This window comes from Ambystoma mexicanum, chromosome 4q (genome assembly GCF_040938575.1).
Source record: "Ambystoma mexicanum isolate Mex_15411 chromosome 4q, UKY_AmexF1_1, whole genome shotgun sequence".
Lineage (NCBI taxonomy): Eukaryota > Metazoa > Chordata > Amphibia > Caudata > Ambystomatidae > Ambystoma > Ambystoma mexicanum.
In genome coordinates this window covers 649,423,628-650,456,522 of record NC_090928.1, presented here as the reverse complement: position 1 = coordinate 650,456,522, position 1,032,895 = coordinate 649,423,628, and the positions used below count along the sequence as shown (strand labels likewise).

At 46.2% G+C, this 1,032,895-nt stretch overlaps 1 protein-coding gene across 2 annotated transcripts; it reads left to right on the top strand.

The window, feature by feature from the left end:
* The first annotated feature begins 63,605 nt into the window (after nucleotides 1–63,605).
* Nucleotides 63,606–1,027,253, top strand: COMMD1 (copper metabolism domain containing 1). Of its 2 annotated transcripts, XM_069608219.1 has the most exons (4): nucleotides 63,614–63,825; nucleotides 350,707–350,988; nucleotides 861,139–861,218; nucleotides 1,027,005–1,027,253. In XM_069608219.1, the coding sequence occupies exons 1-4, from the start codon at nucleotides 63,622–63,624 to the stop codon at nucleotides 1,027,045–1,027,047; spliced, it is 609 nt and encodes a 202-aa protein (XP_069464320.1). In that variant the 5' UTR covers nucleotides 63,614–63,621; the 3' UTR covers nucleotides 1,027,048–1,027,253. The 2 variants fall into 2 exon arrangements, with proteins under 2 accessions (XP_069464321.1, XP_069464320.1); XM_069608220.1 differs by lacking the exon at nucleotides 861,139–861,218 and having other exon boundaries at nucleotides 63,606–63,825.
* The last annotated feature ends 5,642 nt before the right edge of the window (nucleotides 1,027,254–1,032,895 follow it).

Below are 1,032,895 nucleotides of genomic sequence, written 5' to 3'. Positions count from 1 at the left end.
CAGAGAAAATGGAGAGATGCAACCGCTGACAGTTCAGAAGGATATGATGAGGAAGATTGGGGGAGTCAATCATCAAAAGAAGAGGTGGAGATTATATCCTCATAAGAAGAGGAAAGTAATGGAGCTTCCAAGGAAAAGAAAATGAAAGACAAGGAAGAAGAAGCCAGGGATGAGTTTGACCTGGACACCTTGATACATCCACGTTCCTCAAAATGGGAACCGCCGCCTAAGATAGCGGCAAACATAAAGAAAAGACTTAGAACGTCGCTGGCAAAAGAAGACAGAAATAAACAGAGTGCCCAAGACCACAGACCCCAGATATTGCGACAACATGGTCACATTCATGGGGAGGTATGTTACGTTAAAGACATTAAAAAAGGTCTAGACAGGTCCTGGCACTCATGCCAGGACAAAATGCTAGACGTGATTCGGCCCCTTAAAAAAATCATGGAAATGGCAGATGAAGCAAAAGAAAATAATTAGGCTATAGACCCAGATATACTGTCTGGTTGGGCTCAGAGAGCAAAATGTTTACTGAGCAATGCTAATAGTCCTATCATGGCAGAAAGAAGGAGATCAATCCTGGTTAAGATTGATCCCCAGCTCAGCGAGCTGGCCACATCAGAGGTGGCAGCGACCACCAAAGGGAAACTCTTCGGAGATGTATTTATAAAAGAACTAATAACATTTGCAAATGCATTTGCGTCGACTGATAAAGCCCGGGCTTCCTTAAAGAGGGTATTCGGCAGACATGTTTTTGGCAAGGAGGGAAGAGGCAGGGGCCGCTCCGCCAGCCGCTTCGCAAACAACAGGTTCCACGCCGACAGATACCATTGGAAGCAAGAGAAAAGGAAACCAAAATGGCTTTTCCCTTTGAGAGGAAGAGCGCGAAGTTGGAGTCACGCAGATAACCAACATCAATCTAAAGCAGGTGAGAATGAATGCACAAGCGCAGATAACACAGAATCAAACTCCTACCATAGGGGGGAGAGTAGCAAAGTTTGTAGAAAAATGGCAAATGATTTCTACAGATGCTTTGGTGTTAGACACCATACAGGGTTTTCACATAGATTGGCAAAGTTCGCCATTGGCAAGAGAAATGGCCAATGGCACTAGTGCTCAGCACAGCAGATAAAGAGTTACTAGATGCAGAACTAGGAGAACTAGCACTGAAAGACGCTATAAGGCAGGCAACAGATATGAGGGACAGCTTTATAAGCAACATGTTCCTAGTGAGAGGCCATCACAAGACGAGACCAATAATAAATCTAAGAGAACTAAACACCTTTATAATATACTGTCAAGCCTGCCAGATTGGCTTCAACTGCTTCTTTGCGTTCTCCTTCCAGGAGAATGAGTGCTTTACTTTCCAAACAGCACTTTGCACATCGAACGGCTGCCAGACCGTTCTATTCCTGTTACAGACTCTCTGGGAGATTCCCATGGAGACAGGCGTTAGGTGCTGGGACGCCACTCCCAATGTTAGGCTTTGATTCCCAAGACTTGCACGTTACGTGAGTCGTATCACACGTCTGGGGGCGTGGTTGTTCCCACATAAGCACCGCGGTGATGGGAACCTGGTGCTTCTGATTAGTGTATTACCATTGAAGCTCTGGTTGCTCCACGCCAGTCTCGCAACTTGTTTCAGTTTGCTATATCCTACTCCTAAGAGGGAATATGGCTGTTCCATCTGGCATTTGGCTCATCTCTTAGGCTGAGTCTCATTAGCTGCCGGCTTTGCAGCGCGTCTCGCGCCTGTGATTTCCAGCTCAGCTGTTACTTCAGCCGCTGCACGACACACACAGTTGTTTCAGCGTTCTTCTATCGGCCGCCTGTCTTCTGTGGCTGCCTTCTATCCGCCTGTATTCAGCTGTGCTGTTTCCTGCTGCTTTACGAACTTCAAGGGCATTTTCAGCCGCACGGCTGTAGCGGTTGCTCCTAACACCTCTACAGTTCACGCTACACGGCTACTACACCTGCTGTTACTGCATCCCATCAAGTGCACACTTACGGTATGGCTTTTCTATCTGTGTACGTGCTGGGAGCACGCTCATTGCAGTATTAATTACTAGTTACACTGCATCACTTGCTGCTTTCCACTCCTTACTGGGATACTTCCTTGATTATACCACTTAGGATTAATTGGTGTTGCTAGTATTTGGAACTCACTTCTTAATTATCTATATTACCCTGCACTGGACTGATATACGCTTTGCAGATATTTAGTGCACCAGCCCTACACTAGTGCGTCCCTCATGCCCTCCGGGTTCTAGTCCCTAACTAACCTTGCTTCCTGACTCGTTTCCCTGGATTCATCCGGTTCATCGAGGTCCAGTCCTTCCATGCTAAGGTAGGAGATTCCTAAAATTGGTTGTTCACAGAAAGGTTGGGTGTTAACTGGTTAGAGTTCATTACTAAATCCATTCCTCTTCCTTTAGGAGAAGATTCAATCCAGTAAGAACCTGCAGCACTACAACACTGGCTTTCCCCGTAATAGGGAATGCCACGCCCTTTCCAGTGATTCGCTGCACTAGCGTTAGGTTCCTCTCAGCTAGTGGGGTTGATCATTAAGAAGGTCTTACTACTTCAAAGGATCTTCATTCACAACAGGGCACCACAACTCAAACCTGGACGTATTGCATTCCCGGGAAGCCTTTGTTATCTTTTCATTGTATCTGGTTGTATTCTGTGTGCCCATATATAGACATTTCAAGATGGAGGGCATACACCTCCTGAGAGACATAGTACAACAAGGGGATTGGCTAGCAAGGCTAGCTCTCAAAGATGCTTACCTGACCATACGTATGGCAGTAGTACAATGAACATGTCTGACATTTCGGTGGCAATGTCAAATTTGGGAGTTCACTTGCCTAACCTATGGGCTAGCATTGGCACCATGGTGTTTCACGAGGGTGATGAAACCAGTAGTGACATTCCTCACGGAAAGAGGAGTCAGACTGATCATTTATCTGGACGCCATTTGTATAATGTGCCAGGACAAATTGCTGATCATGGAACAGGTGGAAGTCTCTTTAGACCTCCAGCAACTAGGGTTTATAATAAACTGGGAGAAATCAAGCCTACAGGCGGAACAGAACATGACATTTCTGGGCTTCAGGTTAGACACAGTGCGGGAACGTTAAATCTCCCTCTGAACATGGCCTGCGTTCAACAGCTATCTGATTAATCTTGCTGAGAGTTCATCCGGAAGTGACTCACCTGGGGCTAGATGACTGCGATGTGATATACTGATGTGCCTTATATCCAACAGTTCACTCCTCCTGTAAATGTCTTTTTTCGTCCATGTGTACCGTGACCTATTGATGTGATGATCACACATTGCACCTTGTAGTGTGTACTTGCTGTAAACCTCTGCCTATAAAAATAAAATTAATAAAAATATATATATCCCTCTGAACAAAGTAAACTATATCAAGAAAGAGATAAGGAGCTAAGGAGCAGATTAGCATCAGAGACAATATCTCTGAGAGAGCTAGCGAGGCTAGTGGGACGCCTGGCATCATCAATTCAGGCGATCATCCCGGGTCCATTACACTACAGGGCCCTTCTGAGATTAAAAATCCAATGCCTATAAGGGCGCATCCCAAGAGCAAAGGATACCCCTCTCTATAGAAGCAAAGGAGGAACTAGAATGGTGGTTACACCACATGGATGCCTGGAATGGAACGGCAATATTTGGCTCATCCCCGGAACTAGTGATAGAATCCGATGCCAGCAGGTGGCGATGGGAAGGCAGATGTAGAGATCTGTCTACATAGGGCAGATGGTCAGAAGAATAATTGAATCTTCACATAAACTGCCTAGAGCTCCTAGCAGGATCCTATGCGGTGAAATGTTAGACACATGAGAGAGCACAATGCTGTGTGCTCCTCAAGATGGACAACGTGTCAGCAGTCCGATATATAAACTGACTAGAAGGCACAAAGCCAAGAATGTTAGCGGTGCTAGCAAAATAATTTTACCACCTTTGCCTGCACAGAGGGCTATCAGTGACGGCAGAATATTTACCTGGCTATCAGAACGAGGTAGCAGACTGGAACTCCAGATTCTTCAGGGATGTCAGTGATTGGAACTCCAGATTCCTGAGGGACGCCCCCATTTGGAAGCTGGACGGAGTCTTCCAGACACTGATGGAGAGATGGGGTCTATTCAGGACAGACCTCTTTGCATCGAGATTGAACAGGCAAATTTCTTGTTTCTTTAGTTGGAGACCAGACCCGGAGGTGGAAGAGATAGACGCATTCCTGCAAAAGTGGGGTCCAAGCAAGGAATATGCCTTTCCTCCATTCGCGATCATAGCGAGGACTCTGGCACAGGTGAGGAGACAGCGAGTATCCATGGTACTGATTACACCAGATTGGAGGGGTCTCAAATGGTTCCTGGACCTGCCAGAGATGGCATACGACAACCCAACAGCATTACCAAGGTTAGACCTAATAGTGAGGGACCCGACAGGGCGGGGGGGAGAGTTAACCTTTGGGGAGGACAGACAGGCAGCCTCAACTACATTGCGTGGGCAATTTCAGGGGATCCTGGGCTAGGCCAGGATTATCCGACGAGGCTGAACAGATTATCGAAGAAGCCTGGGCACCTGGGACCACGAAGGCATACAGAACAAGTTTCTAGCAAAGTTAGCAGCACAGGGCAAAGCATACAGGACGATCAACACAGCCCAATCAGATATTTCTGCGACTCATCCGAGAATCAAATAATATGCAGACTTTTGAAAGGGGTTAGAATAATTAGACCACCAAGACAAAAATATGATAAGGTATGGGACGTAAAGTCCTGAGAATGTTCATATCATGGGCAGATAATGACGAACTGACAAGGAAGGCGTTATCAGCCAAATTGGCTATGCTTTTAAGTTTATTGTCATGCAAGAGAGTATCAGACGTCAGAGCACCTGAGATCAATAGGAAAACCTTATCCCCTCAGGGAATGACGGTTGATATCGTAAAAAGGACAAAAACCTGGTTGAGATCAATATCTTATCAAACATTCCCATATCAACCTAAACTATGTCCAATGAGATGCATTTCAACCTATGAATCCATGACTAGGGAAATGAGACCACCTGGGGGTGAATCAGTTATTTATAGCCATAAGGAAAGCTTTCGGGGCAGTAGCGTCAGCCATGCTAGCTAGATGGATTAGGTGGGTTATGGCCCGAGCGGGAGTAGCTACAGATTGGTATGGAGCACACACAGTGAGAGGAGCATTTCAAGCAGGGACCAGACTGGAAGACATCGTGAAGGCAGCAGACTGGTCAAAAGAATCAACGTTGAAAACATTTTATTTCAAACCATTGGAAAAGGTGGCAATGTTGGTGGTAAGTAAGCTTTGAACAAGCATAATACAAGCCTCCATGTCTTGACATAGAATTCAGATTTTCCATACATACGTTACAGAAAGTCATAATTCTATTAAAGACACAGAGGCAAAGGATTATCATGTCCAGTAATCAATGTCATAAATTGTTAATGAGATGTCTTCTGTGATGATAATAATGTTACAATGATATGTTGTCAAAATAAATATGGGATGGTTTTTAATCATGTCGATTACCGACCCTTGCTTGGGACAGAAGTCTGAAATATGATTTGTGTTTCAGGTTCTATGGCGGATAACAAAACACTAGGATCATGATGTCATGCTAAGGGAACAGTTTAAAGCGTCGACCGGTTGGGATGCTACAGTTTACAAGAGACCAGACAAAGAAAGTGAAGGAATCAAAATGATGGACTGGATTTTTGGGGATGGGCTATGGTGATTGGTAGTTAAAATCACATGTTTGAAGTCCAATAACAGATGAACTACAAAAGACTATTAACTGTTGGGACTTGTAGTTTTTTCGCTTTGTAAGTTATTGTTATTGTGTTTTGATGATGCTGCTCCAACAGTATAGTTGTGAGAAAGTATAATCCTTTGCCTCCGTGTCTTTAATAGAATTATGACTTTCTTTAACGTTTGTATGGAAAATCTGAATTATATCTGACAACAAAGATCGAAAAACTACAACTTGGAGATAGAGTCTTTTGTAGTCTCTTATTATTGGTCTCTTAACTGACCATGTGAACAAAAAACAACCAATCAGTCCAGTCCATAACCATGACCACACTGAACATCCTCCTCCACTTCTTCTTTCTTTGCTGGTTGGCAGCGATTAAGTACAATTTTCGTTACTTCCTATTGTGTCACTATACTTTAAATGTTATGTTTATTTAGTGTTTTACACACGTGCACGTGCACGCAGCATAGAGGCATGGCAAAGCATATCCGCATCTGGTGGGGCAGGAGAGTTGCGGTCGAAACGGGGCTGGTGCGCCGGCGACCGCAACAATACAGTGAGCCCCACAGAGGGCAACACGGTCTCGGAAGAAGGAGCGCGATGGGACTGCGTAGTTCCAGTGCTTCTGTCACGGAGTTCCCCCCTTCTCACCTGAGACCGATCCTTGCTGGACTCCGTGGGCGGTGTCTTCTTGCAGAGAGACCTGGACTTGAATAAGGCTGAGTGAGTCTCTTCGGACTCCAGCGTGCATTTAAGATTCCGGGATGCAGCAATCCGGGGATCCAGGAAACGAAGAAGATGTGCTAATGGCGCACGAGTCCAGGAAGCAAGAGGAAAAGGGAAAGGGGCAAGGAATGGAAGTAGAAAAGCTAGGAACCAGGAAAGCAATACTGCGAACTATGGAGCACACGTCTGATTCCTACTTGGCAATAGCATTGAGACGCGCAGAGCCGCGGGGATGCGGTCTATTAGTAGAATACGTTATGTCCAACGTATAGACCGAGGAAGGCGTGTCACGCTGGACAGCCATGTTGGGAGTGTCAGGGAATGCAAGGCCTGTTGCGATAAGGACCAGGAAGACCAAAAGGGGCATGTCCTGTGGGTCATGACAGCATGCCTCCTCCGAAAACCTTTCCTCCAGGTTTGCCTGGGTGTATGAGGTGTTATCTTCTGAGCAGTAGAGGGGTATTCAGATTAGAAAGTGGTTCCCAAGTTCTTTCACTGGGGGGATATCCTTTCCATTCAACCAGATATTGAAGCTGACCCCGTTTATTCCTGGAGTCGCATATCCGGGACACTTCATATTCCAGTTGATTGTCCACCACCACAGGAGTGGGTCTGCAGGATTTCCGGGAGGATTGAATGTAAGGTTTTAATATGGAGGTGTGAAAAACTGGGTGAATCTTTTTCCAGGATTCTGGTAACTTGAGCCGGTATGAGACTGGGTTTATAATTTCCTTGATGGAAAACGGACCATAATACCGGGGGGGCCAATTTGTTTGGCCGTAGATGTCGGGGTAGTAATTTCGAGGACAACCAGACTTGATCTCCAACTGAATAATAAGGCCGGGGTCTCCTTTTGGAATCCCCATATCTTTTGGTCTGTGTTCTGGCCTTCTCTAAGTGCTCTTTGGTCTCCTTATGTATGTTGATGAGTGTTTCAATCCAGGAGTCGACAGTAGGTACCGGTGTGGGTTGTGGAAGAACAGGGGGCGGAACTGATGGATGGAATCCTTGGCTGCAATAAAAGGGACTGGTCTTAACTGCTGAATGATCGGAATTGTTATAGGCGAATTCAGCCACGGGTATCATGAGCGACCAGTCATCCTGAACCTTAGTAGCAAAACATTGAAGATATTGTTCCAGAGTCTGATTAGCACGTTCTGTGGCCCCGTTGGTTTAAGGGTGATAACCTGATGAAAGAGCGCATTGGATTCCTAATATTTGACAGAGGTGTTTCCAGAATTGTGAGACGTATTGAGGTCCTCGATCAGAAATTATCTTGGAAGGAAGTCCATGAAGGCGGAATATGTGCTCCAGGAAGATTCCAGCCAGTTCAGATGAGGATGGTGGCTTATTGAGGGGTGTGAATTGAGCCATATGAGTGAACAAGTCAATGGTGATGTCAATAATACTCCGTACAAGGGAAGAGAATTTGACACTCTCTCCCGAACCACAGAAGCCGAATGAAGTCGACCCTCCACCCGTGGTTGGCACAGGCACCTGATAGAATAAACAGGACACCACGTGGCAGCCAATGAGGGGAAGAGAAGTTAGGAAGAGGTTGTGGATAGGGTGGGGAAAATTAGGGACACCGGTAAGAGGATTAGGAAAACCTATGTTGGATAGGACAAGGGAAGCAACGGGAAAAAACCCTACCTACTTTCCTCTGAACACTTTACACCTGTATCCAGCATACCATACACAGAATATAGACCTGAGCTTTGAAACACCTTAATGCGTGGATCTAACATAGTCTTAGACCTGTCCCTACGACCTCATAAACACAGAGACATAGATGATACTCTGCACATGTCATACTTGGGAGAAAATCCCACAATGAATTCAACAAACACATGGCCCGTGGGCTTACAGAAAACAATGAATATGAACACATAACATGAAACGTGGAACGTATTTGCAGCAACATAAATAACAAATAACATATGCCCCTTATGATTTTAGAATGTGATTTGTTGTTATACAATGCAGTAATGGCTGTTCCACCCGCATTGATCAATGAACCTTGCGAGCAAACAAACTTCTAGCACTGGATTTTCAAGGCGGCAGGATACTAGAAACAAGGACAAACTAATTTATGTCCGAGTGTTAAGCGCACCGTTTCCACACACAGCAAATAACACCCATAAGAGCGTGATTCTGCCAGCCGCCACTCGCCCTGTACTTAACTCAAGTCCGGGAGACCCGCAAGCCTTCCCGGACGTAGCAGTCTTCAGCTTCTAAAATGGGTTCCGCAGCCGCCTGTAGTCCGTGTTCCCGTAGAGAGTTTTCACATGCTGCTGCCGGTGTCGTAGCTTCGCCTGCTCCTGCTTCGATACACAAAATAAGCCACACCTGCCGTGGCACTGTAACTCCTTATAAACGTTTGTTAATCCTTACCAGCTGTGTCAACGGCCGCACGACCGCAACTACAATTCTGCCTAAAACATGCTGGGAAATGTAGTTAGAGTTGAACTCGTGAATTCCACAGACCTCTATCGCCTTTTGCACACTCCTTTCTTGCACCAGCCCTTTTTCCTGACATTACCTCCCCTCTCACAGCCCTTCCTCAAACCAGCCTTGGACATGTGGCGCAAGTGAAATTGTTTCACCAACATAGGAGCATGCACTGCTCCTGCTGGCTCCCAAGAACAATCCTCCGGTCCATAGCCTTTCCATTGAATTAAATACCACATCTTCTGGCCCCGTCTCTTGACATCCAAAATTCGTTTCACTTCATATTCCACCTGTCCTTCTTTCATGATTGCTGCTGGTCGTTTAGTTGTCATCCCAGGAGCTGCGGGTTTAAGAAGAGATACATGGAATACTGGGTGTATCGCTAGATTCTTAGGCAAACGTAATTTCATAGCAGTTTCAGAAATACATTGAATAATGGTATAAGGCCCAATGAACCTAGGCATACATTTTCGTGATCCTATCATGGAGAGGTTTCGAGTTGAGAGCCACACTCTATTTCCCACTTGATATTTAGGACTTTCCTGTCTATGCTTATCAGCTTGTGTTTTATACATTATTTTGGCATGTTCCAAATTGGTTCGTGCTTTTTGTCTGACTTCCAAAAGCAACTGTTTGCGCTCCTGCAATGCTGGTATACTTTCTATTTCGGGCAAATGTTCAGGTAACATATTCTGCTCCTGACCATACAGGCACTCATTAGGAGCCATTCCCAAAGAACTGTGAAAGGTGTTATTGTATGTGAATTCTGCTAACCAAAGAGCTTGCACCCAGGATCCTCTTCCATCCCCCAAATACCCTCACAAATATTGCTCAAGTGTTTGATTAATTCTTTCCGTTTGACCATCTGTTTCAGGGTGATATCTGGTGGATAGAGCACAGTTGATTCCTAATAGTCGACAAAAAGCATGCCAAAACCTGGAAGTAAACTGAGAACCTCTGTCTGAAACAATGCTTTTAGGTAGACCATATAATCTCACTGTAACGCTCACCTGATTCCCACGGAGGCGCAGGGCTGGCTTCGAGTGCTGATGCTTCTTCAATGGTGAAGCGCAGGACTCTGAAGATGGACAGGAAGGGCCCTCAACTCTGGCTTCTCCGGCTCGCAGGAATATTCCCCTGTGCGTGAAAAGGGAGTATTACCTACTGACTGAGTTATGCTCAAGCCTCTCACTCTCTTCCAACCCTCCACGATACCCTTCCACGATTCCCCATGAAGTCTCACCTTAGAGTCTGAAAGGACGAGCTCTCCATCCTGCTTCTGACGCAGGGGCGTGTTGAACCCAGTTACTTCACTGGATTGAGGTTGGATGGGAGTTCAGGTAAGCTTGATTATAGGGGCTGTAAAAGTTCTGTTGCAAGTTCAAAAGTTCAAGCTTTAAATAATAATGTTCATTGTCTTTTTTCAGGTGATGAATGAAGATTCCTTTGGAGACGTCTTGCAACAAAGCGCTAATGTTGATGTCTTTTTCCCATAGGGGCCGGGGTTCGGAATGCTGGAGATATGGCGCCGACCCGAAGTGAAACGTGCAGTTCCAGTAAAGATCTGGTAAGTCCTAGATGAGCGCTCAGGTAATGTTTTTGCATTCGCTCATCTAATGTCTTTGTCTTTTTTCCCCATAGGGGCCGGGGTCCGGAAAATGCTTGGAAGCAGCAAGACCCGAAATGAAATGGGAATGACCCAACAGGTAAGTCTTAGAAGGAAACTGAGCTTTTCCTATTCCCTTCCTTCTCTCACCTCTTATTCTTGTCTTTTTCTCTAGGCTCTGGGAAGTGGCTGTGTATCCGGATGATCGCTGCTGAAGATGGAGGAACCCAGGAAAGGTGAGTGAAATGCAGCGCTGCAGCGATTGTAACGAAATGCTTTTAAAAATTATGTCTTCCCTTTCAGGATCATCGGTGATGTCTCCGTGGTGCAGATTAGTTGGTAGGTCTCTTGTCTCCCTTTGCAGGTGACCCAGGATGCTGACAGGCGTGGCTGAAGTCCAGATGCAGGAGCTGACACGGTGAGCGTCCAGCTGCGAGGAGCAGAACAACGCGAAGCGTGAGTTGCTGATCGGGTGTGGTTTAAATAGCTTTGGAAGAGATTCCAAGTGTGTATCCTTCCTCCGATCAGGTATGTATCCTTCCCCGACCACACCTGGGTGGAAAGTAGTCCCACAGGTAAAGTAGTTCCTATTCAGAGGGCCTGGATGTGGCAGCATGGTCTGCATCAGGTAAGTGCACATTAAGCCTGGCAGCTAAGGCGCCAGGACAGAGGTCCAACATGAGCCTGGCGCCTAAGGCGCCAGGACTGCGTCCAAAGGGCCCCAGCTTGGGCCCGCTGGCACTCCCCCGGGGGAAATGATGCCTGCCTCTGGGGTTGCTGGGTCGGACCTGGCTCCTTGGAGGTAGGCATCATGACACTCACTATGTGTTGTAGAAATAACTTAGCCAATTGGCCTGCTCCCGGTATTCCAACACACGGCACAAAATGTGCCTGTTTTGACAAGAAATCCACTTCAAGTGATGGAATAATTTTGTTCGCATCCAGACAATTTCCTAGAGAAAAATGCCACCGGATGCAAAACTCCTTTCTTTTGGGAAAGAATAGCTCCTATGGCCACATTGCTGGCATCTGTCTCCACCTGAAAGACCCTCTCCGTGTTTGGATGTCTTAGTACTGGAGCAGTGGTAAAGGCTATCTTCAATTCGTGAAACGCTTTTTCTGCTTCAGTACTCCAATGAAATTTCACTGCCTTTTTGAGTAATTGTGTAATAGGGGTAGCAATGTTTGAGAAATTACTAATAAACCTCCTATAAAAATTAGCAAAACCCAGAAAAGACTGAATATCTTTTATGCATTATGGAGATGGCCAATCCCTGACGGCCTGCACTTTTTTAGGATCCATCACAATTCCTGTTGCTGTCAGAATGAAGACCAAAAACTCCACCTGTGTCACATGGAAGGCACACTTCTCTAGCTTAACACATAGTTGATAAGCTTGCAACCTGTGCAACACAGCTTTCACATGCTGCACATGCTGTTCTGGAGACTCAGAATAAATCAAAATGTTGTCTATGTACACAATAACAAAAACATCAAGAAAGTCATGCAATACCTCTTGCATAAAAAACTGAAAAGCCGCTGGGGCATTACATAGACCAAAAGGCATAACCAAATATTCAAATAACCCAAACTTTGTCCGGAAAGCTGTTTTCCACTCATCACCTTCTTTCACCCTTATCAGATGATAAGCTCCTCTCAAGTCCAACTTAGTATACATCTTGGCTGTCCTTACTTGATCTAAAAGGACTGCAATCAGAGGCAATGGGAACCTGTTCTTAATTGTCACCTTATTTAATGCACAGTAATCTGTGCAAGTTCGTAAAGTGCCTTCTTTTTTTGGAACAAAAAACAATGGTGAGGAGACCGGGGACGTAGAGTGTCTTATAAACCCCTTAGCCAACATCGCATCCAAATAGTCATGTAAATACTTATTTTCTTTTTCAGTAAGAGCGTAAATCCTGCTGCAAGGTAATTTTGCTCCTTCCTCAAGATCAATCACGCAATCATATGGTCTATGAGGTGGTAGCTGCTCTGCTACCCTTTTGTCAAATACCTGGACAAATTCTTGATACTGTGACGGAATCTCTCCACTCATGGCCCCCACCACCTGATTGTCCAATCCTTTCTCTACCATAAATTAGACAGGTCATACTTCTGGTACCATATGTTCCTGACAACTTTCCTCCTCAAACCACAAGACTTGTCTTACCCAATCAATCCGAGGGTATGTAGCACCAACCATTGCATACCCAAAATCAATCCGAACTGTAGGGCTGCAATTAAATCAAACGTGATTTCCTCCTTATGCCCAGATGTACAAATCATCTCCATGACTTGTGTCTGTTTCCGGATGGGCCCTGATATTAGTGGTGAACCATCCACAGATTGCACTCCCTCCATCTTTTGTTTATCAACCAAGGGTAATCCCAACCTTTCAGCAAATGAAAAATCCTCAAAATTGCCTGTAGCCCCAGAATCTACCATGGCCATCACTTCTTGTTTAGTACACGCAAAATATAATGTTACCAGAATGTATAAATGAGAAGTTTTACTTCCCATCGTATTTGCCACCAATCTTGGGAACCTGACTTCATTCGGGCCTGACACCTGTGTTCCCCTTAAGGTCGGCCCAACTCTTTTCCCGACTCCTTAGTACTCTTTTCTCCACCCACCTTCTTTTGCGGGGTGTTGGGACAGGAACGTATAAAGCAGGGGTGCACAACTGATTTTGACAGAGGGCCGAAAGTACCTTACATAAGGGCTATAGTGGGCCGAAAAGTAAAAGTGGGCGGGGCGGTAGGCGGGACATGTCAGGAGGCTTTTTCAACCCCCAATTTGTATTAAACACATGGAAAAAGATATGTTTTTGAGGGGTAACGATTTTTATTGCATTTCAAACTTACATTTTGTACTACACATTTTCCATTGCTATCATTTATTTCGATTTAGTTATTGTATATCTTCTGTTTAATTAAATTATATATATTTTATTGACCCTTGATTGGACATTCCGTTATTTTGGACTGCTATAGTTTGCTGTTTGGGTTACCCAAGAGGAGTATGGCCTTCGTTGAGTCAGGTTTCCTCAAAAAAGCAAAGGATGTACATCTCCTAACTGTGCCTGTTTTAGCTTTATTATTGAGTTTACTCTTGGAGTGCAACACTATTTCCCTTGGCTCCCATCCCCAACCAAACACTATGCCCCATGGCCCTCTCACCCCCAACCAAACACTATGCCCCATGGCCCTCTCACCCCCAACCAAACACTATGCCCCATGGGCCCCTCACCCCCAACCTAACACTATGCCCCATGGCTCCCACCCCAACCAAACACTATGCCCCATGGTCCCCACCCCCAACCAAACACTATGCCCCCTGTCCCTCACCCCCAAGCAAACACTATGCCCCCTGTCCCTCACCCCCAACCAAACACTATGCCCCATGGCCCCCTCACCCCAACCAAACACTATGCCCCATGGCCCCTTCACCCCTAACCCCCAACCAAACACTATGCCCCATGGCTCCCACCTCCAACCAAACACTATGTCCCCTGTCCCTCACCCCCCAAGCAAACACTATGCCCCCTGTCTCTCACCGCCAACCAAACACTATGCCCCATGGCCCCCTCACCCCCAACCAAACACTATGCCTCATGGCCCCCTCACCCCCTAACCCCCAACCAAACACTATGCCCCATGGCTCCCACCTCCAACCAAACACTATGCCCCCTGTCCCTCACCCCCAAGCAAACACTATGCCCCCTGTCTCTCACCACCAACCAAACACTATGCCCCATGACCCCCTCACCCCCAACCAAACACTATGCCCCATGGCTCCCAACCAAACACTATGCCCCATGGCCCCCACCCCCAACCAAACACTATGCCCCCTGTCCCTCACCCCCCAAGCAAACACTATGCCCCCTGTCCCTCACCCCCCAACCAAACACTATGCCCCATGGCCCCCTCATCCCCTAACCCCCAACCAAACACTATGCCCCATGGCTCCCACCTCCAACCAAACACTATGCCCCCTGTCCCTCACCCCCAAGCAAACACTATGCCCCCTGTCCCTCACCCCCAACCAAACACTATGCCCCATGGCCCCCTCACCCCCAACCAAACACTATGCCCCATGGCCCCCTCACCCCCTTAACCCCCAACCAAACACTATGCCCCATGGCTCCCACCTCCAACCAAACACTATGCCCCCTGTCCCTCACCCCCCAAGCAAACACTATGCCCCCGTCTCTCACCGCCAACCAAACACTATGCCCCATGGCCCCCTCACCCCCAACCAAACACTATGCCCCATGGCTCCCACCCCCAAACAAACACTATGCCCCATGGCCCCCTAACCCCCAACCAAACACTATGCCCCATGGCTCCCACCCCCAACCAAACACTATGCCCCATGGCTCCCTCACCGCCAACCAAACACTATGCCCCATGGCCCCCTCACCCCCAAACACTATGCCCCATGGCTCCCAACCCCAAACAAACACTATGGCTCATGACCCCCTCACCCCCAACCATACACTATGCCCCAAACACACTCAAACATGCACCCATACAGACCCGAACCCCCCACCCCCAACTCAGCACACACACAAACATGCACCCATACAGACCCGAACCCCCCACCCCCCAACTCAGCACACACACAAACATGCACCCATACAGACCCGAACCCCCCATCCCCCAACTCAGCACACACACAAACATGCACCCATACAGACCCGAACCCCCACCCCCCAACTCAGCACACACACAAACATGCAACCATACAGACCCGAACCCCCCACCCCCCCAACTCAGCACACACACAAACATGCACTCATACAGACCCGAACCCCCCAACTCAGCACACACACAAACATGCACCCATACAGACCCGAACCCCCCACCCCCAACTCAGCACACACACAAACATGCACCCATACAGACCCGAACCCCCCACCCCCCGAACTCAGCACACACACAAACATGCACCCATACAGACCCGAACCTCACACCCCCCAAATCAGCACACACAAACATGCACCCATACAGACCCGAACCCCCCACCCCTCAAATCAGCACACACACAAACATGCACGCAAACAGACCCGAACCCTCCACCCCCCCAACTCCAAACCCCCACCCCAACTCAGCACACACACACTCAAGCATGCACCCATACAGACCCGAACCCCCCACCCCCCCAACTCAGCACACACACAAACATGCACCCATACAGACCTGAACCCCCCACCCCCCCAAATCAGCAAACTCTCAAACAAGCACCCATACAGACCCGAACCCCCACCCCCCAACTCAGCACACACACAAACATGCACCCATACAGACCTGAACCCTCCACCCCCCAACTCCAAACCCCCACCCCCAACTCAGCACACACACACTCAAGCATGCACCCATACAGACCCGAACCCCCCACGCCCCCAACTCAGCACACACACAAACATGCACCCATACAGACCCGAACCCCCCTCCCTCCCAAATCAGCAAACTCTCAAACAAGCACCCATACAGACCCGAACCCCCACCCCCCAAATCAGCACACAAAAAACATTCAAATCAAAACATTCATACACATCCGACACACATCCGACACCCCCCACCCCCGCATCTCAACATACACACAAAATACATTCAAATACAAACATTCACACCCCCCCACATCTCAACATACACACAAAATACATTCATATACAAACATTCATACACATCCGACACACACCCCCACCCCGCATCCCAACATACACTCAAAATACATTCAAACACAAACATTCATACACATCCGACACACCCCCCACCCCCGCATCTCAACATACACACAAAATACATTCAAATACAAACATTCATACACATCCGACACACCCCCCCACCCCCGCATCTCAACATACACACAAAATACATTCAAATACAAACATTCAGACACATCCGACACCCCCCCCACCCCCGCATATCAACATACACACAAAATACATTCAAATACAAACATTCATACACATCCGACACATCCCCGCATCTCAAAATACACACAAAATACATTCAAACACAAACATTCATACACATCCGACACACCCCCCCACCCCCGCATCTCAACATACACACAAAATACATTCAAACACAAACATTCATACACATCCGACACCCCCCCCACCCCCGCATCCCAACATACACTCAAAATACATTCAAACACAAACATTCATACACATCCGACACACCCCCCCACCCCCGCATCTCAACATACACACAAAATACATTCAAATACAAATATTCATACACATCCGACACACCCCCCCACCCCCGCATCTCAACATACACACAAAATACATTCAAATACAAACATTCAGACACATCCGACACACCCCCCCACCCCTGCATCTCAACATACACACAAAATACATTCAAATACAAACATTCATACACATCCGAAACACCCCCCCACCCCCGCATCTCAACATACACACAAAATACATTCAAACACAAACATTCATACACATCCGACACACCCCCCACCCCCGCATCTCAACATACACACAAAATACATTCAAACACAAACATTCATACACATCCGACACACCCCCCACCCCCGCATCCCAACATACACTCAAAATACATTCAAACACAAACATTCATACACATCCGACACACCCCCCACCCCCGCATCGCAACATACACACAAAATACATTCAAATACAAACATTCATACACATCCGACACACCCCCCCACCCCCGCATCCCAACATACACTCAAAATACATTCAAACACAAACATTCATACACATCTGACACCCCCCCACCCCCGCATCTCAACATACACACAAAATACATTCAAATACAAACATTCATACACATCCGACACACCCCCCCACCCTGCATCTCAACATACACACAAAATACATTCAAATACAAACATTCAGACACATCCGACACACCCCCCACCCCGCATCTCAACATACACACAAAATACATTCAAATACAAACATTCATACACATCCGACACACCCCCCCACCCCCGCATCTCAACATACACACAAAATACATTCAAACACAAACATTCATACACATCCGACACACCCCCCACCCCCGCATCTCAACATACACACAAAATACATTCAAACACAAACATTCATACACACCCCCCCAACATACACACACAAACATAAAGCAAAGCAAACCCGACACACAAACAGACCACTTACCGGAGACGTGCTGGAAGGCAGGCAGGTAAGCTGGAAGTCGCTGGAATCGCACTACGGCTGGCATGGTCCAAGGCTGAAATGCCTTCCGGCATCAAGCCTTATGGACCACGCCAGCCGTAGTGCTGGCCCTCCATTGGTGCAGCACACACGCATTACGTGGCTCGTAGGAGCGACGTGATGTGTGTGTGTGCTGAGCCAATGAGGGCCAGTGTTTTCACCGGCCCGGAAGTCAACAAAGACTTTCCTAATGGAGGGCGGCCGCGCGGGCCGCCCTCCATTAGGAAAGTCTTTGTGCCTCGCGGGCCGGTCAAAAGGGCATGGCGGGCCGCAACTGGCCCGCGGGCCATATGTTGTGCACCCATGGTATAAAGTGTCCCGCCTGCCCACAATAAAGACACAATTTATTCATTTTACGTTGTTCCTTTTCTAAGGCTGATAATGGTCCTCTAATACCGCCAATTTGCATAGGTTCCGCTTCACTCAGTTTTCCTCCTCTACCTCTATCCAGCCTCGCAAATGGTAATACTTCCGGTCTTTTCTTATCCCCTTTTCGCTCATTCATCCTATGATCCAATCGTAATGCCAAGTCAATCATTGCCGTACAAGTACTTGGTTGCGGCTCTACTTGAGCAATAGCATCCTTGAGTTCTTTGCGTAACCCCTGGTAAAATAACACTGTTTGTTTAGCCACTGGCCACTCTGTTTCGATTACCAGCCTATTAAATTGTGTGACATAAGTGACCAAATCCCTTGTTCCTTGCTTCAATCCCAACAACTCTTTGTCCTGTGCTAAGGACACTTCTCTTCTATCAAATAGTCTGCCAAATTCTGCCAAAAAACCATCCCAATTATATAGCAATGGATCATCCTTTTGTACCAAAGGCACGGCCCAAGCCGCTGCATCTCCAGTTAAATAGGAGATTAAAAAAAAGCTGTTCTCGCCTGTATACTCTCAAAAGCTGTGGGTTTACACAAAAAATGTAATCTGCATTGCGTGAGGAACGTCATGTATTTGCGAGGATCTCCCGCAAACCGCTCCGGCGCTGCTAGAGGAACACTGCTCGGAGGTTTCACAATGATTGTTGGATTTTGACTTGTGGACGCTCCCTGAGTTCTGTTGCCTTCCAAAGCAATTCCCTGAGCTACCAAACTCTGAACTTGTGTTTTTAGATTATCTGACTCTTGTCTGGCATGTGCCAACTCCAACTGAATATCCTGAAGAGCCTTTAGCACATCGGATAAAGGCGGAGGTGTCGCGTCCATTTGGCTTGGGTGGTTGTAAGTATCCCAACATGGGGGTGGGTTATTATGTCAATAATACTCCGTACAAGGGAAGAGAATTCGACACTCTCTCCCGAACCACAGAAGCCGAATGAAGTCGACCCTCCACCCGTGGTTGGCACAGGCACCTGATAGAATAAACAGGACACCACGTGGCAGCCAATGGGGGGAAGAGGAGTTAGGAAGAGGTTGTGGATAGGGTGGGGAAAATTAGGAACACCGGTAAGAGGATTAGGAAAACCTATGTTGGATAGGACAAGGGAAGCAACGGGAAAAAACCTTACCTACTTTCCTCTGAACACTTTACACCTGTATCCAGCATACCATGCACAGAATATAGACCTGAGCTTTGAAACACCTTAATACGTGCATCTAACATAGTTTTAGACCTGTCCCTATGACCTCATAAGCACAGACATAGATGATACTCTGCACATGTCATACTTGGGATAAAATCCCACAATGAATTCAACAAACACATAGCCCGTGGGCTTACAGAAAACAATGAATATGAACACATAACATGAAACATGGAACGTATTTGCAGCAACATAAATAACAAATAACATATGCCCCTTATGATTTTAGAATGTGATTTGTTGTTATACAATGCAGTAATGGCTGTTCTACCCGCATTGATCAATGAACCTTGCGAGCAAACAAACTTCTAGCACTGGATTTTCAAGGCGGCAGGATACTAGAAACAAGGACAAACTAATTTATGTCCGAGCGGTAAGCGCGCCGTTTCCACACACAGCAAATAACACCCATAAGAGCGTGATTCTGCCAGCCGCCACTCGCCCTGTATTTAACTCAAGTCCGGGAGACCCACAAGCCTTCCCGGACGTAGCAGTCTTCAGCTTCTAAAATGGGTTCCGCAGCCACCTGTAGTCCGTGTTCCCGTAGAGAGTTTTCACATGCTGCTGCCGGTGTCGTAGCTTCGCCTGCTCCTGCTTCGATACACAAAATAAGCCACACCTGCCGTGGCTCTGTAACTCCTTATAAACGTTTGTTAATCCTTACCAGCTGTGTCAACGGCCGCACGACCGCAACTACAATTCTCCCTAAAGCATGCTGGGAAATGTAGTTAGAGTTGAACTCGTGAATTTCACAGACCTCTATTGCCTTTTGCACACTCCTTTCTTGCACCAGCCCTTTTTTCTGACAGGTGACCATGATGGTGGTATACCCTCTGGAAGGCGGTAATTCCACAATGAAGTCTGTAGCGATAAATTCCCATGGCCTTGTTGACAGTGCGGGTTGTATCAGAAGACCCGCCAGCCTCTTGTTGTCATGTTTATTCTGACTACAGATTGCACAGGCTCGGACGTATAGTTTTACGTCAGTCTTCATTTTATGCCACCAAAATTGTCTTTGTATGAGGTAGAGGATGTTGGTGATGCCACGATGTCCGGAGTGAAGGGTATCATGACAGAGGTTTATTATTCTTTGCTGTAATTTTTGTGTAGGAATGAGCAGAGCGTTGTCCTTGAACAAATATCCTTCCTTGACTCTCAGGTTCCATTGATTCTTTCTTGAAATATTCTTCCAGAGTTCAGAGGATTGGGTTTGTACTCAGATTTCTTCCAGGAGGTTGACTGCTTGGGCTACAAAAATCGTGTGGGGAAACATCTTAGGATAGGCCTTATCTTCGGTAGTTTCGTAGTCAGGCCGTCGAGATAAGGCGTCAGCAATCAAGTTTTGTGATCCAGGAACATGAGTGATGTGGAACTGGTACTGGGCAAAGAAGAAGGCCCAATGAGCCTGGCGACTGTTCCGACACTCTAATGACTATAGAATTTGAAGATTCCGGTGGTCCGTGCGGACCTGGACTGGATATCTTGCTCCCAGGAGTAGATGTCGCCACTCAGTGAAGGCTTGGCCGATGGCTACATGTTCTTTTTCCAGGACGGAGTAGTGTGTCTCACTGGGAGTCAGGGTTTGTGAAAGGTAAGCAATGGGGTGTTCTAGTTTATCCTCAAATTCTTGCTTCAACACCGCTCCAATGTCGTAGTTAGAGGCATCCGTTTCCACAAGGAATGGTCGATCAATATCGGGTTGGGCCAGAATGGGAGCTTGAGTAAATCTTGTCTTCAAGAGTTGGAATGCCTTATCTTGCGGAATAGACCAGACAAAGGGGGTGTCTTTCTTCACGAGAGCAACAATCGGTTGAACAATCTCAGAGAAGGTGGGTATAAACCTCTGGTAGAAATTGGCAAGCCCCAGGAAGGATTGAACTTATTTTACGGATGTTGGAGCAGGCCAGGATAATATAGACTTTACCTTTGAAGGGTCCATGCCAATTCCCTCTGGAGTAAGGATAAATCCTAGGTAATGAACAGAAGCAACGTGAAACAGACATTTCTCGGGTTTGGCCAAGAGTTTATGTTCACGGAGTTGTTGTAGTACTGCCTTTACGTGTTCTTCATGCTTTAGAAGGTCCTTGGAGTAGATCAAAATGTCATCCAGGTAGACGATGACGAAGAGGAATAGCATGTCTGAGAACACCCTGTCCATAAAACGTTGAAAGACTGCTGGGGCATTAGCTAATCCAAAGGGCATGACCAGATATTCAAAATGACCAAAGGGTGTTCTGAATGCTGTTTTCCATTTGTCTCCTTCCCGGATACGAATCAAATGATAGGCACCCCGGAGGTCCAGTTTTGTGAAAATCACAGCGCCTCTGACCGCTTCCAGGATATCCGAGATTAAGGGCAAAGGGTACCGGTCCTTGAGGGTGCATTGATTTAATCCACGATAGTCGAGGCAGGGTCTGAGTTCCTTAGTGTCCTTCTTAGGAACAAAGAACAATGAAGCTCCGGCTGGAGATTTTGAAGGTCTTATGGTGCCATTCTCAAGGTTGGTATCCAAGTATTCTCGGAGGGACTTTTTCTCAGGTTCGGAAAGATGAATATCCTGCCAAAAGGAGTCAACGCTGAGGGATCCGTGTCTATGGCGCAGTCTTCAGGCCTTTGAGGGGGGTAGGCCCGGACTATGGCAGTTGAAAACACATCAACAAATCCCTGATAGGCCTTAGGAACCTCCAGGATATTGGAAACCATGAGAGGTGCTTGATGGTCTATTGGTGGTTCTTTGGAGGGGATCAAGGAGGGATCCAGGATTAGACAGTGGGACATACAAAACTCTGAGCCGAGGAATAGTGATCCTGCTGTCCAAATGATATACGGATTGTGTTTCTGTAACCAGGGCATGCCCAGTACCATAGGGTAATGAGCTGACTTAATAATGTCGAATCAAATCCGCTCTTGGTGGTGGTTAATTGAAAGCTGGATCTCTTTGGTCTGCAGGCTTATGGGCCCCGAAGTGAGGGGTCTTCCATCGATCGCTTCCACCGGCTGCATGATGCTTCCTGTTTCATATGGGATGTGGTGACTAAAATCCCAATCTTGATCAATGAATATTCCCATAGCCCCGCAGTACACCAAGGCCAAAACAGGATAGGTCTTATTCCCTGAGGTTGATAGGAAGGCCCGTAGTATCACTAGATTGTTTTGTCCAGGAGAGTTCAAGGATGGAATTGATGTGGAGCAAACATCTCTCTCGCGAAGCCCTGCTCCATCTAGGATCGGGTGTTGGTGTTTCCCGAATGCCAAGGAGGGGCCAGAGGGCATTCCATAACCAAGTGTTTGTCTGAAGCACAATACATGTACAACCCCGTATTAATCCTACTCATCGTTTCTTGCGGGGATATTGGTCCACGGAAGGCTCCTATCTGCATGGGTTCCGGTTCGGTGACTGATCCAGGGTTTGTCAGATTTGGAGGTACTCTCAAAGGACACCTTCGGAGGGTTTCCCCTAGATTTTTTCTTCTCTGCCTTCCTCTCCTGGATGTGAAAGTCTATTTGCATGGCAAGGTCCATAAGAGCCTGGAATGAGTTCTGTCGGGTCACTCTGGCTAACTCATCTTTAATCTCCTCATTTAGTTCTCTCCTGAAAAGGTTAAAACCTGCCTCCGGAGACCAATCAGCTTCCTTGACCAATTGCTTGAAGCGGGTTACATACGTGAGCACATCCTGGGATCCCTGCTGAAAGTCTAAGAGGCGTTCCTGGGCACTAAAGACCTGCTCAGGGCGATCAAACATGGTCTTTAGGGCCCGTATGAAACCATCTTAGTCATCTAGGAGAGCGTCGCCGGAGTTAACTAGGGGTGTAGCGAAGGGCGATAGAAAGAGCACACTCGCCGGTTTACGGAGAAGCCAATTTTTTTTGGAGGTAAAAAGAAAGATTACATCATCTATTGGGGGCGGGGGAGGACAAGTGGCCCTGGCACAGGGCTACCAAAATACACAAAAAAAGAGAAAGAGGATCCAAACTGGAACCCTCCCGTCCCCTGCACACCGTGATTGTGCGTCACACTGACGCCTTAGTATTCATTCATAAACATAATAATTGCAATTTACATTAAATAATTTCAAATGCAAAGGCAGCTTGAACTGAAGTGGGAATGATGCAGACAGATATCAACATGTAAAAGTACATGAATTATTTATTTCCAAACGCAGCGGCCAGAGAAGGTACAATTCGTTGTGTGCGGCTGACGCGTTTCAAGAAATTATATTCTCTTCTTCATGAGCCAAAAAGATTATGCACAGGAACTGGATACAGGCAATGTAGAAAAAGGAGAAAAAAAACGAATTACAATCCAGGTAATGTAATCTTAAATCAATACCATATTATAGATATAGAACCTCATCATCAAGATTACAGAATTAGTGGTCACAGAAGTCATAGATGGAATTAGAAACTTTCCAAAATGTCAAGTTTGAGTGTCTAAATTTACATAACAGAGTTCAATTACATCCAAAGCCACGATCTACTAAAATGGAGGAAGGCCAGTAAAGAATGAATGATTAGTGTAATTTAACTAGAAAAAGTGCATAGTAATGAGTAAGCTCACCACAAATCGAGGTCCTGTGTGCTAATGTGCGCAGGTGGGCCCCTTTGCTTAGGCAGTGGAAATTTCGAATTGATAGTTAATTCTGAAAAGAATATGAACAAAATCTAGAGTGAGCCGCAGAGCCCGAAGGAAAGGCTACCAGAATAAATCGTCTAAATGACTAGCACTCGCCACCCTTCAAGCGGGTATCTTGAAACTGATAGTTGAGATTAGGTCCAGAAAGAGCCACTGACGGTATCCAGCCGTGAGGCAGAGATTCATGGAGAGCAGGCGTCTGGATCTAAAAATAATCCAAGCGCGCGTAGTGTTAGCTACAGAAAATGTGGCTCAAACAGAGCACGGATAAAAGGTGACAGAGTACAGGAATGGCAAGATTAGAGCAATCCGACTTACAGTCAAGTGACATGCACAGCCCAGCCACTGAAACACAAGCTGGAGGGATAGGTAGAATGTGGATCGCGACGTTCCGCTGTCGGAGCGCGTGTGGTCCTGCATGGAGACAGTTGCTAGGCGCTGGACGCTTCTCGTCAAGGGAGAGACCCTCGAGTGAATCGTCAGCTATGTATCAAGTCCGTCGTGTGTAAACAGCGACGACGGACTAATGGAAGATCAGGAAGTGGGGAGATGACTGAAAGAAATATGTGTAAGGCGGCGGCCATCTTAGAATAGGTATTGTACGGATGTACAATGAGTCACGAACGATGTAATAACTAAAGAGATGCACGGTTCGAATCAAATAAGCAAAGAGGAGAGCGAAACCTGGCCATCAGGAAAACTCTACTGGTGACTATAAGAATACATATTGTCAATGACAAAAATAAACATCAAGTTTGTAAATGAGGAAATGGTGATTTCCACAGAAAATTGTGATTCAACATTGGCCTTCTGGATTCTAGTATGGTGGCTTTGAATTTACATAAAGTAAAAAGCAGAGATGTATGCCAGATATATAAATGCGGATATGTTAATTTCCATGGGATATGGTGATTCATAGACAATTGACATGTAATCAAGTGGTGGCATAGTATGGTATGTCCTCCATGTGCAAATGAGGATAGACAAGTAAGTTACATAAAAAACCGATTGATTGGAGAGGTAAGGTTAAGGATGTTATTACCATGTCAGAGAAAACATTTCAGAGAAAATTCATCATTAAGACCTTTGGGAATTAATGTGCTCAGTGTATGTATCCAGTACTTCTCTCTTCGCAAGAGTATTGATGAGTAATCGCCACCCCTGTAGGGTTTTTTTACAACCTCAAGCACTTGAAATTTCAACTGAGCTACAGTGTGGTTGTTTTCCATGAAGTGTCTAGAGATGGGTGATCTGGTATTCTTACACCTAATGTTGGATTTATGTTCTGTGAGGCGCTCTTTAACAGATCTTGTAGTTTGCCCAACATACAGTTTGCCACAAGGGCATATAATCGCATAGATTACACCTGTGGACATACAGGTAGCGAAGTGCCGTAATTTAATCTTTTTGCCTGTGCAAGGGTGAACGATGTTGTCACCTTTCGTTACATTATTACAATGTTGGCAACAGAGGCAGGGGAAAGTGCCCATTTTCTTGGTTTGTAAAACCAGCTGTTTGTCCTTGGGTGGTATTTCTGCTCTCACTAATCTGTCCCTGAGATTCCTCCCCCGCTTGAAGGCAATCATAGGTGCTTTGGGGAACAGTTCTTTGAGTGTCAAATCATTATGTAGAATGTTCCAGTGTTTCCTGATTGTTTTGCCTATTTGAAAACTCTGTCTGGAAAATTTGGTAATGTGGAGCAATGGTATTTCCTTGGATTTTGTCTTGGGTACGAGAAGTTGTTCTTTGGTAATAAGTTCAGATCTTTCTTTGGCTGCCTCTAAGATGGAGTCTGGATAGCCACGGGCTTCAAATTTCTCAAAGAGTTTACAGCTTTCTGTGTCCAAGCCAGCCGGATCTGAAACTATCCGTTTTAATCTGAGGATTTGGCTGTATGGCAGGCTGTTCAACATTGATTTCAGATGATGGCTTGTAAAATGTAACAAATTGTTTGCATCTGTGGGTTTGTGGTAAACAGTTGTGCAGATCCGGTTTTCTTTAATTTCCAGATCAACGTCAAGGAAGTGCAGATGTGGTGAACCTATTTCCATGGTGAACTTGATGCTATTGTGAATGGTGTTCATGTAGTTGAAAAAAGAATCCAATTCCTCCCGTGTCCCGCACCAGATCCCGAAAATGTCGTTGATGTACCGTTTCCACATCAAGATCTTAAATAACCACTCAGGGTGGTCCAGGACATGCTGGTGTTCAAATCTATACATGAATGTATTGGCGTAAACTGGGGCCATGGAGGAGCCCATTGAAGTACCGGTAGTTTGTAAAAAGAATTTGCCCTGGAACCTAAAATAACTGTTGTAAAGTATAATCTCCAAAAATTTCAAAATCAAAGTATTGTTCCCTGTGCTGTTAGAACTGTTGGAAATTAGCCATTGGACCGCACGTATACCTTCATCATGGGGAATGGATGTGTATAAGCTACACACATCCGTGGTGAAGATAATACAATCAGCACTCAGAGCTGTAATATCATTGATACAATTAAGGAAATCAGTAGTGTCTCTTAGGTAAGTAGGGGTGTCTTGGACAATTGTTTGGAGAGATTTATCGACATAGATAGCAAGTGGGTCGAAGATAATGTCTGATCCAGCTACTATGGGCCTCAGAGGCGGACTGGTAGGGTTTTTGTGGATCTTAGGAAGCCCGTAGAACACGGGAGTGATGGGATGTTGATTAAGTAGAAATTCTCCAGTTTTGATGTCTATCCATTGGTTATCTAATGCTTCTTCGATGGTCTTGGTGATCAGTGTTTTAATCTTGTGGATGGGGTCTCCAACTAGAGGTGTAGCCCAGGTTAAAGCATTTCCGGAAAGGTGAGAGATTATGAACCCCACCTTAGCCCTGGGAGTGGAAAAGTAATAGGGCTTAAATGTAAAGTGAACCAAACATGAGTTCAGGAATCCACGAAGGGTTTTTGCCGACCCATCGTATTTGTCAACAATGCCGCCCAGTAACACACTTTCTTTTGCGGCTGAATCACGGGATAAAACTAATTGCTTGAGAGCAGCGTTTTCCGCCTTTAAATTCTGCACCTTGGTGGTTAATTCTTGCATACCTCGCATCAGGTCCTGGACGGCCGCTTCCATGTCGACTTCGAGTGCGGTCGGTAGGCGTCTCAAACTGTCACGGAGTTCCCCCCTTCTCACCTGAGACCGATCCTTGCTGGACTCCGTGGGCGTGTGTTTTCTTGCAGAGAGACCTGGACTTGAATAAGGCTGAGTGAGTCTCTTCCGACTCCAGCGTGCGTTTAAGATTCCGGGATGCAGCAATCCGGGGATCCGGGAAACGAAGAAGATGTGCTAATGGCGCACGAGTCCAGGAAGCAAGAGGAAAAGGGAAAGGGGCAAGGAATGGAAGTAGAAAAGCTAGGAACCAGGAAAGCAATACTGCGAACTACGGAGCACACGTCTGATCGCTACTTGGCAATAGCATTGAGATGCGTGGAGCCGCGGGGGTGCGGTCTATTAGTAGAATATGTTACGTCCAACGTATAGACCGCGGAAGGCGTGTCACGCTGGACGGCCATGTTGGGACTGTCAGGGAATGCAAGGCCTGTTGCGATAAGGACCAGGAAGACCAAAAGGGGCGCGTCCTGTGGGTCATGACAGCTTCCTTCATTCCGGCGACCGTAGCAAACGAGAAGGTGTTAGAGATTATCACTCCTGCAATATTATTTATTCATTACACGGGCCACGGTAGCGGCCGTGTAGTTTTGGTCAAGTTGCTAAACTCATAGGAAGAGCACTTTTTCGGCACCTTATAACTTTGCTCCCTGTGGAGGAATCCTCAGCAAACTTTGCAAAAAAATTACATGGCCAGCTCTGAATTATTTTGGCAAGTTGGGCGAGGTTTTGTGCGGGGTGTGGGGGGAGTTATATGGGTGGTCCCACATTTTTTTCCCCCCATAGACTGAATGGGGAAAAACTTTGCGCACGGCTACAGCACGAACGGCTGGATGGATTTTCACCAAATATGCGGCAGGAGCGGGGGCTTGGGCCAGAAAGTGTGCTTTTGTGTGTTTGGTTGCAATCAGACTAGTATTTGTTTTGCAAAACACTGAAATGTACGTCCCAAAAAATGTGTGATATCTGGGTCCACTCTGCGGACCTATTTCCCTGTTCATTCCGCAGACCAATGTCTCATAGGTCTGTGGACGCAGTGCTGTCGGCGAACAGTGGTCACGGCCGGTGGTTGGCCGAAGGGAAAACGTGCTGTGCGTCAACATTTTTGGGAAACGCTGCCATGGTGTATCGGAGGACAGTGTTGCGGTGTGTGTGGTAAGGGTCTACACTACGGTGTGCATGGTTGCAGGGCTGTCACAAGATGTGGTGAGGCCCGAGACAAAACATTTGGTGAGGCCCCCTTACAATATTTTGCACTGGGCCAGCAGCGGCCCCTACGCAAACAGGAGAATTGAGAAATCTCTCCTTGAGTTTGTGTGCAGGATCACAAATATGGTTTATTACTACAACTGCAAATCAACTACAGCAAAGTTAGATTTCTCTAATGAAGAAAGGTTTATGGCAGACTAACCTTTGTATCATATGCATAAATATATATAGGATGGCATGTACTCTCCAGTCCACCACCTCCAACTCTCTGAGGGTCAGTCACTTTTCCAAGCAAAGATTTGGGGGCATATCTCTTTTTCGGCTGAGGTCTCCCTCTGGAACAGCCTACCTGCCTTTCTGAAACTTGAGCAGAACCATCTCCAGTTTCGCAAGCAACTCAAGACCTTTCTCTTTGCTTCTGCCTTCTCTCTTCCTCTCCCTTGCTGATCACCTGCCTGATCCATGCACTGCTTACCCTCTGAATTCGTGCCAGGTCCCTGCCTGTCCAGTTACAATCCCACACTGCCTCTTTGCTCCCCTGCAATTGTGCTCTGTATCTGTAACCCTACAGTCCCCTCTCTTACACTTATCTCCACCCATTGGCTGCACTTATGAGTACCCGCACTTGCCACCTGTTGACTGCATTCTTGTTTCTCCTTTGTTCCTGCACTTCTCCATCCTACCCCACCCTTTGCACTTCTCCCCTCCCCCTTCCCTGCTCTTGCACGATCTGAATGACACAACACCTAGTAAGATCTGTGTTTTGCCCTCCTTTTTTGTTTCCCTCTCCTTGCCTTGTCGCACTTAGTACACTTGTGTGTACAGACGAGTTATAAATGCCATGTCATATCATTAAGGAGCACCCTGCCCGTATGTGCGCATTAAAACACACATCATACACAGTGATGAATGTTGTACAGTGGAGGCTGGTACATTTCTGAATTTGAGGCTAAAATGTTTGTGCCAATTATGCAGGATCAACAGAGCACAGTAAGGGAGACCTAAACAAACAAAGGTTGCTTGGGGGGTAGTGTTCACTGCCAAGAAAAGTGTTTGAAACATTGGGTTACAATTATGCATTTGACAGCACTTTCTTTGCAAAATTGGGTAGAAATCCATACGGTTTGCAATCGGTTTTGTATGGAAGCACATGGAAAATCCCTATAGTCTCAAATCACACACCGTGCAAAATAAAATTCCAATACATTTCATGCCACCCTTCCACACAACATACGCTAGTATAAAAATATATTCATGCTTGTTGTTCTCATGTATGTCCATGCAGGCTGCATCAATATGTGCCATTATTACCATGTACGGCCTCCCAGCCAGTAAAAATGCCATGCCACAGAAAGTATATCCAGGCTGACTGTGCACCATTAGTATTATTACTGGCTAGATTGGCCTAAATTCAATGTGGACTAATTTAGCCAATTAGTATGTTTGCTTTAACCTTGATGCATAGTCCTGTGCATAACAGGACTTCAGCTAAAGACACGCAGGGTGCTTTTAAATCGAGTGGCCAAAGGTTGACCTGATCAAGACGTTTTTATTACACCAGTTCCGTGTTTACAACTGCAATGAAATCATTAACTCTCAGAAGACTCCTTTGAGAAAACACTTGCAGGCACATTGAGGGCAAAGTTTGATGGTAAGGCTTGTTTAAAGCTAGATTAGAGTTCCAATGAGGAAGCGTTTTGGGTGGGGAGGGCAGGAACTGGGTGGGAATTGCCATATGGATTAGCATGGCCATGAGAAGTCAATGTGTGGGCAAATAACTAACCAACATCTACAAGCTTTGTGTCCCTCCTCATATGCCATTTCTTCCTATCTGTACTCAATGCTGCCATTGCGACGGATCTTCCCAGATCCAGGATCTGGCAAAGAATTACTCACCAGATCTCAGATACAGCTCCACAATCTGGGAAATCTATGTGCACTATATGTTTATTATAGAATGCTGTGGTGTGTTTGTTCTTTAAACCGTGTTGGGCAGGGATTTGAACCATGTTTGCTAGGTTCCAAATTGAGATACTTCCCCACAAGACTACTTGAGGGTCTGAGCGGTTGCCCTGTGAAACCACTTGTCAATGTTGCACTGTACTGGAAATATTTATGTGCATTTTTTAGGTTTAAAAGGGGTGCAGATTTTGAACTTTGCTGATGATAAATCCTCTGAGGGGAAGAGGCAAATGTTCATGGGGGACTAAAATACCTGCCCTACACCCTCCGAATCCTTCCGTCGCTGGACCCTCTTTCACTGCAGTAGGAGGATGCCTCAGAAAAAAAAGTCTATTTCCACCTCTGTCTGTTCGCTAAACCAATAGTTTTGGCTTATTGGTGGCACACCGAATAACCCAAACAAAAAGAATGCTGTGCAGTGGCGCAACACCATTGAGCAGATCGTTAAGGAGCGGCATCAGTTTCAAACATGCAGAACACAAAAACCCATCCATGCGATATCAACAGACTCACTTTGATAAAACCAAAGTCTCAGCTTTTAGATAGCCCACCTCTCCACAGATTAGCATAGCATTATGAAAGTAATCAGACTCTGAATTGGGGTGAAAGGTATGACTAGTGGCCAAAGGGGAAGGTGAGTTAGCTATTCAGCTTCCTAGCTGGGCCCAGGGAATTGGGAGGGAAAGGGGAGCAGGGCTGGCTGAAGATGTGTCATGGCTGGTGGGGGCCCATTTCTTTTTGATGTTTGGGGTACCCCTTGCCTTACTGATTGGAAAAATTGTCCAAGGCACCTGTGCAGTGCTTAAATCAATAATGAAGTCAAAATAATGCAGCATGGTGGTTAAAAGCTGCAGATTATCAGTAGGTTTCTGTGTCATAAGACTGCCAATATGGGGGGAACTACTTGGGGGGCCATTTCAACTATTAAAGCTGAAAGGGCCAGATGCCATCCCCCACTTAGGTGGTCTCTCTAAAGTTGATTAATATTCACTGTACCTGTATTTAAAATTGCGCTGTGAAACTAGGCCTTTTTCTCACCTTTTAGGATTCTCATACTTAGGTGGTCTCTCTAAAGTTGTTTAATATGCACTGTACCTGTGTTGAAAATTGCGCTGTGAAACTAGGCCTTTTTCTCCCCTTTTAGGATTCTCATGGTGGTCTCTCTAAAGTTGTTTAATATGCACTGTACCTGTATTTAAAATTGCGCTGTGAAACTAGGCCTTTATCTCCCCTTTTAGGATTCTCATACTTAGGTGGTCTCTCTAAAGTTGTTTAATATGCACTGTACCTGTGTTGAAAATTGCGCTGTGAAAATAGGCCTTTTTCTCCCCTTTTAGGATTCTCAGACTTAGGTGGCCTCCCCCCGGTTATTTTTGAGCATTGGTGCTCTTTAACCCTGAGGGTCTGTCTTCCAGGGCTACTCGATTGCCGCCTGCTCTCTCTTCTGTGTCTTCCCCTTCTCTCCCACCTTGCCTCTCCTCTCCCTACTCTATGGTGCTCTCTATCTCTCCTATCTTCTCTAATTGCTTCTCTATTGACTATCCTGCTCTCCTCACTAAATTTGGTAGGAAAAAGTTTAAAAAGGACATCCTGGTCTCCAATCCAGGCCTCCCTATCGCTGACACCTACACCAGTGCCGCCTCCAAGGAAACTCTCACCGACATCCTCTTTGTCATGCCTTCACCTGACCTATGGACCCTTCATATGGCCTCTGTGCTCGCTCCTTTTTCCTCTTCTCCCATTAATGGTGGCACCCGTTGGGATGTCCTCTTGGCCTCCTTCCACTCCTCCAAGGTCATCATTAATGTTTACTCTAATGGTACCGTCCTAGTCCAAGGCCCTCAGGCCAACCTTCACCTCTCTGATAGACGCTTCCCATGCCTCATCAACTTCCTTTCTTCTCCTGCTGTCCCCCCTTCCCTTTCCTCGTCTACCTTGCCTTCTTCCTCCCGCTCTGCCCCCTCTCGGGCTCCTTCTACACCTCCGCAGGGCATACCTCTGATCTGTACCCCTCCCCGGAAGTCCTTCAAGGATGGCAACCTTCTCCACATTGCCACTCTCAACTCTCGTTCTGCTGTCAAACGTTCCTCTGACATCTGCCACCTTCTCGAAGCTTTTGACCTCGATGTCCTTGGTCTCACTGAGACCTGGTTCACGACCAGCTCAGTCACCAGCTTTGACTTGCTTCTACCTGACGGCTACAAGATCCTCTCTGTGCCCAGGCCCAACCGTGCTGGTGGGGGTGTTGCCCTTATCTGCCCTGAGTGGATTCCTGCCTCTGTCACTCCTACACAGACCTACTCCTCTTTTGAATGCCTTGTCTGCCGGCTCTCTCTCTCCTACCCATTCCCTTACCGTGGCTACTATCTATCGACCACCTGGTCAGATTTCCACCTTCCTCTCCGAGTGGGCGGAACTCTCCTCCTCTCTCTTGGTCTTAACCACCAACTCCTCCTTCTTGGAGACTTCAACATCCACTTGGATGCCTCCTGTCCCCCCTCAGGACACTTTTGTGACCTCTGTGACTCTCTTTCACTAACCATTCTCCACTCCGGCCCGACTCATTCTGCAGGGCACACTCTTGATGCTCTGATCTCCTCTAACCTTCCCCTCTCTGTCCCCCTCTCTATTCCTCTCTCCTGGAGTGATCACTTTCTCCTATCCTCCCACCTCACCCTCCCTACCCCTCAGGCTAAGCCACCTTCATCACTGCCACCCACCTTCGCGGTCATCCGTCCCATGAAGCGCGTGTCTGTTGAGGCTTTCGCCGCCACCTTCTCACCCCCTCCTCCCCCTTTGGCTGACTCCCACCCTGACACAGCCCTCTCCATGCTACACTCTGCTATATATGATACTCTTGATATCCTTGCCCCTGTCATGAGAATCCGCCTGAAGCCCAACGCCAAGTGTAACTCCTGGTATGACTCCGATCTCGTCGCCCTGAAACGCAAGTGCAGGATCGCCAAGAGAAAATGGCATGCTTCATGTTCATCCTCTGACAAACTGGCCTGCCGCCTGCTGCAACGGCAGTACCGGCTCTCCGCCCTCACCAAGAAGAGAGCCCATATCCAAGCCCGGATCTCTGCAGCATCTAACAACTCGGGTGGACTCTTTAAAATCTGCAAGGAACTGGCCAACCCTGCTGCAGTCTCTACCTCTCCTGTCCCCTCCCAGGCCCTCTGCATGGCACTGGCTTCTCACTTCACTTCCAAGACTCTGGACATCCTGTCCTCACTCTCCTCCTGTCAACTCCCTCCCTCTATCCCCTGCTCTTCCTCTGGCCCCTCTGCTGCCAGCCCCCCTCCCTCCCTCTCTTCCTTTCCCCTTTTTTCTGCAGATGAGGTTTCTCCACAAGTCCGATCTATGAAAGTCTCGTCAAAACAAGTTCACCCTTGTTCCCCCAAAACTATCAAGGACCACATCGACTCCCTGGCTCCTGCCCTGGCTGATTTCTGTAATCACTCTTTTGCCACTGGAGTCTTCCCATCCCCTCTGAACCACTCCCTTGTGCACCCTCTTCTTAAGAAACCCTCTGCTGACCCCTCCTGCCCGGCTAACTATCGACCAATCTCCATCACTCCCTTCCTGGGCAAGCTCCTGGAGAAACTGGCCATCTCCCATCTCAATCTCCACACCAAATCTGTTGGTTGTCTTCATGACCATCAGTCTGGCTTCAGGGCTGCCAGAAGCACGGAAACTGCTCTCCTGAACATCCGTGAAGACCTTCTCTCCAACCATGACTCCAACACCCAGTGTGTCCTTATCTTGCTTGATCTCTCTTCTGCCTTTGACACTGTCAACCACGCCATCCTGCTCAACCGTCTCCGTGATAACCTGGGTATCACTGGACAGGCTCTGGCGTGGCTGACTTCTTTCCTCTCCGACCGACCCTCCCAGGTCCAACTTGGGTCCTTCCTCTCCGATATCTTTCTCTCTAACTGTGGCGTCCCCTAGGGTTCAAACCTCTCTCCTTGGCTGTTTAACCAATACCTGGCACTTGCCCACCGCATCGCCGCTCTCTGCACCAATTTTCAGTGCTATGTGGATGATACCCTGCTCATCTTCAGGCTACCCTCGGCCTCCTCCTCTCCTTCCCTCATCTCTGACTGTCTGTCTGCTATCCAGAAGTGGTGTGCCGCCAACGACCTATGCCAGTAATACCGAGATTCTACTCATCGGCACCCCCTCTCCCTCCTTCCCTTCAGCTCTCTGGCCGGCCTCCCTTGGCCCTCTTCCTGCTCCCACCGGCAAGGCTAAAAAACTCGGGGTCATCTTAGACTCAACACTCTCCTTCTCTCCTCACATCTCCGACGTCTCCAAGAAGTCACACTACCAGCTGCACCTCCTCAGAGGTATTCTTCCTCTCCTCTCCTTCCCCCAGAAGCTCATCGTCTCCAGAGCTCTGGTTCTCTCTAAGCTGGACTATTGCAACAGCCTCTATCTTAATCTGCCTGCCTCTACTCTCCGCCCTCTGCAACTTATCCAAAACAGGACTGCGAGACTTGTCCTTGGGCTCAAGCCCAGGGATTGTATCTCTCCAGGACTGACATTTCTGCACTGGCTGCCAGTGGCTGCAAGGATTAAGTTCAAAACTCTCTGCATTATCCACAAGGCCTTCTGGGGCCTGGGACCGCATTACCTTCAACTCTCTCTTCCTAAATACCTTCCTTCTTGGGCTCTTCGCTCATCTGCCTCCAACTCCCTCAGGGTCAGCCGCTTCTCCAAGCAACGAGTTGGTGGTTGATCTCTCTCCTCGGCTGGGGCCTCCCTCTGGAACAGCCTTCCTGCCTCCCTGAAACTTGAGGAGAACCATCTCCGGTTCCGGAAGAACCTCAAAACGTTCCTCTTTGCTTCTCCTTTCTCTGCCTCTGATATTCCCTGCCGATTCGGCACTGGTTATCTGGCCACCCTTGCTGATATTGGGGCCAGGTCCTGCCATTTGCTCTCTTGCCCTGCCTCCCTGGCAACCCCCTGCCCTTGGGGACTGATTTTGTATCCCATCAGTCCCTTACCAGCACTTATGTCTGCTCTTACCTTGCACTTGCCACCTTCAGGCCGTTATTTATCGTATTTATTCTTCTTTCCCATGTACTGCCCTTTTCCCCTTTCCCTTCCCCTGGCACTTCTTCCCTTTCTCCCTACCCTCGCACTTGCGCAATCTGAATGACACCTGGCCTAGTAGGATCGTTGTCTGTCTCCCATTGTCTTACCCTCCCTCGCCTTGTTGCACCTTGAAACACTTGTGTATAGGCGCATTATAAATGCCATATCATCTCATATCAGTGGGGAGACCGACAACGCAATGGGTTTATTGGCCCCACTCACTATCCACTTTCAAAACTGTCATCCAGCCTCTGCCAGGTTGACCAACAGAGCCGTGGCCAGACGGAACAGGACACAAACGTTAAACGGTGCCTGGGCTGAGCTGTTAACAAAGGCCCTGCAATTACTAACATAAAACATTTCAACGTTAGCACCTGCATTCATATGCATACCTTTTAGATAATTGAAATCGTGATGTGGGGTTAGCACTTGCATGCCAGGGGAGGGATTAGAAGGGAAGTGGTGACATGAGACATCTCATTCTCACAGCAGTCCTTAAGCTTGACGTTTCAGAAATGAAAGCGAGAGTTAACTGCTTGTAATATTAAAGCTTCACCAGGATAGTCTAATTCCAAAGTGGAAAGATGTTAGATGCCCCCACACAAGTAAGTTTGCCCTCCCCACCCTGACAGCCTCTGAAGTTAGCGCCTCTACCAACATTTTAAGTGTTAGTCCCCCCCTGACATTTTAGCCTAGGTGCACCTCTGATGCCAGGAACCCACCCCTTAATGAAATGGCCCCCAGGGCGGCTACATTTAGGCGTGGGGCTGAACACACACTCACATAAAACACTTTCACCCATGCATTCATCCAAAAGTTACACAACTCCTTACATGCATGCATACATAAAACCAAAGACAGCATTGACACAAACATAAACGCCAACATGCACGCATGTATTCATACGCATATACATATATATATATATATATATACACATTTAATTTAAAATAAAAACACACTGACCTTACCTCCATCCACCCTTCAAAAGCACCCGGGCAGCCACGGCACTCCGACACGCAGACATGCTGCCTGACAGGAGAGAACTCCTCCCTTTTCATTCAGCATGTCCACGTTGTCAGCTGAATAACGGGAGGCAGCAGAGCTCACTTCTGAGCCCTGATGCCTCCCATTATTTTGCTGTTTGTTGCAGAGCCAAACGGCTTTGCAAAAAACAGCAAAATCATTGCAGGGGCAGCACAGTCCCCCATGTGAATAAAAGGACATGGGTGGTCTGTGCTGCCTTCTGCTTAGGAGAGGGTGCAGCGAGGCCCCCAGCAAGCGCGAGGCCCAGGGCAGTTTGCCCCCCCTGCTCCCTCCTCGTGACGGACCTGCATGGTTGGGCCTTTTGTACGTAGCAGTGTGCGTATACTCAAAATAGTCATATGTAGAACCGCTCCCCAGTCCTATTTCCCTGTTCGCAGCGCGGGCAAAAGTTTGCTTGAGCTGCAGTGTGTAGTGACGGCATGCGTGAACAGTGTTCCATGCCGGCGGCATGTTGTATCGGAAGACAATGCAGCGGCGAAAGGATTTTAAAATCATAGTGTAAGGCATCTGGTGGTGGGAAGAAGGGATGGAAAGGATGCGTGAGTGAGGAACTTCACAGGATATTTATCAATATACAATAAGACGGTGTAGCGCCCAGACCCCCCCTTGGTTTGCCACGAAAAAGCAATGGTGGCAAGAGGAAGGGATGGTCTAGGGCCAGATACGCCCATGATAGCTCAGAAGACTCCTCTGAAGTAGACTGCATTAGCAGAGAAGAAACAGGGGATAGGAGCTCACAAGAGTCAGAAGACTCGTCATTGAGTGATGCCAAAAGGCACAGGAGCAAGAGGGGCAAGCCCGAGGAGCCCCAGGTTGATGAATTCGACCTGGATGCCTTGGTGCACCCAAGGTCATCGGAGTGGGACCCACCAGAGATCATTACCGCCTATTTAAAAAGAAGACTCAGGGTCCGCCTGAGTCAGGAAGCAATGAGTAAAATGAGGGTGGAATGCCTCAGGCCCAGAGTCCTGGATGGGGAGCCGAGACACCCGAAAATCAATGAGTGCATGCTGACTTTCATGGGAAGGTACGGCCAGGACATCAAAAAAGGTATTGATCACTCCTGGAGGTCATGCCAGGACAAACTCCTAGACGAGGTGGGGCCTATCACAAAAATATGGTAACTGGCAGAAGAAGCCAAACAGAAAAAAGAGGCGATCGATCCCGAGGTCCTCTCAGGCTGGGCTCAAAGGGCTATATGCTGGGCAATGCAAATAGCTCCATACGGCAGTCCATTCTGATGAAGATAGATGCCAAGTTGGGAGAATTGGCGCTGTCAAAAACAGCGGCTCCGGCCAAGGGCAAACTATTTGGTGGGACGTTCATCAAGGACATGGCAAGGTTTGCCAGCACATATGCCACACTCGATAAATCACAGGCCTCCCTGAAAAGATCTTTGGGAGAAAGATTTTTGACAAGGCTGGCAGAGGCAAGGGCCATTCGGCCAGCTGGTACCCCTACTGCAGGTCCTCCGGACACAGGGCTCACTGGAGAGAACAAGAAGACTGGCGAGCAAACCCCTTCTTCCCATCGAGGGGAAGTGTTACACATCGCGGCAAGTGGTCGTTATGGGCACGGAACCGCTTGTGTGGCGCCCTGATTCCGAGCATCTCCAAGATGGAAGCTAGAGTACCTTTCCGACCCGCTGGCAGCGGTCTAGTAGTTGCACGCTCTCTTGACGTGTGGCCGACCGGTCACGTGATCCTTTATCCGGAACCGAAGCGACCAGTGCTTCGCGTCGCTTCTGTCTTTGACGCTCCGTGAGTTCGTTTCTGTATCCTTCCTCTTCATGCACACATTTCTCTCTACCTTTAGCGGTTCCTACTTACCCTGCTGCTTTCTCTCATCAGATCCTCTGCTCTGCATTCGCTGGTTTCTTTTTCAACCGGCTTCGCCAACCCATCTTGTTTGTCTTCTATTCCGGCCAGACCCACCTCTGAGTAAGTACCCTTTCTCTAGGATTCCCTTTGAGATTGGCCAGGCTCTCATCTCCTATTATCCTTCCAGGCTTCCCCGAAGCTGTCCTTTGCAGTCAGATTCCAGATCCAAACTTTCCATTAGTCCTATTCGGGTGAGAGAGATCTCTTTGAAACTCTTTTCTTTTCCATTCTACAGACCCTCCTCTAACCTCATTCCTATCTCTTCACCTCTCATTCCTGCAGACAAAGTGTCTGGTGTGATTCCCGGGGGTTCCTGCCGTAGATGTCCATCTTTCATTGTATCCTGATCTGCACGAGCTGGGATTCGTCCAGGGTTTTCTTCCCATTGAGGGTTTCCCTGGGAGTCCTGCCCGCTCTCCTGGGTTACTTTACCCTGGGTTGAGTGGCCAGGGCTGTCTCTGGGAAATTTTCACAGCTGCTTTATCTTTCCAGTTGGAGTCATCGATTGCCAAGGTGAGCTGTTGTAAAGCTTTCACTTTATTTAGTTCTGCAGCTCACTCATATTTACACAAGTTCCCTAACAGAAATAACAGTAAGCGACGCCAGAAAAAGGAATATTGGCAATCGAGATTTCAAATGGAACAACAAATGCAGCAGCTAATGACGGCCATGCAGGCCATGTCATTAGAGGTACAATCCTTGAAACAGGACAATGCTCAGTTACGACATCACGTGGCCAGAGCTTTTTCAGACACTCCCCCGTCGTCCTTACATTCCATTATGTATGACGGTGATCCCTATAGACTAAAAGAATTCCTTGACAGTTGTACCGTTCAATTCACATTTAAACCTCGCTTCTTCCCTACAGATAAGGATAAGGTAGGCTATGTCATTTCCCCCCTCTCTGGTCCTGCGTTAGCCTGGGCGACTCCTTTAGTCACCTCCAACAATGTTATACTCGATTCTTACTCCGCTTTCACTAATAGTCTCAAATCCATGTTTGGAAGAAAGGAGATTTCGGTTGCCACTCAAGAGAGACTTCTCGATTTAAAGCAAGGAAACAAGGAATTACTTTGGTATATCACTCAATTTAAACAACTGTCCTCTGAACTAGGCTGGCCAGATGAAGGTCTCCTTACTCTTTTTCGGAGAGGTCTCACAGATGAATTAAAGGACGAGGTCTCTAAAGTCACTCGTCCCGCTAATCTAGCAGATATGATCACATTAACCATGCAGATTGATTACCGAATGCATGAAAGGACATGCGAAAGGAAAAAAGGAAAAGGTACACGTCCACAGTGGGATTTTTCCACAACCCCTCAGAAATCTCCGTCTCCTACTGAAGAACCCATGCAAGTTGGGACCATTCGAGGACCAATCTCAGCCACTGAAAGAGATAGGAGAAGATCTTTGAAATTATGTATGTACTGTGGATCCTCCAATCATGTTTTGAAAGACTGTCACTTAGTTCCTCCTCGTCGCTCTCCTATTCCCAAGTCGGGAAACTTCAAAGCCTTACCGTTGAGGGAAGACCGGTAAGTGCCCAGTATCATTCTTCCCCGTATCAGACCAGTATGTCTCTTGACAACTCTCTAAACAACCAGGCCATGGTGGTAGTTTCTCTTTCCATCCTACTACCAGAAAATGTCATCCCTGGTATTCCGGCCTTAATAGACTGCGGTGCAGCTGGGAATTTTGTGGATGTGGAGTGGGCAAAATTACACGGTATCTCTCTGGTAACAAAGACGTTGGTTACTCCTATTCAAGGAGTAGATGGTACCCCTCTGAGTTCAGGTCCCATTAAGGACCAAACCATTCCGCTCACTTGTAAAATATCTAGCCATAAAGAAACCCTGGTTTTTGACGTAATCAGAACTGCCCATTATCCAATTATCCTGGGGCTCCCTTGGCTGAGATTGCATAACCCCTTCATAAACTGGACCGCGGGAACTCTTTTTCTAGGGTCAGAATATTGCGTCCGTCATTGTCTTTCTCAAGAATCTGTGGGGATTCGCATACCTGCAGATGAAACTCTCAAACCGACAGTATCTTCCATCAGCCAACTGGAGATTCCTGACTGTCATAAGCATTACCGATCAGTGTTTGAAAACCCTGAATTTCCTAATCTCCCTCCTCATCGAAGAGATGACTGTCACATAAACCTGCTTCCCGACCAGCCCATTCCCTTTGGCCGCATGTACGTCCTGTCGCAAAAGGAAAAAACGGCATTAAAAGAATACCTTCAAACTCATTTACGGAATGGTCTAATTTCTGAGTCAGTGTCTCCTGCAGGAGCTTCATTATTCTTTATTCCCAAAAAAGACTCTGATGAGCTCCGTCCCTGTATAGATTATCGGGGACTCAACAAGATAACCACAACTGACAAATATCCCATGCCTCTCATCACGGATATTGTGGAAGCTGTTCGAGGGGCTTCTTGGTATACCAAGTTGGACCTTCGTGGTGCTTACCATCTTATTCGTATTGCTCCAGGAGACGAATGGAAGACCGCTTTTCGGACTCCTTTTGGACATTATGAATATCATGTGATGCCATTTGGCTTAGTTAATGCGCCTGCGATATTTCAGAGGTTCATGGATCATCTATTTGCCGACATATTGTTCCGATTTGCCATCATCTATCTCGACGATATCCTTGTTTACTCCAACAACCAAGAGGAACATATCCATCATGTTAATATAGTATTAGAACGCCTGCAGTCCAACCATCTCTATTGCAAAGCATCCAAGTGTGAATTCCATCAGAAACAAGTTACCTACCTAGGATTTGTCCTATCTTCCCTGGGCATTTCCATGGACCCCAAAAAGATATCCGCAGTTGTGGATTGGCCTGTTCCTACGGGAATAAAGGACATACAGAGGTTTTTGGGGTTCGCCAATTTCTATCGTAAATTTATTCCTTCCTTCTCAGAAATCATACTCCCCTTGACTCGACTTCTCAAGAAAGGGGTGTCATTTGTCTGGAATGATTCAGCTCAAAAGGCCTTTGACAGTTTGAAGAAAATGTTTACCTCCTCCACAGTTTTGATCAACCCTGACCAATCCAAACAATTCATTGTTGAGACAGACGCTTCACAGAATGCGTTGGGTGCTGTGTTATTACAGGCATCTGAACAAGGTGAAGAAAGACCGGTGGCATACTTATCCAAGACATTTAATCCTGCTGAGATAAATTATTCTGTACTCGAGAAGGAACTGATGGCTATCAAACGCGCCTTTGAGGAATGGAGACATTTGCTGTTGGGCTCACCCTTTCCTGTCTTGGTGCGTACTGATCATCAAAATCTCAAGGTTCTCCAAAATGCGTATACCACTAATAGCAGACAAGCACGTTGGGCTTATTTCTTCTTACCCTTTCGGATAGAATTTGTTTACTGGCCTGGCAGACAGAATCTAAGAGCAGATGCTTTATCCCGTAAAGATTCTCCAACTTCATCGTTTAGCCCGGAAAAGATGTTTCCCAATGCTCGATTTATTGCTGTACTCACTGACTTCCTGCAAGAGGTACGAACAGCCACCACTCTTAATAAAACTCTTTGTGAAGACCTGGCATCTACTTATCTTCTCTCCAAGGAAAAGGAATACTACTTTCATGGTACTCAAGTGTTGATTCCCGTTCCTTCTTTACAACTGGAGGTGTTAAAGATTTGCCATGACTCACGAGCTGCAGGACATAGGGGTGTACTTCCCACATTGGAACTTATCCAACGGCATTTCTGGTGGCCTTCCATGAGATCGGATGTCTGGGATTATGTAGCCGCCTGTAACATCTGTGCTCTTGCTAAGTCCCCTCGTTCACCACAATTAGGGTTATTAGCTAGAATGCCCATACCAGACCGACCTTGGCAAATCATTTCCACTGATTTCATTTCTGACTTACCACCATCATCGAATATGACTACTATCATGGTAACTATCGATTATTTCACCAAGTTAGCACACTTTACCCCTCTGCGAAGATTACCAAATGCTCCTTCCATGGCCAACATTTTTCTCTCTGAAGTATTTTCTCGCCATGGTCTACCGGATACCATAGTGTCGGACAGAGGTCCTCAGTACACCTCCCTCTTTTGGCAGCAGATCTGTCGCATTCTGGGGATCAAACGTGCCCTCTCTTCTGGATATCATCCGCAGACGAACGGGCAAACTGAGCGTTTGAACCAAACCCTCGAGGGATACCTACGGTGCTTTATTTCTGCAGCTCAAGATAATTGGGTGGAACTGCTTCCTTTAGCAGAATTTGCATACAACAATTCTTTGCATTCTGCTCTCCAGTCCACTCCTTTCTTCTGTACTTATGGTTATCACCCTTCCTTTGCTCCGAGTGTTTCTCCCTCCGATTCCAACTGTCCGGGGGTGGATTCTCTGATTGCAGATATCCATGAGGGGCAGAGACTGGCCAAGCAGTCGTTACAGAAAGCTCAGGATCGAGCAAAGAAATATGCTGATCGTCATCGTAGAGAATTTAAGGAACTGACCATCGGGGATTCGGTCTGGCTTGCTTCCAGGTTTCTTCCTCGTCATTTGGTCCCATCTAAGCTATCTCCTAGATATTTCGGTCCTTTTCTGGTTCTCTCCAAAATTGGAGCGGCTGCTGTCCGACTTGCCTTACCTGCTTCCTGGTCTCGGATTCACCCGGTTTTCCATCTGTCTCAGATTAAGCCAGTGGTGCGGGATCGTTTTCATCGCAATCATGATTCCCTGCCTCCTCCGATTCTCACTGACAGTGGTCCTGAATTTGAAGTAGCTGCAATTTGTGACTCACGATACCATCGTGGTCGATTGCAGTTTCTAATTGACTGGAAAGGTTATTCTCCTGCAGAAAGAACGTGGGAGCCAGCTTCTGGTGTTCATGCACAACGACTTGTGCGGCGTTTTTTCCTGCTTCATCCGGGCAAACCAGGTGCGCCCTCCCGGAGGAGAGGGCATACTGTTACACATCGCGGCAAGTGGTCGTTATGGGCACGGAACCGCTTGTGCGGCGCCCTGATTCCGAGCATCTCCAAGATGGAAGCTAGAGTACCTTTCCGACCCGCTGGCAGCGGTCTAGTAGTTGCACGCTCTCTTGACGTGCGGCCGACCGGTCACGTGATCCTTTATCCGTAACCGAAGCGACCAGTGCTTCGCGTCGCTTCTGTCTTTGACGCTCCGTGAGTTCGTTTCTGTATCCTTCCTCTTCATGCACACATTTCTCTCTACCTTTAGCGGTTCCTACTTACCCTGCTGCTTTCTCTCATCAGATCCTCTGCTCTGCATTCGCTGGTTTCTTTTTCAACCGGCTTCGCCAACCCATCTTGTTTGTCTTATATTCCGGCCAGACCCACCTCTGAGTAAGTACCCTTTCTCTAGGATTCCCTTTGAGATTGGCCAGGCTCTCATCTCCTATTATCCTTCCAGGCTTCCCCGAAGCTGTCCTTTGCAGTCAGATTCCAGATCCAAACTTTCCATTAGTCCTATTCGGGTGAGAGAGATCTCTTTGAAACTCTTTTCTTTTCCATTCTACAGACCCTCCTCTAACCTGATTCCTATCTCTTCACCTCTCATTCCTGCAGACAAAGTGTCTGGTGTGATTCCCGGGGGTTCCTGCCGTAGACATCCATCTTTCATCGTATCCTGATCTGCACGAGCTGGGATTCGTCCAGGGTTTTCTTCCCATTGAGGGTTTCCCTGGGAGTCCTGCCCGCTCTCCTGGGTTACTTTACCCTGGGTTGAGTGGCCAGGGCTGTCTCTGGGAAATTTTCACAGCTGCTTTATCTTTCCAGTTGGAGTCATCGATTGCCAAGGTGAGCTGTTGTAAAGCTTTCACTTTATTTAGTTCTGCAGCTCACTCATATTTACACGAGTTCCCTAACAGAAATAACAGGAAGGGGCAGGGGCAGAGCCTGGAGAGGTAGCTGCAGACAACAGCAACAAAACAATGCAGGTGAGAGAAGGGGCGAGCAGTGGCGCTAAATGCAGAGATCCCTCCGGTTTGTGGGAGTTTGAGAGTGGCATTGCATATGCAAAGATAGTTAGGCTTTTCCTGGGACTTCTGGGTTTTACAGACAGATCAGGGTTTTCTCTGAGAATTCTGGCAGGAACCAGTGCAAGGGTTCCCTCCGAGGACAATCAAATTCAGCAGAGCGGACGAGGCATTGCTAGACAGCGAGATAGAACAGCTGAGACTAAAAAAGGCCATCAGTCCGTCAGTTGGAAACCAGCGAGGTTTTGTAAGCAACATGTTTTTAGTGAAGGGCAGACGCAAGGTCAGGCCAGTGATCAACCTCAGAGAACTGAATTCTTTCTTGGTGTACAGACACTTCAAGATGGAGGGAATTCATCTACTGAGGGACATATTACAGAAGGGAGATTGGTTGGCTCGAATGAATCGCAGAGATTCTTACCTGACGGTGCTTATACACCAGAGTCAGCATCGGCTACTGCAGTTCATCTGGACAGGCCAGAAATTGGAGTTCAGCTGTCTCCCATTCGGACTGGCCTCATCCCCATGGTGTTTTACCAAAGTGATGAAGCCTGTAGTGGGACACCGCAGAGGGCAGGGGGACAGACTGTTTATTTACCTGGATCATATTTGCATCATGTGCCAGGACAGGGAACAAATATGAGAACAAGTCAAGATGACGACGGACTGTCAAGGAGTTCCCCCCCTTCTCACCTGGGTCCGGTGTTTGCCGGTGTCTTCGATTGCTGCCTTCTTGCGAACGCTCCTGGTCTTGAACAGCGCTGCTCGAGTCTCGTCTGGTTCCAGGTTGCGTTTAGTTCCGGGATCGCGGAGTCCAGGAATCCGGGAGACTGGAAAGGCTAGAAATGCTCAGAACCAGGAAGGGGGAAAGGGACAGAATAGCACTGGGAACAATACCGCGAGCTACGAACACATGTCTGGGCTACTCTGCAATAGCATTGAGACGCGCGGAGCCGTGGAAGGCGTGGTCTATAAATAGATCACGCCGCATTCAGCGCATGGAGCGAGCAAGGGCTACAGCTCTGGACGGCCATGTTGGAAGTAGTACGGAATGTAAGCCCCGTTGAGACAAGGACCAGGAGGTCCAAAAGGGGTGTGATCTGAAGTTCATGACAGCATGCCTCCTCCGAAGGCCTTTCCCCTCCAGGTTTGCCCGGGTGTATTAGGTGAAATCTTCTGAGCAACCGAGGAGCCTTGATATTTGAAATAGGTTCCCAGGTCCTTTCGCTAGGAGGATATCCTTTCCACTCCACTAGGTATTGAAGATGGCCCCGATTATACCTGGAGTCACAAATCCGGGACACCTCATATTCCAGTTGGTTGTCAACCAGTAGAGGAGGTGGTCTACTGGATTTTCGAGAGGATTGGATGTAGGGTTTCAATAGGGATGTGTGAAAAAGTGGATGAATTATTTTCCAGGAGTCAGGTAGCTTGATTCGATATGAGACAGGTTTGATAATCTCCTTGAAGGGAAATGGACCATAGTAGCGGGGAGCCAGCTTGTTTGGTCGTATGTGTCGAGGAAGTAGTTTTGATGACAACCACACTCGGTCACCGACCGTATAGGAAGGACCTGGTCTTCTCTTGGAATCCGCATGCCTCTTGGTCTGTAATCTGGCTTTCTCTAAGTGTTCTTTAGCCTCCCGCTGAATGTTGATAAGAGTTTCGATCCAGGAGTCAACAGTAGGTACTGGTGTAGGGTAAGGAAGAACCGAGGGTAAGACCGATGGATGGAACCCCTGGCTACAATAAAAGGGGCTGGTCTGTAGCGCTGAGTGTTCGGAGTTGTTGTAAGCGAATTCCGCAACGGGTATCAGGAGAGACCAGTCATCCTGGACCTTGGTCGCGAAACATCGGAGATATTGTTCCAGGGTCTGATTTGCACGTTCTGTTGGTTTGGGGGTGATATCCTGAAGAGAGGGAACGTTGGATTCCTAGTACCCGACAGAGGTGTTTCCAGAATTGTGAAATGTATTGGGGACCCCGGTCAGATATGATCTTGGAAGGAAGCCCATGTAGTCAGAATATGTGTTCCAGAAATATTCCAGCTAGCTCTGAAGAGGAGGGTAGTTTCATCAGTGGCGTACAATGGGCCATATGGGTAAACAAATCGATGGTGACGAGGATGGTAGTATATCCTCGGGAAGGTGGTAACTCCACTATGAAGTCTGAAGCGATGATTTCCCATGGTTTAGAGGGTAGAGTGGGCTGCAGAAGAAGACCCGCCGGTCTTTTGTTATCATGTTTATTTTGGGCACAGGTTATACAAGCCTGGATGTATTGCTGCATGCCAGACTTCATTTTAGGCCACCAGAACTGTCTCTGTATAAGGCAGAGGGTGTTGGTGATACTTCGGTGCCCGGAATGGAGTGAGTCATGACAAAGGTTTATTATTTTTTGCTGTAACTTCCGTGTAGGAATAAGTAGTGCATTGTCCTTGAATAAGTAGCCTTCCTTGGCTCTTAATTTCCAGAGATTTCATGTTGAAATGTCCTTCCATAATTCCGAGGATTGAGTTTGCGATCGGACTTCTTCCAGGAGATCAACTGCTTGGGCTACGAAGATCGTGGGAGAGAACATTTTAGGAAATGCCTTATCTTCAGTGGTCACGTAGTCAGGACGGCGAGACAAGGCGTCAACGATCAGGTTCTGTGATCCAGGGACATGGGTAATGTGGAACTGATACTGGGCAAAAAGGTAGGCCCAACGTGCCTGACGACTGTTCCTGCACTCCAGTGACTGTAGAATCTGAAGGTTACGATGATCAGGACTTGGACAGGATGTCTGGCTCCCAGAAGTAGGTGTCGCCATTCAGTGAAGGCTTGGCGAATGGCTAAGAGTTCCTTTTCTAGGACGGAGTAGTGCGTTTCACTAGGAGTTAAGGTTCTTGACAGATAAGCAACGGGGTGTTCCAAATCGTCCTCCATCTTCTGCTTCAACACTGCTCCTATAGCGTAATTAGAGGCATCCGTTTCCACTAAAAAGGGTTGACTTGTATTGGGTTGAGCCAAAATGGGAGCTTGTGTGAACTCAGTCTTTAAACGCTGGAATGCAGTTTCTTGTAATGTTGACCAGACAAATGGGGTGTCCTTCTTTAGCCACTATGGGTTGTACAATCTCGGAAATGGTGGCTATGAACTTCCGGTAGAAATTGGCTAGTCCTAGGAAGGATTGGATTTGTTTCACGGACGTGGGAGTAGGCCAGGCGAGAATGGCCTTTACTTTTGAAGGGTCCATGTCAATTCCCTCTGGACTAAGGATAAATCCCAGATAGTGCACAGAGGTAACGTGAAACAAACATTTTTCAGGCTTGGCTAAGAGGTGATGTTCCCGGAGTCTTTGTAGAACTGCCTTAACATGTCCTTCATGCTTCAGAGGGTCTTTGGAAAAAATCAATATGTCGTCCAGATAGACAATGACGAAGAGAAACAACATATCAGAGAACACCCTATTCATAAAACGTTGGAATACTGCTGGGGCATTGGCTAGTCCAAAGGGCATGACCAGGTACTCGTAGTGGCCAAAGGGTGTTCTAAAGGCGGTCTTCCACTCGTCTCCTTCCTGGATACGGATCAAATGGTAGGCACCGCTGAGATCCAATTTGGTGAATATTACGTCTCCTCTCACAGATTCCAGGATATCCGAGATCAGGGGCAGCGGGTACCGATCCTTGAGGGTGCATTGATTTAAGCCTCTATGGTCGAGGCAAGGTCTGAGTTCCTTGGTATCCTTCTTGGGAACGAAGAACAATAAAGCACCCGCTGGAGATTTCAAGGGTCGTATGGTGCCGTTTTCAAGATTAGTGTCTAGGTATTCCCGAAGGGCCTTTTTTTCTGGTTCAGAAAGAATGAACATTCTGCCGAAAGGAATTACATCTGAGGGATCCGTATCTATGGCACAGTCTTCGGGACTGTGAGCGGGTAAGGCCTGGACTATGGCAGTAGAAAATACATCAGCCTATCCCTGATAGGCCTCTGGAACTTCTATGATATTGGAAACCATGAGTGGTGTTTCTTGGTCTCTTGGTAGTTCTTTAGGAGTTACCGAGGAGGGATCCAGGGATAGACAGTGGGACATACTGTCCTGGCTGGAAGATTCTGCTAACTCCAATTCCTCCCCACTCTCCTCACCTGATTCAAAATCCTCTGGTTGCAGTTGCCTGTGAGAGCGGTAGTCCTTCTCCTTTTTGTGTAGAACGTATCTGTCTCGAGAGGAAGCCACAGTGAGCGCTAAAGTATAGCAAACCTGGGGCCCCCTTCCCGAGACCAGACAGTGCGAAGGGAAAAAGCCTGTTCAGCGGCTTGAGAGGATCCGGAGCAAGCAGTTATAGTGGAATTCTTGAGGCCGGTAGCTGATGGGAGCAGGCGAAGCCGGACATCCAAAGTAGAAAAGGACCCGGAGAGAAAGAGAGCCACCGGAAAGGGTACCAGCGGAGAAAACTACTCCGGAGCAACAGGAACCAGGGCGGCTGGATGACAGCGCAGCCAAAGGTAAGGCAGAGAAGGCGGGCGCGGAAGATAGCGCACCGTAAGAGGAAACCAGCAGGAAGGTAAGGAGAAAGCGGGAAGAAGAGGCGAGGCGAGGAAAGAGAGAGAGAGGGAAAGGTAGTCCGATGGCGGCGGACCAAAGGTACAGAGAAGTGACCGTGGCGGTCGAGGCTGGAAAAAACTAGCGTGTAAACCCAAAGAAGCGAGCTAGTGCAGTAAAGGGGGTTGCAACGCGGCGATCGCTGGGAGAGGAGGAAAGAAATACTTCCCAGCGGCGCCATGTTGGAAAACCACTAGACCGTAGGGTGCGTAAAGGAGAAATCACGTAGCGGAACCTCCGCTCGCCCTTCCAGCGCGTAACCGCCAACGCGGATATAAACGCCAAACAGGACGGCGAATGACAGTATGCCCCCTCCTAGAGCGTAGGACCCCCAGCTTAAAGGGGAAGCGGGCATGAAACTGAGCCAACAACTGAGGGGCATGAATGTTGGAAGCCAGTTCCCACGAGTCCTCCGACCTAGGGTAACCCTTCCAGGACACCAAATACTCCAACCTACCATGGTAGTGGCGGGAGTCACGTAAAGTGGAGACCTCATACTCCATAGAAGAATCCACCAGAGTAAAAGGCTGGTCGGGAACAGCTCTCTGGTGGACGTCCGGAATGAAAGGTTTGAGAAGCGAGGCATGGAAGACAGGATGAATGCGGCTGAGGTAAGAAGGTAGTTTAAGTCGAAAGGTAACAGGATTTATCTTGGAAAAAATGGGAAAAGGACCCAAAAAGCGAGGAGAGAGTTTAGAAGGGTGAACCCATCGCGGCAGGAATCTGGTGGACAGCCAGACCTTGTCCCTTCCTTCCATTCAGGGCAAGGCCTACGATGTTTGTCCGCTTGGGTTTTGTTGTATTGACGGCTCTTCTCCAAGCACCTTCTGGCAGTGACGTGTGCATCAGAAACCGACTGCAGAACCTCTTCAGCCGTCGGGGAATTGGTGGGCGACGGAATGTAGGGAAGAAAAGATCTTGGGTGTACCCCATAGGTACAAAAGAAAGGAGAGAGTCCAATGGCTGTATGAAATGAGTTATTATAAGTAAACTCCGCCGTAGGAAGCAAAGAAACCCAATTGTCCTGAAGACGATTGCTGTAGCATCTAAGGTACTGTTCCAGTGTGGCGTTAAGGCGCTCAGTTTGACCGTTAGTCTGTGGGTGGAAACCAGACGACAGGGCACGTTCCATACCAAGGCGAGAACAAAGAGCCTTCCAAAACTTCAAAACAAATTGGCTGCCATGATCAGAGATGATCTTGTCAGGGAGACCATGAAGACGGAAAATATCCTGGGCGAAAACCTCAGCCATCTCAGTTTGCGGTAGGAAGACCAGGCAATGGGGAAAAATGAGCCAGTTTGGTCATGGTGTCAACTGTAACCATAATACATGTGCAGGAGTTGGAAACAGGATGTTCTACGATGAAATCGGTAGAAATCAGACCCCAAGGGCGAGAGGGTACCTCAGGTTGGGTGAGAAGACCCAAAGGTTTGCCAGTTATGGACTTAGTCATGGCACAAACCGGGCAACTGAGTATGTATTCCTCTACATCCTTCTTGAGTTCTGGCCAAAAAAAAGAACGAGTGATAGATTCTGTGGTATTAAACTTCCCACGATGGCCTGCAGTGAGTGAATCATGACACCAATTTATGATCTTGAGACGTAGTGGACCAGGAGGTATGTATAACCGATGGTTGAGGTATAGCAAACCCTCCTTCTTGGTGTAGGATGTCTCTCCTCTGGGTAGCGGAACAGTACCTTCTGAAGCAACACCAGCTCGAACCTCTTCCAAAAAGGTTTTGGCAACCGTTAGGATCCTATTCCTGTGGAACATCGGCTCTGGGGTATGTCTTTTCTCCTCACATTTGGGACCCTTCCGAGAGAGTGCATCCACAAGCGTATTATTGGTACCAGGCAAGTAAGTAATTTGCAGATCATATTGGGCAAAGAAATATGCCCAGCGAGCCTGCCTGGAGTTGACACACTCCATATTCTGAAGGACCTTGAGATTCTTATGGTCTGTTTGTCATGATCTCTGCTTCCTAAAGGTCAGGGTTTTCCCAACTCCCCTGGAAGCAGATCCATAACCCAGGTTCCGAGTGCCAACCAGTCCCAATTGGGACCTTTTGGACCCAGTCCTGGCGCCAGTGGCACCAGGCTCATAAATATGCCCAGTCCCAGCGCTGGAAGCGCCGGGCTCATAATGCTTGGGTGGACTTACCTGCAGCAGACCATGCTGCTTACTTGCCTGCCAGTTGAGTCTCTGATCCTCTTCTGTTTGGAACTACTTTTCCTGTTGGGTGGGGCAGGAGCCACTCCCTAGATTCAGAACACTGGAACTCTTCTGGAAAGCAGGAACTCTTTTCTTACCTAGGCGTGGCTGTGGAAGGAGACACCTAAGCACTACAGGAGGCTATTTAAACCACACCCGATGGATGAATCTTGCTTTGCGTTATTCTGCATCCTCAGCAGCAGAACGCTCATCGTGTCTTCTGCATCTGATCCTGGGCCTAAGGAAAAAGGCTTACCATCCTGAATCCAGTCTTCAGCAACACCTATAAAGACAAGAAAGAACAGGTTAGCATTACGGTCTTCAGTGACAGCTCTTCACTTACCTGGTCCATCGGCTGTCACCAACGCCTCGTGCTGCATTCCGGCATCTGAAAGACAAAGGCTTACCTACTCTTCGTGCGCTCCGGAGGTCTTCACACTGCATTCCGGCATCTGAAAGACAAAAGCTTACCAACTCTTCGCACGCTCCGGAGGCCTTCGGCGCTGCATCCCGCATCTGAAAGACAAAACAAGGTGCGTTTAAAGACATTGGGAAACTTTAATACTCACGTGCCATTACTCCTTTCCACATCTAACCCAGTGGGTATTCCGGCACCCTGCAGCCGCCCCGAACTTGTACCTGCAAAATAAAAAGACAGTTAGAGCGCATCGTGAAGCAGGCAACAAGCGCTTACTTACGTGCTTCCAGGCGCTTCTATTCATCACACGGGCTCCATCTTCAACTCACTTCAGCCCGCCATCCGCCATCGCCGGAACCCTGCAAAACAAGAGACATCATTACTAAAGACTTTAAAGACATTAGAATTACTCGAAACTTACCGTTCGTGCAGTAAACGACGGACAGCGGTCCTCTGAAGTCAAGAGGCCTGCTCCCCTTATCCAGTGAAGAAACTGGTTACAGCACCCTGCCTCGAGGCAGATGGAGAGCACGGCGTTCACTTACCTAAGGTGAGAGCGTTAACCTTTGGGGTTCTACAGGAGAAGAGAAAGGGAAGAAGAGAGAGACATTCAATAACCCAGTTCATTAATCGCACATTTTCTATCTGCAGACATCTTACCCTTCGAGCCAGACATACAGTGCACAGAGGTCCAGCCCAAAGAGCCAGCCGTGGGTTACACATCACCTTTGAAGATACGGTATACGCCCAGTCAAGACCGGCGCCTCTACGGGAATCAGGTGAGCGTTACACTGTTCTGATGATAACGGTCTGCCTGGCTCCCATCAGTAGATGTCGCCAAGTCTCACATGCTTGTTTAATAGCCAGCAATTCTTTTTCCAGTACGGAGTAGTTGAGTTGGCTGGGAGTCAACGTCTTAGAGAGGTAGCAAATGGGGTGCTCCCGTTCCTCGAACACTTGTAGCAGAACAGCTCCAATGGCCATGGCCGAGGCGTCGGTCTCGACGATGAACTGTCTGCTCTGGTCAGGATGGCGCAGAATTGGAGCAGTACAAAAGAGGTTCTTGAGATTGTGAAAACTCTGTTCTGCTTCGGAAGTCCAGCGAAAGGGATTGTTGACCTTCTTGAGTAAAGAAGTAATAGGGAGGACTGCTTCAGAGAAGTTTGGGATGAATGAGCGATAGAAATTAGAGAGCCCAAGAAACCTTTGGACTTCTTTGATCGATGTCGGGGAAGGCCAGTCCAGAATAGCTGCTACCTTGCTGGGATCCATGGAGATACCTCTTTCAGAAAGGTGATACCCTAGATAGGGCACTGAAGTAGCAGCAAAAACACACTTCTCTGGTTTGACAAGAAGTTGGTTGCCTTTAAGCCTTTCCAGAACTTGTTGGACATGGGTTTTGTGATCCTCTAGATTGCCGGAATATATCAGGATGTCGTCCAGGTATATGATCATGGAGACAGACAATAAGTCTGAAAACATCCGATCCATAAACCGTTGAAAAACAGCAGGAGTATTCACCAAACCAAAGGGCATGACTTGGTACTCAAATAAGCCGAAAGGAGTGCGAAAAGCGGTCTTCCATTCATCTCCTTTGGCGATGCGTAACAAATGATATGCATTTCTGAGGTCTAGTTTGGTGAACCATCGTGCACCTTGAACAGCTTCAATGATCTCATGTATTAATGGCATAGGATATCGATCCCGGATGGTAACCTTGTTGAGGCCTCGGTAATCGATACAAGGGCGCAAGTCAGTAGAGTCCCTCTTCTTGACAAAGAACAAAGAAGCTCCGGCAGGAGACTTGGAAGGTTGAATGAGCCCATTCTGAACATTGGCATGAAGATGATGACTTAGAACCTTTCCTTCGGCTTGAGTTAAAGAGAACATCCTACAGAAGGGAACCAAAGCATTTGGTTCTAAGTCTATGGTACAATCATCTGGCCTATGTGGAGGTAAGGTCGCTGGCTTTCTTTCGACAAACACCTCCAAGTAAGGGGAACAGTACAGAGGTAGAGCATGAACCCCAGCCAGTTGTTTGGTAGACCCTGTAACAATCTGAGGAATACCGTCGTCAGAAAAACAGTTGAGCTTGCAGTAGGAGGAACAAAATTGTAGTTGATTGTCCACCCAATTGACATGAGGGTTATGCTTTCTGAGCCATGTGATGCCAAGAATAACCGGAAAATGGGCAGCTCGAATAATGTCAAACCGGATTGTCTCGGAATGTTGAAATATGGTAACCGATAGGTCCTCGGTGGTGTGAGTAATGGGTCCTGAAGAGAGAGGAGAACTGTCGCCCCCTTCTACCTTTTGATCTTCTTTGCGAGGCAGGGTGCGGAGACCCATTCTTTTGGTCCAGATGATGTCGACAAAGTTCCCGGCGGCCCCGCAGTCCAGAAGTGCGAGGCACTCTGCCGTTGACCTTTATAATAACAAGTAGAACCATAAGCCTGGAATCCTCAGGGATGTAAGGAGCCGAAATAGAGAGAGAAACATAGGGACTGGTGGATGAATCAGAAGTCCCTCGGAACCAGGTCCCTACTGGCGCCGAGGGAAACCGTTTCCCTGACGTTTCTGAGGAAGTTCAGTACATTCCTTGAGGAGATGTTTATCCGACCCACAGTAGGCACATAGACCTTTCTCCTTCCTTCTTCTTCTTTCAGCCGCGGAAAGAGGTCCTCTAGTAGATCCAATCTGCATGGGTTCGTCTGAAGTATGGGAAGGAGAGGAGGAGATTCTTATGATCTGTTCTGATGATAACGGTCTGCCTTGCTCCCATCAGTAGATGTCGCCAAGTCTCACATGCTTGTTTAATAGCTAGCAATTCTTTTTCCAGTACGGAGTAGTTGAGTTGGCTGGGAGTCAACGTCTTAGAGAGGTAGCAAATGGGGTGCTCCCGTTCCTCGAACACTTGTAGCAGAACAGCTCCAATGGCCATGGCCGAGGCGTCGGTCTCGACGATGAAATGTCTGCTCTGGTCAGGATGGCGCAGAATGGGAGCAGTACAAAAGAGGTTCTTGAGATTGTGAAAACTCTGTTCTGTTGAGTTGGCTGGGAGTCAACGTCTTAGAGAGGTAGCAAATGGGGTGCTACCGTTCCTCGAACACTTGTAGCAGAACAGCTCCAATGGCCATGGCCGAGGCGTCGGTCTCAACGATGAACTGTCTGCTCTGGTCAGGATGGCGCAGAATGGGAGCAGTACAAAAGAGGTTCTTGAGATTGTGAAAACTCTGTTCTGCTTCGGAAGTCCAGCGAAAGGGATTGTTGACCTTCTTGAGTAAAGAAGTAATAGGGAGGACTGCTTCAGAGAAGTTTGGGATGAATGAGCGATAGAAATTAGAAAGCCCAAGAAACCTTTGGACTTCTTTGATCGATGTCGGGGAAGGCCAGTCCAGAATAGCTGCTACCTTGCTGGGATCCATGGAGATACCTCTTTCAGAAAGGTGATACCCTAGATAGGGCACTGAAGTAGCAGCAAAAACACACTTCTCTGGTTTGACAAGAAGTTGGTTGCCTTTAAGCCTTTCCAGAACTTGTTGGACATGGGTTTTGTGATCCTCTAGATGGCCGGAATATATCAGGATGTCGTCCAGGTATATGATCATGGAGACAGACAATAAGTCTGAAAACATCCGATCCATAAACCGTTGAAAATCAGCAGGAGCATTCACCAAACCAAAGGGCATGACTTGGTACTCAAATAAGCCGAAAGGAGTGCGAAAAGCGGTCTTCCATTTATCTCCTTTGGCGATGCGTAACAAATGATATGCATTTCTGAGGTCTAGTTTGGTGAACCATCGTGCACCTTGAACAGCTTTAATGATCTCATGTATTAATGGCATAGGATATCGATCCCAGATGGTAACCTTGTTGAGGCCTCGGTAATCGATACAAGGGCGCAAGTCAGTAGAGTCCCTCTTCTTGACAAAGAACAAAGAAGCTCCGGCAGGAGACTTGGAAGGTTGAATGAGCCCATTCTGAACATTGGCATGAAGATGATGACTTAGAACCTTTCCTTCGGCTTGAGTTAAAGAGAACATCCTACAGAAGGGAACCAAAGCATTTGGTTCTAAGTCTATGGTACAATCATCTGGCCTATGGGGAGGTAAGGTTGCTGGCTTTCTTTCGATGAACACCTCCAAGTAAGGGGAACAGTACAGAGGTAGAGCATGAACCCCAGCCAGTTGTTTGGTAGACGCTGTAACAATCTGAGGAATACCGTCGTCAGAAAAACAGTTGAGCTTGCAGTAGGAGGAACAAAATTGTAGTTGATTGTCCGCCCAATTGACATGAGGGTTATGCTTTCTGAGCCATGTGATGCCAAGAATAACTGGAAAATGGGCAGCTCGAATAATGTCAAACCGGATTGTCTCGGAATGTTGAAATATGGTAACCGATAGGTCCTCGGTGGTGTGAGTAATGGGTCCTGAAGAGAGAGGAGAACCGTCGCCCCCTTGTACCTTTTGATCTTCTTTGCGAGGCAGGGTGCGGAGACCCATTCTTTTGGTCCAGATGATGTCGACAAAGTTCCCGGCGACCCCGCAGTCCAGAAGTGCGAGGCACTCTGCCGTTGACCTTTATAATAACAGGTAGAACCATAAGCCTGGAATCCTCAGGGATGTAAGGAGCCGAAATAGAGAGAGAAACATAGGGACTGGTGGATGAATCAGAAGTCCCTCGGAACCAGGTCCCTACTGGCGCCGAGGGAAACCGTTTCCCTGACGTTTCTGAGGAAGTTCAGTACATTCCTTGAGGAGATGTTGATCCGACCCACAGTAGGCACATAGACCTTTCTCCTTCCTTCTTCTTCTTTCAGCCGCGGAAAGACGTCCTCTAGTAGATCCAATCTGCATGGGTTCGTCTGAAGTATGGGAAGGAGAGGAGGAGACGGTGGAGGATGAGGTGGAATCAGAAAAATGAACAGTTGTTCGTTGTTTTCGGCATTCTGACCGTCGCTCCTGCAGTCTATATTCAATCTGTAAGGCTGCGGAAAGCAGATCCGGAAAAGAAGGCGGCCTGGATGCTCTGGCGAGTTCTTCCTTAATCTCCTCCTTGAGGCCTCGCCGGAATATGGCAAATTGTGCCTGTTCAGACCACCCAGCACCCGAAGCCAATTTGATGAACTCTGAAATGTACGATAGAACATCCGATGACCCTTGTCGGATATCGAACAGGTCCTCGCAGGCGGTGTAAGTCAGTTCGGGCCTCTCAAAGGTTTGCTTCAACAGGGTCTGAAAACCAGCAAAATCATGTAAGATGGGATTAGCCCCGGTAACCAGCGGAGTAACCCATGCCAGGGCATTGCGGGTCATGTTCGATATCATGAACCCGATCTTTGTCTGGTCGGTGGCAAACAGCCGGGGCCTGAAAGTAAAATATATTAAGCAGGCCTCCAAAAACTCTTTGACTTTTTTAGGAGCTCCATCGAACTTTCCTGCCGAAAGAGACATGACAGGAAGTTCTGGGGATTGTGGTTCGCGGGGCAGTAATCATCTGTTTCAAGACCACATTCTCAGCCTTAACAGTTTGTAACTCTTGGGACATTCCCTGAATGGCCTTCCATAGTTCTTGTATCTGCTCTTCTGCCAACATTTCTTCTGAATGGCGTTGCAATCTGTCCTGGCTGGAAGATTCTGCTAACTCCCGTTCCTCCCCACTCTCCTCACCTGATTCAAAATCCTCTGGTTGCAGTTGCCTGTGAGAGCGGTAGTCCTTCTCCTTTTTGTGTAGAACGTATCTGTCTCGAGAGGAAGCCACAGTGAGCGCTAAAGTATAGCAAACCTGGGGCCCCCTTCCCGAGACCAGACAGTGCGAAGGCAAAAAGCCTGTTCAGGCAGAAAAAACCCTCCGAGGAGTGCAGCGGCTTGAGAGGATCCGGAGCAAGCAGTTATAGTGGAATTTTTGAGGCCGGTAGCTGATGGGAGCAGGCGAAGCCGGACATCCAAAGTAGAGAAGGACCCAGAGAGAAAGAGAGCCACCGGAAAGGGTACCAGCGGAGAAAACTACTCCGGAGCAACAGGAACCAGGGCGGCTGGATGACAGCGCAGCCAAAGGTAAGGCAGAGAAGGCGGGCGCGGAAGACAGCGCACCGTAAGGGGAAACCAGCAGGAAGGTAAGGAGAAAGCGGGAAGAAGAGGCGAGGCGAGGAAAGGGAGAGAGAGGGAAAGGTAGTCCGATGGAGGCGGACCAAAGGTACAGAGAAGTGACCGTGGTGGTCGAGGCTGGAAAAAACTAGCGTGTAAACCCAAAGAAGCGAGCTAGCGCAGTAAAGGGGGTTGCAACGCGGCGATCGCTGGGAGAGGAGGAAAGAAATACTTCCCAGCGGCGCCATGTTGGAAAACCACTAGACCGTAGGGTGCATAAAGGAGAAATCACGTAGCAGAACCTCTGCTCGCCCTTCCAGCGCGTAACCGCCAACGCGGATATAAACGCCAAACAGGACGGCGAATGACACATACAGAACTCTGAGCCCAGGAATAATGATCCTGCTGTCCAATTGATATACAGATTGTGCTTTTGTAACCAGGGCATACCCAAAACCATGGGGTAATGGGCTGACTTAATGATGTCGAATGTAATCCGCTCTTGATGATGGTTTATGGAAAGTTGGATCTCTTTAGTCTGCAGGTTTATGGGTTCTGAAGAGAGGGGTCTTCCGTCAATTGCTTCCACCGGCTGCATGGTGTTTCGTGTCTCGTACGGAATATGATGACTAACAACCCAGTCTTGATCAATGAAAATTCCCATAGCTCCGCAGTCCACCAAGGCCAGAATGGGATAGGTCTTGTCTTTGGAGGGCGACAGGAAGGCCTGTAGTATTACCAAACTGTTTTGTCCAGGAGAGTTCAAGGATAGAATTGATGTGGAGCAAACATCTCTCTCCCGAATCTCTGCTCCATTTAAGATCAGGAGCTGGCGTTTCCTGAACGCCGAGGAGGTGCCAGAGGACATTCCCTGACCAAATGTTTGTCTGAAGCACAATACATACACAAACCCGTATAGATCTTTCTCAATCTTTCTTGAGGTGATATGGGTCCACGAAAGGCTCCAATTTGCATGGGTTCAGGTTCTGGCTGTGCTCTCAAAGGACGTCTTGGGTGGTTTTCCCTTGGATTTCTTCCTTTCAGCCTTCCTTTCCTGGATGCGAAAGTCTATTTGCAAGGCCAGGTCCATTAGTGCTTGGAATTAATTTTGTCTAGCCACCCTGGCCAGTTCATCCTTGATCTCATTGTTTAGGCTTCTCCTGAACAGGGTAAAACTAGCCTCAGAGGACCAGTCTGCTTCCTTAGCCAATTGTTTAAATTGGTCACATAAGTGAGCATATCTTGGGAGCCCTGTTGAAAGTCCAGCAAGCGTTCTTGGGCAGTACAGACATGCTCTGGACGGTCTCGTTTTTAGGTTCGATCGGGTGGCGTCTCAAACTGTCAAGGAGTTCCCCCCCTTCTCACCTGGGTCCGGTGTTTTCCGGTGTCTTCGATCGCTGCCTTCTTGCGAACGCTCCTGGTCTTGAACAGCGCTGCTCGAGTCTCGTCTGGTTCCAGGTTGCGTTTAGTTCCGGGATCGCGGAGTCCAGGAATCCGGGAGACTGGAAAGGCTAGAAATGCTCGGAACCAGGAAGGGGGAAAGGGACAGGAGTGGGTAATAGCACTGGGACAAAGGGAACAATACTGCGAGCTATGAACACACGTCTGGGCTACTCTGTAATAGCATTGAGACGCGCGGAGCAGCGGAAGGCGTGGTCTATAAATAGATTACGCCGAATTCAGCGCATGGAGCGAGCAAGGGCTACAGCTCTGGACCAGCTCTGGACGGCCATCTTGGAAGTAGTACGGAATGTAAGTCCCGTTGAGAGAAGGACCAGGAGGTCCACAAGGGGCATGATCTGAAGTTCATGACACGGACTTGCTACAGCAACTAGGTTTACAGAACTAGTCCCTTCCCAGTCGATGGAATTTCTGGTGTTCATTCTGGAAATGGAACAGGGCACACCCAGCTTACCGTTAGAGAAGGTGAACTCTATCAAAAGAGACATAAAGAGCATGATGACAAGAGGGAGGATTTCCTTGAGGGGGATAGCCAGGCTGGTAGGATGACTGCAATCATCGATTCAAACCATATTCAAGCCATATTCAAGCCATATTCCCAGGACCGCTCCATTACCGAGCATTACAATGTCTGAAGATAGAACATATCAGACAGGGACTGTTGTACGAGTAGGACGTCCCGATCTCGCAGGAAGCGTGGACAGAATTAGAGTCGTGGTACCAACACATGGAGGCTTGTGATAGAGTCCGACACTAGCCGATTGGGCTGGGGAGCACGCTGCGGCGGGATGTCTACCGGGGGAAGGTGGTCAGAAGAGGAGCTAGCCCTCCACATGAATTGTCTCGAACTGTCAGCGGGTTCTTTTGCGGTCCGATGCTGGATGCAGGAAGGTGCAAGATGCGCCATCCTCCAGAAAATGGACAATGTCTCTGCAGTCAGGTACATCAATCGGCTGGGGGTGGGGGCAAGATCCAAGTTGCTAGCAGAATTAGCCAAGGATTTATGGCATTTATACCTTCAGAGGAAAGTCATCGTAATAGCAGAGCACCTACCGGGTGCACAGAACCAGGTAGCGGACTGGAATTCGAGATACCTGAAGGACTCCAGTGATTGGCAGCTAGAGGAGTCCGTTTTCCAGGAGATTATAAAACGGAAAGGGCCATTCCAGACACACCTGTTTGCATCGAGACTCAACAGGAAGCTGGCCAGGTTTTACATCTGGTGACCAGACCCAGAAGCTTGGCCGACGGATGCCTTTCTCCAGCTTTGGGGACCAGCAACGGAGTACGCATTCCCACCATTTGCTATGATAGCACAGACGCTGGCTTAGGTCAGGAGACAGGGAACGAGAATAGTATTGGTGACACCAGATTGGAGAGGTCAGGCTTGGTTCCCAGACCTACTGGAAATGTCTTAGGACGCTCCTATCCTCCTGCCGCTCAGAGAGGACATGGTACTGGGACCGGCAGCGGAGTATCACCCACTCATCCAGACAGGGAAGTTGAGCCTGATAGCCTGGGCGATTTCAGGAGATCCTGGGTGAAGCTGGACCTTTCTGGAGAAGCTCAGGAGTCTTGGGCACCAGGGACCGGGAAGGTTTACAGGATCACATGGCGCAAGTGGAGTAGTTGGTGCATGGAGAAGGAAATTCATCCCGCTCTAACAGATTTAATTCATGTTGTGAACTTCTTAGTAATCAAGAGGCGCAAACCAAAGCGTACAGAACCATTTACACATATCGGTCGGCGATCTCGTCAGGACACGAATATGATATGATATGGCATTTATAACATGCCTATACACAAGTGTTTCAAGGCGCAACGAGGCAAAGGAGGGAGAACAGAAGGAAGACGGAGACAGCGATTTTACTAGGCCAGGTGACATTGAGATCGCACAAATACAGGGGGGGGAAGGGGAGAAGTGCAGGTGTATACCCATGGGGGAACATCCCTTGATTCGTAGATTATTGAAGGGAGTTAGGTGCATGAGACCACCAGCACCGAAATATTCACAGCTGTGTGACGTGAGCATTGTGTTAAAGATGTTTGAGGCATGGCTGGATAACGTAGAATTATCCAGGAAAGCGCTCTGGGCGAAACTGACCACTCTTCTGTGCCTCATTTCATGCAAGAGAGTCTCAGAAGTCAGAGTATTGGAGGTAGATAGGAAATCATACGGGGGTCACATTTTACATAGGAAAAAGGACAAAAACAGGTAACAGGACAGTAGATTATGCAGCCTTTCCAGAGAATCCTAAATTATGTCCTATCAGGCGCTTGAAGGCTTACGAGACCATGGCAGAACAGTTGAGACCCCCGGGAGAATCCCAGCTTTTGATAGGGATGAGGAAACCTTTTAGAGTTGTAGTTTCAGCTACACTGGCTAGATGGATAAAATGGTGTATGGATCAAGTGGGCATTGATGTGAAACAATTTGGCGCTCACTTGACCAGGGGAGCGATAGCATCCACAGCTTTTAAGATGGGAGCACGCCTGGAAGATATCTTGAAGGCGGCAGATTGGTCGAATGAGTCGACTTTTAAAAACTTTTATTTTAAGACAATAGATCAGATGGCTAGGTTGGTGGCATAGTTGAGACATGACTGAAAATATGTTGTTAATCATGTAATGTTTTCATCAGTGCATATGTCTGTGGTAATGTTAGCGATTGCCCACCTGTCCTGGAATGGTTACTTCATTGTTGTTATACTATGTTTTAACAGGTACAGAGTCGAAGTCGGAGGGCACATGAAGAATGATCAATGGAGATAAGAGAGTTAAGGTGTTTACCGGTTGGGACGAAAGTTCAGTTATCAACCAGCTTCAGAAAGAGGAAGTTACGAGGATGAAGCGGATGCTTAAATTGGACTGTTGGAATCACATGTTACCATTAAACCAATAGAATCAAATGTCAAAGTTACTTCATGATCATGGATATTGTAGTTCATTGACAGTTTGGTTCATATGTTTTAATTTGTTGGCTACTCGAGAAGTAAAGAGTTGAGTTTAGCATAATCCTTTGCCTCTGAGTCTTTAATAGAATCATGACTTTCTGTAACGAATGTGTTGAAAATCAGTATTCTTTTTCTGATCATTCCATGTGTTTTAATCAGTATGACGTGGCTCTTCCTGCGTACCTGTAGCCTTGTCTATTACTTATGTTTTATAAACTTACTGATGTATCTGAGTCAGGAATGACATGGAGCAGGAACCAGGCTGATTCAGGTAAGTATAAAAGGAACAGGCTTTATTCTTCTTAGTTACATAGGTATCGTCAATGAAAGGTAAGAGAGTAAGTAACAAGCCTCTGCCCTTGTTCCCAGTCTGTCTCCAAGTCCCAACCAACACTCTGTGGAATCCCCAGGCCTCCCACACTCCAAGTTCCACCTCACCATTCCATGAGGCCCCTGCATACACACAGCCAGTCACCACCATCATACCAGGATACCACACTTACTTATTTTGTAATCTAATTTGTGACCTTCTGTTTCTCTCTCTGAGAGCTATGGCACTAGATGTGTAATGACTACTGTTATCTCTGTTAAAGGTTTGAATAAAACTTTTTGAACCAAAACCCTTGAGCTGCCTGGTGTCTGCAGTCACCTGCTTTAGCCCCCTCGCTCAAGCAGGGGCTCTAGGAATCCCCTCCTGGTTTCCTCATACTTTCGCCCTCAGGCATGGTATAGTACTCCCAGCAGTGCCCAACCGGTGCCTTTCGGAGCCCAGCAAAGGCCCCTTGTCAAGAGTACAGGAACATTTTACTTAGGATTTGTGGTTGAGGGAGGTATTATGCCACCAGGAGGGAGGGGCGGGGCACTGGGAAGGAAGGTTCCGATCTGGAGGATGGGGCTCAAGTGTATGATCTGGGACAATTAAGATGCTCATGGAGGTAATGCAGACCTTCCAACTCGCATGCTTTTGGCGGGTGTCTCACCCGCCATGGAATTCATTCACTTACCTGCCAAACACCTAACCAATCAAAATAATTCAATGGGCTCTCAACCGACAAAATGTATATCTACTGTTTCACCCGCCCTGGGCACAGAAAAGGTTGAGAGCTATGGGTAGTGGGAAGGAGGAGGCGTTACACCTCCTTAGGAGAAGTGGCGTGCATAAAAGAAGAAGCTTCGGAAGGAAGATTCGGGTATCAGAGGCAGGGCGCTCATCAAGTCATTACTGTGACGAGGAAGACTAGCAGTGATGAAGATGACCATAGTCGGTATGTAATCCGATCTTGGCTTTCTTAAACGGACTCAGCTATTTTTGAACAGTACCGTTTATTGTGAAATGCAAAGAGGTTGCCCTGTGGGATATTGTTTAATAACGTTCTCCTACGAATAGTTAAAAGGTAAATCACGTTTTCAAATATATTGTTTTATTTTACCATTACCGTAAACTCCACAACACTTGAATCTTGCTTTTCTAGCCGGTTACGGTGTAAAATCAAGCAGAGCAGCGCTTGTGTGGTTATCACGTGACTCCCCAGTCACATGATTGCACATTCGACTGTCAGTAACACCATGGCTGAGCTGGAGAGCGCCAAGTCTCTGAGCGCACTACTGAACGGTATCGCCCAATGCACCTACTACAGGAACCCAGACATCACCGAGGAGCTGCTTAAACGGGAGCTCTACCCCGATCTGCCCGACCACGAGTTTCGCACCCTGGTGGAGAGAATGCGAGGCCTGCTCAAGGTAAATCAGCCCACTGTACTACATTTTCAAACTTTGTGGGTGGCACTCCCAACTCTGGGATAAGCTGACATGGGCAGTCCTTTTGATGGAGAAAGTTTATAGTATTACGACTACCTCATTGAGAGGCAGCTATTCCCTTGCACGTTATTTATTTATTTATTTACTTACACTTCATTAAATTGGGGACAAATAAATGAACCGTGTCCGTTTTTGTTTTGGGATTGAACGCATTTTGCTTTTAACAAGGACTGCACACGATCGACAGAATACAAAGAAATGCAAGTCTGTGCACGTCTAGTTCCATTTACACGATGGGACCACCACTTAAGGTCTTTGGGATTTTAACCTACTCTACAATGTATACACTTGACCACATATCTTCCGAGCTCCAGTTGGTGCATATATTCGTTTTAGCTTTAAAGAACCACAATAATAAAATCTTCTAGCTTTTGCTTGCAAAGAACAAATATCACATAGCAAACCAATCTGACCATATTTATTTTATTGTGCAATTGGAAGGTGCTCATACAGCAAGACATTGGGTTTCAAAGCACCCACAGAGCAAAGGGAGGGAACATGAGACAAAGTGCATCAGCTGTGCGAAAAACCTGCTATTCTGCAGGGTAGTAGCCAAGAAAAACATTAACGCAGGCACCTGGTACTCTTGCTTAATCACATGACCGCATAATCAAAAAGTCTAGGCGGGAAAAGGATGCTGTTCTTTCCATTTCGTACTCCTAAAGCTGCCTGAAGACCATGCAAATGGCAGTGGTGTGTGGTATAAATCAACATAACAGAATATTTAAGGTGTGAGCAATGTCTGCCCGTGCCTCTATTAGTAAGAACTAAGAGCTGCTGCTTGAGTCCCAGAAACGTTGGCTATGCTGAATGCCAAATATCATTGCACACATTTTGGTTGTTTCTGTAAGTGGCCTAGCCAACACATGTTTCGACCCTCACGGTCCTTTTCAAGAATTGATGAAAAATCAGAAACAAGTTGCTTGGTAGTAACTCAAAGAGCAGCGCGTGACTTACAGAAGTAACCAAAATGTATAACATAACATAACCCTGTATAATCAATTTAGTAGACTACAATACACTAGAGGAGAAAATCCCTATCCTCTATCACAACCAGCCCGACACACCCGACTGTTGAAGGGCTGGTACCAGTGGAGGCCTAACACTGTGACCATCTGGTCAGCCCAAATCTCAGGCATGGAGGCATGGAAGCTCCAGCCAACTACCCTGCCGAGCAGAATGAGCTAAAGGCGCAAGAAGGGGAGTCCTCACTGAGAGCACAAACTCTATTCCCAACGAGGGACTTAAACCCTCTCCCCTCACACTGCCAGCACATCTTCTGCACAGACCATTTGTGCCCGATACGTGGCTATAATCCAGCCCCTTGCCAATAGTTTACCCCTGCTGTATCCTTTGAGCTGTTGGGTTCCTATCCGTGGTCATCTGGCACAGTGGAACTAATGCTAGTTTAGTTGTAAAGGTGCACTCATTTAAATAATAAGGTAACTAATTTGTTAAAACATATAAAGAGTAAGCTATTTTTCTAAGGTGCTCCTTGTTTGAATTGTGCTACCAGACCAGAAACATTTAACAGAAGAGGATGGTGCCTCAAAGCAGTTGGGGCACTAGACATGGACACAGCATCAACAACTCAAAGAGTTGTAACGTAATTCAAGAACGTTTCCACACTTAATAACTTTAAAGTGTTTTTCAGGAAAAAATGTATTCATAAATTAAAATTGTATACGATACAATCTCAATTTGAAAAGTTCTCTCATCTATACAACAGAATTCCTCATTTAGTCTGATCACAAAGGTTTTCAACAAAGTGCAGAGAACAACGTACAATAAGCAGTCATTTCCATTAGGTTTTCACAATAAAAATTCACAATTATTATTATTATTAAACAGTATCCTGATAATTAGATAAGGAACTGCTTCCTAAATAGGTCTTAAATGTAGCTTCCTGTCTTCTACTAAGCGTTTCGGGGTTGTGCCCTTTGAAGGCGAGCGTCCCCAGATAGCACGATCCTCCCCACAATGAGAGACAATAATGGACTCTCCCAAGATGGGAATAAGGCTAAAACAAAGTGCGGGTGAGCTTAATGGGAGTTTATATAAGTCAGAATAGGGCATGCAAAGGACTCTGCAAACTCCGAGAGCGCTCTGTCTGACAATAGCAAAGACAGGCTTATATATTTACAAAATGCGTCATAAGAACCTACACACTATAGGGGGCACAAGTTCGTGGGGATTGGGTGGCGACGACTAACTATAGGTGCAGCTGTGATGTGGTTTGCCGTGGTTGGTGGACGTCACTGGTTACCCACATGGGCCGGGCTGGGGCGGTCAACTGGGCTCATCCGGGCGGTGTTGTTGTGCCAGCCGTGACCAGTGTCAGTGATGAACGTCTTTCTTGGCTTTCTGCACTAAGGCCACGCACACCGCATTCATTCAATATTGCAATATTATCTTCCCCGGTAAATCTTCCAATAGGTTATTCTACAGGTTAATGCAACACAGGAGGAATGCACCTAGAGTGGGGTCTTTTGGGGTTACATCAATACATGGTTACCATCGTCCCGTTGACCGGGTATCATAGGTCACGAGGTTCGGTCTCAGGGCAAGGGACAAGCTGTCCAAGTTTTCATGTCCTGTTAGAAGTCATTATGAATGTGTTCCTACAGTGTTGCTATAATATTGGGTGTCCTAATTTTACAGGGGCCATTAACCTGGGGTGAGCTGGTGGGTCGTGGAGCCTAAGAAAGGGCGCCTTCGGGCCTGCGTTTATGGCCGGGGTTTACTGCTGGGTTGTAAATAATTCAGGTGGCTGGCCGCGGCCCTGGGAGCTGCGGGGGAACATAAATGTTTGAAGCGGCTCCAGCCGAATTGGGGGAGGTGAAGCAGAGCAGCACAGGCCTCTGCTTTCCGTCTGGCAGGTTTCAGTGGGGAGGAAGGGGGAATGGCCTTGGATATGCCCACAATGGTATTTTCCTCGTGCGTTGCAGATTTATGTGGAAGAGGCATAAACATTCATATAATGTACAATACTCATTGAGTCTTTTCAAAGCTTATGTTTTCTACATTGTTAGTGCCTTTTACATGGCCATTTCAAATGCGTTACCTATATGTTAAGTATTTAACAACCACAAAATTTTGTTACATTTCTATACATGCGCGGTAAGCGAGGTAGTAGTAAGGTTGGTGGAGCACGCAGGAACAACTGGCCAATGAGACTGATGGCAGTGACGCATGGTGAGCTTGGGCATACATATTGTGCATTTTCATGCACCATTTACATGAGCTCCCAATGGGGTTGAATTCGTCTTCCTTTGCACTCTAGCAGCATTAGTTCAGTTATGGCATGGGACCTTGGGGTGCATTCTTCTCGGCGAAACATATAACATGAAAACCCGGGACACTTTTACCATTTGCGCATAGCTACGGGGATGTGGGTACTTCAACCAGAATGCCATATAAACACACATTCTGCCATCTTCATGGAGGTTACATGTTTTAGTCAAAAAGGTCATGGAGAGAAAGGTTTCATCACAGGTAGTTTGCTCATTAGTATTTGGGGGCTCTGCTTTTGTCGGGGGACCATTTTACAGTTCTTTTCCACCCCGGCCCTGCTGGCCGGGTCATACTGAGAATAGTGATACACTGCAGAAGGTGAATGTTACAGTGTTTGCATCTAGCACTAGCTCATGTCCGTCTGTTCGTGGGAACGGGCTCTCAGCAGATCTGCCAGGGAGCTGCGGCCGCAGGGACACATGAGACTCTCCAAGGGTGGGGGCCGCGCTGCGGTGCACAGGGCCCATGCCATTTTGATTTCACAAAATGGTTTCCAGGGCCTAGTTTAATACAACATGTTTGGTCAATGTCTTCAGCCAGTGGTCCACCCGCCACCTGGGCCCTGGTGGCAGGGGGATCCCCCGACGAGCCATGGACTTCACAAGGGGGAGAGGCTGCAGGGGCGGAGGGTCTCTTGGACCAATCCTCCCATACACCTTCTTCGGGTATTGATCAGGATATTCTTTCTGAAATGTTAAATAGGAGTAGTAAGTGTGGTTCAATCAATAGAACTGATGTTCAGTAAAACTCCAAATAGAACATTTAAGGGATAATAATTTGGATTACTGTACTAACCTGAATTGGAACTCATGTGGGGACCTATAGTTTCTTAAAAATCAACTCAAACCGAATATTGGTTCTTGAAATAAGAATGAATATGAAACTTGGATGCACAGATCAGCTACAGATCAATTTTTTCTGTCAGAAACTAAATTGTGTTCCCAAGCGTTTTAGTCTGTTGCGGGACAAGTCGCTTATGAGGCGCTTGGTCCCGCAAGCATACCAAAATGTGACAGGGAAACAAAAGAATTTCTAGAATAACATTATTGACTCATCCACTCAGTGGATGTTGATTTATGTCCCCCAGTGAACACTGGCTAGCTCAGGATTACTGGAGGACTTGATTCAGTAGAATTCTGGTGGTTAAAAATATAGACAATCTACGGTCAGATATCAGGGGATTCTAATAATCTAGTTCGTTTTAAGGCCACAGAACTTGCATTTTGCATACCTTTCGTTGGTCGTTTCACTGCCGAAACGCCCTGTTGGGTGGGAAGATTATTGAGGTCAACTCCACTTCTTGTACATAACTGGCTTATGAAAGCCATACAGGGATTGAGATATAACTCTCTGACGCCTCCCCATTCACGGAACTCCAGCTGCAGCTATTACCGCCGTTCTGCAGATTTAATTGCATTATTTTGATACAATCTAATATTTTGGATCTCGGGGGCGCCCTCTCCAAGATGGCCGCCTGGCATCTTTGGGCACCTCTCCACCGTGCCTGGACCCTCCCAGTCTGCAGGCGCTCCCCATTGGCTACCCTCGCCTTCTGACGGGCCAATAGCCACCGGGAGGCGTAAGCCAGCCTTCTGCACTAAGGCCTGCACGAAGGCTGATTTCCTGTCCCAGCCTGTGCTCTTCTCCTTCAACACCACCACGGAGGAGTAGAAGTCTCCCACAACACTGCAGGAGAAGTGCACTGCCCAGGAGTGAAGCCAGAGCTTCCTCCTACATCTAGGTAGGCCTGTGGGCATGTTCTACCTTTGCTGAGGATTCACCAATAATCACCTTGTGAAGTGCTACTGAATGTGCTCTGACGCCTCCCCATTCACGGAATTCCAGCTATTACTATCGTTCTGCAGATTTAATTGCATTATTTTAATACAATCCAATATTTTGGATCTCGTGGACGCCCTCTCCAAGATGGCCACCCGGCATCTTTAGGCACCTCTCCACCGTGCCTGGACCCTCCCCGTCTGCTGGCTCTCCCCATTGGCTACCCTCGCCTTCTTACGGGCTAATAGCAAACCGGGAGGCGTAAGCTGGCCTTCCGCACTAAGGCCTGCAGGAAGGCTGATTTCCTGTCCCAGACTGTCCAAGCCTTCCCAGCCGTCAGCCAGAAATCCTGCTCTGCTCATGACCTTCGAGGACCATACGTTTGACTCCATCTATAAGGTAATTTGTTGCTCATAATAAGAGCACATTAACTGTTCCATTGCTACGAGCATCATCAGCCGCGTCCTAAAGTTTATAAACCTTAATGGTTGCCGGTGCTTTATGCAGTATCTAATTTTAGTGTGTGCTTCTTTGACATTGTTTGTTTGTATGAGGCTAACACTGTCGCAAACGATATATGCATGATGGTTATATGTGGCACATAACCGATCCAGCGGTTTTGCCTTTAAGTGCTCCCACATTTTGTGCTCCCGCCCTATTCTGTATTTCGTGTGCAATCTGTATTTGCCTCCATATCCTTGTGTCAGCACCCACAACATGCCTAGCCATTGTCGATGCTCTCATGTTAACACCACCTTTGCCATCTCTGTGTTGTCACCTAACGCAATCCCCCAACTCCAGGCTTTGCGTGACATGCAGAGAAATCTCTGTGAAAGCTGTTACTGTATGCTTGTACCACTTCCTTAACCTCTGCCTTTGGGAGCCTTGTGCCCTACTATATGTACAAATCCATCTTACTATTGCATATCCCAGCTTGCATTACATGATGAACAACCCACGGCCTGTGATTTATTCCCTGTGATTGATTTTGTGTGACGAATTTTGTTCCCTAAATTTCCTCATGGAGGAACTACGTTGTGTTATAACTGATTAATGATTGGGATTTTGACATGATCATGGCTGAACTGACTGGACAATGTTGTGTTGATCATATGATTGAATCTTGCCTTTGATACTACTACTGCATATTCTAGCTCGTACTAGCTATAGGGTTTTCACTAAGTTATTAAGCTAACGTGATCTATCTCTAGTGAATTACCTTCATTGAACCCTAGCTTATCAAAGTTTGTATATGCCTACTAGTCATTCCTGTGCAGGCGGTTAGAAATGCTGTGGACTCTAGATTTATCATGCCTCCTGCCTAGCATATTTTGGCCCTTCCTGCACCCCAACTATTGGCCCACACTACACATCAGATCCTACGTCCTGCTCTCTTTGTTGGCCCTGACATGATTTGCACACCTTGCACCACTTCGGCACAGCATTATCGCCCACTTTCACCAGCCACCCACTCATCATACGTGCATGATCTAAAAACCCTTGCCAACATGACTGCTCCTAACCCCTATCTGAATGCCCCAGCCCTTTGGCTACAACACTTTACATCCAAACCTACCCCCAATTAACCCTGTACTACCTACCTCAGAAACCTGAGACTTGGCTCAAGACACTGTCATACAACTCTTAATCAGTCTCTTATTATAGACAGTGAAGTCCCCTTACCCACTCTTCCCCCTATCCATCTACACCAGAAATCTGAGACTAGGCACGGGCCCCCATCTGACCTATACATGTGTACCTTCTCATGCTAACAGCCCAATATGCACACACCAAGCCTCCATCCGATCTCCTACCAACCAGTTTATATATACTCACCTTAGCCAACCTTGTCCTACGTATGCTAGAAACCAGAGACTAGCATCCAGATTCCACCATGTGTCGTACCAACATTACCATTATCCTAACATCAAACTTCAGTGCCGACCAACAACTCCACAACCACTCACAACTTAACCAATGCGCCGGCATCCAACAAAAACCTACCACCTCATTTGACCACTAGCCACATCAATGCCAAAGACAAGAAGCTCATAGGTGCGCTTATTAATGCTCGATCTCTCCCTGCACATGCCCTTGATATAGCGGATTTGATTACATCAAAAAACGTAGACTTCCTGGCTATCACTGAAACCTGGTTGCATGCAGCAGCTGGCCCATCACTATCGAAGTGACAGGGACACTAATCAAACAAAGGGTGGAGGATTAGCCTTTATCTGTTCGCTTGAACTCAGGGCGATTCCTAACAGCCAGATACCATCTGCTGAACTACTTTCCATTAAACTACCCATCTCCCCCAACCAAACTGCTACAGTGCACCTCATCTATAGGCCCCAGGTCCTATTTCCACATTTATCTATCATCTATCCTTGCTTCTAATACCAAGCCTAACTCGGAAATCCTTCTACTTGGGGACTTTAATCTAGGATACCAAGATGTGAACGATCTTAAAGCCTCAGACCTAAATACTCTAACAGACTTTGGCCTTACACAACAAGTCAATGAGCCCAGACACATCAAAGGTCGTACCCTCGACTGGGTTGCTGACCTGAATTGTACTCTCAACCTCATCGCAGTGACTCCCTGCCTCTGGTCCGACCATCATAAAATAATCTTTGCAATTAATTTCAATCCCCAAACATCCAAACCCAATCTTGCCCCTTCATCCAAACCCATAACAAGAAGGATATCACGACGGAGAAACGTATCCCCATTATTCTTTTACTCAATACATTGTACACCACTTGCTTAAACCCCACAGTCCTAGTGGATATATGTAATCGGGCCATGCTAAAAGCTCTCAACATCAATGCACCGTTAAAACTGCGTAAACAAAAACCTCGTCTTCATCTCAATACCTGGTTCACTCCACAACTCGGAGACCTACATAAAGAAAGGCTGAGTCTCATTGGAAAAATATACTGTCTTTAATTAACAAAAACAACCTAACCATTGCCTCCTCCACCTAATAAAGTTGCTCTTCTTGCAGCCAAAAAAGACGTTCAAAACAAACATATCCTGCAGGCACAATCGAACACTAAGGAACCCTTCAAGATCCTAAAGGAATTAGTCACCTGTAGCCCCACTGGACACCTGCATCCCTGACACTGCCTGGTGTACCAACATCCAGAAGGCACTTCTAGATAAAATCGCCACACTTCAAACTAAAATTAATGCTAAAAGAAGTAACCTCTCTGACTCTGCTCTGAACTCACCATCGTTCAAACTCCCCACTCCAAAGCCTGCCTTTAAACCATTCAGCTTCTCACCACTTACTACTGGGGAAGTTGAAAATATCAAGAAGCTCAAGCCCTCAAACTGTCAAGGTGATTCATGTCCTGCTACTATTATCAAGGAGGCAGTTTATGACCTTGCACCCTTTATTACCACCTTCATAAATGCCTCTTTCAGATCTGGTATTGTCCCGGACAACCTCAAGGATGCCTGAGTGATTCTGCTACTCAAAAGACCCACTATAGACCCAAGCAACCCCTCTAACTATAGGCCCATTACTACTGTGCCATACTTATTAAAGATTCTGGACCGCGCTGCCTACCTACGAATTCAGGACTATCTTGAATCGAACCAACTACTGGGTCTCCATCAATCAGGCTTCTGTCCCAGACATGGTACAGAAACTGCCCTGATAGACTTAAAAACACAAATTGAGGACCTAAAGGACAAGGGCAAGTTGGCACTCCTCCTTCTCCTTGATCTTTCAGCAGCTTTTGATTTGGTAGATCATAAAAGTCTTTGTCACCACCTTAAAACTGCTGCCCATTTCTCTGACACAGCCTCATCATGGATCAGCTCCTTACTGGCTAACAGAATCATGAGGGTTCCCCCCCCCCTCCATCAGCCTCTGCTGAACCAGTACCTGTCCCTGTGGAGTCCCACAAGGGTCCTGTGTCTCCCCCACATTATACAATGTGTTTACAAAGCCACTCTTTGATATACTTGACTATCTGGGCGTCTCCTACACCAATTATGCTGACGACACCCAGATACTCCTCCCCATCACAGGTGACTATGTCTCTGACGCTAAAGCACTCACTGAAGTCTACTCAGTCATCCAGGCCTGGATGGCACATCATGGGCTCTGCCTTAATGATGAAAAAACGGAGTTGCTTGTCCTCGGCTCGCACCACAAACTGACTAAACTAGACCCCGCCTACAACTCATTTACTATCGATGGAAACATCATTAGTGTCCAACAAAGCAAAAACACTTGGGTATTTACATTGACTCAACACTATCTTTCACCAGACAAACTAATGCGGTAGCGTCTGCTGCTGCCTACACATGCAAACTCATCACAGCCTGCAGACTTTTCCTGACGACCGAGAACTGCATCATCTTCGCCAGAACTCTAATCATGGCTAAAATTGACTACTGTAATGTCCTATATTTAGGGACCAGCCAAAGAAACATTGGCAAGTTACAAGTTACCCAGAACAATGCCATCAGGGCTGCTCTCAACTTCCCTAGGAGATCTCACATTTCTGATACTAGACGCAACCTACATTGGCTCCCCGTCGTGTATAGAATATCTCTCAAAACACTAGCCTTAGCCTACAAGGCCCAGAACAATCTGGCACCCGCTAAAATCGCTTCACGCCGCGTCACTCTGCCAACAGACCCCTGAGGTCAGCCCTTGTCCACAAACTGTCTATACCTAGCTTCAAGCTTCAGACTGCCGGGGGAGCTAGCTTCCCAGTCCTCGCGGCCAAACTCTGCAACACAATACCTACCACACTCAGAACAGAACCGACCTTCCACTCCTTTAAGAACAAAATCAAACTCTGGCTCTTTGAGCTTGATGCGTCTACCTCATCCATCTAACATACTTGCCTGATATTTCCTCAGGCGTTACCTGAGGCCTGCCCTAATGTCTACAGTAGCCTTGTAATGATGCACTTGTATGTAACATGTATTCTGCCTTAAGTTATTCACTTTGTTAAGATTGTGTCGCCCTATGGGAAACTCGCTAACCTGTATGTAACCATGACCTTGCAAACTATGCGCCCAGATGCCCCAGGGCAAAGTGCGCAATACAAATAAAATAAATACAAATAACTCGGTCCGTAAATCTTCCCACAAAAAATATGGAATGACATGTGTCACTGGTACGTAGTCCCGGTATACTAGCACTATTATTACTATTCTAGGCTCCCCTTACCTCGAGATGTATCTGAACGCTCTAGAGTCCTTTTCTTTGACTCGCGGAAGTTCCTATTTCAGCTGTCACTGGTGTTACAGCTAACCGGGTGTTAGAGCTAACCGGCTCACGCTGAAGGCAAGCTGTAAATAGATAAATTTAACTGTCTCAAAAGCGAGTCAAAACGCTTGTGTTCAAGTATTCAATTCCATCTGCTTGTCACTCATTCAGTCTCATAAGGGAAAGGCACTAATGCCCTACTGTCTGGCATTGCCTTTGCTGGAGGGGGCAGTGGGAGAGCAGCACCCTGTGACAAATCAAACGTATTCATACCTTCTCCCCAAAGGGGAGCCACCCCCTTTGAGGCAAGGGATGTGAGCCCGCTCTGCAAGACCCTCGCTAGGGATCTGGGGAAGTGGGACCTCGCTAGGAGTGACTACCCCTTAGGGGGCAATGACTCTAATTCCCACAAGGAACTCTGTAGACCATATCTGCATGTAGAGGACTGCCTTCCATAAAGAACATCTCTTTAAGAAGAGATCTGTATATAACTGGGACCGGTCGATCACAAGAGGAGAGCGAGTACGGTGCACAGGGGAATCCCCCTGACATAATCACACCTTGGAGAAGCCGACCAGGAAAAAGCCACAGAAACCGTGACAGTTCGAAAAGCAAAGAACCCCAGCTCAACATGCCTGAGGCGAAGCAGATAACGGGGAAGTCATTGTGAGAACTGAGAGAGAAAACCTTTCTGACCTGTTGACATGACCATCCCGTGGTGGGCCAGACGCCCGCCTGGCAATGCCGAGACCATTGCAGCAGGCAGCGCTGACGGCTCCCACCCGCCAGCGTCCTTGGACCACATCAGCCGTCAGACGAGAGAAACCCAAAACTGAAAAGCAAGCATGTGAAGTAGGTTACCCGAGCGAGTTCACAGCATCACCCTGGACAAACAAAGGTACAGGGGTGAACAGGAGAGACTAGAGGCCGCTGGGACACTCTCTTGTAAGGAGATGAACGTGTGAAAAGCCTGAGGTCGACATTCAAACATTAAACCTGAATAATTCGATAAGTGAGGAAGCGCTTGACAAACAAGGCTGAGTGGGAAACAGGAAAGGTGGAAACGAATACCATGGGAAGAGGGGAAGCAACCACAGGAGCTCAGTGTTGAAGAGTGGAGTAGACCCGCCATATACAAGTGTAATGGGTATTATGATTTGAAACTCATCAAGTGAATTATATAACAAGAAAACAAAACCAGTAGAGAGAACCTAGGAGAGGGGATTCCTAACACAGATAAAATCGTAAAAAACATTAGAAAGGTTGTAGATCAAGAACGTGAGAAGACAGAAAGCAAATAAAGACTGTGAGACAGTAACTTCAGGAAAATCGCTATAAACATAACATTATAAGAGTAAGACTGATGAATTGTTCAGATGAGCTACAAGAGCTCATAAAGGAAACTCCAAGAGAGTGTCAGAGAAGATCAGCATAAGCAACGTATTCCTAAAACATAAGACATTTTGTTTATTGACAATATAAGAAGCCAAGTGAAAGCCCTGAGAGAAAGCCGACAGCCTAGAAGGCGTAAAGGGAAATTACCTGGAAATGAGACATTCTTTTGACTGACTTGAGTTGTTTCTATGAGTGGCAGGGTGTCATGTGCCGTGGACCTCTGGTTTTAAGAGTCAACAGGTGATATAGCCCCCGTCCTTATGGGAAACTGAGACCTCTTTCCATAGATGAAAATGAGAGACTTCTCCCAAGAGCGCAGCCTGCAGGATGGAAAGAAAAATACCTGACAGGCTAGGAGCTTGAATGGAAAGGCAGAAGCGACAGCAAAGCTGTAAGGAAGGAAGAACAAATACAGACAATAAATATGACTTCTGGAAATTCCTTCTAGTTTCCACCACTACCACCCTGCTCTTACCTGTTGCCCTGTTAACTGGGAGGGAAAACCTATTTGCTGTGATGCAAGCAGACAAGGATGACTAAGGTGCAGTAGATGCCAAAACAGGAGAGTGCAGGAGATGAAGGGTTCCTCTAATGGGTAGTTCCGATGGGAGACCCTGACCCGGACGGCACGAGGGCGTAACTAAGGGGATATGCACAGTAATCAAAATCCAGGAATGAAGAAGAATCCCTGAAGCAGAAGCAGTTCCAATGGAAAAGAGGAGAACCAATAGTATGAGGTGGTGATGCAGAAAAGCGTCCCAAAGCAATCCGTGAGAGATGAGCGATTCCAAATTCAAAAAACAAAAAGCAACCTCATCAGATTGCAGCATAGTGTCCCGGAGGAGGAGGTGATGTGTTGCAGAGTAGCTTCCCAGGAGTAGAAGAGAGGTAAGATAGGGCAGAGGAAGCAGGTAAGTAGGGGTGAAGGGGATGCAGCTGAAAGCACAATGGACGAGTTAGCTGATGACAGCAGGCACTTGCTGAGGGAAAAAAGGGGCTGATGCAATCGACATTTGAGGGCAAGGCAAAGAGTTACCGGTAGTCAAGTAGCCAAGTATCGGAGGGCTGTGTAAGCAATCCGAGGGTAGCCGAACGTAGGAAACAGAGGAGGGTTGAAGCAAAGCTGATTCCAAAGTGACGTAGCCAGAAGTCGATGTTGGAAACCAAGAATACCAGGATAAAAGGAGCAACTGCACCATGTAAAGAAAACAACAGTTTAGGAGCATCGCTGTTCCCCACGGAGGCAGCTAAATGCTGATTTCGGGTGAAGCGTGGAAAGCACAGCACAGCGCATTGCGTTCCACCCACCACACTATGGCTGATGGGGAAATGCAGTTTAATGCCTGTGCCACAGCAGTCTCCAATTCCTTGTGTACCGCACACGGGTGATGTCAGGAGGATCCTGAGGCACGACACAGGGTTGCGTAGAGTTAGGTTAGGACTGAGGACATTTACTTTGGACTTCCTGACGGCAGACAAGCACCTTTTAGTTACTTTAGTAAGGCAGGAGGGAACGCCCCCCCCCAACTAGCAATAGAGCCCTTTTCTTTCTAATTTCAATATAAGAAAGTCAACATGTCTAGAGTGTGTCTGACTCCTTCTAACCTGCTACAACACCCACCCCATGCCAACCTTTCCTGGTCCCCCACCCTAGAGTATTGCAGGACCCAGAGCGCTGCAACACACCTCCATTTGTGCAGGGTAGGTGCCAGTGGTCAAGACAGCTATGGAGGCCCCGGCAGCCCAGCAATCTTAACGGGGCAAGAGTATGAGGACGGGCTGCCTGCAACATTAAACGTACTGTCCTTACTTGAGCAGGATACAAGCTGTCTCCCTTGCAGCCGATCCCACTATCGGTCCTAGAACACCTCCTGAGGACTCCCTGCTCAGCACCTTACCCTAGGTCACTGTGTTCTGCACCCGTGTAGAAAGGGAAACCTGTGTGTTGCATCAACTCTGCAGGGTGTTTAATGCCACTGTTCATGGTGCGTCTTACTCGCCCTCCCCTCCAGGGTTTGATCTGCAGAACCCCCTGCTCAGAGGGGAAGGCCATACTTACCAATGTAATGGTCTGTTGAGAGTTTGAGACAGACAAATAACAGGAAGCAGAGGGGGAGTTCCATCCTCTTAACCCAGCCCAAAGCTATACAAATCGAGGGATGTAAAGAAGCTTCTTGTTAGCAGAGGTCTGTTTTGGGGCTGGCACTCCTCACTTGTATAGGACTGGGACGAGGAAGATAAGGACCCCAGAGTAATGAAGATTACCGGTAAGTAATCAGGACGTTACAGGGGCAGCTTACCTGCTTAAAGTCAAACGTGCTGCATTCCCCCCACACTCACACAGTGCAGATCTAAAGGTCTGGGAGTGGACTTGGTCATATTTGTTAAAAAGTGCGGTTTTTAACAGTTTCCAGAATGTAAGGTAAGATTGTTCGTCTTTGATGCATAGGGGGAGGGAGTTCCAGAGAGTAGGTGCAGTGACAGTAAAGCTGGATCCTCCTCCTCGTTTCTTGTTGAATCTGGGTGTGAGGAGGGAGGTTGTGGAGGAAGAGCCAGCCCTCCAGATAAGGGGCATAATGGGCCTTTTTACGCATTTAATTCTTGCCAGTACGCCACATTTCACTTTTAAATACGTACCGTTTACGCAGGATTGTCACTGTAATTCTTTATTTTAAAAATTCCTCTTTCTGCCAGTAGATAGCACTGCAGTGTGAACCAATAGTTTATGCACACACAAGCTTTGTGAGAAAACTCCCGGAATTGGTTTGGACTTGGTGGGCTGCGTAGAAATAAGCAACATTTTCTTACTCGCCCCTAAGTACCCAACCCCCTTTTATTGTGGACTTGTCAGCATTTGTCAAGGAATACATGGTGATCTGAACTTTAAGCATTACAAACAGTCATTATCTATAATCAACTCACTCTAACTTTTTGTTTGTGTTAACCAGTAGCGGCAAGATCATCTACCGAGGCCCTCGCCCATTCACTCCCAATTGAAATGACACATTTTTTAAATTTAATTTTTGTGCCAGCAGACAAAGGATCTAGGAGCCGAAGCACTCTGATCTGCTACTCTCCTGTACAGGACACACTGCAGTGCTGACAGTCATCTGTGTGCTGATCCTCTGCCATTTATGCAAATTATTAAACCTGTTTGTCAGAGCAATTTTGAAACCTCAATTTGTACTAGCCGGCAGTGGTCTGAAAATGGGGGGGGTGGATGCAAGGGTGTGTAAGAAAAGTATAGGTAATAAAAAGCAAGTGTGCGAGCGTGCACAGGTGTTCAGATGTGAGGCTACGTGAGACCTAGCACAAGTGTGATAATGAGCAAGTGTGTGTGAGTGCGCAGGCATGTAAAGGATGTGAAAGTGCAAGGATACAGGCAAGTGAAGGTGCAAGAGGGAGCAGGGAGGAGCGCTGGTGTGGATGAGAGCGGGTGAAAGAGAGGGCAATTCGCTCCAAGGGTGGAACTGAAGATTGACTTGAATTGTTGTGCAGAATGGGCAGTACCCTGCACCTAGGACAGCAGATTATGGGGCCACCATGGCAGCAAATGTCTGACCGGGGCCTGAAGAGAGGCTTAGAGAAAGGGGCAGCAAGCATGTTCTTAGTGAGGCAAATAACGGCACTACTGGGCTCGCACAGCACAAGTTTTCTTAAAGTAAGTAGAATGTGCTGCCCATATGCAGCACAGCCAGCACAAGTGTTCACACAGTGGGATGGGCAAGGTTGGTGGTATATACAAAGTCCTTTCACTAGGGTGTCCTTTATAGTGTCAGTAATGGCATAATTGGGCTCAGGCAGCACTGGTGTTCCTGCATTGGGAAATACTGGCCTTACTTGGCAATGGCATCCTCTTTGTTCTTACAGTGCATAATGCACTGTGCATATATTTATACCAAGTTCGAACACTGGCCAAACTGTGCTCCAGAAGAAGTCAGAGTTCAGTGGATGGCCAGACACTCGGCGCCATGGAGTTAACGGTAGATGCCTGAACTCCCTGTATCCCCTTAGTTAGGCTCCCTCACTGGAGGTGTACGTTCCCCAGTTTCTGTACAAGAGGTAATTTAAAGGAATGGTTCACCCAAAAAATTTTATTTCAAAATTAGATGGGCAACATAAAAAAAAAACGATTGGTGTTTTTTTTTCGAAGTCCCTATGTAAAATTTTGAGCAATTCAAGCTCAAAGATAGCACATGGGCGCATCCATTTTGTGAAATGGATGCCCGCCGCTGTGCTCGCTTTGGCTTTTGCGGCACTAATGAAGGAAAAGCCAGCCAGCTGTAGTAAACAAAAGCTACCACTGGGTGGCTTTTCCTTCATTGGTGCTGTACGCGGAGGACTGGGACCGGAGAATACAGGCAGAAAAGCTGCAGCTGCATCTCGGTAAGTGCTATTTTTTTAATAAAAATAAACACTAGCTGCGTTTTTTTTCCTACGTTTTCCGGGCTGGAGGAGCCCGGAAAACCTAGAAATAAAACCGCAGCTTTAAAAACGTTGTATTTATGTTTGCGGTAGCTATTGAAGCGACCGCAAACATAAATACAACGTTATTGTGTTTGAAAACGCTGTGTTTTTTCTTTCTAAGTTTCTCATGCTCCTCCGGCTCGGAGGAGCCTGAGAAACTCGGAAAGAAAAACCGCAGCGTTTTCAAACACAACCGCGTTGTGTTTCTGTCTGCCGTGGCTATCACTTTGGGTCTCCGGTGCTCCCCCCATGGGAGGTCTGGGTGATGCTCCAGGTGGTTAATGGTAGCAGTGTCCGCTATGTAGTTGCCTGTGATGTGGAGCCAGTGGAGATTATTTTTCGTCAGCAGACACCAGGCCCAGTGACCGTAGCACATCATGGTTTATTGATATATTTTACTAAACCTAAGGCTGTTTTAATGCTGGAAGACAGTGATGCTTTAGTTTCCAATTTCTATTTACCATTATAATGAAAATCGACGCAAATCCTGTTTTATCTGTTGGACACTTCTTTTAAACGTTGTCACATAGCTACTAGACATGTTTGGAAATGGTGCGTCAAATGCCCGTGAGGCAACACACGTCTCCCTCGTATACCCTCTGTGCTCCTAGCAGGGGTCATGAAATGGAGGGGTGAGGGGAAACCTCCACACACAGGGAAGCATTGGAGCGGTCGTCCCCTGAGGCCCTGTGGACTAGTGACATTTAGCACTGGCAGAGCTGTAAAACGCACTAGACAATGGCGAACAAACGAGTGCTCCGTTATGTTCCATCATTAATTTACCTCAACCGTTGCTAAAGGATTGAACCCTGCTGCCCCCCCCATCTAAACCCACACGCCAAGAATCATTTGGGTCGAGTCATTGGGAGGTGGGTTTGGGACAAGGCCTGGAGAGCTTCAGGGGAGCGGACTCTCTCGCAGGTGGCGGCCAACTACCTTCTCACTCGGCTATACCAACTCTTACATGAAATAAATAGACGAGACCACCAATAAAACATAACAACGTCCTGAAATATACATTAAATCAGGAGCCCCAACTCTGCTTCGATAGCTTCGACTGCCTCGGGAGTGCTTCTGAGCTCTTTTTCATACATTTCAGATGCTTCAATTGCTTGAGAGATTAAACAAATTAAATTATTCATTATTAGCATAAACAATAAATTGTGTCTCTGCAAAAAGAATATTGGTCACGCTTTAAAAACGACTGAATATTTTTTTCCTTCAGAACTTTCATGTTTTTCAGTTGCTTGATGCATATTTCAACTTATGAATCATACGCCTCCTTCAGCAGTGCAGCAACGTTACACAAATGTTAATGCCAAGCACTTTCAATAGAAACACGGCCATGGGTCGGATTGTGTAGTTTATAAATGTTGATCTACTACCATCTAGCGGCCGTGCGGGTAAACGAACCTTAAAATTCCTTGAATTTACTGGGACGCTTTAGGTATGTTTGGAAACTAAGTGAATCAGCTTTACGGAATATATATTTAAAAAGGTTAATAGAGCAACGTAGAAAAAGGATGTAGAATCGTGCTGTGAATAGCTAAAGTTTTGTTTATTAGTGTTGTAGCGCGCGTTTGCACGCATCCAGAGCAGAGGTGAAAGTGGGCTTAGGCTTACTTTTGGGGAAATCCTCTATCGGCCCTTTACTTTGTGACCCGGAGCACCCGTTCCAGGCCGTCAGACAAGGGCGCTTTTTAGTTGGGGCTATTGGATGTCGCTTGCGAAACTATCGCATTAGAGTACAGATGGGGAGGAATGACAACCATTTTAGATTCCTGGGTGAGTGAAAACCGATGATTCTATTTTGAGCCATTTAAGTGAATGGACCCGTGAGAGTGAGGGGACTGTTAACAATGCTTATTTGTCCTGGATACTTTATTCAATTATGAAAGAGCAACTGAAATGTGCATCTTTATGATATGTTCAGTTCTCTGACGTCACTTCCCAATGCGTGTGTCGGAGTCCCACACTTTCTATTTTTAAAGACTCGCGTCCTGGCCGTTGCGCCCCATGCATGGCTTGTGACTGGGCATGCCAGGCAAAGGGCAAGGTGCAGCATCCCCTTGTGAATAAGGGATGAGGTGTCAACATGTCGGGCACACCCAACAAATGTACATTTGGTGTAGGGGGCCACTACCGTCCACAAGCGCATGTGCACGCACCGGTTTCTTTTCTGGGAATTAGCCTTAGTGCAACATCTATTGATTTTCTATATTTGCGGGCAGGGGCAAACTGGGAAATAGCTTCTTTAATCAGGCCTGTTTATTTTAGCTTATAGCACATTCTCTTTTAGTTACACAAGTAAAATACTCCATATTTAAAGAACAAAAAGGGCTGCAATTCTAATCAGCTGATGCACTGTCTCTCTTTCGAAAAGGTTCAAGGTAAGGAGAGTTAAAGCCATACATTTTTGTTAATGAATAAACGTACTTATTTTTGATAGAGATGCAATAATCGTGATCGTTTAGTTTAATACATGTTTGTACTTTATTTAAGTTATCGGTATAAAGTAAACCATATACTGCCAAATCTCTAGTAAAATGAAATGGTCCATTTGGGTAGAAGAGAGGAAGTCATTGGAAAGCTTGGCTGAGAAGCAGGACAGGGTGATTGGCATCACGCAGTAGCGTTCTGAAAGTATATGGACCAGGCTAACCCCTTAGAAAACGGGACGAGTAATGGAAAGGGATTGCAATGATGCGTGGACGACTAAAGAAGTAGTATATTCTCCTTCAGAAGGCAGTATAATATATTTTTTCATATAGCACGTTAGTCTAAAGCGCTTTACATAGAACATATTTACATATATTACTATTATTACTCAATCGAAATTGTTACTAATTTATCGACCTCGGAAGGATGAAAGGCTGAGTCGACCTTGCCAGAATTTGAACCTGCAGATCAAACACAGATCACAGCAACGAGCGTTAACTCGCTGAGCCATCTTCCACGGTACTTCAGTACATATTGTTTCACAGATGGAGGTGTTAAGGGGGGGTTAAAGGATATAGAGAAAAGAGCACCGTAACGAGGGATGGTGGCATGAAATGACAATTCCAAGATGCTCTGTTAAATAATCTAACCACATTGCACTAATTGGGGAGTGGGAGGGGGGGGGACACCCGTGGCAACTGCTCACCAATTAAGGTAAAAGACCAGTGCCCAAAGCCCCCCCCCCCCTTTTTTTGTTTGGCTTCCTGTGTCATTCCCGTAAGACATTACCCCGAGAATTTTCATTGCATGGCTTTTTTTTATCACCGTGAAAATATTTCTCGCAGGAACGCAGTTTTTCTTTCCCATGGAAAGATGAAAACGCCAAGAAATTTAAAAACCCTTTCTAATGCCACCCCCCAACCGCCCCGGTGCACCTTGCCTCCTTTGTTTTTTTGTCATTCCCACATTCAATTGAAGTCAAACTGCCCCTCTCCATCGTGTGTTATTTTTCCCACTTTCTTTCCGTGACTCACTTCTAATTCTGCATTGTGTCAGCAGAAAGACGAAAACGATAGGACCGGGAAAGTCCTCTCTAGTCCTTCCCAAAGTACTCACCGAATGCACCATTTTCCTCCTACCCACATCTCCTCTAGTGTGAAATCTTCTCTTTCCCGCCGCTAAATAGAATTTTGAGCAAATTTATTTTTTGCCTTTCCACAGGTTAATCGCAGAAATGGCTCGCATAGGACAAAAAAATGGCACATGTTTCGCTTCTGAAAAGCCTCAGTGCAGCAATGCCCCATGGGACATGTTTAAATGTTATTTTGGACCAGGGCTGCCGCTGTTCAGTCTTATTAAAAAAATAAAAATAAATGCTGGAATGATTTACACCAATGCACCAAAATGCAAATCTGAACCACTTTGTGCCCAACTTATTTCGCATTTGGCGCACATCTTTCCCAACAGTTTTTGCTGTGCGCCCGTCTAAGGCGTGCACCTCATCCCTATGGCACAATGAACCGACTCGGTCCAAAAAACATTTTCTTTTCAATTCTTATTTTAAAAAACTTTTGTTTATTTGGCAAACAAAATAGAGTACAAAAGGTTACAGTGATAATTCAAGTTAGGCAGAAAGACACCAACACAATGCATTACAACAGGGACAAATCGTGAGGTGTCTGAGATACACACATTGCACTGCTCACTGCAGTAGTGTAGTTAGTGGGTATACTTCGTGACTTTTATTATTCATCAGAGGGTAGGCTGGCCAGATAGTTTTGAAACTCCGACGAGGCATTAATGGGATGGGATGTGGGGGGGGGGCTAGGAGTCCAAGTACATCTCCTCACAGTTTTGGGCCCAGGTTAGTGCTATCATCCAGGCATGGGTGGGGTGACATGTTTCCATTTCAAAAGTATACATCTCTTGGCAATCATACAACCTGTATTTACAAATGAGCAAAGTCTCTCCTTCGGGAGATTGTCCCTCATACCAAATAAGACTCCCACGGGTGGGCGCTCCAGGGGAACGTCCACAACATCGGAGAGAGTTTTCAATACCGAGTCCCAGAATGTTCCCACTTGGGGGACGCCGGACCAAAACATATGCAAGTGATTGACAGGGCTACAGCGGCATCTAGGACAACCGTGCTCCACACCCTGAGAAATCCTGCTGATTTGTTGGGGGGTATAATAGTTTGTTCAACAATTTATATTGAATACATCTGAATATAAAATTCAAGGAGACCTGTTTAGTGTGTACCCACATGCGTTTCCACTGGGCGTCGGACAAAGCCATTCCCCAATTTGTCAGAGCAGCTAGTGCGTATCCCCTGTGTCGAGGAGGATTGTTTATTCACAAGCATTTTGTATAGGGTTGACAGTTTGACGACTGCCACTAGAATTGGCAATGTATGTCAATTCTTCAGTCTCCACGGGCTCTGTTAAGTAACATGGCCACTGCACGTATCCTGTAATATTGCAAAAGTTCCATGTTCCCGCCACCATGTCAGTGGGGCGATTAATTTCCCATCTGAGAACAGATCAGCCACGTCCCTATAGCTGAGGCGCTCCCGTTGTGTCGCAAGTGCGGCATCCCAGGTGGGGCCTAAACCGGAGAACCTCCACAGTGGAAGCCATTTATAGTATGGGTGTATTTCAGCATTTGTCGAGAAGATGTGATGCCATGCTAGCACAGTGGAGGACACCGGGGCGAACAGGCAATCGTCTTTATATTTACGGTCCATAACCAGCATCTTGAGGTCTGATCGACCCGCTGCTAGGCACTCTAGTTTAACACGAGCAGGTTGTAGCTTTTCCTCATACCAGCACTGGGCATATTGGGCCTGTGCAGCTATCTAGTGTAACTCGAGGTCTAGGGCCATGAAGCCTCCTTTATCATATGGGGGAGTCATATCTACCCACTCTCTCTTAACTGCTCCCACATGCCGTAGGAATTGTGCGCAAAGCTTGTGGAGTTTAGAGAAGAAGGATTAAACAAAGGTAGCAGGCGCCCCTCTCTCGGAAGAACAAGGCATGATAACCTGTTCAGTGGTTGTTAACCACATTGAGAGTTCGCAGCCATCTGCTTTTTGCTCACTGTACCTTTCACAGATGGGAAATATCCATTTACATATCAGTCTTTGTCCCGCCCACATGGGCAGTCCAGCACCGAAATGCTATGGCAATTCCTCTCTGAACAAGAGTACCAACAGCAACACCATATACGTGTTTCAGCCTTGTTGGTATCATCAGTGAGGTGAAGCTGAGCCTCTCTAAGCACAGTGAGCAGGGAGTCCACGTCTGGTTGCCCCCAGGTAATCTAGGGTGACCAACCCCAAGTTCCTTCAAAGAATTAAACAAAGGTAGCATGTGCCCCTCTCTCCTTGGAGAAGAAGGGCCTTCCAGGTCAAATTGAGACGTTGGCAAATATATATAGGAGTCTGGTTATTATGACCATCTTTATTAGGGACAATGTACGTGCCATAGTAAGTGGGAGAGCTCTCCATCTGGCCAGCCTGTCCATCACATGGTCCTCCGTTGACCCATAATTGTCTTTCAAGAGGGTGGATCTCGCACTGGAGACCCTTACTCTGAGATATTTAATCCTGCTGGAGGAGCAACGGAGGGGATACCCACCCCACGGTTGCTTTGTGCCACTGGTTAGTGGAAACATCTGATTTAGAATAGTTAATCATGAAACTGGAGAAACACCACAACTGAATTATGTCTTGGAGGATTGGGTCCAGATTTGTCTGGGGCTCCCTTACGTACTGTAAGACATCGTCTGCGTAAAGTGACATTATTTCGGGAGATCGGCAAAGGCAGTTTACCTGGTGTCCGTGACGGGTACGGATCATATCTGCCTTTTGTTCAATGACCAAGGCAAAAAGAATTCAGGAGAGTGGGCAACCCTGCTGGGTGCCCCTATCAAGCTCCAAGGGTTCAGATTTGCAGCAGTTCACTAAGACTCTGGCTTTAGGAGATGTGTATAACAGCTTAATATAGCAGACCATTTCTGGGCAGATACCCATCATTTCATGCACCACCCAAGTCAAACGCTTTCTGGGCGTTGTGTCTCTGCTACAGCATCAGCCACCGGATCTATTCATGCCATCACATCGAATAGGCGTCTAATGTTCATCGAAGTTGATCTGCCCGGGACAAAGCCCCCTTGGTCACTGTGGACCATGTGGGGCATCAATGGGAGGAGTCTATTTGCGAGAGGCTTGGTGTACATTTTGGTGTCGACATTCATGAGGCAGAGGGGCCTATAGGAGCTACATTCGTCATTAGGTTTGAGCAGGATTGTAATGGTGGCCTTACATAGGGAGGTGGGCAGAATGTAGTGGGAAGTGCCTCCACCCATACCTCGAGGAGGCGAGGAAGAAGCAGGGACACATGTTCTTGGTAGCATTCGGCTGTGTCATGCATCCTTCAGCCCATATCCCACATTTGTGCAATCTCCCCTTACCAGCTGTGCCTCAGGCTTTGCACCCCACAACACAGCAGATGATCACGTGGCCCACCTGCAGCATCGGAGATACGGAGCAGCGTTGTCAGGCTCACGGGCACCATTCCTTCATGCCTGGCGGCTTCCGTGGCGGTGGTGGCTTCCCTTGGCAGGTAGGCGGGGACTCGCCGTCCCGGTGCACAGAGAGAACGGCAGGCACAGGACCCGATCACGTGACAAGACTTCATGGACTGCAACCCGTTATGCATTCTCGTCACGTGATACACGTAACAAGATCACGTGAGTGCTCAAACCAGAAATAAAACAGCAGCTCTCCCGGTGAACATTGCTTCTCAGCTGTTTTACTGGCGAGTGGCGTTTCCTGCATTTCGGATAACAAATCTTGGCTTTTTTGAATCTCGGACCGTATCTTTGGACTGCCTCGCCTACTCCTTCTGCTAATTTCTGACCAAGTGTTTACCTGGCTTGACCTCGGATTGTTGCATGGACTGTTTTTGTTGGATTTTCTTATGGCACTTTGGATACCTTTGGATATTTTCTGACCTTCACCCTTTTGCTTCCAGAGCCACGTGATTCTAGTAGCTTTGGTTCATTGACTCTCTCATCCCTGCTTACAGGTGCTGCTGGTGGGCTAACTGGTTGTTCTTATACTGTTTCATCTTTCTTACATACCAGTCCCCATAAGGAACAGAATTACACTCTGATACCCGTCCCTCCTTCAGTTCCATCCTCTGCTATTCCAACTGGTAGGTGATTGTGTTTTCATTGTCACCAAGTACTGTAGGATGTATTATTGTCCCATTCCCTTAACCTGCACATTCTTTTGCAGCAGCCACTCGGAGGACTCTGTGTTGCTGTTCCATCCTCCACCTGTGGCTCTAATCCTCAAACAGCGAGTGGATTCTATTCTTTGCTGTTTGTTGCTTAGGGACGGAGGTCCATTTACTCCATGCTACAATCAAGTCATAACAGGCTGCAAGTCAATCTGGACCTGGGGTCTTGCCCCTGGGTAAGCTGGAAACCACTTTGAGGATTTCTTCCATGAACAGGGGGGCCTCAAGGCTCTTCCTGGCCTTGGTGTTCAGTCACGACAAGGGTATCCCTTCAAGCAGGGAGTGTATAGCCTGTCCACTGTGTTGTTGATCAGATGCATAAAGTGAACTATTGAATTCAGAGAACACTTAAAAGTCCCATGGTCTGACCATTAGGGATTCCCCAGTGCGTCATTAATACAGTCCACCTGGGTACGCCGACCCTCTGATTTTACAGTCTGGCTAGTGTTCTGCCCGGCCTCTCCCCTTCCCTGTATTTCCTGGCTGTGGACGCGGGAAGTAGCGCACCTCAGGAAATTGCTCAAGTTCACAACGAATCTGCGCCAGCACCTGTGGATTTGAGTGGTTGGCGTATTTCTGCCTCAGGGACTTGAGCTTGGTTTTGGATCGCTGGAGGTCACTCCTAATGGTTTTTAGTACCCCGCCTTCTCTAGATATTGTCATTCCACGGATGTAGACTTTAAAGGCTTCCCATCGTACACTGGCAGAGGTGGCGCCCTCCACATTACACGTGAAGTATGTCTCAATATCCGATCGGATCTCTGCCTTGAATACTATGTCTCTGAGTGCTTCTGATTTGAAACGCCAAGCATTACTCAACCCAGTGAGTCTGTTCGTGTTTAGGGTCATTACCACTGGTGAGTGGTCAGAAAGAGTACAGGGTAGTATTACGACGTCTCCTATCGGCACATCAGCAAGCTGGAAGCTAGGAACATGTCAATACGTGAGGAGCTATCGTGCAGAAATGAATAAAAAGCGTATTGTCGCTCGAGTAGGTGTAGTAGGTGCCATGTATCGCCCAGTGGCGGGTATTTCCTGTGGGTCAGGAGCTGCAAGGCTGCACGTGACTTAGATCTGTGGGCCATACCAGACCTGTCTGTGGTTTGATCAAAGATCAGATTCATGACCCCCCACCCCATTAGATGTTCAGCAGACCTCCCATTACACATTCCGCCTTTATAAGTGAAGATATTTCCACCTTTGTACTCTGCTGCCAATTCATTTTCCTGTTTTCCTCCCCTATTCACCCAAAGGACACAACACGCACTTGAACGTTTAAAGAGACCTTTTGTTAGTGTAGATCTCAACCCCCTCCCATTTACCCTCACTGCCCTCCCCCAACGTGCAGTGTAAAACCCTTCTCCGCCCCCCACCCACCCCAACAGGACCCCAAAAACCAAACCTGACCTAACATTGTTTAAGCAGCTGCTGTGGGGCTAACTGCTGCCGCTTTGGCCCGAACCACAACACACTTTTAGGATCACACTTTTGAATATATAGGTGGTAGCGGTAGGTTAATCTTCAGGTGCTATGTACTCATCTGAGAGTTACAGGTTGCTGAAACAAATATATAGTAAGTGCACTCAGACTGGTAGTTGATCATTCTCCTTGGCTTCCCTATGGTCCGTGTTAGGTATCTGGGCCTCTATAAACTTCACTGTCTCATCTGGCACCTTTTAAAGAAGTATAATTTACTGTGGAACTGAAACTTTAGGCGGGCCGGAAATAGCATTGTGTACTTTGTCATGGGTCCGCAATAATCTCCACTGAATTGGCGCCTCTCATGCTTCACTGGTCGTGAAAAGTCAAGGAAAATACATATTGTCTGGGAGCCTAGGCATAGTTCCTTTCCCCCAATGGCTAGGCACAAAAGATGATCTCGGTTGCGGAAATTTAGGATTTCCGCGATGATGGAACAAGTAAAGTCTCCTGGTTTTGGTTTGGGGGCTAGGGCCCGGTGGGCATGCTCCACCGCGAAAAAGGGTGAGAGCACTGGTGCCTAAAGTAGATCCTTGAGAAGGTTTTCCACAGCCTGCTCCATGCCCGCAGACAGCGCGTCTTCAGGGTCCCCCACAATACGACTGTTGTTACTCCTGGAGCGCGATTCAAGGTCGTCACACTTGTTTCATTCTATTTTCATTTCCTTTGCCAGTGACGTTACTGTATTTTGAAGCCCCTGAATGGCATCCTCTGTCACACCAATTCTTGTCTCTGCTTCAGTAATGCGTACGGATTCTTTCGCCAGCTGTGAAAGCATGGATGTCACATTGGCAGTGATATCCTCCCAGTTTTTCATGGACAGCAGCAAATCCTTTAGCCATGGCTTCCATCATGTGAGTGAGGTCCGTAGGCGGTGGCAAAATGGGTTGGATCTGATCCGAGTGGGAGTTGTTTGAGGGACCGGGGCATTTGCGGGAAGCAACTGTGACAAATTTGTACATGGACCTTTATTTTTTTCCCACTACCGGTACCTTTAGTTATGGTGGATTGATAGGTGGATTACCCACTAAGGGAGGCACAAAGGACACAGTGTGTTATCTCAGCTTGATCTAGCGCCCCAATATCGTCTCAGTTGTTGTACGGTGCTGCTCGCAGTAAGTAGATAGCCCAAACAGGCTGTGTAGCAGTCTGGGGGGGTTCAAGGCCCAGCAGTAGTTTGAAGCAATTGGCCTGCACAGGTTGATGGTTGCGGGCACAGGGGTGATGCCTGGAGGTGTTTTAGACCCTCCTAAAGCACGACAGGCTCCACAGCTATCCGGCAGGGCTAGTGAGTGGGCTTGGGAGCCCTGGGATCACAGGCCTGGTCCTGGGGGCACACCTCGCCAGTGGACGTGTTCTCAGAAGCAGGAGGTCAGACCGCAGCCGAAGCCAGAGGAGAGGCAGCAGGTGGATCACAGGGTACCGCCCACCATTCCACACGTTGAGTGGGGTCTAGTCTAATGCAGCGATTGTGCCGGGATGGTGAGGGGCCCCAGGCCTGACCAGGCAAGCCCAGCGCTCAGTTTGTACAAGCGACGGGCCGTCATCAGCAGGGGGCCCAATGTGTGTTATAGAATTGCGGGAGGGGCACACACCAGCTCGGGGGGGATTCACTCATCGCTGCATGGCCCCGGCGAGTTGATGTGGATGCCTCAGCCGGCCCAGACTAGGTCTTCACCCTCTGCCGCCAGAGCACGGGTATATGAGCATACCCGCCTCCGCCACCCCAGTCATCGTCACAGACTGTGCTGTCTGTAGAGTCGCAGTCTGAGCACCCGCTGCTCCCTGAGGCTTCGTGCTGAATTGGTGTGCGTGTCTTCACGCCAGGTCTGCTTCAGGCTGGGGCACAGCTGTCCTGCAGGGTCCTTCAGAGGCGGGTGTGTGGTACCCCTCTGCCACCACCGCAGATCTTCCAGGCGAAGAAGCGCGTCGCTAGATCCCCGGATTCGGCTGTTACTGGAGGCGATCATTCCCCTCAGTTAGGGGTCCCAGCACACAGGATTTCAGGGCGAAAGGTTCAATATTGCTGCTAGCGCTTGTCGGGCCGAAACGCAGAGCTCTGTCTCTAAGCAGCCATTTTAATGGCTGCTCAGCAGCGCCCCCTCTCCCTTGCTCTTCTTTTCAATTCTTATTAACTTTTAAGTTGTTGGACAGAATTGCCATCCATTTTCTAACTTGAGGAGGCCCATGCCATGCAGTTTCTATTTTGGAAAATAGCTGCATAAGTCCAAAAGAACCAAAAGTTTTTAGCAGTAGAATGTTCACAAAATTGAATGGTTCATAAGGTGAAACTTAACTATAGGGCTGTAATTGCTGCCCTATACAATATACATTTATTTAAACTGTTATTTCAGTATGAATTATTATTGTATGAAGAAAAACATATTCCTTTAGTCGTGGCTTGATAACTGTTAGATTTAGTAACTGCTGCTCTAGTTAATCTGATCTGGTTTGTATTTTGACATTGCTTCATTTTTTAAATTGTATTCTGGTTTATGGCAGGGGTAAGTTGCAAGCTACTACCCAGGCATAAGTCATTCACCCCCCTCTATTGCACTTATGCACACAGCATACTATTTGTCACTCGCCAAGAAGGAATTATCAGTTGCCAGTTGCTCGTTGCAAGTGCACATTGTATCGTCATGTGTGGTGGTATTACTACAAACTGTCATGGTTGTGATATTATAAATCGCCATGGATAAGTTTTTGGGTTTGCAATATCAATATGTAAGAATGACTTAAAAAAAATAAAATAAAGCAGGTCGGTTAATGGGGCAAAGAAGATGGTAACTTTGCCAAGGTGTAGGGGGAGCATACCAGTCTGGGTTGTACTGGCTATAGTAAAATTTGACCAACCCCACCCATTCGCTCTGCACAAGTTGGGGTCTGGCTCTGTGATATTAATATATACTATTTCGGGAGATTGACAATTTTGTGATTTTTCAAAAGTAGGAAATTATGACACAATAAAACATGCACAAAGCCATAGTAGACCCCCCCCACGTGCATGTCAGCTACAGACCCGTGCAACGCCGGGTGGTACCTCTAGTTGCTTCATAAACGCAGAAGTTTTCTTAGTTGTCAGGAGGGCCAGTTTTGTAGAACAATTCTACCTGTATATGGAATCAGAGCTCCAGTCCAGATATTGAAGTGCTGGTATTTTACTTCTTACTTTTTGAAGTTGGGAATAAAATGTTTTTATAGAGTAAAAATGCAATGGGGCGAGTACAAATGTATTTTAACATTAAAACATGTTTTTTTAATTCTAATCCATTCTGTATTGCAACTAGTAATACATCCACGTTAAAATATGCATTTTCACCCTGAAGTTCCTTTTACCAGCAAGCAGGAACAATTACTTTCTTTCTAACACTGATTCAAATATGTGTAGCTGCGTGGATGGGAGAAGTGGGACAGTTTCTGTGTGTCAGTTGTTTCCTATTTTTGTTGGGACTATTTGTTTTTTGGCATATTTTCTTTTTGTTCGGGTTCAATAGTCACTGACACACCTCTGTAGAATTGTATGGAATGATGATCTGCCTCTGCATTCTCGAGGTTGTGGGGAAGAAGAGCAGATTTTGAGAGGCTAATCTGTCAGTGATTTGGAGTATAAGGCTCAGGCATCAGTCTAGGATTATTAAACTGACTGGCGCATTGTCCACCTTAAGAGGGCTGTGACAAATCAAGTGTATTCATCCCTTCTCCCCAATGTGGAGCCACTACCTTTGAGGCTATGTAGGTGAACCTGCTCTGCAACACCCTCCCTAGGGGTCTGGGCAAGTGGACTTCTCTGCAAGTAACTCCCCCTTAGGGAACAACGACTCTCCTTCCCACATGGAACTCCCTCGCAAGCTACCTTATCGTCATACATGGGACTGCCTTCAGGGAAAATCTACTTTCCCTTTGTTTAGCTCCAGGCAATGCTGGATTAACCATGACACTTAAAGAAAAAGGGAATATCCCTTTAAGAATGGATTTGTGCGTAACCGGGACAAGTGGAACAGAAGAAAGTAGAGAGAGCCATACGCAAGGGAAGCCCTCTGACGTAGCTACGCCTTGGAGGGCCGGAGCAGACTGGAGCCGCAGGGCCCACAGCAATTGAAGAAGCAAAAGAACGCCAGATTGATATGCCAGAGAACGGGCGACTCGAACAGCAGAAGAGCTGCTGAAAGAGCAGAGAGCAGAGGACCGTCTGACGTTGTGATGTGACCATGGAAGCACTGTGGTGGGCCTGGGGCCCATCTAATGACGCCGACACCCGTAAGAATTATGAGATTTGAAACCTCCCACCAGAGAACCCTCACATAGCGCAGCAAACAATGGATGCACCAAGAGTGGATTGGTTGGGAAGTCCGGAGCACAGCGAGGACCAATCAGAGCGACGACCAATCGAAAGGAAGAGACCGAAACGAGCACCAAAGCCCGATACGCAAATCATGGCGAACAAAGGTACTGTGGTGGAACAAAGCAGAGGGAGGCCATCCGGGGAGCATATCTTAAATAACGGTACTTGGGGAGAATTGTGATACGGATGTTGGGACACTGAGAAAGTATAAAGAGATGTATCTCAAGAATCCAAGGAAAGAGAATAACAATTCAAAGCTTGAGACTTTGAGAAGGCCTAAACAGGGGAAGTCCATAATGAAAGTGTGTGAGAAGCAATATGAACCAAGGCTATATGTGATACCCAGGGCTCAGAGAAGGAGTCTAGCAAAGAGATCACAGGAGTGGTGGTGTCTCAACAATAATAATAATAAATGAAAGTCCAAAAGGATCAACTAGAAAGCGAGTGAGATGGTGAATGGAAGTACTGCAAGAGACTATCTTAAGAAACCCATTAAGACAACTGTTGAGAATACAGATAAGCAGTACCCAAGCAGAAAAACGGGACCTGTGAGTAGTTGGCAGGAGCTAGAAGAGCTCATAACTCAGACATTGAGAACTGGAAGAGACCATCATAATGCAGTTGCTTCTAAAGGATGACCTTGTTTTAAGTTGATGTGTATGGGAACTAGGTGAACCCTGAAGGAAAGCCTTGAGACCGATGGGCGAAGGGAAGCAGCCAAGAAAGAAACTGTATTTTGGCAAACCTTATTTATTTAATGTGATTCAGTTATACAGAGAAAAACTTTTCGCATAACAAATTACAATAAAAGAAATCTAAAACCGAACTAAAACAAAATTTACATAAAATTGATATTCATATGCTCCAATAGAATTCCTACATACATTCCATCACTAGCGTCTAACAATGATCCTTATGAACAACTCTATTCGAATGACCCAACCGTCTCTTGGTTAGATCACCGGATGTTTAAACCACCTTTACAGAATTCATTGGCTACATCTCGTTCACAATGTAATTAGTTAATTAATTTGACCAATTAAACTTGCTTACTTAGATTACACATCTCAATTGGGGTATTAACACTCCTACCATAAACAAAACCGCTTGAAAGATGTTCACATCCAAGACTGAGTCCCCGTGAGGTCACTTCATTGGTACACCATCATATTTCAGCCATAGACCATACTCTGAATAAACACATATGCAGACTCATATTTTGCGTATTGTAACAAAAGGAGGATTCTTTAATCGACTCCAAAAGGTGTATGAATCTGCCATAATGTTTCATGTAGATGTTTCCCGTAATTGGGCATTCAGTTAATATATGCTTGGCAGATTCGCTGACTGCTCTATTCATACATATTCTACATGAACGTTCGCCCTTAGGGATCTGGCGCTCAACACCAACTACAGCCAGTACTGGCAAATGGTCAATACTAATCAATAGTATAAATCTCCTGAAGTTGACCGATGGGCATAGGTTCAAGTATTTTTGTGACCTCTTTAACGTGTACAAACGTTCTGAATAAATGTATAGCTTTTCAACTGTCAACATGAACACAATTGTCATGCCAATCCCAATGGTCTATTCTTTTCCCCAGAGTATATTTCATGTTGGCGAACTCATCGCCCCATTTAGGGGTCCAGCCAATGTCCCCAAACAATGTGTCCATGCTTTCGCTAAACAGAGAATACACTCTTTCTTTTCGAATATCCTCTCCCATACTATCTAGGAGCAAATTTACTGGGAAATTAAGGGTTTTTACATACAATTCTGCCCTCTTCTTCAAAACCAATGATTTTAATGAGAGGAGACCCAACTCCAACCTTAAGATGGCTATACGGACACACTCGGGGAGCCCCAATAACTTCCTCCAAAACTTTCCTTCAATAGTTTGGAGATACTTCAAGTCCATACCTGTGAGGGCTTCCAACGCATAGATTACCGTAGGAACCACACACTGTAAGTTGACGTGCCCCCCCCATATGGAGTACCCACTCTGTTTACAGGTGAATTGATGTATTAGTGCAGTTTACTGTGCTGCTTTACCAATACATGACTGTATACCATAGGGATACTCCCCTTTCACTTCAAGCTCCGCCCCCAGATATTTGTATGATGGAGTATAGAATATCTCGAGGGCCCTAACGTACATACGTGGGCGAGCTATCTTTCTGCCAGTGTACAGCATCAGTAGGGTTTTGTCACGGTTAATAACCAAACCATTCATATCAGCATATAGCCAAAGCGCTTTGGTGGATCTCTGTAGAGCACTATAAGTGTGGTCTAATATGACTAGATTGTCTGCGTATGCTAATATAGGGCAGTGTGTGAAGCCAATTTTCAGAGGACAATTATGGACCACCTGAATTGATTGTGTGATGTCGGACACAAACAGGTTGTAGAGCAGGGGGGCAGTAACACATTCCTGCTTTACTCCCCTATTTTGTTTAACTGCTATGGTCATAGTGCCCAGTGTGTCGCGTTTGAGACAACCCGTGGTGTTACTATGTAGGAGCTTCAGATGGTGCAGTATGCCTGCAGGACAACCCAATTTCTGGAGTTTGAGCCAAAGCCGATCTCTAGACACCACATCAAATGCTGCTTTAAAATCTATATAAAGGGCATACAAAGGTGGATTATTTGATCGTAAAGCTCTGCTACTAAGGGTGTCCATGACTAATCGATTGTGCGATGTGGAATATCCTACTATAAAGCTGCTCTGAAATCTGTCTAAAATCCCTTCTTTATCAACCCAAATTTGGAGTAATGTGGCAAATAGTTTTGATGTGCAGTCAAGCATAGAGAGTAATCTATAACTTCTCTGGTCGGTTTTAATACCTCTTTTAAAGACTGGTACAAGAATAGCCGTCTGCCAGGAGCTAGGAATTAGTCCATCCACTAGCACCTTGAAAAATAGTATTTTTAGCACACCGGCCCAGACGTGAGGGTTCCTTTTGAGCACAACATTGGCTAGCCCATTGGGACTGGGTGCCCTTGATGATTTTAGGCTCATTATTTTAATTTGCAATTCTTCCACAGTTACCTCAAAAGGTGGCCTAGTAGGTTTAGTGCTCCTCTCACTCATCGCCTCCAGGCTATCAGGAGCATTCCGTTTCCTGATAAATATGTTCCAGTCATGTGCACTAATGGGGTTGATTAAAGGATGTTTTCTACTACCCTTGGCGTCACCCAGAAGTGCCCATATAATGCAGGTGTTCCGCTTGCATAATATTTTAACCATGCGCTGCCATAATTCATCTCTCCTAGAACCTTTGCAAAATTTTAACAAGGCCTGATGAGTATTTTTCAATTTTCTAGAGGCCGGATGAAAGGTTGCAAGAGATTTACAAGACGTCTTGACTTTACGGATATCGCGTCTCAATTTCAGTTTGGCGTCTCTTAGGTTTGTCAAAAGACCCACCTTTCTCAGACTCTTAGTATCAAACTGACTTTAGATGTTGCATGCACACAAGAGAAGAGATCCATCTCTCAATTTCCTCAACCGGCATTGCCTCAAATAAATGGACTATTATCACTCAAATATGAGGCAGCCCGCCCAGCATTAAAGATATTCTTTTCGGACCAGATTATTCGGGTTACTGAGTGGTTAACTATCATATTACCCATGTCCACAACCTCCTGAGTATCTTCCTGGGTGCCAGAGTTCATAATCAGCACCTCGTGTTCACTCCACACATTATGACATATCCTCATATCCTTGATCAGAGCAGCTACTTCACAACTAATAAAGATGTAGTCTTAGGGTACTGTGGGCCGAACCACATTTCCAAGTACATTTACCAGGACAATCGCTACTGGTTCGCCCGTTCACAATTTCTAGTTCCCAATTGTCGAAGAAATTTAACCAGCATTTCCCCTCAGGATCCTCGGTCCTGTGCTCCATGATGCTCCCAGGTTGTAATAGTGGATTAGAAGCAGTACCCCTGCCTCCCTTGATATGGCAGTTGAAATCACCAGCAACAATAATAAAATTACTTTTAGAATCGTATATCCATTGGCTCAGCAAGCAATGCAGTGCCTCTTGAAGGGGTTCTCTCAGAGGTTTACCTCCGGGGAATTGTACAGATTTACCAACAATAATTTTTTCCAGAGTTCATTGACTAGAATCGCCACTTCTACCGCATTGATGTCCTCCAAGGACGTAGGGATCTTAAAAGATTTCAATGTGAGGGACACCCCAATTATCAACCCTCCTAAAGGCCTCCCTGTATGTCTTTCCTGGGCAATGTTTGATGGATAGTATACCCATTCATTATGATGGCAGAGATTAGCCACGTTTTCTGTAAAAAGAAAATGTATGGTTAGCAATCAGCAGTAAGGATCCATCTTTAGACAATAAATGGTTAAAACCACAAGTGTTCCACGATAGCAAAGAACAATCCCAGTGTTTTTGAACCACTATAGGTAAAGATTCAGCCAACCATTTTAGCATGTTTTGTATGTCAGTCATTTGTACATTATTTTCCTACTGGGAGATCGGGCTTATTGGCCTTTTTATTTCTCCCCCGTTTGTCCGTTACTCTTAGTTTGAAGTCTTCCTGTTCAGGATCGTCATCAATTTCAACATCAACTTGCAGCAAGCTCTTCCTATATTTACGGATCAGTTGGGCTGTGGCCAGAACTTTGCAACGTAATGCCGTAACATTAGGATTAGTAACTCTTAGAGGTTCAACAAGGGCGAAATCTTCCAACAATAGCACATGTAACTGAGGAATAGAGTGTAGTTTTGCAAGAAATGCCGATCTGGCCAGACATTTGCATCTCTATTTCTGGTTTAAATTCTTAATGATACAAATCTTACTTTCCACTGGGCTCCTATTGATAGCCATTTTTACGACTTCCTCCGCAGAAAGGCTTCTTTCCCGTACCCGAGACTTCACCTTCCTGCAAGGCATAGAAAAGCTATTCTCTCTATGTCCCATACTCTGGGAAAGCACTGTATCTTGGTGATCACTGCTTGTAATAGAGATCTCTTTGGCTTTTTCTGGAATAATCCAGCTAGTCAGAGTACCCGCAACTTTGAGCTGATGCTTCTTTCCTCGAACTGCCCTCTTGCGTGCTTTCTTGGTTTTCTTTACTGGTATAGCAGTGTCTGTTAGGGGAGAAGCCACCTCACAGGGCAAATTTCTTGCAGCTGCCCTTCTTGCCAACCACCACTGTTTCCTAGAAAAAAAGGTTGTTGAATTTTCAATATTATCTTGATTAGTTTCTTTATTAGACAGTGGGTCAGGTATTTCAGGTGGCGTATTACTCATCTCTTCTCATTCATTTTCAGCAGTTAGATCCGGTAGATTCATGTGTGGCGTTGTATTCACATGAATACGGCACATGATTTCAGTAATATCTTCATCGTGAATTGTAGTGATGCCATCATAGACTGCAATTCTGCAATTGCCGTTGAATTAATGAGGGAGGCTTCTATTGATCCCGAGTCCAAACCTTTGTTATTAAGTTTAGTGGTAGAGTCAGACAGACTAGGTTTTGGATGGAGGATATTTGCTTGATTTGGACTTCCTGACGACAGACCAGCACCTAGTTTGGATAGGTAGGCAACACCGCTATAGCAATGGGGCAAGATAGATATTTTCTTTATTATTGTGAATAAACCTGGTAAAAATTTCAAGTCTCTGTTTGACTCCTTCTTCCGACCCACCACAGGGCGCTAGACCTACATGGGGAAAGCAAAGAGATGGGTTTGGAGGGGAGTAATGCCATATTTACCAAAGCTGGATTTATTGGGGCATGGCTTACCTTTAACGTGCAAGGTGTTGTGCCCTACTTAGGAGCCATAGGCACATCACGGTGAGTTGAGCCTCTTAATTGGAGATCTATGGCCCAGCTGAGCACTGGCTAAATGCAGAGTGCACGGAGTCTTACATTCCCCTCTCTGCCAAAGGTAGCCAGTTTAGGATCTCGTTGTTGGGCTGGCATGATCGTATTTCTTTTGACCGAGTCAATAGTTAAACATAATTTTTTTGAACCCCTTGGGGGGGGGGAGGGGGTCTAGCCAGCACTTATGGAGGGAGGCTAAGAAGAAGGTTATTGGGTATTCTATCCTTTGAGTGTTGACCATTTTTAGGGGTATTTTCTATGATCGTTCATGTGACATTGTGTACAGACAGACATTGACTGCAGTGAGTTTTTCAAATATGTAATGTAAGACACATTGGGGGTCATTACAAGGTTGGAGGTAGCCATGCTGCTAACAGAACCATGGCTATCCCCTTACCGCATACCGGGTCCGGGTTCCTCGAATGAGGAATTACCGGCCATTCAAACCTTGGAGGACCCGGTAATTCCTCATTCAAGGAACCTGGACCCGGTACCTCCCCATTCCCATTTGAGCCCCCAGAGGGCTCAATGGGAATGGGGAGCATGCTAATAACGGGCCCGTTATTAGCATCCTGGTCCTTTAGCGGCTCCCACTAAGGACGCCTGGTAAAACCAGCCACCCTTAGCGGGACCCGCTAAAGGACCTCGTAATGCGGCGGTATGGGGTTAACGGCACCGGCACCTTTACCGGCAACGTTGACCCCTTATCGCCAAGGTTGTAATGACCCCCCATTGACTTCAGGTCACTCAAAGAAATTCTTTTTTATTTCTTTAAAACACTTTAACTCAAATGTTATACTGTTTCCTCAACCAGGAAATCCCTTCCTGTGGAAACTTCAGCTGGAAAGCCAATCCTTGGTAGTGGCCTTTTCTTTTTTTTCCTTCTTTTTTTTCTCGTGTGAGTCCAGTGTGGGACCCATCCCTATACAGCATTTGCATTGCATCCAACAATAACCGGCTCTTGCTAAGGCAGAAATTCCTTGTCTACTTGTGTTTAAGTGTTGTGTTTGGAAAACCATTTACTTTTCTTTACCAAAAATATGAATTTTAGCATAAACGGGATTATAATCCTGGTTAGGCCTGTTTCTTCCACATGTATTGTAAGGGATGGAGACTGACTCTTTCTCTTATTAACATGCAAGTTAAATGTGTGGAATTTAGATTGTATTTTCACCTGGAAGTGTTTTATGTTTGGAGCAAAGAATTTTGCAACGTTAGTCTGATTTTGTTTTTTTGAATTATTTGTTTTTATCTAGAAGTGGATGCCCAGTTGGCAGTAGATGGCATTTAACCAAATTATTGTTGGGAATATTTTGATGTTGTGGGGTAGACTTTTATTCTGTGGAATGAGGAGCCAAATAGGTTAGGAATATACGATTATTTATAAATCAGTTTGCTTCAGACCGCTCTGTATGGATTTAGTTTAATTATAACCATGTTTAATAGGCATTATAATAATATGTCAAAGGTAATGCTCTGTGCTAGGTTTTGAAAGGAATCCATTTTTAGGAAGTGAGTTGGGGCTCAGATAAAGTAGAAGGAAGCGACTTCAAAATAAGAAAGGGATCCAAGATGTTGAAGTCATCGGGGGAAGTCCGAGGCAGAGGAGGTGCATAGAATATAGCAGGGGCCAGGGCAGAAAGGCTGGCATGCGGCCAGGGAATTGATTGTACTATGGAAGGGACCAAGTGACTCGTAGGGGTGAACACCACAGGCAAGTGTGTGAACAAAGAATCGGGGGCTCCATCTGCTGGTTACATTGGACTTGTAAAGAACATTCCAAATGAAGGCTAAGAAGTAGGTTGCATTTGGTTGGGATGTTTGGAGGTTGGGGGGGAGGGGCGTCTTACTCCCAAAACCGTGTCTGTCTTTGTGTGCTTAATCTGCAACTCTCAATAGGTAGGCACACCCATAATATTATTTTATGCCGTCTTTTATGTGTGTAGCGCCTCCTGCTATGTTATGGCGCCATGTTGTATGAGCTATAACACAGATTTATCCCAAAGGATACATTGGGGGAGGTAGTAGTTCGTGTAGGTTTTAATATAGAATCTTCTGAATGAAGGGGCGGGGGGACGTTTCTGCTTGTGAAAGCAGGTGCTCATTGTTGAATCCGATGTGGAGTGTGGTCAATTCCCACATCATGGCCCTGGTAACGAGTGATTCCCCGGATACCCCAGCTGCAAAACCAATATTTTCAAGTGGTATCTCTGTTTTCTGATTAATTGTAATGTTTCAGCAAGTTCCTCTATAGGTGGCAGTGATGTACACTGCAGCAGAACTGCTGAGTGATGTGTTCTCAAGCAGTTCAACTTAAAACTGCACACTTGCCTTAGTTTGGAGCTCCTTCAAAGGCTCCTAATATAAAATGGTGTGGGGTTATGTTTAACCACTCCTAACAAAACTTGCTGCTGTATTCTGGTGGGGTTGCCCTATGTAGAAATTTGCACTTACCACTAGCTATTGCCTAGTGATAATTGTCTCTTGGTGAGTAAGAAATGGTGTGCTGTTTGCATGCGTAGAATTGAGGTTGAAAGTGACTGTAATGGCTGGCTAGTAGCTTTCAACTTGAAATCTTTACCCCTGTGCTAGGCAACACAATCTGAAAGTGATCTGCATTTGGAGCAGTATGGTGTGTTTACTGTTGCTTATTTTCGGTGGGTAGTTTTTCAAAGCCTTCTCTGTGGTGGGAATTTAACAGAAGCCAGCGTTATTTGTTGCATTGATGTGAGACTGTTATCACAGTGCTTCATCCATGTTAATGCCTTTATCTGAGCAGCTGTTGGGCGTGTTGAATAAGGTGCTACCTTACCTCTGTCTCAACATTCAGTTTGAGTGTGCAGCGGCTGCCCCAGAGAGGCTTGGCACTCACACTTTGGTGTCAGTAGTTGAGGGCTACATGTGTGAGCATTGGAGCTTGTGCTTGCAGATGTTTGCTCATTCAAATGGGCAACTAAGAGGGTAAACGCTTGTGTTCTCCCAGTTTTGTTGTAACTAAACTAACAGAAAGCAATTGTCCCTACTGTTCCGTAAACGGGGAACGACATCTTCTATTTTCAGAAAATAGTCTGAACAGGATGTTTGTTTGTAAAAACACATTATTTTAATGAATCCGTTTTTGAAAATGAGTTTACATATAGATGAACAACATACATGGAAAACAGACAGCAAAAATAAATGGGCCTCACAAAATTCAAACCAGCCCAAGAGATAACAGGAACCCCATCCTAAATAAACACACTCCTCAATCACACATCAATCATAAACCCATTAACAGATATCCGAAGAGTTCAATGACTATGTTCTCAAACACTAGGCAGTTGAACAACGAGCTTGAATGGCCGAAATCACGTAAAATGGCTTCAACTTATCATATTCCCATCTTTTGGCCAAAACAATGATCTTCTACAACATCCAACGGGTTTCGATGTATATGCCTTGATGCCTGTGGGTTTGGCGTCCTCTACAAATACAAAATTAAATAAATGAATGATTTATCACATCTTCAAACGCAATTGAAATCGCAAAAGTGAATAAATAACTCTGTCCCCATTCAAAATATTTAATTACAAATCAATGAAATGAAGCAAAAAAATATTAATATGCTTTCAATTTGAAACAAGGAAAAGTTTAATTAACTACTAATTAATCTCCTATTATGTTTTCAAATTGTGAGTCGAATTGCTCCGCCATTGATGCTTCTTATTTTGCTCCTACCCCTCGACAATGTCCACAATCCCCAATTTTAGCATGTAAGGTGGACCCAGAAATGACAAACAAAAGCTTGGTTAACTTAACATTAGCTGCCATGCATACTTCACTTCAAACATTAATCAAACTATTTGATGTATGGACAAACAAGTCCACTGAACATACTCAAAAATTAGACAAAATCCTGGAATGGCAGGAGCATGCCCCCACCCTATTTTCAAAATATGCTAATGCAAAGAAAGTATGTGAATCAAGTGATACACTTGTAGTATAGAAAGCTTCTTTAGGTACACAAACTTCTGGCCCATTGCAAACTTTGGTGAGTCATCTCACTGAGCACAGTATACCATCCAAATCTTGTGCATACACAGCCGTTCCATACATTGAAGGCATAATTCATAGTGCCGCGGTTCGTCCAAGTGCTTTTGCACAAGGTCTAGCCACTACTCAGTCTGACTCTGGCATCTCATCAACTACCAATGCTCCCTATGAAATATTTACAGATAAAGCGCAGACAGGTGCTGGCAAGGGGGTCACTCCTAAGAGGGCGGAGTCAAAAATAATAAAAACAAAAAAAACGAAAAACCAAATCACTATCAATCAAGATCACACATCCAAAACTAAAAATTTTATTCGTCAGATTCACTTGCCGAAAAAAAATACCTTAATTGCTTCCTCAGCAGTATCAAAAAAATATCAACAATTGGCCTTGTTGCGCACCTCGACTATCTCCTTGACTAAAAATCTCAAAAGTGCGCCTATTGTGCCGCCTTATGCCCCATTGGATGCTCTGGTGACTGCAATTAATGACCCTAAATCATCAAATTTCACTCCACCTAATGAAAGAGATATCACCTTGAATCCCTCATCTTCTAAAGTCAGTAGCTCTTCCTCAGAGCTCCATCGTTTGGAACTTAGACGGGCTGTTGATGCCTATATGTCAGATCAGGGCTTTCGCAAACATGAGTCCTCTCCTGTAACTCAATTAATGCAGACTAAACCGGCAATGCCCGAGGTTGAACAAGATCGTCAACCTGTGAGTAACCCTTTGTCTGTATCTACCGAGCCCAAGGCATCTCCCATCAAGCATTGTTCTGAAACTAACTTTTTGCCCATGCCCTCATCTGATAAGTCTGGGAAATCACTTTTGGCTGCAATTGTTCCTGAACTATTTAGCCTACTTAAAGCCACCATTGCCAAGGATCTTCAACCGCCATCTAGTGTAGCTCTAACTAGTGATAAAAAACTTCTCGCAAGTCACTCGGTTTCTTTGGCTCCCAATAATAAATTCATCACTACTCAACTTACTCCAAAACGTTTAGCTAACTTCTGTCTAGTGTTGAAATGTCGTCCGTTGCCATATAAGCAGTTTCTTTTGAACAGAAACTCTATTTTGAATATCTTCGCTGACATAGCGGCACTTGAGGATATCAGCTCGGACGACTTAACATTGGTAGATTTCTTTGACAACTCGAACTTACATATTGTGAGACTTTGGATGCAATCTCGTGTAATCCAAAACGCAATATGGTTAGCAAGAAAGGACTTGTTTGACCTTGGTTTTGAAGTACACTCTGAATCTAACTCAAATCCGCAGGTTGCCCATCAACAACATTTTTTTAGTCAGTCAAAACATGCTACATATGAAAGCCATTCGTATGGGCCTAAAGAATCCAGAGCTTTTATAGGTTCTGAACACCAGCAGTAACTAGACCAAGCTCTGACAACAAGTGAATTCACACTTTTAAGTTGGAACTCCAGGGGCTTTTCTCATCTTTTGAATAATGATCTGAGTTCACTAAGCAAATACAATCTGATTATGTTACAGGAAACTTGGCTAACTAGCATGCCAATTTGGGACGCACATGATGTTTTAATTAATACTGCTAGCAAGAGTTCTTGTGGCAGACCTTATGGTGGTCTTTTAACAGCCATTCAAGCGAACATTAATACCAGTCTCACTTTCTGGTCTTCACCTAATCCCTTTATGCAAATGTCACGGTTAAAATTGGATGCTACCTCGTTTGCCATTATTAATGTATATTGGAATCCGGCAGGGATAACGGACGAACGCTTTTTGGAAATGTTGAGCGATATGATCAATCTGGTCTATATGGACAACACAGTACACAAAATTTTGATTGCTGGTGACTTAAATCTAGATTGTATAGGTGGGAAAACCTTAAACTCCCAAATTCGAATTAAGAAATGGTTACAATTTGTAAAATATCACAATCTCTATAGACTCAATGGTGCGTTCAAATCCGATATCCCTCCAGGTTCAACATGGCATAGAGGGAAGTCTTCCACCATCATAGATTATATGTACATGAATCTCAGCTGTTTCTCTGATGTAATAGACTTTGAAATTGTACAATCTGACGTGAGTGACCATAATCAACTGACGGCCAAACTTCTGTTCAATGGTGTCCCAAACTTGCAGAGAGATAAATATCAACATTCTCAATTGATCACCAATAATGCAGGTAATAAAGTAAGATGGACGGACAAAGCTTTAGCCCGCTTTTACACACATTTGAATCATGAAGGTAACAAAATTCAACTGAATGTAGCAAACTCTAACATCTGCTATTCTGACATGATTCAAGCCTTTCGACCTCCTCTGGCGAGCACTGTATCTAAACCTAAGACTCGACTTCCCTCTCTTCATAACTTCAACTCTGAAGTCAGAGATCAAAAGATATTATTCAGACTTCAAAAAAGAGAAGCTATGAAATTACCTCATAGTATTCGTTTCAGTCAGTTATTAAAAATCAAAACCAGTTATAGAAACTGGATTAAATCCAGGCGTGCCACATTATACCATCTTGACAGCCAACTGTTATTGGCTACTATTCAAAGCCTGAATATTGCTAATACCTGGTCCCTGCTCAATCAAGCCACAAATGGGCCTCAGGCTATAATACAGGCCAACGAAGTTACTGAGGCGGACTGGATTTCCCATTTCTCTATTTTATATAGTATTCCAAAGGGGGGTTCCGCACCATCATCCGATAAGCTCACGACGAAGTTTCATCTAAATTTTGATTTGGATGATATTCGCCTGTTTATCAAGAAGTCCAGTCGCTCTGGTGCATGCGGCCCTGATGGTTTATCTAACAGAATGTTCAAAGACCATCCAGACATCTGGTCCAAAATACTATTTCAAATATTTTCTACCATTATTAATACGCAAACGCTCCCCCCGTCTTGGACTCACTCAATAATCATTCCCATTTTCAAGAAAGGGAACAGGAAAGACCCTACATGTTACAGACCCATAGCATTATTGGACGCTCCCGGTAAGATCTTCTCACGTATAATTTTAAGAGAGTTTCAAAAATGGACTATGCAGGCTGGACTTAATGATCCTTTTCAAGCAGGCTTTGTGGCACAAGTAGGCACTATTCCTAATATTTTCACTCTAAATACACTTCTTTCTGAGCATACTGTCCGGAAACAGATTTTATTTTTAGCCTTTGTTGACTTTAAAGTCGCTTTTGACTCTGTCGACAGATCTCTTTTATTCTCAAAATTAATTAAATACAATTGCCCCTCTTCGCTGACATCACTAATAGTTCTCCTAAAAACAAATACTACCTTGCAGGTCAGACTTGCTTTGGGGGGCGATCTGTCGGCTAAATTCAAAACAGACAGAGGATTGAAACAGGGGTGCATTTTGGCCGCCTCTATATTTAATTTTTTTATTTTTGATTTGGGCACTGCTCTAAAACAGATAAGTAGTGACTCTCCGAGTATGGGTTTGACCAAAATCCAATATCTTCTGTATGCAGACGATTTGATTCTCATCTCAAAAACTCAAAGTGGTTTACAAAATCTCTTAAATAGTCTGGAATTGTATGTGGATGCAAACCACCTAAATATAAACATGAATAAAACACAAATAATGGTTTGCAAATGGCACACGGGAGTAAAAGTCAAACCTTTCACATGGAAATTGCATAATTTGGCCCTTGTCAAGGTTCCCACATATAAATATTTGGGGACTTTGATTATTGACACTCCTGCAAACCCCAGTCAAGATTTGGAAACTAAGGGCAAACGTCAGACTTTAGTTGCCCAGGCTAAATTGTTAATGGGCAAATTTGGCAAATTCACAACAAAACATGTAGTAACTTTCTATGTGCAGAAAGTCCTTCCAATCTTAACTTACGGGTCAGAGGCCCAGGCCCCCAAAAAAGAAATTTGGTGGGATAGATTGGAAGCATCTTTCTGGAAGCAAGTACTACATGTTCCGGCAAGCACTCCGCTGCCGTTGATTAGGTTTGAACTGGGCTCTCTTTCTATTTTTTCGTATGTTACTTGGAAATACTGTGCATTTCTTCGAAAATGTCTTCTCTCTCTTGATCGCCCAGATATCTTGGGTCAGGTGGCTGTCCATCTATTAAGCAGAGATCGATTGTTCTCCCAACAATGGTGTAAGTTAACTCTAAATGTATTAGCTGATGCATCAATCTCGCTGGAGCTTCTATTATCAAATGAAGGCAGCGCAAAAAAAAAAATTCAACAGCATGATTGGTGTACTACCCAAAATAAATGCGTAACTTACAAAGATTTCAAACGGAATTTATTTGGTCACAAGCGTCACAGTGTCATGGCTGATTATTTGGTCAAATTTCCATGCTCTAAAATACGTCAAAAGCTGCTTCGCTTTCGTCTGAATTTGTGGCCAACTCGAGATGTTCTGTCTCGTAGAAATGTAATCCCGAAGGCTGATAATTACTGCCGATTTTGCAAAGTTTTAGACCAAAAAGAGACTTTGGAACATTGTATAGTGTACTGCTCTCAACTGGCGGCCACTCGTAAGATATATTTTAAAAACTATCTGGAAGACCAAAATAGGTATATACACAAAGATCTGTGGCAATTCATCTTCTCATCACCTAAGCTAGTCATAAAGATAGCCACCATACAATTTCTGGATGCTGTATTTCCTAATGATCACAATAAGCTGTAGTCAAATCCTATTGAACATCAAAAAGAATACCAACTGAGTAGCCCAGACTGTTAAATTCATTTACTGAAATTGTTGTTTTTGTACAAGTTTACTGGTAAATAATCATGAAATGCAATTTGCTTTGTTTTCTCTTGTATGTGGAAAATTTGAAAGGTTGATTGTATTAACCAAACAAATATTAAAAAAAAAATTAACTAGAACCGTCCTTGAAGATCATTGGTTAAGCAGTGTGGTGGTGAGCCCTAAAGTGAGTGCAAGCAGGACAACAAGAACTCTACAAACAAGGAAACCTCTGTGCTCCACAGAGTGAGCATCACCCTTTCATTGCTAAAAACAAACCCATTCAAAAGCAATATATTACCTGAAAAGCATTAAAGGCATATACGAACTGCCGAAATGTGAACATGTGAATCTGGAAACAGGAAAATGTGTATTAGTTAAAAACGGGATCTTTACAGCGTCTGAGACAGCCCATAATGGAGAACTGCTTACCAACGCTGCGGCTTCCCTGCAATTCAGTGTAGACCTTGGGACACTCCACAGATTAACCACGGCACGGTGTTGCACTTAAACTCAGGGTACCTAAAGGCAGACCAAAAGTATGAAAATGCTGGCTGCTCTGGCCAACAACGTGATGCCGCCAAATGGATTAGAATGTGGAAATTGCAAACACTAGCCTCCGAGATTGGCTTCGAGGAGTATACTCCTTGGGACACGCATACTGTAACCCAGCGTAACAGCTGCATCCGGGTGTCGCTACTGCGCCATCCGTGCTCTGTTGGTAATCCATAATCGTGCTGTAGTGCACAGAACCCTTGGTTTTCCCGCTGTGGTGTAACTGATGACAGAGGCCAAGGTACGTTTAGTAGATTGGTCAGTCAAATTCCTTTTCCCTAGGAACAGCCACTAGAACGGCAACATCTGAAGCCTGGAGTCCCAGAGGATCATGGCACCCTGCCATGACCTGCGGTTGTGAAGACTAGACGGACACTAAACGGTCTAGCATTTCAAGTATCCACAGAAAGATCTGGGAAAGTGTTTACGTTTGCACCGTGCTTAAGTGTGGTGTGGAGCGAAATGTACCCTTCCCCCTCCCTTGTATACAGACTGGTTAATCAAAATTGTCGCATGTAGAAAGACAACCCTGGCCAGTGCCGCATAATCGGGCACCCATGCAGCTAGGAGGCAAAGTGGAATATTCCGTGGGCCCAGGGTGACATGACACACACAACTATCTAAGGCCTGCCATAAGCAGCAGTGCAACACAAGGGGAGGAAGTCCTGGCACCCATTCGCCTGCTGCCTGTTACACACAAACACTTACCAGGAGGAAAACGCACCAGGATGCTAAAGCACCTAAGGGGACAAGCCCAAGAACAGGAAGAGCAGGAGGAAAGAACAACGGGAGAGAAGGGAGGCCACACCAAGGTGTGAATGGCCGTCGGCGCCAGCCGGCCTGAGGCGCAACAAACCCACAGAATCGTGCATAGCCTCAGGCTATGTGTGGGGAATAAAAGGAAGCAACTAGGAGAGGGAATCCAGTCCTTCATGGTACTCCGAACAGGGCACCATCAGTCATCCCGCGAACGCGGGAGACTTTTCTTTTCCCAATCCCACCCACCCAGAAGGAAGAAGGGGAGAAGAAAGGGGAAAACAGGGCAACAAACGTAGCCCACAAAGTCGTGGGAAGAAGATGGCGGCACGGGCCAGGTCGATGCCCCCTGGACCATGTGCCCAAAAGATAACATTGTTCATCCATGTGTGATTTTGATAAATACTTTTACCAAAATATGATTTATGATTGTATATTGTGCAATAAAAAGCACAGCCTTTTATTGCCAACACCAATACAATGCCTCAGTCGTCATTGTATAACACAAAGCAAGGGTGAGCGGGCAGTTGGCTCTGGGCTCCACAGATAAAGTGAAGTAGGCTGAGGAGGTTCAACTCTCATGGGTCTAGTTTGAACTGGTTGTTCCCGGTCACCCTTGCCCTGTGCTGCACAAAAGTAGATGACTTATTACTGTGCATTACACGAGACACCTCTTAACGCTGACCTTGCCGAACAGTGTTACTTAGAAATGGTGCCACCTGTTGTTAAAGCATAAAAAAAATTTAAAAAAATCATTTATGGAAATGCCGGTAGCCGTCAATGAAACTAACTGCGAGACATGTCTTCTTTAGTTGGTATTTATTTCCTTATGTAGCTCATAACTAGGGCGTGTTTACAGCTGTCTTCGCACTTGTCTAGCACCCTCATCCACACTTATTTTGGTCTTCTGGGATGCCCCGGGAGAATGGCGTGAATGCTCCATAGGCACGGGAAATTCCCTGTCCATTTCAAAACTGTCTCTCGCTCTCCCACATTCCAGCTAGAACTCCCTGTGCTTCTAGAATGTCACATGTGAAATGTCACATAGCTATAACTTGAGGGGTGTGGATAGAGTATGACTTCACACGGATATGCACTCGCTAACAGATTTGCTTCTATCATCATAAATCATTTGGTTATGCACTTGTTTATGTATTATACTATCCCGAAATCTTTTCTGACTACCTTGGTTTTCCTTGCTCTTCCCAGCCAGGGAGGGCAAACCCTATTATTTGGTTTCTTCCCTCTCAGGAATTCAAATGGAGAAATGTCAATAGTAGTATGGGCCGCAAATCTTAGCCACTACCATTTCCTCGACGGCTTCCTTCCAATCACTGCCTGTAGATATGGTTCCCTGATAACTCTCTTGATCCTTTCGACCATTCCATTTGTTTCTTTTTCTTTTTTTAACATCCATAACAGTTTATTGGACAATCATGTACACACATGTATTCATTCAACACAGCCCAAACCGTATCCATTGTGATAAAGATGCCTTCCCGAAGGTTTATCTTGCAAAGTTTTCAAGAGGTGGCCATAAAAGGAAGAGGTTTAAAAGGTTCTCAAAGCATCTTCTTTGCAGGAGGTGAAACAAAACATCCCCACAGTGACTGCAAGCCATACACTTGTGAAGTACTGGCCTCCCTTGACTTTTCCCCTCCAACTTGGCAAAGAGATTTCACCTCGATTTTACCACTTGGGAGACCATGGTCTTGGGCCCCACTATTTTGGTCTGTTTTCAAGATCAGCAGCACGTTTGTGAAATCGAGCCCGGTCGGTAGAAAGTGTTCTGTAAACATAAAATCCACCAGCAGCAGCAGCAATAACCACGAACAGATAATAATATTTGTTTCTTGATGGTACTCTGAGCTAGTTCTATGCTCAATTCTGTTCCCCTTAAGAAACGATTCCTTGTCTATTATTATTATTAGGGTAGGATACCCTTCACATTCCAATATCTCCTCTAGAAACTCTTTTACATTATTTAGTAAAAAATGTTCTGGACCCACTTAACTTTCACCAACCTAGACAACATGTCTATGAAAACCATAATAAAGTTTGACACCAACATCTGATCGGTCCCACAATATCCAACCCTACTCTTTCCGACTGTATCCTGGGTATCGTCATGATTGTCATGGGACTGGTCCTTGTACTGAAACTTTTCTCATTGATTTCACACGTAGCACAGTGCCTGATAACTCTCTCGATTTGAATATGCATTTTGGGCCACCAGAAATCTTGCCTGATGCTCTGCTTTGTTTTGAACATCCTGTGATGAGCCCTGCCCCGTGGAGTGAGCACGGCCACCTCACCAGCGATCTTGGTTGACTCCATCTGATTAAGCGACTTATTGGTATGGTGTGCTGATTGCCAGAGGTCTGGATGCAATCTAATGAGGTGACCGCTGTAAGCATATGGCTATATGAAACGATTGTGGCGCTGGTCTTCTGGTTCTGCTCTGAGGTGTAGGGGACCAAGTGTCCATGCACAAATCCCTGTGCTTAAAAGGACGGTCTCCCCGAATAACTGTGCTCTCCAAATGCCACTGTCTGCTCATCGCACCATCAACCTTTTAAGCTGTTGCAGCAGGGCAGGGGCTCAGTACTTGCTACTTGGCCTCAGAGCCCCTGGACAACAGGGTGGGAGAACGATCCTTGCTGCGGCGTCTGGACCTAGTTTTTTAGGTTCCAGATGCATCGCAGTTGGGTTGCAGCTTCTGCTCCGGCCACACTTATATTTGTCTCCCATATGCCAGGATGTTTTGTGGTGCACTACGCTACTCCATGATCTGTGGTGGTATGATTTGTTGTTCCAAGGGTTAATGGGATCTAGTTACTCAGGCTTCCTCATGACTGTGGGATTTTTGCAAAACACAAGAGGTGAAGGCTGGAAGGTTTGGAATTAATCCTAACCTCTGGCATTGCTCTAGACAACCCTCCAGACCATAGAAGGGGGAAAAACCATATGCAAATCAGTTCTGGTCCCACCCCAAAGGGGGCAGTCCAGTCTGAACTGCTAGGTCACATCCCTTCTGCATGAGACCACACGCATCCCCAGACATGTTTCGGCCTCATTGGGCGTCATCAGTGAGGAGTAGCTTGGGTCTCTAGGCCCAGCAGGCCCGGGAACCACGTCTGCGCATACCCATCCCACCAGGGGTGACTTATGCAAAACACAAGCTGTGATGGCTTCTGTCTCTCGTAGTCCACCCACTGTGATGCCTCTTTTCTCATGCAGTGGTATCTGCCATCTTGGGAGTTTTCGGAGCTGGAAGCAAGAAAAGTGCCTCAATCTTTGTTTTGACTCGTTCTAGAGGGCCAGTTTCCAGCTGTCTTCCCACTTGTCTAGCACCCTCATCCACACTTATTTTTGCCTTCTGGGATGCCCCAGGAGAATGGCGTGAATGCTCCATAGGCACTGGAGATTCCCTGTTAGCCATCCATCACAGATGTTGCCAGTCACGCACTCTTGGCACATGTTTTTGAACATTGAAAGCAGTTTCTTAAATGCTGTGATCTCGTCTCCAAACCCTGGTACAGATTCCTTGAGTTGGACATAGTATCGTTGTCACTAGATGGAGTAACTTATTGAGCGTTACCTCTATATTACAATATTGCAGTACTGGCATTAAAGTTGAGGCTACATGATCCTATTGAAAGAAAATGTGAATGCTGTTTCCTTTGTTATGCTTTTACCCAGTCCACAAAAGTAAAACAAATGAGTCAAGCAACTGTTTTGGCCACATCCGAACAGTCATGCCAAATATGGTGAAGTTTTATGGGCGTTTCAAGTAAACGGGATGTTTAAAAATAAGTGGTTTGCACTGCGACGTTCATAGATTCCCCAGAAAAGACCCTTTGAGCATGTCTGTCTCCAAATGATCTAAATTGATTTTTTTTAACATGTAATTTTTATTGAAATCTCGATTAACATGAGGTACAGCTGATGTGCATAATGAGGCATTGAAATACGTCATGACATAGAAACTTAATTTTTTAAACTTGTAACTGTGTACCTTGTTCTCTTAAACAACTAGTCCACCTGGGAATACAAGTTAGGAATTAAGAGAATAAAACCAAAAAGAAGGGAAAAAAAACACTACGCCAAGTACATCATGCCCCAATCAAGTACATCATGTCAATCATCACGGATTTAGACGGTATTTCTAGCATCTTGGCTGGAAAAACATCTGTTCTTTATCTGCCGCGTAGTCCAAAAACGGGCCCCATATGCGTGAGAACTTAGGCATTTTCCCCTCAACCGTGGCTGTGAGCTTTTCCATCCCTAGTAATTCCCAAACTTTTACCCACCAATACGCAATGTGCGGTCCCTCAACATCTTTCCAGAAATGCGCCCGTGTGAGTTGGGCTGCCTATAGCAATTGTGAGACCAATTCCGCTATGGGAACAGACATCGGGAAGGATCCGTCCTCTGGAACGTCGCCCAGCAGCAAGACTCGTGGGTCCATAAGTAAGGCACCAGTGACCTCTTTAATCTTCGATCTTATCTCCAACCAAAAGGATTATATAATTGGGCAGTGCCACCATAAATGGGCTAGTTCGCCTAGTCCCCCACACCCATGCCAGCATGTATCTGGGTAATCAGGATTCATTGCATGCAGCTGATGTGGGGATAAGTAGCAACAAAAACAAAGTTTAAGGGCCCCTTCTTTCACAGTGGTACAGTGGGCAATCTTCTGGGCTCTAAACCATATCCTCTGCCAGGATTCCCTGGAAATCTCTACCCCCAATTCCCTCTCCCACACCATTGTTTCTCTTCCCGTGAAGTGTTTTTTAGGAGACGGTAGCAGGGGCTTATTCTATGAACTGTGAGTTCTATTCCTGTCGGTGTTCTGGAGGCTGCATGTCTTACGGCCGGATTGGTCAACCAGTGGTGAAGCTGTATATATCTAAAACGTTCAGTTTCCGGGAGTTAAAATTTCTCTTAACGTTGTTCAAAGGTTAGGGGTTCGCAGTCTGCATATAAGTCACACAGCCTTAGGGGTTTGTCCGATGACCACAAACCCACGTTGCGCACAGGCTTTCTCCCAGCATCGTAGTGTTGTTAGTGTGGGGGGCAGTATTGAGTCTTGTTGTTTGCACGTTTCCCTTGGGAGGAATGGAAGGTAATTCAGGGGGAAATAGGTTGCTGCCTGCTTGATGTCATGCCACTGGGAGGGAGGGGTTCACTTGTTCCCGTTCAGCTCAGCATTACAGCTTCTTGGGCTGCTCGGTAATATTGAGGGGTTGAGGGATGCCCCAGGCCACCCTGCATTTTCCTTCGCATGAGGAGCTTACCAGGGAGTCTGGGTTTTTCACTTTGCCATGTAAATTGGCCTATTGCCTTTTGTAGCTCAAGAAGATCTTGTTCCGGGATCATTACTGGGAGGGTGTGAAAAGTATCTAGAAGCCTTGGGAGGAGCGACATTTTGAGTGTACTGACACGTCCCAGCCATGATATCTCTTGTGAGACCCACTTCTGGAGTCAGCCCTTGGCTTCCTTCAGGAGATCGGGAATAATAGCCCTCAGTAGCCCTGCATATGGTGGAGTCAGATGTATTCCCAGGTAGGGGATATCTGTATTCCCCCAGCGGTAGGGGGATGTTCTCTGAAGGGTTGCCAGAGGTGGGCGATTCCGAACGGCCCATGCCTATTGATTTTGTAGGGTTCACCGCAAACCCGGAGACCGCTGTAAATTGGGTCATTAAGTCCATGAGGGTGGGGAGCGAGGGGAGTGCGTTGTTTAGTAAGCAAAGCACATCATCCGCGTATAAAGCGATTTTATGGCAATGCCCACCAAATTCAAAGCCTTGGATGTTTGGGTGAAGGCGAATCTGCTGCGCCAATGGTTCCATTGCCAACGTGAATACTAATGGAGATAGGGGGCAGCCCTGTCTGGTTCCCTTACCTAGGGCTATATGAGAAGACCATTGAGAGTTGACCCGCACCTGGCTTGATGGGATTTGAAAGTTTGAAACGATCAGCCTGGAGAATCTCTGGCCAAAGCCGAATACCTTTAGGACTAGTTTCAGGTAGTCCCACGACATGCTGTCAAAGGCTCTATGAGCATCTAGGGATAAGAGCGAGAGGTTACCAGGGATCCTAGGGGCTAGAGCTATCAGGTAAATTGCATGACGGATGTTATTATGTGCTGAGAGATTTTGAATGAAACATGTCTGATCTTTGTCTATTAATGTTCGGAGGACCTCTCCAAGACGACAAGCTATAATTTTACTATACATTTTCGCATCTGTATTGAGCAGATGAATAGGGCGATAGGACGTGCATTCAGTGCGGTCTTTTCCCGGTTTCAGAATCCATGTAGTGGCCGATTCTGCCATAAACCGTGTAACCCACCCTGCATCCCAGGAGGAATTAAAAAGTTTTGTGAGGTGAAGTATCGGTTCTACACTGAAGATTTTTTTTAATGTATTCGTAAAGCCATCAGGACCTGGGGCTTTCCTGAGAGGGGAGGGATCTAATAGCGAATTCAAGTTCCTGGGCGGATATGGGTTCCTCCAGAGGATCATGGAAGGTTTGCGGTACCTGTGGCAAATGTGCGTTGAGTATTAACTCTTGGGTGGCTTGTGGATCAGTGATGTGGGGGGGCAGCGTGTTGCCTGGAAAAACGCAACATTTCAGAGTTTACCCTTCCGAGTAGACACATCCGCCATTGCCGTCTCGCAGGCTTTCTATACAATTTTCGTTTTGACTTTTTGTTTTAGCTTTGCCGCTATTAGTTTGTTAGGTGTGTTCCCTCTCGTATAGAAGTGTTGCTTAGTAAGCAACATAGAATATGCTGCTCGTCCCATGTGGTGTACTTCTAACGCTTTCCTCGCTACCCGCAAGTCTCTGAGGGAGCGCTGTGATCCCTTTCCCTTTATGTATCGCCTCATGCCTGTGCATTTCTCCCTCTAACTGGGATTGTAGCTGCTTCCTGACCATCCCCTTGCTGCAGCTTGATCGATAATATGGCTCCTAGACTGTCTTTCCCGACTGTCTTTCCCGCGTCCCATACTATGCTGTATCCCACTTCGCTGGTGTCATTCTCGCTGAAGTATAGCTTTATGGCATCCGAGATGTGGGATCGGGTTAGGGTCTTCCAGCAAAAACTGGTTTAGCAGCCAGGGTGGCCTGGAGGGGGGGCGTTGCTCGCATGGGGATAATGTAAGCATTACTGGAGCATGATCTGACCATGCTTTTGGGAGGATCTCGATAGCGATTGTCAGAGGTATGAGGGAGTCAGATATATAAAAAAAATGTCTAGTCTAGAAAACCCCTGCTGAAAAAAAAGGTTTAGTCCCGCTCCTCTCGGGGGGAAAAATTGCCATGTCTGAGTGAGTTCTTTCTTGCGTAGTAACGTAGTGAGCGATATAACATTTTTCTTGTCATTGGCGGTTGTGGTTAATGTTTTATCAACTAGGGGAATAACCACAGAGTTAAAGTCCCCCAAACCCCCAGAATCAGTGCTCCTTCTGCATGCCCTTCTAGTGTCTTGGATAAAGAGGCAAAGAATAATTCCTGCTGGGAGTTTGGTGCATGAAATGAAATCAGGGTCACCTTGCGCCCAAACAGCATTGCTACCACCAAGATAAATCTCCCCTCCCCATCCCGCAATACCCTCAGCATTTTTAGAGTGGTGGCCCTGCGCACCAGAATGGCGACACCACGTTTCTTCAGGCTGCGGGAGGCACAGAATTTTATGGGCTAAAGTCTGTTATTCAGGCGGAATTCATCCGTGGGCTGGAGGTGGGTCTCTTGGAGAAACAAGAGCGAGGAATCAAGAATAGCCATTTCGCGGAACAATGCGTTACACTTCAGGGAGGAACTTAAGCCTTGAACATTTAAGGTGAGGGACTTGGGTCGTCATTCTGAGGTCGCTCAGGCTTTTGTAACATGCTAAAACGGCTTGTCCCTTCGAAGGAAGGGACATCTCTGGGTTTCCCCGTTCCCACCTTCCCAAGTTCAGGTGCTTTGCTGGCATTTTGGTGGGGAGCGAAATGGCCATATGGCAGGGAGGGCAATATGGAGACTTTCCGTGGGGCCCAGAAGCCAATCAGTACCCAGAGAGTGACAAGTTGCGTACGAGTCCATCGAGTAGGCATTGAGGCGAAATGCATATGAAGCTTGATAAAATTAAAACAAAAAGAAAAACGCATGAAGAAAATTATAGGAGAGCCTCCTAGGGCCCTCACGTTCTTAACCAACATTGACAAACCGTCAACAGTAGTGGACGGAATCGGCCCAGGGTGCCTGAGCGTTGCCGTATCTCGTGCCCTCCGCCTCCTGCAATAATGCATTTGCTGCCCAAGCAGTCGGCGCAGAGATTTCTTCCCAATTGGTATGCTTTGCGTTGCAGCTTTTAGTTTGTTGATGTCCAGATCATTGCCGCCTCGGAGAGTTTGCTTTGTCTTCCATAGTATTAAAGTTTAGAGGTGACCCGGATCACCAGGATTTGCTGAGATTTCTGCAGATTCTGTGGTTTCCGTTTCCTGACGTGGGGTAGGATCGCCAGGGATTTGCTGGGATTCAGCGGGTTCCATGGTTTCAGTTTCCTGACGGGGGTGCGACCCAGTCGCTGCCAACCTTTGGGCTTCCTCCTTTTGTCCTTTGGTGTAGGGTCCAGGTCTGCGGTATCCAGGTCACCCCCTCCAGAAATGGCAGCGTTGATGGTTTCAAGCATAAGCTCCTTCGCTTCCTCCTCTGAAGTGATGGTGTAGTGTTGGTTGTGGAGATCGAAAACCTGCTTACACGGGAACCCCCGTCGGTAGCAAATCTTTTTAGCTTGTAGCCATGCTGTTACCCTCTGCAAGTGCCTGTGGCTTCCAAGGGTGTATGGGGAAAGATCTTGGAATAATTTTAGGGTTGCCCCTCGGAACTGCACTGGTTCTGTTTTTCTAGCTGCTGCCATAATTTCTTCCTTCTGGTGGAAGAAGTGCACATGGGAAAGGACATCTGGAAGTAGGTTACGCGTCTGTTGGGCAGAAGAGTAGACGTGGTGGGTCCTGTCCAGGACCATTTCATCTGAGGCAGAGAGGCCCAACGGAGACCTGAACAGTGCGCTTACATAGTCCGGCAGTTCCTGATCCAAGATGTCAAGGGACCTCTCGTAGGCGAACATTATTCCTTCTCGATCTATTTTCAAGGTCAGCCTGTTTCGCCCAGATGTATTCTAGATGCTCTTCGATGATACCCACTCTCTTAGTGAGCTCTGCACAGTCCTGCGTTTGCTTGCATGTTATGTTTTCCAGGTCATTGACTCTGGTTTCAAGGCCCACAAGATGTATATTCAGGTCAGCAATCAAGCAGGCAAGGGAGTTTCTGGAGGTTTTGATCTCCTGTTTTATTTCTTGGGTGATGTACTGCTTAAGGATCTTTAGCATCTCTTCAAGGTCGCTTTTGGAGGTGCCAAGTCTGGAGCCATTGGTGCCACTGAAGCCGGGTGCATTTCAGCCTATACTGCCTGCATTTGTGTGTCTGTGGCTGCTCGTTGTGTTAGGAAGGCTGTAATTCCGTTTGATTTCCCCCGCCCCGCTGTTTTAGGCATTGCCAGGGGTCTGTGCGTGGATTTCCCAGAGAGCTAACAGCGTTTCTTCGTGGTGCAGAGGGACAGGCAGGAAACGCCTGCCGTACAGTTATGAGGAGAGTGGGTTTTCCACGTGGAGGGGCTTCTTTCCGTCCTAGGCTGCTGGGGATGGCTGCGGGCCGCTGTGGTGATGTTTTGCGGTCACCTTCTTATAATGTCACTTCGGCTCCCTGTGCCTTGCCGTTGAGGCCACAAGATTCCATGGGCTAGGGGGCCACCCTCACCCCCACTTCAACTTGGCTAGACAACTCGAACTTTAATTGCTTTAATTCACGTTCTTGCGTGCTGCATAAAGCACACAGATTGCTCAGCAGTGTGGATAGCCCATTTCCTCCTTTGTGGAGCCTTTGAGGTCTAAGCAGCAAGAAGTGGGTGTTTAAGAACTCAATTTTCCACCCCAGTGGCCTTCCAGTTATGATCGTGGTGCCTCCTCCGCTGCATGTGGTGTGGATCCCGCGTCAGTTATGATATCGAGCAGGCAGTGGGTGGGATGCAAGGGAGAGATAGATCCCTAGCTCGTCAGCGGGCTGGTGCTCGTTATTTCATTCTCTCCCTCCCCATTGTTATGGAGTCCCCCGTGCCTCGGGGAACTGTCACGCACTCATACGGCCATCCACACGCACACAGCATAGGAAGACACGGGACGCGCTGTTGGTCTGTACGCGTCCCGGCGCGAACTGCCGCACGGGCGCGGTTTATTACAACTGCGCATGCGTGACCGGGAACGAGGCCCACGCATGCGCGATAGTGGCGCTGGGACGTCACATCCCTTTCTTTTTTTAACAACAGAACAAAACAAAACTTTGGAGTATGGAACCCTTATAGTAGAACAGAACAGTAACAAGACTATGATAAACCGGTGACCCCAAGGGTAATTCACCCCTCGCTCAGTCCCCTGAGTCCATGACATAGTCTTTCAGATGAGCTGGAGGTCTCCGGCTCCCGCGCACAGGATATCTCGATGTGACCGTAGGCACACGCCGGTCCGCCTCTGGTGTGGGTCCGGGATCCGATGAGGGGACGCCATCATGGGCCTCCGCTGTTCCTTCCTGGCTCGAAGGGTCATTCACGACTTGAGGTTCCGCCGGGACATCCACTTTCTTGAAAAAAGATCGATTTCGGGTAACGGTACCCCGTTCACTGGCTGCGGTCACCATCGTGCCCTTCACGTGAGTCACTGTCCATGGGCGTGGTTCAAATGGTAGGGACAACTTTCCTTCCGGATGTCTATTCTTGACTAATACGGAGTCTCCAATTCTCGTTTCCTTTTCCTGTAGTCCTCTGCGTTCACTCTCCTTCTGGTTGCGCACCGCTCGGTCTTCACGAACTTTATCGTTGTCTATGACCCCCGGCCTCCTGTCCTCCAGTTCTGGTAACATCCCCTTCGGGCACCGCCCGAAGAGCGCCTCAGCTGGGGCAACCCCTGTGGATTGATGGGGGGTTGAGCGATACACTCGAAGGAACTCCACCACTCTTTGGACAAGGTCCTCACCCCTGCTGGCCGGGATCCGCGTTACCTTGTTGAGCGTTCTCATCATCCTTTCGGCTTCGCCATTGGCTCGCGGCCATAGCGGGGAGACTCTTCGGTGTTTTATCCCCCTTTCTCGTAGATAATGCGCAAACTGGCTGCCAGTGAACGGTGGCCCATTGTCTGAGCAGATGATCTCCGGGAATCCATGCGCTGCGAACATTTTGTCCAACGCCGCTGTGGTGAACTCAGTCGCCGTCGACTCAACCACCTCTACTTCCGGGTACCGTGACCATTGGTCGACGGCCACCAAAAAGTACCGTCCCCGACCTGTCGAACCAAAGTCCACATGGACCGTACCCCACGGCTTCTCACTGCGCTCCATCGAGCTAATGGGTGGCGCTTTGTCACCCGGAGTCGCCGCCTGGCAGGCCAGACACCTCTTCACAAAGCTTTCAACTCTCCCCTCCAGATCGGGAAACCAGACTTTTGGCCTTAACCTGGCTTTCGTCTTGACGACACCCTGGTGTCCAATGTGCGCCAGCTCCAGCACTCGCATCCTTGGCATCCTCGGGATGACGATCTGCTGCCCCCTGAGAAGCAGTCCATCCTCGGAAATCGATAACTCATCTCTCACCCTCCAGAGCGCTTGCAAGTCCTTCTGTGCTTCCTCCTGGCGCCTTGAGTTGTTCCGTAACACTTCTCTCCAGTCCCCGCTCCTCACTGCTGCCTTGATGATGCGGAAGACTTCATCATTGGAGGACTCCGTCGCTACGGAGAGCCTCGAGAGTGCCATGGGAAGTGCACCTTCTACCACTTGACATAACAGACCCTTACAGTGCACTTCACCGTTTTCCACTTCTGCGTTCTCTTTGTTAGGGTGACGCGACAAATAGTCTGCGGGGTTGTTGGTCCCAGGCCTATATACAAGCTTCACCCCATATTCCATTAAGGCTAGCATCCACCTTTCGATTCGGGGCGGCGGCTTCGATGATGCACCCGCCAGTATCGGCAGCAAAGGCTTGTGGTCGGTGACCACCACAACTGGCTTGCCCAAAATGTACAGGCGGAAGTGCCGACAGCCCCATAGGATGGCCAGTGCTTCCCTCTCTATCTGTGAGTATCTCATCTCTGTACTAGAAAGTGCTTTGCTGGCATAGGCAATGGCTCTCATCTCGCCGCGCTCATCCGGTTGCAGCAACACCGCACCTACACCCACGGGGCTGGCATCTACTACCACTTCTGACTCCACGGCCGGGTTGAAGTACGCCATGGTGTCTGTATCTGACAAAGCATTCTTGAGGGCCTGAAACGCCTCTTGTTCCCGGGATTCCCATTTCCACACCGCGTCATTTCTCGTCAGAGCCCTGAGAGGCTCCGCCATCAACGCTAGTCCCCTGATGAAACGCCCACAATAAGTCACCATTCCCAAGAAGCTCCTTACCTCCGTGGGGAATTGTGGTGCCGCTGCCTCCTTTATGTCTCTGACCTTTGCCGGGTCTGGTGACACTCCTGCAGCCTGAAAGATGAAGCCGAAGAACCCTATCCGGTCTTTAAAAAATTCGCATTTTTGGCGATGTAAAGTGAGACCCAGTTCTTTCAACCTCCTTAGAGTACCTTACAACCTTCGCAGGTGTTCCGCCTCCGAGTCCGCAAACACCAAAATGTCATCACTCATGTTTATAACGCCACGAAGCCCGGCCAGTGCCCCCCTTATAGTGTCTGAAAGACTTCAGCCGCCGACGAGATGCCAAAACCCAGGCACTTAAATTGGTAGAGGCCTTCGTGTGTTGTGAAGGTTGTAATAAATCTGGAGTCCGGGTGAAGTTCCAATTGGTGATAGCCGGCGCGTAGATCCAGCTTTGAGAACACACGTGCCCCTTGGAGTTCCCCCACAATGTCATCCAGTGTTGGCGTTAAATGTCTCTCCCTCTTAATCGCGGCATTGGGGAGGCGCATATCAACACAGATCCTTACCGCTCCTGGCTGCTTAGGTTTAGGCGCGACCACTATAGGCGACACCCAGGGTGTGGGTCCCTCCACCCTTTCAATAATATCCATGCTGATGAGCGACCTCAGTTCTTCCTCAACCTTCTCCCTGAGATGAAACGGGATCCTCCTATGCTTGAGGGCAACTGGTCTGATGGTGTCGTCGATGTGTAGCCTTATCGGGGGCGCCTTCAACTTCCCGACCCCTTCAAAGATGTCCGCATACTTGTCAAGTAAGCTCACAATGTCCACTTGGTACACCTCCCATGCAAAATGCACCAAATCGAGGGCTTCAGACGCGGCACAGCTGAGCAACGAATGGGGACTCACGTCTGTGACAAAGAATCGCGCTCTGATAATTCTGTCTCCCTTTGCGACTGGCGTGACGAACACCCCTTTGATAGGTAGTGGGGCATCCCCTCCAAAGGTGAATATCTTTGCTGCCGAACTGTCCAGTGGGGAAGGACCTGGTAACTTCTGATAATGGTCCTCGGCCAACAAACATACTGAGGCGCCCGTATCAATCAGGACCTGTGTCGGCACACCTTGAATGTCCACCATGCATTTGGGCTGTCTCTTCTTCCTAGCCCCAGAGGCCAGGTTTGAGATGAAGAACACCTCTTCTTCGTCCTCCTCCTCTTCGGCCAACTGCAGCCGCTGTATTTCTTGTTCAAGTGCCGCAATGCTCCTTTGTCTTCTGGGCCCACTGCTACTACTTCGTGCTGGGCCTCTCGGCACTGGAATGGGAGCTGGAGCACGACACATCCGGACGTAGTGCCCTGGCTTGCTGCACCGGCCGCACGACCTCGACACGGCTGGGCATTCTTCTGCATGGGGTAGGTCGTACCCGCAAGATGGACACATCGACCCCGACACGGGAGAATGACAAGTCTCTTGCCTTGTTTGTCCCCACTTGTCCTTCATTCCGGGTCGTTTACTCCAATTTTGATGGGGGGCCAGACACATCAAACTATTGCATTGGTAGCAGAGACCCTTGTTGTGGCCTGACCGTACCTGCCACAGGTCCTTCCTCCCCATCGCTTTCCGCCATGATTTCAGGTCGCACAGGCACCTCCTGGTGTAATAGAGGCCGCAAACCTTACTTGGAGCTCTCTTGGGTTGTTGAAGCTGCTGCCAGACGGTTGCCCACTGTGTCTCGTCTTGGGTTCCTTTCCTGGAGGCGTCAGTGTTCCAGAGGAAAAGAGAAAAAGTCGTCCCCGGGTTCTGGGGGACAACCAAAGGTCCAAAAATTGAATGTAGCAACTGTACAGCGGCGCACGAGCACCTATCCAGGCCGCTACCGCTGCACATGCATCACGGGATCATTCGCGTCGGGTCCGTGTCTCGCTACGACACGTAGCACTGCCGATTTCTCTCTCTCGCTTGCAGTGCGCACGTGCAAAACGTTGCCGTGGCAATCGTTCCCCTCGTCACCAGTTGTTATGGAGTCCCCCGTGCCTCGGGGAACTGTCTCGCACTCATACGGCCATCCACACGCACACAGCATAGGAAGACACGGGACGTGCTGTTGGTCTGTACGCGTCCCGGCGCGAACTGCCGCACGGGCGCAGTTTATTACAACTGCGCATGCGTGGCCGGGAACGAGGCCCACGCATGCGCGATAGTGGCGCTGGAACGTCACACCCATCACAGCCTGCCTCTGCTGCAATTCCCTCTGACAGGAGCCAGGGCCGTAAGGTCTATGCGTTGTGAGTAAGGTAGCGGGGGGCACCGAGTCCGTCACCCCCACGCCGTTCTGCCTCCCGCCCCTGCTCCTCACCTTCGGTGTTCCACACAGCCACTGCCGGGTCACTGGGCGCCCGCTGATAATCCGCTAAGAGCCGCCGCGTGGTAGCCCTTCCGCCACACAGATCTTCACCGGTATCGGGGGGGGGGGTGGGTCGCAGTGTAAATGGCCGCAGAGACCCGATCGTGGGGGTGTTCTACACTGCAGGCATGCCCGTCCGCCCCTCTCAAGAGATCGCCGTCTAATCTTCGCTGGCGCGCGCCGCCATTTTGCTGGTGGAGATGCAGGTGGTGCTCCGCAGTTAATGCTGCTGCGATTCCACGCGCCGGAGCTGCTCCATGTTCCAGGATATCAGGAGCTGTTAAAACAGCAAGTAACACGTGTCTTGGGTTGCTGGTATCTATCGGTTCGGGCGCCCTGTGTCAGAGCTCACAGCAAACAACAACGCATGGCGTGCTGCTTAGCCACGCTCCCCTGCATTGATTTTTAAGATGTTCAACAAATACACTTAGCCTTTCCCTGGGATTGGCGCATTCCTCATGAATGTTCTTTAAAGTTTGGACTTCAGCAATATGGGAAATACACGTGAGAAAATTAGCCATGGGCGATACGCCCAGAAGAACTATAGACCTAATGACATCACATGCACAATTATCCAGGAGACTATGCAGATGCTCATACCATGTGCTCTGAACACCCATGAGTGTTATGCATTTACATTAGGGATTTGATTTGCATACATATAAACTATACATTAAGTTTAGAATGCATGGATCACACGCTTGGAACATGCATACACACACATATATGCTGAGAACACACAGAGGAGAATACATACCACACGCACAAAACATGGATTTGCACAAGCAATACACAAGTTCAGACTCCATCTAAGCACATAGGAGATGCATGGAATATGCATACTGTCACAGATGATTCAATGAATACTCTAGTCTCAGACAATTGAAGGGTTTTTATTGAGTAACTCTAGGTGCCATCGCTCATCTAAAAAGCACTAACCCTCCTTAGCCCAGGTGTCCCTTTCCCCCACGTTAGTAAATGCGGCCTTTACTATGTGGGATAATCTAAAGGCTAATGCCTTATCTACCTTAACTCCCTCTGGGACTTCTAGACTCTTCCCTACACTACCAAGGCGGTTGGTTGACTATTAAAGGATTATAGGGTGTGTCTTTCACACACTCTGCTTGATTTGGTCTATACCCACCTTCACTCCTACTCCCTGCATTTTCTTTCTCTGTCCCTACGATGCCTCTTGCTCCTTCTAGGTCTTGCCTCCATCCTGTTGCTGTTACTACTCCCTCCTCCATACTACTGCAACCCCACTGCACGCACCATCTTCTCAGACACCCCTCTGTCACTCCCTCTTCAAATCTCACTTGCTAGTTTTTCTTGCATACTCGCAGCGCAGTACCACTTGGACTCAGCAACCAATACCTCGCCTGCTCTACAAGTCGCGTCCACGTTCTTCTCAACCATCCTTCCTGCTGCTGGTTTCTTGGTCTGCCACGGCTTCCTCCTCTGACCTCACTTGATCAGGCCACAACTTCTTATTTCCTGAGTGTTCTTTAATCCCACTTATGTGGTTGGTCATCTGGCCTGAGCCAATTTCACCCAGTCTTCCCCACCTGGGAAGGATTCGAATTACAGAGGGTTTTAAAGACCGGGTTAAGCCCAGCTCAGCGTAGGGCCATTGTACTGCAACAAGTAGAGTTTGTGTTTGTGGATCGTGGCTTTGCTCTCCCTAAGGTAAGTTCAGTTCTCTGTGGCTCTGTTTTAAGTACCCAGTCGTCTAGAGCGGACGCAGTGGTTTCGCAAACGTACGTGCTGAGACTGGGGGTTTGTGCGCTGCTACTCAAGCACCCGTGTAAGAGCTCTGGCCCCGTGTTAGGTTATGACGTCGCGTGGGCATGGATCGCTTATGGCTTGGGGTTTGGGGCCAGCGCATAGGCGCTCCAGCTCTTTTTGCAGGTTCTCCCTCCCCGACTGGTGTCTGGTTTGCATGTGGCGGAGTTGTGTTGGTGTTCTCCTGTCGTGCCTTATGGTTTCTGTAGCATGTCTGGAAAAGAAAGGAAAGAAATTGGTTAGCACTTTTGCTAGGAGGTATGGAGTGATGCAAATTAGTACTGCACACTGGCACTTGTGGAGGGGACAGGAATTGGGACCCTGTCGACTGCCACCGTCTCTCTTTGGGGTCGTACTGGCTGGATTCCTCCATGCTAGGCATCTCACCCCGGGCTGAGATGGGTTTCCATCCCTTCTTGACAAGATCATATATCGCCAATACGCAATATGCACAAATGTAAGTTCACACAGTCTGCAATCACGAAAACGGGCACACAAATGCCCCGAATTAACATAAATACATTGTGTATTCTCGCGACAAGCATAGGCACATACACACTCTCGGGGATATACACATGCAACCACACCATCGTTATGGTTCCCTTCCCTAATAAGAAGCAAGACGTATTTTATCTATGGTTAATGCCTTCTACCGGGAAAGAGTAATGAGCTTGGTGAATGTGCTTAACGGGCTGCCACCATAAAATAGTGGGAAGCTGTTCATTAATGCGACTATAAACTGTAGTCAAAGAAGATGCCTTTCCACTTCTCTTCACTAGGGGGCAGTAACAGACTGTGTTTGGGAACAGTGGCCACTCATACCGTTTTACCTGTAAAGGGAAACACTGTGTGCTCCAGAAAGCTAATGGTTCTCTACCTCTTTTGTTTGTCTCGTAAAAACCCGAATGTTGATGGTTCCTTTACGGTCATGATGCCCTTAAACTGACGGTTGTGATTCGTTAAGCACAGATACTTTGCGCCTTTTTTTCTTGTAAAAGCCACGCGCAGTGTTAAACAAAAGTGTATATAAAGAAAAATACATTATTCTAAGATGGCAGCGGGCCCAGGGCATATTGAATGTGTCTCTGAAAATACTTCATTGCATCCCCTGTGAATATGTTTGGAAATACCCGCGCCCCCGCACCTCCAACTGTTAAACTATCATTATCTGGGTCCTTGCTGTTCTCTGGGGAAAATGTAAGACGAAACATTTTTAAAGTGTACATTTTTTATTATTAATTGTTTTGTTTATAAAAACCTTTACAAAACGAAAAATTGACATGAAGACAACATTATGAAGACTGAAAACGTATTCCTTTATAACAACGTAACACCCACATTTGCACATAATTAATCACAAATACATAAAATTGCATAACATCAGTGCTCAAGCTTTACAGAACTCGCAAGTATCACAACTCGAAAGGAATTTCTACCTAAATGATGTTACCAAGGTACTTTTATGCCGATTTTCCAATATGTACAATCACTATTTTATAAAATCTACATACAATGAATTAAAAAAACCTCTCTAAAAGGCCAGTCTAGAGTGGTGAGTCTAATTATCCGACTTTAAAAACCTTCTTTAGAAATGCCAGTCCTCTTAACTTTAATGAAAGAGAGTTTCCATGTAGGATGTTCAACTAAAGCAAGTATTTCGGGACCCATTCAGTATTGGAAACGTATCGGCTGAAATATTCAATTCTCTGGGTCTGGAATGCTGGACACACAAGCAATAAGTGCGAGAGTGATTCAATTTCGCTCTCATTCTCGCAGTGCCTGCAAACCCCTTTTTCACCCTACCTGATCGGTCACCAATAGATACAATTTCATTTGTGCCCATGACATTAATTCGGAAGCGCATGAAATTGTTCCTCAGAACTTTACAGGGATAGCGTTTCAAATAGAATTCCATTATACCTGGTTCTTTTTGCAGAGATGCAACTTGATTATATAGATGAAAACTCGGGGCTTTGTGCAAGGCGTTACCCCAATCTTGGCTTTTAATGATTTTCACCTTTATAGGGTTAGTTAATGCAAAGATTAAGGAGGATCAATATTTTTTCATTGTGGAGATCCTTCATTAACATCTTCACCCAACAAATAATATAAATTGCCCTCTGAATTGACATGGCATGTCCCCAGTAAATTTAATCTCTTCCATCTGTTTAACGACTGGATACCCAGATCATATCTTATAACCGCCAAAGGAACGCACTTCGGCAAGTAGAAGAGAATTGAACGCCAAATCAAACATTCCATTTGCTTTAGTTCGGGAAATATCCATTATGGAAATAACTCCAAACCGTAACATAGTCTAGGGATAGCCTTCATTTTTATAAAACTTCAAGCACAGAACAATAGAAAATGTACTGTATTTTCTGTCCACTTGCCTCATTTGAATAGCTAGTTTAGCAGCTTTTTCTTTTAAACAGTTGTGATAGAAAGCTTTTGTTGGCCTAGCTATTATGGGGAAGCCTAAATACTGCATGTTTGATTTAACTTGAAGTATGTTATTATTCCACATCTATGCAAATTTGTTCTTTCTTCGACCCACCTCTTGTTGATTTTAATATCACAGTTTACAAGGGATTAATCATTAATTTATGTGCTGACATATAGCGTCCAAAAGCATCAATCAGTCTTTGCAAGCCTGTCGGCGTACAGTCCACAAGGACGGAGTCGTCCGCATAGACTGCCCAGACAATTTTGAGGCTACCGATTTTAGGAGCAATAAAAGATGCATCCTTTAATGACTTACCCCCATCAGCCATATACAGGTTCAATAGAGTAGGGGCCAGGATGCAACTTTGACGGAAACCGATATGAGTCCTGATATTTCTTGTCAGAAGACCTTCAGAGTTCAGTCTAACCTGCATTTGAGACTCTCTGTGAAGATGAATCGCTATACTTAATAGATCATTTGGCATTCCAAACCTCTCTAGTTTCCTCCACAGTGTATGCCTGTTGACCAAATTGAAAGCTTTGGATAAATCCATTGATGCTACATACACTGGAGGAGACAAGGACTGCCATTCTGGCCTCTGTAGACAACTTAAGAAAAGACCCCCACAATTGGTTCCCATTTGACGTCTAAAGTCCATTTGTCTGTAATCTTGTATATTATTTTCAGTGCACCAGGCGTCTATATGTTCTAAGACAATGGCCGCAAAAATCTTGGAGTCAACACTCATAATGGATATGGGCCTATAATTAAAGGGTGACAGTAATTAAATATGATGTTCTCCAAGATAAAGGGGTGGATTTGGACACCACAACGTCAGAAAATAGTATATGTAAAACTTTTGCCCAAAGATGGGGGGGGTTCTATTTTAACAGCACATTAGTTAAGTGGTTAGGGCCACCCGCTTTCGATGGCTTTGCTTTGATGATAATCCTCTCAATAGATTTTACTGAGAAGTCGAGAACCCACTCCGAAAGGGCGGACTCGCATCCTATCTTCCATGTCACTGTTCCATGTCACTGTTAGAGATATTGTGGGAGTGAGTCATCCAAACCTGTTAGGATTTCTGGTTGGTCAGCAGCATCTGTTGGTCCACCTCAGTTTGATTAATATGTTCGGTAAGGAAAGACAGACACAAGTGATCACAGTTCAAAGGTGTTTATGCTAGTTGGAAAAATGCCTAATCTAAACCTAAATTTAAGATGGGATCCAGCTATGACCATCAAATAATAAGGCAGTCCTAGTGGCGTCTGGTCAAATAAAAGGGCCTATACTAAGTAAAACCTATTGGCAGTAAGTATGATAAATACAAAAGGAAGAGTGTGGGATAATGATCACAAGAAAGCAGCAGTGTGCACAAATAAGTTAGGATATGGTAGCCCGCAGTCTCCCTTCACCATGTTTTCAGCAGGGACAAGATGGGATTCCGGAGCACAGCACACGCTCGAACTTACCCAGCACAAGACAAAAATTCCGCTCTCAGCTTTCAGGGCCTTCAGTGGTTAAGTCTCTTTTCTACATAAGTCTCTTGCCTTCGATGACCTATTGTATCCAGAATAATGAACAAAAAGTTAATTTTCGCATGTGTGCTGGGTGATGACTTTTCAACCCTGGGTCCCCCTCTTCTGGGCTCAGACCCTTCTTAAATATCAGCCTCCCTCCGTCGGGTTCATCTCTTCTGTAACATTCACAAATCTTAATGTCTTTATAAACAGTACACTATGGACATCCCTCTGCTGGGTTCACGCTTGTCGTATACACTGTTAATTGGGAATTCTGGCTTCGCCCCATTCTATAAGCATCCCTCCATCAGGATCACTCTTGGCAATTCTTTACCAATTACACAATTCCTTCTACTTTCTTACGATGCAGGATTCACTTCCCTTAGCTTTACAATCATCTGACGGCCAAAGACATTCAACGGTAGAGAGGATTTTACTAGACCCCTGGATGACCACTTTGACCACTTTGACCACTTTCTTGCACCTTTCCCAAGGCCTTCTGGTAACGGTAGTTTCAACAATAGGGTAAGTACCCAGAGTTTCCAGAATGAGCACCTATATGGTGCCTGGCTCCTCTGTAGCTGGTTTTCCCTTCTTGTATTAACAGTTCTTTGTACTTTCTTAAATTAGCCATTTGCTATTTTTGTTCAACACAGTTCGGTTTCTTATTGGCTCTCCCCTCGACACACCAGCTGTGATGAACGGCTTGGCATTTCTTGTCTCTGGAGTCAAGGACGGTACCACAGTGGCAAGCGTCTCTTTCCCGGCTTGGTTATCAGCGGAGTAGGGCCCTGTGTACCGTTGACATGTGCTGCAACACACGTCGGCTATTGTTTGTGGTCTTACAATTCCTTCCACTGAGGTTGTGCAGGCCACTATTGGTAAGGGCAAGTTGTCATCTCTCCTTGTTCCCCTTTCGGTTGTGACTGCCTTTCTCCGCCTGGGTTAGCTCTCTCTTTGTGCGGTCTACCTTGCTAGTATTGTGCTCCACCTTTTATCCCTGTGGGGAAGTGGAAGGGCCGTCGGGTGTGCATGATTCTGGTCAATTGCCTAACTTTGCCTGACCCTTGTATTGGGACATGTCAGGTAAACGGCTCTGGTGTTTGTCCGTCGTCTTTCGTGGTAGGCAAAAATGTTTGTGTCGGAAAAGGGGAGGGGGGAGCTAGAGTGATTTGAGTATCCTACGTGGTAGGATGGAGAGAAGGTGTTATAAGAAGGGGATACTGTGTCTCACCCGTCGGAGTCCCATTTCCACTCCCAGAGGACACCCCCTATCCAGGTGATTCTTCCTCACTTGTCTTCCTCCAGGAACTGGATCGAATAGGGATAGCTGTGTCCTGGCCACCTGGATTACAGATCCCCGGGGACTAGTCAGGGAGACACCTTCAGGTTTCTCACAGTTCCCAGAAACCTCTGGGATTATTAGCATTAATAGATGCCAGCATCGTCTCACTGTCCCTTTTGGAATATATTGACTGTGGAACTTTAACCATTTCCTATAATATTGCCTAAATCTGCGTATGTGTTCCTCCGCAATTCCTCGATTTGTCGTGGTCTTTTATTTTATTAATCAAACCGCTTTTTGTCTTTCACCTGGTGATCATGGGTATGCCTGCATTTGTTTGCCCAGTTGTTCTTCCGATAAGATTGCTTGCTATACGTTAAATTCAACATAACTAACTTCACATATGCTGATATTTGAGATGTGGAGTAGTTAAACATCTTCTCTTCCAGGGATGAAGTCTCAAAGTCAATCAGTATAGGAGTTTAAGGTCCTAACTGCATTCCAAGTGAAGCGATTCCCCCTAACATTCACATACAAACAGGAGAATGCAGAAACAATCTTTTTCCCTTTTTAAATGGTAAATAAAATTTCATACTCAACCATGCATGATCGCTGAACTTATTTGCCAGTATTTCAAATTTCGATATTCGATCAAACAGGTATTTGGTAACAAAGATATAATCAGTAACAGACTCTGCTCTTCTTGCAGACCAAGTGGGGGTGTTATGTACAAACCCCAACTCTCAGTGAAGCTTAACCACTTGGCATCATGATGCTTTTTCTTATTCTGCAATAGGATATTTGGGTCACTCAATAGGTGTTCATGGTCTTAGGTATAGTCTAAAATACATTCAGCATTGAAGTCCCCGGCTACTACAGTTTCGCCTCCCGGGCATTTTAAAACCCACTCATCTATAATACAATTAAGAGATTCAAGAGTCTGAATCAAATTGTCCTGTGGGTTCCAATACACATTGATCAAGAGTATGTGCAAGATGTTCACTACATTTTCTTCAACCAACGCAGTTACCAAAATGACCTCATGGACTCTCCACTCTCCATACTTTAGAAATCCTCTTCGATTTCATAAGGTGATTGCCAAACGTCACTTTGGTCGACCCTTGGGCCCCTGTAACGCTCCTGGGCTAGTTATCTCATAACCATCAAAGATAAGTGGACTAACCGCTGTAGGGGAGGATAGGTCAATAGGACCCCCCTCCCACTGCATCTCCCACCCTGGTGAAGACTCATGACTCGTCGGCAGCCCAACGGCCCCCGGGCCCAGGCGGCTGCAGACCGACACGTGAGGCTGCACCACCACGTTATGTGGCAGAGCACAGAGGCCATCTTATACTAAGCCAACTCCATTTTGCTAGAAACGTTCAGATCTAATCCAGGCAGAACCAACGTGCACACTGAAAGCTGCAGCTTGACCCCCACTCGGCCGCGCTCACAGAGACCCACACTTCCCCCCACCCCCCGCCGCATGGCAGATCCGCTGAGGACTTGTTCTCACGAGCCACCAGACACGAACAAACAACAAAATAAAACACTGTAGCTGTTAACCTTCCGCACTACATCATTGCCCCAGCCATGAACGGGAACATTGGGAAGTAACTGAAACCAGCCCAAAACCTGCATGCCCTGACCCTGTACCAAGCCTCCAGCGTTCGACTGTGTGGCGCCCTACACCCCTGCCTACAGCGAAAACTCTTGTAATGTGTAGAAACCATTTATGTAATCTATGTCGTGTTGACTAACGTTCGCTGCTAACGTGAAGAAAAATGGGTAAAGAGTAATATGCAACCGATATTGTTTATAACGTGAAGATGTACGAAGACTGGCTAACTGATGACAATATGCAATAACATGCATTGCTGTCATGATCTCTGCTTCCAAAAGGTCAGGGTTTTCCCAACTCCCTTGGAAGCAGATCCATAACCCAGGTTCCGAGGGCCAACCAGTCCCAATTGGGACCTTTTGGACCCAGTCCTGGCGCCAGTGGCTCATAATGCTTGGGTGGACTTACCTGCAGCAGACCATGCTGCTTACTTGCCTGCCAGTTGAGCCTCTGATCCTCTTCTGTTTGGAACTACTTTTCCTGTTGGGTGGGGCAGGAGCCACTCCCTAGGTTCAGAACACTGGAACTCTTCTGGAAAGCAGGAACTCTTTTCTTACATAGGCGTGGCTGTGGAAGGAGACACCTAAGCACTACAGGAGGCTATTTAAACCACACCCGATGGATGAATCTTGCTTTGCGTTATTCTGCATCCTCTGCAGCAGAACGCTCATCGTGTCTTCTGCATCTGATCCTGGGCCTAAGGAAAAAGGCTTACCATCCTGAATCCAGTCTTCAGCAACACCTATAAAGACAAGAAAGAACAGGTTAGCATTACGGTCTTCAGTGACAGCGCTTCACTTACCTGGTCCATCGGCTGTCACCAACGCCTCGCGCTGCATTCCGGCATCTGAAAGACAAAGGCTTACCTACTCTTCGTGCGCTCCGGAGGTCTTCGCACTGCATTCCGGCATCTGAAAGACAAAAGCTTACCAACTCTTCGCACGCTCCGGAGGCCTTTGGCGCTGCATCCCGCATCTGAAAGACAAAACAAGGTGCGTTTAAAGACATTGGGGAACTTTAATACTCACGTGCCATTACTCCTTTCCACATCTAACCCAGTGGGTATTCCGGCACCCTGCAGCCGCTCCGAACTTGTACCTGCAAAATAAAAAGACAGTTAGAGCGCATCGTGAAGCAGGCAACAAGCGCTTACTTACGTGCTTCCAGGCGCTTCTATTCATCACACAGGCTCCATCTTTAACTCACTTCAGCCCATCACCCGCCATCGCCGGAACCCTGCCAAAACAAGAGACATCATTACTAAAGACTTTTAAAGACATTAGAATTACTCGAAACTTACCGTTCGTGCAGTAAACGACGGACAGCAGTCCTCTGAAGTCAAGAGGCCTGCTCCCCTTATCCAGTGAAGAAACTGGTTACAGCACCCTGCCCCAAGGTAGATGGAGAGCACGGCGTTCACTTACCTAAGACATCTTACCCTTCTAGTCAGACATACAGTGCACAGAGGTCCAGCCCAAAGAGCCAGCCGTGTGTTACACATCACCTTTGAAGATACGGTATACGCCCAGTCAAGAACGGCGCCTCTACGGGAATCAGGTGAGCGTTACAATTGCCCTCTTTACACATACACCTGCCTAACACTACCTCATGTTCGTATGTCAACTGTAGATGTGAATTGTTGTGCTAAGGGGTATGGCCCCCAGTTAGTATCCCTTCTAAAGCAAATGCATACAAATCATCTTAGAGACCCCATGTGCTGTTATTCGCCCCTCACCCAAGGGACAATACTCCGCCTTGTGCAGGATGCCGCGCACAGAGCTGCAAGGCCATCTCCCCCTCCTCCCGGCCAGGCCCTCCAGAGATAGCTGGTGTTCAAACAGCACAGCCTCGCCTCCCCTCCCGACCCTGCTGGACCCATTTCAAGCATCCGCCTCCCCCATGTCAGAGGCCGCCACAGCCTGACTCCATGATTTACGAGCTACCTGGTCCTAAATCCCACCGTCTCTCAGGCACTAGTCACATGCCCCCCACGGGCCAGTGGTATCTCTGCCGACCCCAAGTTAATGGCCTTCAAAAGGGGGGCGCCCACCCTTGTACCAACAGATCATAATGCCATCCCTCGCCAAATCTACCAAGGCAGGGTGATCGAGTAACCCCTCCCATGCCCCTGACTATGCACATGGGACTAGATTGTTTGAACCAAAGGGGTCCTCACAACTGATCTATGGGATGCTTCAGATTGCATATCATTGTTCCTGTCTGCGTATTGATCTAAGGTCAGTGCTTATCAGAATTACAAACCAACGGAAGCATGAAGTGTGACGAATGGGTGTGAATGTGTGGCCAAAAGGGCAAATGTCAGTTTAGTTACCAATCATCGCTACAAGGCATGTCCGGCCCGGCACTCCACCCCGATGAGCCCAGCTGACCTTCCAACCCCACGTGGCGCAGCACCAACGTCAGCCAATCCTGGAGGAGCAACTTTCTACTGTGTATACCCGCTAGACATCACCACCCAATCCCCACGATTATGTGTCCCCTATAGCTTGTGTCACCCATGACGTGTTCTGTAAATAAGTAGGCCTGTCTTTGCTAGTGTCAGACAGAGCGCTCTTGGACTTTGCAGAGTCCTTTGCATGCCCTATATTGATCTATATAAAGCCCTTTTGATCTCACCCGCACTTGGTCCTGGTCTCATTCCCCTCCTGGGGTGTGTCCTTTATTGCCTCTCACTAAGGGGGGTGCGTGTTTGGGGACGCTTGCATTCACCGCCCAGGTCTCTTGCAGAAAGATTATATAGTAAACTTGCAAAGCATCATCGGACAATAAGTGTGAAAACCCACGGCCGTTCCAAGAAATAAAGGTGAGGCTTGTGTCACCCCTAAAGATGCTGGCTCATATTCTTTAACTCTTTAAATCCCTTAATAATAAAGCAAGCCAGCACCAATTAGGTTTGTCAGGAACAGAAATGCCTCTGTCCCAATTGGTCACACTTGTCTGCTTATCGATGGATTCTTTTAGTGTCTACATTTTAGCACTCCCACTCATTTGATGGCACCAGCTTTCTGCTAAGTCATCGGTGGTTAAATCATAGCCATATCTCTGCAAATTAGCAGTTACTTTAATGAGTGTGGCACAAACTAATGGTGATGGAATGACAAGCCTCAGGTAATCGTAAGTGAGGGATATGATATGATAGTTTATTTATATAGCACCTATACACAATGTTTTTCAAAGCGCTTCAAGGCAAGGGAGGGAACAAGGGAAAATGCATTGAATGAAGTCAACAAGTTTGATATCGTTTGACAAGATGAGACGTAGGGCCGGAATCTCCTCAAAAAGAGCTAATATGCCCGATCCATTCAAGGAATCCGGTCCCCCTTCGTCAAACATATAGTTTAAAATAGGGCTCAGATCACTTGAAAAGACTGGATCTCTTAGTTTAATGGAGGGCTCCCAGACTTCTGCCGAATTTTGCTGCCCCTTTCTAAGTTCCCATACAGAAATGTTATTAAGTGGTTTTCCTAGCCGGGAGGCATCTATCAATGTGACTTCTTCTCGCAAGTCTACTTGCGATGCCTGATTATCCCATATGTTAGTGTTAGAAATATTACGCTTTTGGTCCCTCTCAATCGCCTTCTTATCCAGCCTAGTTTGGAACATCCATTAGAGATAATATTTTTGACCGGATTTCTGACTTCAATTTCAATTAGGGATTGGGCCTTTGCTATTTCGTTTTGGGGCCCCATGGTTCAGGCTCTGTATATGTGAGCCAATATTCGTTGTAACCGACTCTTCCCTTTGGGTGACCTCCACTACTGGAGTTCTTGGCTGACCCCATCCCCCACTCTTTACTCATAAGCTGAGGAGGCCTGTCTAGAGAATTTATTTGGCTCCCCTTGCTCAGCAGGTCTGTCTTCTAGACTTGCATTATTCAACTGTCTGTGCGCAGGCGAGGAACATTTATAAATGTTGTAGATTGGTTTGCCTAGACCACCATCTTTTTTATAGTTGTAAAGTATCTTTTTTTGGGGGGGTTATTTTAGAGAATCAAATAATCTCTTATTAGCTTCTTCATAGTCATATTGCACAGATGTTAAATCAATAGTGTCTGTCGGTTTGCATGGGTGGGAGCCTTTCCCCCTGATGCCACAACCGTCGCTATGTAGCTCGCTGCCCTCCACTGGAGGCTCCCCATTCTGGTCCCGCCCAACTTGCTGGTCAATGGGTTCAATACAATCCTGAAGGTCTTGCAAAGCTACATTGCGCATATATTTGCAAGAGGTTTTTGAGTATTCTAACCACATACAGGACAGAGCCCTTCCACGGTGAGTCCGTTAACCCCACTGATCTCTGAACCGCCCTTAATACATTCTCCAAACCCTCCTTTAATATTACTCCCTGGCTTTGGCTTGCTGAGATTAGAGTGGAAGAGATATCAGTCAGGTGCTGGGTCTGTATTTTTAGTTCACTTAAAGAATAACTTGCATGTTTAGGATTGCTTCTACAAGGGTCTGAGTTCTGTCCTTGCTCTTATCGCGGTGGGCAGTGTGATCTTGTATATTTATTACCTCCTCCTCGACATCTCTCTTATCCGTGAGGTGTTGCGTTAAGGCAAGCAGTGTAATCTCACTGATTAAAAAAGATAGGTGAGGTGTCGATGGGGGAATGTTTCAAAGCGCGACCATTAGCCGATGCACTCTTCTCCAGGACTTGATTTTAAACATCATGGGGAGTTGAGTCGGACTGCTCCACATTTAGGGATTGTGAGTGATTCTGCATCTCTTGTGCCAGTGACAGTTTGTCGTCCTCCTTGCTGCTTTGTACTGAGGCACTGCCCCCCCTCCACACACTCTAGCAGCAGCGGGAAAGCCGTAGCCCTAGACAGGCTGTCTCTCCTATTACTAAACACCAGAGGTGCTGTTAGAATACCTCATCTGTTATACACGACAATTTCCAATCCCACACTTATCTGGTTTACGCCAGTAATCCTCGATATAATTGAACCCAAAAGCCCAAACACCACAACCTGATTTCAAATGTTTGACCCAGGGCTTAACCGCTGCCTGCTGGGGAAGCTCAACGTAATGACTTTCCAGGTTGTTTTGTCCAGGTGAACTCTGCAGAATCGCGGTAACAAACCTCCACAAGTGATTCTGGAGCCCACCCATGATGGTCGGGACCACAATCTGGGGGCGCCCAATCAATAAATCTAACAAAAGAACTGAGCTCCCCACCGAACGGTGACACACATCCTCCCTTCAACCGAGCAGCACCCAAGGGAGAATAAATCAGTCAGACAAGCAATCGCTGTGTACAAGCGGTTCCCATTTAGTCTCCATGAAAATAAAGCAATAAGATAATAAAGCAATAAGATCCCCCGCCCAACTTTCCTCCGCTATACCCAACGCTGCGCTACCAACTTCTTGCAGTGCTTGACACATGCTCGTGAGGAACTTTAAGGGTGCCATGGTATCACACTGACACAAAAGTTCCAATTTGAAAAACCTTCATTAAAGTATCAATGGGGTTGAAGAAACTCTTATAGCTAGGACAGGAGTAGTCTCGACCATCAAACAATAAGTAAAACAGTCCTAGTTGAGTCGGTCAAATAAAAATGGCCTATGCTACCAAAGTGTATAAAGGAGATATGTAGGTAAAGGAAAATCCGTATTCAAATATAAAGAATAAATGCGGCTAAATCAGCTCTCCTTCCCTCGTCAGACAGCACGGAGTAAGGCGGTCCCCGTAGGCAGGATGACTCGCTCTGGTTTTTAACACAGTTCAAAACGTGGATTGAGGCCAACCTGGCTTTCCACGTTAAAGTCTTGCTTTTCAGCCTCTCAAACAAAGTGAAACAAAATGTTCACATTGGTCCCCCTCTGTCGGGCTGAGACCTCAAATGTTCATGTTGGTCCCCATCTGTCGTGCTCAGACTTTTCACAACAAATGTTCACGTTACTTGCAGGGGACTCCCTTCCCCAAAGGTATTACTTCGGGTCGCCCTCAGTCAGGCTCAGACCGCTTTCGGATGTCAAAGACTTTCGAGTGTGCGTGGCTTTCTCTACAGACCTCCGCAGGACCACTTCGACTCAAAATTCAACTTTCAGCTTTTTCTTCTCCACAGTTTTCGTAGTTCTTAACGCTGCGAAAACTGAGGTCATTTTCTTTCCTACCTCCTAATATTTCTTCCTCTAGTTAACCTTCTTTTATATCCTTTCCTCCGGCTCAGTTACCCATTTCATCAGTGGCTCGTAACTTAGGCCTTTTCTTTGTCTCAGATCTTTCTTTTCTGCATCACATCTCATTATCTGCTTGTTCCTGTCGATTTCATCTGTCTAACATCTGCATAGCTCGTTCTTTTATGACCTTTAAAGCCACAAAGTTATTGCTGTCTGCTCTAATCTTTTCACAGCTTTTTTATTGTTCCTCTACACTCTCTGGACTTTCTATATCTCGTTTAGACCCATTGAAATCAGTTTTTAATGCCTCTATTCCTACTCTTTGTTTGCTTGTCCCTCGTGATTCTATTTCTGTTTCTTTGGCTAAACTTGGATGGCTTTCTTTTCATCACTGTCTAAAATTAATGTTTTTATGTTTAGTCTTTAAAGCTCTTGATGGTCTTGCCCCCCCATTATCTCTCTTTGCTTGTTTCCTTTTATCTTCCTTCTCGGTCACTTCACTCAGTGTCGCATCTTATAGTTCCTCATACTCCCTGTGCTCAATCGCGTTTCCGTTCTTTCTCTCTCTCCTAGCACCTCTAAATTGGAACTTACTCCCACTTTCTCTTTGCTCTATCACTGTTTATTCATCTTTTTGGGTTTCGGTCCTACCTTTTGTCATCTGATTAATGAGGGTTTTTCAATTGTTATCCTACTTTGTGTTTTAAGCATCAATTTCATTATTCGTACTGTTTTTTTTCTTATGTTCAGCGCTTTGGCTTAAGGCGCTATATAAAACCAAAATAAATAGAAAATACCCCTAGGAACTGGATCCAAAAGCGATGGCTGCGTCCTGGCCACCTGGAGGACCAGTACCTGAGGGCTAGCGGGTGAGACACCCTCTAGTTTCTCATAGGAACTCACCCCGCAAACCTGCACCCAGCTAACAGCCACCAGCACTTTCCCAAGCACTCCCGCAATACATTCCCACCAAATGCGTACAGCCACCCAGTTTTATGCAGGTCAGTGTAGGGGGCGGCGGGGTTAGATTATTCTCCTTGAATTTCAGTCAAAATCTACAAATAAGAATACATTGTTTAGATGTAATGACCCAAATATGTACTATATAATCTTTTCAGTGTCCCAACATTGTATAATAGCGCATCCCAAGATTATCTTTGGCTTCTTCGGTGTCAATTACCTCCGGTCAAACAGAAAGATTCCAAACAGCCAACAGCACTCTCCCAAGCACTCCTGCAATGCAATTTATGTATTCCCATATTCATAACCAATAGTTGGGAGGCTGGTGAATATTTTTAAAGGAGGAATGTGAACATTTCCCCCAAGAGCAACCAAGCTTAGCAAAGGAGCCCTGCCAAACCAAGATGGGCACATGTGGTGTCAACCCCCCCACCCCCCTGAGGACATTTTTTGAATGATTTATAACGGTGCATCATGCAGCACACTGTTTGTGAATATTTGGGTAAAAAGCCATGCACACAGCGATTGGTTTTGTCGGCTAACTCGTGAAAAAATTTCGAGAGTGCACAGGAGCATTTCACCAACGCATTTTCATGATGATTTTGCCCACAATATATGCCAGTATAAAAACCTTTCATACTGGCTGTGCCTACACATTTCTATGCTGGCTGTACCACCATCAGTTGGTGTTTCTGAGTATTAGGCAGGTGGTCAGTTTCGTCAGTCCCACCCTATCAGGATCTCTAGGAAATCTCTAGGAAATTCACATTGTCTGTGTCTAATGAAGAGGTAGGGTAACAACTCTGGTTGTAGCCCATCTCCTGTTAACTTCAATTTTATTTTACAGATGCAGTGCCCCTCCTTATTCAGCTGGCCTGGTGGGTGGGGGGGTCCTGGGGGCTCCCATGGAAACGGACTCTGATCTGGGATAAGGGAGATGCACGACCTTCACCAGGGACGGCAATCGCGGGCTAGGTTCCTAATTGCTGCATACCATCTGATTGACATGGACCGCTGCATTCTATACTTTGCAGGAACCTCAGGAGAACGAAAAATCCTCTCAAAATCAATGAGCAACACAGCAGTGATTTCTTGATGTCGGATTGTGCTGCAGCCCTGATTGAAACGGGGCTTGCTGCTTACCATGCTAGGATGGAATCGTGGCGAAGAACTTACCTCTTGGGGATAATGGCCCGTGCCTCTGTTAGAGCCCAACCACGATGCAGTGGCCTCCCACCCCCGAAGCCTCCCTCCCCTAAATGTTTCCAGTCGCCTATTTTGGATGACTGGAATTCACAAATCAGTTTAATACTTAACTCGTGATCACCCATAACCTAGATTAAGACCCGCTTTCAATTTCCTGAACCAACATTAAAAACTGTCTAGCGTTTCTGAATAGCTGCTGTGCCCTGCAGAGCTCTATAGAAGTCCACTCTTGGCGCTAGAGAAAAACCCATTTGAAGCCCAGCCGAGCTTTGGACTGCTGACTACACGCATGTGAGACCAGAGCCCATCTCTATGTGCTAGGCTCTAATGGCCATGTGCTAGTGGGAAATGATGATGAAAGAATAATGGAGTGCGCTAGAGGTCAATGGTGGACTGTCTTCTGGTTACCATTTCTTTACTTTGCTGTGTGCGTGTTTTGACCTAGAGGATAATACCTTGATTAATATATCCTCTACTTAGCAGCACCTGGACCCTGTCAAACGTTGTGATTGTGAAAGAAATTATGTTCCCACTCGAACTGATAGCAATGCAATGTTGGTGCCAAGGTCTGTTTCATTTCCACATCTTTAGGAATTGTATTGCATTTGATTATATAGCGCTCTTTTGCCATTTGTATGGCCTCAATGCGCTTTGTGGTTGGAACGCCCTTGGTGACCGTAGTCAATTAGCTAGAAAATTCGAAAAGGTTAAGATTGGGAGATGCTTGTGTGCATTTTCGCCGGTCTAGGGCTTGGGTGGCTTGCTAGGCTCACCTAAGCAGCCCAAAAAGAGGTCAGGCATGTGGGTGGGCACTGTTGGTGGTTTGCGATAGGGTGCTATTGTTGGGAGAGTCGATGTGTGGCCAGCTATACCGAATTTCTTTCATTGCTAGTCGTTGTATGCTAGCTAGTGGCCGAGATTTTGAGGTATGTCTGGTGTTTCAGTGTGGACGGCTATATGTGTTGCTAGACCGGAAAGCATAGCCATAGCTGAATTCTATGGTGCATAGATGGTTGGCCCGTGCCTGCAGCCTAGGTCCTCAGGTGTGGTATAAGGTATATGTACCGTAGTCTTCGAGGTTATACGTATGTAGTCTTTGGAGTTGTTCGGCTGGAACGATCTTTGTCCAGTGTGGACGTCGTGGTCTCTTTGTTCATGGTCTCTCTAGTGCAGTGGTCTTCAAACTTTTTTGGCCTGGGCCCCCCCTGACCAAAATCTGGGCAGGCCGCCCATCCTGCTCCCACCACAGTCCCTGGCCTCCCTCCACACCGTTCCCAACACAGACCGAGGGCCAGTGGGAGCTGGTGAATTTTTTAAGCGCAGGGGCATAAATATTTCCCACAAAAATGCCATAGCGACCAAGCGCACAGAGGGAGCCGGAACCAATCAGTGGAGGTTCGTGGGCGGGTTTCCGCCCATGAATCTTTAAAAAATAATGGATTAAAATGTTGCATTTTAGAGCATACAGTTTGCAGTTGGCGCTGCGGGCTAAGGGGGAAAGCATGGTATTTTTGCCTGGACATCTATGATAGATATCCAGTAAAATAAATACCAACCCTGTCCCCTGGGATCCACAGTGCCTCAGAAGGAGAGCTGATTTTGGCAGGTGGGTAGGGGGATTGTGCAACAAAGGCATTTTTAAAATGCCTTTAAGGCATAAAATAAGTAGTGTCGCGTAGCAATTTGCTATGCAATTCTGTAGTTTTGCTAATCAAATGAACACTTGTGTAGCAAAGTTAGCTATTTAAGTTGCCCTCTTCAATGCACAGCTCGCCCTGCATTCCTCTCTTGCCGTCGGTGCCCTCTTCACCCTCTTTTCTCTGTTCACTTCAAGTGCTAATGGAGGGAAAGTCCGCAGTAATCCTCGCCTCCATTCAGTGCCAAATGCATGTGTAGGATTGCAAGATTTTTTTCCCCAAGTTGTTGCAAACCAGAAGTAATCAGGATGATACTTTTATTAAGATTTTTATACCCTGTCTGGCAAAGACAAGTATGTGTCAACTTTATATCTTATAAAAAAAGAGTCCTGCATTTCCATTCCTAAAATGTAAGTTGTTACATAATACATAATTACAGTATTGAGACTGTAAAATCTTGCATCAATCCATGCTTTACAGTAAAATTTAGGTTGGTGTATCTGAATTTCAGAGTGTCCACTATTTTTTTGTTGGTGAAGATGCATCATGTTATGTATCATGTTGACTAGTGAACTTTTGAAAATGTACATTATCATATGATCAAACCTAGACCTGTAACCTGCGGTTGCATACATCTTGCAACTGGTGCTGAACCCATGATCGAACCCATATTTCTTGAAATTCTATATTATCACCCTGTTGCTTTACACCAGGTACCCTGAAAGTGAGATGACCACAAACTACAATATTCCACCTAGTTTGGCCAGTTCTCTGCATGCTATGCAATCCACTCAGTCACTCTCTTTCCTATAACGTAATAAATACACACAGCGAACTAAATGCCTACGCAAAGTAGTGATCAATAGATCCATCCAGTCTGTAGACCTACAGATCTACTGCAATACCAAACACTGTAGTTGGCCTCTAGAGCTCGCTTTGCTTTATGATTGTATTATATATTACCACCTGCAGGAGACAGCTGGCCAAACAGTTTTCTGAGCCTTTTTTTTATCATATCAATTTGTGTCCATTCATGCAGCTAAGCTTTTACAGACACTCATCTATGGCTTGCAAAGTCGTTTCACCCACTCAGTTGAGTAGATTTTATGAAGGGCGAGTAGCATTAACAAGCGCTGTTTGAAACTTTTATTTAACATCTACTTTGTTTGCAGTAAATGTCAAATAAAAGTTTCACTGTGCATGGATGGACTCTGGGTGGCAGCAGTGTGCCAAACATAAAGTGGGTGTGTAGTGACATGCACCATTTTACAGAAATGGCATTATACATTTGTTGTCCTCTGTTGCTATGGGTTGAGTGCATTTCTCTTAGTTTGAATAGGTAAACTAAGTTACCCGACCTGCAGGTCTAGCTGAAGATTAAAGAATTTGCAAGGCCTGACTCCTCTCACAAATGCCTTATTTCAGCGGTAAGCAAAACTGCTGTATTGTTGCTCTTTTCATGTCTTAGGTACAAATAATATACAGTCACGCACACAGACACGCACACAGACACGCACACAGACACGCACACAGACACGCACACAGACACGCACACAGACACGCACACAGACACGCACACAGACACGCACACAGACACGCACACAGACACAACTCCATCATTCACACTAGCATACAGACATGCAGTGCCCCAGCCAGCATTTATAATGAGCTATGCAAGGCCAGCGTTGCATGGCTCAGTGAGCATGTGCAGCTGGGGAACTGAACTGTCAAAGGGAAACACTGTCTCCCTTTGACAGTTCAGCCAACCCATGTGCACTCCCTCAGCTGGAAAAAGCAGCTGAGGCAGTGTTCAGTGTTTCACTGGGCTGGCTCCTCGGCTGCTCCATAATGGATTTGGGGGGGGGCACTCAGTGGATGCCCCCTGCCCCATTATGGATGAGACGCCAGGCTCAGACTGGCTTATAGGGCGATGCCCGTACCAAAAATGCTCGTGTAGGCCAGTCAAAATGGCCCACTTTTTTGGCCAATGTGGGCCAGTTTGATGAGTTACTTCACTATGCATCTAGTAGTTTTGACCATTGTTACTATTTAAATATTCTTTAAATATCATAATTTGCCTACATTTTAACAAAGAAACACCCCTTTGGGTACTATTCAAACAATCTGTGACTAAAGTAATGAATATCCATTTGCCACTGCGAGCCACTTTTTCATTGGTGCCTGAGACCGTTTTATGGTCCAGTCTGGCCATGTGAGCTGCCCCTGCCCATTTCCTCAAAACTAAAAAAAGTTTGAAGACCTCTCCTCTAGTGTGATGGTCTGAGTAGATGGTGGGCGTGGGTTAGTTTGTTTCCGTGTGTTTCAGCGAGGGCTGCTGGCTTCCCTGACCTATTTTTCTCATTATTCGTGGTCTCTCTAGTGCTAAGGCCTGGGGGCGGTGGGCGCACGTGAGTTATTGCATTGTGCCTCAACGAAATGTTGCTGGCTTCACTGGTGTATTTGTCGAGTAGGAGTGTTGTTGTACATGGGGTGACTGTCATGTGGGCCGCTGCGAAAGCTGCCGACCACCTCTGTTGTACTTGGTCTAAGGGGATGTTGGGTTCGATAGTGTAGTTATGACGAACGATGGTTCAGGGGGAAATTGGGAAGAGCCATGATTTTTACGGCCTTTCTGAGTTTCAGATGTTTTTCAGTGTTGCAAATGTGTAGGGTTATGGAGTTCCAGATGCTTGCTGTTTTCAGGTTCAAGGGTATGGGCGGAGGGGTGGGTGTTTGTTGTGTTGTACCTCAGCGACGGCTGCTGGCATCCCTGGTGTATTTGTTAGGTAATGGATGTTGGTGTGAATGGGGCGACGGTATGTCGGGTGAGCTGCTGTGAGCTCTGCCGGCCTCTGTGTTGTAATTGATGTAAGGGTGTCATGTCCTCATTGGCTGACCTGACTGGTTCGGCAGAGTGGATTCAGGGGGGGTATTATGGGAAGAGCCAGAATTTTAGGGCCTTTCTGAATTTCAGATGCTTTTCAGTGTTGCAAATGTGTAGGGGTAGGGAGTTCCAGATTGGCGCTTGGACGTAGAAAGAGGATCTGGCCAGCCTCGAGGAGTTGCGAGTTGGGACCACTTGGCGAAATGCTTTGGGAGATCTGAGATTCCTTGAGGGCTGGTATGGCATGATTTTGTCTCGAAGGAAATCCGGTCCGGTGTTGTGGACGGCTCGGTGGGTGATGCACATGGCTTTAAAAGTAGCGCGTCGACCAATCGGGAGCCAGTGGAGGTCTTTTAGGGTGGAGCTGATGTGTTCTCTGGTGGGTAGCTTTATGAGCAGGCGTGCTGCCTCGTTTTGGATTCTTTGGAGTTTCCTTAGTTGAGATGCTGGAGCACCTATGTAGAGGCTGTTTGTGTAATCTATGCAGGACAGTGGAATGGTAGGGGGGGGTGGTGGGTGGTTGGTGGTTGTCGTGAGTGGCCTGGAACGCCGGCCTGCAGAAGTTAATTGCTGAGTGATCAGTCCATGGTAGGGATTGGGGGGGCTGGGTAGCTAGATTTATGGTGCTGAAAATCGCATTGCGGGTGTGACCTCGTGTGGGTAGGTGTGGAGATGTATTATGTCAGGTTGAGCGATTCTAGATTGTCTGTGAGTGATCGAGTCATAGGGTTTGAGGGTGAGTCGAACCATATGTTGAAATCCCCTGAAACGGTAAGCGTAGGATTACGGATGATGTCTGTGGCTAGTGCTTCACCAAGTGTGTCTGCAAAATTTCTGTTGTAGCCGGGGGGGTCTGTAGATGAGTAGGAAACTGTGGGAGGTGGAGGGTGAGAGTTGCAGTTTTACCAAGAGCGATTTGTAGTCTGTGGTGTTGGTGGCGTTGTCCCTGATTACTAGCTGGAGTTGGTCTTTGTGTAATATTGAGCCCCTTCCGGCAGGACCGTGATGACCCGGTAATTGCCCATTCGCGGGCGCGGGAAAACAAGACACTGGCGGTGGCCGCACCTGTATTACAGGCACGGCTACCGTCGATATCATAATGAGACCCAGTGTTAGATTTGAGAGTCCTGTATAGTCGGAGAGAGGACTAGGCTTCCCAATTCAGTAGGTTTACACAGTATAGAAGTAATTTCACGGTTCTAGTTAAATGTGGCAAGGCCAATATTCACAGTTCCATCTCAGTGCGACGCAGGCTAATTTTCACAGTTCTAGTTCAGTGTGGGAAGGCTAAATTCACGCTTCTATCTAGTTGTTAAACTGGTTCGCATTAACAGCCTAGCGTGCTGTGTCCTTAGGGCAGGTAGAGTGGCAGGTTTTTCCGGAGTACAGTGATTGCTCTACTCCCCACTCAGGCCATACCTACCTGATGGTCGCTGCTGGTTGACTGCTGGCCGCTGGTCCCCTGCTGACACCTGCAGACACAGTTTGGAGCCACCAATGTAGAAGCGGCTATGTCTTGGGGCATTAGCCGCAGGGGCTGCACAGCCAGAGGGCTGCCCTGGGAGGTGTCGGGGAAGCGGGAGGAGGGTCAGGAGATGAGGAAATGGGTCCAGAAGGGTCGGGGAACATGGAGTGCAATCAGGTGGGGGGATTACTTAAAAACAAATACAAACGGCCCAAATAGATCCCAGGGGCCTTTCCACTCACCTGCATAGGCTGGAAAAAAGTGACAGACTGCTTCAAATTACACATAGCCCTTGTTCCGTCTTTAACTCTTCATATCCATAAAAGCATTGCCAACTCAGTTATACGTTGAATTAGACCTCTGCGTGATGCAATTATGGTCATCTGCATCCATGCCAGGTTCCTGAGACCGATTTCTCCTGATTTCTAATGAAGGAATCGGCCCCAGCAACAGCTTGGAGGAGGCAGGCTGGTTTAGGTATTTGTTAAGAAGTAACGTGCGTATTGTATCTACAGGAAAATGGAACACCTTCTTAAATGTTGTACTGGGACTGAAGGTAGCTACGAGCTTATTTTGCTTCGCGAAAGGTGGCATGCAGGGCTTACTATCGTTACTTCAGTGCAATGTTCCGGCCTTAGGTCCACAAATGGCTTCATTTGAAACATAATTAAATGTAGAGCTTGGCATGTTATTGCTAGTCCTGTCAGTATTTGCAGCTCCTAGGTAACTGTCTTTACTTGCTAGTCTTTCTTCTATTTCGGTGGCAGTGGCCTGCTATTCTGGTAACCACAGTTGGTGGGATTGTGGGGTGGTGATGATCAGATAGATATTATTTCATTTCCATTGGAATTAGTTTTAATAATAAAATTCAAGTGTTGGTACACTCAGATTAAAATGGAAAAAAACGGATTCCAAGATGGCCGCCGGCACTGAGTAGACGTGCCGACGGCGTTCCCCGGAACCGACTGTTGGAAAGTGCCCACCGCCCCACTAACGGACCATGGTTTTGTCCGGGAAAATGTCTTGAGACGTGGAGAGCGGGAGAGAAGCTGCCCGGCTTCACAGAGCGGCCTGGATCAGGTCTCAAGAGCGGCGCAGCCGGGGAGAGAGCCGCAGCTATGTGCACGGCCAAAGGGAGCGGAACGGCACGGCTGGAGGAGTACGCGGCGGTGGAGGACAGCACCGGGAGTAATCGGGAGGTGCAAAGATAGAAGCCGCCCAAGGAGGAAGAGCCGTGGGGGAATTTGGAGGCGGCTTGCGGGGGAGAGAGAACCTGCAGATGTAGTTCGGCGGTCAGCCCCTCCCCCACCGCCGCTGCCGACGCAGTGCCAAGCAGACTTGCTCCGGGAGAAGCCGCTGTGGAGAGCGGGTGAGCCTGCGGATGCGGCCTGTTGATCTGTCCCCCCCCCTCCCGAGGGTGATGCCGGGAGCAGAGCTCCCGGAAAGGCCCCAACGAGGTGGAGCTGCACAGAGGAGAGAGGAGACACCTCAGAAGGAGAGGTACGGCGGGGATCTAGAGGAGGCCAGAGGGCAGGCAGCTGTGCAGTTGAGAGCCCTGCCGTGAGTGGACACCCTACAACCCCAGAGCAGGGGAAGGGAGGCGGCAAGGTGAAGAGCAGGGGGGTGGAGGAGACACCAACACACCAACGGCGTCAGGAAGAAGCTGAAGGACAGAGGGATTGGTCTGGGCGGCAGTGGAGGCCTGCACTTGGCTGGAGCCCCTTTCATACGGGGAAACTGCGATCACTGCGCCGGCTGCAGGAGAGGTAGAGAGACGCACGGAGTGGCACGGGGACGGGACGCAGGCCTCTGAGAAGGGCGTCATTGTGACAGTCTTGGTGCTGGGTCTGGCAGTCCTGCCCCGGCCCCCCGCCCCCAAACGAAGTGGAGAACATTTCAGCGTGAGTCTGATAGAAGACTGGGTGCTCCCCCTGTTGTTTATGGTGGTGCAGAGTGAGAGTTAGTGGGCGTCGCCTGGGAGGGAGGCTGCCCTGGTACGACCTGGGAGGCCCCTGACGAGGACTAGAGAAGTAGTAGTTGGCAATCCACAGCTTCCCCCCCCCCCCCCCCCCTCTTTGCTGTTTTCCGGTGGTCTACTTCTCAAAAGTGGTTCTTTGAGGCAAGAATCCTCGACCCCCGGCGGCAACAAATCACAGCTTTTCCACAGCCGAGAGGAGGTTCTGTGGGACGAAGATGGGTCACGGATAGACTTCCGAGTGAACTATTTAGGCGCAAAGGACGGGGAAGGGAGCAGTATAACCACGAAAGCCAAAGGAAAAGGGGGGAAGGTGGCTCAGGCTTCAGGTGACACGTCGGGCACACTCCCTGCAATCTGGCCTGTGCATACATCAAAGGAGGGACATGGGACTTTTCAAGAGAGCTTTGGGGAGGACTCTGCCCAAAGAGCCTTGGAGGAACAAACTGTTATGTCCAGACAGGAATTTCTGGGGGAGCTGCACGCATTACATTCTAATCTGGCCAAAACATTTCAAGATCAATTTCAATTGATGCGCGCAGATCTGACTGAAGCTCTGGGGGAGATAAGACAGGAGATGCGGCAATGGGGGAGAGGACGGATACGCTGGAAAGGGGCCTTCAAGAAGTAGACGAAGAAACAACAGCTAATAGCGAAGCCATTGGGAGGCTGGATGTGGCAACACGAAATCTCGAAAATTCAAATGTAAGTCTTGGAAAATAGATTCCGAAGGATCAATATCGGAGTGAAAATGCTGCCGGAGTCGGTACTAGACAAGGACCTGAAGGCGGTGCTCCAAGGCATTTTCGCGGAAATCCTGAACGAAGGGAGCCCCGAGAAGATTGAGTTGGATCGGGTGCATAGAACCGGGCGGATGACCAAAAGCCAGACGGCGAGGCCTAGAGACGTACTAGCTTCATTTACTAGCTACGCCCAAAAGGAGGCAGTTTTGCGAGCAGCACGGCAGCAGGAACCCATTCAGTTCAAAGGCCAACAGATTGCACTATTTCAGGACCTGGCAAGTGGCACACTAATGAAAAGGAGACAAATGAGCCGATTATTGAAGACGCTCAATGAGAAGGGTGGGCGATATAAATGGACATTCCCATTTGGTCTGCTTTTTGAATGGGAAGGGGTCCAGAGGCTTATCACGTCCCTGCAGGAAGGGACTGACCTCCTCCGAATAGAGTTGGAGGAACCCCCATCGAGTTCAGGAGCGTAGGGCGCATCTGGTCGCCCCAGACCGAAACCCTGGGAATGGACGACAGTGCGAGAGAAAAGGAGAAGAAGAGAAGGAAGGGATAAGAGGCTGCGAAAAGAAAACCTGTGTGAAGAGAGAAACAGATTGGTGTCTGTCTCCTGAGTTGCTCCAGCGATAAAAGGGGTGGTGGGCCTCTAAAAGGTCATTTGAAACTAGGGGTCTTAGGGGGTGCAACCATTTTGGGAACGGAAAGGGCGGAAATGTCTGCGTTAGGAGGGGAGGGTAAGCGGTCCTTTCAGGGGGGGGTTAGGAGTAGGACAAGGGAAGGAGGTTGACCAGTCATTCAAGGAAGGGGGAGGCGGGAGCTTAACAGCTTCCTGGGAAACCAGATTTCAAGCCATGACCTCTTAAGTGGCTAACACATAATGTGAGGGGTTTGAACTCCCCTCTAAAGAGGAAAAAGCTGGAACACTTCACGAGAAAAGAAAGACCTGACTTTATGGGGCTCCAGGAAACACATCTCCTGGGCAAAGATCAGGGAAGGCTGAGGTTGCGGGGGTTTGATCAGATTCTCCATGCTTCAGGGCAAAGTAAAGCAAGAGGGGTGGCCCTGGCCATTAGGAATTCGGTTGACTTCAGAGTTGATACAGTAACAAGGGACAAAGAGGGGAGATTTCTGGTGGTCAGGGGGAGATATCAGGATACACTTTACACCATTGCGGTTGTATATGCCCCTAACTCCGGTCAGGAACAGTTTTTGCTGCGGGTTCTGAAAGTGCTAGAAGAACATTCATGGGGTCTGATGGTATTGATGGGAGACCTTAATATATCTTGGGATAGGGAGAGGGACAGAGATGGCAATCGGGTGAGGGGAGGAGGGGCGGTAATGTCGACTGAATTGAAGGAAAAGATTGGTGAGCTGGGTTTGCGAGGCGTATGGAGAGAATTAAAGTGGGAAGAGGAAGGTTATACCTTCTTATCCGGAGTTCATGGTTCGCAATCCAGAATAGATTATATATGGGCTTCGGTGGGTCTAGTCGGCAGCACCCGTGAGGTGAATACAGGTCCTATAGGAATAGCGGACCATAAAATAGTTTCGGCAGTGCTGGACCTGGGCCGAAGGGTGAGAGGAGTATGGGACTGGAAATTGCCAAGGGCAGCCGTAAGGGACCTGGAAGTTTGTGGGGTCATCGAAGAGAAGATTAAAGTCTTCTTTCCGTCAACAGGAATGAGGATACGGGAGAGGGGATGAGGTAGGACGCATTTAAGGCTACCATCAGGGGGGACTTAATTGCAGCAGCTGCGTTCCGAGTGAAACAACTGAAGGCTTTGCAGGCCCAATTAGAGGCTGAGGTGGAAGCGGCTAGACAGGCAGCAGGAAGTACTCCTTCTTGGGTGGCTATGCAGGAATATAGGAGAGCGCTGTGGCAGTTGGAACTCCTGCTTACCAAGAATGCGGAGGGAGCACTGTTGGCGGTGCGACAAAAATATTACGCGAAGGCAAATAAAGCTGACGCCCTCTTAGCGCGGTTACTCAGCCCTGAAATTACCCTCGGGGGATAGAGTCACAAAGCAGGAAGAAATACAGGAAGCGCTGGCGGGGTATTACGATTCCCTTTACGCATCCCAAAATCCAAGTACTGTTAAGCAGGAAGAGTTCTTACAGTCGGTACAGTTACAGGAAATTGGAAGGGAGATGAGGGAGGCCCTCAACAGGGAAATCACGGAAGAGGAGGTTAGAGGGGTGATTAGAGCCCTCCCAGTCAACAAAGCCCCGGGCCCGGATGCCTATACTGCAGCCTTTTACAAATTGTTTATCTCACAGCTGGCCCCCCAATTGACCTCCCTGTTTAATTCGTTTCGACAGTCAGGTAGAATTGGCCCGTCTATAGAGGAAGTGAAGGTGACCCTTGTTGTAAAACCACATAAAGACCCAGAAGAGAGAGCAGCCTATCGACCCATTGCCTTGATCAATATAGATGCGAAAATATATACAAAGATTCTGGCAAATAGATTAGAAGCCATTCTCCCTTTTCTACTACATCCAGATCAGGCAGGCTTCGTCAAAGGCAGACAAACTGCGGATAATATCAGATGGGTAGCCCATTTAGTCGAAAAGGCCCAGAGAACGAGCACTCCTGCGTTCTTGGTGGCTCTTGACGCGGAAAAAGCATTTGACTGCGTGGAGTGGTCCTTCCTGTTTCGTGTATTGGAGAAGATGGTTTTAGGGGAGAATTCATGACAATGGTCCAGGCCAATAACCAAGCCCCTTCTATTAGAATAATGGTGAATGGGACTCCTTCCAGACGGGGAAACTTGCAGAGGGGAACAAAAGAGGGTTGTCTGTTGTCCCCAATTCTCTACGCAATTTATTTGGAGCCTCTTCTGCAGGCAATAAGGGAGGCGGCGGGGATAGGCAGCATCCCGTTCGGGGGGGGGGCAGCAGAAAGTCGCGGCCATCGCAGACGACATGCTGCTCATGTTAACGGCGCCGAGCGAATCGCTTCAGACTAGCATCTCCTTGCTGGAAAAATTTGGGGAGATCTCAGGATTAAAGATCAACACTAACAAATCCGAGGTCTTAAATCTAACGCTAAGGGGATGGGAACGGGATGAGCTAAAGGGAAGCACTCATCTTCTGTGGAGATACCTAGGGGTGAGAATTACAGCAACCTTAGCCGGGTGGTATTCAGCAAACTCCCCCCCCCCCCCCTTCTTAAAGAAATTAAGAGGGATTACCAAAGATGGCGGGGATTTAGGGTGTCGTGGTTGGGGCGAATAGCGGCAGTAAAGATGGTAACACTTCCGCGGCTACTGTACCTATTTCGAGCAATCCCGCAGCCGGTCCCCTCAAACTTTTTTAAGGAGATGGACTTCCTGACTAAAGATTTTGTTTGGGAAGGGAAGAGATCCAGGGTGAGTGGTAGTTTATTGATGGCTCCAAAGGGGGAGGGAGGCTTGGCGTTACCAAATTTTCAGCAGTACTATGAAGCAACTCCGCTCCGAATCATTAGGGAATGTTTAAAAGGGGAAGAAAGCCAGCAAGGTAAACTCTGGGTAAGAATGGATAGGGCGGTGGCGCATCGCAACTTGGCGGAAGTGCTTTGGCTGCCAAAAGTGCACAGACCCTGGCATCTCTATGAAAGCACAATAACCAAGCTAATGGCGGACACCTGGGATAGGTTGGTGGGATCTAGGGGAATTACCACATACCCATCGCCATTTACCCCCATTTTTGGCAATGGAAAGTTCACCCGGGGGCTGGAAAAAGGGGTGTTTGGGAGATGGCAAGAGGGAGGCTGTGGGAAGCTATGTGATATGTTTAGGGGAGGAGAATTGCTCTCGTTTGAAGAATGTAAGCGAGAATTCGTAATACAGGAGGGGGAAAGGCTGAGTAATGCACATATAAGACACTGGGTTCTTTACCCGGGAGTCAGGCAGGCAGCAACAAGGGAACCCATGCGCTTTGAGAGATTCCTTCTAACCAACGACGGAATGCAGGGCCTAATTTCTAATAAATATAAGATTTTAGTTAGCTCCCACACAGATTCTCAATGGGCTTACATGCAGCAGTGGGACCGGGTGCTAGGTAGAGATATTGGTAGGGATGAGTGGGAAAGGTTATGGAAGAGGATACCTAAACTGGCTAGAGCGACCCAGCTACAGGAAGCGTGGTATAAGATTTTATTTGGGTGGCATTATACTCCCGCCCGGCTTCACAAGATGTTCCCTGGCCAATCTGGTAGCTGTTGGAGGGGCTGTGGCTTGGCAGGAACAGCTGAACATATTTGGTGGAAATGCCCCAAGATCTAACCCTTTTGGGAAGAGGTACAAAGGGCACAGGAGAAAGCCAGGGTGGTCCTGACTCTAGCAGCTATGATGTTAATAGCGCAGAGGTGGAAAAGCCTCGAGACCCCCTTGTACCAGGATTTGCTATGGAAAATTTGGGAAATAGTGGCCTTGGAGTGGGCAACGTACGCCATGGGCAATAAGGTGCAGAACTTTGCGGCGGACTGGGGGGAAATAATGGCTTTTCTCAAGGACTACAAAGTGATCTGGTGCCCGCAACCTCGTAGACTATTGGACCTACAATAGAACTGGAGGGCCCGTCCTGAACGAAGCTGATTCTGACTTTACATGCTTGTCAATTTGTGGGAGGGGGAGGGAGGGTAAGTGAGGGGGGTGGGAGGGAATGTTTGCTTCTTTGGACTTGTTGTAAACTTCAATAAAAAGAGTTTTCCCCCCCAAAAAATGGAAAAAACGCTTTTATTTAATTTGTATCCTTAATCGTTCCCTTTACTGGCCGTCAATGCAGGCCTTCTAAGAACACCCGAGACCTTGGTCCAATGTTCTCGCCCGCTTCTCAGAATCCTGTGTTGGTTTAGTAATTCCTGGTAACTTTGAACATTATATCACTGCGATATGTAGGAGGGTGCTACTAGTATATTTGAATGTGAGAGTCAAAGGGGGAAGTTTAAGCGTTGATGATTCATGCGCTAGTGTGTAATGCAGCGGAAGCAGCCATGGTTCCTTAACTTGGCACCTGTTTTCGAAACCGATTCGTCTATTCGACGTGGGCGGCGCGACTCCGACTCCATGCATGGCATGTGACAATCATGAACTGCAAAATGTACAGTGTGTCTGAAGAAATGAACGATCTGAAAAGGTACATTTAAGAATATTATAATGGCACCCGAGTTTCTTTCTGTGGTGGGGTCAGGTTTCCGACTTTCGATTCCCACTTCTCATCTATCTTTGGTCCAGATAGGATGTCCTCTTTTGGGGTTGTTAAGAGTTTTCAGAACCTACTTCGTCGAGGGATTCTGAGAAACCAATCTAAAGATGCAACCAATTTTACACAATGTCTTTAACCAAAATCTCAAAGGTAGAGTGTCTGAGCAGTAGGCTTGGTGTGAAGTACAGTTATCAAATGAAATGTATGTTAAGGTACATAGGTCTACATGTAAGAAAAAACATATACTAATAATTAAACACAGGCAAAAGTAATATTGATACACTATAAATAAGTAAAATCACTATGACACACATACACCACCATTTGTTATTACGAAATATGTTACCTGTACTTCGGAACGTGTGAAAAGGCCTGGACCGCTGGCCTTGTCAGCCGGGGGTCCAACACCTATCTTGACCCTGAGAAAGGTGATCCCAGCAGTGAGAGAAGTACGACTTGCATCCATGCTGTCAGTGTATACATGCGCAGACCCTTCCCCAAACCTTCCTTCGGAGCAGGGGGCAGCTGCAGAGAGGACCGTTGGGCCATAGCCACTGTACTCTGGGTGGAGGGAGAGCCACGCCGCTCACTCGCGGGGCCTGTGTGGGAGCCAGGTGCTGCACGCCTAGCTGCCAGAGAAAGTGCGGTTGCCATGGAGAATACAGATTCCATGTCGAAAGGAGAGCTGCAGCAGCGGCTTGAACCTCTGGCACTGAGCTGCATCTAACATGGTGACGTTGTATGCCGGAGGGCTTGCAGATATAGAGCCTGAGCCACTGGCCCACCAGAGAGCCACGAGGTCAAGGGGACCTGGAACACCTCCCCACCTCCTTTTCTGTTTACCTTCATGGTGAGGGGATCTGGACCCCGGATCGAAACACTGTTATTGTTAGGTGGCCAGTTTTGTCATACAGCAAAGGTGCACTGAGAAAGTGGGTGGGGCTAAGCCCCCATTTCATAACTTCTAGTTGCACAAACGCATTCCAGCTGGAAAAGTTGGGGCCAGATTGGGAAGGAAACGTTACCCAATCAGGTGGGAGGGAGGGGGATTTAAACAGGAAGCAGGGAGTGTGGGTTATTCAGGTGAGGTCAGTGGAGTGGGAGGTGGATTCGGGAAGTGCTGTGTTAAGAAGGCGAGGTATTGGTTTTGGGAGAGCAGGGGTACTGCAGTATGAAAGACTGTGACTGTGATGCGAGTGAAGATGCTAGGACTAGTAATAGTGGTGCGAAGAGGAGGAGGAGGGTAGTAGTGTTTGGAGGGAGAATAGAGACAGTAGGAGAGAGTGGTAGTCCCTGGAGAAGAGTGGTAGTGGTAGGCGAGCTGCAGAGCATTCGGGAACAAGCAGAGGTGTGGAGTAGGAATGTGAAGGGGAATTAACATCAGAGGGTGGAGGCGAGGGGTAGCAAGAGTGAAATGTCAGAAGGACAGATGATTTGGGGGGGTGGAGTAACGGGAAGGAGGAGAGCTTGAAATAGTGACCCCACTAGAAATCTGAGTAACTCCACAGCACCACCAGACCCTTAGGAAACTAATCCTTGGTTAGAGTTAGGAACAATAGAGGTCTCTATGTGAGTTTCGATAGCCTGGAAACATGGGTAGCACCAGCAAGCTATAGACAGTAGGGGGTTCCTGATCAGTGGCCTTAATGTGAGGGGAGAGGGGGAGAGAGAGAGACCCCTCCCTGTGACCCTGTTCTTGTCAGTATTTTCTGTGAGAAATGCATCCCAGTTAATCATAGGTATGGGGAACAAAATGGTGTAGAAACACATTTGCACAACGCTTAAGAAGTCATCCCAACCCTTTTCAGAGTTCCACCTGTTAACAGCAGGTGATCGTATTGAGCAGGTTTCTTAACGGTCACTGTAGCAAGGTACCAGTTGGGTCCCAGTTAATCCATCAGCTATGTGTGAGAACCCTGAAAGTGTCTCACCCGCTAGTCCCTGGGGATCTGTCATCCAGGTGGCCAGGACACAGCCATCGCTTTTGGATCCAGTTCCTGCAGGTGAACCGGTGTGTGAGGATAACCTGGACGAGGGGTCTTCGGGGAGAGGAGGTGGGACACTGGATGGTGAGACGCGGTATCCCCTTCCCTGTAACACCTTTTCCCCGTACTACCAGGTAGGATACCTAGGAACTCAACCCCCCCCCCCCACCTTTCCCGACATGAACACTTTCTCACAGACAGCTCACCGTGAGCAACAACAGACTAACACCAGAGCCGTGTACCTGACATGCCCCAATAGAAGGGTCAGGCAATTACTGCTCATTACACACACACCTGACTTCCATCACACTTCCCCACACGTATAAAAGGCGGAGCACGAAAGCACACTCTGAGCGAGGCAGAACACACGAGGAAAAAGCAGTTCCAAGATGGCAGTTTAATGCAAGCAGAATAACGGCGAGACCAGAGAGGGTTGTACGGAGGGAAGTGCCCTTGACCTGCAAAGACAGTTACTTTTGTAAACCTTGGAAAGTAAGAAACCTAAGACCAAGAATGAATGCTGGTCAAACCAGCACAGTGTGTTGGAGGTAACCGAAGCTCTCCCGCGTCGATAACCAAGGCAGGGAGGAGCAATTACCGCTGTGGTACTGTCCTTGGCTCCTACAACAAAGCAGCATCAGTAAAGACAGCACAGCCAGTGAGTCACAGAGACTGATAACAAACCAGCCTGTGTTTTGAACCAAGGTTGCAAGATGCAACATTGTATGAGGATAAAGAAAGAGAACAGTGTGTGAGATAAATGCGACGAGCAACGCAAATATAATTGGAAACCAAAGGAGTGACTGAACTCTGGGAGGCCAAGCAAAGATACCGTAGACGGAGTGGTCCGGCACCACTTGGCCGCTCATTCTAAAGTCTCTATTAGGTATACAACTGATGCCAAATGTGAGAACAGGGAATCTTGAGATTGAAGTGGTCCTGCAACGGGTCAAGCTAAACCCTGTGCTAAACCCTGTACACATTTGAAAGACTTTGATGGTTTAAAATACACTGCAATTGGTCCGAGCCTGGCTGAGGCAGACTAATTGGGTAAAAGAAAGGGATCTGAGCGCGGCTGATGGGGATCCGGGGTGAACCGTGAGTCACCGGAGAAAGAATATTCTCTGAACATTGTAAAAAGAGGCTCTGAGCCCCGAAGAGGGGTATCCAATGTTGAACATTTGTTAGGGATCTGAGCCCGGCTGAGGGGGATCCTGGGTGAACACTTAAATTGAATACTGGTAAAAGGAAAATAACTTTTTGCATCTCATTTGTTTGTACATCAGGCCCTCTGAGTCAAGAGTCTTTTAAGAAGTAAAGAGACTTGGACACAGAAGGTCCTGTCGCTGGTAATGGAACAGTATACTCGTGCCGCAGAAGCCAAAGTGTGCTTCGCTCGAGTGAACCGCCTTGCCCTGTGCTGAAAACGTGGGGAAGGGAGGCCAACAGCCTGAGCATCTTGACATATTTTGTGAACACTTCTTTCTTTTTCATGAACACCACCCCACACTTTTTGTAAATTATCAGTAAGGATTTGCAATAGTTTTTTTAGTATAGGCCCTTTTATTTCGACAAGACTCCACTAGGTCTGCATTATTATTTGATGGTCGTAGCTTGCTCCCAACCGTAGATTTAGATAGGCGTTTATCACACCTTTTCGAGAGTTTAATGAACACCCTTGAACTGTGGTCACTTGTGTCTGTTTTACCGTTTATACCATGCCTTCCTTACATATCGAGGGGGTAGACTCTCAGTCCCCAAGCCTTAGATGATCGATTAGGGCTCCTGACCCAGGCTCCACCTCCTTTGGCCCGGTATGATAGCTACTTTATGCCCAATGCAAGTCAACGGGTATAAGGGCGCCATACAGAGATATAGAATTTATCTCGACACCCCATACTCTGACCTGGAACACCACATAACCCACGGGACTGGGTACAACTAGGCTAGCAGTCTGCTTGGCTGTTTGAGGTACACAGTCTGCAGGTACGAGGTTTCCAGCAACGGTTAGATCCGGCTCTAACAGAGACTCGGGGCAGGGTGAAGACTGCTCACTTTCAATGACAGCACAAAAAGGACCCCTTAGGAGCAGCAGGCGGGAAAGGATATGACCCAGAAAAGGGTTGGCAGGATCACACTTAGTCTTCCAGTAGACCTTTCCTGGTGATGTGAGATGGCAGCAGTGAGTTTTAAAGTAAAGGTCTCAGCTGAGCTCCGAGGAAGCCAGCAACATTTCCAGCGATAAGGAAGGGAGGGGCCCATGCAAAACTAAAGTCCAGTTTCAGGCAGCTGCAGGCCAAATGCATACCCGATGACGACTCCAACCTTGGAAAATCGATGGCTGAAATGCAGGTCTTCAGACTGGTTGCTCTCACTAGATAAGAGAAGAAAGGCACTTGGTTCAGTCTTTCACTCTATTTGAAGGTAGATGGCTGAAGCTGTCATGAATTGCAGGGTGCGCCCCTTTTGGGCCTCCTGGTCCCTGTCACAACAGACTTATACACATTAATACCTCCAACATGGCCGTCCAATGCATTCCATTCTCGCTCCATGCGTTGGACGTAACCTTTCTCTATTTATAGACCACGCCTTCCACGGCTCTGCGCGTCTCAATGCTATTGCCAAGTAGCGACCAGACGTGTGCTCTGTAGCTCGCGGTTCTTCTCCTTTCCACTCCGCTTTCCCTTCCTTGAACCACCCCCTTCTTCTTCCTCCTGGATTCTAGTTCTAGCGAACTTACCTTGCCTCCTGGATTCCTGGATTCGGCCTCCTGGAAAACTGAACGCATTCTGGATTCGGCAGAGACACGGGCCGCCTTCTTCAAAACCCGATCCATCCGAAAGAAGGCAGCATCCAAGGACACCAGAAAAGAACGGATTCAGGTGAGAAGGGGGGAACTCCTTGACAGTTTGAGACGCCACCCAATCGAGAGCGATATCGACATGGAGGCTGCCGTGCAGGACTTGATGCGTCATATGCAGGAACTATCAACCGAGGTACAGAATCTGAAAGCGGAGAACGCTGCTCTCAAACAATTGGTCCTATCCCGGGATTCTGTTACAAAAGAATGTTATACTCGGCGGAGTCGTGGATAAATACGATGGCTCAGCAAAGACCCTTCGTGCATTCCTGGATTCGTGCTTGGTTCACTTTACCTTCAAGCCTTACTATTTTGCGACCCCCCCAGGGCCAAGGTGGGTTTTATAATCTCTCACCTTTCCGGGAATGCCTTGACTTGGGCCACTCCCCTCGTTAACTCTAGTGATGCCCTCCTGGACGATTATGATGGGTTTATACAGACCCTAAAAGACATGTTTGACCACCCTGTGCAGGTCTACAGCGCACAAGAATGCTTGTTAGACTTTCAGCAAGGGGCCCAGGATATGCTCACATATGTGACCCGATTTAAACAACTGGCAAAGGAAGCTGACTGGTCCACTGAGGCGGGGTTTACCCTGTTCAGGAGAGGATTGAACGAAGAAATTAAGGATGAGCTGGCCAGAGTGGCACGACCAAGCTCATTCCAGCCATTAATGGATCTTGCCATGCAGATTGACTTCCGTATCCAGGAAAGGAAGTCAGAAAAGAAGAAATCCAGGGGAACTCCTTCCAAGGTATCATTTGAGGGTACCCCCAGACCGGAAATCAACCCAAGCCCATTTTCAGAATCCGAGCCCATGCAGATTGGGGCCTTTCGTGGACCCATATCTCCACAAGAGAGAATGAGGAGAATTTATACGGGCTTGTGCATGTACTGCGCCTCAGGTAAGCATTTGGTTAGGGAGTGACCTTTAGCATCCCCTCGGCGTTCGGGAAACGCCAGCTCCCGATCCTAGATGGAGCAGAGCTTCGGGAGAGATGTTTGCTCCACATCCATTCCATCCATGAACTCTCCTGGACAAAACAATTTGGTGGTACTACAGGCCTTTTTATCACCATCCAAGAATACGAACTATTCCATTTTGGCCCTGGTAGACTGCGGAGCTATGGGAATATTCATCGATCATGAGTGGGTTGATAAACATCAGATTCCCTATGAAACACGAAGCACCATGCAGCCTGTGGAGGCTATCGACGGAAGACCCCTCACATCAGGACCCATAAGCCTTCAGACCAAGGAGTTGCAGCTTTCAATTACCCACCATCGAAAGCTGATCAGGTTTGACATTATTAAGTCAGCTCATTACCCCTTGGTATTGGGCATGCCCTGGCTACAGAAACACAACCCATATATCAACTGGTCTGCGGGTTGCCTATTCCTTGGCTCGGAGTTTTGCATGTTTCATTGTCTATCTCTAGAACCCCCATTAACACACCCAAAGGAACCAACAAAGGAACAACAGACACCACTAATGGTATCCAATGTCATGCAACTTCCTGAAGTCTACCAAGCTTATGCTGATGTGTTTTCGACTGCCATTGTCCAGGTCATACCCCCACACAGACCTGAAGACTGCGCAATAGATACGGAACCCTCTGCAGTGATTCCCTTCGTCAGGATGTTCATTCTTTCCGAACCCGAGAAGAAGGCCCTAAGAGAATACCTGGATACCAACCTTCAAAATGGCACCATAAGACCTTCGAAATCTCCTGCTGGTGCTTCTCTATTCTTTCTTTCCCAAGAAGCATACCAAGGAACTCAGACCCTGCCTTTTATTATTGCGGGCTAAATCAATGTACCCTCAAGGATCGGTACCAGTTACCCCTGATTTCGGATATCCTGGAAGCCGTGAGAGGCACAGTGATATTCACCAAGTTGGATCTCAGGGGCGCCTATCATTTGATCCGTGTCAGGGAAGGAGACGAATGGAAGACCGCCTTCAGAACACCCGTTGGCCATTTTGAGTACCTAGTCATGCCCTTCGGATTGGCTAACGCCCCCGCAATATTCCAACGCTTTATGGATCGGGTGTTCTCTGACATGCTGTTTCTCTTTGTTATTGTATATCTGGATGACATACTGATCTTTTCCAAGGATCCTAAACAACATGAAGAGCACGTGAAGGCAGTTTTGCAGAGACTCCGAGATCATAAACTTCTGGCCAAACCTGAAAAATGTTTGTTTCATGTGACCTCCGTTCACTATCTAGGGTTTATTCTTGCCCCAGAAGGAATCGGTATGGACCCTTCAAAAGTAAAAGCCATATTGACCTGGCCTGCCCCTACTTCCGTGAAACAAATTCAATCTTTCCTGGGACTTGCCAATTTCTACCGGAAATTCATATCTAATTTCTCTGAGATAGTTCAACCGATTGTTACTCTCCTGAAGAAAGACACTCCTTTCCTCTGGTCAACACCGCAAGATATGGCATTCCAGCGTTTAAAGACAGAGTTTACGCAAGCTCCTATCTTGGCTCAACCCGATACTAGCCGTCCTTTTCTGGTAGAAACGGACGCTTCAAATTATGCCATTGGCGCATTCCTGAAACAAGAATTAGGAGATAAACTGGAACACCCAATTGCTTACCTCTCACGAACTCTGACTCCTAGTGAAACACATTATTCAGTCCTGGAAAAAGAATTGTTAGCCATCCGCCAAGCCTTCACTGAATAGCGACATCTACTTTTGCGTTTGGGAGCTAAACATCCAGTTCAGGTCCCTACTGACCACCGGAACCTCCAGATTCTACAGTCTTTGGAGTGTAGGAACAGTCGTCAGGCGCGTTGGGCATATTTCTTTGCCCAGTACCAGTTCCATATCACTCGCGTTCCTGGATCACAAAACCTGATCGCCGACGCCTTATTTCGAAGACCTGACTATGAGCCCAATGAAGACCAGGCATATCCTTAAATGTTTTTGCCCACGATCTTTGTGGCCCAGGCAATCAACCTCCTCGAAGAGATCCAAGCCCAAACCCAATCCTCTGATTTGTGGAAGGACAAATCCAAAAGGAATCCTTGGAATGTAAAGGTCCGGGAAGGTTATTTGTTCAAAGACAATCTGTTGGTCATCCCTACAAAAAGACTACAACAGAGAATAATGAATCTCTGTCACGATACCCTACACTCCGGACATCGTGGTGTCACCAATACCCTCCGTCTGATACAAAGCCAATTCTGGTGGCCTAGGATGAGACCCGACGTATGGCAGTACATTCAATCCTGTGTTGTCTGCAGCCAAAATAAACACAGTAACAAGAAACCAGCAGGCCTTCTACTACAACCTACATTGCCAATTAGGCCATGGGAGATTATCGCTACGGACTTCATTGTGGAACTGCCACCCTCCCGTGGGTATACCACCATCATGGTTACCATAGACTTGTTCACTCATATGGCTCATTTTACGCCCCTGCGTAAATTACCATCCTCCTCTGAACTAGCAGGAATCTTCCTGGAACACATATTCCGTTTGCATGGACTCCCTTCCAAGATCATTTCGGATCGCGGACCTCAATACATCTCACAATTCTGGAAACATCTCTGTCAATGCTTAGGGATCCAACGTGCCCTTTCGTCAGGTTACCACCCTCAAACCAACGGAATCACAGAACGTGTCAATCAAACCCTGGAACAGTATCTTCGATGCTTCGCCACCAAGGTCCAGGATGACTGGCCGCTCCTGATACCCATGGCTGAATTCGCTTAGAATAATTCTGACCATTCGGCACTTAAGATCAGCCCCTTTTATTGCAGTCAAGGATTTCATCCGTCGGTCCTACCTTCTGTTCTTCCCCAATCTACACCAGTACCTTCAGTTGACTCCTGGATCGAAACCCTTGTCAACATACATAAAGAAGCCAAGGAATTTTTGGAGAAGGCCAGGAAACAGACCAAGAAATATGCAGATTCCAGAAGAAGACCTGGCCCTTTTTATGCAGTCGATGATCAAATCTGGTTGTCCTCAAGATTACTACCCCGACATCTACGGCCTAGTAAACTGGCCCCTCAGTACTATGGTCCATTTTCCATTAAAGAAATTATAAATCCTGTTTCTTATCGGATCGAGTTGCCTGAATCCTGGAAGAAGATACACCCAGTCTTTCACACTTCTTTATTGAAACCCTACTATCCATCCTCCCAAAAACCCTCCAGACCTCCTCCTATACTGGTCGATGACCAATTGGAATATGAGGTATCTCGTCTCGGATTTATGATTCCAGGTATAGAAGGGGCCAGATTCAATACCTGGTTGAATGGAAAGGATATCCTCCTAGCGAAAGAACCTGGGAACCTCTCTCAAACATCAAGGCCCCACGGCTGCTCAGAAGGTTCCACCTCATCCACCCGGGCAAACCAGGAGGGAAGGGTCTTCGGAGGAGGCATGCTGTCATGAATCGCAGGGTGCGCCCCTTTTGGGCCTCATGGTCCCTGTCACAACGGATTTATACACATTAATACCTTGTATATGGCCGTCCAACGCATTCCATTCTCGCACCCTGCGTTGGAAGTAACCTTTCTCTATTTCTAGACCACGCCTTCCGCGGCTCTGTGCGTCTCAATGCTATTGCGACGTAGCGACCAGACGTGTGCTCCGTAGCTCGCCGTTCTTCTCCTTTCCACTCTGCTTTCCCTTCCTCGAACCCCCCCTTCTTCTTCCTCCTGGATTCTAGTTCTAGCGAACTTACCTTGCCTCCTGGATTCCTGGATTCGGCCTCCTGGAAAACTGAACGCATTCTGGATTCGGCAGAGACACGGGCCGCCTTCTTCAAAACCCGATCCATCCGAAAGAAGGCAGCATCCAAGGACACCGGAAAAGAACGGATTCAGGCGAGAAGGGGGGAACTCCTTGACAGAAACACATTGGCTGACTTAGCCAATGCTGGTCGCAGCAGCAGGCCTGCAGCGGGTATCGGAGGTCCTTCTCCTTCAGATACTTGGATGTTGTAGTTGATTTTCTCGAATGGCTCATAGCCATCTCTTTTTATCTAGATTTCTGACGGGGAGCTGCCTTGGCCCACTTATGAAAAGGACCTGCAGCATTCAAACCGGTGGAGGCTGTGCAGTCATGGACAGCACCGCTTCACATGCTGCCCGGCAATGGGCGATTCCCCTGGCTGAAAAGTGGATTGGGACCAGACACTCCCAAAAAAGCCAGTTCACATACACACACAAAACACTGACTAGGAATCAAGAGCTGGACTACCAGGAAAATGCATGCGCTTTTATGATCATTTTTGAGCCGAGAAGGTGGAAAGATTGCCAACAAAGATGGCATGAAGAACAAGTTATGTACAACAAGCAACTGCCATTTCGAGTGCATGGCACTTGAAAGGGCATTGCATAGGTAACAAATAAAGGGAACAAGATGAAAAACTGGCCATTGCCACTACCGTGTTCTGTACAGATCACAAAGGTAACTGGGATGTTAATTTTAAAAGGTACATTAAGGGCAAACCAGTGCAACCCAAACAAAGTGAGGCAGTCAGGTGGACCGGCAAAAGGACCTCCTTCCACCTGAAAAACCAGATGGAATCTGGACAGAAAGCATATGTTGAGGGACTCCATTTAAGTGAAGGGAGTAAAGTTCCAAGAAGAAAAACTTTCCTTACTGGGAGATTGAGAAGCTTCCACCGATGGATGCCTTTGGAGAAGGGTTCATGATATTATTTTGTCTCTGCATTGTGCCAAAACCAAATCGGGCTATCCTGCACACCATTCTTGGCCATTTTAAAAGATGACCATGCCAGCGCAGATCAAGTCTACGTTAAACCAGGGAGATTGGATGTGTGGTAGAATTGAAACTTGTGTACCATAGCATTTCCACTTGGCATCGGCATTGCTGTTTTCTCTGATTTTCTGTGGGTAGCCACCATTTTCAATACAAAGTACTCATCTTTGGCCAGAAATTGGTTCGCAAGTCTTTTCCAAGATGATGATGGGGAGAGCTCTCCATCTTCAATTAGTCCATGTATATCCCTACATGGATGAATAGTTGGTGAGAGTACAATCTTCCCAGGCAGCCAACCCGGTGACTAATTTGCTGGTGGACCTTCTGTTCGGCCTAGGTGTTTCAGTGAACTGTAGCAAGTCGTCCTTGACACTGTCACAGATGGCCCTAAGAATATCCAGATTCCAGAGGATGTTTCAAGTGTTTTTATTTGGCAGTAATCAAATTATGCTGAAACATAATATGTGAATGAGATATGGCAAACTACATTTTCAAATATAAAAAGAATTCAAATCAAAATAGGTAAATGCAGGTTACATTCCCTGTAGGATAGACCAAGGTGTTAGTGCTATCTCCAGAGACATGCTTGTATTGCGCAGGGCAGATTTACCCATCTGTCATATATTTCAAGGTGTTGCGGTTTTGGCTGCACTGATCTGTTTTAACATGCAGGCAAAGAACACTTGTGTAAAACGGAACTGTGGATGCACTTTCTCTAGGCTAGGCCACCGACCCTTCAAAACTGAATTACTCATTCTTCAATGTACTGCTCCTGAAAGGAAAAAACATTTTAAAAAATCCTTTTTAGAAACGTTAAAATAGTGGTAAAACAAAAGGTTTTCTTGCAGCGCACTGCACAGATCAGTGACTGGAAGATGTTAGTGTCTTTTTGGCTCCTTTTCGTGTTTTAGTACCTGCAGGCATCAATGGATCATCTCAGATGTGGCAGCTGTGGAGCGGTGGAGTGAATCTGCCCGTGGTTGGTAGAAGTGGGCAATTTTCCCTTGTTTGAGGGCCCTGTGCCGAGAACACATTTTAAAACCATTCTTGTGCCCGTAGATCCAAGCCCACTTAAAGCCCTGCTGGCCTCTGTTCACATGGTGTAGGGCAGGGAGGTTGGGTAATACTGTTCTTTGTCACTGGAGGCATTTGGTTAGTGGTCGATGTTCTGTTATCTAGGTTTCCAAAGACTGTGTTGCTTCTCCTATCACAGTCTTTGTGCAACATATAAATACCTTTTTATGGGCATTGTTTTATTTTAACATTTTTATTTGAGATTTATTTTATTCAACATCAAAATACACATGTAAAAAATGTATAAGCATAGTGTGATATAACACTTAAGAACCTTAAAAATATATTCTATAGTGCAATACATTTAAAAGGAATCCCAGGATTTGAAAACGTGTGTGTAAGAAATACATCAGAAAAACAGATTAGTCACGAAATGGAACATAACCGATAGAAAAACCAGCATTACTATATATTATGTGATCTATACGTGCACTGACTGAACTAAGCATTGGTATTATTTAAATACTTAACAAAATAATGCCACTTTTTGTCATGCCAAAGAGCGGGTGAGTTGGCAATGCATTTCTCCAATCTATGAACATCACATATACTGTTCCACCCTTTAATGGAGATTTCAGTCAAATCTTTCCAATTAGATGTAATTAAGCGTTTTGCAAGGAGTATAAAAAGGTCAAAAATTTTACAGATGACCTAATTTTACCTTCATTGAAAGCCAGACCACCAAGCAAGATATTGGTTAAGTTTAAAGGAATGGAAACCTTAAAAATGTGTCAAAGGAAAATCCATATCTGTCAAGCCCTCCCCACACTTACCTGGCCTGGCGGCGTGCAGGCAGCGGAGCGGGTTGCGGGTTCCTTCCGCTGCTGCGTTCGCTCGGCCTCCGAGTGGGTGCCGCGCGCTGGGGCTTCCCTGGCGCCTGTTTCCACGCTCATGTTGAGGCTTGTCCTGGCGCCTGCAGGCACGGCGGGGATCCGTTCCACATTGCGGTGCCTTGCTGGACGCAACGTCTCACGGAGGAAGGTCATTTGACCCAGAAGCGGTCACATGACCAGGAAGCTATATGTAATTGGCCACCTGATCCGGAAGAACGCAATAAGAAGGGATCAGCCCTTTCATTCATTGCTTCTCAGCTGTGCATATGCCATGTAGCTCTTCCTGTACTCTGTGCTTCATTGTTTTTGACCTTTTGGATTCCGGACCTCGTTACTCTCTTGGATTGTTCTTGGTTTTATTTCTTGGATCAGATTTGGACTGCCTATTTGTATTGCCTGGATTTTTGGACTTGCTTCTTTGGATTGCTTTTGGATATGCCCCTTGGACTTGGTTTATGGTGAACTGCCTACCTGAACTGCCCAGACCTTTGGAATTATTCTCCTGGATTGCATCTTTCCTACCCTTTTGACTCAGGTACTTTCTTCCATCTGGATTCAAGCCTTTGTTCTGCATAATACTTCCAGACCACGCTGGACCCTGCTACATAGAGGTCCCCTTCCCTTCCTCTGATCCAACCCACCACACCTTCAGGGGGGAACAGTTAGGTTCCAAACTTTCATCGGTCATCCCAAGTGTAGGTGCTTTTACTGTCTATCTGTTGATGCTTGTTGTGGATATCCTGTAGCCATTAAGCTAACCTTGCGTTTCCTTTGCAGCCATCTGGGACCCGGTGTTTCCTGTTCCTTCCACCTGTGGCCCCAATAACCTGTCAGCAAGTCTTTTATGTTCCTCTGACTGGTGCTTGGGGACAGAGATATACTAATCCATGTGGACCTCAGATCGTGACAATATCCGATTCCAGAAAACATTAAAAAAAGCATTAAAAAACATATTAAAGGACCCAGTGTCTGAGTGACGGGTCCAACATAAATCATCACTATCGGACAACCTAGACATGAAGAGTTTCTTGGGTGTGATGAAGACTCTATGCGTGAAGAAATAGAGGGTTTTGTTTAGGTTTGTCGAGGCAAATATGTTAATCCTAGACCAAACCATAATCCACGTTTCATTCCCAAAGTGAGTTCCGCAGTTGTCTTCCCATTACAATTCAGACGACCATACATTGTCTGGAGGTATTTCTGGCAAAAGAACTTTATTAAAGTTGGAAGCTCTGATGGTATCGAGAGATTCCATAAAACGGAATTGCGCAGGGTCTACAACTAGTTTCTGGGGATTGTTTCTACTCCTAGCATCTAAACATACATTAATTAGATTAAGATATTGACTAGTAGGGAATGTTGGTAATGAAAATGTTGTTTTAAATTCTTCAGCAGAAATGATATCTCCTGCAATTATTTGTTCAATAAATCTAACTCCATTATTAAGCCAAGCATTGCGGAAAATAGCTCTATTATTTATAGTTATATTTTTATTACACTATATAAAGGGAGAGAGGGCCTTAGCAGGTTTATGGATTTGATGAAAAAGGAAATCCTTCAGATAATAGTTAGTGAGACAAATTGTTTTGCAAAGGCTCAACTTGGATCCATTGAAAAGATAGATTGTCTTTAATGTCAAAAGGTAAAACAAGAAATTTGTCAACAGTTAACCAAGTAGGTGGATTCATGTCTTCGTTAGAATAAAACACATTTTAGCTTGTTTTAGAAGAAACGTTCTATGATAATTATTAAAGTTTGGGAGTTTTATACCACCACTAGCATATGGATACTTAAGTTTACTAGAAGCCATTCTTTCATTTTTCTTGGGGCCCAAAAGGAAATCAATAAGAATCTTGTCAATAGATTTAAAGAAGGATGGTAAAGGGATGTGAAGCATTTGCAAGTAGTATAGAATGACAGGAGTGAACATAATTTTAATAGCCTGTAATCTTCCCCACCACGATAAGTATAAGAGGGACCATAAGGTTACTGACTCATTTAATTTTGATTACAGATTTTGTAGGTTGATCTTAATTAATTAAGGAAGTGAAGAGGCAATTGAGATACCCAAATATCTAATCGAAATAGGGTTCCAACGAAGACCAAAATGGGTAAAATCTTTTTATACAATAGACATTAAGAGGAAGCATTTCTGATTTGTCCTTATTTAATTTATACCCAGAGAAACAGGAAAACAGATCAATCGTATCTAGTAAATGGGGGAAGTGTTGTGTTCGGATTCTCAAGGAAAATTAATATGTCATCTACATATATAACAAATCTAAACTCTGAATCACCACAATGTCTTTATTGATTTGTATTGGTTCTAATAATGGTTCAAGGGCCAAGACAAATATAATAGGTGAAAGGGGCACCCTTGTCTTGCACCTCTATGAAGAGAGAACCATGGAGAAAACTGATTGTTGATAAAAATGTATCTGAATATAGAAGCTTAACTAATTTAATATAACCATCACTGATTCCATGCCACTTTAGGGCTCAAAACATAAAATCCATTCAACATGGTCAAAAGCCTATTCCGCATCAAGTGCTACTGCCATGTAGAACTTTCTTGGATGATTCTACAATGAGGGAGATTTATAAAAATTATAAAATGAGCAGAATTGATCCTACCTTTAACAAAACCTGCCTGATCAGGTTTAACTAATTTGTACATATAGGGTTCTAATCCATTTGCTAAAGTGTTTTCAGAAATCTGTTTGCAAAAATCTTACAATCAGAAATAATTAACGATATGGGCCTATCATTTTTGGGCAGGGCAGTTCACTGTCTTTATTATGCTTGCAAAAGAGGATCAAAAGAGCTTCCGTGAAGGAACCTGATGACTCACCCCTATTGGAGAAAAATGTATATAGAGACTCTAGCTTTGGTGACAGGGTAGAGGAGAAATCTGCAAAGAATTCCATAGAGAATCCATCGTGTCCAGAAACCTTGCCTTTCTTAAGATCATTAATGGCTTTGACGATTTCATTGGTATGGTTAGGACCTCAATGTTTACAGGATGTCTGTGCTTCAAGTGGTCAAAAAAATCATTGACATGCAGATTAGAATGAAGGCGTTTCAAGGAATATAGGTTCATAGAATTTGGTGAAGACATCCAGAATATAGACATCAAAGGATACCGTTTTGCCTAAATCATTTTTAACAGCAGATATTCTAGGTCTCTCTTTTTTTAATTTGAGATATGATGCTAGAGCTTTACCAGCTTTGTTAGAATATTGATATATTTTGGATTTCAATTTTAACATTACACCACATGCTTGTTCTGTGAGATTTTTGTTAATATAGAAATGAAGAGTAAAAATGTGTCCAAGCAAAGTATCATTTGCCTTAGCATTGTATTTTTTCTCTAAAGCTCGTAACTGACCATGAAGCACACTTAAGTCTTTCTTGGCCTCTTTCTTTCTTTTAGCAACAAAAGATATAATATGTCCCCCTAAGGCTGTGTTATATTTATCCCAATTATTGGCAGGAGAGGTGTCCTCATCTTTATTAATATTAAAGAAAAAAAGATGAAAATCAAGAGGATTTTTCAAAATTAGTGTCTTGAATTGTTAGATTATTAAATCTCCGTCTGCGTATACTATTTCTAGGACGTCGAAGTTCTATATTAGTGATTACAGGAGAATGGTCTGATATTGTTGAACATTCAATAGTGGAGACAATTATTGTACGTAAAGGATTTGGCAACTCCAATGTTATGATAACAAATTATGTGCGAGGGAGTGAAAGGTGAAATCCAGATCTGTAGGGTGCTCAAAGCTCCAAGTATCAACAACTCCAATTTCCGCTAAACAACTTGTAACTTCAGTGTGTGATTTGTTGCGTTTAAATATATACAGGATCTTCTTTCTAAAAAAGAATCAATAATATTATTGAAGTCCCTACATAGTACCAGATTGGGGAGATCCGATTGCAAAATCATTTGTTTCAACTCACACCAGAAGTTAGGGTCGGGATTAGTGGGTTGGGATTGGGTGAATAAAACTAATCTGTGTACTCTACCTCTTTATATATTGCTTTAACTCCTCTATTTTATACTTTGATTATTTGTTTTCCGACCCACCAAGTTGTTTGGTGGTCAGTGGCTGCATATCTACATATAGATTAGCCTCCACCTGCTGATCTGTTGTTTGGGATACGATTATGGTTTGGTTATGTAGATCTTTACGCATTTATCTATACATCAATCGTATAATTCACTTCTTTACAATAATTTGCTGCTACACACCGTTCGGTGAGTGAAGTAGTTGCTTTTAATTCAATTGTTACAGTGTATATACATTGGTGAAGTTGTGTTTATACATACATATCAAACTTGTGCCAACATAACTCCACTATGAGGGACGTGCATTTGTTTCGCGCTTTCTTGGGCTTTGTCAAGGGACTTAATACTTATGGTTTGTTATTTTCAGTTTGATTCAAGAAATACACATTCAATTTTCAGTTTAGGTATACTTTTCTTCTCAGTTATCCTTTAATGGTCTGTTGCTTAGTCTTGTATCTTACTTCATAGATGAACACATTTCTGTGGTCCTTATTCTGGCGAGTAACAGCCACTGTTCTGGGATTCTGTTTATTAATGAAGATGTTGCACCGGTGCGCAATTCATCTTCTGTATTGGATACCTCTAGGCATACATTTCTCGTGAATCAGTATATTTATCATTCCCTATTGGGATTCTCTGATGCTCTCTGGTCGGCGTGGCCGCTCGTTCTTCTGCGGCACAGAGCAGGAAGCATCCAAGGTGCCCATAAACATTAAGAATTGAGAACATTTGAGAATGAATTGATAGCTTCGCTAAAACCCATTTACCATTGGTATCATTGTATTCATGTAGGATCTGATAGTTGGTGCCACACCATTATAATTCCCATCCGCTTCACTAGCCAATGTGTTCTCTACCCAAAAATGTTTTAATTTCATGGATTCTTGTAATGATAAATGGGTTTCTTGTAAGCATTGAATAGTTGGTTTGAATCTATTAATATAAGTTAAAACCTTTTTGTCTTTTAATCGGAGTGTTTGGACCATCAATATTCCACAGAACACACTGTAATGTTATTATTTATAAAGAAATACATGTAATGATTTTAACAAAGAGTATATACATAAAACCTGTCTACTATCAAAACACGTTATGCATGCCTAGGTGTTAGCACACACCAACATAAAGGCAAAATACCAATGTCACAAAAAAGTAAAATTAGGAGCAAAGAACAAAAAGAAAAATAATTAAAGTTCCAACATTGCAGCAACTGGCTATGAGGTGTTACAGAACAAGGACTTGTAACGTAATACTGATCAAAACGTTCCCACCCAAAAAATATGAGAAGGCGATATAGCGTAATAAAACTTTTATATATTTATTTCATGTAGGATCTGATAACAGAAAATTCAAAAGTCAGAGTTGCAATGACAAATGCCAAAAGGGGGGTGCAGACGCATCCCATAAAGGGCAAAATAGCCAACGAAAACCAGAGAAATAGTCCGCTCCACAAAATTATTAAATTGAAAGTTCCAGATGGATGATTATTCCAGAGTAGTTTCTTCTTGAGATGGATCATGAAATCGAGACCAAATAAGGCAAGAAGGTGCATCATGTATGACTCGTGGTGCCAGTATCGATTGCTTCCATCTTTTTGCAGTCTAGTAAAATTCTTCAAGTCAGCTGGATTCTCAAATGAAGAAGTGTTGCCATTGATGGTGACTTTGAAGATGCAGGGGTGAATCAGGCCATATCTCGCATCCAATTGCTTGAGCGCAGGGTGATATGAGAGTAGTTCTTTCCTCTGTTGAGCTGTAGTTTTGGACACCTGTGAAATAAAAATTCTATGGACATTGCAAACCAAATGCTCAATTCCTTTTAGCTTTTTGCAGAATCAGTTGGAGTTAGAGTGTATTCAAGAAGCAGGGAGATTATTGTTCTTGATGCATTTTTCTTGTATGACTCAACCCTTTTAGCACCAACCCTATGTGACCTTTGACTATTAAGAGCAATAGACGAATGAAGATTGAGGATATTTGGTAGGGTTTTTCTTCAGAAAGGGAGCCACATCATCTCCTTCCATTCCAGGAAAACCAAAAACACAAAGATTATTTCTACAATTTCTATTTTCAAAGGCTTCATTTTGATTCCGAAGAGTGCATATGATGTTTTCCATGATGGCAACTCTAGGGGCCACATCCTCAGACACACTAATTCTTCTCTCGACCTCTTCAATTCTGTTTTCAAAGTTCACCCATCGTTGGGGGGGGGGGGTGCTAGTGAGCCCGACCAAAATGGCCGCAGGCCCGTGACGCTCTCCAGCACATTTCCTATCCAGCATGAAATCCGGCGGTCTCTGCGGAAGCTGTCCTGTTTTCTCGACGGCACCGGTACCCGTGTCGTGTTGGGTTCCCGTGGAGGTCTTTTTTGTGTGCATTGTAGCCGGCAGGGCACTACATGGACTGTGAAGACGGTGACGGGTGCCCGCTCCGAGGAGTGGGGGAGGTGCAAGCCTGCAGAGGCGTAAGGGGACAGCTCTCCGTGGTCCCTGCTTGGGAAGCCTCTGATGTAGTAGCAGGCGAAGCAAGATCCCCCTCCTTGGCGTGGGAAGCAAGCTGGGGAGGAGCGAATCGATCTGATCGGGGCCGACGGGACGGGCCATCGGCAGACTGAGTCACCGCAGGAGCTGGAGCTTTGGGGGCAGCAGCGCTGCGGCAGCCGTACATTGGAGGCAGCTGCGGCGGCGGGCGACCGTGTCAGCCGCGAGAAGGTGAGGGGACCATCGGCGGCAATTTTATCCCCCCCCCAGGTGGCGGCCCTGTATACTGCAGGGGGCGAGAGGGGGGCTATATACCCAGTGCTGGCGGGGGTCCAGAGCCGGGTGAAGTGGCGCTGCCCGTCTGCCTGCTGGGCACACCCCCCCCCGTGGCACAGTTGTCGGCGCCGCCTGGCCGATGTTCAGTTGATGGCTGCAGAAGACCGGCTATCTCGCTGACGGCGGGCGGTGCTCAATACGAAGGCGACTCGCACTCCACATGGATCCTGGAGGACTGCTGGGCTGCATGCACCGACCGACTTACAAATAGAAGACTGAGGCGATGTGAAAGGATCGGGGGAGGACTCGCTGGATCCACCGGCTCCCGGAGAGACATGCACTGGAAGCGGCCGGTGCCTGCCCCGTGAGTACTGAGCTAATGGGGGACCTGCTTGAGCGGAGCTGTTGGGCGCCTTGTGTTGTTTCTCCATAGTTAGTTGGCTGGAAATCCTGGGAAACACGAAGCCCACTTGCATAACGCTGTCTAATCAGGTACTTGCTTGGAACATCCCTCTTCCCACACCTTTCCGGATCTGGCCTACTCGGCTATTGGTATACCTGGGAAAGTAGGTGCCCAGCAGTGACGCACAGGACTGTACGCAGCAGAGGGTGGGAGTGTTGCACTGCTGGGAGGCTGGGCCCTGGCTGGACAGTGCGGAGCTGGATTGTAATCTGTTGCGAATACTCTGAGGCCATCATTCATCGGGAGAGACAGTTCCCTGGGGTCCCTGGTGATTGCTCCCTCAACCGGTATGTGACTCCTGCTGGACCCTGGGCCCCTGGATCAGGAGACAGAAGGGTGAGTGGCCTCAGTTATCACACCCTGCACAATATCACTGGGTCTTGGTCTCCGCACTGATCATGTCCAAGTCGGGGAAAGGGGGTAAGCAGCAGTCCAAATGAAATTTTGAGATGTCTGCGCAGGGCAAGATTGGAAGCTCGATGGGCGAGATGGTGCGGGCGCCAGAGGTGGGACCCGAGTCAGATCCGGCATCTACTTTTCAAGACATCAAAGCTATGCTACTTCAGCTACAGTCTGGGATACAGTCTTTGGACAGCAAGCTAGATACCCTGACGTGCAAGGTGGATCACATGCAGGTCGGTCCGTCTGGATAAACATGGGGAGAGGTTGGACGAGGCGGAAGGGCGGCTGTCAGGAGTAGGTGTGACGACGGCGGTCTCTGGGGAAATGACAGGGGTCCGAAGAGCCTTGAAGGAGCTTCGGGAGAAGCAGGATGACCTTGAATCGAGATCCCGTCGGAATAATATCCGAATTGTCGGCTTATCCGAGTCGGCAGGTCAAAGAGACATGGAGGCATTGGTGGAGGAAATCCTGGGAAACCTTAGGTTCGGACGGCTTTTCCCCGCTCTGTCGTGGAGAGGGCGCGCATAGGATCCCCACCGGCCAGAGACCGATCCCCGGAACCCCGCCTCGTCCACTGATCGCCCGACTGTTGAATTATAGAGATAGGGATGTAGCATTGAGGAAAGCCAGAGAGAAAGGCACTTTGTCTTATAAGGGGGATATGATCAAGCTCTTTCCGGACTTTTCTGATAAAGTGCAGGCTGCCAGGAAGTCTTTTTTTGGACGTCAAAGTACTGAGGGATAAGGGTCTGCAATACGCGATGTTGTTCACGGCTAAACTGCGGGTGATACATGATGGGAAGTCATTGTTTTTTCAGTCCACGGAGGAAGCCTCCTCTTTTCTTGATATGTTGCCGAGGTCTCCTAGATCACGGATGGGGGAGGCCTAACTTTCTTTAACATCGGAGGCGCTGGTTGCAGTTGCCGTTGTTTTGGGCAGTCAGTGGCGGTTTTGTACGCAGAGACAGTTATCTTGAGTGGTGCGAAGGAGGGTTGGGCTCGTAGTTGCCCCCTGAGCGCAAGCTGTTTGGGTGTATGTTGCCGGATGGCGGGGTGCTGGAAGGTTGGGGGTTCCAGCGTGAGTGGGGGGGTCTCTGTTGTGGGTCGGGGAGGGGTGGGGCAGGGGGAGGGAGCGATCACTGACAAGATGGGGGGTTGTCGGTAGTATGGGGCGGGGGGAGGGGGAGAACTGATGGTACGCATTGGAGATCTGGGGATCTGCTGGGTTAATCGGAGCAGGGGGGGTGTGTGGCTACTTATTTACAGATGGCGACAATACATCTCATGACCTGGAATGTTGGGGGTCTTAACGGTTCGCCCAAATGCAGGAAAGTGTTGCAATACTTGGAACGGCATAGAATCGGAGTGGCCTTCCTTGAACAGACCCACTTTACACCGAGATCTGAATCTAGATTTGGTAAGAGTTGGGGGTGCCATAGATATTTCTCTTCCTATTCCTCCTATTCTACAGGTGTGGGTATCTTGAAACATATCGGTGGGGTTTAAGATGGTTAAGGTGGTGAGGGATTCGGAGGGGAGGGCCCTGGTAGTACAAGGGGTTATTCAGGGGAGATTATATACTTTGATATGCTATTATGGTCCTAACCAAGACACCACAGAGCCCCTAGACTGGATAGAGCGGCAATTGGGGACGCTTCCCGACGGGGAATCATTTGGGCTGGGGACTTTAATTCTGTTATGGATGCATCCCTGGATAGAGTGGGAAACGCGGCGTGCCCGGTCACTAGGACTTCGATTAAACTTTGGCATGTGTCCAGTGTGGGATATCGATGACATCTGGAGGGTGAGAAACCCTGGAATGAGCCAATTCACACATTACTCAGCGCCGCACAGCTTGGCGGCTAGACTGGATTATTTCCTGGTGTCTAGGGTAACCATGGGTCGGTCCGCTGGGGTGGGTATCCTAGCCCGCACTCTGTCGGACCAGGCTCCGGTTTTGTTGTCGATCCGTTTGGAGGGCCGGAATAAGGTGAGGCCTTCCTGGAGGTTTAAGAGCGAAGTGCTTACGGACAGGATCTTTAAGGAGGAATTGGCGAAGGCCATAGAGGCATACTTTGAGGTTAATGAGGGGTCAGTGTCATCTGCTGGCGTTCTATGGGAAGGGTTTAAGTGCGTGATTAGGGGGGAATGTATAGCTAAAGAGCTGGGGATTCTGAAAAAGCTGCGGAGAGATTTGGCCGATACGGAGGAGGAAATTCGGGTGTTACAGGAGGAGCCCCCCGTTCTGAGTCGTACTCGGCAGGGTGCCATCAAGAGGAAGTTGCAGGAGTATCCGGCACTGGCGCAGAGGGAAGTTAAGTATCTGTGGGACAAAGCAGCTCCTCGGAAATATGGTGAGGGACAGGCCCGGGGCGGCCACTTGCTAGGATAACTCGGTCGGTCGGGATAATAGGGTTAAGATGATTACAGACGGGAGAGGAGTTGATCTTTATGAAGATGAGGGCATCGCCCATGAATTTGAGAAATTTTATGGCCGCCTGTACTCGTCGCAGTTGGCGGCGACACGGGCGGATCTGGAGGCGTTTCTCGACGAGGTGGGGTTATATTGGTGTTCAGAGGAACAGAGGGAGGGGCTCAATGGACCAGTGACACTGGAGGAGGTGTTGGGCGCTGTCAAGTCTCTGCCGGGCGGGAAATCTCCGGGCCCGGACAGCTTCACAGCCGAATTCTATAAGTGCTATGCTGAGAGCCTGGCGCCACGCTTGTTGGCAATGTATCAGGAGGCGATATCCATGGGGCGCTTACCAGACTCACTTAGGGAAGCCGTAGTTGTCGTACTTTTGAACCCCGGGAAGCCTGAGGGGGACTGCTCATCATATCGCCCAATTTCGCTTATCAACCTTGATAATAAGATCTTGGCGAAAGTCATAGCGAGATGAATTGCGCCGCTGATGCCCACCTTGGTGAGGGCGGATCAGACAGGGTTCATTCCGGGTCGGTCGACTTCTTTCGGATTGCGGAGGATGTTTGGTCTGATGTCGGTGCTGCCGTCAGAGGACCCGGTGGTGGCGGTCCTGTTGGATGCCACCAAAGCATTTGATTCCGTTGAATGGCCGTTTCTATTCACTGTTTTACAGAGGCTGGGCCTGGGCAAGTTTTTTTTATATCTCTGGTATCCTTTCTTTAGACTGACCCGGTGGCCAAGGTGAGGGTGAATGGGCGGAATACTAAGGTACTGCCGCTGGAGCGGGGGACACGCCAAGGTTTCCCGCTGTCCCCTCTGCTCTTCGCCTTGGCGATAGAGCCCATCTACAGCGAGGGGTTCAGCTGCATACTCATAAGGTGTTATATCGTTATACGCGGACGATATGGTCCTGTTCATTCGTCATCCTGAAACTAATTTAGACCCGGTCATGTCGGATTTACGACGTTTTGGTGAGCTTTCGGGGTTGCGCATAAACACCAGTAAGTCTGTTATCTTCCCATTGACGGGCGCGGTGTCTCCCTTTCCGGATAGTTGGGGGATTCCAGTAGGATTTACAGAGTACTCGATACCTGGGGGTCACGGTGGCGAGGAAAGAGGGAGTGGTATATACTAGGAACTATGTGGAAGTGCTAGAATCAGCCAGGCGAGCGATGGCGAGTTGGACCTCACTTCCGCTTAATCTATACGGTAGGATTTTGGTGGTCAAAATGGCTATTCTTCCCAAATTTTTATGTGTTTCTGAATGTGCCCATAAAGGTATCCCAAAAATATTTTCGGGATATCTGGTCATCAGTGTTGCACTTTGTTTGTGTAACGCTCACCTGATTCCCGTAGAGGCGCCGGTCTTGACTGGGCGTATACCGTATCTTCAAAGGTGATGTGTAACACACGGCTGGCTCTTTGGGCTGGACCTCTGTGCACTGTATGTTTGACTCGAAGGGTAAGATGTCTTAGGTAAGTGAACGCCGTGCTCTCCATCTGCCTCGGGGCAGGGTGCTGTAACCAGTTTCTTCACTGGATAAGGGGAGCAGGCCTCTTGACTTCAGAGGACTGCTGTCCGTCGTTTACTGCACGAACGGTAAGTTTCGAGTAATTCTAATGTCTTTAAAGTCTTTAGTAATGATGTCTCTTGTTTTGCAGGGTTCCGGCGATGGTGGATGACGGGCTGAAGTGAGTTGAAGATGGAGCCCGTGTGATGAATAGAAGCGCCTGGAAGCACGTAAGTAAGCGCTTGTTGCCTGCTTCACGATGCGCTCTAACTGTCTTTTTATTTTGCAGGTACAAGTTCGGAGCGGCTGCAGGGTGCCGGAATACCCACTGGGTTAGATGTGGAAAGGAGTAATGGCACGTGAGTATTAAAGTTCCCCAATGTCTATAAACGCACCTTGTTTTGTCTTTCAGATGCGGGATGCAGCGCCGAAGGCCTCCGGAGCGTGCGAAGAGTTGGTAAGCTTTTGTCTTTCAGATGCCGGAATGCAGTGTGAAGACCTCCGGAGCGCACGAAGAGTAGGTAAGCCTTTGTCTTTCAGAATGCAGCGCGAGGCGTTGGTGACAGCCGATGGCCCAGGTAAGTGAAGAGCTGTCACTGAAGACTGTAATGCTAACCTGTTCTTTCTTGTCTTTATAGGTGTTGCCGAAGACTGGATTCAGGATGGTAAGCCTTTTTCCTTAGGCCCAGGATCAGATGCAGAAGACACGATGAGCGTTCTGCTGCAGAGGATGCAGAATAATGCAAAGCAAGATTCATCCATCGGGTGTGGTTTAAATAGCCTCCTGTAGTGCTTGGGTGTCTCCTTCCACAGCCACGCCTAGGTAAGAAAAGAGTTCCTGCTTTCCAGAAGAGTTCGTGTTCTGAACCTAGGGAGTGGCTCCTGCCCCACCCAACAGGAAAAGTAGTTCCAAACAGAAGAGGATCAGAGGCTCAACTGGCAGGCAAGTAAGCAGCATGGTCTGCTGCAGGTAAGTCCACCCAAGTATTATGAGCCCGGCGCTTCCAGCGCTGGGACTGGGCATATTTATGAGCCTGGTGCCACTGGCGCCAGGACTGGGTCCAAAAGGTCCCAATTGGGACTGGTTGGCACTCGGAACCTGGGTTATGAATCTGCTTCCAAGGGAGTTGGGAAAACCCTGACCTTTTGGAAGCAGAGATCATGACAGTTTGGGCGGGCAAGAAAGCTCGGGTTTCTTGGGAGAAACTTGTGGCGCCAGTTGGTGAAGGTGGGCTGGCACTGCCCGATTTTGAGTTGTACTATAAGGTGGCACAGGCCATCTATCTTCGGTACTGGTATGGGATGGCGGCGGAACACAGACATGTGGAGATTGAGAGATCGGTGGCGTCCCCTGAATTGTTGAGGTCGGTCATTCTGACAGCCCCGGGCCGCTCCCGGATCCCCCGGAATTTGGTGGAACTGACATGTTGGGCTTGGGCGCTACTTGAGGGGGCTCCGAAGCTCCCGCCATTGTTTACTCCTGGGATTCCCCTGACTAGTGAGGCCTGTTATGTGGCTATGATGAAGCGGCTGGCTGTCACCACATGGGGTGAGCTGTTCCCCGATGGGAAGTTTATCTCCGTCGATCAAATGAAGGAAAGGGGAGATCTGTCGGCATTGGATGTGTTTCTGTACTATAGATTGAGGGTAATGCTACAGAGGCTGTTTCCTTCTTTTCCTGAGCCGCCTGGGGTGGCCGTCATGCTTGATAGGGTGATTGGGGGGGGGGAGGCACAGGGAGGCGTATACTCTCTGAATTGTATGGAATGGCTTAGAGGGGTAGATCTAGCGCTGGGTTATCCTCTAAGGGGTTGTGGGCGAGGTCCTTAGGACGGGAGATACATGCCGATCTCTGGGAATACTGTTGCATGATGATCAGGAAGGGGGCGATCAATTCGAACTATAAGCTGATTAATTTCAAATTTTTACATCAAGGTTATTATTCCCCAGCTCAGCTAAAGGGCTACTTTCCTCAGAGATCGGGGGCATGCCTCTGATGTGGCCAGGAGATGGCGGATTTTCTACATGTGGCTTGGGAGTGTGTGGAGCTGGAACACTTTTGGCAGCAGGTGTTTGGGGTAATTGGGGATATCATGGGGCAACGACTCGCACCGGATACAGTGGTGGCCCTGTTGGGGTATACAAAACAGATTCCTAATGAGGCTAGGAAACTGGTGGGTCTCCTCTTGATTTTAGCGAACGCCGGTTGGCTATGGGGTGCGGTCAAAGACAGAGCCCGACGCTTGAGCAATGGTCACGGGACATACTGTATTGTAACGATATGGAGACACGTTGGGGTGCACTGCGGGGAGGGCATCAGAGTGACAGTCTGATGTGGGATGCATATACAATGTACCTTCTTAATCAGTCGGGAAGGGAGGACCCTGCATCTCCTGCTGCGCGAGAATCCCCCACGTAGTTTTGCCCTAGGAAGAGATCTCTGCCTGGTCTCGGAAACCAGAAATGAAGGCTGGTCAGCGTGGATGCTATACCTCCGTTGGTGTGGAGGTCAAACTGGGAGGGTTGTATGCAGGACAACAGCTTTATGGGCCACCCGATCCTTTGGAATCTTTAGAACTACTTCATATGCGTACCGGTGGGAGGGAGGTATAGGAGGGATGGGTTTGTTGATACAATGTAATGTTTGAGTTGTTGTTTGAAATGCCAATAAAGACATTTTAAAAAAAATAAAAAAGTTCACCCATCGTTAATCTATTTGTTTGAGTTTTATATTAGCGGTTTCCATAAAGGGTTTGAGAACTCTTATTTCCAATAAAATAGTTTCCATATTTGATTCTAGGATTGATTGAGCAGGAGGAGGGCAGTCACTTTTAGGCCTTTGTAAGGTGGCTGCCACTGGTGTGGATAAATTCAGATTTTCCACACATTCGTTACAGAAAGTCATAATTCTATTAAAGACACGGAGGCGAAGGATTATGCTTACTCTTCAACTTTACTGTTCAGCAGCAAAGAAACATTACCAAAGAACATGAATACAAATCTGATAAAAACTACAATAACCATGTTTTTCTGAGCATTTGTAGTTCATTTCTATTGGTCCTCAACTGACCATATGACAATTCCAATAACCAATAAACAAGTCCTCAATGAAACAAAGCTCCTGTCCTCTTTCCCTTCCTCCTCTTTCTTTGTCTTTGCGAGGATGAGTTCTGTATGTCTTTGATATTCTCTTCCATTCTCAATTTCCTGCTTGTTTGCCATCTGACATCGTCCCTAAAGAAAACATAAATTAGAAAAGTGACTATAAACCGATACAGGGTGGGACAATCGTAAATTCCACATCTAGTAATAACCTGTATAATCATTGATCATTAGCAACATCTTCATAGTCATTATACCTCTTGTATGATTTGTTACATAAATAACAACAGAAACATGTTAAGTAAACATCTCATTCTTACGATTGATCGGGTGGGATAATCCTTCGCCTCCGTGTCTTTAATAGAATTATGACTTTCTGTAACAAATGTGTGGAAAATCTGAATTCTATGTCAAGACCGGAGGCTCAGATTATGCTTGTTCAAAGCTTACTTACCACTAACGATGTTGCACTTTCCAAAGGTTTAAAATAGAAAGTTTTAAAAATCAATTCATTCGACCAATCCGCAGACCTCATAATGTCTTCTACTCTAGCACCTATGTTATATGCTTTAGTAGCCATCGCTCCTTTAGCTGAGTGGGCGCCATACCTCTCAATATTTATGCCTGCTTCTGCCATCACCCACCTAAGCCATCTGGCTATGGTAGCCGGTCTAACCGCTTTAAAAAGTTTACAAATTGCTATCAATAATTGAGTTATCCATTGAGGCCTTACTTCCCTCGTCATATCTTCGTATGCCGCTAGGCATCTGACTGGACATAATTTTGGTTGGTTTGGAAACGATTCATATGAAATGGATCTCAATCCTGTTTTGGTCCTCTTTGAAATGAGAAAAGTCACTCTGTTAGGGGACATACTTTTCCTATTAACTTCCAGAGCTCTAACATCAGAAGATCTTTTACATGCTAAAAGACATAAGAGCATAGCTAACTTTCCTGAAATTGGTTTACGAGTCAAATCTTGATTATCTGGCCATGTCAAAAATAATCTCAGGACCTTATCTACATCCCATAATTGACTATATTTCTCGCTAGGAGGTTTAATCATCTTTACTCCTCTTAGTAGTCTACAAATTAATGGGTGTTCCCCAATCGCTAAGCCATCAACTCTAGGATGCCCAGCCGATATCGCAGATCTGGCCGTGTTAATGGTCCTATATGCCTTACCCTGCGTTGCCATCTGCGCTAAAAAATTTGCTACATGCACTACATCCGTTCTATTGGGATGTATGTTCCTCTCCAAACACCAGCTACTCCATCTAATCCATGCTGATCTATAAGCCTTATGTGTCCCTGGGACCCAGGATTCGTTGATGATGTTCTCAGCTTCGCCCGATAGTCCTGGCCTAATCCAAGATCCCCTGAAATCGCCCACGCTAAAAGGTTGATTCCGCCTGACTTCACCAAAGGGTGACTGAGACCTCTGGGATCTCGAATGATTAATTCTCTGTTGGGTAAAGCCAGTGGGTTCTGGTAAGTCAATTCCAGTAGACTGGGAAACCACACCTGACTTCTCCAATCCGGAGTTACTAGGATTAGGGATGCCCTCTGACGTCTCACCTGAGCAAGCGTCCTCGTTATCATGGAGAACGGAGGAAACGCATAGTTCCTCTGATGACCCCAGTATTGCAGAAAAGCATCTATCGCTTCTGCCTCCGGGTCCGGTCTCCAGCTGAAGAACCGGGGTAATTGTCTGTTAATCTCGATGCAAATAGATCGATCTGGCATGGACCCCACCGAGACATTAGTTCCTGGAACACCCTTTCGTCCAGCTTCCAATCCCTGGTGTCTCTGAGGTATCTGGAGTTCCAGTCGGCCACTTCGTTCTGTTGGCCCGGTAGGTACTCTGCTCTCACTGAAACTCTCCTTTCCAGACAAAGTTCCCAGAATTCCTTTGCCAGTTCCGCAAGAATTCTGGATCTTGTCCCTCCCAGTCTGTTGAAATATCTGACTGCCGAGACATTGTCCATTTTCAGCAGAACACAACATTGAACTTTCTCCTGTGTCCAGCATTTCACTGCAAAAGACCCTGCTAGTAATTCCAGGCAGTTGATATGGAGATTCGTCTCCTGATCCGACCACCTGCCCCCTGTCGACAGGTTTCCGCAACGGGCTCCCCAGCCCCATCTGCTGGCGTCGGATTCTATGATCAGGTCCGGGGATGAACCAAATATGGCTCTCCCGTTCCATGCATCCATATGAATGAGCCACCATTTCAGCTCTTCCCTCACTTCTTGGGAAATGTTCACCTTTGATTCGTATGAAGCGCCCTTCCTGAGGTGATAAATCTTCAACCTCTAGAGTGCTCTGTAATGAAGTGGCCCCGGAAAAATCGCTTGTATTGATGCCGCTAGGCGCCCTACTAATCTCGCAATGTCCCTCAGCGATATTTCTCCCTTCGCTAGTGTGTGTCTCAGCTGTTTCTTGATCTCGTTCACTTTGTGAATGGGTAGGCTGAGGGTTCCCTGATTCGAGTCCACTATGAAACCTAGGAATTCCATTGCTTGAATTGGAACTAAGCTGGATTTCTCCCAATTTATAATAAAGCCCAGGCTTTCTAATAAGTCTATTGTTAACTGTACTTGTTCTACCAATGTCTCCTTCTCTTGGCACATCAGACATATATCGTCTAGATATATTATGAGTCTTATCCCTTGAGCCCTGAGGTGTGATACAACTGGCTTCATCATCTTGGTGAAACACCATGGTGCTGATGCTAGGCCGAATGGTAGACATCGAAACTCCCATGTCGCTTCCCCCCAGATGAATCTCAGAAATCTGCAGTGTTCCTCTGCTTTGGGGATAGTCAGGTATGCATCTTTCAAATCTGTCCTGGCTAGCCAGTCTCCCTGAATTAGAATATCCCTTACATATGTGTATCCCTTCCATTTTGAAGTGTCTGTACGCTACGTAATTGTTTAGACCTCTTAGGTTGATTATTGGTCTTGTCTTGTGTTTCCCTTTTACTAGGAACATATTGCTTATCTAACCTCCTGACTGATCTGAAGCGGGACATATAGCTTTTTTGCTTTCCAGACCTCTCAACTCTCTTTCCAGTAAGTTCTTGTCTTCCCTGTTCAATACTATCCCTCTTGGTGGTTTCTCCTGCTGAGGTGTATCTAGAAAATCTATATAGAAGCCTTGCGCGGTCTGAATCACCCAGGTATCCCCTGATATGTTCAACCAATTCTTTAAAAACTGAGCAGTTCTCCCACCTACTTCTATGATATTTAGATGTGGGATTGATAATCTCACCTGGGTTGTTTTGCTGACGTTCACCTCGCCAGTTTCTTCCTCTTCCTCTACCTCTCGATGGGAAGAAAGGTGTTTGTTTGCGCTCCTCATAATCTCTCCATTGTGTCCTGTCATGGTAGGATCGATTGTATTGGAACCGGCCAGCCGAACGACCCCTTCCTCTGCTGGCCCGTCCAAATATCTGCCTTCCGAAAACCCTCTTAAGGGAGGCTTGAGCCTTATCCAAAGCTGCATAGGAGTTTACAAATTTGGTGAGCTCCTTGATAAAGGAGTCCCCAAACAACTTTCCCTTCGCCGAAGTGGCAGATTCTGAGGAGGCTAACTCGCTCAATTTTGGGTCGATCTTTACTAGTAAAGATCTCCTCCTTTCTGTAGTTATGGCATGATTAGCGTTCCCTAACATGCATATCGCCCTTTGGGCCCATCCGATAAGGATTGCCGGGTCTATCGGCTCCCCTTTCATCTTCGCTTCTTCTCCCATCTGGAGAATCTTTGTGAGGGGTCCCGTCATATCAAGCATCTTGTCCTGACACGAACGCCAGGATCTATCAAGGCCCTTCCTCACATCTTTAGTAAACTTACTCATAAAAGTTATCATTTTTTCATCTATTACCGGCGTGTCTGCCGCCCCCTCAGGGAGGAGTGGTCTGGGGCATTCCGCCCTCATCTTGCTTCTCGCCTCTTTGGCTAATGGCGCCCTCGGGCGTTTCTTTAAGTATGCCGAAATTCTCTTGGGGGGTTCCCATTCTGAGGACCTGGGATGGATCAGAGCTTCTGGATCAAAATCCCCCTCATCGGCAACCTCCTCCTCCTCCTTCTTCCTTTTCTTTAACGCTTCATGGCTCTCATCCCCTGAGGAGGATATTGATAACACTTCCTCTTCCTCGGGGTATTCCTCCTCCCAATCATTCTCACCCTCGTCTGAGGAATCTGAGGATGACTCGTCCCCTGCTAGGCACCGTCTTACCCTTTCTCTTTCTTTTACCACCTTTCTTTTTAGGTGGAGAGCCCGGGGGGTGTGGGCTTCATCCGCCCTACGGGCCAATTTACTGCCCCCTTTTGTCTTCATCCGTGCCTTAAGGCTCTTGCCCTCCTCCAAGCCCTGGGATAGTCTGAGCCAATCCTCCATCAGCGCTATCTGCTGAGGATTATGTCCCAGAGAAGCCCCCAGGGCTTTCTGGAAGACAACATTCATGTCCGAGTGGCTCCTCTTTTGGCTGACCCCAGCCTTCCCCTCATCACTAGAGGAACTCATGATTCCCAGGCCCTGGGGAGTAGTATTATGATATTATATATATATATATATATTTCTGATGTTTGTTAATCTGCTTAGAATCACATGCTGTGCATAGGTCCGACATCTAGTGGTCACTGCGGAGTATTGCATTTTGTTTTTCGTAGTCGAAAAGGGGACGTCGACAAGGCGTGTCTGTAACACTATCCCTATAGTGACGTGCGTTGTAACCACAATCCCTCACGCGTCGAGGTCCCTCAGATTGTTTTTTTCCGCCCAGCTTATGGTCACCTTACGCAGAGCTCCTAGAGAGACATTGCAAAACACTTACTACGGACCTCGGTCCTTAATTTATATTTATTGTTAAAGATCCCTCCCCTCGACGTTAGCTGTGAAGCTGTTTCTCCGCCGAGCAAGTTTTCGACGGAGGGGAAGAGACGGAGGAGATCCTTCGGCGCTGCCGAACACGTGGCCAGGCCTCGCCGGCCAACATACAGTAGGGAGAGTGGGGGTTCGAACTTTTATCTTCTCGTCGAGAATGTCTTTCTTTCTCCCCTATCTTTCCCTTGGGGTTGTTATCACCAGTTTTTATTGCCTCAGCTATGGAGAGGACACCTTTTAAGTTTTGCCCACGCTGTAGGGGCAAATACACTTGGAAGGACAAACACAAGCTCTGTAATCGTTGCTTGCCCCTCGATCATAAAGAGGACGGCTGCGCGGCCTGTAAGCTCTTGAAACCAAGAACTCTTAAAGAACGGAAAGTTAAGAGGTGGGCGTACTACGCTATGTCGAAGTCAGTTTCCTCACCCGCCGCCGCTGTTACAGAAAGTGACGAGGAGGGTGATAACTCGACGTCCGTTACGGAAGTCATTAACCCCCAGAAGGAGCGCTCGCGCTCCTCGACGTCCGGCCCCGGCCCCGACGGGCTCGGCTCACGCCCTGCTTATGGGGATGAACACCCCGGCGACAAGGACACACACAGACCCCATAGGCCTAAGCACACAACCCACGGCTCTTCTTCGTCGAGGACGAAGGATCCATCAGCGCCGAAGGGGATGCAGGGCACTCCGGCGTCTACCTCAGACCGTAAGGGTCTCAAGCCACACCCGCAAACGCAGCCGCGACCAGCGATTGGGCTTTCATCTAATACGGGCACTACCTCAAAAACATCCGACGTAACGCTCCATAGAGCGGCTGTCGAGAAACAACGCGTAACGCAGGCAACGTCGACTCCAGAACCCTCTACTGATGAACTCGTCGTCGAGAGCCTGGCGAGAATTGTTTCCGAAGACAAACGTAAACGGACGACGAAACAGACGTCGAATACTGTACCAAAAGATATAGAAACGCCGAAAAAGCACAAGAGTAGCCAGCAACTGCCCCCTTAATCTAAGGGCACTTCTGAACTACCGGAGGGCTTTTCTGAGGGCGACGGAAACCTTTCGTCGACGTTGTGGGAGCGTTCTAAGCGTTTGGAAGGTGAAAACACTGATTTCCCCCCTCTAGACTATTCAGGGGTTCCCCATGAGACCCTTGAAAGACTCCATTCTTGTATGGAGAAAATGGAAAGGTTTTTGGGTAGCCAAAACCCACCCACACCCAAAAGACCAAGAGAATGGACCCAGGATGACCTTAGGGTCAAGACTCCTAGGCTGTTTCCCCCTTCTACAGACGCATATGACCTCACTGAAGAGGAGCAATACCTCCAGGAAGATGAGGAATGTTTGGGTGGAGAGGAAGAACATGAGGAAGAGGGGTTTGAAGAAGACCCTTACACTAGTGCAGGAGCTTTTGAAGAAGATACAGCTACATCACAGCCCTGGCAATCCCCATCAGTGCAGCCTTGGCAATCCCCATCAGTGCACTCAGACCCGGATGCCTTTCACCCTTCTCCTCCCAAGGACTCACCTATTGGAAACACCTCCCCCATAGATGACCAGCCTTCACTTAATGCACTATTGCGCAAGGCAGCAGCGCATTTTGAAATAGACACAGGGGAGACTCTTCCGGACATAGACTTTGTAGAAAAAGTTATTAAAGAAAAAGCCCCGGTTAGTCAGTCTATTCCGCTCCTGGCTTCTATAAGGAGAAGAATAACTCCTTCCCTTTCCAATCCGACCTTAGTCAGAGGGGTCAACCCTCGGATAGAAAAGCTCTTCAGCCCTTCGTCCTCTGACCCGTTGTACATCAGGGGACATTCTATTCCGGACTCACTTGTAGTTACTAATACAAGAAAAAGAGCGGGGGTACCACTATCCACTAGTGAGGCACCACCTGACAAAGAGGGCAAGAGGCTCTATGCACTTGGGAAGAGAATCACGACCTCCACCGCCTTCTCAACTAGGATTGCAAATAACAATTCCCTACTGGCTAGCTACGCAGATGCACAGTGGAGCAAGCCGCGCAGCGAAGCAGAGGACGCTCCAGAACCCCTGCGTTCACGCCTGCTAGCTATAATCTCAGAGGGAACTCTTGTAAACCAGGGCATCGTAAAGAACTCCTTAGATGCCGCAGAGACGGCTGGCCGTTCCCTGGTTCAGGGAATACTTCTCAAACGCCATGTCTGGCTGCGCAATTCGGGATTTAAGCCGGAAACCCAGGCTTCCCTGATAAATAAGCCCATAGAACAAACACATCTGTTTGGGAAAGCAGTTGATGAGGCCCTAGAACATGCGAAGAAAGAGTTTGATACCATCAAGACTCTTGACCAAATTTGTAGGCCATCTAACAGAGGCAGCTATGGCAATAGACGCTCCTTTCGTGGCCAACGCCAGCAGCAAAGCCAACAGCAATTTTACTCTGCTACCAACTGGCCCTCTAACCAAAGCACCCAGTTCAGTCAAAGAGGCCAACGTCGTGGCAAAGGAAGAGGTTGCGGCTCCAGCCCCAAAGGTCCCACGCCCAATACCAACAAATGACCCGAAGATTCGGGTCCCCTCCCATGCATCACCGGTCGGGGGCCGGCTAACATCGTTTCTTTCAGCATGGGAGGGAATAATGTCAGACCGCTGGGTATTATCCACCATAGCCCACGGATACTGCATCGAATTCAACGGTCCCCCGAAATACAGACCCCCACGGAACCGACGCATGACACCGGAACACCTCACTATTCTTCTTCAAGAAGTAGAAGAGCTACTGAAAAAAGAAGCTATAGAGGCTGTCCCCCTATCTCAGGTAACAGAAGGTATTTATTCAGTGTACTTCCTTGTACCCAAAAAGGATTTAACCATGCGCCCTGTATTAGATCTGCGCCCAGCGAACAAGTTTGTCAAACCCCAAAAGTTTCATATGGTGACCTTGCAGGAAGTGATCCCACTGTTATCACAGGGGGATTACATGACAACACTAAACTTGAAAGATGCATACTTTCATATTTTAATGTTGCCAGCGCACAGAAAATACCTCAGGCTCAAGATAGAGAACAAACACTACCAGTTCAGAGTACTACCCTTCGGGATAGCATCTGCACCAAGGGTATTCACGAAAGTACTGGCAGTGGCAGCGGCCCACCTGCGCAGGTTATCCATTCCGGTATACCCTTACCTCGACGACTGGCTCATAACAGGGGATTCTTACGAAACATGCTTCTCCAATACCCAAAAGACCGTAGACCTTTTGTCCCAACTGGGCTTCTCCATCAACGAAAAGAAGTCCAGCTTAGACCCCAGCCAAATCAAACAATTCCTAGGGGCTCTAATTCGAACAAAGGACGGCCTCGTCTTCCCCTCCAACGAGAGGGTTCAAAACATGCTGTTTCAGATCCCCTATTATGTGGCAGGTCGAGAGGTGACGGAACGCAAATCAATGCGCTTGCTAGGGATGATGGCGTCATGTATTTATTTGGTACCTCACGCGCGCTTGCGCATGCGCCCAATGCAAGAGTGGCTTTACAGCCAGTGGTGTCAGGCCAGCGGACAATGGGACGATCTACTGGTGGTCTCGCAGGCCTTGGTTCTCTCGCTACGGTGGTGGACAAAGGAAAACCTGTTATTAGGGAAAACTTTTGCCACACCCGCAGTGGAAGCCACTCTAACCACAGACGCATCCCTTACAGGATGGGGGGCTCACCTATCCCATCAGACTGCTCACGGAGTGTGGACTCCGAGCTTAGCATCCAAGCATATAAACCTGCTGGAACTGCTAGCGGTGTTCAAAGCACTGAAAGCCTTTCAGGAACACCTACAAGGAAAGACAGTGATGGTCCTCACAGACAGCACCACAGCCATGTACTACCTCAACAAGCAAGAGGGCACTCACTCTCCAGGACTGTCCAAGCTGTCCCAGAATATATGGAAGTGGGCTCTCAAACACAACATGTTCCTACTATCACAACATGTACCAGGGGAACTCAATCTGCTAGCAGACAAACTCAGCAGAGACTTCCCACTGCCCAGAGAGTACGAATGGCAATTGCACGAAGACATCGCCTTAGACATCTTCACGCAATGGGGATTCCCGGAAATAGACCTGTTCGCAACCCTGGAGAACTCACAATGCCAAAGTTACGCCTCCAGGTACCCCCAGAACCAGTCCAAAGGGAACGGTCTGTCGATTCAATGGTCAGGGAAATTTGTTTACGCCTTTCCCCCGACTCCCCTCCTCAACAAAGTGGTGCACAAGATGCACCAGGAGCAGGTTACCATGATACTAGTGGCCCCAATGTGGGCCCGGCAGCCATGGTTCGCTCACTTGATGGAGATGTCCCTATCTCCCCCAATGAAACTTCCCTGCCCGTACAACATGCTGTCACAAGACAAGGGCAGGACACTGCATCCATGCCCTCAGACCATGAACTTAGCAGCCTGGCTCCTGAGATCATAGAATTTGGACATTTACATCTCCCACAGAGATGTATGGACATCCTCAGGGAAGCCAGAAAACCTAATACTCGCCACTGCTATTCTAGCAAGTGGAAAAGATTGGTCATCTGGTGTAGAGGTAAGAACATCAACCCTGTTGACTGCTCTGCCACTAACATTATTCTGTACTTGACCCATTTATTGGATTCAGGTCTAGTGTTTAATTCCATTAAAGTCCACCTAGCGGCACTTTCTGCATACACCACTTCCCAACTTAAAGTGTCGTGGTGGAAGATACCAGTTATCAAGGCCTTCATGGAGGGGGTAAAGAGAATACACCTTCCGATAGCTAACCCAGCTCCCGGATGGGACTTAAACGTGGTACTTTCTAGACTCATGGGCACCCCTTTCGAACCCATGCACAAGGCAACTCTTAAATATCTCACTCTTAAGACAGCTTTCCTAATAGCTATCACCTCCATTAGGAGAGTAAGTGAACTACAGGCTCTTTCTGTACTAGACCCCTTCGTAACAGTTCACAAGGATAAGGTGGTTCTACGGACACACCCAAGGTTTGCACCAAAATTCATCTCGAAATTTCATGTAAACCAGTCTATAGAACTACCAACGTTCTTTCAAAACCCTTCCAGCTTGGGAGAAAAAAAGTCTGCATACACTAGATGTACGCAGAGCTGTCATGTTCTACATGGAAAGAACCAGACCACTGAGAAGGACTAATCAGTTCTTTGTCTCTGTGGCAGCAGGAAGAGAAGGAGATGCAGTTTCAAAGTCCACTATATCTAGATGGATTGTTCAATGCATCACTCTCTGTTACACTCTTGCTAAGAGAGAACTACCCTTCAAGCCAAGAGCACATTCCACTCGAGGCACTGGGGCTTCCATAGCGTTCATTGCAAATGTTCCCCTTGAGTCCATCTGCAAAGCGGCTACCTGGAGTTCTGTGCACACCTTTACAAAACACTACTGTCTAGATGCACACTCTAGATCTGACTCCCAGGTGGGACAGGCAGTATTAAGACATCTTTTCTCTACTGTTCCTTCTCATAACCCACCGCCAACTCCGGGTACTGCTCGCTAGTCTATGCACAGCATGTGATTCTAAGCAGATTAACAAACATCAGAAGACAATGCATTACTTACCGTAAAAGCATTTCTGATGGTTGTATCTGCTTAGATTCACATGCGCCCATCCTTCCTCCCTGCTCGGATGGAAGGAACATAGACATCCTTTTCTATATTTCTCTCTTTTCTGTACTCATTCACGTCTAGAAGGCTCCCTCAGGGCAGAAAAATACAAACAGAGGGACCTCGACGCGTGAGGGATTGTGGGTACAACGCACGTCACTATAGGGATAGTGTTACAGACACGCCTTGTCGACGTCCCCTTTTCGACTACGAAAAACAAAATGCAATACTCCGCAGTGACCACTGGATGTCGGACCTATGCACAGCATGTGAATCTAAGCAGATACAACCATCAGAAATGCTTTTACGGTAAGTAATGCATTGTAATATATATATATATATATTTATATATATATATATATATATATATATATATATATATATATATATATATATATATATATATATATATATATACCAGGGTTCTCTCAGTACAGAGGTTCAGATATTGTTTAAATTGTAATTTATAAGTCTTCCCTGGTTTTGTTTATATCAAAGATATAACAGTATTTCCAATTCACAGGTTTTACCTGGGACTGTGCCCGTTTTAGGTGCGGTGTCAGCAGATTGCCTGCAGGGGCGCTGCTGAGTTCGTAACAGGACGCTACGCTCGTGCAATGCGTGTTGTTAAGCCCTTATTTGTATAAAAGGATCTTTCTTTCGGCTCAATCACACTCGTGTCCAACTCCTAACGTATACATTTTGCAATAAAAGAAAACGAAGGAGAGAGCGCCGGAACTACGCGGTCCGTCGCGCTCTCCCTTCCGTTATGTAGTGCCCTCTTTGACGGTTCGTAGGAGCTGCGGCCGCCGGAGCACCAGCCCCGTCGCGGTCGCGGCCCCTTAGAACTTCCTAACCGTTGCGGAATGTTCCGCCTTATACAATAAACACTCTCGTCACACGTAGTGAAATATCATGCACACCAACATTCACAATAGGTAATAAAGAAAAGTACTTAACTCGCTGCCGAGCAGCAAAGAAAGAGGAGGAAGGGAAAGAGGACAGGGGTTTTGTTTCATTGAGGACTTGTTTATTGGTTATTGGAATTGCCACATGGTCAGTTGAGGACCAATAGAAATGAACTACAAATGCTCAGAAAAACATGGTTATTGTAGTTTTTATCAGATTTGTATTCATGTTCTTTGGTAATGTTTCTTTGCTGCTGAACAGTAAAGTTGAAGAGTAAGCATAATCCGAGCCTCCGGTCTTGACATAGAATCCTTATTAGCTGAGCCTTTTTCTTGTCCTTTTTGTGAGGCCATAGTGAGAGGTGATTTTAGAGCAACTAGGAAATGCATATGATTCACAAAATACCCCAAAACCCTTCGAAATCTTGCTATGACTCATTGTTAACAATTACGCTATTAATTCACAAAATATTTCAAAAAGGGGTAAAGAGAATTATAAGATATTACTCTTAGTCAGCATCTCTTGGTGGAAAAAGCATATGGTGACAAAACCACAGTAAAAATGATCCTTCCCTGAGGCGGTAGGTCAGTATTGATTAGCAGCTCCCCACACAGGAAAAAAGGATAACATTTCTTTTATTTTCGTTCCTCCCTCTCTCTCTCTCTCTCTTTCTCATTTCCTTTCGTCCCCTTTTTGTTTTAATTAATAAGACTCCTTAATGCCAGCAGTCACTTATGGAGATATACTCCCATGAGGATTGGTTATAACAGCTTTAACCATCAGCTAAATGTACCTTTAAAAGTTGTATTTTATTAGAAACAGGCTTTTTCCATTGAGGGTGCCGGTGTTCTGAAGAAAACTGTGCCTCCATAAAAAGGGGCCCACGCCAAACGTTGACGCGGTCCGACATCGCTGACAGGAAATGCGGCTTAGTCTCTGCGCGATACCGCTGCATCGGGCCTTGTCGCCGCCTCGATGAAAAACATGGAAAGGAGCCAGGAGAGTGCTCCGTTAGTCACCGAAGGGTGCAGAGGCCAGTTCTGACTAGAATGAAGCTAAGAAAATATAAAGTGCCCCTCTGGATTGTAAGTATTAGAAATAGGAGGGGGAGCTCCGATTTAGCCCAGCATTCCGAGCCGTGCTTGGCCACGCCCCTGTCTTTTATGGGCATTTGTGATGCTTGATCCAGCCATCACCATTTGGCTTTGCTTAAGTCAACCCGAGTGGGGCGGGTATACCCAGACGTGGGTCCGGAGCCTGCTGGGCCTAGATCTCCCCCTCCCCCCACCCCCCCAAGCTACTCCTCACTGATGCTGAAACGTGTGGGGATGCTTGTGGTCTCGTGTAGAAGAGATGTGAGCTAGAAGTCCAGCCTGGGCTGCCTCTATTGGGGTGTGATCAAGCATGATGTGCATATGGTGTTTTCGTTTTTGTGATAGCTTGGCAGACCGAAGAGCAATGGTCTGGAGCGTTGCCCAGAACTGTGCCAGAGGTTCTGATTGATTCATAACCTTCCAGCCATCACCTTTTGGTTTTGCTGATATAGTCACTTCTGCACATAGAATTACTGGTAAGCAATTGAGAAGTTCCTTAAGGCATCATGTATTCGAATATTTGATTTGTGATGTCTCCAGATCAAATTTCCCTCGAGGTTAGTTAGTGTAATACAGAAAAACATCTGGTGGTAGCGGATTTCTGCTCGCTCTAATTCGCAGTTGTATTTATATTGATGCCTCTTCCATGTTCTTGACGATCAAAGTGCCATTGCAAATATTCATCTCTCCTATGGATTTTAAAACTGTCATGTACTGTTGCTGCCAGCCATCTTGAACGATTTCCTTCCCAGTGACATTCTTTAAGGCATCCCGTGTCTTGACCGGGTCCACGTTCCTTTTCTGACTCATTTGCTGCTTTTTAGAGACTTTGCTTGCAGGGCTTTTAACCAATAGGAGTACTTCTGGTGCGAGTCTTCGTCCAGTGGGGTCCTTAATGACTGCCTACTTGGTTGGGGGCTTCAACCTGCATTACTTGGCTAGCCAACGGAGCTTGCGCTGGACTAGCTACCTTAGGGTCACCTGTCTGGATATGGTATTGGGGTGTATACCAGCACAGGAAATGGGCTGGAATAAGATGCAGCAGTGCCCCAGCAAGACCAGTCTTGACCGAGCATTGCCCTGTCTCCAGACCCAGCGATTTGCCCACAACACTTGCACGTTTGCTCTGAAGCTGCATTATCACACAGACATGCAACCCACGCTTCAACGAGCAGGCGGCTTTCAGAAGATATTTCAGCGCTGTCAAGTCTTCTGAAGGCGGTCTGCTCGTTGAAGCGTGGGTTGCTTGTGCGCATGATAACTCTGCTTCAGAACAGGATTCTTCCTGTGAGAGATCTGTCCTAAAGCGGAGTTATCACATGCAAGAGTAACCCACGTTTCAACAAGCAGGCACTTTCAATAGACTCAGCAAGACTTGTGCCCCCCTCCCTTCTCGCACACAGGTGTTGCCTGTTTTGCTTGATTCGTCTTCCTTGTCCCGCCCCCCCCCCACCAAGAACCCCTCCAGCTTACTTCTGCAGGAGTCTGTCCTGATAATTTCTGGTGTCACCATCACCGTCTTGTGGCCAATGCTGGATTTGACTTTTATGGACTTCATTGATTCACGGTGCGCCACCCTTTCTCTACTCTCATGCTGGACTTCCTTTGCATCATGTACTCATGGTAGCCCTGAATCATGCTGTTCCCATCTTCATCTTGTATCCTTGCTTGCAACATTATATGTTATCACTGACTTCTGCAATTGTATTCGCTCTCCCGTCTTGCTTCGCCACTCTTTTTGACTGCTTACTCTCTGTTCTATCCTCCCCTTTCTCCCTTTTCCTATCTTCTCCTCTCCTCCCCTTACTTTCTTCTATGCACTTACTCTATCAGAATTGTCTCTGGACCTAGTATGATAGCAACCTCGTCTGTCTCCTCGCCCCTTCCCTTAATTGTCCCCTCCCCCGCCTCCAGCACTATCTGAAATGTCATCAGGCCGAGGAGGATAGTCGCTTGTTTTGTTCCTCCCCTCCCTTTCTGCACCCCTCTACCTCACCTTTTGTTTTCTCCGGCTCTACCAGAAATGTCGTCCTGCCTAGTACGGTAGTCTCCTGTCTGTTTCCATTTCCTTCCGACTCTCCCCCTCCCTTCCTTATCTATGTTTTAGCTCTTGCACTATCTGAAATGTCGTCAGGCTGAGTAAGATAGTTAATTTCACATCCTTACTGTTCATGGCATGTAAGAAAGTAATTGTAATTACCCTTGTTACCTCCCTTGCCTTGAAGTGCTTTGAAACACATTGTGTATAGACGCTTTATAAATACACTATCATATTGTATCATATCAAACTGGACAGCTGCAAGAAGCATGCAAGGCTTTGGCTGTTTCTGTATTCAAACTGGTATATATGTCGGGCAATATACATATTTTTTTTCTTGGGGCGAGTAGTGTGACCAATCAAGACTGCAGAGCCCAACTTCCATTTATTCGCTCAAAAGAGTTTCTTACTGAATCACTTTGACATGTTTCAAATTTAAACTCGTGGACATTATGTTAACGCTCTTTGCTTTTATGCAAATCGCCAGGATTTAGTTCTATAAAGAGATCCTGTATTGGGTGACATAGCCTGGGGCCACAGCCCCACCCCTCCAAGGTCAAGAGGGTTCCGCAGTAATTCTTTTTTCATTTCCAGCACTGAAATTCAAACTGGCTTGGCTAGTTGAATTACCCCTTTCCGAAAGTGCATTTGTTAACATTTAGCAGTTCTTTTTCTATCTACAGGCTCCTGGTTTGTTAGCTGGATTATTTTCAATACAAAGAACTCACATTTGTTCTGTGTTTTGCTCGCAAGTCTTTGCCAAGGTGATGGCGGGGAGAACTCGTTTTTACTCCTGTTTTTGGCTGGCTTTGTCAGTGTGCCTGTTCACTGATATTAATAACAAAGTAGTAGTTCAGAGTTTTGTACATCATTTTTTGTTAATATTAAATGTATCCTGTTTTTAAAAACAATAAAAGAAAGCATTGTGAAGTGTTTAGAATTCCAAATATTCCAGAAGGAGCTGCATTCTTTGTAAGATAAACAATGGATATTGACTTTCTGGATACTTTCTGTGAGCAGGGCAAGTTTTTAAAGGTCTGCTACACATGCATTACATTTCTGATAGTGCGAGCGTTCAGTCATGCAGTGACTCATCCAAATTCCCGTTTACATTATTGATAGATGCGTCATGTCCGCGTGAAAAGCGCGTCCGCAGGCCGATTATTCATAACCCATGTGTAAAAATGATTTTCTCGATAATGTCTGAGTGTTTCGCTTGGAATACTTTAAGCAGACCGGTTTTACAAAAACGTCACTTTATATCGAAACACCAAAGGTCCGTGTTAATGCTCCTCTTTGAGGGTGTTAAGTTAAGGCTTTGTCTTGTCGGTGTGCTGTTTTTTAATTGTACGTGGTTTATTACAAACCGTATGAATACAATATACAACAATTACATTATGATTACAATTCCTCAAAATTCATAAAAATATGAACATCATACATTAGGCATCCTATAGGGAATAAAAAATGATACATTATTTAAAACTTCAGTTGCAAAAATAATCTCCATTTAAACATCATCATTACATTCTAAGTCCTTTAAAAATCATCATTCAATATCGGCTCTTTTAAAAAGGTTTACTACTCCCTTAATTAAAAGTGATACAGGGTGACCTGTAAAATCCGGTACCAAAAGGAACTAGCATTCAAATAAGTAATGTCCTGTTAAAAATCTTTGAAAAATTATTCTCTTTTCCCCTGAAGGGAGGTGCAATTTATAAAAATGAGAGATTCAACCTCCACATGGCAAAACCTGCATACATTTGTTATTACTTAAGTCTGATATGGATGACCGCTCGTGGGTATATGAGATTAAAACGCAGCCTTAAAAAAGTTCTTATGACGCGACCATCTGGGTATTGTCATGTAGCCAGGCAAGGTTGCTCTTTTTATTTTCTAGCCTAATCTCCATAAACATTTTATACGAGCATCTTGCATCACACGTTTCAATCCAGCCCAGATCCTGGATTAGGTGTGCTGCTTTGTCATGGCAGGAGATCGAACAAAGGCTTGGAGTAAGGTGGTGTGATGATGATGATGATACTGAGGCAGAGTGAAGCTTTGGAGAAAGATTGTGAGGTTGGCCTTGTGGGAATTATTCACACTTTATATTGTGACTCACTTTTCACTACATCAGCAGGGTAGCAGTGTGTAATCACTCTGATCCAGGATATGCATTCTTCCCCCAGCTGAACCACCAGCAGGGGGACAGATCGGTCTTGTTCTGTGTGTACTCTGCAAACCTTTGCAGAGGGGCTTAGAGTTTTTATTCATTCCAGTGCTTCAATTTTAGCACCATTAGATTAGAGCATGTTTTCTTCCCTTTAGACAATCAAAGTATACACTGCAGGCTTGGAATGGAGGCTCTAAGCCACCCGCAAACGTCTGCGTTCCAATCTTCTTTTTGTGATGTGCACACACTGGTACTGATCCAGGAGACCTGGACAAGCTCTGTTACAGCAAGCAAGCACATGGCGTGGCTGCTTCCATTTTGTCCCCTGCATAAGCTTTATTTGCGTTAGAACCCTTTACCATCAGGCTCTGCTTTTTACTAGATGACCTTTGCCATTACCTCAGGACCACTAACAGGGTTGGCAGCCACCAACCACACAGTAGAGCCTTTAGCTGTGGGCTCTAATGCATCAATCGATGCCTGCATTCCATGCTTCTGCTTTCTTCTCATGGTTTCCAGTTGTCTAGCCAATCCGCAAGCTTGGAATAAATGCTCTAATCACGTGTACATGCTGCATTCTAAGCTTCCCTTTGTGATAGCGATGATTGCTCCGATACCCTCAAAGATAGATTACGCCAACAACCTCTGCCTGGAACTCCCCAATTATTACCTACTAAATATGTGACGAATAGTCCAAAACCTGCTACCTACAATTCTTGGTTCCATGTGTTAATGTCCCCACAAAAATGTCACCATGCAAGAATGGCGCCATTTTTTTGTGGCGACATTAACATATGGAACATGCGAGGGAACCCCCTGCAACACTCACATTTTTTTAAAGGGAAAGGGGGACAGCCCTGCAACCCCCTCTCCCATTTACCCCATATGCTGGCCCCACCAATAATGTCGCCTATGCCGTTTCCCAGCGACTATACGTATGGCGACATTATGGTGGGGACAATATTACCTGATACCGAATTCTTTTGAGAATACAAATCCAAATATGTTACTCCAGCTGTCTGAACACTCCACTGGATCCTGGTGAAACTAAGGGTTCACTTCAAAACTATGTGCGTTTCCCTCTGCACGTTCCACTGCAGGGGACCAGAATCCAGCACAAGAAAATTAATTCACTGCAAGCCTTATGAATGCTTCGATTCATTGCTGCTGCCGTAGTAAAGCTAGCAAACTTCAACCAGAAGCACCCTGGAGGATTCTTCTCCTCAGTCTTCTAAACCAAGCGCTCATTCAGTACCCAATCATCTATGCCATTAAAAACCACCTGACCTGCAGAAAATCCCTGAAAACCTAATTATTCAACTGACCATAGCATGAGAACAGCACAGAATCCTCAGCCGACATCTATAGATGGAAAGTGACAGAATTTCTTGTGAGCATAAAATGGACCAGAACGCACAGTGTGCACCAGCCATTTAACACAGGAGATTAGACCCATTTGGGTCAGTCTCACTTACACAAGCCATCATCCAAAAATGCTAGAGATTAGCCTTTTTGTGTTAATCTCACTTCAAATAAAACCAGAGCAAGAACCATCATCGACCAAGGTGATGACCAAACTCTTTAACACCATCAGACCAAAGGTCCAGAACCAAAAAAGTCCCTCCCTCCTAACCACTTAAAGATGGTCGAGCAATGATACACAAGACTACTAACATTTCAGTGTTTTACCAGACATTGTTATCTTGAGTTTCTCAAAGAAAAGGTTTCATTTATTAAAAAAGGTGAAGAAATTATAAAACATTTGTTTCTCATTGAACTAGTATCGGGTTCGGACAACAGAAAAGTGGTAGGTGATTTCAGTACTGCATTAAGACTCTTCTATAGGGTAACATAAACATAACGTTTGTTAATCCTTTCCAGAACATACCTGCACCTCCTGTTAACATCCTATTCTGGAAATAAAGATTCCAAAACAGGTGGCCAACAAAAATAGAATGCATGTCTTCCCAAGCTCTTAGCCTCCAGCCTACTCTAAACTAAAATGCAAGAGTCTTTAAGCAATGGCCAACGAAACGTTCACAAACTGTCTTGAAAACTCACTCCCTATTTTAATTAACCAAACAAAACCTTTTTTGATGAAGACCTCTGCAGGGGTTACACAACAAGTTGCCCATGGCCTTTAATAATTATTATTAGGTGGGCAATTGTCAGCAAGGGATCTACTAGCAACCAGAGGAGAAGACAGTAGGGAGCAGATCAGAGTCTTGGGTAGGGTGGGGAGAGCACAGTGTGTGGACCTAGGTGGTATGGGAGAGCCATCCCTTGAATAGGAAGGCCTTTAGCTCTTTCCTGAACTGTAGAAGTGATGGGGCAAGTCTGATGTTGATGGGGAGTGAGGTTCCAGTATCTTGCAGAGGACAGAGAAGACCTGCGTTCTGGGTCTTTCCTTCCTGCACCAACAGTCTGCACATTGCCTTACCTCTGGTGTATTGCAGGCCTCCGAAGATGCTGCGTTTCTCAGTGAGGTAGCTTGGGGACATCAGGGTGACAGCCTTGTAGTTGATGAAACGGGATTTGAAGGTGATAAAGGTGCAGATTGTCAGTGAGTGTACGGTGTCTACTGTGGCAAATGCTGCCAAGAGGTCAAGGAGAACTATGAGGCCAGGATGGCCATCATCAAGGATTTCAAGGGCATTGTCGATCACCTTGATGGTAGCCATTTCTGTGCTGCATCTGGGTCTGAAGCCACATTGGTATGACTGAAGGGGGTTATTGACCCTCATGTGTTGGAGGAGTTGCCTGGCTACTGCTTTCTCAAGGATCTTATCAAGGAAGGAAAGATGGGTGATGGGACAGAAGCTGTTGAGATCATCAGGGTCCAGTCAACGTTTCTTAAGAAGCGGGAGGATTAGTCCGTTCTTGAGGGTTGAGGGGAAGGTGCCTTGAGTTGGAGAGCTGTTGATGATGGTTGATGATTGTCAGGTAGGGGAGGAGTGCTTAAGGTTCGTAGCTCTCACAATCTTTTTCCAGGGGCTCCTCTTAAGCCCCTCATAGGATGATGTTGCTTCCTTGGCCTCTTTACCTTTCACCACTTCTTCATGCCTTTCCACGGCCATATCTTTGATACTTCTAAATGGGGATGTCCCCCAGATTGGGTCCTTGTCAGGCAGACAATATTGTTATCCCCCTGCCAAATGTCTGCTGCTTCTTGTTCTCAGGTTTGTTGACGGAAAGGCCCAGATTCTGACTTTCCAGTTTCTCTGGGTTTTTCCCCAGTATTTGGGAATTATTATTATTATTATTATTAATTTGTTTTAGTTACAAAATATTAAAACAAATCAATTTTCTTTTTCAATTTCGTTCTATAAAATATAACATCCCATATTTATTAAGTATATAACCACTAAAACATAAATCACGCTTTACAGATAAAATTCATATACAATACGAATATAATACAGATAAAATAAAACCATCGGTTTCACAAAAAAATTCACATGTTATAACTTTTTTTCGTAGAGCAAACAAGACAAAAACAACTGGCTTGTGCATATAGAAAATAAATAAACCTTACATTTCTTTATCAAATTTGTTCTTTCAGGCTTTAAGGTGCTTAAGAATCTGTTTCCGCAGGCAGAAACGTGCTATTTGCATAGACTTGGAATCTGTATTCAGCCAGTAATCCCAAAATTGAACTGTCTTGAGGGAGTCCTATTAACTCACAAATTAAGTTGGCTAGCCTTTCTCTAACGGGTTTCCACCAGGTCAAGCTTTCAATTCCTCATTACAAGCTGTCCAGGCTAATTTTGCCTTCCACTCAGCTGTTGCTTCCGTCACCTTCTTCTCTAGGGCAGCCTGTGGCCAGACAGCAGTTTCCTCCATCTTCATTGGTTCTCTACAACCTCTCTGGTCCAGCAGTTTCCCCTCATGATGTGATGTGGTATTTATAACGCTCCTGTACACATGTGTTTCTAGGTGCGACAAGGCAAGGAAGGGGAAACAAGGAACGACAAAATAGTAATCTTACTAGTCCTGGTAGTCATTCAGATTGCGCAAGTGCAGGGAAGAGGGAATGGGAGAAGTGCCAAGGGGGAAAGTGCAGTTAACTCTCAAGTGCAGCCAGCAGATGGCTTTTAAGTGCAGAGAGAAGGGATTGTAGGGTTGCAGATACAGACTCTTAAGTGCTGGGGAGCCCAGAGGCAGTGCGAGAGCAACTGGACATTCAGGAGGCTGGGCCCGAGTTCAGAGGGTGACCAGTGCGCGGAGCAGTCCGGTTCATCAGCAGGGGAGAGGAAGAGAGAAAGCGGAAGTGAAAAGGAAGGTCTTGAGTTGCTTCTGGAACCGTAGGTTGTTCTTCTCAAGTTTGAGAAAGGCAGGGAGGCTGTTCCAGAGGGAGGCCCCAGCCGAGGAGACGGATATGCCCCCGACTCTCTGCTTGGAGAAGTGTCTGACCCTCAGAGAGTTGGAGGTGGAAGTGCAGAGAGCTTGAGAAGGAAGATGTTTTGGTAGAGAAAGTTGTAGGTAGAGCAGGCCCCAGAAAGCCTTGTGGACAATGCAGGGGGTCTTGAAGTTGATCCTTGCAGCCACAGGGAGCCAGTGAAGAGATTACAGAACTGGAGAGATACGATCCCTGGGCTTGAGGTCCAGGACAAGTCTTGCAGTCCTGTTCTGGATAACTTGTAAAGGTCGAAGAGTAGAGGGAGGAAGATTTAGAAAGAGGCTGTTGCAATAGTCCAGCTTAGAGAGGACCAGAGCTCTGGAGACAGTGAGCTTCTAGGGGGAAATGAGAAAGGAAGACTCCCTCTGAGGAGGTGCAGCTGATAGTTTGACTTCTTAGAGACGTCCGAGATGTGAGGAGAGGGTGGAGTCGAAGAGGACACCAAGATTCTTAGCCTCACAGGAAGGAGCAGGAAGAGGGCCCTGAGTGGGCGGCGAGAGAGAGAGAGAGGAAAGCGGGGAGCGGGTGTCCCAATGAGGAGGATCTCAGTCTTACTTGCATTAAGGCAATGATCATTGGCGGCACACCATTCCTGAATTGCGTCCAGAAACTTTGGCATGGGAGAAGAAGCAGAGGTGGCTGAGGGGAGCCTGAAAGAGAACTGAGTGTCATTCGCATAACATTGAAAATTGGAGCAGAAAGTAGCGATGCAATGGGCAAGAATTGCAAGGTAGTGGTTGAAGAGCCAGGGGGAGAGGTTAGACCCCTGGGAACACCACAAGTAGAGCGCGAGATAGAAGAGAGGAAAGTCCCCAGTTGGACCTCAGAGGGTCGGTTGGTGAGAAAGGAGGTCAACCAGGCCAGGGCCTGATCTGTAATGCCAAGGTTGTCCCGGAGATGATTGAGCAGGGTGGCATGGTTGACCATGTCAAAAGCAGAGGATAGTTAAAGATGAATGAGGACAGAAGGGAGATTAGAGTCAAGATTGGAGAGCAAGTCTTCACGGCTGTTCAGGAGAGCAGTTTCCATGCTTCTGGCAGCTCTGAAGCCAGATTGGCGGTCATGGAGGCAACCAACAGATTCAGTATGTAGATTAAGCTGGGAGATGGCCAGCTTTGCTAAGAATTTGCCCAGTAAAGGAGTGCTAGAGATCTGGCGATAGTTAGCCGGAGAGGAAGGATCGGCCGAGGGCTTCTTTAGGAGGGTGCACAAAAGAGTGCTTAAGAGGGAGGGGAAGGTTCCAGTGTCAAAGAAGTGATTGCAGAAATCAGCCAAGGCTGTCAATGTGGTCCTTGATTATTCTGAATGAGCAGGGGAGAATCTGCTTTAATGAGACTTTCATAGATCAGACTTTTCTAGAAACATCATCAGGAGAAAGGTGGAGAAACGGCCTCACACGGGCCAGGAGTGTTAGAGGAGGAAGAAGAGGAGCTTGAGGAAGAGAGGGTGGACAGGATGGCCTGAGTTTTAGTAGTGAATGAGAGACAAGGCCGTAAAGATGGCCTGGGAGGGAACAGGACAGGTAGAGACTGCAGCAGGATTGGCCAGCTACTTGCAGATTTTTTAAAAGTTTGGCTGAGTTGTTAGATGCCGCAGGGATGCGGTCTTGGATGTAGGCTCTCTTATTAGAGAGGACAGAGAGTATGTACTGCCCTGGGAGCAGGCAGCAGGCCAGTTTGTCTGGGGTGCATCTGAGGCCCTCCGCTTCCTCTCCACCGCCCTACACTTGAGTTTAATGGCGGCGAGGTAGGAATCGTACCAAGAGTTGAACTTGGATTTGGGCTTCAAGCTGATCCTCATGACAGGGGCAAGGACATTGAGAGTTTTAGTGATAGAGAGATGGAGGTTAAAGAGGGCTGTGTCAGGGTGTGAGTCAGCCAAAAGTGCAGGAGGAGGAGAGAAAGTACCTGCAAAAGCCTCAACTGACACAAGCTTCATGACAGAGAAGGTAGGTGGCAGTGCTGGAGTCGGCTTGACCTGCGGGGAAGAGAGAGAGGTGGGAAGAAATGCGAAAGTGATCACTCCAAGACAGGAGTGGTGAGAGGGTTAGAGAAGGGGAGGTTTAAGGAGATCAGAACATCCAGGGTGTGCCCTGCAGAGTGAGTCGGGCTAGTGTGCTAAGTGAACGTTTGGGAACATGCTTCCCTCCAACTTCTCTCCTCCAGCTGTCTTTCCTTCTGTCTAGGGGACGTTTAGAAACATCTGGCTATGGGGGCCTGTTCTCATTTCTTATTCCTCTTGGATTCATGTATCCCTATTTGGGATTTGTTACTTATCTCAGTGGTCTTAATGGTCTTTATTATGTTATTAGCCGAACTAAGAGATTGGCTTATGGAATAATGGTTCTTATTCGATGAAGTTAGGATCCACACAGTGTCATAAGCATTTGCCGTGTGCAATGGCATTTTGGAAATCCATTAATTGGATACAAGGGTTCTTCAGCGTTGTGCTGTTTTCTGCTCCTGGTGCATAGTCAGCAGTGGTGAGAATTCTAAACCAAAGTCTCAGCAAGCTACCCACAGTTTATCTCTACCAGCGTTAATCAATCCGTTGGAGCTGGCAAATCCCATGACACCCTTTAACAACCTTCAGTGGGTCATCATTTGTTCCAAGCTTCATTTCGGGGACCTATCTGTGATCCGGTTGTACATTTTAGCATATGCCATTCTCTATAGTGAAACACCACTGAGCTACCTTGAGGGTAGGTTACATCGTCTGTGTGGATAACGATTTGGTCGGATCCCTCATCCTCCCTCTGGGGTGCACATCCGGTTGTAGCCGGACCACCCCAGTCCTTGATGGCTTATTTCCCATACAGCTTAAGATCTGGAGTTCTGTGAATTCACTTCCCCACCCCTAACTGAATCTCATCATCATCATCATCACTCTCCACCTTACATTAATCCCACAATCAACCTTTGCATACAGCAGCAATGCCTGCAAACACAACGCACTAACTGAGCAACACCACACCTCACCTCTTTAGTACCATCACCCTGCTGCACTCCAGTGGCTTAACTGGGTCCTTGCCCCTCTGACTCTAGTTGATGCACCATGGGTTCTCCCCTCCGGATGAAACCTACATCTTAAGGCCCGGGCCAATAGTCAGCATGAATTATGCCACTACTCAAGATTCTGGTACATCTAACTTGAACGCATCAAAATCCCTGTATTCTCATCTTCCGCTCTCTCATTAATAACCCCTCTGTCTTTTCTTACAGAGTCGTGCACAACAAGGCCACCAAAATGACAGATGTTTGCTTTATAAGACCACATTACATTACACTTGTACAAACTGGGCAGGAAAATATGGACAAGATCAATCACAAGAAGCCGGAGCTGACGCTGGACTTTTATACACAGCTGAAGCTCAAATAGCTTTGGAGACCTTACCTTGAGGCTTTAATGTTTTCTAGGCGCCCTTCGGTCTTCTCACATCTCTTCAGCTCAAGACCACTAGCTTGGGCGGCAGTAACCTACCACATAAGAGCCCTCGTGTGGGCTCTTAATGCTTCAATATTTCATTGCAGATTTTTCATTGTCATAATTGAAGCATTCAAAGGGAGTGTCATGATCCTTCGATCACGCCCTTTCTGGTCCTCCTGGTCCCTGGCACATCGGGGGTTACTCGCTGTAGTACACCCAACATGGCCGTATTCACGGAACGCGGTCTATCGACCTTTACGTCCTATGTAGCACTTTCTATAAATTAGCTACTCCCCTGCGGCTCTGCGCGTCTCAACGCTACCGATAGCTGTGGCCTGACGTGCTCTGTACTTCCTCCTTTTTCCTTCCCTTCTACTTTCCTTGATCCTGTTTCTTCTGTGTTCCGCGCAGACCGCCTCCGTGTGCTGCCTCCATTCCTAGCTTCCTGGAGTTAGCATTGATCCCGGACGAAGAAGCTGAAGGAATCCTGGAATCTGAAGACGGCCGAGCGGACTTGTTCAAGACCCGGACGGCTCGGAAGAAAACCCTGACCAAGGACTCCGCAAACAGAGAAAACGGGTGAGAAAAGGGGAAACCTGTGACAGGGAGACTGCACAGAATTTGTGCGATTTTCCATATCCTGGTCAGATCTTTTTCAGAACAAAAAAATCATGCCTCACAGAAGCCTTGCCACTTTGTTGTAAATAAAGCTCATGAGACAATAATTCCAAGAAAAAGAACGCATTTGTATGACACCCTGCTGGGCTGGCACAACCTCAGACTCAGCAGGACCAGTCGAATCCCTCCAGTATTCTTTTGTTATGACATGATCTCTGTGATGCAGTGGTCCTGTCATTACAACGGCTGCAAAGCAAGATGGAGCGATTACAGCACCTTTGACTTGCAAAGGGGAGATTGGAGACTTAACTCACAACCTGATCTGCCTCTCCCTAAACCTTGTTGCACATGGTGTACAATGTGTCAGAATTGGGCATGAGAATAACTTCACCTCTCCCCTGTCTTAAAGGATCTAGCTCAAAGAGGCAACTAAATGTTTTTCTAAGTTCATATACCAAAAACTGTCAATGAATGTGTGAATATTTCTTATTAAACACACAGTAACACAACACGTAAACTCCTATTGCTTTTACAGCCATCTTTTCCCACCCACAAAAAGAAAATAGGGGTTTCCCTTTCCCAAGGTTCAAATAGTTCGTTATCAAAGACGGGTTCCCTTTCCCAAACTTTGAAGCCTCTAAATGTTCCAAAGTAACTCCATTCCGTGGGACACTTCCCAGCACATCAGGTTAAATTATCATTCAATAAAGTTCAGTTCCTCTATTTCAATTCACATACGTTTTCCTTGGCTCAATCCCAAAGTGTCTCTCCTTAGGTGGGTGTACTCGGTCTAGGTGCACTTGTCGGACCACACAGTCCACCCATTTCAGGTCACGCAACTGACCCACCTTACTTGTGTTTGCTTCATGCCACAGTTTCAGATCATGCCCCTGATGCTTTATTATTGCCTGTTTTGCCACCATTCATTTGTTTAGTAACTTTGTTTGCAAAACCCAATTTAGGATTCCCAGTATACTCTCCTTCTAGGAAACCTAGTCACTGTTACAATTCACTTGACCAAAGCATCTAGCACCCTTTTCCATGTTTGCTTGTACTTTACTCTTGCATACAGGTTTCCATTTCTCAACTTAATTTCTGTCATTAATACCTATTGATATCTGGCAATGCTTGCTTGACTCTTGGCAATGCTTGTTTGCCTCTTGATAATGTTCATCACAACCATTAATTCCTTCCAGTACTACTTAATTATGACAATGCTTCTTTAAAATTTCTCGATCCCCTGTTCTCAGAACTTTCATGTATTCAACTTTTCTTAGCCTCTTTTGTATAATTGACATGCCACGGGGTCCCTCACCAGTTTAGAGTCGTGTGTCTGTTGACTTGTGTGGCGCTGGAAAACCTCCTTTGGTTGTTGCTGCTTCGTGCCACCTTTGCACGGCCTCAGGTTCCCTTCTTAAGGACTTTGCTTCGCCCCGCTGCCTTCCCTGCAGTACCGGTAAGCACTGTCCTCATGGTCCTGCAGCTGTGAATGCCCAGGAAGCTTCTCTCAGCTCCCGACATCTCTGTAGTATTCCACAACACTGGTTCTGCTTCTCCCGGCTCACCAGTCTGTCTCGACCTGGCTTCTCTCCAGTACCCGCTCTTCTGCTGCTGCAGCTTCTCCAGGTCTCAGCCTCTCGCCCAGTGTTTCCAAGAGGAAACCGAAGTCTCTCTCTTGCCATTGTTTCTGCATTTTAAAGTTCCAAGCATCAATTAAGGTTTCAGAAAGACTAGACCGCTCCTTGCCAAACCAACAGTCTTTCTTCAGGGTTTGATGCCTCTTCCTCGTCCCAGTACCTAACTGATGTTCATGTGTGTGAGTCAACAAAGAGAGGATGTATGGCTCTGGTGTGTCTCTTTCTCTTCCCAGTACCTGACTGGTGTTTACAGGGAGATGATTTATGTGAAAGATGGGGAAGGACCTGGTAGTAACCTACAAAGGCCTGTGGGATATTAGATTCATTAGAAAAGGGAAATGGGGAATACCACGTCCCACCCAACGGTGCCTCATCCCCACTCCCCAAGTCTCCTCCACCCGGGTGAACCTCCTTCCCATATCCACCCCCATGGTCAGGGTCCGATAGCGACGGCCTTTCCCTGGCCCCCTGACAGGAGGATATATTGGGGAAAGAAGTGAGGATGCCCTCTGATTCCTCGCAACACTATATATGACAGATTCTGCTTGGAGACCACTTAAGAGGCAGTAATTGCCATCCATATTGGCCCTCTTGTCCCCATTACAAGTCTGATCCTCTTTACCCGCACTTTCTGAACCTTTTAACCCACCGTCTTGCCTTTATAAGATAATACCGATAATACCTCATTTTGTATCTCTTATAGTTTGACTCTGCCTTCTAACTCGTAGACTCCAAAGTCAAAATGTCTGCCATTCATGTCATTTGTTGTCTTGTCAATGCTATTGTGCCATATGGTTGGTGCACCAATACATTCTATTGCACCACAACCTGGATGCAGTTATTTCTGTTTTTGGAGCAGCACCAGACTACGTTCACTCAAGGAGCATTATATTGTTATATTTTTCTCATCTGGCTATGCATCTAGTGGAATAAGGAAGTGCTTCATGTCTGTATCGACACCTTTACACATGCCAATCAATATCATCAAAGAAATTATTAAGAGCAATGTCAGTGAAGTGTTGAAAACATAGTTGATGAGGTGTGGGTTTTGGTATAGGACGAATTGACCAAATTTAAAAGTCCGACCTCACCAAAATACCCAAAACAAACACCACGAAACATTCGGACTACCAAGTCCGAACTTTTCGTGGTGTGAGTTTAGGTGTTTAGATGCGGTCAGACTTGGGGCTGCGGGACAACCCCGCCAAATGAATGAAAAAAAATAAAAAAAATAAAATTTTAAAAAGCCAGGGGCTGCGGGGGTGTCTCCGGCAACACCCCGCTCACTATACTTTACAGTACTTTACAGTATAGTGAGTGGGGTGTTGCGGGGGACACCCCCGCAACACACCAGAGGAAAAAGAAAATGGGGGCTGCCAGGGTTTTCCCCTGCAACACCCTGCTCTCTATACTTTACAGTATAGTGAGCGGGGGTTGCGGGGGAGACCCCTGCAGCTTCCAGAAAAAAAAGAAAAGGACCCTGCAGCACCGGTTCCCGATCACGGAAGTGAAAGGGAACTGGCGCTGCAGGGACATAGCGTGAAGAAAAAAGTTAAGTAGGGTGTTGGTATGTGGGTGGGGGTGCGTTAAGGGTGTGGGTGGGGGTGTGTTGTGGGTGGGGGGGTGGTTTTGTAAGGGTTTTAAATGCATGTTTGATTGGGAAAAGTGCGAACCTTTTGTGGTTCGCACATTTCTTATGCAAACATTTCTGTCGCAGACTTTCCCGCGACGGAAATATCACAGAGATCCTGGGGTTTTTTGGGATAAATCATAGAGATTCTTGGTCTTGGTGCCAACATCTCTGGATTTCTGCAAATAAGCAAAGATGCAACAAACAAAGGAGTTGATTGCCAGTTCCCTTTTTTAAATCCCCTCCTTCCAAGTCTCTATCCCGATTGGTGGAGGGGCATGATTGTCCCTTCCTTGTATTTCCATCAGCCTTTGAGTCTGGGTCACCACCCCTTTTTCAGGGTCTGGTCTTTATGGTCTTTATCCCTGAAATCTCTTTGCAACTATCACTCTTTTTCTCCCCCCGATATAGGTTTGCTAGGCTGGGGATCTGGCTTAGTGACTTGTACAGGCCCGGCCCCCTGCAGGTAAGTGGTGCTCTCTTAGAGAAGTGATCCAGTTGGGAGGTCGCCTCCACTGTTTGGTGAGGTTGAGAAGTTATGTTATTTAACTGATGGGCGAACACAGTCTTTTGGTGGTGTTTGCGCTGTAGGCTTGTTGCTGTCTCTGTCATGCTCTTTACGCTCTACCCTTTGGAGACCGTGTCCCAGACTTGAGTGCAGTTCTACTGGCTACTTAAGTAAAATAGTGGTTCTTTAGGAGCACCCCCATTCACAGCAGTCCATCACCCTGATATGGGTGACCACACCCCCTCCTGGTGTGAGCAGAACCTCTTTCTCGGGCCCGCTCAATCTTCCATTACAATCGAGCAAGTATGCTCTGTATCATTAAGCAGCCACCTTTGCTCCTGCTGGCCAGGTGAATCTATGACATCTTCTTGCGTGTTACTCTTGATCTAATAGTCAAAATGTTTGAATCGCAGATTTTGTTATTTAAACATTTATTTTTATTGAACTAGTTTGTATCATGTCCAGTTGTAGGGATTGCCTTCTTCTGGTCTGTAAGCATGTTAAGGTAAGCCTAGTAGGTGTTAACAAGTTAGCTAGGCACAAGTAACCTTTGGCTATTGCCCCAAGTTCCGGTTTGGCATCAAGGACAGCAAGTTCTATATTTATCATGAAATTAGTGATTTTGGGATGTATTAAGTACTTCTGCCAGTCAAACTTTTATGCAGGTTCTGTCTGGGATTTAAGGATGATTGTTCTGAGCTGCTGCTTTTATTTTAATTGTTAATCATGGTTGTAACTTTACATTTATGTTATTTAAATACGTGGCACCAAAGTCCTAGAGTGAATGTGATAATAAAATATGCTAACTAGACCTCTTCCAACTTGAAGGTCCTTTCTCTAGCTCCATCACGGGAGGTTGACAAGCATGCACATAAGTCTGCACAATAATCATGGTGAATCCAATCTGAAAGTCAAATATAAACAAGACCGAACTTTATGATGAAATGTGGGAGTGTTTTAATGACTTTTATGGATGATATTGGTTTGAGTTGTGGAGTGGAGTGAAATGGTTCATTTCTGGGTACTATGTATATTGAGGGGGGTTTGTGGTGTTTATGTGGTTGTCTTGTGTGGTCTTGTTTGTCTGTTGTTCTTGTTTGATGCATCTGATTTGGTTTTGAGTTTAATTTAAAAAATGTTGTAGTGGGTTGAGAGGTTATGGTGTGAAATTCTGTTATACTGATTCCCGCTATTGTATATTTTGCTCTTCAATGATTTATGATGATGATGCTGTTGTTGACTATTGTTGGCAATTGTTGAAAATGAAAAATAAAAAGTTTAAAATATAACAGTTATGCTTTTATTTCCAATTTAAATTTCTGCCACAAACTGTGGTGCTGCTACTGCCGCCTCAGAGTTGGGGTATCTTACCACTCGAACAGACTGGTTGTAGAGTGCATATGTCCTCTTGTCACAATATTTTAGAAAGCTTTAAAAATAGTAAATCCGCCTACCCCCCACTGTATGTTGTTTTATGGAATTTTCGGTGGCTTTTATGTGTTTGTGTTTTTCTGGTTTCTTGGAGAAAATCGAGATGTCAACGAAATATATGAGGACGGAGTGGAGTAGAAGGTCAGAACAGATTAGATTCATGAATCGCTGAAAAAAAACCCCGGAAGGGTCATTACCAAATGCAAATTTCAGGACCCTATGCTTGAAATATCTGAAGAATTTTCTAAATGCGGTCTTCCATTCATCTCCAGACCTAATACGGATCAGATACGCCCCCTTGAGATCCAACTGGCCATGTGAGAGATTATATACCCAACTTTAGAGCAGAAGGACACCAAGAGGCCTTAAAGGTGAACATAGTGCAGGCATCAATACATTCTTGGAGCTTCTTTGGTTGTTCTTCAGGTAACTGAATATTTATGCCTGTGCCTAGTTGTTTAAGGGTTGCGGTTTTGACCTAACACATGGACCTCCATGGTGAGGGAGTGAACAGCTGCCACCAACTGTTGCAGCTGCTCCATCTTGTGGCATCACAAATTGTCAGACTTTATAAATGATTACTCCAACACATGTCTGTGTAAGGTTTGAGGTTGCATCTTCATATGAAGACCTGGCTGATTTGGGAGGGGACTGCTGCTCCTCTATTCCCATAGGAAATGCATTGTATTTTTAAGGAGGTTTAACTTAAGCTCAGAAACCGATGGCAGTTGTAAATGTAAAATGTGCCTTTGTTTTGATCTGCACGGTTTGGCCTCCTGAGAATCAACTCCAGGCAGTCATCAGATTTTATGGTCTTCTTCCAAGTCAATGTTTACGCTTTTTTTTGATGGCACAGCAAGGCATCCCCCTTCCTGTAGCTTCTTGGCGTGAATCGAAGGCCATCTGGCAGTTCAGGACTAGCTTAGTTTCATTCACAACATGTAACCTTTAAAGTTACCTTTTTTCCATGTTACAATTGTCCCCTGAAACGGAACAACCTAACTTTTTCTTTGTCATCAAAGTCCTGTCAAAGACTTTACATTCTTGAGATTTTGAGATCACAAAGCTGATTCCTAGACCCATAGAGGAAAATATACACAGTGGAAGGCCAAATTCGTTTTTTTTTTCCATTTTCTTATAAACTGTTGTGCTTTTCATGCCAAATTTGACTGTTTTACCATTTTAACAAAAATTGCTGGATACATTCTGCTAAATTGAAGGCCTTATTTTCTTGACTTTATCAGCTACTTTGGAGATGTAAACTTATTAATGATGGGCTGCAAACATTGCACATTCCTTTGCACTCCGAACCCTACTTGGAATGTTTAAGAAAATAATTGGCTACAAGTAAATAAATAAAAAAATGGCAACGGGCGTGGAACCATAGCTTTCTGGTTTTGTAAAAGTAAATGTAAATACAGTAAGATACAATGTTGCAGTGTTACATTAAGCCCAAATAGAAAGGTCTGGCTTAACCATCAAATTATGCATCAGATAAAGACAAACGCTTATGTTCGGGTAGTGGGTCAGTAAAGCTGAACATTTGGGTACTTGTGTCCCAGATCGGAATACATAAAAGATTTCCTTCTTTACTTGACTACGCGGCCATCTGTTAGGATCTTGATGGATACAATTGGGCAAGATATTTTGGTTTTCCATGCAAATCGGGTACAAACTATGGAAATGACTGGTCCCTGGAGGGGCATTTTGTTTGAAGAGAGGTTCTTTAGCTTGTTTGGAAAGATGTTTGGATTGTATGAAAGTAAATGGTCTAAGGTATCTACGTTTGATATGTTTTGTCCATGTTAGATTTATTAATTCAATGGATTTGTGGTAGTGGATGAGGAATGGGATTCCGCTGGTATTGCCCCAAAGACCCCAAGCTACCTTGCTGAGAAGCTCAGCATTTCCGGAAGCCTATGACCACGAGAAGCACGTACGTTGCAGACTTTGACTCCACAGGTGCAGGAAGGAAAGAACCAGAAGACAGGCCTTCTCGGTCTGCACCGTCTTGCTTCTAGATTTCAGGCAGGAGCTCAAGACCCTCCTCTTTAAGTAATGGCTACTCGCTGGCAACTAGGCCCTCACCCCTCTCTCCCCCCCCCCACCACCTGACCTGAGACTGCAGCAGGGGGATCTACAAGGAACCAGGGGAGCATATTGCCCATATTGCCCTCCATCCCACTTGTTAGCTCCCCAATCGCTTGCTATCTGGTTCCCTCACAGTGCACTGCCCCCTATTACTTGTAAAGCCCTCCATTGCTTCCCAAAGATAGGTCTGCACTCAAATACACTAGCAATAATAAAAAAGCCCATCTGTAATTGTGTTCTGGAGGCTCTTTAGAACTCTTTTAGATAAAAGATAAAGTTCTCATTTCTGAAAGACTACTATTTTAAGATGGTTTTATGGAAATGATATATGAATTGTGTATTTGCTATTTTTTTTTTTAAGTGAATATGTATTTTGTAAAGTAATTGGATTGTATAGTATTCATGTTTATTGAATAATGTAATTTAATGAACGGTTTTCTGTGAAGCACTTACACATACAAATAAATAATTCTAATGGTTTCCGAAAGCGGGGGATTTACAAGACCTCTCTGGAGAAACATTCTTGTGTACATCGGGAATTCGGCTCTCCAGCCCTTACTCATTCAGCAATGCCTCAGCTAGCACACATGGATCGGAGCGATGGATCCTGTGGGCATATGGCTTACTAGCTTTAGCTTATTTTTCGTCAGAGGTGTTGCTGGTCTTTTGTTTGTAGCTCCACAGAGAATCTCAAGGGCTACAACCAAAAGGCTAGTTAGTCCCGAGTCCCGACATTAGCACAGCCCTAGTTCTTCTCCAGACCTAGCAACACCCCTGTTTTTCGACCTACTTTGGTGCTAGCCAGGCCCAATTTGAATGTTTTGTGTATGTTGGTGTATTGTTTTGCAGCAATGGTTCACTGTGCGCGTCTTTAAGAGTGTTTTTATTGTTACTGTCCAGAGGTCTGAGGATGAGGGAAGCCAAGGGAAATATTAGAGCCAAAGGAAGGACAAAGTTGGCTACTAAGGAGTGGGGCAGGCTGGTTGCAGGGGATAAACTAACAAGCTATGCGGACCGCTTCATTTCATTGGGGCTGTGGAAGTAATAAGTAAAGGTAAGCCGAAGGCAAAAAGGGGTGGCAAATTCCACTGTTAAAGTTGGGTTTAATGGTAACCACCAGTGTAGTTAGATGTAAGAATGACTCTATTTGGTATTCTGTATAACTGTGTCTTGAAGGTAAGGGATCTCCCAAAAAGTATTTTTTCGAATGTTGCGAACATTTATTATTATTATTAGTTGCAAGAGAGCTCATAATAACTTTAACGCATTTTAATGTAGACCTTCATGCCGATTTCCTCCCGCTTGCAAGTGCTGTGCTAATTTTTATTACCAACGTCAATGGTACTCCGTTTGTAGACCTCGGCAGGATAAAGGTCTGAGTCGGCCCTGCACGAATGTGAATCTGTGACTGTTGGTGGTACACATTTATCTGGGAATTGAAATAAAGATTTGATAAGCGGGGCCTGAAAACAGCTCATTTGTATCCTGCAACAATCAGTGGGCTGAACCTTCCTCTAGACAACAGGCAGAGAATGCACAATATGCTGCAAATCTAATTTCCATGTTAGAAGCACACTATATATGACTCTTGATGCTCTAAATATCTTTCAGAGGTTTCCTGATGTCCCTACAAAGTCCCACACACAAACAGAGATGTCAAATAGTTATATTTGTGTGCACCAATTAAATGGCTCCCAGCACTTTCAATCTGATAGCTTTGGCAATCACATAAGCCACTGAGGTATCTTACTGGCATGAGAAGAGAATGCTTTCATGTTGTTGTATACATCGGTTTGTTTCAGTACTGAATTAACCAACTCCAACAGTAATTTCATCTTAAATATTTGCATTTTGAAGTTACACTTTGTTGTTTTTTTTAAATATGGCGCTTAAAGTGAAGTTGTGACTGGAGTTGTGCTTGAAACTGTTAAAAGCGGGTTTATGGGCATCTCCCACTCCCCTGTAGTGTAGCTCAACACCGAACCATACGTTTACACTTGGAAGCTTAATGTTTTTTTGTGCGGAAATGTGCTCTCTGGGCGAAATGTGGGTTGAGGGTTTGTATTTGTAGTGCAAAACTACATATTTTCCACTTTTTTATGTGAATAATAGTTTTCCGATACTGTACCAACACAGAATGTTTGGATGAAATAGCACCAATGGTAATCCTGAATGCCTTCCTTGCAGAATTGCTTGCCACAGTTCAGAAAACAGATTAGTCCATTCTCCTTCTACAATTCTACAAATGTTTGTAACCTCTGCAGTACCTCTAGTAGTATTTTTTGTCAGGATACTTCTTGGGTTCTTGTTCGCCTCTCAACAACCACCCATTTTTTCCACTGTCACTATAGAATCCGACTCCTTGGTTCCACAGGTGTGATATGTGAAGGCATCATGAAGCAAGACACAGAAAACAGATTCAAAGTTCAAACATAAATACTTCATTAACTTAAATGTCAGCATGGTTCAAGGCTTAACTTCCCCTATGCAAAAGTGGGATTTCCGTACCTAAAGAAACAAATCATAATCAGAGTCAGTAAGTTCAACTTAAGTCGTTCTGTGTCCAAAACCTATAATTGCCCTCACAACTAAAGCAAAACAATCTGTAGGGATGTCACCAGCAAATCAAGTAGTGTTCCAAAATAAAGTTCTGAGCTTCTTCCAGCTCTCGGCTTACTTTCCAGCTCCCCCAAGTTAGTTCCACAAAGTCTCTGGGTTCCCTTCCCTAAGAAGATAAAACAGTTCCAAAAGTGCATTGAGGTTCCCTTCCCCAATGCAACAACAAAGTTCACAAGGTCTTAGGTTTTCCTTCCCCCAAGACATCAGCTTGTTCAGCTTGCCAACTTGTTTTATTTATTTTATTTTAATGTGATACAGTTTAAAAAAATCTTTACACATAATAAAATAATACAATAAATCTCAAAACATAACACAAAGCATAAAACATAATATCTATATACTAGAATAAACATACAAAATTTTAATTCAGACCAAATAAACAACTTGAGAGCCAGTAATATATTATACACAAAAAAAAATAAGACGGTCCAGTATAATTAATTTCTTTCGGGTGATTCTCTTTGTGTACTTACGTATCAACAGTGCGCAGCTGCTTCAATTAATTCCAAAAGTGAAGAACATAATTTTACACAATCCCATTAAGTAAAATATAAATCAACAGTTCTCCCGATTATTACAATCATACCCGAAGGAGATATAGTACTCATTTGATACTTCTATACAGGACAGTAGCTTGTATACACGAAGGCTGCCAAAGACGGCTTGGAGATGAGGAGCCAGAGGGCACTATTCCAGTGTCCAGATATCAAATTAATACTGTGGTCATATGGTACTTAAATGCTCAATTCCCCGGGCTTGCCTATAATGTCCAAGCGTTTCCCCACTATATTCCAAATTCTGAACAGGGACATAGAGAGACTCTTATTTTTAGTATTAATGCATGAGGTCCAAAATGTGGGATCTTTAATTGTTGCTAAGTGATGGACAAATCTACCAAGATGTTCTATGCATACTGCCCCCAAAGAGGGGCACTCTGTCAAGATATGTTTAGGCGTTTCCCTCTGATCACTATTGAGACATAAGGGACAAAAGCGTTCCTCTTTCAGAATGCCTCGCTCCACACCCACTACTGAGAGTACAGGTAGATGGTTAAGTCTTAACAAGAGGATAAATCTTCTCAGCGGCGGGGAAGGGCATAAGTTCAAGTAATCTTGGGGTCTCTTAAAGGTGTATAGCACTGTAGAGACTAATGCGTAGCTGTTAAATCGGACCTGTTGGGTACAATTTCCCTGCCAAGCCCACAGACCAATCAGTCTGCCCAAAGAGGTCTTCATACCCAGGTAATCATCACCCCACTTGGGTGTCCCCGCGATGTCATAGAACAGTTCATACATGCTCTTTCCCAAGGGCGAATTGGCTTGGTTTTTGCGCTCATTCTAACCAATGCAATTCAAAAGAGGATTAAAAGGAGCATTAAGGGTCTCAATGTATAGCTGTGCTCTTTTCTTAAGTACTATAGATTTTAATGATAGAATGCCCAACTCCTAACAAATTATGGCCATGGGCACACACACTGGCAACCCCAGCAGCTTTCACCAGAACCTTCCCTCAATCGCCTGTAGCCATTTAATGCTTCTAAGCCATATGTCACTGTGGGGACCAGACATTGGATGTAAAGCTGTCTGGCTCTCCAGATGGAATACCCGCTTCTTCTTTTCGTGAATTGACATAGGACGGTCAATTGTGCTGCCTTCCTCATAGTCTGGATGCAGGTTTTATATCCCCCAGCTATGTCAAATTCAACCCCAAGATATTTATACACTGGGGTGTAGCTCACTTCGATTGCCTGGGCATATGGGCGTAAGCGGGAAATCTTCTTGCCCGAGAATAGCATCAATAAGGTTTTGTTTCGATTGATGGTCAAGCCACTGTCATCAGCATAGGTCCATAGTGCTGCTGCCGACCTCTGTATCCCACCAAACGTGTGGTCAAGGATAACCAGGTCATCGGCATAAGCCAGCACTACAAAATGAGGCGTACCTATTTTAGGGGGACAATTCTGAATGGTTGTCAGTGACACTGGGAGGTCTGAGACAAAAAGGTTATAAAGCAAGGGGCAGTGACGCACCCCTGTCTGACCCCCACAATCTTGGCTAATAGGCTCAATCATGGTGCCCTGTGCATCCAATTTGAGGCGAGCAGTGGTGTTTGTGTGCAACAATCTGAGATAGTACAGGATACGCGGGGGACAGCCCATTAGTTCAAGCTTGTGCCAGAGTCGCTTCCGGCATGCCGTGTCAAATGCAGATTTAAAATGTATGAATAGTGCATAAAGTGGAGGACTATAAGTGCTCCATTCTCAGTGTATTCATTACAAATAAGTTGTGCGTGGTAGAATAGCCACGTCTAAATACGCTTTGGAATCTATCCAATAAGCCCTCATGATTGACCCATGCCTTTAGTTCCTGCAATAACAATAGGGCAAACAATTTCCCGGTGCAATCCAACATTGATAGCAGACGGTATTTTCCCGGATCTGATATGACTCCATTTTTAAAGACCGGAATCAAGATGGCTTTCTGTCAGGAGCTGGGAATCGATCCATCTAGGAGCACCTTATCGAAAATAATTTTAAGCAGAATGGCCCAAAATGTAGGGTTCTTCTTGAGGACTACATTTGCAAGGCTTTTAGGGCTTGGAGATTGAGAGGATTTAAGGTTCTTAATTTTAAGTATCAGATCCTCAACCTTTACAACAAAGGGTGGACTCTCTTCATTATATTGGACTGCACTATATTTCAAAGTACAAGCGGGGACATTAAGTTTGGATAGGAATTGGCACCAATCATGCACTCTAATTGGATTAATAAGGGAGTGCTGCCTGCTACCATTGGTGTCTCCCAGGAGTGTCCAAATGCTGTGATTGTTCCTACTACACAGTATTGACAGTGTGCTGCCATGCAATATCCCTTGCCAACTGCTACTTACTTTGTCTCTTAAGCCTCAAAACCAGTTTCCGGTCATAGTTTCACTCCTTCTGATTCCTTGATAGTCTAGACAAGGCTTGTCCAACCTTTTTGAATGTGGGGCCGAAGCATTAACTTTTTGTCTCCCGGTGGGCCGGCGAGCCAAAAGTCCACGCCCTCACCAAAAGCAGTATATTCAAAATCGATGGTGTGTGACCTTTGACACAATAGCATCACAGGCAGTGATATCCATACAGTCCCAAAGATAGCTTTTGGCGTCAGGGACAGTGATCAAAGGTTAGTTTTTTTGTGATTTCTTCCAGTGTGTATGTGTTGATATTTTTCTGAAATAGTGGGGACGACTGAGCGTAGCGAGGGAGCTATAACGATCTAGGGAGGGTTTGAAGGGGACCCCCCCAAGATTTTTGTTTTCAAATATTGGGCTGAATTAGTGCATTTTACAGCAGGAAAAGTGGCCAAAAAGCCATAGGTTTACAATCAGTTCTAAAGGGGACCATGTACATTCACCAACAGCAGACAAGAACATTGTAGAGCACACCACATTTTAATGACCACATTTTAATGATCAATGTGTCCACAGTGTAAGACAGCACTGTCACTGATGTAACACATTGGCATGCTGGTTATGCCCAAAATATGCCTCTGTAGCAACATGTCTATGCTGGTTGTTCCCAATTTAGGCCAGCATTGTCCTGTACAAAGCATGATTGATGCTGCCTGAGCATGTGCAGTGTGCCCAATACATATGCCAACGTATCTCTGTAATACACATTCATTACTTCTGTGTTAATGATTGATGCTGCCTGTGCAGTGTTGTGCCCTATACATATGGCAGCGTATCTCTCTAATACACATTCATTACGTCTGTGGTAATGAAAGAAGCATAATCCCATTCAAAAGATAAGATGTGGAAAGTTGATCACCCAAAGGTGAACCCAATTGAAGACTACTCCCATCGTAGTCATAGGACAAAGTAGGAGTTTGTCCAATCCCAGAAAACATTGTACCTATTGTATACGTGTTATACTTGTGATACCATGCCTCCCCTACACAACACGCCACGCCACTTTGTTAGCAATTATTTTGTCATATAAATTAAGTAGAAAGACGCAGCGATGGGAAAAATGTGCCTAGCAATGCAAGATTTCAATTTTCCATCAAACACCAAACTAAATTAATGGAAAACATTTGAAGCAAACAGAACCAATTCAGATAGCAAGAGGTGAATGCTGGCCCTTATTCTCGTAGGATGTGCGACAAGAAGAGGAAGGAATAGCAGAACAGGGTCAGAAGAGGAGAATCCAAATCCATCTTTCGGCTGAAAAGAATCTTGTATTGAACAATACACCCTGTATATCTCAGGATGATTTCAGAGAAAGCACCTTTCCACATACTATGCCTGAAGTGGCATTGGCGTGTGCCAAATATCCTGAAGGAGCACCAAGCATTCCACAGCATAGAGAAGTTAAATGTAATGCTGAAAGCTGAAATCACACACATCGCAGCAGTGAGCACTCAACCCACTGAGCCATCATATTGGCTATAGTAAAATGAGCAATTATTCGGTAGTGGGTACCATTAAACTGGTAACTGAGATTTAACAGCAGACCAGTTAAGTTCCTCTGCAGGTCTGGTGCAAAGTTGGCAGCATGTCACGCATGCATACATCTACTTTTCAGGGTTCAGAGGTTGGCAACATAGGGAAAGCAGCGCACTCACAGGACATCCACACCCATACAAATTAATAAACAAACCAGACCATGGCCTGTGACTGTCTCTGGTGCCCTGGGGGCACCAGAGGCAGTAACAGTCCTCCGCCACGGCCCAAAATTCGGGTCCACGGACCCGACAACATTGAAAAAATAAATAAATAAACCAGGCCATGGCCTGTTACTGCCCCTGGTGCCCCCTTGCGGGGGGCACCACAGGCAGTAACAGTGCTCTGCCACAGGCCGGTTTATTTATTTGTTTGCTCAATGTTTGTCGGGTCCGTGGACCCGATTAATTTATTTCCGCAATGCTGGTCAGATCCAGCATTGCAGAAATACATTAATTAATCGGGTCCACGGACCCGACAAACATCAAGCAAATAAATAAATAAACCAGGCTATGGCCTCGCGGGCCACATGAAATGGCTCGGAGGGCCGCATTGTGGCCCGCGGGCCGTACATTGGACAACCTTGGCTTACACAGATTGCTCTCTTCTGCTTTCACTTTACCAATCCCTTGCATACGTGCCAATTTGTTATCTTTGTTTCCTTGGCTTTTTCAGACAGGGTATCCTCGGTCTAGGTGCAGCTGTCGGATCACATGGTCCACCAATTACAGGTCACGCAACATTTAACCCTAGGCTGTGACACTCCCATGGCCCAGCTCGGGCCTAGGCGTCGTAGTCTCTCCTGGGTATTTGCCGGTATTCACTGTCCGACATGAGAAAGGAAGAGATGAACCCTTTGCATGCCAAGAACATGCAGTTCCAAAGGGAAAACGAGAGTGACCGACAGACATGTTTCACCCAGGTCTTTGTTTTAAAGTTAAATAGTTTTTATTAAGCATTTGTTAGGTTTAAGAACATCATATCCATTAATAGATAATAGAAGTGTTAACAAATAGTAATATTAGTACAGTTTAACAAACACGTATAATTCATATGAGGATAAAACAATGCATCAAGGTTAAACAAGTAATGCATATCTGCTAATGAAATTCAAGTTAATTATGAAGAGAATTAACAATAAAACCAAATGAAATTAAAAGATGCTGCCACCAGCTCCAATTTAAATATGGGCTGGAGGGGGGGGGGGATCATTGGACCCTGCTTTCTCAAAGTGTAACGTGCTCCTCTTTGGGGAATGGACTGTATTTATATATCTTTTTTTAACATGTGTTCCTGCAAGATAAAATCAGGTGAAAACATGGTGTTCTTGTTTTATCTTTTGCATTTCGAGTTGGATTTGTTTTTTAAAGCATATTTTGCTGGAACGTGCTCTGCGATCGCGCGCGTCGCTATTCCTGCATTTGATCATGAAGATTCTTATTCTGGATCACAAGCAGCATTAACCTGTGTTTTGCGCCCATGAAAATCTCATTTCCATTTGTCCGCTGCGTCCTGCCCTTGCTCGCCCAACATCCTTCGCTGCATTGGACCTCACCCTTCCGTCTTTATCCGTCTCATTTTGATCCCTTTTTTTATATTAACTTAGAGTTCGTTTTCCTTCTGGATGATTCGTCTATCAGCGAATAGTGTTCTTTTTTCTCTCCAGTGGCTCGTCCCAGGGTAAGGAGCAATTTGCTTGTCTGTTGGGGCCCTCATACACTGTACTGGAATGAAGAGCAGGCCTGCGGCTGCGAGACGGAGAGTAGACGTGTTTCATAAAACAAAGGTAGGAAGTAGGTTAGGGAGGATGTTGGCCCTAGGTTACGACGGGAACACCCAGGTTGTCTTTGTCGTGTTTTCAGCCATGCTGGATGCTTTTCCGTTTCCTAAAGGCGTGCCTGTGTTTCAAGTCCCTTATCTGATCCAGGGACATTTTTTGGAACAGAAACAAGCACCAGTCGCGTGGCTGAGCACTCAACTTCGTTTGCCAAGCAGCAAGGCTAAGCCGGCTACATGAGCGCTCAGAGAGCATTGTGGGTTCTCTGCCACATTTCATCCCGGTGATCCGATCGAGCCTTTCGCCTACATGCACGGTCTAAAGCTGCCCAACACAACCGTTTTTTCTTTTTGGCAGAAATAAAATTTCTTTTTGTTAGGGTACCAGGTTTAAAAAAAAAAAACTGCATTCAATCAAAAATGTGTCTGCTTCTTTTGACCGTGTTTAAGCCAGTTGCCTGTGTGTTCCTTCCTGCTACTGGTAGAACATTCGAGGCACTTTACGCTTCTGGCACATTTCGACAGATGCAGGTATAAAGGAAAACAATGTTCTGCTCATTACCAACCCAATTTTTCTTAATTTGCCCTATGAAGTGGAACTTGTTTATGTTAAAACGTTGTGCTCAGCAGTCTATCATATACGGCGTATTTCTTTTTTATGTAGTGCTTAGGGAATTTGTATTGATATTTTATTTAGAGCGCGGCAAGGCAAGGGAGGGCAACAGGGGAGAACAAAACAACGGTCTTACTAGGCCCTGTGACATTGAGAACGAGCAAGTGCATGGGAGAGGGGGAGGGGAAAAGTGCATGGAAGGGGGGAGAAGTGGAAAGTGCGGAGCAGAGGACAAACAGATAAATAGTAATACATAAATAATAAAGGCAACACACAGTGGTAGTGCAGCCAGCAAGTGGCAAGTGCTGGGTTTAAGGCAGCAGACAGGGTAGGTCTGATAAGTGCAGGAAGAAAAAGGGGGGGGGACTGTACGGGTACAGATACAGAGCAAGGGGTGGCCCGGAGGCAGTGCGGGAGGGAGCCAGGGTGAGCAGGTACCTGGGCCCGGAGGACATAGGGTGGCCAGGTGCACGGCACCAAGAGAGAACAGATCAGCAGGGGAGAGGGGGAGCGAAGGCAGAAGCAAAGAGGAAGGTCTTGAGGTGCTTTCGGAACCGGAGATGATTCTCCTCAAGTTTCAGAGTGGCAGGGAGGCTGTTCCAGAGGGAGGCCTCAGCCGAAGATGGAGATATACCCCTAGCTCGTTTCTTTGAGAAAACGACTGACCCTGATGGAGTTGGAGGTAGAGGAGCGAAGAGCTCAAGAGGGGAGGTATTTGCCGAGGGATAGCTGAAGGTATTTTGGACCCAGGCCCCAGAAAGCCTTCTGGACAACGCAGCGGGTTTTGAATTTAATCCTTGGATCCACTGGGAGCCAATGAAGAGATTTCAGAGCTGGAGAGATGGGATCTATGTGATCACTGTGTCCCCCGCAACTGCAACGCGGAAAATGCCGATGGCAGTTACACATTGCAGTTGCACAGTCACTGTGCCCTCTCCCACCCTTTCAACCCAACCCCAACACAAACACACTTACCTTTAGGGTGGCACACTTCTGCGTGTGCCGCCCACACTCTGCGATTCCTGCGGTGTCAGCTCCTCCCACTAACGTGGGTTGGAGCTGACACCGCAGGGTGCTTTTCATTTTAAAAAAATCATTTTTTAACGTGTCCCCGCTTTCCGAAATGGTAAGCGGGGGACATCCCCGCAACTCCTGACCCCCCCCATTACTGCGCCCAGGAAGAGCGGGGGACAGCCCTGCAACCCTCGCTCTTCTTGGGCGCAGTAAATGTCACCCTCATTTTGTGCGCCTCCAAAGTCGCAGTGACTGTGGGGGCGCACAAATGAGGGTGAAATTTTTTGTACGATAGCGGAGAGATACGATCCTAGGGCTTGAGGCCAAGGACAAGTCTTGCAGTTCTGTTCTGGATTAGTTGCACAGGGAGGAGAGTAGAGGCAGGTAGATTTAGAAAGAAGCTGTTACAATAGTCCAACCTAGAGAGAACCAGAGCTTGGGAGACCACAAGCAAGCATTTCCTAATGTATTTGTATGCTTTTCCCCCAAATATATGCCAGTATAAAGAAAACGTTCACGCTGGCTGTGCCCATACATTTCCATGCTGGCTGAACTAATATATGCCAGTATTCCCATTTAAGAATATACTTGCACATAATGACAGTAATGATGCTGTCAAAAAATTCAAGCAGGCTCTTCCAATATATGCCAGGACCCCATGCAAGAACATATTCCTGTTGGCTTTGGCATCAAAAATGCCATGCCACAGTAAGAAAAGATGCACAAACTAACTACGATGTAGACCAGTCTAGACACATAAGAACACTTATCATGCTTGGTTTATCATAAATGTCTAGTAAAATAATGTCATGCCATAGTAAGAAATGGCTAGATTGGCGGCGCCACAATGACAGTTTAGTCATGTAATAATGATCACGCTTGCTTTATCAAAGATACCCAACAAAAAATGTCATGACACAGTAAGACATGCCTAAACTAGCTGTGCCTGAATGCCAGTCTAGCTATTCAATAACACGTATCATGCTTGCTTAATGTTATGTTAATGTTAAAGGATATTTATATCGCACACTATCACCACTGGAGTGGTCCCCTGGCGCCCTGGCCAATCTGAAAGGAAATGGGGTTGGATGAGTTAGTTGGACTCAGTGGGAGTTGTGATGTGCTGTTGGCAACATCGGTTCGGTGAGCTTAGGTGCATTTTTCGTTTGGTAGCCATCATGTGCTGTTTTGCGAGGCTACGTGTGGTTTGTTTTGTTGATGCGATGTAGTGAAGTGTGTGTGGTTTGCTGGGCTTTAGAGGTATGGTTGTGTTTAGTTAGTTTGAGAGGTGTATGCAGAGTGGTGAGATTTTTAGTCAGTGGCATCACTATTTCGATGTGATGCATGTTAATATTCACAATTCTGTCTGGATGTGATGCAAGGCTAATCTTTACAATCCTATCTAGATGGGAAAGACACAAAAAGACAGACTATAAAAGACTGAATGGGACATCTCGTTGAATTTCTGCCAAACAAAAATTTTGAACGGCTGAAAAATTCATCCAAGGGCCTCATTTGGTGGCATTAAAGTGAACAAGTGAACAAGGGGAGTGGGTGCTGCAGAGGTGTCCCCCGGACCCGTTCGCATAAAGTAAAATGAAAGAAAATAAAAAAGGAAAAGGATCCCACAGCACTGATTCCCGATCACGGGAGTAAATGGGAACAGGCATTGCATTGACACTGCGAGTCGGTGGCACATAGCAGAGTGTGCCGCTGACGGGTCAGTAAAGGGATGGGTGGAATCGGGGTATTCAAAATGACTGAAGTAGGAAAATACTCAATGTTATTTTCGAACAAATAACATTCGGTCATTTCTTCCTTGGTCATTTCGGATACGGACAATCCACCCAAATTCTCTAGATGTGACGCATGTTAATATTAACAATCCTATCTAGAGTGACGCAAGGCTGACCTTTACAATCCCATCTAGATGTGACACATATTAATATAAACAATTCTAGCTATATGTGACGCAAGGCAAATCTTTACAATCCTAGCTAGATGTGACACACGGTTGATCTTTACAATCCTATCCAGATGTGACGCAAGGCTAATCATTACAATCCTAGCTAGGTGGGACACATGATTATCTTTGAATTTATGTCTAGATGAGGCTGCTTACAAGATGACTTATCATAAATGCCAACAATAAGCCCATATGCCACAGTAAGCAATGGCTAGACTGGCTGCATGAAAATGTCTGTCTATTGGGGTGTGTGGGGGGGTCAGTAATGAATGGCAGACAAACTGCTTGTAGTTTTCTCAGTAGTTGACATTTTATTAATAATAAAAAGTGCAAAGAAAACCGAAGTAGGCCTATTCTACCAGGGAGTTCCCTACCTAGCCTAGGTTATAAGGGGAAAATCTCCTAGCATACACAAAACTGCCCTCACACTAAACAACAAAACATTCAAAGTAAACCATAAAAAAGTGTTTACCAAATAACCAGTGACTTGTGTGACCTTCACCTGTCCTGCGTAGATCCCTTTCCCAGGATTGTCCAAAGTCAATCTCTTTAAGTGTTCATAAAGAAAAGCAAAGCATTGAATCATTTCTTGAGAGTTCCAAAAGAAACAAAGGTTCACCCAAACAAAATAGTTAGGGAACGGCATCAATGGCAATCCTGGATATCCTCCTTCCAGGATGGTATTGTAAGAGTTCAAAGACAAAAGTACTATTTCTGCTTGAATAATTGTCCCTCTAATAATTGCCTCTGCAGCGTCTTTAATATGATTTGTCAGGATGCTTCTTCTCACGGTGTTGCTACTTCTTGACAACCCCTTCTACTGCTGTTACTGTGGAGTCAGGTCCTTTGCTCCACATAGTCCACTGCTTTAACCACTTTTAATGCAACATTCACTGACAGTCTCATAGACAACCACCGTTCTGATAGATCTGCTTTAAGTTGGTCCTTAGCCAATTTAAAGACAAGACTCTTCGACCTCCACGGGTAGGCAAGGACCTCCACAGGTAGGCAAGGCACTCTTCTTTCCTAGGTCATAAGAGAAGGGCAGCCTATTTGCCTCTTCTGCCTGTTTTACTGCCACCAGTATACCAGTATAATCTGTCTTTGTTCCCAGACTGCTTCCCTCTCTGCTGCCACAGTCTCGGCATAACAGATTGTTGATTTGATCTTCTTCCAAATGCACAGCTCCCTTCCCCAGCTTTATTCACACCGTCTTGGTTCTAGTAGCTGGTTTATGGTCATAAGACCGAAAAAAAAAAACTTTAAAAAAAATCTCCAAAAAAAGTCACATTTTTTTAATGACGTTTTTATTCGAAATGGGGGGGTTCCCCCCAACCCCCCTTTTTTAAAAAAAAAATGTATTTACCATTTTTATTTTAATCCCGGACCCCAAAATTAATATATAATTAAAAAAAGAGAAATTCGACTTTTTTTTCGGTCTTTTTTTTTCTACCTTATTGTTGGTCGAGATTTTTTTTTCGAGATTTTGACCGACCACCCCAGTAGCTAATCCAAAGCTGTATTGCCACGCTTCCAGCTTTGTATAACCTTGTCACACTTGTATCAGAGGGCACTGGACCTTTAACAACTTCAACAAATTTGAAGGACAGGTGGTTAGATTTTAATAGGGCTGGTTTCACTATAGAAAGAACTTGCCTACTTGCTTGGGTAATGCATGTTTTTCTCTTTACTTCAGCAACATTTACAATGTATAAAATACTTGTTCTGCATGTTACAAGGTTCAAGCTTCACAAGAGAAACATATTTAGGTACATGCAGCCACTCTGATGGAGATTTTCAACGTTAAGAAACTGTAAGAACTTGCATTCCTTTTCATTAGTAATTGAGTGATATTTTGACTGCCATCAGGAATCATAATTGACCACACGCGACCTCTGATTGTTACAATATTCCTTGTAACAGCGTGTGAAAGTCAGTTTAAACTTTCAGAGGGATTCAACCGTGTTCTCCCTTCTCAATTGGAGACACGCGACCACTCCGGTATGGTTATAAAGTTCAACAATGAACATGAAATGCTTTTTCCGTTTACGCATGCACTCCAACTTGCTTTAGATGTGCGTGTGATACATTTCCTTTATTCTTGGGACTTTTCACAGCAACGAACAACTTCCACTCGCTTCTGCTATTATGTGTATGATAATTATCAGCAAGAGCTTTTCAGTGAATCTGAATACAGAGCTTCACTCACCGGCTCAGAAACACTGCAGTTGCGGGCTGCTTCCACTTCCCAACTTTTCCTCCTTCTACTAATACTTCAGGCACTCTTGGGACCCACACCCCTCTGCAGCATGGGTGTCTCCGATCCGGCCTCGACCACAGGGAGTCTCCTTCACTCCTCAATCCCTTTGCTTGCTTCTGCGCACAGGCCTTGGGTTGCAGCACAATATCGGCTCTGCAATTACAGCTACTAGGTGCACCTGGGAAGCCTTCAATCACGCCACGTCTCTCTCAGTGCAGTCACAGCCAGGCAGGGTTTGTGAACACAGGCCCAACTCGGAACCTGCAAGTAAAATTTGCTCTTTTCTCGTCCAGGTGTCCCTTAAGTGATCACACTTCCTCTTGAACTGCTAGCCTTGTGCTCTTCTCCTTCTGCTACTACTGCCAGCCTGCCAGCTTCTGCTCCAGCTCCTTCCTTCTGCTCCTTCCTGTTGCAGTCTTTTATATCTCTCAGGTGGGTCAGTTAAGTTCAGGTGCAGGCCCTTAGTGTTAATTGCCTGACCTTGGCAAAGGCTATTAGGCCTACTTGCCTGTCCTACGCCTCTTCCTGCCACATGAGCCCTCTTCTTTGTGTCAGTTCTTGTGGTATTATGGGATTTGTAGTTCACTTTAGTGAACTTGGGTTGTTCCACTTCTTTTACACGTTGAAGGGTGATTTTAATTCCCTTAGTATTTTTAGAACAGGGATTGTGAGGTTTAATCTTATTAGAGACAAATGCTATGGAAAAGGCCACATTCCTATCACTCTTCTTGGGATACCTTTGGCGTTGAAGAAGATTATATTTTTAGGGATACAAAAGGCCTGTTCTTTTGATAGAACATGTTGCAGGGTTACAACCTTGGAGATGACCATTTCAGTCTCACAAGGAGGCTGATATATATTAAAGTGACAACAAGTCAAACCTCCTCTGTCATGGTGGTAAAAGTATCCCTCTCAGAGGAAAAATACTGTGCCTCATCCCACGGAATCTCCCCACTATCCTGGGCCTCGTCTCCACCTAGGTGATCCTCCCGCAGTACACCACCCCCAGGATTGAGATCAGGACTCATCTGACCTCTTCTGGGCACCTGGAGGGAGGTTTTAGGCAGGGCTTTGGTAAGGGATCCACAGGACTCCCCACACCAAAGCAGCCATCAAGTTAGATTTGCCCATAATTGTCAATAAAACATGTTACTTTAAAGAAACGTCAAGAATGCTCCGGTTCTCCCTTTTTGATCTGCAGCACCTCGCACACACACAATCATATTCATACCCATTCACTCACTCATACACCTCTCATATTTACTCTGCATTCTCCATATGTGCATCCAACAAGAACATTCAGTCACACGTCAACAAGCGCACTCACACCCATACATACACACCATTCACATGTGCATATATACATACATACACATCTGACACACAATAAAATACATTTACTTACCTGTTTCCCTCATTGGTTCCCATGCGATGCTCCATTTCAAGGCCTTTGGCTCCCACCCTCCATGCAGACACAAACAGGAAGCTCTAATGCTTTGCTCCTCTCTGCATGTAAGGTCGGAGCGGCCCCTTACCGCACCGCACCACCAGTCGGCCCCAGCTCTCACCCTAATTTTGGTCAGGCTGAGGTGGGCCTCCCTGGATATGGGGCAGTGGTGGCCCCCTCATTGCGGGCTCTGTTGGGCCCCCTGATAAGCCGCTGGCGATAACGAACCAAATGACAAAAGGTTTCTTATCCTGCTATGATACAAAACACAAGGGTGCCTGCTTATAAGTCTTGGTCAACCAGGCTACAAATATAAATCTACAAAAAAGGGGATCAAGACCAATAATGTTGGACGGAGTCTCTGCACGCTATCGGCAGTCAAATACTATAGCTTTATAGACTTGGAGTGAGGGCCATACTGGGCATTATGGCCCTGAAGACCGAGTTAAACTGGGTATGAGGGACCATAATGCCCGGTCTGGCCAGACCTGCACGTTTATTAAGCTATTTATAAACCTGGTGTTTTCCTGGTTGCCGCTCTTTTTCCCCACTTAGCAAGCCCTGCCCACCTGGTGCCTTCTACGTTGCCACTCTTTTTTTTCCTACTTAAGGAGCCCTCCAGCCTCTTTTCCTTTGTAGTTGGGGAGCAAGTGCAAGTGGGTCCAGGTCACCTGGCCTAAGCCCCGCCAACCTTCTTAGCCCTGCCTCTTCGTTCCTGCTTTTAACTCTTAGATCAAGAGCGTCTCTCACCCGAGCGTCCGAAGTGAAGGGCAGTCAAAGAAAATGTCAATTTCGGTTAGGATCCAGGGTCCAAACCCCTGCTCGGACAGCAGCTAAGCATGCACCAACATGTGTTTACTCCCTGTCCCCACAGGCCATCCCCACCCCTATGGTCCCCCGTGATGTTCTTTTGTGCACCCCCCTTCTCGCACACAGGTGTTGCCTGTTTTGCTTGATTATTCTACCCTGCTCCCCCTCACCCCTTCCTGCCTACTTCTGCAGGAGTCTGTGGTGCTGGATTTGACTTTTATGGACTTCATTGAATCACGGTGCGTCACCCTTTCTCATCGTGGCCCTGAATCATGCTGTTCCCACCTTCCTCTTGTATCCAGACTTGCAACATTATATGTTACTACCTACTTCTGCTATTGCATTCGCTCTCCCCTCTTGCTTCTCCACTCTGCTTACTCTGTTCTCTCCTCCTCTCCCTTTTCTTATCTCCTCCCCTCTATGCACTTACTCCATCAGAATTTTGCCTGGACCTAGTATGATAGCAACCTCGCCTGTTTCCTGCCCCCTCCCCTTACTTGTCCCCCACCCCCGCCCCCAACTCCAGCACTGTCTGAAATGTCGTCAGGCCTAGTACGATGGTCACTTGTTTTTTTTCTCCCCTACCTTTCTGCACCCCTCTCCCTCACCTTTTTGTTTTCTCCGGCTCTACCAGAAAGTCGTCATGCCTAGTACGGTAGTCGCCTGTCGGTTTCCATTTCCTTCCCACTCTGCCCCTCCTTTGCTTATCTATGTCTTAGCTCTTGCACTATCTGAAATGTCGTCAGGCCGAGTACGATATTTAATTTCACATCCTTAATGTTCATGGCCTGTAGGAATGCCATTGTATTTCCCCTTGTTTCCTCCCTTACCTTGAAGCGCTTTGAAACACAGTTTATTTATATACCGTCTATACACAATCATCTATCATATCATATTAGAACACCCTCAGTATTAAATTAAATTTGAAAAAAAAACAATGACCAATAAATGCTGCAGAAATACATTTTTATTGGAAAAAGGGTTAGCATAGGGATGGGGGGGTTTATTATGGAAAACAACTGCAGGCATGAGTTTTTTTTATCAGGTATGGCAATGCAAGGGCGAAGTTATTTGTTTTAAAAGTAAATATAATGTTTAATTGTTCAACCCCAAACACAAGTGTATTTTTAACTTTCAGTTAGTAGGCACTAGATACCGATTACTTACGTTTGTTTGTAGCTATTGCTGTTTCCTTGTTTGCAGCGTTTGTATTGCACTTTTCTGGAGCTCAAAAAATAAGGTTTCCTTTACTTAGTTTTGATGAGAGGGGCGGGGACACGTCAAATATGCTTGCACAGCAATGCTGCAGCTAAAGTGTTGCCGGAGTTAGTAAGAAAGCTTTAATATTATTAGCTTTTGTGAGGGGGCTGAACTATGTTGTGTATACTGACATGGCAATACGGCAGATAAAGTGTTGTTGAAGTTCATAACAAAGCTTTCATTTTGTTAGAGCTGAGCTACGTTACTTATGCTCACACGGTAATGCGACTTCAATCGTTGCAGGAGCTTCAATGTTTAGCAATGAGCTTTCATTCACAGAGCTTCCTTGTGGGGACAGGGCACCTTATTAGGCTAACTGTTTCAGGTGCTGAATGGGATGCAGGCGGAATAAAAATGCAGCAGCAACTTTTTCTCACCTGCAACTTCTTTTCCGGGCTGTCATCAGCTGCGGAGGTAAGCAAACTAATTTTTTTCCAGGCAATATTTAATCTGCGGGCTATACCAGTTCGTATAGCCCGCAGATTCACCAATTACGTGAATGCAAACACTAGAAGGGTGTTCTAATACGATTTACAAACATTTAAAAAATATTAATTGTTTTGCTCTATGTAGAAAATTAACCAATCGTAAACTGATCACAGCGTGGCGTCCTTTCCTGACATCGGGCAACTGCTTAATCCTTGCTCGAACCCTCATCATGTCCAAAATCGATTATTGCAACGCCCTATATCTAGGGACGAGCCAAAGAAATATCGATAAACTCCAAGTCACGCAGAACAATGCCATAAGGGCAGCTCTCAATGTTCCCAGGCGCTCCCACATATCTTCCACCAGACGCAACTTACATTGGCTACCCATTACGCTCTGCATCTCCCTCAAAGCACTCGCCTTAACACACAAAGCTCAAAATAACGCAGCAGCGGCCTACCTTTCCTCGCACTTTACACAACATACTGCAACCAGACCATTGCGCGCGTCCCAGACTGACGCCCTAACCATTCCCAGCTTCAAGATGCAGACAGCCAAAGGCTCAAGCTTCCCAGTCCTTGCAGCCAAGCTGTGGAACTCCTTACCAAATGCTCTCAGAAATATTCCTGCCTTCCAATCCTTCAAAAATAAAACCAAACTATAGCTTTATGATCAGGGTGCCCTGGCTACCACACAGTAAGCTAGCAATTGTCAGCAGTAAACTGTCCGCACACTGTACATATTGTATATTATGAGATTTTCTGTTCTCCCTGCAATTGTCCTATCCTCTATGTAGATATGTATAAATGTAATGTACCTATTATTGTAACTTGCAACCGCATCATAAACGTGCGCCCTGATGCCTTTGGGCAGGGTGCGCACTACAAATAAACAAAATACAAATACTCCCAAACCCAGCAGAATTCTTAACAGTATCCTCATCAAATCTATCGACGACCACAGGACTAACTGTACACATTTACATCTGAAAAGAGCCAAATAAAGGCACATATACTCACATAGTCCACCACCATATGGGCTTGAAAAGTATAGGAATTACTCCAGCGAAAAGTTCTCCAAGGTAAAGACCCTTGGATCCCGAGGGTGGTCCCCTTCCCCTGGCTTCTTAAATAAGATGGCAAAATGTGTCTCCAGCCAATAGTTCCTTTGTGTCTTCACTGGACTCACAATGTTCTTGTTTAAGCAATAGGTTCTGTAACAGTCTTTCTGCAGTATTTGTTGTAACTTTGCAGATCCCCTGGTATATTCCCAATCCTGTTATTTTTTTTTTTTGTTTTTTTTTTTTGTTTATTTGGTTAATCAAATATCCTTTAACACATTTTAAAAAAACATAAAGAATTAGAATAACATAGAATAACGGTATTATAAAAGCATTTGATTACAGAATAAGATTACAGATAATTCATAAAATACCAAACCCTATTTAAGAAAGAAAAGAAAGAAATATTTTTTACTAAAAATATTCAAAACATTGGTCATATTTACATATTTCAATCAAAAACTTTTACTAAGCTCACCAAGACTTTCTTTACTGGACACCAATATCATCAAGGTGCAAGTTTTTTACAAATCCCCTAATTGCAACTATGCGTGAAGACGTTCTCCGGGCTAAGAAATCCCTCCGAAACGTGTCCTGCCATTCAGGATATAGGTAGTGCACACACATCCCAAAATAACACTGCCATTTGGCGCCAAGGGTGGGACAGCTGATCAACAGGCGTTTGTGTTTCCACTGAGTCCACCAACTTGGGAAATCTACGCTGAATATGATCATATCTTAATTTGATTTGGTTGGAGTGAAGCGGATTTCTTCTGAATCTCGAGAACTGCTTTCTCATGGATCTATTGGCATAAATGTTAAGAAAAGGAGCCACAATGCCCTATCTCTTATGATTAGATTTGAGGTGTTCCAATGACTCATAACTATGACATTTTTCCATGATTTGAATCCAATCCTCATCATACAGAAATTTCGTAACCCTCAAAGGATTTTGGATGAGGTCATCTACCTGCAGCTCCAGAGAACGCAATAAAGAAATAAAAGAAATTGCAAATTAATTTAAGAATGTCACGTTGGTTCACTGGATTGCAGTGTGCAGATCTTAATATAGTGAGTTGTCCAAAGGACAAATGATGTTACAGTATAATGACTAAACTCTCCACTTTGCTCTGGCATTAAGGGAATTAAGCCCCATTTTGTATAGGATAGCTGCCAGAGAGAGAGAGATCTGAATTCCTAAGACCTTACGCCACATTAAACCTTCAAGTGTAGGGAGCAAGTCAATCGCCCAAAAAGGCAGCACCTCAAAACCATAAAGCAACTTTGCTACAATTTCTTCTTCGTAGAATCTCGGGGTTGGGAGAGAGAGGATTTTCCGTAATTGGCATTCACATTTAACATCCGGGCTGAAAGGTTCCATGTGTTAATTCCGCAGCAAAAATAGTGCGATGCAAAAATATCGCATATTTTTGTGGCGAAATTCATTTATGGACCCTGCTGGGGACATCCTTCATCCCCCGCATTGTTTGTTATTGTGCGGGGGACACCCCCGCTACCCCCGCTCCCACATAATATCCCCAACAAAAAATATAGCCTATGGTGAATCAAACGGCCATATCTACGGCAATATTTTTTTTTGGGGATATTATGTAGTGATACCGGCCGAAATGCAATCGCCCTGCTTCTCAACCACTCACAAACCTGACATCTAATCAGCTTGGCTAAGATAGGAAATCCAAGTTAAATGAAATGATCAACTTTCACCAAAGGCTCGGTTACAACAGTATCTGATAATATTCTCCCCAGAAATAATGTGGCCATATATATGGTCACCTGGAAATGGCATAAGTGACATTATTTATGGGGATAATTTATGGGGTAAATGGGAGCAGGGGTTGCGGGGATGTCCTCCGCTCCCTTTAAAAACCTATGGGGGTTGGGGTGTCCCCCGCACTTACAATGGGTTAATATTGCTGCAGAAAAACAAAACTGCGCCATTCTTGTATGGCAATATTTTTGCAGGGATATTAACACATGGAACCGTACATACCATTTGAAAGTAGTAGTTTCTTTTATACAGTACATTGCAAAACCTTGGACTTTTTCGGAATTATCACCAAAGAATTATGGTTAACAAATTTCAAAAAGGCAGTGATGAGACGTTGAAGACCGATTTCTGTTTGCAAGCCTTTGGAAGAGTGCACTGCTTAAAATGTAATTATCAACTCAATCCAATGGCAAAGCTGTGTTGACTAATTTTATATTCAATCATATTGTATCTCACCCTAGGCGGGTGAAGAAGATTCCATGGTGCAATTATGTGTCGAAATGCTTAAGTTATCCAAGCACCTTACTTTTGGGGTACTAACTTCTTGTTTATCAAGTCGGAAATTAGACTGAGCATTTTAAAGCTTGTCTCTGTAGCCCAGATCTGAAGAGTTTCAGTCTCGGTAGCACCCCTTTTGGATGCAGGGAGAAGGGCTGGTGAGTGAAGACAAAAACAACAAAAATGTGCGCCTGCAAACTCTATTTTCCACAGTTTACCAAATCTCTCGAGACTTAGATTTTTTGACAAGAAAATAAGTCAAGCACATAGTTCCTGAAGTGGTTTGCTCTTCTTGCCAGAGACTGGAGTAGTTATTAGCAGTCCAGTTAACAAATCTATTTGCTTATGTTAGGTTATATTGTATAAAGTTGTATATCATTTTTGTAAAGCACATCACCTGAAGATATGCCGGTGCTATATGGCAGATGAACAAGAAAACTAATACAGTAGTGAGCCTGGAGCTCGATTGAAGAAGGTTTTAAGTGGCTTCTGGAAAGACAGAAAGTTAGACTCTGCTAAGAGAGAGAAGTAGGGTATTCCAAATTCCAATAGCCTGAAGAACAAAGAGTGCCCCTGCCTTTCTTTCTTACATCTGGGAATAGTTTGCTTTCTGTTCTGTTTAGATCTTGAAGAGCATGATGTATTGTAGGCTCAACGTGGTGAAGAAGGGTTCAGAGTTAGGCTATTGAAAGCTTTTAAAGATCAGACACCTGCTTTTAAATATTATACACACATGTTTCTAGGTTTCATTACTTGCTTGCCCTTTGGGTGATGTTCTTGTGGAAACACTGTTTTTATGGAGCTGTACGTTTTGCCGTTGTCTCAAGATGTCTTTTTCCGATCTGAGGGGATCCTTTTGTTATTGATTTTAATATAAGAAAAAAATATTTTTGAATGCAAACATATTTTTCAGGGTTGTCCTACAATATCAGTAGAGTGCAAAAGACTGATTACATGTGCACTAGTCATATTACTTTTCAAAGATGGATGAGAGTGTATTACTATTCAAAGGGAGATGGGAATATAATGCGCGAAGTGGATACTGAGAAGAAACCATAGAAATGCTACATTAACACCTCAAGATGCAGTTTGGAAACTAAGTCGGGAGCCTTATCAGAGATACGAGGGTTGGTTGGAGACTCTGGAAAGAAATTACTTTTGCCTCAGGGTTGCTCCCAGATTGTGCTAAATTAATGTCACTGAGAGAAACGGGGGCATTGAGAGTCCAAGATAACTGCTGTTGTTTACAATTTTATGACATTCTGTAGAGAATGGAACCCTAGCATACAATTTGGGTGAAAGAAGGCCATGATTGTAGGGATGATCTGCAATGGATTACCTCCATGGGTGGTGTGCAAATAAAGGCAAACACTACTATCAAATTTCTTTGTGCAAAGTAATTCTATGTTGATGACTGATCACTTTAATAATCTGAGGCCCATCATGATATTAGCAGGATTTTAGTTCACATCAAGGATGTGTTGGAAACTGTCATGCTGCAGCTATAGTTCTGCTTCATTCTCAGAGAATGGAAGTCTTTCCAAGAATCCATATATGCATTTTTCGTTGTATTGTGTGGGGAAATTCTAAGTCCAAAGACAACTGGGAACTAGTTTCACAGATTTATCTAGACTATCGAAGACGATGATTGGGATCCAAGCATCCCTTGCCATAGATTTGGTAATTTCATATTTGTGCTGCCATCTTTATAAACTTCTGGTTTGAGGGCTTCACACTCGAGCTCACCTCCTGCACCAAGTCCCTCTGCTTTCAACATTGACGAACACCTCTCCTTCAAGACACATATAGCTAAGAAAACTCACAGCTTGGTATCAGCTCTCTCTGCTGTGGAAAGTCAAGCCCTTCCTCCCTCTGGACATCTTTAGATCCACGGTTCAAGCACTGGTCCTATCCCACCTGGGTAGGGGCAGTGCCCTCCTCGAAGGCCTCCCGTCCTTTCTTGTTCCCCTGAGAGTGTCCTACATGCGGCCGCACACCTCATCAAGGGTCTACGTAGATATGACCAGATCACTCTGGCCCTCATCGACCTTCACTGGCTCCCACTGCACACAAAAATCAGCTTCAAGTCTTGCTGCATCAGCTATAAGGCAGTCACCCAGCTACCTTGCAGAGAAACTTAGCATCTCCGGCAGACAGTGCACCACCAGAAGCCAGGACATGTGCAGAATTGAAATCCACCACTGTAAAAAGGAAAGGACCAGAAAATGAGCCTGCTCTGCCTACGCCCCAAGACTATGGAGCCTCCTCACCATCGGCATCCGACTCGCCCCCACGCTCTCCTACAATTCCAAAAATAACTGAAGACCCACCTCTTCAAGGAGTCACTCCTCCTAAACACTTAGGCCATCACGTCGTATCCCCGTGCCACCTGACTTGCCAGACACTGTCCACCCTTCTCTTCCCCACCACCTTGTATTGCTGTACCCCTCCTACGTATCCTACCCTCGCTGTACATCTGTTCTGTTAGAAAAGCACTCCGTTATGCAGCTGTACCGTTGTATACCTCTGTAAAGCACTCTGTTGCTTCTCACAGCTAGGTCCACGCTCAATAAATGCAATAATAAAAGACAGCAACATTGTTTATTTTTTAACGTTTTTAATTTTCTGCAGTGAGGTTTTCCTGTGGATCTGGGCTTGACTCGGACGATAAGTCTTTATTTGTGTATTGCAGTTCACTGGGAGGCTTTCAAGTAGTATATTGTTTGTTCAATTGGCTCTTGTAATCTTGAGTTCTGACACTGATTTGACGTTGTCTGGTATGGATCATCCCAAAGCCCCATCAACCCTTCTTGATTTGTCGAACTGAACAAACTTTCTGTGATGCCACTGCCCTAACTTGGCAGTACACCCAGACGCATGAGGAGTGTCCCAGTCGTAAGACCTCTTTCTTAAGCAGAGAATCTCAAGGATAAACCCCACCCCTCTGAAAAGTGCTTTCCTGATTAAAATACAAATTACTTGGTGATTTGTTTGCTAATTATGCAGTTGAATATTCTGAAAATGACTGTAATAGCAAGCATCCTCAGCCAATCTTTGATGTAGAGATTGTCACAGATGGCCCAAAAATCACACTGCATCACAGAGACAGTTCAAGGGTTTTTAATGAAGTTTGAGTGAGGACAGGGCTCTCTCCTTCCCTCCTTCCTTCTGTCCCTCCCTCTATCTCTCTCTCTCTCTCTCTTTGTGTAATGAACCTCCTCCCTAACCCAGGTGTCCTTAAATCCCAGGTTAGTGCTACTGAAGGTTGACCCCAGTACTTTCTGAACAACTGATTTGCGCCAAAGATGGTAATGTAAAAAGCAAGCTGACTGAAATCTCTCCTAGGCTTATTAGCTGACTTTACTCTAGCCAGTCATTGGGGACCTACTGGGATCTACTACTACTGTAACTACACCCTATATGATTCAGGCTTCTGCTAACACATGCACCCTCTCCCCAATATCCTCTGCCTTTACCTTCCTCTTCTCCTGCCTGTCTCTGTCCTCCTGCCACTCTTCTGTCCCTTAGATGTTCTCACACGTCCTAGTTATCACCTCCGCCTTTTGATGTTATTCCTCCTGCCACTATTCCGCTGCACTCTTCTACCGTGAATCCCTCCTTCACACTACTATGAGTACTACTACTGCAACACCCTCATCCACCCTACTACTACTATTCCACCCTCAACAGTAGTTCTCCATTATCTCCACTACCATACACAATCACCCTCCTTTCCCTTCCGTAACATGCGCTTCACGACGACCCCGTAAACTAGGCTTCTCCAGCATTGGATCTTTCATGGATTCACATGCTGTGAATATTTCCCATCCTCGGGCTGGGAAAACCTTGGTAAACACTTGCCACACAAACGGTGTCCAGTCAAAGGATCGAATGAAAAGGATCGAATGACAAAGGTTTCGAGTCATAAGGACTGAGAAAAAAAAAGGACAAATGCCTTTTTTTAAATGTATATATTTTTTTTTGGCTTTCGTATAGGTAAAAAAGTGGTTTTTAGACCAAAAACGGAAGTTTGGGGGGAACCCCTCCAAACAAAACAAAAAAAATAAATAAAAATGTGTCCCTTTTTTTAATTAATCAAAGTGCAGAACCACTCTCCTTCGTCAATACCTCACCTGCTCTACCAATCTTCTCCACAAGCCACCGCTCCCTCCTTCCTCCTGCTGGTCTTGTGGTATTCTTCCACTTCCACCTATGACCTCACCCGAAAAACTCACACTTCTGCTTCCTGTCCCTTACTTAAATCCCTCTCCCTCTGCTGAGATTGGGTAACTCTCCTTAGCCAATCCTGCCCGGTCTACTCTTCCCGGGGGCGTGTATGTGTAACGAAAAGTGTGTAACAAAAAGTCATAATTACAAGGCTAAGCCCTCTTCCTCCAACCCCACTTTCTCCGTGCGGGCTGCTGCCTACCAGAAATGTTGATTTAGGAAGGCCCAGGTTCGAGTTTGTGTTCCGGGGCCTGTGCCAGTGGGGTCTCAACGTAAGTCTGTCTGGAGAGGGTGGGTATTGCTCACTATTATGTCCCTGGTGGTGAAGTGAGTCCTCAATGGCTGATGTCCCCATGCCGGTGTTCCTGGGTGCAGCCTCACTGCCGACCGTGCACTGGTGCAACTTTATCTGGTTGCTCTCTCCCTCTCCGCCTGGGCTTGTTGGAGTGTTCGGGTTCCATAGCTTCTCTTCCGGGTTTGTTCTCCTCTCGCTGCTGATCCTTGAGTTTGGCTTTGCAGTTGTTGGCTGTCTCACTGAAAGAGGGACACCGGAAAGCACTTTGTAAGGGAGGCAAGGCTGGAGCATCTAATGGTTTGGAAAAATACATGCTGGCACCAGGGGGCATAAACAGAATCCTTCTATGCTACCTCGGCCATCAGAGTTAGGGCTGGCTCTCCATTCCTCCTTGCCCCTCCCACCTCCTGTGAACAGGGTTCCCACCTTCCTTGGACAACAACATTAAAACAAAAAAATAAAGAAACCTCTGCAGCAATTTTTGATTTTCCTCACAAAGGTATTGTATGTTTTACAAAAGGGGCATCCTCAATTTGCTCCTTGCTTTGCAGAGGGAAATAAATAAATCAGATCTTTGCTTTCAATAAAAGCAAATGTGAAATTAGTTTTTACTTTGAAATCAAAAAATCAAGAGCCGTGACAATAAGCTTCTGCATACATTAATCGCTATTTTCATACTGCTACATGCAGCAATATTGACACATCATTTTCTGGGTTTTATATGAAATAGATTATTCAAATTATTCCCAAGAAATAGCTGACACATTAAAATGGACGTTCTGTTCTTTATACGATAGTCTAGAATAGTGCACCCCGCAGTGGCAGAGGCAGGTTTTTATGCCAGAGACAGCCAGGGCTCCTCATGGTGCAGCAGTCAATAACATATTGACACTTTGCGGGCGACGGACAGAGGGCTCATTAGGACCTTGACAGCAGACTCTGTGGTGGTGGTGGCATCCCCACCCCTCTGCCTATCCTCTAGCTCTCCCACTGATCTTCCATATCTACTCTATACACTTATGTGAGAAGCAATGGTCTGTCTTTGTAGAGGCCACGCCCCTTTTTCATTTTGCTACAAAAGATTAGGCACACACGCCCGAGTGGAAGTGCCCAGTGAATGTGTGTCCTGTTACTCCTGCACTCATCTGCAATCATCACGTCAGCTGATTCTACAGACTTTTGCTGCTGGACTCGGAACACGAGGGCACAGCCCTTTTTCATTCTGCTACAAAAGATTAGCCACACACGGCAGAGCTGAAGTGCCCAGTGAAAGTGTGCCCTGTTACTCCTGTTAGCCCTGGAGCCGTGGGGAGGGGGACTCTAACCAAACAATATCAGGCACAGTTCAGTGTTTAAATCCTCCCGGTGCACCTGGAAGTGTCTGCAAGTGCTGTTCAGTAGTTTGGGTGGGAGATTGCATTCCAAGGCTTTTGCCGAAATATTTCACTATGCAGTAAGAATGCTTAGAGACAGGTACATTATACAATGGTAAGAAGTGTAACCTCGTAAACACCTAGCTTTAACTAGTGGGTTGAAAAGTTAGTGATTCATCGATTCAAACGTTGCATGGAATTACGAAGTCTAATGTGGGTCGGTGTTTCTAACCGAACAGTGGTCTGCCTTACTGTCTATCCAGTCTAACTATTATTGTGAGTATTGTTACTAACGCCTTCACCTGCTTTTCTCTGCTTTTCTACAATCCTGTTACATTATGTCCTACTATCACGCCTACTGACTTCCTGATTCTATTGCCACCCCGCACCAGGTAGCAGTTGTGTTAATGACTGCGTTCAAATGGAGAGTCAGAATTGGTGATTAGTCCCACTTCCTTACTATGGCAAGTGGCCTAAGAAGTGGAAAGTGTACTGCTATGGCGACCTCCCAATGTGTGTCAAACAATATTACAGATAACCCTATTGGGGAACCTGAAGCTTTGCCAACAAATATTGATGACCCTGTAACAGTTGCGAAAGCCATCGATCAAAGGTCAAATATCACGAATGACCATCCAATGTATCAGGATGCGACTGGTATTGTGACAATTGTAGAGAGGGATGTGGATAAAAACAATCCTTCCTCGTCTAGATCAAATGGATCTCCTTCAAGGGGTGATTTTGATATTAATGCAATGGCAGACCTTGATTTTCGCATTAGACTATATAGTGGTGTATTGACTCCACTGACACCCAAGGTAAGGGACTCTAGTGAATTTGGCTATGCGAATGGATTTTTTAACCCGCCCAATTCAACTCTGCGTGTATATGATGTAAATAAAACACTGAAGTGCACAGAACCTGATAATGATCATAACCAGGACCCGGAGATAAGAGTTCCCTCCTATCGGACTATTGGCAGGGATGTACCATCACCATCTACACCGAAAGAACAGGAACCATATACCTTTCCTGTAATAGTTAGGATTTTGAATTTACTAGACAAAGGACATGATATTACTCATTTGGAATTACGTGATATAAAACATACCATGATTGATATGATCTATAAACTAAATAGGTTAGAAGGCTTTATATTTGCACATGAAGGGGCACAGTATGGTTTGAAGAATGCGGAAATTGCAAAAGTCAAAATCACTCATGAGCAAGGAACCCAATCCACTGAGACATAAATTGCCAATATACCTGAACTTGGGACCTTACCATTAAAAGAGATTGATACGTTGTTATTAGAGATAGGAACCATCAACTCTTCCCTACCTGATTTTAGGAATAATCTATGCCATTCCACGGCTAATGAGATGACCCCAAAGAGAGAGGTTCTTTCAGATAGCCCTACAGTTCTAAATAATTTCATAGAACAACAAATGGATGGGGAACTGTCTGAGGATTATGCCACGAATTACTCAGGTTATACCTCCAAACGATATCGTAAAAACCAAAAACGCGTTATAAAACGTGCAGAAAAAAGGAGATCTGCCAATGAAAAAAGAGATACCAGCGGCTTCTGATAGTGGTGGGGAGGATGTGATCGATGTTGCCCAACTCTCCAAGGAAAGTCAGGCGCATCTGAGAACAAAATGCGATGGGGAGTCAGTGTAAAAGGACGGTAAAATAAAGTCAATACGTTGCAGCAATGATGATGTGGTCATCGTGGAGATTCACAGAGAGTGCACTAATACACAAAATAAGTGTAAATCTACAAAGGCTTCCATTGATGTGACTGAATCCGAGGGAGACGTAGTGAAAATCCCAAAATTCCTACCAAATTATTTTCAAAGCAATGGGAGGAAATGTACCTCTAACATGTCTTTACTGTCTTCTAATCCAATCCCTGACACAATCAAGCTAGTTGTCCTTCGCTCTGTTCTGATCAACACGGTAAAGGGATTACCATTGCTATATTCCGAAACCTGTAGCCTACCAATAAGACCTGGCATAAAACTCCAGAAGAATATTGCTAATGATACAATTGTATTTACTGGTGTTGGGAAATGTAAACAACTAGCCCATGAAATGCTAAATGCCAATCACATTCCCCTTATTAGCTTGGAAGCTAACGGTCCGATGCCAAACTTTGTTTCACTAAATGTAACCATCGATGCAGGTGTCCCCACCACCGAGGTACCAGTTCTTGGTTCAGAATACAACGGGTTACAACCAAAGAGCTTCGACCGAGAATCCTTAGTGAACGCTCTAAAAGATGACACTCTATCATTGGAAACTGTTAACCAACTACTAAACCCCGTAGCAATAGGGACCGTGTTAACTGAGCAACAAAGAACTACACAACCCCTAGTTAGATGTCACAACGAGGCATTAGCCAATTTGAAGAATGTTGTAAATTTGGATGAGACAACTTCTAATGCCAGTAAGTCTGTAATGCTCTCTCAAGGAATCAGAAAGATGGAGGAATCTAATAACACCACTAGTGAACAAGCTGATCAGATAGTTAAAAGGCATAAGAAAGGTATTAATATGATGGGCCTGGAAGGCCAAAGGGATATCCTAGGAAGCTCGCGAATTAATCGCAGGTACTTACTTGACCTCTTATATGCAATTCCAACCATAAGAATTTTGGCTTCCAATGATATTGATAAGATCTCGCTTGCTGCAACGATCAACTATCGGATGACATGTCATTTGTACTCGGAACAAGTATTGAAGCTAATATGGTCTTATAGAAAGGAGTTAGCTGAAATGGGATTTTCATTATTTACTTGAATGATGTAAATGCAGCTGAGGAGTTTCAATATGCCAATCGGACCTCCCAGCTCCCAGCGAATATAACGAAGGAGGATATGTCTGCCACTACAAAGAATGAAAAATGATGTATCTCCCAATTATTGACAATTGCACGCAACAACAATGAAATGGCATGGATTGAACCACTACTGAAAACAATTTTTGTGGCGAATCCCAATGTATCCACCTCATAAGTCAATGTGAAGCCTGTACTTACCATTTACTCATGGAATTCTTGTGCCTTCTGTAGTATTCCAATATGGCTATCAACTCTTGATGAGAATGAACTTCCATCAATTATTTTCTTTCAGGAAACGATGAAAGTTGAGCCATTAATTATTCCTGATTATTGTACACATTGCTCATTTGCCATCAAAGGTGTTTGAGGGTAGCCCATATGGAGGGCTTGCAATCTCTATTAATAATGCCCTAGATTGTAATCTAATGCCAGTGTATTCATCTATTCATGTGTTGGCTGTCCTTGTGACTATGAATAAGAGAGGTGCAAAATCTATCCTAGTGATTAACCTGTATTGGAATCCTTTGAAATATACAATTTCCGAGTTATTTGATGACATTGATCTATGTTTAGACCATGCTTTTATTTGTCAATTCTAACTCAGAAGTCATAATGGGTGGAAACTTTAAATCTCTATGTTTGGAAAGGTATGCCTGTCCTAAACTCTCCAAGAATGCTCGCATTACCAGTATCAAGAGGGGTGTTGAATTGCTTACCTATTTCTAAGAATGGGAGATGTCATTTGTGAAATTTAGCGAATTGTCCCCAACCTATACTTGGAAAAGAGGTAAAGCAAGTTCCGTGATTGACTTTTTTTGTATCTCCAATTCATTGCTAACGATCATAGATTCTGCCATGATCGGGGAAATTAAGTTTAGCGACCATGCCCCCATCCGCCTCTCGATGTACATTGATGTAAATACAATGAATATAGATCATCGCCTGTATGCAATTGAGAACAAATAGGATAATATAGCTCTAAGATGGAATCCTATTCTTTGCAAGAGGCTAGCCGATCGAGTATCTGCAAAACCTAAATGCAGTATTGATTTTAATACCCCAGAATTATATTCGACATATAATCTTGACCAGATTGTCACTGTTTTAACTACCGAAGCTCTTGGTTATTTCTGAGTTAAGCAAAAACCTTTGATCACCAATCACAAACCTATTTCTGATTTCAAAATCAAATATCTTAAATGCCTAAAAAACAGAGATATAAGAAAGCTTGGTTCGGAGCACAATATTTGTAAATATAGCACAACATTTGTTCCTAAAAAACGTATTGTTCAAGTGTACAAATTTAAAATTAAAGGAGTACACATTGAACAATACAACAAACAAAACTGTGACATGATCAAAGCAATCTGATGCAGCAGCCAAAGTGTTCTCAATCCTAGTTATTTCTGAGCTTGATAAACATCTGGATACATATAAGATCTACTCCAAATTTCAAGTTGGAGTCAGACATAGGATGGGTACTACTTTAAATGCGACAATTAGGACGCATTTGCTGGATGGCGTGAAAAAGAAAGAACTTGGCACATTATATATTGCATCGATTGATAAGTCATCAGCTCTCGATACAGTGGTCCGTAATGTATTATGGTAAAAAAATGTGTAAGTTAGGTATCCCAGAACATCTTATCTATTGGATTATAAAATTTCACACAAACACATCCTATAGAATTTGGATCACCCAAGGTGGAACAATCCCAGACCCAGTTCACTCTTTCTTAAGGCTAAAGCAAGGCTGCAACTTTGCAGCACTATTGTTTAATATCTATCTATCTATCTATCTGATATGGACGAACTATAGAAATCATCTGATATTTTCGCTGCAAGGCTATGCTTATTAAGATTGCTTTGGCTGGCCTTTGCTGATATTATTTCATTTGATCTGACCCCGATTGGTTTGCAATCAAAACTAAATTTGTTTTCTGAATTTGCCTACGAACATAATCTTAAACCAAATTCTTTAAAAAACAACATTATGATTTTTAAGGCTGGTAATAAACCTAAGAAATTTGGTTGGAATATTGATGGCGAAACCATACATCTATTGCAAGAGATTACTTACTTAGGATATCGGTTAAGTAATGTGACAACAATTAAATCGTAGGTTGACTATTTGAAGCAGAAGGCAAGACCTTTAAGAAGCCAAATGAAATTCATTTTTGCAAATTCTCTGTGATGCTTACCTTAAAGGGGAACCGGTACTTCTATATGCCCTGGATATTTGTGTACGTGACTTGCAAAAACAGCTTGACTCAATGCATGGTAGTTTGTTGAAAGCCGCCTTACATATGTCTCCGGCAATCCCGAATTGTATTATTAGGCATGAGCTGGGTTTGATTTCTTTATCAACCAGATGGGTATGGCGTGCACTCTCAAACTACAGTAAAATACTTAACTTCCCTGGTAATTCTTTATATCAAGATTTGTTTGAATTTACGAAAGGATGCTCTTCCAGCTCCTTCACATTTTACTATCTAAGAATGGCTAAAATCTTGAGGGATCTGGGACTGGACCACAACGATTTATATATTTGTCCGGGTTATGTAAAACACAAACTTTTTGAATTGGACTGGAGTAAAACCATAGATGAGATAAGTGCATTGAGCACTTACAAAGAATATGCTACATTTCCACGCAAAAGAGATGGTTGCGTATCTTGCAATATTCCCGTGTAATAATGCTAGAATGTATTATTTTAGATTTAGATTAAATCAGTTCCATACTCAGGAAAGAAGAAAGTATTGGAGAAATTCCAGTTACAATAATGGTGTGTAAAAAATGTCGATTTCCACAATATGCAGAGTCCAATGAAACTTTAAAACATTTGATTTTAGAAATGTTCACATTTTAGAGATGTTAGCACTAAACTCCTGCAGCGATTTGTAAACGTTAATTACAAAGATTGCATGGAGTCACTCAGGAACCAGCTAATGCAAGGACATGATAGAACATTAATCTTTGTATTAGTGGCATTTTTAAGAATAATTGAAAAACAGATTTTAGTACTCTAGTACTTTTTTATGATTGAAGATATGATTGATTGCTGTTGGTATATTTGTTTATGATGTACTTTTGATTTGGATAGTGTTTGTATTTGAGATATGTAAAATTATGATCTAGGTCTATTTTTGTAAAGGTTTATGTGAACCATAAACACATTTAAAAAAAAATGGAATAAGTGGTGTGCAAACGGAATATGTTTATTTTATTTAAGTATGGTATAATGTAATATCCAGCTTCATTATCCCAACCCTTTTATTTTCGAGCGCCTTCTAGAGAATATCACTACTGTCACTTTTTAACCTGTATTTAATTACATTTCTCCCTGTACCTATCATCAATTGCAGATATGTTTTGAAGCTGTGAGTTCTTTGCAAGGCATACACATCTCTTGACATAATTTTATAATTAATTCAAGCATATTAAGTGCATGCATCCAATAATTCAAAAACGATCTTCAAAAGGATAATGTCATTACTTAAAAAGTCCTAACTACGAATGTTAGTATATTTAAATAATTAATACAACCCAGTACAAAAATAGGACAGCAATGTATCAATATAAACAGGGCAACAACCATCTCGGTACCCTTATGTGCGTCTATTAATCATTTTCTCCTTACCAATCTTAACAGAATGGTGCTGTATCAAAATGCCTCCCAAAATAATTTCTCTTGCCAAACATGGTAATCCGTACTATTTACTCACAGGTGCCCCAAAGGTATAATTAAAAACACGTTTCACTATATTTATATCTTCCATGTTTGATTATTTAAAACTTTTGAACCAGACCATCCTTTTTGTCAAGCAACATAGGGCACATTCGTCTTTTTATCATATATTTCTTTATTTCTAGTATGCCTTAATATTGCCAACCGTACTTGTTCTCAATTTGTAAGCTTTTCAATTCTGCTTTCAAAAGACAGGAACCGTATTGGAATTATAGGAGAGGTTAGTTTGTGCTTGCTAAAAATATGATGTCCCTTGATTTAAATGAGTTCTGGCTTCCACACAAGAAACAATTCTGAGCCTGTTACTTTTAAATATATCACAGCGCGAGTCATTAATGGCGACTACCCTCTTGTATACGGCATTGTTGCAATGAGATCTCTTGCAAAACCCTCTGTATCTACAGTGTTAACAGGAAGGGTGCCCTATCAGTTTAGAAAAGTGTCAATGCCTTTTTCTCATAATGAGATAGTAAAGTGATGCCACTGACTTCTTTCCCTGGGGGTTGACCGACAACTTGAATCTAGAAAATAAGGTCACTGTTTTTAGCTACACAATTGGGCAAGAAATTAGGTTTAACAAACTGGGATCTAAATTGATACAAATGTGTTAAACTTCTCTTTGGCAGGAATCAGTCACTCACTGTCAGGAAGCACCACCGGACTGGACGCATGCATACGGCTTCCGCGATTGGAGACTCCATGTCCCATCATCCTCTCGCTGATGGCACTCCTCAAAGCCGTTTCAGGCCTCTGTAAAGTCTGTGACTTCGGATGTGCCGCATATCTTCCCGGTCTGTCCTTAGTTTCCTGAACTGTCCACCCCTACTCTGGGGCACTGAGACACCTGTCCTCCTCCCCTTTCCTCCTTGAACTTTCATGGATACAGACGAAGAATCCTCTTGTGTCTAGGATTCCGTGGAACCCTCCTTCTGCCTGGAACTTACTCAGTGATAGACTGTAATGCATTTAAAAGATGTACTATTTGTGACTTAAATATGGAGTCTATGTGAAATGCATTCTGGCTGCAGTAGTGGATGTTTGTTTCCAATTCTCAGTGAAAGCTTGATTTCTGAAAATCAGCATTTTCTGAAACACTGGAAAAACATCTTGTGTTTCCCCTTGGCCGGTCAAGGTTTGTTTTGGATTCCGCAGGAGCCGAAAGGAGTTCTATCGGCTCCCATGAGAAACAGAGTGTTTACTTGTTACGGCATTCCAGAGAGTAGATCGGCCGGGTCTCTGTGAAGTGCTATCAGCAGATGACCTTTCTGGAAAAGTACTAGTCTATAGTTGTGTAAGTTTGATTGGAGGTCATCAGACAAGGCTGGCAAAGAGAAACATAGCTTCAGCTGAACTGCGAGACGGTAGACGTATCGAATCCGCTTCCAGTCCTGTTGTGCTGTCTCTCTGCAACAAGCCTGGTTTGAGAAGCTGTCCAGTGAAGTTCTTGGCAGGGATGTAGGGGTGCGAACCTATGCCAACGGTGATGTACCCTTTTTCTAATTCTGCATTTTATTTTGTAATGTTTATTTGAGCTAATAAACTGCCATATAAGTGTTAGTTTTATAATTACTGAGAGTGAGTGAATTCCTGCGTTCCAAGAATACATTACCTTCCTATTCAGTGTGTTGGTGAAAAAATAATACAATATATATAGACATCAGTGCACTGATATTTGGGAAAGCAAAACAAACTTACATGGATTGTTAACTCCTGTTACGTCCTTGTGCTGTCGGGTTGTCTGCGTTTGTCAGGCCTTTTAGACTTTTAGACTCCTGGACAGATCTCCTGATTCTTCATCTGTAAGAACAAACAAGTTATTTGTTATTACATACAAACAGCATACCTACCTTACCCTATGCTATACTAATAGTCCCCTGTTATTTTCTTGACTAGGGTCCGAGACTTGCCAAATCCCAAGGGTTCCACTATCTAGGGGCTACCACCTCCGCCCTGGGGTTACTACACCTTTCCCCAGGACGGTGTTGGTGCACTGTGCATCTGTGGAGGTTACACAGAAGGACGACGCTGACAGATTAAGGAGCCTTTTTGCGTGGCTCTTGTGGCGCGGTGGCATCTATCGCTCAGGCCCTTATGGCATTGCGCACTGATATGCAGGCGCTGTTGACGCGTGTGCATCTGATGCAAGCAGCTCAGCAACCCTTGCCGGATAATGCACCTGAATTGGGAGCATCTGCGCCCTGACCGGTACAATCCATCTTAAACCCTATATTGCTGCAAATGCCTTTCCAGCTCTTTCCCTTAGCCTCGCTGGAAAGATTGATGTGCGGTACCAAAAGCTATTGTACCTTCCTGAATCAATGTAAGCTACATTGTATCTGGCTAACTACTGCATTTTCTGACCCTGTGTCCAAGGCAGCCTTTCTGCTTTCCTATCTAGGTGGTGTAGGCGTTAAAATGGGCAAACCCCCTATTGAAGAGTAACGATCCAGTGCTCTGACTTCAAAGCCCTGAACCAGTCCCTGGCTTGTGTCTTCGACACACACGCTCCCAGTATCAAGCCTCTGAATTGTTACTGGAACTGAAACAAGGAGAACACAGGCTTACTGCTGTATGTGGCACATTTAAACCAGCTAGTAGCCAGGACTGCTTGGCCTGACGCTAGAAGAACAACCTTGTTGTACAAGGGGTTGCATGACAACATCAAAGATTCACTTTGTACAGTCCCTTCATTGCCCTCCAAGTTTCCTGATTTCTTGGATCTAGTTTTACAGGTCAGCCAGAGGATATGAGAGCAGAAGAGGGGGAAAACGTGTCAAGTAGTGGGGAGTCGGTTAAATCAGCTGTGGATAACCCTCCTGAACCTATGCAATTGGGTGGGTTACGTGCACCCTTAACCACCACTGAAAGAAACCGATGACACCAGGAAGGCCTCTTTTTGTATTGCGGCAAACCTGGGCATTTCTTTTTTTTTTTTATTTGATTTTATTAGGTTTTGTAAAATGTAATAATCCACATACAAGTATCATTTGGAACATGACAAAACTGTTTACTTTCTTATCACCCCTCCTCCCTCCAAAAATACATCAACTTGAGACTGTAAACCAAAGTCTCTCCTCCTCCCCCTCGGAACAGTGTTTCTTCTCCTTTGTAAACTCATTACTCGTGTTCTCAGTAACAGCGTCCGTAGCTCGCGCTTAGTACATTCTCAGTCTATAGTCCTAATTGTTTAATTATGGTGTAGATGGCGGTATTTTCTAGCGGTCTTCCGGTGAGTGCTTGTTGTGGTATTGTCCCTTTCCCATGGAGGGATGCAGTCATTCTTTCCATTGTGCAGATATTTGTTGCCACATTGATCCACACTCTCCTGCTCAGGGCCGAGTCCGCTTTCCACTTGATCACCAAGCAGGGCCGTGCCGCAAGCAGGAGTGGGGCTGCTATCCCCGTCAGTCTTCTCGTTTTCAGATTCTTCCAGTTCAAACAAGACTAGGAGGGGTGTCGGCTCACGGGAGATCCCATCCACTTGCCTGATCCACCCCAAGACCTCGTTCCAGAACACTGTCACCCGGGTGCACCCCCACCACATGTGCCAATAATTGGCCCTCTCCCCACATTGCCGCCAGCACAGGGGCCTCGCAGATTGGAACATTTTTGACAGCCTATGATGGTCATATTGCCACCTGTGGAGAAGCTTGATGGCGTGTAATTTATACTGGGCTGCTATTGATACCTGCGAGGCCCCCAACCTGGGCATTTTAAGCCACAGCAAGATATTCCTGTAAAAACTCTTGGCTCGCCGTCTCCGGCATGTTATGTTAACATCAAAACCCAGGCAGGATATGAGGGTTATCTTGATTATGTAAATTCAAAATTTTAAAGGTTTGTGTAAATAAAGTTTTGGTACTCTGCCTACGGCATCCTTAAAACACAAATGGCACAATTATGCCTCTCCCGTGTGCCCACTGTGTAATAATGTGAATTAGGATTTGAATAATTATTTCATGATGTGCCCGGCCACCTCCCTCTCCACATTTCCAATAAGTACTGGGACAAAGAGGTGATCAGGAGCAATGCAGATTACCCATAGAAACATAGGAATACAAAGTGAGGCCTACCATGTAACACCCTTGAATTGTCCCACTAATAGTCAGGCACTTTACTCCAAGTGTGCACACCTGACTCCAATTGACTTACCTGCAGTATAAAAGGGGTGGTTTTGCCAGGAGAATTGAGTGAACTGGGGATGCTGACTGGACCAGAGGAGCCAAGGAGCAGGGAGCTGCAGGAAGAGAAGCCTGGAGGATCCAGAGGAGAACGGTGTGCCTGAACACTGGCCCGGTGATCGCGAGGGGCTGCAGCGTGGCTAGAGAGCTCTGTTTCTAGGGAACCGGAGCGAGGCAGCCTGTATCCTGCTGGCAGTGATCAGGGAAAGGCTCCTTCCCTTTGGATGTGTGCTGGTCCCAAGGGTGTCTGAGGGGCAGGAGGTGAGACCTTGACGTTGACCCAAACCTAATTGGACCTGCTCACCAGAGCCAAGCTACTCTTGATGAGTTTCATGAGACAGAGAGAAACTCAGTAGTGTGCAGGGGTGGAAGCAGCATTGTTTAAAGAAGAGCCCGGTGAGCAAAAGCGGGATGAAAACAAGCGAAAGGTGGAAAACGGTGAAAGAAAGCAAAGCGAAACAAGAGAAAGGTAAAAGCAAAGCAAGCGAAAGCTCGAATGACAGAAAAGGTGCCTTAGAGGCGAGGAAGTAATGAAAGACAGCAAAGTGCACTGGCGGCGCAGAAACAGCCAAGAGTGGGTGCGAGAGAGACACGAAAGTAAGGAGAGTGGTGCAAGCGACGCGAATCCGAGAGAGACAGCAAAGAGACGGTGAGAAGGGAAACGGACCAACAAGAGAGGGTGCAAGCAACCCAAAAGTGAGGAAAAGGTGTCAAGAGACCCGAAAGAAATACAGAGAGTGCAAGGGGCACATTAAAGAATAAATGAAGGTGCAAGAGAGCAAAGTGAGAAGTAAGGTGACGTGTGCAAGAGGCACAAAAAGGTGGAAAGAAGGTGCAAGTGTTCACGACAGAAAAAGGAGGTGTGCAGGAAGCACAGTAAAGTTGAAGAAAACAGAGTGAAAGTCGCACAGAAGAGGAATAAGGAGGTCAGAGTGGTCGCGCCTGGGAGGAGCAAAGAACCTAGCGTTTTTGAAAGTCTTTTACTACCCCCATGAAAGAACCGTACAGTGAAAAGTACACCCTGACAAGTGGAACATTTGTTTGTTTGAGACCAGAGGGGCCCAGGCTTGGGGAAGGGAACCCTAAGATGCTTAACAGGAACTGTGTTTTTTGTTTGGAACTGGAAGGACCGAAGCTTGGGGAAGGGAACCCCAAGAGACCCAGAGACATTGTGAACTCTATTGACTTGCTGCAAGAGCTCTACGTGGAAGGCTCCAAGGGCAACCCTTTTGAGTTGAACTGTTTTGAACTAGCAGAACTACACCTATTGGTAAGACTACATGAAACCGGCTGTGGTTTGCATTTCCTTTTGAATCATCATTTTTCCTTTAAGACCACCCCCTGTCACATGTGGTTTAAGGGTGAGGGCAAGCATAGGTTTGGACACCGACAAACTTTGATTTTGGACTAACGACCATCGATGGCCCTTAGAAACATCAATTGAGGGAACAATTCCCTTAGAGTTTGGGCCAGATATGCATTACACCAACCCCACAAAGTGTGATAATAAAGGTTTTCAAACTCTAACTTTTGAGTCTGTGTCTCTCTTGATATCATGCCTGTCTCACATCTCACTTCTCTCTACGGTGTCTCGGTCTTCGAACGAGGGGCCGGAAACCTTGCGGTTCTCTGTGTTCAATGGTATCGGCAATCATTCTTGAACACGGCTGTCCACCACGGGCCTTCCGTGATCTCGCCACTACCTTCCTTGGGGCTCCTGCCCTGCTGCTCTCTAGTGCTGGGGTTGCGCCGTTTTCTGGCGTCCCAGCTTGCAGTCTCTGGGGAGTTTGAAACTTGCGTGCTTCATCGTTTCAGCATCTTCCGCCTAAACCAGGTCTTATCAGAGGGCAGGTGAGTGGGGTCGCAGCCACAGCTCAACGGCTGTCGTAATCCTCCGTATCGACGCCCTTTGCGCGCCGGGCTTAGCGCCGCATGGGTGGCTGGGAAGTGAAGTTATAGTACTTCCTGTGGGCGTGGTGAGAGGCGGGCAGCAGGCGGGGCCAAACAGCGCTACGGCGCACGCTCCTGGACCGCTTCCTTCTCCTTCTCTACTTCAGGCAGGAAACCGGCAGCAGACCGCGTACCCCTCAGTACCTCCAGTCCTCCAGGGACCAACAGTTTGTCAGAAGGCAGGTGAGTGGGGACGCAGCCACAGCTCAGCAGCTATCGTGATCCTCTGTATCGATGCCCTTTAAGCACTGGGCTTAGCCCAGGTCTTATGCAGATCGGGTCTCTCTCTCTCTCTCTCTCTCTCTCTCTCTCTCTCTCTCTCTCTCTCTCTCTCTCTCTCTCTCTCTCTCTCTCTCTCTCTCCCCCACCCCCACCGGGTATGTTATTTAACATTCTCTCTCTCTCTCTCTTTCTCTTCCCCCACCCCCACCGGGTATGTTATTTAACTCTCTCTCTCTCTCTCTCTCTCTCTCTCTGAGGTAAAGGGACATATTCTTTTCCTGTAAGATACTGGCATCTCCGAGGAGTTTCATCGAGTTTCAGGCCATTGTGTGTACGCCTCTAGGGAGTTACTCACAGGAACGGGAGTCGTTGTCCCCACAGGAACGGGAGTCACTACCGGTGAGGTCCCACTTGCCTCGACCCCCAGGGAGGGTGTTGCAGAGCATGCTAGCCTCACAGGGGGGGGCCTCACCCTTTGGGAGAAGGGACGAAAACTCTCGATTTGTCACAGTAGCCATAAAGCACTTAAGGGATTTGCTTGCAACAAGAGGCACCGATCTGTACTCCTATCACAACCGAAAGTACAGAACACGTCACACGACGGAGGTACCAAAGATGACCTGTGAGGGAAACACCAAGCACATCACATAGGAGACAGAAAGCATATCATGTGGCAGAAACGGAACACCTCACAAAAGGGGTAGAGCATGGGGAAGACAGAGACCATCAAAGGTTTGGAATGCATTGTCTTTTAAAACTTATATTTTACATAAAGTGCTTCATACGCCGTTCCCCATCCTCTACTTCTAAGGCTTACTTAATAATAATTTGGATTACTCAATTCAATGGTACTCAATGTTTTGACTTAAGGCAGATCTCAATTGGACCTACCAGGAACATGTTAGATGCCTGGGTTGAGCTGTCTTGCCGACTTGATTAAACCGCCTCGGTTTTTCTTGCGGTTTGAGAATTTTTGACTACAAACAGCTTTCCTGCATTTTAAGTGGGCACCAGAACTATAAACAAGTGTAGGCAAATCCATCGGTTTTGGCTTTTGTATAGGCATTAGATTTTAATTGTTCAGGCACTACAATCATATTCCCTGGTTCTCACACACTCTGCTAGCTGTTGCCATTTTATGGCCAGTTATAACCATCCTTTGCCATTAAAGTCCATGATATGTCAAGTTATTTGCATCACGTGACAGGCACATGCTGTCACCGTGACTGAATACCTGCTATTACCAGGTATTCATAAAATCCGGTATTTACATCATTTACGTTTACTTCAAATGAAAGTATGGTACGTGCATCATTGTAATCAAAATGGTCTGCCAGTGTCCATGTGTATCACAATTGGTGACGTTATGACCATTTTATACATGATTGACATTCATTTCTTTATTTGTAGGTTCACTCAATACACCAACCACCAGACATTTAAAATCTGCACAATGGGTACAACCTAGTTAGAATGGGAGGCAGGTTTTTCTCGGTTGCTCAAGCGAAATTCTCTGGAACCTGCTGCCAGAGAGGGTCATCTCATCTTCCGTAGACACTTTGGTTATTTTTCTAGTAATCAACTCCCTTAATAGCTTAATGTGAAGTCTACAGATGTCCACATTACCCTTCAAGGTTGCTTATTCCAGTGGGTAGAGTCTCACTTAAACCCAGCAATGTTACTGTACAAAACAGCTTCAAGAGGCTGCTTTCTTTTTATATTTATACAGTGCTCAAATACCATCAGACATCAACCAAAAAGTACCGTTTATCAGTTCAATAATGCAACAATTTTGATTCTTTGGTGGTGAACGCTTTTTTATTACTCGCACATATGGTAAATACGTACGTTAGTTTGGAGAACCACTCCTTCATATGATGCAACCTATTATGACACAGGTTTCTGACCACTTCTCTTTGCACTGCATAAACCGTCACAGGACTAGACTCAGGCAACCACCCTGTCAGATTTAGGACGACCTGTGATCTGTAGATTGCACAACTGTCCAGGCACATGGTATATTGATCCTTTGAACTTTCTTGCTTGCTTTTCAATATTGGCAATATGCCCAATTTTCTTGGCGCAAATGGGAACTTCTATATTAAGTCCTCGTGGCACTGCAGTTTGCATCTACCAATTACATAAGGTAATGTATTTGAGCTTCATGGACCATTATGCCCAACTCTCCATGTCCAGTGGAGGGAACACCATTGTACCAGAGTCATATGACTACTATGTTCAACTTTTTCAGCAGGGAAGGGCGGGCACTATTCCAGGGTGGTAGAGCCCTCTGAACAATCGTGTCAAACACCTGCTGCAAGGCAGGGATCAGAACTGTAGTAGTCCTACTGTATGGACCAGCATAATCCACTCTTGCTGCAGTGCAAGTGTCACCTCTGTACTAGGTTAGTGAACTCCTGTAAACAACTTCCCTCTGTGTAACCTGCTAATCTTCCTTCTTTTCACAGTCTATTACACTAACTGAGTAGTCTGGGTGCTTCCAATATAACACCCCTCCCGTCTCTGAATGCAATACCAAGCAAGTTATATTTCTCAACTACCAATCCACCACTCTTCAGCACCGCTCTCGCTCATTCTTGCAGGCTGACACTGAGCAAACAACTAAGCAGGATAACAACACTTGCCCACCCCCCTCCCCCCCTGTCACCTCGGGCCTTAACATCCGCTCCCCTCCTGGTAGCTGTGACGAATCAAGCAAATTCGTCCCTTCTCCCCATGGGTGAACCGTCCCCTTTTTTGGCTAGGGAGGTGAGCGTGCTTTGCAAGACCCTCCCTAAAGTTGTCTTGGCAAGTGGGACGTCACTGAGAGACTCCCCCTTCGGGGACAAGGACTCAGTTCCTGTGAGGAACTCCCAACGTCCTTCCCCATGGTAGAATACATGGGACTATCCAATGTGAAAGTATACAATTCAGAGACTTGGCTGAAGACCAAATTAAAACACCCTGTTACAAACAAGAAAGAAGATCAGTCTCCTTAAAAGGAGACCTTCATTTAACTGGGACGAGGAAGCTAGAAGGAGAGCACACGCCAAGATGGTAGATTTCACATTCTACGGTTAATATTAAATGACCACTTGAGAACTTTGAGATGATAAATATAAAAGGGATACTCTGTTTCACAATACCCATTACCCACACAAACGCCAGACAAGCCAGCTAAGACCTTTAACACATTCCACTCTTCAAACTCAAATGCAAACTAAAACATGCATTTACCCACTGGGCACCCAGGGCATGAAACACCCTACCTCTCCACATACGCTCTGCATCCTCCATCACCACTTTCAGAAAGAGCCTCAAAACATACCGGTTTCCCCACACATAACCCTACCCTCCTCCACTACTATCACTTGTTTATCCTAATCTTCCTATACTTTCCTGAAAGCATTTTGTAACTTCTTTTTTCAACTCCCACCTTTTCAATATTTGTACTATGCGTTCTGAGACCCTCTGGGTAGGGCCAGCGCTAAACAAGAATTCAAATAAATAAGAAATATGTTGGTTTTAGTATGCCTCAAGTATTCTACTGATAAGCAGAGTACACAAACTGGCAATAACCCTACAACAGGAGTGAAACCTTTGGCTCTCCTGATGTTTTGGACTAGAACACCCATCAGCACTAAAAAACATAGCTCATGGTGAGGGATTATGGATGTCATAGCCCAAAACGTCAGAAGGACCGTAAGAAGAGGGAGCAAGAGATAAGGAAAAGGCTTTCAGATCCTGAGAAACCCAAGCAACACAAACCACGAGAAGGGTCACAGGGACCTACAAGAGCCAGAGTTCAGTCCCAGATATCTCCAGAAGAGTCACAGGGACACAAAAGAATTACGAGATCTACAGAGGGGTCTCGGATACCCCCAGAAGGGTCACGCCGTCCCGCAAGAACTAAGAAAGCTAGAAGGAGAAGGGGGGCACAGGTACCTCCGGACTGGTCACAGGGACCCAGGAGAACTAAGAGAACCAGACAAAAAGAGGGGTCACCGGAAACCAAAGAGAGAGGTCAAGCCATTCGGACAGAGGAACCCAAAGGAGCCATAGGGGGACAATAAGCAAAGGTAAATAACAAATGCAAGGGGTGCACAGAGGCACCTGAGTTTATGGCCCTTAATTAAGTAGCATATCGTGCAGTAGATGGGATGCAGAGTAAATCTTACACCAAATAATCAAACCAACTCAGGAAGAAGGCAAAGTCGTTTTACTGTTTTAATATCAATTGTCTAAAACAGGGAGTTTAGATGGACGTCGCACAGCATATCTCACACAAAGCATTTCATAATAAATTAGTTATATAGTAAAAACTCATCACACGTGACGTCCTACTACATGGCAAAGAAAAACCTACGAGGGGTTGTGATAGGCTCAAGGGGAACATCGAAGTATACTTTCGGGATCTGTTGTGATTGGGTCTCTACAGTCAGGTGGACAATTTATGCCCACCCCTAGTGCAAGTCATCTTCAGCATTTATTTGACACACAGGTCATTATTGGCTATCAAACCATAAGGCTTTGTTATATGGCTTTCTACAATTGGTTTGCACACTTGTTCCCTTCACTAGCAGCACGTAAACTGGTACCCCAGGTGTCAGTGGGTGGACTTTGACCGTGTCTCCCCACCCAATTAGCCCAACATCTCATCACCCTGGCCTTCTGCCATGCAGATTGCCTTTGAACTTGGCCTTGCAAAGTGTCCTTGCTCCTGGGAATATATGGGAGTGTGAACACGCGCTATCTTAAGTCTAGAGCTGCATGCCCAACTTCTATTTCCATCCGTAGCACATATAAATGGAGACCGCAATTTGGCTCATTGTCTAGCATTTAATTGTGTTAAATGAATAAACTTGACACTCATGGTGTTCTTTCTTTGCACCTTAACAAGGAATGACTCGGCCTCTTTCGTTCACTGTTCTTCAAGGATAGATAACCAGTTCTTGGCTGCGCCAGCCTTTGACACCAGGCCAGATGGCCTTTCTTGGTACTTGCTCGATTCCGGCTGCTTTCTTGCTGCGACACAACTTTCAGCCATCTTCTCCATGGGCTTCAGCTTACTGCAGTCCATTCACTATGTATAGCTAGCTTCTATGATTACTTAGTCTACCTCCGTTGCTGCATCTGTACCATTATTAAACGGCTTGCATTTTCTGCAGTGCTCTTCACAGATGTAATCTTCACTTTGCGTATGAAAGTTTATTCAATTCTTTACTTTGTCATTAGATACCATAAGGTCCATACATCCTCTTCAAGAGATTGTCATCTCTACGGGGATACATCAGATAGGGTTTTCTTAGTGGATAGCTTTACTCAAAGACTCTCTGTGGAATAGGCACAACCACTGGTGTCATGGATGGCACAATTTCTGGCTTCCAGCATATAGGTAGGAGGGGGGTAGGGATTTCCTGCAGAGGCATTCCGCTGCTCATCTGCACACGCAACAGTTGACTAAAGAGGGGAGGGATGAGGAAAATAACCCTCCACCTAAAGAAATGTGGGGGAATTCTGTGTTTTAAGGGATTTGATACTTTTGGGGAAACTTTTGAGGAACCTTTTATAGACTGCCAAATACCGTTCTTTTGAGCGAAACTTTTATTAAATATTGGACCAAGACCCAGCAGGGATTGCTGGGACGCCAGAGAGCGATTGTGGTGAAAACCGCATCGTGCGAGCACTCAAACTGATTTTCCTTTAGCCTTTTAAGTGGTTGGGGCAGTTTAGTGAAGAGGTTTGGACTGCGGACAACTTTGTTTGACTTTAGACAAGCACCATAGTTGATCATTTTTAGGAAGGGAATTCCCCTTTTAGAATTGGGTCTGTGAGGCGTTTTCTTTTTATTTAAATAGTTATGTGCAAACTCTTTCCGAGTCCTCCTTCTGGCTTGCCACAACATTCAGAGTGGGAACAGGAGCTCGGATTCCTCCATGTGAGAAAGAGGACAAGAGACATTTAGTGTACTCGTTTGAACTGTGCTACGGAGAGAAGGAATTTAAGAGACACTCTGTGCGCTTGCTTGGGCGGTGCCTCGGGCGAGGAGCCCTTCTTGAGAAAGATATACTAGGGTGGGGGGTGAGACACCAGCCACCGTTCTTTTGCTTAGGACAGGGCCCTAAGTGTACTTTTGTTAAATTTTGTTTTTCTTTTGTAGTCATAGGAAAAACTCAGGTTAGCATAGCATTCTGGACAGAGGACTTTGCTTGTTTTGTAAGACATCCTGGCAAGCACCCATTTAGGTTTTCTTTTATAGAGCAGGGCAGAGAATCTAAGGCTTGGGGGGGGGGCAGCTTAGGCCTTGAGATTTACAATAACGAAACATTCAGCCAAAATGCCATCCTGTTAGTTTTTTGATCTATCAAAGTTTTTTCTATGGATTCTTCTCACACATTTTCATCTGCCTCCCTATGTTCACTGCTTTCTTCTTGCAGGGGAGTGGTAGAACAGATATTGGCGCAGTTCCGCATTGTGATCAGCCTAGTTTAAAAGAAGGATCAAGAAAATATAAGGGTTTTGATGACCATAGTCTTTGCTTGATTGTTCCTCACAAAAAAAAGAAATCTTCTGCATTTCCCTTTATGGGAACTGATTCCCTCTGCTGCTGAGCACGGGGGGTTGGGGGTGGAGGAGTAGGGGGATTGAGTTATCGGGGCTTAGTGCATGCTATATGTATGATCACCAATGCTACAGCCGGAGTTGAGGAACAGTGCGGTCGAGGCATGGAGAGTCGAAGAAACTCAGTGGCGACTCGCTGCACCCGCTGTCTAAGTGTTCCGAGCCGCTGGTGCTGAGGCGGGTGATTTATCAAGATGAGGAACCTCTGGGACAGGCACCCATAGAGAGAACATTACTGATGAGTAATTTCTCTTACTGCCCGTTTTGACTGTGCTGCCTTATGTCTGTAACCTGGGCTTGGCTTCTGTAGAACTCACTAAAAGCTTTGTGGCAGAAAGCCATATTAGTGTCCTCCAGGAAGGTAACTTTTACATACTCTTCACTATGCATACCCATGGGCGCAGCATTTTTGTAAAAACCTGCCCTTCTTAGTAAAGGCAGCGGCCGCCTTTCCAATTGTGACCACTTGCTAATGCATTTAGTTGTTCACCTCCCACATCAATGTGCCAAGTGAACATCCTGCTCCGGAACGTGTTGCGCTTCGTACAGTCTCGTCTCGATTGCCAAGTAGACTCGATTGGCCATTAGTTAAACGTCTGTAAGGTACGCAGAAACCATCCAATTCCATTCTGCTTTGTAATGGAAATATCCCGGAGAGTTGGCAATCTCCCGAGCCTGCAGTGCTGATACCTACATATTGTGCGAGAAAGGCTGCCTTCAAATCTACCTTGGGAGATTGACTGTTTTTCTGACCGCCAATAAAGTAATAACCGTTCTTGGCATGTTAAGCGGGCTAAAGTGGAAGGGAATTACATTGCATGTGGACACATAATTTATCGATTAATGCAATTGGAGCATCCTTTATCTAAGGCTGTGCTATGACTGTTGTTAACGATAAAAACGTACTGCTTTTTTGCCTATTATAAATGATAAAATACCACATGCAGGTCATAGAAAGAATTTTCTTAGCTAAATAACTATTTGTTGTTCTATGCAGTAAGTCCTGTGTAGCACACGTAGAAAATAACCCATGATAAAACAACTCGTAATTGGCTGATGTTTTTAAATTAAAACTAGTGCAATTTAATCAAGCATTGGCAAAGCCAGTAATTTTGGCCTCTGCAGTTTATTGCATTTTACATTTGGGATATATGGTGTGGAGTGGTGGTTGGGGTGTGGAGTTGTAAAGGTTTCGAGGCGGTGTTGGATGGTGGTGGTGTGTAATGGTGGTCGTTTGGAGTGAGTGAGTGAGGTATTGGAGTGGACGTGCAGAGGTGTGATGGGTGGTGTGGGATGGAATGTTGCTGGGCGATTGGAGTGATAAGGGGATGTGCTGGGTGAGATTGGATGAGGTGATAGGTTTGCGTTATGTGGGAGTGGTGGTGGACTCCCCACAGCAGAATATCCCTACCTCGCATCCTGCCTTCCTACACACTGTCCTCACAGAATAATATCTCTACCTGAGGTCTGCTGATTGGAGAAACTAAACACTATTGCCTGGACGACCCATTCTTGTCTTTTTTAAACATGCTTTAGTTCCCTTGCTAAAGGAATTTGGTCTTGCTTGCTCAAAACAAACAAACATTTCTTTAGAAAGAGACCTAAGCCGCGTGTGAAAATATAACAATGGAGTCAGTTACACGATCAGGACGAGGTAAGATTTTTGTGTAAAAATGCATTTCTTGGCACAGCAGTGGTGTCCGGAGAATAAGGGTGGGAGGAAAGGAGTGGAGAGGAGAGAAGAAAGTGACAGGGAGCAAGGCTGAGCACTCAGTGTCTGTGCTGGGATTACGGAAGCACACATGGGTTGATGGGATGATTGGCTCATCAAGACCAAAGGAAGACTCACTGCTCGCTAAACGGAATGAAAGCATATGATTTCAAAAGCAACTCTGGACTGGCACGATGAATGCAAAACCCCTGCACATTGGTATACAATGCGAAGGTCATTGAAGTTAACACATTGTGCTTTTTCTATGTCATTGAAGGAGCGGTGTACATGTTTCTTATCACTATATGGGAGGGACCGTGCATAGAGAGCGAGCTAGAAATAACCAAGGGGCATTCGGGTGGTTCTTGTCCCGATTATGGATTATCAGTTATTATTAAATGTGGATTAAAATAGGTACCAATGTATCTTTATTACAAGTAATTGAAAACAACTTTTTAAAATACCTTCTTGATCTGCCTATATGCGCGTCTAATTATGCTGTTTATTCTGAACTAGGTCTGTTGGTCGAGGATGACTTTAAAATTGGAACCTGTATATCATTGGTTGAGAATTTAGTGCAATATAAAGACCACCTTGTCACAAATAATCATAGATTTGTAGTGCACAAGCAAGATCATTTATCCATTCCTTGGCTATTGTATTTAATGACAGTGTTGGGAAAAATTGATGGCAATGTTTACTTCATTAGCCTAAAGAACAGCTAATTAGTCCTCAGTTGGTACAAATAGATCTACTGGTCTGCTGTACTGAATTGGGGGAATATTTGGCGTTCATGAACCCCAGCAATTGAAGGCACATAATATTGTCAACTAGTAAAATACAGGAGTCTTTACTATGGAGTAAATACAGTAATATCCCGGGGAAGTGACGTGGAACTCCACCATTGGCCAATGTACGGGCTCTACGAGCTGGTATGGCTCTCACATTTTGTATAGCATAGCGATTCGCCAATGGGGGGTTGGCCTCACCATTCTCCCGTGGTCGCTGCGCTGACAGCATGGCTCTCAGCGCGGTGCTCCCTCATCACGGCAGCCCTGCACTGAGAGCCATGTGGCCGTGGTTGTCAGCGCTGTGCTCCCTCTTCACTGGGGTGCAGTACTGACAACCATGCTTTTAGTGCAGCGCTCCACCTTGCTCGGGACGCACCCGAGACGTGGTCCGGGCAAGAAAAACGATCCACTCCTTATGTTCTTTTGGTGGGGGCATATGCCCTCCTCGCAGCGCAGCTATCATCTTGCGTGGGCTGCACCTCGCAGATGTGGCCCGGACATGTAAAATGAACCGCCCCCTCCCTCCATTACTTACCTTGTTAGGGTGGGGGTGGTGGTGGAGGGCTGCCCCCCCCCCCCTTGCATTCGCTGTGCTGCACTGGTCAGATGTGGCCCAGCTGCTAATGAAGCCCTGCACCATCTCCTCATCACTTTTGGACATGGTTGCTGGAAACCTGCCAGTTCCCAGAAACCACTCCAGGCAGATTTCCCTTTTTTCTTTTTTTTCTTTTTGGTCTGACATGATAGATTTATAGACTGCGCCCTCAGGCCGAACAGAGTTATGCGGTCGGGTCTTTAATTTGGTCTTCAGGGCATATAACTCCCTATACGGCTCTGGAACTAAGTCTATAAAGCTTAAATATGACCTTTGTCTAATTACTCATGACCACGTTGACCTCTTACCACTGAGAGCAGTGACTCTGAACTGGTATTGAGTCCATCAGGCCAGTAAAAACTGTTTTATGTCACGCTTCATGTGAAGATTCATTGCACTTTATTCTTTTTCTGTTGCATCTATTTTCAGATTAGGAAAAGGCCTACCCTGAAGAATGCAGGTTTTATGTCTACCGGTTTTATTTTTTCTCTTGAAAGCAAATTCTCCTTTAATTCTTTGGCCTTAATTTTGTACCCGTGTCAACCTTTGCTATTTAGACTCATTCGTATGCCCCCATGATGATTAAATTCCATGTTGCCATATATTGTAGATCGATTTGACATTTTAACAGCATTTTTTATGATTCTCAGATTAGTCTGTGTTTGAGATGATATGGTGTTTTTATGATGTCTGCTTTCTTTTCATTACATTCTTATATGTATATTTAGATTATGCAGTATTTATTATGATGTCATGTTTTTCATATTGGGTGTAAGTTTTATGGAATGCTGTTTCTGAAATAAACGTATTTAAACAAGCGGATTAAATTGTGCATTTTACAGCACACTTTGTGTGAAAAGTTGGTAAAACATCAGTTTGCAATTCTTTTTTTAGGGTAACACTTGCACAAATCCAATAGATGCAAGTCAACAACAGAGTGTAGGAGCATTTTCCAATGCGTTTTCATGATGCCTTTGCCCACAATATGTCAGTATAAAACACATTTTTATGCTATATGTTCCCATACATGTCCATGCTGCCTGCACCAATATAACCTAGTTTTACCATATGAGAACATACTCTTGTTTTCTTTGCTAGTAAACAATGCCATTCCACAGTAAGAACATATGTCCAGACTCGCCATAGCAATGTAGGCCATTGTCTGACCCCTCGTGGTAATGTCTGGCAAGCATAGCAACAACCCCTGATCAGGGGCTCCAGTAAGTAATACCATTCCCTCAGTATATCACTGCCCCACGAAACCCAAACAGCTAGTTACAGAGAGATTGAGTAAAAAGGCTGGACTACTCCAGAAGAGAGATGCAGCACTTGCATATTTCTGAAAGTTAAAACACAAGACTGACAAACCTTGTATAGTAGCATGGTTGATAGCCTAGCTGGAGTGGATTGTGCTATTGAAATAGGATAACCCTAACCCAGATGGCATGAGGACGCAACTGTGAGACATCCCGGTAAAGAGTTAGTCCACAGTACCAGCATGGTAGCATGACAAGGTCGGCGCACTAGAGGGGCAAAAGGCAATCGGACAAACAACTCCAAGGGGGCAGGCCGAGATGGAAAACATGTGTAGAAAATTAGAGACTTAACACTACTTATGGATTAGGTCTTCTGACTATTGAGAAACGCTGCATTGTCTGTTGCTTGGTTTCTTATCCTGTTGACCGCGGCCTCTGCCGTGGTCCTTCTATGGTTTCTGGGCATGGTTGGCAGCATAACATCATTGCGCCTGCTGTAGGCTTGTGGTCATGGGAGGTGTAGTTCCGTGCCCCATAGCCACTATGGCAATCTCCATTCTATGCAGTATCGTTTTGCATGCACGTGATAACTGACATGGTTCCAGACAACCAGTAAAGGCATGTAAGAAAACTCATATTGGCTTTACTTTTGATGCCTAGTAAGAAATATCATTTCACAGTAAGAAAACCTGTCCAGAATGGCTGCACCAATGTAGGACAGCATGGCCACCTAAGAGCACTCATGGCAGCATTACTCTTGATGACCGTGAAAGATGCCTTGATACAGTAAGGAAATATGTGCATGCTGGATGCCACTGCACAAATGTAACCCCCTCCTCAATTCAGAGGTCTTCTACCTGGCACTCAGGCAAGCACAACCATTCATCCTTCTTCACTTATTCACCCAATAACCTACACTCTCACATTCACGCGCACAATTGGAGACGCAAACCCTCACATGCACGCATACAGACAGACATACAAATATTTGTGTTTTTATTTCCTTTCCAGCAGCCCTGGTTTGGACTCCAGTCCGCCTCCCGCTGCTTCACATACCCACTACAGCCCTCTTGCTCCCACACTGTAGAAAACACCAACCAGAAAGCAGAGAAAACGTCCTGGTTCCTGCACATGCGTGGTGGAGCTGGAGGGCCTCCATCATGTTGCCCAGGGGCCTCTGTGTGTGGGTGTGTAGGAGTGCTCTCCACTCACATTACTCACTGCAGTACCCCAGTCTGCATCCCCAATGGGCCATGCAATTTTTGTGAAGCTAAATATCCTGACCTGATATGGCCCATAGGGCATGCGTGCTGGGTTACTTACATGGGGAAACAATGTTTCCCTTTGACAGTTAAAGGCAGCCCAGGAGAGTTCCCTCAACTACTTGCCGCAGCTAAGAGAGCACTCATTGTTTTGTGGGCTGGGCTGGTTCGACTTCTCCATAATGGTTGGGGGATTGGCACCCTGTCACCCATTATGGAGACAGAGGTACTTTACCATACATCAACTCACTACTAGTTTTTTCCAGTCCGTTACCTTACATGATCTAAAACCACCTGGATACATGAGTCCACTAAACTGATTACACCCGATCACTTTTTTGTTTCATGGGTTTTAAGAGACACTACCCGCGTGCTGTGGGATGAAGCAACCACAGCAGCTTCTTTAACACGGGCCCCATATTCGCCCACTTCAAATCAACAAGCCAGAACAGCGGCTATATTGGTCGCCATTACTGTTAAGGTCAGTACCAGTTTGGAATTGTACTTTCTAGCAAAATAGTCCTGAACTCATTTTATTCTGTGTATAGATTGCTGTGATACTCATTAGATGTTAGTTACTCACAATGCTTATGACGAGTTTCTCACGGTTCCCTCTGCTTCTTGCAGGGGTTTTAAGTGCCTTGACTCCAGAAGAAGGCTTTCCCACACTATATGCCGAAACGTCCAGGAACTGAAGTGCAACCATGCCGGTGCCCTCTGGGTCCCTCCCCCTTCCCGGGGTCTGATTTAATATCCGGATGTCGACTTATTAAGGTCACCCTCTAGCCTGGCTGAAAATGGACTTTTGGTGCAAAGTAAACCTTGTGAAGGTTATATCACCTAGATGAAATACAGTGAATATATTTTCATCTATAAAAGACACTAGAACATTTTTGTATTTGGAACTTTCGGATACCAAAGCCACTCAAAGTAATGCTTTTGGTGTTATTTAGGAACTCCATACTCACCTGTGAAAATAACAAACACTATTGTGATTGCATTTGACATCTGTTTGTGTTTCAAATTATGTGACAAGTTGCAAAGGCATGACGCAATGCCCATGCTGAGTTTTGTTATGAAGATTGCATGAAGTAATATGTCCGATGTTCTTTAGCCTAACTCTACATATCATTTGTAAAAATATGTATTTATGCACTGCATTCTGTGACTTTCAAGTTGCGCGTTTCTCACATATGTTACAAAGTGCATATATTTTAAAACACGAAAAAATGGGTCAGTCATGAATAATAAACTGAGCACCATTCCCTTGTGAGTTTATCACTGTATTTTCTGTACACAGCAAGGCAGTGCTTGCCAACTAATGATATGCTGGCAAACAGCTACATAAGAAACAATAACTGCATTAGAATAAAAGTTCAGTAGATTAGAAACCTCATAGGCAGGACCACCTTTTTCTTGTTTATACCCATTATGGATGAGCCACCCCTGTGAAGAAGCTTACATCAGTGAAATATGTATAGAGGAAAAGTACACCTAAGAAGGAAGATCAGCTTATGATAAACAACTGGGAACTATACATGTTAAAACGCAATCCTAGACATTCACACAAATTCGTTCCAACACACTGGAATTGACCATTCACAAGAATTATCCCCACTTACATGTATTGTACTAGGGAAGCTCTGGCATGCTATTGTTTTTAAATGTGGATCACAATTTTCTCTGACAATGCAGACCTCTCCATGTTGGCCGGAGATCATGGTGAGACCAACCACAACAATGCCATGCTTGTGTTGCCCCAGCTCAGCACATTGCCCTCTGAAATGCACCATGGTCACTATAACTGCCCCAGGTCACATCCGCTCATAAACTGCATAACTGTCATGCACCGGCTCCTCCTGCTGTTGTTCCAAGGTACTTCCAGAAATACCTGGAGACTGCCCTGTCGCTTGTCTCACCGCCAATGCCAGAAGAACTACGCTTCGCAGCAGCCCCAATCCCGGTCTAGTCACGTGATTCGTACGCCACATACCTCTCACGTCCTCCGCAGTACAGCTACTTGTACAAGTGGTAGCCGCTGCCCTGGTGCTCCTTAACCGTTGTGTTACAGCCTTCGGTTCAGGTCGCGCTGTGTATCTCTACGTGTATCCCCGGTATTTCGACCTCGCACTGTTCTATGGATTTCATTTGTTGCTAACTCCGTTTCTGCTTTCCGGCGCCCGGCTCCCCATTCTGTGTCCCCCTGGTTACCGGACTTGTGGCCTGTCCTATGACGCTTCTCTTGCATTGCGCTTTTTGGATCCAAGCATATACCTGATACTTGTGTTCTGCTCCGTGTGTTTATGCCGTGTGCAGGCGTTGCGCACTTTCCCGCGGGGGACACAGCAGTTCTGTACTGACCGCAGATATTTCCTTGCCTGCATATCTGCTGTTCTTCTCCTCTTCTCTACACCGGATTCTACAAGGGACGCTTTGCTGTTGGTTCCACGCATCGTCACATCCCATCCTACTCTTCAGTGACCTACTGGACGCTCTGCTGGGTTCTACTTTGGTCACATCTGGCTTGATTTCTTTTTTGGTGGACTTTTTGGGACGCTTTTCCGCTTTAACCTTGGATTTTGTTTGGACACTGTTAGTCGCGTCCTCGTGTCGTTAGGGTTAGGTTGTTTGGACTTGCACTCTTTGGAAATCAGGACTTTGTTGGACCCTCCCCTTACTGCTACTCACCGCCTCCTGAGGTCAAGTAGGTTCTTCACTTTCTCACATCACACGGCAGGTAAGAGTGGGGTTGCTGAGGGAGGTGCGCCTGGGTTTCACTGCCTGGTGGATAAACATTGAAGCTGTTGCATTTTTCTTTTTCCCTTAGCTCTGTTGCTGCTCCTGCCTTTTCACTCAAGCCCCTGGCCTGTCAGGTGTTTACTATCCTGCAGGCTGCGCTCTTGGGGGAGGGGGTTGGTTTCTATTTATCTACGGTCTTCTGTCCGATTGCTGAGCTTTCTCTGAGTGATCTGTCTCCTAAAAGGGATAACTCATCTACAGCCTCCTCGGATCACGACAATAACATACCTGTGATTTGAACAACTCTAAATACATGGCTGCTACACCTGCCTGGAATATGCCTATTGATTTTGACAGGGATGCATTTTACATGTGTGCATTCCAAATTATTAGATTTGACACTTTCTCTTTTCAAGCACAATTGGTAATATGCAGAACATAATTGAACCTTTCTGAATGTATGATACATTTAAACAGTGTTCACTGCAAGCCAAAAAAAATGCGATGTGCATAAAAACTACATTTTATTCTATGCAAAAAGCACAGATCGAGATGGACTGCACAAATGGTTAGTTTCTAATTGGTAAATGTTTAAAAAAACATTTGTCAAAACAATACTTTGTGCTCTGCCAATATAGGCGCGCATAGCCATTTTATCTGTTATTTTTTTATTTATTGTGAAAATACAGCATTGGAGGGAGCAGCAATTCGAAACAAAACTGCTCTTTGTTAAACGCGAGAACGGTATAATAGAAATGTATGTTCATTCTTGTGCCTAGCACAGCTTTGTAAATTGTTAGCTACATTGTTAAATGATTCTTTGGTGAGTCAGAAAGAGGACATTTGACAGCGATCGTATAGTAGTGTTTATTTTACTTTTGAAATCAAAGCGTTCATCGCTCCCCTTTCGGTGGTGCAGAATACGACTGCGAGATCCCATGTATGTGGTGGAAAGTTGCAGAGGGATGCAGGCAGTCGTCTCTCCTTGGAGGGGTGGTCTCTCTGGTGACTGCTTCTTTCTCTGTGGAATGCAGGTTTCTTGTTTCCGGCAATGGCTGCCTTCCTTGTGTCTCTGCAGCCCTGTTCCTTGTGGCTTTTGCTGGTGCTCTTGGTCTGAGAGCTAGGAGCCTCGCTCTCCGGGCGTCTTTCGATTCGGTGGCATTCGCTGGCCTCTAGCCCATTACCTAGCATCAGTGGTCCTGCCTCTAGTGTGTGTGCCGTTTCAGCGCAATAGCGGCAGCGGGCGCTCTGCGGCTCAAGTCTTTGCTTACTGACGTTCGCTTCAGCTTGCTCTCTCTGGTTGTTGCATGCACCAGTTATTTGTAGTTTTCCACGATAAGCACTGTCCCATTGGTTCCTTGAACTTCAATTTTAGGACGGTGCAACAAAAACCTTAATTCTGGGCAAAGGCCCTATTCAGACATAATTATTAATTCCCATGTAGGATGAAAACAAGGAATGTAAGGGAGATCTTATTGTCTTCTGAGATTGGGAGTCCTTGTCCCTTAAGGGAGAGTCAATCCCAGTGATGTCCTGCTTGTCCAAACCCGTAGGGAGGGTTTTTCATAGGGTCTCACCTGCGTAGTCTCAAAGGGGATGACTCTGCCTTGGGGAGAAGGGACAAATACCCTGGATTCATCACAATTCTTAATTTAAACAATCCATAAAATTCAAAAACTAGGGAATCCGTCCCATTAGAATCTGACATGTAAAAATAAAATGCTTACTCGTGCACTAGCAGTTATAAGAAGATGATGCTGATGAGTTTCAATTATAACTGGGTGTTGTGCATGTCAAATCTGAAGATGATTGTGTAAACAAAATATGGACGTCCATGCTAATGTGAAGTAAAGCTGAGTGTGCGGGAACATTTTGCGATAAGCTGACAAAGATTTTGTTAATGGCAAAGCTGCTGTTCTCTTTGAGCCGCTAATAAGCTAAAATCGGGAACAATGGTCTTTTATTTCCTTCTTCAATAACAAACATGCCAGTTTATATATACACCGCCAACAGCGTTATTTTGATTTCATTTCAATGCAAACTAACAAGATGGTCAGGACAACTGATTACATGAGTGGTACTGGACTGGCTAATGGGGAAACATGAGTGGAACAAATCAAGCTACGGGTCTAATCCTTTATAAACAACATGTTTCAGACAGCAAAGATCCACTTCCCAAAAGTTATTGCAGGCCATGTCACTACATCCTAGGAGGGAAGAGCTTGGAGGACCACACCTGACCAACAAGACTTGAACTACCTGGGTAAGAGAACAAGCAGAAGATTGAATGACTAGGCCAAAAACATAATTCTAGCTGATGAGCCTGACAATTGGCACCTGCCAATTTGTCCTTAATTGTATGTTTTTTTAATGCTTGCTTGAATAATTTGGAGGCAAAACCAAATTATGGAGCTGAACTGCAAACCAGAAGCAAGCAGCTTTTTAGATCCCTTCACTCTGACACAATAAACTGCTCATGGGGCTAAAACCTGCCACGTTTCCACTTTTTCCAAATTCTGATTGATAATTATGTTTTTTTGTTTTTTTTAAAACGATTTCGAGATTTTGGGAGCTGAAATAAACAAGTTTTACCAATTTTTCACAACGTATATTTTTCTTCACAATGGTTACACTTAAGAGACACCATGTTGTATTTTCTTAGGTACGCCTGTCAGTTGCTCAGGGCTAGTATGTTCTCTTGCACTAAAGTGCAGAGACATCTGGTACAACATTATTCTCTGTGGCAAAACCTGCCACAGCCCTAGGCCGCCTTTGGGGTGAAAGCTGGGCTCGAGCATGAAAGGTGTGATGGGAATCATGACAATCCCATTGACCCAGAACTGGCCCCATTGTCTCTTGATTGTCCCCATGTCACTTTCATTGCCCTATTGCCATGTCCCACCTACCCATAATTTGCCCCATATCACTTTTATAGCCCCCTCATTTATGCTATGTCACACTTTTTGCCCCAAAACTTTCCATTGCCCACTGATATTTTGTCACTCATTGCCTTGAAATGCCTCACTCTCTCCAGGCTTCGATCAGTGCTGGAAATTCACAAGTGCCTGCTGATTTTCCCCCTGTCACCCATTACTTACAGAACTGGCACATTGACCCCTGGTTTGCCCCCAAGTCACTCATTATCCTCAGTATTGGTCTGTCATCCCCTGACCCTGCTCCCATCACATTATTTCCACCGGCTTGCCTCCTGCCTGTGACCCCCCCCACCATACACAAACAATCCCTCTGCACACACTCCCCTCCCCCCCAATTTTCTCCTGCTCAGAAGTATCTCGAACGCTATTCCTGTTTCTCGCTCAGCACCTCTCACCTGAGCATTTCTCCCCAGGTGCTAGAGCTGAATGTGGTTCCTCTCAAGAACGGAGGCCTTTTTGGCCCACTATTCGTGATGAAGAGAAGTAAATTCTTCTTGAAGACAAAATATGTTTCTGCATCCAACAATGCAAGTCTGAATATAACCTCACAAGCAGAGCGGTTCTGTGTCATATCATCGACAGACATTGTAACGACGGGTGTTTTTCATGAGAATTTTGCCGGGAAAAGTCATCGAAATCTTTTAAAACCCCCTTTCCCCACATATGTTATTGTTCCCGACCCCCAAAACTCTTTTCTGCCCTTTCCCACTCTACCCAAATTTCAATTATTTTCTTGGGCAAAATTCTCTCGTAAAACTGCTGTCACAATAATGTCTGTCGATGAAACGACATTGTATCAGCAGAACATACATTTGTGAATGGCATGTCACGCGGAAAACCTTTAGGCTAGCCTTGAGAAAAGGGTTAACAAAGAGTTTTTGTTTTCTGTACAGGTTGGACCAAAATAACAAAACTGTTTAAGTCTGAATTAAACTAAAACGTGTTAGGCTGGTTATGATCCATTTTCCTCTGGGAAAACATAAAAAAAAGTATCTCTCGAGGAAGCAAAAGCTTTCAAACTAACATTCTCACAGGTCTTAATAAGTCTGAGACCAGGTCTCTCCCATCAAATCAATAAAAATAATAAGCTCACAGCCTATGGTTATAGGCTCTTCTTAGCCCTTCTTTCAGTTCGACTTGTTTTGGGATTCTCGCTGTTCCCAAACACTCTTACCCACATTTCCCATGGTCTCTACTCCTTGCCACTCAGTCCCTGGTTTTAGGGGATCCCGCAACCCCTTTTCCCCACAGTTGGTTCTTTGTTCACAATGCAGAACTTCCACTCCGGCCTCAACTACAGATTAGGGCCTGTTGTTTGGACTCTGTAAGTGGAGCTTTGAGTGGCAGGGATCAGAACCTCTAGAGGACAGGAGGCTGCCTTAATGCTGGGGCAGGTCTCCCCCCCCATGTTTCTCACTTCATCCCTCTTTCCCAGGGTGTCGCTCCTTCAGCCACCTGCTCTGAACTCTGTTGCCTTGCATCTTCCATCAAGTCTTGCTCTCACAAAGCTTGCTCTCACAAAGCTTGCACTAGACTGCCTGCCTTCTTAGGCATAGTCCTGTTGGTTTTAGGGTCTCATTAGCTCTTCTTTTTTTAACAATATTTCACGCCACATTTCTCTGTACCATCTCTTCTCTAAATCCTTTAACAGGCCTCTACTTCAGCTATTGGGTTGTTTCTATCACCTCTTGGTATCACGTTAATTCACCCCCAGCTGCTTTTTTTGAAGTAATTTGTTTTGACAAAATAACTTTGAAAAAACAAATCTAATTATTTGTGGGGCAGGTGTGGTGTAAGGGGTGGGTAGGGGTTTGGGATAGGGCTTATAATGTATGCAAGAGGGGGTTTGAGTGGGGGGGGGTTTGGGTGGGGGTCCCCCAAATCTAAATGCTGATGTGTTTTTTCGAAATAATGAAGGTGACAAAATTATTTAGAACAGTAATACGCTAGACAAACTGATACTCAGTGTTTTCAAGTGCGGCGCCCCGGGTCTGCAACTGCTTTAACTCTTCCTCGCAGCTCTGTCCTCTGTCTTTTGCATCCCAGAAATGCATAGAGTTCGAGCCAGTACATACTGCTCATGCCCTGACAATGCCTGCGGCCATGGGTCCTCATGGGAGATGCAGTTCTCCCAGTCTTGCATTGGGACAGCAGACTGTGCAACCATTCACAATTCATCACTATATCAATGTCTGTATATCCTATCCACATGTTCATCAATTTTCTTCTTTGTTCATTCTCTTTCATGCCGTATAAGTTCTCTGAACAAGATTATCATGTTCCTAACATGTTTCCCTCCCCATGGGCATTGTTGGAACTTCGTCTGCAGGCAATTGGCCTCATATAGAAGTACCACTATTAAAATACAAAATAGAAATGTGACGCTTGTTTTTACATTTATTTGTTTTTAATTCCTTCATTGGAGAAACAGTAGAATTAGCCTTCAATGAGGGTTGGATTAGCAAACAAGAAATTGACTTTCTTGCAGTAGATAAATATATGATTCCTATTTTTTGTTACCTCCCCATAATCCAAATTCCTCAAGACACATGATCAACATAGTGGAAATTTGGGAACTCATTCAGGAAAATATTATTTTGGTCACCATGGATAGCGAATCATTTTATACAAATATGCCCCACAAGAATCTATCTGAGTAGTAGCTGAGATACCAGAAGCGCCCGCACCTACCACATGAAGGATCAAAGGGTTTGTACTATGGTGTGTAGAGACAGCATCTAGAGAAGATTTCTTTCATTGCAATTCTATTTTTGGGCACATTATCAGTGAAACAGCGATGAGGGCAAGAATGATAACTTGTATCACCAACTTATACATGGATCCTTTTGAATTCAAGTATATTTGTAATGACACAAATCTCAGTATTTGCACGTGGAAACGTTCTATAGATGGCATATTTGTACTATGAAGCCAGGCCATGGGTATATATCAAGACCATAGGAAAGGGCAGTAACAAGACCGACAATGACCTCCAACCCTCCATCCCCCGTGGCTTTCCCTACCTGTGACCAAGAACAACTAGAGCTTCTCTTAAACCTTCTGGTTGAGATGCAGTGACCGCTACAAGGAATGGGGGTGATCAGCTCACCAATACACCATGGCAGAATCTTGCACAGATGCGAGTGCAAGGAGGGAGTTGCCCTCAAATCCTTCTGAATTGCTGAAGAGGATCATTTATTTATTGTTGAGCATGATAAGAATTAATGAAGCTTTAGTTTGTGAAGCTGCAGAGGAGGTTTATCTGGTTGGTCTTTTCTGAAGTTTTAAGAAAGATAGAACCAGAGCTTAAAGACAATACTTTTTGACACCTCAACCCTGATCTGTTCTAGTCTGTAGGTTCTTGGCCATGCTATGACCGTGACACAGGAGCTTTCTGAGAAATGGAAGCCCTCCAGGTGACCATCTTTGGGTCAATCATTTGCAGGATTCACCAGAGTCTGCCCCAGTAACACAATGGGGAGCTGCCACTAGCTGGAATTTGGCTAAATAATTAGCCCAATGAGTTGCATGCGGGTGAGTCCTCTCTGCATCTAATGAGAGTGGTGAAAGTGAGCAGCATCGGAGAGCCAGCAGAAAGATTGAGTTCTCCTTCTTCTACATTGTGATGTTTGATTCCGTCTTGCACCTAATTTTCTCAATCTTTCACTGTCTAGTGTCCTCCTTCTTGCCATTGCTGTGCACCACCTCCACCTTCTGGTGAACTTTTTCTTCCTCCACTTGTTGTTCTCCAGCTTCTTTCCTCTGACGTCCTCTTTGCTTCACCTTAATTGTTTTCTTCTCCACCTCTTGCTTCCAATCCCCACCACTCCTCTTCCTTGCTTTGCTTTCCTTTATCTTTCACCTCATAGATCTTTCTACCAATGCCAACTGGCTGTAAAATATGCTCCTCTCCTGCTCCAAACACCCACACCATCCCATCTCACGTCCTCCCTGGTATCCCTAGTCCACTCTGTAATGGAGGCATGGTATCACAAGCAAAGACAGGCAAAGAGTCGATGTTTAAGGGTGTTTATTGAACACAATGGTTGGATAAACTCGTATCTAGTACTAACTTCTAAATATGGGAGCATGCTCTACCATCAAATAATAAACAAAGCAGTCCTAGTTGTGTCAGTCAAAATCATAAGATTTAAATGAGAAAACCTAATGCCTACCCTCACTCTGTTACAATAAATGTGCACAGGGATAATCAAAATGAAAAGAGTGTTTTGAAAAGGAAATGTTAAAAATGTCTTTCAGAAAATGGTGTGCCACTCCCTTCCTCTCGTTTGAAGCACGGGGTATCGGATTTGAGGAAAAAATGGTAGGTGGATGTCACACTGTTCCTTATTTGACACACTCTGACTTTTGGGTACACATCTTCAGTTCTCACTCAGTCGGAATCCAACCTGTCTTCTTAAACTCAGTTCAATATAGTTTGTCTTCCTCCAATAGACCCCAGGTTTCCCTCACCCGAGTCTGGGTCTTTTGTCAAACACAGTTTCGAACACAGACTTCCCTCAGTCGGGCTCGAGCCTCTTTACTTTTCCTCTGGGTTCCCTTCCCCAAGTTTTCAATCCACCAAGAAAACACAACTCAATCATCTTTGTCGAAGACTTTAAAAACTGCAGATTGTTTGACCAGACCTCTGCATGACCACTTCGACAATCAGTTTCTATCGCCTGAAATATCTTATCAAGCCTCTTTTCGCAGTATTCACAATCTCTCATCAATGTCTGTTGGTATTTGTAGTTCTCTAGCTCCTAGCGTTTGTAGTTTCCCTTTTCTTTCACTCCTTTGCACTCATATCATTCTAAATGAGCTTTTATTCAAGGCTGCAAGACTGCGTTACTTTCCTGGAACATACACTTCAAAGGGATTTTACAGAATCGTTCGATTGTGCGACTTCCCATCGCAGGACCACTCTGTTACTTTGTAATGCGTGCGGTAGACTTCAAACATGCCTTCCACTTGTCTGTGTACATGCAGCTTTCCCTCAATTATAGTTTCATTTGCGGTTGCAATTTCACTTGTTCTGATATCAACCAGACTTTTGTTCAGTTTGTTAACTCACCGTATGATGTCTTTATTGCTTCTGGTTTGTGCGTTGCATATAGGGTTACAGGGTCCTTGCACAACATTCCTTCCCTCCCCAACTCGGCCGTTATCCGGTAGGGGAGCAATTTGGGGTTGTTTTACCATGGATTAAATGTTCAAGGGAGAAACGATCTAAGATTATTTGTTCGAAAGTATCTTCGGTCATTTCTCCCCTGAAAATTCCTGAAGTGCCCAAACCCCTAAACCCTCACCCATGGTATGGTCTAATAAAAGCTAATCATCGGTATATCCCAGCCGCGCTATTGTTTCAATTCCAAATTTAACTGGGAATGCTCTAGCTCCATTCAAAGTGCCATCCAAATCAGCCCAAAAAAGCTATAATAGTGTTGGGGCTATAATACACCCCCTGCTTAACCCCACGCCCCGTGAGGATCCAGTTAGTGGTATGACCCTTGATATTCATTCTAATTTTCACCCTCTCATCACTACAGAGTAACAGTATCATGGACAATAATCCACTAGCTAATATAGTGAAGCAACGATTGCTGACAAACCCTGGTATGCCTGCCTGTAGTTGTTGTGGGCAGTGCTCCAGATAAGATTTGGAAGTGGGAGTAGTTTACTCCCTATATTTAAAAGTTGGGAGTAAAATTATTTTTTAGAGTCAAAATGTAAGTCCAATTCCAAATGGGAGTATTTTATATGTGAATGAAAATGTGTTAAGCTGGAAGACGGAAATATTTTTTTAATCATTATTTCTTTGCAACTTATTATTCATACACGTTAAGAGATACAGGTTTACTGAATAGGCAGTAATTATACCAGTTTCTTCCTGTGGTGGTACGTGCACTACTGTCCAAACAAATCCATTGAGCTGTGTTTGTCAAAGCAGGTGCACATGGTTCTACATGTCTGTTTCCTATTTTTCATGGAAGTAGTTTTATTTCCTATTTTTATTTTTTGGGAGTATTTGCCTATTTTAAGTGAGTAAAAGTGGTCGATACACCCCTTATCCGTAGGGCTGGTTGTGGGGGTTGGACAGACGTATCTTGGAAGGCAAGCTTCTGTACCATGCAGGGAGGGAGACCGGATTAAGGAATGGTACCAGGCTGGGGAGAAAACAGTTATGATGAAAATTCAGTTCAAGATACACAGGAAAACATCACATCGGAGGGACGAGGTAGGAAGGAGTCTTACCTTTGTGAGGCAGTCCGGCGCAGTAGGGATTGCAGCACAGGAACGTGGCTAGCAGGGTAATGGTAATCCAATGGTAGAGATGACTTCCCTGTCATCTAACGGTAAGAGGTTGTAATTGCATTTCTTATTGTTCGTTCTTGCCTTGATCATTTTGATACCCAGGTTTTCTATGCCCTAAATCCATAACTTTGAAGAATTAAAGCCTTCCTAAATGGCTCTAATACTATTATAAACTTAATTTACTGGTAGCAGTAGAAAGTGGATCTGCAACAATTAGGGCAGGGGAGAGTAGTGAGTACTCTCTACCTCTTCCATCCTCCCATCGTGTAGATCCTCTGCTGTGTTCGGTGGATGTGCCGATTTCAGAGGCGTCACCGCCTCTAATTGTACCCCCTACTGCCCCATCCTACAACATGCCTCGCCCAGGTGCATATCTACCGCGGATTGTGATTCTGCTGAGGGTATAAATGGCAGGGAAAGGTAGCGCTGCAGTATGTCATTAGCTCTACCTGATTTTAATGTCACGTTTTTATGTTTGCACTCAGGAGCATATGCACTTATCTGCCCCATGTTTGTCATAAGGACCTGCCAAAGAGCCTGCTAAAACCTTGAAGTCTCTGCCAGTTGGTCTACAACCACCTTACAAACATCTGTTCCCCTGACTGACGTGTTTAGACGTGGACCAGCACAAACCTGCAGATTTTGTGAGAAACCTGAGGGTATTCTTGCTCCTACTGTGATGCTCTGTGCAGGTGGCCAGGCAAAGGCCATCTCTTTTGGATCCGGACCTTGGGGGTGGAGAAGCGAGGGTGGATCACCTGTGTGGAGGGTTCTTGGGGATTGGGAGGGGGGTGCCCTCGGGCGAGACATCCTATTCCCTTTTCCCTATTGACGACCAACCTAGTCCTCCCCTTGACTTTTATGGGCTATTATAAGCCAGCTCGCCTTATTTCCCTACATGTGACACTTGACATACTGGGACGAGGAAGAGTAGACTGAGAGTAATGCGCACTATGCCATGCCACCACTTTAGTTTTGGGATGAGGAACATGCCTGCAAAAAGGTCAGGCATGTCCTCTCAATCATAGTCGGGTAAATCCAATTGGAAGTTGACACCTGCATCCTGTCAAAGGGAGACATAATATGCTGCAGAGAGCCTCTGGGAAGGAGATCAACCGGGGACCCGGTTTTGGAGGAAGCAGCCGTGGTGGGACCTGTGGAAGAGCCAGGATGCCGGCGAGAAACCCAAAAAGCCTGTCCAGCCCAAAGCGAGTTGGGTTGTTTGGCTTATGCAGGAGCACGAGCCCCTGGGCAACAAACCAGCATGGAGTACAGGAGAGAGCGGGACGCTCTCCGCGTCCAGGCGGAGGCAGTCGAACAACTGACAAATGCAAGCGAAGCCCCGAAGTATGAGCGAGGCTCACAGCAGATGGCCTGCCAACCTGCGAGGCTTGAAGAAAGCCATGGAAGCCGCCAAAGAACAATGCCGAAGACTGGTGAGTGTCGGGGAGTGGCACTCGGGAGCTGGGGCGTTCCTAGCAGGTGGACCTTACCCAACTCAAGGGAAAACTGAAACATGCTAGATGCATATTGAATACTGAACCAAATGGAAAGGGCAAGTTAGGCCTACTACGATCCTGGCATTTAAGTTAATACAGATCTTTTGTTTGAATCTTGAGTCTGTTGTCTGTGTCTTGCTTCATGATGCCTTCACAGCGTGTAGAATTACTCTGGCTCCTGCTGGGAAATGTAGTTGAAAAGAACTACAGCTATATGCCACGTGAGCGGCAACAGTGTTTCTTTATCAAATCGGATAGCCTGACAAGGCTGTTTGTAGCAAGCACACTCTGGGTAGCTGTTCGGAATGAAATCAAATACAGTTTTCAAGCACCAAAGCAACAGAGCATGATCTGTGATGAAGAAGAACCAACCAGTTGTTAATGTCCAGATTATTTACTTGAAGTCATTGCTTGCATTTTTATCTTCCTCATTACAGTTTAGCGTTATTGCCCTTGTAGTATTTGGATCCATTGAGAATGTTAGGAATGAGTATGAGTGAGTGGGAGGCTGTTAGATTTCCATGGCTCTCGAGATGCTGGTGGTGTGTAGCGTGAGCTAGAGCTATGTTGTCCGGTTACATTTTACATTACGTGCCTGAGTGGTCTAGTCTTGCTTTCAGGCACGCATTTGACGTTAATGGAGGCATTATCTGTTTTTTGCTGCAGACAGTCTACGCTCCGCAGCGTAACTGGTTTTCCTCCCGCTGTGGGAACTCTCTCCCACTTTGTCCTTATTACTCGTTCTTCCCGTTCCTTGCCTTCTCCTTCCTGCTTCCTATCCTTTCCTTGCTCCTCTGCTCCCCTGGTTCTGGTACTTTCTCCTTGGCTCACCTGGACAACTCTCCACTCGTCCTAGAGCTTTAGTCGGCGTCCTCTGTGTCATCTGTTTTTTTTTTCTCTGTGAAAGACCTTGTTTGTTTTATCCCATTCATCAGGGATTTCAAGGTGGGTGCGGACGATGGACGGCCTTACCTCTTCACTTCTCGATGTACACTGAGCAGCTAGGGAAGTCCCGAATCGGACCGTTTGCAACGGCCAAACCCAACAACCAGTATGGATCCAGCTCAGGTCCATGAGCTAGTATAAGCCATCCCGGTATTGACTACAGAAGTTCAGATGTTAAAGGCTGAAAATGTATAATTATGACATGTACTGTTCATCAGAGATGCCCTCCTGTTTGATCCTACACTGTACAACCCACCTTTAGAACGATTGGATGGGCATCCTCAGACATTCCTTGAATTCCTGCACACCTGTACCGTTTACTTTTCTTTTTGCTTCTGATAGTTCCAAAGTGAGGTTTATGATCTCCTGTCTTACTGAGAACACCTGGGCAACTCCTTTGGGGACTACAAAGAGCTCTTTATTGGCTCACTATCAAAACTTCCTTTTAACAATGAAAGGAATGTTCGATTGCTTGGAGCGGTCATATGCAGCCTAAGAAACCTTTTGATCTACGTCAGTGCTCCCTGGAAATGTTGTCTTGCACCACCAGGTTTAAACAGACTGCAGCTGGGTCCGGGTGGCCAGAAAATGCACAATTTGCCTTATTTAGGCGCATATTGAATGAAGAGTCGAAGGATGAGGTACTCAAACTGCATTTGTTCTCTACCCTGGTTACTATGGTTTTGCAGTTGAACTATCATCTACAGGAATGAAGAAATGAATGACGGAAGGCTCAACACCCTGTTTCTCGATAACCTCATAACCTCTTCATCTGACCCCATGCCCATGCAGTTGTGTACTGCTCAGTGACCCCTGACAGAAGAACAAACAAGAGGACAGTCGCAGATTATGTATGTACTGTGTCTCCGGAGACCACCTGGTTTGTGAATGGTCTATTGCACCTCCCCAGTGTTCTGGAAACACCTTTTCTGGGTCCTTAACAGGACACAGTATCTGGAGCTGACGTAAATCCCTAAAACAGGAACAATCACTAATACCAACTGGCTTGATACTTCTTTACTTATTCTTCAGGTCCAAATATGTCTTTCTAACCATCCACACAACTGCCCTAGTTGACTGCAGTGCTGCAGTTTTATTTATGGATGATGAATGGTCCGCATCCACTCGAGAAAGCAAACCAGTTTCACAACCAGTTGTAGGTATTGGTGGCCATCCATTAGCATCAGGTCCAGTTACTGAACAATCTACTCCTCTGTTTATGACCATGGTGAGTTCCCCTTTTTTGATTTCATTAAGATTGCCCATCTTCTAGTTCATTCCCTGGTTGACGCTGCACATCCCTTATATCGGTATTAGGTATTAATATCCCCAACAAAAATATCGCCGTAAATATGCCTGTTTGGTTCAACATAGGCAATATTTTTATTGGTGATATTATGTGGGAGCCGGGGTTGCAGGGGTGTCCCCCGCAGGGTCCCTTGTGAATTTCGCCGCAAAAATATGGCGATATTATTGTATCGCGATATTTCTGCGGCGGAATTATCACATGGAACCCTTATATCAACTGGGCAGCCTTATGTTTTGGTTCCCAGTTTTGCCTACAACATTGTCTGGGTACTGACACAGAACAAACTCAACTCCACAAAACCAAGACCTCCCTAGAAGAATCTGATGCTTCTACCTTGGGGGAATATAAACTGTCACTTAAATACCAGAAATTTGAACCCATCTTCTTTGACAGCGGAGATGGAAACCTAGCCCCTTACCTACCTGAGGACTGCTCAATTGAATTGATACCTGGAGCTTGCGTGCCTTTTGGAAAGATGTACTTCTGGTCTGTACCAGAAGAGGAAGTCCTGCGGACAAATGTAACTAATGGGCTCATAATGGAATCTTAATCACCATGTGGTGCATCCTTGTTTTTCGTGCCAAAAAAGGCACTTCTGAATTAAGGCAATGCTTGGATTTCCATGGACATAATCTGGTGACTGTTAAAGACAAATGCCCTTTGCCCTTTATTTCAGACATGTTGGAAGCTGTTCAGGGTTGCAGGATCTACACTAAACTGGACCTACGTGGTGTCTGCCACCTGATCAAAATAAAACAGGTTGACGAATGGAAAACCACCTTCCTCGTCCCATATGGAGACTTTGAATACCCTGTCATGCCTTTTAGACTTAATAATGCCCCACCTGTATTTCAAAGATTCATCAACCATATCTTTGCTGCCCTTTTGTTCCATTCCTGGTGGCATATTTAGACAATATTTTGGTGTACTCGAACGTTCCTGCCAAACATGACTCCCATGTACGTGAGGTCTTACACAGATAAGGAAATACCCAACTACTTGTCAAACTGGAGAAATGTGTGTTTGCACTCTCATTCTGTCAGCTAACAGCATTGACATGGATCCGCCCAAGATCAAGGCAATCCTACAAGCCATCTGCTAGAACCATCAAAGAAGTACAGCAGGTCATTGGGCTGGCTAATTTGTATTGGAAGTTCATCACCCACTTTTCACATTTTGTGCAGCCCGTAACTAATCTATTGAAGAAAAATGCCCTGTTTCGTTGGACTCCTGCCACTGAAGTAGCCTTCTTGTCTCTCGAGCACCTTTGTTTCTGTCCTTTTGCAACATGATGCCCCTTGTGAGAGACCTGAGGGTATTCTCCCAAGCAGGCCTCAAGAATCCCTTATTCAGGTTGCCTGGAAAGGACTGGTTCTCTCAGATACCAACTTTAGGCGCGGACGGGCGAGAGAGGATCACCTGGATGAGGGAGCACAGGGTTGTGCTCGGGGAATTAACCCAGGTGAGACAGTGTTATACCGAAGAGGAAAGTGAGGAGGATGGTGTCCATAAGGCTTTTGTATGCTGTACCATCTCTACCTCCCTCCCTCTCGCCGCATCTCTCTTGCCCACATCCAACAAATCCTCCATATATAAATCTCCCAGGATCCCGAACCCCTGTACATTAAGAAACCACCCTATTACTCCCAGTCATTCGCCTTCTCATCCCTCCGATTGTTATTTTCCACACTCCCAATCTGCTCAAATAAAACACTACCGTTCCCACAATTCCTCCTGTTCATCTTATGATAAACATTCTGGTAATTCCCGTTTGTTTCACAAGCCCTACCAAACGTACCCTTCCGAAATCACCTACCCTCCTAGGATGAAAGCTATAATTCCGTATAACACATTTTCCCCATCCTACCATGCAGAATACTTAGAGACTCTACCTCACCCCTTTTCTGACACAAACACTTTCTCCCGACACAAAAGACAGTGGACTAGCACTAAAGCCGTTTACCTGACATGTCCCGACACAAGGGTCAGGCAAAGTCAGGCAATTGATCAGAATCACCCACACCGGATGGCGCTTTCTCTTCCCCACAGGGATAAAAGGTGGAGCACAAGAGCACAGAACGAGCAAGGCAGACCACACGATGAGAGAGCTAACTCAGCACAGCAGTTCAAGAGGAGGAGAAAGACGGCGCGAACCGAGAGGGTAACAAACGGAGAAGCAACCTTGCCCTTTCCCGAGCTAGACCTGTAAGAACACAGCGGAAGGACTCCTAAGACCGCGAACAATAGCTCAAGTGTGTTGCAGCAGATTTCAACGGTACATGGAGCGTGCCTACGCTGATAAGCAGGACCGAGGGAGACGCCTGCTACCATGGTACAGGCCTCGACTCCCGATGCAAGGAAAGCCAAGCGGTTCATCACAGCTGGTGAGTCGAGGGGAGAACCTATAAGAAACAGAACTGTGCTGAATGAAAGTCACAAAGTGGCACATTGAGAAAAGATCAAATAACTGCAAATTGTTATGGGAAGACCAGCTGCAGAGGGGAGCAGGACACTGTGGGTGCTAACTCGAGAGACTCTGGTTAATCCTGTGTTGAATGAAAATACTGATACCAGATGGCCATAGGAGAGCCGTCAAGAGTCAACGTGATCATTCGGGGGTCTAGCAAAATCCCCATACAGTCGAAAGTCTTTGACCGGCAAACCATTAAGAAACAGAAGGGAAGTGACTCCCATAGCAAGAGCAAGCAAGAGGAATTGTCAAGTGGTAAGAGTGAACCTGTCGAAGGGATGCCAATAAAGAGGGGCGAAGTCTAAAGTCCCAAGAAACAGTGTGTTGGCAAAAGTGAACCTGGCAGAGGGATGTCCACAGGGAACTGTTTAAAAAGACATTAAGATTTGTAAAAGCCAAGGAAAAGATATCTTTGCAAAAGCCAGGGTGAGCCCGACGAAGGGAGGCAAACATTGGAAAAGGATCTGAGCCCAGAAGAGGGAGATCCAGAGGTGAGAAGCCATCACCACAACAATAAGTGAATGCAATAAAAATATATTTTTCCTATAAGCCAGAGTGAACCTGCCTGGAGGGAGGCTGTGTTGACAGAGGTCTGCACCCGGAACAGGGGGATTCAGGGGTGAAGAAACACCACCTCAAGTGAAATCCGAAAAGATCTTTTTATTTGTTGTGTTGAATATCTCAGGCCGTAGGAAGCAAGAAAGCTAACCTCCGAAGATCCTGATATCGAGAAGAACTGTATGTCAGTCTGACCCCAGAAGAGGGGAACTTAGGGGTGAAAGACATCAACCTACGTGCATTTTGAAAGGAATTTTTGAGTTATTTGTTTGCATCAGGTCCTCGAAGGCAAGAGACATTTTTCCTTTATTGTGAATCATATACTACACTTTTTTGGTATTAAGTTGTAAGGTTCGGCAATAGTTTTTTTTAGTATAGGCCCTTTTAGTTTGACAAGACACCACTGGGACTACCTTATTTTTCATTTGATGGTCGAAGCTTGCTCCCATCTTAGATTTATGTTTAGATCACGCGTTTTTCCACCCAACCTATACAGTTTAATAAACACCCTTGAACTGTGATCACTTGTGTCTGTCTATTTTGGATACCATGCCGACCTTACATTCTCTTCATTTTATCGATGATGCTGATGCCTCAGAAAGGGCTATTGAAGCTTTATCAGGTTGCGTTAGGTAAAGAAGAGCATCGTATTGCCTTCCTTGCCAAAGCCTTGTCCGATAGCAGAGGAACTATTAGGTGCTTGAGAGAGAGTTGCTGCCATTAAAAATTGCCTGTACAGAGTGAAGCCATCTTCTCGACGCTAGGTACTCTGTAGAGATACGCAGGGATCATAAGAATCTACAACACCTGCAATTGTTTGAATGCTGAAATAGCAGAGGAGCCACATGGGCCCATTTTCTTTGCTCACTTCGACTTTCATCGCCTATAATCTTGGGTCGAAAAATATAGTTGCCAATGTGTCTTTCCCGCAGAACTTAATTCAAAAACCTGTTTTGCACATAGCACACCTAATTATTCAACTATTTGTGGTGTTTATTAGATAATTTGTGGGGTGCCGGGGAGAGAAACAACCTTGACACTGGGTTGTATTAATCTATGCAAAACCAACGGATGTCCACAAACTTGTGGAACTCTCCCGTCCCCTGCACACCCTTTCAATTGTAAATACAATCAATATTTGTTACATTTGCAATGATCACTGAGAATACATTCTTAGGAAACCAGTTTTTTTAATCAAAATTGTGTATTTAAATTAATATTTTGCTGTAACTCACATATTATTCATCTCACTTTGGTACATCAATTCATTTGCTTCTGTATTGAAAACTTACTAGAATCAATGCCATTTGAAAACCGTGTTATATGTTAAACTTCAAACTTGTAACAATTTTCCCTTTTTAACAATGTGTCCTCACGGGTAAACAATGTTCCAAACACAAATTCCTTTCAAATGTACTGAGATGTACAGTTCACTAATTAGTCGGGGAAAATGTCAAAAACATGAAACATTTGCTCGACGCGTTTCAGGGTTTAAATTGATCCCCTTCTTCAAGAGTTGTTCACCCACTTTTTTTCTTTCTCTCTTTCTCTGTTTCACCTTATTCGCCTATAACATATAATATTTTAATCAGATAATGTTCTCTGAATGGATAAATTCCTGCCATGTTATCATAACCTTTTTAAAAGTAATAATCATCTGGATGTTCAATTTGATCTCAGAGTATCGTTAGGTCTAAATTCTAACGTTGAGTAACTCAGGGTGTCCAACAATTTTTTCAATGATAATCTAAAAAATCAATAAAAATAAGCTCACTTTAAAAGGATATATGCAAGAATCTTGTAACAAGAAATAAGAGCGTACATAAGTTCTGCTTGTGCATAATCTGACTGTAATCAAGAGTGTCTTTGAGGTGTAGTTACCTTGGAGTTAGCACCCACGTGGTACCGCTCCCCTCTGCAGCTGGTCTTCCCTTAACAATTTACAGTTCTTTAAACTTTCGTCAATGTGCCACTTTGCGACTTTCATTCAACACAGTTCGGTTTCTTATCGGTTCTCCCATCGACTCACTGGCTGTGATGAACCGTCTGGCTTTCCTTGCATCTGGAGTGAAGGCCAGCACCACGGTGGTGGTAGGCATCACCCTCGGTCCTGCTTATCAGCATAGGCACATTTCCGTGTACCATTGACATCTGCTGCAACAGACTTGAACTATTGTTTGCAGTCTTATGATTCCTTCCACAGAGGTCTCACGGGCCTGGTTCGGAAAGGGCAAGGTCACGTCTCTCCTTGTCACACTCTCCTTGTGGTTGATCCCTTGTTGATTGAAACTTCTTATATCAGAAGGCCATAGGAGAGCCGCCAAGAAAGGTCAAAGTGGTCATACAGGGGTCTAGCAAAATCCCTGCACTGTCAAGTCTTTGACCGACAAACCTTTGAGAACGCAAGTGAAGTGAATCCCAAAGCAAGAGAAAGTAAAAGGAATTACAAAGTGGCAAGAGTGAACTCGACAAATGGATGCCAAGATAAATGGGGGCGAAGTCTAAAGTCCCAAGAAACAGTGTGTTGACAAAAGTGAACCCGGAAGAGGGATATTCACGGAGAACTGTTTAAAAAGACATTAAGATTTGTGAAAGCCAAAGAGAAAATATAGTTACAAAAGCTGTAGTGAACCAGACGGAGAGAGATCCAGAGGTGAGAAGCCATAACCCCAACCAGTGAATGCAAAAGAGAAACCATTTGAATATAAGCCAGAGTGAACCTGATGGGAGGGAGGCTGATATTCGAAAGGGGTTTACGCCCGGATGAGGGTGGACCGAAGGGTGAGGAATTGCCACCCAAAGGGCAACCAAAAGCAAACTTTTTGTTGGATGTTTTGTTTATAATTATGAATCTATCAGGCCCTCTGAAGCAAGAGAGTTAACCAGCCAAGGCCCTGATACTGCTAGGAACTGTTTGTAGCTCTGAGTCAGAAGAGAGAGAAAGCTCAGGGGAAGCAGACTTGGCACTCAGTTATATTGAATAGTTCAGGCCATAGGAAGCAAGAAAGCTAATCTCTGAAGATCCTGATAGCGATAAGAATTGTTTGTTGTTCTGACCCCGGAAGAGGGGAACCCAGGGGTGAAAGGCATCACCCTACATACATTTTTCAAAGGAACTTTGATTTGTTGTTTGTTTGCCTCAGGTCGTTGAAGGCAAGAGACTTTTAGGAGAAAAGAGACTTAACCATCAACGCTCCTAATAGCTGAGAATGAAACTGTTGTCTTGTGCTGAGAAAGCTCAAGTGTGTGCTGTGCTCAGAATCCCACCTTGTCTCGTGCTCAAAAGGTGGGGAAGGGAGAACCCCGGTTACACATCCTGACTGATCACTTCTTTCTTTCTTGTAAATCTTATCCCACACCCTTTTGTATTAGTGTAAGGATTGCAATAGGTTTTTCTAAGCATCAGCCCTTTTATTTTGACACACCACCACTAGGACTGCCTTATTTTTCATTTGATGTTCGTAGCTTGCTCTCATCTTAGCTTTAGGTTTGGATTATGCTTTTTTCCAACCCGCAAACGCGGTTTAATAAACACCCTTGAACTGTGATCACTTGTGCTTGTCTATTCTTGATACCATGCCTTCCTTAAACTTCCCAGACTTTAAGTTAAATCCTTCAGCTGATGAAATGGTTTCTATCATCCAACAATGCCAGAAAGAGGCAGCACACCATCTATTGGACACTCGATATGCTGATACTAGAAGTGCTGAGGCCCCCAACCTTAGCATTTGAAACAAGGTTTGGTTGTCCTCAAGATATCTACCACGACACCTGGTTCCCTAGGAATTCACTTCTCAGTTCATGGGTCCATTTCAGATCCTCTGACGCATCAACCTGGTTATGTAAAAAGGTTCACTTATGCATACGTTTCCGAACCCTCCCATAGGTTCTCTCGCCTGGAAGATCAACAAAAATTGAGACGCCTTCACTGAATGACAGTCATGTAGATATTTATTGGCATCAAAACCAAACACTTGAGTGGCGAGAGAGGCAACATGTTGCTAGGGCTCTCTCTGCTTTTACTTACACAATGGTCTATGCTTAAATACTATTATTTCAGCTGCGGTAGTACAGCACAAAAATAACACAGGGTCCTTGAAAGGTAACTTCACTGGTGGGGTGAACAGAAGGTTTCGGTGAGTAATTATAGAGAAATACAAATAAACATGCAGGGAGAGCCTTGACATATTTTTTTCTCTATCCTGAGTCTAAGACCAGGGGGGAAAGATCAACACCTGCTGGCATTTGTGCATGCAATTTTGACTTCAAGCTATTTCCTGGCTTAGAAAACAGTGCCTGTAGCTTAACACACACAGAAGTCATTTGGACTACTGTTCGTGGACCACGGCAAAACTGTAGTGTGACATTTATTTTGTGGAGAATGTCTGTAACCATACCTGAAAACCAGTTTCTCACCTGCATACCTCGGTCTGCTACGTCATTTTCATTGCCTGTATCCCTGAAAGCCTGGCCCTCGGTCCCTGGGATAGGGACATACTGTAAGGTTTCTGTGGCTCTGGAGATGCTGGCAGCGTGTAGCGTGAGCTAAAGCTACGCTGTCCTGCTATGTTTTACAGTACGTGCCTATGCTGTCTAGTCTTCCACTTGGGCACAAATTTGACCTTCCTTGACGGGTGCCTTATCCATCTTCTGCTGCTGACGGACTACGCATTATAGCGTAGCCGGTTTTCCTCCCACTGCGGACGCAGTCTCCCTCCTTGTCCGTGTTACTTGTTCTTTCCATTTCTTACCTTCTACCTACTTCCTCTCCATTCCTCTCCCTCTGCTCCACTCGTCCTGGTACTTTCTCCTTGGCTCCAGTTCCACAGATCACCTGGAAAACTCTCCACTGCTCCATTCGTCCCGGTGCTCCAGTCGGCGTCCCCTGTGTCATCTGGGCTTGTTCTTCCCTAGTGGGGTTTTCTCTGAGGATGCCCTTGCCTAAAGCCTCCTTTTATCCCGTTACATCTAGGGTTTCACGGTGGCTCTGGACAAAGGACGGCCTTACTGCTTCACTTTTCGACGCACACAGGGATACAAGTTAAGGTCTGAATTGGACAGATGCTGACAGATTTTATTTTTTTACGTAATTTTTTATTGTTTTAAATTAAAACACATAGCAGAACAAACAAATATTTGTCATTGCTTGGTTGAACATCGTTAGGAGTATATAATTGAAATCAAGATTACAGTGGCAAACGAAAGACCTCATAAGTAACAACTCTGCATTATGCCTGGTAGCGGGTAGGGCCAAAGAATAATAAGACATACCTCAACCCTCTCCCACCCCTACCGGTCCCACACCTTCTGAAATTTCTGGGAACACCCCCAAGCATTGTACACACTCCTCTCAAGGGACACACACCCTTTGGCCTCAGTGGACCAGCGATTAAGTCGTGGGCGTACCGCAGAGACCCACATTGCAGCAATAATTCTCTTCACCAACCCAAGTTTTCAGATAAAACGTTCCTGACGGTTTATTGATGCGATGATGATCATCTAAGTAAAGGTTACATGTAATCATTCTATACATTGATCTAAAGCCCCATCACTGATAATGTACAGAGTTTAAGAAGATGCTAAAAAAAACTGAATGCCCGGACTGGGAGGAGTTGCTTTTGCTTAAGGGATGTTGAGGGAGACTTCAATTATATGTTTGTATCAGACTATTATAAAATCTCACCTGCTAGATTTCAGCCCAACCAACAACACACACAGCTACTGGAAGTGAGGAGTGTCAGAAGTGTGACTAAGCTGCTATAATTCAGGACATTCTCATTTCACATTGCTCTACTTCACTCCTTTTCACAAACAATGTTTTTTTGTTTTATTCCGTATTTGCTTCGATTGAAAATCTGGATTATTGCCAAAATGGATTTAGGATAACCTCTCATTTTTGGGTGATATGCTCAAAAGAGCAGAAGGATCTGGGCTCTGGGGGAGGGGTGTCTCAGTCTTGGAGGCAGAGAAGGCCCCTTTTGCTCTGTTTCCTAAACCAAAATGTAGACAATCAGTAGTAACCGTGAGGGCTTTCCAGGAAGCGTCGAAGTGGCCTTTGATATTTAATAACTAAACTAAGAATGTTTTAAAGCATGATCGGGTGATGCAATCAAGCCACTTGATTGACACTCGCAACACTCCTCAACGTCGAAGAAGTACAACACTCAACTTGCTTTACAAGCACGAATGAAACCCATTTGTATAAGGTTAAAAAAAGAGTCTATTCTTATGGACATTTGGGGAACACTGTGTGAGAGCTTAGTGGAAAAGTACACATTTTGGAGCATTAGCTAAGATTTATGCATACCTGAATATCCATCTGGGAAGTAGAGGCATTTTGGAAGGTGAATGTTTGAGCTTTCTAGCCTATTGAGTAAGAACAGAAATTCGAAAAGGAAACATTTGTTTTGTAGATGGTCAACAATGTGATTAATGCATTAACAACATTTTATTTCCTTAGACTCCAAAGGAATAAAATTACAAAGTAATTTTACGAAAACGTTGCAGGGGTCAACATTTATAATGTATCCCTGCGAGTTGAATAATGTCTGTGTTGGCCATTTTGCAAGGAGAGGAAAATTAAATGGACATTGAGATTGCATAAGGTTCGTTCCAGAAACAGACTGTGAGTTAATCATCAGGAAAGCTTGCCTCCTGGAAAGGAAAAGACTCTGCTTACAAATGATGTTTTGAGGACAGTTCAAATATATTTTTGTTCGATCCTTACAACCACTGCATGTCTCATTTGCAACCTAGCTGAAGCCTCTAAACTGCCACTCTGCTGGATGATGATTTCTCCCTGGTGAGGCATTTATCTTCTGGTATTAGTGTCATGACCCACAGAACGCACCCCTTCTGGACTTCCTGGTCCTTGTCACGGCGGGGCTTGCATTCATTGTTTCTCCCAACATGGCCGTATCACGTGACACGCCTCGCACCAGCCTTCACGGCGGACATAGTACGTTCCATAAATATGCCATGCCCCCGCTGCCCCGCGCGTCTCAATGCTATTGCGAAGTAGCGACCAGACGTGTGCTCCGTAGCTCGCGGTATTGTTTCCCTTGCTTCTTCCACTCTAGCCCAATTCTAGTCCCTTTCCTTCCTTTCTTGATTCCTGGACTCGTGTGCTAGTTGCGCACCCTGTTATTTCCTGGATCCCTGCATCCCGGTACTTGAACGCACGCTGGAGTCGGGAGAGACTCATGCAGCCTTATTCAAAACTCGAGCAGTACGCAAGAAGGCATTGATCAAGAAATCCAGCAAAGATTGAACTTGGGTGAGAAGGGGGGAACTCCTTGACAGTTTGAGATTCCAACCGACCCAACTCGATATGGACATGGAAGCGGCCGTCCAGGACCTGATGCGTGGCATGCAAGAGCTATCAACCGAGGTGCAGAATCTAAAGGCGTAAAACGCCGCTCTCAAACTAGTTCTATCCCGCGATTCTGCCACAAAAGAAAGTGTATTGCTGGGCGGTATAGTGGACAAATATGATGGCCCACCAAAAACCCTTCGAGGATTCCTGGATTCATGTTTGGTTCACTTTACTTTTAAGCCCTACTACTTTTCAACTCCCAGGGCTAAAGTGGGCTTCATAATTGCCCACCTTTCAGGAAACGCCTTAACCTGGGCCACGCCCCTCGTTAATTCCGGAGCCGTTCTTATAGATGACTATGATGGCTTCATACAAGCCCTTAAGACCATGTTTGACCGTCCAGAACAGGTCTATAGTGCCCAAGAACGCCTGTTAGACTTTCAGCAAACATCCCAGGATATGCTCACCTATGTTACCCGATTCAAGCAGTTAGTCAAGGAAGCTGATTGGTCCCCGGAGGCGAGTTTTACCCTTTTCAGAAGAGGACTGAATGAGGAGATTAAGGATGAGTTGGCCAGAGTGGCTCGCCCAAACTCATTCCAGGCACTAATGGACCTTGCCATGCAAATAGATTTTCGTATCCAGGAAAGAAAGGCGGAGAAGAAGAAATCCAAAACTAATCCTCCGAAGCCGTCCTTTGAGAGTACCACCAAGGCGGACACAAACCCAGGCTCAATCTCTGAACCAGAACCCATGCAGATAGGAGCCTTCCGTGGACCTATATCCCTGCAAGAAAGAATGAGAAGGATTCATACGGGGTTGTGCATGTATTGTGCCTCAGACAAACACTTGGTTGGGGAGTGTCCTCTGGCCCCTACTCGGCATTCGGGAAACGCCAGCTCCCGATCCTAGATGGAGCAGAGCTTCGGGAGAGAGATGTTTGCTCCACATCAATTCCATCCTTGAACTCTCCTGGACAAAACAATTTGGTGATACTACAAGCCTTCCTGTCGCCCTCCAAGAATAAGACCTATCCCATTCTGGCCTTGGTGGACTGCGGAGCTATGGGAATTTTCATTGATCAAGACTGGGTTGTTAGTCATCATATTCCGTACGAGACACGAAGCACCATGCAGCTGGTGGAAGCAATCGACGGAAGATCCCTCTCTTCAGGACCCATAAACCTGCAGACAAAAGAAATCCAACTTTCCATAAACCATCACCAAGAGGGGATTACATTTGACATCATTAAGTCAGCCAATTACCCCATGGTATTGGGTATGCCCTGGTTACAGAAGCGCAATCCATATATCAATTGGACAGCAGGATCACTATTTCTAGGCTCAGAGTTTTGTATGTCCCACTGTCTAACACTGGATCCCTCTTCGACACCCCTTAAAGAACCACCCAGAGACCTGAAAACACCACTCATGGTTTCTAATATCATACCCAGAGGCCTATCACGGATATGCTGATGTATTTTCAACTGCCTTAGTCCAGGCCTTACCCCCTCACAGACCTGAAGACTGTGCCATAGATACAGATCCCTCAGCAGTGATTCCTTTTGGCAGAATGTTCATTCTTTCCGAACCTGAGAAAAAGGCCCTCAGAGAATACCTGGCTATCAACCTTGAAAACTGCACCATAAGACCCTCAAAATCTCCAGCGGGTGCTTCATTGTTCTTTGTTCCCAAGAAGGACACTAAGGAACTCGGACCTTGCCTCGACTATCGTGGCTTAAATCAATGCACCCTCAAAAATCGGAACCCACTACCCCTGATCTTGGATATCCTGGAAGCTGTGAGAGGCGCCGTAGTATTCACGAAGTTGGATCTCTGGGGTGCCTATCATTTGATCCGTGTCTGGGAAGGAGACGAATGGAAAACAGCCTTTGGAACACCCTTTGGTCACTATATGAATATCTAGTCATGCCCTTTGGACTAGCTAATGCCCCGCGGTTTTTCAACATTTTATGGACAGGGTGTTTTCTGACATATTCCTTTTGGCATTGTCTATCTGGATGACATATTTATCTTTTCCAAGGATCCTCTAAAGCATGAAGAGCATGTAAAGGCAGTACTACAATGACTCTGTGAACACAAACGTTTAGCCAAACCCGAAAAATGCTTGTTTCACGTTACTTCTGTTCACTATCTGGGATTCATCCTTAGCCCAGAAGGAATTGGTATGGACCCTTCAAAGGTAAAGGCCATAATGGCATGGCCTGCTCCCACCTCCCTGAAACAAGTTCAATCCTTCCTGGGGCTTGCCAACTTCTACCGGAAGTTCATTTCTACCTTTTCCGAGATCGTCCAGCCGATTGTTGCTCTCTTGAAAAAAGACACTCCCTTTATCTGGTCTACACCGCAAGACAAAGCATTCCAACGATTGAAGACTGAGTTCACGCAAGCCCCCATCCTGGCCCAACCAGACATAAATCGCCCATTCCTAGTGGAAACGGATGCCTCTAACCATGCCATAGGAGCGGTCTTGAAACAGGAACTCGAGGATAAACTGGAACACCCCATTGCTTACCTCTCACGAACCCTGACTCCCAGTGAGACACACTATTCCGTCCTGGAAAAGGAACTGTTAGCCATCCGCCAGGCCTTCACAGAATGGCGACTTCTACTTCTGGGTGCTAGATATCCAGTTCAGGTCCGCACGGACCATCGGAATCTTCAAATTCTACAATCATTGGAGTGCAGGAACAGTCGTCAGGCGCGTTGGGCCTACTTCTTTGCCCGATACCAATTCCAAATCACTCATGTTCCCGGATCACAAAACATGATTGCTGATGCCTTATCTCGACGTCCTGACTATGTAACTACTGAAGACAAGGCCTATCCTAAGATGTTTCCCCACACGATCTTTGTAGCTCAAGCAGTCAACCTCCTGAAAGAAATTCGAGTACAAACCCAATCCTCTGACCTCTGGAAGGATATTTCAAGGAAGAATCCATGGAACATAAGACTTAAGGAAGGATACTTATTCAAGGACAATGCACTGGTCATTCCTACACAGAAATTACAACAAAGAATGATAAACCTCTGTCATGATACCCTTCACTCCGGACATCGTGGCATAACCAACACCCTCCGTCTTATACAAAGACAGTTTTGGTGGCCTGGAATAAAGACTGACGTACAGCAATACATCAAAGCTTGTGCTGTCTGCAGTCAAAACAAACATGATAACAAGAGACCGGAGGGTCTTCTAATGCAACCATTGCCGCCCACAAGGCCATGGGAATTCATTGCTACAGACTTCATAGTGGAATTACCACCCTCCCGAGGGTACACAACCACCATGGTTACCATAGATTTCTTCACTCCTATGGCTCATTTTACACCCCTGTGTAAGTTACCATCTTCGTCCGAACTTGCTGGAATCTTCCTGGAACACATATTTCGTTTACATGGACTCCCTTCCAAGATCATATCTGATAGAGGACCTCAGTACGTCTCTCAATTCTGGAAACATCTCTGTCGCATTTTGGGAATCCAACGCGCTCTCTCATCTGGTTACCATCCCCAGACCAACGGGGCTACAGAACGTGCCAATCAGACCCGGGAACAGTATCTTCGATGTTTCGCCACCAAGGTTCAGGATGACTGGTCGCTCCTGATACCCATGGCTGAATTCGCCTACAACAATACTGACCATTCAGCAATTAAGACCAGCCCCTTTTATTGTAGCCAAGGTTTCCATCCATCAGTTCTACCCTCTGTTCTCCCTCATCCTACACCAGTACCTACTGTTGACTCCTGGATTGAAACCTTCATCAACGTACACCAAGAGGCCAAAGAAAATTTAGAGAAGGCCAGAACACAGACTAAGAGGTATGCAGATTTAAAAAGGAGACCAGGTCCTTCTTATGCAATCGGTGATCAAGTCTGGTTGTCCTCAAAATTACTACCCCGACATCTACGGCCCCTCGGTACTATGGTCCATTTTCCATCAAGGAAATTATCAACCCAGTTTCATACCGGATTAGTCTACCAGACTCTTGGAAGAAAATTCACCCAGTATTCCACACATCCTTATTAAAACCCTACCACCAATCATCCCGGAAATCCTACCGACCTCCTCCTCTACTGGTCGACAACCAATTGGAATATGAAGTATCTTGAATATGTGACTCCAGGTATAAACGGGGTCAGCTTCAAGATTTCACCTTATACACCCGGGCAAACCTGGTGGAACAGGTTTTCGGAGGACGCATGCTGTCCTGACCCACAGAACGCACCCCTTCTGGACTTTCTGGTCCTTGTCACGGCGGGGCTTGCATTCATTGTTTCTCCCAACAGGGCTGTATCACGTGGCACGCCTCGCACCAGCCTTCACGGCGGACGTAGTACGTTCCATAAATATGCCACGCCCCCGCAGCCCTGCGCGTCTCAATGCTATTGCGAAGTAGCAACAAGACGTGTGCTCCGTAGCGCGCGGTATTGTTTCCCTTGCTTCTTCCAGTCTAACCCAATTCTAGTCCCTTTCCTTCCTTTCTTGATTCCTGGACTTGTGTGCTATTTGCTCACCCTGTTATTTCCTGGATTCCTGGATCCCTGCATCCCGGTACTTGAACGCACGCTGGAGTCGGAAGAGACTTGTGCAGCCTTATTCAAGACTCGAGCAGTACGCAAGAAGGCATCGATCAAGAAATCCAGCAAGGATCGAACTCAGGTGAGAAGGGGGGGGGACTCCTTGACAATTAGATGCTCGGATATGGACGTCAGTGCCTCTATGCCCTTGACAGACACCACCTAGAAACAGACCTGTACACACTACAACTGCATTTCCAAACTGCACATATCAATAAAGCAGCAAAGCTATTCTTGCATGTTACCTCTCCTCTCTAACCTAAATCACCCACTTCCCCCTCTCTTCCAGATCCGTCGGAGCGCCTGGAGACCATACAAAGGGCAGTAGCATGTGGTTTAAATCCCAGTAACATAACTTGTATTGGCAGTCTTTGATAATATTGACCACAGTATACTGCACAACATTATGCAGCATATATAGCTGTTGGGGCTTCTGTGCAGGCCTGGCTCTCCTACTTTCTGGCTGAACAAACCCAGTCGGGCAGTATGGGGGTAGCCCGATCCTTGGTGGAGCACCACTCCCATTGGTGTGCCACAGGGGACATGTGACAATATGACTCCTGCTTTGCAGGATTACAAGGATGCGTAGTGGCTAAACAGCTGACACAGCCCTCACATTACTACAAACCAACAGTGATCCCAATCGTAAAGGTGAAACCAGCACAGTCAAGAGATACACGTCCCTTTGTAGTGATGTGGGCCACGGGCAGGCTATACTCTGGGGTGAATGTCATGACAGTACAAACCGGAGCAGCAGTAGTATAAAACGCCAAAATAAAGGCATCTCCAACCACGGTTCCATAAAAATATATGCCCTTTAAACACACCAATATGAAAATAACTGACTATAAAACCCTAGCAAAACCCCAGCCCTGTTGAAAGAACACAGAAAATGCAGAACATAGATATGAAGGTACTCTGGGTACTGTAGCAGGGTGAAGATAAAAAAATTGTAACAAAGTCACTTTAAAAAGGATATGTCTTTGAGAAAAAGATGCAAAAGGGAGACTCATCTATCACAAGGGTCTCCAAAGTTGAACAAGCAGGTCCTCTCAAAAGTACCTTTGTTTTTTCTTTGTAGTTCGACAGCGTCGAACTGGGCTTCTCAGCACTGTGCGTTTGGGTCGAACTGGGATTCAATGCAGTGCATCGCAGTGATCCAGACGGTTAGTCGGGCATGGAGTCGGTTCAATATGGAGCTCCCTGCAATTCGATGCAATGTCAGAACGGTGTGATTCGAAGAGTCCACCAGGTTAGATTAGAAGATTGACCCAATGCGAAACGATGGCTGGCCTTGCACATTCTTTAAAATTGCACTAGACCTGCAGGGCAAGTTAATTCGTTTACATACACAATCTAAGAGAAATGCACTTGCCTCAAGGTGACTGGTGACAAAATACTTACCGGTGCTTTTTGTCAAATTCTACATATCGCCATAAGCACACTTCATTTTTGCTGCAATGCTGTCAAGCATGCACAGTGAAACCTGTATTTGCTATTTACTGCAAACAGTGTGTTTGTAGTAATTGAAAAATAGGTTTCCAACTTCCCCCTACTCCACAGTAAGGTCGAGTTTTCTCTTCACTCCCACTCTAGGGCGCTTAACTGCCACCAGCAGTAGTCCTTCACCTCCAGTGAGGAGCTTGAGTACTGATGCAGCTGGCAAAGAGAAGGCCGTGGTCCAAAGGCAAGTCGCTTCCAATATTTCATTGGGATAGTTTGGGGACAGAGCTCACCTCTGCCTTGGAAATTACTCATATCTTCACTTTGCTGGCAAAGGGCTTTGGCAACAGGACAGCACTCCTAGTAGAGGTAGAATTAATTCCTCTTGCCTTGATGCAAGTCCAAGATGAATCCAGTAAGGAGTGGGAGACCCCTTCCTTATAAAAGTAAAAGGGCACAGTGGATTGGACAACAAGCCTGCTGTGAGGGGTCCAATGCTTGTTGCTGTGACAAGTAACCCTTGCCTCTTTGATTCATACCCAGAGTGCTTTGTCCTGCATGAAATGGAGGGGGCAGGAAGAAGACCCCTCCACAGAAAAGAATGATGGTGAAACCTTTGCGTGACCTTCAGCTCTTCAACTCTAACTTCTCTGCCCCTTTCCCAAGTTTGCAACTTCAAAGACCCTCTGGTATGCAACACCCTGCTGTGAGACTGGTCTTTGTTATTGTTAGGCTTCTTTGATTGTTCCGAGGCTGAGTTTCCTCGCCTGGAGGCGAGGTGTTACCCACCTAACTGAGGATCAAAAGCGTTCCTGTTTTTTTTTCTTTTTTTGGGTTTACATTTGTTTATTGGCATTTAAAGAAACCGCAATATTGTGACCGAAATTACATCCATTCAGCACCACAGCTTTCGCAAAGCTCATAAACAATGTACATAATGACCTTAATAACAACGTGCCTATTGTCATACAAATGGGCATACCCCAATTGACAGTGGGAACTCCATTATGAGGTGTAAATCCAGCAACTATCTACTGTCGCACATATTCCTCAGTGCCGTCGCCCCATATCACAGGTGGACTAGTTGTCCCCCAATTAGCAATGAAACCTCTCAACACGCAAATAGCCATCTCTCAAGGAGGCATATCACCATAGGGAAAAAACATTGGCTGTATGAGGGAGTTCAAAGCCAAAATATTATCATTCACCTCCTGTGTTCTTCTATATACATTCCGATACCACACTTAGTCTCAACCATAGACCAAGTTTTAGATCAGCCCACCAGGCTCCATATTGCTGCCCTGGTGGTGACTTCCATGTCATAGCGATCCTATGCTTCACAGTACACACGTCAAATAAAGTAATTTGGTGAGATGTTTAGTGGCATTCGGGCCGGGGTATATACCCAATAAGCACGATTCCAGTGTCCAAGCAAATCTACTTATTCCCACAGCCTGAATTTGCCATCGAACTGCCGACCAGAATTGTTGCAACATTGGGCAGGAACGGAACATATGAATACCTGGCGTCTGAGAGGACCTTCCCCATTTCTAGCCCTAATGCGATTAATACTGCAGAGTCATTGCCGATTTTCTGGTGATTACCTCCTCCCACATAGCCAGGGGAAGGCAGCAGTTACCTTACCCTGGGGTTGGTATTATGAGGGAGGATCATGTGGGAGAGGATGACTATCGAGAGACACAGTATTCTGTCCCCCCTCTGAAAATATAACCTCTAAAATTCTAATGGCATATTGTAAATCTGAGCAAAATACCGGATCACATAATGCTCCCTTAACATCTGCTGTTTCTGACAATTTTGATTCAAACGAGTATTCAAAGCAATGCAGTTTTAAAATGTCTAAAACGCCTATGGACTCCAGCTCCCACAAAACCTCCAGGACTGGGCGAGGAAGAGGAGAAAGGAGTTAATGTGCAGCAGAAGAAACACCAAGCTAAATGTGCAGACTAGTTGTTGTAATGGAAATCGGAGCTGGCAGAGTGGAGAGGGTGTTGGGGGCTTGGTCCCTGTGAGGAGCAGCAAATCCACCGGCAGATGAAGGAGAAGCCAGCGGGAGAACCGCAGAAGGGTCTGCTATCCTGAAGCACGGACTAGGCCGCAGATATACGCCACGGGTCAGAAACACCAGCAAACACCGGTGAGTCTGCCCAGAAGCATTGGGAGTCCTGGGGCATACCAAAGGCGTACAGACAATTGGGAACTTATTTTGAATATCAACCAAATGATATAGAAAGACAGAGTTTACATACATCTCCATATATGAGATGTCGATATGGGGAAAGCGGGAGTAAATGTTATCATAAGCAAGTGAACATTAATGAAGCAATTGAAAGACACGATCCGTACACATTTTCATCTATGCAATGGCAATATGGGAAGACTGGAATGGGTATTGCACAAGCCAATGAACACCAACCATGAAGTTAACAAACACAAATTGAATAAGTCTCCATATATGAGATGCCTATATGGGGGGAGTTGGAGCAAGTAATACCTGGAGCCAATACAGAGAAAGAGAACTGAAAGATAAAGAAAAGATTGTAAGAAGACCTGGTGAAAGAAGTGCATCAGGCAGTAAGCCTTTGGGGGAAAGATCCCTGGCAGGAGAGTACACAAGGGGATCTACCAAGCCCAGAGGGTGGATTCCTGGCAGGGGAGTACACCAGGTAAGCCAGCTATGATAATTTAACAGAAAATACATTGTTAGAAGGTTACTGGCAGGAGAGTAGACCAGGAGACTTTCTTTAATAAATTGCTGTATAGAAGAGATACTTTGCCATACTTAAACTCCATTGCTTGGGAAAAGACACTTAATCTTTTAAGAAAGTGTTAATGAAAGAGACATTTCTCCTACTTTTAATGAACCACTGTTTGAACAGAACATGCCTTCGCACCAGCCGAAGCGCTCTCGAGGCCGAAGCCTTCGGCGCCCTCAACGCCTTTGGGGCCTTTTGGCTGGAATTTACCGAGGGAGACCCTGGTGCTGTGGATCCTCCAAGGAAGGCTAGTCTGTGAGGTCTGTTAACAGATATTTTGGATCAAGGTCAGTTTTTGTTGAAACTGCACTGGTAACCTGGCCTCCCGCTGATCTTGGGCCCATGCCCCCTCCCCACCAGTCGCACTCCTGCACTGCCCTCCTGGCAACCCCCCGCACTTGGGGACTGTTTCTGTATCCCTACAGTCCCTTTACCAGCACTTGACACACGTTGTCTGCACTTACCCTTGCACTTGCCACCAGCTGGCTGTACTTTTACTTTTTTTATCTTACTATCCCATGTACTTCACTCTCCCCTGCCCCTCTGCACTTCCCTCCTTCCCCTTCCCATGCACTTGCGTGATCTGAATGACAGCTGGCCTAGTAGAATCGCTTGTCTGTCTTCCATCTGTTCCCCCTCCCTTGCCTCGTCGCGCCTTGAAACACTTGTGTATAGGCGTGTTATAAATGCCATATCATATCATATGTCCTCTGACCCGGTGTTACCTTTTCATTTGATGCTGCAGAAAAGGGTGGCGGCTGCTTGGCAGACACCGGAATCTCTTCCATCAGGTAACAAATCGTTAACTAAAAAATACCGCCCTTCCCGTAGCGACCCCAGCTACCTTTCATCTCAGCCACTCCCGAGAGCTTGGTGGTTCAGGCTGCTACGGCCGCCTCGAGGCAGGCGGCGTACCCTACCATCCCTCCTGATGGGGACGACAAACGCTTCCGCGATTGGGCGTGCAAGGTGTTTTCTGCGGGCAGTATGGCGTTGAAGTCCGCCAACTCCACTTGTGCCTTAGCAAGATTTTCACACACTCTGTGGAATTGTGTTCCCAAAGGGGAAGAAAGGAACGGGTTCCTTGCTCTCGTGCCTGATGGCAAGGATGCCATGTGTAAATTCCTTCAATCGGGTTTGGACATGTCCGACAGTGTTAGCTGGTCCATGGCTGCACCGTTGTACACAGATTTGCGTGGTTGCGGAAGTCGGGTTTTGCTCCGGATGTGCAAGCCCGTCTTTTGAACATGCCCTTTGATGGCACGCATTTGTTTGGCAGCAAGGCTGATGAGAGCCTTGAGAGCCACACACCGCGCATTCATTTACGGAATAGTGCCACGCACCGCGCATTCACTTACCGACTCGTGCTCATCTCCAATCAGCACGGCAACGCCCAAATCTCTTTCCACACCTATAGGAAAGAAGCAGAGACATTAGTACCAAACAAAAGGGGGACAAGAAAGAAAGAAAGAGCAGAATATCAAGACTGTAAGGCAGCAAAAACTACCTTGTCGGAGTCACAGCAGGTCTGGACTCAAACAGGGCCTGCACCAGTGAAGCAACTAGGTCGCAGCACGCCCGCACCAGCTACGCGCCCCTGCACCGAGAGGCAGGACGGAGAGCGCACCGCACAAAGAATTAAGGTGAGGAGAAGGTCTAAGGGAAGGTTTGGAGTCCAAGGCAGGCGGCAGTCAACCTACACGAGACAGTTAAGTCTTCAATCCAGTTCTCCTGTATTGCAGGCCCAACCCTCATCTGAAACATTACCAAGGACCAAGGGAAAGGGTTTGAGAGTGTGAGTTTTCCAGCCAGGGCTGAGTGGCGTCCCTGTGGATACCAGGTGAGCGTAACATAGAACTGGTGCCTGTAGCGGAGAGGAACAAGGGATGGTATTCCCCATATTATTTTATTCCAAAGAAAGACAGGGGATTGAGACCCATCTTGGACTTGCGTTGGTTGGACAAACTTCTCAGGAAGGACAAGTTCAAGATGGTCACTCTTTCTCAAGTCCTCCCGGATTGGTTGGTGTCTCTGGACCTACAGGATGCTTGCTTTCATGTGCCGATTCATCCAAAGCACAGAAAGTACCTGAGGTTTACGGCTGGCAACTTGCACTTTCAGTTTCGGGCCCTGCTATTCGGATTGACCTCCGCCCGAGGGTCTTCAGCAAGCTAATTGTGGTGGTGGTGGTGGCAGCAGCGTATCTCAGGAGAGGGGGGATTCACGTCTACCCTTACCTGGATGACTGGCTGATCTGTGCGCGTTCTCCCGAGCAAGCGCTGGATCATCTCTGTCTCACCTGCCGCTCTTTCCACAAGCTGGGCTTCTCCCTCAATTTCAAGAAATTGCATCTGACACCTTTCCAATAGGTCCAGTACATCGGGGCTGGGTTGCACACGTCCTTGGGGAAGTGCTTGCCTCCCAAGGTGAGGGCTCATCACATTGTGCAGATGGTGGACAAGTTTCAACATGCCCAGAGTGTCTAGGCTTTCAAATTCTTAAGGTTGCTCGGCCTCATGGCATCCTGCATTTGTCTGGTACCAGAGGCCAGACTGAGGATGAGATCCCTACAATGGGTCCTCAAGATGCAGTGGTCCCAATTCTCAGGCAAGATGTCGGATCCCGTTCAGATTCCACTCTCAGCCTCACAGGATCTGCTGTGGTGGGCCAACGAGGGGAACCTGATGAAGGGGGAGCCGTTTTGGCAACCATGGCCGGAGGTGACGGTGGTAACGGACGCTTCCCTCACAAGATGGGGAGCTCATGCCGAAGAATTGACCTCCAGCGGTCGTTGGTCTCTGTCAGAGTCCAAACTCCACATTAACCTGTTAGAGCTGAGGGCCATCAGGCTGGCCCTGAAGGCTTTTCAACCGTATGTGCGGGGTAAGTGTGTCCTGATCATGATGGACAATACAGTGGCCATGCATTACCTCAACAGAAAAGGGGGGGTATGGTCACTCCTGTTGTGCAGAGAGGCGATGCAGCATGGAATTTCACTCTCGGCAGTTCATATGGCCGGAGAGGAGAATGCAGTGGTGGACCCTCTGAGCAGGCAGAGCACAGTCTCTCACGAGTGGGAGTTGGCTCGGGAAGTCCTTATGGAAGTCTTCGCCCTTTGGGGAACCCCATAAGTGTATCTCTTCGCGACCAGTGCCAACGGGAAGTGCAAGAGATTATGCTCAAGGGAATCTCCTCCGAGAGGAGCCTTAGGAGACGGCTTTGTCGTTGATTGGTCATTCCCACTTTTGTACGCGTTTCCTCGGGTCCCCTTCATTCCACAAGTGTTAAAGAGGTTGCAGAGGTTTGGGTCCCACATGATCCTCATTGCTCTGGATTGGGCCAGGAGAGCGAGGTACCCGGACCTTCTGGAAATGTCCATCTGCCCTCCATGCTATCTTTCCTACCGAGATGATCTGTTCTCTAGGGAGGGAGGGAGGGATCAAGGGAGGGAGGGAAAGAGGGGTCAGGACTCTCAACCTTCACGCTTGGTATCTGAAAGGTTGAGGTATAAGGATTGGGACCTCCCGGATGACGTGATGGAGGTGTTGCTTTTGGCCAGGTGGCCAGCAACAAAATCCTTGTACCGTTGCCGTTGGCGTAAGTTTTAGCGTCTGGTGCAGGGGACAAAATGTTGATCCTTGTCAGTGTTCCATTCCCATGGTTCTATCTTTCTTGCTTTCTTTGGCCCACAGGTACCATTAAAGGTTACCTGGCAGCGCTGTCTATCTTCAAGCGCTCGTCTGAAGAATGTTCTTATTTTAAGATTCCTTTGATTTCCCAATTTCTTAAAGGGCTCACTAATGTGTTCCCACCGGCCCCGTTCCAGGTGCCGGTTTGGGATCTGAATCTGGTCTTGAAATTCCTGATGGGTGCTCCATTTGAACCTTTGCACTCTTGTCCTTTGAAACTGTTGTCTTTCAAGACAGTGTTCTTGGTTGCGGTTACTTCCGCTCGCAGAGTGAGTGAATTGCAGGCCCTTTCATCTAAGCTGCCCTTTACTGTGTTCCACAAAGATAGGGTTGTACTAAGGGTACATCCTTCCTTTCTACCTAAGGTAGTATCTGAATTTCAGTTAAGTCAGAAAGTGGTTCTTCCGTCTTTCTGTCTTCCTCCTCATACTGGTAAGGAAGAGGAGCGTCTCCATAGGTTGGACCCTAGGAGAGCTCTGAGCTTTTATATTTCAAGGATGGTCAGGTTCAGAGTGGATGATCAATTCTTTGTGGGGTATGTTGGACAGCGATTGGGCCAGGCTGTTACCAAACAGACCTTGTCCAGGTGGATTATCCTCACCATTTCTGAATGTTACAGATTGGCGAGCAAGGACCCTCCTGAAGAGTTGCAAGCTAATTTCACTAGGGGTGTGGAAACTTCCACAGCCCTGCAGCGGGGATTTCCCATTAGGAATATTTGTGAAGCAGCCACATGGGCTTCTATTCACACCTTTGTCAAACATTACTCCCTGGATACCCTCCATGGTTAAGATATGGCCTTTGGTTAGGTGGCTCTTTATTCTGCCATCTGATTGGGTATTCTAAATTATTTTCCCTCCTCCATTTTCTGGTACTGCTTTGGGAGTCTGTCAAAGATGTGGAATACGTTGGAGGACACAATCCATTCAAAGAACAAGTTACTTACCAACTGGTAACGTTCTTTCGACTGGATGTTCCTCCACCGTATTCCACATCGCCCCCCCCAGCCTGCCTCTCTGGAGAATTTCCCATGCTTTTGCAGCTTACGTTTCCGCAAGGCTATGTGCAGTCAAGTAGGCATTGCATATGTGCATGTCACACGTTATGGAGGAGAAAACATAAACTGAGGCTACGGGCATCGTGCATCCTTTTTATAACATCTGGTGACGTCGCTCTTGACGGATGCCTTCGAGGGACATCGACCTGACGCCATCGACGCAGGACGCCCTCTGCCGAAAAAGTTTCCGAAGTACACAGCTGTGGACATTACATGTCAAAGATGTGAAATACGTTGGAGGAACATCCAGTCAAAAGAACGTTACCAGTTGGTAAGTAACTTGTTCTTCTCCTTCTGTCATCGGGGCCTCCAGAAAGATTGGTTTGTTCCTGTGTGAAACGGGGCAGCTTAATCTGGGACACTGTAAATTCTATCCATGCAATATCATCTATTTCACTCTCCCCATATATGGTCTCATAATATCTTTTGAAAAAATGGATTACTCTCCAGTTGGGACTGCCAGACCTTACCACATTCGTCTGCTATTGAGCATTTCATAGACTGCAGCATCTCCCTTCGACAGCCTACCTGTCTTGTCCCCCTGCTCGTGAAGCTTCTCCAGATGTACTTCAAAGTCTTGAAGGGAAGTTCCTTTACACTCACGCCAGAAAAAATACAACCCTTTAGGGAAAAAGGCCAAGAGATTGCTTGTAAGGATAACAAGGTTTAATTGTACAAAATGTAAAGGTGTCCGCAGAGGTCTCTGCTGCTCGAGAAAGTTCTGTCTGAATTTTCATGAACAGTACATTAAAAGAGTTCACAATCCTTCTCCATAGGGGATGCCATGCTATAAATTGGTTTCAGTCTTGGCCGTCTGTCTCTTCCCACCTTGGTCAGCTGGGCTCATCTCTCCAGGGACTGAAGGTCAGGCTCTTCGCATGTTGCTGTTCCAAGACTACTTTTGTACACTAATTCTATTACTACATCATTATGGCATGCACCTGGGAGGCTCGGGGGCTGGCACCAGAGGGGAAGGAAGGAAGGAAGGAAGGAATACAATCCTACTGACCCACACATTCTGTGCTCTATCAATATCACACCCGTTTGCACCCCAGGCTTCCACCCTCGTTTTGATCTATAATGTATCCCTCCCTCTACCTTGTTCAGGAATGCACTAAGCTCCCACCATATACCGCCTGTGGCGCCACGCCACAGATCCCTCATTACCTTGTTTTCTCTGTACCAATGACACCAGCGCTGAAGGTTGCCCTGGCAATGTTGGGGGCACGCCGGTGGTGGAAGGCGCTGGTGCTTCACACGTACCGTTGCCAAAGGAACCAGATGCAAGTTTGGTCAGCTGATCATGGCTGGCACTTCGCTCCCCGCTTCTTGCTCTCTGTAAAATGCGACGGGACACGAGCGTTACTCCTTCCGATTGAAGTTGCGACTCTACCTCCTGGTCATTGTTCGTTCTGTTCCTTGTGGTTTTCCTGTCACTGACTCCCTCTCCGCACGATCCTGACTCGTCTCCTTTTCCCGTTGCCGACCCAGCCTTGGAGACTGACCTCGCCTGCCTCGCACGTCTGCTCTCTTACTGCCCAGACTTCGCTGAACCTCTGCTACGCTTATCCTGGACTCTGCTTGCCTGCCATTTGGATAATCAGCCGTCCGCACGCTGTCAACCTATCTTTGCTCAATGGACTGCTCCGGATCTTCTTTTGTATCCTCACGTATATGGAGACTGTGCACAGAACTAGAGATGCCAGCATATTCACTTGCACTTTCCCGTTTGTTAGTGCGCCCTCGTGCTACCCGAGAACCAGGTACTTTAACAATACTAACTTCCCTTCCTTTCCGCTGCTCGTTGTCTTCTGCCAAAATTCTTGGACTGCCCCGGCTATTTCTCCTACGGATCCCATCCTCTTACGTTTCATGGGTAAGGAACATTCTCACTTTAACTAACACCTGTCATAGACCCCCTGGTAGGTTCTTACCATTTATTGTCATTCCACATAGGACCTACCTACCCAGAAGAACCAAGTACGCCGACACCTACCCCTCAGAAAGACCCAAGCAGTGCTCTGTTTTTAAATGTGGCATCCTGAAGCTACAGGTTAGTTGCCTACTATCTGGTTCATTGTCTGGTTACCTGACATTCCTTCGCTGACACCTCAGCTGGTGTCTGTGATGTACCTGATTTTCACCCCGCTCTTTCGATCAATAGATTTCTCTCCTGTACATCAGAGAAAGAGAAGGGTACATTGAAAGAAAGATCTCCCTCTAGTGAGTAGACCTGAATCTAGCTGGTCCAGCTTCCCGGTTATTGGATCACGTGAAGAATCACCTGGTCTTCAGAACTGTACCACGTGGTGAGTCACAACAACCTTGTATACAAAGGATGCATTTATGGGAAGGGCTGAAATGGTTGTGCATATTCAAATCTTTTACGACCATTGGTTTTATCGCTGGTGGGCTGGGGGTCACTCACTATCATGCAATGTAGGGGTTCTCGGGCCTGGTCAATGATAGATGCCATTACTCTTGGATGGTTGGTGGGGGTCGGGGGCCTGCAGTTGGCCTAGCTGTGATGAACGTGCTGCGAGTAGCCTGGTGCTGTCTCGTGGCCTTGCAGGGCGCATTCCTTCTCTGGGATCATAAGTAATTGTAACAGTTTAAGAAACCATGGGAGGTTTCTGTGTGAATTTAGCAGTGCAGCTCTTCTTCCATCTATTTGAGTCTGCTCAAGTCTCTTCTCCGGGCCTCTGCTTTACTGCACAGCCATGTAGTCCTGCCTGTGTCTTCCATGAATACAAAATGGCCTCTCAGTATGTATACACCATACAATTGGGTATCTGCTCTTTCCCCAAAATTATGTTTGAGTTGGTTGTCTTAGCACGGCCCACCCCGGTATGTCACACAGCGACCTATGGGATTCGCCTCACTCTAAAGCGCTTAGGGGGGTGGGACAGACTAATTTCCATCCCAACAGTCATATTTACCAAACCATTCCCATGCACCAAAGCATCGCTGTCTAAGGGCCACCAATTCCTGCTCCATTTCCCCATCCATTATCATTCAGTATTCCAAGCACCTTATGTCGGCTTCAATTATGGATAACTTAGCTAGCAGAGACTTCCTAACTCCCCCAGCCTTACCTATCACTTCTCCCCTCATCACCACTTAAAAGGATTAATTCATTCTTTCATTTTGTCATTTGTATAGCGCCTTTCGCCATAATTATGTTCCCAACGTGCTGTTGGTTGAACGCCCTCAGAGGGACCAGAGTCCAAATTTGGGAGAATTGGGAGCTGCTATTATGCATGTGTGCATTTCAGCCATTAAAGTTATGTGAGGCTGGCTAAGACCCTGCTAGTCACCCATCTCGAAATGGCATGTGGGTGGGTGCTGCAGAGTCAAACTATGAACATGGGGGTATTATGGCATGCACCTGGGAGGCTCAGGGACCTCGCACCAGGGGGAAAGGAAGGAATACAATCCTACTGACTAAGCAAGGTGTATTATATGTAAGGAGATATAGAATTATGTGAGAAGCTACAGTTAAAATTTTTGTCGTTAAAGGTAGCGTCATTCTTATGGCAGCAGTGTTGTGCAATAGTGTTTGTGTTGTTTGCAAGTGCAGGGTGTGTGGAATGAGCCCATGCCTTCTGCTAAGTTACAAAGGTGCAGTGTGCGAGGGGAGAAAATGGATTAGCAGTGCTACGTATACCCATTAGGCTAAGTGCAGAGTATGGCTACCTTACACACTTAGGCTAAATGCAGGAGATGGCTACCTTACCCCATTATGCTAAATGCAGAATATGGCGATTGTGAGAAACCTGAAGGCGTCTCCCTGACTAAACCCCGGGGATCTGTCATCCAGGTGTCCAGGACACAGCCATCGCTATTGGATCCAGTTCCTGGGGCTGGACCAATGAGGGAGGATCACCTGGATGGGGGGGTCCTCAGGGAGTGGGACAACGATGGGTGAGACGCAGTATCCCCCTTCTTTTAACACCTTTTCCCCACCCTACCACGTAGGACATTCAAAAACACTGCCCCCCCCCCACTTTTCCAACACAAACACTTTCGCAACAACATGAAAGAGAACGGACTAACACCCAAGCAGTTTACCTGACATGTCCCAATACAAGGGTGAGGCAAAGTCAGGCAATTGACCAGAATTGCACACACCTGAGGCCCTTTCCTTTCCCCACGGGGATAAAAGGTGATATGATCTGATACAGCATTTATAACGTGCCTATATACAAGTGTTTCAAGGCGCGATGAGGCAGAGTGTAAAGGTGGCCAGGGGGGCAGTGCAGGTATGCAACTGGTGGGGAGGGACCCGGGCCCGAGATCAGCGGGTAGCCAGGTAACCAATGCAGTTTCAGTTTCAGCCAGGAGATCAGCAGGGGAGAGGAGGAGAAAAACAGAAGCAAAGAGGAAGGTCTTGCGGTGCTTCCGGAAAAACAGATGGTTCTCCTGAAGTTTCAGAGAGGCATGGAGGCTGTTCCAGAGGGAGGCCCCAGCAGAAGAAAGGGATCTACCACCTACTTGTTGCTTGTAGAAGTGACTGACCCTCAGGGAGTTAGAGGTGGATGAGCTAAGAGCTTGACAAGGAAGATATGTAGGAAGAGAGAGTTTAAGTTATTGAGGCCCCAAACCCCAGAAGGCCTTGTGGACAATGCAGACGGTTTTGAACTTAATCCTCGCCGCCACTGGGAGGCAGTGCAGATATTTCAGTCCTGGAGAGATACGATCCCTGGGCTTGAGGCCAAGGACAAGTCTCGCAGTCCTGTTTTGGATGATTTGCAGAGGGCTGAGAGTAGAGGCAGGCAGATTTAGAAAGAGGCTGTTGAAGTAGTCCAGCCTAGAGAGAACCAGTGCTCTGGAGACAGTGAGCTTCTGGGGAAAGGAAAGGAAAGGAAAGGAAGAATACCTCTGAGGAGATGAAGCTGATAGTGTGACTAAACGTCAGAGATGTGAGGAGAGAAGGAAAGTGTCGAATCGAAGATAACCCTGAGGTTTCTAGCCTCGCAGGTGGGAGCAGGAAGAGGGCCAACAGAGGCCGGCCATAGAGCTACAGGGAATGAGGGAGCAGGTGTGCTGATGAGGGGAATCTCGCTCTTACTGGCATTAAGGCAGAGATCATTGTCGGCACACCACTCCTGGATAGCAGACAGTCAGAGATGAGAGAGGGATCATCAAAAAACTCTGGCCCATCGTCCAGCTAAGCTTGCCAGAAGAACCCCTACCCAAAATGGCCTTGAAAAGATCTAAAAACCTCAAAGATCTCTTGAGGCACGCCAGAAACAAACGCAGGGACGCAAGATCCACTTTGTGGAATATGCGGGAAATCCACGGTCACCACCCCTGTGGCAGTCGTTCAACGTGCAGCCAAACCAAAAAACTACGTTCCTTTCCCATAGATGACAAGGAATGGGAAATCCGCCATTTTTCTTAATTGCAAGACTCCTAATGTCATTTATCTTATTGAATGCCCTTGCAATCTAAGATATATAGGTCAAACATCCAGACCAGTCAACAAAAGGATTGGGGAAAACAAATCTAGAATCAGATGCAAAACCGACAGTGCACCCCTGGTTTCCCATTCCCTCAAGTTCCAACACAACTGTGATTCTTTCAAATGGTGGGTACCAACAAGGTTACCAACAAGGTTACCAACAATTCAAATACCTCCAATGCCTTAAATTTCAAAGAAGCATGGTGGATATTTAAATTACAGACCACCACAAAGGGTTTAAATGAACTCACCCCCTTTGAATATTTGTGAGGCACAGGCACTGTAGCTACTTTGTCATTTTCATTGCCATCGCATACTTGCACACACTGCACTCTACATCCATCCAAGCAGGTTCACCGCCTTGCTCTCCGGCCACTTTGGCCTTCACAACAGACAAGGCATACACAGCCGCATGAGGGATACAGACCGTAGTTGCATTCGCAGCTCAGCCCGTCCCAGCGTACTCCGCTCTCCCGAACATAGAGCCTGCTCTAGCGTCCTCGCTTCCTTGACGACTTGCATCTCGCCGCATCCACGTATGCGCGAGTACAAGACAGTGCTGCAGCGCGCATGCGCATCCCTCCGATCTGAGACAGCTCACTTGGCAACATACGCGAGCACCAGCACAGACTGTTTCCAGCCAGCGCGCACCGCTCGGAGTAACCAGGTGAGCCCCCCAGACCGGGCCCCAGCCCAATCCTTCCACCAACTGTATTGTTTTCCAGCACATGGCTCTTCCAACCTCTGTGCATTGTGTCTCCCTCTCCTTAGACCTCGAGCCCTCGTACTTCCATATAGAAACTAATCTCCTGCCAGTGAGATTCAACTTGATCCCTCACCTCGGAAGCGGCACAGAATCCGAACCTACTTACTACAGAGATAAGGTACTGTGAGAGTACCAAACCCTCATTTTAGAATTCATGCAGGACATTCATGTCACACAACACTGTAATCAGCGCTGGTGTCTTGTCTCCACAGCTCTCCTTATAGCTCAACCCTCACGTTGGAGAAACCAGGACATTAATTACAACCACCCGCCGGTTCCATCAAACCAGCCTGTGAACCACATTACCTACGTGCAAGGTCAGTGTCTGGGACCAAAGGGTCTGGAAACTGCCCACCCCACTCCCCCACCCCCAGTTAAGCCTCTCACTGGCTTTTTAAGACACCCAGTGATGATCCACTTTCTGGAACACTCAACAATATATCTCTATATTGTTTTTTACCCATAGGTAGACCTGCTTTACCTGGCTCCAGAAGAAGGCTGCTACCTCCTTACAGCCGAAACGTCCTTTGTCATCGTGCCCGGATCCCACAATTGCTTCCAACGATGACTTGAACCATTATTACCACCTTTATGTTGACGTCGCCTTTTAGCAGACCCTATTTTTAGGTTTCTTTAAGCTATGAGCTTGGTGTTGTGCAAATATTGTATGTTACTGTGATGATACACGGTCCAACTGGCAAATATGATGTAATATTGCAACACTGGACACAGGAAACACTACACAGCACCAATACAGCTGTGTGCAGTTAACACACTGTACCCAACTTGTTGAATCTTAAGAATATTTTCAAATGAGTCACTTTAGAATACTGGACTGCACGGACAACAAACAATCCATATCTAGTGACAGCTTGCCACCACTGTAAATGGAATGTCTTTGTAATATGCACTAAATATTTACAATATGTGTTGTTCCATCTACACTATTCACTAAACTGGTGACTAGGTTTATGTTCAGTTTACCTATTTTTTATGTATACATTTTGAGTTTCCTACACTGAATTACCAATGTGTTTACATCTGGCCTAATTAATAAAGGACACTACAACTGTTTTTCCAATTTATGGATTTGAACTTTCCTCCAATATTGCATACTGTGGTAGATGCATTAACACTAATTTGGAGAAGTGTCAGAAATTGCAACTACAAAAATCAAGTGTAGTCTAAATGTTTGAGGACAGGACCACCACTCTGTACAAGAGGGTGAAGAGGTGGCAGAAGGGAGCCTGAAAATGAGTTGTCATCCGCATAGCACTGACAGTTGGGGCAGAGAGCGGCAATGCTGTGGGCCAAAAGTGCCAGGTATTGGTTTAACAGCCAGGGAGAGAGGTTAGACCCCTGGGGAACACCACAGGAAGAAATTGAGATAGAGGAGAGGAAGGACCCAAGTTGGACCTGGCAGGGTCGATCAGAGAGGAAAGAAGTCAGTCAAGCCAGGGCCTGATTGGTGATACCCAGTTTATCACGGAGACAGTTGAGCAAAAGAGCACAGTATGAGCAAGGCAGACCGCACGACGAGACAGCTAATCGAACCCGGCAGTTCAAGAGAAGGAGAAAGGCAGTGAAAATTGAAAGGGTGACGAGGAGAGAGTGACCTTGCCCTTTCTGACCCAAACCCACGAAACCTTCAAGGACGAAAACGAAAGCCAGAGAACAATAGCTATACAGTCTGGCAGCAGATTTCAACGGTACATGGGGCATGCCTATGACGATAAGCAGGAGCGAGAGAGACGCTTGCTACCGTCCTTGACTCCAGATACCAAAGAAGCTAAGCGGTTCATCACAGCCGGTGAATCGAGGGGAGTGCCGATGATCAACCGAGCTGTGTTGAATGAAAGTCGCAAAGTGGCATGTTAAGAACTGGAAAATTGTTAAGGGAGGACCAGCTGCAGAGGGGATCGGCACCACGTGGGTGCTGTCTCGAGAAACTCTGGTTGCTCCCATATTCATTAAAACTAGTGATACCAGAAAGCCGTAGGAGAGACGCCAAGACAGGTCAAAGTGGTCATACAGAAAGTCGAGCGAAATCCCTGTACAGTCTAAAGTCTTTGACTGACAAACTGCTAAGAAAGCAAGGGACGTGTATTCTGCATCAAGAGAAAGCAAGGGAAGTGAATCCCGCAATCGTTGACAGAAAAAGGAATTGTAAAGTGGCAGGAGTGAATCTGGCAGAGGGTTGCCAATAGCGGGGCAAAGTTTTAAGTCCCAAGAAACAATGTGTTGACAAAAGTGAACCCGTCCAAGAGATGTCCACAGAGAACTGTTTTAAAAGACATTAAGATTTGCAGATAAAAGAAAAGCCATAGTGAACTCGGCAGAGGGAGGCAGAGAATCAATGGTCTGCATTTGGTAGAGGGGGACCCAGGAGTAAAGAATCAATACCCCAAATACAAGTTGAAAGCCATAGTGAACCCGGCGGAGGGAGGCTGACATTTGAGAGGAGTCTAAGCCCAGAAGAGGGAGCCCCAGAGGTGAAGAATCATCACTTCTATGGTATTTCGAAAATAACTTTTGTTTTGTAATCCTATCAGGCCCTCGGAAACGGGAGACTGAATCACTGAAGGTCCCAATATCACGGAAACGGTTGGTGGATGGGAAATTGTTGGTGGATCTGACCACGGAAGAGGGGATATCCTGGGGTGAAAACCCATGATCAGAAAGTGCAAAGAGAAAGAACTTTCATATTTTATTTGACTGACTCTTGTAAGGCAAGAGACTTAGCCGTCAAGGTTTCTGAGAAGTTGAAATGGGAACTGTCGTCTCGTGCTGGGGAAAGCTGAAAGTGTGCTGTGCTCAGAAGACACACCTTATCCCGTGCTAAAACGTGGCAAAGGGAGACCCCTGGCAACTTGCATCCTGACTTATTATTTATGAACACTTCTTTCTTTCTTGAAAACCCTATACCACACTCTTTCTATATTTAGTTGTAAGGATTTGACAATAGTTTGTTTTAGTATAGGCCATTTACTTTGACAAGACGCCACCAGGGCCTTATTTTCATTTGATGGTCGAAGCTTGATTTAGGTTTAGATTAGCATTTTTCCATCCTGCGTACAGTTTAATTAACACCCTTGAACTGTGATCACTTTTGTCTGTCTTTACTGTTGCCATCATGAGTTCCTTATATATGGTGTTAGAAGTGGGATATTATTCAACTGACAAAAATTGAAAACCCATGCTAATAATTGTGGTATCTCCTGAAGGGGAAAATGGAGCAGTTGATCTCCTAGACTCTGACCCATGTTGAAAGAGGTGTTATCCTCTACATTATTTATGCCATATAGTTAACAGGATCTATTCTTTAAGACTCAAGTCTTACTAGATACCCTTCCTCTCTCTCATTATAACATACAACCGTGGGACCAAATCATTTTAAAAGTTGGGCCAGTCTTTTCTTTCATCAGACCCAGTTGTCTGAATCCTCCTCCCTCTGAGCCTTATTTTTTCCCCAGGGTATTCAGTCTTCATCAGTGGCGGGACCATTCGAGTAAAAAATGTATCTACCCCAGTCCACTTCTTCGTCAGACTCCGAATCAGAGGACTTAGAAGATTTTGAAACCTTATCCAAAGGGGTCGAGAGTAGTTTCTTCTCTGATTCAGATTCCACAGAGTGAACCCTTACACCCATGGAAGAAATGGCTGAACTAGCCAATATCATCGCCCAATTAGCGGCCCATCAGATACAGGCCGAAAACAGACTCCAAGAAAATGTAACAAAACGAATTGAATTGCAAGCAAGGCCGTTACTAACACAGGGCATACGTCAAGCATATCTCGAAGGCGAAGATTGGGATTTTTCTTTCTAACCTCTTAAGTGCCACCGACGAGCCGGCTCGTCGGTAAAAACCGCTCCAGGTTGCCACCGACGAGCCGGCTCGTCGGTGGCACTTAAGGGGTTAATGACGGGGGAAATATTGGACGGGTTTTGCGGTGTTTACCGCGATTTTAAAAAAAAACCCGTGGCACTGGGGGGGGGGGCAACAATGGCACTTAAAGGGTTAAACTTCAAACGCCTGGCCAAACTACTAGAGTGGGAAGAGAACCTTAAGAGATGCTATTTGGGAACTTTGTTAAAAGGGGTACTCCAAACTTCCTATCAGCTACTCAGCCTTGCACAGGGAGCCTCCTTCCTATCCATCAAGGAGGGCCTGGTGAAAAGATTGCAGCAAACCTGCAATTTATATCGACAAAAATTACAAGCCATTCAGTTGAACCTGGGAAAAACTCCTTTAGAGATGGGTCGAACGGGTCAAAAACACGGTGGCCCTATGGACTAATAATAAAACACTAGAAGAACTGACGTAGATGATTACCTTGGAATAATTGACCAATTCCTTGCCCCCTTTTTTTTTGCAAAAATCTGTCCTTCAGTTAAATCGATCTACCCTAGCCCCGGCCATTGAGACTGCACAAAACCACTCGGATGCGACTAAACATTTCCACCTAGCTCATCGATGGGAAGATCCTCAACCCCAGGGAATCGATAAACAATGGGGGGTTATTTAACGTCAAGGAAGGGATGCCTCAAGAGAGAATAGAGATCAGGAAATCTGATTTAAAGTCTAAAGATGAAAGTAGAGGGGAGGATGTAAAAGGAAGCAAATCACCTCCTCTGGTCTGTTGTTCCTGTAGAGAAACAGGACATCTAGCTAGACACTGTTCTAAGAATATAAAAGACAAACCGATGGAAATCGGCTGTTTGAAGGGTGAAGAGTGGGAGGAAGCAGAGGACGATTTGGAAACCTTTAGCATCGGTTTGTCAAACCCCTACTGAGTTCATATACGAAAAGGCTTGGGTAAATGGGAAACGGGTAAGTGCCCCAATCAACTTGGGTAGTAAGCAGAACGCTATACGGACCAATTTAGTTACACTCGGCCCTAGTCAGATTAACTTGTGTACATGGAGACAACAAAGTATACCCTAAAATTTGTCATGATCTCTGCTTCCAAAAGGTCAGGGTTTTCCCAACTCCCTTGGAAGCAGATCCATAACCCAGGTTCCGAGTGCCAACCAGTCCCAATTGGGACCTTTTGGACCCAGTCCTGGCGCCAGTGGCACCAGGCTCATAAATATGCCCACTCCCAGCGCTGGAAGCGCCGGGCTCATAATGCTTGGGTGGACTTACCTGCAGCAGACCATGCTGCTTACTTGCCTGCCAGTTGAGCCTCTGATCCCCTTCTGTTTGGAACTACTTTTCCTGTTGGGTGGGGCTGGAGCCACTCCCTAGATTCAGAACACTGGAACTCTTCTGGAAATCAGGAACTCTTTTCTTACCTAGGCGTGGCTGTGGAAGGAGACACCGAAGCACTACAGGAGGCTATTTAAACCACACCCGGTGGATGAATCTTGCTTTGCGTTATTCTGCAACCTCTGCAGCAGAACGCTCATCGTGTCTTCTGCATCCGGTCCTGGGCCTAAGGAAAAAGGCTTACCATCCTGAATCCAGTCTTCAGCAACACCTATAAAGACAAGAAAGGAACAGGTTAGCATTCCGACATCTGAAAGGCAAAGGCTTACCATCCTGAATCCAGTCTTCAGCAACACCTATAAAGACAAGGAAGAACAGGTTAGCATTCCGGCATCTGAAAGGCAAAGGCTTACCTACTCTTCGCACGCTCCGGATGCCTTCGGCGCTGCATCCCGCATCTGAAAGACAAAACAAGGTGCGTTTAAGACATTGGGGAACTTTAATACTCACGTGCCATTACTCCTTTCCACATCTAATCCAGTGGGTATTCCGGCACCCTGCAGCCGCTCCGAACTCGTACCTGCAAAATAAAAAGACAGTTAGAGCGCATCGTGAAGCAGGCAACAAGCGCTTACTTACATGCTTCCAGGCGCTTCTATTCATCACACGGGCTCCATCTTCAACTCACTTCAGCCCGTCATCCGCCATCGCCGGAACCCTGCAAAACAAGAGACATCATTACTAAAGACTTAACAGACATTTGAATGACTCGAAACTTACCGTTCGTGCAGTAAACGACGGACAGCAGTCCTCTGAAGTCAAGAGGCCTGCGCTACCTATCCAGTGAAGAAACTGGTTACAGCACCCTGCCCCGAGGCAGATGGAGAGCTCGGCATTCACTTACCTAAGGTGAGAGCGTTAACCTTTGGGGGTCTACAGGAGAGGAGAAGAGGAAAGAGATAGGGACACCCCAATAACCCCAGTTCATTAACCCCTTATTTTCTATCTGCAGACATCTTACTCTACACGTCAGGCATACAGTGCACAGAGGTCCAGCCCAAAGAGCCAACCGGGTACTACACATCACCTTTGAAGATACGGTAGTCGCCCAGTCAAGACCGGCGCCTCTGCGAGAATCAGGTGAGCGTTACAAATTCCAGTACACATTAAAATCCGGGGTGAATCCTGTAAAATACCAACAGCCATAATTCCAGGTCTCCCGGAGGAAGTTATTCTGGGGTGAGACTTCCCCATCTTCTCCACTCTCTTACAGGAACCTCCACCTCCCTTTGGAGATTTTCTACCCCAGAGATCCTGGCAAGAGACCTATGACTCCAAAAACTCTCCAGTATGGAACTGGAAAAACCCAGAACCAACAAAACGCAAGACAACCCTTGAAACCTACTCATAGGTTATTGTAGAGTGACCAATAAAACCACTCCACCTCTGCCTACTAAAACCGATCAGTGGAATATCCGAGAGTTCATGGACATCACTCATCCCTGTTTTCTGCCCGCTTAGCTGGAAGGGCCTGAAATACACGTTGTTTATCCAGCTATGGTACTATACAATGGGAAATCCCTTTTCTTTTTGATAGCCCAGAGGAGGTGCAACAACGGATGCACACTAACAAGATGGAGCCACTAGGGGACAAACAATGTCAAATGTTGATAGCTGAGGGCATTTAGTTTGTCCCTTGTGACTGGCATGACCAGGGTTCTTGAGCTTTGATTAGAGGAACCTTCTGGATGGAAGTGTTATGCATGGGGTGTGATTCTGTTTATTATGTTGGCCGCTTGACTGAGCACTATGAGCACTTTGTCATGGTTCCTTTGTTTTTCCTATACTGGGGTTTGTTCCAAGCAGATGTTTTTCTACAGTTTGGGTGTACCCCGAGGTTAATGCCCCGGGGCCTAACACTGTTCGTGCTTTGGGCAAGGAAGGATAGGCCTATATGCTCCAATTGTAGGGTACTATTGAGCCTGGGTTTTGCTTATTTAGTTCGGTTATACGGTTATGGTTCCTTGCCTATGTACTACCTGTACCCATTGAAGATTGTAAGTGCCCCTGGGGAAAAAAGGTATGGAAGGCTGAGTATTGCTTGATTTTAGGACTACATGTTGTACATCCAAAGTGGGGAAGTGGGATGCCCGGACTGGTATTTCGAGGTTGTTAGATTAACTAATGGCAAATTAACTGAACTTTTTAACCTAGCATGCTAGGGAGTGGAATAATAATCTTAAACGCAACAGAGTTGACTTGTATCTACGTAGGAAGTAGGTGACAATAGCTTGATTACAAGAAACTCATCTCATGAAAGCCAGACAGCCTGCTCTTGTGAACAGATGGGATGGGTTAGGCTATGGTGCTGCCTACTCTACATATGCTGGGGCGGTTGATATGGGTGGCTGCCTTGGTGCCTTTTTGACTTCTAGAGCTTCACACTGATCAGGAGGGCTGGAATGTAGTGTTAGATGGGTATGTAGACTACAGGGATGGGTGTATTAATACTTAGGCTACCAATCGTGAAGCATCTAGTTTCTTTCACTCTTTATGTACACATCTCTGAACGGAGCCAGCCGTTCAGAGATGTTATTTGGATCTGGGGAGGGAGCTACTATTGTACCACTGGGCCCCCTATTAGATAGGTCAGATGATAGATGCACAAACCGGACCCTTGGTAAATTATTGGTCAAGTTGGACCTCAGGATGTTTGGAGACTGGATAATGGGAAAAGTATCCGTATTCTGCATTAATCCTAACTGTGTAACGTAGTGTAAGGAACTCATGGTGGCAACAGTAAAGACAGACACAAGCTATCACAGTTCAAGGGTGTTTATTAAACTGTATGCAGGATGGAAAAATGCCTAATCTAAAATCTAAATCTAGTTGGGAGCAAGCTTCGGCCATCAAATGAAAATAAGGCAGTCCTTGTTGCGTCTTGTCAAAGTAAAAGGCCTATATAAAAAAAAAACTAATGCCAATCCTTACAACTAAATATAGAAAGAGTGTGGGATAGGGTTTTCAAGGAAGAAAGAAGTTTTCATAAATAATATGTCAGGATGCAAGTGGCCATGGGTCTCCCTTCCCCATGTTTTAGAATGGGACAAGGTGGGACTAGCACGAAACAACAGTTCCGGTTTCAACTTCTCAGAAGCCTCGACGGTCAAGTCTCTTTTCAACTAAAGTCTTGTGCCTTTGAGGGTCAGTAAAATAACAAACAAATGAAAGTTCTTTCTGTTTGCACTTTCGGATGATGGGTTTTTACCCCTGGATCTCCCCTCTTCCGGGGTCAGATCCACCAACAGTTTCTCGTGTTATCGGGACCTTCGGTGATTCAGTCTCCCCTTTCCAAGGGCCAGATAGAATTACAAAACTCAAAACAAAAGTTATTTTCGCGTTACGGTGGAGATTATTCTTCACCTCTGGGACTCCCTCTTCTGGGTGCAGACCCCTCTCAAATGTCAACGTCCCTTTGCCTGGTTCACTATGTCTTTCAACTTGTATTTGGGGTATTGATTCTGTACCCCTGTGCCCCCCTCTTCTGGGCGCAGACCGTTCTCAGCCTCCCCCCGCCGGGTTCACTATGGCTGGCTTTTCTTGTATCTGCGAATCGTAATGTCTTATAAAACAGTTCTCTGTGGACATTCCTCGGCCGGGTTCACTTTTGTCAACGCACTATTATTTGGGATTTAAGACTTAGCCCCTCTTTATTGGCAAACCTCCACCGGATTCACTCCTGCCACTTAAAAATTCCTTTTGATGTCAACGATTGCGGGATTCACTTCCCTTGCTCTCTCTTGATGCAGGATTCACTTCTCTTGCTTTCTTAACATTTTGTCGGTCAGACTTTCGACTGTATGGGGATTTTGCTCGATCTCCTGGATGACCACTTGGACCTATCTTGGCGGCTATCCTATGGCCTTCTGTTATCACTTGTTTCAATCAATATGGGATCAGCCAGAGTTTCTCGAGACAGCACTCACGTGGTGCCGGTCCCCTCTGCAGCTGGTCTTAATCTGAACTGCCGGTTTCGCTTGTGTCGTTGTGCGGTCTGCCTTGCTCATACTGTGCTCTTTTGCTCCACCTTTTATCCCTGTGGGGAAAGGAAAGGGCTGTCAGGTGTGTGTGATTCTGGTCAATTGCCGGACTTTGTCTGACCATTATATTGGTACATTTCATGTAAACGGCTCAGGTGTTAGTCCGTTCTCTTTCATGTTATGCGAAAGCATTCGTGTTGAAATGTGTCCCTCCTCTTTCCTGCGCGGGGCCCGGCATGTGGCTGTAACCCCGCCCACCTTGGCTCCGCCCCGCGAATCGCCCATCAGTCCTTTTCTCTGCTCGAGCGGGGCCGGACGCACTTGCATCCTCGGAGGATTTTCTTCCCCTTTTACCTCTCTGGCTCTCGCTGGCGTTCGTTAACTAGTCTGTCTGTCTTTTAAATTAGACTTTCCAGATTGTTCATCGCGTCACCGTCGCTTCGCAAGGGCGGATCCCCATCCTCTTTGTTTAGAGTGTTTGGGTCCGGAACACCGTTGGGACTCCTGTTTTTACTATGACTCCCTTTCGGTCAGGGCACTTCCAACGTCGGTTGGAGCGGTGGGAGGAGGTGTTCCGACGAACTCCTCCTTTGCATTTTCAGGCATTCATCAACGAGAACAAAAAACCCCTGGTAAGTTCTTTACTTTTCAGAGCACCCCGACCGGGGGATAGCTTCCCGGGTTCCTCTCGGTCCGGGAAGGGCGTTGATCGCTCTATTACCGGGGTTCGCCCTGAGGTGCATGTTGGGCATAATAATTCTACCAGAGTTTTCTCGGCGGGTCTCCGTAAGGGGCCTGTGAACACCGGAGTATGCTCCGAGGCCCCTCCTATGGGGGCTGTTTGTAAACCCAGTTCTACTGAGTCGTGGGGTACCAGAGTTCGCTCTGAGGCCTCTGTTGGCTTCGCTCAAGAACAAAACCGGGGTGCGCCCTGAGGCCTTGGCTGGGCTTGTAGTTACCGAACGGATGTTTGTGGCCCGCGCATAAAAGGCTGTTACCGGGCCTGGGTCCCAGGTCCCTCATACAGAGGCTAAAGCTACCAACAGTTCTGAGAGGCCGGTCAAGGCTTTGTCGGTGAAAGCGCACCGTTCCCGCTCTTGTGGTGACACCAGATCTGTTGAGGGGGCAAAGAAGCAAAGTTCTTCTTTTACCGGCAGTGCCGAGGTCCTTCCTTCGAAGGCTCAGTTGGCGGTTGGTATGTCACAAAAACATTTCAGGCCTCATAGTACCGGCTCGGCCGAGGTTCCTTATGTTAAGGCTAAGATTAAGACCCCTGATCCATCGACGGCGACCCCTGCCTCACTTTCTCACGTGCCGCAGTTCCCCTCAGATGAGGACAAAATGGCGCCCATTCCCGCCACGACCACGGCAGCCATTTTAGGTGCTACCCCTACAACTACGCCATCGGCTTCTAGTGTAGGGCTCAGTCTCTTGGGTGAACCTAAGGTCCCTTGTGCGCATCCTTACCGGCCAGTTTATGATTGGAACGCCCGGATGCCTCTTCCGCACAATGTTTCGTTGCCCGCGGGGGCGGCTCCTTGATTTATGTGGATACGTCGGTGGAGGGGCCGGTGTGGCACCTTTCCCCGTTACGTCCCTGGATTTGTCCACCTCATGAGAGGCCTCCTCAGGTCCCGAAACAATCTCCTGAGGATGCCTTTTTCGGTAAATTTCAAGCGCTTATGCGCACCGACCCCATGAGGGAATATTTCAAAGGGCTTTTCAAGGAGATATGTCCACCGGCGCCTCCGGCTCCACCTGTTCCTCCGGTGGTTCCGCCGGCGTCTCCTTTGCCCGTGGTGCCCCCCCCCCGCTCTCCCGCCTTTGCCTCCATTGTCCCCAGTGGACAAGGCAGTGCCTGACACGGCTCAGCAGGGTCCTGACCTGTCAGATGACCCTCAAGGCGATCAGGACAACGAGGACCTTCCCCGCTCTATCAGAGCCTTTCATGACCGGGTACTGGACATGATGAGTTTCTTAGATGTTCCGGTGTCAGAGGCACCCGCTCCGCAGGAGGGTGTGCTTTCTGGGGCGTTCACCCTGTCTCCCTTGGAGCTTACTGGCCTGTTCCTGCAGAAGGACGTTCTGGCCGAGGTCTGAAGATTCTGGGAAAAGCCACACTCGGGACTTTTTGTCAATAAAAAGATTGATGCGAGGTACAGGCTGCATTCTTCGGAAGAGGTGGCCCTGTTGTCTTGTCCGCCTCCCTCCTCCACAGTGGTGGGTGCGGCCACTTTGCAGTCCAGGCCTGCAGCATCCTCTTCCACGACGGCTACTCAGGTTCTGGAAAAGGAGGACAAGCTCCTCGACTCCCTCGGGAGGACAATCTTCGCCAACTCGGCCTTGCAGCTCAGGCAGGCCAACACCGAATTGATATTGGCGGGAGCTAACATGCGGATGTGGAAAGGTCTGTCGGAGTTTGAGGAGCACATCCCGGTTGAGAAGCTGGAAGACTTCAAAGGAGGCCTTTCCGATGCCAGGGTCTTGGCCCAGGATCTCCTGGAGGCTGCGGCTTATCACGTAGACACCTCGGCTCGGGGCCTGATGCTTGGGGTTGATACCTCACGGCAGGCGTGGCTGCATGCCACAAAATTTTCTAAGGAAGTGCAAGACAAGGTGTTGGACCTTCCATTCAATGGTAAGGAGCTTTTTCATTCTTCTACTGATGTAGAGCTCACCAAAACCTCTGTTCTGGTTAAAGCTCATTTCAAATCCCAGAGACCGTTGTCGCAAAGTCGACCTTCCTCTGGTTTTAGGGGCTTCCTCGACCGCAAATCTCGCAGAGTGGATACTCCTGCGGGGAATAACCGCCATAGACAACAGCGTACGCGTTTTTTCTCCCGCTCCTCAGCCTCCTCATCAGGTTCAGGTGGCACCGCCACCGATGAGCCTGCCAAATGAGGGTTTTCCGCGCTCGCACGAGACCCCGGTGGGAGGACGCATTGCGTCTCATTGGGAGGCGTGGCGGACAATCACAGAAGACAGATGGGTCTTGTCAGTCGCTCGAGCGGGCTTGCGCTTACCTTTACCCCCTACCCCACCCCTCAACCCTTCTTTTCAGCTGTCGGGCTCACCCTCCCTCAAGGCCGAGGTTCAGAAACTTCTGGACCTCAGAGCTGTGGAACCCGTTCCCCTTGGGGAGCGAGGGGAGGGCTTCTACTCCCGGCTGTTTACTGTGCCCAAACCCAACCAGGCTGGCCTGCGCACCATCCTAGACCTTTCCCAGTTCAATCTTTTCCTACCCCAAGAGAAATTCAAGATGATCACGCCTGGCCAGATACGCTCCTCTTTGCAGATGGGGGATTGGCTCAGCGTGGTGGATCTTCAGGATGCGTACATGCATATCCTGATTTGGAATCCACACAGGAGATTCCTCTGCTTCTCTTTGGGAGAGGAGCACTTCCAGTTTCGGGTGCTTCCTTTTGGCCTCAGCTCGGCGCTGCGTGTGTTCACGAAGATTATGTCGGTGATTGCGGCCTATCTTCGTCTCCAGGGTATCCATATGTATCCTTATTTGGACGACTGCCTTTTACGCAGCCCTTGTCCGTTGGCAGCAGCGGGCAACCTCCAGTCTCTCCTTCAGCTCCTGTTCCATCTTGGGCTGTCGGTGAACTGGCGGAAATCCTCCATGACGGTCTCGCAGGACCTGATCTTCCTGGGTTTTCGTTGGAACACGATCGACTGCAGAGTGTATCTGACCGGGGACAGAATGGCGGATCTGTTGGCCACTTGTCAGTAGGGATGTAACGGTATAACTGTATACTGTTAAAGATACCGTGAACCACTCAATTGAACAATAATAACCATCACATTGTTTATACTGGTATACCGTTAAGTGTGCTTTTTAATCTGATTTGGAAAGGCTGCAGTAAGCAAGTGCTGCGCAGTCTTGGTCTTGGACTGTTGGATGTGCCATCTGCGAAGTAGTTTCAGTTGGAACAGTTTTTAATGCCATTCCATAAACCACACGTACCTGACACAATCAACATGTTAGCAATAGGAAGAATAAAAACAGTGCCAAGAAGGAAAAGGGTTTACTTTCGGTTGGCGGCTTTGGGGTTTATATATTTATAATGGATAATGTTTGCTAAACATGACAATGGTGGGATTTCCCTGGTTCTATCATTGAATTTAAATATAAGTCACACTGCGAAATTCACTCATCTGTGGGTATTGTATTCCCTGCTGCCATACCTAAGGGCAACATGTCTGTGATTACTGAACACCTTTTGGCCCGCAAGTAAACTAATGGCTGTAACGGGGGGGGGGGGGAGTAAGGAAGAGAGGGAGAGAGGGAATATGAATGCAGGTTATCAAGATGGCAACATGTTCATCTTCACCAGTAGCCAGTGGGGAAGCTAAAAGCCTAAATATGACCACTTAAGAAAAGCTAATAAGTTTGCTTTGCCAGTCGCAGCAGGGCCCTCCCCCACCCCTACTCCTCTCCACACGTGTGTTTGTGTTTGGTGGAAGCAAGGGGTGGCATTTCAGTGGAAATTATGTTGAACAGCCCAATTATGGCCCTGGGTGCCTGGTTTTGTTTGTGATGATAAATGACAATTTATGACCCTTTAGAAAATATTTAAGGTGAGTTAACTCCACCTGCTATTCCGCGATAACCATGATATACCGTCATTTGGCAAGAAGGTTATCGTACCGTCATAAAACTAATACCATGACACCCCTACTTGTCAGATGTTTGCGCAGTTGGAGAGCATGTCGGCCGGGCGGTTCCAGAGGCTTCTGGGCTTCATGGCCTCATCGGCTTCATGGCCTCATGTGTACTGGCTCTTCCTCTTGCTCGTCTCAAAATGAGACGGACCCAGATGGCCCTTTGGAATTCATGGCGTCAGGCAGTGGATCCGGATTCCATGCGGATAATGATTCCGGATTCCATGAGTGGACCTGGATTGGTGGTCATCTCTCAGCAATCTGTCTGGGGGGTGGGGTTTCAGGACCCGGTCCCCACGGTGACGGTCACGATGGACTCCTCCCTCTTCGGGTGAGGTGCGACGTTAGATCTTCTTCAGGCCTCAGGACCAGCTCCTGCACATAAATCATTTGGAGCTTCTGGCGATCTTCCTAGAGCTCAGGGCGTTCAGACCGCTCATTGGCAACCAGGTGGTCCGCATAAGAACGGACAATGTGGTATCAATGTATTACATAAACAAGCAAGGGGGAACAAAGTCTCCCCCCCCTCGTGGACCTGTCCATCCAGATTTGGGAGTGGGCCGTGCTTCATGGTGTCTGGCTGCTTGCAGTGCACATCCCAGGCCAGCTGAATGTCACAGCGGATGCCCTCAGCCGGCGGACAGTGGTCAGCTACGAGTGGGAGTTGAAGGCGGAGGTCCTATCATGGATTTTCTAGCGTTGGGGCACGCCGGAGGTGGACCTCTTCGCCACGGCAGTGAACAAGAAACTTCCTCAGTATGCCTCCAGAGGGGGGTTGGGAGCCTCCTCTCTGGGGGATGCTCTCGAAATTCCATGGCACAACATGAGAGCTTACGCCTTCTCGCCTCTGCCTCTAGTTCACCGTGCAATTTGGAAGTTGAAGAACTCTGTGAACTGTTCCCTTCTACTGATAGCCCTGTGATGGCCGGCCAGGTTTTGGTTCTCAGAACTTCAACACCTGTCGGTGTCTCCGCCGATCAGGTTACCAGTAACTCCTGATCTTCTTCACCATGGGGAACAGATGTGGCACCCCTCCCCACAATCGCTGAGCTTGGCGGCATGGTGCCTGAGTTGAAGTCTTTAGAGCATCTGAGTTTGCCTGCAGATAACATGCACATTATCCAGGCAGCCAGGAAACCCTCGACCAGATCTCAATACAGGAGTAAATGGCTCAGGTTCTGTCATTGGTGTTTGGAGAAGAAGTTGGATCCGAGGGTGGCCACGATTGACATGGTGCTGTCCTTCGTGTCCTCCCTAGCAGAGTCAGGGGTTCATGTTCTGTCATGCAGGACTTATCCCTCAGTGGTTTCCGCTTACCTTTCTACAGACCTTTGTTCTTATTCTCTAACTAACCCAGTGGTGAAGAGGCATTTTGCTGGCTTGACACGCCTCTACCCTCCGTTTCGAAATCCGCACCCGCCATGGGACCTAAATGTAGTCCTGATGGCGCTGTGCCATAAACCCTTTGAACCAATGGCTACGGTAGACCTCAAGTACTTGTCTTGGTCAGTGTCCTTTCTGGTCCCCGTTACGTCAGCAAGGAGAGTGAGTGAGCTCCAGGCATTGTCAGTGGAGCATCCTTTCTTGGTCTTTCACAAGGACAAGGTAGTCCTTCGGACAATCCCGGCTTTCCTGCCGAAGGTAGTGACCGAATTCCATCTGAATCAGTCGATCTCCCTTCCGGTCTTTTTTCCGAACCCTGCCTCAGAGGCGGAAAGAGTTCTACACTGTCTTGATGTCCGAAGAGCTCTTAAATTCTACCTGGACAGGACGTCCGAGCTTAGGAGTTCTTCTCAACTTTTTGTGACCTTCGGTAACCCTCAGGGCAAGCCGGTGTCTAAGGCAACTATTTCCAGGTGGATTGCCGCCTGCATCATGGAGTCTTTCACTGTCCAAGGGCTGAAACCTCGTAAAGGTATCCATGCACACCTGGAGCGGGGCAAGGCAGCCGCAGTTGCTTTTCAGAAATATGTTGCCTGGGAGTCCATCGCTAGGGCAGCTACTTGGCCTCCCCATCTGCTTTCTGTAAACATTACTGTCTCGACATGAGCTCTAGAGCTGACGCTCAGTTTGGTCAGGCTGTGCTGGAGAACCTGTTTCAGTAAAGGGTATTTCCATCCACCCGTAGTTCCTGTAAGGAGTGCTTGAGAATCTCCCACAAGTATGGAGGAAAGGGGACGGGACGTAGGAGTATTACTAGGTTACTCACCGTAGTGACCACCTTACTCCTAGTCCATAGTCCCCTTTCCTCCATACGCCCGCCGTCCCCTCTAATAAGGTTCCTCTGTTATTGCTAATGGGTCTTTGACCGGCCGATAGAAAAGGACTGATGGCGGAAAGAGAGGAGGGACACATTTTTTTAAAAATGTGGATGCTTTTTACAAAGTGCTCTGGTCCCGTCCCACAGGACAGAGAGATGTCCCACAAGTATGGAGGAAAGGTGTCTATGGACTAGGAGTAAGGTTGTCACTACGGTGAGTAACCTGGTAATTTCCTCGAATTGTCTGATTGAGATTTAGAGGCCTGACTTGGCCAAAGACAGTGTTTTCATATTTAGAAATTGGTAACTTCCATAAACGTCCATATTTTTGTCATTTAATACTTGTTGTTTTTGGCCACCCATGACCTTCGTATCTTGATTGAGGCCCAGTTCTTTCCATGATTGACTGAGGGTAATGTGTGGGGTCAGCAATGTGATGTAGACACATTTTAGAGGATTTTATTAAACCAAAAATGTAAATCCAGCGCATCACTTGCCCTACTCTTACAGGGATTTCCCCGCCTAAATAAACTAAGGAAAAGCATTTCTGGCCCTCACAGAGCAATGATAAGGTTTTGAGGATATTATAGATGATATGCATTTTCCTCTAAAAGGTGTCTTTTTGGTTCAAATAGCCTGGCCGGACATTTTGAAGAATGTTATTCCAACATTCATTTCAAGAGGCCACTGATTACATAGAATCTCCCTTAACTTCCCGGTCCCTCTGATGGAAAGGGAATCAGCATTCCTTTCCTCCCCACTAGGGGATGTGATAGAACCAGGGCCATAAGGGAAGGTAGTAGCTTCACATGAAGAAGATAGATGGCTGGGCCAATCCTCTTGTGACTCAATCTGTCTAACCAGAATCTGCCATGTACATAGTGGAGCCCCAGTTTGTATCAACTGATTCTGATCCCATTACTGACACCATATGTGAGGGGTCAGGAATGTGAGGCGGAGAAGTTTTAGAGGATTTTTCAAACAATGCCATTTTATCAATCCAAAAATGTTAATTCAATGCCTCACTTGCCCTAATCTAACAGAGATTTCCAAGCCTAAATAAACTAAGAAAAAATACTCTAGCATAACATTTCTGGCCCTCACACTTACACATAAACATAAACAGGATAATATACGGCAATTCAAAATATCACTACTTGCATTTGCAGCACCTTCAAAGTCTTTGTATGTAACCTGAGCAAACGCCCCTTCCGCAGGTTTGGGTCAAAGTCATTTCCATCGAATAACAAAAAACAACAAGGAAATCCGGAGTTGAAACAGAGTTCCAACACAGTTCTTGATAGAAGTTAGTTTGTTAAAGAACTCCCAATACTTCACAGTTCAATACAGAAAGTATCCTTTTCCTCCGGGAAATATATAGTTCAAATTTCAACAGTACCAAAGAGATTGCTGGTCAGAATGATTTCTTTTGCAGTTTGTATGATTTATAAAAACAAAAAAGCTGAAAGTGATTTCTCTTCATAGTGCTTCTCTTGCAGCACCATGCAATACCACAACTTCTTAGTCCAGAAAATACCACAGTGTTTCTTTCTTGACTCAATAAAACACCAACGGCTCTCTTCACAGTGCTTTTCTCTCAGCACCATGAAACATAACAACTTCTGTCCACACCCGGTCTTCTACTTCCATATCTGTCTGGTCCACTCTCCTGTCAGACCTAATTCCTTCAGAAATACACCATGTAGTTTTCACTCCTCTGCATTTGAAGGTTCAGTTCCACTGGCACTTTAAAAGGTTAACATTTCTTCAACTTAAAACAGCTTTAACCATTTCTTCACAGCATTATAACAAAGGCAAATACCAATGCCTTTTTAACTCTGCTAGACAAGCAATGTCTCAGTCTCCTTTTAACTCCAACTTTCTTCTAGGGCTGTTTTCCAACCAATCTGGTCTTTTGTCAAGCCACCAACCAAGTACTTTCAAGATAACCTCTATTGGCTTTGGTAATTTAAGTTCATGACTATTTGCTATTTCTTTCACACCGTAGTCATTCACGTACTAGCTCTACCTTTAATGTTATATCATCCCCCTTTCCTCTGGTGGCAACAGTTATTCCCAAAGAAACCTTTACTTTAGACTGTGGGCCATGCTTGTTCACCTTTGGGCTTAAGGTAATGCTGGTCTGTTCTCTTCGGTTCATAAGGTTGAGGTTGCGTACTTGATTTCACAGGATACAATGTTATTATGGCTTTACTAAGATCTTGTCTTCGCGTTAGTCACTTTTAGGTGCATGTGACCAGTATTAACGGTGTTAAAAACTGTTTTTATAGTTTATGAGGCTCAAACCTTCTTTAAAGAGCGTGTTTGTCTATATGCAAGTGTTACAATTGTTGCACTCCATTGTCTGACACGATCCAGCAGCTTTATTCAATTTCACTCGCTCGTGAGTGAAAAGCAACTGGTCACAGTTGCCTGCCTGCATCGCCTGAAGGCTTGGGAACATGTGGCAACCCTCACCATCTCCTCAGTCTCTGCACAGGCTGCAGAACCTCTACCATGGGTGTTTTCCCAACCAGGCATACTTCTCTCAGCAAGCTGCCTGTGGTCCCACCACTTGTCTCGGGAGGATAGCTCAGCGGCAACGTGCTCGCCTTGGAAGCAAGACGACACAGAGCAATACAGGTTTGATCCCCGGGTCCACGCTTAGAAACCTCTGGGTATTAAGCGTGTTATAAATAACCAATCATATCACACAGGCACAGAGTTCCGCTTACTATGACCCCCTGGAGCATGGCCGCCTCCAGGTACGGTCTGCTGCATGCTTCTCACTGTGAATGCTCTGCAATCGGGTTCACATGGGGGAAAGCTTTCCCACCGTACGCTTCCTGCTGCGCAACCTCTGCAATCCAGACTTTGAGGGAGAAGGACCAACTCAGGACTGATAACTGGAATAAACGGATGAAAATCCTGACGTCCTTTCTTTCCTCCCACTTCTCTAGATTCTAGCAGCAACATGCTTTCCTCTGCCCATTCCTCCTGCCCTAGCAATTACTTCTGCTACTGCTTCGCCTATTTTGTTTATGTATTTCTACAACTGTTTCATCATGTTTTGTCACACAAGGGAAAGGCAGTTAATTTATGCGACCATTTACAGGCTCCCTTTCTCCATACTTTGGGGAGCAAGGGGGATGTTTAGCAACATAAGATTTAACCGGTTCCTCCTTAAATGGGGTATTAAAAGATGTTGCACCCACTTTGCCCATATTACTAAACTTAACATGGGGTTCAGACATATTATAATGGCAAAAAGCCATTGTATGATTTGGTATACAAAAAAAGAGTACTCCGTTTCAAAGGAGAATACTGCATCTCATCCCACTGTACCCCTTCACCACCCTGGATCTTGTCTCCTCCCAGGTGATCCTCCCGCAGTACACCACCCCCAAGGTCAGGCTCAGGAAGCATCTGCATTTACCCAGCCATCTGGGAGGAGACTTTAGGCAGGGGTACAGTGAGGGATCCGTAGGATTCATCACAGTTATCACTTTTTGTTTGTCGACCAAACTTCCCCCTCCTCCCTTTCCTGTTCACCATGGTGGTGATGGGTTTATGCAGATTCAATCATATTACACCAGCTCTGAAACCGACGCAAATACCTCCTCTTTCGCCACATTTTCAAGTCAAGATTAAGTGGCATGCCCGTCAATCTGTACATATAGTATCCACAGCTTTGGTCAGACAAGTGGACCATTTCCAGCAAGTCCCAGGCTTTATCATTTTCAGGCTATAGTTTTGAAAACTTTCTGTTGTTTTTCTGTGTTTTGTACAGTGCCCACGGCGGCTGGTGATTCACCCTGCCTTGATTATTGATGCGGGAGGGCCCCGGTGTCTCCGACACACAATGCAGGATTCTTCAGCCTGGTTTCCAGGCCTTATGCTTTCTATTCTCGAAGTCTCTGGAAAGTAACGGTTTCTTGTCGAACAGGTCAAGGGAATTTCCCCCCTTGCGATCCCCTTCGGTTTTGTCGCCTTCCCCTCTTGCCATGCTCCAGATAAGATTTTGAGGTGTATTTTACTCTCTATTTTTAAACTTTGAGAGTAAATGTGATTTTAAGAGAGTGAAAATGACTTTTCTCCTTCGCAAGAGAGTAAAATGTATGCGACATCCAGCCGACGTGTGAAAAAACTGTATGGAAATCATTACTATGCGGCAGCTTTCTGCATGGTGACAGAATACACCTTTCATTATTTCCGGCCATTAGATCCCTCCTGTATATACTTCTTTTGGCAAAGCACTGAACATAGAACATATTTATCACAATTACCACCAAACCAAAGTCGGTACTCCTTTATCGACCTCGAAAGGATGAAAGGCTGAGTTGGATTTGCCGGGATTTGAACCCACAGATCACGAAGGGATTGCAGCAACGAGTGGTCAACCGGCTGAGCTATCTTATTGGCTAACATCCTTCAGAGGTTGGTTAACTGAGTATCGACTGAGATATAATGATAAAAGTACCTAGATGTATGACGGACCATTTATGAAGCGCTACATAAAGTTAAATACCTATCTGGATTATCACAGGGACAGGTTTTGCTGAGTTTCTATTTCAATTACCAATGTAACTTTCATTTTTTTGTTTTTGAAAAACAAACAAATGAAAGTTACCAATATAACTTTCATTTGTTTGTTTTTGAACAGCACTTGCACTTCCTGGAGAGTCAGGTTTTGGATGTTTTATTTGTAGTCTTGAAGAGTTGAGAGGCTAGAACACCTGTGATCAGTGTAATGACAATTACTCACCCCTGAGCAAAGACTCTGCTGCCACTGGCCATTTATAGTAATGTACCCCATTGACTGCAAGATTCAATGGATGTAAACTAGACTATGAATAGTTATCATTTTACACACTGTTTTTATAATTGGACTGTAAATTAAATTAGAAGTGTAAAAATTATCTGCCTCTACATGTTTATGCACACAGCACCGGAACTCTGAAAAATACAATTGTGCAATACTGGTTTGCTTTCACTGGAAAAAAAGCATAACTTTAAAAAAAATATTCTCGATTGCAACTTAGTTTTCCATCTTATTAATTATACAATCCTAAAATTCTAGGAAAACATGCACAGTGCTTCTGAAGCTTAATGGAAAGAAATCATTCCTTTTATCAGTGTGCAGTTTGTTTTTGAAAGGCTTCCGAGAAATACATTCTGTTTAAAAGGTGGCTTGCAATTACATCCATGTAGATAAAAATCACAAGAAGCCTTCTGGTTTCTGTCAAGTAACCTGACCTTTGCACTGCCCTCTGCTCTAAACCTGTGTGCAAATGTACCCAGGGAAATAATAAATTTGGTGTATTTACAAGATTTTCATGTGTAAAAATACCTGGTACTCGCCTTAACTGGAGCCCTGCCTCTTGCTTAGCTGCTGTCTCGACTGCTGTTTCCTTGTTTGCTTTACCTTACTCAGAGTGTGCTCTTTGATCCGTGTGGGGAAGCTTAATGGCAGGCAGGTGTGTGTGATTGTCAGTAATTACCTGACCTTGCCTGATCATTGCATTGGGACACATTAGGTATATAGCAGTCTGTTTTCCCACATCGCGGGCTGTCTGTGAGAAAGTGTTTGTGTTGTAAAAGGGAGTCAGGGGTAAAGTTCCTAAATATCCTACCTGGTGGGATGGGGTAAGGGTGTTACAAGGAAGGGGGAAACTGCATCTCACCATCCGTGTCCCACTCCCACTTCCCGAAGACCCCTCACCCAAGTGATTCTCCTGCACTGGTCCACCCCCAGGAACTGGCCAAAAGCTATGTCTGTGGCCTGGCCACCTGGATGAAACATCCCCGCGGACAAGTGGGTGAGACACCTTCTGGTTTCTCACAAAATGTTGAAACCTATCCAAAAGAGGCTTACTTTAGACCCTGGGCTGGCGCTCGGGCCTATGCTGCCGAAAATCGAGGACATGCATCCTTTGGAAGTAGATCTTGATAAAGGCCAGCTCCCAGATCCAGGGGTCTTCAAGAGCATCCTTGGCGACAATAGTAGCCTCCTGGTGCACAGTACGGAAACTACCAGCCTCATGGACACGCGCCTGCGAGCCAGAAGATGCCTTTTGCGTCACACGACCGTACGCAAGAGGTCATCTAATTTTCATCGTCTTTTCATCAACACCAGATCACGCCAGGAATCAGTGCCCCTGTGAAACCAACGAGACACACGTCTATGCGAAAAAGAAGAGGAAGAGAATCCTTTGTTCCAAGCTTATACTAGACACGCTGGTTTTCAAAAGACGAAAGGGCAAACGACAAGTGCCTTCCTCATCCCTGTTGGGCAACTTAAAGAAGTTGGAGAAAGTGTAGGGCAGAATAACCCCTTGGAGGGAACTACAAGATTTGTTAAAGAAGTTGAAGTTTATACAGCTTGGAAGAGGCTTGCAAAGAACTGGGGAGCATGCTAGGAGAAGGGAGTAAATCTCGTAGCCCCACCTAGAAATCGTGGAACTTTGTTTCTTTTTTACTTGTGAACTTTTCCTTTGTACACCTTGGAACATTTTCTGAGCTTGAGAATGTCGCACCGGAGCAGACTTATACCCAGGGGAAGGAACTTGTGCTCCTGGGTTTTCAAACAACTCTTTTTCTTAAATTGGGATTTGTGTTTAAGTGGTAGGACTAGAATAGGAGTTTGGACTACGACCGTGAACTTTTGAATTGGACTACACAGACTTCCTGACTGCCCAGGTTTTTAGTTTATGTAACCACCTCTAGTTAGGGATAGATGGGGTTGTTCATTAAAGAAATAAGTCTATAACGATCCCTATACTACCGTTTGGTCAGACTCCACATTCCATGCAGCCACAAAGCCTGGCATGTGCCAGAAGCCGAGACAGCTGGAACGGAACGCTCGGTGGTGGCGTGACCACGAAGCAATCTGAGTGGGCAGGCTGCCCGTTCAATGACATTGACACCACCAGACGGAGGAAGCAACAAACGGACCCTATTGTGGTATTGAGAAGGAGGGAGAAACTCTCAAACAGATGCAGTGGAAAGCAAACTGAAAAACAAATGGAAGGAAGGAGAAGGTCCCCAGTATCTATGCGAACTATCGACGTTCCCCTTGAAATATTGAAGGTACCGGGGAGAACGGCAATACTGGGAAGCCAAAAGGGACTCGTTATAGAATCGGACTAACTCGTCCCAGTACAAATGACGAAAGCGTGAAAACTAAGTTGATAAACTTGAACTGTGTTAATGTGATAACGAGAAGCATAGAAACCTCAGAGTGAGAGGTATAGAATTGTAGTATTGCTACCTTGGAAAGAGGGGAAAATGACCCATTATCCAAGAAACAGAGTAGAACAGAACAGAGAGAACTGTGAACTAAAGACCAGAGCGGTCCCTAGGATAATCATTGTACAAGAAAGTCCATATCAGGAAAAGGTGAACTATAATTATTTGGAAAGCCAAAGCTCTGCAGGAGAAGGCACCATACAAGAATATTTAGAACTCTCTAAAACCGAGTGAAGGATTCAGATAAGAGCAAGGAAACCCCATACTAAAGAGGAAAGACCACCAGTCCCATAAGGGAGTTACATGAACTGATACAAAGGATAGTGAAAAACTATTTAAAATTGACTTATTAACAAGAAATATAAAAGATGGGAAGACCAGTGAAAAGCACAACCATTGGGAGAAGGGAGTTATTCTCGTGGCCTTAGTTTGTGTGTAGAGGTTCTGATTTCTCAGAGAGCGAGAATGGGAGTCTCAGTTCGTGCTTTGCTTTGACATTCTAGTCTAAACAACCGACTATGCCCCCTGCTGATCTAGATCTACATGGGTCAGATTAACAGTAAATAGGGTGGGTGTGAGAAAACACTTCAACTCTGTGGTGGTTATTTTATGAGGTCTGTGGAGGTCCATTGCTACCAATTTCTAATATATTTGTATTGGGACACAACAGAATAATTGTGCAAAACATGGATTCAATATTTCATTGTAAATTCTCATCTTCTATTGAAACAACCCCAGAGCTACAAGGAAGCAATGGTATCAATAGTAAGATGGACACAAGTGACCTCAGTTCAAGGGTGTTTAATAAATAATAATAATGCAGTCCTAGTGGAGCCTTGTCAAAATAAAAGGGCCTATACTAAAAAAAACAATTGCCAATCCTTACAGCTAAATAAAAATAGTGTGGGGTAGTATTCATTAAAAAGAAAGAAGTGTTCACAAAATTATATGTCAGGATGTTGAGGCCGTTGGCCTCACTTCTTCACGTTTTCAGCACTGGGCAAGGCAGTTCACTCGAGAAAAAGCACACACTCGGTCTTCTTCGGCACGAGGATGCAGTTCCATTACCAGCATCAGGGCCTTCTGTGCCCAAGTCTCTTTACCTATCAAAGTCTCTTCATTCAGAGGGCCTGATGTATCAAAAACAAAACACAAAGTTATTTTCCTCTTTTAAGTACTCAATTCAGGTGGCTCAGACCCCTTTCTCCAATGTTCAGAGAATATTCTTTCTCGGGTGACTCACGGTTCACTGCGGATCCACCTCAGCCATGCCTTAGATCCTTCCTCTTACACAATTTATCTCCATCAGCTGGGCTCGGACAAATTGCAGTTCGTATTAGCTATCAAAGTCTTTTGAATGTGCACAGGGTTTAGCTTGACCTGTTGCAGGACCACTTCGAATTCACAATTTACATTTGCCACCTCTCAGTTGGATACCTAACGGAGACCTTCGAATGAGCACCCATGTGGTGCCGGACCACTCTGTTTATGGTATCTATATTGGCGTCAAATGTTCAGTCACTCCTAGGATGTTCAATTGTATTCGCGTTGTTCATCACATACGCTTCACACACTGTTTTCTTCAGATTTCTTCATACAATGTTGCTGCTTGCAATCTTGGTTCTAACACAGACCGGTCTGCTATCAGTCTCCCAGACTCACTGGCTGCACTGACTTTACAGACGCTGCTTTGTTCTAGGAGCCAAGTACAGTACCATGGCGGCAAAGGTCAAGGGCGCTTCCCTCCTTGCAACCATCTCTGGTCTTGCCGTCTTTCTCCTCGTATCAAACTGCCATCTTGGACCTGCTGCTTCCTAGTGTGTTTTGCTTGCTCAGAGTGTGCTTTCGTGCTCCTTCTTTTATCAATGTGGGGAAGTGTAATGGAAGTCAGGTGTGTGTAATTATCAGTAATTGCCTGACTCTGCATGGCCCTTGTGTTGGTTTTTGTCAGGTATATGGCTCCTTTGTTAGTCAGTTTCCTTTCACTGTGAGTTGTTCGTGAGAAAGTGTTCATGTCTGGAAAGGGGGAGGAGGTTGAGTTCCTAAGCATCCTACCAAGTAGGATGGGGACAAGGTGTTACAGGAAAGGGGACACTGCGTTTCACCATTCGGTGTCCCACTTCCCGAAGACCCCCATCCAGGTGATCCTCCCGCACTGGTCCACACCCAGGAACTGGATCCAAAAACGACTGCTGTGTCGTGGCCACCTGGATGACAGATCCCCGGGGGACTAGCAGGTGAGACACCTTCTGGTTTCTCACTAAGCAACATCTTTAAGTCGCTGCTGGAAACTCATTACTCTTTTCCACAGTCCTTCCAAAAAGTAGGCAAACTAAAACCGTGCTTTGTATCTTATCTGTCCCCTCCTCATCCCCCTCCTCATCCGCCAATCAACAGTACCTTTGGTAAGCTAGAGTTCATGTTCCACTGTGTCATATTGGTCAGGCTAGCCCTGCAAGATTTTCTGAAGCTCTGTGCATAATGATAGACCAGCTATTTCTAAGCAGAAAATAAAAGATGACCCTCCCATTTAGCAATATTCCTAGTCCACTTTCCGTACCAAGAATTCTGCATGCAAGCATGTTGGTAATGTGGGTGGCAGAGTGGGGGCATGGAAGGTGTGTGTGTGTGGTGAGGGAGGTTGGGTGTAAGGGAAATTGGGGTTTGGGAGGGAGAAAGAGAAGAGAGATGCAAGTGGAAAATGAGGTGCTCGTAAGGAATATCTTTAAAAAATGGCAGGGTCAACGAGGCTGGGCCAGCGGCATAGAGGGCTACTGACATTTGACGGTGCAGTGGACGGGAGTAGCGTTTTGCATGCTGACTGGATGGCGCTGGCATTGAGGGACGGCAGCATTGGCTTGCCAGAATTCTAACATAGATCCCAGACTTGCACAGCTCATGTAGCAATATCGATTTGCAATGCAGTTTTTCACAAATTGTGTCCTAGTGCCTCAAAGTCCACGATAATGCTGTTAACAAGACAGCTAGCCCGTTATGTCCATTATCCCTGGATGCTCACCCCTCTCTATCACACCCTGAGTCACCATACTTAAATGGCTGACATTGGGGTTATTCTCTGAGTCAGTGGTTCGCCTGCTTCTTACACAGGCTGCCGTCACCAAGGTGGGAACCAAAGTAGGATCATCAACCAGGACAACAAATGAAGCTCTTCAGGTTCTTCTCTTGAGTTTCTGGCTGCTCCATTGCCTGAACAATGTAGGAAAGCCCAAAGATTCTATGCATGTTGTGTGGAAGAAGCATTGCCCTAGTTCCTTGGAATCTTCACCTTTGATCAACACCACAAGGGTTAGTTTTCCACAGGAAATGTACAGCAATTTATATTGTATGATTTATATGAAGTAATTTGTGTGGAGGAGCCACCTAAAACATAGCGGCTACACTACTGCTGCCTTGACCATCCCATTCGAATGTAGCCATTTTGTAATACAGTTCACTTTGCAGGATGATGCTACCTATATTGCGCTTGAGTATTGTGTGTAGAAGTGCAAAAGGGCTTATTGAAAACCAAATACAACTTCATTATCACCTTCCCTTTTCCTCTCAAGTCAGTCAAATAGTTATCTTCCATGTTTCTGAAATGACTTCCTGCCATGATCTACTTTATGCCTAAGATGTCTTTGTGGTTCTGAGATGCTTTATGCTCTTGATGGGACACTGCTACACCATTATATTCCTATCACCATGGGCCAACAAAGGCTTTTATTCTGAATTTCAAAATATTTTACCTTGACAAAATTGACATTTAGTTTGGTTTAAAGATTTTGCCAAAAACTGAAAAAACAGTGTTTCCTTGGTGTAGGGGAGGCATGGTATCAGAAGTATGACACTGACACAATGGACACAATTTGTAAAACCTTTATAGAAAATGTTGGGGTCGGACAAACTCCTATTTTGCCCTATAACTAAGGTGGGAGTAATCTCAACCATGCAACGATCTACAGAACAGTCCTAGTGGAGTCTGTCAAATCAAAATGGCCTATGCTAACAAGAATCTAATGCCTACCCTATCTCTTATATCTCTTATAGGAGAAATGTATGCAAAGGAAAAATCACTGTTCAAAAGAATGAAAGTAGTTGAACCAGCTCTCCTCCTTAAAGCTCACAGAGTAAGGCTGTCCTTGTAGGCAGGATGACACATTCTGGCCTAGTTTCTAACACTAACTTGCAGGGGGGCTCCCTTCCCCAAGCTTATTGTACTTTTGGAAGCCTTTCGAATGTGTGTGGCTCTCTTTACAGACCACCACAGGACCACTTGTACTCCAAGTTCACATTTACTCTCACTTCATTCACTTTTGCTGTATGTTCGCTTTATAGTTCCAAACAATGTACCGGAGACTTTTGAATGGGCTACTTCCTTTTGCCGAACCACTCCGTTACTTAGTATCGCTGATCTCACAGCTGCCTTTTACTTCAAAGTTCATTCACAGGTCTGCCTTTCCTCGTGTCTCATCCTTACGCATGCACTTGTGATATAATGTTGCTATTTCATTCGCTTTAACACACACTGGTCTCTCTGGTGGCTTGCCAACTCACCTGTTGTGTGTGTGCTTCTTTCTTGTTTTGCCATTTCCAATTAATGAGTCAAGGTTAGTACCACAGGCTTGGCCTTGCCTTCCCAACTCTGCCGTTCACCCGGGAAGATCGCTGGCATCCTTGAAACACAATGCAATCTTCACTTGTGGGATCTGGCCTTCTCCATGTATCTTTCACGGTCTGTCGGAGGCAATGACCTCCAGTAGGGAAACCTTTGGTTTTTTGGCCCACTCTTCTCGTCCCTTGGTCTGTTGCTCTGCTCCAGTAGGTGTGCCTTCATCCCGGAAGTTCTGCTCATACTAGTGTTCCGCCTGGCTCCAAGTGTGTGTACAGGTGTTGCCTTTTATTCGTGTGAGGAGAGCTACCTGACTTTGCCTGACCCGATAAATGGGATATGTCCTGTACGATGTGAGAGAGTTAGTCTGGTTACTCTGTCACCCTTTTCCTCCGCCCACTGTTTGTGTAAAAAGTGGGGCACGGAAGTTGGGACTTGGGAAAATACTCCAAAATAGGATGGGGTAGATGAACATAAAAGGGGGAATAACGCGTCTCACCATCGTCTGTCTCACCCCCACCTCCCAAAGACCCTTCATCTAGGTGATCCTCCCACACTGGGCCTGGATCAAAAGGTGATAGGGGTGTGGGGGGGGAGATAGGAGGAGGAGGAGGAACCTCGATCTCTCTCAATCCACGTGGACTAGCGGGTGAGACACCCTCTGGTTTCTCACATACCCTTCCATTATAAGATGTAGCTGCATCATCTCGGGAGGATAGCTCAACGGCAACGTGCTTGCCTTGGAAGCAAGACGACACGGAACACAGGTTCGATTCCCGGGTCCGTGCTTAGAAACCTCTGGGTATTAAGCGCGTTATAAATAACATATCATATCGTCTGTTTCACAGGGAAATTGGGAAAGGAAATGGACATTCCCCTGTTCTTTACCTTTTCGGTGTTCAACAGTGAAACAATAGGGTTGCAAGTCTAAGAACCATCGCATGACTCGAGGGTTAGTCCTTCCATTGACTTATCCATACTAAAATTGAGTGTGAACTTTCTCAGATGGAAAGTTTGCATATGATGGCAAGGGCCTCTAATTCCAACACAGAGTATTTCTTCTCGCGTGAGAAGAGTTTACGACTAGTGAATAGGATGGGGTGCTTTAATCCATCGTCTATTTCTGATAAAACTGCTCCTAACCCTGTGAGAGAAGCATCAATTTGTAACACAAATTCTTTCGAAAAGTCTACTACTTTTAGGATGGGGTTCTGACACAGGACTGTCTGTTTTAAGTTGTTGTAACATGCATCATTCTCATCAGTCCAATTAATTTTTTCGGGTTCAGCATGCCTGAGTTTGTTAATCGGGCTGTTCTATCTGAATAATTTGGGGTAAACCTACGATAATAACCAATCAATCCTAGGAATGCCCTGAGGTCTCTCTTGGTCTTGGTTGTGGGGGCATCTAGGACGGTTTTCACTTTTTCTAATTGTGGCTGGATACTGCCATTCCCTACAAAGACGCCTAGGTATTTCACAGCCGATTGAGCCATCTTAAGTTAGGATGGATTTGCAGTTAAGCTGGCCTCTCTAAGGGTTCTCATAATAGTAGAAACACAGAAAAGATGGTCTTCCCATGTTTTACTATAAATGACTACATCGTCAATGTAGGCACCACAGAAATGGAAGTAGGGCTGTAATATCCTGTCCATGAGTCGTTGGAAAGTGGCTGGGATACCATGCAGGCCAAAAGGGAGGACTCTGAACTGGAATATTACGAGGGGTGTCGAGAAAGCGGTCAGTCCATGTACTGGGAACTGCCAATATGTCTAGGGTTGATAGGAATGTGGCAAGTTTATCTATTAAGGTTCCTGTTTGCTCTAGCACCTAATATGGCCCATGCCACTTTGAGACAAGTTTATATTCAGAGGTAGGTAAGAGGACTAATACCGTCTGACCTATTGAAAACAATCTCAAATTCAGCCTCTTGTCATAGGTGGACTTCTGTTGAGGTTGAGCTTTCTCCATATGAGTGTGGACTAGACTCCTGACGAGTTTCATGTGTTCTCACAATCTGGTAGCTGTCTCTGAGAGGGTAACAGGTGCCTCTTCTCCCTCTTCCCAGGTCGCCCGGAGCATTTCTAAGACATCTCTTGATTCTCTACCGTAAATTAATTCAAAAGGAGAGAATCCGGTGGATGCCTGATGGGTCTTTCTTACTGCAAATAGGGCATATGGGATCATGTGATCCAAGTCCTTCCCATCTTTATCTACCAATTTCCTCAAAATCATTTTAAGGGTTTTGTTAAATCTCTACCAATCTGTCCATTTGGGGTGGTAAACTGAGGTTCTTCAGGGGGTAATGTGTAGTAATTCCTTGACTTCACCCATATGTTTGCTCATGAAATTGGATCCCTGATCTGTTAGGATTTCCTTGGTGAAACCAACCCTAGAAAAGAATGGCAGTAGGAGTTTTAAAATTTGCTGGATTGTGTTAGGTACGTGATCGATGATGAGAACATATTTTTTACCCAGTCTAGAGGTTTACAACGGTCCAATAATATCCATTCTAATTGGGGAGAAAGGGGCTTCTATTATAAGTAACGGACTTAAAGGGGCAGGTAAGGGAATATGTGCACTGGTTTTCTGGCATATTTCACATGTCTGGAAGTTCTTTATGTCAGCATGGGTATACCTGTCCAGTAGAATTTTCCACTGATGTGAGCTTGTGTTTTAGACTGCCCTAAATGTCCCCCTGTCAAATGAGAAAGTACAATCTCTAGCCCAATCTTGCGATGGGTTTTGGGTATTACTGAGTTTTACTCTGGCCTTCTGGGGAGGTTTCCTTTCTATATAGTAATCCCTGTTTCAGGAAGAAAAATGGGCTGCCTTTTTCTGGTCGTTCTCCATATAGAATCACTTGTAAGAATGCCTCTAAGTCCTGGGTCATTTCGCTGTGCAGAGGCTATATCGGGAAGGATGGTAGGTGGTTCTTCCCTTTTTGCCTCAGCCATAGGTGTTTCATCAGTCTCTCAAAAGCCTAAGCTACCTCTCTTTTTCCTCTTGTTCACTTTCTTCCTTAAAACGGGGAAATTGAGCCTTCTCAAGAATTCCCTGTAAAATGTTGTCCCCACAGTGTATTTCAAATAGTTTTGCCATGGTTCTGTAGGAGAACCTTTATTTCTCCCTGAAAGTCTGGATCTATGACACCTGCTAGGACATGTAAACCAAACTTCCAGGCTAGGCCGGATTTTGGGTTCAATCTTATATAACAGCTGTAAGGAGCTGAAAGTGAACCCCAACTTACAGGGACGCCCCTTAAATATATTGGGGTACCCCTGATCATGCTCACACCAGAGTAAAAGCATCCCTCTAGGGAATTAAGGCCATGAGTCTATCTTGCAAGGATAACACATTTAATCTGTACAGGAATGAGGATTGGGGGGAAGGGCAGAGGATTCTGCCCCTTCCTCCCCGACCAGCATTCTTTCTTCCGTGGCTGGCTCCTGCAGACTAATGGCAAGCAGACGCCTTTAGATACTGCTCAACTTGGTCACTGGATACCGGCATAGCTCATCCAAAATTGTCCTTCTTGCCTTTCAAGGGATTCTGCAATCTTCCTTCTTGCATGGCCAGGTTTACATTTAGACCAACCTACTTAACATACTGCTGCCTCTGCAGGAATACATTGTAGCTCCTATTTAGCATAATGTTCTATATTATAAACATTCATATATAAACACACCTTCCCGCCATACTTTCAATACTTCACTCAATATTCTTACATTTGATCTGGACCAGTAATTCTCCTTAAAACTCTTTTTTAACATAATTCAGCATTGTATGTATGAGCCCCATCCTGCCTGTGTGTTTTGATAGATAGGGAACAGCTACTCAGTTACCTTTTGCTCTCTGCCAGCCTTAGCCTCAGTGACGCAACACTGCATGAGCTCTGCGATCCATTTTTAGTGCAGGCCACATTCCTTTTGGGCAGAGAGCCTACTTTGAGATTTTAAAACTACACAGAATAACATTTGCAAGTGTTTTCAGCTAATGGTTATTTGCACCTTATATTTAAATACTATTTTCATTTAATGGCCACGCATGTCTGTCTGTGTTTATATTTGAATGAAAAAAACTTTATCAGTGCTATAGTGCTTAGAGGTCTTGCATAGTTGTAAAGCGCTTGCGGGGTGCAGGAAGGCGCTAGCTTCTCCCCAACATAACTCATGGTGGCAACAGTAACGACAGACGCAAGTGATCACAGTTCACGGGTGTTTATTGAACTATAAATGCAGGGTGGAAAAACTCCTAACCTAAACCTAAAATGGGAGCAAGCGTTCACCATCAAATGAAAAATAAGGCCGTCCTAGTTGCATTGTGTCAAAATAAAAGGGCCTATACTAAGAGAAATCTATTGCCAATTCCTTACAACTAATTACATAAAGAGTGTGGGATAGGGTATCAAAGTAAAGGATATAGCGTTCAAATAATACATCAGGATGTGATTGCTTTGCAGTCTCCCTTCCCCAATTTGTTAGCATGGGACAAGGTGGGACTTTGGAGCGCAGCACGCTCTCGAGCCTTCCCAGCACGAGCCGCCAGTTCCGTTCCAGCTGGCACAGCACTTGCTTGAGCATTCTCAGCATGTGCCGTCAATTCCATTACAGCTATCGGGTTCTTCGATGGTAAAGTCTCTTTTCAATAAAAGTCTCTTTACTTCGAGGCCTGATGTATTTAACAAACAAACTAATTAAAAGTTCTATTCCACAGTTCATGTTGGGTGATGGCTTCACCCCTGGGTCCACCTCTTCCGGGCGTAGACCCCTCAATAATTGAACTCAACAAATTCATAATACAGTTCCCTTCTTGGTGAACTCTGGGTGATAATTTTCCATCCCTGGATTGCCCTCGGCTGAGCTCGGATCCTAAATGACAAAAGGGCATGTCCTTTCCCTTTTTCTTGCAATACTTCTTGTTTTCACAAATCTTAATGTCTTTTTAAACAAGTTTTGGGGCTTTGCCCCTCGTTACTGGTTTGCCTTTTCCGGGTTCACTCTCGCCACCTTTTGGGTGACGGTTTCCCTCTGCCGAGTTCCACTCTCACCAATGGTTAGACAGTTCGTCATGGTGCTTTAGACTTCATCTCCTCTCATTAGCATCCCTCTATCTGGTTCACTCTTGCCACTTTTCAATTTCCTCTTACTTTTTATGATTGCTGATTCACTTCCCTTGCTTTCTTAATAGTTTGCCGGTCAAAGACTTTCGATTGTATAGGGATTTTGCTAGACCTCCAGTATGACCACTTTGACATCCTTTCCCAAGGGGTAATCGCCCAGAGTTTCTGCTTGAACACCAACATGGTGATGGCCTCCTCTGTTGCGGGCTTTCCCCCTCTTTCTTCAATCATATCTTTACAATTTCAAAGTTCAAATTAGCCATTGGCTACCTTTTGTTCAAGACAGTTAGGCTTCTTATCGATTCTCCTCTCGACTCACCGGCTGTGATGAACCACTTGCCTTTCTTTATCCTTGGAGTCAAGGTTGGTACCTCCGAGACCAACGTTCTTCCTTGGTTATCAGCGGAGGAGGGTCTTGCATACCGTAGACATTTGCTGTAAAACATGCTGGTTATTGCTCGCGGTCTTATATTTTCTGCAGAGGTTTCACAGGCCTTGGTCGGAAAGAGCAAAGTCACTTCTCTCCTTGTCACCCGCTCTGTCTGCGCTGTCTTTCTCCTCCTTTTGACCTGCAGTGCTGAGTTAGTTCTCACGTCGTGCGGTCTGCCTTGCTCCTCTTGTGCTCAACCTTTTATTCCTGTGGGGGAAGGAAAGGGCCATCAGGTGGGTGTGATTCAGGTCAATTGCCTGACTTTGCATGACCCTTGGTTTGAGACATGTCAGGTTAACAGTTTTATTGTCAGTCCGTTATTTGTTGTGACAGGAGAAAGTGGAGTAGGGGATTGTGAAAGTTTCCAGGTATGCTGCAGGATTGGAGGGGAATCGGTTTTGTACGAAATGTATAACCTTCGAATAAGGGGGGTGTGGTAAATTTTAGAAGGGCAAGATTTGCAAGGTGTGTGGAAGAAACGGCAATGACCAGGATTGTTGGAAAATAAACAGGGGGAATTGTGGGAAATGGCAGAGTTTGGACCACGTAGACTGGGAGTGTGCAAACCATAATCAGCGAGACGTTGGGTAAAACGACTGGGAGTGTTCGGTTAGGAAACAGAAAACAAAGACATTCTGTAAATTGTGGTTTTTAAATGTTACAGGGTTTTGGATCCTAGGGCATTTGCCAGATATGGAGGGGTTGTTGGATATGGGCAAGGGAAATTCTGTGGGTGGAAAAGAGGTAGACGGGGAACAGCCCATAAAGGTCTCGAGGACTTTGTCCTCCTCACCTTCGTGCCTGGGGCAATACTGCGTCTCACCTTGGATATTCCCCCAAACATGACCCTGAGTTCCCCTACCCAGGTTATCTTTGCTCCTCCACCCCCAGGGTTGGGATCTGAGAACGCCAGCCCATCCCTGGCCACATGAATAAGGGATTCTCGAGGTCTATCTGGGAGAATACCCTCAGGTTTCTCAAACAACCCACAAGGGTTATTAGGACTAAATCCATGGGAATCATCCTTTTTTTCCCAGAGGAGGGGGTGTGACATAGTGGCTTCTCTGCTGCTACAGACATCAAAGCCTATGGATTCTTTAGTGGCGGTAGAGGGCTCTGAGGCTCTGTTACTACGTTTCTGGAATTTGAGGGTCCCCCAATTTGTCTGAATTGCATTGCATCCCACTTATATGACAGCATATGTAGGGAAGGCATGATATCACAAGTCTGACACTGACACAGTGGATACAATTTGTAAAACCTTTCTTGAAAATGTTGGGGTCGGAGAAACTCCAATTTTGCCCTATAACTAAGATGGGAGTAATCTCGACCATCAAACGATAAACAAAACATTCCTAGTGTAGTCCGTCAAATAAAAATGGCCTATGCTAAAAACAAACAAATGCCTGCCCTATCTCTTGTACAAAATGTGTATAAAGGAGAAATGTATACAAAGGAAAAATCAGTGTTCAAAAGAATAAAAGTAGTTCAACCAGCTCTCCTCCTCACGTTAAACCCCACAGAGTAAGGCTGTCCTTGTAGGCTAATGACACACTCTGAATGGGTTTCGAACATAACTAAGCAGTTCCAAACCGTGGATTGAGGCCTGTCAGTCCTTCCACGGTAAAGTCTCTTTCTTGACTTTCAAAATTGCATTCCAACATGAAGTTCACAAAGGTCCCCCTCTGTCGGGCTCAGGCCTCTCGCGTCACAGTTCAACATAAACTTGCCGGGGGCTCCCTTCTCCAAGATTGTTGTACTTCGGATCTCCCTCAATCGGGTTTGGACCCCTTTCAGATGTCGAAGACTTTTGAATGTGCGTGGCTCTCTTTACAGACCACCGCTGAACCACTTGGACTCAAAGTTCACGTTTACTCTCGCTTCATTCATTTTTGCTGTTTGTTCACTTTATAGCTCCAAACAATGTACATTTCCCTGAGACTTTCGAATGGTCTACTTCCTTTTGCCGTACCACTCCATTACTTGGTATTGCTGATCTCACAGCTGCCTTTTACTTAAAGTTCATTAACAGGTCTGCCTTTCCTCGTGTCTCATCCACACGCGTGCAGCCTTCACTTGTGATATGATGTTGCTACTTCATTCATTTGAATACACACCGGTCTCTCAGGTCACTTGCTAACTCACCGTCTGTGTGTGCTTCTTTCTGGTTTTGCTGTTTCCAGTTCACGAGTCAAAGTTAGTACCACAGGCTTGGCCTTGCCTCCCCAACTCTGCTGTTCACCCGGGAGGGTCGCTGGCATCCTTGAAGCACAATGCAATCTTCGCTTGTGGGATCTGGCCTTCTCACGTGTCTTTCGCGGTCTGTCGGAGGTAACAACATCTTGTAGGGAACCCTCAGGGTTTTCGGCCCGCTGTTCTCGTCCCTTGCTCTGCTCCAGAAGGGGTGCCTTTGTCACCCAGAAGTTCTGCTCGTCCTCTTGTTCTGCCTTGCTCAGAGTGTGTCCTTAGGTGTTGCCTTTTATTTGTGTGAGGAGAGCTAACTGGTATCAGGTGTATGCCCTTAGTGTAAAATGCCTGCCTTTGTCTGACCCGATTAACTGGACATGTAAAGTATTATGTGAGAGTTAGTCTGGTTACTCTCTCACCCTCTTCCTTGGTCCAGTGTTTGTGTAAAAAGGGGAGGGGGTAGGGAGTTTGGATAATCCTACCAAATAGGATGCGGTAGATGAACAATAAAAAGGGGGGAATACTGCGTCTCACCATTGGCTGTCTCACCCCCACCCCCTAAAACCCTCACCCAGGAGATGCTCCCGCACTGGTCCACCCACATGGTCTGGATCCAAAGGTGATGGCTGTGCCCTGGCCAGCAGAGAGAGAGAGAGAGAGAGAGAGAGAGAGAGAGAGAGAGAGAGAGAGAGAGAAAGAAAGAGAGATCCACGAGGATTAGTGGTTTCTCACACTGGACATTTACTCCAAAAGAACCAATATTTTGTGCAGGTTTTCCCTTTGAGGTCAGGTTATAATTTTCTTATATTGTCTTCGCTGAGTACTTGAAGTATCAGGAATGCTGGTATTTATTTATTTTACAGCATTAATATACTTGTTTAGAAAATGTTTTCTTACTGGAACATGTTAATTGGCCAACAACTCAAAAAATATGTTCATTTCTTTTCCAGTCTGTAGTTTCAGCCGACATGGATTTGAACCAAATTGAAGCATTCCTGACAGCTCAAACCAAGAAGCAAGGAGGTATCACATCCGATCAAGCCACAGTCATTGCTAAGTTCTGGAAGAACCATAAGGCCAAAATCCGAGAGTCTCTTATCGCGCAAACCAGGTGGGACAACAGCCTGAAGGCCATGAACTGGAGAATTGATTTGAAGTCGCATGCCCGGCTTGTGGAGCAAGTCAACGCTCCGGTGGCTATTGTAGAGATGGAGCTAGGCAAAAACGGGCAGGTAAGCAGCCACAGCCTTTCCCCTGGTTTCTCAAACGCTTGCTATTCAGAATGTTTTCTTATGTATAATTTTAAATACTAATTTCAACTGCAGATGTGGACTCTTATCATATTTATGTTTTAATAATGTTTTACTCCCTGCTCAGTGGACATCGCAGCACTTTACAAATGGAGCTACTGATGTTTAACTTGTAACTTTGGAAGGGAGTGGCAGAATTAATAAATGCTGTCTAAACATATGCATCATGCTTGGGAAAGCACACCTGGTAGTAAAATAGAAGTTGGTGGCGATTTTCTCCAAAGAAGGGTTCAATTTTTATTTCGATGTGTCAATTACCAATTCAAGCGTAGGGATTTCTTGTAGAAATAATTAATGGGTTTGGGTGGTTGGTTCAGTCTCCGGTGGTGTGGTTGGTATATGTTGCATAAAAAGCCAAAGATCTGTGTTTTTGTAGTGTCAAATGTAATTGTGTGCTCATTAAGCATTTAGTAGATGGCAAGGCCGCTCACTCATTTTCCTAAAGAAAATTAGGTGAAATTAGCCCTTGGATTAGAACTGGTATGATCTCACAATAAACATTGTCCACAGCAACACAGACCTACAGAACAAATCACGCAGCCGCGGATTTACCAAATGAAAGGGTCTCAATAATGTTGCCAAACTTGCCATTAAAACAGAAAAGGCCGCCATGTTGTAGGAACGCCAGCAGATGGCTTCACCTGCTCCTTCAGCCATCAACCCTCAAACACACGTATGCACACAACCCTCTGTAGCTACTCGAATAGCTTATAACCCCCTTTGCAGTCAGAACATTTCCTGGTGCATTTAGGATAGCAAGGCAACAATCCGGCCAAATTTGCATGGTGTGCATGGTAGCGGATGTTTGCATTTTCCGCCGCAACAACTTCCGTTATTTTAACAGATTCAGATGAATAATGTCTCAAATAGGCAGCGGGGTCACTTTCTTCGGGAATGTTCTTCAGCATCTGGGTGTTTTGCCCGTTTCAGCCTTTGAAACGTCGATTGCCAGGAGCTACGAACATCAGGTGATAATCACAAGGCTACATTAATAAATAATACCCTGGTGACCCATTTAAGGCTGGGTTTTGATCTGACAAATGCGGCGCATTCCGGTTCCAGAGGCACGGTCATTTCAGACCGCAGCAGACTTGGAAGCTTGCACTAGTTTATTTTCAAAAACAGAATAACAGCGATGTTGTTCCAGCACGTGGCTGCTGCGTCGCCTCCATGGCACATACACAGTAGGGCTTCTGTACACCAGCGCTGTGGCGTCACCGCTGACGCGTAAACGTTTATCTTGCCAAGGCAAGTGTTCAGTTGCACACCTCTGTTGTTTTCCCTGCTCGCTGCTTTGATCTGGAGAATTTAAGCCAATATTAAGTGCCCCCCCATTAAGTGAGGTGGCTGGCTTATTTTTCTTCATGCCCCCAAGAGGAGCCATACAGTTTTAGTAGCAGCATCGTGGAAGGGGGGCAGAAGTTTACTTGGCTTAACTCTAATGGCAAAATGGTGACTTGCTGTCTAGTTATTCTGGCAAGAAAGACCAGATCTCCTACTGCTGTAACCTTGGCGCCCATTAAGCATCCTTTGTTGGTTATGTTGTTTTGCTTTTATACTGCGACCATCACCGCTGAGGCTTGTCTGGATAGTGGCATATTGCCCAGGGATGGACTGGGACCAAAAGAGGCCCTGAAATAATGTTCAACGTGGCCCCATATTACACTTTTTCGGCAAGCTCAACTCTTTTCCTATGCGAACATTTTGAAATAAAATGTGTTACCGCACAAAAGGCCCAGGGTACAGAGGCCTACTGGGAACTCTCCAGAGTTCCTCCCCATTGGGCCCGTCCACTCCTGATTGTGTTTGTGTCTGGGCTAACTAGATAGTGGTCTGTGGGCGGAATGGAAAAGAGGAAAGGCTGAGAAGTATAGAAACAAACTGAGTAGAAGAGTATTTAGCTTCTCGACTCGTTGTGCATTAATTATCAGATTTGAATATTAAAAGATAAAACCAAGAACGTCCTTGCTGGGATTAAAAACTATGTTTTATTAGATATCAATTTTTTTTTTAAAACTTTGTTTATTGAGGGGAACAATTCACAGCAAGACAGTTCTCAAACAGTACAGTATAGCATATGTATAATATCGACAATGGCATTCATCTGTGGCAATAAAACAGGTACCGTCACCTAAGGCGACGGGGTAGGTGTTACATCGGCATCGGACATCAAATCACATAAATACAAACGTAGTATCGACCATATATCTTTAGGAAGACAGGGTGTCAGGACTGATAAAACAAAAAGTTCCTCATCATCGTTCACCATACACAAGTCTTTCAGGAAATTGGATCGGGTAGGCCCTGCAGTGGATTTCCAACATTTAAGGATGCAGCGTTTGGCAATAATACATGAGATGTTAAATAGTCTCCTCGTGGTCTCCTTCACCTTCCCAATGTCACCAAGCAGGTATTTTAGGGGGGAACAGGGCAGCTGGGATCGCCGTTATCTCCTCAAGGAGCCCAGCCACTTCTCGCCAAAAGTTCGCGATAACAGGGCACGACCAGTACATATGATATGCCCCAGCATCTGGAGCGCCACATATTCAAACATGTCCCTGTGCAACCCCCCACAAACTTAGGCAGTCTGGCCGGGGAGTAATGTAGCTGGTTCAGTATTTTAAATTGGATCAGTCGGAGTCTAATTTGGTGAGTTGACAATATCGGGCCCATCTCACGTCATCGATCTGAGTACCCACATCCCGCTCCCAGGTTTCTCTGATAGTGTTTCGTGAGGGGGGAGTGTGATTGCACCAGGGTGTATAGCGACGAGATTCCCTTACCATGACCGTCCATCGTCACCACGGCTCTGATACACTCATGTGCCTGGGGTTCTACCGGGAAGGAAGGCCATTTGGCAGCAAAAGCGGTTCTCATACGATAGTATTGAAGACGTTTAAGCTGACCCGCTCCCACCGCCCCCGTGAAATCTGCAAGTTCACAAAACGTGCCATCAGGGAACATATCTCATAACCTGAAGGTTCGCTGAAGGGCCCTGTCGAAGGTCGGGGAAACACTGGAGAAGTTCCACAGGGGTATATCTGGGTCATAGGGAACCTCCAGGCCAATCCTTTTATAGACCCTGGACCATGCCCGTGTAGTGACGTATACCAGGTCGAAAGGGCAGTTGTTACTATAGGTGGGATTCAAAAGGACCGAGCGTATATCATTAGGGCGGACTGCATGCTTTTCGAGAAGAATGTGTGGGGCTGTGTCCTCGGGGTCAAACCAATGCTTTACGAATTGTGCCTGTGCTGCTATGCAATACAATTCAATATCAGGGGCCGCAATACCGCCCTGTGAGTATGGCTCCACCATTTTATCCCACCCCAGCCTAGCAGTTTTACCGTTCCAAATAAAGGAAGATGCCAGTGACCTAAGTTTGACAAAAAAGGGTTTACCTGGCCAGATCGGGATGTTATGGAAGAGATACATGAGTTTGGGTAATACTACCATTTTAAGTAGGGCCACTCGGCCGTATAGGGACAGAGGGAGATTAGCCCATAGGTTTAGCTTGGTCGAAAGGATGAGAAGTAGTTCGGCGTGATTGTGTGAGTGCAGCAGCTGTCTATCTCTAGCCACCATTATTCCCAGGTATCTCACCAGCGTGGGGGCAGGCTTAAACCCTGTGATGCAAGATAGTTCACCCGTATTAGGGGTCAAAGGAAAGATTTCAGGTTTGGGGACATTGATTTTATATCCCGAGTATTCCGAGAACTTGTGTATGTCAGCCATAATGTGTTGCACATTCTCATGTGGGTCCCGGACATACAACAGTGTATCGTCCGCATACAGAGATATGATCTGGGGAGGGCCAGTCATCCGGAGTCCTCTATGCGAGTGGTGTTGACGAATATATTCCACCATTGGTTCAATAGTGAGGGCAAACAGAATGGGGGAAAATGGGCAGCCCTGCCTGGTCCCCCTGTGCAGATGGAAAGAAGGGGACAGGGTGTTATTGGTTAGGACCTTGGCGGATGGTTGAGTATATAGCAGCCGAACGCATTTAATAAAATACGGTCCAAGTCCAAACCTCTCGAGTACAAGGAAGAGGTATGTCCAGGAGACGGAATCAAAGGCCTTTTCGGCATCGAGGGCCACTACGGCTGCCCTTGCCTCCGGGTCTATTTGCGCCAGCACATTGAACAGTCGTTGAAGGTTTAAAGCCGTGGATCTAGTTGGTATGAAGCCAGCTTGATCAGGGTGGACCAGGATTGGCATGTACGGAAGGAGCCTGGTGGCCAGTACTTTAGCGAAGATTTTCGCATCGGTATTGATAAGGGAGAGGGGCCTGTAGGAGGCCATATCTTGTGCTGGTCTACGTGGCTTCAGAAGGACCGTAATAACTGCCTCACGCATCGAGCCCGGAAGGACACCACAATTCATGGCCTCCTCCCATACTTTCAGTAACAGTGGGGCCAATATGCCTTGAAATTCCTTGTACAGTTCGGCAGTCAGGCCATCCGAGCCAGGGGCGCGGTCGCCAGATAAAGATTTAATGGCCTCGTTTAGTTCTTCAATAGTCACGGGTTGATCTAAAATGTTTCGCGTTGTTTCAGTGAGTGTTGGGAGATCAAGGGAGTCTAGATATCCGAACGTGTCTTCCCTGGTTTTAACATCGTGATCAGAGTATAAAGCGGAGTAAAAATCAGCAAAAGTAGTGTTGATATCGCATTCTTTATTGACCGTGACCCCAGCTGAGTTCTGAATACTAGCGATTGGATTAAGGTGCCTATCTGTTTTGAGCATGTTGGCCAGAAATCTCCCCGCCCTATTACTCTCCCCGTATCTGCGGGCCTTAGCCGGGGCAGCCATGTACAAAACGTCCCTATTGGCTAGTTCATTAAATTCCTTGAGGGAAGCGTGCATCTTAGACAGGGTTTCCTCGTTCAATGTGGCACTATATTCCGTCTGTAATGTATCTATTGCGTCTTCAGCCACACCCAGTTCCCTCCTCACCGCTCTCAGCATACCTGTAGATTTACCCAGTATAGTACCACGGACCCAAACCTTGAATGCCTCCCACAGGATAGCATAGGTGCTCACCGAACCCTTGTTCAACCTTTTTAGCCGGAGATGGGGAGTCACCCAGGCTGATGTCCAGTGTTATCGGCGAGTGGTCTGAGAGCGTGCGGGGCTGTATTGCACAGTCATTGATCTCAGCGGAGAGGGACGAGCTAATAAGCCAACAATCTATACGGGAGTGGGAGTCGTGAACAGATGAGTAGAAAGTGAATTTCTTCTCAAGTGGATACAACGTGCGCCATGCGTCAATTATGTTAGTCTGTTCCATCATCTGTTTAACGGCAAGAGCCGCTTTGGACGGGGCCCTGGGGGACGTAGATGAGCGGTCCAAGGAGTGATCGAGGATCATATTGAAATCTCCGCCCCATATTAATTGCGTCTCTATCGATGTGGACATCATGTCAAGGATTGCGCGATAAAATAGCAGGTCATCAATATTAGGACCATATGTATTAATCAACAGGATTTGCCTTCCCGCCACCTCCCCCCATACCAACACGTATCTACCCAAAGGGTCTATCTTACTAGCAAGATACCTGAACCACTGCTTGGAGTGTATAAGCATCAGGACTCCCCTTGATTGTGTTGAATATTCTGTGAAGTACCTATAAGGGCCCCACCGTTGAAGGAATTTATTGTTGATACTCCCCATCGCATGTGTCTCCTGTATCAGAAGGATATGGGGATCATGGCGTGTAATGTATGCAGCAATTTTCCTTGCCTTGACTGGGTTGTTGAGACCCCGAATGTTCCAAGAAAGTAGTCGAATGTTCAAGCCACCCTTAGCCTGCGCCATAGCTGCCTATCAAAGGGGGCATTTGCCAAGCATGGCGCCACTGTCAAGTTTTGGAAGAGTCTCGCTGAAGAACGGTCCCCTGGTTTTAACTTTATAACATCCCCAACCATGCCTGGCAGAGCACCAGGACAAACTCTTACCCACTTCCCCTTCCAACCCCCACCCGCATCATCAACCCCAACCTGATGATGTATCCCATCAACCATAACTTGGGAAGTCTCCTGGGGGTGTGAGCTGTACTCGCATGACCGAACACCATGTGGGGGGGGCTCACGGCCCTACAACAATATATGATGGACAGGGCCACCTCGCCGTCGACGGGTTATCAAACTTATGGTAAGGCAGTGTAGAGCAAGTCCCTTCAGCCAGCATGGTCCTCCTGTTCCGGCACCCTCCGGGGCGGCAGGTTACGGTTAGCTTCCCGGTTCACCGGGGGAAGGGGGATTGAGGCATCGACATACATCATGTCCTCCGTAGGATTGTCGAAAAAGTGTGCGCGGCCTCCGTGTTGGATGCGCATTTTAGCCGGGAAGACGAGCGCATATGGGATCTGGCGTAGTCTCAGCTGTCTCTTGACCGGTTCGTAGGATCTTCTCAGTGTCTGCACATTGGTCGAAAAGTCCGGCTATATGTGTATCCTGTTTTCTTCGTAATACAGGGATCCTTTTTCTCTGGTAAGCCTCAGGATAGCGTCTCTATCTCTATAATTCAGAAGTCAGGCAATGATCGTGCGGGGCGGCGCTCCAGGCTTAGTAGGGGAGGCCAGGGTGCTATGGGCCCGCTCCATGAGGAAATGTTCGGAGAAAGCATCGGGGCCCAGGAGGGATTTCAGGAGGTTTTCCACATGGCTCTCCATGGAGCCCTTACCAAAGGATTCAGCTACTCCGACCAGGCGGATATTGTTTCTCCTGAAGCGAGATTCCAAGTCCTTGCACTTGTTCAGGGTTGTCTGCAGGTCTCCCTTCAACTGGGCGATGTCACGGCTATGTTGCGCTATCGAGTTCTCATTAACTCAATCCTATTCTCCGCCTCTGTAGTGCGAGCACTTTCCTTATCAACCCTAGCCTTCAAAGAGCTGATCGTGGCCCCTATGTTGTCCAGTTTGCTGTTCACTGCCAGGAATCCACTTTGGACCATCGTTAGTAGTTTGTCCCCTCTCACATCCATTGGAGACTCCAGCTGGCTGCCGGAGGGCTCAGCGGGTGTCTCGGCAGGCCCATACGGTTGGGAGCTGGCAAAGGAGTCCATCGGACCAGTTTTCTTGGAGCCCATACTTTTTTTTTCTCGCTGCGGCCCGTATGTCAACTCTGTTGGGTTGCGTTGTGTCTGCCCACGCTCTGGCGCCCAGTGATAGGTAGTGATTGGCGATCATTGGCACTTAGGAGTGTGGCGTACACCGCTTATGAGTATATAAGAGAAAGGTACCGGGGCACCCACCTTATGATGTTATCGGCAGGCCCCAGCGAGTGAACACAACCGGCCCACTGCCGTCGACAAGGCCCGACCCGGCGGTAGTCAACGATCAATCCGCGGGGCAGGAGCGGCACAGGGAACGGGATGACAATCCCGACGAAAAAAAGCAATGTTCCGCCCGGACCAGGCGTGCGGTGTATACCCAGGAGAAGGATCGAGGGCCAACAGGATATATCCACAGGCAACTCAGAAAGGTGAGGAGCATGGCCCCTCCCCCTCACGGCCTGCGCACGAGCCAGCACCCCCAGCCGTCGCGTGATTTCTCCTGGAGCCGTGGGCCGGATACGCCTCTGCCGCATTCACGGTATAAATTTGCAGTCCGATTTCTCAGGATTGAGCTGGCGTTTCTACATGAAAATCGGTGGAGTGATGTCGCAGGCTCTCCACCGCCGAATGCAGGTGTTTATTGGCATGCAGGCGGCCCCAAACAGGATTAATTTATAATGGGATATGTTACGGGCCGGAGCTCTCCCCTCAGGCGGCCATCTCCGTTGTGCGCAACAGCGCCCCCCCAAGATATCAATTTTTTAAAGTTGTGTTGCCTTTATTTTGTTAGCGTTTCAATTAAGCATTTCACAAATCTTAATAAAACATAATATACTATTATTTTTGTATTTTAATGAAACGCTCCAATGCCTTGTTTAATGAATGGCCTAATTACAGTTTTCCATCAGACTTTCTAGCAACACGTGCTCCATGCTTCCTGGGCTGTGGTATGGAAGGTTTCTTAGATGTTGATCATTCTCATATTTGGCATAGAAACGAACATACAGCTGGCAATGGAAGCGGAGGCTTAGCGTGAGGGTGTATGATTGCGGTAGTAGGGGTGCATGTCTAATCAACTGTTGTGTGTCAAACTATTGCTGAAGAGGAAAATGGGGATTAGCCCCACCTCCCGGTGATGCAACCCATTTTTCAGTTAGTAGTTTCCAGTACCCTGATGGTGTGGTACTAGAATTAGCCAGTATTTGGTGGTATGATGGACTTGAGATGTGCTCAAGTGTGCCCTTAAAGTGTGGAAGATTCTTTGAAACGTTTTCAAACATTCGTCCTGGTGAACCAACAGGATAATCTATAAGGGCTAAGCCAACCGACAGAAGTGGCAGACCCAAGAGATGGCTGTGCATAGGTGAATGCGGGGAACACAAAGGGGGAAGATGAAGAAGCGATAATCACTTTGCTACAAGCGCCATTCCTACTGTCCCACTTTTCTGGCTTTTGGGGTCTCTGGGGCTGATTAACTTTTGTTTTCTTTCTCCATAAAACATGAGTGGGAAGGAACGGTGTGCTTGGTGCTCTGTCAACCTTTGCTGTGGTCTTCCTTGTATTTTTTTTTTAATGCAGCATGCTGAACAAAAACTGCTGGCTTCTTGGTCTTGAATACAAATACACAAAAACCTGGATAGAGTTGTGTGAAGGTGGTCATGTCATAACGAATACCATTGGAGACGGCTATTTAGTATGGGATTCACTTTCACTTAAAGCGCCACCTGCGTTTGAAAGGGCCCTTAGCTCCTCCTAGATCTCAAGTCTGTTGAAATGGGTGCGTGCTGGAGTTTGTGGGTGGGGAACTTAGTAGAGACTTTTCAATTCTCGCCCCATGTCTTTTCCAGAGCCGAGCATGTCTTTTTTCCACCCAATGTAGCTATTGTGAGGCACATTGGAGTGATTGCTGAGTTAATCCCAGCTTGTATTAAAATCCCTATCTGAACTGTGATGAGAAGTACTGGAACAGGTTTTAGTTGGAAAAGGGGCACACTGCTTGTTGACTTAGATAAATCTTCATCTTTCAAGACAGGCCTGTGCCAAGTGCTCCCAGTTTTTTTACTGACGGAAGAAAAGAGGCACATCCCTCATCCTTCAGACAGACTTGACCGCGACCAACTGTGGTGGAAAATATACATATGCTGCTGTTCATGTAATGACATCTAGGCCTCACTCGCAAAGCTAAGCTTCACTTGTGTTAGCCAAATCGAATCATGTCGCCCTGTCTCAAACCAGCCTAGCCCTATGCTGTTGTGCGCATGCATTATCTAAATGTGCACCAGATATGCTGCTAGGTGCAGCCCTCTCCATACACTGGTCTCTTCTTACGTATTTCCGTTTTCTCTGACGAGCGAGATGTAGAGCACCACCTTGCTCTGTGAGCTGCCTGCATTGTGTAGAATTAGGTGGACCAGGCACTGCAAGAGTCCTGTGAGAACTGTGGTTTGTACTAGAATCTGCAGACTCGCTTAGAATGTATCTGAATACTTTGCTCCGTGTTGCAAAGCGCACCCACGCAGGCGTGAGAATGTAGTTGATGTTTATGTACCATATTTTGAGAACCATATAAAACAGGTTGGATATAACCTGATGCATTGTATTCTGTGGTTCTCAAAAGTTGTTTGTTATGCCCGTTCTTTATCATTAATATTATATTTATTGAGCATGGACCTAGCTTTGAGTAGCAACAGAGCCCTTTACATAGGTATGCATAATGGAGATATTTTCAAAGGTAACAATAGAACAGATATACAGTGTTGGGTAGGATACAGAGTGACACATAGTAGGGGTGCAGCTGTACAGGGAGGCGAGTAGAAGGGGGTGGACAGTGTCTAGCAAGTCAGGTGCTGCGGGAGGGGGTGGGGGTGACCTGATGGCTTTGGTGTTAAGGAGGAGAGACTCCTTGAAGAGGTGTTTCTTGAGTTTTTTTCTGAATTGTGGGAGCAAGTCTCGTGCTGAAGGGGAGAAGGTTCCATAGTCTTGGGGCATAGGCAGAGAAGGGTTGTTTCCTGGTACTTTTCGTTTTAGAAGCAACGGATTTCAAGTCTGCACGTGTCCTGGTGGTGCGCTTTCCACCGGAGATGCAGAGTTTCTCCATGAGATAGCTGGGTGACTTGAGGGCGACTGCATTATAGATGATGCAGTAAGACTTGAAGGTGGTTTGTGCGTGCAGTGGCAGCCAATGAAGGTCGATGAGGGCCGGGGTGATGTGGTTGTATCTGCGTAGATCCTTGATGAGGCGTGTCGCCGTGTGTAGGAGACTTCTCAGGGGCACACGGCAGGACAGGAGGCCTTCGAGAAGGGCATTGCCCCCATTCAGGTGGGATAGGACCAGCGTTTGAACGGTGGATCTAAAGTCGTCCAAAGGGAGGAAGGGCTTGACTTGCCGCAGGAGGGAGAGCGGATACCAAGCTGTCTGAGTTTTCTTAGCTATGTGTGTCTGGAAGGAGAGGTGTTTGTCGATGTGGAACCCAAGGGACTTGACGCAGGAGGTGAGCTCTGGTGTGAAGCCCTCAACGTTCATGGTTGATAGTCGGGTCTGTATGTCGGGGGGTTCAGAGTTGTTTGTGAGGAGTAGGAATTCAGTCTTGGAGGGGTTGAGCTTCAATTGTGCACTGGAAATCTAAGACTGGATCAGCAAGAGGCAGGTTTTGAGACTTGATAGAGTAGATCTTCAGGTGTAGCTGTGTGTCGTTGGCGTATTTGTGGATATTGTGTGTGGCTAAGAGGACTCCCAGCGGCTCCATGTATAGATTGAATATCACTGGAGAGAAGATGGAACCTTGCTGGACTCCACAGGTGACTGATGGCATTGGCGATCTAGAACAGTCCATCTGAAATAACTGCTGGCGGTTGATGAGGTAGGACTTGAACCAGTGTAGGACAAGGTTGCTGATCCTCACTCGCCAATGCAGGGTCTCTGTGAGCATCTGGTGGTCTACTGTGTCAAAAGCGGCCGAGAGGTTGAGTAGAACCAGGAGGCAGGGGTGGCCATCGTCAAGGATGTTGAGTGTATCGTCAACCACTTGTATGCTGCCGTCTCTGTGCTGCATCTGGGTCTAAAGCCGGATTGGTAGGTTTGGAAGAGATTGTTTTTGTGTTGCTGCAGTTGCGCAGCTACTTCTTTCTTGGTGATCTTACCTCGGAAGGGAAGATGGGTGACTGGGCAGTAGTTATCTAGGTTGGCGGGATCCAGAGTGTCCTGTTTTTAGGGTCGATCGGAAGGTGCCTTGAGTTAGAGCTGTTGATGAACTCCAGATAGGGAAGGAGACCTCTGCTAGCAGGGTCTTGAGTATGGATGCTGAGAGGATGTCGTCTGTAGAAGATGTGGCTTTGAGGGCGGCCAGGGTGTCTGCCAGGTACTCTGTAGAGAGTGTCTTGAATGTTGCCATGGGTGTGGAGATTTAGTGAGGAGGGACGCGGCGTGGGTCTGTGGCTGCAGAACTGGTCTCTGTGTGCTGGCAAATCTTGCTGATTTTGTCGATGAAGGCATTGTTGTCAGTGGATTTTTTGTTGGAGTGTGGTATGGCAGAGTCAGTTAGCGGGTTGATGCAGCGCTTGACTGCTTTGAAGTGGGCTCTGCTTTTGTTGTCAGCTTCTGCTATGGTGTTCCGATAGTAGGAGGCCTTGGCTGTTTTGATTACTTGTCGGTGGGTTGCTCGGAATTCCTTGAGGAGCTCCAGGTCGGATTTGGTCCTTGAGCAGTGCTATGTTTTCTCTTGTTTCCTGATGACTGTTTTGCTGAGGTTGGGTTATTGCATGTACCTGGGTGCTAACGGTTTCTGTTTGCAGGTCCTTTCTTTCAGTGGCGCTTGTCGGTCAATGGAGGTTGAGAGGGTGGCCTGGAGTGCTTCCAAAAAAGTCACAGTTCAGTTGGGGGTGTTTGGTCTATGTGAGGTGGATGTTTGGCAACATCTCTGGAAGGACCTGAAGGTTTGTCTGATGTGTTTCTGCTCTGAGTGCTTGACAGGGGTGGTGTGCAGGATGTTGGAAGGCACGGCCAGGTGGTCAGATCAGTCAAGCAGGAAGGAGAGCTGTAGTGGAGACAAGGCAGTGCAGTGATGAGTAGGTCGAGGTTGTTACCTTTCTCGTACATTGGGTCTTTCGTGTGCTGCGTGATGCTGAGGGTGTCCATAAAAGACCATGCTATGTGAATGTATAAAAGCTGCGTAATTCAGGAAAGGGGGGTTGCTGTACCTTGTTTGGTTCAAACACGAGGATTTGGGTTTCATTTCGTACTGTCCTGTGTATGCTGCTTTTCTGACTGCCTTTAAAGAAGCTTAACAACCTTCTGTGAGAATGGATTATGGGCAGTAGCGAATTTGCTACAACGCAACCAAACCCACCCCCCCGCCCCTCAACCCTTCTATTGATGGACTCTGCCCCCGAAGTTAGAAAAGATGGCGCTGGTCTATCACCTTCAAACCTAAGAAGAAATAGAATTAGTCAGATCAGGCGATCACTATCACCACCTCCTTTGTTATATCCACCACGTGGACCCGTTCAGTGAAGTAGGCTTCAAGGTGACATTGAAATATGTAAATATAATCTAAGGAAATTGATTGGCGTGGCTTCCACATGCTCGTGACTTATAGACCCTTCAATCCTATGAATGAGCCCACTAGTGTTCAGATTATATGTTGTGAAACAGGCATGGCATCAAGAGAGACACATACTCAAAAGGTGTTTGTTTTAAAACCTTTATTTACTAAGGTTCCTGCATTGTGTAATGCCTGACAGGCCCTAACTCTAAAGGGATGGTTCCCTTAACTGATGTTTCTAATGCCTGTCACTGTCTAATAGTCCAAACTAAAAGTCTGTCTGTGTCTAAACCTATGCTTGCCCTCACCCTTTACAAAAATGTGATAGGAAGTCTTTAAAAAGGAAAATAGTGGTTCAACAGAAAATTGGAAACCAAAGTTGGTTTCAGGTGGTCTTCTCATCAGGTATAGTTTGGTCAATATCCCTAAAATGAGATTAGTCAAAAAGGGCTGTTTGAAAGACCTTCTCCACAGAGTCCTTGCAGTGGTTTCAAATACCTTCAGTGTCTTTTGGTTCCCTGGTGTTCCCTTCCCCACCTTCAACTTGTTTGCGTTCCAAACTCCACAAAAGAAATATAACAGTTCCTTTTGAAGCTCATCAGGGTTTCCTTCACCAAGCTTCAATCGTTTCAACACTAAAATAACAATGTCTGCAACGTGGTTGGGCCTCTCAGGGTTCCCTTCCCCAAGCTCAGGCCCCTTTCAGTTTCACGTGTAAAACGATTGAGAGATCCCAAAAATCCACTTCTCTACAGGAGGTGGGTTCCTACCTTGATTTTGGGAAAAAGGAAAAGGGGTGTTTTCCGGAGGAATCACTATCAGATTCACCGATGCGGAACCAGCATTAACAAGGCCTAAACACTTTGACGGAGACGCGAGTGAAGACCAGTATCCACACGGAGATATCCGCCCAAATACGACATCACACGCAAACTCGAGCTGCTTAATCAGCCAGTTCTCGACATCGCCCTACGTCCCGCAGTGACGACTTCCAGATTGCAGTGCCACACACACACGAAAGCAGCTACCCTAACAGACCCGCTGCTTCTTAGAGACGAGACCTTTATTTTCCATATAAGGATTAAGAGGAAGATCAACCCTCCCATAAGAAAAACGTCTAACATTCATGGACTTTTCTCCTCGACAGCCAAGAGAGCACCTACAAAAGGAAGTCCAGTTACTCTACTTCCAATGAACATATCTTCATACCAAGAAGATTACAGACCAACTGCTTACCAACTCTAATACTGTTCTTTGACTACTCTTGAAGAAAGTCCCACTAATGGTTAAGAGGACTGAAACATGTTGAGTTCACAATCTAGAGTTAATACTAGGTTGATTGAAAGTATTCAGTGTCCCATGAAGGGGGTTTCCCAATTTTGAAATAGGAGATTGGGTGAAAGCATTTAGCGATCTATTAGGATCGAAAACCCAATTCAAAAAGGATTTATAGCAAAGGCTTGAATATAGATGGATATAAAAGCATAAATCTCTATTTTCTAGTAATTCCTGAATGATCTTTGTCATTGTTACATATGTGTTTTTTTAGAGTTTTTGATAATGTATTTTATATGTATAGTGTCTCTCAAATTTCACGAGACTGTTTTAATATTAAAATTTATATTTTTGGCTAAATTGATGTAGTTTTTGATGAGTAAGTAGCTGTTGACATTTACCCCTCGTTCTCCCTTTCAGTTTCAAACAACAGTTCAACTTGTCAGAATGTACCTATACAGTTTCTCTCACTTGCAATCCTTTCATGGGGTAGAATCAGAGTCTTTCGAAAACGCCCGACTCTTTGCTCTTCCTAAGGATTACTCTGATCCTGTGCCTCTTTATTTCTTACACTTGCTTTCCTTTGTACTTTTTATCTTTACTTCACTTTGTCGTGCACACTTGCACCTTCCTTTACTTTCTGTGTTGTGCCTCTTGTATGCTCCCTCCTTCTGCTGTGTAAACTTTCACCTTTCCTTTTCCTATCGTGCCTCTTGCACACTTCTGTGCACACCTGCACTTGTTTCCTTCTTTCCGGGTAGTTTGCACCCTTTTCTTTTACTTTGGACTTTGCTTTTACTTCTGTGCCGCTAGTGTGCCTTTTACTTCCTTCTGTGCCACTAGCACGCTTTCTCCTTCTTTCCTCTTTCCTTGTTTCTTCTTTCTTACTTTCAGTTTCTTTAAACTGTCCTTCTCGCTTTCCGTTCCGTGAATATTTACAAATCTTGCTTTTCTCCCTTTCCCGGTCCAGCCACAAACACGTTCCCGAGTTTCTCTCTCATGCGAAACTCGCTGAGTAGCGTAGTGCTGGCGAACGGTCTCTCCTGGATACTTTGGGTCTAGTTTAGGGTCTCACCAGCTGCCCCTCAGACACACTTGGGACCGGCACATGGCCCAAGGGAACAATCGGTTGCACGGATACCGCCAGCGGCTCTCTGGAGACACAGCTCCCTAGCCATGCTGCAGCCCCTCACAAACACCGGGCCAGCGTCGCAGCATGCTGTTCTCCTGCGGATCCTTCTTTCTGCAGCTCCTTGGCTTCTCTGGTCCAGTATGGCTCCCCAGCTCTCTCACTTCCTTGTGTGAAACCACACCTTTCATAGTGGAAAAAAATAGTCAAGTGGAGTCAGGTGTTAGTGGTCATTATTTAATGCCTGGCTCTATTAGTGGGACGATTTGAGTTATTTAAGTGGTAGGTTTCCCTTACCTTTCTCATATTGTTTCTATGGGTAATCTTTACTGCTCTTAGTTGCCTCCTCCTAGTCTCAGTATTTGTTGGAAATGGGGAGGGGGAGATGAGATGAGATTGGAAATACCCCATGAAGACTGAGGTAGAGTAGGTTGGGGTATCATTGGGACTGGGGGAAAACCTTGTCTCGCCCTTGGGTATCCTCCTCCCAATTCCTTGTGACCCTCCACTCGGGTGATCCTCCCTTGCTTATCCACCCCAAGGGCTGGGATCCAAAATTGATGGCCCTTCCCTGGCCAACTGAATGGAAGATCCCGAGGGAGGAGGTGGGAGAATATCGTCAGGTTTCTCACAATGTGTACAGATTATATTTACATGTGGCATCACCAGGTAAGGAGACTGAATTTCTTCAAAGCATTATTATGAATCGTGAAATATAGTGAGACGCTCAAACCATAGTAAGATTGTGTGTTTCACTTTTAATTAAGTCCTTTGTTAAAAAAAGTCATGCAGTGCCTTCCTTTCCATTCACTCTGCAACAACCAACTGCCCCTCATCAGCATTCCTACAGCCCATCGTTCCATACTGGAACTTGAAACTGATTCAACTATAAACAAGTCCTCATGCTCAAATACACATATCACAGCAACTCCCTTCCTATGTATATTACCCTACAACTCAACTTCCCCTTCCACACTTTGCATGCAACACACCATTTGTTACTGTGCATTGCTCTTTGCACTTCTGCACTTATTTCACTTCTGCCCATCCTCCAAAACAACAGTATCATACAACACCCTCCTGACATTGCGAAGACCACAGTATCTGCTTTGTCCCTTCGGAACAAATTCGGGTCTCTTCACGCACACACTTTGTCTCCTACCACCACTTTACACATCCTCACACTCCTCAAGCTATCAATACGCTCCTTCTTTTTCATTTGCATTATCCTCAACCACACCCTCAGCCTTTACACATCCAATTCCACAAATCCAGCCCTGCTCGGCCACGGCGAACACACCGATGTGTGTGTGCGCTCGCCTTCCTCCTCCTGAGTACCGCAAAAGGCATCAATCCCGTAGTAGCATGTGGAATAAGTGCAAAATTACCCCATCCTCCTCACCAGTGAAATATATTGAGACGCTCACCCCACGGTAAGATTGTATCACTTTTGATAAAGTCTTTAGTAAGACATGGGTCGCAAGCCGCCAGCTGCAGTGCTTTCCTCTTCCTTCCTCTCCTGCAGCCTAGACTTCCATGCTGCAACTTGGAACTGGTTCAGCTATTACCACGTCCTCTGCACAAATCAACACATCACAACAACTCCCTTTTTATGTACATTACCATAACAAATAGTCTTAAGATTTAGAAAACTTTGCTTTGATCCTTGCTGTGCAATTCCACCGAGGACCGTTCGGGCCCAGGACTTTAAATACACAAACCCCTACCTTTTCACCCTTTCGTATTTACCAAAATGGATGCGTCGGTGATGTGTGTATGATTACAGTATGTGCAAGCAGAAATGCAGCATCCGTAGCACAATAGTTGACTGAATAAAGCCAAACGCAAGTGTTGACTTCAGACCTACCTGCTCTGGAAAGCTGCACATATGGGGAAATAGTTACTGAAAAGTGAGTGTTTTGTTAGTGTGTGATTTACATAATACGCAGGAGTTACAGCTGAAGTAGTCAGCTACCCAAAGTCCAAAGTAATGAGTAAGCCACCCGCAGTTGGCAATTATGCTGCTACTGCATTCCAAGCCAAGTGTTAAGGTACACGCACTTGAAGTTTATTTTTCTCGCTGTGTGAGAAGATGTTTGCTTCTATGGGCATGTTTTCCCTGCGAATAACATTGTAACCCTTTGATACATCTATATAACTTAAAATGACTAGTCCGCTACTAAACAGAGTGGGATCTAGTACTTGTTGCTTCAGTTAAACCTTTAAGATTCAGAATATAGGTGCCAGGAAGCTGAAGACTTCCATAGATTGTACTGTATTAGAACTGTGGAGTGGCAGGTTGCCCAGAGCCCTACCAGTGGTTATGATGTATTGAAAACCTTCCAGGGTCATATTGTGTTGGTTAGCTTGTTTCTCTCTGTGGGAGGCTGTATGCCCAGGTGCTGCTTGCTATGCCATAGGGAACTACACTGCACCACACTGATGAGGCCAAACAAGGCCGAAACGTATCTGGGGGTTGCTTGCGTTTCCCTGCAGAGAGGAGTTGGGCCTTGCAGTTTAGACAGGACTGCTCCTATTGGCGACTGCACCAGACTGCTTTGCACATGCCTGTTCCCCATCTGCAATGTCTCAGATGGACTAAAAGACGGTGGTATGGGAGGTTGCCCAGAGTCCTACCAGTGGTCAAGGAGTATTCTAAAACGTCCTCCAGTCTCTTTTGCTTACTGTATTTATAACATGACTTTGAGCTGCAGGGCCTTGGAAGTATTCATAAACGCGCTCACAGCTTTTCTTCCCTTGGATTGCGTCCCATAGTCCTTTCCTGCACGTATTGTGGCCATAGTTGGACAGTCAGCTGCTACTTTGCCCTCCATTGTGTTCTCCAACTTGAAAAACAAAAAGCAGGATAATGCACAAGTCCCCTTACCTTACTATATTGGCTTGAGTTTTTTGTTGTGGAAGCTATTCAGTCCTGACATTTTAGTCATGGCAGTATTTGACTTGCAAAAACATGGAAGCACTCCCAAAAGCATGAGGTGCCCCTTCTGAATACAAACACCTCTACGTTCTGGACACGGAGCACCTCGAAGCACGTATGCAGAGCTCAAGGTTCTTCCAATTCTCTAAACATACTTTAGATAGTGAAAGAGTAATAGCGGTTGCTGAAGGAGAAAGACGTGCCCTTGTTTTCATGTTCTCAGTGCACTGGTTTGAATGACTGCAACGCCACTTTCATTACACCGGATAATAAGGTGGGTTTTCTCCACTTTTAAACCACGTTTCTATAAAGAACTGGTGCCACACATAGAAGTTCTGACTGAGGACTGCGCGTATAGAGTCCTTTGACTCAGTTGGAACCTGAAAGCATAAATCACCTGGGAGTAGCCGCTGAGTAGAATCAGTCTCGGCAGTCTATGGCCGACATGGACGCCATAGACGCCATTCCTCTAAGCCCAGCAGCTGAGGGCCGACAACTCCGAAGCTTTAAGCCTAAAGTGGACACAAGGCCATTTACAGCAACGTCCAAGGAAAAAGCTGTGCTGGACGAGGTGCAAGCGCCCTCCTCCAAACAAAGACACTCAAGTGAGGAAATGGCGGCTGCATCACCCAGCGTTTTGATCAAAAATGCGAAAGGTATCACAAACACAAAGACTTTACATATCACAAAGAAAGCCAGGCTGAATAGCGTCCCCCCACCCTCATTTACCATCCCAAACAAACTTGACAAACGAGAAGAAGCACGTCTGAATGCACAGAGGGATGGGAGAGTGGGTCTACCGCTGACTGAGCAGAGCATTGATCCAGAGGACTTTACAAGCCAACTGGAAAGAAAACGGCGACAAAATCAGTATGAAAACAAAAATGCCTTACCTCGACTCCCAGCGGTTCCTTCGCTCCCAGCGGCCGGTGGGTCTTCCACGCCCGAAGGCTCCGGCCAACCTGTTGGAGGACAGCGGGCGTTGAGCGTCGGGGGCGGGCCCCTGGTAGCTGTGGAGGCGGAGGCAGCGTATGGGGAAGTGGGGGGGTGAAATCACCCCGAGTTTGGCTTCTGGTGCTGCGACTATGGAAGAAGGAGAGGTGTACGCCAAAGTCGCACCCGCCCAAGGTTTGACCCATGACGTCCGGGTCCAAGTTCATGCCCTGTCTCGGGACGGGTCGCAATCAGCCCAGGCCCTCGAACAAGGAAAAAGCCCAACGCTTAACCAGGAGAGCGTGTGGCAAGACATTGAAAGCAACAGCAGCGGCTCGGAGGATGCACTACCTAGGAACACAAAGCAGACCAAACATGCAAATAAAGAAGGTCCAAACAAGAAAAAACAGAAAAAAGTGCAACGTCCATCAAAACCCCGAGCTGCATCCCCTGTGGAGAAATTATGTGAAAAATTAAAAAAGAAACAGCACGGAAAAAATGTGCATAGTCCTATTTCTGGTATGGAAAAGAAATCCATTCAACAGCAAAAGGGAAAAACTACAGACCTTAAGAAGACTAGTTCACATACTTTAAAGGATTTCTTTGGAAGACAACACAAACGCAAATATGAAAGGATAAACGAAATCTCGGACAGCGAAATGTTAGAGGTAATTACTATCAACGAAGCCGCCGAAATCCAACAAGCTACTGGCATAGGAAATGTTGACACAAAACTGGTTTCTGATGTGGCTCATTGCGAACATAGAGAGTCGCAAAACCAGACGCTGGTCGAATTGGAAGAGGAACAAAGATCCCAAAAACCATCATTCCTCCGCATCACGACCACAATGGCCAATACGAACCCACGTTTTTACCGATGGACACAGATGGTGGTGATTACATTCATGACGTGGAATCAGAATATGAATCACAGGGCAGGCCAGCCCACAGGAGGAAGGTATCAGACTCAAACACCCAAGGTCCGGATGTGCCAGAAAAAAACACAAACGGAGGGGAGGAACTCCAGAAGGATTCAAACCGTCCACAAGTTGGCTCTCAGAATAAAACAAACTGCAGACCCCTCTCGCCTTTTAGGGAGCTGGCAGTTCCCCAAAACAAACCAATCTACAGAGCCCAAACACCCTCAAGGGAGCAAACTCCACCTTGTACGCGACCACCAAGAAGGGACTCACAATTGTCAACACCAGTCCCCTCACATCGATCACAAAGGTTGAGCGATCCTCCACCCAACGTAAACACAGATTCGCCAAAAAAGAAATTGGACATTTTTGCCATTATGTCCGCAGTGAGCGTTGCCTTGACTCCGTTCACTAAACTTGGAGTCACTGAACGATACGTTAAAGGACCACAGCACCTTATCTGCTATGATGCTAACAAAGCTCCTGTACTTGGAGGGCTACATCATGGCCACAGAAGCGAAGCAAGGATCCAAACCTAAAGAGGCACTTCATGAATCGTGTCCCCATTGGCAGGGCGATCAAACACGCAAACAAACGACAAGAACTATAACAACCAAATCGGCAGCCTGCCAAACTTTAAAGGCTGCAAACGAAAATGCAAAAGCTTCAGAACCTGATAACATATATCAAAATGAGTCGGTTTCTGACCATAGTTCAAATATTCAATCAATTGACCTCACGAAAACGACCGCCGTGACAACTTGTCTGGCTGACAAAAAGAAACCTGAAGCACATAAACTACGGCCAGTTAACAACAACTGTGTCAGCGAAGAAGTCCTGTCTTTATCCATAGTACCTTTGGAAAAAACTATCATACCAACGACAGAAGCAACGGTAAATAAAGACTTTGTCATCTTCGATCAGTCGAGAAAAACGAACAAAGATCAATCAACAGGGAAACAACAACTGGTCTTCTGTATGCCCCTTATTGAAAAGAAAAGCCAGTCAAAGACAGCCACTGCAGATAAAACCACCGCAGAGAAAAAAAAGAGCGAAGACACGCGCCCAAATAAGTCTGACGAGGGAATTAGCCACTCCTACGTCGACTTAACAACCACAGCAAGTTCTATGGGATCCCCAAAAACGACAGAAGAATTTCTGGAGGAAGAAGAGCTTATGAATTTAAATCAACATCTGGAAGAATCACCTTCGACAAACAAGGGTACAGCTCTTCTCCCTTGCCAAAACCCTGCCTTGGCAAGGAGGAGTCACCACACCAACAGCTTGGCGATAAAAGAAAATGAGGATTCTCCCTTTCTTACACTGGAAGACAGATGCAAGAAGGCAATAAACAGCAAAGAGTGGGGCCGAACCTTGCACCAACTTAAGACACAAGAAACCGCACCAAGAGACTCCTCACGACACTATCGATCCAAAGCAGCCACCTCAATGTCCTATAAACATCAGGACAAAATCGACTCTAAGGAAACAAGATCCAATACCCCCCCAAGGTGACACAGTAACCTTGCACGCTCCGAAGAGAGGATAACCCAGGGGGAAAGATGCCTGAGAGAAGAAATTAAACCTAACAGAGGTAAAGAAGCTCTTGCGCAGCTGGTGGGCGAAACCAGACCCTCATTCAAAATAGAACAACTAAGGGACAGTAGAGAATATGTAATCTTAAACAGAAGAACAGTTCTAAAATTGCTCAACAGTGTACCAATCCTTTCTTCAATTAAAACTGAAGATCTGTTGCGAGTTGAACCAAGTCATGAAGGGAAGCAAGCAACAAACCTGCTGCATATTACGTCCGGAAGATTCACAAAAAAGCTGAGAGAAGGAGCAGACAAGCTACTTAAACTAGGTTACGATCTAACAGAGATTAGGAGTCCTACATTAACCCCGAAGTCTCTGTATCGTTATAAGAGGAGGACACCAAGCAGAGAAGATAACACCTCTGGTCGATCTCTAAAAACTAGCCGTCACACTTCGAACAGTCATTCAAAGGGACATCCAGATGTGGATCTGATGCAAACAGGAAGGTCAAAGAGGTACAGATTCCCCAGACCATACTCCAAACCACTGATGGAAACCCAAGGCAGTGGCACAGAAGAAGGCGATACAGAAAAGACTGAGGATGAAAAACCGAAAAGGTGGCCCCTGGGACCCTTAACTACAATTAAAAGAACCTTAGTCCAGAACCCAGTAACAACAGAGAAAGATACACAAGACCAAATGAATCCAACCTCGTTAAAACACCTGTGGGCATGGATCCCGAAGGCTTTGTCAGCAACCCGAAAATAGCAACCCCGGACTACGTTGACGACTGCCCGACCTATCGAGCAAAAGCCAGAAGCAACAACGTTTCGACTAGGCTCTTGGAATACCCGAGGGTTCTCCCACCTGACAGTTCCTGGTGATGTCAATCTGGCTGACTACGATATTCTATGTTTCCAGGAAACATGGCTAATGACAAAACCAACTCTGGATGGATACAAACTAGTACATGCTCCTGCAGAAAATGGTATTAGAGGCCGTCCGTTCTCCGGCCTAATAACAGCTGTTCGGCTAGGGAAAGGAATTTCTGTGAAAGAAATTCTCACATCATCTCTGCTTCTGCTGTCTGTGCTAGCCACATGGAACCAACAGACCACGGAAAACGGGAAGATAAAAACAGTCTCAGTTTCCATTATCTATACTTATTGGAATCCAGAAGTGACTTCGAACGAGAATTTCATCACTCTGTTGGAAAACGAAATTGACCAGTCGTACATTAAACACCAGGTGTCCCACTTAATCATATGCGGGGACCTTAACGCAGTTTGCACCAAGAAATACTCCTTGCCTGGAACCACTCTGGCAGAAGCACGTGGACGTGAGTAGTCAACCTTGATGGACTCAAGGGAACTGATTAACCTGGATAGTGTCTATACAGAAAAGAATCGACTGCTGACCTGGGAAGGCGGGAAAACCACTGCCACAATTGACTATATCTTTGTCTTCTGCTCCCTAATTCCAGCAATAACCTTTTTTGAAGTGATACAAACTTCAGCCAGCGACCACAATCTCTTGGCTGTAACCTGGTTTGGTCTAAGGAAACCATCTCAATCTTTAGATCTTAGGCTGGAAGTTTCAAATAATCAAAAAAGACTGACGCTGAGTGCAAACAGCATCAGCAACCTAACTGTAGCCTATTCCTTGAAGGGGCGTCAGAACGAAACCAACATCAAGCCAGACTACTGCCCACTCCTTATTACATCTCCAAAATTGACAAAAACGAATAGGCCAAGAACGGAAACCTGTGCACACAAATACGATAACATCTTAGTAGCGAAACGAAAGCTTGTGAGAGCAGCAAAGAGAGCAGCTGCACGAGACAACACTCCAGAAAAAATAAACGCTTTCGTGGTGGCATCTAAACAATATAAGGCCTGGCTGAAAAGCCATCGTCTCACCTTATACCAAAATGACTCAGAGGAAATGCTTAACCAACTATGTGGGAAAAATGCAAGGAAATTTTGTGCCTTGATTAGATCCACGGACTGTCAAACGACCAACTCACTAGCCACTTCCATATCTGAAGACACATGGACAGCCCATTACAAAAATCTATTTTTAGATATGAATCCTAAAGCCAACGTTCGAAGTGAGGAAAGTTAACATGCCACCACAAATGAAGATCGACCTTGAGTCAAACTCGACGACCAGGCTGACATCCTGGTTGTGATATGCAAGCTTAAAAACTCCAGAGCCCCTGGCCCTGATGGCCTTTCGAACATCGAACTGAAAAAGCACCCAGAGGAATGGTCCGTTTTTATCAGCCTGGTCTTCAAACGTTGTGCAGATACGAGACAAATTCCTGATTCCTGGACATCGTCTGTGGTGGTGCCCATATACAAAAAAGGAAGCAGGGAAAATCCAGCTAACTTTAGGCCAATCGCATTATTAGACGTGATCGGCAAAGTATACGGCTCCCTCCTCCTCCGTCGCTTTCAAAACTGGTCACGGAAAGCAGAATGTGAGGACCACTTTCAGTCAGGCTTTAAGAAAAATATGGGTACCACAATAAACATTTTGACTATCAATATCCTTAAGGGAAAGGCCATGACGAAGGGAACTCGACTGTACCTGGCATTTATAGACCTAAGCCAGGCATTTGATCAAGTCGATAGAAATACCCTGTGGGAAAAACTTCGAAGATGGAGATGCCCAGAAGATATCCTGCAACCCATAACATCATTACATAAAAACACCAGAATGCAGTACCATTTAATACCCAAGGCCTACTGTCAGCCCCAATACCAACAAACCGTGGAGTCAAACAGGGATGCCCCCTGCCCCCAGCCCTGTTTCTATCTTATATGGGTGACTTCAAAGACACTGAAAAAGAGGTGCGTTCCTTCCCCCCTCAACTTGGTAAAAGTAAGATCTCAAGACTGCTTTACGCAGATGACATCACACTGTTCGACCTAACTGCCATCGGTCTTCAGAGACAGCTTTCTAACCTTGCCAATTATATTACCAAAAATCATCTGGAAATCAACAAAAGCAAAACAAAAATTCTATTCCTTGGCAAAAATGAAGAAAGCTCGAAAAAATTCAAATGGAAAATCGAAGGCGCGCCAATTGAGAGGGTAATGGAGTTCAAATACCTGGGGGTGATGTTGGACAACACAAACCAAGAAACAGCAATGCAAACTGCGTTACGCACTTAAACTAGAAGTCTAACTGCACAGGCCCTGGCTGTTGACAAGCAGTATGGTCGCTTCTCGCTTGTTCCCCTGCTGAATTTTTATAAAGCAAAGGCTGTTCCCGCCATCTGCTATGGAACCGAAGCAATGTCATCCTTACCAATTCAAATCTGGACGGAACTGGAAAGTTACTTTTGGAGGAAAGCCCTCTCTTTCCCCAAGTCAACTCCAATTGTGCTTATAAGACAGGAACTAAGCCAAGTTTCATTGAAGGGAATTTTTGAACGAAACGCCCTGATGCTATTTAGAAAAATCCTACTTGAAGACCGTCCTAATCTCCTGAATGCCATATGGGAAGAACATACAGATGAGAAAAAGCTATACCTGAATAAATGGATAAAAATCCAGGACGAAAAGCTGAAAGAGATTCAAAGTACAAGAGAAGAGCTGGCAGAAAATCCGACGAAAACGCAAAAAAAGCTAAATGACAATGACTGGATTTCTACGATGGACTCTCCGACAAAATAGAAACTTGTGGCCCACCTTCCACCTCAGGCAAGAAAGCTTTACGAGCCACAAGTATTCCTGAAAAAATATCCAAACAGGAAGCTTTGCAACCTATTTCTTAGAGCATGTTTGAACCTTTTGCCATCGAATGAAATCTTAAAGATTAGAAACCAGTCAATATCCAACTCATGTAGATTTTGCAACAACCAGGCAGAGGTGGAAATGATTTGTCATCTTCTACTTAGGTGTCCAGCTGTTGACCATATAAGAAAACCGTATCTAAAAAATATTCTTGCAGCATCTTGCATACATGAAGACGACCTATGGTGGACTCGATTAATTGGAGGAGAAAACACTACGTGGGTGGCGGCCACGGCTAAAATTCTCGACCTCATTTTTAACTCTATTACAATGTCATCGATGACATAGTTCATGGACCCACAACAAAAGAAACTGTTTTTTTTTTATGTAATAGTTCAGGAAACATTCTTGTAAAAACCTTTTAGGTTAAAATCAAGTATATAAAAAAAATAAAAAAAAAAATGGCATCAAAGAACAAAATGCATGATAAAAACAACTATAAATCGCAAAATAGGTGCAAACGTACACTAAATTGACCACACAGTAATACATGGATTTAAATTCACATAATTCATTTAATAAACAATAATATCTCATAAATATAGAAAAAAAGTCCATACCGAGAATCTAATTCACGTAAATCAATATTAATTAAAAATACAATTGTAATAGACTAATGCAGAGGGAAGCTTAAAGCACAATTCAAATGAGCGTTTATAAAAATGTTTTTATAATAAACCAGGTGGAGACAAGACATGTAGCCGTCTTGAGTGCTAGTTCTTTCGAAATTAATATTATAAGATCTCTCAACACAATGCATACCGGTCTACTTTGTCTTTTCAAGAACGTTTTGAACCATTTAGTTCGTTGCATAGTATGTAAGGAACAAAAGAATAAAAAAAATTATCAACTGTGTCAGTGAAATTACTTCAGTGTGGGTAATATTTAGAAGGTACTTACAGTGCACACGCAGCTATCGTGTATTTTCCATCTCCCAGCTAAACGAATGCCACCACCAACCCTTTAAGAGGCACCACAGTGGCTAGAGACAGTGCAGGTGGCAGCAGTACATGGTGTACATCCCATCACTTTAACATAACTCATTGGGCAGGCTCTATAATCGTCCCTTTCCAGGTGCAAAATAATGAACCAGTTTTTTCTTTTAGGCTCACACCACATTTCATTCTTGTACGTATCATGTATTCATAAACTTGTACAGGAATGAAAAATGACATGTACCAATAATGCTAAAAACGTACAGAAGGGGCACAGGACTGATCTTGTGGGATGCCCAGGACATGACTTATGGGGGAAGCTGGTGTTGGAGTTCCGAGGAAAAGAGCGGTCCGAGAGATAGGAAGAAACCCAATTGAGTACAGTGCCCTTAAAACCAAAGGGGAAAGACTTTCCAGAAGGAACAGTTAACAGTATTGAAGGCTGTGGAGATATCACATAGAATGAAGATGTAGGAGATGAGTTGTGAGCAGTAAATGGGTAGGTGGTGACATGAGTGTGCGAAATGCTAATGGATCATTCGATCATAATCCAGATTGAAGAGGGTCACTGTGTGTTACCTGGTGATAGTTGACTGTACAGATAAATAGCTCTCTGTCGCTCTCTCTCTTGAGTTATGGGTTAGAAGTGACACTGGCCTATAGTTTTTTTTAGCACGAAAGAAGGCAAAGCACATTTATATGCTAGTACTGTGCAACAGGCTTCTCATTCACACATCGGTCAATGGAGGGAACCAGATCTGCAATCACTAAAAGAGACACAAGGATAGAAAGATCTTCTATCTAAATCTACCTGATGGAAAACTAAGTCTAGGTAACGCTGATGTGCCGCTTACCTGAAAAAGAATAGGAAAAAGGGGATTATAGCAATAGTTTAATAACCCGGTCACTATCTTGAACATTTCTTTCTCTCACAGTTCCCTCTTGGACCACTCTCTTCCACTCACAGATAAAATTAAGTAAAAAAGAGGATATCTATGGCATAGTTTAGAAGTCTATTTGCGGATACAGAGCTATTTATTTACCTATAGACAAGCTGAACTTGTTTCCTAGATTCTCTTGAATTAAGAATGACATAAGATCACTTAAAAAAAATATATAGCCAAAAGTAGCTATGAAGACCTACTCTGAGCTAGCTATGACTAGATTCTAACAATCAACAAGAAGCATAAAGTCCAAGCTGCTGGCCTAAGTACATTAGTTACTGCCTCCTAATGCAACTTCCACTGTCTACCGGTTTCAGCGGTATGTGTTCATTAGAACCGCTTTCTTCAGGACAGTCTTCTATACCGACACCTGTCTATTCACTGATATGTAATGGAGTTGATGGGTGTTGAATACATTACCAGACCGTCCTTTGTGGCTATATACGAGAAAACCAAAATGGAAGCCTGGGTCATATCTGTTTGTACATGTCACTGGTTGTCCGATGAAAACAATAAGTTCCACAGTCTAATGCTGTGGCCACAATGGTTTCTCTCTCCCTCTGTGTTTCCTTAATAATAAAGACCAGGGAGTAGAATTGTTTAGAAGGGGTCTCTTCTCTCCCGACGTTAGTCCGTGCTCGTCCGGTGGACAAAGCTGGTGTGCATACCCAGACACAACAAATCTTTTAATTAATTTTCCAAAAGCTGTGAACATATTTCCTTAACACAAATGCATTGTTAAACTTCATTTCTCCAGCATGGGGTCTGGCATGGATTCACATGCTCATGAATATTCCCCGTCGTCAGGCTGGGAATCCTCGATAAAGATAAAATCAGTATCAGTTTTGTTTCTGATCTGTCTTTCTTAGTAGTAACCAATTGCTGATCTCTGGGTCATACTGCCACCAGCCAATGACTGCCCTCTCCCTAAGCCCCTCCCCTGGCAGCCATCCTCAGATTTTTACCACACGTTCAAGTGTTGGGAGTCCTCGTGTTTAGCTCTCGAGCTTTTACTGCGTTTTCACACTTTTTCAGGAGATTTTCTCATTTTTTCGGTTTAATTGAGCCTCAAGCTCCACCGTTTCTACTTCCGATAACGGGGACCCGTTTCGGAATTCTTCTACGCCCCTCAAGGGTGAAGTTTTTGTCGAGTTACGCTTCTTGGAGGATTCCAGAAGATCTGAGGCCTACCTCAACAGACATGGCCCACGACAAGGGAAGCTCGACGCCCGGATCCAAGCTGTTCAGGAGCTGCCCGGGATGCAGATTTCAAAATGTTTTCAAGGAGGACGAGCATTCGAAAGGCCAAGCACCGCAATTCCGCGGGCACCGGGAGCGCCGAAAGGTCGGGCTCTTCGGCTGCCAAGCAGGGCGTGACTTCCCCGGCACGATCAACCACGAGCCAGCGCTCTGGTTCGGGGAAGAGGAAGTCCGAGAACCCGGGTAAGCTTCTGGAGAGGCCCCGGTCGAACTCGAAGGGAGCCGAGGGGGAGCGAGGCGATGACCCTCCCCCCCAAAGCGAAGGCCCAGGACGCACCTAAGGTGGTGAGGGCATTGATCCACCCGGCAAAGGCCTCTATCGAGGTTGTCGGAGCAGCCCCGGCAAAGACCCTGGTGGAAAGAGGGGGGGGGCGGTGGCCATTACGGACTCGGATTCAGCCTCCGAGGAGGATCCGGTGGAAACAGTGAAAGGCCTCAACGAGAGGTTCAAAGGCCTCAACGAGAGGTTCGAGAAGGTTCGATCCCAGGGGAAGGCTACTGCTGATGTGATCGAAGATGGCGACGACGAGGGCCCAGTGGAGCAGCCATCCGGCCTGTCGCAGCCATTGCCCGAGCCCCAGGATAGCTCGCGGCCATTTTGTTGGCGATCCAATCCTTATGTACTGAGATAAGGACGAGGTTACCACGGACCCCGATGGAGGATCCAGAAACCAGGTCCGTTGGGAAGCCCTCCGAACAAGCAGAGGAGAGTCCACCCCGCACCGCCCTTCGTGCCCACAAGGCCTGTGGACACCTCACCCCCCTCGCCGGACCCTCGGGATGATACGGCGATGGATACAGCGACGGGGACGGACGGCGGCGATGATACAACGGACATTCCTTCATTACACCCCCCCCCTCAGGCCTCTCCGCCCGACGAAATTGGCTCTTTCTATGCCATGATAGTCAGGGCATCCAAGCTCTTCCAGCTCTGCCCTGAGGAACAGAAAGAGGAAGGCTTTCTTTACCAAAGACGGGAGGCCAAGAGAAAGACTGTCCTCACGGTAACGTTGCTCGACGACATCTGGGTCGAGAGGTTGGCTATCCTGAAGAACCCTTCCATGACACCCGCCAAAAGGGACAAGTACGAGAAGAAGTACCGGGTCCCCGATGCCGCCCCCTTGTGCCTCAGGGCCCAGCCTACGCCGGACTCGGTCGTCTAGGCAGCGGCCAAGAAGAAAGCGGCGGGTGCGGCGACTTCAACTTCCACTTCCCCGCCGGACAGCGAGGGCAAGAAGTTGGACTCCATGGGACGACGAGTCATCTCGTCAGCAGCGACGACGATTAAGGCGGCCAATGCCTTAGCGATTGTCGCCCATTACGACAGGGAGCTTTGGTTCAAGATAGCTCCCCTGCTACACTTCCTACCGGACAACAAGAGGGCGGAGGCCCTACAGATTCTGCAGGAAGGTGAGGTGGCATCGGATCACGCCATAACGGTGGCAACGGACATTGCCGATACCGGATTTCGCCAGCTGGGCAACGGGGTTTGCCTTCGACGACGAAGATGGCTCAAGGCGACGGACTTTCGCCAGGACGTCCAGACCAGAGTGTTGGACACGCCGTTCGACGGCAACAACCTGTTTGGGAAGACGGTGGATGAGTCCCTCCAGGCCATCAAGACCGACAGAGACAGCCCAAGCCCTAGGAGTCCTTCAGCAACGGCGGCGCTTTCGGAGCTAGACAGGGAGCCTCCAAGGGATCCATCGGTGGCTCTTCTATGTACCGCCAGGCAGCCCGCTCCTCGTCCCAGGAGGCCTACAGAGGCCGCGGCAAGCAAGGAGGGTATCGCCGCCATCGTCAAGGGGGCCAAGGCGGCAAGGCCTCTTCCAAGCAGGACTGAACCGGCTGTAGCGGTGGGCCCCCACCGAAGCACCCCAGTGGGAGGCCGGCTGACAAAGTTCGTCAGCGTGTGGGAGTCCATCTCCACGACCGTTGGGTGCTGGACACCCTGGCCCGCGGACACTCGCTAGAATTTCAAAAGAAGTGTCCTCGCATTCCTCCCGTGGCCAGGAAGGAGTATCATGTCCCTCAACTGCTGTTGGAGCTAAGGGCGATGCTCAAGAAAGGTGCCATCGAGCTCGTCCCCAAGAGGCTCCGGAGTATACTCAAGGTACTTCCTCGTCAGAAAGAAGACAGGCGGTTGGCACCCCATCCTGGACCTGCGTCGGTTAAACAAGTACATCAAGGCACAGAAATTCAGGATGGTCACCCTCCAGCACGTGCTGGGACAGCTGGAGGAGGGCGACTTCCTATCGTCGTTGGACCTGGAGGATGCTTACTTCCACATCCCCATTCTAAAAGGACACAAAGTTCCTCAGATTCGTAGTCCAGGGGCGTCACTACCAATTCAGAGCCCTGCCGTTCGGATTGAAGTCGGCACCCAGGGTGTTCACCAAGTGCCTCGCACCAGTGGCAGCGCGGCTGCGCCTGCAGGGGAACCACATCTACCCCTACCTGGACGACTGGCTAATCCGTGCAAGGTCAAGAGAACTCGCCGTCGAACACACGGTGAGGACCGTCCGCCTGCTCACGGAACTGGGATTCGCCATCAACTACCCCAAATCCCACCTGGTTCCTTCGCAGGTGGCACCGTTTTTGGGAGGGAAGCTTAATACAGTGGAGCGATTGGCATCTCCGTCGGAAGAAAGGACGAAGGCCATTTTGGGCAAGGTGCAGCGCCTGTTAGCCACAGACGTGGCCAGGGTGAGGTCCATCAAGTCCCTCCTCGGGAGGATGTCCTCATGCATCTACCTTGTGCCCCTTTGCAGACTTCGGATGCGTCCGCTACAAGAGTTCCTCGACGACCGATGGATTCAAGCGGCTGGCAGCTTCGAAGACAGGATCCCGCTCGACGAGGAGTTCCTTCGGGCGCTTCTATGCACCTCACGGCAACAAAGACTTTCAGACCACGGCATATCAGGAGACGGTGACAACGGACGCCTCCTTGGAGGGATGGGGGGCCCACAACGGAGATCTCCGCGCAAGAGGCCTCTGGCTCCCGGAGGAGAGGTCTCTCCACATCAACATCCTGGAGCTACGAGCCGTGTTCTGGGCGCTCAAATCGTTCCTTCCGTCCCTCAAGGACAAAGTGGTGAGGATCTTCACCGACAACACCACCACGATGTTCTACATCCGGAAATAGGGAGGCACCAGATCCCCTGCCCTATTCAAGGAGGCCCAGGATCTGTGGCACTGGGCCATCGCCCAGGGGATGTTTCTAGTTCCCTTCCACTTGGCAGTAATAAAAAACACCATCGCAGACTCACTCAGCAGGGAGCTGCGCTCGTGCCACGAGTGGGAACTACGCCAGGACCAGGTGGATCGGCTCTTTCAACGATGGGGCAAACCCCAGATCGACCTGTTCGCGACGGCGATGAACTCCAAGATCCAGAGGTTCGCCAGCAGGTTCACACAGCTGAGGAGCATGGGCGATGCTTTCTCGTTCCCTTGGGACGGCCTGTTCCTGTACGCGTTCCCTCTGTTGCCATTGCTGCTCCATCTCATCAACCAGCTCAAGAGGTCCAGGTGCAGGATGATACTGCACCGGAGTGGCCGAGACAGATCTGGTTCCCGGACCTTCTGTACTTGTCAACGTCCCCACCTATCAAGCTGGCGACTGACGCAGATCTTCTCTCCAGAGAAGGAGGTGCCATTCTTCATCACGACCCGGAGTCGCTGAACTTGCAGGCTTGGCTCCTGCAGCACTAGAGTTTGGAGGATATGATATCCCGGCTGACTCCAGAGAGGTTCTTGCAAAAGCCAGGGCGTCCTCAACTATCAAGTGCTATGGACATAAGTGGAAGAGGTGCTCTGTCTGGTGCCGTGCACAGAAGATTAACCCTCTGCAGATTATGGCCCCTCAAGTATTGTTGTACCTACTGTTGCTGGCCAAAGCTGGACTGGCTCACGCCTCCATCAAGATACATCTGACTGCCATCTCCCGATACACCAGAACTACAGGACGGGCGTCCTTTTGGTCTCATCGCCTGGTGAAGGAATTTATGAAGGGACTATTCCGATCGTTCCCGCCGGTGAAGGCCCCTGCCCCGGCGTGGGAGCTCAACGTGGTGCTGACCAGGCTCATGGGGGGGCCCATTCGAGCCTATGCATTCGGCGCCGTTGAAGTTCCTATCGTGGAAGACAGCATTTCTCGCGGCCATCACCTCTGCACGATGAGTGGGAGAGATCCAGGCCCTATCTTGCAAGCCTCCATACTTGATTTTTCACGACACAAGGGTAGTGCTGAGGATGCACCCCTCCTTTATGCCCAAGGTGCCGTCGGACTTCCACCTCAACGAGCCCTTGGTGTTGCCAGTTTTCTTCCCGTCGCCTTCGTCGCAGGCCGAGAGGACTCTGCACTCGCTGGACGTAGCTAGAGCGCTGAAGTTCTACGTGGAGCGCACAAAGAGTTTTCGTAAGACATCACAGCTGTTTGTGAACTTTGGACCTGTGAATCAAGGGAAGGCTCTCTCAAAGGCTTCCATTTCCAAATGGCTCTCCGGCTGCATCATGAACTGTCACCGGTTGGGAAACCGACCGCTGCCCGGCCTTCCGAGAGCCTATTCGACCAGAGCGATCGCTGCTACCACCGCATTCCTGTCTGGTGTGCCCCTGCTAGACATCTGCAGGGCTGCTACGTGGAAGTCGACGCACACCTTCACAAGATTCTACTGCGTCGATCGGGACTCCAGGGAGAGGAGTCCAGGGTCGGCCAAGCAGTGCTGCGCAACCTGTTCGCTTAAGGTGAGCCTGGTGAGGAGGTAAGAGATGCTTAATTTTGAGTTGTTGTATTGCTTAATGTTGAGCCTCTTGCCACATCCCGTGGTTGTGCATGTGTATACTGCTATGTAGTCTTATATTCATGAGCATGTGAATCCATGCCAGACCCCATGCTGGAGAAGGAACAAGTTACTTACCTGTAACAGTTGTTTTCCAGCATGGTTCTGGCATGGATTCACATGCGAACCCTCCCTCCTTCCCCTCTGCGGCTCTTCACTTGGTCATACTGCTACTTTACGTGCTACCAAATCTGAGGCTGGCTGCCAGGGGAGGGGCTTACGGAGAGGGTAGTCATTGGCTGGGGGCAGTATGACCCAGAGATCAGTGATTGGTTACTACTGAGAAAGACAGATCAGAAACGAAACTGATACTGATTTTTTCTTTACCGAGGATTCCCAGCCTGACGACGGGGAATATTCATGAGCATGTGAATCCATGCCAGACCCATGCTGGAGAACAACAGTTACAGGTAAGTAACTTTTTCCTTTCAGTTCACGCCCCCTCCCGAACCCTCTCCCAATCCTCTCTCCCCAATTAGAGGTAGTCATGCAACACATACAGGGAGTAGTTGTGTTTATACTTCTGCAGTCTAAAATAAGTCCAATCGTTTCAAGCGTTGTGGGCACCACTGAGCTCTGTAGTCTTCCTTAAGAAATGACAGTCATTGGAAAAGCAGGTTAGGTTATTGCCCGTGCTATACGTTGCCCATTCTAACGCCACAAAGTCCCAAACCTTACAAAGCCAGTCCTGGACTGAGGGAGTCTCTGCTCCCCTCCAACGTTGTGCTATGAGTAGCATTGCTGCAAGTGTGAGCATGATTCAAGCTTTCCTTTGACCTCTAGGCACACCTCCCTGCCCCCCAGGCTCCACAGTCCAACCCCAGCAACACTTCCTCCGTGGGTACCCTTGGCTCTTCCCCAAAGGCCTGCCTGAACTTGCGCCTCCTGTACCACCTTCCAGATTGGCATTATTTTGGGGCATCTCCACCAAATGTGGGACAATGAGCCCTGCCCCCATATCCTCTACTGCAAGCCCGCAGGTATTCAGGGTACATTTTGTGAAGCCGGGCCGGAATGTGTAGTTACCCCTTAATATTAAGTTTGTACCAGCATTCCTGCAGTTGTGATGCCTTAACCAACCTGGGGTCTAGCCTCCACTGTCTCTCCCACTCGTCCCTGAGTATTTCTCTCCTGATTTTCTCCCAATGCGTCATGTAAGACCACGATGCCCAAGGGATGGCATTGTACAGAACTTTATAGAGGCCCGATATGAGGCCCTTGTTCCCGTCCTGCAGGGTGAGAAATTATTGTATATAAGGTGTATATTGGCGAGCAGCTGTTGCCTTGATCTCCGGATCATTGAGCAAGTGCCTGATCTGAAAGTACCTCAGCCTTTCATATTCGTTCACCCAGAAACATCGTTTGCACTCCACAAAGGATCTTGCCACTGGGGAAACGACCTTGGATCTGTTCCTGGTGAGAAACCTGGTGAGACACCTAGATTATTAAAGCTGGGCGTAAACTGAGATGGGAAGGTTGTAATCCCATATTTCCTTTTCATTTTATCCCGTGTATCAGCCGCAAGGTTCGTAATAGCACTTAAGTGCATATGACGAGGCCTATCCTGACGCGGCAGCCATAAAACATCTCTCAAGTCATGCCTTTGCACCGCTTGGTCCATTCCCACCCACAGTTTCCCCTCTTGGGCTGTAAACCTTTCCCTTATTATCTGCATTTGGGACGCTTTGAAGTACAGTTGGAAATTAGGAAGAGCCATCCCTCCTTCCCTCCTTGAGGACATTAATAAATTTCAAATAATTCTGGATCTCTTGCCAGCCCAGATTAATTTGCCTGTTAGTTCCCCAGATCACCAAAGTAGCTACTGGGACCGCCACCGGCAGGGCCTGAAACAGATAGAGCAACTGAGGGAGCACAAACATCTTCACCGCAGCCAGTCTGCCCACCCAGGATATTCTGAGAGTTGTCCATTTATGGAGGTCAGCTTTAATAGTTGACAAGATAGGGGAGTAGTTCATTGTGAACTAGCCAGAGAGCTTCAGTTATGTGTATTCCCAGGTATCGAAACCCCCCCCCCCCTCCCCGGGGCTCCATATGAAAGGTGAGGAAGCTTTCCACGCCGTAATCTCACTTCCCACCACCGTTAGGTTTAACTATTCAGATTTGGTTAAGTTCATTTTCAAGCCTGAGACCACCCCAAAATCAGAAAGCATCACCCCTACAGCCCTTTAGCAAAGGTCGCTAATTTTGTGCTGAACCCCACCAAAGGAATACTGTGGACTTTTCTGGACTCTCGCAGGGTCTGCAGCAGCGGCTCTAAGTATATTGCTTATAGCAGAGGGGAAAATGGGCACCCCTTCTTGGTCCCTGTACTTTATGTGAATCTTTGGGATAAGGATCCGTTAATGAGGATCCGTGCAGCAGAGGCATTGTAGTTGCCCTGGACCATCCAGATAAAGCCCCTCCCCCATCTTCTCCATCACTGTGAACATGAATGACCATTCTACACGATCAAAGGCCTTCTCAGCGTTTAGGGAAAGGAGCACTGCAGGGGTCGAGTTCTTGTCGACCTTCTTCACCCGATGGGCGATGCGTCTAATATTGTTAAATGTTTGGTGTCCGTTTACAAACCCTGACTGGTCGGGGTGGATCAGGGACGTGAGAAAGCCCTCCAGCCTGTTAGCGAAAAATGTTGGTATAGATTTTGGCCTCGACATTGATTAACGCTATTGGCCTGTAGGAGCTACACCTGGTGGGGTCCTTATTGGGTTTGGGGATGAGGGTAATTTTTGCCTCCACCATTGATGCTGAGATACTACCGGAGCTGTAAAAGTGATTAAAGAGTCCTGTAAGATGCGGGACCAAGAGTTTGCGAAGGTTTTGTAAAATACTGCAGTGAAGCTATCTGGCCCAGGCGATTTGTTCAGGGGCATCGCTTTTATAACCATTCACACCTCTTCTGATATTTCTTGCCCCAGTGCTTCCCTAGCCTCCGTTCCCAGCATTGGCCGTCGGGTCATACTCAAACATTCCTCCTGCGACTGATCCAAGGGGCCTTGAGATGAGTACAGGTCTGCATAATATCATTATAGAGAGTGATGGAGACCCTTCTAGTCTGTTACTGTAGTGACTTTTTTAGTGCCAGCTGCTCCCCTCAATAACCGTGCCAGGAGCCTATCGCTCTTATTGGCCTTGGCATAATAATGTTGGTGGATGAACAATAAGGATTTCTCTGCTTTCTTAGTTCTAAGGGTGTTTAACTGACCTACTGCTTGTCTGTATTGCCATTTGACCCTCCTGGTGGGAGCTGTCACAGATCGCTTCATGATATCTACAACCTCTGTCTCCATTTGGGCTTCAAGAAGCCTCATTTGCCTGTACCTCGTTGTTTTAGCGGCAATGAGCTCTCCCCTGATAGTTGCTGAAAATGCGTCCCAACAGATGCTCTCCCCCATGTCCGATACCCTGTTAACGTCGAAGAGGTTAGTAATCTTTCTCTCCTGATTACGGGGCACGCAGTAGCCCACCTGGTACCTTTCAACCCAGATCTCTGGTTTACGCTTAGAGACCACTGTGTGGTTGGCTATCCCAAGCAGACCCACCTTTCTACCTGTGATTTTCCCCCCGCAGGGGTTTGGGGGGCCGAAACCGACACATAGTCGATTCAGAATTGTGAGCTGTGTACTTGAGAGAAAAAGGTGAATCTGTCCTTGTCCCCTTGAGCCCCTCTCTAGGCGTCTCAGAGGCCCAGGCCTTCAAATTTGGTCTGTAGAGATTTGGTGGCCACCCCCATCCCTTGTACGAAGACCCCTAGCACTCCTGTCTAGTTCCCGTGACCAGGCCAAGTTTAAGTCTCCCATTAATATGTGACGCTTCGCAAACCCCTCAAGTGTAAGCACTAGATCTCTCAGGAAAGCCTCCTGTCCTATGTTGGGGGCATAGATTGAGGCTATTGTTTTAGCCTCCCCCTCGTAGTCTCCTGCTGCGATAATGTACCTGCCACCTTTGTCTGCCCTGGACTCTGATATTCTGAGGTTCACTCCATCACGGAAAACAGGATCACACCACGTCTTATTAGGGCCTGAGGCGTGGAAGATCTGGGAGAATCCCCTCAGACGGAGTTTCTCCTGGTCTCCTCATAGGAGTTGGGTCTCCTGGATAGCCAAGACATCTGGGCCTGATTTTTTTTTTTTGCAGTCCGGGGTTGGGGACCCTGTAAGCAGACCCTCCTTCTGTGTCGATCCCCCTGCTGTGGCTCATTCCCAGGGTCTTGGCCTAGAGCGGCTGTCGGCCATTGGATGGCGATTTTCCTGGGAGTCCTGGCTTGAGTCAAGTTGCGACAGCGCGGCACCCTCCTGGGTGGATGTTTTGCGTTTCTGCGCTCCCTCCCATTCAAATACCAAACCAAAAGGGAAGGTCTGTGCATGCCAACTCCCGGACCAGTGGGCCCATCTGCCTCCTCTTGAGTAGGGTACTCCCGGCCAGCGGTTCCTCTGCCCATACTGCCCGTAGGACCGCCTCTTTCTGTGAAAACTGCGAAAAAGCTTCTAGGACACCCCGCAACCTGCCATTAGGTCCTCTCGTCCCCCTACCTGTTCTGTGGATCCGGTCCAGTCCCACCTCCTTGCGGCTCCTATCCTCCTAGATGTCTGCAAAAATCTCCTGAGCCTGCCCATTGTGCTCCATGTCTGATATTGTCTCTGGCAAGTTCTTGATCCAAATATGAATCCTCTGTGACCTGTTCTCCAAGTCCTCAATTTGCAATTCTAGATTTGGTGTGGCTACTTTCAGCCGTTCAATAGTCTTGCTGCGTTCTTTTGTGTCTGTCTCCACCTCCTGAAGACCCCTCCGAAGCAGGTCCATCCTTTTAACCTAGTTGGCCCACTTCTAGCCTAATTTCCCAAAACGCTGCACAGAGGTCTGATCTCATTAATTGAAACTGCTCTTCAAAGGCCTTGGTCAAAGATGATTGTAGGTTCATCAAGTCATTGTGTAGATCCTGTCGTGGAAGGGGCTCTGACGCCCCGTGCCTGTGGATTCCCCCATGTGCACCATATTAGGCAAGGTCTCGCTGGACCCTCTCACCTCGCCGGGGCCCGATAAGGTATGAATAGTCCCCAGCGAGTCCCCTGTGGTAGCAGCCTGCTTCGATGAATTGGCCTTGGCCTTCCACATTCACCTGACTCCCCCTGGACCACAGGCCTTTAGCAATTTCCTGTGCTGGGGGCCTGCCTCGCTTCGACTTCCAGTGCCTAGTCTGTGGGCTTCTGATGTGCTGCTTAATTCCTCTCTGGCCGTTGGGGCACAGTCGTGGGGAGTGCCAGGGTCCGCCCCACTGTTGTTCAGTGGGACTATGGTGTGTTACATCTAGTCCCCAGGGGGGGCGGGGCGTAGAAAGGGGAAAAACCAGTGTCTGTCAATAACCAGGTGCTGAGGGCCCCCACTCTCCAGCCCAGGGCCTGCCCGGTACCTCTGCCACCAGACCACACTGGCTGGCACTCGGTCCCCACAACTCCTCTCATCACAGCACAGAGTTATGCGTCTCCCGCTGGTCGTAGGCCTCCCCGAGGGCCCCACTGGGCATGAGCAAAGGAAGCACAGACGGACCCCCACTCAGGTCCCCCGTGTTTTGTGCAAATGAATGGGGCATGCCTAGCCCAGAGAAACTCGGGTGTGGGCCTGTGGTGCTCCCCGTGCCCCTTCCTCGCCTTCTTGGCTTCTGAGACACGAGATGTATCCCCAGCATGCTGGATTCTACCACAGGGGGGCTGGAACACCCTCTGTGTCACTGCCATCGCCCTGGACCTCCTCCTGCAGAGGGACACACCGATCTTCTCTAAGGTGTGTATTCACGCCCTTTGCGGCACCTCCTCGGGGTTCCAGCAGTGCTCTCCCCTCCAGCCACCAAGCTGCAATTTCAGAACTCCACTGGGGAAACACTGTCTCCTTTGATGGGCATTGATCGCTCCCCCCACAGCAGGGCTCTGGCGTGCCTTCAGGCCAGCGCGCACATCTGCATCGGGTGATCCGCCCAACCTCGGTCCTCAGCTCCTGCTGTGTTGGGCCGGCCCCAGTCGGAACTGGCGTTCAATGACTGCTGGCTGGTAAGGCAGGGCCTCGTAATGCTGCCCTGCGGACACCTTACAGATTCCACGCTGCTTTGTGTAAGGTTTTGCGCGGGCCCTCAAACCGGCCGAAGCAATGATGACGCGGGAGCCTGGTCAGCGTACAACCTCTCTTTATTTTAACACGGCAGTAATTGCCGAACAACCCCTCAGCCCCCACCCTCGCCCAACGTCACTTCCCTTTTGCCGGGAAGTAGGACCACAACGGCGGTCCGCCCACACAACGATGTGGACGGGCTGTATGCCCTTAGAAACAACCTGACATCTCCTTCCTTTTTAACAGGCAAGATACTTGCCGCTCCTCACTCCATCTCTTCTATGAGTCTGTGGGGTTTTATGCGGCTTCTCTGTGGTCTACCGACGTTGCGCGGTGTCCACTCTGTCTGTTCCTGTGGCATCCGATTGTCTTCACTTTCCGATGCCACATTGTCTCCTTGGTAGGCGGCATCCTGACTTCTGCCATCATCACTGTCTCCTGCTCTGACCTCTGCGTTCTCAGTGTGATTTATCCGGGGCTTGAAGTACGATACATTCCGAGTCACGGAGGATTGATCCGCTCTTTGGGCTGTGATCATCGTCCCTCTTCTCTGTGTGACGGTCAGTGGTTCTTTTGCGAACGTGGCGTTCTTCTTCCTTTGCTTCGGTTGTCGTATCCACACTTGGTCTCCAGGTTCGATGTTTGACTCCTGTGCTTTCCTTTTATGATCCGCTGTCTCCTTCATCTTGGCCTTTGCTGTGTCATCTTTGTCTCTGGCCTCCTGTTCTAGTGGCGTTGCCTCTGCCGAGTGGGTGTCTTCAGGCAGTCGCGTTTGAATTGGTCTTCGGAACATCAGGTCGGCTAGGCATATACCCGTCGTGCTGTGAGGTGTGTGTCGATAGTCCCTGAGGAACTGATAGAGTGCTTGTTCGAAAGGCTTGTTGAGTATGGCCGCTGTTTGTAATGTTCGTTTGATGTTGGCCATGAATCTCTCCACCATGCCATTCGCCTGTGGCCATCTGGGTGCTATTCTTCGGTGCTGGAACCACATATATTTCGAGAAGTTCTCAAAGTCCCTACTCATGAATGGTGCTCCGTTGTCAGACTTTACAATCCGGGGTATACCATATGTGGACAACATGCGGTCCAATGCTGGGATGACGCTGGAGGCTGCGGTGCTGTCAATGATTTGTGCTTCCAGAAATCTTGAGTGTTCATCTATCAACACCAAAACTTATGTGCCATCTCTCAGGGGTCCAAAGAAGTCCACCGCCAGTTCCTCCCACACGTGTCCTGGTAGTGGTGACATGTGAAGTGGGTTTGGGTGTGGGAGTGGTGCTACTTGTGCGCCCGTCAGGCATTGGCCTACCATCTCTTGCACCATCGCGTCCAACCTAGTAAACCACACCTTTTGCCTTAGTAGCCGCTTGGTGGCGACCACCCCCCGGTGGCTTTCATGTGCTAGTTGGATCGTTCTGGTACGTAATGATTTCGGGAGGAGGACCTTGCATCCTTTCAGTACTACATGTTCGTCGACTATTGAGAGTTAATCTCAGACTTGGTCTATGTATTTGATGTCTTCTTGAACACCGTCCGGTTCTTGTCTCGCTTGTTGACGCATGTGCGCTCTTCTATCTTCTTGAATGCAGTGGCGTATGATTCATAGTGCCGGGTCCTGCTCCGATTTAGCGATTATGTCTGCCCACCCCACGGGCAAGGGTTGCAGGTGGTGGACAACATAGTTGAGGTATTCGTCTGCGATGGATGGTTGAGGGCTGGCGGGGCCGGTTGGGTGGCGAGATAAGTAATCTGCCGGGTTGTCTTCTTTACCCGGGCGGTGCTTGATGGCAAATTTGTAGTCCTGCAGACGCAGACCCCATCTGGCTATCCTCGGTGGCATTCTTGATTTTGGGTCCCCGTATATCGTGAGTAGGGCTTGATGATCCGTTATGATGGTGAACTCCTTACCGTATAGGAACAGGTGGAAGTACTCACATGCCCATACCACCACCAGACTTTCCTTCTCCGCTTGGGAGTACGCTTGTTCCGTGGGGGTTAGGCTTCTGCTGGCGTATGCCACTATGTAAATGTTTGTGGGCTCATGAGGGTCGATTTGCGTTAGTATGGCGCCCAGTCCAACAGGGCTGGCATCAACGACTACTTCCGTGTGTCGTTTGGCATCAAAGTAGGCCATGTCCTCCGCTTTTGTGATGGCATCACGGATCGCATCAAATGCCCTCTGACAGTCTGTGGACCATGTGTAGGGTTGATCTTTGCGTGTTAGTAGGCGCAGGGGTTGCTAATCGTTGCATAGTCCTTTAGGTATCTGGAGCAGTAACTGGCCAGCCCTAGGAAGGACCGGAGCTCCGTCGTGATCGTTGGAGGTGCGGCTGAGTTGAGCCCTGCCACCTTGTCCGGATCCGGCCGCATTCCCTTGCTGGAGAAGATGTGGCCGAAGAATCGTAATGAGCCTTTCCCGAATTCGCACTTGGCTTTATTTAGTGTTAACCTAGCCGCTTGCAACGCTTCGCACACTCTGTGAAGAGCAGTGTTGTGCTCTTCCTTAGTCTTCCCAAAGACCAGAACATCGTCTGAATAGTTCAGGCAGTTTGGCACGTGCCTGATGACTCTGTGTATTTCTTCTTGAAAAATTTCGGCTGCAGACGATATCCCGAAGCTGAGCCTCTTATATTGGAATAGGCCCAGGTGTGTGACGAATGTCGTGATGTACCTGGATTCGGGTGCGATCTCAATTTGATGATAGCCTTTTGTGAGGTCCAATTTGGAGAAAACTTGCGCGCCATGGAGGAGGTAGATCATGTCAGTGATCCGGGGCGCCTGATGTCTCCCCCTTTCGATTGCCGCATTGGCTCTCCTCATGTCTACGCACAGGCGTATTGATCCGTTGGGTGACTTTTTGGGGACGGGGACAATAAGGGATACCCATGGGTTGGGCCCCGAGACTGGTTCGATGACGTTGAGTTTGATGAGCTTGTCTAGTTCTTCCTCGACTTGGCGTTGTATGTTCACGGGTATCACACAATAGTGTTGAGCGACTGATGGTATGTCCGGGTTTATGTGCAGTTGTACCTTCCTGTGTTTCAGTTTTCCCAGTCCTTTGAATAGATTCGGAAACGTTTGTTCTATCGCATCCGGTCTGGTGAAGTATTTGTGGGCCATGAGTTGGTATAATATGTGTACCAGACCCATCTCAACGGCCTTCTTGAAGCTGAGGATGCACCCGCTGTTGGCTTCTGTCTTCAGAATGTGTAGGGGAATCTTTGCAGCGTGTGATTTGTGCACGCACCATGCAGAGATGGTCCCTTTGCAAGGTAGTGGAGAGGTGGCTCCGTATGGGTATATGTCCACTGTTGCCCTCCGGATTTTTGGTGGGCTGATGAGTGAGTTGTATGCTTGTTCACTTATGATGTTGACTGTCGCCCTTGTATCAATGAGGAATTCAAGCGGGGTGTTGTTGACTTGTAGTGTGAGCGTGGGACTGTGTTGGGTGGCAGTGATGTTGTTGAGCGCCCACACATATCCTTTTTTTCGTTGATCATCCTCTGATGACTGGGATTCGCTGCCTGACGGGGGATCACATTTCGATGTATCGGACGGATCTCCTCCTTTGAGACCGTCTGGAGCCGTCTGTTGGTTTCCTGTTTTCCTTTGCATACGAGCTCCTCCTGGTTCTGTCCTCTCTCCGTGACCCCATTTGTTCTTCGTCTCCTCTCCGGGCCGGTGGGCTGAGTTGCGAGCCTCTCCTCCTTTCCTGTTGTCTCGGTCTGCTGGGCCCAGGTCCCGGCGCGTTCTTGCAAACGGCTCTGTAGTGGTCCATTCCACCGCTGGCGGCGCACTTCTGTCCAACTGCAGGGCAATCTCCCATGTGTGGATATTCGTACCTGCATCGGTAGCACGTGGCGTCTCTGTGTTTTCTGCCTTGTGAGGGGGCAGCATATAGTTTGTTGATTGTGTCCAAGTTGGGTGTCGGGTGTTGAATGGTGCCCTTGCCTAGACTGTCCAGCTGCAACTCAACTGCAGCTTCCATTCTGGCTAGAGCGAGGATTTCCTCGAGGGACCTTTGCTTTTGGAGCAATTGTTTCCTGAATGGTTGTGATATGCAACCGGCTATGACCTAGGATCTCAGTGCTTCCTCGTTGGAGTATTTGTGGAATTCACAGTATTTCAGCTTGATGCGTAGGCGCATCCCGAAATTGTCCAGTGACTCCCCTTTTTCCTGTCTAGTGGTATGGAATACATGGCGCTCATAGTCAATGTTTGTGTGGGGAGTGAAGTATTCCGATAGTGTCCCATGAAGTTCTCCGTAGGTAACCGTGTCTACATTCATCAGTTCGCCTGTTATGTCTCTGACAGCTGGGCCTACTGTCATGAATAAGGTGTTTTTTAGCCTTGTGTCATCAGTTAGGCCAATCGCTCCCGCATAAAATTTGAAGTCCCTTAACCATATGACCCATCTGGGTCCCAGATTAGAGGTGTCTCTGACATCAAATGGACCAGGTATGGGCATGTTTTGAGATGTTACCTGACCCTTGTGCCTGTTGAGGATCATCCGCTGTAGCTCCAAATCCGCCTGATGAGGATGCTGCTGGGCTTGTTGGAGCCGACATGTTGGTGGTGGCTTGTCCATGTTAGCGTGGCGTCTGTGCTCTGGTCAGGGCCCGCCGTTTCTGCAGGGCCTTGTGGCGTTGCTGTGTTGCAGCCTTGCTGCACGTGCTGCTTCCACGTGGGACACGTGCTTTGTAGGAGCCACGAGTACTCTGTGGCAGATGTGGGGGCGCCTCTTCGCGCGTAGGGTCGCCGTGGCAGGCTGCGGTGTGCCTCCCTGACCTCTGAGGGTGGTTTTCCAGTCTCCGTGTCTCTGTGTCACCTACCGCGGCATGTGGAGGGTGGAGAGGGAGGAGAGGGGGGTGGGGCTGACACCTGCACCGAGTCGTGAGCCTGGTGGGCCTGCCTCGTGGGTTTCTGCACACACCCGACGTGGTGTGAAGGGAGGGCCTGCATCCGCTTTGCTCGCGGTGCTGGATGATGAGACGACTTGCAAATGTGGGCTTGGTTATTCTGTTCAATAAATCCCTTCCCAGAAAATGCGCAAGTAATTCAGGGACGGTTTCTCTTGCTGACTTCAACTGTACTTTCTGGTTCATCATCTCTCCTTCATTGGCCGAATCTACCCTGTACCAGATCGTGTCGTCCTTTTGCAAACACTGGGGTACCCACCAAGGAACAGAATGCAAACAGTAGGTGCTGTCCCTGACCGAGTCCCCATAAAACAGAACGAAACGACACTCCAACACAGTTCAGAAAGTGAAGAGATGGACCGGAAAGGATTCAAAATGTATCACGCGCGTTCAGAGGAGTGGTTCAGCTGAGTGGTGCTGTCTCGCTGTGTTCTTGCTGTGGTGCTCTGCTCCCTGATGCTTTATTCAGCAGCCTGTTTCCCCGTGAGCTGCTCAAAGCAACTCTAACATGTCGATTCCAGGACTTTGGCACGCCCCCCTGCTGGCTTTGGCCCGCCCCTTTTGCTGCCGGTTCCTCCTCCCTCTTCCAGCTGACTCCTTATCATCATCATCACGCGTGCACGTTCAGCGCGTGCGTTCAGAGGAGTGGTTCAGCTGAGTGGTGTTGTCTCGCTGTCCAGCTCTCTAGCGAGCAGCGAGCCACCCCACTCTACGCCTTCCTGCCTTGCTTGCCTTGTTTGTAAACCCTGAAAAAGTGTCAGTACACTTTACGATGCAAGCCAGACTCCCTTCATTAAAAACAGGCATGCCTACCTCGTTAACACCAGGTGGGTCTAAATTATCTATGGGCACCGTTGTGACTGCTCCGCGCTTAAAACAACACACTACATATTGTTCGACGCCGGTGGTTGATTTTGGAGCGCAAGGCGGGAAATTGCCTCTTTCTTTACCAGCGGGTAAAGCTCGCCATCTTGATAAAGCCCTTCATGCCTCCGCCCAATGCCCTCAGGCCTCAAAGGGTAAAGTGTTATTTGATCATGCTGTCCCGATTTTGCAAACAGGAAAAGTAGTTAGCAATGTTTATGTGAAACCTACCCAGTGTAATCCCAATGTTAAGATCTCTGTGTCTGACAGTATATGTTTGAATAATATGCCAACTACAGCTCCTGTGGAAGTAACAAGTAATTTAGAATGTAGCCCGTGCTCTGATGTGGTCATAATAGATCTGAGTATGAGTAAATCGGGCTTTTCTCAGCATTTACTCCCCGATGCCGTACCACAAAATTACTCTTACACACCGATCTTGTTTTCAGATATTTACTTAGACTGTTCAGCCATTGAAGTATCATATCTTGCACCAACCCCACGTCGTCCCCCTTCCTCTCCAGCAGCGCCATGCATTGGAAGGCACGGGGCGTCAATACCAACTTGATTAATACAAATCTTACTTCCATGAATACAGCGCTGCAAACTTTATTGAAATTATTTGAATCTTTAAATGATAAAGTTCAGGCCCAAACCCATCAATTTGATAAAATACTAGCATGGCAAAATGACACAAATGTACTCCTACAGCAAAGAATTGTGGATCTGCTATTGATAGCACCTGTACCTAAATCCACCGTGTCAATTCTGGTGCCTAAATCACAATCAATCACAAATACACCTATTGTAGTTTCTTCATCACCTGTGTCCTCTGCAATATGTTCTGCTGTCCTGCAGTTTTTAGGCATCATTAAACCAGTACCCTTGTTACCTAATGAAGCTGTAACTCAAATGCGTAATGATAAAATCACAAGTGATCTAACAACCTTGACAACTAAAACCCCTTTCACAATCTTTACTAAAAAATGTCAAAAGAACAATAACTTAGATGCTGTTGAAAATGTAAGTAAGAAGCAGAAAAATCTTCAAATACCAAAAAAGACACACTCATGTGCAACACATTTTTTAAAAAAACATCTTAATCTTCCCTCAGCGAGTACCCAAATAGCATCAGCTGCTGTGACAAAAAAATATATCCAATTGGCCAAGCGTCGTTCAATTGCCAATCCCAAGACTGGCACCAAAGTGATACAGCCCTATGCTTGACAACGCCCTGATTGAAGAAGCGGAGGACTTCAATTCGATCATTCCAACTCCACCAGATGCGCCTAGTGTGAAAAAAAAGTGTTGACAAACTTATAAATGACGCTTCAGCTCGGCTGATTGCTGAATCTCATCGACAAGAAATCAGACGAGCAGTAGACGCTTATATGGACCAACAGTGTCCAGTTGAGAAAAAAGGAAACAGAGTGCCGGTGGCTTTCGCCTCCAATTTAAATCCATCCCCAGTGCTTCACGTTGCACAGAATCCCATCTTGTGTTTACCAATAACACAACAGCTCCTCCCAGTAATAGAGCCACAAAGTAAGAAATCTCTTATCCATCAGTTGAATCAAGATCTATCAGGTGAAAAGAAATGTTCATTATTGGCAAAACTTACTCCTGAAATTCTTGTAAGGCAACCTGTAGGAGCTCAAAAAGTTCCTAAACAAGTGTCTATCATTCCCTCTTCTTCCTCCCCAAACGCTAAAATCTCACTACCCAAATTCATAAATCAAAAACGGATGGCTAATTATGCCTTGATTTTGTCATGTCGCCCAGCTCCAATTGCACAGTATGCACTGAACCGTCAATCATTAATGACCATTTTTCCAGACATCCCAGAACTGGAAGACATCAGTTCGGAGGACATAGAGTTAGTGGAATTCTGTAATCGATCTACTGCTCATGTAGCTAGACTCTGGATGAATTCTAGAGCTATACAGAACATTATTTGGTCAGCCAAAAGACAACTGTTTGACCTGGGCTTTAATTTAACAGCAGATATTGACTTAAAGAGTAAGCTGGCGACGCATCCCCCAAATTCTGAGTCGACTCATCTAAATATGTACAAAAACCTGTCTAAGATTGGGAGAGGCCTTCAAATTACTGATCAGCAATATAGCAAACACTAAGTATCTTCATTAGAATCCTCTTTAGATTTATCTGTGCTCAGTTGGAATTCGAGAGGCCATTCTCATGCATTGAACAATAACAGTAGTGCTATTAATAAATTCCATCTTGTAATGCTTCAAGAAACTTGGCTCACGTCTTGCCCCATCTGGGATAACCATGAGGTTCAAATTATTCCTGCTAAAACAAATCTACGGGGGAAGACCTTCAGCCGGTTTACTTAAACCAATACAAGAAAATCCAAACTTTGCTCTCCAAATACATTTATCCAAATGGTTCATTTACAAATGAGCACTAGCATATATGCTATTATAAACGTGTATTGGAATCCAGTGGGAATCACAGATGAATGATTCTTAAAAGATCTAAGTGAAGTACTCAATTTAATAATCATGGACTCTGAAGTGGAAAAGTTTTCGATTGCCGGTGATTTGAACTTAGACTGCATTTCTATCAGTCATAAAAATAGCTCAAATAGAGTGAGCAAATGGCTACAATTTGTGAACCATCATAATTTATACAGACTCAACAAGGCTTTTTCATCTGACATTCCCGCCGGAGCAACTTGGCAGCGAGGAAATACCTCGCCTATCATCGATTATGTCTATACCAATGCCAATTTCTTTCCTGACTTTGTTGAATTCAAGATCATAAGTTCTACTCTGAGTGATCACAAACAATTGACAGCTAAATGGTTTTACCATGGTGGTTTATCCAAAACACGAGATAAATATCCTCAAGGGCCGTTGACTTTGAACAATGCAGGGAATAGACTCTGATGGTCAGAAAATTCATTGAGTAGTTTCTATTCTTGTATGAATCACAAATCTTATAGAATATGCCCGAGTGACAAACTTAACAACATAGTATACTCTGACATGTTGCAAGCTTTTCAAACCACCGCGTTTACCTCTGGTAAAAAATAGAGCAATGATACCCCCAAATTGCATGTGTTCAATGCTGAACTAAATATTCAAAAAAAGTTGTATAGGAAACAAAAACGTGAGGCAATGAATCTTCTTATTGAGACGAGATTAAATGTTTTGACAAACATTAAAACTAAATATAAAAACTGGCTTAAATCTTAACCGTGCAAAGCTCTATCAGGCTGATGGCCAACTCATGCTTAATGCCATATACAGTAAAAACGTAGCTAAAATTTGGTCGCTGCTTAGCGGAGCCGCAATAGGTAGTCAAGTTATCTCCCAAGCCAATCAGGTCTCGGAACTTACATGGATAGCAAGGTCTCGGAACTTACATGGATAGCACATTTTACTAACCTCTATAAAATCCCTGATGGGGGAACAGCTTTAGAATCCGTTAATCCACCACGCAATTTTCATTTACACTTTGACTTGGAGGATATACAACTATTCATCAATAAAGCTAGCAAGTCTGGAGCATGTGGTCCGGATGGATTATCCATTAGGATGTTTAAAGCACATCCCGTAATTTGGTCAAAAATTTTGTTTAGTATTTTTTCCATTGTCATCAAAACTCAAACCCTACCACCTACATGGACTCATTCGATCATTGTCCCTATTTATTAAAAAAGTGACAGGAAAGATCCATCGAGTTATAGGCCAATTGCGCTATTGGATGCGCCAGTAAAAATCTTTTGTCGCATAATTCTTAGAGAGTTGAATAGGTGGACAGCGCACCTTAATGACCCCTACCAAGCAGGTTTTGTTGCTGGTATAGGCACTATCCCTAATATCATATCTTTACACATTCTCCAGGCTGACTATGCTGCTAGAAAACAAAATTTGTATTTGGCTTTTGTAGATTTTAGAGTCGCTTTTGACTCGATAGATCGATTTCTTTTGTACAACAAATTGCTCAAACATCAATGCCCTTCGTCTTTAGTAGCCTTAATTGTTTTGTTACACACTAATACTTCAATGCAAGTAAGATTGTCTATGGCCGGCGCTATGACCTCAAAATTCTACACATTTAGAGGTTTAAAACAGGGTTGCATTCTAGCATCGACAATATTTAATCTATTCATTTATGATCTGGGAATAGCCTTAAGTCACATTCAGAGCGACGCTCCTTCTTTGGGCGCTCACAAAATTGCATACTTATTGTATGCTGACGATCTTGTGCTCATTTCACAAACTCCAGTAGGCCTACAAAAGCTATTAAATGGCCTAGAAACCTATGTAAAGCAGAACCAACTGGTTTATTAACACAAGCAAAACTCAAACACTCATCTCCAAATGGCACCCTAATGTGAAGGTCAAATCATTTGATTGGAAATTACACAATGTAGTGTTGGATAAAGTTGTACAATATAAATACCTAGGTGTATATTTTTCGGCATCCATTCCAAATCCCCACCATGACTCATACCTGCACGGTAAACTACGTTCTTTAATCTCGCAGGCTAAAATTCTGTTGGGAAAATTTGGCAAATTTACGATAAAACCTGTCCTAACCTTTTACCAACAAATAGTCATCCCAATTTTCACTTATGGTGCAGAATCCATGCCCATGAAAAATGCATCATGGTGGTATAGATTAGAAGCACTTTTTTGAAAACAAGTATTACACCTTCCGGGCTGTTCTCCTCTTCCTCTAATCCGGTTCGAGCTAGGGTCCGTATCTATGAACTCGTATGTCATTTGGAAATGTTGTGCTTTTTTGCGAAAATGTCTGCTATCTGTTTCCCAATCGAATATTCTTGGCAAAGTGGCTTTACACCTCTTGTCTCGACAGACCACCTTTACTAAAAGTTAGTGTAATTACACCTTAAACGCCATGGCGGATGCCTCAATTGATCTTGATCTATTATTATCCAACCAAACTCGAGCTAAAATTAAAATACTTCAGCATGATTGGTGCAGCAATCAAACCAACTGTTTGAGATACAAGGATTTTGATCGTAGAACATTCGGTCACAAGTCCTGCAGACGCACGGCAGATTATCTGCTTAAATTTCCTTCGTCCACTTTTCGCAATAAGCTTCTTCGTTTTCGATTAAATCTATGGCCAACCCTAGATGTTTTAGCTAGAAGAAAACTAATTGCAAAACAAGATAATATCTGTTGCTTTTGTAGGTCACCGAATCAAAGAGAAACTATGGAGCATTGTTTGGTCTATTGTCCTCATCTAGATTCTCTACGAAAAGTTATTTTCGGAAATCTGTTTGATAATTTAAATCTGTTTTCTGTGTCTGACATCTGGCCTTGAATATTTTCCTCACCTAGATTAGCTACAAAAATTGCAATCGTTCACTTTTTGGACGCGATTTTTCCTCAAGTACCCTATTAGAATGCGCAAATTTGGTAGCAGCTGTAAATATGATTAGATCATCACACTTGTTGTTTTTTTTTTAATGATAAAACTATGTATATAAATTATGTAAATCTGATGTACAATTTAAGTCAATTTTACATTTTCATATGTGGTAAAAGCTGTTTTAATCTTTCCTTTAATGTTATTAATTGTGTTAATAGAAGTTGTGTTTTTTATTGTATTGTTATGTTGAAACGAATTGAAACATTTTTTGTAAATTTGAAAGGTTGATTTTAACCAACCAAATAAAAATAAAATGTATCACAGACACACTTAAACGTGCAAAGAAATGCCACTTAATCAAGACGACATGAAAGGTTTTGAAGCAGTCTGTGGCTCCTTAAAGAAAACAGTAGCTCCAGATTTTAAAAATATTGGAAATCTCCCCAGTGATATCTGACCAACACGACATGGGCATAAAAAAAACGTTTTAATGGCAATGGTAGAGCAATGTATCCCAGGAAATGTAATTGTTCTCCTCTTTCCTGATTAGCAGACGATAACGATGTAGTCAATCTGCCCTTGTGATGTCAAGGCTATAGTGAGGAAATTCAAGGCCTCACACCTGCCACTGGAACCGTGTGCTGCCTTTAGAAGCAAGAAGCTCATTGGCACTCACCCATTGGATCGCCCATTGTATAACGACTTCCTTGTTTCTCGGCTCATACTCTCAGTGGTGTCGCCAGGATGTCTTGCCAGGGCAGACCAGTACACTTTACAGGTGGGTCTGTATCAGGTACCATCTCTACAAAGGAGACCTATTTATTTTATTTGGGCATGCACCTGCAGACCTGGCCACAGCTTGAAATCGTATATGCTGTTTTATGTTTTTAACTAGTTCTATGACTAATGCAACCAAACGTCCACTTCTTTTGCACTAGAACACAGTTATGTTAGCTCAACAATACGTTTCTGAATGTTTGTACTGTACTTTCCATTAGTGAATGAGCACCCGTTGCACAGATGTATGCCCTCGATAAAAGAAACTGAGTCACAGACACCTGCTTTTAGCCTTTGTTTTTAAAGGCCACTCAATTTGCTCTATGTGTGACAAAAGATTTAAAGAGCTATGATATGATATGATAGGTTATTTATTACGCGCTCAATAGCCAGAGGTTTCTAAGCGCGGACCCAGGGATCGAACCTGTGGTGCTCCGTATCGTCTTGCTTCCCAGACGAGCTCGTTGCCTACTGAGCTATCCTCCCCAGACAACCCCCCCAGGAATTATACAAAATGCATACCATGTCTGTAGGACTAACAAGCAGACATTTATATGGAATTAAGCAAAGCAGTTTAAAAAAGGGGGTTTGCTTTGTAATTGATTTCTCTTGGAAGATTAGATTTCTAACTGGGATGTGTTGGTGTTTTGAGACCAGGTGCATGCATGCATTGCAAATCACTGAAACATTTGTGCTCACTAGGAAAACGTTTTAGTCGATGGAGTAAATTCAATACATAACAGTGAATACCAGTGGCTCCATGACATAACAGTGAATACCAGTGGCTTCACGACATTTAAGGTTACCAGGTTGACTCCATTAGAGACACCATGGCCTGCTGACAGGCTTTCATTTCTCCATTAATTGCATTTTGTGGCTTGTAGTCTTGATTTCCTTCAACTGAATTAATACAAAAACAGAAATAAAACTGAAGTAAAAGCAAAGGCCAGGACATGAGTTGAGTGTTCCCAGTGACATGGACTCATCTGGTCACATTGCCACATTCACAATAATAAATGTTTGATATTATGCTGATATATGATACTAAATGGCATTCATTTTATAGACTGCACAAATATGAATGAAAATCTGCCCTACCGGAATATGAGCATATGCATGTTTTCACATCTGCTATACAACAGTACTGTGCATGCCAGTAACTGCTCAATATGGGCATTTCTAAAATCTGCGTTTAGATTTTCTGGCAACTTTCGACTTAGAGGACACATACTTCCACATCCACATTCATCACAAACACCGGAAGTACCAGCGTTTTGTTGTCCAGGGGTGGCATTATCAATTCAAGGCCCTTCCCTTTGGCCTGAAATTTTCCAGGTAGCGGCACATATACGCCGCAAGGGAATCCACGGCTACCCTTACCTGGACGATTGGCTCATCTGGTCCTGCTCCCATGTACTGGCAATCGAGCAACCAGCGGAGACCATCCAACTTCTGAGTTTGTTAGGATTCTCGATCAACTATCCGAAGTCCTGCGTGGTGCCATCTCAGAAGGCACTGTTCCTTGGTGCCGACTCAACACAGTCTTGTGTCTCCTGTTACGCTGACCTGGTATCCACGGGGACGCCACCCAGCCCTGGTTGGATGACTTGCACTCTCGAACCCTCTCCCGGTCCCTTGGTAAGGCCTCTGGTTAAAGATGGGTCTGCAATATAGGAGAGCTGGATTCAATACCAGATTGTCTTTGTTTTCCCACCTCCTTTGGCCTCAACTCCTTCCTCCCCCTTGGGCCCTCTCCTCACCTTAATATTGCTGCTTTACAGTCTTTATATGCAGTTCTTATGTTCCTCTTCGTTCTAATAATAATGTCTTGCTACTATCCTTTTAGGTATGGAAAGGTATTTTGGAGTTGTCATGCAGGTTGAAGATGAGCATGGGCAGGTAGACGAAAGCGGGGTGTGTGCGATGCTGTCCGGTGACTAATGCGCGATGCGCGGCACTGTTTCGCCTTTTATATTGCTAACCTGTGTCTTTTCTCTCCTTGCAGGTTGCGATGTTCCTCGCCGAGCGCCGTAATGTTCCAGCAATGATACTGATCAGGAGATGACTACCCAGGTAAGAATTGTGTGGCTTTCTTCATTCGGAAGGAAACGTGAGTAAACACGTACTAATGCTGTCTTTCTTTCTCTTTTTTCCAGGTTATGGTATTCCCGGATACATGCGGTGCCGGATGATGAAGTTCGTACCTTCAGGCGAGTGGAACTGAAGTCGGCGATGGATTGAAGACAGGATACTGTTCCAGATAGTTTCGTAGTGTTCTTTCTCTCGCTGCAGGTCCTTGGTTTCAGGTAAGCTGGCATCAACAACTGGACACGGTGAGCGTTACGCTGCCCGCAGCAGAATAACGCAAAGCATGTTCTGCTGTTTGCGTGTGGTTTAAATAGTCTCAGGTAAAGTTATCCAGGTAAAATAGTCCCAGGCCTGCCACACCCAAAGTAGTCCAGGTAAAGTAGTCCCAGGCCTGCCACACCCAAAAGACTAGACCGCATAGCTCAGCTCCTTTTAACTGAGCTATGTGTGCGCCTCCATGTTGGCTGACCCCCCCACACCCCAAGTTAAATAGTCCCAAGTAAATAGTCCCATTCTAATGTTGGTCTTCATGATTGTTATGAGCCTGGCGCCAAAGGCACCAGGACTGACTCCAAGAGAGTCTTGGATGAGGTTTTAAGGCCTTTGACCTGGCCCTAACTGGAAGGCTGACTTGCCAGTGAGGGCCAGGGGCAAGGGTCATGACAACTCCCTCATAAGAGAGGGTGAAGGCCATCCTGGGAAAGGTCCAGCGGCTGTCGACTGCATCTGTCGCAACAGTCCGGTCCATCAAATCCATGCTGGGGATGATGTCTTCCTGCATCGATTTGGTCCCCTTCTGCAGGCTCCAAATACAAACCCCCCAGGAATTTCTGGGCATGATGTGGCAGCAGTTCACTGGCATATGGACCGACAAGGTTGCCCTCCTTCGGGCATTCCGTCAAGATGCAATGGTGGTCGTTTCAACCACACAAGGAGCGCCCTTCCAGATCCCTCCCTATCAGACTACAGTCACAACCAACGCCTCTCTGGGGGTTTGGGGAGCCCACACAGGACATTATCATCCAAAAGGCCTCTGGCTTCCAGAGGAAAAGGAGTTTCACGGAAACATTCTGGAACTACGGGCAGTCTTCGTTCTAACCACAGCTACAGGGAAAGGTGGTGTGGATCTTCATGGAAAACACCACCAGCATATTTTACATCAGGAAATAGGGCGGGACGCACTACCCTGCCCTCTCCCTGGAAGCCTAGTCTCTATGGTGCTGAGCCATTCTTCAACACATGTTCCTCATCCCCTTTCACTTGGCAGGTGTCAAGAACACCATTGCAGACTATCTCAGCAGAGAGCTGCAGCCCTGCCACAAATGGGAGCTTCAGCAAGCGCAAGTATTACGCCTTTTCAGCGAGTGGGGTCTTCCTCAGATTGACCTCTTTGTGACAGCTGCCAACTCCAAGTGGCAGAAGTTTGCCAGTGTATATCCCCAGCCAAGGAGTCTAGGGGATGCCTTCTCATTCACCTGGAAGGGGCTCTTCCTGTAGGCTTTCCCTCCGATTCCGCTGCTGTTACGTGTTATCAACACACTCGGATGTTGCCACTGCAGGATGATCCTCATTGCGCTGGCGGTGGTTCCAGCCATCCAGCTGCCTCCACTTACCAACCTCCACTTCAGAGAAGGATCACCCCTGCACCACGACCCAGCGTCACTGAGCTTCATGGCCTGGTTCCTGCACACCTAGAATTTGGGCACTATTCACTGCCATTGGAATGCAAGAGGATCCTAGCCAAGGCCATAGTACCCTCTACTTTGACTTGCTACAGGCACCAGTTGAAGTGTTTCACAGTGTGTTGCTGGGAGCGGGAGATCGGTCTTGCACAAGATTCTATGTGTCGACAGGGGTTTCAGGGAGGAGTCACATGTTGGCCAAGCGGTGCTACGCAAGCTGTTTATTTTAGGTGAGTCTGTTCCAGGGGAGGTGTATTGCTTCTGTGAGCCGTGCCACCTCCCGTGGTTGTGTATATGTACTGCTGTATAATCGTATTCAGACCATGTGAATCCATGCAAAACCCCATGCCGGAGAAGTAACATGCTGGAAAAGCAGCCCGAAGGAAGCCCACGAGTTGCTGCTCTCAGCAGCAGGAGCCGTACGCTGCAGAAAGGAGCAACACGCGGGTCGCTCGGCTTTCAGGGTACACACAGAGTAAGCGAAGCAGAGAGACACGACAGACGTCTGGTACGCCCAGGAAGCTGAATGGGTTACCAGAGCACCTGCAAGTGAATGCCATGTTAGAGGTAACGCGAGGAAGGCAAAGCAAGGACTTTGTGGAAGCGTGGATATCTACAAATAACGCTGACATTGGGTCTGCGACCCAACATATAAAGAGAGGAATAAATGTGAATGCAAATAATGGCAAAAGGGGCCAGTAGCCCAAAACCTTGAAGTGTGTTACGAACTTTGACAAGATGGGGTAAGCAAACCAATATTGGATGAGCCTAAAATCAACGATCCAAGAAAGAATAATTGGAGAGAATAAAAGTACTGCCAGGATAGTGAACCAGGCAGATGGTGAAGCTGGACTCGCACATACAGGGGAGAGAAAGAGGTTTAAGGAAACGGTGATATCCTGGCAGGAGAGTAAAGCAGGAGTGAGAAAGGAAGCAAACTTGCATTCATGAAAATAGTAGTATCCTGGCAGTGGGGTAAACCATGAATGAGGAAAAAAGCTAATTTGAACTCTGTGAAAAAGCAACATCCTGGCAGGGGAGCAACCCAGAAGTGGAAAGCAGAGTAAACTTGATCACACAAATCTGTAAGAAACAAGTGTTGAAGGGGGAAAGCCTACCCCCTTTTGGAGGATTAGTGAGAAAGACATACACGTCCTGGCAGTGGAGTAGCAGGAGTTTAAAGCGGAATAATCATTGAAGAAGGAAAGGATTGTAATCCTTTTGGAAATACAGAGTATGAGAGAATTAATCGGAACTATGATTGAATAACATTTTGATTACCACATGAAATCTAGGGGAAGGGAAACCCCTTTCTTGGTGCAACTTTATTTTTTTCCTTTTCACACCTTGCAACCTTTTTTCATATTGAAGTTGGAAAGAAAGATATGAGGATAGTTTATGTGAATTCCCTTGTACACATTATATTAAGTTTAGAATGTAACGGTCAGTTTAGGGTTTGGACACATGATAGAAGACCTTTTTGTTTTTATTAAACTTCCTGACACAGATGTTCGTTAGTTTTGGTGAGACAGGCAACCCCCTTTTAGGAGTAGGGATAGATAGGATTTTCCCCAACCATCTTATTGTTTTGAGAAATAAATGTCTTGAACTAAAACCGAATGTGCCGCTATGTCCGACTCGTTCTCTTGACCCCTTACATAACCCAGTGAGAAGACCAGACCCTTTTAGAGACCAAAATCCTAAAAACCATCTTGACAAAGCGAATGCTTTAAACTTTGGGCTGTTTTGCGTGCCATTTGGAACAACTTGTTAGAGTAGATACACCATGTTTCTGCCAAAAGGATAATCTGTTAATGGGTTAACAATTGCTGTATAATGTTTCTTAATGTGTCCTATTAAACCTGTACTGAAGCATGTTCATGCTTTATCAAAGTGCCTTTTTCACAGATGTACTAAATGCCCCAGGCACTTTCCATATACAATAATGGATAAGGCATGTTGGTTATGTGCAGGTGGTTGATCTTTGGATTTGGAAGTTTTTATTGTTTCATGGTGGGTGGGTTCTGTCTATCTGTATGAATTTATATTGTGCTGACAGGAAACTAAGCGCTGGATTCCAACGGGATGTTGGTGGAGGTGCAGGCCCTGAAATTTTAGAGATTATTTGCATAGGGTTTGATATGTTATTACTTTTTGCAACTTTTGGTATTGTTACTGGTGTGCTTCTCAGTTTCCGTTGTGAGATTAGAGCATTCTATATTTGATGATCATGGGTTGCACAAGTATAGCAATTAAGTATCTTGGAAGACTTCCCTCCTGCCTGGAGGATTGGATTCAGGTTCTTAGTATTCTTGCAAAAGGATTCCTTACAGGGGTGGCAGGTGTAAACAAAGTGAACACAGATTGCTTTGTTTTAGTTTGATTTCATTATTGTAAGGGGGTCATGGTATCACAAGTACGACACCGACACAAACGTTACAACTTGTGAAACATTTATTGAAGTTTCTTTGGGGTTAGAGAAACTTCTACACTGCCCTCCAGCTAAGATGGGAGTAGTGTCGACCATCAAATAATAAATAAAACAGTCCTAGTTTTGTCTGTCAAATCAAAATGGCCTGTACTAACAAAAACCTAATGCCTGCCTCATATCTTGTAAAACAATGTGAAAAGGAGAATATGTTTGCAGAGGAAAGTCAGCGTTTGAACATAACAAATGAATGTGGCTGAGTCGGCTCTACTGCCCATGTTGGACAGCACGGAGTAAGGCGGTCCCGGTAGGCAAGGTAATAGGCTCAGGCTCTTAACACAAAAGCAGTTCAAGACTTGGATCAAGGCCTGCTTGGCCTTCCACGTTGAAGTCTTGCTTTCCAATTTCCCAAAACACAGTTCAGCAAAAAGTTCACGTAGGTCAAACTCAGACCTCTTCATGCAACATTTCACACTGGTCTCCCTCAATCGGGGTCAGACCTTTCACAGCACAAGTTCAAAAGAAAAACATTTGCAGGGGTTGCTTTCCCCAAACTTCATCTCCTTTAGGGGTTCCCTTCCCCTTACCTTTTACACCTTCGGTCTCCCTCTGTCAGGCTCGGACCGTTTCCTGTTGTCAAAGACTTTTGAATGTGTGACTTTTTTCTACAGACCTCCGCAGGATCACTCTGACCTTTCAGCTTCCAACTGACACTCCTTTGTTATTTACCCCAGTGCTTTCTGGTCTGGGTAGTTCTCTGTATCACGTATCAAAGTTCACTTTTCCCTTTTCTTGGGGGTCAATTTCAATCACTTCGCTTTTCCAGTTCATTCACTTTATCGCTATATACTTTGCACCTTTCACAGAGACTTTCGAGTGGGCTACTTCCTTTCGCCAGACCACTCTGTTACTCAGTATCGCTGACTTTACAGCGATCATTACTTCAAGGTTCATTCGCAGTTCTGCCTTTCTTCGCGTCTCATCCACATGCGTGTAGCATTCAATTGAGCGTTATAAGTCCTATTTCACAGAACATTTTCCAATGGGGTTTTGCCATTATAATATGCTTCTGTGAATTAGGCCCATAATGTTGCTAGTTCAATATATATTTTGCACACCAGTCTCTCACGTCGCTTGCCAACTTACCATTTTGTGTGCGTTTCTCTCTTCTATTTACTCTCTTCCAGTTTACGAGTCAAGGCTAGTACCACACGCTTGGCCTTGCCTCCCCAACTCTGCCGTTCACCCGCGAGAGTAGCTGGCGTCCTTGAAACAAAATGCAGCCTTCTTGTTCAGGACTTGGAATTCGCCAGGTACGTATTGCAGCCTTTCAGAAGTAATGACCTCCTGCAGGGAACTCCTGGATTTCTCCACCCATGGCTCTTGTCCCTCAGTCCATTGCTCTGCTCCAGTAAGTTCACCTTTGCCCGGCAAGTTCTGCTCGTACTGTAGTTCCACCTTGCTCAGAGGGTGTCTCTATGTTCCGCCTTTCATCCGTGTGAGGAGAGCTAATTTGTATCAGATGTATGAACTTAGAATCAAGTGCCTGACTTTGCCTGACCCAATAACGTCCAATGGAATGTGTAAGAGTTAGCAGTCTTACTCTGTCACCCTCTTCCTCGACCCAGTGTTTGTGTGGAAAATGGAGGGAGGGGGAGTTGGAACATTGGAAAATTCTATCAAATAGGAGGGATCATGGGTACGGGAAAAGGAAGAATACCACGTCTCGCCATGGGCTATCTCACCCCTACTCCCTGTAGACCCCTCACCAAGGTGATCCTCCTGCACTGGACCACCCCCATGGTCTGTATCCAAAGGCGTTGGCTGTCCCCTGGCCACCTGAGATCGATCCCTGAGGACTAGCAGGTGAGACACACTCTGGTTCCTCACATAATCCATAATCCAGTGGTTGTATTCACAATTGAGGAAATCCCTCCTAGGAATATTTTTCTGTTGGCCCCTTTCTGCTGTATCAGGGCATACCTGTTGTATCATTGATTGATGAAGATAGCGTTGTGTTTCTCCTTTTCGGATGGAAGCTCTCCCTCAGTATGCAGCTGCTACATATCTGTTAGTGGGCAACACAAGAACGCATTTTTCTGTCCTTCATGCTGAATGTGTTGTCCAAAAATGTTAATGTAGTTTAGCTTGTATGATGGTGTATAGTTGAAAGTTGAATGGCAAAGGTCTTCATCAATGACCAAACAAATTAGTTATAGGTCTCAGGAGGATAGCTCGGGGGCAACAAGACGACCCAGAGCAACACAGGTTCGATCACTGGGTCTGTGCATAGAAACCTCTGGGTATTAAGCACGTTATAAATAACCTAACATATTACATCATATCTGATTGATGGTGCAAATATAAATTGCAGGAGTAATGTGGTAGGTGTCAATTTCGTATTTTTCATAGTCTACCAAATGTTTGTTAAAGAATGTTTTACTTTACTACATTCTGTTGCTCTTTTTTGTGAGTTGTCATTGTAAACCGGCCTCTATTCTGTACTGATTATTCAAAATAATATATTATATACTGCCTAATAAGAAACATCACTGCGCTGCAGAGACTACCTGTGCACCACTGGAAATCTTTCAAAAACACCAAACTCTGGATATTAGCCAGAGCTGCAGCCTGATTTGCTAGGAAATTCCCTTTAATTATGTTTTGTTAACTTGCCCCAGTTATTCCATGCTTTGTTCTGTTTTTGAGGGTGAACTCAAATAATGGCCTGTTTGCCGCGTATTGCGACGGGAATGGAACTTTTAATTGCCTGTACTTTTTGGATGTCTAAGCATTGCATATAGAGATTTGCTTTTTAGTAGACTCTCATCCCCCGACAACTTAGGTGGTCCATTTTGTTTTTAAAGTAAAGTGAAAAGTGTCCATTTTGAATGAGTTGCTGTAAAATAGAGAGGTAATATGTTTCAGCCAAAGGCAGATTCCACTTGTGGTGAGTGGTGACCTGTATACTCCTCCTAATGGGTAGTTGTAGATTATCTGTTTCTTCTGACGGCCACGTCTATCAAGCCACATGCCCCTTGGAAAAGCCCTAAAGCACATTTTTATCCAGGATGCAATGCGTTGAAAATTGAAACTGATATTATCATTAATCGACTACAAAATATCGTTTTTCTGAAAATCAAAATTACTAAATTGATCAATTTTTAAATAAAGGCTCACTGTACTCTTTATATAAGGTTTATCCAACTCCAGGCTTCGAGGGCTGGAAACATGTTGGATTTTCAAGATAGCCCTCATTAATATTTGAGATAAATGTGCATGCATTGATTCTAAATGTATGCATAATTCTTCTCATGAATATTATTGAGGGATATCCTGAAAACCTGGCAGAATTCCGGGCCTCGGGGCCTGTAGTTGGACAACAATGCTTTATATCTTCCTAACCATCAGGCCGGTTTGAATTAAGGAAACGAGAAATGTAAATCTTAGAAGTCGTGCATTTGAAATGTGTACTCTTGGAAGCTGGATAAGCTGAACTGGGCTCTATTCGCAGCTACAAAGCTAATTCCAAATCTAGTCTATGTTCAGTTTTGATATACGTGGACATGCATGCCTACAGAGAGAGAATATGGTTTCTTTAAATCGTCCTGGATGAGCCATTTAACACACAAACCTTTGTTGACTATCGACCATGAATTATTGGCATATTTTAGAGGGATAAATCTCCATTTTTTTTTATTCTGGGCGGGCGGGGGAGGAAGGCGATTCTGAGCGCTAATCAGTTATTGTAGCGGTTTTTCTAGTAGAAGAGTGCCTGCTTTTTCTCACCGATATATACTTTAGATAAAATACTTTGATGAGCAGCAACTTGAAACTAATCACAAGTTTAAGGAATCACTGTAATCTGGTCCATCTCCACTTTTTCACCTTCTCTAAATGTCTGTAAAATACCTAGAGGGATCTAAGGTCCTGCACCCTCCCTGAATCCTTGTCCCCTCAAGTCTCTCCCATCGAATCCCAAACACTGAATCTCTCTCCCATGCTGTACCCGGCCTAATCACTCCATCCAATTGTCCCTAACCCTCTCACCTCTTCTCTGTTACCTAAATGGGGGGGGTTCCCTCCATGTCTCCCCACTCTGTGTCCCTGCCTTGATCCCTGTGCCCCTATCCCTGTCCCAATTGCCTGCTCTGCCCTGTCCCCTGCAGCTTTCTGCCCAATGCCCCCTAACCATACTCCCTCCTTTCCCCACCTCACCCCCTTGGTCTCCTTACTTTCTCATTGTCACCGCACTCTACTGCTTTTCCTGCCTGTGCGCAGGAAACACTGATCATAAGAAGATCATGCTTCAACAGCCCAATGCTTGCCGTGTAGAAGACTAGGCGGGCCAGGAATCCTGGGTGTCCCATTCTGCAGGGATGGATTTGGTGATTCCATTCTCAATTTAGATGAGCAATATAGCTATAGAAGTATAGCATTATTGATGCTGGATTGTCATCGCAATAGGTTAGCTTCTCATCTGTTGGCGCCATGTAATATGGCAAGTCTTAAAAAAACTAGGCAATTGGCTTTTTCACCTGGGATGCGTAAGTGAGGAGACTAAACAATCTTTCTACCACTGAAAACATCATTATAATTGGAAATGCATATCCATACCAGTTGGTACAGGAAGATCAAGACGACAGGGTTATGTGAATGTAATTGTTTATCTGAAATGTCAAGGTGCATTCGAATGAAAGACAAATGTTGAATTTTCCATATTGATGGATCATTCTTTAAATAAGAGAAGTACTTTAACGTGGTTTTGTAGAACACCCTCATGCATTTGGCTGTTAACTCTGTAGGAAAAGAGGGATGGGTTGTATGTGGGATAAAGGGAGGAGGCAGATGCAAAAATCAGTGGTGTTGATGGGGGCAGGTTGGAAGTGCCAGTGTATGCTTCTATGGGTTTGGTAGAGACCCTTGGGAATATGTTAACTGAAACTGACAGCCCATGTCGATAGTGTGCACGCTATGGGTAATCTTACGTAAAGAAATAACAGGGCGGATTTTTGGCAAAAGTAATTCCATACAGGTCTGTGCGTGAATGTGTGTTCAGGGAGGAGGGAGAGTTTTTTGCAGTAGTGTCTCAACGTTTCTCTCATCATTTAAAAACGATGCCTGCAGACCAACAGAAATTGATCCTCCAAGGCCTTTTGGATCTTTGCAAAACCTTTGATACTGTCACACAACCAACATTTAAAACCTAACTCAATTACAAGTGGTGATCATTGCTTTGTATTGCAATTATGTTACATTAGACAGCCCTCTTGTGGGGCCTGGATGGGCTCTGGTGGCAAGGGATTCCTGTTGCAATGGTAAGTGCTCCTTGGAGGCTATTCAAAATGGGATTTGCCAGAACCCTTCCACTCATCCCAGCACACACCTCACTGCATTGGTTCACGACCCACATCATCTGCCTACCAGGAGCGAACCAACAGCCAGGATCTTTCTTCTGTTTTTGGAACATGGTCCTCCTTCAGGGACGAGGTTTGCTTGTGGAGCGAGACACAGGGTGTTGCAGAAATGACTACCCGGAACCGACAACCGGTAAAATGCCTACATGAGCAGCGCAACCCTGGCTGTTGGGAGTGCAATGAACACCCAGAGAGAAACCTAGCGCTGAGAGGCTTGCTTGAGTGAAGCTAGCACCTGGGGAGAAGTACACTAGGTTGCGAGTTTTACCTACTGGCCGGTGAAGCCATAATCCCTGGCACTTGACAGTGTTCCTCCCAGCTAATCAAGTGGCTGTGACATTGTAACATGTCAGAACATAAATCATGTGTCTATTCTGTATGTAAGCATGCAAAAAAGTAAAAAAGCGCATGTTTACCTCTTCATACTAGATTACGCAGCTAGCTCGAGTTGTAAACCAGGAGCGTTATTTGTGGGAATTTGAAAACATGAATAGTCCTGCTTTCAACACATGTAGGTGCCTGAGGTGGAGTTTTATCATGCGTGTATTAGCATACATGGTTAAACATCCACGTGCAAGCATTGGTTACACAGGAAGCTATTATCACTGAAATCAGATAACTACTACAAGCAACATGAATAGTGTATAAATGGCTCTCATGATCATTTTGTTAAACACACTAACTGTTTTAATCAATAAACATCCATTTGGCTACTTGTATAACTTCAGATAGCTCAGCGGGTTGAGCGCTTGCTGCTGCGATCGGAGTGTGATCTGGAGGTCGCAGTTTCGAATCCCGGCAAGGCCAACTCAGACTTTCATCCTTCCGAGGTCGATAAATGAGTACCAATTTCGGTTGGGTGATATTGTATGTAAATATATGCCTTGTAAAGCGCTTTGTATTAAGGCGCTATATAAATAACAAATCATTATCGTTATCATTTTAAAACGTTATCTGTAAAATCTCTCCGCTGGACCTTCCCTACTGCCGAGATGAGTTGTATATAAACACTGCTGATTGTTCAAAAGGATTTTCATGTGATATCACAACCTTGGCTCTTGCAGTGTATATTGAACTTGTCGATGCACATTGTACAAAGTTGTCAAAACATGGCGGGACTTCACAAAGTTCCTCTTTCCTGCCTTTCTTTGAATGACCCTGATCTGACTTGGCTATGATGGAGTGTGGAGATGCTTCTACTGCAATGTTCTATTTTGGGTTTCCCGGAGGCAACACGAAATGAGGCACTCGTACACTACTTGGCGACAAAAGCGTACAGGTTTTTGTTTCACTCCATGTTCTGCGCATAATGCACGTTGTGCATGAAAGACACATTTTAATTATTACATTGTGCTAATAAGTGGCAAGCCTATGTTCAGCAATCATTGTTTTTTTTGCGGAATTTCTAGTGTATTCATGTCTTTGTACAATGCCGAGCGAGAGATGTAAAATGTACCATGTGCTTTGTTAGCACGTCTGTCTCTCCGTTTCCCACCAAAGCACAGACTTCTCACAACGTCTTCTATGTTCAGCAATCAAATGAATGCATTAGCAAATATTTGCTAAAAAATATTGCAGTTATCGATAAAATGCAGTTCCAAACTTCTTTGATGTTTAAAGACCATAACTGAAGATGGGTGCTAAACCCTACTTGAAACATTGGCCTTTACAAGTGTCATTATGCATTTTGTAAGCCGATACATCGTATAATGCAATGTTTAATTGTGTAAGACAATAACAAATAATCACAATGGCTCATTTAGATGTAAAAGAAATGACAGTGCACCTGAAAGATGCAGGCACCCATATCAATGTTTGTGGAAGGAGCATGGTCGGACGAGGGAGACTGGCACCTTGAATGGAGACTTTTCCAATTAGGCTCACCAGCAGGACCGGCAGCAGAGAACGATGAGGCCAGCAATGGGATTTGGCAGCAGCAAGTGGGGAAGCTGCCTGGAGCTCAGAGAGCTGGAGACACTAGACCTGCAGCTGTGGGGTGTGCAGGATTCCTCTGCGTCACTGAATAATGTCCGCCCATTTTATTTAAGGATCAGCCCACCAAATGACACATACCTGAAACAATTGGCAACAATGGAAAGGCATACAAAAGCAAGGGTCCAAACCTCAGTATGTTGTGTGATGACTCTGGACAATTAGTTTCTTCTCCCTAGAGCGGAGCCTCAACTCCCCTTTGAGGCTAGGGAAGTCAGCCCGCTAAGCAAGACCCTCCCTAGCGGTCTGGGCAAGTGGGACCTCACTGCGAGCGACTCTCCTCTTGGGTTCAAGGACTCCCATTCGAATCAGGAACTCCCAATCCAAAAACATAATTCCTTCATATGTGGGTGTTGGAAAGACTTTGGTATCTCACGTTATGACGTCAATGAACAAGAACCCTTCTTTCTCTCCTTTGGCTTCAGGTAATGCTGAACGTTGTCTGAATGCCATATAATCACATTTATGTTGTTTCCGATGACGTAAATAAGCGCTGAGCAGACTGCAAACCAGAGAGAGTCTACTACGGAGGGAGGAGGGAAAGCCCTATGCAGAGTCAAGCCTCTGGAGAGACGTGGTCCTGGAGGGGCAGAGCCACACCAGGCTGCGGAACCAGCTGTGGCATGGAGGACGAAAGGACTGCTAGAAAATCAAAAAATCAGTTAAGTATTGCTTTTGAACTAATCGCAGCGAGAGATTACTGGGTACAGTACCTTCAGTATTCATTTAGGGAGATAACACAGAGCTTGCTGTGAGAGATAACTCAGAAATTGGCTGAAGTCTAGATCCCTGTGCGCTTTGGCCATATGATAACAATACAACAGCCTGGAAAAATTACTAGGCAAGGGGCAAGATATATTTGATTGTAGGCGTGTGTTGGATGTTACTGCAGTTAGTGGCTGAGAATATCCGGCCTGACGATTCCCCTAATCAGTGGGAATGAAATACTTGCTAGTAGGATGGTGCCAAGAAGCAAGCAACACATCGCAACCCTAGAACTGTTAAGATCCCTGAGAGTCTTTCAGTTCACCCATCGTGAAACTCACAAATATGGTCCATATAATTCTGTGAGTTCCCCAGGCTTTAGACGTATGTTAAGAAAGGTGTTGAACTTGATTTACGGCTTGTGTGTGCGCTCTATTACCACGATGTACTAGTCTGATAATGCAGCAAATATCTGATTTGGTACTGAGAGACAAATAATAAACTAAATCTATATAGAAAAAAATATAAAACGGGGCTCCAGTCTCACCTTTCTCTTGCTCAGTAAACACTATGAATCAAAACCTGTTCAACAAAGTATTGGATATTCCTTGCGTAGACCCCATGTGTTGGGTACTGTTGAATAGGTTCAGTTGATGGGTTCATCCTAGTTCCAGAAGTGCATGGACCAGTAAAGTCCTCGGACACCTTGCTGTTGCTGACTCGATCGCAGGGATTCCAGTACAAAGCCAAACAAAACACCATGGAAGGGAGATAGATGAAAGCTGAAAAACTGAAGAGAAAAGAGAACGAGAGACCTTGTTAAACCAAAAGGAGGTCAGCACTGTGTGAGCACAAAAGAAGAAATGCAAAGAAGCGGAAGTACTCAAAAATAAATAACAGTATCTGGAATATGTAGATCCCAGGTTTGGAGGAAGTTTGACCAGTGGAAAGGTGATCAGGCCTTGAAGAGCGAATGGTAGGCCCAGGAAATTGGGGATTCCCAGGATAGAAATGCAAGGGGTCGAGCTCCATCGGAAGCAATCAACGAGGCACTACAGGAAAAAGAAAGTCAGCAGGTCTGGCCGATGAGCTGGAAGCATAGCACAGAAGAAACCCTTTGCACAGGCAGCAATAAGGGTCGCAAGCAGCCAGATGGCAGCTTTGTTAACCGCGGCTGAGCATTGAGCTTACTCAGGCACTTCCTTGTGCAAATTAGTGTTCACGCCAACGTGCATGCTTATTGGATGAATATTCAGCACAAACCGACAGTAATGAATAATGCTCTCCTAAAGATGCTTTTACTTTCTGGGCAATGCATGGGCTGGAGACAAGATCACATCCACATTTGTAAGTGGCGTACACATGCCATACCACATACATGACTAGAACTTCATGCTCAATGCGGTACTTCTGCTGCCTCCTTTTCTGATCTGATCACCTATATCAGCTTTTTGGGGGCCAGTACTTGCCAACAAACACATCACATGGCAGAAAATCGCTGACTGCAGCACCATGGCACATACTGGCACCAGCATAGTCCATGCATGTGCGACTTAGACTCACTCCTTTACTGCCATTTTTTGTAGTTAATGCAATTCTGATTGCTATGACTCAATTAGCGAAAATTATCATGATTCAAGCTTTATGCATGCAGGTGTTTTCTACAGCCTGAGTGTAGACGAGAAGCAACAGAGTGCTGTACTCTAGAGGGGCAGGCTAAAATATATGAAGTAGGGGGATCAAGGAGGAGTGGGTGGTCGGGCATGCGCATCAGGCTCCAAGATGAGCCTCTGTGTAGACATGTAAATCATTGAAGGGATAAACAAGATGTGTATCTCCTATGATGGGCAGATCATGTAACTATAACACAAACCAAGAGTTCCTGTTCTTCTTTCAAAAAAGATTGTGGCACTGCAGTGAATTTTGAACAACAATAGCATGTGAGCTGCATGAACATGTGGTTGAAACATTTGGAATCTACAGTACATGTCCAACACTGAGGATTCCTTTAATAATAGTCATACCTTTCTTTATAATACGATTGCTATGATAGTTCTGTTGTTCTGTAGTGCTGTAAACAGGTGTTAGCAATACCCAATTTACAGGTGCTCAATTTATTGACATTGGATGGGTGAGGGACTAATTCTACTCTGCCACAGTCTAACCTGTGACTTGCAGGGTTATCAGAACTTGGAAGCGAGCTATCTGCATGCCGTAATATATGGCCGAGAGTTGGTCTGAGTTTATAAAAGGTAGCTGACCCATTTGATTTTCAAACACTTGTTTATCGAAGTGGGTTGCATTTGAACATGTATTAACTTCATATTCCTGCACACAACTGAGTTTCTGAAGAAAGGACTTCAGCAACAGGGGCCCCTGAATTGAAAAAAAGAACCAAAAAGTAAACAATGTAGAAAGACTGTCGGAGAGTGTCACCTTTCACGTGAGCCTGTTATTGAAATTAATTTGGGCTCTGGGGTCTTTCATCAGGTGAAGAAGGGTATTGACAGTCCTAAACATCTTGGTGTTGAGGGATTATTAAGAGACATAGGAATGGATGCTTTCCTGAATTGATTCTATTGTACGAGGCTTAGGCTATTGACTAACATCTATTCTAAGACTCGGGCAGGGAATTTTCAGTAAAGAGGTTTTTCCATAAGCTTCTCGGGAGGATCAAAACTTTCATAACTGTGGGTTTTCCTTCATATGTTATTGGACAGATTTTCAGGATAAAAGCCATTGTTTGATATAGCCAACTACCAAGCAATATCTGAGCTGTTACTTCTGGCTGTTCTGGCGAAGCAGGCAGTAATTTTGGTGACGCGAGCAGCGACATCCTAGCTTCAACCTCCCTCTGCCACCTGTATAAACTGCACCTCCCGCTGCCAGAGCAGCATCTATAATGAATCAAAGAGTTGCACCACACCCCAGCTTCCGAAGTTCTGCTTTTCAGCATACCAACATCTCTGGTGAATCCACTCCTTGTTTGAAATTCTTCCATGGCTGCAGCATAACCACGGCTGTAGCAGCAGAACACAGGAAATGCGATCAGTAGACTCCTGTCGTCTATGGAACCCAAGCATTGAGTTGCAGTGGTTGGAAAATGCCGAAGAGAATTGACCACAAACATCCTACCACTTGTCTCACATTTGAAAGATGTCCTTGTAGTCCCAAAGCAAGATCCTATCTGTGAACTGACTATATTACTAAAGGTGGTCTTATACTTAACATGCAGCTCTCAGTAAGCCAATCGGAATCCTTTACGTCTCTTCAACAATTTGCTATGAAAATCTGTGCGCCGATTTAGTGAAAACACGTCCTGTGAGATCCACAGAGCCACCTTATGGTAAACCTAATATTCTTACGCTATGGTTGACCTTGGTCTTTGCATTTTACCAGACACGACCTAAGCATGATCCTCTCTACAACTTGAGACTTTGTGATTCTCTTTTATATGCCTGCACATGTATCTACTTCTTATTAACCTTAGACGAGACATAAAGTATACCTCCCAATGTGAAAATTGCTTCATTTTAAATTGATACTGTACTGTAGTCGCATCTTCTCCACTTTCCTCCTAAGAGTTGGCCTGGATTGCTCGACCAAAACCACTGCAAGGTAATTCCGGGACAACTTGAGGATGTATGTTTTCCTAGGTTTAAGGAGGTAACCCCAGGCCTGAATAGATGGCTGGGAGATTGATTGCCCCTAACAGGTAGCCTGCAGCTTTATTAATCTTGAAGGATACGAGTCCCCTAAAGTTATCAGGTAAAAGTAGTAGCCGTTTTTCCAGATCAGTTTTCTAGTGCATATTTTACACATCTCAATCTTACTTCCTATGTTCATCAAGTCTTTTGTATTAAAACTACTTTATTTTGGGACAGCGCACAAGGTTCGAAATAAGGATTGAATTAGCAGGAGCTTAAAGCAGCTCCTGCATATTCTGCACCACTTAGTAAGTAGGAGCTACCTATGGGAACCAGGAGCTGTTATAGAGCATTCTGCAAAATAAACTTTTATGTAAGATGCAAACCATAACCTTACTGATTATATATGACCGATCATGCTTTACATGCCTTCTAGATTAGCCCTAATGCTCATTAACACACATTCCCAAGTGTATAGATTGAATTTCTGATGGTTATGTTTGTATAGCACCAGCTGGATTGGGGAGCCAAATGTAGCTCCTGGTAGCTGTTGGTGTTAAACCAACCAGGCTCTCCTGGGTTCTCACCAGCACTAAATAGGTATACGCTTCCAACAGTTTCGAACCCTGGCGCATACCTTGTCCTAGCTACAAAGAATCTAGAGCTGTGTTACGCCGACTTTTCATTGGTTGATGGCACTGCAACAAATAGAAGCCAAGTCTTAGTGCTTAGTACCTAAAGCCCACAAGGCCACTCTTTCTCATGAACACCCATTCATTTCACTCCGCTCTGCCATACGTTTATTATCCTAGAGATCCACACATTTTTACTACGCGGCAGTCCTGTCTGTGTCGCAGCCTCACAACTTTGTACTCCAACCATATTTGCAGAAGGCGGCAATATCACCAAGTTCTGCAAATATATTACAAATCTATACACTGCTCTTGAGTAGTGTACCAAGCTTCTATCGTTCCTCATCTGTGCGCCCAACCCATTATATAATTACTTAACAATGTTTACTTTGTCTGTTTTCTAATTGCTTTATTTAAGTTTTGTAGAATGTACTTTGGGCAATGATTGACGACATCATTGATTAATTTAATCATCTCCCTCTAAATCTACCATAACTTACTTGTTTGCCTTAATATTTAATTTAATTTCCCCATTAGCACAATGCTGCTCCTCATAATGTGATCCTAGCCCACTTCATATTTGTTCAACCATGAATTCTGTCATACATTACCATCTTTGCAGAGAGATGAACCGCGAAATGGGAAGGGAGCTTGCCAAGGCAGGCACACTCATTGTCTCTAACGCATGCATATGCAGTCCAAATTCTTAAAGATAGGTTTAAAATACAAGTGCTTTGTATTTCACTTAATCCTCCTGTAATAGGGGTTTTCATGCTGTTAGTAGACCTGAAGTACTACCGTTAGAGTGGATGTTTCTGCACACAAACTATACCACAGTGTTTCAATGTTGTGCTGTTTAGATTCCTTATGAACCGAGGCTTAAGGCAGCCACTGCAAGTCCAATGAGTCAAATGAAAATGGGGACCATTCATTCTCGCGTTTCTGTAAGGTTGTGTTAAGAAAGGAAGAAGGCATTGACTATGGCAAGGGGAAAAATGCACAGAATTGCACTGTGAACAACTTTGAATCTAACAACGTGCATATAATACCCTAGACTTGTGTATGTATAAACCCCAGGAGTGCAAATAAAGTAAAACAATATTACCAATATATGAAAAGGGATGTGGGGTAAACACTTAGGACCTCCTTATGACTGAAAGGAAAGTCAGCAAACTCTTTACCCACTATGCTATTACAGATACTGACAGCGCTAAACCCACGTAGCGGGCAAGCAAGGACAGATTCTGTGAACTGACACTCTGTAAAGTACTGAATAAGGAACTTAGAAACAGTACTCACGAGGACCGGAAAGACCACTTGAATGTCAGTAATTTCACAAACCCTGTAGATCAAACAGGGACCCAGAAGGCTGTAAAAGCAAAGGGTTAAAGATAACAAAATACATAAAACCCTAGTCAAGGGCAAGTATGAAATGTGATAATAAATTGTGATGAAAACAAAAAGGGGATACACACTGGAACTAGTTACAACATACCTACACCTAATAATCAATAGAAAATAAATGCTGAAGTGCAATGGAAAACATGGAATGGAATCTCAATAAAGTGGGATCAGGAGCAGGGAAAATGATATCACAAAAGGAAACCTTTCCCACCCATCCAAGGAGAAAAGGCAGTAAACTAATTCTACAAAAGTAAAGATAAATGCATCAAGCTTTTCAGTAACCAGGACAGCATAAAGAGACAGAAAGCACCGGCAAACTGGGCTGCTTCAAATAGTAAAGCACAGAGGAAGGCTGTCTGCAGACAGAGGAAGACAGAAAGGGAAATTCAGAAAGCATAAATCAATTAAGCACATAAATCCGAAATTCAGGACAGAAGAACAAGATACAGGAACTAGGAACTGGGCACAAAAGCTAGGAACTGGAACTAAGTACAAGGCACAGAAACTAGGAACAGGGAACAGAGACTAGTCGCAACAGTAACACTGCTACAATGACCAGCGCCGGACTGAAGCAAACTGAGGCTTTTAAAGCTGCTTAACGAGCACACCCCTGAGGCGTGCCGCCTGCTGCACCTGCAGCCACAGGTGTTGCCTATCCTCCTCCCAGCCTTGTGCTGCAAGGGAGGAGATGATGCAGTGAGCCAGGCATTCTGGGAAGCATAGTCATTTGATTTAAGTAGCATGCTGGCTGCCAGGGAGGAGATGAAGCAGTGAGCCAGACATTCTGGGAAGCAGGAGGTGAAGCAGTGAGCCAAGGCATTCTGGGAAGCATAGTCATTTGATTTAAATAGCATGCTGGCTGGCAAAAACCTGGAATGGATCCGGAAGGGAAGTAACTTGGACAATAAGGTTTAAACGCTCCCAATTCATCAGAACACTGTAGCATAGGGTTCGAAGGAAATGTCCAGTAGGGAATAAACCCCAAAACATGCCCCCAAGTGGCGGGAACGGGAGCGAAGGGAGCGAGCCGTGACAGGTTGATATTATGTATATTATTGGTTTGACAAACTTTAACGCTGAGGCAGGGTTGCATGTAAATAGGATAATGGGGCTCGGGCAATGTCATAGCATGGGACTCAAGGCTACACAGTCAATAGAACTCCTCTAAATCATACATTAGGGATACTGAAAGTGAGGATGAAAGTTATTTCCTCTCCTTGAATAGTGCCTGGCTTCGGAAGGCACCTAACCACAGCACATCTTGATTACTAGGCTAACTATTAAATAGTCAAGAGCCATTCTCTTAATGAGAATCCATCCCTTCCACAGTTAAAGTAAAATGTGCTATGGTCAGTTTGGCAGGCAGTGTAGAGTAGAGCAGTGCAGTCTGTCTCACCTGCCTGGATCGAAGCTAGCTCCTTAAAGCATCAACTTAAAGTTCACATATGACATCAGCCATGTTTCCCTCCACTCCAAACTGCCGTTGTTGTACAACCAGCATTGCCTGAGGGAAACATTTTCCTCTGCACAGATCTAAACATTTGTAAGCCAGGCTGGGCTAATCTTCATGGCTCTTGTGTGGAGGCCTTCCATGCTTGTCTGACTCTATCAAGGGCACTTGGGAAATGCATTTGCAGAAATTGTAAGTAAGACCTTGAACAGACATAACCATACCTCTGCTGCTGATGTCTTTCTCCTTTAGTCAGAAGGCAGGAGATGGAGCGCAACCACTCTCCTCCACTGCCGCTGAGAAAAGTTACTGGCATGCACAAGGCAGGCTGACAAAAAAAGAAGGTTTTAGTGTAGCTCCTGTTTTACGGCCCTAGTACAAGCAAGGGCACGAAACTTTCAACTAGGACCAGGACCAGCCCCAATCGGAACCCCCACTCCGAGTCCCGCTGGATAGGGAGGGGCGCTGCACCACAGAATACAATTGCTGGTAAGAGGAGATAGGCTATTAAGTTCTTAGATCACTAAGGAATACAGACGACAAAAGTGCATTTTTATAGGGATCCCAATGGGGACCCCTCTTTATTTAATAAAACCACTTCTACCTTTTCCCTAGGATTCCCCTGGTGCAAGTTCCAACTGACTGGGGATCTGCGACACCCACAGAACACATAAATAAAACATACACTACACATTAAATTAAACCTTTATTACCCCAGTGTTTGTATCTTTATTTCTAGGTGTTCCCTCAGGGGACAAGCATGCAGCCACACTAGCCAGACCCTGTTGAGCCATTTCTACATTACAGTAACATTGCAAAATTGGTACATTGAGTTGAGAAACGTATCTTGAGCAGGCATGTAAAACATTAATTTTCAGTGGAAATGTATGTGACAAGATCAGTAAGAGGACGGAAACCCCCTCTGCACCAGAGGCCTACCAGAGAGACATCCAGATTTAGTCCTACCCCTGAGGTGGACCGCCCCCTTGTGCCAGCATGTAGCTAAGCAGTTTCTCACTCCATACCTCCTGTGCAAAGAGCTTAGCAGTCTTTATATTTATAGAGACCGTGGAACCATTCCGAGCAGGGTACGGACATAACAGGAGAGATAACCTGCAGGACCACACGCAGACTGAAATATATGGTCGAGAAGGATATAACCCTCCAGTGTTCGGCGCTGCCCCCGTTCAATGGGAGAGACGCTGCAGGAGCAAAATGTGATGGCAGTTACGTGGCAAGAAAGAAGTCGCCCGACCGCTCCCGGGCAACAGTGGCAATGCACTGCAGAAGAAGCGCCCATCCATAGATCACCAGGGATTGTAGAACAGGGCCATAAACTCTAAAGAGTTAATAACAAGTGGGAGACAGAACCTAAACCCCCTAGCATTGCCAGGAATGCTGCCATCATTACACTGTGGGAAGCGCACACAGAGAAGGTGGAGCGGTCTTAGACCCCATTTAGTCTTCACACATTGTAAAAACCTCCGAGGGGGGTTAGCTAGATTGGACAGTGGAAGTAAAGCAATGGTAGAGGGAGGGGGAAGCATAAAAAGAGGAACAGGCAGCAGGGAGGGGTGGGATGTTCATATTATGTCAGAGGAGGTGGAGGTGTTGGAACAAGAGACCAGCAGCAGGAAGGAAGGAGCAAAAAACTCTGGAGGGGATTTCTAGAAAGTTGAGGAATTGACTAGTGAGTGAAAGTGGTACTGCACTGTGTGTGGTAGTGTGGTTGAGGGAGTAATTGTAAGGAGTGACTGAAGTGTATGGTACTGAGTTAAGAGTGTGTCTGAGTGAAGAGACTAGTGGCATGGAGGAGGGAGTAGTCACTCTTTTTACACCAGATATATATATAGGGGATATGGGATATTATAGTAATATGGGAGGGGTGCGTGTCTATTTGGTGTAAAGGGGGTTTAATTTAAAAAAAAGAAAGGCGGCATTTTCGGCCGTCGCAATTGTGTGGTCGCAGTGATCACATAGATCCGAGAGGACCAGTGTTAGAGGCATCAAGCCATCTTGTGCTGGCAACAACAGTGGGAAAGCAGACAGCCAGCATCCCTGGGCCCACACCACAAGTTTCCTACACTCAGTGAGATCTGGCGAAATTTCTATGTGCTGTGACCTCATCTGAAGCAGATCTATGTGATCACTGCGACCACACATAATTGTGATGGGAGCTCTGATTTACTTCACTGTCTCTCTAACCATCTCTCTCTTACTACTCTACGCCCAACAAACGCCAGGCCCTCTTTCCCTTGCTACTTAGCTTCTTTTTTTTTTTTTTTTTTTTTTTTTTTATTAAAGTGTTTTTTGGTTAATTAAAACCGTATACACTACATAATTTTACCATTAACCATACATAGTTACATATTTCACATAGAAAATCATTAGTCAACACATTTTTATAATTAATTCTGGTTTACAGACTAAAAACACATTTACAAAATACCTCCCATTACACGCTTCCAAATATAAAAGGCTGCCCCAATAAAAACCTTAATTTCTCCGTCATAAATAACTGACCAAAATTGGTCTGATTCAATTCTTTGCATGTCCCCTACTAAATTTGAGTACCCTTTAGTGTAATATTCTTTTAAGTTTGGGCAGAGAGTTAGCTACTTAGCTTCTCTTTCTCTCCACTGGGTGATTTTCTTTTTCTTTCATGCTGCTTTACTCTTGTCTTCTATTTATCTCACACTTCATTTGTCTGTGCTCCCCTCCTTTCCATTGTTCACCTACTTCTCTCTCTACTCCAAGCTCCAGGTATTTACACTCGCCCATCTGCTTCCCACCCCTTGCACTTCTTAATCCTGTCTCCAGTTCTTTCCTTTCTCTGTTTGGATTTTCACTTCTTCCAGCTTCTGTTCCCCCTTCTCTGATGCTCTGTCTCTCCTCTTTGCCTTTCAACTCTTACTCCCTGTTCTTCCCTCTCCAGTTCTCTGTACTTCATCCTGTTCACCTACTCCTCCTTATAGACTCATCATCGTCATTTCTTTCCTTTCTGCTATTCATCCCCTACTCAGACCATAACTAAGGGCACCTGAGTAACATATCGGTGGACCCACTATCCTTCCCCCCTCGGCTGACAGAGGTATTAGTCAGTGGTTCCTGGTCTTTGTCCCTCTTTTCTCTGTAAAACCAACTCCCCCCCCCCCTATCTTGGGGTCCTTGGTCCATGCTCAGGGCGTTTATCTCCCTAGACCGGTGATGGCTGGGGAGTCTGGAGGTCCCTCCCCTTTTCTCCTCCAGGCCCTACATAATGTAGTGGGTCAAGCACATCTAGCTTTATCACCTACCTAAAACCTGTGACTTTGTCGCACATTGCTCATTCTGCTGCCTCAATATACTTTAAACAACATCTTGACTGAACGGCTTCGATGTGCTAGCCACAATGCACTGGAACCCTCCCCTCTCCATTACAAAGAAATCTACTGTCTTCAAACAGCACTTTAAAAAACCCTTCTTTTACATTGCATTCTGAAGATTCGCCTACCATCTCTGTTAAATCCCTTTCTTCCTCCCTTCCCCTCTTACCTGCTGCTGAGTCCCTTCCCTTCATTTAACCTTGTTCATCCTATTGTCTCATGCGCTGGAAGCAACGTCTTCTCCAGCATGGGGTCTGGCATGGATTCACATGCTCATGAATATTCCCCGTCGTCAGGCTGGGAATCCTCGGTAAAGAAAAACCAGTATCAGTTTTGTTTCTGATCTGTCTTTCGTAGTAGTAACCAATCACTGATCTCTGTGTCATACTGACCACAGCCAATGACTGCCATCTCCCTAAGCCCGGCCTCTGGCAGCCATCTTCAGATTTTTACCGCACGTTCAAGTGTTGGGATCCTCGTGCTATTGCTCTCGAGCTTTAGTGCTTTTTTCGCGCTTTTTCTTAGGAAAATTTTCTCTTTTTCGGTCAAAAGAGCCTCAAACTCCACCGTTTCTTTATCCGAACAACGGGGACCCGTGTCGCATTCTTCTACGCCCCTCAAGGGTGAAGATTTCGTCGAGCCACGCTTTTGGAGGACTCCAGAAGTTTCTCAGGCCCATCTCGATCATGGCCCAAGAGAAGGGAAGCTCGACGCCCGGAAAGCTGTTCAGGGTCTGCCCTGGATGCCAGCTTCAGAATGTCTTTGAGGACGAACACTCCCTTTGCCTCTACTGCCTGCATGAGGACAAGACGCACGTGGAGAAGGACTGTGCGTTTTGCAGCAATATGTCGGAGCGGACCATGAAGGACCGCCATCTGCGTCTCGCCAACTGGCTGGAAGGGAAGATCCCGTCAGGCGAGAAGAAGAAGAAGTCCGAGCGGTCTTCTAAGACCTTTGAGGGTGCCCCGGCGTCGGGGGGTCCAACAGAAGGCCAAGCACCGCGAGTCCGCTGGCACCGGGAGCGCCGAACGGTCGGACTCTACGGGCGCCAGGCAGGGCGCATCCTCCCCGGCGCCATCAACCACGAGCCAACGCTCTGGCTCGGGTAAGAGGAAGGCCGAGCACCCGGCGAAGCTCCTGGAGAGACCCCGGTTGAGCTCGAAGGCCTCATCGGAGGGGGAGCGAGGCGGTGACCCTCCCCCCAAGGAGAAGGCGGTGAGCGCACCTAAGGTGGTGAAAGCCTTAATCCACCCGGCCAAGGCCTCTATCGAGACAGTCGCGGCGGCCCTGGCTCAGCCTGTGGAGGCTACACCAGTGGTGGTGACCTCGGGGCCGAGAGTCTCCCTGCCACCGCGGAGGGAGTCCTCTTTCATGCCCATCGACAGGACCCCCGTGAAACCTCCGACGGAGAAGAAAAAGGGGGGTCAGGAGCTCGTCGTGGATTCGGCCTCAACCTCTGAGGAGGAGCTGATCTGAAGTCTTAAGCCATGGCGTTGGTGTGGAAGAAGACCAGCCCGTCAGGAGGGACCCCGACGTAGGAGACGACGAGAACGTCGAGGGTGCCGACGGGGCTCCTGACCCCCCGTCGGACTCCCCTCAGCCAGTGCCGCAAGACAACTCGGCGGCCATTTTGTTGGCTATACAGTCCTTATGCTCGGAGATAAGAACGAGATTGCTGTTACCACCAACGGAGGAACCTCTCCCGACGGGGGACCCAGAGCCAGGCCCTTCTGGGAGCCCTCCTCCTAAGAGAAGAAGGATTCATCCTCCACCTCCTTTTCAACCATCGCGCCCTGCTCAGCCCTCCTCCCCGTCCACGACCCGTGGGAATGATACGGGGGCTGACACGGCCGCGACGGGCACAGACGACGAGGTTTACGACGAGGATCTCCCGTCATCACCTCCTCCGCGGGCCTCCCCGCCCGATGAGATTGGATCGTTTCATGCCATGATCGCCAGGGCATCCGAGCTTTTCCAGCTCTGCCCGGAAGAGAAGAAGGAAGGTTTCCTTTATCAACGGCGCGAGACCAAGAGGAAGACGGTCCTCGCTGTACCTCTACTGGACGATATCTGGGATGAGGGTCTCGCCCTCCTCAAGAACCCATCCACAACGCCTGCGAGAAGGGATCGGTACGAGAAGAAGTACCGGGTCCCGGATCGGCCCCCTTGTGCCTTCGGGCACAGCCGACCCCGGACTCGGTCGTCTCCGCGGCGGCCAGGAAGAAAGCAGGGGGGGCCTCGGCCTCTATGTCAACCTCCCTGCCGGACGGCGAGGGAAAGAAATTGGACATGATGGGACGCAGAGTCATCTCATCGGTAGCGACGACGATTAAGGCTGCCAACGCCTTGGCTATCGTAGCCCGCTACGACAGGGAGTTCTGGTACAAGATTGCCCCCCTGCTGGACTTCTTACCAGACGACAAGAGGGCGGAGGCCCTAAAGATCTTGCAGGAAGGAGAAGTGGCGTCGGACATCGCCATCACGATAGCGACGGACATCGCTGACACTGGATTTCGCCAGTTGGGCAACGGCGTGTGCCTTAGACTGCGTGGATGGCTTAAGGCAACTGACTTCCGTCAGGACGTGCAGACCAGAGTCTTGGACATGCCGTTCGACGGGAGCAACCTGTTAGGGAAAACAGTGGACGATTCCCTACAAGCCATCAAGACGGACACGGAGACGGCCCGGGCTCTTGGTGTTCTCCAGCAACGACAGCCGCCCTTTCGGAGCGGCGGAGGCAAGCAGGGTGCCTCCAAAGGTTCCGGCGGCAGATTTTCCACCTATCGTCAAGCGGCCCGTTCGTCGTCACAGGAAGCCTACAGGGGACGAGGCAAGTCGGGCGGACCCCGCCGTCGTCGCCAAGGAGGACAAGGCGGCAAAGCCTCGTCAAAGCAGGACTGAACCGGCCATGGGGTCGGGCCCCCACCGAAGCACCCCGGTGGGAGGCCGGCTGGCGAGCTTCGTCAGCGTGTGGGAGTCCATCTCCACCGACCGTTGGGTGCTGGACGCCCTGGCCCAGGGTCACGCGCTCGAGTTTCTAAAGAAGTGCCCTCGCGTCCCCCCGTGGCCAGGAAGGAACATCACGTCCCTCAACTTCTCTTGGAGGTAAAGGGGATGCTCAAGAAAGGCGCCATCAAGCTTGTCCCAAAGAGGCTTCGGGGCTCCGGAGTTTACTCAAGATACTTCCTCGTGAAGAAGACGATGGGAGGATGGCGTCCCATCCTGGACCTACGACGACTGAACAAATTCATCAAGGCACAGAAGTTCCGGATGGTCTCCCTCCAGCACGTCCTGGGTCAACTGGAGGAGGGCGATTTCCTGTCGTCGTTGGATTTGGAAGATGCCTACTTCCATGTCCCCATCCTAAAGGGACACCGAAAGTTTCTCAGACACGTGGTCCAAGGGCGTCACTACCAGTCCAGTGCCCTTCCCTTCGGATTGAGGTCGGCACCCAGGGTGTTCACCAAGTGCCTCGTACCGGTGGCGGCGCGGCTGCGCCTGGAGGGGATCCACGTCTACCCCTACCTGGACGACTGGCTCATCCGAGCAAAGACAAAGGAGCTCACCGCGGAGCACACAGCGAGGACCGTCCAACTACTCACGAACCTGGGATTCTCCATAAACTACGCCAAGTCCCACCTGGTGCCCGCTCAAGATGCACTGTTTCTGGGAGCGAAGCTCGACACAGTGGCGCTTCTGGCCTCTCCGTCGGAGGAAAGGACGAGGGCCATCTTGGTGCAGCGGATGCTGGTTGCGGACGCGGCCAGGGTGAGGTCCATCAAGTCCCTCCTCGGAATGATGTCTTCTTGCATTTATCTCATCCGCCTGTGCAGGCTTCGGATGCGCCCATTACAGGAGTTCCTGGACGCTCGCTGGATCCAGACGACGGGCAGCTTCGAGGACAGGATCACACTCGACGAGAGCTTCCGACGAGCGATCCGGTGGTGGGGCACCCGCGCGCATCTGACGGCGGGCATGGACTTCCAGACCCCGGGCCACCAGAAGACAGTGACCACGGATGCCTCTCTGGAAGGGTGGGGAGCGCACACTGAAAATCTGCACGCGAGGGGCCTTTGGCTGCCGACGGAGAAGTCCCTTCATATCAACGTCCTGGAACTCCGTGCAGTGTTTTGGGCCCTCAGGTCCTTTCTTCCGTCCCTCAAGGGCAAGGTGGTGAGGATCTTCACCGACAACACCACCACCATGTTCTACATCAGGAAGCAGGGCGGTACCAGATCCCCAGCCCTGTCCAAGGAGGCTCAGGATCTGTGGCATTGGGCCGTCGCCCAAGGGATGTTTCTGGTGCCGTTTCATCTGGCAGGGATAAAAAACACCATTGCCGACTCGCTCAGCAGGGAGCTGCACTCGTGCCACGAGTGGGAACTACGACAGGATCTAGTGGACCGCCCCTTCCGACGGTGGGGCACACCCCAGATCGATCTGTTCGCGACGGCGACGAACTCCAAGTGCCGGAGGTTCGCCAGCAGGTTTCCCCAGCCGAGGAGCATGGGCGATGCTTTCTCGTTCCCCTGGGAGGGCCTGTTTCTATATGCGTTCCCTCCATTGGTGCTGCTGATCCGGCTCATCAACTAGCTCAAGAGGTCACGGTGCAGGATGATCCTCGTCGCACCTGCGTGGCCGAGGCAGATATGGTTCCCGGACCTTCTGGACTTGTCAGCGTCCCCGCCAATCAAGCTGCCAGTGGACGCAGATCTTCTCTCCAGGGAGGGAGGCGCCATCCTCCACCATGACCCGAAGTCGCTGAACTCGCAGGCCTGGCTCCTGCAGCGTTAGAGTTTGGAGGTTACGACATACCGGCCGACTGCAGAGAGGTTCTTGCAAAGGCCAGGGCGTCCTCAACTCTTAAATGCTACAGACACAAATGGAAGAGGTTCTCTGTCTGGAAGATTAACCCTCTACGGATTACGGCTCCTCAAGTACTGCCGTACCTGCTGACGCTGGCCAAGGCTGGGCTGGCGCACGCTTCCATCAAGATTCATCTTGCTGCAATCTCCCGATACACCAGAACAACGGGACGGACGTCTTTGTGGTCTCATCGTCTGGTGAAAGAATTCATGAAGGGACTGTTCAGATCGTTCCCGCCGGTGAAGGCCCCAGCCCCGGCGTGGGAGCTCAATGTGGTGCTGACCAAGCTCATGGGACCTCCGTTCAAGCCTCTGCACTCAGCTCCGTTGAAGTTCTTGTCGTGGAAAACAGCGTTTCTTGTGGCCATCACCTCCGCACGACGGGTGGGAGAGATCCAGGCCCTTTCCTGCAAGCCCCCGTACTTGACTTTTCACGACATGAGGGTAGTGCTCAGGACGCACCCCTCCTTCATGCCCAAGGTGCCGTCGGACTTCCACCTCAACGAACCCTTGGTGTTGCCTGTTTTCTTCCCGTCGCCTTCGTCGCCGGCTGAAAGGACTTTGCACTCGCTGGATGTGGCTAGAGCGCTGAAGTTCTACGTGGACCGCACAAAGAGTTTTTGGAAGACGTCACAACGTTTTGTGAACTTTGGACCTGTCAATCGGGGGAAGGCTCTCTCGAAGGCTTCCATTTCCAGTTGGCTCTCCGACTGTATCATGTACTGTCATCGGTTGGCAAACCGATCGCTACCTGGCCGTCCGAGAGCCCATTCCACCAGAGCGATCGCAGCTACCACGGCATTCCTATCTGGTGTGCCCTGGCTGGACATCTGCAGGGCTGCTACGTGGAGGTCGACGCACACCTTCACAAAATTCTACTGCGTCGATCGGGATTCCAGGGAGGAGTCCAGGGTCGGCCAAGTAGTGCTGCGCAACCTGTTCGCCTAAGGTGAGCTTGGTGAGGAGGTAAGAATTGCTTAATGTTGAGTTTTGGATGTAATGCTTAATGTTGAGCCTTTGCCACCTCCCGTGGTTGTGCATGTGTGTACTGCTATGTATTCTTTTATTCATGAGCATGTGAATCCATGCCAGGCCCCTTTCTGGAGAAGGAACAAGTTACTTACCTGTAACTGTTGTTCTCCAGCATGGGTCTGGCATGGATTCACATTCGAACCCTCCCGCCTACCCCTCTGCGGCTCTTCACTTGGTCATACTGCCACTTCATGTGCTACCAAATCTGAAGATGGCTGCCAGAGGCGGGGCTTAGGGAGATGGCAGTCATTGGCTGTGGTCAGTATGACGCAGAGATCAGTGATTGGTTACTACTATGAAAGACAGATCAGAAACGAAACTGATAATGATTTTTCTTTACTGAGGATTCCCAGCCTAACGACGGGGAATATTCATGAGCATGTGAATCCATGCCAGACCCATGCTGGAGAACAACAGTTACAGGTAAGTAACTTGTTCCTTGTCTTGCGTGCTCAGGTGTCACGTGAGCAATATATAGGAAGTACACATTCTGTATGCTCACTGTGAATGAAATTATGGGAAAACATCAGTCACTGGGGATATGGCACGAGCTTTAGCAGACTCGCTGGGATATTCATCAGCAAGCCTGAATCCTGGCGATAGTTAATGCTGAGAGTTTGGGGGAAATTGAAAAGCAGACCGATTTTTCTTAAGGATCAATATAGTTTCAAAAGGTAAAACTCAAAATACTGATGGGCAGCAGGATATCTAATGGCATGAAACGTGTCTGTTTGATATGATAAGTCATTTATAATGCGCCTGTACACAAGTGTTTCTAGGTGTGATAAGACAAGGTAGGGAAGACAGAGGGAGGACAAAACAAACTATTTTACTATGCCTTGTCATTTCTTACAGTAGAACGAGTAGTGGTTTGGATAAGAATCTGCTCCCTCTACCATTCCTCACAGTTTGTAAATAGTTTTTGGAAGTTGTGCTGTGAGAAATTCACCTTTTTGCCATTCAGCATTGTTGCAAGCATGAGAAAATGTTTGGTAACTAAGTATGAAACATTTCGTTGCAATTTCCCAAAATGGTTTTGTGTGCCCGAGGCAAAGAATTGCTTCGTCCTGAAGTGGTGTAATCGGCAGGAATTCTGCCCCACCACAATTTATGGGCCGTCCATTCTGCTCGACCAGCAGATATTTCACCCATTCCTTATTGCATCTCTTTTTAGCGAGGTTACGACATTAGAGGAAAGATCTGACATATGGACATCAGTCCCCCCCCAATTCGATCAATCGTGCCTAAACCTCTAAGCTTTGATCTGCAATGCCGTGGGGTTTGAACTTTTAAATATATAGCCTGGCCATGCCTCGAGTGCTTAACAAATGACATTACTTTACCCAGCTAGTACAACCAAACTTAATGAGCGAACTGATTCCAAATTTGAATGTAGGACCTTTTACTGCACTTAAGCATATTACAGTGCTCCACTCACACTCCCTCAGGGGTGAAAGCTTATTAATAGCGTGTTTGCAGGTCTTCGGGTGATTGAGATCTGTCCTTGGACTGTAATATTCTATAGCACTGACCATGAAAACCTATCAAAGAACTAGGCACTGATAGACAGTTACAGTTACATTAGTTGTAAATTGAACCAGAGCATAGCTTTAACCATATTACAGACTGGACCGCGACAAACCCCTGCCTCTAGCCGAAAGAGCAGGTGCCATCAATGGAAGAAAGCTCGCCTTTAAACTCCAGATGAAATATCCTATCGACTGATCAAGCACTCGCGGTGGCCAATCAACAGACGTTTTCTATGACCCTGCCCACAGTGCGGACACATATAGCACTATAGAAAGCAAATAAAAATGTACTTAAATTTTGGGTAAAATATGATTTGAGTTTACATTGCATGGTTACAGAATAAATATATTAAGTAGGGTGCAAGGTCTTGTAGAACGACATTTCAAAAGGTTCTTCCTATGAGGCAGTTCAATCAGTGGTCTGTCATAGGGTTCCTTGGAGGACAAGGTGTTCACAGATATTCAACACATGGACACATGGACACATTTGACAGATTGTCCTCACTATTTTCACAGCTTCCTATTCAAGTACAATAAACATTGGCAAAGCCAATAGTTTTGACTTTCCCAGGTCATTGCATGTTACATTTATAGGGAAAGTATGGGATCAGGTCAAAGAACATGAAAGCTGAAGTGCTGGTCATCATATGACTATTAGTATGTGAGCTTTTAGCTCTGCTGGCTGATTACATTCTAACATTTAAAATCTGCAGCTCAGGCATGAATTGAGGGCCCATAACATTAGTTTGATCTCTGTACAACCCAGCTAGCCCTACTGATAGGGGGACAGGCGGTATCGGGCACTTTTACTCCCTAAAAATAGGCAAATGCTCCCAAAAAATAAATATAGGGAGTATAAATGCTCCCACCAAAAAATAGGAAACTAACATGTAGGACATTGTGCCCCTTCTTTCACCCGCAGAGCTCCATTGATATGTTTGGACCAGTAGTGCATGTAGTACCACAGGAAGAAACTACTAATATTACAGACTGAACGGTAGAAGTATGCATGTATATTTTAATGTGTATGAATAACTAGGAGCAATGGAATATTTATTACAAAAACATTCCAGTTTTACAGTTAAAACATTTTTACTGCCTTATAAAATACTCCCATTGGGAATTGGACTTAGATTTTTACTTCCTAAAAAAATTAGTTTACTCCCAACTTTAAAAAAAATAGGAAGTAAAATACTCCCACTTCAAAATCCTATCTGGAGCACTGGCATTTGGGATTTTATGCTGGGAAACCCAGCATATAATCACAAATTCTACAAGACAGCCCAAGTCCCAATTACCCAGGCTTTACACTATGTACAACAGAACAAAGTAAACGGTCTGTCTACTACCAGGTTAAAATGTAGGACTTTACCATTGTGAAATAGGATTGAAAAATTACGATCTATGGGACCATAATATGAGAACATGTGTAGGAAGGCATGTAATGCTTTACAAGTGTAACCAGCAAGACGAGAATATTGTGCTGTACCAAGAACCAGCCCCGGTTTACCAGTCCAGAGCCTGTAAAAAAAAAAGGTAATTGACATTCATGTAAACATGATCGTTGTGGATGATGTAAGGAAGATCTGAAAGCATGAAGGCCATGTGCCCATTTCCCACTGATAAACATTTGAGCAGCTTTCATGCATCACCATTTACCTCTGGGTCAGCTGAAGCAGCATCTCTATTTGTTCTTTGCCTTCACGTTACACACTTAAGAAAAGAGCTCACGTTCTTTGCATACCTTAACCCCTCTAACAAAGTTTGACCCTCAGTTCCATATGCAAGCTTGAGGTGGTGGATGTTTCACCATAACAAAGCTAACTTCTTGCTTGCAGCGAGATTTATGCTTTTACCATCCAGCTCCCTTAGAATCTCCCCATTGAACCCTTTAATAATGTCTTGGCTTTTACTCGCACTATTTCATCTACGGGCACCATACTCCTTATTGAGTGAAAGGGAAAGAAAGGGCAAGAGATGAATAGATCTGAAAGCAGTTTTAGACTCTATAAATTGGGAGTTGTTGTGAGAGTAACTGAGGAGGGGAAAGCCAGAGGTAGGGGTAGGTGGAGATACTAGAGGCATTTCCGGATTCTAACGTGGCAAGAGATTTGGAGTGGCCTGAATAGAGAACTGATGGGGTAATGTTCTGTAGCTGTGTGATGGCTTGCTTTCTATTCAAATTGATTTAGAGGAGTTTCTGGTTGGCCAGCAACTGGATGTGCAGAGACTGGGAGGTGAGGAGGTTCTGCTACTGCTGTTTGCGGGTGACACAGTGCTACTCGCTTGCATGGAAATAACGATGCATAAAATTCTGGACGCTTGTCATAATTATTTTATTTGCCAGTAGCTGGTAATTCAGAGAAGCAAAACAGTGACCCCATCCAAATGAGATAGGAAGTGCTTTTGTGTAAATAGTAGATGTTTAGAGGTAGTATATCACTTTGGGACTCCATGGGAATGGGGACTTACACAATTTCGCCTCCGGAATTCCCGGGTCACTGGGGTCGTAATGCCCCAGTGATTCCGGGAATCACGGAGGCGGAATGGTAATACAGGTCCGGCAATAACCTGCCGTTTTTCTCCGGCTCGGTTACCGCCAGACTCGTAATGAGGCCCAAGGACTGTGACAAAGGAGAATGTAATGAAAAAACGGACTTTGATAAAGGATAATTGTGACAAAGGACTGATGAAGGAGGACCACAAAGGGATTGCTGCGATGAAAGGGAGAGACCGACAATGAACGAGGACTGAGGGAAGAGTATGACAAATGGGAAGGATTGTGCTGAACCGTGGTGAGTGAGCTCTGTAAAGAACGAGAATGAATATGATGCACTGATGGAGTGCAGTGATAAATAAGGGATGACAACTAGGGAAGACTGTGATGAAGTAGGAATATGGCAGAGGAGGTGGTCTTGGTGGAGAAGGACTTTGATGGATGAAATGGGTCTGTGATGGGGAAGGACTGATGAAGGAGAAGGACTCTCAACAAACGACTGTGATGAAGGACTGAGAAAGGAAAACGTTTGCGGCAAAGGATTGTGATGGACCGACGCCCTGGTATTGAACAATGTACGCAATTTCCACCCAAAAATAAATGGCATCAAAGTAGTCAGCATTTCTTATCGTGACGACATAATAATTTTTAACCAGACTCCAATTTGCTTGGAGCGGTCATTAGCAGCCCTTGCAGTGTATGCGGTGGCCAATAATATGGTCATTAATAAGCAGAAGACGAGAACAATGTGCCTTGGGGGGATAAACATACCGCTAAGGCCAAAGCTAAATGGCACATTGATAATATTTTGCTGAATGTTGTGCAGGAATGTCTATAGCTGGGTTTTCCCTTAATGGTTGTAGCACAAGCCACCTCCTATGAAGAACATGTGCAAGGGAAAGTATGGAAGAGATGGCTGGTCACAAAGAACTTCATTGAACAGAAGGGGAGATGGAACATTAGTGGCTTCGTTGAGCAGGGGTGGCCGCTTACATCAGGCGGGGGGGCGCCACTCCTCCTCCCTGCCACAAAGAGTAGAAGAAGAGACCACTCTTTTTATTTTATTTTTTGTGCCGGCAAAATGAAATCAATGATTTTTTGCATAGCTGCAGATTATTAATCCACAGCTCTGCAGTATGCTGGGCTGCCAGGCCTGCTCTGCCAAACCTATAGAGCAGCGGGGCGCGTCCAGATTTGTTATTTCTCACCATGTAGAGTGAGTAGAGCTCGTATCTCCACGCACTCTACGTATCCCATCCTCCCATTTGGGAGGCTGTCGGGGCCGTGGACGGGTGGCCCCTCACTGTTGGTGTTCTGCGCAAACAGCGCAGTAGAGGAGACCTTCTGTGGTCCTGTGCTAGCACTGCAGGCCATGCAGCATAGCAACAGGTTGTTTGGATTGTCATTGGCTGTTTATCAGCCAATGACAATCCGTGCCGGTGGAGTCGGGTCATGGGCACACGGTGTGCCTCACCTTCTTCTCGTTCTTTTCAGTTGCTGGTGGACTTAGGAGTCATCGTCGCACTGCAGTGAGCAAGGCCCAGCTGCCCAGAACCAGGCCCATCCATGGACGTGTGCTGCTGCAGCCCCAGGTAAGCGACGGAGTCAGCGACTAAGTTGTGTTTGTTTGTCTTACTTAAGTAAACTCTTAGTCTTCCATGCCGCATTGGCGAAGAAGACTAAGAGTTTCCTTAACTAAAACTTTTTTTTTTTTTTTAGACTTTTATTTTTGCTGGCAGAGGCAAACACAAACAGACACATCAGAGGCATATGAATAAAGTTGTGGCTTGTACATACACATACAGAACACATTAGCAAAGATGCGGCGACAGTAAAAAAAGGGAGGAGCATATCACAGGTGGCCGAAACACGGAGTCTCTGACTGAGGGACTAGGAGGATTCATCCGTTGAAGAAGTGTCATTTGAATTGAGCAAGTAACTGTTGAAGGCCGACCATATGTTACGAGGTCGAGAACGTACTGGGAGCATACACAGAAACTCCTCCTCGCAGTTTCGGGACCACGTAAGCAAATTTAACCACTTTTGGAATGTAGGGGGAGAAGGGTTTTTCCAGTTTTGTAAAACACATTTCTTGGCTATGACACAGCTCACATTTAGGAACCTAACAGTGTCTCCAGCCCCCCCAGTCCGCCACACCCCAAACAGAACCCCCATTGGATCTGGATCAACAACAGTATCAGTGATTGCGGACAGTGTCTCTATGATTTTACTCCAAAATGTCACCAGCTCCGGGCAGTCCCAGAACATATGCAGGTGGTCGGCACCCTCCGCACCGCAGCGGGGGCACAGTCTAGGATCAGAGCGGGCAAACCTCGAGATTCTACCTGGAGTGTAATATAACCGGTTGAGTAATTTATATTGTATGGTGCGGTAACGGAAGTTTAGGGACACCTTGCTAGTGAGAGAACACATCTTCTCCCACTGCTGATCTGTGAGATCCAGGTCTAGCTCGGAGGCCCAATCAGTACGAGCCCTGGATGGAGGGGGAGAAGCGGCGGACAGGAGGAGCTTGTACAGTGAAGAGACTACCCCGTGAGCACCACCCGAGTTAGCAATGTAAGCAATTCCAGGAGAGTCCTGGGGCTCAATGGGGAAGACAGGCCAGGCATTTCGAAAGGCGGCACGAAGTCTGTAGAACTGCAGAAGCTCCAGAACCGAGCCCGAGTGTCCCGGCCTCCACGTTTGCGGTGTTATGAACTGTCCCTCCGGATAGAAGTCAGTGAGGGCACGGTAGCCCAGGGCCTCCCAGTGTCGCGCCAGGGTGGTATCGTGTGTGGGTTCCAACCCGGGGAAGTTCCAGACGGGGAGCCATTTGTAATAGGGATGTTGCTCGTCGCAGGTTTCAAATATCTGGCCCCAAGCCTGCACCGTAGTCCGGACCGGGTCAATGGGCGAGTCTGGCACATACCGCCGGTCTAGAATCAGGGACATTACATCGGTGCCCGCTGCCGCCAGGACCTCTAGTTTGACGTGGGGACGGGGTGGAGGCCCCGGATACCAGTGGGATGCGTACTGCGCCTGCGAGGCAGTCCAATATCGCAACAGGTCCGGAGCTGTAAATCCCCCTTTGTCATAGGGTAATGACATAGCCGACCACTTTTTACGCACAGCACCCGAGTGCCATAGGAATTGAGCGAGCAGTTTGTGCAGGTTCAGGAAGTACTTTCTTCCTGGCCAGACGGGGACGTTACTAAATACATAAAGCAGCTTGGGGAGCAGTATCATTTTCACCAGCGAGAGTCTTCCGGCCAATGACAGTGGAAGAGCACGCCAGCGTGCAACCTTGGTCTCGGCCTGCTCAGCAACAGCCCGGTAATTGTCTGCCAGGAGTGAGTCCTTGGAGAGGGACACCTGAACCCCCAAGTACTTGATTCCATCCGGGGACCAGCGGAGCGGGTATTCGGTGGTGGGCTGTGTCGTGGAGCTGGTGAGGGGGAGGATCTCAGACTTAGTATAATTTATAGTAAACCCAGAGTACGTACCGATGCGGGTGATGTCACGCAGAATTGGGTCTAGGTGGGCCGTTGGGTCTCTTACAAAGAGCAATACATCATCCGCATAAAGCGAGATAATTTCAGGGGGGTCTTTCAGCCGCACCCCTTTGCGCGCATGTCTTTCCCTGACATAATCGGCCATCGGCTCTATGGCCAAGGCAAACAGAATCGGGGAGAATGGGCAACCCTGTCGAGTACCTCTGAAGAGGGGGAACAGACCGGATGTCTGGGAGTTAACTCGAACTCTGGCCACCGGTGAAGTGTATAGTAGCTGGATGTATGCTATCATTTTGGGTCCTATGCCCATATTCTCCAAAACCAACCAAGTATATTTCCACGACACCATGTCAAACGCCTTCTGCGCATCCAGTGTGACCGCAACCGCACTCACTCCCTGGTCAATGCGTGCCATTACATTAAACAGTCTTCTTATGTTATGGGATGTTGATCTCCCAGGGACGAACCCTGACTGATCGTCATGGACCATGTACGACATGACCGGGAGGAAGCGACTAGCAATCACCCTGGCAAAGATTTTGGTGTCCAGGTTCATTAGGGAGAGGGGCCTATATGATCCGCATTCGTTAGCAGGTTTACCAGGCTTAAGCAGGACAGTGATGACAGCCTCACGTAATGACGGGGGAAGGGAACCCAGCCGGAGTGACTCGTTCCAAACCTCCAGTAGTTTGGGTGCCAGAATGGCCACGTGCTCCTGATAAAACTCGGCTGTCAGCCCGTCCGGACCAGGTGCCTTCCCTTTAGGGAATTTAGATATAGCCTCAGTTATTTCGTCCAAACGGATGGGGGAATCTAATTGGTCTCTGGTTGCGGGAGAAATAATAGTCGTGGGGATCTGCTCGAGGAGGTTGCGCATTTGGACCTCGCTATGCTCGGGGGGCTGGGTGTATAATTCTGAATAGAAGTCCGTGAAGACCTCCAAAATACGCTGGTCAGACCACAGTTCCGACCCCCTGGGGTCCTTGATACAAGGTATCTGGGCTTGGCCCCACTCACCCCTGGCCAACGTCGCCAGCGTCCTGCCGGGCCTGTCTCCCTCCCCATATTTACGGGCAGCCTGCGGGCGACTAAAGTAGTGAACTTCCCTCGTAGCCTGTTCGTTAAAGAATTGGAGTTCCTCGCCGATCCGGGACAGAATGGCAGGGTCAACGGATGCAGGATAGGCACTCTCAAGTTCGCGCAGCTTGGTTTCAGAGCGAGCAAGGGCAGCCCTAATGGCTTTGAGGGCTCCCGCCTCCCTGGCAATGGACATTCCTCTGATGAAGACTTTGAAAGCCTCCCACCGGACCCCCAGAGAGGTAGCCTGGGGTGTATTGAGCTCGAAATAAGATTGGATATCGGATAGAATGTCAGCCCTAAAGACTATGTCCTGTAAAGCCAAGGACTTGAAGCGCCATGTATTAATCGTGGGGGGGGGCCCACCCAAGTCGAGAGATAATCGGATCGGCGAGTGGTCCGATAGGGTGCGCGCCAGTATCTGAGTTTCTACCACCCTCCCCAGCAAGGCACTGGACAGGAGGAACATGTCAATTCTAGAAGAGCTATCATGGACCGAGGAATAGTGAGTATATTCACGCAGCTGCGGGTGCATTACCCGCCATGGGTCTTGGATGTCGAGGGTTGTGCTGCGCGCAAGGAGCCTGCGAGCTGCATTGGAAAGGAGCCTAGGGGCCAAGCCTGTTCGGTCCAGTGTGGTGTCTAATATGAAGTTCATGTCCCCCCCCCAGATGATCTGGACCCCGATGTATCCCAGCAATATGGAGGCCACCTGGTCAATAAAGTCGGGGGAGTCCACATTGGGGCCATATGTGTTAACTAGTAGATATTCCCTGTTGGCTATTGCGCAATGTAGGATAACATATCTCCCCTCCGGGTCAATGTAGCTCTTATGGAGCACGAACTTGAGTGACCTATGGATCATCGTTAATACCCCTCTGGCGCGGGTCGAGTAAGCGGTAGAATATCTGTGGGGGCCCCAAGAGGGTGCCATGCTCCTGGCCAGTCGGCCTTTACAGTGTGTTTCCTGCAAAAGCAGAATCTTACAGCCGTGCCTGTTGGCATAGGCCATGATCCTGCGCGTTTTAGTGTAGTTGCTTAAACCCCGGACATTCCAGGACATCACTATTGTGGACATTTCAAATGCCTAGGGTACATCCCACAGTCGCAGCCGGGACCACGTCCTAAGTGAGAAGAGTCCGCATAGGGGGTAGCCCTCCCACCACCGTCGCCGCAGTCCAAATGTGAGATTGAGCCTTCTCGGGTGTAGAAGACCCGATGTGATGCGGCCTGCCGGTCCGCCTCTGCCTTTTCCGATAACATTTCTCAAAACCCCAACAGTGCCGCCCCCCTCCCTCACTGCCCACCCCCAACTTGCAGTGTAAGTCCCCCACCCCCCCGTGCCAGTGCCATCAGTAAACCCAACTCTCCCCAAGAAGCAGAGGTCGGAGGGCGTAATCCAACCGGTATACGCCCCATTCAAAGCCCAACAGGGGCAAATAAGCAATGACAACCAACAAAACATAAACATTGCAATCGCAAGTAGGTGTGCTGTTGCCGTGTGGGCGGCTCTTAGAATAATATGTAGGGCAGCATGTGCTGCCTGATGTAGGTTCTGCTGCGGGCGGATCTCCAGATAGGTCTCCATATCTAGCCGAACGCTGCGGGCGAGACAAGACCAATAAGTAACTAGGGAACATGGCCGGCACAGCGCCCCGGAGGGCAGGAAAGGTGCCGTTGACCTCAGTGAGGTCTAGTCTCAGCCCCATCAAACGCCAGAGGAGCTTGGATCATTGAGGGTACAGTACGCTGTTGCCATAAACACGTCCCGAGTCTCGGATTCACTGGATCAATAAATGGGTTCCGGGTAGTGTCTCTCTGGATCACTCGGCCTCGGCAGGGGCTCCCGCCGGGTTGGGGAGCGGCAGATGTGCCTCAATGAATTTCACTGCCTCCTCCGGAACAGTGAAGAAGTACAGTTTGCCATTATAGGTAATCTTAAGACGTGCTGGGAAAAGAATGGCGTAGGGAACATTCCGCTCTCTAAGTAGCTTCTTGACTCCAATGAACTGGCGCCTCTCCTGCTGCACCGCTATTGAGAAGTCCGGAAAGATCCTTATAGTATGTGAGTCAAGGCGCAGGTCACCCTTCTCCCGCGACAGACGAAGGATAAGGTCTCTGTCCCGATAATTGAGGATCCTGGCTATTATGGGCCTAGGGATATCGCCCGGTTTGGGCCTTGGAGATAAGGCACGGTGAGCTCGCTCGACAGTGAAGTATGGTGACAGGGCCGGGTCACCCAGTAGATCTTTGAGCAAGGTTTCCACTGCATCTTCCATGCGCCCCTTAAGGGCATTTTCAGGGACCCCGATAATTCGTAGATTATTTCTGCGAGAACGGGATTCGAGGTCATCGCACTTCGCTCTCACACTACGCATGTCACGAGACAGGGAGGCAACAGTATCCTGCAGCACATGTATTTCGTCCTCATTTGCTGATATCCGATTCTCTGCATCCGTGATTCTGGTCCCCGCCTGATCCACCCGTGTTTTTAATGAAGCGACATTGGCGTTGATGTCGTCCAGCTTCTCGTGAAAGGAAGCAAAGTTTTTGGCCATCGACTCCATGAGTGTAGTCAGGTCCGGGGGAGAGGTCATGGGATGGTGGTCCGCTTCCCGCTCCTCCTGCATGGGTGATGCATGATCCTCCTCTCCCCTCGGGACGGCCCTGGCGAATCTATCCATAGCTCCCCCCCTGGAAGACCCCCTGGTCTTGTTAGGCATCGTGGATTCAAGCGTGGGAGTGGCGCTGAGCAAGGACCCGGTCGTTGAGGGAGAGAGCGTAGTCCAAAGGGTAATATGGCCAGGTAGAGGTGTCAGTATATCCCAGGCAGTGGTGGAAGTGTCAGCAGGGGGGGCACCCAGTGCAGGTGAGAGCAGCAGCCACCCCACAGTCACTGCACGGAATCAAAGCAGGGACCCGGGGTATGTGATGCTGCGCAGCTGAGGAGAAGGTATGGGCACCAGGGGCACGGGCCTGGCGTATGTCCACGCAGCACGCACTCCGGGGGGCGTAGTAGGCCCAAGGGCCTCAGGCAGACAGCGGGCCAGCAGCGCGGGTATCGCCGTAGCCCAGAGTGGGACCCCCCCCCTGCACCTCACCTCGATATGCCAGCGTCCACAGGTCTACAGGTCGGCGGCTGGGGCCACAGCCGGGCAGGGGCCAGCAGCGAGTCGCAGTCGCGGCGCTGGGACCAGGGGGGGGGCGACCGCCGCCGGTCACCCAGCCGCGCGACCCGGATCGGGCCCAAGGCAGTCCAGCGGGCACCAGGAAAGGCGAGCGGGATCCTCAGGGTCTCGGGTGCCGAACGCCCCCGGCTCGGCGGCGATCCGCGGAAGGCAGCCCCGGCAGGCCGCCGACAACTTAATCCATGCAGGGGGGCAGCCGCAGCTCGCCCCGCAGCTCAAAGCCCCGACCGGGCCTCCGCTAGCCCAGCGGGGACCACAGGCAGGCGGGCGGCGCACCCAGGGGCAGCGCCCCGCGCCGCGTCGCAGAATTCAGCAGGCACCCAGAGGAGGAGGCAGGAAACCGGCGGATGCCGATGTCGCGAGGCCGCGGGCCGCCACAGTAGGGGGCTCGTCCGGAGGCCTCCCGACACCAAGAGAAGTCGGGACTTCGCAGGCAGCAGCACAGTGATGTAGGGCAGCGGCTCGGCCGAAATGTGGGTTGATTATTCCCCGTTGTTCGCAGATGGAAGCAGATGTCCGCCAGGCCCACACGGAGCTCGAAGGCTAAGCAGCCATCTTGGGCTGCTCCACAGCGCCACCTCCTTAACTAAAACTTAATGGCGGCCGTGGGACACTCGGCCTACATCTTTGTGTGAGATGCAGCTCACACAGTGATGTAGGCCGAGTGTTCCGGGGCCAGATATAGTGCAGTTTCATGAGTGGATCGCGGCCGGCACCAACCATAACTAGGGGCCTTGCTGGCCAAAGGCTGATCGGGGAAGACCTCAGCATGTATGACCGCATGTTGTGACCGTGGCCCGCCGTCCGGCCTTCGCCATCACCAGATTGCTGGTGAGGGCCGGGCGGTGGGCCGCGGGCAGGACTGGGAGTCTGTTAGACAGCCCTTGTGGAAGGGGGTGGGGGCCCAGGGTTGAGAGACATCCCATGAGGATTTTGTCCGGCAGCAAGCTGGGAGAAGGATAGATTAGAGAGGGGATGGGGGGGGGGGGACAAAACGACTTCTCTAATGTTTCAGAAATCTTTGCGCGACTTTCTGCAATGTTGCATTCAGATTCTCCACGCAAGGGTCTGTGTCTGCCCCCCTCTCCTGCTCATCTCCCCCTTACAGTCCCTCTTTATCCCCCTCTCTAGTCGTACCGCTCACAGTGTCTCTCTCCCGTATCTTTTCCTATCACAATCGTTCCCCCCTCTCAGTAAAGGGCAGGCTCCACAGGTGACACGCACTCAGACAGGGTGGTGGGGCTGAAAGAAGCAGACAGGGGAGTGGACGGGGAGAGTTGATAGCTGTGGAGAAACGCAGGTGTAGAGAGGGGGTGGGAAGAGGGGATATGAAGAGGTAGACTCAGGGAGAGATGGACTGACGAGCAACAGACCTGTGACAGAAAATCGGGATAGGATATCCTGAGGACGAGCCACACTGAGAGGGGATGGTGCGGGGGCCCAGTGACCGGAGAGAGGGGCAGAGGGAGACGTTGTAAGAACGTGGTACCGTTCAACAGCTCATTTTGGTAGAGGCGGGATCCTGTCACCTCTCCCGATGCTCCAGAGACATACACTACGTTGCTGGCAAACTGCTGGTGTTATTCCCATTTTGTTCAATACACTTCAACAGCATTTCGAGCACATCCCTCGTATTCCCACGTAGCGAAACATTGCTTTGAGGAGGGAGGCGACGCGGATTGGGCATATTGGGTGGAGGGTATACAGGGCCACTGCATGCAGGGTGAGGGGAGGGGACACGCCAGAGATGGCTTGGAGCTGGCAGCTGCTCGCCATCGCCAATGTCCCCTCTATGGACCTACCATATGTCGTAGGCTACCGTGAATTCTGGTTCAAAATGCATTTGTATGCACATTGTGCAACTTCAGAGGAGCACTAATTCTGCAGTCAGTCAGCCCAGGAGGACCCTGTCTCCAGGGGCAAGTCCTGTCCTGACTCGGACTGGGTTGGCCACCGCCAACTGGGACCCTCAAGCAACTCTGCGTCTGCGTTCTGACCTCCAGCACCCCTTCTCTGCTATTCCATTACTGGCTCTGCAATTTGCTGTTCCTGTACTGTGACCCACACACTATGCCACGCATCTTACTCCTAACTTTCAGCACCCCCGCTACGCTTTGAATACTGCAACCCACATGCAGCCTTGCCAGGACACTTCACGTAGTGCCTACAACACTCACTGATATGCCAGTACTGTGCCCCACACACAGCCTTGCCAAAGCAGTACAATAATGACCTTCAGCACCCCCTGCTCTTCCAATAGTGGAGCGCGTTTAGCTCTGCCAGTGTCCCGCAAACCTGACAACTAGCACCCTTTAACGTACTCTCAATATTGCAATGCACCCCATTCCTGACAATAAGCAGCGTCTGCTATCCCATAGAGAGCTCTGCCAATGCACCTCAATACTGAGACATAGTGCCCTCCTGCTGTTGCTGCATCGGGCTCGGCCAGCGCGCCTCAATCCCAGCATATTAGCGTTGACCCAGGCCTACTCCTATGGGTCATGCCGATGAGCCTTGCTTCAAACATCCCAGACACAGGGCCGCCAACTCAGCCTTTCATCCTTCCCAGGGAAGTGAATTACAATGACGACCTAATGTAACATGCTGAGAAGTGTGATGATTCAACACGTGGCACTATAGAAAATGCGAATTAACACACAGTTTTGAGGAGTTTAGGTAAGCATGAACGGCCACTGCAAATGTTTCAAAAGTAACACGTCACCCAATCCCAGGCATCTAGGAAAACAGCACGCTTTGTGAGTGATGGAATTCATGGGAAGATTGTTGGAATGGTATGCTGATGATCCCTAAATTCGTTTCCAGTTAAAACCTAAATTCGATTCCAGTTAAAAATAACCAAATTACTGCAAGTGCCTAACATATATAATTAATTATAATTTTTTTTTTTTTTATAACACGCTTAATACCGAAGAGGTTTCTAAGCTGTGATTTGTTGCTCCGCATCGTTTTGCTTCAAGATGAGGACGTTGCCACTAAGCTACACTACCCTTGTCTTCCCTGGCCGAGAGAAAAAGGCGGTTTATAGATAGTGGTGTGGTGTCAAAGGGGGGCTCTTCTGTGGAGTGTGAATTTGATATGATATGGCATTTATAACATGCCTATACACAAGTGTTTGAAGGCACGATTCTCTGTATTTGGTGTACGCCGTACTTGGCTTTCTGCTCCTGGGCTGTAGCGCATGAGAGAAAGTGGCCCCATCACACTTGCACACTTAAGAATAATGTACCACCATTAGTATGTAAAACCTAATGCATTTTATGTCATATTTCAGTGGGTTTGGACAGTGAATTGCACATTTTGGAGGCCATTCCTCCCCACCCCCTCCGCATCCCCCTTTGGGTGGCGTGGTCTTGCGCGCTGCGCACGCTCGCTCCCAATTACCCCGAGAAAATGTACGCCCCACCAACTTTCAAACTCACCAGCCGCCACTGAGGAGTATAATACCTGCCATACGAGGTTTTGCCTGCTACACAAGTACAGTGGTTGGAGGAGGTTCGAAGCTAAAATATTGCGTTCTACTATAAATCTTCCACAGGCAAAGCCTGTGGAAGCCTTGCAATTAGAATATGGCTTGCCCTCTTTATACTCATTATGTAGTACTCTTAGAGTACTACTAGATTCAAAATTGGGCAAGCAAGATCGCAGTTCAAATGCTTTATTGCAGCTGCTTGGAGCTTGATTCCGGTCAGCTGCTTTAAATCCTTTTATTGCAGATTTGCAAAGTTTTTGTATGGCGCACTTGAGAATTCTGGGTCTTGACAGTAGCATACTGGTCAACTCGCCAGATTACGAAAAGATTGTTAAGCAGAAATCCCAGCAAATGGATCTGATTTCCATTATCGAGAAACTGCACCAACATGCTTGGTATAAGAAATACTCATACCAGAGTTTTCTTGGAAATGCCCCTTGCAGCTATTTAACCAAATGCTGCAGCATTAATTTAAAGCGTTTCATTTTGTACCTACGATTTAACATCCTTCCCACAAATGAATACACTAGTTATTGGAAAAACTCTGTTCCCTGGAATGATCTATGTAGATGTTGCAATCTAGAGAGTGAGACCGCTTGGAATATATTAACATCATGCTCGGCATGACAGAGATCTACAGGAAAGGGGATGATCACTTTTTAAGTGCAATTGAAAGAATTCGAGAAGACCAATTTTGGTCCACACAGATAGCTGCTCATTCTGTACTAAGGACTTCAGCTGATATGAAATTTGAAACAGGGCCACTAGCATTCAGAAAAAATAAGATTTTCTGTTTTTTATTTCAAAAAGGGAGAGTGGATTTATTGTTTACATTTTTAACTAAATCGAAGATATCTATTATATATGTAGTGATTGTCTTTTTAGTATTGTAAGCAATTGTTTTGAACTGTCATTTTAAATTGACAATTTTTATTGTTTTTGTTTCCTTTAAAGAAATCTTTGTAACATGCTTAAAGTGTATATGAAATTAATGCATTTCATTCAAAAATGTAAAAAAAGACTGACGAGGCACAGATGACAAAGGCCTATATTAAAGGACAGATGGAGAAGGACTGTGATGACGAGGGACTTTGATATAGTCTAAGAACTGACAGGAGAACTGCTGAAGGATTTAAAGGGGACAATGCTTCTGAAGGAGAAAGTCTCTTACAAAAGGAGGACCTTGAAGAGTACTGTTTCTAAGGAGAAGGTATGTGTTGTAAAAGTAGAGGAACTATAATGGAGGAGGAAGACCTGTAACCAGGCCTCCATATAAGGTGCGTAGTAGGCCTTTCTACGCATTAAAATCTTGTAAATATGACAGCTTTCTTATTTTCCTTTGTACATTTAAACACACGCTTAGAGCAGAGGGCAGTGCAAAGGTCAGGTTACTTGACACAAACCAGAACACTTGTTTGGATTTTTATGGACATGGACGCAAGCCATGGATAAAAGCCTCTGAAACAGAATGGATTTCTCTGAAGCCTTTAAAAAAAACTGCAGTGATTAAAGGAATGGTTTATACATTCAGCTTCTGCTGTGTTAATGCTCATGGGGAAAACAGAAGCACTGTGCATGTTTATTTTCCTAGCAATTTAGGAATGTATAATTGATAAGATGGAAAACTAAGTTGCAATTAGAATGAACATTTTGTAACAAATTGTACTCCTTTTCCAGTGAAAGAAAACCAGTATTGTACAATTGTACTGTTCGTGTGATGTGTGCATAAACATGCGGAGGCAGATCATTTTTACACTTGTAATTTAATTTACACTCTAATTATAAAAACAGTGTCTAAAATAATGCGTAGGCACGGTCTAGTTTACATCCAGTCAAATTTGCAGTCAATTGGCTACATTACTATAAATGGTCAGTGGCAGCAGAGTCTTTGCTTAAGGGTGAATGATTGTCATTACACCAATGACAGTTGTTCTAGCCTCTCAAATCTTCAAGACTACAAATAAAACATCCAAAACCTGACTCTCCAGGAAGTGCAAGCACTTTTCAAAACCAAACAAATGAAAGTTGCATTTGGAATTGAAATAGAAACTCAGCAAAACCTGTCCCTCTGATAATCCAGTTAGGTATTTAACTTTATGTAGCGCTTCATACATGGTCGCTCCAACACCTAGGCTCTGTGATTATTATACCTCAGTCGATACTTAATTAATCGACTTCTGAAGGATGTTAGCCAATAAGATAACTCAGCCGGTTGAGAATTCGTTGCTGCAATCTGTGCGTGATCTGTAGGTTAAAGGTTTGAATCCTGCAAGGCCAACTCAGCCTTTAATCCTTTCGAGGTCGATAAAGGAGTACCCACTTAGGTTTGGTGATAATTGTAATGAATGTGTTCCACGCACACTGTTTTGCCAAAAGCACTATATAAATAACCATTTGACCATGAGATTAGATATATAATTTAGCATGGAGTATCTGCACTGTTGTATCATAACATTGGCATACCATTCAGTAGTAAAAGCTCTAGGAAATGACTTTCATTAAACATCAAAAGTCAATCCTGCGATCATACCTCAGAATACACAAAAACACACAATAAAATTCATGTTTGCTTTACTAAGTCATTGGCTAGGTGTTTGTGTTTTCAACATTTAATATATTAACGAGAGATTTAATGGCCTTGGAGAAATAATGAAAGGTGTATTCTGTCACAATGCAGTAAACTGCCGCCATGTAATGATTTCCATACAGTTGTTGCACACGTCGGCTGGATGTCACATACATTTTACTCTCTTGCAAAGGAGAAAAGTAATTTTTACTCTCTTGAAATCCCATTTACTCTCAAAGATTAAAAATAGGGAGTAAAATACTCCCACCTCAAAATCTTATGTGAAGCACTGCCTGTAACAATGAAGGTTCCCCAGCATGGTGTCTTGCATGTATTCACATGCTCATGAATATTCCCTGTCGCCACGCTGGGAATCCTCTGTAAAAGAAAATCGTCTCACTTTCACTTTAAAACTGTATTTCTCCTCTAAACCAATCACTGTCCTCTGGGTCATATTGCCCCCATCCAATGACAGTCCTCTCCCTAAGCCTCACCTCTGGCAGCCATTTTCAGTTTTTTTACTGCACGCTTCAGTGTTGGGATTCCTCGAGTTGCTCGCTGAGCTATTGTACTTTTTTCCACTTTTTTTGCTGAAAAATTCTATTTTTGTTCCATCTGAACTTGTGTGTTCCTATCTTCATCGGCCAGCAACGGGGATCCGATGTCGGTGAAGTTGCATGCCCCTCAAGGGCAATTGTTTATCAAAGTTTCTGGAAGGCCGTCTTGGGCCTACCTTGCGCCCTTCGACTATGACAGAGGAGAAGAAGGAGGGAAGAACACTTTTCAGGCCCTGCTCCTAATGCATGGGCTAAGGAACATCTCTGTGGTGGACAAACAGCAAAAGTGTCTGTACTGCCTGCACCTGGACCGCAATGAGGATGGGTGCGAGATATGCCTGGGCTTCTCAAAGAAGACGAGGAAAGACATGAATAGCAGGCTGGCGGCATGGCTCAAGTCGAGCAAGGCCTCTGACCCGTGCTCCGAGCAGGGTCATGCCTCACCCAGGACTGGTCGGTCCAAGGAGCGGTTTCCATCTCACAGGAGGTGGAAGTCCTTTGAGGACGCCCCATCCGCGGGGGTTCAGGAAAAGGGCAAAAACCACAAGGCTGATTCTGCCGGGTTCGCCGCTGATGTGGGTCTCGGGTCCTTCATCAGCCAGCCTGCCATTGGGTTCCTCCTCAAAGAGGAAGTCCTGTACCCTGGCCAAGTTACGAGAACAATGAGAGAAATAGAGGCTGGAGGAAGAGAAGAAGGCCTCACAGCAGACTCCTCGGGCGCAGCTGAAGACGCCGTCGACCACTTCGTCGACATCCTCTGGGGCGACCGCTATTGCGAGTGGTACCGACCTGATGAAGGTGGTCCCTACAGTGCTGAGTTTCCCTGCAATCCCAGGTGCAACATGGCCGCTGTGGCAGCAGCAAAGGCTGCGGGCACCCCTGGGTGGGAAAAAGCACTGGTTTACGTCCCGGGACACAGCCCTCAGGAGGGAAAAAGTAGCCTTCTAAGTCATGCATTCAGCCTATGGACATCTCATCCACAGATGGCGACCAAACATCCGTCCATACAGTCCACGAGGACGGCGGTGCAGGGCCTAGAACTCCATCATTACCTCCACAGACGAGAGACATATCCATGGACATACTGTCAACTTTCCACACCATAGTGACAGAGATCCAGCAAAGGTTGCCTCCAGCACTGGCAACTGTTGTACCGCAGTCCAATGACCAGCCTTCACATAAGAAGAGGAAGCGTCATCCGCCACGGCCGCATGAGCCTCCTCCACCACGTCGGGGCCCGATCCACCAGCGGACACGGATACACACACAGACACTGGTACGGAGATGGCCACGGCCACGGAAATCGATGAAGATGAGGACTTCATCCAGGCAGACGAAGAATCACCTAGACACCCCTCTTAGAGGCTCTCCACCAGATGTTATGAGGTGGGATCATTCCACTCGATCTCTAGGGCCTCTGAGCTGTTCCAGCTGGTGGCCGAGGGAACCAAGAAGGAGGGCTTCCTATATCAGCGACGGTAGTTGAAGAGGAAGACGATCATGGCAGTACCCTTTTTGGACGACATTTTGTAGGAAGGCCTTGCCCTCATGAAAAACCCATGCATGGCTCCAACCAAACGAGACAGGTTGGAGAAGCAATATAGGGTTCCGGACTCCGCACCCAAGTGCTTGATATCACAACCCTCGCTGGACTCTGTTGTGTCGGCCGCCGCAAGAAAACATTCAGCCAACCCGGCCTCTGCATCATCATTCCCCCCCGGACAACGAGGGGAAGAAGATGGACACCATGGGGAAGAGAGTCATCTACACGGCGGCATCCTCAATCAAGGTGTTTAATGCTCTGGCTATCTTGTCCCGATACGACCAGTAGCTTTGGTACAAGCTGGGCCCTATCCTGGACTTCCTCCCCGACGACAAGCAAACTGAGGCTCTCGCCCTCTTTCAGGAAGGGGCGGTGGCGTCTGACCATGCCATTACGGTGGCAGTGAACTACGCGGACACGTGCTTTCGACAGATGGGAATCGGAGTTTGCCTTCGTCAACAGGGTTGGGTTGAAGGCCACTAGCTTTCGCCAGTACGTTCATGCGAAGGTGCTGGACATGCGTTTCGATGGTGAAAATCTGTTTGTGAAGGCGACTGACAAATCCCTTCAAGCCATAAAGACAGACACAAAGACGGCACGTTCCCTTGGCACTCTGCAGCAGAATCGCTCGTTGTCTTTTCTCTCCTCCACAGGAAAATCGTGCATATCATCCAAGCGATACTCCACGTCATACAGGCAACCTCCCCAATCCTCCATGCAGGAAGCCTACAGGGGTCGCCCCAAGCCTACGGTAGCAGAGGTCAGCATTGCCCACAGGGCAGGGCGCCCAAGCAAGCCTGAACCGGCCAAGACGTCGGATCCCCACTTGTGCACCCCCGGTGGGAGGGCGTCTGACGAGGTTCCTCAGCGAGTGGAAGAAGATCACCACTTACAGATGGGTGCTGGAATCTCTCACCCAGGGACACACCTTGGAGTTCCAATGCAGGTGCCCTCGTATTCCACTGGTTCCCCATCAGGATTAGCACATCCCTCAGCTCCTGGAAGAAGTGCGAGCCATGTTACGGAAAAGGGCGATAGAGCTTGTTCCCCAATGGCTCCGGGGCTCCAGAGTCTATTCCAGATACTTTCTGGTCAGAAAGTAGTTTGGCAGGGGGTGGAGACCCCTCCTGGTCCTATGCCATCTAAACAAGTACTTGAAATCCCAAAGATTCAGGATGGTCACGTTGCAACATGTGCTTGGCTAACTGGGGGAAAGGGATTTCTTGACGTCGTTGGACCTAGAGGATGCGTACTTCCATGTCCCCACACACAGGAAACTTCGGAAGTTCATACAGTTCGTGGTACAAGGCCAGAACTACCAGTACAAGGCCCTACATTTTGCCTTAAAGTCAGTCCCAAGGGTGTTAACAAAATGCCTGGCCTCGGTGGCGTCCCACCTGCAACTGCAGGACGTACACGTATACCCGTACCTGGACGATTGGCTGATATGAGCCCGCTCCAAGGAACTGGCCGACAAGCACATGTGGGAGACCGTCTGGCTACTGAAGGAGCTGGGTTTCTCCATGAACTATCCGAAGTCCTGCTTAACGCCATCGCAGAACGTGCTGTTTCTCAGTGCCAGACTCAACACAGTGGCTTGCCTAGCGGCCATTCAAGGGAGGGTACAGCAGCTATCATCTGCGAAGACGGCCACGGTTCGGGCCATCAAGTTTTTGCTGGGCATAAAGTTGTCCTTGTTTGTCTCTGCTGGTTGCAGATGCAACCCCTGCAGGAATTCTTGGATGCACGTTGGATACGAGTGTCAGTGAATTTTGTGGGCAAACTTTCCTCAACGACGTATTCCGGCGGGAGATAGTGGTGGGGGTATGTTCCCACATCACCCAGGGGATGGGATTTCAAACCCTGCCCTACCAGGAGACGGTCACCACGTGTGCCTCTCTGGAAGGTTGGGGAGCTCACACCGGACATCTACCCCCCAGAGGTATGTGGCTTGCGGAGGAGAAGGATCTGCACATCAACATCCTGGAGCTTATGGGCCCTCGAGTCTTTCGTACTGTCTCTGAGAGCCAAGGTGGCGAAGAACTTCACGGACAACAACAACACCATGTTCTTCATTGGGAAGCAAGGGGGCACTCGATCCCCACCGCTCTCCAAGGAAGCTCAAGATTTGTGGCATTGGGCCATCGGACAGGGGATGTTCCTCATCCCTTTCCACCTGGCAGACATCAACGACTTCCTCAGGAGCAGGTGGACCATCTGTTCGTCAAATGGGGAGACCTACGATCGATCTTTTTGCCACAGTGGCAAACTCAAAATGCCAGAAGTTTGCCAACAGATTACACCAATCGTGGAGCATGGGGAACGCGTTCTCCTTCCCGTGGGAATGTGTTTCTGTACGCCTTTCCCCAGTTTCCTCTCCTGCTATGTGTGATCAACACACTCGGTGTCAGTGCAAGATGATACTCATGGCCCGGCGTGGGCGAGGTAGATTTGGTATCTGGACCTACTCAGCCTGTCTGTGTCGCCACCAGTCAAGTTGCCGGTACTTCCAGATGTGCCCGCCAAGGAGAGAGGCACAATCCTTCATCACGACCCAGGATCTCTGAACCTGAAGATGTGGCTCCTGCAGCCTTCGAGTTTGGAGGTTATGAGCTGCCAGCGGACTGCAGGGATGTCCTCGCCAAAGCCAGGGCGTCGTCTACTCTAAAGTGCTACGGCCATGAATGGAAGCGGTTTTCTACGTGGTGTTGGACGCATAAGATTACCCTTCTGAGGGTCACGGCCCCACAGATTCTTCCATACTTGCTTTCCTTGACAAAAGCTGGGCTGGCTCACATCCATCAGGTTACACCTGGTGGCCATGTCATGCTAGACCAGATCCCCGGGAAGATCCTCGCTTTTGTCCCACAGATTCGTCAAGGGATTTCTCAAGGGGCTTTTTCGATCTTTCCCTGCGGTAAAGGCGCCTGCCCCGGCATGGGAACTCAATGTGGTCCTAACAAGACGTTTGGGGGCATATTTCGAACCTATGCATCAAGCCCCACTCAAGTTTCTCTTGCGGAAAACGACATTGCTTGTGGTCATCACATCAGCCAGATGGGTGGGTGAGATCCAGGCCCTATCCTGCAAGCAGCTGTAGCAGACTTTCCACAAATCAAGGGTGATACTGCATATGCACCCCACTTTCATGCAAAAGGTTCAGTCAGAATTCCACCTCAAGGAGCCTTTGGTGTTGCCTGTTTTCCTCCTAAACCCTTTGTTGCCCGCGGAGAGGACCTTGTATTCGCTGGATGTTGCTCGTGCCTTGAAGTTCCAAGTGGCACGCACAAAGAGTTTTCAGAAGACTTCTCAATTGCTTGTGAACTTTGGGCCTGTGACTCATGGGAAGCCTTGTCCGTGGCCTCCATCTAAAGATGGCTCTCCGGCTTCATCATGCACTGTCATCGGCTTGCTAACCGGCCTCTGCCGGGCTGTCCGAGAGCCCACTCCACCAAATCAATTGCTGAGATGACAGCGTTCCTTTCTGGTGTGTCGCTGCTCGACATCTGCAGGGCTGCAACATGGAGTTCCACACATAGCTTCACGAAATTCTACTGCGTCGACAGTCAGCTTGAAGTGAGTCTGTACCATGGGTATGCGTTAATTGCTTCTGTTGAGCCTTGCCATCTCCTTTGGTTGTGTAATGTTGTATTGCTATGTATTTGTTATTCATGAGCATGTGAATCCATGCCAGACCCCAATGCTGGAGAAGGTATAAGTTACTACCTGTAACTATTGTTCTCTAGCATGGGTCTGGCATGGATTCAAATGCGAACCCTCCCTGTGGCCCCTCTGCGGCTCTTCTTGGTCATACTGCCACTTGACATGCTTACCAAATCTGAAGATGACTGCCAGAGGTGGACCTTAGGGAAAGAACTGTCATTGGATGTGCGCCGTATGACCCAGAGGACAGTGATTGGTTTAGAGGAGAAATACAGTTTTAAAGTGAAAGTGAAGCTGTTTTTTCTTTTACTGAGGATTCCCAGCCTGATGAAGGGTAATTTTCATGAGCATGTGAATCCATGCCAGACCCATGCTGGAGAACAATAGTTACATGTAAGTAACTTAAACAATTGTGACAAAAGAAGGAATGTGACAAAGAACTGTAGTGAAGGTAAGGCTTAGACGATGGACTCTAATTGAAGAGAAAAGACAATGATGAAGCAGGACTGTGATGAAATGCTGACAAATAAAAAGGACTGCTATTATTTTGGCCAGAAGTTGGCATTTCTAGTTTGCAAAACCAAATACAGCTAGGATGGCAACACTAACACTCAGCTTTTGATGCATGCACACCAGGAAGTAAAAAGACTAATTTCAATGCATCATTACATCAATCCGAAAGCCTGTATGCATAGGAATAATTTAGGAAAGTTGCCATGAACTAAATAGGGAACCAGTTGACCAGTTCTGTTCCTCTTGAAAATTATATATAGTTTGAAAACGTTCAAGTAGAAAAAGTACGTTTAGAGCAATTACCTTCAAGAGAGAGGTTCATTTCATTTTTCCGTACTCGGCACAAGTTAAGACGAAAAAAAAACGTGGCGGTAGAACTTCATGAAATTACCCATTACTAATGCCTTTGAGGTGGCGGAGCTTCCGCCCAGTGTGCATTTACTTTACCCAACTCTCTCGTTTCCAAAGCATTGCCCGGCCTTAGTTTCCATTGTGTATTTTCGCCAGGTGTATAAAAGCAGGAACGTTAATGATTTTCTAAAAATGTTACAAAGATTTGGCACTGATAATGCCGGGACATTCAGTTCCTGAGACCAAGAGACTTGAGAGGCTGTGAAAGAGGAATTTGTGAAGTTTAGCTGTAAGGTGAAATGGAAGATGCAGTCCTAACCAACGCTAACAGGAATTGAGTGCACTTGCACCATAGTCTTTGCTTTCCGTGAGCACTTGGGTGTGTGAAATGTACCTTGCAACACTCATCGGAGGAGAGATTATGTATTTAACTTGCACTTGAAGACATGATGCAATGTTTATCTATTGCAAATGAAAAAAATAGTCAATTTTCTTACAGACCATGATTTGCAAGAGATAAGGTTGTCAAATCAAGACCAGGATTGAAATAATCTTATCAGAAACTTTCCTTTGCCTTTTTGTTTGTTCTGCATCCCAGGCACTTCTTTGAAACTAATCTTCATATGGTGGGAAGGCCACCAATTTTTAGTTTAGCTATTAGGTAAGCAAAATCTATTGCATTAGAGTACATATAAGGGAGAAATGGCTTATGAGGGGGGACGCACAGCCTGTAGGTGGTGGTTGGTTATTTGCCAACCCATTGACTGTCCATGGCCATGTTAATCCATACGACCATTCCCACCCAGTTCTTGCCCCCTCCTTGCCCAAACCACTTTCTTATGGGAACTCTTTGAGCTCGCTTTATTCAAGCCTTACCATCAAACTTTGCATTAGACGTGCCTGCCAGTGTTTTTTCAAAGAAGCCTTCTGAGAGGTAATGACTCAATTGGAGCTATAATCCGGCTACGGGTGTAATAAAAACAGGTCTGCCTTCAGCCACTGGATTTATGAGCGCTATGCGCATCCTTCCCTGAAGACCTGTTAAACGCAAGCATTGACAAAGCTAGCAGTTCTGGCTTGTGTATAAGTATTAGGCATTAGCCAGGCACTGCAATTCGATGCCTTAGTACTCGCACGTGCTACCATCAATGGCCAGTTAATACCACTATGGCAGTACCTGGCAAGTGCCTTCCCCATACCTGTACAAAAGACCAAACTGTTGGCATTGCAAGTGTTTGTTATTTCTGGCTACAGAGCTTCACCTCTCTGCTAGTTGTAGCAGCAGTATGCAGAGGGGCCCAGAAGTTAGTGCAACTGTGCAAGATGGAGATAGTTGTAAAATGTTGCTTTTTAGTGCTCCTTTTGCTTCCACGCTACATTATACACTGAAGCGGTTTCTATTATTATGTTACATTCCACAGTGGTTAAAGAATATAGTCACAATGCGCCCAAACCATAACCATCAGCTTCTCTTTGACGTACAGTGTGGTCAGAGGTGGAGCCAAATAGTCTGACAAGTGGGGCCTGAAGCTAATGTAGTTGTGCCCACCACAGTGACATTAACTTCTGTAAATGCCCACAAAGAGCTGCTGAGTGGGCATTTATACATTATGCGTGAGCCTTGCCCACTCAGGCCCTACCCGGTCTAGGCCTCCGAGTTCTGTTCATTGGCACATTGTATCTTACCCAAAGAAGTATTTGAACAGGGGCCATCTTCGAATGGCTGAGCATTCCCGTTTACTTGTGTGTCAACTCCATGATATTTCTATTCAGTATGTGTTTCCGTGTGTGTGACTCAGAGTTGCAGCATATAACAATTTGGGGTTAAAATTTCAAGTTGAAAGCTACTAGTCCGCCATAAAAAGTCACATACCTCAATTCTATACCTGTAAACAGCCTACCATTTCTTACTCTTCAAGAGAACATTATCACTAGCTAATGGTGAGTTGGGGTGGGTGAAAATGGCTAATTTCCGTTCTGCAGGAAAATTGGTGGATTCCTAGCAAATTTCACCCAATCTTTTCAATTTTGTGCCAAGTTTGTTATTGGCAGTTTGAGGCCTGTTCTCGCCCAAAATCTTTTTTTTTTCAAAAGTTTGTTTTTTAAAATTAACTAAAATAGCATTATATTATCAGGTAATGTTTTACTTACAGATTAGTGTTTTGTGCAAAATAATTTGATTGCTTCCGAGAGCAATTTTCTTAAATCAGCTTGGGAAATGTACCTTTGATAAAGAGGCCTCCTTTCACTGGCCACTGCATCTAGACTAAATCAGTATTTTAACATGCCCCATCTTGAAATGGTAGGAAACACCAATCACACTGGCGTAGCAGGGGGCCCTCTAAAAGAGACCACAGAAACAAGCTGCTTTCCCCAACTAATCATCGCCAGAGAAATTCTTTGTGCAATGGATGCATCAGAGAAGTTGTTTTCTGCTCCGCTCAAACCTCACACCCAAAAGAAAAGCATTCCTAAATTAGTATGTGACTCATATTTTGCAGTAGGGTTGGGCAATATCGAGTTTTGGAGATATATTGATATATTTTCAAAATCGATATAGGATGAGACAATATCGTTAGCACTGAGATATATACATTATTACATATACTACTATTTTGTATTTACATTTTGATATTTACACAGCTGTGTGTGTTCTGAAACAGGAAGAGGAACCCAGTATCTGCACTTTATTTTTATCAAAGTCTTATAAATAATGGTGTTTGTGATATCTGTGAGAAACCAGAAAGTGTCTCACCCACTAGTCCCCGGGCATCTCTCATCCAGGTCGCCAGGACACAGCCATCGCTTTTGGATCCAGTTCCTGGGGGTGGACCTGTTCGGGAGGATCACCAGGGTGAGAGGTCTTTGGGGAGTGGGAGTGGGACACCGGATGGTGAGACACAGTATCCCCTTCCCTATAACACCTTTAACCCATCCTACCCTGTGGGATATTTAGGAACTCTACTCCCAAACCTCTTTTACAACACAAGCTCTTTCTCATGGACAGCCTGCTATGAGAGAAAACAGACTAACACCAGAGCAGTATACCTGACGTGTCCAAATAGAATGGTCAGGCGAGGTCAGGCAATTACCGACCATCACACACACCTGACTTCATTTCACTTTTCCACACGGATAAAAGGCGGAGCACGAGAGCACACTCTGAGCGAGGCAAAGCACATGAGGAGACAGCAGTTTCGAGACAGCAGCTGAGCATGAGAGGAAAGACGGCAAAACTGAAGGGCATTGCAAGTAGGGAAATTCCCTTAACCTTTTTTCGACACAGAACCGCTACTTACCAGAGTCCTCGAGAGTGGAAGGCATAAGACCAGGAAACCAGGCTGAAGAATCCTGCATTATGTGTTGGAGATACCCTGGGCCCTCCCGCGTCAATAATCAAGGTAGGGAGAACCACCAGCCAATGTGGTACCGTCCTTGGCTCCAAGAACAAAGCAGCTTCAGGGAAGGCAACACAGCCGGTGAGTTGGGGAGACTGATATAAGACTGGTCTGTGTTGAAGCCAAGATTGCAAGCAGCGACATTGTATGGTGAGTGCTGGAACGAACATTGTTAAAACGCGTGTGATAAGAGATGCAAGTGAAGTTGACCTGCTGATGAGTGATTGAACTTTAAAGCAAGCTACAATACCTTTGACAGAGTGGTCCGGCACCGCGTGGGTACTCAATCGAAGATCTCTGTAAGGTATCCAGCTGAGAAGTGACAAAAGTAGATAAATTTGGTCTGAGCCCGACAGATGGAGACCGATTGAAAGAGAACAAATAAATGTGAATCAAAGTGGTCCTGCAACGGGTCAAGCAAAATCATGCGCACATTCGAAAGTCTTTGATTTTGATGAAGTAGAGAAAGTTTGGAAAAGCATATGAATATAGTCCGAGCTTGGGAGAGCGAGACCAATGAAGATTTTGTGTTAAAGTGGGTCTGAAACCAGCAGAGGGGCACCCGGAGTGAGCAATACATCACCGAGAAGGTGTATAAGTGAAAATCCTGGGAAGAAGGGAACTTTAATCTTTTGTCCTGTTGCATCAGGTCCTCTGACATAAGAGACTTTGAATGGCAAAGATACTTCGGCACAGAAGGCCCTGATGTTGTAGTTTTGAACTGCATCCTTGTGCTAGAGATGCCAGAGTGTGTGCTAAGCTTGAGTGTGCCCCCTTGTCCCGTGCTGAAAACGCGGGGAAGGGAAGCTAATGGCTTGAATATCCAGACATATTTCTTGAACGCTTTTCTTTTGCATAACATTGTTTCCCACATTATTTGTATTTAGAAGTAAGTATTGACAATAGGTTTATTAGTATAGGCCCTTTTATTTTGAGAGACTCGACTTGGTCTGCGTTATTATTATTTGATGGTTGTAACTTGCTACTAGCTTTAGGATTAGATAGGCATTTTTTTCAAACCCAATTGAAGTTCAATAAACACCCTTGAACTGTGATCACTTGTGTCTGTCTTACCTTTTGATACCATGCCTTCCTTACATACGGTGTTAGGTGTCGGATCTGTCTCAATTGAGACCAATTGGGGAACCCTAAATTTCCAGAAGCTTAGTAATAGAGCCTCAGATCCCTTGATCGCCCCAAAGGAATCCATAGGCTTTGATATTTGTAGTAGCAGAGAAGCTTCTATCCCTCCGAATTCAAAGAAAACTTGAAGCAAAGTTAAATTATGGATATTAAATACCGAACTTAATGGAAACTTTGTGGGTGAAGCTATTAGCTGATGAAAGTTACACATAAAAAAGAGCAACGACAGAAAGGTGGGGAATAAATAAGACCACCAGAGAGTGAACTTTATGAATGGATATGGATACAGTGCGGCAAGGCACAGACTGGCATAAGATGTGTGGCACGTCATGTCAAGGCCAAGAGGCTAACCAAGAGAAGCCAGGAGAGTGAGAACCTGCACATAAAGCCAAGAGGCCGACAAGGAGAAGCTAAGTGAATGTGAATCTTTACACAGGGGCAAATACAGAAGAACCTGTGTGGGCTGTAGAGGCTGGGGTTCCTGGTTGTGTGACCTGTAATGGGTGGACCGTGTGGTCTGACAACTGCGCCGAGACCAGGGGGCCCTAAATTGTGAATGCCAAAGCCACTGTGAAACAAACCAAGGAGCACTCCAAGTGAACTGTTGATGCAATCCAGAAGGAGGTTCAAGTTGACCTGGAGTTGTGTTGAACATTGAGAGAGTGAAGCAAGCCGAAGTTGCTACGTTAAAGTCTTGTGGAAAGGAACCCTAAGACTTGATGAACTTTTTATTTTTTTTAATTTTTTTTATTTTGATTGGCTGAAAGAATTCAACTTTACAAAAAAAAGGAGACTTTGTTACAACATAATTTAGATATTAACAAAAGAAAAATGGCACATTATTTACAAATTTACATCAGTTGCATAAGCATACCAAAATACAATAACCCCATTATTATTACTATTATCATTGACAGCATTAAAACACACTAAAGGAAGAAACCAAAAACTAAAAGATGAACTGCAAATGTTGTCTTGAGGACTGAGCCTCAATACACTTCTCTTTTGATCGGTGTTGCCTTGAATCTGGGGAAGGAAACCCAGAGGATTGTAATGAATTGTACTGCTTTCAACTTGGAGATGGGAACCTCAAGGATTTGTTGAACTGTTTGAACGGGAAAGGTAATCTTGAGATTTTTGTGGAACTTTCTTGAACTTGGGGAAGGGCAGTTGAAAAGGAAGCTAAGAGCTGGAAGAAGCTCAGAACTTTGTGTTGATCACCGTTTATTTTATTATTGCCATCCCTACACATGGTTTAGCTTTAGTTGTGAGGGCAAGGATAGGTTTTGGTCACTGATTCAGACTTTCCTTAGTTCCGTTCAGGTAGGGAAATCCCACCTTAGCATAGGGAAAGTGTGAGACAGACATGGTATCATGAGAGAAACACAGACACTATGATTCAAGTTTATGAAAACCTTTATTTGAAAAAGAAAGGGGTTTGGAGACTGCCTAACTTGCCCTACGTCTATATTGGGAGTAGTCTCGACCATCAACAAAAATGGAAGTCCAAAGTCAGTCAAGTTAGTCCAAACAAAAGTGTCAGTGTTAAACCTATGCTTGCCCTCACACTCTCTAATACAATAATGTTCATTTTAACCAGATTAAATAAAAAGGGTGCTTCAAAGTAAAGGTCAGGTTAGTATTGGAGCTGGTCCACAGCTCTCCTCCCCAAGTCCTGAGCCACTTGGGATTCAGCATGCTTTCCTCGGCTTTCAAAGGCACTGTATGAAGTTCTTTTTACAAAGTTCAAACAGTTATGGTCGCACAAGTTCAAAGTTCCTTTAGGTAACTATTCCTCTGTGTCACCTCTCCTCAGGAAGTCTATTACTTATCAATAGCTCACAAGACTTTCACAGTTCACAACAGATTGGTGTATCAGAGCCTTTTGACAACGCACATTTTTTCTCAGCCCCAGGCGCGACCACTCTGACACCTTGGCTTTCCTCACACAGTTATTCAGCAGTTCAAAGTATCAGAGACTTTCAATGAACACACAGTACTTTCGGCCCTGTGTGTGACCACTCTCCTACTTAGGCTATCATTCAGTTTTCTCTTCAGGTGCAGGCAAAAAACCAGGGGGTCATCTACGACTCTACTCTCTCCTTCTCTTCTCACATCTCGGACATGTCCAAAAAGCCCCACTGCCTGCTGCACCTCCTCAAAGGTATTCTACCTTTTCTCACCTTCCCCTAGAGGCTCACTGTCTCCAGAGCCCTGGTTCTCTCCAGACTGGACTACCGCAACAGTCTTTCTCAATCTGCCTATCTCTACTCTTCAAAGTATCCACTACAGCCAACCTCTCTCCTAATGCCACAGCATGGATCGCCTCTTTCCTACAAGGTAGGACCATGCAAGTCTTCTCAGACCTTGCTTCAGCCTCACCCACTGTTATCCTTTGCGGTGTTCCGCAAGGATCCTGCATCTCGCCTACGCTCTACAACATCTTCACTCGACCCCTAGTTCTCATCCTTGACTCCCTGGGTGTCTCGTACACTAACTACGCTGACGATACTTGGATCCTCCTCACCCTAACAGGAGACTACGATACCGACTCTAAAACGCTTCACAACATCTACAACACAACACAATTCAAGCATGGATGGCAAACAGCGGCCTATGCCTCAACTCAGACAAAACTGAACTTCTCATAGCAGGCTCCAAAGAGACACTCAAGAACCTTGACTCACAGTTCACCCACTTTACAATCGACAGCAAAAAAATCCCAGTGGCCAGCGCAGTAAAGACACTAGGGGTCTATTTGGACTCAAATTTAACAATGACCAGACAAGTGAACACAATCGTCTCAACAGCAGCCTACCATGCTAAACTACTCACAGCAGCCAGACCCTTTCTATCAAAGGAAAACTGCATCACAATTGCCAGAGCTATAAAAGGGTCAAGACTTGACTATTGTAATGCTCTCTTCTTGGGCACTTCTTCCAAGAACTAAGCTAAACTTCAAATGATACAAAACAACGCTCTCAGAGCAGCCACTGGAATAACAAAAAAAGGGCACATCTCAGAGGCGAGGAAACAGGCACACTGGCTCCCAGTAAGAGAAAGAATTGAATTCAAAGCACTTGCCATCACCCACAAATGCATCCATCTCACTGCTCCACCCTATCTCTCCGACAGGATGCACCTCACCGGATCATCCAGGCCCACCAGAACCCCATACACAAACATGCTCGCGACCCCTAGAGCCAAAAGAGCCAGAGCAGGTGGGGCCAGCTTCCCATACCTAGCTGCACTACACTGGAATACCCTACCACCACCCCTGCAAGCAGAAGTCTCTCACCTAGCATTCCGAAAATCTTTGAAAACCATGCTCTTCAACTGACGATTGACGATATAAATCTAGCCTGCACCCCACCTTCACTGGAACGCTTCTAGGTGCCCCAAACATAAAATAGTTTTGAATGATTGTGTAACAAATACTGTGCAACAAATTCTCAATGTACAACAATTTACTGTCCTCTGACATTTAACCTATGTATGTAACCCTGCGTAACTAAGTCTGCCACAAGTAACAGTGCCATAATGCCTTTGGGCTGTATGTGCGCTATACAAATGTAAAAAATAAAATAAATACTCTTCGACTTCTTCATCTTGTCCAGAACAGAACCGTAAGACTTATCCTTCAGCTTAAGCCCAGGGACTGCATCTATCTGGCCCTAAAATCCCTCTACTTGTTCCCTCTGGCTGCAAGGATCAAGTTAAAGTCCCTCTCCATAGTCCACAAGGCTTTCTGGGGCCGGGCCCCCTACTATCTGCAATGCTCTCTTCCTAAATACTCTCCTTCCAGAGCCCTCTACTCAGCCTTCTCCAACTCTCTGCGGGTGAGCCGTTTTTCCAAAAAAATATTTGGAGGTAGGTCCTTATGCTCTGCAGGTGCCTTCCCCTGGAACAGCCTACCTGCCTCTCTGTCTTGAGCCAGACCACCTTAAGTTCAGAAACTCCTCAAGACATTTATCTTCTCTTCCTCTTTCTCTTTCTCTCTCCCTCTCCCTTGCTAACCTCTTTCCTCCGCTCTCCTGATTCCCTCCTTCGTCCTCATTGTTCTGCTTTTTTGTCACATGTAATGACCCTAGAAACCACTTACCAGATTACACGGACCAAAAGTTTTTGGACTCAGGGAGTCAATAATAGACACCCAGACTTAGTCTATGATTGGCTCTTTACAGGCCGTTTATTCACACTTCACACATAAGCAACTTAACATTGAAATAAAAGATAATAGGTCATACATGAACACACACACACACAAAGGAGAATGATTATATGGGTCCTACATCACCGTGAGTGCAGTAGCAGGAGATAACGCCAGCTCAGCCATGACAACACTACCCAGTCCCAAGGCAGGTAGGCACATGCTAACGGGGTCTGGAGCGGAGTGTCCTCCCTCTCAGCGAGACTTCATCAACCGGGGTTCCAAAGTCTATTCTACTATCCGGATACCTCTTCTCTTATGGAGAGCAAATCCCTGCCCACCTCAGGTTGCCCACCGTCCCTGGACGAAGGACAGACATCAAGCAATGGGAGCACAGAGTGGAAAAATCCAGTCAATAGTGGGAAATCCCAGAATGTCTCCCGCACGCTCGTTCCGAGCACCCCTTATCACTGCACGTGCACAACTCTGACTCCCTTCTTGGCGCGTCCTTGATTGAACAATACGCCAACTATCCTCCATAATGAGGTCATCTAAATCTCGCAACCCTTGCAGAATTCATGTTTGCCTTCTAACTGAGCTCACAGAAACGTAGACTTCCATTGCGGTTTTGGAAATGAACACTGGCGGCATGTTTTTTTAGCTCATTTTCGCACACGCATTCCACTCATCCCCAACCTGTTTCAGTCAGCTGACTGATCACCTGGTGCACCTCCAGAGCCTCAAACGTGCCAGGCTACCCCGCCAGTCCCACACTTGCCTCTGGGCCTCCGCACTCTGCCTTGCACTACTGCACTCGAGATACGTTCCACAAGAGTGGCACCCACTCTGCACTTAATCCTGGCCCCGGCTGGACTGAGCACACTTGCCCTCCCTCCCCCCACTTCCTTGCACTTCCATCTGCGTACGTGCACGACTTTGAATGTACTAGGCTTAGCATGTTTGTCTGTCATGTCCTTCTCTATTTCCCCTCCCTAGCTGGCTGTGCCTGCATGGATGGCGCATTGTCGACCAACCTTTTGTCTTGTATGTCCCCCCGTCCCCTTATGTTATTTATTGTTGTTGGATCATTCAGAATCTTCAAGGCATTAGAATGACAACGATATCCCCTTGTTCCCTTCTGGCCTTGAAGCGCTTTGAAGCACTTCACTTGTGTATAAGCACTTTACAAATAAACAATAACAATTACGATTTACCGTGCCCCTGGCACTGTTTTTCAATTAAATTTTGGCTTACTTTCATCAGCGTGCCCCGGCACCTTTTTACAGTTCAACTTCAGCTTTTCTCAATATTTTGCCCTTGACACGTTTTACCATTTATTACCAAGTTTTCACTGGGTTTTGTCATTCCTTTTCCCTCTAGCATAGCCCCCCTTCACTTGCTTCCATATTCGCTCTCTCCGTGAACTTCACTCCTGTCCCCAATGTCTGTTCACTAGAGCTCCTTTCACCACGTGTTAACGTACACATAAACATTTGCTACTTTGTTTCTCTTGTCTTTCAACTTTCACAATGGACCAAAGCTTTCCTCATTGGCGCGCTTCTTACCCCTACGCTCGTCCTTTATAATTATCAATATCGCTTGCAACATTTTATCCCTCACGCTTTGCCGCTATCATCAACCAGGTTCCCCTCTGGCTTTTAACTCGCTGTTTATGATTTCTTTAACAACACTGTTGCAGTCTCCTCTACTGAAGACCAAGGGCTTCTCCCCAGCCCCTCCAACTCTCTTGGGCGGCCTCTCTGGCACAGGATAACAAACACCCTTCCACGGACTTCATTCTGGAGCACAGCTTTGCACTTAACCCCCTTCTGGCTCCTTGGAGACACGGCTCCCTCGCCATGCTTTCATTAGCTTTTTACACCATAGGCTCTCAGCGTCTCGGCCCTCCGTTCTTCCCCAGCAGGTCTCTGGTTCTCTGGTTGCCCCAGTTCACCTGTGCTCGCATACTCCGACTTGTGGACCTCCTCGGGCTCCAGTTCGCTCTTTCTGCTTTCCTGGCTTACTCCTTTTATACACCTGTTCATTCTGTATTCAGTGCCTGACTTCGCCTGTCCTTGTTAATGGGCTATTGATAGAAATGGAAAAGTGCCTTAGTTGGATTTTTCTGTGTTTTAGCAGAGCAGGGAGATTTTGTCAAAGGGAAAACGGGACAGTCTGCGGTCATGTAATAGGAGGGAATGTCGGGTAGGGGGGTTATTGGAAAAAAGGGGGGTACCATGTCTCGCCTTCGAGCAATCCCTCTGGAATCCCAAAGGACCCTCCACACTGGTGATCTTCCCCTGCTCATCCAGCCCCAGGGTCGGGATCCAACAGCGATGGCCCTCCCCTGGCCACCTGTGTAAAAGATCCACTGGGAGTAGGGAGGGAAAGACCCTCAGGTTTCCCACCCAGGTTAGGTCTTCTACCATCCTGACATTTGATTTAATAAACCATTTTATTGTGATCTTTCAATCTGTTGTCTGTGTCTTGCTTCACGATGCCTTCAAAGGAGGAAGTAGAGGGCAGCAGATCACCCAGTCTCGGGTTAGGTGGAAGGTTTGTGGACCATGGCGTTAGGGAGAAGCCATTCCCTCAAGATGACCGCCTTGAGCTTCATCCTGAAATGTGAAAGCGAGGTTGCACATCTTGTGTTGACAGGAAGGAGGTTGCAGTGTCTCGGGGTGTAGACCGAGAAGGCCTGTATTCTGGTTCTTTCCTACTTGCACTGCGGAGTTCATCTGCACATGTCCTTGCTTCTGATTTTTTGTGTGAGTGATGTTTGTGTGTGGGAGGGGTCAGGGGGTTGTGTGGGTGTGTGCAACACATCCATGTGTTTGGCAACAGGAAGCTGCATCGAGGAATTTATTCTGCATCAAGGAATTTATTGATAATGACAGTGCTGATGTTTAATGTTTATGCAACATTATCCAATTTGCTATATTGAGAATTTTGGAATAGATTGTGGCAGCAGCTTCATCAACATAATTTATAGTGAACATACAAGCCTAGTTTTTTTTTTGTGCAGTTTCATAAATTATTTACAGTGACCATATTGTCATAGATTGGCCACAAAATGAAAGTACTTTATGCTACGCGTTTATTATGGACTCAGGTTCATGAACGGATTTATATTGGCACTGCTGAGATCTATCGTGGGGGCAACTGCATGCATACATATGACTTAGAATGGCAATGCTGGCATATGTTCTGAACTAAGGCCTCATTTGTAAATCATTTGTAAACTTGTTTTACCCATTGTTCCCAAAAATTCAAAGTGGCTGTGAAATGCACTATTTCAACAGGTGATTTTGAAAATATTTCCTGTAGTTGCACCAGATTTCCTCTACATTACTTGCTCTCTTGCTATGCTTGCTCACTTGGGCACATTATTTTTGGATGATATTGATGCCCCTGTGCTAAAGATACTCACCTACCACCATTGACCTTGAATCGTTTACAATGCTAGTGCCCTCTTCAGAGATGCTTGCCCGCTGGCACCAAAGGCTGCCTCCTCTATTGCCATGTGCATGAAAAGGTTACTGACTGCACAGAATGGCGGTTGAAACATTTGGGTTTCAGGGTCCAGGTACCACCACCTTGTTTCTGTGTTAGGTGTAAGATTTGTTTTAAAACCTTACCTCTTTCACCTAAGGCAGTCTGCATCACGCCACTGCGTCAGCATGATCATTACAATCCTTGGGGAGCAGTGGTGGCCTAGCCCGGCCCGAAAGTCTGTGGCACAGAATATGCTTCTTTGAGGAGCTTGGGGGGAGTGTGGTGGGTGGGGGGGTCCATTCAGCCGTCCCACAGGGGCCCTCTCATTTTGTTTCACCACTGGCCTATCAATGTTATGGTTCAGCTATGCTAAGGTTTCTAGTCAATGAGCTTTTGGGTGTGACAACTGAGTTGTAGCATGCGCAAAGTTTGCATTTTCGTTGTGTGACGATTTCCATCGCGGAAATGTATATATTATGATGACTGAATCTTGTGTTCTGTATTTGTTAAAGCAGCTTGAGATATTTTTTGTTTGTGCATTGTTCTGAACATGCGTTTCCAAATAGAAAATGTTTGCATTTACATTACTATATCTGAAAAATAGGGTGAGCATGTTTATTCGCAAACTCCTTGAAAAGCTGGCCATCTTTCAGCTAAACCTTCTTCTGATTCTGTTGGCTATCTCCATGACCATCAGTCTGGCTTCAGATCTGCCAGAAGCACGGAAACTGCTCTCCAGAACATCCATGAAGATCTGCTTTCCAATCTTGACTCTAGCATTCCCTCTGTTCTCATCCTACTCAATCTCTCCTCTGCCTTCGACACGGTCTACCGTACCATCCTGCTCAACTGTCCCGGGATAACCTGGGTATCACTGATCAGGCTCTGGCCTGGCTGACCTCTTTCCTCTCTGATCGACCCTCCCAGGTTCAACTTGGGTCCTTCCTATCATCTATCTTCCTCTCCACCTGTTGTGTTCCCCAGGGGTCTAACCGCTCGCCCTGGCTTTTTAACCAATACCTGGCAATTCACGCCCGCTGTATTGCCATTTTCTGCTCAAACTTGCAATGCTACGCAGACGCCACGCAACTCATTTTCAGGCTGCCCTCGGCCACCTCCTCCACCTCTCTCATCACCGATTGCCTAACTGCCATTCAAGATTGGTGTGCTGCCAATGATCTTTGTATGAATGCCAGCAAGACGGAGATCCTCCTCATTGGCACACCATCACCTTCCTTTCTCCTCACTCTCTGGCCGGCCTCCCTTGGCCCTCCTCCTATCCCCACCTGCGAGGGCAAGAACCTTGGTGTCACCTTTGATTCCACACTCTCCTTCTCTGCCCACATCGCTGATGTATCAAAAAAGTCAAACTTCCTACTGCACCTCCTCAGAGGTATTCTTACATTCCTCCCATTCCCCCAGAAGCTCACTGTCTCCCAAGCTCTGGGTCTCTCTAGGTTGGACTATTGTAACAGCCTCTTTCTTAATCTACCTGCCTCTACTCTCCGCCCTTTGCAACTTATCCCGAACAGGACAGCGAGACTTGTCCTTGTCCTCAAGCCCCGGGATCGTATCTCTCAAGCTCTGAAATCTCTCCATTGGCTCCCAGTGGATGCAAGGATTAAATTCAAAACCCTCTGCATTGTCCACAAGGCTTTCTGGGGCCCGGGTCCAACATACCTTCAGCTATTCCTCTGAAAATACCTCCCATCTCGATCACTCCACTCCTCTACCTCTAACTCCCTCAGGGTCAGTCGTTTCTCAAAGAAACAAGCTGGGGTAGATCTGTCTTCGGCTGGGGCCTCCCTCTGGAACAGCCTCCCTGCCACTCTAAAACTTGAGGAGAACCATCTCCGGTTCCGGAAGCACCTCAAGACCTTCCTCTTTGCTTTTGCCTTCTCCCCTCCTCTCCCCTGCTGATTCTACTCCCCCTCAACACCATGCACCTGGCCACCCTCAGTCCTACGGGCCCAGGTACCTGCTCATCTTGCCACCCTCACGCACTGTCTCTGGGTCACTCCTTGCACTGGGGTCTGTAGCTGTACCCATACAGCCCTCCCCTTTTCTTCCTGCACTTTCAGACCTACCCGACCTGCTGCCTTAAACCCAGCACTTGCCACTTGCTGGCTGCACTCCCATTGTTTGTTGCCTTTTTATTTAATAATTTATTATTATTTTTGTTTCTTTTTCTTCGCTCTGCACTCTCCTTTTGTTCCCCCTTCCATGCACTTCTCCCCCTCCCCCTCTACCCTGCACTTGCACATTCTCAATGTCACTGGGCCTAGTAAGATCGTTGTTTTTTGTTCTCCCCTGTTCCCCTTCCCTTGCCTTGTCGCCCTCTGAAACACTTGTGTATGAGCGCGATAGAAATAAAATATCAATATCAATATTTTGACACCACTCTCCATCCACTGAATAATTTGTAAACTCCTGTTTTATTAGAACACGATTTATATTGAGAAAGTCACAGGGACTAATCCAAATAATGGGGTTTCCTGTGCATGCACATGAGGCTTGGCTGACTTTTGGAGTATCCATGAAATATGCTGTTTGTAGAAATGGAAACTCCCATGAGGCAGTTTTGCAAATGGTTAGGTCCACAGTCTGGCAAACATTATGAAGTAGACACATTCAAAATTCTCTTCAATTGCATATCCACAATAATGAACGTTGGTGCCCGGCCGGGATGTGGTCTTGGCCTCCCAGCCAATGAGGAAGTTTAGAATGAGCCTCCACAGGCTTCTACCTGGCCTGTAACATTACCTGGCCCGGTAATGCCTCTCCCGCTCTCGTAATATTGCTTAATTGGTGGCATCAAAAGGTCTGGCTTTGCAAATGTATATTGTACCGGGCCGGTATAAGGTATGGGCTGCCTATGTGGCTGCCAAGGGCCTCACTTTCCAGCGGGCCTTACTGCCCCTGGTCACCATCAGAACTGCCATTAGGAGGTGGTGTCGCACTGAAAACTACGCTTTCAGCACTTGGAGATAGGGTCTCGCAAATGCCTTAATGTGTCACTGCAGAATTGAACAGGTGGTTGCTATTTGTCACTTGTAATTACTGTTAGTGCTTGTGGGATCAGAACTGATAGGGGCCTTTTCATCTGAAAGCCACCACAACGCTCCAGTTGGCTATGGAAATGTAGTCTTTTCTCAAGATTTTTAAACAGAGACACACAATATTGAATTACCCCCTTTTAAACTGTCTATTTTGTTTCTCTGCATTCTGTTATTTGTACTCTTCAATTCAGAATGGGAAATGTAAGTATATTTTTCAGGTTGGTTTATGAAGTATGTTTTTTAGCAAGAGTTGACAAGGTGTGTGTTCCGCCAAGAGCCAACATTGCACAGTGTCCTCAGATCCCAGCTTCATCACGGAACTGAAGTGTGTGGCCTTAGGCAAACCGTGTTCTCTCACTGTGCCCTAGCTGGCAACATTTGAGTCTAAATAAGTCATTCAGTTAAGTGTTTTCTTTTTGAAACTTGAAAAATCATAGTTTTAACAGATTATATTCTTTCTCCGTTTATAATAACATTGACTATCTGTAAACACTTCACAAAGTTATATTCCATGTGTTATTATTGATACACTGGCCTATCAAAGACATATATTAGTCTGGATCTATGCAACTGTGAACCTAGTGATAAGCAGTCCACTAGGTAAAGGAATCTTCAAGTATCATCACAAAGTAACATTAATCTATGGTAGGCAAAGCTGTCATAGGCAAAGCCTTTATTGTCTATACACCTTGTTCCATCAAGGACTTCAATTGTGCTAGGCTGCTTGCTTCCTTTCCTTTTCCTTAGTGTATGAGTCTTGTGGGTTCTAGAGATACATTTTTTAAAACTGTGATGTTTGTCTTGTACCCTTGCTTAAATGTATAGCCCCACAAAGCTGTCTATTTACTTTAATATGTGCTGAGGGGTCTTAAAAACTAGCTAAAATAATTCTAATTAAATGGGGAAAAATTAGAATTTTTTAAAATAAAATTAAAAGATGCCCATTGTACTCTATCGGAGGCTTTCTCAACATCCTTGGGTAATAACAGCAAGGTTTTGTTAAATATACAGACATGATGAGACAGATTTTATCTAATGATTGTTGGCCTGGAATGACCCCAGCTTCTCCTTGATTCATACATTTAAGCATCAAGGGTTCCAGGTGATTCGCGATTATTATGGCAACATTGTTAGCATTGCGTTCAATAGGGCAGGCAGTCTGTACAAGGAAAATAGAAGTGGATCCTAATCATGGTTGGCCCATAGCGTAAAGGAGGATTCCATCACAGATGAGGTGAATGAACCAGTGTTTGAAAAACTATGGGAAAGCAATTTCAAGTGAGGGATTTAATTGGGCTAATTGTTTTTTAGAAAGCATTGGGGAAACCAACAGGGCCTGGAGATTTACCATTAGGGTGAGTCTTGTTAAATGAATGGCTGTCATCCGTGATGGGGTCTTCTAGTATTTCCCTGTCTTCTGCTAATTGGGGGAGTGAGAGGCAACAAAGAAAAACCTTTTGACACTCCTGGTTTGCATGGTCCTGTGTACATAGGACTTTATAGCATTGCTTAAGTAAAGCAATATTACATTGATCTTTCTAGACCAGTGATCTTCAAGCTGTGTGGAGGGCCCCCCTAGGAGGACTCGAAGGATGTCTGGGGGCAAGGGGAGCGAAGCTCTGTAAAAAGGGATTACAGTCACTGCTTTTCACAAAAAATATAAGCAGTTAAATCTTTTTGGGGGGACACAAAAACAATCTATTTACTCAAGGGGGTGGGGACTCAGTATAAAAAGGTTTGAATACCACTATTGGAGGGGATTGTGTCCTCCGACGTATTCCACATCTACCACAGCTGTGCTGCTTGGGAATTTTTCGGCAGAGGGCGTCCTGCGCCAATGGCGTTGATCCGTTGCCCCTCGAGGGCCTCCGTTGAGGGTCGACGTCACTGTATGTTATATATAGGACGCACGGCGCCCATTTCCTCAGTTATGTTTTTTCCGCAAACGTGTTTGCTTCGGAATCTCGGTGCGCTCGATTCTTTCTTCGTGTGCGATGTCTTCATCTTCTTCTGCTACCCCGAAGTCGGGCTTTAAACAATGTTGGGACTGTGGTTCGAAGATGTCCATCACGGACCTGCATGACATCTGCCTCTGTTGCCTCGGCGAAAGCCACGCCACCGACGACTGCAAGGATTGCCAGTCCCTGACGTCCAAGACCTTGCGGGAACGTAAGGGGAAATTGAAGGTAGGCTAGGTGTCTAAGCCCCATAAATTGAAGTCCGCTGGGCTTTCGACCGATGACTCGAGGGGTGACTCTCCACGTCGGCGAAAATCCTGGGGGTCTCGGTGTAGTTCCCAACATTCCTCTGCCTCGTTGAGGCATTCTAGGAAGCGCTGTCCCCGGTCGCCTTCCCCGTCCTCGGAGGAGGAGGATTCCGACAGACGATTGACTTGCCCCACCAAGTCTTCATCGCCGGCCGAATGGGATGTATTCCGCCAGCAGATGTTAGCGATTTTTCAGTCGCAAGGCACAGTTCCGTCTGCGCCTTCGAAAGAAGCCAGCAAGGAACGGTCTCGGTCCACCACTCGCATGCCTTTGGGCTCGGGAGGTCGGCACGACCATCGGGAGCCGTCGAGGTCCCGCTCGGACAAGGGAGATCGCCATAGCCGTGCCAGATCCAGGTCCCGGTCCTCGACGCCATTGAGACCGTCGGAACCTGTGAAGCCTTCGAAGACGGCGTCAACGCCATCGGCGCCCATGTCCATCGAGGGGCTCTCTCGAGGCTCCAGCCTTGAAGAAGTCATCGGCGCCGTGGCCGTTGAGGGACACCCTCAGGGCTCCGCCCTCGAAGTTGTCGGCGGCGCCTCGGTCGACGTTGACACCGATTCCCTCGCCGTCGTTTGTGGAGGGTTTGCCGGAGGTGCCTCTGAGGGCTGTGGAACCTCCGAGGAGGGCTCTCAGTAAGTCTGTGAGGCCTGTTTTTGAGCCATATTCTGTTCCTCCTCCTAGATTTGAGTTTTTCCAACCTTGACAGGATATTTCAGAGGTTGAGGAACTGTCTGATGAGGAGATGGCTGTGCCTCCTGACGTCCTTTTGTCTGGGCATAGTCAGATGGAGGAACTAGTCCGTCATTGCATGACGCTAGTGGCCTTGACACATCTCCGGAAGTGGAGTTTGGCCGACCTGAGCCTGGGGCGCATGTGGATTCCTCCAATCGGCGACTCATGTCAAGGGTGACAGAATACTTGGGGTGGTTTGCTCCACCTATTGATTTTGCGCAGGATGATTTGATGGACATCCTGGATCAAGGTCCACCCACTGACCCGGTGTTACCGTTTCACATGGCTTTGCAAAGGAGGGTGGCGGCGGCTTGGACTGCTCCGGAGAGTCTACTGGTAGTTAATAAGTCGCTTCTGAAAAAATATCGCCCATCCAGTAGTGACCCCTGCTACTGATCGACGCACCCTACTCCAGAGTTTGGTGGTGCAGGCGGCTACGCCCTCCTCGAAGCAGGCTGCGTCCCCTACCATCCCTCCTGATGGGGACAATAAGCGATTTGATGGTTCGGCGAAGAAGGTATTTTCGGCTGGGGGTATGGCGTTGAAGTCGGCCAACTCCACTTGTGCCTTGACAAGATTTACACACACTCTGTGGAACTGTGCATCTTTGGCGGCTGAGCATATTCCCAAAGGGGATGAAAGGGATGGTTTTCTAGCCCTCGTGCAAGACTGCAAGGATGACATGTGCGAATCCGTTCAGTCGGGGTTGGACACGGCAGACTGTGTCAGCCGGTCCATGGCTGCTAGCACCGTGATACGCAGGTTTGCGTGGTTGCAGAAGTCGGGGTTTGCTCCTGATGTGCAATCCCGTCTTCTGAACATGCCCTTTGATGGTGTTCATCTGTTTGGCAGCAAGGCTGACGAGAGCCTTGAGGTTGCAGACCTCCAAAGCTGCAGCAAAGTCTTTGAGCGCTGCAGTATGTCAACCTCCGTCTTTTCCTCCTAGAGGACAGCAATGGAGGGGAGGTTTCTTTCGGTACTACTCTTCCTTTGGTAGATCGAGAGAAACTGCCAGTCAAAGGGGCCACTGTAGGAGTACCCGGGGTGGAAAGCAAGGTACTCGGGTTGCCAAAGCCGCTCGGGCAGTTGCCTCTTTGTCCTCAGGCACTGCAGCAGCCGCGTCCACTCAGTCATGAGGCCATGTCCCATGGTTCGCCGGTTGGGGGCAGACTTGCACAGCATCTTGGAGAATGGCGGGCTATTACTTCAGATGTGTGAGTTCTGGAGATCATAGCCCACGGCTACTGTCTTCCCTTCCGGCAGAGGCCTCACGACAATCCACCGGGGAAGCTCTCTTTGAAGTGTCCGGATCCGCTCCTTGCGTGGGAAATCCTATCCCTGCTGGAGAAAAAGGCACCATAGAACGGGTGCCTGTAGCGGAGAGGAACAAGTGATGGGATTCCCCTTATTTTTGATCCCGAAAAAAGACGGGGGATTGAGACCCATCATAGACTTCGGTTGGTTGAACAAGCTCCTCAGGAAGGACACGTTCAAGATGGTAACTCTTTCTCAAGTCGTCCAGGCCCTTCAACCTCAGGATTGGTTGGCGTCTCTGGACCTCAAGGATGCTTACTTTCATGTGCCGATTCATCCCAAGCAAAGGAAGTACCTGAGGTTCGTGGTTGGAGACTCGCATTTTCAGTTTTGGGTCCTGCCGTTCGGATTGACCTCCACCCCAAGGGTCTTCACCAAGCTGATGGTAGTGGGGCAGCGTATCTCAGGAAAGGGGGGATTCACATCTACCCCTACCTGGACGATTGGTTGATCAGGGCGCGCTCAACCGAGCAAGCCCTGGATCATCTGTCCGTCACCTGCCACTCCCTTCACAAACTGGGCTTCTCCCTCAATTTAAAGAAGTCACATTTGACACCTACCCAGCGGCTCCAATACATCGGAGCAGTGCTCGACACATCCCTGGGGCAGTGTTCGCCTCCTCAGGAGAAGGCTCATCACATTCTGCAGATGGTAGACAAGTTTCAACGTGCCCAGAGTCTCCCGGCGTTCGAATTCTTGAGGTTGCTCGGCCTCATAGCATTCTGCATTTTAATGGTGCCAGAGGCCAGGCTGTGGATGAGATCCCTGCAGTGGGCTCTCCAGACGCAGTGGTTGCAGTTCTCCGGCAGGATGTCGGATCCTGTTCAGATTCCGACCTCGGTTGCCCAGGATCTTCTATGGTGGGCCGACGAAGGCCATCTGATGAGGGAGCACCATTTTGGCAACCATGGCCGGAGGTGACGATCGTGACGTTGGGGCGCTCATGCCAACAAGTTGACAGCCTGCGGACGTTGGTCTCTGTCGGAGTCCAGATTCCACATCAATCTGTTAGAGCTGAGGGCCGTCAGGCTAGCCCTGTAGGCTTTTCTGCCGTCTGTGCGGGGGAAGAATGTCCTGATTATGACGGATAATACATTGGCCATGCATTACCTCAACAAAAAAGGGGGGCAGGGTCACTCCCGTTGTGCAGGGAGGTGATGCAGCTCTGGTTCTGGGCCATCCAGCAGGAAATTTCGATCTCAGCGGTTCATCTGGCTGGAGACGAAAACGCGGCGGCGGACGCTCTGAGCAGGCAGAGCACGGTCTCTCACGAGTGGGAGCTGGCTCAGGAAGTTCTTTTGGAGATCTTCGCCCTTTGGGGAACCCCACAAGTGGATCTCTGCGCCGCCAGTGTCAACTGGAAGTGCGAGAGATTCTGCTCGCAGGAATTTCTCCCAAGAGGAGCCTTAGGGGACACGTTCGTAGTGGAGTGGTCCTTCCCACTGCTGTACGCGTTTCCTCCAGTCCCTATCATTCCGCAAGTGTTGCGGAGGTTACGGAGGTTAGGTTCCCGGATTATCCTCATTGCTCCGGCATGGGCCAGGAGAGCGTGGTACCTGGACCTTCTAGACATGTCCATCTGCCCTCCATGCCGTCTTCCCTACCGAGACGATCTGCTCTCACGGGAGGGGGGGTCGGGTTCTCCATCCAGAGGTCAAGTCTCTCAGCCTTCATGCTTGGTATCTGAAAGATTTGAGGTATAAGGATTGGGACCTCCCCAAAGACGTGATGGAGGTGTTGCTTTCGGCCAGAATGCCTGCAACAAAATCCCTGTACCGTTGCCATTGGAGAAAGTTCTGTGACTGGTGCAGGGTACAGAATGTGGATCCTTTCCAATGTTCCATTCCTTTGCTTTTGTATTTTTTGCTTACATTAGCCCACAAGGGCCTGCAAGTCGGTACTATTAAGGGTTACCTGGCAGCGCTCGTCTGAGGAATGTTCTCATTTTAAGATTCCTTTGATTTCTCAGTTTCTAAAAGGGCTAAGTAATGTGAGTCCACCATCGCCTTTCCAGGTGCCGGGATGGGATTTGAATTTGGTTTTAAAGTTTCTAATGGGAGCTCTGTTTGAGCCCTTACATTCTTGTCGGTTGCGACTGTTATCCTTTAAAACTGTGTTTTTAGTTGCGGTTACTTCCGCACGCAGAGTGAGTGAGTTGCAGGCACTTTCCGCCAAACCACCCTTTACTGTTTTCCATAAGGATCGAGTTGTCCTACGGGTGCGACCTTCTTTTCTTCCGAAGATTATGTCGGAATTTCATTTGAGCCAGAAGGTGATTCTACCGGCGTTTTATCCTCCTCCACTTTCTGGTAAGGAAGAGGAGAGGCTCCATAGGTTGGATCCTAGAAGAGCTTTGAGTTTGTATCTCTCGCGGATGTCCCGGGTCAGAGTGGAGGATCAGCTGTTTGTTGGTTATGCTGGAAGGCGCTTGGGTCAGGCTGTTTCCAAGCAGACCTTGTCCAGATGGATCATTTTGACGATCTCCGAGTGTTACCATTTGGCGGGAAACGACCCTCCAGTAGGCTTACGGGCTCACTCTACTAGGGGTCTGGCTGCCTCCACTGCTCTACAGAGGGGTGTTCCTATTCGCAATATTTGCGAAGCAGCCAAATGGGCCTCTGTCCATACTTTTGTGAGACAATATTCCTTGGACTCCATCCATTGGCAGGATTTGGCCTTTGGTAAGGCAGTCATCTATTCAGACATTTGATTGGGCATTCTAAAATTCTGAAATTGTAAATTCTTTTCCAACCTCCATAAATTGGTACTGCTTTGGGAGTCTGTCTTAGATGTGGAATACGTCGGAGGACACAATCCCCTTGAAGAACAAGTTACTTACCATATCTGGTAACGTTCTTTCGATGGGATGTTCCTCCGACGTATTCCACATTGCCTTCCCAGCCTGCCCCTCTACTGAATTCCCTATGCGATTGTAGACATACTGCAGGAGATTGGTGCCACATGTTCTGGGAAAAACTATAACTGAGGATACGGGCGCCGTGCATCCTATATATAACATCGGGTGACGTCGACCCTCGACGGAGGCCCTCTAGGGACAACGGATCGATGGCATCGACGCAGGACGCCCTCTGAAGAAAATGTTCCGAAGCAGCACAGCTGTGGACATTACCTGTCATAGATGTGGAATACGTCGGAGGAACATCCCATCGAAAGAACGTTACCAGATATGGTAAGTAACTTGTTCTTTTAGACCAATTATCCCTTCCCCCGTCCTACAGAATTGACATGATTGTGTACTGTTTTCTTAATTTGTAAGCCAGCATTTTAAAAGGCTTTCCACCAAAGTCATAATAGGATTGTTAGGTGTGTTTGGAGCCTGTGTGGTTCTTTTCTGCTCTTGATGTCGCTAGTTAGCCCTTAAAGGTAGTGTAAGGAACTCATGGTGTTAACAGGTAAGGCAGACACAAGTGATCACAGTTCAAGGGTGTTAATTAAACTGGAAATGCAGGGTGGTAAAAACGCCTAATCTAAATCTAAGATGGGAGCAAGCTTCGACCATCAAATGAAAAATAAGGTAGTCCTTGTGGCGTTGTCAAATAAAAAGGGCCTAACCTGCAAAAAACATTTTTCGAATCCTTATGCTGTATACAAAACGAAGTGTGGGATAATGTTCTTTAAGAAAGAAAGAAGTGTTCATAAAATGATAAGTCAGGATGCGATACTTGAGGTCTCCCTTGCCCACATTTTCAGCATGGGACAAGGTGGGACTTTGGAGCACAGCACACGGTCAAGCTTTCTCAGCGTGAGCGAACAGTTCTGCTTTCAGCAATCAGGGCATCCAGTGGTTGTCTCTTTTCTGTCAAAAACTGTGGCGTATTTAGAATTTCTGCTGCCCCAGGCCCAACTAAGTGCATGCACCCCCTCACAAACTTTACTCCACGTCTGCCAGATTCTGCACCGTCATCAGATTCCACCCCTTCAACCAACTTTCTGCCTTGACAAATTTACCCCCAGTCACCATTATCTTGTCCCATTTTTGCTCCATAACAACAAAAGGACATTTTTAAGGCTGACGGGATTTCCAATGCCAAATTAAGCCTGTTATCTTGGTGGTTGTTATTGTAGTTGGAATTGTGTTTTGATGCTTCTGCTGCCAACAGTTTGGAGATGGCAGTGTGTTCTACAGTCAGTTGAGTGCATTAGAGGTACATGCCGAGGCCTAGTGCCTACTTTCTATTAGATCAGAAAACAATCTTTAAGAGGAAGCGAGCAGAACATAAGCTGTCTACCAACTGGACACAAACGAGGGAGGGTTGGAATGAGGAATTTTGTATTAATAATATCTGGTTTCTCACAAGTTGCCTGCTGTAAACCCATGACATGAGGAGTACCTAAATTGGTCTGTAATAGGAATGTTTCTGGCAACATAACTACATTTCTACATGCAGCCTTGTTAAATGTTATATTTTACATATGACACACAAAAGGTTCAGGTGTATCTTAAAAAATGTTGATTAAAAATATAAAACCTTTTTGTTATGGTTACAGCTCTGGTGTTAGAAGAGGGCATAAAGGAGACGACAAGGCAAGTTACCACCTGCTGCAGCCCATGTACCTTTAATTCCTAGGGCTGAAACGCCATTAATAGATGGCTAAATCACAAGGAAAATTTGTAAACTCTGCATGGGCCTAAACACCTAAGTGGAGTACCAACAGTTGCAGAATATTGTTGAACCTTTGACTGTGCATTCTCACGGTGGAGCAATACATAAGGGCGACCCTGAACATTCATGGGTGGGAAGCAACAGCATTACTCATAGCTGTGCGGTGCAGTCTGATTTTATAACAAATTAAGTCGTAAATACACTTGACATCATTGCTGTTTGTGCCATTGTCCAAAATACCCAATAACCCAAAGGTGGACTGAATAATGGGTCGGGCTTTGCAGCACCACCAATACCCTTCTGTGTGTGGTTTAGGCTAAGTGGCATGGCAGCTTGCGTTTGTGGTCATTTAAAAGTAAATTCTTAGAGTTGGTGGGACTGTGCAGTATAATGGAACATTTTGAGATTTGTGGTTTATGGAATTAGATTTCCTCCTGTTTGAGGATCTGTTTTACAGGAAAAGTCATACCTTACATTTAAAATCTAATTAATGTAAAGGTTACTTACAAACGTAACTGTTATGCATTGTGTGGCATACCTTGCATAGGCATGCGTTTAACGTTATAAAATGATACATCATTTGTTATCTTTACTTTTCTGGAGGGAAACCCCTAATTTATGCAATTGTATGAACAAAAAAGGTGATTACTTAACACAGTGTATGTGTCTGTTGATTAGCATATACTTCAATGATAATGGGGATTGGCACCAATAAAACCAATGAGGTTCTGGCTGCTTTGCATATCAAGCAGCATTGTGGGAACATAAGAGTGACCAAAGAGGTTTGGTACACCAATTTCACCTTTTTCTTTCCTTTTCTTTTTTAACAAAAGTCACTTTAACAATACATCTTGTGTATTAAAGTGTATATGGAAGTTTGGCAAGCAAAGACTTAAGCAGTCAGAGTGCAATGATGGTAAGGGCTTGAAATCACTCCCGCTTTGTTGTAGATCAGCCAGATTCTGGGAAACAAAACGAACTTTAATTTCTTTTATAAAGGGCAAGTAAAATGAAATACACTGCTATATAAATGTTTTTCAAGTGGCAATCTGCCGCCCTAGTTGGCCTTATTGTAAATACATCACTGGTCAAAAAGTCTCTTGCCGCCGGGGCCTGATGGGTTCAAACGAACAAACAAGCAGAAAGTTCCTTTCCAAAATGAGCTTTGGGATGATGACTTTCCACCCCTGGATCTCCCTCCTTTGGGCTCGGACCCCTTTCAGACGTCAGCCTCCCTCCTTCTGGGTTCACTCTGGCTTTTCTTACTTTCACAAGTCTTAATGTCTTTTCAAACAATTCACTGTGGCTATTCCTCTATAGGGTTCACTTCTGTCAACACACTGTTTATTTGTTAATTTCACCAAGCGGGATTCATTTCCCTTCGCTTCATATTCATCTGTTGGTCAAAGACTTTCAACTGTACAGAGGATTTTACAAGACCCCCGTATGACCACTTTGACCCCTCTTCTTGCCTTTCCCAAAGCCTTCTGGTAGTTTCAATAATCGGGTAATCGCCCAAAGATTCCTGCGTGAACACCCACGTGGTGTCAGAATCCTCTATTGCTCGTTTTCCCCTTTTGATATCAATAGCTCTTTAAGCCTTTTACAGTTCAATTAGCCACTTGCTACTTTTCGTTCAACACAGTTCTGTTTCTTATTGACTCTCCCCTCGACTCACCAGCTGTGATGAACCGATTGGCTTTTTTTCTCCTTCGAGTCAAGGTTGGTACCACGGAGACAAGTGTCTCTCCCCGGCTTGGTTATCAGCGGAGGGAGGGTCTTGTATATCGCAGACATCTGCTGCAACAGACACTGGCTATTCTTTGCGGTCTTATGATTCCTTCTGTGTAGGATTCATGGGCCATGGTCGGAAAGAGCAAGGTCGCTTCTCTCCATGTCACCCCCTCGCTATGCACTATCGTTCTCCTCCTCTAGAACTACCATGCTGAATTAACTCTCACGTTGTGCGGTCTGCCTTGCTCCTCCTGTGCTTTCGTGCTCCACCTTTTATCCCTGTGGGGAAGGAAAAGGGCCATCAGGTGTGTGTGATTCTGTTCAATTGCCTGACCATGTTTGACCCTTGTATTAGGACATATCAAGTAAATGGCTCAGGTGTTAGTCCGTTGTCGGTCGTGTTGTGCGAACATGTTTGTGTCGTAAAGGGGGGGGAGGCAGTGTTTTTGAATGTCCTAAGTGGTAGGATGGGGAAAAGGTGTAAAAAGGGGGGATACCGCGTCCCCCCCGCCGCTGTCCCACTCCCAAAGGACCCTCCATCCAGGTGATCCTCCCTCACTGGTCCACGCCCAGGAACTGGATCCAATAGCGATGGCCTTGTCCTGGCCACCTGGATGACAGATCCACAGGCACTAGATAGGGAGACATCTTTAGGTTTCTCACAGTAGTCTGTGGTATCGTATTTGCTGCACCCAGCTTCTTGTGAGAATCTTCCAGAACTCGAAGTTGTCCCTGTAGAGAACATCTCTATTCTTTATGCTTTTCTCTGGGAAGTACTATGGCACAGTAGTCCAGATTAGAGAAGACAAGAGTAGTTAACAGATGATTGCGAGTGTTGAAAGGAAAGAACTGCCTGATTTTCCTAATATTTAAGAGGTTGGCGCGAGCTGCAGTTGCAGTTTTGGAGACGAAAGTAGAGAAGCCGTGAGAAGGGTTAGAGATGATGTAGAGGTTTCTGGCCGAAGAAGCGTAGAGGAGAGTGTCAGGTGGAAACTGGTTAGGCAGAGGAAGAGATATGAGAGAGCTTTGGCAGTGAAGAAGAGCACCTCTGTTTTGGTACAGTTTAACATCAGAGAGTGCAGAGCTATTCAATATTTAATGTCATAGAGACAGTTTGAAATTTTGATAGAGATCAGAAGAGAGTTCAGGAAAAGAGAAGAAGATCTGGGTGTCGTCCGCAAAGAGTTGGTACGAGAACCCAAAGGAGGAGATAAGTGCCCCAAGAGCAGAGGTTTTGAGTGTAAAGAGAAGCGGACGCAAGAAACAGCCTTGTGGAACACCAACAGTTAGAAGAGTGAGTTGAGAGGTGAGGTGAGAGGTGTATATGGCTCCAGAAGACAAAGAATTGGCAAGGTAGGATTCAGTCCAGGCAAGGGCTTGATCACGAATCCTAAGAAGAGTGTTAAGGAGATCAGAGTGATAGACAGTGTCAACTGCAGCAAACAGGTCAAGGAGAATTAGGCTAGAGGATAGGTGAAGTGCTTAGCAGAGATGATGAAGTTGGACACATTTTTGAGAAGTTACTGTGGAGTGACAGAGCGGAAACCTGCTTCTAGGTATTAACAAAGTAGTTTTAAACGGAGATTGTAATGCCTCTATGTTTAAAACTACTTTAGCAGAATTCCAAATAGTCTCCCCTGATACTATCTCGTTGACATTAAACTCAAAATATTTTTGAATTGCAACAGACATATTAGACAATAGCGTAAAGTCTCCCAGCAAAGGTTTGTCCAGTCCCCATTTAATTTTGGGTTTTCGACTTGCCCGGATGTTCAGCAAGAGTTGACATTTCCTGCATGGTTACTCCCAGCAATGTCAATACTGATGCAAATTAGGGGGCCCTGAACATCTTTAGACTCATAGAGCCCCACAAATCCTACATCTGACTCAGAGGGTATGATGTTTTTCCATGTGCGGGCTTTACAAATATTAACCATACCATCTACATTTACAAAGCATATTTGCTTTGCCAATGGTTGATTCTAAATGCACTGATAGAGAAAACTGTTTTTAGAGTGGCGAAATGAGCACAAAAATAATATACTAAGGGTCTGGATAAAAGCGTTGGTACACTTGAATGTTGTGTGAGACGACATTTTCCTTTGGCTGCACACATACAGACTGCAGCCTCTCTATGCTAGACTTCTCTTTTGAAGTTCATTTCCAGGGTGTCTTTTTTAAAGAATGTTGACTAGAAGTGATCATTACGTATATGCTTAGGCATAGAAAGCAAATGATAATTATGTTTTCAGAGTGGATTTAAACTAGATTTTCCACAGGGTGATTTTATTCTTGCTTGTTGAGTGCCCTCTGTTAAATTGGTTTCAGGTGAGTATTGTTTGGGATAATACAAAGGTTATAATTATAGATTAATAACCTTTAAATTCCTGTGAGTAGAACAAATGGAGATCTAATTAGATGCATTAAGGCTTTGTCCTTTATGCGCTGTTGTATTGCATTGCCAGTGTACAAGTACAGAAGAGTTTGGCTTGATGGTGGCAGGAAATGGGGCATGTTGCCATGTCTAGCCACAGGAGGTAATTTTGATACAATTGTCAAAGCTATGAGAGAGACCTTATCTTCACAAAAGTTAACTTCATCTTTCGAAGTCTGAGAACTGTGTTAATTTTTTCTTATCATATTATTGTCAAACAAGTGAGCCAAGGGTTAAGGAAAAGTCTTTATTTATTTGACCGTCTTTGGTGTATTACAGGCTGTCTGGATGAGGTCTTAAAAAATGTTTTGTCATTGCAAGTGTTCAATCTCATGGAAAAGGAAAGGAGGTCAAAAGGGCATCGCAACTTGGCAGGAGTAGAGAACGTATCTTAATATTGTTCCATATTGAGTCGTGGCACTGATTGGAGTATTTCTGGTCTAGGAAAGGCAAGATATTTTCAGTCTTTGAAAGTTGATAATTGCAGGCATTGTCACTTCTGCAGTTTATTATAGAATGGGGCGCAGTACAAGGCCCCCCCCATTTGTTTGCTCCAAGGGTTTTGTGGGGTCTTTGTGAAAGAAGTGCAGGCCATCTCAACAGATGTGGTGATGGTACTGAGCCACACATCTACAAAATAACTCTCCCATTTGGCCTCATTAAGGTGTCAGGAGCCAGGCAGTGTATCTCCGTGCCAAACATCTGAATGCACCTGTGCCACCTGGTTGGAGTCCCATCATCTTGACAAGAAGTCCATTTTAAAACCTTTGCCCTGGACTTACTCTGAGGAAACATCTTGAGATAAGGTAATTGAGTAATGGTGACATCTTCTGTATATGGCTCCACAAAATGGTAAAAGCTTCTGTAGCAAGTAGTATTGAAAACAAGTTATTTGTTACTTGATGCAGTTCATATTGCTTTCTTTTGTAGGCTACTAAGGCAGAGCATGAGTTGACAATATTTTCACAGAGACATTGCTCTACAAAGAGTCAGAAATTTGGATTTACAGGCACAAAATGTATCCCATCAAACCTATGATGAGGCTATGCACATAAACCCAGTCAAATTTATTAGGGCCTGCAATAAGTGCACCCGCTCTGCCACGGGAAGCCAATATCATGTGTGTGTGTTTTTTTTTTTTTTAGAGCCAGTTTTCTCAACTCCCTCTGCTCGGCGGCCAGTGTTAACAGTGAGACAGCAGTTTCATTCGCCACCACTTCCAGAATTTCTTGAAACCGATATTTAGCCCAACCTACTGTCATGACACCCATCTGGGGTATTCATGCAGTGCCATGCAGCTGTGAGTCCACCAGAGGAGTGTAGGTGTTCATTAGGTCCTGGGCTTGTTGTAAACCAAAGGCATTTTGGATATTGCCAGGATGTCTTTTTTTGGTGACCAGATCTAGAAGAGTTCTTGGGGTGCCAACCAGTTGTCTGTTGGCTGGCACTCAGGCAATGGTATCTTTCATACCCGGCAGGCAATGTAAGGTAAAAGGCTGTCTCACAGGGAGAGGACGTCCATTTTGTTACATAGCCAGGTGCGCTCGCGCAAGCGGAGCACCATGGACCGGCATCTGGTGTCGCCCACATTTTCTGCCCCTTATTCTCTTATCCACTTGAAGCACACAGGGAAGGTGTCCTTGTACCATACTATTGCAGCTGCTTTTTCCAGGTGTGCACTGGACTTCCCCGGATGGCAGAGGAATAGTTCGGAAATGCTGGCTGGTACGACTTGGAGCGGGAATTCTGTGCCCTGATGGGGAGGCATATGAGCACAGACCCAGCATTTGGTTTGATTGAGTTTGTGGGCTTCCAGATGGTGGATCTGGAGGAAGGAGTTCTATTGGTAGTCCGTTAATGCAGGAGGGAGGAGCAGAGCAAGTGTGAGTAACTGGATGATGGCAGACATTACGGATCAGCTTTGGGGACCCACAGATAGCAAGAACACCCAGTTGGAGCAGATCGTGTGCAGGTGAGTCCGTCTCTCTCGGTCCTTCGGGAAGCAGATGAAAAGTTCACTAGGTCCATGAGGGAAACGGAGATTTCACAAGAAAACAAGCTCAAAAGAACTCAAAGCTGGTACATAAAGACAGGATGATAACAAAAATGAAAGATGAAAGGCAAGGCTGGTATGTTGGAACAGAAAATGTAAAATAAAATACCCTTATAACAGAGTGAACTTGGTACACATGGTATGAGGGTTACATTGAGCTACTAGATGACATTCAAAAGTGGAACTGTTCCCCTTCAAATGCACGTCAACCTCCAAACATAATACTCCAAAAAATCTCAACTCGCAAATGCAAAAAGGAAAATGGACAAACATTTTCTTTCAAAAAGAGAAGGCTTGAAACAAAATCCAAAATTAAAAGGGAAAGAGGAAAAAAATCATCTGGAATGTTAAAATTAAAAATTATAAAATAAAATGTGATGGAAAAAAATTCTAAACAAAATTCCAAATTAAGATGAAAAATGATATCAAATATTACATATTAAAATACACAATCAAAATATTAACATTGAAAAAGCTAAAATGTAAATTTTAAATAATATTTTTTATAAAATATTAAAATTAGGATTTAAAACAACTCAAAGTATAAAAAGATCAAAGTTGAAATGCCAAGCAGTATTCAAAACATAAGAAAAAATACAAAGTGTTCACTGTCAAAATACTAAGGTCCAAAGAAAATCACAGTTCAAGGGACCACGGTCCAAGAAAATATCTGAAACTGTTCCAATTGTTGTTTTTATTTATTGTGTTTGGTTTGTAAAACCTTCACACAGGTACGAATTTAGTTAAAACTGTACAAATCAATTTTTTCTTAATACAGATTAATACAAATTCATTATGATTTCATAAATGGTTAAAATAATTTCCATTATTACATTAGAATTGCATGTCCTTCATTAGTAAAACGGTATTTGCAGTTGAATTAAAATTGAAGTTAAAAACCCTAAAAAACTTGACACTTTTTTTTAGGAAACTCAGTGCTGCTAACTTCAGCGGTACATACTTTCTGTGCATGATATTAATCCATAATAGGACTAAAGAAACACATTCAGTATTAAAGACACATATGAGTAGCAAAAGCAGCAACGTTTCTATTTCTGTCTGGTTCAGACAGTGTCTACAAATTGCTTTTTTCCCTGCTTGGTCTTTCTCTCATACTTGATATACTTGGCGCGCAGCCAAGAGAGAAGGAATGATTCTCCCTGATCCTCTATAATCAACTTTCAAGTCTTTGGAAATCCAACTCGCTAAAATAGAAATCCAAAAAATAAGGCTAAAAGCTGAAGCGCCAACAAATCAAGGTAAAATGCTGTTAAGAAAAATAATCTTGATTTTAAAAGCACTTGCCTCCTGAAAATCCACATGTTAAGTGGTGAAACACGTGTTGAGGTTATTTCTTTGTCACAATTGAGACTTGTATAATAATCAAGAATTGCACAAAAATTCAAAATTGAATAGGTAATTTCTTTTTCATAACTGAAACCTGAATTGCAAATAAAAATGCACAAAAATGAATAATTGAATACTTTTGTCATCCTTCACGCATGAATAAAAAAGATCAAAACTGTCTCTGTTATTGATATTTCCTTAGTTAACATCACATTGAATCTGAATTGCATAAAGTTGTTCCTTGAAGTTTTATAAGGGAAGTGGTTTAGATACGATTTTACTGCTCCTTTGTCCTTTTGGGGGGATACAAGTGACTCTCCTGCAGCTTATCGTAGCGCCTCTGAGTATAAACTGTCCATCTTGGCTGCTAAAGGCAACTATTATTAAGAACGCATTGAAACAGCCAACTCCTCCCAAAAATAACTCTTCACTAGTCTTAAGGAATTTGAATGGAGAGATAACACTTTTCCTTCTATCACAAAAATCAATGTATGGTGCTCTGACATTCAACAGGGCTTTAGTAAGACACTTAATTTCCATCGGGAGATCCCTCTCCTACGCGCTGGTCATGCGAACTTGACCAATGTCCATTCCAAGAAACTTGAGTGCACTGAAATATTTAATTGCACTTTCCCTGTTTTTAACTTTAAAGCAATAACAGAAGCTGAACTCTCTAATATAGTCCGGAATGTGAAGCCATCTTCCTGCCCTGATTATTTCTGTCCACCATCTAAAATTAAAGAATCTTTTGATGGCATAGCCCCTTTTGTCACTAAATTAGTTAATTCCTCATTTGTCACCTCTACAGAACCGGCGTCTCTCAAAAATGTCTGGATTTCCCCTGTTATCAGGAAGGTTTCTCTTGATCCGGCTGCCGTAGAGAACGAACACCCTACCACCAGTTCTACTTTCTTGTTGAAGATTCTGGATAGGGTTGCTTACCTGCAGCTTCAGAAACATATTGAGGAAAATTGGCTTTTGGGCTCTTTGCAATCTGGTTTTAGAGCGCTTCACGGCACTAAGACTGGTCTGTTGGAGCTTAAGGCCAATCTGTGCTGTTGACTCTGGTCAGGTTGCTATGTTGATGCTCCTCGACCTCTCCGCAGTGTTTGACCTTGTTGACCATTCTTTACTGTTGGAGAGGTTGGGGATGATCGCTAACTGTTCCAGTGGTGCCTTGGAATGGCTGGCCTCCTTTTTGGGATCCCGCTGTGCCCTTGTGGCCTTCGGTGGCTTTAAGTCACTTGCCGAACTCCTTACCTGTGGTGTCCCGCAGGGTGCTTGCCTTTCTCCCACCCTCTTTAGCCTCTATATTCGTCCTTTCTTTGTTCTTCTGGATAGCATTGGCGTGGGTTACACTAACTACGCTGATACCCAGATATTGATTGAGCTGACTGGTGACTATGGATCACTTCTATCTATACTTTGCTTGAGGAGTGGATAGTTAACAACGCACTGGCCCTTAACAGGAACAAAACCAAATTTATGATTGTTGGCACTACCAAAAGCCTTGGTAAACTACATCCCAGGTATGCCGCCTTTGACATTTCTGATACCTCTATTACAACCAGCCCCTGGGACAAGACTTGGTGTTTAACTCTCTTAGCATGAATAAACACGTTAGCCAGGTGAAGGGATCCTGTGAGTACACTACTAGCCTCATTAGGCAAAGCAAGCCCTTCCTCTCTATACCTAATACTGCTAACTTCGCTGTTGGTCTGGTGAACTCTAAACTGGACTATGGAAATAGTTTATTGGCTGGCACTTCTATGTCCAACTGTCCTCATTACAGGTGGCTCGGAATAATGCTGTTTGAGCTGTTTATGGTTTGGCAAGAAGGCATCATGTCACTGAGGCTCGTAGATCCCTGCATTGGCTTCCAGTTCAACATTGTGTCACCTATAAAATGATTCTGTTGCAAGTGTCTCAGTGACAGAGCACCTCCTTTTCTGAACAAAAGGATTAGGCAACACTGTATCTGCTGTCCTCTCCGATCTAACAATTCTAATAGACTCGAGCAACCTCGCTATAGACTGGCTTGATTTGGCGGCACCTGCTTTGATACTACTGCTCCTGGCATGTGGAACACGCTGCCCACTGATCTTCGCCTTTGCCCTGAATTTCCCTAATTTATGAGATCTATAAAAACTCATCTCTTTAATTCCAATGTCTAAGCTCCGTACTTCCTCCCGTCTCCTTTTGGTTTTCTAGACTTCCTGTTTCTTCTCTTACATGCTGCGCACTGAGGCCTACGGGCGAGTTGCGCCTTATAAAAGATATTTAACATTAACTTGCGTATAGAGTCGTGAGCTCATTATAACATTTAATGTAGTGGCCCAATCTTGACCTTTCATTATTTTCTTAACGTTCACTGGGTTACCTATTAATGTTTCCAATAATGTTCCCATTTTAAGTAGGATGCATAGGCCTTCATTCTGTAATTCTTGAATAAGCCCCCTCCTTCAGGTGTCCATTTGTAAGCTCATTACCCAGTAAATAATACAAATGTTATAATCCGTGTGCATCAAACATTTCCTTAATAAATTCAGTATTTTCCATGTTACAATGCTCTGAATTGATTGCAATCCCAATTCATAGCATATTACTGTGTATGGAACCCATTTATGTGATATAGAAGTTGACACCACAATATTGCTTCTAGAATTTCAGTTCAAATAATATCCAAGAAGGAAAGAACTCCAGCCCATAACAGAGTCTTGGAATAACCTTGATTTTATCAAATTTAAATGTAGGAAGAATGTGCCATATTTCCTATCCACCACTTTCATTTGCGAGGTCAATTTATATACTTTCACCTTCATGTAATTTCTGTAGAAGCATTTAGACTGCTTTGCTACTATAGGAAATCCTAAGTATACCATATTTGATTTTTCTTGTAGTTTAGTGTGATCCAACCATCAAGTAAACTTGGTATTTTTCTGTTCGCCCCCACCATTCAATCTCATAATCAGTGTTTGCAGGATTTATTACCAATTTGTGAGAACCCATATATTGGCAAAAAGCCTCTATTAATCTCTGCAGACCAACAGGCGTATGATCTATGAGAACAAAGTCAGCATATGCTGCCCACACGATTACTGCCAATTTTTGGGGATGCTAAGGATGCTTCCATTAAGACGCTGCCAACATCTGCAACGTAAAGATTAAATAAAATTGAGTCTAACATACAACCTTGTCTCAGTCCGTTGGAGGTGATAATGGCACCTGTTAATAGGCCTTCTGAGTTGAGCCTGACCTGAATCATAGTATTAGTGTATCAAAATACTTAGTAGGCCCCCAGGCATACCAAACGTATGCAATTTTTTTCAACAGGATTTGACGATCTCCCAAGTCAAATGCCATACTTGGGTCCATTGATGCCAAGTACACCGGACGAGAGTGTGCCTCCAAGACTTGTCTCTATAGGCTACTCAGCAACAATCCACGACAGTCTGTACCCAGGGATCGCCTAATTCCTATTTACCTATAGTCCAGCATATTGTTTTCTAAACACCATACTTCGATTTGTTCCCAGACAATACTTGCAAATATCTTTGAATCGGCGTCCATGATTGCTATGGGTCTGTAGTTGAGTGGCGATATTCTTAAGCCTTTTTTAAAAATGAGTACGACAAAGGAAGTTTCCCAATTTAGAGGCATAATCCTTGTGCCCAGGATGTCTAGAAACAGTAGATATAGAATATTAGCCAAGAGTACATGTTTTTTTTTCAATACATTTGTTAGCTGTTTTGGACCTCCCTCACTAGAGGAGCTAACTTTCTTGATTATTCTCCCTATACACTCTATTGAGATAGATATTTCCCATATATGGGTTGTCTTTTCAGAATCGCTTTTATAGATATTCAAAAAAGTGTTTGGCCCAAATCTGTTCTGGAATGGGATTAGGCTGTAGTATTTGTTGCTTAATTTCAGTTTGATTAATCAGAGCCCAAAAACTACGCAAGTTATTATCCTTCAGTGAGGCCAACATAGGCTCACCATCCCTTTGTTACAAAATGGATCATTACTGTTTTAGCCAGTTTCTCAGATTTTGTTTCAATTTATCAATTGACTCCCCTGATTTAATCCTATCAGAGGTGAGACTTATCAATTTGCGAGTTCTCTTCTTCATTTCTTGTACTAGAGTCATATTTGTGCTTATGTGGTCGAGTGTTGGTCATCTTTTTATAGCTCTCCTTCTTTAACATTAGATCCTTCATCATATTCTTCATATATTTAGAAAAAATCATTGTCCAGTACATAAGCAACTTAGTTTCTAGAACTGAATTGTCAGAATCTCTAATCATGACAATATTAAAGCAGTCTGTCTTTGATTTATTCCAAGTGATTCTGTTGCTCATGACATTCGATCGAAGTGGAGTCGTGAGGGTTTGGGTCATCCCGACAATCCTCCTCCCAATGTCATTTCAATCTTAACCATGCATGATCACTGTATTAGTTATGTTACCTCAAATGTATCAGTTTGGGTATACACATTTGTTGTAGCAAAGATGTAGTCTATTATAGAATGGGCACCTCTGGATGACCAAGTGGGTAGATCATTTGGCACTTTGATCAGGCCCCATCCTTCAATTAGATTTAGCAATTTTTCGCACTGTATTATTTTTTCGCCTATTGTGGCCAACTGTCTGATCGTCATACATTATGTCCTTCATGCTCTCCATTGTACAATCAGCGTTAAAATCGCCCGCTATTACTATTTCCGCCCCTTCCCCAGGGTAATTAATAAACCAATCTTCAATTTTAGTGGTGAGGGCATTTAACATCTTCCAAAGGGTTCCTGTATACATTAATCAAAAAGAATATTTGGGCCGTTTAAATTAGCGGCATTAGTAATAGCAATTGCCAATATGCACTTTGAGATCATCCATTCTTCAATCTTATGCAGACCTCTACCATTGCGAAGGGCTAGTGCCAATGGACCCAGTCCCTTTTGTTGTAGTCATACTTGATATGTCATAACCATTGAAAACAGGACCCCCGCCAACCAGGTCTCTTGTAAAATGAAATATTGTACCTCTGCAGAATTTCTCCCAAGTTTATATCAGTCAACATTCTAGAGAAGCCCTGAACATTCCAGGACAGAAAGTCGAGGCTAGACATTCTAATAAAGTTGCTGATTCTATTTTTCAGTTGTAAAATAGACTCTTAGCGTTAATGCTAACCAACGCCAGTTTGTTTCTTCATCGTTAATACGGTTCCTATCTGCCCCACAGACCTCTTTTTTTAATGGATGTCAGAGTAAGTCTTAGGATCCAATAACCTTTCATTTTCATACCTCTGCTCCTCTTGTCTTGTTAACATTACAAAAGGGATCAATTCATAGCCCAGTTTCTGGTTATTGGATGATACCCTCTTGAATTGAGTGATACCCTCTTGAAAGACTAGAGGGTATCACGCACAAGTGTATATGGAATTGCTAACCTTATATTACTGTAGCGTAAAGGATGTATACAATCTATAAGCTTAATGTCTCTGGATGTTAAGCGGAGGGCAGGGATCTCGCTGAGCAATGCCAAAATTCTACTTTTGCTCAGCGACTGCTGACGCCCCTTTTCAAACATATAATTAAAAATATATCTTGGTTCTCCTGGGAATATTGGATCCCTTAATTGAGGCAAATAATCATCCTTTCCTCCTCGACCATTCCCTCTATTACATCACCATCTTTATATATAAAGCGGAATGTATGTATATGTGTGTGTTAGTCCGGCTATACAAATCCACACCGTTGAACCCACTGCTAGCAAATTTTGCATGGATTCCTCATTTGTCTGGGGCAAAATTGTAGTCTGTTTGGATGCAAAAAATTCACTCCGTATACACCCTCATTTACTGATGCTCACCCCAATTCACTACAGTAGGTACTAGAAGGAGACAAGATTTTGAAAAGTGTCTGAAGCAAAACGATCCATGTGTTTGTTATTCCTTTGAAATGTATTACTACTGTATACAGTTAAAGTGTTTATTAAAGTATTTTTAAAGGGAATTAAAACAAAAATTACAATTTGCCGCACAAAAAAACATCACTTGGAAAAGCTACATCTGATGCAAAGCAAAAATCAATATCAAGAGCTTTTTAAACACAACAACAAACAGCAGCATGACTTGCTGACCAGAGGACAAGAGCAACATCCTCCAGGGCACATGAGACACCACTCGATCAGGACACGGGCAGCGCTGGGTACCCCAGCTAGTGCCGTATATCACGTGATTCATGAAAGGCTCCATCAATTCCATTGCTATAATTTACATTCCCCTCCATTGCTTCGAAGTTTAAGGGGGTCTGAAAAGATACATTACAACTTCTGGAACATCTGAGGTGATCGTGGACCTTTCCCTCTTTCCCTTGAGCACCATTTCAATATGACTATCCCCAGCTATTCTCCTTTCAGACATATAACATTTGTTTTCTTGCCTTTCAACACTCGTTTTCTGGAGACCTACTGCCCCCAGAATTTCATGTACCATCTCACCTAGGCATAACTGAGAGAATCCTTGAGATAGGATGTTCTTGACCAAATTTCTAACCTCTGCCTCAATCAAGGTCAGTGCTTTATCCTCTACCCTAAAAGGGACGGAGGAGGCACACTGAGATAGGAATACTACTTTTGTGTCTGCTCATTTCTACTCACAGCTTCCATACTAGACACAATGTTACTTTCCAACAAGTCATTACCTATTTCCTCTCGTGTATTGACTATTTCAGTAGACATGCAGGAGCCTGTTTTATTGGATATAATCTTTGGGGGGAAGGTATCATTGGAAATGTACTCTTAAAATATCTCATATATTGGTTTCCCCAAACCTGTGTATTTCTTCTGTTGTGTAACTGTGCTTTTCCCTTTTTTTTGTTTTAATGAGTCTGCTAATCTAATGTTAGATTCAACATAATGAGTCTGTGACGATGTTATATCTATAACGTCGATTGATTCACCCACAACATCTTAGTTCCTTTCATTGGTCGATGAAATAATCTGGCCACTCATTTCCTGAAAGTTTTGACATTCTTGAAATGCTAATGTGTGCAAATATTTGCGTGAAGATGTTTTGGAGGTTTTTAGTTCCATTAATTGATTCTGTGTATTCTTTTTTTTCCCCCTTTAATTTTTTTTTTTTAGTGATGTCACAAATTAATAATGTGTCATTCTCAGTACTCCCTGTATCATTTGTTCTCATTTGTGATTGAAGTGTGGGATCTACTTCCATATTCGTAGAAGGCACATCACTTGCTTCATCAATCTGGAGTAAGTCGGGTAGATCAACTGATGTCGGCACATCGCATTTCATATTTATTTTGGCGGAGAAGTGGGAGGACAAGTGGTCCTTGGTGGTTCTCTCGAGTCCTTTGTCTATGCGAGTGAACCTTTGGAGGCGGAGCCCAGCAGTAGCAGTGAGCAGCAACAACGTTACTTAAACCCACTTCCAGCGCGGAGCGCGCGCGGAGAAGTGGGAGGACAAGTGGTCCTTGGTGGTTCTCTCGAGTCCTTTGTCTATGCGAGTGAACCTTTGGAGGCGGAGCCCAGCAGTAGCAGTGAGCAGCAACAACGTTACTTAAACCCACTTCCAGCGCGGAGCGCGCGCGGAGAAGTGGGAGGACAAGTGGTCCTTGGTGGTTCTCTCGAGTCCTTTGTCTATGCGAGTGAACCTTTGGAGGCGGAGCCCAGCAGTAGCAGTGAGCAGCAACAACGTTACTTAAACCCACTTCCAGCGCGGAGCGCGCGCGGAGAAGTGGGAGAACAAGTGGTCCTTGGTGGTTCTCTCGAGTCCTTTGTCTATGCGAGTGAACCTTTGGAGGCGGAGCCCAGCAGTAGCAGTGAGCAGCAACAACGTTACTTAAACCCACTTCCAGCGCGGAGCGCGCGCGGAGAAGTGGGAGGACAAGTGGTCCTTGGTGGTTCTCTCGAGTCCTTTGTCTATGCGAGTGAACCTTTGGAGGCGGAGCCCAGCAGTAGCAGTGAGCAGCAACAACGTTACTTAAACCCACTTCCAGCGCAGAGCGCGCGCGGAGAAGTGGGAGGACAAGTGGTCCTTGGTGGTTCTCTCGAGTCCTTTGTCTATGCGAGTGAACCTTTGGAGGCGGAGCCCAGCAGTAGCAGTGAGCAGCAACAACGTTACTTAAACCCACTTCCAGCGCGGAGCGCGCGCGGAGAAGTGGGAGGACAAGTGGTCCTTGGTGGTCACTGGTGGCTCGCGGTGGAAGTGGACCAGGAAATTAACTTCACGGGGATTACCATCTAACGCTGAACGAGCGGTAAGGAATATATTTACTGTCCAAGTGTGTCGAACTAACCGGAAGACAGCGGAGGGTTCTCTATCACTCTTTGATCCCTCATTAATACAGATATTACGGTGTATTGTGTGTTGCACATTGAGCATACGTATACAATACTCCTATCTTTGAAGAAGTCTTCTGTGGTGAGTGTGCGAGCAGGGATTTTCAGTAATGACTAAACCTAAAGGAGCAAATGCCCGGTATAATTTACGCAAAGTAAACCAGGACAAACCGCCTAAGGGTGCCAAAAAAACACTGAGTAAAGAGGTGCAGGATATACCTGAAAAAGGTACTATTCCCGCAATGTTTGGAAACAACACCTCTAAAAGGAACAATGGTTTGGAAAATGCAGAGTCCGGAAAGGAGATCTTTCCATCCCAACAAAATATCAGTGATGTTATGGACTCTACAAACTATACTGATATTGATAATAATTCATTACTGGACCTTTGTCTATCCATCCAAAAGTCAATGGCTACCTTAAATGCACCCACTCCTCCTGTTGTGAAAAGCCCAATGGTGGTAGAGGCGCAGGTTTTGATTCCGGCTCAGAGTAAACAGTTAGGTGATAGTAGGGTTCCTAGCCCTAAATGTACTGAAGGATCGATCTCCGATTTATCGGGCATACTTTCCATTCAACCCACTCCTAGCACCACAGCAATGCCTACGCTGGGGCGTTTATCAACATCTCCTAGTCTTTTCAATGAGCAGGAAGAACAGGAGCATAATGAGGCGGGGAACAGTGGAATAAGTGAAGATACCTACGGGCCTGCTATAGTGGAGCTACAGGCCTCTATGGCTTCTGTTCAATTTGCAATGAAAATTCTATTAAAACTGTGTGGAAGAATCCACACCAATACCATCATCCAGATGGGCTTACCGCCTCCGAATGGTGCCACGACACCGTTACCATCTTTATTAGTAACTGAAGAGGCCTTGATAAACCCTGTGGTGCCATCGGAAGAGGCCAATCTTGGAAAAAGGGTGGAGTTGGAGATGGCAGTGCCGCTAACAAAAAAACAGCGTAGGCAACAGAAACGTGATGCGGCGAAAAATGTGGCGGTTGAAATTGCCTCCCCTCTACCGGCCACGTTGCCCGTGGCTGCCCGATCAAAAAAGAGCAAAAGAAGAGGAAAGAAAACAAAAAAACGCGCAAAGAAGGGAGTGGGTCCTTTATCAGGCTGGATTATCCCGGAGCCAACACATGAAGCGCCGAGCGAGGCACAGGAAGACCTGGAATCAGAAATGTCCCTCAGCCTAATCGGTGAATCGACTAAATGTTCAACTCCTGATACGAACGTGGAACCAGAAGAGGAAGCGATCCAGGTATCCACGGCTGTTGAGAACCCGTCAAAGGCGGAAGAAAATTACACTAGTAAAATCTGCATAATTAAAAACCTCAATCAGAAAAAGAGAGATATGTGGCTTAACAGAACTGAAATGTTAGCCAAACTGCATAAGATCCCTCAGTTACGGGTGATTCAATCGGAAGACTTCCTTTTTGTGGAACCATTGGAGGCGCGTAACCCGAATGTCTCCGCTCTTCATTGCTGTGTTTTGGCCTCTGCCCAACTAATACGTAAACACAAACTATCACTGAGACAGATCGGTATGGATGTGGACGTTGACAAAGAAAAGGAGGACCCTTCCCTTCCTAGTAAGGATTATGTGACACCTAAAAGTAATCTTGGAATACCTCCGCAACCAACTACGGCTAAGGTACAACTAGTCGATATCCAGAATACTCTAAAGTGGCTAGCAGAATCACTACCAAGGGTGCTGCAGCAACCATGAGATTATTCTATGGTGAGCTGGAACACCCACGGCCACCAACACTTTCTCTCGGACAAAGGATCTTTGACATTTATTAACCAACATCCTATTATATTACTACAAGAAACTTGGTTAACATCTCCCACTGACATGGATGGTTATGTGACACACCATACCCTGGCAAAAAAAGGGGAACGGGGCCGCCCATATGGGGGCCTATCTATTGGAATATCAAATAAGATCTCGAGTAAAAAGATACCAGTGTTGGAATGTGACTATATCTGTGCAGTAGAAGTGATTGTGAATATGAATGGTATAAATGAAAATTTGCTGCTGGTTAATGTATACAATCCCCCGGGTGCTAAGTTAAGCGAACTGATTCAAGGATCCTTACATGAACTTCTCGTGGATTGGAGAGTAAACCAGGAGAAATTCTTTGTCATAGTGGCTGGGGATTTAAACTGCCATATCCATAATGGTAGTGGCATTGGTAACAACCCCCGCCTCTTCAAGAATAGCATGTGGGGCCCCCAATCATCGGACAAGGAGGGACTGGGCTGGTTGTCCTTTTTTAAGTGTTGGGAATTGGAAATAATTAATGGCCGAACTCTTAGTGATAGGCCGGGCAAAAATACCTGGAGTAATGGAAAATCGGGAAGTACCCTTGACTATTTCTTCACAAGCTGGGAGGTGGCTAGGAATGTGTACGATATGTGGGTGCACCAATGTGAGTGGAGCAACCATGATCCTTTGATCATGACAATAAGCGCCCTGCTACCTAGTACAATGGAGGCTAATTTGGGCCATTTGCTCAGTAACCACTCCCTAAACCGTATTTCGTGGTCGGAGAGGAACATAGCAAAGGCCACGACGGCTTCGGGAGTTTGGAACTCAAATTGGGCTGACCATTTCAATCAACTAACCTCTGAGCAAATCGAGGATTGGATTAGTATCTTTACAGGCCAGCACGGTACATGTAAAATGCAGACTATGGTGGGGAAGGAGGGGAAAGAGTTCAGCTATGATCGGGCTATTCGTGATAGGAAACGATCACTAAGAAGGGATATCCGGGGGGCTAGGAAAGGAATTGTATCAAGGATAGCTCTAAGGATAAAACTTAATGAACTGAAGAAAGATTACCGTGGATGGCTGAAGATACATAAAAGGCTGAGGAAATTAGAAAATTGGCAACATACGGTCAGCACCCTGTGTAGTAGAAACTCCAGGAAAATCTGGACTACACTAGGAGATGCTAAAGGGAAGAAATCTGCTTATACAGTTAACCCCATAAGTGATAACGAGTGGACTGCCTTTTTAGAAAACCGCAATGGGGGGCGTACTGAAATTCCTCCTAGCCGTGAATGTAGTAGACCTAAGTCGCCTCCCTTTGCGATTACTACTGAGGAACTTCACTGCAGAATAGATAATCTTAATACCTCCCGTGCCCCCGGACCGAATGGGCTTTCTAATGCTGTACTCAAGAAAAATCCTTCCTTCTGGGCTGGCCTATTAAAAATCCTCTTTGAAAAGATTCTAAGTGAGGGACAAATACCTGCCACATGGCAATCTGCCATACTTATACCTGTGTATAAGAAGGGCAATAGAACCGATCCCGAGAATTACAGACTATTGTCTATGTTAGACTGCACGGGCAACATGTTTGCGGCCCTTATACTGAAGGAATTGTTACAATGGGTTGAGACTGAGGGCATTCTGGACAAATTCCAGAGTGGTTTTAGGCCAGGCTACTCCACCTCCCATAACCTGTTTGTAATGAATGCATTAAGGGATAAGGCTCTATCTTATACAAATCCCCCCATTTATGCCCTATTCATAGACTTTAGGGCAGCTTTTGATACGGTTAATCGATCCCTGCTCTGGAATAAACTTAGGAGATTAAGTTGCCCCGAACCCCAACTCTATTATTTAGAGTTGCTTCACACGAATAATACGTCACGGATACGACTCGATAACTTAGGAGCTTCTACCATACCGGTGGCACAGTATCGAGGGGTGAAGCAAGGGTGTGTTACGGCCCCTACGTTGTACAACTTATTTGTAGCGGACGCTCCCGAATGTTTGAGGGGGATTAAAAACTGTCCACCTAAGATTGGAAATAGTCACTGCCCTATATTAGCCTATGCTGATGATTTAGTGATCTTAGATCACACATTCAGCGGCATGCTGAGATCTGCAAAACAAATATGGAAATATGCAGAGACTAATGAACTTGTGATCAATATAAATAAAACCAATCTCTTACTATTTTCAGCAGGTAAAGTTGCCAGACCACGAATGCTGATTGAAGGGATTGAAATAAATTATACATCCAGTTACAAATACTTAGGGGTTGAGTTTGATCACAAAGGGAATTACTGTAATTGTATTGTATCTCGAAGAATTAAAGCGGCCCAACTTACATCTCTTATTTTTAAATTCACGAAGGAACAATGTGGGTTTTCAATATGGGCGGCACGCCAATTGTATCTGCAGTGTCTAGTACCGATGGTTACGTATGGCCTCGACCCCTTGTATAATATGAATCTAGGCTGGCTTCAGCTGGTTGAAGGCAGTTTCTGGAGGAGAATTCTGGGGCTTCCCCAATGTATTCCCATGGCCGTCATTAGGCTGGAGTTGGGCATTTGCTCTCTCAAGGCTTTGGTCTTGAAAAAAAGGCTAGAGTTTTATATTCGTCTCAAGAATGATCCTACCAACGAACTGCTTATGTGTATTAACAAGGAGGTTGAGGCTGGTAAACTGAAGAAATATGAATTGCACCTGAAATTACTATGCGAAGAGTTAAGCTGGGCTCCGGAATGGGGCAGAGATAATGAAAGCTTGTTTAGTAAATGTGGGTATCGTCTAAAACTGTGGGATTGGCAATGCAATTATACGCATCTGGAAAACTTGAAAAGTTATAATTTTATCCCGTATGTCCTTTATACATTTATGAAGGCGCAATTGTATCTAAACCTGTGCCCGTCAGATCAATTAAGACGTTTTATATTACTTCTGCGTATAAACCATCTTCCAGTACTGGCAATTAAGGGACAGGAGCTAGGACTCGAAAAATCTGAGAGATACTGCAGAATCTGTAATGTGCGAAATGAACTTGAAACGGCTCGCCATGTACTGACCTTATGTCTGGGGATGGAAAAGAGTCGTGTTAAACATCTGGGAGGTTTTGCTCATGATCTAGAATTTGTAAAACAGATTGAATTCTGGATACAATGTATTAACACTTTAAACTCCAAATTCCACATGGCACTATTTCGGGTATGGTCTGAAGCATCTGTTTGTTTTCAGTTGAACGGCAGAGGGTCTGAGAGATCGCATAAGTAGTATGAAATATGCTCTTCTCCCATTCGTACACTGATGTATGCCCGTATTGGTGATGAGATATTACTGGATGTAATGTTATGGTGAATTTATGAAGTGGCTGTTTTATTAGCTGCAAAACGATATGAAAGCTCCTTTTGAATGTTTAATCCGATACTGCAGGGCTTTATGATTTTTATGCTGATGATTTTAGATTTGAAGACTTATTTTATCCTATGCTGAGGAACATTTTGTCTGTTCTCTTATGAGATCTATATATTTAAAGTAATGCTGTTTACATTTTATGTATATTATTGTGTATTATGTGTAAAGTTTGTACGTTTGTACTAAACTATATCACATTAATAATAATAAATATTTATTTTGGTATGCGTTTGTTTATCCTGTCTATTATGTAATAAAGTTAAAGTGGTAGAGATGCCAATTAAATGTTGAGTGCGTGTTTTTAATTAACTCAGAATTTGTTCCTGCACACTTTAAATGGCCATGGTTAGTGCCTTTGTGTTGTCATCCCTTTCTAGTAAAGACTCACTTGGTTGTTGTGCCAAAGACATGTCTTTCACTGCGTCTTCCTTGTCCTGAATATGCTCTGTCATGGCAAGCATGTTAATCTCTCCTGTAAAAAAAGAAAATGGATGGAGTGTCCATTGTGGAACACTCCAGTTGACATACTTCCCCCAAAGTATCCTTACCCTGAATTTGATCGTATACATCCAGGTGGAGAGTCCATATCCTTCATGTATAGTGATTGTGATGGATCAAGGAAAATTGGTGACTGAATAGGTTTTCCTCCCCAGAGTTTTTTTCTTTCCCTCATTTTTTGCTTCCATTAATTCCTCTTCTGGGGAAATAGGCAGTGGTAATACCTAAGCTCTGGACATGCTATCTCTTCTATTAGAGAACACAACTGTGGCTGTTAGAATGTCCCGCCGTGTTGGCATTGTTCTTTTATTTTTTAATGGTATTTGGTTAGTGATACTTTTCTTGTTTGCTGATTTTAATCAAATAGCAATTTGAATGTAAAACCTTACAAAACTACAGTTTACATGTAAGGTTCAATACAGCATACATTTATGTCACCAGGGACCACTAGTGTCACAATGATTTCACGTGCATTTCCATAAATGTACATACATTTTGATGTATATCTATATGCGACCGCTTCAGTACCAAGAAACAAAAGGAGAATAATTACTTGCGCCCCTTAACTGTTTTCGCAGAGATGCAGTGTGCGATCACTTTTGAACCCCTTATATTAACCAGGGGCAAATAAATACCTTTCATCCACCTCTTTGCTTTTTGCATAAGAGTATCACTCCAAACACATTTGCATGCCCCAAAACGTTGTGTTCACGTTACCTCTCCAGCGTTTCTGTAAAGCAATAGCAGTGCATATTCCAACCACCGAACAATTTACACTCTGGGAAAGAACACTCTGACACGATTGTTAAGACGTCTAAGGCTGTTTTCACTTTAAATCGTTTCTAATCCAATAGGAAGGAAAGAAACAATCCCACCCACTGCGAATCAGTGATACTCAGAAAAGGATGTCACACTTTCACGTCTGCAAACATCAAAGGCGAAGTTCACTTTTCCGTCTAGTAGCCAAGAATCAAGGTTCAAACAAACAACCAAATCAGTTTCCATCCAAGACCCCCCACCACCCTCCCACACAACCGTTAAAAGAGCCTTTAAAAAAAAAAAGTTTTATTAGTTTGATTAACAAACTTTTACAACATCGAAAATAAGAAAAAGATCACGTTCATTACTAGTTTCATTATACATAATGTAAGTATAGTTGTTCATTCATAAATTCATAAATATAGAAATTAAAAAGCATACTTCCAAAGATCATACATTTAGTAGTACTGTGAAACCAAATCATTGATGTAGTAAATCACAATAGTTGTTAGCAAGAAATTTGATTAGGTAAGCTCTACGAGGTATTCTAAGGGTAGCGAATTTGGCTGCTTCAGAAAATAGTTTTTTTGAGTGCATCTCATTTAATGTGATTAGCCAATCATGCTCATATAAACATTTTTTTACATAAGCCGGGCGATGTTCCGAATCGATTGGTTTTAAACCACATTCGTCCAATTTTTTAATCATCAAGTTTGAGAAGGCAATCACCGAAGGGGGAATTTGGTTTTTGATCATAATTGAGAATTCCTCGTAGAGCGATTTATGTGATGGAAACAACATTTTTCCATAATTAGTTAACTGTCGCCAATGATATCTCGCTGATAAAGCCGAAATACCTAGCTCCTGTCGCAATATGCAATTAGGAAGCGAATTTGACAGTCTCAATGTAGCTTTCCATAGTTGACCTTGAATTTGATCAAGGATTTCATCGATGTTACATAAACACAGATCAAGTCCATATAATAAGACAGCTTCCACTTTCAACATGTAAAAGTGCAAGACAGGTGTTAAGGAGAACTTGCAATATTTCTTGAAGACTATCTGTATTTGCGTCCCCAAAACCGCTTTTTTAGCGTTCAAGTTTAATACCCAGGTTTTTTTTTAGGCGGAATCTGTGTGATGCTGGAAATGCATCGGAGGGACAGGGCCTCCGTATCCTTGTCCTTTACTGCTTTTTATTGTGTGTTCTGTCGTGTTTTCCGGGCAGGAGTTCGTGTGGGACTCCTGGCGGTGCAGCTTTCTTTCTTTTGGTTTGGTGAACAGACCCGTGGGATACCCTTATGGCACCCATGGGTGGGGGTACAACCCTGTGCCCCTAGTGTATGTTTTTGGGCACCTGTGGGTGGCCCGCAGAGCAGGGTATGGGCTGGTGGCAGCTCCATGCTGAATTTGACAGGTGCGCGGTGTATCCTCCATTTTGGGATACCCTGGCCCTGCCATTGGAATCAGTTGATTCCTGATGGAAAACAAGATGGCCCCGGTCGCCTCTTGCTTTCTATTACCCATTACCTTGTTTTCCCAAAGTCCTGGGAAGCCCTGACTCTGTCCCTTCCCGCTGATTGGTTGTTGGGTGGAAATGCCATATATGGTGTTGTTGTGAAGGCCCGGCCAGACTAGCTGGAGCCTTCCCGGTGATGTACGTTGTGGGTACCTCCTGTGGGTGGGACCTGGGTGAATAGAGTGTGTGACGAATATGCATTCTGTTTTGTGGGTGTCTAGTATCTGGTGGTTGACACAATGACTGAGACAACCCTGCCCGAAACCGGTATGAATGCAGCTTGGAGTGTTGAATGGCTCGGTACTTGTCCCAATACACATAACTTGTTGTGAGTGTCTGGAGAGAAGTGAATGGCCTGAATACCTTGTGTGCCTGATTGGCTGCCTGCCTGCATGAATGCCCGTAGTCGTGATTGGATGCTTGAGCGTGACCCAACGGAATGAATGGGAGATCAACAGTATATCTGGGGACCTCTCACTGCTAGGAATCGTGTTCAGAAGCTGAAGTCCACTACGACGAGTAACTGGATTAACTGATGCTTGACCTTGAAGCCCTGCTGAACGAGAAGAATTGCTGTTGCTCTCCTTAAAATTCCGAAAGCTGCTGTGCCTCTAAGGACTGACCCACAGAGGACCTGGTAAGGCGCCCTCTTCCCGAGCTACGAGGGACCATCGTGCACAGCTGATCTTTGCCAGCGCTCCCTGGTAGACAGACCTTCGACAGGCTGCCGACCCGATACGGGGACTGCTGCGGAACTCCAAGGAGAAGCCCCCGGACTGTTGTCCGCCACTGTCGGCGACCGCCGTCGCCGTCCGGAGCCGCCATGCTCCCGTTTGCCTAAGAACTTCAATTGATCATCGGACACTCTCGTCTGCATCGGCATCCGCTTGTCTCCCACTGGAGAGGGCCCGACCGTCCACGCGCCGAGGAGCATCCACAGTTGGGTTTCCCGCCACCTACAGACCCCAGAGACGCCGACGACTCGACGCCCTTGCTGGGCCCCAGTTCTTCATCATCTCTTTGCGGTCCAGAACTATCGTCACCGAGGTGCCCCGCACGCCTCTTCCTTGCAGGACGCCAACGCTCTGTCGTCGACGAGCACCGCTAGGAACGAACCTGCCACTTCCCTGCCGTAGTTCACCCTGTTCACCGTCAGACGTTCGACGACCCGTGACTCCCGCCTTAAAGGGAGGACACTCAAGAAGGGCCGTTGATTCCCTGACACCTCTCGACGATCCGTGGCTCCCGCCTGAAAGGGAGGCACTCAAGAAGGATCGGTCGGCGCATCGTCAGAGAACTCTACTCCACCAGGTACATTGGGGGGGTAAAAACCTTAATAGGAAGAAGTGAGACTATTGAACATATGGACTGGGCTTGTGCTATATATCTTTTATCTACAGGTTGCCCAGGTGGGGGGGGGGGATCTCCACACAGAACTGCGCCTAGCGGTAGGGGTCAGTGTTCTGCCAATTGTTCCAACCATCTTACGTTCCTGCCTATCTCTATTGCTGGTTTCCTTGTTATTAATCTGTGTGACATTTTAACCGTACCGTTGATGCACTTTAATGAGATTCGATAACACTAGTGGTACCACTTTATAATTGTATGTATTTATCATTCTTGACTTCCGAGTACAAAGTGCGTTGTTGTGATCGTGTACATACCTTTGAATATTAATTATATAAAGACTGTGTTTTCAGTAATACAGTGTGTGGACATTCCTTTGTGGGGGTTCGGGGACTACACTGTACTTAAGAACCAGCCTGCATCACCTCCTGATAAGCTAGGCTTTGATTGCTCGTCCATTGCTACCTTATAGAGAATCTTGGCTGGGGTCTTCTGTGCCTCTCCTCTACCATATAGAGAGCAGAAGTACAAACGCCCCCTACCAGTCTTTACAATCTGTCACATCATAACCCAAGTATCTCATATTTAGGTTGATAGGCATAGCAATCGAATTTATAGTCCATTTCATTGTAAATATTTTCCTTTTCATGTTTTTTAGTATAAAGATGCTTGATTTTTCCACATTGCATGTTAAATTGTGTTTGTATAGATACTCAGAAAAAATGATATGCTTTTTTTTGTAAGCCATATGGTGTACGATCGAAGATTAACACATCATCCGCAAATGCAATCCACTGGATCCGCAAATGCCCCATTATTGCTGGATATGTGATCTCTGATGTCCATATTTGTTCAATATCTGAGAGGTAGAGGTTAAACCATGGTTCATCGCTGCCTATATGGCAAAGCCCCGGTCTACCTCAAGAAACAATTCAAGTGGTATGAACCAACTAGGCGGCTTAGATCCTCCAACACAGGTAAATTGCAAATCACTGAAACGAAAAAGCAGCACGGCCTTGGCAAGGCCTTCCCGACCTTAAGTATTGACAAATGGAATGAACTTCCCACCTCATTGAAGCTCGAACCCAATTACATCCTCTTCAGGAAAAAATTGAAAACACTACTTTTCAAATGAATCCTAGAAGTAGCTCTAACCGAGTATGATGCAACACTGGTCACTTCACACCTTGTCCCGTCTTAATTTTCTGTTGTCCTGTCTCCTCGTAAGCACTCTGATGCCCGCTACCTTTAGCGCTATACAAATAAATAAATAAAACAGGGTAGCCGCCAAATTGCAGCCCTGCTTAACCCTCACCTCAGTTTGAATAGGCATTGTTGTTGCACCAGAATTGTTGACACGGACCAAATATGAAGTTTGTTGATGCAGTTTGGCCTGCATAACAATTAGGTAATGCGGAATCCCCTTTGAATCAAGCTTTTCCCAAAGAAGGTTCCTAATCACGCAGTCAAACGCAGCGGATAAATCAACGGATGCCATATATAAGGCATCCGTATTAGGAACTTTCGTTTGGGCAATTAAATGAGCCAAGACGGTTGCATTCAGGGCAGTACCCATTCTGGCACGAAAGCCGATTTGAAATGGTGAAAGAATTGCAAGACGGTTTATGACCTTTTAGTTGCTGCAGAATCAAAATGACAAAGGTCTTCGCACTCGCATTAATCAAGGCAATAGGTCGAAAGTTTTCGGGATTTGTTTTAGCGCCTTTCTTATGAATAGGGACTATAACCGATTGTACCCAAGATGCAGGAATGGAAGATGTTCTAATGATCTTATCGAAATGCAGTTTTAGTACAGGGGCCCATAATTGGACATTTTCTTCTAGCACACATGGAGGGATACAGTCCGGGCCAGGAGCCTTGGATTTATTTTATTTTCCCAGGGCCCAGGTAATATCTTCAAGAGACCAGCCCATAAATCCCTCTGGTGAGTACTGCTTGAACTTATTCCTTAGTTCAGAGAATCTTTCTGGAAATGCGAATTTATCTTTATAGAAACGCATCCATCCTTCTGCAGTAATAGTAGAAGATTGTTCTCCACTGCGTGAGAAGTCGTTACCCCTTAGAATGGCCCAAGTGGAAAGTCTGTCATTGGAACATAAGAATGCGATAATTGCTTGATTTGTTGAGTGATGAAGGTAGATTCTGTAATTTTTTATGTTATTGAAATATTTGTTAAGTACTTTTCTTTTTGTGGATTGAAATTCAAGGTTAGATAATTCTAGTTTGGCTAACTGCACAATCTCCTGATTTTTTTGCTTTTTTAGAGTTTTAATTCTGGCGGTAAATCGACCACTTGCGGTAGTTTTTTTTCTTTTGAGTTAAGTAGAACGAGGTATATAAGTGCTGTTCTGATTATGGTTGTGTTTTGAAAAGTTGTTAAAGTGCCTTTAGTAGATGCATCATTACAATTCATAAAATTTAGTGTAATCACTTTTATGATCAAGTTTAATTTTCTACACAACTTCATATTCCACCTTAGAGATGCACCAGGTCGGTCATATATTAGAAGCGTATTGAGTCGATCTTGTGCCAAAACTAAGATGGTTAGTTGAATTTCTACGTATAAAATACAATGATCACTCAATTCAGACATAAAAGTTTCCACCCCCGTACAGCTAGAAGATATTTCCTCATTTACCGCGATGTAGTCGATGCATGATTTTCTGTTACTTCTAGACCATGTATAAACATTCTCTTTAAAAAGAAAGGGAAGCAAAACAATGTCCCAGCGCTCAAAGAAGAGCTGAAATAAAACCCCTCTTTTCCATGTGGTAGATGTTTGATTTTGTAATAGAGGTTTTAATTTGGTAAGAGGAGTTTGGAGGCAGTTGGAATTAAGATCACCTCCTAAAATTACTTTAACATTGGGCCATTTACATAGGATCTCATTGAACAGAAGATCAAGATCATCGAACAATTTGTCTAAAGCAATGACCAAAGGGTTGAAATATATTGAGATTATTAAAATATAATCTATGTTGCAAGTTCCTAGTTCAATTACAATAGCAATAAAGGAATATGTTGAACAAGTCAATAACAAGGTGAATGCAAGCCCTGTGTTCACCAAAATAGTGGTTCCTCCCGAAGGGCTACCTTTAGGCTGTTGAGTAGCAAGGGTGGAATAAAAATCAAATCCTTTGATTTCAAGTTGATTAACAGACATTGTTTCTTGGCACAACACTATGTCTACAATTTCATGAGGGGCATACCTAGTTACCCACAATTTTAGATTTTTTGCTCCACATGAGTTCCATGACATTACCCTTAGTACTTCTGTGCTACTATGAGGGTTCACTTTTTGTAGCGCCCTTCTGGGACCCCAACAATGCCGATAACCAAGTCCAATCCTTGGAAACGGGGGATATGGCCACCAACTGGGCCAATACTGCAGCCTCCGATGAGTGCGGTGTAGTAGGTCCTGATGTTTGTGTATTTGTGATAAGTGCAGTTGGGGGAGGAGTTTCGTTGAAGATTTTTGCTTCTTCAATCGTTTGAATTTGAGTAATCGATAGTCCCAAGATTTTCAACTCTCTTTTGTGATTCAATATTAGTTCAGCAATTATTGGGGATTGCAATTTAAATACCATCCTATGTTTTTTTATCGATGGGAGAGTAATCCAGATGATGTCGCTGGATACCAGCGTTCTGAGTGCAGGAATTTTTGTTAAAGTTTGGAGCATAAATGATCGATTTAGATCTTGATCCCCATTTATTTCCGGGGCACTAATCCATCCCAGTATACTCGACATGGAAGTACAGTGTGTGGGATCATCTATTAAGTCATTGTTAAGCCGATCTTTGTTAATCATGGGCTAACATGCAGAATTAATCATGGGGTCCTCATTCTGGGTTAGATGATTTATGTTGTTTACAGGAGGAGTAGGGACCATGATGCAGTTTGGAGTCTCCTTCTTTTCAGTGGGCAGTAAGTTCACCTTTTGTGGTGAATTGGGTCGTTGCTCGTAATTCTGCAGAGCATTATTTTTGCGCTCTGTACCTAAAGATGGTTTCATTGTTGGGTTTTCCTCTTGCACCTTCGGGGCCAGTTTCCCCAGGTCTAGAGGGACTGCCTGTTCCAAGTTTGGCCTTTCAGGGTTTTTTTTTTATTAGGAATTGGTTTGTAAAAAGCAGAGAGCAGTAATTGTTGGGAGGAAGACAACGAGGCTGAGAATTCTTTTTGTTTATCAATAATAGATTTCTCTAGAACAGACATGCTTTTTTTCTTGCCGCCAGCCAAATTTGACTGTAGCTGTAGGGCAAGTCGACTTTCAAATGAAAGCTCCTCAACATTAATCCCCAGATCATTATTAAGTTGAGTAAGGGGGATTTTTTTATTTGCCTCAGTTGGTACTAAGTTGCCATTCGATTTTAAATCAGAATTGATATTTTATGTTTGAGTTAGTTTTTTTTATTTTTTTTATTTTTTTCATGTGATTCCGATAACTTCGCATTACGTAAGTTCAATCTATTCAGTGCACGCATGTGTAATCTTTTTTTCTTGCGTGATATACAATGTTTTTGTTCACCTAGATCAGAGGGTCCTTCTGGTTGTCGGGAATCCAACTTTGCGACTGCCTTCTTGCTCTCATCATTGATTACTGCAATCAATTCAGAAGGACTATCAGGAGTATCAGTAACCGAATTAGAGTGAGGGAGCCCTTTGTTCACTTCTTTGGAAGGAACTTCTAAATCATTTGGCAGGTTAAAGAATAGGAGCTGATCAATTTTCTCTGCATGGTAAGATACCATTTGGCACAACTCGGCGTGAGCATAGATTTGAATGTGTTCCAGATTATTAGGTGTGTTGACAGTCGGAGCAAAAGTTGAGGCAAATCCATAGGTTGGACAACACACACTTTGTTTGCACACCCTCGATCTCCTTCAATTCACCCCCTGTTTGTGATGCAGTATTCAAAGTGGGAATTACCTTTACGGTTGGGGAAAGACAGCCTTTTTGATTCTTCTAATTTCGGCAAAAATATATCCCTCAAGTTTAAGCTTAGAGGAAATCTCGTTAGGGGCAGATTTAATATCACAGAGTTCATTGTGGGTTTAGTCATGACCTTTGTCGAGGAGATTGAGAATCCTCGACATTACAGGGTATGATGATTCAAATATTTGTAGGTCCTCCACTAGTGAAGTTGGCTTGGATTGAAAATCCAAATTGGTCTCGACATTTATCGGTCTTGGGTGAGTGAAGATTTGAGATTCCGGAGATGAACACACTACACCCTCTTTTGTTTGTGAAGTTTCTTCATTATAGGAGTCTAGATTTGTGTGTTTATTAGGTGACTTTTCACGATCAGCAAAGGGTGCCACAGGTTCTAATAGTGGTATACGTGGAACATCACAGTGCAGATGCACTATGTGTTTGCCGATCGGGCGAACTGTAACAGGTGTTGACTGGCCATCAGAGAGAATTAATCGCTTTTCGAGCTCCATTAGCATTGCAGGTGCTAAAATCGATATGTCTGAGGGTGGTCCTAAGTTGGCGTCTTTAATGGAGCCTAAATCATGATTAGTCTCGGGTTCGGGCACACTTAGAAAACTTTTCCTTGGATTGTAAGATACAGCATGAGTTAGATGAGAGACTTTGCTCGTGATTGGCGTATTCATATGATAATGAGCCATGACCTTTGAAGCCCCATACATTGAATTAAGTTTCGCCATTGTGGCTTCGATATTACGTTTTTTCAGCATCATTTTGGTTTTGATATGGCCACTGTGTAACCGTGTAGACATGTTATTTTAAGCAAAACGTGAAGGGTCGAATTTTATGTTTTAAGATTTCAGTACGTCTCTAACAACATATAGACCAAGCACGCTGGAATTTGGAGCATGTGCTAAAGCACAATTATTCTAAAGCAACTCTTAAGTTACCCACCACCCGAACAGCCCAACAGCCGGTACTTCGGCGGTACTTCTGGTGCACTATAGCAATAAGGGATTCTGGGCAAGTGGGTGGGATCAAGTCCGGACCAAACAATGAAGCGGGCTGTGGAAGGGAAAATAAACAAGCCGTGAGAAAACGCTACTAATGAGGTGAGTGACTAGACTAAGGATTTTGGGTCTTTCACTGAAAGATTAAAATAAGGATTGTAATCCTTGACTCAAAGATAGTGTTCAGCAAGTAATTACTTGGTTAGTCAAGACAGTCCACACGAGCGGGTTTCCAGGAAGGCAGTCGCTTCTCCTCATGCATGGCAGTGTTCAAAGCGGCAAAGCATCAAAGTCCATCAGATGCGAGTCGCAGGAGCATAGATAACAGCCCAACAGCCGGTACTTCGGCCTTTATATGTAGTCTCGGGGTTCGCAGTTGCCATTGAGGACACTGAAAACCCCTCTTACTTGTTGGGGGATAACGTTAGCCACAAGGGGGCTGAACAAATGCTTGCCACAATAGCGGACGAGAGACGATCTCCCAGAGCGAGATTGATACCTGAGTCCAGGATTGCTTGTTGGTATCTTAGGCAGATATTATGGAATGCTATTTTCGTAGAGTCTGAGATACAGCTTACACCAGCTCCACAGAAACACAAAAACACTCTGCACACTCTGCATTCGCTCCGCTCAGGTCGGGAGCATTAGTACACGTCACCCACCTTTAAAAATAGAAATGATGGAAAGACTCGCTCCAGTAGTTCAGTAATCTGACAAAAACAGCTTGCAATGCTGCCAGGATTTCCGAACAGGGTTGAGGGCAGATTTTGGGGGAAAATAGTTAATGCTCTGGGGTGCAGTGTCCTAGCTCTCCCTCCTGTACTAGATGAAATATTGTGTGGCCTGGTACAGGTTGCGCTCGCTGACCTGGCGGTAGATCTGTTGAATGACTGAGTAAGGTGTTTGAAATATGCCAGAACTGAATCATCACTCAGTGCCAAAAGCAGCGTGTTCACCGAGGGGAGGAGCTGCAGTGGGCAGAGGCATTGTTCTTGACATCATGCTCTCAAATAGAGAGATTCCAGCAAAGAGGCTGGGCTTACTTCTCGTGTACATGAGGGCAAGGGGCAACACATCTGGCCAACTTAGTCCTGTCTGTGCACACACTTTTTCCAGCTTGTAACTCCCCATTCTTCCTTTCTCTTTTCCTCAAGTTTTGTGTTCTATTTCGTCCCTAGGGTAGCCTGCAGTTTTGTGTAGCAATGTTGTCAGTTCTGCTACCATATTTTGTACTGAAGAATTGTGGAGAATGGACCAGGGGCACGGAACTTGTAACAGAGTGCAGACAAAAGTTTGGGGCAGCAACAACAGGGTCACCTGGAGTGCTGTAGTGTGCCAGAGGGCACAGTGCCCCACAATGAAACGGGCGCCTTAGATGGGATGTCCTTTATTTCACCCGTGGTGACAATCCGGCCAGGCACTGGGGCATCCGGGAATTCCCCCAGCCTCAGTGTGCTGAAGGTGGCTCCTGTATCAAGCATCATCCTGGCACACTTGTTACCTACCTGTGCTGTCACATAGGGGCCACTGGATAGGAAGGGGATGGTTATGGCGAGGAGTTGGGGTGCCAGGGCTACATCGTGTGGGTCTAGTTCCCGTCAAGTTTCAGGGAACTGAAAGGGACTCTGCTTGGCTGCTGGAGCCAGGGTTGCAAGGCGGTGGTTACCAGTCAAATGGTCGACACCATTTGGTCGAATGCCAAATGGTCGAAATTTATTTATTTTTTTTTTTACCCATTTTTTTGTTTTTTTTGGGGGGGTCCCCCCCCAACCCCCTTTTTTTTCTTTTTTATTTTTTTCCCCCACACGAAAACCCACAAAACACATATATATATATATATAAAAAAAAAAAAAATTCGACCATTTGGCATTCGACCAAATGGTGTCGACCAAATAGCAGTCGACCAGTTTGTTGTCGATCAGTTGACTGGACACCCAAGGCGGTATCAGAATAGGCACCCTGGCTGTTTTTATTACTGGCTAGGAGATGAGCGGTATTGGTCTGGGATCCGGCCTGAGGTTGTCCAGACTGGGTTTCTGGGGGTCTAGGTTGAGCTGGAAGTTGAAAGGGACCAGACGGGCATGGTGCAGAAGTTCGATTTGCTCTTAGCAGACAGGGCTGTGGCCTTATTCTGCTGATGCTGAATCAGCTGAGGACATTTGTACTTCCAGTGGGTCCCATTCCTTACAGAAGGCGCACTGGTCCTGATGCGCACAGGTACCTAACTGGGATGCACACTGGGCTGGGGGTGGATACTGGCTTGGGACATGCTGAGGCATGTACCGAGTTCTCGGTTAGTCCCAGTATTGGGGTTCAGAGGGGGCATCTGGGAGTGGTAAATGATTCCCCCTCTTACTCCCCTGCTAAATGTGTGCTTTCCTCTAGATGCCCCATACTGCCCCCAATAGGGTGACCGCACAGGGGCTGATGCAGCAGGGGAGTGTACCCAAGGGGCAGGAACTGGGAAGGGAGCCGAATAGCTGGGTGGGGGAGCAATCACAAAAGAAAATCTAGGACCTCCTCTGGGGCAGAAGGGGTCACTGGGGCAACACTGGGAACATGCAGGGGTTACACCCATAACCGAACTGAGGTCATTTCTCATGTTCTCTGTATTTTGCTGTTCTGGCTTCCTCTCTAGGGACACTTGTTGTTCCAGCCACTTCTTCCTTGCCACGGGCACAATCTGCAGGCACCACAGCTTGTAGGCCTCTGACCTGCTGAGTTCACTTTCTCTCGTTTAAGAACCTCATGCACCGCAGCTAGGTTACTATCAATAAAGGAGCATTCTAGGGGCCAGACCAGTAGGTTCTGACGCTTGGTCTGTTTATGCCTTACTGGCATCCATCTGACAATGACTGGGCCATGCAGTGTGGCCATGAGTGCCAGAGGGGTATTGGGGGGGGGGTGAAAGGCTCACTCCTTGGCTTGCAGAATTTCTCATTCTGACAGGCAAAAAGACGTTGTACTCAAACTAATATGTCTTGTCAAATGCTAAATCACTACAGGGCGTAGGTCGGCACCACTGAGTCCCTACTATCTAAGTCTGTCATTCAGGGTTACTCTAGCACACTCACAATCGCTCACAAATGCGGTCTTACAGGCGCTCAACTAGGGAAGGGGTTGGGTGATAAACTGTTGCAGGACATGGGGAACGGTAATGCCAAGCTACTGGTCCACTTCCAAAAGGAGTGTTAGGAAGAATTCCCAGGTGTCCCTGGAAAACTACTCATCTTCGGGCTGGCAGGCAGGTCTGGCATGCCGCACAAAAGAGTTTCCAGGCAAATACGATCTCTAGAGGTAACTCTGGTGGTACAGACTACGTGGCTCTGGTACTAGTAAACTGAATTACGCGCTTTGGTGTGGCGAGAGCTCCAGCCACCTAGAAAACCAAAATGCTGGTTCTGAAGTGTATACCCCAGAGAGGTATCTACGGTTGGACTTAACATAAAGGTGCCACCTCACCCCTGGGTGAGGGCTCCAGCCAACCAGACCAGTAAGCTTAAGGATATCAGGGCACACTCCATAAAGGTGTCTACAGAAGTACTTATTTTTAAGAGGCCACCTTACCACTCTTTGTACCCAGATTCAGGCACACTAGTAAACTGAATTAAGCGACATGTGGTGCGCTCTAAAACGAGACTCTTGGTGGACCCGGTCCCTAAGGTGAGCAATGAGCATAGCTGCCCTTGTTCACCTGCCAGTATGGGTCTAGAAGGTGAGTTTGATGCAGGGTACCTGGTTCTGGATCCGAGTCACAGCACCAGAAAACGATGGAAGTGGGAGGCAGGCCAAAATTGGGGAGGCCATAACAGAGATCCCAAACGGCCACAGTTTTGGACCAGGGAGTCAACAGACCTGGTGGGGGTGTGTTGTGTACGCAGATGGACTGTGTCCCACCTGTGGCAATAACAGGAAGGAAAAGAGTGGGAACACAATGAAGGCACCAAAGTCTTTGTAGAAACCAGGAACAGAGTTATTAAAGGACGAGGAGTAAACTAATTGCCAGCAGGACAAATCAGACACACTAGACACAGGTGATGGCCTACACTGGGATGCAGGCACAAGACGGGGCATTGATGACAGGCACACTAGCTAGACACACCCACTGGCATTGAACTCATGGGCCCGGGGAGTACCCATGGATGCACAGGGGAGCAGGGACCTGAAAGGAAGGGTTGGAGAGGAAGTGGGAGAAGGGGGTTGGTAGAGACAGGGTTGAGAGAGGGAAGACACAAGAGAAAGGAATATACAGTCATATTCAGATCAAGGTGTAAAATACATTTGGGAAACATGAAATTCATGCAATACATTGGTAAAATGAAAGGCACAGTACCCAAGTGACATATGGATACTGTCATTTCCAGATTTTGTAATAGATATTTCTTTGCACCTAGTTACCCACGAACTTCAAAAGATACATTTTGACCTCTTAAAATCAAGTAGTATTGGAAGTTTATTCCTGTGACACTCTGTATACTACTGGCCTAGACACGTCCATGCAGCTGGGTGGTGAAAGCAGGGGGGGGGCAGGCTCCTGTGCGTCTTTTTCCTAAGTTTTGTTGGGGGTATTTGTACACTTTATTTTTTTTTTGGGGTGGTATTTGCTTATTTTAGGGAGTAAAAATGCCAGATACATCTCTTACCTTTAGGGCTGGCTACAAGGATGAAAAAGGACAATCACTCAAATAAAAGGATGATGGGTAAGTTGCTGGCTCCATAGGAAAGAATGATGGTGCTGGAGAATGGAGTGAAGAGCAGTAAATCTGATCCTGCATGGTTACAGGAATTACAGAAGTTAAATAGAATGCATGGTGGAGGTAAACTTTTTTGTATTTGGCCATGGCCTTCAAATGTTAATCCAGTGAAATAATTTCAGAGGGATAGGCTAAGAATCCTTTTCGAAATGAATAGATGGGAGAACTTATTTGAACTGATATCTAGATTCACAAAGCAGTCAGTAAAAAAGCATTCCTTGCTACATTCCCCTGGCACCAATGAAAGTAAAGGGGAGCCCTCTGTAAAATTAGGTGATTTCCTCTTTGTTCACTCATCTTCCTAGCTAGCATCTGAACATATATGGAATGGACACTGTCTGAAAAACAGTCTAGGATCAAGCCCACTCGCAGAAATCTTTGCTTCCAATAGACGAGCCAGACCAGTCTTCAAAAGAAAAAGGCTGCACTTAAAGGTGGATAACAAACATACTCCTATGTCCCGCCAGACCAGTCTTCAGAAGAAAAAGGCTGCACTTAAAGGTGGATAACAAACATACTCCTATGTCCTGTCCCCTTTCCTCCGTCCTGTATGGCCTCCCTCGCTAGGGACGGGACCAGAACCATTTTTACTCGAAAAATACCACTTTCGAGGGGATTGGGTCCTCCGATGTATTCCATATCTAAGACAGGTAATGTCCACAGCTGTGCTGCTTCAGAAAATCTTTGGCGTCTGCGTCCTGCGTCGATGCGCCGTCCCAGAGGACCTCCTCCGATGGCCCACGTCACACGATGTGATAAGTAGAACGCACGACGCCCATAGCCTCAGTTCCGTTTTTTCCGCGAACGTGTTTGCTTCGTGAATCTCGGTACCCCTCGACTCGTTGGAGTTTGCTGTTTTCTATTCTCGGTTCGTTGAACCTGTTCAGTTTGTTGTGACCTGTTCGTGGCAATGTCTTTCTCGTCTTCGACCCCGCGTCCGGGCTTCAAGAACTGCGGGGACTGTGGGTCCAAGATGTCGGTCACGGACTCGCACAACGCCTGCCTCTGGTGCCTCGGGGAGGCCTACGATACGGACGACTGTGTCGACTGCCAGTCGCTCACTGCAAAGGCCTTGCGGGAAGGCAAGAAGAAGCTGTCGGTAGGCCGGGTGTCTGAGCCCCGGAAGTCGAGGTCTGCGGGGCTTTCGACCGATGACTTTAGGGGTGACTCTCTGCGTCGTCGTCGGAAGTCCGGCGGGTCTCCTTCCAGAAGTCGGTCTTGCCACTCCTCTGCCTCTTCTAGGCATTCCAGGAAGCGCCGGCATAGTTCGCCTTCCCCGTCCTCTTCCGAGGACTCAGGCCGTCGGTGGGTCGCTTATCCCTCCATGCAAGCGACACCAGAGGAATGGACTTCCTTCAGGAAGCAGATGCTAGCGATTCTGGAATCGCAGGGCACCGGTCTGTCCGCGCCTCCGAGTGGGGTCGGTCGGCACCGGTCGAGAGACACCGCCCGTATGCCTTCAGGCTCAGGTGGTCGGTACAGCTCGCGGGAGAGGTCCCGCTCGGACAAGCGTAGCCGTTCTCGCCATGCCCGTTCCAGGTCCCGGTCCTCGACGCGCTCGAGACCGCATGATCCTGTGCCGTCTTTGAAGAAGACGTCGACGCCTGTGGCGCCGAGGTCATCGACGATTTCTCTCGAGGCTCCGCCTCCGAGGGGGTCGTCGACACCATCGGCGCCCAGGTTGTCGAGAGACACGCTAGGAGCTCCGGCTTCGAGGACTGTGTCGATGCCGTCGATGCTGGTGGCGCTGCAGCTGAGGTCGACGCCGATTTGCGCGACGTCGGCGCCGACTCGTTCGGCGCCCTCGACGCCTTTTGAGGCGGTGGTGTCGGAGGGGCCCCGTGGCACGGGGTTTGCCCCTAGAAAGGCTATGGCTAAGGTTTGGCACTGCTTTGAACCGAAGAAGTCTTCCTCTCCCCGCCTGGAGTACATTTCAGAGGGTGATGAAGGCTCTGATGGCGGCCTGGTTCCGGTTACGATTCCAGATGACCTTATCTCGGGCCATAGCCAGTTTGATGACCTGAGGCAGTCGCTGCATGATGCCAGTGGACTGGACACCTCTCCGGAGGTGGAGATTTGTCGGCCGGAGCCTGGCACTCATGCCGATTCTTCCTATCGGCACCTTATGTCTCGGGTTACCGAGTACTTGGGTTGGTCAGCTCCCCCAGGGGAGTTCGTTCAGTATGATCTCACGGACATCCTTGATCTCGGTCCTCCCACTGACCCGGTTTTGCCTTTTCATATGGCCCTGTAGAGAAGGGTGGCGGCGGCTTGGACTGCTCCAGAGAGTCTCCCGGCAGTGGGCAAGTCTTTGTCGCGAAAATACCGTCCAGTCAGTAGCGACTCCTGCTACTTGTCTAGGCACCCCACCCCGGAGAGTTTGGTGGTGCAGGCGGCTACGGCCCCGGCAAAGCAGGTGTATCCTACCATCCCTCCGGATAGGGACGACAAACGTTTTGACGGCTGGGCGAAGAAAGTGTTTTCTTCTGGGAGTATGGCGCTTCAGGCGGCCAACCCCATATGTGCCTTGTCTCGTTTCACACACTCTGTGGAACTATGTTGCATTAGCGGCTGATCATATTCCCGAAGGGGACGAACGGGATGGTTTCCTTGCTATGGTTCAGGATGGCAAGTTTGCCATGTGTGAGGCCGTTCAGTCGAGTTTGGACTTGGCGGATTGTGTCAGCCGGTCCATGGCGGCGAGCACCGTAATGCGCAGGTTTGCGTGGTTGCGGAAGTCTGGGTTCGCACCTGATGTGCAGTCCCGGCTCCTCAACATGCCCTTTGACGGTGAACACCTTTTTGGCAGCAAGGCTGACGAGAGCCTTGAGAGGTTGCAGACCTCCAAAGCTGCAGCGAAGTCGTTGGGCGCTGCAGTTCGCCAACCTCCGCCTTTTCGTCCTAGGGGTCAGCAATTGAGGGGAGGTTCCTTTCGCTATTACTCGTCCTTCAGTAAAGCGAGAGGAGCTAGCAGTCAAAGAGGCCATCGTAAGAGTGCCAGAGGTGGAAACAAAGGTACTCTAGGTGCCAAGGCCGCTCGGGCAGTTGCCTCTTTGCCCTCAGGCAACGCCGCAGCCGCTACCACTAAGTCATGAGGCCAGGTCCCATGGTTCGCCGGTTGGGGGAAGGCTGGTGCAGCATCTTGTAGAGTGGCAAGCCATTACTTCGGATGTGTGGGTTCTGGAGATCATTACCCACGGCTACTGTCTTCCTTTTCGGCAGAGGCCTCATGACAATCCACCAGGGAACCTCTCTTTGAAGAGTCCGGATCCGCTCCTTGCGCAGGAAATTCAAGCCCTGTTGGAGAAAGGCGCCAAAGAACTGGTGCCTGTAGCGGAGAGGAACAAGGGATGGTATTCCCCTTATTTTTTGATTTCAAAGAAAGATGGGGGATTGAGACCCATCATGGACTTGCGCGGTTTGAACAAACTCCTCAGGAAGCACAAGTTCAAGATGGTGACTCTTTCTCAAGTTCTCCAGGCCCTTCAACTTCAGGACTGGTTGGTGTCTCTCGACCTCAAGGATGCTTACTTCCATGTGCCGATCCATCCCAAGCACAAGAAGTACCTGAGGTTCGCGGTTGGCGACTCGCACTTTCAGTTTCGGGTCCTGCCGTTCGGATTGACCTCCGCCCCGAGGGTTTTCACCAAGCTCATGGTGGTGGTGGCAGCGCATCTCAGGAAAGGGGGGATTCACGTCTACCCCTGCCTGGACGATTGGTTGATCAGGGGGAGCTCTCCCGAGCAAGTCCTGGATCATCTGTCCGTCACCTGCCACTCCCTTCACAGGCTGGGCTTCTCCCTCAATTAATTTAAAGAAGTCCCATTTGACACCAACGCAGCGGCTCCAGTACATCGGAGCAGTGCTCGACACGTCCCTGGGGCAGTGTTTTCCTCCTCAGGTGAGGGCTCTTCACATTCAGCAGATGGTGCACAAGTTTCAGTTTGCCCAGAATCTCTGACTGCTCGGCCTCATGGCATCCTGATTTCTTCTGGTGCCAGAGGTTCGTCTGCGGATGAGATCTTTGCAGTGGGCACTCAAGCTCCAGTGGTCTCAGTCCTCCGGCAGGCTGTCGGACCCTGTTCAGGTGCCACCCTCAGTTGCCCGGGACCTTCTGTGGTGGGCCGTCGAGGGCAATCTGATGAAAGGGGCCCCATTTTGGCTGCCCTGGCCGGAGGTGACGATCGTGATGGACGCATCCCTTACGGGATGGGGAGCTCATGCCAATGAGTTGACAGTCAGCGGTCGTTGGTCTCCGTCGGAGTCCAGACTCCATAGCAATCTGTTGGAGCTGAGGGCCGTCAGGCTAGCGCTGAAGACTTTTCTGCCGACTGTGCGCGGAAAGAGTGTCCTGATTCTAACGGACAGCACGGTGGCCATGCACTACCTCAACAAAAAGGGGGGGGGGGGCAGGGTCGCTTCCGCTGTGCAGGGAGGCGATGCAGCTCGAATTCTGGGCCATCCAGCAGGAAGTTTCGATCTCGGCTGTTCATCTGGCCGGAGACGACAACGAGACGGCGGACGCTCTGAGCAGGCAGAGTTCGATCTCTCACGAGTGGGAGCTGGCTCAGGAGATTCTCCTGGAGATCTTTGCTCTTTGGGGGACCCCTCAAGTGGATCTCTTCACCTCCAGTGTCAACCGGAAGTGCGAAAGGTTTTGCTTGCGGGAATTTCCTCCAAAAGGAGCCTTAGGAGACGCGTTCGTGGTGAAGTGGTCATTCCCACTGCTGTACGCATTTCCTCCAGTCCCCGTCATCCCGCAAGTGCTGCGGAGGTTACGGAGGTTCGGTTCCCGGATGATCCTCATTGCTCCGGCGTGGGCCCAGAGGACGTGGTACCCGGACCTTCTCGACTTGTCCATCTGCCCTCCACGTCGTCTTCCCTATCGAGATGATCTGCTCTCACGGGAGAGGGGTCAGGTTCTCCATCCAGAGGTCAGATCCCTCAATCTTCACGCTTGAAATCTGAAAGGTTGAGGTATAAGGATTGGGACCTCCTTGAAGACATGATGGAAGTGTTGCTCTCGGCCAGGCGGCCGGCAACTAAGTCTCTGTACCGTTGCCATTGGAGAAAGTTCTGCGACTGGTGCAGAGTTCAGAATGTGGATCCTTTTGAATGTGGCATTACCATGGTTCTGTCTTTTTTGCTTTCTTTGGCCCACAGGGGCTTGCAAGTGGGGACCATTAAAGGTTACCTGGCGTCGCTGTCCATATTTAAGCGCTCGTCTGAAGAGTGTTCCTATTTTAAAATTCCTTTAATTTCGCAGTTATTGAAAGGGCTCACTAATGTGTTCCCTCCGTCACCTTTTCTGATGCCAGGTTGGGATTTGAACCTTGTTCTTAAGTTTCTTTTGGGTGCTCCGTTTGAGCCTTTACATCCTTGCCCTTTGAGGCTGTTGACTCTGAAAACTGTGTTTTTGGTTGCGGTTACTTCCGCTTGCAGAGTGAGTGAGTTACAGGCACTTTCAGTTAAGCCACCCTTCACTGTGTTTCACAAGGACAGGGTTGTCCTTAGAGTTCGTCCTTCTTTTCTTCCGAAGGTGGTTCCGGAATTTCATTTGAGCCAGAAGGTTGTTCTTCCTGCGTTCTATCCTCCTCCACATCCTGGTAAGGAAGAGGAGAGGCCCCATAGGCTTGATCCTAGGAGAGCGTTGAGCTTTTATATCTCGCGCATGTCCCGGGTCAGAGTGGACGATCAACTTTTCATTGGTAACGCTGGAAAGCGTTTGGGACAAGCTGTGACGAAACAGACTATGTCTCGTTGGATTATTTTAGCTATCTCCGAGTGTTACCGCTTGGCGGGTAAGGACCCTCCGGCTGGCTTGCGTGCCCATTCTACCAGAGGAATGGCTGCGTCTACTGCCCTGCAGAGGGGAGTTCCTATTCGTCACATCTGTGATGCAGCCACCTGGGCTTCAGTACATTCTTTTGTACGTCACTATTCCCTCGATTCCATCAGAGGGCAAGATCTGGCCTTTGGCAAGGCAGTTCTCTATTCCGCAATTTGATTGGGCATGCTAAATTTGTATTCTAAATTCTTTCCCACCTCCTTGCTTGGTACTGCTTTGGGATTCTGTCATAGATATGGAATACGTCAGAGGACCCAATCCCCTCGAAGAACAAGTTACTTTCTTACCTGGTAACGTTCTTTCGATGGGATGGTCCGACGACGTATTCCATATTGCTCCCTCCCTGCCTTCCCCGCTGCAGAATTTCTTTTGCGTTTGCAGCTTGCGTTCCGCAAGGCCTTGTGTGTCTGACTGGCAGAAAACTGGTGGCACACGTTCTGGGAAAAAACTATAACTGAGGCTATGGGCGTTGTGCGTCCTACTTATCACATCGGGTGACGTCGTCCGTCGGAGGAGGTCCTCGGGGACGGCGCATCGACGTCATCGACGTAGGACGCAGACGCCAAAGATTTTCCGAAGCAGCACAGCTGTGGACATTACCTGTCATAGATATGGAATACGTTGTCGGACCATCCCATCCAAAGAACGTTTCCAGGTAAGAAAGTAACTTGTTCTTCTCTTTTAATTTAAACGTGCGCAGGGGCTCCGCCCTGGGAGCATGCGCTCCCCCAACCACACCCACCGGCGTCACACCTCAGTCCTCTTTTCTGTGTCGATGGGAGCGGATCGCTTTCACCAGCGCTCCTGCGTGAGACCTCAAGCCTCGTAATTCCATGTGTTTTCCCTAATCTTCTCCTTTTTTCTAGTTTTCACGTTTTGAGAACACCGTCCACCCGTGTCCTAGTTTGTCCCCGGTACATGTCGACCGCAGCTGGCTTCAGCAGGTGCCCGTTGTATGACTGTTCCTTTCCCACCTTGGATCCACACGCGCTCTGCGTCCGGTGCCTTGGAGCAGACCACAGATGGGGAGGGTGCTCTAGCGTGTGACGCTCTCACGCCCCGGTCCCTCAGAAACGGGCTTGTGTGGTGGAGAGAGTTGTTCTCCAGGACTCCACCAGAGAGCATTAAGGAATACATATGCAGGAAGACCAAGAATGTAAGCGTACTCTTCTCAAAAGCACCCTGCAGGGACGAATCCTTCGCGGGGAAGCCTTCTGACGGTAGGGTTCAGTTGGACTCTCGCACCGGCAGCAATGACACTGCGGCTCTTGTAGCTACCGGCTTAACGGCCGAGGGGTTTAAGGGCCCTACCGGTTCTGCCGCCGAGGAGCTTACTGGTACTCGGACACATCCCGAGGGGCAGAGCTCTGTTACTGGGCACACGCCTGAGGAGGCGCCTACATGAAGCGCAGACAGGACTACCGGCCCCATGGCCGAGGGCCAACTGCCTACCAGGCCCACGCATGAGGTGCAGGGTGGGACAGAGCTGATGCTTTCAGGCATGCAGGCCGAGCCCAGGTCCATGTTGTCCAGGGACCCACGGGCGGAAGGCACGGACGAAATGGCAGCATGCGCAGAAAAGATGGCACCCAGGACAGAAGCCCGCCAACAAGGCGAATCACAAAGGTACGAGCCTATGGCCAGGGCGGATTGGGATCCTATAACTCCAGTTACGTGGACCACTTCTAACCCGACCTTCACGGGTCAAGCATGGTAGCTACTATTGGGCATGTACTCGCAAAGTGGAGGCAGACAACAGGACTTTACTCCACCGCAGCCAGTGCCGGTGCAGGATTGCACCCAGCTCGCTTGCAAGGATTGTTTTTTTGACACATTTTTTACCCTTATGCGGTCTCCGCAGATGGGGAACATTCTTAAAGGCATAATTCAAGAGATGCTGCTGCCCACACCGCCACCTCAGCTGGTTCCTGCACAGCCTATACCTCCACCACCACCGTTTACCATGCCTCTGGTAGTTAAAGTAGCAGCGCCTACACCTCCAGTTCCAGTGACTGGGCCATCTCCAGCCGCAGAACTAATGCCTGCAGACCCAGGGACCCCTTATAACATAGGTGATCAACAAGACACCAATGACGAGGAGCAGGACACGCATTCTTCGGCAAGGGCCTTCCATGATCGGATCACTGGCCTAGCTGAATACCTAGGCATACCTCCGCCGCAGAAGGAGCTGCCAGAGTCAGCGGTACTGGCGGAAGTTCTCGTTATCAAAGCGGAATCTAGATCTGGCATCCCATTGAAGGACGTGGAGGCTCTGGCGAAGAAGGGATGGCTCAAGCCCCACTCCACTCAGCCAACAAATAAAAGGCTGGATGCAAAATTTAGACGGGTGGAAGGCGACACTCTGCTCTTGTCACCCCCAGCCACTGTCGTCAGTCATTGTGGCGGTGTCTATGAACGCCAAGTCTCAGGCCTCTACTACGAGCACCTCAACTTCAGGAATACTGAGCAAGGAAGAAAACATGCTTGAGGCCTATGGGATGAAGGTCTGCTCGAATGCAGGGTTTCACCTAAGGCAGGCCAACGCTGATGCTATCCTGGCAGCTGCTAATCAAAGGCTGTGGAGGGCAATTGCAGACTTCCTCCCAGATATTCCAGCCGACAAACCAGCTTCATTCAAGGAAGGACTCTCCAAAGCAAAACTTGTGGTACAGGACATCATGGAAGCCATGGTGGTGCACATAGATGACGCTAACAGGGCAATCTGTGTGGCGAGTGATATGCAAAGGATGGCATGGCTCAAGGCGACCAGATTCAACCCTGATGTTCCAGACAGAATCCTAGACCTGCCTTTCGAGGGCGGTGACTTGTTCCACTCCACCACTGACGAGGAACTCGATAAAAAGAGCAGCTCGCAGACAGCCAAATCCCTGGCCATTATCACCAAGCCAGCGCCCAAAACCTTCACACTGGGCTGCTCTCGATCAGACTGAGGGCCATCCTTTGGTGGTTTCCGGGGGTTTCCAGCACCGCCGGGCCAAGCAACCGGACAGGTCGCCCAGTCAACATAGGCGAAAACACCAGAAGTCTTTGCACAAAGGCTTTTTGCAGCCCCCTCCCAGTCATCTGCCTCCGACCGAAAAAAACAATGACGGCCCTTCTCAGATCCATATCACCCCAGTCAGGGGAAGGCCGACCCTGCACAGTCAAAGCTTGGTGCTTGCGTTTTACGGACTTATGGTTGATTTTGGTAGTCTCCTTGGGCTTCCGGGTTCCCTTGCCATTGCCATCCCCTCTCTATGCCCCCCCCTATCCCACAGATCGGTACTCCTTCACTCTTAGCAGAGATATGTTCCCTTGTGGAGAGCAAGGCGGTGGAGGAGGTTCCTCTCCCTCTGCAGGGGCAGGGCTTTTACTCCCACATCTTTGCTATTCAAAAGAATAACCAGGTGGGCCTGTGAGTGGTCCTAGATCTTTCCTCCTTGAATCTGTACCTACCTCTGCAGAAGTTCAAAATGGTGATGCCAGCTCTTACAGCAGAGACGCTGTGTGGGGGGGGACTGGACATGCTCCCTGGATCTGAAAGATGCATATTTACACATCTGCAGCGAGCAGACTCATGACTACACTCTGAGAGAGGGGGAGAGGGCCACCAATAAATGTCAGACAGGCCCCCCAATGGATGGGGCAGTAGGTTTTGGGCACCCTGGGGGCGGATTGGCACACTATTGGGCCCATCTGCGCCAAGGGGAGTTGGGTCACCAAAGGAAAAAATTGAAAATGGGAGACAGCATTTTAGGGGGGGGGCTGTGTGGCACCCCAAACCGACGGGGAATTTTCTAATGGGAAGGGGTGGTGACCCCCCCACGCACAATGGAGTGGGGGCCATGTTATGTAGCCCTCCCGGGGGCCAGATATCTGCTCCTAGAAAGGGACACCTGAGCCTAGGAAGGAGTGCAGGACAGCCCCCCCCTCATCTGCCCACAGGGAGGGCTACATGAGATGCGCTGCTCCTCCAATTGGGGTGGGTGTGGAGGGGGTGCACCCCCCTTCACATTACAAAATTCCCCAGGTGGTGTTGGGTGCCCCTCAGCCCCCCTAAAGTGCAGCCTGCCATTTTCAATTTGTTTCTTTGTTTACCAAACTTCCCTTGGCACAGATGGGCACATTGGTGTGCCCATCTGCCCCGAGGGTGCCCAAACCTTACTTCCCCATCCATTGGTGGGGGCCTGTCCAACATTTTGGGGTGGGCTTCTCCCCCACCCCAAATGGAGTGTGGGGCACCTCATGCAGCACTCCCTGGGGGCAGATATCTGCGCGTAGGAAGGGGCAAATGGATTTTCACTGGGGCGGTGAAGTTCAGTAGACAACTAGGGATGGCTTGCAAAGAGGGGCATGCTTGAAAAGTATTGATTTGTTTTTGCTGGCGTGACCGTAGGTAACACATGCTTTTTTTTTTCTACGTGAGCAGCTGCAATGTTATGTGAGTACTGTTTTTTTTTCTATGGTTAGGGCCCACTGTCAGTGGGGTGGGTGAGACTGGGACTGGATTGTTGGTGGTGTGGGTGGGAATGGGCCGTCTGGGCAGATATTTTTGTGGGCTGGGACACAATTGCAGGGGCAGGCCACAAATTGCCCCCATTCCAGCAGAACATTGGTGTTTCCCTGGGAGCGGACGCCTCCCATGTGGGTTGTCCGTCTGCAAGCCCAAGCGCCACCTCTGGCTGTGCTACGTTACAGATGTCACCTCCGTGGAGGAATGGGGATCCTGCCGGGGCTCCCTGGAGCTGCCGCTGTGCTTAGGGGATGGTACACCCACATGGTACATGGATGTCCAGGGCCAGGGACATCACCTCCAACTATCCTGGAGGTGATGTCCCTGAGGAGGTATTGGCACACTGCCTGGACTCCCTGGTGGGGAGAAGCTGTAACGCAGGGCAGCCAGAGCTCCAGCAAAGTCGGCGGTAATATCCCTGGCCTTGGGCACCCTTCTCCCATGTGGGTCTTTGCCGTGGGTTCTGGGTAATAAATTCTGGTCAGACATCTGTGGATTCGCACGGGTGTCCTCTTTTGGGAAATGCATGGGTTTCCCTGTTTTCCTTGCTGACTTCGACACCCTAGGCCCAAATCTGTAGGTTGCCCACATGAACAAAATGTGCTGTGCCGAAAGGCTTGGGGTTACCAGTGGGTTACCCTTTTCCCTGTGCGCCCCTGAAGGTGCACCCACACATGTGAGGTACCGTTTTCGTTAGGACATCTGTGGGAACAAGGGAAGGTATGACATCTGTTGTTGGCAACGTGTTTCGGTGAGTGGACAGAGGAAAATGTCTCTGAAATTGGCTGGAAATAAAGACAATTCTCAGACATTTCGCTCTGGCCACCCACCGAAACACACCGCAACAACACATGGCCTACCTTCCCGCCTTAAGCACAAAATTGGATACAGCAAAACCACACAAATAAACAATGTATTATGAAAGATTTGAAAAATGGGAATGACCCATCGCCTGATGCCATGATACATATACGGCATAAAAGAAGAAAATGTAGTAAATAAAGTGATTCAGTTCTCGTATAACAAGACGACACTAACAGCACTGTCTACTGCACTTGTCGTATCTGTAGATCCAGGCATTCCAATCACTGACTGGGCCGTTCTCAAATTGTCTGATGTGCTTTGTACGGATTCGTAACAGAACGCATACTTCTGCGTGCTAGGCAAAAATATTAGGCCGCATAACAAGTAGAGCGTCATTGATTAATTCCTTTTGGTTTCCAAGTGAAGAGGATAGTGAAAACAGCATATGGTCTCGGGTACAAGCCTGCAGCTGTTAACCCGTTCTTCTAGAAAGACTATTTCTCATATGAATCATTTTCATACCCGCATGTGTCAGATTGTTTCTCGCATGCATTACATCGACACGCACCCTTTCACATAACGTAACTCTCTGTTTCGCACAGTTAACCATAATAAACACAAGCACCATAGCATGTGTGTATGTAGAAAGTGAGAGGTAGATCGTAAACCATCATGATAGACACGCATGCAGATAAATGGATGCATACATAGATCAATAGTCTAGAAGCTAGTGAGACAAGACAGATTCATACAATCTAGAAATAATAAGTATATAGATTTATTATGTCATAAAGTCACTTATACAAAAATGAAACAAGTATTAAATATCCATATATAAACAACACAACAAATATCACTAATTTAGCAATGAGTATTATTACTATTTGCACCCTGGGTTGCCAATCTGGTAACCCGGGGTGCTGACAATAATAATTTTTGTATGAATGATCGGGATGAAAACAGACTCAAGATGGCCGCCACGGAGCTGGAAGACGGGGCTTCAAGCAGAGCCTCTCTTCCATTTCAATGACAGTCAGAAGGATAACGGAGCAACAGCAGCATTGGTGTCAGGTAAGTGAGGATGGGTGTCGGATTGACGATACATTTGAAGGGAAGTGAGGGTGGGGGGAAGATAGTGGAGCAGGGGAGGCAGCCATCCAGTTGCTTGGACCACAGGCTTGGATCGGTAGATTCAGCCTGCTATCGAAGCAACCTGATTGGCTGCTTCCCCCCACCCTAGGTCCTAAATTGGATTATGTCAATTTGCTCATTATTCACAAAGACACAACAGTCAAATGTAATTTTCAAAACTACTTACATTAAATAAAACTGTTTAAGTCAAAATCAAGGTTCATCCCTATGAAACTTAACACAGATAGTTTATCAATGTCAATCCCAAATATCTCACTTTGCTGTAACATATCGACTCCATTTCCACAATCATTGCGTCTTTTAAAGTTCCTGCCACCATGATTGGTCCAAAAAGGAGTAGACGGCTCACTGCTGGCATGGTAGTCCTGCCTTATTCAGGCTGTCTTCCTCCTCGTCTCAGTAGACATCTGAGGCTGGTGGTGGGGGTGCAAGCTCACTCCTTTTTTTTTTTATTGTTGCATTTTCAGTTTACAAGAAACCTTACACAACATAAGTACAAAAAGAAACGAAAGAACAAGAAAAAAGTACAACATAATAACAATTCACAAAAGAAAAAAAAACATAACTTCCATAAAGGTAAAACATTCATAATATACAAAGAGAGAGGAAAAAGAACAACCAATTTAAAATGTTCTCAGTACTAAGTTTTCCTTCTCCAATTCAGAACCAAGAAATATAAGGAAAAGATTCAAAGCTAAAACCAAAGAAACGGCAGTGCCCCACATACGACACCAGAACAGGTTCCTGGACACTTCTGAGTTACCAATTATATTCTTTTTGAAAAACTTGGTTCGTTCTTTATCAAAGTACTTACACAAAACAACCAAGTGTCTCAAAGTTTCACCAGAATCAGTAACACCACAGAACCTACATTCCTTCTCTGGTACCCTCAAATCAGCCAAGGTATACATGCTGCTCCAATGCCTAATTTTCTCATAAACAGGTAGTTGGTTAAACCTGAAAATGTAGTTTGTACGTATTACTGGGCATGGACATTTCTGAAGGTATAACAGAGACATTCCCTTGCATGAACAAACTAAGAATATTCCACAAAGCTGGTATACGTGTGGATATCATCCACTGTCTCAGCCCAGTCTAGCCTAAAAAGAAGCTTTTTAATATGCCCTGGTCTTAGAACCAAATCATCTTCCGAGGCAGCAATGCACAACAGCTCAGAGCACATCTCAAAGTTGAAGCCTCTCAAGGACGGAACCGAGCCATCAAGCATAGCAGCTTTAAGACTCTCATAGAGAGAATTCTTAGGAGGAGCAATTATCCTTCTAAAAAAGGAGAGCTATCTCCAAAGGTACCTTGCCTTTAATGACACAAGACACAGCTTGTATCTAATAATGGCATTTGGAATAGTCATAGAAAGGCCAAGAACGTCCTTCCAAAGTCTTCCCTGAATAATATTTAAAAAGTGCCCCATATTATGGGAGCAGAGGTCAAGACCATACAGGATGATTCCTTCAAATTTAGCTAAATAGAAACCCCTCAGGGGAAGCATAGAAAACTTACACACACTCTACTTTAAAAACTTAATTTGACCAGTAAGTTTCCTAGCTTTATCATTCAAGATGGAATTCCACTGACCATGTTGGCCAAATGATATCCCAGATAGATTACTGTCTTGACCTGCTGCACACTGTCAGGTGCCATAGTCCAATCATATTGTATGTCCTTTGTTTTACGATAAAAAACAAGGACCTTAGACTTTGATGCTCATTCTTTGCACATGTCCTTTCAGTAAGGATGTCCAGCGTCCCAAACGCCCTAGAGGCATGCAACAATGCCAACATGCCTGGATTGACATAGCCACCTGTACCCCCCCCACCCCCCAGGAGCATATCGCAGAAAGAAGGCAGAATTGGGATTAGTAAATATATCCCCCTGCACTTTTCCCCTTCTCTCTTCTCCCTTCCCCTGTATTTGCGCGATCTCAATGTCACCTGGCCTAGTAAGATTGTTGTCTCCTGTTCCCCCTCCCTTGCCTCGTCGCGCCTTGAAACACTTGTGTATAGGTGCGTTATAAATGCCATATCATATCATATTGGAGTGCTACTGTATAGTGGCACAGTCTGCATGTATGGGGAGCCACTTTATAATACATGGGGGGGTCATTACGACCCTGGTGGTAGGGGGTTAACGGCACCGGTAAGGATGCCATTGCCGTTAACCCCCTATCGCCCTATTACGAGGTCCCTTAGCGGGTCCCACCAGGACCGGCTGGTGTTACCAGCCTGTTTTAGCGGGACCCGTTAAAGGACCATGGAGCTAATAACGGGCCCGCAATTTGCTGGCCCGTTATAGCTCCTTCCCCATTCCCATTGAGCCCTATGGGGGCTCGAATGGGAGTGGGGAATGGTTTTCTGAATGGGTACTTACCGGGTCCTCCAAGGTTGGAATGACCCGGTTAGTACCCATTCAGTGAACCCGGACACAGGAGGCAGCCATGGTGCTATTTGGACCATGGCTACCTCCAAACTTGTAATGACCCCCATGGTGTTTCATTCAAGTCTTCTGTTTTGATTAGGAGACAGAATAGATCTGGTCTAAGTAAAGCTCGTGCTAGCCTTTGGAAGTGCTCCGTCCGCAGTGGTCCCCTTACAAATCACAAATATATTTACAACTAAATATTGCTTACCAACACAACATTTGTTAACTTGCCCTGAAAAGGTTTTTTTTTTTTCCATCCGAGGAGAAGGCTTTAACGGAAGCCAGGAAATGTGAAGACTGTTGGAGCAATATTTTAGTGAACTTCAATGTAGTTGGTGAGCGCAGCGCTCGGGCGTTGTTGTTTTCATTGGTACGCCTTCAGACTTTCTTGGCATTGCTGTCTGTGTGGAGTGTATGGGTTTGTGTAAACTCTCTGTTCATGGCCACCTTGTTAGCAAATATTGATGTGTTTTCTTGGCAGAGACCCTGGATTCGCAGAGGAGCGTTTCATGGTAGTTGCACACAAGAAGCCTTCAGACCGCAGTGATGGGCAACTGACACCTTTTTCTCTCCTCTGTGATTTCAACTGCTGCTGCTGTTTGTTTGTGATGCTTGGGAGCGGGCTAATCGTGCATAATGTTTCCTGACCACCATTTTCCTCGTCTCTAAAAAGCGATCTGTTAAAAATGTGATGAGCTAATTTGGGGAGATCTGGAATCGTCACAACAAGTGATTCTAAACCCTAGTGTCAGCTACCGTTGTGGAATACCCAATTGATAATGAAGGAGATGCTTAATGTCTTAATTGTAGATCGGTTCAAAGGACTGTTCGGGACATTATCAGTCCCAAGGACACAGTTAAAGGACCAGAGTCAGCAAGGTTGTTTAACAAGGTTTGGGGGTCCATAATGTCTGGTATTGGAGATGCGGTCTATAAAGCTATTATAACCCCTCTTCATCCTTTATAAAAAAATAAAATCAGAAGGGCATAAATGGTGAATACAATTAAAGCCTTTTTATGCCTATATAATATGCAGGTTAGTATTCTCTGCTTTCTGGGGGTAATGCCCACTCTGCTTTTGTAGTGTTACATTAACACAGGTGAGCAGTTGCAGGGAATTCATTGAGGGTACACTCCACGCAGACTAATTGAACATTCCAAGGGTTATATTGTGTTGGACCTACCGGCATTGGCGTGAAGCATTGTTTTTACATGCCCTGCAAGCTCGCAGCTGATCACTATATAGCCCAGTGCCAACCACCATAGCATATGCTGTTAACAACGACAGCTGTTCTACTGAGCAAAAAAACAAACTCACTATTGGAATTTTCTACTGATGAAGAAAACTGGACCTTATTTGGTCTTCGGGACTTCTCAGTTAGTGTACTCCAGATCATACAGAGCGTGGCCACCTGCTTCCTCTTTCACCTGAAAATGTGTGATTCCATTCCCCTGCAAAGAGGCTCATTGCTGGTAGAGAATACTCCTTAAGTCTGATCTTGGAGGAAATCATTGGTTAGTTCTACATCCAGGGCATCTACCACAAGCCTTTTTGTAACACATATTTGTTCTTGACACAAAATTTAATTTTGAAATGGCAAATGGGAGTATTTCTCCCCCCCCCCCTCTTTGAACTTTTTACTGAATTGATACGTGATGCCCAGCCCAACACTTATTCTGACCCCACATATAATATTATTTTGTCCTGGATGTGTGGTGCAGTTTTAGTAATTTACTTTGGGCAGTGCAAGTAACCTCCACAGACTTTGAAATACCTCAGAATGATAGCCCATCATATCTTGCATATTACGGCCATAGCTACCCCCTGTACTTACCCCTAGGTTGAAATCTAATATTTTGTTTCTAGCCTCGGACGTAAATTTGGTTCTCTTCCAATTAATGTGCATTCCCTGTGGCTTTTCCATACTGACAAGTTTTCTTTTCAGTGATTCATTGTATGTGTGTTAAATTGAATGTCTTTTGGACAATGGATGATATTTTATATCTTGTCCCATTACTCACAGTTGAAGGGACAGCTTTTTAGGATCCCTACCTACAGGAAAGTAGGTCCCACCTAACATGTGCTCCTGATTTCTGCAATAACTCATTTGTGTTAGCTTTAGTTTAATTTCCCTTATATCTCTGAGAATATGATCTTGTCCTACTGACCACCCCAACATCAAGGCAGATAATAAATGAAACAATCCGTTTGCCTAAAATGCACTACTGTAAACCTGATTACATGATGAGGTGGCGAATAAATAACTGGCCTGTTGGTCATGATTCCTGTGTGCCAGTTCCTTTTCCTGACTCCCCTTTGATGTTCAACATTTTAGGGGCAACTGATCCGAACTATGGCCCTACATTCGCAGAACGGAAACATTAAACATGTTTTAAGATATGGAATGGTTTAGACTATTACTATAGCAGGTATTTACCAAACGTTTCACGTTGGGAGATCTGGCTGACCATTGCGTGAGCTAATTCTGATGGGTAAATCAATTGAAGCAGTGAAAATATCAGCTACTATGATAGTAGTAGTAAGGGGGTTCCAAAATAATCACCAATGACCTGTCTACATGGTTGAACTCAGAAGTGGAGGTGGCTCTCTGTGTCTGACCCTCAGACCTGAAAACTACTGTGACGAATTAAGGGAATTTGTCCCTTCTTCGCAAAGGGGAGCCCCACCCTGTGAGGCTAGGAAGGTGAGCCCTTTTCCTCAACAACCTTCCTAGGGTCGAGGCAAGTGGCACCTGACTGGGAGAGACACCCGCTTAGGGGGCAAGGACTCCTGTTCCTGGGAGGAACTCCCAAAGCCAGTTCATTTGATGGCATACATGGGACTATCTAACATCTCAAATATTTACAAGAACAGAGACTTCACTGAAGAGAAAGTTAAAATGTTCTATCATTAGGAAGAAGGAGAAGTTGTCTCTTTAAATGGAAATCACCAGTCCACTGCAACAAGTAGGTTAAAACGGGAGTTCTTGTCAAGCAAGAGAGAGAGAGGCGACAGAGGGAAAGCATATTGAAGCAGGGGAGGTCCCCTGGTAGCATAAGACTTGCAGGAGGCGGAGCCGCAGGATAACGCAGAGCACACAAAATTCAGTTTTGCTTGAGACCAGCAAAGCAAATGCTGGAAGCCCGGCGTGTGAGAGATGGAAAGCAGAGACAACTGGAGTTGGAGATTCAGTGGTGGCATGACCTTGATCGTCGTGGTGGGCAGGCTCCCCATACAAACAGACACCACAAACAGTGCGGCTCCCTGTCAAGATAAAGAGAAGCTGGGAGAAAGAGCGAGATTGGTATGACAAGAACGAACCCAACGCGAGATGGAGAGCTCGGGAAGGTCTCAAGCCCCTAAGAATCCTGCAGATGTTCCCAAATACTACAGAAGGTAACGGGGAACCCGGGAGGAACGGGAGACCAAAAGGGACTCATTATACGCTGCAAGAAATTCGCCCCGTAGAAATGAGAAAAACTGGGAACCAAAGTTAATAAACTTGAACTGTCTTACTGAAAGAAAGAGAATAATAAACATCCCTGAGGGGAAGATCAATACAACTGAGATATCACTTTTCTGGGAGGAGGAGAAATTAACATCAGTTAAAGAGCCAGAGAGTGGAATATAGTAAAGAAAGAATATGAGGAACTGAAGGCCAAAGAAGCCTCTAGGGTAATGTGACGTAGTCAGTCCCTTCCCTAATCTGTGTGCTTGTAATGAATAAACATTAACTTAACCAGGAAGTCCAGGAAGTCCTGCCTGTATGGACTTTCCTCTAATGTTTTCTACCCTGATTGCGTTTCCTAGGAAACAAGTGTTATGGAGCGAGAAGGAGACAACACCGTTTTCAGTTGGACTTATTTAGAGCAGCTGATGAGGAGGATAGATGACGAATCCTACGCCGTTGCGAGAGTGTCAGTTGGAGTGTAAATATGTTTCTGTAGTTGAAGGTTACTGACGAGAGTAACTCGTCGAGTTGCAGATTTTCCAGCGCTGTTGCGCTCCATTATAACCAGTGGGGCCGCGACCGTTGTTGCAAGCCTTTTGAGAGGCAGAGAGGGAGAGAAGCGACGAGATCTTTTCGTAACGAGATCCGGAGGGTTCGCAGCTGCTGATAAGGTAGACAGTCCGCCTACGATTAGGAAAGGAGAATAGGCTGGCGACGTGAAAAGCTGACAGAAGAGAGAGAGGGGCGGAACCAAATCCCGTGTCCACCAGCAAGCGCCAGGAGTATTCCTGAGGTCGAGGGGAGTAACGCTGTCGGGGAACATCTGGAATACGAAGACGACAGAGCCAAATCCCGTACCCGTCAGCAACCGCCGTGACTACTCCTGATGACGAGGGGAGTAACGCTGTCGGGAGGCATCTGGAATACGAAGGAGGCGAAGAGATACAATGGAGACAGAAAGGTAACGTGTAGTTGCTTTGAATGAATTACGGAGAGACTGATTCCTTTACAAGATGAACCGAACTAAGAGAGAGCAACGTGAGCGAACAAGACTGAAAGGCTTTAATTGTCTGAAAGAGTGCACAAAGATAATACGAGCCGAGCGAAATAGCAGTACGCCAACATTACGGGAAACAAAGGCCGCTCACCACCGAACACAGATTTGGAATCACAATCAAACTGGAAGGTGGGAACGCGACGAAAAGGGGAATCAAGCAGCATTAGTTCCCACATCTTCTGATTGAGCTGGGAGAAAAGGACAGCAGTTATAAAGAAACAAGGTCGAAAACAAAGAGTGTAATAAAAACAGCTGAAGTCAAACTTGTTTACCTGAACGTGGGCTTAAGTCCTGGAAAGCTAGAAGACAAATGAACGGACATTAAATTAAACCCTAAACGGGACATAAGAGGGACAGAGAGAGAAAAGAAACAAAGCTGAATTGGTCAAACGAACATTTTGAGAATAGAGAACTTACCTGGTTCGAGTTTTTCCTTTACGTTCTCAGCGTCAACAGGAAATACGTCCTTAAAGCTGAAGGTGTTGAAGAAGAAGTATCCTTTTCTGGTTTAGCTGAAAGAAAATAGAAAAGAGAATTGTTTAATAAAAGAATTGGGCTCGCTTTTAGTCCAAACCACCCACTTATTGGCTGAAGACTCATTTGTTATAACTAACACATCTTTGAAATTCCACAGGTAAACAAAACAAAAGACTGACCAGGCCATGAAAATGTGAACCATAAATGTCAAGGAAACAAGAATCATACAGGACATTTTACTTCACCAGCTCATGCAAGGCCCATTAAGATTGATCCAAAGATACAACAGGAGTCAAGGAAAGCCATTTCTAAAGAGGAAATTATGGTCAAGAATCTCATGAGTGAGCTACACAACCTGATACGAAAAGTTATAAAAGACTATTTAAAAATGGTATATTAACAAGAAGCCTAAAGTCCATGAAGAGAAGTGCGTGGCCTTAGTTTGTTAAATTGGTGGCAGAGTCAGTGTTAGGGGTCAGTAATGCAAGGCAGACAACTGCTTGAATGATTCTCAATATATTAAGCATTTTATTAACAGAAACAGATGCAAATAAATAATTGCTAAGCCTACTCTATCAGGGGGTTCCCAATCTATTCTAAGTACTAAGGGAATCACTCCTAGCAGAAACAAACTGACCCTCACACTAAACAACAAAACATATAAAGTTCATGGACAACAACATAAAAGAAGAATAATAAACAACTAGTAATTTGGATGATTTTCACCTGTCCTGGGTAAATCCCTTCCCCAGGATTGTTCAAAGTCAATCGTCTCAAATGTTCAAACAGAAGAATAAAGTCTTGAATCAGTTCCTGAAAGTTCAGAATGAACTACAAGTTCACCAAACAAAAATTCACTGGTAACAGACCTCAGCTTCCAGTTGAAAAAGATCCCTTTCCCAATTCAGCCAAGGAAAGCGCACCAATGGTAATTCTGGACGTCTGCCTTCCAGAACACCTTTGTTACAGTTCAGAAAATAGATTAGCCACTTCTTCTTCAAATCTACAACTGTTCATAACCTCTGCAGTATAGCTGGTATATTTGTCAGGATGCTTCTTCTTGGGTTGTTGTACTCCTCTTAACCTTCCTTTTCTACTACTGTCAGTATGGAAGCCGACTCCTTGGTTCCACTGTGTATCTCTACCACCATCAACTTCAATATGACATTTGCTGACAGTCTTATACCAACCACAGGTCTGGTAATTTTACTTCAAATTTAAATATGAGAATAGTCAGGCATGTTTAAAGACAAGACATTACAACGGTTCCAGGTAGGCAAGGCACTTTTCTTTTCTATATTCTATGAACGGGCAGCGTCTTTTGCCTCTTGAGTCTGCTTTTCTGCCACTGGGTTAATCTTCTTAGAAGCAGCCCATTCCATCCCCCAGCTTTATATACAACTTCTTGGTTCCAGCCATTACCTTGAAGCTGTATTGCCACGCTACTAGTTTCAAAAACCAATATCTCACATGTATCGGAGGATACTGGACCTTAATAATTTTCCCTGTGAGTTGGATGGCTTTCAAACAGGGATTTCCTCAATCTGGAAAGGGTTCCACTCTTGGATTGGGCATTGCTTGTTTTCTTTATGTATTCAACAACTTCTACTGTTAAAGAATGTTTGTTCTTAAAGTTACAAGGTTCAGATTTTGGGAAATTGCTTTTAGGTATACACAACAACTCTTTCATGTAGAGCTTGAGCTGCAATTGCCTATCAGAGTTTGTATTCCTATGAATTACATGGAGATACTTTCTACTCCGTTCAAGAAATCTTAATTGGTCACACATGGCCCTCCTTTGACGCCATAAAGTATAGTAACACTTGTGAAAGTTAGCCTCAGGGTCTTCATAGACTCCTTTTTAATCAAAGACACACGGCCACTCCATAAATATGAAAAGCGTTTAACAATGGAAAAGCAATGCTTATCTTCATACGCGAGTACTGTAAATGTAGCTTTAAATTGAAGTGTGCATGATACATTTCCATTGTGCAGAACAACTTTCACAACGACGAACAACTTCTATTCGCTTCTCTTATGCGAGCCATTTAAAAGCTGGTAACAGTTAACAGCAAGAGCTTAATAGTGAATTTGAATGCCAAACTTCACTCACCAGCTTCAGAAAAGCTGAGGTTGTGGGTTGCTTTGGCTTCCCGACTTGGCTTTAGGCACTCTGGAACCCACACCCCTTTACAACATGGGTGTCTTTTGTTCTGACATGCCAGTTTGGAGTCTCCTGCCCTCCTCTTGCTTCTTGCTATGGGCCTCAAGCTTCAGCACGGCTCTCCAATCACAGCCACTAGGCACACCTGGGAAAACCTTTACTTTCAATGCTTCTCTCTCAGTGCAGCCACGTTAAGGCAGGGTTTGTGGACACAGGACTCCCTCAGAATTTAAAGGTGAAATCTGCTCTCTACTTGTCCCGGCGTCCCTTAAGTGCTCACACTTCCTCGTGAACTTCCAGCCTTGTGCTCTTCTCCTTCCACTACTGTCAACCTCCCAGCTCCTGCTCCAGCTTCTCTCCCAGCTCCTTCCTCCTTCCCCATCCTGCTTCAGCATTTTATGCCTCTTAGGTGGGGTAATTCATTTCAGGCGCTGGCTAATAGTGTTATTTGCCTGGCCCTGGCAAATGCTGTTAAGCCTAATTGCCTGTCCTCTACTTCTAAATACCTCTTGAGCCCTCTTCTTTGTCTCAGTCCCTATGGGATTTTGGGACATGTAGTTCATTTTTACCAAAATTAGGATTTCTCACTTCTTGTAATTTTTTAATGTCAGATTTTATTCCCTTTGTATTTGTAATAGAGGGGCTATACGTTTTTAACTCTGTAAGAGGACATTGTTTTAGAGGAGATACCATTTCCGCTATTCTTTGCAGTCTACCTTTGATATTGAGGAGGGAATATGATGTAGGGACCAAGAGCATTCTTTCTTTTGGTACCATAGGGTTAGTTGTTATCCCCTTGGGTTTTATCACCTTTGTTTAATTTAACAGGAGGTTGGGATATTTTAAAACAACAAGCCCGCACCTCCTCTGCCATAGTGGTAAGACTATTTAATTTGGAGGAAAGATATTGTGTCTCATCCCACATCAGTTAGCATTAACTATTGGACAGCGGACATATTCCTGTGGTGTTTTTACAATACTTCATGCTTACCAGGGCTATCTATTAATGGAAGTGTAAAGAAATGTTATGTTATTTGGAGACAGTGCCTCTAATTATTTGGGTACATGTTCTGTTAGAGCCAAAACTACACTTGAGGCATAAAGGGTCTAAAGACTACAGTAGAATTAGTATAGCAATTGAAGCCATTTAATTATTTTTCATTGTTCAATTGCAATACTTGAAATAATCAAAAGTTGAGTAGAAATATGGTCACATCTGCTGAATAGAAAACCATTCTGTATATACAAGTACAAATAATGTGTGTCACGATCTCCACAACAGGAGCCACCTCAATATCCAATGTTTTTAAACTTGATCATTCAAGTAATAGAAGGATAGCTCAGGGGCAACAGGGTGGTCTTTGAAACAAGACAGTGCAGAGCAGAACATGATCGATACCCGGTCCTGCGCTTAGAGTTTGGAGTGCAGTATGAAGCGCGTTATTAAAAAGAATAAACAATTTCAATTATTTTATATGATAATGATTTGTTTCAACTTCCAATCTAAATCACAGCACTATTTGTCAGGGCTCAAATAAGTACAATTATGCCATTTATTTAAACCAACTATATGTACAGTTTGGGAGCACTGCATTATGTCTGTAACTATGCACAGTGTTGCTGGCATCAGTTTACTGGGTAATTGGAACCTATTGTATGGATGGGCACCTAATCACCTTAACCAAGCAAGCCAACCACTTAAGAAGCGAGTGCACGTTTGTACATAAATTAAGTTTATTGTACAATTGTCCAGGGAGGAGCTAGATGACGCCGTAGAGTCAAACTAACCCAATTATTCCTGAACCACACAAGTTGACACCTTATGTACATTTATGCAACAGTTCAAGGCATAAATTAGTTTCCAAAAATGTATTAGCAGAGTTTGCTAATAAAAATGTTCTTCATTAGCAAACAAGCTCATTTGATTAGCAATGTTGTACTAATAATGTTACCAGACGTTATTTGTACCCAAGACATAAAATGAGCAACAATACAGCGGATTTGTGTACCGCTGAAGTAAGACATTAGTGAGAAGAGTCATGCCTTGCAAATCTGTTAAAATGCTGCTAGTCCTAATGGTCACGTAACTTAGTTTACCGACTCGACCTAAGAAAAATGCACTCGATCCTCGCCAACTGACATAAAATGTAAATGCACCTTATGTAAAATGGTGCATGTCACCACAAACCCATTGTGTTTGGCACACTACGGCCACACAGAGGTCAGCTATGCACAGTGAAACGTGTATTTGACATTTACTGCAAACAATGTAAATGTTTTTCAAGCATCCCCTGCAAATGGTACCCAGCCTTCATAAAATCTACTTGACTATGTGAGTGGGCGAAAACATTTCACGAGCCCTGGTTGTGTGCCTGTAAAATGTAAACGATTATCTGAATGAATGGACACAAATAGATATGGGCTGTGAAAACAGTTTGGCCAGCTCTCTCCAGCAGGTGGTAATATATAATGCAATCGTAATGGAGCAAAGCAAGTTCTGGATGATAACTACAGTGTATGGTGTTGCAATAGATCTGTAGATATACAAACTGGATGGAACTATTGATCACTTTTGCGTAAACATCTGATTGGCTTTTTGTATTCATTTTGTAAGAGGAAATAAGGTCTGAGACCAAGCATAGTGGATGGTGTAGCAGGCAGAGAACTGGGCAAACTAGGTGGAATATTGTAGTTTTGCGGCCATCCCCCTTTCAGGTTAGCTGGTATAAAGCAACAGGGTGAAAAGATAGAAAGTCAAGGAGTATGGGATCAGCTCATGGATTGAGCACCAGCAGACTGGAGAACCAGGTTTGCCGTCAACTGTATTTGGCCATGCAATCATGCACGTTTCAAAACTGTTCATTCGGCAATAAGATGCATCTTCTCAAACAAAATTATATATAGTTGACACTATGAGATTTAGATACATACACTAACCTAAACTTTCCTGTAGACATGGTGACAATACAAAGTTAGAGAAACAATACTGTAATTATGCATTATGTAACAACTTAAACTTTTAGGAATGGAATTGCATGAGTGTCTTTAAAAAAAAAAAGAAAATACTGTACTTTGCCAGGCAGGATATAGTTAGCTCAATAAAAGTATCATCCCAATTACTTCTTGTTTGCAATTATTTGAAAAAGACAAATAATTCTTGCGTAGCACTCCCTCACAGGCCTTTGGCACTTGAGTGGAGGAGATGATTATTGCTGCACACTCTCTCCATTATTTCCTTTGAGGTTGCAGTGAACAGAGAAAGAAGGGTGGAGGGATCGCTGAGGACAATAGAGCTATGCAGGGCAAGCTGTGCTTTCATTGAACAGGGTAAATTAAATAGGTAGATTTGCTACACAAGTGTCTGTTTAATTAGAAAACCTACAAAATTGCAGAGCAAATTGTTATGCGACACTGCTTAGGTTATGCCTTGCAGTTAAAACACCCCCATATATTTTATTACTACCCCCCCACATGTGATTGGACAACACCTCTACAAATAAATCCCATCTTTCTCCAATTCTTCCTTTCTCATTGACTACTTATCTTAACTACCATCTTCAGATCGTATTCATAACACACTCCTTCTTGGATTTCGTCCGTGGTAGGTCATGACATCATCGCACAGTTAAACATGTGGGTGCAAGCATAATTCATTACTAGTAACAACTGGCCTGAGCCCTTTAACCTTAATTGTAATTGCACATGGTTTGCATGGATAATTCCTCAACATTGAGGAAAGCTGAAAAAACAAGTTCCCTTTGAACTGACGATAACCATCTCATCCACCTCAACTTTTACCAGAACATTCTAATCTAAAGGACTACCATTTCGGCACCCACAGCACATCTACACCCTGTGAAACTACCAAGCCATAAACATTGTGTCCTGTTCCATGGCTGACCATCTGCTTGGTTAATCATTGTTCCTCCTTTAACTATCAATCCTGCAGAACTAGATTTTTCCCAGCAACCTCAAATTCACTGTACAAACCTTTGGCTGCAGAGTCTAAATGAATTCATAAAATCGCACTAAATGCAGATTTATAAATTCTCTTTGTATGTTCCTCAGTGTGCATGCATGTTTTATAAATATTATCTCTCATTTACAGTGCGTTTTTCAGGACAGGCCCCCCTTCCCCGCATGTGCCTTATGAAACTCTTTGTCACGTCACACACACCATGTTGGAATCATGCTTATATTTCATCTGGTGATTTTAGCATTTTATCTTTCTTTGTGCATGCAAATCTAACATGTATCAACTTTTTTTTTAAGTAATACTAAAGTAAGATACATATCCCATTCACATTTAACTACACTGGATACATATGAAATTGCAACATCACGCCCAGTTCACTGCCCCTCCAGTCACAAATATGGCGTGAGCAACATGAACCCCTCTTTATCATTGGGACCTTTCCTGACCACCCAACACAATATAGTGTATCATGTGATGAAAATGTGAGGGACCGTAACTCTAGTGTAGATAAATTGTCTTCAGAAAAATGTGTTAAATTTATATAGCGGACACATCCGCAGCCAATGGGATTGTTCGAAGTTCCCTTATGTCTTCTTTAAATGTGACCAAGTAGTCAGAAACACTTAGGCCCATGCTGTATTTAGACAATCTGGCAGCAGCAGAGCAAAGGAACTGCCTGATTCTCATGGAGGTAATTATACTTCGTATTTTAATTTCTTGCAATTTAACTCTCATATTTTAAACTGCATTAAGGAATATCACTGATGAGCTTTTTAATGTGTGTAATTTCTGTAATTGTAGCTGTAAGATAACACTATGTCTCACCTGAATAGTCAAATAGAAGGGCACTGTAGCAGACTGGCTCTCTTCATAAGTTTAAATTGAAATCCTAAAGTATGGAGTTTGAGTAAAAGACCTATTTTTGCTCTCAGGTCTGACCAGGAATATTTTGTGCTGCTTAACGATAACTTTCATTGTCAATTTGAAGGTTTTGGACTTCGTTTGCATTGCTGTAGAGTTTGTCTTTAAAACACAGCTGAACAATATTAGGTTTTACAGCTCTGAATAAGCACTAAAAGGCAGTGATCTTACCTTGTACCCCCAACACCTCCTCCCTTTCTGAGAACTTTTCAACTTGGATACCCTTGGAAGGCTTGGAATAAAAGACTCTACAAAGGTCGGTGCTTTCCTTTTCGTGTCCCTGCTCGTGCGGTTCCCTATAACATGAGATTGAGACTGGATGATGCTCGAGACTTGTGGTAACCACATGCTCTGGAGAAAAAGCCACCAAGTGTTAAGCATGGCCAATTTTGCTCTCAACAAGTCCAAAATCTTACTCTTACCCAGAAACATTTAGAGTACTCTTACGGACATTTGGTGGCATAATTTATAGTCTACTTCCTCTTTCCGTTTTTCCAACATTGTTTCACTTGTTAAGCCTTGTGGCTCATGCAACTTCACAAGATGTTTGCCTCATTTTCTCCTGGACAGCCTCTGAACTTAATTTACCAAGCAGAACACACTTAATAGGCCATTTTATCAGATCTATTAATGTACATTATGGGCATATCCCCTTGCCTTCAAAGACACAGAGGTCTCTGTAGCTTGGTTACCACGGCTGTACAATTACAATAGTGGCCTTACGGGTATAAGCAAACACTAAACTCCTACTGACTGCTGGCGCAGAACCCTGGTTCCCGGTTATACATTTGGAGCAGAGGCATACCACATTTGGTGTGGGTTCAATGTGATTGTACCTCAGGTGGAGCTGAAGCCCTACGATGGTTTGTGAAGGATAACAGTGAAAACCTGCTAACTATTGCTATGCCTTTGCTTCCATACATCCTGTAAGGGAGGCATGGTATCACAAGTATGACACTGACACAAAAGGTACAATTTGTAAAACATTCATTGGAATTCAGTGGGGTTGGAGAAACTCCTACTTTTCCCTATAGCTAAGATAGAAGTAGTGTTGACCATCAAATAATAAACAAAGCTGTCCTAGTTGAGTCCGTCAAACCAATGGCCTATACTAACGAAATCTAATGCCTGCCCTATATCTTGTACAAAAAGTGCAAAAAGGAGAATATTTATGTAAAGGAAAGTCGATGTTCAAATATAAAGAATAAATGTGGCTGAGTCAGCGCTCCTTCCCACATTGGACATCGTTGAGGAAGGCGGTCTCTGTAGGCAATGTGACACACTCTGGCTCAGGCTCTTAACACAAAGGCAGTTCAATACGAGGATCGAGGCCCGCTTGGCCTTCATATGATACGATATGGCATTTATAACGCGTCTGTACACAAGTGTTTCTAGGCGCAGTGCAACGTTTCTAGGCCTTCCACGTTGAAGTCTCTCTTTCCAACCTTCAAACACAATTCACCAAACCATTCAAGTCGGTCCCCCTCTATCGGGCTCAGACCTCTTAAAGCAAACGTTTACATCCAAAACTTTGTCGGTCTCCCTCTGTGGGCTCTGATTTCCACAGCAAAACAAAACACTTGCTGGGGTTCCCTTCCCCAAGTATCATTCACTTCCTTTAGGGGTTCCCTTCCCCCTAATATATTACACCTTCGGTTTTCCTCTGTCGGGCTCAGACCATTTTCTGATGTCTAATACTTTCAAATGTGCATGGTTTGTCTTTAGACTTCCGCTGGACCACTTTGACTTTCCAACTTGTAACTCACACTTATATCATTGGCCCCAGTGCTTACTGATCTGGGTAGTTCACTGTATTATATAGTTCAACATTCACCTTTCTACTCTCCCCTTTTCTCAGGGTCAATGTCAATCACCTTGCTTTTACAGTTCATTCACTTTATTGCTACTAGCTTTTCACCTTTCACTGAGAAGTTCAAGTGGGCTACTTCCTTTCGCTGGACAACTCAGTTACTCAGTATCATTGACTTTCCAGCTATCGTTATTCCAAAGTCCACTCGCAGGTCTGCCTTTCGTTGCGTCTTTCAATTGTGCGATAATATTTTTCTACTTCAATCTTTCTTCAGCACACACCGATCACTTATGCTGCTTGCCACCTCATCGGCTGTGTGCGTTTCTTTTCTGTTCTGTGTTGCTTTGATTCTCGAGTCAAGGTTGGTAGCACAGGCTTGACCTCGCCTCTCCAACTCTACCGTTCACCCGGGAGGGTTGCTGGCGCCCTTGAAACACAATGCAGCTTTCTTGTTTGGGACTCGGCCTTCTCCACGTGCCTTTCATGGTCTTTTGGAGGCAACAACCTCCTGTAGAGAACTCCTGGGATTCTCCACCCGTGGCTCTCGTCCCTTGGTCCCTTGCTCTGCTCCAGTAGGTTTGCCTGCGCCACAGAAGTTCTGCTCTTACTCGTTTTCCGTCTTGTTCAGAGTATGTTTCTATGTTACATCTTTTATCCGTATGAGGAGAGCTAATTGGCATCAGGTGTATGTTGGTGTTATTCCTCTGTTGCCCTCTTCCTCAGCCTAGTGTTTGTGTTGAAAGGGGGGGTTGGGACATTGGAGAATCCTTTGAAATAAGAGGTATCATAGGTACGGGAAAGGGAGGAATACTGTGTCTCGCCACAGGCTGCCTCGCCCCCACTCCCTGAAGACCCCTCACCCAGGTGATCCTCCCGCACTTGGCCACCCCCAGGGTCTGGATCCAAAGGCGATAGCTGTGCCCTGGCCACCTGAGAGAGAGGGAGAGATCCCTGAGGACTAGCAGGTGAGACACCCTTTGGTTTCTCACAATCCCCTCGTTATTTTCATCTGTACCCTCTACTCTACTTCCAGTGCCTGATGACCTACCACACCATCTGTTGATTTCATGCAAAACATGTCTCGCTCATAGGAAGCATACACTGCATGCACCTTTCCAGTGGAGCTCCAGATATCGCTGCAGAGGTTCCCTACCCTCGGTTTACCAGTTGATGGCTATTTTCAGACGTTAAAGAAATTAGACTCTATCCACATCAGGTTCCTTGTAGGTTGGCAGTCACCATGTCTTTATCAGCACACAAGCAGGAATCATAATTGCTACACATTTGAAACATGGTGTAGCGAAGGCTTTGTTCTTTGTAATAAATAAGCATTATTCAAATGTTTGTTTTGAGTTTTGTATATTAGGGTGTAACAAATTAATGCATATTAACCTGTTAATGACCAGCTAATTACATGCACTAATTGTACAGTGATGTAGTTCTCTTTTTGAATGTTTTTGTATGTTCTTTAAATGTTTCGTTTCACTGGAGAAGCCAGTTCATATTTTCATCACGATTTTCTCAACACACAGATTTTGCTCATGGTGCACATCATAAGTTCTGATTTCTTTTTCACCATAGGTTGATCTGACACGCTTACGTAATACATATTTAACGGACACAACTGCCCTGCAGGGCAGTTTTTAGGCAGAAAGCGGCAAACCCAGAATGCACGCTGTGAACCCAGAATAAACTCACAACTGGTCTCTGTGGGGCCGCTTTCACAAATTGGCTGGAAACTGGCACATCTTTTATTACAAGAATAGTTCATGGTAATAATAATATTAATAATAATACCCGTTTTTACATAGCGCTAGTGTTCTTCTATGTGACACAGACTCAGGTTACTCTAAAAGGCACAGAGGACATGCAAAGCATGATATTTAATACACATTATTCGTGTGTTTCATTTGCTGTTAATAACATTTTATGTGACACGAGCTAGAAAGCCAAGGTAACTCGTCCCCAAACCCCCTGCCTGAGGCTTGCCATTCATAGGGTGCTTTCCATTGATTTTGAAAGGTAGTGGACTGAGAACCCACTGCAAAAATGCTAGTGTTTCAAAGTGTCTATGCGATTTGCACAGGTGGTGTTTTTAAATGTATGTTACATATAGAGAGGGAGAATATTGAAACTTAAATAAATCCTGTGTTATGTTCTAGTCTAGCTGCTCGTTGCACTCGTCCCTCCTACTTCCTATATCAAGGGTACAGCCTTTCACATCCAGAATCCTTTGACCTTCTACCAGGCTTCCAGTAACCAACCGATTACCCTTCCTTTCCATTTCCATCATTTCCCTTTCCTTCCCTAACTCCCAAGAGTGGCTCATCCATAATGGGTGACAAGCCATCAAACCACCCATTCTGGACGAGCCTTCAGGCTACCCCAGTGAAAACACAAAGCACTCCCTTGGCTGCAGCAAGCAGGTGAGGGAGGGCTCCTGGGCTCGCTTGCACTGTCAAAGGGAAACATTGTTTTCCTTTGACAGTTCATGTACGGCAGCACACATTTCAAATGGGCCAGGCCAGGGGCGTTTTGTTTCCTGGCCTTCTAGGTGTGAGACCAGCACGGTATCAAGAGAGATAACACAGACAACAGAACTCAAGTTTCAACAAACTTTATTAAAATGTCAGGGTGGTGAAAGTCCTAACTTGCCCTATAACTAATGTATGAATTTCTCTTCCTATCGAAAACTGAGGGAAGTCTGAGTGTGTAAGTCCAAATCAAAGTTCTGTCTGTGTCCAAAACCTATGCTTGCCCTCACATCTAGAAATAAACAAAGTGTGGGATTCTTCTCAAGAAAAATAGTGTTAAAAAATGAAGTCTCAGCTGCTCTCAGCTGAAGTTCTTCTTGGGCTGCCTGTTTCAGGCTCAATACAGTTCCAATAGTTGTAGGTCTAACCAATGTTCTGCCAAACCTGGAAGTTCCATTCCACAAGTTCAATTTAGCACAGCTCACAAAAAGAGGTTGTTGAGGTTCCCTTCCCCAAGACAGCATTTCTCTGTTCTTTAAGTTTAAGATTGCACTGTATTACTCATATGACTTGTCACAGAGTCTCATGCTTGTCACCATTTAGGGTCCCTGGTCAAGGCGCAGTTGTCAACCATAGATTCCCCCCCGCCCCCTTGGCCTCTCTTGCGACACTCTTATACATTAAGTTGGCCCGTGTAAGCCGTTGAGACCTGCAGCTGGAGACCAACAGCTACTGACAAGATAAGTGCGGTTTGGGCAGGGGGTCCAGCCATTACTATTCCCCACTAAACTGACCAACCCAATCTAATCCTATCTTATTCTCTATTAGTAGGTTTTCTGATGCGTCCAGACCAGTTTGTAGAGTAATCCTATCCCGCATTTAGCCTGATTGTGTTAGTCAGCCATATCAGCCATTGCCGGAGGCATTGCTAGGAGGTGGGGGGTTTAGGAGGCTGTAGTCCCAATTCTTTTGGTTGTAGCCCCGCATAGAATCTCAGGAACTACAACCAAAAGGCTAGCTATCCCCCCAGTCCCAAAAGTTTTGACATTAGCGCAGCCCCAGGTCTTTTCCAGACCTAGCAACACCCATGGACATTACTGTATTCCATTAACTACCCCACTTGTCTCATTACACAATATCCTACTCCCCCGGCACTCAGCCTACTTGTTGCTTATCAGCCACACTCTGCATTTACACAACTTGTATAAAGTAGCCTTTCTGATTCTAGCCTCTGTGTGTAAGGTTACCATACGTTGCACCAAGCCAATTGGGTTAGTCGGCCCCAGTTTACATTTTGGAAAGTTATGGGTGAAGTAAAATTGTGAATATTAGCTTGCGTCACATCCAGACAGAACTGTGAAGATTAGCCTGTGTCGCATCTAGACAGATTTGTGGATATAAGCTTGCCTCATACCGAGACAGAACTGGGAAGATTAGCCTGTGTCACATCTCGACAGATTTGTGGATATTCGCTTGCCTCATACCGAGACAGAACTGGGAAGATTAGCCTGTGTCACATCTCGACAGATTTGTGGATATCATTATGCGTCCCATCTAGATAGTGATGCCACTAACCAACCCTACTAATGTCAAACTCACCTTTCTGCGTACACCTCTCAAACTCTCTGAACTAAACACAACCATACCTCTAAAGCACAGCAAACCACTACACTGCAACAACAAAACAAACCACACATAGCTTTGCACAACAGCAAATGAAGGCTACCAACCGAAAAATGGACCTAAGCTCAGCGAACGGTGTAAACCGAACTGAAGCTGCCAACACCACATCACAGCTCTCTTGGTCTTTCTCCCGCTCAGTCATACACACTTACCCTACCCTCTTTCTTTTCAGATCCGCCAGAGCACCAGGGGACAACTCTGGTGGGGACAGTGCACAGTATAAATATCCTGTAACATAACATAAAATTATTCTTTTGCAAGTCTTCTCCACATTAGTTTGTCAGCCTCTTTGCTTTAGCTCTGTTCACAATGCTGCTTTCACTCAATCTGACATTCCTTATTTTAATTTCCACGGTTCGTTAAGGTTTTAATATGCCGGTATTTAACGTGCCTTGGTTTTAATTCAGACAACGCTTTCCATTCTGCTCTGCATTTAATATTGCATTTTTTCATTCACACTGTATCTTTCGTTCAGTTCTGTGTTCAAGATTGAGAAATTGCATTCAAATAATGCTTTTCGTTCAGTTTGTTATTTAAGATTGAGTAATTGCATTCAAATCTGTGAACCTCTACTTGCCGGAGGTTCCCTGAGAGCACTTCAGTGCTTCCGAGTCCTCTGACCCTCACCGGCTCTTCGCATCTCCACAGTGGTGGTCCCTGCTGCTCCCACTCACCTTCTTGCCAGATGGGATGCAGCTTGCCTTACCTTCGCTTCCTCGCCAGGCACTTCTCTACACACGCTGCCAATCAGGGCGGCAGCGGCTTGAGCTTTTCCCCTTCTCTGTAGGTTGACAGCTGCAGCTGTCATTCTTCACTCTCAAAGGTTCCTGGTCCTGCACCCACCACATGACTGACTCGCTCTGGGTCTTGTGGGTCCTCCAGGATGGTAGACAGTCTCCAGGCTTCCTGGTCTCCCTCCACCAGGGTAGCACTCTCCCGTTATACACCTGAGGCTGGTTAATGGGTCTCATGTGTGTATTGTAACTGATATTGCCTGACCATAACACATCCAACTACTGGGACATGCCTGACTCTCAGTAGTAGACATCTGCATACTCCTCTTCGTCCCAGTACTATAGTGGTGTTTCACATATGAAGTGTGCATTACTCCTAGTTCCCTCTTAATCGTCTCAGTACCAGGTAGTGGTGAATGGGGAATTAAGGTTTTGGACAGTCTATGCCCCATAAAGGCCAGGCCGGTCAGATAGGTCAGTGCTAGGAAAGGGGTGTACCATGTCTCGCCGTCAGGCCCTCTGTCGAGGACCCTCCACCTAGGTGATCCTCCCTGGCTTGTCCACCCATGGGTTCGGGATACAAAAGCGAGGGCCCTTCCCAAGCCACCTGAACAGAAGATTCCCAGGGAGTAGATGTGAGAGCACAGCGGCCCTGGGGCATTGTGCAGGGAGTGCTCTTGCTCCTCTGATCATGTTCAGGAACCAGGAAGCTCTCCCTACTTCTGGTTGCTTGGGAGTCGGAGAGCTGTAGTGGGAGCCTGTTCTGCTGGCAGCAGAGCGGAGTGTGGACCATGGATGCAGGTAAGGAAAACAAAACACGTGTGCTTGGCTGCATGTGAAGGAATGAGTATATGTTTGGGTGCATGGGTGAAAGTTGTGAATGCTGTAAATGTGTATGGGTGACCGAGTGACTGTGTGCAAATACTGAATGAATGCATTTGCTTGGTTCTGTGTGCGCTGGGTAGTGGGGCTCTGATTTTGGGGACAGTTTATTAATCGTCCATTTTTAGACTTCCAGTCTCGTCGTTCGGTTTCTTTACATTGGCATGCCATGTTTTTATACTGGGTATCGAGGTTAAAGCAAAAATTACAAGTGTTATGTAACTAGAGTGTCCTATATTGCTGCAGCCAGCCTGGTTACGTTTTCTTACTGTGGCATGGCATCAAGGTTAAAGAAAACATGGTGAGTTATTATGGGGCTAGAATGACCTACATTGGTGCAACTATATATTTTATATATGTATTTATTGTCTTACTGTCATGGCATTTTTTACTGCCAATGCCAAGCTGAGCATGTTCTTATATGGTAATACCTGCATATTGGTGCAGCCTGCATAGACACATAGTGGTACTAAACATTTTTTATACTAGTATATACTGTGGGCAAAGTCATCATGAAAATTAGTTGGAAAAATGCTCCTGTGCACTGTTGGTGGTTTACATCTATTGGAATGTTTAATGTTACCCAACCGAATGACGTCTGTGTTGCTTTTGACCCAATTTGTCACAGTAAGTATGCTGTAAAATGCACCATTAATTTAAAAAAGTTCTCACGGAGCAAACTCGTCCCCATAACTCCTGTTTGCTTCGGGCTCCCTCCTGTGCTCGGTCGCTCGTGCATTTTCGTGGAAAACATGTATGCCCCTCCCATTAAAAAATACACTGGTCGCACTACCTCCTCCACCCTCTTCTCTTCCCCCACATTACTCCCTTCCTTCCCCCATCCCTCCTCTTCCCTCGTCGCATACAAATCCAAAATAACGTCACAAAATGTGGTCCTGCATTGCTGAATTAATCTAGTGACTTTGGTCGCGGACCACTCACTCTGAACTGGTGTCGTCAATAACACACTCAAAACATCTCCCTGGAACGACATTGATATGTTGAGCAAGTAATGTAAACATTAATAACTGTTTCCACTTCCTTAATGGTTGTGAGCTTGCTTTTTAGTTTAGAAGGTATACAGGGTGTGTGCATTAAAACACTACAGCAATAGCACAATGTAGATGGCTCACTAAGAATTCTGAGAGGTCCCCGTCGCATGCATTCCTAAATGATTCTCTGAATACTGGGGCCTAATTATTGCTTTTCTCAAGTAGTGGCTCGTTCTGAGGGCGCGGGAAAGCACCAGCTGGGTGCCAGCAGCTGCCATCCAATTGGTTGAAACTGCTGTGCACAGCAGGCAGATTTATAATTGACCTTTAAATGCATTCCACAAGTTTTCATGGTTCACTGTAAATCCTTAACTTTCGTGATCCCATTGAAGGTCAGTTTAATGTAAAAAAAATAAAAAAAAAGTAAAGGTTTACCTCTTCGACCTGAACATGCTGAGAAATACCTTTGAGCCACATTGAGCCAGAAATTCGGAAAGCTTAATCGTATTGACGAGGGGGTGGGGCAGAGGCGGGACGTTGAATGTGGTAGCGCACTACTTCGTGTTTTGGCGGAGACAGACAATATGCTATGTTACTAGGGTTACTTGCACCACGTGCATGCAAAAGTACGAGGATTTTCATGCCTGAAGTGAATTCTAGGTCTTTAGGGGGCCGGTGTTTATGCTGGTGCTATGTGCATCTGCCCACCCCCTGAATGTAAGCATCTTGGCTTAGGTGGGCTTGTTTGTGGAGGTAGCAGAGGGCCATTGGAAGAGAGAGCTCAGTTCATGGGGACCACCACCGCGTTGGGTGACAGTGACATGTGCATGACGCATTGGTGGCATGCAGTGGTTGCGTGAGGCTCTGGCCCGCAGCAAGGAGCATATTGTGATAAGTGGGCATGCAGAGCCGCGTGTCCTTTTCCGCTTGGAGAGGCAGCACTAGCTTCGTGGGCACCCAGGAAGCTCTCATTTGGTTGCCTGCTCTGTGTAGAACCATTGCAGAAAACGCAACTCTAAGGAACTGAGGAATACACCAGAGGAAGGTCGAAGGGTATTGCAGGGGACTCGTTCATGACCCGGCGGAGGAGATTTACTTTGTCTTCTGCAATAAACCACTCTGGCCCCCCTCAGGATGTGCCACCATCTTGGTGGCCGGTTCTACATGTGTTCTCTTCACGGAGGAACTTTCCACGAACATGTAATTTTCATTATTGCATTCAATAACAGCGTGATTGTGGACTTTTTATCCCAGGCCAAGTTGTAGCATCTTTATTGGTTATCTGTGCAATTCGTTATGTTCCAAACGCCTGGGTGATGCAGCAGTCCAGCCACGGGGCCCTCCAAACTGACCCAGGCCCTACCTACACGCAAGCTTTAGACTTTGGGGAATAAGTATGTGGAGAGTAGGGGACACTGATGATGGTCAAGCAGCGCCCCTCCTCCTGGGTGCATAGTGATTGGGTGTAACATCATCGAATGGAAGTCTGCACACAGCCCCATTTCGTAAAGACCAGAACCCTTTTTGCCATTGGATTCTGGGAGGTCCATCATGGTCTATTTAGTAACTTATGGCCAGGCAGCAGACTCAAGTTTTACCATGAATTGCAGCTTTTGGAGAGTCTGTGGGCTATTTCGGGCACAGACAAATTGAGACCATTGTTCTTCAAGCAGTAGTGCATGCCAGCCAGTTAGCTGGAATCATGTACATGGAAGTCCGAATCTTACACCATGAACAGCCAACAAGTGCTGGGGTGATCTGAGGCTTCCATGTGCTTTACCATTGTGATGGATCCTCGGAGGAGTACTTCACATGAAATAGAAAAAGGAAAGCAGAATAATTGAACAGTGAGATAGGTGCTGGAGTGCTCATGCCTCACAGCCAGGGGCAAAGCGATGTACAGACAGTAAAACATAGAATGGAACCATGTCCTGATCCATGTGGAGCACCCCTCCAATCTGTTTATTTTCTCATCACAGCCTCCTCCGAAAGGACACTCGACGTGAGGGTTGTGGGCCAGCATAGGGGCACTCAGGGCATTAAGTGGGACGGGGCCTGCCGGGGCCCCGTCCCACCGCACGCAACATTGGCGGGATGCATTATCCCGTCGCGGCAGCAGCCGCGACGGGAGATGCGCCTGCCATGAAGTCAGGCGATCTGACAGAAGTGGCAGCCAACCACAGCGACGCTGTGCCTGGCTGCCACTTCTGTAAGTCATAGTAACTGCCTCTGGTAATGTTTCGCGCGAGGGGTCACCAGAGGCAGTTACTGTCCCTTTGTTTCCCCAGGTCGCAGAGGCGTCTTTAACCCTCGGCGAAACTGGGGATTCCTTGATATTTTTCGAGGTTTATGAAAGATGGCTTGAAAAGTACACAATTCAAGCCATCTTTTATAAAGCTTTGCCGGCGGACAATTTTGTCCGTAGTCAAAGCTTTATAAAAGATGGCTTGAATTGTGTACTTTCAAAGCCATCTTTTATAAAACCGAAATGTTTTTTTTAAAAAAAATGGCCTGAAAAGTAGGCAAACTGTAAGGTATGCACACACACACATATATATGCATGTTATATATCTGTGTGCGTACCTTACTATGGTTTGTGTACTTTGCAAGCCATCTTTTCTAAACATAGAAATACATATTTCTATGTTTAGAAAAGATGGCTTGCAAAGTACACCAATCATAGTAAGGTACGCACACAGATATATAACATGCATATATACGTGTACATACCTTACGATTTGCGTACGTTTTAGGCCACGCCCCCAAATGAGCCCCCCCCCCCCACCCCATCGATTTCTTACCCCACTTAAAGCCCTGGGGGCACTCCTCAGTCTGCTATCGGGAATGGTGCACGTGATCCAAGTCAGTTGCACCTACTATCTGTTAGAAGAGAGTGGCGGAGGGACAACGAGAAAGTGATCAGAGCAAAACGAAAGGGAGAGGGAATGCAGAATGGAGACCGAGCTTGATGGAGGAGATGGAGACCGAATAGGAGGACGAAAAAGGACGGATACATGGGAAGATGGGTGAAGGAGGCAGAATAAGAGGTGGAGAAATGAGAATGGAAGGAAAACACGGCGAGACGCAATAGGATGTAGGAGAAAACCTCCGTGAAAAGGGAGATGCAATGAGGACGCTTGTGAGCGGTTTACTGGGGCGATCATTCGAACGTAGGCCCTTCAAAAGTACTTGTGAACAACATTTGAAATATCTACAAATGTACAATGCCCCCTTTGCTGCACTACAATGCATTGCATCTTGGAGAGCCATCCCCCACACATTTCTTTCTTTCTCCATTATAGGTATGGATAAAAGAAAATGAACTGCAGCTCCACACTCTCTCCGTTGTATGGTCCGACATTAAAAAAACACTGCCCATGTGCAAGTTTAAGCCATACACAGCATGTCAAATGATCTACAGTCCTGCTGTGCACGCACTTAATGCCATTTAGTATTTGGTATTTTCTGCTGATTGGAAGGAGCGTTTCATTTCTCCTACGAACGCTCGTGCTTGCAAGGTCCATCCCTCACAGCTGCACTGCGAGCAGAGCTCTTGCAGCCCATTCTGCTTCCTGGAGGGGGCGGACCCCTTCCTGAACACGTGATACAGCACGTGACTGCCAGCCTGCACAAGTTGCCGGCACAGCCGCCCTTGCGGCGTTAAGCCCTGGAGACTGTAAGGGCTGGAGATACTGTTTTGCTGTTTGGCTGTGATCTGTGAGTACACTGTTCTGGGCCTTCCCAAGCCAACCCAATTGAAGTTGTATTCTTACTACGAGGGTTTGGGGTGGAGAGTCGGACTCTGGCAGCTCCACAAGCCGTCGGGCGTTCCCTTCCCAGAAAATGACTATTACGCTGACACAACTCATTTACTAAAACTTTTATTTAATTGAGTGTGTAACATTGCTTTTTATTTTAATTCGCTCTTAATGCTAGGTTACATATATACTTCATAGGGTTTTTAGACAATGTACTGGTCTTTCAGAGTTTGATTTTCGCTATTTGTGACATACTCTAACACTTGCATTTTTAAAATTTAAAAATTGCCTAGTATTTTTTGCTGTGTGTCTCTATGTCTAACTTCCCCTGACATCTAGGCTTATTTCCAGTGTATTTCTGGGTACCTTCTCTGGCATAACTCTTATTTTCTTTCTCATTCTGCCTACTGTCAGGCTGAGGTTTTATCTGAATGACACGTAAGGGACTTAGAAGTCAGACTGCTATGGAGGTCTCACCTCCTTTGTCCCCTTCACCCATTGTCAGTATGCCCTCCATGCCATCTACAGTTATTGTGCCAGAAACCCCCATTTTTATTGCCATGGGGAGTTCTGATGATGCTCCACTTCAGGCCCATTATAACCCTCTCCTTTTAAGGGACATAGCCCAGGCCCAAATTCATTTGAGAGAGAGGTCTGAGGTTTGCAATGCTATGGGTATCACTTTACGTAATACAGCTCATAATAACTGTATTTTCAATGGAATACATGACATTTCTATAGATACTCAGGAAGAACGTCTAGCTGCTACTCTTGCCTCCAATCTTTTGGTCGGGGTCAGTTTCTCAAAGACAAAAAGTAACATGGCATATGACAACAACCCTTTGCCTAATATTCCTCTTCCAATGATTGCCTCACTGAATCCTAGTATGCCCATACCCCCAGTCATGGTGGATGAATCAGAAGTTACTGTATCACAACTATTAGAGAAGAAGGACAGTGGGAGCGTTGTTATCTCTCACACTCAACCCTCTTTAGGATCCAAAGCATTACTCAGTGATATTAAGCACACATCTTCTTCTCACGTTAACCTTTCTACTAGTGTGGTGGGAACTCCCTTCTCCCCTAATGGGATCTCTTTGCCGTTCAAAACCCCTCTCAACAAGCCCCGTAACTCAATATCAAAAATAAAAATTAATCTAGGTACCCAGGGTAATCCAATCCAGGGGAAAAACATCACACATTTTTTTGGTAAGAAATCTGTTTCTAGCACTCTGGCTAAATCTCCTCACCCTCTTCCTCCAGTACATACCCCGGCCCACACTAACTTAATTAACGTAGCTAAGAAACTGGATATTGAAGATCTCTCAGTCCAGGATATTGACGACATCAGTATCATAGAATGTGCAGATAAGGCAATTGCTGATAGCCACTTGGACTCCCATCTTAACAAAACAAATAATGTAACACAACAAATTTGTGATGAATCATGGGCAGGTTCCCCTTCAGATCTCACTAACTTTATTGACGAGTATACTGAAAAACAAAACTGGTTAAAAGAAAGAGGTCTTCTTCCGGACTTCAAAACTGATCCGCCCAGTGAGTCTATTCTACATCATACCCTTAAAGATGTTGATGATAGAATTAAACTCTCCCACCCAACTATCTCTGCGTTGAATATGGTTCTGAGTTCCTTTGTGAGTCTCTATGATAACATCTGGTTAGAGGTTACATCCCATTCACGTATACTTTCTGAAATATATTCTAGGCTGGAGGGCCTAGATAGATTTGAAGATTTAGTAAAAATTATAAAAGAAGAAAAACAATTTTTGAACACTCAAGGCCTTGACCCTACCTCCTTCAATCCACCTTTGGCCCCTATACACGATTTTCATCAGGGGCCTACGGGGACCACGGCAACTACTTTAGGGGTGGTCCCCAATGCGGCCCCGGGTCTTCCGGTTCTCCAACCACTAGATCTTGATTCCCGGGGCTCTTCCTCTATGACTCCCCGAGCTGCCTTTGATGGTTTGCGAGAGGCTGACGACCCTACAGATATACTTCCCAGTGTCCCGACTGTATTCTCTGCGGAAAGAGGAGAGGACAAAGTACAGGAGGATCTGCCAAGGGTATCCCTCAAACCCTCTATACAAGATCGTTCATGTGCAGGTGGGACTGCAGAGTCGGCCGTCCGTTCTAAAGGTGACCATATCGCATCCTTAGGAGAAAACATGATTATCCTAACTCCAGAAATCGCAGCAATTTCCTCTGAGCCCCCAGAGGAAAATTCCTGTCCAAAAGTCCTCCCCTGTCTAGGAAAGAAAAGGAAAATGAGCCAACAAATGAAGAAAACAAAAAATCAGAAGAATGTCAAAAAGATTACTTCGTATACTAATCAATTTTTCAAAAACCTCTTTATGGCAAACTCTTTAGTCCCTTCAACCACTGTTGCAGTTCCACAGGGGACTGATAACTCTGTTGAACCAATCCCCTCTTCCATCCATGTGACCACTCCAGATACTACCAATGCTCCACCTATTTTTCCACCTGCATCTGTTTTAACGGATGCGGTGGGTATGCTGATTAATACCTCTGCTTCTATAGATGCGGGGCCAAGGACTGTTGGTACTGGTGAAATTGCAGTTTCTAGCATTCGGATAACACCTCTTACCGTACCAGCATCCACTAGTACCAACCCTGTAGCACTGCCAACTGATATTGTTGCAGCGGAGGCTATGGACTCTGCCCCAGAAGCAATTCTCCCTTCTACTTCTCTGGAGTCTATTTCTGGAAAAAGCCTGAATCATCCGGACACTTCTCTAACTACGCCGACTGTTAATATGGTTAACATTGATATGGTTAAACATTTATTTCAGTCACTACTTGTTCCCAAGATCAGCAAGGTGACAGTGTCTAATTCCAACGTAAGCTTGTCACAGGACGAGGTTCCTACTACTCGGCTCTCTCCTTCTGACCCGGCATTCTTGTCTGCTCCTGAGGAGCCCCCTGTTAATATGGACTGCATTAAGAGGGATGGAGATATGACAGATCGATCAGACAATGTCTTATCGACTCTCCCCCCTTTTAACCATGCTTCTCTTAGCATCTCAAATATGCGCATGTCTGCGGCTCGAGAAGCGGTCCCCTCTGGGTTTGACTTTGCCCATAATAAGAACGTTTCCAAATCTTGGGAAAGATTTCCACTGGGGCCAAATGTCAACCATAATAGGACTATACTAAGAGGGGCAAGGGGTTGTGATCTGGCGGCTGACCCCCTTGGTCACTTTACCAAAAAAATTACTGAGTCCTTACCTGTCTCTGCAACAACAAAAGTTTCTGGTGATGTTATACAGCTTTCCAGTCTTTGGGGCGAAGATATGCCAATCTGTTTAAATCGTGGTAATATACTGAAAATCTTTCACCAACTTCCTTCGCTTTCGCTTATCTCTAGCTATGACATAGATTGCATTTTATTCCCTTTCCATGATCGGGTAGATGTTAGTAATATTATTCTTAGATCGAAGGTAGTTTTAAACTTGATCATGGGGCATATGGAAGGGTTGAAGCAACTAGGATTTGAAGCAAAAATAGTGGACTCTTCTCAATTTGCCAAAAATAAAGGAGAGGGGGCTGAATATAGAGGTAATCTTACAATGGTCTACCATCCAGAAAGAACTCCCCCACCCCAACGGAGGCATTTTTTGCCCAAATCTAATGGAGACTCCGCGAGCTGGGCACATGTCACCGCAGGCTTATGGAAATGATTTAATTCCCGCTAAATCAGAATCCTCTTCGAAGGCCCGCCCTCTAAATAGCTTCAGTTTCTTTTCTTGGAACTCTAGAGGTAATTCCCATTTGCTCACGAACCTAGAAACGGTTGCCGTGATTAAGGCTTCGCATTGTTTTTTTCTCCAAGAAACTTGGCTACTTTCAACTCCAGTTCTTGATGGATTCGATATTTTCTCTCAATGTGCCAAACCTAGCCTGGGAGGCCGCGCATCGGGGGGACTCATTATAGGGGTAAGAACCTCCTTCGGCTCTGTTGCTAAGGAGCTTTCGGATACACCTTTTGGCTTTATGGCCTTAGAGGTGCTTTTTCCGGATTCTAATTGTTACTTTCTCTTGGTCAATGTTTACTGGCATATGGGAATCTCTCCTCTCGAATTGTTTCTGGAGAAGTTAACTGATACTATCCTTGCCTGGAGATATCTGCACCCCATGGGCAAACTCATTCTGGCGGGCGATCTAAATTCAGACTGTACTCTCTGTCTGGAATCCAATTATGATGACCTGGGCTTGGTTATGGAAGACGATCCACGTACAGGACTAAAACTTACATGGGGCCGATCTTGGAATCTGGCTTTGGATTCAATTGGCCTAACTTGTCTTAACAGCCATTATGATGCTACTAATCCTTCCTGCCCAACTTGGCGTAGATCGTCCTCATCTTCCACCTTAGACTACGTCTTTGTCGACCATTCCCTGATTCCATTTTCTTCTAATGTCGAGGTGTCCTTCAACTCATGGAGCGACCATGGTATTCTCCGGGTTCAATTTCTATGCCCCTTTTTCACCAAGCTTCTGCCGGAGGGTGGACCCACTCAGCTTTATACTGTTAGTCAAGGGACAGGGATAAGGTGGTCTCCTTTTAACATCAGTGTTCTTAATAACAAACTGATCTCTTCCCTTAACCACACCTCGCTCTGCTGGAAAATAGCAGTCTTTAACACCTCTTCTTTTGATAGTTTTCTCAATGTCTTACAGAGTAGTATTTATGGCCAGCTAAGGAAAGGAGTCTTCAAAAAATTTCACAACCATAGTTTCGACCAACAATTGGCCAATGTTAAGGCCCTTACTAAGAAACTTATTAGGGATGTTCAAGCCCTAGATTTGGATTGGGCAGATAAAACAACAAAAATTAAAACCATTCGTCAAAAATACAAAAACTACTGTAAGCATAGAAAAATTACTATGATTCAAAATGACGCACAGTATATGCTTGCAGTACTAATAAAACGAGATGTGAGGGCTTTCTGGGCTTCGGTTTCCAGCCTTGATAACACATTGATGGCTGATCAGCTTAATGCAATCCCAGAGGCCAAATGGTTTGACTATTACTCTAAACTTTTTGATATTGGGGAGGAAGACTTGGCTTCGGATGCATTGATGATTTACCCATCGAAAGACGCATGGAAACCAGTTTTTGATCTGGAGACAGTGTTCTGTCTTATTTCTAAGGCTAAGAAATCTAGGGCGCCAGGCCCAAATGGCCTTACGAACAATACATTCAAAGCCGAGCCCGAGATTTGGGCCAATCTACTCTTCCTGCTTTTTCAGGACGTAGTAAATTCCGGGAAGGTCCCTATGAGTTGGCATACGGCCCATATTGTCCCAATCTTTAAGAGAGGCTTACGCTCTGAGGTAAAGAATTATAGACCGATCTCTCTTATAGACGCGGACTGTAAGCTTTTTGCTTCTCTGCTCCTCTCCCATCTTAACATATGGATTAGGGACAATCATATTCTCCCCAAATACCAAACTGGCTTCAGGGCCGGCCACTCTACCAATCTCAATGGTCTTATTATAACTGCCCTTCAGGCCTCTTCTTGGGGAAAATCTGATGGTCCTTTGTATGTCGCCTCTATTGATTTATCCAATGCATTTGATCTGGTCATTAGATCCAGATTATGGGAAAAATTAACTAAATGGGGCATCCCGGCGGGCCTCCTTTCTCTCATTATGGCCCTCTATGAAAACTCGGGGATACACATCAGGCTCGATTTGGCTGGTACTCTCTCTAGGAGGATTAGGACGCGTATCGGGGTGAGACAGGGTTGCTCGTTAGCTCCCTGTCTATTTATCCTCTATTTGGCTGATGTGGATAACTTCCTGAAAAATGCAGGCATGGTGAGTGCTAAACTTGGGGACCTGAGATTCTCATGGTTGGCATATGCCGATGACTTTCTCTTGTTCGACCAGACCAAAGTGGGCCTGCAGAGGCTCCTGTGTAAATTTGAACAGTACGCACTGCTAAATGGGCTGAAGATCAATCCTGGTAAAACACGTATCATGGAATTCTCAAAGGGGAGAACCCGAAACAACAAAGTATGGAAAATGGGGGGAACAAACATTTCTCGAGTTAACAAAATCGTCTATTTGGGCTTTTTGATCTTGGCCCAACCATCGGTGATAGAACTGAGACGATTTCTTAGACAGAAACTGCTCCCTCTCATCTCCCAATCACGTACTTTGGAGAATAAATATTGTATGTTTTCCCTCAAACCCGTGGTAGACTTTTTCAAGGGTAAGGTGACTCCAAAGTTATTGTATGGTATGGAACTCCATTATTTTACACTTCTGCCCTTCTGGGACTCTCTTGAAGGTATTTACTGGAGGAAAGTTTTAAAACTGCCCAATTCAATTCCTACTGTTGCCATTAGATATGAGTTGGGTCTGGTTTCTCTACGAGCTAGGATTCTTTGGAGGGTTCTCTCATTGTTCTCGGCCTTGCTTTCCCCTAGACCTGATACTTTATATGTTGATGTGGGCCACATGATTTTTTCCCAGACACACTCGGGCCACAACATATATCTCCATCTTTTCTCCACTCTCTGTGATAAGACCCTGATGGACATATCCTCCGACAGGGATACATTACTTACAAACCCTAACAAGGTAAAGGAGTCTCTGTTCAGCCATGATTGGAGCAACACTATCGAAAAACTTCATGGTTATTCCTCACTGAGTGATCTTCAATTTGATCATAAGAAGAGAGGTGAGATGTCCTTTATTTTGATCCAATTTCCTAATAGACACTACCGCTCTCTTCTTATAAAACTCAGATGGAACCTTCTTCCCACTCGGGAAGTCCTACGCAAAAGGAAGAAGTTTTCTGATTTGGATCCCACCTGTCGTTTCTGCAAACTTTTGGGGGTCACTGAAACTTCTCGGCATCTCATTCTTGACTGCAAGGCTTTGACCTCTTTAAGGGACAAATATCTAGGCATTTTTAATGTTATGGGGCGACTGGGGGTAGACAATTGGATTTGGTCACAATGTCTTTCAATCTCGAACATCAAGGTTGGTCTGGCTGTGGCGGGCTTTATCAGAGCCCTTGACCTATATGCCCCTATGGTCTGATTTCTGCTCCTATTCTTGGAACTATGAATTTTTTACTATATGAGCACAGTGTTTTTAATACGAGCAATGTATTTCATATTTTATACCTTGTATTTATTCTATCTGTTATTCTCTGTAACTAGTACTTTATATTGACTTGATTAATCTTAGACAATCAAATTTCAAATCTGAAACCGGTTGATTATTTATTGTCTGTCCCTTTTCTGTAAAATTTGCAAACTTTTGCAACTTATGTAAATCTGTAATTTCGTATTTCTTTAGCGGGCATTTTCTTTTTCTTCTTTTTTCAAATGTAAATGCAAAGCAATGAATGTTTATCTTTTTTTTTACTATTTTGTTTTTAATTATAAAGTTTGTTCTATTTGTAAAGGTTTTTTGTAAACCATATACAATAAAAAAAAAAAAAAAAAAAAAAAATGCCATTTAGTTTTTATTTGTACTTATTTATTTGCATTTTTAAAGCGCTCACACAGGCCGCGGGCATCGAGGCACTGTTACAGGAATTGTTTGTTCTTTATTTGCGTAATATATTTTTTGTCTTTTTTTTTTATTGTTGTCTTAGTTGCAGAATTATGACACGATTAAACAGCCAGGTTTCTAAGCGCGGGCCCGGGTATCGAACCTGTGTTGCTTCATGTTGTCTTGCTTCTAAGGCCGCACGTTGCCTGAGCTATCCTCTGGGGACGCTTGGTGAGGTCTACTTTACAGTGCGTGGATTGCAACAAGGACTTGATCTCTCCTCTGAAGTAGCTGGACAGTGCATCCAATGTAGAGGAGGGGGTGTTGGGAGTCAAAAAGCTAAGACAAATGTTTACTGATTATCCAGGATGCCCGTGGGCGGGTGGGTGTAATATGTGATCAGCAGTCAAGTATTGTATGGATAACCCCTGCAGACTAAGCACTGCAGGGCTACTCAAAGCAATTGTATGTTTCAGTTAAGATACCATATGACTGAGGAAAACATATTCCAGCATGCCCCATTCAATTCTGCAGAGGCTTGCCCAGCAACATAAAATACCCCTGATGTTGCCACTCTAAATGATGGATTACAGGTCCCTAGAAGGCAAAACTAAGTCTTAGATGATCATGTCCTGAAAAATAATTTGTGTACTGAAAAAGCAAATGATGTTTGGCAATCCTTACTTTTGCTAGTGTTCCCAGAATACTGTATGGACGTTCGATGCTGACCAGTAGTCAATGACTGTGTGGTGCATTAATCACTCTATTCTGAAGCGCTCTCTTTAAATTACAGAAAGTGTTATTGTTGATCACATGGGGAGGCAGAATTGAACAACATCAAAGGAAAAGGGCATTAGTCATTAGGGGGGTTGCACTTTTAAAGGTGGCATACTATTTTAGAAAAGCGGGCCCTGCCGCTGGTCAGGCATTGGGGATGTGGTGCCTGTGATTGCCAGTCCCCCTAGGAGCATTGTTCCACTAGGAGGGTGTGCAATGCAGAAAATGTACAGCCTGAGCTAGCTCCCCCTAGCTTACTGACGAATTGCTAACATCTATGTGTCGGGTCTTAGTACCTACTTTAGATTGTTAACACTTTCAAAATATCATCCATCCAATGTATAGCCTTTCACTGGAATGTAGTCCTTACGAGGGTAATGGCCCAACATATCGCGCTCACAATTACGACGGCCGAAAATGCCGACTTTTCTTTCATATCCTCCTTTCACCATATATATATATACCATACCCCATAAATGTAATACAATGGTAATGTGGGGGTGGTGCGGGGGTCTCCCCCCGCATATGTATGTGATGTAAGGGTGGATTTACCTTTTTTTTAACAAACTAATAAAAGTCGGCTTTTTCGGCCGTTGTAATAATAGTGTTTGCAATAATCACATAGATCCCTTACTAGGCACTTCAATCCGAAAACATCTTCATAGTTCACAAATAACCACTAGATTATAATTCATAATTGCTGGAGGAAAGTAAATAATCCATTTTTTAAATTGAATTTACTTCACGACTGATTGCGCAATATGAATCATCTTTTAGCAAACAGTCCACAACCAGGAATTGAAATGTGTGAATATTCTACCGAGCCCACAGCTCTCACTTCCCATGTATGTGTTTTAACTTATGATCCCCGAACGATTTAGCAGCAATGCGTGTCTGAGTTTGGTATGAACGTACTTTTCTGCTCAAAATGCCCACACAAATTGTGAACAGAGCAGGCATACGCTGACATGTGGACCTCTGAACAACGAGGAGACACCAAGTGGTGAACGGCAGACAGGGCCACACTCCGATGTATTAACCACATATATCTGATTGTTTGGGGCCAAAATAGTGACATGTGGCGATACAACTGACATTTTGGGGTGAGAGTTCAAATGTCGAATATAGTTCTTGACATGATTTTCCCTAGTGATATATAGAACAGAGCCTTTGCTTTTATTGTTGTTGTTTAAAAACAACTTTCCATGCATGTACTTTACAGTGCATCCGTTTATCTATAACCTTCAAAGTAACATTTTATCACGAATTATAAACTTCAATCTATATTCATTAATGTATGTAAAAAAGATACTTTAAAAAAATGAAAACCATGTTTTTGCATTTGCTCTGACATAGTTTAAGTTAATGATTGGGTGGATGAATATGCTGTGTACTAATTGTGCAAGAGTGCGGGTGATTGCAGAAGTGCTTGTGTGTTTTGTGATGAACAGCTGATTGTAACTAATTGTTGCACCTGCAACCAAGTGCAGTGAGAACCGGGCAGTATAACCTTCTGTGCACATCAGTCCCTTCTCCCTCACCTTGCCCCAACCCTTTTGATTTGATTTTGAGTGTTTATAACACGCTTGTGACAAACTTAATCGTATAGTGGGGCACCTGGGGCAAAAATCGAACAGAGCAGGATATGAACCAATAATACATTTAGGAGTAAAGGCCAGAGTATAGCATTGCGTTTTATCTAAATAAAAACGTCTTAAGTTATTTTTGCGGAATTGGTACAGTGTCTCAAGGGGCCCGATCTCTCTGGCAATAGTATTCCACAGTATTGGACCGAAAACAGCAAACCATCTGTCGCACATTGATGAGCAAACTGCAGGGAGGAACGGTCAGGAGCAGGCCATCTCTGGTTGGTAACAGATCATTTCTCTTAAATAGGCTGGGGCCAGTTCATTCAGGCATTTAAAAAGAAGTCCTGCCACCTTCAATGTAATGTGCTCTTCCACTGCCAGCCAGTGTGGTGCGCGCCAAGATGGCGATCGCATGGGCTGATTTACTCAGCTGGCAGGCAGGCCAACCTGATGGCTGCATTATGAGCTTTTTGAAGTCTCTGAAGTTGTTTTGCTGGAATGCCCATCAACTGACTGTTAGAGTAATCTAGATGGACATTGGCTATAGTGCTGACCACCATGGCATGGTCTTCATTTGGAATAGTCTCAATGAATAGAAGACTGCCTGTACTTTAGTTCCTACCTGGCCCTCGCTGCCTAGGTTATCCTGTCAGATACAACCCAGGTTTTAAACCTTGGAGGAAAACCCTAATTTGGCACCCAAAAGGGTAGGGGTTGACATTTTCTTGATGGCAGTGGGTAGATGACTAGGTCGAAACAGTATAAGCTCCGTCTTGGCCACATTCAATTGAAGCTGGTTAGTGGTCATCCACTGACTGACTTCCATCAGACAATGCTTAATCTTGAGAAACGTTTCTTGAAAATGTATGATTTTGATGTAGATTTTGTTATCGTCAGCATAGGACCCATGGGGTACTCTACATCCCGTTTTAATGGCATCTGAGATATAATCTCCCATCCTGACCTGTTGTTGGCGGTCAGTCACAAATGCTTCAGGCCAGTTAATGGCATGTTTGGACACTCTGCCCACCATCCTCAGTCGGTCAAGCAATGTGTGATGTTTAATCATGTGAAAGGCCGCAGACAGGTCCAGCATTGCAAACAATGACAACTCACCTCGGTCCGCGGCCCCTAGTAGATCATCCTGGACAGTCAGTAGGGCTGTCTCGGTACCATACTTAGGTCAAAAACCTAATTGAAAAGCATCCAACAGCAGCTCTTTCTACAAGATCCTGCAACTGGCAGGTAACCACCTTCTCAAGGATTTTTGCAGGCCAAGGGAGTCCTGTGATTGGTTAATAACCCTCTCTATACTATTCATCTATGGCGCTCCAAGTAAAGGCTTTCCTAACCCCATTGTTGGGTGGCGTTGTGAAACAGTATGTTCTATCTGTGTGGCTTGCTAATAACCGGAAGAGGTGGTCAATACATTCTATTAAGTCTGACATTTACTGTCTCTGGACTCCATTTTTTGTATCTGAGAGACTGGCAGATAGTGGTTAGCAGGGCTCAAGAATGTTGCGGTCTACAAGCCGTAATCTTTTTTTGTACGTTTATGCTTATATTTAAGCCAATCTAGTGTTAACTCTGGATGCAACTTACAATGCAATTTACAATGTAATGGTGCTCTCTTCTGGAGACACGAGTTATCCTTTTAAGCACTAGAACAACTTAGTTCTTTAGTTCTCTTTTAGTTTCTTTTGGGCAGTCCTGTTTCTAGTCAAGTTTACCATATGATGCCTGTCTGCCAGTTGTGCTTCATGCAGTAAAGAAATAAATGATTGCTTCCCCAGTAAAGCGTAGAAACCAGCAATACCAGAAGATCAAGTATAGTTTTCTCATTGTGCATAACAGCTAGATGTTTGGCTATGTTTGAGACGAAAAGGACTTCGCACTTGAGATGTGATGCCAGGATAGATCATGTATTGCTTTGCTCGTCTTGAGACGCCCCAGCTTGAATCTTGACCATATAGAGTTCAAGGCGACTCGTTATCATACGCTCCCAGGTGGGTTACAATGCTTGGCCAGCCTGGTTACAGGGATCAAAATCTTGATGACACTTTTATGGGGTGCTAGGTGTCCTCGCAACGTACTAAATCCTGACCAGGGTTTTCTTCAGGAGCCTACATAATGTGATCATGTATTCTGTTCAATTGTGATCTCTTTGGGACACTAAAAGACAGTCCGACTCTCTAAAGAAAACCTCTTAAACTCCTGGCCTGTGGCCTGTTGCTTAGAAGACTACTAGGGTCCAGCGAGTGAAGCAATGTAGACAGAATAAAGGTGACCATGATGTTCAAAGTTCCCCCGTCTCCCAGCAGCAGCAGTACAACTCTCAGGGCAATCCCATATATGAGCCATAAACGTTACTGCATCCTGTCGAGACATTGATTAATTTCCCCAAAATATTGTCATATCCTTAGTACGGTCTGTTGAAATAATGTAGACACAGCTTGTTATTGTTTTTTAAATGTTTTTGTCTGAAGTGATTTAGACCTCAAGTCTAAAGTTAATACAGGGGGGCTTGTTTTTTGAAGGTGTATTGCACCCCTATTTAAGTCAAAATATCAGCAGTTGCATTCTACAGGCATATGCCCAATTATTAAATCTGCAGGGCAGCTACCTGAATTTTCTTACATGCTTTCGGCAATCACATCCTTATCAATGTCAAGGCAGACGACCAATTGGTTATAACATTCTCGGGAACATATGTGCCTGATCCTTTCTAGCTGTGTTTGTAGCCACTCTCGCATGAGGATCTTCCCAGTCGCTAGGACTGGAGGGGGCTCGATGAATTATTAAGAAAAGGTTACTTAACTCTTAGAGCCCTGTCCCTCCTACTCTTAATACTATTCATCTTAACAATTAGGGAGCAGGTGTGTAAGGCATGCTGAACACATGATGTGACAAGCACATTGGGACTCTGCGTGCGCCTTTAAAATCAGTAACCCATCCGGTAGCACCCTCAGGGTGTCACGTGTTCGAAGCGTGCTTTATGAAATGCTCCGTTTTCCTCTTTGAGGGTCCCCTCTGATTTTTGTCATGTTCATCAGAAACTGTGTTCTGCTCTGTTCCCCGATTATTTGTGGCGAGGGGTAGGCAAATGGTTAGACACATGGAGTTAGGAATAAAGCAGATTATGTGAAAATCACCAAACTGACGGGTGCTTTCTGAATGCTGGTATTGTTTCGAAAGTAAGAAATGGATCAATGGAGTGGCTGGGAAAGAAACTGATTAACCTTTGATCATTAATGGACACGTGAAAGATGCAATGTGCCAGGTTCCTAAGCTTCCTCTGCTTATCTTTCCCTCGCTAATAGCAACGTTGGCTGAAAGCAACCCAACAGCTGCCATTGTTTGCGAAGCTCAGTCCGGTGGCCGGACTTGATGGGTAATTGCACGGCAGGGAGCCTCGTGTGTAGACTGTGTCTCGGATGTCAGTACTGGGTTGCACGGGTCCTACAGCAGTAAATAAGCACGTGCTGAGAAGGCCCAGAAGGAATATCTGCCTAGAATGTTCTGGTCCTGTACATTCTGGGACTCCCTCCCCCGCCCCCCCACCCCCTTCCGTTATTGAATTGAACTGCAAAATTGGAGGAAAGACAAAGAAACCTAGGATGAAGGGAAGATAGTGAATGTATTTATTATTTAAAAAGCGGGGGAAAAACTTTAATACGACTCTGCTATTCAAATGATACTTTGACTGAGGAATGGCATCATGACGGGCAATGACCGAGCGATACCGCACCGGGCCGTGACTTCTTGCGCTAATTGGACCCTCAAAGCACACACTCCTAACCTCCTCACTGTGTCTGTGACTATCAGCTTAGTGACTGAGATCTATGTGTCCAAGTTTATATCTTAGCTTTCCGCCTTATTCAAATGAGTTAACATGTTGCTGGGGGCTGACCTGTAACAAAAGCTTGGCTAAAAAAATAATGTTGGAAACGTGAGTATCATACGAGGTGTATGGAAGTGGGGAAAGAGTTCCAGGGAGTTGTAGTTATTGGCTCCCGAGAACTATTTTGCTTACACATTTCTCACCTCGTGGGGCTGTTCTCTTTGTAGGTTTTTTAGTTCCCAAGTTTCTCATAGTGGTTTCCTGGTTTTCAACGCTCAGAAACCTGAAGAAACACAAGTGGGCAAAGGGGAATCATTTAATTAAGCCTGTGTGTTCTTTTCCTGTACTGTTTACAAGATGCTACTGCATAGTGTGGCTCCCACCCACCCCTGCCGACCTTCTCCATCAGGAACACAGATGAAAGAGCGTTCCAAGAAAAGGGAAGCCTTTTGAGCCTCAGTCTCTTCCACTACCGACATTCCAATAGCGACATTCCGAAAGTGTAAAGAAGGCATTGACCGCTTTTTTTTTTTTTGTTCGGACCAAATTTGATCTTGGCTCCTGTGGGACAGAGATCTGACGTAGGCCCCCAGTTTGTACTTTACTGTGCAGGTTGTAAGGTCACTTGCCGCCATTTGTGAAGGAAGGTTGGACAGTAAAAAGAGCACAGAATCGTGTGGACGCTGTCATTGGGTGTGCTTACACACTGCCTAGGGAATTAAACCGGTATGAAATGGCTTGTAGTTCTGCCTGCCCCGCTTATATAACTTTGTCCACCAGATGGATCTTGCCACTGAGTAATCCAATAGCACCTGAATTATCAGTGTCTGGAGCACGCCACATATTCCCCATCACATAGAGGCGTCGCAAGGGGGGGAGGGAGCCTTATGGGTCTTTTGGTTGTAGACCTGGATAGAAGCTCAGGGGCTACAAGCAAAAGGCTAGCTAGCCCCGAGTCCCGGCATACCTGACATTAGTGTAGCCGCAGATCTTTTCCAGACCTAGCAAAACTCTTATAATGTTAGCTCAGACGAGCAGTGTTTTCCTTAAGCGGACACAAGCAGTGTTGAGAATACTCCCGCTAGTTACTTTAGTGACTCATTTTCTTCTGTTTAGATCACACAGTGCTCAGTTTCCCTACTGCTCTGGGAAATGGCACAACACATGACCATTACTTCCAAGAATATGTCCTGCATCGGCCAACTCATGTTCATTTTATAAGAGAACACAGCAAACCTACTGTTTGCCAATTTGTATTTTAGGTTGAATCAAAATAAATTCAAACCCTGTATTTTGTGTTAGTCCTTTTTAATGCATGGCTTATGTAACTGTATATGTTTTCGCACTGCCCCTATTCTCCAGTTAATTGGCTTGGCATTGTCTGCTCTGTAAAAAGTCTCTTTCACCTGTATTCTCTCATCTTCTGACAGAGGACAAGAACAGGAGGCTGGGAGGACAGACAGAAGCAGTAGTATTACATGTTATGCTAATGTCCCGATGATCTTGCACATTCACAGGGCCCTAAACATTAGTCACAACATGCAAGTATATTAGTGAAATTTTGCAGACTGCTGGAACAGACAGTGAAGAAGAAACCCGGGAACACCGCAGGAAGAACCCCCTCACGGCATACGTGTTGAGTTACTCTTGGGAGTTATTGGCTGCAGTCTTAAAGTATCCTCGGCTCAGTTCAGACTGAGAGAATCTTCGCTCTGATCAACTCGGAGGTCAAACCCTGTGACGTTTTCAAGCGTTTCTGCGTAAGCGTAATCAGGCTGCAACGTGCCGGGGCAGTGTCAGTACTGTAATACAGAAAGGAGAGCAGAGCACCTTCCGTGGAAATATATAATCACACCCCACCGTATACACTACATCAGTTATCTCCAATCTTTTTTTTCAGTGTGTGGCAAAATCCAAAACCTTATGGCTGGCTGACCATCTAAATTTAAAAACGTGAGAAGAAGCAATATCACATAAGGATGCTATGCCAAGTTACCTTTGACACCAACTTATACTGTATGAACTGATGTCCTGAGACAGAACTGACATTATAGAAAGACTCGCGTGTGCATGTGCCTGTTTCACCAATTTTAATCAAAACCATATTCCAGGCAGGTAACCTTTGTTAAACGGTGGTGTGTCAGAAAAAGTGCATGGCCAAAATCGTGCATTAGACCCAGTGGCAGTGGCGGTGGGCTGAGAGGTAAGAGAGCAGGCAGGCTGTGGGGCAGGGTGGGGGAGGATACACATGGCAAATGGGGACGCACGCAAGGGAGCAAGGAGTGGTAGTGTGCAGGAGTTGCGTGGGCGTCTCTTCCATCAAAGAAGGTGGCGCTGGTGGAGAAGGCCTACACAAAGGTGTCGATTCATGGAATTAATGTGCGCCGAAAATTCCCGCGCAGAGGTGCCAAAACGTGCGATTCACAGTAAAAGTGCGAAAACCGCAGTGCAAGTGCGAAAATCGCAGGGAAACCAGCGCACATCGATTCATGGAAGGCCGTGCGCGAGAAAAATATCGGATATGCGCTGAAAAAGTGCGCGGCGAACGCCGGCCCACAGGATATCTAACGGCGTTGTAAGAGGATTCAATTCAGCACTACAGCCAAGTCAACGCCTAGTCCAGAATACTGAATGAAAACCCTTATTGATATATCTTTATGTCCAGTTCATGCGTTCTGGATGACTACCCTTATATAACACCCCTCTATTGGAATCCCCCTGACCCCACTGAGCCAAGAAGTAGTTGTTTTGCAAGTTAAAAGGTTTAATTGATAATTTAAACAATATATATATATTACACTTTAGAATAAATTAATAATTGAATATCACACTTAATCTGATATGGTAAAGATTAACAACGGAGAATCTGGCACTAGCACACTTCTTTATAATCACTAAGGAGTTGACATGAAATGGATAAGGTAGCACACTGGTAAATAGGGACAGAAGAATAATGTGATAGAGAATGCTTTATAGAGTTCAAATGGATGCAATGTTGAATGAAATGCAGTACAAAAATCACTTGATAGGATTTCAGCAAAAGACAATGTAATCACTTTCTTGGACAATTTACCCCCCCCTTTTATGCAATGCAAGGAAATGGAAGGAAGGCACACAGTTCTCAGAAATGCAATCAAATGTGATTCAGTTCACCCCAGCAAGCTTAAAGAAAACAGATAGGAGTTTTGAAAACACAGGCCCAAAATGCTTTGATATGTGCTGGCAATGGAGTGAAAAATATATGCTAAAAATGCTTTTAATTCCCTCTAGAGATTCAGGGTGAGTGGTATCTAGTTAATATTAGCTCAGGCTCACTCTTGCAATGATTCAGGGATAGTTTTTATGAGGCAAACGATTTTCTGGCAAATGGAAGGCAAGCAGCCGCTGATTTTTACACATGAAGAAATTTGCAAATTGCGGTAAAATTCGCGAATGCGCCGAGCGCTATTACAGAGGAACTACAAGGACTATCACTATCGTTTCGGGGTCCTAAGAAAGCCTAGGATCTCAGCTTCCAGATGAAAGTTACTGCAAGTCTCTAAGACAAACGGTCGCGGGGATATGAGCGATTTAGTAAAGGTCGTTTTTGGTTTTGCAAATTTTAAACGCAGCACTTTTTCAGTTTTAAAAATGATGGCAGGATAACACAATTGCTAAGCTGCAGTTCTACTTAGATTAAATAGATTGAATTATATTATTTTAACTAAGAGATTGGTTCTGCACAGTTTTGCTATGTACTCACAATATATTTAGAAATATGCCTTGCCATGGATCTGGTCAGGTTTAGGACTGGACTCTGGTCTCTGGTCTCTGCACTTCACAGTGATCTGGGTCTGCTCTCTCTCTGGATTCTGAAGATTGAGGGATTTAAAGTCTGGATCTTTCTGCACAGCTTTCTCTGGAGATTGATGGAGGTAAAGTATGGATTTTCCCGGCAGAGCTTCCAGCTGCAAATGGATTTGAAAGTCCCTATCTGTCCTGTCTGTCTGCTTTTATGTGTTTAGAATGTGGCTGTGTTCTAGCATCACTGACCCTACCTCTCTCTCAGCTTCTAATTGGTCAAACCTCCATTTCTCATTTGATTGGGGGAGCTAAGTTGTGTCAGAGTGATGTCATTTTACAGCCTGCAGAGAGTCCACTCCTCCTGTCAACTTACACACAAATCTAGATTTGAACCAAATACATATTTCATAACTACACAGTGGTTTGAAATTACATGCACCCATCACATATCACAGGAGGTATACCCTGTTCAAACCCTGCTCTTCCTGGGGGCTTGCATTCAGAAATAGCGATATTTTGCACTTTTTAACTGGTTTGCAATACCGGACATTAACCCAAATTTACACACATGTGCGCAAGGAGTATGGACATTAGTTGATGAAGTGTCAGATTTTTCACATGCACACATTTTGAGTAATATCCTCTTTTCCCCTAAAACCCCCCTGAACATGCCACCGGTTCTAAAAACCTCTTAAAATGTGGGCAGAAAAATCACAAGAATTATGGTATCATTTATAAAATTTTCACATGTCCGCTCTATGAATGATCCATCTTTTTAAAGTTATGTTCTGGCTCCAAAGGGGTGTGGTTTACCCTCAGCACAAGGTTGAATTTCTGGTTTTTCCAGTTCTGCCAAGCCAGCTTGCTCTCACAGGCAGTGCTCCTCCCCTTTCCTTCAGGAGGAAGCCACTTTTTACGACCATTTACGACTCCTGCCATAAACCATCTGCCTGGGTGAAGGGGGTTACATTATTCAGATCTCCTGTATTCTGTAGGGCTCCCCTTAATTCAATTATCAGAGAGATGGCATATCCTTAGTGTGGCCAGCAAAAGGCAGATAGGCCTGGGAACACAGTTGTGACTCAAGTTTCACTCCTGATGGGGGTAGCTGTCAAGCAAAATCAAGTTCATTAAGCCAGATTTTCAGCTAACTGTCATGTTTTTTTGTTGCTTTTTAAATTAACTTGCAATTTTACACATGCAGCTAGAATGCTGATTCTAAGTGCAAAACTATGACATTTCAACAGTTACAAAGGCATGTGACACCAAACATAGGTCACTCATTTAATCTAAACATTTTCGATTTTAGTGTCTTTAAATCCAGTGCAACTTAAACTGCTGACTCCATAGCAGTTTTGTTATAAGCATTGTTTTGGGCTCTTCATTTCCCAGATTTTGTAGGCACACAACACTCCATTCTACCAAATGTCTGCTGGTGTCCAGTGAGTTTTTAGATGTGTTGCAATGTTTAAAATAGACATTTTGAGCCTGCCTTCAGAGAAACACAGGGTGGTTTTAAAGCGCTTTGAAGCTAACCGGCGCTACTGTTTTTCCTTTGGCAACCCATTTCCCTCATGGCACCCCGGCCTATCATTCTCGCACTGGTGGGTGGCAAGTGAGGCAACCATTTTGGTGTGCGCACAAACTGCGCAGCTTTCCTGGATTTCGGCGCACATGTGGGTTTTCCGCCATCTTGAATTTTCTAAGCCCACAGCACCAAATGTTGTAGCATGATAGCTTAAACGTGGGTCAGGACACCCAACAGCGTGCACCACAGCCACAGCGAAATCGTACATAGCGCGGCGCACAACAAAAGTAGGCGGAACACGGGGCGTAACACTCGGAATGGGGAACAACTCGTCAAAATGTGGGTGTCACGGGGGATGTACAGGAGGCAAGTGCGCGGAACGCCCACACGCTCGCCTACAACACGTATTCATGGAATCCAATAGGGCAAACCAGCGCACGGTCAAACCAGCGCACGGTCAAACCAGCGCACAGGCCCAAACACGTCCGCCACAAGAAAGCAGGCGGTAGTGTCCCTGCCCCTGAAATAAATGTGCGCCAAAATGTGCGCCAACAAAAAGCACCTATATACAGCTATGATGAATGTCACATACTGTGGCCCTCTAAGACAAATGACGTGCAAAGGGGTACACGACAAACACGGACACCCGCTGTGTGAAAAATAGCGTGTGCGTGCATTCTGTGCTGCGCGGAAAGTCCCACACGCGATTTGCCTGGGTACGTGTATTCCGGGGTGCGCGGGAAGTCCCACACGCGATTGGCTGGGTACGTGTATTCCGGAGTGCGCGGGAAGTCCCACACGCGATTGGCCTGGGTATGTGTATTCCGGGGTGCGCGGGAAGTTCCACACGCTAATTCTGCAGGGTACGTGGATTCTGGGGTGCGCGGGAAGTTCCACACGCTAATCCTGCAGGGTACGTGTATTCCGGGGTGCACGTGAAGTTCCACACGCTAATTCTGCAGGGTACGTGGATTCCGGGGTGCACGTGAAGTTCCACACGCTAATCCTGCAGGGTACGTGTATTCCGGGTGCGCGGGAAGTTCCACACGCGATTTCAGCAGGGTACGTGTATTTCGGGGGTGCCGGGTAGTACTACACGTGAATTGACCGTGTCGGTCCTCCCAGGTGTTCCCTCTACACCCTCCACGGCCCCTGCAGGCAGCCCACACCACAGGGGACTACCCTGCACCCCTGCTCATGTCCCGCAGGCAGCCCATCCACCATGGCCATGCCCCCCACCCAACCCACGTGTCACCTTGCACTACTGATCACCAACGCATGCCCCCTTGCACCCCCACCTCCCAGCATCCAGGGGCACCCTCCACCAGGCCCCCACTCATGTCCCCCTGCACCCCCACCCACCAGCATCCAGGGGCACCCTCCACCAGGCCCCCAAACATGTCCCCCTGGACCCCCACCCACCAGCATCCAGGGGCACCCTCCACCAGGCCCCCACTCATGTCTCCCACCACCCCCACCCCCCAGCAGTCAGGGGCACCCTCCACCAGGCCCCCACTCATGTCCCCCTGCACCCCCACCCACCAGCATCCAGGGGCACCCTCCACCAGGCCCCCACACATGTCTCCCATCACCCCCACCCCCCAGCAGTGCAGGGCACCCTCCACCAGGCCCCCACTCATGTCCCCCTGCACCCCCACCCCCCAGCATCCAGGGGCACCATCCACCAGGCCCCCACACATGTCTCCCACCACCCCCACCCCCCAGCAGTCAGGGGCACCCTCCACCAGGCCCCCACTCATGTCCCCCTGCACCCCCACCCACCAGCATCCAGGGGCACCCTCCACCAGGCCCCCACACGTCTCCCACCACCCCCACCCCCCAGCAGTCAGGGGCAGCCTCCACCAGGCCCCCACTCATGTCCAACTCATGTCCCCCTGCACCCCCACCCACCAGCAGTCAGGGGCACCCTCCACCAGGCCCCCACACATGTCTCCCTGCACCCCCACCCCCCAGCAGTCAGGGGCAGCCTCCACCAGGCCCCCACTCATGTCCGACTCATGTCCCCCTGCACCCCCACCCACCAGCATCCAGGGGCACCCTCCACCAGGCCCCCACACATGTCTCCCATCACCCCCACCCCCCAGCAGTCAGGGGCACCCTCCACCAGGCCCCCACTCATGTCCCCCTGCACCCCCACCCACCAGCATCCAGGGGCACCCTGCACCAGGCCCCCACACATGTCTCCCCCCACCCCCACCCCCCAGCAGTCAGGGGCAGCCTCCACCAGGCCCCCACTCATGTCCAACTCATGTCCAACTCATGTCCCCCTGCACCCCCACCCACCAGCATCCAGGGGCACCCTCCACCAGGCCCCCACACATGTCTCCCATCACCCCCATCCCCAGCAGCCAGGGGCACCCTCTACCAGGCCCCCACTCATGTCCCCCTGCACCCCCACCCACCAGCATCCAGGGGCACCCTCCACCAGGCCCCCACACATGTCTCCCACCACCTCCACCCCCCCAGCAGTCAGGGGCAGCCTCCACCAGGCCCCCACTCATGTCCAACTCATGTCCCCCTGTACCCCCCCGCAGCATCCAGGGGCACCCTCCACCAGGCCCCAAATCATGTCCCCCTGCACCCCCACCCCCAGCAGTCAGGGGCACCCTCCACCAGGCCCCCACACATGTCTCCCTGCACCCCCACCCCCCAGCAGTCAGGGGCAGCCTCCACCAGGCCCCCACTCATGTCCAACTCATGTCCCCCTGCACCCCTACCCAACAGCATCCAGGGGCACCCTCCACCAGGCCCCCACACATGTCTCCCATCACCCCCAGCCCCCAGCAGTGCAGGGCACCCTCCACCAGGCCCCCACTCATGTCCCCCTGCACCCCCATCCCCCCAGCAGTCAGGGACACCCTCCACCAGGCCCCCACACATGTCTCCCTGCACCCTCACCCACCAGCAGTCAGGGGCAGCCTCCACCATGCCCCCACTCATGTCCCCAGCCAACACGTCATCACAATCCAGATCCCAGGCTCCTATGCCCACCCAAATCCCACCCCACGCCACCCCAGTCCAAACACCCAACCAAGCTTTACATCCATTCAAAATGGAAATACCCATTACATGATAGATAAGCAGTATGCGCATGAGTACAAGTCCGTCAGACCCACACAATGGCAACACATGACTGTGAAAACCCACATCCTGACAGGCATGAAACCAATGAGAGAAGTCCACACATTGAAGTAAGAAACAAAAATGTATTACAGTGTAAATGAAGTGAATGAAATATAAACAAACAATAATGGCAACAAAAAATGAAAAAGCAGCATGTCCACAAAAATAATAAATACGACAATGGGACTCCAAAATAACCGTAAAGAAATTGTGTCCAAAGTCACTGTCCAACAAAGCAAATCCAAAGAGAAAGTAAAGTGAAAATCCATTGTTCCATGGTGAAAAAAATTATAAAGGATGAAGGCCTCAAATCCACTGTCAAACTATGTACAAAGAGCAAATCCATGGTCCATGATCCCAACGATGTAAATGAAACCTACAATAAAACCTACCTAACTAATTACTATATACAAAAAAAGTGGGGCATAGTCAAAGCGCCCCAAATTAAAAAAAAAAAAGAAATAAAACCTAACACTAACTATGTACAAAGGCGGCGGGCTAGTCCAGCGGCTCACTCCGTGGTGTCCCGGGCCAGGGCATCATCGAACTCCTGTTCGATGTCCCGGAGGCGGTCCTGTTCCATGGCCCCGAGGGTCCGCAGGGACGCCGACATGTCCTCCTCCAACTCCCTGCGGATTCCCTCGAGGCACTCGGCCCGCCTCATGGCCCTCCGCATGGAGTTCTCTGCCCTGACCATCGTGAGCCGCGCCTCTTTGGCCCGCCGCCGCTCCGCACCTATCTGCTGGCCCAACCGCTGCCACACGGAAGACACTACCCGTCCTGGGTCCTCCTGCCCTCCGGCCGATGCCTGCCCCTCCGATGTAGATTGCCCCGAGCCATGATGCCTCCCACGTTGACTCCACTGCTGCCTCTGACGCAACTGCCTCTGCCAGCACGACGGCATCCAGGCTGATGGAATCCACCGACGCCTTTGTGCACGTGCCCTGCCCAATGATGCCGGCACATCCTCCATCTGCTGGGGTCCAGTTGCTGTGGTGTCCACCCCTGCTGGACCTCCAACTCCCGACTGTGGCAGGGATGGGATCCCCACCAAGCCGGCTGTGTTGGTCAGGGCAGGTCCAGAGGGGGCCCTGGTGGCATCTGGGCCGGAAGACGGCATGGAGAACGACTGGCGTATAGTCTCCACAGAGGAGGAGAGGGCCGCCAGATTGGTCGACACATGTATGAAACCCCCGACCACGGCCGATCCCAACTGGGCCACGTTGGCACGGTGCTCTTCGTGATGACGTGCAAGCTCCTCCCGGGAAGCATGCACGTCATCACGAATGACACCCGTGCGCAACGCGACACCAATCAGGACCTTCTCCATACGGCCACGGGTCCCCTCGTCCGCAGGTGGAGGGGAGTCAGATGACATGGACATCCCCCCCTACCTGCGGACGGGCCTGGGATGGGGCATCCCTGCTGGTGCATGGCGGTGCAGTCACAGTGTCAGGGATAGTGACATGCACAGGCCCCTCCACGGTGACGTGTGTTGCCTCCTCCCCCTGGCCCTGGACTGCACCACTTGCACCAGCAGGGATGCCCCCACCAGGCCCCATGTGCGCCTCAGTAGCGGCCTCCTCCTCCTCTGTGGAAACCACCAACCTGGATGGCTCCACACCGTCTTCTGCCGTTGCAAGCCCCTGTGGGGGCTCACCCACCCCTTCCGCTGCAGCCGTGGGGGCATCCCCGCCGCTTTGCTCCACAGCGCCGTCTCCGCCCTCTTCTTCACTTGCCGCTGTGTAGAGGGAGACATAGAACACAAGCATCAGGGTACTGTACAATGGTCCCCTAGACAGGAAGCAATAGCAGATGAGTGGCACTGTCAAAGATCACTTCCATCATGTCCCTCCACAAAACATGGGTCAGTGCAGGCAAAACACACGCAGTAACAGGCATGGCACATGCTATGGACATTTGCATACATGTCCAAGGGACTCTCCAAACATACAATGTTATGGAACTCGCATGCATCGTGGGTCATGCCTATCACATGCACACACATCAACGTAATTTCATCCATCTGGCCTTGTACACCCCTGACACAGTGGATACAAGGATAACTAGGCAGCATCTGTGAATCTGTACATAGTCACAGACATGTGTCATGCATCCATGGCATTCACAAGTCACAGACACGCAGGTCAGACACACAGACATGGATACCATACATGTACATGGCATCCGCACCAATCCCTCACCCCCACCCATGTCCAGGAACAGAGACTGGCATGCTCTCATGTGTCCAATCCGCATAGGGTTCCCCATGATGCATTTAAACACATGCACCAACCTTGTGCTTCACACATTACTGGTCTCACTTGCATGCCCATGATGTCCCTGCACACATACATGCGTACATGGCCTATGTCACACATACATACAGGCAAGCATCAGACAACCAGCACACTGCAACATGCCCTGTCTCACACAGCAATGCTTGCCCACTTACCGCTCAACTCCAGACGGGCCTGCCTCGCAAGGATCTGGGCATGGAGCGCTGGGTCTACACGTTCCAGGACCCTCACCTGGATGGTACTCATACGGCCCCGGCCCCCCTCCACGAGGCGCCGGGCCTTCAAGAGGGTCCTGGACCTCAAGTCCTCCCAGCGCTTCTTGACTTTCTGGATGTTGCGGGTTGCCACCCCCTCCGCGTTGATGGCAACCACAAAGTCGTCCCAGATCCTGTTCCGTCCTTCCTTGTTGGCGCGTGACGATCCGAAGAGGGCATCATACTGCCCCAGGACTTGCTCCACCAGGACACCAACTTCGGTGGCAGTGAAGCTGGTGCCCCTCTGCCTCTCTGGCCGGGGGTTGCCACTGGTGCCAGATGTTGCAGTACCCGACATGGCAACCCCAGAGGCAGGAGTGGGTGGGCAACTGGGCCCTGGGGCTGGGCTGTGGAGCGATGGTATAGCAGTCGGGAGTCTTTTGTTCCAGCAGGGGTGGACACAGCAACTGGACCCCTGCAGATGGCAGATGTGCAGGCACAAAATGGCAGGGCAAGGTGGCAGCAGGCAGGCAGGCAGTAGCAGATGGCTCGTGGGAGGCTGCTCAGGGCTCTGGGGGGCAGTAATTCGGCCTTCTGGGCAGGAGCGTGGTCTTCCGTGTGCTTAAGCGTGGCCAGCTTGATACGGAGTGATTTGGCACGTGAAAATCCTGCACGTCAACGTGAAATTCGAGGAAAGGGCCTTAGCGCGTCAGCACGCATACGCGATTCCATTGGACCAAAGGCCCTCAGCGCGTAAGCGCGTCTTTGACGTGACGCGCGCGGGTGTTTCCCTCATAGCACTTGATGACAGAGCACATGTGGAAACACTGCACGTCAGAGTATCATTACGTGTAATTGGATGAAAGTGCGCGTACACGCAATTGGCCTGGGTACGTGTATTGCAGGGGTTCGTGGGAATTCTCACACGCGATTTGCTTGGGTACGTGTATTACAGGGGTGTGCGGGAATTCTCAGACGCGATTTGCTTGGGTATGTGTATTACAGGGGTGCGCGGGAAGTTTTACACGCTCGCCAACAACACGTATCCATGTAATTGAACGGGGCTAAGGCATGCGCACAAAAAAACGTGCTAATCCAGAAACACGTACGCCAGCAGGAAGCAGGCGTATGTCAACCCGCGCAGCATAAAAGTGCGCGCAAACAACAAACCAGCTCAGACGCCAGGATGAATATACCGTTCCTAGCAGCAGTGGCCGTGGGTTACCAAAGGAGGAGGAGGAGGAGGAGGAGGAGGAAGATAGTGAGGGCCCGAATTTTCACTCCCAGAACCAGCCTTTTTGGGATGCCTGATGACCAGGTGTATGGGAGGTACAGGTTTCCACCTCACATAATACTGGACCTGGTGAGTGAGTGGGAGGATGACCTCACATCACCCACCCTGTGCTCCCAGGCACTCAGCCCCCTGGAGAAGGTCCTTAATGTACTGCACTTCTTGGCCACTGGATCATTTCAGCGGACAAGTGCCATAGTGGGTGGGGTGTCACAGGCCACGCAATCACGCTGCCTACACCAGGTCTTGAACATCATTACTGCACGCCCATCAGTCCGCAGGCACATATACCTGCCCAGGACATCTGCAGAAAGGCAGGCTGCCGCCCTGGATTTCTACGGTGTGGCACAATTCCCCAAAGTGCTAGGTGCCATTGACTGCACCCATGTGGCACTACATCCCCCCAGGGCATCTGAGCACATCTATAGGAACCGCAAGCACTAGCATTCCATCAACGTGCAGGTAGTATGTAATGCCAAGGGAATCATCACCTCAGTATATGCCAACTATCCAGGGTCCACCCACGACAGCTTCATTTACCGAATGTCTACCCTAAGCCGGGACCTAGAAGCTGGGCGGCATGGCGATACATGGCTGCTTAGTGAGTATGAATGCCACTGCACATGCATGCATGTCAGATGCAGAGTTATGTCACTACCCCACTAATGATACCTATCACCTCCTCACCAGGGGACAGTGCCTACCCTCTGAGCACCCACATGATGACGCCAATTCGGAACCCCATCACGCCTCCCGAGGTAAGATACAACACAGCCCATATTGCAACCCGGGGCATTGTGGAGCGCACATTCGGAGTGCTCAAGTCACGCTTTCGCTCCCTTGACCGTTCTGGCGGGCAGCTGTTATATGCACCCCCAGTAGTGTGCAGGATCATAGTGGCAGCATGTGTCCTGCACAATGTTGCAACACGCCGGGACCTGGCTGTGGACATGGTGGTGCCCCCACATCCCCAACCACATGCACGCCCGCTGCGCATGGGAGGGGAGAGGGCACGGGGTGAGGCAGCCCGTACGCAGCTGGTGGCTAATTACTTCACATAGAAATCACACCCCTGTGGAGTGCACACAGCCCTGGCACATACCATCTGATAAGCAATGATGACTCGACCTGACAATTATGACGAACAAAGGGACAGTCAACTGTCAGAACCATAGCAGCCTGAGATTGTTCACCTGGAAGTGTCACAATGTGTGCATCCCTACCTACACAAACACCACCAATGCAGTGTCATCAAAAGACACACTTCCATGCAGCAGAAATGAATACCCACTTGCAAAATACTACATGAGAACAGTGCCATGTCACCCAACCCCTCCCCGGCACGACCACACAACACACCCTGGAATGTCATGCAATGTGAGAGCAAACAAATTAATCCCCACAACATGCCCCAAGTGTCACCAACTACAGTGTCCCTAATGGAAACTGGCCACACATGAAATGTTCACAGTAATGCAGGACCTACAACACACATTACCAAATACTTACCAAGAATACCAATCACCCACACAACCTCCAACCTACCTTAAACATGACAGTACAGACTTAAAAAATTGGTAGCCTCACTACCTGATAATGCCAGCACTTCGAACACTTCCAAGTATACAGTGTTAGTGCCACGCAAGAGTGTAGGTGCACTGCTTACAACATGGACTCCAGTTCCAAGGTAGACCGCCTTGTGAAGACATCAGAAATGGACCTACAAATTAGGAGGATGAGATGGATGCAGAGGCACATATCAATACACCATGCAGTGTACAATACAACAACAATATGCACTTTGAATGTATACACAGTATTGACTACAGACTGCCCACACATCAAATGGGAGTCCAACGTCACCATGTACGTCAATGTCATTTGGGCACACCCTTTGCAAGCCCATGGAAACGGGAAGCAGGAGGGGTGTGTGTCACATAAACCCAAGCATCTGACCCAAATTCATGACGAGCCTGCATGTGCCCAGCCACAATACAGCGTATGCCCACGGGAGCCACACAAGGCAACACACTGTCCAAAAAACAAAAATAAAAAAAAAATAAAATCAAAAATGGCCATTAATGGGCCCGAGGGGGTGGGGGAGGCCACCCAGGACGTCCGAGGACAGGGTGCCCACCAAAACCCACCTGTGTGGATCTTGGCAAAAAAAATCACCTCCATGGGCTCATGGCCTGCACGGCTACCCTATTGTGAGAGAATCACTGCTGTCGCTCTCCTCACCCTCTGCAGCTGCATCAGGAGGTGGTGGCACTATGGGAGGCAGCCCACGCAAAGCCCTAGTCTGGTCCTCCATGGCAGCAAGCATGCGGGTGTGGAAGGTCTCGTTCTGGAGGATAATTGTGCGTAGGTCCCCATGCAACAACTCACGGGATGCCCGGACCTCCGCCCTAGTTGCCTGCATCTCAGCTGAGAGCGTACGTGTGAGACGCTCCAGCTGCTGTTCTGTCCTTGTGTTTGTTGAAGCCTCAAGCTCAACAAGAGTCGTCCTGAGGTGAAGGAGTTGCACCCTCAGGGCTTCCCTGTGGCCCTGGGACTCTTTGGAAATGGCTTCCCGCAGAGTCGCCAGTGCCGCCCGCCTGTCCCTGTCGGACGCCAACATGTCCTCTCTGTGTGACTCGCAGATGGAGTCTGTTGCCTGCTGTAGTCGCTCCATCAGCCTTTCGGGGGGGGACAATGGAAGTGGCCACCCTATCCATGGCCTGAGCCATCATCTCTGATGATGCTGCCTGTTGGGTTGCCATACCGTATATGGATTGCTCCCATGCGGTATTGCCAGGTGGCGTACGGCCACCACGTCGGCAGGCACCACATCTGTCTGGGGCAAGGCAAACTGCGCCTTGCTGTGCCGGCACTGCCTGAGGCTGCAGGACTGCATTCCCCCTCTGATCTGCTGGCCCAGGAACAGGATCAGATGTTGCGGAGTGTGACCCCGCATCCGTAACCACCAAAGGCGTACCTGCCAACACTGACATCCCCATTGAGGGTTCTAACCCTGGTGCAGGTGGGTCGGACAGAACAGAATGCCTCCCAGGAACACTCACCTGCGACGGCACATAGGTCTCATCATCCGAATCGACAACTGAATACAGCTCGGGGGAGGTGCAGCCAGAGACACCCCTTGGGAGCACGACCTGCAGCAGTTGTGGGTTCTCACTCACCACCACACCACGTCCCTCACTGGTGGTCGGTCGGCACTGAGACCCCTCCTGGGTCTGTACCATCTCCACAACCCCAGCAGTATCAAGTGCGTCATCCCCTGCAAAGACATAAAAGAAAAGAAATGGAAACAGGCATTAGAACTATGGCACACAATTAGGGCTGAGAAGCTACAGAAACAGTACTTGATTGACACATGTCCCACATGACTAAAACCCTCCCAAGTATGCACCGTCACTGCGTGTGAAGGGGAGGCAGATGGCACACATTGATGACACCAAGAAGGAAGATGAACACATTTGCTGCATGCTGCCTATCAGTGGCATCACACATTGGCCTGTGATTGGCAGGTCAAATACACATGCCATCACACAGATGGCATGTACCCTAGCCATAAAGTGAAGAGGGAGAGGAGGGCACCAATTGTTCATTCAGTCTAGTTTGGTTATGAAATTGATTTTTTCATTGAAATGGTTCAAATGTTTAACCTGGAGCTGCCAGTCCAAAATGGTCCTATAGCACAGGGACATGTCTAAACAAATCGTATCCAGGAAACAAAGTCAGTCCACTGTACCATAGCCATGCCAGACATGTGACAATAGGACTGAGAAATGCCTAGTAAAAGTGGTGGTATGCAAACAATCTGCCTGAATAAACAGAGAAAAATAAGCAACAATGTTGTGGCAAGATGACACTTCAAGGGCAACTGGCGTGGTGTTGGGCTAGATGTCTAATGTTGGCAGAAGGGATATTGCTATACCCAAATGCTGGTGCGCAGAATGTATTGGATGAGGCACATGGGTGACCCAAACCATTCAGGCACACACACCCTCACCTGGCACCCAAACAGAAGCCCTCACACACACACCATGCACATGGATGACACACACATGCATGTGCACTCACCGGACAATGCCTCGTAATCTGCCAGTTCTCCCACGCCTTGGATCTGTTCCTCCGTGACGTAGGTCCCAGCAACATGCTCATGTGGAGCATATGTCCTCTGCTGGAGACCCACCTCCAGTCACTAGAGTAGCGGCATGACCTGAGGCCAGCTTATTCTTTGCCCTGCGCTTCAGGTCATTCCAACGCTTGTAGCATTCAGTAGCTGTGCGCCTCACGATTCCAAGGGCACTTATGATGTCCGCGATGGTCTGCCAGTGTGCCAGACGTTGTGCAGGTGTGGTCTTGGATCCTGCAACAATCACCATTTCGCGGTCATGTGCGGACACATACTCTACAAGTGCATTCAGTTCGGCCTCATTGAAGCTGGGCTTCCTTGACGGGCCGGACTGTGTAGCCGTGTCTGGGGCATCAGCCTCTACTGGACGAGCACTCTTCCTCTTCCGCTTGGAAGGTGGTGGGGATCCTGAGTTATCTTACGCCGCTCTGGACACTAGGGGCAGGAGCCCCGGTGGACTCTGTACTAGGAGTGTGGGATTGCACACTCAGCATGGGAGTTGGTGCAGGCATTAGCTCAAGTGTGATGGTGTCAGGGGGAATGTCAGCAGGATGGACTTGGACCGACACTGTCCTGGCTGGGTGTGTGAGAGGTGGGGTGGATGGAGCCGCAGCTGCCCCTGCAGCTTCCCCAGCCTGCCTACGCGGGGCAGCAGATGACCTAGCTGCCCCTGATCCACGTGGCCTGATGACACCAATGTGCACCGGCGCACGTGGCCTAGACCTGCTGACCTGGAAGTCAGCCATGGAGTCACCCTGTGCCAGGTCTGGTTCCACAGTGGGCTGGTCCAACAGGGGCTGAGCATGGATGGTGTCAGCCACATTACCCTCAACCAGGGAGGGCATGGGTGTCCCTGACTGGTCCTCCACACATGGGGGGTTAGGGGCACCCTGCAAGTCACGGCCACGTCCCCTACCGGATTCACCACGGCCACCACTTGGGGCTCGGCCACCTTTGCCACCCTTACGGCTTGTTCGCCTCCCAGCCATGGCACTGATGTTATTGTGCGTATGGGAGTCGCTGTGAACTATTGGCCTGGGCAATTGGGGGTCAAAGGGGTTGGGTACCAGATGGTAATCGTACCCTAGTGCTCTAGCAAGGCTGTATGTCACCCCTGGGGAAAGATGACGGGTCACGCCACGCACAGGCACCCCAAAAAAAGGGAAGTAAGGTGCACGCAACCCCTCCTAGACCACGTGTGTGGAAAAATAAACCTGCACTACGCTGTGGCACCCAGAAACACAAGAATGAACGTATGCGTGTCACACGCAGCCTAGAATGACCTCTGAAGGGGTATGCGACACACGGGGCAAGCATAGACGTTAAATACGTGCGCGATTCACCGTCTGCCAGCAACAAAAGCGTGAAAAATATGCGCGTGTGCGCGTTGGCAACACCCCCGCCAAAAGAAGAATTGTACGCTGTCTGAGGAGACAGGACAACAGTAGAAGGGAACGCTGTTTGAGGAAACAGGCCCAGGAAAAGAGAAAAAGCTGTCAGAGGCAACAGGGAGTACGAACTTGAAACGCCGTGAAGTAAATCGCGTGTGAACCGACAAGAAGTACAGATTTCACCCACTCGCTCTCCACGAAAAGCACATACAAGGAAATGGCGTTCTACACGTACCTTTTATACACACGTCAGACTCGCATACGCGATGAGGCCATTTCCACCAATTACACGCTTTGACACTCGGACGTGTATATTTTTTTTTACACGTGCCATTCTCTACGGCCATGCGCGTGACGTCATAGATGCGCCTGGGAGCCTTTGGGCCAATGAATTAACGTACGTGTGCTGACACGCTTACGCGCTAAGGGCCTTTCCTCGAATTACTCATAGACGTGCTGGATTTTCACGTGCCAAATCACTCCGTATTAAGCTGGCGACGCGTAAGCACACGGAAGACCATGCTCCTGCCCAGAAGGCCGAATTACTGACCCCCAGAGCCCTGAGCACCCTCCCACCTGCCATCTGCTGCTGCCTTACTGCCTGCTGCCCACGTGCCCTGCCATTCGCTGCCTGCACATCAGCCAGGTGTGCTGTTGCTGTCACCACCCCTGCTGGAACCGAAGACTCCCGACTGGGATACCATCGCTCCACAGCCCAGCCCCAGGACCCAGTTGCCCACCCATTCCTGCCTCTGGGGTTGCCATGTCGGGCACTGCAACATCTGGCACCAGTGGCAACCCCCGGCCAGAGAGGCAGAGGGGCACCAGCTTCACTGCCACCGAAGTTGGTGTCCTGGTGGAGCATGTCCTGGGGCAGTATGATGCCCTCTTTGGAAGGTTGCGCGCTGACAAGGAAGGACAGACTCGGATCTGGACGGACATCGTGACTGCCATCAACGCAGAGGGGGTGGCAGTCAGACTATTCCATCATGTGAAGAAGCGCTGGGAGGACTTCAGGTCCAGGACCCTCAAGAAGGCCCGGCGCCTCCTGAAAGCAGCGGATGCTAAGGTGCGCCGGGGCCACTTGTCGGAAGATCAGATGAGGGTCCTGGAACGCATATCCCCAGCGCTCCACGTCCAGGTCCTTGAGAGGCAGACCCGTCTGGAGTCGAGCGGTAAGTGTACATGCATACTGATTGTGAGCTGTGCGTGAGATGGTGTGGCAGGAGTGTGCAGGTTGCACATGTGGTTTTATGTGGCCAAGTATGGGGGGGTACAGGGCCGTGAGGCTGACACATGCGAGGGCTCTCATGTGTGACACATGATGGTGCTTGTGTGTGTAGGCTTGCATGGCAAAGGATGTGGAAGAATGATTGGCAGGTGTGACATGGATGCTGATCTGAACACTGCAACAGTTGGCGGAGGTGTACACATGCATGCAAGTGTGGTGGTGTGTGTGCATGTGTAGTGCACTCCCTGTGTCACATGTGATGTCTGGCTCACCTTTGCCTGCTCATGCTGTTGTATGTGTATGGATGGTGCTGGCTGTTGCGATATGGCTGTTGTATAGCTCATGTGTGCAAGTTGAAATGACATGTGTTTTGGGGATTGTGATGGCATGTCTGAGGTTTGCCAATGCCACTCATGTACAACTGTCATGTGTTTGAGTCCATTATACAGTGCCCTGATGCCTGTGTTTTATTTCTCCCTGTCTGCAGCGTCAACTGATGAAGAGGGCGGAGAAGGTGCTGTGGAGCACAGCGGCAGGGGTCGCACGACCAGCCGGAGACGCAAGGCCCGGCTCCCCTCCTAGGTTGTGATCTCGTCGGGGAGTGAGGAGTCCGGTGCCGCGTCCGAGGCTGCAGCTGCCGAGGAGAGGTCCAGGAGGCGGAGGTTGGAGTTGGACTCCTCGGCAGCAGAAGGGGCAGCTGGGACCCCACAGGGCCCAACGGATGAAGATGGCACAGAGTCATCCAGGTTGGTGGGGGGTTTGGTGGAGGAGGAGGCAGTGCAAGCAACAGAGGCGGGGTCTGGAGGTGGGGATTCCACTGGTGCTAGTGGTGCAGTGCAGGACCAGGGACAGGTGGCAGCACAGGCCACCGTGGAGGTGCCTGTGTGCAATCCTGTCCCTGCTCCTGTCACTGCATCATCTTGCACCAGCAGGGATGCCTACCTCCAGACCTGTTCTCAGGGAGGGGATTGGCTTACACCAACTGGCCTTCCTCTCCCTGCGGATGTGGCTATCCTGCAACAGGTTGAGCCTGTCCAGGGTGGGGTGGCGTTGCGTCAACGGGCCATGCGAGCTGACCTGCAGTCTTTCCATGATGAGACTGCACGTCTTCTCACATGGCTCGTTGACCGCGTTGACCCACTGGGACAGCTCACCATGGCCGGATTCCTCCGTTTCCTGGACCTTGTTCCGACCCCCTCCTCAACGGAACCCCCTATGCCCCAGTCGTCCTCCATGCCATCTTCCCACCCATGTATCACCTGGGTGCCCTGTGGAGCTGCCTCTGACCGTGCGACCAGGCTGGTGGACAACGGATCCCTGCCACAGTCGGGAGTCGGACGTCCAGCAGGGGTGGCCACATCAACAACTGCACCCCAGCTGGAGGAGGAGGAGGATGTGCAGGCACCATCGGACAGGGCACATGGACAGCAGCAGCAGCAGCAGCAGCAGCAGGCTGTAGGTGGGAGCCACGATGGCTCGGGGCCTTCGACATCGGAAGGGCAGGCATCGGAGGACCCAGGACGGGAAGTGTCTTCCGTGTGGCAGCGTTGGGCCACACCATAGATGCGGAGCGGCAGCGAGCAGAAGAGGCACGGCTCACGATGGTCAGGGCGGAGAACTCCATGCGGAGGGCCCTGAGGCTGGCCGAGTGCCTCGAGGAAATCCGCAGGGAGTTGGAGGAGAACATGACCCTCGGGCCATGGAACAGGACCACCTCCGGGACATTGAGCAGGAGTTCGATGATGCCCTGGCCCACAACATCCAGAAGTGAGCCATTGGACTAGCCCGCTGCCATTGTATATAGTTAATTAGTGTTAGGTTTTATTTTTATTTTTTTAATTTGGGGCACTTGGACTATGCCCCACTTTTTTGTATATAGTTATTAGTTAGGTGGGTTTTATTGTAGGTTTCATTTACATAGTTGGGATCATGGACCCTGGATTTGCTCTTTGTACATAGTTTACAGTGGATTTGTGGCCTTCATCTTTTATTATTTTTTCACCATGGAGCAATGGATTTTCACTTTACTTTCCCTTTTGGATTTGCTTTGTTGGACGGTGACTTTGGACACAATTTCATTACGTTTATTTTGGATTCCCATTTTCATTATTTATTATTTTGGTGGACATGCAGCATTTTGATTTTTGTTTGCATTATTGTTTTTTTTATTTCATTCACTTAATTTACACTGTAATACATTTTTGTTTCTTACTTCAATGTGTGGACTTCTCTCATTGGTTTCATGCCTGCCACAATGTGTGTTTTCACAGTCATGTGTTGCCATTGTGTGGGTCTGACGGACTTGTACTCATGCGCATACTGCTTATCTATCATGTAATGGGTATTTCCATTTTGAATGGATGTAAAGCTTGGTTGGGTGTTTGGACTGGGGTGGCGTGGCGTGGGGTGGGATTTGGGTGGGCATAGGAGCCTGGGATCTGGATTGTGATGACGTGTTGGCTGGGGGACATGAGTGGGGGCCTGGTGGAGGGTGCCCTGCACTGCTGGGGGGTGGGGGTGCTGGGAGACATGAGTTGGACATGAGTGGGGGCCTGGTGGAGGCTGCCCCTGGATGCTGGGGTGTGGGGGTGCAGGGTACATGAGTGGGGGCCGGGTGGAGGGTGCCCTGCACTGCTGGGGGGTGAGGGTGCTGGGAGACATGAGTTGGACATGAGTGGGGGCCTGGTGGAGGCTGCCCTGGATGCTGGGGGGTGGGAGTGATGGGAGACATGAGTGGGGGCCTGGTGGAGGGTGCCCTGCACTGCTGGGGGTTGGGGTGCTGGGAGACATGAGTTGGACATGAGTGGGGGCCTGGTGGAGGGTGCCCCTGGATGCTCTGGGGTGGGGGTGATGGGAGACATGAGTGGGGGCCTGGTGGAGGGTGCCCTGCACTGCTGGGGGGGTGGGGGTGCTGGGAGACATGAGTGGGGGCCTGGTGGAGGGTGCCCTGCACTGCTGGGGGGTGGGGGTGCTGGAAGACATGAGTTGGACATGAGTGGTAGCCTGGTGGAGGGTGCCCCTGGATGCTGGGGGGTGGGGGTGATGGGAGACATGAGTGGGGGTCTGGTGGAGGGTGCCCTGCACTGCTGGGGGGTGGGGGTGCTGGGAGACATGAGTTGGACATGAGTGGGGGCCTGGTGGAGGGTGCCCTGCACTGCGTGGGGGTGGTGGGAGACATGAGTGGGGGCCTGGTGGAGGGTGCCCTGCACTGCTGGGGGGTGGGGTGATGGGAGACATGAGTGGGGGCCTGGTGGAGGGTGTCCTGCACTGCTGGGGGGTGGGGGTGGTGGGAGACATGAGTTGGACATGAGTGGGGGCCTGGTGGAGGGTGCCCTGCACTGCTGGGGGGTGGGGTGATGGGAGACATGAGTGGGGGCCTGGTGGAGGGTGCCCTGCACTGCTGGGGGGTGGGGGTGATGGGAGACATGAGTGGGGGCCTGGTGGAGGGTGCCCTGCACTGCTGGGGGGTGGGGGTGATGGGAGACATGAGTTGGACATGAGTGGGGGCCTGGTGGAGGCTTCCCCTGGATGCTGGGGGTGGGGGTGCTGGGAGACATGAGTTGGACATGAGTGGGGGCCTGGTGGAGGGTGCCCCTGGATGCTGGGGGGTGGGGGTGGGGGTGAGGGTGAGGGTGATGGGAGACATGAGTGGGGGCCTGGTGGAGGGTGCCCTGCACTGCTGGGGGGTGGGGGTGATGGGAGACATGAGTGGGGGCCTGGTGGAGGGTGCCCCGCACTGCTGGGGGTTGGGGTGCTGGGAAACATGAGTTGGACATGAGTGGGGGCCTGGTGGAGGGTGCCCTGCACTGCTGGGGGGTGGGGGTGCTGGGAGACATGAGGTGGACATGAGTGGGGGCCTGGTGGAGGGTGCCCTGCACTGCTGGGGGGTGGGGGTGGTGGGAGACATGAGTTGGACATGGGTGGGGGCCTGGTGGAGGGTGCCCTGCACTGCTGGGGGGTGGGGGTGCTGGGAGACATGAGTTGGACATGATTGGGGGCCTGGTGGAGGCTGCCCCTGGATGCTGGGGGGTGGGGGTGATGGGAGACATGAGTGGGGGCCTGGTGGAGGGTGCCCTGCACTGCTGGGGGGTGGGGGGGTGGGAGACATGAGTTGGACATGAGTGGGGGCCTGGTGGAGGGTGCCCTGCACTGCTGGGGGGTGGGGTGATGGGAGACATGAGTGGGGGCCTGGTGGAGGGTGCCCTGCACTGCTGGGGGGTGGGGGTGGTGGGAGACATGAGTTGGACATGAGTGGGGGCCTGGTGGAGGGTGCCCTGCACTGCTGAGGGCTGGGGGTGCTGGGAGACATGAGTTGGACATGAGTGGGGGCCTGGTGGAGGCTGCCCCTGGATTCTGGGGGGTGGGGGTGATGGGAGACATGAGTGGGGGCCTGGTGGAGGGTACCCTGCACTGCTAGGGGGTGGGGGTGCTTGGAGACATGAGTGGGGGCCTGGTGGAGGGTGCCCTGCACTGCTGGGGGGTGGGGGTGCTGGAAGACATGAGTTGGACATGAGTGGGGGCCTGGTGGAGGGTGCCCTGCACTGCTGGGGGGTGGGGGTGCTGGTAGACATGAGTGGGGGCCTGGTGGAGGGTGCCCTGCACTGCTGGGGGGTGGGGGTGCTGGAAGACATGAGTTGGACATGAGTGGGGGCCTGGTGGAGGGTGCCCCTGGATGCTGGGGGATGGGGGTGATGGGAGACATGAGTGGGGGCCTGGTGGAGGGTGCCCTGCACTGCTGGGGGGTGGGGGTGATGGGAGACATGAGTGGGGGCCTGGTGGAGGGTGCCCCTGGATGCTGGGGGTTGGGGGTGCAGGGGGACATGAGTGGGGGCCTGGTGGAGGGTGCCCTGCACTGCTGGGGGGTGGGGGTGCAGGGGGACATGAGTGGGGGCCTGGTGGAGGGTGCCCCTGGATGCTGGGGGGTGGGGGTGATAGGAGACATGAGTGGGGTCCTGGTGGAGGGTGCCCTGCACTGCTGGGGGGTGGGGGTGATGGGAGACATGAGTTGGACATGAGTGGGGGCCTGGTGGAGGCTGCCCCTGGATGCTGGGGGGTGGGGGTGCAGGGGGACATGCGTTGGTGGGCAGTAGTGCAAGGTGACATGTGGGTTGGCTGGGGGGCATGGCCATGGTGGATGGGCTGCCTGCGGGACATGTGCAGGGTAGTCCCCTGTGGTGTGGGCCGCCTGCAGGGGCTGTGGAGGGTGTAGAGGGAACACCTGGGAGGACCCACACGTGCAATTCACGTGTGGTGCTCCCCGTGCACCCCTGGAATACACGTACCCTGATGGAATCGCGTGTGTTACTTCCTGCGCACCCCTGATGTACACGTACCCTGCTGCTTTTGCGTGTGATACTTCCCGCGCACCCCTGAAATGCACGTACCCTTCTGTTTTTGCGTGTGATACTTCCCGCGCACCCCTGGAAAACACGTACCCTGATGGAATTGTGTGTGATACTTCCCGCGCACCCCTGAAATGCACGTACCCTGCTGTTTTTGCATGTGATACTTCCCACGCACCCCTGGAATACACGTGCCCTGATGGAATCGCGTGTGTTACTTCCCACGCACCCCTGATGTACACGTACCCAGGACAATCGCGTGTGAAACTTCCCGAGAACCACTGAAATACACGTTCCCCGCTTGGCGTTTGCTGTTCGGCAGCCCTGTGAACTGGTCCAGGGTTAGCGCAGCCCTTTGCGATGATTTGAGAATTTTGAAGGCTTTTCCTTGCGCGAGGGCGTTCTTGGGGGAGTAACTGGCGCTGCTGCAGGGTCGCTGCGCCACGGCTGGTTTCGGAGGCTAAAATCCATGAATACGCTGTGCGATGAAAAGGATTTTTTCGCACGCGGCTGGCGCAGTGTATCGCACGGGGACACTGTGCGCCAGCCGGGTGTGCCACTTTTGTGCGAATTTCTATGAATTACCCTGAAAGTGTTTCCTAGCGGCTCCAAAGCCAGACCCAGGAAACCGGGCTTTGGCAAAAATGGCCTGTGTGGAAAACAGATTGAACCAACGGTCCTCATATTCCAAGTGCAGTTTGAATTGCCTCATATGCACAGGATAATCCGCATATATACTCCCATCAAAAATGGGAACCAGACACATCGGAGCATGTCCTTCTGCTTTCATCCACAGGATATGTTTGAATCAGTAGTACATCTTATGCCACAGGAATACTCTTCTGTTATTACTGCCTAATCTGAAGAGGTAAACATTTACCTTTTTCATGTGCATGAATAACTTGGTGTAAAACATATTTCTTACAAACCATTTTTGTTCTACAGGCAAAACATATTTTTACTCACTTAATAAATGTTCCTACTGTGAATGGGATGGTATGCAGTAATAAAATTGCGGCAAAAATGCCGTGGTTTGACCCGGTAAAGGTGTACCCCATTATACCATGAATGGAATAATGGGTCTGGGGGTTGCGGGGGTGTCCTCTGCATTCTTTACATGGCTTGCGGCAGCAAACCACAGCCTTTTTGCCGCGATTTTAACACATGGAACCAATAGGACTTCATTTTTTATTCCCCAAAAAATCATTTTACTCCCATCTTTAAGAAAATAGGTAGTAAAATACTTCCACTTCAATGTCTTATCAGGAGCACTGCTTGTTCCTCTCTTAGCCCCTCAGCAGGCGCTAGCAACTGCTGAGGGTATAGGGTTAAGGACAGGGGGAGGAAACTGATTCAGCAGTCATAAGGTCAATGCCGCGGGCCACATAAAATGGCTTGGCGGGATGTATGTTGGGACACACCTGCACTGTATCTACCTGTTTGATGCTCTGCATCCCCAGCTCCCTTCTTCCCTCCTACCCTCTGGCCATCTTCTTTGAGTCCCCTCCCCTCACCCTCTTGTGAGGCAAAAAACCTTGGTGTCACCTTTGACACTCCTTCTCTACTCACATCGCAGACCTTACCAAGAAGTCCCACTATCAGCTGCACCACCTAAGAGGCATTCACCCTTTCCTCACCTTCCCCCAGAAACTCAATGTCTCCAGAGCTTGGCCCTCTCTAGGATGGACTACTGCAACAGCCTCCTCCTCAAACTCTCTTTATCCTCCCTTCACCTAATCCAGAATAGGACTGTGAGACTTATCCTTGGCCTCAAGCCCAGGGACCGCATCTCTCCAGCCCTAAAATCTCTTCACTGACTCCCGGTTGCTGCTAGGATCAAGTTCAAGACCCTCTGCATCATCCACAAGGCTTCCTGGGGCCTGGGATCCCGCTTCATCCAACTCACTCTCCCTAAATACCTCCCTGCTGGAGCTCTTCGGTCTTCTAGCTCCAACTCTGCAGCTCAGACACGTCTCTAAGCAGAGAGTGGGGCGCAGATCCCTCTCTTCCGCAGGTGCCTCCCTCTGGAATGGTCTACCTGCCCCTCTCATGCTTGAGCTGGATCTCATTAAGTTCCAGAAGCTCTTCAAGACGCTCCTTTTCTCTTCTTCTTTCCATCTCCCCCTCCCCTGCTAACACTCCTGTCTGCCTCAGTGACTGGCTGCCTGGTTCCCTCTGAGTTATACAGTCCACCCCCCTCCTCACACTTAGCATGTGAACCCTCACCCCCTGAACCCCATGCAATCACTGGCACTTGCCCTCTGGCCTCCCCTTAGCACTCACCAGAATGAATCCGTTTTTAACCATTCAATCCTTTTCTACAAAACGGTAGTCCTGAAGAAATGGACAAGAGATTGCATATAACTAATGGAACTGGGACGTGTAAGGGATCAAGAGTAAGACTCGGACACAGTGGCATGTTTTTTTTATAACATCTTTTTTATTGAATTTCGCATAGTCAAAAGAAAATAAACCTAGGTATGTAGAAGCATTATACCACAGTTTCCACAGAGTGACTGAAATGTAATGACTTAATAAACAGAACACAGGTGGGTACTCATGCACGGCTTTAAAGACCTTGGATTGGGACAAAACAGGCTACCATTCGCTCTGTCCTCCTCCACCCATTTGGCCTATATTTTGACAAACCTTTGGGGGGAGCCCCTCGCTCTGTACACTCTCCTTTCCAAGGATGAGCATTGGTCAACCTCTGCGATCAACCTTTTGGTGTGCCGTAATGTCACCCCCAAAAGTAGTTTCTCATGGTTCGTAAACTCAGTATCCCCCCAGATCCCCATTAGGGCCAAATTTGGTTCGAGTGGCACCGGAGTGCCCATTGTAGCAGACAGTTTATGCAGGCATTTGTCCCAGGAGACCCGGATCTGTACACAGTCCCATAGTATATTATAGAAGGTGCCGCCCTCTTGTCCACACTTAAGACGTGCACCGTTCCCCGCGGTTCGGGAGTAGTACACCCGGTGGACTATCTTAAATTGTATTAGCTGCAGCCTGGCTGCGATTCCTTCCTCTTTTGGAAACATTAAGGCCTCCATCCATTCTTCTGATTCAAATCGCCCTAAATCACTTTACCAATTCTCCTTCAAGTGGGTCAGCTCCTTGGTCTCAAAGGCCGCGATCACTTGGTACAACAAGGACGTTACCTTGAGGAAGATGCCTGCTGGGAAGAGGTTAGCCTCCAGGGGGGAGCACCTCTGGACATCTTAAAGAGAAGGAAAGTGTGCCCCCATAGCATGTGCAAGTTGTATATATCGAAATGTTTCCTTAATTGGTAGACCGTATTTCATCTGCAGCGTTTTTAAAGGAGCCAAGTCGGCCCTTCTGCATCTGACATCTGCCAGGATGGCTATCGCCTTTGCCTCCCAGCTCCTAAGATGTCCCACCTTCAGCAGTTCGGTCAGGTGCGTGTTATGCCAGATGGTGCTGGTCGAGGGTGTGCTTCGGGCCATATTTGACAAGTACACCGCTTCAACCCGGGAACGGCCCTTCTGTCCTTCCCACCCCTCGTATTATACCTGGCTAGGCATCATTCCCTTCATCCTCCTTTTCTCAAGCGCAATGTGAGGAGCGCTGGGTCGCAGTGTAACCAGTCGTTTACTGCCCCAAATTGTTCTGCCCAATAAAACCAAGCAGGTTGGGCAGGCCTATACCCCCTTCCTATACCGACATATCAAGTGTTTTTAATACTACTCGCAGTTTCTTCCCATCCTCCCACCCCCAAAGCACAACGTGAAGGGATCCCTCAATTTCCATAAAAGTTTTTCTTCTCCCCCCAGGGCCATTTAACTCCCTCCCATTCTGGGCACACCCTGAGTTATATCGCCAATGGCTTAACTGCCAGCGTGAATTGTAACTGGGACAAAGGGCATTCCTGCCTTTTTGCCTTCGTCCCAGGGAGAAGGTCTGCAAGGAGACTCTGTTCACCCTTATTGACGCCACTGGCGTGTAGAGCAGACGAACCCAGGACGGGAAGTTCTAAGCAAATCCTACCTCTGAGTCAAAAGACTTTTCGAAATAAATCGCAAGCAGGGCCAGTGGGTGCGGCACCTCCTCCCCCATACCTATTGCGAGTTGCACCCCTACGCAAGTTCATCCGTGTGGACCTGGACGGCATGAATCTGCAACGGTCCAGGTGAACTAGAGAACCAATAACCCCCATTAAACGATTAGCCAGTGCCCGGGTGAGAATCTTTGCCTCACTACTTATCAAGGAGATTGGCCTATAAGAAGCGCACTGCTCTGGGGGCTTACCTGGCTTTGGGAGAACTACAATGCTTGCCATTTGGAGATCCTGCGGGAGACACCTGTCTTGGCTGCTTTGTGCAAACAGGCGATGCAGTGGTCCCACCACCCGCTCCCCCAGTCGTTTCCATACCTCCACCGGGAAACCATTAGGTCCCAGTGCCTTACCCGTCTGCAGCTGCTGCTTTTCGGCCGACATCTCCTCCTCAGAAATTTCGGCCTCCATACCCAAAGCCTGCTGTGCAATGAGTTTTGGGAGAGGCTGTCTCCCCATGCCTGAAGCTCCCTGTCGAGGGGTTATAAAGAGTTTCATAAAACGGGGCAAAGGCCTCTGATATCTGTCTTCTGTCAGGTCCCTCCCTTGTGCATCCTGTATGACCCGTACTTGACAGCCCCCTTTCTTCCCTTTTTCCAACCAGGCCAACATTTTTCCTGCTTTGTCCCCTGCTTCATGTATTTTACTGTCTCGTCCTATGCGCCTGTGTGGCATAATCCAGTGCCACATTGCGCAGCTGTTCCTGCGCTGTGGTCAATGTTGACCCCGCCTCTGGCGTCCTCAAGAAGAGAAAGACCTCTTCTGCCCATCCTACCTCCCGTTCCTCCACCGCCAACGTATGCATCTTACGACTAGCTGCTATCAGCCAGACCAGAGCGCCTTCCCCTGCACTGTTACCTTATAGTCCTCCCACAGGGTGACAGAGCTGTTGACAGTCCCCATGTTGGTTCTGAAATATTCCTCAGTCTTGGTGGACAGGTCATCCACATACTCTGGGTCCCCCAAGTAGTAGGTGTTCAAGCGCCAGCGTACGGTCGGCCTGGGCTGCCTGCCTTTCAGCTCAGTAACTAGTGGGGAGTGGACTGATATCCCTCTAGCCAAAATTTTGCAGACATCAGCCTATGCGATATATCGGATGGAATGAAGAAATGGTCTATCCTGGACATGGAGGCATGAACCCCAGAGAAAAAGGAGAAGCCCCTCTCTGCTGTGTGCAGCCGTCGCCAAGCATCGATCCAGCCCAAGGCAGTGGTAGAGGAACAGTTTGGTGCAGGTCCCCGTGTTCCTAGATAGACCTCAATCCATCACCTCGGCACAGTGGCATGTTAAGTGTTGGCTTCAGACTTTTATTTATCACAAAAGAAAAAGGGGGTTGTAGAAATCCTATCTATCCCTAACCCTGAAAGGAGTTGCCCTGCCTCAACAAAACTAACAAACAGATGTGTCAGAATGTTAAGCCAAAATACAGCCTGTGTCCAAAAACTCTAAACTGACCCTTACACGCAAAACTCAATATAATGTGCAAATCGGGGATTTCTGTAAATTGTAGACCTGTAGCTTTCTTTCAAAGTTCAAAACATAAAGTTCTAATGTGCAGAAAACAAAAGTAAATACAGTCCCATCAAGATAGGGGTCTTCCCTTCCCCTAGATTTCTTCTGATGGTTCAAATGTATCTTTAACACTTTTCAGGTTTATTGAAAGAGAATTCTTCCCTTGAATCTTCCTTAAGCACACTGTTATTTTGGATATTCAATCCCTCCTGGATCTCTCCTTCTCTCTGGATCTCAAGTATCCTTCAAATAGGTATGGTTCTTCAATTTTTGCATGAATTGTCACTCTTCTACAATTTCAAGGAGGGGTTTCTACCTCTGTGTTCTCAATCCTTTTCCTATTCCTGGTTTACTCTCCTGACAGTGTATTGCCACGTTGTCCTCTTATACCTGGTTTACTCTCCTGCCAGGGTATTGTAACTTTTGTTACTTATCCTTTAAAAGGGGTATGGTTCTTCCCTTTTTGCTTTGATCGTCACTTTTCCAGAATTTCAAGGTGTTGGTTTTACCCTTGAGCTTTCTCAATCTTTTCCATACCTCAGGTTTATTCTCTTCGCAAATGTATTACTTGGGTGCAGGTCCCAGACTCGCAGTTTGCCAGGCTCACTATCCTACCAGGGCTTTTTTGTTCTCCATTCACTCTTTCACACATCCAAGAAATTATGCTTTTTCTGATGCTTGTGTAATCTGCTTAGATCACATGTTATGCATAGGCCGATATCTAGTGGGAGCATTACAGTTGTTTTTCGAAACTCGAAAATGGATGTCGAAAAGGGGTGTGCCAATAATACTATCCCTATTGTGACGTCCCCTGTACCCATGATCCCACACGCGTGTTTTTTCCACCATCGTGAGCGGACGCATATTTGCAGAGTGCATTTTGTCTTACGCCATTGACCTTTAACTTAAGTTAGTACCTCTTTTTGTCCTTTACCGATGCTGTGTGTCGACGCAGTGAAGTCTCCAGGAAGACTACGAAGCTGACCGTCAGACGAAGATTTAGACGGCGCCACCCGGCCTTGGAAGGCCCTTTCAGCCTCGGCCTTACTGTAGGGAGGGTGGGAGGTGGTCATAAACATGTATATTCCCACCATTTCCCATTGTCGCCCAGCTGTCTGCCAACAAAATGGAGCAAACTCCTTTTAAATTCTGCCCATCATGCAATAAAAAATATACATGGGTCCACAAACACAGGGTGTGCAACCTTTGTTTGTACAGAGACCACGACGAGGCTCATTGTCGGGCCTGTAAACTGCTCCGACCCAAGACCCTCAAGGACAGATGGACAAAGCGTTGGGACCATCACGCCATGCAGGCAGAGGCTGCCATGGACGTTGAAAGGGCGTCCAGCGAAGGCAGCGACGCCGTCCCTTCAGATGGCGAGGGTGACGGGGAACCTCGACGTTCCCCAGTGCCGGCGCCCAACCCTAACAGACAGGCCGGCGGTCCTGTTACAGGGAAGACACCCGGCGGCAAGGGCACAACACTCCCCGACATTAAGCACACTCTCCACGGCGGTGCGAGCGAAGTCGCACGCCGAGAGTCGACGACGAAGGGCAGATCCTCTGATCAGAAGTCCTCTGAGTGCCCTGAATAGCTGCCTCACGACAAGACCGCTAAAGTAAGACGTCCGACTCAAAATCCTCCCGCCTGGCCTCGCGGCGTCGAATGTCGCCACGCAAGCCATCTTCGCAGTCGAGACTCGTCCTACATCCGTGGACAAGCCCAGGGAGTCAGGTTTGGCCCGTTCTGCTGAAGAACAGATCCCCAAGGCCCCTACCTCCAAAAAAGTTTCCTCCAAGAGCAAGGCTAATGGAGAAAAACACAAGTCGAGCTCCTACAAAGATGAGGACTTGGGATAGGAGAGACAGACCTCGACAGACCTAGAGAGCAGTCATCCACCCCAGAACCTGTGGATATTCCTGCCCAAGACACCTCCGAGCAGCCTGATCAAGCTGGGCAGCCTGATCCTATCTGTGTAGATGAGGAAGAGCTATATCCCACCTCTACCCATACTTCTACCCGTGCCTACCCAGGGGCTTTCCCCAGTTCAGCCTCATGGACCGCACAAGATATTGATAGTCATGAGTCGTATGACTTGTTTGGCTAATTTTTTCAATGAACATCCACATGTTCTCACAAATCTTGCCAACACGCCTCCCACTACCCAGGCATCTGGCTACACAGAGCCTCTCAGTCCCAATTACTGGCACAAATGGCTAAGAAAAGATATTTTTCCCCAGTGGAACTGTTTGTGGAGACAGTCCCCAAAACTCCCCGCCTCTCCTCTGGCCTGTACGACCTGGATGCAGGGGGTGATGAATACATGGATGAGGATGAGCCTTATTATGACGACGTCGAAGAGTACGACCGCTGGGGGGGTGAGGGGGAAACGATCAGGATCAAGATGACACTGAGTCAGTGGTTTTTGCAATGGACTCTCTGGTCTCGCAAGACCCTCCTTTACCCGACTCCCCGGTGGACAACCAGCCCCTGTTCAATGATATACTCCTAAGGGCTGCAGAGCATTTCGGGATCGAAACGCAAGAGATCCAACAGGATAAAGATTTTGCATAAAATATCTTGGGCGACAAGAAACCTGCAGCCCAATTTATTCCCCTACTTAAGTCAGTCCAAAGAAGGATTCAGCCTTCCTTCGAAAGGCCAAATGAAACCAAGGCGGTAAACCCTAGAATTGAGAAACTCTTCCGCCCAGCGCCTTCCGACCCTTTATATATAAGGGGCCAACTTCGGCCAGATTCTTTGGTAGTCACCACTACCAGGAAGAGCGCTGGCAGGCACCCCCTTGGCATCCTCTGAAGCTCCTCCGGACAAGGAGAGCAAAAACTGAATGTCATTGGTAGGAAACCAACATCATCAGCGGCATACCAAGTGCGGATAACAAATAATTCCACCTTACTATCCAGCTACGACTGTACCAAATGGGATGAGGTGACGGCCCTGGTAGAGTCAGCACCAGAGCCACTTAAATCTAAACTCTCCCTTCTAGCTGCCAAAGGCAGAGCTACAGCTGGCGTTCTCTTGAAAAACAACTTTGATGCAGCGGATAACGCTGGCCGCATTATCACGGAAGCCACAATCTTAAAACGCCACGCCTGGCTTAGACAGTCAGAGTTCAAATTGGAAACTTAAGCTACCTTACTCAACATGCTGTTGAGCAGAATGTGTTGTTTGGTAAAGCAGTTGAGGATGCTCTAAAGTCCGCCAAGGAAGAATATGAGACATTAAAAAGCCTTGGCCAACTGACAATCAAACAACCAGGCCAAAGAGGTGGCAATAATTTTCGTCGCATTCAGGGTCAAAACACACAGAGGCACTGGATATAATCACAGCCAAGGTTCCTCATGGAACACCAACCAACAGGCTACCCAGTGTTACCCCAGAGGTCAGGGCAGGGGGCGCAGAAAAGAGGGAGGTTCCCCCACCAGAGGTGGAGGGACACCCTCCAAGCAATGACTCCCTTCTACAAGTCCCCTCCCATGCCTCCCCAGTCGGGGGACGAACATATTTTTTCACCCATGCATGGGAGGGTATAACATCGGACAAGTGGGTGCTGTCGACGGTGTCAGGAGGTTACTGTACAGAACTCCAGGGAACACCATCAAACCTCCCACCGTGCCAGAAAAGACCATCACAGGAAGAACAACTCATCCTGCTGGAGGAAGTCAAGGCTCTACTCCTCAAGAACGCCATCAAAGTCGTGCCGTACAATGAGGTAAACAAGGGTATTTATTCAACGTACTTCCTTGTTCCAAAGAAAGATCTGACCATGCGCCAGGTACTAGACCTGCGCCCTGCAAACAAATTTGTCAAGCCTCAAAAATGTCACATGACAACGCTACAAGAAGTAATTCCTCTGCTAAAACGAGGGGATTACATGGCAACATTGGACATGAAAGATGCTTACGTTCATATTTCAATGTTCCCAGCGCATAGAAGATTCTTGCATTTCAAAGTAGCAGACCAGCACTACCAGTTCAAGGTGCTGCCCTGTTCGATAGCCTCGGCTCCAGGGATGTTCACCAAGGTACTGGCGGTGGTGACAGCGCACCCTGGCAGGGAGTCAATCCCAGTGTACCCTTACCTGGATGACTGGCTGATCACGGGAGAAACCTGCGATCTTTGCAAGCTAAACACGCAAAGAACTATAGACCTTCTCTTCCAATTGGGCTTCTCAATAAACGAGAAAAAGTCAAGTCTGATACCAAACTCATCAAAACAGTTCCCAGGAGCTGTATTAGATACGAAAACAGGCTTAGCCTTCCCATCCATGGAAAGAGTACAAAACATGCTTCGGCAAATACCCCAGTATCAAGCCGCTTTCCGGATAAGTGTACGCAAAGCAATGCGCCTGCTAGGTATGATGGCATTGTGCATTTACCTGGTCCCCCCCGCCCGCGCATGCGACCAATGCAGGAGTGGTTGGCGAAACAATGGTCTCAGGCAAGTGGTCGGTGGGACGATCTAGTGGTTTTCGCCAGCACTGGTTCAGAACTTACGCTGGTGGTCAAGGGAGAATCTGCTCAAGGGTAAACCTTTCCACGAACCGGAAGCACAGGCGGTCATCACGACAGACGCGTCACTTTCCGGGTTGGGGGGGTCCACTACCTTCACCACATAGCACACGGCCTGTGGTCACAAGAGACCGCACAAAGGCACATAAACATACTAGAGTTATTGGCAATTCTCAAGGCACTACAAGCCTTCGAAAAACATCTGATAAACCAATCGGTACAAGTCCTAACAGACAGCACTACCGCTATGTTCTATGTCAACAAACAGGGAGGTACACACTCTCCAAATCTGTCCAAGCTGGCGCAGAAAATATGGAAGTGGGCACTCAGGCGAGGGATGTCCTTATCCTCCCAACATGTTCCAGGGGTACTCAACACTCTAGCTGACTCTCTCAGCAGAGATCTTCTGCCAAAAGAGCACGAGTGGCAACTGCACGCAGACGTAGTAGACCACATCTTCTCTCTTTGGGGCTACCCCTCTCTACACTTGTTTGCTACAAAAGAGAACAAGCAATGCCCAGACTTTGCATCCAGATTCCCCCTACCAGACTCCAAGGGGAACACCCTATGGATGAATTGGTCAGGGAGATTTGCTTACGATTCCCCCCCCCCCCCGACTCCCTTAATCAGCAGGGTAGTGAACAAGATACACAGGGAACAGATGACACTCATCCTAGTTGCTCCTATGTGGGCGAGAGAACCATGGTATCCACATCTGCGCAAACTGGTGATGTGCGACCCCATCAAACTCCCGTACCAGGTCAACCTGTTGAACCTGGCAGCATGGCTCCTGAAGTCATAGAGTTCGGACACCTTAATCTTCCACAACGCTGTATGGACACCGTAAAAGAAGCACGGAAGCCATACACCAGACACTGCTATTTTCACAAGTGGAAGAGATTCGTCATTTAGTGTCAATCTATGCAGATAAACCACTTGGAGTGTACTCCATCTCACATTCTTACTTACATGCTCCATCTGTTGGATTCAGGGTTGGTCTTTAATTCTCTTAAAGTCTACCTAGCAGCTTTATCAGCATACACCACCTCTCAAAGTAAAATCTCATGGTGGAAATTGCCAGTCATTAAGGCATTCAAGGAGGGAGTAAGGAGACTACACCCTCCGGTCTCTAATCCCCCGCCTGGTTAGGATCTAAATGTAGTACTAGCAAAACTCATGCGACCACCCCCTTCAAGCCTTTGCATCAGGCTACTCTTAGACACATAACCTATAAAATTGCCTTCTTAGTGGCAATTACCTCCATAAGAAGAGTCAACGAACTCCAAACCTTGTCAGTGCAGAACCCTTTCTTTATCATTCATAAAGACAAATTGGTTTTACAGATGCACCCTAGGTCCACCTAAATTAATTTCCAAGTTTCATGTAAACCAGTCCATCGAGCTCCCGGCCTTCTTCCAGAAACCAACAAGCTCAGCTGAGGTCAAACTCCATACACTAGATGTGAGGAGGGCAGTTCTCTACTACGTAGATAAGACCAAATCGCTGAGGAAGACTGATCAACTGTTCATCTCCATGGTTACACGCAGACGGGGAGAACGGATTTTCAAAAAAGCCATCTCCAGATGGATAGTCAAATGTATACAATTATGCTATTCATTATCAGACAAAACACTGCCTGTAACACCAAAAGCCCACTCCACACGAGGTACCGGGGCCACTTTAGCCTTCATTGCAAATGTCCCCCATGACAGCATTTGCAAGGCAGCTACATGGAGCTCAGTTCATACCTTCACTCAGCACTACTGCATAGTCACCCGTTCCAAGACAGATACACAGGTGGGACAAGCGGTTCTAAAACATCTATTTGCCGCTCCTCTTTCTCTTGACCCACCACCTTTTCATAACACTGCTCGCTAATCTATGCATAGCATGTGATCTAAGCAGATTACACAAGTATCAGAAGGAATACATTACTCACCATAATCGTATTTCTGGTGCTTGTATCTGCTATGATTCACATGCGCCCACCCTTCCTCCGCTGCGAGAAGGTGCATAGATGTCACATGAGCTTTTTATATATCTGCTTGGAAACTCTGTACTCGCGCAACTCCTCATGCTACCCAATGTCAGAAAAAATACAATCCGAGGGACCTACACGCGTGAGGGATCATGGGTACAGGGGACGTCACATTATGGATAGTATTACTGGCATGCCCCTTTTCAACGTCCATTTTCGAGTTTCAAAAAACAACTGTAATACTCTGCATCTTCCACTAGGTGTCGGCTTATGCATAGCATTTGATTCTAAGCAGATACAACCACCAGAAATAGGATTACGGAGAGTAATGTATTCCTTATTTATTGGGTCACCGACCCTGTCTTCACAATGTTAGTATTTATATCTTTCATGTATTTGGCCACCATCCCTTTCTTAATAATGTTCGTATTTGTATAAAAGATTTCAGTTCCTACTTGGGCCCTCTTGCAATGTCAACAGTACGCAGTATTTTCCCTGAAGACCTCGGTATCCCATTCGCTCTCCCTGGGCTTATCGGTTTTCACTGGCGGCTTCAGCGTTCTTTGTGTCTCACCATCTTCTTTGCTTTTGGCCTGCTGACTGGAAATGCCTCTCGTTAGCCGCTGGGTTCCTGCTTTACCCTCCTCTTCACTTGGCGGCTCCAGCTGCCCATGGCAATGATCTGTCGTACTCCCCCTCAGCTTGACCTCTGGGCACACCATTCTCACCGGTTTAGGTCTACTTGGTCGAAAATATTTGACCTTTTCCAATTTGATCTACTTATTTTTGGTCCTTCTTTGGTTGAAACTGTGGGGGGAAGACCCCCTGCAACCCTCTCTTCCACTTCCCCTAACTTAACCTATTCCCTTACCACTCCACATATATTTATTTAATTTGACTGAAAAAACGATCAAAACAATTTGGTCAAATCGAAAAGTTCAAATGTTTTTCAATCAAGTATGCTAATACCTTCTCGCAAGCCTTTATGCTGTGTACTGCAGTCTGCTCGCCTACGGTGTCCCAACCAGCGTCAGAACGAGTCAGACTCTGTCAGGCTCTGCCATTGTGTGTGTGTGTGTGTGTCTCGCTCTCTCTCTCTCCCTCTCTCTCTATCTCTTTGAATGTCCCGACATTCGCAAGCATTTCCCAGTTACTAGAACGCAGCGTTGGTGTACTGCTTCTGGTCTTCCTCGTCTCAGTACCATGAAAAGGAGGGGGGAGGAATAAGGTTGTTGGTTAGGAAAATCTGGGTTTTCTCTGTCCACATTACAAAAGCCATACAAGAATGTTGCAAAAGCTAATGGGTGTCACTAAGAAATACAGCTGATTGATTATTCAGATTTAATGTTTTTGTTCGGTCCCTCTGAAGTTTGTCCTCCCGCAGATAGCCACCCCCAGGGTCAGAGTCGAGTAGCTTCTGCAATTTCTCTGGCCACGTAAGGCTAGCTTCCCTCCAGAGAATCAGTGACGACATTGCTAGATTCGTCACAGATGCCACCCATTTAGAAAGTTAAACTGGAGACCATAAATCAGTTTTAATAGCCATCCTGACTCCATGTTTGTATGTTATCATGGGGCTATCACTGAAAGTTCCTCTTCATCTACAACCATTGAAGTTGGAGTTAGATATTTAAAGAACACAGTGACTGATTGCTCAGTCTTAGAGAAACATTGTTCCAAATGGAAATCTGTTAACAGATCTACAATTTCTTATATTTAACTGGGAGCATTTTGGGGCACAGCCCTAAATTCATGTCTGCTTTGCATGTAGATAATTTACAAGGAACCTTGCCATTTTGGTCAAAATACTCATGCTGTACAGTGCTCTGTATACTTATGCCTCACCTTCTGTCTACAGAATCACCCTGATTCTCCCTTAAGTTATACGTTCCAAGGCACTTCCACTGAGCCCTATAATTTTACTCATTCACGAAGTCTTTGTAGTAGACTGATGCCTAGGCACCTTAAAATGAAACATTTGGGTCTTTTTGTGGTTGATGCAAAGTTTGACTGACTGTTGCAAATATCTCATGTTGACCTTGCCCATCTCCTGAGGTGTGTCTGTTTTGTGCCAAAATATTCAAAGTCATCAGACACATGTTCCAAAACACACTGATGGGCTAACCCCATATCGCATCACTGAAATTGCTACCACAGTGCAGGGTTCAAAATTGCTGGGAGATATTTACCTCCAGCTTCTAGCCTTGGAGATCCTGGTTAGCTTGAAGCCAGTAATACCCAATTTACTCGTGACCTATTTACCCGCAAGTATTTTACCGCAAAATATAGATGCAGGGCTTTGGTGTAGGTATTTTTAAGAGTTGGGGGGATGTGGAGGGGTGACTGTCCGGGTTATCGCCTGCTTTTTATGCAGTAAAATGTATTGAAAAAAGTTCGCACAAATGGGCTTCGAGGAAATGGCTGCGAGGAAATAACAATGCTCTCTTGAAACATCTAGCTACTAGTAGCTACTTTTGGCTGCCCAGGCCAACTGATGTCTTGCATACATGCATAGGTGGCATTAACGTTTAATGTTTGGGAATGTTAATAAAGAAGAATTGGGGCACATAGTTTAGTTTAGTTTATTATTTGTATAGCGCAGCCTCACTCTGAAGTATCTGGATGCTTTAAACATGGAGTATAAGTTTCAGATACAGTACACATGACGTATAGTGAAGTTTGAGAGAATGGTTACAGTAATGTTGCAGTATATGAACCACATGGACATTTGTGAAGACCAGGTTACAAAATGGTCATAGCACTAGGCAACACAATGTTACATTTAAAGTAATTAAAACATGCAAGCAAATCTTCGTCCAGATACAGGAGATGAAGTTCTGATAGGCGGAGAGTTATGATTGCTGGGTGAGAAGCAGGTCCTTCACTTTTTGATCTAAAAGACCAAAAATGAGGGTTCAGCTCTTATGTCTGTGGGGAGCGAGTTCCAGCACTTTGCTACTAGCACCGTAAAGCTCGGACCACCAGCTGTTATCAGGGTAAACTTGAGTATGTTAAGGCAGTGTAGATATGGAGCTCTGGTGGAGCAATGCCTTGAAAATGTGTTAGTTAGGTATTGCGGTGCTGTCAATGACAGACATTTGTGAGTGATGACAAGGGTGCATAATTTAATTCTATCACGTACTGGAAGCCATCGTACAACTCGTCTGATGGTAGAAATGTGATTAGCATGTGGTAGGTTTAGAGCGCATCGAAGGGCATTGTTCTGGAGAACTTGTAATCTGTTCAAGTTGTGATTGGTGGAACCAAGAAATAGTGTTACAGTAATCCAGTTTGGATGAAATCAATGCCCTGGATAGGGTTAGGCAACTGTTAGTGGACAGAAAGGGTTTGCATGCGTTAATACATTTATTAGTATAAGCTGTGGTGGAAGCTGTAGAGTTTATTTGCTTTTTGAGTGAGTGTGGAGTCGAAGTAGACGTCAATGGTTTTGACTTCTTTGGCGACTTCAATGATATTGCCGTTGATCGAGAATGGTTGATATCGGGGGCCGAGTTTGTGGTGAACGGTGGACCAGGGAACTTATGAATGTGAAAATCCTTATAAGAAAGGAACTTTGGTGCTTTATCGTTACGTCAGGCCCTCTGCATTAAGAGACTTTTATTGGGAAAGAGACTTTGTTGCAGAAGGCTCCGATACCTATGCTTTGAACCATATCCTTGTGGCAGAGAAGCCAGAGTGTGTGCAAAGCTCGAGCGTGCCGCATTGTCCCATGCTGAAAAGGTGGGGAAGGGAAGCCAACTGCTCAACTATTCTGACATATAATTTCTTGAACACTTTTCATTTTGCATATATTTTTGTCCCGCACCATTTGTATTTAAAAGTAAGGATTGGCAATAGGTTTATTAGTATAGGCCCTTTTATTTTGACAGAGACTCCACTAGGACTGCGTTATTATTATTTGATTGTTGTAGCTTGCTCCCATCCTTAGATTTAGGGATAGATAGGCATTCAGTCAACCCATATAAGTTCAATAAACACCCTTGAAATGTGATCACTTGTGTCTGTCTTCGCTGTTTGATACCAAGCCTTCCTTACATATCCCAGGATCCAAGGAAAAGTCAAGGCTGACTCATCCTCAATATAGCTTAAAACCTCATGTCAGAAACTATTAAGCCTGGGGAAGCCCCATCAAATGTACAATGAAGTACCTGCCTCGCAGCATTCCCTTCAGCAGTGCTGGGAGGTCTTGTCACTCATGTTGAGCTACCTGAAGGGGGATGGATACCACTGGCTTATCATTTTTAACACAATCACCTCATTTTGACCACAAGTAGAGATGCCACATGCTCCTGACCACCCTAACCTCCATTGTCCATCATCTTGCAAACTGCCACAGCTGTGTGGTGTGAGACAAACCCTGGTGCCCACAAAGCCCTTCAATGCCACCACAGATGCCATAAGAGGCCTATTACCCCACATGCGCTTTGTTTTCTATAACAGTTGTTATAGTTGCCTCAGTTGTTAATGCCCTTGCACACAAAAGCCAGCTTTTATATCTGGAAGGACTTTATTTCGTCATTTATAACAAAGACGGCCAAGCTGGATACAATTACCTTTTCTCCATCTGAGAAAGCTCTTGTGTTCCTGCCCCGATGGAAAGTCACCATTGCCAAACAAGTCAGTGAAAGGGAAAGGAAATATAGTCAGCCCTCCTTTAATGGTCCAAACATCTAATATAGATCTATTCACTGGTTTCACATACACCAAATAAAGTTTATAAGATTGTAGCAACCATAGGATGTGCCACGAAAATGCCCCTGCGCTGCTACTGTGCTGTCCTCCCACCTCTGCTTCTCAGAAGCTTTTGTCCATTACTCAAGAATGTGTTGCTTGAAAGCAATATAGTAGTGCAGCAAATCCGGATACCCAGAGATCTCTCCTTCCCAGCCCAATTTGAGTTCCTGGTGGCAATTCTTCAAGCAATCCTATTTTAATTTTTGGGATGTCAATCCTGCCAAACTAAGAGAAGGACCAATGATTCCATCTCGACAGATCAGCTCTAATGGTCTCATACAGAACTGAGTACTTTGCTGTATAAACATCTGTGATCTTAACTTTCATTTTCTCCCCCATAAACTTGATGGACCTCTCAGCCCACCTGAAATCCAATTTCCTGGATATCTCAGCCCAGGTTTCACTCAAAACCTCCAAACCCAGCAACTCTGATTTAGCTGTGTTTACCCTGAACTCCGATACAGCTGCATAGGCCTCCAACTGCAGTGCAGGAAGGGACTCCTTTAAATCAGATGTAGAGACCAAAACATAATCGACAAAGAGGGCCAAGTTATGCGTCGAATTCCCAAACTTTATGCCTTTTTATGGCCCCATTCACCCTAATCCTTCTCGCAAGTGCCTCCATAGATGAAATAAAATGAGGGACACAGGGGATCCCTGCTAGATCCCCACCCCATTTTGATTTTGCTCATCAATCCAGTTCAACCTGCATCTATTTATTTGGTTGGCATGGCATGCAAACATCTTTGGTATAAACCGTTACCCGAAGGCCCCCCATCCCTGAGGGCGAGCTTCAGGCAGGCCCTATGGACCCTGCCAAACACTTTCCCAGCAACTCGCATGAGTCGAGCGGATGGCCCCCCCAGAAAATCTTGGGACTTTATCTGATAGGTGAGTAACCTTTCTAACATTGCTAAATGTAGGATGGCCTTTAACAGATCTACATAATAATATTGCATCCGTTACTGCGAATGCGAAAATACGGAATTTTTAACAAATGTATGCAAAAAGATATGCGGGGGAGACTGCCCAATCCCACCCTCCATCTATATTTTCCCAATTTGCTGTTAGAAATGCAGTAACAGTATGCACAGTAACTGGGTGATACCTCTTTAACAAAGACTGATTGATCAGGGTGAATAATGATAGCGTGACTGTCCACCTGTTGGGTTGCCAACAATTTTATGAATATTGGGGCGCTATTAGCCTGTAAGAGCCTTCACAATTCAAGGTCTTTCCCCAGCTTTGCGAGGAAGCACACCACTGCCTCTTTCATAGTCAGAGACTCCCCCCCCCCCATGACCCCAAAGGTCCTAAATAAATCTGTACCCTGACCTTGTCAAGAAGGATGGGAATCCCTCTCAGCCTGTGTAGGAGGCCTACCAGGAAGAAATCCAGAGCGAGTCCTATCCCAGAGGTGGGCGGTGGCAGTTGGGAGGGCCCCAATTCCTATCCCCTCCCCATCTGCCAGTTTGTTCATGTGCAGTATGTATTTGCATCACCCCATGTCTGACTCTAAATGCTGGCCACGTGTTTTAGTTTCTTTCCAGAAACACTACAGTCTCAGGAGAAAAGTACCCGCAAGTGACAAAACCATCTGTGCCCCACTTCCGGGCACTTACAAACTCTGATGAAGAGTTAAAGTCAGCTGGAAGAGACCCAGAGGCTCTCGCACCAGTTTGGAGTCCTTTGCGAGCAGCACACAAAAGCCATTGGAGGGAAGCAACTAGCATAATGGGGAACCAGAGATTATATGCATCTAGTTCCAGAGCTGCGCACCACACACCAGCCTTGGCCTTCCAGGAAGGAAACCAGCACAAGCTATCTAGACCACCCGGGACATAAACCCCACCAAAACAGGACTTGCCTTAGGAGTGGCCAGGCCAAACCCCCTAACACATACTGGGACACTGTCCAAGATGAACTGCCACTGTTACACGGCAGACTCATGCATAGAAACGGGGTGGCGATATATGAACATTTTCTTGTATTTAACACCTCCTGGGTGGGGAGGAAGGGACCAGATTGACCAGGGACAGCAGACCAACCAGAGTGTTGTGTAGCAGGTCAGAAGACGGACACAGACTATCAAGTGATATGTTTCATGATGGCTTATTCAAACAAGGATAATAACGCCTAACTTTCCCTATCACTATTGGTGGTCCCTACCTAACTTACTAACTAAGGTGCGTATCAGTCTGTCGTGGAAGTCCAAATAATGAAGTTTGGTGTCCAAACTACCCTAACTGACCCTACCACTATATAAACTAACTTTGATTTGTAGAATGACTCCCTTCTCCTTAGGATACTTCTATTAACAGTCTATAGTTTAGTATAGGATTCTTAAATAGGTTCCATGTGTTAATATCCCCGCATAAATATCGCCATACAAAGATATTGCCATATTTTTCCGGCTATATTAAGGCATGGGACCTGCGGGGGACACCCCCGCAACTCCTGTATTATTTTCAAAGGAGCAGGGGGCACCCCCCGCTCCCAAAAAACCTAATATTATCCCCACTAAAAATATTGCCTTTGGCCGTTCCTGACGACAATATGTACAGCGATATTTTTGGTGGGGATATTTCCCGATACCCTTAAATATGCTCTGGTTACTTGATCAGTCTCTGCAAATCTTCAAAGGAGCTTGTGAGTATTCCTATTTCTTTAGGATCCTCCTGTGTGGGGCTTTGTGGTGTCCTTTTGGATATTTACAGGATTTAGGGTGGCTAACTCTCCTGGTTCGTTATATTTCACTTCACTTTGGTTCCTCCAACCCTGTACCTGTTATACTTCTTGTCTTCTTTCCAAGGGTATAATTATCATTGACTTTTCACTCTCCTTGTTCAGCTTTTCAACAGTTTGTTCTTTCGTGTTATCACATTTTAAAGTTACTTTATTTTCTTTCCCTTTTTCCCAGGGTATTGTGAATACTAAGTCTTCTTTTTCTATATTCAGATTTCCCACGGTTTGCTATTTTATGTTATTGCTCTTTAAATCACTTTCTTTCAGTCTTAACTTTGTTTCATGGTTAACACTGAGGCGAGTAGGCTGTGCAGTATGATTCCCACTTTGAGGCCACTTTGTTACCTTCGGTTGCGGTGGGGGTATGCCTTCCAGAGTCTGGTTCCCAGGAATCCCTCTCTCTGGTTATAGACCGTGGGTGCCCTTTCTTCATCGGTGTCCGCCTTTGAATAGGTTCTCCTATCCGTCTCATCTCTCGTCCCGTTTTGGGACTCTGGTGCTTGGGCTTGGGCTTGGGACTGGGCACCTTGTGGCTTCACAGTCGCGATGGTTTCAGCAAAGTTTGTTGGACCCACAGTGCACCACGAGTCGCCTTCCGTGGTCTTGCCACTGCCAACTTCTTGGTTTCTCTTCTTCGGGATTCTCGAGCTGTGGACACGCCATAGCTCTGGCGTTGTGCTCTGTGCACTTGTGCAAGTTTGAAACTTGTGGGCTCCAAGATTCCTGTTTCCTGCAGGTGTCACGCTGCTCAGGACCTCCCTGCGTTCCTCTCTCTCAATTCTCTCTCTGCCTTGTCGAGGCTCTCTTTATCAACATACTGGTCTCAGTAGATTGGTTCTTTTTATTTAAAGGGACATATTCCTTTTCAGAAAGATCATGGCCTTTCTGTAGAGTGTCTTCATCCCAGTCATAATGTAAGCATGTTTCTGCTTCATTAGATTGTCCTAGGTAGGCCATAATGTGTCCCAGTGTGGGAAGTTCCGCACGGCAACAGGAGTCCTTGTCCCCAAAGGGGATAGCAATGGAGGGAGAGTGTGTCAGAACCTGACCTTGTCGGCAAGGTGAGCGAACGCCGACAAGGATGCCAGAAGCGAGAAGCTTGTGAATCGTAGCGCAGAGGCTCAATTGTATGGTGAGAGAGACCAGATCGAAGACGTACCGGCTGAGAGGATGGATGCCTAGTCAGCAGACCGAATGAGAAGTCAGAGGAGACGTGAGGACCGCCAGAGATGCACGTTAAGCCCAGAAAATCTGAATTGGTTACTAGGGCAACTAGCAGCGAATTTTGTGTCATGCAGAGTATTGGAGAGAAAGTCACTGAAAGCAACAACAGAATTGATATATATAAGAACATTTGTGACAGCGCGTCAGAGACCCAATATTCCAGAGGAATGAGGGATGACTATATGAACCTTGTTAAAAGTGAGACGAAAACCCAAAACCATAAAAAAGGAACTGTGATACTTGAGAACAGAGTGGAAAAGGGGTTGGAGACCCTACCATTGGAAGGAAGAGGTAAAGTAAGTATGAACTATGTTGAAAAGGGCTCAGTGAGCCAACTGTGGAAAGCTGTTGTGAAGGGATTGAAAGAAAGAGTAATTCAAGAAATAGAAGGCCCTGGCAGGTTAGTGCACCAGGCAGAAAAAGTGTGAGACGAGAAGCAAAGTGATATCCTGGCAGGAGAGTATACTAAGAGTAAGAAGAGAAGCATTATCCTGGCAGGAGAATATACCCGGAGCAGGAAGTGAAGCAATATCCTGGTAAGAGAATATACCAGGTGTAGGAAGTGAAGCAGTATGAAGCCATATCCTGGGAGGAGATTAAACCAGGAATGAGAAGTGAGACTTGTACACAAGAGTGGAGTATACAAAATGAAAGGCTACCCTGGCAAAGAAGTAAACCAGAAGTTAAAAAAAAAGATCCTGGCAAAATAGTAAAGCAGGAGTAAGAGGTAACATGATATCCTGGCCAAGCAGTAAACCATGGAATAAGGAATGAAGTGACATCCTGGCAGGAAGGTGAACCAGGAGTGAGACAGTGGGTGATGCCCTGCCAAAGAAGTAGATCAGGAATGAGAAGGTAAGTTGAGTGATATCCTGGCAAGGGAAAGGACCAGGAGCGCCAAGGTAAACAAGCATAGAGCTGTAATAAAGGGAGCCCAGTACCCCATTTCATAACCCAAAGAGAAAATCACCAATACCCTGGCAAGAAAGTACACCAGAGGCAAAAAGAGACCGAAGTGTGAAAGGTTGGAGAAGCAAGAATATTGTGTGATTAAGAGAGGGGTAAGGAAGTAATAATACCCCGTAAGTAAAGTTGATTTGCGACAAGGTATAATAAGCTAAGGAATGGGAAGAGAAGATTTTTTTCCTTGGCGCTAAGTGGAATGATGTCAAAGTATTGAGTACTGAAAGTAAATTCTGTAAAGGAAAAGAAGTATTTTCCCTGAAACTATGGGATGGTAAGAAATTAAACACTTTAAAGGAGAGGTTGGTTCCCCCACCCCTTAAACTACGGTGAAACTTTGTAAGAAGAGGGATACGTAGGAGAGGAGATAGCCCTTCTCACCATTTGTGTTGTACACTATTGACATTCATCCAGAGGTGCTGGATAAAATACTGAATAACCAAATGAACCATAGGCGAAGGGAGGAGCCGCTCCTTTGGCAGAACTTGTATGTCTTTTTTCTGTTCCACAGACGGTCCTTAGTTTTGTTGAGGCAGGGAACCCCCTCCTAGATTTAGGGACAGGTAGGATTTCCCCCAACACATCAATATCCATATCAAAATTGTATCTAAACTGGCTACTGTGTCCGAGTTTTACTCCTGATCCCTTACAAAACCTTGTTAAGACTTTTACTTCCTCAAGATAGTCAGGTTTGAACGTCTTCTTGGTGCTCCGCCAGGGCCATTGCCAACTCCGGCCGGGCCGACCTGAGGACCTAATTGGTATTAATGAGGGGCAGTGTGTACAAAGGGCAGGTACTTAATGCTAGCTTAGGACCCGCACTTACTGGGAACTCCTTGTTCATGGGAAATAATTGTAATCTCCAATCCCTCTCACAAATAGAGCTCTGTGGGTTACATGCACCTGTTGGCAAAGGGTAGACAGGCGCTGATCCATTCAGTGTAACACACGTGCAGCCCCAGACATCTAAGGGCATCCCAGACCTGTTGTTGCCCGTTTTCGTTTGTGTAACCCCACTTGTCCCTCTAAGAAGTTGAGTGTCGACCGCTGGGGGTTGCGTAACTTGTTAGCAAGGAGTCTTGTTCGTTATCAGAATTAATTATACAAATCTCTCCACCAACTAAGAGCAGCCATGCACCACCACCAACAGAATCGAGAAAGAAAAATCAATCCGTCAATCCTTTCCGTGTCCGGGCTGGTTGAGGGTTCCCAGGTTGAGTCAAATTAAGCCACAGCCTCCACTCCTGCTGTTGCCCTTCTGTCAATTCCTTTAGGTCTCAGCTTTGCAACCATACTCCCTGCACCACCACTGTCCTCCCAGAACCTAAAGACTTTGTTTTTTCCCCAGAAGCTACACGCCGGGTCATGGGAACAATGCCACCGGATCTCTAGTCTGCATTGTTTATGGTTGGAACTAGGACGGTATCAGATAGTCTTCAAATCTTGAACTTTCGTTCTTGATTAATGAAAACCTTCTTGACAAATGCTTTCACTTTGGTTCCTCTTGTGCGGTCTCAGAATTTCACCTCTAGCGGCACAATACAAATGCCCCCAGCTGTTCCCCTTAATCATGGCCCCAGTTGAGAAAATCACCAAAATATAACTGGAGGCCTATTCCATTATTCCTATCTGAGGTATTCAGGTGACTGGCCTGCTTTGAGCCCTCTTTTTCCAAAGTAAATGCTTCGGACCCCCAGGACACTCAGTTAAGAACATCAAGGGGGCGCTGAGAGGCAGGGGCTGTGACAGGCGGTAACTCGCCTCGCGGCTGAATGCCAGCTCGATCCAGAGATCCAACTAAGAGCTTTTTAACTCCAGCATCTTTCAAATACGCTGTTGGAGCTGGAATTGTCGTGGCTGCTGTCACCAGACTTGACCTCCAAGGGATCCTCATTAAAGAAGGATTTAAAGTGTGCTCTTTCCAATTAAAGGATCTTGAAAGAGCCCTGTTATTTTTCGTCACTCCCTCGAGTGCAGAGTGGGTAAATTGTGCATCTGCTACCTTCCTTGGATGTGTTAGCCGTTTCTCAGGCTCCCACTAAGGATTTGAACCCAGATTCCCTGTTACCCATGGCTACCATGGTAGGCACAGAAAGTACCATCGAAAGTTGATAGGGCAAGCATCCAAATGTATCATCACCTTCACGGTGCTGTGCCATCGGCCAGAGGTTATCTAGTGTCACCAAAGCTGCCAGGCAAGCCTGCATTGATCTTGGTCTGATAAATGCACGCATCCTGGGAGGTCAGTGCACGTTGGCTCTAGAATTACCACAGCTATCCGAGTAGTAGATGGAGCGATCAAAGGAGCCATAACTGGTTTATGAGCCATTCGCAGCTTCACTGTACGGGCTGTGTGTACTTAAACGTGCATGGCTTCGTCTTTGAGACAAGCAAATGCTACTGGCAGGATAAACCAAATAGCCACACCTGCTGCAAAATGGCAAAGGGGGAGCCACGCACCAGTCTCGGGCCAGCTTTCATATCCGCGGTCTGTGGGACCCAAGCATCAGAGCTTGCCCCAACAGTTTGGAGGGAGGGGGGCACCCATGTAAGGGGCCCTTCCCGAGGGGGCATGCCCTCGAGTTGACACCGTCTCAAGGCATGTAGAAGCTAATTGCTTGAAACAACTTATGAGGATGGTAAAGCAGTCGAACCCTAGATGCACCAAGTGCACCAAATCAATCCTGTGGAGTGCTAGGAGGTATACGCGGGCAGGCCGCCCTGCCATCCGTGTGCAAGTCAGCTGAGGTTCTCTTGTCGGCCAGGGGCCCTACCTGCTACTGAAATGGTAGACCTCTCGAAGACGCCAAAAGGCTTCTCTGTTGGCCATCAGTGCATCCCCCGCAGGCCATACTCTGTTTGGGCATCTCATTGGGGGGCGGCCCATGTTCTGGCATGGGGGGTTGCAGTGGTTTCGACACGAAGCCCGGGTGGGGCACCTAGAACCAAGGGAGTGCAGACAGGACACTGTTTACAGTAATCTGGGGGAAGGGGACTAAGCTTTCTTGTTATCTCTGTACCCTTGTTGACAACGGGGGAGGTTTGGGCAAAAATGTCCAGTCTACTTATAGACCCAACTGGAGAAATATTGCAAATTGGCTTCCATTTGGACTTCGAGAGCAGGCCGGCCATCTGGTCCTTCAATTCATTCCTATGGACAACTACCAAATGGCTGGGCTCAGAGAGCAGCCATCTGGTAGTGACATGCATTCTAGTGGGGCTGCTCGGGAAGGGCCCCTTGGCAAAGGAACGGCAGGCCCCCAGTGCTATCAGCCGGGTGGCAACCAACAGGTGGTTGGCCCCCGGAAAGGTAAGCCTCTATGAAGAGCTCCAAAGTCTTCATGCAGGGCTACCCCCACACCCTAGCTTGCTGGCTCTGCTCTTGTCCGGGTTGGTGGGGGCAAAAGAGTTTTGACAAGGAGCCCGAATGGGACAGCAGTGCACAGACAGGATTCTAATGCACTGTGTACAGTAGTCCGAGGAAGGTGACTTAGCTTTCTTGTAATCTATGTACCCTGGATGACAGAGGGGGCAGGTCTGGGCAAACTTGTCCAGCCTCCTTATAGACCCAACTGGGCGCGTTACAAATACCATATCATATCATATAACTGGAGAAAACATTTAAATTGGCTCCCATTTGAACCTCCAGAGCAGCACTGCCATTTGGTCCTTCTTTTTATTCCTATGGCCAAGTACCAGATGACTGAGTTTAGAGAGCGGACATCTGGTAGTGTCATGCATTCTAGTTGGCCTGCTTGGGATGAACCCTTGCCCCCCCCCTAGCAAAGGACCGGCAGGGCTCCAGGGCGCTGGGACTTCTGCGGGACAGTCAGCCCATGTGCGAGGCAGGTACCCAATGGAGGGGGGAGCAGCCATGGCTGTCCTGGAGCTCTTGAAGTGTTGTGAAAAAGCTTTTCTGTTCAGACAGGTACAGGGACCCCGCTGGGGTGCCCCGGAGCCACTGCTGGGCTTGGGGGCAGTCAACCAGGACTGGCTCAAGGTGTCACGCATTGAAATTGAGAAACCTGGCAGAGAAGGTTGCGGGCAACCTCCTGCATCATCTGCTTCCATGGCTCAGCTAGTGTGCTGTCCTTGGCTGCACCATCTGTTGGGGAGCCACACCGGCAGCCCTCTGTAGCCCATGCCACATCGATGCACAGGGAGATGCCATCTTAATCCGCCATGTATGCCGCAAACCCATCCTTGTTGCTCCTGAGGAGCCCAGGAAGCAGAGCATGGTCTGATCGGGGTTACCAAATCAGCAGGTGCTATGGAGCACTATTCTTCTTTTTTTATTTTTTTATTATTACACATCACCTGGTTTTTATTAAACCTAAGATGCATTTTACCGATACATACATAGAATTGTTTACAATAAAGAATAAAACAGAACTAAAAAGAAAGAAAGGAGAAAAGAAAGAGGAAGGAAAAATAAAAGCAAACCCTTTTCCTCCTCCAAGTCCCAGTCTGTAAAAATTATTTTCATCCAACAATTGTGTTTTTGGGGACCTCCATAGTGGTGAAGATTAACCTCACAAACTGGAGTACAGCTAACGACAAGGAAAGCCAATCCCCCCATCTAATGCAAGCCCACCACTTGTCCTGCGATTTCGTTGTCGATTCCTCAAAGAACCTCCCCAAGTATTTGCCTCTTATAGGGTTTAAGGGCTCGCACACTAGCACGAGGTGCTTCAAGGTCTCAGAACTTTTGGTGCACATCTGACAATTTAGTACTCTATTCCTGGGCCTTTGATCTCCTTTCTGTGACCACCCGTGTTGGATAGAGGTCTAAACGAAATCTTTAAAAGTTTTGCCGCTCCGACGGTGAGGGAAATCTGTCAAGGTAGGACAAGACTGATCCTCTTCTGTAGTGTTCCGCTGGTTCGTCCACATACAGTTTGTAGACTTTCACTTTCTGCTCTGTCCGAATCCAGTCCTGGTCCAGTAGTTTATGCTTCACCCTCATTGGGTGTTCAGTTAGTGTTTTGCCCGAAAGGGCAAGATTTGACAGTATAGAGGAGCAAGACTCATGCCAAGCTTTTAGTACTTCAACCTGATTCCCTTCCATAGCCTCCTTAATTATAGAAAACCCACTGACACCTGGTGGATGAAGATATTTCCTCATGAAGGATAAAGATTTCCATTACATCAGGGAGTATAGGGAAGACAAACCCAATTCCCTCCGAACCCGTTCAATAGGTATTGAGTTCGGCAATACCAAGACCCTCTTCCAAAACAGGACTTCCAAACGGTTCCAGTTTTTGGGATCCATAAAGAGGTTGGATTCTGCTGCGTAGGTGAGTATAGGTGCAACTTTCAATTTGTAGAAGTCCAGAATTGTAACCATGGAAAATTTACAATAGTGCCCTTTAATAAGCAACGCTTGGGATGCCAAGTTATTTACTTTACTTCTCAAATAGGCAATGCCAGGAACGTCGCCCAAGCTGTTGTTTAAGGTTACCCCCAGATACACCATTGATGCAACAACTGGTATTTGTTCTCCGTTCAATGACCAAATACATTTGTTCCTCTTCCTGGCCCTGCCACTGTCACCCAGAATCAGGATTTTTTATTTTTTGGCATTTATTTTAAGGCCATTTTTGTTGATATAAAGAGACAAATCTGTCAATTGTCTCTGCAGCCCAATTTCCGTCTGATCAAGCAGTAACAGGTAGTCAGCGAATAGAAGTCGTCCCACAGAATGGCCAGTTATTTTAGGCGGAAAGCATCTCGTTTTCGTGAAAGCCTCAGCCATGTCCGATATAAATAGGCAAAAAACTGCTGGGGCCAAGCGACAGCCCTGCTTTAACCTGTTTTCTGAAAGAATTTCGTTAGACAGTAGACCCCTTCTGTCCAACCTGATTCTTAAAGTGGTGTCACAGTGAAGGGCTTCCATGGGTTCTCTCAAGGCTTGAGGACAACCCCATGTCTTAAGTTTGTCCCACAGGATTCTGCGATCCACTGAATCGAAAGCCTGTTCCAGGTCGATCGAAGCGATGTAAATCGACTGTATCTTTTTCTGGTTGACCAGGCACTTAAGTATGTTAATGATAAAGATGTTTAGATTGGTGCCAATCCCCTTTCGGAAGCCGGACTGCCACTGATCCTGGTGGTGGGACATCAGGCTCCATTCATTGAGGTGCCTCAGGATGATTGCTGCGAATATCATGCCGACCACATCTAGAAGGGTAATAGGCCTGTAGTTGCAGGGGTTTGACCTATCCCCCCTCTTGAAGATGGGGACCACTATAGAGTGGGTCCAGGAGGATGGTAATCTCTTCTCCCTTACCACAGTGGTGAATAATTTCAACATGAATGTTGCCCAACTAGCTGGATCTTTCTTCAGGATCTCATTGGTCAGGCCGTCCGGGCCAGCCGCCCTCGACACATTTGACTTCTCTGAGGTTGATTATTTCTTGGATGTCAAATTTGAAGTCCCATGGGGCTTCTGAGTATGTGAGTGACTTGATTTGCTCCAGCCCTTTGGATGCGTATAAGCATTTAAAGTGCGCCTCCCACACCTGTGCAGATACTGAATTTGTTATTTTTGATTCCTCTGGGGTGTTCAAGTCATTTATTAGCTTCCACACACCTGCTGTGTTTTTCCGGGTGGCAAGCTGCAACATTCTTTCACCATCTTGCTAAATAATTTGTTGTTTATGTTGGAATAACCAGTTCTTGAAGGTGTTTTTACCTTTTTTAAGCAAAATCAAGTTTTGAGTCGTTTTGTATTTTTTCACTAGTCTCCCCAGTCTATTAATGACTCTCTTTCTTTCTGCAATTTGCTTATTGAAGACGTGCGTTGGCGCAAAGGTTGGCTTCATGGAGGTGGCCTGCTTTTCTCTAAAGGCCTGTAAGAAGTCTGGGTATTGCAGTATACCGCCGCTTGGGCAAAGTGAGTCTGGAGTTCAAGGCCAGCAAGGAAGATGTTACCAATGACAAGTTTATTTTGTTGATCCGTAGACAATTGCCTCCCGAAGAAACCTCGAGGTTCTGGTCTTCTTGATGGTACCCCCTTGGTGGGTTTCCAGAGGCCCAGTCGGTGCATTTGAGCTCCAGGAGATTGTGATCACTTAGCTCTGTAGATGTCACTTGTAGAGAGATCAGTTTTGCTAATAGATCTTCTGTAGCGAAGATGTAGTCGATAGTACTTGAGTGTGCCCCCCTCTTCCATTTTGCAGCCGCTGGTTTATCCCCCTGCAAATTGCCATTAGCAATATGGATGGTTCTCTCAATTAGCTCCTTTTCAAAGTCCAGTCCCCTTCTTATGTTCTCTGCCGCCCCAGTTGGTAACATTTCTATTTTGGTGCCTTTCTTATCAAAGCACTCCATATTGAAGTCTCCACAGAGAAGTACCGCCAGGTTTGGCCTGGTAGACCCGGCCTCGTCAATTTCCCTTAGCAAGATGTGTTTGGTACTTTGCTCGTTCGCTGAACTACTTCTCCAGTATATGTTGCAAATTAGCAGAAACTGATTCTTGGTTTGTCAGTGGGGTGAAGTTGTTTGTGCAAAGGTGAATTGAATTTCGGAATTTATGTTAATAGAGATAATTACAATTAAGCCGCTCGTTCTTTTTATTGCAGTTAAAGGCCTGCCATTGGACGACCTTTCACCCCCTTTGTTGCCGGGTTTAAGTGTACTTCGTAGCCATCCAGCACAGGTGTCTTCCTTAACCAGGTCTCCTGGGGGCAAATAAGATCGTATTTTGTTAAATTTAGTTCACTTTTGCCAAATAAGTGTACAAAACCCCTAGTGTTCCAACTGGTTATTTTCTTACTCCTGATGGGGTTAGTGACGCTCTTGTTCTGGCGTTATAGTGAACCTGCCAATGTTCCAGCTAGCCAACTCCAGTCTTCATCACTGTCGACCTTCTGTCCCACCGTTTTCTTCAGAGTGACACACCTACTACCCTTGTAGAGGCCAATTTTTAAGTCATCCGTACCCTCTCTGGATTGGTTGCCTATGTTGATTGAGGCGACAAACTTTACTTGAGGGAGTACTCTTTGGCCTACGTCCTGAATCTGATGTAGGGTTTCACTTAAGCTTGTTGTTTGGTTGTCTAATTCCTTCAAGGTAAACCCATGAGCATTCAGTTTTGACCCTTCTTTGACAAGTAGATTTTTGATGTTACGTGATACTATGTGAAGGATCACATTGTCGAAGCTTGATTCACTAGGAAACTCAATTAAGTCAATATCCTTAGAGTTGACTTGGTCCAGAGTTGGTACACATCGCAGTAACCTCATCACGTTGTTTCTATTCATGACGAGGTTGCCTGGAAATCCTGCGGTTCTTGTCAAGGATAGTTTGAACGCCTTAGTTTGTGGAGTGTTGTTAAGATCTTGCTCAGTTGCCTGTTTAGCTTTTGTAGCGACTCTCGTTGGCTTGCTGGTTTCTGCCCATGAGACGGATCGTTTTGGGTCACCCACTGAGATCCACCCAAGGGAATTACTAAGGCGCTTCTCATCCACCTCTGTTGGTGCCCTCTGTGCTAGCATAGTTCTTCTCTGTTCCATTGTCAAAAAATGTATTTCACGATCTGTAGAAAAGTTTTCTTCACCCACATCTGACGATTCGTCAGAGGTTTCCACATTATTGATTAGCTTCAACCTCCATTTGGGAGTTTTCTTATCCTTTTTCTCTGACGGGACAAGAGGCCTTAATTCACTACTCCTGATAGCTTCCTTACCCACGTTTTCGGTTTGCACACTGTTTGTTTTTAGAGTGCCACTTTGAGATTCATTGTCCCTTAGTGCGGGTCGACTTATAACCTGCGGCTGGTGTTGATTTGTCTCGTAACCCCTTAAACCTATATCTTCCGAGTAGGTTGACAAGTTCATTAAATCACTGTGCCACTGTTGAACGATTCGTGTTCAGAGTCCTCTTCGCTAACTGTGTCATGGTCTGTCACCGTGTGAGGTAATGGACCTTTTGTATTAGGCAAGAGCCTTGTTAAGACTGCCCCTGTTCCTGAAGTTTGTATATTTCTTGGAAGAATGGATTTGTTAGAACTAAGCTGTCTGCTAGCCCTCTTTTTAGCCGCAACTAGGGTTGATTTAGTTTCTGAGATTTTTGTTTCTACGATATGTGTGTCGGATAGAGGTGGTTGTTTCTTCAAGTAAGTATTAGATCCCTTTTTGTTGAGGTCCATCTCAAGACTTGACGATTCCCTCGAACCTTTTGTTTGGACTCTGAACATATCGTAGATTTTAATTTGAGGCATTTTGGGCTCAATCGCCATTTCCCTTGGTTTGTCAGACTTGTTCTTTGTAGGCAAAGGCAGGCTGCAAGCCTTGTCCTTATTGCTAACTGGGGATATAGACTCCAGGTTAGGTAGGGTAGCCATGTACTTGTCCGTATTAGTTTATGCATCTTTTATTGGGAGGACTATGGAGTCCTCTCTTATTGGCACGATTGTGAGTGGTAAATCTATTGGAATTAAGGTAGCAGGAAACTCTGTGTGTATAGGGTCTGTTTGGGCACTTAGTGACAGTGAGTTACAACTCAGCCTGTCGACTCTCCGTTTTCCTTTTTGAAGAATAATTGGGTCCAGTATGCTCTTGAAGATTTGCGTAATTTGGTCGGTGTTTTTATCCAAATTAGACTGGAGTGCTGAAATGAACCCTTCCACGAAGATCATCTTAGAATGCATCATGGCGAGTACTGTAGTTTGATCACGGAGTTGTTCATTTTGGGTCTCAATTAATTTCATAAATGGTGACATTGTGATAGCGAATGCTGAAATCAATTTTGCATCAATTTGCGCAGTTCCTTGAGACTGCTCTTCAACCTGTGCCGCTGCCAAATCCAGCAAAAGGTCTTCATCCGAGAGGAGTGCTTGGCAGCGTTGTCTTTTACTTGGAAATGGTGCCTGCTGACGTACTTCAGCTTGTGGAGGCCTACTAGAGGACCACCCAGACCAATGAGGCACAGGCCTTTGGTGTAATGGTTTTTCTGCAACATTTAGGTGAGTCTCGCGACCCACTCCGACTCTTTTCTGTAGGTGACTAGATGGTGAAGAAGCCGGGATTCGGTCTACCCCAACGTTGCCTTGTACAGTTGTAGAACTTTGTCTAGTGCTGAAAATGTCTGGGTAGGAACCTAGGTTAGAGGTGAGACCCAGCGGGTTCCAACTTTTAGCAGTTACGTTGCAAAGTGATGATTTCTTTTTAGAGTGAGGATCTGTTCGAAAGGTAAATAAGTCCCTTGGGAAAGAGGCAGCAGCTAAATTGCCGCTCTGACCAACCACTTGAGGTGGTTTAACCAGAGGCAGCAAGCCTCCATGGTCTGATGGTTGAGTGTCTTTTTGGGGGATGTACGAGGCTGGTAATGGGCTAACAGTTGGATTCAAAATCCCCACACCTTTTTTCCCCATGGTAAAAATGATCCTCCTTAGCCTCGTCTTCCACTGCTATGTTGCCCGGGGATGAGGGCTTAGTCGGGGTAATAGGAGTTAAATCAGTCATATCGTTTATGTTTGGCGACAGGGTTGGTCGGACTTGTGTGTCCATGGTGTCACCATGTGGTTGAAGCTGGTTTTCATAGGATAAAGTTACTTTTGATATTTCAATAGAGGGCGATAGCACAACCCTTGACATTCTTTGCGGAGTTGTCATGAGGGTGCTGGTAAGGCTGCACTCAATGACAACCCTCTGCTGGCTCCGTGGGAATGGGTTGATTAGTATGTATGTATCCTGGTCGCGGCACACGGCGTGCGGCAAAGCAGCAAACGGCAAAACAGTGTCCTCAGAATACAGACCACCCTTAATTCGCACCGGGCTTTACGCCGCGAGGGTGCCGGTCCTGTGATTTTGTAGCAAGCTTCCTGTTGGCGGGGCCACACAGTTCTAAAGTCCTTAAAGAAGTAGTGCCTGGAAGCCGGGATGCAAGTGGTTATGGGAATTGGAGTCCTCTTTACTCAGCCACTAGCTTAAACAAGCCCGTGCCTCTCACCAGCTTTTGCGTGTTGCTCCTCGTGATTCCCTTAGTGCTGGCACAAAGAAGTGGAGATAGTCAGTTCACTCGTAGAAGTAGCAGTAGGAGTGATTGCACACTCGTGGCACGCAGCACAGCAAAACAGTGTGCTCAGAATACAGACCGCCCTTAACTCGCACCGGGCTGGAGCACTATTCAAGCTCCGCTCCTCACAGGTCCAGATGGGGATGTCACAGATGGCAATCAGGCTGGGCTGGAGTTCTGCAGGGTAGAGTCTGCTCACAACGCTGTCTTGAACACAGGAGTTTTTTTTGGCATGTTTCTTTTTTAAGTGTGGTTTGCAGTTGATTGCATTGAACCAGATTTTGGTAATTGCCCCACTACCACACGAAATGTTCAATTTGGAGATAGCCGAACACTCGTTTTAAAAAGCCACTGTTGAGATGCTGAATGAACGCGTTGAATTCCCCACATTACTCAGCAGCATTTAGATTTCTCGCACCTTGGCCCTTCCTTTTCATATCTTCTGTGGACCACATATGTCTTTTTCCCCACAACGTTCATCATCAGTGTAAGTTGATGAAATTCCTTTACTATTTAACCTTCCAACATGGAGGCTCACCATACCCACCTCTAAGATGCTGAAGTACCAGGTTCCTCAGTCATACCCCCACAATTGGTGGTACTTCACCTATTATTCCTGGTGAGATTACGCTGGGGAACTTTTTCTGCCTCCCACTGCACTCTGCTGTTTACCCACCATTGTGCCACCTATTCAAAGCGTGCTTCTTCCGGTTTCACTTCGGAAGTGCACATGTCCATCCTACACCACCGAAACTGAGAAGGCATTTTGCTCCCAGTGGTGCTGAAAATTATATTAACGTAGGTGCTTGTTTGTCTTTGTTCATACTAAATACCCTTTGTTAAGATAGTCTCTATAATGTTTTATTACGCATTACACTCGTCTCTCATACAGGAATACTGCTATATTGAGCGTTATATACTTTTATGAAATGATGTTGCCACCTAGTCCTACAACCAAGCTGGATGTGGCAGAATCCTGAGCTTAGGTGGTCTTTATTTTAAGCTGTACAGTATGCGTTGCATCCCTGTTAACAGGTTGCACATAGTGAAACATTCATGGTGTTTTTTATTTTTTTCATAGCCTACATGACTCTCTAGGAGCGCCACACTATTTTGAGCCAATTTGATTCAACTCAGTCATTGAACAATGTTTTTCCTCCAAAAGAGCGTTCATATCAAATTAGTCAACAATGGCCGTTCTACTTTTTCACCTCTTTAACATGTTTTATCATGACAATTTTATGTACGTTTGTATGCTTAATTTGGATTCCAGACACACGTTTGTAAACAATTATACATCGAACTTCACTGCCAGTACATGTTTTGTTGCATAACCATCATCCAGTGGCTGTTTATAAAAACAATGCGAATTGTGAAATATGAAAACTACCAATATGAAAATGAATCCCCCCTGATTCTACAAACATTCTATTTCAACTTTTTTGCTTACCTGTACGTTTGGACGTTGTGTTCAAGCAATTCCCTTGCACCTGCTACTGCGCTCCGGAAATTATAGTGATGCCAATCTCCGGAAGCATGTGATTAAACATAGAAAACAAACATCTCACTATTCTGCTACAAATTCAGTACATAACAACAATCTTAATGACTACTAAACTAAAACACTACACTCACTCATACATTAGATTTTGACTAAGTTGATGTTCCTCAAATCTTCACATTGAATCGAACATATGTTCTCATTGCATAACTACCCATGTATTCGTAAAATGCGCACATATGAGCACTCCTCATTCACCCCTTCAGGAATTTAGAGTGATTTTGCTTATTTTTGTATTAGACATTTCAAATGGATTGTGTCCTCCAACGTATTCCACATCTTTGACATTTAATGTCCACAGCTGTGTACGTCAGAAACTTTTTCAGCAGAGGGCGCCCTGCGTTTATGACGTCAGGTCGATGTCCCTCGAAGGCCTCCGTAGCCTCAGTTCTGTTTTTTCCGCAAACGTGTTTGCTTCAGAGACTCCGCGCGCCTTGTGTATTCCTCGTGAATATATCTTCTTAGAACGCTCTGACTCCGCAGCCTTGCTTTTAAGACTTGCTGGGACTGCAAGTCTAAGATGTCGATTACAGACCCACATCGCATTTGTTTATGGTGCCTGGGCCAGAGTCATGACACTGATGACTGTTCCAAATGCCAGTCGCTGACTGCTAAGGCCTTGCGGGAGCGTAAGGGGAAGTTAAAGGTAGGTAGGGGTTCTAAACCCAGTAAGTCTCGTAAGACTTCTAAAGGGAATATCCACCGACGATTCGAGGGGCGACTCTCCGTGTTGGAAGGAGTTCCGGGGATCTCGGTCCCGGAGTGGTTCCCGCCATTCGCCCTCCTCGTCTCGGCATTTCAGGTAGTGCCGCCATCGGTCGCCTTCCCCGTCGTCCTCAGAGGATGGCGCCACAAGGAAAGTTTTTCCTACTAAGTCCTCGACTCCGGAGTAATGGGCAGCCTTCAGGGAGCAGATCTGGCGATTTTCCAATCCCAGGGCACAATTCCGTCCGCGCCTTCGGAAGAAGCCGGCAGGGAACGGTCTCGGTCTGTGGCTCGTGCGCCTTCGGGCTCGGGTCCTCAGTGCAATTTTCATCGGGAACCTTTGAGGTCCCGTCCGGACAAGGTTCAGGATAAAAGAGACGTGCTTCCAGGTCTCGGCCCTCGTCCCGGGCGAGACCACAGAAACCTGTTAAGGGCTTGAGGTTGGCATCGACTCCATTGGTGCTGTGTCCGTCGAATATGGATGTCGAGGCTTTGCCTTCGCACCAGCCCGCAGCACCATCAGTGCCATTGTCGACGCCAAAGCCGTCGGCGCCCTCAGCGCCTTTTGGCCGGAATTTGCTGATGGAGGTCCCGGGCACTGTGGATCTTCCAAGGAAGGCTATTTCCAAGTCTGTGAGGCCGGTTAAGGGTTCCAGACCCTCTTCTGTCCCGAGGCAGGAGTTTTTCCTCCCTCTGGATGACATATATGAGGATGAAGAGAGGTCAGATTTAGAATTTGACCCTGTTGGGCCTGATGTGGCGCCTGTCTTTTCTGGGGACAGTCAGTTAGAAGAGTTACGGCAATCTCTTCATGATGCCAGTGGCTTGGACACTTCTCCTGAGGCAGAGTTTGGCAGGCCTGAGCCTGGGGCTCATGCTGAGTCGTCCTACAGGAGACTGATGGCTAGGGTCACTGAGTATCTTGGTTGGTCTAGTCCTCCAGAAGCTTTTGTTCAGGATGACTTAATGGATATTTTGGATCAAGGTCCGTCCTCTGACCCAGTGTTACCTTTTCATTTGACGTTGCAGAAAAGGGTGGTGGCTGCTTGGCAGACACCGGAATCTCTTCCGGCAGTTAACAACTCGTTAACTTAAGAATACTGCCCTTCCGGTAGCGACCCCAGCTACATTTCATCTCACCCCACTCCCGAGAGTTTGGTGGTTCAGGCGACTACGGCTACCTTCAGGCAGGCGGCGTACCCTACCATCCCCCCTGATAGGGACGACAAGCGCTTTGACGGTTGGGCATGCGAGGTGTTTTCTGCAGGGAGTATGGCACTGAAGTCAGCCAACGCCACTTGTGCCTTAGCAAGATTTTCACACACTCTGTGGAATTGTGTTTCTTTAGCGGCTGAGCATATTCCCGAGGTGGAAGAAAGGGATGGGTTCCTTGCTCTCGTGCAGGATGGCAAGGATGCCATGTGTGAATCCCATCAGTCGGGTTTGGACACGGCAGACAGTGTTAGCTGGTCCATGGCTGCGAGCACTGTTATACGCAGATTTGCGTGGTTGCGGAAGTCGGGTTTTTGCTCCGGATGTGCAAGCCTGTCTTTTGAAGTATAAGGATTGGGACCTCCCAGATGACGTGATGGAGGTGTTGCTTTCAGCCAGGTGGCCTGCAACACAATTCCTGTACCGTTACCGTTGGTGTAAATTTTGCGACTGGTGCGGAGGACAAAATCTTTTTTTTAAAAACATTTTTATTGGTTTTTCCAACAATCAATCAACATCCAACAAAACCAGCAGTACTTATCATAATACTTTAGCAACATGTACATATCGTCAAGTATCTACCGCTTACCCTTTACCCTCCTCCAACTCAAGCCTACTCCACTTAGTATTCTGCTTCTCTTTCCTCCGGGGGAACCTCCCCTTCCGTACTCTCAAAGGTTTCCTGATCGCTTAAGCAGTCCTGGGTGGAGCCATACAAAGTGGCCACTAAGTGTTTCCAGGCCGTCGGGGTTTCTGCTTCCTCCTCCCTTCCCCTACTGACCGCTTTGTGCCATACTGCCATTTCGGCTTTGGTCCAATTGTGGAGGTCACTCCACCAAACTTCAACCTTCAGTCTGTTGCATGCTTTCCACCCCATGGCAATTCTGCGCTTGGCAAGTATATATGCCAAGTCCTTAAGCTTGCTCACATGTTTAAGTTGGCGCGGTCTAGGGAACCCCCCTACCATGCATGCCCACACTGATTCAACATTTAGCTTGAACCCTTTCTCATTTAATCGGTGGGCTACTTCTCCCCAGAACTTCCCAATTTCTGGATATGCCCAAAACATGTGTGTCATCCCTGCATTTTCTTCCCCGCATTTGGGGCATGTTTGTCGTTCACCGTTCTTAAACCGAGCTATCCTCTTGGGGGTCATATATGCCCTGTGGGTTACATATAGCTGTATTTGTTGTAGCTTCGGGTTCCTAGACACTTTTTTTTATGGTAACCTTGAGCCCGCTCCCATAGCCCGTCACTCATGAGTTCCCCAACTTCCTCTTCCCAGTCTGGTCTTAATTGGGCCACTTCCTTTCCCATCCCGGACATCAGCAGCTCATAGATTCGAGAAACCTCATGCCCTCCCTCTGCTACATCATATATCGTTTCTATGGCCATGTCAGGTTGATCTTCCAGTATTATTTCAGACCATGTGTCTCTGATCCTCCGTACCATTTTAGTATAAGTAATATACTGCCCTATGTATAAACCAGTTTCCTCTGCCAGCACCCCAAATTTTTACTTCCCCCTCCTGCCATATGTCTCCCACTGTTGCGATCCCCACCGGTTCCCAGTGCCTTCGAATCGTCTTCCTCAGTTGCACGTCACCTCCAGTCAATGCCACAAGCGGCACTTGCTGAGAACACAGGGTTGGGTTCTCCATGACCTGACAAGCTTTGCGCCATATCTTCCATCCCAATTCCAACATTCCCGGGCGCCCTTTTAGCTCAGGTTTGGGCAGCCAAGAAAAAACAGGGCACACTCCGATCTCAACAGTCTGAACTCTGATGTCGAGTCTTCCGTTAACCATTTGGCCATGTATTGAAGTTGACTGGCCAAATAATAGATCTCAAAATTAGGTGGTTTTATACCCCCTTTATCATACGTGTTCTGTAACTTCCATGGGGCAATTCTGTTCCTAGTTCCATGCCAAATGAAGCCCCTGCATATGCTCTGGAGTTTGACAAAGAAACGCTTTGGTATCATGTATGGTATGTTCCCAAAAAAATGTAGTAGCCTAGGCAATACGACCATCTTCAACAGCCCCCCTCCTCCCCATCATGGCCAAGGGGAGTTTAGTCCATAACCTCATGCTATTTTCAATTTTCACTACCGCTTTATCGTGTTGTGTTTATATTCTGCTTTCACTGTATGATAAATGTCTATCCCCAGGTATCTGAACGTGCTGGTCTCCCACAGTATTTGAAAGACTGCCAGTTGTTCCCGCGGAACTCCTATATACCTCCCCACAGGGCATATACATGATTTCCTGGGATTAATTGCAATGCCAGAGAGCAACGCAAATCGCTCCATAGCTTCTAGAATGTATTGGAGATTTTCCTCAGGGTATCTCAAGTATAGTAACATGTCATCTGCATATAATGAAATTAAGTGTGGTCCCCTTTTTGTGTAAATCCCGACTTCGTCGTATTGTTGTCTCAAGTATATCGCCAGGGGTTCCAACGCCACGATGAACAGAATCGGGACCAAGGGCATCCCTGCCTGGTGCCCCTACTGAGTTGCCACCTCTCCGAGATGATCGCTCCCGTTTTAACTCTGGCTAGCGGTGAGCTGTATAGTAATTTCACCCACTTGAGGTACCCAGGCCCCATCCCATATTCTCTTAGAGCTGCCATCAGCCAAGGCCATTTGACGCAGTCAAAGGATTTCACGGCATCTAGTGATATAATTGCAATCTCGCTCGAGTCTCCTACTGTGTGCTCTATGACCCGGTGAAGTCGTCTGAGGTGATCTGATATGCTTCTGCACGGGACATATCCGGACTGATCATGGTGTATTAATCTGCTGATAACCTGTCTCATTCTATTTGCCAACACAGCCGTGAGTATCTTGCTATCCTGGTTCAGCATCGACAACGGTCTGTACGACCCGCAGTCCGTGCTTGGCTTATTAGGTTTGGCGAGTGAGATAATGATCGCTTTTCTCAGGGATTCTGGTAATATCCCTGTTTCAAATGCTTCGTTTAACATTGCGAGCAACGAGGGGAGCACTTCTTTCCTATACATTTTTGTAAAACTCACTGGGGAGTCCATCCGGTCCCGGGGTCTTGCTGGTGGGTAGTTGCTTAACCACTGCTTCTAGTTCTTCCAATGTAATTGGGGCATCTAGGTCCTCTCGCTCTTCAGCACTTATTTTTGGCAGGCCAATATCCTCAAATGTTTCCAATATCTCGCTACCTTCACCCCCTCCTACGTCCCCATACAATCGTTTATAGAATTCAAGGAACTCTCCGTTCACACCCTGTTGGGTATCCAACATTTGCCCACTCTCCCCCATTACTGCTCTGATCGTTGGTCTGGGGTCTCAATTTTGTACAACCATGCTAGCAATCTCCCCAGCTTGTCTCCCCCGCGTGTTGCCTCTCTATGTATTTCTTATAGTTTAAATTGTACAATCTCTCCCAATGCCCTGCGCTTTCCTGCTGCAATTGGTTTATAGTGTCAGCATCCTCCCGGGAGTTACCTCCTTTACCCAAAACTGCCTCCAGTTTCGCCTCTGCCTTCTGCAGTTCCCTTAGTATGCCTCCCTGCAGCCCTTTGGATTTGGCTATAGCTGATCCTCTCATCACCAACTTGCATGCTTCTCATAGAGTGCCAGCCGATTCAACACTCCCAGTGTTATTTCCAAAGTATTCTATAATTTCTTCTCTCAGGTTCTCCCTGAACACTGAGTCCTTCAATGCTTCAGCTCTGAGTCTCCACATTGGGATCCTCGCCCTTGGAGGCAGATATTGCCATGTTAAGACCAATGGCGAGTGGTCCAAGAGGACCCTCGCTTTGTACTCTGATCGCACTATTTCCACCGTCATCTCCTGTGAGGCAAACATATAGTCTAACCGTGTGTACAAGTTCTGTGGGCAGAGTAATGCAAATACTGTCTATCGTGCGGGTGGTGTAACCTCCACATTTCCTCTAGTCGGAGGTCTCCCAATAGGGTCTTTAGGGTTTTGTATTTCTATTTATTTATTTATAAAGCGCAGCCAGGCCCGGGGGCATACGGGCACGTACGTTAGATCTGGTTACAGTTACAATTAAGAGCAGTCAACAAAGGGTTATGTTACAGTTACAGGTATGTACATACTAGTGTTGCAAGTGCATACATACATAATCAAAGATGTCATACATACATAGTCTAAGATAAATACATTAATTACAAAAGTGTGCAGTCAGCAGTCAATCCTGCTAGGAACAGGAGGTTAGGCTGTCATAGAGTCCATGTTGTGAAGCCAACACTTCGTGTTGTGTTTGAATAGGTTAAATGAAGGTTCTGCTCGCAAAAGCGCAGGGATTGTGTTCCATAATTTAGAAGCTTGTACAGGGAAGCTAGCTCCTCCCGAGTTATGAAGTTTGAATCTCGGTATGGACATAGTGTTAGCTTGTGCTGCTCTGAGTGGTCTTGAGGAGGTGTGAGGCGTAAGTTGGTTGGTAAGGTATGCTGGTGCCAGGTTGGCTCTGGCTTTGTGTGTAAGGGCCAGAGTTTTGAGGGATATTCTGTGCTCGACTGGGAGCCAGCGTAGTTTGCGTCTGGTCTCAGAGATGTGCGCCTTTTTGGGAATGTTGAGGGCGGCCCTGATGGCATTATTTTGAATTACTTGAAGTTTGTTGATATTTTTGTGGCTAGTGCCTAAGTAAAGGGCATTACAATAGTCTATTTTGGATAGGACTAATTCTCTAGCAAGAGTAATGCAATTGGGTGAGGAGATAAACGGCTTACATGCAGTGATCAGCTTACAGGTGTAAGCGGCTGATGATGCTACTGCATTAGTTTGTTTGGAGAAGGATAAGGTAGCATCGATGTAGATACCAAGGGTTTTGGAATTATTTGACACGGGGATGAGATTGCCATCTATGGTGAAGGATTTGAATGCATGATTAAGATTTTTGAGTTTGGCGTGGGTGCCAAGGATGATCAGCTCAGTTTTTTCGTCATTGAGGCAAAGACCATGATGTGCCATCCATGCTTGAATTACTGAGTATATTTCATTAAGGGTTTTACTGTCTGTTTCATAGTTGCCCGAGATAGGAATGAGTATCTGGGTGTCATCCGCGTAATTAGTGTACGTGACACCCAGATAGTCAAGGATATCAAAGAGGGGCTTTGTGAATACATTATAAAGTGTCGGGGACACACAAGAGCCTTGCGGGACTCCACAGGGTACTGGCGAGGGTTCAGCAGAATCAGTGGGAGAGAAGACCCTCATGGTTCTGTTCGCCAAGAAGGAACTGATCCAAGCTGTGGCTGTGGCTGTGGCTGAGAAGTGTGCTGCAGTTTTCAAGTGGTGACAGAGTGTTTGGTGGTTGACCAAGTCGAAAGCTGCTGACAGGTCAAGCAGTAAGAGGAGTGCCAGTTTGCCATTGTCTTTCAGGATTTGGATCTGGGTCGTGAGATCTATTAAAGCAGTTTCCGTACTGTGTCTAGGTCGGAAACCTGATTGCCTAAGTCCTAAGAGATTGTTTGATTCTAAGTAGGCCTGTATTTGTAAGTAGGCTGCTCTGTCCAGTATTTTTAATAAGAAAGGTACAGTCGTTATCGGCCTATAGTTAGACGGGTTGGCTGGGTCAAGTGTAGGTTTTTTGAGGAGTGGTATGACCCACGCGTCTTTTAGGTTATCAGGTACTACTCCAGATTTGAAGGATGCATTGATGAGGTTGGTGATGAGTGGTGCTAGATCGTGCACGGCGGCTTTGATGGTCGGGGCAGGGCAGGCATCACCTTGGCAATTTGAGGGTTTGAGTTTCCTGATGATGTTTTCTACTTCCCAAGTTGATAGGGGTGAGAAGCTGAAAGGTTTACAAGTTGACTTAAAGGTAGGTGATTTGTTAGGTAATTGTTTGTGGTCCAGGTCAGCTAGTATTAGGGATTTTTTTGCATTGATTTTAGATTGTAGGCGAACTATTTTATCTAATAAGGCCTTCTGAATATTACTACACCATAGTGCGTCAGTAACACATTTGTCTATAGGGGCAATGGGGGATTCTAATTCTTTCAGAATCTTAAAAAGTTCTTTTGTGTTGGATTCCGTTTGTGTAATCCTTTTGTTATAGGTGTCTTTTTTAGCAAGAAGGATGGCTTCTTTGTAACTGGAGGAGGCTAGGGTTAGCTCAGTCTTATTGGATGCTGTGGGATGTTTTTTCCAATGTGCCTCAGCGGTTCTCTTGGTTTTGCGTAATTCTCTTAACTGCGGAGTGAACCAGGTGTTAAGGTGACGCTGTGGTTTAGGTTTCCGCAATTTTAGAGGGACGATGGTGTTCAGTGCTTTGAGTATAGCCTGGTTGTAGCCTTGGCAGCAGGGGTGATTTCCTGTCTGACCTGTCTACCCTTGGGTCTAACGTGCAGTACAAGTCGCCTCCCCATATCACCGCACCCCCCAGGTACGGGCGCATTTTACTATATAGGGTCTTGAAGTAAGCCACTGTGTCTTGATTCGGGGCATATGTATTGATGATGCATATTTCTCTATTTTCTATCAATCCCTTTATTGCCACCATCCTCCCATCCGCCTCCACTGTGGTCTGTAGCAGTTGGAAAGGGACATGTGGTGCTACCCAAGTGATCACACATGATGGTCCCCTTCCATTTCCTCTTTATTACCTATTGTTTCTCTTTCGTGAGATGTGTTTCCTGTATTAGGGCTATATCTATTTTCTGCTTTCTTAAGTACATCATAATGTTGTTCCTCTTCAGGTAACTGTTGAGCCCCCTGACATTCCAGGTAACTATCTTAAAGTCCCCCATATTTCGACCATACCCAGTCCCCTCCATTGTTCCCCCCCAGTCATCTGCTTTAAGCACAGACGCGCAAGTGTGTAAACTCGTTCCTTAACAAATAACACTGCAAATCCCCCAACTCCCCTTCCTGTCCCCCCAACTATGAACACCCCTTCAAACTCCCCCCCTCCACCCCACCCCACCCTACCCAACCCCAACTGATGCCCAGCTCCATCCCTGGATCTCAGGCTACGTCGCATCTAGCCCTTCCCTTAGAACACAGCGGGGGCACACCACTCTACTGGTATCCCAACTAAACTAACTACTGGAGGTAAGAACACACTATCTCTGCCTCTCCCGCACTAATACTACAGTTTAGCATGCACGCCCATGTCTAGCAGCCACTTGTGCATTGCATTTATCATATATTATATTCCAGTCCCGGTGTCCACGAACTGAGCGCGCCCAGTGGGCAACATCTTCATTCTCTCCCATATGCCCCATGAACTCTTCTGAGTGTCGAAAGTACCCCACTATTATGTCAACATTGGAGCCGCTAACTTAACATTGGCCTAGGTAATCAACAGTAGGCAGCTGTTCCACTTATATCCAGGCCACGCTGTATCCAGCCTTTCCGCAGTCCTCTCCGCTACTCAGGACTCTGCAGGGTGATATCGCCCTGCTGGTATCCTAACTAAACTAACTACTCGCGGTGAGAACATATACCGACTGCAACCTCCAGTGACGTCGCCCTCGATAGAGGCCTTTGAGGGACATCGACCCGACGTCATTGACGCAGGACGCCCGCTGCCAAAAAGGTTTTCGGAGTACACAGCTGTGGACAGTACATGTCAAAGATGTGGAATACAAGGAACATCCAGTTGAAAGAATGTTACCAGTTAGTAAGTAACTTCTTCTTCTGTTAGCTTCAAAATGCATAACAAAAATATTTTTACATCCAAATGTACACTGACATTTTAGCACCATACAAATAATACTAGAACAACAATGGCATTGCAAAAACAAATCAATTGTGCTTCTTTTCGTGATCGATATTTCTGTCCATTGTCCTCCCCTGAGGCATTTTGGTTCTACATCAATTATCGGGAACTATAACTGAGACACATGGTGACTGGCTTCATAAAATGGTTTGCTACAGGTGATTTTTATTTCTTCAAGCATATCTCATTCTTGTTTGTGTTCCTTTGCTTGACATGTGGTTCCCCCTCATACACTTTGCCTCAGGTGCACCTTAAACAATGCACTGTGTACATTGTTAAAGATGCTGCATAATGCTTGTTCAGCGAGGTGCTGATATACTATAGAACCTGAAGTGGAACTATTATTAAGAGTTTAACAGCACAATAATCAATGTTGCTTCTTTTGGTAATAGGTGTTTTTTCTTTCCCTCTGTTCTGTGTGTCCTGTATCAATGATCTGGAAACCTAATTGTGACATATGATTACCACTTCAAAACAATGTCCCGCTAAAGTTGGTTTGAAATTCTTCTTGAATGTCACTTTAGTGTTTGCCTATGCACTCCTTTGGCGTATAGCTTGTTCACATACACATTGCCCCAAGGTCATTTTAAACAATTCACTGTATTCATTGTTAAAAAGGTTGCTTGTCTAGAGAGAACATGATACGATATAGAACCTGAAGTGACATGTTACAGTGAGTAGGTTAAACATGGATGGGCCCTGGTTGTGGTGTAAATGAACATTGTTGTGATTCTCCTATCTGAATTTCAACTGCACTGCCACCTACCTATTATTTGTTTTGTCTTGCATACTGTGAAAAACATGAAGGTGTCTCACCCGCTTGTCCCTGGGGATCTGTCATCCAGGTGGCCAGGACACGGCCATTGCTGTTGGATCCAGTTCCTGGGGGCGGACCAGTGCGGGAGTCTCACCTGGATGGAGGGACTTCGGGGAGTGGAAGGGGGATGTTGGTGGATGAGAGGCGCTACCCCCTTCCTTATGACACCTTTTCCCGACCCTCCCCCTGTAGGATATTTAGAAACTCTACCCCCCTTTTCCTACACAAACACTTTCTCACACTGCAAAAGACGATAGACTAACACCAGAGCCGTTTACCTGACATGTCCTAACACAAGGGTCAGGCAGAGTCAGGCAATTGCTGATAACTACACACACATGACAATCCTTTCCCTTCCCCACACGGATAAAAGGTGAAGCATAAGAGCACACTTTGAGCAAGGCCGAACGCATGAGGAAGCAGCTATTCTGGTAAACGGCAGTCCAAATGTAGGAGAAAGGCAGTGGAAACCGGAAGGATGACAAGGAGGGAAATGCCCTTGCCCTTTTCAAACCAGAGCCGCAAAGCTTTCGCCAAAAAGACAGTAAGACTGGGAATTGCAGCTGGCGATTGGTGTGGCAGATGTCAATGGTACACAGGGCCTTCCCGGACTGATATCCAGGGTGGGGAAGAGCGCTTGCCGTTGTGGTACCGTCCTTGACTGCAGCGGAAAAAAGACTGACGAGGTCAGCACAGCCGGTGAGTCGGAGGAAACTGACAGTGGACTGGACTGTGTTAAGCTCAGTTTCAGTGGCAACATTTGTGTAAAAGAAAATAAGATAATAGACAAAGGTCTTTTTTTGAACAACTAAGGTATTAGGGTTAGAGTGGTCTGACCCTGCGTGGGCACTCATTCGAAAGACTAACGAATGTCCCGCTCCTGAACTTGGCGGATATGCTGAGTTGTGAAAACTACAATAACTAAGGGGCTTAGGGGAGGCCAGCGAGAGATGTGAAAGGGTCAAGTCAAAACCCCTTGTACAGTCGAAAGTCTATGACACGTTGTGAATTGAAAAGCGAAGTGAACTGCATTGTGGTGACAAACGTGATCCCGATTGAGGGATGTTCACAGTGAGCCGTTGGTCTGAGCCCGATTGAAGGTAACTGACATTGTGAAGGGGATTGAGGACCAGCTGAGGGGGATCCTCGGGTGAAGAGTAATCTCAGGAGAAGCCCAGAAATGTGCTGTGCTTGAGAGTCTCGCCTTGTCCCATGCTTTGAACGTGGGGAAGGGAGACCCTGGCCACAACATCCTGGCCTATCATTTTGAGAACACTTCTTTCTTTCTTTGTGAACATTACCCCACATTATTTTGTAGCATAGCAGTACGGATTGCCAATAGGTTTTTCTTAGTATAGGCCCTTTTTATCTGACTAGACTTCACTAGGACTATATTATTATCATTTGATGGTCATAGCTTGCCCCCATCTTAGAGTTAGGTTTCTCCCCTATTTTTACAGTTTAATAAACTCCCTTGAACTTTGATCACTTGCGTCTGTCTTCCTTTGATACCATGCCTTCCTTAGAATACACTGTTATGGGTGGATTTGGCACAGTTTAGCGAACTCCACCTCCAACTGTATCAAAGTTGATTGATTCTTGTTACTACAATAGCATTGCGTCGTTACTGGGTGGTGAAAATGATTTTTTCTCTGGTGCGGTTTTGCTTTTCGGTTTACATTTTGATAATGAAACCTGTAAGCTTGTTGCCTTCATATTTCTTTGTGATATGTTTCCTGTTATCAGCTTTGCTCCTTCAAATTCATCTGGAACCGTGGAAATTTGTTTTACTTGTTAAAAAAGGGAGAATAAGAACTTTTTGTTAGCCACGATTGAGGCTTAAATTAATTTCCTTGGGATTCCTTATAGAAAAGATCTAAATGTACATTTTTTGCTAATTGTTTTTACTTTGGTGTCCAAGTAGCTAGTATCATCTGCTGTAAATATGTCCATGACAGCAATTTTCCTCATTGAAAGAGGCAGCTATATGTCTTGCGGCAGTAAAATGAATATCACACACAATGAAATGTAGCCAAGACTGTATCCCAGATGTTTGTCAAGCCTTGACATCAGGAGAAGCTGCATTCGTCATGACAGCAAAGGATTCCAAAGTCTCAAATATATAGAGGTTTTGCTTTTTCGTATTTACTTTCATTTCAATTGCAAATGTGAATTTGGTGAATTTGCTGAGAGCGTGAGGTCACAGGATTCCAACAATGACAACTATGTACACTGTTAACTCTGATAACTATGTACAATACAAACGGATACAGAAGTACTAATTCTTCATAAACAAGTTAACAGTATAGCAAGAAGTAACATTACACCAGTTAACATGGTTTTGATTACATATAACAAGACGTTCATTGGCTGCTGCTAGTGGGGGAGGGGGGAATGTATTCAAACCTCTGAAACATAAGTACACGTGGAATTTTTGACATTGAGCCTAGAGAAGGTAGTGGTGTGTTGATTAGAGTCTGAGGTTCTAGCCCACTCGCTACCTGGTGGTGCATGCACCCCAGAGCGGACAAGTCCCATGGTAGCTGCTGGTACGAGAACGTTGTGGGCTAAATAGTGTAGTGTGGCTAAAGGATGGCTGTGAAGGTGGTCTTCAGAACTCAATTGCTAAAGTCCTGTCCATTGAGGCAGGCGTGAGGGTGATCACATGCAAGTTGATAAAGGTTTTGCTCAACAGTGTGATCGAGTGTCATTTTAGGGGATTAGTTCTGCCCTTCAGCGTTTGTCTCAATGAAGCAAATGATACTGGGGATGACATACAGTCCGAAATGGGGGAAAGCAATCTTCACTAATGCTTGCAATTCCATGGTATTCACAAGTGAACTAGGTGTAATGCAACTCTGCTCTCACTCTGAATTTTTTAAGGATACACTAATTTTCAAACCTCTGCTTGTAGTGCAATCCTTACCTTGGCAAGGAAACCCTTGCTGACCTGGGCATACCACGAGCTGCCACTGTTTTCAACAATGGATTTATTTTACTTGCCAAATGTTCATTAATGTCTATCAATGGCAACACACTGCAGGTTACCTGCATACAGCTGACTGATTGCCCCATAGGTGAAGTGAATGGATATTGTGTGGTCCCTTTGCTCTGCTCCAAGAAGTTCTGCCTTAAATCTCCCTCTACTTCCTGACAAGAGTGGATCCGGGATCTCTTGGGGAGCCCTGCTGCCAAACTTCTCTCTTGATCAACGCAGCATCATCGCTCCTTCTGAATTTTAAATATACAATTTGGAGGCTGTTCTAAAGAATGAGGTTCTCTGACCACAAGAGTGTCACATGAGCTGTCCCAGGTGGAAAACAAAAAGGGCTAAGTCAATCTTGGACCTATTAACGTGTTTACATGTATTGAATATGTGTTGTTTCCCTTTATCTAAGTTATATTTTCTTCTGGTTGTCCGATTGGTTCTTCAGTTTTTGGGTTGGCACCACTCTTGAAATTGTCTTCATTTCAAAGTAATAATGAGAAATTAGTGATGTTTACCAGCAATTCTTATTATGGATCTAAAACGTTTTTCTTGGCAAATAATTATTCACTTCTTAGTTGCAAGTCATTTAATTTAGCAATTTCCTGAGCTTTCTGTGGCAAATTGTTGCCACGGAAGTGTCAAAATTGTTGTGGTTTGTTGCACACGTGTGTCCTACTGCTTGATCTTATGCAATTTCAAAATCAATTTCTTTCCTAATCTTTGATACAAGTGTAGCTCATGACTCCTCCCCTTACGAACCTTTATAGAACGCCAAGTCCACGACTGAACTAGCAGCCTAGGACCCCCGACTCTCAGCCTCGTCCATGGGAAGGTTTTCACTAAATGCTTCAGCTGTGCTTCTCACCTGGTGGCATCTTCACAGCTAGATCATCAGATGCTGTGTGGCACAAGGGATCCATATTTACTTATGCTGGGGTTCAGCCACTGAGCTGCAGTCCTGAACTAGCCATGTCGGGATTAAAGCCTCCTTTAGGCTCAAAGGAAAATAAAACGTTCTCCTATTCACCCCCAGGTAAACTGTCCAACTTGGCATCCCCTTGGGCAGTGCTGACTAAAACGCTACAACATAAGTCTCCTGTATCTTGCCAGGCTCTCTCACTAGCCAGTCATGACTGCTCTGTGGGCTGTTGCTGGGGCACGCACCACTGAGGATCCACCAGTCGTCCTGCCACTCACGCGGAGGATATTTCACTTTACCCTTCTCATCCATGCACAGCGTACACCTGGTGGCTTTCTTTAAGCGACAGGGGCAGTGGTGTTCCCTGGCATCCATCCTGTTTCATTCCAGTCCGGGATCGCACAAAACGGTGCTGTCCCACCTCCTCCCAGGCTTAAAGCAACGTACACATTCCTTTTCAGTTCCAGTGAAACACTCGGGGGGGATCTTCTTCTAAACCACCAAAGCACACAACCTGCAGGAGAGTTTAATGTCCTCCCCACTGCTTAGCCCTCTCCAGCAGTGGCCATCTCTTAACGTACAAGGGTACTCTGAACCCTCATCTTCGAAACTGACAGCTGTTGCCTAACTCATCACTCTACCCTGTTCCCTCACTTTCTAAACCCACCGAACAGGAAATGCTGTTCAGCCCGCACACCTAACCACTCCGGGTCTCAACACTGGTAAGCCTTTTTGGAATGGGGCTTTTAGTAATATCACTCAAAAGCAAATAAGCAAGCACCCCATGTTTGATACTGCTGAGCTAAATATCCATATGAATGGGATTGAAGAGGCCTTTTTTTGTAAAAAAAAAATCTACCAAATGTAATAATTAAATAAGAAAAGAAACTAGTTTAGCATTAATGAGATTGCTGTATCAGGAGATTGCTGTTCTGTATTTACAGACTATTTCTTCTCTGACGAATTAAGGGCTGGCCGCCTTTTTATTCCCACTGTGGTTTTAGAGTGCACCCTTAGTTCAGAGTGGCAGGCTCTTTAATTTCTCCTGTGAAGAGCCTGCCAGGCTCTGAGCCCTCTGCAGAGCAGATGGTGGTGTACGAGATGGAATCAGGCTATCTAATGCAGTCACCGATCTTCTGTAGCAACGGCTTTATTTTTCTCCTCCTGGTGTAAATAGTGGGTTGTGCCCAGTCAAGTGAGAAAAATAAGATTGTGCCCCAATTCTGTCTTCTGCAGTGTGCTTGGTGTGCATTCACTTTACTGCATAAGTGAGAATAAATCAAAGGATGAGCGAGCAGGGGGGATTTATTTTATTTTAATCTGTCAGATACCTCCGTGAATTAGGTTTTGTTGCTGTGATCAACCGCGATTTTAATGCAGGCTGTGCCAAGTCAGCATTTAATCCTTCTGAAAACTTTAAATTGAGAACTATTATATTTGGCAACAGGAACACTGTTTCTACAGCACTACGAAACAGCAAAACCCTCTACAAAGAACAGGTTGTTATAAATTCAAAATGTGACGCACACGCTCCAGTTTCTTGAAAACATCAGCTACGCAGTTTCATTACAGAAGAAGGCCTGGTTGTTCTGTGAAGTGCATTGATTTCTGAGATGTGAAGTCTGCTTAGACTTTGCCTCTCCTGTGTCTAATTGCATTTACACCATGGAAACAGCCCCACCTGTGTCTCTAAAGACTCATTTAGATGCAGTAATGGGCCTGTGTGGTCTGTTGGTGAAGGCGAAAACACAGAACAAACTCTTGCTTTGAGCGGCTTCCCTCATTCACATGGTTTATGTACTGAACGTGGGCTGTTCGGATAGATTTGCAGGACTTGCCCTCTGGGAAGGTACATCAGGAACTGTTTATTTTAAGAGTGATTTGCGCTGTCATTAATTACGTAAGCGGAGGCACGTTAACGTGTTTTCAGGTTCTGTACCAAGGCTGTATTACCTACCCAGAAAAAAATGGCACCTTTTTTTTTTATCTGGTCCATGCTGCTAAATATCATCTGTGTCACTTGACGGACAATGAAAAAATGCAAGCTACACCCTGGACCTAAAAAATTAACGATAAAAATCTATTTTCTGTGAAGTCAACGAATTTTAAAAGGTGTCCTGAATTTTGTCCAACTTTTGCACTTTATTAAAAACCTTCAAGGCAGTTGTTGCATGGCACCCATCCTGGGAGCATGGTATCTCCCAGGATGTTGTAATGGGTCACGTGGCAGTAGCCATGTGACCAACTTAATAAAAGATGCGAGCTGCTTCTGGCTCGTCAGTCTGACCAGCAAAAGGCTCCGCTGTCGTTCATGTCCTGCGCCATGCTGGTGCCACACCGCATGCTGTAGGCCCTAGGACGGGGCCCAGCGCAAGGACGGTGCCCCTGAAGGGCAACGCCGTCCCAAGGAGTGTGGAGGCCATGTGACCATGGCTGTTGTGGCGACCCCGGCCTGGGTGCCCCCAGAGCCGGGGCCGTCGTGTGCTGGGTGCCCCCAGCCACGTATTTGCCTCCAGTGATCTGGAGCGAGTGGGGTGACCCCCCACTACATTGTCTGCGGTGTGACCGCCGCCTTAATGGCCCATGTCGGGTGTGCCTGTCGTGTGTATGGGGCCCGCCCGGTGGTCCGGGGTGGGCCCCCAACAGCAGTGATCTGAACTTTAACGCCCTTCCCTCAGTGTAGAACCCCCCACCCTCCCCGGGACTGTGTTGGTTGTTAGGTTGTGTTGTTTGAGTGTAATCCAGCGCTGCTTCTGCCCTTTTCATGGCACCTAGGATCTACAAGATAAGGGGTTGTGGCAGAGGTGTAGACTTTTGCTTTTCCCGGCGGGGCTGGGTGGGGACGGTGGTTAAAAAAAATGTTGTAACATATGGGGCCTTTCACGCGATTGGCCTTTCCTGGGGGTGAGGGAGGGCCCCGGAGCACCCCGCACTCGGCGCCCCTTGGTTGTGGTTGCCTGGGGTGGGTGGTTAGTAGGAGTAGAGGGAGACTAGGAAGGTTAGTATTGCTGCTGTATTGATGCTTTCAGATTAGAAGGAACAGGCCACTGTGTGCGGGAAATGTCAAATTTGGGGTTTGGGCGGGGGTGGGGTGGCATGCAGTCTCTGGTATGGAGTGTTCCAGTGTTCAGATGCAGTGCATCACGCCTGTATTTCGGTGGTCATCCATTTAGGTTCATGTATGCAGGAGAAGTGCTTTGTGGAGCGTTTCCATGTTAGTTTGGTGTCGCGTGAGATATTGTGTTGGGGGCTGCTGGAATGCAAGAAGATTAGTTGGTGGTTATAGCCATGGCACTTGGCCACTTCTTGGTTCATAGCTCCCCATAAACATGCATGATTAACAATCCCTGCAGCATCCCCCTTGTAGCATAGAAAAAATGTCATGGGGCCGCTTATTCTTTGTGGTGTAAAAGGCTGCAGGTTTATTACATAACACAGCAATCAAACTATATTCTACTTACTGATTGTCAACACTGCAAAAACACACGTTGGTTATTCTTCCTTAGTTCAAACAATATATTTGAAACAAAACCATTTCTACTTTTGCGGCGACCAGACGACTAAATCAAAATTTCCTTACTTCACCCTTGAATTAACCATCTACATATTTTATTAGACCAAAGCTCCCCCAACCAAAAGTCTCATCGGTCTGCCTGCCCTTGCAGGAGATCCTGGTTTGGTGGAGCGCGGTTCATGACTGGGCAAGCTGAGCTTTATGCCTTTCATAAAGCCCCCTCGCTGCTGGGCCTTAGAGGGAGGCTGACCACGTGAGGAGCGAAAACCCCTCCAGATTACCAAGCTCACTTCATAGTCCTTTAAGTCCAACTGGCCGCTTGGATACCGCCCCTGCGAATGCGGCAGTTGCATCAACATGATTTCATCAACATGATGGTGGCACTTGCCATTGTCCAGAAGTCCTTCATTGTTGGGTGGATGGATAGATGACGCTGCCCTCCTTCTCGGCGGGGACCAAAACGGAAAAGAGGGTCTTCCAGAGGCAGTACCCACTTTTATAACTGGTGAGGCGCAAGCCCTCTATTGGCTTCCTTCCCCCTTCCGGCTACAGCCCCCAACTCACTTTTCCGGGCATTAGCCCTTTTTTTGCAGGCTTCTGCCCTCTCCTTTGTTTAACCCCCAGAGCCGCAGTCCAGGTTAAACATATGCCTCCTCCCAGTGAACTCTAATGGAGTGGTCAGGAAGGTTCCCCATGATTACTAGGGGTTTATGGTGCGTGCACCGTATTGATGACTGAAGGTGGCGGTGAAGTGAGTGGAATGTTGCAATTTTATATACATCGAGTGCAGGTATTTATGGATGGGATATGTTACTTTTAGAGTTACTGTTTGTCTAGAATTGATACATATTTGCTTGCACGTGAACAGAAAGATAAAATGTTAAAACCAACAAATGTAACATAAACATGATTTACACATGGGGAATTCATGAATCTCAATATAGTGGGATTTTTTTAAAAACACAGTAGTCGGGGCTGTATGGAAAGTTCACTTTGATTGTTGAGAAACTGATTCTGTGAGGCTTCAGAGGCCAGGGGATGTGTGAATAAGTAACTTCACAACCTTTACGGTCGGCTCAGCTGCAGAAACTGGCCATGAGTTTTATGGTCTGATAAATATCGCAGAGGGCATATGTAATCTCCTGATGCATGAGAGCATGACAGAAGGGGTTTCACGATTTGTTGTGGCTAGGAGTCAAGGCCCAAAGCTAACTAATGGGAAAAGCAAGAGTTTCAATTGTATTTTAAGATACACTATGTGCGATAAAGTGGCGGTTATCTAGATTAAAATTTTCCATTGAAACCAGTGACCTGGGGACTGAGATAGTATTGCTAACTCCAAGCGAAATTATTTACCCAGCCTTCCTTGTATCGCTTGAAATATTTACGCGAACTATGTGTAGTTAAACATTAAGGTTAAAAGAGCAAGGGCGGCCAGTTATTACTATTAATGAATTATGTATGCATACACATGTTTAGCTGAATAATGTCATGACCCACCACGAGTCTTGAGAAGAGGTGTATTCTACACATGAGCTGGAGATGGTAGTTAGGATAAGGGCTACCAATGAAAATATAGGAATTGAAGAAAGGGGGGATTTCTTTGAAGAGGGTTTTGTGCATTCACATGTGGGGGTGGATTGTAATAAAGTATCGGAGTGTTTTAACTGTTGCAAAAATGTATATAAGATGTGAACTGATGTGGTTTGTTGAGACTTGGGTTAGTTTGATCCTACAACATCTAACTGCTCCCCGTATAACTGTACAATAAACTTGCTTTATGTATAAAACATGCACTCGTTCTTCAAGTGGTGGCCCCACTTGGGTTGAGGTGATTAAGGGGCCCTCCCCTACAGCTCCGCCTCCCCCATCGGCAGCAGCAGTTTTGACATAGGGCGAGGTGATACTTAAAATAAATCAATGTACGGTAGTAGTGAGCCCATGTCGTTATGTGGGATGCCAAAAGGTGGGTTTGAGTAAAGGAAGTGATGTCAAGGAAAGAACATCTGGGGAGGAAGAGGCAGAATGATTAATTCGAGAATGAAGAGAGCTGTACGGATAACAGGCTCTGTGTATTTTGTTACATATGAAAGTCCTATCTACACATGGGACGCAACAATGGTGACGAGGGAAGAAGCACCCATGGCCGCTTCACACATATGTATACTTTGTACACGTCTTGTGACCTACATCAAATTACTGCACCTGACATACTGGTAGGCATGCAATAAATGTTTCTCTTTTCCCTCCAACAAGCACGTGGCTGATACTGCCTGCAGCTCCACATTACAGCGCCTGATCTATTCGGAGAGCACTTCACATGGCCTGCCCTGATTTTGCTGCATATCCTGGTGGCTCCCTTTTCTCTCTCAACCGCCTCATTTAGTTCCCACCAGGATAGAGACATTGAATGTGGGGCGCAGACCCATTGTTCTTTTCTTTTTTTTTCAACCGATTTTATTGATTTAAAATTTCCCCACATATACAGTACTCAAAGTGACACATTTATATAGCGCTACAAACTCTCAGGCATCTGAGCGCTGCTTATTCACAGTGTGTGGTGCTCATTTATCGACCTCGGACGGATGAAGGACTGAGTTTGGCCCTGCCGGGATTCGAACCTGCGTCGGCAGGCTCTGCCCGGATGTCAAAGCGAGCAATCTGACTGGCTAAATGCACAATGCACGTTGCTTCGTATACTTTCCCAATAATGACATAAGAAAGTCACCAACTTGTTCTATGTAATCCCCAACAATACCCTCCAGAACACCCTCCCCCATGTTGCCTGTAGTACAAGTGTTTAATACACCATTTCCATGTTCTGTTAGAGTTAATCTATCTGTGTGGTCTCTCGGGGCACCTGTTCCATCTCTGTTTCTAGTGTCGATGATGAAAACATCGAATGAGTAAATGTGTTCCACGCCGCAATATCAGCGTTATTGTCCAAGAGCCTAACTAGTGTCGCACGCCATATGCTGTTGTCCCGGCCAGTGTCCATTTTTTTAGATCCCGCCACCAGTCTTCTATGTGGGGACCTCTCGGGACTTCCATGTCATTGCTATTGTGCATTTAGATGGTACAGGCGCCAGATCTTTCATCGTAGAGGAGGAACGTAAATGCTTAGGGCATGTAAATCGTCCCAGCATACAAGAAGCGGCCGATAGCGGGCGTATATTAAGATTATCTCTTCCCATTCTGTCTGCTATATTGTCCCAGTACAGCCTTATCATGGGACAGGACCAGAACATGTGTAGTATACCTGCATCATAGGCCGCACACCTAGGACAGTGTTGTGCCTTTGCTCCAGGGAATTTGGATATCCTGAGAGGTGTCAGGTATGCCCGGTGCGTTACATACAATTGGATATATTGCAATTGCGCGTTCAGGGATACCAGCTTGTGGTATCGCAGTATATGTGCCCAGTGCATGTCTTGGATCTGGGTTCCCAGGTCTTCCTCCCATCTAGCTCTTATGGTTGTCTCAGGTAAGGGTCTGCTCATAATGAGAAAGGCATACAGCCTAGAGATCGCATGTCTGCCTTCGGCAATGTCGTACAAGGTATTTATCGCCATGTGTGCTTCCAACTTTTCCCCATACGTAGGCCACCTGCGTACAATCAGATTTTTGATTGTTCGGTGCAACAGGAATTGGCCCTGATGTAGACCTGTGTTGTCGACTAGCTTCCAGCAAGGGTTTGAAAGCCATGTTAGTGAGCAGACCCCCTATTGTGGCAACACCCTTTGGTTCCCAGTGTGTCTGAATGCCCAGGTACAACTGCATTGCACCTGGTGTTAGCGATGCCAACATAATCTGTACCTAGAATGGGTCCCCCATTATAAGTAATGCCATTACCCTGTCCCACAACTGTGCGCAAAGTGCTACTAAGTAGGGGTGGCTACCTGCTCGCGGCCACCTGATCCACAGCACTTCTTTCAGAAGGATACGTGGTTCTGTGGGTTGGAGTAACCCAGTATATAAGGTGGGCTTGTCCGCCGGCCATCCCACCACAAAATGCAGTTGCCCAGCTATGTAATACATCTCTAAATGAGGCACCCTAATGCCTCCTTCTTCGTAGGGTCTCTGTAGTGTAGCTAGTGCTATCCTGCATCTGCCGTTATGCCACAAGAATTCCCTGCACAACGAGTCTAAGGTTTAAAAAAAAAAAGACTTGGGTATATACAATAGGATGTTCACAAAGTAATGCAGAAGTCGTGGGAGAGCGACCATTGTTAAGTGTTACCCATCAATGAAAGGGGCAGTTTAGACCATAATGCCATAGTTCTTAACCCCCAACAGCACTTTTTGCATGTTGTTGTCATGTTCCCTGTCCGGATCGTGGTATATGTCAACCCCTAAATACCGACATGAGGTGTTACTCCATTTTAGGGACAACTCGGGGAGTTTGTTAGGTTGTGTTCTAGCTAGTCCAGCCAGTGGGAGGAGAGATGACTTATCCATACTGACTTACATGCGCGAGACCTGGGAGAAGCATGCAAGTGCTTCTGTTATAGGTTCTAGATGTCTTCCAGGTTCTGGACATATAAAAGAGTGTTGTCTGCATACATAGAGATCAGATGGTGCGTCCCTAGAACCTGAATGCCCGCTGTCCTGTCATGTATTCCTTTGGCAAATATGCAGCCATCGTATCCATTGCCAAAATATACAGTAGTGGGGATAACAGGCAGCCTAGCCTAGTGCCCTTCTCCAGCACCCAGGGCTTCAAGAAGTGCCTGCCTGTCCTGACACTCGCCGCCTGATCTTTGTATATTATTTCCATGCACAGTAAGTAGCGCAGGACGAAGCCCAGCCTCCGTAAGGTGGCATGTAGCCAGCCCCACCAATGGAATCGAAAGCTTTTACGGCATCTAGAGCCGCTATGGCGCACGGTGTATCCCAAGAGGCCGTGCTGTACATAATATGATGTAATCATCTGCCTGGCACATATCCCGTATGGCCGGGGTGCTCTATTGTGTGTATTACCTTTTTTAGTCTATTGACTAAAGTTGCCGGCAGGATTTTCTCTGAGGTACCAACTTCGCTCCCTCCCCTCCTTTTTACACAAACACTGCGTCGAGGAAGAGGGTGACTGAGAGTAACAAGACTAACACTCATACATCATACTGGACATGTCCCGTTAATCAGGTCGGGCAAAGTCAGGCATGTGACTTCAAGCGCATACACCTGATACCAATTAACTCTCCTCACACGGATAAACGGTAGAACCTAGAGACACACTCTGAGCAAGAGGGAACACGAGTACGAGCAGGACTTCCAGGGTGAAGACTGGAGCAGAGCAATGGACCAAGGGACAAGAGCAGCAGGTCGGAAACCCCAAGAGTACCCTACTGGAGGTTGTTGCCTCCGACAGGCCGTAAAAAACACGTGGAGAAGGACGGATCCCACATCAGAAGGCTGCATTGTGTTTCAAGGACGCCAGCGACCCTCCCGGGTGAAAAGCACAGTTGGGAGGGCCAGGCGAGGACAAGTCTGTTGTACTAAACTTGACTCGTGAATTGGAAATCGTAAACCCAAGAAAGAAACGCACATAGCCAGTGTGTTGGCAAGCGACCTGACAGACCGATGTGTGTTAAAGGAAGTTTGGAGTAGCAACAATATATCAAGTGAAGGCTGCACGCGTATGGATGAGAGACAAAGAAAGGCAGACCTGTGAATTAACTTTGAAGTAAGGACAGCTGTGAAATCAGCGATACTGAACAAAACAGTGTTCTGGCAAAAGAAAGTAGCCCACTCGAAAGTCTCTGTGAAAGGTGTATTGTTTGTAACGATAAAGCGAATGAACTGCAAAAGCGAAGTAAGCAAAATTAACTCCTAGAGAAGGGTAGAGTGAAAGTTGAGCCTTCAACTTTGAGTGGAAGTGGACCTGCAGTGGTATGTCAATAGAGACCAGCACATTCTAAAGTCTTCGACACCCGAAAGTGGTCTGAGCCCAACTGAGGAAACCCGAAGTGTAAGTAGCATGGGGAAGGGAGCCCCCTTGCAAGTTTTGTTGAACTGTGTTGTGCAATTGTTTATTATGTTGAAAACCCGAGCCAGATTGTGTCATCCTGCCTACAGGGACTGCCTTACTCCTTGTGGGCTGACGTGGGGAGGAGAGCTGATCCAGCCACATTTTCTTTTGAACACTGATTTTTTCTTTACATACTTTTCTCCTTTATATGATTTTTGTACAAGAGATGGGGCAGGCATTAGGTTTTGTTAGCATAGGCCGTTTTGATTTGTCTGACACCACTAGGACTGTTTTGTTTTACGTTTTGATGGTCGAGACTACTCCCATCTTAGTTATAAGGCTAAGTAGGATTGTTTCCAACCCCAGAAACTTCAATAAAGGTTTTACAGATTGTACCCAGTGTGCCCGTGCCCTACTTGATACCATGCCTCCACCTACAATAAGTACTCCTGAACATACGGAATTACCATGCCAGAATTGTTTACCTGCCTTTATATGCTCATGCCATCTGCACTGTAATTTCTCACATCTGTTTTGTACTACCTGTAACCTTGTAACAAATCACGGTTACTCTGCTTGCCTTATTGTAACCTTCCTAGCGCTGTGATACCTTCGGGTCTGGGTGTTAACAACAAATTAAATACATACATACATAAATAAATACATAAATAAATAAATGGAGGTTCAGTGAGATTAGTTTAGCAATGGTCTCCATGTTCATCCGGTACATGTTCATAAGGTGGTTGTCAGTTAAGGTCCCGGCTGAGGGTCTGACCAGGGGTATGTCCGCTCACCTTGCATGGCGTCTCCTCCTCTCTGTGCCCTGTACACTGCTGTTACAGCCTGTGCAGTTCATTGTGGAGCAGCTGCATGTGCCAGTTTGAACAGCTAGTGGCAGCATGATGTTGGAAAGTGTGTTTGGGGAAGGTGTGGGCCTTGGGTACCCTTTCTGAGTGGATTGGGTGCACCTGTGGCTTAATATCCATCACCTGTATGCATTTACCTCCACCTTTTAGGTGGAGATTACTTCACTGTGTTTTTGGCAGACTTACCTGACATTTATGCCAATAGTTCAACTTGTAATTCGGAAGAAATACCGTTTTGGATCTCTGCACTTATTCCGCCAGTGGAATTAGCCCCATTGCTAATTCTGCCAAAAGCTGGCACTAATTCCGCTGGCGCTAATTCCACCGACGGAATTAGCTCCAACTCCTTATTTGGCGGTATGGTAAAAGTGGCAGTAATCTATAACCACCACTTTTACGTCTGAAATCATGAGACCCCTAGCGCTGCTGAGATTTACTTGGCGGGGGGCTATTTTCCGGAGCTGTTGTGGTGTTTACCCGCTGAGAGAGGCTTGCAGCACAGGGGAACACCAGTGATCTGGCGAACACATTGTGGGTTGCATACTTCATTAGACCCTGGGGAATTTGGTTGTATGTCTCTGTGGTGCAGTGATGTCTAGTAGACGAGGCAAGATGGACTTCATTGCGATTCAGCCGTAGGCATTGAGGCAAGGCGTTGCTGAAAATGAGTCACCACAATCATAAAAGGATGTGGCTAAGGAATTACGTGATGCATTTTCCGTGATTTATTCTTTACATCAATTATACTTTAAATCAAATGGGGAAGAAAGTGAAGTCTGTTACGCTGATGGAGGCTCGCTTTAAGGTACTGCAGGGGAAGATGCAAGGGACAGAGCAGGACTTAAAGGTGAAGAGTCATCAGATAAGCACTTCAGTGGCCAAGAATCCTGCTAAAAATAGCATACAGGAATCCGTGGATTTCTTGGATGAAAAGCTTGAAGCTGTGGAAAAATACTGCAGGGCCAGTAACATCTGCATTCTTAAATGAACTGCAACAGTAGCCCATGAGAAGTTGAATGAGGCTTTGCAGATCCTCCTGCTTCAAAAGTTGAATATAGAAAGAGTGGAGATCCTATCCAATTTAAGAGGGTGAATTGCTTGCCGTAGAAAAGACTCACTGGTCCCCCGATCGAGCAGTCAGCAGGAACAGTGATAATGGTTTTGGGCGACCAGGATACCCATGATGATGATTTATGGAGAGTGGCGAGATCGACCAGTTTGGCATTGGAGGGACACTGACTCCAGTTCCCCCCCACTGCACCCAATATCAATGTGGCCCGATACATAAACAATGAAGTCTGCTAGAGATCTATAAAGATTTGGCTTTGCTTTCTGTGGCTGCTTTTGTACGGTATCCTGCAGGACTTAAAGTATATCATCGATAATCTGCTCTTTGAGGATAGGGACAGAGCATAGGAATTCACTATAAGAATTAGCGTAGAATTGGGTGATAGGGATGGGGCCCCCCGCACGTTGACTTTCTTAGGGCATTTCTCTACTACGCCTTGTTTCTCTGCAGCTGTGCTGATCCTGCCACGCATTGTCTGCTTTTTGTGTCCTGGTCGCTGTGTCAACAATGGAGGAGGTAAAGGGGTGAGGGGTAGGGAGAGGACCTGATGGGTGGTCCTCATTCTGGGAGTTTTGTTTTTGTTGGTGCACATTAGATGTTCACCTAGGGAGTTGCCATGTCTTCTCCCCTTTTTCGCATATCCATAGTTTTTATCTTATCCTTCTTCCTTTGTTTTTTTTCTCTGCTCTTGTCTGATCTTCAATCTCTCTCCTTTATAGATTGTTATGATTTGGTGATTGTATTTAGAGTAAAAGGGAAAGTAATCTTTTCTTCCTGTCTTTGAAAATATTGGGTGCTATTTTATTTTTGCATGTTTGCTGCAAATTCCCTCGTGTATCTTGCAGCTTACCAATGAAAAATTCGGGAAAAATGCATAGATTCACTGCAATCTAAAAAGGTGTTCAACACAATGGGAATTATACTTTTCCCTACTAGGCAGATGAAAACCCTCAACTTGCTTTCATGGGTCATTAAAATGTCAATACTGTGTACATATGTAGGGGGTTTATATAGCGAGAACCCAGCTAGAAAGCAGTGGAGTGTGGTACAAGTAGAGCATGCTACATCATATCAAGGCAATGCATGAACTTGTCCTTGCCATTTGCATCCATCGTGTGTGTAGAACTCGTAGTGATTTGGAATTCAATGCCTACATTTCTAAGTTTCGTTTTTGCATGAAACCTGTTAATGTTTTGTTTTTATACACAGTGAGTTCCACATATTAAAGGTGTCCCCTTGCTGGTTACATTGCTTTTGATGTTTACATTTAGACCATTCCTCTTTCTTACAAAAATGGCCCAGCAATATGGTCTACAATTTAGCAATGGGCTGAGTTGAAAGAGATTAGAAATGTTCATGGAAGGGGTATCTTAACAATACCAAAAGGCTGGGTGTTTATTTATGTGTTTTGTTTACAGGAACATTTTTATTTGCTTGAGCATATGGTTTTGTGAGAGTGTTTTCGAAGTAGACACTGAGAAGTGTTGGCCGTTTCAGCATAAGCAGAAATAATTGAATTGCTATGGCATCTCAGCGCCACGTTTACCCTCAGGGTTAAAATTGGCATTCCTAGGGAGTCTGGGAAGAGGCCAGCATGTAGGTAGTAGGGCCTCCAGCACCATTTAGGCGGGGTGGGGGGCCAGTGGTAAGCAATCATCATTTATTTGCATTTTTAAAGCGCTCACACAGCCCACGGGCATCGAGGTGCTGTTACAAGAATTGTTTTTTTTTTTATTTAGTTGCGTAATTGTTTTTTTTTTTTCTTTGCGTTGCGTATTTATAACGCGCTAAGCGCAGACCCGGGATCAACGCTGAGCTATCCTCCCGGGATAACGATGCTATAGTCAGGAATAAGCGCAATGTTATGGGTGTTGTGATGTCCTTTTTGTTCTGCCTGATCCCAACTTTACTTATTTATGTGGACTGGGTTACGCTATGCCAGGTTCGGAAATGATGCTGGTCAGTGGACGAAAAAGATGATACAAATGTACGGGAAAGAAATCCCACAAAATATGTTTGAACTATTTAAAAACAAAAACAACACTCTGAGGATGTCAATGGTAGTCATAATCGTGCCTGAACTGTGTCTGTCAAGCTGTGAGCTAAGAAGAATCTACTTGTTACTTTGTTTATATCAGCTGCCAGTTGAGGAAATAAGGGGGAGGGCTATGGTGGTGGTGGTGGATTATTTGAGAGGTCTAAACATTGGATCACCTGGTTGCAAGTCTTTGTCACTTGGGTCTGTAAGGCTGTCAGTATGATCTAAATGGTTTTGCAAAGTCCTTTTTTTAATTTCAAAAGAGTATTGCTTTATTACAAACCCGCGCACTATATAAATCAACAATTCGCAAACAATTACAAATATCACGGTACCATTCATAATACAAACAGTCACCTTTAAAAGAATTAAGCAACAGAAAGTTAGTCCTCGCCCTAGAGGCCAATGACATTATTAAAATGTGTCCACACTAGGTGGAACGAATTAGAAATAACTCTAGATTCAGCCGGTAACACCGTGGCCCAGAACTAATCCTCTGGAATGTCTGATAATCTACTAACATAGGAATAATAAGGCATATTGCAGCAGTAATTTGCAAATGTAATTTGCACAAAACAAATCCGAACCATCGAGGATGTGATGTGATGTGCCTTTTGATGAAGGCACCATTCAATGGCTGGACACATGATGAACATAGTAATTGAGAAGCAGACGAGCTAAAACTATAGAAAAAGTTGAACATATAATGGTGTTTGGCTATGTATTATGCTATTTTAAAAAACGTAAACATTTGAAACCTGCATTTTACCTCTTTTATGTTTCTTTTTCTGATTTGTGTCATTTTAAATGTTACTTTTGTTATGTTTATATTGTTTTCATCAAACCAATATAAATGTATTACAAAAGATTGCGAATGTGCGGCTTCTAGTGCCAACTCTGGCTTTTCAACTACAATCGATTTAAAATTCCACTTCTGTATTGTGCACAGGTCTCTCCCTGCTCGTTCCTTGTTCCTTTGGTGACCTGATATACTTTGAAATAGCTTGTTTCCTTTCTCTGGAGGATGCTTGGGTGTTGGCTCTTACTGGAAATAGTCCTGTGGTTTCCTAGCATTGCTTGCAATGACTGTAGTTGGCTGCTATCCGAATTGTCAAGGGACCACAGAGCCATACATATGAAATGACTGCCTTGCTTTGTATTAGCGGCCCAAAGTACATGTCAGCTAGATACAAAATAGGTATAATCTTTCCTTGGTGGGTGGTGGTACAGCACAATTTAATCAAATTCAAAAAGTATAGTTGGTATTTGATGAGGAGTTGGAGAGTAAACGGCAAATCGCACAATTCATACGAAGGGTATAGCAGGTACACAGTCCAGATAAACAATGCTCAAAAATTATATATAGTGGCCCTGGTTCGGACCACTTTATGTTCTGCTCTCGTTTACTATGTGCATTTATCTTTAGGGGCAAGGCCTTGTTTGAAGTTTGTGGTGAAATGACTACTGCTCTGCAAGAGTACAGGTATGAGTAGTGGGTAGACCGCATACCCAGCTCCACACTACAACTAATCCTGCAGTGATTGCAATCATGAAGGTGAAACAGGCACTGCCTTACAGGTATACCTTCTGGCCTCTTTTGGTAGTGCAGGCTATGTAAATGGGGTGTGAGCTGATAACAGGAGCAACCCATACAACGGAAGTACAATGGTTCCAAAATAAAAGAATGCCCAATTAATGCTCTGTAAAAATATAGACTTTTAATCATACAAAATGCAATCAACTAATTAGAAAACACAAGAGAAACACACCCTTGTAAAGGAAACACAGAGAATGCAGACGTTTGTGGATGGGCATTCTCGATAAATGAGCACGAGTGTTCAATAGATTCCTATCTATTAAATACACCTGCTGTTGCTTTTGCAATAGATTGGCAACAATGTCACTCTTCAAGCTTGTGTCTTTGAAGAAAAACGATGAAAAGGGGGGTGGAGGAGCTTAAGTCATTATGGTCCCAAAAGGTGGACTGGGGGACAGGGCCTCTTGAGAGTAGCTTTATTTTTGTCTTTGGCATTCAACAGCATTGACCTGGGCATCTAGGCGCTTTTGCCACTGTCAAGCTGGCATCGAGACGTTAGTTGATGAGAATACCATTGGTAGTCAGGGTCGAGTCAGTTGGAAGGAGTACGTCCTGTTGGGTCAAGTTGGCATTCGAGACAAAGGCTTCCAATGATTCAGGCCAGCAGTCGAGTTGGCAGCGAGCGGATGGTTCCACTGAGTCGAGCCGGCATTCGAGATGGGCGAAACAATGACTTCCAGCAGTCGAATTGATGCTCGAGTCAGTTGCTCACGGGGGTCAATTGCACAACTGTCAGTCCGCCTCAGTGGGTCAACCTGGTTTCATGAGGACTTGAAAGTGCAGTGAGCAGTTTAAAGTTGTGTAGAATACTACTAACGGCACTGCTGGTCATTGGTGGTTTAAAGGGTGTGGTGCATGTTTGATTGATCGATCTCCAAGATGTCTTGAGAAAACAGGATTCCAGCTACTTCTGGGTTTCTGGGTTGCTGGAAGTCTGAATCCAGGTGCTCTAGAACAAGGTGCGTCCTTCTGTTCTGTTCTGCACTCTACATGGGATCCTTTACCTTCATGAACAGGAAATTGGTGCCAGTGCAGCCAGCTGAGAGGCCTTGGTCCACAGCAATTCACTCTTACTATTCCCTGGTGAAGGTTAGAGGGTCAGAGCTCTCCTCTCCTGCCTTGGATGTCTTCTGTCTTCACCTCCCTGGCAGATGACATTGGAGCTAGACTTTATCTCCAAAAGAGGTCCAGTGAATTATTATTGTATTTCAAAGAGACCAGAGATGAATTAAAGTGGGGATTTTCTTTTCTTATAAAGACAGTGTTACAGGGGATTGGTCAAAGCAAGCCTGCTCTAACGAGTCCAAACCAGGCTGTTATAACAAGTGGCCTTTGCCACTTCTGACATCACACTAAGAGAGGCCTGCCTGCAATAAATGGGGGGCGGATACTGGTAGAGTGCCCTAACCAAACCAAAATAGTGGAACCCCTCCATAAACTCACTTCTCCCTCCTAGCTACTTTGACTTTGCCCCATCACATGCATGCCGACTTAAAAAGGACTCCTGTGGTCAGAAAATGTGTGTGAGGATGACTTTGTCAGTGTTTCCTTTGAGGTAACGGTTACCAGGAGACCTCCTGGGGGAGATTTCTGTGCCCTGGAAGGAGGGTGTTGATCTTCCTCTGGGGGATCAAAGAGTCTGCATCCTGGCCTTTGTTCCACATGGCAGTTATGAAGCCAGTCAGACCAGACACCAATACTCATCAGTCCTGTCATAGCTGGGCCCTGCTCACAGAGTGGACACTAATGTAATATCAAATTGCTGTGGCTGTATAATTGTGTGTTCTTCGTAGTCACCATGATAGAACCAGGCATGGCTTCTAATTAAAGATTTGACTGCCACCAGACTGACTAAAGAATACAATTATTAAGTTTTTTTCTCAGAGGTGCAGAAGATTAAAAAGCCACCTCTGCCTGCAGCTACTTTGTGTTTTAGCAGGTGTCAGGAATGTACATGTGACCTTTGAACCTGCCCCGCACCACTGCTATGCTGGGAGTGAGGGTGTCTATAGGGTGTCTATAGACTATTTCAGTAAAGGGACGTGTTTGCACCACATCTTTGGCTTGGAGCATTTATGAAATGGTTGTCTGATTAGCAGACCTTGTCATGCACCACATTAGTCTGAGTGGTAAATCCAGATGATTCTGACCTATTTAGTCCATTAATTCAACCTCCCAGATTAACAGGTAGGTATGCCTACAATTCCAAATTGCCAGGTATGCTACCTTCCACTACATTGTAATTAATTGATGAGTTTGACCAACACTTGACCATATTAAGCATTTCTAAGAATGAAAAGAGATAATGCAATACAAGCAGTCCACGGAGTATGAATTGGATACACACATTGAATAACGATGTCTGCTATGACCATGGATAGCAATTAGTGAAATGGAAAGGTGCTCTACAGCAAATACTTTCAGTGCAGTACAAGCCAAGCATTGCTTTAAGAAGGGACAAATAGGATACTATCGAGGGTTCCCAAATTTGTGGGTCCTAGCTTGTTAGAAGACCCCTCATGTCTCCTCTCTACAATGCCAGCCATGCAGGTCACCCATCTCAGCACTTCTGGCACACTCCGATCGCAACAAGGCCATTTTAAATACCCTTGTCCTCTCCTTTTATCAACTCCCAAGCATGCATGATTGTCCCGGGGTCTTGAGCCCTGTGTGCTCTGGCGATTGGTGCTCCAAGCCCAGGAATAAAACCAGGAAAGGTCCAAAAGTAACAAAGAGGCCCAACCAGTGTCAGAAAGTAACAGAGGTCCACGGTGGAGCCAAACCGAGTCTGGCCAATTTAAAGAAAATCCATACAGCGCACAAAGAAGGTCATTGAGCAATAAATAAAATGACACCAAGTCCCTTGCCCAGAGGTTAGGCCTGCTCTGCCCCGCCAGCAAACTTCACTCAGCACTTCTACGAAAGAACATTAATGACACCGGGCTACTATAGTGCCCTTTTATGTCGTCCTTCTGACCTGTTTCACACATTACATTGTGAGTGAATGATCATAGGGATGTTTGTCCCTTGTTTTCCCATTTTAAATTGACTTTGTTTAATGTGGACTTCCAGGTTTGCTCTGAGGTTGGTACCATCCTAAAGTGGGGGGTCACGTGCAGTTGGGGTTTATATTGGCACATGTTCCCGAAACCCGAGCATTCCATTAGCAGTAGATTTTCCGGTGTAAAAGAGTGAGAATTTACCCCGCGATTGCATCCTGTGGATGGTTGCCGCATGTGTTCTCATTTTATTTGTTCATGTGCAACGTTATGTCTCAATCGGAAATTATTCTAGTTTTATTAAGTTAAGAATAGCTTATGTGAAAATCCCTATGTCCTTACCTCCTTCTTTTAATTCCTAGCTGCAAGTAGGTTGATCTCCTAGTCTGCTTAGTGCCTTCAGGTGAATCTCTGGCAACTCTTTTGCAGCCAGAGCAGGGCACTGTAAATGTAACCCTGTCAGCCAACTCAGTAGTTTTAGCCCCTTATTGGAAAATGACTGGAAGCACTGCGAGATGAAGCGGGCCAATTATTGTGTTCACCCCATAAGGGTGTCCCTGGTGCTTAAATAACTACACGTGTAACAGGAGGCGGACCTCTTCCACTATGCTGCCCTGGCACCTGGACCACCTTGTTCATGGCTGCACAGGCTGTATTCCCCCATTACCTAGGAAAACCACCAACTTCAAACATAACTATTTGGAATACTGCCTTCAACTATGACTATGGATCCTCTCCTTGACCCCCGGACAGACCTGGGCATACCGGGAGAAGTGTATGCTCTGTAGTTTCAGGAAGCACAATACAAGTGCAATAACTTCCTTCGACTTGTTGAGTAGGCTGGAACACTATGCTTTATCACTTTGTAATATCGGGGATGATAAGAAGACATCTGAATACAGGTAAAGCCAGGAGACCAGTATATATATAAAAAGTAAGTTTATTACTTAGTTACAGGGCTAGTTAGTTAGAAAGGCAGGGAGATACATAGATGACATCCTTTCAGTAAGGTACTCCCATCCTGTGTCCTCAACTGAAGCTCTTGGAACTCTTCGGTCCCATAACATTCTATGTGACATAGCTGTATTCTACTAGCAGCACTGTATGCACACAGTGCAGATAGATAACTACAATACTACACATCTCCCTCTCTTCAATTGAACATACAAACAAGATATCACAACCCAGGCATTCAGAGACCATCAAAATTACGCACTCCTACACATCTGTAAAACCTATACAACATTCTCAACCAAGGAAGCGTATCCACATTCACGTAACTAACAATCAAACCAAACAAGTACACCAATCACCACCATCCATCTCAGAAACACCTGTCATTTGCGCCATCCAGTGTTATTTCACATACACACCCTGCCATAGAAACACTGAAAAGTAGGAAAGGACAGAAAAGAAAACTCACAAAACAAAGACCACATTAACACAACGCACCTGGGAAAGAACAGCGCGTGAAGAAAATGAACACTGACAGAGCCCGGTCAGATCTGAATCCAGGAGCAAATAGATCTTTCAAATGTATATATTCAAAAAATTGCATGCGTATACGCAACATTCATGTCCATTTAAACACCTTCCAAATTCCAACCGGACACAAATTATGTATTCCATGGCAACAGAACGATGCTGTGCCACTATTATTGCACTTTTACATGGCACCAGAGCAATGCTGTGTCACTGTGCCATTACAATATCATGTATTCCATGGTACAGAACGATGCTGTGCCACTATTATTGCACTTTTACATGGCATCAGAGCGATGCTGTGTCACTGTGCCATTACAATATCATGTATTCCATGGTACAGAACGATGCTGTGCCACTATTATTGCACTTTTACATGGCACCAGAACGATGCTGTGCCACTGTGCCATTACAATATCATGTATTCCATGGTACAGAACGATGCTGTGCCACTAATGTTGCACTTTTACATGGCACCAGAACGATGCTGTGCCACTGTGCCATTACAATATCATGTATTCCATGGCAACAGAACGATGCTGTGCCACTATTATTGCACTTTTACATGGCATCAGAGCAATGCTGTGTCACTGTGCCATTACAATATCATGTATTCCATGGTACAGAACGATGCTGTGCCACTAATGTTGCACTTTTACATGGCATCAGAACGATGCTGTGCCACTGTGCCATTAATTTAATACATTACATTTTTCATGGCACCAGAACGATGCTGTGCCACTGTGCATTTAAATTTATACATGTGATTACCTTTAGGATTACTCACAATAATATCGGTATATGTTATAACAATATATATATAATCCAGAATTTGAAAACCTGAAATTCCTATCATCATAAAATTCATCCGGACATCACACAGGTACTTTCACCCTGTCACCAATTCATCCGGGCATCACACAGGTACTTTCACCCTGTCATCATAAAATTCATCCGGACATCACACAGGTACTTTCACCCTGTCACCAATTCATCTGGGCATCACACAGGTACTTTCACCTGAATGTTTCATTTCATAAATTCATGTCATAGGGCATTTCACAACATTGTGCTCTACAGCATTGTGCTATAATTCATAGCTAGTAAACTGTGCCCAAACCATAATAATATTACGCGTCGTATATCAGTACACCTCCTGATGAACATACAGTGTGATATTACATTGCATTCAAATCATTAATAAGTATATATACGCATTAACCCATACACACTATCATATCTTAACATTCCATTATGACACCTCGCATTTCATTACCTCTCCTATGAACATACAGTGTCATAATACATTGCATTATATTGCATTATGTCATTAATAAATGACATTTTGCAATTTCATATATTAGCCCATACTCTAGACATCATGGCTTAATAAATCAAAACGGGTTTCACTATTCCAAACATTTCATTTCACAACTTGATCAAACCTACCAGTCACCATTTCATAAACTGACACCAACCAGCATCCATTGCATGCTAAAATCCACATCCACATTAACAGACTAACATACCTCACATTGACCAGGAGCGCTACCACCCAGACAACATAATTAATGCTGTAATCACAACGGCAATTTACTAATGCCTACTCTTACAATGGCATTGTAATTTTAAACATGCCTAAATCATTTCACTATGACCAATATTCACCTATACTCCCAATGTCATGGTCACCTATTTACTAAACACAAACATCACTATATGCCCATATGGATTATACGCGAAATACCATACATTACTATATATTTCATGTAAATTCACTTAGTAAAACATTTCTCAATATATTTTCCCATACAAAATGATTTATAATTAATTCAATGGGTTCCTATAAGTCCAGGGTGCATAACACCATAACCCTAATCCTGCAAATCCTCAAATTGGTTAAACACTAAACATCACATAAATATTAATATTTCACAAATACTTATACAATTCAACTTACTGCACCTTCTATAGCGATCGTGCACTTAAAACTCCTAAAACTCGTTACACCTAAACATTAAAATATCCTCTAATAAGGAGAGTTTACATATTCAATTGCAATTCTCAAATAGCAATTCAAGCCAATAGTGCACATTACCCTTTTGTAATTTCATTTCATGCAAAACAACTAGTTTTTCATACAATACAGCTAATTACTGTGCACCCATACTCTCCATATTGCACCTTTAAGACTTGTTGCGCACTCACATTCTCTCTCACAGCATGCATTCTGAACCTTCCCAGCCAGGCCAGACACATGCCTACCAACATTGTCAACATTCTCTGCATATCAACATTCTCTAGCACATCAATTCATTGTGACCATAACATACTTTCTACAGAAATGTTAACCTACGTCACAGAAATATTTCTTAGTATCTTTAACCATGTCAGAATCCACTTAAAGACATCAACACCATATGTGTTGCACAAACTAATGTCCATGAATTACTCGTAGTGTTACTTACATAATACCTGCTACTTAAACAACATTAGGTACACCTCCTTTGGTACCTGCTCCCCTTCAGTTTGCTAACTGCCATCACAGAAAATTAAATTGAAACAGTACCTTTTCTTTGATAATCAATTCTTCTTTTTCTTTAATACCAACCTTCATGCCTAATCAATAAATTAAACTTTTAATTTACTTTTTTTTTAGATCCTGGTAAAACTGCAATCACGTTTACTGCAGCCTCATTTAATTCCTTTCGCTTAGATCTTGTGCCAATTGACTGCTTTAATCTTCTCTGAAAAACTGCATTAACTGTATCCTATGCACGTCGGCTCTTCCACGTCAGTTCTTCTCTTCCTTGTGTCAGAAACCCGTCTTCATCAATGCGCTCTTTCTGCATTAGTCATCACCTTGGGCACGTAGCTAAGCCCTTCCTTCTAATGTTCATACTGATGACATGTATCTAGAAAATCCGACTCTTCATCATCCTGCCGAACCCTTCTATGACTAATGTACTGTTCGGGGTTGCTGAGAACACTAGTTCACCAGCATTCTACCTTTGCCAACACCCCCAGCGCATTCCATTGCGTCATCATATTCAAAAAATAAACCAAAGAAAGCAGATCGTCTGAATACGATCATTTCCAACGGCAATGCAGGAGCGCTCACATCAGTAATGACATTACTGGCCACAGTGCGAGATAACGTCTCATCTTTTTTTTTATGACAAGGCTGCTTTATGTCAATACTATAATCCTCATTACCGCAGGGGTTGATTTAATTTCTTCTAAAGTAACATATTTTACAGTACTCTGCAGTGCTTTATTTTACTGAAAGCTGATAGCAGGAAAAACGTGCTGCATTTTCTTGGCTGCCATTCCTCATAATGCACACCTTATTTTACAGAACTTTAAGCAGTTTTTCTTCCTGCACCTTATTTTACAGTACTTTAAACAGTTTTTTTTTTCTGCGCTGCACTTGCTGCCCCCTTTAAATCCAGTCCTTAATGCCCTTAATTTTCCTTAATGAATCCCTTGCATCTCTTCTTCTCAGTCATCCTTTCACAACATTTACAGTACCTTATTTTTCTTGTGAAAGAAAGGAGGGAAAGGCAGGCGTTTTCCAGCTCGCCACTTCTTTGGCAGCCTGCAAGGGAGACTGTGTCCTCCTATCCCCAACAGGACTTAGGCCACGTCGCTACTCAAATAAGATGTGTTTTCCTGGGCATATTTTCCATTGCTGGGAAACATATTTGCAGGATTTATACCTTGATGCAGATGATTTATGAAGTCATCTCACATGGAAGCTGGCGCTGAGCTGTATCACTGCTGGGCTCATCAAAGACCTCTCCCATAAGCATTTCCATAATGTCAGGATACAACATAATCTCTTCAGTGGGTCCTTTTATCTTGGGATCAACAGGCAAATATATATCCATCAACTGGAACCAGCAAACACCTGTCAATCCCATCCTCGTCGCCATTTGTAATATCGGGGATGATAAGAAGACATCTGAATACAGGTAAAGCCAGGAGACCAGTATATATATATAAAAAGTAAGTTTATTACTTAGTTACAGGGCTAGTTAGTTAGAAAGGCAGGGAGATACATAGATGACATCCTTTCAGTAAGGTACTCCCATCCTGTGTCCTCAACTGAAGCTCTTGGAACTCTTCGGTCCCATAACATTCTATGTGACATAGCTGTATTCTACTAGCAGCACTGTATGCACACAGTGCAGATAGATAACTACAATACTACACACTTCTTTTTCCATTTGCAAGCTGCATTAGGTTTTACAGAGTTCGAATTCAGTGTATCTGGTGTCTATGATCAATTGTTTTCCTTTTTTCTTTTTCTTTACAAATGCATCTGTAGAAATGCAAATACCTTGCTCAGGCAGGTCTCTTCCTGCAAGCTGCTAGCATTTTCCTAGCATGCTCTTTCTTTAGCTATTCCTTGCATCCCAGTGCCAGAATGTCTAGTTCCTTAGTAACATTGTCCTAGGTTACACTGAAGTCTTCCGAATGCTCTAGACAACTGCCCAGAAATGTAATTAAGGCGCCGTGTTTAGTACTATCTATTTTAATTGTGCAACCTCATTCTAATGAAAAAACCTGGTTGAGTGGGCACTGCTAAATATTTTTCAAAGAAAGAACTTTTCTATACATGGTTACGTAATCTAAGATTGGTTTTGTGGTCCTGTTGCCAAAATATCCTCACTTGTATTGTGAGGTATGCAAATAATATGAGAATGGTTCCTGGTTTGGGATGGCTCAGGAGTTTGGAAGGACCTTGTGTGAGTAACTCGCATATATTTATACATTCAATTAATGTACTTCTAAAACATTCTACATGAAATTCAATGTTGGAGTCTGTGTTTCTTTATACAAACTCTGAAGAAACTTCAACGAGATGTCCACAAAAAGAGTGTTTATTACAAAACCACAGGCGGCTTTAAAAAAGTCAAATGCATTTCGGTCCAGAGGACCATCGTCAGGGACCAAGTTCTGCCTGGTGTGTATTCTTTTGTACAAGCACTGTCTTGTATTTAGAGTTCTGACAAGCCGTTCGGCTTGTTGTCCTGGGATAGAGTAGTTGGTTTGGACAGTGGACAGTATTTTGTTTTTTAACTTGCATCCAGACGGGCACCCGCGTTATTCAGTGTTGGGGTAGGGAAGAACACTCTAGAAATAGGGAAAGGCAGGTTCTTTTCTTTATTTGAATAAAAGTATATAGTCAAGATGATACCACTTTGTCAGCCTCATTGCTCCGGCTTCCCCTACCATTTCCCAGCACTGTTTTTGCATCACAGAAATATGGGACGTTTCCCTGGCCCAGGGACTGGTTTCAGGCTATTCTCAGTGTTGACTACCACTGGAGCGGATCGGAGCTGGGTCTGAGCATCACTTCATCATGTAGAGGACTTGACGTGAAGCCTGGAATCCCACGGGACTACATTGTATAGGGCACCAGGTATACGACAAAGGTGAGATGTGCAACTTGGCACAATGCCAGCAAATCAGGCTGCTTGAAACACAGGCATTATCCACCAGTACAATGCTCACAATACAATATTTGTTGGATGCTGCACTTCCCTTTCCTGCCACTCGAAGCCATGCTCATGCATTACGCTCAATTAAAAATAAATGCCCCACAATTCTTTTTTTCCGCACCAATTGCTAGCTCTGTCCAGAGGTACCGACGCTAGAAGAGAAAAGGGACTAATTTTTTAGTACTCTTTTCTTGTTTCCATGGCAGCAATTGGTTTGGCCAGATTTTCTTTCCATGAATGAACACTCACTCTCAACTGTCTTTTCATAAATCATTTTTCTTTAAAGCATTAGCACACCGGTTGGTGTGCTGGGGTGTGTGGTGCTGTAGGATAAGGAAGCAGACAAATCTCTGGGTATCACTTCAGTGACAAGGGTGATTACTCCTGTGGCTTTCTTGACTCTTCTGGAGCTGTTCCAAACCCCACCCGGGTCTCCTGCTACTCCTGTTACCTGTTTTGTTTCTGGACTGTCTCACTGGTTCTTCCTGGGGTAATGGGCTGACTCGTGTTGCTTCAGCACATCCGGCTTGCTTCACTCCGCTCCCCGTTTCGTCCTTGTGGCTCCTCAGTGACTTGGGCCACACGGCTCTGGACCACACAGTCCACCTCACCAAGGTCATGCCTCTGCTGGCTTCTTCTTTCCTCCTCCACTGGTCAGGAGCATGGCGTCCACCGCAGTGCACTGCAACCGTTCCTATAAGTCTCTGCTACTGGGGATCAGAGTTCTTGCAGCTTTGTGTTCCCAGGTTCGAACTTTCCAGGCTGGGCTGGCTTCACGCTAGCTGCTCTCTCTATTTTGCAGTCCTTTCTCTGACTTTATTTCCTGTAGCTGGATCCTCCCCAGTGTAAAGTCAAAGTCCTTCTTTACTGTCGTTGAGAGAATCCGTATGCCTTCTTGGGGCCATCTCTTCTCAGTACTAGAGTAAGGTAACCTGTTATTACTCTGCAGGGTTCTTTCGCTCTTTTTCGTCTTGGTCATATTACTTAGTGGATCAAAGACAGAAGAGACATTACCGTAACAGACTGTGGTGTTTGCAGGGATTTCTGATAGGGACTTTGTCCCATGGGAAAAGGGGTTAGGGAGCTCCATCAGGGAACGGGAGCCCTTATCCCCATGAGTGGAGTCTCTCCCTGTGAGATCCCACTTTCCCCCACCCATATGGGGAATATTGGGTAGCAGCCTCACCTTCCCTATCCTCACTGGGAAGGGCTCCATCCTGGGAAGAAGGGACGAGATCCTGTAAATCCTAACGGCGCCAATGGTGACCATTACCTGGTTAGGTTCCTCTGTTGGCGGATTATGGGGCTGCTGCCCATGGTAATGTACCTCGCAGCACTCATGCTGTTATCTCAGGCTGGAAGACGTTGCCACCCGTACGGCTCACCACTGTCAAGAGGGGAGGGTAACTGATGTATCTTGCCTCCTGCAAGATGTACCCTAGGACAGTGATGTACAAGGAGCAGGAACCAGGCTGGCCCAGGTAAGTGGAAACAGGAACATGCTTTATTGTCTCTTTGTTACATAGTACAGGTAAGAAGTAGGAGAGAAGATTTACAGACCTCCACCCTTATTCCCTGCCCAGCTCTAATTCCTGTCAGTTCCTGGAACGCTCAGGTGCCCCAACACTCCAAGCTCCACCTCAGCATTCCACCAGGCCCCTGCACTCACACATACCACCAATCACAACATCTAGGATACCACAGTAACCCCTCTCAGCTGGGGGTGGGATGCCTACTAGGAAGAAATCCAGAGCCAGTACTTCCCATGAAGACAACAGTGGCAGTTTAATGGGCTACAGTTCCTGCCCCCCCCTAGTGCCAGTATATTTCTGTGCAGTTCAGAGAGAGAACCACACTCATGGGCAGTGGTCTGCCCCGCAACACTGGCGGCCGCGGCTCAGTCGGCAACGCAGATGCAACCCTAGACCACCAGGGTAATAGAAGGTTAGAGACCTTGAACAGGGACTCGCCAACATGGGGGACACCTTCCAAAGACACCCTCCCCCCCACTACGAACTGGGACTCCGCGAGACATGAACCACCATTTCGCTTCACGGCGGACCTGCATGAAGAAAATGGGCGGGACTTAAATATGATTTATTTGTGTGCCTGTTTGTAACACCACGCTGGAAGGGAAAGCAGGTTTAGATTGGTCAGGGCAAGACATCCAATGGGAACAGGGGAGGGAGTATAAAGAAGGCAACGGGATGAAGGAAGTTTTGGGTTGTCCTGGTAAGGTCAGAGGAGCTGGAGGTGGCAGACCAAGATACAAGCAGAAAGGACAGTGGTGAGGATGGTGCAGACGATTTCCAAATCAGGTGAGGTATTGGTTAGTGATTGCAAGTAGTACTACTCTGTGTGTATGCATGCTATAGTAACAAATGTAGTAAGGGGAATACGTGTAGGGGGTGACTATGAAGTGTGTGGGGCAGGGAGTAGTAGTGTGAGGAGAAAGTAGAATAGTACAGGAAATAATTGATGCTACCTACTCCTCTCTGGCCTTACAAGGGATGGAGGCGAGTCATAGACTGAACAAGATATATTCAAGGGACTGAGAAGAAGGAAGAATAGAAGACAAAGCAGAGAATTGGAGGAGGAGAGTTGTGAAGGATAGAGGGAGGGAAAGGAGAGCGTGAGAGAAAGAAGACTACATTGGGCAGAGGATCTGAAAGGACCATTCCCAAACAAGTAGAGCGCAAACTGGATAGAGTAGGGACAGTTTTAGGAAGTCCATGGAAGAGATTAGGTAGAGAAGGTGTTCTGCCTTGAGGTGGTCGCCAGCAGCCTGAGATATAATTTAGACAGGTGTTAACCTGCACTATTTAATAATCAAGAGTTAAGGACGCCTGTGGTAGGGAAGAGCTGCGTTACGCGAGAGAGACGACCATAGTCTCCTTTGAAAAATCAGTATAAACCTCTCTAGCAGGCTTTGAGTACTCCTTGTGCCATCTGTGACAGTGGCTTTTTGGAACCGGTTCCTTAATGGCACCGTAAAGATGCCTAGAGACCACATCAACCAGAGGAATTTCCCAGCACTGTACCAGGAAATTGATGTTAAATGTGTACAGTCAGACTAACTCATGAAAAAAGCCCATAGCAATTGATTGAAAACCATGTTATCTGAAAACAAACACAGTGAGAACACAGGTTTTTATTTTCAACCAAAATAACACCACCCTAATGAAATAAAAAATAACTATTTCAAAGGTCATAAATACTGGTGGTTACAGATTGACATTAGAAAAAGTGGAGTACAAATCACAGGCAGCCCACATCTGATGCAACATCGGGAACGCGCAGTTCTTCATGTGGACACAATGGTAGAATATTGAGTGCTAGCAGGGTCAAACCCCCACATTTTTCAAGTAAAACTATAGTTTAAGATAATGGGGCTCATTACAAGTTTGATGGTATTCTGGAAGTAAATCTGCCAGAATACCGGCAAATTGATTTACACCGGATTTTGAGTGGCGGTAGCCAGTGGAACTCCCCATTTCATGGAGTGGACTCTATGGGGGATTTTGCCAGTATTACAGGTGCCAGTCTTACCAGAGATGTATGCTGTTATGGTGGCAGAATGACCTCCATCTCTTAGATGGAGGTCATTCCCCCACCTCACTGGCAAACTTGTAGTTGGCTGGTGCGGTAATGTGCCAGTATACGGTAATACCGCACCGGCCAACTTGTAATGAACCCCTATGCGTTTTTTAAGACACTACTTTATGGTGCTGGGAGGGGGGTCCTCCTGCATTAACTTGTTCATTCACAAAGAATATTGTTCCTTTTAAAAAAAACATAATCCTTTGAACATAACACTTATGAAATAAAGTATTAGGGATATTTTAAATGTTTGTACTTTTTTACTTCCCTCGTTATTATTGATTATGTTGCAGGGCTTTTTATACTGCACGAAGTACCCAAAGTAGTAGTCTCATAGCGCCTAGATTACTTTTGAAGAAAGTAAATATGTATTTCTTCATTGTAACCTAATCATGTTTGCTGTGTTTTATTTTCCATGAGGTACTTGAGATCTATACAGTGAGTTCCTTCACTCAAACTAACATTGAGAAACTACTGTAACTTTGATCAAGTAACCTATCCTTGTAATCCCAGCTCCTGGGAACAAGAACGCATTGTAGGGCAGCATTTTAATAATTCCAACATGTCCTAGTCAGGAACCCTGATCTGTAATGTTTCAGGTCCTTAACCCCTTTTCTCTTGACCTGTATGGCTAACAATATGCATAATCTGTATGGTATAGTTTCTGTTTTGGCAAAAGCAGAGCGTGCATTTTCCATTTACAATCACCTTCTGGCGCAAAAAAGAAATAACTTCCATAACCCCTAAATTCTGGGGCTTCACATATGGCGTGGGGTCCAGGTTTGCATCACTTACTTACCAAGTTGTCGCCTCACCTTGATCTGTTGCCAAGCCGCTCATGGGACATCCACTTACCCGGTAATAAAAGCATTTACAGGTGGATTGATATAACAGCACTTCTCTTCTCGAGACATTAATGATTGGGTTACAAGGTGGATTGATGGTATGACGTTCACTTATCCTCCATTTTTTTTCCCGCAGCACTTCATGCCAGAAAACGTTTGCCGAAAAAAAAACATCGAAAAATATGGGGGGCTGGAAAGAGGGGGCATAAATGTGGTAGGGGGTGGGGTGGTGTATAGGGATAGATAAAATGGGGGATTGGGGTGGCCCAAGTAAGATTCTTTTCAGCAACATTTGTTTGGAAAAAAGTGCATCAAAAAAAAAAAATGGAATGGCCAAAGATTGATCATAGAACCGGATTGATATAACAGGTACTGTGCATTAATGAATGGGGCTACAGACAGCCAGTTCCTAAGCAGTCCGGATGGGCCAGTGACTCAATGTCATAGTGTTTGTGTATGACGTTGTTGGATGCTGACCTGTGCCATTGTTTGTCATATCCTTATGAATTAAAGAATGTGACTGGTATAATGTGCGTAGATAACATACCCTCAGGTTCCTCACAAGACCCATGGATGATACAATGAAGATTACTGGAAAGCAATCAGTGTATTCTTCCTAGTCGCAGAGCCTTATATCCTCCTTCGATGCATATTTTTCAGTCTGTATCTTTAACTGAAATGAGACGGCCTGGGTAGGGTTTCATTATTGGTAATAGGCTCTGAATGTGGGCCTTACCTCATGGTATGGATCTGCAGTCTGAGCTCCCAGTGGGCGTGCAGCACCGTCCAATGCTGTGTCACAATTTTCTCTCCCACTCTACTACTGTACCTTTCCTCCTCCTGCCACGGCCTCTCGAGTGCCTTCCACACAATGCCCCCCCAAACCTTTGTCCTGTCCTCCCAGCCCCCACTTATTGCTCTTTTCTGGCTCTACACCGAACTGCTCACTACCCAAAGCTGATACATGGAAAGGGAGAAGGGAAAGCTGCATCAATTTCCAAAATGTTTCCGGATTTTAAAGATCCTGCCACTATGATTGGTCCAAAAAGAGCTAGACCGCTCACTGCTGTAACAGTAGTCCTGCCTTACTCTTGCTGACCTCTTCCTCGTCTCAGTACCCAGCTGAGGTCAGTATGTGTGGGAATTAATAAAATGAGAATGTGTTGCTCTAGTTTTTCTCTTCCTCATACTAGTAGCCTACTGGTGTCTCTTGTGGAATGTTTTTGGGGAATAGAAGGAAAAGGGCTGACAATAGCCTATAAAGGCTTGAGAGATCTAGGGTTCATTGGGAAAAGCAGATGGGGGATACCATGTCTCACCTAAGGACGTTTTCTCCCCATGTCTTATCCACCCAGGTGATTCTCCCTTGCATATCCACCCAAAGGGTCAGGATCCAAGAGCGATGGCCTTTCCCTGGCCACCCGAGGTGACGATACAAGGGGGAAAGAAGTGAGGAGCCCCTCAGGTTCCTCACAAGACCTACCAGACCACCCAGTCATTTTTTCATGCAGTAACGGTAAATGTATTTGGAGGTATTAACGGGTGTAATACCTCAAATCTCAAGATCAGGCCTTTAGTGTTATACTGTTTTTGCTTTTTGGGCTTGTATTTATAGACCTCGCACAAACTCCCACTGAGAGTTACAATCGTATTTATGGTTAAATCTGGCGCCAACTTCAAGGACTCCACCATTGTGCATCTGTGTTGGCCCATCTAATGTGGGAAGTCTTGTGGGGTTCCTTGGGTCACTTCTATCGTAAGTTTCTCCTAGCTCCGTGCATCCATTAAAAAAAAAAGAGGTGCCCTTAGCAAAGCATTGTAAAATCATCCAGCACTTGTGTAATTTAGCAAAAGCTGAATAGAAGTACTGGACAATCAGTAGTATTCCGAAAATGATCATATAATCTTCAGGAACAAACATGATGATGCTCTTGAAGTAATCAGAAAGTCATACTAAATTCATCAGGAATAAACTTAGTGATGCTCTACAAATAATCAGCAAGTCATCCCAAAATCATCCTCAAATCATCACGGACAAACAGGTTTCTAAAATGAGGATGTCCTTGAAGTAATCAGCAAGTCATCCTGAAATCTTCAGGAACAGAGAGATTTCTAAAATGGTGATGCTCTTAGCATAATCGGCAAGTCATCCTAAAATCATCCTCAAATCATCAGACATAATTTGGAGACTTTGATGATGATTTTAAGAGCGTGACGATGTCTAATGATGTGGTTATTACTTGTAATGTAGTTTGATGATCATCAAATGACTCCAGAATGGTCTCTAAAGTCATCCTTTTAGAGGAGGGAGTTCACTGGCGGGCATCTTTGTCTTTTTAGAATTGTTTTCATCTTAAGTAATGGCCTCCACCATTTTTCAGACTAAAATAACAAGTCTTTTAACACCAGGACAGCATGCTGGGTTACTTATTGCTATACAACTTCACAGGATGACTTTTCCCATCAGTCATGGCCCTTGAGACCTCATTAAAAGCTCTTGCGTCGTTTGGCCTTTTAACCTCGTCTCCTGGCTATTAATTCCCAGGAAAACCAGCCTCCTTGACGTTATTGCTTAAGTAATGAGAGCATTGCCCATGAGTATTCAGGAAGTAACTGGATGCTAACTATTGCTTAAGTTTTAAATGATGCCTGAAAGTACCGGCCATGGTGGAGAAAACTAAATCAAGTACTCTGAAACGGGTAAATAGATGAAATCTTACTAGTTCATATGTTAAGTTAAGATGAGGAATTGTATAGTTGGCAACCCTGCCGATTTTCTTTTTTTGATGTTTTTACTTTCCCCCGCCTAAAATAATCCTGAACCCCAATGCAATTCAATGGGCAAAAAACCTTCCTCCCAACTGAGCCAAAATGTTAGCATGTATGGAAATGGGTCACTATGAAATCCTCTGGCCTCGAAAGTGTATTACAGTATGCGCAGTACACGATTATATCAATAATCCTCTACATTCCAAAACAGTACCTGCTTGTTAGGACTCGTTTGTGAAATAGAAATCGTACGCAAGAATCAAACCATTTCCGATGTGGCACAGCTTTATATTAATTTCCTGGTGCGTCATTCAACTTTTACCAAACAGTCACTTGCAGGAAAGCTGATTAAGCCATGAAGCTGGTGGATTCCTGTGTTTAAACTGTTTTAATTTCAGAGTGATCGCCTTAACGCGCGCTTGGTACATGGTCCACCATTACACAGCTTGGAATGCACTCAACTGCCAGGAAAATAAGAGCAAAGGTGACTAGGTTTTGGCGCCACGCGTGGCCAGTCATGGTAATGCCCTTACTAGCCATAAAAGGAGGAAATGAGGTGGGACACCTGACCCAGGTTTGCTTAGGATCCTATACGAACTTTCGGCTCATTCACGCCTGGTTTTTGCTTGCATTTTGAGGCTTATAGTCTTGTTTACTGTGCATGGTGGAAAGGGCAAAATTGTAAGCACCTGAATGCAAGGCATTAAACCAACTCTGGGTACATTCCTAGCACCTGAAAACGAGCAATTCGACGTCTATTTTTTGTGACCAGAACAGGGTTTTCTTTCCTTTAACAGGTACTCTTAAGGGCCTGTAGTACCAGGTCATGGAGCCTGTTGCTCCTCTGGTTGATATCGTGCACCAAGGAAGGGTCAGTTTGGAGATCCAAGAGGAAATGTATTGCTAGATTGGGAGATAATCTGATGTTTAAAAGCCACACTTTGTTCTGTGTGGGATCCATGAATCCTGTTGTATTGTCAGTATGAAGTTTAAAGAGTTATGTGTACATCATAAATATTTGGATAATTTTTGCTTTGGTGATTCTTTTAGTTAAGTAAGGATTGTAGTTGTTCTCTTTTGCAATTGTATTGAGATTCTTATTGTCATTTGTTGAAGGTCAGTTTAAACCAAACAATACGAAATTTAAAAAAAAGCATGATACAGTATTACATGCAGGCAGCATGCTATTTTCCCACAGCTGCAATCACGCGGGCTGGCTAATGCATGTAACATTTCCGGCGTAATATTTCCTTGTTGGATGATAGAACTGAGATCATTACCAATCCATTATAATGGAATTATGTGTTATACAGAAAGTAATGTAATTATACTGTAATGCCATTATTTGGTAGTCCTACATCATCACAGTATCCCAGTTTCCTGCTAAGCACGTTCTGTCAGGAAAATTACTGTGCAAAGGAGGTTGCAAGGGTCGAGGGCGGAGAAGACAGAAAGATAGAGGGGCTGAGAGAAACAGGGGGGTGGAGCAGAAGTAGAAGTGCAAAGAAGGGGTAGTTTGTGGTGTATGACCAATGATCATAACGAGTTCAATGCTCATATAGACCCGTTTGTGTACTCTTACTCTAGGTTCAACCACGGTTTTGTTGCACATCAGAGCACTAAACATGGCCACCCAAACTTGCTGGTGCTTTAAAACCAGGTCAGGTGCCAGTTCCAGATCTGTAAAATATGTTCAGCCTTGAGCTGTTCATTGTGCGTTCGTCTGTATGTGGGATTTAAATTTTCTTGCCATGCCGGGTTGCCTGGGGTCGATGGCAAACAGTGTTTCCCTATTTTGAGTGGACATTGAGTATCCACACTGGTTTTCATTTTATTAGTGAAGTAAAGGATGATTTTGCTTAACTCTGGAAAAGAAAATCCTCTAAATGTATATACGCCTTGCTTTGCTCTTATTAGAAAGTATTTCCTAGTTATTGACCCTAGTATAAATTTAATTTTTCACTCGTTAAGAGGATCTCTAAAAAGCACGAAGTAAGGCACATACACCTTCTAAGTAATGTTTTTTTTCAATCCGGAGCATACTCATTCTTACTGCCATTAATACACACTTTAATGTACATTAAGGATGTGCTTTAATCATTGGAAACCATACAGAGGCACACACGTACTTAGGTGGCACCTACAATCAGAACATTTGCATACTGCGTAAAATCGCTGCAGAGGATTCATGTTTGTTACATATTTATCCTACAATTTCCTTGACGCCACAATTAAAGGGGTAGGAAGCGAGGCCTAGTAATCGCCCTGCACAACACCAGCTAGATCGTTCGCCACCGACCCCCGTCAAGATGACCGAATTACGAGGAGTGGCGGTGCCTGGCATTCCAGAAGTCCAGGTCGACCAAAGTGTGTTTGAAGTTAGTCCAGCCCTGCCAAGAAAGTAGTGGGGGACACCTAGAACCCAGAGACCGTGAGTGACTGTTTTGCCTCAACTGTGAGAGTGAAGGACTGACGACCATGGCGGAAAATCTTCTGCATTTGTACATACTCTGGACCTCCTCTCATGGGCTCAGCCAAGCCCAATGCCTTCACTTTTCTATTGTATGCAATAAAGTTACTTAACCAAGACAGTGGCTTCTAGTTGTCTGTTGATGTCGCCGCATGACAATGGCTGAACTTAATTTCATAGTCGCTAAATTGGAAGATCTTGTAACAGCCTACAAAGGTGAAATATCAAAAAAGCGGCCCTGCGAAGAATCAACGGATGGCGGAAGGTAACGGACTGCTGAAGAAGCGGACGCACTTCAGAAACGTGTGTGAGAGTCAATCTAACAGCCACATTGAAGAGGAATTGGGTGTGTTGAATGCATAGTAATGCGCAGAGATACACAATTGGGACCAAAATGTCCCCTGAAACATCTCTGACAATTGCATGAAATGGCAAAAATATGCTCATTCAAAAATCCTTTGATTCCTAAAGTAAAAAGAACATTTGTCACTCATTTATTCTATGGCTGGGTTTGCTTATTATTCTACCTCCAGTCTTTGATTGTTCATGGGCAAGTGCTGTATGGTGACCTTTCCCAAAATGTCCCTTGAAACATTTGTTGCTCTGGAGATATTACTCCAAACAATATTATTGTGGAAAACATATTGCTGTGTTTTTTCTACAAATGTTTTCACTGGATGTAAGATACATTTGTCCCACCTTGCCGCCTAAAGAAAGAATTAAAGGAAACACCAAACAGTGGTCATTTTAGCATGGCCATCATCAGAAATACATTGCCAGATGTTTTTGAGTGGCCCAACGGCTGAAGTTTTAGTTTGTGATTAGGCCCCTGGGCGTGCTACTTGGAAAACATGAGAAGGCTTTAGTTGTCTTTGATTCCCATTGTACATGGCTGGTGGTCCAGTTTCTGGAGACACCAACTACAGACAAAGCAAAAGCATGTTTTTGAAATATTGGCATAGAGCTGCCCTCCAGGTCCATAATAAAAGAAGTAACATTCAGAATAGGATGGCACGGAGTATGCTTACTCTGCTGTGACCAATCTTACAGAATGTTAGCAACTTCTGATGCTGTGTGTTAAAATATTGTGTTGAAGTTAGCACTAACATTTAGGAATAGGAGAGAACTCGCATCTCAGAGGTCATAAAAATTCATCTTCATGTCCGAGGCGTCTTTTCCCATGTAGAACAGACCCAAAATATTTTTCATGGACCGCTCATAGTCCATGGCGCAAATGATCTTGCTTCTGGACGAGGTTGCATGACGAAGTTGCCTGAAAGTTGGCTGCCAATTCACAGGCCCCATTCTTAATCAATCTAGGGTTATGTAAAATATTTCTTTCAGACATTGGGTTAACCCAAGCAGCCTCCAGGTTTCGTTTGTGGCAGCTGTATGGAAAGGGCTGTAACTGTGCTGGCCACAAAATTGATTCATGCCAAATGAACCTTCTCGTCTGCATCAGAATGCCGACCGTGTTCTCCCTCACCACGGGCTCTCTTTGGTTGCAAGCCATTAAAGTACTGACTGGAACATTGGTGTGTTCACTGTGCCATCTCTTTGGGGCATGTACACTAACCTATTAATGCAATGTAGCAGGTGAAGAAGTCATCTTGAGTCTCTGTGAATGGACAGTTTCTAGGCCTCTTGGGAGAGTGTTAAATCCGGCATCTGAGTCAAATTCTTCCTGGTTGAGAGAATGAGGCTAACTCAGACTAGTTCAGTACCCACCCATTGTTGCAATAATGGGAGGATTCTTCTTTAGGGATACCTCGGTCTACAGCCCAACTCTTCTCATTGGTGTAGTGCTACGAGTCACTTTTGGACTCTATCTGGTTAAAACTGGAAATAATCCTTGCACCTAGAGGGGCCCTGCTGCTGATTGGTAAATGCGGAAAGAACTCTAGTTAGCAGGGGTTTTGGATTTAGGGAATTCATCCACCTGGAGATTCCAGCAAGTCAGAAAATGAGGACAGTGCAGGATTGCATGCATACCTTACACCACTTGCCCTGTGAACATGTAAGAACTCCCGGGAAATGTAAAATCTACATGAAAGTGTCCAGAAACGGGCAGGAGAAAAGACTAACACAGAGGAGCATTCAGCACTGAAGAAATGCTAGAGAAAGAGCTTGATTGATACTTGTAGTAGGATCAGAATCAATGATAGGCAAACCAGAAAGTAATTCCGTTAGGGTTAATAGGAAGGGGTGGCCTCAACAGTAATCATTGAAGTGGGACAATGGAAGGCTTTGTTCACATTTATTGAGCTGATCTTAGGGCAACTAGTGTGGATCACAAGTGTCTCATCAGGATTTTTCAGTACTACTTACCGGTGCACTTCCAGGTTGAGAACCACGGCATGTTTTCTGGGCCCTTAAATTGAGCCCCCATGCAACACTGCAGCTACCTATGCTCTCTGGAGGAACAGTGCCCTCACGATAGTTGCACCTAGGATATTTGCAATGCCCATGCTCTTGGGGTTGTATGCTCTGCCACACATCCACACATGTTTTTTTGACCATCAGATGTGGTGTGCTGGAGTAAGAAGTTGGACAAAGTGGTGGCATTTTCACTGTAAATCTTTCATTAAATAATAATGAAAAAAGCCGATCTTTGCCTTTCCCTAAAGGGTGTTCCCTACCTAACTAAAGAATAACTTGGGAGATCGTTATCAAGGTGGTTGTCAAACTCAGTGTCCATCCTCTGTCCAAACTATTCTACACTAGCCCTACCACTAAACAAAATACATTAACATAAATATCTCCAGGAGAATGACTCCCTTTTCCTGGTACAATGGGGTCAGCCATATGAACAGTTTTCTATTCTTCTGTGATAAAAGTTCAACTTCTGCACTTGTACTCAATACCAGGAGAATGACTTCTTTCTCCTGGTCTGCTGTCTTGGGGTAGTTTCTTACAGTTTTTCCAATCCAGTACACAAATACTTAAAGTCCAGAAAATTACTTTCTTCTCTTAGTCAACTTGTTTAGCCTACAGGCTGCTGTTCAGCAACGTTTAGTTTAGTTTCTGGTTCAATAATTATGTTGAAAACCTGGAGAATGACTCCCTTCTCTGGGTTCAGCTGGCTCAGCCTTGGCTGTCCTGCAACCGTTTTCATCAACCTTGCAATTCTTTTCAGGTTTCTCTCAGGGCCTGCTTAAAGGACATATACTCCTTTTTCCAATACACAGTTATTCCTTGACTTTCTTCATCTTCCTCTTTTCTATGAGAACAAGGTAAGCTATTGCCATAATGTCCTTGGTTCTTTCTAACACTCTGACAAAGGAGACAGTTCCATTGGCGCTCTCGCCTTAAGGTCCCTCTTGAGAATATTGTGTTCAGGAATACTACTGTAACAGTGCAGAAGTAGACGCAGGGCACAAACAAAGTAAGGAAGTACCATACCTGTCCATATAACTAAGAGGGATTTCCCTGCCTCAAACAAAACTAAGGATGGTGACAGAATGTCCGTCAAAAACAAATAGTCCACTGTCCTATGTCCCAAACCTCCTATGTCCCAAACATCTTTTCGTCCCTTGAAAAGAAAACTATAAAGTAGGCTACACCCTGAAAACAAAAAGGTGGCTCCCTCTTCAGGATGATTTGTAGGCAGTTTGTGAATGATGGGGGAATTTCCTTCATCCCCAGGGCATCACTAGGCTTTTCTGTATTGTTCCACACAGATGGGGAGGAGGTCTCTCTTCCCCAGACCTTCTCAGGCGATTTGCTTATAATTCCAAAAACATGATTGGGATGGTGCCTCCCTTCCCCAAGCTATTCTTAGGCTCCCTTTCAATGGTAACAATATTGTCTGGATTTGTACCAAAGGATACTTTTTCCTCCCCCTGCTCTACTCTTGACCTTGGTTAAAGAATCTTTCTCTCCTCGTTTGTTCCTCTGTCTTTTGCCAAAGGATACCTTTCTCACCCCTTGGTTTTCCCAGATCCCCTTCTCAGCTTTATAATGTCTCTTACTAAAGCCTGGTTCACTATCCTACCAGGCATTATCTCGCATGTACAACTCTCTCAGCTTCTCATTATTCCAGTCCCAGACCCCTTTTCTAGCTCTGTAATGTCTCTTATTTAAGGCCGGTTTACTATCCTGCCAGGCCTCTCTTTGGGTCTCTCTGGGGTGTTCTCTCACCCAATATGTCCTTATTTGTCTCTCTGTTTGGTCCCACTGGGAAGAGGAAGATAGTTCTGTACTTCCTTCCAACCACAGCTTCTTGGGTCTCCAAGTGCCTACTTGGCACCTCACCGCATACCTTTCAACTTGAACTGCAAGGGTTCTGGTTCTCAGCAATACCAGTAAGCTTCTCTGGCTTCCCCTTGGGTCTCATGGTCCACTCTCACCTTTCGTCTGCTCCAGCACGCTGGTTCCTCCCTACATGCGGGTCTCGCCTGGACCACTTGGATGGCCGCTTTCCTGCCACCGCACATCAGGTTCCCCAGCTTTCGGGTACGTCGTGGCTCTGCTCTGCCTTCTTGGTCCCTGCCTTCCCACTCCAGGCATTCTGGTCTGCAGCGCTTCCTCTCTGCGTGGCTTCGCTCTCTAACTCGATGCTCCTCTGGGGCTGGACTGACACTGGGGGGAGTTCTTTGTCAGTTTTTATGGCAGGTTGACTCTTGAGTCTTGGATAGCTAGCATTTTTGTCTAAGTTCCACGTAGGGCTCTTCATCGCCCTGCTCTTCCTCATGCCAGTACTTTAGGAGGAGTCCTAAAGGAGTGAACGGAGGATAGCACAGGGGCAACGTGCTGGTCTTGGAAGCAAGACCACGCAGAGCAACAGAGGTTTGAATCCCGGATCCGCACTTAGAAACCGTGCTCGGGTATTAAGCGTGCTATAAAAACCCAATAAAATGTATAAAACAGGGGGACTACTGGGTAGTGGCCTCACCTCCACAAGCCCAATGGGAAAGAGTCCCCCTGCGGGAGAAAAATGACAATATTGACGGATTGGTCACACTTCTCCCGATGTGCTCTTCTCTTTTAGTCTCTTTGACGCAACTACTGGGACGTAACTAGGGAACTAACTTTTGATGTAATCTTCACACTTGATACTTTTATCGCAACTCTTGAGACGAGGTAAATTACTCCTGAGACTTCCTTCCCATTCAGCACTTCTGGCACAACTACAAAGATGAAGGAGAATACTCCTGATGCCTTCTGCACATTAGGCACCCTTCTCCAAACCCCTAGCGGGTCTCCCTTTACCTCTTGTCTCGCTGGGGCTTGTCACTGGTTCTTCCTGGGGTGTTGGGTCGCTGCGTTCCTGCTGAACGCTCTCCTTGCTCGTCTTTCCGCTCGCCGCTGCCATGCTGTGACTCCACGGTGTTCCCAGCAAGGCCATATCAGCACTATTAATGGACCGGCCGGTCCTCCTTCTCAAAGGTCACACCACCGTTAGTCGGTTCTCAGCTTCCAGTCAGGCCTCCTCTTTGTTGGCCTGCGAAGGACTCCTGCTTTCGGCGTCCTCCCAACTGATGGTTTGCTTCTCCTGCATACCTTCTTGCTTCCAGGTTTGAACTTCCCATGTCTGCCAGACTTCACGGCAGTCTCGCCCGCTTTGCTTCTCATTGGGGTCATTTCGACCCTGGCGGTAGGGGATTAAGGGCGCCGGTAGAGCTGCCAGCGCCGTTAACCCCCCTACGTCTCATTAGGAGTTCCGCTTGCGGGACCCGCTAAGGACGCCTGGTAAAACCAGGCATCCTTTGCGGGTCCCGCGAGCGGTCCAGCATGCTAACAACAGGCCTGTCATTAACGGGCCCATTGTTAGCATGCTCCCCATTCCCATTGAGCCCTATGGGGGCTCGAATGGGAATGGGGATGCACAGTGTCTGAGTTCCCTGAATGGGGACATACCGGGCCCTCCAAGGTCGGAATGGCCTGGTATTTCCCCATTTAGGGAACCTGGTCCCGGTACCCGGTATGGGGGTAGCAATCCATGCCGCTAAAAGCGGCATGGCTACCTCCATACTCGGAATGACCCCCATTGAGTCCTTTCTCCATTTAATGTGGTACAGCTGGGTCCTCCCCAGCAGAGTGTCATAGTCCTTTGTGTCCACTGTCTATTCTTCATGTCTCCTCTGGGCCACCTCTTCCCAGTACCTTCTCTACTTGGCAAAGTAGTAGTTTGTATAACTCCTTCAATCTTCTTCTTCTCAGTGCTTTTGGAAGATGATTTAAGATCTCACTGTAGGTCTATTCTAGTCTTCCTTGCTTTCAGATGGTTTCTCAGCAGACCTTTTGGGTTTCATGGTCTCCAGGGTTAGAGGGTTAGGGAGTTCCATCACGGAACGGGAGTCCTTGTCTCCATGAGAGGAGTCTTTCGCTGTGACATCCTGCTTTTCGCCACCACTCGGGGAATGTTGCATAGCAGGCTTACCTTCCTAGCACCACCCCTGGGGCAATGTTGTGTAGCCGGCTCACCTCCTTAGCCTCACAGGGAAGGGCTCCTCCCTGGGGATAAGTGACTTGTTTCCATGAATCGCCACACAAAATCCTTTTACTTGTGCTCCAGAGAAGGTCAAGTGCTGCCATTTGTATGCACAGCACTGTAGAGATCATCGGTGCAGGTATCCACACCTTCAGACCCACCATAAAACTCCTTGTCCACTGCCATACATTCTTTTGGCAATAGCAGGGTCTCCCTTGTTCCATTCTTTCAAATATGACAACTTCCTTATGAACAAAGGAATCATCTCTTCACTATGTCAAGAACAAGGGTAACCACACAAGCTCGCTTTTCATTTAACTGTCATTTGTTCGCTAATAAAGTAATTTAAAACAGTGCTTGCAAACACTTAATTCAGAAACATGGGCACATTATTATACCTTATGAATCAGGCACATAATAATTTCTTATAGTCCTTTCTATCAAAATAGTCTAACTTTTTTGACGGTTTAAAAACCAGTTGCGTTGTTAATTTTACTCAGTTTAATTGTACTCAACATATTAACTTCAGAACGAGAAAATGCTTAGCCCGCCTTAAACTGCAGGTTAAACGCAGATATCCATCTCCCTCAGTTACCGCTTATCTTGCTGAGCTGTCCGATTACCTATACAATGACACATTGACACTGGTGATCAGCCTTTTAACATACTTCCAAATTGAATTAAGTAATAAACTAAAATTGAAGGTAGAAAGATTTAAATGTTGAAGATGAAGAGCAAATTGGAATCGCACTTGGTGAAACAAGAGCCTGGTCAGCATAAGGAGGAAGGAGGGTATTTAAACTGTAAGAAATAGAAATCTGGTAGTGAAAGTAAGAGTGGCGCTTAGGAAAAATAGATGAGAATGAGAACAAGGAATGAACTTTATTACTGGAGCCAAAGAGATTGGAAGGAGTAGTGATTATCAGCAGGGTGAATTTAAGGAAAAGGGCTACTAAATTGAAAATGAATACTCAGATGCACAGTATTTGTATCGGGGAACAAGACTGGTTTAAGAAGATGTAAACTGTGGTCAAGGGGATGGTGTGCATAATTATTGTGGCTAAAGACAAGACTCGAAAGAAGAATTACTATGAAAGAACCACTAAATCCAGAGAGAAAATGACACTGTTCTGCTGGGTAAAATATATTTTGTTAATTGGCTTCTTGACATTAGTTGATGTTGACCCAAGTTCATTTTGTTGAGCTTGGATTAGTATTATTCCATACATAAAGGTATTCAGCACTAGCCTAAGATAATTCAAATTGTAGTGTATGCTGCTCCCATGCAGGGCTTACTTGGAGCATCATGGTATGGAAGTGTTACAAGGCAAACATTGGTCCCAAACTGTATTCCATAATGATTCGACCACAATCACAAATATCATATTGGGGAGGAGGATCAAGTTGTTTGATGGAAAAATTAAGTATTACCTAATTTTTCATTGGTTCAATGCGAAATATACCACGCCTTCTGTGAGCATTTTTATGTCTATTAGGTGGGTAGTCTGATGGCAGTAATGAAAATTAGTTTGTGAAAAAAGAAATCGGAGGGCGTGTCTGGCTTTGGATTATCTTGATTGAGTTTGAACATATGTGGAAACTACATAAATCCACACTTTCGATGCATCTTCATCGTGGAAATTTCACCAATGCACAGCAATATTTGCACAGCAATATTTGTTACAGCTTTTGTGCTCGATAGCAAGAATGAAGTTTCTCTTTTGGATAGTCTCATGTTCCTGTTTTCTGATGGAGAGACCCCGAATTGAAGCACCCACGAAGAAAAGTTATTTTGGCATTGTGAAATGATGGTAGAATATGTTGAACATGTGTTTTTGTTATGCCCTGTGCTTCTTAAGTCTATAAAAACCTATTTGGTAACCCATGCTTTAGTTAAATAGGATAAGACTATATCACTCAGCCATCCTATAAAAGATGTCAAATTAATTTTACTGAACAGTTAATCAGGATTTAAGTCTTTACTTGGGTAGAAATAGGACCATTTTAATGTCTGTGGTCTGGGTTTTGTAGTTTGTTAATCAAGATTTGTAAAGCAAAACATTCTCATTATTATGGCAATTTGGCCTTAATGGCTGTCACACAGTTGAGAAGCTTTTCATCAGGGGTATGCTGCACGTAGGAATATTTCCAAATGGTGGAGCAGCTGTGGAAATTCCCAACCCTCTAGAGTACAATGTATGTCTTGGCTCCGGGTTATCAGGCTTTGAGGTCTACAGCTATGCTGGGTGTGTTGAAACAATGTGGAACATAGTATACTTTTTTCTCTGGGCTTCAAAGGGTCTGGTCCTATAGACAAGAAAGATGGAAGGAACTACTGGACTCTTAAATGAAGGTGGGCATTTTGTGTTTGATATTTTATGCGATTATCGTTAGGAGGTTTGTTGGAGGAGTTTGGAAGATCAGGCATGAGATGCAAGAGTTGTTGGAGGAGGTTTAAATGAGAAATGTTAAAGGGTGTTGGAGGAGGTAGAAGGGTGTAGAAAGGAGATACATGAGTTGTTGGCTGAGGTGAGGGTACATCAAGGAGGAAGTTGAGAAGATGTTTAAGGGGGAGGTAAGAGACGATGGAACAGGAGGTGGAGTTAAGGGGTTGGAGAAACAGAAAAAAGTGGAAGGAATGTACATTATGAGCCAAAAGGTGGAAGAGATATCTGGAGAGGAGATGAGAATCAAGGAAGTAGATGGACCTGGGAAGGAGATTGAGAGGAAACTGCTGGATGTGGTTACTGGACAGTATGAAGAGAAGGCAGTGATTCAGAAGGCAGAAGAGGTATATAGAGAGGAGGCCGGGGAATATCCATTTGGAGAGGAGGTGGTTACAATATTGTTGGGGGGAACCGAGTTGGAAAGAAGTTAAGACACAGAGCTGAACACCACAGTGAAGAACAAGGCAGTGAGGAGAGCAATGAGGAAGATTGAGATCAGGAAGAATTTTCAAGTGAACCAGAGGTGAGAAGGATGGTGGAAAGGCTCAAAGAGGGGGTAGTAGAAGTGTGGAGGTTTGTGTTGAGGGAGGAGAACAGAGAATGGACAAGAAGTGCTTGGAAGAAAGTCAGACCTCATGCGACAAGGTGGGGTGGGTTAGTGGACAGGCACTGATCTGAAGTGGCGGATCCCAAGGTAGGAGGAGGTACAAGAGCGAGGCGTATTCTTGAGGATGTTACTAGTGGCTTGTAGACCAATCCTACCTCCCTGCTGCATCCGAAACCTCACTCCCTGAGTAACCAAACAGTGCAAGTGAGGTGTCAAAATGAAGTGACCCTCCCCACCAAAAGACTTTGACTTGGTATTCGTGCCCTACCCTAGAAACAGTTAATGATCCCACTGATCTGTGGACAGTAGGTAAGGAAAAAGGGAATTTGGGAACTCCCCAATTAAGCCCTCACCATAGTGGATATTTAGTGTGGCAATGACTGGGCGGGGAGCCTGCAGCTCAGGGTGCTTCACCCCAGAGAGTGCCTGGAGCTCTACTGCATTATTGTTTCTGTTTTGCCCCTTGTTAGATGCAATCTTTTCTGGTTTTATTTTAAATAAACCTCTTAAAATACATTGTTGGTGTCCTGCCTTTCGGTTAGCTCTGCTGGCTGTCCTGACAGCCCTTACAGTGCATTTTAGCCCATCTCTACCTTTGCATGTATTTATTCGTCTAAGATGTTGCTTGTATTGTTTAACAAAAGCCATACATTAATGAATCACAATTGATGTTTCACTAGTACAAATAGACTGATGAAGAGCACATTAGTTTGAGATTGCTACATACTTCGATTTTGGGAAATCGCAGGATTTGACACTCGGAGGACATAGCATAGATGAGGATTTCTATGTCAAGACCGGAGGCGAGCATTATGCTTCAACTTCTTTACTTCAACTGTTCAGCCGTTTCAACAAATAACAGAAAATCCCATAAAACTTTTCATTTAAAAAAAATATATATTTGAAACTTCATTTCCCATTTCTCCCATGGTCTCTGTAGTCCTTATTTCCTGTCTGTCTGGCATCCGGACCCAGACTCTATGCCCTTTTCCTGTTCTTCAGCAAGATAAGTACCCATTCTTACTGCTTAGCGTACAAATGATAAAAAAGGAATGTATGCTGAGTTTGCAACATAGTTGAGGAAGCGCTAAGAGTATAAAGACTGAGTTAGTATATGGAATATCAAAAGTATTTACTGATTGATTTACCTTATGCAGAGTACGACTGAATTCTCCCATTAGAGCCATGCGTCTTGCAAGCACACACACAATTACAATGAAGAGTAACCCGGAGTACCGCCGGGCAAGGAAGCTTAGTTACCTAGGAAGCCGTCGGAGCCCGTGCTTAAATCCAAGCACGACGGAGCTCCATTTGGTATCCTGGGCTTCGAAAGGAGTGTGGCAGACCCCACCCTTGGGGTGTGGTGGGAGCTAAGCGCTCTACGCATCGCACAAGCGACGCAGCTCATTCAAATAGCAAGCTACAACAGAGCGATAGCGGGAGGACCGATCGCTCCCTTGGTCGTAGATTTAATCTAGGAGATAGTCACAGACAGAGCAATTGCAGATAAAGCTTCTTGCACACAGGCACGACCTGAAAATAACACTGTAAATTACAGAGGAAACGAAGGAAGAGCAGTTAAGCTCCAACACAGGGGGGACAGCCATACCTAGTTAAGGGCCTAACAGAGTGAGTACTGGATGTATAAATACACCTGCTTACAGGTATTCGGCACAAGACCCAGGATCATAAAAAAAAAGAAAAGAAATGTCTGAGCAGGCATGGAGTGAGGAGGAGCAAGCGCAGGATTTAGCGCTTAGCTTCAAGGAAGTTCTGGGTAGATACCTGTCTCAATGCATTGGTAGAAGGAGTTATACCCCTACAAGAAAGGCTGGCAACATTAGAATCACTACTAAGTAAGAGACAGACCAGCACCAATGTGAAGGAAAAGAGCACATCCACAAAAGGGCCTGAGATTCAAAGCCCTCAACAAAGTACCAAGACCCGGAAGAGAAAAGCCTCTTCGACTCCCCTGGGTCACCATCACGGGGAAGACCAAAAGGCCCCAGCGGTAGCTGATGCATTTGACAAATTGAGGCAAGCTTTCTTGCAGCGATCAGCAGTGCCAAGCCTCCCGACTCCCTTTCCAGGGGAAGACAATATGGGCAATACAAACGAGGACTCCTCGGAACTATCTTCCGAAGCTGTGGTTTCTTCGCAAGAACAAGGCGACAAGCCACTAGATGAATGGGTAGAACCCTGAAGCGGCAAGAGAGCGTGGTAAGAGAAGCACCTTGAAGATGAAGTAGTAAAATTGTCAGATATGTTTAATCCCAACGACATCCGAAACCCAAAGTCGTCAGACTAGCAACCGTTGCCCAGGGTGTCAAAATACATGGCGCAGAGAATAAGAAAATCGCTAGATAAAGAGACAAGACTGCGCATGAGAGCAGAATGCCCTCGCCCGGAGCTAATGGAGAAAATAGCAGAAGCCCCCGAGATCGACCCCAAAATGTTAGCCTTTGTCACAAAATCTTCCAAGGACCTTTGGAAAGGGATGGATAGGTCTTGGAAAAAGTTGCCAGGAGAAGCTACTGAATCTGATGGGTCCACTAGCAAAAATAATGGACCTAGCAGAAAGAGCTAGAAATACCGGTGAATAACTCAATGCAGACACCGTAGCCAACTGGGCGCAGAGGGCAGTTTGTCTATTTTGAAATGCCAACTGCGCAGTCTCCTCCGAGAGGAAAAAAGGACTTCTCCTGAAAATAGACTTGAAGCTGAGCGGCCTAGCCAACTACAAGGCAGGAGAAGCAGCCCAAGACCAACTCTTTGCTGAAGCCTTCGGAAAGAAATGGGGGAGATTTGTAGGTACTTATACTTCCCTGGAAAAAGCAAAGCATCAATAAAAAAGATTTTGCCAGGACCGGCTGATATCGAGGTCGATCGGCAAGTCAATTCCAATCCTCGCGAAGACCTCAAGGAAATAAAGCCCATTATTGGGAAGCGAGGCAGCAAGATTCCTTCTTCCCAACCAGATGGAGATTCCCCAGAGGACGCAGGAACAGCGTAACCAGAAGAGCACACAGGCCTAACACAGGTGAGACACATCAAATATCCGCCAGTAAGGGATCCATCAACTGAGAGTCACTCTTAAGAGAAGGGGACTGGTTAACGAGAATAGACCTAAAAGACGCACATCTCACAATATCCGTAGAGGGCGTGTACCGACTGTTTTTAGCGTTCCGCTGCGAGGGGCGGTTATGGCAATTCAATATGATGCCTTTCAACCTTGCGTCAACGCCGTGGGCCTTTACAGTGCTCATGAGAACAGAAGCAGCAGCCATCAGAGGAAGAGGGATCCGATAATTATATATCTAGATGATATTCTGCTGTTAGCATATGACAGAAAGAAGTTAATGCTGCAGACATCCTGGGTTCAAGATCTCCTGACGTCGCTGGGGTTCCTGATAAATCAAGAGAAGTCAGATACAACCCAGATGAAACGTCTCAATTTCTTAGGATTTGTGGTAGACCCAAAGAAGGCAACGCCACAGCTGCCGACTAGGAAGATCTGGGATATCAAGAAAGAGATGTCTCGACAAGCAGGTGGTCTTGCTACGAGTACTATTGAGAATTGTAGGATTGTTAGCATTCTCAATATAAGCCATTTTCCCAGGCCCCCTTCGCTACAGGGCACTGCAAAGGCTAAAGATAAGATGCCTCCAGCAAGGACCGAGGTACCATCAATCAGTACCAATAGATCAAGGATCGAACACAGAGTTACAATGGTGGTTATAAAATATGGAAGCATGGACACGGGTTGGACATCTTTGGAGATTGCCCGGACCTAGTAGTGGAGTCCGATGCCAGCAGAGCAGGCTGGGGAGAGCGCTGCGGCACCCTCGAGACAGGAGGGAAATGGAGTGCGTACGAACTGCGCCTTCATATGAACTGTCTCGAACTGTTAGCTGGATCATTCACAATAAAAGCTTTTTCAAAAAGCAGAGTCAACTGTTGCATCCTGCTGAAGATGAACAACATCTCAGCTGTCAAAATATATAAATCGCCTGGGAGGGACGAAGTCCAGACTCCTAGCAGAAGTAGCAAAGGATTACTGGCATTACTGCCTGCAGTCAGGGATTTCAGTGACAGCCGGGTATCTGCCAGGAATTCTCAATGTGAGAACGGACTGGAACTCCCGACACCTGACTGACCGCAGCGATTGTAAGCTCAACACAGACATTTTCAAGCAAGTGGAACAGCTATGGGGTCCCATAGATATGGATCTGTTTGCCTCCAGACTGAACACCCAGAAAGAGAGATACTTCAGTTGGAGACCAGATCCAACAGCACTAGGGACAGGCGCCTTCCTGCACAATTGGCACGGGAAACTGCACTATGCCTATCCCCCGTTCATGATGTTGAGCAGGGGATGCTAGTGAAAATTCGCAGGGAGAAAGTGACAACAATAATTATAGCGCCTTATGGAAATCACAAGTATGTTTCCCAGCTCTGATGGAGTTCTCCGCAGACTTCCCACGGATCCTCCGGGCAGGAGAACACCTGCTCACGGATCCAGCCGGGTTATTCCATCCTCTGAGAGTGAAGGGGACACTTCCCCTCATGGTATGCAAGGTTTCGGGCAAAGATGGTCGCTGTCAGGAATTTCTGATCAAGCTGCAGGACTCATCGCAGACTCATGGGAGTTTGGTTATTAGTTATAGGTCAGCAGTATCGGCAGGGCATGAACAAGTGGATGGAGCACCAGTATTTATTTATTTATTTATTTGCATTTATAAAGCGCACAGAACTGCCCTGGGGCATCGTGGCGCTGTTACAGCAGACTTAGTCATGAACACAAGCATAGGAATGTGTTTACAGATGTAAACCGAGTTACCGAGTACATTTCACATTGGTAATAAACATTGAGCTTAGTAAGGGACCATCCAGCAGTAACTAGGCTCATGAAAGGTGCCCGCTTCGAATACCGCCAGAAGCCAGATACTCACAGATGTGGGACGGGAACATAGTGCTATTGTTTCTAACGAGATGGCCGACGAATAGATATCCATCTCTGACGCAGCTATCAGGTAAATTAGCTATGCTTTTATGTCTTATATCATGTATGAGAGTGTCAGACGTCAAAGCATTGGACGTAGACAAGGTGTACGGGCCCAATGAGTATACTTTCACGCTCACTGCAAGGACAAAGATGAACTTTTCGTCAATCTCATACCCTTACTTGATCCTCCAGCCGCAGTTATGCGTAGCAGCTTGTATACGAGAATACTAAAATTGGACGGTGGAACTGCGCCCAGCTGGTGTATCGCAACTGCTAATAGCGCGTACAAAACCACATAAAGCCGTAGCAACAGCCACCATAGCAAGATGGGTCTGCGAGATCTGGCAAAATTTGGAGCGCACTCAGTAAGGGGAGCAATGGCATCCAACGCATTCAAAACAGGAGTAGCGTTGAGCGAGATAAAGCATGCAGCAGACTGTGCTAGCGATAGTGTTTTTAAGACATTTTACTTTTAGCCAATAGCATCAATGGCAGAGGGAGTAATGCGAAGCTTTGAACAAGCATAATGCTCGCCTTCGGTCTTCACATAGAATGAAGATTACCCCTGCCTACTGCACAGGGAGACTTGATTCTATGAAAGACACGGAGGCGAGCATTGATATCCCTCCCAGCGTAGGCATTGCGCATGTCAGACAAGTAAAATGACATGATACATTTCGTCCTGTGCATAGGCGATACCTGCCCCTTCCTTAACAATGTAATATGCCTGTCCCTTAGGAGACGACCAGAATACCCCTTGAGTAAATGGCATGGTAAGGCTGATCGTGGCACCAACGGTGGCAAGTCAAATAGGCTCAAAGAAGGGAGCCCGAAGTTTAAGACCGGGAGGTCGAAGTTTGTTTGTTGAATAGACTCAGCAGTTCCAGTTGGCAATTGGTTCAGGATCAGTTGAGAGCATGCAAAGAAGAGGAAGGGCATAGGGTCTGGGTCTGGATGCCTGACAGAGACAGGAATTAAGAAATACAGAGACCATGGGGAGAAATGGGAAATGAAGTTTAAAAAAAAAAAAAAGTTGTATGGCATTTTCGGTTGTTTGTTGAAACTGCTGAAGAGTTTAAGTAAAGAAGTTGAAGCATAATGCTTGCCCCTGTGTCTTTAATAGAATCAAGACTCCCTGTGCAGTATTCAGGGGTAATCTTCATTGGCACATCCATACCTACTTAATAGACGTGGCAATACGCTGCACAAATAGCCTGAGTGTTTTTCTCGCCTGTTAGTCTGCTGGATTCAGTACATTGAAATCTGAGACTTCACTAGCTGATCAATTATTACTGTACATACTACACTTCTGTGTATCATGGCAACAGATTACACCTCGTACAAAAACAAATACCTGTATCTTTTTGGCTGTCAGGCTCAGCGCTGCATCAAGGACATATTGTTAATTATATTGCGAGTCTGACCGCTGTTGCAATCTGGGCAGAGTGTTCATTAACCTGACAGTTATTTTGAATTATCAGTGCTTAATAATTATTGTTTTTTTAATAGCATTAGTGCTTCTGATTAATCCGGTTTAATCAGATGTGTGGTTCAAAGAGTAGCATGCCCTAGGACTTTGGCATCTTTTTTTCCCTTTTACATTATTACTAACAAGTTACTGGAAAGTGGAAGTGGGCTAGAGAAGCAGCGGCATTTACCAATACAGGGGTTGGGAACCCAAGAGCTTCTCAAAAGGAGTTGGTGGTGACGATCGGGGCTGCCTTTCAGCACCCTTTGCTGGTATTCACAGGTGTTGATGATTTGAGCTTGTTTACATGTTATGTGGGGGCGGTTGAGCTATTCTTTCCTTAGAGGCTTTATATGCAATTACATGTGTCTGTATTGATGAATGGCTAGACACTGAAAATACATTGTTCCTCCTGCCATTTTGACATAGCAATTTAGGAATTTCTGCTTAGCAGGTTATTCTGGCCTCTCGCCTATAAACCAGTGTTCTCTTTATTTTACATGAGGCTTCAGAGTCGGAGGGCAAATCAAGAGGCAAGCATGTAATGTGCCCAGAAAATGGCAACCTTCGGTGGCCCAGCATCCTTTCTCCTTGATGCATGCACCAACTGTGTCGCTTAGTGATTCTGTGCACCAACGCATTGTTTACTTCTGCCTGTGCCGAGACTGTGAGAGCTTAATTCATACTTTTCATTCAAATAGGGCAAAGCAACACAATGGTTACATTGTTTCTGATATGCACTGTAACAGGTTCACAACAACCACTAACTTCCTTTCCCAGTTTACTACAATGAACTCCTCCTTCAACACCACCACAACCCTCATATTCATCACTACCGTAACTGCCCTTCACCAGCACCACGTCAGTTAACCACAGTCACACCCCACTGTGAGAAACCTGGGGGTATTCTCCCAAGTAGGCCTCAAGAATCCCTTATTCAGGTGGCCAGGGAAGGGCTGGTGCTCTCAGATCCCAACCCTGGGGGTGTACGAGCAAGGGAGCATCACCTGGGTAGGGGAGCCCAGGTTTACGCTCAGGGAAACCTCCCAGGCGAGTCGCAGTATTCTATCAGGAAAAAACAAAAGGAATACAGCATTTGAGGCTTTCATAGGCTGTACCAACTCAACCTCCCTTCCACCCAGTGAATCTCCCTTACCAGAATTTAACCACCCCTACACCTCTGGTAAACCTATTAAGAGCCCAAACCCTGTTACAGTCGGAAACTACCCCTCCCAGAATACCAGTTTTCCTGTTGCTTACACGAATACTCCCAGTCATTCTTTTCCATGTCCCTCTGGTTATTATTTTCCAAACTCCCAATCTGCATTGACGCAACACTACTGTTCCTACAATCCCCTAGTCTATAAACCCTACCAAATGCTAACAGCCACCCCTTTCTGACACGAAAACTTTCTTGCACCATGGAAGACCACGCACTAACACCAGAGCCACAAGGATCAGGCAGAGTCAGGCAATGAATAATAACCTTGCGCACCTGACAGCCCTTTCCTTTCTCTGCAGGGATAAAAGGTGGAGCACGAGAGCACACTAAGAGCAAGGCAGAACGAGGCAGCTATCCCAGTATGGCAATTCAAAAGGAGGAGAAAGGCGACGAGAACCGAAGGAGCGACGAGAAGAGAAGCGACTTTGCCCTTTCCGACCCAGACTCGCGAAGCCTCAGTGAAAGGAATCGTAAGACCGCGAACAATAGCCAGCGTTTGTTGCAGCAGATGTCAACCGTGCACAAAGCCCTCCTACACCGATAATCAAGACAGGGAGAGACACTTGCTACCATGGTACCGTCCTTGACTCCAGAGACAAGAAAAGCCAAGCGGTTCATCACAGCCGGTGAGTCGAGGGGAGGAAGCGATAAAAAGCCAAACTGTGTTGAATGAAAGTTGAAAATTAAGGGAAAATCAAAGAACTGTTAACTCCTAAGGGGAAAACCAGCTGCAGAGGGGTCCAGCACCACCTGGGTGCTCACTTGAGAGACTCTGGTTAGTTCTCCCATTGTTGAAACTCCAGATACCAGAAGGCCTTGGGAAAGTCACAAGGAAAAGGTCAAAGTGGTCATACATGGTTGTAGCAAAACCCCCTGCACAGTCGAAAGTCTTTGACTGACAAGTAATTGGAAAGCTAAGTAAAATGAATCCCACTTAGTAAGAAAGTAGAAGGAACTGTGTGTTGACAAGAGTGTACCCGTTGTACCCGATGGAGGGATGTCCACAGTGGATTATTTAAAAATACATTAATACTTGTGAATGCAACAAGTGAAATCTCATGGAATAAAAGCTGTAGTGATCCCGACAGAGGGTGGCTGCTATTAGAGAGGGGTCTGAGCCCGGAAGAGGGTGATCCACGGGTGGACAGTATTCACCCAAGGGTGAAGAGTCACCACCCGACATGCATACAGAAAATAACCCGATGGAGGGCGGCTGACATTCGAGAGGGGTCTGAGCCTGGAAGAGGGAGAGCCAGGGGTGAAAGCCATCACCCAAAGTACATACGGAAAAGGAACTTTTGTTTAGTTATTTTGAACACACCAGATCCTCAGAGAAAGAGACCTAACCACTGAAGTTCTTGGTATTGCTGAAAAGGACTACAGCCCCGTATTTGTTGAATGGAACTCTTTGTTTTGTTATTTTGATACATCAGGCCCTCAGGCAAAAAGACTTTGTGGAAAAGAGACACCTCCGAAGATCATGACACTTGAGAACGGAACTGTAGTTTCGGACTGGGAAAGTTCTAGAGTGTGCTGTGCTCATGAGTTCTGCCTTATCCCGTGCTCAAAACATGGGGGAGGGAGACCCCTGGCTATAGCATCCTGACTTATCATTTGTGAACACATATTCCTTTCTTGTGAACACTATCCCACACTCTTTTTGTATTTAGTTGTAAGGATTGGCAATGGATTTATTTTTATTATTATAGGCCCTTTTATTTGACAAGACGCCACTAGGACTGCCTTATTATTATTTGATGGACATAGCTTGCTCTATCTTAGATTTAGGTGTAGATTAGGCGTTTTTGAAACCTACCTATTCAGTTTAATAAACACCCTTGAACTGTGATCACTTTTTTCTCTTTACTCTTGCCACCTCGAGTTCCATACACCACCCATACAAGGTTGTACCACTACTAACCTGAGCGTAACAATACCCAGTTGACAACCTGAACCATTAATCTTCAACAACCCTCCGCTGCCACTCCATTTTCTGATTCACGCCAGTTCACTTTCACTCACCAAGTCACTACAAGCCTTGCTTACTACCACCCCAGTTCATTGGCAACCTCACTTTGCCACCATTAGAAATCACCTAGTCACCACTAACATCTTCGAATTCACTAACCCCCACATTGCACTATCAGAACCCCAATTACACCACCACTTCCCAGTTCACCAATTCCATCTCACCTCTGCCACCTTACTTCACCTTGAACGAGTTCACAACCATCCCCAGTTAATCACTGATATGATATTTTATTTATATAGAGCCTATAGACAATGTGTTTCAAAGCACTTAACAAACAAAGGAGGGAACAAGGGAAAATAGAAAAACATTCTTATAGGCCATGAACAACAAGAATGTGAAATTAACTATCATACTCGTCCTTGCGACATTTCAGATAGTGCAAATGCTAAAACACAGATAGGAAGGAAATGAGAACAGACAGGCGACTACCGTACTAGGCCTGACGACATTTCTGGTAGAGCCGGAGAATTACACGAGGGGAGGAGAAGGGGGAGAGGAACAAAACAAGCAGCTATCGAACTAGGCCTGATGACATTACAGATGGTGCTGTAGGGGAGGGGGGAATAACAAGTAAATGGGGGGGGACAAACATGTGTTACTATCATACTAGGTCCAAGGACAATTCTGATAGAGTAAGTGCATAGAAAAAGTAAGGGAAGGGTGGGGAGAGAGAGAAGGGGAAGGGGAAAGGGAGAGGAGAACAGAGAGGAGAGGAGAGCAAAAAGGGGAACAGAGGGGCGAGGAGGATGCAACAAGCCATCACGGGGGAACAGAGTGAGGTGGGGGGTACAACAGGCCATCGCAACATCACGGGCGACATGGGGGGAGGCCAGCAACAACAACATGGGGGACATGGGAAGGGGTGGGTGCAGCAACAACATCGCAGGAACATGGGAGTTGGGTGTGGGGTAGCACAACATCACAGGGGACATGGGAGGGGGAAGGGGGCAGCAACAACATCACAGGGGGCAAGGAAGGTGTGGGGGCAGCAACAACATCTCGGGGGACATGGAAGGGGGGCAGCAACAACATCACATGGGACATGGGGAATGGGGAGCCGCAACAACAACCTTGGGGACATGGGAATGGGGTGGGGAAAGCAACAACATCACAGGGGACATGGGGGGAGGGGCAGAAACAACATCACGGGGCACATGGGGCTGACACCAATCGCCTAGTACAGCAATCCTACGTTTCTGAGTTCCCCAGAACATGCTTACCCCATTCACTGCTTTTACAACTAACCTCCCGGTTTCACACCACCAGTAACTCTCCAGTTCACCTTAACTGACACGTTTACACATTCTCCACTAATTCCTATTTTACACCAACTTTACTTGGACTAACTCCTCCCTGTTCACCAACCTCACGCTCTTCCATCAGCACTGCTAACCCCACATTGACTATAACTTCGGTTTACCATGACTTCCCTTTCACCACCTCCTCCCTTTTTCACCCCCATTACTATTCACCATCTTAGTTAAAAGTTACCACCACCCCAGTTCACTATCAGATCTACATTAATTTCACCACTGTAAGCACTAACCCTAGGTAGCCACTGCTAACTCCAAATTAACCACCCTCTCGAAAGTCACCATTATCCTCCATTGCCTATAACCCCAGTTTACTGCCACCAAATTCCACCCTATTTTTGCACCAGCCCTTTTTACAGCCACCAACCCCACCAGTACATAACCGCTACTAACCTCTTAGTTTATTACAATTAGCCACAGGTCATTACTAAATCCATAGTTTGACACAAATAATAGCCCCTTCAACTTTACCACGGCGACTCTCTTCCACTGTCATTAAGATATCTATTTCCTCACACCAGTTCTCCATCATTCAAAGCTGCCTCCTTGCACTTGACCAATACTCCTACCTCTATATTGACTCCTTTGCCCCATCCTTATTAACCTCCCTTCTCTAGTTCCCCACCACCACTAACCTCCCTATGCGAGATAACGACCCATGGTGTGCAGTGACTGTCAACCTGTGAGTCTAATCCCTGAGTAACCAATAGTGCTAACCCGCCCTTCTTACATAAGTGTCAGGCCCTCCACTTTTTCTACCCACAAATTGGCAAATATTCCCAACAAAGACAAATGGGAAATAAAAATACTTTAAAAAATAATCAAAAAGAACTGGTTCATACAGTAGGAGACTCCTGCCCCCACCCACCCACCCACACAGCTGCACGGATATGGTCAGATCAGTAATACCAGCTCCCTGATCTGAAGAAAGGCCTCAAGTTTAAAAATTATATTTCTCTTTTTCCCTCTGAGAAGGCTAGACTGATTTATATGAGATTTAGGTTTAACCAGATACCCAGTTTAGAATCTCCGTATCCAAGATTAGGTTTGAAGAAGGACGAGAGATCTTGTAGACTTTGTAAATCTGAAACCCTGGAAACAATCAAACCTCATCTTTTTCTGTAATAGTAAAACTAATCTCACAATGATTTGTTTCCATAGGTTTACCAATTTTTCATTTGTACATGCTGAAGGACGCCTGTGGATTAGATGTATGGAAGGGAATCATATTTCCTTGCTGCTTGCACCGATTACATTTTTAACGATTTTGCATGATATGCAGCGATTTTGCATGAAATGCTTGCTACCTGACATTGATTTGAACTACGTTTCATTACATGATGATATCCAACAATTTGCATTTAACTTCTTCTAGCTCAGTAATTGTAAATGACATTATATGAATTTGGTTTACAGTTTAAGAATGTTTTACTTTTTTATTATTTTGATGTTATTTATTGATTACATTTGTACCAATCACAATAATGAATTTAATGTACAATTTAAATAAATCTTTCAATGAGCGTAAATCGGTAAATGCAAGTAAGTAGGAACTACAAAAAGATCTATTTTGAGTTCAAATATATTAGTACTTCAAATATGCAATTCTCTTCCCTGCCCGCTTAAAATTCACCCATCACAATAAACTCTACTTCTTCACTGTCCCAGATGAAGCGGTGAAGTACATAGAGGTGCATATCCCCCTCAATGATCCTGTGGACTATCTGATGGATAATGATTGATGTCCCCGCCAGCTGTCACCTGAGGCGGGCACTCCTCAAACGGAGCTATGCCCCTCGTCTCATAGCTCACCTCCACCCATGATTCACACCACCATGTGAAAACTGTCTCTTGACATCAGCACCGCCGCTTCACTCATTGCTCATGCCGAATGTCACCTCGCACTCTACCAGATGTTGTTACACCCGCAGGGGTGGATCCACTCTCCAGCTGGCATATGCGGGGGCTCTGAAGGCTATCCCTTATACGAAATGTCTTGTTATGCATGCAGGAATGAATGGTGTAACCTACAGTAACATATGTTGTTGAAAGATACATTTGATTCACTTCTCACAGCATGAGTCCACACCAGTATTATTTGTAACAACTACTGCTCGTGGCAGTTGTCCACGTTAGTCCATGCCCTATTGATGCTTCCTTTGATGCATATATTGGTAACAATGACTGCTTGATTGCTATGTAACCCGTCAAAACATGTACCACTCTGGTACTCTACTGCTCCTGTTCCCTTGTTGGTGTCTGCACGGCAACAGCACACCCGACTGCGGTTGCAACGGCTAATTTAGAGGGTTTCCTAATTGTTGGCCCCTGTTGGGCCCACAGAGCAGCTGGACCAAGTTGTAATGAGTCCGCTGACATCTGGTTAAGGGGAATTGTTGGTAATTGTGGGTGGAGTTGAGTGTGGGCACTACCGATCGTTGTTGGCTGGTGAGGGGGTTAGGTTGTGTTTGGGTTGAAGTTATAAAAAATGGCGGAAGTAGAACAGCACATCGCACTATGAAAGAGTTGCATAATTGTAATGACTCCTGTTGGGAATGCATTCTGTGCCACACATACTGGGATGTACCCTCGATCTGTGCAATGCCTATTAGGGTAATGTCCTGGAATGTCCGGGGCTTAGGCAACTACACCAAGTCACGCAAGATTGTCGCTTATGCCCAAAGACATGGTGCTAGAATACTTATGTTGCAGGAGACGCATGCTCGGACCCACCTGGCAACTACCATCGCACCATCCTGGGGATCCAATAAATATTACACAACTTACTCCACACAAGCCAGAGGGGTATTGACCTTGATACACAAGTCTATTAAATTCACGCTTTTAAAAAGTTATGTTGACCTGGATGGCAGATACGTTATACTACACTGTATGCTGGTAGACAGAATATCTCTTGGTAAACACCTATGGCCCCAGTGTGGATTCCCTTGAGTTTTTTTATGCCGTATCTACAATCCTGCTGGGCTATGTGGGGATCCAGATCATCTGGCGGGGCGACATGAACCTGGTACTCGATGTTGATCTGTATAGGACTGGATCTGCACCCAGGGCACTGTTGCAAGCAGTGCGCAAATTGCATTCACTTTGTGCTGCACTTGACATTCGTGATGTCTGGCGGTCGTTCCATGCCCAACTGCGTGAATACACGTTCTACTCTACTGTGCATGATAGTTCATCAAGAATTGACCTCTTCTTGGTGTCCAATGGGCTCGTTGGCCGGGTCCAGGAAGCCCAAATACTGTCTCGTACGATATCTGACCATGGACACGTTACTTTAACTGTCAAGCTTGGAATACCGGTTTCTACTTGTAGCACCTGGCGTTTCAAATCTGCGGCCTTCCTGGACATTGTATTTAAAGCATACATACTGGCTGACATCGCTACTTATTTTGAATGCAATTCCCTGCAGTCCACCACTGCTAGTGTCCATTGGGACGCATTTAAGGTATATATCGGGGGGATGTATATCTCCAGGGTGGCAGGTGTACTGAAAACCATTAGAAACGACCTCACTCGCTCTGAGGCCAGGCTTCGGGACCTAGAGCGTGACTGGGCCACTGCGGCTGACCCCACTAAACTGGTGCAAATCAACGAAGAACTCTGTGTCTTTGAGTCACATGCAACCAGGGAGGTTCGCTACTTCAGCAGGCCACTGGCTGTGCACAGATACAGGGAGGGGGACAGACCCGGGAAAACACTGGCCAGCTTAACAAGGGGGGAACGGGTCCAGACCCAAATTGTGTCCCTCAAGGATGCTGGGGGTATGCCTCAATGGTCCGATCAACGGATACTAAATATCTTTACTGACTTCTACACTAACCTATACGCTGCACCCCCAGAACATAGTGAACAACACATGAGGGACACCCTCGCCCAGATCCCGATGACACTCATCTCCAGAGCCACCAGAGATCAGCTCGACTTGCCTATCACACTCAATGAGGTGGTTGAGGCAATCTCTGATCTTCTCTGGGGTAAGGCACCTGGGCCGGATGGGCTAACACCCAAGTTTTACCAGGAACACATGGCCATCCTGGCTCCCAGGCTCCTGGAGGTCTGGGATGAATCACTCTGTCTCGGCGTCCTCCCACCCTCACTGTGGGAGGCTATTATTATGCTGCTGCACAAACCCGGTAAGCCTAGCGATGAATGTGGCTCATATAGACCTCTTTCACTGATGAACATCGACACAAATATCTTTGCTAAGGTGATTGCCAACCGTTTCCTTCCGGTCATAACACACCTGGTACATGAGGACCAGTTAGGGTTTGTACCCGGGAGAGCTACCTCCTAGAACATCCGGCGGCTTTTTAATGTTATGGCCAGAATTGACCAGGATGCTAATGCCATCGCCGTTGCACTGGATGCCCAGAAGGCATTCAGTATGGTCTCATTGAAATATATGTGGTTGGTTCTGGAGACCATGGGTATCGGCCCCAACATGATCAGATACATTAAATTATTGTACAAAGACCCGGTAGCCAGGGGGCGGGTTTACTCCTTGACTTCTGCGATGTTCACGCTCTTTAGGGGTACACGCCAAGGCTGCCCGTTTTCCCCGATGCTCTTCGCAATGGTTATAGAACCCATGGCAGATCATGTCAGTGCTCAACACACACTCACAGGGGGATTCGTTTAACTGGCACTCCCGAAATAATATTCCTATATGCCGATGATGTATCATTATATATTAGAGATCCCACCACTCACTTCGACCCAATCCTTCGAGACATCACACGTATTGGCACTTGCTCAGGATTTACAATTAACTATTCTAAATCCGAAATGTTCCCACTTAGCATCAACACACCACAACCTGCCTCTGAATATCCACTCCGCTGGTCCCCCAGCGGTATTCGATACTTGGGTGTCCAGGTGTCCCTTTCGGGTCCATCCTGCTGGCGGATAACTATTTGGCCGTTGCGCAACTGGCCGAGTCCAAGATGGCCAGATGGCGCTCCCTCCCCTTGTCACTCGCTGGGAAGCTCTCTCTCATCAAAATGATCCTTGTCCCTAAGCGGCTATATATATTCTTTAATGTCCCCATCTGGCCCGGAAAACAGTACTTCTTGAACCTACATAAAACCTGCGCACAATTTCTATGGCACTCGGGCGTGGTCCGCAAGAGATGGCTGGACATGGTGCTCCCATATGAGCGTGGCGGGCTTACAGCGCCGGATCTGATGCTGTACTGGATTGCTGCGCAGGCCCAATATGCTACATACTGGTACCCTAGCCCCTTAACCCGTCCACATGTTAAGCTGGAGACATTGGCTGCAGCTGGGACCAACATCATGACCCTGGTTTTCCAGCGAGAGTTCTCATCTGACTCCCCATTTGACCCAGTGGCGGCCACCCTACTCGACTGGGGCAATGTCGGCCGACACAAGCCCCTATTATAAATGTAAGCAGTAGTTTGTTTGTGCCTACACCTCTTTGCGCCAAATTTCTGATGTAAATGAATAAAAGTACGTAGTCAAGTTTCTTCAAGTATATTTTCTTAATTTATTTGATATATGTTCTGCCCATATGGATGACACGTGTTTCGGCGTTCCATTGGCGCCTTTTTCAAATCCGGGCTACAAAATTCTCTTGCTCATGCCTCAAGCATCGGGGGTCCTTGAGGCATGAGCAAGAGAATTTTGTAGCCCGGATTTGAAAAAGGCGCCAATGGAACGCCGAAACACGTGTCATCCATATGGGCAGAACATATATCAAATAAATTAAGAAAATATACTTGAAGAAACTTGACTACGTACTTTTATTCATTTACATCAGAAATTTGGCGCAAAGAGGTGTAGGCACAAACAAACTACTGCTTACTTTACAAACGGAGCTGAGGGACTCTATGTCTCCGTGTTGACCTACATCCTTGCGACACAAGAATAAAATAATAAAATAAGAAAACCATTGCCAAATTTAATAGCACTAACATACGGGTCGCGAGAGTACACCTTATGAGATCCCCACTCAAGAAGTTCCTCACTCAGTAGACCCTATTATAAATGGCTTCCCGGACTGGAACCCACACACGATGCAGCCTTAGCCCACCACTGGGGGGCTTTGGGATACCAGACAATTACTGATTTCTTCTGCAATGGGAGGTTCATTGACCATCAATCCTGGAAGCAGGGCCACACGGAATCCGCACTTGAAATGTTACAGTATTATAGACTTTGCGCCTCCTTCCACGCTATGTGGCCCCCCTTCCCTAATGAACCTTCTGACTCTCCCGAGGTTGCCTACATTGCCAAGTCCAGTGGCACCCGCAGAGTGGTTTCCTCTCTTTACAAACTTTTGCTTGCCCGGATCCCCCCCGTACCTCCCGTGCATGTGCTGGGTGGGTGGATGAGCTGGACCTGGAGATCTCGGACCACCTATGGGAAAAGATGTGTTTACACACCAAAAGACTCTCAATTTTCGCTATCCCCTCATCCAGTTCAAACTGCTTAACAGACTGTACTATACTCCTCACCGACTCTCCAAATTTGCTTGCACTGACACACACATATGTGTCCGATGCAGGGGGGAAGGCGCAGACCACTTACACATGTTTTGGTTATGTCATAAATTGGCAGACTTTTGGGAGGGGGTCCTGGGAGCCCTTGCTGATATTACGGGTGTAGCAATTGACCCGGACCCGTTGGTTGTCCTGTTTGGAGTATGGGAATCGGAAGACACTAGACGACAGGCTAAATTTCTTGACATTAGCTGCATGGTGGCTAAGAAGTGTGTGCTGCAATGCTGGAAAAGTCCCCCCCCCCCCAACCTTTCAGAAATGGCTCAGTTCACTTACCTGGTCTCGTACCTGTGAGGAAGAGTTTCTGACAATGCTCCCAGTACAATCCCTCCTCAATAATCTGTGGTCAGCCTTTAACAGCTATCTCATGGGTCAGTCTGAGAGTGTGTCTGGTGGTGGCTCTCCCGTTACCTCATAGTTGCATTCCTATGTGATGCACATCGGTCAGCTACTGTCTATGTAATTGAAGCATTCCCTGTTTGCTATATGTGCTGTATATAACTAATGCATTTATTGTACAATGTACTCTGCCAAGTGTGGTTGCTGTAACTTCTGCCAATAAATAAAAACTTAAAAAAAAAAAAAAAAAAAAAATATATATATATATATATATATATATATATATATATATATATATATATATATATGTACTTGGCCAAAAAATGCCATCAGGCCTTGGAATTGCTTTTTTTTTTTTTTACATTTAAAAAAATCATTTTACTCCCAACTTTAAAAAAGGGGGAGTAAAATACTCCAACTTTGGAATCTGGGGCACTGGTTCTGTAATCAATAAAACTGTTGTTTGATCACATCTTTTCTTCAGTGCTCTCACTGCTAAAAACTCTCACATTGCAGTTCCTCAGGCCCATAAAACAATGACCACTATGTCCTTGACATGCAAGGACATTAAAGTATGTGTAGCAATCTAGATTCCGAAATGGCTTTCTACAGCAGATTTTTTTTTTTTTTACACTTTCTCTCCATCATTAGGCTGATCTGGGCTATATTCCCAGGAATACCTGCTCCCGTTAATTTTAGGATGTGGGATGCCCAGTAAGCGGACAGGATTAAAAAGGTTGTCATCCTTTCTAAAATCCGAACACCATTTTTCCATCTCTTCCCCCTTGCAGATTAAGGCCAGCCTATATTCAGTGTACCGTGCCCCAGATATCTATTTTCATCTCAATGGTTTACAGCGGTTGTCAAGCATGAAAAGCGATTCTGTATTTGATTTAAAAAAGCATTTCAAGTGCAGCTGAGCAAACCTCTGTATGCAGTGCCCTTTGAGACTTCACGATACATTCAAATAATGGTCTGGTGGAATAGTAGGACGTGTTGCCCTGGGCTTCTTTGTTCAAGGTGAGATTCCATGCTCGGCATGCTTGAAAGCGTTCTGGAGACTTCACCCGTGCAAATGTCAACTGTGAGAAAGAATGTAGCACCTGCACATGCCTTTTACCTAGACCAGAGGTCCTCTTATAAACCAGTTGTTACCCATCCTTTCCTCCTATTGCAAACATTTGAATTTCTCCAAATTAAAATAACATACTTGACAGTTAGGGTCATACATTGTTTATTGTTTTTATCGACCGGAACGGAAAACTCATCAACATATATTGCCACTATTTTAGCTGTACAATTATCTGTGCTACACAGCTGATGCAGCTGCGTGACACGTTGCTTTTCCTTTCTCTTCTTGGTGTCTCCTCGAAATTATATAGGAATCTAAGCACCTGCTGGCTTGCATGCCATGTCCACAACACACCATTCTGAGGTGCCTTCAGGTGCGTGTTTCAGGAACTGGAAATAGATCAAAGATTCTAGTCACTGAATCTTGCGCACCTTTGAATGTGTTCTCACACCAATGGTTAATTAAATGCTTGAAACTCAATATGATTGTCAAAGAAACAATTTAATTAATTCCAAAATTAGTTTTCTACTCTTAGTTCAAAAGTTTAGATAATGTCTCTTCTCTAAGTCCACAAAATTAGAAATTCTCTCGACATGTGTTTCCCCAAGTGCATTGATTCTTCAGGAGGGTGTGAACACTTTACTTTCATTTCATTGTGCACACTTAGATTTCAATCCAATGTATTATTTTCATACACTGAACAATTCTCTGTGGAAAAGTTAACCAAAATAAAATATTAGAAGTTGCATAATATGTTTGTACCAAAGTTCTAGTGAAGACATTAATAATTTGCTTTCTGAATATTGGCTATTGTTTGTACAGCGCAAACAAGGCAGTTAGTTTGATTTCACACATTTTTGTTTTTTTGTGAATGCGCACGGTTTTCAAAGTACGCTCTAATATTTGCAGTTGCTTTACAAAAATAGAACGAGATATTTAGGTATTAAAAGTGCATTATGTCATTCTCACCTTAAAAAGGTTTGAATACGTCAATGGGTAGAAGTTTTAATAATGCCCCTTCGTTTCTTTCAAAAATGTGCAAATTTGCGGTCAGCGTTGCTTGCGTTTCATTTTACATGGCGCGGTTGCGTGCAGTGATCTCAAGAAAAAACAGGATATTGTTTGAAAGTTTGCAAGCTCATCTAAAACCCACTAATACAAATTCTATGACAGCAAGAGCATGCTGTTAGAAACTATTCCCTTTCTTACCTTAAGTATTTTGTGCAAGGTTCTATGCTTTCGGTCAGCGTTCTTCGTTTTCTGATGTTTATTGGGGCACTTACTGACTTTAGCATGGCCGCCATTTATACTTATTACGTATTGGCGTTCAGTATGTTTAGTGCGTGCCTTGTGAGGCGCCATTTTAGATTGGGCTATTTAGATGATTTGTAATGGTGAATTTCTATTACGAGTAAAATGACTTATATTAAAGCGTTGTTGCGAGTTTGGATTAAATAAACGTGAATGTAGATTGGATGTTAAACCATTAATCAAAACCGAATTGTAAGAACGCATCATTTTAAATTTGGAAGAAAAGAATGAAGGTTGTAAAGATACTAAAATATATTGTAAATACCAGGAATTGCATAAGATGTTCTATATGAAAAGGACCAGTAGTATATATGTCTGAAATTAAATAGTGTGTAATTTATGAGAAAGAACAAAGATGATAAATGATAAGTTCTTGCAGCACAATATAAATAAATGAAACGGGGCTTCTCGTTCTCATCAGCCTATTATTAGTGAAAATTGTTAATGTGCTAGCTTGTTTATGAATAGCAATAACCGTTGACATTCACGATAACATCCATAATGAGATTTACAAAGGTATTTTTTTGCAAAAGATTATTACAGAAAATATTACAAAATATTTCCTAATTCTGAGTCCGAATTTAGGCATGTGTGGCAGCAGGCTAAAGAGAAAATTCAGAAGGCTTCTCTTTGCCTCAATCTTTTCTCATTGTCTCCTCCTCTACATAACAGTTCCACTTTTTCCAGACCGAAGAATTTGATTTTGTCCATTTGAGCTTCTGGATGCTCTGTGAGAAAATGTAGACCAAGTGGGAATCTCATGTCTTTGTTGATGATGTGCCTTCAATGCTCCGAAATCCTTGTTTTCAACATACGAATGGTGCTACCCACATACATTTATGAGCATTGACATTTCAGTACGTATACAACAAATTTGCTTTTGCAATTTATGAAGTCTTTTATGAGATGAATGTGGCCGTTGGGCATTTGAATTTGAGTTAGCCCATTTGCAGAATACTGGCACATTGTACATATTCCACATTTGAAATTGCCTTTTAATGTGTTTCCGCTCCAAAGTTGAGACAGCCCTTTTTGTTTTCGTGGTTGTTCAAAATGTGATGGACTCACTATATGTTTTAAATTTTTGGCTTTTCTGAAAGTAATTTTGGGTTGGTCATCCAAAAATGGTTGCAGATCTTGGTCTAAATTCAGTAAATGCCAGTGCCTGGATAGAATTCTTCTGAGCACTTTGCTTTTAGAGTTGTATGTTGTGATGAACCTTAGTTTTTGAGTTGCAAAGGTTGTGTTTTGTGATTTGGTTTTGTTCTGCAGTAGTTCAATTCTTGATCTGGAAGTGGTTTTTTCTTGAGCTTTCTTCAGTATTGCTTTGGAGTAACCTTTTGCTAGAAATTTCTCTGTGGCGAGTTGTTTGTGTCTTTCAAATTCTTTCTCTTCAGTGCAATTTCTTTTGATGCGTAGGTATTCTCCATATGGAATGTTATTTATTATGTGGGATGGATGATTGCTTTTGGCGTAAAGTATACTGTTTCCTGATGTTGGTTTCACATACAGCGTTGAATTAATCTCTTCCTCTTTGATATATAGTTCCAGATCTAAGAAATGTATCCTCTTGTCACTTTCTTCCATTGTCAATTTGAAGTTGAAATTGTTGTTATTAAGATGATTATGAAATTCTTTCAATGATTGTTTGTTGCCTTTCCAAATTACAAGGCTATTGTCTATGTATCTCCCCCAATATACAACTTGTTGTTGGTCTGTAAATTAGCTATGTTTCCATGCATGCTGTAGTTCATAGGCCCCCATGTAGCGATTAGCATGGGCAGGGTCAAATTTAGCGCCCATTGATGTGCCTTGTTTTTGTCTGTATATTTGTTTGTTCAAGAGAAAAACATTGTTCTTGAGAGTGAAATCCAACATCTCACAAATCATTTCATTTTGGTGATAAGATATTGATCTTATTTGTAAGAAGGATCAGACTGTTTCTGTGCTTTGTTATGGATGATGCTTGTGTATAAAGCGGTTACGTCAAATGTTACTAACCTAAAATCAGACTCCCAGTTGATTAGTGTGAATTGTTGAATAACGTCTTTTGTTTCTTAGATGAAGGAAGACAAATTTTGAACCAACGGTTGTAGATGAGTTTCTATGTATGCTGAAATAGGCTCTGTTAGGGACCCTATGCTGTTGATTATTGGTCTGCTGCTAGGTAATCTGTCATATTTTTAATGAATTTTCAGTAGAAAGTTAATGCTTCCAATGATAGGGTATTAATATTCAAAAACTCTGATTCTTCGTCAGAAGGCATTCATTGTTCCAATATTTTGTTTTGACAGCCCATGTTTCCGATAGTTTGGGAATCGGATTTGCCGTTAATTTTTCATAGCAATTCTCATCCTTGAGATGTATCTCTGCCATTGTGATGTAATCTTCAGTGTTGAGGAGGACGATTTTCTCTCCTTTGTCTGCTTGTCTGACTGTTAAATTGTCATCTTTTTTCAATTCTTGTATGCCTTTTCTCTCTAACACAGTTAGATTGAATTTGATGTTCTTGGTTTGTTTCTTTTTCTTAAGGTAATTGGTTCTCAGATCTCCTAGTACAGCCTTTTGAAATATTTCCACTGTGTTGCCCGATGGTAATTGAGGATAGAAAGATGATTTGTTTTTCAATGATGTTGTTTCGGCTAAATCCAGTTCTGATTCCAAATCTGTGGCATAGGTTTCAATTTTATGTACGTTTTCTGTTTCTTGAATATTGAGTAGTTCAACCGTATTTAAAGAATGTGAAATGCTCAAGTTTTATGGGATGGTTTTGATTGTAGAATTTCTACTTGGGTCTCTTAAGGCAAAGAATTTTTTTACTTTACTAGTCTTCCAAATTTGAATACATTGATGGTTTCCTGAAAGTAATCGGAACATGATGAGGGGCTGAAGGAAAGTCCTTTGTTCAGGGCTGATTCAAGTGCTTTAGAGCATTGTTTGTTGGAAAAATTCTATGATACTTAAACATACTATGTTTAAAACCACACTAAAATACTAGTTTTGTTCCTTGTGGCGGGACTGGTCCTTCTACGGATACATTGATATTTCTCCGATTTCAGGTTACCGTCTCATGTGTGAAGGTGCTGAAATCCATGTAAAGGGGTGGGGTGTTCAAATGTCATGTAGCTAGTAATGTCCGGAGGGTCCGAACAGGTATGTATGCAAAATTTGGTGCAGATTGGTGAAACCGTGTGGATGCACTGGCCACAGGAGTATGAAGGGAGGATAAGGGGAGCTATGAGAGAGCATGTTGGAGGTGGGGGCCAGAGGAGTAAGGAACCTTGTATGCCAGTCGGACCCAGATCAGGACAGAGCCGCACCAGGGGAGACTGCGCAAGCCGAGCGCCTGAATTCAGCATAGAGACGCAAACTAACCAACCCTACTAACAATTTCCCTTTCTGCATACACCTCTCAAACTCCAAACCAAAAACAACCAAAATCTACAGCACAACAAACTGCACAAACTTCACTACATTGCAACAACAAAACAAAAACACACAGTCTTGCACAACATTACACGACGACTACCGGCCGCAAACACCCCAGGCCCAGCCAACGGACCCACCGGGCTGAGGCCGCCAACAGCACATCACTGCTCTCTTGCACTTTTCCTGCCTCCTCCCACTAACTCAACCTCCCCTCCTCTTTCAGAGCCGCCAGAGCGCCAGGGGACCACTCCGGTGGTGATAGTGCGCGGTACAAATGTCCTTTATCATTAACATTGTATAAGGAACAACGCTTCGCCAAGCCACAAACACATTTTGACTTTTGTTGAAATACGGGGAACTAGGTGTGGTGTCTAAATGTCATGTAGCTAGTAATGTCCGGAAGGTCCTAACAGGTAATGATGCAAGATTTGGTGCAGATTGGTGAAACCGTGTGGAATTTATAAGGAACAACGCTTCACAACAAATCCTGCGACAAACACACACATTTTGACTTTTATACATCCATAGATAAGGTTTTGTCAGGATGGTTTTTACCACAGTGCAAATCATAACACATTAGTGGACTTGCCACTTTCTTTACACCACAACCTTCAACCACGATGCAGTACTTCAATGTCTTCTTCTTGGTCCACTAACCTGCCAGGACTAACCACTAAAAGTCCCTTTCCTGGTATACTCACCTGCCAGGAGAAAACTCCTACTTTTACAACGAGAACTCTGTGGTGAGGTGTGCTTCAAACTTTAGAAAAGTCTTTAACTTCCAACAGCATTGAGATTCGTAACTTCTTTCACAAGGGCATAATACACATTGATGTCTTTTGTTCTACTGGTTTGTTTGCCACATGCAATGCAGGTTATGTTCCTCTCCCTCTTGATAATTGCTTCAAGGAAAGCTTCTCTCCTGCCACCTTTGCGTTTCTTGTACAACACCAGTTAACTGCTGATAATAACTCTCATTCAAGTCTCTTTAGGATAGTGTGTTTCCCTTTACTTATACGTCCCGTCCCCTTTCCTCCATCCTTTTGGGCGTCCCTCAACATGGGGACGGTACCAGAACCTTTTGCGGCAATAAAGTGAGCTTCCACCTTTAAATTTAGTATAGCACGCAGGGGCGCGGCCTCAGGTGTGCAAGCACCCCACCGAGGCCCGCCCTCTGGTACCTCACCCCAGTCTCTTTTTCCGCACGGACGGTGTCTGGCCAGCCAGCCAGCCAGCGCAGAGACTTTTTAGCTTTCCGCTGCTCCACGTTTGTTTTTGTCAATTCTTATTTCACTTCACTTTGGTGCCTCGCCCCCCCGGCAAATGTCGACATCAGTAGGCTACACGAGGTAGGCCTCGTGCAACTGTTTGTTCCCGGCCTTCGACCCCCATGCACTCTCTTGAGTGATTGGGGCACAACTACAGCTGGGACTCCTGTGCGGCTTGCAGTGCTCTCGTTCACAGGCCATTGAAGAATAATTTTTTGCAGTGGAGGGAGATCTTCCACACTTCTCCGCCCCACCTTAAGGACTTCGTCTCCAGCACCTCTTGTCAAGACAAGGTAGGCCCTCTGTTCAGTGCGGCTTCACAGTGCGGGGGACTCCTTCCCCAGCATTCCCATGGATTGGGGTTCCTGGGATTCAGGTTCTGGTAGGCCCAAAGCCTCTAAGGCTACCAGCTCCCAAGCAGAGGGGCCTGGGGGCTCTTCCGGGCGTTCAGGGGACAGACCGGAGGCCTTCGAGGCTACCGGCTCCCAAGCTGAGGGGCCTTACCAGGCTGTCCTCAGAAGAACTATCAGGCTTGTCCTCTTCTTCTACCCCAGGGGGTAAGGGGTCGTCGAGTGCCACCTCCAAGAATCTGTCCTCGGCTAGATCCAGCACGGCTACCGGCACAGGTGCCAAGGGCTTCCAGCCTACCGGAGCTTGCTCCGAGTTCATGAATATGGGCTTTTTCGACTGCCGGGCGGCTGGCTGAGGGCTCAGTGCCTAGCAGAGATTCTGCTTTGGGTGCAAGACCCAAGCTGTATCTTCTAGTGTCTGAGGACTCTCTTGGCTCAGGGCCTTCACGCCCTCGCACCCAGGGGGTGGTGCAAGGCTTTTAAATGGCAGAGCGGCATGTGGCTGAGCGACCATCTTGGATTCAGTTCAAGGCGTGCCAGTGCTTTCGCCCATCGAATGGGCTTTGCAGGATGATCCCAGCCCCCTTCACTCTGGAAGCGGCAGCGGATCATATGGTGCAGGTTTTTGGTCCTCTCAGGGTTCCATCTACCCACCTCCACCATACGGCTACACGCAGCTGGCGCCTCATCGCTTTGACCAGGAGCTGAGGCCCAACGCCTTGAAGGGCCGGGCCCCTAGGGATTAGACGGCTTGTGAGGACTGCTTGTTCGAGCGTTTTCTCCTCCTCATGCGGTCCCCTCAGATGAAGGACTCCTGAAGGACATTGTGAAGGAGGTCATCCCGCTGGTGGCCCCGCCTTGGCCCCCTCCTGTGGGTACTCCTCCCTTTCTGCCTGGGCTCCCAGTCCCGGTGCTGGCTCCTCCTCCGTTTAGGGCCACCCAGTTGTTCTGACCGCCTAACTTCTCCTATACCACCAATGCCTTCCCCTCAACAGCCGTTGGAACTGTCTGCGGCTCCAGACCTGGGGGGGACTTCGCCAGCACCTTTGTCTCAGGGGCCCAGATTCCCCTCGGTCTGGCAAAAAGGGGGGGGGGGTGATGGCGACGCAAATGACAATGACACCCAGGATGATGAACCCTCGCCATCCGTTAATGCCTTTCATGACCGCCTTCAGGGCCTGGCAGAGTTTGTGGGAGTCCCTCTTCCTGAGGAAGCACCCCAGGAGTCGGGAGTGCTAGCAGAGATCTTGGGCAAACGCACCACGATCCGGCATTCCCCTCCAGAAGGATGTCCTGCAGGTGGCACGCAGGTCTGGGAGAAGCTCGGGGCCAACGCCCAGATAAACAAGAAGTTGGACAGCAGCTTTATGCTGACGGATGGGGAGATCAATCCTCCTGGCCTCCCACCCGCAGCCCCATTCCTCTGTGGTGGCTTCGTACTCTAAACCATCGCCTTCGTCCTCTTCCTCCATGGGAGCCACCTCCAGTTGCCTCTCCGAGGAGGACAAGGTCTTTGAGTCCTTGGGAAAGCGCTGTTACTCAATCTGTTACTCAATCTCAGGGTTGCTTCTGCGGCAGGCCAGCGCAGATTGGAATTGGTTCGTCTTGTAGACAGGTGCTTGGGTTAATATTGCAGGATTTTTGCAGTACCCAAGAACAACTAGGCTGGCCTGAGGGTAGTCCTAGACCTGTCATTTCTAAATCTGTCTTTACCGCTGGAACGCTTTAAGATGATTACTCCTGCGCACTTAGCCTAGTTTCTGTGCAGGTGACTGGATGTGTTCACTGGCCCTCAAGGATGCGTACCTGCATGTACCCATATATCAATCTCATCAGACGTGTCTGCGGTTCACGATTATGTCGTACTGCTTCCAGTACAGAGTGCTGTCCTTCGGCCTAAATTTGGCCTCTCGTGTCTTCACAAAGTTGATGAATGCTTAGAGGGCCATCATCTATATCCTTAGCTGGACGACTAGTTGGTTAGGGCGGGCTCACCCGAAGGGGTGGTGCACTCCTGTCAGAGGTTGGTGGATACCATTCATCAGCTAGAGTTTTCCCTCAACCAGAGGAAATAGCATTTATGCCAATCTCAGGAACTGGTCTTCCTAGGGGTGCGTTGGAACACTACCGTTCAGCAGGTGTTCCCCAAACCTGCAAGGCTTATGCCCCTCCGCAAGACGGTGGGACGGTTCCTGGCCAAATCGACCACCTCAGCATGGTAGTTGCAGCACACTCTGGGCATGAAGGCCTCCTGCATGCTCACTGTACAGCCTGTCTCAAGATGAGGCGCCTCCAGCTCCATCTGGCGGCCAATTGGGATCAGGAGACAGGGTCTCAGTCAGACAGGACCTCTATTCTGCTTTTCCTTCTGCCCAATCTTTGCTGGTGGCTGGCAATGTTTCACTCTGGGTGCGACGACGGACTCCTCTCTTTTGGGCTGGGGGCTACTCTGGAGGGCTATGCGATTCATGGAGCATGTTCCGGGATGGAAGCCCTCCTACATATAACCTCCTCGAGCTCGGGTCAGTGGGCCTGGCCCTAAATGCATTTTTGCCCCTAATCAGGGACAAGTCGGTTCTGGTCAGGACTGAAAATTCTACTACAATGTTTTACCTGAACAAGCAGGGCAGCACCTGGCCTCCCTCCCCTCCCCCCTTTTCCTCCTCTGATTGGAGGCAGTGTCGATCTGGGAATGGGCCCTTACAGAGGGGATTTGGATTTCAGCAGTCCACCTGCCGGTGAACAGTAATGCAGAAGCGGAACACTTTGGGTTTAACACCTATGAGTGAGAGTTGCCCCTGTTCCAGCGTTGGGGTTCATGGACCTGGATTTGTTTGCATCTCCCCTGAATGCCAAGTGCCCCCAGTTTGCCTCATGGGCAGGTCGGGGGTCACTGGGAGATGCCTTCCAGATCTGTTGGCACTGCCGCAGGTGTTATGCATTCCCGCCCACCGCTCTGCTTCAAAGGACCCTCTGCAAGTACCGGGTCTCCATGGGCTGCATCGTCATCCTGGTTGCCCCCACTGGCCTTCGAGACCCTGGTTTTCGGATCTTCTGCAGTTCTGCTCCTGGGGTTCCATCCTGATCCCCAGAAAGGTGTTCTTGACACAGCAGGGCGGGGTAGTGGAACATCCGGACTTGGCCAAACTGGCCCCGGTGGCCTGGTTCCTGATCTGCCGAGGTTTCAGCATGCTCAATTATCAGATAACACTGGGACATCATTCAATGGACCAGGGGCCCTTGACTCAGTCCCATTATAAGAGCAAATGGACTAGGTCCTGCCATTGGGCTTGCAACAAAGCTCTGGGCCCTGTCATCTGTCCTCTGGATGACGTACTAGCTTTTTTAGCACACCTGGCTCGCTCTAGCGTTCAAGTGGATACTTGCTGCACATATTGGCGGCCATTGGTGCTTACAAGAATCCTCCCGAGCATATGTTTTCGACAGCCAACCTGGTGGCTAAGGCCCACCTTAAGGGGGTGTCTAGGATTTTCCTCCAGTACATAGACGGCATCCGGTCTGGGACCTCAATGTGGTTCTTGCAGCTTTGCAACACAAGCCCTTCGAGCCAATGGCCTCTGTCGACATCTGCTTGGTGATGCTAAAAACGGATTAATTGGTGGCTCTCACCTCTGCGCGCAGGGTTAGTGAGCTGCAGGCGTTGTCTTCGTGCAAGCTTAACGACTAAGTAATCTTGTGTACTCACCCAAACTTCTTGCCCAAGGTGTTCTCTCCGTTGCATCTGAATCCAGAAATCTTCCTGCCGGTCTTGTTCCCGGCCCCACAGTCAGAGGCAGAGAGGGCCCTACATTCATTGGACCTCAAGAGGGTTCTCAAGTTTTATCTCTCGCGGATGAAATCCTTCAGGAGGTCTGAGGCATTGTTTGTGACTTTTGGGAGCTTCTCCTCGGCTCTCAGGCTTCCATTGGATGATTCAGGCCATTTCAGAGGCGTACACGGCCATGGGCAAACCTGCTTCTGAGGGGATTCATGCCCATGTGGCTGGAGCTAAGGCCACGGCCGTTGCATTTCAGAGACATGCTTCTTCGGATGTCATCAGCAAGGCAGCTACTTGGGCCACTCTGCCGGCCTTCTGTAGGCACTACTCGCTGGACACCAGGTCCAGGCGCAATGCAGAGTTTGGTCAGGCGGTTCTGAAGAATCTTTTCACTTCATCCTAGATATGAGGCAGATTGTCACAGCTCCACCCTATGTTCTTGTTCGGTGGAATCACCCACAAGGATGGAGGAAAGGGAACGGGACGTATGAGTAATTAAAGTTACTTACCTTAGTGACTAGAGTACTCAGTCCCCTTTTCTCCATACATCCCACCTGCCCTCTCCCGCTAGTATGCCAAGGGCTAATATGTACTAAGAGTAGCCAGGTATCTAAGCGTCTTGTGTGTTTAAAGGGGACTGAGGTGAGGCGCCGGCGTGCGGGGCCTCAGCAGGGCATTCCCACGCAAGAGGCCGGTCCCCCGCGTCTTGTACTCGGGGAAGCTCAATTTTGTCTCTGCCAAAGGTTACCGGTACCATCCCCATGTTGGGGGATGCCCATAAGGATGGAGGAAAGGGGGCTGTGGTTTATGAGTACTCTAGTCACTACGGTGAGTAACTTTAATTTATTTAATATTGCCATTCTTTTGCCTAGGCAATGCTGATTTCCTTGTTAAAGTATTGCCCCCTCTTTACTTTGACAATGATGGTTACAGTCTTGTTCAAATATTGCCCCCTCTTTACTTTGACAGCGATTGTTATAAACGTTCTTCATTCGGTCTCTCTCAATATAAGTGTTATTCCAAAAATGCTTTAATTCATTCGTTCGGTATTCAAAAGACTTATTTCCAGTCAACGGTCTGTTACGGAGCCACCCTGGGGTTACCTAGCATAGGCCAACTCACTGGTCTTTCCCTGCACTTTCGTCCGATCCACTGCTGTTTCTGCTACTTCTCATGTCGGGATTTGGGCGTCTGACAGCTCCGGTCCCAGTGCTCTCGCCTTCTGTGCAGGGAGTCTATTTCACACCCTGCGTATTCTGGTGCTTTCCAGCCGCCGGAACATGATACAGAATTAGGAGAGCTCCTCGGTCCCATGGGTCAGTCAGTCAGTCACTATCCACACTGCTTCCTGTTCTCTGCACTTCCAATCCCCAACTCTTCCGACTTGTTCGGCACCGTAACTCAGTGGAAACACAGCGGTGGTCCCGGCATCTTCTTTCTGCTTCTGTTGCTCTCACTGCTGCTGCTTTCTATTGGCCTGCATCTGAAGGGGCTTTACATATTCAAAATTCCTGCACAGGGGTTGGTCATTAGAACCACTAGACGGCACATCATTGTTCTGCACCGCCGAGCCCCTCTTCATCGTCTCAGACTTGGAAGTCCCTAATGTTTTGAGTTCTTCTAACCTTATTTAATTTTCTCTGTTTAAATGTTTTATAAAATATACCCTTTGAAGAGAATTGTAAAGGAATTACTTGTTGGTTCTTGGTTTTATAGCTCACACCTAAGGGGGAATCATAGCTATCAGAAATTATTGTATTGATTCTCATATTTGTATTCATACCATTCTCATGTTGACCATAAGGTTTTTCACCACTGACACTTTGGATGATATTAGGAAGGGAAGCCTTTCTAAGAAAACAGGCCATTAGGTATCCCGGTATTAAGGAAACCTTACCCTCTGAATAAGATAAATACTGTGTCTCTTCTAACGGTGTCACCCTATTCCCTTGGTGACCTTCTCCTCCCAGGTGATCCACCCAGATAAAACCACCCCCAGGGTTAGGATCAGGTAGCAGCTGCCTTCCCCTGGCCACATGGGAGGAGACTTTAGGCTGGGATTCTGTGAGGACTCTTCAGGATTCATCAGAGTCGATAGGAATGTGTGGCATGGTCATGAAGAGCAAGAAGCAATTTCCCAATCCTGCAGGCATGTGGTCTGTAATGACAGCAGTAGGCTTTCCATATATGAAAAGATGATAATGTTGACAACCCCATAATACTTCCAATGCCTCAAGTTCAATTTGCGAATATTGCTGTTCTGTGGTGGTCATTTCTCTACTGGTATGCCACTGGTTTCATGTCCCCTGTTTGTTTAGCTTGTAGCAGTACCACTCCTAGGCTATATGGGCTTGCATCAACTACCAGTTCAGACCGGTTGTTCGGGTCAAAAAACACCATAGTCAACGCTGATGCAAGCACAGCCTTGGTCTCCAGGAACACCTTCACTTCCAGTGAGGTCCACTGCCATGGGGAATCTTTCTTCATCAATTGTCGGAACGGTTTGGAGTGTGTGGCCACATTCTCGATAACTCTGCCACAGTACGTGACCATCCCCAAAAATCTACGGACCTCCCACGCATTGATTGATGTGGGTGCCTCCTGGATATCTTGCACTTTCTTGGGGCTAGCAGAGACCGCTTTCTTGGAAAACGTAACCAAAACATTTCAGTTGTCTTTGTAAGAAAATAATGGTTTCTTTGAAGCATCAAACCCACAGATTATATTCTTTGAGGGAATTACTTGAGTCTTGCCAGGTGTTTCACCTCCATTTTGGCTAATAACAAGATATCACTGATATTGATTGCACAGGGAAGTCCATCCAACATTCCCCTGACGACATGCTGAAACACCTCAGCCGCTGAGGAGATGCTGAAGCTTGGCGCATGTAGCGCTACATATTGTAAGAAAGGCATGGTATCAACAGTAAGACAGACACAAGTGACCAGAATTCAAGTGTGATTATGGAACTTACAAAAGGGTTTGAAAAATGCCTATAGAATCCTAGGGTCTACAGATGGGAGCAAGCTATGACCATCAAATAATAATAATGCAGTCCTAGTGGTGTCTTGTCAAAATAAACGGGCTTAGACTAATAAACCTATTGGAAATCCTTACTTCTAAATACAAATAATGTGTGGAGCAGTGTTACCAAAAAGAAAGACGTGTTCACAAAATTATATGTCGGGATGTCCAGGCCGTTGGCCTCCCTTCCCCACGTTTTCAGCATGTGGCAAGGTGACACACTCGAGCTTAGCACACACTTTGGATTCTCCAGCACAAGGATGCAGTTCAGAAAAACCATCAGGGCCTTCTGTGACAAAGTCTCTTTCCCCTTGAAAGTCTCTTATTCGTCGAATACCATGCAGTGCAAAATAATATTTAAAATTTGCTTCTCTTTCAGGCTTACACAATTGAAATGGGATATCCTTCCCCAACTTTCATACTTTCAGATTCACTTTGCTTTAGTGTCAGAGACTTTCCAAACTATATGGCTTTTCTTTAATCCCATACATGACTACTCTCACACTACTGCATTCTAGTACTTGTATTTCCTAAGATCTATTCCTTTTACTTTCCATTCATTTCTGTTTCAAAGAAGCCTTCTTGGGGATTCTATTCACTTTTCCTCTACTTAGTGATTTCCCTGTTTTGGCTTTTAGTTTCGTTTGCTTTTCAGCGTTCACATCACTTCCCTTCACTTCAGGGACTTTGCTTTCATTTTACAGAGACTTCCGATATCGTGCTCACTCACACTGTGCCGCTCTGTTACTTTGGCTCTTATCTTTCAGGTATCACTTTTTCAGGTGATTAACGGTTCACCCCCGAATCCCCTCAGCCGGGCTCAGATCCTCTTTACACAATGTTCGCAGAATAGGATATTCTTTCTCGGGTGACTCGCGGGTCACCCCGGATACCCCTCAGTTGGGTTCAGATCTCACATCCCCGTCAGTCTGGCTCAGATCTCGGATCCACCTCAGTCGGGCTCAGATCAACTTCAATTCAACGTTTACCTTCCGCTTCCCACCTGCTCGCCCTAGTCTATCTCACTCTCTCTTTTAATCAGCATCAATGGGCAGCGTTGCAAGGTCAGCGGCACCGTCCTTTGGTGTAGGGATGAGGTCAGGGTCTCGCTACCTTCCCCTGGGCATCCTTGGGGTCGACACTGGGCTCAAGGGAACAAGCAATTGTCCGGACCTCAACAGCAAGGTCTTGGCTGCCTGAATCCAACACTTAGGAGCATGGCTCCTGTGACACGCTGCAGCCCTTCCTTCTCACTGGGCCAGCGTCACCGCACGCCGTCCTCCTCTAGATTCACCTGACAGCTCCCAATCTCCTGGTTTCTTGGCTCCAGAAAGTCTTCCCAGCTTGCTTTTGGTGTTTGGGATTTGAAGAGGGATCCTCTGCCGGTCTCCGCCTTGCAGCCTCCCTCTTGCTCTCCCAACTGCATCTGACCTTTCTCTCTCAGCAGCCTCCCTTTATACACCTTTTTGAGATTAATGGCCAGCAGGTATGTGATTGGGGTTGGGGTCTGCCTGACTTAATTAAGGGGACAGCCTGCTGTCAGTTTGTTGTAGTCTGCCTTCTGTGTCTTGGTGGGTTTTTCACTGGTAAGCCTCGCCCCTCCAGGTTGCCTCTTCTTCTTCTTCTCAGTATTATGCAAAAAAAATGGGGGGGAGATGTTGTGTGTTTGAAAATACCCCAAAAAGCCACAGGGGTTGTATGGTTGTGGATAACGGATGAGAGGGGGATACCGTGTCTCACCTAGGGTATTCCCATGAGAATGACCTTGGGCTCCTCTACCCGGGTGATCCTCCCACACTGGTCCACCCCCAGGGTCTGGGTACAAAGGCGATGGCCGTGCCCTGGCAGCCCGAATAGAGGATTCTCAGGGTCTAAATGGGAGAATACCCATAGGTTTCTCTCAATACCCTTGTGGATGGAGAACGTTGGGATGCACCTGGAGGACTGATGCAGACTCAACAAGTGGTACCCAGCTCTCATATAAAACTTGGAAAAGTATGTGGCCCCTTGTAGCTCATCCACAATTTCGTCAATAATCAGTGTTATGTGCCTTTCCCTTTTTATGACCTTTTTCAGAAGTCTCACGTCGACACACTTCTCCACCGAATCTGGTTGCTCTGGTTTTCGAGCCCACCACTATTGGAGAGACCCATGGGGTGAGACCTTCAACACACTTGATGTCTTCAACTTTACCTCTTGGCTGGAATGGGATTCTGTGGTGTTTCAGGGCAACATGCTGAATCATATTATCTATGCGCAGCCGGACTGGTTCCTCTTTCAAACCCCCAATTTGTTCAAAGGCCACATGGAATGTTTCCCCAAGGGAAGTGACATCCTCTATACAAACACCAAAGGCAAAGTTCACAAAGTATAGGGCTTTAGTCGTTGTGCAACCTAAAAGCGTGTCTTCGGTCACAACTGTGATAAATCTTGTTCTGATCTGCCGAGATCATGCATGACTCTGCCGATGAAAGTCTCCTTGAGTGGGATGTGTTTAACTCCACCAAAGATAAATATACTCACTGCAGTCTTTTGTAGCGGCACAGGTTGGCTCATCTTCTTGTAGACTGACAGCGCCATCACAGACACATCAGTATTTATAATGACTGGGGTGATAGTCTGTTGAATAGGTCCAATGCACTTAGGTTGGTGCTTCCACGTTCGCACTGCACACAGAACATTGGATATAAAAAATACCTCTGTCTTATTCATGCAGGAGTTTTGGGTCTTCACCATGCACCAACGGATCCATTTGAGACACCTTTTGTTTTTGTCTCCTCAATTACTGCTTTCAACATGTTTTTCTTTTCGACAGCTGAGGCAGCTGGGACCAACACACCTTCGCGAAATGGCTGGTGCATCCTCACCTGCTGCAGACATTTCCTTTTGCCTGGCAATCTCCTGCATCTGGTAGAGAGTAGGTGTAATGTGGGCTTATGTTAGATGGTTCTGATGGCCTGTCTGGCTATGGACACCTACTTTTTGGAATTGCCTCATGGAACTCTTGCTGATAGTGTTTGCTTTCACAATTTTTATAGCCTTAAAGATAAACGCCCATTATAGACGCCCTTACTTCTTCTGGTTTGAGTGATATACCCAGTTCCAGAATCCTCGCTGGACTCATAACAGGTTCTCCGAGAATGTGCTTGTGCAATTTGACAGACAGTCTTGGGCCCCAACCTCATCTTCTTAATCTTGCAAGATGGCATGGAATGAGTCTGATTCTTCTACCTTCTGGTTGGCATCCCGTAGGAGAAAACATTAGTAATCTGTGTTTACCAAAGCACTGAAGTAGTTGCTTAAACCCGCAGTGGCTGCCTCATAAGAATTATCGGTCAGGGTCCATGTTTTGAAAATTCTGTGGACTGCAGGTCCTGCATTATAAAAGGTTGGATTTCTTGGTGCTGTCATTGTGTTCCCCTGCCGTATCAAAATTCATTGTTAATTAACGTTTGACCCATAAGGCCCAGCTTGGACCTTGACTTGAAGGTGCGTCTAAAATGTCAAATTCAGTTAGTGGAACTAGAGAGCACTGTTATCTGTGCATCATTGTTTGACCAGGTGCTCCATCTGCATCATCAGATGTCTTGAATTTGAACGTGCCAAGCTCTTGATGTGTGGGTATGCGCTATTTCTCCTCCTCAAACTTTGGGTGTCCCAGAGTGCTGGTGACCTCGGTTGAGTAATTCATCAGCACTTTAACTAATCTCAACCTACATTTATAGCTTGCACAGGTCTCATTTCACAAGTCACAGTCATGAAAGATACTAAGTCCTACGGATAAGGGGTTTATCAGCCACTTTTACTCTAAAAAGAATTGTCAAATACTCCCAACAAAAATAGGAAATAGACACATAGGAACCCGTCCCCCAGCTTCCATCCACACAGCTCCAAAGATATGTTTGGACCAGTAGTACACATAGTGACCATACATGCCAACATTCTGACGCACCTGAGAGGGAGATTTCTTCAGAGAAATCGGGAGACAACAATTTCCCCATAGGAATGCATTGGGAAAATAATTATTAAATAGGGAGGGTTGGCATGTATGATAGTGACACAGGAAGAAACTCCTGTTATTGCTGCCTCATCCAGAGTAGTAAAAACACATCTTTTAATGTGCAAAAATAACTAGGTGCAAAGAAGTATCTATTATAAAAACGTCACTGCTTTACAGTTTACCTGCTTCTTAAATAATCCCATTGTGAATGGCACTTACTTTTTTACTCCATAAAAAATCAACTTACTCTCAACTTTAAAAAATAGGGTGTAAAATACTCCTGCTGCAAAATCTTATCTAAAGTACTTTTTTTTTTGTTCAGCCATTTCAAGAAAGGCACGACTTAAATGCGGATGACATGACTTTCTTTTGCCAGTCAGACTTAACCAACAGATAACAATTTAACTGTATGGTTGCCTCAATTCCTGTAATCTGCTCAAACATAAAAACACCTTTTAGATATGTGGCTAACGACTGCTCATCAGTATCGCCTACATTTGCCTATGGAGGCCATCAATCAGTAACGGTTTAAGCACATGCATGCCCTGCCTCTGCACCCACACACTACTTTTTTTTCCCTATTTCAGCTATTTGCAGGGCAGCGGATAAATGCTTTTGACATGATTTTGTGGGCTGTACCAGCTGTTAGACCATATCAAAAACTGATTGATGGCGAGCTTTGATGACGTGCCATGCGGGATACTTTCGTCTAGTTCGGTTTTATTTTAATTTGAAATAATCGATTTTATCATTCTGGGACTGCATAATTTCACTTTTCTCAATATAAATAAAAGCCAACATTTTTGAGAGCATGCAAAGTGTTTATTGCTAAAAAGTCACTATGGCCTGAAAGTATCTCCTAGTACATGGGGCCAATTACCTCATATGGATATTGAGATGGCACAGCAATCCTTGAGTCAAATGGCACTTAATGAGATCACATGGAGCAGGTGCATTCATGCTCACTGCACTTTTACTGACAAAATAAATTATGCATAGCCGCTACCCACCAGAGAAACCTAATGCTTCTGTGCCTGCTTCTGAGTCGCGTGTCCTTGTGCATGCCTTGTCCCTGGCTTAACATTTTCTGAATGAGTAGTATGGGTTGGGAGAGGGGTACAGGTGCTTGGGAGGAGGTGAGAGGCATCATTACCTCTACACAACTATTCCTTGTTCAAGTAATTACTTTTGAGGAATTCACCTCTGCAACAGCCTTTTACTAACTTTGATTGCCCTGCCCCCTTCACCACCACTCCAGTATCCCACATTCTGTCATATTGTGCATGAGATGGTTGGCCCAAAATACGTTTGCGGTCACAAAGTAGAGGTATCTATTTTTCTAGACTGACAAACCCTCCTTTGGCCAAACGTCTCATCTATTTATTGAAACCTCCTCTAGTGATGAGTCTGAAGTACTTATGTCTGAATTTTGCATGCTATCGTAGACATCATCGTCTTCATCAACATCAAATGCCATCAACTCTTTTACTGCTCTCATCTCATTTGGGTCTGGGTCAGTTCGATCATGAGGTTGTTTTTTCTTTGTCATCATATGCATACATCCTTCCGTACATCCCTCAGTTACCTTAGCGCAAACTATGGGTAGAGAATGTATACAACAGCAGCACGTTAGGAATATTCTAAACACCACTACTAATATTGAGATCAACTTCCATCCCCAAGAACGTAGTATTCCCCAAAACCAAGATCCTATTCCCCAGCTCCCTTCTCTAGTAGGGAGCTCAGAGCTTAGGACGTGCATTTTCTTTATTGCTTCAAAGATCGTGGGGGAATAGTCATCGACATAAACGCAACACGCTGATCCCACTATTTTGCAAATTCCCCCACGATCAACCAGGATCACATCGAGAGCCATTCTATTTTGCAGCCTCATTAACCTGATTCCTCTTTCTTCCAACGTCATGTTAAATAGTATATCTGTTGTTGTGTTTATTGTATTTTTTAGGATTCTGGACAGTTGCCTTATATTATAGGAGTTCACTATCTGCCCTAAGAATGGAATGAATGATTTTGCTACATCAGTTGCTATTAAAACACCCTTGTCGGTCCTTTTGACTCTAGTTCTGGATAATCTGGCCATGGCTGCTGTTTCTAAGAGGAATACCCTTGGGAACAGTAGCCCTAGGTAACATGTACCTCCCCAGTTTCTGGGCAACCAAGGATATGCTTTCTCTCCACATATAAAATAAACTGGATCACCTACATATACTGGTTCTATTTACCATTTTAATACCATTGTATTCATGCAACCAGTATATGTTCTGACTGAAAAAGAGCCTTTCTTTTTTAGACAAAAAGGGACAGTTCTCGGGCTATAATTCACAGTGTAAAATGGGGGAATTGCATCTTTGTCCCCTTCTGTTCTTACACGAAACGTCATTACAGATGTTGTTTCTGGTGGGGACAATCTATCTCATCTATTTTGTCGTGTTATCTTTCGTGTACTTTTCCTCGTAGGCTCTGGGGCTATTACTTGTGCTTTATGGAAAATGGAACAACCCACAGGCTTCATTATTATCTCCTCAAACTCATTCATGTTGGTTCTGTCTAATTGATCCGTATTACTCTCATTCCATTTCCCATAGAACATTGCACCTAAAGATGCCCTACATGCAGAACTTAATGGTAGTGGCTGCACATACCACCCTATTCCTTTCTCAGCATGCTGTGGTAAATGGGCACATACCCAGCAATTTGTTTTCTTCAGAATTGCATGCGTCATGTTCATGATCAATAGCAAAGTATTATTTCCAAAACCTTCCCTGTGTCTTTCTTCGATTGGGGGCAGGGTATAAGTGATCACCTGAACCGGGCTTTCAGTAGTGGATATATTAATTATTGGTAAAAACATTTCTAATGGGTGTATGGTTTCCACCCACCATAATATTAGGGCTGTCGATATTGGTGCTACCACGCTCATAAAGCACATTATTATTGTCAGTACCGGCATACAATTTGTTTTACCATGCGTTTTTCTTAAGCTTACAGTCTTTATAATTGACTCATTCTCAGCGGTGGTGGTGCAGGAGGAGGCTGGAACCGGTCCCGGCATGTTTCTCGTCATCCTTCTTCTTTCTTACCACAGTTCGTTGTGGATATCTCTCTTCCTCGCGCTTGCTCTGATATTAATAAGTTCAATGGAATTGTCACAGTTCAGTGCTGCCTGTCCTTTTTTTTAGCCTGGATTCGATTATTCGTTTTTAGGCAAGATCACTTGTCCTTCCTTATACTACTCAGAGGACCTTTGATCAGTTATCTTATCGCCTTAGTATCATGTGCGCCCAGCTTGTCCGTTCTGGTTCAGGACACATGTACTTTTTATGATCGCACCGAGGAGCCGCGAGTCTTGAATTGTCCGACTTGCACAATTCTCATGCTTCTCTCCTCTACACCTCTGGTTCCTTCTCCGTCCATGAGCTGAACCAGAGGTTGACATAAACACCAAAAAGAACTGCGGATCACTTTGTCTTCCGAGGCTGCAAGTTGTATCGCCTTGCTCCTGGTATCGTATGATCCGTGAACAGTGCCGGTGCACTTCCAGATTCAGGCTCAAAGTCAGCCTGTGGCGCTACTGTAGGTGCTGGTGTGCGCCGTGCCAATGATGCAGATCCATTCTTTGGCGTGCTGGTATGTGCTGGTGGGCGCCAAATGGGTACACGATTTATTTCTGCTGGTATTTGCAAGGCAGATTTTGTGTCGGCCAGCAGTGGTGTCGATTCTGCTGGGCAACGTTGGGGCACTCTTTGCCCTTCCCCCTCTTTGGCAATCGTCTCAGGCTTTCTTTCGAATTTCACTTCTTGTTTTGACAGATTAGGTGGCTGCTTACTGGCAACAGTTTCTTTCGTTTCTGGAACCGCTGTCTCTTTCCGGTCATCAGTGACAGGCAAGTCTTTCAGTGCAGTTGGAATCTTCTTGGCATGGGTGGCATGGATCCACGACTTACTTCCATCCAACCGTATTGCCGTCTGCGTCGCCAAGAGTACTTGATAGGGCCGGCACCACCTGGGTGCTTATGCTTTCTTTCAAAATTCCTTAGCAGCACCCAGTCTCCTGGCTCCAGCGCGTGCCCCGGACCGGTGTATCTCACTGGTAATGCCTCCTGCACCTGCTGATGAATCGAACACAATTTCTGCATTAAAAGGCCACAATTAGTACAAAGCACAGGATGTTCGATCTCGCTAAGTCGTTTCGGCTGTGGTGCGCACCATACATTTGCCGGCCTCCCCATCACGATCTCGTATGTGGAGAGCCCAGTTTTAGCCTGTACAGACGTACGCATGCATAATAGTGCTATTGGCAATGCATCCACCCAACTCAACTTGCTTCCCGCACAAATCTTGCTAATCTTTGATTTGAGAATCCCGTTGTGCCTCTCCACAAGACCGGCAGAACTCGGATGCCTTGAACTATGGAATCTCTTATCAATCTGAAGACCAGCACATATCTGTAATACCACTGGGCCCACAAAATGTGGTCCATTATCAGACCATAGGACACGGGGCAAGCCAAATCTGGAAAAGTACTCCTTCAACATTACTTTTGCCGTGCTCATTGCTGTGCAGTCCTTCAAGGGATATGCCTCCACCCACTTACTGAATGCACAGATCACCACCAAGACGTATTTTAGGTTTTGGCACCTCTCCATCTCTATGAGATCAAAATGAATCACCTCAAATGGCATAGAGGGCGGGGCAAAACTGCCTGTTGGAGTCACTGTTCCCTTCCCTACATTGTGTTGCAAACACGTGATACAGTTCTGCACCAACCTCTCTGCATTCTTTTTTATGTTTGCATTCTGCCAAACTGTAGAAAGGTGCTGTATTATTTTCTTCGCACAGATGTGCGTAGGGCTGAGGGCTGTGGGCCATTGTGACCATTGCAGTCACGTACGAATTTGGCAACATCCAGTTTCTAGTTCCCTTGTCCACCCAACAACCCTCCAGATCCAACTCAGCAGATCCCTCTGCCCACCCCTGTATTTAATCGGCCCTAGCTTCGGCCTGCATTTCTTTGACAGTGGCAACTCCATTTTCTATCATACAGGGTACTTCCTCCGTCTGAACCATCATCATTTTGGTATTCAAATCAGTGGCAGTTTGTTTCGAAATTCTGTCTGCAAACGTGTTTCCCTCTCCTACTTTGCATGTTACTTTTTTATGTGCCTTGCATTTCACTATTGCTAGGCGCTTTGGAAACGTGAGTGCAGACAGCAATCGTACAATCAAAGGGCCATGTTGAATTCTGGCGCCATGTGATGTCAAAAACCCTCTCTCAGCCCAGAGTCGACCAAAGTTATGAACCACTCCAAAAGCATACTGACTATCAGTATATATATTCACATTCAAATTTTCAGAAGTCTCGCAGGCTCTGGTTAATGCTATTATTTCTGCGGCCTGTGCTGAATTATAGGGAATTCTTTTGATTTCTACAACGCTCTCTAGGGTAGTGATAGCATATGGAGCAGTTGTTGTGCCATTTGGTAATTTAAAACCTGAGCCGTCACAAAATAACTCTCCATCTGTCTCTTTCTGTGGGATATCACTTAAATCAACTCTCCCCTTGGTTTCTTCCTCAGTGACCATTAAGCAATCGTGGGGGGGTGATTGTTTCTTCCCGATTTCTTTTATGGTTGGTGGCATTAATTCTGCAGGATTCAAAGCGCTACACCTCATAATTTGGATATGGGGCGCAAACAAGATAATCTCATATCTTGTCAATGTAGCAGAGGTGAGGTGTTGCGTCTGTGTCCTATTTAATAGAACGTCTATGGCATGTGGCACCATCAAAATTAAAGTGTGCCCCAATACCATCCCTTCCGTTTGTTTCACTGACGCAGCAGCCGCCGCGACAGATCGCAAACATCGTGGTAGTGCGTGCGCTTCAGGGTCCAGCGCAGAAGAAAAATAGCCGCACGGCCTATTTCTTCCACCTTGTTCCTGTGTCAAAACCGCCAATGCACATCCTTCACTTTCACACACAAATAGTCTAAAAATGTTCTCATAATTCGGCGTACCCAAAACTGGAGCCGAGCATAATGCAGTTTTCAATCCATTAAATGCTTTCTGACATTCCTCATCCCACTGCAAAGGCATAACCGCATCCTTTCTAGTTAAATTCACCAACGGCTTCACAATTAACGCAAAATTACCAATCCATTGTCAGCAATATGTAGCCATGCCTATTATGGCTCTGACTCCTTTTTGTGTCTTTGGAATAGGCATACAAGAAATACTTTCTATGCGTTCTGGCGTTAGTCTTCTCCGTCCTTTCGAAAGTAGGTAGCCCAAATAGGCCACCTCCTTTCGATTATATTGAAATGTCTTCAAACTAGCTTTATGGCCATGTGCTGCTAGGTGTGACAGTAGTAATACAGTGCTTTCTTTACAAATCTCCTCTGTGTCTGCAGCTAGCAATAGATCGTCTATGTATTGCAAGAGTACACAACCCACGGGTAATTCCAGCATGTCTAGCTGCTCTTTTAATGCTCTACTGTAAATACTTGGACTTTCCGTGTAACCTTGTGGAATCCGCATAAATGTAAATGATCGTCCTCCTAATGTGAACGCGAACAAATATCTGCTGTCCTTGTCCACTGGAATACTGAAGAACGCGTTTTTCAAATCTACTAGACTAAAATATTCTGCTGAAACAGGTATCATTGTCAATATTGTAGTGATGTCTGGCACTAGAGGAAATTGTGGATCTACTACCTTATTCAATGCGCGCAAATCAATTATGAAACGGTATGGTACCACATTGCTTCCTTTTTTATAAACCGGAAGAATCGGGCTGTTGCATGTACTGCCTGTAATTTCCTCAATTACCCCTAATTTCACCAAATCTGTAACAATACTTTTCAATCCCTTTTCACCTTCAGCCGAAATTCTGTATTGGGGAATTCGCGGTAGGGTAACACCTTCTTTCAAAATGATATTTACTGGCTCTATCTTTAAACATCCTACATCATTGTCATGCATTGCCCATATACAGGTTGGTACTTTACTACTTTGGTACTTTGGTTATCCTGGTAACGCTTCAGTCATGAATTCTTACACAGGGGCATCGTATGGCCAAATCGTTAGAAACACTCCGTCCGCCGTTCAATGTATAACAGAACCTAGTTTTTTCAACAAATTTAATCCCAACAAATTCTCCCCACAATTTTCTGTTAAAAGGAAAGGACAATGTTCAGTAAATGGTCCTATGGTAACTGGGACTGGTTTGGACACTGGGTTTATGACTGGTGTACCTGCAAACCCTACGGAAATATTCTTTTGCCCTGACAGTGGTATATCCGGAACCAAGTGATGGTCTATTGAACACTTCTGTGCTCCTGTATCTACAAGAAAGCGGTGCTCCTCATTCCTGACTCTCATTTCTACGTAGGGTCCTCTCTGATTCACGGGAATAGACACTGGTTCCGACCCCTGTCCTGGGCTATCCTATTGGGGAAATAACACATCGTCCGATGTGTAATCATTACTATTACTGTAATACGTGTTTGGCTGTGTGTATCGAAAACGTTCCCACTCTTTCCTCTATTTCCCCCACTCTGGTTTCCATATTGTTGATTTTGCTGTCCCTGACTCTGGTTTGGGGCATTTTGGTTTTGGCCTTGGTTTTGATTACCTCCGCTATTGTGATGCTGCTGCATACTATTCCTACTTGGTCCATTCGCTCCTGGGTGTCCTCTATGCTGTCTCCTCTGACCAGACACATTTCTATTCTGTAGATGCGGACATTGCGCTCGCCAATGTCCTTCCTCCTTACAATACGCACACTGATTCGGTCCCACTGTTCCCCCATGCATATTCGAATTACTCCTTCCTTGTGCATTGCCTCGCCCTCTATTATGTCCTACTACTTGCTGCATTAATACCTGTGTTTTCAGATTTACCCTATCCCTCTCTTCTTTTTCTTTTCCCGCAGTCACTCTGTGCTCATAATATTGGGCCATATGTAATACTTCGCCCAACGTTTTTGCTTGCCATGCACTCTCTGATGTCATTATTAGATCCTGAATTGGAAGTTTTAACCCCCTCAAATATTTGTCAACAAATAACCTCTTTCCCGCTTCCGAGCCCACAACCTGCCCACTGAAGTCTGTGAATACTTCTTCAACTCTATTACAATAATCTGTAGCCAACTCATCCTTGCCTTGTACACATGCAGTCAATTTGTCCCATTGAATTCTTTTCTCTTGGACAATTTCTTCTAACTTCTGCACTATACGTGCTGGTAATGCCACCAGGTTCGCTCCTGGTGTCCCTCCAACCGCTTTATTCCTGTCCTCTATTATGAAGTCCGCCCATGTGGCGCCAAAGGCTGTTGTGTCATCTACCTTCCTTATTTGTTTCCATATGTCTGCTGGCAGGATCACCGGGAATATTAGGTCTATATCACCCATGGTAAGCATGGATGATTGTAGGCAAGACTCTACTTCCTTGTAAAACCCTACAGGATTCTTTCTTATATCAGGAATCGTCTGCTTTATGTTGTTCACCTCCTGTCTGGAAAAGGGGACATGCACATACTGGGCGGTGTAATGGGCTGGTGTTACCTGCGTCGCTGCACCGCCCACTGCGGGAACCTCCACTTTGGGCACAAAGGTAGGTGGGACCTCTCTCATAGGAAATGCCCCACTTACCGTCCCCCCCCTCTTAGATTTAACAATATTCCCAGATCCAACGATAGGGCTGTTTCTCCTGTCCCTCTCTCTAGTGCTCTTCTATATACTGCCATTATTTCGGGCAGACTGGCCTTATCGTTTTTTATATCTTTCTCTAATAAATGTTCAGCCATCGACTGTAGTGCTTTTCTTTTCATGGGCGTGGAATATTCATCAAATATATCGTGTATCTCCATTGTGGGAATACTGGGATCCGACATCCATCTAAACGCTTCTCGTATACATACTTTTAATTTGTCGCCCCCTTTGCACTGACGACATTGAATGTCGTTGTTGTATATATGGCTCTACAGTTTCCTTCCCATCTCTCCCGATATCCCTACTCCTGTACGCAGGTGTAGTAAACATTTCGGCATAATCATTATCTAATTAATCTTTAAGTTCAAAAAGTCCATATACATGTTCTCTCACTTCTTCATCCCTCTCCCTACAGCGTGCTAATGCATTCAAATCTAACAATCGCTGCGGTGGTAATTTCCCAATTAACTGTTTCCATTTCTCCACCAAATATTCACCCATGCATTCCAACACTACCTGTCTTTCGTTGCTCCTTCAGAAGTCATACATCGAAGCCAATGCTGCCGTCCCATCATTCCCGTCTATATACATCTCTGCCTGTTGCTGCAATTCCACCTTCCTTTCTTTGCTGATTGCGCTGCGAGTTACCCTCATACACCCCGTTGATCAGTCCCGCCTCTTGCCCCCGTGGTTTCAACTTCAACCCCTGGAGGAACAGACGGTACCGAGTCTGTGTCTGAGGCGGGAGGGGCGGATGGGACAATGGGAACAGGGAGTGTCTGTTGTGGGCCTGGTTGTCTAATAGGAAGTGTTACACGCACGGTCTGTGGCTGTGGGAGGGCTTGAGCTACCAGAGGGGAGCTGAGCTTGAGCTACGGGCGGGGTCTGGGCAATAGCTACTGACGTGTTGGTCTTACTTCTGATCTTGGGCCTTGTTTTGTATGGGTCAATATATTTTCTATCAATTCATCTGCTATGTGTAATTCTCGTTGTGGATATATCTTTTCTATATTCAACTGGTCTCGCCTACCTGCCCTTCTTAGACTCTCAGTCCACTCCTCCTCTTCTTTCTCGTCCGCTACTTCATCTTTTGATTTATGCCTGCGCGCATGCTTCGCTCTGCTTTTAAATCGGAGCATTGCTTCCTTTCTCCAGTCTTTAATAGTCTCAAATGCTGCAGGACGCGCTTTCTTTCTAATCAACACCCTTTCCAGGTTGTCTATCCTCGCTATCTCAAAACTGCCATTAATCGGCCACTGATGGTCTTGTTGCTTTCTGGTTTGCCTATGCCAAGTCTCATAGAATATTATCGCACCCACTCCATACTTCACATACATCTCATATGCCGGCGTTCCCCCAGGTGGTACAATTTGGCTATCTTCCAAAGATTGTCTACCACAGCGGAAAAACCCTGCTAAGGTGGAGAATACCCCAGGCATGTTTCAACCTTCCCCCTGGTTAATCAACCTTACCTAGGGCGTTTGATTTTGCAAAGTCAACTCTCAACCAATATCAGGATTACTTTGAACCGGGGAATGACTCACCTGATAAATTAAGTCGTCTGTATACTGACGCACCAAAGGACGTCGTGTCTGCGTTTCTTGGTTTCCGCCTTGTTTCGGGACCCTCGCCTCCTTGTTCTCTAGCCAGGCACGTCAATCAGGGATCAGATGTGTGCAGATCTGCAAAGGAGTCTCATCACTTTTACAGGGCGCCCCAAACCCCTCTTGATCCCGGCTCGATCGTCCCGTAGTCGCCATTCTCCGCCTTACTCAATTACAACGTTATGCGATGGAACAAGTGGGGGAGGGTCCCTGTTTGGGCGCCATCTTGAAAGAGGCCCCTAGGGGACCCTGACGTCTATGGAAACAAGGCGAGTCACCACACACGATAGAGACGCCAGACACGAGGTTGTATTCCCAAAGCTAGGGTTTATTGCAAAGCAAAAGTCTCAGTTGGCCAACTCGGTCTCACGCCCCGCGACGTGTATCTCTAGACCTCGAGGGACGCAAGAGAGTGAATTACGTACATCAGTTACATATATACAAAATGCATATCAAACTATCAGCTATGACATGTTTAACACCCCCCTTTTATTGGGTTTCTTTGAACTTGGTGTGATGATGGACATCTCTGACAACTATGACACCTTCAAACATCTGTTCTAGTAACAATTTGCAATTTGTGAGTGCGAAGGCATCTTTCAGTTGTTGAATAGAACACAGCGCTTCTGTTCTTGGAAGCGAGCTTCATACAGGGGGGAAGAGTTGCATTCCGGACCTTGCTATCTATTAGGTGCCATTTGTGTCCTGGGGGCTGACACGCTCTAGCGGGCTCAGCAAAGGGGGGCCGTAGGAAAAGCATAATTCAAGCCTTTAGCAGTATTATTCTAACATATTCTACCATATAACAAGACTGGCTGGCAGCTGCGAAATGATTAAATTCCCTGCAGCTCTGCTTCAAGGCTACATTCGGGAGGGAGCCGGGCATTCTTCCTGGCGCTGCCTACGTTTGTGTTTCATCGAACTCTTGTTATCCTCTCGGCCCTGCGGCCTTGTCCTTTTCACATACAGACAACAATGTTTTACAGTCGAGCAGTGTACGCGGAAAATATGCTGCAAAGCAATAGGAACAGAAAGCAATGAGCAATGGTTAGAAAACAAAATGGCGATTCTTGTTACATCAAAATGGCCGTTCATTGGCAAACTCGAAAACCTATATTCTGTCATATCGTGCATGAGACGGTTGGCCCACGGCCACCAAAATACGTTTGCGGTCACAAAGTAGAGGTATCCATTTTTCTAGACTGACAGGACTACCTGACCAAGAAACTGCAACATATCCAAAACACAGCAGCAATATTACTACTGAGAGAAAACAGGAGGGAACACATCGCTTCAGCCTTGAGAAGCCTCCACTAGTTACTGGTGAAGAAAATAATATATTTCCAAGCACTCTGCTTCACACATGGAGCACTGAAAGGCCAGGGAGGAGTGCCTTCAATAAAAAAAAACATCCTCGACCTACCATGAAAGACCATCAGATCCAGCAGTGACATACTTATCTAATCCAGGCGCTATGAGAAAAATAAAAATTCGGGAACGTTGTTTGTTGTATCTAAGCTAGCTGGACCAATAGCTTGCTCGATGTTTTTGATTTTCTTTATGAAATGGTCTGCAATGTCATTGCATAGCTTTTGGGAAGGTAGTACCTACACCCTTTTCACTATTACGGCTGGTCTTAATCCAGAAAATGTACTATTCTCTATGGATATCCTGCAATGTCTTCCTGTTTACATGAGAGGTGACTACCTAACTTCCTTGGTCATTTCTGGATGTGTACTTCACATGCCTGTTCCTTTTGTAGATTGATGGATTCTCAGGTGACTGCTGACTTCTGTTCACTTACAGTTGAAATCTACCCTCTTTGGACACGCAACAACACTAGTGCTCTGAGGCCTTCGGGTGTGTGGCGCTCAACAGATATTGAAATCAATAAATAAATGGTATTACAGAAATTCTAGACCGATAGTGATAACTCTGCAGGAAACCTAGGCCTTTGCATGCTTAGACTAGTTGTTAGAGCCATCGCTAAGACACAAATTCATGTGAGTGGGGCCTGCTAGAGAAATGTGAGCTCAGTCCATCCCAGGGTGGATGTCCATAGGGATTGTCTCGTGAACAGACATGCACAGAACTCTATTTCCCCCAGAGGGTGCAGGGATGCTCGGGAAATTTCCAGCAAGTGTCCAGGACAAACTGCTCTCTGCTGTGTGGTTCTTACTCCTGCTTGAAGGACACATGGGCTTGGCTGTTTCTAAGAGACATTGCTAAATTGTTGTTAGCTGATCTTTACCACAGAAGTACTTGTAGTTCATAGTTTATTCTGTCCTGGCAGGAGAGTACACCAGAACAGAGAACGTTGTATTAGGCCTGGCATGGGCGTAAACCAGGTGGAAGGTTGATGAAGTACTGTGAGTGTTGACAAGTTGTAAAAAAGAAGCAGTAGAAGCACTGATATGTTTTGGGGAAAAATTACATAATCATCCTGACAAAATTTCTTTGCTGAAGAAAGTGTTGTATGAACTGCTGCAGAAGTGTTTGACATTTTCAAAACAAATACGTTATTGCAGAATAATCCTGACAGAGACAATTTATGTTAATCATGATGACCTAACGGCAGGTTCTTGATTTATGTAAAGAAGGTTTTTTGAGTTCTTAATATCACAAATGGAAGAGAAAGAAACCGTGTGGAACAATTCTGAAGTTTTGGAACTTTTTTTTGCTAAATTGGAATAAAAACTGTGTTGGAACTTGGTTACAAGACAGTATACCTTATACTTTTAGAACTGTTGAACCAAATCCTGCTCGAATCTGGTGAAGGGGAATTCACCCAGATTATGAGAAGAGACAATTGTCATACTATGAACTTAAGTGTAATATATAGGTTACTTTTGAACTGCCATATATTACCTTGTTGAGTTGTTTTATGTATAAGTGTGAGGCACAGAGACCTTTTGTTAGGGTGCTTCCTTTAGTTTGTTTAGGCAGGGAAATCCTAATGAGAGTAGGGATAGTGTGGTGTTTATCCAACCTTTTGAATTAATAAAATTGTATCTTTTGACAATCCTTTACAAAGTTTTCCGGCTCACCTTTCTGACCCCTCCCAGCAGAGGACGGGGCACAGCTAAGGAATGGTAAATTAAGTGGATCATCTCAGCAGACACTGCACTCCATCCCAGGGTTGGAGTCCTCATGGATGTTTGTTCAAAGTTCAGGGATGCATCTGGGATCTGTTTGATTTCTGTGAGTATGTTGTACTTAAAGGTTCTGCTCCAGGTTCTTTACAAGGAGGTATGAGGGTACATTCAAGATCTTTGATCAGAGCAACATGCTGCTTTGTATTTCCCCCATTTATCCAATGTCCATGGTCATTCAGAGGTTCCAGGGCTTCTTCCTGATTTACCTAAGAGAATTTGGGTTCTTTGCTTTGGGTATGGACGGAAGACTTTGTTTGTTTTTTTGCCCTCACTTTGTTCAGTTACAGGGCAGCCAGTATTTCCAAAGGACTCTACGGCACAAGAGCCGGATTCCTGGCCTTGAAGAGCCATTTGAGGGCCTTGTTGAAGCAGAAGTTGTTAAATCATCTCCAGAGTTGTTTCTAAGCCTTTTGTTCGATTAGGGCTCCCCTGTGGAATTTTACTTTGGTCTCAGAGTTCTACAATATCATCTTTTGAACCTTGAGAGGCAGTTGATTTTTTAATCCAAACTCTAGACTATATTCCTAATATCTTTCCTTTCCAGATAAATTGGGGACAAGGGAACTCTGTTTAGTAAAGCCCTCTTTTTTTAAAACTATATTGCCAGAAGCTATTGTGCTAATATGTAATCCTACAATTATCTGGGTCTATCGTTTCCAGGATGTGGTTCGGCCAACATTTTTCCGGAGGCTTCCTTACATGTAGAGGTAATGTGATATCATTTGGATGTACGGTGGGCTACCCTGATTTATCTGGTCACTGTATCTTCTTGAACAAATCCGAAATGACGCTGTCAGTTGTGGAGCAGCGGTAGTTGTCTCCATCAGTAAGTAGATCTACTATACGATCTCATTGTTATATGGTGTAGAGGGGTGTTTGAGCTAGGTTCAGGGGTGGCCAGCTGGTTTAGTCCCTTGTTCTGAAGCAATACAGATCTGATGAGGTCAGTTTTTGGCACAAGTGTTCCGAGTATGGGAAACCACTGATGAAAGTAGATCTGTGTGGTCATATTCTAAGTTAATGGGTTGTGCATGGCCTATATTCATGATTTGTGCCGATTATTGATAGACTCCTTCCATTTTAGGGATTTTGTATTTTTTAAAAGTAAGCATATGCATGAGGAAGAGAAAGGTGGAGGTAACTCTCCGATTACTTACCAGTAATATTCATTACTCCAAGTCCTACTTTTCTTCAGTATAGTACTTAGAGCCCACCTCTCCATTTGGGATGGAGATGCCAGAGTGGAAAATTAACTAAGGATTGTGGGATACCGGTGGCATTGTATACCTCTAGTAGAGAAGTGGGTGTTCCAATCAAAGTTGGTAAATGGTTCCTTTGATGGAGGTGGACACCTCAAAAGTAGAAGAGTAAGGCTAACAGTAATGAAGATTACGGGTAAGTAATTGGATTATTTTAGTCATTTCTGATTTCCTGTGTGTTGTCCTGGCCGCCATGGCAGTGTCGCTTGATTGATTGGTTGATATACTTTCTTCATATTTCTGTGTGCTTGCAACTACTCATCTTGTGTTTTGTGTGTTAGCATTTAGCTGGCCTTTCATTATTTCTACATGAAAGCATGAAGTTTAGTTTTCCATAGTACGTCCTTGCTGTGTGTGACATATTGTGAGTGGAACATAGAGTTGGGGAATCCTTGCGTGTCGTCCCTTCTCCCCCAGGGGGAGCCTCTTCCCATGAGGCCAGGGATGTGAGGCTGCTACTCTACAGTCCCCCTGGGGGTGGTACTCCGCGGGTGGGTCTCATGGGGAGGGAAGCCCTTTATGGGGATTAGTGATGTCCTTGGGAGAACATGGTATCCCCATAGCCCACATAACCCAACCAGACCTTCCTACCCACTTCCACCAGCACGTTCCCTAATGTTCCTATATGTTTTTGCCATACCACCAATATAGAAAGTACTTGGACAATGAAGAGTGTGGACTCCTCAAGGGACATGTATCCCTTAAGTACTGAGACAAGAGAGAGGCCAATTGACTTTAGCAAATCACAAGAGGTTATGGCTGGAAGGTTTAGAATCCATCTTAATCACTGGCATTGCTCTGGGCAACCCTCCAGCCCACAGTCCTTCGCCTTCACAGCCATTGCAGAAGGGGAAAGAACCATATGAAAATCGTGCTTGGTCACACCCCAAAAGGGGCAGTCCAGCTCGAACTGCTAAGTCACATCCATTCTGCTCGAGACCACAAGCATCCCCAAACTTGTTTCAGCCTTGTTGGGCCTCATCAGTGAGGTGTAGCTTGGGTCTCTAGGCCCAGCAGGCACGGGACACACGTCTGGGCATACCAGTCCCACTCGGGGTGACTTCAGCAAAACACAAGAGGTGATGGCTGGAAGGCTTAGAACAGAGCATCATAATATTGTAAAAGACATCATATCATGCAGTTTATGATGAGGGCAGAATTATCATTTTCGGCTACAAACTGAAGAATAAAGAGCTCCCATTCTGCAAGAAATCTAGACATTTCGCCCTTTAAGGCGTCTTCAATTTGGCTGGAATAAACCATGTTTTAACCCACCATTTGTGAATGTCTGGCGCGTCGGATGATTTCCAATTTTGCGCTATCACTACTCTCGCAGGAACCAGGAGGTGTGCAAGTAATCAAGCTGTTTTGGTGGACAACTTGTAATGCCCCTCAAGGTCTTCATCCCCCAGGAGCAGTGCCAGGGGTTTTAAGGAGAGTTCTACACCAGTGATACTTTTAATTTGGGCTAACACCTCTTTCCAGTAGGACTGTGAACTGGAGGCTTCCAGCCCTTCAAGATGAGTATCGGTACCCTGGAGATAGATGGGGATGCAGATTTTATTCATACATCAATAATCAAGACGACACAAATGGTTAGGCAAAGTTCGTCTGTTTTAATGTCAGATATCTTAAAATAGGGAGTACAAAGAACATCAGCAATCACTCGATACTCTAGCTCTAACTACTTCATAAATAGGTTGGGGTCTTATACCCATAATTGGTCATAGCTGACGTGTTGACCTGCGTCATTACCAGTGTCATCCTACATTGCAAACTGCAGAAACTTATCCGAAGGTGGGATTGGTTCTAAGTGAATAACTAAATATAGGTTCTATATCTGTATGGAGTAACTGAGAGAGGTAATAGGATAGTTCACATCCGGTTGGCTACTAACCCCTGTCAGTAATTTTCCACCTACGTGAGCAGCAAGCAGACCGAACAACCAGGTGCGGGTGTGCTTGTCTTGATACCAGCTTCCCATCAATTAAAAATGTGATCCATCATCACCTCAATAGTCCAGTGTCAATTAGTACTTTGAAGTTGGCCTTGAGTCTGTACTTTTGTCTGAGAATTTTTAAGGAGCACTATCCGGCTTCCATGCGTAGGTATGATCTTCTCATCCGTCTACCTTTCTTCCATCACGTGACTGGACAGCATGACATTAAGCCTTTCTGTGTATTTGATGTTATTTTAAAGAGTCTTCTGACGTCTTTTGTTTTTTACTTGACCTCTCTGAACAGGAGCTTTTGTTCTTTCACGTTAATTGTATCTGTCAGCCAACTCCAGTTTGATAAGACCTTGGCCTTCTTGGCTCAGTGAACTGCACTATTATTCTGTTTAATTCAATGGTTTTTCTCAACTACGCCACTAGAATAAGGCCTTCCTCGTTGTTCAGTACTGCTTTATACGTAGTGGAAACATCCATCCTTTACCTGTCCATATGTATCTATGAGGTATATATGTATATGTTGGCGCTTGCCGCAATCTAACTATTTTAAAAGCAGGTTGCTAGCTTTACGATTACTTTGCTTCTTGTGTTACTTTGTATCTGTACACGTTTAAACTAACTAAGTTTCTTCATCAGGTTTGTGGCATAAGTTTCTTCCTCTTGATCCCAAGATGCCACTTATCTTTGGTATTTCTTTGTTCTTTATAAATCGTCTGCCTCTCTGGTCTTGTTATCTTCCTATAAGAGTGTTGATTCAACTTTGTATGATGTCACCCTTCATCCTGGTCATTCAGTTTCTTTGCTTCTTCAGGAATCTCGTTCAAATGGCCATCATATTGTTTTGGATGCAAGTATGGTGTCCTGAATGGGTACTGTACCTCCCATATTTTCTTAAGTATAGGTATTCATATGGGTACTGCACAGAGCCCTCGCTCTTTGATTTGATTTGTTTATTTGATAATGCGCACAAAACCCAAGGGTAGCCGGGCGCAGCAGGTACAAGGTTACTTAAGCTTAGGTTACATACAGAGTATAAAAAAACATAACAATGTGGTAAGTACATGTCAATACACGCCGTGTGGAAGAAAAAACTAACATATTACAGTTTTGAGAGAGTGTACAGGTAAAGGTGTGAGAGCAGAATGATTTTAGACAAGGGTATCGTGGTCGTTGGGTGCCACGAGAATTAATTGTTGTTAGTCCAGAGCCAGTTTTTTACCTTGCATCTGAAATTAGAGTAGGGTAGGTTAGCTCTCGTTCCAGGCCTGGGCAGCTCTGACAGGGAAGCTTGCTCCGCCCGCTTTGGATCGTCTGAATCTGGGGGTTTCGAGCAGGTAGTGGTTAGTAGCCCTAGTGTGGTGACTGGATGATTTTCTAGTCAGTCTGGCCGAGATGTAGGGGGGAGCAGTGTCGCTAATTTTGAGCCAGTGGTGGTCTTTCCTAACGTTTGAAATATGTGCTTTACGTGGTATGTCAAGGGCTGCTCTAAGAGCGTTATTTTGGAGGATTTGCATTTTATTTATAATGGATTTGTTGGCACCTGCATAGAGGGCATTGCAATAGTCCAGTTTGGACATAACTAATGCATTGGCTAGCATGATGCAGTTAGTTTTAGAGAGGTAAGGTCTACAGGTCCTGATTAATTTACAGGTGTACGCTGTAGAGGATGCCAGGGTGTTAACTTGTTTTTTAAGAGATAAAGTGGAATCGAGGTAAAAGCCTATAGTTTTTACCTCGGTGGCCACCTTGATTGTGTTACCATCTATGTTGAGATTGCGATAGTTGGGACTCAGTTTTTTTAGGTTGGAGTCGGACCCCAGTATTAATATCTCAGTTTTGTCGTTTTTTAGGCAGAGGCCATGGAAGGCCATCCATGCCTGAATGAGGAGGTAGATTTTGTTTACTAGAGCTGTGTCTTCGACAAAGTTGCCTGATAGAGGTATGAGAATCTGCGTATCGTCCGCATAATTCGTATAGGTTACCCCTAATTAGTCAAGTTTGTTGAAGAGAGGCTTAGTAAAGATATTGTACATTGTCTGGGAGACACATGAGCCTTGTGGGACACCACAAGTGATCTGGATTGGGTCCGCTGCCGCTACAGGGGAGAACACTCATCGTACGGTTGGCTAGGAAGGATTGTACCCATGCTATAGCTTCACTTGAGAACTGAGCGGCAGACGCTAGATGGTTGCATAATACTGCATGATCCACTAGGTCAAAGGCCGCTGATAGGTCTAGGAGGAGGAGCATAGCTGTATTACCTTTATCCTTCAGCTCGTCGATTTGTGTCTTGAGGTCAATAAGGGCCGTTTCAGTACCGTGCAGTGGTCTGAAGCCAGATTGCCGTGAACCTAATAGTTTGTGCGTCTCCAAATAGTTTTGGATTTGGAGGTAGGCTACTCTGTCAATGATTTTAAGGAGAAATGGGACCGTAGTAATAGGCCTGTAGTTAGTGGGGATAGCTGGGTCAAGTGTCTGTTTTTTGAGAAGGGGAGAACCCAGGATTCTTTGAGGTTGGTGGGTACAGTGCTCGTGTTGAAGGAGGCATTGATAAGTTTCGAGATGAAGGGTGCTAGATCTCTGGCTGCATCCTTGATGATTTGCGCAGGGCAACTGTCACCTTGGCAATTCGACGGTTTAAGGGACAGAATGACCTTTTCAGTTTCCAATATAGAGATATTGGTAAACCTGAAGGGTTTACTGTTATTTTGGGTGGGTGTGCTGGGTAACTCCTTCAATGGGGTGGTGTGAGTTCCACAAGGGCTCAGAGGCTTTTTTCTTAGCAATTTTAGATTGAAGGGTTGTGATTTTATTTGCTAGAGCATTTTGGATAGTAGTGCACCAGGATTTGTCCTTGGGGACATTGTCTGTAGGGGCTATAGGATTTTCCAATTCACGGAGAATGGTGAAGAGCTCTTTGGAGTTAGAGTTGGCTTTACTGATTCTATCATTGAATGAATCTTTTTTCGTTTGAATAATTTCCTTTTTGTATTTTTTGGCAAAGTTAGCAAGTGTGGTTTTATTGTCAGCAGAAGGAGTATGCCTCCAAATAGCTTGGAGTTTGCGTTTTTGGATACGCATTTCTTTGAGATGGGGGGTGAACCAAGAGTTAAGGTGAGTTTCACGTTTACTTTTATGGAGTTTGGTGGGGGCAATCAAGTCTAGAGCTTTGGTCATGGAGTTGTTAAATGATTCAACTAACTCACTAGGGTTGGATTCATTAGAACTAGCTGTGAGAGTTGGTAGGAGAAGTGGAAGTAGTTTTTCAGCTGTGATTTCTTTTTTACTTCTTGTTGGCATGGGGGGTGCTATTTTATTCTTATTAGGTTTGGGAGGTTCGATGTTGGCTGTAAAGCATATAAGATAATGGTCAGTCCATATTTGAGGTAGGATACTAGAGATGGTGATGTTGCAGTTGTGGTTGGCTATCCACTCTAGCGTACGTCCTTTTGTATGTGTAGGAATTAGGACATTTTGGGTAATGTCGTGATTGACTAGAATGGATTGGATTGCTTGGGCTTGTTTGTCTTCAGCGTCATTAAAGCCTAGGTTAAAGTCGCCTAGTAGAAGGAGCTGAGTGGAGTCTTTAATGCTGTCAGTGAGGAGGCTGGATAGGTCTTCCTCAAAGTTGCCTAGTGGACCTGGTGGTCTGTACACAAGAAGTATTGTTAGTATGCTGTTATTTGAGATAGGTATTTTAGCTGAGAGAAGTTCACACGATGTGAAAGCTGGGTGTGGGGCGAGTCTGGCAGCTAGATGTGTTTTGGTTAAGATGGCCAGGCCGCCTCCTCTGGTGTTAGGTCGGTCGACTCTTAGGATATTGAAATTATCTGGTATGGCAGTCGAGAGGGCAGGACCAGCTGCATCATGGAGCCAGGTTTCAGTGACAGCAAGGATATCTAAATTGTCCATAGACAGTATATCAGCTATTTCGGTATTGTGTGCTATAAGGGACCTAGCATTAATAAGGGCTCCTGATAGTGTTGGACTTATCGTATTATCTTTGGCAGATCTGGGATTAGGGTGGTTAGGTCTCCTCTGTTTGTAGTATAGGTAATCAAGTGGTTCAGGACGATTTATCGTCGCAGGGTCTGGGAGGTTAGGATTAATGGCAGTGGAGGTGCGCGTGGGTACTGGTGGATTGGTTCTTTTATTTTTGATGTCATAAAGTCGTGGGAGCCTAGCTCTAAGTCGCAGGTTTCTCTCTTGCAAGTTGCAGGGTGTAGAGTTGGTAAGGGCCATTGTTATGGTGATGGTTAGAAGAGTCCAGGCTATGGTACCGCGTGTGTGTGAGAAGCAGGTAGTAGCGTACATATTGTGGGAGTGGCAAGATAGTGCCTGTATTTGGCAAGTCCGGTAGGGACTGGGGTGCAGATGTACTATCAATCTAGGTTGGAAGATCCTGTTAGTATCTGTAAGGCGGATATGCTACAGCAAGGGTTCAGACTTGGAGAGTCCTAATTGTGGCTAATATGCAAACATATTACAACATGGCGCCTAGGATTGAGAGTCCTAATCATGGCTAATAATGCATATATACTGGGGCATGGCACCTAGAGATTGACAAAGGCATAAGGTACAGCACAAATTGAAGTGGTCTGAAAGCGACCATAAGGCACAAACCAATTTGAAGTGGTCTGAAAGCGACCATAAGGCACAACACAATTTAAAGTGGTCTGAAAGCGACCATAAGGCACAACACAATTTGAAGTGGTCTGAAAGCGACCATAATGCATGACACCGTTTAAAGTGGTCTGAAAGCGACCATAATGCATGACACCGTTTAAAGTGGTCTGAGGCGACCATAAGGCACAACACAATTTAAAGTGGTCTGAAAGCGACCATAAGGCACAACACAATTTAAAGTGGTCTGAAAGCGACCATAAGGCACAACACAATTTAAAGTGGTCTGAAAGCGACCATAAGGCACAACACAATTTAAAGTGGTCTGAGACGACCATAAGGCACAACACAGTTGAAAGTGGCGAGTGTACTCAGGCCACACAGCCATACACAGTTATGTGTATGTGACAAAAATGTAGTATGGGTGTTGTGAGACCAAGCAGCAATGTACAAGTGTACCAGTGTCAATGTTCAAGCAGCATGAGAAGAGTGACTTGAAGTCAATTACTAGTAGCAGTGTGAGCAAACAGTGCAACAAGGTTACAGTAACGGTTTGGGTAGTATGCTGGTGGTGAGCTTCTTACCCTGAATAGGTGCATGCATAATCAGGATGTTGTAGGTGGGTTCCAGGAGGAGCAGGAGACCTGGCACTCGGCACTTTGTGGTTCCGAGACAAAAGGCACTTTTTACGGAGAAGGGTGGCAGCAGGTGGATGCCTGTGATTGGAAACAAGTCCAAATAGCAAGGTTCGATAGGCCTTGGGGTGGCCGCCGGCTATTCCGCCTGCCGGCGGAAGTTCCTGTTTATGTAAAGCAAAGACGCGTTGCCTAGCAACGAAGTCGAGGCCGAGCCTCGCTTTCATCCCGCATCGCGCCCGACATTTTGTTTTTTTGTAATGTCGGCGTGTGCGGGTTGTGGGCCAAAAGGTGGGTAAACATGCAAGTGAGGCACTGCAGTAGTGGCAGGAAGTGCCCAGGAGGGGTGCGAGCAGGGGATTCCACTGGATGGCACACCTGGAGTCCTGGCTGTGCCTCGGTGTGTGCTAGGGGCTCCTGCCCGCTCCGACGGTGCAGAGGTGGGGGCTCCTGCCCGCTCCGACAGTGCAGAGGTGGGGGGCTCCTGCCCGCTCCGAAGGTGCAGAGGTGGGGGCTCCTGCCACCACCTCTGCACCTTCGCAAGATGTTCTTGCACCTCTGCAAGATGTTCTCTTTGCTGATTCACCTGTTTAGTATACATCACATATTTGGGTTCAAATGTTTCAGGTTATGTAGGTGGGGCAGGTGGAGTGGGGGTACTTGGTTCCTCCTCTACAACTGAATTACTGCACACGCCCACCAAATATGAAAGAGACCCTGGAGCCTGTGCCCATCACCAACAGCAGTCTGGGACCACGGAATTCCTCCTGTGGAGTCTTGAGGGGGCGAGAGAACAACGAAATAGTAATTTATAACTATTCTCTTTCATGATTACATATCTGGAGGATTTGGCGGCCCTGGTCCATATATTGTACCAGGTAAGATCCCCTATAGGGGCATTCATCTCCTCCTCCCAGCACGACATGTGGGGCTTAACACGACAGGCATTGAGAATGTGATATAGTGAAGAAACCCTATGAGAGGGAGGATCACCGATTAACAGATCCTCTAACACTGTGGTTGCCCGTTTTGCAAAACGAGACACCTTTGCGCTAGAAATCCAGTGACAAAGGTGAATATAGGTGTATTTATCAATGTCCCGAACCATAAAAAACTGTTTACATTGATTGAAGGTAAAAGATTGCTCAGATTCAAAAAGCGTCCCTAAGCGTTCCAGACCCCCTTCAGTCCATCTAGTAAACCGAATTGGTGGGCAGCCTAGTGGAAATTCTGTGGTGTTCCAAATATGAGTCAGGGGTGATGGGAATGTAGTCCCCAGATACTTATGAGCCGTTTTGTCCCATTGTCCCAAGCTGTACTCAATTACGGATCCAACAAAACCTTTGGTGAGATAACAAAACTGCAGGGACCAATAGCCAAGACCAAGCCTCCGTGCCTGAAGTACCAATCAGAGGCAGTAGTCTGTCTAATCATAGGCAGCAGTCTCAACAGTACGCAGTCTGCTAGATGCTTGTATCACTGAACTCCCAAATTGAAAGCACCAATTTCAATGAGCTGTTGGCTCGCACTCTCCAATGGACACAAGGTGCATGAGGACCACTCAGTTAGGCGCAAGCGTACTAAGCCCTCTTCTTCCAAACGAGCTCAGCAGTGCATTGGGCTCTCCTGGAAACCCTCCTGTGGGCCGACATACACTCATTCTCCACAGGGGAGGAGAGCAGGATTCCCAGGCTCAATCTGCTGCAACCGCGGCTCCTGCCAGCATTGCCTGTCTGGAAGAGATGGCGCTGCAGCTCCACAGCAGTGGTATCCGCAACAGGACGATGCAAGATGTCCATGCAGGGCCCGGATAAGGGGAGGCACAGACCGTGTGACCAACGGGCAGCGGGTCACCGGTTAAACACGCCCCAGCAGCACTCCGCCGTCTGTGGCAAAGCAAGCTTCTTTTACTTGCATCAAGTGAGTGGCACCACAGGCACAGGCTGCGGCCCCTCCTCCCGCTGCAGGGGGGATCAAGACCGCCGGCTTGGCTCTTCTCCCTCTGCTGCCCTGATTCTGGTGCTCTGCATACAGTCATCGCAGCAGTCGGATGTCTTCTGCTGTAGGTTGTTGAGAAAGCATGGGCATCTTAGGCAGGCAGGCTGCCTTCCCGACAGAAATCTCCTCCGAAAAATTCACAATCATCTTGAGATCACTCCAGTACCTGCTTAAAGACTTCTGAAACATCGAATTACCCAGCTTGTAGATTATTGCGGCCATGGGGCACCGCAAGGCTGCATAAACGACGACAAGGCTGAGGAGCTCACAGGTCTTATGACTCATCAGCCGTCAGCCAGGCCACGCCCCGACTTGCACCCTTGTATGAAGAGCAACCTAAGTCATCTTCATATTCACAGTATCTGGCAGGATAGGGAACCAGGTCTGCAGCACGAAAAGGGAAGAATCCCACAGGTCTGGGACCTGCACACTTTTACGAAGAGCAACCAAAGCCATCTTCATAGTCACAGTACCCAGTAGGATAGTGAACCAGGACTACTGTACAAAGACAAGAGAAATGCACAGGTCTGGGACCTGCACCCATGAGATTGAGAGCTCATGTGAACTATGAGCTTTTGAAATGCAAACCAAGCCACGGCTAGGGAGGAATGCCCACGATAATATTGAACTGTGAATTGTGAAAACAAAAAGGTGCAAATAAAGCCAGGGAAAGGGAGGCATTCCCGTTGGCTGTATGAACTGAATACTAAAGTCTGAGAAGGGCTTGGGGGAAGGGAGTCATTCTGCCCTAACTTTGTGAACCATGAAGGCAAGAGGCATCAGGAGAAGGAAGCAATACCTCCTGGTATTTTACCCTGTGAAACAAGGAATATTGAGAACCAAAAACCTGGAGAACTGAGGCATTCTCCAGGAACCCAATAGTGAAGCCAAATTATGGACAACAAGAAATTATGTTTGAGTTGTAAAATGTTTCTTTTGAATTGAAACTGAAACTTTACAGCACCACAAACTGGAACTTTATTTCCTTGGAAAGGAACTTAAACCGGGAGAAGGGAGTCATTTTCACTAAAGAAATTCCCCCTATGATTGGAATTGTGGCCGATTGTCCAGAAGAAGGGAGTCATTCTTCTAGACCAGGAAGATCCAAGTGTGAGGGATAGAAGGAGGCATTTTGACACAAAGGTGAACTTTTATTTACTTGGACATTCTGGCCGATTCTTTAGTAGAGGCAGGGAAACCCCACTTAGATTTCAGGAGAGATAGGTTTCCTCTTTACTTTTGCCTGATTAAGCCTTTGCCAACCACCATGCCACCATTGTGTCAGACTCGTACTTCTGCACCCTTACAGAGTGCATTTATGGTATGTGCCTGTACAGTGCTGCTCATGAGAGGTGCTGTCCCTTCTCACAATCCGCCACAGAGGAGTTTAGTAAAAATCTTTAAACCCTTGCTGGTATACTGCATTTGAAGCAGAGCCCTTGTTCGTTTTGGTGAAACTACTGGTATGAGAGTGTAGCTAGAAGGGAGATGTATATGAGGAGGCATACAAAGACTGTATGTGGTGCTTGAGTTTAGCAAATAGAGCCGCAATGTTGGAATGGAGAGTTTCCAATTCAATCCAGTGGGGGCTACTCTGTGATGAAGCATCTAACGAGAAAGATCTATTGTTTGATCATTATCATTTACATTATTTATCCTAGTGCAAAGGACACACACATACTCTCTCAATACGCTGTGCAAATACACTCAGACTGGCCACACCAATAGCCCACACATACCACCTCAGCACTGCACACACAATACCTATAGCATACACACGCGCACCCTTCCTGGCTTCCTTCCTGGCTTCCTTCCATCTGGCTTCCTTCCTTCATTCCCTCCCTCCTAATATCTGGCTTTGCTGGGACAATTCACTGTTAGAATGTTGCCTAACTAGTGGGAAAAAATGAAACGATCACCGATGTCCTAATTGGGCATCCTGAAATTTGGCATCCCTATGCTAATTGGGCCGACTTGATCATGGCACTTCTTAGATAACTGGACACACCGCCATCTCTGGCCTTTCAGTTACTAGATTAACATTAATCGACCTATGTCAAAGTTCACCTTGTTGGCTTTACAACACCCTCCCATATCAGAGGCCAATCCAAACTGAGAATATTCTAATTGATCAAACCTTGGGGCTTTCCCCTCCAGATAAACCTCTTCCCAAAGGTCACAGACAAACGCACAGAACTACAGTCGCACACACAAATCGGGTGATTCCAACCTGCACCCATAAACACCACAGGTTTCACATCTACCTCTCCACCTACCTCACTTAAAAAAAACCTAACTCTTTTCTTAATGGGCCATACGCAGTAAGGCCACCAACATGGCAGAAAAGTGCTCTACAAGACCTCTTTATGTCACACTACATCAGGGCTGGATTACGCATCTGGGGAGGGGTATTTTGTGCAATCATTCCGCGGGGCCCGGGTGATTTGGTGCATCTCTGCAGCAAAAGTGCAGCGTCCTCCGTGTTTTTTTTAAGGCTATAGTCCCACTGTCTACTAGCGTTTTGTGCTGTGCTCTGCTTTAAATGAACACTTCAGTAAGATTTAATTGAATTTGTCAAGTATATTTGAAATGTACCTCCTTTAAGTTGTTCCGAACCGCAGGTGCTATTACCCTGTCACTGTAATTGCTCTCCTTTTATCACCATCCGAACCTTGGGGAATGGAAATTGTGAGATTTCACACAAAATGTAAAACACATATCTGCAGACTAGTTCATATGGTGGTGCAGCTAATTGGGTAAAGTCGCCGTGTATTCTGTCTGCTCCTGCAGAGGTCTCTTTGTAATGCATCTGTCACTGCCACATCGTATCTGTGGCTATCACTCCCATCCACTAACCTGTGCTGTATGAGGCACACACCATTGAACCCATTGCCCCGAGTGCCTCCAGAGATAGAAACATATTGAATAGGAGGGAAATTCTGCATGCAACCCAGAACGTGGTCTCACAGTACAGTGATCTCATAAGCATGCGTTGTTGGCTGTATCCGCCAGTGCCTCTAAACCAGAGTCCACAATTAACAAACAAGTGTGCACAGTTGTTTTATGGGTGTTGACGGCTTTCTTTTTCTGTGGGTGTGTCACCAAACAGGCACTCTGGCCAGGTCTTTGTGTGTGTGAAGTTGGTGCCTGTCCGTCGCACAGGTACTTTGAGGACGTCGAGTCAGCGGTCCCAGAATAGCATGTACAGACTAATTTGAAAATTCTGTTCCTGTTTGTCTGTCCTTTTTTGTTTGCATTTAAAGTACAAAGAAACAAACAGGGTGACAAAGTCTGTCAAACTGTTTGTAGGATGTCTTTGTTGTCGCCTGAGTATTTTAAATGAGGAGTGATTAGTTGAATAGTGCTGCAGAAACACTCGTGAATAGCTAGTTAGTGGTCACTTGTTAGTGGGATGCCACTTTAGAGGTGCAAATATTGTGTGATGAGAAATGGCATGGCTTCATTACAAGCTCTATGTAAAACAATGACAACAAGGAGACTGCCTTATTATGTATTTTCTTTCATGATGTGGATGTTTGTACCTAGTACAGCTGTAAAGCCCAGAGAAGGCTTGTTTAGGCTCCCATTAAAACATCTGTACACATTAGAACTGGAAAGATATGTGGCCAATGCCTAATTACAAAATTGGCTCAAATCATGGTTTCGCCACTCAACGAAAGTGTGTGACCATGGGCACATCATTTAAACTCACTGTGCCGTAGCCACCGAAATTGGTAGCTGCTACAGGTGGGGGCGGGAGTCCATCATGTACCACCTTTGGGCAGACCTCGGGTAACACGTGGTCTCCCCCAGTCCTCGGGGACTCTTTCTCCACTTCTTGGCTTCTAATATGGAACTCCTCACAACCCACACAGCACTGGACACACTGTACACCTAGTACAGCACAAACACACTGCCGCAGTAATACACTGCTCATACACACCACCCCAGGGCTGCAAGGTGCATACACCCCACCCCCATTTCTAATTGCATCTCTACACAACCTTGCACATGCATATGGTGGCAGCACCATTTACACAATGCCCCTGCAAAAAACACGCACGCACGCACGCGCACATGCGCACACCCCCCCTGAATTGCATGAACACAGACATGGAACCATAATGGAATCTAGCCTTGAATTGCTAACTGGGCATACTGGAATGTGGCGCTACTAAGGCTTCTTGACATCAGAACTGCCCTTATTGTGATATTACGGTTGGAATATTCTCTTACTGTTCTAACTAGGCATACCTTTATATTGCATAAGAATGGTGCACCTACTTTGGTTTTGATTGCCATGCTTGGCAGTGGTGTGCTTCCTTAAAATCTCTATAGCAACACCTGTAAATGGTTTGAATACCTGGGCCTTCAATGACATTACCTGCTATATCCTAGCAATACATCACATATGAGCACCCGCCAGATCATACTATCTCACTACCTGACAAATGATGGTAATTTATGGACAAATGGTAGCAAAAGCTGGAAAATGGTGTGAGTAGTTGGAGATACGATACCAAAACCTATATATCAGCTAAAACAATTTGCTTTGCCAGTGCTAGTTTTTATTCTTAAGATTTATTTTAACCATGCTTCCAGTATTTATGCGGTCATCCAATGACATTTAGATTTTTAAAAGAAAGCTTATTTTTTAATTTTTTTATTTGTGATTTTGTTGGCAAAGCTAAACTTTTTTCCCATATTCCACAACATTTCACACACTAAATCCATAATACAAACCTATATACATTGAAATATTAAATACATTACATTAATCCTAAAAACCCGTCAAATTTGGAATTCAGAAGAAAGGGTTTTTTAAATAAAATTAATTGTAATTCATATTACTAAAGAAAATGAGTTAAATCCGGACTTTCAACATATTCAGTATCTACAGTAACATCCAGCCCAAGGCTAATAATTCTGTGATGTTGTTCCCAATCATCCGAATGGCCTATAGCATTTCGTCACCAAGGGTAGTATTTTGATCACATTGAGTTTTGAAGTGCTTGTGCTTAATTGGCGATGCGACACAATACAGAATAAGATGTTTGAAAGATTCTTGACAACATTGTTTTTTACAGAGGTGACTGCTTCTATCTGCTTCTGGGAAATTCATCCTAGGGCCAGTTACTTGTAGAGTAGGCAACTATCATGATGGGACAAAGGCATTGAATATGGCAAGGGAAACATGCACAAAATTACAGTCAATAGCAATGAGTCAAACAACATGCACTCAGGAACAAAGACACATGTGCACTAAAACCCAGGATGTGCAAGTAGAATGTGATAAGAATACAAATATATGAAAAGAGATGTGGGGTAAGCACTTTGAAGTTCCTTATGATTACAAAGTAAGTCGGCAGCCTCTTCAATCACAATTGCTGTTAGAGGAACTATCAGCGCTAAGCCCACATACAGGACAAGCAACGACAGGATCTGTGAGATAACACCCTTTATGGCATTGTATAAGGTAACTTAAAGACAGTACTCATGAGGACGAGAAATAACACCTGAAAAGTCAGCAAAGAAAACGAATCATGTTTATCAAACAGGGTCCCAGAAAGGCTTTAACAGCAAAGGGAGGCTAACTTAACACATACGACTCCTGACAAGGGACAAGTAGGAATATTGATTACAGAATAGGCAGGAAAATATAGGCATTCACACAGGAGCTGGAGACAACAGTACACTAGATCTAACAACCAATACGGAACAAAGGGAGAAGTGCCATGGACAACCAGGAACAGACTCCAAGAGAAAGTAAAGGAACAGGAGCAGGGAAAATGAAATTACAAGGGCCAAATCTAACCATCCCCACCCAGGGAAGGAACATTGGACAAACTGGAAAATCTATAATTGACGGGAGTCTAAGGGTCAAGGTTGCACTGCAACAAAAGGCAAAGTCAAAGGAATAAAGAACACAGACAAACTGGGCTCCAGGGAAAAAAAAAAGCACTGGGATGTGCTGACTGCAGAACAGAAGAAGACAGAAAGGGACTCTAGGAAGCAGAAGATACCAATAAGCACAATACATTCTAAATCCAGTGAAAAGGTAACAAGAAATAAGAAACTAGGAACTAGACACTAAGCTAAAAACTAGAAACAAGGGGCCGGTCACAAACGGGAGCACTGCATCAGTGACCAGCGCTGGATTGAAGCAAACTGAGCTTTTTTAAAGTTGGCTAACGAACATGCACCTCAGGTGTGCTGCTTGCTAGCACCTGCCAGCCACAAGTGCTGCTTATCCTCCACCCACCTTGTCCTGCAAGGGTGGAGCTGAAGCAGTGGGCCAGGCATTCTGGGAAGCATAGTCTTTTGATTAAAGCAGCATACTAGCTGCCAAAAACCTGGAATGGATCTGGAAGGGACGTGACATGGAAAATAAGGATTTATCGCTCCCAAATCACCACAGCATTGTCTCATATGATTTGAAAGGAGTGTCCAATAGGGAATAAAACCCAAATCAGGCCCCCATGTGGCAGGAAAAAGAGCGAAAGGCGCAAATTGTGACATGAACTGATTGAGTTTAAATCGCAGGTAGATGTCCCTAGATTTGTGGCATGGAAACAAGCTAACATACTGCAACAAGAATAATTATTTCCTAGGAAATGGACTTTATTCAGCGTAAAGTGTGCAAGTGCTGGTTTGTTCCATAGTCTCACTTTTTTCCATTTTACTTTAGATGGATTATGAATTGGTTCAGATTGGTCCAAACCTAAATTGGAGAAGACAGCAAGCATAGAAGAATAACAATTATTAATGGAAATTACAGATTTGCTCTCCACGAATGTATAAATGATTCAAATAATGAATCTTCAAGAGGATCCAAGATCTTACGCAGTAAACGCAGCTTGTTCCACAATACCACTGTCGCCAAAGAGGTCAACCCAAACTCATGCCTTATTATACAATGCTATATACTAAAGCAGGATCCATCTTTGCTAAATAAAATTTGCTTTAGTAAATGGCATGAGCAATTGGGGGTAAAGTTTTCAGTTTCAGTCGATCGCTTATAGCCAATTATGAATTATTATTTACAATATCAAAACCCACATATTTTATAATATGGGCCTGCTCAAGGCATTCCGTACCAACCAACCATGACTAAGTCTTAGGCTTGTGTTTGGTGGAAAAAATAACAATTTGAGACTTTTTCGCTTTCACTATGCTATTAACCTCCGCATAACCAAAGGAGGAGGAAAGCTTCCTTTGCAATTACACTGGATTTTCATCAAAAAGCAAATTATCATCGGCAAAGGAGAGCCAATGTAGCTTTAAAGTACTCAGTCTTACCGGGAAGGAATTCAAAGACTCCCAAAGGTGATGTTGAAGAGTAGGAGTGACATTACGCACCCCTGCCCGAGTCCCACCAAAGTTTTGATCGGTCTAGTCAATGTCCCATCCCTAGATAATCTAATCCGTACGTTAGTGTCAGAATAGCATAAGGAAATAGCCTTAAAGTATAGTTCCGGGACTTTTTTTTTATTGTCCCTACGGTTCGGCCATGTGTTTTTAAGCATAAATCGGTAGATCGTAGAAAACTTTCCTATGGACCTTACCCGACTTTTCGTCCATTAACGCACTCGAAATCAGCCGCCATTTTGTGATAATCCTATCATTTCCCCCCATCGACCTGGCTCACCTGCGTTTGCGGCACTAAATCAAATCCCCCGCCCCTGAGCCTGACATCAGCAGACGCGTACCGCCCATTTCCCAACGCCAAAGCACGTTTCGTGTCAACAATCGCTGCGCCTCAGCTAATGAAGTGTCGCCATGGAAATGGCAGGACGCCTCTTTCCTCAATAAGTATAAACACACCGTTTCACAACACACAGCAGCAGATTTTCGATTCCATTACTCTCTCTGTGTTACTTTGAGTATTCTGTGACTCGTTTCTGTGCTCTGGTCAGCTACCTTTGCCGCTTCTAGGCCTTGTGAACACCTCTACCATCTCTGTAAATTATTTTACTTTCTTTACCACACAATGGCTACAATAATGCCGTATATGTACGAGCCCGAGTACAGCGAGGAGGAACTACTGGAAAGGCAAGCACGCGAAAACGATGGGGATTCGGACGGCAGTTGGGAGGACCAGTCAACGGATGAAGAGCCTGGACCATGTCGCATGGACGGCGTCTCCACCTGGTGCACGTGCAATCGGTGCGAGCTAATGCCAATTGAGGAGGAGAACTGCTGCTGCCGTGAAAATTCCAGGTGCTTGGCCTACATTTCGGAAGGCGAGCCAAGTCCGCAATGCATCACCGAGCTGCCAGAGTTCAGGGAAGCCTGCCTCTCACGGACCGTGTTGAGGATGATGATGGTGCTTATGCACGAACTTCGCGGCACTGTTCGTCCGCGTAATCCGAGTAACGAGTACGTATACTCTGGTTGTGATGTCAGTGATGCCACTACTATTTCATGGTCGTCTCCCACATATAAAATTACATCTACATATCATTCGAACGCATGTAAATTGGTTCCATATTGTGCATTTTCTAGATAGAATTTTTTTCAAAGCAGAATGACATTTTTTACCTGAATCGACATTGATAAGAAAGTTTTGTCATTTTAATACAGTTTGCATCTTTCTTTTTCACAGGTGGTACAGGCTGGTGGCCTATCGTTGCTTCACTTGGTGGCTTCACGGGAGGCTCGGACACCACGTTCGGAGAGTAATACCTGCCTGTGCGGTACTTGCCATTAGACAACATTTCCCCAGCGACAGTGGACAATACCGCAGATTTTCCCTGGATGTGCTGCAACCGGAACTTTACAATGTGTAATGTTTATTATTTATGTTCAATTGAAATTAAGATCTAAAATAAAACCCAACATATATTTTAACAATGGTTGTTTTGATTTTTTAAATGAATCTAGTGTGTCTCCATTGAATAGTCTTCCTGTGCCTTGTCTTGCCAAAGACCATGTACACTTCAAAGTGGTCTATAGAGCATGGGTTGTTGTTCCCATGTCTACCTCCAGACCCCGTGTCTCCTGCCAAGCATCCCCCCTCACGCTGGACGCCCCCCTGCAATCCACATAAGTGTGTCTCCATTCACGAGTCTTCCTGTGTCTTGTCTGCACGACCACCGCCCCAATCCACCCCCCCGCCCTATCAAAGGCAGTTCGCACCGGGGTACTTACGCTGGCAAGTGGAGCTGTCAGGGAGCGATAAAGGCCAAGAGGTGCCAAAGACCATGTACACTTCAAAGTGGTCTATAGAGCATGGGTTGTTGTTCCCATGTCTACCTCCAGACCCCGTGTCTCCTGCCAAGCATCCCCCCTCACGCTGGACGCCCCCCCTGCAAACCGCATAATGCCACGACATATTCACGTCATTCATTCACAAACACACCCCTGTTTCGAATTCTTTATAACCCACTTCATATTTCTAATGAGAACTTCTTTGCGCTTTGCTAGTCAACCCGTGAAGGTGCTGGTTATCTGCTCTTCGTCTCTGTGAACTTCCGTGACCACTTCGAGCAAACTCGTCAGTTTGCAACCTGTGAACTGCTCCCTGTTCTACGACAAGAAACTACTCTGATCCCTGCATCTAACTGTTTGTTCGTCAAGGTAAGGCCATGTACCATAATCATTTTGCGTCCAATTTTTTAATTTATATCTATTTGCTAGTAGTCATCAAATTGCATCCATGTTTTCTTTTCGTTCAAGACAGTACATGCAAGGAACTAGTCACATGTTCTGAGTTTAGTCAAATTATTTTTCTATTTTTTTAAAGTTATTCAAATACTTATCCGCATGTGAATAACGTGTATAGTTCCAAGAACCAAAACGAACCTTGCATTGAACCTTTTATGTGTCATTTAATTTTTTAACACATTGGTATTCATAGAGAATTGTTGATCTTTACTTTTCAGAACTTTCCACAATGCCTGCCTGTTCCATTGGCGGTTGCCCTTCGAAGACCCATAAAAAATCTGAAGGTACTATAATGCATGTTTTCCCTAAAACAATAGATCAGATAAGAGAATGGGTCCGATATTGCGGATATCCACCGTCTGAGCTTGAAAGTAGAGTCCTAGAAGTCTTTGCGGACAAGAGGGGTGATCGATACCGCATCTGCAGCAGGCACTTTAGCTCAGACATGTACTCCACATCATTGCTAATAAAGAAGAACACACCGCGAGCGAAGCGAAAATTGCTCTCAACCGCTATTCCCACTCTATTCGTCCACATCCCGCCACTGGTGAGTCAAGTTTACGGATTTAGCTCTCGGCCTTGCGGTAGTGTGTAGCATTAGCTAACAATAATTTCCCCATTTATGTATCCACTCAATATGAAGGCGGAAGATTCTCCATCCGTGTCGTTATTGCAGTCATCAGCCACTTCAAGCACCTATCGGGTAATCTTACTTAGCTATTCTGCCACTGACTTGTTTTAGGCATGTAAATCAATAGTTTTAATTTATCGTGTAATTATTTTACCTAATGGTACACCCTAGTACTCGTCCTCTAGTCTTTGTTTTCAGTTATAATTATTGTTATCCAAAATAATGCAAGTACTGTCTTTCAGGGAGATGCTGAGGAGTCCAACGCATTGACGACAACCGTTGATGTCACTCAGATGCTCGAGGTACGTTTCCGGACAGTTCCATCGATGGAGATCATCAGATCTTGCATTCTTGTAGCGTGATTGTTACACACAATGTTTCTTTCGTTTTTAGCCATTGATATGTCCTTCTGTCGTCGCTCTCCTATGTGTCTTCTTTTTTCAATATTGTGTTCATTACTAACGAAAGTCCTATGTTTCAGGGAGTCGATGGAGCATTAGTCCAAGAAGAAGGGGGAGCATGCAGTTACGGGTCGGCGCAATGTTCTACAAGAACATCACCCCTAGTAGTTGATGCAGATCTCTGGGTGGTGACACTTCCAACGATCGAGCAAATCGAATCATATTTAGATATCCATTACTTATTTTAGACAACTGATCATTTGTGCAGGTCTATTTAGATGAGCCGTTGACGCCTGCACAAAGTTTATGTTCTTTTTAACAAAATAGAAAACCATACTAATGCAATTACTGTGTTTCAGGGAGTTGCTGAAGCGTCATCTTCAATAATATCATCAATGGAAGTCTATGCGGAGCCCGAGGTATGGATCTTGACAGTTCCATCTAACTAGATCAACAATGCGTGAATAATTATCGTTTGAATGTTCTACACAATGCGTTCATTCGTGTTTTGCTATTGAGATGTACTTGGGTATTGGTCCCCAAGTACATTTTGTGTTTTCAATATTATTATACATACTAATGAAAGTTCTATGTTTCAGGGAGTCGATGGAGCGTCAGTGCGTGATGGATGTGCTTATCATGAAAATATAGTCGTTGCAGCGCAAGAGGAAGTGGAGACATGCACACACGAGTCGGAGCAACAGCGTCCTGATGTTGAAGTTCGAGGCAAGAAAGTTTCAAAGAAAAGAAAGCAAAAGAAGGTTAGTGTCCTGGTCACTATATTATGTTGTTTTTCACTGTTAATAGTTCAATACTGTAAGTTGTGTTTAAACTGAACATCCCTTTTCCAATCTGTCCTCTAGTTGCGAGTGGGTGTACGAACTAGATCTACACAGACAGTGAAGCGAACGAGAGATGTTGCTTGTCAAACCTTTTGGCAGGGACTTGAGACTGGAGATGCATCGTGCCAATGGGAAGAATATGAAGTGATTGACAACGGAGCTATACCACCACCAGCCATTGATAGTGAATGTCCTCCTGGTAGTTCGGATGCAGTCGGAGATCAATTCACAGAATCCACACCCGCAAAAACTAAGACCGCGAGAAAGTTGAAGAAATTGTTTTATTCACCCATCGCCGGAGAAGGAACATATGTTGCAATGGAAGAGAATGAAGTGGACGACAATGAAACACCATCAATATCACTGAACATAGCGGAAGACGATATCAGAGATTCTACCTTTCATGTGAGTGACATGTCCTCAACGTTACAGGCCGAACCAGCTGGGATGCAGAGTGACAGTATAAGGAAAGAGGCCAAATTCATTGTATTCGATAGTTGTTTGATTGATATTATTATTAGGATGAAATGTGGGCATTCGGTTGGTGGGGAAGTATGTGGGGAGCCATTGATTAATGTGACTCGTGCAATTCGAGGCACTAACCTTAAAATACATGCCACCTGTACAAAATATCCTTTCTCATGGTCTGCACAACCCATGCTGGGGCAACTGCCAGCAGGCAATCTACTTTGTGCAGCGGCCGCACTTTTTAGTGGTTCAAGTTTTAAAAAGTTAGAGTATTTCTTTCAGTTTGTGGGAATCCATTTCATTGCGAAAACTCAGTTCTACACATACCAAATCGATTATCTATTTCCAGCCATTAGCGAAGCTTGGAGAATGGAAAAAATGTCTATTGATAGTACATTCGCGGGCAAACGGTTCAGGCTAGCCGGTGATGGACAGTGCGACAGCCCAGGATTTTCAGCCAAGTACTGCACCTACCACTTTCAGGACATGGAAAGTAAGAAAATTGTGAGTTCAGTGGTCGTGCAGGTGTCACAAAGTACATCCTCAGTGGCCATGGAGAAAGTTGGCTTTGTAGCATCATTGCAAGAACTACAATCGCGGGGAATGGTGATCGACCTGATAGCCACGGACAGACACGTTTCAATTGCCAAGACAATGAGAGAAGAGTACAAAAATATAAATCACCAATTTGACGTATGGCATCTTGCAAAAACAATCAATAAAAAAATGTCGGCTGCAGGTAAAAAAAAAGATATGCAAGGTATTTCACAGTGGTCCAAGTCAATCAGCAACCATCTTTGGTGGAGCTCAAAAACATGTGGAGGGTCGTTGGAAATTCTACTGGAAAAATGGCGGTCAGTAATGCTACACTGTAGCAACGTTCACCGCTGGACCACAAACCAACATTTCCACAATTGTGAAAATGGCCATTTGTCCGCAGAGGAGGCACGGAAGAAGAAGTGGTTGATTCCTTCATCACCCACTCACAAAGCCATTGAAAAGATTGTATTTGATAAAACTATAACAAGAGATTTGAGGGGACTCACGGAATTCTGCCACACAGGAGATTTGGAGGTGTTCCACAATATGTGCCTAAAGTACAGGCCAAAACGATTGCATTTTGGCATGGAGGGCATGATAAATCGGACTCTTCTAGCGGTCTTGGCACATAACCATAATGTTGGCCGTCAACAAAGTAGGACGACCGGAACTTTAGGGACGCTTCGCTACAATAAGGCCTTCACTAAAAGAAGTAAACAATGGGTGATCAAACCAGTGTTTCAGGATATGCAATATGAGTTTATTGAGAGACTTATTGTCGATGTCCTAGATAGGCACATACATGGAGCTGTGAACAAACCTGTGCAGGGGACAACTGCATTGCCACCCAACATTACCTCTGTTCCATGTCCACCTAAAGCAGAGCTCATTGAGAAATACACATCACGGTTTAAATGATTGTAATTTGATTGTCTGTTCTCTCGAGTCTCCTCATGTTGCAGGCCCATTGAATATGTGTATCTATGTAATGTGTAAATAAAAGTGATTGCTCAGTGTACATGCAATGTGTCTCTCCACCGTTGCCCCTCCCTTCACCGTGCAGTTGTGCGAACCACCCGGGTGTCATCTGTGACTTTGCTCTGGAGTCTCCTCATGTCGCAGGCCCATTGAATATGTGTAGCTATGTATTGTGTAAATAAAAGTGATTGCTCAGTGTACATGCAATGTGTCTATCCAACCTTTTTCGTTTGCGCGATAAATTAAACCAAACAGTAATATAAATCATTTTTCAAAAAATATAGAATGTCTCCGTATTTATGGTTCTCTGGGGCTGCAAATGCACGCAGACAAAATGCAAAGATGGAGTGTAAATTTCAAGTCCTGTGAGATGGCCTTACACTGAATGTAGCTAACTAGGAATGTGTGCTCGTTCAAAGTGAAGGTCAGCTGCTTTGATTTTTTGCACGGGTGCCGGAATGGCCCACGACTCAGTATAAGGTTCTATTGTTATTTGACCTTGACAGGCCGGGACCATCCCGAAAGACTTCTTTTTGGGGGTGTGGTGCAATAACGTAAACGATAATGAATATAATTTCAGAAACGAAAGCCATTTAATGTTCGTTCATTAGAAGAAATAACGTCGGCATAGAAGGAGTGCTATTTCGGGGCTGCCCTACGCACAGACACAATGGAAAATGCAAATATAATGTAAGTAACTCTTTAGATGAGTTTATACCGCAATTTAATTACTATACAGTAGCTTTAAAGACGGGTTAAGTTGTACTTGTTCGTTCTATGTGGCATATTGTTTTGTACCGCGCACTATCTTGAGGAGAACCATCTCCTTTTACGGAAGCACCTCAAAACCTTCCTCTTTGCTTCTGCTTTCTCTCTCCCTCTCCCCTGCTACAACTGGTCCACTGTCTGCGACCTCGGTCCTGGGCCCTTCCACTCTCCACCTCCACTGCCTCCCTGTCAACCCCTGCACTGGGGGACTGTCTCAGTATCCTACAGCCCCCCCTTCCCAGCACTTGTTCTGCACTTACCTTGCACTCGCCACCAGCTGGCCCCATGTATTTATTATTTTATGCTACTTACCTTGTACTCCACTTCCCCCCTCCCCTTGCACTTTTACCTTCCCCCTACCCCTGCACTTGCGCGATCTGAATGACACCTGGCCTAGTAGGATCGTTGTCTGTCTTCTCCTTGTTCCCCCCCCTCCCTGACTCGCCACGCCTTGAAACACTTGTGTATAGGCGCGTTGCAAATGCCATATTATATCATATCAGTGACGAAGTGGTCCACTGGCGCTCAGGCGGCTCTGAAAAAGGCGGAGGAGAGGGGGTGGGTTACTGGAAATGACGTATAATACCCAGTTGCACTGTCCTAGCTATGAAATAATTTCCCGACCTAATATATAAAATGAATAATTTTAATAAAGATCTGATGGTGAGACTAATTTAATTTTTTATGTTTTTAAAACAGGTACATGCTTCATTATTGTATGTGTCACGAGTACCAGACACCGGCGGATGGCTTTTACAACCGCCAGTTGCTTCTCCGCGTGACAACGTTACCACCCTGACCATTTTATGGGACGATCGCCAAGTACAAGTATGCCCTTACGCGGTACTAATCGTTAGATGCAACATACATACCATTGTGGTGGCCTAGTGCCTCGTTGTTGGAACAGCCATGCGATTATCAGTGCGACCGAAGAGCTTATTTTATCGTAAACCAACACCCTGTGTACTGCACACGAACATCGCTTGCCTCAAGACGAACTATTTTGGATCGAGAGCAAAGAAAAATGCAAATCGCTGAATATTCTCTAAACATTTGATGTCAAATAAATGTACTTTACCAAATTTACAATCTTGCGGTTTGATTTAAAAGTACAGTTTCATATTCCGAATTGTGGCGCGCTGTGTTGTGAGCTGATTTGTGTTGGTTTCCGGGTTCTGTGTGTAGTCGCGTAGAAGACGCCTGGGCGCGTTTGCCTACGCAGCACAGTCACGTCACGGATAGAGGCGGGGAATATGAATGTTTTGATAAAGTCTGTTTCAGGGGCGGGGGATATGATTTAGTGCCGCAAACGCAGGTGAGCCAGGTCGATGGGGGGAAATGATAGGATTATCACAAAATGGCGGCTGATTTCGAGTGCGTTAATGGACGAAAAGTCGGGTAACGTCCATGGGAAAGTTTTCTACGATCTACCGATTTATGCTTAAAAACACATGGCCGAACCGTAGGGACAATAAAAAAAAAGTCCCGGAACTATCCTTTAAGCAAAGGTTCAAGCACTCCCCAGGTGAGTAATTTCTGCCAGAGTCTTTGTCAAAAGTGCAGAACATATCAATAGATGCCACATATACCATCCCAATTGTACCATTTAGGACGTATGCTCCTACGTGCGCTAACATACCATTACGGCTAGGGCCTATCCTCTTAGGGAAGCCTACTTGGTATATGCTCAGAATACTATCTTTTCTGACCCACTGTTCGAGATCTCGCAATAAAACCAATGAAAAAATCTTACATGATGCGTCAAGGAGAGCGATCGGTCTGTAGATCGGTCTGTAGTAAGCGGGATCCGACCGCTCCCCTTTTTTAAAATATGAGTAATGTAGGATAGTTTACAAGTGGGCGGCAAACATCCCGATCGCAAAATGTCATCAAACAGATTGTACAGAATATGAGCCCATAGCTCAGGATCTTTTTTTAAAGTATCGGGCGCCAAATTGACTGTGCCCGGATCCCAAGATGATTTACTCCTGACGATAAGTGCTTGAATATCGTTACGGTTGTAATGCTCTGAACTAAAAAATGGCGCTAGTGCGCAGTGCATTCTGGTGCGCATGGAGGCATAATGGACATTCTCTTCATGCCCCAGTGGAATCCTCACTTGCTGTGAACTATGAACATATTTTCAGCATTATTCGCAATATTTAACTGGAAAACATGTTTTCAACGTTATTCATTACTTATGTTAGTTTCCATTGCTCATCCAAGGACACGGTGCGCAAAGAGGCTGGGATAAGCAGGTGCCGACTGGTACCTAATAAGGTTACCATGGACATTGTCAGAACTGAGGATGAGTTACAGAGTTTTTGCTGCTTTCTTGAGAAAGGGGAAGAGTCCTATTCCTTGAGGTCACCGTGGGTCACTCCGGCTGGGGGTCCACCAGAGCTACTAACGAGTAGCGACTCGGGTTCTAGAAGGTGCCACCCTGCGTTCGCAGAGGGCTTAAAATACAGGGCACTGGAACGGTCATACTTCAGCTTGGACACCTTGCTCCAGGCCTGTTGGCTGCCGAAGTCTCTGTGCATAGCTGTTTTGGGGTTTTTCAGTGGATTCTGGCGAGATGAAGGCATCCCTTAAAGCTGCATCAACAGTGCTGTATTTTCTTTAGACTTCTTTTATTCACTGATAATTATTAATGCATTTATGCATGCGCTTGATGAATAAAGAGCCGTATAAGAGTCGGTTTATCATTTAGCTGAGCGTGTGTAGATATGAATCATTGCCTCCCAGCATTCAAGATTTTTCATTTAGTGTATTGGCGAGAAAAATAAGATATGGCCATGCACTTTTGGGAAAGCAAAACAACGGTCTAGTGGATACAACTTCAATGTGTCCATGATAGCAAAAGGCAGCTTAACAACAGCATCATTATTAGGGCAAGCATAGACTTTCGTATGGTATTCTACCCATGTTTTTTCATCAATAGAGGTGAGATAGTCATTACTTTTCCGATCAACTGTTGAATTAATCAGTGTCCAAAACTGAATACTATTAACATGTATCAGATGTTTTAAGACTTGTTGGTTGTCGTTCAAAATTAATTGCTACTTAATCCTTTTTATGTAGTTTTTGAGAGTCTGGCATACCCTCTTCTTTAATGTTACATACTCCTCATACTTCAAGGCTTGTTCTAGCAAGTTACGAATGAGGGACTGTTTCAATTTCTTCACCTTTGGAACCCTAGAATCAAAACTATGGGTAAACTTCCTGAGAACCAAAGTAAGACCTTTCCCTGTCAACCTTTCCAAGCACGGTTCAATTGCTACATTTATAATATCCACCATAAACATCGCTTTAGTCCTTTCACTAGAATACAACCTATAAATGGCCTGCGTAAGCTTCTTAATCAATGAGGAATTCAATTTTACCATTTTTTTGTTGGTGTTTGATACCCCCAAACCGATAACCATGGGCATGAGATAGCTTTCTGTGAGTTCAGAGACATAGTTACATACGAGGGTAAACTATCCCTAACCTCTTCAAACATAGGGGTTAGCTTGCAGAAATTAAACATTACAGAAATGGAGAGCAAGACATGGTCGATCCAGGAGCATTGTGCACCTCCTTTCCACGTGCAAATGTTGGAATAGTCCCTAACATCTGGAAGGAGCAAGTAAATATTCCAAATATCAAAACAATCCCTAAATGCCCCCCCCTATTCTTCCCAATCAGTGACTCCAGTCTAGTTTGTCTAAACAAATCATCTTAAGTCCCAGTGCACAATAGGAATTGAAGTTACACACACCATTATGTTATTAGGGTGACCAGCACCCAACCACTCCTCAATCACATTCCACAAGGCTAGTTGGACATCACAGAGAGTGTGCATTAATAAGGATTACAATAATGATAGATTAGAAGGAACTCCATGTTAATCCCTTTCAATGTTAATTCAATAGCTACTATACCATTAAGTGTCAAATAGAAAAGATAAGCATCTATAGGAAGTGAAAGATCAATGGCTAGAAGCAACCCCCAGATGGTATCCAAAGTTTGCCTTTTATAGCTGACTGAGAGATAACCTGATATCCATTCAAAACTGGGGGTTGGGGGGTTTAAGTAAACATGGTTTATTGTGAGAAATATGTTATATTCCCATAATGGGGAATTATTATTTGCCAATTCTGCATTGTTCTTGAAACCACAGCAGTTCCATGATAACAAGGCCAACGTTTTTTTGTTAGTTTGCCCTGGCGATCTTCGATGAGGAGATTCTTGCAAATCGCTTCCAACAACCTAGACCAATCGGTTATGTTTTCTTTATTATTGTTAGATAAGATCCCCTTAAGAGAGTCCCCATTGGAAATAGACAAATCTTTTTGTTGACCACTGAAGTAAAGGTTTTGTTGATCGAATGCATGTTGTTCCTCAAAGTTTCACAGGATTGAGGTAATATGTTCTGGATTCCTAAAATGCACCACGCCCAAAGCCAATAGATCTAATAACATCCGCTTTTTCCCATACAAGCTTTGCTCCTAAGTGTGAAGAAAAATGTGCAACTAATTTATCTCTCCCCAGGTCAGATTATTCTACCCATTCAATGTCCCCTGTGTGTAGAGGGTGTAGGGCTGTAACTTTCTAAAACAAATGTAGAAGATTCAAACAATTCAGGGGCAGAGATCCATTTATGTGGGCGACATACCCACAATCCAATCGTCATAACCTCATCCTACAAATGTTGATTTGGGGGAATCAATGTTGTATCGACTAGCCCTAACTGGTTTTGTGATCCTTCAGACATTGATGCCTTTATTTAAATTGGTCTTTGTTGTTACATCCAGGGGGGCTCAGACCTGCCACCACTAGTGGGACACAGAGGAACAGATTACAATTGAAACATTGTCCATAGTATCTCCTACAAAGTCCGATGTAGAGGGCTCTGCCTTGTTACAGGGGATCAGAAATTTGGTTATTCGTCCTTGCTTCGAAGAAAACGTTTGTTTGCAATTTTTCTTAGATTTAATTGCTTTCGCTGCAGGTTGAATTGGCTCATCTTCCTCTACTAATGACCAATTGGCCTGAGAATTGAGAAAAATTACTTTATTAAGAACTAAAAGTGAGCGTAAACTTTTCCTTCAAGACTTCCTTTTTTGGCCCTTGACATTAGGAAGATTTTTGATTTTTCTTTTTATGCCAGCCACGTGTCGTTTTACTTTTAGTGGGCCGAACTGTAATGGTATCATCATCATCTATTGAGATATTGTCTAAATGGCCTCTTAGTGATGTCGGCGATGGATTTTGCCCCATGTCCTCCTGAGTAAGGAACAATACGGGTGAAGCACTCAACCTTGACGTACTCATTGTAGGATTCAATTGTGGTTGTATAACCATTGTATTATTCAGCTCTTGTGACTGCGAGTCAGCAAACAGAATTCTAGTTGGCGTGATGATGGGTCCCCCTCTGTCATCAGATGCCCCTTCTCGTACCAATTTTGCCACAATCTGCTTAACCAGGTTCGTATTCTGAGATACTGAATCCTTGTTATCATAGAGTCGTAATATAGACTCCAAGACCAAATGCAAAGCTGCAATTGAAGAAGACCCTAAGGTGTTAGCATTAGGCATAGACAACATAGCAACATATTTTTCTCTGATCTCGTGGGTGTAACAAAGCCCGTTTGGAAAGGAGGGCCTTGTTGAAGTTGGGAATGAGTCTCATTTCTACTGGTTGCGACACTTCATCGGACAGTATTGTGAAGTATCCCATGGATCCCTCAGTAACACCTTGCCTTAAGTCGCCTCCCAGGTGGCAAGGGGAAGGCAGATGCTTCCTGATGTCAATCCTGGGGGTGGTGTACTGCGGGAGGATCACCTGGGAGGAGACAGGGCCTTGGGTGGTGAGGGAATTCTGCAGGATGAGACACAGTATTTTTCCTCTGGCAGAGAGACTCTTACCACAGTACCAAAGGAGGTCAGGGCTTATTGTCATTGTTATGTTTCCAAGCCTTAAATGAGATCTAAGGTTGCAAACTTTAAGATCATAAATTCAGAGCATATTTTATCAAAAGCAAGACCCTTATTGGTGTCTCAAACTTAAATACCTTCCTCAATCCCAAAGATGCAAAGTAAAGGATTATGTATATGTTGTCTTCTTTTCACCATCGTCCTCTGTAAAAGTTAAATCTCACAACCCCTCAGTTAAAAAAATGTTAAGGGAATATCATCTGCCTTTAAAAAGACGGTAGCTGTTGAAAATGCTAACTTTTGTAGAACAAACTACAAGTCCCGGATTCCTAGAGGGACTGAGACAAAGAAAAGGGCTGAAGAGGTATGCAGATGTAGTAGTCAGACAATTAAGCCTAGTAGCCATTGCAGGAGTCAGGCAATTGAAGCTAATGGCTCACTACAGACTGGAAGGCTGCTGTAGTAGCAGTAGTAGCGGAGTAGCACAATGCTGACAAATCACGAGAAGGTGGCAAAATAGAAGGGATGCCGGAGTGTGGAGACAGCAGATTTCACCTGCAAGCTCTGAGAGAGCCCTTTTCTTTCAAACTCTCAATTGCAGAGGCTGCGCAGTGGAAGACTTGCAGGAGACTCTGTTTTCCCCTTGTGAGCCACGTTGCAGTGATTGCAGATTCATAGAAGTGTGGGAATCCAAGGCTTAGAAGCAGAAGACAAGCTGAGGGTCTTGGGAGAAAAGGAAACTCCCACACCAAGTGGCCGGACCGATGACACCTGTGCTTGAGAAGGGTGTGGGTCCTTAGCAAGCCAGAAGTAGTAGACTAAGTCGAGGGATGTGGGGAAGCCATGCAACAAGCAGGACCAGTGTCACTGAAGCAAGTGAGTGAAGCACAGCATTCAGGTGTACTGCACAAGCCTTGCCGGTAACTGTAACCAGCTCCTAATTGAGTTAATTCAAGGAAAACGTGTTCGTTGTAGCAGAAGTCTTCCTGTCAATGGAATTGTAGCACTCGCATATACCGTTGAAGATCACTAATCGCGTGAGACGCAAAACGCACTTGAAACCCATTGTTGGTGTATCTAAGACTGTTTGCTCTATAACTACGATTGCATGCCTCTAATTAAGTTGAGAGACGCTTCCTAAATATTACCGAACACCAAACCTTGTTTGTATACAAGTTATAAGTAGCAGAGTGAAAACTATAACAAAAGGAGATTGCTTGTGCCTAATTACAATACCCGAAAGAAGTCTGAACTTCCTTGCGTTCCCGTATATTGGTAAAGAATGGTTTATTCAACTTTAAACCTTGGGAACTGTTTGAAAGAAAGGTTGCGTGTGCCCTATTGTGTTTCATCTCGAACAATGAACTCTATACTATATCCGGAATTGACATGTATTCCAATTTAAGAAGTAAAGGGATTTAAAGCCTTAAAGAAACACGCATTACCCAAGCCAGCAGACCTCCCATTTCAAAGTGAAATCTGATTTGCCAACTGTTAAAGAACCAACTGACTGTCTTGTGAAGTTGTTCAAAATCAATTGGAAGACAAAGCAAGTACCGCATTGTTGCCTGATGCCGATGGAGTGGCACAGAGGCTTCTGGGTAATTGTTTGGGTTGATACCTGGTGGAAAGGTGGGAGCAAATCTGGAGAGGGGGAAACAAATACAAATGCTTGTAAGGAATATCTTGAAGTAGAAGACAACCTGTGGTGCAACATACTGCTGAAGCTAGAAGGGGAAGAGTCTGGTAATTAGAAGCAGGCTGTTCCTGTGGTAGTTAGACCGACTGAACAGGGAAAGAGGCTGCCCCTTTTAAGAAAGCCATTAAAAGGAAGAGTGCCTTGCTTACCTGAAGAGGTTGAATATCTGGTTGAAATCTACCTAATAATTCACAATTATTGAAGCATAGTAGTTAGACTTGAACTGTAATGGAATGTAAAGTTGTCAGCAGATGTCACTTGAAGTAGTTGAAGCAGTAACGTACTGTGGAACAAAGGTGACGTTTCTCATAGTACCAACAGTAGAAGTGTGGCTGTTGAAAACATAAGCAGCAGCACAGAGAAGGTGTTTTGAATTTCAGCCTTAAGGCAACTGTTGGCGATTCTTACTGTGTTTTGAATTGATTATGAGAAAATTTTGACTTGGTCGCAGTCGGATTATGAATGCTGAGGCTGACCAGTATTCAATGAATACTATAGAATTTGTCCACAAAATCCGGTAATTTGCGCCCGATTCTAGTAATGTCCAGTAGTAATACTCAATGGCTCCAGTTGCACGTACGCACTTTGATTTTAGCTAAAGAAAACAATTGATCCTCTTGTTGATAGCTTCAAATTAAGTTTTATTCAATGCGAATTGTATAGTTAACCTTTACATATTTGGGCACTTAATGGCTCTTCTTGAGCCTTAGGCACTTAACCAATTGTTGTAAAAGAAACGTTATCTCTCTTTGGAGAGAGGATTTATAATGTGTGTCCCGCGACACGTTTTTCCCCTCCCATTAGTTGTGGTGGTTCATCAGGAGGGGTTTTGTATCAATAATTTGACTCAAATCCTAAGAAAAAGCAACAATAAAAGAAAATGAAAAGGTTTTTTTGAGTTTGTTATATGTGAGTATTTTGACTAGTATAAATGATAACTTTTGCCATCCTGTATATACCAATCTTAGTTCAAAACTCGAGATACCGTTCTCTGGCTGTCTATACAAACAAATTACCTTCAGTCTTGTTCTTTGTTATTCTCCCAGAGTTTGTTTGTTGTACAGAATAAGCTGGAGCAATTTCTCAGTATTTACTTAATTGTTCTGGTTTTTTACGCTTTAATTTTCCTAAAAATAAATAAAAAGTGGAGAGTATTAATGGGCCAAATACTTCCAATTGTTAGATCAGGACTCGTTATTCAGCACTAATGTTAATGACATAATGTGCTAAACTGCAGTCTATCTTAAATTACATCCGAATTAAAGCTTACCTCACTATTCTAGTGATTTGACATTCTGGTTTCCTGAAATTCATCGCCCTCACAGCATGATAACCGTTTTGGACTTAATATGGCTTCCTATTTATATTGACGCGATAACGCAATAGCGCTCGTTATGCGCGACCACCTCATCGCGTCGCCGCCATCTTTAAATGGGATTAAGGGCGATTGACACTAGACGATTATTTACATTAGGTTATTTTGTGTTTACATAATTATTAGTACTGAACAGTTTGGTCCTGTTTTGGCAGTCTGCGTTTGTGATTTAAATGAAAAGCATAATTCAAAACAGTGGATCTAGAGTCCTGATCACTACATAGTGATGTACACACAGTGAACATTGTTTAAAAGCATATAAAGCTGAAGAAATAGAAAAAAGATTGAACATTGTTAGTTCCCAGCATGCAGGGGCTGAACTGCCTCGTGATGTACAATTAGGTACAGGCTTTCTAAGGCAGATTATACATCTCTGTACATCTCTGTATCTTCATGTAATCCAGAGTGGCATGTGTCTAGGGTGTCCCATAGGTTAATTCTAAAAAACATTATTTTCATCCTATAATGTAGATCAGGATGTCTCAACATATATTCAGGAAGAATATTTGCGCTTTTGATCCCTAATCCCGCTATTTTGAATTGCTTGTATTTATCACAGTCAGCTAAAGTTCTTATCCCGACTGCCTGAAAGAATTTCTTTTTTGCTCGTGTAGGGTTTTCTATCAGTAATTCAAAACTTATGTCCGCATTTACCATTGTTTCTTTACATTCTTCCTTCCAGCTGTTTATCATATCTTTTCCATCAATGACCATTGCCTGCATAATAATTCCAGTTACAGTCCTTTCATAACCAGAGTCTTTTCTACATTTAACATACAACGATAGCGCATTCCAATTTACCACTGATCGTAAAGATACAAGACCTAATAATAACGTATAATCGCAATTGGGAAACTATTCGGGAGCCTCAATATTTTTTTCCAATATTGAGCCTCCAGAAGCACATACTTAGGTTGATCCACAAATATTTTACTCGAAGCCCCTTAAGTAATAGATGGTATAACCTTTTGTCTATAAAAAGTTACTACTGGTGCAGTAGTAAATTTACCATATTTTTTTTGTATGAGAAGAGTTTGAGAACAGTGTTTTCATCTTGGAATTCATCGCTTCCTTCTAAGGTATATTAGCCACGCTGTCATTTATGTTTGAACCAAGATATGTATACGTTTTTGTTGTAGTTATTATTTACCCTCTATGTACCATAATGTATTCACATTAAGAGTAGATTTCACTCCAGATCCCCAATATCAAAACGTTTGACTTTTCAATATTTATCCGAAGGTCATTTTCTTTAGCATGCTTGCCCAAAGCAATCAAGGATCTATTTAGTCCTATTGGGGTTTGGCCTAAAATTATAAGATCATCTGCATATAAAAGATGAGTAATTGTACGTTTATTTTAGGAGGAAAAGATTTTGTTTTTTCCACAATGTTTCTAATATAGATGTTAAGTAGTGTTGCTGCAGACAGGAATCCCTGCTTCAGCCCAACATTGGTAGGTATTGCTTTTGACAAAAGCCCATCTCTATTTAGCTTCACATGTATCGTCATCCCTGTATAGAACAGTTCGATCAGATGCTGAAGATTATCGAAAGCCTGTCTATAGTAGATAAAGGCGACATAGACTGGCTGTCTTTTCTCAATGGCTTGATGTTTTACAGCCTGTAACATCAGACAGTTTGGTGTAGTTCCGACTCCTGCAACAAACCCAGCTTGATATGGGTCTAATAGATCGTCTTTCATCCACTTATTTAATTTAATTTTCTCAATAGAATGTTGGCAAATATTTTGCCTATTGAGTCCATAAGGGCTAAGGCCCTATAGTTAACAGGGTTAGTTATATCTCCCTTTTTAAAGACAGGTAACATTATTGATTTTTCAATGAATTTGGTATTTCACCTGTCTTTTCGATTTTAGCATATATCTGCATCAGTATTTTAGCCCATTGTTCTCGATTTATTTTTTTAGGATAGCATTCGATATCTCATCGGGCCCCGAGGCTCGGGATGTACTAAATATTTTATGTTAACATTTTAATGTCCCTACTATCTATGTCCAAACTACCTCTACAAGGTCCATATTTAAAAGAGGCACCTATATTTTGTGTTTTATCTTAGAAAAGTTCAGAAAAGTGTTTTATCTATTCTTCTTCATCAATACCATTTACTGTGTGTGGTGAATAATCTACACCAGCTCCATCTCTCAGAAAGGGCCAGACCAGGGCACTAGATTTAGATGCTATTAACATGTTTTAATTTCTTTCTGTATATATTGGTGTTTATATATCTTTATCTTATTTTGTACTGTGTATTTATATGAGCACCTTCTTTACTATAGTCACAATTTTTCTTTTTTAACAGCTGTCTAATGGCTTTCCTTTTTGCTGTTTTTGCAGATTTTATTACTGGGTCAAAGGATCTAATGGCCATTATTTGTTTTCTATGATTTTTATCTATTGCAGCTTTGTATGTACAGATTTATACAGTTTAATTTCCTCCAAAAGACAATCCAATTGAGTGCTCGTCCATTTTATGCGATGCAGGCCCTGATTTAGTGCTAAACTGAAATTATGGAGCTCTCTTCCGGGTTTAGGAGCAATGAGATATATCATGGAGAGTATATTATGATCACTGCTATCTGTTGATATAATCTCAAAGTTTTCCACTTTATCCAAACACTCATTGGAAACATAAACATAATCAATAATTGCTTCTGCAGTCCCATTTGGGCAGGTTGATTTAGGTGCTACAGCTCCCTGGATACATCGATTCACATTGACATATTTCGCTCCTCCATTACATTAGTCCACTTTATTTCACGCATCATTCTTTCTCTGTCTTTACCCTTTGTGAGGCAGTAGCTATTTAGATCCCCACTATCATTGTCAAGCCTATGCTTGAGTCAGAGTCAATTTTCTCAAACAGGTCTATTATCAATTCCAAAAACTCGTCCTCTTTAATTGTGACTGGATTCCAGTATGTGTTTATTATTGGCCATGCAGGAGATCTCTCATTTTTACTTTCCGGTAGAGTACATTTTAATAGCTGGAGTCCAGGATGTGGATTTCACCAAGGTGTAAGTTTGCCCAAAGTATCAATTTTTAAAGCTGCAGTAAGGCCCATTGTGGGTCTACCTTTTAAAGGTTTCAAACCTGGAGCACAACATATTTGATAGTTTGGCCATGTAGGGGATACAATCAGCCAAGTCTCCTGCAAGAAAATTAGGTCATATTGTTTCAAGAGGGTAAAGCTTTCTTTTTGTGTTAAATTTGCGTGGCCTCGGGTGTTCCAGCGAACTATCTGTAATTTCTTTAAGGGATGTTCATTTGTAATACATTTTATTGCACAAGTGACGTTTTTTCTGCTGCATGTTTCAACCCCTCCCATTTACTAATTTCCTTTGCAGGAGTAGCAGGGGAAGGTTCATCATAGTAGACATCTCTTCGTAATTGACCGTTTGTTCCCTGGCAGTTTATTAGTAAGGGTGTATATTTAGTCGGTCGTGTATCCTTTCTTGTATCTTTACGATGTTGATTCGATTTTTCCATATTATTTTGTCTCTGGTATTTCTCTATGTACATTTTAAAACCTCTTTCTCTCAGACATCCCTTTGATACCCATATTATGTGTCTTGCCACAAGCAAAGGTACATGTATATTCACGGTATCCTTTCGCCTAGATTGTCCTATTGTGATAGTTTCAATATCTCTAGATTCAATGACATGCAGTTTTGGAATTGTTTTTAATGTTGCCAATATAGTCGATCTATTTGGAAAGGGATCTTTATGATCTCTATCCATCATAATGAAAATACGGTTTTTCGACTTAGGTCGATTTCACTATAATTCAGTATTTTCTAATCTCTTCGCACTATCAAACCAAGAGGTTTTATCTGCCTTCAATGTGTTTGACCTATTAACAGTAGACTTCCTACCGGGGCTATCAGAAGTATTTTTTATCAGATCTTTATTTGTCTTTCATTCTTTTCTCTTTTATTGGCAAACATTCTGATGTATTACATTTTATATTCGGATTTATTAGATCAAAAAGGTAGAAATTAGCAATAGAATCAGATTTCTCTTCAACAACAGAAGAATCTAACACGATTGAATGAGTAGTTAAATTCATAAATTGGCTTATGTCCGAATCTTGGATACTCGCACATTCAGTCAAGTGGCATACTGCTTTGGGATCATCTTTCTCAGCTGATGAATTTGAGGTTTTATTCCCTACTTTTTTAGTGTCGCTCTTTAGAACTCTTTTTGCCTTCAGTGGTTTACTTTTCTCTGGTATAGTTAAGATTTTAATACATTTTCGTTTGCCAGTGTTCTGTTTTGTTCCTATCGAAATCACGTTTTTTTAAAAAAAAAAGATTTTTAAATCAGTCTAGGATTCTTCTTCGTTTTTTGGCTTTTTACAGGGTTGGAAGAATCATAAACCGATTCTTTTGTAGCTGTAGCACTCTCTAAAATCTGTTTTGCAGGCAAAACTTCTGTATCAACTGCTATAACACTTTTTTTTCATTCATAGGTACATCAAAAACATCGTCAAATAGATATACTCCAGTACTAATTTTCAGGTGCACAACTATCGCTTGCTTCCAAATTTTCCTCAAGTACATTACAGTTTTTCACAGATAGATAACAAACTTTGGGACCCATCCTGATTTTCAATCTGGCTAAAAGCATCTCTACCATAGTGTCGCAATAAACATTGGGGCTCAATTTTTCACGTTTTAATTGAAGTATGCCTACATTTATCTGGTTCAGTTCAGAACTTATTATTTCCAAATTTATATTAACATTTTTCAATTCTTTGGTATTTAGATCTATTTTACCATCCATAAGTTCATATAATTTAGCTAGGCTGTAAACACGAGTATTCAAAGCAGACAAGAATATCTCAAAGGCTGGATTCATTGGATTTTTGAAGCCAAAAGAAGGCCTTGGTGTGGGTCTTACATATGACATATCAGAGGAAGCAGAGCTGTCTAGCCTTTGATTTAGCGGTTTACATGAGACATTTGGGGAGATTGACTAGCTCTATTCATTGCACACATTTTCATCATTCATTGCATGATCACCAGTATCTGGGTTTCTGGTACGTCAATTATACTGTTTTCACTAGTCTCAATTGTACATGATTTCTTTTTAACAGTAGACCTATTATCAACAAAGTCAGTATCTCTTGCAATAATTTCAAGTGCTAACAGAATCGGCTCATCAGCATTTACATTTACAATGGATAGCTTTTTGTCATTTACAATATTTACCAAAACTGTCACCTCTTTACTGGCATTTATGATTTTACCAGCGACAGGTTGATTTCATTCAACAGTGTTTTTATTTACATTACATGTGCTTTCAACGTTTTCGAAAGCAACCCACTCTTTTTCATTTATATTATGTATACTTTTAGAAATGTCAAAGGAGGGCTCACCTTTGCTAGCAGGTCTTATTGTAGATGTAGGCGCAGTGATCACAGGCGCATGGCTGCTCTTGCAATTTGCACTATTTTCACAAGGTCCAGATTCACAAGCATTATTTTTCAATTCATCATTTGCAATGGACTTTGGCACAACTATTTCCCATCCATTTTTTTGTGACCTGTGAGTTAAGTCTCGGGCTCGCCATGCAAACTTCAGCAAGCCGGGGCTGAACAGGGGAAAAGGACCTAAGAGGTTTCACACGCACAAACTGCAAGTTCTTGATTTTGTATCTTTCGAAAATCCATCACATACTTGGTGCTACAATTTAGAATCTCTGCATCAGTTACTGGTGGGAGAAAGTTATTTATAATTTTGACTTTGTTTTGGTAAATTTCTTTATCATTTTCTGTATTGATAGGCAACATGTTCAAACTTTTCTGTTAGGGTTCCAGAAATAGCGGATATCCGCGCCAACAGATTTAGGTTGTGTGGCAGCTCTAGTTGTTTTTTTCCCTGCTTGTGTAATAGAAACCAGCTGGACTTTTTTCTGCTGTAAACTGGATTTTTTCAAGGGAGTGACTTGATTTTCCTGTAGGACAGTTTCTTTCAAGCTGCTCGGCATGTTAGTAGTTAAAGTAAACATACCGGTACACTGAGCTTTAAACAAAGCAGAGGGGTTTCCCACAAACATAAATGAAACAGTGACTTCCTAAGAGAGGCTCAGTAAGTGAAACAGTAGGCGTCGCCGAAAACAAGGAGTAGTCGACTGCTCGTCTGCTCAGCTGAACAGCCGAACAGTCGACACTCTGTCAGCACTCACAGGTATGTCGCGTGCGAAGGTTGCGCGCGGGCACGAGTTCTTTTAGGCTGCGGGGAGTTGTAGGAAGTACAAAAACAGTAGATTCAATATATTTAGCAAATATATGCTGCCTTTGAGTCCAGTATTATGCAATAAGAGTTTCTTAGTTGCCTACCAAAGTCAAGGCGTAGCAAAATGAAACAAGTCCAAAGCAAACAGGAAACAACAAGGTTTCAGCGCACCAACGGTCCCAGCCGAACAGTCGACACTCTCATTCGGCACTCACAGGTAAGCACGCGCGCAGGTTGCGCGCAAGGCACTAGTTCTTGTAGACTGCTGGGAGTTGTAGGTGGAGCCAAAGTCAAGGCGTAGCAAAAAGCCAATCTGATATTGTGTTTCTATTGTTTATTATAGTGTGTTGCTATTTCATTTTCTTTGTATATTGGTTGTTTAGTGTGAGGGCCACTTTACCCATGCTAGAGAATGTTACCTAGACTTCAGACTAGGTAGGGAATTCCTCTGTAGAGTAGGGCAAGCAAGCTATTTTCTCACTATATTTTCTTTTACAAAATGACATATTTTGAGAAATCTACAAGAAGTTGTCCACCTCGCAATACTGACCCATGACAGTATATAAGGGCCCAGGATTGAAACTTGACCCTAAATGGCCATCGCATGGTTCCTGGTAAAGATGTATAAATGATTCATGAAGGATTATAGAGTTGGAGTGTTCCGGATATTGGGCGTTACTTTCTATCTGTGTGGAGCATGATTGAACTTGCGTTATTTTTTCTTGTTGCGATTTAGAAATGGTTGACGCCCCCTCACGTCCATTTGTCAAGACAGTTAACCCCACCTTATCCATAGTTATGGGTTTTTTGTGGAGTCAATGGTTAGAGTTGTGGGCTTGTTATGTCAGTCATAGTAGCAGAGAACGTACTTAGGTGCCAAAGCTGTCGACATACAAGAACGATAGCTGAGAATACTTATGAATATATGTTGTACAGATAGTGCCCTCTTACAAAATAGTTGAAGTAACTTACAGCGTAAAAGATAGATTATAAGAGCTGTGCAGATGGAATAGCCGAGTGTAGAGTTGAAATCACTCACCAATCACCAGTCATGGTGAGTTAAGCCAAGACCTACCGTGTATAACCGCCATTTGAACACAGAGGACTAAGCACTACACCCCTGGTAAATAGACTTCTCTAGCTTAACCCCTGGACCACTACTGGAACACATGGACACTGGAGCGCTGCACACTGCCCCGCATCGGGACTGGGCACAGCACTGCAACAGTGCAGCCACAACCACACAGGTCTGGGGTCACAGGACTCTGTTTTCCTGCTGCTGCTCCTCCTCCTCCTCCTCGCTCCGCTCTGACCTTGCAACTGTTGCAACGATCTACAAGCTGAGAGGAATGCACCTCTGAACATCGAGGAGACGTGTCCAGCCTCACCTCTGACACATCACAAACAGAACTGAGGCAGATTCCGACACCAATTTACTTATTGTTTTCTTTTCACAATCTAGTCTTTGACTAGAGTGGAGCCTATTAATTTACTTTTCTATTCTGTGCACTATGTCAGGATGGCTTAAAAGTGCTTGCACCACAATATACATTTTCAGGTATTTGTATTAAAGGTTCCACAATCCGCGGCTTTGCAAGGCCTGCAAAGGCCAGACTAAAAGGATCTCTGTAACACTCTACCTCTGTATGGACTCCCTTCACCCTTGTCCAGGCGTCCTTACTTCCCTTACAAATCATCTCAAGATAAAAAACTATTGACATGTAACTCCTACTGTATAAATCTATCATACTCTGAAGGGAGAGTCTTACGGTCGGGGTCTTTTCTGCCTTACTCCCTTTGGGTCTTCCTAACTCTGATGTCCCTAAAGTTACTGGTCTCTCCCCCCCCCCCCCCTTTCTCGCCCACTTTCACTCTCTCTTTCACTATCTGAATCCCCCCCTTGCTATTTTTACAACATTCTACTACTCACTCACTCCACCACACACTTCTTAATACAATACGAAGATTGGAGGCGCACGCACCCACCCACCCACGCACACACACGCACTGAGACAAAGCCGTCAGTACTGCTTTCCACCATATGCTCTTCTTTGCCTGGTCTTTCGGTCCTCCAACTCTCCACCTGACCTCACCAAACACCTCTAAACCACTTGTGTGCATAGTGGTATATACACTTCCTTCTCTGCTTCCCATTGGTTCCACACACCACCTGATCTTGTGGGCCAGTCTTCCCCTACGTTTTGTCCTGGGTGTTTGTTTTCTGTTCCAAAGTGTTTAAAGTCGCTGTTAAGCCCTGTTCCCTTTAGGTCTTCGGCTATGCATCCGCAGAACGACAGTGTGGCTCGGGCAGGCCTGCATGCTCTTCCTCACACATTGAATCCTGGGTCTTTGCAGATAATCTGTTCATCTCTGAGCAGTTATGTAAAATGTGCTCTCATTCTTGACTCACTACACATGAAGAGTTGAGTGCATGCCAGGTTATTTGGGTTCTGTATATGTCATCTGGGTCAGTTGGATCTGATTGCTAGGGTGCGGGATGGCCGGTGCCTCTGTCTGTCTTTCTGTCTTTCTTACCTTTTGATGTTGTACTGTCCGGTATCAACCTACCTGTAACCTGCAAGTGCATATGCCGATCTGGACGTTGCAATGCTGCTGCGGTGACTCTGAGCCGTATGTGGATGTTCCTTTCGTTCCTACCGCCCCATATGTGCCTGAGATTGTGATGCATTATTGCCCAGACAGAGATCTTCATACTGAATCGGATGGAAGGTTTGTTGCCTGATGGGAAATGTTTGCCATTAAGGGGATTAACAGTGTAGCTCTCATTCTTAGTATGAAACCAATTTCCAACTCTGGTTTAATTTCTTCAGCACTCAAACTTCCTTCGACAGAGTTTTCGGCTTTAGTTTCTGTTTATAAATTATATTTGGATGATTTTGTCTCCATGTTGTTTTATTTGATGTTTGTTTCATGTGATGCTTCTTGAAGCTGTATGTTGATTATAGCGTGCTTAAAGAATAAATCAATTACTCATACATATCTTAATGACTTTCATCCTTTTGAGCTTGATACAATAAGGGCCACTCAATTGAATAATAGGTACATCTGCTATTTACAAGGCTATTAAAAGGCAAAAACTGTGGCAGTTGGAGCTAAATATTTTACTTTACATGTAGTTATTATACGAAAGGGTTGAGAAATTAGACATTTTAGGGCAGAGAACAATTCCCTATACTTTATTTTGCTAAATCTACCGAGCACTTGGCACAGCCTCCTGTGCCTCGACACCCAAGCTATACCTCACCGATGCCAAGTGGGCAGAACATGTCTGTGGTTGCTTGTGATCTCGTGTAGAAGGGATGTGACCTTGCTCTTTGTCCTGGATTGCCCTTTTTGGGCTGGGATAAAGCTTGAATTGAATATGATCTTTCCCCTTATGTAATGGCATGACATGATGAAAAACGATGGTCACGAGGTTCCCCAGCGCAATTGCCAGTGGACCAGGTGTCAGCATGGCTAAGGCTAGTCGAGGCTGGGCCCCGGCAGGGCGTCTTTTCTGGAGTCTGCTGGAGCTCGGCCCCGGCCCACTTAAAGCACTGACAGTGGTTAGGAATCACTCCTAACTTTCCAGCCAATGGCCATCAATATTGTTTTTCATTGGCCCAGACCGCACTCCCAAATACTTGCCTTCTGGGTGCTAAATTACTTAAATAGCTTATCTCATTCTGTCTGGGAAATCCTTCTTTGTAGGTAAGGATAGGGAACGGCCGTAGATCTGCTAAAACATGGGGTACAGACGCTTTTGATGGGTTAGCCCCTTGACATCTCTCAGCCGATATTAAGCGCTGGATTTTTAGAGGTTGTGCCAGTTTATTGTTGATTATACGGGAGGTAACTAACATGAGCGCTCCTGTCTAGAGCGAACCCACTCCAGTTCATTAAGATAATTATTCGGTATTCACATCCCAGCCACACCAATTGTCTGTGCGCATCGATCGTGGAGTGCCGTAACGGATAGTGTACGACTGGCACTCCCCCAACAAGGAATGTCGTAACCTCATGCGTGGATGTAAAAGCTGAGGCAACGCGCCAAGAAAAGTTTGCTCGGTCTGAATGCGCTCCAGGAAGCGATGAGAGCGCGTTTCCATTTTTAGCTGGTTCTGAACTTCCAGTTTTTCCACCGGGACGCATTCCTCTGAGAAGCGCGCGGATACGCCAGAGCTCTATTTTTGGATCCTCGTTCCTGCTGCTTGGTTACTGTTCAGCCTGACTGGAAGTGGGCGTTTTGTTAACATAACTGGGCACATTACCAAACCTCAAGAAGCGCAGCTATCCCATCAAAATGTCGGTTATAAATATTTACATTTTAAATCTGTCAAGAGTGTAGTGTTCAAAGGTTGGAGGGAGGGCAGATCCCTTCCATCATTGCCGCCCAAATTGTGATTTCTGCCCGCACACGGACAACACAATGGTGGGCAGATTGCTTAAACTGCTGTGTCTTAACTAAATAGCAATACAGTGGGCGACATTTACCTGAGCGACCTCCTTGGGGCTGTATTAATTTTCAAAGCGTTGGTGAGGCTTAAAACGCCTCTTCGAAGTACATTGGTCCCTGGCCGTGGCAATGGCAGGGTTGCCGCCGTACACTTCCTAAATGACCAAATGTGCTATGCTTGCATGAAATGAAGGATTGTAATCGGAGATGGACCGATGCGTGGTTTCCGGTGCAGTTTTAGATGGGATGCGTACAATGCAGGCTTCACTTTTCAAGCAGAACAGGGAGATGCTGGGAATGGCTGCACCTCCCTCACTATTGTGAGTGGGGATTTAGATTCTATTAAGAGACGCAGAGGTGAGTATTATGAATATAAAACTTCTTTACTGAAATAATTAAAAAGTTCTTTACCGAAATAATTAGAGGCAAAGAAAATAACTATAAACAGTTCAAAATATTTAAGCAAACACATTTCTCAATGCAACATGGAGGCTGAAGATCCTCCGCTTGACCACCAATGGGAGACGGGCAACACATATGTTAGTCATTCCTTAAAATCCCATCTTCTTTTGAAGCTGCCTCATTTCTTCTGCCAATCACCTCATAACCCACACTATGGGAGCAATCCAACTGGAAAACAACTAGAAGGTGAACTTTTCTGAAGGACCTCGCCCTCTCCATTTAAACGACCACTGCAGAACAAGAGAAACCATAAAGTTTGATGGGATAGATAATGCTCGCCTCTGTGCCTCTTGTTAGATTCTACACCACATACTCACGTTAGTGAGAGAGTTTTGACAATCTGTGTTGAGTCAAGAGGCCTCCGATTATGCAAGTTGAAAGCCCTTGCAAAACATTTCATGCTACATGCCCAGTACGTTTATGGTAAAACGTTTTGAAACTGGATTCACTGGATCCATCAGCTGCTTTCAGGATGTGTTACAACCTCCCCAGACACCCGCAGCAACCCAGGCTTTGCTGCTATAGCTGCCCTAGTTGGAATGAGCTCCAAAAGAGGATGCTGGGAGGTAGCAGGAGGTCTAATGCTAACTGTTTTACGTTTTTAAGTTCATAACAATCAACCACACAGTTTCCTATTCTCCTGAAACAAAAGTTAGGAGATTGAGGTAGACATTAATTTTGTTCTACGAGTAATGAAAAACGTTAGACCATCCTGTGAAAGCCCTTTATTATCTGCATCTAAAATTTTGACATCAGAAATCCTCCTTATTGAAATTAGGCACAACAGCAATGTTAGTTTGGAAAAAAGGTTTTTCAAAGTAAGGTACTCGTTTTCTGGCCAAGACTGAAACGTATTCAACCCAAGATTGACACCCCACAAGAACAGAATACCTCACCTTAGGGATGTACTTTGATATGAATGACCTGAGAGGTTTTCTTATTAGGAAGTGTGTCCCCACAGTTTCTACTTTTACTAAAACATGACCTGATGATATTGCTGATCTAAAGCCATTAATTGTCCTGTAAGCGTCCCTTTCTTTAAATGGGTACACTAAGTAATCCAATCGCTCCTTTCCTGGAGATAGCTGGAGTTCTATTCTGCAATGGTTTTGGACCCCGGTAGGTGTTCTGCTTGGACAGTTATATTCCTCTCGAGGCAGAAGTGCCCAAAATCCCTTGCCAGATCTGTCAATCCCTTAGATCTTGTCCCCCTGCTCAGACGGTTGATTTAGTGACCCACTGAAATACTGTCCATGCGGAGGTGGACACAGCAGTTCAGTCAGTCTCTTACCAAAACCTTTCAGTTTGAAAGAACATTTTTCACCTAGTGTTAGAATCAAGGGGGCTGTGTCTTGAAAAGGGTCCCGAGTCCTGATGCCCAAAAGTACTAGCCAACTCTGCATTGTCAGTAATGTTATGCACAGTAATAATACCATAAGAAAACGTGTTCATGCCGTTTCTGTCCGTATATGCCAGTACCCCCATGTACGAACATTCTCTTGTTGGATTTTCCCTTCATGCCAATAAAGACCTCCTACACAAATGCTTGGCCATCCCTTGCACCACCATCTAAGAAGATTCTTCCTGTTGACTTTGCCCTCAATGAGAGCAAAATAAGCAATAAGGAACCATTTCCTTGTTTGGCTGAAAAAAGGCCTCCACCCACTATGTACACTCATTATGATGACTTTGCCACCTTTAACGCCAGTAAAACATGCAGTGCCACAGTAAGAAAACAATTATTTGTTGATTGCACAAGTTCCCCCAACATCCCCCTGTAATAACTCACATAAAAAGGGCCTTTCCCCCATGTGAATAAAAAATGCCATGCCACAAAAATAAAATGTCCAGTCTGCCTGCCCCATTGTGCTATAACCCCCAACACAAACCCTCCTACAAGTAATAACATTCATCATGTTGGTTTTGCCCAAAAATAGCAGTAAAACGTTTAAGGAAACGTCCATGTCCCAGTGCTCTGTGCCTGTGCCTCAGCCATGCATGCACACGTTCATACCCATTCACCCACCAGCCATTCATCCAGTGATGTATGATGAATTTTTTAATTGGAGGGGCATACACATTTCCCACAACTATGCTATAGTGACTGAGCAGAGCGAGGGAACCGAACCAAACAAAGGGAGGTCGGGGCTTGAGTTGGGGAAGAGTTTCTAAACACACCCATATCCCGCAATTTTATTTTTTTATTTTTTAAATAATGGGTTAAAATTGCACATTGTACAGTACACTTTCTGTGAAGAACTTGGTAAAAAGCCAGACAGTTTGCAAGTGGTTGTGTAGAGTAGCTACAATCCAAAAATCCAATAGATGCAACTAACCAACAGTGCACAGGAACATTTCCAAATGCATTTTCAACCTCCCACTCTCGATCCCCTCCAACCCCCCCCCTTCCTCACCCTGCCTCAATCCCCTCTCCCTTGAATTCTCTCCAAACACGACTGGAACCCCCAAACCCCAACCAACATCCCACACCCATGCAACCCAAACCCTCCGACAACCACCTCCTCGAACCCCGCCTACTCTTCCCATCAATCGTGGTCCATCCCCCCTCCGTCATCCCCCAGTTCTCACTCGGCCCCTAACCTCCCTCCACCCCCCACCTTCCTACCCGTGGTCCATCCCCCCTCCGTCATCCCCCAGTTCTCACTCCCCCCAACCTCCCTCGATCCCCCTAGCCGTTCCAACCTCCACCACTACAACCCCCACATAATCCTCTGGTCTGAAGTCAGATGCATCCTCTTTAATGCCCGATCTGTAGCAAGAAACAGGCAAAGCATCTTTGACCTCCTCATCTCAGACAAACCAGACCTAGTCTTTATCACAGAAATCTGGTTCTCTGATGACTTTGCCCCTATAGCCAATGAAGCCTTCCCCTCCGACGACTCCCTCATCCCACTTAACCGTCCCTCTAGAGGAGGAGGAATACCAATCGGCTTCAAGTCACACTTCTCCGCCACAATCATCGACTGCCAGCCAACCATCCTTTCCTGCGAATTGCTTCCCGTCAAACTATCCCTCCCCCCAACATTCTACCACAGCTTCCTACTCATCTATAGACCTCCTGGCTACGACAGACAATTCTCGAGCAACCTCTGTGGCTCGATAGCCACCATCCAACTAAACCATCCCAACCTCACCCTTCTAGGAGATTTCAACACCTGGCTCGACATCCCAACCAACAGTATTACCCACTCTCTGGTCGACTCCCTAGACGCGATTAACCTCGTACCCAAATAAATGGGCCAACTCATTATAAAGGACACACCCTCGATGCCATCTTCAGCTCGCACGACCTGATACATCGAAACCCCCCCACCCGGTCATCTGGTCTGATCACTTCATTATCCCTTTTAGCATTCGCTCACCCGCCCCCCCCCCCTCCCTGTACCGACACCAGAGCCTCCAACGCTACGAAAATACTGGAAGAATCTAAAAATCCTTCCCGACCTAGCTGATGCACTTGTTCAGTCTCCCCCGCCCCTACCTGCGCACGCAATCTATGCCTAACCCCGATGCCCTTGACACATGGCTCAACACCTCATTAATCCCGCTCACACCCACCTCCCAATCAACCACACGCTATGGCCCTTTTCCAAGATGGTTTACACCAGAACTGAAAACTGCAAAACAACTTTTTAAATCCCTCGAACGCAAAGAACTCCACAAAATCATCTCTGAATTCACCAAACCATCATGTACCACCACCCAATCAACCCCTTCTCAATCACTCTGCGACTCACTCTCTCTCCACTTCTACTCCACTGTCCTCTAAAGAATAAACTCCCTAATCAACAAACTGACCCTCCTGCACCCACCGCACAATCCACCCACACCACCTACCAACCCTCTGGCTGCAACTACAACCCTCCCAACCTTCGACGCATTCACACCGATATCAACTGACCAATTTACCAAACTTCGCTCCTCCCGGAAACCATCTGGCTCCCGGCTAGACCCCTGTCCAGCCTCAACCCTCAAAGAAATTTTCGCATCCACCTGCGCAGGAGAATACGCAAGATCCATCATAAACGTATCCCTCTCCTCAGGAATTTTTACTGACGCGTTCAAAATGGGTCATGTCAAACACCTCCTAAAAAAAAAAAACGGGCCTCGACCCCAAAAACTACTGCCCCATCTCAAACACCAGGTTCCTTGCTAAACTCATCTATCGAACCACTTACTCCTAACTAAGCGCCTTTGTTGAAGCCAACAATCTCCTAGAGCCCGCTCAATCAGGTTTCAGATCCCGACACGGAACCGAAACCACCCTGACCTCAATCTGGGATGACCTTAAAAACACTGCAGACGCTGAGAGATGCGCTGCACTGATCCTTCTTGACCTATCCGCCGCCTTTGACACAATCAACCACTCAATCCTCCTCGACCGCCCCCACTGCCTAGGAATCTGTGGAAACGCTCTCAAGTGGATAGCATCCTTCCTTAACAATAGGAAACAAATAACCCTCCTCTCTTCCTTTGTCTCCAACGCCCGACCAGTCAACACTAGAGTTCCACAAGGAGCGTGCCTATCAGCCCTCGTGTTCAACCTCTACATGTCCACACTCCCACGAATAATCCGCTCGCACAATGTCCTGTGCTACAACTACGCTGCTGACTCCCAACTAATCCTAAAACTCCTTAACTCAAAAACCAACTGCCAACCCAACCTCGCTGCCTGCCTACTTGACATTGATCCCTGGATGTCTACAAAACACCTCCTTTTAAACCCCACCAAAACCGAAATCATGGTGTGTGGCAACACCAAACTTCTTCCTCACCCCCTACCCTGGCCATCGGCCATGGGCAAGCCCCCGACAACCTCTATTTCAGTAAAAAAACCTTGGATGCTCTCTCAACTCAGACCTAACACTCTCCCGCCAAGTCAACAAAGTCTCGAAGTCCTGCCATTACCACCTCAAAATTCTTAGGCGCATCTTTCCATACCTCTCCTTTCCCAACAGACTTACTGCGGTCCAATCAATTGTAATGTCAAGACTTGACTATGCTGACCCCCTCTACCTCGGAATCCAAGCATACCAACTGACTAAACTACATAGAGCAGAAAATGCTGCAGCCAAACTACTACTAGCACTTGGCCAAAGAGATCACACCTCCCCAGCTCTCAAAACTCTCCACTGGCACCCGGTCGGACGTAGGGTGACCTTCAAAATCTTAAGCATCTGACACCGAGCAATGCATAAAACCGGACTCTAATACCTTCAGGACAAGCTTAAACCCTACCATCCATCACACACTCTAAGATCAAGCACGGCCCGCCTCCTGGTTTGTTTGTTTGTTTGTGCATTTATATAGCGCTACGAACCCTCAGGTATCTGAGCGCTGCTTATTTCCCACAGTGTGTGGTGCTCATTTATCGACCTCGGAAGGATGAAAGGCTGAGTTTGGCCCTGCCGGGATTGAAACCTGCTCCAGCAGGCTCTGCACGGATGTCAAAGCGGTCGCTCTACTCGCTGTGCTATCTGATCGTACAGGTTGTGGTGATAACAAAAACAAACTCAGTCAAGTTAGGTGGATCATCATTTTCACCCTTGGCCCCCACTCTGTGGAACTCACTTCCGCCGCACATGCAACTCACCGAAGACCTATCTTTCCGCAAATCATTGAAAACATGGCTCTTCCCATAATGATAGAACAAACAGAAAACTAAATTGCAGAATGTAATTTAAAACAGACAAAGTTAATAGAATGGATGAAGTGGATGAAACGTAGGGAGTGGATGAAACGTATGAAGTGGACGAAATGGATGAAGCAAGTGAAATAGATGAAATGGACAAATCAAATGAATTGGATGGAACGGAGGAAGTAGATGGAATGGATGAAGCAAATGGAGCAGATGGAACAGATGGAACAGATGGAACAGATAGAACAGAGGAAGCGGATGAAGGGGGTGGAACGGATGATGGGGGTGGAACGGATGATGGGGGTGGAACGGATGAAGGGGATGAAATGGATGAAGTTGATGGAACGAAAAAGATCAAACACAGAAAAGATGAACGGACGGAGTGAATGGAACAGATAGAGCGGATGGAACGGATGAAGCGGATGGAGTAGATGGTACCGATGGAGTGAATGGAACAGACGGAATGAACGGAACAGATGGAGTGAACAGAACAAACAGAATAATGAGACAGATGGAGTGGATGGAAACGGATGGAGTGGAGGAAACGGATGGAGTGGAGGAAACGGATGGAGTGGAGGAAACGGATGGAGTGGAGGAAACGGATGAACTGGATGGATCAGGTGGAGTAGACGGATCAGGTGGAGTGGATGGAACGCATGGAGTGGATGGAACAAATGGAATGTATGCAACAGGTAGAGGGGATGTGAATAGTACAGCGGATGGAATCAGGCACAGTGATAGAAGAGGTAGAGTGGATGAAACATATGGAGGCTACTAAACGTATGGAGTGGGTGGAACATATGGAGTGGGTGGAACGTATGGAGTGGATGGACTGGATCGAGTGGATGGAACGGATTGAATGGATAGAACAGATGGAGTTGATGGAACAGACAGTAGTTAGAACAGGTAGAATGGCTGCGACAAGTAGAGCGGATGGAATCAGATAGTGATGAAACTGGTTGAATGGATGAAACAGGCAGAATGAATGAAACATATGGAAACGATAAAACAAATTGAGACAAACGGAGTGAATAGAACGGATGGAGTGATGGAACAGATGGAGAACATGGAACAGATGGAATGGATTGACAGATGATATGGATGGAAGAGGCAGAGTGGATGGGACAAGTAGAGCGGGCAGATGAAATCAGGTTGAGTGATGGAAAGGATGGAGTGGATGGGACAGATGGAGTGGGTGGATCAGTGGAGTGGGTGGATCAGTGGAGTGGGTGGACCAGTGGAGCGGGTGGACCAGATGGACTGGGTGGACCAGATGGACTGGGTGGACCAGATGGACTGGGTGGACCAGATGGACTGGGTGGACCAGATGGACTGGATGGACCAGATGGAGTGGATGGACCAGATGGAGTGGATGTAACATACCGAGTGGATGTAACATACAGAGTGGATGTAACATACAGAGTGGATGTAACATACGGAATGGATGGAGCAGATGGAGTGGATGAAACAGATGGAATGGATGGGACAGGCAGTGTGGATGGGACAAGTAGAGCGGGCAGATGAAATCAGGATTGAGTGATGGAAAGGATGGAGTGGATTGGACAGATGGTGTGGGTCGAACAGATGGAGTGGACGGAACAGATGGAGTGGACGGAACAGATGGAGTGGACGGAACAAATGGAGTGGATAGATTGAATGGAATGGATGGAACAGGTAGAGTGGATGGGGCAAGTAGAGTGGATGGGACAAGTAGAGTGGATGGGACAGGTAGAGTGGATGGTACAAATGCAGTGGATGGTACAAAGGGAATGGATGGAACAGGTAGAGTGAATGGTACAAGTAGAGCGGTTGAAATCAGATAAAGTGATTAAACAGGTAGAGTGGATGAAACATATGGAGGCTACTAAACGGATGGAGTAGATGGAATGGATGGAGTGATGAACGGATAAGACTGCATGGAACCAATGAGTGGATGGACCGGATGCAATGGTTGGAACGGATGGTGAGGATGCAACAGATGGAATAGACCGAACATATGGGGTGGATGGAACAAATGGAATCAATGGAACAGATAGAGTGGATGGGACAAATAAAGTGGATGGAATCAGGTAGAGTGATGGAACAGGTAGAGCAGATGGAACAGGTAGAGTGAATGAAACCTATGAAGGCGATGAAACGAATAGGCGATGAAACGGAGTGGATGGAGTGGATGGTACAGTTGGAATGCCCGACCTCAAATGCATAACTGATATCACACCACTATGCTTACTCTCTCCTACACACCAACACTCATCTAGAACACAGCGGTACTATGACACATTCGGTATATCTGTTCTCATACTAACACCCGTCGCATACTCCCCATCATCCTGACTAAACCTCAGCTGAGCACGCCGCCAGCTTAAGTGTCTCCTCGGGCCTAACGCAGCCACATGACAGTCTGGGTGTCATCCTCTCAGAAATGAACACATTTGACTGACCTCCCAACCGCTACACCTACCGCTAAGAAGCAGCCAACACACAACTGCCACATCGGCTGCACACATAGCCGGTGCGCACACGCACCTTATGACCCTTTCCCTCTCTACTGACTTCCGAGGGCGTTCAACCTACCAGCGCTTTGAGATCATACCAATGATACATAAGGCGCTATATAAATGCCAAGTAACATAACATGCCTTTACCCACAATATATTGGCTACGTCTTTGGGGCAATCCAGCATCGCCACTGACAAGGTCATACATTAATCCATGATATTTTGGACTCAATCATGTGATCTGGTTCAATGAACCGAGAAAGAGGGCAGTTTTCACTTGTCTATGGTCCAACTTACTTTTTACAAAACGTACCCTGCAGGACAAAAGAATCCACGGCAAGAATTGTTGTCTTTGCAGTCGACATGATGTGGATGATCTGTTGTATTTTTTGTTAATATGCCCTTTACATGTGAAGTTGCAGCGTAAATATCTTTGTCGACTGATACAATCGGAGGATAAGAAGTGCAAGTGCATGTTTTAACATGATCGTGTCTCCACCAGATCTTAACTGTGCACTAAAAAGCTATATTCATGTAGAGGGAGCGATGGAACTCAGACCGCTTTTATTGTAATAATGTAATTTTATTTTGCTATTTTATATGTTGTAATTAATTGAGTTACATAATCTTTCTGTTGCTATGATTGTTTGTTTTTTCCACTTTTATGGGTATTGCCCAAAATATCGTTTTATCTCTCTCACACACAATATATCCTTACTTTTTGAAGTCAGAGCGCATCCACTCAGACTTAAGAAAGAAATGATTTGGTTTCGGAAGGCAGTCATTTCTTTCTTAATCATGTAACATAAGGGATCCTTTTAGTTTTGCGTTCCTGGGGAGAAACATAGCATATTAACACAATTGTACCTGACATATATCTTTCTTTTAATCTTACTTTTTCTCAATTTTATATTGCATTCAATGCTACAGCTACATTTCTTGGTTCATTGTTAGTAGCCAAACATAAACAATGTATTCATTATTTAATTGCAGCAACATATTGTTTTCTTCTTGCCTCCTCTTGTATTTGGTTAATTTCTCACCAGCAAGACTGCATTTACATTTCGAAAATCACATATTGTGAAACCTAAATGCTGTACCTGGTTACGATGTACTTTTATGAGAGATTAGTGATTTAGAATAATTGTCACTGTGTAAACAGCATTTAGGTTTTACAATAGGATTTAGAATTTTGAACTGTAAATGCAGTCTTGCTGGTGGGAAATTAACCGAATTCCAAAGTATGCAAGAAGAAAACATGTTGCTGCAATTAAATGCAAAATATATGATTTTGCTGTAAATAATTAATGCAAACACTAAGAAGGAAAAATGAATACATTGATTATGTTTGGCTACTAAAAATGAGTCAGGAGATGTTGCTGTAGCATTGAATTCTATATAAAATTAGGGGCCCCACTATGCTAGTGGAAACCTTCCCTTCTGTTGCACCCTAACACACAGTGCTAGCATCTGATTACAAAACTGTCTGGTAACGGACCAAAAAATGGCTTTCCCTTTCCACGTTTACATGTGCTGTAACCATCACAGAAGCACCTCCCTTGCACCTGTGGAGAGATGTACTGCGCAAGTGCCTGGCTTTCAAGCACTGAAGCGCTCTGTAACGAAAGGGAGCTGGGAAGATTGCCTGAATCGATGCTGACAGAATTTCCACTACAATTGCTAGAGACCATTGATTGCGGGAGAAGTTTTACCTCTTTAGAAGGATATTATTTCTTGACCAATCGTCTTCATCCTTGCTCTTTGTAATAGAAGAACACATTGATCGGAATCGATATTGAAGTCCAGAAACTGGATGCATCGAGTAGGCTGAAGTGTTGACTTTTTCTATTTATCACAAACCCAGACCCTGAAAAAGACAAACCGAAAGGAACACATGGAGGACAGTTGTAGAATAGTCCTGTGCATGTAGGAGCTGCTCTAGATAAACATATATTCTTACTCCCCTGGCCCTTAGAAGGGCCATTACTGGTTTCAGGAGTTTGGTGGAACACCAAGGGGCTAAAGAGAGACCGAATGGCAGAGGGGGAAATTGCCATCTTCAACCTCTTCACTCGAATGGCAGGAGCTCCTGATGTGGATGATGAATAGGAAGCACCAGGTAGGCATTCTTCAGCTCTGTTTTCACCATCCAGTCCCCAGGTAACAGAATCCCGCAACAAGTGTATGCCTTCCATTATGAAGTGATGATGTACCAGAAAGCTATTTAGAGCTATCAAATAGAGGATTGGTTGAAATCCCTTGGCTTTTTTGGGTACTAGGAAAATAATGCACCTGATGAGTGGCTGAAGCACCTGCTTTCCTTAATAATAAATCTCTGACCATGTCTATTAGAAATTGCTTGTGTTGGTCGATAGACAGAGGGACAGGGAGTGCAATAGAACTGTGACATCCCTCCACCGTTTGGGGAACCCAAGAATCTGATGTGATGCTTTTCCAAGCCAGTAGGAGCTGGTTGTGTCTGTCCCCCATACTTGCTTGGGGGAAAAGTGTTTAAGGGGTCGGGTTCTTACCTGATATGGTATGGAATCTGCCAGTTACTGTGACAAAACATCCACTACGAGGCACTCCTCTTTGGTGTAAGAATTTACATTGACCTCCCCAGCAGAAAAGGGAGAATGTTATACCCCTCTGTGAGCATAATGGGTAGGACAGAGGGAGCCCTGTGGGAAAAGGGCCTGAGTAGCGGACTCCACCTCTGTTGAAAACCTTAGGTGCAAAGATATTTTTTATATTAGGCTGGGCTTTGTCTAGGGCAGTAGATGAATGCAAATAGGCTGAATGGTTTTTAATTAATTTCTCTTGAAAGAGATGGCCCTTTTCTCTTTTCTTTGGAGCCTCCTTTGTCCACCATATCCATGAGACCAGGGTTTAATCTTCGAAATGCTCCTTTCTGCGTTCAACAGAGGGAGCTTCATTAGCATTGCTGCGCTGGCAAAATGACCTTTGTATCCAGTTTTTTCCCACTGCACATATTTGAGTAATGGGACCAAGAAAGCCCAGGAGTTTGTCCTGGTAAGACTTTAACACCTTGCCAATCCGCACTTTAGCGTATTTGCCGTTGTTGGAAAGCAAAGATATCGTCGACTGGCCAATTTTCATTGTCCGCAACACTTTATTTGGTAACGTGGGGCAGGTACACTGAAAGTGAAGCCTATTCCACGCTTCTCTCTAAAGGTTTTCTTACCCAGTGATTAAAGAAAAGCAGACCCCTCTTCAGAGGCATGTCACTCTGACGGTGTTAGTACTGTTTGTAGTCTGGGTCAAAAAAGGATTCACCCAAGTCCTCACAAATAGTGCAAGTAACTTTCATTAGTTCTACCCTTTTCTCTTCCCTTTTTGGGATGGAATTCCAATCCTCACTGTCTGACCTGAAAGTAGTAGAGGGAGATACCACCTGAGGAAAAACCATTGCTAGTGATGTCCCCTTTTGCTGGTGAGAAGTAGTGAACCGATGTACCCCTTTCCATCTTTTTAGAGACTTAGGGCCTCATTACACGGACGGCTGCGGACCAAGGTGCTATTAGCACCTTGGTCCATGCCAGTAAAATACCGGCACCGCCTTGGTGGGAAGGGGAATTACCACCCTATTCCAAGGTTGGTGGGGCGGTAATTCCCCCTTCGGCCATTGCCCTTCCCCATTCCCATTTTTGCCCCATAGGGCATAATGGGAAAGGTGCTAGTTACGGCACCGCAAATTGCGGTACCGTAATTAGCTCCCTGGTCCCTTTGCGGGTTGGTTTTTAACGCCTGCAAAAAGCAGATGTTATAAATAGCACGCACGGCACCCGTAGCTTCAGTTCTGTTTTTTCTGCAAACATGTTTGCTTCGAGAACTCGGCGCGCCTCGTGTTATCAACTTCTATAATTCTTCTTCGGCCCCTCTGACCCCACGGTTGGGCTTTAAAATGTGCAAGGACTGTAAGTCCGAGATTTCCATCACAGACCCGCACCGTATCTGCTTGTGGTGTCTGGGTGAGAGCCACGACACCAACGACTGTTTGAAGTGCCAGTCGTTGACTGCCAAGGCCTTGTGGGAGTTTAAGGGGAAGTTGCCGGCAGGTCGGGTATCCAAACCCTGTAAATCTGGTCTTTCCACTGATGACTCGAAGGGTGACTCTCCACTTAGGAAGGAGTACACAGGATCTAGGTCCCAGAGTGGTTCTCGCCACTCGTCGTCCTCGTCGAGGCACTCCCGGAAGCGGCGTCACCGTTCGCCTTCCCCGTCGGATGATGGCTCTGTGAGGAAAGTGGTTTGCCCCACTAAATCCTCTATTCTGGAGGAGTGGGAGGCATTCAGGGAGAAAATGTTGGAGTTTTTTCAATCTCAGGGCACTGCCCCATCCACACGTTCGATTGAAGCCGGTCTCGGTCTGACGTTCGCGTGCCTTCGGCCCCGTGCGGTCGGCACGATAAGCATCTGGAGCCATCGAGGTCCTGTTCGAACAAGGTTGCGTTAGATTGCCAGAGACGTGCTAGATCTAGGTCCAGGTCCTCGCCCCGGCAAGACCGTCGAAGCCTGCGAAGGTGTTGAGGCAGCCGTCGGCGCCCTCGACTCCATCGGGGCCTACAGGTCTGAATTTGCCGGTGGAGACCCGTAGAGCTGTGAATCCTCCCAGAAAGGCTCTGGCTAAGACTGCGAGTCCCCCTGTGGACTCCAAGTCTACTCCTGTACCTAGGAGGGAGTTCTTTCACTCTTTACAAGATATTTATGAGGAGAGGTCTGATGTGGAGTTTGAACCTTTTGGGGCTCCTGGTGACACTCCTGCAGCTCGTGACATGGTCATTTTGGAGGACAGTCAGCTGGAGGATCTGAGGCAATCTTTACATGATGCCAGCGGCCTGGATACATCTCCTGAGATGGAGTTTGGCAGGCCTGAGCTTGGGGCTCATGCTGAATCCTCGTATAGGAGGTTAATGTCAAGGGTTATGGAGTACCTGGGGTGGTCCGGCCCTCCAAGTTGAATTTGATCAGGATGACCTGACAGACATTTTAGGTCAGGGTCCGTCCACTGACCCAGTGTTGCCTTTTCATATGGCGTTACTGAAAAGGGTGGCTGCTATTTGGAACACCCCGGAGTCTCTTCCGGCGATCAACAAGTCGCTGACTAAGAAAAACCGCCCATCCAGCAGCGATCCTAGCTACCTATTCACACACCCCACTCCAGAGAGTTTGGTGGTTCAGGCGGCCACGGCCACCTCGAGACAGGCGGCGTACCCTACCATCCCTCCCGATAGAGATGACAAGCGATTCGATGAATGGGCACGCAAGTTATTTTTGGCTGAGAGTATGACCCTTAAATTGGCCAACTCCACTGGTGCCTTGGCCAAATTTTCGCACACTCTGTGGAATTGTCTCTCTGGCGGCTGAGCATATTCCCAAAGGGGAACAAAGGGATGGGTACCTTGCTATTGTGCAGGATGGCAAGGATGCCATGTGTGAATACCTATGGTCTCGGTAGGACACTGCAGATAGTGTCAGCCGGTCCATGGCTGCGAGCACCGTGATACGCAGGTTTGCGTGGTTGCGGGAGTCGGGCTTTGCATCGGACGTGCAGGCCCGTCTTCTCAACATGCCCTTTGATGGCTCTCATTTGTTTGGCAGCAAGGCTGACGAGAGCCTTGAGAGGTTGCAGACCTCCAAAGCTGCTGCAAAGTCTTTGGGCGCAGCTGTGTGTCAACCTCTGCCTTTTCGTCCTAGGGCAAAGCAGTGGAGGGGTTCTTTTTGTTACTTCTCCTCTTTTGGTAGAGCGAGAGGAGTGGCCAGTCAAAGGGGCCACCGTAAAACTACCCGTGGTGGACGGGGAAGAGGTGCCAAAGCTGCTCAGGGAGCTGCCTCTTTGCCTTCAAGCGCTGCCGCAACCACTCCAAAACAGCTGTGAGACCAGGGCACATTGTTCGCCGGTTGGGGTCAGACTTTCTCAGCATCTCGAAGAGTGGCGAGCCATTACTTCAGGTGCGTGTGTTCTGGAATCAATAGCCCACGGCTACTGCCTTCCTTTCCTAAAACAACCTCACGACACTCCACCGTGGAAACTCTCTTTGAAAATTTCGGATCCGCTCCTTGTGCAGGAAATCTTGACCCTGCTGGAGAAAGGCGCTATAGAACTTGTGGCTGTGGCGGAGAGGAACAAGTGCTTGTATTCCACACATTTTTTGATTCCCAAGAAAGACAGAGGACCGAGACCCATCTTGGACTTGCGTCACTTGAACAAATTCCTCAGGAAGAACAAAGTCAAGATGGTTACTCTTTCTCAGGTCCTTCAGGCCCTTCGACTTCAGGATTGGTTGGTGTCATTGGACCTACAGGATGCTTATTTTCATGTGCCGAACCATCCAAAGCACAGAAAATACCTGAGGTTCGCCGTTGGCAGCTCGCACTTTCAGTTTCGGGTCCTGCCATTCGGGTTGACCTACGCCCAGAGGGTCTTCACCAAGCTCATGGTGGTGGTGGCAGCGTATCTCAGGAGAGGGGGGGTTCACGTCTACCCCTTCCTGGACGAGTGGCTGATTAGAGCGTGTTTTCCCGAACAAGCCTTGGATCATCTCAGTCTCACCTGCCACTCCCTTCACAAGCTCGGCTTCTCCCTCAATTTCAAGAAGTCGCATATGACACCTTCCCAACAGCTCCATTACATCGGGGCTGAGTTGGACGCATCCTTGGGGAAGTGCTCGCCACCCAGAGTGAGGGCTCATCACATTGTCCAGATGGTCGACAAATTTCAACATGCCCAGAGTCTCCCGGCTTTCGAATTCTTAAAGTTCCGCAGCCTCATGGCATTGTGCATTTTTCTGGTGCCGGAGGCCAGACTGCGGATGATATCCTTTCAATGGGCCCTCAGGATGCAGTGGTCCCAATTCTCAGGCAAGATGTCGGATCTCCTTCAGATTCCACTAAAGGTCTCACTGGATCTTCTGTGGTGGGCCAGCAAAGGGAATCTGATGAAGGGAGAGCCGTTTTGGCAGCCGTGGCCAGAGGTGACAGTAGTGACGGATGCTTCCCTCACAGGATGGGGGGCTCACGCCAACGAACTGACCGCCAGTGGTCGTTGGTCTCCGTCGGAGTCCAGACTTCACATAAATCTTTTGGAGCTGAGAGCCATCGGGCTAGCTCTGAAGGCTTTTCTGCCGTTTGTGCGCAGGAAGAGTGTCCTGATCATGACGGACAACAGTGGCCATGCGTTACCTCAACAAAAAGTGGGGTGTAGGGTCGCTCCCACTGTGCAAGGAGGCGATGCAGCTCTGGGCAATACAGCAGGGAATCTCACTCTCGGCAGTTCATCTGGCCAGAGAGGAGAGTGTGGTGGCAGACGCTCTGATCAGGCAGAGCGCGGTCTCCCGCGAGTGGGAGTTGGCACAGGAAGTCCTTTGGGAAATCTTTGCCCTTTGGGGAACCCCTCAAGTGGATCTGTTCGTGACCGGTGCCAACCGGAAGTGAGAGACCTATTGCTCAAGGGAATTTCCACTGAGAGGATCTTTAGGGGACGCGTTCGTTGTGGATTGGTCATTCCCACTTCAATACGCATTTCCTCCGGGCCCTGTCATTCCTCAAGTTCTAAAGAGGTTGCAGAGGTTCGGGTCCCACATGATCTTAATTGCTCCAGATTTGGCCAGGAGAGCGTGGTACCCGGACCTTCTGGAAATGTCCTCCACACCGTCTTCCCCACAGAGAGGATCTTCTCTCACGCGAGGGGGGGTCGGGTTCTCCATCAAGAGGTCATGACTCTCAACCTTCATGCTTAGTTTCTGAAAGGTTGAGATATAAGGATTGGGACCTCCTGGATGACGTGATGGATGTTTTGCTTTCGGCCAGGCATCCGGCAACCAAATACCTGTATCATTGCTGTTGGCGTAAGTTTTGCGACTGGTGCAGAGGACACAATGTCGATCCTTTTCAGTGTTCCATTCCGATGGTTCTTTCTTTCTTGCTTTCTTTGGCCCACAAGGGTCCTCAAGTGGGTACCATTAAAGGTCACCTGGCACAGCTGTCTATTTTCAAGCGCTCGTCTGAAGAGTGTTCTTATTTTAAGATTCCTTTGATTACCCAGTTTCTAAAAGGGCTCACAAATGTTTTCTGGCTGTCCCCTTTTCAGGTGCCGGTTTCGGATCTGAATTTAGTCTTTAAATTCTTGATGGGTGCTCCGTTTGAGCCTTTGCACTCTTGTCTTTTGAGACTGTTGACCTTCAAGACAGTTTTCTTGATTGCAGTTACATCTGCTTGCAGAGTGAGCGAGTTGCAGGCACTTTCGTCTAAGCCACCCTTTACTGTGTTCCACAGGGATAGGGTTGAACTGAGGGTACGGCCTTCCTTTCTGCCTAACCTAGTGTCTGTATTTAATTTGAGCCAGAAGGTGGTACTTCCTGCTTTCTATCCTCCTCTGCGTCCTAGTAAGGAAGAGGAGAGACTCCATAGGTTGGACCCTAGGAGAGCTTTGAGCTTTTATATTTGTAGGATGTCTAGGGTTAGAGTGGACGACCAACTTTTTTTGGGATACACTGGACACCGATTGGGCCAGGCTGTTACCAAACAGACCTTGTCCAGGTGGATTATCCTCACTATTGCTGAATGTTACAGATTGGCTGGCAAGGACCCTCCTAAGGGTTTGCAAACTCACTCCACCAGGGGCGTGACTATATGCACAGCCCTAAAAACGAAGAGTTCCTGTTAAAAATATTTGTGATGCTGCAACGTGGTCTTCCATCCACACCTTTGTCAAGCATTACTCCCTGGATACTTTCCATGGTCAAGATATGGCCTTTGGTAAAGCAGTGCTCTATTCTGCCATCTGATTGGGTATATCCAAATTCTTCTCCCTCCTCCGTTCACGGATACTGCTTTGAGAGTCTGTTAAAGATGTGGAATACGTTGGAGGACACAATCCATTCAAAGAACAAGGTACTTACCAACTAGGAACATTCTTTTGACTGGATGTTCCTCCAACGTATTCCACATCACCCTCCCTGCCTGCCCTTCTGAAGAATTTCCCATGCTATTGCAGTTTATGTTCCAACAAGGCTATGTGCAGTAAAGGAGGCTTAGTGTGCGGTTTTGCACACATTGTGGAGAGAAAAAACATGAACTGAGGCTACGGGCGCTGAGCGTCCTACTTATAACATCTGATGACGACACCTTGACGGAGGCCTCCGAGGGACATCGACCCAATGCCATCGACGCAGGACGCCCTCTGCCAAAAAATGTCCGAAGCAGCACAGCTGTGGTCATTACATGTCAAAGATGTGGAATACGTTGGAGGAACATCCAGTCGAAAGAACGTTACCAGTTGGTAAGTAACTTGTTCTTCTCCAACACGCGACCACTCCGATACAAAGTATTCACAGTCGTTCAATATTGGACAATGGATTGAATCTGAGACCTCCGAAAACGTGTTTCTTCAAACACGTGACAACTGTTACTAAGTGTTCTTCGAACAACCAAGATTAAACACTCAATGGTTTGAAACTCACTGGTCGCATTCAAAGAGTTCACAGCAGCATGGATTGTACAGTCTTCTGCTCCTCATGTCAGGGATCCCACTCCTGTCCCTCAGGCACCCCTGTGTCGCTGTCCCAACACAGGGGAACAAGCATCTTTAACACACATAAAAGGGACAGCCTCTCCACGCAGCTGCCTTTTTAATATTCAGTTTGCTCCACAGAGCCCCAGCTCCCACACCACACTTGCACCGGCTTTCCTGCTTCTGCTCCTGTCGCTCCTCCATGCACAGGTTTCCCTGTTCTCTCATGCTGCTGGTCTTGTCTCCTTTAATACACCTGCAGCCCCTTGACAGGTTGCAGGTGTGGATGTCCAATCAGCCCTGCCTTGATGGTTTAGCGGGGAGGTGCACTCTCTTTGGGTATTTCCTTATTACTAAATAACATATGTTAGTTATTGTATATACAATCTCAGGTGCTATTTACTAAGTCTGTGCTACCAGACTATACTCTAGACAAGAAAAGGGTGGTCTTCCGTATTAAACGGAGGACATAGCAAAAGCACACTTTTTTACTAATTAAACATCAGCCAAAACATAAATTACGTATTTCTTTTGGTTCAAAACAGTGTATTTTTTGTATTTGTTCGTGACCAAACAATTATTCAGTTGGTTACTTTGCATCACAAATCATCTAACAAAACACTTTTAGCATTTAGCAAATGTATATCCCAGTATCATGATTTCACAAAAAGAATTCACGTTGTTCTGATCAATTTCTCATCACATATACAATACAATGTGTTAACATATTCATTAAGCTCATGTGTTAATGCACGGTGATCACATCTGTGAACCGCTCATTTCAACTATTCTTCCATCTCATTCAGTGCTGATATCTTGTGCTTGTTGTTAAATTGATGCTCAGAATCTGAGCCTCTAGGATTTCCACCTAGGATTACCACTACGCGTTTCGGGCCACTATTTGCCCGTCTTCAGGATTGAATATCCGTACCTTCCTTAGTTCATCTACAAAAAAATATATAAAACTACAATTAGATATGTGTTTCCTCTTGGATTTTTCTGAGTATATCATGCACTGACGCTGTACTATCCTTCATAGAACAAGTATTAGTCGTGGATTAAGCTCTCTCCCGTCTTGATTGGACCACCAGGTTTACTCCTAAGTGTGCTATACTTTCACTCTTCTAATGTGTCATATCTGTGGAGATGAGACACTACTTTAAAAACTGCATCCTTTTGAAAAACAGTCAGTGTTGGTTGATCACGAGCGGGCCCATTTGCCAAAAAAGTGCTGGGTCCCACTCTGTGATCACGTATATGTAAGTATAATAGTGGAAATCACAAATTTCTCATACCTGTTCATGCACGTTGCTCAGAAAGAACAAACTGATTGGATGCTTTAAGCCATACTATGGTCAGCATGTCAGGCAATACAGCCGTAATACACCACTCTTGTGCGACGCCGTCGCTGCAAGAAGATATGTATGTATAAATATCTACACGTTGCATATTCTTACTACTTCAAAATAGACCGATCAGGCGCGCCTATGTTTACTGAAAAGTTTTTTACCTTGTAGACCGTGCTTTCGTCAGGTTCTAAGCCGCTTGAGCTCTGTGTTCACTCTGTCTATCGCCTGCGGCATCGGACTGTTGCTGAGCAACCTGCCGCACTGTTAAGCGTGTTATAATGACTCTGTTTGAGTGTCTCTCGTCTTTCCTGTCCACCATCTTGGGTGGATATGTGCTTTCCCTTGACTGCATTTTGTAGTCAATATGTAACCAGATCGAATGAATTTACATAATTATACCGACTGTTAATCTTACGCTCTAGTGATGATATCATTAGCGACACTCTGATGCACAGAATTTCATACGATAATGATCACAATTGACAGTGTCACCTAGCATATACATGTCATAAGGACTGTTAATCTAACGCTTTGGTAATGGTATCATTCGTCACACTTTGGTGCATAGAATTACATAAGATAATAACGGTAAATGATGACTATCAGTATTATCTTGTATACACACATTTAACATTAATCTTCATTGAAGCAACCTTTAGATGGTAATTGAAGTGCATGATTTCACGCAAAGCGAACGCTCCATTATATTCATTAGGCATGTTTACTCTGAGGCATATGTCTATAATCTTAAATTGCCACATGCAATTTATCTAGATTAATTACTTGAATATACACTCCAATCTCTTCCATTGTGTCGTACTTTCAGTACTGTTGAGTATGACCCCTTCTTAATAGCTGATTCTTACTATATATGAATGTGTGTTCAGGTGTAATGACCTCAACCAGGCTTCTGACCCCTATGGTATGGGTAATTACCCCTGGCATGTTGGATTTTTAATGGATGTCAGTTCTTTCCATTTAACGAAGAAAGTATCTTCCTTGCCCTGATGTCTCAGTGGCTTTTTTTGATTCAGTCACAAGGAGGGATCTCCTTTGGTCAATTCTTTCATAGAAGGCAATTTAGATCCCATTCCATATTCATCCCTCATGGATGCATACTGTCCAATTTCTCTATCCAGTGGATCTCCCTTTGCTGGAGATTTTTAGTCAGATTGCCTCCTCTTCGTGGTAAAGTTACGTGTTCCAGAATTACAAACTTAATTTGTGTAATCGTGTGTTTGCTGTTCCCCGAAATGTTGTGCGACTGATGATTTAGCTGATTGTTGTCTAATGTTTGATTTGTGTTCACACATCTTGTTTTAGCCTTCCGTCCTGTCAGTCCAACGTAGTAAATGCCACATGGGCATTTAATTCCATATATCACATTTGTAGTATCACATGTTGAAGTGTGTATTAGTGGTATTTTATTACCTTTCCATGAATGATTTATTGAATTCCCTTTGATTATATTATTGCAACAATTGCAATTGTTACATGGGATGGTTCCCTTATGTGTCATGTTGCTTTTCTTCTAGTTTTGCCCAAGGTCAGATTTTATTAAATGGTCTCGAATCGATGGACTCTTACCATATGCGAATAATGGTGGATTGTGAAATAAGGCTGTTAGCGTAGGATCCAATTAGAGTAATTTCAATTTTTTTTAAAATTACTTTTCTTATACTGTTGCTTTGCTGGGAATAAGTTGTAACATAGACTAGTTCTGCTTCGGTGTTTCTTGTCTTAGGTTTGATCGCTTCAGTTCTTGAAGAGTCCTTTACCTTAGCTGCATGTCTCGATACTGAGTCTTTGCTGTATCCTCTAAGAATTTCTTGGTTAATTCCATCGCCTTCATGTCACAGTCTTCCTCCTTCGATATAATCCTTCTTTATCTCAAATTGATTGACTCAGGGGGATACTCTCCAATGCCGTTTGGGATGAAAGCTTGATGCGAGGAGTAGACCAAGTTTATTGAGTTGAGGTAGAGCATCACATCTAAGAATTCTATTGAGGTTTTACTGTATTTATGCATAAATTTGATTCTAGATGCAATGGTGTTCATGATTGTTAAGAAATCTTTCAATTCCTCTTCCGTCCCCTTCCATACTCCAAATAGATCGTCTATGAGTTGTACAAGACATTTAAGTTTATTCTTCCACCTTGGATTCTGTAAGACGTGCGTCTCCTCTAAATATGTCTTGTAGGTATTGGCGTAACTCAGGGCCATTGCGGCAACCATAGAGGTCCCTGATGTTTGAACAAAGTAACGATTCTCGAACATGAAGTAATTATTGTTCAAAACTATTGTCAATAGTTTCAATATCAGTAAAAGATCACTTCTAACAACTTCTTCCGTGTTTAGTAAAAGCCATTCCATAGCTTTGAGTCCTGCCTGATGGTTGATATTTGTATACAGGCTCTTTACGTCCATTGTGAACATGATATCTGTAATTTCTTCAAATGTATGGATTCTAGTCTTTTAAGGAAATGGTTTGTATCTTTGATGTATGCAGTCGATTTTTGTATTAACGGGTGGATCACTTTATCAACGTACTGAGCTAATGGTTCCAGTAAGCTGTTTTTCGCGCGCAATGATGGGACGTCCGGGTGGGTTTTCCAGGTTCTTATGGATCTTTGGTAAAATATACATTACTGGCATTATCGTGTGTGTGTTCATCAAGAACATTTTGGTCTTATTTGTGATGATGTCATCTGCTTCTTCTAGTGTCTTCTTTATTATTTCCCATATCCTTTCTGTGGGGTCCAGAAATACTTCTAAGTAGGTGTCCTGGTCACTGAGTTGTCGTTCAACTTCTGTTCTATACTTGTCAGTGTCCAAAATGACCAACACTCCTCCTTTATCGGCCGGCTTAAAGATGATGTTAGGGTTCTACCATAGTTTTTCCAGAACTTGTTTTTCTCTGTTTGTCACATTGGACCGTCTTCTGTCTCGGAATTTGATTTTCTGAAAATCTTTCAGTACTATTTTTTGAAATGCATCCAACACTGTATTCTGTACAGGAGGGCTGAAGGTACTCTTGGGTTTCATCTCCAGGTTTTCCAACATTGGTTTCCTTTCTTGTAGTTCTAGAGAATCAAAGAATATTTTTAATCTCATTTTCCAGGTCACTCTGAAGAAGTCTCATCTTCTCTTTGAGAAAAATTCTGTTGTAGGAAGGGAAGTGTCTTGCTTTCAAACTTCGAAAGTTGATAGCTGGATATATTAACTACTAGGTTTTCTTCTGTTGTAGATTGGCTTTTCTTGATGGATTTTTTTTCTTTTTCCCTCTTCGGCACAGATTCAATCTAAAAAAAAGAGTATGAGGGTGTTGCAGTTTCCGTGGTCTGTTTGGATGTAGTTGGTACTTGACTATTTCTCGGGATTTCTCCGTCCTCTTCTCATTCCTTACCCTGGGCCGTTTCAGGATATTCTGTCTCCCCACTTGATGCGTCCGATGACTGAAGTGTCAATCAGCCCTGCCTGACCACAATCAACGGGACATGCCTGACCTTTACAGCTCCAGGCAGGTATCTTCCTCGTCCCAGTACCAGAGTGGTGAACAAGTGTGGACCTCATTGTTCTTAGTTGCCTCTTCTTGGTCCCAGTACTGGCAAGTGTCAAATGGGGAGAAATGAGGGGAACTGGCTTATAACAGCCTAGGAAGATGGGGGAAGTGTTGGTCACTAATAGGGAAAGGGGGATACCATGTCTTGCCCAAGGGCACCCCACTTCCAGTCCCTAATGACCCTCCACCCAGGTACTCCTCCCTCGCTTCTCCACCCTCAGGGTCAGAATACAAGAGCGATGGCCTTTCCCTGGCCATCTCCGTAGAGGATCCAAGGGGTCTAGGAGTGAGAATAACCTCAGGTTTCTCACAAAGTATGCTACTTGTGCTTGGATTGGGATGGTCATTCTGCTGGGGGTAGAAAATGTTCAGAGTGAGACGGTTGGAAGACAGCAATGTGTTTAATTAGACTATCAAAGGCTGAGGCTAAGGTGTTATTAGGGTCCCAGAATGCCGAGTCCATTGCCTCTTGGACTACCTTAACCATAACTGACATAGAAGGCTTTTCCTCTGGACAGGTAGCCCTCAAATTATGTGAAGAGCCTTCACCCATTGATATTGACAGCAGAGGTTTGCTTTAAACCATTTTCAGAAGTTGGTTATATCACTGGGAACAGGGAATTATGATGGAATCTTGTTATCAACATTATCCCTTATGCCGTTGGTTAAGTAATTCATTATTTTAGTTATGTTCCTGTAACCAATGCAGTGAAAGTTGCATAGGGCAATTCTTTCTTATTTCCGAATTGGTATTAAACTGTTTGTTGAATGTTATTTTCTTTTCATTAAATAAGAAATATAAGATTAATAGGAAGCCTACAGTCGCGACATAAAATTAGGTTTTTCTACGTCCACGTCTAGAGGTGATGGAGTACCTTTAATCTGCACTGTAGCTCTCTGCGTCATGTGCGAGGCATTCCCTTGCATACGCCTGCCCTAGAAAGCAGACTTCACATATCTCCCTAAGTGCACAAAACAGTTAATTTATTGGATAGTCTCTATAATTGCCTAGCATCGTCTTTATTCCTGGTGAGTGGCACAGCTGTTAAGATGGCCATTCCATTGGGATCTTTCAGCATTCTTCCTGCATCTTTGGCCAAGTTGTCTATCAGAGGTCTATGGAATGTTCTTATTCCTTGTTCTCCTACTGGCGTGTGTAATGAAGCCATGGTATCAAAGACTAAGACAGACCAAAGTGACCACAGTTCAGGGGTGTTTATTGAACTTCATTTGGGTTTGAAAAATGCCTATCTAATCCTAAACATAAAGATGGAAGCAAGCTATGACCATCAAATAATAACGCTGTCCTAGTTGAGTCTGTCGAGTCTGGTCTAGTCAAGTCTGTCAAAATAAAAGGGCCTATACTAATAAAGCTATTGCCAATCCTTACTTCTAAATACAAATTAGTGTGGGAAACAATGTTATGCAAAGGAAAAGTGTTCAAGAAATGATATGTCAGGATATTCAAGGCGTTGGCTTCCCTGCCCCATGTTTTCAGCACGGGACAAGGCGGCACACTCAAGCTTAGCACAGTCTCTGGCTTCTCTAGCACAAGGATGTAGTTCAAAACTTCAACATCATGGCCTTCTGTGCCAAAGTCTCTGTGCCATTCAAAGTCTCTTATGTCAGAGGGCCTGCTGCAAAACAACAAAAATCAAAGTTCCTTTCTACTTAGGATTTGACATGTACACATTTTCGGGTGATTTTCTTTTCACCCCGGGTCGCCCTCCGCCGGACTCGCACCCACTTTTACACAAAGCCTTCAGCTGATGTCCCTCTGCCCGGCTCGGACTAACGTTATCTACTCTGCCAAGCTTTCATTGCTTAAAAAAACAAAACCATTTGACTATGCGCAGGAATTTGCTCAACCCGTGGCAGGACCACTTTGACTCACAATTCTTTCCAACTCGTTAACTTTCACTTCTGCCATTTCTCAGCTGGATACCTTACAGAGACCTTCCATTGAGCACACATGCTGTGTCGGACCACTCGGTGATAGGTAGTGTATCTTGGTTTCAAAGTTCAATCACTCATCAGCAGTTCAACTTTACTTGCGTCTTTTGTCACCCACATTTTAACAATGTTCGTTCCAGTGCTCTCTTGCAACCTTGGCTTCAACACAGACCGGTCTTGTATCAGCCTCCCCAACTCACCGGCTGTGTTGATTTCACGGACACTGCTTTGTTCTTGGAGCCAAGGTTGGTACCACTGCGGCTCCTGCTTCTCCCTGCCATGATTATTGGCGCGGGAGGGCCGCGGGTATCTCCGACACACAATGCAGGATTCTTCAGCTTGGTTTCCTGTTCTTACGCTTTCTAATCTCCAGATTTCTTGAAAGTAATGATTCCTTGTCTGAAGGGTCAAGAGAACTTCCCTTCTTGTGATCGGCTCCTGTTTTGCTGTCTTTCTGCTCTGGTTCAGCTGCTGTCTTGAAACTGCTGTTTCCTTGTGTGCTTTGCCTCGCTCAGAGTGTGCTCCGCCTTTTATCCATTTGGGGAGGCTTAATGGAAGTCAGGTGTGTGTGTGATGATCAGTAATTGCTTGACCATTGTATTGGGACACGTCAAGTATACAGCTTGGGTGTTAGTTCATTTTTCTTCCTCATAGCGGGCTGTCCGTGAGAAAGTGTTTGTGTTGTAAAAAGGGGGGAGGGGTAGTGTTCCAAAATATCCTACCTGGTAGGATGGGGTAAAGGTGTTACAGGAAAGGGGATACTGCGTCTCACCATCAAGTGTCCCACTCCGCAAAGGCCCCTCACCCAACTGATCCTCCAGCACTGGTTCACCCCCAGGAACTGGATCCAAAAGCGATGGCCATGTCCTGGCCACCTGGATTACAGTTCCCCGGGACTAGTGGGTGGGACACCTTCTGGTTTCTCATGCGTGCGATTCTCTCATAGGTCTTCCTAGTGTAGAGTATAGGGTTCTCTGGGTTCCTCATTGTGATCTTGCAGTATCACGTTTTCCTGCAGCAGCTCTCGTGGGCTGCCATTGTTCCTTCATCTATCCTTCTAAACAATGCTTAGAATGTTGCGCACAAGTTTTCCGAAAGTTCTGTGAACTTAAAAGCCTATCTTCTAGCAGGCTGCTGTTGGGCACTCATGTTATGTAGCAGTGCTTGTCTGCTGTAAAGCTTCTTGTCACTGTTTTCATAACTGCGTGTTCAGTATTGGCATGCGTGCACGGCTATCAATATATTTCTCCCACTCTGTGCTAAGTGGGTGTTATATTCATGTGCCTTCCTTCCATGTTCCGCTGCAATAACATTCTGTTTGGAGCCATAGGGTGATACTACTTTATCATTCGCAAAATCAATGTCATCAGGCAAACATAGTTCTCCAATAACATTGCAAAAGAGTTGGATTGTGATAGAAATTCCTTACCTTAATAGTTTATACCTTAACTGTAATCGTAATCTCACCACTGCTCATGTTCTTGACTCCTCAAGACCATTGGTGTTCTCAGGAAGAATATCCTTTTAAAGATGCCACTGCACATTCGTCTTTGAGAAAGCTTCTAGGCTTCTCAGATTTTGCAGAGCGTCTTTCAAAGTGGACAGCTTGGCTATTTTGTCTCCCATGGATGTGCTGTATTTCAAAGGTCAATTCTTTTAGCTTTGCTGCCAGTCTGGCTTGTCGGAGGTATGCGACAGTGTGCCCCAGTGCATGTGAATTAGAGGGTTGTGGTTTTTAAATAATGTGAAATTCCTTCCCCACACATATGCATCAATTGTGCAGAGGCCCAGTCGTAAGCCAGCTTCTCTTTCTCAATAACAGAGTGATTTGTTTCAGAGGCTGCCAAAGGTTTGGATACCAATGCTACAATGCATTCTTCGGTATTTGTGTATGCATTAAAATAACACTGCTCCCGTAAGTGCTGGCAACAACTGCAGTTAATGTAGGCAAGTTGGGATCAAATTGTTTAAGGCAAGGCGTGTGGGAAATATCATTAAACACCTGTTGGAACTCCTTTGTCCAATTCTATTTTTCACTTTTATTTTAATGACCTCCGCAAGGGTTCCGTCTTATTTGAGTAGCTGGCAATAAATGTGGCCTAATAGTCTGGCAGCCCCATGAACGACAGTTGTTTCTGATTCTTTCACACTGTGGGCCTTTGATTAAGGTTTCCAGTTAATTATTTTTTTGGCTTAATTTCCTACGATAAATTGTACCCTAGGTACTGAACTTCAGATTGTTGAATTTGAACATGTTGCTGTAGAGTTTAATGTTAGCAATTTAAAGTTTTGACGAAACTTTGCCAAGTGCTGCATTATGTTGTTCCAAAGTTTCACCATACGTAAATATATCTTGGAAATAGACAATGTAGAAGTAGATTCTTTAAAACATGGTCAATCGTTCTTTGAAATGCTGAAGCTGCAGCATAAGCAGCATTCTTTTGGCGTGATGAATTCAGTTAATGATTTTGATTCTGCAGGCAATTGGATTAGATGATACAGGCTTATCATGTCTAGTTTTGAGAAGTCAAAACTCTGGCTAACATTAACAGTAATTCCCATATACTAGGTATTTGGGCAATTGTCAGTCGCGATCTTGCTAGTTTTGCGTTGGAGGTCTACATGCAGTCTTGACTTAATTGAATCTTTCTTTTGAATCGGTATGACAGGTCTTAACAATTCTGTTGCTTCGATGGTAACTTCAGTGGTAAAGTCTTTGAAGAGTTTCTTCAATCCTTAATGTGCTTTATGTGGTACTGGTCTTACTCTGTGTTTTTTTTACGGGAATGGCTCCCTTTCATAGTTGAAGTCTGTTGCTGTATCGCTTAAAGCAACCTGCAGTTTTATTAAACAGAGTTTTGTATTTTGACACCACTTTTGGTGACTGCTATAGCTTGCTCCTCATCGCTGGATTTAACTTCATTCAGAAGTTTGCTTGTTCTTCACAGCAGAGTAGTGTAATCTCATTTTCATCTACATACACGTTTGCTTTAGCTGACCTGTCCTTGAAGTGATCACGCTCCTTGTATCCTATTAAGTGAACCTTTGCCCCTCTATAAGCTCCTGATGGGATGTCCTTTTTGTATGCTTTATTTGTGCCTTTCTCTTAATGTGTCAGTATTTTCTGATACGAGTTATAGCACAGCATAAAATAAGTAGTGTCGCATAGCAATTTGATATGTAATTCTATAGGTTTGCTTATTAAATTGACATTTGTGTAGCACAGCTAGCTATTTAAATCACCCTGTACAATGAAAGCACAGATCACCCTACATTACTCTCTTGCCCTCCGGGCTGTCGTCACCCTCTTTTCTCTGTTCACTCCAAGTCCAAAGGGACTAATGGAGAGATAGTGCAGCAGTAATTATTTCTTCCATCCTTAAAAGTGCCCAAGGCCTGTTTGGGAGTGCTAGGCACAAACTGTTTTTTTTTTCTTTTTCAAAGAATTGCAAACCAGAAGTAATTGGGGTGATACTAATTATATACTGTTTGGCAAATACCAGTAGGCTTTAACTTTATTTTTTTTAAAGACAGTACTACAATTCCGTTCCTAAAGAATTGTGGTTACATAATGTATAATTACATTATTGTGACTGTAAAACACTACTTTGTCTCCATGTTTTTTAGTAACGTGTAGGTTAGTGTATTATGTGTCAACTATATTATTCAATTTTGTTGGGGAAGGTGCATCGTATTGACGAGTGAACGCTTTTAAAAATGCACATAACACAGGCAAATGCTTTGGAAGACAATTCTAGTTCTTTCTATCTTATAACATATTAGCTTTATACCAGCTTCTCTGAATGTATGATGGCCACAAACTACAATATTCCACCTGGTATGCCCAATTCGCTGCCTGCTACGCCATCCCCTCTGCTTAGTCTCTTATGTTTTCCCCCTACTGCATAATGAATACACAAAGCTAACTAGATGTTTACGCAGAGTAGTGATCAATACTTCGTCTAGTCTGTACATGTACAGAACTACTGCAATACCATACATTGTAGTAAACCTCAAAAGCTTGCCTTGCTCAACAGTTGATTGCATTATATATTATCACCTGCAGGAGAGAGCTGGCCAATCCAGAGGCCAGGAACACAAGGGGAATCTGCAAGTACCCACCTGCATTTTACACCTTTACCCAGCTTTAACCTTATCCTTGGAAGCGGTGCCCCAGGCTGAGTCTCCACTGGAGTGCCACACATCAACACCCCCTCTCCCCCAACCTTCCACCTGCTCACCTCCGGGTCCTACAAATAGTTATTTTCAATAGCGGACATATGGATATGGGTAAGCATGAATTACACAAAGCAAAACATATCACCAGCCCAGATGGTGGTTCTGTGCGCTGTTAGCGATAAATACCGCTTTCATGGGTGCACAAGGCTGGAGTGTTGTGCTTGCACCTAACTGGCTTGTGCTTGAGGACCGTTCGCAGCCCAGCCCTCCCCCAAAAGGGGTATTTAGCACTATATTGAAAACAGTTGACATCAATGTCAGACAAGGGCCATCTTGTCCACTTGCAGATGACAATTACCATGCATGCCGCAACACTAGGGGTGTCACGGTATTGGTTTTATGGCGGTATGATAACCGTCTTGCCAAATGACGGTATAGCATGGTTATCGCGGTATAGCAGGTGGAGTTAACTAATCTTAACAAATATTTTCTTAAAGGTCATAAATTGTCACCATTTTGAAACTTGTCTCTGCACATTTTTAGCTGATCCTCCAGGAATCTAAGGCGGCTGCAGACTTGGTCTTTCATGGCGCTCACTTGTTGATCGCCTTGAATGAAAGAGTGACTAGTGGAAGTGTTAAAATGCACATTTTGAGCAATGGGCTTGCTACTTATTCACAGTTCATTGCTTTGAAAATCTGCTTCGACCTGCATTATTTTGGAATCACACTGCATAGACATCATGACCCCTCGCTGCGATCAGTCATAAAAGTTTGTTTTGATAGCGCTTTATCCCATTAAAGGGAGAAAAGTCACTCATGTGAGGTCTGTAAGCCCATGTCTTTGTGTTTCTTTTGTCAAAATGTCATAGCCAACACACACTCACCGAAAGTTTGAATATTGATCAAATCACTGTAGTTTGTTTACCATCTGCCTGGTGTATTATAAAGGTCTGATGTTGGAGTCACCACTGACAATGTAATCCTAACAGGATAGTGTTCAGTGGGCGCTGTTGATTTCTTTCTTGATTCTTGCAATACATGTTCATTTACCTACTTAAAGATAGTGGCATAAAAACCTTCTGAAAATGACAAAGTTAAAATAAATATCGGCACAAATATGGCCTAGACCACCACATCACCACAGCCCCATCATTACCATTTTCCCCAGGTCTGAGCGCATTAGGACACTTGTCATGTGAGTTGAGACGGAGGAATGCTTTCATGGGTGGTGTCACAAATCGAGGATAGACCTGAGAAATATTTCACCCCCATTGCTCTGGATACTTTAAATTGAATGTAGAATCTGTCCTGCCTGCTTGAGTCCAGTGCCATATGCAGAAGGCAGGTGAAGGATCAAGCGAAGCAACAACTCTAGTGCCAATGTGTAAATCTACACAGAGGACAGTGGGGCCTGGGGGGTGCAGTTTAAATACTAGCACATAGTACTGATAGGCCCAGTGTTGATACAGTCTACAGAGCTAACGTTTTTTGTGGACATGCATCAGAAGGGCATCCAGTTCATTCCCCCCTTTGAATTCTAGGATGTGTAGTTCCCCATCTTTCAAATTGGTGGGAAAACTATAAATCGGCTGATCTTTAACCTGACTACTGATCACAGAGAAAGAGTGGCCACAGCATCAAAGCTGCATTTACTAATGTGGCTTCACTTTCCCTCTGCTCTTTTCTGCCAAACGCCACATCCCACAGTACAAGATCCAGAATGCACAGCACTTGTTTACTGCAGCCTTTCCAAATCAGATTCGAAAGCTCACTTAATAGCTACAGGCCCTAAAACGGTATACCAGTATAAACAACGTGACGGTTATTATAGTTTAATTAAGCTGTTCACGGTATCTGTAACAGTATACCGTTATACCGTTACACCCCTATGCAACACCATACTACATTTTTTGTCTCAGGCTATGACTTTCCTTTAACATTGTGAACTTTTTGATTTATTACATTTCTGAACTTCTCCTTACACAGCAATTGCTGGATCAAGCATACACTATACATAACACTGTTCCTGTAACACCGTCTGCACCCTGCTGCACAGAAAACTAATTTCATAGTCTATATCATATCGATTTATTTTTGTGTCCATTCATGCAGCTAAACTTTATATTTTCCAGACACTGATCACACTATGTCTTACTTCAGTCGTGCACAAAAATGGTGTATTGTTGCTCATTTTATGTCTTGGGTACAAATAACATCTTGTGACATTAATAACTATTAGTATAAAATTGCTAATCAACTAAGTGTTTGCTAATCAAGAAGATTTTAAGCAATCAAATTTTGAAATCTGATTTATGCCTTTGTTTTAGTATAATTGAAACCCGAGTTGGCTACACTCCCAGTCCTTTGCATGTATATTGATGTTGTGGTGCAGTTTCCTCTTTCTTTTAGATTTTTGGGCACGCACTGACAGCACCACACCGCCTTATTCACTAAATGTGAAGCATCTTCAATCATGGCAACTTGGTTATGGCATTTTGCTAGCTACATATTCTTTGTGGTTTCAAATTGAGCACAGTCTGTCTTTCATTGGGACTCATCATTTATTTTATTTATTTATTTTGTATTCAGTATAATTATAGCCAAACCTTTTTGCATACATATAATCCAGTTAACATACATGGATTAAAATGAAAGGAATAAGGAATAATTGAAATAGAAGTTGAGTTGGAACCCTAAACAGAGATTATACGACCGTAACTATCCGTTTGAGCTTTCCAATGTGATTCAGAGCCCAGATTTTAGAGCTGTATAGTATTTTCGGTAGGATTTTGATAGTATATATAATAACCTTTAGACCATAACCCCCATGATGTCTTGAACCAAACAATTCTGCACTGCTCAATAGCTGGTGAATAGAGATAGACAGGTTGTCATGGTGTGTTGTCTGTTGACCATTTTAGCTTTTTGTTTATAGTTACACCCAGGTAGTCATAATGGGGGGGACTTCTTTTAAGTTGTCGATTTGCCAGACAAAGTTAATTCGTCTACAGTATGGAGCTTACTCAAAAATCATTATTTTATATTTTTGAATGTTAACCCTTAGGCCATTAGCGCTGTAGTATGAAGCAAAGGAGCTAAGGGTGGATTGTAAACCCTTAGGGGAGTATAGTCTAGTAATACAAGGCCATCTCTGTACCCTAGCCATTTCAATCGTGTTTGCCCTAGTCCAAGGGGTAGGATTCATCAGAGGTAAAGGCTTCAACTAAGTCTGCCAGGTAGGGATTAAACAGAAGTGGAGCCAATATACATCCCTGCTTAAGTCCTACGTATGTGCGTATAGATTCAGTAAGATGGACAAAAGTCGAAATCCTAACTCTGACCATGGTCTCATTGTGCAATGTGATGATCCATAGTTAAGCCAGGTGGAATCCCCCAGTTAACGCCAATGAGCCTCTTTCTTCACTGTGTCAAAGGCTAAAGAGTACTCAATAAAGGCAACGTAAATGGATTGATGTCCGGAGCGCTTCTGAAACCATTAGTACCAAGATGTTGTATATAGTGATTTCCTTTACGGAACTCAATTTGGTTGTAAGGTTTTATATTATACTCTTCTGCCCATGTGTTGAGCTCTTCGAGTAGTATGCAGGACAAAGGTTTTGGCTGGGGCATTGAGCATAGCTAGAATTCTAGAGTTATTGGGGGCCAATTGGGTGCCTCTATTGTGTACCGGGACTACGATGCTCTTAGGTAACTGGCCCCCGTCACTGAAGGCCTTAAAAGATGTTTCAGAATAAAGGCCCATAGCTTAGGATTCAGTTTCAAGAGGTCGTTACAGATTCCATCTGGGCCAGGAGCTCTAGATGTTTTGGTAGAGGCTATGATCTTTGGTATATCACCATTTCTTAGAGCATGATTTTGAATGTTCTCTGGTTTGGCTCCAGTAGAATTCCTGATGTTTCCCAGTCTGACAATACATTTTTCAGAGTTGGAATAATTAACTGGGTTCCAGAAAGTACACAAGCCATTGGGGTGAAGAGCCGTGGCTAGCCTATTCCATTTCTCTAGTTTGAGTTTCTTTTTTGTTGAGTTCCAATCCACATTCAGTATAAGTATTTTCTTTCTTGGGTCACAGTAGCTAGTTCTAGAGAAGATGAGCACGCATGGCGGAATTTGCGAAGGTCATGCCTAAGATTCTTTTTGGCAGCCAATATTTTATGATCAAATATTTTATTGTGCTCCTAAGAGGATAATTTGTGGTTTGGTAAGCACTTTTGGGCTTCATGTATGCTGCATTTAGATGCAAGCAGTAATGGTTTTTCATACCCAATCAAAATATAACTTGTTAGTGTAAGTGCCTCAGTCTCAACACTGGGTGCAGTTAGATTAGTTATGTATTAACCAGGAATGCCCTCATCCTGCCCCTCTCTTAGATAAAAAGCTATTAATGTCAGCTAGAAGTTGGGTCCCAGGGCTTCAAACATGGCATTGACTTTATGAAGGTTGGTGGCCTTCCAACTAATTTGATTAGCTCTTGGACTAAGTTTAACAGCGCCTGTTCCATCAATATCTATAGATGGTACAGAGAAAGCAAGGGTAATGACCAAAGGAAAATGGTCACATTTATATTGCATTAATACTTTCAAATCCAATATAAATGGAAATAATGAATAGTGAGCAAAAAGATCATCAATAGTAGATGCACTATTGTGCCAGGTCCTCGTGTATTGTCCAGGGATGCCCCAGGAAGTCTGAAAGGCCATTGAGCTTAAACGTTTTGGCCTAATCCAATCTTTTCGTATTTGTATTTGTTTACTTTAGAATGGGTGTAGGAAGGGCCTGATCAACTAATGGTTGGATAGTGAACAGTTGCTCCCTAGGAATTCTAACATTAACATCTCCCACAGCAATGATAGATATTACATTAGTGGAGTATGTTCTGTCGTCGGAGGGTGGGGGTGGTCATAGATGTTAATAACGAGCAGGTTCATCCTTTTACCCTCAGCGGGCTCCCAATACTAACCCTGGTAGACCTAGGTTAGTGGAGAGACCCAGTTTATCGAAGTGTAAATTTTTTTTTTAAACTTAAGAGACCTCCTATAGGTCTGCTTCTAGGGCCTTGGGTACCTAAAGCCTGCATGGTACTTCTCACAACGAAAGTGATCATATTAACTAACCAAGATTCCTGCAGAGCAACCATGTTAAAGTAATGCAAAGCAGAGCACAGGCCCTTCTAGTGTATTGTCCTCCCACGTAGTCCTCATCATTGATATACTCTGTGATATCCTGCTTGCAGCTCACAAACATTTCTCAGCAGAGTGCGTCATCGACCTCTTGTCCCTCGAGAGCCTCCGTCCTAGGGTATGACGTTGGTATATATATATATATATATATAGCACGCAACGTGGCCGTTGCCTTAGTTCCATTTTTCGCACAGCTTCTCAAAACGGTTCTTCGCCTCGCATGTTATTTACTGCGTAGTTACGAGTTCATTACAAACATGTCTTTATTGTTTTGTACTATATGCCTCCAAAACGTTTACCATTATGTCATAGTGCCTGCATAATGCCGCTGTATTTGCACTGACTCAATGCTACACTATACATTGCCAAAGCTACCAGGCCTACCGACTCCAGAGCCTGCACCCTCTTCTGCAACTTGCCAGACCAGCCCATTTTACTGATGACACTGGGCCCAGCATATTGACTGTATTTGCCTTATCAATGACAGTTTAGCCTAGCCTGTTGCGCTCTTGGTCCACTCAGCTCATGATTTCATCTGCCCTGCTAATGACAGCCAAGCCTACTCTGCCAGCATATCGAGCATACCTGCTCTGCTAATAACAGTTCAACCCATACTGCTGCTTATTAGCCTGCTTAGCCCGTTATGTATTTTCCTTGTTAATGACAGATTAGCTGACTCTGATGTTCATTTGGTCCACCTAGCCCATCGATTGCATTGCCCCTGCCAATGACGGACTAGCCTGCTCTGCTGCTCACTAGGCCTGTTTAGCACATTGTGTATCTTTGCCTCTGCTAATGATAGACTAGCCTGTTCTGTTGCCCATCAGGTCTTCTTAGCCTATTGATTGTATTTGCTTTGCTAAATGTCAGACAAGCCCATTCTGCTCATGACTAGGTCCGATTAGCCTTGTTTGTATCTGCCCTTACCTACTGAGAAACAATTTGAGAAACAACTCTGCACCTTGCCTCACGGCTGATCAATATGATTCGGGGCTACATAACGCAACATTCAGGCCACTCCCAAAATCAAACCTTTCAGCTTCTCTACGCTCACTATCGCCGAAGTTGAACACATCATTAATAAAATTAAACCCTCCATCTGTCAAGGCGACTCATGCCCGGCTTCTATTATCAAGGAGGCGTCCCATGATCTAGTCCCATTTATTACTGCCTTTATAAATTCATCTTTCAAAACGGGTATAGACACTCACAACCTAAAAGATGCCTGGGTCATCCCTTTGCTTAAAAAAACCTTCTCTTGATCCCAGCCTACCTACTAATTATAGGCCCATCACCACTGTCCCATTCATGCTCAAAATACTGGACCGTGCCGCTTCCCTTCAGATTCAGGACCATCTTGAAACAAACAATCTCCTTGGTTTAAGGCAGTCTGGTTTCCGGCCTAGACATGGGACGGAAACTGCCCTCATCGACTTAAAAACTCAGATTGAGGTGCTGAAAGACAACGGCAATTAGCCTTGTTATTATTATTAGATCTCTCAGCTGCCTTTTATTTGGTTAACCACCAAATTGTATGCCAGCACCTTATATCAGCCGCCCACTTCTCCGACACTGCCACCGCTTGGATCAGATCTTTCCTAAGCAACAGATCTATGCAGGTTTTTTCCCCCCGTCAGCCTCTGCAGACCCTGCTTCCATTCACTGCGGTTTACCCCAAGGTTCATGTGTGTCACCAACACTGTATAATGTGTTCACCAAACCATTGTTCGATGTTCTTGACTATATGGGTGTCTCGTACACTAACAATGCCGACGACACCCAGATACTCATCCCCATTACGAGTGACCATGCAGTGGACACTAAATCCTTGAATGACGTCTACTTGATTATTCAGGCATGGATGGCACAACATGAGCTTTGCCTCAATGATGATAAGACAGAACTCCTTATTCTGGGTTCTCATCAATGTCTTAACAAACTTGCCGCTTCCTTCAAGTCATTCATCATTGATGGTAACGTCATTAAGGTTTCTAAGGATACCAAAAAGCTAGGAATCTACCTTGACTCCACCCTATCTTTGGGTAGACAAATCAATGCAGTTAGTTCAGCCTCTGCCTATACCTGCAAACCTATTACTGCTTGTAGACATTTCTTGACTACTCCCAGTTGCACCACCTTGGCTATAACACTCGTCATGTCTAAGATAGAGTACTGCAGCGCACTTTATCTAGGGACTAGCCAATCCAACCTTAACAAATTTCAAGTCATTTAGAATAAGGCCATCAGAGCGGCTTTAAACATACCCAGAAACCAGCACATCGCCAACCATAGACGCAACCTACAATGGCTTCCTGTCAAGCATAGAATCTCCCTGAAAACACTTGCCCAGGCTCACAAGTGTCTGTCCAACCAGGCCCCTACTTAATTAGCCAACCGACTCTCACCTCACAACTCTATTCGTCCCATAAGAGCTGTCCAAGCCCATAGTCTAGCTCTTCCCAGATTCAAGCTTCAAAAAGCTGGTGGCGTAAGCTTCGCGGTCCTGGCTTCTTAATTGTGGAACACCCTGCCCAATTCTATCATAGCTGAGCCTTCTTTCCAATCCTTTAAGAGCAAAACCAAACTGTGGCTCTCAACACAAAACACCTGAGATATTTGGCATTAAAGTATGGTCATCGCCCCACTGACCCTCACTCTCTATTCTCACTCTCTATTCCTCGATTTAGTTCTAATTGTATATAATGCTGTTATTCTTTATTGTACATATTGTATTTAGATAATTCATCTGTGAACGGCCCGTATCTACACGCCAGTACTTCCAGCATCTCCCTCTGTACATCGTTCAAACCATACTTGCTTTTTGCTTACTATTTTGTATCTATACATGTCATATTGTAGCTCTATCTGCATGTTGCCTGTAAGTTGGAAGAGCCACCTATTTTTGTTTCCTGTTTGTAATTTGCAATTGTGGTCTTAAGATATGCGCCCAGATGCCTTTGGGTCTGGCGCGCTATATAAATAAACAAAATACAAATTCATACCTCGAAAAACAGGCTTCAAGAAAGTTGCTGAGTGTTCCACTAAAATGTCCATAACCGTTTCTCATCGAGCATGTCTCTGGTGCCTGGGGGTGGGCTACATTGTCGAAGATTGTGGCTTGTGCCAGTCTATGACTGGAAAAACTTTAAAGGAGAGCCATCCCCGAGTTTGTCTTCGGTGACCCCCACAAAAGTTTCGTCCAAAGAGCCCAAGAGGGAGATCTCCGCACCTAGCCAAGAAGTACAGTAAAAGTATTAAGCGTTCGATATCTTGGCGGTCCTCTTCATCATCTTCGAGGAGATTAGAGAAAAGGCGTCCTCGCTCAAGGTTGTCCTCTACGGATTTCTCGCCCGAAGAGAAACAGGTAAGATTTCCTAAAATGGGGCTAGTCAAGTGGAACTAGAAAAGTTCTGCTGGCAGATGTTACAGGTGTTTGAGAAGGCAGCAAAGCCAGCCCCCTCGTTGAAGTCGTTAGAGACTCCCGACCCCAACACGCGAAAAGCCAGCAGGGCATTGTTTGCAAAAACCACTGACTGCGCGCCAGAGGGACCCGGACTGTAGGTCGGAGGAATCGAAGGCCTCAAAGGCATCTTCTGCGCCTCTCATGGCCTCGATGCCTCGAAGGGATCCTCCTTCTCTGACCCATTAATCAGTGTCGAAGTCTGGTCTATCAGGGTCGAAGTCCTCAAGGCCTTTTGAAAGTCTGTCAAAGGTTTGTAAACCTAAGGGAAAAAGACTTTTTAAAGTCCATTGCCTCTATGTATGAGGAATAGGTGGAGGAAGAAAGCCCTATACATAGTTTTGGTAGGGAATACGGCACTCCAGGTGTTCCGAAGGAGCTGATATCCCAAGAATCTAAAATGCGAGACCTTGTGGACACCCTGCAGGATGCCAGTGGTCTAGACATCTCTCCTGGGGTTGATTTCGGCACTCTCAAAGGTTCAGGTCATGCTGATGCATCTTATAGATCAGTAATTGCAAAGGTTATTGAATACCTTGGATGGGGTGGATCATCTGTTGAATATGAACAGGATGACCTAACGGATATTTTGGACAGGGGACCTCCCAAGGACCCAGTCCTTCCCTTCCATACAGCAGTGAACAAAAGAGTTCTAGAGAACTGGAAAATTTCAGATAATATCCCTGCGGTTCACAAGGATTTCACAAAAAAATACATACCATCATCAGTGGATCCAAAGTTTCTTTTGAAACATCCGAGTCCACAAAGCCGGGTTGTGCAAGAAGCTACTACTGCATCTAAGGCAGCAGCCTATCCCACGGTCCCTCTGGACAGGGAGGAAAAAAGGCTTGATGCCATGGGAAAGAATGTTTTCTCCACAGGGAGTATGGCACTGAAAGGAATGGTGTTATGAGTATTATTCAGGACAGTAAAGATGCTATGTGCCAATCGTTGCTGTCACGGCTAGGCACTGCAGATTGCATTAGCTGTTCTAGGGCTGCTGGTACAGTGCTTAGACAATTTGCCTGGCTTCGTAAATCAGGGTTTGCTCTTGACGTGCAACGAGGTGCAAGGAGGGTACACTTGTTTCCACTACTGGAAATTGCTGCAAAATATCTTCTAGGGCAGCAGTACCATCAGTAAGATCCACTGCTGTTTTGTGGTTGGTAGTTGTTGTCTTGCAAGCAGTGGGTTTATACGTTGAAGTAGCTTGAGAGGTAGGCGGTAGAAAATATCTGATATCCTTTGTCAGAGATTTAGGTTTCTCACTTTTTTTTATGTTTGTGCTCTAACTCAACCAGATTATGTATGCCACTGTCAGCGGTAACCAATGTCACAGTAGTGGAGGCGATTAGATTTTTCTTATATTGTTGTCTGATTTTCTTTCTTCCCTTTAGAATTTTTGACTTGTGCCGGTTTTTAAACGTTTTGTTCCTGTCAGCCAGTAGGACTGTGCCATGTACATTTTTATTAGTACTCCTGTTCGAGCTGCCTGAGTAGATGGCACTTGCATGTCCTGAACGTTAGTAGGGGAATGTGAATCTAAGTCGGAAACAAGGTGCCATATCCTCTACATAGAGTATATCTTTGCCTACATTTTATGCCACATTGGTTATAGGTCTTTTTGGGCTAGAGTACATAACGATGGTACTTAGAACGCACATGTGTTCAGAAATGGTTTTGTGCAGGACTTTGTATAATTTAACCAGAGAGGTTAGTAGATAGTTCACCGCCAGTATTTGGGGAGGAGTGATGCTTATAGTCCCCTTTTCATTCTATGATGGAATTTGTGAGGAAATAGATTCAGGATGAATAGAACTGTTAAGTGTAGAATTAAAAGTTAATTGTGGAGTTGCGATCAAGATCCTGTTTAGAATGTCCGCTTCCAAGTGGTGGACAGTCAGTTGGTTATCTTGAGTAGTAGAGCATGAGGGAAGAGACCATTGCTCTACAGAGTTCACAGATGGCTGTGTTTTGATGCACTCACCATCAGTTAAAGGTTTCAGCAGGTTGGACGAAACACATGTTGCTGTTTGAGAGATAGAATCGGGGGGCATTTCGTTGGGCTCGATTGCGCAGTCAGTGGTAAGAGTGTACAATATTTTCAAGAAGGCTGCTTTCCCGGCATGCCAGGAAGGTGGATAATTGTGCAGCAAGCGATGAGCTCTCAGGGTGCTCGTGCGTCCATTTTGGAGGGAAGATTTGAGTGATCTTAGAGGCCAGAGACGAGTTAAGTGCATTAATATTATCTGTAGCAGTCTTGGTGTTTTTGAGATTGCATGCTGTGGGATCTCTGAATGGGTAAGTAGGCCCTTTTTTAGTGTCTGGCAGCATACCGACTAACGTGCTTACCATAGTTACCGGTGTTACAAGAAAGGAGGTCACTTCTACAGGAATAACCGTAAGGTCTGTGAATGTTTCAGGAATCTGAGAGCCCTCAGCCATTCTGCCAGATGACACTGTGAAGGCAACACGCTTTGGGTGCTTTGTCTGGTGTTGCTGTTGTGCCGCTTGCATGCTGCTCCAGCACAGCGTTCTTCTTTATATTGGTCTGGAGGTGGCTCAATGAGCAATTGGGCTAGCAGTCACCGCGCAGGTGTGCAGCCCAGGTAAAGAAGGAAAAACATCATCATCATCATCATCATATGCCACATAGGACTTCCTTTTCAATATATGGTAGTTTCTGGTGTTACTTGTTCAGAAACTCTCCTTGACCTCCATATGTGCCCTTGTTTCTTTTTCATGCTTCTTGAATGCGGTTTTTACCTATGAATGATGCACCTGTGTCTTGGTATCCTTGTGTCTCACCGTGGTTTCTTTTGTCACTCTTGCTATTGTCATGACTTCTTCTTACCTCCGGTATTTAGTCTGGAGACGTTTTTCTTGAATCTTAGTGCAATGACGCAACAATATCACCATATAACAAACCATGGTGTTGGTATTGTCTTTGAAATCACATGGGTATGCCTAATTTTATTAATGCTACATCATAATAGTCAATGGATTCATAGTTGCCCTGTTGGATCTGCCATCAACCCTTTTTTCTAGCATCTGTCTTCGCAAAAAATACTTACGTGCTCTTAGCCGGTCAAGCAAACGGAGGCAGGTTCCCAACTACAATTTCTTCCCCATTGCCTAGGTCATTCAACAGTATACTGTTTTGTGGCAATTCATAATTTGCGCCAGGTTAGTGTAAAATATGGAATTTTGGTGGACCCTGGAAGAAAGCTGTTGCTAATGTAGCACTTTGTATTTTTGTATATGCCATTGCTCACCATAATTTTGATTCCTGTGAGCGGGTTCCGAATCGTCTTCTCTGTTGTGCTCTGCTTCTATGGGATAAAGGAGTCAAGCAAGAGATGGATTGAAGCATATGTATTCACTGCAAGTTTAGATGGGCCACATCAAATGTAGGCTTTATAGAAATGTGCAATATCAACATAGCTGGTGGTGCAGGAGTAGGATCTCCATCCGTCTGTGTCACATGCATGCCTTTGGTCAGCGCATGCACGTCATCACTGTGTGGTGCCCGAGGCATTCCCCTTCGTGTGCAGGCCCTGGAAAATAGACTGCCACAATATATGTCTGTAGTCGAGCACCTTCGGTACTTTGCTACACTTTCCTCCCAGGCGCAACGTCCCCTGTCACTTTTAGCTTCTGTATCTCCTCAGCATAGCTTAACCTGTGAAGAAAGTGAAACAAGGAACAACGCATGTTTGAAGATGCGCATGTAGGAAGTAAGACAAACATTAGCATGCAGTTGGTTTTCCTGGCAGGTGCAGGTTATCAGTCTTTTGAAAAATGAGTCTCCTTCCAGTGGGATAACCAGTGCCAGATTGCCATTGAAGCCATCAAACACAACCTCAATCATAACATTTCTTCCGCCCCTTACAACGACAAAGGACACAGTGACAACAGTTGATGCCAGCTCATATAAAAGGAGGAAGTTTGATGTAGTCTGGCTTCTGCAAGCATGCTAACAGAATGTTGTGATGTCACATAGCGTGTTGGGTGAGTGCCGTGCCAGTGTTCCTAAGGTGTCTGTTGGTTCAGTTAGTGGTGTATGCTGGCCTGTCTCGATGTGCCAGTGTTCCCGTCACTTTCCGTCTTTCTGTCTTGTCCTGAACTTTCAGTACCTGACGACGTACTTACCTGAATGAGCCATGGACAGTAAACCTACCTGTATCAAGAATGTGTCCAGGCGTCATCCATAACCCACGCTGGTTATTTCACAGTTATGATGAAACAAGACAAATCCGGAAAGATTTGTGTAGCTTTTGCACCTTGTTCCTCCAGAAGGTGAATGGATGATGCTTGCGTGTACCTGGACCACTAAACATTTCCAGACTCGCAACTGAGCTAGAAAATGGCCTTTGTGCACCGATCACAAGATTTTGATGCACATACACACACCAGGGGGCATCTGGAACGCAACCTCCAGATTAGGTAGGCTAGCAGAGAAAAACTGCAATTTATGTCCGAGGTTGAGCATGTCTCAGAGTGGCAAAACAGACAGGTAGATTGTATGTACTGGTTGTCTGCTCCGACGACAAATGCTGTTTTGTGTAAATCCCAGTGGGTGGAAACTATTGCCCTTGATCCAGCTTTTCAGCACAAGCAGGAAAGAATGTAAACACTCATCCTCAAGCATTCTACAAAGTCACAGTTGAAATTAATGAACACTCTAAGAGTGAAAGATGTGCTCTGCTTTGCTTGTCTCTCTTTGAATGCAATGTTGTGTGCATAAGTGTCGTAATAGAAGGTGTCTGCTTTCTATATGTGTTATTGGGGCAGTTAGATCTGACCACTGGGAGAAATCTAAGGGCGTCCTCGCATCTACTCCACTTGGATCCTCTGCACAGGTGGCAAGGGAAAGGCCATCGCTTTTGGATCCTGACCCTGGGGGGCGGAGAAGCGAGGGACGATCCCCTGAGTGGAGGGTTCTTTGGGAGAGGGAAGTAAATGCCCTCAGGTACGATGCTGTATTTCCCCTTTCCATTCCACAATGAAACCCTAGTCCCAGAAGCCTTTGTGGGATATTGGTATCCCATCCCCTTTGATCAGAATAACATCAGGAGAAAAGACAAGGGTAAGAAAGATTGGGATCTGTGAGTAAGACATGTTATCCCACTTTCCCTATTAGTGAACAACCCAACCCTTCCTCATCTTCCTAGGCTGTTGTAAGACAATTCCCCCTCAGTTCTCCCCATTTGACAATTAACAGTACTGGGACAAAGACGAGGCAACTGAGAGCAATGAAGGCCACACTATTTCACCACTCTTGTACTGGGACGAGGAAGATGCCTGCTGAGAGCTGTAAAGGTGAGACATGTCCCATTGATTGTGGTCAGGCAGGGCTGGTTGGACATCCAAACCTGCAGTCTGTTAAGGGCTGCAGATGTATAAAAGGAGACCTGCCCAGAAGCCTGAGAGACAACAGGGGAAACCTGTGCATGGAGGAGCGACAGGTGCAGCAGCAGGAAGGCAAGTGCAAGCGTGGCGTGGGAACTGGGGCTCCATGGAGCAATCCAAACATTAAGTATGGAGCCATGTGGCGAGGCTGTCCCTTTTATGCCTGTTCAAGATGCTCGTTCTCCTGTGTTGGGACGTCAACACAGGGGTGCCTGAGAGGTAGTAGTGGGACCTCTGACGTGAGGAGCAGAAGGCCATATGATCCATGCTGCTGTGAAGTCTTTGAACACGGCCAGTGATTTTCAAACCATTGACAAACCCGGTGCGCAAGCGTTTAAACTTGTTTTTTTGAGCTATACTTGTCTTCAAAAGTCTCCAAAAGATGTACGTTCCGTTTGAAATGAATATACTGCGGGTTAAATGCAAATCTTAACAAGTGCAACCCATTCTATTTGACTACCTAATTGAGTACAATACATATTTCTTGAATACCTCACAAAAGAACAGAACTGTTACATCTTAAGTTCAGAAGTAAAACGGAACTTCAAATCTGAGTAAAACCATTAGGTGCTGCATACTAAAATGAATGATACTTAACATCCAAGTGAAACCAATATGTGTTGCATTCTAAAGTGAATGGTACTTTAAATATTGAAACAAAGAAAGGCATATTGAATACCAGACTATGAAAATTGCATATAACAGCAAATTACATTCAGAGCAGAACTAACTAAAGCTTTGAAGATTATTGCAACACAGTCACAATGTATGCATGGAAAACCCACCATAAAAAGAGGGCATAAAAGTGCAAAGAACTTGGAAAAGACCAAGGATATTTTTGTGCTGCTGAAATTAACAGGGTAATTCATAGAATTTCGCAGAAAAGTGTCGCAAGCGGCTGGCGCAGAGTGTCCGCGTGCGATTGACTGCGCCAGGCACGTGCGATAAAACCGATTTCCGCGCACAGCGTATTCATGGATTTCATGCTCCCAAACCAGCCGTGGCGCAGAGTATCGCAGCGACCCTGCAGCAGCGCCAGTAACGCCCCCAAGAACGCCCTCGCGCAAGGAAAAGCCTGCAAAATCGCTAAATCATCGCAAAGGGCTGCGCTAACCCTGGACCAGTTTACAGGGCAGCCAAACAAGGAACGCAAAGCGGGTAACGTGCATATCAGGGGTACACGTGAAGTCATACACGCGATTAGCCAGGGTACGTGTATTACAGGGGTACGCGGGAAGTTTAACACGCGATTAGCCAGGGTACGTGTATTACAGGGGTACGCGGGAAGTTTAACACGCGATTAGCCAGGGTAAGTGTATTACAGGGGTACGCGGGAAGTTTAACACGCGATTAGCCAGGGTACGTGTATTACAGGGGTACGCGGGAAGTTTAACACGCGATTGGCTAGGGTACGTGTATTACAGGGGTACGCGGGAAGTTTAACACGCGATTGGCCAGGGTACGTGTATTACAGGGGTACGCGGGAAGTTTAACACGCGATTGGCTAGGGTACGTGTATTACAGGGGTACGCGGGAAGTTTAACACGCGATTGGCTAGGGTACGTGTATTACAGGGGTACGCGGGAAGTTTAACACGCGATTGGCCAGGGTACGTGTATTACAGGGGTACGCGTGAAGTTATACACGCGATTAGCCAGGGTACGTGTATTACAGGGGTGCGTGGGAATCATCACACGCGATTAGGCTGGGTGGGTCCTCACAGGTGTTCCCTGTACACCCTCCACGGCCCCTGCAGGCAGCCTACAAAACAGGGGACTACCCTGCACACCTGCTCATGTCCCCCTTCACCCCCACCCCCCCAGCAGTGCAGGGGCAGCCTCCACCAGGCCCCCACTCATGTCTCCCACCACCCCCACCCTCCCGCCACCAGGGGCAGCCTCCACCAGGCCCCCACCCATGTCTCCCACCACCCCCACCCCCCGCCACCAGGGGCATTCTCCACCAAGCCCCCACCCATGTCTCCCACCACCCCCACCAGTGCAGGGGCACCCTCCACCAGGCCCCCACCCATGTCTCCCAACACCCCCACCCACCAGCACTGTGGGGCACGTGGCCAGCAGGCAGTCAGGCAGCAGCAGATGGCAGGTGGGAGCGTGCTCAGGGCTCTGGGGGGCAGTAATTTCGCCTCCTGGCCAGGAGCGTGGTCTCTCGTGTGTGAACGCGTGGACAGCCTGATAGGTAGTGAAATCCCACACGTCAGCAAAGGCCCTTAGCGCGTAAACCCGTCAACAGCATATGCGCGCCTATAGTCACCTGCACGTGCAGGAAATTGTTGCGTGACACGTCCCAGTGTCAAAGCGTGTGATTGGTGAAAATGGATGTACACGTAGAAGTGACAAAGCATGTGATTGGTGAAAATGGATCTACACGCAGGAGTGACAAAGCGTGTGATGGGTGAACGTACACGCCGCGTAAGTGACGCTGTACGTGTGGGCCTGTATATAAGGTACATGTAGAACACCATTTCCTTGTACGTGCTTTTCGTGGAGAGCGAGTGGGTGAAATCTGTACTTCTTGTCGTTTCACACGCGATTTACTTCACGGCGTTTCCAGTTCGTATTCCCTGTTACCTCTGACAGCTTTTTCTCTTTTTTCTCTTTTACTGGTTTACCTGGGCCTGTTCCCTCAAACAGTGTCCCCTTCTACTGTTGTCCTGTCTTCTCAGACAGCGTACACATCTTCTTTTGGCGGGGGTTTAGCCAGCCAAACGCGCTCATTCTTCACGCTCTTTTACCTGGCAGACGGTGAGTCACGCACGTATCCAACTTCTGTGCTTGCCCCGTGTGTTGCCTACCCCTTCAGAGGTCATTCTAGGCTGCGTGTGACACGCATACGTTCATTCTTGTGTTACTGGGTGCCACAGCGTAGTGCAGGTTTTTCTTTCTGCACACGTGGTCTAGGAGGGGTTGCGTGCACGTCATCTCCCTTTTTTGGGCCTCCTGTGCGTTGCGTGACCCGTCATCTTTCCCCAGGGGTTACAATCAGCCGTGCTAGAGCACTAGAGTACAATTACCATCTGGTACCCAACCCCTTTGACCCCCAATTGCCCAGGACAATTGTCTACAGCCACTCCCATACGCACATTAATATCAGTGCCATGGCTGGGAGGCGAGGATTCCGTAAGGGTGGCAAAGGTGGAAGAGCCACAAGTGGTGGCCGTGGTGGATCCGGTAGGGGACGTGGTCGTAACTTGCAGGGTGAGCCTGTCCCCCCATGTGTGGAGGACCAGTCAAGGGCACCCATCATCCCCCCCCCCCTCCCGTTGAGGCTGAAGTGGCTGACACCATCCATGCTCAGCCCTTGTTGGACCAGCCCATTGTGGCACCAGACCTGGCTGACTCCATGGCTGACTTCCAGGTCAGCAGGGCTACGACACGTGCGCTGGTGCACGTTGATGCCATCATGCCACGTGGATCTGGGGCAGCAAGGTCATCCGCTGCACCAAGGAGGCAGGGCGGAGTGGCTGCAGGGGCAGCTGCGGCTCCATCCACCCCAGCCCTCTCACACCCAGCCAGGGCAGTGTCGGTCCTAGTCCATGCTGCTGACATTCCCCCTGACACCATCACACTAGAGCCAATGCCTGCACCAACTCCCATGCTGAGTGTGCAATCCCACACTCCTGATACAGAGTCCACCAGGGCTCCTGCCCCTAGTGTCCAGAGCGGCGCAGGACACTCAGGATCACCACCACCTTCCAAGCGGAAGAGGAAGAGTGCTCGTCCGGCACAGGCTGATGCCCCAGACACGGCTACACAGTCCGGCCCATCCAGGAAGCCCAGCTTCACGGATGACGAACTGAATGCACTTGTCGAGTATGTGTCCGGACATGACAACGAGATGGTCATTGTTGCAGGATCCAAGACCACACCTGCACAACGCCAGGCACACTGGCAGACCGTTGCGGACATCGTAAGTGCCCTTGGAATCGTGAGGCGCACAGCCAATGATTGCTATAAGCGCTGGAATGACCTAAAGCGCAGGGCAAAGAGTAAGCTGGCCTCAAGTCATGCCGCAACTCTAGTGACTGGAGGTGGGTCTCCAGTAGTAGACATGGAACTCACTCCACATGAGTCAGTCGCTGGGACCTACGTCACGGAGGAACAGATCCAAGGCGTGGGAGATCTGGCTGATTACGAGGCATTGTCCGGTGAGTGCACATGCATGTGTGTGTCATACATGTGCATGGTGTGTGTGTGAGGGCTTCTGTTTGGGTGCCAGGTGAGAGTGTGTGCGCCTCAGTCGTATGGGTCAGCCATGTGCTTCATGCAATACTTCCTGCGCAGCTGCATTTGGCCATAGCAGTATCCCTTCTGCCAACAGTAGACATCTAGCACAACTGCACGCCAGTTGCCCTTGAAGTGTCACCTTGACACAACAGATTTGCTTATTTTTCACTGTTCATTCAGTCAGTTTGTTTGCATTCCACCACTTTCACTAGGCATGTCGCTGTCCACTAGTCACATGTCTGACATGGGTATGGTAAAGGGGAGTGACTTTGTTACCTGGATATCATTTGTACACACATGTCCCTGTGCAATTTGACCATTACAGACTGGCAGCTCCATGTGAAAAATCTGACCTGTTAGAATCAGAAAAGCTATTACATGCGGGAACTGGACTGAATGAATAGGTGCTGCCCTCCTCTCCATCTTCACTCAATAGCAATGGTACATGCCATCTGTGTGATGGCATGTGTGTTTCACCTGCCAATCACAGGCCAATGTGTGATGCCACTGCCAGGCAGCATGCAGAAAATTTGTTCATCTTCCATCTTGGTGTCATCAGTGTGTGCCGTTTGCCTGCACTTCATACGCAGTGAGGGTGCATGCATGGGAGGGTTTTAGTCATGTGGGACATGTCAATCAAGTACTGGTTCTCTTGCTTCTCAGCCCTCAATGTGTGCCATGGTGCTAATGCCTGTTTCCATTACTTTGTTTTCATGTCTTTGCAGGGGAAGACGCACCTGATACTGCTGGGGTTGTGGAGATGGTGCAGACCCAGGAGGTGTCCCAGGGCCGACCAACCACCAGTGAGGGACGTGGTGTGGTGGTGGGGGAGAACCCACAAGTGCTGCAGGTCGTGCTCTCAAGGGGTGTCTCTGGCTGCACCTCCCCCGAGCTGTACTCAGGTGTTGATTCGGATGAGACCTACGTGCCGTCGCTGGTGAGTGTTCCAGGGAGGGATTCTGTTCTGTCTCACCCACCTGCACCAGGGTCAGTACCCTCCATGGGGATGTCAGTGTTGGCAGCTACGCCTTCGGTGGTTACGGATGCAGGGTCACACTCCGCGACATCTGATCCTGTTCCTGGGCCAGCAGATCAGAGGGGGAATGCAGTCCTGCAGCCTCAGGCAGTGCCGGCACAGCAAGGCGCAGTTCGCCTTGCCCCAGACAGGTGTGGTGCCCGCCGACGTGGTGGCCGTACGCCACCTGGCAATACCGCATGGGAGCAATCCATTTACGGTATGGCTACCCAACAGGCTGCATCATCCGAGATGATGGCTCAGGCCATGGATAGGGTGGCCACTTCCATTGTCCCCCCAGAAAGGCTGATGGAGCGACTAGAGCAGGCAACTGACTCCATCTGCCAGTCACACAGGGAGGACATGTTGGGGTCCAACAGGGACAGGCGGGCGGCACTGGCGACTCTGCAGGAGGCCATCTCCATTGAGTCCCAGGGCCACAGGGAAGCCCTGAGGCAGGAGCTCCTACACCTCAGGACGACTCTTGTTGAGCTTGAGGCTTCAACACACCAAAGGACAGAACAGCAGCTGGAGCGTCTCACCCGTACGCTCTCAGCTGAGATGCAGGCAACGAGGGCGGAGGTCCGGGCATCCCGTGAGTTGTTGCATGGGGACCTCCGCACACTCATCCTCCAGAACCAGACCTACCACACCCGCATGCTTGCAGCCATGGAGGAGCAGACTAGGGCCTTGCGTGGGCTGCCTCCCATAGTGCAACCACCTCCGGATGCAGCTGCACAGGGTGATAATAGCGACAGCAGTGACACTCCCACAATAGGGTAGCCGTGTGGGCCATGAGCCCATGGAGGTGTTTTATTTTCCCAGGATCCACGCAGGTGGGTTCTGGTGTGCATCCTGTCCTCGGACCTCCTGGGTGGCCTCCCCAACCCCCCCGGGCCCATCAATGGCCATTTTTGATTGTTTCTTATTTTTATTTTGATTTTGATTTCTTTTATTCCCAATTTTTTTGGGAGGATCTGTTGGCTCCGATCTGTTGGCTCCGATCTGTTGGCTCCGATCTGTTGGCTCCGATCTGTTGGCTCCGATCTGTTGGCTCCGATCTGTTGGCTTCCGTGGTTCCTGTGGGCATACGCTGCATTGTGGCTGGGCACATGCAGGCTTGTAATGTATTTGGTTCAGATGCTTGGGTTTGAGTCACACACACCCCTCCTGCTTCCCGTTTCCATGGGCTTGCAAAGGGTGTGCCCAAGTGACAGTGAATTACACAGTGACGTTGGACTCCCATGAGCTGTGTGGCCAGTCTGTAGTCAATACTGTGTATACATTCATAGTGCATATTGCTGTTGTGTTGTACACTGCATGTTGCATTGATGTGTAACTCTTCTTCTGTGTCTACCTCCCAATTTGCAGGTCCCTTCCTCAAGTCCACACAAGGACCTCAAGTCTGGCGATGGGGACCATGTTGGCAGCAGTGCACCTACAACTCTACATGGTGCCAACACTGCACAGTTGGTAGTGGTGGGAGTGCAGGCATTTCCAGGTGGTGAGACTACTAATATGTAACATTTTTGATGTCATGTTTATGGTACTACGTGCTCAAGTATGTTGTTGGTCCGGCATTGCTGTGAGCATTTCAGGTGTTGCAGGTTTCTAATAGTGCCACTGTACATAGTGAGAGTGATGTCATGTTGTGGGGATTACTTTGTTTACCTGCAATTAGCATGACATGGCACGGTGTGTCGTGTGGCAGTGCTGGGGTGTGGGGGTGGTGGGAGACATGAGTTGGACATGGGTGGGGGCCTGGTGGAGGGTGACCCTGCACTGCTGGGGGGTGGGGTGGTGGGTGACATGAGTGGGGGCCTGGTGGAGGGTGCCCCTGGTGGCTGGGGTGTGGGGGTGGTGGGAGACATGTGTTGGACATGGGTGGGGGCCTGCTGGCAGGTGCCCCACAGTGCTGGGGGGTGGGGGTGGTGGGAGACATGAGTTGGACATGGGTGGGGGCCTGCTGGCAGGTGCCCCACAGTGCTGGGGTGTGGGGGTGGTGGGAGACATGAGTTGGACATGGGTGGGGGCCTGGTGGAGGGTGACCCTGCACTGCTGAGGGGTGGGGTGGTGGGTGACATGAGTGGGGGCCTGGTGGAGGGTGCCCCTGGTGGCTGGGGTGTGGGGGGGGTGGGAGACATGAGTTGGACATGGGTGGGGGCCTGCTGGCAGGTGCCCCACAGTGCTGGGGGGTGGGGGTGGTGGGAGACATGAGTTGGACATGGGTGGGGGCCTGCTGGCAGGTGCCCCACAGTGCTGGGGGGTGGGGGTGGTGGGAGACATGAGTTGGACATGGGTGGGGGCCTGCTGGCAGGTGCCCCACAGTGCTGGGGGGTGGGGGTGGTGGGAGACATGAGTTGGACATGGGTGGGGGCCTGCTGGCAGGTGCCCCACAGTGCTGGGGTGTGGGGGGGGTGGGAGACATGAGTTGGACATGGGTGGGGGCCTGCTGGCAGGTGCCCCACAGTGCTGGGGGGTGGGGGTGCAAGGGGACATGAGTTGGTGTTCATTAGTTCAAGGAGACATGTGCCTTTGCTGGGGGGCATGCCCATGGTGGGTGGGCTGCCTGCGGGACATGACCAGGGATGCAGGGTAGTCCCCTGTGGTGTGGGCTGCCTGCAGGGGCCGTGGAGGGTGTACAGGGTACACCTGGGAGGACCCACACTGTGAAATCACATGTGGAACTTCCCGCGCACCCCTGGAATACACGCGCCCAGGCTATTCGCGTGTGGAACTTCCCGCGCACCCCTGAAATACACGCGCCCAGGCTATTCGCGTGTGGAACTTCCCCCGCACCCCTGAAATACACGCGCCCAGTCTGTTCGCGTGTGGAACTTCCCGCGGACCCCTGGAATACACGCGCCCAGGCTATTCGCGTGTGGAACTTCCCGCGCACCCCTGAAATACACGCGCCCAGGCTATTCGCGTGTGGAACTTCCCGCGCACCCCTGGAATACACGGGCCCAGGCTATTCGCGTGTGGAACTTCCCGCGCACCCCTGAAATACACGCGCCCAGGCTATTCGCGTGTGGAACTTCCCGCGCACCCCTGGAATACACGCGGCCAGGCTATTCGCGTGTGGAACTTCCCGCGCACCTCTGAAATACACGCGCCCAGGCTGTTCGCGTGTGGAACTTCCCCCGCACCCCTGAAATACACGCGCCCAGGCTGTTCGCGTGTGGAACTTCCCCCGCACCCCTGAAATACACGCGCCCAGGCTGTTCGCGTGTGGAAATTCCCACGCACCCCTGAAATACACGCGCCTAGGTTATTCGCGTGTGGAACTTCCCGCGCACCCCTGCAATACACGCGCCCAGGCTGTTCGCGTGTGGAACTTCCCCCGCACCCCTGAAATACACGCGCCCAGGCTGTTCGCGTGTGGAAATTCCCGCGCACCCCTGAAATACACGCGCCTAGGCTATTCGCGTGTGGAACTTCCCGCGCACCCCTGCAATACACGCGCCCAGGCTGTTCGCGTGTGGAACTTCCCCCGCACCCCTGAAATACACGCGCCCAGGCTGTTCGCGTGTGGAAATTCCCGCGCACCCCTGAAATACACGCGCCTAGGCTGTTCGCGTGTGGAACTTCCCGCGCACCCCTGCAATACACGCGCCCAGGCTGTTCGCGTGTGGAACTTCCCCCGCACCCCTGAAATACACGCGCCCAGGCTGTTCGCGTGTGGAAATTCCCGCGCACCCCTGAAATACACGCGCCCAGTCTGTTCGCGTGTGGAACTTCCCGCGCACCCCTGGAATACACGCGCCCAGGCTATTCGCGTGTGGAACTTCCCGCGCACCCCTGGAATACACGCGCCCAGCCTATTCGCGTGTGGAACTTCCCGCGCACCCCAGAAATACACGTAGCCCGCTCCCCCAGACCCGATCGCGTGTGAAACTTCACGCGAACCCCTGTGATGCACGTACCCTGCTGAAATCGCGTGTTAGACTTCCCGCGCACCCCGGTATACACGCACACGTATTTTTTGTCAGCGGGTGTCCGTGTTTGTGGGTACCCCTTTGCACGTCTTTGTTCCTGGAGGGCCACAGTATGGGACATTCATCATGGCAGTATATAGGTGCGATTAGTTGGCGCACCTTTTGGCGCACATTTCTTACAGCCGCAGAGACGCTACCGCCTGCTTTCTTGTGGCGGTTGTGTTTGTGCCTGTGCGCTGGTTTGAGCGTGCGCTTTTTTCCCCTATTCTATTCCATGAATACGTGTTGTAGGCGAGCGTGTGGGCGTTCCGCGCACTTGTGCCCTGTACTTCCCCCGTGACGCCCACGTTTTGGCAAGTTGTTCCCCATTCCGAGTGTTACGCCCGTGTTACGCCTACTTTTGTTGCGTGCGCCGCGCTATGTGCGATTTTCGCTGTGGCCTGTGCGATTTTCGCAGTGACCTGGCGCACGCTGTTAGATGGCCTGTGCGCTAACGTGCGCCGCACACTTTTTATCGCACATCCGCTGGTTTTCTCGCGCACGGCCTTCCATGAATCGACGTGCGCTGCTTTTCGTGCGATTTTCGCACGTTCACTGCGATTTTCGCTATTCCACTGCGATTCGCACGTTTTTGCCCACTTGCGCCGCGCTAATTATTCCATGAATCGGCCTGTAAGTCTTGGGGAAGGGAAGCCTGAGACTGGAGACTTTTATTAACTTGAGACCGAAGGTGTCACTTGGACGTTGGGGAAGGGAACCTAGTGTATTGATTAAAATGGCATCATCTTGAACTCGAGAGAGGTAAATTTGAGATTTTTTGCTGGAATTGATTGTTCAAAGGGAGTTGAAAGTAAGCTGCAAGCTCGAAGCGGCTCGGAACATTGTTGGACAGTTTCTCTTAATTACTGACATCACTACACATTGTATAGATTAGCTGTGAAGGCAAGCATAGGTTTTGGACACAGACAGATTGTACAGTTGAACTCTTTAACTCAGACTTTCCTTAGTTTAATTTAGGTAGGGCAATTCCACCTTAGCATAGGGCAAGTTAGGGCTTCAACCATCCTGATATTTAAGTTAAATAAAAGTGTTTGTTTTGAATTTAGAATCTGTTGTCTGTCTTGCTTAGTGATACCTTCACACAACCCAATAGTATGGGTTGCCCGGTTCCTCTGTCCTTCCACATGATATTAGCAACGTCCGGTTTAAATGTTGCCATGTAGCTAGCCAGCTGGTGCTAGATCTCTAGGGTGTTAGGTGGTCACGTCTTTCTCTGTCCCAGACCAATCTGATGGTTTGTTTCTATACCATCTGCAGCTTAGCCAGCAATCTGTTAGTAATCCATACGTAGAGGTTTTTGTGGTATTTGGCAACAACGCAACTTTGGAAATGGGCTCTCTTCCCAAAGTGTTGACCTGTGTGTACAAGGAAAAAGGATTACACTGGACACCTAAATTCCAAACCACCTTTACTGCTTTCGGGATAGATCCATGTTCGATGGGCCAAGGAATGAACAGGATGACTGGTACCGATTCACAGTCTATGAAAAGGATTTATGTCTTGCCTTCATTTAGGTAAAGTAAGTTACTTCCTTATAAGCCTGTAACTGAACCAAACACTACCCTTGTTCCCTGTGCCAGAGTCCAGGTTAATAAGCAATTGGGCGTCATTGGCTTACATTTAAAAGCCCGACCACATTTTTTATCAGTTCTGCCTAGGTTTGCAGGTAGGTGCTGGAGAAAGGGCAAAGCCCTGGGAAACACTACAGGAAACTGAAGTCTCCTCAAGCCATTGCCGTCCAAGCCTCACACGCTACCCATTGTGTCAGGAAAGACCTGACCCAGTTCAAAGCTATGTCAGTCCACCTGAACAGATTTTCAAGGTTGAACGAGGAGAATTGTAAGGCTGATAATCTCAAATACAGCAGACCAACCAAACAAGATAAATGCTGTTGGCTTGCACCTATTGTGCTGCTTGAAAGGTTTGTCTTTAAAGTTCAGGGTGGTTGATTCAGTGCCTCTCCTCCAGGTTCAACCTTAACTGCATATCATTAAAAAGGTGGTTGGAGTCCAAGTACTCTTGGATCATATGGCTTACTATTTTCTCCAAGATATGACCATTGTGACTAAGCCCCCTGCCTAACCATACTGGTGGATGGTTGGGTCATGCAACAGCGGATGTGTGCCATCATAAGACATGTCATGCTTGCCCTGCAGACGTCCTGGAGATAATCCTCTGGATCCGCCACCATGCCATGCATCAATGGCAGGAGCTTGTCACATTGGTGCCTTAGAAGCTCCTGTCCCATGAAGACAATCTGTCATGAGAGACAGTCCTGTGGAGCTGACAGTGTCTGCAAGCTTTGCCCTCCTCAGAATGTGCAAAAATACTATCCAAAACAGGGGGGACTGAGCGAGACCTGAATTAAGATATAAGACTCAAGAAGTTAACCAGTACACTCACAATTGCTCCACGAACATAAGACCTGTTAAGCTAAGAGATTCCCCACCGAGAGCTGGGGATAGGTTGGAGCAAGCAGAGGGAGGGCTGCAATCCCAAGCCCTACATTAGAACTGCAAGCCATCCCGAGGGGTGGATCCCAGCAACCAATTGCATAGGGAGACACACTTGAGTTTCCTTAGGTGAGAGAGAGAGAGAGAATGGAAGGCAGGGTCGAGTCCCTATAAAAGGAAGCGCCTATAGCAGAAAACGGAAGTAGTTTAGAGAAGGAGCTAATTTGGAGACCGCAACGACGGAGTGCAGAAGGAGCAGGAAACAGGAGAGCAGTAAAAAAGATCCAGGAGGCTGGGAAGCGAGGGAACCAGGTGGCCAGAGTAAGGAGGTGATAGGAGGTCGGAGGGGAGACCCACGGATATGGAGTAAATGACAAAGGCCTGGGGAGAGAAAACCCCATGAGACTGGGGTGAGAAAGACCCTTGGGGCAGAAGTTGAGACCCAGGGAGCTGAAGAGAAAATGACTGAAGAGAATGGATGGGAGGCCATGGAGTCTGAGAAATGAGAGACCAATCCAGGAGGCTGACGAGAAAGAGACACATGCATACAGACCCAACAAACTGGGGAGAGAGACCCAGGAAACCTTGGACAGAAATAGACATGGACCTTGGGGTCGGAGAGAGAGATCCTTGAACCTGGGGAGAGAAGGTCCCAGAATGTTTGAAGATAAATATTACCAAGTTAGCTGTATTTTAAGGCAGCAGTAGTCAGAGAAGTTAAGGGGGATGTGGTTAGAGGAACCACAAAGATGGGAGTGAAGAAGCTAGCTGTTAATGTAGAGTGGTATCCCGCTGCTGTCTCGACAGTAGTTACTTTATTGTCATTTACTACAAAGAGATTACTTCAAAATACTTTGACAAATATGGGTATTTATGTGTAAAGGGGTAAAATGGGGATGTGTAGAGTTTTGGGTAGGGGTAGTAATGAAGGGTAAGGATGGTATGGGGGACCACCCAAAACAAACTATGAAACATTTGAAGTAAAATGTCAAAGTCATTACTTCACAGTAAATTAACGCAAAGTAATTACTGTCGATGAAATGATATGGAGCCTGTAGAGTTACCTATAGAGGTGGATATCCCTATAGAGAAGGTGATGAATAGTAAGAAGACAATTGAAGAGAAGGGTGATCAGAGTAGAGAGGTGAAGCAGATAATCGGACAGAGTAGGAGGAATGGTCCATCAGGCAGAAACTAGAAGAGCTGGAGGAGGAGACTGATAGAAGATGCATGGGGAAACCTTGGACTGATGGAGGAACGAGCTTGGGGTGAAGCACCCAAGAGGTGCAGGAGAAGTAAAAGGACAAAGATGGAGAAAAGGGAGGAGCAAGAGATGGTCCCTCAGGTTTGAGCTGGTGGTGGGAAATCGAGGAGGGAGAGAGGTTGAGTTGGGAGCCACTGAACAAGGAAACCAGGAGAGGGAGGTGGTGATGGACCTACAGAGGAATATGCAAAGACGCTATGGCCTCCTGTCTGCTTTGGCTCTGGGTCGTAGTTTAAGGCCAGCTTCATCATGTCATCAAATACAGAATCATTCATCAGGCTCTAGTACTGACATAAGACCTGTGATGAGGACTCCCCACCATACGCTAGCTGCACAAATACCTCTCACCAATAAGATTACCAGTGACTGAAATTAGCTACAGACTGAAACTGAGCACCTACCTCCACATCTTCTTTTGTTACGTTAGGCCATCAGGAAGGACCATGACCCAGCCTTAACGACAGCAGACATTAGATCCTGACCATCTTTGAGTTACTTTTATGTGCATTCTTTACCCTAACATGTGGCTTTAATTTGTCCCAATTACCCTCATAAAGACACATTGGGACAGATATTCCATGTCTGGCTCATGCCTGATTCTTATTTATTTTATTTATTTACATTTTTAAAGCGCTCACACAGCCCGCGGGCATCGAGGCGCTGTTACAGGAATTGTTTGTTTTTTAGTTGCGTAATTGTTTTTGTCTTAGTTGTGTATTTATAACATGCTTAAACACCCAGAGGTTTCTAAGCGCGAACCCAGAGATCGAATCTGTATCTGTTGCTTTGTGTCGTCTTGCTTCCAAGGCGCTTACGTTGCCGCTGAGTTACCTGCACCTTACGGACAGGATGGTAATTCTCTGGCTGAATGGGGAGTGGCTTCTTTTAATAGGGGTGTGATGACGGCATATTTACTTAGGGTGGGATATAGCTGGTTTTGTCTGGAGATGTGTTGACTATAAGCATCTGTGACAAAATGCACCTAGTTTGCTCCATTTGTGCATGTGTGGAATATTTCAGTCTTGTTCTTTTACTTGTTAACCTCTTTCTCTTTTAAAATTTGATTTTTAGTTTTGACAAAAACAAAAAAAAAATACACATTATATAATACACCGTTGTTAGCGTATGGTTGCTTATCAAAAACAGAACATGTTATATCAGATTGCTTTCATAACTTATCATTCATTCCTTATTTCCGGGTGTATTTACCTTAACTAGAAAACTTTACCCACCCCCCTCTCTTCCTTGGTTTAGCACACATCCTTTGAACGTTGTAGAAACGTGGGAACTGCGAAGGCACAGTGAACATAGTTCTATGGTTTGGTCGCTCTGTCACCACTTAATGAGTCTTCTTCCATTGTAGTCTATTGGGTTTTGCATCTTACATCAGGACCCTATGGGCTCCCCCGGTTGGGAATCGGAGGTTGTTGCAAAATATTTATTTCTGAAGTCCATCCATAAAGCTTCGCATTGGGCGGCTTTGCCGAGTAGGGAGGCGGTTATTGTCTCCATCGAGTAAATGTTTGTGGCTAAGCTGATCCATTCATTCTTTCCCCGAACAGCTGTAGATTTCCATTTGACCGCCAATAAGGCCCGAGCCGCCATAATAATAGACCTTTCACTCTGACCCAATCATCTTCATCTCTTTCTAGGCTAAATGGTATTAAATAGGGGTCGGTGTCTCTATGAATACCATCTATTTCTGTGATCCACCCCAGGACCTCGTCCCAGAATACTTTGATGTGCGGGCAGCCCCACCACATATGCCAGTAGCTGGCTATTTCTCCACATTTTCTCCAGCATTTTGGACTCATTGTTTGGGACATTTTGGAGAGTGTGAGGGGGTCGTATTGCCACCTATGTAAGAGTTTGAAGGCATGAAGTTTGTATTGAGTGGATATGGACGTTTAGGAGGCAGCTCTAACATTATTTCCCATTGGTCGGGGTGTATCTCTTCCCCAATGTCTTTTTCCCATCTCGCTCTCAGGGGATCCGTGGATCCATCTCCTGCCGCTATTAACTCTTGGTACATTGCAGATATGAGGCCTTTCATTTCAGATTTAGAGTCTAAGAGTTTCTCGAATGGGGTAAGGTCTCTTTTAAGTTTGTCTTTCCATTCTGGCTTTGTTAGCACACCTTTTATTTGGATATACTGGAATGTGGATAGGGTGCCTATACTCAATGCTTCAATCAGGTCTGGTAGAGTGATGAACGAGTCTTTTCTCTCCAACTGCCCCAATCTCTCCAGGCCCGCCTCATACCATGATTGGAACCTTCCCACGTTGGGAATGTGGTTGTTTATGCCAGGTGACCATAAGTGGCTGAGCGGGGACGGCCAGGTAGTGATTTTGCGCATTTCTTTGCCTGTACACCATATACTCCATATGGTGCTCAATATGGGGTGACATTTGATTCTCAGTTGTACCCTTTTATGTGGGGTCCATTCTGATACCGTGGCTGGGGACAGATGGTGGTTGTCCATTTTTCCCCATTGGAGGTTTTTATGATCTCTGAGGTGTGGAATTAGGATGCGCAACTGGGCGGCTTTGTAGTAAGTTCTCAGGTCGGGGAGCCCCACTCCCTCCTTGTCCTTTGTTTTATTCGTATTTATATAGCGCACAACAGCCCGAGGACATTGTGGCACTTGTTACAGTACAAAGCTTAGTTACTTAGTTACATGGTCAGTAGCAATATATATACAGGTCCTTGGGGAGTGTTAATGTATTGTATGGGATTCTCGCTTTCTTCCCCTGCCAGATGAATCTTACCATAATCTTTTTGGCTTCAATAAAGAACCCTTTTGGTATCTCAACTGGTAACATTTGGAAGGGGTACAGGAATCGAGGGAGGCATACCATTTTGATAGCATTCATTCGCCCTAGCCAGGAAATCGTGAGTTTATTTCATTTTTTAACATCGGCTGGGAATCGCTGGAGAAGTGGGGGGAAATTGGCTTCATATAGGTCATTCAGGGTTTTGGTGATCTGTATGCCCAGATATTGCAATGTGGTATGTTCCAGCTTAAGGCCTAGTGGGAGCGTCATTCCCTTCTGCGGATCCCTGGAGGGGGAACAGAATGGACTTGGTCCTATTTACTTCAAACCCGGAAAAATGGCCATATTCATCTATTAGATTGAGGGCATGAGGGACGGATTCTGAAGGATTAGTTATGTGTAGGAGAATGTCGTCTGCGTAGAGTGCTACTTTATATTCCGTTGCCCCTAGTCGCATTCCCTCTATTTTAGGGTCAGCTCTCATTTTTTGTGCTAGGGGTTCTAAGGAGAGTGCAAATAGAATTGCAGAAAGAGGGCATCCCTGTCTAGTCCCGCGTTTCAGTTCCAACCATCTGGAGTATTCTCCGTTTACAAATATCGATGCATTGGGGGATGTGAATATCGCCTGTATTCCCTTTCTAATTCTTGGGCCTATTCCAACCTTCTGCAGGACTGCTCATAGAAATTCCCACTCTACTCTATCAAGGCCTTTCTCTGCATCTATTTATAAAAGGACAGGATCGCTGGGGAGGTTGTGAGCCGCGTGGATGAGGTGTAGTGTTTTGCGCATGGTATCGGCCCTTTGTCTCCCCAATATAAACCCAACCTGGTCAGGGTGAATTAGGTGGGGCATTAGTGTTTCCAGTCTTGCAGCTAATACCCTAGCGTAGATTTTGGCGTCAAGATTAAGGGGGTAAATAGGACGGTATGATCCACAGTGTTTAGGGTCTCTCCCATCCTTGGGGATCACTGTTATCGGTGCTCGTTTAAAGGAGTCTGGTGTTGTCCCTGTCTCTATTATCTCGTTGAATAGTTCCATTAGGAAAGGTGTTAGTTGCTTATTAAATGTTTTATAGAAGCCATCGGTGTAACCATCTTCCCCCGGAGATTTGCCCAGAGTTAACCTTTTGATTGCATCTTAGATTTCCTGTTCAATGATTGGGGAGTCAAGGAGCTCGGCTTCTGCGTACGTTATTGTGGGCATGATGATTGGAGATAGATAGGAGTTTGTCTAATTGGCCAGGAGTTATTTCAGAGGTATATAAGTTCTCATAGAAATTGGCAAAGCACTCTGGGATGGTGCGGGGAGTGTGAGCTGAGGGGGTGGAGTCCTCTATTATTTCCTTTACCTTGCGCTCTGCTCTTTGCTCTCTAAGTCTGGCGGCTAATGGAGCGTCAGCCTTGTCTCCTTTTTCATAAAATTTCTGTTTTAGAAACTGCAATTTGCGTACTACTTGGTTGTGTTCCAACAACCGTAGTTCCTCCCTTTTTCGTTGGGCTGTTTTCATTTTATCAGGGTCAACCTCAGGGTCTTTTCTTATCTCTCCCTCTAGTTGGCGTATTTCAGTCCGTGGTCTGTGTTCTATGATCTTTCGCTCCCTTTTCTTAGAGGACCCCTCTCGTATTAAAGTACCTCTCCATGTGGCCTTCCCAGCCTCCCAGATCATTTGTTTGGAAACTTCCCCATTATTATTCATTTTAAAGTATTCGTCAATTTCGGTCTCCATTACAGTTTTGAAAACTGTATCCTTCCAGAGGCTCTCGTTACACCGCCACTTCCCTCCTGTGACAGGTAAGTCTGCCCAGTTAATATCTACTAGTACCATGTCACGGTCTGACATGTTATCTGGATGTTGTCTGAGTGTTGTCCGGTGCTTGTGAGATCGCTTGAGAGATATATGTAGTCAATACGTGTGAATGTGTTGTGGGGGTTTGAATAGAAGGTGTATCGGCTTTCGCTGGGGTGCAGAATTCTCCACACATCTTTCATTTCATACAGTTCCATTATTTCAGTCAGTTGGGTGCAATCTCCCTTATATTGGTTTCTCGTTTCGAGTTTACCTGGTTTCCAGTCTTTGGTCAGATCAGCCCATTGGTTAAAGTCACCTCCCAGGATATGACGACCTGTGGCTTCTAGCATTATTTTAGGGATCGTTTTCTCAATGAATGCGGTCTGTCCAGTGTTGGGTGAGTATACAGTGGCAATTGTTACTTGTACTTTTGCTATTTTTCCCGTTATCAGGAGAGTACGGCCTCCCACATTAGACCATGTCTTATCCACTTCAAATTTAATTCCTTTCTTGAGTAAGATTTCGACACCTCCTTTCCTGAGTGGACCCGAACCCCCGAACTCCAGGCCTCCCCGCCTCCCCAGGACGCTTCGCTCCTCTCCCTTGGCAAACTTTGTCTCCTGCAGGAGGTGTATGTCAATATTGGTTCTATGAAATTCCCTGGACACCAGTGACCTCTTGGTTGGTGAGTTCAAGCCCTGCACATTGATGGTCCCTACTATGAGCGAGTCCCTCACTTTGAGTTCATCAGGTGATGCCATCGTTGGTTATTATTGGGAAGTTGCTCACTTTCGGCGGCCAGACAATTGTTCGATCTCTCAGTCCCACATTGTCTTTGGTATTACGGATTAGTTCAGATGATGCTACTACCTTTTCCAAGTTTCTTTCAGCGCCAGCGTGAGCGAGGACAGATCCTGAAATATAGTAATTTGGGCACCTCCCATTGTCAGTGGGCCTCCAGATCTGGCCTTCTCAAGGATCCTATTTCTGTCTTGGTATCGGTGAAATCTGGCAAGGACCGAACGCAGGCCTCCGGGAAGTCCAGCTGCTCTGTGTATTCGCTCAGTTTTAGGCTTGTCGATCTCTTCATCTGCCATTAAAATTTTTATGATGTCATGTATCATGCTTTTGAGATTGTCTTCGGTTTCTCCCTCGCACTCAGGAATTCCAAAAAATCGTAGGTTATTTCTTCTTTCTCTGTTTTCTAAATAGTCAATTTTCAGGCGTATCTCCTCCTCCCTTTTTTCAATGTTACGTATCCTTATGTCCATTTGGGTTTCAGGGGTGTCAATCGAGGCCTGATTGTTCTCAACACCTTCCAGTCTCTCTTCAATGTTGTCCATTCTCTGGGTGATCCTGTCAATCTTACCACCTAGATTGGCTCCCATGTTCTTTATCTCGCTTAACAATGCAGCAATGTCCCCTTTGGTGGCGGCTGCCCCCACTTCCATGGCATCCGTTGACATTGTGGCTTTATGTTCGGGGACTGGGGAGGATGGGGCGTAGGCGTATCTAGCTAGCCTGCTTTTTACATTCATAGAATGGTTTCTGGGTTAGAGCAGGCACACGCCCCTGGGTCAGGGGCCTTACCCTCTTTGGGGCTGTGTGATTTGGTGACAACAGGGCAGACCCAAGTGGTTAGATCGCTGTGCGATTCGTTGTAAGGCTGGTGGGGTATTTTGGGGATTCAATAGGAGGTCTGCAGTGATGGGAGGCTTGTCCTCCAAGGGGTACATCTGGGGAGGCCTCTCGCGGGGGGATGGGCCCACGGAGTCACAGTCCCGTTCAGTCTATTTATAATTCGGTGTTGTCTGGTTGGTGGTACTTGTGGGTTATTGTGAGTGACCGTAGGTTTGAGGTACCACGGCCAATGGGGACTGTTTGACTGCTGGGTTGGGGTGGGCTGCAGTGCGCCGGGGTGCATATGGGAGGCCCGGGGTGGCTTTGCACCGTGCGGGAGTGTAATCTTTTGGGGAACACCACTTTCCGCTTTCGTATTGCGGCGATTTGTACTTGATTCCTCCTAGTGGGGGGCCCTTGGCATTCCTAGGATTGAGGTCCTGTTCTTTTCCCTCAAATAACCCGCTTCATGTATGAGTCGCAGGGCCAGTGTGGTGCGCTGTGCTGCTTGGACAGTTCTGCGTGGGAAGTTTCATTAGGAGAGTGCCGTGTGTAGATCTGGCGCTTTCATTAACATATGTGGGCCCCAGGCCGTTCATTACCTTCGTGCCCTTGCATCATGCCTTTGTTAGGGGAGAGCAGGTGGATGTTGCGCACCATTGACCTGGGCGTTTGGAGCCGCTTCCACTTCACTGTTCCGGCAGGTGGCGTGTGCTGTAGCGCGGAGGACGGAGCTGCGCGCAGCGCAGGCCGGCACCTATCACACGCCTGCCGGGGCTGAGGCGCTCGCGCTGCACAGCTCTGGGTCCGGGTTTTGCCGTGGATGTGGTGCGGTCAGAGGCGGGGGACCCACCTTGTTTGCTGGAGAGGTGCCTTGGGGTCCACGGCGGGGCCAGAGGGGAGGGCTCTTCTAGGGAGGGTCACCAGGCAAATGACGCCGGACCCTTCGCCCTGCGGGTGATTCGCGTCGAGAACTGCAGTCAAATATCCACAGGGGGTTGACAGGAGGGGGGCCAGGACGCTGCACACTCTCTCAGGAAACTTCGGGCACGGGAAGCTCGTCCACGGCTCCTCAGAGTAGAGCTGTGTAGGCTCTGCGCTCCCTGGGCTCTCTTTCTCCTCACGGGCGGAAAACTTCGGCTGTGGATTTCTCCTGCTTTTTTTATCAGATTTTCGTCAGGTTTTTTGTGAGTTGGTGGGGGGGTCTTCCAACGTCTGCTCCACCGCTGTACATCTGGGGGGGGGTGTAATGTGGGGGCTCAATTCACATTACGGACCCATAAGGGGAGAGCTCACACGGGGAGGTTGCTCATCCGTGCGCCCACTGGTGGCCAGTCCGACTTGTTAACCTTTTAAACCTACAAATGAGGGTGTTTCTTTCTTCTGGAATAAACAATGACCACCACCTACTAGCCCTCACTCAAGTCTCTACCACTGCAGGGCATGGTGATAATTGCACTTGGCCAGCACCCTAACCTGTATTAATGTCTTCTGGTGCCACTGTTCATTAATTGTTTGACTTAGTATGGAGTGATATTAAATTGATGAAATAGGCAACTTTATTTTTCTCCATCATAACGTGATGAGGTGGGGGGGGACTAATAATAAGGTTTCATCTGCATGAAAGGGGGCAGTGAATCCCTGATAACGGACACCCTTACCACAGTGTTTTTAATTTTATAACGGACACCCTTACCACAGTGTTTTTAATTTTTTCCTTCAATTTGCTATTGTAGTGTCATAGGCGGCTCAAAGAATACACTGAATCTGAGACCGTTAAAGGGTTTCTATTTGAATCTACATAGCCTTAGGGCCGTCCTACTCTCTATCTCTCCGCTAGAAAGCACCAATCCTCCATAACCCAAGCATCCCTACTCCCCAGGTTAGTGTATATCGAATATTGGCCCCTGCTGTCTAGGTTCTGGATTATTCTAGAAAATAGGCCCTCCTAGCGAGACCCTCCCCCACTTCCCAATCAACTTCTTAGCGGTGGACTTTGGAATTCTCATTTCCTATACATAAAACATTCCTTTCTCGCTGATCATTTCAACCCTCATAAATCACAATGAGAAGTCATGACTGTTAAGGCGATGTAGATCACCCCTAAGGGAGACCTGGATCACCCCTAATGGCACATCCATACTTGCTGTCACACATACTGACTCTGCTACTTTGTCACACTCTCCACTACCTGACTGACCTGGCAGAGGGGTTGTCTTTATGATCAATATGGCTAACACATATGCCTCCCTTCCTCCCACTTACTTCATCACTACTCAACTCCTTACACCCTCGCTGCTCACTAGCCTCTATATACACAAGCCTCCTGGCACCCTCAACTCCGTTTTCTCCAACCTAGAAATGCTTCTTGAATCACTTCGTACTATGGCCTCTATTGCCATACTAGGATATTTTAACCTACCAAACATCTATTTCTGAGACGTGGTTTACCCCTACATGTTTGTCATATCTTCATTCCTTGGTACCAGATAAGTATCTGATAAAATGGCATAATAGAGAACCACAACGGGCAGACGGAGTTGCCATTATATACAAAGATATTATATAGATTCAAAAGTTCGGTACTTTGAGTTGGGATAGTGTCTCCGAGGTTCTGGCATGCTATCAGTCTACTCCCAATCACTCAATCAAACTAATTCTGTGTTACAGACCCCCCGGATCAGCCACTGCCTTCCTGGACACCATGGATACTTATTTAGGGGTTGAAGCTAGTACCCAGTCGAAGACTATTATTTTAGGGGATCTAAATATTTGGTGTAATGAGCCTGATAAGAATGATTGTAAACACACAAATGACATTTTGGATTCACACAATCTTTCTAATCTTTCCACACATTCTAGTGGACACTGTTTAGATCCGATTCTTTCACGAGGGGTTAATCTACAATGTGTGGATATTGAACCGGTGAGTTGGTCAGATCATTTTATGGTCCGATTTACCTCTACCAAAGAACTGAATACAGTTAGAAGTTAAAAATGGTATCTCTTTCAGAACCTCGTTGTCAAAAGAAAGATCTGCATCGTATCTCTGATATCGATCTTCTGAGTCACATACCTAGAACATATGATGATGAAGTGGGTGTGGATGCCTACACAAAACTGATGCAACAACTAAAAGTAAATTGTGATATTATTGCACCAGTAGAAAGTTCAAAAATTACATTTAGTTAAAGGAATCAGCGGTTTGATGACAAACTAAAGTGTTGTCAGACTTTATATAGGAAAACTGAAAAAAGTGGCTCATGACTAGAGCCACTACAGACCACCTAATAGCCAAGTCGGCTCTAAAAACATATAAAGACAAGATTGTGAAAGCAAAAGCAGAGTCTGTAAAAACTAATAGATTTAGCAGCAAACCGACCCAAGAAACTCTTTATGGCTATTAGGAAGTTCTCCAACCCTGGCTGTATAAACTCCAGCAGGCCCCCATCCTAGAAGATGGCTAATTATTTTAACATCTTATTCTCAATAAAATTGAGAAGATCAGAATTAATTTTGATGGTCAAATGAATACGGCTCCTCTTTTAATTGAGTCGGATCTTACAGTAGAAAAAAAAGAGTCATCCACCTGAGCTTAATTTCACACCGGTTGGAAGAGAAACCATAAAAAATTACTCTCACCTTAAGCCTAGTAATTTCACATTTGATCCAATCCCAGCTTATTTGGTGATACAACATGCGCAGGCACTGAGTGAATCCATTCAGATGTTTGTAAATGCCTCACTAGGCTAAGGGTTTGTGCCAGAGAAGCTAAAAAAAAATCATATTTCACACCTCTGTTACAAAACCTACTTTGGATCGTAAGGTCCTGGCCAACTACCGCCCTATTGCAGGGCTATTATGGCCAACAAAATTCTGGAGAAAGTTGTAACTACACAACTTCAAGGTCATCTGTAAGCTAACAATATTTTAGATTCCCACCAGTAGGGCTTTAAGCCATGACATGGTACAAAGACCCCTTTACTAAAGGTCTGGGATGTTCTACTCGAAAATGCTGACAAGGGGGACATCAGCATGCTAGTCATGCTTGACTTGTCGGCAGCTTTCGACACTGTGGACTATAATATACTTGGCTCTAGGCTAACATCTGCGGCACTGGTATTGGAAAAAGCAATGAAGTGGTTTAATTCATTTCTCACCAACCGATTACAACAAGTTAAGACAGGACCGTATGTTTCTGAAATGTTGACAGTACCCTGTGGAGTACCGCAGGGGTCATCATTGTCACCTGTACTTTTTAATCTGTACATTTGCCCGCTGTTAATCTTTGCAGAGTTTGATCTTCAGTATCATCCCTATGCGGATGATACCCAGATCTACGTCTGCTTAAGACAACTGCTGGAGGCAACAGAGTGCATCTTGAAGTGTGCAGAAAGAATCTGGCTGTGGATGCTTGAAAATAAACTTCAGTTGAATCCAACCAAGACGGAAATCATTATATTTGATTAAAAAAATAAACTTTCCAATACTTCCTTGTCCAACACTCTTTGGAATTTCCTCCAAATTTACTGTTTCTGTGAAGAATCTAGGATGCATCTGGCTATCCAATTTGGATTGCAATTTGCAGCTAAACCAGATTATTAAGTCTGTATAGTTTCAATTGAAGACTTTAAAACCCATTCTCCTCTTGATATCTGAGCATGACCAACCAGCGGTAGTAGGCACTCTTGTCAACGCCAGGCTGGATTACTGCAATGTCCTTTTGGTAGGCAGCCCAAAATATAAGCTACAGCGCCTTGCAGTGGCCCAGAATTCAGCAATAGGCTTGATTTTGTTCTCTACCTTGGACATCGCCAGTTTCTGAATTCCGCAGAAGTCTTCACTGGCTGCTCTTCCAACAGCGGATTCAATTCAGGTTATTGTGTCTTGTTTTTAGATGCATTCATGGCCTGGTGCCACCATACATACCATTAAAAACTAAGATTTATAATCCCACACGCTGCTTGCGATCCATGGACCAAGGTTTTCTGTTGATTCCACCCTCAAAAAAACACTAGTTGGGGTGACAGACGGTTTTTAGTGGCTGGCCCTCGGGCCTGGAACTCACATTCACATCACCTACTTTACATTACATTACTACTTTATATTACAGGGATTGAATCCCTGACTGCTTTCAGGAAGCAACCGAAAACGTATTTGTTTGTTTAAATCTGAAAAGCCTCTGCACTATATTGTTCTACCTTCTTTGGACAAGATCTGTGCCTAAATGCAGCTTGCTGCTTGGTTCCTTTCGGATTTGCGCAATATAAATTAAAATTCAATTCAGTTCTATTCAATTTCACGAACCAACTGGAATTTTCTTCCCTTCGCTCCGACCATTTAATGACCGCCCTTCATGATCAACTACCAAAACTATTGGCAACTTCCTGGACCTCATTCTCTCCTCTGCCTCCCACAATTTATCGAGTCGTTTCAACCCCTCTCCCTTCAACAACTTTCTACATTGAGGGTTGGGATCACTACATTAAAATCTGTTAAATATAGGTTCAAGCCTTACTCGAGGGCACCTTGCCTAGATAGGTCAGGTTCTCCATCTATTGCTATCTCCACTGCTAGCCTCTTGAACAAGCCTTCCTTAATTTCAACTCATTTCACTCCTCTTCCTTTGAACGCTGCTACCCTATGTATGACTTAACTGTCACTGACAATCACCCACAACCACAGATCTTCCCGGATATTTGTTGCCTCAAGACCAGCATGCGACTCCACCTATGAGGTTTCTGAAAATGCTGATGAACCCTTACTCGTGTCCCCCTACAAATTCACCCTCTCGGGAGGATAGCTCAGGGGCATCGTGCTCGCCTTGGAAGCAAGACAACACAGAGCAACACAGGTTCGACCCCCGGGTCTGTGCTTGGAAACCTCTGGGTATTATGCACGTTATAAATAACCTATCATCATATCTGCATTCATGGAGAAAGCTAAATGCACCTATTTCAACGGCCATATCTCCTCACTCTGCTCCCTTCTATCGAGCTGCACATCTCGCAAGCAACATCTACCCTTTTCTCTCGAGTCGGTAGTGTTCAGGTCCACATTGGGGCCCAGAGCATGTTCTGGGGAAGGTTGCTTCCCCTTGGTCTCCCAGTGAATGCCGCCAAAGCCTGACTGTAGCCATCTCCCTGCACCACGGACTGAAGGTCCTGTGACGAATTCAGTGTACACGTCCCTTCTCCCCAGGGGGGTGCCACTGCCTTTGAGGCTAGGGAGGTGAGCCTGTTTAGTAAGACTCTCCCTAGCAGTCTGGTTAAGTGGGATCTCACTGGTAGTGACTCCCTGCTTGGGGACAAGGACTCCCATTCCGTTCAGGAACTCCCTACCAGGAACACACTATCAGCCTACATTGGAACAAAAAAGACGGTTGTTAATTCTGTTTTCAATACTGTTTTGAATTCACCAAATAGTGACTTTTCTCCTATGTCTTTGGCTTCAGGTAATGCTGGATCTTGCCTTAGCTTCACAGTCAAAGGAGGACACACCCTTTTTGTTTGTGACAACATATATATAAGTACAAGGAACATTTAAAAGAATAGACTCCTACCGAGTGAGGAGAACCGCTACGCAGAGGCGAGCACCTGCAGGATCGCCATCCTGGAGGGGCGCAGCCATGCAGGGCTGCAGAGCCTGTGGCACCAATGAGGGTGAGCCAAGTGCTAGTTGATCGCCTGAGGGTTGGTGTTCTACCCGACCGGGAAGCAAAGGTCAGTGGAGAGGCAGAGACGGAGACGCAATCATCTCATCTGCTGGCGTGACCACGGATAAGCTCTTGTGGGCTAGGAGCCTGTAGCCGACGTCGAGACTAGATCGCCTGAGGGGGCCCGGGTCCCTCAGGTCCTCACACACCGGACTGTAGCTACCGAGTCAAGTATCAACGGGGACAATCGATGAGGTTATGGGAGCTTGAGAAACCGAACAGAGATATTGAGTGAATGCTACTAGAGTCAACGAGGTTACGAGAGCCCGAGCAACCCAATGAAAAAATAGACTTTTACAAGGTATCAAGGTTATGGGAGACTAAGAAACCAGAGTGTGCAAACACCCTACGAGAGGGGGACTAAGAAAAGGAATGAACATTGTGAACAACGGCTGGTAAAAACAATCAAGGTTAGGGGAGCCCAAGAAACCAGAGTGTGCAAATTCCATATGAAAAGGGGAAGAAAAAAAAATATGAGCACTTTGAATCAGAGCTACGAAAGCCACTGAAGTTATTTTTTAACTTTGCCACAACAGGGTGGACAGTGGCCCTATGTAAAATAACTTGAGTAAAAGAAAAGTAACCTGATTGAGGCTTACAAAACTTTGAGGAGTCCCAACTCCTCGAAAGTGGAACAGAAAGAAGTTATTTCTTTTTTTCCCCAAGAAATCCCGGAGGAATGGAAATGTTCACACCAAGAGACTATATTCTATGTTAAAAAGGAAAGAGTGAAACCCACAACTGGATACAAAGACTGGGAAGGATATTGTACTGTGTTACAAGAACTTTGAAGAACATTCTTGTTGAACAATCCATAAAATCCCAGTGATGGACCTGGAAGAAGTCTCCCACAGAGCCTGTGTCCTGGTTCCAGTCTTTTGTTTGGTTTTTCTAAAGTGGAAGGGCCAGTTAGCTTGTTAGGATTCAGATGTTTGTTAGGTAGGGAGGTTCTCTCATAGAAATAGGGTGTCATGGCCATGGCTCCAGAACCCCAGACCTCGCACCATCAGGGCGCGAGATCAAGGAGCAACACAACCTTTTATTGTCCCTTGGGGACAATACAACTTAGAGAGCCCAACTGGACTCAGTCTTGGCGCCTTTGGCGCCAGGCTCATACATAAATGTGCACTAGCACATTTTATTTGCGGCAGGTACTTGATTTCCCCCGCAGGGGCCTCCATGTGCTTTGGGTCGGGCGTGGCTGCTGGGGAGGCTGAATGCACGTGTTAGCATCCTTTCAGGAGTCCCAGGGTGGGGCCGATGAGTCATGACTATGGGCGTGGCCAGAGCAGGCTATTTACACCCGCTGTGTCTCCCAGCATGCGCTTCGCGTTATTCTGCTATTGCAGCGTAGCGCTCACCGCCGCCTAAGCGCATCTTACCAGTTTTGAGTTACCAGCCAGAGCGCACCTTACCTGTCTTCAGCAACTCTGCAGAGTGCATCTTACCTTGCCATCTGCTTTCTTCGGCACGCATCCTTGTGGAGTTAGGCATCCATCTCCAGACCTCCGGGTAGCGGCGCTCCAACTCGACTTCGTGGCAGACAGTGCCTGCAAGGGAAAAAGACAAAGACAAGGTGAGAAACCTATAAGACAATACATTTAAGGTCGCGCTTAGCCTAAACCTTGTGCTTGACCTAAAACCAACACTCACCATCTGTTGGAACATCGTGAACTCCATTCCCTTCCTATTTGGCCTCGCCTCTTGCACCGCAACTACCGCTGGGCCGCATACCACCTACTGGGAGAAAGCGGAGGAATGACATTATTACAAGGATAAGGACAATAATCAAGAATCAAAACTACAATATTTTAAAAGCCAAAAGACACTTACCTTTAGGAGTGGATCAGCCACAGCCGGACTGGGCTGCCACGCACATCACATGGATCAGTGAAGGAACTCTGTCCATTCAACGTGCCCCTGCTGTGAGAACCAGGACGGAGAGAAAACAGGTCATCAAACAGGTGAGACTATATGGGTCGGCGTATGCTCACCACATTCTGGGAAGAAGGGTTAGAGAGAGACAGCAGTCATACAGCAGCCTTCTCACGATCTCTCATATCCTCACAGGGGCAGTGCCGACAACCAGCGCAGTCCACCGCACACGAGCAGGGGAGGAAGCCTGACCAGGGGAATTCACTTCCAGGGAGTGCTGCGACCGTGCCCCAACGCCCCCGCAGAGACCAGGTGAGCGTAACATAGGGCAAGTTAGGCGTTTTGACTCTTTGATTTGGAATAAAACCCTTGAATATGTCACTAACTCGTCCAACTCCTCCTCCTAGTTAGTCACAGCACCCAAAATAGAAGGCAGATTTATGTAAGGCAATATGTTGGAGGATGTGGCTGTCAGGAGGCAGATCGAGTTGGCAGCAAGACTCGCTGCACAACTGAACATGCAGAGGATTCAGAGAATTTGACATGTGATTTGCATGTGCTTGCACTTGCCTTTATAGCTCATGTGTTTGAAGATTGCGGCTGTACTACCTCATTCCGTAGTTTTCTAAGTCGTTGCAGCAATGCTTTCCATTGAGCATGCTGCAAAACTGGACAGTGGTCGGGCGTGGCAGTGCCCATGTAAAGGAAACACAAGAGTGTCCACGGGCTGCGGATCACTCGCGTCCCCTGCACACTCGGGTTTTTGTCAAAGACAAACAATAGGTGAATATCTTTTATGATAGTAGCATATATGAAAAATTCAGTTAGTCCGATTTCAATTTTTAAAGGTAAGGGGAATTACATTTTGTTTCTGGAAAACATAAAAATGGTTAAGTGCAGTATTCATACAATAATTCCAATTCTGTTAACACAACAAATTCCAGAGTGCATAAGAAATATCCAGTTTAATGGTGCAAGCCATTTTATGAACAAATAATGTTCAACTGAACATGTATACACACTAGTGCAATATTCCATTCATATTAAAAAGTCAACAATGTTGTTGTACTTGCTCATGTTAAGAGCATCGTTACCTTAGCCACACCCCTGCTTATGAGACCTTTGTGTTGGGTCTCCTGCAGTGTTGTGGCATTGCCCCACACACGACCACTGCACATGCATCTTTCAAGCAGAAGATAAGTAAGGCCCAGGAAGTTCCCTGTTCTGTGCCGTAGCGAGTTGCAACACCATCCTAGTAAATGCTTCTCTATGCTGCAAGCAATGCTGGTCCCAGTCCCCGTTCTATCTCCTCATCTCTGTATACTAATTATATTGTCCATTATTTTCTTTCAAAATCTGTAAGGTCCATGAAATCCTAATCACACAACTATTTTTCCATTTTCTATCCCTCGCTTTCTTATTGTTACCTTGACTTCTCAACCCCCCACCACGACAGATAAACTAATGTCCAATCTCCTGTTAGCCAACCCATGCTGCACCCCCTGTTCACCAGTTTTCTCCTCAAACTATCACAAGCCTTAGCACCTTTACTGCGCTCTTCAACCTATCAATGAAAAGTACTCTGCTGACTTGAACAACCCAGCCATATACTGCCCTGCCATCCTAACCAGCAGGATTATGGTCGTGATACCACACCTTTAGAGATACATTGTCAAAGAAAAAGGAGTGCCCTCGAATTGTGCAGTATTTACCCTGTATACCAGGAGGTAATACTTAAATAGGAGCATAGATTGCTAGATTTACCATTAAGACATGGCCAGGTATAGATCTGAAAGATGGTGTGCTCGTTTGTCAGTGGAAAATGTTCTATGAGCAAAGGCCTTATCTTGAGAGTGAATAGCGAGAGAATTTAACAAGATGCAAGGATACTCTATCAGAACTGTGTTCAATACATGGTCCAGGATCTTTGTCCAGGGTGGGGCGGGGCGCGGTTATGCCTAAACTGTTATCAGAAATTAAGACCCGTCACACAGCACAAGCTTATCCGTGGGTAGGGAAGGGGGGAGACTACATTGCACCAGCAACATCCATATTGGGCCTTAAAGGTAAAGCAGATAGAGACTGACTAATAGCCCTCATTTTTCTAGACCTCATTGCACCATTTGGCACCATATCCCAGTACATCCTCAATAAGTCTCTTTGATCTAGGCATCAGAGGATCCGCATTTTATTGAACCTCCTCATGACGTTGCAAATGGACCTAAAGTGTCTCCATCCCTCCCTTTTTCTAAGAACCAAAAGAACACGCGTTCAACCTTTTGTAATGCTCATTGTTCTCTCTTCTACTTTAAATCTCTCTCTCCCATTAATTACTTTTATTATGCAGCTGACACCCAGTTGATTCTATCCTCCCCCAACATTTCTAATGCTCACACTGAGTTACCTTGTGCTTTAAAGGATCGACCAGTGTATGGCCACGTTCTCCTAAAATCCATTTAAAACAAATCCCCAACTGCAGAAACTCTCACTACGGTCTTCGCTCGTTGCAGGAACCAACACCACTTCTTCCCTGAACTCTGATCTCACATAGAAGCAGATTTATCGATTAGGTCCCAAAGAACATCAGCGGCAAACCAGCGTTCTGATATTGGAAATCACTTGAGAAAATCCTCTAATGCCCAGTTGTTGTTAAATAATATCCAGCTATCCAGACAGCACTGCTAAGCAGGCTAGCCTGCTAGGCAGCCTTTACTTGGGATCACCTGCCTATTTAGCCACCATCCTACCAAGAATGCAAAATGTGGCAGTCGGCACACTCCTCAGGTTGACTCGCAGAGAACCGATCTCTCTGGGCTTCTGTCTTTGCAACACTAGCTCCCAGTGGGCTGGGGAATGGCCTACATGGTGCTGTGCATTGCTTTCAATGCCATCTGAACCGTTGGACTCAACACCCTATGCCTTAACCTGCATAGAAGTGGCATGCGTAGACTCCTCTGATCCGTTGCCCACCGAACGATGATCATCCCTCCCAATGGGAAAAGCTGTATGGATGCAACCTCCTCTGTGCTGGCCCCCCAATCGCTGGAACTTTTGACCCGCCCACATCAGGGACATTGAGGATTTTCCAGGTATTTTTAAAAGGCCATACATGCGTGGCTATTCCATCTACCCTACCCTTTTTTTAAAATCTTTTTTCAGGGACTTCATTGACACTGATCGCATTATGTTTTAGCATCTTACACCTTTGCTACTTCACCCTAGATTGTTCCTAGAGAGTCTCTCTCTCTCTCTCTTTCTCTTTCCCTGTTTCTCTCTTTCTCCCCTCTTTCTCTTTCTTCCCCCTCTCTCTGCCCCCTCTCTGCTCATTCTCCTTGCCTACACCTCCGCCCCACTCCTCCTTCTTTTCTTCCTCAAACTCTGGTTAAAGCCACAGCTCTCTTTTCACTTTCCACCCCCGCCCAGTCTCCTAACTCCACCCTCTATAGTCTGTCTCCACTATTATAAAAGCTCCCTAGCATCTTATTCCCCAAGACACCACTTAGTCTCACATTCAGAGCCTCTTTCTTCCATTGCTGCATAGTCCCTTTTACTTAGTCCCTCTTCACCTAATAGGAATGTCAGCCTCTTGCTTCAATCCTTTTATACCGAACACACACACCATATTTACTGTAATCTGTGTAATATACGCACGATGACATTTACTGTAAACTCGGTTTTGTTTGATAAATACAAACGCTGTTCAGTGCCCTGCTTTGTTACAAATGAAGATGCACTGCTGGGTTATCGAAGGCTTGAAATACAAATAATAGAATGTAAACTCTGCAGTGCTGTATTCGTGCCCTGTACGTAATGTAATGCGGTAAATAACTGCTACTTGGCCTCCAGATTCCTTGAATATAATTCGTTAAAGAAATGAAACAGATAACATCTCCCTGCACCCCTCGCTCTACCCGGCCCCTTACCCCACTCTACCATCACTTTGGTATGCTGACATTTCTGAGTAAAACCTTGATGTAGACACACTTTACCTGAAATGCTATGTTCGTCTTACTGTGCTGGTGGCTTTCCATAATGCCTCCTTAATAGTTTTCTGCTGCTCTTTTCCCAGCTCGGTGTGGATGGGCAGGGGTCCCTGCATTCTGACAGTGTCTTTTGATTTTCTATTGTGATGGGGCTAACGCATTTCCGCCAGGGTGTAGCACAGTTTCAGATTCATGGTATCTGGATGTCCTACTGGATGAAATATGCGTGGGACGTTCACTGGGCTAAGTCTCAAACACTGTATTTAGGCTTACGCTGTTGCACTGATTTGACCATCAAGGGGTTGTGGACAAGCAAATTTGGCACTCTGTTTTGGACCCTCTTTCTCTTTTGCTCACTTCTCTTTACCATGCCCTCAACATTATCTTTAATTACCCTGCCAGCACTAAACTTGATGAAATAGATTGCATACGCCCAGAGGCGTTGCTGGGGGGAGCTGAGGGGGCTATAGCCCCAGATAGAAGCTCAGGTGGCACAACCAAAATGCTAGCTAGCCCCGAATCCCTCCGGTCCCGACATTAACTTAGCCCCAGTTCTTTTCCAGACCTAGCAACACCCCTCCATACGCCTGAGCACCATTCAGAGCAGAACCTGGTTGGGCTGCATTGGGAAGCTTACGCACAGCCAAACCAACTGGTCTCAGTTGGACATCTTGAGCACATCTGAAGTTCATCATGCAACCAGCCACATTTATACAGAATACTGTGAACCATTCTTACTAGTACTGCCATCCAGAACATAACCCCACTGCCACTTCTTCTGTGCCTAGCTAAATTTCACACGGCTCTTAACACTGATTAGTGAATCTGAGACTACCTGCAGCCAAACTAAAATAAACACACAGCTCCCATCTAACGCCTTTCACTATATACAGGCTATTTTTGTCTTCCCGGGTGCAGGCAATCCCTTTCACGTCTCTTCCCCCTTCCCGACCCCGCACTTCTCCTTGTTGTAGCCTCCCTCAAATCCTCGCCCCACTAAAAGCACAGATTGTCATAGAAACCCTGCAGTGAAAACAAAAACTGTACCCACCCCCATGCAGGCTCCACACTGGAATCTAAATCTCTAATGCTCAATCTAGAAGGCCAATCAGCACCCTCTGCCATTTCTCCACCCCCCCCCCTGCAAATGGCATACAAATGGCTGAAACTAACCAGGTACGTGTCCCCTCTCATTTCTACTTTTCAGATAATAAGCACAGGAGGTACAGATGTTCTCGAATGATGACAAACTGCCACAGTCAACCAGGTATGTTGCCACATCTCCCTCTGGTATGACCAGTTTCCAAAACGCAAACTATTAAACCCATACCCCTGAACGTAGGTGCCTTGAGCTAAGCCCCTGGATAGACTGGATATCGCGCAGGAGAGAAAAAATCCTGTCATGCTCCTCATGAGAGTCCCTATGAAAGAAAAAAAAACAACCACATACTTACAAAACACATGAAAACATGTGAAAGTACAGTCCCCATGCTGCGCGTTGAGAGAACATTAGCAACCGCGATAGGAAATGGGAGATTTATTAAAGATGTCCTATCTTGTTTAGGAGCATTGCATGGAGCTTCTTTCCTTGCCAGCATAGTCACAGGAACACATTCTACTGAGCACAACGTCTGAAGCAGCGACTATCCAGCAAAAGCCATCCTGTTGCATGACATGTGTAAGTTGGCCCACCAGTGTAACAATCCTGTGTTTGGTTTTATCATTTTTTATTTTCACCAATAAAGTTTGCAATACAATTAGAAATAAACAAGCTTCATAAAATTACAAACCTGGTCACAAGATTGAGTCCAAAAGAGAAGTAAAAGAAGAACAAATCATCTCATAGTGCATAACACAACATAAATGAGGAGAAAAGGTAGAAGAAGAGAGAGAATTGAAAAGAGACCAGAAAAGGAGAAGAGAAAGAAACAGAAGAATATCTAACTCTATCATTTGGTAGTACAATTTATAAATAATCAATAAACACATCCCCACGTAACATGGCACGATCTTGGCTAGCAGAAGAGCAAATCAGAATACATTTCAGGGTAATTGTGAATTTGGACAAAACACACCAGCATATTGTGTCACCATGGGACTTTAACCATACACATTGAGAAAGATCCCCCATATGTCCATAAACTTTTCAGTCTCTCCTTTCAATTTGAAAATTGCCTTTTCATAGGTGGAGATCGTAAGCAACTCATCCACCCACTCATCAATGCAAAAAGAGCTGGACGACTTCCAAGCCCTAAGAATCATCTTTTTCGCAGTCATACAGGGCCTAAGGAACCACGTTTTCTTTCTAAAGTCAACATCCTCGAACAATGACACATCACCCAGTACTAAGAGAGACACAACCATTGGAATGGTGCAGCTCAACACCAAACCTAATCTCTCACAAACTCCCTCCCAGAATACCTTAGTCCTGTGACAGAACCAGATCTGATGACTTAAAGTACCTCTTGCTTGTTTGCATTTCCAGCACAGATCATTTTCCAACAAGTGTCGCTTAAACAGACGCACTGGCGTCCAAAAGGCCCTAAATAGAAGCTTGGTTTGCGACGCTCTTAAGCCCCAGTCCATGCTCACAAGCCTCACATTGACCAAAAATGCTGGCTGCGTTGCTGTGGTAATCACTTCGCCCAGCTCCTCTGTTCAGGCATTCGCCGTCTCTAAATTCCCCTTTTGACATGTTCTCAGCACCTTGTGCATAGTTGCGGCTGGGTGAGCAGCATGTTTGCATGTCTCTAAAGCTGCCCAAGCTTTGCCCTGGACCGCCAATTGTGCGGGATCCATGTTTACGGAGATGATGCTCTTCAGCTTTCTATACTCTGCGTAGGTGCATTCCGTAATATCAAAAGTGCGGCAAAGTTGTGTAAACTGAATCCATTCCTCATCTTCAATTAGGTCTGCAATATATTGGATCCCTGCTAGGAACCATGCTGGCCAGAATAGCACTTTTCCATGTAGCTTCAAAGCTGGATTGAGCCAGATCGAAGCCTCCAGAAATAAGAAGGGATTGGTTCCAATACAGTTAGCCAGGTCACGCCAGCACTCCTTCAAAAAAGCAGTCAGGGGATTTCGCCTTTTGGACTGTTTTGTCACTGTAGATAATAAGGCCTTGGGTGCCAAATGAGACGATGCATTACTTTCTCTCAGTATGGCAACCGTTGGCTCCCCATCAGTGTCGATAAATTTACACAGATGCCTAACCGTGAAGGCCAAATGATATTCTGAGAAGTGAGGTAGATTCATTCCACCATAATTCTGAGGTAGCTGCATTTTCCATAGCGCAAGTCGCGGTTTGGCACTTTGATTGGAAGCATGGAAATGCTTTCTGATGCTTGTGAATTTGCTTAGAATTACATGCGGTGCATATAGTCCGACATCTAGTGGTAATCGCAGAGTATTGCATCTTTTATTCGAAGATTGAAAAGGGACATCGACATGGGGCGTTGACTGTAACACTATCCCTAACGTGACGTCTAGTGGGCCCAAAATCCTTCACGCGTCGAGGTCCCACCAGATTGTTTTTTTATGCATTTCTGGTCTGTCGCTTAATGCAGAGCTTGTCTGTCGAGTTCATATTGCTGCTAGCTGCATCTTTGGCATGTTTATCCCCAGGCATTTTCGACGGCTGTTTGGCTATTCGCTGACCCTCTCAACAGCTGATCCAGTTTGCAGATTCTACACCTCTGGCGACTCGATGACTGTTTCTCAATCTTGCCCCTCTGGTCCGGCCTTACAGTAAGGAGAGTGGGAACATGTTTTCTACTGACTGTTCTCTCAAGAGTGCCTTTTTGTTGCCTCTCCTCTTCCTCATCAAGAGTGTAATCGGTGCCAATCCAGTGACCACTACAAACAGCGTTGCAAGGCCTGTAAGCGCTTTCGGCCCAAGACCCTTTGGCATAGGCACACTAAGCTGTGGGAGGCCTACACCATGCAGGCCAAGAGTCACTCTCCCACCGGCGGCAGATCCCATCAAATCCACTGAGCCTTCATGTGCACTGCAGCACACAGACCACACAGGGAACCCCCCTCTGCACACGAAGCAGTTGGCAATCAGGCTCTTCCACCTCGGTCCATTCCCATTGCACAATATTACCCACAGGGCATTATAATTCAGCCAACTATGAACGCAGGTAATTCCCAGCACTAACTACCATATACAGTCACTGTGGCACATTCACGCACTGCTTATCCTTGACAAGACCCCATACAAGTATATACAAAATAGCTAATACTCGGTTCTTATTTTCCTCCACAGATCACTATAAAGTACTACCATATAAGAAGCCTCTCCAGGCTACAGCCACACTTGCCACGCTTTTTCGAAAAACAACATTGGTAAGCTAAACTATGGTAACACAAATGTGTTCAGCATAACATTAGTACAATGAACTACACAAACACTGCCAATAACTCAACTCTTCCATTTCTTTTCTTTCTTTTGGTGCATTTTCATTCTCTACCAATCCCTGCTTATTTAACTCGATAATGTGATGCAAATAATAACAATGGTACACAATTGTCATCATATATGTATTGTACATACTCCTCACCTTGCTCTTCCTTATATAAACCTTGTTTCACCAATACCGGCTTATATTTATGGGCTGGTAACTTCACTTAATTTGCACAAAACACAAACACCTTGGATTAGAGACTGTAAATCATGAAGGAGCAGAGCGAGTAGTGAACCATTTTGTACCACTATTCCCGGGACAGTTCCACAAGAGTGTGGTGCTGGCGAGTCGAGAAGGACTGAGGGGGCATCTTCGTAGTCCCAGTGGGGGAAGCCAAAGAGTATAAAGGAAGTAGAGTGTGTGGACACCTCATTGAAAGAGCTGCAAGTGTCATTGCAAAACATGAATATTGGGAAACCAGCCAGGAGAAACGAGCCATTCTCCTGGGCCATAAGAAGAACCAGAACTTTACTTATCGTTGATTGTAGTGACAAGGATGGTGTAGGAGATTTTGGACTGAGACAGTGCCTTTTTAATTTGGACTTTCACAGACTTCCTGACGAGCACCCAAGTTTTCTTAGTTTATGTAGGGAAACCCCATTAGAGTTAAGGATAGATGGCTTTTTCTTTTTTATGTTAAATACAAGTTTATAGCAACCACTATGGCGCCTCCTGGTCAGTCTCGTCATTCCCCGTCACCATACTCGCTACTTTAGCTCCTTCTCTATTACGTAGTAAATTATCATTGTTTAATAAGATCTTTTATTGGTTATGAAGGAAACCGCACATAGTAGAATAGTGTGGATATTCTACTAATTGTGCACTGCTTAAATTTACAAGGTCTTTTATGAATTGTTCCTTAATTGTTGGAGGAGGCTTTGTTTGTCCTTTGCCATAAAGTATATGAAACTATAAAACTTTGATTACACACAATAAAACCATTATAGCATGCCATGAATGGACTTTATAGAGCAGTTATACTAATTTGTGTACATACATTTTACATTGTTGTGCTTCAGAAAGGACTCGTGCCAAACCCTTTTGCTGCATTGAACAACTTAAAATCCTTTGTTCGGGCGTCCCTCCACCCCTGCTTCTGATGCCATCCTTTCAAATAGGTTTAATCTGAGTTAGTTTATAGACTTGATTTTCTTCGTATGATCTAGTAGTGTGTACCTCCCATGGCTGGTGCCATCACTAGGCAAGGTTAGGCGCTTGCCTATTTGTGCAAATGCTAGAGCAGTAAAATTCTGCTTTAACACCTCCACACTAATTTTATACTAACTGTGATAGCACCGGCCCTGACTGTCTGCAGGCTGAGGCTGGCTGCAGCAGCAGCAGACCAGGGGGCGCCGCCACGCCACTAATGTGGCTGGTCCACCGTCCGGACTGTCCATAATATGTGGTGGCCTGCGCACCCTGGTTGGAGGCCGGCAGCAGCCTTTTGCTGTGCGGTGCGCCAGGCCAGTAAATACCTGTCACGCAGGCCACCCATCCTGGATACGGCAGCCCCTGCTGTGCTGTGAGAGCGGCCCTGGGGCTAAGCACTTCCTGTACTGGAGCCTGTGCTGAGAACAGTCCGTCCGACGTCACACAGGTGAGGACTCCACACTAATTGTATACGTCCTTGCATTGATGGGATCGACCCTACTTCCTTCGCACACTCCCTCCTCCTCATCAAATCTCCCTAGCAGGAACTGGTACCTGCGTTAACGTGTGTGCTCTGCTGTACTGCGCATGCAACACTAGGCGACTGACACTGTGCAGATTGCATGGTCGTGTGTGCCCTGTGTCTCCTTCACACTCCACACGAAAGTCAGTGTGTCCCGTGCAAACACCTTTTAAAACATAGTTTGGGTTGCATGCAAATTTGTACCCTTAATCTAAATGCACTGACTATAACAGTGGAAAATAGCACAGAGTGTAGGCAGAGGTGCTTGCGTGCAATATATTATGCATTAACTTAGCTCACTTTGTTAACACGCCAGCCTGTGTGCAGTGCAAACCCTTCCGGTCAATGGCACTAATGCAAGCAGGACTGACTCTACCTTTCAACCTTCCAAGGTCAATCAATAACATGGCTGCCATTTCCTTCCTTGGGGCAACACTTGTTCTTGACAGAGCTAGGACCTCGAATAATGTAGCCAGTCCCCCACGCTACCAATTTGGGGATTCAGAATATAGCTTTTCATTGCATCCAGGGGAGATGGAGGCAATACATTCATGGAATGCCCCACGTGGAATAAATACGGGATGTTTACTGAGACCCTGGAATGCAGGCAATCCCAGTGTCCCTGCAGGTCGCAGCGTCTTCCTGATTCTCCGACATTGATTTAGTGATTACATAAAATACAAGGGAAATGGGCGGGCCAAGTTGCCCTATCTGCCTACGTGGGACACTTGTGCCCATTTGAGCTTGCAGTCCATTGACTACCTAAGGCCATGCTAATCCCTATGGCCAGGCATTCCCACCCATTTCCTCCCCAAAACACATCCACTTCTGGGATGTCTTTGAGCTCACGTTACTCAAGCCAATAGCCCCATATCGCCCGAGGGCATCTGAGAGTCAGCCCTCGGCCCCATCAGTCAGGCTGTACCAACAGCAAAAGATGTTTTGAGTAAGTGCAGTTCATTGCTGCTCGGTCACAGCTCTGCTCAAGTAGGTCACATTGAAATACAGTTGTTGCTTAAAAAAAGAAAAAGGGGAGTTGGGGGGTTTGAGTAGTGCCGGCTCATCACACTTCCTCTAGTACTGGAGTGCAAGGTAACCTATTTAAGGGAAAATCATGACACTAATTTATTTCTTTTTATTTATTTTATTGTTCATTTATACAGCGCTTATACACAGGTGGATTGCTTCAAAGCGCTTCAAGGCGGGAAGAGAACAAGGAAATACAGTAATCACTCTTAGGCCTTTATGTCTGAGTGAATGACAGAAAAAGTAGCATGCTCGGCCTGACGGCATTTCACCTAGTGCAAGTGAATGAAGTGTTACAGTAGCGACCAAGCTAGAGAGAAAGGACACAAAGGGGGGTGGGGGACAGGACAGTATGCAGTGATTATCATGAATACCAAAATAACTAATACCATCATAACAAACCTAAAATAACGAATTTCAAACTATTGACTTCGGGAAAAAAACTAAAAAAGGGGTTGGGAGGGCGATAGTGGTTTTGGGGGTGGGGGAAAAGTATTATATAAAAAAAAATGGGGTGGTTTTGGGGTGGAACCCCCCAAAAACAACGATAAATGAATTAGTTATTTTGGAATTCATTATTATGGTATTCGTTATTATGGTATTAGTTATTTTGGATCCGTTATAATTGCATGTAACCGACAGGACAGACAAACTAACTAGTCCTGGTACATTTATGTCATGCATGCGTACATACGGAGGTGCGAGGAAGTAGGGGGTGGGGGGAACAAATGAGTCCAGTCCAGCAGGTCCCTGGGTTAAGTGCACAGAGGTTGCCCTGCTCATGGAGCGTGATCTGAAAGTGCAGTAATGCAGTGTCCCGGAGGCAAGTGCAAAAGACTGGCAGGAGAGCCTGGGACCTGTAAGGCTCTGGGGGTGAACCAGGCAACCAGTCAGCAAAACTGAACAGAGTTGGGGCGAAGGAGAGTGGAGAGAAAAAGAACCGAGGTTAGCAGGGGACAGGGAGAGGGAGGAAGAGAAGAGGAAGGTCTTGAGGAGTTAACGGAAGTAAAGGTGCTCTGGCTCAAGACGGAGAGTGGCAGGGAGGTTGTTCCAGAGGGAGGCACCTGCGGAGGATGGAGATCTACTGTTTGTGAAAGTGGCTCACCCGCAGAGAGTTGGAGGACTCTAGAGGGAGAGTATTTAGGAAGAGAGCGTTGTAGATAGTGCAGACCCCGGCCCAAGGAAGCTTTGTTGATTATGCAGAGGATCTTGAACTTGATCCTTGCAGCCACCGGGAGCCGGTGGAGGGATTTCAGGGCTGGAGAGATGCGGCCCCTGGACTTGAGACCAAGGATACGTCTTGTGATTCTGTTCTGGATGAGTTGTAGAGGACAGAGCGTAGAGGTAGGAAGGTTGAGAAAGAGACTGTTGCAATAGTCCAGCCTAGAGAGAACCAGGGCGTGCGAGGTGGTGGGTCTCTGGGGGAAAGTGAGAAAATGCAGAATACCTCTCAGGAGGTGCATTTGGTAGTGGGACTTTTTGGAGATGTCTGAGCTGTGAGAGGAAAAGGAAAGATGACCCCTAGAATTTTTGCCTCATTTGTAGGTGAGGGCTAAGGGCCCAGGGAGGTCGGCCAGTGTGAAAGTGGGAAAGCAGGAGCAAGGGTCCCAATGAGTACGATCTGTCTTACTGGCATTCAGGCAAAGATGTTAGCAGCTAACCAAGACTGACCTGCAGATAGACAGTAAGGAATGAGCGACTAGGAGGCGGAGGGTAGCCTGAAAGTGAGATGCATAACACTGAAAGATAGAGGTAAAGGTAGAGATCCTGTGGGTCAAGGGAGCCATGTAGATGTTGAAAAACCAGGGAGATAGGTTAGATCCCTGGGGGACACCACAAGTAAAGAGAGTAATCGAGGAGAGAAGGGACCCAAGTTCCACCTGGGAGGGACGGTCAGAGAGAAAGGAGGTGAGCCACGCTAGGGCCTGATCTGTGGTGCCCAGGGTATCACAGAGACCGGTGATCAGGATGTTATGGTTTCCCATATCGAAAGCAGAAGAGAGGTTGAGAAGAATGAGGGGAGAGTTAGAGTCAAGATTTAAGAGCAGGTCTTCACAGGTGTTCAGAAGAGCAGTTTTCATGCCTTTGGATGCTCTAAAGCCAGACTGATGGTCACGGAGACAAACAGATTCAGTGTGGAGGGTAAGTTAAGTGATAGCAAAACAAAAGAAAGCCAGACTGTGATTACTTTACTTCACTTCATCAGCCAGCATCAGTCATCAATACAAGCAAAGCTTGCTGTGTGCATTCCTGTGTACAAGAAGTGTCACACTGACATGAAAGCTCCATGCACTGTGAAAGAGTCTCTTTGAATAATTACCCTGCACAAGCGATTAGCTCTTGGTTGCTGTTCCTGGCCATCTCTCAACCTGCCATCACCCGCTGCGAGCATGTGTGCAGGCTGACACACAACCGCCTCCGAGAGCCTTCACGAGGCAGCCAGCCTGCCTGGATGCAGTGTACCAGCGACATGCTAGTGCTCTTTCAGTTTAATGTGAAGAAAGTGCATTGAAATCCATACACAGCAGAAGACGTGAGCAATGTGTTAGGTGACAGTAATGTAATGGGTTGCAGCAATCCGTAACAAAATGATGACGGCTGGTTGAGAACGGTTAGGACCCGGAAAGATCGTGGTGGGGGAGCGCCAATCTAACAGTTTGCCTAGGGTGTCAAAATTCCTTGCACCAGCCCTGCTACCTCCTATATATTTTATGCTTTGAACAATTAGTGTAGTTTGTTTATTGGCGTCACTTCAAGTGCCTGGTTCTGAGAGCCATGAGGCATTGACTGGCAGAGTTACGGGACCTTGAAATAATAAGTGCTTTCGTTAGAAACTAAGCATTTCAGTTTATTTTAAGAGTAAAAAAGACATTGAGCTGCTATGCCCTATAATGTGGTCAAGAGGATATTACAGATGATTTGTTGTGATCCAGGGAGTCGGTCATCAAGGCAACAGGAACTCATTTGCGAATGCCAGTCTGCATATATCTGTGGACTCCAGCACTGTTGGACATGAAGCCTAGTTTCAGTGAAAACTGTTACGAAAGTTCAGTTTGCTGATGGCTAGACCTTGGACTAAGTTCTTTAAATCTTCCCTTCAAATGTAACCTTGGAGTTCAATGATAGGGCTACATGTCGAAAAACTATGCCTGGGTCGCAATAGAAACACATTTAGCAGGAGATGGGGGCTTGATCCATAGTTAGGGTCACCAGACATCCCAGTTTTGCCGGGAATGTCCCAGAATTGGGTGCTCTGTCCCCCTTTCTCAAGATTATTTTTTCAATGGAAAATGCAGTGATCCCTGTGTTTGGTAGTAGGTCTTCATAGCTGTTAGCTGGCAGGCATTAATGCACAATCTCACACAGAAGAAATGCTGCGTTTTACAAATTAAGATAGTGGTAGTTTGTGATGAATTAATTATAGTATGTTTATTGCACCAGTGACACTTAAACCTTCTCTTCCAACCGCTATTGAAGTGTAGTGCCTTGACAGCCACTTTCAAGAGTTAGTCCTACTTATGTTAGTTGCCTTCTCCCGGTTTTTTACTTTTTAAATCTGGTCACCCTGTCCATGGTATCCTTTATATTCTTAATTTAGTTAGAGAGTAACGGAATTAAAGACTTAATTGTAACCCGCAACCCTACCAGAATGCATCATTGTTCACCAAGGTGGCCAAATATTCGTTCAGTAGGAGAAAAAGTTTGAAGATGGTACAGAGCCCTGGGGGACCTATGATCCCAAGCATTGTTGCAATGTGTGCAGGCCGGGGGTTAACTCTCGTTTCCAAAACTATCTTAAATTGGGCAAGGCTTTATGTCAAAGTAGAATTGATTTTCAAATGGACTGTCTGAGCTTGGGCATATTAATGATATTGGTTTTAGGAACACACTACGCCTTGCCAGCCATAGGCCAGACATGTTGCCTTTCGCTATTGCCACCGTTTTTATATTTTAGCATTTCAATGTTGGTGCTAGGGGAATACTCTGGAATTCGGTTGCGCTGCTTTATCAGAAAAGCCAGCTTGCTGTGAGGGCCATGGCATACAATATAAGACCCACAAGAAAAGCCTGCACACAATTACATTCGAGTTCGAAACATGAAAAGTCCCACCTGCATGTGTACTGTTGCAGCACTAACCCGTCCAGTCATTGAATAGGCATTTTCTTTTTATTTATAAAACATGTTATTCTTCATGTGCCGCCAGGAATCGTTCCAAAAACATCGATGCCAGTGGGCCTGTTTACTAATCAAGGGCAAGTTGTTCATATGATGGGCACCATTCTAAGCCTGACTGACATGTATTTTGCAATGGGCATTCTTTTTCAAGGCCATTCGCTAATTACACACTATAGATGGTCAGATGGTGCAAGGGAGTGATACAAACGGTCCAAGTGCATATGCGGGTTTTGTGTTTCATTTGACTAGTAATGAAGTTGTAGTTGCTTTGTTATTTCATATCCAAGAGAAGTGCAGTAGCCGCCGTTGATGCGGTGTAATAAAGCACACGTTTTGAACAGGTGTAATGCTGTCGAAAGCTCTGTCACGGCTGAGTAGCTGTTGCTGCATGCATGCACATTTGTGGTAAAATTGACAGGATTCTGAAATTCATTTTGGTGTCACCATGTGAGGAGTTTACTGTGAGAAGTGTTGCCGATACCAAAGCGATTCTGTTATGATGAATTTTCCCCGACTATATGTCAGCTTCAAACTTGAGACCAAAGCATTTAAACTGATCTTGCACCCACTGTTAAAGGGCCAAATGAGCTTGGATATGCAAGTCCTTCAATTCCTGTTATGTACAAAATGCGATGTCAATAGATCAAGGTACCAAATGGTGAACAAATGTCGCAACATTGTAACGATCTGAATGGAGTGCAATCCATTTAGACAGTGAGGGAACACACATAAACAAGGAATACAAAACGAATTGAACAATGCAAAATAATAATTGTTCGTAAAGCACACCAGTTACAGTAGTTGACATAAAACCGGGATAGAGGACCTTAAATTGATTAGTGGTATAGTAGAGGTCATTCAATGTGAAACGACTTAATCACTTTGAGACGCAGTGGATGCAGCATGATAGTCTGAACCCTAAATGGAAGTTCGCCACAGGAAAGCTCAGTGTGCAGCCTCTAGAAATGAAGGCAATATGAACATGTATCATGTCAATGTCAGATATTTTGGAATCAATTTCTGGCTGGTGTGCTTACTAACTTGCTATAATTCCTCGTTTAATAGACCAAGAAGCTGGACGGGCTACACCTTTCTTACTATTCTACCTGGGACTGGTACAGAGGACTAGCATTGTGTCCCATGTGAGTTCTAGAAAAGTAAATGATAATAGTCTAATAAGATTCATGGACTCGTAGTATTGAGGCGACATGAATAATGACATTGCTGCTTTCAGATTACTCACCAGAAAGAGGAAATTGCTCAATGATAACGTCTCAAATGCGGTTGTCGGTGCCGTGTGCGCTGTAATCTGATATATATGTGTACTGTCGTCTTGCGCAAAAGCATCTGTGGAGACACAATTAGATTTTGGCTAAAGAGTAAAAGATGAAAATGGGTCTAGACGTCTGGCTTTGGCATTTACTCAAATCCATTTAAATGTAGGTTTTTGAGTTTACCTGAAGAACTTGTGTTTTTGGGTAATTTTACGTGGTGCTAACCAGGTCTGCTGCCATTCTACCACTGTTGCTTGTGGGCGCCAGGTTTATTTTACTAAATGATAACATTGGTTTTGTTCCAGAAGGGGCATTCTGGAAATAGTTATCGCATGGCACATTAGGATGGTGTAAAATGCTATTGCTTGGCTATGTGGTCTCTATTCGAAAAAGTTTGAATAAGATCTGCTTTTACAAAGACAATAGAAAGCGATTGCTAGAATAAAATAGCCTGATATTATGGGCAGGATGTTTTGATGATTTAGTGCTGTCATAAATTGAAATTGTTTTATTGTCGGGTCTGGCATTTCATATGGGATGAATGACTGCAGGCATCTGCCGTAAAGGTACCTTGCTGATATGGTATAGTGTTTCGTTTTTATGGACGGTATACAAGCTCATGAATAATACAAAATGATCCATGGTGCCTTCGCCCACAGTTTTCTCAATATTAGCATTTAGGTTGCGCCTGGACATTGGATTGTTATGCCCCGATAAATGTTAGCATAACTATGAGAAGCTTAGTCTCACTCTTATAATATAACCATTAAGGAACACTATATTATTACTTTGCATGGCACATTTTAAATCCATGAATAGGAAAGAGTAACCTGCTCCCAGACAATGTTTGTCTTCGATGATTGTTGCTTATATGATTCAAAGCAAGGCATTTAAAACCGTTGTTAAAACCATTATTGAAGGGGGGTGGAGGGGTGCTGTTGCGCAAGGCTTAAAATGGCTGCCTGAACCAGGGGCTCCACAGCCTGGGAACTTCTGCATGACCAAAAACTCTGCCTTTATTTATGTATTTATAGAGCGCATATCCCAGGGGGAACTAGGCACGAATGCACCTGGGCGCAGATAGAATTTCATTAATTTGACGAGAATTTAAAAGCTTTCTTTGATCTAGCAAGGAATTTTCATTCAAACAGATGAGTTTTCGAAATCTAAATATCAATGTCACCAACGCCATCATCCACGAGCCAACGCTCTGGCTCGGGGGAAAAGGAAGTCGGAGAACCCGGGTAATCTTTGGGAGAAGCCCTGGTCGATCCCGACGGAGAAAGCCAAGAGGGGGGCGAGGCGGTGACCCTCTCTGAAGGTGAAGGCCCCAGACACACCCAAGGTCGTGAAGGCCCTGATTCTCCCGGTGAAGGCCTCTATTGAAGTAGTCATGGCGGCCCTGGCGAAGGCTGTGGAGGCTACACCAGTGGAGATGACTTCTGGCCCTAGAGTTTCCCTGCCACCCCAGAGGGAATCATCTTTCCAGCCTATCGAGAATACCCCTGTGAAACCCCAGGACGAGAAAGAGCGGGGGGGTCACGGTAGCCATAAAGGACATAAATACCACCTCCGAAGATGAGCTTGCTGGCGTCAAAAAGATCCTGGACAAGAAGTTTGAGGAAGTTAGGTCCTATGGGAGGGATCCTGACGTGGCGGACGAAGAGAGCTACAGTGGTGCCAACGAGGAGCAGCGGGCCTTGGAGGAAACTGAGGTCCCCGCGCCCCAGTCGTCGCTCCCATCGTAACCGATGCCTATGCCACAGGACAACTCAGGAGCAATCTTGATGGCTGTCCAGACCCTTTGTACGGAGATAAGGACAAGGTTGCCCTTACCCCCAGCGACGCCTGAACCGTCGGGGAGCCCACCAAACAAGCACGCAGGCACGCTATGACAGGGAGCTGTGGTTCAAGATCGCTCCCCTCCTGGACTTCCTCCCAGACGACAAGAGGGCAGAAGCCCTTGAAATCCTACAGGAAGGCGAGGTGGCTTAGACCACGCCATCACGGTGGCCATGGACATGGCCGACACCGGCTTTTGCCAAATGGGCAACAGAGTTTGCCTTTGCCGGCGCGGTTGGCTCAAGGCCGCCGATTTCCGTCAGGATGTGCAGACCAGGGTACTGGATATGCCCTTTGACAGGAACAAACTGTTCGGCAAGGCAGTGGACGAGTCACTGCAGGCCATCAAGGCAGACACCGAGACGGCCCGGGCCTTGGGTTCTCTCCATCAACGACTCCGTCCTTTCAGACCGCCAGAGGCAAGTCTCAAGGTGCCTCCAAAGGATTCAGCGGCATTTCCGTGTCGTACTGCCAGGCGGCCCCCTCCTCATCGCAGGAAGCCTAGAGAGGCTGCAGCAAAGCCGGAGGACACCATAGTCGTCGCCAAGAAGGCCAAGGTGGCAAGACCTCGTCAAACCAAGACAACCGGCTGTGACATCGTGCCCTCACCCGAGCACCCTGGTGGGAGGCTGGCTGGCGAATTTCATCAGCGTGTGGGAGTCCATCTCCACCGACCATTGGGTGCTAGATGCCCTGGCCCACGGGCACACTCTGGAGTTCCAAAGAAAGTGCCCCTGCCTACCACCCGTGGCCAGGAAGGAAAACCACGTGCAACAGCTGCTTCTGGAGGTACGAGCAATGCTAAAAAAGGGCACGATAGAACTCATCCCGAAGAGGCTCCGGGGCTCCGGAGTATATTCGCGGTACTTCCTCGTCCAAAAGAAGACTGGCGGCTGGCGGCCCATCCTAGACCTTCACCGCCTCAACAAATACATCAAGTCCCAGAAGTTCCGGATGGTCACCCTTCAGCACGTGCTGGGAGAGCTGGATGGGAGCGACTCGTCACTGGACTTGGAGGATGCCTTCTTCCACATCCCCATGCACAAAGGACATCGAAAGTTCCTACGATTTGTGGTCCAAGGGCAACACTACCAGTTCAAGGCCCTGCCCATCGGGTTGAAGTCGGCATCGAGGGTCTTCATTAAGTGCCTGGCACCTGTGGCGGTACGGCTGCACCTGCAGAGGATCCACGTATACCCCTACCTAGACGATTGGTTCATCCGTGCAAAGTCAAGATAACTCGCCGTCGACCACACTGCAAAGACCGTCCGCCTGCTCTCGGATCTGGATCCTCGATCAACTTCGCGAAATCCCACTTGGTACTGTCGCAAGACGTCCTGTTCCTGGGAGCCAGACTCAACACAGTGGAGCAGTTGGCTTCACCGTCCGAGGAAAGGACGAAGGCCATCCTGGGCAAGGTACAACGACTGTTGACCATGGAAGTGGCCAGGGTGAGGTCCATCAAGTCCCTGCTCGGCATGATGTCATCGTGCATATACCTTGTGCGTCTATGTAGATTGCGGATGCAGCCACTGCAGGAGTTCCTCGACGCCCGTTGGATGCATGCGCCGGGCAGCTTCGAAGACCAGATCTCCCTCAACGAGACGCTCCGTCAGGCGATCCGGTGGTGGGGCTCCTGCACTCACCTCGCAGCGGGCATGGACTTCCAGACCCCAGCTCATCATGAGACAGTGATGTGACAGACGCCTGCCTGGGGGGATGGGGAGCGCACACCGGAGATCTCCACGCAAGAGGCCTTTGGCTCCCGGAGGAGAGGTCCCTGCACATCAATGTCCTGGAGCTCTTGGCCGTGTTCTGGGCCCTCAGGTTTTTCCTTCCGTCCCCCAAGGGCACGGTGGTACGGATCTTCACCGACAACACCACCACAATGTTCTACATCCGGAAGCAGGCGGGCACCAGATCCTCAGCCCTATCCAAGGAAGCGCAGGATCTGTGGCACAGGGCCATCGCCCAGGGGATGTTACTGGTACCTTTTCATCTGGCAGGAGTGAAAAACACTGTTGCCGACTCACTCAGCAGGGAGCTGCGCTCTTGCCACGAGTGGGAGCTTCGGCAGGGTCAAGTGGACCTCCTATTCCGACGATGGCGCTGTCCCCAGATCGACCTGTTTGCGACGGTGGCAAACACCAAGTGTCGGAGGTTCACCAGCAGGTTTCCCCAGCCGGGGAGCATGGGCAATGCATTCGCCTTTCCCAAGGACGGCCTGTTCCTGTACGCGTTCCCACCATTGCCGTTGCTTCTGTGACTCCTCAGTCAACTCAGACGGTCCCAGTGCAGGATGATCCTCATCGCACTGGCGTGGCCGAGGCAGATATGGTTCCTGGACCTTCTGGACTTGTCAGCGTCCCCCACAGTCAGACTGCCGACAGACGTGGATCTTCTCGCCAGGGAAGGAGGCGCCATCCTACACCACGACCCGGGATTGCTGAACCTGCAGGCCTGTCTCCTGCAGCACTAGAGTTCGGAGGCTACAATATCCCGGCGGACTGCAAGGAGGTACTTGGAAAGGCCAGGACGTCCTCGACTCTTAAGTTCTATGGACATAAGTGGAAGAGGTTCTCCGTCTGGTGCCGTGCACAGAAGATCAACCCTCTACGGATTATGGCCCCTCAAGTGCTGCCGTACTTGCTGTCGCTGGCCAAGGCGGGGCTGGCACATGCCTCCATCAAGATCCACCTGGCGGCTATCTCCTGCTACACCAGAACTCCGGGGCGGTCGTCGCTGTGGTTTCACCGCCTGGTGAAGGAGTTCATAAAAGGACTGTTCCGCTCGTTCCCGGGGTGAAGGCCCTTGCACCAGCGTGGGAGCTCAACGTGGTGCTAACCAGGCTCCTGGGTCCCCCATTGAAGCCCTTGCAATCGGCACTGCTGAATCGTGGAAGAGAGCGTTTCTTGAGGCCATCACCTCCACACGACGAGTGGGAGAGAACCAGGCCCTTACCTGTAAACCTCCATGCCTGACATTCCACGAGACAAGGGTATTTCTGAGGACGCACCCCTCTTTCATGCCCAAGGTGCCATCGGACTTCCATCTCAACGAGCCCTTGTTGTTACCTGTTTTCTTCCCGTCGCCTTTGTCGCCGGCTGAGAGGACTCTGCACTCGCTGGATGTAGCTAGAGCGCTGAAGTTCTTCGTGGACCGCACAAAGAGTCTTTGGAAGACATCACAGCTGTTTGGGAACTTTGGACCTGTGAACCAAGGGAAGGCCCTCTCGAAGGCTTCCATTTCCAGATGGCTCTCCGGCTGCATCATGCACTGTCACCAGTTGGCAAACGGACAGTTGCCCGGCTGTCCGAGAGCCCATTCAACCAGAGCGATCACTGCTACTACGACGTTCCTGTCTGGTGTGTCCCTGCTGGACATCTGCAGGGCTGCTACATGGAGGTCGACACACACCTTCACGAGATTCTACTGCGTCGACCGGGATTCCAGGGAGGAGTCCAGAGTCGGCCAAGCAGTGCTGCGCAACCTGTTTGCTTGAAGGTGAGCCTGGTGAGGAGGTAAGAGATGCTTAATTTTGAGTTGTTGAAATGCTTAATGTTGAGCCACCTCCCATGGTTGTGCATGTGTGTACTGCTAATTATTCTTGTATTCATGAGCATGTGAATGCATGCAGACCCCATGCTGGAGAAGGAACAAGTTACTTACCTGTAACTGTTGTTCTCCAGCATGGGTCTGTAATGGATTCACATGCGAACCCTCCCTCCAACCCCTCTGCGGCTCTTCTCTTGGTCTTACTGCCACTTTACGTGCTACCATATCTGAAGATGGCTGCCAGAGGAGGGGCTTAGGTAGAGGGCAGCCATTGTCTGGGGCAGTATGACCCAGAGACCAGTGATTGGTTATTAGTAGAAAGACGGTTCAGAAACAGAACTGAACTGATTTTTATTTTCTTTTCCGAGGATTCCCAGCCTGACTGGGAATATTCATGAGCAAGTGAATTCATGCCAGACCCATGCGGGAGACCAACAGTTACAGGTAAGTAACTTGTTCCTTTTGAGGGGTTCAACTTAAGTTTTTCTAACATACAACAGTGGATTATTTCAGCACACTTTACCAGTCTCTCCACTGCCTCTGCTGAATGGGTTAGGCGAACATAAATATGGGTATCATCAGCATAGGAATGATACTGCAGATTAAATTGCCTAAACATATTCAGCAGAGGGCAAATGTAAACATTGAAGAGAAGGGGCGACAAGGATGAACCCTGTGGGACTACGCAAGCAACTGGCAGTGCTTCGGACAGATAGGGACTTAACTTGACTTGTTGCCAACGATCAGTAAGAAATTATTCGAACTATCCGATGACGACTTCAGATATATGTGCCAGTGACGGAAGTCTGGTTTTAAGTATATCAAAATCCACTGTATCGAATGCCGCAGACAAGTCAAGCGTGACGATCATGCTAAAGTCGCCCTTGTCTGCAGCTTCAGGAAGATCATCCCAGACTCCCTCCAATGCAAGGCCGTCTCAGTAACATAGCCTGGCCTGAATCCAAACTGATAAACATTCAAAATATTGTTGTCTTCCAAAAAGACTTGCAATTGGGAAGTAACTACTTTCTCCAATATATTTGCTGTCCTGAGCAGGCCAGCAATTGGACGATAGTTTGAAAGAGTTTTAGGGTCCAAGGTAGGCTTCTTCAACAATGGGATGAGATATGATTTCTTTAGGGCTGGTGATGTACTCAATTGAATCAGTGATGCATTCACAAACGGATGTAAAGGTTTACTAAGCACCTGGGAATGTAGTTTGGCTAAATAGGCCGGAACAGGATTTTAAGAATGATTTGTTGGCTTAAGATGGAGTAGCAGTTTTCCAACGGTTTCTTCAGTGACCAGTGAAAAGAAGAATTATAATGTATGTTCATTATGATTGGCCTTACAATTTTCATGAGACCCAGTTTGAAAGGATAGCGCCTGAGACTCTGTTTAATCTGATTTGATTAACCTTTTCTAAAAAGAACAGATTAAAATCATCTGCCATTTATTGGGAAGGCGGCAGGTTAATGTTCACACAGCCGGGCTGAGAGACATTTCGAATAGGCGAAAATAAGGCTTTTGGTCTATTGTCTGCTGTCTCCGTAGACATTGAGATTTCGTGAAGCAGACTTAGCTTTGACATGATCTTGTTTCATCCCTGACCAAAGCCATTGTTTCCCAGTTTTCCGATATTGGTCCTTAAGGAGTCTTCATTTCACACTATACCATTGATTGTTCTTATTCTGCGTATTTTTCACTTTACTTTTTTTAAGGGAGCTTTTCTATCACAATTCGGCCCTAACTGGCGCATGACATCTGTGTAAAATGAAGTACACTCAAAAACACTCAACGGAGGGAAGATTTTACAACAGCTTGGTCTCAGATATGAGGTTGAGCTCCCTCTTCAGGTGACGAAGTTCAGAGTTTGCCTAGAGGGTATATATCGACCCACTGTAAGAGATTTATGCTCCGGAACCACTTGTCAGCAGATTGGTGCTGCTGCCGCACGCCTGGCCCAGGTTAAAGCTGTGAATACGGATGGATCCGCAGAGATCGAGGGAAGCTGGTGGGGGGAACCACCTTCTGTGAACGCTGAGCCAAATACGCAGAATGGCCCTCCTGGCAGGAAACTGGTGTGCTGAGCGGAGAAGCGGCTCCTACACTGTGCTGTTAGGGGACAGCGCTGGGGGCGGGGGGCACCTACGATACCGAGTGTGCACTAACCCTCAGATGCCTGTGCACCACTGGAGGGGCGATCGCTGATCGACAGCAGCTGATCAATGTACGGACCAGAGGAGGGACGTGAAGTGTGCCTGTGCCGGCATTAAGAGCGGTCTAGAATGCAGTTATACGGCATAGGGCCGATTATCTTCGTGGGCGCATGTCCCACTTTGCATGGTGAGTGCACTCCCTGCTGGGTGCCCAGAACAACTATCCAGTAAACGTTAATTGGTGTATGGGCACATTAAATTGTCTCCTCACAGACGCCACCATTACATGGGTGGCCTTGACACTCCGCACAGCCCTGTGTTACATTTAATGGATCGCTAACACCGCCACTACAAGGCCCGGGTGCCGACCATAGTAACGCAATGCGGAAGAGGCAGCATGGAGGCTCTCTGTTATTAAGACCATTGGCTGTGTCACCGGGGGTGACACAAAAGACGGCAAATGTTTGATTAGTGGTGGAAGAACACTATATAAATCCCTTGAAAAGCTGCAAATCCTGCATAGCATGAAATGCAAAGACTTGACATGCAGTGCTTCTGGGATCGCAACCTTGGTACTGAGAGTCAGCGGGCAGGTGGGCCTCTTGGGCGCCTTTCTACGCGCAAGTGGTGTGGCACTGTGACTCGAACTCTAAGCCAGCGGCATTCTACTGGTGGTGTGTCACAGGATGACAAAGTGCAGGCAGAAAGCGCAGCTGCATAAATATGTTCGCCAAGGACACACCAAAACATACTGAGAAAACAGGAAGTACCACTAGGTGTGAACTGGAGCAAAATGAACCCAACGATCTGAACCGCATGATGGAATGTATTCGAGAGGGTTTCTCTGCCATTCACACTAAGTTGGACGACATGACCAGCACCATCAGTTCCATTAAGTCCCGAATGGAGAAAACATATCTGCACATTACGAAAGCTAAAACGAGGGTGGCAACAGCAGAAGACGAAATAGTGGCATTGATTGCCGATGTCACCTCACTTTCTAAGCAATTATGGCCGAACGGCTTGAAAAATTATGATTTAGAATCCTGCTAAAGACATAATAACCTGCAAATCATAGGAGTTCCCAAAGACAAATCTCAAAGGATTTATGGAAGACTTTGTGCAACAAACCCTCCTGGCCCTGCTAGAGGCACCTAAGCTATTCCCGCAGTTTGCAATCGAACAAGCCCACCGTTCCTTGGCCCCTAAACCCCAACGGCGGTGCCGCCTTGCCCCATAATGGCCCGACTATTCCACTACAGAGTCAGATACACTATACTACATGCCACAAGGGTGAATTGATGCTGGGGGCCAACAAAATTCACATCTACCCAGACTTCCCTGTCGCAGTACAACAGGAGAGGTAACTTTAATAGCCATGAAGAGAAGGCTCTGTGAGCAAGGTCTGAAATATGCTATGCTAGGCCCAACAAAACTGCATATCGAACACAAGGACAAAGTATACTTCTTTACCTTACCAGAAGAAGCTTTTCTGGATGTGCGCTTGAATAGTTGACTTGAATAGGTAGCCCCCCCTGGGGCAGTGAGGGAGCTTGGCGTCTGGTGCTCGCCTCAACCTGGTGACAAGATATGCGATGAAGTTGACTATGGTAGTAGTTATCAGGAGTGCTATGCACTGGCAATATGTGTGTTTTAATTGTTGCTAATGCATCATTCGAATCTCAGGTAATTTCCAATATTTCACCCCGAAATGTCTTCTAGTAATCCTGCGATAAGGTTGTGTTGAAGCCTGGGCTGATGCCTGCGAGAAGCCCCCCGCCCCCTGCGAAGTTACACTTGGGATAGTGGATATGGGAAACACATTCCTCTGATTGGGAGAGGGAGGGGGATGGGGTCTCGGGTTTTAAAATACAAAATGCGCTTGACATGATTGCTCTGTCTATGCTTGTACAGAGTGATGTGGCAGTAAACACACTGGATGCTGTTTGCTGGTCCTGTTCAGATACCAGTTAAGTTTTGTTGCCCAGTGGGATGGGGTTGGATGAGATTAGGTGCTTAAACTGGAATGTGCGAGGATTGGGGAATTCAGTTAAAATGCAGAAACTACTATTGCACAAAGCTCAGATATTGTTCATGCAGGAAACGCATACGAGTGCAGGTGGTGACAGATTTGCCAAAAGATGGGGTATGCATAATTTCTCCACTGTCTACTCAACACAAAGTAGAGGAGTGTTGACTTAAATTCATAAGTCGGTGCAGTACATGCACAAAAAAGCCCATGTGGACCCTCTCGGGCAATGCGGTGCAATATGGGATACTGATTGACAAGGAGGTGGTGTTTGCTCAGTACCCCCTGTTGCCTGTCATATGGGGGGGAGATTTTAATATGATTTTGGATGCAGACCTCGACAGATCTGGGTGTAAACCCAGGCAACTTACTAGGGCCGCTAGAGTAGTGCGGAGTGGCATGGATGAGCTGAACATTGTGGATGCATCAAGGCTGCTCAAGTGTGTATTCCTTTTACTCGTCGGTACATGACTCACACCCTCGCATAGATATGTACCCGATATCCGAATCCCTGGTGGGGCCTGTATGTGGAACTGACATATTGCCTAGAACCTTCTCTGGGAATTTCCCAATAATGCTGACTTTCAAACTGGATGATGCCTTGGGACCTAGGCCGATGTGGAGATTTAAGCCCCATGCGTTTAGATTTGGTTTTTAGAACAGACTTGGAGAGCCTTATTAAATTGCACTTTGAGGAGAATATTGGCTCGGTAAACACTTGTGCTATATTGTGGAAAGCGTTTAAAGCATATATCCGGGGTATTGCTATGACCACTGAATTGGGGATTCTAATAACGATCAGACGTGATACTAGAGAAAGCAAGGCTGCACTGCGCCGATTGGAGAAACTATATGCAACCTCGTCCTTGCCCGCTGTTCTGGGTGACATTAAGTCGGACTTGGACACCTTTAGGGCACATGCTGATAGAGAATTGAAATTCTTTGAGACCCCGAAGGCAGCGCAGAGGTGTGGGGAGGGGGAACACCTGGGCAGGCTTCTGGCTAGAATTGTACGACGGGCAGGGGACAGCCGCAACATTCCATACGTGCAGGCGACTGAAGAAGTGGTACACACAGTGTCCGGGGTGAATCGGGTATTTCACACTTTCTACACCAAACTTTATGCAAGAGACGATGTTTGCCCCCCTCTGACATCGAGTCATTTCTAAACAAGCTCCCCCTATAGGAACTATCCAATGAGGCTGGGGAATTGCTAGATCTGCCCACTACAATAGACAAAATCTCCCAGGCTATAGAAGCTCTCCCTGACGGGAAGGTACCACGGCCAGGCGGCTGTCAATAGAGTTTTACAAGCTACTTAAACAGTATCTGGTCCCCCAACTCTCTGAGGCCACTGCGGTGAACTCCCTCCCACGCTGAGTGAGGCAGTGATAATGGTGCTAATGAGGCCAAATAAGCCGGCCGAGCAGTGTGGGTCCTACAGGCCCCTTTCCTTCATCAACTGAGACGTGAAAATATTTGCTACGGTCATAGCCTCCAGACTAACGTCTTACATGTGCTATATAATTCATCCCGATCAATGAAGCTTTATACCCGGGTGATCCACACTGCATAATCTTCGGCTCCCATTTAATATACACGCTCCGATGGACCCTAATGTGAATGCAGTAGCAGTGGCACTTGATATCCAAAAGGCCTTCTGTTCAGTGTCATGGTGGTTTATGTAGGCAGAACTTTGTAAGTGAAACTTCGGACTGACTACTATATGCGTCTTCAGTGGCCAGAGTTAGGACAAACGGGTTACTCTCACCCCTATTGTTATTGCAAGAGAACTCGGCAGGGGTGACCTCTGTTGCCACTGCTTTTTGCTATAGTGATAGTCAATGGCAGACTTGATTCACCACAGACACATTCATAGAGGGATCACAATATCAGGGGAAGCTGAGATTATATTGTTATATGCTGATGACTCAATAATATGGTGTGACCGCCCAAATTCACTTGGCCCTGATTATGCGTGATGTAATGTCATTTGGGGAAATAGCGTGGCTCTGTGTAAATTGCGCCAAATCCACACTCTTTCCATTGACGGATACAACAACTGAATTGCAAGACCTGCTGTGGTTTGCTTAGTCATCTACAGAGTTGAAGTATTTAGGATTGCTGGTGGCTAGGTTTCCCGCTGTAATGATGGAACGTAATTATGACGCATATAGGTCTCAACTTACTGACAGATTAGCTAGGCTGGGCAAGACTGCCTCTCACCATGGCAGGAAAGGTGGCACTACTTAAAACGATCATCCTCCCGAAATTCTTGTTTTATTTTTTAAACATACTGCTGTGGCCAGGGGGTAGGTTTTTCAAGGAGTTGAGTCTGGGGATTCATAGTTTTATGTGGCATGTAGGGGCTGTCCGTCCCAAGTGGAGCACGTTATCTAGACCATTTACACATGGGGGCTCTGGATTTAGAAAAGTAGTGGATGGCGGCACAGGCGCAATACGCATCCTATTGGTTTACAGAAAGCACTCCTTACCCACATGTTAAGATAGAACAGCACACAGTAGAGACTCGGGATATTCGCTCGATTGTGTTCACTCCACAATTTAAAGACTCGTGCGTGTGCGATCCTGCTAGTGTGACTGCGTTTGCATGGATTAAAATATGCAAGTTGTTTGGCGTCCCTCGACCATTTCATGGTGACTTTCCAATATGGAACTGTGTTCCGTCGCTGTTTAGGGCGAACAAGGCTGCAGTGAGACAGTGGGCCCAGGATGGTTTTGTGTCCTTGAAAGATGTGTATGCGATGGGTAACTTCATTACTCCCCAGGAGATGCCTGGTCTCGTAGAGACAATTCTCATACTAGTTGCAATATGGGGGTTTTCGCAGGGCAGTCGGGGAGACGTGGGAGGGAGTTCCAGTATTGCTGCCTGCCGAACCACTGCAAGACTTCATTATGAAAGCGAGTGCTACTCCTTGTCCATTGTGTATGTTGTAAGATTTATTGCAGATCAGAGGGAATGAACTGAGCAAGGGATCTTAATTTAGATATTACAGATAACATCTGGGAGGATCTGCGTTTGCAGTCTCGTAAGGTGTCACTTAACTCCAGGTTGCGCCTAATACAATTCAAGATACAGCACAGGTATAACTACACTACTGCCAGTTTGCATTTGTTCTCCCAGGCGAATTCTGCACTCTGTTCTAGATGTCAATCGAGTGATGCAAGGTATCTCCATATGGTGTGGGACTGCCCGGTGCTGCAGGACTTTTGGAACGGTATATGTGATGTTCTTTAAGTTATGTTTAATTGTAAAATTGAGGCAACCACACTGCAATGTTTATTTCACATATGTGTCAATTTGCAACAAGGCTTTCACAGACTGGCCAGCCTCTGCATGTTGCAGCAGTTCGTTATATATTGCTAATGTGGTTAAAACCTGCTAGTCCATCAGTTGCATAATGGATGCGTGCTATAACGTGAACTTCAGATCAGGAAGAGCAATGGTCTATGCTCCAGCCAGTAAAATGTAAACGGTTGATATCTAGTTCCCCTTCCGTTCCTTTTTGCTGCAAACACTAGCGAATGAGGTGAATACAGGAACCTCAGCCGTTTGAAAACGATATATCCCAGAGGGTATAAGAGAACTATTAAAGACACTGATATGGCTATCTACTGAGTTTCACTGAGTTATCAATCCTGCCTTTAGATGTGGCCTGTGTGTTGTAGTGTTGTACTGAGTGATGTCGCCAGGACAAATTTGCATTGTATTGTGAAGCGCTTTAATAAATAAAGGTTTTTTTTAAAAAACATAATTGATGGTGTTTGTTAAAAAGATGCACTTAGCTTCCCTGTGTCATACAAAGGTCTAGATTTCCTCTCTTGTCTGCTGATTCCTTCAATGTAACACAATGGGAGCTTGAGAAGGAGCAAACCAATGTTGCAAATTAATACAAATATTTGGGAATGCACTTCGATAGTAAATTAAGTTGAATCCCACATAAACATAAAATCACATATTATGTTTGCAGTAAATAGTATTTTAAAATTGCAAGAACATTTTTGAAATAAGTCCCGGAAACTGATCATTAAATTATATGAGCATAACATTATACCAATCAACAATTAGGGTCATAATGTTTTGTGTAATACTACATTATCATGTACAAATGAACTAACATTTTTTCAAAAGATGTTTATATTAAGGAAATCAATATTCATTGAACCCTTATGTCTTGAATTGGGAATGAAAGGAGAAGATACAGAATTTGAGAGATCAGTGCCCAAATATTGGACATAACACAGCAATGCAGAACCGGATGCTTTAAAGATTCTACTTTGAACATTGATATGCTCCTTTGTGAACATGTAGTAAAGAAATGTGATCTAGAATGCAGTTTTTATTGTTCAATAACTGACTATGTATCTTGCAATTTTTGCAAATATCCTATTCCCGGACTACAAAATGGAAGTGGGGAAATGGTGATTCTGCAGCCTGTTCCTGTGTTAGAATTTCAAAGGAAACTATTGCCGACTGGTTCTTGTTCTTCCCATGCCCACAGTACGAGGGCCCTGTTAAAACCACTTATTTTGGTGACTTGAGGGTCTGCATGTTAAGGGAAGCTGTGAATGTGATTTTCATCCCCTGTATAAGAGTGTCTGAATTAGTGATAATTCATGTTCTGCAGCAAGGATGGAAATTGGAGCTAAATCTACATTACGGCCAGAACAAAACATAGGGCACAGTGAGGTGTGAGAAACCAGATGTGTCTCACCCATTAGGCCCCATAGATCTGTCATCGAGGTGGCCATGACACGGCCATCGCTTTTGGATCCAGTTCCTGGGGGTGGTCTGGTGTAGGAGGATCACCTGGGTGAGGGGTCTTCGGAGAGTGGGAACTACTGATGAGTGATTGAACTTTAAAGCAAGCTACAATTCCTTTGACAGAGTGTTCTGGCACCGCATGGGTGCTCAATTGAAGGTCTCTGTAGCCCTTCAACTTCAGGACTGGTTGGTGTCTCTCGATCTCAAGGACGCTTATTTTCATGTGCCGATACATCCAAAGCACAAGAAGTACCTGAGGTTCGCGGTTGGCGACTCGCACTTTCAGTTTCGGGTCCTGCCGTTCGGATTGACCTCCGCCCGAGGGTTTTCACCAAGCTCATGGTAGTGGTGGCAGTGCACCTCAGGAAAGGGGGATATTCACGTCTACCCCTACCTGGACGATTGGTTGATCAGGGCGCGCTCTCCCGAGCAAGTCCTGGATCATCTGTCAGTCACCTGCCACTCCCTCCACAAGCTGGGCTTCTCCTTCAACTTAAAGAAGTCCCATTTGACACCAACTCAGAGGCTCCAGTACTTCGGAGCAGTGCTCGACACGTCCTTGGGGCAGTGTTTTCCTCCCCAGGTGAGGGCTCATCACATTCAGCAGATGGTGCACAAGTTTCAGCTTGCCCAGAGTCTCCCAGCATTCGAGTTGTTGAGATTGCTCGGCCTCATGGCATCCTGCATTCTTCTGGTGCCGGAGGCCAGGTTGCGGATGAGATCTTTGCAATGGGCACTCAAGCTCCAGTGGTCTCAGTCCTCCGGCAGGATGTCGGACCCTGTTCTGGTGCCATCCTCGCACGCCCAGGACCTTATGTGGTGGGCCGTCGAAGACAATCTGATGAAGGGGGCTCCATTTTGGCTAACCTGGCCGGAGGTGGCGATCGTGACGGACTCATCCCTCACCGGATGGGGAGCTCATGCCAACGAGTTGACAGTCAGCGGTCGTTGGTCTCCGTCGGAGTCCAGACTCCATATCCATCTGTTGGCGCTGAGTGCCATCAAGCTTGCCCTGAAGGCTTTTCTGCCGACTATGCGAGGGAAGAATGTCCTGATCCTGAGGGACCACACGGTGGCCATGCACTACCTGAACAAAAAGTGGGGGCAGGGTCACTTCCTCTGTGCAGGCAGGTGATGCAGCTCTGGTTCTGGGCAATCCAGCAGGAAGTTTCGATCTCGGCAGTTCATCTGGCCGGAGATGAAAACGAGACAGCGGATGCTCTGAGCAGGCAGAGTGCGCTCTCTCACGAGTGGGAGTTGGCTCAGGAGATTCTCCTGGAGATCTTCGCCCTTTGGGGGACCCCTCAAGTGGATCTCTTCGCCTCCAGTGTCAACTGGAAGTGCGAGAGGTTCTGCTTGCGGGAATTTCCTCCGAAAGGAGCCTTAGGAGACGGGTTCGTGGTGGAGTGGTCATTCCCACTGCTGTGCGCGTTTCCTCAAGTCCCTGTCATTCCGCAAGTGCTGCGAAGGTTACAGAGGTTCAGTTGCCGGATGATCCTCATTGCTCCGGTGTAGGCCCGGAGGACGTGGTACCCAGACCTTCTCGACTTGTCCATCTGCCCTCCACGTCGTCTTCCCTACCAAGACAATCTGCTCTCATGGGACGGGGGTCAGGTTCTCCATCCAGAGGTCAGATCCCTCAACCTTCACGCTTGGTTTCTGAAAGGTGGAGGTATAAGGATTGGGACCTCCCTGAAGAGGTCCCAATCCTTATATGGCCAGACGGCCAGCAACAAAGTCCCTGTACCGTTGCCGTTGGCGTAAGTTCTGCGACTGGTGCCGGGTTAAGAATGTGGATCCTTTTTCATGTAACATTCCTGTAGTTCCGTCTTTTTTGCTTTCTTTGGCCCACAGGGGCCTGCAAGTGGGTACCGTTAAAGGTTACCTGGCGGCGTTGTCCATATTTAAGCGCTCGTCTGAAGAGTGTTCCTATTTTAAAATTCCTTTAATTTCTCAGTTTCTGAAAGGGCTCACTAATGTGTTCCCTCCGTCACCTTTCCAGGTGCCCGGTTGGGATTTGAACCTTGTTCTCAGGTTTCTGATGGGCGCTCCGTTTGAGCCTTTGCATTCATGCCCTTTGAGACTGTTAACTCTTAAAACTGTATTTTTGGTTGCGGTCACTTCCGCTCGCAGAGTAAGTGAGTTACAGGCACTTTCAGTTAAGCCACCCTTCACTGTGTTTCATAAGGACAGGGTTGTCCTTAGAGTTCGTCCTTCCTTTCTTCCGAAGGTGGTGTCGGAATTTCATTTTGGCCAGAAGGTTGTTCTTCCGGCGTTTTATCCTCCTCCACATCCTGGTAAGGAAGAGGAGAGGCTCCATAGGCTTGATCCTAGGAGAGCGTTAACCTTTTATATTTCACGCATGTCCCGGGTCAGAGTGGATGATCAACTCTTCATTGGTTACGCTGGAAGCGTTTGGGACAAGCTGTGACGAAATAGACTTTGTCTCACTGGATTATTTTGGCTATCTCGGAGTGTTACCGCTTGGCGGGTAAGAACCCACCGGTCGTCTTACGGGCCCATTCTACCAGGGGTATGGCTGCCTCTACTGCCCTACAGAGGGGTGTTCCTATTTGTAACATCTGTGACGCAGCCACCTGGGCTTCGGTACATACTTTTGTACGTCACTACTCCCTCGTCGATTCCATCCGGGGGCAGGATCTGGCCTTTGGCAAGGCGGTCCTTTGCTCCACAATTTGATTGGGCATTCTAAATTTCTGTTTTCTAAATTCTTTAACCACCACCTTGCATTGGTATTGCTTTGGGAGTCTGCCATAGATATGGAATACGTCGGAGGACCCAATCCCCTCGAAGAACAAGTTACTCTCTTACCTGGTAACGTTCTTTCGATGGGATGGTCTGACGACGTATTCCATATCGCTTCCTCCCTGCCTTCCCCGCTACAGAATTTCTTATGCGATTGCAGCTTACGTTTCCGCAAGGCTTTGTGTGGTCAGACTGGCAGAAGACTGGTGCCACACGTTCTGGGAAAAAACTACAACTGAGGCTACGGGCGTCGTGCGTCCTACTTATAACATCCAGTGACGTCGGCCGTCGGAGGAGGTCCTCGAGGGCGGCTTATCGACGTCATCGACGCAGGACGCAGACGCCGAAAGATTTTCCGAAGCAGCACAGCTGTGTTGATTGCTGTCATAGATATGGAATACGTCGTCCGACCATGCCATCGAAAGAACGTTACCAGGTAAGAGAGTAACTTGTTCTTTGAATGACAAAGAGACTTTGGCACAGAAGGCCTTTATACTGAGATTTGAACTGCAGCCTTGTGCTAGAGTAGCCAGAAAGTGTGCTAAGCTTGAGTATGCCGCCTTGCCCCGTGCTGTAAACGTGGGGGAAGGGAAGCCAACGGCTTGAATATCCTGACATATCATTTCTTGAACACTTTTCTTTTTGCATAACATTGTTTCCCACATTATTTATATTTAGAATTAAGTATTGGCAATAGGTTTATTAGTAGAGGTCCTTTTATTTTGACAAGACACCACCAGGACTGCGTTATTATTTGATGGTTATAGCTTGCTCCCATCTTTAGATTTAGGATTAGATGGGCGTTTTTCAAACCCCATTGAAGTTCAACACCCTTGCACTATGATCACTTGTGTCTGTCATACTGGTTGATACCATGGCTTCCTTACAGAGGACAATGCTTACATTGGGTTTCCTTGCTAGTTTGCCCACCATTGGGCAATTTTCCCTATAGGTACTTGCCATATTAATTTGCTGTTTTTTTATTGTATTTTACATTGGGTTTTTATTCTGCAATTGTTTTTATGATGTGTTCTTTCATGGGAAAAATATCTCCAAATACAAATTTCAAGTGGAATCGCTAAATCAGCAATCACATTATAAAAGTAGGGTTTGCATTAGATATTAAGAAATATACAACTTTGTCTAATAGTACTCTAAGTGGGGTATATGAGAGAGAATCACCTTTTTAGGAAATTCTCATTATATTCAAATTCTCTACCTCATCTGATATAGGAATTACTGTATTCATCCACCTCATTTTTTCCAAAATATGACAATACAAATAACACGTATTTGAAACACACATAATCCTCATTCTTTATATCATGGAGTACTCCTTTCCATGCACCTTAATGTTCAAATAATGGGAGAATCCCCAATCTAATTTTTAAAAAGAAAGATCTAATTCTTTCATCCAATAACTCACATACATAATGTTAATTAAAATCAAATCAACTGTCATTGTGTAGGTATTTTACGGAAGCCAAAGAAATGTTCAGTAAGTAGGAAAGGTGGTGTGGTTTTACATCTACTTAGTCATATTTCATTTTTGCTTGCATAGTCTTGTTAAACCTGTTTCCATTTTAATAAACAAAACATGCATTGAGAGACAGGGACAATTGGACCACTAGAACCAGCCTGATATTATTTTGGTTCACCGAGTAGAAAACATAGGATCTTACTTTGATGCAACTGATCACTGGCCCAATGAACCATGGTTGGGATGAAGTGAGCTGAGACATCCCACAATGTAAAACCGCCATAATCTGATAGAAACTTGTGAACTTTCCTGTACAGTCCGTATGAAGAAGCCCCAACAATGGGTCATAAGCATGATGATTGGAGTGGACTTGAGTCAGAAGTGAAGAACTCTAATCTTGAAGCGTCAACCTAAAAAAGAGAACATCATTGTAATATGCAATAAGCATGTTTCAGGATGATCAAAGTATGCCATTGCTTTGGGAGAGGAGAAACCTTTGACCCAGTACTTAATTTAAGTAATATTGCTTTTCTAAAAAGGCGATTGAATGAAATCCTAAATTTGCTTTGGGATCAGGAGTTATCATCTATATGGAGAGAAGATAGTCTTTGGCAGCCTTAAAGGAATGGTTTGCCAAAAAATTTTTATTTCAAAAATAGATAGGCAATATAAAAAAAAAAAAAGATTGGCATTTTTTTTTTCGAAGTCCCTATGTAAAATTTTGAGCAATTCAAGCTCAAAGATAGCACATGGGGGCATCCATTTTGTGAAATGGATGCCCGCCGTTGTGCTCGCTTTGGCGGCACTAATGAAGGAAAAGCCAGCTAGCTGTAGTAAACAAAAGCTACCGCTGGGTGGCTTTTCCTTCATTGGTGCTGTACGCGGAGGACGGGGACCGGAGACTACAGGCAGAAAAGGTGCAGCTGCATCTCGGTAAGTGCTATTTTTTTAATAAAAATAAACACTAGATGCGTTTTTTTTTCTAAGTTTTCCGGGCTGGAGGAGCCCGGAAAACGTAGATATAAAACCGCAGCTTTAAAAACGTTGTATTTATGCTTGCGGTAGCTTTTGAAGCGACCGCAAACATAAATACAACGTTATTGTGTTTGAAAACGCTGCGGTTTTTCTAAGTTTCTCAGGCTCCTCCGGCTCGGAGGGGCCTGAGAAACGCAGGAAGAAAAACCGCAGCATTTTCAAACACAACCGCGTTGTGTTTCTTCCTGCCGTGGCTATCACTTTGGGTCTCCGGTGCTCCCCCATGGGAGCACCGGAGACCCAAAGTGAAAGCCAAGGCAGGCAGAAACACAACACGGTTGTGTTTACATACCGCAGTGTTTCTGCCTAAATCTGATTTCCCATTTGGGGCTCTCGGGCTCCCCACGGGGGGCCCAAGAGCCCCAAATGGGAAATGCTAAATGCTGCAGTGTTTCTGCCTAAATCTGCTTTCCCATTTGGGGCTCTAGCCTAAAGCCCCAAATGGCAAAGCAGATTTAGGCAGAAACACAACGCGGTGGTGTTTGAAAACGCTCCAGTTTTTCTTTCTAAGTTTCTCAGACTCGGAGGAGCCTGAGAAACTCAGAAAGAAAAACCACAGCGTTTTCAAACACAACCGCATTATGTTTCTGCCTGCCGTGGCTATCACTTTGGGTCTCCGGTGCTCCCCCAGGAGAGCACCGGAGACCCAAAGTGAAAGCAAAGGCAGGCAGAAACACAACACGGTTGTGTTTACATGCCGCAGTGTTTCTGCCTAAATCTGCTTTCCCATTTGGGGCTCTAGGGCTCCCCGTGGGGAGCCCTAAAGCCCCAAATGGGAAAGCAGATTTAGGCAGAAACACAACGCGGTTGTGTTTGGAAACGCTGCGGTTTTTCTTTCTAAGTTTCTCAGGCTCAGAGGAGCCTGTGAAACTTAGAAAGAAAAACCGCAGCGTTTTCAAACACAATAACATTGTATTTATGTTTCCGGTCGCTTCAAAAGCGACCGCAAACATAAATACAACGTTTTTAAAGCTGCGGTTTTATTTCTAAGTTTTCCGGGCTCCTCCAGCCCGGAAAACTTAGAAAGAAAAACGCAGCTAGTGCTTATTTTTAAAAATAAATAAATAGCACTTACCGAGATGCAGCTGCAGATTTTCTGCCTGTAGTCTCCGGTCCGCGTCCTCCAAGTCCCGGCACCAATGAAGGAAAAGCCACCCAGTGGTAGCTTTTGTTTACTACAGCTGGCTGGCTTTTCCTTCATTAGTGCCGCAAAAGCAAAAGCCAGCACAGGCAGGCAGCCATTTCACAAAATGGATGCTCCCATGTGCTTGCTTTTTCAATTTTTGAGCTTGAATTGCTCACAATTTTACATAGGGACTTGAAAAAAAATGCCAATCGTTTTTTTTTTTATATTGCCTAACTTATTTTTGAAATAAATATTTTTGGGTGAACCATTCCTTTAAGGTCTTATGTTTTATGGGTGTTTTGGGCAATGGGTTAAAAAGCATCCCTGAAAGTTGTGGGAAATGAAGGAATTCCACCCATAGTCCACAACATTGGGGTTGCAGTGGTGAGAAATTGAACTTCCCCAGGTTGGCAAGAATTTCTAGATTGTACCCACTCTAAGACTGCCTGAATGGGATTTGGGAGGCTTGGGAGATCTGCAGTACTCTGGACCACTGAAGATTGGGTCACAACCTTAGTCGATTTCTACATTACCTCATGCTCTCCTTCTTGGTGGACGTCTTGAAGATTTAGAGAAGAAAACTTGATCATACTCCCTCTGAGATAAAACCTAGACCACCAATCTGTAGCAAGATGTGGTTTACAAAAGAATCCCTAACTTTTTTTTTTTTTTTAATTTCTTTTTTATTGGTTTTACAACAAAGGGAAAAATACATCCCCAACTCCCCCCTTCCCCCCCCCCCTCCCCTTGAAGGCAATTGCTTATGTCCGTGGTCCATTATTGCCATGGGCCACTCGCCAAAGTTATTAGGTTCATAACCGAGAAACCGTCATCCCGGCCACCCCTCACTCTCCTCTGGGAGTGGCCTCTCCCAGTCCATGAACATATGTGTTGGCACCTTGGAGTTGTATCTGTATTATCCATTATTTGCTCCGGCCCCGGCCAGGCCGCCTCCTCCCCACTCACTGAGTTCCCTTTGGTCTGTGTTCTGCCCCCGGGCGTAGGGCATAGTCGGGCCTGCCTGTCCTCCTTCCGAGTCATCTGAGTCACTCCTGTTGTTTCCCGCCCCGTCTTCGAACAGGTCCCGCACCAGGGTGTTCCACGCCAGTATTCTGGCTCCGCTATTGCCTTCTCCCCTCTGTGTGGCTCTCATCCAGACGGTCGTTTCCGCTATCGCCCATTTTTGTAGATCTGCCCACCAGCCCTCTGCCGAGGGTCCTTCACTCGTGTTCCATGCCATTGCTATGCGGCGCTTCGCCAGTATTGTCATCAGGTCTTTCATTTTTGCCACGTGTGCCATCTGCCTGTCCCCCCTCGGGAACAGGCCCAGTATATAAGACCTAGGTGACCATGCTTGCATATGGATTCCTGCCATCCTCGCCTTACTCTTCACCATATTCCAGAACTCTGTTATTTTGGGGCACGACCAGAACATGTGCACCATGTCCGCTTGTTCCTCCCGGCAGCGTGGGCAGCTGGAAGTTTGTCCTTTTCTTATCTTCATCATTCTTTTGGGAGTTAGGTATGCTCTGTGGACTATGTAGATTTGCAGCTGCCTGAACCTGGCATTCCTAGAAACCTTTTTAGTGTATTGGAGGGTTCTATACCATTCTCCTTCTTGGAAGGGCTGCTGGAGCTCCTCTTCCCATTTTGCCTGCACGTTCAGTGTCTTTCTATTCGTGGTACCCAGTAGTTGCTCGTAGAGCCTGGACACCGTGTGTCCTCCTTCAGAAAAGTCATACCAGGTATCCAGCGCTCCCCCAGTATTCTCTGCCTCCTCCTCTGGCATGGTTCCCCACCTCTTCTTCATTGCTTGTACTAAGCTGTTATACAGGATGAACTGGCCCTTGTGCACCTCTTGCTCCTCCACTAAGGACTGGAATCCGACCCACTGTCCTTCTTGCCACAGGTCCCCTATTTGGGCTACCCCCTTGTCCTCCCATTGTGCCCTGTACGTGGCCAGGCTTGTTATGCGGGTATCTACCAGACCCGCCAAGGGGATCTGTCTTGAGCAGGGGTCCTGCATGCCTTGCGTTTTCCAGGCTCTTTCCCATAGCGTTCGGCCCAGCTGGGCCATGCTAGGAAGGGACCTAGCCTGGGCAGCTGGCATCCAAAGGAGTTCCCTCAGGTAATATTGCCTGAGTGCTGGTCGGAGGAGAATTGCGTCAATGGAGGTGTCCTCTCCCAGCCATCTCACCACAAATTGGAGTTGTGCCGCTAGGTAGTAATGCAAAAAGTCCGGGAGTTTGATGCCCCCCCACTCGTGGCTCCTCTGTAATGTAGTCAGTGCTACCCTGTTTCTCCCCCCTCCCCACAGGAAGGTCCTCACCAGGTTGTGCAGGCGTTTAAAGAAAGCTCCCGGGATGTTATAAGGGATATTGGTAAAGTAATATAGGAGCCGGGGCAGGACCGTCATCTTCAATAAGGCCGCTCGGCCTATCATCCCCAGTGGTAGGGTCTTCCAGAACTGCATAGCGTGCTCAATTTTATTCAGGGCCGCCTGCGTGTTGGCTATGTGTGTGTCCGCGGTATCGTGGTGAATGTCCACCCCCAGGTATCTAAAGGTGGTCGGGGACCATGTGAGGCCCAGGTGCGGGAGTTGATCTGGTGGCACTTTTCGCAGGCCCGCCAGGGGGAACAGTGAGGATTTCTCCCTGTTGACAGTGATTCCCGATAATCTACCGAATGCTCCTAGTGCCTCGAGTAAATCCCGTAAGTGGGTGCGTGGGTCCTGGACGTAGAGCAGTATGTCGTCTGCGTAGATCGATATCTGGTGTGTCACCCCGTCAATTGCTATGCCCGTGTCCATATAATCCGTTCTTAGGAAGACCGCGAATGGCTCCAAAGCTAGGATATATAACATTGGTGACAGCGGGCACCCTTGTTTCGTACCTCGCCCTATGCTCCATTCCCCGGAGACAAACCTACCCGTCTTGACCCTTGCTCTCGGGTCTTTGTAGAGCAACTTTATCCATTGAAGGAACCCCTGCCCTATCCCAAAGTGGGCGAGTGCTCCCAGAAGCCAGTCCCAGCTCACCGAATCAAATGCTTTAATCGCATCTAGTGAAGCTACTGCGCACTCCCCCTCTACTTGGTTAGTCCTATCAATGACGTAATGGAGTCTCCGGAGATTCCACGTCGTGTTTCGTTCAGGTACATACCCTGTCTGATCAGTGTGGATCAGGGTGGGTAGCACTCTCTTGAGCCGGTTAGCTAATGCCGCTGTCAGGATCTTGGAGTCCTGGTTTATCAGGGAAATTGGTCTATAGGACCCACACTCGAGGGGTGGTTTTCCTGGTTTAAGTATCGGCACTATAATGGATTCCGACATGCTATTCGGGAGCCTCCCCGTCTCATATGCCTCCTCCAGTGTTTCCAGCAATCTAGGGGCTAAACTGTCTCTGTACTTCTTATAGAATTCTCCCGGTAGCCCGTCTGGCCCCGGGGTCTTCCCTGTCGGCAGTTGGGTGATTACTTCCGCCAGTTCCTCCACTGTGAGGGGAGCATCCAGCATTTGGGCCTGTTCCTCAGTGAGTTGCGGGAGCCTGATTTCCGCGAAGGCGTCCTCTAGGTCCCCCTCCTCCTCCTCTTGGACTGTTGTGTACAGTTCCTCGTAAAATTGCGAGAACACCTCGTTTATACCTTCCTGGGACCTTACCTCCTCCCCTTGACTATTCTGGATTGCATTAATTGGTTCCCGCTTGGCCTCCTGTTTGGTTAGCCAGGCCAGGAGCCTGCCGGGCTTATCCCCCTCTGCGTGCAGCCTCTGTATGTACTTCCCGTAATCTAGGCGCCCCAGTCTTTCCCAAGTCCCCATGCACTGTTGCCGCAGGGTGGTGAGGTCATCCTGATCTCCTCCGTTCTCCCCCGCCCGTTTCTCGGCCCTCTCAATCTTTTTTTCTAACGCGTCCAGTTGGGTCAGGGTTTCCCTCCTGAGTCCTCCCGTCTTCCCCATTGCCGCACCTCTGACCACCACCTTAAGGGCCTCCCAGATCGTTACCATGCTGTCCACACTACCCGAGTTATGCTCGAAGTAGTCTTCTATCGTGCTTTGGATATGTTCCTGGAATTCCCCGTCCAGCAGTGCTTCTGCCCTTAGTTTCCATGTGGGCGTGGGGGCCCCTCTGTGTGTATGTGCCCATGTGACTCTCAAGGGGGCGTGATCAGACAGGGTTCGTGCATGTATATGTGCCCCAGTGAATTCACCTAATGTTTCCCTTCCCGTGAAAAGGTAAACAATCCGCGTGAATGTCCCATGCGGAGCACTGTAATGTGTGTATCCCCTTTCCCCCTCATGTACCTTCCTCCAGATGTCTTCCAGTTCCAGCTGGTCCAGTATCTTCTGCAACCTCCGTGCTGGTGGCGCTGGTCGTCTGTGCTTTTCGTCCGACCTGTCTAGTCGGGGGTCCAGTGTGCAATTGTGGTCTCCAGCCCAGATGATCGTAGCGTTCCTGTACGGGGCCAGCCGGGGCGTGAGTGACTCAAAGAAGGCTGTTGCGTCATGATTGGGGGCATAGGTGTTCACCAGGCACACCTCCCGGTTCTCCAGCATTCCGTGGACGATCAGGACCCTACCCTCAGCGTCCTTTTCCTGGTTGATGAGCTGGAATGGGGTGCTCGGGGCGATCCAGGTCATCACCCCCCTTGCGTAATTAGAGTACGATGAGCTGTACATCTGACCTCCCCATTTTTTGGCCACCTTGGTTTGTTTTTCGACCGTCAGGTGCGTCTCTTGCAGCATTGCAACGTGAACTTTCGTTTTGTTTAACCAGGTGTAGACCCTCAGCCTCTTGACGTATGCATTTAGTCCTCTAACATTCCATGTGACGATGTTTAGGTCATCTCGGTTCTTGTGGGGCAGGTGTTAGTGGCCCTCTCTGTCCCATGGGCCCGTTCACTTTCATGTCCTCTTGACATGTCTCTTTCCGGGGGTCCTCGTCCCGCATCTCTCCCGTGGTACTTTGTGCGGTTCACACGTCCTCCATCTTCCGCGTTTCCCAGGGGTTTAGCTGCTCTTGCGGTTCTTGGATCCGTTTTTTTCCTGGTGTTTTCCTTCAGTACGCTTCGCTGACCCCTGGCGCCCGGGGTCCGCCTCGCGTGTCCGCCTTCCGTGCCTCCGCCGTGGTTTCTTAGTCTGTCATGTCCTTTTTCCCTAGTGCCTTCACCCCACAAACTTAACCCCCTAACAACTGTAACTAAAAACAACACTAACAAACGGCCAGCCTCCCTCCCCCTGCTCGGGCCCCACCGCTCTCCAGGTGTCGCCTTCCTTTCCTCAGGCTTACTTGTCGCGGCGTAGTGCCCTAGAACTGGCACTATAAACATTGTCTCTGCTTGGGGTTCCTACTGTGGGTCTTGGCGGTCCAGTTCCGGAAGTCTTGTGCTCCCAGTTTATTCTTGGTTTAGGCCTTGAACTCGTGAGCTGTTGGTTATCCTGCTCCTTCACTTTTTTACTGGGAGTATCCCTGTGACTTTAAGTTAGTTGCAGTGAAGTGGTGTAGCAACCTGCGGTTCGCTGCAGTGTTCCTCAGATTTTTGTCTCGCCCTGATCTACCGGGCGCCTGGGTCTTGCATTCCATCTTCAATCTCCTTCTCTGTCTCGTCGGGGGGCCACTCTGTTCCGTCTGTTCCCCTCTTCCGGCTGCGGGAACCCCTGTTGGTCCATCCACAGTTGGGCGTCCGCTGTGGTCTCAAAGATCTGTGTCCTTCCGTTATGTAGCACTTTGAGTTTTGCCGGGTATAGCAGCATGAACTTCACGCCCGCAGCTCGAAGGCGGTCTTTGGTCGGCCAGAACTGAGCTCTCTGCCTTTGCACTAGCGCCGTGTAGTCGGGGTAGATGGTTATCCTGGCTCCATTCCGGGTTATGACTCCTCCGTCTCTCGAGAACGCCAGGATTTTTTCCCTGTCTTTAAAGTTCATGATCTTTGCGATCATAGGCCTCGGTGGTGCCCCCGGGCGTGGTCTCTTTGTTAATGCCCTATGTGCCCTTTCCACAACGAAACCCTGGGACAGGGTCCCGGCACCCACCGCTTGGATCAGTAAGTTCTCGATGTAGTTCGTGGGATCTCTGCCTTCCTCCCCCTCCGGCAGCCCCACTATACGTACATTGTTGCGTCTAGCCCTGCTTTCCGCGTCTTCGGCTCTACGTTCTAGCGTTCTGATGCGTTCCAGTGCCTCTGACATTTGAGTTTGGGAGGCGGTCATGTCCGCTGTATTGCTCTGTACCTGTTGTTCTACCGTTGTCACTCTCTCTGCCAGGTTTCTCGTGTCCTGCCAAAGGAGCCCCACGTCTACGATTACTGCATCTAGCTTGCCTTCTATCGAAGTCTTTAGTGCTTCTATGGCCTCCAGGATGCTCCCTTCCACCTGTTTGATCTCTCCATGCGCCACATGTGACGTTACCGTGTCCATTTCAGCCGCCTCGGGCTGCTGATCCTCATTCTTGCGGGCAAATGACTCCATGACCGTCTGCCTCCCCCTACCACCTCTTGGTTTGTCTGGCATGTTGGTTCCGATTGCTGTGTGCCAGTGCGCGGGTCCTGCTCATGCAGTTTCGTGGTAGTAGCCTATCGTTGTTGCTTGGGCCGGGGTCTGTACTATGGTCCTCCTCTCGTGCGGATAGCTTCACCCCGTCTTCCGTGGGGTGGTGTACCCCTGGCTGTTTCTTCCGTGCGGGTGTATGTGGGAGTAGGCCCGCCGGTAGGCCCCGCCAGTTGTGTGACTCGTGGCTCTTCTAGGGTCTCTGTCAAGGCTGTTTGAGTGGGCTGTATCCTCCTACGTATGTCCTGTGACCCCCCAGGGCGGGCGTTCGGCCTACCTCTCTGGTGTGGCTCTGCCGTCTGTCGCCGTCCGCCCCAGCATATGTCGGTGGAAACTGGCCTCCCGCAGGGGCCCGTTACAGACGCATCACCCTCCTCTTCAAGTGAGTGTTCCGGTCCCCAGGTCGGGGTCAGACACTCCGTTCACCCCCTTCGTCCTCTGGCCTCGGGGTCTCGGGGTCTCTTTTCCTTTCCCCGGCTGGGGCTCTCAGCGCCCGACTACCAGTCTTCGTTCGGGCTCCGCCACCCGTGCCTGCTGTCGGGGGGGCCTTGGGCACTCGCGCTCCTGTGTGCCTGCCCTAGCCCGGCGTTACGGTGCGTCCTCTGGCCTCCTTCTGCGGTGTTCCGTCCCCCGCAGCGGCCAGTCCTCCAGGGCGCTCCCGGCTGGTGCTCTCGACGTCCTCACCTCCAGCCCCCCTTTGCTGTCTATCGGGGGGGGCGCACCCTCCAGTCCTCCGGCGCCGCTGCTGCCGCCTGGTCCTTTCCCGCTCTGCCACGGCTTGTGCTGCGGTCCGTGGGCGTCCGCGCCTCCTCCGTCTATCTCGGCACAGCGCTGCAGCGCTTCTCTCGGTCTCCTCCCTTCTCCCGGGCGGCTCGATGGTCTTCGCTAGGCTGGCTGTCCGCCGGCAGCGCCCCAGGGTCCTGTTTTTCTTCCTCCCGCGCCCGCCTTCTTCTCGGTGGCGAGCGGCTAGCTCAGCGAGGCGCGTCCGCCATTTTGCGTGGCGGAGTCGCGTATCTCGCACTCTCCGTTTTCAGCCTTCTCGGTCCCGATTCTCCTCGGACTTTCTCCTGCGTGTTCTCTGGGCGTTCCGATGCCTTCCCTAGCTCTTCCTCTGTCGTTTTTCTTCACTTTATGGCCTTTTCCAGGATCTATCTCCGGATCGAGCGGGAGCTCTTGAAGACTAGCTCACGCTCGCATGGCCGCCAAGCCACGCCCCAAAGAATCCCTAACTTATTATCTTCTGCGGCTTGCTTGGCCCCAAACAGCTTCTGTTGAAGAAAAGGGTATCTTTTGAGCCGTGTCACACTTCACATCTTATCCCATTTTGACATAGTGCACCAGCACTAAATCAGGGTGTCGTGGCGGGAGATTTAAATGCGTTTTAAGCCATGTCTGATAGGTGTTGTGCCAATTTCTGGGTCATTCACAGCTATTTGGAGCAATTAAATCCTTCTTCCATGGCTGTTGCACACGTCTCAAAATTCTGCATTTGAGACTGGGATGCATAGGACATAAGGCTAAGTGTAAGCTGTAATTGCAAAATAGGATGCTTCATAGACTACTTTTAATGATGCCTCCTCTCAGATATCCACTGACTCTGTTATGCTAGGTGGTATTTGTATAGCGCCTGCTGCAATTGGTATGGCCTCCAAGTGCTGTGAGGGTGCGCACTTTTCAGAAGACCGTAGTCTGTCATGGAATTAATGAAGGAGTGGTAAACTGCGTTTGTGCATTTATAGCCAGATAAACGGACGGTATAAAATGGGTAAGTCTCTAACAGCAGCCCATATTACAAAGGCGAGAGGACGGGTGCTGTGTGAAATTGTCGAAGAATCAAGCTGTGTGAACAGCTGGACCGAATTATGAATGTGACTCAGCTGTATTCTGTGGGTTGTAGGGCACGAGGGTCCTGTGAAGGACTGAAACATATTACTTTGTCATGTGGTACGAGCCGTATAGGTGTGGGAAGGAGTGCTAAGATCCACTTAATTGACTCCTCTTGAGCACCCAAATTCCCAGCGAGGGAGGGTAGGCAGCAGTTTGCTCTCAAATTGGGCATAAGATCTGGGATAAGTGTGCAAGGTAGCTGAAGGGAAGAGCCAGGTTTTGAGTGCCTTCCTTAAGGCAAGGTGGTCCTCGATGTGGCAAATGGTTAGTGGGAGGGAGTTCCAGATGGTGGGTGCTTGGACTGAAAAGGAGGACCCCCCTCCACATATGGGTTGATTTTGTCACTGGAATGACGGGAAGAAGTGCAGAACCTGATCAGAGGCTTCTGTTAGGCCTGTAGCTTGTGAATTTATGCTGCAGGTATTCTGGTCCTTGGTTGTAAAAGGTTTGATGGGTAATGCACAGTGAGTCTGTGATCATTGTGTCCTCCGAGACCACAGCAGTGACCTCAGACATACCAGAGTGGTACTTCAACAGAACAAGTGATACATGAAATGAAGGTTTCGAAGGTTTGGATTCATCCCTCTGAAGTTGTTGGGATACACCCCTAAATGGACTGAGTTTATCGCTAAATAAGGATTCCCTTCCAGGGACAGATTTAAATCCACAGTGTCAGGATGGGATGAATGACACATTGTGTGTTTCTTTTCCTGTCATAGGAATTCTGGTCTCCCGAAAGTTCTCTCAGGGGTATGGCACCCATTGGCACCTCTGCCATAATTCTTCTGTGCAGGGTTATGGTGACCTGCTTGCTGTTTTTAATACAAACCATAAGAGTAGTGTCTGCAACACTGCTCCCTGATCCAGGGTTATAGTGCCCCATGATACTATTATACTATAACTGATCGGGAGCCCTCCTATTTTTATAAGGGGCCTTATAAGGGCCATTTTTATTCTTTCCCTCTCTGGCATATAAAGGACATAATGCTCTTCCCACTAAATGGTTCTCTCTCTCTCTCTCTCTCTCTCTCTCTGTCTCTCTCTCTCTCTCTCTGTCTCTCTCTCGCTCTCTCTCGCTCTCTCTTTCTCTCTCTCTTTTTCTCTCTCTCTTTCTCTCTCTCTCTTTCTCTCTCTCTCTCTTTCTCTTTCTCTCTCACACTAAATGGTTCTCTCTCTCACTAAATGGTTCTCTCTCTCTCACTAAATGTCTCTCTCTCTCTCTCTCTCTCTCTCTCTCTCTTTTTCTCTCTCTCTCGTTATCTTGCCTGAAATCTCATTCCTTAAGGCAAGTCTCTTCCCGGGGTTTTCGCCTGCCACTGGGCCAGCTTCCTCATGGTTCTCAGGACCTCTCATGCACTTCCTCTCTTGGGTTTCAGATTCTGCTTCAGCCTCTCTGGCTCAACCTCAGGAGTTTGACGTTCTCCCCTTTTACAGGTTGATGACTGAGGTGGCACTGCTTCTCCAGCTGCAGACTCTGCTTTCTACTTGTTAGCTTTTAATAGTGTCTCCCTCTCAGTCCCAGTTCTGGTACTCCCTGCGCTATGTATGGGGCTCTCATGTCGTTTTTCAGTCGTAATTGGTCTTCACGTTCCTCCTACCATGGGCCCATGGATTTCTGAGTTTTCTTTTTTATAGTTCTACCTTGGTGTTGGTATCTTGCAAAGGTCCTGTCTTCGTGCTGATGCCATGCTTTTCTAGTCTTTGCTCCTGTGGGGGTTGTTCGCTTCGGCTCGCCTTTTTGTTTTCCATCCTGTGGGTAAGATCTAAGCAAGCAAGCTCTATTGATCCGATGCTCCAGAACCCACAACTTCTTTTACCACTAAATTCTCCCTTGCTCATGTTCACCCCCTCCCATTGCTGCCTTGGTGTCTTCTGCAGGGATTTCCACTACTGCATGGGGTGCTGCAGCCTCCTTCTAATGGCATCCCTCAGCATACTTAACTTTATACTTACAAAGCAATCCTTTTAGCTGTGTCTGCCATCTCCACTAAACACAGTACTTCATATAGAATCTCCTTAATGCAAGAATTGACCAAGCCTAAGAGTCTGTGGAAGGTGTGTTCTCTTTTTCCCCATTACTATCATGGTAAGCAAGCAGATATTTTGAAATAGTAGAGGTGTCGCTCAACACTTTGACTCCCTTTGTTCTCAGATGATGTTACTCCGGTTTGGACACATCCAAGCTTCAGTAAGTGGGCTATGTGGAAGCCCCTCTGTGCCGCCTACAGGTAGCTCACAGCTCAGGCTATTTTACTCAGGTAGGTTGGCGTTTCTGGCTGCAGTGTCCACTCCTATCCTTGGGACAGTCCGAAAAGCAACTTTGTCATGCTAACTTGCAGTCATTCACCTTTAACACAGAGGGTGTTTGTGGGTTAGGAACCTGAGGAGGTGAGTTCTCTGTGGCTCATTCACAGCTATTGGCAAAACATTTCTTTCACCTGCTCAAGGACAGGAGTCTTGAGTACAAAGAAACCTAAAACTGCTTTAAGCGACCCTCCTCGGAGGTTGATGGATGGTCCTTCTCAGAGGCCTATGCTGGGGGTGTACCTCGAGCCCAGCCTCACCATGGACAGACAGGTAAATGCCATCGCCTCATCCGCAGCATATCACTCCAAACTCATCAATGCCATCAGGCCCTTCTTATCACGGCAACACTGCATCTCAGTAGCCAGAGCCATCATCGGCTCCAGACTCGACTACTGCAATGCCCTGTTCATTGGAACCTCCCAAAAAAACCTTGCCAAACTCCAGATTGCCCAAAATAATGCCTGAAGGGCTGCCACAGGCACCTCGCGCAAGGAACACATTTCGGGGATCAGGAGGGAGGTACACTGGCTCCCCATCAAGGAAAGGGTGATCTTCAAAACTCTGGCCCTTACACACAAGTGCCTTCACGATCAAGCACCTCCCTATCTGACACAGAGGATAACTAGACAAACTGTCTCCAGACCCTCAAGGGCAGCCTATACCAACCGCATCACTGTTCCACACACACGGAGAGTGCGTGCAGGAGGCACCAGCTTCCCCACTATGGCGGCTACCCTTTGGAACAAACTCCCAGCTCAGATGAAGTCAATCGACTCGCACACGGCCTTCCGCAAGGCCTTAAAAAGCAAGCTCTTCATCTAGAGAGCCTGTCACTCTAGGTATGCATTATTACTGTATTCACCATGTATAGGAGACTATATACCTAGACAAGATTAGTAACCAACTGTAACAATCAATCTGTATCATATGTAACCATGCAAATGTGCATAAGCGAATGTATTTAAACAGACCTTTGGGGGCGCTTACTGTAACCCTCAAGCAAGCCTTCTTAAAAACCCCTTATAGCGCCTCGTTGCCTGTGGGCTGTAGTGCGCTCTACAAATGCTAAAATAATAATAATATGCAGGTCCTTATATAGGAAAGGACCTTGTCCAATGCATGTGTGCCTGTAGAGCACATCCACAGCACTCCATGCTTTATTTGTAGGGGCTGTTGTCACATACCCTTCCCCTTAGCTTTGACCTCTTAATTGTCTTGCCAAAAGGAGTAAAGATGTTTTTAATGGCATGCACAGTTTGTTGTACTACCATGAATTTAAACATTTGGAGGGTCACAACCACCTTAGAATTTGAGCAATATGTATCATTCTGACGAGATAAGCACACCAAATCAGCATTGTCGGTAATCAGCCGAAACCGCCGGCCTGCACTGTAATATCTTAAGGCTTCTATGACCCATTTTGTCAGCAAACATTCCAGCTCGACAGACGAGTATTTGAAAGCCTGACGCCTGAACCCACTTATAAGCATCCATTTGTAACAGCAATTAGCTTGAGAATTCTCGAGTGATAACAGGTGGTTGGCATACATCATCATTTAGATTTGGCATAGCAGTGAGGACTTAATGTCTGTAAGTAAAGTTACTTGAGGGGGGGGAAAGTTTGGCACGAACAATCTCCCCCTTTAATAGCGGTTTAACAATTTTGGTGCATTTGTTAAGTTCTACTGTGCCCCTACAGGGGCCCAATCAAATGTTTTATCCTATCCTGTGTCTCTTCCTAATTCCTGAGACCAACGCTGGCATTTCTACCCAAGCCCTGATAGCTTTGCCCAGTCTCAATCTTCCATCACCAAATGATTTTGGGTCAGTACTGTTTCACCTTTTTGCAAATGCACACTGATATGTGTTTGCATTTTTCTTTACATTGCCTTGTCCCCCGTTCTCAAAATATACACGAGAAAACAGATTACCCCTCCCTTTTTCACTGTAATAATTTTGTCTTACTCTACATCCAAGCTGAAGTCCCCATAAATCATCAGAGTGATATTTGTAAAATAAAATATTAATTTATTCATTTTTTATAAAAACATAATTTCTATCACAGTAAAAAACATGAATATACTTAGTTAACATCTTTAAACATCGTTTACACCAGATGTAACTGGCAAGAAAATAAGTCATTCGTGCCCAGGGGTTAGTACACAACTGTGTATCGTTACAACCCACTAAGTCAGTAAGATTCATTTCACAGTGTGGCAGATGTCCCCGTTCTGACACGCTGTACTTTGATCTTCCCTTTCTGTGCACATAAGGCCGACGTGACTAAAAGTGTTAAAATACGCTTTGAATTGACAGCTGATATATCTCTTACATTGGAGCAAGAGGCCAGTTCTGTAAAGTTTCTAGAGTACATTTAGAATGTGTGCACTTGGGGGAAACCACCAATGGGCAGCTTTGATGAGTTGAAAAAAATAATGTTAAGCAAATTAATAAAACGCATTGAAAAGCCATTTTGTAGGTTCAAATTCAGTGGTAACATGTCCGGCTCTCCTGTACTAAACATCATTGAACTACAAATTAAATAAATGTCCCCTGATGAACTGTTGACAGAGATTTGTTTCATAGAGAGTTCAGAAGAAAAGAATCATCTGAAAAGCTGATCACACCATCAAATGCTTTAGTGGCAGCTGAAATTCTGCTTTGTGCTGGCTGTGCGAACTCAACTATAGCAAATTAGTACCCGGCCAATGAGAAGGCTCGGAATGGAAGTATTAACAGCGGTAATCCCCCCGCTCTGAGCCGCCTCATAGCTGGAGGTCACCATCTTTCCCCGCCGGGGAACGAGCTAAGTGTGTCACCCCTAAGCCCCCCTACAGAATTCCATCCCCGACACCCCTCTCTACCCCCCAAACCCAGCCCACTCCCACTTACCTTCTTTTCAGTTCATTTCGGGAGCAAACGCCCTGGTAACACTTCTGTGCCTGCCGCGTCCGCTCCTGAGGTAAGATGCGTGTGTGTGTTCCGGAATGTCATCTTTGAGTGTGCACTAGCCTGCTCTTTTTTGATTTTTAATACAAAATGATGCTTGTAATTCTGTTTCCGAAAATAAAATCCACTAACCAGACCTCACTTTCTTTATGCTCCATTATGCAAAGTATAGTTCAAACATGTACACAATAATGTGCATTTCTACAAATAGCCTGATAGAACCCAAAGTTCTGTTAGCCAGGAACTGCCTTTAACCACGGGTTTCTAATCCAAATTGTATAATTGTTTCCTCCCAGGGCCTGGTGGCAGATTCATATGTACAGGCCAAATCTATATACATATAGGCCATGTCTAGTTTAAACACAGTGGCATCTAGGTACTTAAACTTATATTGGCCAAAACCCTTCAGTGTTATGTTATTGTCAGCATGGATTCTAGTGACTCATTCTGACAGAGCCTTCTGTGTTTTTACTGTCTTTAACTGAGTTTCATCCCGATCAGACTATTCGGGCTATGACCCAGTAAAGCCTTTGTATATATTTTTACAATATTTACAACCTTTTTCGTTGCTTTTACCCTCTTATTATGCTTTACCCTCTTATTATGTTGTTGAATTTTCAGTGAGTTTTGCACTGCACCAATGGATTTAGTTTCTGTGAATTGACCTTGAATTGCGTTGAGATGTGCCTCATAGCTTCATTGAGTTAGCTGAGGTGAAATGGATATTGTGGTGGGTCTGAAGGAGGAGTCTGAAACTTTGAGGACATTCTGTACTCTCATTATTAAAATTAAAGAATAAGACCCATCGCTCCCTATGGCTAAGGGGAATACCTTACCTATCTAAAGAAACTAAAGGTGCTTGTCAGATGTCAGGAAGTCCAAAGTAAATGTGTGCTCCGTCCAAACTAACCCTATCTCACCCTGCCACTAAATATAACTAAAGTAAATAGGCCAAGAGAATGTCCCTTCTTCCCTTCCTTTGTATTCTCTTTAGTTGGATAGTCCATTTATATACAGGTTTCCTTTTGGGTTATATACTTCTTAGCATAATCTCCTTTGATAGTCTTTCTTATCAACTCTTGAAGTTTCACGGGATAACTCTTGGATCTTGTACTTTCTGTGGTCCTATCTTTGTAGTACTTTTCCTGACGACAGTTCCTCACACTCCTGTTACAGCATATATTCTCTCCACAGTCTATTTGCTTATCCTTTCCCAAATTATACTTGTATTTCCTCTTGGACTTTCTTTGCCAATGATACTCCCTCTGAGGCACACTGTTCTTTTGTCCTGTTCAATTGCAAGCCTGATCATCTCTTTCTCGTTGTATGTTTCAGGGTTACACTTTCTTCAGGTTTCAACTTTGAATGTAAAGGATTCCTGCCCTTCCTCTCATTGGTTCTCTTCCCTGTCTGTTGGCTCCCAACCTTGCTTGTTTAAATCTCACTCTCATATCTTGTTCACTTCCTTTATTAACTGGAGTCTTCAATAATACTTCATCCTCAGGAATAGTATGAGTTCCTGTCCTCATATACCATTGGTCTTTCCCTGCCGGGTCATTATATTTGTTATTCATTCTCTTAGATTTTTGGAGTTCTAATCATTCAACTTTCTGGTTCTTCTTTCATCCTTAGGAGTGGGACTAATTGCTGCATGTAGATAATTATTCACTGGCATCCTCCCATTGTTCCCAATTCTCCTTGTACCTCATGTTATGCAGGGAACCGTTGCAGGGCTTGGCTCTTGCTCGGGTGCTGCTTCTTGCTCTTTTTGCTAATCGTCAGTTTCCCGTTCTTGGTTCCTCGTCGGACGCCTGCTGTCTGAAGACGCTGTTGCTCAGAAGGCATTCAGACTTCCCGCCGTGGTAGTCGCTGCGCTGTTCTTTTGGCATCCCGTCTGCGTGGTCTCACCACTACCAGGTACCTCTTCTACTATTCGTATTGCTTCCTTTGCGATCATGCACACCGGGGCTCAGGCGTCTTATGCTCTTCTGCTCTCTTTCTTCAAAACTCACGGCTCTGCGATTTTCTTGGGCTCCACCTCCACAATGCATGATGAGGTCAGACTTGACCCAGTTAAATACACATCTCTGTTTAAAGACACATTTTCCTTATTTTCTACACATGGATTTTTTTTTACATTGCCTTTAGCCAAACATGAAGTAGCCATCATTTTATTTATAGAAGACAGTCCCATATATGCGGCTATGGTAGATGCAGTTACTCACAGGAACGGGAGACCTTGTCCCCAAAGGGGGAGTCTCACCCAGTGAGGTCCCACTTGCCTCAACCCCTAAGGTGGGTCTTGCAGAGCGGGCTCACCTCCCTAGCCTCACAGCAGGAGTCTCCCCTAGAGGAGAAGGGACGAATACCTGCAACTCGCCATAGTAGATACCGATTTGATGGAGCGGTTGATACTGTTTGTTGGTTAACGCACAGTGCTTTAGCTCCTACACATGTTGAAGCATGTCAGTACATGCAGTTTACAGACAATTGGTCACAAGATGTTCTTGACACCCACTTCTCTAGAAATGTGTTTTGCACAGAATGCGTCACAATGTCTTCTTGATTCATTAGTCATCTTGCATGATAGACTAAGTGGTATCCGGTAGATTATTGGCTGCTGATCACTTTTATAGAAGCCAAATTCTTCTTAGCGGTTAGTTTCAAGCTAACCAGGTTCCCCTAGGGTAGAAGCAGGAGCTAAATAGCTCCTTGCACTTTTGAACCCTGAGATGGTGTTTAGTGAGTACACAAAAAGAGGAAGAAGTAGTCCCTCCTTAATCATCAAATAAATAACACAAGATGGTGCCTGTAACAAACCAAAATGCTGAATTGCACGTGGTTAACATGCTGCATGTGCTTGGGCATAAGGGAACTTATTAAATTTAGTTTGACACATTCCAATAGATAAAATTATGTATTAGTTGTAAAGCTTTAATACGATTTGACATTTAAATTCCATAGATAATTTGGTCTAAATTAAAATTGAGGGCTCAGATAAACCCTTAAAGCCTCTATGTATTCCGACTTTAATTATCAGATAAAATCTGGAACAGATTTACAGTCACTATTTATTAAGGAAAGAGACCAACTAAATTTCTAAATAAGGCAAGCAACATTAGGCTATATACAATTTCTTGGAAAACCATTAGTAGATGTGCATGGTTTATAGTGATCATTTCGACAACAAAAATGTCGAAAGTCAAAATTTCGAAAAAAAAATGTCGAAAAAAAAAATGTCGACTTTTTTTTCAATGCATTTTTTTTTTAAATGGGGGGTTCTCCCCAACCCCCCTTTTTGAAATTTTTTTTTAAATGTTTCCCTTTTTTTTAACTCCCGAACCCCTAAAATAAATATATAATTAAAAAAAACGAAAGTCGACATTTTTTTTTCGACATTTTTTTGTCGACATTTTTGTCTGTCGACATTTTTTTTTCCAAATTATGACTGCCCACCGATGTGCATACCATGTTCACAAATCAATGGCTGTTCCTCCTAACTTTACACATAATCAAAGATTTATAACGAACAAGTGGAGACATGTATGCAAAAGCCTACCTCTAAGACACTGTCTCATCAGGTATGTGGCATAGTCCTATTGAGGAGATTAATTGTAAAGAGATATGGACGCTGACATTTGCTGCATTTGCTACTAGAAGCATACTAGTGAATTGAAAATATTTTTTCAGTAGCTATAAATGTTAGTTTATTTTGCACCTTGACAATTACTAATTTGAATGTGCGTTCTTTCTCTTTACTGTCTACTTTTCTCTACATTTTGTTGTTGGTTATTTTGTTTAATGAGCCAATTACTTTATGGTAGCTGATTATGTTCTGGTAAAGTTGGAGATATTTAGTCAACTATTTGAATACTTTAAAACCCTGAAGAAGCCAACCATTGGTCATCAATGTGTCAGACCCATATTGTGAAACACGTTTTCGATTAAATAGGTTATGAGGCAAACATAGGATTATATTGAAGATGTTGAGTATTGGAATTGTAACCAAGGAAGCACTGTGTTTGGAAAGGGAATTCTGGACGTTTTTTAAAAAGATTTGTAACAGCAGAACACTGTAATCTGGGATGGCGTGTAAAGATTTGTACATTTGAGAAGACTATTTAATAAAGTTTATGCGCAAAGATGGTGTTTACCTTTTGAATGTTTCTCTTTTTCAATTGCAGAAATGGCACTAGCAGGTATTGTGGCCTGCTAACCCTAATAACAATAGGATAAGGAATACATGGTGCAATGTGGACTCCAATGATTAATTGAAAGTAATAACAGTGGTTAAGGTCAGGGAAACATGTAGATCCAGTAGTGAAGCTTGAATACAGTGCAGGCCAGAGTGGCAGGTCATGAAGATGCAGAGCTAGGAGGCATGTAGACTCATATTTCCAGCTGCTAAATGCAAGCAGCGCTCTGAATCAGCACTACAGAGCTCAGCCCATTTGTGACCTAACAGGTTATTTAAGTGACGACCTCGGCCACACGTGGTACTCAATCCTTCATTATCCATTAATGCATTGCGAAGCCACCTGGGGAGAGACCGTTACTGAGATAATTGCCATGTGTGCACTAATTACAGTACCTTACTAATATCCTTAGATACAAGGATAAAGTCATGTTTTAGTTAGCATAGCTACGTACGCGCACTGCAGACCGCTACATGCGTTTCATAGGCAATGCACAGGGGAGGGCTCACAGAATAGCTTATGTATATCTATAATCCTAAAATAATATCCGCTTCTGCCACATCTGGAGTTTTACTTCTATATGAGCCTTTACCACAGCGGGTTGTATGTGGGGTATTTAAATAGTGGAAACCTAGCAATAGAGTGGTTTACATACCACAAAAAGTAAACTTTGTTGTGTTTTATATGGTGCTGTATGCAAACCAGATGCTTCAGAGCGTTGGGGTTGTGAGGGAGGACAGCAGGAAATGGAGGGTGGGAAAGATAGAGGTACAAAGTGGTTGTCAAAGGCATGCAGGTTTGGGGAGATCAGACACGTTAGATAGAATGTCATGGACGGCACATTTATGCGCCTGAAGAGACACATTATTCATAGATTATCCTCTTTGAAGCTCAGCATCAATACAGGGCGGAAAGCCAGTGAGTGGAGGGTCTTAGGATATGCGTTCACTCAGACAAGGGATAACAAAAGAGCTAGGGATACTTTGAACTCGATACACTGTTGTTCGCAGCATACACCACCCTGTTATTTAGTGGGATGTGTCAGTTGAAGCAATGAAGATCTTTTCCATCATCCCTTGTACGCAAAAATGAGCCTAATTTTGGGGCCCTGGCCACCTAATGAGCCCTGTACTGGACCATGTACCCCTTTCTTGTAGCTCCCAGGCATGCACCTTATGGTACATCGTCAGCTCTCTCCTTTCACAAATCTCAGTCCATTCAAAACCTGCTGCAAGATACATTCCTCTCGCCCAAAGCCATTGCTGTTTCTGGATTCAGTCAAGCTGTCAACCCTGTACATCTTTTTTTGGTCCATATTCAGTCACCGCTCTTCGGCTCTGTACATGTAAACGCCAGTCTAGTTGCTTTTGTGATGCAAATTTGACTACAGGTATACCACAGATGTTCTTTACTTTACAAAATTCAGACTGAGTGATTGATAGTGTGTTTACAATCACAGTATGAACCATTTCAGTGAGTCATTATAACGATTGTACTCTTAGGTCCCGTTCCCTTTCCTCCATACTGTATGGGCGTCTCCCTCGCTAGGGACAGAGACTGAACCTTTTTCACCAGAGAAAACCTTATTCCCCTTTTAAATCTAGAGGCGTGCGGGGTTGCAGCACTGTGAGCATGGGCTCCCATGACACCACCCACCGGTGACACTCGTCAATCCTCTTTTCCGCGTCAAAGGGATCGGACCGCTTTCACCAGCGCTCCTGGGTTAGGCCTCCGGCCTTGTAATTCCATGCGCTCTTCCCCGGGTATGTATTTTCTTTTTATCTTCTTCTTGTCTTTAATCAGATTCCTCTGGCCTCTGGCGCCATGCTCTTCCCCGGCACAGCAGGTGCTCAGCCTGCAAGGGGCTCTTCCCTATGTCTCATCACGCTCTCTGCCTCCACTGCCCTGGCCCTGACCACGGCTGGGAGTCCTGTACCACGTGCAATGCGCTTACAACGCACTCTGAAGAACAGGTTAGCCCGGTGGACGGGGCTCTTCAGAAGCAAGAGGACTCAAAGAAATTTGTCAGGTCAAGTCCATGCCCAAGGTAGGGGCACTGTTTCCATTTGCACATAGAGCGGGAAGGACCTCTCAGGTTCTTGTTCCAGTGCAGGTACTGAGGCTACTACAGCTACCGGCCGCCAGGCCGAGGGGTTGCTAGATCCTACCGGTGACTGGGATAAGGTCCCACAAGGCTCTATTACTGTGTTTACACCCAAGGAGCTTTGCCCTAGTACCGGACAGCGGTCCGAGGGGGGCACCTGTACCCGGCATGTACCTCGCATATGCAACTCCTTCCCCAAGAAGCATAGGAGCGGGCGGGACCTTTCTGATCCTGGTACCAGTGCAGGTTCAGAGGCTGCTACAGCTACTGGCCGTCAGGCCGAGGGGTCGCCAGATCTTACCTGACACTGCGCTGAGGGGCCACGAGGTTCTATTACCGGGTTTAACCCGAGGGGCTACGCCCTAGTACCGGATGGATTTCTGAGGGGGAGCCTGTATGCACCACGTACCTCGCAAATGCGACTCCTCCCCCAGGAAACATAGGAGCAGGAGGGACCTTCCAGGTCCCTGTACCAGTGCCGGTACCGAGGCTGCTACTACAGCTACCGGCCGCAAGCCCAAGGGCTCGCGAGATCCTATCGGGGCCTGAGTGGAGGGACCGCAAGATTATTTTACCAGGGTAAGGCCGAAGGGCTACCCCCAGTCCCAGACAGACATCTGAGGGGGCGCCTGTACGCAGCACTCCCGGCGGCAATCCGCCTACCAGGCTTTGTCCTGAGGTGCAGGCTCGTCCGACACCATCCCCCTTTGGGGAACAGGTAGGGGAATGAGTTTCCAGGTGGGACTAGTCTTCACTAAGTATGTGGCCCACGGCATACCCTTCATCGTTGCAGGAACGATTCTCCACGCAGACAGTATGGCACAGTGGGTTCAGGTTGCAGCACCTTGAGGGCCCCGCGCCCATGCATGCGCCTCCAAGCGCTGCACTGGCCTGTGAAGACAGGTTTTCTTGAAAAGCCATCGCCTTCAGGGACATACTCCCCCCTGGTTCTGTCGCTAGCACCCACGGCCACTCCGCCGTTGGTTCTAGCGCCTCCGGCTCCCGTGCATTTCCAGCTGCCCATGACAGTACCCACAACACCGGCTCTGTGCCTCCAACGAACGGTCTTGGCAGCCCTGCGGTCCCCTTCTCAGCAGCTGGCTTGGGTCAGCACGTCACAGCTGAAACCCATTCGGCGCAGCCTAGCAACAGGTGCCCTGATGCCAAGTTGAGTCAGCGGGAGGGGCCCCCCCCTTGCTGTTGGAATTCTCACAGCCACACTCTTCGGCCTTCAAAGCAGGTCTGGCGGGGGTCAAAAAAGAGTTGCATGGAGCACTCCGTGGCATGCTTTGACGCCTCAGACGGTGCCGTTTGCACCGCTACTGGCAGGAGAAGCACTACCGGGCTACGGACAACCAAATTCAACCCGGACACCCAGGAACGCATACTGGACCTTCCCTTGGGGGGGTGACCTGTTCAGTTCCTCTATGGATTAGGAACTTGATAAGAGGAACAACAGTCCACAGACTGCTGGATCCTTATCCAGCCTCAATACAGCCACCCCTAGGACATATAGCCAGACGCGCGCCCATGCAGTCCCAAAAGGTTTGCAGACTCTTGGATCCGCCACGCAGTGTCCTCTGGCTTCCGACCACTGATCCCTCCTCTGCCTCTCTCCTCCCCGCCGCTCCCACAGATTCGGACAATAACTCTGTGGGTGTAAATTTCGCTTGCACGTAGAGAGGCAGACAGTGTAGGAAGGCCTGGCCTCCCAGCGATGTCCGGTCACCTATTCACAGATTTTTGCCATACAATGGTTCCCCCAGCGCGTATTGCAGAGATATGGTGCACAGGAGACTGCATGTGCTCCCTGAATCTGAAGGATGCTTACCTTCAGATCCAGGGACCTGTCGATTCGTACCGATCGACAGCCCCATCAGTCCTTTCGTAGGTCAGGATCATGAGCTTCCATTTCCTTTGCAAGTTTCTACCCTTTGGCCTCAATCCGTAACCCAGGGTCTGTACAGGACGGATGATCGCGTGGCAGCCCCACTTGGGGCCCAGGGTCACCACGCCGATCCATACTTTGACTGGCTCATGAGGTCAAGGTCTTCGGAGGTAGTCCTCCACACCACCTCTGCCCTTATGCACCCACTACACGAGTTGGGATTTCCCATCAATCTCAAGAAGTCACAGCTGGAGCCCAGGACTCTTTAACGTTCCTGGGCCTCATCTGGGATATGAGCTCTGAGAGAAATTTCCCCTCCGAGGACCAGATCACAGCCATCAGAGGCCCCGGGGGCATTTTCTCAGCAGAACAGTGACCTCGGCATGGTGGTACCAACGCCTAAATTGCAGTTACACTGCGCAGCCTCCTGGAATTGGGGAGAAGGTTTCCCAGGCGGAGATGGTCAGGATTCCAGTGCATCTCCGTCACAACGTAGTCTGGTGGAGCACGGACAGCAACTTACTGATAGGCAGACCCCTTCATCAGCCAGCTCCGCAGGTTATCATCCCCACAAACTCATCCCTACCGGGATGAGAAGCTACCTTGAACAGCCACAGGGTCCACGGAGAAGATTCTGTCAGGAGCAGGTGGCCCTCATCGACTGGCTCGAGTGGGTGGCCATCTGGCTCGCCCTCAAAGCCCATCTGGCGACAACCCGGAGCCTACTGGAACTCCGAGGAGGATGTTTTTTCACACTCCAATCCGGTAGTTAAGACATTTGACGGGCCTCGCCAGGCTCTACCCTCCCATCAAGAAGCCACACCTCGTGTGGGACCCCAGCATAATGTTGGGCGCCTTGGCGCATAAACCCTTTCGGCCAATGGCATCAGCTGACATCAGGCTAGGCACCATTAGGACAGCCCTCTTGGTGGGCCTTATGTCTTAACGCTGTGTCTGCGAAATCCGAGCTCTGATGGCCCCCTAGCCATACACTACCTTTCACAGGACAGAGTGGTCCTCAGAACGCATCCTGTGTACTTACCTGGGGTAGTCTGCATTCCATCTAACTGAGGAGATGGTACTCCCTATTTTCTTTGATGACCCTAAGGTGCTCAGGCGGTTCTGCACTGTCTTCATGCTAGATGAACGCCAAAGCTCTATCTGGACAGGACTAAGAGCTTCCGCAAGTCTGAGGCTCTGTTTACCACCCTTGGAGGGTCAGGGTCAGGGGCAGGATATCGGGCTTCCAAGGCCTCCATAGTAAGGTGGATGGTGGCCTCCTGCAAACATGCATGCCCACACATTCAGAGCCAAGGCCACGGCGGTCGTCTGCCAGAGACACGTACCATGGCGGGTCATTAGCAGGGCGGCCACTGACGCCACCCCCTCTGCTCTTTGCAAGCACCACTTTAGGGATGCCGGCACCAGGACAGACGCGGCATTCTGGCAGGCAACATTAAGGAACTTGTTTTGTTAAGGAGGGTCACCACTCCACCTTGGGGCTACATTCAGTTGTAATTGCCTGTACACTATGGAGGAAAGAGGATGGGACGTAAGAGTAATTACAAGTTACTCATCGTAGTTACTAACGCACTTATTCCATAGTCCCATTTCCGCCATATGTCCCACCATCCACCCCCCCCTAATAAAACTGGTGTCACCTAGGCAATTATAATATTGTCGATGCCTCAAGGGGGAATGAGGAGTGGTGCTGGTGGGCGGTGTCCTCTAGATTTAAAGGGATAGAAGGTTTTTTCTGGTGTCCTCATTTCAGGCGTGAGTGTGGTCCACTGTATAGTGTCTACCGCCGCTGGCGGGTATTACATCGATAAGCCATACATTCCAGGGTGTACAGAGCCAATTACTATGAAAGGGTTGTGTGTCGCTACCAGCTCTTTCTGCCCTGCAACACAAAACGTATTGCTATCAGTAGTACCCCAGGTATTTCGCCCTGTTTTTTTTTACATGGGAAATTGCACCTGGAGTGAATACGTGTGACCAATTTCTCTTAATAAAAGAGTATCCAAGCCAAGATGAGTTCAATAGGAAATAGCAAAGGGACTAGCATTTTGTCCCAGTAGCAGGCAAGAAGTGAACCTCATATACCTTACATAACCTGGGACTGCCTGCAGGACAAGATAGGCCGTATTGACGTTGATACTCGGGCAGCCAGCAGCACGGTAGGATGCATGGGCATTGGAAAGGAGCAGCAGTAGCTGATCAGGAGTGAGCACCATCTCACCCAAGATGTCCTCAGGACAAATATATTTGGACCAACACACGCGGAGAACAGTGTAATAAGGTCTGGAAGTTGTGAACGGAGAGCTAAGTTAGACCTGGCGAGCCTGAATGTGGCATATGTTGCAGCCATCTGTACAGCCATGGCCCGATTGGCGCATGGAGATACATGCAAGTTACGAGCACGAGTGACGAATGAAGAGGAGTTGGGACCCATAGCGGGTGCAAAAAATCTGTAGTTTTGAGGCGGAATGGGAGAAACCTGAGCTCCATTCCCATCGGATCCAGCAAGGAAATGCTGATGTCAGGTTTGGTTGGAGGAAAGGACCAGTCTGTGCACATATCCTGTAATTTGCTGACATGCAGCAGTCGGATGGGACTGAATGTTTGGTGCAGGATCACGCACTGATCTTGTCTATCAAGTGTAAGAAGCTTGCTGGGGCACGATGCTTAGATGTAGGGTAGTTGCGATGTTGTGCCTTGAAAGGATGGATTGACCAGCTGCGGAGGTGACATTGTTAGATTGATATTGTGTGGATAGTTTAGCGTTCAGCTAGATACGCAGATAAGAACAATCATTGGACAATTAAGAAGGCATAACTCGGTGGTATAACACTTGAAGGCACCTTGGAAAATATGTTCATGGAACTCGCAGGGCTGTCGGCATCTGTTTGAACACCTGTTTGAAGGTGAAAATCAGGATCTAAAAACCGCGGAGATAATATGCCTCCAAGAAACCTGGATCAGTAAATAGCTGATATGCGACAGATACATGACCTTTATGAATACAGCAATTGTAAGATCTGCGTCCATCTTCTGGATTGCTGACGATGATAAAAGTGCCTGCAAATCTACAAGTGGTTGAGACAAGTAACCCGAATCCCTTCATACAAATCATCATAATGAAAATTATACCTAAGGTGGAAACCAACCTGAACTGGGGAAAATGGATTACAACACCAGAAGGTCCTATGTCTATTCAAACTTTATTGGAATCCAACAGCCATCAATAGTGATGTTTTCATTGATGCAGTCTTTGCAAGCATGGATGAACTAGGGAACCGCTACCCAAAAAGTGAAATTATAGTTTGTGGCGATTTGAACATCCACTTATTCACAAAAACTGCAAATCAGATTCCGCAAAAAAAACTTGCAAGGAAAGCCAAAATGTGGATGAAAGAATGTTCTCAAAGAGACATTAGATTTGTGAACGGTCATCTGAAGGGGGACATGCAGCCGAGGCCCACATGGAAAAAAGGAACACAGTGGCATATCTTGATTACATCTTCGCAGCACATTCACTTTGGATTGGGCTGGATACGATGGAGATCGTTTCAAATAAAAATAGCGACCATCACATACTAAGATTGACGTGGAAAGAGAAATAAATATATACTGAGAGACCTTCCAGACTGGAGTTAAACCACGGACTGAACAGACTCTGTATTACAGAGGAACAAATACAAGGCCTAGCAGATACGTTGCTTTGTGCACAATTGAAGGACAATGAAAGGATAGAATATGAATGGCTTTTTCATCGATTCAGGGGTTCCAGCTCTAAATGAAGGGGATATCAACCACCTGATACCCATGCTTTCAATAACAAAACTGCCAACAGGAAAAAGCTCCTATGCGCTCAGATACGTTTGGTCTGGAATATACATCTGGAACCACAAAAGAGTGCTTTAGAAAAATACAGACAACAGTACAGAAACTGGCAAAGAAGCACTCTGGCCTTGCGGTTACAATGTGACGCCAAACATATGCTAGCTGCCTTGAGTCGATGAAACATCAGAGAGCTATGGAACCTGATAAACGATAACCATCAGAACAAAGATCTACTTATATCGGATGTCTCAGAGGCAGATTGGATTGCCCACTTTACCAGGGTCTACCAAAAAATAGAAGAAACGGTACAATATCCTGACAAACAAAGAGATAAATACTTAGTGGGAGTTTGAATGGAACTATGAGGAAATTTTAACGCACATTACCCATCTCAATGCCTCGCGGGCACCAGGTCCGGAAGGACTGAGTAATGTTATATTGAAAACAAATCTTGAAGCCTGGTCTAAATTCTGTGAACCACTCTTTCAGATTATAATGGCACGTAAACAAATACCGAGCACCTGGAAAGCTTCAATATTAATGCAGATTTTCAAAAAAGGGGACAGAAAGACACCTGCAAACTACCGGCCAAAAGCCTAGCTAGACCCTCAAGGAAAAATATTTGCAGTGATTTTACAATGAGGATTGACAGAATGGGCAATATCAAACAATAGGCGTGACCCGAGACGGACAGGATTTATAAAAGGAGTAGGCACAAATGTCAACCTGCTAATTCTAAACCTACTCAAGTTGGAAGCATTGAGAACAAAAACACAGGTATTAGCAGGGTTCATTGACTTCCAAATGGCCTTCGACAGTGTACATCGCCAAAAGCTTTGGCAGAAACTTACTGCATGGAAATGCCCGACTGATCTACTTGAACCAATAAAAGCTTTTATATTAGTCAACCAACATACGAGTTAGGCTGTCGCACATGGGTGCTGTGTCAAAAGAAATTTGAACATGGAATGGATTGAAGCAGGGATGCCCTTTGGCAGCCACCCTCTTCAACCTTTACACCTCAGATCTAGCAACATCGCAAAACATTGTAAATGGCAATTCTAAATGGGACTCCAGTTAAATGGACCATGCATGCAGATGACCTTGTGGTGTTTGACAAAACTCAAGTAGGTTTGCAAAAAAGGATAAATGCTTTATCAAATTACACAGAACAAAATAACTTAAGCAACAATTTAACAAAATCGCAAATAATGCCATTGCTGGGACACCAAGGAAATAAAAGGAAAGAACCAAAAATGTATCTAAAAAATTAAGTACTTGGCTATATGAGTGGACCAGAGTATCGGAGAAAAAGAATGGGTAGTCCACCTGACTGCTAAAACTGACTAATTGGCCAGGCAAGGGATATCTCTCCATAGACAATATGGGAGATTCTCATTTAAGCCACTTATCACGTTTTATCGACAGAAGGTTACTGCGATCATGACTTAGGGAAGGGAAACATTACTAAATCTACCATGGCAGGCGTGGGATATTTTGGAAGGGAGACTTTGGAGAAAACTGTTATCCCTACCCAAGTCCTTTCCTGTGCAACGAATATGCTTTGAGTTAGCGCTGCAATCAAGGCAGTCCATTGCAGTGTGGAAAATACTAGATATGTACAGGAAAACAATAACAATGACATCCCTTCCATTCGACTAAGGGTCTGGAGCAAATCATTGAATGAAGTTATGCTAAATACATGGAAGGAAGCTTGCAAACAGATGAGAAGTCTAGATATCACAGAAGAAACCTTGATATGGAGACCGACTGAAGCAAAAAGACGATTACAGCGTAATCATTGGATAGATACAATTGCTAAAAAATCAATTATCGCTAGATTGTCTGTATGATTGCAGAGCGCTTAACCAACTGCCATCATATCTGAAGCTCTTTCTGTGCCAAAAGAGTCGGGATTTCTTCCTCCGGCTACGTCTCAATACACTACCTACAAGAGAAGTACTAACAAACATGAGACAAATCCCAAAAGATTTGAACACCTGTCGTTTCTGTAAGAATGGAATTCAAATTGAAACAGTCTATCACATCATAATGAAATGTATAGCCCTGGATACAGAAAGATTTGTGGCAATGCTGTCAATTGAATAGAATGGGCAAGACAGCGAACAGCGGTGGGTAACCTTGCTTGTAGGCAACCAAAAGAGTCTAATATTTAGAGTTGCTCAATTTTGGAATAAAATATCGGAAAAGATGACACTTGAGCAACTGAGTATGATAGAAAACGGATCATGTCGATTCGCTGACCCGATAGCTTCATGAGAATACATCCCGGACGGTGGTGTATTATGAACTTATTGAATCCTGTTTTAATAAATGAAATGGAGAGCATTAATGTAAAAGTTTGTATAAAGTAACACATGTAATTAAAAACCTTAAAAAAAAGAAAATTGTGTTTATTTTGCAAATAGGGAATGCCAATGCAACGGGGTTAGATGGCTAGGGAAACACTTTTATGATAGGATTGACGGTTTATTGAAACCTGTTAACATGTGTTTCTTTCTGTGAGGCTTGTGTGGTTGTGGTTGAGTTGAGCATGTGGTGAAGATTTAAAATGTTTAGCAACTAACCTTTGCAAGATCTGCAGGATTAATCCTGCCAAAGCAGCAAATGGACTTTTAGGAAATACATGTGTGTTTGAAAATACTATGTGATGTGTGGCATTACTAGGCCCTTTGCCATTGTAAAGGATTGGAGAAATGGAGAAAGATGTGGGGTATGGTGCACTGCAGGGTGTTTTATACCAGTTGGTTGGAGTGGATGAAAGTGGTGGTTGTGTTGCTGGTATCAGATGGTGTTGAATAAATAAGCCAGATGTAAGGATGTTGAATTTTATTTGATGTGCTACGTGAGTAATACCACATGTTTGGATGGATAGCTCAAAGCCAATGAAGTACCAAAGGGTTCTGGATCTATGGAGTGGAGTAAATTGTGTTATGTACTGTGTGGTACTGAATCTGGATGGAAGTGGGAAAAGTTTATGTTCCATGTGGTACCGGATTTGGATTGGAGTGTGCAGCGTTATGTGACAGAAGTATGCCCAAAGTTCTTTTGCAGAGTAAGTGCTCTCGGAGAATGGATGATGACTACACATAGAGGTGGATCATGTGGCATGTATTCCCTGTAATAGAGCAGTGTTGGTGCTCTCTGAAAATGTGAGGAATAGTGACTGCACATGGAGGTGGGTCGAATGAGATATGACTACGGCTGCAGTTGGGTCCATAGGCATCTATGTATGCCAAGTATTTATAGAACATAGTTGCTCTTTAAATTAGTGAGTGGTGCGAGTATGCGTTATGTGGTGTATCTGGTTTCACTTGATGTATACGTGGGAGGAGCGTTTAGTTGTTTGGGTGGTTCTTTCCGGTGTATGAGAATATATGGGGGGGTGGGTGTGGGTGTGGGTGTGTGTGTGTGTGTGTCTGTCTGTCTGTCTGTCTGTCTGTCTGGTAAGGAAGGGAGGTGCGTTGTGAAGTGCTTAGCTCTATGGATGGATGAAAGCTAGTCTAGAATGCATGAGGTCAGAGAGAATGTTGGAGGATGAGAATGTTGGTGTATTAGTGAGAGAATGCTAGGGTACTGGCCTTTCAACCCAAGCAGTTGGCGATATGTAGCCTGGGTTGTGGGATCCAGTGGGTTCCCCCTCTTGTAACTTAAGAACTCCTTATGTAACTGAATCCATGAAATGTGAAGTAACTTACCTGTAGTGACCGGAGTATCTTTACAACAGTATCCTTATTGGTTACATTCCTTTCATGTATTTTTATTAAAATTTGGACAGCATACCTCCTGCTTTCGCTATGGTGGTCAACACTACTTTCTGAATAGGACAGTCGTTAATGGCTTAATAGCGTGACAAGTTGGCTTGAGTGCAGTGATGGCCTGTCTACCCCAGAAAGTGGAATTTACTTCTATTGGCACCCCGGGGCTTTAGACAGGGGTGCTAATATGTTTTAAGCGCAATTGCAACCACGACCTAACCGTGTGCTTAGTGCATGAAATGAAAATCCAGAAGTCCAGCTTCTCCCTATCCTGGAATACCCGCTTACTGTTCAGACGTGCTGATATTCTACCATCAAAAGTACTGGCTTCCTGATGAGAACTGGCGGTACTATCTTTCAAATAAAAGAACAAGTACTCAGGACCAGTAAGTACCTGCCCATTTAAAGCGATGTGTGTGCCCAATTTCCCTTAGAAAAGTGGGGAGTGGAAGGCACAAGGGAGTGGATCCAGAGTGTGAGCTGCAGAATGGGGCAACGGGTGAGCACATAATGGTGACTTTGGAGGAGAAGCGCATGAGACCAAGAGAGAACCAGATGGTTTCTAGCAGTATCTGTCCGCATTCCTGACCTCCTGATTGGCCAGCAACTCTCCTGTGATTGGTTATGTGCATTTATGTTTTTGCCCGTTTAAATAGAAACTGAGAGGAACTGATACTGTTACAGCTGCTATTTAACATTTCAATTCAGATCAGTTTCCTCAATCAGATGCCTCAATAAGTAGGCAACTAATTGTACCATAATTTAATGATGCACAACCCAGTATAATGTATTTTCTAATGAACCAGAAAAACAAGCTTCCTTACATTAAGGGTTGAGTCAGGTCATACTCCTAGGTAATGAGCCATATCACAAAAGAGCAGCCACTTGCCTGTAAAGAAGGTATTCTCTACGGCAGTTTCAGTCTTGAGAATGCAAACTGAGTGAACCGCCTTGGGTCATTTAAAGCGAACTAGCTATACAACCAGAAACAATAGTCTGATCCATGAGTTGGTCAACCAGTGCACTCGTGTATGTGTCAGTCTTGCACTGACAGTACCCCAAAATCATTATTTAAAAAGGAAAATCTCAAACGGTACACGAACAATTTCCCATTCCTACATGACTGTCCTTTTCTGATATGAATGCTAGACACTGTTTCTGCCCTCTGGGCGAAAGTCTTGCATCGTCACGCTACATACAAGCAGGGCACATTTGGTTGATGTGCTACGTTCTACTGAAAAAGTCTTAAACAGAGTTTTACGCTATTTATTTTCTAAACCATTTTTGTTTTTGTTTGTACCATAACATCAGCATGCTCCCAGTTTTGCATTTTGTTGTATCAACAATGAAGTCCGATCAAGAATTTCCCCCCAGAAATGATTGTGTTTTCTCAACAAAGATGGAGGACGACAGAGTGTAAGCAAAGCACTGCCAATTCTGGAAGATATGGTAATTGGGGCACTGGCGATCCACCAGAGAAGTAGGGATTGGGACCCCGGGCTCTAGGGCTCACAATCAATAAATTGCCATTAACTCGCAAATCCTCTACTTTGAAAGGGTAATTGGTGGAGTAGTGGCAATTTCTATAGTTTGACCTGTGCTTAGACTAAAATAGTTGCTCAATTTACTTCATATATGTTGTTCTACATTATGGAGGGAAACATGCAGGCTCCCAAACAATGCTTCACCCACGTTTTTGGAGCGGGCATGCAAGAGAGGCCAGCTGGGGCACTGAACTATATCGTGCTCCAATTCTCTTCTTGGGGTCTGTGACTCCAAAAGTGTATTGTGTGCAGGTCTCTACAACAAAGCTTCCTGTGGTGAGACGGAAAATAAAGAGTGGCCCACAGTTTGTCTACATTTGAATGGATCTACATATTTTCACCGAAAGTACATTACCTGGTAATTTACTTCACTTAAGTTACCAAGTGTTTTTTTTCTTCTTTCATTGCGGGGTGGAGCGGGGTTCCCCACAACCCCACTAGCCACTGCCTCCACTACTATTCCACCCTACTCACTAACCCATCATATGTATTAAAGTGTGTGTATTTTTTCTACAGTCATAGGGTAATTTCGGCTAAGTAAATTCCTGTGATGTAATTTACTTTGATAAAATAGTGAACGATTTAGAAGGATACTGTTGTAAAGATACTCCGGTCACTACAGGTAAGTTACTTCACATTTCATGGATTCAGTTACATAAGGAGTGACGTGAATAATAGTGACGTGAATAATACTTGAACTTTTACGAAGAAGCTATTGCACATGTGCATAGCGTTTGAAACAGAGGGCCTCATCACAAGTTGGGTGGAGCGGTAGAAATGTGGTGGTAGCGCTATTACTGCTGCATTACCACTCCGCCCAACTATGATTTGGGTGGAAAGTTGTGGATTCACCTTAAGCTCTGAGCCGGTGGTTAAATCCGCTGACTTTCCACCCATTTTTGCCACAATTACTGCAGCTGTATTAGCACAGCGGTAATTGCCCTGAAAGTGCCCCATTTGGTCCAATAAAAATGGGGACTTACCGCCTCACCCCAATCCATCGCTAATAGCGCCTTACCAAGGGGCGGTAACGCTAATTGAGTTGGGTGGTAGCCCGGCATATTTACGGCTGGGATACCGGCCAACTTGTGATGACCCCCACAGTCTTAAAGCTTCACACAGACATAACGTGTACTTCACTCTTGTGCTGAGAGGCACTAATTAGTCATGCACCTAGAACTGGTTCATGCCCTGAATGGCTGTCAGTTTATTCACTCCACTTAAAAATATGCAAATCTGAGTCACTTTGATTTAGACATATAATGAATGTAGTGTTATGTTCTCAGTTTGGTTATAAAAAATGCAAGTGACCAAACTAGCGCTCTCCCCAGAATTATTGTATAATTTGTAAGACTTCAGTTAAATGTACCTTCTCAAGTAATCTGTAGATTTAACCAATATCAGCCAACAGTCACAAATAAAAAATATCCAGCAAAACCAACAGCTTACTCACAACTTAATAGCCTGTCCCTTTGCTAAGAAATGCACACAAACCAAGAATCCTGATATGGGACCTGGACCGTATTGACAGATGCTAGCTAGAATTATTGAACATTTTGTTCCGATGAGCTCTTTAGTTCAAAAATGGAAAAGGCAACAATAAACATGTTACTTATGGGCAGAAAAGCTGAATTTAAAAGCATTCGGTGCAAGAAATTCACACTGTAAGTTACTGTGACAAGAGGAAAGGTTTTTAAACAATAAATCGCGTAGAAGAAACAAGATCATCCCCATAAGGCCTCAATCAAGATTACCAATGGAGATTACTTCCACTTGAAGGATTTGTTTCCACCTCTAAATCGAAGATGTGCCTCTCTTCCTCGGCTCTTCTTTTACTACCTCTAGCTACCTCTAACGTGAGCAGAGGAAACCGTTACCTGCATCATAGGTGAGTGGAGGGAGCTTGCTCCTGGCCATAGCAATGCCAACAGGTGTCCATCCAGCCTGGGACTGGTGGTAGACACCTATGCCGCCCATCTGTAGGCCTGGAGACTCCACACATGGAGCTTGAGGGAGGAGGTCCGTAAACCAAGGGAAAAGAACCAAAACATAAACTCCTTTAAAATATAAATTCGCATTTTAGTGTTGAAATTGATAAAACAGAGATAACAGGTTTAGTAATAAATGTTTGGTTGAGAGATGTTCATTGGAGACATGGGGGTACACATTTATAAAAGCAGTGGGAAGGTGTTCATATACCCAATCATTTTTGGTTCAGAATTTCAACACACCAGGTATTTGGGAACAAAACTCATAAAGTATCCTGCCTCTGTGCCGCACTTAGCATCCTGATCCTTGAATGAGGGAAGTTCTCCAAAAGACAGGAGATGGAGCGAGGCTTCACATGTATTGAGTCATCAAAAAATCCCTCTGTACATTTCTCCATGGTGTCATAACTGTTTTTTCCTCTCATTACTATTTAGGGGACGACAAAGTTCTACTTTGCTAACATATATAGAAGTATGAGAGATTCATATATTCTGGACAGGGTAAGAGGTTGAGGGAATTGATACAGTGGTAGTAATTTACTGCGTCTGTCCTAGGGTGTCATCCCTCATCCCTCATCCAATGGGAAAAGGGACCACATCCAAGGAGTCGTCACACACCCTTCTCCTAATGTCACGTGTTTCTGCCACCTCCACAGGGAAACGAGATGGAAAGTCTGTTTCCATGTTCCTTACCCCTTGTGTGAACTGAAGGGGCTGGAGGTCCAGAAACCAGCGCATCATTCTGGGGTTCATGTCCTTTCTGAGGCCCAACCAGGTAAGGGGCAAATGGTCAGTGACAAACTTTCTACCAAGTAGGTAATATTTATTGAGCCTCATTACGAGGTTGGAGGTAGCCATGGCGCTATTAGCGCCATGGCTGCCTCCAAAACCCTTCCGACTCCGCCCTGGTGAATGGAGCAATTACTGGTCCATTGCAACGTTGGCAGGACCGGTAATTCCCCATTCACCAGGGCCCTTCCCCATTCCCATTTGAGCCCCCATAGGCCTCAATGGGAATGGGGAATGCGCTAATAACGGTACCGCAAATTGCGGTACTGTTATTAGCTCCAGAGTCCCTTTGCGGGTCCCGTCCTTAACGCCTGGAAAAACCAGGTGTTAAGGGAGGACCCGCAAAGGGAACTCGTAGTAGGGCGGTAAGGGATTACCGGCACCGGTGGCCTTACCGGTGCCAGTAATCCCTTACTGCCCACCTCGTAACGAGGCCCAATGTGTCCTCTGGCCCACTTAATGGCTAATGCCTCTAATTCTGCAGTTGCATCATTTCACTCTATGGGGAAGTGTTTGCTGCTAATATAGACTATGGGATGCTCCACTACCCCATATTCTTGGGACAGGATGGCCCCCAAGCCTACCTATTGAGGCGTCTCCATCTGGAGCACGAAATCTGTATTAAAGTTTGTAACCTTCAGAACTGGTTTGGTACAAAGAATTGTTTTCAATGTGTCAAAACAGGCCTGATCCTTCTTTTCCCTCTGTTTTTTTTTGGTGGAGCAACATTCTTTAGCTTGTCGGTTAATCCCGCAGTAATGGAAGAATATTTGGGAATAAATCTCTGATAGTAATCTACCAAGCTAAGGAAAGCTCTCAAGTCTCTTATTTTTTGGGACTGGGGGTCTCCTACACAGCCCTAACTTTCTCTGACTGCAGTCTTACGAGTCCATTCCCCACAAAAACCAACAAGTAACATGCAGCTTTTTGGGCTAGATGGCATTTCTTATTGCCATAAAACCATCTTGTTGTAAGGCTTTTGTGACTTTATATTGATGCATCATTTGGTCTTCCAAGGAGTCACTGGGCATAATGATATCATCACATTCACACTGAATCTGTTGGTAGTTTCCATGACCATCAGTCGGGCTTCCAGAGCACAGAAACTGCTCTCCTGAACATCCGTGAAGACTTGCTCTCCAACCTCGATTCCAACACCCCCTGTGTCCTCATCTTACTTGATCTCTCTTCTGCCTTTGACACGGTCAACCATGCCATCCTGCTCAACCGTCTCCATGATAACCTGGGTATCACCGATCAGGCCCTGGCTTGGCTGACCTCTTTCCTCTCTGGTCGACCCTCCCTGGTCCAACTTGAGTCCTGCCTCTCCTCTATCTCTATATCTACCTGTGGTGTTCCCCAGGGGTCTAACTTCTCTCCCTGGCTTTTCAACCAATATTTGGCACTTCTTGCCTACGGCATTGCCGCTTTCTACCCCAACTTTCAGTGCTATGCGGACGACACTCAGCTCATTTTCATGCTCCCTTCCACCACTTCTTCACCTTCTCTGATCTCTGACTGTCTGTCTGCTATCCAGGAATGGTGTGCCGCCAATGATCTCTGCCTTAATGCCAGCAAGACCAAGATTCTCCTCATCGGCACACCCGATCCCTTCTTTCCTGTCACTCTCTGGCTGGCCTCTCTTGCCCCTCTTCCCGCTCCCACCGGTGAGGCTAGAAACCCCGGGGTCATCTTCACCTCCACACTCTCCTTCTCTCCTCACATCTCGGACGTCTCCAAGAAGTTGCACTACCAGCTGTACCTCCTCAGAGATATTCGTCCTTTCCTCTCCATCCCCCATAAGATCACTATCTCCAGAACCCTGGTTCTATCTAGGCTGCACTACTGCAACAGCCTCTTTCTAAATGTGACTGCTTCTACTCTCCGCCCTCGGCAACTTATCCAGAACAGGACTGCAAGTCTTGTCCTTGGCCTCAAGCCCAGGGATCGTATATCTCCAGGACTGAAATATCTGCACTGGCTCCCAGTGGCTGCGAGGATTAAGTTCAAACCCCATTGCATTGTCCACAAGGCTCTCTGGGGCCTGGTGCCTCAATAACTTCAACTTTCTCTTTCTAAATATCTTCCTTCTCAAGCTCTTTGCTAATCCGCCTCCAACTCCCTCAGGGTCAGTCGCTTCTCCAAGCAATGAGTTGGTGGGAGATCTCTTTCTTCGGCTGGGGCCTTCCTCTGGGACAGCCTCCCTGAAACTTGAGGAGAACCATCTTCCGTTCAGTAAGAACCTCAAAGCCTTCCTCTTTGCTTCTGCTTTCTCTCCTGCTCTCCCTTGCCGAACTCCTGGATGAAACTGAAACTGCACTTGTCACCTGGCTACCCTCTGATCTCGGGGCCAGGTCTAGTCCCACGCCAGTTGCACTCCTGCACTGCCTTCCTGGCAACGCCCACGCTTGGGGACTCGTCTCTGCATCCCTACAGTCCCCTACCAGCACTTGACACCTGATGTCTGCACTTACCCTTGCACTTGCCACCAGCTGGCCACATCCTTTACTTATTGCTTATTTATTCTATTTTTTTTCTTTCTATCCCATGTACTGCACTACCCCTCTGCCCCCTCCCCTCTGCACTTTTCCCCTTCCCTGCACTTGTGCGATCTCAATGTCACCTGGCCTAGTAAGATTGTTGTCTGTCTTCCCCCTGTTCCCCCTCCTTTGCCTCGTAGCGCCTTGAAACCCTTGTGTATAGGCGTGTTATAAATGCCATATCATATAACCTATCATATCTATGTCAGCATAACAAAAGCTTGAGTATGGGCACAATACTTCATCCATGAGCCTTTAGACTTTTGCGGGGCCCCCATGCTACCCAAATGGAAGCCCTTTAAATTGGAATAAATGCCTTTAGGTTGAAAAGGCGGTTTCTTCTTGGTCTTCTTTGTTAAGGGGGATTGACGATAGCCTTTAGTCAGATCGATCGTGGAGAGATAAGTGGTGGAACCCAGTCGGTCAATGAGATCATTGGATAGTTGTCAAACTGTGAGATCTCATTGAATTTTCAAAAGTTGATACAGAACCTCTACGATCGATATGGCTTGGCCACCAACAATATGGGCGAAGACCAGGGACTATAAGATGGTTCGATAATGTCCCTCTCCAACTTCCTGTAAGGTCATAGGTTCACTTCCTTTGCTGGAGGGGTGCAGATTTGGTGTACTACTCCCTTCGTTCTTCCTGGTTTTTCAGTAAAGACATTTGAAAATTGATTCAATAAATCTTGTATGTCTTCTTTCTGGTGGAAGGGTAAGTCGGATGAACCTAGGTTTACCCCATCTATTTCCTCAGTTAACAAGCTAGCCATTACTACTGAGGAAGATTCTGCCAGATCTTCCCGTCATTCTTTTATAAAGTTCACATGATATATTTGTCTTTACCCGCCTATCGAGTTGTGCTATCCAATAATTGGAGGGCCTGATCTGTTCCAGTATTTCATATGGACCGTACCAACGGGATAGCATCTTATGCTCTGATGTTGGCAGTAACACTAGGGCTTTTTGACCAACCGTGAAGGATCGTGTAACAGCCTTCTGGTCATGGTATACCTTTTGATAATCTTGAGTCTATATTTCTTACGATACTCATGTGTTCTTTAATTCTCTGGGCTATCTGGAAAGGGGTAATGCTACTTCCTCTCTTTCTTCCCATGTTTCATGTAACATGTCTTGTATGACAGACTCTCACGATGTACTAGAGTCCAAAAGGGGAGAACCCGAGGGAAGATTGAGGCCCTTTTCTTATGGCAAATAACCCCTAGGGAATCATTACATCCCGTTTGGACGGTTTTTACCGTCCACATGGACTAGTTTCTTTCTTTAGGGTCTTGTTGAAGCATTCAACTCGTTTGTCTGTTTGGAGGTGGTAAACTGAGGTCATCAGTGTTTTAATTTGCAAGATTTATTTCACTTCCCCGATGATCTTACTCATGAAATTACTTACCTGATCCGTTAGGATCTCCTTCTGGAATGCTAACCTTCGCAAGAATGGTATGAAGTATTTAAGAATGTATTGGGAAGAATTATTCTTCATGGGGAAAGCTTCTGGGTAACTGGTGGCATAGTCTATGATTACACGTATGTATCTATTCCCCATTTTCGACGTGTCCAAAGGTTCCACAATGTCCATCAAAATGCGCGAGAAGGGGACTTCTTTTCTCCAGCATGGGGTCTGGCATGGATTCACCACATGCTCATGAATATTCCCCGTCATCAGACTGGGAGTCCTTGGTAAAGAAAAAATCAGTATCAGTTTTGTTTCTGATCTGTCTTTCTTAGTAGTAACCAATCACTGGTCTCTGGGTCATACTACCCCCAGCCAATGACTGCCCTCTCCCTAAGCGCCGCCCCCGGCAGCCATCCTCAGATTTTTACCGCACGCTCAAGTGTTGGGAGTCCTCGTGCTATAGCTCTCGAGCTTTTATTGCGTTTTGCGCTTTTTCAAAGAGATTTATCTCATTTTTTGGTTTAATCGAGCCTCAAACTCCACCGTTTCTACTTCCGATCAACGGGGACCCGTTTGGATTTATCTATGCCCCTCAAGGGTGAAGTTTTCATCGAGTTACGCTTCTTGGAGGATTCCAGAAGTTTCTGAGGCCTACCTCGTAGACGAGAAGAACATGGCCCAGGAGAAGGGAAGCTCGACTCCCGGCAAACTGTTCAGGATCTGCCCTGGATGCAACCTACAAAATGTGTTCAAGGAGGACGAGCATTCGAAATGCCTTTACTGCCTCCACGAGGACAAAACGCACGTGGAGGAGGACTGTGCATTTTGCTTTAAAATGTCGGATCGGACGATGAGGGATCGCCAGACCCGTCTCTCCAACTGGCTGGAAGGCAAGAGCCCAGCAGGTCAGAAGAAGAAGTCCAAGCGGTCTTCTAAGTCCTGTGAAGGCGCCCCGGCGACGGGGGCCCAACAGAAGGCAAAGAACCGCAAGTCCGCGGGTACCGGGAGCGCCGAACAGTTGGGCTCCTTGGCTGCCTGGCAGGGCACACCTTCACTGACCCCATCAACCGTGAGCCAACACTCTGGCTCAGGGAAGAGGAAATCCGAGAACCCGGCTAAGTTTCTGGAGAGGCCCCGGTCGATCTCGGAGGAACCGGCCGAGGGGGAGCGAGGCGGTGACCCTCCCCCTAAGGTGAAGGCCTCAAGCGCGCCCAAGGTTGTGAAGGCCTTGATTCACCAGGCTAAGGCCTCTATCGAGGGAGTCGCTGTGGCCCTGGCAAAGCCTGTGGAGGCTATCCCAAGTGGAGGCGACCTCAGAAATTGGAAGAGGCCCAGCCCCACGGGAGGAATCCTGAGGAGGTGGACAACGAGAGTGAGGGTGGCAACGATGATGAAATTCCCGTGGAGGAACAACCGTCGCTCCTGGCACGCCCGTCGCAACCCGAGCCTCAGGACAACTCGGCGGCCATTTTGACGGCAATTCAAGCCTTATGCACGGAGATAAGGACGAGACTGCCCCTACCCCCGACTGACGACCCAGCTGTACCAGGTCCGTCGGGAAGCCCTCCGAACAAGAGAGGAGAATTCATCCAGTGCCCCTTCAGCCCTCACATCCTTCTCAGCCTTTGTCGCTTTCCCCGATCCCGAGGGACGACACGGGAACGGAAACGGCCACGACGGGGAAGGATGACGGCAGCGGTGATGACGGGACTGGGCTCCCGTCTCCGATTACTCGGGCGTCCCCGCCCAGCGAGATTGGCTCCTTCCACGCCATGATTGCCGGGGATCCGAGCTTTTTCAACTCTGCCCTGAGGAGAAGAAGGAGGAAGGCTTCCTCTACCAACGACGCAAGGCCAAAAGGAAGACGGTCCTCGCGGTGCCGTTGCTGGATGACATCTGGGACGAGGGACTTGCCCTCCTCAAGAACCCGTCCACGACACCTGCCAAGAGGGATCGGTACGAGAAGAAGTACTGGGTCCCCGACCCACCCCGTTGTGCCTTAGGGCGCAGCCGACCCCGGATTCGGTCTTCTTTGCCGCCGCTGAGATGAAAGAGGGGGGGCATCGGCTTCATCCTCAACTTCCCCACCGGACGGCGAGGGAAAGAAGCTGGACGCTGTGGGACGATGAGTCATCTCGTCAGCGGCAACGACGATTAAGGCGGCCAACGCCCTAGCAATCGTGGCCCGCTACGACAGGGAATTGTGGTACAAGATCGCCCCCCTGTTGGACTTTTTCCCAGACGACAAGAGGGCAGAGGCCCTGGCGATCCTACAGGAGGGTGAGGTAGCGTTGCACTACGACATTACTGTGGCCTCGGACATTGCGACACCGGTTTCCACCAGTTGGGCAACGGCGTTTGCCTTCGACGGCGGGGGTGGCTTAAGGCGACGGATTTCCGCCAGGACGTGCAAGCCAAGGTTTTGGACATGCCCTTCGACGGGAACAATCAGTTTGGAAAGACTGTGGATGAGTCACTGCAGGCAATCAAGACCGACACGGAGACGGCTTGGGCCTTGGGAGTTCTGCAGCAACGGCGGCCGCCCTTTCGGAACTCCGGAGGCAAGCAAGGTGCCTCCAAAGGATCCTCGACCTACTGTAAAGCGGCCCGCTCCTCGTCGAAAGAAGCCTACAGGGGACGAGGCAAGTCCGGTGGATCTCGCCGTCGTCGCCAGGGAGGCCAGGGGCAGCAAGGCCGCTTCCAAGCAAGACTGAACCGGCCGTCGCGTCGGGCCCCCACCGAAGCACCCCGGTGGGAGGCCGGCTGACAAGGTTCGTCAGCGTGTGGAAGTCCATCTCCACCGACCGTTGGGTGCTGGATGCCCTGGCCCACGGGCACACTCTGGAATTTCTAAAGAAGTGCCCCCAAATTCCTCCCGTGGCCAGGAAGGAAAACCACATCCCTCAACTACTGTTAGAGGTAAGGGCGATGCTCAAGAAAGGAGCCATCAAGCTTGTCCCAAAGAGGCCCCAGGGCTCCGGAGTATACACAAGGTACTTCCTCGTCATAAAGAAGACAGGAGGTTGGCGTCCCATCCTGGACTTGCGTCGGCTAAACAAATACATCAAGGCACAGAAGTTCCAGATGGTCACCCTCCAGCACGTGCTGGGCCAGCTGGAGGAAGGCGACTGCCTATCGTCGTTGGATTTGGAGGATGCGTACTTCCACATCCCCAGCCTAAAAGGACACCGAAAGTTTCTCAGGTTCGTGGTCCAAGGGCGGCACTACCAGTTCAAGGCCCTCCCATTCAGATTCAAGTCGGCACCCAGGGTGTTCACCAAGTGCCTAGCACCAGTGGTGGCGTGGCTGCGCCTGCAGGGGACCCACGTCTACCCCTACCTGGACGACTGTCTCATCCGAGCAGAGACAAGGGAACTCGCCGTAGAACACACAGCAAAGACCGTCCGGCTGCTCACGGACCTGGGATTGACATATGATATATGATATGGCATTTGTAACGCGCCTATACACAAGTGTTTCAAGGAGCGACGAGGCAGGGGGGGGGCAAAGGGAGACAGACAACGATCCTACTAGTCCAGGTGTCATTCAGATCGCACAAGTGCAAGGGTAGGGGGACTGGGAAAAGTGCAGGGGAAGGGGATAGGGGAAGTGCAGTACATGGTTAGTAGAATACAAGATAAATAATAGGGCCAGCTGGTGGCAAGTGCAAAGGTAAGTGCCGGGAGAAGGGGCTGTAGGATACAGAGACAGTCCCGTAGTGCATATAGGCAGTGCAAGGAAGAGTGGCTGGACCAGGACATGAGATCGGTGAGTGGCCCAGTTGCAGATTCAGTACAGGTTCAGTGATTTTAGCAGGGGAGAGAGGGAGAGAACGTGGAGGCAAAGAGTAAGGTTTTGAGGTGCTTCCGGAACCGGAGATGGTTCTCCTCAAGTTTCAGGGAGGCAGGAAGGCTGTTCCAGAGGGATGCCCCTGCTGCAGCGAGAGATCTACCCCCAGCTCGTTGCTTGGAGAAGCGGTTGACCCTGAGGTAGTTGGAGGTGGATGAGCGAAGGGCTTGAGAAGGAAGATTCTCCATCAACTTCCCCAAATTCCACCTGGTTCAGTCCCAGGTCGCGCTGTTTCTGGGAGCCAAGCTCGATACAGTGGCGCGATTGGCCTCGCCATCGGAGGAAAGAGCGCAGGCCATCCTGGGCAAGGTACAGCGTCTGCTGGCCATGGACGTGGCCAGAGTGAGGTCCATCAAGTCCCGGCTCGGGATGATGTCCTCATGCGTCTACCTGGTGCGCCTGTGCAGGCTTCGGATGCGCCCTCTGCAGGAGTTCCTTGACGCCCTTTGGATACAAGCGACGGGCAGCTTCGAGGACAAGATCTCGCTCAACGAGGCATTCCGCCAGGCAATCCGATGGTGGGGCACGCGCACGCATCTCGCGGCGGGCACAGACTTTCAGACCCCAGCATACCTGGCGACGGTGACGGATGCCTCCCTGGAGGGGTGGGGAGCGCACACCGGAGATCTTCACGTGAGAGGCCTGTGGCTCCCGGAGGAGAGGCCGCTCCACATCAACATACTGGAGCTCCGAGCAGTGTTCTGGGCCCTCATGTCATTCCTCCTGTCCCTCAAGGGCAAGGTGGTGAGGATCTTCACCGACAACACCACCATGATGTTCTACATCTGGAAACAGGGAGGAACCAGACCCAGCCCTGCCCAAGGAAGGCCAGGATCTGTGGCACTGGGCCGTTGCCCAGGGGATGTTTCTGGTGCCTTTTCATCTAGCAGGGATAAAAAAACACCATTGGCGACTCACTCAGCAGGGAGCTGCGCTCGTGCCATGAGTGGGAAGTACGCCAGGATCAAGTGGATCAACTCTTCTGGCGATGAGGCAAACCCCAAATCGACCTGTTTGCGACGGTTACGAACTCCAAGTGCCAGAGGTTCGCCAGCAGGTCCCCCAGCCGAGGAGCATGGGTGATGCTTTCTCGTTCCCCTGGGATGGCCTGTTCCTGTATGCGTTCCCGCCGTTGCTGCTCAGGCTCATCAACCAACTCAAGAGGTCCCGGTGCAGGATGATCCTCGTCGCACCGAGGTGGCCGAGACAGATCTGGTTTCCGGACCTTCTGGACTTGTCAGCGTCCCCACCAGTCAAGCTGTCGACGGACGCAGATCTTCTCTCCAGAGAAAGAGGCACCATTCTTCATCACGACCCGGTGTCGCTGAACTTGCAGTTCTGGCTCCTGCAGCACTAGAGTTTGGAGGGTACGATATCCCGGCCGAATGCAGAGAGGTTCTTGCAAAGGCCAGGGCGTTCTCAACTCTAAAGTGCTATGGACACAGGTGGAAGAGGTTCTCTGTCTGGTGCCGTGCACAGAAGATTAACCCTCTACGGATTGCTGCCCCTCAAGTGCTTCCGTACTTACTGTCGCTGGCCAAAGCTGGACTAGTGCATGCTTCCATTAAGATACATCTGGCAGCGATTTCCCGATACACCAGAACTGCAGGACGGTCATCCCTGTGGTCTCATCGCCTGGTGAAGGAGTTTATGAAAGGACTGTTCCGATCGGTCCCGCCATTGAAGGCTCCAGCCCCGGCGTGGGAGTTCAATGTGGTGCTGACCAGGCTCATGGGCCCGCCGTTCGAGCCTTTGCATTCGGCTCCGTTGAAGTTCCTGTCGTGGAAGACAGCGTTCCTTGTGGCCATCACCTCCGCACGACGCGTGGGAGAGATGCAAGCCTCCATACTTGACTTTTCACGAGTCGAGGGTGGTGCTGAGGACGCACCCCTCCTTCATGCCCAAGGTGCCGTCGGACTTCCATCTCAACGAGCCCTTGGTGTTGCCAGTTTTCTTCCTGTCGCCTTCGTCGCCGGCCGAGAGGACTTTGCACTCGCTGGATGTAGCTAGAGCGCTGAAGTTCTATGTGGACCGAACAAAGAGTTTTCGGAAGACATCACAGCTGTTTGTGAACTTTGGACCTGTGAACCAAGGGAAGGCTCTGTCGAAGGCTTCCATTTCCAGATGGCTCTCCAGCTGCATCATGCACTGTCATCGGTTGGCAAATCGACTGTTGCCTGGCCGTCCGAGAGCCCATTCGACCAGAGTGATCGCTGCTACCACGGCATTCTTGTCTGGTGTGCCCCTGCTGGACATCTGCAGGGCTGCTACGTGGAGGTCGACGCACACCTTCACGAGATTCTACTCCGTCGACCGGGATTCCAGGGAGGAGTCCAGAGTCGGCCAGGCAGTGCTGCGCAACCTGTTTGCTTAAGGTGAGCCTGGTGAGGAGGTAAGAGATGCTTGATGTTGAGTTTTATGTAATGCTTAATGTTGACCCTTGCCACCTCCCGTGGTTGTGCATGTGTGTACTGCTATGTATTCTTATATTCATGAGCATGTGAATCCATGCCAGTCACCATGCTGGAGAAGGAACAAGTTGCTTACCTGTAACTGTTGTTCTCCAGCGTGGGTCTGGCATGGATTCACATGCGAACCCTCCCTCCTTCCCCTCTGCGGCTCTTCACTTGGTCATACTGCCACTTCACGTGCTACCAAATCTGAGGATGGCTGCCAGGGGCGGGGTGGGGCTTAGAGAGAGGGCAGTCATTGGCTGGGGGCAGTATGACCCAGATACCAGTGGTTGGTTACTACTAAGAAAGACAGATCAGAAACAAACCTGATACTGATTTTTTCTTTACCAAGGATTCCCAGCCTGACGACGGGGAATATTCATGAGCATGTGAATCCATGCCAGACCCATGCTGGAGAACAACAGTTACAGGTAAGTAACTTGTTCCTTATTGGCTCGGGCTTAAAAGGGGCAGGTGGAACATTATGAGGGGCTGTCTTTTGACATAATTCACACGTTGATATAAAATTCTGCAGATCAGCATATACACCTGTGCAGTAAAATTGACTTATTAATTGGCTGTGGATTTTGCCTGTGGCTAGATGACCTGAAGTTAAGTGTGCATGCTCCTGGATCCGGTCACCCCCCACAACCCCATGGCCATTGCAAACCCATCCCAATCGGTTTGTACCTTAGTTCCACCACTAGCGGCTCCACTGCCAACGTGAAGAGTAAAGAAGAAAGGGAGCATCCCTGCCTTGTCCAACGCCCATGAGGAAATGGTTGTGAGGAGATCCCATTAACCCTCACTCCCGCCGTCGGCGCATTATATAACAAGTATACCCAACTTCGGTCATTTCTCCCGAACTCCATGCATTGCATTGTGTCCCACAGCGTGTGCCAGTTCAATGAGTCAAATGCTTTCTCAAAATAGACTGATAATAAGGCCAGGGGGCCCTTGATAGTGGAGGCCTGGTTCACAGCCATATGCACCCTGCAAATATTGATGCAGGTGGATTTAGATGATAAAAGCCCACATCGGTCCAGGTGTCCGATAACCCCAGTAGGCGATTAGCTAGGATACTCGCTAAAATATTTGCTTCCCCATTTATGAGCAAGATTGGCCTAAAGGAGGTGCAATATTCTGGCAGTTTCCACAGTTTGGGAAGCACGACTATACACGCTACCCTTAAACCTCAGGCAGTATCCCATCCCGCTTGCTTTGCTGGAACAACCGATGCAGCAGTCCCACCATCACTTCCCCTAATCTCTTTCAAACATCCACTGGGAAGGCATTCTGTCCCGGGGACTTCATGGACTGGAACTGGGATATGGCTGCCACTATCTGCTCCGATATGTCAGCCTCCAGATCTGCTCTTTGTTGAGCTGTCAACTGTGGCAAGACCGCTGAATCTATCACCCTACGACTGTCTGCCTGAGGTGTAGAAACCTCCCTACCGGAGCACCGCATAAGGCCTCATAGTATGTTGCAAATGCTTGTGCAATCTCTCCCCCCCTAAACTCCTCCCCCGCTTCCGTTAGCAGTAACCGCACATGGTTGCTGCCCTGTTGCCTCATTTCCAACCACGCCAACATCTTTTCCTCCGAATCCCCCACTTCATAAATCTGGCTCCTTCTATGCCAATGCGCCTGCTTTGCACTACCTAATGCCACATCTTTAAGCATTCCCTGTGCCGTCTGCAGCCACAGCAGTACCCCTCCAGTCCCGAGTCAGCGATTTCTGCCTCTTCGCCCTCCCCCCCAACTACCTCTTCTGCTTCGCTCACCTCCAGTGTATGTCGCTTGCGCATTGCCACCATCCGAGAGATCGCCTCCCCTCAGAGGACGGTCTTGAAACTCTCCCAGACAATCAGTGGGCTGTCCACAGAGCCCTCATTAATAGTGACATATTCCTGAACAGTTTGCAGTAAATCCTCTGAGAATTCAGGGAAACCCAAGTAAATCGAATTTAGCCTCCACGTGGGTGGCGGCCCCTTTGCGCCCACTCTTTAGTAGCATGGAAAGTGACGAGTGGTCCGTAATCCCCCTGGCTAGGAACATAGCAGATAGTAGTCTATGGCAGTCCCCTTGTGGAATGAAGAAATAATCCAACCTGGACACTGAGGAGTTAACCCCCCAGGGAAACCAGAACCCCCCTTTCTCCTTTGTGCAAACTCCTCCAAGCATCTATCGAACCCATGGCCCTGGCAAATGCAACCAATTTGGTAGACACCTCCGGGTTCCTGCTTCCCACCTGAGACCTGTCCAGCGTTTTGTCTGCAACATCATTAGAATATCCTTCCAGTACCCACATATCTGCCTGTACTATTATTTTCTGCAGGCCGCTAAGCAGCTCCTGTGTTAATGGCAGAGGTGCGTACACGGCCGGCATAACCCAAAAGGCCACCACAATTCCCCTCAAATTAGTACAAACCTTCCCCTGGGTCTGTTCCTACCTTGATGAGAGAAAATTGCATTTGCTTATTAATTAAAGTCACAGCAGCCCGTGACCCCCTGTCAAAACCTGCATTGAAGGCAGTCCTATAATTAGATCTCGCAAAAAACCTGCAGTTCTCCCCTGCCAAATGCGAATGCAAAATCAGGTGAGTACCTATTCAGAAATTGAAGGACTAGCCTCCGCTTTATGCTGGAGCACAGACCATTGACATTCCAAAACATGACCCCTTTATTCTGAGTCATTCCCGCCCTGCTAGCCATATGCACGGTCCCATTCACACAGGGACCCGTACTCCTTTAGGGACCCAGAAGCTCCAAATAATTTTGCCATTTCTCTACCCGCCCCATCCAAGCTATATGAACCAACCTTAACCCAACTAGAATAGGCAACGGCAAAAAAAAACATCCCCCAACTCCCCGCACTTCTTCCCCAACTGAAGTACTTGTCGCCCAGGACCCCTGCTAAAACTGCACGCGCCAAATAACTCAACCATGAGCAGTGTATTTTACAGCAACAACAAACCCAACCTGGGTCTGTCCTAAACCTCTTGCGATCAGAGGCCGATTCATTAAAGTTGCTTCCAATGTAATTTGAACGTTTCCCCAACTGTGCCGGTGCCCGATGTCACCTGTCAGCTACAGTTCATCCATCCTCCCCTCGGTCAGGGGCCCTGTCACCGTCCTCCGGGGTCATCAGTTCCTGTGAAAATAGTGGGCGGACGATGGCACAGGCTCCGTCCCCACTCCCACGCGTACTGTGGTGTGTTGAAGAGGAGCGCCTTTGATCCATGATATATTTTCAACAGCGAGGGGAAGAAGAGGGCATATTTGATGCCGCTGGAGAACAGTTTGCATTTTATGGAATCAAAGAATTGTCGTGCCTGCTGCACCTCCCTTGTGTAGTCTGGGAAGAAACCAATGCGAGAGCCGTTGTATTTCATTGCACCGGTCACCCTCGCCATCTGCCGAAGGGTATCCCTATCTCTAAAATTCAGAAGCCTTGCAATTGATGGGCACCTGACACTAGCTTGCGCGTAGGCACCAGATGGGCCCTTTCTATAGTGAAGGAATTGGAGAATTCTTCAGCACCATAAAATTTGCTAGCCACTGCTCAAAGAAAGCTCCATGCTGGGCACCCTCCACTTTCTCCAGCAACCCCAGGATACATAGGTTATTCCACCTCGACCGCCCCTCCCTATCCTCCGCTTTGCTTTCTAAGACCTTGAGTTTCTGGGATACCACAGTTATTTGTTTTTCCATTTTCTTTACTACATCCTCTGTGTCTGATATCTGCTGTTCTGCCAGGTGACCCGCAGTGTGCCGCAGAACTCGGTAAATGAAGCTCTGAAAGGGCAATTAGTGGAATCTCTGATCAATTGCTGTTATTAAATTCACACACTTCTACAGATGTCTAAAGTAATATATATTCACAAAAACTGACATACGCCAGATTTGTTTTAACTACTGCAACATGACAGATTTGTGATAACATAATTCAGGGAATAGGTGTATGATATGTACATTCAAGGATCCAAATGAATTGCTGCCACTCAATAGCAGACCATATTTTTGTAAAGGGTTTCCCATGGAGTAATCTTGAAACACTTGTCACCAATCAGCTATAGGGGTTACTGATATAAAGGAATGGGTTTATGCATTGATTTCAGAAGTTTGCATTTAGGAATTGTTTGATTCTGTACATTTAGGCCTTGATTCTATAAGGCCACCGCTCCATCTCCCCATCCCCATGAGAGCCTACCGCATTTATGAAAGAGGCTAAGTGCGGCACAAAGGCATCTAAGTGTTTTGTTCCCAAATGCATGCTGTCTGAAATTTTTGAACCGAAATAGATTGGGTAAATGTACACCTTCCCTCCTGTTTTTATTGGTGTGCACCTCCATTAGACATCTCTCAGCCACCCAGCCATAACTAAACTGATTACCACCCCTGTTTTTTTCAATTTCGATACCAAAATGCATTTTTGGGATTGAAGGGAGTTTTGGGTATTTTTCTTTTGGTTCCTAGGAATCGGCCTGGCAGAACTTTATGTATATCCTAGCAATCAAACAGTTCGCGATCGGCCAGGTCAAGGTTTGGAGGGGCACCTCCCAGAAGCTCCATGCCGTGAGTAGCCAGGCCCAGAGAGGTGTGGCGGATCACTCTACCACAGCCCCAAGCTGACACAGGTGTCAGTATTACTATGGCCAGTAGCTATCTTCCTCTACCCACCTCTGGCACGGGCTATGGATTCCTTTGGTCGGGTTAGAGGTGACAACAGGGAGTAAAGGGAAGAAAGGCAGAGGGAATTAAGAACATAACCTCTAATTCGGGTAAACCCTGCAAGTAGAGTGGAATTTGGAATTGTCGATTTATCGTGATCTTGGCTGTGGATTTACGGTGATAATCTTGTTCCTTCTACAAAACTCCTAGCTTACAGAGATTCTTCTCTCCGTAATTTGCAATGGTCATTATCATTTGCCACTAATGCTTTATAAATTCAGCTTTCCTGTGCATAGTAATGTGTTTATTGTTGTCATTTGCATCTTTGAATTTGAGCTCATTGGAAGGAAGTGTTAAATAATTCTAGCCATAATCTGGTAATACGGTTCAGGTCCTATATCGGGATTCTTGGTACATGGGCCTTTCTTAGCAAAGGGACGGGCTATTAAATTGTGTGTAAGCTGTCTGATGTCTTGGATGTTGTGTTGTGTGTGACAGTTTGCATTTCTCACACATGAAAGAAAATGGCCAAGTTGACGTGTATTGGTAAATGATCAGATCCAGCGGGAGGGAACATTTCGACATTCAAGTCCTCTGCTAACAAACTTTCTGCTTCACTCACCATTGATTCACTGGACCACAGATTAATAACACTGATATTTATAGATTGTGTGGTTGAATATAATTATTAGTCAATAAGGTGTTTGTAACTTAAGTCAATTGGAATCATTGTATGGACATTATCCAGCCGTTATGGTGAGAATGCTAGTATAGTCAGTCACATTCTTTATAACCACACAACTAAATCCAATAACGGTCTCAATCAAGGGAGCATATTTCTTGAGTGGCCCGACTGCTAGCCATTCAAAGCATGAACCACTTCTAGGTAAATGTTAAACAAGTACAAGAGTGATGTTCCCATTTCATGTCCATGAGCAGCTTTAAAGTGCTGTCTAAACCACTGTGCACATGTGGAATAGTGTGTCTGTCAAAGTCACTATACAAGCCTTCAAAATCATACACTGTCGTTTCATAGAATTAAATGACATTGTGGTAAGTTACTTTTCACCGGAATGATCTTGTGGTGCTTTAAGAAAAAATATATCTAATATTGAGAGGTATGGGGTGTAGGTATGAGGGGAAAGGGAAAAACCCACAAGGCAATTTCAGTGCAGTAAAAGACCACAAGGTAATTTACTTGCGTAAAACCATTCGAATATATTCAAAATGTGAGCAACTGTTTATTTCTTGACTCACCACGGGACGCTTTGTTCTAGAGGCCTGCACACAAGCTTTGTGGATTCACAAATCCTTTGTGTCCATTGGCCCCAAGAAGAGAGAGAACTGCAGCACGGTGAAGGTAAGCACCCTAGCTGGCCTCTCTTGGATGCCGACTCCAGAATCGTGGGTGTATTACTAAATAGATGAAAGAAATTGGGCAATTATTTCCGTCACAGCAACAGTCAAACTACACAAATTGCCTCTACTCCACAAAGTACTTTTTCAAAGTACTGAAAAGAGGAGGAGGGAATATTTGCTCCGATTGTGAGCCCTAGAGAGAAGTGGTCTAATCCCATCTTCACAAATTGACCACTGCCACTACTAGCACACTAGCACCCGGGTACCATGACTTCCAGATTTGGGAGTGCTTACGCTTCCATATAAAACGTGACAGTCGCATTGATAATCTTAGTTGAGGAAATACAATCTTGTCTGTGGAAAAATTCTAGATCTGATTTCATTGTTTTCAAAAAGAAAAATGGGGTGCATGCTGATGTTAAGGCACACTGCAAACTTGTTTACAAAACAAATACCACAACACTGTTCGAGGATCTTTCTGCAGTATATAGTTGCTCATCCAAATGTGCCCTGTTCCTAGGTAACATGAGCATGTAAGACCATTTCCTAGCGGGCCAAAATAGTTCCTGGGATTCATCTCGTTAAGGACAGCCATCAAAGCATGGGCTATTGTGTGTGTGTGTGTGTGTGTGTTGTAGCCAGGCTGGTTTAACAAGTGGGGCCTGAAGCTAATGTAGTTGGGCTAGAGTGACTAGACATCCTTGTTTTCCCAGGAAGGTCCCGGAATTGGACAATACATGTCCATGCTGGCGCACCTATATATGCCATTATTCCCACTTAAGAACATAGTCATGTTTGCTTTGGCCAGAATGTCAGTAATAAAGTTTGCCCACGCTTACAGCTCAGGAAGTCTTCATTCTATTAAAGACAAGGAGGGGAGCACTATGCTTTACTTTCTTTAATACTGCCATGATAGCTTTTCAACTCAAACTTTTAAAACTGTAACATTTGTGCTTTTTCCCCCCCCATACATGAACAAAACTGCAAATCTGGGGTTTAAAAGTTCCAAACAAAATGTTCTTCCTTTGAGTCCAATGTAAAACTAAGACTCCCATGATCCTATGGGATCTGGTAGTCCTGACCTCTCAACCAGCACCTATCAGCTCGCAGGTTAGCCTATAAGAACCCCCAAATCCAGGTCCCTTCCTCTTTCTTTTACAATCCAAATCCCTGCAACGAACTCGAACAGTCTTAAGGTCGACCAACAATGACCACCAACGGAACTGTAAAGCGTGTCCTTTAACTGCAACTGCCCGGAACTCTATGGGCGGTTGGGACGTGTCCTCGCATCAATCGCTTCTTCTTGCGATCAGGCTGCTTTCTGGTCGTCACCTATGAGAAAAGGAGAAGAATCCATAAGGGTGGGCATCAAGACAAAGCTGAACACTCAATACATGATACATAAGTTCATCTTTCCTCTTTATCCGGGTGGGATATAATGCTCGCCTCCTTGTCTTTAATAGAATGAAGACTTCCTGAGCTGTAAGAGTGGGCAATGTTTATTCTATGTCAAGACAGGAGGCTCGCATTATGATTTTTCAAAGCTCGCCACAACTCTATTTGTTATGTCAGACACAGGTTTGAAGTAAAATGTCTTAACCTCTTAAATGCCACCGACGAGCCGGTTCGTCGGTAAAAACCGCTCCAGGTTGCCAACGACGAGCCGGCTCGTCGGTGGCACTTAAGGGGTTAATGACGGAGGAAATGTTGGGCGGGTTTTGCGGTGGGTACCGCGATTTTAAAAAAAAAACCTGTGGCACGGGGGGGGGGGGAAACAATGGCACTTAAAGGGTTAAAGGTTGACTCAAATGACCAATCGGCTGATTTCATTATATCCTGAAGTGACACCCCTGCTGAGAAAGCTCTAGAAGCCATCGCACCCCTAGCAGAATAAGTCTATCACTGCCCATTGCGTAACTTCTCACACCCATCTAGCAATTATCGCTGCTGCTACTGCATGATAAGGCTTTCTACCTCGCGGCCTCAATTGCGCTGTGGCAACCTCGTAATCTTTGATACATTGTGCTACACATAACTTTTTATTCTCGCCACAATAAGGGTACAAAATAACTCGTGAATCTGTTTTTGTTCGTTTAGCGATGGTAAAAGCCACCCCATCCGGATAGAAAATCTTCCTATCAATGTCTAGTGCCTTAACATCGGATATTCTTCGGCATGCCGTGAGACACAATAACATTGCTAGTTTGCCTGATAGCTGTGAGCGGGAAAGATCTTTGTTTTCTGGCCATCGAAAGAAAAGTTGGAAGACTTCTCTGACATCCCTCAAGACTGCGTATTTTGGCTCCGGTGTCCGTCTCAATTTCATGCCCCTCAGCAGTAGCAGGATTGTGGGGTGCTCGCCTATGGCGCTACCCTCTACTTTGTTATGACCTGCTGAGTTCGCTGATCTTAACACTCCTATTGTCCTAAAAGCGCTGCCCTCCGGCAATTTCTCTGCCAAGAAGTTCAGTACTTTGTTTCTTTATTTATAGTGTGGGCCAGACCCAAAGGTATCAGGGGGCGAGGACAAGGATACTTTAAGCTTACATGTTACAGAATTACATGTTTACATAGATACAGGTAATACATATTTACATGGCTACAGTTAATACATATAAAAAACACTCGGTACATATACAAATTATGTAATTCAGGTGTGAGGTCACAGTAGACGAGCAGGGTCGTATTATGTGAAACCGGCTGTTAGCAAGTAAACTAGGGTTACTTTTCCTTTAAGCCAGTTGATGATCTTTGATCTAAAGTGTAGGTAGGATTGGTCAGTTCTTAGGACGGCGGGAGGGAGTTCCACAGTTGTGCCGCTTTGACAGGGAAACTGTTCCCTCCAGTTGTGGACATACTGAAGTGGGGTACCAAAAGGCAATTGGCGTAGGCTGTTCTTGTAGGTCTGGTAGAGGCTCTTCTTTGGAATCTCTCTGTCAAGTATTTCGGTGCAAGGTTGTTGAGACATTTAAACGTTAGAGATGCTGTTTTACGTTTAATTTTGTCCACAGTGGATAGCCAGTTTGATTGTCGTCTTATTGTAGATATATGTTCTCTTTTAGAGATTCCTAATGCTGCTCTAAGGGCATTGATTTGCAGTATTTTCAATTTCTGAGTGATGTATTTGTTAGATCCTAAGTAGAGAGCATTGCAATAATCCAGCTTCAATAATACAAGTGCTCTTGCCAGAGTGGTGCAGCTAGTTGTGGAGAGGTATGGTTTGGCTGATCTGATCAGCTTACACGTGTATGCTGTGGACGATGCCATAGCATGTACCTGTTTGGTCATGGTATGGCCGGAGTCAAAGTAAAAACCTAGTGTTTTTACCTCTTTGGCAACTTTAATAGCGTGGCGTCTATGATGAAGGCTGTGTAGTCCTGGCTAAGTTTCTTAATGTTTGACGTTGTCCCCAGTATGATGAGCTCCGTTTTGTCATCATTCAGGCATAGACCGTGAACAGCCATCCATGCCTGAATGATGAGGTATATCCTGTTTACCAAGGCCAAATCCTGTTTGTGATCTCCAGTAAGTGGGATGAGGATCTGGGTGTCATCTGCATAATTAGTGTAGGTGACACCCAGAAGGTCCAGATCATCAAACAGGGGCTTAGTAAAGATGTTATACATCGTGGGTGAAACACATGAGCCCTGGGGTACACCGCACGTAATAGGAGTTGGGTCTGCAGCTGCTGAGGTAGTGAAGACCCTCGTAGTTCTTTCACTTAGAAATTATTTAATCCAAGCTATAGCTTGGTGTGAAAAGTGTGCTGCTGATTCTAGATGGCTGCAAAGCACTTTATGATCCACCAGTTCAAATGCTGCTGAGAGATCCAGGAGGAGAAGCAGTGCAGTCTTTCCATGGTCTCTCAGCTCGTCAACCTGGGTCTTAAGATTGGTAAGTGCTGTTTCAGTCCTGTGCTGTGGTCTGAAACCCGATTGCCGGGTACCTAGGAGTTGATGTAATTCCAAGAATTTTTGAATCTGTACGTAAGCCACTCTGTCTAATATCTTTAGAAGGCATGGCACCGTAGTGATGGGCCTGTAATTTGTGGGTATGGCTGGGTCAAGTGATTGCTTCTTATGGAGTGAGAGGACCCATAATTCCTTGAGATTACTTGGTATGGTTCCTTAGGAGAAGGGAGCATTGATAAGTTTTGCGATAAATGGTGACAAGTCTTTTGCGGCATCTTTTATTATTTGTGCCGGGCAGTTGTCTCCTCGGCAGTTTGATGGTTTAAGAGAGAATATTATTTTTTCCACCTCAAGTATGGTCACTTTCGAGAAATTCAATCTAACTTCAGGTTTCGGTTTGGCCGTGATATGAGAGTTGTCCGATTGGGCAGTAGTGGGTGGTATGTTTATTTTTTTCTTATCAATTTTAACTTGAAGGGTGGCAATTTTGTCGCAAAGGGTGTTCTGAATGTTCGAGCACCATGTTTTGTTTTTGATACAATTGTCAGGTACCGGGATTGCAGAAACGGGATCCAAACCATGTTCTGAGCACCACTGGGCCCAACCATTCCATGCAGCGTTATATCTCCTAATGGTGAAAGGCGCCCAGGAATCTCTGATGCATTACGGAGCGAGTTGTGAAATGCTTTGCAACTCCCACCTTTTCCCAAAACCTTGCAGGCCATCCCTCGCAATGTGCCCGTCGTTATGAGTGGGTGCATTTGTCCGGTTGGCCCGAGTAGAAGATCCGGCTGATGCAGAACTGTCCTCGGAAAATCCGTAGAAAGTTCCATCGCTACTGGAAACCAAGGCTGAGATTTCCAGATGGGGAGCACCATTACCAGTTCCGCCTGCTCCATGCAAACTTTCGCTAATGCTCTCGTGATCGTGAGAAATGGAGGGAAGGCATAGTGAAGCGCTCTGCTCCAAGGTTGGAGGAAAGCATCCGTGCCAGCTGCACCCGGTTCTATCCTCCAACTGAAATATGTCTGTGTTTGTGTGTTCTGCCTGGACGCAAACAGATCTATGTGTAAAGGACACCATAGTTCTTGCAACTTCTTGAACACTCACGGGTCCAGCTTCCAATCGCTAAAATCTACCAGATACCGTGAGTTCCAGTCTGCCACTTCAATGAGAGTCCACAGCAGGTATTCTGCTGTGACTGCGATCTGATTCTGTAGACAGTAATGCCAGAAGTCCTTCGCTATCTCTGCTAGCAACTTTGATCTTGTTCCACCTAGCTTGTTATGTAAAACACTGCAGAGATGTTGTCCATCTTGAGAAGCGTGCAACATTTGACTTTGTCCTTCGTAAAGGCGCAGACTGTGAATGAACCTGCTAACAGCTCAAGACAGTTTGTGGAGGCGCAATTCCTGCTCTGACCACTTCCCTCCTGTCTCTATGTGCTCGCATCGGGTCCCCAAGACAGACCTGCTTGCATCTGACTCTATAAGGAGGTCTGGGGTGTCCCCGAAGATTGCTCGGCCATTCTAGGCTTTCATATTCTGGAGCCACCAGTGGAGCTCCGTAAGAGCTTCTTGATCTAGGGTTACTAGCTGGTGATAACCGAGCCCTCCCTGCAGATGCCTTATTTTGAGCCTATGTAGTGCTCGATAGTGGAGCGGTCCCTGATAAATCACCTGAATAGAGGCTGCTAGCAGACCCACTACTATGGCGAGGCTCCGAAGTGAAATAACTCTTTTTCGCTATCATTAGTCTGAGCTCCTTTTTTATTGCTCTCACTTTTTGATGGGGAAGCTCGAGAGTTGCTTTGATCGTATCTCTACTGAATCCTAGGAATTCTAGATTTTGGACGGGTACCAGCTGGGATTTGTCCAAGTTGACCAAGAATCCAAGAGATGACGAGAGCGTGAAGATCCACTGAACACTCTTGGTCAGAGTCACCTTGTCTGGATCTAGTACGAGAATGTTGTCTAGGTAAATAATTGTGCGAAACCCTCTCTCTCTTATGGCCGCTGCAACGCGACGTGAAGCACCATGTCTCTGCATTCTACCTAAAGCGCAGATATCGCTGAGACTCCTGTGCTATTGGAATCGTAAGGTAAGCGTCCCTGAGATCCAGACGTGCAAACCAGTCTCCTGCACGGAGGAGATCTCGGAGTAGATGGATACCCTCCATCTTGAAGTGATTGTATATGAGCCATTCGTTCAACCTTTTCAGGTTTATAACAGGTCGTATCTTGTCCCCTCTGTGTACTAAGAATATGTTGCTGAACCCTGGTCCTCCTCTTCCATCTCGCTCTGTCGTCTTTGTCTACTATTTTGAGCATCTCGCTGTGCAACAGCGCTGCTTCCTCGCATGACATTTGAATGGGGTCGGGTTCTGCGCTTTGGACGGGATCTCCCATAACTTCTAGTCGTATCCCCACTACTGCTTGCAGCACCCATGCATCGCGCGTCAACGCATGCCATGCGCTCAGAAACTGGAGGGTTCTCCCTCCCACTTTCATGCTCGCTGAACTCTCCTCCTGAGGCATTGGGTTGCCGATGGGATCCTCTCCCCCTACGACCGTTGGGAAACCTGGATCTGGTCAAGAAGAAGGTATCCTGCTGTTTCCCTTCCCAGTATTGGGCGCGATGGTAGTTGTATCGACTGGACGCACGACCCCTGTGGCGTCCGGTCCCGCAAAAAATTCGACCCGACAAGATCTTTTTTATTTTACTCTGGGCTCTCCAGTGCTGAATATGTGCCCACAAACTGGGACATCTCTTTTGCTAATGCCTCGCCAAATAACAGACCTTTGGCGCTTTCACCTGCCTCCTAAGAGGCTAAGTCGCTCAATTTACTGTCAATTTTTTGTAGAACGCCTCTTCTTCTTTCAGACGAGAGTGCACAGTTTGCGTTGCCCAGGAGGCAAACCGCTCATTGGGCCCATTTGCCAAGGGAACGTCTACTGATGTTCCGGTATCCTTTGCTTTTTCTGCTAGGTCCATTATTTTAGCTAATGGACCTGCAATGCTGAGTAGCTTGTCTTGGCATCCTCGACATGCGCGGTCGACCCCTTTTCTGATATCCCGTGCTGTTTTCGTCACAAAGGTGACCATCTTGGGTCTAGGTCACGAGTGTCTGCTAGCTTCCCTGGCAACTCTGGCCTCGGGCACTCTGACCTCATACGTGACCGTACTTTTCCATCTAGAGGTTTCCTTATGTGTTGAGCCATGTACGCCGCTACTCTGGGTGACGGCACCCACTCCGAAGACTTCGGGTGTCTGATACCTTCTGGGTCGAACATATCTGTGGTGATATCCACATCTTGGGGGTCGACATCCTCCTCGGTATGCCGAAAGGTGTCGTTCTCTTCTCCTCCCTCCTCATTGGGCATGTATCCCTCGTCATTGTCCCCTGGATTGTTCACCCCTGGGGTAGGGGGTCTGTCCTGGTATTCTTTTTTCTTTTCCAGGAAGACTCTCTTTAGCCTAGCGACCGGGTCGCCTAATCCTTGGGGAGCAGTATCCTCCCTTTCCAAGTTGCTTGGGGGGGTCAAAGAGTGTTTGCTCTTCCGAGCTACTTATGCCCCTTAGGTTCAACCCCTTCTGCGGGGTGTCTGGCTGACGGTCCCTCTTCGGGACTTTCTGCCCATCTTTTCCTGGAAAGCTGTGTTTGCTGCTCTGCTCTTATAGGCTCTAAAACTTCCAGTCTCTGAGTAGTAGAGTGGACTCCTTGTGAGACTGCTTTTGTAAGCAAGTCTCCCAGCACCTGTTTAACTCTGGGAGAGGTCGGTGTCCTGCTAATAAGGACCTTCTTCCCACTCTTCTTCGACCACTCTGGTGAAGTGGATGGTGTTACACCCGGGCTCTTACACTGTGCCATCTCCTGGTGTTGGCAGGGCCAACTTCTGGGCTGTCAGCAAAGGGGTTTGGACAGCTTAACCACCTGTCTTCCTGCTGTGAAGCTGACAGGCTACGTGTTTTAGCTGCTGTTCCTTATGGAAGGATCCTCTTGCCAATACTTTATAATCCGTGGTGCTGGTGAGGCTGTTAACTCTCTTTGCTCCGCGATTGCAATGAGAATTGCGCACGCGAGTGTGAGAGAACTTCAGGGGATGCCGGGAGGTTCAGCTCCTCCCGCTCTCCTGGGTCCTGCTGCTCGCCGGGTTCGCCGGCGTGTAATTTCTTGGTACCTGAAGTAACACCCGGGCCAGCAGGTAAAATATAATGTAGGTTTATTGTAAAATAGTATCCAGGAACAACATTGGCATGTCCCCTCAAGCCAGCATATCTCTCAACTGTAAAACATAGAACCCCAGCTTCAGAGCAAAACATCCCAACACTCCACTCACTCTGACCTCACCACATTCCATGTACAGTGATGTCATCACCTCAGCCAAGATACACATTACAACACTTCTCCCTCCTTTCCTTTATTGAACTAAGTGATATTCCACAAAATCCACCACCAGTCCAACCCCTACATACACGTGTGGCCAGCACGTAATGCACCAACATACCAACTCCACTGGCGACAAGAAACTGCCACCCAGAGCTTACCTATAACCCTGAACACTCCAGCTTTATGACACTATGGAATGTGCATTTATGACACTAGGGAATGTACTCAACCATAAAACCATTGGACACAAAAATACCTACATGGCACCCCAAGAAATACTATCTAACTGTGCCATCAACTAATTGGACAACATAACAACCTGTGTCAACCAAAACACCCAACTCCAACTCCACTCCTCCCTCTATAACAAAACAGTGAGGAACCCAACGCAATCTAAAAAGGGCTAACACCGCCCATAAAACAGAACTGGAAAATACCCTTGAGAAGCAAAAACAATAAACTGAGCACTTCCACCTGTTCCAAGCTGCCCCTTGGAACCTAGGACCTGCCACGACCCAGCGTTCACAGAGATAAACTACCTAACGCACCAAACACACTGTGCACAAACAACTTTCCACCTTAGTCTGCACCCTAGGGCACCAGGGCTGCCAACCCCGGGCACAAACCCCGCTCAGCAGAGCACAACAAGCACACCAACCCTAGATCAGTTCACAACAGCACCCCTACAGGGCACCCCAACACCACAGAACACCTAAGAAACCCAATCCAAAGGATTGCAGAAAAATAACCACTCTGAACCAACACAATACGACAAAATAACCACTCTGAACCAACACAGTACGGCTATACCTCAGCCTAGGACCCCTAGTCCAGCCAACTGCACAACCGCAGCACACTCACAAACACCACGGACCCCTAGTCCAGCCAACTGCTGAATCGCAGCACACTCACCAACACACCATGAACCCCTGGTCCAGCCAACTGCACCACTGCAGCACAACCACTCGCACAATGGACCTCAAGTCCAGCCAAGTGCAAACAGCAGGACACCACGCCACCAGTGCCCTTCACCTGCACCACCATAGGACACCACCACCCTATGGACCTAACTAATAGATTACTATTGGAACACCGAATAGAGGCACACTACAGCATTAGCACACAAGCCTCACACACACACACACACTGAAGATGGGGTTCTTTCACACACCATATGCACATCTGCTAAACTCACAGGGCATACAATGGAAACCTTGCACATAAATAGAAACTTTGGCTTACATATGCAGATATGCAGCTACACAGAACATTAGCATAACTGATGAAGTAACAGATGACATGTCTTAACGCACCATTGGTTTGAATAACTGCTTTTAAGACAGAGGATAACACTGTCATTAATAAATCATAATCAGCCGCGAGCGCCCCGCGCACGAGTCCATCGAAACCCAAAAGTGGAACCCAACCTGTAGAAAATATTGGTAGACATCAAATAAATCATTTAGCAAATAAAGTAAAGTCATCACCACAGATCATCACATGTGAGTACCCCACCCACAAGTCCACGTTCCCAAAAGTTCAGTCCCACCTGCAAAAATGACACATGAAAAGACAATTTTAGGCATGTTGATGCAAAAACACTAAACAAAATCTCACTCGCACTGAAAATAGCATTTAATAACCACAACCCTACACACGACCATTTACACTCATACACAACATTCAGCGCGTGCATCTACTCTCACTCACACGGGCCCATGCAACACGCACACACTGTAACCTAAACACAACCAGTAATACAATGAAATCTCACTAGTCACGTAAGTTCCCCTTCAACAGGAACGTCCTCTTCACCGCATCAAACTGCTGCGGTATCGGACCTAACTCCTCCAAGGCCCACACAGCACAACTCTGATCGCAGGCTGCAGGCAAATCCTCCCTTGCGCCCAGCCTGATAGAACTGCAGTGCAATGGACCCACATCACTGCGTCCCTCCGACACGACTTTACAACTCCCAGTAAAGTCCACACGGTTGTCCGCACAACACAAACCTGTGTTGTTGTCGTCATCCCTCACGGGGTAAAACCTGCGCTCCTCCGACGCACATATGCAGATGTCCATGTCATCCCCGACATAACTCCTATGCTGTTCGTATTCCGGTGCTTCGCCAAGTCTTTTGGGGAGCCCCCACGGCTGCTTTCTTCCGAACGAGAGTACCGTTTCATCGCATACTCTGCGCTTACAACTGGCAACGTACTGTAAACATTATTTCCGTTCCAGCAGCACACGCTGGAACGCACGTCGCAACAAAGGCAATGCGACAATGACTACGCGTTCGGTCACGCCCCCATGAACGTGTCTGCATTCCAGCCTCCTCCGACATGCGCACGAAAAACGTCCACAATGGAGTACCTTGAGATGATGCACTACGTCACCACAGCTGTCACTGGCACCGCAGCGCTCACACCAACTGTGCCCCTCCATCAGGTGATGCAAACAAACGAGGAAAACCGCCCGTGGACTCAGGCACCTCACGCTGCTGTCCAAGCCTCGCGCGGATGAGATCCCTAACTGCCCGCTAGTAGGACCACCCGGCCCCCTCCAGCCAGCAAACTAGACAGTCTCAACTCCTTAAATTCACGGCGCTCCACATACCGCTCATGAAAACGCTCAATGACCACACAGCTCACACTGCAAGAGCCGCCTCCTCTCCGTACCTCCTCTGCCAGCACCAATTAACTCCGGGCACCAATCAGACTTGGAAACTGACGGCGCAGGTACTCTGGGACCTCACAGATGGAGCTTGGACGATACTCCTCAAAGCCCCGCACACCGACCTGTGTGCCGACTTATACCCCCCCAGCACCACCCGGTCACTGGGTCAGGCCAGCACTGCACACCGACAAGTGTGCCGAATAACTGCCCCAACACTCCCCCAGCACCACCCGGTCACTGGGTAAGGCAACTTCTAGGGCAGCTGTGCCAACCGGCACTGCACCCCGACCTGAGTGCCGACTGGACTCCTCAACACAGCACCGCCCGGCCTGCTGCAGAGGATACACAGGCCAATCAAACTACTCAGGGCCTTAAACTTGCTGACAGCTTCTTCACGGGACATGGACCAACTGGAGGGCAATGTTTCCTGGTTCTGGACTGTCCCCTCGATGACAGGATCCCATCCTCGTCGCCAGTGTAATATCTTGGTACCTGAAGTAACACCCGGACCAGCAGGTAAGCTATAATGTAGGTTTATTGTAAAATAGTATCCAGAAACAACATTGGCATGTCCCCTCAAGCCAGCATATCGCTCAACTGTAAAACATAGAACCCCAGCTTCAGAGCAAAACATCCCAACACTCCACTCACTCTGACCTCACCACATTCCATGTACAGTGATGTAATCACCTCACCCAAGATACACAACGGGCTACGTGTTTTAGCTGCTGTTTCTTATGGAAGGATCCTCTTGCCAATACTTTATAATCCGTGGTGCTGGTGAGGCTGTTAACTCTCTTTGCTCCACGATTGCAATGAGAATTGCGCACGCAAGTGTGAGAGAACTTCAGGGGATGCCGGGAGGTTCAGCTCCTGCCGCTCTCCTGGGACCTGCTGCTCGCCAGCGCGCCGGATCACATAGAGGAGCGGGGCCGGTTGCCTGAGGCGGGCGCGTTCGCTCGTGGCGCAGGCCCTGCCTCCTCTGTACTTCGAAATACACGGTTTACTCACCTTTGGAATCACGCTGGCCTATGCGGCCTACTCTGCGCATCTCCTCAGACGAGTGAGTAAAGTTAACGATTGCTGGCACCTACTCAATTATTCTATTTATATTTGCATTCCCTACGCGCGCTACAATTATTTCCTGTCTTCACAAATACCTTTAATTCAGGCACATATAGCTGTATTAAAAATGTGTGGTACTTATCTTAGGCAGCAAAAAAGAAAGAGGAAAGGACCTGGAGTTGGGGGTTCTTATAGGCTAACTTGCGAGCTGATAGGTGCAGGTTGAGAGGTCAGGACTACCAGACCCCTTAGGATCACGGGAGTCTTAGTTTTACATTGGACTCAAAGGAAGAGAATGTTGTTTGGAACTTTTAAACCCCAGATCTGCTGTTTTTTTCATGTATGGGGGGAAAAAAGCACAAATGTTACAGTTTTAAAAGTTTGAGTTGAAAAGCTATCATGGCAGTATTAAAGAAAGTAAAGCATAATGTGAGCCTCCTGTCTTGTCATAGAATTAAGCTATAAGAATGCATATTCATGCTGGCTCTGCCAGCATATGGAAATTAACAGGGGTGAGGGGGTCCCTACATTAGAACATACTCCTGCTGGGTTTGCCCTTACTGCCAGTAAAAAAAAACATGCACAGTAAGAAAACATGTCCTTTCTAGCTACCAAATTCTCCTGATTTCATGACACTCATGTTGTATTGTCCCCTAACAACAGTAAAAGCATGCCATTAAGAATGCTTTTCCTTGCGGGCGGCACAGATGCCCCGAATGTAGGAACAATCATCACGTTGGCTTTGCCCTTAACAGTCGCACACCAAAACACATGAGCACACAGAGCATTCACACTACATTCTCATTTACATGTGCACTTGCACACCATTCACACTGCATTAATGTATGTGTGCGCACTTACACACAGGCACCCCCTTGCATATACATATAATTGATCCTCACACAAACACAGAAATAAATCTTGTTTTCTTACCTTTTTTCGCCACACTTGTCACAATGCCATTTCCTCAGCTTCTCTACAGACCTCCAGCTCCTACGCACCACACAGACAGGAAGCAGGAAGCAGCAAGAGATTCCTTGTTCTTAATGGGGGTGGCAGATCCAGAGAGCAGCCCCTGCTGCTCAGCTGATGGCAGTGATGTATCTGTAAATGCCGACACAGTATTTGTGAGTGGGCATTTACAGATTTTGGGCGGCCCTTGCCTGCTCAGTCCTACCCAGTCTAAGGCCATTTACCACCTCCTTTTCCCCCCAGCCTCCTGGCTCTGCTTTCCCCCCAGCCTCCTGGCTCTGCGCTCCCCCCCCAGCCTTCTGGCTCTGCTTTTCCCCCCAGCCTCCTGGCTCTGCTTTCCCCCCCCCCCCCGCCTCCTGGCTCTGCTTTTTCCCCCCCCCCCCAGCCTCCTGGCTCTGCTTTTCCCCCAGCCTCCTGGCTCTGCTTTTCCCCCAAGACTCCTGGCTCTGCTTTTCCCCCCAAGCCTCCTGCTTCTGCTTTTCCCCCAGCCTCCTGGCTCTGTATCCTCCTTGACAAAACCCTCTGCTCCAGCCCCTTCTGCACACTTAGCCAACTGTTTCCAAATGAGGTCCTTCCCCTGACTCACATGGCCTTCTACAGCAAGGCTTTCTTATTATAGGTCTTTGGTCCAACCTTTCAGCCTCTCTTTCTGGCATAAGGGAACTCGGGTGTGTCTCTCTCTGCAGCTGGTATCTCATTTGGCTGATGGGCCGCACCCATGTGGATGGCTTACAGTTCTGATGGGGAACCTGGCGTTGGCTAGCTCCTACCATTGGACGATCCGCTCCATGCTTTCCACACCATGACCCTGCCCTTGGGCTCGACTCCATTAGCTTAGCCAGTCTGAGGTGGGAGCTCTTGTGAGATGACTGGTCAATTTGTCGAGTTCTATTACCTGCACTTCCCCTCTGTAGTTTTATTCAGGTTTCTGCACCCGCTCAAAGAGAGTCGAATGTGCAGGCACAGCCAGCTCTGCTGAATCGCTGCTCCTCGATTCCTTAAAATTATAGGATAGTCTAATATGGCAATGTGATGAGCCCCTTGCCTCCAGAACGTGGCACAGTGGGGTACCTAGTGGATCCTCCCTACGCAGGATCAGCTTCACTTGGCTTGTGGGGACACAAGGCCCCCCTGGTAATCTTACCATTTACTAGCAAGGCATCAGCGGAAAAAGGACCACATCTTCTGGGTGTTTCGATCGCAGGCCAGTTAATGACCACCCGTACACACTTTTACGTTCAGTTTTGGAGGGAATGTACAGAGGTGAGGAGTGGGGTGGTATTTCTTGGTGTAGTCAAGGAAAGGGCGTAAATGAGAAGAGTTGTTTAAAGAAGACAGATAAGCAACAGATGGAGCTGTGGTGATGGCTCGCATTTGTGTTTTAGGTTAACACCAATTTGGGAGCAGCATTCAGGGAATCCATGCAGGAATCCGTGCTGCGCTGAAGAGCGTGTTGGAAGTCCAATATTGCTGAAGGAACCTGTGAGAGTAAATGAGATGTGAGGCAAGTCTTCGAAACCAAAGTCAAGGAATCTTAAGTGAATTGCTGTAGAAAACCCTTTCTATTCAGCCTGCTGTCCTTTGTCTGCCTGACCCTGTCTGCCCCTATCTTGCCCAGGCCACTTGTGACGGCGCGCTGTCTTACCAACAAAGGAATCATGAGGCTGCTGTACTCACTGCCATCTTTCCGGAAGTGCACACAGACACTCTAGACCTATTCATTATGGATATACCCCATGTTCTATGCGGTCAACAACAAAGAAAAAGCCCTGTTCTGTCACTCCCTGTCTACTGGACCAGTTTTGCCCTAATGTCTGCTCGACAATCCATCTATGGAGGCAAATAAGGAGCTCCCCAACCTGCTACCAACTGCCTGCAGGCACGCTGTGTCTGTATGTCCCCACTGGGCAGATAGCCAACATGACCAAACCTCCCCATCTTTATTGTTGCGGGGGGTAGAGTGGTGTTTACATCGGTGGCCAGAAAAGGGTGGTTGCATAAGGTGTAGCTTGTTTGTCTTTTTACCAGCTCACCATGCCCTTTACAATGTTCAGCCTCAAAGGGAGACGCCAGCTTGACACCTTTTTGCCTTTCGCAAAAGCACCTTAAGAGTACTATTACTCTGGGTTCCCACCTTACATTCATTGATTGATCTATGGCTACTCCACCAACACATGGCTATCTCTGAACCACCCTAAACCTTTGGCCATGGTTGAGCATCAGTATCCAAGCATTTGACCTCTGATGCTAAAGACCTGGTATTTTAAATGACCTTCTTTAACTTCTATGGAAGGTTCATGAGGTGATATGCCTGAGGCTTTGGGATGACCCTGTAAGTAGCAGCACGCCATCCATATTAAGGGCCCAAGCGCACGCGGCTGAGATTATAGGTTTTAGCCCACAATCCACGGAAACTGATTGGCTGTCGTCCCCCACCCCCGAACTCCCCAGCCCCTCGGGTGCTTATGTGATTTGTCTCTTCTAACTTGGCCAAACCCGCAATTTCTCCTTTTAAACCCTGGGGCACTCCTAAACCCTTTCTTCTTTTCCTTATGCCTCCTCTTCATTATCTCTTCTGTCTCCATCCTAATCCGGATCTGCATTGCTGCCCTGAGCTGTGAAACTCCTCTTGCTTGCCCTCTTTCTGCTCACCCATCACTCTCTTCTGAAAGGATCCAAATGCGGCCTCCAGTGTTAGCTTCAAATATACCTTGACCTGTCCCCTCTCTCCTTACCCTTTGTTCTCCATATCCCCCACCCTCCTGTCAGGTTTTGCCATGCCACCAAAGACATTTTACAAGAAAATGTGCTTTCTGTTGAGAGAAGTGAGAGGAGTTCTTCAAGTAGTTTAACATTTCCCCACAGCGTGAGTGTAGTTTATTTGCCCTTTTACACAAGTTCCTTCTTGGCCCAACCTTGGGACCCATTGAAGTGCAGCTTTTTAATATAGCCTACACAATCTTATTTTGGTCCCCTTTATTTTTGACTTAGTTCCTTAGCTGTTGTTAGTACTATAAACTTTGGTGTTGGTAGTTCGGTAGTGGCTCAGTCTACCTCTAACTCCAAATGAAAAGTCAGTAAATGATTAGAAGCCATCATTTCAGCACCCCCATCTAATCTGAAGTTTACATCTTTGCAGCCTAAATAGGAGCCAAACCGCAGATGGGGGGGGGGGATTTCCACTGAAAGTTGCATGTAAAGTACACCTTTCCATTTGCTGAAAAGGTTCTTTCTTGATTTTTCCGTTTAACCCTTTCCATTGGCTGACCTAAGCCCCTAAAATTAATTACTCTCTACCAAACAAGTTATATTCATTTTATATTCCCCAATTTACCAACTGAAATTACTGCTTTACCTCTTTTTCGAGAAACACACCAATAGTATGAAGTGCAAGGGGAAAACCACCACAAATGTAACATAATGAAAATTGGAAAGAAAACACACCAGGAAAGTCTCACTGTAATTTGCACATTCTGAATGTATCTGACAAGTGTAGGCAGTCGTTTTTTTCTGATCGTTTCTCTTGTTAACGTATTTCCTCATATTGGATATGTGTGCCCATTTTGGTCAAGGTAAAGCTGCACGAATATACACACAAAACACATGCTCACCTTGCCGCAGCGATCTATGCTGTCAATCCATCGGGACAGTCTCTGCATGCTCTGCTCGGCAATGCACACATGACCACAGTTTCCTGATTCCAAGCAGCACACGTCTACACTTTCTCAGAACCCTGCACTACAGTACCAAGCCTGATTTGCATATGTTTTTTTTCCCCTTCTGTAATGGCTTGGTAGGCTGAAAAACGATGGTCTGGAGGGTTGCTCAGATCTATGCCCATGGTTATGATTAATTCAAAACCTTCCAGCCATCACCTTTTTGTTTTGCCCCTGCACTACAGAGCCTGAACCAATCCTAGTCTTGCACTGGCTTTCAAATGTGGCAACCTGCTCCATGTAGCTACTCTCACTCTCGCTCTACTGTCAAACATTCCTCCGACATCTGCCACCTTCTCGAAGACCTTGACCTTTATGTCCTTGCTCTTATTGAGACATGGTTCGCGGCCAGCTCCGTCACAAGTGTTGACACTCTCCTCCCTGAGGGCTACAAGATCCTGTCTGAGCCCAGAACTAACCAGCCCAGAGGTGGAGTGGCCCTGATCTTTCCGTAGTGGGTCCCGGTTTCTGTAATTCATACGCAGGCCTAGTCCTCCTTTGAATGCCTAGTCTGCAGGCTCTCTATCTCTCCTGGCCTCTCTCTGACTGTGGCCACCATCTACAGGCCCCCTGTCCAGGTTACCCTTTTCATTTCAGAATGGGCAAACCTCTCTTCTCTCCTTGGCTGAACCTCTCAACTTGTCCTCGGAGAACTCAACGTCCACCTGGATACTTCTAATCCCTCCTCTGGGCATTTCCACAACCTATGCGACTCTCCCTTTCCATTCTACCCTCCGGTCTGACTCACTCTGCCGGACACACCTTGGATGTTCTCATCTCCTCAGACATCACCCTTTCTTACCCAATCACCACTCCTCTCTCTTGGACTGACCACTTTCTGCTCTCTTCCCACCTGAAACTTCTTGCCCCTCGAGCAAAGCCTACCCCAGCACTGCCACCTTCCTTCTCGGTCATTCGGCCCATGATGCCAGTGTCAGTGGATGCCTTTGCCTCTACTTTCTCTGCTCCTCCTACTCCTGCAGCTGACTTGCGCTCTGACACAGCCCTCTCTAACCTGCATCTTTCTATCTCCAACAGTCTGGACATCCTTGCCCCTCTCATGAGAATCCGTCTGAAGCCTACCTAAAGAGCAACTCTTGGTGTGACTCAGACCTCGCCACCCTGAAACGCAAGTGCACGGTGGCTAAGAGGAAGTGGAGGGCTTTGGGCACATCCTCTGACAAAGTGGCCTGCTGCCTGCTCCAAAGGCAATACAGACTCTGTCCTCTCCAAGAAGAGGGTCCATATCCAAGCCTGCGTCTCTTTGGCCTCTAACAACACAACCAAATTCTTTAGAATCTGTAAGGAGCTGGCCAATCCTACTGCAGTCTCCACCTCTTCTGTTCCCTCCCGTGCTCTCTGTACGGCTCTTGTCTCTCATTTCACTGTCCTTGCTCTCCTCTTCATCTCCCTCTACCTCTCTCAGGCCCCCTTTGGCTGCCTCTTCCTCTCCTCTTCCTTTTTCCTCCTCCTCTCCGACAACACCGGACGATGTCTCTAGACAAGTCCGATCAATGAAAGTCTCATCGAAATTGGTGCTCCCACGCTCCTCCAAAACCATAAACGACCACATTTTGCCACCCTCGCTCCAGCCTTGCCTGATTTCTGCAATAAATGTTTCGACACTGGATCTTTCCCCTCTCTCCTCAAGCACTCCCTTATGCACCCCCTCCTAGAAGAGCCTTCTGCGGATCCTACATGTCTGGCAAACTATCACCCAATTTCAATCACTCCTTTCCTGGGAAAACTGCTGGAAAAGCTGCCCATCTCCCAACTTACCCTCCAGACTGAATCCGTTGACTACCTCCATGACCATCAGTCTGGCTTCAGAGCAGCCAGAGGCACAGAAACTGCTCTCCTGAACACCCGCGAAGATCTGCTTTCTAACCTCGACTTCAGCTCTCCCTCTGTCATCAACCTCCTTGACCTTTCCTCTGCTTCAACACAGTCAATCGCTCCACCCTGATCAACTGACTCTGTGTGAACCTGCGCATCACCGATCATGTCCTGGCGTGGCTGTCCTTCCTCCTGGACCATTTCACCCCGATCCAACTGGGTCCTTTTTCTCCACATGTGGTCTGCCCCAGGGCTCTGTCCTCTCACCCTTGCTTTTCAATGTCTGTTTGGCCCCTTTTGCCCACCTGATCTCCACCTTCTCTTCTAACTTTCAGTGTTATGCGGATGACACTCGGCTCTCATTCATACTTCTCTCCCTCTCCTCTCCTCTCCGCCCTCATTTCTGACTCGGGATTGGTGCGTCTCCAACAATCTTTGCCTTAATGCCAGTAGGACCGAGATCCTTCTCATTGGAGCCCCTGCTCTCACTTTCCCGCTCTCTCATTGGCCACCCTCCTTGGGCCCTCTACCCTCGCCTTCTTGTGAGGCAAAAAATGTTGGTGTCATCTTCGACTCCACTCCCTCTTTCTCTCCTCACATCAATGTCCTTGCCAAAAAGGCCTACTTCCAGCTGCAACTCCTCCGAGGTATTCTACTTTTTCTCACTTCGCCCAGATGCTCAGTGTCTCCAGAGTCCTGGATCTCTCCAGGCTCGACTACTGCAACAGCCTCTTTTTCAATCTGCCTACCTCTACTCTTTAACCCCTGCAACTAATCCAGAGCAGGACCGCAAGACTTATCCTTGGCCTTAAGCCCAGGGACTGTATTTCTCCAGCCCTGAAATCTCTCCACTGGCTCCCGGTGGCTGCAAGGATCAAGTTCAAGACCCTCTGCATCGTCCACAAGGATTTCTGGCATCCGGGCCTACACTACATCCAACTCTCTCATCTGAAATACCTTCCTTCTAAAGCCCTTCGCTCAGCTACCTCCAAATATCTGATGGTCTGATGCTTCTCCAGGCAGAGTGTGGGAGGTAGATGTATATGATATGATATCGCATTTATAATGCACCTGTATACAAGTGTTTCTAGACGCGACAAGACAAGGAACAGATCTCTCTCCTCTGCAGGTCCCTCCCTCTGGAACGGCCTCCCTGCCCCTCTCAGACTTGAGTCGGACCACCTGAAGTTCCGGAAGCAGCTCAACTCTCCTTTTCTCCTCTGCCTTCCCTCTCTCCCTCCCGTTCTAACTTACCTGGCTGCTACACCGACTGGTTGCATTGTTCCCTCAGGATCTTGCTGGCTACCAGGCCCCTCCTCGACCAGTCTTCCTCTGCACTGCCTCCCGGCCTGCCTCGCACTTGGGGGCTGTAACTGTAACTCCTACAGCCCCATTCCTCCTTGCACTTACCCAGAGCCTTGCTGTGCCCGGTCTGCACTTACTCAGAGCCATGCGGCCCTGATTGCACTTCCTCTTCTCCTCTCTTGCACTTCCCTCTGCACTTCTATTGTCGCACTTGCACAATCCGAATGACACAAGGCCTACTACTATGTCTTCCCTCCCTTGTCTTGTGGCACATAGAAACACTTGTGTACAGGTAAGTTATAAATGCCATATCATATCATTAGATACATATGGAGAGGCCAAAGTGCAAATCAGAGGCGCTGCCTTGGGGTGGCAAGAGGGGACCTGGGACTTTTGGTTGTAGGCCAGGGCAGAAGCTCAGGGGCTACAACCAACAGGCTACCTAGCCCCGAGTCCAGACAGTTCCGACATTAGCGTAGCCCCAGATCTTTTCCAGACCTAGCAACGCTCCTGGTGCATACATTTATCCAATACAGTCTAGGTTTAGTCTAGACTGAGAAACACATACATTTGTTCCTGTTCTATTTCGTCAAACAGCAGAAACGCGGTGCAAAATAGATGCGCCTCTTTTATGCAGCAGTTCAAAATTCTGCTTCTTTTGGTTCCAAGCATCTGGAGGGTTGCCCAGAGTAATTTCAAACGTTTTGATTAAATCAAAATCTACCAACCACCAACCTTCAGTTTAATGCCGTCCCAATTGGGATAGGAATGCCCAGACCTGAATCCTGAGCCTTCTGTGTCTAGACTAGAGGCCCAAGCTACACCTCACTGATGATGCCCCCAGTGAAGGCGAAACATAAGTCGGGATGCTTGTGGACTCGTGCAGAAGGTGTGATCCTGTAGTTTGGATTGGACTGTCCCATTTGGGAAGGGACCAATCCTGACTTACAAATGTTTTTTTAGCCTTCTGTAATGGCATGGCAGGCTGAAAAGGGATGGTCTGGGGGGGTTGCTAGAACAATGACGCAGGTTGAGATCAATAAAAAAAAATCCGGCCATGAACCTTCACTTTTTCCAAATGTCTTGGATCATTTCATCGCCGTTATGTCATAAGCCCTCATTGTGTTATGCAGTGGAAAAAACATTTGTATTGTTTTCCACCAGCCTTTAAAAAGGATGTGTGATAATGTATTGACCCCCATTATTTCTCTGCCACCCGTAACTCTCCTTATTTCTTATGACTTCAGTTATCTAAAACACACTTTGAAGCAGCATGCTGAAATCTGACTTTATCCTAAACGAATCGCCAGTACTTTTGGTTCTTTTGTTGAGAAAAGAACTGACAATTCCCCACACTTGTGTCAGGGGAATTCCGGCTTCAGACACTGCAACTGCAATGCCCTATTTTAAGAAAGGAACAGTTTTGTAAAACGAAACCCATGACTCATTGTGTGAAATGTGGTCACCTTATATGGCTATAGTTTGCTTTTCAGTCTCCTTTTGACAACGGCCCACCTATTAAAGTCTTGCGCTGTGCACATTGTGGTAATGACGATGCTGGCAGGTTTACGTGTAGTGGCTTTATTCATCTGCATACAGGGACAGGACCCACTGGTCCCTCGCCAGGGGCAGGGTGCTTCCACTTACACCCACGCCGGGCATGCATAACCTTGTTGCAGGAGCCCTAATCTAATGCTTTGGTTATGACTCCCACCTCGCCCATGTATCAAATTGTTTTCTTGAGCAAACTGCTCAAATGCGTTCCACACATTCACCCTTTCCAAGCCAATTCCTCATCGCTACATTACACTAGCCCCATACTGAGGCCGCCACAATCACTCCAGCCTTTTCCCTTTCTAAAGGGACTTGATAGCACACACTGTTAAGCACATCTTATTGAAATCATTTGCTTTTGTATTTGCATTGCACTCTTTTCTTCTTTGTTATTTAATCTAATCTGGTGATGAGACACCATGCCACACCACTGATGGAATTATTTCTTTAATCCACTTTACCACATCAAACTTACAATGATCACCCATATATATTTTCTCAGGTATGAATTATAACTGTCAATACCATTTTTTTTGTTTAATATTCTTTGAGTTTTGACGTCAGTGCCATTTTATTATAGTCCGCTAGCAGCTCTATAACTTAAGTAGTGCAGTCCACCCGTGGAAGTTAATTGTTAGTGAAATAGGACCCGCCTAGTAAGATTATCGTCTTGCAAGCTTGTTGAACGTTACACCGCCCGCTTGATGCATATTTCGACCTTGACCCTATCACTTGTGTCCTGACGTTTAAACTACTAACGAAGGACAGTTCTTCGCCGCCTCACGGATACAACCTCTGAAAACATTGAAGTCACTATGTCTCGCCTGAATCCTCGCAGCTCTGCAAAGGTTAGTCAAGTGACTTCACATCATCAGACTTCCAGCAAGGCTTTATGAAACACTCTGGGGGTGATCTACACCCAACGTCATTATAGTCCAGTTTACAACCATTCCCTGAGCCAGCCAGATGACCCCACCTAACTGTATGCTGAGTAGTCCAACGCCAGGGGTGGAAGTGAGGGGGATATCTGATCCGTTTCACATGGAAAAAGGGATAGAAGATAATCCTTCAGTATCTAAGGGAGACTGGGAAGTGGGCAGAGATTTAGAGGCACTGCTCGGCTGATTGAAGAGTATTAAAGCGAGCTTGCTGGACAGTCGTGTATGATGATCCAAATCAGAAGACAACCAGAGCACTGGGCATATTTCTAGAAATGTTGTTAAAGAGGCTTTCAAACGGAGACGAACCACTACATTAACTAACATGAATACATTGAACGTGGAGTCTCTCCTTTTAACTACATACTGCCAAACCTATAGTAAATTGGGCCAAGTGTATTGATGTAAATGCCATATGGAGAAAGATCCATATTGTAAAAAGTGGATCCTGCAGCTGGGAATACGAGTTGCAACATCAAGGGCTGGGTTTGTCTATGTTCTCAGGATGATACTAACTTTTGCTTTAAGATTTATTTATTTACACTAAATGCTTAATAAAAAAAAATAATAATAAAAGTGAGCATCCACTATGCAGATGAAAATCACCGGCACCTGACGTGGAGTTGGAGGAGGATCTTTTTCGTTCTTTCCCATTTGCTGGAACACTGTGGAAATGTCTGTTGATTTCCATTTTGATTCGGGCACTAACAGTGCAGTGAAACGTTCCATCTGCTCCACGACCATTAACAGTAGAGGCATGCGTGTGTGTAGCGTTCTTAAAATCCTCGTACACAGCAGGCATTATGCCAGGCAGGCCTACATTGACGCAATCACAATGCCTCTGAAACTCCAGGTGGACAGATGTATCGAATCCTCTGCACCTCAGACAGATAAAGTACAACTTAAGGGTTCGTCCTGTTATTTTATATCTTCCACTTGTAAGACTTGCCAGGACACTGACACCGTACAACCGCACAATTCCACGCAAAACACACATCCCAATCTTGTTTACACAAGCTAATGAAGGCTTGCCGAAATGAGAGGATGATTGTGGGGCGGTGGTGGTAGAGGCTGACGTGCAATGTGAGAAGTTAGCATAAGTTCTATAGCGGAGCACATTCCTGTATGTATTTCGAGAGTCGACCTTGGGGAGTGATGGTTACTTTCTCAGCTGCCTCAATTTCCCATAATTTATGACACCATAAATTGAAGCTAGGTCCTTCCAACATCTACTCAATGTTTTTTTTGCTGCCGCTAATAGGTGAATGTTTAGGAAGGACTAGATTGACCCAGAGGGATCAAATATTTCTACTTTGTCCCCCAGAGGATCAAAAGGCAACAACACACATGTAATTTATTTAATTTGGTCTAGATTTTCTGGATTTTTGACTGGTCCATCACATGTTTATCATTTCCCCATTCTCTCAGGACCACCTCCACCGTTTTAAGTGAGAATCCTGGTCATCTTGTGTATTTATACCATCTGTAAGGGATTTTATGGGTGCATTCCTGCTGTTGGAGATGCATCGTGAGGATTGGTTGGCTCTTTTCACGATCCTGCTCCAGGACTCCACAGGGATGACCACAGAGGGATAACTGCTTGAAAGTGTGCTTTGCCACCACAGTTATTAATTGTCGGTGAGACGCAGACCTGGTAATGGTAGGTCCTAACCTAGATCTAAGAACATAGAAAAAGGTATATGAGATAAACTAGTATCCGCGCTCACCATAAATTGAAATATTGTCAAAGTGACTTCCTATCAAGATAAATCTAGTAACCATTACGAATGTTCAGTAAGATATCCTTTTTTTTCTCAAATAAAGTAGTCTAATAGTAATCAAAAAACAAATAGTAATTCTCAAAAGTATAATTTAATTTTCATTGCCACAGCCAGCACGTGTTTCGACCCATGATCTTTTTCAATGCTGAATCTTGTATAATCACAACTATAATAATACCAAGATTAGTGTGTACATACCAAGGTCAACGGTGGGAGACTGAAAAAAGATACAAACAGAAGTCATATAGAACATTTAAATTAAAATACAACCTATTATGTATCATATCTTTATTGAAAAGTAGCATCTGTCATATTCTAACTGTGATATGAACGAAAGTGGTACCAGGAGGACACGAGAGACTGAACAAGGTGGGCAGACGAATATGAAGCTCAAATCATTATATTCATTTTATTAGGATTTATCTAAAAAACACGTAGAAGCATATTAATTTAATTGATTCTAAAAACATTTTACTAATCATGCATCCATACATTCACTCTCTAATGCAATATCTAAAAGATATATAGACATACTAAGAAATTACAGAAGCTGATAATTTCATTAAACCACTTCTTTTCCATTGTGTTGTTTCCCCACCTGCTAGATGGAAGTGGAGTAATCGGTCAACAAACAAGCGCTACAGGATTTACCTTACCTTGACAAATCAGACTGAAATCATGTAGGTCCACTCCTCCCTACCAGGCGCTTCTCCTTTTTAGTTTTGTCTATTAGGTGGAGCTAAAACACCACCTCTAAGCTGAAACTTTTGCATTGGAGTACAGCTAGGAAGAACTGGCATATGGGGGGGGGGCAAAGCTTGTAGGTGTTGTTTGGTTAGTGCCCACCATTGACTGCCTATGGCCATGCTAATCCCTATGGCCAATCACTCCCACTTCCTGTCCCTCCCGGATCTGCATGATTTTTCCGTCGCGGAAATGTTCGCATGAGAAATGTGCGAACCACTAAAGGTTCGCACATTTCCCATGCGAACTCGCATCTACAAACCCACACCCCCACCCACACCCTTAACACGCCCCAACATACCCTTACCCTACTTACCTTTCCTTCACGCTGTCTCCCTGCGGTGGCAATTCCCTTTAACTTCCGTGATCGGGAACCGGCGCCGCAGGTTCCTTTTTGTTTTCTTTTTTTTTTCTTCTCTTTTCGAAAGCTGCAGGGGTTTCCCCACCTCCCCCGCTCACTATACTCTGGAGTATAGTGAGCGGGGTGTTGCGGGGGACAACCCACCAGCCCCAAGTCCGACCCCACTGACACACCTAAACGCACACAACGAAAAGTTCGGACTTTTGGTAGTCCGAACTTTTTGTGGTGTTTGTTTTAGGTCTTTTTGTGGGGTCAGACTTTTTTATACGGTAAAATCGTACAATACCATCCCTCCCCACCGAAAACACATCCTGCTGGGATCTACAGTTGGTCATTGGATTTCCAGCAGGTCCAGGTGATTAGTTAGTTGGGAGAGCTCATTTACCTTGTCGCTGAGGTTTTTCAGTTCATCTGTTCGCTTCTATACGACCTCCGTTCGCTTATCTGTAGTTGCCATTTTCTGGGCTAACTCTGCCACACTTAACTGAATTTCTTTTTTTATTTATGAGATCTGCATTAGGTGTATCTTGGGCTTCTGGGACCAATTTCTGGGCATACCGTCGCACTCAGGGTGACAAAGCAAAACAAAGAGGTGATGGCTAGGAACCAGATGTGTGTCTCCTAGACCTAGAGACCGAAATTACACCTCAATGTTGACACGCAACGAGGTCAAAGGACTGCTTGTGGTCTTGTGCAAAAGGGGTGTGACCCAGATATGCCATTTTTGGGGTAGGACCAAGCATGATTTACATGTGGTCTTCCTTCTTTCTATAATGGCTTGGCTGGCAAAGAGCAATGGTCTGGGGGGTTGCCCAGAGCAATGGCAGAGGTTAAGATTCATTCTAAATCTTCCAGCCATCACCTCTTTCGTGCTACCTTTTCTCGTTCAAACAAACGTCATTATTCAAAAATGTCCTCTGCCAAGGTTTCCCTTCATTTGTCTTTTAAATGGTGTCTATATTTAGATACCTCACTAGCAGTGCAAGCACTGATAAATGGGCATCAATAAATACCTTGCAAATACTTTTTTCAGGACACAGCAAAAAAAAAAAATGTTTTTATACCCCAAGGAAATGGTCCAAATACTCTGTGACATACCAACAATGTCATTTCGCCAGAGTTTAAATGTTAATGCAGTGAAATACAGTTCTACACAGGAGGGTCGATTTAACGATTAGATTTCTGTTTTCGGTCAAACACATTTTTCTACTATTGTGAAGTTTTAATTACTTGTCTCAGAAACTGATACAGTCATATACACGCATGAATCCGAGCCGACTAGTCCCGTGGAAGAACACAGAGTATACGTAGTATTTTCACTGGTCAGAAGTCATGACTAAGATAATTAATTTGTTATAGGCTCTTCCTCTCTAAGAATGTTAAATGCGTGTTCATCCAAATTGCCTATAGAATTTTGCGGCATTGTCGGTGCTATAGAAAACCACATAAATAAAAAATAAAGGCTCCCTTTCTACCATTCACTTTGGTCCAATAAGTGCATTCTTTCTTTATCAGCACAGTAAACACAACTGCTTTCCTGGTGGATTAGGCCAGTTGACTGAGGGGAAAGCAGCTTGGATGGGCAAAGAAATGCTTTTATTAAGCTGAATAATTTAGTTCTCTTTACACACTTAAAAATGTGAAGACGCTCAGTCCTAAACACACTGTTATATCCAGGTGTCGGAGAACGCTTTGCATAAATCCTGAGTTGACATGTGTAGCCCGGCACAAACCGACTCTTTGCCATCGGAGAGATTCTACATGGCAGTATCATTTTAAACATAATATCGATCTATAAAATGTTTGTCTGCACCTACTGGAAATGCCAATTTTAAGGTCTAGCTCATTATTTAACACTGGACATAAAATACAACCAACAACTTTTAACTATTTTTCATTTAGATTTGTCAGACTATCCCACCTGTGCATGCATGTCAACCTTACTGTATGTTCTGGGAAACCACTCTTGTGCGTTTTGCAAACTGTTTTTACATTTCACACAATATATTTGTGTTTGCTTTTGTTTAATCCCGCTAACCGTTCTGCACACGTATGGTGGCGCTACTGAGTGTTGGGTGCGCGGGCCTGCTTGTGCAATTTGCAGAATGTTTGATTTTGCAATATATTTTTCATTTTGTCCTCTGACCATACTGTACATGACTGAATAAGGTGTGTGTGTGTGTGTGTTGGGAGCTGCAGATGTTTTTGTGCAGCCCATGATAATGCGCCTACCTGGGGGCAGCATAAAACTGCTGTTTTTTTTTTCTTCCAGAAAATGATACAGGAGCACTCTTTCCTTTGTAAGGAATGTGAATTAAAACCCTAAATAAAATAATATGCACACAAAAGGTTTGGTCATCGGAGAGTTGCATTCCGGATAAATGTTTGAATACTTTAAATAGCTAAGCACGAAGTTATAAACCTATAGCTTGCTCTGCTACTAAACCATTGTACTGATGATTGTGGAGGCTATTATGATGGATTAACAGCATTCGAGAGTATTGCTATGAATAAAACTGTCGTTTATTCTCTTGTTTAATGGAAGCTATGAATGCGGATACAGACAACATGTATTGCCTCATGTGCCCTGCTATTACTGTTGTTAGACATGTGTGGCCATGATATAGCATGCACTTGTGATTCCATACTAAGGAAGATATCGACTTGTGCCCAGGTACTAACACTGCAGACCACTAATTGCAGATTTTGCCACAGCGCCTACACGAGTAAGTGATCTGCAACTCTTGTGTTATTTTCTGTGTTCAAAATGTGTTTTTTTGTGTGATTTGGTTGTTCCTCCATTTGCCTTCCAATCCCCAGTATTGCTCTCTCCCTGTCCTGCCCTCTTCTCTCCCCCCCCCCGCCCTCCAAGTATTCCATTGGCCCCCGCTTCCCTTGCCACATGACCGGAACCTCCCTCTTCAGAGACTCTCCCAGGACATCCTTCCCTAGGCAGCCAGCGAAGGGTTACAGCAAAGGGCAGCTCCATTCTGTGCCACTCCCACTCCCTGTTTGCCCTTTGAACCCATGCCAGGACCATAACGCCACAACAACAAGGTATCTACCTCCAAATCCCTGCTCAAGTGCCTCAAACTCACACACTCTCCCACCCTAGCCAATCTTCACCCGCACCACACCTGCTGTAAACACTCCTCCTTGATTCACGTCCTGCGTTCCTCGTGACCTGACGTGCAAGTCAGAATCTTCTAGCAGCCCCACTAGTCACTGTCCAAATTCCTTACGCCCACCATACAAGCCACCTCCTTCACCTCTACCTCCTCTATTTTTCTGCCTTCTACTCCCTGGTTCACGAGTGACAGCCCTTTCCTGACTCCTAGCACTCGCATAACACCTCCACATCCATAACTACAGTAAAGCATTGTTTCAAGTTGCACCCCGGATGTAATCTATTCATCAACCCAGTGCCCTGTAGACACACTTTGTCTCCATTCCTGTTACCTTTTAAATGCACTAATATTAAATTATGTGTTTTATTACTACAATCGATTCGATCTCTGGGTGCCTCGTGACACATTAAATTATTTGAGTCCAGGTGCTTTTAAACACTGCAAATGTTCTGAATCTAGGTGCTTTTAAATCCAGTTGCTTATTGATAGAGTAAATGGTTTGCAACTTGAACTTTACCATACCACATATGTTCTGTCTCTTGAAACATACTTTTAGCACCCGTATAAATCCATCTCCCCAACCTAGCCACTATCTGAACACTGCAACTGTCTTCAGTTCAGCTGCACCCTCATACCCTCTGCACCCACCTACCCACTCTTCTTGCAACATCCCCTTCCTGCAGTCAACCCACTTCTGACCCTGTCAACCGCCTCTACTCCCCAGTACTGAATAGACAAACCCAGCCACTTGCCCCCCAGCCCTTTCCCACGCCCCCAACACTGACCACAACCCCCACTATGCCTAACAGCTCCAAGGCAAGATGTTCTCTATGACGTGCCAGAAATGAGACCACTAACACTCTCTTCTTCCCCCCTCACAGCCAGGCCCTTCAAGGCCCCCCTCCTCCCGCCTAACCATTTCAACACGCACCCCCTTCCTACCCATCTCCCCTAGCCTTCCCATCTATTCCCCTCCTTACTCAGACACCCACCACCCCCATTCCTGCCCTGCCTTCTGTAAGGAATCCATGGTATCAACAGTAAAACGACAGACACAAGTGATCACAGTTCAAGGGTGTTTATTGAACTTCAAATTAAAAATATGAAAAACGCCTATCTAATTATAAATCTAAAGATGGGAGAAAGCTACGACCATCAAATAATAATAACGCAGTCCTAGTGCCGTCTTATCAAAATGAAAGGGCATATACTAATAAACCTATTGCCAATCCTTACCTCTGTGTACAAATAGTGTGGGAAACAATGTTTTGCAAAAGAAAGTGTTCAAGAAATGATATGTCAGGATATTCAAGCCGTTGGCTTCCCTTCCCCATGTTTTCAGCACGGGACAAGGCGGCACAATCGAGTTTAGCACATTCTCTGGCTTCTCTAGCATGAGGGTGCAGTTCAAAACTTCAATATCAGGCCTGCTATGCCAAACTCTCATTGTCATTCAAAGTCTCTTATTTCAGTGGGCCTGATGCAACAAACAAATAATAAAGTTCCTTTCCTTTCAGTATTTTGCATGTACACAATTTTCTTCGGATTTTCCCCAATCACCTTGGATCCCCCTCTGCGGGCTCAGATTAATTTAATTGTTTTTTGTAACGCGCCTCATACCATGCCTGAGTTTGTTTCTAAGCGTGGATCCTGGATTCAAACCTCTGTTGCTCTGCGTGGTCTTGCTTCCAAGACCAGCGTGTTGCCCCTGTGCTAACCTCTGTTCACACTCCCACTTTAATACAATGTTCTCAGGATTTTCACATATTCCATTTCTCGGCTGTTTCACTTTTCACCCTGGACTCCCCTACGCCGGGCTTAGATCCACTTTGACACAAACATTTTCAATCAATCTCCCTCCGCTGGGCTCAAACTAATTTAATTCCCTCTACTACAAACTTGCTTTATCCCAAAATCTTTAAATTGATCTCCCTTGTTTGGGCTCAGACCAACTTTATTCTCAGGTGATTCACGGTTCACCCCGGATCCCCCTCAGCCGGGCTCAGAACCCGTTTTAACACAATGTTCAATCAGTCTCCCTCCGCCGGGCTTGGACCCTTTTAATCTATTTTGTCATCAAGTGTCTTGGCAGTATCAACATTGAAGACTTTCGATTGTGCACAGGATTTTGCTTGACCCTCCACAGGACCACTTCGATGCAGAGTTCTTTGCCACTCTTTCACCTTTATCAACTCTCAGTTGGATTCCCTTCAGAGACCTTTAAATAAGTATGCACGCAGTGCTGGACCACTCTGTCAAAGGTATCGTATCTTGGTTTCAAAGTTCAATCACTCGTTAGCATGATAGTTTTACTCAGGCTTCCTCGGTAGGGCACAAGTCTTTCTTAGTTTCAACAGTTCACTTTAGACACCTTCGATCACAACTCCCCTGTCTCCGGGTGTCACCCTTCACATTTGTCAGAGACTGTCGATAAGGCTACTTTATCTTCGACGGACCACTCTGTTGCTTCACAACATTTTACACACTGGATTCTTTCTCTGTCGCTGCTTCTTAGAACTACAAGTTCCACAATGCAACCATCATTTGTTACGATAATTTCTTTAAATGTCACAAACCGGGCTCTCTCCCATTGTCCCTGAGAACTCACAGGCTGTCTGGACTTTCCTTCTATTAAGCTTTGTCTTTGCCTTAGTTCAGGGCCTCCGGGGCCGGCCTTGCTCCTCACCAACGCCGTCGTTCACCCCGGAGGAAAACGGGCTGCCTCCAGGCACCCGTGGCAGGAGAACACACACAGTTCAATGTAGAGGGTAAGGGTTTGGAAGCCTTCACTCTTCGCCTTACCTCTTCTGCATAGCAGACCTTGCCGGCAGCTCCTACTCTGCTCCACATCCCTCCATCCACCAGTCAGTCCTGGGCTGAAAAGGATCTGGGGTTCTGCTCTGTGGTTCCCCTTTACCAGTGCTGGGTCTGGTCCATTGCTTTCTCCCAGTGCTTGGGCTTCAGGTAGGGATCCTCTGCCGGACTCAGCCTTGTAGCGTCCCTCCTAGTGTCCCAAGAGCAACTGACACTTCTTGGTCAGCAGCCTTCCTTTATACATCTTGAAGATGCTAACAGGCTGCAGGTGTTGGGTCAGGGTTGGGTCTGCCTGACCTTGTCTGACTCGATTAGTGGGACAGCCTGCTATCAAGGTGTGAAAGTCGGTTTTCTGTCTCCTACAGGGATTTTCCTTGGCAATCCTTATACTCTTAGTCCCTCTCTTCTTCGTCTCAGTGCTTGGGTATTTCAATGGGGGAATGGGAATTGTGGTGTTCTACTAAAAAGGGATAAAGATGTTGTAGAGTTCAGTCAGGAAAAGGGGTTTGAATGTAGGGTTGTATAAAAGTGGCTTTCGAGTAAAGAGGGGTAAAATTCATGTTGGAATTTCGGGGTGGTCTTTGTTTTCTGAATGTTTTCGCCTTTTCCTTACAGAAAGGTACTGGGGTATGATGGGACTCTTGACAATATCCCATGACAACTGAGGGTATGTCGGGTAGGGGTGTATTGGAACGGGAGGAATACTTGTCTCGTCCGAGGGCATGTCTCCCATAGCCTCCAAGGACCTCCTGCCCAATTGACACTCCCTCGCTCGTCAACCCCCAGGGTTGGGATCCAAGAGCGATTGCTCTCTCCTGGCCACCTAAACAAAGGATCCTGGGAATAGCCTGGGAGAAAAACCTCAGGTTTCTCACACTTCCCATGCCTAAGTGCAGCATGAGTTGCCCTGGCCAAGACTCACCCTTTGTCATGATCTCTGCTTCCAAAAGGTCAGGGTTTTCCCAACTCCCTTGGAAGCAGATCCATAACCCAGGTTCCGAGTGCCAACCAGTCCCAATTGGGACCTTTTGGACCCAGTCCTGGCGCCAGTGGCACCAGGCTCATAAATATGCCCAGTCCCAGCGCTGGAAGCGCCGGGCTCATAATGCTTGGGTGGACTTACCTGCAGCAGACCATGCTGCTCACTTGCCTGCCAGTTGAGCCTCTGATCCTCTTCTGTTTGGAACTACTTTTCCTGTTGGGTGGGGCTGGAGCCACTCCCTAGATTCAGAACACTGGAACTCTTCTGGAAGGCAGGAACTCTTTTCTTACCAGGAACTCTTTTCTTACTTAGGCGTGGCTGTGGAAGGAGACACCTAAGCACTACAGGAGGCTATTTAAACCACACCCGGTGGATGAATCTTGCTTTGCGTTATTCTGCACCCTCTGCAGCAGAACGCTCATCGTGTCTTCTGCATCCGGTCCTGGGCCTAAGGAAAAAGGCTTACCATCCTGAATCCAGTCTTCAGCAACACCTATAAAGACAAGAAAGAACAGGTTAGCATTCCGGCATCTGAAAGGCAAAGGCTTACCTACTCTTCGTGCGCTCCGGAGGTCTTCACACTGCATTCCGGCATCTGAAAGACAAAAGCTTACCAACTCTTCGCACGCTCCGGAGGCCGTCGGCGCTGCATCCCGCATCTGAAAGACAAAACAAGGTGCGTTTAAAGACATTGGGGAACTTTAATACTCACGTGCCATTACTCCTTTCCACATCTAACCCAGTGGGTATCCCGGCACCCTGCAGCCGCTCCGAACTTGTACCTGCAAAATAAAAAGACAGTTAGAGCGCATCGTGAAGCTGGCAACAAGCGCTTACTTACGTGCTTCCAGGCGCTTCTATTCATCACACGGGCTCCATCTTCAACTCACTTCAGCCCGTCATCCGCCATCGCCGGAACCCTGCAAAGCAAGAGACATCATTATTAAAGACTTTAAAGACATTTGAGTTACTCGAAACTTACCGTTCGTGCAGTAAACGACGGACAGCAGTCCTCTGGAGTCAAGAGGCCTGCGCTACCTATCCAGTGAAGAAACTGGTTACAGCACCCTGCCCCGAGGCAGATGGAGAGCTCGGCATTCACTTACCTAAGGTGAGAGCGTTAACCTGTGGGGGTCTACAGGAGAGGAGAAGAGGAAAGAGATAGGGACACCCCAATAACCCCAGTTCATTAACCCCGTATTTTCTATCTGCAGACATCTTACTCTGCACGTCAGGCATACAGGGCACAGAGGTCCAGCCCAAAGAGCCAACCGGGTGCTGCACATCACCTTTGAAGATACGGTAGTCGCCCAGTCAAGACCGGCGCCTCTGCGAGAATCAGGTGAGCGTTACACCCTTCGGCACTTCCTCCTACTCTCAGACAAACATTTCTGGCTCTTACACATCACTCTAAACACAGAAGCCACATTCACTGTAGACTGTCACATCTTGCCTCTTCCATTATCCCTCCAAGAACCCATTCCATCCCTCCCACCTACACCCTGACAACCGCTCCCCCCACTCCCAACCCCCTCCTTGCCTCTCCACCCATCCCTCCCCCCTGCTCCACCTTGCCTTCTACCGCTCCTTCACCCCTATTCCCACCAGAGTCCTCTCTAGCCTGCTCCTTCCGCCCTCTTCAGTGAAACCCTCATCTTCGCCCCTTCTTCGTGAGCACTCTTCCCTCCGAGTCCTAGACCATTACCAGCATCCCCTCCAATAACCCCTCTTAGAAGCCACCCCTCATCACTATCCCCTCATCACTATCCCCCTCATCCCCCGGTCAATCCCCCTTCGACCCACAACTCCCACACCCCTCCTTCCTCTATTCTCCCCCCTGAAAACCCTCCTAGAAGCTTGTCTCGGCAGGTTAAAATCTTCCACTTCTAACCCCCCACACACTCCCCAAGACCTCCCCTTCCATGCTCATCTCCCCCTCACTCATGCATACTTATCAACGCCAGATCTGTTGCCAAAAAACGAATATATTTTATTTGACTACATCACTTCTGAAAGAGCAGACATCCTCTACATCACTGAAACCTGGTTCTCTGATGACTTTCAACCCATTGCACGCAAGGCTTTCCCCTCCGGATGCTCCCTGGTCGTGCACAAAAGATCCAGCCGCGCAGGGGGATTAGCCATCCTCCACAAACATCATCTCACAGTCTGCTACTCTGACTGTGAATCCCTGTTTGCTAAATTCCAACCCCCTCGTCAACCACAGCTTCATAATACTTTACAGACCCCAGTGCTACAACAGAAATGTTGCTTACTCCCTTCGTGACTCTTTAGTGGCCATCCTCCTGTCTCACCCCTCGCTTACCGTTCTAGGAGAACTCAACATTTGGTTTGATGCTTTCAGTAAGCCCATGATCCTCATTGAAACTTGGAAGCCCTCAACATGGCCCAACTGATATATGGCCCCACCCACATTGCAGGGCACACGCTTGATGCATTATTCACCTCAACTGATCTTATCTCCCCTCCTTCCACTTGCCCTCTCGTTTGGACCGATCCCTCTTTCATCTCCTTGCGTATGACCCCTCAACCCCGCTGCCTCACCATACCTACACTCTCCATTCACATTGTGTTTCATTCTGGAACAAGATCATTGTATGACCAGACCTGGCTGACTCCCTGCTTTCCTCCATTCCCAACCTCCCTATCCGCGGAGGTGTCCCGTCTATTGACTATTTCAATCTATGGCTTTCTGATGCCCTCACCCACCTCACTGTACCAGAACCACTTCCCACAGACCAGGCCATTCTCTCTGGTGGTTCACTCCTTCCCTCACATCACTCAACCACCGCCTGGAACGCATATGGCGGGCCAACCCTTCCCCTCAGAACATAGCTACCCTTGCCAGACAGATCACAGCATACAGGGCTGAAATTGGGAAAGCCAAAAGATTCTTCCATAGAAACCGAATGTCAATGCCATCAACCCCAGCAGTGAACTCCACAAACTCCTTTCAGAATTCAAGTCCCCTCTCTGCTCCACCCCCTCCACACCACACTCCCAAGCACTCTGCGATGCCGTCAGATCACTTCTACAACATCGCTATCGAAAGAAGCCACATCATCAACATCAAATTGGCAACCAGCACCCCTCCTCAGCTGCCCCTAAACCCTGCTCCCTCCCTCTCAGGCCCCCTCTTCTGCTCCTTCACCTCCATCCAGAAATCCTGAAGCAACTCTCCATTAGCCACCCCTCATGAGCCCCTGAAGATCCTTGCACCCCCACCCTCTCAAGAACATTCTTTCCTCAACATGCGCAGGTTGCATTGCTAGATCAATAATTAACCATTCTCCATCATCGGCCATCTTTCCAGCAGCTTTCAAAACCGCTCATGTCGAACCACTACTCAAAAAACCTCCCTCAACCCCCTCCTTCCATCAAATTGCTGCCCGATCTCAAACAACCGCTTCATTGCAAAACTCTTAGATCACATAGCCTATTCCCAACCCGACCTCTTCACCAAATCAAATGGCCTACTCAATCCCACACAGTCCGGTTTAAGACCCCTCTATGGTGCCGAATCTCTACCATCTCTATATCTCTATCTGGGATGACATGAAAAGAACACCAGCTGCAGAAGGATGTGCCACACAGACTTTGACACAATCAACCCCTCCAATCTGCTCTTAGATGGATTTCCTCTTTCCTTGCTAACTGCTGCTCACAAATCATCTCCCTCCCTCCTTTCTCCTCTCCCCCTGCCCCATCTCCTCCGGAGTCCCTCAAGGAGCCTCCTTCTCCCCTCGACTTTTCAACCTTTACGCAAGCCCCCGCCCTACCATCATCTGCTCTCATGACCTCACCTGTTAGAACTACGTCAACAACACAAAGCTCATTTTCAAAATTCCCAAATCCCCGGCCTTGCCACCCAGACCATGCCTCCTGCCTCACTGAAATCAACCACTGGATGATGGCCAATCACCACCTCCTCAATCTGGGTAAAACTGAAATATTGATTTGTGGCAAGACAACACTGTGCAGCGTTCTCCTCGGTAAGGAACCTCAGATGCACCTTGATCTCTGACCGAACATTCTCGCCACATCAACTCTGGCTGTCATCCTCTCCTGCCTAGATTACGCCAATTCTCTCTATTTAGGTGCCCCTGCCATTCAGCTCAGAACGCGCCAACGTGTCCAAAACGCTGCTGCCAGGCTTCTCTTTGCCCTCTCCCCAAGAGAAAACATCTGCTCTGCCCTCAGGATGCTCCACTGGCTACCTATCAGTCGTCGGGTTACTTTCAAAGCTATGTGCATCACCCACCAAGCCATCCACAAGAAAGGCCCTGAATTCCTCCAAAACAAACTCCCACAATACCAACCCAACAAACGTTGGGTCCGGCTCTGCACACCTTGTGATTCCCCTCTCCAATCTTACTAGAATAGGAGGATCCTCTTCCTCCATTCTAGCTCCCACACTCTGAAACTCTCTTCTTCTCAACGTCTGCCTCTTGGTTGACCACTTCTCCTTCAGGGAGGCCCTCAGAACTTGGCTTTTCCCTCCTGCAGTCTACCCTTCACCGATCACGCCTAAACGGTGACACCAGGCCGCCACACTGCCTGTCCTCGTAATTACCCGATTGCTACATGATTCGAGTCACGTGACTAAAAGATACCCATACCAATGACTCGCTCTGGGAAGCCTTGCCCGGGGAACCTGCTGGGGGCAGAGGCATGGACAGCTCCCTGGGGCAACTGCCTTCCCTGGTTTGATCTGTGCACCCATGGTTGCCCCTAAGCAAGCCACAATTCTAGCGATCAACAACTCAGCCACCATGTAAGAGAATACATCCTCTTGGTAAGTAGCCAGCCCCAGCATTATCTGTGGATGAATGTCAAAGCCTAGCCTAATTCCTTTTAGAAGAATGGTAAAATACAACCTCCCTACTGTCTTTAGGTGATGGAGGAGGGCTGACAACACATGTTCTCAGTGAATGTTAACGTGTAGACAACTCCGAATGTGTTGCTGTATTGCAGTGTAGACTATTTATTGAATATTGATGTTTGTAAAACATAGCCCTTTTGTGAAAGATAGGTGATTGCAGACTGTAGCCAATGAATTAAATCTAGGTGAAGGAACAATGCAGCCTGTTCACTAATGCTATGTGACCATAGAAAATGGACAGATGATCATGTCTGGGCACATGTGGAAAGGTAGATATTGCATCGAACTTAGCTGAATGTAGAATGTAGCCTTTGCATTATACCCAGACAAACGTACCAATGTAACCTAAGTATCAAACCCAGTTGAATGTAGAGTTGTAGGCAGTGCATTGAATCTAGGCAATTGTAGAACGTGGCCACTTCATGGAATGTAGGTGTATTGCGGAATGTAGCCATTTTATGTTCAGTGTAGGTACTTTAGAATGTAAACCACTGTATTATAGCTGGCTGCATCGAGCTGTAGCCACTAAACTATATTAACTCTAGTAGGATTTATAATATGGTGATGGTATGGGACTAAGGCATGCTTCGTAGTGTAGCTAATGCATTTAAACCTATCGCACTCCATGCTTATGGAATTCTAGCCAAAGGCACGGCCGCCATCCTGCACGCATGTGCTCTCACACACAATTCGAATGACACTTTGCACAACACTTCTGCCATAAGTATGCAGCTACCTTTCACGACAAAATTCGAACTGTACCTACACACATAATGACTATCCTCTCGCATACCCCCTCCAGACTACCTCTCCCCACCCATCCACATGCCATTTAGGCATGGGTGGCTAGTAGGGACATGCCTACCCTATCATATCCTTGTATTGGCTACAACGCGCACACACATACCAGCACCTCCTCGAATTTCCCATACCTTGGACTTCGGTCCTCCTGAGGGCGTTCCACTTACAGCGAGCGCATTATGACCCTACCTATGTTGAAAGGCACTATACAAAGGACGAAATTAAATGAAATTATTTCAAATTAATCCTGCAATTTGCGAGGTATTGTCATTCTATATTCAGGGGCTTAGACATGTAGCTAGGCAACGGGATAGGACGCTATACCTGCTCACTCTCCAAGACAGCCCTAGCTACAAGCCGCTGCCTTTACACAGGGGTTGGACATAATCTGGGTCTGCATGGAAAGGTTCCTGTGAAAGAGGAGTCTGTTCTGCTGCATCCCTTTTCCCTCCACCCCCTGACATTTTGCCTCATCCCAGCGCAGGCAGCTAACAGGAGAAAAAGGGTGCACAAGCAAGCAGGCTGGACTGTTGAATGGTCTTGGGTCTGCCAATTCTATGGAGAGGGACTTGGTGTCGCCTCGATATTTCCATGTTTGTTTGACGGACCAGTCGTGCTGAAAATCACAGAAACAGGAGACTGACTACAAGTTTCTCACCATAGAAAGCAACGTTGTGTCAAGTGTTATTTTTTTAGGGCTGTAGAACACTGCTGCCAAAAGACACCTGCAAAATGACACCCTGTACATGGTTTATCGCATCCATTGTTAGGTTTTGTAGGCCCCACATTGGAGCCACATGAAAAATATGGGTCCATGTGTTGATGTCGGGAAAAAGTTGCCAGGTAGGCTACTTTTTTCCTGACCCCTAAAATACTTTCCCTAAATATTCTAGGAGGGGTATCATTTTACATTATAAACTCCCATTGTAGAATATTTGGGGGGGTGGGGAGTGTTTCATTTTAATGAGGGTGCATTTTGTGGGAAAATGTAACCGTCTGGCGGCCATTTCCCATGCGACTTTATCACTGGACATCAAAAATATCTGGGGGTAAAAGAAGAGCCATGTTGGGAAGCAGGATGGCATTTCCTGAGGGTCATGTTGGCAGAATGAAGGGCATACGTCTTAAAGCAGAGCATAGCTAACATGCCTAGATGACTGAATCCTACGGTTCAGCACATGCAGGCTAGGCGCAGAGCATGTGAGATCAATGTGGCATTATTGTACTGAAGGCGCGTGCCTGTATTTAAGGTTTGAATATGGCACTGTATGTTGTCACTCGAGTTTACATTCGTCCTGTACTTGTTAGTACATTTAGAAACTAGGTCATTAGCGCTGCGACATGCAGACATTTGCGCTGACTCGTTCATGCTGCTGACCGAAAGCAGACAATGCTTTGACATTCAGAAATATCAGTTTGGCGGCATTACTCTTTTTACGGCTTGTGTAACGGATATGTGGACTTTTCCGTAAATTGAGAGGGTAATCGAGGGACTATTCAGTTCCAGTTTACTGCAAGTAGGTCAATCTTTGTTGCATTTTCATTGTACTAAACTACCTGCTCCGACTGTTCGAAATGAAATAGGGCTCGCTGTCCATCATGCAGGGGAACAGGGAAGCACTTAACAATGCTCTCTGAAACCTGAAAACCTCTAATGATGAGGAGTTATTACTCATGAAGGCAGCCTGCTGCCCAGGTTAAGGGCCTGAGCAAAGCAAGGGTCCCTTAATGTGGGTGGTGGTGCTATTACGGGCAATGATAATGCCATTAATACGTGTGGACACCAGACACGGATGCTAGGATTTTGTGTAACAGAAAATAGGATGAAATCTTACCTTTTCATTCTGACCAGTCTGCTCTTCAGAAGTCCCTTTTCTTTTTTGATGAGCATGATGTCAGCAGCATATAAAAGTGACATGTAGGTCATCAGTGTTACTTCATATTTGTGCAGTGCCTTACTGCTCTTTTTATGGCCTCGAAGCGCATTTGGTTGAATGACTTTTCAGCAGACCAAAGTCTGAACAGACATAAAATAAAAGCAGGATTACATTGCATGCAAATAGTATTTATACATTCAGGTGACTAATTGGTTATTAGCAGAGATATGACGCATGTGGTGACATTAGAATAGCTACAGTATGAAGAGTGTTCATGCGCAGCATGGATTGCTGTCAATAACTCTTGACGAGTAGACCACATTTTTCATGGGACGTAGCTGTATTCTGAGGCGCAGTGCTAAAGGTGCAACCTCAGTCTACCAAGCCAATGGCATCCTCCACAGTTCAGGGCTTGTGATAAAATGGCTACTGCTCTGCAGGAGAACAGGGATATGTAGTGTCTATAATGCCTAATGAACTACCAAACCAGCAGTGATCCCAGTCAGAAAGGTGAAACCGACACAGCCCGACAAGTTTACCTCCTTCGCATCTTTAAGTAATGCGGTTCGAGGGCAGCCTATACTCTTCAGGAGGGGTGTGAGCTGATACTGTTGCAATACAGACAACAATAGTACGATGGTACCGACCTAAAGGAATGTCCACCCAAGGTTCTATACAAATCTGAACTTCAATACAAATTAACAATGCACACAAGTTATAACACTAAAGACTTACCACTGTAAAGGAAACACACGCAGGGTGTAGACAAGGATCCATTCAATTGATTTGAGACGCAAATGTCAAAACTATTTCAAAGTGGCTTAAAAGGCAAAAGAGTGGGGTCTTATAAGTCACCAGGGCCCTTTTAGGCAGGCCAACTGGACAGGGCCACTGCAAATACCAATATTTTTTGTCTTGGGTGGTCATCAACATGGACCCGGCTTTCTAGGTGCTTTTCCTCAGTCTTGCTGGTGTCAAGATGGTTGAGTTGTGTTGCTCCCGTGGCAGATCAGAGTCTCAAGCTGGCTTCGAGACTGGGCTCTGTGGATCGAGTCTGTGTTCGAGACCAGCTGAAATGAAGTGTCTGCTGAGCCGAGCCGGAATTTGAGATGGGCGTGTTCATTGCTTCCAGTGGGTGGAGTCTGTTTCTGAGTTGGGTCGAGATGATGCTTCTGCTGGGTCGAATCGGTGCTCTTGATGCAGAGTATCAAGTACTCCAATGGTGGCAAGCTGGTGGGCCTGTCGCGGTGACAATGCACTTCACTGGGTCGAGGTGGCATTGAGACAGCTTGAAGATGGAGGTAAATGTTTTGAAGTTTGTAGTGTGCGAAAAACAACACTGCAGGTCCTCTACCGGCTCCAAGTGTGTCTAGTGCAGTGAAGCAATCTTGAGGTCTTGAGGAGGTACACTGGGCACTGGGCTGCTTCTGGACTTCTGGGTTTCCGAGAGGCACAATCCAGAGTCTCCAGGGACAAGGGGAGCCCTTTGTTACACACTTCTACCCCAGGTAGGTAGGGTGTCTTTCACCGTCAGTACCCAATTATCATATATATTATGTCCTCTGGATTTTCTTTCTAAGTATCAAAATTGTTTATTTTAATTGATACAAAAATATATATGAACTTGGTCGTGAATGAATCCAAAAAACAGTAATTCAATGCAGATAATAAAACATATATATAATGAAAACGACACAAATCATTCTCACATATGAGCTGGGCAATATGCCCTTGTTTCAACATTCATATCCACATCTACAACTCACTTTCATACAACTCACCAATTACAGTTACAAACCATCACAATGAAATGGACAATAATCAAAAATGTATGTTTTTCTCTTTCTTCTAGATTGAATCTTAATTGATTTTTTGAAAGACACAATCACATTTCAAGTTATAGCACGACCGACCGGTTTCAACCTAAAGGGTAGAACTTCACCACGTCTTCATCAGGGAACATACAACACATGTGGAGCATAATATGTTATACGTAACAAATGCAACCTTCAGCTTCATTCTTGTTGGCACCTCATGTCCTCAATTTGGATTATCATGCAGGGCAATTTCTTCACGAATCACGACCTGTAGTGACCCCCCTGATCACTTCCCTGTGATGCCACGATCTCAGATCCTGCACGGGGGGGCGAGGGGGCCCTCACCTTTCACAACATCGGCCCTGTTGCTGAATATTCCGTGGATCCTGAAGACTGCTTGATGATAATCACTTTCGGTAGTACTGTACATGCCTATGAGCTCCTAATCTCCAGACTCCAGCTCCTACCCCCTGCCCCCAGGCTAATGGTAAACCGCAGGCGTCAGGAGGCACCCCCTGCCAGTGATCTCAGGAAGCTGGCTCTGTCGGATCCTGACCTTTTCATTGAACTCCTCCGTTTATGGAAGCTCACCGTCAGTAAGCAGGATCAAGCTTCCAGTGCACATGCATCAGAGAGCAGTGTCACCCTAAATGTGCCCCGGAGGTGTGTAGGGAGAAGAGCGTTCCTCTTCCTTGGAAACCTCTGTTTTCACCTCCATGGCAGAAGACTTTGGAATTGACTGTATCCCCAACAGAGTTCCAGGCGAATCATTCTTCTCTTGAAGTTCAAAGATGAATCAAAATGCTACTGCGGATTGGTTCAAGGCAAGCTTGTTGTTGGAGTTGCACTCCTGGGCTGCTGTAACAAGTATCCTTTGCATTCTGGTGCCATACCATGAGTGTTTAGTCTGCAGGAAGTGAGGAGCAGCAGGAAGTTTAGGTAGTTGACAGATTTAGGGCCTTGACACTGGAGGGGAGAACTGGGACCGCTGTGATGGAGACACAAATGGAGTGTCTATGTCAAGGGAAACGTACACAAGATCACACAGTGAGTAGATATGTATCAACCAACATGCGCTAAGAAACAAAGATACATGCACACTTAAACTCAAAATGTGCGAGTAGAAAGTATTAAGAAATACAAATATATGGAAAAGGCTGTGGCATACGCACTTCAAATCTCCATATGATTACAAGGAAAGTCAGCAAGCTCCTCACCCACAATAGTCATTGCTAAGCCCACTTACAGGGCAAGCAATGACAGGGGTCTGTGAACTGACACCCTTGATGATATTATATAAGGTAACTTAAAGACAATGCTCACTCAGATGAGAAACACCACCTGGAATGTCAGTAAAGCCCACAAACGTTGGTGATCAAACAGGGACCCAGAAAGGTATAACAGCAAAGCAGGGGATAACTTCATCCATAAGACTCCTGACAAGGACACATGGGAATAGTGCTTACAGGATAGTGAGAAAAACATAGGCCTTCACACAGAAGCTGGACACAATACCTCACCACACCCAACAAATCAATAGGGAAACGAGAGAAAAGTGTATGGAAAACCCGAAACAGACTCCAGGCGGTCATCAAGGAACAGGAGCCTGGAAAATGAAATTACAAGCCAAAACCTCCTCCCTTCCATCCTAGGGATGAAAAGGAACTAGGTTGTCAAATAGGAATGGTCTCAACATTGGGTGCCTCAACCATCAGGTTTAACTGCAGAACAGAGCAAGATCAACGAATATAGCGGTCAGAAAATTGGACGGCACAGAAAAAGGACAGCACTGGAAAGTGCTGACAGCAAAACAGATGAAGCCAGTAAGGGAAGCCAAGAAGCGGAAAATAATGATAACACTACATTTGAAATACAGGGATGCTGGAACTAGAAACTAAGAATAAAGACCTGGAACAAGGGACCGGCCACAAAAAAGGAACACTGCAACAATGGCTAGTGCTGGAGGGACGCAAACTGAGGCTATTAATGCAGGCTAACAATCACATCCCTCAGGTATGCTGTTTGCTAGCCTCTGCCAGCCACAGGCGTTCCTTATCCCCTACCCAACCTTGCCCTGCCAGGCTGAAGAGGAAGCAGTGGGCAAGGCATATTGGGAAGCAGTGTTTTGATAAAGAAGCATACTAGCTGCCATAAACAAGAGAAGTGAAGTGGAAAATATAGTTTTAGAATTCCTAAGTCACCACAGAACTATTTCTTACGGTTTGGATGGTAAGTCCAGTAGGGAACAGTCCCCAAATGATGCCCCTAGTGGCAGGAATGAGAGTGAAGGAAGATAATTGTGACAACTGCTCCCAGCCTGGGGTAGGAGGTATCCTAGAACCAGTACTAGCCCAAAGCTGGGCAAAGGTATGGCCCCAGTCCTTTATCCCTCTGACTGTGCCCTGATGATTGATGTTGGTACTGCTGTCTGTCACCCAGTGCCTTGTACCTTTGATACTGGCCAGAGATCTTTTAATCTCGGGACCGCAAAAGCCAGCATGCACTGCAGTGTCAACAGAACCCAGAGGACGGTGGAACGAAGCTGCTGGCATAGATACCGACCCTTCAGCTCCACCACTGTTGCTCTCCTGCAAAGACCAAATCAATATAATTTACTGCCACTCCAGGGAAGCAGTCCACCAATTGAACTCTGGCCATAACAAATTGAGACTGATTTGAAAGCTGCATGCAGATAGGGTGTGGGGCAAGAGATTTGCTTTCAATATTCCCAATGTAGAATTCCAGCCTCTCCCCGCCCCTCCACCCAACAGGCTTAGATTGTCAGCTGAGACAGATTCAGAGAGAGAGAGAGAGAGAGAGAGAGAGAGAGAGGAAGAGAGAGAGAGAGAGAGAGAGAGAGGAGAGAGAGAGAGAGAGAGAGAGAGAGAGAGAGAGAGAGAGAGAGAGAGAAGAGAGAGAGAGAGAGAGAGAGAGAGAGAGAGAGAGAGAGAGAGAGAGAGAGAGAGAGAGAGAGAGAGAGAGAGAGAGAGAGAGAGAGAGAGAGAGAGAGAGAGAGAGAGAGAGAGAGAGAGAGAGAGAGAGAGAGAGAGAGAGAGAGAGAGAGAGAGAGAGAGAGAGAGAGAGAGAGAGAGAGAGAGAGAGAGAGAGAGAGAGAGAGAGAGAGAGAGAGAGAGAGAGAGAGAGAGAGAGAGAGAGAGAGAGAGAGAGAGAGAGAGAGAGAGAGAGAGAGAGAGAGAGAGAGAGAAAAAAAAAAAAAAAAAAATATGAATTCTCGGGCACCATTCCAATCCTCACTGAGACCATTTGTGTGTTACTATTATAATAGGATACCCTTGGGAAGCCCTGAAGGAAGTAAGTTGGATACGGCCTTGAAGGATAGTTTAGGCTTAGATGTCAGTGCTATAGAATCCCCACTTCCCTTGGCTCTTAGAGAAGCTTGGGATAGGGAGCCCACAGCAGTATGAGTAAACAGCCAGAAATACCCCTTAGTTAAGTCCACCTGCAGTCTCCTCAACTTTAAAAAAATCAATTTTAAAGTGTTGTTAATAAAAACTTGTGAACAATCTATCAGACTCTTGAGATTCGTAAGGTCATCTTTGGGAGTAGCCCTAGCAGAATCCAAGATTTTGGAACCTGTCATTTGGCCTAAACCTCTCTGTGCGACTCCGAGCTCCACCTCCTTGGCATGTCTGCCAACTTCATAAAGAATCCAGTGATCAGCACTCTGTTGTGAGAGTGTTTTGCTTATGAAACATAGGTTCCTGGGAGACCTCCTTGTGGCGTTTCCTGTGTGCTGGAGGAAGGTGCCAGCCTTCTACAGGGTTATCAAAGGAGCAGCTTCCTGGGCAGGGTCCCACATGGTAGTTGATGACACACTCAGATCAGACAGCTAATACTCGCCAGCCCTGTCATGACTGAGTGACTTTGCCAAGCTGACACTAATAAAACATCCAAATGCTGTGGCTGTAAAATTGTATGATCCCAATAGCCACCATTCATAACCAGACATGACTTATATTTACAGTTGAACATGCCACCAGGCTGACTAGGGCACACAGCTATTATGTTTTGGATCAGAGGTGCAGACAACTGAGAAGCCACCTCTACTTGTTAGAACTTTGTGCTCCAGAAGCTGTCAGGAATGCAATTGCACACTTAGACTCTGCCCTGTTGCCACAGCAGGGGAGTAGCTGGAGATATCAGGGGATGGTCACAGCAAAGGCATAGAAGTGCACTATAATTTTGATATGGAGCCTTATGAAAGGGGGTCTGATTAGCAGGCCTCCCTTTCAGAAACAGAAACAGAATTAGATGCATAATTTTATTTCTGAAAAAATAAAAAATGTTCAGACTCACTCCCTCACCAGTTGGCTGTGCTGTACTTTACATATAGTACATATGTACAATAAATAACATGCACATTTTAAAACATATGTCAAAGATGCATTCAAAGCATTCAACACATGCTCATTTGTCAGACAATATTTGAGAACGCCAGACCTATGTAACATTCAAAGGCTGGATAAATTGGTATTAGCATTCATTATTTAATGGATATTTTTTTTTACCCTTTTTGCTCCTTTTCTCTTTCTTTGTCCTCTAAGTTTTTCCACATATTTTTGTTTTACTATATACTAATGTTAAGACTTCGCATTGTAAACAGGATTCCAAAATGTAATAGGATTTCTCTATTCAATTTGAATGTAAAGAAGAATTAACAAATGTATGTTTTGAACCTCAGATTTTCCATTACATATCCTTGAAAAGGACCACATATGGCTGAAACACGTGTGGCCAAGGCAGTCACATTTAAGTCAGCAATACATAGAAACTACCAACTCAGATTGAATACATATTGGTTATTCAAGGTAGACTGAAGGCTTTTACAATAATTTTCTGAACAATAAAATGTTTTTTACTAGTAGAATAAACGAATCCATGTCTTTTCAAAGTAGTATGTTAGAATTAAATTAGAGATATGGTTGTAACATGATGCACAGCAGGCTAGCTAGGTCAGCAGGCTAGCTAGGTCAAAGGGACGATTTACATTAAGGAGAACACTCTGTACAGACAGCTGTAATAATGATATGATATGGCATTTATAACACACCTATACACAGGTGTTTCAAGGCGCGACGAGGCAAGGGAGGGGAAACAGAGGGAGGACAGAGACAGCGATCCTACTAGACCAGGTGACATTGAGATCACTCAAGTGCAGGGGAGAGGGGGAAGGGGAGAAGTGCAGGGGGAAAGGGGAGGGGACAGTGCAGTACATAGGATAACAGTAAAATAAATAAGGACAATACATAAAAGTGTGGCCAGCTGGTGGCAAGTGCAAGGTCAAGTGCAGACATCAGGTGTCAAGTGCTAGTAGGGGCTGTAGGAATACAGAACAGTCCCTGAGTGCAGGAGTTGCAAGGGGGGGCAGTGCTGGTGTGGAACTGGCAGAGAGGGACCTGGGCCCAAGATCAGAGGGTAGCCAGATAACCAGTGCAGTTTCAGATTCAGCTAGGGGATCAGCAGGGGAGAGGAGAGAAATCCGAAGCAAAAGGGAAGGTTTTGAGGTGCTTCCAGAACCGGAGATGGTTTCCTCAAGTTTCAGAGAGGCAGGGAGGCTGTTTCAGAGGGAGGCCCCAGCAGAAGAAAAAGATCTACCACCAACTCGCTGTTTGGAGAAGCGACTGAGCCTGAGGGAGTTGGAGGCGGATGAGCGAAGAGCTTGAGAGGGAAGATATTTAGGAAGAGAGCGTTGAAGGTATTGAGGTCCCAGGCCCCAGAAGGCCTTGTGTACAATGCAGAGGATTTTGAAGGTAATCCTCGCTGTCACTGGGAGCCAGGGCAGAGATTTTAGCCCTGGAGAGATGCGATCCCTCGGCTTAAGGTCAAGGACAAGTCTCGCAGTCCTATTTTGGATGAGTTGCAGAGGGGGGAGAGTAGAGGCAGGCAGATTTAGAAAGAGGCTGTTGCAGTAGTCCAGCCTAGAGAGAACCAGAGCTCTGGGGACAGTGAGCTCCTGGGGGAAGGAGAGGAAAGGGAAAATACCTCTGAGGAGGTGCAGCTGGTATGCAAGTATGCATAAGGTCTGTATGCAAAGGCTGTCTGGCACCTTAAGCACATATTTTAAATTGTTCCTGCACTGCCTCAATGTATTCCAGTGAGATTAAAAGAGCAGGAGAGCATGTTCTCTAAATGACTCCAAGGACACTCAATGGTCTATAAACAGGAAATGTGGGTGGAAGTCTGCACACTATTACATTGGATGGTTTTTGGTCTGTGGCTTCACTGGGCGCAAGGCCATGGACCGGGCTGCTTGGAGGTTCTTGAGGCCTGCTAGAAGCTTCATGGTCCTGATCAATGGACGTTTAGGAGGTTGGATTCTTCTCGGATTTAATCTACAAATTCTACCCTTGTCGCCCCATTTCAAGCTGGTCTTAAATTACCTTGTACTATTAATATAGGCCATCATTATTTATTTATTATTTATATATTTATACTGCGCCAAAGCTTGCAGGCATCTGGGCGCACACATATACACAAAGGGGACAACAAAGTAAAGACAGGACAACTGATTGCATCAGTACTTTATTGTTGGGGCTGTGGTATCTATTTAAACAAGGCTGTCTTCAGGGCCTTCCGGAAAGCCAGATAGTTACCCTCTAACCTGATGAAGTTGGGTAATCCATTCCATGCTTGGGCTGCCATTACAGGGAATGAACTCCCCAGCCCATTTGTGCATTTAAACACTGGGCATACAATCTGACCCTTAGTTTCTGATCTCAATGATCAAGCCGGTATATACGGGAGGATCAGCTCTTTTAAGTAGGCTGTAGATTGCCCGTGGATACTTCGATGGACCAATGTCAAGGCTTTGAACGTATCCGTTCCTGAATTGTCAGGCAATGTAGGGCTCTCCTGCCGGACGTTACATGCTCCCTTCTAGTTCTCTTCTTAATGATTCTTACTGCGCTGTTCTAGATAGTCTGACATCTCACGATGCAACCCTTGTTTGCTCCAACCATTAATGTATTTCTATAATCCAGCATGGATTTATTTATTTATTTATTCGCATTTGTTTAGCGCACAGGCAGCCCAAAGGGCATCGTGGTGCTTGTTACAAATATGAAAATGACTTGTTGTACATACAGTGAAGTCATTACTTAGTTGCAAGAGAAGAGTAGTAGCTGCTGCAGGAGAGGAGGAGAAGAGAGGAGGAGGAGAGTAAACAACACGAAAAAAGAGGAATTAGTTAAAAAAGGTGGTTTTCAGCTTCTTTCGGAAGGCAGTGAGAGAGGTTTCTGTTCTGAGCGTGCTAGGTAGTGCGTTCCATAGCTTAGGGGCAATGTAAGGGAAACTTATTCCACCTGCTCTAGCTCGTTTGATGCGTGGGACCCTAAGTTGGTTGGTGTGGCATTGCCTAGTTGGTCTGGTGGAGTGAGATCTGGCTAGCGTATCAGACAGGTATGAGGGTGCAGACAGGTTGATACATTTGTGTGCGGTGGTAAGTATTTTGAATGTAATGCGCTCTTTGACAGGTAGCCAGTGTGCTGCCTTTCTGGCTTGCGCAATGTGGTCACTTTTTGGTATATTGAGAGCTGCTCTTAGTGCATTATTCTGTGTTGTTTAGAGTTTATTGAGATTGGAGTTGGAGGTGCCAGCCAATAGCCCATTACAATAATCTAGTTTGGCTCCAATGGTGGCTCTGGCAATAGAGAGGCAATTATCTTTGGTTAGGAAAGGTTGATGGCATTAATGAGCTTAGTGCTCAGGGCGGAGGCAGAAACAATGGAGTTCACTTGTTTGTCCATGGAGAGTGAGGCGTCAATGTGGACTCCTAGTGTTTTAACAGAAGGTAGAACTGGGATGACACAATTGTCTATGCAGAAGTTGGTGTAAAGTGGGTCGAGGTTCGTGAGAGTGGATTTTTGACCAAGGATGAGAATTTCGGTCTTATCTCCGTTAAGACATAGGCCGTTCGTGGCCATCCATGCTTGGATGGTGGCGTATATATTCTGGAGGGTGGCTGCGTCCTGATGGTAGAGTCCTGTGAGCGGGAGGAGTACTTGGGTATCGTCAGCGTAGTTGGTGTATGTGATCCCAAGTGCGTCCAGTTTATCAAAGAGAGGTTTGGTAAAAAGATTATAGAGGGTAGGAGCCGTATATGAGCCCTGAGGGACTTCATACCTGATGGTGGTAGGCTCTGCGTTAGCTATATTGGAAATCACTTTCATCACTCTTCCTTCGAGGAAGGAGGTGATCCAGTTTGTGGCTTGTTTGGAAAAATGTGCGGCCTGAGTGAAATGGTTCGTGAGGATGGCATGATCGACTAAATCAAATGCCGCCGAGAGGTCTAGGAGGAGCAGAAGGGCCGGCTTGCCTTTATCTAAAATTAGGGTAATTTGGTTCTTCAGATCTAGTAAAGCGGTTTCAGTGCCATGACCTTTGCGGAATCCGGACTGCCTTTCACCTAGGACAGAGTTGTTTTCCAGGTAGGACTGCAGCTTTATCTAAGATTTTTAGAAGAAATGGAACAGTTGTAATGGGCTGGTAGTTGTTAGGTTGGGCAGGGTCCAGGGTTGGTTTCTTTAAGAGCGGACGCACCCACGCCTCTTTAAGGCTGTCAGCGACTTTGCCCATCTTGAATGAGGCGTTATTGAATGCTGTGATGATCGGTGTGAGGGTTGACGCACACTTTAATGATGTTGGGGGGGCATATATCGCCTTTGCATTGAGATGGTTTGAGCTGTTTGAGGATGTGGATAGCATCTGATTCGGTGATTGGAGAAAAATTGAATTTGGAGGTGTGCTTGTCTTTAGCGGTATTGGCGGAGAGGGTCTGTTGGGGGTGCAGAGCCTTGAAGTGTTCTGCTATTTTATTTTGAAGAAGGTCTATTTTATTTAACATCGCTGTTTGGATGCTATTGCACCAGGCTTCATCCTTAACAATCTCATATGTACAGATTGGGGGGACGGTGAGCTCTTTAAAGATGGTGAAAAGCTCTTTTGAGTGGGAGTTGGCTTCCATGATACGTTTATTGTAGGTGACATCCATGGATAAAATAATGGATGTAGCAATAGTGGTGCTATTTTGTTCAATCACTAACAGACTGATTTGACTGAGCAGACGCAAGTAATATTGACAGCTTTTATTTAAGTTGCGGATGTGAGACTGCACTGAGTGATGCCCAAGGTCTTCACCTTTTCTTGAACCTTGACAGTGGACTCCCTGATCTGAAAAGCTTCATATTCGTGGCCTAATTTGGCTCGTGCTTGCCTTGTGCCAAAGATCAGTAACTCCATTTTGTTCCCATTCAAACACATCCAATTGGATGTCATCCATGCCTCTATGGTTTTGTACACCGTCTCAAGGTTATGGACATCTATCTCATAGCTGCCACTCAGTTCCATCACCAGCTGAGTATCATCAGCGTAGTTCATGAAGAACACTCCTGTGCCCTCAAGGACTGTGCAAAGTCGCCTAAGGTAAGGATTAAAAAGTAGCGGGCAAACTGTCCCCCTGTGGAATTCCACACTCAGTAGGTGCCAAGGCCAAGAAGGTATCGCCCCAGTAAATTTTAGATCTTCGATTGGTAAGAAAAGATAATACCCACCTGGTTGCCTTTGAAGATAACCCCCACCCTCCCCCACATGCTCCAGGGACCAAAGGAGTTGCTCATGGTCTAACAAATCAAAGGCTGCGGACAGGAACAGCAGCACCAACATGCCTGGCCTGCCTTTGTCCATGACACTGAGCATATGGGTCTGGAGGTCGACCATAGCTTTTTCAGTGCAGTAGGCCGGCCTAAAGCCAGATTGTTGCTGGTGCAAGATGTTATTTGCTTCCACGTTTGCTTGAAACTGCCGTGTAGCAGCTTTATCTAGAATCTTAAGTAGAAAGTTGTAATTGGTCGCAAGTTACTGGGGTCCTTGTGGTCCAAGCCTGTTTTTTTGACTTACAGAGTGACTGTAACGATTTTAATAGATTCAGGTATGTGGCCATCATGAAAGGAAGCATTAACCAGTCGTGTGAGAAAGGGTTTTAAAATGTCTGTGTTCTAATATAATCCTGGGGGGTAGGATATTATCTGCACATGGCGTGGGACTCATGGATGATAAAAAGGACCTCATGTCCCTTGTAATATTAGAGAGTTCAAATCTTTCTGCCCTTCACTCAGGGTAGTCTTGGGTTCAAACAGGTTTGTAGAGTGTGCTTTTGCAGGTGTACATTGGGTGATGTGGCCTCGGTGAACCGAGTGCTGCGAACGTGTTTCTTTTTATTATTTGGCTTGTGTCAGGCGCTACATCTCATCTTTCCACTGCTTCCCGCCCCCTTGTCATCCTTGTGCGCAGCAACATGACATTGCAAATGCGACCTTTATGTCAAAAAAAGGAAAGGGTTGGGACGGTAAGTAATTCTATAAGGAGATGAAACTAAAGATGAGCAAAGCTTCATAAAACAACGGCCTTCAGAAACAAAATCGAAATTCTGAAGAAAGAATTCTAATAAAACACATGAATTAAAATGAGTACAAGTCCAACAGGAGTGTGTGTGTCTGTGTGGGGGCGGGGGGGGGAGCACCTCCTCCAACAGAAGTGTACAATAGATTGGTAGGTGTCAAAAATGATGGGTCTCTCACTTGTTCTAACTTCTAACTGCAAGCCGCCAGGAATGCATTAAATCCTGTGAAAATCCAAATTAATTTCCTCCAAAGCAGACTTCCAGACCTCGGTACTTCACCTGCAGCAGTATAAATTGGGAATTGGGCAGTAACTAGGCAGGTAAATCCTTCACAACCCCTTTCAAAAATCCAGACGGAATTACATTACAGCCCGTGGAAGCCCACGTTCATTTTCACTAAGACTAACCTTCAGAAAAGGCATAACTCGAGTAGCATGCAGCAGTGCATTATAGTTATGTCAGTTGAAATATGTGCAAGTAACTCTTTGATTCAAAGGGTTCCCAGAGACATTTTCTACAAGATTAAGAAAAAACAAGACATGGAACATACTGGTGCAATGTTCGAAGATGTGAAACCTGCTAATATATCTGCACCAAATCTGTCATAACTCCACGGAGCCAAACACTACAGTTATAAGAGACTTACAACTGCAAATTGTCCAGAGTTCTAGCTCTCTTCCAATGGAAGAATTTCCTGCAGGGAAAATAGTTGGTGGGCCTTGCTGGGAACTATATAAGAATGAACCTCCATAAATAGCTATTTTGAACCACAAAGCAGAACGTCAGTGGGTCACCACTTCACACAGGATGGGCACACACTGCACCTGTCACTGAGGGTATTGAAATGTTGCCTCTCGAATGCTGAACAAAGAAGAATTTGTAAACTTAAATACTTAGAGATGCTCAACCTACAAATCTGAGCCTAGATATAGGATTTATGACAGACTTGTGGCCAACTTTCAGACTTGGACTATCAAAGCAACCACGTTGAAAGTGGCAGAAGATGTGACAGTACCACCTCTCACCAACAGCTGTGGACATTACGCGAAGTGTGTGGAAGTGGTCACAATGTTCCACCGTATTGTTCAAGAAGGATGTGTGTTGCTGCTTTCCCGGATCTGCATTGCTTCAAAATCAGGGTGGCTGTGCCTTTAAACTTCACATATAAAAATCCTTGCGAGACCGCCAAGCGCTGCGACGTGCGTAAAACTGTTTATTGTTTAGCAGTTAGAAGGGGGGGGGGTCGGTTCTCAAGTCACAATGCAGAGTTTGCTTTTGAGGACTTGCGTTTTGTTGGTCTACCTGAACCGGCCGTCCCGCCATTGGAGTGAAGTTCACAGTTTTCCTGCTAACGCTGATGAGTAACTTGCAAAAACCTTACAGTTTGTATAATAACTATGAAGACAGCTAACCAGCAGACGCAAGGCCTTCGTAGTTCGACGCTTCGTGCTGGAAAGCGTAATCGAAGCCTTTTAGCTTCCAGTAACATTTCAAGCACCTTGTTTAAAAAAAGATAAGCAGGATACTGCTCTTGAAGCACAATCTAAAATCACTGCATTTTTTCTAACTGTGACTACTGAGGCTACTAGAGGAACTAGTATAATTGACTTGCAACCTCCTCCCTGCAGCCCAGAGGTTGTATTGGGGAAATTCATTCCTAGGGTATTTATTCCACTATTGATGATAACTTGTTGCTCAACATGTACCTGGGACTGCAGAGAAATTCTATGGGTGGGGAGGCACATTGTTGAATACCTCAGATGGATACAATAATATTATAGGCACTAATCTATCTATCTTACAAAGATTGGTTTCTTCTTCGAGTCATCAGACATCGACAGTGAAGAGGAAAGTACGGCGCTGACAAACAAACTTTCTCTCTTAGAAACAAAGAAAAAAGAAAATAATCTCCTAGCCTCCCGCTTTAAAAGCCATGTCTGCCAAACTTGACTCCTTACTTACCCTCTCCTCCGGAGTGGCTGAGGAACAACGAGAGCTAAAACTGATCCTGGCAGTGGTTGTAGGAATCATTCTTGTCTGCTACTCCGATCAGACTTCGGAGCACCTAGATGGTATTGATCCTGACACCGTGGAAGTAGCCGTTCAACAACTAGCAATTGAGCAGGATTCTTGTGTACAATAGCCTGATGTGCAATTTCCATTGGCTTTAGAACTGATAGAGGTTGAAAATGGCAACCCTCTGACTGAAGATATGGCAGACATTTCCGATGCATCCTTTTGCCCCTGCAGGGGGCAGAGGAGGCGGCGCATTGGGTGCTCTGTCTAAAGTGACTTCTGTACAGAAAAGGTGTATGGTGGCCTTTGAGGATAAAATGGATGTTAACCAACCGCGTGTCCTGCGGGCTGTTGCTTCTTCTCCTACAGGGAAACTGAAAGTCACCAGAGCTCAAGGAGAAGGCACAATTAGGCAAGTTTATTTGCAGGGGCCGCTTGACAAATGTCTTCAACCAGACATGGGACAATCATCCACCTCATTTGCTGTCCATGACTTAGATGCCTGTAATGCCTTTGTCTGCCGCAACAAATGAGCTGTCGTCACGACAGTCAGAAATTAATACAAAATTTCAGGCACCATTTTTTCCCCTGCCGCAAACTTTTGCAAAAGAGGCCAGGCCTGTATTAATGATACTGCATGTCTTACTCAAGTAACAACAGTTAATAACGCTTGTCTATCTTCCTATACTAATGGGGCATCTTCTGGCCAAATCTCCCTGGGCACTGCAATACAAGGAGAATTAGGAGGTACTTTCCCATTTGGGAAAGGGGTTAATCTGGTGGAACCCGACCTAACAATGGAGAGCCCCTTTTTAAACCGAACCTTCTTACTAGATATATGGTGTAAAATATTTCGCCTATCAACAATTAGTTCTGAGAACTTGGTACACATTGAGTTACCAGTAGTGGATAGTCCCACTAATTAGGCATTGAGTTCATATCCCCGGTGGTTGTTGCCCTATTGAGTTCTTGCATAATGGAGTTAAAAGACCTGGGTTTCCAACTAACTGTATGCAGGAAGCATTACTAAGTTGACTGGGAGCACAGCCCCAAATACCCCCCCCCCCCACGAGTACAAGTATCAATCATTCAGGTTTAACTAACACCTTGGCTACAGAAAGAGCTAGTGTACGGGCATCGCTGGTCAAATATAGGGAGGTAACAAGTCCACAAAAGAAAGCTGTCCCTTGGATAACAGAAACCCTGAGTATTGATGGTAATTGATGCACTCAGCAGATTAACAGCATTAAATAGATATGTTGGAATACAAGAGGTTTTAGAAGATCCTTTCTGATACACCGACAAGGTTACTCACATATTACCTCTAGCGAGTTGTTTTTGCTACTAGAGACTTCGGAAACAAAAACATTCAATATAGATGGGTGCCACGTGTTGTGCCGTCCGGCCCATGCAGCAATCAAAGGCCGGCCTACGGGTGGATAGGCTATTAGCGCGCAAGTGCAATTTGAATTGAAGCCGTTCATAGTGGGTTCTATCTCCCCTTATGCCTTGGCAGCTATTATTCATGACTCTAAATTTACGGTATCTAGAACGCTGATTGTAGATATTTATGGCCCTCCGGATGGTGATGCCACTCGAGGCATTTTGAAGACAATTGATAACTTGTTATTACATTGGTGGGATGTTTTCCCTGGAGGGAATATTGTCATTGCTGGAGACCTTAATGCTCCTAGTCTATATCCTTACCAATCTACTCAAATAGAAGCAGTCTCGTGTGATACCTATCAAGAAGTGAATACTAGTTAGTTAGAAAGAGATTTGAAATGGGGCCAGTTTATAACCTCACATGATTTGATTTGTCTGAACTACAAGGGACAAGCAACTAACAAGCCTTGTACTACCTGGTCCAATGGTCGAGCATTCTCCTTTCTGGATTATGTATTGATTGATACAGTGTTATGGTTACAATGCAGTGATTTGGACATATGTCCTGTGGAGATGAGTGATCATGCTACGCTCACGTGGTCGCAAGGTTTACATAATCCCTGTAAGATTAATTATACTGACTCTAAAGTCACGGTCAATGTTCAGGGAAATCGTATTATTTGGACCAAAACTAACCTTAAAAGGCTGACTATGTATATTAGTTGTAATTTGCTCGTCTCTTGAACAGTGGTTGGAGAGCAACAAATGGGATCTTAGGGGGATGTTGAGTAGTTTGGGAAAGCAATTGTACCCAATTTAAAAGACTTCTAATCGGAATCAGGTACAAAGGAGCCTTTCAATATACTAATACATCATGAAAAAAGGGCCTATCGGGCCAGTGCATCAGTCAAAAAGAATTTGACATTATCTGGTAGAGACAGAGGGAGGCAATTGGCAAGCATATCTACTTGTTACAAGAATTGTCTTTGAGCTCATAAACATTCTGTTGCCATTGCCAATTGGAAGTTGTTCTATAAATTATTGTAAAGCAACGGCAACAGGACATTTTGGGCATTACTTAGAAATGCTACAATGGGACAACCACTCCAAGAAAGTAATTCAATCTCGGAGGTCTTTTGGATAAAAGCGATTTTAGATCTATATCATAATGCTGAACTCATAGTCTCTGAAAAAGAAACTTGTCCTGTATCCCTGGTTGAGGAGTATAACTTCGGGACTAGCGATATTGTTGAGATCATTAAGAAAGTTCAAGGGATCCTGGTCCTGATGGTATCGCCAATGCGGTTATTAAAGCTAATCCTACATTTTGGGCATCGACACTGGAGCGACTGTTTTGGAACATCATGGAAATAGGAGCCATTCTGGCAAGCAGGCATGAGTCTATTTTAGTGCCATTTCTGAAGAAAGGGAACTTGAGTGCTGCAGCGAATTATAAGCTCCTCGCATGCTAGAAAGTAGCCAAAAAAAACTCTCTACCATTTTATTAAAACAGCTTAACAAATGGGCAGAAAAAAAAAAAGGATTGATACACAAGTTTCACACAGGATTTTGTAAAGGCCATGGCACTATTCATCATATGTGTGCTCTTCAATGTACCATGGCAGAGACCTATGTCCCTAGATCCAAGAAACCTTCTACGTTTTGTAGGTTTTAACAAGACATTCGATTCGGTTTCTCAACCTCTACTATGGAATAAATTAAGCTGTAGGCGAATTTATGCCATGCTGGTATATGTTATTAAGGCACTATATACTGACACTTCAGTAACAGTGACAGTAAACCAAGAAGGCTTAGTAATACACCATATACCTACGAACAGAGGCCTCAAGCAGACCCCTGCTTTTTTATCTATATCTTTCAGATTTGTATCTTGCAATCGGAGCAGCCCACAATTTTCCAGCTTCAATTGGGGTGTGGGGGGTGCCAGCAGCGTGGCTAGGGTATGCGGACAATAGTTATACTTGATTTCACCCCAGTTGGGGTGCAACATTCAATCGATGCCTTGCTGCTATACACGACAAAGAATAATCTTAAAAAGAACATCGCCAAAACCAAAGTTGTAATTATTGGTGGCATAACAAAAGAAAATCCCTTACATGTGGACCATTAATCAAAAACCACTTGAACTGGTAGAGAGTTACATGCATCTTGGAGTGCCAATCAAATCTTGTCCGCAATATAATTTTTATGGTGATATTACTATGCCCAAAGTTTTAAAGAAATGGCTAGTTATAAAAAGAAATGCATTAGTATTAAGGGAGGGAATAATGCTGAAGTTCTCATTACTGTTTATAGTAGTAGTATAGTCCCAGGATTTCTTTATGGCCTAGCAGCGCTTTCTGAGTCTAGAACGATGTGGCTAGAGAAGCTTCTATGCTCTATAGTTGGTGTACCTCCATCTGTACCAGTGGAAGCGCTAAGATGTGAACTTGGCCTCCCCTCTCCAAGATCTGTATGGGTTTTACAACGTTGTAGATGATCACTTTCTCTATATTCTACTGAATTGTCGACAGAATTGTTACTAGGTCTAATAGCTAAACAATATCACCACAAGCAATCTAACCAATTTTTACAAGAAATTCGAGCCACTCTAATAATTTAGGTCTTTCTATCGAACAACTGATTGACCTCCCAAATGCACTTGCGTTATTAAAAAACAAAACGAAAGCCTGGGATGCATATACCAATTTGACTATCCTCCATAACCAAACAAAAAATATGTATTGTATAGCAGCCAAGGTTTTCGCCCACATTTACCGTGCACATCACATACCTTACGAAGTTATGTTTTAAGATATCAAAAATGTTGTCAACATTGGGTGTCTAAGCACACATGATTGGCATGCTCTGTCGGGCATGAGAGACACACAGAACTGTGGACCTGCCCCACTCAAACCTTGGGAATGCATTATTTTTTTGCCGCTTTCTATGCCAGCTAGTAAGCCATTATCTAGAATGAGCTACACTGGGATATTAGACACTGCACCATATAAACAATGGGGACGTTTACGTATTGGTCACATAATATGCATGCATACGCAACGCAGTTAACTCACTATAGAGACCTGACAAATCAGAGGCTGCAAAAAACGGAGATCCCTCCGAATTGATGCTTTGGTGCAATGTACCATTCTCAAGCCTATTTGCCCATTGCAATCTCTGCTTGTGAGTACATGAATGTGGCTGCCAGCGAGATGCAGACATTTCATTCAGAAAAACTGAAGCCTGGGTGCAACAGCATTTTCAGCTCACCTATGTTAGACTCTGTATGAAGTAAACCGGAAGCAAAACATCCTTTCTCATGTCTTTTCAAATTTTGCATCCAGGGTCCCGCCTGTAAGACTCCTTACTCTTCATTTTGTGGACACATTTCAAGCACTGCTAGCATGGCAATGAGTACCTGTATACGCCTCTCCTGTTGCCCAAATGTATTTCTCAGTAGATAAGGGTGGGGACTGAGTTCCATGCAACTCTTCCTGCAGTCAATGTAGTATTAAGTGAAAGATTCTCCCTTTTTCTTCTCGATGTGAAAACCGTGTTCACCACTCTCTTTTTTGGTGCTCGTTTAATGAACAGGCTTTTACACTGAGAACACAATGGTGGTGATGTGGTGCAAAACACGTATCCTCATCCAGGTTTTCGGGTGTATTGGGTCCTGGCCCAGGGATCACCAGACCAGAAAATTAAAATAGTGGGATAGAGATGGGCTATACAAAGCAAGGAAGGTAAGAAGAATGGAATTGAGCTTGAAGATGCGCGAAACTGTGATTGGAGGGCTGAGCAATTATGAATTGTAAATATATATTCGAGGGGATTGGGTCCTCCGACGTATTCCATATCTATGACAGGTAATCACCACAGCTGTGCTGCTTCGGAAACTTTTCCGGCGTCTGCGTCCTGCGTCGATGACGTCGATACGCCGACGTCTAGGACCTCCTCCGACGTCCGACGTCATCCGATGTGATAAGTAGGACGCACGACGCCTGTAGCCTCAGTTCCGTTTTTTCCGCGAACGTGTTGCTTCGTGTTTCTCGGTTCTAAGCCTCGTCTCTTTGGTCTTTCTGGTTCTTCGAACCTGTTCGTTTGTGAATTTCGGCGATGTCTTCTACTTCGTCTTCAACCCCACGTCCGGGCTTTAAGAAGTGCGGGGAGTGTGGGTCCAAGATGTCGGTGACTGACTCGCACGACGCCTGCCTCTGGTGCCTCAGGGAGGCCCACGACACGGATGACTGTGTTGACTGCCTGTCGCTCACGTCCAAAGCCTTACGCGAACGTAAGAAGAAGTTGTCGGTAGGTCGGGTGTCCGAGCCCCGGAAGTCGAAGTCGGCGGGGCTTTCGACGGATGATTCGAGGGGTGACTCTCCGCGTCATCGTCGGAAGTCTCGTCGGTCTTCTTCTAGGAGTGGGTCTCGCCACTCCTCAGCCTCTTCGAGGCATTCTCGGAAGCGCCGTCACCGGTCGCCTTCCAGGTCCTCTTCCGAGGATTCTGCCCGGCACGTCGGTTACCCCACCAGCCGTGCGACGCCGGAGGAATGGGCTTCCTTCGGGAAGAAAATGTTGGCGATTCTTGAGTCGCAGGGTACTCAGCCGTCCGCGCCCCCGAGTGGGGTCGGCCGTGTGAGGTCGAGAGACACCGCTCGCATGAGTGGTCGGCACGAGTCACGGGAGCGGTCCCGTTCGGACAAGGAGGCTCGTTCTCGCCGTACCCGTTCCAGGTCCCGGTCCTCGACGCGTTCGAGACCGTGTGCTCCTGTGAAGTCTTCGAGGAAGACGTCGACGTCTGAGGCGTCGAGGGCGTCGACAGGCTTTCTCGAGGCTCCGGCTTCGAGGACGTCGTCGAGGCCGTCGACGTTCAGGTCGTCGAGGGACACGCTCGGGGCTCCGGCCTCGAGGGCTGTGTCGACGCCACCGATACTGGAGGCGCTGCATCTGACGTCGACGCCGATTTCCTCGACGTCGACGCCCATCCTCTCGACGCCATCGACGCCTTTCGTGTCGGAGGTGCCCCGTGTCACGGGTGTACCCCCTAGGAAGGCTCTGGTTAAGAGCAAGCACTCTCGGGTGCCTTTTCGCCGCCTGGAATTTATTTCAGAGGCGGATGAGGATTCTGATGGCCTGGTTCCTAGTCTGGTGCCTGATGAAATTGTCTCGGGCCATAGTCAGTTTGACGATTTGAGGCAGTCACTGCATGATGCCAGTGGACTGGACACCTCCCCGGAGGTGGACTTTTGTAGGCCTGAGCCTGGCTCCCATGCCGATTCCTCGTACCGGCGCCTTATGGCTAGGGTGTCTGAGTATTTGGGATGGTCTGCTCCCCCAGGGGAGTTTGTGCAGGATGATCTGACGGACATCCTTGATGTTGGTCCCCCAACTGACCCGGTTCTGCCGTTCCATATGGCTTTACAGAGAAGGGTGGCGGCGGCTTGGACTGCTCCGGAGAGTCTCCCGGCGGTGGGCAGATCCTTGTCGCGTAAATACCGTCCAGCCAGTAGCGACCCCTGCTACTTGACCAGGCACCCCACTCCGGAGAGTTTGGTGGTGCAGGCGGCCACGGCCCCGGCAAAGCAGGCGTCGTACCCTACCATCCCTCCTGATAGGGACGACAAACGTTTTGATGGCTGGGCGAAGAAAGTGTTTTCTTCTGGTGGTATGGCGCTTCAGGCGGCCAACTCCATTTGTGCCTTGTCACGTTTCACGCACACTCTGTGGAACTGTGTTGCGTTAGCGGCTGAACATATTCCTGAAGGGGTTGAACGGGAGGGTTTCCTTGCTATGGTCCAGGATGGTAAGGATGCCATGTGTGAGTCCGTTCAGTCGGGTCTGGACTTGGCTGATTGCGTCAGTGGGTCCATGGCGGCGAGCACCGTGATACGCAGGTTTGCGTGGTTGCGGAAGTCGGGGTTTGCTCCTGATGTGCAGTCCCGGCTCCTCAACATGCCCTTTGATGGTGAACGCCTTTTTGGCAGCAAGGCTGACGAGAGCCTTGAGAGGTTGCAGACCTCAAAAGCTGCAGCGAAGTCGTTGGGCGCTGCAGTTCGCCAACCTCCGCCTTTTCGTCCTAGGGGACAGCAGTGGAGGGGTGGTTCCTTTCGCTATTACTCATCCTTCAGTAGAGCGAGAGGAGCTGGCAGTCAAAGAGGCCAACGCAGGGGTACCAGAGGTGGACGACAGGGTACCCGTGGTGCCAAGGCCGCTCGGGCAGTTACCTCTTTGCCCTCGGGTAACGCCGCAGCCGCTCCTACTCAGTCATGAGGCCATGTCCCATGGTTCGCCGGTTGGGGGAAGGCTGGCGCAGCATCTTGTAGAGTGGCAAGCCATTACTTCAGATGTGTGGGTTCTGGAGATCATAGCCCACGGCTACTGTCTTCCCTTTCGGCACAGGCCTCGCGACAATCCACCGGGGAACCTCTCTTTGAAGTGTCCGGATCCGCTCCTTGCGCAGGAAATTCAAGCCCTGCTGGAGAAAGGCGCTATAGAACTGGTGCCTGTAGCGGAGAGGAACAAGGGATGGTATTCCCCTTATTTTTTGATTTCCAAGAAAGACGGGGGATTGAGACCCATCATGGACTTGCGCGGTTTGAACAAACTCCTCAGGAAGGACAAGTTCAAGATGGTTACTCTCTCTCAAGTCCTCCAGGCCCTTCAGCTTCAGGACTGGTTGGTGTCACTCGACCTCAAGGATGCTTACTTCCATGTGCCGATCCATCCCAAGCACAAGAAGTACCTGAGGTTCGCGGTTGGCGACTCGCACTTTCAGTTTCGGGTCCTGCCGTTCGGATTGACCTCCGCCCCGAGGGTTTTCACCAAGCTCATGGTGGTGGTGGCAGCGCATCTCAGGCAAGGGGGGATTCACGTCTACCCCTACCTGGACGATTGGTTGATCAGGGGGAGCTCTCCCGAGCAAGTCCTGGATCATCTGTCCGTCACCTGCCACTCCCTCCACAGGCTGGGCTTCTCCCTCAATTTAAAGAAGTCCCATTTGACGCCAACGCAGAGGCTCCAGTACATCGGAGCAGTGCTCGACACTTCCCTGGGGCAGTGTTTTCCTCCCCAGGTGAGGGCTCTTCACATTCAGCAGATGGTGCACAAGTTTCAGCATGCCCAGACGCTCCCTGCGTTCGAGTTCTTGAGGTTGCTCGGCCTCATGGCATCCTGCATTCTTCTGGTGCCAGAGGCTCGCCTGCGCATGAGATCTTTGCAGTGGGCACTCAAGATGCAATGGTCGCAGTCCTCCGGCAGGATGTCGGACCCGATTCAGGTGCCGCCCTCGGTCGCCCAGGACCTTCTGTGGTGGGCCGTCGAAGGCAACTTGATGAAGGGGGCTCCATTTTGGCTTCCCTGGCCGGAGGTGACGATCGTGACGGATGCATCCCTCACGGGATGGGGAGCTCATGCCAACGAGCTGACAGTCAGCGGTCGTTGGTCTCCGTCGGAGTCCAGACTCCATATCAATCTGTTGGAGCTGAGGGCCGTCAGGCTAGCCCTGAAGGCTTTTCTGCCGACTGTGCGAGGAAGGAATGTCCTGATCCTGACGGACAACACGGTGGCCATGCACTACCTCAACAAAAAGGGGGGGGCAGGGTCACTTCCTCTGTGCAGGGAGGCGATGCAGCTCGAGTTCTGGGCCATCCAGCAGGAAGTTTCGGTCTCGGCAGTTCATCTGGCCGGAGTCGAAAACGTGACGGCGGACGCTCTGAGCAGGCAGAGCACGATCTCTCACGAGTGGGAGTTGGCTCAGGAGATTCTCCTGGAGATCTTCGCCCTTTGGGGGACCCCTCAAATGGATCTCTTCGCCTCCAGTGTCAACCGGAAGTGCGGGAGGTTCTGCTCGCGGGAATTTCCTCCAAGAGGGGCCTTAGGAGACGCGTTCGTGGTGGATTGGTCGTTCCCGCTGCTGTACGCGTTTCCTCCAGTCCCCGTCATCCCGCAAGTGCTGCGGAGGTTGCGGAAGTTCGGTTCCCGGATGATCCTCATTGCTCCGGCGTGGGCTCGGAGGACGTGGTACCCGGACCTTCTCGACTTGTCCATCTGCCCTCCACGTCGTCTTCCCTACCGAGACGATCTGCTCTCACGGGAGGGGGGTCTGGTTCTCCATCCAGAGGTCAGATCCCTCAACCTTCACGCTTGGCTTCTGAAAGGTTGAGGTATAGGGATTGGGACCTCCCTGAAGACGTGATGGAGGTATTGCTTTCGGCCCGAAGGCCAGCAACTAAGTCTCTGTACCGTTGCCGTTGGCGTAAGTTCTGCGACTGGTGCAGAGTTCGGAATGTGGATCCTTTTGCATGTGACATCCCCATGGTTCTGTCCTTTTTGCTTTCTTTGGCCCACAGGGGCTTGCAAGTGGGTACCATTAAAGGTTACCTGGCAGCGCTGTCCATCTTTAAGCGCTCGTCTGATGAGTGTTCTTACTTTAAGATCCCTTTAATTTCACAGTTTTCTGAAAGGGCTCACTAATGTGTTCCCTCCGTCACCTTTCCTGGTGCCCGGTTGGGATTTAAACCTTGTTCTTAGGTTTCTTATGGGTGCTCCGTTTGAGCCTTTACATTCTTGCCCTTTGAGGCTGTTAACTCTGAAAACTGTGTTTTTAGTTGCGGTTACTTCCGCTCGCAGAGTGAGTGAGTTGCAGGCACTTTCAGTTAAGCCACCCTTCACTGTATTTCACAAGGACAGGGTTGTCCTTCGAGTTCGTCCTTCTTTTCTTCCGAAGGTAGTGACGGAATTTCATTTAGCCCAGAAGGTTGTTCTTCCGGCATTCTATCCTCCTCCGCATCCTGGTAAGGAAGAGGAGAGGCTCCATAGGCTTGATCCTAGGAGAGCTTTAAGCTTTTATGTTTCACGCATGTCCCGGGTCAGAGTGGACGATCAACTCTTTATTGGTTACGCTGGTAAGCGTTTGGGGCAAGCTGTGACGAAACAGACTTTGTCCCGCTGGATTGTTTTGGCCATCTCGGAATGTTACCGCTTGGCGGGTAAGGACCCACCGGCTGGCTTGCGGGCCCATTCTACCAGGGGCATGGCTGCATCTACTGCCCTGCAGAGGGGTGTTCCTATTCGCAACATCTGTGATGCAGCCACCTGGGCTTCAGTACATACATTTGTACGGCATTATTCCCTCGATTCCATCAGAGGGCAGGATCTGGCCTTTGGCAAGGCGGTCCTTTGCTCTGCTATTTGATTGGCTATTCTAATTTTGTTTATAAATTCTTTCCCTCCTCCTTGCTCTGGTACTGCTTTGGGAGTCTGTCATAGATATGGAATAAGTCGGAGGACCCAATCCCCTCGAAGAACAAGTTACTTTCTTACCTGGTAACGTTCTTTCGATGGGATGGTCCGACGACGTATTCCATATCGCTCCCGCCCTGCCTTCCCCGCTGCAGAATTTCTTTTGCGATTGCAGCTTACGTTCCGCAAGGCTTTGTGTCTGACTGGCAGTTGACTTCTGTCACACGTTCTGGGGGAAAAAACTACAACTGAGGCTACAGGCGTCGTGCGTCCTACTTATCACATCGGATGACGTCGGACGTCGGAGGAGGTCCTAGACGTCGGCGTATCGACGTCATCGACGCAGGACGCAGACGCCGGAAAAGTTTCCGAAGCAGCACAGCTGTGGTGATTACCTGTCATAGATATGGAATACGTCGTCGGACCATCCCATCGAAAGAACGTTACCAGGTAAGAAAGTAACTTGTTCTTCTGAATGCAGGAGGGTGCGAGGGCTATGAAAACTATAGTTTAGGCATGATTGACCGTGTCTTTAAGTTCTATAGATGCAGGCTATAAGAAGTATTGAGTAAAGAATTAGTAAGAGGTGTAGGCTGGTACAGTAAGATAAAGAAGGTCTAATGATTTAACCCCCATGCTTTGTAAAACTTTAAAGATCCAGGAAATAAAACATCCTGAACCACAAAGATGCATCTATGAGAGAAACTGAATCAGCTCACCAAACTGTATGGAAGGAATAACCTGAACATCAGCCGATTGTATACGAATTGTTCGAACTAAAATTGTTCGAATTACAATTGACCTTTGCACAATTGACCAAATTGGGAAGATCAATTGTTACATATATGCAAGGGAAACCCCCCCGCAACCCCCCATTTTTTTAATATATATATATATATGTGTTATATATATGTCAATTGTGTGTGCAAAGGTCAGTTCGGACCCTTGACATTCGGTCATTCGAACAATTGTGTTTGAACAATTTGGGTAATACCCATCAGCCCTTAGTCTAACATTCCTTCTGCTCTTATTCTTCTAGCAAACGCCATCAGTGTTATTGTGGGTTTAAAAAAGCATGAAAAAACCCTTCTACCTAATATGTGAAAGTAGAATAGGCCATTTCAGATAAACCACATGCGCCACAGCAGACACTCCCAGAAGCCCACCTGCAGCATAGAGCCACTAAGCAGCGCACCCCGCCCAAAATAATGCTCTCCGGCTTCACAAAACGACCCCCGCCTCCTAGGGCATATCTCCAACCCAAGACAGACAGACCCCAAAGATGCAGACATTCATCAATGAATTTCATTGTGTGACCACCCTCTAATGAAGAAGGCTGTGCTGATGCATTGGTTTATGGTCATTTCATCTAAAACCATAGCATCGAATGCCATTCCATCGAAATTCTTCTACCTAAAAAATGTCCATCTAATGCATTTATTTTGGGGGTTGGGGGGGTCCCCCACCAAACCCCCGTTTACCTTTTAAAATACACCTGAACAAAAATTACCCTTTACCCCCAAAAAACAAGCAATAGATGGACATTTTTTAGATGGAAAAATTTCTATGGAATGGTATTAGATGGAATTGGTTTAGATGAATTGACTAGCTATCGATGCATTTTACCACCTCAACATAATCAATTCAGTTATTCCAATCCCACAAAGTTATGAGTTCTTTCTTTTATTGGACTCTCAAAATATTATGAAGAGATGGTCCAACTCACTAGCTTTAGATGCCCCATAGAGTTCATCAGTTGATGTAGAGTTAAAGTAGCAAGGAAACACACACACTGCACAGTTCTTGTGTAACAGAGAAAATAAGCCAACTGTCAGTTTGAAGTTCATTGGCTGGAGGAGCAGTATGCATGGAATGTAGGTCTGGGATGGCCACTTTCGATAAAGGATCATTCATTTGGCAGAAGGAAAATCACATAATATTGACTTCACAATTCTAGCAGTACTGAGAAATGTATTTTAAGAACGCACACCTTATGCACAAATAACTGTTGAATTGTGTACATTATTGAAATTGAGTAAAATCAGCCCTATAGTGGGCTTCATTAAGTTTGAACCATTATTCATGTTTTTAGAAACATATTGAAATGTATTTGGAGCGCAGGGTGTATTTTGTATACATCTCCCACAGTGCCTAAAGTGTGCTCGTGCAGGGATTCCAGTACAGCTCCTTAGGTAGCGGCAGCTGGAGAATTATTTGATTGGAGGGACATCAATATTTCCAGTGAATGTGTGTGAGCGACCAAGCATAGCCTTAACCAAACAGGGTGGTTCCTGGGTGTTGTTATATTGTTATTTGGCATTTAAATAGAGCCCTATATATCATTTGTATGATCTCAAAGTGGTTGCAGGTTGAACACCCTCAGGGACCATAGTCCAGGTCAGTCGAGAGAGTAGGATAAAATACAGTGCTTGGGTGCACTCAATATGTGTGCGTAATGGTGGCAGCACTAACACTAGGTGTGGTGGTAGTGAGAGATCAATTGAATGCGTGTAGTCAGGTGGTTGGTCTCTGAGACTGCATTCTGGCGTCATTAGGCCTATGTAGGAAGTTTGTGTGCAGATAGGCTGATTTTTTTCGTGGGTATAGCTGCGTTCTAGCAGGTTGCTGAGGTGTTCATGGAGAATTGTTCATATGTGTGCAGCTGGGCTGAAATTGATTGAGGGGTATAGCTGCATTCTGTTGTTTGTTGGTGTAAAGCTGAAAGTGAGCATGGTGGTAGGAGAAGTGAGTGTCGGGAGTGGATGGTGTACCCTTTGGAGCTCACTGGTCCTGGTTACTTTCTGGATCAGGATGAGCTGAACGTAATCGTTCTCATGTTTCGTTGTAGAGGTACTCGGAGGTAGATTCACAGGTTGGACCGGAGTAAGTTATGATTTGTATGATCAGAGGGCCATTATTCTCAGGATCAGCATTATGCGTCGGGGAGCCTATTTTCATTGAGCTTGTGTTTCTATAATTGCGGTGAGTTTCGGCGGGCATTAGTCATCTTTTCTGGGAAATAGCCAGGTTTTTAGAGCTTTACGGAAGGCCATGTAGTCTTGCGTGTGTCGAATGTGCGAGTGAGTTCCACAGAGTGGGAGCCAGCGATGTCCGCAAAAGAATATTTTTCAATAATGGGTTAAAATTGTTCATTTTACAGCACACTTTCTGTGAAAAAAGGGGTAAAAAGACACACAGCTTATAATAATCTGTATTGGTAAGTAAAACGTGAAATAATTCAATAGGTGCCATGTCACCAACTATGCATAGGAGAATCTTCCGGGGCAGTCTCGGGAAGATAGCTCAGCGGCAACGTGCTCACTTTGGAAGCAAGCCGACAAGGAGCAACACAGTTTCGATCCCCGGGTCCGCGCTTAGAAACCTATGGGTATTAAGCGCGTTATAAATAACCAATGATGTCTTTGCCCAGAATACACGCCAGTGTTCTGCATGTGTGAAGAAACTGTGCATGCTGGCTGTGCCAATGTAGGCCAGTACCCCCACATATATTTGTTAAGCAGTACATTTTAACACAGTTGAAGCCATTACATCCGTTTAAATGCATTTTATTTCTATACCTGATTTATTCTGACAAATGCATATTTATTGTATAGACATGTTCCTTTTTACTACTTCAAATCGTCCTTCATTCCTGCCTTTTCCTGGGGGTCATTTTGAACCTCTATTGGTGCTAGCAGCCGTGGAGCAAGAAAAATACCCTCGCACCAGCATCTCAGTTTCAGAACAACATTCTCATACCTTGGGGATCCAAATTCTGTAGCAATAGCCGTTACTACTACCAACTTCAGAGTTATGCAGGTTGTCAACCTTTAGAAAACTGAAAGTCTGCCCTGTGGGCACTGTAAACTGTGATCTGATCTGCAGGTAGCATGCAGCTCCTGCAGCAGGCGCCTAAACCTGCTTTACTGGCCTTGGGCCAACCTCCTTTGGGTAACAGGTGGATCTCTGTAGCAGAGACATTACCCTCAGAGTTGTTGCACACATTCCATTGCGGCTATCATGCTGGCATCAGATCCTTTCACCTACAGGTTTTGCAAAGATCTATGCAACTGGTACATTATCCTGGCAGGCTACATTTTAATACTGGTACCTAAGGTCTGCAGCATGCGTGCAACCCACTGAGCTATTTTACCAGTTTAACCAAGGTGCTTTTCAAGCAACTCACACGCCTTTCTATGTTTTTAAACGGGCATGGGCTTCATTTTAGCAGATTCTGTAGAGTACTTTGGGTGGTAAAATGGAGTTATGTAGTTGCATGGTTATTGGATTTTGATTTCAGAGTTAATGAATGTAACATTTGGGACAGATCTTCAATTGGGCGCTCATTTTATACTCTGCACCGCCTTCCTCCCTTTCTGCTAAATGAAGACATTCTCTGGGCTAATAATGCCGCAGAGGCGGAAAATTAAGATCGAGTCTTGGGGTCAAAGCTGTGCTGATAGAGCGAGTTTCCTTGAATTTGAGAGGCCAAGAAGCTCGGGGTTACATTTGGGAAAAAGGTTGCGCGCTCTAGGCGAAGGCAGAGGTTGGATTTCATCTCCTTAATATTCGGTATTTTCATTGCAACTGAAACAATACATGCATTATATGGCCATACGCGATTTTAGGCACCGATTCAGGGATAGTATGACAGCTGGCTGCTTCTTGCATTTACATCTGCACATTTGTTACAGTTTTAAGATGTGCAATGCGCCAGTCATTTATATGAGCGGGGGAGAGCGACAGGGGATGCGCTCCACAATGTGTACGTTTGGGGGAGTGGGCCCTGAGGCGCTCCACAATGTGTAAGTCTATGGGGGAGGGGGAACGGAGGCGCTCCACAAGGTGTAAATCTATGGGGAGGGGCCCCGAGCCGAGTTGGCCAACAAGGAAATGTGGGGCATTTATAGCAACTGACAGCAGGGCTGGGGCAGAATCTGTCACGGGCATCGAGAGTAGAAGAGCATTGAGGATGCTTAGCATGTTATGTACCTCTGACTTGCAACACATCACTGTGTAGAGTAAGTCGGAATCAACACAACGTTAACTGTTTCTTCGCTCGAGTCCAAATGAAGTGTTTTTGTTGAGGTGTTTTGCGTTCACACGAAATGTATTTCTAACACTCTTAAGGTAATGACTGAGAGCCTCCCCTGCACACAGTCACAGAGGGAGTTGTGTTGAAGGGGATTCCCTGAAGTGCAGTGGTGTGTTAGTCTGTAGGTGGCAGGGCAGGGAGTGGTAATCCTAAGCAGCAGATGGCCTGGGAAAGAAACACAAGCTTTGAATCGAACATGGGACCCGCTGGCCGATGGATCGTACACAGCATGCAACATGAAAATGGGATCCGCTGGCCGAGAGATCGTACATAGCGTGCAACATGAAAAAGGGACCCACTTGCCGAGAGATCGTACATAGCATGCAACATGAAAATGGGACCCGCTGGCCGAGAGATCGTACATAGCGTGCAACATGAAAATGGGACCCGCTGGCCGATGGATCGTACATAGCGTGCAACATGAAAATGGGACCCGATGGATCGTACATAGCGTGCAACATGAAAAAGGGACCCACTGGCCGAGAGATCGTACATAGCGTGCAACATGAAAATGGGACCCGCTGGCCGAGAGATCGTACATAGCGTGCAACATGAAAATGGGACCCGCTGGCCGAGAGATCGTACATAGCGTGCAACATGAGATTGGGACCCGCTGGCCAATGGATCGTACATGGCGTGCAACATGAAAATGGGACCCGCTGGCCGATGGATCGTACATAGCGTGCAACATGAAAATGGGACCCGATGGATCGTACATAGCGTGCAACATGAAAAAGGGACCCACTGGCCGAGAGATCGTACATAGCGTGCAACATGAAAATGGGACCCGCTGGCCGAGAGATCGTACATAGCGTGCAACATGAAAATGGGACCCGCTGGCCAATGGATCGTACATGGCGTGCAACATGAAAATGGGACCCGCTGGCCGAGAAATTGTACATAGCGTGCAACATGAAAAAGGGACCCGCTGGCCGAGAGAACGTACATAGCGCGCAACATGAGCTGGGAGCCCATTTCCTTCCTAGCATTAGTCACCAATTTGCTTTCCTGCGTGAATCCGGATGCAACCCTGGCCCTATCCCCCAAGCCAACCTGTGCCGGCCGCTTCCATGCGCAAAGCAGCTTTTTCTTGGACCCATCTCACAAGGAATTTTGCGCCGAGCCTTCACCAGGCGCTGTGCTTCTTCAGCTTGATGCGAGTTTGGGGATAAAGCATTGTGCAAAAATGCGTATGCGGAAACCAGGCCTAGCATCAATTGGAGAAGCACGTGCGCAGGGGCGTAGGAGACCCAAAAAATCTGGGGGTGACGGGGGACAGCCTGGGGACTATTTATAATCCGCTTATACAACAAAAACAGTTGGCGGGGAGAGGCAGGAGTAGCCTGCTCACAGATAGTCCTTTACATCTTTCCCCCTCACTGACATATGCAGTAGATTGTGCAGGAGGCTCCACAAATGTATGGAAATACTTGGGTCTTCATAATATTCCCCCCACAGGCCTTGTTTTTCTCTTCCACCTCAGTTGGTCTGATGATCCGTTTCACTTCTTGTGTTTCTCCAGGTCTCCCAGTGATAGGATCCATTCGGAGCAGTTTAAAAACATATGGTTGCCACGTACAAAGCTGTGCATCTAAACTGTGCATGTGTGGGACAGGCTGCTCAGATAAGCACCCTTCAACCCACACATGCATAGTACACACGCACAATGTCAATGAATAAGGGGTCTGTCTACACTATACAGTGGAAGTGGCCTAGTCATATATGCCCCATAGTCAACCTGCCATTACTCTGAAACCAGAGACCCTACGACCAGTAGAATTCTGCAACAGACCACAACAATGGCATCATCTGGTCAGGTGGCTGGAAGTGAAATGCTGCTTGACTTCAAGATGGCGGAGAGCGATTACATAGCCTGGGTGCTTGGATCTACAGGGCATTGCACTGCACAAGGGATATCATGTGGGGAAATTGTAGGCTGCCTAAGTGTACACCAATCCCAATGCCCACTCCCGATCCACACATTTTGCCGCAAATCTCACCCTTACAAGAAGATTATAGGTTTCGCTTCTGGATAAACTACTGCACTAACAAACCCTGCTTGAGTATAAACGTGATCCGGACAGAGGTGTGGGTTTTGGAAGTTAGTTTGGAAAGTGAGCCACATTAAAGGCAGAGACTAGAGGTAAGAGAGTTTGGAGCAGAGGAAGTGAGAGAATGCAGAGGGGAGCAGGAGAAATAGCAACGAGAGGTGTTGCAGGGGATAGAAGCATCGAAGGAAGGTATAGAGAAAAAGGAAGGAGTGAAGTATACAGAAAGTGAGTGCAGATGAGGGGGAGGAGGAACATCAAAAGAGAGAGCAAAGAAAGTAGGAGGGGAAAGAACAGGAAATTAACAGGGAAAGAGAGCGAGAACGAGACAGATGTAAGAGGTGGAAGAACTGAAGGAACCACAGGGACATGGAGGAAGTGGAACATTTATAAATTGTGAAAGGATAGGAGGTTGGGAAGAGACCAGCAATGGAAGAGAAAGGATAGTAGATGTAAGGAAGATACCTGCTGATAGAGGAAGGAGTGTTAACAGAAAGAAAACATTGAGAAATGAAGATTGGAAAGAAGGCGAGGCCTAAGTTCTGAGCACAAAGTGTGAGAGGGAAGGGAATGAATGGGGAGAAGTAGAGACACAGAGGAAGGAGAGTCAAATAGTATGAGGATGGAAAAGACCTCAAGGAAGATAGTAGGGGAGCAAGGCCTGGATGAAAAGTCCTTTAATAAAAGAACTAGGAGAGTCCACCTAAGCTGTCGGAGAAGGGCTAGTGAAGGCCAAAGATAAGCTTGATACAAGAATCTAGCGTAGGTAATTTCTAAAACAGCCCTAAAGAGAGTGTCTTTAAGAACAAACTAGGAGGAGCAAGGTTCAAGTACCCTGGGGACAAACTATGTATGCAGTGCCTGGTGCCTAACCCATCCCTGCCCCCATGGGATGACCTGGGGTTCTGGGTGGTGGTGACTGGTAGCAGAGTCCAGGACCACCAGCGTGAGAGCCTGCCAACCCCATGAACATGCCAAGAAAGGAGTGTTCAAGACACTATACATTCCAAAGACTGTGAGTGACGGTTTCATCTGCCCATGAGCCGGCCTTGAACAAAGGCAGAGTGTGAAAAATGGAGTTCCAAAAGTACATTAAGGATCTGGTTGGGTGTCAGACAGACTGTAATACCGTTTCTAACCCCATAACTGTTGGGTCAGTGAACCCTAATCCCTGTTCTGACATTCATACAACTAATCAAGAACATCAATTTAGTTTCAAGTTGTCTGTTTATCCCTTGGCTCTCGCATTGGCCAGCAACATCAAGTCACCACATGATCGGCCTGTAGTGTCATAACTGCTTAACTCCATGGAGAAGGAGTTAATTCTCTGCCAAAGTTCCACACTTTGACACTCAAGACGGAGCACGTTATGTACTGCCTTTTCAGGGTCTAGGAGTCACTCGCTGCCATCTTGGCACTTGATTGGGGCACAATGAAGCCACGTGCTGTCAGCAGTCTGAGTATCTTAATAAGGATGCCAGTGTTTGGGATGAATTAACACAGCTGCCGCATGGAGATACAGGTCTTCTCTAATATAGACATCATACACACAATGGCTTTCCATTTCAGGGATAGGTTGTGCTAGTGTACAGGCTAGAAAAGGGGAAATGCCACCTCTTCATTCTTTCATACACTGCACTAGTAAAGAGAACCAGTGCTGTTTTCTAGGGCACATTGGCCGTATAACTTTATAAGGAAAATGGCACTATTCTGTGTTATGTAAGACTTGCACAGGATCTGAGCTAAGGGAATGTAAGTGAATTTTTCCCTCGCTACCAACCCATGCGGGACATCCAACAGTTAGATGTACAAACACAGGGGCCACAGTCTGTCTTCTGAATGCCATGTGATCAACATGTTCTGGATCTTGGCAATGTTTTATGCCTTGGACCATCCACCTGATGCATCGAATTTGCTTTACAATTGGTACCACCAGAACCAAGATCTCTCGCCCGTTTGCATACTGTCTTTTTTGTGTGAAATGGGTTACCTTATGCATTCCTATCTATGTGCCAGTGTCAATTGCACGCTATGCGCAACTGGAAACCAATGTCATCTGTGACGGGACAGTGTGAGTCCAAGTGTCAGTGTTCACTGCCGGTTAATCAATGTCGGAGGAGGGGTTTTTTGTTTGTAGTATCCGAATAAAAAGAATTACAGGATTATATTCTGGATAAACCTGCTGCATTAAGAATAGTTTCTTGGTTTGCCTCTTATGGCAAAGGGTGTATACTACCGTACAGTAGCAGCTGGGCTGAATTGCTAAATGTTACATTAATGTAAGCTGCTGTGGAAGCTAACATACCTTAGTTTCTGTACATCTCGGTCATTTGAATATTCAAAAGGATAAGTTTCCACATAAAAAATAAATAACACGGCCACGGTAGTGGCAGTGTAGTTATGGTTAAGTTGCTGTTTCCATAGGAAGAGCACTTTTTGGGCGGCTTATAACTCTGCTCTCCCTGGACGAATCCTCACCAAACTTTGCAAAAAAAGTATACGTGCCACTCTGAATTTTTGTTGCAAAGTTTGGTGATGTTTGGTGCAGGGAGAGAAAAGTTATAGGGGGGGGTCCCAAAACGTCTTTTTCCCTATAAACTGAATGGGGGAAAAACTTTGCGCACGCCTACAGGTCAAACCGTTGGATGGATTTTTACCAAATTTGCAGCAGGGGCTTGGTCCCGAAAGCGTGCTTCTGTAAATTTGGTGCCAATCCGTCCACTAGTTTCCTTTAAAACTACTAAAGAATATGTCTAAATAAATTAGTGAGATCTATGTCCGCTCCGCAGTCACACTTCCCTGTTCGCTCCGTGGACAACATACCGATTGGCCAGGAGGGTGGCGTCGTGACCGCGGACACGCAACATCTTCGACAATTGGCTGCAGAAAGCCGTGATGTGCGTCAGAATGTGTGGCTGCGCCCGACATCTTGGATCCAAAGACAGCGCCGTCGCCACCAGAGGCGAAATGCTGTTTCTGACATTTTTCTGCTTTCCTACAGTGCTTGGGGAGGTTCACAGAGTAAGAGATGGGTTAAATAGTGTTCTTGTTTGGGCGGCAGTTGTTAATGATGTATTCGCCACCGGAAATGCTGGTTTGGAAACTACTTTGATGTCCTACAGTGCTTGGGAAGGTTCAGCGAGTATGAGATGTCTGCAAAAATGTACTTGTTTGGGCGGCAGGTGTCAATGATGTATTGTCTATGCCCACCTTGTTCATGATGTTTGTACATGCAGAAAATGAGTGGACTCATAAGGGTAGTATTTCTGTCTGTGGTGTGTACAGGCACCTTGAGACTGTTGTAAGGACAGGCGTGGTGTTAGCGACCATTGCAATTGAGTAAATGTCGTTATTATATTATTTTTGCCTATGGGTGTGCCACTGAATAGAACGCCGCCATGGGTGTGACATGCTGCAGAGGTTGTGGCCTGGGCCTAGAATCTTGGATGCATGGCTGTAGGCCGTAGGCCAAAGGCCATACTTCCAAGACTGTAGGCCCAGGCCACAACCACTGCAGCATGTCATACCCACGTATACACCTGTTCTATTGATTGTCGATTAGATGATTGTGGGGAGTGTGTACAGTCTTGGGTGCATGGATGAAGGCCATGCACCCAAGCACTAAGTTATAAGCACTGGAGGTATCGGCCACTGCACAACCACATACTGTAATACTATGAATATACAGCTAGGTGTCTAGCCTCTGGCCAGAACAAGTGAGGCATACCGCACCTATGGATACACCCTAACTTACACACATCACTCAGGTGGTTGTGGGCAGGATGCAGACTTTTGGATGCATGGCTGCAGGCAGTAGCCCGTACGCCTTACTCGTAAAACTCTAGGCCCTGCCCATATTCAGCACATCACATTACAGGAATGCATTCACCCATACTATAGTTTAGTATTCTGATGGTTTTGGGGAGGTTGTACAGTCTTGGGTGCATGCCCGAAAGCCATGCGTCCAGAAACAACCTTGTAAGCAGTGCTGTTATAAGCCAATGTACACCCTTATGGTGAAATATGTATGGAGAAATATAAAAATATGTAGGTCCTGCCAACAACCGCTGCAGCATATCACACAGGCACGTTAGTGGCTGTGTTGTTATGGTGAAGTTGCTGTTTCCATAGGATGAGCCCTTTTTGGGTGCTTTACAACTGCGCTCCCCTTGGACTATTCCTCACCAAATTTTCCAAACAAAACATTTCAGACCCTTTACATTTCTTTGGAACGTTTGGTGATGTTTAGTTCAGGGGGAGGGGAAATTATAAGAGCGGGGGAGTTTCTCAAAAGTCTCTTTTCCCCTTACACTGAATGGGGGGAAATATTTGTGCCCATGAATATGTCACTTTCTATGATTGATTGTGCAACAGCGTCAAGTACATCAACTTTTTACGGTCCCCCTGCAATCTTTAAATAATGTATTGGTGTACGCAGACATCGCCAGACCCACATACAAAACTAGACAGCATTGCACTGATCACACTTGTGTAATAATACTTAAGAAGGTCACCATTGAGGGGGTTGGAATGGGATGTGGGAGCACAAAATGAAAAAGTGAAGTTTTCTTGTCTCCAAACTCATACGTTTAATTGCAACTTTGTGTTCACTGTACCACTACCAATTAGTGTGCATGGGTTGCAATGTTTTTGGAGCAATATTGCCGTCAGACTGCTGTTCTAAGTTTTGAAAACTAAGGCCACCATATGCACTGTTTGCTGGAAACAGCGACTCTGGAGGTGTATGCGAGTAGCGGTTCTCATAATTGAAATTGTAATGGCGCTTCCCCTGGTGTCCCTCTGGTAACAGTGGCAGAAACCTGTGCTGCATACCACCCCTGAAGATTGTCAGTGGGCACCCTGTTAGTTATATGCATTTCATAATTTTCAAAACACTTTACATTTTCATTCTTCCACATTTTGTAAATCAATATATAATCTTATAATGGATTTTGTTTTGTTTACATTGTACAAAAATAATTTCCAATTTTAGGGGGAAAAAATCCCATTACATTTGGCATCTCTAGTTAAACTGTGCTTCTGGACTAGAAAGGCTTGTTCATGAGGAATTCTGTGAATCAGTGTTTACAGTAGTAATTTTGCGAGTAAAGTTCTTCGAGCTACTACAGGTCTACACATCTTTGTTTGGCTTCCTTCGAAAGAAAAGTTAAAAACAATTATAGGTTTTGGCTAGCTGATTTGTTGGCACTGAAGTCTTCTTGGCTAATGAGGGCATGCAGAATGTCCAACAGCGTCAGTAGACCTCACTTTTGCTCTTTCTGATTGGCTGGCCTGTGCCCTGCTTTTCCGATTGGACAACATTCCAGCCATTCTGTCCAATCAAAGAAGAGGAAGCAGGTCTAAATCAAGCTCAAATTCTGTATCTCTGAGCTCCTATTTTAGACTCAACAAGCTTAACTTCCCTTTTCTTTCTAAGGAAGATCACATCTGAGTGGTGGAAGTACTTATCAACTCTAGAGTGGACTATTCCAATGCAATGTAAACTGGATTACCGTCGGGTGCAGTAGTTTGAGACTGTACACCAATAATGTGACTAGGAAGAGGAGAGTCACCCAAGGCCCCCATCCTGACAGCCTCTTAATTGGCTCTCCCTATGCCAGCAAATCATTTGTAGTATTCTCTCCTATTGGCTAGTACCACTATATTTTGCTAAAAAAAACTTCATACCCCACCTTGAACTCTCCAGTCAGCGATCACTGATCATTCCATCTTCAAAGAAAAATAGAGAAAATTGAGAAATATAGAAATATATGCAGAACCTGAAATATAGTCTCTCTTGGGGACATGGTGCCTGCACTTGCAGCAGCGCAGTATGCTGCTCTCACCTCCGTCATGTAAAACCTGCAATATAGTCTATCTTGAGGGCAGGGTCCTTGCCCTTGCACCACTGCATAATGATGCTCTCGGCTCCAGCATACAGAACCTGCAACAAAGTTTCTCTTGGGGACGTGGTCATATCCTTGCAGCACTGCAGATGCTCCCACCTCATCATGTTGAACCTGCGATATAGTCTCTTTTGAGGATGTGGTCCCAGCCCTTGCACTGTAGTGTGCTGCTCTCACCTCCGTCATGTAAAACATGCAATATAGTCTCTCTTGAGGACATGGTCCTTGCAGCACTGCAGTATGCTGCTCTCAACTCCATTGTGCAGAATCTGCATTATAGTTTCTCTGGAGGACGCAGTCATGCCCTCGCAGTGCTGCAGAATGCGCTCACCTCATCATGCAGAACTTGCAATATAGTGTCTATTGAGGACATGGTCCCTGCCCTTGCAGCACTGTAGTTTGCTGCTTCCACCTCCATTATTCACCTCCAGCATAGAGAACCTGCAATATAGTCTCTCTTGAGGACATGGTCCATGCCCATGCAGCACTGTAGAATGCTGCGCTCACCTCCATCATGCAGAACCTGCAATATAGTCTCTCTTGGGGACATGGTCCTTGCCCTTCCGGCACTGTAGTGTGCTGCTCTCACCTCCATTACCATTGTTGCGCTGTAGAATGCTCTCACCTCATCATGCAGAACCTGCAATATAGTCTCTGGAGGACTTGGTACCTTCCCTTTCAGTGCTGCAGTATACTGCTCTCCCCTCCATCACGCAGAACCTGCAATATAGAGTCTCTTGAGGACATGGTACCTTCCCTTTTAGCGCTGCAGTATGCTGCTCTCACTTCCATCACGCAGAACCTGCAATATAGTCTCTTGCTGACATGTGCTGGTGGGGGGGCGCCGCCCGGACCGCTGCCTCTGCGACATCCTTGCTGCTGCTCGAACTGGGGCTAAGCGCCGCCTGTGTGAGAAGAAGGGCCACCTTGGGGGAAACAGAGCAGCAAACCCGCCTGTGACTCTCCGTGGGGTGGTGAGTATGGCAGCGCTTGCCTGGGTGTCGGGCCGCCTTTTGCGGCGATGCCCCCGCTTTGTGGGGATTTCCTCTGCACATCCTGGTTTACTGCAGCAGGGGTGGCTCCCGCGGCCCGCTGGCCCCCGTTGTTTCTACACCAACCCTCTGCTGCATCTGCAACACATTCCCCTTGTTGCAATCCTGTCCCTCCGGACCCCCGGTGGTGCCTGAATCCTCTGCACCTGCTCCACCAATAATTAATCATGCAGCGTGCAAGGCCCCCTGGGGGATCACAGTGCTGCCACTGATGGGGCTGAAAAAGCAATCAAGGATGGGCAGGGTGGCTCTGGCCTCTACCTCAATGTGCGTCCTGCCAAAGTGCACATCTGGGGTCTTGTGCATGTGCCGGGGTACCAACGGTACACTTCTAGATACTTTGCTCCTGGCCCCCAGTGACAGTGAAGGAACACTGCGGCCGGGCTGAGCCCTCGCCTACATGTACAAACCCAGTGGGCAAATCTCCTTCCTGGACCCTTGCGGGCTGCTGTGGTGCACCCGCCATATATACTAGGCGCTCTCTTTGAGCTGTACCGGAGGACTATTGTTCGCACTGGTGGGCAGACGAGGAGTGACCTCCTGCCAGCTCCTCTTCGCTGGGTGCCTCTCATGACCAGAGGCACAGGAGGAGGGAAAGAAATCGGGAGCAATGGACAAATTCACCATAGCAACCCCCAAGGGGAGGCCGGGCCCATCAACATCCTCCCAATCCGACCAAGCCCAGCCTGCGGTGGCGGCACTGATGGACCTCACCCACATAATGAAGGCCTTGACCAAAGGCTTTGCTGCAGTGCATGAAATGGTGGACAACATCACAGCTAATGTTGCATCTATACATTCACAACTGGCGAAGGAGGGGGCCTGCATAACAGAAGCAGAAATTAGAATTGTAACAATGGACGACACAGTACAATACCTCCAGGGTACGATGGCCACTCTGGTAAACGATATGAAAATGGTCAACAATAAATGCAACAATATAGAATCTAGGTCACGGAAGAACAACGTCTGAATAGTCGGGGTGGCGGAGGACGCACTGTCAGGTGGCATGGAACTTGCGGTGGAGGCTCTTCTCAAAGATCTTTTGGCTGACCACCCGTTGTCTTAGCTCACCATGCCCCGGCCCCTGAGCCAAAACCTGGGGACTTCCCGAGGCTCATCATTACCAAAATCCTCAGCTATCGCGACACAGATCATCTCCTCCACCTGGCCAAATACAACAAGGAACTGCGGATGGGCTCACAAATTATCTGCATCTTTCCAGACTTTTCACTCTCAGTGCAACAGGAACAGCGCCAATTTTTGGGAGGGAAGAAAATGCTATGGGACTGAGTCATCAATATAGAATGCTATTCCCGGCTCGCCTGAAATTTCTATTCTGTGGCACACTATTTCTTCCCCGTCCTGGCCGAGGCTGTCAAATTCAACGAGGCACACATACCGGTCCTGGCCCAGGAAGAGAACAGTGCTATTGAACAACACCCAGATTGAGGCCCAAACCTAGAACGACCGACAGTGGTCTCATACAGTTCATATTTGTTGATGGCACTTGTATTTAGATATACCTGTATGATGATATGCCACCAACATTAACTTGAAACATGAGTAGATTCCAATGCCTTTGTTGTGACGGGCCGAGGTGGCAGCAGTTAGCCCCCATAGCAGCTGCTTGTTAAGGTTAAGTTACCAGCCCCGTATCCCGACAGTTGTATGGGTCGGGGTATGGTGATGGGAAATAGGAGAAAGGGGGGAGGTTCACACTGCAGGTTGAGGTGGGCAGTGAGGGAGGGCGAAGAGGGAGCTAAGGTTTTTATAGCTCCCGCTAATGTGTTTAGCACCTGTTGCGCTGGTTAGCCTCACAAAATAAGTTGATGGCGGAGTGCATCGGTGGAGTGGGTCCTATGTTCGCTCTTACAAGCGGTTCTTTGAGGAGGCCCCAGAGCGTCCTTTAACTTTGATCACCGTGGCCAATGGGGTGAACAATAATTAGTTGGAATATCAGGGGTTTAGGCAATTACACTAAATCCCAGAAGGTGATTGCTTACGCAAGCAGACACTAGGTGAAAGTCCTATTACAGGAAACCCTGCTGGGGAAGGAATATGTCAGGGTTTAGCACCCACATGGGGCGGGAACAGATGCTTTACATTCTATTCAACCCAATCCAGAGGACAATGAATGATGATGCTTATACACAAGTCAGTGAAATTCATGTTAAAAAATAAACATATAGGCCCGTGGGGGCGGTATGTCATCCTTCTTTGTTTCCTGGAGGGGTTGGAAATACTCCTGGTTAATACTTATGGCCCAAACGTGGACTATCCTGAATTTTATGATGCAGTGGCCTGCAATCCTCGCTGGGTAGGTGGGGATTCCAATCCTATGGGGCGAGGGTATAAACCTGATCCTCAATCATGCTATAGACAGGACGAGTGTGGTCCCTAGACCCGTGTCGAGGGCAGCCCATCGACTCCTGTTTCACATGGAGTGCATAGAATTGAGTGACACATGGCGCCTTTTACATCCCCGGGCGTGCGAGTATACGTATTATTCCATGGTTCATGCCACGTCCTCATGTATTGATATTTACTTACTGTCACGAACACTGGTGGGCAGGGTAGTAGGAGTTATGATCCTCCCCCGCACCCTATCCGACCACTCTCCAGTAGTGCTGGACCTGAATACTGGGAAACCCTCGGCACCTAGGAGCGCCCTGGCGATTCAAATCGGAAGCGCTAAAAGAAAGGCAGAAATTAAGGCGGATATAGAAACCTATTTTCTATGCAACCTGGCAGGTGAGACCACTGCCGGGGTAAGGTGGGAAGCCTTTAAGGCTTATATCCGAGGCATGGCGATCGCCAGAGAGGCTGGGGCCTTGAAAGCCATCAGGGTTGACCTCCAAAAATGCGAAACTAAACTCAAAGCTCTGGAGGAGGAGGACTCTCATACCCCTGACCCACACATACTGGCCCAAATGCATACTGAACTAGATCAATTCGAGGCCCATGCCCTTAGGGAAGTACGCTATTACTCACATCCTCCTGCATCTAAGAAATACAGAGAAAGGGAGAGGCCCGGGAGAGCTCTGGCTGTGATGGCAAGGGCAGAGCGTGGCCGTACCTAGGTGGACTGCATTATTAATACAGACGGGGATCCACAATGGGGGGACAAGGAGATACTGGGAGTATTCCAAGACTTTTACAGAGAGCTTTATGCTGCAGCCCCTGACCATGGTGCATAGGCCATACACTTCTTAGTTGAGGGAATAGCCCTATCACGCCTAAAGAGCCAAACCAGGGAGAGCCTCAAGGTCCCTTTGTCTATGGATGAGATTATGGCAGTGATTTCTGACCTGCCAAGGTGCAAGGCCCCAGGACCCGATGGACATCCGTCCGGTTTCTATCAGGAACATACAGCACTATTGGCTCCCTGTCTCTTGGAAATATGGGAAGAGGGACACTGTGAATCCAGGTGGCCTGCGACGTTGCGCAAAGCCACTATCACTATTCTGCTGAAGCTGGGCAAGCCAAACGACGAGTGTGGATCTTGCAGACCCCTCTCACTGATGAATGTGGACACAAAAATATATGCCAATGCCCTTGCAAATAGATTACTCCCATTGATGCCCCATATGGTCCATGTGGACCAAGCTGGCTTCATCCCAGGCAGGTCCACTTCACTGAACATCAGGCGCCTGTTCAACGTGATTGCTAGAATAGACCCCGGTGCGGAGGTGTGGCCGTGACAATTGATGTGCAAATAGAATTTGACGTGGTTTCTTCGGAATACCTATGGGTGGTGCTCGAAAAGATGGGTATTGGTCCCGACATGCTATGCTTCATCAAACTGCTATATTCAGCTCCCTCAGCCAGAGTCATGGCCAACTCCCTGCTTCTCTCCGAACCCTTGCCATTGGGCAGGCGCACTAGGCAAGGTTGCCCATTCACCCCAATCCTGTTCGCCCTTGCCATTGAACCAATGGTGGATATGATTTGTGCCAGCCATGGACACTGCGGGATCCGCCTCAGTGGTTCACCCAAAATAATCTCACTCTACGCTGACAATGTGCTGTTATATGTGAGAAACCCACAGCCAAACCTCGATCCAGTCATTCAGGACCTAATTCCTCTGTGCAGCTTCTCGGAGTTCACAATAAATTATACACAATCAGAGATGTTTCCCTTTATGAACAATACTAAAAAAAAACAAACACTGCTCATACCCTCTACTATGGTCCTCTGACAAGATTAAGTATTTTGGGATGATAGTCTCAGGGACGAAATCTTCCCTTCTGAAAGACAATCACCTAGCTGCCGAAAAATACATTACTGGCTAGATGGGCTACACTCCCGCTCACACTGGCGGGCAGGCTGTCTCTGATAAAGATGGTGCTGGTGCCAAAACTCTTGTACATCTGCACCAACGTCCCAATCTGGCCCCGTAAAACCTTCTCCAGGCTGCGTGGGAAATGCGCGCAATTTTTATTGCACTCAGGGACGGTCTGAAATAAATGGACCGACATGATGCACTCCTATGATAAAGGGGGGAGGGGGAGGTTAAAGCTCCACATCTTGAATGGTATTGGGTGGCGGCACAGGCACAGTTCGCCACCCATTGGTATGATACAACATTGCACCCCCCCATGTCAAACTTGAATGCCTCGCTGTGGGCCGATCCGATCTCAGGACACTAATCATGGACAGTAGCTATAAGGACGAGTGCCTGTTTGACCCGGTGGCCTCCACGTTGCTCGCTGAGCGCTCCATTCTAGACACACAGGGAGTGACATACCTGTACTACAAATGGCTTCCGTAGTGGAGGTCCCTGGGGCTCAGACCCTCATGGGACGCTGTGTTGGAGGCCCGATGGGAGCGCTTGGGGTACAGGGCGACGGCTATCCTATTCCTGGATGAGAAATGTATCACCCCATTGACTTGGCGACAGGGACATACTAGCGAGGGGGTCGAGCTTTTGCAGTAATACATGCTGCAGGCAGCGGTCTCTGCGCGATGTCCGGTATTCCCATCAGAACCTTCTGAAACAGAGGAACTGGCTTATATAGCCAACTATAGCGGTGGGCGGGGGATACTCTCCACACTATACAAAATGCTACTTCATAAGCGGGCACCCCAGTCCCCAAAGGCAAAGTCCAAATGGTCTGAGAATATTGGGGTTGAATTTTCGGATGATTGATGGAAGCGTATGTGCGCACACACCAAGAATGTATCTCTCAATTTCAGATTTAGGTGTATGCAATTTAAGCTGTTGAATGAACTGTACTACACCCCCAAGAGACTTGGCCAAATCAACCAGACTGCTGTGCATTGTTGTCCTAGATGCCGCTGCCCTCAGGCAGATCACAAGCAGATGTTCTGGTCCTGTTTGAAATTGGGGGAATTTTGGGTTTCTGTTCTAGAAACTGTATCGAGAATTGTTGACCTTTCCCTCCCCGTGCCCCTCTAGGTGCATTATTTGGTCTGGGAAAATGTTTCGAATGAAAACCATAGTTCATTTGTCAATATTGGCTGCATGCTGGCGAAAAGATATATTCTCCTGGGATGGACGAGCAAAACCCCGCCTAATACAAAAGCGTGACTGGTGGCGCTCACCTGGGCCCAGAATAACAAAGAACTTTACATTGAGTCACTACCCCACACGTCCCGCCCGAAAGATATATGGTTCGAGTTTAAATCCCACCTAGCAGCCCACCCCTCTACTGATTGATTCTCGCTACTCTTTTGTATGTACGACCTCCTGATGCGTTATGCATATAATATTTGTTTGTATGCTGACTTGCCCCTCGATAATGTTTGATGTAATCCTCTGTGTATTATGTCTCCTAAATGAAACAGAATGTATTCCATTACACTCTGCCTCTAACGCCAAATAAAGGTTTTAAAAAAAAATAACCTCAGTTTACCACCCCCAAATGGATGGATTTGTAGAAGGATTTAACAAAACACTAAAGACACGGAAACGACTGGGATTGCATGATTCCCTGGGCCCTATTTGCAATATGAAAGACCCCTCATGCGTCCACTGGATACTCTCCCTTCACGCTCCTTTATGGTAGGGAACCATGGGATGTCCTAGACATGATGCGGTAGTCCTGGGAAGAAAGAGAAGAGGCAACTATTCCCCTCTCACAAACAGTTACCAGATTGCGAGAGTATATGAAACTTGTTCGAAATCTAGTCTATACTTGCATGGAAAAAGCCCAAGCACAACAAAAGTCCACCTATGACAAGAAGGTAAACCTAAGATCTTTTTCAATAGGACAAAGGGTATTAGTTCTCTTACCTACCTCTGAAAATAAACTTCTCTCAAAGTGCCATGGCCCATATGAAGTACTAGAGCAAACGGGGATCTGTACATATAAGATAGCCGAACCTGACAGGAAACAAAAGACCCACCTCTACAACTTAAATCTCTTAAAAGAATGGAAAGAAAATCCTTCCGAAGCCACTGCCTCGATACTGTCTTGTTTGATACCAGAGGAAATAGATAATTTTTAATTAATTTCCCTAAGAGCTATCTAGTCAACAACAAGAAGACTTAATTGATTTAATCATAACATTCCCCAATGTATTCAGCGAGAAACCAGGGAGAGTGCACGGCACTCATAATTATATCAGAACTCCAAAGGGAAAAGTGGTCCATTTGAAACCATATAGACTCCCAATAGCCTGTAGACAGATAGTGGTTGAGGAAGTGAGCAAAATGATAAGGGCAAGTATTATGGAACCTTCCTCAAGCTCATGGTCCTCCCCTATTGCGTTGGTCAAAAAAACCTGATAATTCCTGGATGTTTTGCATAGACTTCCGACAGGTCAACGCCATCTCTGACTTCAATGCCTATCCTATGCCACTCATCGATGAATTGATTGATAAATTCAGAAATGCCACCTTCCTATCAACCCTAGACTTAGCGAAGGGGTACTGGCAGGTCCCAGTAGATAGACCTGATAAGGAAAAGACGTCTTTCTCAACACCCCTGGGATTATTCCAGTTCAAAGTCCTCCCTTTCGGCCTACATGGAGACCCCCCAACTTCCAACAGCTTATGGACAAGATTTCTGTGGGGCTTATAATGACGACATAGTCATTTATAATAAGACTTGGGAAGGCCATCTTTTCCATCTCTTTACTATTATGAGAGCCTTCAGAGATATAGGTACAAATTGTGATTTTGAACATCCCCACCTCCAATATCACCCACTACTAGCTCTCTCCCCTATTGGCCCTAAACTACAAGTAGCTCCAGCTAGTGAGAAGGTTGGAGACCCCTGGTCTAGAAGGTGCTGGCCTTCCAAAAAGTTGTGAATTAGTAGAATGCACGATCAAAAAAGGCAGTGGGAATACATGAATGTGTTTCTCTTCCTGATCAGCTTGGGCTTTCTTTCCCTGCTCTTTACTTTGCCGTCACCTTTTCTATGCCATCTCTTGTCACTGTTTTTTTCTTTTTCTCCTTTTCTTCCCTTGATGTGTCTCTCTCTCTCTCTCTCTCCCTCCTGTCTTTCTCCTTTTGTCTTTTTGTTTCTCCTTTATCTCTTTTGTTTTTGATTTTCTCCTTTGTCTTCTTCCTATGCCTTTGTGTCCTTTTGTTTTTTTGAAAATGTGAGAGAAAAGAAGTGCTACTGTGAATTGTCATCTTCTTCCGAGTTAAAACTAATTGATCTCCCAACGCCATAAATGCCAACAGTATAGCTAGTCCCGCTGTGTATTCATTCAAGCTCTAAAGTCGAATCAAATATTGCATTTGATTTGATTGAATGTTACCTGCATTGTTTTTTTGACTAAAAAGTGTGTTTGCGTGGCCTGTCCACTTGGCATGAAAACTTCCACAATACCGATTGTGCTCAAAGGGTAAAAAGAAAGTACAGTCAATTTGATTGCTTCTATTTTAAGGTGTTCTGTCTTTCTACCACTTTTTTTTGCAGGATTCTGAATTTCTGTGTTTGGAGTTCGACGAGGCCACAGTGAGCCGAATTCTGAAGAAGTTGTCGGAGGTGGAGGAGAGCATAACCGCGCTGACCCAAAGCAGCTGACCTGCAGCCGGAAATGAACCCGCCGTCGTCCACGAGCGTGCTTGTCAGTTTTGTTTCCCTTGCTTTTTAAGAAAGCAACGTTTTTCCTGGTACCGTCGTGTAGCGTGAAATATAAAGTATGAAGGTGTCTCGCTCTGCCTACGTTGGCCTCAGTGTGTGTCTCTTTTTTCGGCTGTATTGATTAATGAGTTTTCGAGAACTTTAATTTACTGTCACTAGAAGGAACGCACCAACAGCCTCGAGCCTTCTTACAAAACGCTCTAAATGTGGCAACACTTTTCCCAGGTGATCTAATGCAAGCCATTGTTTATCAATGTTTGGCAAGCACGATGATAACAAGGGACAACTCCACCAGCCCTGGCCACAACAGTGCACATGGTCATTGCCAGAGATATGTCCCATGGTCCAAGCAAAACAAATTGACCAGCGTGCACAGGCGCAAACCGCATGAACGGGGACTATGCATATTTCTTGCACAATAGGAAGCAGTTTGCTGAGCGTGTGGGTGTGGCAGAGTCCGTTTTGTCATTGCATTGCTCTATCATGGCTTCATTGTTTTATATGTTCGTTTTCCAGTTTTGCAACATTGTGGCTGCTCTGTGGTCGTGTGTACCTAAACTTTTGAAATATAGCAAATTCCTCCAGACTAGATAAAGTAGACCGGGAGCCTTTTTGTTTCTCTATTTGGTTAGAGGAACAATGCCAACTGTTAGACAATACCTCATTACTCAATGATAGGTTAGACCAATGTATTTCTCTACATGCAGGCATGAATAGACAATCATGCTTGCGGTTAATTGGATTAGATCATTGGGTTCCTTGAAGGAAATGTTAAACCTGAACTGGTAGAAGAGTCTAAATTCATAAGTCGGGAGACTTTTTGTTCCCCTACCTGCTCTCTTTGAAGACATGCATGGCCTGCTTCCTCATTTATTTCAAGTTGAATGTTCCATTTAAACGTTAACCCTCAATGGATTGCACACGGACAAAGTAGTCCTCCAGGTTAGCCTCTCAAGTTATCCATAAAAGAACTTCTTTTAGATTTTTCTTTTAAGGATCTTATCAGAATCTTCTAGGACGGTACATAAATCCACAAATCCACCTTCCAACTTAGAAAATTTTATAAGAATTCAGTAAGTATCTGATGTCATGTGTGCTTATAAAGTTCTTATTGTTGTGCCATTATCCCACTAGTTTTTCACAAGATCCTATAAGCTATTTCTAAGAATCGTATAGGTCATTTCTGTATGGGTACCCATTTGGGAGGTTGCTCTGCAAAAATGAAGACCACAGAAAACGAAGAGGGGACAGACAGCTGTTATTGAAAATAACGAAGGAAAGAAATCAAGAAAGTGAAAATATACCATCTTTAATCAGTAGCAGATTAGTCCGCCGGCAGGCCTTGCCTCTATTGGACCCTTCTCTTTCAATGCTATAAATCATGCAGTTGGCGACAAAACGAACTTCTTGCCTCTAAACATAGCCTATATCAAAGAACACAGTTTGGGCGGCTTGGAGCCTGACAGTGTATCTTTGCTTGGTTAATTAGCAGGGTGATTGTGGATAGATTTAGTGAAGAGGGGAGATGACACATTAGCTTCTGAATGTCAAAACTCTACATAGCCGGCAGTTACTCAGTCAAACAGCTAGCATTTCAACAAAACAATTGCACTCAATTTATGTGATGTATGTTTCTTTATTTGTGGAACAGTGTGATATTATCACAAAATCAACTTGTGTATGGAGGGTCATTGACAAATAAAAAGAGCAGGTGGCGTTATCAGAATGGTCTATTTGAAGCATGCCATTATGGCTATAAATATAAACCGAAGGAGAGTTTACAGAGCTCTTGTGTTGTCCCATGTCATGTGGTATGATGAGTCCGTCCTTGCTTTTAGGCTTTCAGCACTCACTTTTCTTTCTACTACTTTATTGACCTTAATTTATCGTTTTAGGTGAAAATGTAGTTTTCTTTTTCCCCCGAAAGGAAAAAAAAAAGCGATTTAGAAAGACCACTCCGTGCCCGCACAGAGCGGTCTTTCTAAATGTCACAAGTGCGCGCAGGGACTGGCTGGCACTATGAGACCCAGCGGAGTCGTTGCGGGAGTGAAAGGTGAGTGTCTTTCTGTATGTGTGTGTGCGTATATGTGTGGGGAGGATGCATGTGTTGTGCCGGGAAGGGGGAATGAGAGGTTCAGTAGGGGTTAAACCCCCTGATGAACAAGAGAATCAGCATCACAGAGTGGGGGTGAGGAAGGAGGGGGCAGTATGTGCTATTTCTGCATTTTAAAGCCAACACAAAAACGGCCCAAATAAATCAGTCTTTTTTTGTGTTTAAAATGCAGAAATATGACCGAAAACTGAATTCAGTGGGAAAATAAAATCACAAGTCATGCATGTGACAGCAAAAGGATATAAGCTAAAAGACCAGGACTTGTAGAGATTCTCAGGCTCGGGAGGGGGCAATTTGAAAGCTATGTTTCTGCATATTTGTTAGAAATTAGTCAGTGAGAAAAGGGAGTAGTAGGCAGCGTTGCTACCATTACACTGATTTAACGTTTCCTTCAGTAGCAGCTCCACAACTCTATTGACTGGTTTGACTTTTGAGTGATGAGTGGGGAACTAAGCTTAAGCCTAACCCTACCGAATGCATTTCTGTAATTTAATGGTTTCCCATTCGACTATGCATACATGTGTTGTGCAAGCCATTTTTACTTCTTACCCCATGTGAAAGCATCCTCAGTGGGAGTTGGGGTGATAAGTCATAGGAGGGGGAGCCAGAACATTCATGGTTAGAGCGAAGCCAGGGATTGGCACTTAGAACCAAAAATTACCAGAGGTGGCAAAATATCCATATCTTGCCTCCTGTTCTCCGCCCTCTAAAACACAAAATCCATGCATGCTGTTCTGCCGCACCAATACATTCTAGTTTGGAGATGGTAGTATAGTATGGTGTTTTTGTCTTTGAATTCTGGAACTTGTAGTCCTGCATTGCACATTAGAAATCCTGTTGAAGTCCCTAAAAGCAAAATATAAAACCAGGATCGTACTCTCATTTTCCCAGTGGAATTTACTCACTTGTACGGCACCAACTGCAATGCAACCCTTACTTCATCAGGGCTAGGGAATGATATTTATAGACACAGGAGAGGAATACATAAAAAGGTCAGTTAAGATTTTTGAGGCATTCAGATCAGTTTAGGTGTGAGGGGTCGGGAGAAAAGTCGAAGAGTACAAGCTTTGACTCTACTGGTAGGGATACAGGACTCGGTAGGGTGTCCAAATAGAGAGGGTCAATCTGATGGGTCTGAAAACATGGTTTTTTTATGAGCTTTCTGAATATCTTACCCCCCTGCCCCCATAACAATAAGCCTGTACCAGTTTTGGCAGTTACAGCACAGTGGGAAAATGATTTGCACAGGATCACACACTTTATGCAAGATGAAGATGGGATTTTAGCCCTTTGACCACATCAGATGAAAGGCCCAACTAACAGGAAAGGCAATATCCTCAACCGCATCATTGCTGCCCTGCCCACACTCTCTGGCAGCTCTCCAACCCCACTTAACTGATTGGACCATCTGGTAATCCCATTTGATATTAGTCACAGTCACCAGTCAAGCACATCCATCAGAAACCCAGCAAACAAGCATTCAGATCAAGAAGTCAAGAAATTCTCAGTGGAGCCTCTCACGAAACACATTGACAACCTCTGCATCATATGGGCTGATCTACTTGAGACAAACCAAGACTGCGACTCACTTCTCCAAGAACTCAACACCGCCCTCACAACCAATATCAACCACCATGCCCCAGTGAAACAACACACCCTCAAACTCACTCAAGAAAGCACCATCAGAAAACCAGAAAAGACTTGGTGAAATCCTGCAGCGTATGCGACCTTGCCCTGCTCAAGCAACTATGTGCTACACACAGATGATTGATCACCATTGCCAAGATCAACTCCTACCAAAACACCATAGCAAAGACCAACAACGAAAGCAGGGCCCTCTTCATAGCCATCAAGCATTGCATCAACCCTCTGCCCGACTCACCCATACCTGACTCAATTGAAAAATCCACCATCATCTACACTTCATCAAGAAGATCAGCATGATCCACAAACAAATAGACACCAACTCCACAACTGACAGCACATTACGCATCCCATCTCACAAAATACCCACTACCTGGATGTCATTCCCTGTGCCGTCTTGCCTATGACCCATAGAAAGATGTGGAAGTTGCCCTGGCGCCTTGCGCAACGCCTTTACAGAATAAAGTACATCTCCCAGCATTCTGGGAAAAAGAGAGGTCACGTGATTTGCCGGCAATGTCTGTGTCCCTCTGCATCATTATATGCAGCTCTGGGACACCGCTCGAGTGCTCTTTAACAAGTGCTGATTCCCTCCCCTTCTACTGCTTACCTGGTTACCAGAACTCAGTGCTTCCAACGGACTGTGTTTTCGCCTACTCCTAGATGGATTGTCATTGCTTCCTCGAACTTGTTATCAGCCGAACACTGCTGGGCTCTGCTGTAGGTTGCAACTCACCCCACTCTCTCTGGGAGTACAGCCTGCGGTATTCGGAGACTCCGGTTTTTGCTAACCGCATGCAAACTTGTTGTCCTAAGGTTAATTTTACTTTTACTGCTGGTATCTGTTTTGGGAAACACTGCACCGCTTTCAGTTCTTTCATCCCGACTAAGCAATTTTTCTTCCAAGTGACATTGGGACGCTCTGCTGACTCGTTACTTGGTCACTCCCTGGATTTCACATTACCTTGCTGAGGTTTCTTGACCTTCACAAAAGGACCTCCTTTGGGATTTCTTTTTGGGACGCTCTCCTGTTTACCTGGGATTTGAACACTGGCTAGTCAGTCGCACCCTCGTGCCGTCCGGGTTAGCTAGTTTGAGACTTTTGGCTTTTCTGGTAACTGTGGAACACTCACCCATTTGCTGCATTTGCTGCATCCTTCACTTCTGGAATTCAGTAGGTTTCCCGTTCTTTTCTCCATCACTGCAGGTAAGAGTGGGGTTGCTAAGGTTGATGCGGCTGGGAGACACTGGTTGAAACCTGTATTTACGGTTTGTGTACTTTTGTGTTTATTCCTTAGCTCTGTTGCTGCTCCTGACTTTTCACCTAACTTTTCACCCAAAAACTCACCCTGTCAGGTGTTTCTAGTCCTGCAAGCTGTGATCTTGGGGGGGAAGGTTTATTTTGTCATCGGTCTACTGTCGATACTCCTATCTTCGGATAAAGAAGTAGTTCAGTAGTAATTCGTCTACTAGATTACGACACTGGACAACTCTGAAGACATTCACTATGGAAGACCCCACTGCTACCCTAGCATCCCACAATACCACATTGTACGCGGACATCGTACTGAGGCTATACCAGCTACCGGCCCCTAGGCTGAGGGGTCATTAGATCCTTCCGGAGACGGTGCTGAGGGACTGCAAGGTTCTTTTACCGGGTGTACACCCGAGGGGCTACGCCCTAGTACCGGCCAGATGTCAGAGGGGGCACTTGCACGCAGCTATACGATACCACCAAGGAGAACACACCTACCAGGCCCTGTCCTGAGGTGCAGGGTGGGTCTCATGCTCCACCACCAAGAGTCTTGGAGGAGGCCGGGCCCAGTGAGCCAAGAACCATGACTTTGGCACGTGGCACGCAGCTTGACCAGATGGCCGCCATGCGATGGCCACTCGTTCAATACCGCCCCTTGGAACAGAGCAGGTGGGAGAACGAGTTACAAGGTGGGACTGGTGTCAACCAGGT

Bases quoted from the DNA above. Each gene is read 5' to 3' on its own strand.
- COMMD1 (XM_069608219.1), top strand. From the start codon at position 63,622: ATGATTGCACATTCGACTGTCAGTAACACCATGGCTGAGCTGGAGAGC. The intron at 63,826-350,706 runs GTAAATCAGCCC...TTTCTTTTCCAG, and splicing joins GAATGCGAGGCCTGCTCAAG to TCTGTAGTTTCAGCCGACAT. The intron at 861,219-1,027,004 runs GTAAGCTAAACT...TTTTTTTTGCAG, and splicing joins TTTTTCGAAAAACAACATTG to GATTCTGAATTTCTGTGTTT.